At 42.0% G+C, this 944,869-nt stretch overlaps 5 protein-coding genes, 6 long non-coding RNA genes and 4 pseudogenes across 41 annotated transcripts; 6 read left to right on the top strand and 9 right to left on the bottom strand.

The window, feature by feature from the left end:
* The first annotated feature begins 10,739 nt into the window (after positions 1-10,739).
* LOC146399509 (patched domain-containing protein 3-like) lies at positions 10,740-11,862 on the top strand (annotated as a pseudogene).
* Positions 11,863-22,310: 10,448 nt separating this feature from the next.
* Positions 22,311-23,138, top strand: LOC100525069 (patched domain-containing protein 3 pseudogene; annotated as a pseudogene).
* On the top strand, positions 23,066-24,205 carry LOC146399508 (patched domain-containing protein 3 pseudogene; annotated as a pseudogene).
* Positions 24,206-28,817: 4,612 nt separating this feature from the next.
* NSUN6 (NOP2/Sun RNA methyltransferase 6) lies at positions 28,818-136,953 on the top strand. Of its 9 annotated transcripts, XR_014817875.1 has the most exons (17): positions 28,818-29,350; positions 32,497-32,652; positions 39,632-39,711; positions 51,217-51,326; positions 52,567-52,720; positions 57,785-57,866; positions 70,097-70,216; positions 77,686-77,824; positions 89,662-89,810; positions 93,818-93,943; positions 95,936-96,148; positions 97,100-97,477; positions 97,637-97,699; positions 99,115-99,418; positions 101,159-101,271; positions 103,576-103,719; positions 136,601-136,953. XR_014817875.1 is itself a non-coding variant. In XM_003130731.5 (11 exons), the coding sequence occupies exons 1-11, from the start codon at positions 29,276-29,278 to the stop codon at positions 96,161-96,163; spliced, it is 1,419 nt and encodes a 472-aa protein (XP_003130779.2). In that variant the 5' UTR covers positions 28,818-29,275; the 3' UTR covers positions 96,164-96,573. The 9 variants fall into 9 exon arrangements, 4 of the variants coding, with proteins under 4 accessions (XP_003130779.2, XP_020920485.2, XP_084836342.1 ...); XR_014817878.1 differs by lacking the exon at positions 97,100-97,477 and having other exon boundaries at positions 97,677-97,699; XR_014817877.1 differs by lacking the exons at positions 97,100-97,477; positions 136,601-136,953 and having other exon boundaries at positions 97,677-97,699; positions 103,576-104,902.
* Positions 73,942-74,563, bottom strand: LOC146399507 (small ribosomal subunit protein eS8 pseudogene; annotated as a pseudogene).
* On the bottom strand, positions 98,914-554,339 carry CACNB2 (calcium voltage-gated channel auxiliary subunit beta 2). Of its 13 annotated transcripts, none has more exons than XM_084980209.1 (14): positions 554,145-554,339; positions 542,705-542,797; positions 259,115-259,234; positions 157,066-157,188; positions 154,327-154,463; positions 149,951-150,027; positions 143,236-143,369; positions 139,083-139,163; positions 138,310-138,368; positions 130,560-130,669; positions 107,391-107,542; positions 105,492-105,587; positions 103,718-103,903; positions 98,914-102,851 (listed from the first exon to the last, which is right to left on the bottom strand). In XM_084980209.1, the coding sequence occupies exons 1-14, from the start codon at positions 554,262-554,264 to the stop codon at positions 102,375-102,377; spliced, it is 1,965 nt and encodes a 654-aa protein (XP_084836335.1). In that variant the 5' UTR covers positions 554,265-554,339; the 3' UTR covers positions 98,914-102,374. The 13 variants fall into 13 exon arrangements, with proteins under 13 accessions (XP_084836335.1, XP_020920476.1, XP_020920482.1 ...); XM_021064817.2 differs by having other exon boundaries at positions 553,760-554,235; XM_084980211.1 differs by lacking the exon at positions 143,236-143,369 and adding an exon at positions 143,071-143,090 and having other exon boundaries at positions 101,451-102,851.
* On the bottom strand, positions 197,294-203,707 carry LOC146399506 (uncharacterized). Its single transcript, XR_014817884.1, has 3 exons — positions 200,081-203,707; positions 199,045-199,785; positions 197,294-198,114 (listed from the first exon to the last, which is right to left on the bottom strand). It is a non-coding gene; the product is annotated as an uncharacterized LOC146399506 (long non-coding RNA).
* LOC146399505 (uncharacterized) lies at positions 213,595-220,036 on the top strand. Its single transcript, XR_014817883.1, has 2 exons — positions 213,595-214,209; positions 214,893-220,036. It is a non-coding gene; the product is annotated as an uncharacterized LOC146399505 (long non-coding RNA).
* LOC146399504 (uncharacterized) lies at positions 414,980-418,514 on the top strand. Its single transcript, XR_014817881.1, has 2 exons — positions 414,980-415,717; positions 415,859-418,514. It is a non-coding gene; the product is annotated as an uncharacterized LOC146399504 (long non-coding RNA).
* On the bottom strand, positions 452,435-457,490 carry LOC146399503 (uncharacterized). The gene is made up of 2 exons (XR_014817885.1): positions 456,561-457,490; positions 452,435-455,734 (listed from the first exon to the last, which is right to left on the bottom strand). It is a non-coding gene; the product is annotated as an uncharacterized LOC146399503 (long non-coding RNA).
* LOC146399502 (uncharacterized) lies at positions 546,517-550,500 on the bottom strand. The gene is made up of 2 exons (XR_014817886.1): positions 550,039-550,500; positions 546,517-549,836 (listed from the first exon to the last, which is right to left on the bottom strand). It is a non-coding gene; the product is annotated as an uncharacterized LOC146399502 (long non-coding RNA).
* Positions 554,340-617,452: 63,113 nt separating the features above from the next.
* LOC146399501 (uncharacterized) lies at positions 617,453-653,571 on the bottom strand. Its single transcript, XR_014818233.1, has 3 exons — positions 653,243-653,571; positions 625,165-625,242; positions 617,453-617,782 (listed from the first exon to the last, which is right to left on the bottom strand). It is a non-coding gene; the product is annotated as an uncharacterized LOC146399501 (long non-coding RNA).
* A 780-nt stretch (positions 653,572-654,351) lies between these two features.
* SLC39A12 (solute carrier family 39 member 12) lies at positions 654,352-735,105 on the bottom strand. 3 transcript variants are annotated; one of them, XM_003130728.5, is made up of 13 exons: positions 735,024-735,105; positions 733,061-733,407; positions 722,057-722,338; positions 710,214-710,421; positions 702,455-702,627; positions 697,733-697,904; positions 692,715-692,887; positions 688,278-688,430; positions 684,912-685,022; positions 681,204-681,270; positions 676,263-676,421; positions 673,601-673,788; positions 654,352-654,939 (listed from the first exon to the last, which is right to left on the bottom strand). In XM_003130728.5, the coding sequence occupies exons 1-13, from the start codon at positions 735,046-735,048 to the stop codon at positions 654,811-654,813; spliced, it is 2,187 nt and encodes a 728-aa protein (XP_003130776.3). In that variant the 5' UTR covers positions 735,049-735,105; the 3' UTR covers positions 654,352-654,810. The 3 variants fall into 3 exon arrangements, with proteins under 3 accessions (XP_003130776.3, XP_003130775.3, XP_084836334.1); XM_003130727.5 differs by lacking the exon at positions 684,912-685,022; XM_084980208.1 differs by lacking the exons at positions 684,912-685,022; positions 733,061-733,407.
* Positions 735,106-747,858: 12,753 nt separating this feature from the next.
* MRC1 (mannose receptor C-type 1) lies at positions 747,859-867,177 on the bottom strand. 3 transcript variants are annotated; one of them, NM_001255969.1, is given in 30 exon segments: positions 747,859-748,797; positions 750,177-750,218; positions 751,365-751,529; positions 752,295-752,408; positions 763,650-763,799; positions 765,217-765,382; positions 767,930-768,162; positions 771,810-771,912; positions 775,369-775,535; positions 779,984-780,098; positions 781,143-781,285; positions 782,295-782,395; positions 784,133-784,200; positions 785,268-785,431; positions 787,186-787,227; positions 789,886-790,030; positions 792,078-792,165; positions 792,653-792,780; positions 794,835-795,034; positions 798,202-798,350; positions 801,702-801,817; positions 809,083-809,193; positions 811,139-811,296; positions 816,289-816,474; positions 822,242-822,388; positions 827,724-827,837; positions 839,884-840,048; positions 847,118-847,291; positions 851,859-852,260; positions 867,021-867,174. In NM_001255969.1, coding segments are annotated over 30 exon segments (4,368 nt in total). In that variant the 5' UTR covers positions 867,082-867,174; the 3' UTR covers positions 747,859-748,546.
* Positions 867,178-878,768: 11,591 nt separating this feature from the next.
* TMEM236 (transmembrane protein 236) lies at positions 878,769-944,511 on the bottom strand. Of its 7 annotated transcripts, XM_084980204.1 has the most exons (6): positions 944,327-944,511; positions 932,454-932,569; positions 917,848-918,368; positions 903,022-903,094; positions 897,423-897,561; positions 878,769-881,719 (listed from the first exon to the last, which is right to left on the bottom strand). In XM_084980204.1, the coding sequence occupies exons 3-6, from the start codon at positions 918,102-918,104 to the stop codon at positions 881,139-881,141; spliced, it is 1,050 nt and encodes a 349-aa protein (XP_084836330.1). In that variant the 5' UTR covers positions 918,105-918,368; positions 932,454-932,569; positions 944,327-944,511; the 3' UTR covers positions 878,769-881,138. The 7 variants fall into 7 exon arrangements, with proteins under 7 accessions (XP_084836330.1, XP_084836331.1, XP_084836329.1 ...); XM_084980205.1 differs by lacking the exons at positions 917,848-918,368; positions 944,327-944,511 and adding an exon at positions 938,697-938,806; XM_084980203.1 differs by lacking the exons at positions 932,454-932,569; positions 944,327-944,511 and adding an exon at positions 938,697-938,800 and having other exon boundaries at positions 917,848-918,680.
* Positions 944,512-944,869: the final 358 nt, after the last annotated feature.

Below are 944,869 nucleotides of genomic sequence, written 5' to 3'. Positions count from 1 at the left end.
TAATAATCAGTGATGCTGAGCATTTTTTCATGTGCTTGTTGGCCATCTGTATATCTTCTTTAGAGAAATGTCTATTCAGGTCTTTTGCCCATTTTTCCACTGGGTTGTTGGTGTTTTTGCTGTTGAGTTGTATAAGTTGTCTGTATATTTTAGAGATTAAGCCATTGTCAGTTGCATTGTTTGTAACTATTTTCTCCCATTCCCTAGGTTGTCTTTTTGTTTTCTTTTTGGTTTCCTTTGCTATGCAAAAGCTTTTTAGTTTGATTAGGTCCCGTTGGTTTATTTCTGCTTTTATTTCTGTTGTCTTGGGAGACTGACCTGAGAAAACATTTGTAAGATTGATATAAGAGAATGTTTTGCCTATGTTCTCTTCTGGGAGTTTGATGGTGTCTTGTCTTATATGATTAAGTCTTCAAGCCATTTTGAGTTTATTTTTGTGTGGTGGTGCAACTTCAGATGAACTGTTATTCATAAAGAACTACTACACTGCAGCTCTAGGAATTGTGTGTACATGCTTTGTCTTAAGTTATAAATCTTAGCAAAGGTATCAAACCTCATGAATGGTAACTGGCATTGTGCCTGGTACATGACAGACACTAAATAAACACTAGCCTCCCGTTGCATCTTCTTATACTTGCAAGTGCCAGATATACTAGATATTTATTAAAGAGTGTAAATGAATAAAATTTAAAATAAAGTAAGGAATTTTTAAAATACCTGCAAAAGTTCTTTCATCAGATAGCCAAATGTCTCCTTCACCTGTTTCAGGTCTTGCTTGTATGTTGCCTTCTTAATGAGGCCTTCCTTGTAACATAATTTGAAATTTGCAAATCCTTCCCACATTCCCTATACCTCTTTGCCTTGTTTTTCCACATATCGCTTAATGCTCTCTAATATATTATATATTTTACTACTTTATTTTTCCACTGGCTAATCCTCCCCCAAAGAAAAGAGAAGCTTCACGAAGGCAAGGACTTTTTTTTCCCATTTTGTTCGTTATGCCTTCTGTGTCTAGAGTAGTTTATGGCAACTAATATATGCCAAATAAATATTTGTTGCATGAATTAATTGAATGATGTTCTGGAGTCCATTTCTAACTTTGGAAGGTGATGTCAACCAGACAACCTCAACCTCTCTTAAAATAGCCTTTGAACCTCTAATCAAGTTTATCCAGCCTACTTTTGGCTGTGGCATCAAGAGCTTATTAGTGAAACTCACAATATACTCAAGGTCTTCTGCTCTAGGTCAGTGATTCTAAAAGTGTTGTCCCCAAATCCCTAGAGATCCCTTTCAGGGAGGTACACAAGCTCAAACTATGTTCATAATGATTCAAGATATTATTTACTTTTTTCAGTATTGTTCTTTGATACAATGGTGGCAATTTCCCAGAGGCTACATAAAGTGTGATAGTAAAACAGATTGAAGGTAGAACCAGATCTGAGAATTCAGCTATTTTCTATTAAGCCAGACATTAAAGAGATTTGCAAAAATGTAAAATATTGCCACTTTCTCGGTATTTTTGTTTTAGAATAGCTATTTTCATAAACATTTATATTAAGCAGTAATAGGTTTATTGTTTTTAAATGGTGTAATACATGTTTAAAATTTCTCAGTTCTAATTTCTAATAGAGTAAATATTAATAGTCATAGCCACATAATCAGCTCTTTCAAGTCCTAGATAATTTGTAAGAGTTTATATTAATACATACAACCCAAAGGTATGAGATTCTTGCACACTGAAACTCACAATATACTCAAGCTCTTCTGCTCTAGGTCAGTGATTCTAAAAGTGTTGTCCCCAAGATAAAAAAAAAAAAATTAGGAGTTCTCGTCGTGACTCAGTGGTTAACAAATCCAACTAGGAACCATGAGGTTGCAGGTTCAATCCCTGGCCTCGCTCAGTGGGTTAAGGATCTGGCATTGCCGTGAGCTGTGATGTAGGTCACAGACATGGCTTGGATCTGGCGTTGCTATGGCTCTGGTGTAGGCTGGTGGCTACAGCTCCGATTCGACCCCTAGCCTGGGAACCTTCATATGCCATGGGTGAGGACCTCGAAAAGAAAAAAACAAAAAAAAAACAAAAAGACAAAAAATATTCACATCAAGATGAAAAAAAAAAAGATTTAATACCAAGCCTGGATTTACCGAGTCTGCTAGTAACACTGTTGACCTGCTTTGGCGACATCATATTCTCTTGGATTTCCTCCTACCTCCTGGCTACGTCTCAGTTTTTTGTGAGATCCTCTTGCTCATCTTTTAAACATTTGTGTCCCTTGAGTTTTATCTTAGTTTTTTCTTCTTACTCTATACACATTCTACACACACATCATCTTCATAGATTTTCATGGTTTCCACATCCCATTAACACTGAGGAATCCCAGAGTTATATCTCTGGTTGAGATTTCTCTGCTGAGGTTGAGACTAGGGTACACACCTGCCAAGATATCTCCACATGGGTCTGTCCAGGTGCAGAAAACCAAGGTAAATGTGAATCACACTGAAGCATTGTCTTCTCCTGTATGCTAGCTTTTTCTCCTGATTTCCTTTGTAAGGAATGATATTAACACCCACCCACCTTCCCCAGCCTGACCACCTACCGCCAAACATTTAGTTCTCACTGTTCACTGTTCTACTCCTTAGCATCCCTGAAATGCATCCACCTTCTTCACCACTACTGCTACTGCCAACATGAGGTCCTCACCATCATTCTTTTGCTGGATCACCTACCATATCAACTGGCCTTCTTGCCTCCATTCTCCGTTTTTCTTTCCCCTCAGGCTCTTCTCTACATCTCAGCCAAAGAGGTGTTCCTAAAATGCAAACCTAATCTTGCCATGCCACCTTCCACATGCTGCTCACTGCCCTTCTAAGTGTTTATTATCTTATCATAAGCCCTGATTACCCATCCAACCTCATCTCTTGCATCCCATGCCCTGCACTCTGTGTACTGGACAAATTAAACTCCTTTCATATTTTCAATGACCCATGTTCTGCCTTGTCTCCAGGACCTTGCTGTTCCATCTTCCTGGAGTCCTCTTCTGCCCCCTGTCCCCCACCCCATCTCTGCACAAACTCACACACACTTTTGCTTGAACAACTCCTACTCATCATCTATGTTCCAGCTTTGGGGGTCATTGCTCTGGGACAATTTCCCTGGCCTACCAGGTCAGCATTGTATGTTCATCTTAGGTGTTCTGACGGGCCTCTTGTGGTATGTACTCCACAGTATTATTATTGCATATTTAATTGTTCATCCTCCTACCAGAATGTATACTGCTGCTGCTACTTCCATGGGGCCACACCCATGGCATATGGCTACTTCCTACCAGAATGTATGCTGCTGATGCTACTAGGGCTCTTTCCCCCCCACCCCCCAGTCTCTTTAGGGCCACACCCATGGCATATGGAAGTTCCAGGCTAGGGGTCAAATCGGAGGTACAGCTGCTGACCTACACCACAGCCGCAGCAACGCCAGATCCCGGCCCCGTCTGCGATCTACACCACAGCTCAAGGTAATGCCAGATCTTTAACCCACTGAGCAAGGCCAGGAGTCAAAGCTGCAGTCCTCATGGATACTAGTCCGGTTGTCACCACTGAGCCACGACAGGAACCCCTGGATCCATCTTCTATTATTAATTCTTTCTGTTAAAAAGATATGATCAGCTCAGAATGGAACATCTAAGGGAATATTTTTAAGACCTGAAGTTTGGGATGCCCCGTGGGCAAGCCCAGTATGAGGAAAGGATTGTAATTAAGAAATGACTTGGAGGGGAGTTCATGTTGTAGCTCAGCAGGGTTCTCTCTTATAAATTTCTTTCTTATAATTTTGTTTTTGCATACATTTCTTGGCAGTCTAAGGGCTGCCTCTATCATATGTATAATTTTCATGTCACTGAACAGCGCGCGGCGCGGCCCGGGCGGCGGGCCGGCGCTCGGAGCGGGTACGGCGCTAGCGCTGGGGGCGCCGGCTGCGCCCACTGCACAGGCAGCAGCTGGCCGCCTGAGTCTAAGCAGCGGCGCCGTGTAGCCCAGCCCTCTCCGGGTCCGCGGCTCACGCCGGCCGAGCAGGGGCACAGGAGCCACCGCCCAGACCCGCTGCCGCCGCAGGTTGATGCGGGTGCTTGGGAGCCAGCCCCTGGCGGTGCAGGGTGGATACCGAGCCGTGCCGGGTGCCTGGATAATGTTCTGACGTGCTCTAGTGCTGGGTGCCGCTGCAGCCTCCACCCGGGCTGCCCGAGCTGTTGCTCCTGGCTGCGGCCGGGTCCTGCTGGTGCTGGGGCTTCCAGCAGCCTCCTGGGAACTGCACGTGCCTGGCGAGGCCTGCGCCTTATTTTTCGGCGGGGCTGGACGCATATGATGGACGCTTGGCGCACGCCTGGGATGCTGCCGCATCTGCAGGACCGAGCCACAGCTGGCGATTTGTGTGGCAGCGGCATGGGCCTGGCGCAAGGCTCTTGGCCTGCGGCCGGGGGCGGCGCGGGAGCGGGGAGTGCACCGACTGCCGGGGACTCTCTGCCTGGTGGCCCACGCTGTCCAAGCGGGTTTGAGCCTCCGCCTGCTGGCAGGTTCGCCCGATACGGGTCGCCGCTCCCAGCCCCGGCCCCCGACGGGCTCTCGCTGCGAAGCTGCGCTCGCGGGCTGTGCTCTAGGTGCCCGCCCCGGCCTGGTGCTCTGCTTCCAGAGCCTAGCGGCGGGGTCACGCTGCACTCAGCTCTTGAGGCCTTGATCGAGTTCCCTGTCTGCATCTGCCTGCTGTACCCCGGGTCCCGTTGCCTCGCCGCCCTGTTTTCCTGCCTGATGCCTGGTGGCTCAGCCCGCCTGTGTCTGTGCCCCGAGACGCATGGCCGGCACCTTCCGGGTGGAGCCGGAGCGGGATGCTGCCTAGGGGACACCCTCCCCATCGCTGTGGCTGTCGCCGCAAAGCCTGTATCCCCAACCAGCCCTGCCCCCGCGTCTCCTTAGCCATGCGGCTGGAGCTCACCTCCAGGCCCGTTACCCTAGGGACTGAACAACGCGCGGCGAGGCCGGGGCTGGGCCAGGCTAGGAGCTAGGAGCGGGGACAAAGCTGGCGCCGCTGGCCGAGCCCACCGCCCAGGCAACAGCTGTGGTGTAGGTTAGAGACTTGGCTCGGATCAGGTATTTAGATGGCTGTGGCTTAGGCCGGTAGCTGCAGCTCCTATTCGACCCCTAGCCTGGGAACTTTCATATGCTGCACCTGTGGCCCTAATAAAAAAAGAAAAAGGAAGGAGGTGTCTAATATTTAAAGTGCAATCGTTCACGTGGCTGCAATGAAGCCTCTCCATTGTTGCAAATCCCCACCCACATCTTCGACTCCACCTACCCCGTTACCCACCTGCCTTCTAAAATAACACAGGAGCCAGAAGGATGATGTAAGTTATTGACCCAGAGAGAGTGTGGTAAGGCGAGTTAGTCTGATTAGTCTTGGTTTCAACTTTGTTGATGCCCACGTACATATTAACATTATTAACATTCCTTAACCTTAATTCCTTCACTTTTCTTAGCCTGTGAACTGTCCTGAAGAATGGGAAGTTCCTTTCTAATTGACACCTGTGATTATACGTTCAGGCAAATAAATTATATACCTCTAATATGAATGCAAAGCTTATATCCTGGTCCAGAAAGTCTAGAAAACCATGTCACTAAACGTTGTTCTCCACACCCCACTAGAAGGTGTATTTTACCTTATAAAGTGTCACCATTTTGTCAACCTGTACAATCCCACCTGTCTCAAACCTTAGAAAACCAAAGTCCACCATCCCCTACTCACTTCCCGATTCTGCACTGAGGTTGCAGCTTGTGGAGAAGGTGAGAGCTTCAGTGTAAGACCCCTCTTTCAGACCAATCCCAGGTCTTCATTTTAGAGATCTGAATGAGAGGACTCTGAGCAAGGGAAAAAAAAATTGTTCAGAAACATTTCCACTGTTGCAAAGTAACTCTCAGAAATGTTCTTTCCTTGGGACTTCCTGTTGTGGCTCAGCCATAATGAGGCTGACTAGTATCCATGAGGACACGGGTTCAATCCCTGGTGCCACTCAGCAAGTTAATGATCCTGCATTGCTGTGAGCCATGGTATAGGTTGCAGATGTGGCTCAGATCCCTCGCTGCTGTGGCAGGCCAGCAGCTGCAGCTCCCATTCAACCCCTAGCCTGGGAACTTCCATGCGTTGCACATGTGGCCCTAAAAAGCAAATAAAATAAAATAAAATAAAATAAAAATAAATATTCTCTCTGGCTATGAATCTAACAGAGGCTGTAGCTGGTGACCTGCATCTACTGACTATTAGGACTGCTCTATGCCGTGCCTTTGTACCCCACTATCCAGACCACAACTACTGCTGTCCCATCAGCAGGTGCCCTACACCCCCAACCCACCCTCCCCAGCCCACCGCCAGGCCCTCAGGCCAGGAGCTCCGCGCTGGCCCAGGCCAACGCCATACAAGCTGCCTGGACGTCACTCGGGTCCTGCAGATGTGGCACCCCAGATCCAGGCACCAGGCGTTCAGCGCATGGATCCAGCCTGGCCAAAGAAGGAGGCGTGGGCCCTGCCGAGCACGTGCAGCTCCCAGGTGGCCGCTGGAAGCCCCAGCACCAGTAGCACGGGGACAAAGCCAGGAGCAGCAGCTAGGAAAGCTCCTGTTAGTGTTTCTCCTCTTCTCTATGCTTCCTTGATGAGGAAATTTAACTCTAGAAGTCCTTGGTCCCTTAGAGCTGGGGAAAGAAGCTGGCAGTGGGCAGAGAGCTCGCCAAATAAAATAAAGCATTCTCAGACACAAGTGCTTAGGGACAACTGTCTCCTCATTGGATTCCTTATTAGTGAAGCCACACTGGCCACGTTAAGAAATAAGCGGCCACATTTTAGCGGCTTCCACAGTGAAAGTGTCCTTCTCACTCATGTAACAGTCGTTGTAGATGCTCCTGGTCAGTGAGGGGGCTCTCTTGACCACGGTGATTCAGGGCCTGGGTTCCTGCCAACTTATGGTGCCACAGCCCAAATAGGCTCTTCTTGCTGCCTGTGTCTAGCTAGCTGATGGGACAGAGAACTTCTTAAAGGCCTTGGCCTCTATGTGACACACACTTCCATGTATATTTTGTCACATGGCTACACATGTAAGTCAAAGGAATTAGAAAATGCAGTCCTTGGTCAGGAAGCAATGTTTCAATTGAAATTCCATATTATGGAAAGGCAGCACATTTTTGGTTGACAGGAAGCACTCATGTCATTGATTATTCACCTCTTACATTACGCTTAAATTCCAAATGGATCCATATTTAAATGTAAAATTTTTACTCTTCAACAAAGGGTGCTGGGCAAACTGGACAGCTACTTTAAATTAATGAAGTTCAAACACACCCTAGGAGTTACTGTCATGGCTCAGTGGAAATGAATTTGACTAGCATCCATGAGGTTGTGGGTTCCATCCCTGGCCTCGTTCAGTGGGTTAATGATCCAGCATTGCCATGAGCTATAGTGTAGGTCGCAGATGCGGCTCAGATCTGGTGTTGCTGTGGCTGTGGTAGGCCAGTGGCTACAGCTGCGATTCAACCTCTAGCCTGGGAACCTTCATAACACCGTGGGTGTGGCCCTAAAAAGACCAGAAAACAAAAACAAAACAAAAAACCATGCATCCTAATGCCATACACAAAAATAAACTTGAAATGGCTTAAAGACTTAAATAAAACATGACACCATAAAACTTCTGCAACTTAGGCAAAACATTCTCTGACATAAATCCTACCAATGTTTTCTTAGGTCAGTCTCCCAAAGCAGTAGAAATAAAAACAAAAATAAACAAATGGGACCTAAACACACTTATAAGTTTTTACATAGCAAAGGAAGCCATAAACAAAATGAAAAGACAACCTACGGACTGGGAGAAAATATTTTCAAACGATGTGACTAACAAGGGATTAATTTCCAAAATGTACAAACAGCTCATACAACTCAATCACAAAAGCAAATAACCCAATCAAAAGCTGGGCAGAAGGTCTAAACAGACATTTCTCCAAAGAAGACATACAGGTGGCCAGTAGGCACATGAAAAGATGCTCAGCATTGCTAATTACTAGAGAAAGGCACGTCAAAATGACAATGAGGTACCACCTCACACTGGCTAGAATGGTCATCATTAAAAAGTCCAATAATAAATGCTGGAGAGGATGTGGAGAAGAGGGAACCCTCCTACAATGTTGGTAGGAATGTGAATTGGTGCAGCCACGATGGAAAGCAGTATAGAAATTCCTTAAAAAACTAAATACAGAGTTTCCATAGGATCCAGAAATCCTACTCCTGGGCATATATCCGGAGAAAACTATAATTTGAAAAGATAGGCACACTCCAATCTCCATAGCAGCACTGCTCACAATAGCCAAGACATGAAAGCAGCCTAAGTGTCCATTGACAGAGGAATGGATAAAGAAGATGTGGTACGTATATGCAACTGAATACTACTCAGCCATAAAGAGGAATGAAATAATGCCATTTGAAGCAACATGGATAGACCTAGAGATTATCATACTAAGTAAGTAAGAAAGAGAAAGACAAATACCATATGATATCACTTATATGTGGAATCTAAAACATGACACAAATGAACTTATTTATGAAACAGAAACAGACTCACTGATAGAAAACAATTTTTCTATCAGTGTTACCAAAGGGGAAAGGTGTGGGGGAGGGATAAATTAGGAGTTTGGGATTAACAGTACTCTATATAAAATAGATAATCAACAAGATCCTATTTTAGAGCACAGGGAACTATATTCAATAGCCTAAGAGAAACCATAATGGAAAAGAATACAAAAAGGTTATGTATATATATGTATAACTGACCGTGCTGTACCCAGAAACTAACACAGTGTAAATCAACTATACATCCATAAAAAAAGGATAGTAAACGTAAACATTTTAAAGTAGATTATAATCACTGAAAGGGAAACGGCTATTATGTCTATTATAAAACAAAATCTGTAACATTTAAAAAATCGGTTAATTCAGGAGTTCCTGTGGTGGATCAGTGTGTTAAGAACCTGCTGTAGTGTCTGTGAGCATGTGGGTTCGATCTCTGGCGTCACTCAGCAGGTTAAGGATCAGGCATTGCCGCACGCTGCAGTGTAGGTTACAGACGTGGCTAGAATCTGGTGTTGCTATGGCTGTGGCGTAGACAGGCAGCTGCAGCTCCAATTTGACCCCTAGCCTGGGAACTACCATATGCTGCAGGTGCAGCTGTAAAAGAAAATACGTGTATATCAGTTAATTCAACTAACAAAAGGGGGTGGGATGTGGTGGGGGGGTGGAGAGACTCATGACTCAAAACACAGGGAAAAGTGTATAAATAGGTCCTATAATCAAGAAGAAAATCCTAATAGTCCCCCAAAAAAAGAAAAAAGAAAAAAGAAAAGAAAAACCAAAAACTAGGAACAGATGGGAGAGTTCACCCAAAGAGGAAATAAGATGGCTCAAAGGAGTAAATGAAAAATAAAACCAAAATAAGATACCAATGACACAAATCAAACTCTTTAATGACATTCTGGGATAGGCTGCAGAAAAAACAAAACTTCACACACTGCTTATGAGGATATAAATTGATAGAACTTCTATGGATTTTTATCAATAATTTGACACTTAAAATGGTATATGCTTTGGCTCAGTAAATCCCCCCTTTCAAAAGAAAAAAGAAAAAACCGCAAATATAGTGCTTGCACTCTGAATAAAAGGCATTCATTCACTTAGCGCTGTTAATATCAGCAACACACTCTGAACAATCCATAGGTTGTTATGAAATTAGGTTATGGCTAATTTATGTTTCACTTATAAACTGGAAAATATATAGCAGTTGAAAAGTGTAAGATAAAGCTACACGCACTCCCAGGCTAAGATCCTTTGACATATTTGGTGATTTGCATACACAGTGCAAGAATACTTATGAAAATATATACTTGTATCTATTTTGATATGCCTGCAAATGCAAAGAAAACACTTTTTAAGGATAAACACATTTAAACCCTACATTAAGAAGAGGAATGGGAGAGAAGGACGTTTTAGGGCTGAATTTTGGGGTTTTTTTTTTCTCTTTTTTTCACTTCTCATTCTATGCATTTACTTCTTTTTACAAGGAGAATGTTATGTCTGTAGCTAAAAAATGAAAACAATGAAATTAGATTCACCAAAGCCTTACCCTGAGAAAAATGCTTCTGTATGATCCTGCCCCCCTCTCCCACGACCCCCTACCCGCAAGATAAAAGCCGACACTCCCTTGTGTGTGTGTCTGTGTGTGCGCGCCTGCGAACAAGCCAAAATCTCCCAGTAAGTTGTGAGTCTTAGAGGCGAGGCATGCATTTCACTCGCCTTTAAGAAGGGTTTCTTGTATTAACTGAATCCTGAGAGGATGAGACAAATCTGGGGCTAGTTAGGCTACTACGCGCTCCCCAACGGAGCCCCACCATCCGGTCAAGAGAAGCCCGAGCTCAAACGAACTCCCGCAGACTTTCTCCAGGAAACCGTTGGGTGGGATCCACGCGCCTCCCGACGAAGCGCCAGCATTCGGAAGCGAGCAGCGGGAGCTCAAACGGACTCCCGCAGATTTTCTCCAGGAAACCGTTAGGTGGGGTGGAGAAGGGCGCTCCTGTCTGATCTGCCGTCCAGTTGGAGACCTTTGAGACCGTGGCCTTTCCTGCCCAGAAATAAGCCTTAGCTCGACTAAGGTTACGCGGGAGGCGGGGATGGAGCCGGGCTCAGCATCCGAGTGGCGGGAGCCAGAGGCGGGGCCTGAGGGGGCCTCTGAGAGGGGCTCGCAGCTGCCTGGGTCCCCTCCGCTGCAGCTCTGGGTGTCCAGTCAAGGATGGGAACCCGAGCTCGGCTGGGCGTCAGGGCAGCGCACAGAGCCTGCACCGGATTGGCAGCAGCCGGCGCGGTCTCTATCGGAGCCCCTGGTGTCCGAGAAGCCCTGCTGCCACACCAACTGCTAGAGGCGCCCCAGTCCCGCACCTTCCAGCCTCTGGGAGCGGAGGTGAGCTCCCACTTCTAGGTCTTCCTGCTGCTGCCCCTGGTTTTGACGGCCCATCTCGGCTCTGGCTTGATTTACCTGCCCAAGGATGCAGAAGAAGACACAGGGAGCCCGGTCAAGGCTGAGCGACGCTTTGTGCAGGGCCGTTTCGCCGCCAACGACTCATTTCATCTCCGGGGAGAACACAGAGTCAATTATGCTTTTATTCTAGCGGTCTCCAACACCGCCTCGTTGCTGAAACAAGAAATCTTGTCCGAAATTAATACAATGGCCAAGGCGGTAAGGGCTTTGTCCGTGATGGAGGGGAAAACGGAACCCAGATCCAGTACAAGGAGGTCTGCTCCACCACCTGCACCGGGGCTACTGCGCCCCCTCCAACCCGCTCTTGTTCTCCTGGAAAACAAACAGGAACTTCAACCTGCAAAACATCACCTTCCCCATCTACAGCCTAGCAGGTCCTATCATCTACGTCCTGGGAGAAACTGTCTTAGGCGAGAGTTTGGGCCCGAGCCAATTATTCCTGGAGGCCAAAGCCATGCAGCTGTGGTACTCCATGAAGACTGGAGAAGAGGACAATCAGCAGAACAAAAAAAGTGGCTGTTCCATTTCCTGAACCAAGTGAAGAACATGGAAGAGAGTCTGGCTTTGCAGACTATCCAGGTACCCGGCTGCTGGGTTTTCAAGGGAGGCCAAGAGCAGGTGGGGGGATGGTAAGACTTGTTCCGGGGACCATAGCAATAGCATCCTTGATTATCGATGGAGTCTTGACGTGAAACTCTGGAAGTCCTCTACTGCATTTGGTCCTTAATCCAACTTTCCTAAAGTAACTCACTGAAGGCTGCCCCAAATCTTAAATCCTTGGTACCATTCTGGTGAAAAACCATAAATCCTATATCCTCAGGGTAGGTCTGTTTAGTACAGACATTGACCTTAAGGTTTAGTTTGGTTACCTGGTCAAATTACATTGAAATTCTTACTTTGAGTTAAAGTCTTTATTGTTTCTGCGAGCCCCCTAAAATTTGTTTGGAGTTCATTGGAATAAAAAAAGAACAAATCTTTAGGCAAAAGTTGCATGGTGTTCTTGAGAAAGATAACTAGCTGAGCATTTGCTTTTTAGAGTGGCAGGTGGCATACGGAAATTACCAGGCTAGGGGCCCAATCAGAACTGTAGCCGCCCTCCTACACCTATGCCACAACAACCCAGGGTCTGAGCCCAGCTGCAAATTACACCACAGCTCAGGGCAATGCTGGATCCTTAACCTGCTGAACAAGGCCAGGGATTGAACCTGCGTCCTCATGGATATTCGTTGGGTTTGTTAACCACTGAGCCAGGACGGAAACTCCCTAGCTGAGTATTTTTAAAATAAATTAGGTCACAGACCCAGGCACATGTTAGCTGTTTCTTACTTTTTTGGGATGGCAAACCTACTGATACCCTGAGTAAGACTGGTGAAAGAGAGACACCTACTGGAAAAAGCCTTTGAAATAGCCAGGCCTTTCTGAAATGACATTTGTGCAATTAAAATGGTATAAGAAGACAACCTAATAAAAATCTGGAAAAGCCAGAATGTCTATAGTTATTCATGATTTCACAGTTTTATATCAGATTCTGATTTCATAATATTCCAGGATTTTAAACTTTAGATTTTTGAAAGAAACTTTGGAAAGCATGCCAGAGATTTTGTGGGAAGCAACGACTATTTTGTGGGATACTAGTCGGGTTCATTACAGCTGAGCCACAATGGGAACTCCTTAAAAATATTTTTAAGAGTATAATTCAGTGGTATTAAATACATTCACACCATTGTGCCACCACCAAAAACATTTCCTTACAAATTTCTGCCATCACTCCAAACAGAAACTCTAACCATTAAGTAGTAAATCCCCACTTCCTTTCCTGAGTTCTGGTTAACCTTTAATCTATTTTCTGTCTCCATGAATTTGCATATTCTCAACATTATATATTAAATGGAATCATTCAGTATTTGTCCTTTTGTGACTAGTTTACTTCACTTAGCATAATGGTTACAATGTTTATGCATGTAGTAGCATGAGTTCCTTTTCATGACTGAGTAACACTCCATTTTATATATAAACAACATTTTGTTTATTTATCTGTTGATGGGCACTTGGAATGTTTCCACTTTTTGACTGTTGTGAATAAGGCTGCAATAAACATTGGTGTACATAGCTCTGTTTGAGCCCCTGTTTTTTATTCTTTTCAAGTATCTACCTGGGTGTGGACTAGTGGGTTGTATGCTTATTCTCTGATTAGCTTTTTTTGGCTGCACCCTTGGCATATGGAAGTTCCTAGGCCAGGGACTTAATCCAAGCTGCAACTGTGATCTATGCCACATGTGCTGCAACTCCAGATCCTTAACCCATTGCACCAGCCTGAGGACAGAACCTGTGCTGCAACCAGGACAACACCGGATCCTTAACCCACTGCACCACAGTGGGAACTCCTCTGGTTAGGTTTACGAAGAACCATCAAATTATTTTCCAGAGAGGCTACACCATTTTATGCCCACCAGCAAATTACACGCTTTCCAATTTCTCAACATCCTCACCAATACCTGTTATTTTCTGTTTTAGTGATTGTAGCCATCCTAGTAGGTGCAAAGTGACATCTCACTGTAGTTTTGATTTGCATTTCCCTCATTATTAATTAAATATCTTTCTATGTGCTTATTGGTCATTTGCGTATCTTCCTTGGGGCAATCCCTATTCAAGTCCTTTGCCCATTTTTTTGTTTTTCTTTTCAGGGCCACACCTGTGGCATATGGAAGTTCCCAGGCTAGGGGTTGAATTGGAACTGCAGCTGCTGGCCTGTGCCACAGCCACGGCAATACCAGATCTGAGTTGCATCTGTGACCTACGCCTCAGCTTGCAGCAATGCTAGATCCTTAACCCATTGAGCAAGGCCAGGGATCAAACACCCTCATGGATATTAGTCACGTTCTCAACCTGATGAGCCACCACAGGAACTCACTTTGCCTATTTTTAATGAAGTTGTTTGTCCTTTTGTTGTTGAGTCTTGTTTTTGATGTGTACTTTATATGTTTTAGAGATAAATCATTATCAAGAATATGATTTTCAAATATTTTCTCCCACTCGATAGATTATCTCTTCACTTTCTTTCTAATGTCCTTTAATGCACAAAAATTAAAAAATTTTATGGCCATGTCCATGACATACACAAATTCCCAAGCCAGCAGTAGAACACATGTCAAAGCAGTGACCTCAGCTGCTGCAGTGGCAATGCCAGATCCTTAACTCACTGTGCCACAAGGAAACTCCCCCAAAATTTAATTCAACTTACCTATTTTTATTTTTGCTACTTTTGCTTTTGGTGTTAAATCTAAGAGTCCATTGACAAGTCTAAGGTCATGGACACTTACACTATCTTTTCTTCAAAGGTTCTATGGTTCCAGCTCTATTTAGGTGATTGATCAGTTTTTAATTCTTTGTTACATATGATGCAAAGTAGGGATCCAACTTCATTCTTGGGCATTTGGAAATGCACTTGCCCAAGTACCATTTGTTGAAGAGACTGTTCTTTTCTGCTTGATTAGACTTGGCATCCGTGTCAAAAATCAGTGCACTCTAGACTTGTGGGTTTACTTCTAGACACTCAGTTCTATTCCGTTGGCCTGTATGTCTGTCTATATACTAGTACCACACTGTTTTCATTGTTATAGCTTTGTTATAAGTTTTGAAATCTGGACATCAGTCTTAGAGGGTTTTTTTTTTCTAAGATTATTTTGAATAACCATGAATTTTGTAATTCCATATGAATTTAAGTGTTGACCTTTCTATTTCTGGAAAAAAATCCATTGATAGAGACTGTATTGAATCTGCAGATTGCTTTAGGTGAGAGTGTCATTTTGACAATGTCAAGTCTTCCTCCCCATGAACTAATTAGTCTTTCCACTAATTTTGTTCTTTAGTTTCTTTCACCAATGTTTTGTAGTTTCCAGTGCATAGGTCTTTCACTTGTTTGGTTAAATTTTTCCTAAATATTATTTTAAATACTAAATGGAATTGCTTTCTCAGTTTCCTTTTGGAGTGTTCATTGCACATAGATAGAAACAATAGATTCTGTGTGTTGGTATTGCATCCTGCAGCTTTACTGAATTTGTTTACTACCTCTAGTGGTTTTCTTGTGAATTCTTTGGGTTTTTCATATGTATATGATCATATAATCTGTGAAAAGAGGTAGTTACACTTCTTCCTCTCCAAATGGGATTCCTTTTATTTCTATTTGCAGTCTAATTGCTCTGGCTAACATTTCCAGCACAACATTGAATATATTGGTAAAAGTGGACAGCCTTTTCTTTTTTCTAAAATTAGAGGGAAATCTTTCCATTTTTCACCATGATGTTAGCTGTGCAGTTTTCATTCTTGCCTTTGTTATTTTGAGGACCTTTCTTCCATTTCTTGTTTTTGAGTGTTTTTATCTTGAAAAGGTATTTGTTTTTTTTTCTCAATTACCTTTTCTGCATCTTTTGAGATGATCATGTGGTTTTTATGCTTTGTTTTGTTAGTGCAGTGTGTTAGATAGATTGACTGCTTTTCCCATATTGAACCACTCTTGCATTCCTGGGATAAATCCCACTTGTTCATGATGTATAATCCTTTTTATATGCTATTGAATTGTGTTTGCAAGAATTTTGTTGAGGATTTTTGCATCTATATTCATAAGAGATATTGTCGATAGCTTTCTTGTGATATTTTTGTCTGCCATTGATATCAATGTAGAGATGGCCTCATTAAATCAGTTAGGAAGTGTTCTCTTCTTTTCAGTTTTTGGATGGGTTTGAAAAGGATTGGTGTTGCTTATTTACGTGTTTGCTAAAATTCAATTGTAAAGCCATCTGGTCCTGAACTTTTCTTTGTTGAGAGGTTTTTGATTACCAATTTAATCCTTTTACTTGTTACATGTCTGATGAGATTTTCTATTTCACCTTGAGTCAGTTTAGGTCTTTGTGTATTTCTAGGAAGTTGTGCATTTCATCTAGGTTATCTAGTTTGTTGGTATGTTGTTCACAGTAGTCTCTTACAATCCTTTATAGTTCTGTACTTCAGTATTAACAGCCTCAACTTCATATCTGATTGAGTTATTTGTATCTTCTTTTTTCCCTTTTTGAACACTACATAAAGATTTGTCAATTTTGTTGATCTTTTTCTAATAACCAAGTTTTGTTGGTTGGTTTTCTCTACTGTTTTTCTATTCTCAATTTTATCATTGTTCTGATCTTTATTATTTTCTTTGTTCTCTTAGTTTTGTGTTTGTTTTTCTAGTTCCAAAAGGTGTCTAGATCCACAAAGTGGTCTGACATCTTTTCTCTTTTTAAATATAGCTATAAATTTACCTCTGGGCACTGGTGTCACTTCATCTCATAAGTTATGATATTTTGTATGTTTGTTATTATTTTCCTTATGGATCATCTGCCTGGATCTTTTATCCATTGTTGAAAGTGATATATCAAATTTTCCAGTGATGATTGCAGAGCTGTGTATTTCTCTTTACACTTCTGGAAGTTTCCACAAACATTCTCTCCCATTCCGTTACCCTGTTTATAGTTTCCTTTTCTGTACACATACCCATAAGTTTAATTAGATCCCGAGTGTTTATTTCTGTTTTTATTTTCATTACTCTAGAAGGTGGATCTGGGAAAATACTGCTGCAGTTTACATCAGGGGATGTTCGGCCTATGTCTTCTTATAAGAATTACATGGCTCTGGTCTTATATTCAGGTCCTTAATCCATTTTGAGTTTACTTCTGTTCTATGGTGTTAGAGCGTGTTCTGCTTTGATTCTTGCAGCTGTCCAGTTTCCCCAGCATCACTTGTTGAAGAGACTGTCCCTTCTCCATTGCATATTCCTGCCTCCTCATAGATTAGTTGACTGTAGGCGTGTGGGTTTATTTTTGGGCTTTCTATCCTGTTTCATTGACCTATATGTCTGTTTTTGCAAAAGTATCATACTGTTTTGATGACTGTCACCTTGTAGTATAGTCTGAAGTCAGGGAACCTGATTCCTCCAGCTCCATTTTTTTTTTCCTCAGGATTGCTTTGGCTATTTGGGGGTCTCTTGTGCCTCCGAAAAAAACCTTAAAACTTTTTGTTCTAGTTCTGTGAAAAATGTCACTGGTAATCTGACAGAGATTACACTGAGTCTGTAGATTGCCTTGGGCAATGTAGTCATTTTGCCAACATTGATTCTTCCAAGAGCATACTATTATCTTTCCATCTGTTTGTGGTTTTTTTTAATTTCTTTCATCAGCATCTTATAGTTCTTAGAGTACATGTGTTTTGCCTCCTTAGGTAGATGTATTCCTAGATATTTTTGATTTGATGGTGAATGGGATTAATTTCTCATTAATGTTTCTGATTTTGAAGTCCATCTGAATTAGTTGCTTATCTTAATCTTTTATAAACCAATATTGTTGCTTTAAGAAAGTATTTATTATAATCAAATTTTATCATAACATAGAAATTTACTTTTTCTCTGGAATGTGTGTGTGTGTGTGTGTGTGTGTGTGTGTTGATTTTGGGCCCCAAGTTTAACTGGAAGCACCAGCAGTTTCAGAAAATGTGAAATGCAGCCATAATGTAGGGATTGTTGGGTTTTTTTGGTATCAATAAGAAAGTTTATCTATTTTAATATGGCCTTGCCCTAAAAAGTCCTCTCTTTAATTATGTTCTTGCTATTTTGGAATCAGTAGCTCCATTTTCATCTCCAAGTCTTCAAACCATACTTAATTTCTCTCTCCTGCTAAAAATATCTAGAGACATTTGTTTTGAAGCAGTTAGAGAATAAGTAAAATAGAAAACCTAAGGTTATTGCCAATATTTTAAAATGTAAAGTTTTGGTTGTTAGGGAGATGAAGTATTAAATTCATTCTTGAAAATGTTGTATATATAGTCCCATTTCTATTGATCCAACCAAGAAACAGGCATAGGTTGTGTTAGTCAAAATGGACTACGTATCACAGTGTGTTTTCTTTTTTGCAATTAGCCACTTTTCTAGAGTTCAGTTATCCATTAAAGGAGAATCCTGAAAATCTTTTAGAAGGAGGCTTTCATAGTTTTGACAATACATATTGAACTAGTTTTGAAATGCAGAAGTTATACAGGACTGTGTTTGTGACTAACTGGAGTTAAGGGGAGATGAGAAGATGACTGGATATGGGTACTTTCTGACTGCTTGCCTTTCATTTCCTGTTGTAGTCCATTCACACTCCATTGAAGGTCAGAGTGGATTAAAGGATGTGCAGCGTTTTTGAATTTTTTTTCTGGTCCTTTTAGGGCCACACCCAAGGCTTATGGAGGTTCCCAGACTAGGGGTATAATTGGAGCTACAATTGACAGCCTATCCCACAGCCACAGCAGCACCAGCCGCATCTGCAACCTACTCCACAGCTCACGGCAACGCTGGATCCTTAACCCCCTGAGAGAGGCCAGGGATCAAACCCGCAACTTCATGGTTCCTTGTTGGATTTGTTTCCACTGCACCATGACAGGAATTCCTATTTTTGGCTCTAAAGTACCAGTTAGTGGATTAGGGCTTGAGTAGCTTATGAGAATCAACCAGTATAGTCTGGTAAAAGAACAGATTGCCAACTTTTCTGTTCCCTCTCTCTTTTTTCTTTTTTTCAATTGGTCTGGGCTAGTACTTAGAAATTTAAAGTTCTCCAGCAGACAGGCATGGAATTATTGCCCAAGTGGTCTCTGAGTAGGTGTCCAAGCCGAGAATGTGATAAATTGATGGAATTTCAGTATGGAAACTACCCCCACAAATTCCATGATTTTTCCTTTCAAATTTACATGTGTGACTGTGTATGAAACAAAAGGTGGGTTGCAGCCTTGAGTGATTTCTGCCACCTCAGCAGTGGTGAGCGTCTTTGGCCTGATGTTGTACATTGGGGTGCCATTTCTGACCATAGTTGCAAATTCAGCCTTTCTTATTCTAAGTGAGTAAAAATGTGGGGCTACACATTGTGTGTGAGGGGTGTGGGGTAGTTAAGGAAAGGGACTGTCTTATATTAAGCATACTAATTATATTTAGGTGGCACTCCAGATGCAAAATGGGCTATCAGAAAAGAAGAAAATCAAATGGAATTATGTGTCAACACAGACCAGGGACATGAATAAGCAGTTCCCAAACACACACACACACACACACACACACACACACACACACACAATCCAAAATTCTTTTTTTTTTTTTTTTGGTCTTTTTTTGCCATTTCTAGGGCCATTCCCGTGGCATATGGAGGTTCCCAGGCTAGGGGTCCAATCAGAGCTGTAGCCACCAACCTATGGCAGCGCCACAGCAATGTGGGACCCACTGGCCTGCCACAGCCACAGATCCGAGCCACACCTGCGAGCTACACCACAGCTCATGGCAACACCGGATCCTTAACCCACCGAGCAAGGCCAGGGATCGAACCCACAACCTCATGGTTCCTAGTCGAGTTCAGTAACCACTGCACCACAACAGGAACTCCCAAAATCCAAAATTCTAATCACTGAAAATATAAGGGAAAAAAATGACCTCTCAATTAATCAAGGGATGAAAGTTAAACCAAAAGTGAGGCACCTTGTTTTCTTATTAGATTAGTGAATATTAGTAAGATTGAAGGTTTTGGAAAGGTTGTGTGCAAATGAACACTCTCATTCTGCTGAGGGAATATTGTAAACGGTACACTTTTAAAATCCAATTTCACAACAAATCAAAAGACTTAAAAACTTAAAAGGGAGTAACTTTGACCAGTGACACCTATTTCTAGGAATTTGTCCTAAATATTGGACAGGTGCTCACAAAGTAGAATGAATATATTCATTTCAGTGTGATTTTGAATAGGAATGAAACAAAGGCAACCTAATCCCATGTCAATATGGGATCGGTCAATTCAAACAGAGCATATTAAAGTGTTGGAATCCTATTCAGTCTTTATAAAAGTCGAAGATACACAGTGTCAAACAAAAAATGCTGGTTATGAAACAAGATGCTTAAAATAGAGTGATGTACAGGAATTCGCATCATGGCTCAGCAGAAACGAATGAGTCTCATCCATGAGGACACAGGTTCGATCCCTGGCCTCACTCAGTGGGTTAAGGATCTGGTGTTGCTGTGAGCTGTGGGGTAGTTCGCAAATTTGGCTTGGATCTGACATTGCTATGGCTGTGGTGTAGGCCAGCAGCAACAGCTCCGATTCATCCCCTAACCTGAAAATCTTCATATGCTATAGGTGTGGCCCTAAAAAGTAAGACCAAAAAAATAGAGTGATGTACATATATATGTATAATTTGTATGGAGCAAATTCTGGATGGATATACATGAAATACTAGCAAGGATTATCCCTGAAGGGTAGAATTACATTTGTTTAAATTTTTTCCTTGTATTTTCCCGTGCTTTCAGAATTTATTTTACAATAAGCATGAGAGGAGAGAGGTGTTTATATTTTGGAAAGTAAGCACCTTGGGAGAAATACCATTTGGTTTCCTGGGGAGAGAGTGGAGGAACCGTGCACTGAAGGTGCCCCTTCCTGGTGCACACTCACACTCATCACCCAGGGTTCCCACAGCCATGAATAACTGGAGTGAAAGTGTGTATACATCATCTTTGTATTGTCTGTGTGTGCACAGAAGTATGAGTGTAGGTGTGTGATTGTGTGTGTGTGGGGGGGTGATTTCAGCAACTCAAACAATAAATATGTGAGGATATTTTCTAAACCAGGTTCCATAAATAATAAAACCTTTTTTAAAATACCTAATACATATCTATGAGTTCATTAATGGTTCATAGTATTTATGATTCTTCCCTTTGGTCCAGCTAAGTACAACTGAAATCCACAAAGCTGGCAGCAGTGGGACCGTCAGGATGCAGTTTCTGACAGATGACATAAACCTGTGTCAGTGTAGACCCTGCCGCTTTGATCATATTCAGAGAACATCTCAATCAGAGGCAAAGTGCAATTCCCTGTTCTTCCCCTGTGTAGCCCATGGAGGAGAGCCTCCACACTTGAAATCAAAATCAGCATTTCACTTCCAAGTATTGATTTTGGACCAGTACACACAGTAAGAGAGATGCATGTGGGTGAAAGTTGTAGAGCACTTGAGGGAGATGAAATTTATCTGCAACATGCTCATGCTGTCTTTTGTAAACCTTTTCTTCTCTGTGTAGTCCCCTCCTAGCCTTCAATGATGATGTCAAAGTCTTCAAATGTTCTCCTGTCCTCTTCATTGCAAACCAATCATGAAACATCATTGTGGAAAAGACTGAGAACCTTAATAGGCACTTAATATGTGAAGGTGAAGGATTCTTAAGGTTTACTTTGGTACATATTTTTGATCTCAAGAGTACTTACTTTTTTTTTTTTTTTTTGGTCTGTTTAGGGCCACACCCATGGCATATGGAAATTCCCAGTCTAAGGGTCCAATCTGAGATGCAGATGCTGGCCTACATCACAGCCACAGCAACATAGGATCTGAGCAGAATCTGCGACCTACACCACAGCTCATGGGAATGCTGGATCCTTAACCCACTGTGCGAGGCCAGGGATCGTACTTGCTTCCTCATAGATTCTAGTTGGCTTAATTACCCATTAAGCCACAATGGAAACTTCTCAAGAGTACTTTCATTTTATTGAGATAATGCCTTAATGTGAAGTTTGAGTGACAGCATTCTGGGAATTAAAAACAAACTACTGGAAAAACTGCCTGCGCACGCGCGTGCGTGCGTGCGTGCGTGCGTGTGTGTGTGTGTGTGTAAACTATGTGGTATAGCTCAAATCATACCACAGTGATAGCTAGATGCTAATTGGGGAATAGATAAATTCAGCTCATAGTTGAAGCAGCAGAATGTTGGCTCAGTGTTAGTGCATTAGAATAAAAGGGATTATGATAGAAAATCATCTCTCAAGTATTCAAATGGAATCGAAGATACATTGCTAATCCCATTTCACCTAACACCCAGTCAGCCAGGTTTCCTGACTCATCATAAAAAACACCCTCCCTGGAGACTGGGAGTAGGGTCTACTGTGCCATGTGCAAACAGGAGAATGTACAAAACACAGTGTTATGACAGAGAAAGGAGTGATAAATTGTGTTGTGGATTCAGCAGCAACTGGAGAAAGTAGTATCCAAACAGAGACTGGGCAAGATAAACAAGACCTCAAGAGAGGGACAAAGAAAATGGTTTGATCTCTTTAACTTTTAATGGATGTTAATATATGAAGATTGTTTCTTTTTTTAAATAGGTGTTGGGGTCGATGACATGTTTATCTTGATGTCTGCCTGGCAGAGACCAACATCATGGATAACTTAAAAGAGCCAATGTCCGATGTCTATTCGAAAGCGGCAGGGTCCATTACAATCACCACCATCACCAATGTCCTGGCTCTCGAGACAGGAATTGTGACCTCTTTCAGGTCCTTACAATACTTCTGCATCTGTACAGGATCAACACTGCTCTTCTGTTATCTTTAGAACATCACCTGCTTTGGAGCATTTATGGCCTTGGATGGTAAAAGAGAAGCGATCTGTCTACGCTGGTTGAAGAAGCCAGAAACTCCCGACCAAAAATGTTTGTCATTAAAAAAGTCCTGCTGTCTCCCATGCAATTCTCTCCCAGAGCAACAAGCAGATGATATCCATCCAATGAATTTGTCCCTTACCTTAGAGACTATTTTGGTCCTTTTCTCACAAGACCAGAGGCCAAGGTTTTTGTAGTGCTTCTGTACACGCTGTGCCTCATACTTAGTATATATGGGTGTTTCCACATGCAGGAAGGTTTAGACCTTCGAAATTTGGCAAGTGATGACGCCTGTATCTCACCATATTTTAATGTAGAAGAAGAGTATTTTTCAAGTTATGGTCCCAGGGTCATGGTTATCGTTACTGAAGCTCTTGACTACTGGGATGAAGCCGCTAGGCAAAAACTCGAAAAATGGCAGATTTTAAAAACAACTATGTGGATAAAAATCTTACAGAGTTTTGGATACAAGAACATGTGTGATTTATGAAAAGTGACTATCAAAATGTAAAGGATGAGTTTTTTGGGTTTTTTTTTTTCTTTTTTTTTTTTTTTTTTTTGGCTTTTTAGGGCTGCACCCATAGCATATGGAAGTTTCCAGGCTAGGGGTCGAATTGGAGCTACAGCTGCTGGCCCACGCCACAACCACAGCAACACAGGATCTGTGTTTTGACTTCGACCTATACCACAGCTCATGGCAACACCAGATCTTTAACCCACTGAGTGAGGCCAGGGATCAAACCCGCATCCTCATGGATACCTGTTGCATTTGTTTCCACCGTGCCACAATGGGAACTCCCGAGAATATTTTTATGAACAATATTCCCAACTTTGTAACATATTTTCCACTTTTTGGATATGATATTAATATTTCATCATGACATGAAGTCATTTGTTCCCGGGCCTTCATTCAGATCATGGGAATTTCTTCTTCAACCAGTAAGGAGCTGATGTCACTCCAGTTCTGAGACTTGGCCACAGAGTGTGAAGTTCCCCTAATGGTGTATAAACACACAGTCACATATTTTGATCAGTATTCTGCAATAGTAGAAAACACTGTTTGAAATGTAATTATTGCATCAACAGCAATGTTCATTGTTTCCTTATTGTTAATTCCTCACCCGCTGTGTTGTTTGTGGGTGACTCTTGCTATTGCTTCTGTGATTGTGGGAGTGGTGGGATGCATGGCATTCTGGAATGTCAATCTTGATTCCATATCCATGATTAATCTTGTCATTTGTGTAGGGTTTTCTGATGATTCTTCTGCTCACATTTCCTTTGTTTCCAGTTCAAAGTCTTTGGTAAGCCAAATAACCACTGAGGCATTGTATCTGCTAGGATACCCCATGCTACAGAGTGCAGTTTCAACAATAACAGGGCTGTGTGTCTTATCTGCAGCTAAAGCATACATCTTCTGAACATTTTTTAAGATTATATTTTTTGTTATGGTATTTGGAGCTGCTCATTGCCTCCTTTTTACTCCAGTATACTGAACCTTTTTTTTTTTTGAGTTTGTGTGAATAGCTACTAATGAATCCAAGACCAATTACAGAAGTCCTGATTGCCCAATCCAACCTGATAGAAATGCACTATGAAGAATAGTCAATAAACTAAAAATAAAGCCTGTTTCCTTGGCTTGGAAATCCCATTTTAAAATGTTAAGGAGTTCCTGTCGTGGCGCAGTGGTTAACGAACCCAACTAGGAACCATGAGGTTGCCGGTTCGATCCCTGGCCTTGCTCAATGGGTAAAGGATCTGGCGCTGCCATGAGCTTTGGTGTAGGGCACAGACGCGGCTCAGATCCTGTGTTGCTGTGGCTGCGGTGTAAGCTGGAGGCTACAGCTCTGTTTAGACCCCTAGCCTGGGAACCTCCGTATGCTGAAGGTGTGGCCCTAAAAAGACACAAAAAAAAAAAAAGAGTTATTGAAAATATCCTGTGAAAAATGAACTAGTCTTACATTAAAATGTCTTTACTAAATGAGGAAATGATGTCACCTTTATTATGATGTATGCAGTCAAGCATAAGTTATAATTTTCCAGTTTTTTCCTTTTATTTGTCATTAGAAATTTTGCCTGAAATTCAGATATTTTATATATTGTAATATAAATGGAATATTATTTTAATTGTGCCTCCTACATGCATTGTTAGGTAAAAGTGCAACTGATGTTTATTTATTCTCCCATTCTGGAGTTTTTCTATGTATTTTCTTAATGGCGTATTTTGATGAACTGAAGTTTTTAAAGTTTTGGAACCCCATTTATCATTGTTTTAAAATTTTTATTTTCTGTATCCTCTGTAAGAAATCTTTGCCTAATCCAAGATTATTAAAAAAATGCATCTATGTTTTTCTTATCAAAGCTAGTCTTTATTTTACATTTAGGACTATGATTCATAGACTTTCATTTGTTGGGAAAGGTGGACAGCGGTTCATTTTCTTCCCATTAGAGTTATCCAGTTGTCCCAGCATCATTAATGAAAAGACTCTCCTTTCAGGAGAGGATTTAACTTGGCACCTCTGTCAAAGAACCAATTGACAATTTGCTTATGGCTCCATTTTTGCGCATTGATCTGTTTGTCTGTACCAAAGCGGATACCACATTGCATTGATGACTGAAGCTTTATATTAATTACTGAAATTAGTTTGGATAGGTTACCCAACATTTTTCAGCTTTCCGAAATTGTTCTGACTATTCTAGGCTCTTTGCATTTAGATACCAATTTTAGAATCACTTGTCAATTTACAAAAAAAAAAAAGCACCTTCTGGGCTTAATATAGCAAGAACATCTCTCCTCCAAAAGCTCACCCCTCAGCTCATTTGAAGGTAAATGACAAACCAGAAAAAAAAATCTGCAGAATATGACAGAATTAGTATTACACACACATGAAGAACATTAACACATATTCATTCTTAAACACAGTTTTAAAGACAAATGAGTGGCACATGAAAAAGAGCTATTATTTCAGCTATATGAAGATTTATGAAAAATAATGCTAATAAGGGCAAAGCATATAAAATTTATTAAAAGGTAATCAAGAAATATTTCAGAGAAAAAAATCTTACTAATCAAAAGAAATGCAAATATAAGTGAAAAATTATTACTTGGGCAACAATGAGAGAGATTAACAATGTACATAGTACAGGGGAGTTCCCATCGTGGCGCAGTGGTTAACGAATCCGACTAGGAACCATGAGGTTGCGGGTTCGGTCCCTGCCCTTGCTCAGTGGGTTAACGGTCCGGCGTTGCCGTGAGCTGTGGTGTAGGTTGCAGACTCGGCTTGGATCCTGAGTTGCTGTGGCTCTGGCGTAGGCCAGTGGCTGCATCTCCGATTGGACCCCTAGCCTGGGAACCTCCATATGCCACGAGAGCGGCCCAAAGAAATAGCAAAAAAAAAAAAAAAACCCCCAACCCCCCCCCCAAAAAAAACAATGTATAGTACAGAAGACCTTTTTCCTATTCCCAGTGTTAAGTCTTTATGTTCTTTGAGCCAATAACTCAACTTCCAAGTACACAATGCACAGTTAGCTGGATAAGGACACACAGATGTGTCAATTAGGATGCTCATTAGAGCACTGCTCCTTTTTGTGGAAAACTAGTAACAATGTAAATATCTTTCACTAAGGGTTGAGTAAATTAAAGTATAGCCGTCAGATGGAATACAAGTGGTCCTTTACAATGATGTACCTCTGTATTCACTGACACAGAATAATGTGCAAATTGTGTGTTGGGAGCAGGGGGATGGTAAGCCTGTGGAAAAAACATGATACAATCCTGTCTTCTGGAAAACTGCATATAAACGTGTAACAATGTGCAGGCATCTAACATATCTTAAAGGCTGTTCATGAATATGTAGACATTGGTTAAAGGTGAACTTTTTTCTCTATGTATTTCATACTGTTTTAATTCTCCTCAGAATGAGCCTGTGTTATCTTTATAGTCAGGAGGAGCCTATCTTATTTTAAAAACACTTATAAGCCTATGATAAAGATGTCACTTCAGTAAAACCTGCCAGCCTTTTTACTGAGCAGGAACTAGAAAGTAAATTAACAACAAACCAAAACCCTCCTGTCTGTAAGGAAGATTTCAGGGCAACCATCAAGCCTCAGAATCTACTCTAAATCATATATTTCACAAAGCCGGAGCAAAAGCAGAAAGAGGTAAGAAATTAAGCAAGAGAAGCATATGGAAAATGAGGCCCGACTTCAGTACAGAAAGAAGCCAACATTTTTTAACTGCAATATATTCTACTATGGTTTAATCCAACACTTTCCAAATTGTTTTCTGTTGCTCATTACTGTTCTGATTGATATTAGAGATATTTCAGGAATGGGGCAAACAGGCCATCAATCATGTAAAGTATTGTAGGTTTGAAAAAAAATTAACAGAAAAAACATAAGACAACACAGTTACTTGTCGTTGGGGAGAAAATGTGTGTTAGAAATTGTGTGCTGGAGAGTTCCCATCGTGACTCAGCAGAAATAAATCTGACTGGTATCCATGAGGATGTGGGTATGATCTCCGGCCACAGGAGATCCAGCGTTGTCGTGAGCTGTGGTGTAGGTTGCAGACGCGGCTCGGAATCCAAGTTGCTGTGGCTGTGGCAGTTAAAGCTGTTAAAACTGTGGTGGGTGACATAGGGGTACATGTCCCCTCCTTTTGTAGATTGCTCCTACCCTCTACTCCTGTTCAGGCTCTGAGAGTTATTTCAGCTCTGGGAGTTTGCTTTTACTCATTTGATAAAAGGTAATGATAACTACTGTCCAGAGCTGTTGAGCTGTGTAATGGATGTAAGTGAAACCTTGTCAATGTATCATATAAAATAGGTGTTATACTTTTTTTTTTTTCTTTTTAGGGCCACACCTGTGGCATATGGAAGTTCCCAGGCTAAAGGTCCAATCAGAGCTGCGGCTGCCAGCCTATGCCACAGCTCACAGCAACACTGGATCCTTAATCCACTGAGCGAAGCCAGGGATTGAACCCATCATCTCATGGACTCTAGTGGGGTTTGACATCTGCTGAGCCACAATGAGAAGTCCAGTATTATACTTTTAAAAACATCTCTGTGAGATTTAAAGAGAAAAAGATTCAAGAAAAAACTTGTCCTACAGTTCTGTGTTAACGACTACAGTGGCTCCAAAAAACCCTGATTCTCAGAGACAGTGTAGGGGTGCTGAAAAAGAAAATAGGGAGCTTGAAAAGAACAGAGCCATCTTGCCGCCACTGTCCATCCCATATCTGTATGGGAACTTAAGGTGACCCATACCAGGGCTCTGAGAAAAACAGTCATTAGGACTTGAGAAACTCCAGGCCCAGAGTGTTCTAAGCATATTTGAAAGTAGCTAGACTGTGTTTAAGATTAATCATCAAAGAAACAATGTAATACATTTTGCACAGTTATATATCTTCCTGTATCCCTCACGTAATTAAAAATTAATATAACATGTTAGATACAGCACTATACATGTATTTCTCCCTTTCTGTTCCCGGTCCATGATTGGAAAGTGATTCCCCTTGGATCGGCCTGTGTAGTAGAGCTGTTTCCCACCTTCTTCCAGCGTCCTCTTGGAAGGAAGACAACAGGTGGACTATTTTTATTTTCCTATTCCATTATAGGATACTGTGACTTTCATTAGGTTCCTTCTCTCTTTGAATCTCTCCTCCTCTGTAACAAATATCATGCCAAAGGTCTCCCCAGATTTTTAAAGTATAACTCAACTATGATATAGGTAATTGGTAGTTTTATTCAACTAACTGTAAAAACTACCTCTGCGTTTTAAAGTTTCACCTGAGCATTCATGGATATTAAAACATGATTAACCCACTTGTTATAAATTTGAATAATGTTGTTTATCCACAGCTGAAGGCACATCAACAAGCCCAGGAGACGTAAGGTAGTTTCATAACGTCAAGGGTGGCTGATAGGTCAAAAGAAACTCTGGTTTCATCCTTTCTTTGGAGGTCACCTAGCAGGTAACTGGTCCCTCACCGAATACGGGCCAGCAGGACTCAACCCTCCCCGGGTGCCCTGGCATCCAGCTCTCCCCGTCCGGATCTGCTCTTTTGCTGGATCAGTTTACTCTTCAAGGCAGAGCCCCTTCTCCTCCCCCTAAAGCCCCGCCCATTCAGGCCTGCGGCACCGGGACGCGTCGCGGGCGTAGCTGGGAAGCTTCTAGGGACGTGACGTAGAGGCAACTGGCGGCTGCGGATTGGAGGGCAGGGGGGGAGAGGTGTGTCGCCGGAAGTGACGCACTCCGGAAGCGGCTCTCTGTGGCGAAGCTGGGACCGCGGGTTTGGAAATCAGGGTTTAAGTTGGATGTGACCAAGTTCGCGCCAGCCTGGTTTCTAGCTCCTGTCTAGTTCACAGAGGAGTCATTCACGAGTTTTTCCCGCTCTGCAACATGAGTGGCCTGGCCTCGCAGTGATTTCCGTGAGCGTGGCTAAGGTGGGACCTAGGTTGGGTTCAGGTCAGGCGAGGACGCTGCTCTAAACTACATCTCGCTAGCCGCTCTGGCTCTCTCTGGCTGAACTAGAGAAGGCCTGGAGGTCCCCCCGGGTTTCCGACGTGAACCTGGCGTAAGCAGAGAGCTGGGGTTCGGGCGGTGGCGGGGGGGATTCATCGCCCAGACGCTCCTTGTAATTCGGAGAGAGAGAAAAACGACTGTTGTCCAGCATTTTTCTTGGAGGAGGAGAACTAAGCAATAGGAACATGTCTGTTTTCCCTAAAATATCGTTGAGACTTGAAGTTGAAAACTACCTTAAAGCGAACTTTTTGAATAAGGAGGTAGGTCGAACAAGTTGGGTAATAATTGTGAAAACTCAGGGAGAAATAGAAAACAAGTCTAAAAGGGAATGTACTGCCGTGTTTCTTACCCTTCGTCTTTCCTAGGGTAAAATAAATGCTAATGTCTTTGTGCAGGTATTGAATTAATGCTTTGCGTGCTAAGAGGTGAATGGGGTGTATGTTTTAACCACTAGGAGTGGGAAAACAACACCACCACCACCACCTAGGAGTGGGAAAGAAGGGAGGGGAAAAAAGCGTTTTTGTGCCTGGTAGTAGGCGTGCACTGAAGAGGTTACAAGGATAAGCAGGAAAAGATCCCAGTTTTAAGTTAAAAGACCCTGTAGAGAAGAAACACCTGTATACACGTACAGCGCCTGCGCTGGCCCTCAGGTGAAAAAGATGCTATAATTCAGTGAGTGCTTTTTTAAAATTTTATTGAAGTACAGTTGATTTAAGTGAGTGCTTCTGAAATGTCACTACGTGTGCTAGGTCATTTGCAGACCTTCACGTTCTCACAAAATTTTTTTGTTGGAGTATAGTGGACAGCAGACCTTTACATCTTGATCTTAGAAGTCTTTTTTTTTGGTAGAGCTTTCCTCCCCATTTTTATAGCTGAGAGAACCGAGGGTCCAAGGAGACGTTACTGAATCAAATTGACGTTCCTCTCCTGTTACAGTGTTGGAATGTGAAGGCAAAGAGCTCAGATACAATGGGAAAAGGGATGGATTTGGAAACCCCTGCTCCCCGATTTGCGGGCCCAGTGCTTGAGGAAATTACTTCACATCCCTTAACCTTGATTTCTTTTGTGAAATTTGAGGACGGTTAACAATAGTAAATTTCCAAGGTTGTTTTGAGGAGTTAATCATTAAGTGCTAGCACTTGGCATCGTTCTGGCTCATAGTAAGCCCTCAACAAATGTTCCTTGTGCTGGCAGGGCCTAGCCAGAAGTCCACGGTGAATGTTGATTGTCTTTGATTGCCAAGCTTGTGCTCTTTCCACCTTAGTTTGTATTTTCCAATCTTTGGTTTTCTATCCAAAGTAAAGCCTCATGAATGTTATTGATTTTCAGAGATGTTGGTGAAGCCATGAATTGTAGATTTAACTTCTACATTTTATTTCCCAAGATTATGTTAAGGGGCAAAACAGTATTGAAAGAGAAAGTATCTCAGTTTCAAAGAACTTCAGGTATGAGGAGTGTATTAAGACAAATAGAGGCATTCAGCAAATTTTTTTCCCAGCAATTTTTTTTTTTTTTTTTGGGGTCTTTTTGCCATTTCTTGGGCTGCTGCTGCGGCACATGGAGGTTCCCAGGCTAGGGATCGAGTTGGAGCTGTAGCCACCCGCCTACACCAGAGCCACAGCAATGCAGGATCCGAGCTGCGTCTGCTACCTACGCCACAGCTCACTTAACCCACTGAGCAAGGCCAGGGATCAAACCCAAAACCTCATGGTTCCTAGTCGGATTCGTTAACCACTGAGCCACCACGGGAACTCCTGCCAGCAATTTTTAAAGTGGTTAACATTATTTTGTAAAAGAAGACTGAAATGTCATTCTTTGACCCCACTGTAGTTACATATTACCAAGAGAAAAACCATCCCTTCAAAGGTGATGGAATATTCAGTTAAAAAAAACCCTGAGAAAGTACTAATATTTTTAAGTTAGTGGATTATTAGCTGGTAATTGGTTTATGAAGATTCTGTGAGGGTAGAGTATAGGCAAAAATGACAAAAAAGGGTGAAATATGTGTCTTGAAAAGCCTCAGTTAATTACAAGGAAAGTTGATTATTTCTGACAGGTATCTTGCTACCTGTCTTTTTGGACAATAGCTATTTGTTACATTTAATAATACCATATTAAACATTTAAAAATAATAATACCATATTAAAAAGCTGATATGGGGAATGTTTGGGTGACAGTGTCAGTGTTACTTGTTCAAATTGGTGTTTTATAAGGTTACCAACCAGTTTGCTCTAGGATATGAGGTTAGCAAGGAACTAGTTCTACAAAGTGATATTAATAGTAAGTAGAATGAAATCCTGAATTTACATGTAGCAGGTATGTTCAAAATGCTAATAATTCTTTGAGGCAGTATTTTTCTGAGCTTTTCTTCTTGGGCATTTTATTAGGTGTTTATTAGAATAACTCTGTGAAATATTACCATTCTCTTAGGGTTATTTATTTTTTGGCTGTGCCCAGGGCCTGTGGAAGCCTCCAGTTCAGGGATCAAACCTGAGCCACAGAAGTGACCTGAGGTACTGCAGTGACAACACAGTGCATAGTGCCTGAGGGTATATACCATCTATAATCATAAGTATCTTTTTTTTTTTTTTTTTTGCTCTTTAGGGCCACATGTGCAACACATGGAAGTTCCCAGGCTAGGAGTCGAATCAGAACTGCAGCTGCCACCCTACGCCACCACTATGGCAACACCAAATCTGAGCCATGTCTTTGACGTACACCACAGCTCACAGCAATGCCAGATCCTTAACCCATTGAGTGGGGCCAGAGATGGAACCTCCATCCTCATAGATACTAGTTGGGTTTGCTACCACAGTGGGAGCGCCAGGTATCTTTAAATGTAAAAGATAATGCTAGGCTGTTTTCCATAGTAGTTCTTCCAACCTGCATTTCCACAACAAGGATTAGATAGTTGCTTTCTTGTGACATTGTTGACAAAAGATGGTGTAACATCAGCACTTTAAGTACAGTTAACATGGTGGTCTATAAGTGATAGGCCTGTGTTTAAATTAGTGTCTCTCATCATTATTAATGAATTTGAGCACTTTGTCATATGTTTCTACATCACTGGAGTCTTGTCAACTCTGTCCAAGTCTTTTGTCCATCTTCCTATTGAATTGTCAATTTTTTCTTATTGTGCAAATTTGTGTGTTCTCAATAACAGTTCTGTTGTTATTGACTGCTCTCAATAACAGTCCTCAATAACAGTGTGGATCCTTAACCTGCTGTGCCACAGTGGGAACTCCACCATACGCCTTTGTTATCAACACATAAGCAACACAGAAAAATGAAATGGATCTAAAGGATTGCTCCATGGTTGAAACAACTGTATGTACATATATTCTGCTGAATGTTTTTAATTTGTATATTGAAATTGCAAATTAACTTGTTCTTTTCTTCCTTTCAGGTTGTATCTGCTTTTGGTAAACAAGAAGCAGAAAGGAAGTTTGAAACTCTGTTGCAAAACTTGTCCCACCCTCCATCATTCACCACTGTCAGAGTAAATACACATTTAGCCTCAGTACAACATGTGAAAACTCTGTTACATGATGAACTTCAGAAGGTTTGTGCAAATTTTTTTTAAGTTACAGATGACTTACAGTGTGTTAATTTCTGCTGTACAGCAAAGTGATTCAGTTATACGTATATATACATTCTTTTTTATATTCTTTTCCTTTATGATTTATTTCAGAATATTGAATATAAGTCCCTGTGCTAAACAGAGGACCTCGTTTATCCATTCTCTATATAGTAGTTTGCCAAACTTCCACTCCTCTCCCCTCCCCACCCTCCACCTTGGCAACCACAAGTCTGTTCTCTCTCTCTTTTTTGTGTGTGTTTTGGTCTTTCTGTCTTTTAGGGCCTCATTTGCGGCATATTAGGTTCCCAGGCTAGGGGTCTAATCAGAGCAGTTGCTGCCGGCCTACGCCACAGCCACAGCAATGCTAGATACGAGCTGCGTCCTCGACCTACACCGTAGCTCATGGCAACGCCAGATCCTTAACCCACTGAGTGAAGCCAGGGATCGAACCTACAACTTCATGGTTCCTAGTCGGGTTCATTTCCACTGCACCACGATGGGAACTCCAGCAAGTCTGTTCTCTATGTCTATGAATCTGTTTCTGTTTCATAGATATGTTCATTTGTGTCCTGTTTTAGATTCCACATATAAGTGATATCATATGGTATTTGTCCTTATCTGACTGACTTCATTTGGTATGATAATTTCTAGCTCCATCCATGTTGTGGCATGATTTTGTTCTTTTTTAAGGCTTCAGTATTCCATTGTATATATGTACTACATCTTTATTCTTTCATCTGTTGACAGACATTTAGGTTGTTTCCATGTCTTGGCTATTGTGAATACTGCTGTGAACATAGGGGTGCATATATCTTTTTGAATTATACTTTTGTCTGGATATATGCGCAGAAGTGGGATTGCTGGATCATATGGAAACTCTATTTTTAGTGTGTGTGTGTGTTTTTTGTGTTGTTGTTTTTTGTCTTTGTAGGGCCACACCTGTGGCATTTGGAGGTTCCCAGGCTAGGGGTCCGATTGGAGCTGTAGCCACCGGCCTGTACCACAGCTACAGCTATGGAGGATCTGAGCCGCTTCTGCAGCCTACACCACAGCTCACTGCAGTGCCAGATCCTTAACCCACTGAGTGAGGCCAGGGATCGAACCTGCGTCCTCATGGATGCTAGTCGGGTTTGCTAACCGCTGAGCCATGATGGGAACTCCCAAGCTAGGTTTTGAATCAGAACTGCAGCTGCCGGCCTATACCACAGCCACGGCAATGCCAGATCCAAGCCACATCTGCCACCTACACCACAGCTCATGGTGGCACCAGATCCTTATCTCACTGATTAAGGCGAGGGATTGAACCTGCATCCTCATGGATAGTAGTCAGATTTGATTCTGCTGAGCCATGATGGGAACTCCTATTTTTGTTTGTTTGTTTGTTTGTGTGTTTTGCTGCACCCAGACATGTGGAAATTTCCCAGGCCAGGGATCAAACCCATGCCACGCAGTGACCTGACCCAGTCCTTAGCCCGCCGAGCCACCTGGGAACTCCTCTTATTTTTAAGTTTTTTTTTTTTTTTTTTTTTTTTTAAAGGAAACTTCATACTGCTTTCCATAGTGGTTGCACCACTTTTCAGTACCACCATCAGTGTAGGAAGGTTCTGTTTTCTCCACACCCTCTCCAGCATTTGTTATTTGTAGATTTTTAGATGATGGCCATTCTGACTGGCATCAGGTGGTACCTCATTGTAGCTTTGATTTGCATTTCTCTAATAGCAATAATGAGGATCTTTTCATGTGCTTGTTGGCCATCTGTATGTTTCCTTTGGAGAAAAGTCTGTTTAGGTCTTCTCCCTGTTTTTGATTGGGTTGTTTTTTTGCTGTTGAGTTGTATGAGCTGTTTGTATAGTTTGGAAATTAAGCCCTTGTTGGCTGCATCATTTGCAACTCTTTTCTTCCATTCTGTGGGTGGTCTTTTTATTGATGGTTCTCTTGGCTGTGCGAAGCTTGTAATTTTGAGTAGGTCCCATTTATTTATTTTTGTTTTTGTTTCTATTTCTTTGGGAGACTAGACCTAAGAATCATTGTTATGATTTATGTCAGAATGTTTTGCCCTCCTTCTCTTCTAGGAGTTTTATGGTGCCACGTCTTATGTTTCAGTCTTTAAGCCATTTTGAGTATATTTTTGCGTGCAGTGTGAAGATCTGTTTCAACTTCATTGATTTACGTGTGGCTTCCAACTTTTCCAATACCACTTGTTGAAGAGATATTTTTTTCCCATTGTATATTCTTGCCTCCTTTGTCAAAGATTAATTAGGCATAGGTGTGAGGGTTTATTTCTGGTTCATGCAAGTTTTTTTTAACATTTATTATTAAAGTATAACTGATTTACAATGTTGTGCCAATTTCTGCTGTGTAGCAAAGTGACCCAGTCATATATATATATGTGTACATTCTCTTTTTTATGTTTTATGTGCCATCATGGTCTTTCCCAAGAGATTGGGTATAGATCCCTTGTACAAATTTTTTTTTTTTTTTTTTGTCTTTTGTCTTTTTGGTTGTTGTTATTGTTGCTATTTCTTGGGCCGCTCCCGCGGCATATGGAGGTTCCCAGGCTAGGGGTCCAATCGGAGCTGTAGCCACCGGCCTACGCCAGAGCCACAGCAACGCGGGATCCGAGCCGCGTCTGCAACCTACACCACAGCTCACGGCAACCCCGGATCGTTAACCCACTGAGCAAGGGCAGGGACCGAACCCGCAACCTCATGGTTCCTAGTCGGATTCGTCAACCTCTGCGCCACGACGGGAACTCCCCTTGTACAAATTTTTTATGTCATTGTGTACAGAATTAGATTTCTATGGTCTGTGTTGTGTTGCTGTCCACTAAAATCATGTGAACAACATACTGTTACAGTTTTACAGACAAGGAAATTGAGGATCCTGAATGTTAAATTGTTGAAAATTGCATACTGGATGCTAATATTAGACTTGAACCTAGTACTTCTGATTCTGAATTTATTTAGTGACTGGCTAAGTCCCTCAACCCCTCTGGGCCTCTGTTGCTTCATTGTTAAAATACTTCATGGATCCATTCGAACCCTAAAAGTCTGTAATATTGTAATAGGCAGCATATAACCATCAGAAGGGCAGTTTGTATAGCCAGGGTGAGCCCAGAGTTAGGGAGGTACCTACTGATAACCTGTAGGACTATATTTTAAATTTTAATAATTTTATTATAATAATTTAATAAAAGCAGGAAATTAAATAATATAAAGAATATATTTTAAAAATAAAACAACACTTTTCAACTAATAAAATAGTTTTGGCATAATATTCATTTTTTAATGCTTGAAAACAGTATCATAAAATAGCTACATATATATATATATATATATATTTGGTTGTTTTGTTTTTTTTTTTGCCACACTGAGGTATGTACAAGTTCCTGGGCCAGGGATTGAACCTGTGCCACAGCAGCGGTCCTAGCTGCTGCAGAAACAGTGCTGGATCCTTAACCTGCACCACAAGAGAAATGTGAAAATGGCATTTAAAAAAAAAAGTTACATTCCCCCCCCCTTTTTTTTTGGCCTTTTCTAGGGCTGCTCCTGAGGCATATGGAGGTTCCCAGGCTAGGGGTCTAATCGGAGCCGCAGCCACTGGCCTATGCCAGAGCCACAGCAACTCAGGATCCAAGCTGTGTCTGCGACCTACACCACAGCTCATGGCAATGCTGGATCCTTAACCAACTGAGCAAGGCCACAGATCATGGTTCCTAGTCAGATTCGTTAACCACTGATGTACGATGGGAGCTCCCCCAATTTTTTAAAATAAAGTAGAAGAACTTGAGTATAGCACTTAGTAAGCAGGAAACTTAGTTGAAGCTGGAAGCCACATATGGTCTACCTTGTTACTAAATCTCATACGCAGCTACAATCAATTCCAGCTACATTTGTTTGTTTTGTTTTGGTTTTTTGGGGGGGCGGCGCCTGGGGCATGTGGAAGTTCTCAGGCCAGGAATGAAACCCACATGACAAGTCAGGATCCTTAATCTGCTGTGCCACCAGGGAACTCCAAAGTGACATTTTTTAAGTTCTAAGCCAAAAAAATTATTTTCTTGTTTATGTTGTCTTAATGCTTTCCTTTCAAAAGCTGTACATTTTATAAGTGAAATAAATCAGACAGCAAAAGACAAATACTTTTGTTTATGTCCCTTATAGGTGGAATCTAAAAACTATAACAAACTAGTGAATACAATAAAAAAGCAGACTGAGAGATACAGAGAACAAACCGAGGGGGGGCGGTGGTGATATAGGTTGAGGGGGTGGGAGATACAAGCTCTTGGGTGCACCGTAGGCTCAAGGATGTATTGTACAACACAGGGAATATAGCGGATATTTTGTGGTAACTAAATGAAAAGTAACCTTTGAAAATTGTATTAAAATAAGAAAACCTTAAGGCTGTGCATTTTGTCTTTCATACACAGTGCACTGAAATTTGCCTCCAAAGAAATGTAAGGTAGAGGAAAACGGATGGCTGAAGGGGATACTTCAAATTATGTTTCATAGATTTTTTTTTTTTTTGCTATTTCTTGGGCCGCTCCCGCAGCATATGGAGGTTCCCAGGCTAGGGGTCGAATCGGAGCCGCAGCCACTGGCCTATGCCAGAGTCATAGCAACTCGGGATCCGAGCTGCGTCTGCAACCTACACCACAGCTCACGGCAACGCCGGATCATTAACCCACTGAGCAAGGGCAGAGATCGAACCCACAACCTCATGGTTCCTAGTCAGATTAACCACTGAGCCACGACGGGAACTCCTAATCTGATTTTTAATGGGAGTGATCATTTTGTTGTGAGAGATGACATTAGGCATAAAATATAAACATTCCTCTAAAGAACTAAGATTATTTTATATAGCCAGGCATATAGTTTTTCAGTGAGCATGAAGGAAACTGTTCTGAGTCCCATCAGTTGTCCATCACTCAGGCACATCCAGGTGGTTGGCTTTTCCAGCAAATTATTCCTACAGCTTAGATAACTAATGGGAATTGAAGATCTTGGGTGGTACCTGAGAATAGGCAGACCAAGTTGTTCTGCGCCTTAAGTCCTTTAACTTAGAGGTTAACATAAGGTGGAGAAGATTAGGTTGTCAATACTAGTTAAGACACTGGTGGTTAAGCTGTGCCTATTTCTAGCAGATAAGGGAACTTGAAGGAGGTTTTAAATTACAAGTTTTCTGTCTTTCCATGTTCTAAAGCTCACGTGTGTTCTAAAGATGTATTCTGAGTCAGGGCTTTGTCTCCAGGTTTCTAGGGTCACATTTTGGAATTTATTATTTAAAATTTCATTTGACGAGGGAGGATGGGGAGAAACTGGAAGCTTTATACACTGCAGGTGGGAAAGTCAAGTGGTTGACTTTCAAAAACCGGTTATTTCTTAAAAAGTTAACCCAGCAGTTCCACTTTTAGGTATCTACCCAGGAGAAATGAACACGTAGGTCCACGCAAATGCTTGAACGTGAATATTAATAGCAGCATTGTTCATATAACCAAAAGAGAAATCTGTCCAAATGTCCATCAGCTGATGAATGGAAAACCAACCGTGATGTGTTCACACACTGGAACACCACTCAGCCCTGAACATGGTCAACTGATAGATGCTCCCACATGGGTGAGGCTCCAGACTGTGATAGTGAGTGGAAGAAGCCAGGTGCAGGATGGTCTGAACTGTACGATTCCATTTGTATGAGATGTCTACACAAGGCACATTTACAGAGAACACATGATGGTCAGGAGCTAAAACTGCGTAGTAGGGAGTTACTACTGCTCTGTTGGAGATGGTTAGTTTGAAATATCCTCTGCCCGAAAGGAGCAGAAGTCGGAATAGCTATTAACTTGGCAGAAATCGAGGTAGAGCTATAAAATATGAATAAATTTTTTTTCTTATCAACTTAGCAATAAGATGATTTTGGAAGTTTTCTCTAGGTGGTATGTGGATACCACAAGGCAACGCAGATCCTATTAAAGTTACCGTTCTCTCATATGGTATGTGAGAAGGAATGAGGTGATAGTCTCTTGCCTACATGGCTAGAGATGGTTTGTTTTCCAGTATTTGATTGTTGATATTCAGGCCACTCCTCCATGTGGATTGCTCAGTTGGCTCCCAACGTGCAACCCTCATATGTTGGTGAACACTGAATAGCCTACTTTCTGGAAAAATAACGCTGCTTTGTGGTGTTTGCTGATTTTCATGGTGTAAATGCCCCCCTGTGGTCTATTTCGAGCTACCAGCATGACCATGGAGTTGGGAAGAGATGCACACAGTTGGTGCCCAGAGAACTATGAGTTGGCCCCAGCACTTAGACCACTGGCTCTGCACCTATTTCCAGTCTAAAGGCCACGTATGGTAGAGGACACTGAAAATCCTGAACCTTTGCCAAAAAGCATCATCAAAACTGACGTGGCACGCACTGTTGATGATATATAATAAATAGCATTTAGTAGTCTCATCTTTTAATGTCCTATTCTGAAGCTTTTCTGAAGAGAGTACTACGTGCAGTGTTATTATTGGGTGTGTGTTTTCAAAGTAAGCCACTTGAGTTTCTTGGTGTCCTAACAATTAAGGATCTGGCATTGTCACTGCTGGGGCTTGGGTCACTTTTGTCGTGTGTGTTTGATCCCTGACCTAGGAACTGCTGCATGCTGTGGACGTGCCCCCCCCCCCCAAAAAAAAAGTCAAGGTAAACATATTTTGTATTTACAAAGTCATATAGTTAGCAGAGTTGATTCTTTGAATTGTCAAGAAGTCAAGATATTTCACAATCAAATTATAGAGAAAATGTTTTGAAGTCTGATTTTTTTTAATAGAATAAAGTGAAAATATACTAAGCTTTTTCATAGAATAAAGTGAGAATATACTAAGCTTTATTCTCTGCTCAGTAATGACACTGACAAGCTCCGCAATTGGAAATTAGCAAATATATTAATTGCTTTGTAATCCTGTGTGTTTATCTTTAACAGCAGTTTAATGGATTAAGTTTTCCTGTTCTTCAACATCCAGACCTTCAGGATGTCTTACTCATTCCTGTTATTGGACCTAGGTTTGTAACTGTTTTGTTTTCACATTGTATTCTTCTAAATAAAAATTCGTCCCAGGTTCTTTTTTACTGTTAGGTGGGAATACTGAGTTTCTCCATTATTAGTGATTTTATTTAGATAGAAATTTACAAATTTCATAAATGCTGATTTCATTCTCTATCACAGACAATATTACAAAAGAACATTAAGAATGGACCCAGACACTTTGAGTAATGCATGTTGATTTCATTTAGTGCAGTGATTGATTTTTTTTCCACTCTGTAAGAAAGTTACTTTTGCATTTGTTCACTTAGGTATTTTAAGAGATTCCACTCCGAAGTTAAACTTTTGAGCTACAACAAAAATACAGAGCAACAGTATTTCTTACTTTCATAGTTGATATGTTTGGAAAATTTTATTTATTCATAATTATGCTAAGTTACTGTGTTCCCTCAGTAGAGCAGATAGTTATGTATTTGAAAGGCATGTGTCTAAAAATTGAAAAAAGTAGGCTTCCATGTTACAGTGAGAGTTCTATTCCCAAAGAATTTTATTTATTTTAATTTTTTTTTTTTTTTTTTGTCTTTTTAGGGCTGCCCCTGAGGCATATGGAGGTTCCCAGGCTAGGGTTCCAATTGGAGCTGTAGGTGCTGGCCTATACCACAGCCGGGGCAATGTGGGATCTAAGCCACGTCTGCAACCTGCATCACAGCTCATGGCAATGCCGGATCCTTAACCCACTGAGCGAGGCCAGGGATGAAATCCATGTCCTCGTGGATGCTAGTGGGGTTCTTTAACTCCCTCCCCCCCTTTTTTTTTTTGTTCCCAAAGAAAATTTTAAAATCCCTGTTTGAAACAGTTTTTTAGTATCCCAAGAGTTATAATATATACAAAAATGCTGTTTTTTTTAAAGCTTTAAGGTACTTTAGTGGTCAGTGGTAGAGCCATGGTTTATCCACTCAGTTGAATATTATATGGCCTTTAATGAAGGAAAATTACATCTACAAATAAAAAATGATATTCATGGTTAATTAAGTACCAATAGCAAGTTGCTGTGTGTAGGATATTTACATTTTTTTGCAATTAAAAAAACACAACTATGTGTATATTAATGTACAGAAAAAAATCTGGAGGGTATAACATACCCAGCTGGTAACAGGGATTAACTGCGTGGTTAACTCTGAGGAGGTTGGATTGGGAGAGACTGGGTAAGAGATTTTTCGCTTGAAATGTTTCTATTTTATTTTTTCCTGTAAGCATGTATGACTTTGCAGTTAAAACAGTTGATTTTGTGAACTCGTTATTCTCCTTCATTAAGGTGAAATTCGCAGGTAGTGAAATAGAGGTCATAATTAAGTGTACCATTTGCTGAGTTTTGCTAAATTCAAACAACCGCATAGGCAGGACTCACCCGAGTTGAGATGCACACCATCTCCATCCCTGGAAAATTCCCTTGCACACTGCTCCCCTACCAGGAAGCACTGTTTTCTCTCATCTCCTATTTAGTTTTTGTTGTTGTTGTTTTTTAGGGCCACACCCACGGCATATGAAGGTTACCGGGCTAGAGGTTGAATCAGAGCTGCAGCTGTTGGCCTGCACCACAGCCACAGCAACACAAGATCTGAGCCGTGTCTTCAACCTACACCACAGCTCACAGCAACGCTGGATCCTTAACCCACGGAGTGAGGCCAGGCATTTAACCTGCATCCCCATGGACGCTCTTTGGGTTTGTCAACCATTGAGCCACGAGGGGAACTCCTCTTATTTAGTTTTAAACCAACTAGTTATTACAGTTGATGGCAGTCAGAGCTCTTGTGAGACCTGTGATTCAGTTCAGAATATACTGTGGATATCTTTCCATAATGTCCATAGTTTTCCATAATCCTGTCGAACACACTGTTTCATTCTTTTTACTGGTTGTGTAATGCTCCTATTCTTTGTAGAGATCTAAACTACTCATTAGAATGTTAATGAGTGATAAAACACGAACAGCAAGTTACTGTAGGAAAGTACTGAAACATCTCTTAGGATTGTAGATTCATGTACCAACCTACCTTTCATTTCTAAAAGCAAATTCTTTGTTTTTATTTTTTATTTTTGTATTTTTTTGTCTTTTGTGTTTTTAGGGCCACACCCATGGCATATGGAGGTTCACAGGCTAGGGGTGGAATTGGAGCTGCAGCTGCTGGCTTATCACAGCAACTTGGGATCTGAGCTATGTCTCCAAACTGCACCACAGCCCACAGCATCCCTGAATCCTTAACCCACTGAGCAAGGGATCGAACCTGTGTCCTCATGGATGTCAGATTCATTTCCACTGAGCCAAAAAGGGAACTCTGGTTCTTTTTTGTTTTTTAAACTTATCATTTTTAAGTATCTTTTGACTTTTCACTATGAAAAATGAAGACATTTTTACACTTCAATTTCCCCTAAAACCTCCAGCAACCAATTTTCACTTACTGTTAGTTTTTTTACACTGTAGAGCCTTGTAACAGTTTTATTTGACAGGGCACAGTTGAGACGAATACAGGGCTTACTTTGAGCCTTCCTGGCAGTATCTTTCTGAGTTCTTTGTCTTGATTGTCTCTTGGTTGGTTGACTATCATTGCTGAGCAGGTCTCCAGTGCCTGCTTCCTTTCACCCAAGTATGTCTCTTGGATGCTTTGTTTACTTTCTTGCTTGAGAACTTGATTGTTGCCTTTATGTTTAAATACCAACTTAGCTGATTGTGGTAGTTTCAGGCTGCATGTGTTATTTCCTTGAGCACTTGGTGGACCCTGCGTCTACAATCTTACAGCATCATGTATTGCTATGAAGAAATGTGAGGCTAAAAAATTTCCCTCTTGTAACAGAATGTTTTGATTTTGATGATCTATGGGATTCTCAGGCATTGAACTTTAGAAACTTGGCTGTATCCCCAGATTTTGATTATTCTCTTCCTTTTCATTGAAAGACAGTGTAATTTTTTTTTTTTGTCTTGCTATTTCTTGGGCCGCTCCCGTGGCCTATGGAGGTTCCCAGGCTAGGGGTCTAATCGGAGCTGTAGCCACCGGTCTAGGAGCCACAGCAACGCCAGGTCCGAGCTGCATTTGTGACTTACACCACAGTTCCTGGCAATGCTGGATCCTTAACCCACTGGGCGAGGTCAGGGCTTGAACCTGCAACCTCATGGTTCCTAGTTGGATTTGTTTCCACTGTGCCAAGACAGGAACTCCTAAAAAATTTTTTTAATTGAAATATGGTTGGGTTACAATGTTGCATTAATTTCAGGTGTACATAAAGTGATTTGGTTATACATATATATGTCTGTTCTTGTTCAGATTCTTTTCCGTATAGGTTATTACAAAATATTGACTATAGTTCCTTGTGCTGTAGAGTAGGTCCTTGTTAGTTATCCATTTTATATGTAGTCGTGTGTATATGGTAATCATAGACTCCTAATTTAGCTGTCCTCCCACCCCCTCATACAGGAGTATTTTTAACAATGTATAGCAACCAGCATTTTCTAAAGACTGCATTTAGATCAGAATAATTTTTTAGGCCAGTGTTCGGTTTGTAATTTTTAAGTGTCTCTATATTTTGTCTGTTGGTGTTTCTCCTTTTTTGATAACAATCTCAGTATTTTCAGCAGGTCAGAAAAATTAACTTTCTTTCCCTAGTAATTGAGTCCACAATTCAGTAGCATAAATCTCTTTAGATTCAAATGAGACTGGATTTGTCCTCCTTTTCCAGCCTGCTTGATGTCTGTCTTTCACAGTTGCCTTGTCACTGGTATTAGCACTTAAAGTTTTCGATTAATGTTTGTGTATTTGAAATAATGGGGTAAATGCAATGGAATATTCCCATAATTGTACAAAGTTTGCTGGTTAAATAGATGGCAATCCTGAAAATACTTGGTAGACATGCAGCAGTATCATGTGATATCTCAAAATTATGTTCATTATCTTTCTTTTGGTGTAGGGTAGATAATATGTGCAGTGAATTATGTGCCAAGTAGATGAATCTATATTTTTGTTTTACTCCTTAGTGGGCATTCCATAATCTCATTCTTTAATTCTTAGGCATCTCATTTTTAGCTATTTTAATTAGTTTTTTCTTATTCTAAGTACTTTCATAGTATTTTTCCTCCAGTTTTTATTACTGAGTACTGGAAAAATCATCTTTTTTTTTTTTTTTTTTCCTTTCTCTTTTTGGCTCCGCTTGTGTCATGTGGAAGTTCCCGAGTCAGGGATTGAACCTGTGCCATAACAGTGACAATGACAGATCCTTAACCTGCTGTACCACCAGGGAACTCCAGAAAGTTTTATTTTATTTTATTTTATTTTTTGCTTTTTAGAAGGTTCCCAGGCTAGAGGTCAAATTGGAGCTGCAGCTGCTGGCCTACACTGTAGCCACAGCAATGTATGATCTGAGCTGTGTCTGCAGTGTACACCACAGCTCACAACAGTGCTGGATCCTTAAACCACTGATGGAGACCAGGGATTGAACCTGCATCCTCACAGATACTAGTTGGGTTCATAACCCACTGAGCCACTGCGGGAATTCCCCAAAATTATCTTTTTTTAATGGTGTTGCTTCACTCCTTTATAAACATTTCAAAAATCAAGCTTTTAGTATTTTTTCATGACCCTCCATCAACTTTATATTTCCCTGATACAACTTCAGCAAAGCTGACTGACACGCTGGCCATTGTGTATGATCGCTTACGTTCTCATACAGTTGTTGTGTTGAGGGATCCCCAAGACCCCTCCCTGGCTCAGCCAGGCCCTAGGAAGACTCAGGGAATTCAGTATATAGTCATACTTGTGACTAGGATTTATTTCTGTGAAAGAATCTGAACCAAATTCAACAAAATACAAGGTGCAGGGGGCAAAGTCTAGGGAAAACCATTGGCAGGCTCCAGAGCTTTTTTCCACTGGAGTCAAACAATGGATATTAGTCCCCCCATAACAAGTATGACAACACATGTGTGACGTGTCATCACCAGGAGGCTCTTTAGAGACACAGCATCCAGGATTTTCATTCAGGGCTGGTTACACAAGCACCCCCTTTCATTCCAGCCTCCTGGAAGAAAAGCCAGTGTCTACGGTAAACCATACTCTTTGTATAAACACTGCAGGCACCGTGAGCTACCCTTCGCAGTTAATAGTGAGAACCCCCTGATTGTAAGTTCTGGGACACCAGCCAAGGCCCAGCCTTGTAACCAGGCCTTCTAAAGAAAGGGTACCCAGTTCTGGCCCCCTGTGTTAACTCTCTTCTCTGTAGTCTTCCATTCTCAGCACAAAATGGTTATTTTCATAAAAACTTTCTGATTAACTGTACAAGGTTTCATTTCACAAAATATGTTTTGAATTGGTGTCTTGTGTAAGACTCAAGGCTGTTACAGAGATGGATGAAGCAGTTTAGTCTAAAAGCAGAGACTGTTGGTCCAAACTGCAATAAATGCCACAGTGGAGGTATGAATTAAATACCATTAGCACAGAAGAGGAAGGCCTGAGTGCAGAGTAATGGGTAGCAGTTTTCTCCATGTGGATGTTATTTCAGCTGAGCCTTTAAGGTGAGTAAGAATTAGGTAGATAAAGTAGGGAAGGCTATGCTAGGTGGAGGGGTGTGACAAGAGTGATCAGGTTTGGGTGATCAGTTTTTAGAGAGATCGGTGAAAGGTGTTGAAGTTAGGAGAGGTAGACTGAAATGTAAAGGTTTTTTTTTTTTTTTTTTTTTTTTGGTCTTTTTAGGGCTGCACCCATGGCATGTGGAGGTTCCCAGGCTGGGGTTGAATCAGAGCTGTAGCTGCTGGCCTACACCACAGCCACAGCAACTCAGGATTCGAGTCATATCTGTGACCTACACCACAGCTCATGGCAATGCTGGATCCTTAACCCACTAAGTAAGGCCAGGGATCGAACCTGTGTCCTCATGGATGCTAGTCAGATTTGTTTCTGCTGAGCTATGATGGGAATGTTTTGGGGGTTTTTGCATGGAGTATAGGAACCAAATAACTTTTTATTACAGTCATTATTTTAGAAATATAATATTTGCAGTAGCATAAGCTGTTTTCCAAACTGCATGCAGCCCGTTAGCCATTTAGTAGGTTGTAAAATCAATTTGATTGTTTTTTTTAATAGGCATTTTAAAAAAGAAATGGGGTATTCTATAATATATTGGATTGTACCTAAGGCATTTCCTGAAGCATTTACTGTAAACGTTAGTGTGTGTGTGTACGCACATGTGTACTGGGATGGGAGTTAAGTGCATTTCTGACATTGGGGTGTAAGTTGGAGGAGCTTAAACCCTTTTTTAAAAATAAGATGAATTACAAGACTGGTGCTCAGTTAGGGAGCTCTTAGAAAGGTCTTTTATTTCCAACACTATGGTGAATTTGATAACCTGAGAATGTTTTTGCTTCATACACCTGGGAGTACTGAGTAAAACATAGGTCATAAAATGCACAGCTGAGTGATTAAGAATATAAGTAAAATATTCAGGGATAAGAATGAAGAGTAACTGAAAACAGAGTAGTCAGCAGTGAGCTCAGTTTAAGAGTTGGGGACTTGAGGGGGAAGATGGTTGGTCCCCTAAGTTAAGGGGCTTTGGTTTTAACAACAGATGTTAGCACTGGGAGGAGAGAAAAATCCAGCAGTCAGTGCAAAGCAGTAATTAGGAGTTGGATCACTTTTGCTGTACAGTTTGGGTTCGAGGAAAAAAAAAAATCTCAAGAGATTGCAGAACTGTGGTTCCTATATGGGTTTGGGATTCCAGTTCCTTTTGGGACATTAACATAAAAATCAGATCTAAGCCAGTTCCTGAGGTGCTTGGCAAAACCACTCTGGAGTGGCACCCATCAGTACAGGCCATGCCCCTTTCTCATAGTTAGAAGCTGCACTAAGAATCAAACCCCGTGAGTGAGAACCAGTGGGTTCGATCCCTGGCCTTGCTCTGTTAAGGATCCGGCGTTGTTGTGAGCTGTGGTGTAGGTTGCAGATGCAGCTCCTATTCAACACCTAGCCTGGGAACCTCCATATGCTGTGGGTGCAGCCCTAAAAAGAAAAAAAAAAAAAAAAGATGATAGATCAAAGCTGGGTAAGATTGTTACATTTCTGTGCAATAGTATGTTTTTATACTCAAAGGAAATAGGCTTATGTGAATGATGATCAGTTGTCTGAAGTTGATCATATTCTGCATCAAAAGACCTTTCTTTCTCACACTCCCAGCTCCATTTTGCAACATGGTATTGAAGGTTCAAGTCCCATGCCATTGAATCTCTAAAGATTTGCCATTTCTCAGCAATAAAATACACAAGCAGGTATACTTAGCAGAGTTCCAGGGATTGTACCACATTGTCAATATACAATTGAAGTTTTTTTTTTCAAACTATAAATGCAAGAAAGTTTTAATATTAGGAAAGCTTTTAATACAATGTAACATAGCAAAATATCCAATCAGAAAAAAATCTTGACAATCACAATAGATAAGGATGTGACAAAAGTCAGCACTTATTTCTGTTTCTGATTGGAGTTCTTGTGGCTCAGGCAGGTTTGATCCCTGGCCCTGCTCAGTAGGTTAAGGATCTGGTGTTGCCATGAGCTGTGATGTAGGTTGCAGATGCAGCTCGGATTCCGTGTGGCTGTGGCTGTGGTATAGGCTGGCAGCTGCAGCTCCAATTGAATCCCTAGCCTGGGCACTTCCATAGGCCACAGTAGGTGTGGCCCTGAAAAGAAAGAAAGAAAACCAGTCTTAGACAACTAAAACTAGGAAGTTAATTCTTTAATGGAGTAAACCTATCAGGAGTTCCCATTGTGGCTTAGCAGAAATGAATCTGACTAGTATCCATGAGGATGCAGATTTGATCCCTGACCTCACTCAGTGGGTTAAAGGATCTGGCTTTGCCGTGAACTGTGGTGTAGGCCAGTGGCTGCAGTTCTGAATTGACCCCCTAGCTTAGCAACATATGCTACAGGTGTGGACCCAAAAAGCCAAAAAGCCAAAAAAAAAAAAAAAAAAAGAAAAAGGCAACATATACAGCAAACTTAAGGGATTAGATTCTCACACCCCCACCCCAAACTGTAGTAAGTAGAGCTAACTGAAAGAGACTATAAAATCTGTTTCCTTGAAATGACTAAAAAAAGAATCAAAAACCTAGAAGACCCTCAGAGGGAGAAAAAGAATTGAAAAAGAATTTCTAGAAATAGAAATGAACATACTAGAGTTAAAACTCATTCAGTGAGTTAAACTGTAGGTTAGATCCAATGGATGGAGAATTAACCAATGGGGAGATGACTCAAAAGAAATTACCCAGAATGCCGGAGTCCCCATCGTGGCTCAGTGGTTGACGAATCTGACTAGGAACCATGAGGTTGCAGGTTCGATTCCTGGCCTTGCTCAGTGGGTTACTGATCCGGTGTTGCCCTGAGCTGTGGTGTGGGTCAAAGACGCAGCTTGGATCCTGCGTTGCTATGGCTCTGGGGTAGGCCTGCAGCTATAGCTCTGATTTGTCCCCTAGCCTGGAAACCTCCATATGCTGCAGGAGCAGCCCAAAAAAATGGCAAAAAGACAAAAAAAAGAAAAGAAAAGAAAAGAAATTACCCAGAATGCAGCAGGTAAAGTGGGTAAAACAATTGGAAGCATGAAACTGAGTCATGGAAAAGAGTGAACAGGCACTATGTGTTTGTAATGAGAACCAGATGTAGAGATAAATAACGGGTGAGAGAATATTCAGAGATACAATGGCCAAGAATTGTTGAAAGTCAGATTTCAGAAATACAACATCTAAAAGGCAAAGGTAAAGACAAATCCATGTCTAGATAATTCAGAAAGAAACTGAAGAACCCAAAGAGATCAGGCAGGTCTGAGGGCAGTTGAAGGTAAGAGGTGGAAGCTCCATCAGTAATCAGGTTGAGAGGTGATGCCTGTCTGACGTTGAGGGATGGGCCCAGAAGACCTGTCGGGGAATTAGAGGTGGCATCCTTGGGTGACTCGGTGAATGTTGAGTCAGAAGTTGTAGGGAGAAGAGTTTAAGATGATGACAGACTTTCTAGTTTGGTTATTCAGGTAGATAATGGCACTTTCTTCACAACTGGAAACAGAATGAAAAGCTTTGGGATGTTATCCAGGGTTTGAGGAGTGGATCAGAGCAATAACGTTGTTTAGGACCTGTTGAGTTTGAAGTAATTGTGGAACATCTATCCATGGCTCTCTGCAGGTAAGCAGTGTCTGGAAAGGCTGATCATTAGACTATGGGGGTTGTTTTTGTGATTGTTAAAGTCATGGTATTGCCAGGGTTTAGGATACAAAGTGTGAAGAGATGATTGGCATGTTTTAGAACTTGGGGGAATGATCCTCTTTGAGAAATGTATTGCTAGAGAATGAGCAGTGAGAGTGTTTGGAACCAGGAAAGAGTAGTGTAAAGCTGAGAGGTTTACTGAGGTTTGATCATTTGGGGATCATGGAAGGAAGATGTCCTTAATTCCCTCAGTAGGGAATTATGACAGCACATGTGAAATGTTGCCAACGAGGAAAGTTGATCAGAGACTGGGGTTCATGAGTTTTATTTTGGGGCTAATCACATAGGACGCCCTGACCTTTAAAAAATCTGTTATGAGTGTTAGAAGTGATACCTGGGGGGTTCCCATTGTGGCTCAGTGGTAACAAACATAACTAGTGTCCATGAGGATGCAGGTTCGATCCCTGGCCTTGCTCAGTGGGTTAAGGAACCACGTCACTGTGAGCTGTGGTATAGGTTGCAGATGCAGCTCAAATCCCATGTTGCTGTGGTGTAGGTGGGCCTCTGTAGCTCCCATTCCACTCCTAGCGTGGGAACTCCCATATTCTGCAGGTGTAGCCATAAAAAGAAGAGAAAACAAAACAAAACAGAAGTTAATGATTTACTTTGTAACCATCTACCACTTTAGAAATGTTTTTGAATTCCTCCTATGTTGTGTCTTAAAGGAATTTTCTCTTCTCTCTTAATGCTGTTTTGAAACAGCAATGCTTGTTAAATGATGAAGCAATTTTTTTTTCCATTGGGGGTTGTGATCTTAACCCACATAAAGCTTCATTGGGTGATTAGAACATAAACACTGATCATATCCTTTGTAACACAGAAGGTATCAGAGTTGCTGATGCAGACACTAGGCTGGGCCTCAAGGGGTGCCTTTGCCTGTTCTGCCCTGTGTGTCATTTCCTGTCACCTCAGTCATGCCTAATTTTTTTAATTGAGGTACAATTGGTATACAATATTATATGAGTTAGAGGTATGCAGTAATATACTGATTCACAATTTTAGGTTATGCCCCATTTTTAATTATTGTAAAATATTGGATATACCATAAAAAGAATTCAGTAATGGCATTTGCAGCAACATGGATGGACCGAGAGATTATCATACTGAGTGAAGTAAGTCAAAGATAAGTATGTTATGATATCACTTATATGTGGAGTCTAAAAATATGCAAATGAAGTTATTTACAAAAGGAAAATAGACCCATAGACAGAAAACAAATTTATGGTTACCGAGGGGAATCAATTAGTTTGGGATTAACATGCACACTACTATATATAAAATAAACAACAGAGCTTCTGTATAGCACAGAGAGCTATATTCAATATTTTGTAATAACTGATAGTGGAAAACAGTCTAAAAAGAATACATGTATTTTTATATTTATAAGAAATACAATTATTATGTATATAACGGAATGACTGCTGTACACCTGAAACTAATACAACATAAATCAACTGTACTTCACTAAAGAAAAATATATTGGCCTTATTTCCTGTACTGTGTATCCTTGTATCTTATTTTATACATAACACTTTGTACCTCTTAATCCCCAACCCCTGTCTTGCCCCCCCACTTCCCTCTCCCCACTGGTAACCACTAGTTCTCTTTATCTGAGGGTCTGCTGCTTTTTTGTTATATTGACTAGTTTGTTGTATTTGATAACAAATTTTTGGTGCTACTTACTGCTTTGCATAAGGATCCTGGTTTTTTTGCTCATCCTCTTTGTAGGTTTTTCTTTCTCTTTTTTTTTTTTCTTTTTGCCACACTTATGGCATGTAGAAGTTCTCTGGCCAGGGATCAAACCTGCAACCACAGCTGTGACAATACCAGATCCTTTACTGCTAGACCACTGGGGAACTCCCTTCTTTATAATTTTTTAAAAAAATATTTCTTCTGTATTTATTTTCCTTTTTCCAGCTTTCTTTTTCTCATTTATTCACTAGTGGCATTCCTTTGGGATAATCAAGACTAAAGAGGTTTAAAGAGGTACAGTGAGATCCTGCTGTGTAGCATTGAGAACTATGTCTAGATGCTTATATCACAACAGAACAATGGGAGGGAAAAAAATGTATACATGTATGTGTAACTTGGTCTCCATGCTGTACAGCGGGAAAAAAAAAATAAACAAATAAATAGGTTATTTAGGGTTCAAATTGAAACACTGAAAAAGCTGGTAGGCATTGGAGGTTAACACCTTAACGTTGGAGGTTAACGCCCTGTGTTAAGTTTCCCTCGTCTTGCGTCCTAGGAAGAATATAAAACAACAGCACTGTGAAGTTATTGTTGGAGCCCAGTGTGGCAACTCAGTGTTACGAGGAGCCCACGTGTATGTTCCAGGAATTGTGTCAGCCTCAAAATGTAAGTCTAATGTTTAGGTTTCTCTGTAAAATGTTTGCTAACATTTATGTGTATCATCAAATTGGAAAATTTATTATCACTGAGATGTATTTCAGATTTCCTTTAGTGAAGACATTTTCCAAGCTTTGTATTTAGTAAAGCCACTTGAGGGACATTTCTGATGTGGACTAACGGATTAGGCATCCACGTGAGGTTTTCTGCCAATGTTTTTATTCCGTATGAGGATGTGTGTGCTGTTTGTTTAGAGGATCATAACTGACTAATAGAGTAAGATGTCCGTGAAGTGGTATGTATGTATCCCATTGCTCTAAAACCTCGGGCTGCTGTACTATCATTAGTGAGGGGAACATTCAGAGCCTGGAATTTTAATTTGGAGATGAAACTCAGTGTTCTTAATTTACTCTCTTAAGGGGTGTTAGGTTTGGGGAAAATAATTTAAATAGAAGGTATTCTTTTTTTTTTTCTGCTCAGCTAAAGACTTCCAATTGGGATTAGATTTGTTTGGTTGGTTGGTTGGTTTTTTTTAGGGCTGCACTTGTGGCATATGGAAGTTCCCAGGCTAGGGTTCGAATTGGAGCAGTGACTGCCAGTCTATACCAAAGTCACAGGAACAGGATCCTTAACCCACTGAGTGGGGCCAGGGGTCAAACCTCATGGATACTAATTGGGCTTGTTACCACTGAGCCACAATGGGAAATCTGCAATTCTGGCAGGATTTTTTTTTTTTTTTTTTTTTTGTCTTTTTAGGGCAGCACCCACGGCACATGGAGGTTCCCAGGCTAGGGGTCTAATTGGAGCTGTGGCTGCCAGCCTACGCCACAGTAACTCAGGATCCTAACCACGTCTGTGACCTATACCACAGCTCATGGGAACGCTGGATCCTTATCATACTGAGCGAGGCCAGGGATGAAACTTGCAACCTTATGGTTCCTAGTCAGATTCATTTGCATTGCGCCACGACAGGAGCTCCATGGTAGGATGTTTTGAAGATTATTCTGTATCTTTGTTTTCCTAGGTAAAAATCTTGAATTAGATTATTGTTGGGAAACATTCAAAAGTAAAAGTTATATTTTCTATGAGGAATCATATTGAGACAGTGGCCCTGGTTTAAACTGTTTCATTCCCACTGTTGATACCCCTTGGCCTCCCTAGTCTTAAAGCTTGAAGACTTAAAGCTGAAAGAATTTTCACTATTCTGCTGAAATATGATCAGTGTGATACAATTTTCTTCTTTCTCTAGTTATGAAAGGTGGAGATACTGTTTCCGTATACTCTGATATTAAAGGCAAATGTAAGAAAGGAGCCAAAGAATTTGATGGAACAAAAATATTTCTTGGAAATGGGATTTCTGAACTAAGCCGCAAAGAAATCTTCAGCGGGCTACCTGATCTTAAGTATGTTATCACATGTTGTTTGGGGAAAATAAACATCCTTTTTGTGAATCAAAATAATTAAAAAGTGTAAAAACTATATCTAGTTGCATAACATGAATAATTTTATTGGTGTAAATTTAACTAGAAAATATTGGTTTAACCCATAATGCCTTACTTTTTGGGGGGAAATATGTATTTAGGTAAAATAGTAAATGCTCATATTAAAGAGCCAAAGTAGGAGTTCCCTCTGTGGTGCAGTGAGTTAAGAATCTGATTGCAGTGGCTCAGGTCGGTGCAGAGGCATGGATTCAATCCTTGGCCCAGTAACAGTAAGTTAAGGATCCAGCATTGCCACAGCTGCTGCCTGGATATAATCCCTGGCCTGGGAACTTCATATGCTGTAGATGTGGTCATTGAGGAAAAAAAAAAAAGGCCAAAGTAAGCAACCATATACACTGTAATTGTCAAAATTTTACTTTTCCTTTTGAATGTTAATTTGGAAAGTCTTGCATCTTTGGAAAACTTTACTTATCTTGATAAAAGATGAATTAAATGACCTATCTAGATCTTTTTAACAGTCTATGTGAAAAAACTTATGATTTTGATATAAGCTTTTTTCACATAGAAATTTCTTCCACATAAAAATTTTAGCAGAAAGCCAGCACCCACGTCAATACTTGTGGTCAAAAGTTAATGTTTGGATTTATTCAAACCAAATTAAAATACAAGTTCGTTTCAGATCATTTCTGGTTGCTACAGGCTCTAAATAAATTAAATCTGTGGACAGTCCAGTTTCTCATTTTGCTTAGTATTTTCAGCCTGTTTTAGGGACTCTCCATTTCTCTAAAGCTGACAGCTGAGGGAGATAGCGGTGAAAGCTGTGTATTTATCCATCAAAGACAAGGCCACATCCCCAATTCCTGGGACAGGTTTTCATATTTCAACAGTTCAGATTTTTTTTTTTTTTTTTTTTTTTTGCTTTTCAGGGCTGCACTTGAGGCATATGGAGTTTCTCAGGCTAGGGGTCAAATCGGAGCTACATCTGCTGGTCTACACCACAGCAACACCAGATCCGAGTAGCATCTGCAACCTACACCACAGCTCACAGCAATGCCAGATCCTTAACCCACTGAGCGAGTCCAGGGATTGAACCTGAAACCTCATGGTTTCTAGCCAGATTCGTTTCCGCTACTCCATGATGGGAACTCCAGCAGTTTGGATTTATAGTTGAAGTTAATTCTTCTAAGGAAACAGGCTATTCCCTACATCTCAAGGTAGTAGTACTTTTCAAATGGCCAAGAATATTTTTTTCTCCTCAGAAGGCCTTATGAATATGAAGGTTATTCATATATCTACTGCGTTAATCTTTGGGTCTGGACCAGGGGGTTGATACTTTGAGTACTTCCTGTGGTTTGTTATTAGTGGTACGTGCTTCACCCTCTTATTTGATGTGTTGGTTCCAGTATCTGTGTCAACAGACCTCTGAGTGCTGTTTTCTTTGTTGGCGGGAATAGGAGGCAGCCATCTTTGCAGAAACTTTTTTTTTTTTTTTTTTTTTTTTTTTTTGGCCATGCCCACTGCATGCAGAAGTCCCTGGGCCAGGGATCAAACCCAAACCATAGCAGCAACAAGGCCGGATTCTTAACCCCAGACCACCAGGGAACTCCAAAAAACTGTTCTTTAAACTCAGCATTCATTTAGTTTGTTAGGATTTCTTTCCATGCCTTTTGGAGAAAAAACATGCTTCCACAACAACGAAATGTTACATGTATACACTGTTACTTACATTCTTTTAAAACTTCAGAACCTTTTCTACCCCCACTACCTTTGTACATTGAAATAGTGAATTTGTGCCCTTTGGTTTCTTGAATTCCAGCTGAGTTGAATCATTCATAGACTCAGAGATAGATTAGTATACTAACAGATGGTTTATCCTATTAGGTCTTATATTTTGCATTATTATATGAAGGTACATGCTATAGAAATAGTTTTAAGAGAAACATATAAGCCCATACCCAAACAATAACTGGCTTTAGTTATTCTTTGTCATATTATTTTATTTTACTTTTTATTTTTTAAAAATTATAGTTGATTTACAATGTTGTTCCAACTCTGTCATATTATTTTAAATTGAATATTGTACAGGTGGACACTCTTAAGCTGATAGGCTTGGTCAGAAGGAGAGAGTCAAGGGGGAACCAGATCTTGGAAGCACTGAGTGGGAACTGGGTTGGGAAGGCAGGCGTGTAAATGTTAGTTTCAGAATTTTTCAGAGGACTGGAGTCCTGCAAGTCAGAATCCTTTAAATTTTGGAGGCGTGATCGATCAGTCAAGGCTTTTGGTGATGGGTTTAGGCTCTGGGGTTGGGGTTCAGGTGTTGAGCAAGGTAAGCACCCCAGTTGTCTCAACAAAGAACCGACTTTTGAATGTGAGGCAGTGACATTTTTGAAGTTTCTTTTGTGTATTTTCTGCTCCAGGGCAGGAACTATTTAAGAAGTGGTTTGATGTGATCCTGATTGGGGATCAGAGTCTTATCTCCGATAGAAGGTCCAGATCTAGAGATTGCAAATGTTAAATGAGTGTGGGTTAAAGGAGCTCACATTTGCAGTCAGACGCACTGCAGAGACACGCTACCCATAGCTACAGAAGTTACTTCACTCTAAAGGCAGCATAAACTTACTGTGCTGTGGCATAGAAATCCACAGATAATTTGATCTTTGTCCCGGGTTCCTGGCACACAGCTCCTAAAACCCTTGGAATCACAGGTGTGGTAAGAATGCTCTTGTATCCCTCAGCCAGCTTCAGGATGGGCGCTGTTGGCCAGAGCAGCCAACCCCGTGATTAGAAGGTTGGCACTTTGATCCCAAGCCACAGACCTCTGGGGAAGAGAGGGGAGTGGAGAGCAAACTAATCACTGGTGGCTGATGATTGAATCAGTTGTGCTTATGTGATGAAACTGCCCTTAGAACCAGGAACAGACGAGCTTGGCAAGCCCTCAGGATGGGCATCCATGCCACCCCTCCCATAGCTTGCCCTGGGGCAGCTCTTCTGTTTGACTATTTCCCCGTTTGCTTCATAATAAACTGGTACTTGTAAGTAAAGGGTTTTCCTGAGTTCTGTGAGTCATTCTAGTGACTTTGCAAACCTCAGGTGGGAGATACAGGAACCTCCACATTCATAGCCACCCAAGGACGGGTGGCAACCCTGGGATGTGCAGCTGGCACCTGGAATGGGGGCAGGCTTGTTGGACTGAACCTGTGGAGTCTGACCAGGACCTCGGGCAGTCGGTATCAGAGTCAACTAGAATTGTAGGACACCTAGGGGTGTTCAGAGAGGTGGGGAGTTGGCTGGTGTGAGAGAGAGACAGAGAGCTCCACACACTTGGAGTCGGAAGGATTGTGAGTAAAAGCAGCCCCCATGCCCGTATCAGGTAGGATACAGACCATCCGTGCAAGTGCTTCTCTGCCAGGATCAGTTCACAAGCTATGAGCTTGTCTCCCGTGCTGTACCCGTGGGCTCTGTTCTTGTTCGCCCTACTTGGACTCTCCTCTGCTTGCACCCTTGTAACTTTTTGAAATCCTCATTTTTACCTTGCCTTTATGATCAGACAGCACTTTTTCTGGGCACCTCTAGTCCCTGGAATAAGGTGTTGACTTCTTCTTTTTCTTTTTTTTCCTGTTTTTTTTTTTTTTTTTCCCCCTTCTTCTTAGGACTGCACCTGTGGCATATGGAAATTCCCAGGGTAGGGGCTGAATTGACGCCAGATCTGAGCCTCATCTGCAACAACTTACATCGCAGCTCACGGCCATGCTGGATCCTCAACCCACCAAGCAAGTCCAGGGATCGAACCCGCATCCTCATGGATACTAGTTGGGTTCTTAACCTGCTGAGCCAGGGCGGGAACTCTGATTTTCCTGTTTTCTTGCTCCCTCTAGCCAGGTTTGGCTTTCTCTAACTGCACACTCGCATACTCTCTCTCCCCTTTGGGAGCCTCTGGGAGATTCTTTGATGCTGATGTCTGTCTTAGTGGGTCACTGTCCACTTGGCCGTCCTTCCTCCTCTGCTCAGTTCCACTGCCACCCACAGTGGGACAGAGGGGGCGAAGGTCACCCTGTGGATTGTGCCAGTACCAGACAATTACTCTTGAAAGAGCAGAGAGGAAAGCAGTGTGGCGTGGTTGTCATTGCATTACATCGGTGTGATTCTTACATAGGGGTGTGTGTGTATATATAAATTTAATATATATTAAATTTATTTACAATGTATTAATTTCTGTCTACAGCAGTGGCTCAGTTTTATATGTATATATTTATTCTTTTTAGTAAGATTTATTATAGGATATTGAATATAGTTCTCTGTGCTGTGCAGTAGGGTCTTATTGTTTTTCTGTCCCATGTATAAGCTTCTATTTGCTAATCCCAAACTCCCAATCCTTGCCTCCCCAACCCCCTGCCCATGGGTATTACTCAGCCATTAAAAAGAATGGAATACTGCCATTTGCAGCAATATGGATGGACCTAGAGATGATCATACCAAGTGAAGGAAGTCAGACAAACCAATACCACATGATTTCAGTTATACGTGGACTCTGACATACAGTGCACATAAACATATCTACAAAACAGAAACAGACTCACAGATACATATTTGTATTTTTCATACAACTACTGAGCTTAGTGCCTGGCAAACTGAAGCCTTTCCAAAATGTTTATTGAATTGAAAGGCAGATGAAAGTGATCATAAATCTGGTACCAGAAGGATGAGAACACATCAGTGAATAAGGACTCAGATGTTCTTCACGTTTTAGTCTGTTCAGATCTCTAAAGAGATGAAGTGGTGCCTAAATGAAAAATTTGTGTAACTTTATCCTTTTTAGTGCTCCCAGTGGCTTTCTCTGCTGTGGGTAAGAATTCAAGAACAATTCACAGGAATACTCTTTAAGTATTTTGGTGTTGAGTGAAAAAGATTTTATATTTTTTATATACTTTATCTTATATTTGATGTGCTATTTGAGTATATTCCTAGAGATGGAATTTGTGTAGTCTTTGTAATTATACTGAGTAATGTTAGATTTCCTGTTTTCAGAGGCATAGGCATAAGAATGACGGAACCAGTGTATCTCAGCCCTTCATTTGACGATGTACTGCCTGGCTACTTATTTTTACAGGTAAGTGTTTGTAAAAGCAGAATATTTAGTCAGATTGAGACATACTTCCATGAACTACTTGAAATATAAGGGTTTGTTATTCTCTTTTTTACCTTTTTGTTGTTGTTGTGTATTGGTGTTTTCTGGTTAAGTAGTAAAAAAAGCCTAGTAAACACTCTTTTTTCTCAAATGATTTTTAATGACTTTTTCTCTCTCCCTTTGCCCAGTGGTGCTTTAATGACTTACTGTAACGATTGCTTTCCATCTCAGAATATTAGTCCCTAAATAAGGCATACATTTGCTCTCTGTACAACTGTTCATGTGTAATTTTGAGTGAGATTCAAATGGCATACCACCAGCAGATTTTGGTCAAATGCTTATCAGTTGCAGTGATATGTAACAGGTAACTTGTTTGGCCTTTTCCAGTTATGGCATACGTTCATGTACATTAATTCACATGATTTATTACGATCTGCTGGTTAGGTGGCATTGTTACTGTTATTCCCAGTCTACGATGAAGATACTGAAGACCAGATATGGTTGGGTTCTTGAACAAGGTCATGCAATCGGTAATTAGCAGCATCTGAGCTCTATCCTAAGCGTAGATCCCATTTGCATTCTCCTCTGTCTAGTGTGTAACCAAAAGACATTTTATAAATCCAGAGACTGACTTAATCCTTGTGTCAACAAATAGAAAAACGGATTGAAAAAACCAGATTTTGGAGTTCCTGTCGTGGTGCAGCAGAAATGAATCTGATTAGGAACCATGAGGTTATGGGTTCGATCCCTGTCCTCGCTCAGTGGGTTAAGGATCTGGCATTGCCGTGAGCTGCAGTGTAGGTTGCAGACTTGGCTCGGATCTGGCGTTGCTGTGGATCCTACCACCTGAATGGTCTTTAGTTGGGCTGGCTGGGGTAGAGCCTGGGTCAGGATGGTGAAAAGCTCTCCCAGGTGCTTCTTGTTTGCAGCTAAAGTTGGGAATTGCTATAGCACAGGACCTGGGAGATCTTAAAAACATTGGTGCCCAGGCCTGGTTGCTGAAAATTCTGATCTAACTATTCTGGATGAGGACTACACGTTACAAGACAAAACAAAACAAAAACTGCTCACCAGGTGATTTTATCCTGCAACCAGGATTGACAACATTGGATTCTTTTTTGTCTTTTGTCTTTTTTTGTCTTTTTTTTTTTTTGTTGTTGTTGTTGTTGCTATTTCTTGGGCCACTCCCGCGGCATATGAAGGTTCCCAGGCTAGGGGTTGAATCGGAGCCGCAGCCACCGGCCTACGCCAGAGGCACAGCAACGCAGGATCCGAGCCGCGTCTGCAACCTACACCACAGCTCACGGCAATGCCGGATCGTTAACCCACTGAGCAAGGGCAGGGACCGAACCCGCAACCTCATGGTTCCTAGTCGGATTCGTTAACCACTGCGCCACGATGGGAACTCCAACATTGGATTCTTAACTCACTGAGTCACTAGGGAATTCCTCTTTTTTTTTCTTTGTCTTTTGTCCTTTTAGGGCTGCACCCGGGGCATGTGGAGGTTCCCAGCCTAAGGGTCTAATCAGAGCTGTTGCTGCTGGCCGACGCCAGAGCCACAGCCACGCCAGATCCGAGCTGTGTCTGCGTCCTACACCACAGCTCACGGCAACGCCAGATCCTTAACCCACTGAGTGAGGCCAGGGATCGAACCTGCAACCTCATGTTTCCTAGTCGGATTCCGCTGCACCATGACAAGAACTCCTCTTTTTTTTTTTTTTTTTTTTTTTTAGGTTTTATTGACGTACAGTTGATTTATAATGCTGTGTTAATTTCTGCTGTACAGCAAAGTGATTCAGTTATACCTATATATATTTTTATATTTTCTATTATGGTTTATCACAGGACATTGAATATAATTTCCTGTGCTATACTGGAGGACCTTGTTGTTTATCTGTTCTATAAATAATACTTTGCCTCTGCTAATCCAAAATTTCCAATCTATCTCTCCCCAATCCTCCTTCTTCTTGGCACCCACAAGTGTGTTTTCTTTGTGTGTGAGTGTTTCCATTACCAGAACATTCTTACTGTGTTACATAGGATTGGAAATTTCTGTCATCTTTGGCCCTTAAAACAAATTTTTTTTTTAGGAGTTCCCATTGTGGCTCAGCGGTTAAAGAACCCCACTAGTATCCCTGAGGATGCGGGTTCGATCTCTGGCCTCACTCAGTGGGTTAAGGATCCGGCGTTGCTGGGAGCTGTGGTGTAGGTTGCAGGCACGGCTTAGATCCTGTGTTCCTGTGGTTGTGACATAGGCTGGCAGCTGTAGTTCCGACTCCACCCCTAGCCTGGGAACCTCCATATGCCGTGAATGTGGCCCTAAAAAGACAAAAAAAAATTACATTATTTTTAAAAATTGAAGTATCATTGATTTACAATGTTGTGTTAATTTCTGCTGTACAGCAGAGTGATTCAGTTATGTATATGTACAAACATACATATACACATACTTACACACATACACACACACTGTTTTTTCGTATTTTTTCCATACTGTTTATCATAGGACATTGAATATAGTTTCCTGTGCTATACAGTAGCACCTTGTTGTTTATCCCTTCCACGTATAATAGGTTACATCTGCCAAATCTAACCTTTCCTCAGTCCTCCCCTGGTCCCCTCCCTCTTGGCAACCAGAAGTCTGTTCTTTCCCATGAGTATGTTTCTGTTTCAAAGATAGGTTCTTTTGTGTCATATTTTATTTATTTATTTAGTTTTTTCTTTTTAGGGCTGCAGCTGCAGCATGTGGAGATTCCCAGGCCAAGGGTTGAATTGGAGCTGCAGCTGCCAGCCTATACTGTAGCCACAGCCATGCAGGATCTGAGCTGCGTCTGTGACCTACACCACAGCTCATGGCAACGCCAGATCCTTAACTGACTGAGCAAGGCCAGGGATCAAACCCTCAACCTCATAGTTCCTAGTCGGATTTATTTCCACTGCGCCACGACAGGAACTCCTTGTGTCATATTTTAGATTCCACACACATTTGTCTTTCTCTGGCTTACTTGGCTTAGTATTGTTGCGGAAACCGCAAAAACCGTGGCGATGGAAGGAGACAAACAGCACCCGGAGATATGGAAAAGCAAGGTTTAGTCAGCACTGGTGCGGGCTCAGAGGAGTCACCTCCAGAGTCTGAGCACCAGGTCTTTGTTCTCAGGAACTTTTATACACTACAAGGTCTTGATTTTCCCATGTAAGCATCCCGGACCTCCCCATCCCCAAGCAGACAGTGTTCCTCCCTAAGAAACTGAGCGAGCAAGGTGACAGAAGCAGAACTGATAAGCAGTGTTGGGTACATGATTAGCAGGGCTGCTGGCTTGGACAGAGGGCACACAGTTGTGACATTATTACAAGAAGGGTGGTATAGTGATGAGCATAGCTGGAAAGGCTTGCAGCTGCCTTCTTAGCCAAGGGGGGTTGTTCTTTAGTTAAAACTCTATTTCAGTATGATAATCTTTAGTTACATTTGTGTTGCTGCTAATGTCGTTATTTAATTCTTTTTTAATAGTTGAGTAATATTCCATTGTATGTACCACATCTTTATCAGTTCATCTGTTAATGAACATTAAATTGTTTCCATGTATTGGCTATTGTGAATAGTGCCGCTGTGAGCATAGGGGTGCGTGTATCTTTTCAAATTAGAGTTTGATCTGGGTATGTGCACAGGAGGGGAATTGCTTGGTATCTTTTCAAATTAGAGTTTGATCTGGGTATGTGCACAGGAGGGGAATTGCTTGGTCATACGATAACTCTGTCCATAGTTTTCTGAGGAACCTCACTATCGTTTTCCATAGGGCTTTCACCAACTTTCCACCAGCAGCATTTTCTCCACATCCTCTCTAGCATTTGTTATTTGTAGACTTATTAATGATGGCCATTCAGACCAGTGTGACCCATGTACCTCATTGTAGTTCTGATTTGCATTTCTCTAGTAAGCAGTGATGTTGAGCAATTTCTCATGTGCCTGTCAGCAATTCGTATTTCTTCTTCGGAGAAATGTCTCTTTAGGTCTTTAGCTCATTTTTTGATTGGGTGCTGTTGGTTTGTATGAGCTGTTTGTATATTTTGGAAATTAAGCTCTAGTTGAGTGCATCATTTGCAAATGTTTTCTCCCATTATGTAGGTTATCTTTTCGTTTTGTTTATGGTTTCCTTTGCTGTGCAAAGCTTTTAATTTTGATTAGGTCCCATTTGTTTGTTTTTGCTTTTATTTCTTTTGCCCTAGGAACTGACCTAAGGAAACATTGGTATGATTTATGTCAGAATGTTTTGCTTATGATCTCTTCTAGGAGTTTTATGGTGTCATGTCTTATGATTAAGTCTTTAAACCACTTTCAGTTTATTTTTGTGTATGGCCACGGTATGTTCTGACTTTATTTTCATGTAGCTGTCCAACTTTGCCCCAAACCCCTTACTGAAGACTGTCTTCCTATTTTATATTCTTGCCTCTTTTGTTGAAGATTAATTTTTTTTTTTTGCCTTTTCTAGGGCTCCTCCCACGGCACATGGAGGCTCCCAGGCTAGGGGTCCAGCTGGAGCTGTGGCCACCGGCCTACATCACAGCCACAGCAACACAGGATCTGAGCCACGTCTATGACCTGCACCACAGCTGACAGCAACGCCGGATCCTTAACCCACTGAGCGAGGCTAGGGATCGAACCTGCAACCTCATGGTTCCTAGTCAGATTGGTTAACCACTGTGCCACGAAGGGAACTCCTGTTGAAGATTAACTGACTGTAGGTGTGTGGGTTTATTTCTGGGCTCTCTATTTTGTTCCATGGATCCATATATTTGTTTTTGTGCTGATACCATACCTTTTTGATTACTGTACTTGGTAGTGTTGTCTGAAGTCTGGAAGGGTTATGCTTCTTGCTTTGTTCTTTTTCTCCAGGATTGCTTTGGAAATTCTGGGTCTTTGGTGGTTGCATATAAATTTTAGCATTGTTCTAATTCTGTGTAAAGTGTCCTGGGTAATTTGATAGGGATCTTACCAAATCTGTAGATCGCTCTGGGTCGTATGGCCATTTTAACAATCTTAATTCTTACAATCTAAGTGCATTGGGTATCTTTCCATTTATTTAAATCATCTCGAGGTTATTAATGTTTTATAGTTCTCAGTGTATGTCTTTCATCTCCATCATGGTTATTCCTAAGTATTTTACTTTTGGGGTGTGATTTTTATTTTATTTTTTATTTTTATTTTTATTTATTTATTTATTTATTTATATTTTTTGCTTTTTTAGGGCTGCACCTGCAGCATATGGAGGTTCCCAGGCTGGGGGTCTATCAGAGCTACAGCTGCCGGCCTACACCACAGCCATAACAATGCCGGATCCTAGCCACATCTGCAACCTACACCACTCTCACGGCAATGCTGGGTCCTTAACCCACTGAGCAAGGCCAGGGATCGAACCCATAACCTCATGGTTCCAGTTGGATTTGTTTCTGCTGCACCACAGTGGGAACTCTGTTGGGGTACAATTTTTAAAAGGTATTTTTTATATTCCCTTCTGGTATTTCAGTGTTAATGTAAAGAAAGGCAATTTAATTTTGTTTGTAGTCTTGTATTCTGCTACAATGAATAATTTATCAGTTCTAGTAGTATTTGTATGGGGACTTCAGGGTCTTCTATAGGTGGTATCATGTCATCTGCATATAATGACAATTTTCCCTATTCCCTTCCAATTTGGATACCTTTTGTTTCTTGTCTGATTGCTGTGGTTAGGACTTAGAATACTTGTGGTGAGAGTGGGTATCCTTGCCTTGTTCCGAATTTTAGCGGGAAGTCTTTCAGCGTTTTCCTGTTGAGAATGTTAGCCGTGGGTCTGTTGTTGATAGCTTTCATCATGTTGAGATATATTCCCTTCCATACCCACTTTGGTGAATGTTTTTATCATGAATGGATGTCGAATTTTGTCAAATGCCTTTTCTGCATCTATTGAGATGATCATGGGTTTTTGTCTTTTGTTTATGTAGTTGTATCATGTTGATTGATTTGTGTATGTTAAACCATCCTTGTGAATTTGGGATGAATCCCACTTGATCATGGTGTATGATCTTTTTATGAGTTGTTGCATTTGGTTTGCTAATATTTTGTTGAGAATTTTTGCTTCTAGATTTATCAAAGATGATGGGCTGTGATTTGATTTGATTTTTTTTTTTTTTTTGGCTGTGTCTTTGCTTTTGGTATCAAGGTGATGGGGGCATCATAGAATGTCACTGGGAATTTTCCTCCTCTTCAGTTTTTTTGGAAAAGTTTGAGAAGGATTGGTGTAATTTCCTCTTTGTATGTTTGGTAGAATTCACCTGTGAAGCCATCTAGGCCTGGCTTGCTTTTTTATTTTTTCCTGCTGCACTCGTGGCATATGAAGTTCCCAGGCCAGAGAGTGAATCTGAGCTGCACTGCGGCCTTAAGAACCCAATCCCAGACCTTTAATCCACTGTACTGGACTGGGAATCAAACCTGTGTCTCAGCAGCGACCTGAGCCACCACAGAGACAGCACTGGATCCTTAACCCAATGTGGCCCAGTGGGCACTCCTGGGCCTGGGCGTTTGTTTGTAGGGAGCTTTTAAATTGCAGATTTTATTTCACTTTTAATGATCGGTTTGTTCAAGTCATCTATTTCTTCTTGATACTGTTTTGGTGGGCTATATGATTATAGAAATTTGTTCCTTTCTTCTAGGTTGTTGAATTTATTGGCATGTAATTGTTCATAGTTTTCCCTTATGGTTTGATTGTGTTTCTGTGGTGTTCATTGGTATGTCTCCTTTTGTATTTCATTTATTTGGGTTTTCTCTTCCTGGTGAGCTTGGCCTAAGGTTTGTCAATCTTGTTTACTCTTTCAAAGAACCAGCTCTTGGTTTTATTGATTTTTTTCTATCTTTTAAACTATTTTAGTTATTTTCTTTTCTGATCTTTATTATTTCCTTCCCTCTACTGACTTTGGTTCTGTTTGTCCATCACTTTCTAAATCTTTTTAAGTAGTAGGTTGTTTGAGATTTTTCTTGTTTTTATGAGGAAGGACTATATCTCTGTGAACTTCCTTCTAAAAACTGCTTTTGGTGCATCCCTATAGATTTTGTTTTGTTGTGTTTTAAGTGCCATGTGTCTTGAGGTATTCTTTAATTTCCTCTTTGCTTTCATTGTTGACACATTGATTTTTGAGTAACATGTTTAGTCTCCATGTAATCATTTTTTCTTTTTTTTTCTGTGATTTCTCATTTCTTGCCATTGTGCTCAGAAAAGATGCTTGAGTTGATTTCTTCACTCTTAAAGTTGTTGAAGTTAGTTTTGTGCCCTAGTAAGTGATCAGTACTGAAAAATGTTGTATGTGTACGTGAATGTTTATTCTGGTTTTTTTGGAGGTAATGTCCTAAAAATACTGTTTCACTGTTCTATTGTATGTATCATTTAGGATCTCTGTGGCCTCATTGATTTTCTGCCCAGAAGATCTGTCCATTGATGTGATTGGGGTGTTAAAGTCTCCTACTATTTTATTCCTTTCAGTTTCTTCCACTATGTCTGTTAGTATTTGTTTTATGTACCTGGGTGCTCCTATATTAGGTGCATATATGTTAACAAGCATAAAATCCTCTTCTTATGTTGGTCCTTTTATCATTAAATAGTATTTTTTATGGCCTTGGTTTTGAGGTCTATTTTGTCTGATATGAATATTGTGATCACCACTTTGTTTTCATTCCATTTGCATGAAATATCTTTTTCCATATCCTGACTTTCAGTCTGTGTGTGTCCTTTGCCCTAAAGAGCATCTCTTGGAGGCAGCATATTGTAAGCTTTTGTTTTTTAATCCATTCTGCCACTCTGTATCTTTCAATTGGAACATTTAGTCCATTGACATTCCAGGTAACTTGTGATAGATATGTATTTATTGCCATTTTAAACCTTATTTTCCTGTTGATTTTATAGTTCTTCTTTGTCCTTTTATTTTTCTGTTTTTCCTTTTGTGGGTTGATGATTTTGTTTTGTATACATGTGTTCTCTTTTTGGTTTTTGCGAATTGATCATGTGTTTCTGATTTGTTGTTGCTCTGTTGCTAAAGTATGTTAACCCCTTCCTATATCTTCTTGCTTTAGACTGGTAGTCATGTAGGTTCGAACACATTCTAGGTAAAAATATTTTATGATTCTTTTTTTTTCTTTGTCTTTTTATCTTTTTAGGGTGCCCCCGCAGCATATGGAGGTTCCCAGACTGGAGCTCAAATCAGAGCTATAGCTGCCAGCCTTCACCACAGCCACAGCAATGCAGGATCTGAGCTGTGTCTGTGACCTGCACCACAGCTCATGGCAATGCCAGATCCTTAACCACTGAGCAGGGTCAGGGATTGAACCTGCATCCTCACGGATCTTAGTTGGGTTCGTTACCACTGAGCCACGACGGGAATACCCCCATTTTAGATTTTGATGTCCTCTTTTACATCTTCATGTTCATCCTTCTTGTTTATCTTCATGTTCATTGTGGTTATCATCGTTTTCACAGACATTTAAAAATTTTTTAATCTGTGTACTGGCTTAAGTGATTTACTTTCCAGTTCTGATTTTCTCTTTCCATTGAATTCTTCTTTTCTATTTAGAGAAGATTTTTCAATATTTTCTTTAGGATGGGTTTAGTATTGCAGTATTCTTTTATTTTTTTCTTGGGTGAGAATTCTTTGTCTTTCCTTCTATTCTAATGATAATCTAGCTGCGTAGAGTATCCTAGGTTGCACATTTTCCCCTTTCAGAACTTTTTGAATATATCTTACCACTCTCTTCTAGCCTGTGGCATTTCTGTAGAGAAAGCAGCTGATAGCCTTATAGGGGTATCCTTGGAATTAACTGTTTGTTTTTCTCATGCTGACTTTGGAATCCGCTCTTTTTTTTTTTTTTTTTTTTTTTTTTTTTGTCTTTTTAGGGATACACCCATGGCATATGGAGGTTCTCAGACTAGGAGTTTAATCACAGCTACAGCTAGCTGCCAGCCTACACTGCAGCCACAGCAATGCAGGATCCGAGCTGCATCTGCGACCTGCACCACAGCTCATGGCAACGCCGAATCCTTAACTGACTGAGTGAGGCCAGGGATCAAACCTGCAACCTTATGATAGTCGGATTCGTTTCCATTGTGCCACGATGGGAACTCTGGAATCTTATTTTTAGTATTTGCTGTTTTTATTATAGAATGTCTTAGAGTAGGTCTTTTTAGGGTTCATCTTGTTTGGTACCCACTGTGCCTTCTGTATCTGGGTATCTGTTTCCTTTTTTAGATCTGGAATGTTTTCAGCCATACCTTCTTCAAATACATTTTAAATTGCCTTTTCTCTTTCTTCTTTTTCTGGAATCCCTATTATGTGTAGATTGGTGTACTTTATATTATCCCATAGATCTCTTGTATTGCTTTTATTTTATTCTATTTTTTATTTGCTTTCTATTTGGTGCCATGACAGACTGGATGATTGCTGTTCTTCTGTCTTTCGGGTCAGTTACTCGTTTCTCTGTGTTATTCATTCTGCTCTTCATTGCCTTTAGCTTGGCTTTTGTCTTTGCAAATGAACTTTCTAATTGTTCTTGTCTCCTCTGTGTAGTTCCTAGTTCTTTTTTACAGTACTCTGCATTTCTGTTGATAGTCTTTGTTCCTTCAGTGTTTTCATTATTTCCTTTTTGATATCAATGTCTAGTAGACTGAAGAGGAGTGTTTCATTGTTGTTTCAGGGGATTTTTCTTGGTCTTTTTAACTGGGTGTGGTTCCTGTACTTCTTCATTGTACTTATATTTCTCTTATTCTGTGAGTTTAGGAGAAACACTTGTCTACTGTGATCTTGGAGGGCTGTTTACACGTGGGCGTGTCCTTGCATAGCTTGCGTGGGTTTAATGTTTTTGGTGGGAGGACTGTTTTTAGTATGGATGCCTGTCCCCTCTTTGCCCAGCGTGTGCCAGCTGTTAGCCTCTTGATAATGGGTGTACACGTGTTGCCACTGGTGCCCAGATCCTGGGGTTCTTGATGGTGGTGGCAGTTCACACACACCTTCAGAGCACACATTGGGAGCAGAGGTGGCTCATGACTACTTCTGAAACCCAGTGGAGCTTTCGACCACTCCTGAGGCTTGGTGGCAGCTTGCAACCACTCCTGGAGCTCATGAGGGCAGTGTCCTGCTGCTTGAGAGCATGCTCAGGGAACAAGGCTGCAATGGTGGGTCCGCCTCCTCCTCTTGTGCCCCCCCCCCCAAAGAATGGCACCTGGCCTCTAAGGAGTCCCAGGCTTCCTCTGTGAACACCCTCAGATGTGAAAACACCAGATTCGCATCCCCTCAGGCTGCTTTTGCACAGCCATTCCCAGTCTGCTCCCCGGGTCTGATCTCCAAAGCCTGAGCTTCAGCGCCCAGTCTCTTCCCGCACTGGCAGACGTGCGTCTCAGGCTGAGGAGTGTACGGTGGTGGCACTGACCGTCTGGGCAGGTCTGTCTCCGTTCCGGCTGCTGCACACCCCTGCTGCATTCTTCGAGCCCTGAAGCTCCTCCTCTGTCCCACTGATCTCCCCATGGGTGAGGTGACTTCCTCGGGTGCAGGAACCTTCTTTTATAGCTCCCTCCCGGGGATGCATGTCCCAATGCCTTCCTCACTTTCTTTCTTTTCACTCTTGTCCTATCCAGTTAGGTGGAGATTTTCTTGCTCTTTCTGAACCTGAGATCTTCTGCCAGCATTCAGTAGATTTTCTGTGAGGATCATTCCACATGAGGATGTAATTTGTAGGAGGAGGTGAGCTCCATGTCCTACTCCTCCACCATCTTGATCCCCTCTACTGGCCATGACATTGATGTTATATTTGTTAGGAATGAATCATGTCATTGACTCTAGATAAAGTTATCACTGAATCTCCTGTAGTCATATAAGTATTTAAGTGTTTTTATATTGGAGTTCTGTGTGTGTGTGTGTGTGTGTGTGTGTGTGTGTCTTTTTAGGGTCGTATCCTGACACATGGAAGTTTCCAGGCTAGGGGTTAAATTGGAGCTACAGCTGCCAGCCTCTCCACAGCAATGTAGGGTCTGAGCCATGTCTGCGACCCACACCATAGCTCATGGCAATGCTGGATCCTTAACCCACTGAGCGAAGCCAGGGATCGAACCTGCATCCTTATGGATGCTAGGGTTTGCTACCACTGAGGCACGACAGGAACTCCTGGAGTTCAATTTTTAAATGTTGTTGGAATAAATTAGACTGTTGAGAGAAAGTATCTGGACACATGAAGCTGTTCTTAGTATGCAGTGTGGAGAAGCAGGCCTTCAGGTGCCTGAATCATTTGCTCTGATTTTAATGTTCCATGTATGTACAGAGGAGGGACGAGCTTGCTCCTGTGTGTCCTTTCTCACCATTGATTTTCTGTTTTGAAGCTGTGATCTTGGATTCACTTGAGAGTGTTGTAATTGAATGGAAAAAAGTGCATTTACTAATGGAAAAAAGAGTTTCGGTATGAGCATGAATTGAAACTGACAAACTTAAAAAATAAATAGCACTATGCTTGTTAGTCCCTTTTTTTTCCTTGCCAAGCAATTTTAAAAATAAATTATTTTATAATATTATTGTATCGTATTTAAGGCTGTCATCTTGCAGTCTTTATATAACTAATACTAATGAATTCGTGATTTAATAAAATTTATTGCTATAGATGGAGGCATATGGGGGTTGTAAAATCTCATAATAAGTTTCTGACTGCCAACCAGGAATAGCTAAAAAATTTTCACTTTCTTCTACTGAAGTGTGGTAGATAGGAACCCAGGCATGCCTTCAGGGGCATAAACAGCATAAAACTGGGGTTCTAGATGGAGGTTAGATCGGATCGGATCTAGCGCTGCTGTGACTGTGGCGCCTGATACTGTGATGTTTTGTACATTTTCTGAGAAAAAGGTCCAAAGATTTCTCATATTTCAGAAAGGTCTGTGGCCTCCAAAGTGTCGAGAACCACTGAACTGAGAAAGGACAACAGTAAGTGTTTTTTGTTGAGTTGACTGGGGAGATGTATCATGCACGGGTGTGTCTGTGTGTTCTGTGTGAAACCAGGATACAATGGGAAATGGTGAATTTCTGACACTAGTATATTTACAAAAAAATTCTACTCTTGGGAGAGGATGCTGTCCTGACTTTTTTCTTGACATTCTCTGATTCTCAAATTTAAAACGATCAAATCATCAGTAATTGACTTTTTTTTTTTTTCCTTGCAGAATTTGCCTTCTGCCGTAGTAACACATGTTCTGGATCCTCAACCTGGAGAAAGGATTCTGGATTTGTGTGCAGCACCTGGAGGCAAAACAACACACATTGCAGCACGAATGCGTGATCAGGTGAGACTGTCTACACAGCAGAACTCCTTTCTACGTATTACATGTTTCAGTGATGGAGGTGGAACTACCTGTAACTTACGGAACATTATGCATACATTCATAATCTCATTGATTCAGATTCATCCAAGCGAAGGCCATTCAGTGATGCTATTCATCACATAGTTCAGTGTTCAGATCCTAAGACCTTCTTGAATCCCAGATTTGCTAATAGATTTATGAAATGGGATTTTTTTTCCCCCCATATAATTGTTTCAATGAAACGTTTAAGAGATCTTCTCATATTCTTTTTTGTTTGTTTTTGCTTTGTTTTGTTTTTGGTTGGTTTTTTTTTTTAGCTGGCCTACGCCACAGTCACAGCAGCGCTAGATCCGAGCCACGTCTGTGATCTACATATACCACAGCTCATGACAATGCCAGATCCTTAACCTACTGAGTGAGGCCAGGAATTGAACCTGTGTCCTCATGGATGCTAGTCAGATTCATTCCTGCTGAGCCATGATGGGAACTCCAGATCTTCTTATATTCTTAATTACAAGACTTAATGCTTTTGAAAATAGTGAACTAAATTCCATAGTCAGTCTTAGAAAAGAACAAAATGATGCCATTTGCAGCAACATGAATGCAACTAGAGATTCTCATGCTAAGTGACGTAAGTCAGAAAGAGACGGACAAATACCGTATGATATCACTTATATGTGGAATCTAAAATATAGCACAAAGGAACCCATCTACAGAACAGAAGCAAACTCAAAGACATGAAGAACAGACTTGTTGCCAAGGGGTATGAAAGAGTGGGACGGACTGAGAGTTTGGGATTGGTAGATGCAAATTACTGCATTTAGAGCAGATAAGCAATGAGGTCCTACTGTATAGCACCGGGAACTATATTCAGTCTCTTGGGTTAGACTATGATGGAAGATAATATAAGAAAAAGAAGTATATATATATGTGTGTGTATGACTGGGTCACTTTGCTGTACAGCAGAAATTGGCACAACGTTGTGAATCAACTATACTTCAATAAATAAAAAATAAATTCCACCACTGAAGATTAATTTGACAGTACATTATTATTAAAGTGTCCAAATATACTTTGTTGATATATATGCAAGCACATATTATGATAAGAAATATATACACATAAACATTGCACACAAATATTTGTCTGTGTTCTTGCCTTCAGATTCGTAAAAACCTCATGATTTGGCTTAATTTGGCTTAATTTAACTGCTTCAGGAGTTCTCTTGTGGCCCAGTGGGTTAAGGACCTGGCACTGCTGTCACTCTGGTTACAGCTGTGGCCTGGGAACTTCTGCATGCTGTGTGTGTGGCCAAAAAAAAAAAAAAAAAAAAAAAAACCTGCTTCATTGTCACAAAAGAAAAGTCTGGAGTTCCCATCATGACTCAGTGGTTAACGAATCTGACAAGCATCCACGAGGACGCAGGTTCAATCCTTGGCCTTGCTCAGTGGGTTAAGGATCCAGCATTGCCATGAGCTGTGGTGTAGGTTGCAGACAGACGTGGCTCGGATCCCACGTTGCTGTGGCTGTGGTGTAGGCTGGCAGCTGTAGCCTGGGAACCTCCATATGCTCTGGGTGAGGCCCTAAAAAGACAAGGAAAAAAAAAAAAAGAAAAGAAAAAGAAAGAAAAGGATATGGGCAGTTGATGGTATTTTTCCCAACTTGTTTCAAATTCTGTAAAACCCAGTGATACCTAAAATACTTGCATATGCTAGCAGCTTCACCTACAATAGTGTTCTTTTTTTACAAAAATTTTTATTGTAGTTGATTTACAGTGTTTTGTTAATTTCTGCTGTACAGCAAAGTGATTCATTTACACATAAACACATATCCATTTCTATATAGGTTATCACAGAATATTGAATAGACTTCCCTGTGCTATATAGTAGGTTCCCATTGACCATCCGTTCCGTATACGGTAGTGCACATATGCCAGTCCCAAGCTCCCAGTCCTTCCCTGTCCTCCACCCTTACACCATAAGTTTGTTTTTGAAGTCTGTGAATCTGTTTTTGTTCTGTAAAAAAAATTCATTCGTATCAATTTTTTAGATTCCATGTATAAATGATATATTTGTCTTTCTCTGTCTTACTTCACTGAATATGATAATCTCTAGGTCTGTCTTTGTTGCTCAGATGGCATTATTTCATTCTTTTTTTGGCTAATATTCCATGGTATACATGTATCACATCTTCTTTATCCATTGTTCTGTCAGTGGACATTCAGGTTACTTCCATGTTTTGGCTATTGTAAATAGTGCTGCAATGAATATTACGTTTCATGTATCTTTTCAAATTACGGATTTCTCCGGATATATGCCCAGGGATGGGATTGCTGGATCAGATGGTACTTCTATGTTGAATTTTTTGAGGAACCTCCATACAGTTTTCCATAGTGTTTGTACCAACTTATATTCCCACCAACAGTGGAAGAGTGTTCCCTTTTCTTTATACTCTCTTGACCCTTTATAGACTTTTTGATGATGGTGACACTTCATGCAGTTTTGATTTGCATTTCTCTAATAATTAGAAGTTTTGAGCATCTTTTTATGTCTTTTTTGACCATCTGTATGTCTTCTTTGTAGACAAGTCTATTTAGATCATCTGCCCATTTTTCAATTGGGTTTTGTTTTTTTTTGTTTTTTTGGTTTTTTTTTTTGATATTGAGCTTCCTGAGTGGTTGGTGTATTTTGGAGATTAATCCCTTGTTGGTTGCTTTATTTGCAAGTATTTTCTCCCATACTGTGGATGGTTTGGTTTTCCCAGAACCATTTATTGAGAGACTGTCTTTTTTTATATCATATATTCTTGCCTCCTTTGCCATAGATTAATTGACCATAGGTGCGTAGGTTTATTTCTTGGTTTTCTATCTTTTTTCATTAACCTGTGTTTCTGTTTTTATGCCAATACTATTACTGTTCTGATGATTAGCTTTGTAGTATAGTCTGAAATTAGGGAGCCTGATTTCTCCAGCTCTGATTTCTTTCTCAGGATTGCTTCAGCAATTTGGGATCTTTGGTGTTTCCAGACAAAGAAAAAAGTTTTTTATACTAGTTCTGTGAAGAATATCATTGATAATTTGATAGGGATTGCACTGAGTCTAGATTGTTTTGGGTAGTATAGTCATTTTGACAATATTGATTCTTTCAATCCAAGAGCATGGTATATCTTCCATATGTTTGTGTAATTTTTGATTTCTTTCTTCATCATCTTAAAGTTTTCAGTGTTCACATCTTTGCTTTCCTAGATAAGTTTATTGTTAGGTCTTCTTACTCTTTTTGATGCAATGGTAAATGGGATTTTTTTTTTTTTTTTTTTTTTTTTTTGGTCTTTTTAGGGCCACACCCATGGCACATGGAGGTTCCCAGGCTAAGACTAGGGATTGAATCAGAGCTGCAGCTGCCAGCCCATGCCACAGCCACAGCAATGCTGGATTTAAGGCACATCTATGACCTGCACCACAGTTCACGGCAACGCCTGATTCTTAACCCACTGAGTGAGGTCAGGGATCGAACCTGCAATCTCATGGTTACTAGTTGGGTTCATTAATCACTGAGTCATGAGGGGAACTCCAAAATGGGATTGTTTTAATTTCTTTTTCTGATCTTTCATTGTAGCGTTTAGGAATGCAGGAGATTTCTGGTTTTGTGTTTGTTTTTTTTTTTAAGAAGAATAAACACCTCTACATGAGCTAAGACAAGAGGCAGGATTCATTTGCCTTTCTAGGCCTGGATTTTCCTCAGGTAGAACTCCTGCTCCTTGCCCTTGAGCATGCAGCCATCTTCTCAGCCACACTGGGCTGATCTTGAAACACTTCATGCAGGAAACTGGCCCTGCTGGAACTGCTTCTCTAGAAAACTGCTGATTTTGGCATTCTTTTTCCTTCATCATATTTCTTCTCAATTTTCTTTGATTGCTCTTTGTTTAAAACCTCTTCCTCTTCAGGAGTCAACTTGCCTCCCCTTCTTGTGGCCCACGGGCAGTGTAGTGGGACTCCTACCGCTGTTGGTCTGGTGTGCTGTCAGCAAGCTCAATGCTGCTCTTCACCAGGGACTTTGGTATGGATCACTTTGTTGTTGGATACGTTGTACACAACATCAGTAATCTGTGTGCAACACCCTGAGCCCCAGGAGAAGGCCAGGTAGTTCTTGATGCCTCCCTCAACATGGAATATGTATTTGTGGTGGAGGGCATTGTCACTGTTGGAAGTGAGGCACCCCAGCTCATACTTTCGCTTCTTTTGGTAGGGCTTTCTCTTGCCCCGGTCTTGTGGTCCTTGTGCCAGTTGTCCTGAGAGATGCCCACCACTCGGTGCTGGCTGGAAGGAGTCATTTTTGTGTATTAATTTTTTTTCCTGCACCTGTGGCATGCGGAACAGGCTAGGGATGGAACCTGAGCCAGAGCAGTGACAACACCAGGTCATAACCCACTGAGCCATCAGGGAACTCAAATTAATTTTGTATCCTGCAACATTATTGAATTCATTGATTAGCTCAGGTACTTCTCTGGTGGCGTCTTGAGTATTTTCTATGAATATTACCATGTCATGTGCAAAAAGTGATAGTTGTACTTATTTTCCAATTTGGATTCCTTTGATTCCTTTTTATTCTCTGGTTGCTGTGGCTATGACTTCCCAAACTATGTTGAATAAAACCGGTGAGAATGGGCATCCTTGCCTTGTTCCTGACTTTAGCGGAAATGCTTTTAGCTTTTCGCCATTGAGAATGATGTTAGCTGTAGGTTTGTCATCTATGGCTTTTATTGTGTATGAGGTAGGTTTTCTTCATGGACACTTTCTGCAAAGTTTTTATTATAAATGGGTGTTGGATTTTGTCAAAAGCTTTTTCTGCATCTATTGAGAGGATCATATGATTTTTATTCTTCAGTTTGTTAATGTGTTTCACACTGCTTGATTTGTGGATATTAAAATTCTTGTATCCTTAGGATAAATCCCACTTGATCATGGTATATGATCCTTTTAATATATTGTTGAAATTGGTTTGCTAATATTTGTTGAGAATTTTTATGTCTGTTCACCAGTGATACTGGTTTGTAATTTTCTTTTTTTGAGGTATCTTTGTCTAGTTTTGGTATCAGGGTGATGGTGGCCTCATAGCATGAGTTTGGGAGTATTCTTTCCTCTGCAATTTTTTGGAATAGTTTCAGAAGGATAGATGGTAACTCTTCTTTAAATGTTTGATAGAATTTGTCTGTGAAGCCATCCAGTCCTGGGCTGTTTTTGTTGGAAGATGTTTAATCATAGTTTCAATTTCAGTAATTGTGATTGGTCTGTTACATATTTTCTATTTCTTCCTGGGTCATTCCTGGAAGATTGTAACTTTCTAAGAATTTGTCCATTTGTTTGAGGTTGTCCATTTTACTGGCACATAGTTACTTGTAGTAGTCTCTATGATCATTTTTATTTCCGTGGTGTCTGTTTTAATTTCTCCTTTTTCATTTCCAGTTTTAATGATTTGAGCCCTTGCTCTTTTTTTTTTCTTTTTTTTGATGATTCGATATAGGTTTATCAATTTTGTTGATCTTTTCAGAGAACCAGCTTTTGGTTTCATAGATCTTTTCTAAATGGTTTTCTTTGTCTATTCCATTCATTTCTGCTCTGATCTTTATGATTTCTTTTCTTCTGCTAACATTAAGTTTTGTTCTTTTTCTAGTTGCTTTAGGTGTAAGGTTCGGTTGTTTGAGATTGTTCATGTTTCCTGAGATTATATTTCTGTAAACTTCTCTCTTAGAACTGCTTTTGCTGCATCCCATAGGTTTTGCAGTACTGTTTTTGTTTTCATTTGTGTCTCTATATTTTTTGATTTCTGCTTTGATTTCTTCAGTGATCCGTTGGTTGCTTAGTAGCCTATTGTTTTAGCCTATTGTGTGGTTTGCATTTTTTTTCCCCTTGTAGTTAATTTTTGTTCTTAAAGCATTTTGGTCAAGAAAAGATGCTTGATATGATTTCAGTTTTCTTAAATTTACTGAGGTTTGCTTTGTGCTCCAGCATGATTTTTTTTTTTCCTTAAGGTTTTAAGTTAATCTTTACTCCTGGGTGAATACAGACACATTTGAAATGCAGGGTAAAATCTTTTTTTTTTTTTGTCTTTTTGCTATTTCTTGGGCCACTCCCACGGCATATGGAGGTTCCCAGGCTAGGGGTCTAATCGGAGCTGTAGCCACCGGCCTACGCCAGAGCCACAGCAACGCGGGATCCGAGCCGCGTCTGCAACCTACACCACAGCTCACGGCAACGCCAGATCGTTAACCCACTGAGCAAGGGCAGGGACCGAACCCGCAACCTCATGGTTCCTAGTCAGATTCGTTAACCACTGTGCCACAACGGGAACTCTGTGCTCCAGCATGATTGCGATCTATCCTGGAGAAGGTTTCATATGCATTTGAGAAGAATGTGTATTCCGCTGCTTTCAGATGGAGTGTTCTATAAAAATCAATTAAATACATCTTTTGATTAGGACCCATTTGTTTGGTTTTGCTTTTATTTTTATTGCCTTGGGAGACTGCCCTAAGAAAACAGGAACTGATTTATGTCAGAGAAATATTTTGCCTATGTTCTCTTCTAGGAGTTTTATGTTGTCATGTCTTAATGTGTAAGACTTTAAGCCATTTTGAGCTTATTCTTTTGTATGATGTGAGGATGTATTCTAACTTCATTGATTTATATGCAGCTGTCCGGCTTTTCCAACAGCACTTGCTGAAGAGACTATCTTTTTCCCATTTTATGTTCTTGGCTCCTTTGTCAAAGATTAATTGTTCATAGGTGTGTGGGATTTTTATGGGGCTCTCTAATCTGTTCCTTTGATCTGTATGTATATTTCTGTGCCAGATAAAATTGGTGATTTTAAAATATTTATCTCAAATAGATATTTCTTTAAAAGTTTCTTTAGAAGATTGCAAACACCACTCTTGGTTTTGAGTTTTGTGGATTAAAAGTATGTGGGCATTAGGAGTTCCCATCGTGGCTCGCTGGTTAACGAACCCAATTAGTGTCCATGAGGACTTACTTGGGTTTGATCCCTGGCCTTGCTCAGTGGATTAAGGATTCAGCATTGCCATGAGCTGTGGTATAGTACACAGATCAGGCTCAGATTCTGCATTGCTGCGGCTGTGGTGTAGGCTGGCAGCTACAGCTCTCATTGGACCCCTAGCCTGGGAACCTCCATGTGCCGTGGGTATGGCTCTCAAAAAACAAAGACAAAAGTATATGGGCATTATAAAAAACGCATTATCTGCAAGATTGTGTTCTTTAAAAGGAAATCCTTAATAAGTATCGGATGTAAACTTGATACACATTTGGATAATCACCTTTAAATCTGGAACTAGGAGGAAAGTGGAGAAGACTATAATTGTTTATTAGTTTTTCTCATTATTAAGAATTTTCATGTTTTCTTTGGATTTATACTTCTTTATGTTTTTGTCTTGTTTTTTTTTAGGGAGAAGTGATAGCACTGGATAAAATAGCCAACAAAGTAGAAAAAATAAAGCAGAATGCATTATTACTAGGCCTGAATTCCATCAGGGCATTTTGCTTTGATGGAACAAAGGCCCTCAAACTTGATACAGACACAGAAGGTGAGTTAAATGTTATCTTTTTAAGGCTTATATAATTGGCACTTAGAAATAAATAGTCAAATTTTGCTGCCTTCCTTCCATAAATCCTTAAACCTTTGGCATGGATCTAAGATATTTTGCTGTAATAGATGTCTTTTTGCTTTTTAATCTCCTCTTTGAACATCAGGTTTTTAATACAGAATCAAACCTCCAAGACTTCGTCAAGGTCTTTGTTCTTAACTGATTTGTTTTAGTTTTATGTTATAGCTCGGAAAGCTGAAATGTGGTATGATCCCTTTCAGTTTAATAATCTCTGAGCTATTTTCATTTTTTCTTGAGGGATTGGGGATATAGAACTAGAAAGTAAGAGCTGTTATGTATTTTGTTTTGTAATAAAATATTGCATTACTATGTCATTCTGCCTGTATTTCTCTGTCTCTAGGTTTGATTTCGTAAAGTACTCGAGAAACTTGTATATTTTAGTGACTAGCCAGCATTCGTTTTCTTTGAAAGTTTATTAATTAAGGATGCTATTTGAGGGGTTCCCGTTGTGGCGCAGTGGTTGATGAATCCAACTAGGAACCATGAGGTTGCGGGTTCGATCCCCGGCCTTGCTCAGTGGGTTAAGGATCCAGCGTTGCCGTAGCTGTGGTGTAGGTAGGTTGCAGACGTGGCTCGGATCCCGCGTTGCTGTGGCTCTGGCATAGGCCGGTGGCTACAGCTCCGATTCGACCCCTAGCCTGGGAACCTCCATATGCCGTGGGAAGCAGCCCTAGAAAAGGAAGGGAAAAAAAAGACAAAGGATGCTATTTGAGTCATGATGACTTTCAAAAAGGCTACTTCATAAGTAATAATGTGAAAGTCCACAAAACTCTAAAATTGGTTTATAATGTCTGTGTAACAGGTAGTAAGCCACGTAGAATTAAAAAAGTAAAACCAAATGAATGACACACATGGAAAACTTGCCAGAAAAACAGAGCATCCTGAAGAAGAGTGGGATCAGGTCAGATTGAAGTGCCTCCTTACATGGTGACAGCATGTCATGGTTAGTGGATTGTCAGCCTTCCAGTACTAGCCAGGGGTTTGCAGGATATTATATCAGTGTGCAGGCTAGGGGGCTGTAGTGGAGAGCCCCAAAATTCATTGGTTTAGAAAAGATAGAAGCATTTTTGTGTGTATTTGTGTTTTTGTTTTTGTCATTTATTTTTGTCTCACTGAACAGTTAGAGGTGGACATCTGATGCTGGTAGCTTTATCTCTGGGGCCAACACACATCTGTTTTAGGTTTTTCTCAGGGGAAGGGAAAGGGACTAGGAGGTGCAGTGCCAGTCCTTTTAAGGGTAGGACATGGATGTGGGGGTGGTGCACAGCCCACCACTGAGTCTTTGATAATAGGTTGCAAGTGGGGCTAGAAAACAGGGTCTTCAGCTGTGTCGCCATGTTCAGACGATTACTCTAGCAAAAGAGGATAATGGTAATTGAAGGACAAATAGTAGTCTGCCAGAAGTTTTGTATTATTAAAAGAAAAGTGGAGATGGTGACCATTTACATTTTTTTCTTTTATTAATCAATACAACCCCCCTCCCTTTTTTTTTTTTTTTTTTTTTTTTTTTTTTTTTTGCTTTTTAGTGCCTCACCCAAGGCATATGGAAGTTCCCAGGCTAGGGGTTGAATTGGAGCGGCAGCTGCTGGCCTGCGCCACCGCCACAGAGCTTGGGATCTAAGCTGCATCTATGACCTACAGCACAGCTCACAGCAACCCTGGATGCTTAACCCAGTGAGTGAGACCAGAGATTGAATCTGAAGCCTCATGGACACTAGTCGGGTTCCTTACCACTGAGCCACAATGGGAACTCCCTTCTTCCTCCTTGAAATTGAAAGGATTTGAAAGCCTCTGAGTGGATAAATGCGGTGCATAGTATATGGAGGCCATGAGCGTTAACTGGTGATTCAGTGACCCAGTCACTGACGCTGACCTCAAGCTACGTGGTGGTTTCCCTACTCAGTTGGTTCTGGTTACACAGCTGCCCCAAGTCATCCCACCACTTTGTGGCTAGAAACAGCAGTAGTCATTTTATTATTATTCCCTCCAGTTCTGGGGGTTGACCAGATACGCAGATAGCAGGTTCTCAACTTTCATTATCTCGTGTGGTTGCAGCCACATGGTGGCTGAGGAAGGTGTCATCTCAGAGGTGCTCTTTTTCACATACGTGTTGGAAGGATGATGGTGGCTGTCAACTGGGACCTCCAGGTGTCCTTGACTCTCAGTGTGAAATTGTAAGAACATGTGGGCTGCAAGATACTGTAGTAGCCATTTTTGGAAAAGACAATTTCTTTCATGGTCCGTCATTTTAATTCTCATTCATAAATTTTTATATACATAATAGCTTGTTAATTGAATGCAGAAAGGATAAGGTATACTGACTTGAAAATGCGTGAATGCAACAGTAGTAATAATTCTGCTCTTTACTTCTCAGTGATTTTTACCTGTTCTGTAGACTGCATTAATATGATTAATATTCTTAAATAGCATTCCAAGGTGATCTCAATACTACAGGATATCTAAAAAGAGAAACTGGAATGGGGTATATTCAGTTGGGCTTTGATTTATTAGCAATAAATAATTCCTGGTAATTTTTTTTTTTTTTGTCTTTTTGCCATTTCTTGGGCTGCTCCCACAGCATATGGAGGTTCCCAGGCTGGGGTCGAATCGGAGCTGTAGCCGCTGGCCTACGCCAGAGCCACAGCAACGCGGGATCCGAGCTGTGTCTGCAACCTACACCACAGCTCATGGCAACGCCAGATCCTTAACCCACGGAGCAGGGCCAGGGATCGAACCTGAAACCTCATGGTTCCTAGTCGGATTTGTTAACCACTGAGCCACGACGGGAATTCCCACACCTGGTAATGTTTTAATGTTGCTTATAAGGGGAAGCCTGAATCCAGTCTCGTCTCTCAGTAATAAAATTTGAAGAGGAAACAAGTTGTTTTCTAGTATAGGATGTAAATACTCTAGATATCAGTCCTTTTAAGCAGTTCTTGTTTATTTTTGACAACAAAAGTCAACACGTGTCATACTTAAAGTTTTTGAAAAATTCCTTCTTTCATAATTTTAAATTATGTCAACCTATATCATTTGTTAAATGAGAGAAAAGGTATTTTTTCCTTCATATATGATGAATAGTAAAGATTCCTTAAAAATGAACATTGTAATAACACCTTGAATTACCTGACCTTGCTAATGTTTTAAGAACTTTAATGATATGTATACTTTGTATGCTATACAGTTCACACATTTAAGGTACACAATTCACTGCTTTTTAAGAAATATTCACAGGGTTTTACAACCATCACCACAGTCTAATTTTAGGACACTTTTATCGCCCCAAGAAGGAACTTCATTCTCATTAATACTCAACCCCCTTCAGCCTCTACCTCCAGCCCTAGTCAACCATTAATCTGTCTTGTCCATATAGATTTCTAGACATTTCACATATAAGTGTGATCATGTGGTATATGGACTTTAGTGACTGGTTTCTTTCCTTTAATATAGTGGTTTTAAGGTTTAACATGTAGCATGTATGAGTATTTCATTCCTCTTCGTGGATGAGTGTGGGTAATACCATGTTATTCATTCATTCAGCAGTTGATGGACGCTTGGATTCTTTCCTCTTTTTTTCCGTGATGAATAACATTGCTATGAACATTTGTGTTTAAGTTTTTGTGTGTTTAATTTCTCTTGAGTATATACCTAGAATTGGGATTGCTGGATTCTATGGTAACCCTCCATTCAACCTTGAACAGAATTGCCAGGCTGTTTTACGAAGCAGTTTGTACCATTTTGCATTCCCACTAGCAATGCAGGAGGCTTCCAGTTTCTCCACATCCTCACCAGCACTTAATATCTATCTGATGGTTGCCACCTTGGTAGGTGGGAAGTGGCATCTCATTGTGGTTTTCATTTACATTTCCTAGAAGCAGATTCTGCAGATGGCTAATAAATAAAGTTGAGTATCTTGGAGTTCCCATTGTGGCACAGCGAAACGAATCTGACTAGCAACCATGAGTTGCGGGTTCGATCCCTGGCCTCGCTCAGTGGGTTAAGAATCCAGTGTTGCCTTGAGTTGTGGCGTAGTCGCAGGTATGGCTTGGATCTGGCGTTGCTGTGGCTGTGGTTTAGACCCCTAGCCTGGGAACCTCCGTATTCCATGGGTATGGCTCTAAACAAACAAAAAAAAAGTTAAGCATCTTAAGTGTCTCTACTGATCATACTATATTTACTCGTCCATTCGATCCTTTGCCCGTGTTTTAATTGGGTTGTCTTTTTATTATGAGGTTGTAAGAGTTCTTTATTCTAGGTATAAGTCCCTTATTAGATAGGTAATTTATAAGTATTTTCTACCTGAGTTCCTGTCGTGGTTCAGCAGAAACAAATCTGACTAGGATCCATGAAGGACTCAGATTCAATTCCTGGCCTTGCTCAGTGGGTTAAGGATCCAGTGTTGCTGTGAGCTGTGGTGTAGGTTGTAGACGTAGCTTGGATCCCATGTTGCTGTGGCTGTGGTGTAAGCCAGCGGCTGCAGATCTGATTCGACCCTTAGCCTGGGAATCTCCATATGCCTCAGGTGCGGCCCTAAATAAGACAAAAAAAAAAAAAAAAAAAAATTGGAGTTTCCGTTGTAGCGTAGTGGAAACAAATCTGACTAGTATCTGTGAGGACTCGGGTTCGACCCCTGGCCTTGCTCATTGGGTTAAGGATCTGGCGTTTTTGTGAGCTGCTGTGTAGGTCACAGACATAGCTTGGATCCTGCATGGCTGTGGCTGTGGCATAGGCCGGCAACTACAGCTCCAATTTGACCCCTAGCCTGGAAACTTCCATATGCTGCTGCTGTGGCCCTAAAAAGAAAAAAAAAAAAAAAAACAAAACAAAACTCAGGTCAGTTTTCTGTTTACTTTCTTGATAATGTCATTTGAAGCACAAAAGTTTTTAAGGCTGTGCATTTTATCTGTTTTCTCTTTTATTGCTCATACTTTTGGTGTCAGATTCTATGAGCTTTGTAGTATATGGCCCCTTAGATGTATATAGATGTAGAATTCATTTTGCAGTGTTATATATAGTGTGAGAAAAGAATCCCACTTTATTCTTCCTCATGTAGATATCCAGGTGCCCAAGCACCATTTGTTGAAAAGATTATTTTACTCTACTGAATTTTCTTGGTGCCCTTGTCAAAAATTACTTGATCTTAGGAGTTCCTGTCGTGGCTCAGTACTTAATGAACCTGACCAGGATCCATGAGGACTTGGGTTCGATCCCTGGCCCTGCTCAGTGGGTTAAGGATCTGGCGTTGCTGTGAACTGTGGTGTAGGTTGCAGACGCAGCTCGGATCTGGTGTTGCTGTGGCTGTGGCGTAGGCCGGCAGCTACAGCTCCCATTGGACCCGCAGCCTGAGAACCTCCATATGCTGCGGGTGTGGCCCTAAAAAAAACACCCAAAGGAAAGAAAATTAGTTGATCTTAAATGTCAGGGTTCATTTCTAAACTCTCAATTCTCTTTCATTGATATTTCTGCCTTAATTACTGTATCTTTGTAGTAAATCTTGAAATTGGCAAGTATGATTCTTCCAATTTTGTCCATCTGCAAAAAGACATAGGCCAGTTTCCTCTTGGCTAGTCTAGATGCCTTTTAGTTCATTTTGTTGCCTGGTTGCCCTTCCTGGAACCTTAGTATGATGTTGAACAGAAATGGTGATAAGTTCCTGTCGTGGCACAGTGGTTAACAAATCTGACTAGGAACCATGAGGTTGCCGGTTTGATCCCTGCCCTTGCTCAGTGGGTTAACGATCCGGCGTTGCCGTGAGCTGTGGGTAGGCCAGTGGCTACAGCTCCGGTTTGACCCCTAGTCAAGAAATAGCAAAAAAAAGAAAAAAGAAATGGTGATAAGGAACATTCATATTTAGTTCCCGATTAGTCTTTTTTTTAAGTGGCCTGAAGCTGTAGGTTTCTCAGAGATAGCCTTTATCAGGTTGTAAAATTTCACTAGTCTTTCTAGTTTGCTGGATATTTTAAACCATGAAATGGTGTTGGATTTTTGTCAGATGCTAGTTTGTTGAATATTTAAAATAATGAAATGGTGTTAGATTTTGTCAGATGCTTTTTCTGTGTCTTATTCAAATGGTCATTGTGGTCTTTGACCTTTATTCAGGTAATTTTCACATTTTGAATCAACCTTGTATTCCTGAGTTAAATCCTACTTGGTCATGGTGTATCTTTTTTTTTTTTTTTTTTTTTTTTTTTTAAATGTTGGACTGTGTTTGCTTGTATTTTATTGAGGATAACTGTGTCCATTTTTGTAAAGATGCTGGTCTGTGGTTTTCTTTCTTGTGATGTCTTTGTCAGATTTTGGTATTGGGATAAGACCTGTCTCATAGAAGGAGTTGGACCTTATTCTTTTCTTCTTTCTTTTTACGGCTGCACCTGCGACATATAGAATTACTGGGTCCGGGGTCGAATTCGAGCTGTAGCTTCAGGCCTGCTCCATAGCCACAGCAACACTGGATCCAAGCAACATCTTCGACCTATGCCACAGCATGACGCAGTGCCAAATCCTTTACCCACTGAGCAAGGCCAGAGATCAAACCTGAGTCCTGGAGTTCACGTTGTGGCTCAGTGCTTAATGAATCTGACTAAGAACCCTGGCCTTGCTCAGTGCGTTAAGGAGCTGGCGTTGCCTTGAGCTGTGGTATAGGTCGCAGAGGCGGATTGGATCCTGAGTTGCTGTGGCTCTGGTGTAGGCCGGCAGCTGCAGCTCCGATTCAACCGCTAGCCTTGGAACCTCCATATGCCGCAGGTGCAGCCCTAGAAAAGACAAAAAAAAAAAAAAAAAAAAAAAAAAAAGAAAGATGAAAACCTGCGTCCTCACAGAGATGGTGTCAGTTCCTAAATTCTGAGCCACAATGGGAACTCCAAAATTATTCTTTTATGTTTATGAAAGAATTTATGAAGGATTGGTATTATTTAAAAGTTTGGTGGATTTGGAGTTTCTGTCATGGCACAGTGGAAACAAATCCAACCAGGAACCATGAGGTTGCAGGTTCAATCCCTGGCTCGATCAGTGGGTTAAAGAAACGGTGTTGCTGTGAGCTGTGGCGTAGGTTGCAGATGTGGCTTGGATCTGGCGTTGCTGTGGCATAGGCCAGCAGCTGTGGCTCCGATTTGACCCCTAGGCTGGGAACCTCCATATGCTGCAGGTGCAGCCCTAAAAAGCAAAATAAATAAATAAATAAGTAAATAAATAAATAAATAAATAAATAAATAAATAAAATTTTGGTGGATTCATCAGTGAAGTGATTTGGACCTGGGCTTTTCTTTGTGTGAGTTTTAATAACATTCTCTCTCTCTACTCACTGTTGCTTTTTTCAGTTTTTCTTTCTTCTTTTGTCAATATCAGTAGTTTGTATCTTTCTAGTAATTTATCCATTTCATTTATCTATACAGTTTATAGTATTCTTTATAATCACTTTTATTTTTGTAAGATCAATAGCAGTGTCACCCTTTAATTACTGATTTTATTGTTTTGTGTCTCCTCTGATGGTCATTCCAGCTAAAATTTTGTCAATATTTCCAAAAAGTCAGTTTTCAGTCTTGTTGATTTTCGTTTTTCTTTTCTCTGTTGCATTAATTCCTGCTCCCATTTTTATTCTCTTCTTCCTTCATTTTTAGTTTGCTAATCTGTTTTCAGTGTCTTACGAATAGAAGTCTATGTTGTTGGTTTGACTTTTTTCTTTTTAATTAAATATTTAGAGCTATAGATATCCAAGATACTCTCTTGCTACTTTCCATAAGATGTGGTACATTGCGTTTTGTTGTCCTTCATGTAAAAGCATTTTATGGTTTACCTGTGATTTCTTTAACCTATGATATTTTAGGAGCGTGTTTTTAAATTTCCACATACTTAGAATTTCCCGTATTTCCTTTTATTACTAATATCTATTTTTTGTTCCATTTTGGTGGGAAAACAAACAATGTATGAGTTTAACCATTTTTAAATTTGTTGAGCTTTGTTTTATGTCCTTGCATATAGTTGTCCTAGAAAATGGTCCATGTGCACTAGAGAAGAATATGCTGTCTGCTGTTTTATAGAGCTTTCTACTAGATAGTGTTCTGTTAGGCTTAGTTGGTTTATAATGTTGAAATGTTCTGTTTCCTTGTTGGTCTTCTGCCTCTTTGTTCTTTTCCTTAGTAGCAGTTTTGTTTTTAATTTTTTGAGGCACTTCCATACTTTTTGCTGTAGTTGTGCACCTGTTTACACTCCCACCAACAGTGTGCAAGGGTTCCCTTTTCTCCACATCCTCGCATACCCTTGTTATTTGTTGTCTTTTTAATGATATCCATTCTGACAGGTGTGAGGTTGTAACTCATGGTTTTGATTTACATTTCCCTGATGACTGATGATGTTATTATGCATCTTTTCAATGTGCCTGTTGGCCGTCTGTCTTCTTTGGAAAAAATGCCTATTTGGGTTCTCTGCCCACTTCTTAAATGGGGTTTTTTTTTTTTTTTTTTTGATACTGACTTTTATGAGTTCATTATATATTTTGGATATTATACCTTTTCGTACATATAACTTGCTCTCATTTTGTAGGTTGTCTTTTCATTTTGTTGGTTGTTTCTTTGGCTGTGCTCAAGCTTTTAGGTGTGATTAGGTCCCATTTGTTTTTTTTTGCTTTTGCTTTCTTTGCTTGAGGGGAAACAAAATTGCTAATAAGACTTCTGTAGAAGAGTGTACTGCCTGTATTTTCTTCTAGGAGTTTTATGGTTTATTGTCTTACTTTGAGGACTTTTATCCATTTTGAGTTTATATACAGTGTGAAAAAATGTTATAACTTCAGTCCTTTGCATGTAGTTGTCCAGTTTTCCCCAAGTCACTCATTGAAGATTGTCTCTCCCCCCCCCCGCCCCCGCTGTATGTTTCTCCTTCCTTTGTCATGGATTAATTAACTATAAGTGTGTGGATTTATTTCTGGCCTTTCCAAAAATTTACAGAATAGGCTTCCTGGAGCTGGGATTCAAGACTCTAAGGAAGAGGGTGTTAACCTAACTGCTACTCAGGATTCGGAGCAGGTGACCTTGTGGAGCTGGGACTTGGTGTTGTAGGGAGAAGGCTCTGTGTACTTCATAGTGATTCTTAAGGGAACAGGCTGGAAGCAGCAGCTGCCAAGGCAAAGGGCTTACTGGGATTGTTTTGACTGAAACAATCCATCCAGAAAAGTCCTATTCTCTACCCCTCTTATCTTTGATCCTCTTCCCCAGCCCATCACTTCTCTGCCTCCTGTTTGTGAGTCTTGAAGCCAGCAGGCAAAGGAGAGCTGTAGTTCACAGAGTTGCCACCTCAGCATCACAGCAGGGTAGAGACGGGTACGTTTGGAACACAGGAAAATATAGCTTAATAACCAGGGCATTGGGAGCAGAACAGATAGCCCTTCAGATAGGTGCAAATGTATCCAAGAATTTAGTTTATGATAAAATTAGCATTTCAAACCAGAGAAAAGAGTAAATTAGTCAATAAATAGCTCTCTAAGTGATTTTTTTTTTTTTTGGAGGGTGGGGTGTAAGGCTTATACGCACAAGTACTTTTAAGATGGATCAAAGTTTACTGTCAAGAATTAAACTGAGAAATAACTGGAAGCAGATGAACATTATTTGATTTCTTAATGGGAAAGACTTTAATGCATGAAGCATTTATTTTAAAAAGCATGAAACATTAGGTGAACATTTAGTTGAAACATTAGATGAATATGAAACACTCATTGAACATTTCATTTGATTTCATAATGGGGAAGATTTTAAAGCATAAAAGCAAATATAGAATTCAACAAGAAAAGAGATTAGTACTAGTGTTTATGTGAATAAAAACCCTAGCAGATAGCAAATTGTGGGATTTATAAAAGATTTGTGTAAGATTTAAGAAAGGAGAGGAGTTCCTGTTGTGGTGTAGTAGCAGTGAATTGGACTAGTATCAATGAGGATGCAGGTTCAATCCCTGGCCTTACCCAGTGGGTCAGGGATCCAGAGTTGCTGTGAGCAGTGGTGTAGGTCGCAGATGCAGCTTGGATCTGGCATTGCTGTGGCAGTGGCAAGGGTCAGCAGCTTTGACTCCAATTTGACCCCTAGCCTGGGAACTTCCATATGTCTCAGGTGCAGCCCTAAAAAGAAAAAAAAAAAAAAAAAAAAGATTTAAGAAAGGAGAGATTAACATCTTTGATGTATAGAGAGCTCTTTTTATCAATGAGAAAAAGACAAGTTAAGTAGAAAAACCACGAAGACAGTGTGACCATGTAAAGAAAAAAATAACAGGGAGATCCCATTTTTCATTATCTCAGCGGTAACGAACCTGATTAATATCCATGAGGATATGGGTTCCATCTCTGGCCTTGCTTAGTGGGTTAAAGATCTGGCGTTGCTGTGAGATGCATTGTAGGTCGCAGATGTGGCTGGGGTCCCGAGTTGCTGTGGCTGTGGCGTAGACTGGTGGCTGCAGCTCCAATCCGACCCCTAGCCTGGGAACCTCCGTATGCCACAGGTTTGGCCCTTAAAACAAAAAACAAAACAAAAGCCAAAAACTCAGAAAACAAATGGTCAGTAACACAGTGAAGATTTTGGGGAAAATAACACTCATGATACTGGAAGTGTAAATTCGCCTAGTCTTTCTAGAAGATTTTATTAGTATGTATTAAAAACCTTAAAATACTTGCTTACTTTGAAAAGCTGTTTCTTGGGAGGCTGTAGATAAGAAAGCAAGGATGGTTGAAAATGGAGATGAGTTAAATTGATCAGAGCTTGTATCTAATGGTTTTGTGATCAGAGAACAGCAGAAGGTTATCTTGGGGTGAGACTCACAACATGGCTATAGGTGCTATAGGAAGTCCCCTAGCTTCGTATAAAAGGAATCAGCAGCAGTGTCTTCTCTATGTTTAGATACCATCAAGATATAAGCAGATCTGTTAGACTTCATGAGTTTCTCCAATAACACTATCTATCTATTATTTATTTATTTTTGTCCTTTTGCCTTTCCTAGGGCTGCTCCCACGGCATATGGAGATTCCCAGGCTAGGGGTCGAATCGGAGCTGTAGCCACTGGCCTACGCCAGAGCCACAGCAACAAGGGATCTGAGCCATGTCTGTAACCTTCACCACAGCTCATGGCAACACCGGATCCTTAACCCATTCAGCAAGGCCAGGGATCGAACCTGCAACCTCATGGTTCCTAGTCGGATTCATTAACCACTGAGCCTTGACGGGAACTCCAGCACTATCTATTTAGATCAGAAGCTGGAGTGGAGAAAGTTGTGTAAGTGAACGCAAAGGGAAACCTGTGGGAGATTGGATTCAGGGCAGATTATGGCCTCGCTCTAGAGCGTGGCCTTGCTGATGGCCACAGAAGCAAGGAGACTGAGGGGCCACAGAACCGGTATGTGTGACTAGACCCTAAAAGGTACTCTCTTTTTCTGGGGCTGTCTGCAGTTAAGACTTCCTAAGAACAATATCCGCTCACGGAATGACTAGAATTAATTGCTGGTCCCAGCTCTGATGAATTGTGGCTTCTGATGCTGGGGGTATAAGGTCTTGTTTGATTAGGACTTGGCTTGTACTCTTTATCAGTGAATCTGATAATAAGTGCACCCTTAACCTTTTGACACATAAGTCAGTTAGCTTAACCAGCTGCTTGATTGAATGGAGAAGTTGTTGTTCATTACTTTCTGTTCTAGGTTATGATTTTAAATTCCTGATAACTGTATCTATCTCAGGAGTTTTCTATTCTAATGGGGCAGAGGACAAATATGTTTATAATTCTCTTTATAGGAGAACCTCCATTCTTACCCGAATCTTTTGACCGAATTCTGCTTGATGCCCCCTGCAGTGGAATGGGACAGAGACCAAACATGGCTTGTACTTGGACTTTGAAGGAAGTGACATCATACCAACCATTACAGAGAAAACTCTTTACTGTGGTAGGTGGTGATACTTTGCTGCGGGAGAAAGGTGACTTCTACTATTTTGATATTTTGAAGACAGAGCAGACAGTGTTCATAGCAGCATTGGTCACATTAACCAAAATGTGGAAGAAACCAATGGAAGAGTAAAATGTGGTCTCTGCATACAATGGACTGTTATACAGCTTTGAAAAAGAATGAAATTCCGATACATGCTACAGCATGGATGAATTCTGAACACATTATTTATGCTAAGTTATATAAGCCAGACACAAAGGGACCAAATATTACATGATTCCATTTACAGAGGCTGGGGGGGACGGGAGAACAGGGAGTTACTGTTTAATGGGGACGGAGTTTCAATTTGGAATGATGAAAAAGTTTGGGAGAAGGATAATGGTAGTGGTTGTACAGCAGTGTGAATGTACTTAATGCCATTGAATTGTACACTTAAAAATGGCTAAAATGGTAAATTTTATTTACCGCACACACAGAAAACTGGAGACCTATTTTTCCTTTATGTTGACTCTTTCATCACAGGCAATAGTAGAATTTGTTTTCTGAGACATTTTGTGAATTTCAAACATTCTGTTCTGTCTTAAAAATAGAGAGTTGTTAATATATACCAATTGATGTAAAAAACTTGGATATAAAGTAATTTTTTTTTTCATTTTTGGCCATCCCACACTGTATGGAGCTCCTGGGCCAGGGATCGGAGCCCAGCGCAGTTTCAACCTAAGTTGAAGCTGCAGCAATGCCAATGCCAGATCTTTAACCCACTGTGCCGGGCACTCTAAAGATGCTGCCAATCCCGTTGTGCCACAATGGGAGCTCCTAAAATAATTTTTCCAATAGGGTTCCTGGATCATAGTGAATTAAACGTAGGAAATCCAGTAGAGGCAAGGACATGCATAAAATTGAGAAGAGGCTGGATCCAGTGCAGAATATAGAAGAACTGTAAAAATTTAGGAGATCTAACTGCTCTCCACTGTGTTTCAGAACAATGACAAAAAAGACCATTGGAGAATTCTTGTTTTTTGCAAAAAAGATTTTGTGGATTTCCCAAGATGTAGACAGCATTTGATCAAAGATGATTTTGTCATTTCCTCTCAGCTTCCTAATTACAAATACGAAGGCTCCGGCAATAATGGCTGTACTGTGATGAGCCCATCTCCAACACTGTCCATAAGTACGTTTCCTATCAGCTCTTCCTGTGTCTCCTGGCCTCCACAGCAGGGGCACTGGTAGTTGGTTGTTTAAACCTTCTCTTCTGTATGGTCTGATTCAAAGAACACATCCTGGAAGTCACAGGAGCAGGCACCCAGAAAGAAGCTTGACTTATAGCCAAAACCCACTTTGACAAGAGGGTGAAATTAGGACCATGCTTTAAAAGACTTGGTATTTAGCTCAGAGGAAAAAGGCATTTTGTTTTGTTACTTATTTATATTTGGTTGCACCCGAGGCATGTGAAGGTTCCCAGGCCAGGGATCAAACCTGTGCCACAGCAGTGACAATGCTGAGTCCTTAACCTGCTAGGCCACCAGGGAGTTTCCCCCCCCAAAGACATTGAAGGGCCACTTGGAGGAGATGTACTGATCTCAGTGACAAGGAGCAGCTGACTGTGTATGAGAGAGAGTGTAGAATCTGGCAGGTGTGCCACTGGACAAAGGGTAGAAATGGAGAATGTGGACACGTCCTGATTTGAGCCATGGCTTCTGCATATAAGTTAAGGGGTTTAAGCACAGGGGTTTCCAGATTTGAGAAGGGGGGATAATAACTGCCCTGACAGGGTTACCTCATTGGAGACAGTAACTATACCTCATAGTGGTTATAGGATTTATTGAGAAAATCTATGTAATGTGCTTAAAACAGTCATTGGCACCTAGTAGCAAAGTTTAAATTCTGATCAGTGTACTGTGTATGGATCAGTGTACAGGGTATGGTTAAGAAAGCATATTATTTGAATTTTTTTAAAAAAGATTTTCATTAAAAATTTAAAAAACTGAGAATTTGAAAAGAGAAACTTGAGTTCTGTGGGACAAGTTCCTTTTCCTATTGCACTTTATTTCCTGGACAAATACTGATTGGGCACCTTCTCTGTAAAACGCTCCTCTTGGTGCTGACTGTATGGTAGTCAGCCTCACCTTTATACACAGGATTTCTATTCTAATTAGGGAGGAAAATTAACAAATAGATGAGTGAGGGATTTAGGGCATTTCAGGATGATAATCCATGGAGCAAACTGAAGAAAGGACAGGAATGCCTGGTCAGAATAGTTGGAGTTGGGAGTTCCTGTTGTGGCTCAGGAGGTTAAGAGTCCAGTTAGTATCCATGAGGATGCGGGTTCAATCCCTGGCCTCACTCAGTGATTTAAATGATCTGGTGTTGCCATGAGCTGTGGCGTAGATCCTGGGTGCTACGTGGATCCCATGTACCACTGGGATCTAGCATTGCTGTGGCTGTGGTGTAGTCTGGCAACTGCAGCTCCCATTCAGCACCTAGCCTGGGAACTTCTGTATGCCACAGTGTGGCCCTTAAAAAAGAATAGTTGGGAGTAGGACTCAGGGACCCAGGGTGGTCTGGGAGGGCATTGCTGGGACCTGGAAATAGAAGCAAAGATAAGAAGGTTGTGAGGAGGGAGCAGCAGCGCAGGGACTGAGCAGAGCTTTCCGAGCTGTTGCAGAGATCCTGAGGGGCGTGTCCTGCGGGATCCAGACCAGCAGAGGCTGGTGGTACTCAAGCAGAGCGAGTGAGGCACCCAAGAAGGGAAGGCAGTGAGAGGCCGGCTGTATGCGGGGCTTTGCAGGCAGCTCTGAGGATATGGGCTTTGACTCCAGGTCATGATGGAGAACATTTGAAGCTGAGAAGAGACAGCTTTAAAAGCACCACTCTGGCTGCTGAGAATAGATGATAGGAGGGCATGGAACTAAGCAGGAAGGAAACTGTTGGGATAGTCCAGGCAAAAGATGCTGCAGCTTGGAGCAGAGTGACAGCAGTGGGAGTGGTGAGGAGAAGCCAGCTTGTGGATTTTGCTTGATAGATGGGGATGCGGGAGAGAAAGAGGCACATGAAGGATAATCTGAGGTGGGGGCCCGAGCCCCTGGAAGGACGGGCATACTTCTGCAGTAGGTTTCAGAGAAGACTGTTACATCTGACTAAAAATGTTGAGAAGGCAGTCGAATATAGAGTATGGAACTCAAAAAGGAATCTCAGGAGTTCCCCATGTGGCCCAGTGGTAACAAACCAGATTAGTATCCATGAGGATATGGGTTTGATCCCTCAGCAGGTTAAGGATCCAGCATTGCCATGAGCTGTGGTATAGATCTTGGGTGTGGCTCAGAACTGGTGTTGCTGTGGCTGTGGTGTAGACTGGCAGCTGTAACTCTGATTTGAACCCTAGCCTTGGAACTTCCATGTGCTGTGTGTCCCTAAAAAAAAAAAAAAAAAAAAAAAAAAAAAAAAAAAAAAATTTAAAAAGGGATCTCATCTAAAAATGTAGATTTGTGAGTTTTTAGCATAAAAATGGAGTCTAGGCGTTCCTGTTGTGGTGCAGCGGAAACAAAGCCAACTAGGAACCATGAGGTTGTGGGTTCGATTCCTGGCCTCACTCAGTGGGTTGAGGATCTGGCATTGCCATGAACCATGGTGTAGGTCACAGATGCGGCTCGGATCTGGCATTTCTGTGGCTGTGGTGTAGGCCAGCAGCTGTAGCTCTGATTGGATCCCCAGCCCGGGAACCTCCATATGCCGAGGGTGCAGCCCTAAAAAGAGAAAACACACAAAAAAAGAGTCTAAAGTCGTGAAACTGAGTGATCATATTTAGAAAGGTCTTGGTTCCTGTGGACTGAAACAGCTCCAAGATACTGAAGTGCACCTGGTCTGGACCACTAATTGGAGAATCCTGGCTCTACAGGCCAGCATGTGTTTATCTCAAACACTTGGAAAAGGTTTATATACATAGATAGAGATCTTGGAATGTGTATTCGCTCTTGTGGTTCGCACAGTCTGATGACACTTTGCTTTAGGCAGTTGAGCTGCTGAAGCCGGGGGGCGTGCTGGTTTACAGCACATGCACTGTCACGCTGGCAGAAAACGAAGAACAAGTTGCCTGGGCCCTGGGAACATTTCCCTGCCTTCAGCTGCAGCGCCAGGTGAGAAGAAGGGAAGGGCGGTTGTGTCTGGGTCATCAGATGAGTCACGGAAACTTAAGCACGGTGGGGATCAGAGGATTATGGGTAGAGACACATCAGAGAAGAATTCCGAGACAGAATTGCAGTTTCTCTAAGGAGAGCCGTTCCAGATTGCACCTCCTGACAGCGTTTTCCCACGCCTTCCTTCTGGACCGTTGTGTGAAAATGTCACAGAGCTCAGGTGGACTTCTATTACGTGTTTATTTGACTTGTGGCTCTCGTTCACGTTAGTCAGAATTTTGTTACCAAAAAACACCCCCACCCCGGTCCTGTATTTTTCTGATAGGGAAAATGTTTAGCTTTTCTTTCTGATGTCACATCAAAGCCCAAACAGGCTTTAATAACTGGGATATCAAAAGACTAGCCATGGGGAAGAAAATGGTTCAGGATTATTGCTTCAGTATGGTTTCTTATATAAAATATGGAACATTTAAAAAGCTTTCTTATACTTTACCTACCACTGGCTTTCTGTTGTGGCTTGGGGTTTTTGTGAGTTTTTTGGTTTTTTTGGTTTTGTTTTTTTTTGGTTTTTTTTTGTTTTTTTGCTGCATCCATGGCATGTGGAAGTTCCTGGACCAGGGATCACACTCACACCATAGCAGTGACAATGTCAGATCATTAACCTTCTGTGCCATAAGAGAACTCTCTGTTCTGGTTTTTATTAAAACTATATTTATGACTAGATTTTCAGCTTATGATGTTTGAGACTAGATTTAAATCTGTAGTGATGCTCACATTCAGATATATTGAACGTCTCCCTTTGGTTTTCCCTGTGCAGGATTCTAGTAAGTCCCTGGAACTATACATGAATTAAAAAACAGTTCAGAGGTGGTTTCTAGAGTTAGAAATGAAGACAGTCACATTGTAAATGAAAAGGCCTGAGAATTTACTTAAATTTTATGTGTGTGTGTGTATGCACATGCACAGTCAGTATATACCCAGAAAGCGATGGAACGTCCCCCACCCTCCAGGGTTAATAAACACTGGGTTTTCAGACATAAACCAGAGAAAATAGATCTTCATTAACATAGGCATTGTGAAATGGTGACAGGTTTTATGCATCTTTCCTAGTAGTGGTTTGCAAGTATCACTCAGTTCCTTATGATTTGGTATTTCTCTAACTGCTTGATTCAGCTTTACTTATGTCTTAGTATTCTAGTACATTTAAAAACAACAACAAAAAAAGAGAACTGTTACCATCCAGTTGTTATGGGCGAGAGAGAGGCATCTTGAGACACCCAAGAAACTCCTGTCCGTTTGGGGGAGTCTGACAGACAAAGCTGCATTGTCATCTACTGCTGTTACTGGTAGTCATGCTCCACTTATCAAGTACCCCGTGTGCCAGGCATGGTACCCCTTGCGTGAGCCTCGGAACTGGGCGTTTTATCTCCTTTATGGATGAGGAAACATTTATGCAAAGTTACTTTCCCAAATCCCAACAGCTCCAGTTGGGTAGGGCTGCAATTTGAACCCTTGTGTTCTGTGAAGCTCAGGCCTTCTGCTGTCGTGGTACTAGACCTGCACGTGGGCTGTCCCAGGTACTCACTTGCCAAGTCACCTGATATTACCCCTCTCCCACTTCACTACCTGGAAAAACCGCTCTGAAAGGTTGTTTACTGGAGTTCCTGCTGTGGCAGTAGGTTAAGAATCTGACTGCAGCGGCTCGGGTCACTGTGGAGGAGTGATCCCTGGCCTGGTCCAGTGGGTTCAAGGATCCAGTGATAGGTCAGAAGCTGCGGCTTGGATTCAGTCCTTGGCCTGAGAACTTCCATAGGCTGTGGTGCGGCCATAAAAGAAAAATGAGTAAAGTGTACAGATGAATAGTTAGAAAAAATAAAGTAAAAAGGTGTTTTTTTCTGTTTCTGGAATTGGCGAAAGCTACAACTTGGTCATAACAGGCACACTTACTCACGCGAGGGTGTTCGTCTGTGTTTGCTCGTCCTCCCCGAGCAGGACCCTCAGATCGGAGGAGCAGGGATGATGGGAGCTGGCCTGACATCTGAACAGTTGAAACAGCTGCAGCGATTCGATCCATCCATGGTGCCATTATGGGACACTGACATTGATTCTCTCAGAGACACCAGAACTGAAGACATGATCCGGCTGGCAAATCAGGACTGTATAGGTTTCTTCATTGCAAAATTTGTAAAAGGCAAAAACACAAAGGTGAAGGCGCCGTAGAAGTGAAAATTCCAAACATTTGCTGTGCACTGGTTTTTTTTTTCCCCTTAATTTAAATCAGATTGTCATCAGGCCACGTGATTGATGACGTGGTTGCTAAGGAAATGGAAAAGGCTGCCAGCTGTTCCACCAGGAACCCAGGGACTTGATCAAGAGACTCTGCTTCATAGAGGACATAGCCAGGGGGCGATTTGATATTCTATTTCTTGTTTTTAAAATAATTTTTTTCTTCATGGATTTAGCAGAGTATAAAGAAGGCAGTATGAAGAAAAGGGGATGCCTATAAATGTTTGGAACATACTTTCACTTGGGGTCTTTTAATTTGTAAAGAGTACAAATCATTTTTAATGTTAAAATCAGTGGATTTAACATAAGGAATAAAATCCGCAATATTTAATTTGGTTATAAAACATGTTTTCTGTTCCTGAGTTCATGTGTACAAGTTGCTTACGAATTCAGGTTATGGGAACTATAACTTATTTATCGTGTGCCGGGAACTGAGCTGGGGATTTTACCTGACTTTTTCTGTTGACTGTTTCGTCAAATCAGCTCCCGTTCACCTGAATTCTGGGCCTCTCCTAAATGACAGTCTCCCTTCACTGTGTTTACTTTTTTCCCCTTCATATTTAAAAAAACTTTTTTTTTTTCTTTTTATAGCCTCACCTGTGGAACATGGAAGTTCCTGGGCTAGGGGTTGAATTGGAGCTGCAGCTGCTGGTCTACCTACACCATAGCCACGCCAAATCCGAGCCAAGTCTGTGACCTTTACTCCAGCTTGTGATAATGCCAGATCCTTAACCCGCTGAGAGAGGCCAGGGATTGAACCTGCATCCTCATGGACACTATGTCAGGTTCTTAACCCCCGAGCCACACCAGGAACTCCCCCCTTCGATTTTAAACTGAAAACTAAAATGAAACTTTTTTTTTACTCTATAGATTAAAAGTGAGAATACTGCACAATTTGGGTACCTTTTATCACCTGGTGGATCACATACAGGTTATTAAGAGATGTGAGTGGTAAGAAAGAGAAAAAAGCATCCTCTGAGAGCTGGGAAGTGGCTGGACACTTAGAGCTAGGCCTTGGCGTCCTACCACCGAACAGAAGCAGGTCCAGAGAACACCGACCTCAGACCAGGCACCTGTGACTGGGGCAGATCAAGACAAAAAAAGACCTTTTCACAGTTAAAAATCTGAAATCATCCAAACTGCAAATGTGACCAAACACATCTCTCCCTGTAGTGGCCCGTTTAAGAGGACTGCCTTTTTAAAATTAATTGTAACGGTGGGCTTGCTTCATCCTACCTGCTTTTTTAGGTAAGATATATTAAAATACTCAATACCCAGCCATAGTTTAAAAGCTGTCTCATTTAGTGTTAATAACATCCATTCTGTAAATTCACATCTACCCAAATTGAGCCATGGGCTCAATACTTCTGTTGGAAGTAATTGCCTAATAGTTTTTTTTTCTCATAGGTTTCCATTAAGAATTTCTCGAATCTGTTGTATCCATCAGGAATGCCAGGTCTCGTGGATCAGGTGAGCTTCAGAAGGCCTCTGCTTTGAGGAAGCCTTTCTCACACAGCCTTCTCTGAGGCTGGGTTAGGCATTTCTCTGTCTACACCCCTTGTACCTCTATCTCCTGCTGTCTTGGCACTTGACACATCCCTCCAGGTTACCCTATAGGCATGCCCTTGACCCCTGCCCCCAGGCTTGAAGGCAGGAACCCTGTGCTTTCTGTCAGAGCTTCAGACAGATCTTCCTTATATCCTTATTTTTTCTTTTCCCTGCTGCTTCTGCAGCATATGGAAGTTCCCAGGCTAGGGGTCAAGTCGAAGCTGCCAGCAGAACACCACAGCCATGGCAACACTGAATCTGAGCTGTATCTGTGACCTACACCAGAGTTTGTAGCAGTGATGGATCCTTAACCTACTGAGGGAAGCCAGGAATCAAACCTGCATCTTCAAAGACAATATGTTGGGTTCTTAACCCACTGAACCACAATAGAACCTCTCATTACATTCTTCTTAAATGAGGGGAAAAAACATTTCAAGTGCCATAAGATTGAAACATGTAACTAACTTCTTTCCACCTTTCATTCTGTCTTAGGTCCAGTAGATGTCATTTGTCTAAAGAGAAACACCATTTACTTGTACTTCTGTTTATAGGGCTCGGCATACTTCCCTAGACTTCAACTGCATCTTAAAAAAATACACAAACTCCATTTCTTCTCATGCTCTCTGTAAAGCCTTGTAGGTGCTAAGCTGGAATGGAAATGGTAGAGAAGGAGCCTAGTGGCAGTCATGGGAAGTTGTAACTGATACCACAGATATCAAATATAAGCAATGCAGGCCAAACAGAAGAATATTTACATATTAACAACAGAAAAGACAATACTGGTAAAATGTTTAACGTAGACCTTTCTCAGTGGGTATCTTTCAAAAAATAGGAAAATAAAACATGCTTTTTTTTTTTTTTTTTTTTTAAAGTGTGCACCCATGGCATCTGGAAGTTCCCAGACTAGCAGGTCGAATTGGAGCTGCAGCTGCTGGCCTGCACCATAGCCATAGCAAGGCAAGATCCTTAACCCACTGAGCAAGGCCAGGGATTGAACCTGTATCCTTATGGATACTAGTCAGGTTTGTAACCTGCTGAGACACAATGGTAACTCCCACTTGCAATTTTAAGGAATACAGATGTTTAAGAAAAATATGATAAAAGGAAAAAAATCAGGGAAATGTGGAGAAAATTAATTTTATCTTTTAACATATTTAATGTTACCATAGTTATGTCTGTGAAACAGAAGCATTTTAATTCAACAGTGAGTACATTTTACTTTAAAACCGTGTATCACATTTTAGTTTAAATAACAAAGTACAAATAGTTAAAAATACAGCTTAGCCACCGTTCAACAGCCGACCCAGAGCCATCTAATTACCTGTGTTCTCTGACAGTGTGACCCTTGACGTATGAATAAGTTGAGAATATCCAGAACTAGCAGCACTGCATCACCGTGCAGAGGGTGAGGAATTAAATTCATCATCAAGATGGAGCTCCATTTTAAGAATGAACAGTAAAATTCAAAATCCAAGTCAAGAATTGCTGAATACATAAATTGAAGGTGGGGAGAAGTTGACTCAGGAACCTTTTACCTGCCGGAAGCTGTCGTTTTATCAGACGTGATGGGAAGACCACACTGCAGGCCCTCAGTGACTGGCAAGGCCCCATAGGAAGATGGGCCATGAGTGGGAGGTGCTGGTGAGTATTTAACCTACTTTCAGCTCTAAGAACCATTCCTAAAGTGGCAATCACTACTGCTAATGATCAACAGTGCAGAAGCCAGCTCTCTTTATTTCTGTGATATGAAATGACTTTACACCAGGTTGTTGGACATTTCAGTGTAGCCGACAGTGACTGTTAACATGAATGCCTAGCAGACCGTGTCAAAATGTGGCATTTGTCCCAAAGTACAGCATGACTAAGACATCCTACAATTTAGCAGCACCTTTTTGTAACAGTAACTTAAAAGAGCAGTAGAGAAAGAGCAAAGGAAAAACTGAAATAGGTTTGACGAGAAAACATCCAACTATTGAGAACATTTCCAGCATTTTCTAGGTCAACTACAAAACCATGATTCTACAACCAGCTAGGTTAAGATTAAACCTTTGCTCTCTGAAGAGACGAAGATTTTACATTCCACAAGTCAGTAAATATGCCATTGTTCTTGGATTTTTTTTAATTTACATGTTTAGTTCGCACTGATTACACATGTGCCCACTGTACAGATGTCACATGTAGATGCTTTTATGTCAAATCCTGCTAGATAGGCTTTTGAGGAATACTCTGGATTTGGACTGACATGTTTCATAGCAAAGTGAGAAACAATACAGGGACAAAATTTTAAAAATGGAATCCATTAGCACGACTGAGAGGGTTCAATGGTAGCAGCAAGAAAGATACCAGATCTACTTCAAGAATTTAAATATTCATTCCAAGGTCATTTACTGGCATGAAATTTCGTATAGGGACGGATTGGGGCCATGATGGAAAGTTTGTTGGAAATATTTTTTAAAAGTAACCCTAATTGGAATACAGTTTCCCAATGATGTGACTGTTTTACATCAAAAATTTATATATTATGACTGCTGTTTTTATATTCAATAAATAAAGCTATGTCAACACTATAGAGCTAATTAACAAAGAGGTTGATTGGGAAATGTTTTTCCTATTTATACTAGCTGAGAAAACACTAGATACATAACTCATTTTTAAATCTTTCTGGGGGGGGGATAAGGAGTTAAATGTGTAACAGTTTTACCTATAAAGATCCAAGCAATATTTGGCAAGAACCTGGAATAAAAGAAGCAAAACAAAAATAGAGATTAACCTATTTAACAAAGTTATAAAATGTGCAGATCTGAAGGTAGGCAATCACAAGGCAGTTTTCCGGGGACAGACTTCAAGGGCTGGATACTTGCACACGGAATACTGTTTTACCTGTCCAGTCACAGCTGGACAGATGGACACTAAAGAGATACAGAGGAGGCTTCAGCCTTAGCGTGACAGCCACCTCGTGCCGCGGACGCCTGGCGACAGCGTCTTCTGGCTTCCCCTTCAGTGGAGAGGTCTGCCATAGGAACATATTCTCAGCGTTTTTGTTCACTTCAAGTCACCTCATTTTGCCCTGATTTCTTGCGAACAGCAGAAACTTTGGTTATAAGAAGCACTTCTAGGTTTTGACGGACAGCAAGACGGTTGGAGCTGGTGGGGGAGGAGGGGGTGGAAGGGGAGGCAAAGCGGAGAGACGACACAGCGGGAGGGAAGGACGGTGCGGTTGGGCGAGGCAGCGGGAGGAGTCAGACGAAGTTATTTCCCCCGAAATTAACCCTACAAGCGTGTAGACGTTTCCTCCTAAGACAGACACTCAAGCACATAAGAGATTGTACATTTCCAGTGAAACACTCACAGTTAAAAGTTGCCCGTATTTTTCCTCTTCAGGAGCAAAAACAAGGAGCCAGCAGATGCGCGCCCCCTCTGGCTGTGAGCTTCCTCCCGTCCCTGCCCGCCCCCCGAACCCCGCAGCATCCCGCGGCCTGTGACCTGCAGGGCAGGTGGGTGGGCGCCTGACGCCAGGCTGGTTTCTTCATCCGTCTTCCGCATTCAGATCCACTCGTGCACACTCTCGCACCCAGACCCACACGCATGCACACACGGAACTCCGGCTCAGACGACAGTGGCCGCGAAGCACGCGGTTGTCGCAGGCAGTGCCCAGCGATGGAGTAGAACAACCTTTGGAGTTTGATTATATTTACCATCATTTACGGTCAAAATCGTTGACTTACAAGGATGGGAAAACATTCAGAAATCAGCCTGTTCAAGTCAAGCAGTCACACGTATTTACAGTATGTACAGACTTTCTCCTAGAACGGGGATAGGTGTCTGGACGATGGTATTACAAATTTCCTGAAGGTGGGCGTTTCTAGTCCCTGTAATTCATAAAGCAAATCTGCTGACTTGGCATTTAAGACTCTAAAACAGTGTGGTCAAACTGATATATATATATGTATATATATATATAATATATATAATTATCATAAGAAGGTGTTTGCAGAAATAACATTTACAAACTGTCTATACAGTACACAATACTAGTACATAGAAAATAGATTCTAACTTTATGATCCCCTTTGTGTAAGGCAAGACTGAATCTGTCCCCAAATTTAGTCAGCCAGAGGTACAAGCAAGAAACAGTGGTCCATGGATGAATATGCAAATCAGGTCGGTGCCTACATATTAAAAATCTGGAGAATCAAGAAATCCAATTTTTAATCTGGGCCAGTCCTGGCCCGCTGGATACATCAACTACATTTTGGAAAATGTCAGCTATGCGTCTTAAAATACTAACGCCACGTGGATGGCAACAGATTTTGTTCAAGTGGCAGCAAGCCCAGACAGTTGAAATAGTCCAGTCCGCAACCAGAGGATGGCAGCCTTTCCAGGCCGATTCCCGCAGCACTTAAAAAGGAAAAAAAGGATATTAATACTCTATTTCATGCTATTGCTAGTCAAGCAACAGCAGAACAAATATACAGGACAGATCACGTAATTGCGATGTAGACGCCCCCAGACTGAGTGTGAGGGTGGTGGTGTACAAGACTTTAAAAACCAAAAAAAAAAAAAAAAGAAAAACCCCAACAACACAAAAGGACGAACGTCACTGGCGGATGTAAACATCCCTGTTGCAGTCCCCAGCCTCGTTCCGCTTCTTGGCGAGCCCTTCTGCATCCTTGAATTTGTGGCGGCTCCGCTGTCTGCTGCACTCGTTGTGGTCCTGCTCCCGATCCGGGTCCCGGGCGCGGTGCCGGGACTCGCGGTGTCTGTGCTCACCACCTCCGTGGGGCTCCTCCCTGTGGCTGTGGTCACGGTGGGCGGCGCAGTGGTCCACGGGCTCGTGGCAGGAATCTTCCTTGGGCTCCACGTAGGCGGAGTCTCGACTCTCCTGTGTCTCTGAGTCCAGCGTCTCCTGCCTGGAGAGGCCGCGGCCGGCACCACTGCGGTGGTTGTGGTGCTGGGCGGAGGACGAAGACCGGTGCTGGGGTTTCCGGACCAGCTCCGGGCAGGCTTCTTCTTCAACTTGGGAAGCAGACCGGCCCGGGGCTGAGCGATCTGTCCTCTGATCACCTGGAGGACCCTGGAGGCAAAGGGGGCAAACACAGGCCTCAGCCAATTCCGGAGTCGTTAGAACTGTCACAAAAGCAAGTCATTCCCAGTGGAGTCCCTTTTTGAGGGATTTGAAAGTGAAATCTAACCTTGTTCGGTCACTTAATTCTTTTGATAACATCCAGTGGCGTTTGTATTGTATTGGACTTTGTGTTAATTTTTAAGTGCCTAGGACGGTGCACAGAGGAATTTTTTTTTTTAATAAATGGAGGAGGGAGGGTGTTCCTTATTTGCTCATAGCTCAACTATAGATACAGGCCCCTGAGATGTTTATACATGGGTGCTCAAATACATGTGGGAAGAGGAGAATTTATGATGTTGGCTTTAAGGGGAAAAAAAATGATAAAATGTCAAATGCTTTAAATGGCAGATAATGAGACCAGCACTATTGTAAGAGAGTGGCATATATTAAGTAACACACCCACCTAATAAGACAATATAGAGAACAGACATGAGATGGGACAGGTCATGATATGGCCTCATGAGGTAGGTGGCCAAGAGTATTCCTGAGGCACAGAGCAGGTAAGGAATTGGTCCAAGATTACACAGCAGGGAGGAGAAGGTGAGGGATGGGAACCCAGGCAGCCTGAGTCCACAGGCCATCCCTGGCTTAGTAGGCTTAGTAGGCTTAGTAGGCTATGGGGCTATGGGCTAGGGGCTCTTACAGATTCTGCCAGATTCTGCTTTTCTTATAGGTACTCAGTTAATACTGGAGATACTTGAGGACTCAGCGTTTGTCACATTCTGGATAGAGCTGCCCAGTTGGAACAAGCACAGCACCCGGGATCGGGGCACAGATCCTAGCCAGGCGGCCGCAGGGAAGAGCTGCTTGCTTACTTGTGAGTGAGAGGCCAGAGTCGGGCTCATGGGCAGGGTCGAAGTGGCCAGAGTACGGCTGAGGAGAGGGTTGGGGAGGCTGCTGCTGGGCGGGTGGGTGGCCTTCCAGTAGGCCTCCAGGTAGTCGGCCAGGTGCTCACAGGCGTCCTCAAGCTGGTTCTCATCCAAGATCACATCAAACGATTCCTGCAGAGGCAGACATTCCAAACGGCACACTCAGGCCAGCCGAGTCCAGGCCCAGCTTCACAGCCACCCAACCTCCCCAGCTCCCCCAGGTAAAAGGGGAGGAGGGAAGGGCGCCTCTGCCCTTGCTGGTGTGCTCCTCCCTCCTCCTTTTCACAAGGCCCCCTGTCCTATTAGTCAGGTTGCAAGGGCCTGTCTGTAGACTGTTGTGTAGAACACAGATGCCGCACCCGTATAAACCACCGGGAAGTGAACGGGTGTAATAACAGCGGTTACCCCGCATGATAGAAAAGTTGCCAGTAGTTAAAAAAGGAATTAATTGATGCTTTTTTAGAAAAGAGATGTGAAAAACACAAGCTTGTGAAGCAGCGCAGGAAGAAGCCTGCTTTTGACATGGAAACTGTGAAAAGCTGAGTCTTGGAAATGATCAAGGCAGGGTTAAGAGAGGAAATCTGTCACAGGAAGCTGAACCCACTAATGATTTGACACGGTCCACACTTCAAAATGATTCCACATTCTTAAAAATTTTTAACATATGCCAAGTAATCATACATGGATATAATCATAATTCTTAAACCTTCTGATAAACATTCATTTAAAAAAAGTCAAAGCCCCAAACTATATATAGCACAGTATGTAATTAGGAAGAGTATGTTCAGGGGTCAGAATCTGGGTGACTGATTGGTTTAGAAATTGGTTTTTATATTGCCTCAGATCAATTTCTTAGACAGTGATTAAGAACTTGTTTCACTTAGTAGGAGAATCTCTAGTTCCATCCATGTTTCTGCAGTTGGCATTATTTTATTCTTTTTTATGGCCAAGTAGTATTCCATTGTGTATTTGTGCTAGGAGGTTGGAGGGAGTGGGTTGGACAAGAAGTTTGAGGTTAGTAGATGCAAACTATAGCATTTCAAATGGATAAGCAATGAGGTCCTGCTATATATAGCACAGGGGACTATATCCAATCACTTAAATAATGGAACATCATGGAAGATAGAAAAAGAATGTGTGTGTATGTGTGTGTGTGTGTATATATATATATATATATATATAATATGTATAACTGGGTCACTTTGGTGTACAGCAGGAATTGACAGAACATTGTAAGTCAACTATAATAAAAAAAAATACAACTGGCAACGTGCTCCCTGATTCCCAAATAGATCCATCTTTCAAACCAGAGTTTTGAAACAACGATCTGACTTCATTCAAGATACCATTTAGATGTTAGATATTAACAAGGCAAGGCCACCAGAGAACAAACTGTAGCCATTCGAAGACCATGACCTGGATAAGGCTCATGGCAGGAGGTGGACAGGGAGTTCCCTGGTGGTCTAGTAGTCAGGAGTTGGTGATTTCACTGCTGTGGTCCAGGTTCAACTCCTGGTCTGGGAACTGAGATCCCACATCAGGCTGTTGCATGCCATGGCCGAAAAAAAAAAAAGAAAGAAAATACTTCCCTTCTTGGAATGAAGGCCACTGCTGCTAGAGAGGGTTCTCTGAAAGGACAGATGGTTGCCTGTCTGGTTTTTGTTAAGAAAACAAAACCTGCCTGGTCTGATGCCTTCAGGTGGATCAATACAAGACTTACTGGAGGACACTGGGCCAGCTTATCTGCTGCTACCATCTGGACATTGAGGTGTTTAGCTTGAGATTTTCCTCGAGATTTTATTAACCTTTGTAACACCTGTAAAAGATGAGATTTTTAAACAGGAATATCTGCACCCAGGTAAATAACAAGGTTCATCATTTACTCCTTTCTCTGGGGCCTTTTTCATATAGCACTAATGGTTTATAATAGATTGAGCTAGAGAGTAGAATATTTAAGATGATTTCCAAAATGCACATGTTAACATAAATCTCAGTTGCAAGCTTCAAGGAAGATTACCAGCATGGAGCGTATTCTGAGTCTCATCTTTTTTTTCAAGGCTAGAAGTTCTCAAACTTTCTGTCTCATGATTTCTGTTTTAAAAAATTGTTGAGGGACTCCTTGCTATGGTACAGAGGGTTAAGAATCCAGCTGCAGTGGCTCCGATAACTGGTGGGGTGTGGGTGTGGTCACAGGATATGGTGTTGCCACAACTACAGCCTGTATTCGATCCCTGGCCTAGGACTTCCATATGCTGTGGTTGGAGCCATAAAAAAATAAGGTTGAGAACTCCAAAGAACTTTTTATTTATGTAAACTGTATCTCATGTTTCCATGAGAAATTAAAAAATATTAATTCATTAAAAATTATGGGAGTTCCCATCATGGTGCAGTGGAAACAAATCTGACTAGGAAGCACGAGGTTTTGGGTTCAATCCCTGGCCTTGCTCAGTGGGCTAAGGATCCGGCGTTGCCGTGAGCTGTGGTGTAGGTCAAAGATGAGGCTCAGATCTGGTGTTGCTGTGTCTCTGGCATAGGCTGGTGGCAACAGCTCCAATTAGACCCCCAGCCTGGGAACCTCCATATGCCGTGGGTGTGGCCCTAAAAAAAAATTATGAATAAACCTCTTACATGTTAACATATATCACCTTTTTGATAAAAATAGCTAAATCATTTGCCAATTCCTTGAATGACTGGCTTCCTTAGAAGATAGCTGAAATAGCCTGCTTCTAATCTGCTACAGTATATTTTGTTTGAAACACACATAGATAATCCAGCCTCTTGCAGATATGTAATTCAGAAAAGGAATATGTTAGTAGCCTTTCAGATAGATAATTGCGGATATTTTTTTTGATACTACAGTAAACAAGTGGAGTTTTTTTTTTTTTTTAAGACTAGCTGCCATGTGAAATCTAAAATCCTATCAATGAACTTTTCTTATTATTTCGTTACATTAAATTCCATCAGTCTTTCCTGAAATGTGAATGGGTCTGAATCTGCCTGGCATGTCCGTTCAAATAAAAATGGGGTTCCAGGATGTTCATTTTAGAAGTAATCACACCAGCACTTGTCCTTGAGATAACTTAAGACTACGTAGCCAAAGAATTTGAAGTGTACTTCCTTTTCTGTTAATAGAGTATTAAAAAGGCCTGGCCTGAAGAGTCAGAATTTAATAGAATAATGTTACTACTTCGCCAGGACATTATCAAGTGAACTGGGTGGTTTGCTTTACCAAGGAGAAAGCAAACAACAGTGGCTGGTGATTCCTGCTTAGACGTCACCCGCCACTGCTTGTGCACCATCAGTGCAGATGTCAGAACAGCGAAAAAGGGGGCGAATGTCTCAGTGTTACCATGGAGATGCTCTTCACCTAATGGGCCCTCTGACAGCACCGCAGAAGCTCCTCCACCACGAATCCATGGGCTACTCTTTGGGAATCACTGTTCTAAACCATGAAATTAATTCATCCTGCTCTGCTCATATGAATCTTAACAATTCTTGATCACCACATTGCTCTTCAAACCCTTTGTGGTGGATAAAGCCTGTTTATAATTGGAAAGCAGCATATTAACACATTTTAGTAAAGTTTCAAGACACAACAAACAGTAACAATCTGACTTACCTTAGGAGAAGAAATCTTGACATACACTATAATAGGGGCCAGAGAGGTTTTACTGAGTTGAGCTGGATGATTAATAGTATCTGCATCAAGGACCACCAGTTGCAATGTTCTTGCAAGTTCAAAAATCCTCTCGATTTCACTCTGAACTTCCGCTGTAAAAGGTTAAGCAGAGTTTGATTACAGTATTTTTAGACCAGATTGAGATAGATAAAAGTAAAAGGCTACTCCTGGAGGTGAGCCATTAGGTTGTCTACAGGTAAGAGAGCCGAGAACAGGCATCAAGGGAAAAAGCCATTTCTTCACAACACCTCTAGAATTTAGAGAATTCCTCTCAATCAGCTATAAAATTTAGTTCTAATATAACATACAATCTCTGAGAGTCAACTTTTTTGGCTCTTTCTCTGCTGACTTGTGTTTGGTGCTATAAAACTTCACTCTATGAAGTCATTCCATGAAAATGTTGTAAAATAGAAACTTGAAGAGCTGTCTGTCTGTCGTGTTGGTTTCTGACCACTCTAGCCCAGCAACCATCACCAGCTTTCCTGTCAGTGCCTGGGCTTATCTGTGTTTGCATGTCACCTATTGGTCTGCTTTCTGAAGACGATGGTGTTTAGAGATGGATATTAGCAAGCTGAACTTCAGCACACAACAGGACAGGCTTTAAGAGTGTTTACAACAGACTCGTCCAGAAACCCACTTCTCCTGTCTTCCACCAACAAAAGACTAATCCTCTAACATTCATGCTTTAAAAGGACAATTATATATGAGGCAGCACCACAAAAATATGATTTATGGAAAACTTAAACATCCAAAAATCTACTTGAATGCCATAAAAATCATTCAGTTCATCTACTTCTCTATGATCTCTCTAGAGTCTAAAAAGGGCTGTCCAAGAAAATTTTTTGTGATGATGGATTTTTTTTCTTTTTAGAGCTGCTCTTATAGCATATGGAGGTTCCCAGGCTAGGGGTCGAATTGGAGCTGCAGCTGCTGGCCTACACCACAGCCACAGCAACTCGGGATCCAAGCCACATCTCTGACCCCCACCACAGCCCACGGCAACACCAGATCCCTGACCCACTGAGCGAGGCCAGGGCTCAAACCCGCATCCTCATGGATACAGTCAGATTTGTTTCCACTGTGCCCCAGCGGGAACTCCCGATGGAAATACTCTTTATCACTGCTGTCCAGTATGGTGGCCACAACCCACATAGGGCTGTTGAGCACCTGAAATGTAGCGAGTATGAATGAAATTTAAATAGTCAGAAACTACTAGACATCACAGGTCTGTAACACATAATATGTAGCTTGCAGTGCCCACTACAGTTATGAAAGGCCAATTCCATGAAATTCCTGGACATTTAATTCCTCTTATGCCATTTGGATCCATGCAGAAGATTCCTGGAGATGATTTTTAACTAGTATATTATGCCAGAAAAGGCAAATCACTAACTGTATGTCTCAGAGATGTTCTGACTAGAGTCCTTTCATTTACCTGGATGGCTTTAAAGTCAGGCCCAGACCACTGGAGATGCTAGCTTTAAAATAGTATTTGATCACATTACCACCCATGACACAGTTTTGCTGAAAGAAAAACTATTAAGCTTCTGGATCTACCAGCTGATAAATATTGTAAACAGGCAAGTATATAAAGTATATTAACAGTGTAATGAATGCAGTTAGCAAAATGCAGTCTCTGAAAAGCCTAAAGAGTAAGTGACCCAGTTTCTTAAAAAAATTACAAGGAAGTAAAAGAGCTATGGAATACTAGATTAAGAGCGTTTAAGGATCTGTGAACCAATCAGAGTATATGGACTTTATTTGAATCCTGACCCAAACAAATGGTAATTTATATATTTATGATGCATAAGTGAACAAAATGTTTTTGTGTGTGTGTATATATATATATATATATATATATATATATATGCATGTGTGCGTATATATGTCAGTTGAGAAATGATGCATGGCTTAGTGACAATTTTAACAATATTAGATGCATTACTGTTAGGGTCTGAGACTGGAGTTATGGTTTAAAAAGTCTTCAGTGTTTAGAAATGCACACTGAAGTATTTATAGATAAAATCCTATAATATCAGGGATTAGCTTCAAAATAATTTATAGACAGGAGAGGGAGAGGGGAAGACTGGAAATGAAATGAGACTGGCCATGAATAGGTGATAGTGGAAAGTAGGTTCATATGTAACTGAATTTCCTTAAATAACAGTTTTAGAAATAAAAGTGGTATCGTCATCATTTCTTTCATTACAGTGTTCTAAAACATTACTAATACTGTTATTTACTCTCTTTCCTGTTGATCTTTAAACTTTTATTCCAGTTACAACCTTGCTTCTTTGTGCCCTTATAAATTTTTCCTGGCCACTGATCCCCAGCAATCAAGTGCCAGTCAGAGCTAATATTTATTGTAAGCACTGAAAATTTTGATTAGTCCCTACAGCTAACGTCATACTCAGTGGAAACACTGAAAGCTTTTCCTCCAAAATAGGGAAGAAGACAAGAATGCCCCCTCCCGCCACTTCTCTCAACTTGAAAGTCCTAGCCAGAGCAATTAGGCAAGAAACAAGGAAAGGGCATGCAGACTGGAAAGGACGTGAAACTGTCACTGTTTGTAGATGACATGACAGGACATACAGATACCTCTTAAAACTACACCAAAAGACCCTCAGAACTAATAAGTTCAGTAAAGCTGCAGGATATAAAATCAGATACAAAACTCTGTTGTGTTTCTATACCCTAATAATGAACTATCAGAGAAAGTAAGAAAACAATCCCATTTACAATTCTATCAAACAGAATCCCTGGGAATAAATAAAACCAAGGTGCTGAAAGGCCTGTACACCGAAACCTTTAAGCACTGATAAAAGAAATTGAAGAAAAAAACAAATAAATGGAGATATATTCCATGCTCGTGGATTGGAAGAATTGATATTAAAATATCCATACTGCCCCAAGTGATCTACAGATTTAAAGCAATCCCTGTCAGAAATCCAATGGCATTTTTCACAGATACAGAAGGAACAATCTTAAAATTTCTATGGGGAGTTCCCATCGTGGCACAGTAGAAACGAATCCAACTAGGAACCATGAGGTTGTGGGGTCGATCCCTGGCCTTGCTCAGTGGGTTAAGGATCCAGCATTGCCAAGAGCTGTGGTGTAGATCGCAGACAGGGCTCATATCTGGCGTGGCTGTGGCGTAGGCCAGCAGTACAGCTCTGATTAGACCCCTAGCCTGGGAACCTCCATGTGCAATGGGTGCTGCCCTAAAAGGACGAAAGACAAAAAAAAAATTTCTGTGGAATCACAAAAGACTCCAAATAGCCAAAGCAATCCTGGGAAAAAATTAAAAGCTGGAGGAATCATGTTTCCTGATATAACCACAAAAGACTCCAAATAGCCAAAGCAATCCTGAACAAAAATTAAAACCTGGAGGAATCATGTTTCCTGACATAAAATTGCATCACAAAACTGTAATAAAATAGTATGGTTTTGACATAAAAAGATACATATGTCACTGAAACAGAATAGATCACCCAGAAATAAACCCATGCATATACCATCAGTTAACCTGTGACACAGGAGTCAAGAGTAGACAGTGGGGAAAAGGATAGTCTGTTCAATAAATGATGTGTGACAATGATGGCCACATGCAGACAGTAAAACGGGACTACTCACACTTTCACGCCATACACACACACAAAAACACAGCTCAAAACCATTGAAAGGCTAAAATGAATCACCTGAAACCATAAAACTCCCAGGAAAAATCATAGGTGGTAATAAGCTCCGTGACATGCATCATGGAGATGGTGGTTTGTTTTTTGTTTTGGATTTGACACCAAAAGCAAAAAAATAAGTAGACATCTGAGACTACATCAAACTAATGCAGTCAAGGAATCCATCAACAAAATAAAAAGCCTGCCAAATAGGAGAAAATACCTGCAAATCATATATAGGCAGATCAGATTGCCACAACAGAGCAGATATTAACAATCAAGCAAGCCACATGGATTTTTTGGTTTCCTGGTGCAAATAAAATTATGTTTATGTAGAAGCAACCCAAGTGTCCACCAACAGATGACGGAATAAAAAAGATGTGCCATAAATGTATATATAATAGAATACTACTCAGCCATGAAAAAGTTCCCCATTTGTGACAGAGCTGGACCTAGTGGATATTATACTTAAATAAGTCAGAGAAAGACATATTGTGTGATATTAGCCTATGTGGAATCTAAAAAAATAAAACAAATGAATATAATAAACAGATTCATAGATACAGAGAACAAACTAGTGGTTACCAGTAGGGAGAGGGAAAGATTAGGGGCAAATAGGGGTGGGGGGATTAAGATATACAAACTATTACGGATAAAATAAGCTACAGGATATATTACACAGCACAGGAAAATAAAGCCATTATATATAATGTTGTTAAATGGGATATAATCTATAAACATTGTCTCTGTAAGGATGCAGGTTCGATCCCTAGCCTTGCACAGTGGGTTAAGGATCTGGCGTTGCCGAAACTTGAGGCTTAGGCCACAGATGGCTTGGATTTGGTGTTGCCTTGGCTATGGCTTAAGCCTCAGCTGCCACTCTGATTCAACTCCTGGCCTGGGAACTTCCATATGCAACAGGTGCAGCCCGAAAGAAAAGAAAGAAAGAAAGAAAGAAAGAAAGACCCCACAACACGTTATTAGTAAAAAATGCTAACCTACAGAAGGTCATAGTGGTAACAAAAGATCACTAATTGATTAATCACATAGATCACCTAGATTAATCACATAGATCACCATAACAAATATAAGAAGGTTTCCAATATTGGGAGAATCACAAAGACATAGAAGTGAGCAAATGTCTGAAAAATGGCACTGACAGACTTGCTCAACATAGGGTTGCCACAAACCTTCAATTTGTAAGAAACAAGATATCTGCAAAGTGCAATAAAGCAAAGCATAATAAAATGAGGTGTGCTTGTATATGATGAGTTAACATCAAAAAAATATTAAGAACTCTTAAACCTAATAGCTAAAAACCAAACAGGCCAATTAACAAATGGGAAGCTCTGCATAGACATTTTCCCAAAGAAGATATACCGATGCCAGCACAACAGGTACATGACTAGATGCTCAGCAGCAGTACCTGTCAGGGAAATGCAAATCAAAACCACAGTGAGACATCCCCTCACACCTGTTAGAACGGTTACCATTAAAGAGACAGTAACAAGTGTTGTGGAGGATGTGGAGAAAAGGGAGCCCTTGTGCACTGCTGGTGGGCATGCTAATTGGTGCAGCCACTATGGAAAATGATATGGAGGTTCCTCAAAAAATTAAAAGTAGAACTACCATATGATCCAGCAGTTCCACTCCTGGGTATGTACCTGAAGGAAATGAAAACACTTAATTCAAAAAGATACTGGCAGGAGTTCCCGTTGTGGCTCAGTGGTTAATGAATCCGACTAGGAATCATGAGGTTGCGGGTTCAATCCCTGGCCTTGCTCAGTGGGTTAAGGATCCGGCGTTGTCGTGAGCTGTAGTATAGGTCGCAGATGCAGCTTGGATCCTGCGTTGCTGCGACTCTGGCGTAGGCCAGCGGCTACAGCTCCCATTAGACCCCTAGCCTGGGAACCTCCAAATGCCACAGGTGTGGCCCTAAAAGGACAAAAGACAAAAAAAAAAAAAAAATAGTTGCACTCCATGTTCATTACAGCACTGTTTACAGTAGCTAAGACCTGAGTGTCCACCAGTGGATGAATAGATAAGGAGAATTTAATACACAAACATACAGACGAATACTGCTGAGTCATAAAGAAGGAAATCCTGCCATTTGCAACAACACTAATGGACCTTACCGACTTTATGTTAAGTGAAGAGAAAGACAAATATCATACAATCTTAATTAAATGTGGGATAAATTCATAGATATAGAGATCATATCAGTGGTAGACAGAGGTGGGAATTGGGAGGAAGGTGGTCAAAGGGTACAAATATATCCTGCGGATGTAACTGCACAGCCTGGTGACTCTAGTTAACAATACTCTACTGTATATTGAAAGTTACTGAGAGAGAGGATCTTCAAAGTTCTCATCACAAGAAAAAAATCTGTTACTGTATGTAAAGTTGTAACTAGACTTAACTGTGGTCATTACACAATAGATACATGTGTCACATCATGTTGTATACCAGAAACTAATACAATGGTATATGTCCATTATGTCTCAATAAAAAGAGATTTGATCACAAAGATTTATACTTATGTGCTCAGTTAATAACAGCTATTTGCACAGTCACAGAGTCTCACACCTTAAAATAACTTCAAGTTTTCAAAGGTTTGAACACTTATTTTTTTTAAATGATGATAAATGTAATACTTGTTCATTGTATAAAATCTGGGTAATAAAAGAAAATCCATTATTCTGTATCCCCAAATTATTTCTATTAACATATGTCAACATATTAATATCTGTATCATGTACATATGTTCTAGTATTCTCACGCTTTTAAATTAAGCGGGAAAACAAGATATTCTTTTAAAAATTTAAAGGAGAATTTTAGAATCCCGATGCAACATATTAGTAAATAAACCTTAAAAAAAGATGACCAATAAATTCTGAAGAAAATATTTTTAACTTAAAATGCTTCAAAAAGAAATACATCTTAAAAACCCTTTAGAAAGTGGCATAGAGGGAACCTCAACATAATAACCTACCTCAACGTAATAAAGACCATGTGTGACAAACCTACAGCTAATACTATTCTCGATGATGAAAAGCTGAAAACACTTCTTCTAACATCAGGAATAAGAGAAGGATGTCTACTCCCACCACTTTTATTCAACATAGTTTTGGAAGTCCTAGCCAGGAATCCAGATTGGAAAAGAAGTAGTAAAACTTTTTGCTGATGACATAATACTATATATAGGAAATCCTAAAGCTGCTTAAACAACAAAACATACAACTACCATATGATCATTCAGTCCTACTCCTGAGCATATATCTGGAGAAAACCATAATTGAAAAACATACATTTGGAATTCCCACTGTGGCACAACAGGGCCAGCATTGTCTTAGGAGCACTGGGACGCAGGCTCGATCCCGGCCTGGCACAGTGGGTTAAGGATCCAGTGTTTCTGCAGCTGTTGCTTAGGTTGAGACTGTGGCTGGGATCTGATCCCTGGCCCAAGAACTCCATATGCCGCAGGGCAGCAAAAAAACAAAACACATGCATCCCAGTGTTCATTGCAGCACTGTTAACAGTAGCCAAGACATAGAAGCAATCTAAATGTCCAACAACAGAGAAATGGATAAAGAAAATGTGATATAGGAGTTCCCGTCGTGGCGCAGTGGTTAACGAATCCGACTAGGAACCATGAGGTTGCAGGTTTGGTCCCTGCCCTTGCTCAGAGGGATAAGGATCTGGCATTGCCGTGAGCTGTGGTGTAGGTCGCAGACTCGGCTCAGATCCTGTGTTGCTGTGGCTCTGGCGTAGGCCAGCAGCTGTAGCTCCGATTCGATCCCTAGCCTGGGAACCTCCATATGCCATGGGATCGGCCCTAGAAAAGGCAAAAATAGAAAAAAAATAAAAAAGAAAAGAAAAAGAAAATGTGATATATACAATGAAATACTACTCAACCATAAAAAAGAACAAAACAATGACACTGCATTAACACGGATGGGCCTAGAAATTATACTAAATGAAGTAAGTCAGAAAGACAAATATCATACGAGATCGCTAGTATGTGGAATCTAGTAAAAATGGTACAAAAGAACTTACAAAACAGAAACAGACTCAAAGATTTTGAAACTAAAGTTATGGTTACCAATGGGGAAACTTTGGGGGGATGGATAAAATGGGAAGTTGGGATTGACATATACACACTACTACACATGGAATGAATGGATAACTAACAAGGACTTCTGATACAGCACAGGGAAATCTACTCCATACTATGTAGGGACCCGTATGAGAAAAGATTTTGAAAAGGAATGTATATGTGTATCTGCATAACTGAGTCACTTTGCTGTACACCCAAAACTAATACAACATTCTAAGTCAACTATACGCCAATAAAATTTTCTTAAAACATGTATCTGTAATAGCGGTTTTCCTTTGACAGAGTACTCCATGCCTTAGAGTTTATTTCCAAAAAAGAAATGTCAAAGACTGCTGATACTCATTTCTGAAACCGATAAGCCTTACTCATCTGTCCGTATCCCAACCTCTTACACCTGCTGAATTACAACTGGTGCCGATAAAATGAGGATCATTTCTGTCTCCGCTTTCTACCTCTGATACCTAACAGCCACGTTCAGGAAAATCATGTTTTCTGCAAGATAAGAAAGAAGGGATGGATGAGCAACAAGGCTCTACTGTCTAGCACAGGGAACTATATTCAATATCCTGAGATAAACCATAATGGAAAAGAATATGAAAAATTAGGTATAACTGAGTCACTTTGATATACAGCAGAATTAAACGATGAAAATCAACTATATGTCAAGGAAATTTAAAAAGGCAAGTTGTTGGTTTGCAAAGAAGTTTCTGCAATTGAAGGACACTGTAAAAACAGAGGAGGTTGTTACACTTTGCAACTAGTGTTGGAGGACGTTTGAGTGGTCAGTTAAGAATTCCTAAGACCTTGATGGCTCCAGTATCAGTGATTTCACGGCAATTCCAATGCCATTTTCATATTCACTAAGCACAGAATTCTCATTTTGAAAAGTTCCTTACTTAGCTTAAAAAAGGAACTCTGTAGGTTGGCTCTCCCTGATTATCAGGAAGTTGGCCCACTGTGTTAACAGGGTCTCATCCCAATAAACCTCTCCTATCTTCACCTAAAAAAAAAAAAAAAAAGAAAAGGAAAAAAAAGGAACTCCTGTGAAGCCCTCTTGAAACACCTTTGCTTTTGGCCAGGCCCAGTAAGTGCTGCCTCTGGCCTCCCACTCCCAGGCACCAAAGTGGTTTGGGACAGAAACTGGGCTTTGCCACCTCGTGGAGCTGTGCGATGCTTGGGTAACGGGCTGAATTTCTTGGAGCCCCTAAGTCTTATCTTCTGTCAAATGGAAACGAGGACCAAGTGAGTCAACACGCAAAGCATTTATTGCAGGGCCTGGCCCATAGTAAACCCTTAATGAATGCCAGCTATTGCTCTGTGCCCACCTCTGCTAACATTCACCCCACTGCGTTTCGGTGACAGGATTGAAAACTTTTCCAGCAGGCGGTGAACTGATAGAAAACAGGCAACAGTAAGTACATAATTACTTCCACTCCTCCCCTCACCACAGTGCTTGGCACATATTTGGCAACCAAAAACTGTGTGGAAAGAATGAGTCAATTAAAAAGGCAAAGAAAAAATATGTAATCATTATATGTATGTATATATATATATATATTTGCCTTTTTAATTGACTGTATATATTAGGCTGAAGCTGCAGTTATACAGAAAATTCATTAAACACATCCTCAAAAACCTGAATAATAAATTTGCCTGCTGAAATCCATTTAGATGAAGTGCTCCGTTTTGGGTTGAGATCTGGCTCTAGCTGGGCCATCAGACCAATGCTGTAGAATAAAACGTGTGCTCATCTCTTAAGACAGACACGGCTACACTGGGAATGGACAGGTCAAGATGCGGGAAGAAGTGAGAGTCAAAAGATCAACCAGGCCCACAAATTCCATGTTGATTCGCAAGCCTATAGCCTATCATCAGCCCTTCAGTCTCCATAAATTCTTTCTCTCCCTAAGAGGAGCCTGATGGATGAGTCAATGTAACCAGCATTGCGGCTCTGCTCAATGGAGAAAACCCTGGACTGGTCGTGAGGACACCCACGGTCCAACCTTAGCTTTAAGGTGCCTTTCCCACGCCACACAGGTCCCTTCACTCCCTGTGGTTCTTAGATTCTTCGCTATACGGTGATGGGCTAGAACAAGAGGGGTAGTTCTCAAACCTTGGTATCACCTGGTAGGCTTGTTAAACCAGAGGTGGTAGGGCCCCACATCCAGTTTCTGATTTTATAGGTCCAGGTGGGGCCTGAGAATCTTCACTCCTAATGCCACATAATGCTGATGCTGTTGCTTTCAGATCACACCTGAGAACCAATGAACTAGATGCTCTCAGGTTTGTCATCCCACGTCCACAGTCCCTGGTGTGATAAACTTAAGTGATGAACTTTAAAAAAAAAAAAAATTTTAAGGGCTACACTGGGGGCACATGGAAGTTCCCAGGCTAGGGGTCAAATCGGAGCTGTAACTGCTGGCCTACACCACAGCCACGGCAACACGGGATCCAAGCCGTGTCTGTGACCTATACCACAGCCCATGGCAACACTGGCTCCTTAACCCACTGAGTGAGGCCAGGGCTTGAACCCTCGTCCTCATGGATACTAGTTGGATTCATTACCTCTGAGCCACAATGGGAACTCCTGAACTTTTGACACTTTTATGATAATGGGAGGCTCACATGCAGTTGTAAGACATACTGTGCCCTTCACCCAGTACCCCTTGAAGGGAACATCTTGCAAAACTAGTGCAAGATCCCAACCAGGATATTAATATTAATACAGTCTGTCCATCTTATTCAGATTTCCCCGGTTTTAAGTACCCATCTGTGTGTGTGTATACACATGTGTGCTAAGCTCTAGGAAGTTTTCCTCTATCTACTTCCACAGTCAAGAGACAGAACAGTCTGACAAAAAATAAAAGAAAGACTTTTGACAAAGTATCTAAGCTGGCTCTTTAATTGGGTTAAAAATATTTACCAGGTTGTAAACCTTGTCTGACCACTTAGTTGCAAGGTAAATTCCTTGCTCTACTCCCTGTGTTATCAATTCCAACTATTGCCCTGTGCATGCTACATCTAGCTTCACTTCCTTTACTCTTTCATTTGCTCAATATCTCCCACATAGTTTTTGCTATTGTGTGACACAAATAGATACCACTATAGCATACTTTTCTACAAATGCCTGCAAGGAGGTAGCCTATTTTCCTAAATTGATTTGTCTCTGGAAAATTGCTTGGGGTAAAACCACACCCTGATTTGAAGAGACTATAGAGTTGGGCAGGTTAAAGGAACTCCGGGAAGAATTATTTTATAAAGTAATCATCTGAGTTTATTATTTTTAAAAGTTGGGATTTGGAATTGCAAATAACGGTATCATCAGGCCCTTTATTCTTTTAATTCAAATATTTTATTTCTGAGTATAATGTTATTTATGTGTATAGTTAATGTAGTTATTTTTAAATTACGATGTTTGACCAATACTACAACTGAGAACACAGGTCAGAACTTACATGAACCCAAATAAATCCATCCATTTAAGCAAAAATGTCCTGTACCACTCCAAAAATCTGAGGATGTACTTAAAGCTACAAAAATTTCAGGTTTTTTTTCTTCGTGTCATACAATGGTACATTAGCATAGTAAGCTCCAAATGCAACACACTGTAATTTTATTTATGCAACACAAGTTTTCTAAAGACATGTATAAAACAACATCTTACCTATCAAACTGTATCTTCAATCTTCTAGATTTTTCATTCTTTCATAAAAGAAATAATCACTGCAATTGATCTCATCTATTAAATTTGAGGAAAAATTTCTCAAACACTTATTACTAGATGTATATAAGAAAAAGATGCTTTTTTATTTTTAGGGCTATGCCCATGGCAAGCAGAAGTTCCTGAGCCAACGATCAAACCTGCGGCACAGCAGTGACAGCTTCAGATCCTTAACTGCTATACTAGGCCACCAGGGGAACTTCAAAGTTATAATTCTTTTAATCTATTCTTACAATGTATTTTCTTTTTTTTTTTTTTTTTTTTTTTTTTTGGTCTTTTTGCTATTTCTTGGGCTGCTCCTGCGGCATATGGAGGTTCCCAGGCTAGGGGTCGAATTGGAGCTGTAGCCACCAGCGTATGCCAGAGCCACAGCAACGCAGGATCTGAGCCGCGTCTGCAACCTACACCACAGCTCACAGCAACGCGGGATCGTTAACCCACTGAGCAAGGGCAGGGACCGAACCTGCAACCTCATGGCTCCTAGTCGGATTCGTTAACCACTGCGCCACGACGGGAACTCCTATTCTTACAATGTATTTTAATTGGTTTGTTTCAACCATTTACATTTAATGTATTTATTAATATGCTTAAATTTCTGGCTACAATTTTAGTAGCTTCTTTCTGTTCACATCCTTTGTTTTTCCTGCCATCTTTTTGCATTAAATATTTTTAGAATTCCATGTGAAGAAATCTCTTGTGTTTTTTAAAATTATATCTCTTATAGTCTTTTTTTTTAAGGGCCACACCCAAGGCATATGAAGGTTTCCAGGCCAGGGGTCAAATTGGAGCTGCAGCTGCTGGCCTGCACCACAGCCACAACAATGCAGGATCTGAGCCACATCTTCTAACTACACCACAGCTCATAGCAACACTGGATCCTTAATCCAGTGAGCAAGGCCAGGGATCCAAGCTGCGTCCTCATGGATGTGAGTCAGATTCCTTTCCACTGAACCAGGAAGGGAACTCTAACAATGTTATACTTTTAGCTTTGAACTGTCAAATGTATTTTATTTTATTTATTTATTTTTTTGTCTTTTCTAGGGCCGCTCCCGCGGCATATGGAGGTTCCCAGGCTAGGGGTCCAGTCGGAGCTGTAGCCGCCGGCCTATGCCAGAGCCACAGCAACACGGGATCCGAGCCCCATCTGCAACCTACACCACAGCTCAGGGCAACATTGGGTCCTTAACCCACTGAGCGAGGCCAGGGATCAAACCCGCAACCTCATGGTTCCTAGTTGGATTTGTTAACCAATGAGCCACAAGGAGAACTCCACGTCAAATGTATTTTGAAGAACTCAACAAGGTTAGAGTAGTTTACTACCTTTACCCAGACAGTTACCATTTGATTGTTTCATTCATGATCTCTTAGGTTTCCCTCTGATATCATTTCATTTCTTTCTAAAAGACTTCCTCAGAATACACCTGACCAAAGAGGTAAAGGACCTATATGCCGAGAACTATAAAACTTTAATCAAAGAAATCAAAGAAGATGTAAAGAAATGGAAAGATATTCCATGTTCCTGGATTGGAAAAATCAATATTGTAAAAATGGCCATACTACCCAAAGCAATCTACAGATTCATTGCAATCCCTATCAAATTACGCATGACATTGTTCACAGAACTAGAACAAACAATCCAAACATTTATATGGAACCACAAAAGACCCAGAATCGCCAAAGCAATCCTGAGGAACAAAAACCAAGCAGGAGGCATAACTCTCCCAGACTTCAAGAAATACTACAAAGCCACAGTCATCAAAACAGTGTGGTACTGGTATCAAAACAGACAGACAGACCAATGGAACAGAATAGAGAACCTGGACATAAACCCTGACACCTATGGTCAATTAATCTTTGACAAGGGAGGCAAGAACATAAAATGGGAAAAAGAAAGTCTATTCAGCAAGCATTGCTGGGAAACCTGGACAGCTGCATGCAAAGCAATGAAATTAGAACATACCCTCACACCATGCGCAAAAATAAACTCAAAATGGCTAGACTTAAATATAAGACAAGACACCATCAAACTCCTAGAAGAGAACACAGGCAAAACACTCTCTGACATCAACCTCATGAATATTTTCTCAGGTCAGTCTCCCAAAGTAATAGAAATTAGAGCAAAAATAAACCCATGGGACCTAATCAAACTGAAAAACTTTTGCACAGCAAAGGAAACCAAAAAGAAAACAAAACAAAAAGACAACTTTCAGAATGGGAGAAAATAGTTTCAAATGATGCAATGGACAAGGGCTTAATCTCCAGAATATATAAGCAACTTAGACAACCCAACAGCAAAAAAGCCAATCAACCAATGGAAAAATGGGCAGAAGACCTGAATAGACATTTCTCCAAGGAAGATATTCAGATGGCCAGCAAACACATGAGAAAATGCTCAACATCACTGATCATAAGAGAAATGCAAATCAAAACAACCATGAGATACCACCTCACACCAGTCAGAATGGCCATCATTAATAAGTCCACAAATAACAAGTGCTGGAGGGGCTGTGGAGAAAAGGGAACCCTCCTGCACTGTTGGTGGGAATGTAAACTGGTACAGCCACTATGGAGAACAATTTGAAGATACCTTAGAAATCTATACATAGAACTTCCATATGACCCCGCAATCCCACTCTTGGGCATCTATCCGGACAAAACTCTACTTAAAAGAGTCACATGCACCCGCATGTTCATTGCAGCACTATTCACAACAGCCAGGACATGGAAACAATCCAAATGTCCATCGACAGATGATTGGATTCATAAGATGTGATATATATACACAAGGGAATACTACTCAGCCATAAAAAAGAAAGACATAATGCCATTTGCAGCAACATGGATGGAACTAGAGAATCTCATACTGAGTGAAATGCGCCAGAAAGACAAAGACAAATACCATATGATACCACTTATAACTGGAATCTAATATCCAGCACAAATGAACATCTCCTCAGAAAAGAAAATCATGGACTTGGAAAATAGACTTGTGGCTGCATGATGGAAGAGGGAGGGAGTGGGAGGGATCGGGAGTTTGGGCTTATCAGACACAACTTAGAATAGATTTACAAGGATATCCTGCTGAGTAGCATTGAGAACTATGTCTAGATACTCATGTTGCAACAGAACAAAGGGTGGGGAAAAAAAAATGTAATGTATACATGTAAGGATAACTTGATCCCCTTGCTGTAGAGTGGGAAAATAAAATTAAAAAAATAAAAAAATAAAAGACTTCCTGTGGAAATTCTTTCTGAGCAGGTCTGCTGGCAGTGCAGATTCTTTTAGGATTCTATCCCTGGACAGTGTCTTCGTTTGTCTCTACTCCTAACAGATCTTCTTGCTGAGCATACAATTCTGAGTCAACACCACTTTCCATAGATTGTCCCACATCCTGTTTTGCATGGTTTTGGATGAGAAACTGACAGCTGCTTGAATTGTTCCCCCATCAGTTATGTATTATGTTTCTCTGTTTGTTTTAACTTTTTTCCTTGGACAGCTTTACAGTGGTTTGGGTATGACACAGCTGGGCATGGATCTCTTTGGGTTTCTCCATTGTGAGATTAGCTCACCTTCTTTAGTTTGTAGTTTATATCTTTTGCCAAACTTGGGAAGTTTTTAGCCATTCTTTCTCTGAGTATATTTTTATCCCCTTCTCTTTCTCCTGGTACTTCCCTAACATGGATGCTGGATTTGGCGAAGGAATTGTCCCCCAAGTTCCCGAGGCTGTGCACCATTACTTCTCAGTATTTTTGGAGTTGGATGATTTCAATCGATCGGTTTTCAAAGTTCACTGATTGTTTCCTCTGTCATCTCCATTCTTATCTTGAGCTCATCTGGTGAGGTTTGTTGGGTTTTTTTTTTGTTTGTTTGTTTTTTGTTTTGTTTTGTTTTGTCTTTTTGCTATTTCTTTGGGCCACTTCCGAGGCACATGGAGGTTCCCAGGCTAGGGGTCGAATCGGAGCTGTAGCCACCGGCCTACGCCAGAGCCACAGCAACGCGGGATCCGAGCCGCGTCTGCAACCTACACCACAGCTCACGGCAACGCCAGATCGTTAACCCACTGAGCAAGGGCAGGGACGGAACCCGCAACCTCATGGTTCCTAGTCGGATTCGTTAACCACTGCGCCACGACGGGAACTCCGGTTTGTTGGTTTTTAATTTATCTACTTATTTCCTTACTAGTCATTAGAATTTTTAGTTCTAAGATAATTCTATCAGGTCTAAATTCATATCTTATATACTTCAATGAATAAAAAAGAATTACATGAACTATGCACTTGTTTGAAAAATTATAACTAAAACTAAAATAGCACCTATCATTAACTGATCTACTACTCTGTACAACAAACTGTATCATGTGCTTCTCACAGTTACCCTAAGATATATCTTGACAGTACCACCATTTTAGAGATGGGAAATGGACTCAAAGACTAAATAACTGCTGGCAGTAAGAAGAATCAGTAAGAAGGATAGGAAAGACCTAAGAAAAGAAAGAAAGGAGTTCCCATCATGGCTCAGTGGCTAACGAATCCGACTAGGAACATGAGGTTTCGGGTTCGATCCCTGGCCTCGCTCAGTGGGTTAAGAATCCTGCGTTGATGTGAGCTGTGGCGTAGGTTGCAGACTCGGCTTGCTGTGGCTGGGGTGTAGGCCAGCAGCTTTAACTCCTAGCCTGGGAACCTTCATATGCCACGCGAGAGCAGCCCTAAAAAGACAAAAAAAAAAAAAAAAAAAAAAAAAAAAAGCAAGAAAAATAACTATAGTAAAATTCACAAAACAGAAAACAGTAAAAAATGATAGCATTTAGAACTATGAACAGTCTTAAGGAAACGCATATACACATACTTTGTTCTGGGAGTATCAGTTTTGTAGAAAGTAGTAACATGTTTCCTATAGGGTCCACATAGTACCCGCACCACTTTACTTCAGCCTGTTTTACTGGCAGTGGAGGGGGCATCCTCTGACCATTCTCCTAGTGCTATATTTTTTCTTTTTATTATTTTTACTTTCTACCCCCCCCCCTTTTTATAGCCACACCAGTGGCATATGGAAGTTCCCAGGCTAGGGGCTTAATCAGAGCTGCAGCTGCTGACCCACAAACAGCCAAAACAACAGCATATCTGAGCCTCATCTGCGACCTACACCACAGTTCGTGGCAACGCTGGATCCTTAACCCACTGAGTGAGGCCAGCGATCAAACCCGCATCCTCAGAGAGACAAGGTTGGGTCCTTAACCTGCTCAGCCACAACGGAAACTCCTATTTTTTCTTTTTATTTATTTATTTATTTATTTATTTATTTATTTATTTATTTATTTTTTTGTCTTTGTTGTTGTTGTTGCTATTTCTTGGGCCGCTCCCGCAGCATATGGAGGTTCCCAGGCTAGGGGTTGAATCGGAGCTGTAGCCACCGGCCTACGCCAGAGCCACAGCAACGCTGGATCCGAGCCGCGTCTGCAACCTACACCACAGCTCACAGCAACGCCAGATCGTTAACCCACTGAGCAAGGGCAGGGACCGAACCCGCAACCTCATGGTTCCTAGTCGGATTCGTTAACCACTGCGCCACAACAGGAACTCCCCTATTTTTTCTTTTTAAAATCACCCATTCCTCACACTATCTCAGGTAAAAGAATTCTCACATTTAAAAGAATTAACATATAACCCACCTAACACATCCCCTTCTTTAGAAACTGTCAGAGGAAGCGTGTGCATCTGTGTTTCCCAGAAGTCCAGAAGATGGATCTGGCCTGGGTGGACCCCATTCCACCCTCAGGGCTCTGTGCCCCCAGCCACCTTCCACGTGGTCTAAGGGACTCCTCCCTCTGAACCCCTGCTTTTTTTGAGCACAGCACTAAGTCAAGAATGGACATCAGGGGTCGAATCGGAGCTGTAGCCACTGGCCCACACCACAGCAACGCCAGATCTGAGCCATGTCTGCAACCTACACTGCAGCTCATGGCAACACCAAATTGAGCGAGCCCAGGGACCAAACCCATGTCCTCATGGATCCTAGTGGGGTTTGTTACTGTGGAGTCACAACAGGAACTTCCTGGCCAGTCTTTATCTTTGAACTTTCTGTAGCATTTGGACCCCTAAAACTCTCTCCCCTCTGTGTGACCCATCTCTTCTGGAGCTTTCCCTGTGCCACTCAGGCAGCTTGCTCCTGTTTTTTCTCAAACTGTCACGTCATTCAGGGCAGGCATGCACACAGCGGCAAAAAACCAGAGTCCCTCAGAGCACCCATTCTCAGCTGAGGTCATACAAGTTGACACTGCTCTGAGGTTTTAGCTCTCATGGTGTAAACACGCGTTCTTCTGTGGTCTCCCCAGTGCCATGTTTTTCTCATTTGTGTGTTTTTCTTTTTGGTGATTTCACTGCTGAAAACAACCTCCACGTGTACTGCTAAGTACCATCTACGGTTCCTAAAGGCAAGAAGGCTACGCTGTGCCTTATGAGAAAAGGCCAGGCTAAGCTTTACTCAGGAATGATTTATGGAGCTGTCGGCTGTGAGTTCAGTGTTAAGGGATCAACAATATCTGTCAATTAAGGTGTTTTTAAATAGAAACAGACATACAACTGGGAGATGGACGGATCCGCAGATGAAAATGTGGGGGCCAGAGGCTCGCAGGAACCTGACCCTGCGGTTCCCCTAGGAGCAGTGGCTCAGGATTCACGAGTTCGGTGTTTGCAGGGACCTCGCAGACCGTAGCTCCTGTGAATACTGAGAATCCACTGCACATTAAGCCCTTTCTTCTCTGTGGAGTGCAGCTCGGTGGATGTACCATCCTGCTGGACAGCCGGATGTTCCATAACACTGCGAATCTGACGTGTTCACACATGGAGCTGTCATCTCGCACATCCTCCTTCCTCCCACCCGGCCCCGCCCCCACAAGCTCCTATTCCTGAGCCCCTGTCCCCAGAATAACACCATCAACCACCCGGTTCCTCAGAGCACACACTGAGAAAGCATCTGGAGGTTTCTCTTTCGCATTCTGTATACCCAGCAGACCGACAGACCCTGACCTCTCAGCCCCAGAGTCTTGTCTTCCTCCTGCTTCCCTCTGCCACGGTCTTATTTACAGCTTCTCTTATCCTTGAACTGAAGGAAGGCAAGTGTCCCAGATGCCCTCCCTGCCCACGTCTCTGCCCCACCCCACTCCGCTGTAGAGATGCTTCTAAAGGCACCACTTTATAAAGACAAATTGAAGGATGATCATTTATATGTGGCATCTAATACAAAATGATACAAAAGGTTGTTCCCATTGTGGTGCAGTGGAAATGAATCTGACTAGTATTCATGAGGATGCGGGTTTGATCCCTGGCCTCCCTTAATCCCAGTGTGTTAAGGATCTGGCGTTGCCACAAGCTGTGGTGTAGGTCGCAGACGCGGCTCGGATCCGGTGTTGCTGTGGCTGTGGTGTGGGCTGGCAGCTGTGGTTCCGATTCGACCCCTAGTCTGGGAACCTCCATATGCCGAGGGTGTGGCCGTAAAAAGCAAAACAAATAAACAAAACACAGCGAAATCACACAAAAGAACTTATTTGCAAAACTGAAACAAACTCACAGATTTCAAAACCAATCTTATGGTTACCAAAGGGGAAACTGTTGGAGGGAGGGAGGAACTGGGAGGGTGGGAATGACACATACACACACTGCTGTACAGAATAGATGATTAACAAGAACCTACTGTACAGCACAGGAAAATCTACTCGATAGTTTGTAATCACCTATATGAAAAAAAAAAGAATGGATATATATACATCCATTCACTGATTCACTTGGCTGTATACCTGAAACTAATGCAACATTGCAAGTCAACCACAATAAAATTAAATTAAAAAAAAATCAAAGTGCAGGTGCTGTACAACATCATACAAGTTATAGGTGTGCAAGAGGGTGATTCACAATTTTTAAAGGTGCTGCTCCGTCTAGAGTTGTTACAAAATACTGGCTCTATTCCCCATGTTGTACGATCCATCCTTGCAGTTTATTTTATTATTTATTAGTTTGTTTATTTATTTATTGGCCATGCCATTGGTGTGCAGAAGTTCTGGGGCCAGGGATTAAACTTGGGCCACAGCAGTGACAATGCCAAATCCTTAACCGCTAGTCCACCAGGGAAGTCCTGCAGCTTATTTATTTCTGTCTTTTTAGGGCCACACCCACAGTGTATGGAGGTGCCCAGACTAGGAGTCAAATTGGAGCTACAGCTGCTGGCCTACACCACAGCCACAGGGGATCTGAGCCATGTCTTCGACCTACACCACACCTCATGGCAACGCTGGATCCTTAATCCACTGAGCAAGGCCAAGATCGAACCTGCATCCTCATAGATGCTAGTTGGGTTCATTAACCACTGAGCCACGATGGGAACTCTCACTTTTTTTTTTTTTTTCCCTGCAGCTTATATTACACCTAAGAGTTTGTACCTCTTACTCTCCTAACCCCATCTCCCTACCTGCCACCAGTAATCACAAGTTTGTTCTCTGGGTCTGTGGGCATGTAAAGGTGCCAGTTTTATTATATACCTATGGGTCTGCACAGACTGCACCGTTTCTCTCTGAAGATGTTTCAACTGAATCCAAATTGTCCCCTCACCTCACTCCTGCCCTTCCCTGTCCTCTCCCTTCTCTGCAATGCTGTCCCTGATCCTTCTAAGTCCCCTTGTGTCACCTTTGCGCTTCCTGGCATCTTCCCATCACATCTACAATAAAAGGCCTCCAAAATCCTGCCCAATTACAGGCCCTCCACTGACTCCTGACCTCGTCTCTGCCAACCATCCCACTCCAGTCACACTGGCTTCCCTGCTACCCCTCCAACCTATCAGCCATGGTCCTGCCTCAGGGCTTTTGCACCTACCATCCCCTCTGGCCAGCACTTACCTCTTTTCTCAGGTGGCTCCAAAGCTACAGGATACAAAACTCAGATTATTCTGCTAAAATGTCACCTCCTCCAAGAGGCCTCCCTGGACTTCCCCATAAAAACATCACACCCTCCTGGAGTTCCTGTCGTGGTGCAGTGGAAACAAATCCAACTAGGAACCATGAGGTTGTGGGTTCGATCCCTGGCCTCGCTCAGTGGGTTAAGGATCTGGTGTTGCCATGAGCTGTGGTGTAGGTCACAGATACAGCCCGGATCTGGCATTGCTGTGGCTATGCATAGGCTGGCAGCAACAGCTCTGAGTAGACCCCTAGCCTGGGAACATCCATATGCTGTGGGCATTGCCCTAAAAAGACAAAAGACAAAAAAAAAAAAAAAAAAAATCACACCCTCCTCCTCAGCTACCCACTGGCCTACTTCTTCCAGGACTCATCAACCACTGACCGACTACAACTGGTATCTGTCTACTAAAGCTCCACCTACTGGCTTTGGTCCATATCTTTCCTGGGCCAGAAGAGCCCATGGGATTGAAGGCATGCTGTTCTTATGTCTGTGTGCCCAGCACTTAAGGTCATGCCCAGCACATGCGTGATTCTCAAGAGCTTATCAATGGATAAATAAATGCCTAAAATCTATCCATGGTTCTATAATGCCTTAAGGATAAGCCCCAAATCTTTAACCTCTCCCCCTTGCTTATGTCTGTGGGTGTTGTCTCCCACCTTTCTCTCTCTTTTTTTTTTAGCTATGCACTTGGTGTGCAGAAGTTCCCAGGCCAGGGATCGAACCCATGCCACAGCAGCGACTTGAGCCACAGCAGTGGCAATGCTGGATCCTAAACCCACTGAGCCACCAGGGAACTCCCCACCTCTCCCTCGTTCTTATACCATACACTCAGCCAAAGGAAAGCACCTCCGTTTTACAGAAGACTCTCCTGCTCCTGTTTGAAATGACTATCACACCCTTCACTCTTGCCCTCTTTTCCCTTGGCTAAACCTATCACGCTTCAGGTCTCAGCTTGGGCTCAGCTCCCTGGGGAAGCCTTTCCTGGTGGCTACCTCTTCCTGCAGCCACTTTGATGCACGAGCGCCTTTCCCATCCCCCTCCTTCTCAATGAGCTGGTAACTTATTGCCTTCTTGTTACACTAAACTCCTTAGGGGCAGGGGACTCATCTAATTCATCATTTTGTGCCCAGATTTTAGCATAATGTTCAGTCTTTAGTGGATGCTCAATAATATGGAGCGGAAGAGTCACTGAACAATAATCTGTGGTTGGTAGTTCCCCAAAGCTTTGGTGAGCTCAGTGCATCCGTGACGCCACCACCTCAGCAGATGAGTCTAAACAAATGACTTGACTTTCCTCATCAGTCAAATCAATGAAATGAGCATTCCGTATCCATTACTGTGAACGTCCCAAATGTATAGAAAGGGTTTTAAGGGCCATAGAAGATAATGATATGAAATCCCTATCAACAAAATGTATGATTTCTTCCTTCCATCTGGCATATTTCTAAAGCTGTGATTACTGAGGTTGAAGTCCATGAGGGCTTGTTGGGTGAACAGAACTGGGTTCTGCAAGGTATTGTACTCATCGCGAGTAAAGTTGATTGTTTATAATCATTTCTCTACTATTTACAGAATATACTTTAGCGTGAACTAAAGGTCTGTGTTAAAAGCCAGTCTCAAAGATCAACAACCTCACCCAACCAGGAGAAAATTTACTCTCTAAGGACAGAAACCTAACACTCAGTAAGTCAGTCGTGTAACACGATTAACCAACACCTTCAAGCAGGTGCCAAACAGAGGAAACAGTTGCCAAAGCGATTTCATTTGATCAAATTAGTACAGGATAATAAACAGTGTTCAAACATAACCCTGTAGACATGGTAACTAAAATCTCCAAACTTTTTACAAATGAAACAAAAATACAGATATCAATCTGATATCATTATTGACGTAGTTCAAATATTACATGATTTGGGATAAGAGCCATCATTATGGAAGTCATCCTACATTTAATCCTTCCAATAATTCTTTTTTTTTTTTTTTTGTCTTTTTGCTATTTCTTTGGACCGCTCCCGCGGCATATGGAGGTTCCCAGGCTAGGGGTCGAATCGGAGCTGTAGCCACCGGCCTACGCCAGAGCCACAGCAACGCGGGATCCGAACCGCGCCTGCAACCTACACCACAGCTCACGGCAACGCCGGATCGTTAACCCACTGAGCAAGGGCAGGGACCGAACCTGCAACCTCATGGTTCCTAGTCGGATTCGTTAACCACTGCGCCACGACGGGAACTCCCCAATAATTCTATAAAGCAGTTACTATCCTCTCTCTCTCTGTCTCTCTCTCTCTCTCTCTCTTTGTATATAGGAGGATACTGAGCCTTAAAGAGGTTAATGACCTTGCTCATGGTAACAGGGATGCAACGCCAGGGGTTTTTAGAGTTTAGCGACACCAAAGCTCCCATTCGGGAAAACAAACCCCAACCCAAACATTCATGCTGACAGTCCGTGGAATTGTTAACTCAAAACTTTCAAAACAGATCCTTCCACACCATGAAATTGCTAAGACGGTAACAGTGGCTATTGGCAACACACGTCCATTCCCTCTCTGCTCTGTGACACAGCGAATTATCGTCTAGTTGGACCTGCTCGCTGGCAGCCTCAGGAGAGAAGGGTTTAAATCGCTTCAGCTCCTGGGCGACGCATGCACTTACCTAAACTTGACCTTGTGTTGGATCTTTCTATTATCGCGTGCTTACTGGGATTGTTCAACACGGAGCGTTTGGCCAGCGAGATGTCAGCGGTGACCCTGGTGATGGAAATCCTGTCGGGGTCAAAGCAACAGAAGACTTTGAGGTTGTATCCACTGAATAAAAAGGGGACAGAAGTGCATGCCTCCAAACTCATCCAAGTATGATATCTATCTATCTATCTGTCTACCTATATCTACAGATGATATTTTCAAACCAAAAAACTTTAGGGCACTTACTTAATAGTTCATTTTTTCAAAATTCCTGCAACTCCCTAACTTAGCATTTATAGGTTGCTTTCCAAGTGCCAGCCATGCACTCTGCATGACCTCATTACCTGGATTCTCTCATTAAATCATTCCAAAGCCTTGAGCAGAGAGGCTGTCATCCCACTTTTGTTGTTAAAGAAAAAAAAAAAGAGAGAGAGAGAAAGAGAGACCTACAGGTAGGTTGTTTATCCAAAGCTGTATATTTACTAAAAGTGATGAAACTGGGAATTGAACCCAGGACTCTGGAGAGCCTATATCTTAGCCTCTGAGTTACAACCCCTCCCATAAGCACAGGGCTGGGGCAGGCATGAAGAATAAATCAGAACAAAACAAACAAGGTCTTTCCTCAGAGAACTGAGTCCAGTAGCCAAGATGGGCAATAAATAAGAAAACAGGAGTTCCTGGTGTACCTCAGCAGAGTAAGAATCCGACTAGTATCCATGAGGATGTAGGTTCGATCCCTGGCCTCACTGAGTGAGTTAGGGATCTGGCACTGCTGCAAGCTGTGGTGTAGGTTGCAGAGGTGGCTCAGATCTCGTGTTGCTGTGGCTGTGGCACAGGCTGGCAGCTTCAGCTCCAATTCAGCCCCTAGCCTGGGAACTTCCATATGCCACAGGTGCAGCCATAAAAAAAAAAGAAAAAATAGAAATGAAAATTCAAAAGAGGGGTGAGAAGACAAAGTTAAGGAAATCTAAAGAGCAAAACAAAAGTCAAAGAGATGCAAAATAGGAGATGAAAGACTCGAGAATTACCCAGGAGATTCAACTTCCAAATAATAAGAGTTCCAGGGGAGTTCCCCTTGTGGCTCAGTGGTTAATGAACCTAACTGGAAACCATGAGGACACGGGTTCGATCTTTGGCCTTGCTCAGTGCTTTAAGGATCCAGCATTGCCATGAGCTGTGGTGTAGGTCACAGACACGGCTATGATCTCGAGTTGCTATGGCTGTGGTGCAGGCAGGCAGCTACAGCTCTGATTGGACCCCTAGCCTGGGAAGCTCCATATGCCACAGATGTGGCCCTGAAAAGACAGAAGACAAAAAGAAAAAAAAGAGTTTCAGAGCAAAGAGGAAAAAACCACGAGAAAGGAAAGTACTAAAAAAAATTCTAGTACTAAGAGTCTGACTGACTTTCCTCCTCCCCTCCTTTTCTATTTTAGGGCCGCACCTGGGGCATATGGAGGTTCCCAGGCCACTCGTCCAATCAGAGCTGCAGTTGCTGGCCTACACCACAGCCAGAGTAATGCAGGATCTGAGCCACATCTGTGACCTACACCACAGCTCAAGCAAGGCTGGATCCTTAACCCACTGCGTGAGGCCAGGGATCGAACCTGCATCCTCATGGATGCTAGTTAGGTTTGTTACCGCTGAGCCACAACAGGAAGTCCAGATTTTCCAAATGGAACCGGAGTTTCAATGCAGAAGTTGAAACTTCCACATCAAGACTTACTCTTATAAATTTCATGACACTGGGGACAAAGAAAACCCTAAAAGCTTCCAAAGGAAAAGACAATTCCCATACAAAGGGTTTGGAATTGCAATGTCTGTACTTCTCAAGAGCAACAACAGAAGACAGAGGGCGATGGGACAAAAGTCCATAAAAATTCTGGAGAATTCCAATCAGAATTCCACAACCATTTTAACTTCCAAATGATTAAAGGCATTTTAAGACATTCAAGGCCTCAAAAACATTTTTTTAAATTCAAGTACAGTTGATTTACAATGTTACATTAATTTCTGCTGTACAACGAAGTCAGTTATTCGTACACACACACACACACATTGTTTTTCTTTTTTTTCCATTATGGTTTATCCCAGGATACTGAATATAGTTCCCTGTGCTAGACAGTAGGACCTTGTTGTTTATCCATCTCATATATATTAGTTTTGCCTTTGCTAATCTCAAACTCCCAATCTATCCCTCCCCCACCCCCTTAGCAACCTGAATTTTGTTCTCTATGTCTGTTTCTGTTTCATAGATATGTTCATTTGTGTTGCATTTCAGATTCTACATAAGTGTTATCATATGGTATCTGTTTTTCCCTTTCTGAATTACTACACCTAGTATGATAATCTCTAGGTCTATCCATGTTGCTGCCAATGGCATTATTTCATTCTTTTTGATGTCTTTGTAATATTCCATTGTATATATGTACCAAATCTTCTTTATCCATTCCTGCTAATGGACATTTACGTTGTTTCAATGTCTTGGGTATTGGAAATAGTGCTACTATTAACATAAAGAGTGCATGCCTCTTTTTTTTAAATAATGATTTAAAATTGGGTTTACAGTGATCTGTCAATTTTCTACTATACAAGGTGACTCAGTCACACATACATGTATACATTTTTATCTTTTTGAATTATAGTTTATTCCAGGTATATGCCCAGGAGTGGGACTGCTGGATCATATGGTAACTGTGACTTTAGTTTACTGAGGAACCTCCATACTGTTCTCCACCGTGGTTGCACCAACATACACTCCCACCAACAGTGTAGGAGGGTGCCCTTTTCTCCACACCCTCTCCAGCATCAACAAGTTTATGTACGCTTTTTTTTTTTTTTTTTTTTTTTTGCCTTTTCTAGGGCCGCTCCCACGGCACATGGAGGTTCCCAGGCTAGGGGTCAAATTGGAGCTACAGCTGCCAGCCTACACCACAGCCACAGCAATGCAGGATCCAAGTCGCATCTGCAACCTAGACCACAGCTCACGATAATGCTGGATCCTTAACCCACTGAGCGAGGCCAGGGATTGAACTTGCAACTTCATGCTTCCTAGAGGGGTTTGTTTCCACTGAGCCATGAAAGGAACTCCTATGTACACTTTCTAAGGAAATTATGGGAGGATGCTGCTGACAGAAATGACAGAGTAAACCTTAAGAGATACGTAATCTAGGGAAAAAGGGGTTCTCACCTCAAAGAAGGTGAAAGCCATCCCAAAGATAATGAGGAGGCAAGTTTCAGAATGACATACGAGCATCCAGCACAAACTGTCTGGACCTGAGCAAGACAGAACATCTCCAGAGAGAGGTCCACGGAGGCAGACATGAGACTCCTGGATGTGTATGAATGTATCGTCAGGGGCATTAGACAACCAGGGGAGAACTGGGGGCTGAATGGGCGCCAACTATATGGAATATTAAGCAAGTGTAAAAAGCAAAATTATGAATCTCATAGAAACCACCAAAAAAACACATAAAAAGTAATAAGCATGTAAGACATAGCTCATTTAAATATTATTTACATGGTGATAATACATACGAAATATGGAACCAGCCAAAATTATGACTTAATTGTCGGGAGAACAGAAGATGAGCTGTAGGTGTGTGTAAGTGAGAGAAAGAGGAGGAATATGCACGAGACAACTACATACGCTTCAGGGTAGGAGGTTGACAGTGACAATTCAAGCAGTGTATGATGTATGTTAGAATCAAGGAGCAAATTCCAGAAGATACAACTAAAATAGTTAAAAGCGAGCAGCAGACCTTTGGCCAGAGACCAGAAGGAAACATAGGTTGAGCCCTGTGGGTATTGTGGGCAGGGTGTTCTGGGCAGAAGACAACTCAAGTGTCCAAAATGCTGGGCCTGACACCAGTATAGCTGAGTGGGACCAATCGAGAATCTTTTCATCCTCATCAGTTCCTTTCATATATTCTCTTTCTTGGGCTTGAAATTTTTTTTTTTTTTGGTCTTTTTGCCATTTCTTGGGCCACTCCCATGGCACATGGAGGTTCCCAGGCTAGGGGTCCAGTCGGAGCTGTGGCCACCGGCCTATGCCAGAGCCACAGCAACTCGGGATCCGAGCCACGTCTGCAACCTACACCACAGCTCACGGCAACACCGGATCCTTAATCCACTGAGCAAAGCCAGGGATCAAACCCGCTACCTCATGGTTCCTAGTCGGATTCGTTAACCACTGAGCCACGACGGGAACTCTGGGCTTGAAATTTCTTAAAAGATAAGTTTTGGGTGTTCCCATTGTGGCTCAGTGGGCTAAGATTAGTCTCTGTGAGGATGCAGGTGTGATCTCTGGCCTTGCTCAGTGGGTTAGGCATCCAGCGTTGCTGTGGCTGTGGTGTAGGCCTGCAGCTGCAGTTCCAGTTAGACCCCTAGCAAGGATCTTCCATTGCGGGTGTGGCCATAAAAAAGAAAAAAAATGTTTTTGTTTATATAATAGGTAATTAAGGAGTAATTTATTTTTCTCTCCTAGACTCACATGTCCATTTAGGGGAGTTTCCACTAAACACTTGGGTGAATTTCCACTCTCTTCTGCTATGTGGTTTACCAAAAGCGGACACTGAAATGAGTCAGTAATTTTGGATTTACTCTAGCCTTGAGTCAAGAATTAAATTTTTGCATGGCTTTTTGAAACTCTGCCTTGGACCCTATGACTTCCTCTAAGGAGCTTTAATTGGTGATCACAGGCCTAGAGTGTTGAATTCCAGTTTTATGAGGCCAGATGAGCCAAGGCAGGTCTATGAATAAAGCCATATGGAAATTACTTCTGGCTGGAAACAAAAGACTGTATAGCATTCAGGTATTTTCTGTTTCTTAAATCAATCTGGACACCTGATACATTGCTTTAAAGTCCAAGATACACCCTATGGCTGGAATCCGTCTTCCAAGTTCAAAACTCAGTTTGAAATAGAAGTGGTAAGTCGGGAAAGCCCATCTCTTTTCCCCGTCTTTGGCAGATACGTACATTTAGGGCCACCCCCGTGGCATGTGGAAGATCCCAGTCTAGAGTTCGAATTGGAGCTGCACCTGCCCACCTACACTATAGTCACAGCAACTCGGGATCCGAGCCACATCTGCAACCTACACCACAGCTCATAGCAAGGCCAGATCCTTTAACCCACTGGCCGAGGCCAGGGATGGAACCCCCATCCTCGTGGATACTAGTCAGATTCTTAACCCGCTGAACCACAACGGGAGCTTCCCCATCTCTGGCATTTAGAAAAGGGCAGGGGGTCACTCAGTCACAGAAAGCCACGTGCCTTGTCTAGCTGAATTTTCTGGGTGTGCATGCTCATGAGACAATCCCAACTTGTGATAAATGACAGTCGAGAATAAAGAAGTAAAAGCTACATGGGCCCAAGGAGAGCCTTTTGTACTTGGCCAGAGCCTGGCAGCCTTGAACCCAGGACCAAGCTGTGTTTCCTGGCATGAAATAAAATATATTTCATAAAGTTATGAAAAAAGAAATATCTAATTAGGAGCATTTGGTTAGGTAGACTCTGATGCTAACATCTTTTTATGCCTTAGGAATGAAATAATGCCATTTGCGGCAACATGGATGGACCCAGAGATGATCACGCTGAGTGAAGCAAGTCAGACAGAGACAAATGTCATATGCTATCACTTACGTGTGGGATCTAACATAGGACACAAACAAACCGATCTACAAAAAGAAACAGACGCACATAGAGAGAACAGACCTGTGGTTGCCAAGGGGGAAGGGGACGGGGGAGGGAAGGATTGCGGATTTGGGATTAGCAGATGCAAACCAGTATAGACAGGCTGGATAAACAACAAGGCCCTCCTGTACAGCACAGGGAACTATATTCAATATCCTGCAATAAACCATAATGGATGAAAAAGAATATGTACGTACGTATAACTGAATCGCTTTGCTGTACAGCAGAAATTAACATGGTAACTCAACTATACTTCAGTACAATTTTAAAAATAGTGTTTTTATGCCTTGAAACTTATTCTGTTTTTCTTTTTCTCTTTCAGTTCTTTGCTTGATTACCAACAAAGTGGATCCTGCTATCAAAGTTTCCCTCCTTGCCTTCTTTCCTTTATCAGAAACTGAAAAAGAAACAATTTTAGGAGTTCCTGCCATGGCTCATCAGGTTAAGGACCTGACATTGCCTATGTGAGAATGCAGGTCTGATTCCTGGCCTCGCTCAGTGGGTTAAGCATCCAGTGTTGCTGCAAGCTGTGGCACAGGTCACAGATGCAGCTCAGATCCCGTGTTTTCATGGCTGTGATGTAGGCCTGCTGTTGCAGCTCCAATTTGACCTCTGTCCTGGGAACTTCCATATGCTGCAGGTGTGGCTATAAAAAGAATAAAGAGAGAAAAAAGACACAGTTGTAGAGCTGGTGTGAGCAATCTAAAAGAGCATTTAAATCTATACACACCATCTTCTGTCAGAAAGGAGATGGAAAAGAATACGGGGAAGAGAGGCACCAAATGAGTCTCAATAACACAGAAATAGACCCTCCCTCTGTACAGATTCCCTATAATCTGTTCTTAGATTAAACTGTGAAGTTGCCGTTTTAGACTCCAATCCATCTTTGATGCTTCAGAAATTGGCATAACCTTTACCACTGGGGTCATTTGGTTCAAGGCTGCCTTGCAACAGACTAGACTTAAGCTCCATGAAGCCAAGGCCCTCATGTGATTTTGCTGCTCACAACGCCTGGCACCCAGAATCTGGTTGAGAGATATCTGCTGAACCAAGTGGAGGGATGGAGAGGGAAGGGGCTGGATAGAGTCTAAGCGGATTGACACGCAAAAGATGTCAGCCTCAGCTTTGTTATCAGTGACCCCTCCCCCACATCCACTTGGAGCCCTCCAGGGGGGCCTGCCCTGAGTCACACCTTGATGCCAACACATACTTTCCACCCTCTGCAGGACATGCTTTGTCCTCCTGCCTCACCTGGTAAAATCCTAAGTGCCATCCTTCCAGGATGCAGACATTCCCAAGTCAGTGCTCTTCCCTCTACCCCTTATGCCGCCTGTGTTGTGGACACACATGTGCCGAGCTGCCCTTTCAGTCACTTTATATATGTAACGTATATGTATATATGCACACAAAATTTTTTCTATGGCCGCACCTGAGAACACAACAGGAACTCCTGTGGAAGCCTTTCAGAAAAGTGGGGAGGGAAATTCCTATTGTGGCTCAGCAGGTTAAGAACCCGACTAGTCTCGGTGAGGATACAGGCTTGATCCCTGGCTTCACTCAGTGGGTTAAGGATCCAGTGTGGCCATGGCTGCGGCGTAGGCCTCAGCTGCAACTCTGATGCAACCCCTCGGCCAGGAACTTCCATATGCTGTGGGTGTGGCCTTAAAAAGATTAAAAAAAAAAAAAAAAGTGGATGGAAGCAGCATGGGTAGTATGGTTTCTAGGCAACATTGAGAGCCAGCCGATCATGAATTTAGAGGAGCCTGGCCAACAGAGATGTGGCCAATTTCAGCTTATGGATGCAGGTGCAGGAACAGAGAGCTGGACCATCCCGGGTGGGGGATGTGCCAAGGATGACAAATAGTGACCAGATCAGACTGAACTGAGTGGGAACTTACTTTCTGTCCCCACAGAGGCTTGAGAAGCTAGTTTTTCTTTGGGGATCACATGCCTGTCCCTCCCCCACCCCCCGGGTTTTTCCTCATCTTCCAGACAAAAGTCCACAAACCCCCAGTATTGTGCAATACTCACCGCCCTTCGAATCTGTGTTTTAAAAAATCGAACAGCGCTTTTTGCATCATATCGGTGACCTGCAATGGAGTAAGCAAGACATTAAGATATGATACAGTGTTCACCTGTATGATTAAACGGTTTTACTCCCCTGCAGAATGTGTGAAAACCCGGCCTTCCCACTTGGAAAAAGTGGCACACAAGGTCACCACCCCTTGGGTTGCTGAGCTCTGATACAAGAACGATGAATAAGACCAGGTTCCCCAACTTAACTCTTGGAGTGACAACCCATGACACTGCAAGGGGTTTCAGTCATTGTCTCTTTGACATTCTTGTCCCAGACTGAGTCACAAGTGTAGCTACAGAAATCTCCAAGGCAACAGCCAAGACAACACACTAGAACAAAACAGGAGGCCCCGTGTAATGTGTGCTTGGCTGCTCACAGTGCTTTTCTAAGTTTCTAAGGATGGGGAGAGTTCCTGTTGTGGCTAAGTGGGTTACGAACCCCACTTGTATCCATGAGGATGTGGGTTCAATCCCTGGCCCTGCTCAGTGGTTTAAGGATCTGGTGTTGCAGTGAGCTGCGATGTAGGTGGCAGATGTGGCTCGGATCCCATGTTGCTGTGGCTGTGGTGTAGGGTGGCAGCTACAACTCTGATCTGACCCTTAGCCTGGGAACTTTCACATGTGCGGGTGCGGCCCTAAAAAGCAAATTAACAAAGTCAGGACAGGGAGGTGGAGTCACAAAGCAGTTCTGCGTGCAAAGGTCAAGGGTGCTCCAGGGGGCTACGTACCTCATACCCCTTCAGAGAAGGGCCCACCAAGACCACTGGCCGCATAGAAGGGACCACATCATATGGAGAAGTGTGCTCCGTCTGCAGAGAGAGGAGAGGACTTCAGATGTTTAAAAGGTGGAGGGAACTTCAACATTTTAAGTATAAACTGACTGCTCTTTCTCAACTCTGCCATATGAGTCTTGCCAGATTTTTTTTTTTTTTTTTTCTTTCCTTGCCTCTTTTTCTAAACAAACCCAGTCCAAGACGGGTGGGTTTCTTTCCCTCACGTATTGAAGTGACTGCAAGGTCTATGGTTTTCTTGCTCTCCTCAAGGAATGCTCCTGATGTGTTTGTTAGTTCCTGAAGCAGGAGGTGCTGCTTTTGAAGAGAAACTAGTTGGGAGAACAGACAGAAGCATGCCTCATGCAGAAGCGGTGCTTTTAGGCTTGACGGGAAGTTAATACTGCTTTTCAGATGCACGTGAGTTTTCTCCAGAGAGTCGGATGATCAGACCTCAGGCGGTTAATAACAAAGAAAAGAAAGGTCTCATTCCCTTGGTGTCCGAGATGTTTGCCTTACCTGGATAAAGTCTACTTTCAAAACATGGTAATTCATTACCACATACTTGACAATTTCTATTTGACTGAGTTTAAATTAGCCTGCATGAAACTATGCCATTTAGAATGGAGAAGCAATGAGGTCCTGCTGTACAGCACAGGGAGCTATATCCAGTCTCTTGGGATAGACCGTGATGGAAGAGAATGAGAAAGGGAATGTGTATCGATGGATGACTGAGTCACTTTGCTGTACAGCAGAAACTGGCACAACACTGTAAATCAACTATCCTTTAATGGAAAAATAAAGGTCTTTAAAAAGACCTAAAGGAGCCTGCTTGTTGCGCAGGTCAACAGCAGTCACCATCGCTCTTCACAACTGAGGGATTCCTATTTTTATATTTTTGGGTTTCTATACCTTGGACCTTAAAAACTTAAAATGCAACGTGTGCGTGTCTTAGAGGAAAGGTCGTTCATGCCTCAGCGGCCTTGAAAGGTTCGTTATCACCTTGCATGTCTCATAGGCTTCTCAAGAACTGTTTAGGAGGTGTTTCTGTTACATAACTAATTCATGCCTTCCCACCATCGCGTATTTCTTTTTTAGAAGAGCAGGAGGAGGACCTAATTTTGTAGCAATTTCTCAAACTTGCAAAAATTTTCAGCTCTACTGCAACAAGTAAAACAATGAAAGATTTTTCAAAAAATTAGATAACTACTTTGATTGTATTAAAACTGGCTATTTTTAGGAGCAGAAAATGGTAAACTGACTGACCAAAAAAGACTTTTTTTTTAAATGTAGATGAGAGAGATATAGCCTTAGACACTGGGATAAACAAATCATGGTCCTGCATTGATGAGTGTCTGAAAAAATATATATTTTATGATATATATCACAGAGACCAAAAGAAAAATCTTCTCTACATGATTTTAAGAATTTGATACACTTACTGAAAACGGGAATGTAATTTGTGCATCAGGCTGTCACTCAACATTTTATTGTTGTTAAGCACGGCCTCTTCCAAACTTTCTGACTCATATTGAATTTCACTTGCTGAAGGTGGGGAAGGGGGGATTAAAACGCATTTCAAGTTCAAAAGCTTCCATCTGAGATTTTGCCAATAGTCATGGACAATATAATCGGAGGGGCAAAAATATTACTGTGACCACACTGTCAACTTTTATTGCTTAAAACTTTATCTTGTGTTCAAAATGAATTTTAATAGACACAATAAAGGTAGAATACATTTTAAAAGCGGACAAAAAAAAAAAAAAAACAAGACAAACATAATACGTGACAACACAAATGCCACAAAAGCACCACTCTAAAAGCAATCTAAAACATGGAAAATAATCTATCATTGCATCTCAAGTTGGTTTTGTTTTTTTCAATTTTGAACTCTACATTAAAATTGACCACATAATCAGTAACATAAGAAGAATGAATACCAGTGCCGAAGGCATCATAAGCATATTCATGAAATGATTTCACTGAATGAAGTCATCAAATTAATTCATTACCTTATTACATCTATACCACCTGGGATCATGTTGAAAGTGTTTGGAAGCCAAGTCCTTATAACCATGAGGTCTAAAAATCCCTTTCCACCACTATAATTACAAATTCAACTTGCATGCATTTTAATGCCAGCTCCCAAGAATTTTTATTTCAAGTCTTTAAACATTAAGTGGCCCCATAATGGACAGGTCTTTGGTTCATTTGATTTGTGACTGCCAGCTAGCAAAGAGTTACTCATGCTGATAATCAATCAGCTTCTTCTTCAGTAGGGCAGCTACAGAAATTACCTTATTTGATGGAATATTGGTACTTTGTGCCCTATGGACATGACATGATTTTTTTTTTTTTTTTTTTTTGGCTGTACCCATGGCACTCGAAAGTTCCCAGGTCAGGGATAGAATCTGTGCCACAGCAGTGACCCAAACCACAGCAGTGACAACGCCAGATCCTTAACCCACTGAGCCACCAGGGAACTCCCACAACACCTTCATTTTTCTCTCTCCTTTCCTAAGTTTAAATTGGTCGAATTATTTAGTAGAAGAATTACGATAAACATTTTTAAAGCATTGGAATTGAAGAGTAAGCCTATTTCAAAAAACAAAAAACCTATAGGGTTTTAGTTCATGTTACTGTTCTATAAAGCCCAGAGCAGCTGAGCAACACTGAAGGTCTAGGCTTCTGCGGCTGTGAATGCCATTAGTCACTTGGCTGCATGTTCGAGCTGTGACAAGATAGGACCAGAGAACTGGACCCATCGCCACGGATGGACAGCAAGCTGGGGCTTTCTCTGTTGATACAAAAATCCAATGTTTGCCTGGGATGTTTGGGTCTTCCATGATCAAAGCAACCATAATTTATACATATTAAAAAAACCAAAACAAAACACAATTCAGCATCTGACACCTCAGTGATGACTTAGGGTTCCTCCACATGGCAGAATCCTCGTGCACAGGGGAAAAGAGCCCGTGGCGTGAAGGGCTGGAGACAGAATAGAGTTTATTCCACACCTACGTGGTGCCATAGGCTGCTGACATTACAAGGACTTTAAAAGACAGCATGGCAGGCGGTGGAAAGTGGTGTGTGAAAGAAGGGAAGGAATGGGAATCAGAGGAGAGGTAGCCTTAAAAAAAATAATACTTTGGAGCTACCAAATGTGCTGGGAGGAAACGGACTCTGGAGTTAAGCGAATACCCTGGTGTCCGGTCAGGGGACAAGGAGTGTCACTGGGTAGCCCCTTGACTGGCCAGTGGCAAAGGCGCTACACAGAACCACCGTGCCAGCGTCCAACAGGTGAGATGCTGACATCTGAGTGATGGAGGAGGCAAGAACATCGGGAGAGTATTTATATATGACAATAGGAAAAACTCACAGTAAACCGCCAAAACAAGCCTGCAGTTTTCCACTGGTCTTGCTCATCTGCAGATTTTGCACCTAGTGGATTAGAAGTTTAAATACTGACTAAATCAAAAATTGAAGGATTTTAAAAAAATGTTTTTTTTTTTTTTTTTTTTTTTTTTTTAGCACAAGCTATGTATCTGGATATCATAAATCAGAATCTAATAAGGGTTTTCATATGCTTGATTATCAGTTAAATTTCCGGAAAAAGAAAAAAAAAAAAAAGAAAGAGACAGACAGACGGGAGAAGCATGCACAAGAGAGGTGCATCATATGGAACTGTCAGCATTAGACGTTCCTGGAACATTGGAACGACTGCCCTGGGTGGTCGATGTTATTCCATCAAAAAGGCTCAGTACTGTAAGGGCGCTTTCACAAGGGCACTCACGGAATTTAGTCGGTTTGAAAGGCATGGGCTCAATTAGCTGCTCTGTAGGCTCTTCTCTTAGGACAGAAATGATTGCACTGAAAACAACTGTGGAATCAGATGCTAATGATGCCAGTGGCAGGATAAACACAGCTTATGTCAATGTCAACTTACCGATTTCTGCTTCTGCTTAGCTACAGCAGCATGGAAAAGAAACAAAGAATAACAAAGCATGCATGTTATTGGGTTTATCAAAGACGCAGACAGTCCACAGGACCAGAGATGTGACGCAGTGCAGTTGAGCGCGTGGACAGATGGGAGCTTGGAAGTTCATGTTACCTTCTTAAAGAAGGGCATTCTTTTCTCTTTGGAGTGGGGTGACGTTACACTGTTTGCACTGGGCTTAGGGGAGCGGTGGTTTGCTGGAATATCATTTTCTTCTGCATCTAAGCCAGTAGCATCTATGTCTATAGCTATATACAGACAAACAATTCAAAAATCATCAGGTAGACAGGAGAGGAAAAATAGGTTATAAAAAAAATAAAATGAAAAGCAAACAAAAAACTAACCACAGTAAAAGATCTATCATGAGGGCTTAGCACAGTAAACAAAGTAAAAAACTTAAAGGTAAAGCATGTTAAGAATACAGTGTAATCAAATCACACTCAACAGAAATATTTGCTCATGATACCTGTTTGCTTGGCTATATCGGTTTCACGCTAAATCTCTTGAATAAGAGTTTTCAGAGAAACACGTTTTTGAATGTCCAATTTAGGTTCAAATAGAATATTGATATTTCCCAAATCGACCATATCAACACCTGGCTTCACTTCTTCCCAGAGCTCAAGTCAGCTTTCAGATGATCCCCAACTACGCTGGAAAACTTGACTGCCTGGTACCTCCAGTGTCGTGTTGTGCTTGGTTGTGTGTGCAAATAAGGGCAACGTGAAAAGGTTCGCTGAAATTACAAGAGGCACTTGAGGGACAGAGAGAAGAGAAAAACCCTAAATCCAGCAACACAGAGAAGTGCAAAGGATTCTGGGAGGGTCCAGAAGGCCAGGATTGCCATGATTTCGCCACGATGGGGGGACCCCCGAGGTAAGCCTGGTGGAAGACTAGTTCCAGATGGAACGCTGGGTCTGATGATCTCCAAATGAAATGAGTCTTATACAACGTTGTTAGGAGCCTCCCAGATGATTTTATTTAAAGCCACCGGATTTGCACGAGAGGCAGCGTGGAAGGGCATGAATACCCAAGAGGAGATGCCACTCATCGCCTCATCTGGAGAACAAGGGCCTGAGGTTTGTGGTTCAACATGCTTTCAACTTTTAAACTCTTCTGTCTGAAGACACGGCACTTAAAAATGAAGCCTGCTGAATTCCCGATGTGGTGCAACGGGATCGGTGGCATCTGTGGCACATCCTGGATGCAGGTTCCATCCCCAGCCTGGCACAGGGGGTTAAGGGATCCAGCATTGCCGCAGCTGTGGCATGGGTCACAGCTGTGACTCAGATCCCATCCCTGGGCCTGGGAATGCCATCGACTGTGGGGCAGCCAAAAAAGAAAAAAGAAGAAAAATAATGAAGACAAAAATGAATCCTGCAATGAAAAAAGATTTGTCATCTGATTTTGAAGTTGATTCAAGGTATCCACACGCAATCCCTAGAAAATGTGACCAACAGGAGACTCAGAGCTGGAAAGCATTTTAGAAATCAAGCACGGCTCTCTTATTTTTAAAGATTTTCAAGATAAACTCAGAGTGGAAGGGGCTTGTGTGGGTCAAAACTCTGAGTTCTTCTGCCTCCGTGATGCTGTGCATCCCCACGCTTCCGCCAGGCTGCCCTTCCACAATCCGGGTCTCTTGTTCAATTCCCGGAGCTTCTCAAGTGGGCTGGGGGCCTCGGAGCCAGGATTCAGGAGGATCTTAAGAGAGCCGAGCTCACTAGAAAATTATCCTGTGCTTTCGATGGGGTCAAGTGGAATAGAAGAGATCCCAGGTCCGGCAAAGCCTCCTAGGACCCATGTGGTTCCGTTAACAGAAACCACAGGACATTCGGATTGAAGAACCCAATGACTCTTGTGAGATGACAGACAGCTCGGGGTCACAAAACCTTGGCTTTCGTCTCCGTGACACATAAGCGGCCAACCTTTTCGAGGGACCAGAGATCATCAGCCAGGCATCAGGTTATTTTTCAGCCGTGAAGTTATTACGGATATAAGATGAATCACTCGGCCTGGTGAAACCCAGGCTCTCTTGTTGAATTGTTCCTCTTCGTTTGATTAAGTCGAAAAGCCGGGATGGATGAATACCTGACACCGCTAGCACAGTACTGCATATATCAGCTACTGCTTGTGTGAAGATGAGGTGGGATTCTTTCCTCCAGTGAAAGTAACAACGGGTGGAGTTCATTCTGGGTAGTTCGAGGTCCCTGGTAAGTATGTTCTTCTCTTTGCCCCATCCATGCCTTTTGAGGAGCTAAAAGGTTCAGCGTGTGTTGTGCAATGGAAACAAAAGGTGCCTGGTGGTTTGAATTCATGCTGACTTTTACACCACCCTGTGGTGCTTCTCCCTGAATCCCAGTTTAGGGAGGGTGTTATTTGTATCTTCCTGGAGAAGGTGGGGAGGATCTGGGTCACTTTTTCATCAGTCCTATAGCACATCGTAACCAAAACCGAATTAAGTTTCTCTCATCTTTTTTTTTTTTTTTTTTCCTTTTCCCTTTTTTGGCCTCCCTGTGGCATATGGAGGTCCCTGGCCAGGGATCAGATCCGAGCCACAGTTGCAACCTATGCCAGAGCTGTGGCAATGCTGGATCTTGGCCCACCGTGCTGGGCTGGGGATTGAACCTATGTCCCGGTGCTGCAGAGACACTGCCGATTCCATTGCTCCAGAGCAGGAACTCCATACCTTTCTAATCTTTTATTGGGCTTTATAAAGGCCACATTCAAAAGATAATACCCTTGAGAGCCTCTCTGAAATTGAGGATCCCTCATGGCCTGTCAGAGCGGACAGGACTCTAGGATGGCGAAGTTCACAAAGTGAGTTTTATGGTGTGTCCATTGAATCTGGTCCATGGTGATCAGCAGATGAGTTTTTTATTTAGAGTGGAAACACATACAAAACTTAGCTGTGCCAACACCCAGATGTTTGGCCACATCCCCCCACCCCCAACCTCCAGCTTGAGTCAGGTTTGAAATTTGCCTGTATTTGGACACATGGGCTCAACATCCCACAGTAGGGACTTTCCAACTTACCTGTCCTGACTTTGATTAATGCAAATTTAAAAGCATCTGGGTTTGTCCCAAGACGCAAAATTCTAAAACATTTGGCTATTTTCAAAGCACATTAAAGAAACTGACTAAGCATTAAGAATTATGTTCCTCTCTATCTAGAACTCTCTATTCCAATAAAGGCTAATATACTAATAAAACAATCTATTATAATAAAGGCTAATACACTAATAAAGCCTAATAAAGGCTCAGCTGGTTCTCCTTATACTGAGAGATGAAAGATGTGACCCTTTTGAATTCCATACTTGGATGTGCGTATCTTGGCAAACATTGGTATTTACTTGGGGAAAACTGCTTTCTTTAAAAATAGTTCCTCCTTCTTCTTTTTTTGGCTTCACCCATAGCATGTGGATGTTCCTGGGCCAGGGATTGAATCCGAGCCATAGCAGCAACTTGAGCCACAGCAGTGACAATGCCAGATCCTTAACCCACTAAACCATCAGGGAACTCCTAAAAATAACAGTTTTTTTTTTTTTTTTTTTGGTCTTTTTAGGGCTGCACTCATGACATATGGAAGTTCCCAGGCTAGGGGTCCAGTTGGAGCTGCAGCTGCCAGTCTACACCACAGCCATAGCAACGTGGGATCTGAGCCATGTCTTCGACCTACATCACAGCTCACAGCAACACCAGGTCCTTAACCCATGGAGTCAGGCCAGGGCTCAAACCCGCATCCTCATGGATTCTAGTCGGGTTCATTAACTGCTGAGCCGTGATGGGACTTCCAAAATAGCTTTTTTATTCTTCTTCACCAGCATACTTTATTTTTAAAAACTGGGTTTTTTTTTTTTTTTTTTGGAGAAGGATGGATAGACAGCCTTGGGAACATTTCTGGAATGCTAAATTTAGTCTTAGATGGACAGAGTTGAGTGGCGAGCACGTGTGTACACCGACGTGTAGGAACAGGGTATGCTTTGTGCAACCAGCTGCTCCCTCACTAGCCATGTGTGAGGTGGAAATATTTCCTTTTCAAAATCCTGGGGAATCTCCAATTAGAGTTACTTTGGGCAAGCGCTTCCATTCTTTGGTCAAGCCATGGGTGAGGTGAATTGCAGTCAGGGCCTCGGGAAACAAAGATGACAATTATAACTGGAGTCCAATCCATATCTGATAGATGAAGCAGTTTTCCCTGGAGGTGGGGCAGAGGGACCTCTATAGTGTTTTCTGATGTTTTCCGTCAGGTACATTGTAGTGTTGGCATGAAAAACTCTAGCTGGAGCCTGATGTGCCTATTATACATTTTGTGGTTGGTTCATATTTCCAGTCCACAGAGTCCATGTTCTCTTTCTTTCTTTCTTTTCACAGCCACAACTGCAGCACAAGGAAGTTACCAGGCTAGGGGTCACATCAGAGCTGCAGCTGAGGTCTACGCCACAGCCATGGCAACATCAGGTCCTAGACCCACTGAGTGAAGCCAGGGATCAAACCCTCATCCTGACGGACACTACGTCGGGTTCTGAACGTGCTGATCCACCACGGGTACTCCGAGTCTGTGTTTTCTGCCCTTGGTGTTCAGACAACTGATTCCAAAGTCCTTTCTCTGTATAAAGCTTGAGTGAAGTTTAAAATCATCTTTATCACATGTAATTCTTCATTGAACTTGAACTTCATTGAACTTTCTTTAGTAATGACTAACATCTGACAACAAACATGAAAATTTTTTTTTCCCCCAAACACACTAACTTACTCTTCAAAATACATGGGCCAGGCCTCATTATATTGCCTACATGATGCAAAAGGCTACCCTTGGGTTGAAGGGGATGGAAGAATCTTCCTGGTTTATAGAAGGGGGTGGGGCTGGCATCTGTGGGCGGGGCTTCCGCATTACCCCAGTGTGAACTGGCCTGTTCCCATTTCAGGAGCCTAGTGACCCTCCTCGGGAGTCTCCAAGACAGTCTTTAAGACACACAGGAAGAGTATACGGTTTTTATCATAATCCCGGCTAACACCACGTGTTGGAGGAGCAGAGATAAGCCTCCTCTTGCCTGTGCTTCCAGGGACCCCAGATCCCCACTGCTCAAGGGAAGACACCAACCTCACCCAATACATAAAAGGCTTTGATTTTCATTTCAAACAGACTATGTTACTTAATTTGGGGCCCCTTAGAATTACTGCGAGTTAGACGTTCGTGGTTTTGGAAATCAAGATGCATTCTACAGCAATGCATTTTTTATTATGCTCAGATTTTGCTCACTTAAAAAGTCCTTTGGTTTCTTACAAAGAAGCCCATGGTTGGTCTCTAAGAGCTGCCAACATCTGGGAACAAGGCATGACCGTCAGGAAGGGGGGGATCCTGCCTGAAGACACAGGGATCATGGCACAACAACGCTGTTCCTTCACTTCTCCATAGATGCACACGTCTCTGTCTCTGACCTTGTCCCACTTCCAAATTCCTAGAACTCCCACACAGCATCATTTCACTCAAATCCTCCACTGGCCCATCTTTATAATCTTACTCTGACTCCTATCTGCATCTCTTAGCAAACCAAGACTGTGACGATGGTTTTTCATCCAACTCAACTCTTTTGTCTTCAAGTTTTTCCCAGAATGGTAGAGTTACCAGTTTTAGCCCATCCAAATTTGGTTAATGACCTTCAGAGCAACCAAAAATAATTCTATATATATATGATTGGTGTGTGTGTGTATGTGCTTTTTGGAGCTGTACCCACGGCATATGGAAGTTCCCAGGCTTGGGATCGAATTGGAGCTGCAGCTGCCAGCCTACGCCACAGCCGTGCCAGATCCTTAACCTACTGAACAAGGCCAAGGATCGAACTCATGTCCTACAGATACTAATCTGGCTCGTTACTACTGAGCCACAACAGGAACTCCAAGAAATAGTTTTGAAAGTGTGTCTCACAGACTATTGACTTATCCTTAAAAAAAAAAAAGTCTCATTGTTTATCTCAAGTCATGTAAGTTGGTGTCCTTCTCCAGTGCTTGGGAAAGAAAACAGTGTTATTCTTCCTGCAGGTGTTTCCATCTTTTGCTTGGTGTTTCCGCTCATCTTCTGCAAGTTGCACAGAGCCTCCTGGGGAGACCTCCTGTGAGAACCATCCATCCGTCATCACTTCATTCTCCTTTTCTCACCTTCCTAAAGTTTTTCTCCTCTTTTACTTTAACGTCGAGGGCAACACCTCACATGGCACTGTGGTTGAAGCTGGATATCTGATATTACATCTGACACATCTGTCCATTTATTGTCTGTGACAGGTGCTGGGCATCATGGTGGGGGGTAGGGGTAGAAGGTTAAATACGTCCATCACTTAGATCATCTAGGCGACTCAGAGTCAACACACTGACACTGTTCTTTTTTTTCTCAAAGCCAGAAAAAAATGTTCCCCAGATTGTTCCTAATGCCATCCGGCCATTCTCTCTCTCTCTCTTTTTTTCATTTTTTTGTTTTGCTTGGGGGGAGGCTGCACCTGCAGCATATGGAGGTTCCCAGGCTAGGGGTCCAATTGGAGGTATAGCCGCTGGCCTACACCACAGCCACGGCAACAAGGGATCCGAGCCGCATCTGTGACCTACACCACAGCTCACGGCAATGCCGGATCCTTAACCCGCTGAACGAAGCCAGGGATCAAACCTGCATCCTCATGGATGCTAGTTGGGTTCGTTAATAACCAGCCATTCCCACGTCTGATCCCTTTGAACCCTCTGATCTCTAGGGTTAACCTAAGTCATCTGGTCTAGGTAAACTAGGTAAGACTGAAGGAAGCATGAAACACCGTTATGTGCTGGTCAGCACTTAGTACCTACTTACCAGATGATGGAGGTGTCGATTTTCTGGAACTAGGTACTATGTCACCCAAACTGGATGATGAGTTTCCTCCTGATTTACTAGAGTAAAGCAAAAACTGATATTACATCTGACACTTATTTCAGATATTAAAACATTTCTACTGCTCAATCAACATACACATTGCGTCTTTATCAAACTTGAAATCTGTCTTGGCGACAAGGAGGCAAAGAGTAATTTCCCAGTGGAGATTCGTGGAGTACTTGAAACAGCCACATCACCGTCTCTGTTTCAAATTTGATGTCAAGGAGTTCCTGCTGTGGCAGCATCTCTGCAGCACCAGGATGCAGGTTCAATCCTCAGCCTGGCACAGTGGACCTGGGGGTTGCTGCAGCGGTGGCGTAGGATGCGACTGCAGATCAGACCTGATCCCTTGCCTGGGAGTTTCCATATGCCGTGGGGTGGTCAAAACAAACAAACAAACATTTTTAAGAGGCCCTGAGAGAAGAAAACTAGGGTACGTTCAGCAGCCCTCAAATTAGCCATCAGGATCGTAGCGAGATAAAAACCAAGATTTCCTTTGCTTCTTATTTTTAAGACTCTCAGAAGCAATGAATAGAACCTGAAGGCTAACACCCAAATTTGCTGTTTCCTGCTTGGTTGGTTCCTGTTCCTTTGTCTTAGAATTTTTTTTTTTTTTTTTTTTTTACAGCATGTGGAAGGTCCCAGGCCAGGGCTTGAATCGGAGCCACAGCTGCAGGTCTATGTCACAGCCACAGCAACATAAGATCTGAGCTGCTTCTGCGACCTACACTGGATGTGGCAATGCCAGATCCTTAACCCACTGAATGAAGCAGGGATCAAACCCACATCCTCACCGAGACAACACTGAGCCACAAGGTGAGCTCCTTAGCTTGATTCTTTGTAGTGTCCTAAGATTGAATTGTTGCAACTTTTCATGAGCAACCTGTCATGAAATACTCTCTGGAACATTTCTCAAGCATGGCTAACAGGGAGATTTAAACTTGATTAATTTCAGAATGATCTCAAGAACAAATACTTCAGTTTTACCAAATTCTAAAGTGTGATCCAAGACATGTTTCAGTGTCTTAGAAACTTTGGAGTTGATATTAGAACAGTGGTACTTATGTTTTTACCAGTGGACCAGCTCGATAAATAATACATTAAACGGCCTCTTTACAGAAGTGGATGGAAAGGAACATTTTAAAAGAATGACATGGAATTTTAGAGTTCCTGTCGTGGTGTAGTGGTTAACGAATCCGACTAGGAACCATGAGGTTGCGGGTTTGATCCCTGGCCTTGCTCAGTGGGTTAACGATCTGGCATTGCCGTGAGCTGTGGTGTAGGTCGCAGATGCGGCTCGGATCCCGCGTTGCTGTGGCTCTGGCGTAGGCTGGTGGCTATGGCTCCAATTCGACCCCTAGCCTGGGAACCTCCATATGCCGTGGGAGCGGCCCTAAAAAAAGGCAAAAAGACAAAAAAAAAAAAAAAAAGAAAAAAAGAATGACATGGAATTTCAACAAGACAATCTTATGACCAGACATTTATTATCACAGCCAAGCCAGGGTCTAGTGGCAAAAACTTGCTACAGTGTCTATGCATATTGCCCTTGGATATTTACACAATTTAGTATTTCATAAATATTAATAAGAAAATATAACTTGCATTAAAATACCAGTAATAGGCTGAATTTTATTGCTACCATTCTGGCATTTTACTGTGTAAAAAGACAAACATTAGAAACTTTAAGCAGGAGTTCCCGTCGTGGTGAAGTGGTTAACGAATCCAACTAGGAACCATGAGGTTGCGGGTTCGGTCCCTGCCCTTGCTCAGTGGGTTGGGGATCCGGCGTTGCTGTGAGCTGTGGTGTAGGTTGCAGATGCGGCTCGGATCCCACGTTGCTGTGGCTCTGGCGTAGGCCGGTGGCTTCAGCTTCGATTAGACCCCTAGCCTGGGAACCTCCATGTGCCACGGGAGTGGCCCAAGAAACGGCAAAAAGACAAAACAAACAAACAAACAAACAAACAAAAACCTTTAAGCAACTATCGAGATGTCTTTTTTTTTTAGATTATCTATTATTATTATTATTATTATTATTATTATTATTATTATTATTATTATTCTTTGCTTTTTAGGGCTGCACCTGTGTCATATGGAAGTGCCCAGGCTGGGGGTCTAATTGGAGCTACAGATGCTGGCCTACACCACAGACACAGCAACACAGGATCCGAGCCTCATCTTCGAGCTACACCACAGCTCACAGCAACGCTGGATCCTTAACCCACAGAGCAAGGCAAGGAATTGAACCTGAATTCTCACAGATACTAGGTGGGGCTCGTTACCACTGAGCCACAATGGGAACTTCCTCTCTGTTATCTTTTTAAGGTTCTTAAAAGATACTCTGGCACATTTAACAAGGATACCAGAAAATATGTAAAAGTAATAAAAAGTGCTATTTAGAGAAGCAATTTCTGGCAGTTATATAAGAATCCCCATTACCAAGACCAAAACATTTTCTTACAGAAGTTTTTTTTTTTTTTTTAATTCCAGTTCAAGCTTGGGTTTGTTTTATATTCTCTTTGAATATTAGTAACAGTCAAAGTTCTCTTTGAATTGTGTCAAATTATGACAAACACGGCTAAGAGCCAAAACGTTCAGAATGCAAATTTGCCCTTCACATTTAATTCTATAAAAATGCCATGTTCTTGAGCTGTGCTCCAATTTCACTGCCTTTGATTTCTGCTGATTTTTTTTTTATAACTTAACATATCTGAGTTTCTAAATACTGCTGAATTCTAGTTAATCCTCAAAACAGAAGAGTATCTCAAATGTTAGGAGACGTAAAAAACTCTGAAAACAAGTCAAAGTATGTTCGCATACTTAAGCAAATACTTAGGGAAAGAGACAGGACAAAATAAACGAAAGAAAATTAGGGAGTTTCCGCTGTGGTGCAGTGGGTTAAGAATCCAACTGCAGCAGCTGAAGATACTGTGGAGGTGTGGCTTCCATCCCTGGTCCTCCACAGTAGATTATCAGACACAACATAGAATAGATTTACAAGGAGATCCTGCTGAATAGCATTAAGAACTATGTCTAGATACTCATGCCGCAACAGAAGAAAGGGTGGGGGAAAAAACTGTAACTGCAATGTATACATCTAAGGATAACCTGACCCCCTTGCTGTACAGTGGGAAAATAAAAAAAAAAAAAAAAAAAAAAAAGGATCCAGTCCTAGCTTGGGAACTTTCATATGGCCCAGCTGCAGCCATGAAAAAAAAGAAGAAGAAAAATAAATCAAATGAACATAAAGAGATACTTATAAAAAAAAAAGAGAAAAAAAAAACAGTAAATAACAGATGGCAGTAATAATAATAATTTGCCACACAATTTGCAGCTTAGCTTGTTTCCATCTGAGGTTCAGCTACTGACAGATGGATTGTGTTTTCATCTTGGTGCTGCCTCACCAGTTGTGAAATGTCGGTAAGGTCCCCTAACTTCTGTTTCTTCAACTCTGAAGTTGAGGCTCAAATACCTACCATTCCTTTAGGTTCTTATGAAGCTGAGCTGATTACAAGGCGCTAGACCAGGGACCCCCCAGTTGGGAGGCAAAGGAAACTGTGCCTTCTTAACAACTGTGGCAAAAATGTCTCCCTTCCTACCCCATGAGAAGTAGTTTTCCTTTCTCAGTTTGTATATGAAGAAGCAGAGAAAGCCTTTATTAACTAGTATGTAGATGCCATTATCAGGACTCCTGCTGTGGCGCAACAGGATCAGGAGCCACTTGGGAGTGCTGGGACTTGGGTTGGATCCCCAGCCGGGCACAGTGGGTTAAGAATCTGGCATTGCCACAACTGTGGCTTAGTTCGCAGCTCAGCTTGGATCTGATCCCTGGCCTGGAAGCTCCACATGTCTCAGGGCAACCAAAAAAAGAAAAAGAAAAAAAGAGAGATGCCATTATCAATACAGAGAAGAGAAAAATAAATGATAAAGCCAATACAACACCAGAAATTGAATGAACAGTATCAGATTTCCACCACCCTATAAGAAAAATGCACAAGCTTTGTTGACCTACATTGCACCTATTTTTTTGGGGGGTGGGGGGGCATGCACTTAGCATAAAGAAGTTTGAGGGCCAGGGACTGAGTCCACGGCATAGCATTGACCCGAGTCACAGCAGTGACAATGCCAGATCCTTAACCCAATAAGCCATCAGGGAACTCCCTGAAGTTTTTTAAAAGCAGGATTTGTGATGCTTTCTAAACCCTATTGCCAGTGTGCTTTTTAACATATAATAAAGACTGCAGACCACAACAACCGAAAGTACATGAATAATAGCATAATCTGAACTTTGACATAAACACTTGATATTCTTCTCCTACCTGGAGTAGAATTTCCCTTGCTTGGCTCTCTGTTCATGCTGTAGCCTCATATTTTCTAGCTTGACTGGGCTTGGAATGAATCCGATTTCACAGCCTTCTTTAACCAATCGCCCTATCCACCAGTCATTGTTAAATTTCTAAACAGAAAACCAGAAATGTTCACATCAGTACCTAGAAGTTCAACAAATCTTCAAATCATTTTTATTCTCCATTCACTCTTTTCAGTGGAGAGAACTATCAGGGCTAGTACCGTGAACTCTGCCTTAACCATCACGCTCAGGTTCATGTGCGGAGTGTGTGAAGAGCCAAGTATTTTCGGGATGCTCAATAATTCAGCTAAATCCAGGAAAAATTCTCCTGGCTCAAAGATGAAGAGCTCTCTCTCACAAGCGACCAGGAGGAACTAGGGCGTCCTACAGAGAGCTTCCTCTTATATAATCAGATTAATTAGAAGTATTTAGAGTAAGCGATAAATCCTGAAACCTGCCTGAAAAATTGGTGTCAGAGCAAAATGTTACTCTGCGCAAACAGATTTATAATTCCCATGATACAGTGTTCATAAATGATTTCTCCCCTTACAGTGATGTTACCACTTTTTTCTTGTCCTTGGGATATTTATTCTAATTTTTTTTTTTTTTTTTTTGGTCTTTTTAGGACCACACCTCAGCATATGGAGTTCCCAGGCTAGGGGTCAAATTGGAGCTAGAGCTGACAGCCTACACCACAGCCACAGAAGCGTGGGATATGAGCTGCGCCTGTGACTTACAGCACAGCTCACGGCAACGCCAGATCTTTAACCCAGTGAGCAAGACCAGGAATCGAACATGCATCCTCATGGATACTAGTTGGGTTCGTTACCACTGAACCACAAGGGGAACTCCGTTATCCTAAATCCTCATGATATGGGTTTTTTTTGTTTTTTGTTTTTTTTCTTTTTTGGACCCACCTATAGTCTGTGAAAATTCCTAGGCCAGGGATGTTCAATCCCTGAACTCGTGCCACAGCAGCAATCAGGGCTGCTGCAATGCAAATACTGGATCCTTAACCTGCTGAGCCACCGGGAAATTCCTTTATGATCTGGTTTGAGGTCCCTCAACCGAAGAGTGTGTTTCAAGTCTGTTCTTGAACATTTCAAAGAAGAATAGTCATTCTATTTTTCTTCTGTTTCTTTTGTAAATATCAGCCATTGGAACGAGGCCCTGGATTACTCTTAATTCCTGTTGTAAAGTGAGATTCTAGGGCATGCCATACTTCTGAAAACTTTCTGTCTTTACTTCCGAGCCAAAGTGATATAACATCTCTCTTGATAAGTTAAAGATATGGAGGCTCTCAATTCTCTAGGATCTTTTATTTTTTAAATTATTTTTAAAATCATTTTTTAAAATTTATTTTTTAATTTTTAATTAATTTATTTATTATTATTATTATTTTTTTTTTTAGGGCTGCACTTGCAGCATGTGGAGGTTCCCAGGCTAGGGGTCCAATTGGAGCTGCAGCAGCTGGCCTATACCACATTCACAGCAATGTGAGATCTGAGCCACATCTGTGACCTACACTACAGCTCAGGCAATGCCAGATCCTTGACCCACTGAGTGGGGCCAGGGATCGAACCTGTGTCCTCATGGATACTAGTCAGGTTCGTGTCTGCTGAGCCACAACAGGAACTCTTAAATCATTTTTAAAAAATTACAGTTGGTTTACAGTGTTGTGTCAATTTCTGCTGTATAGCAAAGTGACCCGGTCATACATATATATATATACATTCTTTTTCTCATTACTATCTCCCATCACGGTCTATCCCAAGAGATTGGATAGAGTTCCCTGTGCTTATCTATTCTAAAAGTAATAGTTTGTATCTACCAACCCCAAACTCTCTCTCTAGGCTCTTTTAATTGGCAGTCATCACCTCCTGGGCTCAGAGCCTTCAAGTGCCTGAGTAGATACATTTACATATGCTCCGCCCCCTTCCGCCCCCCACCCCCTATGGAAGCACTCCACTTGGGAATTCCTGCAGGTTCAAGAAGACCTTATGTTCACACACTGAGAACTCTGTGTAGGGGGGAATTTTCTGGCCATTTAATACAATGTTCTGCACAGCAGGCATCTGACAAATGTTGACTCAAAGTAAACCCTTAATTAAGAGTGAACGTTTCCAATTTACAGATTGAGTCACTGTTAACAAAAGGTAGAGGCTTTTGGAGATGGTGGAAAAGGGCTTTTCCTGCTGTTTCTTGCCTTGTTTGCTCTAATTCCATCCATTTTCCCTTCCCATGCAGAAATTTACCACCAAAGAAGGAGAAAGGATAAACTACAGTGGCCTGAGTTTAGATCTTATTAGCAGAGAGCAGAGATCATGAATTGTAGATACTATTATTAAACCCTCCCCAGACACTTAAACTTGGGGCATGAGGGGAAAAAAAAAAAGACACAAAGTCAAGGTGAAACATGCGAAGAAAAAGTACAGGTTAAGCATCAAAAAAGGATCATCGACTCCAGCGGTTCTCAATTTCTGGGTCACAGAGCCCAGGGGAGCCTTGAGGTTATTCCAAGAGGCTTGTGACTTTTTTCTTCTTTAAGAGGGTTATATTTTTAATAGAAACGGTTGAGAGGCACTGCTTCATGCGTCTGTTACACAATGGTGGCTACACGCAAAGCTACTTCACAGCAATGAGAAATGAAAAATGATGTCTCAAGGTAGAAAATAATCACATGGAGAGAAATTCAAATTCTTGTCCTTACTTCCTTAACATGCAGAAAATCTTTTGCTTCGAATGAGATGGCCATGCCTGGCACTGGGACATCATCTTCGTGGGCTGCACTGTAGTTGACGTTTGTCCGAACTGCAAATGCAACAGGTTTTGTCTAAAGTGGGAAAAGGAAGGGAGAAAAAAATAAAAAAAGAAACAACAGTGTTCCCTCTTTTTCCCCCTCAAAAATCAAACATACACAGCATAACTGTTATACTTGTTTTTCCCCACCTTGTTTTTTTTGTGTTTGTTTTTGTTTTGGGGGGGGGGCCATGCCTGCGGCATGCAGAAATTCCAGGGCCAGGGGTCAAACTCGAGCCATAGCCTTGATGGGTACCACAGCAATGACAACACTAGATCCTTAACCCTCTGAGCCACTAGGGAACTCCCCCACTTTGTTCTTTATCACATGACAGCTTATTACTATTTACAGCATGTGAAACCTTCATGCACTCAGCTACATACCACCCATTTCCAAACTAGACAGAGACTCTTTGAAAGCACTACAAGCAATGAACAGGAAGGCGAGGTACTAAGATACCTGTTGACAACATAACAGCTTGTAGCAAATGGAAATCAGGAAACATACATAGGATCAAAACGCCCAGTTCTTGGGTTTCAGGGACAAAGACCTAGCAACTGCCATCTCCACCCCAAACATCTACTTTAATTAATAATTAATGACCCAATTCCAAAAGGCGCAGCATTTTTGGATGAAGGAAGTACCAGGGAATCTGTCTTACGATGACAGCAACTGTATTCACGGCAGCCAGCATCAGGAAAGCAATGAGCTATTATTCCTCTATTATTTTTCCTCCTTGAGCTCGCTTAGCTACTAAAGATGATGACATTAAGCTATCCTTCATTATTTGATGCTTTGCAAATTCACAGATACACATTTATCCTCTATCTCGGCAAGACCTGCTTATCCACAGGTATTTATTCAGAAATACTGAGAAGAAGCATTGTTCTAACTGGCATTGTGTTTCTTTCACCTTGTGGGCCAGTGGGTTTCTTCTGAGCAGTTTCTCCCCGTTCCAAGAGCTCTTCATTGGGACTGGTCATCAAGGACAAGGGGGAATTGGAATAGAAAGGACCCATCGTCACATCCACGTTTTCCAGAGTGAATCCATTCCACCTGTCTCCCGTCTGAGTTCAGCACTCAGCTGAGAGCCATGGAGTTAGTCAGATCGATTCACAATACTTAGGATGCGAAAGAAGGACCAGGTTCTAGATGAGGGCACGGTAGACAGGAAGTGGGTTTAAATTTAGGAAATCTCTGGGCAAGACAGAGATGACCAGCGGCCAAGGGCCCTGTCCTCCAGCTGTGACCACGCCTTCTGGCCAAGGCCAGCATGTGGGCAGCCTGTGGGCGTGTCCCTGCACGTGTGTGTGTGTGATGCCCCTGTACCGCCTGTGTCTTTATACACGAACGTGAAACAATGTTTTTATTTAACAGATGTGTCCCAGTAAATATGACTTTTGCAGCTTTTTTTGCCAATTATTTAGTGCTGTAAAAAAGTATTTTGGGGCAAATTCTGTTGTTCAATTTAGGAGGGCATTCCTCGCTGCAGTTTTTCCATCATTGCCGTACAAGTCCTAGATCAGCAAATGCTTGGTTCTGGCCCTTTGGGGTTGATGCTGGCAGGCATGGCCAGTTGTGGCTGCAGTTCCCACCGGGGAAGGGGGCAGCGGGGGACCTCCCTGAGAATCACTGGAATGCCCCAGTGGTCTCTGTTGGGGCCCCATGGGACAGGACTTGTTATATAAAAGAGCCCCTGGCCCTGGAAAGTCCAAGGGTGACTTGCGAAGACTGCAGGCACAGCGTTCGTTCGGAAAAGCATTTCAAAGCACAAAGGCCAGCGAGCAAACTGGGCGTCCTGGCAGCATGTAGACATCCCCAGCAGGATCTCGAGGCAGGTCACCAGTTCACCCCTGAAGCCTGTGTTGTTTAATGTCCAGTCCTGTTCAACTAGGACATGATTCTAACAGCGCAATAAACCTTTTTTTTTTTTAACAGGGAAAATAAATATATAAATACACGAAATCCAATTCTTGGCATCCATTATGATTTTTAATAATAAGAGGGGCTGCTCTTCATATGGAAATATGAACAGAAGAAAAGAAAAGCAGAAGTTCCCTGGTGGCTCAGTGGACCCAGTGCTGTCATTGCTGTGGTTTGGGTCACTGCTGCTGCGCAGGATCAATCTCTGGCCTGGAATTTTTGTATGCCATGGGCATAGCCAAAGAAAGAAAGGAAGGAAGGAAGAAAGGAAGAAAGAAAAGTTGCCTATAGTTACAGTTCTAGAACCAAAACCAAATCCCTTTTTTATATTTGTATATTTATGTAGGTTAATGTATACCCTAGCTTCTTTTCAGATTAATTCTGAATAAAATGAAATACATCTTGAATAATTTTTTTCCTTGAAATATATCTTGAGTGATTCATTTCCTGAATGAGCTACTGTGACTTTTCAAGCCCAGCAAAAATCTGTGTATCTCAAATATTTGCAAATTGGCTGGATATGGGGTCCCAGTTACAAACCCATTTTCCTTTAGAATGTTGCTGCATTTCTCCAGCATTTAGTGTGAAGGCTGGACTATCCCATACCAGTCTGAGTCTCAGTTATTTGCTGTGTTTCTTTCTTTTCCTCTGGAAACTTTAAAAATGTACTCTTTATCCTTGGAATTCAAAAATTCTATCAGGATGGGAAACACAATCCTTGATAGCGTGATGGTATTGCCACTTTTCCCCCAGAAACTTTAAAAAATATATAAACTTGATTCCCATAGCTTTAATCATAATATATTTCATTTTTATCCAGTTCTTCAAATAACAGTAGTTTTTCATGTGAAACACTTTTTAAAATCTACCATTTAGGAGTTCCCACTGTGGTTCAGTGCATTAAGAACCTGACATCTGTGAGGATGTGGGTTCCATCTCTGGCCTCACTCAGTGGGTCAAGCATCTGGCTTTACCACAAGCTGTGGTGTAGGTCACAGATGAGGTATGGATCCTTGCTGAGCCACAACGGGAACTCCTAGTCCATTTTTAAAAATATAGAACTTGAAACGAGCAGTTTCACAAGTTAGAACTAGGTTTTAAAGGTTTCGTGTTTCTGGTTTTTTTTTTTTTTTTTTTTTTGGCTACACCCATGGCCTATGGAAGTTCCCAGGCGAGGAATAGAACCTGAGCGACAGCAGTTGACAAAGCTGGATCCCTAACCCACAGGGCCACACGAGAACACGCAGGGTCACGTGTTTCTCCATCTTTGCCCTTACACCAATGTGAGGTCCAACAAATCATTAACAATGTCCAATCATGATTTTTGTTTATGTGGATATGACTTTTTTTCTTCACATCTCTTTTTCACCAGATATAAAGCTCTCTTTGATGCCAAGAGGAATGAGATAATTCAAATACCCGTGGTTTTACAGTTTCTAAAAGTGCCACCAAGGATGCTGCACTGGGGGAACTAAAATCCCCCAGTGACTACAGTTCTATAAAGGTAAGAAAGGGGGAGGAAGTGGGATGGATCAGAGTTTGGAATTAGTAGATGCAAATGATTACATTTAGAATGGATAAGCGATGAGGTCGTACAGGGAACCAGATCCAGTCTCTTGGTACAGAACATGATGGAAGATAGTATGAGAAAAAGAATTCATATATAGGTATGACTGGGTCGCTTTGCTGTACAGTAGAAATGACACAACATTGTAAATCAACTGTACTTTTAAAAAACTAAATTAAAAAATGCATGGAACCCCTCTGAAAAGTTCAGGGGGATGCCTGTGGATGGTTCTGGGGCCACGTGACTTGCTTTTTCTTGCACCTATAAGAAGCTCTGTTAGCACCACGAAGGCCAGGCCTGCGGAAGAGCATAGGCTGCTGTCAAAGATATGTTTGAAGTTTACAGCAGGAGCAGTTTTTGCTTTCACACGACCTTCTAGAATCACTGGATCTAAGGCTGTCAGAAAATAATGACTGTAAATAGGAGATAATTAACTTAAAAAAAATCTCTTTGGATCCAGCAATTACACTTCTGGGCATATATCCAAAGGAAATAGAAACACTATGCCAAAGAGATATCTAGGAGTTCCCCTTGTGGCTCAGCGGTAATGAACCCAACCAGTATTCATGAGGATTTGGATTCAATCCCTGGCCTCCTCAGTGGGTTAAGGTTCCTCATTGCCATGGCTGTGGTGAAGGCTGGCAGCTGCAGCTGTAATTCGACTCCTAGTCTGGGAACTTCCATATGCCACAGGTGCAGCACTTAAAAAAAAAAAAAAAAAAAAAAAAAAAAAGGACGTATCTAGATCCCTATGTTTATAGCAGCATCATTTACAATAGTTAAGACATGGAGAGACCCCAAGTGTCCACCAACAGATGAATGGATAAAGACACCATGAAATACACACACATACACCCACAAAGGAATATTATTCAGCCACAAGAAGGAAGGAAATCCTGTCATTTGCAACAACATAGATGGACTTTGAAAGTATAATGCTAAGTGAAATAAGAAAGACAAACACTGTAGGATATCACATGTGGAGTCTCTGAAACCAAAAAACCCCCAGAAAACTCTGGTCATGAAGTGGGATGAAACAAATTACTGCAAATTCATGGCACTCCTTCTACTTTTCTCCCTAAACAATGACTTAATGAGTTAAATGTTTACCTTTGGTATATTCAGAATGTGCCAATGATAGAATACCTACGGTTAAAAAGCCAAATGCAATTCACTCAAATGAGAATAAAACTAGATTTTTTTTTTCCCCTCTGCACCAGCAGCATGTGGAAGTTCCTAGGCCAGGAATAGAACCTGTGCTGCAGTTGTGACCTGTGCCACAGCTGTAGCAATGCTGGATCCTTAACCTGCTGTGCCACTCAGGAACTTCCAGAATAAAAATAAGATTCTGATCATGATTAACAGCTACTAGAATTTTCATGCATCAGTATCTCCATTTCTTTTTTTTTTGTTTTTTTTGTTTGTTTTGCTTTTTATTGCCCACACCTATGGCATATAGAAGTTCCCAGGCTTAGGGTCAAACTGGAGCTGCAGCTGCAGGCCTATAACACAACCATGGCAATGCCAGATCCTTAACCCACAGAGCAAGGCCAGGGATTGAACCTGCATCCTCACAGACACTATGTTGGATTCTTAACCTGCTGAGCCACAATGGGAACCCCAGCGTGAGAATTCTCTAAGAGCAAACCAAAGCAACCCAGAGTGATAAAAAGAACATAACTGCAAATCATGGATCCTGATAACTGAACACAGAAACAGACCAAATAAGTGAATAATCACAGATGTGTCATAAGATAAAATTTACTATGTAGTTAAGCGAATAGAGAAGTTCAAATTTCCTGTCTAGAATGGATTCACTTAAGGAATATTGATTAAGTATGTGCCTACTAGCTTAACTTATATTCTAGTAGAGCAGATATCCTAAGTAAGATAATCCATCATTTCAAAGAGTGAATAAAGTAAAACAAAGATATGTGAGTAGAGGGTAAGGATGGGGGGAGGGTGGACAGGCCATCTGAAAAGGGGTGTTTAGGAAAAGCATCCTTTGAGTTCTCCATGGTCTGTCTCTCATCCATCCATCCATCCATCCATCTATTCATCCATCCATCCTTCTATTATTTATGCATCAGGCCCTGTTTTGGACAGTTGGGCTATATCAGTAACCAACAGAAACTAAGATTCCCTGACCTCTAAGGGCTTACATCCTAGAGGGGAGACACAGATCATAATGAATAGACATAATAAATAAAATGGTATATAACATGTTAGAAGGTGATAAGTTCTATGGAGAGAGAAAAATAGAAACAAGGTAAGGAAAGCCAGGGCCAGGTGACAGGCAGGGACAGGTTTTTTTTTTTTTTGTCTTTTTGCCTTTTCTTGGGCTGCTCCCACAGCATATGGAGGTTCCCAGGCTAGGGGTCGAATCGGAGCTGTAGCTGCCGGCCTACACCAGAGCCACAGCAACTAGGGATCCGAGCCACGTATGTGACCCGCATCACAGCTCACGGCAACGCCGGATCCTCAACCCACTGAGCAAGTCTAGGGATCGAACCCTCAACCTCATGGTTCCTAGTCGGATTTGTTAACCACTGCACCACGACGGGAACTCCATGGCAGGGACAGTTTTAAATGGGAGTGTAGGTAGCCTGCACCAAGGAGGTACCATGCGGACAGATGTTACAGAGGAGGCAAGGGAATTCGGGTACCTGAACTCTAGGCAGAGGGAAGAGCCAGAGCAGAGGCTGGCAGTGGGAGCAGGCCAGACATGCTGGGAGAAGACAAGGACATCCGAATGGCTGGCTGGGAGTTTTGCTGTGGCCAAGTGGGTTGAGGATCTGCTCTTGCCAGAAGCTGGATGTATGTGGCAGCTGCGGCGTGGATTCTAGCCCTTGCCTGGAAACTTCCATGTGCTGTGGGTGTGGCCAAAAAAAAGAATGGCTGAGCGGAGTGAACCCAGAAAAGAACAAAAGATGAGGTCAGAGGAGTTCCCACTGTGGCGCAACAAGATCAGCAGAGGCTTGGCAGTAGGTGGGACTCGGGTTCGATCCCTGGATGGGCACAGTGGATCCAGCTTTGCTGAGGCTTCATTCACAGCTTAGGCTCAGATCTGATCACTGGCCCAGGAGCTCCATATGCCTTGGGATGGCCAGAAAAAAAAAAAAAAAAAAAAAAAAAAAAGAAAAGAAAAAAGAAAAGATGACCTCAGAGCATTCAGGTGACACTTGGCTTTGTAGTTCAGAGTCCAGACTTGTAGCTTTTATTCTAAGTGAGATGAGACATCGCTGGAGGCTTTTCAGCAGAGGAATGATGTGGTCTGACGTCTTGAAAAGGGCTATGAGGGTTGTTGAACTGAGAAGGGGCTTTGGGGACTTTGAACTGGAAACAGGGAAACCAGGTGGAGATGCTCACAGCAACCCACATGGAGAGACGACAGTGGTTAAATGAGGGTGGCAGCAGTGGAGGTGGTAAAAAAAAAAAACGCCCCATGTTTGGATACATTTTCACAGTAGAGTCAACCGAACTTGCTGATAGATTTGATAAGGGTGTGAATGAAAGAGAGTGAATGATGAGTCCAAAGGTTTTGGGTCCCAATGATGAGAAGGATGAGGTGATACAGAAAGGCTACAGTGGTTAGGAGGCAAAAAAATTTTTTTTTATATTTATTTTAATTTTTTGTTGTATCTGCTACATACAGAAGTTCCTAGGCCAAGTTCAAACCTGTGCCACAGCAGTGACCCCAGTCGCTGCAGTGACAACACCTGATCCTTAACTGCACTACAAAAGAATTCCCTACATTTTAAAAAAATGAGGTATAGTTGACTAACAATACATTTGTTTCAATCACACAACCTAATGATTCAATATTTTTATAGATTACACAAAAATGTTACATTTTGAACACGTAAAATTTGAGATTGTAGGCAACACCCAAGTAAGTTTTTTTTGTGTGTGTGTGTGTGTTTTTTTAGGGCCAATAAGCAGGCTAGGGGTCCAACTGGAGCTACAGCTGCCGACCTACACCATAGCTCACGGCAATGCAGGATCCTTAACCCACTGAGCGAGGCCAGGGATCGAACCTGCAACCTCATGGATCCTAGTCGGGATCATTAACCACTGAGCCACAAAGGGAACTCCCCCAAGTCGAATTTGGAAGAGTGCTCAAGGTCTGAAAGTTTGACAGAAAGATGGAGGCTAAAGATATGAGGTGGTAAGTCCTAGGCATGCTGATGACATTTAAAGGCATGAGTCTGGATCACATTGCCAAGGACATTAATACATGCGGGAGCCCTTCAGCTGCAAAAGAGCCTCAGAATAAGCCACCGTGGAGAAGGACAGCTAAGACTGTGGTTTCTAGGAAGCAAGCATCTCAAAGAGCCGGAAGTGATCAACTGTGCCAGATGCTGCTAATCAGTCAAGGAAGATGAGGGCTGACAACTGCCATGTGGATTTCACAACCTAGAGGCTGCTGTTGACAAGATCCCACTTAGCGGCTTACTGGGGATGGAAGTCATATTAGAGTTAAATAAGATTAAAAGGAGGGGAATTACAAAACGGCTTAAAGACTTAAACATAAGACATGACACCATCAAACTACAAGACAGCAGAGGCAAAACACTCTCTGACCTCAACGGTACCCATGTTTTCTTAAGTCCGTTTCTCAAGGCAATAGAAACAAAAGCAAAAATAAACACGTAGGACCTAATCAAACTTACAAGCTGTTGCCCAGCAAAAGAAACCATAAAAAGAAAAGACGAGGGAAAAAAAAAGACAACCTGCGGAAGGGGGGAATGTATTTGCAGACAGTGCAACCGACAAGGGCTCTGTCTCCAAAATATACAAACAGCTCATACAACTAAGCAACAAAAACACAAACAACCCAATTGAAAAATGGGCAGAAAACCCAAATAGACATTTCTGCAAAGAAGACATACAGATGGCTAGTAGGCACATGAAAAGATGCTCAGCATCCCTAACTCTTAGGGAAATGCAAATCAAAACTACAATGAGGTACCACCTCACTGTTCAGAATGGCCATCATTAAAAAGTTTACAAATAATAGGAGTGCCTGCTGTGTCACAGCGGGGAAAGATTCCAATTTCAGTGACTTGAGTTGCTGAGATCTGGTTCCATCCCTGGCCTGGTGTGGTGTGTATATGTGTATAACTAAGTCACTTTGCTGTACAGAAGAAATTAGCTTGGGTTGCAGCTGCAGCTCAGATTTAATCCCTGGCCTGGAAAACTCCATATGCTGAGAGTGCAGCCATTAAGCCAAGAACAAGTTTACAAATAACAAATACTGGAGAGGGTCTGGAGAAAAGGGAACCCTCCTACACTGTTGGTGGGAATGTAAGTTAGTGCACCCATTAAGGAAAAACAGAATGGAGGTTCCTCAGCAAACTAAACATAGAGCTAACATATGATCCAGCAGTTCCACTCCTGGGCATATACCCAGACAAAACAAAGAACCAAGGGATAGATGCACCCCTATCTTCACAGCAGCACTAGTCACAATAGCCAAGACATGGAAACAACCTGAATGTCCATCAACAGATGAATGGATTATGAAGATGTGGTACCTATATACAATGGAATACGACTATACCATAAACAAGACTGAAATAATGCTGTTTGCAGATGGATAGACGTAGAGATTCTCATACTAAGTGAAGTAATTCAGAAAGAGAAAGACCAACACCATATGATACCACTTACATGTGGAATCTAAAACAGGGCACAAGTGAACATACCTACAAAACAGAACCAGTCTCATAGACACAGAGAACAGACTTGTGGTTGCCAAGGGGGTGGGAGGAGGAAGTGGGATGGACCGGGAGTTTGGGCTTAGTAGATGCAAACTATTACAATTATAATGGATAAGCAATGCGGTCCTACTGTACAGCACAGGCAACTATATACAATCTCCTGGGATAAACCATAATGGGAAAGAATACAAAAAGAATGTACATATGTGTATAACTAAGTCACTTTGCTGTGTAGCAGAAATTAGCACCACACTGTAAATCAACCATATTTCAATTAAAAAATGAGAGCAACTGGACATAGTAAGTATTGACAATTCTGTTAAAGAATCTCACTAGGGAAGAAAGAAATGAGGTGACTGGTGGGAGAAGTGGGTTAAGATTTTTTTCATTCAAAGTAACAAATAACAAAAATCAGAGTTCCCATTGTGGCTCAGCAGTAACGGACCTGACTAGTATCCATGAGGACGGGGGTTTGATCCCTGGCATGCTCAGCAGCATTGCTATGAGTTGTGGTGTCGGCTGCGGATGTGGTTTGGATCCCACGTTGCTATGGCTGTGGTGTAGGCCGGCAGCAGCAGCTCTGATTGGACTCCTAGCCTGGGAACTTCCATATGCCCTAAAAAGCAAAGCAAAAACAAAAACAGAACACCAAAAATAACAAAAATTGATGTTGATGGGAATGAGTCAGTAGAGAGTAAAAAAACGTGATGATCCATGAATCAGAGGACAGCACTGCTGGGGCACTGTTTCTGCTTTGGCAGAGGAGGCAGTGGGATCCAGTGTTGAAGTGGCCGGCGTGGCCTCTGACACCGGCAGGGGGGGTCATCTCCCGAGACCAGCAAGGAGGCAGCTTGTGCAAGGGCAGACCCTGGCTATGGAGGTGATGGAATGCCATCCTCTAATGATTTCACTTTCCCAGTGGGATAGGAAAGTGGGAGTAGAGACAGAGAGGAAAGTATGAGAGGTTTGAGAAAGGAGGAAAGAATGCAAGAGCATCCTCCACGAGCGAGGAAGATCCAATGGACGAGGGCGGTAAGGTGGGCTTGTCCGGCTGTCTCACAGGCCCACATGCGAGTCAAGGTCATGTATTTAGCAAACTAGCCTTGCCATGCTGGAAGGTCATGAGCATCATCACAGAGGGTAACAGAGTTAAAAACCTTGAAAAGGAATTCCCGTCGTGGCGCAGTGGTTAACGAATCCGACTAGGAACCATGAGGTTGCGGGTTCGGTCCCTGGCCTTGCTCAGTGGGTTAAGGATCCGGCATTGCCGTGAGCTGTGGTGTAGGTCGCAGACGCCAGACGCGGCTCGGATCCCGAGTTGCTGCGACCCTGGCGTAGGCTGGTGGCTACAGCTCTGATTAGACCCCTAGCCTTGGAACCTCCATGTGCCGTGGGAGCGGCCCTAGAAAAGGCAAAAAGACAACACAACAACAACAACAAGAAACCTTGAAAATATCATGGCCTTAAAATGACCTTTTCCCATCTTGCTTTGAATTTTCTACAGCAATTTCAAAGAGGTGTATTTTACAGTATGTATCATCTATATATTTGGGAACAGTTTAACCTCCTTTCCTGGACTGATCACTCAACCAGGTTAGAACCCTGTTCAGGTAAATGATTTCTATTTCTATTTCTTTTTTATGCCAGCCTCCAAGCTAGGTATACATTAATAACTGCTAAAGGACTCAATTAGGGCATTGATTCCTTTTCGCTACAGGCATCGATTATCAGGTGCTTATCGAGAACCTACACTAGGCAAAGTTCTAATACCGTGACTCCAGAGTCCACAAAAATCGAATGGCCGAATGAATCATTCTGGAAGTAAGGCTGGTATCATCAGGATTTTGCTTTATATAGTTAGTGTGCATACATGTAAGTGCAAATGTACCTACATAATTATTGAATTGAAAATGGCTCTATTAAGAATTAAGCAAAGGAGCAAATATTTAAAACCAAATTTGAAATGTGAGCACCTTAAAAGCCACTGAAATGACTTTACAATCTTGATACAAGTGAGATTTCTGTATGGAGTAAAAAAGATACGGAATATCTACTTTTTGTTCCCTTTTCAATAGATGATTAAAAAGTAGATAAGCTCAGAGTTCCTGTCATGGCTCAGTGGAAACAAATCCGACTGGTATCCATGAGGATGCGGGTTTGATCCCCGGCCTCTCTCAGTAGGTTGAGGATCCAGCACTGCTGTGAGCTGTGCTGTAGGTTGCCAAAGTGGCTTGGATCCCATGTTGCTGTGGCTGTGGCTCCAATTTGACCCCTAGCCTCGGAACCTCCATACGCAGTAGGTGCAGCCCTAAAAAGCAAAAACAACAACAACAACAACAAAAAAAAAAACCCAAAAAGCTCTTGCAAAAATGTTTTGGGGAGTGATCATAGTAATCCTTAAAATATTATATTCACCTTAAAAAGCTGAACTGAAGTACAAAAATAAAGGCAACATTTATAAATGCTGAAATCAAGGCAGTCCTCAAAGTGGTAGAATCAACATGCACAGTAACAGTAATCTTGACAAATACATCTATCTACCTATATAGCGAAAACATGGCACCCTTTCAATTTGCTTGTCAGAGAATTGATCACTTTGGACCCAGGGTCTTCGACTAAGATATACAGAGGACGAATTCCAGTTGCCAAGAAAAGCAAACATCCATGGAGAAACTTACCCAATGAGAAATCCTATACAAAGAAGAGCAACGATTATCTGTAGTTTTGGTGCAGGACCCTGGCATTTATTGTTCGTTCTCTTCAGTCGCTTTCAATAAAAGTGTAAGGGCTTCATTGCCCCAGTGGAGCAATGTCTTCAATAGGCAGTGTGACCCCCTCTAGGCCACTGGGGAAGAAACCAATATGACAGGAAAGTGCTCGATCTTATTTCTTCTGGGTTGTGAAATGTCTATCTCCCTGCCTTAGAGGAAAGGTGAAGTGACTTTCAATTAAGTCAGCCTCTTAAGAAAAGAACTGTTAATACTTGATTTTACCACTGATTAGTCTCACCAAGCAGTCTAACAGCAGTCAAGTTATTTTGGAGCATGGAATTCCCATCGTGGTACAGCGGAAACAAATCTGACTAGGAACCTTGACGTTGCAGGTTCGATCCCTGGCCTCGCTCAGTGGGTTAAGGATCCGGGGCTGCCATGCTCTGTGGTGTAGGTTGCAGACACGGCTCAGATCCTGCGTTGCTGTGGCTGTGGCGAAGGCTGGCAGCTGTAGCTCTCATTAGACCCCTAGACTGGGAACCACCATATGCCATAAAAAGCAAAAAATGAAAAAAAAGAAGAAACAAGTTATTTTAGAAGCTAATGGAATAATTCAGGAGCAAGCACAATTTTTACTTTGGGACTGTCGTAAAAACAAAAACAAACCAGGGAGTTCCCATCATGGCTCAGCGGTAACAAACCCGACTAGTGTCCATGAGGAAGCGGGTTCAATCCTTGGTCTTTCTCAGTGGGTTAAGGATCCAGTGCTGCTGTGAGCTGTGGTGAAGGTCACAGATGAGGCTGAAATCCTGCATTGGTGTAGGCCAGCAGCTGCAGCTTCACTTTGATCCCTAGCCTGGGAATTCCCATGTGCCGAGGGTGCGGCCCAAAAAAAGAAAAACCAAAACCAAACAAAACCTGAAAGTCCGGAGTTCCCGTCGTGGCGCAGTGGTTAACGAATCCGACTAGGAACCATGAAGTTGCAGGTTCGGTCCCTGCCCTTGCTCAGTGGGTTAACGATCCGGCGTTGCCGTGAGCTGTGGTGTAGGTTGCAGACGCGGCTCGGATCCCGCGTTGCTGTGGCCCTGGCGTAGGCCGGTGGCTACAGCTCCGATTCAACCCCTAGCCTGGGAACCTCCATATGCCGCGGGAGCGGCCCAAGAAATAGCAAAAAAAAAAAAAAACAAAAACAAAAACCAAAAAAACCCTGAAAGTCCAATTCAGTTTTTTTTTTTTTTTTTTTCAGTTGTAGTTTTGTTAAGGATTCAGTATTTCATCAAATACGGTCAGAGGGATGTGGCCCTAATCCAATGGAATCAGTATCCTTGGACAAGGAAGAGGAGACACCAGAGACCTCTCTCCCTGGGCGCACAGAGAAACATCAAGGGCCAGGGAGAAGGCGGCCACCTGGAGGCCAAGGAGAGAAGCCTCACAGAAATAGACCCTCGCCAGAAGCAGACTGTGATCAGAGCTACGAGAATATCAACTTCTGCTGCTGACACCACGCAGGCGCTGGCATTCTGTGATGGCCGCCCAAGTAGACTCAAATAGCTGCCTTACCAGACCAACAGGTGGATCTAGACTTCTAACGACAAACACAAATTTAATCGCTATTGTTTTGATATCAGAGTGATTCAAAATCACAGATTATTTCTCTCTCTCTCTCTTTTTTTTTTTTGGTCTTTTTTTTGGTCTTTTTAGGGCTGCAACCACGGCATCTGGAGGTTCCCAGGCCAGGGGCTGAATCAGAGCGACAGCTGCTGGCCTACCCCACAGCCACAGCCACGCAGGATCTGAGCCATGTCTGCAACCTACACCACAGCTCACTGCAATGCCAGATCCTTAACCCACTGAACGAGGCCCAGGATCGAACCCGCAAACCTCATGGTTTCTAGTTGGATTCGATTCCGCCGTGCCATGATGGGAACTCCATCAGTTATTTCTTTATCCAACATTGCCACATACACTTCAGAGAAAAGTAGAAAAATGTCAAGCCTTTAAAACCCACTCTGTTTTTTCCAACGCATGGTTTCTTGGCATCTATTTTGTTTGAAATCCAGCACTGTACCCTTCAACAGACAGGATGCTGCAGGATACAGGTTAGCCTAATTAAAAAAAAATTTTTTTTTTTATAAAGTTGCTCTGTCCAATTGCTTTTATTTTTTCTTCTTTATTTTTAAAAAATTTTTGGACACTCCCATGGCATGCAGAAGTTTCCAGGCCAGGGATCAAACCAGAGCCACAGCAGTGGCCCAAGCCACAGCAGTGACAATGCCATATCCTTAACCCACTGAGCCACCGGGGAACTCCCAGGGTGTTCACTCTTAAGCCCAACGAGACGCTAGTCAGGGAGCTTGTGTCTACACCACTCCAAACCACCTCAGCTAAGCCAGGTTCAAACATTCCTATTCATTCTCTTTAGCTGTTAAGTGGCTACGTCTTTTATGGAGCTATGGCTTTCAAGTCCCGAATAACAGCTTCACGTTTCCATTCTTTCTCTTTGCTTATCTGTTAGACTTCACCCAGGAAGCTATTGTACTTCTTACCTGGTTTTCCCTAATTTATACCAGTTCTATTTTCTTGAAGCTGCAAAAATTTTAAAAACAAAATATAAAAAGTGCAGTGATATAGAACCATCTTGAACAGGGACCAGGCACACCATCCTACGAAGTATCTTAGTCCACAACGGACAGATCAGAAACATCCGGAATCTCTAATGCCAAGTGGTTTTGCGTGCCACCATCACGCCTCTGCTCAGAACCTGTATTTCACAATAAGGCTGGGAATGAAAGAATCAAGAGGAACCCAGAGTGGTATCCCTTCCAAACTATTCCTTGCATTTACACTGTCATAAAAAGGTCTATTCTGTAGTCATTTAGAAAACTGCACACTACAAAGAATTTCCAAAGAGGCATTCTAAACAAATGCAAGGAAAGCCTTTAAAAAGCACAGGCTGACAAACACGGGGAGAAACGCTGTACAGTGTTTTAATTCTGTAATCTTCACTTTCCTCTTCACTCCTGCAGCTGTGACTTTAGGGAGGTCCATGTAGTTCTAGGGATCAAAAGTTATGCCTGTCTGTGTTGATTTGGTTATTGTTTATTTTGCACTGAGTGTTTTATTTCTCTTCAGAAGAAAAAAAAAAAAAAAAGTCACAGCAGAGGACCAAAACCCAATGTTCTGGCAGGATGCAATTCAGGGAACAGAAGTGAAGGACAAGAATGAAACAGAGAAGGAGAGAATAAAAGAGTAAGGGGATCCATTACTGACTTGGCCGCCACTAGGTATGATGGATCACTTACTCTTTCTGGACCATCCTCTGAAAAGCTGCTTCTTCCATATCTGGGGACAGCCTGTCAGCAGGAGGGCATTATTTCACTGTTTTAATCACCTGCCGGTCAAAAGTGTGCCCCCTTGCAGGTAACCCCCCCCCAATGCTCCCATGGATCAAACATGATAAGCACCATTGTCTGACACTAGGACACCTTGCTGTCTTCTAAAGATGAACAGGAGGCAAGATGCAGGAGGATCCTGTACAGAGGGACTGCCACAAAGATGGATGGGACAAGAGGCAGAGTAGGTGAGGAGCATTTGCTGGGTGCTAAAGAGGTACCTACATCTCCACAAATCTAAGAGTACAGAAGTTACTTCAAGCATCTTCTGTGACTACAGTGGCATGAAACTAGACATCAACCAAGGGGGCAGTGGGGGGTGGGGGAGGAAGTGAAAAAACAGACTATGTGGAGACTAAACAATATGTTACTAAAAAACCCAATGGGTCAATGAGGAAATCAAAAAGGAAATTAAAGGAGTGTTTGTCGTGGCTCAGTGGTAATGCTTCTGACTGGTATCCATGAGGATGTGGGTTTAAACCCTGGCTCCGCTTAATGGATTGGGGATCCAGCGCTGCTGTGAGCTGTGGTATAGGTTGCAGGCACAGCTCAGATCCTGCTTTGCTGTGGCTGTGGTGTAGGGCAGCAGTTGCAGCTTCAGTTTGACCCCTAGCCTGGAAACTTTCATATGCCACAGGTGGTGGCCCTAGAAATTACAAAATAGCCTGAGACAAACAACAATGAAAACACATCCATTCAAAATCTATGGGATGCCACAAAAGCAGTTCTTAGAGGGAAGTTCATAGCAATACAGGCCTTCCTTGCTCCCCCTCCCTGCAAAAAAAGAAAAATCTCAAATCAATAACCTAACCTACCACCTAAAAGATAGAAAAAGAACAAACAAAATCTAAGGTCAACAGAAGGAAGCAATCATAAAGATCAGAGAGGAAATCAATAAAATGGAGATTTAAAAAAACAATAGAAAAAAAAAATCAATAAAACCAGGAGCTGGTTCTTTGAAAGGGTCCACCAAATTGACAGCCCTCTGGCCAGACTCACCAAGATGAGAAAGAGAGAGAACCTAAGTAAACAAAATAAGAAATGAAAAAGGAGAAGAGGCACTTACAGTATTATGATATATGTTTTTTGTATTTAAAAACATATCTTAGTTCATGCTGCTATAATGAAGTACCATTAAACTGAGTAGCTTATAAGCAAAAGAAATTTATTTCTCACATGAATGGAAGCTGGGCATCTGAAGCCAGGGTGCCAGCATGGATGGCTTCTGGTGGCAACCTCTTTCTAGTGGCAGACCACCATCCCGTTTCCTCAGAGGCAGCAAAGACGGTGAGAGGGTTCTCTGCGGTTCCCTTTGGAAGGGCACTAATCCCGTTCACGAGGGCTCCACCCGCATGGCTTCATTACCTCCCAAATGTCCCAACTCTTAATAACTTCACACTGTGGGGCTAGGATTTCAACATGTAAATGTGTGGGGGGAGACGAAAACATTCAGTCCATGGCACACACCTATTATTATTTTTTCTTTTTATGGCTGCACCTGCTGCAAATGGAGGTTCCCAGGTTAGGGGTCAAATCAGAGCTGCAACTGCAGGCCTACGCCACAGCCACAGCAATGTGGGATGTGAGTGGCATCTGTGACCTATGTTGCAGTTTGTGGCAATACTGGATCTTTAACCCACTGACCAAGGCCAGGGATTGAACCCACATCCTCATGGAGACTACTTCAGGTCCTTCACCTGCTGAGCCACAATGGGAACTCCCATTGCACACATCTAAAACATTCTTTCCTTAATTATTTCCTTACATTAATTTTTAGATTAAAGGGTATTTATATATTTGACATCTATTACTAAATTTTCCTCCAGGAAGATGTGCTAATTCTATTGCCCACAAACACAGCGTAAAATTATCTATTCCCTCTTAGCCTTGACTAGCGATCCTAAGCGCTAAGAATCAAGATGATAGGCTAGAGACATAAAAATTCTGAATTCTGTTATCTGCAGCTCAACTGCTTACAATGGGTAAAATTAACTCAGTAATCAAATAATTTCCTCTTTAATTTATCAAGTTATTTATTGAGTTTTCCAATGCGCAGTAATGGGAACTCAAGAAGAGAAAAGTTTTTGCTCTGGAAGGCTGATATAGTAGAAGAGAAACAATAAAGTAATAACAATATTATCCGGGGTATTTCTAAGAAGTTAGAGGAAGGAGATGCATTTTACGTGATGGTGTGTACCATACTTAGCGCTTAAACAGAAGCACTTGCCTTATCCTAGAGGGTTAAGGACAATCAGCCTTTAGTAACCACATTGGTAAGCAACCACAAGAGAAAAAAAAAAAATCCCACACCTCCAACATTTAAAATCCAAATTAAAAAAATGAACTGCGATCCTCAAATAATTTGAATAATTTTTTTTCTCATAATCATAAATTTATCCAAGTTAGTTGGGACACCTTTAAGAAGGTATTCTTAGAAAAAAGATGTATGTATACTCTAGAGTTGCTTCCACTGTCTGAAATTATTTCAAATTCCACTTCTGGTAGATATTTTAACTATGGAAACCTAAACAACACACCCTAGGTATGCAAAATAGATTAACATCCCTACATTACGAATGAGGAAACCCATACACGAATCAAACAGCTGGGTAAACTGAAGGACCAGCATGTCCCTCCCAAAGCCACTTCTCCCCTAACTATTACCCTATAGAAGAATCTGAAATACAGAAAATGCTTCAAAAGAGACGGCCACTCAGATATCATTTATGATGGAGAAAAAAATGGAAGAAGGGAAAATGTAAACCTCAGAGATAGCAAAATTGGAAAATAATTTATAACACATCCACACGAAGGAATAGTATGCAAACATTTAACAGTATATTTACAAAGGAGAAAATAAGAAAGATTGGTATGACAATGACTTGACAGAGAATAAAAAAGCATTACGGAAAACTGAAGTAACCAAAACTTGATTCTTAGAATATGTCATAATAATATGAATAAAATAATATAATATAAATATATATTATAATATATCATATAATATAAATATAAATAATATAATATAATATAATATGAATAATATAAATATATTATTATTTAATATAAGTAAAATAAAATAATATAATAATATGAATAAAATAATAAAATAATGTGAATAAAAGAGAGAAATGTGTGCATGGTTGCAGGCACCTCCTCCTTCGCCTTTGTGACTTATGTCTTGATAGTCCCCCCCTTTCCTCTTTGGGGCAGTATTTCAGCTGATGACCTTCTGGGCTGTAGTTAGTGGGCAAAACAAAAGATGCCCCGGTCACCTGTGAGAACAGCCGCTCTCAAGGGGGGGCCACTGAGCCCTGAGGGCACTCAGGAAAGCATATCAAAGGAGTGATTCCTGTAAGCCCAGGTCTTTACAGCTTCCCAGAGAAAATGGTTTTCTGTAAATCTTCCTTAAATCTGGTTCTCTGTCAGTCTTTTGTTCCTACTACCTTCTCTTTGTTGCAAAAACTCAAATATCCTAGCTTCCCCCCTCGCCTCCTTGGAGCAGTTTCTCAGGGCTACCCGAGATGCCATCTCCCGGGGTTAAGTCCTAATTTCACCCCAAATAAAACTTAACTCTCAACTTAAAAAGATCTTTTAAAAAAGAGAGCGAGACTAAAAGAGAGGGCATCATTACTTACCAGACAGAAATAAAAAGATTTGTGAATGAATACTGTGAATAATTGCACACCAAAAAATTAGATGCCTAGACAAAATGGAGACCTTTCTAGAAAGATGCAAACTATCAGAACTGACTCAAGTAGAAATAGAAACCTAAACAGACCTATAACAAAGTAAAGAGATGGAAGTAGTGAATTTTCAAAGTTCCCAGGAAGAAAAGCCTGGGAGTAGATGTCTTCACAGATGAATATTCCCCAAACAGGTAAAGAAGACACCAGTGCTTCACAAACTCTTCCAAAAAATCAAACAGGAGGGACCATTTCCCAACTCACTCTATGAGGCCAGTATGAACCTGATAACAAAAACCAGATCAATACGTTGCAATAAAACTATAGCCCCAAATCTCTTACATTGACACAAGTGTCCTTAACCGACGACTAGCAAACCAAGCTCAGTAACAGGTAAAAAGGATTGTACACCACGACCATGTGGGATTTATTCCAGGAATGTACAAGTTGACCTAACATATAAAAATCAATACATGTAAAACACTACACTAGAAGAATCAAGGACAAAAACTGCACGATCTTCTCAACAGAAGTATTTGACAAAATTCAATACCCTTTCATGATAAACACATTCATGCCAAGGTTCATGCCAGCATTATTCACAGTAGCCAAAAAGTAAAACATTTCAAATGTCCATCAGCTGGGCATTGTCTTCATGGCTCAGTGGTTAAGGAACTTGACTAGGATCCATGAGGATGCAGGGTCCATCCCTGGCCTTGCCCAGCGGGTTAAGGATCCAGCGTTGCCGTGAGGTGGGGTGTAGGTCGCAGACACAGCTTAGATTCCAAGTTGCTGCGGCTGTGGTGTAGGCCGGCAGCTGCAGCTCCGATTCAACACCTAACCTGGAAACCTCCATATGCTGCAGGTGCAGCCCTAAAAAGCAAAACAAAACAAACAAACAAAACCCTAAAACAAAAATCAAAACCCAAAACCAACCAATCAGCCAACCAACCAAACAAAACATTGCCTGACTCTTAAAGTAACAAGCTGTCTTCCATATGCTGCAGGTGCAGCCCTAAAAAGCAAAACAAAACAAACAAACAAAACCCTAAAACAAAAACCAAAACCCAAAACCAACCAATCAGCCAACCAACCAAACAAAACATTGCCTGACTCTTAAAGTAACAAGCTGTCTTCCTTGTGCATGTCAAGCATTGCCTCAGAGGACAGTTCTAACAATCTGTCAAGACCTTTTGAGAAAACATCAGTCGATGATGGGTCCCTGAAGGTTTCAAAAATTTTTTATGGTTCTCATTAGCTGTCTTCCTGGAATTTTTATTAAGAACTCCAGGTATACCAGCAGAAATTTCTCAGCACAGGGGATCATAGACTCTGTGGTTATTTGTATTTATTGCTTTAAGAAAAAAATTAAGGGAAAGGGTTTCAGGAATACTATAGAGGGAAATCTATGTCTGTGTGTATATCCAACAAAATTAAAGCTTTCTTTCTTTTTTTCTTTTCTTTTCTTTTCTTTTTTTTTTGGTCTTTTCATCTCTTTAGGGCCGCACCTGGGGCACACAGAAGTTCCCAGGTTAGGGGTCTAACTGGAGCTGTTGCTGCTGGCCACAGCCACAGCCACAGAAATGCCAGATCTGAGCTGTGTCTGCGATCTATACCACAGCTCACAGCAACACTGGATCCTCAAACCACTGAGCGAGGCCAGGGATTGAACCCACAACCTCATGGTTTCTAGCCAGATTTGCTGTTTGCGCCATGACAGGAATTCCAGCTTTCTATTTTTAAAAAGAAATGTGCAATTCCCATTGTGGCTCAGAGAGTTAAGAACCAAACATAGTGGCTGTGAGGGTGCAGGTTTGATCGCTGGGCTGCTCAGTGGGATAAGGATCCGGCACTGCCACAAGCTGCAGCATAGGCTGCAGATGCGGCTCGGGTCTGACATTGCTGTGACTGTGGTGTAGGCCAGCGTCTGCCCCTCTGCTTTAACTCCTAGCCAGGGAACTTACATACACTGCAAGTGCAGCTGGAAAAAGAAAAAATAATAATAATAAAAAGAAATGCTAAAAACTGGAGTTTCCTTTTGGTGCAGTGGGTTAAGGAACCGGCATTGTTGCTGTAGCAGCTCAGGCTGCTGCTACGGCGCAAGTTCAATCCCCCACCTGGGAACTTCTACAGGCTGCAGGTGCAGCAAAAAAACAAACAAACAAAAAAAAAAAAAAACGAACAAAAGAAATGCCTTTTTTTTTTTTGTCTTTTTGCCTTTGCTAGGGCCGCTCTCTCAGCATATGGAGGTTCCCAGGCTAGGGGTCTAATTAGAGCTATAGCTGCCGGCCTACGCCAGAGCCACAGCAATGAGGGATCCGAGCCTCGTCTGCAACCTACACCACAGCTGACAGCAACACTGGACCCTTAACTCACCCTTAACCCACTGAGCAAGGCCAGGGATCAAACCCGCAACCTCATGGTTCTTAGTCGGATTTGTTAACCACTGAGCCACGACAGGAACTCCTATTTTTGAACTACTATTAGCAGTTGCAAAACCAAACAAAACAAAAATGTGATTTTTGTCTCCCAAATAGTGAAATCAAATAGATGATGGGAACTCCAAGAAATGCCAAATATTAACTACAATTTTAATCATCCAAGTAGTCATAGATTTAGAGGATTCTTGCCCCTTCATGTGTAACAGAAGAATTTGGGAGAAGTTGTAATGAAGAAATGAATTACAATTTACATCTTTCCTTTTGTGTATCCTGCTCATTTTGTTTAAATTCAGCTGTGCCAGGTCTCCCGTAACTATTTAAGCTGATAAGGAATCAGTAGTGCACCCATGGAGGGAACGGCCTTGCGGAGAGTTTTTTTTCCTAAGTACCTCTTTTTGAAAAAATTTCCATCTTTATTGAGATATAATTGACAAATAAGATTCTAGGATATTGAAAGTGTACAACATGATGATTTGATAGACATATATATATTGTGAAAAGATTCCCCCCACTGAGTGAATCAATGCATCTATATCACCTCTCATATTTACTTCTTTTTTTGGAGAACAATTTTTTTTTTGTCTTTTTAGGTCGGCACCTATGGCATATGGAAGTTTCCAGGCTAGGGGTCAAATCAGAGCTACAGCTGCTGGTCTATACCACAGCCATGGCAACGCGGGATCCAAGCCATGTCTGTGACCTACACACAACTCAGGGCAACGCCGGATCCTCAACCCACTGAGCAAGGCCAGGGAACAAACCTGTGTCCTCAGGGATGCTAGCCAGATTCTTTTCCACTGATCCAAGATGGGAACTCCTGGAGAACATTTAAATTCTACTCTCTTGACAAATTTCAAGCCTCCAACACAATGGTATCAACTAGAGTCACCACGTTGTATACAATAGACCCTCAAACCTTATTTGTCTGAAGGTTTGTGCTGTTTTACCAACATCTCCCGCTTTCCCCCACTGCTCCCACCCCCCAATGGCTTTTCCTAATGGGTGGGCCCACTGTGAACTCCGGAATAGCTACGAAGAGTCTTGGAGGCAATTCTTCCTCTGGATCTTTCTAATAGACAACGGACGAAATAAGAAAAATGAAACCCCCATTGGAGAATAAAAAATAGGTCCAACATAACTGGTCGCAACATAAGCATGATTATATGTAGGTGAGTTACAAATGGTACCTTGCAGGGTTTTATACGGATTGCCACCTATTCCTTCTACGGTTTGGTGGTTCAGAAATCTCCTCACCTGATCTAATACAACACTTCCTTTTCTCACAAGTCTAAGCTCAGCAGACACACCTCTGCCCAGGATGACAGCTTTTGCCTTAGACAGGCCCCTTAATACAATAGCAGCCTGTTTGCAATTGCCTGAAATTCACTATGCATATACACGTTAGCAAATGTACAAAAAAAGGCTTTTCCTTCCAGGGTTCTCTCTTCTAAAACAAAAGCAAAACCTGATGCCAATTACTGAGAAACCAGAGACTGTCTTTCCTTGCTACCCTGTGGTCCTTATCTCGCCCCTGATCTGTGTTCTCCCCATATTCCCTGGTCTTCATCAAGTTGAAAAACAGCCAGATTTGTATCTATATCTGCTCCTCCTGAGGGGAGAGGATTCAAACATGGGGAGGCCACCATCGCTGGGCTCCCAACTACCAGCCCCCCTTATAAGAGCATAAGGAATGTTTACTCCTCATGCATTTCATGCTTGAAATCAAGCTTGACTGTGCCACAAGGAACCTAGTTTTATTGTTGTTTCTTTTTAGGGCCACGTCTACAGCATATCAAAGTTCCCTGGGTTATAGATCCAATTGGAGCTACAGCTGCGACCTATGCCACAGCCATGGCAACACTGGATCCTTAACCCACTGAGTGAGGCCGGGGATCGAACCCATTTCCTCATGGATACTAGTCAAGTTCTTAATCCGCCAAGCCGCAACGGGTACTCCTGCCAGCTAGTTTTCACTGTATCCATTTTCAGTATCTTTAACAAGTTCTCGGGAACATAACTATGAGAAACCACCCCAAAAAGGAACATTTAAATTGCGAAATTCTAAAGAATTTTAAACTGCGGTTCAACAGAGGCCAGGGCTCTGCCCAGTGGTTCTGTGGGAAACAGGAGTCACTATATGACAGGGAAGGCCTGGGCAGACTGACCCTGGCCATGAACAGGCTATGTGACCCAGTGCATGTCAACTTGTTGAAATCCCTGTTCATGTGTCTCAAAGAGTGTTTTGTGAATCTGAGGCAATCCGGACCACATAGAGCTCTTGGCACAGGGCCTGGCACAGGGACAGACTCAAAACAATGGAGACCATCAAAATATGAAGTGGCAAAGGACCCTTTCTCATCACGGCTGAGTTCTGCCAGTCTGGTACTAGCAGCTACATAGTAAGATTTGCTTATTTGGGAGCTGGGGGGCGGGGTTCAGGGAACTGTCAGTCAAAGGCTTCTGCATCCAAAGATCAGTAACTACTGCCCTGGAAGCAACTTAAATGTCCATTGACAGATGAATGGATACAGAGGACGTGTACATATATACAATACATACCATGGAATATTACTCAGCCAAAAAAAGGGAATGAAAAAAAACCATTTACAGCAACTTGGATGGACCTAGAGATGATCATATGAAGTGAAGTCAGACAGAGAAAGACAATATCCTCTGATAACACTTATGTGCAGAATCTAAAACAGGACACAAATGAACTTATTTATGAAACAGAAACAGACTCACAGACAGAGAACAGAACTGTGGTTGCTAGGGAGGAGGGAACGATTAGGAGTTTGGGATTAGCAGATGCAAACTAGTACATATAGGATGGATAAACCACAAGGCCCCACTGTCTAACACAGGAAACTCTATTCAATGTCCTGTGATAAACCAGAATGGAAAAGCATCTGAAAAACAATGTATATATGTATATTTGCTGCATGGCAGAAATGAACACAACATTGTAAATTAACTAGAGTTGTATAAAATTGCAAAAAATTACAGAATGGGTTCATGGCTGAGAAGGCACCCCAACATTTAGTAGGCACCACTGGGCTACCAAAGCCCACAAGGCGTTCAATCTTTCAAAGGCAGGCTAGGTGTTTTCCTGTGCTTCCAGCTACCAGCTCATCTACCCAGGCCTTCTATCCTGGGACAGTGAGATGTCGCCGAGGAAGAGGGCACGAATAAGGAAACCTGGGGTGAGCTGGCATTTTCATCTTTGCACAGCCTGACGGTTCACACTGAGTAACTCAAGGTGCCTTAGTTCAGGAGCCTAAGCCCCTGGCCTGCTGCCAGGACATGCAGGCAGAACAGAGTCCATGCAGGTGGAGTGGGGGGATGGACTGGGGGTGTGGGATTGGCATTTGCACACTGTGGTCTATGGAATGATTGGCCAACGGGGACCTGCTGTAGAGCACAGGGAACTCTACCCAATACTCTGTGATCATCTATGTGGGAAAAGGATCTGAGAATGGATATGTATCCATGTATAACTGAATCACTCTGCTGGGCAGCAGAAATGACTGCAACCTTGTACATCAACTCTGACCTCAATAAAACTTCAAAAGAGAGCCCACAGTCCCTGGAAGTCACCCTGCCCCTCTGTCTCTTGCGTCCTTGTATGTGAGGTAACAGGTCTGCAGGTCCCCTTCCGTTTTAACATGAGATGATCCTGTGAGCTGTGGCAAGGTCCAGATTTGCAATGTTCCCCTACCCCTACCAAACTATCTCAGTGTGATTTTTATTTTATTTTTTTATTATAGTTGATTTACAATGTTCTGTCAGTTTCTGCTATACTGCAAAGTAACCCAGTTATACATGTCTATACATTCTTTTGATTTTTAAAGGTCCTTTTTCTTTTTTTTAAATTTTATTGAAGTAGATTTGACTGACAATGGTGTGTTAATTTCTGCTGTACAGCCAAGCAACGCAGTCACACATATATATTTTTTCATATATTTTTTAAATTATCATTGATTTCTGCTTACAGCATACTGACCCCGTCATTCACACACACACACACACACACACACACACACACACACACACACACACATTCTTTGTCTCATACTATCTTCCATCATATATATTCTTTTCCATTCCGCTTTATTACAGGATATCAAGCATAGTACCCTGTGCTACCCAGTAGGGCCCTTTGTTGTTTATCCATTCTATATATTCTAGTTTGCATCTGCTAATCCCAGACTCCCAATCCTCCCCCTACCACCCCAGCAACTACAAGTCTGTTCTCTATGTCTATGTGAAGGCGCTTTTTCTACGTGAGAAATTTCCATGAAATATCTTGAAACACCACGTCTCATCATCTTGATATTTGCAGTTAAAAGAGCCTTTAGCAAGCAGACCTGAGCCTCTCGTTTTCAAAAAGAAAAGATGAAACATAGCCATCTGGCTCAAGCTCACAGTTGGCTGTGAGCCAACTGCATCTGGGGGGCCCCGAGCTCCTGGGCCAATTACACCCCGACTCTGGTAAGGACACAGGGAAAAACACCCTAGAAACTTCAGGAGATCATTTCGAACTTTACATGGTAGTTTTCCATTGCTATCTTACAGCCAGAAAAAGGTATTCTGAAGAAACAAGAACAAGTGCAAAGTCAATCCTTTCCCACTTGGCTAATTTAAAGTTGCGTGAATTCCCCATGGCTGTGTAGCTGGTAGGAGAAGGCGCACATTTCTGGCATCGTTTCCCAGTGATCGCCAGCATACCTGATGAGTAATGACTGATGGCTTCAGACACTAATGAGTCCAGAGTCTGTTCCTAGGAAAATGCTTTGCATGCATCATTAAGGCTATTTTAGGACTGGCTGTCTTGAACCTAATGTAAACTAGCACTGGTGATTCTGAATTTAAATGTGATTTCACTGAGGGAAGAAGCAAGCCTAATATGATTTTCAAGGCTTGGTGGTAGCAATATTTAAAAAAAAAAAAAAAAAAGAACTGGTAGTAAATCTATAGACTTTTATAAGATATTACATCTCTAAGTTCTTTGAATAACAACTCCAATACTGCCCGTATATTGATGAACATATTAACTTACATCTAACTGGAATACTGCTATCCAAAGCCTACATTTCTTTCCACTACAGATGCCTCGTGCCATAATACAGCAAATAGAATTACCTGAGCTGCTTTTGAAAAACGAAAGGTGCTGAACCCCACCTGAAAAGTATTGCACTGAATTGCCAGCAGGTGGAGCCAAACCATGGGCATTTTGCATCCAGGACCTTTAAAAGCACCGTGGTTGATGCTTGCCCGTCTTCCAAGAGGAAACACTGATGACCACGCAAATTTTGCCTTATGTCCTTAACATCTCCCCATGCTCAGGAATATGCATCTCCATTCAAAGAGACAATGTTTTCTATGGCAGTGAGGCTCAAACTTGGTTTTGCATCAGATTCAGGTACATGGGGTGGGGCTTGGTTAAAAATATGAGTAGCAAGTCTGACCCAAATCTAAAAAAACTGCATTTTTAACCAAGCTATCCACCATACTCAGAAGCACACAGACTTGAGAGACTAAAACTTTCTGGAAGATTTCCTAAAAGGCCACCTGGTTTCTGAAATTGAACTGAAAAATAATAAACCCAGAAGGTTACTAGGGAGATGTAACTGTCAGACACAATTTTTAAACCAGACCTAATTGAAACCAAAGTCACTAATGCTTTTCTGTCAATTCCCCACACCTTCGCTCTTTGCGTAAACATGAGGTTAAGGAGATGGCTTACATCATAGAACTGAGGGTGGCAGGTTGAGAGGAAGGATGGGGTGTCAGAGAAACTGAGATTCCTCACTCAAAAATGTTTCAGCTGGTCAATCATGGGGTTTAAGAAGGCAGAAAAGTAAAGCCAGGAAGGTATGTTCCACAAAAGAAAAAGGAGGAACCTATCATTTCTAACGGGCATCTGAAGATCCACATCACTCATGATTAGAGAAATGCAAGTCAAAACTACCATGAGGTACCACCTCACACTGGTCACAGCAGCCATCACCAAAAAGTCAACAAACAACAAATGCTAGAGAAGGTGTGGAAAAAAGGGAACCCTCCTACACGGTCAGTGGGAATGTAAATTGGTGCAGCCACTATGGAGAATAGTACGGAGGTTCCTCAAAAAATGAAAAATAAAACTACCCTATGATCCAGCAATCCTACTCCTGGGCATCTATCTGGAGAAAACCTTAATTCAAAAAGATACATGCACTCCAGTGTTCACTGCAGCACTATTTTCAGGACCCAAGACATGGAAACAGCCTAAATGTCCGTTGACAGAGGAATGGATCAAGACAATGTGGTACATATATTCCATGGAGTATTACCTGGGCACAAAGAAGAATGAAATAATGCCATCTGCAGCCACATGGATGCAACTAGAAATTACCACACTAAGTGAAATAAATCAGACAAATACCATATGATAATCACTTATAGGTGGAATCTAAAATATGACACAGATGAACTTATCTACTCACAGACAGAACAGACTTGTGGTTGTCAAGGGGGAGGGGACGGGAGGGAAGGATTGGGAGTTTGGGATTAGCAGAGGCAAACTGGTATATATAAGATGGGTAAACAACAAGGACCCACTTTATAGCACAGGGAATATTCAATATTCTGTAACAAACATATTGGAAAAGAATATGAAAGAAATATAACCAAGTCACTTTGCTACATTGCGGAAACTAACTCAACATTGTAAATCAACTATGTGCCAACAAATTTTTTTAAAAAATAGAGCGCATCTCTAGCAGATATCTTTGTTTTGTTCCTGATCTTCAGAGGAAAGTACCCAGTCTTTCACCGCTAAGTATGATGTTAGCTGGAGTTTTTTTTTGGTAGATGTTCTTTTATCAAGTTGAGGAAGAGCCCCTCTTTTCCTAGCTTTATAAGCCTTTTAATCATGAATAGGTTTTGATTTTGTCAAATGCTCTATTTACATCTATTGACATGATCGTATGACTTTTCTTCTTTGCTTGTTGATGTGATGGATTACATGAACTGATTTTCAAATGTTGCAAAAGCCTTGTATACCTGGAAATAAATACCAGTTTGTTATGGTGTATAATTATTGCAAAACAATTTTGAATTTGATTTGGTAATATTTTATTGATGGTTTTTCATCTACATTCATAAATGATACTGGTCTATTGTTTTCTTAAAAAAAAAAAAAAAAAAGAGTGCCTCTGAGATCAAGGAGTGCTGTCGTAGCCAAAGGGTGTGAAGGAGCCGCATACAGAGACAAGACTAGCTCAACAGGGAGGTGCTAGAGTTTGAACATTTCTGGGCTGGGACATTTCTACTTTAGGGAAAGAACTAGTCTAAGTACTTTAAAGACTGTTAAGCAAGACACAAACGTGTGGTCATATTATGATGTCAGATAGTGGGGCATGAAGTCCGCAGAGCAACTGCCGTTCATGAGACATCATCACAGATACGTCATCCTTTCTTACCCAACATGTCTCTACCGGGCCGTTGCTTCTGTGCCTTGACTGTGACGTGCTCATTTCAAGGTCCCTTCTGAATCAGAATGTCAAATGCTTTTCGGTGGGTAAAGGAAGCATGGCTACTTCCACTCGACAGATGGAGAAAACCAGAGGGCAGGCCTCAATCACATGGCTCAAACTAGAAGAGATCAGACTCTAACCCATCATTCCAACTCCCCTGCACCATCATTTCTGTTAACTAGAGCTCCAGAGGAAGTGGAAAATCCCCACGCAAACACAATGCGGCATTTAATCAAGATCAGAGGCAATGAGATAATGGGTTCCTATTCTGGAGAAAATAACACTAACAAGAACAAATGGTTAAGATGTTACAACAAGGCCCTAAAAAGCAAAATAATAATAACAAAATTAAAAATTAAAATATATAAAGATCTGACGATAATTTTTTTTCATTTTTTGAAGTTGCATTGAACTAGCGTTGATGTGTACAAGGTTGTGACAATTTCGGCTGTACGACAACGTGATTCAGTTCTGCATGGACACACATCCATTCTCTTTCAGATGCTTTTCCCACATAAATGATCACAGAATCCTGGGTAGAGTCTCTGTGCTCTACTGCAGGTTCCCACTGGCCAATTATTCCAGACTTCAGTGTATATATGCCAATCCCAAATCCCCAGTCCATCTCTCCCCCGAGCGTTGCCACAATCTGTGGTAACCATAAGTTTTTTGAAGTCTGTAAGTCTGTTTCTGTTCTGCAAATAAGTTCATTTGTATTCTTCTTCTGTTTTTTTTTTTTTTAATTTATTTATTTTTCATTTTTTGTCTTTTTACGGCCTCTCCCGTGGCATATGGAGATTCCCAGGCTAGGGGTCCAACCGGAGCTGTCGCTGCCAGCCTACACCACAGCCACGTCTGCGACCTCCACCACAGATCACAGCAACGCTGGATCCTTAACCTACTAAGTGAGGCCAGGGATTGAACCTGCGTCCACATGGATCCTAGTCAGATTCATTTCTGCTGAGCCATGACAGGAACTCCTGTATCCTTCTTTTAGATTCCACGTATCAGTACTATCATACGATGCTTGTCTTTCACTGTCCGACTAACTTCACTTGGTACGATATTGTCTAGGTCCAAATATTTTAATAATATTGTGTGAGAAAAAAAAGGTAGCTCTTTCTTTTTTTAATCATGTGCACATAATTCCTTAATATTAAAGTTTTCTAGAAATACTCACTTGACAAACTTTCCCATCCTCACATCTAACACTTTCCTGTTGACCGTGTGACAAGGGCGAGACCTAAGTTCCTGGTTGGAACCAGGAGAATGGACACTGGCATGTCTGTCTGCTTGAGCAGACTGAGTGCCTTTGAGGGTAAGATGGTGTTTCCTTTATGTTTCCTTCTGCCTCCACCCTTACCCACCTCCACACCCAGCATTCAGCCAAGATTTCAATAAACACTGGAATGACTGCTGTGAACCAGATCCTGAAGACAAGCTAAGTAGTGCTTGTTTGTGAATGTCGGTTTAAAGAAGGGAACAGCCACAGTGTCATAGAATCTGCTGAACAATATGATTCGGGTGTGAACAAACTAAAGGAGGCTCCGAGAAGGAAGGCTTGAGGAAAAAACTCCGAACCCTATGACTGTATCCAGCCTTTTCCATATAGGAGACGTCTATATTTAATGGATGAAAATCTATATGTGGTTGCACAAACATACATGAATAACAGACACAGATGTGCAGGGAGAGAGATGCCATTTTAAACATAGGAAACCAAGTCCCGAACCCTTGTTTTAAAAAACCCAACAGGGAGTTCCCGTCGTGGCGCAGTGGTTAACGAATCCGACTAGGAACCATGAGGTTGCGGGTTCGGTCCCTGCCCTTGCTCCGTGGGTTAACGATCCGGCGTTGCCGTGAGCTGTGGTGTAGGTTGCAGACGCGGCTTGGATCCTGCGTTGCTGTGGCTCTGGCGTAGGCTGGTGGCTACAGCTCCGATTAGACCCCTAGCCTGGGAACCTCCCATATGCCGCAGGAGCGGCCCAAGAAATGGCAAAAAGACAAAAAAAAAACAAAAAAAAAACAAAAACAAAAACCCAACAAGTCATAAGAGGAATATTGCACATCATTACTTAGCTTTCCAGATATATCATGGACATTTTAGCCCCCAAAGATGCTATCTTTTGCTGAAAGTCTTCAACAAAATTTTTTTATTATAGTTGATTTATAATGTTCTGTCCATTTCTGCTATATAGAAAAGGGACCCAATCATACATTACATTCTTTTTCTCATACTGTCTTCTACCATGTTGTATCAAAAGTGACTGCATAAAATTCTCTGTGCTGCACAGCAAGGCTCCATTGCTTATCCATTCTAAAAGCAATAATGTGCATCTACTAACCCCAGACTCCCAGTCCATCCCTCTTCCCCCGGCAACCACAAGTCTGTTCTCTATGTCCATGAGTCTGTTTCTGTTCTGTAGATAGCTTCATTTGTGCCATGTTTTAGATTCCACATATAAGTGATATCATATGGTATCTGCCTTTCTCTTTCTGACTTACTTCACTTAGTATGAGAATCGCTAGTTGCATCCATGTTGCTGCAAAGGGCATTATTATTATTATTTTTTAATGGCTACTGAGTAGTATTCCATTGTGCACATGTGCCACATCTTCTTAAACCATTCATGTGTCGACAGACACTTAGGGTGTTTCCATGTCTTGGCTATTGTAAATAGTGCTATAATGAACATCGGGGTGCACGTATCTTTTTCAATGAAAGTTTTGTCTGGATAGATGCCCAGGAGTGGGATTGCTGGATCATATGGTAGTTCTATATTTAGTTTTCTGAGGTACCGCCATACTGTTTTCCATAGTGATTGTATCACTGAAATTCTTAAGCTACTTCATACTTCATGTTTATATTAAGTCCATTCATATATTCATATACAATTAAGCAGAAGTTTTTCTCCTGTCTATACGTAAAAAAAAAACCTGGGTTCTTTTGTCTAGTGTATGCATCTGGCTGCCTCAAGAAAATGCATTCCATAAATATATATCCAGGTGGCAATTTCTTTTTTTCTTTTTTCTTTTTGTGTGTCTTTTTGCCTTTTCTAGGGCTGCTCTTGCGGCATATGGAGGTTCCCAGGCTAGGGGTCGAATCAGAGCTGTAGCTGCTGCCCTACGCCACAGCCACAGCAACGTGGGGATCTTAGCCGAGTCTGCAACCTACACCACAGCTCCTGGCAACACCAGATCCTTAATCCACTGAGCAAGGCCAGGAATCGAACCCACAACCTCGTGCCATGGTTCCTAGTCGGATTCGTTAACCACTGAGCCATGACGGGAACTCCCCAGTGGCAACTTCTAAGCTGAACACTTCATGTTTTTTGTTTTCTTTTTGGCCCTGCATGAGGAAGTTCTGGGACCAGGGATCAAACCCATGCCACAGCAGCAACCCGAGCCACAGCAGTGACAATGCCAGATCCTTAACCTAGTGAGCCACCAAGGAACTCCGTAAGCTGATCACTTCAAGTGTGCATCTATTAATTTACATATATTCTTTTTTTTTTTTTACTTGTCATTTTTTTTTAATTTTCCCACTGTACAGCAAGGGGGTCAGGTTATCCTTATATGTATACATTACAATTACATTTTTCCCCCATTACATACATTCTTGATTGCAAAATGGAATTTGTAGGACGACAAAGCAAAAAACATTAAGCACATTCTATGTTGAGGTTGCTGGGCTACATACAAAAATCAACTGAACCAGGCTTCTCAGTCTCAAAATACCTGTGACTCATGAGTGTGGAAAAAAACGTTCATCAGTAAGCATAGGTGTGATGAAATAGGTTTTAATAAAGCTCATGGGGAATATAGAGAAACTGCACCAACCATTCAACAGACACCTACTAGTAACCAGATAATCCTTCCAGGGATGCAGTGAAGATTTTAGAGTGATTGCTGGCTCAACCCATAAGAATTCTACTGAACTTGGTTTATTAACCCTAATGTTCCAGCTTAGGAAGGGTCACTAGATCTCTCTAAGCCTCGGTTTGCTTCAATTTGTCAACTAAAGGGGTCACTACAAGTCATCTACTTGTAAGCTCTTCTAAGGTAATTCTATGAACCCCCAACTTAAGGTCAGACTTCTAGGTTCAGGTGTATTTTGAAAATTGGCCAAAAATAAGCCCAAAAGCCTTAGGGCACCTGAAATAGCTTTTCATAAAGACTCTCAAAGCCATGACATTGATTTTCATTCAAAATAGAGTGGCTAACAAATAGAGTTATCTGTTGCCCTAGCTACTAGAATATTAAAAGCAATGTGATGCATGGTTGCCGGAGGTTACTTAGATTGATCACTTTGCAATATACACAAATAGTGAACCACAATGTTGTACACCTGAAACTAATAGTAATTACACCTCAATTAAAAAAAAAAAAAAAGAGCAACAAGGAAGAGGGCACAAGAGAGGCAGAAATCTTTGTGACGTAACAATGATGTTGAGATGGGTTAACTGATACACTGATGAGAAGGAAAGAAAGAGAAAAACCAAGACATCAGTGGCGATGTCTAAGGTGTTGACCCTGAACTCTCAAGGGCAATATCCGACCATGCACAGCACGTTTTGTTAGGAAGTCGGGAGGGCATTTTACAGACACTTCCATCAAGATTTAAAGTATATGCTTGTTCACAGCAGCCAGGATTGATCAGGCCAATATGGAATACTTCATTCTCAAAGACCGCAACTAAATAAGGTATTCTTGGAGTTCCCGTCATGGTGCAGTGGTTAACAAATCCGACTAGGAACCATGAGGTTGCAGGTTCGGTCCCTGGCCTTGCTCAGTGGGTTAAGGATCCGGTGTTGCTGTGAGCTGTGGTGTAGGTCGCAGACGAGGCTTGGTTCCTGTGTTGCTTTGGCTCTGGCGTAGGCTGGTGGCTACGGCTCCAATTAGACCCCTAGCCTGGGAATCTCCATATGCCAAGGGAGCGGCTCTAGGAAAGGCAAAAAGACAAAAAAAAAAAAAAAAAAAAAAAAATATATTCTTGTCCATCAGTGATTCTCAACCTTGGCAGTGCATTACCAAATATAAGGAGCTTTAAAAAAAAATCAGACGCCGGCGTAGTGGGGGAGGCAAGGCATGGACTGGGGGTTTGGGATTGACATATGCACACTGAGCTCTAGGCAACCATTGGCCAATGGGGACCTGCGAAATAGCACACAGAGAACTCTGCCCAGTATTCTGTGATGTTCTACGCGGGGTGGGGGGAACCTGAGAGAGAATGGCTATGCGTATTTGTATGACTGAATCACTTTGTGGTCAGCAGAAACTATTCAGCCTTGTCAATTAACTATACTTCGATAAAACTTAAAAAAAATTGGATGCCTGGGTCTCATGTTTTGTGATTTGGACTTAATAAGTTTGGAGTGAGTCTATATTTCCTATATATTTAAAAGTTTTAAGTAACTCTGAGGCACATTGAGGTGTCAGAACTCCTGCTCTATGGGCTACTTAAGTTTCTTTCTTTTTCATTACCACGTGACCAATAAAGGTCTTGTTTAACTGATTTTAAAATGCAAGGATGGGGAGTTCCCATTGTGGCACAGGGGAAATGAATCTGACTAGTATCCATGAGGATGCAGGTTTGATCTCTGGCCTTGCTTAGGGGGTCGGGGATCCCACACTGCTGTGAGCTGTGGTGCAGGTTGCACACGCGGCTCAAATCTCACGTTGCTGTGGCTGTGGTGTAGGCCAGCAGATGCAGCTCCAATTCCAACCCTAGCCTGGGAACTTCCATATGCCATGGGTGTGGCCCTAAAAAATTTTTTTTAAAAAATGTAAGGATGAAGTTCTCTGGTGGCCTCCTGGTTAAGAATCCAGTGTTGTCACTGCTGTGTTTTGGGGTTTGATCCCTGGCCCAGGAATCTCCACATGCTGTGGGCATGGCCAAAAAAAAAAAGGCAAGGTTGTATGTCACCTTTCTTCAAGGCTCAACTTGTGCCTTGTGAATTCATTCCTTTCTCTCTTCAGTGATGCCAGAAACACACTTAGGGGGCGACACTAACAACATTCTAGGGACCATTCTGGCAGAAGGGACTCGAAGACGAACAAGACAAAACCTACAGCCTCAACGAGATCAGAATCTCGAACACATGCAAGGCATCCTGGTACTTCAGGAGAGTGAAGAAGAGAGAAGTGGAGTTCCTGCTGAGGCGCAATGGGATCGGGGCATCTCAGGAGCGCTGGGACGCAGGTTTGATCCCCAGCCAGCACAGTGGGTTAAGGATCCTATAATGCCAGCTGTGGCTTAGGTTGCGACTGTGGCTCAGATCTGATCCCTGGCCTGGGAACTCCATACGTCGTGGGGTGGCCAAAAATGAAAGAGAGAGGGGGACGTGTCCATGTTGCAGAGGCACAGACCAACGCTGCCTGGCGAGGGCTTTAGGAGAAGGGCAGGTTCAAAGAGAAGATCCACCAGGTAAAAGCCACTGGGTGGGGTGAGAAGTCCAATAAATAGGGTGCCCAGGTTCCTGGCTGCTGCCACTGGATGGAATCAATGACTCCCCAGGCACTCTTACTGTAACCCACCAGATTCTCCCTGCTGTGAGATTCTGTAGCATTTAATGTGTATGCTACTCCACTGGCATCTGACACTGCCTTTCTGCACTGCTCTGTATCTTCTAAGCAGGTCTTGTCTTACTAAACTGTAAATGCACCAAACTGTAAGCGTGTAGAGTTAGGAACTACTGGATCTTCCTCACTGTGTTCCCCGTGCCGGGGACCGGCTGGGCACTCGGCAAACATTTTTTGACCTCAAAGTTAGACGTAATGCTCCCTGAGAATACGGAGAGTCTTTAAGTGGGAAGCATCCACCAATGAAGTTTACATACTGGTGCTGACCACCATCAGTAAAGATCTGATGTTTATAGCATTCCTGCTGTGGCGCAGTGGGTTAAGAATCCAACTGTAGTGGCTTGGGTTACTGCAGAGATGTGGGTTCAATCCTCAGCCCACATGGGTTAAAGGATCCAGTGTTGCCACAGTTGCGGCTCAGACTCAGTCCCTGGCCTGGGAACTTCCATATGTTGCAGGTGCAAGCACAAAAGAAAAAAGAAGACTTGATGTGTGTGACAAAAAGCGACTGCAATGTGTATTTATCATTTCAATGGAATGACTTTCAAATGGATAATTTTGGCTCTTGAGAAATTAGAATGCCTTTCTATTTCATCTTACTCCACTTAAAATATGATACCAGCATTATCTGGACATTAGTTAAATTTCCCATTTTGTTTAGACTTATTCAAACTTGGGGTCCACTTTATGAACACACGTTTCTAATGGTTGTTGGTCTACTAAATGTCCATTGACAGATGAATGGATGAAAAAGATGTGGTACACACACACACACACACACACACACAGGAGTATTACTAAGCCATAAAAAGAAGAAATAATAAAACTTGCAGCAATATGAATGGAACTAGAGATTCTCATACTAAGTGAAGTCAGAAAGAAAAAGACAAATACTTATGACATCACTTACATGTGAATCTAAAATATGGCAGAAATGGGAGTTCCCGTCATGGCGCAGTGGAAGCAAATCCGACTAGGAATCATGAAGTTGCGGATTTGATCCCTGGCCTTGCTCAGTTGGTTAAGGACCCAGCGTTGCCCTGAGCTGTGGTATACGCCGGCAGCTGTAGCTCAGATTAGACCCTTAGCCTAGGAACCTCCATATGCTGCAGGTGTGGTCCTAAAAACCAATAAAATAAAATAAAATAAAATAAGACAGAAATGAACCTATCTACAAAACAAATGAACTCAAAGACACAGAGAACAGACTGGTGGCTGTCAAGGGGGAGAGGGTGGAGGGAGAGAAGGACCGAAGGCTGGGGTTAGCAGATGTGAGCTATTATATACAGAAGGGACAAACAACAGGTCCCACTGTCCAGCACAGGGGACTCTATTTCAAAATCCCTATCAAATTACCCATGACATTTTTCACAGAACTGGAACAAACTATCCAAAAATTTACACGGAATCACAAAAAACCAAGCAGGAGGTATAAATCTCCCAGATTTCAAGCAATATTACAAAGCCACAGTCATCAAGACAGTGTGGTACTGGTACCAAAACAGACAGACAGACCAATGGAACAGAATAGAGAACCCAGAAATAAACACAGATACCTATGGTCAATTAATCTTTGACAAAGGAGGCAAGAACCTAAAATGGGAAAAAGACAGTCTATTTAGCAAGAATCATTGGGAAACCTGGATAGCTACATGCAAATCAATGAAACTAGAACATACCCTCAAAGCATGCACAAAAATAAGCTCAAAATGGCTGAAAGACCTAAATATAAGACAAGACACCATCAAATTCCTGGAAGAGAACATAGGCAAAACATTCTCTGACATCAACCTTACAAATGTTTTCTCAGGTCAGTCTCCCAAAGCAATAGAAATTAGAGCAAAAATAAACCCATGGGACCTAATCAAACTGACAAGCTTTTGCACAGCAAAGGAAACCCGAAAGAAAACAAAAAGGCAATTTACAGAATGGGAGAAGATAGTTACAAATGATGCAACTGACAAGGACTTAATCTCTAAAATATACAAACAATTTATACAACTCAACAGCAAAAAAACCCAACAACCCAATGGAAAAATGGGCAAAAGACCTGAATAGACATTTCTCCAAGGAAGATATACAGATGGCCAACAAGCACATGAAAAAATGCTCAACATCCCTGATTATTAGAAAAATACAAATCAAAACCACCATGAGATAGCACCTCACACCAGTCAGAATGGCCATCATTAATAAGTCCACAAATAACAATAGTTGGAGGGGGTGTGGAGAAAAGGGAACCCTCCTGCACTGTTGGTGGGAATGTGAGCTGGTACAACCACTGTGGAGAACAGTATGGAGGTACTTCAGAAAATTAAATATAGAACTACCATATGACCCAGCAACCCCACTCTTGGGCATATATCCGGACAAAACATTCCTTAAGAAAGACACATGCACCCACGTGCTCACTGCAGCTCTATTCACAACAGCCAAGACATGGAAACAACCCAAATGTCCATCGACAGACAAATGGATCAGGAAGATGTGACACACACACACACACACACACACACACACACACACACAAACACACAATGTAATACTACTCGGCCATAAAAAAGAATAAAATAATGCCATCTGCAGCAACATGGATGGAACTAGAGACTCCCATACTGAGTGAAGTAAGTCAGAAAGAGAAAGACAAATACCATATGATATCACTTATATCTGGTATCTAATATATAGCACAAAGGAACCTTTCCACAGAAAAGAATATTATGGACTTGGAAAATAGACTTGTGGTCGCCAGGGGGGAGGGGGAGGGAGTGAGATGGATTGGGAGCTTGGGGTTAATGCATGCAGACTCTAGCTTTGGGAATGGATTAGCAATGAGATCCTGCTGTGTAGCGCTGAGAACGATGTCTAGTCACTTATGATGGAGCATGATCATGTGAGAAAAAAGAATGTGTACATGTATGTGTAATTGGGTCACCAGGCTGTAGAGTAGAAAAAAAAATCGTATTGGGGAAATAACAATAAAAAAAATCCAATGAAAAATCATCATGGAAAAGAATATGAAAAAAAGAATACATAACTGAGTCACTGTGCTGTGCAGCAGAAACTGACGCAACACTGTACATCAACCATATTTCAATAAAAAAGTTATTGCTCTAGAATTTGTCCCACCACCAGCAAATCAGACTTTGTAGATCAAGACGGTGACGTCCCGTGCAGGAAAAGAGTCGCTTCTTCCTTCAGCAACTGCTAAGAGCCATGACGGAGGATCCAATTCTGGGGCTACAAAGGAATCTGATAGTCTTCCTTCTGCCAAAACTCCAGGATAGAACCTTCTATGTGGGCACTTGCATACAATTCAAAAATTAGCAGCTATACTCAGAAAACCACGCACATCAGAGCATAGATCAGAGAGGAGAAAACAGACCCCAGCGTTAGTGCCTAGATGTTACAGTGACTTTGATGGCTGAAAGGTTTTGTTTGCTGCTTCGAGAGTCTTGGCTCTGTGCACCATAACCAGAATGTCAGATAAGTCACCCCCAGGGTAAGGAGGTGCAGCTGTATTTGTTGGTCAAGTGCTGTCACTCTCGTGCTAGGTCTAGATAACTGAAGATTGCTACATGCCACAAAGCTCAGCCACAAAACCCTCGCAAAGAAAGGGGACACACGTGTTCATCTTTGCGACTGGCAGGCCTGCAAAGGTACATGGACACTGTTTCTTTTTCCTTTTTTTAAAAAATTCACCTATCAAACATTTTTTTTTTAATTGAAGCAGAGTTGGTTTACAATGTCATGTTAATTTCTGCTGTACGGCAAAGTGATTCTGTCGCACATACACACAGGTCCATTCCCAAATAGGTTATCAGAGGATACTGAGTCGAGTTCCCTGTGCTATACAGGTCCCTGTGGACCATCCATCCCATAGACAAGAGTGTGCATATGCCAATCCCAAACCTCCAATCCATCCCCCTCCCCCTGGGGACACTGTGTTTCATGGAGGGGGCAGCCAGGGGGAAATGGAAGGGATGGGCGGCGGGGAAGAGAGGAGACAGAAGAAAAGAAAACGAATATGTATGTATTACTGAGTCACTTTGCTGTGCAGCAGAAATTAACACAACATTGTACAATCAGTACGACTTCAGTAAGTTCTCCTGGAGACAGAAGGACTTGAGTTTGAAAGAAGAAACAGCAGCGAGACAGGAAGAGTCAACCAGAGGCTCAGAAGCGAGAGTGACACTGTTATTTTCTCATCTATACACCCCACCCCCACCCCCTGTGGGTTCATCCACTTCCAGGGCTTCAGGTTCAAGCTACAATGGATGACTCCTACATCCATTCATTTAACCCTGAAAGCTTGGTTCTGGTTGTCTTGTATCCAAGTGCCTGCAAGGATGTCCATCTGCTTATCCACAGCTCAGCATGTCCAAGGATCAAGTCACCTAGTCAAGGCCCTTCCCCATTTTCTTGGACAGCACCCGAACCTGGACTACTTAGCTTAGTTCTTTCCCACCACCCACTGGCTTTACTGTCTGCCCTACTTGCTAAATACATCTCTCTTTTTTAATGTATCCCCTCCTCTCTCATTCCTACTGCCCCTGTTTAAACACAGAGGCTGCCAATTTTCTCTCATTATACTTTTTTTTTTTTTTTTTAACACCTGCCTGAGGCATATGGAAGTTCCTGGGCTGGGGGTCGAATTAGAGCTGCAGCCGTGACCTACACCACAGCCACGGCACCACCCGATCCGAGCCGTGACTGCAACCTACACGTCAGCTTACGGGAACACTGGGTCCTTAATCCACTGATCGAGGCCAGGGATTGAACCCGCATCCTCTAGGACACTATGTTGGGTTCTTAGCCCACTGAGCCACAAAGCAACTGCTGGTTGAGTTTTTGAGTGGGGAGGGCGAAGAGATATCTCTTTCTCGAATAAATGACTGTCTCAGATGGAAATAAAAAAGAAAAGAAACTCCAGCCCTCTCTCTAGCACTCCAGGGAGAGTTCAGCTGCCTGAGACAGCTATGCCTGAGCTCCTTCCTGGGATGGCCTGGGCTAGACTAGTGCCATTGGCATTTCCCAACCATACTGTGTGAGGAGTACATGTCCAGCTGGATGATCCTGGCTGCTTCTTTTCTCCAGAACTATTCTGGAAGACAGCGACATTTCCGAGGTAAAAAAACAGAGCCAAGTTGGGGGGGGGGGGCGCAAATGGCCATAGATCTACTTGATAGCATCAGTATGACATTTTAGTATCCACAGCTGCAGGTGTGAATTTGAGGCAGACGTGGTGAAGCATAATGGCCTCCCAAGACAAGAGGTTTTTTTCTTTTTACGGCCGCACCTGAGGCATACGGAAGTTCCCAGGCCCTGGGTCAGATCGGATGTACAGCTGCAGGCCGATGCCACAGCCATGGCAATGCTAGATCTGAGCTGCAAATCTGTGACCCATACCACAGCTCACAGAAATGCAGGATCCTTAACCCACTGACCAGGGCCTGCCACCTCATGGGTATTCGTCGTGTTCTTAACCCACTGAGCCACAATGGGAACTCCCAAAATAGAGATTTTGATCATATGCTTAAAACAAAGAACATACAGTCTGAAAAATATACAGTTTTCCTAATAGAATCCAGGGGAAAAACATGGATGCTGGATTCAAAGGGAACTTGAAAGGGGGAATGCTATCAAACATGCAAGTTAAATTTTAAACTGGGTCAAATCCAGGGGAGTTCCTGCTGTGGCGCAGTAGGTTAATGATCCAGCTTGTCTCTCTGGAAGCACCGGTTCAGAACCTGGCCCGGCAGAGTGGGTTAAGGATCTGGGGCTGCTGAAGCTGTGGCATAAGTCACAGCTTCGGTTCAAATTCGAGCCCTGGCCCAGGAGCTACCATGTGCTGTGGGGGTGGCTGTAAAAGAAAACAAATAACAAAAACAGGTCAATCCATAGAGTGTTATATCCAGAGCAACGAAATCATTCTAGATTAAGGTCAGAAGATACGGCTAGACAATGCCCAGCATCCTGACAATGGCAGTCCACAGAAATGAGGGTAATTAGAGAGGAAACACTGGGCTTGAGAAATAAAACAACCCCTGGGATCTGTTCTCAGGAGAGGGCTTCTGGCTAGAGGCGAATTCTACCTGGAATAGTGCCTGAATGCAACCCCCACACTTGTGTACATCAGAAACTCCCGTAGGAGAAAGACATGCAGAATCTGAAATATTCCTACAGATATTGAAAAACAACAACAGCAACAAAAAAACCAGGAGTTCCCATTGTGGCTCAGTGGAAACAAATCTGACTAGTATCCATGAGGACGCAGGTTCGATCCCTGGCCTCACTCAGTGGGTTAAGGACCTGGCGTTGCCATGAGCTGTGGTGCAGGTCACAGACAAGGCTCAGATCTGGTGTTGCTGTGGCTGTGGTGTAGGCTGGCATCTGTAGCTCCGATTATATGCCAAGGGTGAGGCCCTAAAAAGACAAAAAAAAAAAAAAAAAAAAAAAAAACCCAAAACCCAACCAACCAACCAACCAACCAAAAACAGTCCTCCTTAAACATAAGAGTTGTGACTGCACAGATCCTGTTAAGCAATGAAGTTGGGCAAGCCTTCCCTCGGAACTAACCTTGACCTAACCTCTGAGAACTCATCATTGAGATGAAAACTCTAAACGTAAATTCAGCACATCAGGCTGGAAGACTGTTTCCAGTTCTTCCCAAACTGCTTAATGTTAATACTTTGAGAGCTACAAGAAAGGAGGTAAAATATGAATTAACTCTCCTTATATCTCTCCACCCTTCTTTTATGCCTTATTATAGATTTTGATGACTTCATTTATTAGAGAAGATATATATGTATATACGCATGTATGTGAGTGTGTACATGTATGCTTACAAGTGTATATGAATATTTGAATGTATATGTGTGTATACATACACTTTATTGTACACAATATACACATTGTATACATATAATTGTATATGATAAAGTGTATATATATACATACACACACAATAAAGGTTACACACACACAATAAAACATGATTTTTCTTAAAAGCACCGCATATGTTAGAATTCTACTTTTACAAAATGCTGGGAAATAAGAAATGCCCAATTTATTACACACAGTATCTGGAATATTATGGATATTTTATTTATTTATTTTTTGTCTTTTTTTTTGTTGTTGTTGTTGTTGTTGCTATTTCTTGGGCCGCTCCCGCGGCATATGGAGTTTCCCAGGCTAGGGGTCGAATCGGAGCTGTAGCCACCAGCCTATGCCAGAGCCACAGCAACACGGGATCCGAGCCGCGTCTGCAACCTACACCACAGCTCACGGCAACGCCGGATCGTTAACCCACTGAGCAAGGGCAGGGACCGAACCCGCAACCTCATGGTTCCTAGTCGGATTCGTTAACCACTGCGCCACGACGGGAACTCCATTATGGGTATTTTAAATTAGGAATAAATTGATGGGAGTTCCTGTTGAGGATCAACGGTAATGAACCTGAGGATGCGGGTTCGATTCCTGGCCTCACTCAGTGGGTATAAAGATCTGGTGCTGCTGTGACTGTGGTGTAGGCTGGCTGCTGTAGCTCCGATTCGACACCTAGCCCAAGAACTTCCACATGCTACAAGTGTGGCTGTAAAAAGAAAAAAGAAAAAAAAAAAAAAAAGGAGAATCAATATTCAACCAGGCCAGGGATCGAACGTGTGCCATAGCAGTAACCAGCGCCACAGCAGTGACAATGTCAGATCCAGATCCTTAACCTGGTAAGCCATGAGGGAACCTCCTTGACTTCTTTCATACTAGCATGAGTAGGCCTTGAATTAGTTGGTGATTAAAGTTAAGTTACAACACTGTCAATCAACCATAATTTAAAAAATAAAATAATGAAAAAAATAAAGTTAGGATGATAATAAAAAGTAGAAAAAAATCTCAATTTTATTAGTATTATTACTTATGTCTTTTGTAATTTTTTGGTCTAGATATAGGACATTTCTCAAAATTCAGCTTATTAATTTCACTTTTTAAGACATACAGGAAGTCTACAGAAAAGTTTCCAAATGACATTGTTATAATTCATTTGTTTTGTGTCCAAAATCTAATGCATACCTACTATGTGCAATGAACAGAACAGACAAAAATCCCCATCTTTGTGAGAAGCAATACAAGCCGAAACTCACTACGTGCAAATCAAGAGTAGAACCTGAAAGGGAATTAGGAGAGTTTTCACGTGATTTCTAGAATTACACCATATTTGCTCTGCCAAATACGTTTTCCAAAAAGAGCTCCATATTTTTATCTTGAATTGCTACTGCCTAGGAGGATATGGATTTATCGGCAGCTAAACACTTTTCTTTTTAAACTTGAATGTCTGCAGAGCTTAAAATGCTTGCGTACGTTTAAAGGGAGTGTTTTGTAAAAGCCAATAAAGTTACAGAACCGGTAAAATGCTTCCCCTTGGCATCATTAAACTATTTCAGAAATGGTTTGTTGATTTGGTGAAATGTATGTGTAGCCCAAGATTGGTGAGTATCTACAACAATTAGCCGCATTGAGAACCAGGCAGTCAACTACAAATAAACTGATTTTTCCATTTAGTTTGCCAAACATTTTCCTCTGATTTTCTTCCACACTTTTTCTTTCTTTTTCAGAAGTTGCTGAAAAAGATCAGTAGTCTGCCAACAGAAGCTGGGACAAATTTCAACTGAAAAGTACGATTACCTAGCAGCCTTTTGAAATGAGGCATTACACGGTGTAGGTGGAACTCAATTTAGGCCATACAGCCTAAGGTAACAGCCTAAGTTTTCTGAATATAATTAAGAGAGTTTCCTTGAAAAGTTCTTGGAGGTGTATTTGTACACTTCTGTTCCTGGCAGCATTATTTACAATCTCCAAAAAGTAGCAAGAACCTGTGTCCGTTGACAGATGAATGGATGAACAAAACATGGTATGGACATACAAGGGAGTATTATTCAGCTGTGAAAAGGAAGGAAACTCTGACCCATGTTACAACACGGATGAACCTGGAAGACATGCTGCTGAGTGAAAACGAGCCAGACACAAAAGAAGAAATGCAGTATGATTCCCCCCACATGTGAGGGATCTAGAATAGTCAAGTTTAGAGAAACAGAAAAGAGAATGGTGGCTGCCGGGGGACAGGGGAATGGAGTTAGTGTTTTATAGGGACAGAGCTTCAGTTGGAGACCATGAAAAAGTCCTACGGATAGATGCTGGTGATGGTTGCACCACAATGTGAATATACTTAGGGGCTTTGAAGAGTATACTGACAAATGGTTAAACACATCCATTTTACGTTATATTTTTGCAACAATAAAACAATTTCAACCCCATCCCCCCAACAGTATAAAAAAGTGAAAAAAAAATGTATCAAGGCAGATCATCCTGGGAATAATCTGTGAACCTGTAAGCAAGGGGACATTTTTCCTAAGGGACAAACTGTGTCTATTGTGCATGAAAACAATTGTCACCCAATACTGATTCTCAATTGCTAGTGCTCAAATAGCAAATGAAATTCTTGTAACATCCATTTATTCAGTGCAGCCACTCAACAGAAGAGTTTAGCAGTCAGCAGGCGATACGGACGGGCCGGACGTTTAAGGGAGATGCAAAGTGACGATTTACATGAATCTGTCAAGAAAGTGAAGACGACACTAAACAGAGGAGAAAGAACAACTGGCCAGAAGGAAGCTGACTGAGTAGGAAATGGAATACAGGTAGAGGAGGCTTATGTCTGGAAAACCAGGAAAGAGCCTGTTTCTTGCATGACTCCAAAAACTCTCTTTGGTATAAATGGGAACATCAGCTTTAAAGGAACTAAATGTCACCCTTGCTGAGCATCCTTCATGGACCATCAAGCAAAGTCATGCCTCATTTCACCGCACATCAGTCAAGCTCAATTCCACTTGGCTAATGGAAAGAAATTCTGCTTAGGGAACAGAATTAGAAGCCCACCACTTTGGGGCAGGCGGGCGGGCGGGGGAGTGGTCATGCCCTTAGGATAATACTGAACCAGAATCCACTGGCAGTTTGCAAAATAACAACCACAACAGAAATGGAGCCTGCAGAGTTTTAAACCATTTAACCAAACTTCACGTTTTACCTTCTTAAAATTCCTGAAAGATAAGCTGGCAGAAAGCATTGAACATGATGTAATTTGCCCTTGGGCTAACTTCCAGCATTAAAAACTCCTTCCCCAGCAGTCTCTATTCCCATTCTATACACTCTTTACCCTTCCAGGAACAGCTGCTTGGTACTGACCGGTTTTAATGAACAGAATTGTCCTGAACAGAATTCACCTCCTGTGACCTTAGGAGGTAAGGCCAATTACTCACTCTTCCTCTGAAAATGTTTTCTTGTCTCTGTGCACCTTTGGCTCCAAGCTCTCCTACCCACCCCCATTCCTCCAGGTAACTTGAGCAGCCCTCATTTACCTAATCATTTAATTACCATTCCTAAATCATCTCTTAGGCAGCAGCTCACTGTCACCTTCCCAATATACCCCCGAGTACGCTCAGAAGCCACCAGCTCCCACGTGTTCCCTTCCAAACTGTGCAGTGATTACTGTGCACTTGTCTGTTACTTATTTTTCCTTAAAGTACAAGTTCCTCTGATGCATCCTTTAATGCTCTTGATGAAGACTGGTGCCCCATCATTCACTGGTGAATATGACTGTGTGAACTCTGGTGATGATGCAAACGATGACTTTTCACTTCACTGGACACACGGACCACGTTGTTGTCTTTCTTCTTTCTAGGGCTGCCCCTGAGGCATACGGAAGCTCCCAGGCCAGGGGTTGAATCAGAGCTGCAGCTGCTGGCCTATGCCACAGCAATGCCAGATCCGAGCTTCATCGGTGACCTATGCCACAGCTCGCGGCACTGCCAGATTCTTAACCCATTGATTGAGGCCAGGGATTGAATCCGCATCCTCATGGACACTAGTTGGGTTTGTAACCTGCTGAGCCACAATGAGAACTCCAGATCTTTTTTTTTCCCCCATTTTTGGCCACCCTGAGGCATATGGAGCTCCTGGCCAGGGATCAGATGGGACTCACAACTGTGACATAAACCACAGCTGTGGCAATATAGGATCCTTAATCTACTGTGCTGGCTGGGCTGGGGATTGAACCCGTGTCCAAGCAGCTCCCAAGACACCGCCAATACCATTGTGCTACAATGGGAGCACCCAGATCACAATTTTTTTTTTTTTCTTTTTGGTTATGCCTGCAGCATGCAAAAGTTCCTGCGCCAGGCATCAAATCCATGCCACAGTAGGCACGCAAGCCACAGCCATGACAACGCTGAGTCCTTACTGGCCTAGGCCACCAGGGAACTCCCCCAATTTTTTTTTTTAAAAATAGTACCTAGTCCATTTGACATTTAAAGAGCAAGTACTACAAAGATGTAGCAACTGCATTTTCTGCAAAACTTGGTCCTGTGATCTATCTTAAATAGCTTAACCCATGCATTTTCAGTGGGGGCCATTTCACTCCCAATGGGGCAAAAATTTGTTCTTAGAGGACAAAAAAATTCCTCTTTTCACATAGAAAGCATAGCTGCACAGTAGGCTCGTGGTATAAAATTTTATTGGGAAGAGGGGATGATGATTAAGAAACACTGTCCAGAAAAGGTTCCTCCTTAAGGGGGTAATGATGAAAAAAGGTTGAAAACCATAGCTTTGAGGTAAATAGGATGAGAAATAGTAATACTATAACCTTCAATATAGTTATTGATTAAGGGTTCTTGAAATTGCTAGATGACAAGCTCTTAGAAGCTTTCGCTTAGTCCTAAGTATTTGGTAACACTTCTCCAGGCTACTCCTAGGACATTGAATCCTTCTCCCATTGTGGCACCTCTCACACTATATTACAGTCGCCCAGCGGACTTTGTCCCCTCGCTGCCCTGTTTACCCTCAAGAGAAGAGAGACAATTTTTATTCACTGGTATTCTGTTATAGGAGCCCAAACAGCCTAAGACACAGGGGTTGGAATTGGAGAAATCAAGGAAAGAAAGGTGTGTGTGTGTGTGTGTAGGGGTGATAAATTCAGATGTGCGGCTGGACTACCTCTTTTACCCATGGCGACCTGCATTTATATTTTGGTTAAAAAGGTGGAATAAAAACCACCACAGGAGTTCCCTTCATGAATCAATGAACCCGTCTAGGATCCATGAGGATGCGGGTTCTATCCCTGGCCTCGCTCAGTGGATGAAGGATCCCGTGTTGCTGTGAGCTGTGGTGTGGGTTGCAGACGCGGCTCGGATCTGGTATTGCCGTGGCTGGGGGGTAGACTGGCAGCTGTATGTAGCTCCAACTGGACCCCTAGCCTGGGCACCTCCATATGCTGCAAGTGTGGCCCTAAAACAAAAACAAAAAACCACAGATAACGAGAAGGCAGAATGTTTAGCAAATTGAGCCCAATCGAGATGCTGACTGTGACATTATGACCTGGCATTCTATTTGACATACAGACACCTTCAAGGTGAAAGGCAAGGAAAATATCGCTTTCACAAGGGTGTCGGTGCCAGTAACGGATCAGGTGGCTGCCCATGGTTGTGAGGAGTCTACAAGTTTCCATAGCAGACAGAGCTGTGACAGAGACTAAGGGGTTGAGGGGACTGTGTGTGGGGGGGTGTCTGAAGAGCTCTCAAGTGGGACAAGCCCCCCTCATTTATGGGCAAAAAGTAATGAAGAAAACAGTCAAACATTTTCTGCAGGAGGAAAAGGTGTTTTGACGGACGAGCACAGGTCAAGAGCCATTGGGTTTTTAATAAATACCACATCAAGGAAACGTCACCTGGAACAAATGCGGCTCAATCCAGCTGCAAACAGAGCTAAATCGACATGACGGATTGGACACATCTTGATGACAGAAACTCTCTACCCATAACGGCACTGCCTGGGAACAAAATTTAAATCAAAGTGGGGGTCAAGTGGGAACTTGTGGGGTTTAATTGGTTCAGTAATGCTAGCTCTGTTAGAATGACAGTAGACCTTTTCTTAGAATGGCATCTGGAAATTTCTCAGATGATACTATCCAAGCGGCCATTTCTTTATGGCTTTTCTCACATTGAGAGGCAAGGAGAATTTCAAGAAAAGGAAGCAAATGCTCAAATGTTCCCAAGTCCTACTCATCCCTCAGGTCCTCATCCTACATGAATCCTCTACCCGCCCCCAAATCTAACCCAGGACACGAATGATCCCTAGATTGAGTAGATCTCTGTCACATTTATGATTGAGATGACAAAGTTTGCCACCAATTCCCCAATTCTGCGCTACAAGAGCTGCTGAAATATATCCCAGTTTTATGTTGAGGTCTCAGAAGGGATGATTCTTTGTCCCTTCAGGAAAAAGAAAAGGGGAGCACAGCTGGGTCATTTTTGCACCATTTTGCTCCCTCCTGCTCATGTTGAAATGCTTCTGTAACAGTTAGGAAAGAGGAGAACCCAAACCCTGGGGTTCCCTGGCCACCCACAGTCTGCCTTCAGCTGCAGCCCTGGGCGAGCCACCTCATCCCAGGGCCACATTCTTTACACGTTCATTCTCAATAAGTCTGAAACGTGCTGGCGTTTAGGCGATGAGGAAAAATGCATCCAAATATCTGGCAGGAAAAAAAAAAAAAAGAACTGTTTTGGTGAAAGGATGCTCTTTAGCCGTGTGAATGGTTGGTAGGCAAGGGGCAGCAGCAAGGGTCTCTTCCACTCACACTTCGTAATTCAGTACTGCTGCACTTTTCTTTTCTTTTTCTTTTTTTTTTTTTAGGGCTGCACCTGCGGCATATAGAAGTTCCTGGGCTACGGGCTGAATAAGAGCTGCAGCTGCTGGCCTATGCCACAGCCACAGCAACTTGGGATCTGAGCCGTGTCTGTGAGCTACACTGCAGCTTGTGGCAAGGCCAGATCCTTAACCCACTGAGCAAAGCCAGGGATTGAACCTGCATCCGCATGGATGCTGGTCGTGTTCTTAACCCACTCTGCCACAACAGGAACTCCTGAAGTTAGCAGACTTCTTAATTTTGAGAAATATGTAGACCCAAGGAGCAGAGAAGACAACAAAAGTTTTCACCCTGAAGAGAAACGGTGTCGTTGAAATGCTCTATTGCCCAATGCCACCTGCCCTGCCCTTCCATTCTGGTGACAATGAGCCCTTTTGAGGGCTCTGGGTCTGCACCATGAGTCACTGTGTCCCATGCTGCTTCAGGTTCCAAACCCTGGAACACTGCTGAGGGTCCCCCCTTTACTCTGGCCCACGTCCTCCAATCATGCCCAGATAACAGCATGGGACATTCTGGTAAGATGGAAGGCAGCCCCTGGGGTGCACCCCAAATCAAGCCTTAGGGGGCCAGCAGTCTCCTAGTCAGGTGGTGGCTCCTGGGAAGGGATGTGGCCAATGAATGATGCAAAGTCAAGATGCCAAATCAGCTTATGCTATCAAGCTCCCCAGAGACTGCACTTGGCTTCCATTCCTGGTGTCATCACTAACTCATTGTGTGAACTTGGCCAACTACTTAATTTCTCATGACTTCATATCTTTAACTGTAAGATGGGGATAATAGTACCAACCTCACAGGGTACCCATGAGCATGAAAGGAGTCAGTCCATGCAAAGTGCCAAGGAAGAGCCTGATGTTCTCTTCGCACCCCACTAAGGACTGTGCCTCAGCTGATAGGGTAACTTAGCCTGATCACATCAATTTCCTCACAACTTTTTGCAAGGAAGGTTGTGTGTTCTCTGACTCTTTTTGGTTTTGATTTTTGGCTGCACCTGTGCATGTGACCACGGATCAAACCTGTGCCACTGCAGTGACTGTGCCAATCCTTAGCCACTAGGCCACCAGGGAACTCTTTCTCTTATTTTCTTTTTTCTTTTTAGAGTGTCACTGGCAGCATATGGAGGTTCCCAGGCTAGGGGTCAAACTGGAGCTACGGCCACCAGCCTATGCCACAGACACAGCCATGCTGCATCCGAGCTGCTTCTGTGATCTGCACCACAGCTCACAGCAACACCGAATCCTTAACCCACTGAGCGAGGCCAGGGATCGAACCTACAACCTCATGGTTACTAGTCGTGTTCACTTCTGCTGCGCCATGATGGGAACTCCCTCTTACTCTTTTTAACTAAAGGAGTTTAGATGGTCTTTGCTGCCCCTGATGCCATTCCTAGACCATAGGAACCCACACTCAAGGTCTATGTCAAACGAGACTGATTCCTTCCACTCATATCCACAGTAGGAGATGAAAATACCCCGCCCCAAATATGCCAGCTTTAGAGCTGTAGGCAAATGAGAATCCATGGATGCAGAAGGGCATCCTCTTGGAGCTTCCTGAAGTGACTAAAGGCAGAAACTTTGGAAAAATAGGGCCTGCCAAAAATCTCCTCTTCCAGGGAAGATTTATGGCCAAGAAGATGACAAAAAGTTGGCACGTGCCAAATGGACCTGCGCAAACAAATCTTACTCCATTAGTTTCCTCCATACATTTACCTTCCCACAATTTGTCCTAGAAACTCAAACTCCTTTTCCTCTGCCTCATCATTTCTCTGAAAACGGACTGTTCTTTGGTTAAGATGCTATTTAAGCCTGAGTTCTATCCACCCCTTGGAGTTCGCTTCCACTGAGATTTCTCCCGTGGGATGTGCACGGCTCATGTTAATAAGGTGTGTTTCTCTTGTGAATCTGTCCCTTGTCCATCTAACTTTACAGGGGCCCCAGTTGCAGAACCTAGGACGATAGCGGGAAAAAGAATTTTCCCTTCCCTTCACCACTTTTCTGGACGGTTTCTGCACCAGGCTTCGAGTGCTTCCTTCTATCCTATCCATCTTCACTGTCGTAACTTCAATATCCACAGGGACAACTTCCTGGATTCTGGCACATCTTCTTCTGTTCCGGAAGCTGCCAACACCATCCTAACCCTACTCCAAATTTTTAAGTGTCTTTGTCCACTGTTTCTTCTTTTATTTCTGGTCATTTTCTGATAAAGATGTGGCTTTTCTCTCTCCCAAAGCTCGCCTCCCACCTGCAAGTTGGATACTACATTCTCCCTTCTCTAGAGCAGAGGTTCTCAGCTTGTGGTACCCAGATCAATAGCATCAATGGCTCATGGGAACTTGGTAGATATGCCAATTTTTGGGCTCCCAGATCTACTGAACCAAACACTCTGGGAGGAGGGCTGTCTTTTTTTTTTTTTTTTTTTTTTTTTTTTTTTTTTTTTTTTTAACCAAGATTTCTAGGGATTCTGAGGCAGGGCAGTTTTTAAGAACTACTGATGCCAGAAATTTAGTGGTAAAACAAGTATTTACCCATCCCCCACAGTTTCTTTTCTTGTACTTAGTCATGTTCAATCCTTCATATCCATGCTTTTGATTTAAGTCACCCCAAGACGTCTTAAACAGGGCTCCCATCTTGATCACATCCTATTAAAACTGTTCTTTCCAAGGCTGGTAACTTATTTTCTGAACCTTAAAGCTGTCTTTCTTTCTCAGTCTCTCTGCAATATTGGACACCAGATTATTTCCCAAAACTTCTCTCTTCCCTACTGATCTCACCTTTGTGGATTCAATTATCATCTTGAGATGATACCTCCAAAATAGAACTTTCTAGTCAAACCTCTCATTTTAGCTGAAGTTCCAGGAAACATGCAAGTTTCCAGATGCTTCCAACTTGCATGGTCTCTGGCATCCCAAATTTAACACCTCCCAATGTCAACAATATCATTTTAGTGCAACCAATTTCTAAGCTCTATTTCTCAGTTTGTATCAATTATATTATCATTCTCCAAATGTGGTAGAGCATGTCCCAAAATAATGTTTCAGAAAATGCAAGATTTTTTAGAAATTCTTCTTCCTTTTTTTTTTTTTTCTTAGAAAAATATGTGTCTATGGACAAATAAATTTAGAAAATGGGACAAGACCATCTTCTGGGAGATTCACAGTATATATTAGTATATTAGAGGCTCTGAGAAATCCTGAACAGAAGAAAACAACACAGGCAATTGCAAATGGATTCAGGTAAGGTCTTAATTTCTTTGGTGATGCTAAAGTAATGCTATTGAGAACATCTACCAGTACACATTCAAGAGTGCTACTTTCATTACCCATCTCTGCTTTTTATATCCAATTATCTGCCCAGGCTGCTTGACTTTTCCTTGCAGAGATCTTATTCTCAGTCCTGTGGTCACCTCCCCACATCAGGTGTCCACCACTTCTTGCCCAAACATTGCAATTCATCATCTCACTTTCACCCTTCTGAACTTTTTCTTTTCAGGGCTGCGCCTGCAGCACATGCAAGTTCCCAGTCCGGGGGTTGAACTGGACATGCAGGTGCCGGCCTGTGCCACAACACCACCAGATCCTTAACCCACTGAACAAGGCTAGAGATCGAACCCACACCCTCATGGAGACATCATTAGGTCCTTAGCCACAACAAGAACTCCTAAACTTTTAATGCAGCTTAATTTTTTGCTTTTCTTGAAGTACAGCTTAAATCACCTCCCTGGTTCAATATCTCCTGAAGACACAAGAAGAAATGTCATCATGCAGACAACAACGTTCAAGGTTCTTTCTAACGGAAGGTAATCTCTGTTTGCCACCCTTTTCCCTCCCTCCATCCTTCATCCCGCCATCCCTGTGTTTCATTTAAAATGGGCCTTGGGGAGTTCCCTGGTGGCTCGGCTGGTTAAAGATCTGGCATCATCACTGCTGTGGCACAGGTTTGATCCCTGGCCTGGGAACTTCCACATGTCACAGATGCAGCCAAAAAAAAATAAAAAAGACCTTGACTTTCACCTTTCCTCACATCCATGCTCTGGATCAAACTATTCTCCTGCTGTGTTATGAGAAGCTCTCCAAGAACATCATGGCTTCTCAGATAAGCCCTCTCCTCCACAGCTCAGCTACAATACCACCATCTCTAGGAAGCTTCCTGACACCCTAGTCATACATTGTCAGTGCTCTTTTGAAATCTCATAGCGCTGTGTTCATTGCACTTGGCTCTATCTAGTCCTCTGTCTTCAGAACAAGGCATCGTGAGGACGTTAACTCTCTCTCAAACATTTTTTTCTCTCCAGTGGTACCTAACGTAGTGCCTCGCTCAAAGAGCTCGAGAAATAACCTGGATAATAAGTAAGGACCCAGTGACAGTGATTCCATGGAGAAAAGGGAAAGGAATGTTCTAAAATTCAGAACTAATGACACTGGAAACTCCGTTACCAAAATGTGGCCAGAACATGTGGGATGGAAAAGAAAATCCCCCACGTTCTTCCTTCAAGCTCATGCCTCTTTTAAATACCAAGTGCTGCAATTTTGTTAAATTGAGGCTCTGTGAATAGCTGTAAACACCATCGTTCAAGATAAACTATCAGACAGAGCAATTTGCATGTGTTCCCGGAGTGCCAGCTGCTAGATGCTGTCCTCTTCTGTCCCTAAGCGAGATGAGAAGGGTTCAATTTCCCAATAAAATTTCATATGGTACTGAAAAAAAAAATCACAGAATAATGGTAATGTGTTCGTTATTAACAAAACCACCACGGGCAGAACCTACAAGTCATGTTGACATTGACACTCATTACATGAAACGCTGCGGATAAGGAGGAGCTGGGACAAATTCAATGCTGTATGACAGGGGAGCCACCGATACCAGGGAAAAAGGAACCTCCAAACTTGGAGTGGCTAGTTCAACAACAGTTTTGAATCTTTTCAAACCCAAAGGGTAAAACCAGGGAAACTGAGTAAAACCATCAGACAAAAGTCCAATAAAGTCCCTGCTTTTTGGTCTGTTTCTCAAGATATCATTGTTTACTCTTTGCCCCTTCAATTTATGATTCCAAGTGCCTCGATCTTTCATCAGTTCTTTGGCTAATATATTTGTCATGTTATCCTCTAAATATATACTAATAAATTTACATATTACCTAATCCTCTAAATATATATGTATCTATAAATCTATGAAATTTATTTTATCTATCTATCTATCTATCTATCTATCTTTTTGGCTGTGCCCACAGCATGCATAGAGTTCCTAGGCCAGGGATCAAACCCAAGCCACAGCAGTGACATTGCCAGATCCTTAACCCTCTAGGCCACCAGGAAACTCCCAATATTACATATATATGTATCTATATATATGTATACCCATCTGTCTAAAAACTGGTAAAATAAAAGAAGAGGAAGCTAATGTTTACTGACTTCTCATAACAACTATTGTCAAGGAGCTATTATTTTACAAAGTCTCAAAACCCACACCAGCAGAGCAGAGCGGGTAACTGCACTAACTCTGGGGCTAAACCTAGGGGTTCAAATCCTGTTTACTTAGTTACTAGCTGTGTGAGCTTGAGCAAGTCACGTAACAGTTCCACTCTACAACACCAGAAAGCTAACAGTCCCAGTATCTTGGAGTTATTATGAGTATTAAATGAGGTAATACCTCCAAGTACCTATAATGATGCTTCTTCTTCTTTTTTTTTTTTTTTTTTTTTTTTTTTGGTCTTTTTGCCATTTCTTGGGATGCTCCCACAGCATATGGAGGTTCCCAGGCTAGGGGTCCAATCGGAGCTGTAGCCGCCGGCCTACACCACAGCCACAGCAACTCAGGATCCGAGCCGCGTCTGCGACCTACACCAGAGCTCGTGGCAACGCCAGATCCTTAACCCACTGAGCAAGGCCAGGGAGCGAACCTGCAACCTCATGGTTCCTGGTCAGATTCGTAAACCACTGAGCCATGATGGGAACTCCGCATCTGTAAGTTCTTTATGTAAATATTTGTTCAACAGAAAACACAACTGATTCAGGAACTTGGTTGAGAGCACACAGCTAAATGAAAGTCTGGATTTTTACTCCAGGTCTTTTTGACTCTTTTCACTCCACTGTCCTTAGAGCAATGTATACAGATTCATGAAGGGAAAAACCACGAGCCCCTAGTCCCCATCCTCAGAAGGTGCCTGTGACAAGTGCAATGGTGCTCCTCAAAGTTCACAGGCTGAAGCCCTAACCCAGAGCATCTCAGCATGCGACCTCCTCTGGAGAGAGAGTCTTTACAGGAGGAACTGAGCTGCAATGAGGTCACGAGCGTGGGCCCTGATCCAAAATGACTGGTGTCCGTCTACAAAGGGGGAAATTCAAACACACACAGAGACACAGAGAAAGACGATGATGTGGAGAGAAGCAGAAAGAAGACAGCCATCTACATGCCAAAGACAGAGGCCGGGACCAGACCCTTCCCTCACAGCCCTCAGAGGCCCCCCCGTTTCTGCACTTGGACGGGCAGCCCAAGCAAAGGAATATGTGCCCCTCGAGAGAACCTCTGAGCCGGGTCTCAGAGGTGACGTGTTCGCCTGAGCTTCTCAACAGTGTGTGGCTGCAGCCTGTATGCATTTGCCGAGGCTGCTGTCACAAACTACCACAATTCCAAGCGCTGAAACAACAGTAAGGCACTGTCCCGTGGTCCTGGAGGCTGGACGTCCAAGACCAGGAGCTGGCTTTCGTCGAAGGCTCCCGCCTGGCCACCATCTCCCTGCATCCTCACCCCGCAAGGTCGCCCTCAGTCCATGAGCGTCTGCATCCTCATCTCCTTTTCTTAAAAGGACACCAGTCAGATGGGCTTAGGACCACCCACAGGACCGAATAACTTCATTATATCTTTAAAGGTCCCATCTCTAAATACAGTCACATGTGGAGATACGTTTTGAGGTTTGGGCTTCTATAGATGCATGTTGGGGTGAAGGATGGGGGGAACACACTACTCAGGGCCTAATACAGGCTGTGGGGATATGAAGATGCTAAGAGATCATTTGAGTCGTTCCCCGTCTTTGTTCATTGTACTGAGGGAATTTGTGAGCAAAATGCTGCATACTTTAACTGCGAAGTAGCTGAAATACGTTTCACTGAAATCCTATTTTGGAGGAAAGATAAATCCCACGTGGGGTTTTATTTATTATTTATTTTTTTAATTTATTTTTTCTTAAAATATAGTTGATTTACAATGCCATGTTAGTTTCAGGTGTACAGCAGAATGGCTCATACCTATTTCTTTTCTTTTTTCAGATTCTCTTCCCATAGAGGTTATAATAAAATACAGCGTAGAGTTCCCGGTGCTACCCAGTAGGTCCTTGGTGTTTATCTATTTTATATACAATAACATGTATCTATTAACCCCAGACTCCTCATGTATCCCTTCCCCTTTCCCCTTTGATAATCATAAGCTTATCTTCTCTGTCTGAGTCTGCTTCTGTTTTTGTGAATAAGTTCATTTGTATCATTCTTACAGGAAGTTGTAAAATAAAACATTTCACAAGAAATGAACTCTGCGTGGGCCCGCTCTCTCTCTGTGTCCAGTTCCTGCTGTTCTTCTGCTTGTGTCCACACATCAGACACACGGGTCTGAGGAGCCACAGAGTAAGGAGCTGGGATCAAAGGCCCTCAGAGTAACAAAGAGGGACGCTTTTCCGGGGCCTGGGCTAACGAGGTGCACACAAGAGAGGAGTCTTTTTTTTTTTTTTTTTGTCTTTTTGCTATTTCTTTGGGCCGCTTCCGCGGCATATGGAGGTTCTCAGGCTAGGGGTCGAATCGGAGCTGTAGCCGCCGGCCTACACCACAGTCATAGCAACTCGGGATCTGAGCCACATCTGCAACCTACACCACAGCTCACGGCAACGCAGGATCGTTAACCCACTGAGCAAGGGCAGGGACCGAACCCGCAACCTCATGGTTCCTAGTCGGATTCATTAACCACTGCGCCACGACGGGAACTCCTGGAGTCATCTTATTAGTTCTCTGAACCTGGATGGGGAATGGAAGTCTCTCTTCGGAGAGTCCACTGCATTGTCTTGGAAGGACGAAGCACGTGTTCATTCTCGCCAGCACAGTTTTGACTCATATTAGTTGGTGTCCTTCAAGGCCGCCTGCAGAACTGGGTCTACTGCTTCCCCGACTGTTTCCATTCAGGAAACACAACAAAGCAACGGCGAGCCAACAGTTGAAGCCCAGAAGAAATGCACAATGTGGAGTTCCCGTCGTGGCGCAGCAGAAATGAATCCAACTAGGAACCGTGAGGTTGTGGGTTCGATCCCTGGCCTTGCTCAGTGGGCTACGGATCCGGCGTTGCCATGAGCTGTGGTGTAGGTTGCAGATGTGGCTCAGATCCCGAGTTGCTATGACTGTGGTGTAGGCCGGCGGCTACAGCTCCGATTCGACCCCTAGCCTGAGAACCTCCATATGCTGTGGGAAAGGCCCTAAAAAAGACAAAAAAAAAAAAAAAAAAAAAAAAGAGAAAGAAAAAAGAAACGCACAATGTGCTAACAAGGGGCCTTGGTGCTTCTGCTGGCCCCACACGTGACACCCTCGCTTCTAAGAGGCCTGGGGGTCACCTAATCAACCTGCCAATGAGCCTGGGGGATTCTGGATCAACTCTGATGGCCATCGTCACTGTGCCTCTCACCTGGAAATGCCTTCTTCGCTTCCACTGGGATGCTGGCTAACTAAGCGCTGACTGCACAGACTCACTGATTCACCCTGAATTTGGCACCTGTTATGACTCAGCCACTCCAGTGGGGACACAAACATCAACAAAACCTACTTTATACCCCTCTAGAGCTTCACCATCAAATTAAATGTAGGCTCAAGTAAAATAAAAGCAGGCAGAAAAGGAATTAAGATTTGTTGAGCCCTGAAGTTACAGGAACTGAGTATGTTTCAGCTTTTTATTTGTTTGTTTATTTCTAGGCATATTTATTTATTTATAGCCTTATTTATTTGTTTGTTTCTAGCCACACCTGCAGCATATGGACGTTCCCAGGCCAGGGATCGAATCTGAGCTGCTGCTACGACCTTTGCCACAGCTGAGGCTATGCCAGATCCTTGACCCGCTGTGCCACAGGCGGAACTCCCTATTTCAGCTGTTTAATCTTCTTAATTGCATTTATTTCTCAGAGAACTATTATCCCCTTTATTTTATGCACAAGAAAACTGGGTCTCAAATTCACCTACCTTGAGCGGAAAAAAAGAGCCACCGGCAAATGAGGAGTGCCCACCACACCACCAAGGGCAGCCCCTTTCTGCTACCTCAATTGGCTTTGTCTGCCCACCTCATTCAGAGTTTCCAACCACAGAATGTTCTAGAAGGAATGGGTGACTAGCTTCCGCGTACTTAGAAAACAAAAATCACAACGGCTAGGAGCCGGCAAATGTTGACGAACAACAAGCCTCCTTAGGCAAGCCTTACTCTCTTTGGGAATGGTTACTGCACTGGTAGATCAAGGAACGAGGTAAACACACTTGTCGGGACAACGAGGTGGTTGCTTGACTTGTTTCCTGCTTCCATACTTGCTCCCGATCCCACAGCTTTTCCCACAAAACAGCTAGCGCTTTTCCTTCTTTTACTCGTCCCTCCCCCTCTTCCTTCCTTTCAGTCTTAACATTTAAGAGTTCAATCAAAGCACGTCCCCCTCGTGCTCAACACCTGCCACTGGACGCCCCCAACTCTCACGGGCAAGTGGGAAAGCGTGACGCCTTCCCCGTAGTACGTGCGTCCCCGCGTGACCCGTGAGCGCCTGCCTTGCCCCGAGCTCAGGTGCACAGTCTCCAGCGGATCCCAGGAGGCGCTTTGGAACCTCTGCCTCCGTCGTTCCCTCCGCCCGGAACACCACCCTCCGACACCCCCACGCGCACACCTTCACCCCATCCGGGTTTCTGCTCAAATGCCACCTCCTCAGAGAAGCTGTTTCAGATCATCCCTCCAACCTCTCACCCTCCTGCTTTTCTTACTTAAGATTTTAGCATTTCCTGCCACACCTCATTACATACATCTATGTGTGTACGTGGTCTGCTTGCCCCAACTACGCCAGAATCCCCCCTGAGGGCGGGGGCTCTGTTTCCTATTTCTGGGGACGGGAGGGGGACAGGGCTCAGCACACACCAAGCTGAATGAAGAATGAATGAGTCTGGATTTCAGTCAAGTCTCAGAGGAGACCTCTCACCCTTGTGGAGGAGCTGATTGATAGAAGTTGAAGGACTGAATAAGTCGATTTATAACAGTATAAACAACAGAACCTCAAGGATCCTAATCCATGATGTGATAACCTGGAGAGATATTTAGAGCATGATTTTGAAGGTGGCTGTAAGAGGTGAGGACTGAGGCCACCCAGAGGAAAGCAATACACAATAGCTGCAATGATGGGTGGGGGAAGCGGGTATCAAATTTTACCTTGAGGGACCCCTCCCACACTGCTAGTGAGCGTGTAAATTGGCACAACCGTTATGAAGAACAGTATGGAGGTTCCTTGAAAAACTAGACATAGGAGTTCCCGCTGTGGCACAGTGCGTTAAGAATTCAACTGCAGCAGCTAATGTTGCTGCAGAGGCATGGATTTGATTCCTGGTCTAGTGCAGTGGGTTAAAGGAGCCAATGTTGCCACAGCTGCGGCATAGGTCATAGCTGTGGCTCGGCTTAAATTTCTGGGCAGAGAACTCTCCAATGTCACAGGTGTGGTCATAAACAAACAAACAAATGAGGAGTTCCTTTTGTGGGTCAGTGGAAATGAACCCAACAATTATCCATGAGGATGTGGGTTTGGTCCCTGGCCTCCTGCAGTGGGTTAAGGACCTGGCGTTGCTGTGGCTATGGTGCATGCCAGCAGCTGAAGCTCTGACTGGACCCCTAGCCAGGGAACTTCCATATGCTGTGGGTGCAGCCCTAAAAAAGCAAAAAACAAAACAAAACAAAAAACAAACCAAAAAACCCCCAAAACATAGATCCAGCAATCCCACTCCTGGGCATATATCCAGAGAAAACCATAATGTGAAAAGATACATGCACCCCAATGTTCACAGCAGCACTATTTACAATAGTCAAGATGTGGAAGCAACCTGAATGTCCATCAACAGAGGAATGGCTAAAGAAGATGTAGTACATATACACAATGGAATATTACTCAGTCATAAAAAAGAATGGAATCATGCCATTTGCAGCAACATGGGTGGACCTACAGATGATCATACCTAGAGATGATCATAAGTGAAGCAAATCAGATAAAGGCAATCATATGATATCAGTTATATGTGGAATCTTAAAAATGGATACAAATGAACTAATTTACAAAACAGAAACAGACTCACAGGTTTTGAAAACAAACTTATGGTTACCAAAGGGAAAGGAAGGGGGGGGGAGGAAAAATTAGTAGTTTGGGTTTAACATATACACACTATTATATATAAAATAGTTAATCAACAGGCACCTACTGAATAGCACAGAGAACTCTAATAAATATTCTGTAATAACCTATACGGGGAAAGAATCTTAAAAAGAATGGATATATGTATATGTGTAACTGAACCATTATGTTGTACACCTGAAAATAACACAACGTTGGAAATCAACTAGACTCCAATATAAAATAAAAATTAAATAAAAAGTTAGACCTTGAGGGGGATCAGAATACGCTCCTTCAAAATGCACCACTTTGGCTCAAGGATTATTTTGAGATGAAGGCAATTCAGCATCAACAGATGCACGAAGTGTTTTCTGCTCTCCCCTTACCTGCCCAAACCAGGGCATATATTTCCTCGTGAAAGTGTCTCTGTCTCCCAAATCAGGAACAGGAGAGAAACTCATCCCCAGAAGTGGACATTCAACACCAAAATAAGTCTATAAAAACATACCTCACTAAACCAGCCCTTACCTTCCATTAGTGTTCACGATATATTTTCTTGTCACTCCCCTTATTTAGAGCCCAAACTCCCTTTCCTTTGTTGAAAAAAAATAAGCCCTTGTGTCGAACCACTTCTTTGAGCTTCACGTCTTTTCTGTCAACTCTTGTGCATGTGAAATTAATAAAACTGGATGCCTTGGAGTTCCCGTCGTGGCTCAGTGGAACCATGAGGTTGCGGGTTTGATCCCTGGCCTGGTTCAGTGGGTTAAGGATCCGGCGTTGCCATGAGCCGTGGTGTAGGTCACAGACTCAGCTCAGATCCCGTGTTGCTGTGGCTTTGGCAGAGGCAGCGACTACAGCTCTGATTAGACCCCTAGCCTGGGAACCTCCATATGCTGCGGGTGTGGCCCTATAAAAACAAACAAACAAACAAAAAAACTGGATGTCTTGTCTTCTGTTCCACCTTTCTTTGGCTAGTTTAATTTGCAGGTCCCCTGAGACTAATCCTAGGAGGGTAGAGGAAAAGTTTCTCCTCCCCAACAACCTTCACGTCACCGTCAATCCACGTGCCTTTCGAGTCCACTTTATTTAGTGCTTGGCCAGATCACCAGGAACATATTTAATTCAATGCGTGCTCTACTTTTTAAGAGCTATATTTATAGCTCACTCAGATAGGAGGAATCAGCCTAAGGGCACAAAAAGACATGTCATATGAGGACTTAGGGATTTTCAGCCTGGAAAAGAAAAGATTGAAAGAAGGAGGTGAGCACAGACTCTCCAGGGGATGGAGAGGTAGAAAGAACTGGCAACAAAGACCTAATGTGAAAGCAGGGCAGACCTCAGGGTACTTATATCAGAAGATTTTTTTCCCCCTCTTTTTAGCGCCCCATCTGTGGCATATGGAGGTTCCCAGGCGAGGGGTCAAATTGCAACTGCAGCTGCTGGCCTACACCACACCTCACGGCAATGCCAGCTCCTTAGCCCACTGAGTAAGGCCAGCGATCAAACCCACATCTTCGTGGATACTAGTCAGGTGTGTTAGCACTGAGCCACGAAGGAAACTGTAAAAATCAGAGGATTCTAACAGAGCTGTTGGCAGAGGATGCCGGCTCCTGGCCAAGAGAGGAAGAGAAGGCCTTTTGGAAAGATATGGGGCAGGACAGAGGATGGATAAATGGCCTGGGGTCACTGCTGAAGGTACCCAGGGTCAATGCAAGCTGTGCACAGGTGGTCTGAGAAGGTGGGGTCTCAGCTAGCACCCGCCACCACCTCCACAAATCTGGGCACCAGGTCCTTCCTCACTAAAGCAAGGTGGATTTCATCAGGGGTTGGCAAACCCAGTTCCTCAGAGCCCACAGTTCAGAGACAATGGCTCAGGGATGCTTTAGCAGTGGATAGAGAGAGGAACCCAACTTGACAAGGCTGCAGGTCCCCTTTCCTCAATCCTACCTGGTTCATCATCTGAGGTTTGGGTAGAAGATTTCATTTGGGAGGGGAAAAAAAAAAAGTATTCTACCAATAAGAAGAGTTTAAAAACCCACCCGAGTTGATCTATCCCACTTCTGAAATTCTATTCTTTTCTCTCTCTCTCTCTTTTTTTTTTCATGGCCACTCCTGTGACATATGGACTTTCCCAGGCCAGGGGTCAAATTGGAGCTGCAGCTGCTGGCCTACACCACAGTTACAGCAATGTGGGATCTGAGCCGTGTCCTCGACCTACACCACAGCTCACGGCAACACCGGATCCTTAACCCCCTAAGCAAGGCCAGGGATCAAACCTGAGCGTTCTCACGGACACTATGTTAGGTTCTTAATTCTCCGAGCCACAATGGGAACCCCCTGAAATTCTATTCTTTGATGTCATTCACCCAGTAACAGTTCAGAAAGAATACGGAACTTAAATAATTGTATTTTGAAAATAGAGTTTAAAATCGTTCAACATTCACTCATCACAGGTTAATGCAACCATATTAAAAAGTCAGTTTTAATCAGTGCTCATGTTATTTCTATGTCAATTTCTCCTGATTACACAAACCCTTTTAAAAATCTAGTCATAAATGATTTTCTGATTTGGGAGTGTTGCGGCAACTGTGATACTGTGATTTATAATAAGAAAGATTTATCTGGTCTTCATCCCAGTTCCTGGCCCCGAGCTCCTAAAACCCTTAGAATTTTCTAAGCAAACAGCAGGAACTACGCCGTTGTTATGTTAATGAGGTGATGTAAGGAAGGAGGCTGGTTGTCAAGGGAACCCATCCTAGTGATTAGAGGGTCTGAACTTTCTGCACCTCTTCTCCTGACCCCCATGTACAGAAGAGGGGTTGGAAATCCAATTCAATCACCAATGGCCAATAATTTAATCGATCATGCCCCTGCAATACAGCCTCCATAAACCCCCCAAATACTGGAGTTTGGAGCATTTTAGGGCTGGTGAATACATGCAGGTTCCAGCTATGCCTCTCTTCCATCCGGCTGTTGCTGAGTTATGTCCTTTTACAATAAACTGGTGGTCGAGTAAGTAAACTATTTCCAAGTCATCAAACCTGAGCGTGGGAACCTCTGCTCTACAGTCTGCTGGTCAGAGGCACACCTGGCCTTCGACGAGCGTCTGATGTGAACGGGGTTGCACAGTCTCGCAGGATGGAGACCTGAACCTGTGGGAACTGATGCTCTCTCCAGGCGAAGGGTGTCAGAATTCACCCTCTTTGCTTGATGGTGTTGAAAACACCCCACAGGTGATAGGAATAAGGAAGGAAAGCTACAGAGAGAAAGGTCCCAGCGGGGGCCATGGACAGAGAGGCAAATCTAGTGGACTTTGGGTGACCACTGTAAGTTAATAACCGCTCAAGAAAGCCACCAGAGCATCGTGGAATGAAGCAGCCTTGCTTAACTATAAAACCCTGTATAAAAGCATGAAGTAGGCCTCAGGCCACTAAATGAAAGATAAAATGAGGCCTGCCCTCAGGACCAAGGACAGGGATTTAAGGACAAGATGACATCTAAAGTAGGAGACCCTCATTACACGGACACCTGAGATGATTCAACAGATCTTAGCGTCTGTTCCCAGCCTTCTACTGATTTGATTAAGCGCCATGGCAGTCCTAGCTTGGCCTCATAGAGTCAAAGATGCTCTTACTGGATACAAAGGAGGATCTAGTGATGTCAGCCTGATGTCTGCTTGAAGAATGAGCAAGAAGGCTGTCTTTTCTCCCTCCCCACTTTCCCAGGATTATAAAAATGCAGCCCAGCTCATCCTTGGGGCAGCCTCCTCACCTGCCAGCTTGCATCCCTCCCAAGTGTCCCATCTTAATAAATCTATTCCTCGCCTAGCACTTTGTCTCTCGCTGAATTCCTTCTGCCCTGAGACACAAAGAACCTGAGCCTCGTAAATCCAGACACGAGGTGAATGATTCTAACTAAAATACCGTGGGTTCAAGCCTCAATCTGGGTTTAGGCTGGGTTCAAGACCCAGCACGTGGCTTCAGGTCCCCATTTGGGTTGAGGCTGAGTTCGAGTCAGAGGTGTTTCAGTTTCACACGTACTGGAATGGGCCAATGGAATGCGATTCCAGATATAAGGTGCTCTCACATTTTGCAAAGGACAAATTTAAACTTCTTTTTGACAGATATCAGACAAGAGCCAAATGCATAGCATGGACTCTAGAAGGCCTCCTAAGCGTCCCCGTCTTCCCCCAACCCCCACTTTCTTGCTCAGAATACTAACAGCTCCATTCGCCTTCTGTGCAATTAGGTTGAGCCCAGGAGATGGAGTGGTAGCCAGTGGAATGGGAGTGGAATTGATGCCTGCCATTTTTCAGCCCAGCAATACAATGACTCATGGGGTCTTCCAATGAATTCATTCCTCTTTATTTACAGCAGGTCTGGAGGCTCAGTATTAAAGATGTCACTATTGCAAAATAGAGTCTGCACCTCACACCAATGCCTGGATGAAAGCCACTCGGTGGGTGTTGCATTGTGACATATACGAGGAATCAATCTTTATTGGATTAGACCAATGAGATAGCTAGGATCATTAGTTATAGCAGACAGCATTACTTGTCGCAATAGAAACGCCCACTTAAAATTTAGTTACGTTCCAAAATTAGGCTGTGATGATGGCTGTACAACTATAAACATAATAAAATCCATGGAATTTAAATAAATAAAAATTAGTTACACACTACTGAATATACTAACCCAGATATATGCCTCTCTCCAAATCCTTCTTCAGATTTCATGAAACAACCTTCCATAAACTTTATGTCTATCTCACAGACAACAGTGGAGACACAGACTCATCTAACCCCTTTGCATGCTTTTTGGAATCCTTGAATTCATCAGAGTCCATCTTTACCATTGTCAGTTCTCAGAAATAAATGTTGTGTCTATTTAGAGTTTTAAGTGAAATCGGTGTCTTATATAAATGCCCCCAAACCAGGTCAATGGAACTTCAGCAAACAATGTACTGTTGTTCAAAATTAGTGGAGACTGTGCTCCCTGTACTAGGTGAGATGGCGAGGGTTCAAATGTAAGGTGATGCTCTCTTTTCTGAGCGATAATTGTCTGTAAAAAAGCTTCATTGTATATCCAAGGCATATGGGGTAATCTTGGGGAAATTTTTCTTTCTCACATTCATTTCTGCAAATTCTCTAAGTGCACATGGAAAAAATAAACACGATTTATTTTTGTTCAGTTGTATAAGCTCATTTGGTTTTGGCATCTCCGTGGAGTGGGAACCTAGTAACATTCCGTATGTATAAGAATCTCTGATTATTTTGTCAGGTGCTTTGTGTTTAAAAAATACCAAATATGCTTTGCAAGCAACAGAACTTCAGATTATAAAGCCATATATAGCACAGAGAATGAATTCACACCTGTCTATAGTCTAAGTAGCTCTTTTTCAAGGACCAACTGTTATCCACAAATTCTGTTCTAATATTTTTTTTAACTGGTAGGGGGTGGGGAGGAGGAATGGGGCAATGATTAACAGAAAGGAAATGGCACTGCCTTGGTTGGGTGATGAGTTTTATTTATTTATTAGTCTCTGCTTTGTTCACCATGGATAAATTATTCCAGAAGGTTCCAATTTATACTTTCCTGCCAAAACTGCTGGTTTAGCAAACTATGCTTGAAATGGTTTCTAAGATTTTGTTCATATTTGAAATTAAACAGACATTTCTAAACTTCTCTGCCAAAGAGGGGAGGGCTCTTTCTATTAGTACACTAACAATGAATGAACATAACATTTAAATTAGTTCACTATTTGTGTCTTACTCTTCTTTTTTTCAAACTGACTTAAAACTTTTCAAGGTAGTAGTTGCCAAGGGAGAGGGGGAAGTGGGATGGACTGGGAGTTTGGGGTTGGCAGATGCAAAGTATTACATTTAGAATGGATAAGCAGTGAGGTCCCACTGTAGAGCACAGGGAATGATATCCAATCTCTTGGGACAGACCATGATGGAAGATAAGAAAGGGAATGCATATATATGTAGGACTAGGTCACTGTGCTGTACAGGAGAAAATGGCACAAAAAAAGGAAGCAAAAATTAAAAAAAAATTGAGTATAGTTCCCTGTTCTATATAGTAAGTCCTGACTGGTTATATTATACTTTTTTTTAAATTATGTCGATGATTATGATTACGACTGCGATTTTATTCAGACAATGATTAGCATCTCTTCACTGAAGATCATCCTTTAGAAGTTTCTTTGTACAGAAGATGGAATTAAGATGGCAGAACAGAAGGACCAGAGCTCACCTTCTCTCCTAAAAACAACAGAATTACAACCAAAGGCTGAACAACATCCAACCAATTGGACGGGAAACTTTCAAAAAGATATCCTACTCCAGAAGACAAAGAGGAGGCCAGGTCAAGATGGGAGGAGGGGCGATTATGCGATATAAGCAACTCCACACCTGCTGGGTGGAATGCCCAGAGACTGGAAAGTGACTGTATCACAGAGACTCACCTACAGGAGTGAGAGTTCTGAGCCCCACATCAGGTCCCCAGGCCTGGGGATCTGGGATTAGGAGAAAGAGCCCCTGGAGCATCTGCCACTGAAGGCCAGTGGGGCTGTGCACAGGAGCTCCACGGGACTGTGGGAAACAGAAATTCCATTCTTGAAGGGAGCACACAGGCTTTCATGTGCACTGGGTCCTAGGGCAAAGCAGAGGCTCCACAGGAATCTGGGTCAGACCTGACTGCAATTCTTGGAGGATCTCCTGGGAAAACAGGGGGTGACTGTGCTTTGCTGTGGGGGAAGGACATTGGAAGCAAAGGTCTAAGGAATATTCATCAGTTTGTGTTTCTATAGAGGTGGCCATTTTTGAAAAACCTGGCCCCAGCCATCAGCCTTGTGAAGCCCCAGGCCAAACAATAATCCCGGTAGGATCACAGCCCTACCTATCAGTAAACAGGCTGCCTAAATACCCACCAGCCACACAGCCACCTCTAAACTCACCCAGAGACAAAGCCCTAGCCACTAGAGGGATAGGAATCAGCCCCACTTACAAGTGGGCAGGCATCAGTCTCTCCCATCAGGAAGCCTACAGCAAACCCCTGTATCAACTTCAGCCAAAAAGGGGGCAGACACCAGAAGTAAGAGGCCACAACTCTACTGTCTGCAAAAAGGAGACCACACCAAAAAACTAATAAAAAATGAAAGGGCAGAGAACTGTAACTTGGATAAGGGAACAAGAAAAGACCCCAGAAAAACAGCTAAGCAACTGGAGATTATCAGCCTCCAGGAAAGAGACTTTAGATTGATGATGCCGAAGATGATGCAAGACACTGGAAATAAACTGGAGGCAAAGATTGATAATTTACAGCAAACACTGAGCAAAGAAATACAAGATTTAAAACTTAAGCAAGCAGAGATGCAAAATGCAATAACTGAAATAAAAAATTCATTGGAAACAACCAACAGCAGAATACAGGAGGCAGAAAAATGGACTAGTGGCAGTCACTGATGTGGAACAAAAAAGACAAAAAAAGATTGAAAAGAAATCAAGACAGTCTAAGAGAACTCTAGGACAACATTAAATGCACCAAGATCCATATTATAGGGGTGCCAGAAGGAGAAGAGAGAGAGAAAGGGACAGAAAAAATACTCAAAGAGATAATGGCCAAAAACTTTCCTAATATGGAAAAGGAACGATTTACTCAAATCCAGGAAGCATAACAAGTACCACACAAAATAAACCCAAGGAAAAACATCCCGAGACACATATTAATGAAGCACTAGACCAGATGGATTTAAGAGATATTTATAGGACACTCCATCCAAAAGCAGCAGAACATACATTCTTCTCAAGTGCACAAGGAACATTCTCTAGGATTGATCACATTCTGTGCCACAAATCAAGGCTTGGTAACTTTAAGAAAACTGAAATCATATCAAGCATCTTTTCCAACCACAATGCCATATGACTAGAAATCAACAACAAGAAAAAAACTGCAAAAAACACAAACATGTGGAGACTAAACAACGTGCTACTAAACAACCAATCAATCACTGAAGAAATCAAAGAGGAAATTTAAAAAGTACCTAGGAGCAGATGACAACAGAGATAGAAGACTCCAAAACATATGGGATGCAGCAAAAGCAGTTCTAAGAGGGAAGTTTAGAGCAATACAAGCCTACCTCAGGAAATAAGAAAAAGCTCAAATAAACAACCTAACTTTATATCTAAAGCAGCTAGAGAGAGAAGAAGAGACAAAACTTAAAGTGAGCAGAAGGAAAGAAATCATAAAGATCAGAGCAGAAATCAATGAAATAGAAACAAAGAAAACCACAGAAAAGATCAATGGAACCAAAAGATCAACAAAATTGATAAACCCTTACCCAGACTTTTCAATAACAAAAGAGAGAACACTCAAATCAATAAAATTAGAAATGAAAGAGAAGATACAATGGACATCTCAGAAATACAAAGAATCATAAGAGACTACTGCATTCAACTATATAACAATAAAATGGAAAACCTAGAAGAAATGTACAAATTCTTAGAAAAGTACAATCTTCCAAGACCAAACCACGATGAAACAGAAAAGATGAACAGACCAATCACAAGAGCTGAAATTGAAACTGTGATTAAAAAACATCCAACAAACTAGAGACTCTCATACTGAATGAAGTAAGTCAGAAAGAGAAAGACAAATTCCATATCACTTATATCTGGAATCTAATATATGGCACAAATGAATCTTCCCACAGAAAAGAAAATAATGCTCTTGGAGAATAGACTTGTGATTGCCAAGGGAGAGGGGGAGGGAGTGGGGTAGATGGGGAGCTAGGGGTTAATAGATGCAAACTATTGCCTTTGGAATGGATAAGCAATGAGATCCTGCTGTGTAGCACTGGGAACTCTGTTTAGTCACTTATGACAGAGCATGATAATGTGGGAAAATAGAATGTGTACATGTATGTGTAACTGGGTCACCATGCTGTACAGTAGGAAAAAAATCGTATTGGGGAAATAACAATTCAAAAAGAAGGAAAAAAATGTTAAAAAAACAAACAAAAAACTTCCAATAAACAAAAGTCCAGGACCAGGTGGCTTCACAGGCAAATTCTGTCAAACATTTTGAGAAGAGCTAACACTTTTTCTTCTGAAACTATTCAAAAAAATTGAAGAGGAAGGGATATTCCCAAACTCATTCTATGAGGCCACCATCACCCTCATACCAAAACCAAAGATACCACAAAAAAAGAAAATTATAGGCCAATTTCACTGATGAACATAGTTTGCATAGATGCAAACATCCTCAACAAAATACTAGCAAACTGAATCCAATAATACATTAAAAGGATTGTACATCATGATCAAGTAGGATTTATCCCAGGGATGCAAGGATTCATCAATATCCACAAATCAATTAGTGTGATATAACACAGTAACAAACTGAAGAATAAAAACCATATGATCCTCTCAATAGATGCAGATAAAATCCAACACCCACTTCTGATAAAAACCCTTCAGAAAGTGGGCATAGAGGAAACCTACCTCAACATAATAAAGGCCATATATGAGAACTCCAGAGCTAACACCATTCTCAGTGGTGAAAAGCTGAAAGAATTCCTGCTGACATCAGGAACAAGACAAGGATTTCTTCTATGGCCACTAGTATTCAAAATAGTTTTGGAGGTCCTAGCCATGGCATTAAGAGAATTAAAGCAATAAAAGGAATCCAAATTGGACAGGAAGAAGCAAAACTCTCACTATTTGCAGATGACATGATGTTATACCTAGAAAATTCTAAAGATGCTACCAGAAAAGTACAAGAGCTCATCAATGAATCTGGCAAAGTCACAGGATACAAAATTAATATACAGAAATCGACTGCATTTCTAAATACCAACAATGAAAAGTCAGAAAGAGACCCATTTACCATGGCAGCAGAAAGAATAAAATACTTAGGAATAAACCTACCTAAAGAGACAAAAGACCTGTATTCTGAAAAGTATAAGACGCTGATGAAAGAAATCAAAGATGACACAAATAGATGGAAAGACATACCATGTTCTTGAACTGGAAGAATCAATATTATCAAAATGACTACACTACCCAAAGCAATCTACGGATTCAATGCAATCCCTATCCAATTACCAAGGACATTTTTCATAGAATTCGAAAAAAGTACTTTAAAGTCTGTTTGGAAGCACAAAAGACCTGAGAAAGAAAAATGGAGCTAGAGGAATCAGGCCCCCTGATTTCAGACTATACAACAAAGCTACAGTCATTGAAACTGTGTGGAACTGTCACAAAGACAGAAATATAGATCAGTGGAACAGGATAGAAAGCCCAGAATTAGACCCACACACTTATAATCAACTAGTCTATGACAAAGGAGGCAAGAATATACAATGGATAAAAGACAGCCCCTTCAGTAAGTGGTGCTGGGAAAAGTGGACAGCCAGATGTAAAAGAATGAAATTAGAGCACTCCCTAACACCATACACAAAAATGAACTCAAAATGGATTAAAGAACTAGATATAAGACCAGATACTATAAAATTCTTAGAGGAAACAAAGGCCAAACACTCTCCAACATAAACAACAGCAACATTGTCTCAGATCCACCTCCCAGAGTAATGACGTTAAAAACAAAAATAAACAAATAGAACTTAATTACTTAAAAATTTCTGCATAGCAAAGGAAACCCTAAACAAAATGAAAAGACAACCCACAGAATGAGAGAAAATATTTGCAAAAGAAGTGACTGACAGGGGATTAATCTCCAAAATTTAAAACACCTTCTGCAGCTCAATATAAAAAAACCCAACAACCTATCAACAAATGGGCAGAAGATCTGAACAGACAATTCTCCAAAGACCAACAACAACAAAAAAAGATGAACAAAAAACACATGAAATGATGTTCAACATCACTAATTATTAGAGAAATGAAAATCATAATCACTATGAAGTACCACCTTACACCAGCCAGAATGGCCGTCATCAAAAAGTCTACAAACAATCAATGCTGGAGAGGGTGTGGAGAAGAGGGAACCCTATTACATTGTTGGTGGGAATGTAAATTGGTGCCACCATTGTGGAAAACAGTATGGAGATTCCTCAAAAAACTAAAAAGAGAATTACCATTTGATCCAGCAATCCCACTTCTGGGCATCTATCCAGAGAAAACCATGACTTGAAAAGATACATGTACCCCATTGTTCACTGCAGCACTACATACAATAACCAAGACATGGAAACAACCTAAATGTCCATTGACAGAGGAGTGGATCAAGAAGATATGGTACATATACACAATGGAATATTACTCAGCCATTAAAAAGAACGAAATAATGACATTTGCAGCAACATGGATGGACTTAGAAATTCTCATGCTAAGTGAAGTCAGTCAGATGGTGAGGCACCAACATCATATGCTACCACTTACATGTGGAATCTAAAAAAAGGACACAAGGAACTACTTTGCAGAACAGATACTCACTCACAGATTTTGAAACACATGGTTTCCAAAAGAGATAGGTTAGGGGTTGGGCGATGCACTGGGGGTGCGGGATGGAAATGCTATAAAATTGGTTGTGATGATCATTATGACTATAAATGTAATAAAATTCACAGAGTAATAAAAAAAGAAAATTAAAGAAGTTCTTCATTCAGTTTTTTTTTTTTTTTTAATGGCTGCACCACAGCACATGGAAGTTTCCAGGCAGTTTGCATCAGAGCTGCAGCTGCTGGCCTATGCCACAGCCACAACAACATGAGATCTGAGCCATGTCTGTGACCCACACCACAGCCCATAGCAATGCCAAATCCTTAACCCACCAAGCAGAGCCAGGCATTGAACTGGCATCCTCATGGATACCAGCTGGGTTCGTTACTGCTGAGCCATAAGGGAACTCCTGTACAGATTTTGTAATGACAAAAATTTTTCAGATTTGCTCATCAAAAAATCAAACAACTTTTCAAGGTAAACCTCTTAGCCTTTTAAACATTCCTCAATGGAATAAGGTAGGTGTATTATTACTTTTCATTCTGAATGTTCTTTTTATTAACTTTATTCATTCTCTAAAAATTATCTAAGAAGATTGTAGTCTTTTATAATGCTTAAAGAGTTAGTCTTGGGAGTTCCAACTGTGGCGCATCTGACTAGTATCCATGAGGATGCGGGTTTGATCCCTGGCTTCACTCGGTGGGTCAGGGATCCAGGGTTGCTGTGAGCTGAAATGTAGATTGCAGACGTGGCTTGGTTCCTGAGTTGCTGTGGCTGTGGTGTAGGCCAGCAGCTGTAGCTCCAATTCGACCCCTAGCCTAGGAACTTCCACATGCAAGTGTGGCCCTAAACAGCAAAAAAGAAAAAAAAGAAAATAGTTTGTCGACACTCCAGGCCTAATCTAAATGAGAAAGCCTAATGTTCTGGGCTCAAGGATGTTATGGGTTCTCCAAATAGGACCCAAATTTCCTGGGCTCTAAGTAGATCTCAAGGATTTGGGTGCAAGCCTAAGGCACATGCACATATATGGATACCCCAAAAACCAAAATTTCAGGGGGGATGAATCTGTTGAAAATCTTTGGAGAAAACAGTCAAAGAATTATTAGGTTGCAATTCCATATCTTTCGTTCTTTCGGTTTGTTTGCTTTTATGGCCACACCCCTGCAGCATGTAGAAGTTCCTGGGCTAGGGATTGAACTGGAGCTGCAGCTGAGACCTCTGCCACAGCAACACTGGATCTAAGCTGTATCTGTGACCTATGCTGCAGCTTGCAGCAATGCCAGGTCCTTCACCCACTGAGCGAGGCTAGGGATTGAACCCACATCCTCACAGATTCAGCACTGGGTTCTTAACCTGCTGAGCCACAACAGAAACTCTGCAAACCATACTATCCTGACCATCTTTGCATCTGTGTGCCACACTGCACACTGCCTAGGAACTAAGAGACACTGAAATAAATAAACACACACATACACACAAACACATATATGTATGTTTGCACTATTAATACATAGAATGCCATGTATTAATAGTTATCTAATCTAAATTAGCAAAACAGTTACATTCTAATGAGGAAAAAAAATAATGAGCAGACTACCACGTACCCCAAAGGGAAGAGAAGCTTGGACAGTATTAAGAAAGGGCTGACCCAGCTCGTCTTTTATCACAATGGTGTTAAAGTATTTAATTTGGTGGTGTTTCCTACTGCTTTGGAAATACAATGCCAATGAATTTCTTCTTCCTAGAGACTTCTGAAGTGTCATTTTTGAAAACCTTTTTTTTCTTTTTTCTTTTTTTTTGCTTTTTAGGCCCGCACCTGCAGCATATATGGAAGTTCCCAGGCTAGGAGTCCGATCAGAGCTACAGCTGCTGGTCTACACCACAGCCGCATCTGCGACCTACACCACCGCTCACGGCAACACCAGGTCCTTAACCCACTGAGCAAGGCCAGGGATGGAACCCACATCCTCATGGATACTAGTCGGATTCATTTCTGCTGTGCCGCAACACGAACGCCTGAACATTTATTTTTCTCTTTTTGCTTTTCACAGTTGGCCTGCAGCATAAGTGGTATACAATCACACGCACACACACAGGGTATAACTGGGTAGGTTGTAACTAATCTATGTTACTACCACCATCAAGATATCAGGACGGCAGGAGGGGCAGGAAAGAAGGATGATGAAGAAGGAAGAAGAAACTTTTGGGGGTGACACATATGTCCATCGCCACTATCTTAAAATTGTAAATCTTACTTGAAATGTGGTTATTTTTGTTCAAACTGTGGCTAGGTTCAGAGTCAAGGCAAAGGCTCAGTGAGTAGCTTGACAATCTCGATGATTAAAAAGAGTTTTCAGGAGTTCCCGTCGTGGCGCAGTGGTTAACGAATCCGACTAGGAACCATGAGGTTGCGGGTTCGGTCCCTGCCCTTGCTCAGTGGGTTAAGGATCCGGCGTTGCCGTGAGCTGTGGTGTAGGTTGCAGACGCGGCTCGGATCACGCGTTGCTGTGGCTCTGGCGTAGGCCGGCGGCTACAGCTCCAATTCGACCCCTAGCCTGGGAACCTCCATATGCTGCGGGAGCGGCCCAAAGAAATAGCAAAAAGATAAAAAAAAAAGAGTTTTCATTTTTTTTCATGAGGCTTCGAATCATATCACTATTTCTAAAATGAATCAAGTCTTCCTTAAAAAGATCAAATAATGGTCTTGTGACAGATCATATCCATAGGAAGGAGAAGCCACGGGGTGAACAAAAATATCCTTGAGGCTTATTCATGTTGTTTCTCGACTTTTATCCGATGTGTGGACGGTAGTTTCAACACGGTTACTTTCCTGGATTTTGGGGGCTTTGTCAAAGAGTGAAATATCGCTATTTATATGTAAAGCTTTTTAGCAAAGGGAAAAAAAACCATGGTAGGCTCTTTATTTGTCATATCCTGGATGATCAGAAGGAAAGTCTATGTTTAAGTTGACATTTTCACTAACTGCACTGAAGTACATTCCTGGTTTAAATAGAACATATTTGCTTTTATAAGCAATAACATAAGAAAAGGCAAAATAAGTTTTTTAGGCAATGCTGAGAAACTGATAAAAAGAGCTCAAATGGGAGTTCCCCGGTGGCTTGGTGGGTTAAGGATCTGGCATTTTCATTGCTATGGCTTGGGTTGCTCCTATGGCACATGTTCAATCCCTGGCCCAGGAACTTGCACATGCCATGGGTGTGGCCAAAAAAAAAAAAAAAGAGATACTATTATAACAAAAAAGAGCTCAGGGCTTACTGTAGGCATCAGGAGAAAGGTAGATTCACTGTATTCCCAGAGACAATGGAATGAGGCAGGTTGACAGGACACTTACTGTGAGTTGTTAGGTGTACACAAACTCTTAGAAAAGGACACACCTACATATAAATATATATATACAGGGAGCTCCAGAAATGAATCTGATGAGTATCCACAAGAATGTGGGTTCCATCTCTGGCCTCACTCAGTGGGTCCGGAATCCTATGTTGCCGTGGCTGTGGTGTAGGCTGACAGGCTACAGCTCTGATTCGATCCCTAGCCCGGGAACTTCCATATGCTGTGGGTAGGGCCCTTAAAAGCAAAACTAAATAAATAAATAAACAAGCATCTGACCAAACTCAAATATAAATGACTAGATGGTCTACTTTACTTCTCTACTTGGTTAACATCTGAAATACAAAGTTATCAGTGCCTTTCATGGGGATGAACAGGAATCAAATACATATGTAGTTAGCACACATCCTCCAGCTCATTTATATCTTATTTATTTATTTCTACTTATTTTTTAGTTTGATTTTATGGCCACACCTAAAGCATATGAAAAATCCTGAGCCAGGGACTGAATCTGAGCCACAGCTGTGGCAATACCGGATCCTTTCACCCAACGTCCTGGGGCTGGGGATCGAACCTGCACCTCCACAGCAACTCAAGCCACTGAAATGGTATTCTTAACCTACTGCACCACAGTGGAACTCCCTCCAGCTCTTTTATCAATCAGAATCCCATCTACTCTTCTCATTCATTTCTTGTTAAAAACATGTCTCAACAACTGAAGTCAGAAGTCCCAATTTTCTGTTTAACTAGGTAGGTAAAATAATGATAAAAGAGAGGATTTTATCAAAATTCAGATGCAATAATCTATTATGTCTCCCAAGCCTGGCAATGAGGCAAACTTGACATTTTAGACAACCATGTCACCAAAGAAGAGCTAACAATATTGGATTCATTACTATTATTATTATTATTATTGCTTTTGTTAGGGCCACACCCGTGGCATATGGAAGTTCCCAGTCTAAGAGTCAAATTGGAGCTTACACCACAAACATAGCAATGCTAGATCCAAGGTGCATCTGCAACTTACACAACAGCTCTTGGCAATGTCGGATCCTCAACCCACTGAGCGAGGCCAGGGATCGAACCCATGTCCTCATGGATACTAGTCGGGTTTGTTACCACTGAGCCATGATGAGAACTCCCCATTATTATTTTTTTGAACTTTTTAGAGATAATGGTTGAGAATTTTTCAGGGTTGGTAAAATACTCAAATCCTTGGATTTCCGAGGCACAATGAATCCCAAACAGAATTAAAAACAAACAAAAAAATAAAGAAAATGTGCATCTTGACAGGGCATGGTGAAACCGTAGAACACCAAAGACAGAGACAAGATCTCAGAGCAACTAGGAGTAAAATATCGTGTATACAAAGAATTGACAGTCACACCAAGAACTAATTCCTCTACAGACAAAAGACGTAAACTATCACTGTCCAAGTACTAAGAAAAAATATCAACCAAAAATTGTTTTTAAGCAAACCCATCTTTCATTTTATGTTGTTGTTGTTGTTAGTTTTTTTTGGTTTCTGTTTTCTTTGTTTGATCCACGCCTGCGTCATGCAGACGTTCCCAGACCAGGGACTGAACCTGAGCCACAGCAGTGACAATGCTGGATCCTTAAGCACTAGGCCACCAGGGAACTCTGACTCTATCTTTCATAAATGAGTCTTTTTCAGACAAATGGACACCCACCCATCAAGAAAGTCCTCTTAAGAGAAATTTGTAAATGACAAACATCAAGAATAACAATGGTGGAGTTCCTGCTGTGGCCCAACAGGATCAGCAGCATCTTGGGAGCACTGGGATCCAAGTTCAATCCCTGGCCCAGCACAGTGGGTTAAGGATCTGGTGTTGCTGCAGCTGTGGCTTAGGTCACACCTGCAGCTCAGATCTGAACCCTGGCCTGGGAACTCCATATACTGTGGGGTGGTCCGCCAAAGAAGAAAAAGATAATAATAATAAATAACTTATAAAAAAACAAAAAACAATGGTATCAGAAACAAACCTTGATACTCAAAAGAAATGGTGAGCAAAGGCAGGAATAATGAAATGATAAGTCAAAACAAATGCAGATTTGTTTTTAAAAGATAAATAGTAAGACTATCTACTATGAAGTTCCCATCATGGCGCAACAGAAATGAATCCAACTAGGAACCATGAGGTTGTGGATTCGATCCTTGGCCTCGCTCAGTGGGTTAAGGATCTGGCATTGCCGTGAGCTGTGGTGTAGGTTGCAGATGCGGCTTGGATCCTGAGTTTCTGTGGCGTGGTGTAGGCTGGTGGCTACAGCTCCGATTGGACCCCTGGCCTTGGAACTTCCATGTGCTGTGGGTGTGGCCCTAAAAAAAAAAAGACAAAAAAAAAAAAAAAAAAAGAATATCTACTGGCAGGGTTAAAAAGCAACTAAAATGAAATCGTTAGCAAAAACACAACTCAGGAAGGAGTTACCAGGCTTAAATGTTCTAAAGTCCAAATGTTGTCCAAGAGGAGGGTTTAATTACTGATTAGATTTAGATTATTTTGAAGCATTCATGCTGGAATTTCCTAGGCAGTCACTAAAAAATCAGAATTACAATGTAAACCTTCCAAACTTGTAAAGAGTAAATACAGTTTTTAAAAAGAAATCCAATCATCCCAAAAGGAGGAAAACATACTGAGAAAGGAAGTTAATAGAAAACTGGGAAATATTAACAAAGGAAGATTGTGGTATGAAATACGTATAAATATGTATCATCTCAATCAAAGTAAGAAGCTTAATTGCTACATTTTAAAGAGACCAAAATGGTCATGTTGGACCAAATAAACACAACAGAGCCACGTCCTGCTTGAAATGGACTGAAAATCAAAGGACGGAGAAAGAACAGCAGTAAGACAACCTGCCTACATGTGGGAAATAACACATTTCTGCATAACTCACAGCTCCAAAAAGAAATCAAAATGAAAACACTTAGAACGGAACAATAACAAAATCTTACACATTGGAATTTGTGGAATACAGAAAATATGATTCTTAAATAGAAATATAAAAAACATACATGAATAATGGGAGAATATGAAAAATGCTACACTAAATGCCTAATTTGAATGAAAAGGAAAAAGAAATTAGAAGGAAATTTTTAAAGGGAGAAATTAATGAAATAGAAAACAGAGCATGAGAAACTAAATTTTATTCCTTGAAAATATTAATCAAATAGATAAATATGAGTGAAATTCATTAAGTAAAAAACTGAAAGGAAAAAGGAAATGTACCTACAGATAGTACAGAAATGAAATAAGATAAATGAGACTATTATGAATAAGCTAATGACTAAATAATCTGAAAATACACATAAGATGGAAAAAAATTAGAAAGTTATTTTTTCTTCAAAAAGATAGAATTAATTTTAACTAGAAAGACTCTATAATAAAGAATTTGAGTCAATAGTTTAAAAAAACACCCCATCAGGGAATTCCCATTGTGTCTCAGCAGTAGAGAATCTGACTAGTATCTAGGAGGATGTGGGTTCAGTTCCACCCCTGGCCTCACTCCGTGGGTTAAGGATCCAGCATTACCATGAGCTTGGTGTAGGTTGCAGACTCGGCTCAGATCCAGCATTGCTGTGGCTGTGGTGCAGGCCACAGCCGAAGCTCCAATTTCACCCCAGCCTGGGAACTTCCATACGTGTCCCAGGAGCAGCCTTTAAAAAAAAAAAAAAAAAAAAAAATCTTCTCATCAGAAAATGAAAACCACAGCATGTATAGGAATTTTCCGAATGAATTCTAGGCAATCTTCATGGAGGAAATAATCACAACATAACATAAATGCTCTCAGGGAAGAGAAATTAAAACACAACAAACAAACCAATTTCATAAGAGTAACAAACTTCAACCTCAAACCACATGATAACTGTACAAAATAGGGAAAATGGGGCATTTCTCTCACAACCACACATGCAACAAATAACATGCACACCTGAGAAAGTTAAATACAGTGAAATATTAAAACAGGTAGAACATTGTGAAAACAATGCTTATCCAAATGTGCAACGTTAGTTTAATGTAGAAAATGTATTAATCTAATTAATTGTGATGAGAAATAAAAAGTCATGATGATCATCTTAAAAGATGCAAAGGGGGCATTTGATTAAATTCAGTACCAATTCAAGATATTTTTTTGTTTGTTTTGTTTTTTTGTTTTTTTGTTTTTTTTTTTTGTCTTTTTGCCATTTCTTGGGCCGCTCCCGCAGCATATGGAGGTTCCCAGGCTAGGGGTCCAATTGGAGCTGTAGCCACCGGCCTACGCCAGAGCCACAACAACGCGGGTATCCAAGCCGCGTCTGCAACCTACACCACAGCTCACGGCAATGCCGGATCCTTAACCCACTGAGCAAGGGCAGGGATCGAACCCGCAACCTCATGGTTCCTAGTCAGATTCGTTAACCACTGCGCAATGACGGGAACTCCTCCAGATATTTTTTAACCCAACAAACTAGACCCGGAAGAAAACTTCCTTACCATGATAAAGTCAATCTATAGAAAATCCACATCAAATATCTTATCTCAAGGCAAAATATAAAAGCATTTTTTTAAAAAACTTACAAAGACCAGGACATCTAATGTTACCACGTACAGCCAGCACTGCCCGGAGGGTCTAGTCAGTGCAGTGAGGATGAGAACAAATTGCAAAATTAAAAGCCTTTGTGGGAGTTCCTGACGTGGTGCAGCGGAAACAAATCCGACTAGGAACTTTGAGGTTGCGGGTTCAATCCCTGACCTCACTCAGTGGGCTAAGGATCTGGAGTTGTGGTGAGCTGTGGTGTAGGTCGAAGATGCTGCTCAGATCCTGTCTTGCTGTGGCTGTGGCGTAAGCCGGCAGCTGTAGCTCCAATTTAACTCCTAGCCTGGGGACCTTCATATGCCGCGGGTGCAGCCCTTAAAGGCCAAAAAAAAAAAAAAAAAAAAAAAAAAAAAGGCTTTATGGGGAAGAAACAGAATTTTCATTACTCATATGATAAATCTATGTTCCATCCATGTCTGATAGAAAACCTAAGAATCTACAGAAAATGTATTAGCATTTGCTAAATGCTTAGGAAGACTGATGAATATAGAAACTTTCATACAAAATCAGCTATATTTCTATACATGAGCAAACAGAAACCATACCTTGAAAGAGGCAAAGGGACTATAGCAGTAACTTAAAAAAAAAAGAGCTCCCTTTGCGGCTCAGCAGGTTACAAAGTGTCCGTGAGGATGTGGGTTTGATCTCTGGCCTTGCTTAGTGGGTTAAGGCACCAATGTTGCCAAAAGCTGCAGCATAGGTCACAGATGTGACTTGGATCTGGTGCTGCTATGGCTGTACCAAAGGCCGGTGGCTGTAGCCTGGATTTGACCCCTATCCTGTGAACTTCCATATGCTGTCGGTGTGGCCTTAAAACAGTATGTATATATGAGCGCGCGCGCGCGCGCGCACACACACACACACACACACACACACACACACACACACACACACACCGACTATAACAGAGTCACTCTGCTGTACTGCAGAGACTGGCACAACATTGTAAATCACCTATACTTTAATAAAAAAAAATTTAAAAACACAAAAAGGAAGCAATATGTTGTATGAAATATAACCATAAATGCCCAGACAAAATACAAGGAAAAGAAAGAGCATGAGAAACACCTCGGGTATGTAAGTTTTTCTCCCACTGTTATAAATACCCTTTTCTTTGTACCACTTTTTAATTTATTGAAAAATATAATTAAGAAGCTGACATCCTACTTTTAATACATTTTCATTTTATGATCATATATTTATAGTTAACTCCTAGAGAAAAACATCACTACTTCATATCACTCTTCAATTTTAGTATTTTCATTGGTGTATAACGGACCAACTCTTTCCACTGACCATGAAGTCATGTAATTGAAATTTTTTCATCAGCTGTATTCCCACATTACAAAAGAAATTGATCAGATAGGCTGGGCATGGGGTACTTAGCCATTTTTAAGTCTTATGCTTGAGTCCTTTATGGAAGAGTCTTTCTTCTTCAATCATTACTCCAAAAAGGATTATCATTAAATTCCAAAGGGACCAAGAAGTTTGGACATCTGTTTGTGGAAGACACACAGTGGATTTTACCTAGAGACCTCAATTAATAGAAAAGATACCTTAATTTACAGTTTCATCATTTTTTTCCCCACTGCGCCCGAGGCATCCAGAAGTTCCTGGGCCAGGGACAGAACCCATGCCATGGTAGCAACCTGAGCCACTGCAGCGTTAACACCAAATACTTAACCCACTGAGCCACATGGAAACTCCCTACAGCCTCATCTTTTTTTGTTTTTTTTTGGGGGGCCGCCCTCCACAGCATATGGAGGTTCCCAGGCTAGTGGTCAAATTGGAACTGTAGCTGCTGGCCTACATCACAGCCACAGCCACGCCAGATCCAAGCCTCGAGTGCCACCTATACCACAGCTCACGGCAATGCCGGATCCTTAACTCAATGAGTGAGGCCAGAGATTGAACCTGTGTCCTCAGGGATACTAGTTGACTCCATTTCTGCTGATCCATGACAGGAACTCCCAGCCTCACCTTTGCAGAACAGAACAGCAACTCAGAAACTGAGCCAGAATAGACCCTCGCACATGACAGGGAACAAAAAGCCTGGGCAGCTGTTATCGGGAATCTGGCTTCAGAGAGGGACCCTGTTTTCCTGCGAAGACTACCTCTGCTCAGATGTGGTTCCTGCTTTCATCCCATGTCTTGTGTAGCAGCACTGGAGATGGGGGACACTCTACTTAAAAAAGATTTCTGAAAAGCCTTCTTCATATTATGGCCCAAACTATTCAACGAATTTTTTTTTTTAAACCCAAAAATGCCCTAGACTAACCAAAACACATTGTTCCCATCACTTTTTTTTTTGTCTTTTTTCTTTTTAGGGTCACATCCATGGTATATGGAGGTTCCCAGGCTAGGGGTCCAGTCAGAGCTACAGCTGCTGACCTGCACCACAGCTCACGGTAGCACTGGATCCTTAACCCACTGAGCGAGGCTAGGGATTGAACCCGCAACCTCACGGTTCCTAGTCAGATTTGTTTCCGCTGTGCCACGATGGGAACTCCATTCCTATCACCCTTTATACTACATGGAAGGAGACAGAAATGAACCTGATCCCTCTCTCTGAGGTCACAGCCTCATCAAAGAGTTAAGTGGCAAGACACAGGTGGCAAAATGTGATTACATCCAAAGGTTCAGGGTTCCGTTCACGTATGTGCTAATATTCAGCAGATCATGTGATTCATTTGGTCCAAAAATATTTATTCCACCCCTACTCTGTTAACACTTCGCATTTCGTCAAATGGCAAAATGTCAACAGGGGAGGTATCAGTCCAAGCTGCTCCCAGTTTCCACGTTAATGAAGAGAAACGCAGAACCCAATATGGTGTGATAAGGGCTGCAAGAAGCAAGGACAGGTTGTTTGGGGGCGGGAGGTGACAAGTGAGGACACGGGTGGTTGCAGGGCGGGGGAGGTTGTTGGTGGGAGAGAGCAAGCCAGACTAAAATGCATGGCTACCAAATGAAAGGGAACCTCTCAATGAATCCTAAGTCTTTGGGCAGGAAAAAGTTCTGAGCACTTACTCTTTTATTTATTTTTCCAAGAAGACTGTGAGATGGAGATTTCTGTCAAACTCAAGGGAAAAGGAACAATCAGAGCCTTACCGTTCAGTAACCTGGAGGTAGGGTGCCCTCTACCCAGCTAATCAGCCTCCTGGTTATCTAAATCCTACAGACAGGAGTTCCCAGTGTGGCTCAGCAGTAATGAACCTGACTAGTGATCATGAGGTCATGAGTCTGATCCCTGGCCTTGCTCAGTGGGTTAAGGATCTGGAGTTGCTGTGAGTTGTGGTGCAGGTTGCAGAGGTGGCTTGGATCTGGCATTGCTATGGTGTAGGCCAGCAGCTACAGCTCTGGCTCAAGCCCTAGCCTGGGAACCTCCATACGCCTCGGGTGCAGCCCTGAAAAGCAAAAAAAAAAAAAAAAAAAAACCCAAGAAACCCGCAAAACACTGCCTATCAACTATACTTGAATAAAAAAAAATAAAAAAAAAGAAAGAGGAGTGAATAGGCATTATATTTTATAGGCATTAACAGTAAAGCAAGTCAGAAATTCAGAGACCAGCAAACTACCCGCCCCCGCCCCGGGCCCTACCACAGAAGGATTTGCTCCCACGATATGCTCAACTTAAAGGGATCTTTCTGTCTTGTGCCCCTTCATACTGGCCATTGGAACATCTGAAAACAAAATGCAACCTTGAAGTCGCCCATCATTGACAACTGTTTAAACCAGAACATCCTTTACGGCTAGAGAGCACATGAGAGTATTTAGAGTAGGGTACATCTGCCCAACCCCCCTCTACACTAGACTAAACACTATAGCTGAAAGAGAATTCCAAGAAGAATGTATGCGGTCATCTCAAGTATCTGAGAAGAAAGGAAAACACTTCACAGTCGTGGGGCAATGTCCCACTGTATTTAAGGCATCAGTCATTCTACTTGGAGAGAGACTGGGATTCCTTTTTTTTTTTTTTAAATGTCTTTTTAGGGCTGCACCCATGGCATATGCAAGGTCTCAGGCTAGGGGTCAAACTGGAGCTGTAGCTGCCGGTCTGCACCACAGCCACAGCAACATGGGATCCGAGCTGCGCCTGCAACCCACACCACAGCTCATGGCAAGGCTGGATCCTTAACCCGCTGAGTGAGGCCAGAGATTGAACCCACATCCTCAGGGATACTAGTCGGGTTCGTTACTGCTAAGCCATGATGGGAACTCCGAGACTGAGATTCTTTTTTTTTTTTTTAATTACTCAAATGAATTCATCACATCTGTAGTTGTATAATGATCATAACAATCTGATTTCACAGGATTTCCATCCCACAGCCCAAGCACATCCCCACACCCCCCAAACTGTCTCCTCCGGAGACCATAAGTTTTTCAATGTCTGTGAGTCAGCATCTGTTCTGCAAAGAAGTTCCGTCTGTCCTTTTTTCAGATTCCACATGTCAGTGAAAGCACTGGATGTTGGTGTCTCATTGTATGGCTGACTTCACTTAGCGTGATAGTTTCTAGGTGCATCCATGTTGCAAAAAATGCTGGTATTTCGTTCATTTTAATGGCTGAGTAATATTCCATTGTGTATATGTACCATATCTTCTTGATCCACTCCTCTGTTGATGGACATTTAGGTTGTTTCCATGCTTGGCTATCGAGACTGGGATTCTTAATAAGGGTTCTTGTACTTTGTAAACCCTTAGGTTACATGGATTTTATTCAGGGGTCTGTGAAGACCTCAGAAATATAAGCCAAGCTGTGTGGATATAAGCCGATTATTTCTCTGGAGAAGGCTCAACGATTTCACCATCTATTCAAAGCATTCATGACCCAGAGAAGACAGAGAATCAGTTTTTAAAAATCCTTTAGTGAGTTCCCACTGTGGTGCAGTGGAAATGAACCCTACTACTATCCATGAGGATGAGGGTTCCATCCCTGGCCTCACTGAGTGAGTCAAGGATGCGGTGTTGCCGTGAGCTGTGGTGTAGGCTGCAGAAGCAGCTTGGATCCAGAGTTGCTGTGGCTGTGGTGTAGAGTGGCAGCTACAGCTCTAATTGGACCTCTGGCCTGAGAATTTTCATATGCTGAGGGTATGGCTGTAAAAAGCAAAAAAAAAAAAAAAAAAAAAAAAAAAAAAAATTCCTTTTAAAAAAGGTTCCTACTGATGTTACAATGAACATTATTTTTTTTTTTTCAGCCAAAGAACTACTGCATCTATTTCAGGGAAACATGAAAAAAGTACATTAGGAGCTAAGATGATAAGGTCCCCTAACTCAAATGGATACTTTTTCTTGGACCAGAGTTAGCAAGAGTGACTTTTATTAATTTCAAAACATTGTACATACACATGAATTTTTAGAAAAAAAAAATCAAACTTGTTTTTTATAAAGATATTACATTTTACCAAATGCCTGCTTTGTCATTTTAGCAAGACATTTAGCAAAAGTATAATGGGACCAAATGGTTCATGTTTTGTAAAAAGATATTCAGGAGAAACTGAACAAATCATTTTGAGGTACAAACATGACTGTGTTTCAAAATTAAAAATTCTTTTCAGTCCCAAATCTCTTTAGATAGGGTCAAAGTGCAATGTCAAACTAAATTCTTTACTGAAGGTGGGATGTCTGGGTCTAGGTGAAACTTCAATTAGCCAACTCATGCTCAAAGAACACGTCTTTTTTTTTTTTTTTTAACTTAAATTTTTTTTCCTGTTTTTAGCGGACGTTCCCGGGCCGGGGATTGAACCTGTGCCACAGCAGCAACCTGAGATGCTGTATTGACAATGCCCGACCCTTAACCCATTGAGCCACCAGGGAACTCCAAACAGGCCTTGGTTTTGTAGCAAAAGATTAGTGCTGAATTATACATTTCTTAATGTATTACGCTTAAGTGAAATATTTAAGGTTGATCCCAACCTTCAATATCCCTTTAACTGAGTTTTGATCACCTAGATAAGAAGAGGCTGACTCAATGCCAGCTCTGAAATGCCAACTCAGAGGCAAGACACGTGGTCAAATGGACACAAATCATAAGGCAGTTTACAAATCTTAGTGCAGAGCCCACTGCAGCTGGGAGAACTGGGCTTCAGGGCAAACAACTTCTCTCTTTTCTTTTAGAGTGAGGAGGTGAATAAGCCAATATTGTACATTACCACGTGGTTAGATGCAACTCCTGATAATTAGAGACCAAGGCTTAATCATTTTATATCCCCTAGCATCACCCACACAACAAAGAAGGTGACTAAATACAAGCGTGTTGAATGAATAATGCATTCATTTAGCACGCAGAGATTTTTGTTTATTCAAAGTGTTTTTATATGTCATTGTGTCTATCCATTATACGATTTTTTTAGGCTTCGGACTACTAAAACTTTGGCATATGCCAAAGATCTGCTTTCAATCTGTGTGATTGTGTTTGACACTGGGTTGCCTTGTAAACAAACTTGTCCCTTGACTCTTTTTTAAGGGCTACTCCTGTAGCATATAGAAGTTCCCAGGATAGGATTCAAATCAGAGCTGCAGCTGCTGGCCTACACCACAGCCACAGCAATGCCAGATCCAAGCCACATCTGCAAACAATGTCAGAGCTTGGGGCAATGCCAGATCCTTAACCCACTGAACAAGGCCAGGGATAAAACCTATATCCTCAAGGACACTATGTCAGGTTCTTAACCTGCTGAACCACAACAGGAACTCCCTGTCCGTTGACTGCAAGGAATGCAGGTTGATGCAAAAGTGAGGTTATGATTGGTCCAATAAACACACCATTCAAGGAGGACCATAGTTCCTCTACGAAGACAAAAGGAAGAGTTAAGTTGCTTAAAATCCAGAGAATGCATCTAGAAAGCAGAAAGAAGGGACAACTTGATTGATGAGTGACTGCCTACATTTCTGGTTGCCTCCTGCCAAACACACTTCCTGGCCCACAGTATTAGCCTTAATCTTCAAGGACTGACTTTTTTTTTTTTTTTTTTTTAAAGCAATGGGTGTTAATCCTGCAATTATCAGTAGAAAGAACAATTGGTAGAGCATCACCAGACCAAAAATAGCTTTCACAGCTAATCATATCATCCACCTTCCTGCCTCAGGACAGGAGTTAGTTAAAATAAACCAACACGTTAAGCCCTAAAAGTTTCTTTCAAATCATCACTATGGCAGTTTCCTAGTTTTTCTTTACAATGCCTTCCTGTTCTCATCTCTCGCCAGTCAATTATAACATCTAACTTTCCATTTTCGGCTGCCTTAAATTTTTCGGCTGCTCCTTTCATCTTTCTTTTTGCCTTAGGAAGAGACATTTATGAAATCTCTTTTCGGATAGTTTCATTGTAATTTCAATCTCCTCTCCCCTGCCCTACTTAAAATCTCTCTTTTTTTTTTTTGTCTTTATAGGACTGAACCTTCGGTCTATGGAAGTTCCCAGGCGAGGAGCTGAATCAGAGCTAGAGCTGCCAGCCTACGCCACAGCCACAGCCACATGGGATCTGAGCCACGCCTGTGACCTATACCACACCTCACGGCAACACCGGATCCTTAACCCACTGAGTGAGGCTGGGGATCAAATCTCTACACCGTCATGGATAGTAGTGGGGTTTATTACTGCTGAGCCACGACAGGAACTCAACTCTATTTCTTCAGCATTCTTCAACCTATTTCCTAGATGGGTGATTCTTTTTCCATTTCTCTATAGGAAGATCCTAGTCAAATATTTTTAGGCACATTCCATTGGTATCTCTGTTTAAGCAAGAACACAGGACACACTAAGTCCTGAAAGCTCCTTCTGTAATAATTCATTACATTCAAGAAATTTTCACTCAAAATGTTTGTTTAAATGGTATTAAAATGTAAAAAAGTGCTCAACCCAAATCAGGGTTTTAAGTAGCATAAACTTAACTTAAAATGTGGGGGGGAAGGTGACTCTTTTGGTTGCAAACTCTAATTGTAGTATCAAGACTCAACAGCAAAAAAAAAAAGGAAGCAAAACAGCTAGAATGGTGTGTTTACTTTTCATAATTGTTTTAATAGTTGCCATGCTTTTTTTTTTTTTTACTTTTGTTATTTAAGGAGAAAAAAATGTTTTATTCCTTTAATCCCTCCAGAGCATGAAACAAAGAGGCAAGCATTAGTGCATTGCTAGTTTATATCTTTCTATAAGGGACTCACTGATTAGGTGAAAGGACATTAGAACAGAATGCTACCAAAGAGAAGCCGGGGGCCTTGTCCCAATTCTGCCACTTAAGAGCTCAATGAGCTTGGGCAAGACTCTTCAGTATCCACCATCAATTTCCTTATTCACAGACTAGGGTAACTATATCTGCCCTCCTTTCTCCACCAAGTCACAAGGACCAAGCAAAGCAACTAGGGATTTCAACACCGAGACACTATGTAAACATAAGCTACCACCTGCTGATGGCACAGCTTAATAGGTTCATTAAAAAAAAAAAAAAAAAAATCCAAGTAGTTCCCATTGTGGCGCAGTGGAAATGAATACGACTAGGAACCGTGAAGTTGTGGGTTCGATCCCTGGCCTTGCTCAGTGGGTTAATGATCTCAGTTGCAGTGAGCTGTGATGTAGGTTGCAGACATGGCTTGGATCCTGCATTGCTATCGCTCTGAGTAGATCCTTAGCCTGGGAACCTCCATATACTGTGCACGTGGCCCTAAGAAAAAAGAAAAAAACCAACAACACAAAAAAATGCAAGATAAAAAAATTCTTTACAGCATTATTAATAGCAGCCAAGAGGCAGGAAGAGCCCAAGTGTCAATCAACAATTAAGTGAGTAAAGAAAATGTGGTAAATCTACATAATGGAATATTATTTGGCCTTTAAGAAGAAGGAAAACAATCTGAGAGAGAGTGGGTATGTGTATATGTATGACTGGGTCACTTTATTCTATAGGGGAAATTATCACAATCATGTAAATTAACTGTACTTCAATAAAACTTAAAAAAGGAAGAAGAAAAAAATTCTGCCACAGGCTACAACATGGATGAGCCCTGAGGACCTTAGGCTGAGTAAAAGAAATCAGTCACAAAAGAACAAAGACTGTATGATTTCATTTAGATGAGGTATCTTGAGTGGTCAGAATTCCAGAAACAGAAACTAGAATGGTGTTTGCCAAGGGCTGGAGGGAGGGGGAACAAAAAGATTTTGAACAACAGGTACAGAGTTTTAGTTTTGCAAGGTGACAAGTTCTAGAGATGTTACACAACAACCTGAACACAGTAAACATGACTGACCCTTACACCTCAAAATAGCTAAAAGGATACAAAACACTAAAAACAGAGTTGCCACAGGATCTAGCAATCCCACTCCTGGGCATATATCCAGACAAAACTATCATTTGAAAGGATACATGGACCCCTCTGTTCACTGCAGCAATGTTTACAATAACCAAGACATGGAAACAACCTAAATGTCCAGTGATAGAAGAATGGATAAAGAAGATGTGGTATGTATACACACACACACAATGGAATATTACTCAGCCATAAAAAAGAAATAATACCATTTGCAGCAACAGTGGATGCAACTAGAGATTATCACATTAAGCAAAGTATGTCAGAAAGAGACAGACAAATACCACATGATATCACTAATATGTGGAATCCATAATACAGCCCAAATAAACCTATCTACAAAGCAGAAACAGACTCACAGACATAGAGAACAGACTTGTGGTTGCCAAGGGGGGGGGGGGGGCGGGGAGGGAAGGGCTGGGAGTTTGGGATTAGCAGATGCAAACTATTATATATAGAATGGATAAACAACAAGGTCCTACTGTATAGTACAAGGAACTATATTCAATATCCTGAGATAAACCATAACGGGAGAGAATATGACAAGGAATATGTATAACTGAGCCACTTCGCCATACAGCTGAAATTAACACAACATTGTAAATCAACGATACTTTAACAAATAGCTAAGAGGACAAAAATAAGACCACTTTGGTGTGATTCGTGTAAAGTAAATTGGAAGTAAATGGGATTTAAACAAAATTAAACCAAAATAACAGCCTTTGTTGGGCCCCTCAGTTAGCAATCAATCTTGATAAATTTAGAAACAGCACATCACTGGTTAGCAAAGCCTCTGTCCCCAAAGAGACACCCACTTCACAGGGGGGGCATCTATAATCCCAACTGCCCTGCTTCTGGTCTTCCGGCCCTCCCTACCCCAGCAGTATGGCAGTCCACCTGCTCACCATTCCTACAGCATTTGTCTCACCCCGCTGTTAGTCTGTCACTTATCACCGTGTGCTCAGTGACCCAGATGTTCCGACATCATCCTTAAGTAGAACATGAGCTTCTGGAGGGAGAAACCACAACTAACAAATCTTTGATAGCCCTTCTTCTGGCTCTTCGCTCAAGAGCACAATACCACCCATCAAATGCCTGCTAATTGAACAAGTTCTACTCTCTCACAGGTTTCAATATCCTTCCCTTTAGCTGTCAGTGAGGCAAAAACTCAAGACAGAAAGAGGTTGACTCTTTCTTTTTCTTTTTAGGGCCACACCTGCAACATACGGAAGTTCCCGGGCTAGGGGTTGAATTGAAGCTGCAGGTGCCACAGGCAGGGCACCACTGGATCCAAGCCGCATCTGTGACCTGTGCTGCAGTTGGAGGCAATGGTGGATCCTTTATCCACTGAGGGAGGCCAGGGACTGAACGTGCGTCCTCATGGATGCTAGTTGGGTGCGTAACCTGCTGAGCCACAACAGGAACTCCCAAAAGTTGACTGTTGTATGGGCTTAAAGGTTTTTGTGTTGTTCCCTGTTCATATCTGGTAGAGGGAAAAAGAAGCGGAGAATCATGTATTTATAGCTGTGTTTATAAAGATAACCACAAAGATGTTCAGTTACAGCTCTCTATGAAAAAGAAGGCTTGAGCGGCAAAGTTTATAATAATCCTTTCCCAATCCATTTATGGCTTCGAGACAGTCAGAAATCTGTATTCTGTTAACAGTCCTTATAAGGGTTCTTACACAAGAGGGCAATTTTAATGTGGGCAAATCTCAGCCCCCTAGAACTTCCATTAATAAAACCCATAAATCTACTGTAAGAGAGAGTTAGAAAGAGTATTGAGTTCTCTTTCAAACATGTAACTCTTACCCATAAGAAACTTGAAACTCACTCCTGGGTAGACTGCCAAGATAAATATAACCATAACGAAACAGGGAACGATATGTAATTTTATTCCTAAAATACTCAGGTGTTACTCAGAAAAGAGCCTGTGAGAAGAGCAAGGGAGTGTTGTGTTAACTCACTCCTGATAACGGAGGCAGAAATCTGCTACAGTGAGATTAAGAAGCACAGAGGCTGCCTTTACTCTCAAGGGGCTCCAAGTCAAGTGCAGGGGACAAGACACTGGCCTTAGTCCCAGGGGTGGATGGGGATGCGATCAGACTCAGCTGGTGAGCCACCGTGAAGATCACGTGATAGTGCAAATGCCACTCGGGTCAGCAGCCACTGGACTGACCTGACAGTACAGATCTGCCACCCAGCACTCACCACCCAGTTAGAAACAACTCAAATATGGTAGTGACCACGTAATGGAGCTGGGTGCTATGGGGTGTCTCAGGACAGAACTCCCCTCCCCCCATAACCCCATGTCCTGTTCTCTGCTTGCCTCTTGTCTGGAGAAAAACTTTAGCCAGAGAGTAAGTTAGAGAAAATGCAGAAGCAAAGGAAAAGAGGCAAATGACAAAATAATAACAGTTTCGTTATTAAAGTCAAGGATCTTGAGTTTCTCCTCAAGGGGTATAGATAATATTCTGAGCCATAGTGTTTGAGCTGTTTTGCACATACTGAAACCCACACCAGAGAGAAGAAGTTAACTCCATGATGAGCAGACTGTAGCCAGGACATAAGCTGCTCCATTTTGCACAGTTCCAAGAACTGGCCTCAGGGAAATGGGAACAAACTGACTCTAGAATTTAAGTTTAACTGCACTTAAAATAATCAACGGGATGCTGATAAGACCACTGCATAACAATTTTCAAGATGACTGCTGGAGCTAACTGTTCTGCTTTGCATGCAGGCCCCTCCTTATACCTCGGCACCCCTGAAACTCCCCTTTGAAAACTCTTGCCCCCAACTGGCAGTGGGGAGTTGGTTCTTTGGAACATGAGTCCACCTTCTCTCCAGGAGTGTCGGCTTCCTCAATTAAGCTGGATTTATTTTTATTTTTATTTTTCTCTTTTTTAGCAGCACCCATGGCATATGGAAATTCCTGGGCCAGAGATTGAATCCGAGCGAGCCACAGCTATGACCTCTGCCACAGCAGTGGCAGTGCAGGATCCTTAACCTACTATGCGGGGCTGGGGATTGAACTGACATCACCAAAGAGATAAGCCAGATGATTAACCCACTGCACCACAGCAAGAACTTCAAAGCTGTCTTTACTTTTACCTAACACTTGTCTCTCAGTATTGGATTCTTTAGCAACAAGCAGCTGAACCTAAGTTTGGTGACAATCATATATAATGATGTATGGTGACCTTGCACAACTAAAGTGGAAATGAAAACAGGAGTTTCATCCCTTCTAATACACGTTTCCCATTGGACTCCGAACTAGAAGGCAGGAGCAGTGTGTTCCAGCTGCCTGTGCCCATCCCAATCCCCTGACTGGGAACCCTGGACTTGACATGTCCCAGCTCATGCAGTTATCACTGGAACCAAGAGTGTGACGTATAACTTATCAAAAGGTCAAGCAGCCAGTCTACAGCAGAGATAGAATCCAAATCGAGGCTTCCCTGAGTTGAGTAGTTGTGACAGAGACCACATGACCCACAGTACCTAAGATATCTCCTCTCTGACCCTTTACAGAAAAAAACCTGCTGACCCATTGACTAATCAGGCTTTGAGCTTGGGAGGATGAAAATAACACTGACAGAAATAAGAAAATGCAGAGAAGAGTTTGAAGCGAAAAACGGGGAGCTCCATTTCATTTTTATTACAGTTGATTTACAATCTTCTGTCAATTTCTGCTGTAAAGTGACCCAGTCATACCTATATATAAATTCTTCTTTCTCACATCATCCTCCATCATGTTCCATCACAAGTGATTAGAAAGAGTTCCCTGTGCTCTACAGCAGGATCTCAGGGGAGCTCCATTTTAAATGGCAGAACTGACAGAGGCCAAAAAGGACAGATGTGCGATACCACCAGGGGAGAGGTCAGGGGCAGAGGCGGAGACTTAAAAGTGATGGAGGAAGCTGTGAGAGGGATGAGAGGGTAAAAGGAAAGATGGCAGTGGTTTAAAACTCATTACAGAGGCAAATCTCTATATTCAAAGTTAAACTTCCACAGAAGTCTCAGTAGGTTTAAAAAAAAAATGGAGAGAGTTGCTTTGGCTGACTCCAGGAAGAATGCACCAGAGCACAATCTGCTGGGAAGCCCTCTGCCTCTGCAGCAGCTCCTGAGGTATCGACCTGTTTGAAAACCAAAGGTACATCTCCAGTGATAGAAGCCAGAGGGTCAAGGTCAGTGCATTGGGTTGAATGAACTTCCACACTTTGGTGGAGGGAAGCAGTGGAAGAGATTGAAAAGAAACAACCCAAGAAATAGTAAAAACAGGCTTGTGTTATAGCCAGGACCTGCCAGACAAAGTTGACTTAGTAGAGAAGAAAAACAAGGTGAGGCTCAGAGAGAGAAGTCTAGGGCACACTTAATAAGAGGCCAATCAACTCAGAACATCCCGTCTTCCTCCCATCCCAATTCTCCATTCCTGCTGGTGCTAGCCTTAAATACACCAACCTTAGCCCTCGCTTCCTTTTCTGTCATTTTTTTTTTTTTTTTCCTTTATGGGAATACCTGCACCATATAGAAGTTCCCAAGCCAGGGGTTCAATCAGAGCTACAGCTGCAGGCCTACACCACAGCCACAGCAACGCAGGATCCAAGTCACATCTGCAATCTACACCACAGCCCATGGCAACACCAGATCCCTAACCCACTAATCAAGGCCGGTAATCAAATCTACATTCTCTTGAATACTAGTTGGGTTTATAACCCACTGAGCCACCACGGAAACTCCCCTTTCAAATGGTCTATGATGAACAGTAATCACGCAGTAAGTGTTGTCATTATTGTGTGATTGCTATTATTGTCAACTAACATTTGAGATGAGTGGAATGAATAACCAGTGTATGAGACTGTACTATCCTGTCGTATTTAGTTATGCAGAAGCCTAACAGGTCCATGGGTCTTTCATGCACTTTTTATTTCTTACAGGTAGAAAAAAAATGCAACCTAAGCTCATAAGTATTTGAACAATAAACTAACTCAGGATGTCAGAAGTTGGACATATTTTGCCCCTTTTCTAGAAAGCTCTATTGGGAAGATCAGGGCTAGGAGCAAAGTGAACTGACAGTTTTTCAAAGCAAAAATTAAAGGACAGCATTAAAATCAACAAGGGCAAAGTAATTTTGACCTAAAATATTTTCTGAAGAATGTCTCCCATACTTAATGTTTTTGCTGTTGAGACCTCTCTTGTGAACTTTCTTTTCTACCAATTAAATGGGTTTTTTTTCCCTATGCATAGCCATCTAGTTTAATACCTGCCACATGCTCTTTGGACTTTACCTTGTACAAAAAAAAAAAAGGATGTGACATAGGCATATACCCTACTTCTCTCCTACCTGCCACGCAATTCTCCTAAAAAAAATTAAGAAAAAATGTTTAACATTTTTTAAAATAGAAAATTATCTTCAGGTTGAAGGTGAATAAACACATTCCTGTTTCTTTTTGCTTCTGACCAGTCCAGATAGGGGAATATTTCCAACAGGAATAGGATTCTCCCACTGTTGAAGACATTTACGGATTAAGGCAAGAGGAGAAACATTTTTTCTTTTTTTTTTTATAGTATGTTTATTCATAAGTATGGGGAGTCAAACATGGTCAATTGAATAAATGTTTCTTCCTGCAAGTATTTTTTTTTAAAGTATAAACCCATAGATATAAATAACAAAAAAATGAGATGGGTGTAGACAAAAATCTAGAGTACAGCAAATAGACAGTGGCAATTAACAGAGTAGAAAGAATAGTGAGAACTCAAGTATCCAGAGACTGGGGACTCCTTTGGGGAAACTGATCAGACTAAAAGAAAAGCCACCACCCAGTACCTGGTCAAAGACCAGTGATTAAGAAGCTTTACTATCATGGAGAACAGTATGGAGGTTCCTTAAGAAACTAAATGTAGGAGTTCCTGTCGTGGCACAGTGGTTAACGAATCTGACTGGGAACCATGAGGTTGCAGGTTCAATCCCTGGCCTTGCTCAGTGGGTTGGGGATGGCATTGCCGTGGGCTGTGGTGTAGGTTGAAGACGTGGCTTGGATCCCAAGTTGTTGTGGTTCTGGCATAGGCCAGTGGCTACAGCTCCGATTCGACCCCTAGCCTGGGAACCTCCATATGCCGCGGGGCGGCCCTAAAAAAGACAAAAAAAAAAAAAAAAAAAAAAGAAACTAAATGTAGCACGACCACATGGTGGAGTTCCCTGGTGGCACAGCATGTTAAGCATCTGGCATTGTCACTGCTGTGGCTCTGGTTACTGCTGTGACATGGATTTGCTCCTTGGACCACATTATCTCTGCATGCTATGTGTGCAGCTAAAAAAGAATTGTTGGAAGTTCCGTGGTGGCCTAGTGGTTAAGGATCCAGTGTTGTCACTGCTGTAACATGGGTTCGATCCCTGGCCTAGGAACTCCCGCATGCCATGTGCATAGCAAAAAAACAAAAAAAAGAAAAAAAGTTATTGCAAAATCAATAAACATCCAGAGAAATGGATCCAGAGAAAACCATAATTTCAAAAGATTCATGTACCCTTATGTTCATCACAGCACTATTCACAATAGCCAAGACATGGAGACAACCTAAATGTCCACCAACAGAGGAATGGATACAGAAGATGTGGATGGAATGGAATATTTCTCAGCCATAGAATGAATGAAGAAATGCCATTTTCAGCAGCATAGATAGACCTCAAGATGATCGTACTAAGTGAAGTCGGTCAGAGAGAGAAAGACAACTATCATATGAGATCACTTATATGTAGAATTTAATAAAAACAATACAAAGAACTTATTCGCAAAACAGAAACAGACACAAAGATTTTGAAACCAAACTTTTGATTACCAAAGGGGCAACCCTGGGGGAGGGATAAATTAGGGGGTTGGGATTTTCATATACACACTATGATATATAAAATAGATAAGTAACAAGAACCTGCTGTATGGCACAGGGAACTCTACTCAATACCCTGTAATAACCTATATGGGAAAAGAACAGACATATGAATATGTGTAACTGATTTACTTTTCTGTACACCTGAAATTAATACAACTTTGTAAATCAACTAACTCCAACAAAATTTAAAAAAGCTTTACTGGGAGTTCCCGTCGTGGCGCAGTGGTTAACGAATCCGACTAGGAACCATGAGGTTGCGGGTTCGGTCCCTGCCCTTGCTCAGTGGGTTAACGATCCGGCGTTGCCGTGAGCTGTGGTGTAGGTTGCAGCCGCGGCTCGGATCCCTCGTTGCTGTGGCTCTGGCGTAGGCCAGAGGCTACAGCTCCGATTCGACCCCTAGCCTGGGAACCTCCATATGCCGCGGGAGCGGCTCTAGAAATGGCAAAAAGACAAAAAAAAAAAAAAAAAAAAAAAGCTTTACTGTCATAGTTAAAGCTTCCAGTTAGCTTTACAATGTGTTGCTCTTAATTACGAACCCAACATCAAGCCTCCGAAGAAAATCTCCAGATATAAAAATAAATCCAAATTAAAATGTTTCAAAAACAGTGACAGAAGAGAAAACTTAAAACAATAACATCGTAAGATATTTAAGAGAAAATATTATAGCTGTGGAGTAAGAATAAGAAGCTATAAGAAGGGAAAGGAGAGGAAAGCTCTTGGGAATTAAAATTTTCAAAAATAAAAATTTCAATATGTAGATTAAGAGAAAAGTGGGGAAAACTCAGCTAGTAGGACAAGAAGAGAGAACACTGAGGAAAAAAATGAGTAGAGAAGAAAACTCTAATGAGACATCGGACAAACTCGAGAACCAGGAAAAGGAAAGACAAAGGTATGATAAAAAAAAAAAAATTAAACAGATAACTAGACAAATAACATATTTTCCAAAATTGAAGTGACTGGTCCTTCACAATGAATGTTCATATGGAAAGCTGTGCGTAATAAATAAGAAGACTCACACTAAGGCAAAAATTTACCAAAGGAAGAACAGTTCTCAAAATATTAGAGAATATTATACAGAAATCACAAAGACAGAATGACACTGGCAATCCTAACAGCAGTTCTGGATGCTTGAAGAATACAAAAAAAAAAAAAATGTTTAAAACTCTGCAAGAAAATGCTTTTCATACATGATTACTATACCCAGCCAAACTATTAATTAAACATGAAGCTAGAATAAAGGAATCTTCAAGTTGGCAAAATCAAATAAGGAACCTTCCTCTGGAAGCTTCCATGTTTTCTGGCTGCCAGGCCATTGCTCATATTCCTCATCAAGCCTTCCCTCTCCACTCCAAACCTTCTACTTTACAAGCAAAACTGCATCTGTCCATCCTGGAAGGCAGAGTTTTAAGCCATCACCACCTCCAAGAAAGATTTTCTGTTCTACCAGCAGGGGGCAGTCTGTTTCTCTGGAGACCTCTCTGCTTCCCTAAAATACTTCTCTACCTCTGATGAGCATGATTGAAGGCCACAACTTTCCCCTCTAAATAATAGAAGTTTCTGCAGCAAAAGATCTGCCTGTTTCTTGTGGCTCTGGCCTTGCAGTGCCTCCCCTACTCACCAACGGTGACTAACACACTTCCTTTAATATAGGAGATCTTTACTGATAAGAGAACAATCACCTTAAAATGTGATGTTAATCCATTCTACTAAGAATACCTCACTGAGCCTGTTTCATCTCTGCTCCAAAGCCTTTCACCTCCACATTTCCCAACTCAAAGAGTCTCTGCATGTAGAGCAGGAAGGATTATTTGGGGGGAGTAAAAGGGAAAAGAAAATGCTTTCAATTGAAAAAAAGATGACCTTATGACCCAGCAATGTCCAGGCAAAAATCTATACATGAATGGGCCTAACAACATTATTCACAACAGCTAAAAGATGGAAACAACCCAAAGGTCCACCAAGAGACAAAAGAAAAATAAAACGTGATATATACATATAATGGAATATTACTCAACAAGGAAAAGGAATGAATGTATGGATACAGGCTATAACATGGATGAACACTGAAAATATTACATAAGTGGAAGTAGCCAATCACAGCAGACCTCCTATTGCATGGTATCATTTATATGCAGGGACCAGAAGAGACAAATCCATACAGACAGAAAGTTGAATAGTGGTTGCCTAGGGCTGAGGGGGCTGGGTAGAATGGGACATGACTGCTAATTCAAAACATGGGATTTCCTTGGGGGACAATGAAAATGTTCTAAAGTTGATTGTAATGATAGATGCACTACTCTAAATATATATTTTTTCTTTTTTATGCCTGCATCTCTGGTATATGGAAGTTTTCAGGCTAGGGGTTGAGTTGGAGCTGCAGCTGCAGGCCTATGCCACAGCCATAGCAATAGCAATGCCAGATCCACGCTGCATCTATAACCCATGCCACAGCTTGTGGCAATGCCGGATCCTTAACCCACTGAGTGAGGCGAGGGATCAAAAAATCCTCTGGGATCCTCAAAGAGACAACATCAGTTTCTTAACTCACTGAGCCATGATGGGAACACCTAAATATTCTAAAAACCACTGAACTGTACACTTCAAATAAGTGAATGGTATCTCAACAAAGCCATTCTATTAAAAAAGGTCAACGTGTGAACACATTAAATTCCTCTATTATCTGTCTTTAAGGGCAGCATCAAAGAGCACTAGCTTAAACAGGGCAGGCTTTGCAAAGCACAGTCAAACTGAACAAGAGCAAATTGTGCATCCAGATTCAGAAAACATCAGGTTAAAAAACAAGGTCATGTCAGTTATTTGCCTCAGAATAAATCTATCATCTCTTCGCTGTAGAGTTTACTCGTTTAAGAGAAGCCATAATAAAGTGCTAAGTGACAAGTGCTGGGTTTTATGGCAAGCACAGTGTGCTGCTTATATAACCTTTTGTAGGTCACTGAATTTCCAAAGATATTTTCTCTCGTTTCCCTACTTGCCAATCACCTTATTTCACAGGCGTATTCTTAAGGCAGTTAATGGAGAATATATTTCATATTTACACAGTGCCAGGATCTGAGAGCACTGCTGAGGTTTATTCCAGGCATTTGCACACACTCAGGGCACATGATCTGTAGCGGTGGCGAATTAAACATCTACTGACAAAGGCTATCTGTTTGAGGGCTGCGGTAATGGTTACAGAAGAAATGTAGGAGATGTTTGAGTCTTTCAGAATGGATGGGCAAAGTGTTTTGAACTATCTTAAAAACAATGATTTCCTATATTTTTGAATCTTTCAAGCTTTCTTTCTGAAATAGGTCCCACAAAGGCATGATGATATACTGGCAGAGGAAAACAGACTACAGTAGCCTAAAGAATGACCCATTGGAATGACCCATCTACAGTCCCTCTTTTGGTATTCCTTTTTCAAAGATAGCAGAATGAAGAAATCAGACCTACCAAATCCTGATTTTAACAAAAAGTAAGCTCCAATCCCACTGGTTTGTATCTTCTTTCAGCACTTACTCCGATTCTCACTCACCCTAGTGTAACTCATTTGAATACATCAAAGATGTAAGCGATTGATCTAATTTGAAAGAAGAAAAAGGGATGCAAAGCTATTTTCATTCAACACAGGATATAGCTCTTCAATGATTTGGTCTTTGTTTTAAATCCTCTTCCTTTTTTTTCATCTCCTACTTTACCTGTAACTCTCACCTTTTTAGTCTGTATGACAAGTAACAAGAATTATGGTTTGATTTAGAAGCAATATTATGATCCATGCTAAGTTGAAGGATATTTAAAAGTTCTATGCAGCTGTGGCACTGAACCCAGGACTTTCAGCTGTGATCGACAAAAATGCACCACTCAGATAACTAAAGGCTTTGGGGTTTATGAGAAGCAAACCTACAAGACACGCGTGAACCTGAGAAAACTCTTTTAATTTTGGTATGTGAAAAATCACATGAATAATGTAGTGCAAACAAAACCCTCTTATTTCTGGAGTACAAACTGTTATTGTTTTTTTCTTGACTTTTCTCTGCACCCTGGTGCAAAATACAGAATGTGGAATCCAGGCTCTAAATTGCAACATGGATGAGTTAGTTACACTGCAGAGTTGGGGCAATTAACTTCACTAGTCCTATTTTCGTTCTTTAATTTCAACTTCTTGATTTTTTTTTTTTTTTTGGTAGTAAGAACATGTAATAAGGAAGTTACCCTTTTCACAATTTTTAAGCTCACAGGACAGGATGGTTAACTACAGGTACAGCACTGTACAAAAGCTCTCTAGAATGTGTTCACCTGATAACTGCAACTTTCTATCTGTGGAACAGCAGCTTCTCTCTTCCTTCTCATCCAGTCCTTGGCAACCACCATCCTACTCTCCGCTTCGGTGAGTTTGACTACTTTAGATACCTGTATCAGTGGAATCATAAAGTGTCTGTCCTTATCTCACTTAGCGTCTGTTCACGTCTCCATTTGTCGCATCCTAATGTTTTAAATGGTTCCTATGGGTAGAGCAGGTTTGTTGACGGCAACTGGACCACACCTTGCTCTATCAGTTCCCTGCTCCCGCCCTTGATAAGCTGTCTTGCAGTCAAGACTGGGTCACACCTGGAGACGACCTCCCTGCCCACTGAGGGGAGAACATTGTTTCAATGCCTTTTTTTTAAAGTCAAGGTCTCCTGGCAGCTCCTCTGCAAACCACGATGGCAGCTGGGCTAGAGGTCATGAATATTACATAAGGGCTGTCCATGCATTCAAACCACAATCTCCAAGCCACGATTCCCATAGCAACACACAGGGATTTTACTCATCTCAGAGATGAAGCAGCCAGCAGAAGTATTCTAGTTACCCTTGATTTTATTTTTTAGCAAGATCAACACAGCGCTTACTCCTTTTTTCAAAGCAGTCATTTTTTTTTTTTCAAAAGAAAACCCATGGCCATGTTAAAGTATGTTCATTTAAAAGTCACCGAGTTGCACACAAACCAAGGCACTGTGAACATGAACAACGCTTTAGAAACAGCTGCTATGTGAATGACTTCGTGGAAGAAAGAATGCAGATCCTTACAATCAGTACAGCTAAATTCTGTATTTGTATGTTTTCTATCTGATTTCCAGCCTTCCTTCCACATACGTGCATCTTATATTACGAGACCGAGAAGAAAGTCCTCCTAGGAGAGGACGATTTTTCACTAAGAAAATCCTTTCTTCTTTTATTTTTCAAAAGCATAACACAACCCATTTTTTTTTAAATAGAAGAGAAATATCATTATAAAACACCTACAGAGTAAAACTGGGGGGAAAGATTGTTCAACAAGCCTACGAAAATAAACAGGAGCTCAAAGAAAGTTTGTTCTTCTAAACAGAGAAATGGTTTCCTTCAAAAAAAGGAAGTAAAATCATTTTGGTAGTAGAAGCAGCATTCTCCTCTTTGGACACCCAGGGATCCTTTGCATGTGTCTAAATAAACCATCCACCCAGGGACACAAGTTTCTTGGATTATGAAACAACGTAAAAGGCAAGATCACTCTTATACATCACACTGCCTTTTTCTACCGGGGGAAGAAAATCCACTCCATTGTTGGTATCTCTTTACAGCCAGACAATCAACTACGGGAAGAGACCCAAGGTAGACTTCAGGAGGGACTTCCGCAGGTGGTCCATCACGGACCCAGCACACCTGGCAAAGAGCCCGGTGTGGCAGAAGGCAGGGTTTTACCTTTGCTTTTTCCAACTGGGCCTGGGCCTGTCGCTCTGCTTCTCTACGCACTGCCTCCCGATCTTCTTCCAAAGAAACATCTGAATCAGATGGACGGCTGGTGTAGGAGTCTGCCGAACCCTGCAGAGGAAGAATGGACATTTTAAAAGCGATTCCATTTCTGATGTTTGCCCTGGCAAAGTCTCACCAACAGGGGGGTGGTGAGGTGGGGGGAGCCTTAGCTTCCTGGGTTGGGCTCTCCATTCCTGAAAAGAAGGAGAAAATAATCCAGTGCGAGGCTGACCAGCTGCCCAAACCGAGCTCTGCTTTTGCGCCCACTCACCAGGAGAGCTGTGCCTTCGGGAGGGCCATTCCTTCCCAAATCTTAGGTTCTAGTTAGGAGCCTTTCTAGAAGCCAGAACAAGTTCTTCTTCTTCTTCTTTTTTTTTTTTTTTAATCATTCAACCAGCTCCGTGGTGCAGTGCAGTGCAGGGCAGAGACGGGTTTCAAGGATAGCTTCAAGATCAGGCTACACCATACAGTGAGAATTTACAATTAGAAAGAAGCCAGGCTCATCATACACGGTAAGGGCGAGTGGAACGACTTATAAACTTGAACTCTTTGAATGTCACTGTCACAGATGACTCCCACTTTCCTCCGAAGCATCCTTGTCGCACCTGGGTATTCACCTGATACCTTCTCTGACAAAACTGTAAGAAGCTATAAGAAGCAGGGAGCTTCCCTCAACCTGTAAGCAACCGCATTCCATTCCTTTAAATAGATACCTCCTTAACGCTGTCTCCTGCCAACACCTGCCCGGGAGGGTGCCCATGGCCATAAATCACAGTGGAGGAAAAGGAGCTCAGGTTAGAGGATGCTCCCCCGCGCCCTCTCCAGCCATCAGGATCCTATTACTAATCACACGAGCCCCAGACAGCCCTGACTGCACCAGCGGCAGGGACGGCGACCAAATACCGTCTCCCCTCCACCAAAGCCCGGGAGCTTACACAGATATCCGAATTCTTCAGCCTTCCTCCCTTGGCGCGTTTCAGAAGCCTGATCCAGGTGGCCTTCATTAGCCAGACAGCGCCTTTCTCGTCCGCAGCTGCAGCCCCGGGCACCGATCCTCAGTGCGCGCTGAGCCCTGCGGAACCCCTTCTCGGTTCCCATCCATGCTCTGGGCAAAACCCCCCTCTTCTCCGGCCCTTTCTGCCTCCGGGGCTTTCACTTCCTACCCCGGAGGACTCCGATCCAAGGAGATGCTGATTTTCTCATGCCAGTGGGGAGGGGAAACACACACTCGATTGCTTTCAAAAGAAGGAACACTTCAAGTGCATTGAAAGACCGGCATCAACTCGTCCTAAACTTAATGCATCTTATTATTACCCGATTCGCATCCCTGCTCTTGGATAGTTAAAAGAAATCAGCTGTCAGAGAACCTTTGGAAAAAAAAAAAACAAAACCACCTAGTGCAAAACGTATGCAGTGACATTTGCAAGTGCAAAGTTCAAGCCTTATCTTCAGAGATCTGGAGGGGGAGGGCGGAGGACGCGCGCACCGCACTGGGCATGCTCCACATGTAGCCTTTTTACGCAGATGCTCACATCACACTGTGAGTCTATGTCAAATTGCCATTTTGCATCCGAAGTGTAAACAGCTGGAGAGGGCTTTTGGGTTCTATAGTAACAGGCACATGAGATGTTTCGTGTGCTTCTGTTTCAGATGAAACATTCTCTCAAAGATGAAACGCCTATCTCCCTCTCTCTTTTTCATTTCACAAATCTTTTCCTTACCCTGCTGCAGAAGGTACATCCCATACCACAGGGAGATTCATAGATAATAAATATTGTTGGCCACCCAAAATCAAATCAGGCTCATCAACCCTAACACCAAAGTGCTCTTAAGGGCTTGAGACTTCCTAAACTAAACGCAGGAGAGACTGGCCCATTTAATTGGGACGTGAAAGTAATCACAGCCCTAAGCAGTGAGTTTAACGGAGCTCAAAAATGACTCTGAACTGCTTCTCCAACTGAGAAACTACTCTTCCAAATAAAGTCACAAAAATAAGTAACAATGTGAATTGTTATCGTTGTAATTATAGAGACATGGCAAAGCTTGGTTGACTGACAGCACAATTTAGTCCAAACTCTTTTTATAAATAAAGTGATGGAAGCTTGGGAAGAAAAGATACTTTTTAATTTCCTATACTAAGAGAATTAGGTTTTTAATAAGTTCATGAAGAAATACACCCTTCCAGGTTTCTTAAACATTAAATTCTATCACTGCATTCCAAGCTACATCTTTGAGTGTGTGTGTGGAGGGAGGGGTTATTGTGTGAAATCTCATGCAAATGAAAGGCATTCTTAAGAAAATCTTCCTTACTTTTCTGCCCTGCTCTTCCTCCCCTCCCCTCCCTTCCTCTTTTCCTCTCCTCTTCCTCGTGCCTTTCATTTCTGGGCTAAGAAATCTTCATGACATAAAGGCTAGGAAATACGGGAGAATAGAGCACATGTACCCTAACTGGGGTATCATAACATAAATTAATACATAGATGACTTGCATTGTTATGAACTGAATGGAAAATGCATGGGGCATAAAAAATGCATTTTGATTTTGTTGTTGTTGATCCAGCAAAATTCACAAAGGAAAGAAGAGTTTTTCTACACCAATACATATGCTAGGGAATTCCTAATCTTCCTAGAGGCTTTCCTATAGCAGGAACAGCACTGTAGAAAATTTACCAGAAAGCACAACTGTATCCCGAAAAGAACGTCAGGTCCCTGATTGTCACAAGTGTTGGTATTTTAAACTCAATCACGCTGCCACAGGGTCAAGTCAAGCCTCAGGGAAGACACCGAGTTTCTGTTCTTAAAAAGCTGGAATGAGAAGAGCGTAACACAGGCACACAATTGTGTGCAATCTTGTTGCCTTCTGAATGAACTAAGATTGGAAATGTCCTTTGCTAAGAATTAGATGTAGCTTTTAATTACACAGAAATTTTGAGACCCGTTTCCAGGTTTAAATAATTAAGCAGTTTAAAAAAAAAAAAACCCGCCACCTTGAGTTTGGGCAATGGTCTTGAATATTTGCAACAATAAGTTAACCTTTGACTATTTTACAGTCTGAGCTGTGACTATGAACTGTGGAGCTTACAGGAGCCACAGGACTTTCATTCTGGGGAATCTGTGAAATACACACTCTCAAAGTAAATTTCATTATAGAAGATACATCCATTGTAGACAGAGAAACACAAATAACCTTCACCTTCAATTCTCCCACCGGAAGATGGTTACTATTAAATAGTAGCATGGTTTAGCCTCCAGAGTTCTCGCATTTTTCAAAGTCACCTTCCACCAAGCACCTTGCAATTCAACTCCTTCCTTCCAGGAGTGTGAATTTATGCGGTTAGAAAATGACATATCTAATTCACTGTTTGCCTTTGGTACCATATGGACTTTCTGGGTCATTCTGCCTCAAGCAGTCTTCAGCCAGGAAGGGCTGGCAGTCATTTTCATGAGTCCAGAAACCTACCCTTGATCTCTCGGGTTCCTTCAATACGATTAGCTGAACTTCTATAACATTTGTCCTGGCAGGTACATTCCTTGTCTCCCTCTTAATATGCTTATTCCCCATCATTTAGCTCCAAAATGCAAATTGCACCTGATGTCTAGCTCAGGTGGGATCATGTTCCTCTATCCTCAGAACTCTCACTTCAAATGTGTATTCTTTGCTTATAGGAAACTTTAGTTCACTGAATTAATCTATGCTTCTGTTCTTCAGTTTCTGGTGTTTTCCAATTGATGTTGATTATTTACACACAAAACATCGCCCTCTCCCTTTAACTTTTTTTTTTTTTTGCATTTAAAAAGTTCTCTTTTTTCATGCTGCACTGTACTGTTTCAATCACGTCTGTTTCCAGGATCTTTTTTGTTCCCCCACACCTGCGCATGAGGAAGTTCCTGGGCCAAGGATCAAATCTGCACTGCCGTGGTGACCTACACCGCAGGTGCAACAACACTGGATCCTTAACACGCTGAGCCACAAGGGAACTCCCCCCCCCCCACAGCTCACAGCAACGCCAGATCCTCAACCCACTGAGCAAGGCCAGGGATTGAACCTGCAACCTCACGGTTGCTAGTCAGATTCGTTAACCACTTAGCCACGAAGGGGAACTCCTTGTACTTGTTCTTTTAAAGGCAAAGAGGTAAGAGTCATAAGCCTATTGAGGCCTAGCATCTTGGATCCCAAATGAGTCATCTCTTTCTGTAGGAAAACTACACGAAGCCCAAAGCAACGCTCTTGGGCCAGATCAATTTCTCATAGTACCCAAGGTTATCCTGATTCGAGACAAAGCTGTATCCCATCCAAAACACTCAAGACTTCAAATGTCTAGGATTCATGCCTAGGACTCCTCATATATATATAAGACTATGCTAAGTCAAGGGCACGCCGGACTTCAGTTGTTTCCTAATGACCTTCCATGGGATAGACAGGCACTCCCCTGCCAAAATGGTGAGGCCCATACTTTTGGGAAAAAAAGAAAACAGGATAGACTTCTGAGGCCAAGAACTGGGAGGAAAGAGTTCTGTCTTGGGTCATCTGCTAGTTTTGGCTGGGGGAGATGATTCTTCTTTTTCTCATGCTGTTATCTCTTTCCACAGTTTAGCAAAATTAACTTTGTTCCTGTGAAGACATCTGGATTTGTCTAAGAAAACGAATTGCCTGGAGTTCCCATCGTGGCTCAGTGGTTAACAAATCCGACTGGGAACCATGAGGTTTTGGGTTCGATACCTGGCCTCCCTCAGTGGGTTAAGGATCTAGCATTGCCGTCAGCTGTGGTGTAGGTTGCAGATGCGGCTTGGATCCCGAGTTGCTATAGCTCTGGCGTGGGCCGGTGGCTATGGCTCTGATTAGACCCCTAGCCTGGATACCTCCATATGCCGTGGGTGCAGCCCTGAAAAAACAAAAAAAAAAAAGGAAAGAAAATGAATTGCTGACCTCTGCTTTGTTGGTTTCTTTAGACACAGAACCATAAACTGTCTACTGATAACGAGAATTCCTGACTCACAAAGTTCAAAAATGAGAGAGGTTACTGAGATGAAGCCTATTCTCTTCCTTCCTTTCTTTCTCTCTTTGCCTCTTTTTCTTTCTTTCCCCTTCCCTTCCCTCTGCTCCCCTCCCTCCCTTCTTTCCTTTCTCTTTCTTTCTTTCATTCTCTCTCTTTTTTGACTGCCCTTTGGCCTATGGAGTTCCTGGGCCAGGGGTCAGATCCGAGCCTCAGATGCGGCCACACCAGATCCTTAACCCATTGTGTCGGGGTCAGGGATGGAAACTACATTCCAGGGTTCCCAAGCTGCCACTGATCCCATTGTGCCAGAGTGGGACTCCCACTTTCACTAATACTGTCTATTTTGGTTTGCAAATGTCACTGCGTTACTATTCAAACCCGTGTAATCAGGAAAATCTCACAGGTGACCGTGACCACAACTTGGCTAAGCTGGAAAATTTACCTGCGGTGATGGTAAGAAATCTACTCAAGTTCATCCCTGGTCTGATAAAATAAAAGCAATAACATTAGCTTCACTTTTCTCAAAGGTAGAGGAAAACTGATAAACTTTGTGTAACTAACAGAAATACTGATAAAGAGATTAAATTTTGGCAGGAAAAAAATCCCAAAGCAAATCCAAACACCATGTGCATTTACTGAGAACTGATGACTTTAGAACCTTAAGTGCTAACGCTGTAAGTTAAATATGGGGAATATGGCATTGTTTCTATCATGGAGCTTAATAGTCTAGTGAAGAAGACCAATTAAAATAATTATCAGAGGACTTCCCGTTGTGGCTCAGTGGGTCAGGGACCCGACACAGTGTCTGTGAGGATGCAGGTTCAATCCCCGGCCTCACTCAGTGGGTTAAGGATTCGGCATGGCTACAAGCGCTGCAGCATAGGTTGCAGATGTGGCTCAGATCCGGTGTGGCTGTGGCTGTGGTGTAGGTCACAGCGACAGCTCCGATTTGAACCGTAGGCTAGGATCTTCCACATATTACAGGTGTGGCCATAAAAAAGAAAAGCTATCAGAAAAATAAGTGAGAAAGCAGTGAACAGGCTGAGATGTGGGATGATGGGAAAATGCTACTTTAATGGGGAAGTAAAATGACAAACTGAGATGATTTATTTTTTAAACTTTTATTTATTTATTTATGTCTTTTTGAGCCACATCAGTGGCATATGGAGGTTCCCAGGCTAGGGGTCAAAATGTAGCTGTAGCCACTGGCCCACACCAGAGCCACAGCAACACAGGATCTGAGCCGCGTCTGCAACCTACACCACAGCTCATGGCAACGCCAAATCCTTAACCCACTGAGTGAGGCCAAGGATCAAACCCGCATCCTCATGGATGCTACTCGGGCAGATTAACTAATGAGTCATGACAGGAACTCCCTGAGATGATATTTAAGCTGAAATATCCCAACAGATAAAGAAACAACAAGTGATCCTCGGGATACTCTGAGGAAAGAGATGATGGAAGAAGGAACAGCATATGCTAAGGCCCTGAGGACAAGGGATGTTCAGCAGTTTGAAGAAGGGGACAGAGATCAGTGAGGCTAAGGTGCTACTTTTGCAAGGGTAATTTATTTAAGCCTTCTCTCCTTTCTCCTCTTTTTCACTCTCCAGGCAAATACACACTCAAGCACACCTGCAAGATGTATGCTGGGGGTCCTTTTCACTTATGGAGCATCACCCCGTCAACTGAAAAAAAAAAAAAAAGCACAACCTAAAATTTGAATTATGTTTTCTTAGACGGACAAAACTGAGGACTTAAGCCTTGGACCCAGCATCTCAGGTAACTCTCAGAGACGGCTCCAGAGAGGCAAGGTGGGGAGCCAGGATATATAGGAGTTTTTGCAAGAAAGATGAGGTAGTTAGAACATCAACAGATTACCCTTATTTAAAGAAAACCAGCTATCTCAAGTTAAGCAATTTAGCGCTTTTCTATGTACAGGAAGATGCAAGAGTCTGGGTGCACTGAAATCACTTCTATGATGTGCACCTCAGCTGTCTGGGGACAGTAACCTGTGCTTGCTTGTCTTGTGTCTTCTCAGGGTGCACCATTGCAGGAGACTGCTAGATAGCGGGCATCCTGTTTCTGTCCTGGTTCCCTCAGGGAACTCTGTCTGGGGCTGTAATTGGATGGCTTAAGGGCTGCAGCATCCTTTGTTTAGAAATATGGCAAGGCAACATTTTAAAATTCACAACCTTACAGAAAAACTCCTTACACATATTCAATTTTCTTAATTAGAAGTGGCATTTAAGTTGTCAGTTAATTCCACGTTATTGGGAAAATTGTGTCTTCTGAGGTTTAAACAGAGTTCTCTAATTTTCTTCCTTCTGAATCCAGGACTAACTCCTAAAGGCTAAAGTCAGTGTGTGTGTGTGTGTGTGTATATATATATATATATTTTTTTTTTTTCTTTTGTCCTTTTTAGGGCCACACCTGTGGCATATGGAGATTCCCAGGCTAGGGGTCTAATCAGAGCTGTTGCTGCCTGCCTACGCCAAAGCCACAGCAACACCGGATCTGAGCCACATCTGCAACCTACACCACAGCTCACGGCAACGCCAGATCCTTAACCCACTGAGCAAGGGATCAAACCTGCAACCTCATGGTTCCTAGTCGGATTCGTTTCTGCTATGCCATGATGGGAACTCCAAAAGTCAGTATATTTTTGAGACTGTTCTGTATTATGTTACTAGTTCGAGGATTCAATTAATTAAGGTTAGACTATGTAAATGAGTGATAATAATAATTGCTAGTTTTTAATGAATGCTTATACTGTGTTAGGCACTGTGCTGATCCACCAGTGTTGTATAATTTAATCATTAATTTTCTCCATGTTCACTAATGAAAAAACCGAGGCCTGGAGGTTAAGTTCCCTGAGCGAGCGAGGTTGCAAAGCTAAAAATCCGTAGGAATCAACCTTTAGCATTCTGAAATTAAGTTCCATGCATGCATCAATCCATAAAAATAAAAACCAGAAAGCATCCCTACATGCAACTGATGTTTCTAGTCATTGAAAACATATTTTTTCTCTTTAAAAAAAATTTTAAAATTGAAGTATAGTTGATTACAATGTTGTGTTAGTTTCAGGTTACAGCAAAGTGATTCAGTTACATATCTACATACATACATACATATGTGTATGTATGTACATAGTTACACATATATGTATAAATATATACACATATATATATTCTTTTTTAGATTCTTTTCCATTATAGCTTATAAGATACTGAATATAGTTCCCTGTGCTAGAGGAAGGATCTTTTTCTGTCTATACATATACAATTAAATTCTTTCTTTTCTTCTCAAGCCTTCAGCATGCAGAAGTTCCCAGGGCAGGGACTGAACCCGAGCCACAGCACTGGCTGGAGCCACAGCTGTGAAAACGCTGGATCCTTAACCACTAGGCCACCAGGGAACTCCCTCCATTTCTAAAGGTCACAATGTGTCAGGATGATGTCCAAGTTCTTAGCTCCATCTGTGCGGAACTTGGTACCCTCCCCCTTCCTGCTCTCTCCCCCTCCCTCCCCCCCCACATATACATCTTCACAGATTCTCAGATTTGATCTTCCTCAAAGGCACAAGGAAGGTGCAAGGAAACAGAGAGTTTCTCATTCATCAGTGTAAGGCAGTTTTGTGCAAAGGACTTGGAGAGTGGCTTGCTATGGTGAAATTTTCCTCGCCTCAGGGTATCTCAAAATTGTAACACCTTCTCATGACTCATCCACGGTGCAAAGTAGATAAGACCAATGGGAAAACAGTGGAAATCAAGAAACTAGCTATTTAAGCTTTCCTTTCTTCTCTGAAAATGAACAGAACTTTGGCAAGGCGGCCCTCAGTAGCCTCTTGGGTGGCTCATCTTGCCTGAAACTGGCTGGAATTTGAGCGTCTTCTGAGTAATCTTTCTGCTTGTAAGAATGGTTGCTAATTTTCAGTACCCAAACCAAAGTTATTAAAAAGTAGTAACGAGGAGTTCCTGCTGTGGCTCAAAGGTAAAAAATCTGACCAGCATCCAGGAGCAGGTGTGCTCGATCCCTGGCCTCGCTCAGTGGGTTAAGGATCCAGTGTTGCCTCGAGTTGCCGTGTAGGTCACAGATGTGGCTCAGATCCCAAGTTGCTGTGGCTGGGGCTGTGTCTATGGCTGTGGCTGGGGCTGTGACTGTGGCTGGCACCTGCAGCTCCGATTCCACCCCTGGCCTGGGAACTTCATATGCTGCAAATGCGGCCTTAAAAAGTGGAAAAAAAAAAAGAAAGAAAGAAAAAAGGAAGCATTTTGAAAAAGTTAAAATCAGATGGGAGGAGCTCCTGCTGTGGCACAACAGGTTGGGTGGTATCTCTGGAGTGCTGCTGGGATGCAGGTTCAATCCCCGGCCCTGCACAGTGAGTTAAGGATCTAGTGTTACCCCAGCTGTGGTGTATGTAGGTTACAACTTCAGCTTGGATCTGATCCCTAGCCACTTCCTGGCCATATACCTCAGAGTGGCCAAAAAGAAAAAGAAGAGAGAAAGAAAGAAAGAAAGAAAGAAAGAAAGAAAGAAAGAAAGAAAGAAAGAAAGAAAGAAAGAAAGAAAGAAAGAAAGAAAATATGGGAAATTTAATAGTTTTGGAATTAAATAGTTTTTGGGAATTTTGAGTTTTGGATTTTGGGGATAGGATAAATGATCCCTTTCTAATTACAACTCTTTGTGTGTGTATTTAGGGAGGTTTTTTAGGCTTCTAATATATATTTACTAACGGTGATAGATGACAAATATTTTTCACGCTAACACAATTTCTTAAAAAATTATTTATCATTCATGAGGATGGAAATGAATGGGCAAGAAGCAGAAAAATTGTGGCCTGGGAGCATTGGTTTGCTCAAAATATTGCTGAAAACAGTTCAATTAAGTGAGGGAAAAGGAGTGAATGCATCACATGTAGGAAATTTGGGGTATAGAAATTCATTATGGGTTTGGATACTGCCAGAAACTCTGAGTGGACATCACTGCCTTTAGTCTTCCTACTGAATTATTCCACTCGGCATACACATGTGCTATTATTTCCCTCTAATAGATCAGTGTGATACACCACATCCACAGAAGAAAAGACACAAACCACATTATCCTCTCAAAAGAGGCAGAAAAAGCATTTGATAAAATTCAACATCCATTCATGATAAACATTCTTCCCAATGCGGGTAGAGAATGGTGGAAAGTAACATAATGTCTTTTCTATCAAAGGAAATCTTGGTTACTCCGTTTTGCTCAGGTTTTGGCTGAACCATCCTCCTGCAACCCCCCTCCTCTCTCCCTCTTCTCCCAGTAACAATTTGTTTCAAATTAGCCAACGGAGAAGAATGTGACCATTGGGAAGGGGACGGCTACACCACCTGCATTAGGGATAAATAGGGAGGGTCTTTTCTTCTTTGCGCGGCTTTTTGAGCACCTGCGCCCTTCTGCAGAAGGAAAGAGCCTTGTCGAGATCTTCCGCGTTCATGTGTCTCATTTTCTGACACTGACAATCCGAGCCATCTCCCCCACAGAGGGAACATATATCAACATAATACAAGCCATTTAGGACAAATCCATAAGCCAATACAACACGCAATGGAGAAAAGCTGAAACCTTCCCACTTTTTTTTTTTTTTTTTTTTTTTTTTTTGCTTTTTAGGGTCATGCCTGTGGCATATGGAAGTTCCCAGGCTAGGGGTCAAATCCAAGCTGCAGTTGCCGGTCTATGCCACAGCCACAGCCACGCTAGATGTGAGCTGCATCTGTGACCTACACCAGAGCTCACGGCAACGCCAGATCCTTAACCCACTGAGCGAGGCCAGGGATCGAACCCACGTCCTCATAGATCTAGTTGGGTTCATTAATGGCTGAGCCATGAAGGCAACTCCCTCACCAAATTTTAGAACAAGACAAGGATGCCTACTCTCATCACCTCTATTCAACACAGTACTGAAAGTCCTAGCCGCAGCAGTCACATACGAAAAAGAAATAAAAGGTATCCAAATTGGAATGGAAGAGGTAAAAATGTCATTATATGCAGATGACAGGCTACTATTATTTCCATCTGCCTAAGAAATTCTGCCCTGGACTCCATTTTCTCTGCCAACTTCTATCCCATTTCTCTGCTCTCCATTGCAGGAAAAAAAATTCCTAAAAGAAGTTGTCCATACTCACTTCAATTCTCTCTGGGTCTCTCTTAAGCCTACTCTCTCCCACCACTCTCTCCATCCTGCTCAAGGTCATCAGGATAAATGGTTAAATCAATGGTCAATTCTCGGTGCCCATCTTACTTACTGGTGGCATTTAACCTGGTTATTTACCATCACTCCCCGTCCTAGAAACGGCAGTCCTCCTGCACTGTTGGTGGGAATGTAAACTGGTAAAACCACTATGGAAAACAGTATAGAAGTTCCTCAGAAAACTAAACAGAGAAGTGCCGCATGACCCAGCAATCCCGCTCCTGGGCATATATCCGGACAAAACCATAATTCAAAAAGATACATGCACCGCTATGTTCACAGCAGTACTATTTACAATAGCCAAGATGTGAAAGCAACCTAAATGTGCATCGACAGAGGAATGGATTAAGAAGATGTGGTATATGTAGATTAGACAAAGGAATACTATTCAGCCACAAAAAGAAGGAAATAATGTCATTTGCTGCAGCATCAATGCAACTAGAGATTATCATACTAAGTCAAGCAAGTCAGAAAAAGAGAGACAAATACCATATAATATCACTTACATTTGGAATCTAAGCTCTGATGCAAAAGAACCTATCTACAAAACAGAAACAGACTCACAGACAGAGAGGACAGACTTGTGATTGCCAAGGGGGAGGGGGCGCAAATAGGGTAGACTGGGAGTTTGGGGTTAGGAGATGCAAAGTATTACATTTGGAGTGGATAAGCCCTGGGGTTCCACTGTGTGACACAGGGAGCTATATCTAATCTCTTGGGACAGACCATGATGGAAGCTAATATAAGAAAGGGAATGTATATCTATGGACGACTGGGTCACATTGCTGTACAGCAGAAACTGGCGCAAGTGCGAATTAAAGTGTAAATCAACTACACTTTAATAAAAAAATTAATAATATCACTCCCCGTTCTCTTATACACTTTCTCAAAGGGGCTTCTAAGAAACCACTCTCTTTCTCCTTCCCACTGGCTGCTCCCACTGGCTGCTTCCCACTGGCCCGAGCGCCTTTTCACTCGTTTCCCACACCTCCCCTCACACACAGCCTCCTTCTTCCTCTCCAAGCTCACTGATGCTTCTCAAAGCCAGCAGGAAGGCTCCCTCCCTAGATTTCCACGCTAAAATCACTTCCTTCACTCTTGGCTCAGTTGTCGCCTTGTCAGTGAGGCCTTCCTCAACCATCCTGTTTATTTATTTTATTTTATTTTATTTATTTATTTTTTTTTGTCTTTTTGCCTTTTCTAGGGCCACTCCCGCAGCATATGGAGGTTCCCAGGCTAGGGGTCTAAATCAGAGCTGTAGCCACTGGCCTATACCACAGCCACACATGGGATCTGAGCCACGTCTGCAACCTACACCACAGCTCACAGCAGTGCCGGATCCTTAACCCACTGAGCAAGGCCAGGGATCAAACCTGCAACCTCATGATTCCTAGTCGGATTCGTTAACCACTGCGCCACGACGGGAACTCCTCAACCATCCTGTTTAAAATCGCAATCCCCACTGCCCTCCAGCATCTCTAATTTCACTTACCCTGTTCCACTTTTTAATTTTTTTATTTCCTATTCTTTATTTATTTGGGGGCCATGCCCTCAGCATGAGGAAGTTCTGGGGCCAGGAATCAAACCTGAGTCACAGCAGTGACGACACCAAATCCCTAACCATTAGGCCACCAGGGAATTCCTACTTTTTAAAAACAGTGGAGTTTCTGTTGTGGCTCAGCAGTAACGAACCTGACTAGAATCCATGAGGACGTAGGTTCGATCCCCGGCCTTGCTCAGTGGGTTAAAGATCTGGCATTGCCATGAGCTATGGTGTAGGTTCCCGACATGGCTTGGATCCCACGTTGCTGTGGCTGTGCATGCTGATTTGACCCCTAGCCTGGGAACTTCCAACTTTCATGTGCCACAGGAGCGGCCCTAAAAAAGGAAAAAAAAACAAAAATAGTGCTTTTACCTTCAAACATCAACATAATTTACTTACTATGTTTACTGTTTAGTGTCTCTCTCCTTCCACTAGAATATGACACCCGTGAGAGCAGAGATTTTTTTTTTTTCTGTTTTGTCCACTCATTTTTCCCAAGTGCCTAGAATAGTGCCTAGCACAGAAAACATGCTCTAAAAATATGATTTGAACGAGAGCCTATTCTTCCTCATTTGCTATAACTTGAAACTCTTCCAAGGTATGGGGTTGTCCTTAGCATTCCTGAACATTCCTAAACATTCTTAACTATTTCTAAATATTAGCATGTCTCTCCTTTAGTGAAAAAAAAAAAAAAACAACAACAAAAAACAAAGAAAAAAACCATCCACAGAAACACCAAGAGCAATCTGACTGACTCATAGTTAATGGCAACAAATATTTGCTATCATGGGTAAAAGAATAAAACAAAACCTTCAGTCTGAAGATACAAGTGGTCTTTTATCATAAACTTCAATACATGCCAAGTTCATTTAACATAGTAGAAATGTCAACTATCAGTCAGTTGATTAAATAAACATGGTCCATAATAAGCAAACTACTAAAAAGAAAAGTCATTATCCTTAAGATTGATATAGGACTCTTCTTCCAAGAAATGTAAGACTGTACTTTGAAATTGTGACTAAAGCTTATTTTCTAGGAAGCGTCTTTCCCCATTAACTTCACTTCTTCATTCCAGGGATGTAAATTTCCAGTCTTAAAAACTAATGACTCACTGTGTAGCCACAGGCAAGTCATGCAAATATTCCCCAGGCTAATTCCCCCTCTGCACAAGGAGTGCACTAGATCAAAGCCACTAGAAAGAACGGTCTTGAAGAGTTTCTTACGGATGGTTGAGAATAAATTGTAAATACGACATTGTCTATGACTGCATACAGACTGCTACTTTACACTACCCCTGCCAGGTCGAGGAGGATAGTTTAAATTCACAGCAGAAAAAAAAAGACTAGCCATATAATTTCCAGAAAGAAAGAATGTGTAAAAAAAAATCAAGCCAGCACAGGAGGAAGCTATTTGGTCAAGCCATTTTGGAAAATATATTTAAAAGGAATGCAACTGATAACTTGATATAGATATAACTCTGGGACACCTTTCTTTAATAATTTTTTATTAAAGTATAGCTGATTTAGGAGTTCCCATCGTGGCGCAGTGGTTAATGAATCCGACTAAGAACCATGAGGTTGCGGGTTCGGTCCCTGCCCTGGCTCAGTGGGTTAACGATCTGGCGTTGTTGTGAGCTGTGGTGTAGGTTGCAGACGCGGCTCGGATCCCGAGTTGCTGTGGCTCTGGCGTAGGCCGGTGGCTACAGCTCCGATTCAACCCCTAGCCTGGGCATCTCCATATGCCGCGGGAGCGGCCCAAGAAATAGCAACAACAACAACAAAAAGACAAAAAAAAAAAAAAAAAAAAGTATAGCTGATTTACAATGTTCTATCCATTTCTGCTGTACAGCAAGGTGATCTAGTCATAACATATATATATATATATATATATATATACACATTCTTTTTCTTCTATTATCTTCCATTATGTTCTATCATAAGTGATTAGATATGGTTCCCTGTGCTGTACAGCAGAACCTCAATGCTTATTCACTCAAAGGGACATCTTAATGGGCTCTCTATGACTAACTAAAGGTCACATCACATGATGACAGGTCCTCCTGCAGGCCTTTTCTTGAGTGGCAGAGCCATCAAACAATGGATCTTGGCCCCTGACTTCCAGGGAGAATTGTGCCAGGTGGCAATGGATAAGCAATCCACAGACATTGAAGGACAGTCATTGGAGTTCCTGTCATGCTGCAGCGGAAACAAATCTGACTACGAACCATGAGGTTGCAGGTTCAATCCCTGGCCTCTTTCAGTGGGTTAAGGATGTGGCATTGCCATGAGCTGTGGTGTAGGTCACAGATGCGGCTTGGATCTGGCATTGCTGTAGCTGTGGTGTAGGCTGGTAGCTATAGCTCTGATTTAGACCCCTAGCCTTGGAACTTCCATGTGCTGCGCCTAAAAAGAAAAAAAAAAAAAAAAAAAAAGGACAGTCATTGTATGGACCCTTCAAGGCAGCCCAGAGCTCTGAAAAAGGACATGGCTTCATTCCTGAAAGACTTTGCCCTTTAATTTTCTTTGCATTTACAGAAGCTATATTAATTGAGACCAAACACAGCAAGAGAATAGACATTTATATCCAAAGGTTAGGGGTATGAGATTAACCAAAATACCAGCTACTCAAGAACATCTGGAAAAAGGTTTGGCCTCCTAGAGTAAACACAATACCATTTCTTTGTTAAATTAATACTTTTTGCAAAGGACCGATTCACAATGTAATGAGGACACAATTCAAATCAACTCTTTTACATCTTATTGATAGTTTGTTTTACTTCAGTACAACCCTTTGGGAAAACAAAGTTCTTTTTCTCTCTATCTAAATATGTGGCTAGACTAATAAGTATCTAGACTAATGATTTCACTTCTGGGACCTAAAGTTTAAAAATTTCTTAAATTAGAAGTTCCCACTGTGGTGCAGTGGAAACGAACCCGACTAGTATCCATGAGGATGTGGGCTCGATCCCTGGCCTCGTTCAGTGGGTTGGGATCCGGTGTTGCCAAGAGCTGTGGTGTAGGTCACAGACCTGGCTCAGATCCCATGTTGCTATGGCTGTGGCGTTTGCCAGCAGCTGCACCTTCCAATTCGACCCCTAGGCTGGGAACTTCCATATGCTGCAGGTGGGGCCCTAAAAAGCAAAAAAACAAACAAAACACCCTTAAATTAAGTTCATACGCTTAGATTGTTATACAACCTTAATAATCATTAACAAAGAATTAAGGGGCATTACAGGCAAATATTTATGTTGAATATAATTGGTTAAAAAAATAAAAAACTGAGTTGTTTCTATAAATACATACATTCAAGTATGCAAAATACTAGGAGTACAAAAATGACAGAAGACAGGACTGGATTCACTTTGTTTTGTAATTTGGGGGTACTAATTACAATTCTTTTTCTGTAATGTTACCACTTTTGTGAACAGAAGTAAAAAGTTCATTCTTGTTGCAACTGAAATGTCTAACAAAACATTCTGAAAATATTTCTGGTGTTGCAAAAAGCTGGTCTGCAGATATCTATTTCGCCTAATTTGTTGATTTAACCTTGACAGATTTTTGCATGTGGGAAAGGGAAGCAAATTCTGGATCTTCTGAAAAACTCTTGATGCACATTAAAAAAAAAAAAAAAAAGAAATAGAATAATTTTTGTTTTTTTTCTTTTTAGGGCCACGCTTGCAGCATGTAGAAATTTCTGGGCCAGAGGTGGAATCGGAGCTGCAGCTATGGGCCTATGCCATAGCCACAGCGATGCCAGATCTGAGCCTCATCTGCAACCTACACCACAGCTCACAGCAACGCCAGATCCGAAACCCACTGAGTGAGGCCGGGGATCAAACCTGCATCCTTTTTTTTTGTTTTGTTTTGTTTTTGCCTTTTGTCTTTTGAGGGCCTCACCCAAGGCATATGTAGGTCCCCAGGCTAGGGGTCTAATTGGAGCTGTTGCCGCTGGCCTACGGCAGAGCCACAGCAACACCAGATCCAAGCCGTGTCCTGGACCTACACCACAGCTCACAGCAACTCCGGATCCTTAATCCACTGAGCGAGGCCAGGGATTGAACCTGCAACCTCATGGTTCCTAGTCAGATTCGTTTCTGCTACACCACGATGGGAACTCCCAAACCTGCGTCCTTTTGGATACTATTGGGTTCTTAACCTGCTCAGCCACAAGAGGAATTCCAAAAATAGAGTAAATGCTGATGCACGAATTATATCAGGTAAGACACAAGAATGAAAAGGAAAAGTACTTTGGCATGAAATGTTACATTTTAAAGTATTACATTTCTCTGTAGACACTGTATTAAAACGATTACTAAGTTTCCACTGAAACATTGGGCTTTTCTCATATGACTGCTTAAATAATTTTTGGGTACTAGGTTAGATACTTAAGCAGGCCAAATGACTCAGTAATTTGGTAATAAATTATTAATATACTGCTCTAAAAGTCTAACCTTCCAGAAAGATATGACTTTGGTTCAGAGAGACTGAATATTAAAAATAGGCTAGGCGATCAGGGAGTTGGCTGGAAAAGGGCCAGCGGCGGGCAGCGCTTAGCGATACAGCATCACAAAGTACCCTACTGACCTAAAATAGTTAATGCCTCCTTCGAGCAGCTAACCTACCTTCGGGAGGTGATTTAAGAACTAGAGACAATTTGGTACCTACAAATCTGTGTTTAGAAAGGTGCTGCAGGAAGTTTCCATCGTGGCTCAGCCGTAAGGAACCCAACCAGGATCCATGAGGACACAGGTTTGATCACTGGCCCCGCTCAGTGGGTTAAGGATCTGGCATTGCTGTGAGCTGTAGTGTAGGTTGCAGAAGAGGCTTGGATCTGGCACTGCTGTGGTTGTGGCGTAGGCCATCAGCTGCAGCTCAGATCTGACCCCTAACCTGGCAACTTCCATATGCTATGGGTGTGGACCTAAAAAGACAAAAAAGGGAAGGAAAGAAGGAAAGAAAGAAAGAGAAAGAAAGAAAGATGGATGCTACAAATTTCAGACTGATTAGCTGGATTTGGGCTGTTGGTTATATTCAGACATTATTAATGTTAGAAATCCAGATTATATTAAAAACATTTAACCAAATGCTGGACATAAATAGTTGGGAAAAGCAATTCATATAATATTTCTTCTCTTACAAATAAGAAATCATTTTTTTTTTTTCTTTTTAGAGCTGCACCTGTAGCATATGGAAATTCCCAGACTAGGGGTCAAATCAGAGCTGCAGCTGCCGGCCTACACCACAGCCACAGCAACATGGGATCTGAGCCACATCCGTACTACGCAGATTGTGGCAATGATGGGTCCTTAACCCACTGAGTGAGGCCAGGGATTGAACCCGCATCCTCAGGGAGACTATGTCAGGTTCTTAACCCACTGAGCCACAATGGGAACTTCCAAGAAAACATTTTTTAATTGCATATATTCAATACATGGTGTCACAGTCAGAATGCTTCTGTCCCACCCACCCCGCCCCTGCCACCAAATTCACATGTTGAAACTGGATCCCCAAGGTGCTGGTACTGGGAGGCAGGGTTTTGGGGAGATAACTAGATCATGGGGGCGTGGGGGCATGAGTAGGATTAGTGCCCTTAAAAAGGAGACTTGAGAGAACTCCCTTGTCCCTTCTACCAAGTAAGGACACAGTGAAAGGATGGTTGCCTATGAACCAGGAACTAGACTCTCTGCTGGTGCCTTGATCTCAACTTCCAGCCTCCACAACTATGAGACATTTCGGTTTATAAGCCCCTCAGTCTGTGCTATATTATATATATATATATAATCTTTATAGGGCTGCACAAGCTGCATATGGAGGTTCCCAGGTTAGGGGTTGAATCAGGGCTGCAGCTCCTGCCTATACCACAGCCACAGCAATGCAGGATCTGAGCCGCATCTGTGACCTACACTATAGCTCACGGCAACGCCAGATCCTTAACCCACTGAGCAAGGCCAGAGATGGAACCTGCGTCCTCATGGATACTAGCTGGGTTCATTACAGGAATTCCAGTCTGCACTCGTTTGTAACAGCAGCCTGAATGAACTCAGACACATGGTATGATGAACTTCAACCATGATAAAACGTCCATCAAGCACGGCCAGACAATGGCTTGACAGTATGGTAAGAAGACAGTTTGGGAAAGATTAGGAAAGAGCTGCTGACCACTGGCCCTGCCTGCTGTCCCTTGCCCGATGGCCTTGGTGACACTGTTCCACAGCCTGCTACAGCACCTTTCTGCCATACGCCAGAAACAGACAGCAAGCTCGGGAACTCCAGACCCAAGACACACTGACTCTGTCTTCTGCTTGGTTTAAAGGACAATCACTTCATTCACTGCGGACAACTAAATATTTTCAACTCCCCCCTCCCAGCATACATAGCCCTAGAATAATGTCCATGGTGAGTGGAGGGAATTTTTTTCCCCTCTGTATCCCGACTGCCAGTGTATATATCTGAGAAGAGGGTATGATTGGGGGCTTCACATTTCAGTGAGGGAGACACACATTATAGAGGTAAAATAACACAAAAATTATTTCATGACTGCCATGTTCTACAAAGGAACTCTGGGTTGCAGAGCCCCTGGAATTCCCTAGCTATGAGCCCGTTTCTTCGGACTAAGTGGGTCTCCTTTCACATTCATCCTCCTCAAGATAGACTTTTCCTGTGTGCACCCCTAGTGCTGATGCGGGGGGGGGGGCTGGGGGGCGGTGATGAACATGAATTCGAATGGAGAGGCTTGGCTGTCCACTCACATCCTGACCTTGACAGAGCCTAACGGGACATGGGGGCAGTGGGTCGGCTTTCCCCCCACTTTCTCATCTCCCTGTAGAATTTCAAGGATAACTCTAAATTCAGAATGGTCTCATTATGAAGGTATCCACCACGCGGGGGTCTCCACTGGTCCTCTTAGCCTCAGACCTGGCAGAGGCAGGTCTACCACAAGGGCAGGGACTTCGCTGGGTTAATATCTGCATCTTTTTTTTTTTTTTTTTTTTCATCTTTTGTCTTTTTAGGGTCGCACCCATGGCATATGGAGGTTCCCAGGCTAGGGGCTGAATCAGAGCTACAGCCTCCGGCCTATACCACAGCCATAGCAATGTAGGATCGGAGCCGTGTCTGCAACCTACACCACAGCTCAGGGCAACGCCAGATCCTTAACCCACTGAGCAAGGCCAGGGATCAAACTCGCAACCTCATGGTTCCTAGTCGGATTCATTTCCACTGCACCACAACGGGAACTCCAGTATCTGCATCTTCTGCTGCCAGCCAATGACCGGGCACCCACCCTGGTGCAGCGCCCATGTTCATTAAGTACTCTGAGGTACATGAATATGTCTATCATATCAAACTTGGAGTGATACTGAGTATCAGACAAGGACAAAGATGACTTCTGTGGCTTCAGGGAGTGTGCTGCGGATTGTTTAGCACAAAAGAGAGCAGCTTTGTTTCCTGCCAAGGGGGCACTGAATCATGGGTAAAAACAGCGCCTGCGCCATCTCGTGGTCCGAGAAAATACAGACGAAAGACACTAAGCCAATTCAACAGGGGATCTTCAGTACAAAGGAAGAGAATCATGCAGGAAGCAGAGAGCAAAGGGGTTTCTGGGGTGCTGAGCATTTGTACAGCCCCTCAGAGGAGACAGTCCTCCTGAAAAACCCAGCACACTCTGGATGATGCTCTAAGATGGTCTTTCCTCGTCTCCTTTCTTCCCTTTCTCTTCCTTTTTCCTTTCCTTTCCTCGCCTCTATTTTTCCCTTTCTCTTGTCCTTTCTTTTTTTCTTTTCTCTTCTCCTTTCTTCTCTTCTCTCTCCTCCTCCCTTTCTTCTTCCATCTCCTTCCATTGTCCCTCCCTCCCTCCTTTCCTTCCTCTTTCCCTAAGAGTTTTAGCCTTCTTTTTTTCCCCCTTCTATTTACAGCCACACCTGAGGTGTATGGACGTTCCCAGGTCGGGTCCAAGCCACAGCAATGCCGGATCTTTTAACCCACTGCGCCAGGCCAGGGATCGAACCTATGCCTCTACATGACCTGCGCCGCTGCAGTCAGATTCTTAACCTGCTATGCCGCAGCAGGAACTCCTCTGCCTTCTTTAATAAGATGAAAACATATTCCTTTCAGAGCCTCACTGTATATCATTTATAATTGTACATAACTTTTTGAGGACGATATGCTAGAAATGCATGGAAGTCTCACTGCATCATGGAAGTTCAGTCCTTTTCAAGTTATCCTTTTGTGACGTGACGAAGAACTAAGAATGTTTCTACATAGTGTCCTGAGAGAGGCCTGGAATGGGCAGGTCCTATGTGCCTGTGGCCAGCAGGACTTCGGGGCGCTGGGCGGGTCACATCATGAATACACATCATTAGGGAATGACATTATGATATTTATTCCGTCCCTGTAAACCATGAAAACCACATATTTAAAAAACCAGTGCAATTTTAGCTTTGCCTGCTCCAACCTATGTAGGCAATGAAATCACTGTAAGTAAAACACACCTCCTATTAGGCAGGAGAGGTGGGGTGTCTTACCTCTTATTCCTGACACCACCACCAAAGGACAGCAGCCAGCAGAGTCATTTCCCAGCAGGTCTCAGCAGTGAGGATGAACAACTCTGCAGACCTCACTTCATGCTATTTCAGAGAACCCACTGCTCTCATTCCTGAGACTGGCTCCTGGGGGTGCTTCCAAGCCAGGCCGCCCACCCTGGGAAAGCGGGGAGGGTGACGGGGTTTCCCTCCCATGGGCGGAAATGTGCCCATTAATATACAGTTTGAACTGCATGGCGATGGCGTGCAGAGAAGTCTACCCGTTTTCTAAAAGCAGGATTCCCTCCAGTTGGGATCTTATTTATTTGCTTTCCTGTTCGTATGTTCTTTAGGCATCTAAAAAATTCAGGCTAGCCTGATGCGTCTTTCTCTAAAAATAACTTGCCCAAATTAGTGTTTTCTAATTCATAATGTCTCACTTCCTTTGAAAAACAAAGCAGGACCATCTTGCAACCAGTTCTTTCCCCTCATGCAGAGAGTACGCTTTGACCTTCAGAGCGAGACATTAATACTCAAGGGTTTCCCACCAATACAACTTTTCATTTTTTTTTGGCTAAAGCGAAGCCAAAATGAAAATGCCATTGGGTGACTTAGTCTTAAAATATATATGTTTTTCAAGGAATTAGGGACACTGCTGTTCTTGAGATCAAAGCTTTAACCTGACTGAATTAAATCTAAGCATTTGAATTTAAAAAAAATTTTAAATTTAATAACTAAATTATTTTCTTTTTTTTTTTTTTTTTTGGCTGTGCCTGCAGCATGTGGAAGTTCTTGGGCCAAGGTACAAACCTGAGCCACAGAAGTGACCTGAGCCATAACCGTGATGACACTGGATCCCTAACCCACTGAGCCACCAGGGAACTCCTAAAATTTTTTTTTAAAAAACACAGTTTCTGGGCATTCCCATTGTGGCTCAGCAGAAACAAATCCAACCAGAATCCATGAAGATGTGGGTTGGATTCCTGGCCTTGCTTAGTGGGTTGGGGATCTGAGCTGTGGTGTAGGCTGGCAGCTGTATCTCTGATTTGACCCCTAGCTTGGAAACTTCCATCTGTGGGTGGGGCCCTAAAGTAAATAAATAAATAAATAAATAACACCGTTTCTTCTAAATCTTAAAGCTGTTGCTGAACCTCAGCCTCTGTGCACCGGTACTGAATGGAAATTTGGAGACAGCGTTTGGGATGGAGGAGAAAAAGAGTTTTTAGCACTTTGCCAGGCAAAGGAGGCCACCGCTGGCTAATGCTTTAAAGATTGTGCCCTCCATTGGGAAGAGCTGAGGGGAGTTTTATAGTAAAAAGGAGAAAAACAGGTTTTCCGATAGGAACTGGACTGGGACAGACATGTATTCTTCTTTGGGGGAATCTTAGTCATCAAAGGTGGAGTCAAGAGATCTTGGCCAGATCACGAGGGTGGTTCTGGGTTATTGCCTAGAATAACCTACTTGCAAAAAGGGCGTAGTGATCGGAGATTAGAACAAACAAGGATAGTTCCTGAAAAACATCATGTGCTCATAATCTCTAACCCACAGGCAATTGTGCTCAGGGTGCCTAATCTTTAGTTTATGGGTGATTTGGTTTAGGGTGCAACTAAGCTGCCAGGGAGAAGGACAGGAAGGGCTCCAAGCTGTTCAGTTTTGAAGTATTCATTTCTCCAAGAAGCATAAGGGATGTAACTTGTCTCTTAGGTGCATAAGATGCTTATGTCATTATGTGCCTCCTTTGAGGGGGGACCAGGACCCTGCCCCAAGGCTGCACTATGGTTTCTTTTTTTTTTTTTTTTTTGCTATTTCTTGGGCCACTGCTGTGGCATATGGAGGTTCCCAGGCTAGGGGTCCAATCGGAGCTGTAGCCACCGGCCTATGCCAGGGCCACAGCAACGCGGGATCCGAGCCGCGTCTGCAACCTACACCACAGCTCACGGCAACGCCAGATCGTTAACCCACTGAGCAAGGCCAGGGATCGAGCCCGCAACCTCATGATTCCTGGTCGGATTCGTTAACCACTGCACCACGACAGGAACTCCCCGCACTATGGTTTCTTGACTCTTCCTCCCTGGTCTCCGCATCCCCTCCCTTCCCTGGTCAGCAACTGTCTGAACCTGCCTCTCAGAACTCAGGGAAGGTCATAGAGGCTGAATGGGGCCCATTTTCTCAAAACAAGAAATGGGGGACAGAAAAGCTTTTGCTCCCAGGAGCCCCACAGGGCTCTGTGACACGGGTATGACACTGAGTGAAATAAGCCTGTCACCAAAGGACAAATACTGTATGGTTCACCTTAGACAAAGGACCTACAGTAGTCACAGCTGCAGGGTCAGAAAGCAGAGGGGTGGTTGCCAAGGGCTGGGGGCAAGAGGGGATGGAGAATTAGTGTGTAATCGATGTCCCTGATGCCCAGAACTGTACACTTAAACATAGTTAAAATGGTGAATTTTGTTATGTGTATTTTACCACAATATAAAAAAAATTCAAAAATTCCCAACAACAAGGTGTCTGACAGAAAAATCAGCATATGCTTTTCTTCTTTCTTTTTTTTTTTTTTTTCAATATATGCACCTGTGGCATGTGGAAGTTGCCAGGCTAGCGGCTGAATCAGAGCTACAGCTGCCAGCCTACCCCACAGTCACAGCAACGCCAGATCTGAGCTGCGTCTGCAATCGACACCCAGTGTATGGCAGCACTGGATCCTTAACCCACTGAGTGGGGGCCAGGGATTGAACCTGCGGCCTCATGACAGGGATGGACTAGGAGAGTTAACACACGTAGTTGTGGAAGTCCCCATATGGGACCATAAGCTAGAGGGGGAAACCTAGGGAACTTTGGGAGATCCCCGTAAGTTAATAACTTCTCAAGAGAGCCATCAGAATGAGGCAGGCTTGCCTGACTAGTGGAGGCATGAGATATGCCCCAGGTTAGGGTGTGGGCGATGGAGTGAGGCCCGCATTCAGGTTCCGTTCCGACTAAAGGCAAGAGTTTAAGGACCACCGTACTGCAGACTTGAATAAGCACCAAAAGTCCTAGTTTGACCTTATAGGGTTAATCGCTCTTCCTGGATACCAAGGAGGAGCTACTATTCAAAGAAAGAGGAAGAGGCGGTCTTTTCCCACCCTTTTTTACCCTTGGAGGATAAAACTGTAGCCCACCTAATCCTCAGGGCAGAGCCTCCTTCCTTGCCCGCTTGCATCTCTCACAAGCATCCTTTCTTAGTAAATCTATTTCTTGCTGATCCCTTTGTCTCTCTCGCTGAATTCCTTTCGCGAGGAGGCATAAAGAACCTGAACCTCCCTAAATCCAGACACCCAGTGAGTGATTCTAATTTAGAAACCGTAGGTTCAAGTCCCAATCTGGGTTTAGGCTGGGTTTGAGTCTTGGCACGAGGGTTTAAGTCCCAATCTGAGTCCTGGCTAGGTTCAAGCCATAAGGGCTGTCAGTTTCACTCACAGACACTACACTGGGCTCTTAACCTGCTGAGGCACAATGGGAACTCCCAGCAGATGCTTTTAACTTAAAAAAAGAGAGCAAGGAATTCTATTTTATTTTTATTTTTTTGCTTTTTGGGGCCACACTCGCGGCATATGGAGGTTCCCTGGCTAGGGGCCCAATGGGAGTCACAGCTGCTGGCCTACATCACAGCCACAGCCACATCATATCCAAGCAGCGTCTCAGACCTACACCACAGCTCACAGCAACGCAGGATCCTTAACCCACTGAGCATGCCCAGGGATCGAACCCGCAACCTCATGGTTCCTAGTTGGATTCATTTCCCCTGCGCCACGACGGGAATGCCAGTAAGGAATTCTATTAATCTAACAAACCAAAGTCAGCTCCAAGAAAGCAAGGACTGCTCTTTGCTGTTTTCCACTGGGTCCCAGCTCTTCTGTGCCAACACAGGCTGGCATTCAACACATTTTGTTCTAGGGGGTTCGGAGGGGAAGGGAAGAAGGGGAGATCTTTTCTGTTGTTTTTTTTAAGTTGATGTTCGAAATTCCAACCAGCCCCACACTGTTCCCAGGCGGATGCAGCAAGTCTTGTTACCCAGTCACCGTGGAGTCAAATAATTACAGTTCTGAATTATGAACTGATCTAAAGCGTGGGCCTTTGACTACATTCGGTATAAAGCAATCACATGGAGAGAAGGAAATTCTGCGTGTGCTCTATAATTATAAAAATCAGAGACCTTCAGGTTGTGTCAGTGTTGTAGGTAACAAATAATTTCAGCACTAAAATACCCAATTAACACTCATTCAGAATTAGCGTGTTGACATATCACCAAGCATGCGGTCCTGAGGGGAGAAAAATTCACATGGAAAAACTGACACGTTCCAGGATTTGCATTTCAGGCCTAGAAAGAAGTTTACTCTAAATGTTGGCAGGGTTTGCTGTGCTGCTGGGCGCTGTCATGTTAGCCTCCCAGGTTTCTGGTCCAGCCTCGCTCCCTCCCCCACAAGCTCTGGACTAGTCCATTTCTCTAATGAGAACACCCTCCACCAGCAGTGGAAGCAAGATGCCCCTGGATCCCAATTGAGATAAGGACAATGACCCACCCAAACAGCCCAAAGAAAGACGTCAAGGACCTCCCGTGGTTCCTAACCCTCCTTTTCATTCCCTTTTGTATCTGAGTAGAAATGGAAACCTAACATTTGAATCAGACGCAAAGGTTTGAATTGGCAAAGGGATTTTCAGAAACCTCAAGTAAGACAGCTTTCTATAGAGAGACACCCCAAATTTTATACCAGGCTCTGAGAGAAAGCAGTGCATGTTTCTAATACAGATTCTAGGGGTTCCCAATGAGGCTCAGCAGGTTAAGAACCCGGGGTAGTGTTTGTGAGGATGAGGGTTTGATCCCTGGCCTTGCTCAGTGGGTTAAGGATCTGGCGTTGCTTCAAGCTGTGGTGTAGGTCTCAGATGAGGCTCTGATTCAACCCTCAGCCCAACGTCCATATGCCCCAGGGACAGCTGTAAAAAGAAAAAGAAAAATACAAATTCTATCAGGGACCTGCCAGGCCACTGCCTCTTTTTGTACGCCTCCTGAGCTAAGAGTAGTGTTCACGTTTTTAAGTAGTTAAACACAATCAAAAGAACAATAATATCCCATGACATATGAAAATAATATGAAATTCAAATTTCCCTGTCCATCAGTAAAAATTTACTAGCACCCAGTCACACACAGTCAATGTCCTGTCACCACGTTTGTGCTACAAGAGAGCAGGACTGAGTGGTTAAGACAGAGCATGTAAGGGCTGAAAGCCAAAAATATTTTCTAGCTGGCCTTTACAGAAAAAGCCTGTCAGCTTCTGTATTATGTGATATACCAGGAGGCTTCAAAGTATATAACTCGTGGGAGTTCCCATTGTGGCCCAGCAGGTTAAGAACCAGATACAGTGTCCACAACAATGCAGGTTCAATGCCTGGCCTTGTTCCATGAGTTAAGGATCCAGCATTGCCACAAGCTGTGGTGCAGTTTGTAGATCAAGCTTGGATCTGGTGTCGCTGTGGCTGTACTACAGGCCTCAGCTGTAGCTCTGATCTGACCCTTAGCCTGGGAACTTGCATATGCTACAGATGTGGCCCTAAAAAGAAAAAAAGTATATAGCTTTCTTATATTGATACCTAATTCAAATTTTTTCCATATTCCAATTCTTTTTTTTTTTTTTTTAACAAGAGCAATTACTTGAAAGGTTTATTTTTGGAAGTCATCTCTGTGACACAAGAAATTTCCTCTTTTTACATATATTCCCTAATTGAAATCATTCGTACTTCAACTGGTATCTTAGTACACTTGGTTTTCAATCCAGGGACTACTTCAATGGATGAGAAAAGTTTTCTTCTCCAAATCCATGCCCAAGGCATTTGGAGGCAGCTTCCTGGTAGTTTTCAGCACAGCAACAACCCAGGAAAATGAAATCATCTTTCAAATAGAGACACAGGCAACACCGTTCATTCAGGCACTTACTGTCCAGCCTTCGCATTTATTGATAAGCACGTTCAGGCCTATGAATATCAAGGCGATTGTTCAGAACATGGGCCCCTGTACACCCCCAATGAGAATCAAGGAGAACCGAATTTTCACTTGCTCACTAGCAAGTAGTTTGTGACAGCTATTGCCTTCCATGTACCAGATTCAAGGAACTAGATTACTCAGGAAAAAGTTTTTTGTTTGAGGTCTTCATCAGTCAAAGGCTGCTTTTTCTGATTTCAATTGCCTGACATTTTCCCAGTGCACAGCTCTGAAACCTCAATCCAAAGAGTAAATAAAACTCTTAGAGGATTTGAGAAATGATTAAATGGACTTCATCCCCATTGGTGCACAGAGATTATCTTTTTTATTTTTTTTATTTAAGGCCGCACCCGTGGCATATGGAAGTGTCTAGACTAGGGGTTGAGTCAGAGCTGCACCTGCCAGCCTACACCACAGCCACAGCAACACCAGATCTGAGCTGTATCTGCAAACTATCCCACAGCCTGCAGCAATGCTGGATCCTTAACCCACTGAGTGAGGCCAGGGACTGAAACTGCATCCTCATGGACACAATGTCGGGTTCTTAACCTGTTGAGGCCACAAAGGGAACTCTGAGATTATCTTTACCTTAACAAAGATACACAAACCTTTCTCCTTCTGTTACTGATACACGATAGGGCAAGGTGAACTCAAAGGACAAAATAAGAGAGGATAGGACGCCACAAAACACTCACCTCCCATCACTTTCCATCTCAACCATCTGAGAGAGTAACTGCTCCTCCAAAGACACAAGTCTTTCTGTTTTCACTAAAGGACTTTTTATTTAGGGGGTAGGTAGAGTAACAAATATTAAATCTGACATTTCTTTGTTGGGTAATTTTTTTTTTTTTTTTGCCACGTTCCTGGGCTGGGAATTGAACCTGTGTGCCACAGCAACGACAAGGCCGGATTCTTAACACAGTGAGCAACAAAGAATCTCCTGTTGGGTGGTGTTAAACAAGTTACAGAACATCTTTAAGGGTGAGCTTCTTTTTCTCACCCGTGCACAGAGTGGCTATGATGCTAACTAATACTGGAAAAGGTCAGGGCTGGTGTGGAGGCGGGGGTGCTGGGTGTCCTAGTGCCATGTAGGGTTGCTGTGCGCTTCCGTTGTACAGGACATGAGAGGCTAAGTCAGTTATTCTCCAGCACTAAGTACTTTATAGAATACACAAAACCTACCTGATGATGAAGGATGGTCTTTGAAGATGACTCAGCTGCTCATGAGCTTTGACCAATTTTATACGGCCTTGGCTTCATCGCTCAAGCCACCCTATTCTTCTTTCCTCCAAACCAAGGAGACACTTCCCTTGCTTATTAACTCACGATTAACCCCTCAAGGTGATCTTGTGATTCTATCTGCTTCCCTTCCCCCCTGTTCTACTTCTCATCCGCTGTCCTTCCCCTAAGCCCTCTCTACCTTCTGGAAACCCAAGATAATATTTCATGTTCCAGTTTTTCTCATTCATTGACAGTCCTGCTTAGGATGGCTCGCTGGGTGATCTCTGCAGCCCCTTCCTTGTCCATCGAAACATTCTTGCCTGTTTTGTAATCTCCATAGCTTCCTTTTCCTCTGTCATTCTGTCTACCCTGAGTCAGTATCTCACTCTGATATTCCTGTAATTATTTCTTTTTTTCTCTAAATCAATACAGGCATTAAGATGCAAAGGGGGGTGGGGAAGGAGTGGGGTAGAAATTAGGAGTTTGGGATTAACATATATACACGACTGTATATAAAAAAGATAAACAACAAAGATCTGCTGCATAGCACAGGGAACTCTACTCAATACCTTGTAATAACCTATAATAGAAGAGAATGTAAAAAAAAGAATATATATGTTTATATACATGTGAGCAACTGAATCACTTTGCTGTATATCTGAAACTAACACAAAAGAGTAAATCAACTATATTTCAATAACTTTTTTTTGTCTTTTTAGGGCTGCACCTATGGCATATGGGAATTCCCAGGCTAGGGGTTGAACTGGAGCCACAGCTGCCAGCCTGCACCAGATCTGAGCCACATCTGCAACCCATGCCACAGCTTGAGGCAGTGCCAGATCCTGAACCCACTGAGCAAGGCCAGGGATGGAACCCACATCCTCATGGGCACTATGTCGGGTTCTTACCCCTTAATAACAATTTTTATAAAAAGATGCAAGTCACGGTGGAGAAGGAGGGAGGCTATTTATTTTTTTGACAGTCACTTCTATTCCTCTACCCAAGTCTTGAAGATTTCCTCTCACCCTTTGTTCTTAGTCCCTACATTTGAACTTTGCGTTGGAAATGTACATTCTCTCAAGGGGAACATCAGCATCGTCTTGGAGAGAGAACCAATACAAGTGTGTACCAGTGACAGGTGCACTTGGATACAGACCCACTGGATAAATAATTCCCCTAAAGGAGCCTCGAGACCAATCGGGTTAACAATTCTACCACCTTAGCCACCAACTAAAAACAAGACACAACACTCACGTGAAGAATCTGAAGGAACACAGAGGCTAACCTCAAACGCTTAAAAAAGCAAGTGAAGATGTGATGAAAGGCGCTGCAAAAAACAATGGAGGGCTTGGATTTTGCCACTGGGTTGGCTCAAGCTTGAATTCTGGTTCTACTTCTCATTAACTATGTCATCTTGGGCAACTTTTATTTATTTTATTTTATTTTGGCCACACATACAACATGTGGAAGTTCCCATGCCGTGGAATGAACCTGTGCCATAGCAGTGACAACACTGAGACCCTGAGCTGCTAGACCACCAGGGAACTCCCCAAAGTAATTTCTTGTTGTGTGTTGTTGGGCTACTTTTAAACACTCTTCAAACTCGGTTTCCTCATTTGTCAGGTGTGAATAGTAAAAAAAAAAAAATTATTTGGCATAACTATATGTCAGTCACTTAAATTAGTGCCTAACACATAAATACTCCATCAATAATAGCTGTTTTCTTCATCCTACTCTTCTTCCTTCTCCTCCTCAGTTTTGCACAGCAGGTTGTGGACTCTTAAGGAAGATTGGCCAGCATGGTTTGGGAGAAACAGAAATAGGAATCAAAATATAAAAGTAGAATCAGGAGCCCCATTGTGGCTCAGCAGGTTAAGAACCAGACATTGTGAAGACGCAAGTTCGATCCCTGGCCTGACTCAGTGGGTTAAGAATCTGGTGCTGCCACGACCTAAGTCATAGATATGGCTTGGATCCAGTGTAGCCGTGGCTGCGGTGCAAGCCTGCAGCTGTAGCTCTGATTCGACCTCTAGCCCAGGAACTTCCATATGCTGCAAGTGTGGCCATAAAAATCAATCAATCAATCAATAAAAGTAAAACCAGATGCAAATCAGCTTGAGATCAGGGCAGGAGGAAGCCAAGAGCCTGCTCATAACACAGGGTCAATAAATGCTGAATGAGCAAAGGAATGAAAGGAGAGCACTCGCCTCTGCCTCATCACAGATGGGGAGAAACTTGGCCACCAAGGTCCTTTGTGATCTCCGCACAGGACAGGCTGAGCTGAAGCCACCTGTTCTGCGGGAAAACACGATCTACCTTTTGCCAATGATGTTGCATTTCCTTGGCAAATTTTGTTTTTGTTTTTTTTTGCTTTTGCCCCCAACCCCGCGGATCTTGGGGGCTTCCTGCACCATTAACAGTGAAAATCTCCAAGGAGAGATGCACACATTTTGAACAGGAGCCGGGCTCCCCAGCTCCCATCCAGCTGCTATGGCCCTGCTGGGAGGGCACCCAGCGGCCTTCAGTAAAGAGGTGCCTGCGGCCAAGGAGGATGGTGGCCTCACTGATGAGTTCCTTCACTCAGGAATTATAACCACCAGGTATGGTCTTTGGGGTTCGCTGAGGACCTCTGAATTTCTGAGGTGAGCTGCACAAAAGCAAATCAGCATTGATCTGATTTTCATTTTATGAATTCTGTTGTTCCTGTGGCATCCAATGAGCAAAAGCGAAGTTCTCGGTCCCTTAAGAGACACCCCCTGGCTTGGAGTGTGCAGTTATCAAAAAGGCAACACTCCTGGGTGCAGGTGGTTAAGGATCCAGCATTGTCACTCAGCTGTGGACTGGGTCACTGCCGTCCGTGACGTGGGTTTGATCCCAGGCCCGGGGAACTTCTGCATGCCACAGGCATGACAAAAACCAAAAACCAAAAAAAAAAAAAAAAAAAAAAAAAAACCCAAAAAACAAGCAACACTTCTAAAATGTCAGGTGGGCCTCTTGGCCATACAGGGCCCTGATGATGGGTGGAACTTCCTGGGCCAGGAACTGAGCCCGTGCCACAGCCGTGAACCAAGTCGCTGCAGTGACAACACCAGATTCCTAACCTGCTGCGCCACAAGAGAACTCCACATTCATCTTTTTAAAAAAATTAATATATAATTGATATATAACATTGTATTCATTGCAAATGTATGACATAATGATTCAATGTATGTATATATTGTGAAATGATCCCCACAATAAGTTAAATTAATGTCTTTCACCTCACATGGTTATAATGTTTTTCCTGTGATGAAAACTTTTAAGATCTACTTGGCAAATGTCAAATATATAGTAGAGTATGGTTAACTATCGTCTCCATGCTGTGTATGACACCTCCAGGATTGTTATTTTATTTTTTTTTTGGCTGTGCCTGTGGCATACAGAAGTTTCTGGGTCAGGGATCGAACTGATGCCATAGCAGTGACCTGAGCCACAGCAGTGACAATGCCAGATCCTTTAACCACTAGACCACCAGCGAACTCCCTATTTTATAACCGCAAGTTTGTACCTTTGGAACACCTTCCCCCATTTCACACCCCACCCCTCACCACCAGCAACTACCAATCTGTTCTCTGAATCTGTGAGTTAAATTTTTTTTTTAGACTCCACATATGAGATCATGCAATATTTGTCTTTTTCTATCTGACTTATTTCACCCAGCACAATGCCCTCCCAGTCCATCCTGTTGCTCCAAGTGACAGGATTTCCTACTTTCTGAATCTATGAATAGTATTCCATTGCATCAAATCAATATTCAAAAAAAAAAAAAAAAAAAACCACAGTCAATATTACAGTGAAATGAACTCAAACACTGCTGGTGGATATCTAAATTAGTGCAATGTTTCTAAAAAGCAATTTGGAAAGACATATTCCTTTTCTAAAAACACATATTCAGTAATTCTGCTTTTCAGAAAAATATTTACACCCGAGAATGTCCCCCATAGGGTTTTATACACACATGTATGTGTATAGATAATTATCTGTACATGGGTGTGCAAAATAATCTAAACGTCCAACAATGAAAGAATGGTTAAATTAGAGAAAGCACTTTGAAAATTATGTTCTGTAAGCATAGATTCCTTTTTCTGTGCCAAAAGAATGATGGGAATTTTAAATAAGCATGAGCTTTTATTTTTAACTAGCAGACTGCTCCTACCCCCACCCGGATGAGCTCCCTGATGAAGCACCATTTAATAAAGATGAAAACTTGTGACTAATAGCTTGTGTTCACCCTGGGTTCATTCTTTTTAAAGCAGAGAATTCGCTTAAAAGGAAGTGCTGGCGGCACTCCAGGGAAGGCCTGCCAAACCCATTCCTCCATATTTTGCAACCAGGAAGCAAAAGTTGTCTGTGCTGTGGTCCCAACCTTGAACTGCAGAGGGGGCCAGAAGTTTTACGACATTTTACAGCTGTCTGGGAGACTCAGAAACTCTAGGCGAGGCATGCAAAGAGGTGTTTTAAAAGAGCCAAGAAGCTGCCGCTCTGCTCTCAGCTCTGCAGTTTAAGGGGATGCTTCAAAGAGGCTGGGCTATTATTGCTCACTTTAATCCTAAATATATAACGTGCGATAGTGATCACCGCAGAGGATCTCAGACCTTCTTTTCTCGAAGACAGGCGACCACCATGCAAGACTTTGCAAAGCCAACTTAGCTTTGGAACCTCAGCTGGCCAAGTTTAGTCTGCCTGTCTTACTTTGAAAGGCACAATGTTATGTAATAAAGAGTTAACAAGAATATGAGTTAAAACCGTTCTCTTTTTTTTGGCCATGCCCATCCCACAGATGGAACCCAAGCCCTATTGAGGGTTTACTCTGCATGTAAACACGTTACCAACATTATATCAGTTCACATTCATGACAGCAATACAGATACAGTTTCATTAGCATGTGCATCATTTTTTTTAATTTAATTTTTATTTTACATTGGAGTATAGTTGATTTATAATGTTGTGTTAGTTTCAGGTATACAGTGAAATGACTCAGTTATACATACACATATATCCATTCTTTTTCAGATGCTTTTCCCCTATAGGTTGTTACAGAATATTGAATAGAGGTCCTTGCTGCTTATCTCTTTTATATAGCAGTGTGTATATGTGAAACTCCTAATTTATCCCTCTCCCTCCCTTTCCTCTTTGGTAACCATAAATTTGTTTTTAAAGTCTGTGAGTCTGTTTCTGTTCTGTAAATTAGTTCGTTTGTATCATTTTTTTTTAAGATTCCATATATAGGTGTTTATCATATGGTATTTGTCTATTTCTGTTTAATTTCACTTAGTACTATAATCTCTAGGTCCATCTATGTTGCTGCAAATGGCACGATTTCATTCTTTTTCATGGCTGAGTAGCATTCCATTGTGCACATGCACACACGCGCGCGCACACACACACACACACACACACACACACACACACCCCACACACCTTCTTTAGTCATTCATCTGACAATGGGCATTTAGGTTGCTTCCATGTTTTGGCTATTGTAGAGTGCTGCTATGTGGATTAGCAACCACATCTTACAGAAGGAGAGCTGACCCTTCAATAGGTTGATTTACATATACAAAGTCACTTGAAGCCATCAGGTGGCATAGCTGGGTTTCGACTCCAAGTCTAACTTCAAAATCTATGCTCTTCATCTCGCTTGGAATCTCAACAATTAACTTCTCTTGAATGAAAGAATTATGCACTCGAACGAGCTGGAATGATCATCTCACTGAACACCTCTAGTTTTTGTAAGAACAATTCTGCTATATGCAAGTGAGCTTATGAGTCACCTGTGCATTCTGTTTCAGCGAGTCCAGGGTGGGACCTGAGATTCTGCATTTCTAACAAGCTCTGAGATGATGCTGGGACTGCTGGTTCACAGAGCACACACTGAGTAGAAAGGAGCCTAGTAGAAGCCATTTAGATTCCATTACAAATTCAATTCTTCAGTTGCTACATTTCATGGGCTCAACAGCTATGCATGGCTAGAGGCTACCATACCAGACAGCATGAATACAGAAAATTTCCATCGTCAGAAGAAGTTCTAATGACACTACTGGCTAAAGCATGACAAAAGCAGGATAGAATACTTCTAGAAATGGGAACTTGGCGGCTCATTTCTTAGTGGGCTCACTTATCACTGTCTAACCAGAAAAGCAACATCTCTTCTCCCTTCCTATAACTTCACTACTAGCTCCAGATCCAACCTCTAATAAGACATGACAAGGAAATATACCTTCTTAAGTAAGGTAGTCTTTCTAAATGTAATATGTTTTTATATATATTTTATTAACGTATGGTTCTTTTTCAAAAGAAAACCACATCAAGGATCTTAAGGGAAAATGGTGATTTCACCTTCTCACAGAAATAACATTTCTGATATGGATGCATTAAAAAATAGCACAGTTTGGACTACTGCTACCTTTACAATAGCAAAGTTCGGGACATTTCAATAAAAAGGATGCATCTTCAAAAAAAATCAGTGGCACAAACAATATTCGACTCTCAGGGAGAAAAACAGAAGGACTTTGGAATTAAAAGAAATGGAAAATAATTTTTAAAAATTGCTTATAACTATTCTTTACGACTTCAGTAATATTAACCAGTTCTGGCAAATCATAAAACCTAAAAAAATTACCAAAGTCAATTTTTAAAACAAGTTAGAACAACACACTCAGATCTAAGTAGTCAATGAATATACTGATTGAGCATTCAGGTTTTAAAAACATTTCAATATTTAACACGAGAAATGTTCCAACTTTGGTTTCAATAACCCAACTGGCCTAAATTAATGAATTTACAGTGCCTTTAAATTAATAACATACTTTAAATGAGCATCACATATTTTAAGATCCTGTTGTCAGACTCAGTACAGCAATTTAAAAAATATATATATATATAGTGACTCATGCTATAGCTCTTTAACATAACTGCATACTTTAAATATTTTTCTTCCTTATAGAGCATATGGTTTCTTAAATTATGTAAAAATGATGCAAATTATTCATGAAAATGGCTTCTGTGCATAATCACATACAACAGGTGTGTATTTTAAATGCATGGGGGGTATTTAAATGCATGAATATTTGTATTCCTAAAATACTCTTTGGGATGTATTCTAGGAAATAGTTTCTGCATTCATTTATAAAAATTTATTTAAAAAATAATGAAAACCTAGGAACTCATTTTTCAGGAATGTTTTCTTTAAAATGTTAACATCATTCCTCAGGATACTTTTTCCTGTTTGACAGCATTATGCTTGAGCACAACTTTTTTTTTTGGCAGCTCTTAGATAGTTTGAAAATTCTTCCTGAGCTACATGCAATGGAGACAATAATAACAGAAAGTAAGACTTCTACAGTGGATGCAGTTTTGCATTATTTATTTAGTCAGAGTTTTCTGTGTGTCATTCTGAAAACTTTTAATCTTGCACCCATTTTATTTATTTATTTTTTTGTCTTTTTAGGGCCATACTTGAGGCATATGGAAGTCCCAGACTAGGGGTCGAATCAGAGCTGCAGCTGCTGGCCTACACCACAGCCACAGCAATGCTGGATCATTAACCCACTGAGCGAGGCCAGGGATCGAACCTGTGTCCTCATGGACACTAGTTGGGTTTGTTACTTCTGAGCCACAATGGGAACTCCTAATCTGGCAACCACTTTAAATTCCTGGAAATATTCAAATGGAGTCATAGCCTAGTGTTTAAAATTTTTTTGCATATGTGACCTGAGAGCAAATAACAAGAGACAAAAGTATTTTTTTTTTTTTTTTGAGTTGTTATAACTCTTTTTTTCCCCCCCCTTTTTAGGGCTGCATGCATGGCATATGGAAGTTCCCAGGCTAGGGGTCAAATCAGAGCTGCAGCTGAGGCCTATCCAACAACCATAGCAACACTGAATTTGAGCTGCATCTGCAACCTACACCACAGCTCACAGCAATGCTGGATCTTAACCCACTGAGAGAGGCAAAAGATCAAACCTGCATCCTCACGGATACTAGTTGGGTTCTTAACCCACCGAGCCACAATGGGAATTCCCTATAACTCATCATCTATTATAATTTATAACTTATAGTAAATGCTTTTATTATTAAAAATAATTGGCCATATCAGGAGTTCCCATCATGGCTCAGCAGTAATAAACCCTACTAATATCCATGAGGATGTGGGTTCAATTCCTGGTCTTGCTCAGTGAGTTAAGGATCTGGCGTTGCCATGAGCTATGGTGTAGGTCGAAGATGTGGCTCAAATCCTCTGTTGCTGTGGTTGTGGCTGTGGCCAGCACCTACATCTCTGTTGGACCCCTAGCCTGGGAACTTCTATATGCTGCAGATGTGGCCCTTAAAAAGAAGAAAAAAGGCCATATCAGAGAAGACCATTTTCAAATTTATTTATTTATTTTTTTGTCTTTTTTGGGGGCTGCACCCAAGGCATATGGAGCTTCCCAGGCTAGGGATTGAATCAAAGCTGTAGCTACTGGCCTAAGACACAACCACCACAAGGCAGGATCTGAACAACAGATACATATATGACCTACAGCACAGCTCAAGGCAACGCCAGATCCTTAACCCACTGAGCCGAGGCCAAGGATTGAACCCATATCCCCAGGGATGCTAGTCAGACTCGTTTCCCCTGAGCCATGACGGGAACTCCCATTTTGAAATGTATAACAAAAATCTTCAACTCTCATTCTGCAACTGTATCTATCATAAGAATCTTATGCTGATGGATGGAATGAGGAAACCACCTTCAATAGGAAAGTGTGTGATTTCAAATGGCTATGTTTAGAGTTCAGCTGCTTTTCGGGAAATTTCTTTCCTCCTTTGCTATATGACAAGAAGTGAAATCATGTTCCTTTATTGTGCCCCATACACAGTCAAGAGGGAATTTGGTTTTTAGTGCAATAGAACCAGAAAGCCAAAATTCCTTCTTTCATACAGGGTTATTTCATAACAGCTAGGTTGCGGTATTATTAAATTTGAGCTTACAACGTCTTTCTACAATTAGATCAAATTACCATTTTAATTCATCAAGATATTAAGGAATCAGAAATGTAATGACTGAATTTGAATCACATGGTGAAATAGTTCAAAGAAATACATAGTTTAAAATAATATTTTACAATCTCAAAAAATGTGTCTATAACTCAAGTTTAGCTTCACATTTTATTTGCATACAAGAAACATGTACTGTTCCTTCTATTCACTATGTATGTGATTAATGTGAGCTTTTACATATTTTATAGATTGAGAACGACATGCTATCCTAATTTATATGTGTGTGTGTGTATGTGTGCACGTATTTTTACATTAAATGTATCTATTTAATGTTTAAGAAAAGAATGTTTTAGAGTGAGATTTTACTAACAGTTTACTCTTTCTAGATGATCCCAAATTTTATCATATGAGTATTCTCAATTCATACTTTCTTTTTTTTTTTTGTCTTTTTAGCTATTTCTTGGGCCGCTCCTGCGGCATATGGAGGTTCCCAGGCTAGGGGTTGAATCAGAGCTGTAGCCACCGGCCTACGCCAGAGCCACAGCAACGCGGGATCCGAGCCACGTCTGCAACCTACACCACAGCTCACGGCAACGCCGGATCGTTAACCCACTGAGCAAGGGCAGGGACCGAACCCGCAACCTCATGGTTCCTAGTCGGATTCGTTAACCACTGCGCCACGACGGGAACTCCCATACTTTCAATTATGTTTAACAGATACAATTTAACCAGGAATCAAGATTTCTTTTTTTCAAACCTACATTACCTTACAAAGAGTTAAAAAAAAAAAAAAAAAAAACCTTTTCAAAAGATGTGAGACACTGATACGTATTTCAAATCCAAGTTCAAGTTCGAAAATACTCTCAAATATAACCAATAATAAAAACTTATAAAGCAGAGCCGATCATTTCAAACTCTGTCCTGAAGTATTTCAACATTTGGGCCAGTCCCCCAGAAATAGGCTATTTGTTTTATATTACCGTTGGTGACGCCAAGCACTTGGGAAGCAAGTTTAAAAACAAATTTTGCAACGATTAAAAAAACTGCTGAAAAAACGCTGGAGGTCAATGAGCCAAAAGAGCGTTTCTTACCGCTTCCGAATGTTCTCTGCCGTCATGGTACATGTTTCACACACACCTCCGACTAGATTCTCGGCGTGGCCACCAAGAAGCCCTTTTCTAGGAAGCTACAGTGGAGTACGACAGTGATGCTGTTTCCACAGCTGGAACCCAGGGCTATTCCTTTCCCATGCTCGCCTATGCTCTTAAAATAGGCTCTCAGACACCAAAAGATAAAATGACCATCTGCAAGCACTTGCGGAAGCGATGATCTGGAAAATTGACTGAAAATTCCACAACCAAACAGAATCAGTTTTTGATGTAATATATCCATTGATTTCCCCAAAGCAAATAGACCAAAACAAATGCTGGACCAGGAGACACTCATTCATTGTTGTATGAAGTGGTAGGATCACATGACACTGAAGGGCTCTCGGCATTCAATGGAGTAAGAATGGACTGAGCAAGATTCATTTCCCATTTATTTAAAGAAGCAGAAAGATTTTCTAGGAATTGAAAGGAAATGTGAGTGTTAGTGTGTATAAAATTAAAAGACTTAGTGACTTCATCAGCTCCTTACACACCGATTATGGCAAGGCCGGATCCTTACCCCACTGAGCCAGGCCAGGGATCAAACCTGCATCCTCACAGAGACAATGCTGGGTCCTTGACCTGCTGAGGGTGAGCCACAATGGGAAACTCCTAACTTAGTGAATTTTGGATCCCACACACAAGCCAAATGATCTAACATGTTTTTATTATTATTATTATTATTTTTTTGTCTTTTTGCCATTTCTTGGGCCGCTCCTGCGGCATATGGAGGCTCCCAGGCTAGGGGTTGAATCGGAGATGTAGCCGCCGGCCTACACCAGAGCCACAGCAAGGCGGGATCCGAGCGGCGTCTGAAACCTACACCACAGCTCAGGGCAACGCCGGATCGTTAACCCACTGAGCAAGGGCAGGGACCGAACCTGCAACCTCATGGTTCCTAGTCAGATTCGTTAACCACTGAGCCACGAAGGGAACTCCTGTTTTTATTATTTTTATCTCAACAAAGATACTTCCATACCTTTCTTTTCTTTCTTCATCTGCATTTGTTTCAAATTATGAAAAATTTGTGCAGGAAGGTACACCAAAAAAATCCACGGATGATTAATACTACACTGGCCCTTGAATGAAGAATAATGTGGCCCCTTTGTCAACTTTTAGGTTTAATGCGAGTATCACGTTGTTCAACATTCTGATCCAAAGAAAATATTCCAACAAAATATTTCATTTTGCAACAGCCTTTTAAAAATGATAAAACCTTGCCTATCACCCTTATAGGACAACGTCAGGATTTCCACCAAGGAAGTTGTCAGGTTTTAACTAGAAATAATTTCACCAGACCCTGGACAAGCTTAGTTGGTTGTACAGAGGGAAATACGGTAACGTTGCAAAAGAAGTTCATCCTTGGGCGTCTGGAAAGAAAGACAAAGGCAAGCCACGTGTAAGAATTCATCTCACCTTGTCCTTGCCAATAACTGGCTGTCAATTAAATACGATGGAGGAAGTGTGAGCATTACAAAGATGCCTGAAGAGCTGGTCCTCTCATTTTTTGATGAGAACCTCAAGGCCAGAAAGGTTAAATAACTTACTGAAAACCAATCAGCTAGATTTCCTGCTGGGAACAAACCAACTCCTTGATAAGGTCCTTAACTAAACTCAAGGACAAGAAACACAATACAGGGGCTAGCAAAAGTGAAAAGAACCAGAGTGCGCTGAATTCCAGAAAGTCTTAACTATCAACACAACACAAATACAACTGAGATCCAGGGCATGTCACTTAACTCTCCAGACATTATTTTGTTTGTTTGTTTGTCTGTTTTTTGGTGCTTTTTAGGGCTGCACTCATGGCATGTGGGAGTTCCCAGGCTAGAGGTTGAATCAGAGCTGCAGATGCCAGCCTGTGCCACAGCCATGGCAACGTGGGATCCGAGCTGTGTCTGTGACCTACACCACAGCTCACGGCAATGCCAGGTCCTTAACCCACAGATTGACGCCAGGGACGGAACCTGCGTCCTCATGGATCCTCGTCGGGTTCCTCACCGCTGAGCCACGACGGGAACTCCTAACTCCCCCAAATTCCATGCATACTAATAAAAGAGCACTTGCCTACAACGCTACCATAAAAACCAATACACATAGTAGAGGGTTTTAGACTTTATGGGAGTTCTTTCATCTCCTGTGAGTTCTAAGCCCTACAAGAATGAAAGCCGAAGAAGAAGACGAAGAAGAAGGAGAAAGAGAAAGAGAAGAAGAGGAAGAAGAAGAGGAGGAGGAGAAGAAGGAGAAAGAGGAAGAGGGGTGGGGAGGGGAAAGGGCAGAGGGGGAAGGGGAGGGAGAAGGGGGAGGAAGAGAAGGAGGACAGGGAATGGAGGGGGAGGGAGAGCAGAAAGCAAGAGCTCGTGGACAATGGGATCTGACAGAAAAGAGGAAAAGTAGGAAAGAAGAAAGAGCTAAAGCAAGGCGAGGAAAGGAGGTAGACACCCAAAGGAGAGAGATGCAGTTTGAAGGCAGTAGGCTGTAGAACAGAAGAGGCAAGATTAGGCGGAGGGTGCTGAAAGAAAGAAAAGAGAGACCAGAAAAATAAATTGCATGGAAGGCCACTTTATTTAAAATAGCCTTAAGAAAAATACTGCCAGCATTCACAGTTTATAGCAGTTTATGGTGTCCCATGTACTTCCCCCAGATCATATACTTGTTCTTAAACCAAATATATTTTATAAAAATATTATTATTTTAAAAAAAAAAAGGAATTGACATTGCAATTTCTACTGTGATGCAACAGGAGTGGTGTGGCTGCAACACCAGGATGCAGGCTCAATCCCTGGCCTAGCACAGTGGTTTAAAGGATCCAGTGTCCAACTGTGGCTTAGATCTGATCCCCGGGCCCGGAACTACACATGCCTCAGGGTGCCACCCCCCGCCGCAAAAAAAAAGGACAAAAGAGAAAAAAAAGGAATTGACATTTAAAGATTTTAGGTACCAGAGCCAAAGTCACACTGGCACTAGCGGTATACAAAGCAAGGATGTGAATTCAGACTTAGGCTCAAATACTTGCTTTTTGCAACCGTATCATACTGCTTATCTAGTTGAATCTTTTTTTTTTTTTTAAAGGATGCTATTAAATACTACATAACTTGGAGTTCCTGTCGTGACTCAGCGGAAACTCATCTGACTAGCATCCACAAGGACTCAGGTTCCATCCCTGGCCGTGCTCAGTGGGTTGAGGGTCTGGCATTGTTGTGAGCTGTGGTACAGGTTGCAGATGTGGCTGGGATCTGGCATTGCTGTGGTGAAGGCTGGTAGCTGCAGCTCCGATTCAACCCCTAACCTGGGAACTGCCATATGCCGCAGGTGCGGCCCTAAAAAAGTCAAAATAACTAAATATATACATACATACATACTATATAACTAGTACTAGTAGCACTCATGGACTCATAAGTAGACTTCAGAGAATATATATTCTTTGACAACCTGATATGGAAACATGAGCAAACGACCAGCAAGACAGTCAAAAGAACTCAGCACCAGAGCAGATTCTTCTACAGGGAACAGAGACGATCCCAAGAAGGAACAGGATTTGAGCCCTGCCTAGGAAGAAGCTGGGGTCATCAGGACAAGATGGTCTTAAGTGAGTTAGACTTATCGGGTAGTAGCCAATCATTCATTCATTCCATCAATCGATGGATCAACATTTGTATGGGAACCACAGGTATTACACCTGAAAAGCCTGAAGCACCCATCCTGGTGACAGTCCTATGTGCCAGGCTAAGCTTGGAATGTATCCTATAGATAATGAGTCACCCTCGATTTTAAAACAGGAGGTAAAATCTTTATTTAGGGGGTTCCTGTTGTGGCTCAGAGGGTTATAAACCCGACCAGTACAGTATCCACGAGGATGCGGGTTTGATCCCTGGCCTCGCTCAATGGGTTAAGGATGAAAAACAGAAAAAAAGAGCTGTGGTGTAGGTCACAGATGCATCTCTGATCTCTCATTGCTGTGGCCGTGGTGTAGCCTGGCAGTTGCAGCTCTGATTGGACTCCTATCCTGGGAATTTCCATATGCCTCGGGTGTAGCCCTTAAAAACAAACAAACAAACAAACAAAACTTTACTTAGGAAATCTATTCTCCTTTTTCTAGGAAGAATGGCCTGGGAAGCAAAAGGCCAAGGAAGAGACTCTGAGAAGTGTGAGAAACCAGACCTGGGAGAGAAGGCAGTGTGTGAATGTGAGTAAGAAAGGGGGGAGTTCCCGTCGTGGCGCAGTGGTTAACGAATCCGACTAGGAACCATGAGGTTGTGGGTTCGGTCCCTGCCCTTGCTCAGTGGGTTAACGATCCGGCGTTGCCGTGAGCTGTGGTGTAGGTTGCAGATGTGGCTCAGATCCTGCATTGCTGTGGCTCTGGTGTAGGCCGGTGGCTACAGCTCCGATTGGACCCCTAGCCTGGGAACCTCCATATGCCGCGGGAGCGGCCCAAGAAATAGCAAAAAAAGACAAAAAAAAAAAAGAAAGGGGAAGCTGTATTGAAGGTCATCAACTCAGACCAGCAGGTCACCGGCAAAACCAATTAGTACCTGGTTTAGGAGCTTATTTAATGAAGAGTTTGCGGAAGATTCAGTTCTCATTTGTCATATTTTAGCAACATTTAGCAGTGCTACTCTACAGCCATATTGACATTTGCTATAGAGTAAGACGCAAATACTCTACGGCAATATTTTTTAGGACTTTGTTTTTCATGGACTTTAAGATCTACTACTTCAGGGAGCGGGAGGGAGTGGGATGGAGGGAGGGGAAGTCTGGGGTTGGTAGATGCAAACTACTACATTTACTTTTTTTTTCTTTTTACTGCTGCACCTGCAGCTTAAGGAAGTTCCCAGGCTAGGAGCTGCAGCTCAGGGCCTACACCATAGCTATGGCAACACCAGATCTGAGCCGCATCCGTGACCTATATCACACTTTGTGGCAATGCCAGATTCTTAACCCGCTGAGCGAGGCCAGGGATCGAACCTACATCCTCATGAAGACTATGTCCGGTTCTTAACCTGTTGAGCCACAATGGGAACTCTGCGAACTATTACATTTAGAATAGATGGGCAATGAGGTCCTGATGTACAGCGCAGGTAACTGTGTCCAGTCTCTTGGGATAAAACATGATGGAAGATAAAATAAGAAAGGGAGTGTATATATAGGTAGGACTGGGTCACTTTGCTGTACAGCGGAAATTGGCACAACATTGTAAATCAACTATAATTTTTAAAAATTTATTGGAAAAATCTATTACTTCACAGGTTATTATTGTTGCTGTCTTTTTTAATTGAAGAATTAAATTTAGGAATTTTCAAATATATAATAAAGTATTATTGACTAGAGTCACCAGGGGGTACCTTACATCCCCAGAACTTAGGTATTTTTTAACTGGAAGTATGGATCTTTTGACCATCTTCTCCCATGTCTTCACCCATGTACTGAGAGAGTAGATCTTAAAGGTGCTCAGCACGAGAAAATAAATGGTAGTTGCCAAATATACTGATTTTTTTTTTTTAACAAATTAAAGTACTGCGTAAATCAATGGAAGATCGGCTTCTGCTTGGAACTTTACCACGAATTGTTAACCGTGGTCTCCCATTGTCACATACCTGTGTCACACAACACAGTTAACGTGCACTTTTAGCTGCTCTATCTATGCTATAGGGGCAGAAGTGTGCCCTGCAGGGGTAAGCGTGTGACAACCATATCACGTCTTACAGAGAGGTCCTGTCTGCACATGCACTAAGTGAAAAGATCCTACTCCAGGATAAAACAATAATGATGTTTTGGAGGGTTCTTGTCTTGGTGCAGCAGAAACGAACCCGACTAGGAGCCATGAGGTTGCAGGTTCGATCTCTGGCCTCGCTCAGTGGGTTAAGGATCTGGCGTTGCCGTGAGCTGTGGTGTAGGTCACAGAGGCGGCTTGGATCCTGTGTGGCTGTGGCATAGGCTGGCAACTATAGTTCCCATTTGACCCCTAGCCTGGGAACCTCCATATGCCATGGGTGCAGCCCTAAAAACAAGCCAATAAAAAAAAAAAAAAATGACCTTTTGAGCTCTCACAAATTTTGTGTCGGTTTGCATTAACTAGGAATTTCATGTGAGAATCAGAAAAGGAGGCCTCCTGACGTACTTGTAAAGAAAACGGAGTCTGCCAGAAGTGGGAAACACTAATCTAGACCACTCAGAAGCCAAGTAGTTACATCGGCTAGAAGCAAATAAACTGGGGACTTCCTGGTAGTCCCCACAAAGAGCAGGACACACAGGACTGTGCTAAGCCATTTTGGATGAATCGGGCAGCAGTGTGGCAGGAACAAGCTGGACCCCATAAATTCAGGGAGATGTGTAAGCAATGCTAGACTCGTGAACCACCTGCCGAGAATCTGGTCTTCTGGGATCTGGTGGGGGTGCTGGCGCACCAGAAGCATCCTTGTGAAAACCTTCTAGACAGGTGGTTGTTCGGTTTTTGGTTTTTCATGATTTCACTGGGGAGTTAGTTATTTCAGACACCACTAGGACTCACTCTATTTATGCAAGGAAAAAAAAAATTTTTTTTTTGGCTGCACGCATGGCCCACAGAAGTTCCTAGACCAGGGATCAAATCTGAGCCACAGTTGCAACAATGCCAGACCCTTAACCCACTGAGCCAGGCTGGGGATTGAACGCACGCCACTGCAGAGACGATGCTGGGTCCTTAACCTGCTGTACCAGAGTGGAAACTCCAAGGATCTACTTTATAGAGGGTAGGTGGGGAAAACCTTTCTGAGAATGCTAGTTTAACCAAGACCCTAAAGACAAGGGGAAGGGACAGAAATAACACTCCAGGAAAAAGAATAGCACGTGCAAAGGCCTGGAGGCTGGTTAGCAATTAGCTTGTTAGAGGAACTGAAAAAAAAAATCAATGATGATAAAGTACAGCCAGTCGGAGGGGCTGCAGTGCTGCAGGTGACGGGCTTCCTGGTAGTCCCCACAAAGAGCAGGACACACAGGACTGTGCTAAGCCATTTTGGATGAATCGGGCAGCAGTGTGGCAGGAACAAGCTGGACCCCATAAATTCAGGGAGATGTGTAAGCAATGCTAGACGCGTGAACCACCTGCCGAGAATCTGGTCTTCTGGGATCTGGTGGGGGGGCTGGCGCACCAGAAGCATCCTTGTGAAAACCTTCTAGACAGGTGGTTGTTCGGTTTTTGGTTTTTCATGATTTCACTGGGGAGTTAGTTATTTCAGACACCACAGAGGAGAAAGAGAAAATCAGAACAGACTACGGGAGCCTCATCAGCGGGGCTCACGGCAGATACTTCATTGGTTAGAACGGACAGCTGTTGGCTTGAGCAGAGGCTCTGCCCCAAAAAGAAAAGAAAGGCTACAATTATGCAAGTATTCTACTCATTATTTGTGGGGTATCACTTATCCTGAGAACAAACCACACGTAAAATTAATACCCAGTGGTGAGTTATGTATCCAACCCCTGGTTGGTTTGTGTGTTTTGGCTGCACTCCCAACATGTGGAAGCTCCAGGGATTGAATCCGAGGCCCAGTAGCAACTGAAGCTGCTATAGTGACAACAAGGGATCCTCAACCTGCTGCATCACAGGAGAACTCTATGAAACCCCACTTTTTAGAAACTTTTCTTTCTTTTTGTAATATAATGACTCTTCTAAGTAGATTCAGACCTAGACATGGACAGCTACAAATAAGATTTACAAAAGGTCAGCTCTTTAGCCAGAATCCAAAAACCAAGGTAGCTCCAATAACAGCAAGTGTTAGAAGTAGTACGTTAAAGACTGTGAAACACTTGTCCTATCTTCCCTTCACAAGTGACTTTTTTTTTTTCTTTTCTTTTCTTTCTTAGGGCTGAACCTGCGGCATGTGGAAGTTCCCAGGCAAGGGCTCGAATAGGAGCTGCAGCCCACCACAAGCCACAGAAACATGGGATCCGAGCAGTGTCTGTGACCTACACTACAGCTCAGGGCAATGCCACATCCTTAACCCCCTGAGTGAGGCCGGGGATTGAACCTGCATCCTCATGGATACTAGTTGGGTTCTTAACTTGCTGAGCCACAACGGGAACTCCCCAGAGGTGACTACTTCTGAAGAAAGAAACCATGTGTGGCTCTAACAGTTGTGTTATATTTTTAATTCTCAGAACCCTGCCAACCCATGTGTAGACTATGTAGATAATCAATCTATTTTCAGATTCCTTGTTTGGTGTTTTTGGCCATACCCACAGCAAGCAGAAGTTCCCAGGCCAGGGACGGCACCTGCGCCACAGCAGTGACCTGAGCCACAGCTGGATCCTCAACCCACGGCACTATCAGGGAACTCCCTATTTTCAGATTCACAGAAGCCATCTCCTCCCGTTTGCTCTGTCTTAGTTCTTGCAAGTAACCCACTCCTCTGCTCACAGGCTTTGGTCTCATTTTGTCTTGAGACAGTTCTAAAGATGAAACCATCCTTCTCACGGCCCGAATCACAAAACAAACGAATCCACGTTCACAGCGTTGACAAAATGCAAATCAACCCAAGGACCCTGGCTTTCTCTTCAGCCTTGTCCCTCGGTGGCCTCAGGTGCACCCAACACAACTGACAGCTCTGTCTAGCATTCAGCTCCCCTTCAGGTCCCGTTACAACTGTCTTAATGTGGCCACCATTCTTCTCTCCGTAGGATTCTTTTATGGCCTTTGGGTCTTTTCAAGGGCAGAGCAAAGTGGTGGAAGGAGACAAGGGAAGGACGGTGAACTGGGGCTTGGCACCAGGCATGGGGGAAATTCTCACGGGGCCTCACGGAGGGAACTGTTCCCAAGAGAGGTCAAATCTCCAGGCAGGACGTCTGTGCTGTACTATGTTCAAGATTTTCATAGCTATTATATTTGATTCTTTAGGTCAAGAGGGCTCACATCATTATTCCTTCAATTGCAAATGGAAGCCAACTGACTCTCAGAGATACTGGATAATGCGTCCAAACGTTACTCTAATTCAGGCCTATTCCGGTTTTTTTTTTTTTTTTAAACATAAATTCCATTACAATCCTAATCAAGTACTCGGTCAAACTACCAGCCACTTACTGGTATGAACAAATACCAAGCGCTTTCAGAATATTAACCAGGATACTTAGCGTTTGACCAACGCCTAGCAAGATTTATTGTTTATCCTTGAAATAAAACATTGCTTGTAATATTTCATCTTAATGCCTTTGGGCAAAGGAATAGATGATGGCTGTTGTCAGAGTTAATAGACTAAACAGACATTCTGGGATAAATATGATTAATGCAAAGCCCTCAACTCCCACAGAGCAGGACAAGGGAATTTAATTAAATTAATTAATTCTTTATTTATTTATTTTCACGAACAAGGCTGGAAATCTAAATTCATACTCTCAATCTAGATTCCAGTGAATCAGACATGTCCATAGTTCATAATCCCTGGAGTGGTAGCTTCTCTCTCACCAAGCATTTGCTTTCTCTTCCCCTTCAATTAGTTGTAGATGTCTTTGAGGGGCATTTCACTTTGATATGTACCTTATACCGAATCAACATAGATCAGTCAATGGTAACGAAGAGAAATGCCTATATACTTCCTATCATAAAATTATTGAGTGAGAAACTGCTGAGAAAAGTCAGGTCCTTAGCTAAAATTTTTCTAAGGACCTAAAAATAGCGATTTTTTTTCTACAGCATCAAAGAATTTTATAAGTCCAATTCTAAGTTTAAAACATGAGATCATCTGGAATTAAAATTTAAGCCATATTAAACCCACTCCTGGGAATATATCTGTACAAAACGGAAGTTCAAAGAGATACACACAACCCTATATTCACTGCAGCACTGTTTATAACAGCCAAGACGTGGAAACCGCCTAGGTGTTCATCGACAGAGGAGTGGATTAAGAAGATGTGGTACCTATACACACTGGAATACTACTTGGCCATAAAAAATGAAATAAGGCCATTTGCAGCAACATGGATGCAACAAGAGATTATCATACTAACTGTCAGAAAGAGAAAGACAAATACCATATGATATCACTTATATGTGGAATCTACAGTATGACACAGGGAGTTTCCCGTTCGTGGAAACGAATCTGATTAGCATCCATGAGGATGCAGGTTCAATCCCTGGCCTCACTCAGTGGGTTAAGGATCCGGTGTTGCCATGATAACTGTCGTGTAGGCTGCAGACACAGATTGGATCTCACATTGTTGTGGCTGTGGCATAGACCAGTGGTTATAGCTCCAATTCGACCCCTAGCCCGGGAACCTCCATATGCTGTGGGTGCGGCCCAAAAAAGACCAAAAAAAAAAAAAAAGGCACAAATGAACCTATCTACAAAACAGAAACAGACTCACAGACATGGTGAACAGACTTGTGGTTGCCAAGGGGGTGGGTGGAAGGAGTGGGTTGGGCTGGGAGTGTGGGGTTAGTAGATGCAAACTATGCCATTTACAACGGATAAGCAATGAGGTCCTCCTATGTAGCACAGGGAACTCTATTCAGTTTCTTGGGATAGACCATGATGGAAAATAATAAAGAATGTGTGTGTATACACACACACACACACACACAACCAAGTCACTTTGCTGTATAGCAGAAATCAGCATAACATCTTAAATCGACTAAACTTTCATCAATTAAAAAAATTTACATCATATTATTGTTCAGAGATCATATTTTTCTAAAAAAACACAAGATTTTTCTTTCATTATTATTTTTTTATTGAACAGATCATGTTTCCTGCTACTGAATGTCTTAAAACATTTTTAAGAAGATAACCTTGTTAAAATAGTATTATTATTATTTTTGCCTTTTGTCTTTTTAGGGCTGCACCTGTGGCACATGGACGTTTCCAGGCTAGGGGTCCAATCAGATCTATAGCTGCCAGCCTACGCCAGGGCCACAGCAATGCCAGATCCGAGCCGCATCTGTGACCTACATACACCACAGCCCATGGCAATGCTGGATCCTTAACCCACTGAGCGAGGCCAGAGACCGAACTCAAAACCTCATGGTTCCTACTCAGATTCATTTCTGCTTCACCACGACGGAAACTCCTAAAATATTGTTATAATTCATAACTTTACTAGAGATAACATATAGGCCCTCATATTCCATTCACAGATTTTATTGATACAGATGTATATGTTCCTCCATTTGCTCAAAAGAAAATCCAATATCCTAACTGATCGTTTTGAGGTGTGTTAAATCTTACATGTAAAAGACTCCCCCTTGAGAGCAGCTATGAAATGCTATGAAAAAACAGTTCCTTTCAGCAAGACTTGAAACACACACACAGGTCTGCAACTAAACCCACGTATCCCCTTATCATTCATATAACAATTAAATACCTACTTTAAAAAAAATGACAAGTATAGTGAAGAGTAACTTCCAAAGCAATGAACAGGGAGCAGAGCAAAGTAAGTTTCTTTTAAATGAAACCCCAGGAATGCTTTTAAGCCATGTACTGGCTTATCATCTGTTGACTGCTACTGGCTTCTCCTCTCCTTCACAATTTATCAATCCGACTGTTCTCTGTTTCAGGACACTTCCATGATAATGTTAGTCACTGACCAAATTCCATAACCTAAGAGCCTTCATACAGTGGTGACAGGTGCTATCTGCACAGTCCCTTGTGATAAAGCAATTATGTCCTCCCGGTGTTGTCAGAACTCACAGCACCAGATGCCATGTTTTTCCCTGCTTCGTAGAGGAGCCCTGGAATCGGACGGATGCCACTGGAAAGAAAACATGAATACCAAATAAAGAGGCATTATCTTTCCTAAGGGTAAGACTGAAGGGTAGTGGGTCTGACCTGGATGCTAAAATGCCCTCTTAGGCTGAATTCCCCTTCGGTGAATAAGGCCAGTCGAGCCTGTTCGGCTCAGGCATTGCACTGAACACACCAAAAGAACAGACCTGTAAAAATATCATCTGTCAGAGCCTGGCAAGCAGGGCAAATGCCTTATTAGGAGAAACTGAACTGGCCTTGAGAGAGCATCAGGAGGAGAGAGGATCTGAAGTGCTGTACATCTATTTTTGTATTTTAAATGTCGTAATTACTTTTCTAAGGTTTGTAAAAACTGTCAGCATTTTCTCTTGCTGAACTGATCAGGCAAATGCTTGGAAGAGATCACATCTTACAGGAGGCTCGAGACGACTCTGCAAGTTACGTGAGTGTGGAACCTCAAAGGATGTGAAGCAGTTTCCTGATTCTATAATTAAGAACTTGATTTAATTCATTATCTTGGCTTATTACGGTGTTTCCTTTGTTCTGGATTAAGGGCAGGGGGAAAATTATGCAAAAAAGCTGGGTTGGAAGTGATTTCGCTCAGCTGGTACAGACCATCTGCTTTTCCGTGGTAGAATGTAAAAGGTAGAAACAGGGAGAATGATGTGGCACGTGTTCCCAGCAAGGTTTTGAAAGACACTGGGATTTTCTGACATGGCCTTCAAGTTCATCATCTTACACAATGAAAAAATACAGGTAAAGAAACATCAAGAAGCAACAATCAGGAGCTCCCTGGTGGCTCAGCAGTTTCAAGATCTGGCATTGTCACTGCCATGGTGTGGGTTCGACCCCTGGCCCGGGAACTAGCACATGCTATGGGCATGCCGCCCCCCAAGAGGCAACAATCAGAAGGTAGCAGAATCAGCAAAGATCTGTGACTCTGTCCAAGTCCCCCAACGACGTTCTTCTTTGCTTTACAAAATTAATTTTATCACTGAATTGTCTTCTTATCTGTAATCCAACAAGGATGAGGGGATAGATGAGATAGATAGATAGTTAGTGGTTGAAAGCCACTAACTGCAAAACATATAAAACAAAATCAACACAAAAATGAACCCCCAAACCTCTTAGGTGAAATCTAATTAGAAACACAGATTTTAGCAAAGAAAAAAAAAAGGGGGGGGGGAGAGAAATGGTATATATGCATTCTCTAGGAAAATATCCTTGGCTTTTCCGTACATTCCCTTAGGGGAATGATTCTGTGCTCTGGTTTTTTTCTCTCTCTCTCTCTCTTTTTTTTTCCCTCTGAAAAGTAGCTGGGACATAATTATAAGGAAAAAAGCAGCTCCTTGTTAAAAATTTCTAATGGGGGAGTTCCCGTCGCGGCGCAGTGGTTAACGAATCCGACTAGGAACCATGAGGTTGCGGGTTCGGTCCCTGCCCTTGCTCAGCGGGTTAACGATCCGGCGTTGCTGTGAGCTGTGGTGTAGGTTGCAGACGCGGCTCGGATCCCGTGTTGCTGTGGCTCTGGGGTAGGACAGTGGCTACAGCTCCGATTTGACCCCTAGCCTGGGAACCTCCACGTGCCGGGGGAGCGGCCCAAAGAAATAGTAAAAAGACAAAAAAAAATTCTAATGGATCAAGCTAGAAGATGAAAAAAAAAGTTTTATTAAAAGTGGCTTGTTTAGAGAAGGTTAAATAATTTTTAAAATGTCTTCTTTTGGGGTGGGGGGCTCACTCACAGTATATGAAAGTTCTGGGGCCAGGGATCAAATCCCAGCCGCAGCTGTGACCTACACCACAGCTGCAGCAATGCTGTATACTTAACCCACTGCACAGGGCTGGGGATTGAACTTGAGCCTCAGCAGCAACCTGAGCTGCTACAGAGACAACACCTTAACCCTCTGTGCCACAGTGCAAACAACCAAGCTCAAGTTAATTTTGAGACTAGGAGTTCCCATCGTGGCGCAGTGAAAATGAATCCAACTAGGAACCATGAGGTTTCCGGTTTGATCCCTGGCCTTGCTCAGTGGGTTAAGGATCCAGCATTGCCATGTGCTGTGGTGTAGATCATAGACTCAGCTTGGATCTTGTGTTGCTGTGGCTGTGGCGGAGGCCAGCAGCTATAGCTCCGATTGGACTCCTAGCCTGGGAACCTCCATATGCCTCAGGTGTGGCCCTAAAAAGCAAAAAAAAAAAAAAAATTTTTTTTTTGAGACTATCTTGGTAGTGAGCCTGTTGGGTGATTTTCATGAGGACGCAGCTGGCCTTGGGGTTTGTTGCTGGGAAGGCCTATACGGCCTGGTTCACTACCGAGAGGTTGGGTGTGGGGGCCTGACCTGCTATAGGACACTCAGGGCTCAAATATCAAGCAGGAGCCCCCTAAACTCCAGTCCTTATTCCTAAAGGAAGGCAGCAAAGGTGCAGTCAGCCTGAGCAGTAAGAACACAATTGTCAGAGGGGTTGGGGAGGAAGCCTTGCACAGACAGGAGTGAGATCAAGTCCCCCAAGGACCGTTTTCTTTGTTTTATAAAATTAATTTTATCACTGCACTATCTTGAGTCAGACAGGCTGACTGCTGGGCTACAATCCCCAGTGATGCCACTGTACCCTGAGTGGACCTAGACTTGTGACGTCCCTAGCTGTGCTCAGGTCAGAGGATCAGATTCTTCATCCTTAAAACAGAGATGACAATGTGTCTATTTCACTGGGCTGCTGCTGTGAGGATTAAATAATACATAAAAAGCATTTGGCCTCATGCAACCTACATGCAGATTAAAGAACTTCTCAAAATTGCATTTTTTTTTAAAACTTTTTTTTTAAGGCCCGCACCCACGGCATATGGAAGTTCCCAGGCTAGGGGTGGAACTGGAGCTGCAGCTGCCGACCTACACCACAGCCACAGCAACGCCAGATCCACACCGCGTCTGTGACCTACACCATACCTCACTTAACCCACTGAGGGAGGCCAAGGATCAAACCTGTATCTTCATGGATACTAGTCAGGTTCCTTACTGCTGAGCCACAATGGGAACACCCCCAATTGCATTTTTAAATTGTAGGAAAAGAGACACAACATGAAAGTTCCCATTTTAGCTCTTTTTTTTTTTTTTTTTTAATGGCCTCACCCGTGGCATATGCGAGTTCCCTGGGCCAGGGATTGAATCCGAACCACAGCTTCAGCAACGCCGGATCCTTTAACCCACTCTGCTGGGCCGGGGATTGAACCTGCACCTCAGCAGTGACCTGAGCTGCTGTAGCCGGATTCTTAACCCATTGCACCACAGCGGGAACCCATTTTAGCCAGTTTAAAGTGCGTGGTTCAGTGGCATTAAGGACCTTCATACTGTTAGGCAACTGTCACCACCACCCATCTCTGGAACTTTTTCATCACCCCAAACGGAAACTCCGTCCCCCTTACACGCTCACCCCCGCCCCCATTTCCCTGGCAACCACTGTTACACTTTTTCTCTCTGCGAGGTCGATGATGCCAGGTACCTCACAGAAAGGAGATCGTATGTATTTGCCCTTTGGGGACTGGTGGATGTGCCCCAGCATAATGTCTTCAACTTTGCCAGCATTATGAGTGCTCGATTTAGGCTGCCAGAATGAAAAACAGTCCCAGAGAAGGCAGGTCCTGTCCCTCAGCTGTAGAAATTAAACAAATATATGTTTTCCCATCCCCAAAGCAGATACTGCCTTAGAATTGAAGAACCTTTGTGATCCACACAAACTGCCTCTTAGGATCTCTGATTAACACGGAGCTCCATAACAACGGGTCTTTTTGGGTCTCTTTAAACAAATACCTTTCAACGTCCCTACCGTGAGTTGTTCCAGCTATGGTATCACCTCTCTCAAAAGTTATGCAGAAGCAAAGTGATGGCTCTTATGGGAATTCTGAATCCTATCACACTTTCTTTCTTTCTTTTTTTTAGGGTGTGGAAGTTCCCACACCAGGGGTCAAATCGGAGCTACACCTGCCGGCTACACCATAGCTCACAGCAACACTGGATTCTTAACCTGAGTGAGACCAGGGATCGAACCTGTGTCCTCATGGATACTAGTCAGGCTCGTTACCGCTGAGCCATGATAGGAACTCCCCTATCACACATTCTACAATGGCCTGTGAATTCCCACCCTTCATATGAAATACAAAGCAGAGGGAATAGTTTGGAGATCTCTTTATTTACTTTTTTTTTGGCCTTGTCTCCAGCATATGGAAGTTCCCAGGCCAGGGATTGAACCTGTCCCGAGCTTCAGCAGGGACAATACTGAGTCCTTAAGCCACTGTGCCACTAGGGAACTCCTGGAGATCTCTTTGAAATTCAGACTTTCAGGAGTTCCCGTTGTGGCTCAGTGGAGAACGAACCTGACTCCTTGCGCAGTGGGTTAAGGATCCGGTGTTGCTGTGAGCTGTGGTGCAGGATGCAGATGCAGCTCGGATCCTGTGTTGCTATGGCTGTGGCGGAGGCTGGCTCAGATTCGACTACTAGCCTGGGAACGTCCATATGCCATGGGTGCGACTCTAAAAAGACAAAAGACAAAAAATAAAATAAAATAAAATAAAATACAAACTTTTACTGAGCTCAAATTCAGCCACATAATCACCTCCACATTCTAGCTACATTGAAAAACCTACATAATTCAACTAAATCTTATTAAAGAGATGGTTGACCAATCTATTCTTTGTTATCAAGATGAACTGAATTCCATAACTTCTGCATTTTCAACCAATCCTTTACCCTGAGAATTCTCTAAACATTTGTGCTGCCCATAATCTAGAAAGTCATGTTTATTGTTCAATTTTTGCACAGTGGTATATATATATATATATATATGCTATCTTGTTATATTATCCGAATAAATAATTTCCCTAAAATAGAGACTGCATTTAATTTCACCTGGGTATGCCCAATACATATCACATGCAGGTTATTAATACTTTGCTCAGTTTTATGAGGCCACTTCTTATAATCGAGTCTTTTAAAAATTACCCAGGAGTTCCCTGGTGGCCTAGCGTAAAGGACTTGGCATTGTTACTGCCATGGCTCAGGTTCAATGCTTGGCAGCCACAAATGAAAAATAGAAAAATTAAAAACGCCCAAACCTCAAGTAAGCATTCTTTTTTTTTTTTTTTGACTTTTTGACTTTTTGCCATTTCTTGGGCTGCTCCCTCAGCCTATGGAGGTTCCCAGGCTAGGGGTCGAATCGGAGCTGTAGCCACCAGCCTACACCACAGCCACAGCAACGTGGGATCTGAGCCGTGTCTGGGACCTACACCACAGCTCACAGCAACGCTGGACCATTAACCCACTGAGCAAGGCCAGGGATCGAACCCGCAACCTCATGGTTCCTAGTCAGATTCGTTAACCACTGGGCCAGGATAGGAACTCCAGGTTAGCATTCATTTTTCACAGCCCACCATGAAAGTGCATTCTCACAACTTGGTAGCAGAGCTGTGACGGAAGGAGAGAACATGCATATGTAGAACTTGGCCTTGAAAGGTTCCAGGAAGGTACATGTTTTCAGTGAACATTAAAGTTTATTCGGCTAAGTCAAGAAAATGGACATGAGCCTGGATCCAGCAGGAAGGATCGGGTTTCATGCTGCAGAAACACCTATGCTGGTGCCAAGACAGGCGAGGCCCGAAAAGAAAAAAACGACAGAATGTACAGCAGAAATTGTCACAACGCTGTAAATCAAGCATCCTTCAATAAACAATTTTCAAAAAGGAAAAGAAAAATGTAAAGCCCCAGAAAAGAAAGACCCGATGTTAAAAGACTTGACTGAATGCCTAGTGATACTGAAAGTACATTCTTCAAGCAACTGCTCGGGCTTCAAACGAAAGACAAGACCAGCACCAGCTGTTCTGAGATGCTTTAAGAATTTTGCATCACCCCTGAGGGCCTTAAGAGGCTTCCATATAGAGCAAGAGAGAGATAAGAATGATTGCTTTCATTTTACAGGTGATCAAGCAAGCTGAGAGATGTTAATCAACTGCTCCCAAACAAAGAAACCAGAGCTACAATCAGGAATAAAATCTTGTTCTCCTTCCGGAGCAGTGAGCTCTGCCCCTCCTATTCTCAAATCAAAGCCATTCTCTCTGTGTGATAACTAAGAGGATTAGGCTGCCAGGGTGGAAGAGAATCCACTTTGAGGGGAGGGGACACTGGCATCAGAGGGTGAGGACTGTGGCAGATCTATTTTTTTTCTCCCCCCCCCCTTTTTTTTAAGCTACCCCGCAACATATGGAGCTCCCGGGCCAGGAATCAGATCCGAGCCCCAGTCCTAACCTAAGCCACAGATGCAGCAACGCCAGCTCCTTAGCCCACTGTGCCGGGCTAGGGATCAAACCATCCTGGGGCTCCCAAGATGCCGTGATCCCCTTGCACCACAGTGGGAGCTCCTGTGGCAGATCTATTTTACATGCTGCTTGCAGGAGAAGGATCTTAGATGTGATTGCAGAAGCCAGATTTCTTCCTTTCCTCTTGCCTAAAATGCCATGAATAGGTAAGAAAACTGCTATACAACTGGATCAGGATTTAAAGAAGGATATCCCATTATATTATGGTCGACATGATGGCAGATCTTTTATCGAGAAAAAGAATGGAAAATTCCAGTTCTCCTATCCTAGGGGAGATGGAGAGACAGGCCCTAAATGCCCACTGGAAGGGAGAGTCACATAGGAAGCTATGCTATGAGGTGCTGGGTCCCTTTAGAGCTGTGACAGCTCTGATTTTTTTTTTTTTTTTTTAATTCTTTTTAGGGCTGCACCTGAGGTATATGGAAGGCTAGGGGCCGAAATGGAGCTGCCACTGTGACCTATGCCACAGCCATGGCAACGCCAAATCTGAAATGCCACTGTGACCTATGCCACAGCCATGGCAACGCCAAATCTGAAATGCATCATAGCTCACACCAGATGCTTAACCCACTGAGTGAGGCCAGGGATCAAACCAGCATTGTCATGGACACTGTGTTGGGTTCTTAACCTTCCGAGCCACAACGGGAACTCTGAAAGGAAATATTTTGATAGGTGAGACTGAGTAGGGGAAAACTAATAGTTTATTCTCTAAAGAGGTACTTTGATCACCTAATAAATAAAATTAATGCTGGAATCTAAACACAGGAAATCTAATAAAATAATTTATAGCGTTACAAAGAATATACAAATTTCAGATAAATTTCAGTAGAATAATCTACTAAACAGAAATTAAAGTGATGCTGGGTAATTATCTATATTTTAAGGCAATTATTAACACCTAACATGGGATGTCTTATGACAAAATTAGCATATTAATAATATTATGTTGGCATCATCAACTGGTATAATCATTTTGAAAAGAATGATGGAAAGACATAGACAGAGACATAAGAACATTCAAACCCACTCACTGCCCAAATAATTCCAAGTCTGAGAATTTATCTCAAATAAATTACTTAACAGAGCAAAAAACCATATGCTCAAAGTTGTTATGACAGATTTATTTATCCATTAAAAACAAAATTATGGAATTAATTAAAAGTCTAACAATAAATGACCAGTCTATTTGGAAAAACTATGGTAACTCCACACCATGCTATATCATTCTGTGACGAAAAAGTGATTTCAAAATATCGAAAAAGGCAGACTCTTGAATAATCTGTGCACTACAGTTACCACTCTAAAAATACATATGCTTGTAGAAAAGGAATGGGATATAATTTGCCAGAATAAAAATATTTGACTAAAAGCAGCGAAATTCTGGAATGTTCCTACACACATTTCCTTTGATATTTCTTCTATTTTTTAACCCTGATAACTTTTTTCCTCCTCTTTTTACAGCCCGTCTGTGGCATATGGACATTCCCAGGCTAAGGGGTAGAAGTGGAGCTGCCGCTGAGGCCTATGCCCAGGCCACTGCAACACCGGATCCGAACCACATCTGCAAACAATGCCGAAGGCTGTAGCAACGCAGGATCCTTAACTCACTGAGTGAGGCCAGGGATTGAACCCACGTCCTCACAGAGCCGTCAGGTCCTTACCCCACCAAGCCACAATGAGAACTCCTAATACTAATAACTTCTAATTAATTACTTTGACATGGAAAACTCTCTTTCAAGTTTTTTTTGACTTTAACAATAAAAATAACTTTGCAAATCTCTTTGGGCTTGCAGAATATTTTTCTTTCTACAAACAGATTGTTTTATGGGGTCAAGTTGAAATCAATCATTCTGGCATCTCCAGGTAATAAAGCATGCATCCCTGCGCCTCTTTTGAAGAATCCTTCTGTACCTAGACCGGCCACCAAGGCTTTCTAACATTATACATTTATTTAAATACAAATTATACCTGGGAAATGGTGTAGGAATCTTGTTTTATAATAGATGGAAATACACAGGCTCATGTCAATATCCTTTGTTTCCACCCTAAACTGCTTAACAATATAAAGGTAAAGAGAAAGAAAGAGTAAAAATTTGGAAATTACTAGACACCTTAGAATATTTAACCTCCATCATATTTTTTCTTCTCTTGGGCTGATTCCCATTCAGAAGCTATGGTTCTTGACCATCTGAGAGTTGAAGGCCACTTTGAAACTCTCCCGATGCTAGAAGATGTTCATCTATACACAGGTGCAAACACCTGCCTATCTTTTTGGAATACTGATTCCTTCCTGCCCTACCAGCCCTCTGATACTTGATCCACAGATACCCAATCAGGAGTCCCACTTTACAGAGTTGTTATGTATTTTAATTTTTCTTTCTTCCACATGCAGACAGAAAACAGCTTAACACTTTCCCCTGCTGCCTGTCCTCGATGTCAAAATTTGGCATCTCAGAGCAAAGGTCTTTAATTATTAGCCACTGCAGAAAATGCAGATGGGTGTGTACGTTCCCTTAAGAACTACAGGTGCCGTGCTCAGCAGGCTAGGTGCACTGGGATTTTTTTTTTTTTTTTTTTTTTTTTTTTGTCTTTTTTAGGGCTGCACCGGAGGCATATGGAGGTTCCCAGGCTAGGAGTCTAATCAGAGCTGTGGCCGCCGGCCTACATCACAGCCACAGCAACTCGGGATCTGAGCCGCGTCTGGTGTCTGCGACCTACACCACAGCTCACGGCAACACTGGACCCTTAATCCACTGAGCAAGACCAGGGATCGAACCCACAACCTCATCGTTCCCAGTCAGATTCAATAACCACTGAGCTACAACGGGAACTCCAAACTGACATATTTTTAAATTCTCCCCAATGACTGTGAACATAGATATTATTATTATCATTCTTTTTATTTATTTATTTATTTTTTTTGTCTTTTTGCTATTTCTTTGGGCCGCTCCCGCGGCATATGGAGATTCCCAGGCTAGGGGTTGAATCAGAGCTGTAGCCACCGGCCTATGCCAGAGCCACAGCAACGCAGGATCCGAGCCGTGTCTGCAACCTACACCACAGCTCACGGCAACGCCGGATCGTTAACCCACTGAGCAAGGGCAGGGACTGAACCCGCAACCTCATGGTTCCTAGTCGGATTCGTTAACCACTGAGCTACAACGGGAACTCCAAACTGACATATTTTTAAATTCTCCCCAATGCCTGTGAACATAGATATTATTATTATCATTCTTTTTCTTTTTACGGCTGCACCTGTGGCATATGAAATTCCCAGGCTAGGGGCTGAATGAGAGCTGCAGCTGCTGTCCTACATCCCAGCCACAGCAACATCGGATCTGAGCCGCATCTGTGACCTATGCTGCAGTTGGTTGCAACACTGGCTCCTTAACCCACTGAGCGAGGACAGGGATCAAACCTGCATCCTCAGGTGGGTTCTTAACCTGCTGAGTCGCAACAGGAACTCCCAGATACTGTTATTTCTAGTTTTACAAACAATGAAACCGAGACTCAGAGAAGAGAAAGCTTGCCAAATCCCAGAGTTATGAAGGGGATGGTATAGTATTTAAGGTCAGGTCTCACTGTATTCAAACACCAGCCCTTAACCACGGTCAGAAAAAGCTGGAATCATGAGTAACAAAGGTAAATAAATGGAAAAACCTGCACGAATCTAAGAGATCATTTTTCGGGTTTTTTTTTTTTTTTTTTTTTTGGAGGAAGGAGAGGAGGAAGAGGGACTGGCCACCTTTGTCTAAGAATAATGACACACACACATAATGACAGTCATCAAGGATATTATGCTGAAGAGACTTACAATGCAACAACACGAGCATTCACAAAAAGATAACACGCATACTTCGTATTAGTCACAGTCATATGTTTTTTGCCCTTGGAGATGAAAAAGTAATTACCTCTACTAAATTTCATTGGTGTATCCATTTGATTTTAATGCAAAGTGCACATTAAATGTATAGTTTCCTAGTGTGCTTTTTATGAATACATAAAACACATAAATACATATGTATGTACACACATATACACAAATAAACACATAAATAAATACATAAATACATAAAACACATACACATAAATACATATGTATATACACACATATATACACATAAATATACATATATATTTATGTACTGAAAAAAATTCACTCCATTTATATTATTGTCCAGGTTGAAAGAAAAATTTCCATCATTGGAGAACTTTGAGAATGACTAGATGAACGTGTTAAATGACAACAGAATAAAATATTTATTGAGGTATAGTTGACTTAAAATGTTATCTTAGTTTCAGGTGCACAACACAGTGATTGGATATTTTTATAAATTACATACCATAAAATCCTGACCATATTCCCTATACTATACCTTACACCCCTGTGACTTACTTATTTTATAACTGGGTTAATACCTCTTAATTCTTTAGAATAAAATCTTTATAAAGATTTTATTTATTTATTATTTAAATAATTTTTTTTCAGGGCCACACGTGTGGCATATGGAAGTTCCCAGGCACCGTGACACCTGATCTGAGCTGCGTCTGCAACCTATACCACAGCTCACAGCAACATCAGATCCTTAACCCACTAAGTGGGGCCAGGGATCGAACCTGCATCCTCAAGGATACTAGGTGGGTTCGTTACCACTGAGCCACAATGGGAACTCCCATAAAGATTTAATTTAAACCTTACCCATTAAAATAAAAATCCAAAAATAAATAAATAAATAAATAAAATAAAAATCCATGTATTTATCAGCCCGATTCAAACACAAGTGTTAGTTAAGATGCGTGACTAGGCTTTAGGATATAAAAATCAAGGATTGCTAAAGAGGAGGTAGCTTAAAAGGGTACACATTCTTGTGCAGATTCTAATTCTTTAAGACAACTGAAATTAACTAAAGGAGAAATTATTCAAGTAACTATTCTAGAATCATACAGCCTGACATTCCAATAAAAAAAACTGTGACGTTGTGCCCAATTTCACAGCTGAAGATATTCAAAATGATTGGTAGCAATTTGGATCCTGGGCAATTTGGGTTATGGTTTAAACATTTTTCTGATTCATAATAGAATTTCTTTGCAGAAACTACTAGAGCAGTTACTGAGTGTCTGATAATATTCTTAGAAAGCAGCCAAGTTTATGGAAAATGATGACTCCAGATGTCCTTCGAAACAAACAGGTACTGAACAATTTTCAAATTAAACGTGAGTGGCAACTGAAAACCTTAGAAACGTCAAGTATCCAACACCCAGTAATCCTTTATAATTAGTGTATTCAGAGCCTAAAGAAATAGCACTGAGGTGTACAAAGTCTACTGGGGGCTAACCCAAGCCAGGAAAATTGCACATTCTAAAATTTCTTCTTAGAATTTTTAAATTTGGGGAGGAAATTTTTAAATGTATAGTCATACATATATGACACATGTATACTCACACGCACACACACACATAAAATGGATAAACCACACGGTCTTACTGTCAAGCACGGGGAACTATATTCAATACCCTGTGATAAAACCATAATGGAAAAGAATCTGAAAAAGAATGTATATACATACATATGTGTATAACTGAATCACCTTGCTGTACAGCAGAGATTAACATAACACTGTAAATCAACTCTCCTTCAATAAAATACATTTCAAAAAAATAAAATGAAAAGTAATAAAAGCTCACTGAAATCCAATGGATTAAGCAAAGCATCTCACTATTTACTGATTGTGCCACACTTTTATTTGATATGACACAGAACAAATGAGGACCAAACCACAGATATTTCTTGGCAAGCATTTTCTACCCCTCTGTGAAACTAAATTTAGGGCAGGTTGGCACAACTGGAAATGAAAGAGGTAACCTGAGAAGAATTTTTAGACAAGCTGGACTTTATTGATTCTAAAATGAGATTTTCCTGTCCTATTAGCACAGATACCCGTAACCTGATGGTTTTTATAGACTACGATTGACATCTGGGTTCTGGAATTATGACTTTTCTTTCCAAAGCCTGCCCTGGAAGAGCACAAACAATATGATCTTTCCTTTAAAAGTTCTAAACCAAACCCAAAGACCCAAACATCCAATCGTCGTGAAGTAAAGCTTTATGCTTCAGTCTTTTCCACATGAGACTCTCATGTCCGTATTTCATGAAATTAAAAAAAAATTCAGTGTGACAAAGAGTTATCAAATCTTAATTTGCAGCAACACAGGAGGTCACATCATGCAGACTGTCACAGAAAGGCCTCAGAAACAAAAAAGCTCAGGGGCCAAGCTGTCCACGATGCGACAAGTGTCCATCTGCAGCTGGAAAGAGCATTTCCATTTTCCACCACGCTTCTCTGCCTCTCTCTCCCTCCCCCCACCCCCCCAGCTACCGAATCAATCTCAGTGAGACCGAGTTTAAAACCCAGGCTACAGCTACCGAATCGATCTCAGTGAGACACAGCTGAAAACCCAAGCTACAGTTTTACTTGCTCCACCTTCTCTGATCAGGCTAGGGATGCACGCTCTGAATGACAACCTTTCTGGCCAGAGGAGAAAAGTGGAAGCAACGTGAAGTCGCGGACGTGATGGGAGCTTGCATTCCTTAACCATTCAGTACCTTCCTCTTTTCTTTCAACCACACCGGGCGTCTGGTCTGCCTCTCTGCCCACGAGCTTACCCCAGGAAGGATGCCCTTAGTTTGAGGCGACAGGAGGCGTCTGTCAAACATGACAGCCCGGTTCCAGCTCTCTCCAGAGGAAAACAGCCTTCACAGAGCGAGAGCTCAGGAACAAAGCTTAAGGCAGCCAAGGCGGGTTTTGCTGACCAGCATTTCAACTGCTTTTCTTTCCCTCGCTGGCTTGAGTGTCTGTGTGTAGTGGGGGGCGGGGGAGGTGCGGTCTGGGCTGGCGTGACTTTCGAAAGTTCTTCAGATGACAACAGTTCTCTCTGTTCCAGAACCACTTAGGCTGGCAGAGGAGCCCATCAGAGTCAATTACCAAGGCCGTGTGGGAGGGTCTTTTTCTACTCTGAATGACGTCAGCTGGCTTGGAAGTGAGATGCCCGCCAACTTGCTGGGAAAGCCAAGTTAACATTTCATGAGTATCAGATGCCCGTCTTTGGCCAGCACTGACCTCCACTAAACACAGCGTTTTCACCAGAGAACTGCAGATTGCAACACTGTTCGCCTTCAAGAAAATGACTGGACTGAAAAAGAGCCTGGTGTCAAAGTGAGGGACATTCTTCCACTTCCACCCAATCAAGAAATACTTCCTCTTTCCCCCATCCAGGAAAGTGGTAGCTTCCTTCCACCTTCTCAAAGCGTATGAAAAATAAACATGGGTTTTCACTGTCAAATAAGTATGATTTGGCTACATCTAATTTTCACTGGAAAACATTGCATCAAAAGATACTTTGCAAAAGGGAAATGGACAACACTCTGAGACTTGCAAAGCATACAAATAAAGGATGCCCAGCCAGAAAATAGAAAGAACTCCTAAGTCGATAAATGAAAGACCCATAATCTTAAAAAAAAGGGGGGGGGGAACCATGAAGAGATAAGTCATGGAACAGAAAAGTCTAGTGGCCAATAAACATGGTCAAATGCTTGACTTCACTAATAATCAGGAGCATGAAGTAAATACACAATTTACCATTTCACACCTAGTAGATTACGGTTTCTGAAAATTCCAGATCTGGAAGAGGATGTCAAGCAAAGGATGGCCAACTGTGACCTGGTCCCAAATCTCTCCAGCCATCTGTTTTGTATAACCTGCAAGACTGTGTTCTCTATTTTTAAATCATTGAAAACAATCAAAAGAATTGTTTTGTGGCACATGAAAATGACAAAGTTCAAATTTCAGTGTCCTTGAATAAAGGTTCGTCAGGCTCCTTCACTTAGGAACTGTCCAAGGCTGTTTCCATGCTACAACAGCAGAGTTGAATAGCTGTGACAGAGACTGTGTGTCACATCAAGGCTTAAATCTTTCCTCTTCGGTCCTGCACAGAGACGGTGTGTCAATATCTGGTGCAGAGCAACCAGACTCCCATGCGTTGCAGGTGGGAGTATAAGTGGGCACAGTCATGTACGAGACTTAGCAGAATGTGGCGACTGCAATGAGGTTTACCTCACACCAGTCAGAATGGCCATCATTAATAAATGACACAAATAACAAGTGCTGGAGAGGACGTGGAGAAAAGGGAGCTTCTTATAATCTTGATGGGCATGTTAATTGGTACAACCACTATGGAGGTTCCTTAAAAAACAAAGTATAGAATTACCACAGGATCCAGCAATCCCACTCCAGGGCAGCTATCCGGACAAAGCCATAATTTGAAAAGATACTGGCAGAGCGCCCGTCGTGACTCAGTGGTTAATGAATCCGACTAGGAACCATGAGGTTGCAGGTTCGACCCCTGGCCTTGCTCAGAGGGTTAAGGATCCAGCGTTGCCATGAGCTGTGGTGTAGATACCAGATGCAGCTCAGATCCAGCGTTGCTGTGGCTCTGGCATAACTGGTGGCTACAGTTCTGATTAGACCCCTAGCCTGGGAACTTCCATATGCTGCAGGTGCAGCCCTAAAAAAGACAGGAAAAAAAAAAAAAAAAGAAAAGATACTTGTACCTCAGTGTTCACTGCAGCACTATTTACAATAGCTCAAACATAAAAACAACCTAAACGTCATTGACAGAGGAATGGATTAAGAATATGTGATACACACACACAATGGAATACTACTCTGCCATAAAAAAGAATGAAGTAATGCCATGTGTAGCAACATGGAAACACCTAGAGATTCTCACACTAAGTGAAGTAAGTCAGATAGAGAAAGGCTTATGATATCACTTATACATGGAATCTAAAATACGATACAAATGAACTTATTTACAAAACAGAAACAAACTCCCAGTCTTTGAAAACAAATTTATGGTTTCCAAAGGGGAAGGGCATAGGGATGAATTAGGAGCTTGGGATTAACACATACACACTGCAATGTATAAAATACATAACTAACAAGGACCGACTGTATAGCACAAGGAACTCTACTCAATATTCCGTAATAACCTATAAGGGAAAAGAATCTGAAAAAGAATGGATATGTGTATATGTATAAATGAATCACATTCCTGTACACCCGAAACTAACACAACATTGTAAAACAACTATGCTTTGATAAAATTTCAAAAAAATTAAACAAAATGCAGTGCAGTGGTAGATATGCATGCCTATTAACTGGCGCTTTGTTCCTCTATATGGACCCAGAGAAACCCCCACACAGTCATGTGTGCACAGGGTGTTCCTAGCAACACAGGGGTGATAAAAACCAACCTCAAGGCACAGCAACAGGAAAGTGGATAAACAAAGGTGGAGACACCATTCAGCAGTAAAAGTGAATGAATTCTAAGTAACTACGTGGATAACTCTCCATAGACATAAGGTTGCTAGAAAAAGGCAAGCTGCAGAACCCTAATTCCTTAGGAACCTGTGATGTGATAGGTTCTGCAGTTTGAAACTACGCAAAAATATATACTTTATGTAGGTGTTACAAGGGTGAACATAAACATGAAAGCAAGTAACAAATACTACAGAAGAGTGGTTCCATCTGGACAGGAGAACATTTGGAAGGTTAATGGGGAGAGAGGGCAACTCCATGAATGATATTTTCTTTTTTTCTTTCTTTCTTTTGGTCTTTTGGCCTTTTTAGGGCTACACCCAAGGCATTTGAAAGTGCCCAGACTAGGGGTCCAATCGGAGCTGCAGCTGCTGGCCTACATCACAGCCACAGCCACGCGGGATCTGGGCTGCATCTGCGACCTACACCAAAGCTCACAGCAATGCTGAATCCTTAACCCACTGAGCGAGGCCAGGGATCAAACCTGCGTCCTCACGCTAGTCAGGTTCACTAACTCCTGAGCCACGACAGGAACTCCTGAATCGTACTTCCTTTCTTTCTTTCTTTTTCTTTTTCTGGAGCCAAAAGAGGTTGAGTGCAAGGCCAAGCAAGGAGAATAGTAGCTTATGTTCAAAAACCTGAACGTGGTATTTTTTTTCTTAAAGCAGGTTGTATCTACACCCTTGGGCATTATATTGCTGTCTATGCTATTTTGTTTTTAATTTTGAAATGAAAAAAAATTTAATAGTTTCTCTTTTTCGTTCTTTTTTAAAAAAATTTCAAACCCTTGTGCTGAGGGTTGATTTTGCAATAGATCACAGCGAGGGACCTGTTCTACTCTTTGTGAAGCCCTGAGCTGTCTATGCTAGTTTGTATTCTGAAAAAGCTCATGACAAAGACATGAATTAGGAAAAACAGTGAAAAGAATCATGATATAAAAAGCGCCCAATCATTATATAGACCTTAAAATGACATATGATATGGCAGGATCTTTGAGAGTAAGGAAAAGAATGAAAGCAGCCTGCCAATTTTTTTTTTTTCCACAATAATCACTCCGCTGTCAAAAACATTTAGGAAAAACATTGTAAAGAAACATAAAAATGCTACTTACAGTGAAGTCCGGGTAGTGGTTTGGAGCATTTTAAACTGCTCCTTTTAAAAAGCTTAGTATTTTTTAAAACTCTACAATAGGCTTGTATTACTTTTCCAACCTCAAGAAAAGTTTTCTTAAGCATCTAACAGGCAATCAAGGATTTTCTAACTTTCTAGGGAAATTAGACTCCTCTGTTTAACTCAGTAATTGCTGTGGATTAGGATATTTTATGTCTCTGTAAGGGCAGATATTAATTTGTAGAAAACTGATAGAAATGCAAATGATAAGCAATGAGACCCTACTGTATAGCACAGGAAACTATATCCCATCACTTGTGATAGAACATGATAGAAGACAATATGAGAAAAAGAATGTATATATATGTATGACTGGTACAACATTGTAAATCAACTATATTGAAAATGCTAAAAAGAAATGCAAACGATTTTGTGCAGCAGAAACGCTAATCATTTCTGTCTTGCAGAAAAGATAACCTCCCCAAATTATGATTTTATTGCTCTGCAGTACATTAACCAGTTTTGTATCTAATTTAGCAATCTTAGCCTAGTATTTCTTCTTTCCATGGCTATACATATGTTTCTCCCATAATCTTCTTTTTTTTAAATTATAGTTGGTTTAAGGGTTTAATCTCCAAAATATACAAACAACTCATACAACTCAACAATGACAACAAAAACAGCCCCATCAAAAAGTAGACAAAAGACCTAAATAGACATTTCTCCAAAGAAGACACATGGAGAGCCACAAGGCACATGAAAAGATGCTCAACATCACTAATTAGAGAAATGCAAGTCAAAACGACAATGAGGTACCACCTCACACTGGTCAGAATGGCCACCACTAATAAGTCTACAAATAACAAATGCTGGAGAGGGTATGGAGAAAAGGGAACCCTTCTATACTGTTGGTGGGAATGTAAATTGGTGCAACCACTATGGAAAACAGTATGGAGGTACCTCAGAAAACCATATGATCCAGCAATCCCACCCCTGGGCATATATCTGGACAAAATGATAATTCTCCCATAATCTTTTCTGCTTTTTTTTTTTTTTTTTAATTTAAGGGCTGCATGTTCACCATATGGAAGTTTCCAGGTTAGGGGTCAAACTGGAGCTGCAGCTACAGGTCTATGACATAGGTCATGACAACACAGGATACTTAACCCACTGAGTGAAGCCAGGGACCAAACCTGCATCCTCATGGATTCTAGTTAGGTTTGCTACTGCTGAGCCACAATGGAAATTTCCTCCCATATTCTTTTTAGAAGGCTTTACCATCCTGCTGGTTCTCTCAATGAATTTAAAAAAAATTTTTTTTTTTTTTTTTTTTTTGGTCTTTTTAGGGCCGCACCCATGGCACACAGAAGTTCCAGGCTAGGGGTTGAATCAGAGCCATAGCTGCCAGCCTGCACCACAGCCACAGCAATGCCAGATCCAAGCTGCGTCTGTGACCCACACCATAGCTCACGGCAATGCTGGATTCTTTTTTTTTTTTTTTTTTTTTTTTTGTCTTTTTGCCTTTTCTAGGGCCGCTCCTGAGGCATATGGAGGTTCCCAGGCTAGGGGTCTAATCGGAGCTGTAGCCACCGGCCTACACCAGAGCCACAGCAACGTGGGATCCGAGCCGCGTCTGCAAACTACACCACAGCTCATGGCAACGCCGGATGGTTAACCCATTGAGCAAGGGCAGGGACTGAACCCGCAACCTCATGGTTCCTAGTCGGATTCATTAACCACTGCGCCATGACGGGAACTCTGCTGCTATGGCAATGCTGGATTCTTAAGCCACTGAGCGAGGCCAGGGATCGAACCTGCATCCTCATGGATACTAGTCAGTTTCGTTTCTGCTGAGCCTGGAAGGGAACTACTTAAAAAAAGTCTTTAATTTAGCACAATATTTATTCTCTATTTGAGAGAAAGAGCCTGAAAATTATACTCAGACACCAGCTTTCAATTTGAAACATCGTTTCTTTTCTGACAATGGCATATATGATAGCTAGTTATCCAAGTCCAGGCCCACATTAATTTATGCCACTTAAATTTTAAAAATGCTTAACCAATATGGATTTTAGGCAAAATCCACTGAATAAGAGAAGGATGCGGATGGAATTCTGAATGGACCACCCAGGGATTTCAATGCCTTTCCAAGTGCTTATTAAAAAACTCTCCAATACTCTCCAAAACCATATTTTCTTGCTCCAGGTATATCATTCTTTTCACATCTCCACTAGCACTTTTTTCTTGCTTTCAAAATAGGATTGAGGGATATTTTCTTGAGATCTCTGGGAAGAGGCTAAAAAGAACAGTTGAAGAAGAGACGTTCAGGAACACGTGTAGGTGTCGATGATAAATATACTATTAAGAATGAAAACCAGGGAGTTCCCATTGTGGCTCAGTGGGTTGCAAAATCGACTAGTATCCATGAGGACGTGGGTTTGATCCCTGGCCTCGATCAGTGGGTTAAGGATCCAGCATTGCTGTGAGTTGTGGTGTAGGTTGCAGATGCAGCTCTGATCCCGCATTGCTGTTACTGTGGTGCAGGCCTGCAGCGGCAGCTCTGATTCAACCCCTAGCCTGGAAACCTCCATCTGCTGCGGGTGCAGCCCTAAAAAGCCGAAAAAAGAAAAATAGGCGTGGGGATAGTTGAGGTACAAATTTCTGGGAGTAATTGAGAACCATTTTTCCAGTTATAACGTGTTTTCATTGTCGAGAACTGGAAAATAAAGCTGGAACGACAACAACAAAAATAAAACAAAACCGAACAACAACACTATCCTTGTCACCCCTCAGGTTCCCAGACTGTAAAAAGGAGGTAAGACTCCAAAAGATAATTATTAGGATGACACAAACGTCTAGCCTGTATCAGAGATGCCAAAGAAAGATGAGTTTTCCTTGCAGCGACTCAATGGTTCTCAATTGGGGGTGATTCCCCCCCGCCCAGGGGATATTGAGCAATGACTAGGGACATTTGTGATTGCCGCAGGGGGAGGGATGGGTAGTTTGCTGCCACCTGGAAGTAGAAGCCAAGGATGCTCCAATGTGGTCCCCCCCCCCCACCGCAAAACAAAGAATTATCCAGCTCAATACGGCAGGAGTGCTGAGTCTGACTCACTTTAAGGTGCCCTTCATGCCAACACCTTTGATGTGAAGTACTTGAAATTATAACCCGAGAGGACAAGCTGTGAAATGCCAATCATATCAAGACCCAGTCCAGGTTGCCTCAAAGTGGGAGGTGGGGCTGGAGAGGCAAAGGGGAGAGAGAGGAGAACTCTGACTTTGCAGGATCTCAGAAGCAGCCAGTGGGAGCTCAGCCAAGAGCCCGGTTATTCTGTGATTCTCTACAGGAGGAGCCCACAGGGACCGCCAATTTCAGATGGAAAGACCTGAGGTTTCTGCAGTCCCCACTGGCATGCACCCTCCTGAAGCTTTGCCTTAAACTTGCTTCCAACCCCCTTCTAACCGCACCCCCAACTTGACCTCCATGTCTTTTGGCAAAGAAACTGTGAAAAAGAGCTTAATGAAAATGACATTATAAGGAGAGAACTCCTCGAGGGCTATTTTTAAAACTAAAGTTGCATGCTCGTTACTCTGCCAAGAGAAGGGTTCTGTTTTCATTGTTGTATTTGTATTCAGAATTGTTATTGTCTGTCTCTGCACACAGAAAAGGACACCAATATCCTCATTCGGGACAACGTGCCCAAATGTTGTTTTAAACTTTAAAACAGCAGCAGACCTTTCGAGATGAGGAGGTGGTGGCCAAATTATAAATACGTTTTGTTGCCAGGAGACAAAAGAAAAAAATGCAGAATTTTGGAGGTCACGTATTTCAAACGGTCACTCCAGACTCCAAAGTTCAGACTGTTTACCTAAACGGGCAGGGATGGTAAAAAAAATTCCTTTGCTCACACCCCAGTTTAAGAACGTATGCTATCCAGAGTATCATCCTTGATTACAAAAGGCCATGATATGTGTATAAATATGGACAATTATAGCATGCATTAACCAGACAGTGAATCATAATAGCAAAACAAATCTCTGGCGTGCGTTTAGACTCTCAGCCTCACATGTGTTTTTGGTAAATAACAGCCAAACATGTCCTTTTCTCAAGAAGTAAAAATAGGAAACAATTTCAAATGTCATAGCAAAAAAAAAAAAAAAAAAAAAAAAAGGGCAAAAAAAATCCACCCCAAAACAAAAACATAATGAAAATAGTCATATCCACAAGTGAGTTTTCTTTCCATCAAAGAAGCTGTTACTAATAATTTTTTTTTTAACTTCATGGGACAATTCCAACAGAGCTATTGGTTATTGATTGAGAAAACTAAAACCAAGAGCAAAGTAATTTTGCCCCAAAGCTATACTATTTAACCGAAATAATTGCACTACTGAACTTCCTTCTTCCTACTAAGTATCCCGTTATCAGACTTGCCCCCAACTCATCAAGGTGCAGAGGAAGGGAGAATCTTCATTTAAAGCAGTCTCTCTCTTTTCATTTTATAAAAACTCAGCTGAGTTTTGCCCCTCTTTTCCCCTTGATAAAAATAGCTGTCTTTTCTTTCTTTTTTTAACATATTGTGGGCTTTATCATTAGTTAAGGATTTACAAGGACTTCTTTTTGAGATGTGTTAATTTTTTTTTATATAATGATTTTTATTTTTGCCTTTATCGCTGGTTTACAGCGTTCTGTCAATTTTCTACTGTACAGCAAGGTGACCCAGTTACACATACAGGTATATATTCTTTTTTCTCACATGATCATGCTCCATCACAAGTGACCAGACATAGTTCCCAGTGCTATACAGCAGGATTCCATTGCTTATTGAGAGTTGTTAATTTAAAAAAATATATATGTATTACAACCAACCAACTATAAGAACCGAAAGGCTCACTCTCCTGCACTGCCCCTCCCCCTTTTCCCCCAGGACTATATAAGATAGACTTGAGAATACACTTGAGTATGGTTATTAATGAAAAGCCACAGTAATTTCATCCAAGTCAAAGCTGTCACTTTGAACAATTCTAGGAAGAATGGAAGGAGGAGAGGGTGTTTTGCGGGGCCCTTTGACCTTTTTGTCCCCCCATGGATCTGTTCCATTGGAAATCTGACCGTGAAAGGTACAGTCTGTAATTTTCTGGTACTTGCAAGTTGCATTTAACAAAGTAAAATGCTTTCTGTATCAGTAAATGTCTTTCTATGGTTAATTGTAAAAGAAAAGCTGCTAGCATTGTTTACAGTGGCCAAGGTATGGAAGCAACTTCAGTGTCCACCAACAGATAAATGGATGAAGAAGATGTAGTACATATAGGCAATGGAATACTACTCAGTCATAAAAAAGAATGGAATTTTGCCATTTATAGCAACAGGGATGGACTTGGAGGACATTATTATTCTAAGTGAAATAAGTCAGACAAGAGAAAGACAAATACTGTGTGATAGCACTTTTACCTAGAATCTAAAAAATGCAACAAACTAGTGAATACAACAACAAAAAAGAAACAGACTCACAGATACAGAGAACCAACTAGTGGCTACCAGTGGGAAGGGAGAGGTTGGGGGAGGTACAATATAGGGGTGAGTGAGTGGGAAGTACACACAGGCCCAAGGATGTACTGAACAACATGAGGAATACAGCCAATATTTTGTAATAACTGTAAATAGAAATTAACCTTTTTTTTTTTTTTTTTTTTTTTTTGTCTTCTTGTTGTTGTTGTTGTTGCTATTTCTTGGGCCGCTCCCGCGGCATATGGAGGTTCCCAGGCTAGGGGTCGAATCGGAGCTGTAGCCACCGACCTATGCCAGAGCCACAGCAACGCGGGATCCGAGCCACGTCTGCAACCTACACCACAGCTCATGGCAACGCCGGATCGTTAACCCACTGAGCAAGGGCAGGGACCAAACCCGCAACCTCATGGTTCCTAGTCGGATTCATTAACCACTGCGCCATGACGGGAACTCCAGAAATTAACCTTTAAAATGGCATACATTTTAAGGAGTTGCACTGTGGCTCAGCAGGTTAAGAATCCGACATAGTGTCTGTGAGGACGCGGGTTCAATCCCTGGCCTCACTAAGCGGGTTGAAGATCTAGCACTGCCGCAAGCTGCAGCATAAGTTGCAGATGCAGCTCAGATCCAGTGCTGCTATGGCTGTGGTGTAGGCCTGCAGCTGCAACTCTGATTAAATCCCTGGCGCAGGGAAACTTTCACATGCCACAGGTGCAGACTTTAAAAAAAAAAAAAAAAAAGTATAAATTTAAAAGAAATTCAGAGGAAAAAAAAGAAAAAATGCTAAATATCATCTACAGTAGTTGAATGGATCTATGAAGTCAATGTATTATACCTAAAGCTTCAATATTTCCCCTTAATACAACTGTCACTGAATTATTCACTGTGAGGTGGGTTCTGGGGGATTAGGAAGGTTATATTAAGTGTTGGTTTTTGCCACTGTTTTGCGATCTCCCCTTTATCCCATTCCTCAGTCCTATTCTCCCAGCCCTTCTTTATCTTGCTGTCTTAAGGGTTTTCCTTCTTAAACTTTCATTTCTCTCCTGTGTTGAAGGAATGAGTATTTTCTACTCCTGGACTTCCTTCTCTCAGTTTCTGTGAGGTGTGTTCCTAAATATTCTTGCCTCTGAGTTTCAGGCTCTTGCAGGAGATGCCAACAAGAATCTTCCCTATGACTTTTCAGGGGGCTTCTTGAAACCTTACCTGCTTGCACAAAATCTACCGATTCTTCCCCTACATGGCAGTCTTTCACACTATAGTGAGAGTCATGATCCCTTCCTGTGACCCAGACTAAAAACCCATCAGCAAGCCCTATCTGCTCTAGCAGCCAGCCTTTATGACCTCTCTCATGACCTCTCTTTGCAAAAGCCCCTAACTGCCTGTAGGGTTGCTTTCTGAGCTCCACAGAGCACCCAAAGTGGTCTTGTTAAAGCATAGGTTCGCTTCTCTCGCTCTGCTGCTTACAATCTCCTAAGAGCTTCTCACGGCAACTGATAAAACCATCGTGTGCAGGGCCTGGCAAGGACTGGCTCCCGGCCACATCCCCGTCCTCACGTTCCCTTGCTTTGCTCAGTCACTGCCACGTGACAGCCACCCTGGCCTCCCTTCTGCCCACAGACCCTGCCAAGCACGTGCCTATGTCAGGGCTCTGCACCTGCTCTTCATCTGCTCAGAACTTTTCCTGTTGACACCAGCCTGGCTGCTTCCTTTTCACACCATTCAGGTCTCACCTCGAAACTCATCTCCTTGAAGAAGCCCTGACCTCCAGGACCAAGGTGGGATTACTCTCCATCATGTCACCCTATTTGACTTTCTTTTTCTTTTTTTAAACATTTTTATTGAAGTAGAGTTGATTTACAAGGTTGTGATAATTTCTGTTGTACAAAGTGATTCAGTAATACGCGGATACACATCCATCCTCTTTCAGATTCACTTCCCACATAGATGATCACAGAAAATTGGGTCGAGTCCCCTGGGTTTATATATCAGGTCCCTGCTGCCCGATCATTCCATATACCTCAGTGTGCAACTGCCAATCCCAAGCCCCCAGGCTGCCCAAAGGCTGCCCACAGCACCTTATACATTGATTTCTATACCATGTTTGCCTTCGCATTAAGATGGGTTAGAATTTATGGCTTGTCAACCACGCCAGTTTCAGCTTTAATGTCACTACCATGGACACGCTCTCTTATTGCTGTTAGAGTCACCATCTGGCCCTCAGTCCAGTAAAACCTGGAAGGACACACAGTCAAGCGGAGAGTGCACCAGCCTCAGAGTCAGGAGAACTGAGTTAGCTCCCACTCTGCCGTCATTAACTGGTTCAGCTACTTGCTATACCTGAGACTCAGAGTCTTACCATGCAAAAAGAGGTTGTTCAACTAGTCACTCGAGATAGAGTTTAATTCCTGGGTCCCACCATTAACAATTCTAAACCTATTACACTATTAAACATGTTGGATGAAAAAGACTTGATGCAGGGCTCTTGGAGCTACCGGCTACAATTTCCAGGTCATTCACAATCAATTAGGTTAAAAAAAATTGGTCAGAATAACAGGTACTTACATAGTTAACTGAATTTTCACCTGTTTTTTTTATTTAAAGTAAAGCTGTTGACAGAGTAAGTCCTAGAATTACACCTGATAGTTAGCTGTGTCTGCATTTGATTACATAATACATACCCAGATGGAGTCTGTGCAAACACTTTAAGTATTAAATATTGAATTACTTTAACGATTTATGTGAATATTCATTAAAAAGAACCTCTAATTCTTTATTTAAAAATTCCAGCTTTACTAAAAGAGTGAAATCATGCCAATTGCAGCAACATGGGTGGACCTCGAGATGATCACACTAAGTGAAGTAAATAAGAGAAAAGTAAATATATTTTATTGCTTACATGTGGAACCTAAAAAAAAAAAGATACAAGTGAACTTACTTACAAAACAGACACAGACCCTCAGACATAGAAAGTGGGGAGGGATAAATTAGGAGTTTGGGATTAACAGATAATACACGACTGTAAATAAAAGAGATAAGCCACAAGGACCAACTTGCATAACACAGGGAACTCTACTCAATACTTTGTAATAACCTATAAGAGAAAAGAATCTGAAAAAGAATAGATATATGTGTGTATAAATGAATCCCTTTGCAGGACACCTGAAACTAACATGATATTATAAATAGACTTCGACAAGAAAATTCAAGCTTTACTGATATAAAACTGACATAAAATCATAAGCTATTTAAAGTGTCCATCTTGGGGGTCTGATATACATGCACTTTTTTACTGAAATTTAGTTGACATAGAATACTTTGTTAGCGTCAGGTGGACTACATAGCAATTTGATATTTGCATGCATTATGAAATGATTACTACCATACGTCCAGTAACTATCTGCTCCCGTATAAAATTATTACAATGTTACTGGCCATGCTGTATTTTCCATCCTAGGGGATTATTATTTTATAATTGGAGGTTTGTTCCTCTTCACCCCCTTCGCCTATCCCCCCTCCCACCCCCTGCCCACAACCCCCACTGCCACCCACTGGCAACCACCAGTTTGTTCTCTGTGAGTCTGTTTTTGTTTTGTTATATATTTTTTGTTTTTAAAATGCCACTTATAAGTGAAATCACAGTCATTGTCTTTCTCTGCCTGACTTATTCCACTTAACATAATACCTTCTATAGCGTTCCATCCATCATGTCACAAATGGCAAGATTTCTTTTTTGTTCTGTTTTCTTACGGCTGATTAATACTCCATTGTATATATATACATACACCACATCTTTTGTTTATCCATTTGTCTATCAGTGGTTGCCAAGGTTGCAAACCATTTCACTGCAGCATTATTTACTATAGCCATACCTGTTTTCAAAGGATTCTTGCCCCATCTGACAGCCCCTGGCAACCACCACTCTACTCTCTGATGAACCTCAAGGTTTTATTTTTTTATTTTTTATTTAATTAATTTATTTATTTTTTGTCTTTTTGCCTTTTTCTAGGGCTGCTCCCGTGGCACATGGAGGTTCCCAGGTTCCGCCGGCCTACACCAGAACCACAGCAACGAGGGATCTGAGCCGAGTCTGTAACCTTCACCACAGCTCACGGCAACGCCGGATCCTTAACCCACTGAGCAAGGGCAGGGATCGAACCTGCAACTTCATGGTTCCTAGTCAGATTCGTTAGCCACTGCACCACGACGGGAACTCCGAACCTCAAGGTTTTAAAAGCATGAATTCAAATATTCAGTACAACAGAATATAATAAAAAGAGAGGAGTTTCCTGGTGGTTCAGCAGGTTAAGGATCTGGTATTGTCACTGCAGTGACTTGGGTTGCTGCTGTGGCGTCAATTCGATTCCTGGCCCCAGAACCTCCACATGCCACAGGGAAGGCCAAAACAAACAAACAAACAAAAACAAAAAAACGATAAAGAAAATAGATCGGAGTAATGAATTCCTACTGTATAGCACAGGGAACTATATCCATGAGATAATGAGAAAAACAATGTATCTATATCTACGACTGGGTCAACATGCTGTGCAGCAGAAATTGGCACAACACTGTAAATCAACTATATTCTAATTTTAAAAAATTAAAAATGTTCTGTATTATCTTATATTGGATAAACCGTACTTGGTAAAGGAAATTTAAATAAAGTAATTAAAAAAACAGATCTGGGGAAACATTGAATTTAGGATAAAGGTATTACAAAAAAGAATATATTGGATTGCTAAAAATAAGATATGCACTAAAATGTAATGGTTCTTACCAGGTGAGTCATTTTACTAATTCTCCAATGAATTGTGAAATGAATCCTACTTTCTAGATGTAAAGTTTATGTAAATCACCAAAATGCAATTGTCCACGCCCTGATTTTGACCACAAACATGTATTTTTTTAAGCTGACATCGCTCCCACTCCACGATTTTTATAATAAAAGGTGATTTAGGAGAACTCCAAGGAAAAAAATGGTTCCAACCACATTCAAAACCACTATAGGCATGATTCATCATGTGCCTTTTTGAGAAGCAAAAACTTGAGACTGATTGTTTCGTTTGTGGAACTTTGGGATGTATTACCAGCAGAATCCTTCATGTTTGGTATTGCCTACGCCACAGCAATACCAAATCCGAGCTGCATCTGTGACCTAAGCTGCAGCTTGCGGCAATACCAGATTCTTTATGCACTGAGCAAGGCCAAGGATTGAACCTGCATCCTCACCAAGACAGTGTTGGGTTCTTAACCTGTCAAGCCACTCCGGGAACTCCATATATTACAGATGTCCAACGTAGGGTCTGTTCTATACAAATATGTCAGGAGCCCTGCAGCTTGCCTAACTCTGCTAGCAGAGCAATTCTTCACTGAACCCCAGATCTATGTCTATTTCAGTGTAAGGAGAGTCTCATTAGGATAAATGTCATGGAATTCTACACCGGCCTTTTAAAATATTTATTTATTTAGGGCTGCACCCGTGGCATATGGAAGTTCCCAGGCTAGGGGTCAAATAAGAGCTATAGCTGCCAGCCTATGCCACAGCAATACCAGATCCGAGCCGTGTCTGTGACCTGTACCACAGCTCGTGGCAATGCCGGATCCTTAATCCACTGAGCGAGGCCAGGGACTGAACCTGTGTCCTCACGGATAGTAGTTGCTTTTGTTAGCCCTGAGCCATGACAGCAACTCCATGGCCTTTTTAAAAAATTGAAGTGTAAGAGTTCCCGTCGTGGCACAGCAGAAACGAATCCGACTAGGAAACATGAGGTTGCGGGTTCGATCCCTGGCCTTGCTCAGTGGGTTAAGGATCCGGTGTTGCCATGAACTGTGGTGTAGGTCTCAGACATGGCTCGGATCTGGTGTTGCTGTGGCTCTGGCGTAGGCCATCAGCTACAGCTCCAATTAGACCCCTAGCCTGGGAACCTCCATATGATGCGGGTGCGGCCCTAAAATGACAAAAGACAAATAAAAATAAAAATAAAAATTGAAGTATAGTTGATTGACAATATTGTATTAGTTTTAAGCACACAGTACAGTGATTAATTTTTTATGATTATATTCTATTATACTTTATCATAAGGCATTGAATATAGCTCCCTGTGTTATACAGTAAATCCCTGTTGTTTGTCTATTTTAGGTATCATAGTTTGTGTCTTTTAATCCCATGCTCCTAATTTGTCCCTCCGCCCCCCTCCCCCTTGGTAACCATAAGCTTGTTTTCTATGTCTGTGAGTCTGTTTCTGTTCTGTATATAGATTCACGTGTATTATTTTTCAGATTCTACATATAAGTGATATATATGTTTCTCTTTGTCTTACTACACTAAGTATAATATTCTCTAGGCCCTTCCATGTTGCTGCAGTAGTTCATCCTTTTAAAAGAATGGCTGAGGAGTTTCCATCATGGTGCAGTGGTTAATGAATCCGACTAGGAACCTTGAGGTTGCGGGTTCAATCCCTGGCCTTGCCCAGTGGGTTGAGGATCCGGCGTTGCCGTGAGCTGTGGTGGAGGTTGCAGAAGTGGCTTGGATCCCGCTTTGCTGTGGCTCTGGCGTAAGCCGGTGGCTATGGCTCTGATTCGACCTCTAGCCTGGGAATCTCCATATGCCGCAGGAGCGCCCCTAGAAAAGGCAAAAAGAAAAAAAAAAAAAAGAATAGCTGAGTAATATTCCATCGTGTATATGGACCACATCTTCTTTATCCATTCCTCTGTTGATGGACATTAGGTTGCTTCCATGTCTTGGCTAGTGTAAATAGTGCTGCAATGAAGAGTGGGGTGCATGCATGTGCCTTTTCAAATTAAGAGGTTTTTTTTTTTTTTTTGGATATATAACCCTTGTATTCAGGGTGACAGAACAAGCTGTTTGTTTCAGAAGTCCGAGGCTTTGACGATGTGTATTGAGACCCATAGTAGAACTCCTTTAGAGTATGTATAGACTGACTTTATAAGTGTAACTTCAGTGTAAGTATTCTTCGGTATAACAGTGCTTAGCCTGGAACGATGATGCATATGGTACATAAGTGGATAAACCAGGCCCAAAGTACTCAGTAAATGCTCCCACTTGCCTGACACCAGTGTTCTCAGCCTTGTTACAAAGTGGAATCCCTGGGGACCTTTTAGTTATCCTGATGCCTGAATTTCGCCCCCTGAGATTCTGACTTAATTGGTCTGAGATGCAACTTGGGCAGGTGCAGTTTGAAAAGCTCCCCAGGCAATTCCAATGTGTGGCCAAAATAGGAAACAACTGCTTTAAGACCATGTCAATTCTTCTGTTTTCTCTGCTGCCTTCAGAGTTCATTGTCCAGTTGTTGAACCTCAGATCCCCATAGCTCTTGAATTTACACCAGGGGACCTAGCGTCTGATGCCTTTTAGCATCCTGAGATGGTTGTGTGGAGGTTGCCCTGACACACCTTGTCTCAGGTGTCTTAGATCTTGTTAGGTTTTCTTTTCAGATCTGGCTACAGAGTCTCACTTCACAGAAAGTTCTTCTTTTTCCTATTCAGTCCTGTTTCCAGCCTTCTAATATGCTTCTAGCACTTTTTTTTTGGGGGGGGGAGGTCTTTTTAGGGCTGCACCTGCAGCATATCGAGGTTCCCAGGCTAGGAGTTGAAATGGAGCTGTAGCCCTACACCACAGCCACAGCAACATCAGATCTGAGCCGCATCTGCGACCTATGCCACAGCTCAGGGCAACGCAGGATGCTTAATCCACTGAGTGAGGGCAGGGATCAAACCTGCGTCCTCATGGATGCTAATCAGATTCGTTTCTGCTGAGCCACGATGGGAACTCCAGCTTCCAGCACTTCGGATCCACCCTTAACTCCCATGCTGCCTTCTCCTGCATCTCTGACACACGTGCCCTGTGCCCCAAAGCCTCAAACTAGCCCTGCTGGTCCCCACTCAGCCCTGGTTCCACAGACCCCAGCCTGCTGAGCCCTGCTGATGGACAAGCAGAAGTCAGTGAACTTCTTAAACTTCTGCCCTTGGCAGAGCGCAGGCATGAATATGATCATTAAAAACACTGCTGGGGCAATTTAGTATTTCCAGATGTGCATATTACCACAAGATAGCAGTAAAGATATTCTGGAGACCAAAGAAATCAATCAAAAGAGAATTATGTTGTTTTTATGATGAACATGTAATGGATATACTTAGAAAAAACATGTTCTTTATGTAACTGGCATGCTCTTTTGTGGTCATTTGAGCTGGACTCTGAAATCTGCAGGTGCTGTGGAATAACATGAGAACAAATTTCAAGGCCTGATCCCAAATGGAACACATCAGGAATGTTCTAGAATATCATTTTTAATATAGGCTTCAAGGAAAGGTGGCCAATGAAAATGCTTTTAAAAAGCACTACTTTCTACTCCGTAATTAACATGAAGAAGTAATTGAAGTGTATTCCATGGTTAGAGGAGTCAGCTGCCATGTTTCAAAGAAAGATGGGGATATCTTTTTTTTTCTTTTTCTGGCCACCCTGTGGCATATGGAGTTCCTGTGCCAGAGATCAGATCCAAGCCACTGCTGGGACTTACACCACAGTTGTGGCACTGCCAGATGCTTAACTCGCTGTGCTGGGCCGGGGATCCGAACCTGCGTCTTGGTGCTGCAGAGACATAGCCAATCCCATTTCACCAAGCTGTGTTTCTTCTTTTCTCTCTCTCTCTCTTTTTTTTTTTTTGGACCATACCCATGGCATATGGAGGTTCCAAGGTTAAAGGGCAAATCAGAGCTGTAGCTGCCAGCCTACACCACAGTCACAGCCACACCCGGATCCTTAATCCACTGAGCAAGGCCAGGGGTCGAACTTATGTCCTCAAGGATGGCAGTCAGATTCATTTCCACTGAGCCATGATGCGAGCTTCTCAAGCTGTGTTTCTTAAGCCTCAAATGGGATCTGGTTTACTTGCAGTGGGTAATCTAATACATTCAGAGGGAGTCCCATCCGACCCTTTCCCTGGACAATAACACCACAGAGCTTCTGCTCTTGGCTCTTCTTGCATAAGTGACCAAGAAAGAGCAGATCTGGGTCAACAGCAAATGCACTTTTTTTTTTCTTTTTTTTCTTCCACACCTGCAGCATATGGAAAATTCACAGGCTAGGGGTTGAATTGTAGCTTCAGCTGCCGGCCTACACCACAGCCATGGCAACATTGGATCTGAGCCCCCTCTGTGACCTAGGCCATGGCTTGTGGCAATGTAGGATCCTTAACCCACTGAGCGAAGCCAGGGATCAAACCCCTATTCTCACAGTCTCACAGAGACAACACTGGGTCCTTAAACCCACTGAGCCACAACAGGAACTCTGGAAAGCACACTTTCGATACCCAAGAGTGAGCCAAGACATGATGGAATGTGATTTTGGTTTCAAAGCTCCGTTTACTTTGGAGAAAGACTTTCCGTTACCTATTTATTTTGGATTTCCGCATTTAACTTGAGGTAGCATTGATGAAAATTATGTGTCATTCATTCCTAAACTCACCATTCAACTCGTTTTCTCTTTTCTTCAACTGATTTTTTTTTCTTTCCATTTCAGTATCCTAGCTCAGACTAATGACAGTTTCTCCTATCTCCTCCTGTTAATGTATCTTAAAAATTGAAATCAGAGAGTTCCCTGGTGGGCTAGTGGTTAGGATTTTGCACCTGCACTGTGGTAGCCTTGGTTCAAACCTTGGTCTGGGAACTGAGACCCCACATTAAGCTGCAGTGTGCAGGCCATTGGCCCCCCCCCCCCCCAAAAAAAAAAAACTTGCACAGGCGTGAAGACAGCTGAACTTAGCATCAGGAAAACTAGGCTGGAGGCTTATTTCTTCTGCTTAATAGTTTTCTGACTTAAGACTAGTGACTTTCCTCTATGGGTCTCAGTTTCTGCTCCTAAATAGTAGACATTCTGGCATGGCCATGAAATTTGTGGGGTGCAGCACAAAATGAAAATCGGGTGCCCTCTGTTCAAAATTATGAAGAATTTCAGGAAAGCACTGACAGAATATCAATCCAAAGGCAGGATCTTTCTAAATAAGCATAGGTGGCATTCCCCTTGTGGCTCAGTGGTAACAAATCTGACTAGTATCCATGAGGCACAGGTTTGATCCCTGGCATTGCAGGGAGCTGTGGTGTAGGTTGCAGACACAGCTCAGATCCTGCACTGCTATGGCTGTGGCCTAGGCCAGCAGCTGCTGCTCCAATTCAATCCCTAGACTGGGAACTTCCATATGCTGCAGGTGCGGCCCTAAAAAGCAAAATAAATAAGTGAATAAATGAATGCATAATAAATAAATAAATAAGCAAGCAAGCACAGGTGGCATACCTGGCTCTAACTGCACATCTTTCATGAGGCCGGTGTGAAGAATACATGACTTAACACACATAAAGTACTAAACACAGTGTCTGGGACACATAAGTTCCCAGTCAACATGACCTATTTAAAAAATATTATTTCTGGAGCTTCCTGGTGGCCTAGTGGTTAAGGGCCCAGCATAGTCACTGCTGTGGTATGGTTTTGGTCCCTGGCCCAGAAACTTTTGTATGCTGTGGGCACAGGCAAAAAAATTAAAAAATTTAAAAACCATAAAAAATGTTATTTCTGGGAGTTCTGGTCATGGCACAGTGGAAATGAATCTGACTAGTATCCATGAGGATGTGGGTTTGACCCCTGGCCTTGCTCAGCGGCGTGGGGATCCAGCGTTGCCATGAGCTATGGTGTAGGCTGCAGACATGGCTTGGATCCAGCGTTGCTATGGCTGGGGGGTGGGCGAGCAGCTGTAGCTCCAATTTGACCCCTCGCCTGGGAATTTCCATATGCCCTAAAAAGCAAAAAAAAAAAAAAAAAAAAAAAAAAAATTTGTTGCTCTTCATTCCTCTCTCCAATTGGCTTATGTATTTCTGCCTGAATATTCCTTTATCATGGCCATCTATTCATTCAATAAGTCTTATGATGGTGGTGACAGTCACGTTTCTGCTCTATGGGCTGGACCTCCCCCCTTGGACTCCTTGGGCAGAGGCCAACCCATATCATAAGACTCAATTCAAGCTTCTCGTCTTTTCAGAAGATCTCTGATCTTCTCAGAGAGAACTGCCCTTCACAGTCCATTGCACAGTCCTCTGTCGGAGCACCAGTCCCCTCTGTATAGGCAAACAGTGATCTGAGACGCCTTCCTTCCCATAAATCTGTGGCGTGTCACGAGAAGAAACTCTGTCCACTCATATTAGTATGACTGTGGTCTAACACGTAGACGGTGCCTAGTAAACACATGATGAATGAATGGATGAATGAATGACCTACAAGAGACCTACTAGTCAGCTAGCGTAGTAGCCCAGATTTGATTCACTCATCTCCCCTGCCAATCACATTCACCCCTATTCTCAATTAGACGTATAAAATGGGATTTTTTCCCTCCCCTTGTATATGCTGTATTGTATATTTCCCTACATTGTGCCACTGTGCAAAACTGTTCTATCTGTTGTCTCTCAGCAGGCTACTGCTGGTGGGTAATGTGTCCTTTTCTGCAAGTGGCTTTAAGACAGAGGTCACTGGATGGAGGCTGTCTCATTTTGATGTATTCAAAGAACTGTAATTGTATGGGGACTCCTTAGAACAGTGCTGAAAGAAACTCACTACTATCGTTTTCTGGGGAGAAAAATAAAAGGAGTGCACAGTCGATTAGCAACATGCAGCTTCCTAGCTTTCTGCTTCCAAGTTCAGTATAGTTACTGAAAATAATGACATCTTTTCATTACGACATTCTAAGTAAGTCAATTTTCTGCTATTAAAAGTCACTTCCGCCACATGTGCGTTTTCCAAGGAGGAAGGGGGAGGGAGTGGGATGGATGGGGAGTTTGGGGTTAATAGATGCAAACTATTCCATTTAGAATGGATAAGCAATGAGGTCCTACTGCACAGGACAGGGAACTATATCCAGTCTCTTGGGACAGACCATGATGGAAGAGAATATGAGAAAGGAAATGTACATACAGGTATGACTGCCTCGCTTTGCTGTACAGCAGAAATTGGCACAACATTGGAAAACAACTATGTTAATACAGTTTTATTAAACTAAATTTAATAAAAAATTTAAAAAAGTCACTCCCCTCATGTGCTGAAAAATATCCTGGTTAGATGTGCTCCAATGTTTATAATCTCTACTTCCATATGTTCTTATATCAAATATATGGAAACCCAGCATACCTTTTCTTGATGACTGAGGTCCATAGTTATAAACATTAATTATTACACTATGATTGAGGTGGAGGGTTCTTCCCAGGGCTGTTGGGAAATGTCCTATTCTTTTGACCTTTTAAAGGGGAAGTTACATGGGTGTTACATTTCATAAGCTTATGACTACTGTGCATCTAAAAACATTAACTGTATATTAATCTAAATGACACAGACAGGTGTGGACTCTAAAGCAAAAAATAAGACATTTAAAGAATTTATGCCTTTTTGGGGGCCACACCTGAGGCATGTAGAAGTTCCTGGATCAGGGATCAAAACCACTCCAGAGGGAGTTCCCATCGTGGCGCAGTGGTTAACGAATCCGACTAGGAACCATGAGGTTGCGGGTTCGGTCCCTGCCCTTGCTCAGTGGGTTAACATCCGGCATTGCCGTGAGCTGTGGTGTAGGTTGCAGACGTGGCTCAGATCCCGCGTTGTTGTGGCTCTGGCGTAGGCTGGTGGCTACAGCTCCGATTAGACCCCTAGCCTGGGAACCTCCATACGCCCCGGGAGCGGCCCAAGAAATGGCAAAAAGACAAAAAAAAAAAAAAAAGAAAAAAAAAACAAACAAAACCACACCAGAGCAGTGACCCGAGCCAGGGCAATGACAAGGCTGGATCCTGAACCGCTGAGGCCACCAGGGGCCTCTGTGAATTTATTCCTTTAATGCCATGTTTGGACCATGTGTCATCCACTTAGGCTGTAGGCTCATAGGCAGAGCCATTATGTCTTTCACATTGATTCATTCTGGAAACGAGAGATTAAGATAACATAAAATACCACTCCATTTTCTTCAGAAGAAATAAAATCATGCAGCCGTTAGAGATATTTCATAACCCTCACATCCTGGTTTCTAATCTGCTTACTCTACCTCATCCAAGGTCATTTTGTAAAATTATAGAAAGGTAGGATATTTCATAGGACAAAACCATGGTTACAGATATTCGCAAACAAACAGAACGCTGATTGAGTCAGTGAATAGGGAAGAACCTTCATAAGCAACAAATACAAACCACAAAATATCTGCCCACTGTCTGCTCATTATAAATCACACGGTTTCATCCATGAAAGATGAGTCACATTTTTTTCCGGGTGTTATGCAGCTCATTGGAATGATTCCTGCTATTAGCTCCCTCTCTCTTAGAAATAGGGACTTAATAACTTTCAAGTGATGTCAGCATTCTAGAAAGGTCTCTCACTAATGAAACCCCCAGCTCCCCAAAAAATTTAAAAGGAGGGTACGAAGGATACAAGGTGCTTTGTCAATCAGGCCAAAACCCATAAGAGGTCATGGTGCCTATGGTTGGCACCCATCTGGACCACTGACGGATGGAAACATGGAAAGACAATCTCCTTCTCAGCCACTAATTTGCCACATTCTTGGTTGCTAGTGGAATTGATGAACTAAATTCTCAGTGTACTATGGTATTCCTGAATGCATGCAAAGAGCCAAACAAAACAAAACAAAAACAACCCCCCCCCCGCTACAAACCACAAAAAATCAGGTTCAGACCATCTCCCCAAATCTGGTTACATCACTGTATTTAAATCACCCTTTGATCTCAGAAGGAATGTGATTGGCTGTGTTGGGGTGGGGGGGACACTTGTTGACCAAGGGGAGGGAGGGTCTCAAGATCAGCTTCTCACTTAGCTGACAAAACGTCCCAAGACCTGCAGGGATGCCTCAGCGCTGCTCAGCTTTAAAACGAGGAGCATGCGTGCTTTCCCAATTCCCTCGGAGAGACCCATTTTCCTCCTGGCTTGCTCTTAGGACTTACGGCAGTTTGTGGTACGTGCAGTGAAAAGTTTACAAATAGTCTCCTTGGAAGGAAAAATGTGAGCTTTCTGTTGCCCTTCAGGGCTGTCAACAGCAGTTCTAACCACAAATCAAGTAAATTAAGTAAGGCGATGATTCTCTTAGTCAAACCCTTAGTTTCTTGGCTATGGTGGTTCTACTTGTAATGAAATGACTTTTGGGGGCCTTCCAAAACTTGCTAAAAATCCAACAAGGACTGCTTGACACAGAAGTGAAAATCAGAAGGGTCTCTCCGAGGGAATTGGGAAAGCACACATGCTCCTCGTTTTAAAGCTGAGCAGCGCTGAGGCATCCCAGCAGGTCTTGGGAGGATTTGTCAGCTAAGTGAGAAGCTGATTTTGAGACCCTCCCTCCCCTTGGTCAACAAGTGTCCCCCCCACCCCAACACAGCCAATCACATTCGTTCTGAGATCAACCAAGTATAACCTACCAATGTGCACTGCAAAGTTTTTCAGCTCATCTAATAAATAAAGAATAGCCAATAGCGATGGAGTTCTCTGTTCTTCTCTAATACGTCATAGGCATTTATTCATTCAACCTAAAAAATAACCCTACTGGACACATACAACTATCTGCAGATGAGAAACCAGAGGCATGAGAAATTAACTAACTTGCCCAAGATCACACTTAGTAAGTAGCAGAGCTGGGATTTTGTTCCAGAAGTCTAGATCCAGAGTTTTACTCTCAAACATTATATTGTACTGTTTCTCATCAACATGTCCTTTTTTGTGCAAGGACTTAATTGTATAAGCTATGTTTAAAGTACGATTGATTTTATATTTCGCTAGGGCAACATTCCTTTTTTTTTCTTTTTTTGGCAGCACCTGTTGCATGTGGAAGTTTCTGGGCCAGGGATTGAACCCATGACACAGTAGTGACGAGAGCCACGGCAGTTTCAAAACCCACTGCACCACAAGGGAATTCCTAGGATGATATTCTTTATTGAAATGCTCACTCAATTAAACAAAAACCACTTTTTTTTTGGTCATTTTAGGGCCACACCCATGGCACATGGAGGTACCTAGGCTAGGGGTCAAATCAGACCTACAGCTGCCTGCCCACACTACAGCTACTTCAACTCAGGATCCAAACTGTGTCTGTGATCTACACTACCGCTCACAGCAATGCCGGATCCTTAACCTACTGAGAGAGGCCGGGGATCGAACTCGGATCCTCATGGACACGCGTCAGGTCTGTTATGGCTGAACCACAACGGGAACTCCCTCTCTTAGTAGACTGAAGAGGTGGGAGAAGTAAAAAGGAGCATTTATTCCTATAAAGGGAGCTCACTTTTTCTCTTCTTCCCTCTCCTACGACCTCCCTTGGTGGAGGTAATTATAAAAAGTAACATCCTGGAATGAAATAATTTTGGAGACTCTGCTGGGGCCAAGGTTCCCTTTAGACTCTGCATGATGCTAGGAAGGAAATGTGCATATGATCTAGGAAGGAGCCTTTGATTTATTCCCATGAGATCTGCGTGCAGGTTAAAACCTTTTCTACTCACTGACAGGCGTTTTTAATTCAGAGGAAATTTGAGACAATCTTAGCAGGGGCAAGCTGAACTTTTCTTTGGCTTACCAGGACTATTATTGTTCACATTTTTAAGATCAGCCAGTATTTAGATATTGGCTTAGATATCAGCTAAGTTCATCAGTATTTACTGAGAACTCAGTATATGCCAGCTCCTGTTTTAGGCACTAGACCTAAAAGTGAAAAAAGTGCAAGGAAATTACTTTAAAATACTTGCGAAACGGATGTTTCAAGTACCTATTAACCTTTGAGAAAACTTAGATATAACTGAAAAAAATCTTAGCATGATCCCCGTGGAGCTGGCCCTGCTGATAGTTAAAATTTCAGGAATTTTGAAAGCAATTGTCAAATATAGCCATGACGGAATGTTCAATGGTAAAACTTACAAGTAATATAAATAAAAATGAAGATAGTAAGTTATACTCAAAATTCATAATTCTACAATTATTTTACTACAGTATGCTATTACCTATATACTTAAGGTTGTGTGTGTCTATTATACCTGTATGACAGAAATACCATTGTATTCATAGTATCATATAGAATGTGTGCTAGTGAGTAACTCCAGCTCCAGTTCAGAGAAGTCACGACTACAGCTTAAAAGGGGCCACAGCCGGAGTTCCCATCGTGGCGCAGTGGTTAACGAATCCGACTAGGAACCATGAGGTTGCGGGTTCGGTCCCTGCCCTTGCTCAGTGGGTTAACGATCCGGCGTTGCCGTGAGCTGTGGTGTAGGTTGCAGACGCGGCTCGGATCCCGCGTTGCTGTGGCTCTGGCGTAGGCCGGTGGCTACAGCTCCGATTCAACCCCTAGCCTGGGAACCTCCATATGCTGCGGGAGCGGCCCAAGAAATAGCAAAAAGACAAAAAAAAAGGGGGGGGGGCCACAGTGGAAGTATTTACACCATGGAAATTGGCAAATGCTACAAATAAGAATTGCTTTTTTTTTTTTTTTGTAATTGTTACATGTTAAATATTTACCAGCACATTGCTGTTCCTATGTAGAAAAAGCATTTTATTATACAGTAATTTTTATGTGTGGGCCTGTTGTTGCAGGTACTATAGGGTTTATATGTATTAAGCAATGTGCTACTTTATGCTAAGAAGTACTTAAGAGGTAACTGAGAGCAAAGGTAATAGACTGGTTTGGTTATTTTGGATGAACATTTGGTGGTTCACATTCTTTTTTTTTTTTTCCATAAATGTGGGAAGATGAACTGTGGAATTTCAACTGTCTAAATATGCTTTTTTACCTCTCCAAAAGCAATTTTGAGACTTGAACAAAGAGGGAAAACAGGAAGAAAAAAAAAAAGAGAAACCCATAAACCCGTTTTTCAGATAGAACCATTTCCTGGACAACATCTTTGCAGTCTTATCCAAGATGAACAATCCAACCAACTCTGACATTCACTGACAATAGGAATATTCCTTAGGATTATTTTATGATAGGTTGATGAATTAAATTGTCCTTCCTTTCCCCAAGTCCCAACTTTTTTTTTTTGGCAGCACCCGTGGCATGTGGCGATTCTGGGGCTAGGGATGGAACCTGCACCATAGCAGTGACATGAGCCACAGCACTGACACCATCAGATCCTTAACCTGCTGTGCCACCTGGAAACTCCCCCAAGTCCCAACTTTTAACATAATGCTTTCATAACAACTTCCCTTTCTGGAAAGCAATTAACCACACTACCCAGAACTGTTTTAGGATAATAATAAATACAGAGTTTCCATGTGATACAATCCAACATAATACTGACATTCACCCATTCCCTCCATAGGCAATATTTACTGATTATAAACAAGCTATAGCACTCTCGGGTTACAGTGTAATCACATGTTCTATACTTCAAATTAAAATATTTATTGGTTGTCCAGAAACCTCTAGTAAATTGATTCCTTTCGTCAGAAACCAACAATATTTCAGTGAAGAGGAATTAATTTTATCGTAAGTAGAAGACCTGCAAGCCATTATTTTTGTAGTAACCACAAATAGAAACAGCTCTTTGAAAATGATTAACTGGAAGAATACAATGTTTTGTATTAGTGTGGGAACATACCACTTTCCTCCCTGGAATACATCTGCAATTCTCTTAACAGCAACGAACTTAAGCAAAATCACAGGAAGCAGTGCTATCTAATGGAGTATGAGAAACACCCCCCCCCCATAGGTTGCTTATCAATTTAAATAAGGTTTTGCATTTAATCTCAACTACACACTCATCTTCAGACCTTGAGCTTGGGAGAAAAAGGAAGAGAAGACCTGTTTGATGCTGCTTCTAGGGCAAAAGAGAGAAAGCTCCAAAAATAAAAAACTAAGTTCAGAGAAGCAAAAAGGAAAAAAAATTTTTTTTTTTTTGGTTGCTTTTTAGAGCCATACCTGTGGCATGGAAGTTCCCAGGCTAGGGATCCAATCGGAGCTACAACTGCCCGCCTACACCACAGCCACAGCAATGAGGGATCGGAGCTGCATCTGTGACCTACACCATAGCTCACCACAACGCTGGATCCTTAACCTACCAAGTGAGGCCAGGGATCGAACCCGTGACCTCATGGTTATCAGTCAGGTTTGTAACCTGCTGGGCCACAAAGGGAACTCTGGAAAACACTTTTTTTAAAAATGTACACAGATTGCTATCATTACAAAACAGTGGTTCCCAATGAGGGGTGATTGTGCCAGACATTTGGGAAAGTCTGGATACATTTTGGATTGTCACAAGTAGAGAGGGTTTGCTACTTATGTCTAGGGGCCAGAGAGGCTGCTAAAACTTCTAGAGTGCATGGGACAGTCTTTCACGACAAAGAATTACCCAGCCCCAAATGCTAACAGTGTCGAGTTCAAGCAGCTCTATTATAAAGCTATATTATTATTGTAGTACTACTAAGTGTTTTTTGTTTCTGCTTTTGTTTTAAGGCCACATTCATGGCATACAGAAGTTCTCAGGCTAGTGGTCAAACTGGAGCTGCAGCTGCCAGCCTACACCACAGCCACAGCCACACTAGATCCAAGCCACCTCTGCAACCTACACCACAGCTCATGGCAATGCCAGATCCTGAACCTACTGAGCAAGGCCAGGGATGGAACCCAAGTCTTCATGGATACTAGCCAGGTTCATTACCTCTGAGACACAACGGGAACTCCCTGTAATACTCCTTAGTTAATAAAATATTGCTCAACACCAAGAGGAAGCTATGGGAACTCTAAAACACCAATCATCTAAATAGATGCTTAAAAGTTTCTCATCTAGCTATAATTTTTATTGACAGCACTTTATCTAATGCAGCATAATAAATGATAATCACCAGTCCTCAGTATGTAATACACACGGCACTAAGCACTTGCTTGCATTATCCAGACTCAAATTTATTAAAGCCATATGATGTCAGTGCTGTTATTAGTATAGGAAAGAAAAAAATTTCATTTATTGCCTTAAGCATCCTCTAGAGGTCAGCAGTCACTTGTTCTCGGTCAGTGACTGTAGGCAGTGTGACCTTGAACAGCCTGACAGAAGAGGCACCGTTATGAGGGCTTTCCAGAACTCGGCTGGATACCACAACCAAGCACTGTCTAGTCCTCACCAGAAGAAAGCACATGAAAAGGAGGAAGGTTTTATCAAAGGTATTTAGAGTTAGATGGAAAGGTACAGACAAATCTTAAAAGCTACAGAAAGGCAAAAATCTAATCCAGTGAAGACAGGGTGGACCAAAGAGCAGATGGAGGATCTGGATAAAGTGGGTTCTAAAAACATGTCCCAGAGTTCCTGTCATGGTGCAGAGGAAACGAATTTGACTAGGAACCATGAGGTTGCAGGTTTGATCCCTGGCCTCGCTCAGTGGATTGAGGATCCAGCATTGCCATGAGCTAAGGTGTAGGTCACAGACTCAGCTTGGATCTAGCATAGCTGTGGCTCTGTCGTAGGCCAGAAGCAACAGCTCTGATTAAATCCCTAGCCTGGGAACCTCTATATGCCGTGGGTGCGGCCCTATAAAGACAAAAAGACTAAAGAGAAAAACAAAAAACAAACAAACAAAAAAACACGGCCCCATCTCATTCCACACCTTCATCTCCCCAAATATATACATTTAAAGGACACTGATGAAGTGACCTCAAGAAAGCTGAGTATGTCTCACTGTAATTTCCTTTAGAGTTTGAGCTGGTATTTCTGGTCATTATATCATATGAAGTGGTGGAAATAGGATGATATAAATTATTTTCTTGGTGGGTGAGCCTGGAAAAATTTAGAATTAAAATGACAATCAGTGTTCTCTTGTGGCACAGTGGGTTAAGGATCTGGCTTGTTACTGCAGCAGTTTGGGTTGCTGTTGGGTTTGATCCCTGGTCCTGGAACTTCCACATGCCATGGATGCGACCAAAACGAACAAAAAAATGAGTAGCAGTTCACTGACTAAGCTAATATAACCAATATCTTTCTGCAAAAGAGGCTGTTTATATTTCATATTTTATGTATTTTAAAACTTAAGAGAATTTGGCCCCATACAAACAGATGAACCTTTTAATTCCAATTTAAAATAAACAACTGAGTAATTGATTTAGACTTTGGATTTTGAGTTGAAAATGTATTAAGTTTATGGACTATATTGAATATTTAGAACTTAAATTCTACCATATACATAATTTTGATTAAAAATTTTAGTAAAAAAGTTTTAATAAAAATTTTCAAATCAAAAATTTTTATTGGATTTAAAATTTAAAATCTGCTAAAAAGCACAAAAAGACAAAAATTTTTTTCATTGGATTTAAAATTTTCATCTTATTTTTATTTAAAATTCTAATTTTGATTAAAATTTTTTATTAAGAATTTCACCATATCCATAATTTTGATTAAAGAAATCTTAATTGAAATACAGTTGACTTACAATGTTTCAGGTATATAGCAAGTGATTCAGTTATATACTTTTTTCAGATTTTTTGTTATAAATTATTATAAGATATTGAATATCTTATGCTATCCCTCTGCAAAACAGTAGATTCTTTCTGGTTAGCTATTTTTATATCTGTTAATCCCAAGCCCCTAAATTACATAATTTTGATTGATTTCCTAAGATTTTCTTGGGCAGTTTGTGGCAGATAACTTAAATGCTTGAAAAAGACAAGGGATATTAAATATAAATGCATTTTATTTTCTTTTTTGGGGGGCGGGGCCATGCCTGTGGCATATGTAAGTTCCCAGGCCAGGGATTGAACCTGCACCATATCAGTGACCTAAGCCACTGCAGTGACAACACCGAATCCTTAACCTGCTGTGTGTGTGGGGAAAAAAAAAAAATGTCTTTCCAGGAGTGAGCTAAACTACATCCTTTTTTTTTTGCCTTTCCTAGGGCCACTCCCGCGGCATATAGAGGTTCCCAGGCTAGGGGTCAAATCGGAGCTGTAGCCACTGTCCTACGCCAGAGCCACAACAATGTGGGATCTGCAGCCTACACCACAGCTCAGGGCAACGCCGGATCCTTAAGCCACTGAGCAAGGCTGGGGATCTAACCTGCAGCCTCCTGGTTCCTAGTCGGATTTGTTAACCACTGCGCCACGATGGGAACTCCCTAAACCACATCCTTAAGGATTAAAGCCTTCTTAACTGGAATGACTATGGGGCTTCTTTGGGGTGATTCCTTGACTGCACACCCTACAGGGAAATCTGACTGCCACATAGTCCTTACCATCTATGCAGAACCCCAGTTGGTCCTGCCATTCAGAGAGGATGCAAAAATTACAAGCATACTTGAAGATATTGCAGGTTTGGTTCCAGACCAATGCAATAAAGCAATATTACAATAAAGCAAGTCACGTGAATTTTTTCGTTTTCCAGTACACATAAAAGTTATATTTACACCCTACTGTAGTCTATTAATGGTGAAACAGCATTATGTCTAAAAAAATACAAAATTTAAAAATATGAAATGAAAAAATGAGTTACCATAGTAACAGCAAAGATCACTGATCACAGAGCACCAAAAACATATATAAGACCAAAGAAAAAGTTGTAAGTCCTGCAAGAATTATCAAAATGTGACACAGAGACAGGAAGTGGGCAAATGGTATTGGAAAAATGGCGCCTACAGATAGACTTGCGGGACCCAAGGTTGCCACCAACTTTCAATTTGTAAAAAAAAACCAACCCAAAACCAAAAAACCAAAAAACGCAAAATCTGTGAAGGACGATAAAAGTCCAGTAAAATGAGGTCTGCCTGCACAGAGGACCTATGGAATTTGCCTAAAAGAACCAATGGAAACAATCACTCACAGATATGAATGAATAAAGAAAACTGGACACGTGACATAGCAAGAAGAATGGGCTAAAAGAGAAGAAGTGACAAACAGAAAAAGTGACCCCTGAAGAAACATCATAAAGCAAAGAACATAAGCAGGTTTAAACAAAAATTCCAAACGAGGATCTTCTGAGTTAAGAGAGTATTGCATTTATAAGGCCAAGAAAGTATTAAAAAGTACCAGTGACACATGCACACTGTGGTATGTAGAATGACTAGCCAACAGGGACCTTCTGCAGAGCACAGGGGATGGTACCCAATATTCCGTGATCATCTATGTTGGGAAGGATGTGAGAAAGAATGGATGTGCGTATACGTGTAACTGGATCACTTTGCTGTACAGCAGAAATGATCACGACATTGTAAATCACCTATACTTCATTAACACTTAAAAAAATAAAATTCCACATATAAATGAAATAAAAAAAAGTGCTGAGGAGGCAATAAGAATACTCCTGCAAATTAGCATATACTTGCCAACACACACAAAAATCAACGGCCAGGATAATCAGTGAAAGGGATGTATTTGGGGGAGTTCCCGTCGTGGCTCAGTGGTTAACGAATCCAACTAGGAACCATGAGGTTGCGGGTTTGATCCCTGGCCTTGCTTAGTGGGTTAAGGATCCGGCGTGGCCGGGAGCTATGATGTAGGTTGCAGATGCAGCTCGGATCCCACGTGGCTGTGGCTCTGGTGTAGGCTGGTGGCTACAGCTTCGATTCGACCCCTAGCCTGGGAACCTCCACATGCCGCAGAAGCGGCCCAAGAAAATGGCAAAAAGACAAAAAAAAAAAAAAAAAAAAAAAAAAGGGATGTATTTGAAGACCAAAGTGGAGGCATGTAAAAGCATAACAAAAACTGATGGAAAATATGAAAGAAGGTAAGAAATATGCATAGCTCCTGATGTTTTGATATTTATCTTATACGAGAAGGAAGGAAACGGAAGACACACAGATGTATTTAGGCTGAAACTCTTCCCGATGCTAAACAGCATGCCTGAGAAAAAGCGTCAGGCCTGGACTTGCCCTGAGGGAAATGTGAAATTCAGGAATAAAGATAAAATGTGAGGAGCTCCTCTTGTGGCTCAGTGGAAACGAGTCTGATTGCTGAGGACACAGCTTCGATCCCTGGACTCTCTCGGTGGGTTAAGGATCCGGGGTTGCCCTGAGCTGTGGTGCAGGTTGCAGACATGGCTCGGATTCTGTGTTGCTGTGGCTGGGGTGTAGACCGGCAGCTATAGCTCAGATTGGACCCCTAGCCTGGGAACCTCCATATGCCGTGGGTGCGGCCCTCAAAAAAAAGACTAAAAAAAAAAAAGGATAAAATATGAAAAAGCTTCTAGAGAGGAAAAAACAAAGAAACAAAAGAAAAGAAGCGAGTTGGTATAGGTTTCTTATTAGCAACACCACACGTCTGAAGAAAGACAATGAAAAAAAGTTCTGAGGGAAGAACATATTCTGAAATGAGAATTCCATTCCAAGATATGGGTTTTTTTGGTCATTTTTTAGGGCCACAACTTGCAGCATATGGAAGTTCCCAGGTTAGGGGTCGAATCGGAGCTAAAGCTGCCAGTCTACACCACACTACACACACACACACACACACACACACACACACACACACACACACACACACACACACACACACACACGCTGTAATTTATAGTACAAATATAGTATATGTTTACGTATAAACATAAATACATTTTTAATTATGAAAGATTTTCTAGCAAACCAAAGACTCCAAGAAAAAAGACTTAATGGGATACCAATAATATTATCAGCTGAATGGGACTGAGAAGAAGTAGAGGAAACTTCAAAGAAAATAAAAGAGAATCTGGTTGGAAAATAAGACAACTTTTAATGATGTTAGGTTACATTTCCTTCTCCATGGATCCCATAAGTGCTATTTCCATAACCATGATCTTTTTTTTTTTTTTTTTTTTTTTGTCTTTTTAGGGCTGTACCCGGGGCATATGGAGGTTCCCAGGCTAGGGGTCGAATCGGAGCTACAGCCGCCAGCCTATGCCACAGCCACGGCAACTCGGGATCTGAGCTGCTTCTTGACCAACACCATAGCTCATGGCAATGCCAGATCCTTAACCCAACTAGTGAGGCCAGGGATCAAACCCAAGTCCTCATGGATACTAGTCGGGTTCATTAACCACTGAGCTACGAAGGGAACTCTCATTACCGAGATCTTTGAAGTGCTGTCTATTAGCTTTCAATTTAACAAAAATCATACTAGGGAGTTCCCTGGCGGTTCAGCAGGTTAAGGGTCTAGCATTGTCGCTGCTGTGGCTCAGGTCGTGGCTGTGATGTCAGTTCAATCTGTGGCCTGGGAACTTCTGTATGCCATGGGCATGGCCAAAAAAAGACTTACACTACAGAAGGAAGCTAAAGGCTTAACTCTAGTTTCAAAACAGAGTATAAATGAAATGAATAAAATAAACTGGGAGATATAAGATCTAGGAGGTAGTATGCTCAAATTCCTCATTTTTCAAAGTGTCTGAAGTCAAGAAATTACTAAATGGGGGGGTAAACTATAATATTTAGGCCTATATTAATAATTACCATATGAATTAAAATTTATAAATGTCCTTTACAGTGTTTTTTCTTGAGGAGAAAAATTGAGGGAGGGATTGTAGGGTAAAGGGAGTAATTTACTTTTCACTTCATATCCTTTCGTTCTGTTTGGACATTTTCCCCCCAACGTATTGTGGCCAGAATAAAAAATTAGTCAAAAAAATATATACAATACAAGAACAAAAGGGGTGAGAGACAAAACCTTTCAGAAAACGATTGCTAGATGAATTACCTACATATTTTATGTAACTTAAAAATTAAATTAATTTTTTTCTATTGCATGTTATTCTTGGCTTACAGAATAAATCTAATCATTACCATGAAAGCAAACTTAAATTTAGAGAGAAGAAAAAAATGTTAATGACAAAATCCAACTGTAATTTCAGGCAAATTCCAGAATTTCCAAGACTGAGCTTTAAAACACATAGGAAAAATACAACAGAAAAAAGAAAAAGTTGTACTACCTAAAGTTCAGAATAAGCCATTTCTTTTTCTTTTTTTCTTTTCTTTCTTTCTTTTTTTTTTTTTTCACGCAGAAGTTCCTGAGCCAGGGATCAAACCTGTGCCACAGCAGCACCCCGAGCCACAACAGTGACAACAGCTCCTTAATCCACTGAGCCACCAACGAACTCCCAGAATAAGCTATTTGAAAATAAAACAAGTATTACAAACTTATAACTGAGTTTTCCACAAACAGGCTTGGAATTAGTCATACTGCCATCATTTTGGAATATTATCAAGTTCTAGCTTCCTGAAGCAAGTGTTCATGTATGTGGTCAAATGGTACCTTAGCAAGAGAGGGAATCTCTAACTGCCCTTTAGAGAAATGCATCCTATGCCCCACATCGCTCATTATTTTAATGTCCTTCCCCTGCTTCATCTGTCCTTCTTCTTCTTTTTATTTATTTATTTTTTTGTCTTTTTAGGGCCATACTCATGCAGCATATGTAAGTTCCCTGGCTAGGGGTCAAATTGGAGCTGCAGCTGCTGGCCTACACCAGAGCCACAGCAACGTGGGAACCAAGCCTTGTCTGTGACCTACACCATAGCTCATGGCAATACCAAATCCCTGACCTACTGAGCGAGGCCAGGGCTCGAACTCACATCCCCATGGATACTAGTTGGGTTCATTATCACTCAGCCACCACAGGGATGCTCTGCTTCATCTGTCTTTAAAACCTGCCATCCTTTGTATTCATTTGTGTGTTTCTCTCCTGCCTTCCCCAACCCCCAGAAGAATGTAAACCTCAGAGCTAAGACTTTGTAACTGATTTCCCAGGGCCCATAGCAGGCACTCAAAACTTATTGGCTGGATGGATAAAATGTATATTCTTCTAACATTTCTTCATGTAACAACTGACCTCAGAGACATCCTTATTTCAAATGGGCAAATCGTATGTTAAATCTGAATTGCTTTTCAGTCTCTACTCTGTCTCATCAATGATCTATCTATTTATTTAGTTAGTTAGTTTATTTACTTTTAGGGCTGCACCTGGGGCATATGGAAGTTCCCAGGCTAGGAGTCAAATCAGAGCTGCAGCTGCAGGCTTATGCCGCACCCATAGCAACACTGGATCTGAGTTGCATCTGTGACCTATGCCACAGCTTGCAGCAACGCCAAATCCTTCACCCACTGAGTGAGGCCAAGGATCGAACCTGCATCCTCACAGAAACCATGTTAACCTGCTGAGCCACAAGGAGAACTCCAATAATCAATTTATCTATGCATGCTTAAAAAGGAATGCCTGCCTCATTCTTAACGGACTGTTTATCAGAGTATCCACTCTGCAACCAATTGGAATTCCTGGATCAAATAAAAATCTATGGCTTCTTCTTCTTTTTTTTTTTTTTTTTTGTCTTTTCTAGGGCTGCTCCCATGGCATATGGAGATTCCCAGGCCAGGGGTCTAATCGGAGCTGTAGCCACTGACCTATGCCAGAGCCACAGCAACTTGGGATCCGAGCCGCGTCTGCAACCTACACCACAGCTCATGGCAACGCTGGATCCTTAACCCACTGAGCAAGGGCAGGGATCGAACCTGCAACCTCATGGTTCCTCGTAGGATTCATTAACCACTGCGCCACGACGGGAACTCCAAAAATCTATGGCTTCTTAAGAGCCTACCATGTTCAAGGCCTCGGATAGGCAATGACAGCCCCACGTAGCTCTTGTTTTGCAGTTCTAGGGGAAAACCTACTTCCTAGTCAAGTTCTACCCTGAGTATAAAAATTCTTGGCTGCTTGGTATTAATGTTACTGATTGGGGGTGTTCTGACTCTGTCTCTGCCTTTCTATTTTTGAAAATTCCCTCTATTTTCTCTCTTTTCAGACAATCTCAGCTCTCCCTTGTGCACGTACAAAACATCAGAAAATACTTCATCCAGGAAGTTACCATCCCGTATTGTAAGTATGTGGGTAACTTATCTGACAACAGTTTTCCTTTACTCCGACGCCGAGAAGGCTAGTTTTAGTGAAAAAAGTGGTTAACAATGAGGGGAAAAATAGGATCCTACCACTCCCAGGGCACAAGCTTTAAAAAAAAAAAAAAAAAAAGAACAAGAAATAATAAGGGAAAGGCAATTCTGCGATGCTTCCAAACCAAAATGAGAGTCAGGGTAAGTTCATGCTCAAATAGGACTCTTGTTTTAAACATGCCATTTTCGAAGGTGCTTTATTTTCTGGCTGACATCAGCAAATACACACTGGTGAGTCGATGACATTTCACACAAAAGGGACAACGTGTTCAACCCCCCAAAATTGTCGAGTCATACCCTTGACTCATCTCGCCAAGAGCCAAAGGTGTCCAGCATACCGTCCGCCTTCCCCAACTCTGCTGGCTCCTCTACTTGGCACGCTCCGGATTGGTTTTGGCAGGCTCGTGCAAATCCAACTCACTCTTCACCGTGATCCCCAACAGCCAGATCCCAGGAACGGTTGAACGTGACCTTGCGGCAAAACTGCACGGTCACCCAAGAAACCAGCGTGACTGCTTTTCCCCAGGAACAGTTTTAAAAGCCAGGTCCCATTTTATAAGGATCTTCCAAGGAACGTGAAAATCTAAAATGTGAGTGCATAGCTGTGGGGTACCAGATACCTGAATGAATCCTACTTATTATAACAGGTTTGGACATTTGTGTCCTTTTGTTTTGTTTTAATCAAGAGATAAGCTCTTTACTGCCACTTTCACAATACTGCCTATGGGCTGGTGACCGCACATCTTTTTAAGCCCATGACATCAAAAGATGGGACACTCCCCCCCGTCACTTCTATTGCTACTTTTAAAACTTTTTTTTCTTATAGTTGATTTACAATGTTCCTTCAATTTCTGCTGTACAAAAAAGTGACCCAGTCATACATACATATACATTCTTTTTTTTTTTTTCATACTATGTTGATGCCTTTTAATTCATGTAACACACTTCTTGGCCATGTCTGCTATAAGCCCAATGCTGTGCTGGGAACTAGGTCTTATATTTAGTGGTGAATAAAATAGATACGATCATCTTTGTCTTCAATTTGGTAGAGAAGAGGGATCCCAAAAACGAACAATTGGTGCATGACTGCAAATTAGAGTAAGAAGTAAAAGTAGTGTCCACTTACCCCCTTTGGAGGCATACCCCGGGTTTTTTTCAAATCCTATTTTTACCTGGCTCAATTTTCCTTTCCACTCTGTTCTCTGCCATCATCCAAGAGGTCACTTGCAAAATTCTGTCCTTGGCTCTCCTCTGCTAAAAAGACTTTCAGGAGTTCCCGTCGTGGCACAGTGGAAATGAATCCAACTAGGAGCCATGAGGTCGTGGGTTCGATCCCTGGCCTTGCTCAGTGGGTTAATGATCCAGCGTTGCCGTGAGCTGTGGTGTAGGTCGCACGCAGATGCGGCTCGGATCCTGCGTTGCTGTGGCTCTGGCATAGGCTGGCAGGTACAGCTCTGATTCGACCCCTAGCCTGGGAACCTCCATATGCTGTGGGAGTGGCCCAAGAAATGGCAAAAAAAAAAAAAAAAAAAAAAAAGACTTTCAAATCCTCATCCGCATAGCAAAGCCACAATTTTTTAAATTGAAATATAGTGAGTTTACAATATTATATTTGTTTCAGGTGTACAGCATAGCGATTTAGTATTTTTATAGAGGATACACCATTAAAAATAATCACAAGATATGGCTCCAATTCCCTGTGTTGCACAATTTTGCCTCGTTGCTCACCTACTTTATTTGTAGGTAGTTTGCATCTCTTCATCTCCTACCCGTATCTTGCCCCTCCTCGATTCCCTCTGCCCACCAGTTTGTTTTGTTGTTATAGTAGATTTCTGTGAGGCTGTTTTGCTATATACATTCATTTGTTTTATTTTTTAGATCCCACAAATAAGTGATATCATACAGTATTTGTCTTTGTCTCTCTTATTGCACTAAGCACGGTACTTTATCTTGAGGTCCATCCCCATAGCTGCAGAGGGTAGAAATTTCATTCTTTTTTTTTTTACATGGCTGAGTAAATATCTTTTTTCTTTTCTTTTTTTTCCTTTTTAGGGCCACACCTGTGACATATGGAAGTTCCCAGGCTAGGGGTCGAATCAGAGCTGCAGCTGCCGGCATACACTACAGTCACAGCAATGCCAGATCCGAGCCACACCTTCGCTTGTGGCAACGCCGGATCCTTAACTCAGTGAACAAGGCCAGGGATGGAACCCGCATCCTCATGGACACCATGTCGCGTTCTTAACCAACTGTGCCGCAGTGGGAACTCCGCCTCTTCTTGATTTTACCCTAAACTGTTTTCCCTAAGGGATCTCAAAACGCGAAATATTCTTTGATCCTAAATTTTTTCACTCTTACCTTGCCTGCGCCTTCTGTTTCAATAAACTTTCCTTTGCCTTCCCGGGACACTGAGCCCTTGAGCGTCTCTGCAGTATCTTGGGTCTACTAACCTCCTCCTGGAATCACTTCTCTTCCCGACTTCTCAAGGTCCCACATCTCAGCAATCCAATTTTGAGCCTCCCAGAGACCCTCACTCCTTAACTACCTGAACCTCCTACCTAGTAACACTAAAAAGAAAATTTCAGTCATCTTCAAGGTTACTGTGAATTGCTGGAGATTTTCTTTCTTTTCTTTTTTTTTTTTTTTTTGGTTTTGTTTTTTCTCTCTTTAGGGCCACACCTGCAGCATATGGAGGTTCCCAGGCCAGGGGTCCAATTGGAGCTGTAGCCACTGGCCTATGCGACAGCCACAGCAACACCAGATCTGAGCTGCATCTGTGACCTACACCACAGCTCACGGCAATGCCAGATGCTTAACGCACTAAGCAAGGCCAGGGATTGAACCCGCATCCTCATGGTTCCTAGTTGGATTCATTTCCACTGCGCCATGATGGGAACTCCTCTTTCCTTCTTTTTTTTAATGGCTGCACCTACAGCATATGGAAGTTTCTGGGCCAGGGACTGAATCAGAGCCACAATCAACCTTGGCTGCAGCTGCGGCCTCGTCAGATCCTTAACCCACTGTGCCAGGGTGAATAGGGAACCCGCACCTGAGCAGTGAGCCACGCTGCTGCAGCTGGATTCTTAACCCACTGTGCCACAGTGTGAAACCCTGCTGGAGATTTTCAATATGTATCATCACATTCAATTTCACCGAGACTTCCCGTAATGCTTTCAATGACCTCCTAACAGATGCTTCTTTGCCATTCTTCTTCCTATCTCACCCTGCCCTCCTCATTTTCCAAGGACCTCACCTCGACTCCAAACAAGACATGTCCACTCAAATGTCAACTCACAATTTTTATGGCATTTATCATACAGACCACAACATCACAGGTTTATCTATGTGTTCTGCTTCCCTTTATTGGCATCTGCACACTGAAGGCTATAGAATGACTGGCCCAAGGGGACCTGCTGTATGGCACAGGAAACTCTACCCAATATTCTGTGATCGCGGGAAAAGAATCTGAAAAAGAATGGACGTGTGTACATGTATAACTGAATCACTTTGTTATACAGCAGAAATGATTACAACCTGGTAAATCGACTTTAATAAAACTTTAAAAAAACGAAAAAAAAAAAAAGTCTTAATTCTTGCAAAAGTTAACCGTAGACTTCCGTATTTGGTCCCGTGTTTTCCTTGTTCCAGAAATGTGTTCTCTGTCTACAAATACATCCACAGCGTCGCTCCACTTACTTCCCCCGAGTGACTCTGGTCTAATTCCTCCTCCTGGAAAATGTGGGCTATAGGCTGTTTGTTCTACGCTTCATCACCCACACCTTCTTGGGTAAACGCGTGGCATTTGGGCTGGACGCAGTCACCAACCTCTTGAAACGCATCTTCTACGATCAACCAGTGACACCAACACCCTTTCACTAAAGCTGCTTTTGTCCCAGTGGATCTTCCTCCTCTTCATCCCGAAACCCCTCCATCCTTGGTTACCATGGTGTCCAAGAGCATCCTGTTTCCCGTCCTACCTCCCAGAGAGCTCCTCACTTGCATGGGCAGCCTCTTAACATAGGAGACTTCCCTACAACGTCCCCCACTGGTTTGGGCTGGAAATGTTCTAAAATTAAGTTGTGATGATGGGTGTACACCTATAAATATAATAAAATTCACTGAATGATTTAAAAAAAAGCTTCCCCCACAAACCCTCTCCTCTTCTGCCCCATATCAGGGCTCAGGAATAGCAAACATAAACATCTTCTGGATTCATGTCTTGGGGTTGTCAGTTTTTACTGAGGTCCATGCTTCCCAATTAGGAGATTTTACATAAAATCTAGAGTTCTAGTTTGTCTTGACAAAGCATAATTCATACCAACTATGAAGTAAGGATAAAAGAAAGGAAAATGTCAGATATATATAGACATATATATCTCTATGTCTATATATATATATATATATATATATATATATTTTTTTTTTTTTTTTTTTTTTTTTTTTTTAGGGCCTCACCTGATGCATATGGGAGTTCCCAGGCTAGGGGATGAATTGGAGCTGCAGCTGCAAGCCTACACACAGCCACAGCAATGCAGCATTCGAACCGCGTCTGCGACCCACACCACAGCTCATGGTAACGCCAGATCCTTAACCCACTGAGCAAGGCCAAGAATCAAATTAGTCGGGTTTATTACCACAGAGCCACAACGGGAACACACGATAGATGTAAATGTTCGACAGCTTAGTAATAATGAAAAGCTTGCTTCCTCCATCCCATGGGAACCAAAAGGCATGTTCACTGTAGATTTTGAAGATTTAGGCTGATTCCCACTGATACTAGAATTTCACTCTATCAGTGTTCAAGTTCCATCCTTGTCAGACATCTTTCATCTTTCATATCTTTACTTAATAGTTCCAGTTATTTGCTTTATCTTATGTTACTCTCCTATCTTATTTCAAAAAGGATTTGATTTAGAATCCTTTAGTTTACTTTTCCTCGGAATATTGAATTTACCTAATAAAATCTGGACTATGAAACAAGCAAGAGAATAAAACAATGGATACATTTTAAATTCCAAATCCTTTTCCCATCACACAGTCTATTCAGTCCATGAAATAGATGACATATAATTCAAAGATGTTCCTTATTCTTCACTTTATTTTATTAATTTTTTTTTCTTTTTAGGGCTGCACCCGAGGCACATGGAAGTTCTCAGACTAGGGGTCGAATCGGAGCTTCAGCTGCAGGCCTACACCAGAGCCACAGCAACGCCGGATCCTTAATCCACTGAGCAAGGCCAGGGATTGAACCTGCATCTTCACAGAGTCAATGTCAGGTTCTTAACCTGATAAAGTCTCTTAGTTTTCATTTCAGAGGTGATAGATGCCCATGGGAAAGGATACAAGAAAAGAAAGTAGATAAAGGCAGAAAGGTAGAAAAATCTTCCTAAGAAAAGTCATTTAAATTCACTCCCCTTTATATTCCCTTGTATAAGATTCAAAAAAAAAAAAAATGTTTGGCAGGTATTAATCCTAAGTCTCTATTTCCAGATGTTAGTTTCCATTACATCTTATTCCAAGAATAACATATATATTTTTCTGCAGAGGAAATAAAAGGTGAGAATGAAAAGTACGACATGACCTACAAGGAAAAGAACTGCCCCTGTTTTAATTAAGGAAGAGCAGAAAGAGATTTCCCCTTTTGTGTGGATTCAACTGCACCGAAATGTTCCCTAATACACCCTGATTCTAAAACTCCTCATAGCATTGGGCTTATTACATCTTGAAAGATTTACTTGTGTTTTGAAAATAAAATCCAGGTGGAACACATGGAGAATGAATTTTCTGTCCGACGGGAAGCATAAATCAAGGTTTTGTTCACTGCCTTTGATTTGTTCCTTTGGTGCCTTGCTAGCCCACAAAGCCTGGTTGCCAGGCAACCATGGCAGCTTTGCTGAATATAGATATTAACAGGTTTAGGTTTATATTGAAAAAAAAAATGGAGTGAAAATGAGCACGGACTTATCCTTCACCTGGAAATTTGGGGGAAACATGCAATCTTTTCAACTCAGTATTTGCCACAAATGCATTTATTATCTTTTGTAACAGACCCTTCTCTGAGATGCTCAAGGGAGTTTATTTCCTTATTCAAGGTCATACACTTGCCCACTGCCGCCATGACTTGCAATTCTGCGTTTAAAAACACAGGTGGTTTTTCTTGAAAGTGAACGAGTTATAGTCTCATTTTAACAGAGTAAGAACATGTTGATAATGCCTTAGAGTGTCAAGACTTTCTCACAGAGGTCATTTGGCACCATTTGAGTGGAAAAGGACAGACACCACTCTTCCCATTGATCAGAATAGAAAACCGTCTTCATGAACCTAAGTCCTAGTGCCCCAAAGGGCCAGAATGTACACCCAAATAATCCAATTTGTACTGCCTGTTTCAAGAAGCAGTGCTCTGACAGAGCTCTCTACAGTATTTTTATGAAATTATTAAGAAAGTGCCAGAAAAATTAAGACATGTGAACTGTCAAGAGCTTCTCAGGCTTCTGTGCTGGCTCTGACGCAGAGAAGCAAGTGTGTCATCTGAGACAGGTGGCATTGAGAGGCCTTGCTTCTTTATTTTCTTCCACTTTCCCTCAAACATTTCTCACACCTCTGCTTTTTCCAGCTCTCCTCCCGCCCAGCCTTTAGGGAACAACAAAACCAAAAAACCTTCTCCAGTCCTTTTTCTCCACAGGAGACCCTAAGAGCCAGCAAGGTGCTGGCGTGACTTCCTTCCTGGGCTGTCACTCACATTTAAATCGCTTTGACCATGTCTATGCCCTATCTATTTCGGTTGTCTCTAACTATATATATTTTCGTGGCCGGCACTATGCTATAGAAATCCTGAACTCTTTGCTTGCAGGGACTCTGGACAGATGTTGGCCCCATTCTTGCATTTGCTATGTACCCAGCTGCTTGATTTTTGCATAAAATATTCTAGTTCTTGACACTTCAGCTGTTAACCACTTTGACTTTCAGTAGCTTTACCTGTAAATTAAAAATAATAACACCAATCTCAGAGTTGTGAAGACTCAAGCAACATAAGCAAAGTACCTACCCCAAGCAGACAGTGTTAATATACTTTCTATAATTTCCACATGCAACTCCACAGGAAAACTAACACTATAGTGGTTCAAATGTTTTCTTAAAATGGAAGGTAAACTGTAGTCATCATTGTCTTAGATTTTTATTTTTTTAATTTTTATTTTATTTTTTAAATTTTTTGCTCTTTTTGTCTTTTTAAGGGCCACACCCACAGCTTATGTAGGTTCCCAGGCTAGGGGTCTAATGGGAGCTGTAGCCACCAGCCTATGCCAGAGGCACAGCAACTCGGGATCCCAGCCTCATCTGTGACCTGCACCACAGCTCACGGCAACACCAGATCCCCCTCCAACTGAGCAAGGCCAGGGATTGAACCCGCAACCCCATGGTTCCTAGTTGGATTCGTTAACCACTGCACCACGACGGGAACTCCAATCACTGTCTTAGATTTTTAAATCTTTCTTTCCCTACCCACATCCCTAAGCAAGAAACCGCAACAAGAAGAACTCATCTGCGTTAATATTGGCTATTTCTGAATAGGATCTTGCTTTTAGGCTGTGAAATAAAACTGCTTCTGAAGAAGACCAAAAAATTTGCTTTCCATGAAAAGACGCTCAACATCACTAATTATTAGTGAAATGCAAATCAAAACGACAATGGTTTTGACCTCACACTGGTCAGAATTAAGCCATCCTTAATAAGTCTACAAATGACAAGTTCTGGAGAGGGTGTGGAGAGAAGGGAACCCTCCTACACTGCTGGTGGGAAGGTAAGTTGGTACAACCATTATGGAAAACAGTATGGAGGCTTCACAGAAAACTAAGTATAGAACTACCATATGATCCAGCAATCCCACTCCTAGGCATACATCCGGACGAAACTACAATTCAGAAAGATGCATGCCCCAGTGTTCACTGCAGCAGGGCCCTGTTGGCCAGTCATTCCACAGACCTCAGCGTGCACACGGAGGCCATGGTCACTTAAATGGAGGCATAACTTGAGATCATTCCTTGGGCTCCAGGAAAGGGGAGATAATCATTCCCTTTCTAGGCATTAGGCCAAGAGTGAGTACATTCACCAGTGGAGCTCATGCAACCAGTGGGAGAGACGGGTGGACCTTCTCCCCACTTTCTTCCACATGAGCAGAGTGAAGTCAGCCTTGTTCACTCTCCCGGTTTAACTTGGGAAGTTCATAACAATCCAAAATTTAAGAGCCAGGAGCTAGCAAACCACGCCAAGAGAAAAACACCAAGCTTCCATGGTGAGGCCAAGACTGATAGGTTTGCCCTCCTGCATACAGGAGCCTCCTTTTCTGAAAGGTGTGGGCGCTTCCTCTGTATTGTGAGAGTCTGCACCTCACTTGAATTTTTTGGGTGGAACACAAATTGAAATGCTGCTCTTGCCTCAGTTATGGGCTCCTATTCTTGGATCAGAATCTCGTCCTCAGGAGAAATCCCAGCTTTCTTTCCCTCCCAGAGGATGCTGAAGAGCCTGTTAATGTTTTCCCAGAAGTCACTGCAACAGTGCTGCTGATAAAAATGAACAGATTTTGACTGTATTTTATTTTCTATCTTTTTATGGCCACATCTGCAGCATATGGAGGTTCCCAGGCTAGGGGTCAAATCGGAGCTGCAGCTGCTGGCCTCTACCACAGCCACAGCAACACCAGATCCGAGATGTGTCTGCGACCTACACCAAAGCTACAGCAACGCCGGATCCTTAACCCACTGAGTGAGGCCAGGGATCAAACCTGCAAACTCATGATTCCTAGTCAGATTCGTTTCCTCTGTGCCATGATGGGAACTCCCTGATTGCATTTTAAATGAGCTAATTATCAAAGACATAATAAACACCTAGAACTTGGAAATTTATTAGAGTACGTTCTGCCAGTCTTAATGACATAAATGCCCATGCACTTCACACAAGGGCTACCCATGTACACGGAGAGGGTAATTCTCATGGTCCTTTTTACATCACGTGACCTTGGCCAACAAGACTGAGTTGTGAACTCGGCTCAGAAGTAGTAGCAGTTGGAGTTCCCATTGTGGTGCAGTGGTTAACGAATCTGACCAGGAACCATGAGGTTGCGGGTTTGATCCCTGGCCTCGCTCAGTGGGTTAAGGATCCGGCATTGCCATGAGCTGTGGTGTAGGTTGCAGACACGGCTCGGATTCCGTGTTGCTGTGACTCTGGCGTAGGCTGGCGACTCTGGCTCTGATTGGACCCCTAGCCTGGGAACCGCCATATGCCGCGGGAGCGGCCCAAGAAATAGCAAAAAGACAAAAAAAAAAAAAAAAAAGAAGTAGTAGCAGTTAAATTTTAGGGGTGTGGGAGTCAACACAGTGAAACAGAGGCTCAGGGGGTGTCGATACATCGTGTGCCTTCCAAAAAGGTGGAAGTGGCAGGGAAACTTAACACTGAGACTGGACTATACTTGACATTCCTCAAGGTCAGCCTAGGAAATCTCGGTTGGCACCAGAGGTAATGAATCACATGCAGCAGGGCCAGGTCAAACCCTTGGTCTGTTCATTCCTATGATTCGCTCGTCTTCGCCATGTATAGTCCTTGCTTTCGTAGGATTCATCGTCAAACTACATAAGAGAAGTACAATGATCCTCCTTCTGCAGGGGAAGAAAGGGATCCTGGAAGAGATTAATTCACTTGCCAACAAACACAGCACTGATGCCTTCCTGTCGGACACCGGATTAACCCACTGGTGTATCCAGACTTGCCTGCTCCATTGACCTTCAGAGTAGGAGCAGCAGGGTCCTTGCTAGGAAAAGCTTGCACCTTCTCAGTCTTGCTTTTTCCCACTCCTCCTCCCCCTCCACCATTATTCATACGCTGTTGTAACCATTGCTAGGTCACTTGTTGTCCAAACCAGAATTCTATTAATAACTGTGGGGCAACAGGCCTCCTATGGGAGATCTGGTCACCCTAGGGTGGTTTGTTTGTTTTTGATTTTTTTAGGGCTGCACCTGTAACATATGGAAGTTCTCAGGCTAGGGGTGGAATCAGAGCCGTAGCTTCTGGCCCATACCACAGCCACAGCAATGCAGGATCCAAGCTAAATCTGCAACCTACACCACAGCTCACAGCAACAACAGATCCTTAACCCAGTGAGCGAGGCCAGGGATTGGACCCGCAACCTCATGGTTCCTAGGCAGGTTCGTTACCACTGAGCCACGAAGGGAACGCCTGGTCATCCTAGTTTGAATGAATCCTTGAATCAGGCGTAACATGGACTTGCTAACTTAATTTGATATCCCCCACACTGGCATCTCTCCAACCTTGTCTCCAAAGGCAGCATCCCTGAACTTGACTCCATCTAATTGCTCCAAGGCCCCTCCCCCACCCCATCCCACGCAGCTGTTTTCTCGGAGCAGAAGTAACCACCCCACCCTGTTCCCTCTGCGGACCTTCTACTCGTATATAAGGAGGGCTGCTAACAAGCCACTCTCACAAAGCAGTGGAAATGCAGGGGTGTCACATGTTTTCCCTGAAAGGCTTGCTCACTAAAGCAGCCACTGCTCACAAAAGCTGTCACTCACAGCCAGCCTGCTCCAAGGCCACAGAGGTCAGAACAAAACCCCCAGGTGGGCACAGACTCACAGCCCGTGGGCAGACAGACGGGAACTTGGTAAACCACCGCAAATGAAAGCGCCTCTTGATTTTAGGAAACCATTCACATGAGGTCCTTCCATTCCTGCCCACCCCCCGCCCCCCTCCCAAGCCTCACAGGCAGCATCTGAGATGAACCGTAATTTAGGGCAATACCTTCTCCCTGAAATGTCACACTGGTTTCGTCTGGGTATAGCGCTCTGGAGTTTATACTGTCTGTGGTCTCTTTCACACACCTGCTTGAGCACACTCTTTTTGTTAAACCTTCACCCAAACAGAAAAAGAGGAAGGGAGTTCCGGTGATGGCTCAGAGGGTTAAGAAACTGATTAGTGTCTGTGAGGATGTGGGTTCGATCCCTGGCCTCAGTAGGTTAAGGATCTGGCGTTGCTGTGAGCTGTGGTGTAGGTTGCAGACACAGCTCAGATCCTGTGTTGCTGTGGCTCTGGTGTAGGCTGGCAGCTGAAGCTCTGATTTGACCCCTCGTCTGGGAATTTCTATATGCCTCGGGGGGGGGGATTGCTTAAAAAGAGAAAAAAAAAGATGGAGACGAAGAAGATGAAGATGGAAAAGAAGAAGGAGGAGGAGGGGAAATAAAAGAGAATCATGGAAACTATAAGTTCAGTATATACTGAATCTATTTTACACACAGGCAACATTTTAACCAGCGCATAAAGGAATGAGATCTTAAAAGCAAAGAGACAGGGAGTTCCCATTGTGGCTTAGTGGTAACAAACCGCACTAGTATCCATGAGGATGAGGGTTCGATCCCTGGCCTCACTCAGTGGGTTAAGGATCCAGCGTTGCCATGAGCTGTGGTATAGGTTGCAGACACGGCTCGGATCTGGTGTTTCTGTGGCTGTGGTGTAGGTAGGCAGCTACAGCTCTGATGCCTGGGAACGTCCATATGCTGCAGGTATGGCCCTAAAAAAAAAAAAAGAAAAAGAAAGAAAAAAGAAAAAACAAATAGATAAACCACGATTAACTTTCCTTCTCGTTAATGCTCTTCCTCCTTGCAGTTGCTGAAAACAAGTTCGGTCACTGAGATATTTGAGACACAAGAAAGAAAAAGAGGACCATTTCAGCAACACCCTTGCTGACTTGTGGGTCACTGCTTGCTTCTCCTCAGCCTTCCTGAGGTACTTTCTGTCGGCCATCAGCTGTGACCTTTAGTCTCAGGAATACCCAGCCCGAGATGCTCGCCCCAAAGGGACACGTGTTTGGAACCCAGGGTGAACATCTGCGCCCAACGACAAGGTGCCCCATGCGGAGGCGAACCTCTCCCCCACTCGCAGATATCAGCCCAGCAAGGGCTGGTGAGCACGTCCTCCCAAAACCTAGGAACTATAACGATGGGACTTAGAGTTTCCATAATTCTCTTTGACTCCTCTTCCTCCTCCTCCTTCTTCTCCATCTTCATCATCTTTGTTTCCATCTTTCTTTTACTTTTTAGGGCCACACCCAAGAAGGCACATGGAAGTTCCCAGACGAGGGGTCAAAAGAGAGCTGCGGCTGCCTACACTCCAGCCAGAGCATCACAGGATCTGAGCTGTGTCGCCACAGCTCAAGGCAACGCCAGATCCTTAACCCATTGAAGAGAAAGAAATTCTCCCAACGGGAAGTTCATCTCCTCTCAGACCAAGGCTCCAGCCCAAGGGCAAGGAGCCAGAGAAGTGCACAGAGCCAGCCTGCCCCTGACTCCAGATTGCTCGGTTGTCCTCTTTTAAAGAGAATCAGGTGAGTTCAAAAACACTTAACTTTATCTGTGGCTGGTGAGAAGTTTGATCTGCCAGAAAGTGATGAAGTCCTGGATTGAAGGGGGCGTAGTGAATAGGAGAGGTGTGGGGAACGGACTGGAGAGGGGAGAGCTTGGGAGTTAACACTCAGTACAGACGGAGGCTGCTAGAGAGTCTAGCAGAGAAGAGAAATCCCTGAATTAGTGCGAGTAGTGGGGCTGCAAAGGGAAGGACAGACAAAAGGAGCAAGCTGGAACAGAACACGTTACCCGTGAGTGCTAGGATCAGACCTTTACATACATTAAAAGATATTTTTACAAGAGTTCCCACTGTGGCTCAGTGGGTTAAAGACCCAAAAGAGCGTCCATGAGGATGTACATTTGATCCCTGGCCTTGCACAATGGGTTAAGGATCGGGTGTTGCCGTGGCTATGGTGTAAGCCTGCAGCTGCAGCTCCAATTCAACCCGGAGTCCAGGAACGTCCATATGTCACAGGTGTGACCGTAAAAAGAAATAAATTCTCTTACAGGAAAAGTTTGTTATTCCCATTTTGCAGATGAATCGATGAAACCTCAAAGGTTAATGACTTGTCCAGGATTTCACAGCTAGTGGAAGAACCAGAATTTAAATTCAGAATCTGTCTCTCAAGTCTACATCTTCCTCGATGGAGTACACTGTCCAGAATGCCTCGAATTTTGGTGCACAAGAGAAAAAAGGTCATCAGGAACAGAAATTCAAAATAGGAAATCAGGGGAAAAGGGACAGTTTGTAGGCAGGAAATGAAAACCTGTTCCCCTGAACACTTTTTTTCTTTTTAGGGCTACACCAGCAGCATATGGAAGTTCCCAAGTTAGGGGTGGAATCGGAGCTGGAGCTGTCAGCCACAGCCACAGCCACAGCAACACGGGATCCAAGCCGCATCTACAACCTACACCACAGCTCACGGCAATGCCAGATCCTTAACCTACTGAGCGAGGCCCGGGATCACACCCACATACTCACAGAGACCGTGCCAGGTCCTTCACCTGCTGAGCCACAATGGAAACTCCCCTGCTCCCTTTTAAGTGTTTGAAAACCCTCTAAGTTAGAATTGTGATTATTTTTAAAAGGTAGACACTCTTTTTCTTCTTTTTTATCTATCCCACGGCATATGGAGTTCCCGGGCCAGGGATCAGATCCAAACTATAGGCATACATTTTAATATCAAAAAACATAATTAACAATGGCAGACCTCACACGGGTACCTACTGTGGATACATCATGGCTCACTTATATAAAACATCTCACACCCATGTTTACTAGAATCATGTGGAACCTCTCAGGCATCCAAGCCTAGGTAGAGAGTCCATTTACTGAGTATAAAAGAAGAAAAAAAACCTGTCATCTTGTGGGAATTTCTGGAAAAATCTTAGCAGCTGAGAGCAAAAGTAAATAAATATATCTGTATCACCAGACAACCTGATTTTTGGTCCCCTAAGAGTGAAGTTGACAAAATGAAAACCTGCACAGGTGTTAGAAATAAATTTAGTAAACCCTCTCATGTAACCCAACAGAGAAAGAGAGAAAATGAGAGGGAAATAGTATTTCTTTCTTTTTTTTGCTTTTTAGGGCCACACCTGCAGCGTATGGAAGTTCCCAGGCTAGGGGCCGAATCTGAGCTGCAGCCGTTGGCCTGCACCACAGCCACAGCCACGCAGGAACTGAGCCAAGTCCAGGACCCACATCACAGCTCACGGCACCTCCAGATCCTCAACCCATGGAGCGAGGCCAGGGATTGAACCCGCATCCTCATGGATACTAGTCAGGTCCATTAACTGCTGAGCCACGACAGGAACTCCAGGAAATAGTATTTCTGATGACAGTATAGATGTTCAGGGCGGAGAAAGGAAAATATGAGACTGCATATTTTCAGAAACTCTTCTTGTCTGAAACCAGACATGGAGATGCTGTGATGAAATGTGTATCTCAAATGAACCACAGCCAACGAGAGCTAAATCTCGGACAAAGTTGAAACTTAGTGCATAACTCAGTGGGCTTTAAATTCACCAAGACAGACACATGTATCGACAGTGATCAGCAGAGGTTAAGAACAGGAGAAGGGTGTTCTTGACAATTTGAGAGAGACAACTACACAGAGAAAAGAAGAAACATCTCCAGAGTCAGGTGCCCAAGTCAAGCATAGGCAGGGTCCCATCCTATACGCAGCATGTTCGATTTTCATGTTAGTCTTTCACCAATTTCTAGTAACAGCTCTTTTGCAACGGAGTGACGTTCAGACCATGCATTTGCTGGAAGCATCCATATCAAGAAATAGAAAGCAGACCTCAAACCTCTTGAGTTCTTATTTAACCTCAAGCCCTCGGTCATACAACTGCCATTCTTTTACGTTCTTTCCAGCCTTCCTTTATTTTTGTTCGTTTCTTTTGGCACATAATCAAAAATGGAAAAGTAGCTAATAAAATATGCTACACACAAAGAGGAATTATTAAATAGACGACCACAGATTTGGAATGCCAAAAAGACTGATTTCAGATTTTGAGGATTAGAAGAGCAGCAAGGGAACAGTTCCCTCATGGCTCAGTGGGTTAAGGATCCAGTATTGTCACTGCTGTGGCTCAGGTTACAGTCGATCCCTGGCCTGGGAAGTTCCCACGTGCTGTGGGACCAATAATAAAAGAAAGAAAGGAAGGAAGGAAGAAAAGAATAGCAAGGGAGTTTGCAAAGCCAGAGGCTCCTGAGTGGGATCTGTTCTTTTTGTATTTCCAGGGCAAAGTGACTTTTCAACCAAGTAGGTCAGTCCAGCATAAAGTCAGGTCTACAGCCTTAAGGGGCCCATATAGCTTTCATGAACAAACGTCCACGACTCTGTTCTCCAAATCAGACTTTTGGAAGAGTTTTTTTACGGTTTGGGAATACACAGAGATTCCAAGATAAAGTTGCATATTGTGTACTTAATCTGTCCTCACAGAAAGTAAAAAACTGCTCTTGCAAAAGCTGTGTTCCATAAATCTGGCTCCTTACTCCTAAGTCCTCTCTCTCAATCATATCAGTCATGTTGCCTTCCTTTTCTTTTTCTTTTTCTTTTTAGGGCTGCACCTGCTGCACATGGACGTTCCCGGGCTAGGAGTCGAATAGGAGCTGCAGCTGAGGCCGACGCCACAGCCACAGCAACATCGGATCCGAGGCGCATCCTCGACCTACACCGCAGCTTGCAGCAACGCCAGATGCTTAACCCACGGAGCGAGGCCAGAGACTGAACTTGCATCCTTGCAGAGATGATGTCGGGTCATTAACCTGCTGAGCCACAGTGGGAACTCATGTAATGTTAGGTTTAAATTTATCCTAATTTCTTTAGCTCCAAAAGCAACATCACGCTCATCTGTAAAACTGAACTAACAACATTTAATAATTATAATGAAAATAATAATAACCCTTATCTCTTAAGGGCCACATGTAGATCTTAATGATCTGGGCTCACTCCTTCCCTCCTGCCATCTGTCACCATGCTGATTATACCAGGGCCTGGGGGTGCTGTCCCCAGGAAGCCTCTAGTAACTACTGTCTGGCACACTGAAGTAAGTAAGGGACAACCGTCTGCCTTGGAATCCCCATCGCGACACCTACCAAGACAGGCATGTGTGTTCAAGAGACACAAGGAAATTCCAAGAAGGTCCCCACAGTCCAGCCGCACTGGCTTCTTGCCGCTCCACACACACTCCAGGCACAGGCCAGCCCCAGGACCTTGCACCTGACATCTCCCTTGCTGGAATGCTCAGCTCCTCCATCTCCCCTAAGGCTGCTCTGCTACCTTCTTCAAGGCTCTGCTCAAACAGCTGGACCAAACCATCTGCAACACTCCTCCCAATTCCTAGCATCTTCTTCTTCTTTTTTTTTCTTCTTTTTTGGTCTTTTTTAAGGCCATCCATGGCATATGGAGGTTCCGGTTCCCAGGCTAGGAGTCCAACTGGAGCTGTAGCCACCGGCCTACACCACAGCCACAGCCACGCAGGATCTGAGCCATGTCTGCAACCTACACCATAGTTCACAGCAGTGCCGAATCCTTAATCCACTAAGTGGGGCCAGGGATCAAACCCGTGTCCTCATGGATACTAGTTTTGGATTCGTAACTGCTAAGCCACAATGGGAACTCCGCATTTTCTTTTTTCTTATTTTATTTTATTTTTTTCTTTTTAGGGCCACACCCGCAGCATATAGAAGCTCCCAGGCTAGGGGTCGAATCGGATCTATAGGTACCAGCCTACACCACAGCCACAGCAACACCAGATCTGAGCCGTGCCTGCAACCTTCACCACAGCTCCCAGCAATGCCGGATCCTTAACCCACTAAGCGAGTCCAGGGATCAAACATGCATCCTCATGAATCCTAGTCACATGCATGCCCCCTGCGCCACAATGGCAACTCCCACATTTTCTTTTTAAAAAAAATTTTTTTCTTTGAAAGTTCAGTTGATTTACAATGTTGTGTCCATTTCTGCTGTACAGCAAAGTGACTCAGTCATACATATATATATGTTTTTTTCTCATATTACCATCCAGCATATTCTATCACAAGTGACTGGACAGAGTGCTGCACAGCAGGACCACCCAGCACTTTCTAACCCGGTTCCTGCTGGCCTCGATCCCCTCCCTTATGTACCACTCACCTACGTCCCTTCACTAGACTGTAAGCTCCTTGAGGACAAGAGTGTTCGAGTATCTTGTCACTGCTGTTTGCTCAGTGCTGAGAATATCCTACAAGAGGCGACGGATAAACACCTGATGAATGACGGCTGAGCCCTTTAGACCAAGGTCACTCACTAATTCTCCCCGCGTCTCAGAGCAACAGGGGGTTACTACCCTCTGGCTCATCTTATGGCCAGGAAACTCCCCAGGCACGTTTTATGCAGATGCCCAGCTCAGACGCCACACTTGCCAGAGAGTACGTGCCAGGGGAAGTGAGGCGGTGTACCCCCGACCTTGTGATGCTCAGTAATACGTGTCTGTGTTTATCGCTGCAGGCAAAGGACATCTAAGGAACATGCTGGAAGAAGCAGGGATAGAGAGAGACATGACCCATTCTCACCACTCCCTGAGGTTCACTGTGTAGTCTGAGACACAATGAATCATTTCACTCTCCTCTTGGATGCAAGGCTACATAAATATGCAGGGAGTTCCCACTGTGGCTCAGTGGTTAAGAACCCAACTAGTATCCATGAGGATAGGGGTTCGATCCCTGGCCCCGCTCAGTGGGTTAAGGCTCTGGCATTGCCCCAATTGCGGTGTAGGTCACAGGGCAGCCTGGATCTGGTGTTGCCATGACTGTGGCGTAGGCCAGCAGCTGCAGTTCCAATTTGACCCTTAGCCTGGGAACTTCCATATGCTGCAGGAGCAGCTGCAACTAGAAGAAAAAAAAAATGTGTAGATGGAAATTTGCAAAGGCAGGAATACTGAATACATTTCACTCCATGTAGTCAAAAAACTCAGGGAAAAGTCACTCACTGCCTAAAACCACAACTGATTAAATTTTAAATCAAAGCAATGGTTAACATTTCAAAGTTCTCTCTACATCCTCTATTCAAAATAAGGCATTTCATAATGTTAACAAACATTGCACAATCAACACACACACACCACCCAAAATTATTGTCTTCCCTGTAATGCAATAGTCATTACATGTGTACACTTTGCAGAGTTCCCGATGTGGCTCAGTGGGTTAAGAATTCGACTGCAGTGACTGGGGTCGCTGTGGACGTGCAGGTGGGATCCCAGGCCCGGCACGGTGGGTTAAAGGATCTGAGCTGTGGCTCAGATTCAGTCCCTGGCCTGGGAATTTCCACATGCTATGGGTGTGGCCATTTAAAAAAAGTTGTACACTTTGCTTCTGACAAACTGGTATACAGACTTGTTTAATCAAAAGAAGTATACCAGGAACAGTTTTTGTTTTTGTTTTTTGTTTTTTGTTTTTTCCGGCTGTGCCTATTGGATGTGGAAGTTCCCGGGCCAGGGACTGAACCCAAGCCACAGCTGTGACCAGGGCCACAGCAATGACAATGCCAGATCCTTAACCTAAGAAGCCACCAGGGAAATCCCAGGGAACATTTTCAACCTGAGAAAGGACAAGGATTCTGACTCCATCAAAATAACCACTTCTAACTTTTTAACCATCAACTTGAGCTTTTCCAAAAAATAGGAGCATCAATGTGTCTGATGGAAACCAAACCCACTGATGGTCTCAGCTTAAAAAACGTTTCAAGTTTTGCCCTCGTGGCAGAAATGCTCAGTTTAGCAGGCAGTGCTTTGGGAGAATTAATCTTTTAGGAGGATTAAACAGATGAAGGAGGGGATATACCTTTCAAAGTACTCCTTTCTTCGGTGTTTATGTACTGGGAGAAAGTGGCAGACAGCCCTTTTGCCTAAGATTTAGCTCCTGGGGCCTTCTGTATGGGGAGGGAAAGAGAATCCATTGCTTAGGTCAAGATCTTTGCATCCTATCTCTTGATTATACTGGGGGAGGGGGTTGGATAAAAAAAGGAATAATAGCAATAATATCACAATAAGAAATATTAAGTTTTAATCATGGAGAACCTGAAAAATGTTGTCAATTTTTGGAAGTAATTTGGGAAGTTGTGTTTTAAACTAAGACACGTCTTTGAGTTAAATACTATAAAGAACAACCCTAAGAGAAAAAAAAAAAAACAAACCACAATCACTGTTTTTAGACAAATTGTGAGACATCCTACAAGGTGTCATCATATAATAATCTAATTTGTGAATTTCAAGTTAGGGTAGTAAAATGATGTCTTGACCCAAGAGAGGGAATCACGGATTTGTCTGAGTTACCTTAAGAAAACCTTCATCATCGTGCCACATGCCAAATTCTGTCACGAATATGGTTGGGTTGGGTGCCCTAGTATCAGATCAAACGCTGATGTCAGAGACACAAGATTATTTGCAGAGTAGGAGGGAATCCATGTGTCTGTTAATTTTCAAATATTAAGCTCAGTAAATAGGATAGCAGGGAATTAAAGCCACGTGTCTTTCTTAGGAGTTTACAGACTGGTCTCATTATTTTTAAGCTCAATCTATTTTATGCTTTTGGGTGGAAACTAACTTGAAAGAATATCCAAGAGTCAAATTTGATGAGGCTTCACATGACATGGCTAGTGAATGTTAAACTTTCACTATACCTGTCTGTGACTGATGGATAGAAAATTAATGAGATGCGTAAAAGAGCAATGGCTACTGCTTCCTTGTTTCTAAGATAAAAGGAACAGAACAATATCTCCAAGTAATGTACACTCTGCACATCCTACCCGAAAAAATCAGACCCAGTGCCCCCCTCCCCACCCAAGAAACTGACACTGTCTTTACTAAACCTGAAGAAGTCTGAACTCACTCTGTGGAGGAGAGGGATAAATTAGGATTGGGGAGTGACATATACACATTACTGTATATAAAGTAGATAAACAACAAGGACCTACAGTGTAACACAGAGACCTCTTCCCAATAGTCTGTAATATCCTTTACAGGGAAAGAATCTGAAAAAGAATGGATGTCTGCATACGTATAACTGAATCACTCTGCTATACGCCTGAAACAAACACGATATTGTAGGTCGACCAAACGCCCATAAAATAAAAAAAAAAAAAAAAAGAATTCTGAAGTTAAAAACATCTTGAAATCACAATCTGGTCTTTGTATTAACACATTTTAAGTTCCATGTGTAGAGGCGAATACGAAGCAGCTTAAAAATGACAAAACAAGCCAAGGGTTTGCGTCCTATAGTTTACATTTTCGAAAGCACACCCTCATGCTTTTGCCAAGGGGTTTCTAACACGTATGAGGATAATTATAGGCTCTTCTGAGGCAAATCCTTTACGAAAAGTTCTCCCAAACGTGAAACCACTAGATGTCTTTATGTTCGCCAATGATGTGTTTCTGCTTAACAAAATGTGTTTCGAAGAAATCGCAAATCATCGTCTACTTACCCAGGAGACATTTTTACCCTTCGGCGTCTTTTGCATGGCAACCTGTAATCCTGAGGTGGCCAACAGCAATGTCACCAACATGGACAAGCCAGTGAAGTCTATTCCAAGTGTCTCTGTTACCCAAATGCAAAAAGTTCCCTGGATTGCCAGACACAGACATCGTAAGTAAAAATAAAGATCACCTTCGGATGACCCATTTTTCTTCGCTGGACTAAGCATGTAAACGCACACATACCAGATCACGGGCTCTAATCACCCAGCCTATGGAGGCAGAGGCTGCCACATGTGTATCTTCTCTACGACTGCAAGATGCAGAGTGGAGTATTTCGTTAAAAACAAAAACAAAAACACAAGACTTGACTCCAGGTGGAAATGCTCAAAATCACAGAGAAATCCGTCCCTCTGCCGCTAAAGTGCAATTTCCAATGACTCCCCAAGACCAAGAGTTCACAAGAAGCTTGGGAGCGATGGCTTATAATTACTTAGCAAGAAGAAAAGTGAAAGCAGGTAGCATTTAGAAGACTGTCCAGGTCAGCTGCTGGTGGCATCCATTTTAAGAGGCGCCTCACTTCAGGGCTGCCCAGAGGATAAAGAGAAAGCAGAGCTCAGTTTCAATAAATAATACATAGTCTCAGGTACGGAGTGTACCTGGAAGTACCTTCTGCGCAGCCTCACGCCAGAGGGATCTCGCTCCGCAGGCCGGCGCCTCCCCGTGCACTTGCTGTTGGTGAGGCTGCTTTGTCAAAGGCTGGTCTCCTAACAACCAGGAACATTTGTTTATAAGGGAAGAAAAATAGAAGCCCCAGAGGGGAGCAAATGAGAAGCCCCAGATGGAAGAGCGAGGCTGGGCATCAGTGCTGGTCTCCTCCCCTTGGTTCTGTGTCCTTGTGTCCCGTTTCTTTTACCTCCTGTCAATCTAGATTTACTAAGCCGATCCAGGCTAAATTTTGCTACTATCAGTAGTGATTAGTTTGAGTTGATGAAATCGGATTATACAGGCGGGCTTCTCTGCCTTCTCTCTGGGCAAAGCCACACCAAGCGATTGGAAAGCCTGCTGTCCTTCTCGTCACCGGACTGAAGCGTTCTGGAAGGTTCTGTCAGAGGGACTATGCTCACAAGAGAAAAGCCTGGCCATCTAAAGCTGCTCCAGATACAACTGGAGGGGGAATAAAACCCGCTATGTCACTTTTGACTTTGGTTTTCATCCAAGTTCTAATGTTCTCTCTGATAGAAAGTTAGATTACCACAGGAAAAAAGTGCATAGCATTTTTCCATGTCATCAAAAATTACTGTTCCCCAGCAGGGTAACTACTTGGATCAAGCGATGGAGGTCATGGGAGATTACGGAAGGGCTTTGACTGCAAAGTCACTTTTCTTGAACATCTGTTATATGCCAAGAAGAGTCTGAAGGAATGGGTCTACTCTCAGGCCAAACAACCCTGGAAGTAGGCATGAATATCACTGCTTTAAAGAGAGAGAAATGAATGTGTAGAGACGTGAAATAGCGAGAGACGTCTGAATGCATATTTAGAGAAATGAACATTTAGAGATGTTTCTTCCTCCTCTCAACGGCAGGGGGGATACATTAGGGGGTTAGGACTGACATATACCCACGACTGTATTTAAAATGGACAGGACCTACTGTATAGCACAGAGTAATCTATTCCGTATTGTGTAATAACCTATGTAGGAAAAGAATCTGAAAAGGAGCAGATATATGTATACGTAGAACTGAGTTACTACGCTGTACAACTGAAACTAACACAACTTTCTAAGTCAACGATACTCCAATAAAATGTATTTTAAAAAAGAATCCCTCTCAGTGAAGATCTACTGAGCCAAAGCAAGGCTGCTGAGATTCCTCTCAATGAAATCAAATGGCACCTGGATTTTTTTCTTGAGATCTTTCCCATTCTACCATAAAAGAGTATTTACACACATATATATACACACGTATACACGTATATATGTGTGTGTGTATATATATGTCTTTTCAGGCATATATACATGTATATATATACACACACATATACACGTATATATATGTGTGTGTCTTTTCAGGGGTACACCTGTGGCATATGGAAGTTCCCAGGCTAGGGTTGAACTGGAGCTGCAGCTGCCAGCTCACACCACAGCCAGAGCAACACCAGATCTGAGATGCAGCTCCACAGCAACACTGCATCCTTAACCCACTGAGCGGGGCTAGGGATCGAACCCACATCCCCATGGATATTAGGTGGGTTTGTTACCGCTGAGCCATAATGGGCACTCCTAAACACATATTTTTAATTCCTCCAGTTTTATTGAGGCGTAATTGGCATACACCGCTGTGTAAGCTTAAGGCGTACAGCACAGTGATCTCACTTACATACACCAGGAAATGATTACATGGGTTTCGCGAACACTGTCATCTCACATGGATATTAAAGAAAGAGTGTGATGAGAACGCAAGGGAAACAAAAGCGAAAATAAACTGAGTGCCTTTAAGGACTCCATGTTGTTCTTAAGTGTCTAAGAATTCTCTGGAATTATGGTTCCTACTTATTTTGAAAATAATTATGTTGCAGGGCTCCTCTTAAGAAGTGTTTTAAATCAAATTTTTGTAAAGTATAAAACAGCTAATGCGGGGCTGCACCGCTAACCACCTAAATATCAGTGTTGCGAGCAAAGCACCTGACGATTTTATGCGGTACCTTCAACAGGTACATCAATAATACCTGACATTCCCTGAAAATATTCTATGTGGTTAGTATGTTACCTTTTTTATCTCACTCATAACTGACAACAACCTTGTGAGGCAGATTTCAAATTTTTTGGATGATTTGGGAAGAGTTAGTATTAATCAATACTGAATTGTTAAAAACCCTGACAGTCCAATAAAAATTACAGATATGAACAAAAGTTTCAACTCATTCAGGGTCAGAAGAAAAATTAAAATCGAAGTGGCGATAAAAAGAAAATTTTAAATGAAAGATTTCTTTATTTTGAATACTCTCTGTGTGTGTGTAAATTTCATCTGCCTATGAAGCTAGAAGCTCCCTAAGGACGTGGTCCTCGTCTACTCTTTTTTCTTCGGGGAATACAGGACTCATGGTTGCTCAATGGCTGTTGTTGACTAATTAGTTGCTGTTCCATTATGAATTTTATTTATTTTTACGGCCGCACCCACAGCATATGGAAGTTCCCAGTCAGGGACTGAATCTGAGCTGCAGCGGCAGCAATGCTGAATCCTTTAACTCACTTTGCTGGGCCAGGGATTGAACTCATGCCTATATAGTGACCCAAGCTGCTGCAGTTGGATTCTTAATCCACTGTGCCACAGCAGTAACTCCTATCACGAATTTTAAGTGGTTCTTTGAATACAATTTTCTGTTAAATTTTTTGGCAGTGTAATACTATTGAGAAACAGAATAATGTGAAACCTGATATTTTGACTAAAACATGAATGCCAGGGACTCCTTATTTATTTGCTTATTTATTTGGCCATGCTTGCAGCAGGCATAAGTTCCAGGGCCAGGGATCAAACCTGAGTCGTAGCAGTGGCCATGTAGAGTCCTTAACCACTAGGCCACCAGGGAACTTCTTGGATTCCTTATTTAGATTTGTGTTTTTATATTTTACATTTCCTAAATATCATGATGGGATACTCAGTGCAAGCTGAGCGTTGTAGAGGAAGCTGTATCAATGTAAAACCAGACCATGTGACTTTAGACATTTAATTTCAGATCCTTCTAGAAATATTTCAAACTGCAACCAAACTTGTTTCTTTCTTTTTTTTTTTTTTTTTTTTGTCTTTTTAGGGCTGCGCCCATAGCATATGGAGGTTCCCAGGCTAAGGGTCGATTGGAGCTATAGCTGCTGGTCTCTGCCACAGCCACACCAGATCAGAGCCGCATCTGTGACCTACACCACAGCTCACGGCAACACCGGATCCTTAACCCACTGAGCAAGGCCAGGGATCGAACCTGCATCCTCAAGGATACTAGTAAGATTCATTTCAGCTCAACCATGATGGAACCATCTAAACTTGTTTCTTTAAATCATCATGGTCTGGTGTTGTTATGGGTTGAATTATGTTATCCTAAGGAGATTATTTATTTATTTATTGTCTTTTGAGGGCTTCTCCCACGGCATATGGAGGATCCCAGGCTAGAGGTCTCTTCGGAGCTGTAGTCACCAGCCTAAGCCAGAGCCAGAGCAACGCGGGATCCAAGCCACGTCTTCAACCTACACCACAGCTGGATCCTTGACCCACTGAGCAAGGCCAGGGATTGAACCCACAACCTCATTGTTCCTAGTCGGATTCGTTAACCACTGAGCCATGATGGGAAATTCTATTTATTTTTTATTATTATTTCCTCAATAGAATCTTTTTTCTACTGTACAGCATGGTGACCCAGTTACACATAAATGTATACATTCTTTTTCTCCCATTATCATGCGCCATCATAAGTGATGAGACATCGTTCTCAGGGCTACACAGCAGGATCTCATTGCTAATCCATTCCAAAGGCAGTAGTTTGCATCTCTTAACCCTAAGATCCCAATCCATCCCACTCCCTCCCCCTTAGCAACCACAAGTCTATTCTCCAAGTCCATAATTTTTTCTGTGGAAAGGTTCATTTGTGCTGCTAAAGAGAGATATTTAAATTCTAACCCCTAGAACTTCACAATATGACCTTAGTGGGAAATAAAGTCTTGACAGATGCCATCAAGTTACAAATGAGGTCATTAGGGTGACCCCAATCCCGTGTGACTGCTGTCCTTACACAAAGGGGAAATCTGGAGTCTCCACTGTGGTTCAGTGGGTTAATAACTCGACATAGTGTCTGTGAGGATGCAGGTTCAATCCCTAGCCTCACTCAGTGGGTTAATGATCCCATGTTGCCATAAGCTGCGGTGTTAGGTCGCACCTGCAGCTCCGGTTTGACAACTAGCCTGGGGACTTCCATATGCCACAAGTGCAGCCATAAAAAGAAGAAAAAGGGGGGCGGGGATTTGAACACAGAGACAGACATGTGTGGAGGGAAGATGATGAAAAACACATAGGGAGAAGACAGTCACGTGACTAGACAGATGTACGTGCAAGCCCCAAACTGCCAAGGACTGCTAGCAAACAGCAGACACTGGAAGAGGCAAAGGTGACTGGAGCACACAGGGTCCTGCAGATACACCAGTTTCAGACTTCCAGCTCCGAGAATCATGAGACAATATGTTCCCTACTGTTTCAAACCACCCGGATGTGGGTATTTACAGAAAGCCTAGCAAACGAATACAGATGTCGATTCAAAAAATTTCCCTTTCTTTCGTGATCCTTTGGAGGACCGCCCACTTCTTTCACTCATCTCATTCCAAAATCCTAAGGTATAAATGTCAGATGTTATTTTTCAAGCTGGAGTTTTAAAGTCGACCTATACTGTACAGCCCAGAGAACTATATCCAATCTGTTGGGATGGAACATCATGGAAGGTAGTATGAGAAAAAGAATATGTATATATGTGTGACTGGGTCACTTTGCTGTACAGCAGAAACTGACACAACACTGTACCTCAACTCTAATTTTAAACAAGTCTACCTATACTGTTTTACAGATTCGACTTCAATTTTCACTTAATTTGTAGACCAGCTGCACATGTCACATAGTTGGTTTCCTTAACCCAGGGCCCTTGGAACCCAAGGAGTTTAATGGATAGAATTTAGGAAGTTCATGAACTGCAACAGGAAAAAAATTACATCTTATTTTTCACTAATGAACTTCAGACAAAAATGTAGCATTTCTTTTAATTATAAATGTTAGCAAGAAACCATAGTAGTGTCAGTAGCACTTATGAGCTCAGTAACAGAAAAAACACATGCTGTTTTCATAACGGATTATAACTGTTTCAGATCTTTAGACATACGTGCATCTTTTTGTTTATGCTATACCTGCTGAGTTATTTAGGGGAAACCTGCAATGTGCTTTCTATTTACACTGACGTGTATAAAAATGTTAGGATGGTTTGATGATGCATGGCTGGCTAGCTGGTTGGCTGGTTAGATGGATAAACATGTAATAAAGCAAGTATATTAAATGTTAATAAGAGAAGCTAGAGACTTCTAGAAGAATCTAGAAGAATCTGAGTAAATGAGTTCTCTATAAGATCATTCATATTATCATTTAATATATAAGTGTATACATTAACATATCAAAGATTTGTTTTTTAATATATTTTGAGAACTATGTCATCATATGTTTAGTTTCCTTTGTAATTCGACCAAATTTTGTATTATGCATTTAAAAATATTATTACAAGAAATACTCCTTTGGGATTTACCAGACAACAGAAGGTCCCATGCACAATAAGTTTAAGAATTTCATCTATAAGGTTATCATGTGAGGAAGCTGATAAGCAGCTATATTACTTCATAGCGTTATTTCAAAGGATTGACTTCATGGTAAGGAAAAAGGAAGACAACCCAATCTTTAAATTGTCATGTAACAACCATGAACAAAGATGAAAACCTTGCTGATATCTAAGAAATAATTGATTTATTTTGTAAATATTTTCTATAAGATAGCTGTAAGTTCTCAGAACTAAAAGTAAGTGATGGATGTCAATACATAAAAAAAGAAACATTTCATTTATAGTCTGTGCCAGCTCACTATTGCCATGTGACAAATATTCCAAAACTTAATGGCTTAAACCACAATGTATTATCATTTCTAACAATGTATTATTCTCTCTCATGGTTCTGTAGGATCACCTGGGCTGAACTGGGAAGCTCCTATCTGGGGCCTGTGGTTATGGTCAGACAGTTGCTGAGGCTGAGGCTGTCTTCTGAAGGCTTGACTGGGTGAGACACCCAAAATGACTCCCTTACAAGCCCAGCAGGTGATGCTGGCCATCAGCTGGGATCTGAACTGGGGCTGGTGACCACAGCAAAACCCGTGACCTCTCCATGTTGCCAGAGTATCTCACAGTAGGCCACCTGGAGTTCCAAGAGCAGGCTTTCTAAGAAACCCTGGTGGTGGGAGGGGGAGTTGCAAAGATTCTTACCTAATCTTAAAAATGATACAGCAGGAGTTCCCGTCGTGGCGCAGTGGTTAACGAATCCGACTAGGAACCATGAGGTTGCGGGTTCGGTCCCTGCCCTTGCTCAGTGGGTTAACGATCCGGCGTTGCCTAGAGCTGTGGTGTAGGTTGCAGACGTGGCTCGGATCCCGCGTTGCTGTGGCCCTGGCGTAGGCCGGTGGCTACAGCTCCGATTCAACCCCTAGCCTGGGAACCTCCATATGCCACAGGAGCGGCCCAAGAAATAGCAAAAAGACAAAAAAAAAAAAAAAAAAAAAAAATGATACAGCATTACTTCCACCACTGTTGACTTGTCAAAACTGAGTCACAGGACCAGCTTAGATTCAGAGGGAGGGGACTATGCATGGGCATGGATACTGGCCACGTGGCTCATGGTGAGGGGAGAGGGACAACACATCCAGAAACTTCAGAACCTACTTCTGTATTTGATTGGCATGGGGCTTTGGACCTCTAGTCGTGCTCACCTGTGTCTCCAACTTAGCTAATTATTTACTAATTATTTCTCAAAGAGCCCCAAATGAATTCCTTTGCCACTGAGTTTCTTATTTTGGCCTTGGATAGGTAAAAATGGGGCCAAATATGTGCTTTAGTACTCTACTCATTATCTCTAAAATTCAACCAGTCTCATCAAACTTCAATAAGAGAACTCTTTTCTGAAGATAAGAGTCGCTACTGGTTTTTTTTTTTTTTTTTTGGTGGGGGGGGGGAGTTCTTCATATTCTTTCCATTTCAAAGACCAAGCCCACTGCTCAGTACATAGAAGTCCCCCCCCAAATAATCAAACAGTTTTCATCATCATAACATTAGGATGTGCAAAGTTCTTGCAGCCTTTTGAAGTGGGTTGGAGAAATAAAACAGAAGTTACCATCAGTATGAACTCACACCCTGTATGAACTCACAAGCCAACTCACCAACACTCCTTTGTGTAGTTTCTAGGGAGAGGATGGGAGGAAGGTGCATTCTTTGATACGGTTTAACATTTTCCTTTTAGGGCATGTGTTTGCAGTAAAAAATCTGAATTTTAGTGTGTCCCACTAGGTATATTGCATTGATCAGGGACACCTCAGTAGATTATTAATCTCTTTGCCTTTTGCCTTTTTTTTTTTTTTTTTTGTCTTTTTCCCCCCTCTTTTTTTCTTCTCTTTTATGGCTGCACCTGTGGCATATGTAAGTTCCCAGGCTAGGGGTGAAATCAGAGCTTCAGCTGCTGGCTACACCACAGCCATGGCAACACCAGATCTGATCCACATCTGAGAGCTACACCATAGCTTGTGGCAATGCCAGACTCTTAACCCACTGAGCGAGGAAAGGGATCAAACCTGCATCCTCATGGATACTGTGTTGGGTGCTGAGCCACCACAGGAACTCCAGCACATTAATCGCGTAATTGACTTTTTTGTGGAATTTTAAATATTAGAAACAGATAAGCTAGGTGAATCAATAAGTTAGATTCTAAAGGGGGAAAAAAACTACTTAAAAAACAACAACTGGTCAAGTCAATATAGATCTGTCAGGGTCTGTATCTCCTAAAAGATTGGATACCTACAAGAATTATACCAAACATCATCTCATTGAGTTCATGAGTCTTCTTAATAACGTGTATGGCAGATACTGTTACTCTATTTCATAGGAAATTTCAAGCAACTACAGGCAACACCTAGATTGGACCCTGTACATTCTGATGCCAACATGTGCCCGCTTGGTTGGTCTATCTTTCAGTTATAACAAGAACAGCGGAGTTCCTGCTGTGGCGAAGTGAGTTAAGAATTGCACTGCAGGGGCTCGGGTCGCTGAGGAGACGTGTGTTCCCTGTCTGGCCTGGCACAGTGGGTTAAAGGACAATGCTGGGAAGCTTTGGTACAATTCTCAGAGAGGCTAGTGGGATTTAGCTCCCTTTACCCACCATCTTGATATCTTTTTTTTTTTTTTGTCTTTTTTTGAGCCACATCCATGGCACATGCAAGTTCCCAGGCCGGAGTCAAACTGGAGCTGCAGCTGCTGGCTCATACCACGGCCACAGCAACATCAGATCTGAGCTGCCTCTATGACCTACACCGCAGCTCAGGGCAACACCAGATCCTTAACCCACTGAGTGGGGCCAGGGATTGAACCCAAGTCCCCAAGGATACTAGTTGGGTTCGTTACTGCCGAGCCACAACGGGAACTCTAATAATGATCTTTTACGTTGCATTCCTTCCTTCCCTGTCTCCCAGCGACCACCAACCCAATAAAGTGCCTACACTGAGTCCTTGGCTCAGGCTCTGCTTTGGGGAAACAAGGTCTGTTGTTATTAGACATTTAGACTCTATTCAGTGGAGGGAATGGAGCAGATATTCCAAATCTGTGTTTCTTCTGTGAATTTACTAAGTGAGCCCTGGGTGAGAGAAGGCTTTAGAGATTACTGAGTAGCTGTAGTTTTCACACTCAGGCCATTTAGCAATCTCTTTAATTAGACTGTGATCCCGTGAGGATGAGCGCTTTGACTTTCTGAGTCATTCTCACATCTCACCTATGTGGCTGCCTGGCATGTAATAGATGCTCAATTAGTACCTGCTGATTAAGGAAGTGGTTCTCCCTCTTAAAAGGATTACCTCTTTTAATAGTCTAACCTATGAATAATGCAATCAGTGGAGTTCCTGCTGTGGTGCAATGGAATCGCCAGCATCTTGGGAGCCCTGGGAATGTAGGTGTGATCTCTGGCCCGGCACAGTGGGTTAAGGATCTGGTGTTGCCACAGCGGAGGCTTAGGTTGCGGCTGTGGCTCAGGTCTGATCCCTGGCCCGGGGACCCCATATGTGGTGGGGTGACTAAAAAAAGGAAAAAAAATGCAAGCAGCATCTTGCCTGGCATATCTTCCATAGGCAGTTTTCTCTAAGCAGTTCTTTTTTAAAACTCCAACTACCCAACACTACTGAGTGCTACAACACTACTGAGTGCAATTTCAGAAGGTCGTGTCTCTACTTAACAACCAGATATACGCCACAAGGAAGAAATAAGCATGGTGGAAAGAGCATAGATTTGGAGTCAGTCACACCAGGGTTGAATTCTGACTCCTCCATTTACAAAATATGGAAAGTGGGGCAAGGTAATTCATTTTAATGGACCTGTGTCCTGATCCACATAGAGACTCGAGAAACACTTACCCCACAGAGTATTGTGAGCCTTTGATGAAATCAAGTGTAAGGCAAAGAGCAATGACAGGGAGTGGACGGAACAGGGATCAGGCTGCCATGGGGAGCTGTACATTCTGCACACCACACAAAAGCCCTTCAAAATTAATTATTTTGTAGAATAACCATGTGATCCAGCAATCCCACTCCTGGGACTATATCCAGACAAAACTATTATTTAAAAAGATACATGTACCCCTATGTTCAGAGCAGCACGATTCACAATAGCCAAGCCATGGAAACATCCTAAATGTCCATCAACAGATGAATGGATAAAGAAGATGTGGTGTGTACATACAATGGAATATTATTCAGCCATAAAAAAGAATGAAATAATGCCATCTGCAGCAACATGGAGGCATCTAGAGATTCTCATACACAGCAAAGTCAAAAAGAGACAAATGCCATATGATATCACTTATATGTATATTCTAAAACGTGGCACGAATGAACCTAACTACAAAACAGAAACAGACTCACAGACCTAGAGAACAGAGTTGTGGTTGCCAAGGAGGAGGTGGGAGGAAAAGGATAGACTAGGAATTTGGAGGTAAAAGATTCAAACTATCACAGAGACAATGAAGTCCTACCGTATAGCACAGGGAACTATATCCAATCTCCTGGTTAGACCGTGATGGAAAATAATATAAGAATGTATGTATGATGTATGACTGAGTCACTTTGCTGTACAGAAGAAACTGACATAACAGTAAATCTACTATACTTTAATAAAAAATAAAAGCAATTTAAAAAATTATTTTGAATTAATCATTCAACATAAAATTTAGGTCTATTCAAAACCAATCTATGTGTACACAGTTTTTGAGTGAGGCCAGTTAGCAATGTATGAGTTTGGTTTCCTTTTTTTCTTTTTTTTTTTTTCTTTTTGCTTTCTTAGGGCCACACCTGTGGCACATGGAAGTTCCCAGGCTAGGAGTCCAATCGGAGCTATAGCTGCTGGCCTATGCCACAGCCACTGCAATGCCAGATCTGAGCCACGTCTGCAACTTACACCACAGCTCAAGGCCATGCTGGATCCTTTACCCACTGAGCGAGGCCAGGGATCGAACCTGCACCCCATGGATCCTAGTTGGGTTTGCTAACTGCCAAGCCATGAAGGGAAGTCCTAAGTTTGTTTTTCTTAATTATTGAAGGCTAGTGTAGTGCATACACTGATGTACAATGAAACATACAGGTTGAAACAGCTGTCAGAGTTTTTTCTTTTGGACAAGAAACTGTTTTGTTTAGCTCAAGTCAGGGTTGAAGAGGTCTGTATTTAGTTTAGATCAAAATGAATATTTTTTTCAATGTTTACTTTTTATTTAAATTGAGGTTTTGTCACTTATGAATAGATACCCAACTCTTGCACAAGAATCTCTTGTGTTCATATTTTGGATATCTGCAAAAAAAAAAAAAAATCATTTGGAAAGGAAATAAAAGCCATCCAGAATTATGGTAAATTTACCCATATATTTATTCATCCACCATTGATTAAGCCTATCTTTGTGTCGTAGGCCATGCCTTTCCAACTGAAATATTTCTAATAAGTTGCCTAAAATTCTGTCAAGAGGTCATGAGACTTCTTAAGAAACTCTGAAATCTTGTGATGACTTATCAGCTAAATGCTGACCCTGTGTGGATTCCAAATTCTTCAAGGGGAAGAACCATATTCATCATTTTAATATATACTATTATGACATATTATATACAACAAAGAGTTGGCTGAAATGATAATACAACTGCCTGCCAAGTGAACTTCAAAGACCTATCCCAGTAGAGCAGGCTGCAGCAATCCGAGCCAGAGAGGACAAGGACTCGAAAATGTCATAAAACAATGACTTCTTAAGCAAGGGTCTAACCACAGCATCCTGTCCCCTTGGGGGCACTCATCAATAAAGACTTGTCATTAAATAACGGTCACAAAGCCATTTTCTGGCTCTTTCTGACCAAACATTGGCAGAGGAGGGGAGAAAGGGAAATGGGGGAGGGTCAGGGAGGGAGGCATTGTCTGAACTTCTTCCAGAAAGCACAGAACCATTTGTTTTCCCCAGTTCTGGGACAGCTTTCCAAAAGACAAGCCACAGCCATTCTGATGATATTCATTTGGCCAACCAACGAAACGTCCTTGATAAGACAAAGGTGAGGAAACGGCTAGAGTGAGGATTCACCAGCTTTGCAAGCATCTTTCACTGCAACCCATACTTACTAGAGACTTAAAAGCAACAACAACAACGCTATTTTCAGAGGCAATGAACCCCAAATACATTGTAAAAAGCAGAGTGACTTTCTTTGGCTACTTGAGCCATTTTCTATATCCACTTCTTTTATTAGAAATACAACTTTGGGAGTTCCTGCTGTGGGCAAGCGGAAACGAATCCCACTAGGAACCATAACATTGCGGGTTTGATCCCTGGCCTCGCTCAGTGGGTTAAGGATCCGCATTGCCCTGAGCTGTGCTGTAGGTTGCAGATGCTGTTCGGATCCAGTGTGGCTGTGGCTGTGGCATAGGCGGCAGCTACAGCTCGGATTTGATCCCTAGCCTGGGAACCTCCATATACTGCAGGTACAGCCCTAAAATGACAAAAGACAAAAAAAGAAAGGAAAAAAAAAAAAAGAAAGGGAATGTATATAGAGATATGACTGGGTCACTTTGCTGTACAGCAGAAACTGGTACAACAGTGTAAATCAACTATGCCTTAATTAAAAAAAAAAAAAGAAACCCACTGTTATATAAATAAATCATGTTTTATGAGTAAAAAAAAGAATTAGAAGCCCTTATTTTTGTTTCATTTCCTTTTCCTTCTCTCAACAGCTCACATCTCTTTTTATCACCTCATCGCAAGATGACACAAGAGCGTGGTCTCCCTGACTGTCCCCGTTTGAGTCCCACTGCCCCAGCGCTCCAGGGTTCTTGAGCGCCTCTGTTCTCTTCCCTGCAGATTTCAGACCACGAATGAGGAAGCTTGTTTTTGTTCCCTACATCCAATCTTAATCCAAATCCTGGAGTTCCCGTTGTGGCGCAGTGGTTAACGAATCCAACTAGGAACCATGAGGTTGCGGGTTTGGTTCCTGCCCTTGCTCAGTGGGTTAACGATCCGGCGTTGCCGTGAGCTGTGGTGTAGGTTGCAGACGCGGCTCGGATCCCACGTTGCTGTGGCTCTGGCGTAGGCCGGTGGCTACAGCTCCGATTGGACCCCTAGCCTGGGAACCTCCATATGCCGCGGGAGCGGCCCAAAAGAAATAGCAACAACAACAACAACAAAAAGACAAAAGACAAAAAAAAAAAAAAATTAATCCAAATCCTGCATCGCTTCGGCTGTGAAGTCTATGTCGCAGTTCTATAAGGGGGCTTGAAATTTATCTATGTAGTAATAATAATATTAGCAATAATCATCTCCTGCTCATTATATGTATTCGTACACGGATCTTTATATTAGCCAGAAAAAATATCTATTTCTGGGCAGAACTCACGCTATACTAAAAGCTAGGAGCTGAGCCAAAACTTATGCATAAATAGCCACGTTATATTTTAATGGGTTAGAGGAAACTAGTTCCCTGACACATTTCCAGAGAAGAGCTGCCTCAGTAAAGATAAGAGTATGGGGATTCAGAGCAATAATTTTTTTTTTAAGTGAAAGAGATGTTGATTTATTCCGGATATATACTCTAAATTCCTTGAGGAAAGGGGCTATTTATATTCCCCAAGAATAAGAGTATCTGATATGTGCTAGGCACTAAATAAATGTTATATCAATGAATAAACCTGAACATCACTAAGCTAAGAATTAAATATGTCTCACTTTACAGTGCCTGAGATAACATGCTTTAATTGCCATCCCTATTTTATGAACCTCAGTATGTATATTTCATCTCGACCTTACATGTCGTATCATTTAAGTGTAGGCTAACATTTGACATGCCCTCTTGTCTTCTCAGTTATTAGTGTTTTTTCCTTGTTGGATTTGGCTGAAAAGGACAGGGATTACTGAATTCCCCACCCTACCCCCAAGGGCCTTAATTAAAGCTTCTTGTATATATATATATTTTTTTTATGGCGGCACCCACAACATATGGAAGTTCCTGGGCCAGAGAGTGAATCCCAGCCATGGCTGTGGCAATGCAGGATCCTTAACCCACCTACTGGACCAGGGATCCAAGCAGAGCCTGCACCGTGACCTGAGCCACTGCAGTCAGATTCTTAAACCACTCTGCCGCAGCAGGAATTCCTTGGGGCCTTAATTAAAAGATGCACATTTGTAGGAACTCAGAAAAGCTGAACACTCTTCAGAAAGGCCAGGGACCATCTCAGATCTTCAGTCTCACGCCCTGTCATGAACACAGTCTGCTCTCCTGAGGGCCATCTTCATAAGCCACACTTCCAGAAAGCTCTGTTTTCTGTACGTTGAACCACAATGATACTCTCCTTTCCTATACTCACTCTTCGCCACGTAGCTTCTGCCTCCTCATAGCACGTTTACTCAGCATTTGGGCTTGGCCACAAGTCCAAACGACTTAGTCATCCATGCCAATTTTTCAGCTCTTGCTTCACGGTGCTAACTGAATCGGTGTATTCCCCACTCAGATGTCTAAACTGACATTCTAATCCTAATTCAACACATGTTAGCTGCCTGTTGGGGGCGAGGAAGAGTACAGTCATTCTCAGAGGGTTGCCCTTTGGCAGTAACAATGGGTTCAGCAATTCCTTGTGCTAGAAGGCGACAAGCAAGTACGTGGGTGACATTTCTAATAAGGCTGACAATCCACTTCTTTATATTGCTTATATCAGTTTCACTCCTTTTTTTTTGCAGTACGTGTGGCATATAGAAGTTCCCAGGCCAGGGACAGAATCTGAGCTGCAGCTGCGACCTACACCATAGCTGCAGCAACACCAGATCCTTAACCCACTGCACCGGGCCAGGTATTGAACCTGCACCTCCCACAGTGACCCAAGCTGCTGCAGAGACAACACCAGATCCTCAACCTGCTGTGCCATAGCAGGAACTCCCACTCTTTGCTTCTAAGATTAATTTCTTATGAAATTGCCTGAGATCATTACTTTTTTGCCATAAGTTTGCAAGTGTTTTAATCTTTTATATTATGTGCACCTGAAAACAATGCATGACACATGAGTGTCCTGTATCTATTGATGAGTTCTTATTTAGAATTACTATAAAATATATTTTAATACTTTTACATTGAAATTTATGAAAGAGCACCAAAAAATGGAGAAAAGTTGAATCATAAGTTCCTGAATTAACCTGAACAAAGTCTCACCTCTCTGCTTGTAATTAAGGCACATGCTTTGAAGCCAGAGGAATCAGTTCATATTACTACTAATAAAAGCTGATGGTGAAGCTTGACTCTGAAGTTTAAAATCTTGAGATTAGTTGGACTGCATGGTAATTTAGAAACAGAAACATTTATTGGTTAGTATAGGTTTTACAAAAAGCAGAGCCATGATTTAAAATAAATAAAACCTAAAAACCATTCTTGCATGGGAGAAGATGAAAACAGCCTTTCTTTGCTTTTTTGTGTTTCTTTAGGGCCACAACCACAGCATATGGAGGTTTCAAGGCTGGGGGGTCAAATCAGAGCTCCAGCTGCCGGCCTACACCACAGCCACGGCAATGTGGGATCTGAGTCGCATCTGCTTTCCTACACCATAGCTCATGGCAATGCTGGATCCTTAACTCACTGAGCAAGGCCAGGGATGGAATCCGTGTCCTCTGGATACTAGTCAGTTTCATTTCCGTTGAGCCACTACGGGAACTCCGCCTTTATATTCTTCATGCAGCAATTCATTTCCTCTGAGAATAATGCTCTGTGCATATCTTTCCATCAGCTCCTAGAAGCCGATCTTCAAAAACTCATGTGTCTACAGTCTCCCGGGTCTATTCCCTTATTATGAGGCTAACCTTTCCCCTTTGTGAAAAAGTACTGGCTTTAACAGGATACTGTTGGGAAATCAATTTGAAACCTAGAATGTAGAAGGCATATCAGTACTTACACCTGACCCTTCAGAGGTCTACCAGTTAACTAAAGGCCTGCAGCCTGAAATCTAACCATAAATGTGACCGTCATTGTCTCCAGAGACTAATGGAGCACAGCAGTCAGAGAGAAATCCTCAGAGACGCAACGATGATAAGAAATGCCAGGGGGAAGTGCCAGTCTCGCCAAGGGTTTAAAAAGGCAGAGTAAGTAGGGAATATCCAATCAACTCAGAAGAAAAGTCAGAGTGTCATCTCATTTTTCATGAAGCTGTAAAAGTGAACAGAAGCCAAATCAGTGTCTTTTTAAGAGGACCCTTTAATCTGATTAGACTGCCAATCATGGTTCAAGAGTCAAGTTCAATAGAAAAAAAAAAAAAACAGTGCAACAAGGGAGTTCCCGTCATCACTCAGTGGTTAACGAACCATGAGGTTGTGGGTTCGATCCCTGGCCTTGCTCAGTGGGTTAAGGATCTGGCGTTGCCATGAGCTGTGGTGTAGGTCGCAGACGTGGCTCGGATCCCATGTTGCTGTGGTTGTGGCGTAGGCTGGTGGCTACAGCTCTGATTAGACCCCTAGCTTGGGAACTTCCATATGCTGCAGGAGTGGCCCTAGAAAAGGCAAAAAGACAAAAAACAAAACAAAGCAACAACAAAAACAGTGCAAAGAGAAATCGCACAAGAAAAATCAGAGAGGTACCCTCCAGCAGTGATGGCTTTTCACTTTGAAGTGGAGACATTTTCAAAATGATTAGTGTTTCTTGGGCTATAGAAATAATAATTCTATTATATTTATCTACTTATTTGCTTGCTTGCTTTTTAGGATTGCACCCACGGCATATGGAGTTTCCCAGGCTAGGGGACAAAATGGAGCAGCGGCTGCCAGCCTGTGTCACAGCCACAGCAACACCAGATCCAAGCCACATCTGAGACCTATAGCACAGCTCATGGCAACGCCAGATCCTTAACTCACTGAGCGAGGCCAGGGATCGAACCTGCATCCTCGTGGATACTAGTCAGGTTTGTAACCTGCTGAGCCACACGAGGGACTCCAAATTCTATTATTTTTAAATGTTCAGGAGCACATTCTCACAGTCTAATTATGGTTCAGAAATGAAGATTCGATGAAATTGGTTGCATCAAGAAGGACTGACCAAGAGTTCTTTAAAATAACAAATGCTTTAAAACCAGAAGAGTTTAGCTGAAGTAGAGGTCTGCCCTGGAAGAAGAAAAAAAAAAAAAAAGCGAGAGATTTCTCTTTTAAAATGTTTGTGACCCTTGGAGTTCTGGTTGCAGCTCAGCAGATTAAGAACCTGACACAGTGTGTGTGAGGACGTGGGTTCAATCCCTGACCTCGCTCAGGGGGTTAAGGATCTGATGTTTCTGTGGCTGTGGCCTAGGCCCCAGCAGCAGCCCCAATTCGATTCCTACCCCGAGAACTTCCATATGCTGCAGGTGTGGCTGTCAAAAAAAAAAAAAAAAGTTTGTGACCCCCCCCTCCAAAGAAGAGAGGTCAGGACGGGGGAAGCTCTGACCTTCTCTGGACCCATCTTCAGACACAAATTATTAACCAAACATTGCTGCAAGCCCTCAAATGCAAGACTGCAAGTTCTAGAGTCTGTGTTGTTGTCTTATTCAAATTTGAGGAGTAGACATTTAGGAGTTGGTTCAGGAAGCCTCTTGCATGTAATTAAATCACTCTTTTGCTCTTCCGGAAAAGAAAAGAAAAAAAAGGTGCTGAGATGTTGACACTTTTTTATATTTTGAAACCATTTTTGTAAAATCTCTTATGCCTTTCCACCCCAGCTGCCTTCATTCCCTTCTCTATTTTTCTAGAGCTGAAATTTATTTTTGTCAAAGTGAGTGGACAAGTCAATTTACTTTAGCAATTTCCTTGCTTTAAGGAAAGCTGCCCAGAGATTTTATCACTGTAGCCCATCCCACACCATCGCACACAGGATAGCCTCTTTCTTTCTGTGGCATCTATAATGATTTCACAATTAGAGGTTAGTAAGACTCCTGGAGAGTAGAACTTTCTAGAAATATGAAATCCACACTATATTTTCATGGTAGACATTTACCAGAACCGTGTCTGCTCAGACCCATGGCTGCCACAAGGTCAGTGACACACAAGGAGAAATGAACCGGATCTAGCAATAAAGTGATAATGAGTATGTTATGTTGTTTTGGCTCTTTTATTGATAGTCTCTTCACAGTGATGCTTATCTAATTCTATAAACTTCCACTGTAATTCAATATTATAATTCAATTAGTTGCCAATATTGATAGAATGTCTGAATAAAACATTACTGTCATTATTGCAGTAAGATCAATGCAAATATTAGGTCTTTATCTTGACAAGTTTTTACTGCACTAATTCTATTGGAAAGACAATTGTGAATTTTTCCTACAAACCCCCATCATTCATTAGCTTCCTAGTCAGTCCACAATCCCTGTTTATGTAACTAATAAACATCAGCACGGCTAAGCTTGAAGATGTCCATGCTTTACTTTCTAAGCTTTAACCACAGGCGAGCATGGTTAATGGTTCATTTAAAAAAATCACATTATTGTGTTCTTTCAAATGTAAAGGTCATTTGTGGTGTCTGCCATGTAGAATATATCCCTTTTTTTAAAACTGAAGTATAGCGGATTTATAACATTAATTTCTCCTATACAGCACAGTAACTCAGTCACACACACACACACACACACAACTTTCTCATATTTTTTTCCATTATGGTTTATCGTGGAATATTGAATACAGTTATCTGTGCTTTACGGTAGGACCTTGTTGTTTATCCATTCTTTTTTTTCCCAGTATAATGTTGATTTTTTTAATTAAAGTATAGTTGATTTATAGTGCTATACCAATTTCTGCTGTACACTACTAGTGACCCAATCATACATATACACATTCTTTTTGTCCTACTATTTTCCATCATGTTCTATCCCAAGAGACTAGATATAGTTCCCTGTGCTGTACAGTGGGACCTCATTGCTTATCCGTTCTAAATGTAATAATTTGCACCTACCAACCTCAAGTTTGCTGTCCCCCCTACTCCCTCCTCCCTCCCCTGCCTTGGCAACCACAAGTCTGTTCTCTATGTCTGTGAGTCTGTTTCTGTTTTGTAGATAAGTTCATTTGTGCCCTATTTTAGGTTACACATATAAGTGATATTATATTGTATTTGTCTTTCCCTTTCTAACTTAATTCACTTAGTATGAGAATCTCTAGCTGCATCCATGTTGGTGCAAATGGCATTATTTCAGTCTTTTTGATGGTTGAGTAGTATTCCATTGCATATGTGTATCACATCTTCTGTATCCATTCATCTGTTGATAGACATTTATAGTTTGCATCTGCTAATCCCAAACTCCCAGTCCTTCCCTTCCCTCCTCAAACCCGGGGCAACCACAAGTCTGTTGTCTATGTCTGTCTGTGAGTGTGTTTCTGTTTTGTAGATAGGTTCATTTGTGTCATATTTAATTTAATTTTATTTTATGTATTTTTTTGTCTTTTTAGGGCCACACCTGTGGCATATGGAAGTTCCAAGGCTAGTGGTTGAATCGGAGCTGCAGCTGCTGGCCTACACCACAGCCACAGCGACGTGGGATCTGAGCCACATCTGCAACCTACACCACAGCTCACAGCAACACCAGATCCTTAACCCACTGGGCAGGTCCAGGGATCGAACCTGCATCCTCATGGATACTAGTCGGGTTCATAACCAATGAGCCACGGTGGGAACTCCTGCATCATATTTTAGATTCCACATATACGTGACATCACGTGGTATTTGTCTTTCTCTTTCTGACTTACTTTGCTGAGTAGGAGAATCTACGGGTCCAGAGGATCTATTCCTTCTTCTGCAAACAACACTTGGACTTCCCTTTGGAAAGGCTCTTCCTCCACTGTGTGCTGACCTGATGAGAGTCTGTCAAGCAGGCTTGCCCTCTCCTGGCCTGAGAAGATCCTTTTGGAGTCTCTCTCTCAGGAAAGTGAACTTTGAGTAACTTGACACGCGTCAATTTGAGGTGAGCTGACTCCTCTGAAGAGCCCCGCCACGACTCCTGACATCCCCATCCTGACTTTCAATTTTCTTTTTTGTCTTTTTTTTTGTCTTTTTGCTATTTCTTGGGCTGCTCCCGCGGCACATGGAGGTTCCCAGGCTAGGGGTCGAATCGGAGCTGTAGCCACCGGCCTACGCGAGAGCCACAGCAACGCGGGATCCGAGCCGCGTCTGCAACCTACACCACAGCTCACGGCAATGTCGGATCGTTAACCCACTGAGCAAGGGCAGGGACCGAACCCGCAACCTCATGGTTCCTAGTCGGATTCGTTAACCACTGGGCCACAACGGGAACTCCAAATTTTTTTTTTGGCTTTCTTTTTTTTTTTTTTTTTTTTTTTTTCTGACTTTCAATTTTCTTTGATCCTCTAAGCTCTCTGAGCTCAAGCAATTTTGTGGACAGAAATCACAAGAAGAGATTATTAAACATTAAATGAAGACGATCCATCCAAGAGAGGCCAACTCGATGGGTCTGGGATGGTTCCAGGAATCTGCATTATTTGGACAAATATCCCCCAGAATGCTCATGCCAGTGACTCAAAGAACACACAGAGAAACATTGCTGTAAACCGCCAATGAATTCTATGCTTAAGTGAAAAATAGGTGATTTCTATTGTGTGTCACCAAATTATCTTAACCACACTTTATAAAGCTTTTGAAAGTGACAGGAGTTCCCCTTGTGCCTCTGTGGGTGAAGGACCCGATGCCCTCTGCGAGGTTGTGGGTTTGGTCCTTGGCTTTGCTTGGTGGGTTAAGGATCCTGTATTGCCACAAGCCACAACATAGGTTGCAGATGTGGCTGGGATCTGGTGTTGCCATGGCTGTGGCATAGGCCTCGGCTGCAGCTTCAGTTCGACCCCTGGCCTGGGAACTTCCATATGCTGCAGGTGTGGTCATAAAAGAAAACAGAAAAAAAAAAAGTTTTCATTATTATAGAAGTGTGTAACCTTGGGAGAGAAGGGAGAAGATTCTGGAACCTTCAAATGGACTTCTTTTTTTTTTTTTTTTTTTTTTTTTTGTCTTTTTAGGGCCACACCTGTGGCATATGGAGTTTCCCAGTCTAGAAGTCCAGTTGGAGCTACAGCTGCCGGCCTCTGCCAGAGCCACAGCAACATGGGATCTGGGCTGCACCTGTGACCTACACCACAGCTCACAGCAATGCCGCATCCTTAACCCACTGAGCAAGGCCAGGGATCGAACTTGCATTCTCACAGATGTCAGTCGGGTTCGCTAACTGCTGAGCCATGACAGGAACTCTGGATTCTTTTTTTTAAAACTCCCCCTTTCCTGCCATCTTGCCCTGTCCTCATTCAGCAAGGACCCTTGCAATTGTGAAGAAGCTTCTATTCCTAGTGAGAGTGTGTCCTATTTATCTTTACAGAAAAAAGGCTGCCATTCACCCCCTTTGAATGACAGTCACTTTGTTTCATAGTCTGCTATCCACCCAAAAGAACCGGGTTTTCCCAATAATGGAATGACCAAAGAGGCGTCAATAACTCATTTGGGGAAGCTTCAAAGACTCACTGAGACCATGACCCCTCCCCAAGAAAAAAGGTTAGAGACAGAAACTCCAACATACCCACTGCCTTAGAAACAGCTTTGCCTCTTAGTCCCTTGAATTCTGTGATGCTGTTTGGAAATCAGTTTCGTATATAAATTATTTATTCCTTTGGTGATGGAGAGAAGAATGGTGATATGCTCATCACAAAAGTGCGAGAGAAAAAACCCCCAGTGAACAAAAAGTGAAGCTACTTCTGCTGATTCAAACAGAAGAGAATTGGCTGTCATCTCAATGTAATACCAAGAAAGAGAACAAACAGAGGAGTCTGGCTCAATGGGGAATAGATCTATTCAGCAGAAAGGTCATCTGGCAGTAGAAAGCTCTAAACCAACAACACAAAGGGCTGCATCATAGCACTGCTACCTGTGTGGGCTTCGATGGGGGAAGTAGGAGGAATGAGCCATCTCCTAAAACAGGAGCCACTAAGTTACAGAGGGGAAAGATGTTACGGCAGCTTTCTTCCTTCTCTTTTCTTTTCCTCCCTCCTTCCTTCCTTCATGGCCACATCCAAGGCATAGGAACATTCCTGGGCCAGGGATTGAATCTAAGCTGCAGCTGCAACCTACACCACAGCTGCAACAATGCCAGATCCTTTAAACCACTGTGCTGGGTTAGGGATTGCACCCTCAGCACCACAGCAACCCAATCCACTGCTGTTAGATTCTTAACCCATTGCGCCACAGCAAGAACTCCTAGGGCAGCTTTTAATACATAGAGCAGTTAAAGCCTTTAATTCAAGGCATCAAAAAATAATATGACAGTATTTTTATTTTTAAATGGCAGTGCTTAAAGTACCTTAAAACACTATCAAAACATATATACCGATTTTGTGTAACCATTGTTTTTAAGTGAGGTTCACTTGTGGGGTTGGGTTAATTTCATCATTGAAATTAAGCTCAGATCTCTTCTGCACTTGCGCTGGTCCTTGCCACGGGTACATAAGATGGTTCTTGCTTTGGATCTTTAAAAGAAATAACCAGGATATAATTTAAACAAAGAAAAGAGGCCTAAAGAGTAAATGATTACATAGTTTCAAACTCTTACAACAAAGTTTATCTTCTGCTTGATAAATGAGGAAGAGACCAAAGAACCTAACGTTGTATCATCACAAAACTCTGTGTATCTTTACACACACACACACAGACGTATATCATGACTATGAGCAAACATAAAATAAAAATAACATATTGCAATGATCAGTGGGAAAAGAAGGGTGGTCACAGAAAATTAAGAATCTGATAATACTTCTCCAGAGCTATTTGTTTATTCATTCAAATAATATGTCTTCAATATTGGCCAAAGGCCAGGCATTGGTGCTGGGCAACTGGGATGCAACAATGTCAAGGGACCTGAAGGAACGTAGAGTTCAAAGTGGGGGCAGACAAGTAAAGGGGTAATTATGATGAGTTATAGCACGCGCTACTGTTGGAAAAGAGCCAAGGATGCTGAATCTGGACTTGGGAACAGACTGTGACGGGCAGAGGCAAAGGGTACTGGGGAAGGAGTGACAGCCAATACTTTTGGGACTTCAGAGTGTCAATGCGCCAAAGAGTCCAGGAGCCAAAGACTTGATCAAAAAGCACCTTGTCACCTGTTGATCCGATTGTTACCTATATTCTCAGGGAATAGGCATCCGCTGAGGATTTTAATCAAGGAAAATACATGATTGTGTTTGAAGAACATCACAATGGTGGCCAGAGAAAGGACTGCGGAAGAATTACGACTACGGCGGGGAGACCCATCAGCAGGTTGCTACAGCGAATGGGGAGGGAAATAACTGGAGCCTCGGCTAGGGTTGAGCTAGTTAATTAGAGAACAAAATAGATTCCCCAGCTCTTGAGGGAGAAGTCACTGAAAGTGATGACTGACTGTGTTTGGGAATAAAGATGAAGGACACTGGTCATGGACTCATTTCTGTCTTGGACAACTTGCGGGGGGAAGGTAATGGTGCCTTTTAATCAGACCGATAGGGTGGAAGTGGATACAGGCTTTGGCAGGAGAATGGAAGGAAGAAGCAGAGACGACAAGTACAAGAATGAAGACTGAAGCCAATCCTGCATTCTCTGTGTTTGCAGTGCTGCGGTGTTTCCAAAGAGAGCAATCGGGAGGCTTCTGGATGGTTACACAAATCTGAAACTTGCATGAAGGATCTGAGCTGGACTTAGCAATTTAGTAGCCATCAACAACAGACATTCAATCATTTTGGCCATTTCTTCTAAGTCTACTTAAAAACATTTTTTTGAAGTATAGTTGATTTATAATACTGTGTTACATTATAACTTTCTGCTGTACAGCAAAGTGATTCAGTTATACATATACATACATTCCTTTTTATACTCCAGGTCTACTTTTTTAAAGGTTTTCCTTCTTTTAATCATCCCTCAGATGTATGTTGGTATCCATCACCTTCTCTAAGAATTGAATACAGAGGTATGACCCGCTGAAGGAATACCCATATAAATATAAAAATGAAGATACTATATGTATATGAGAAGGAATAGAAGAGACATATGGAAAGAGGCAAGTGAGGCATCACAGAAGTGGAGAACAAGATGTTTCAAGACAGTCAGATGGGGCCATGGCCAATGGACCTGACTGTCTTGACCATTTTGGCTGGAGGGTGAAGGCTCATTAGGCCAGAATAAATGACACGTCCCTCGTGATGATTTTTGTTCCTTTGCTTAGATCTTATGTATCTATATCTATGTCTATATGTTATGGAGATATATATATATATAAAATCTTTGGATTTTCACTTACTTAGGAAATATGCTAACAAAAAAGGCATGCCAGAGAGCAAATAAATTCAAGAGGATTTGACCACCCTTCTAGAAACAGGTACTTAGCCTGTAAAGTATCTGACCCTCTCCCATATTGAGCACATTAGCACATAACTTACCCCCCCACACACACACCAAGGACAGGCCTAAGGAACCAGCCCAAATCTGCCTCCTTGTTTCAAAGTACTTTGAGTACACATGAAAATGTCTCAATCAACAGATTTCTCCATTTATACATTATTGTCACTCCATGCATTTGAGTGTTTTCCAATGAGCAAGCAATGTGCATGATATACATTAATTTATATTTTATAAGCCTTTCTGGAAGGAGTTGGGAGATACACTAATTTAAAGGCATTTGTCACATTCAATATTTATTACAGCAATAAAACCCCGCTCACTGTAAAAAAAAAAATCTAGTGATATAAAAAGTAAAATCCCACCTGTTCCTTGATAAACTCACCTCTGTGAGCTGCCCACATATTGGTATAGCCTTCTAGGCCTCTTCTTAAATACCCATATAGATGTAAATACACATAGAGTGTATGCAATTATATTTTACACAATGTTCTACAACTTAATTTTTATGTAATATATTCTCAGATCACATCTTAGGCCACGGATCAAGTCTGGATAAACTAAAAATAACTGAAATTATATCAAGCATTTTCTTCGACCATAACGCAATGAGACTAGAAATCAACTACAACAATAAAATTGCAAAAAACCACATACTCCTGGAAGCTAAAGAATATGCTACTAAACAACCAAAGGATCATTGAAGAAATCAAAGAGGAAATCAAATGATACTTAGTGACAAATGACAATGAGGGGAGAACAATCCAAAACCTAAGGGACACAACAAAAGCAGTTTTGAGAGGGAAGTTGATAGCAATATGATTTTAACTCAGGGAGCAAGAAAAATCTCAAACAACATAATCTTACACCTAAAACAATCAGAGAAGGAAGAACAGACAGAACCAAAAGTTAATAGAAGAAAAGAAATCATAAAGATCAGAGCAGAAATAAATGAAACAGAGACAAAACAATAGAGGAGATCAATGAAACGAAAAGTTGGTTCTTCAAAACGATCAACAGAATTGATAAGCTTTAGCCAGACTCATCAAGCAAGAATGGGGGCGGGGGCTCAAATCAATAAGATCAGAAATGAAAACAGAGAAGTTACAATGGACACCAGAGAAATGCAAAGGATTCTAAGGGACTGCTCTAAGTACCTATAGGCTAATAAAACGGACAACCTAGAAGAAACGGACAGATTCGTACAAAGGTACAAGCTTCTGAGATTGTACCAGGAAGAAACAGAAAATATGAATAAACCAATCACAAGTACTGAAATTGAAACTGTGATTTAAAAACTCCCCCCCCCAAAAAAAAAAACCCCACAAAAGAATGTAGACCTCTTTCTACTTGTTCTACACAGATTCAGCTTTTTCTCTTTGATGCAGGTATGGTATTATTCTCTGGTCTAGGTGGGATGTCTTTTATTTTTTTCCTGTTGTTGGATATTTTACTTGGGTCAAGCGCTGTCATATTCCCACAAACTCACGTATCTCCAGCATTAGGCTAGGCTTTCCGGAGGGTAGGTATTAGGGACTCAATTCCTCTCTGTGTTTTGAACTTTCAGGAGAGCCCTGGGCAAAGAGCAGGAGCTGAGTAACTGCCTCATGAACGAATGAGAGGAGGGTGACTATCGCAGCATGCTGTAATTACATCAACGTCATGGAAGCTTTCTTTAAAACAATGAACTTCCCCATCAAGTACTAACAAGGCCTGACCCTGCTTAGCTTCCGAGATCAGACAAGATCCGGTGCATCCAGGAGCGATGAGGTCCTGCTGTACAGCACAGGGAACTCTATCTAGTCACTTGTGATGGAACATGATGGAGGATAATGTGAGCAAAAGAACATACATATGTATGACTGGGTCACTTTGCTGTATAGCAGAAATTGACAGAACACTGTAAATCAACTCCAATGGAAAAAATAAAAATTATATAAACCTAAAAAAAAATAAAATAAATGAAAAGAAATAAAGAAATAAAGCAATGAACTCCTCCTTCCCAAAGTGCTGGCTCCTTCTCAGCAACTTTCTTATCCCAGGGGTGGGGGTTAGGGGATGGGAGTCAGGGTGGGGAGGAAGCAGTGCTCAGATGCAGATGGAAGCAGGAATAACAATAATTAAATGAGTTCATGGAGTTCCCTTGTGGTGCAGTGGGTTAAGGATGTGGCACTGTCACTGCAGTGGCATGGGCTCTATCCCTAGCCCAGGAATTTCCACGTGCAAATAGGCATGGGAGAAAAAAATAGTTCCCCCTTGACTGAGTATTTCCTCTATGCCACATATTTTCATCATTTAACCCGTGTAATGTTCATGGCCAACCTATGGGTGAGATTCTATTGCTTTTTTTCTCATTTAACAGAGAGAGAAATCAAGGCACAGAGTGATGAAGCCACCTGCCTGAAGCTTTACAATGTACAGGCTCTGTGCCCCTGCTCCCGTGTGTCATACATATTTCTTTTCATTTTTTTAAAATTAAAGTATAGTTGACTTACTATGTTGTGCCAATTTCTGCTATACAGCGTAGTGACCCAGTGGTACATGTATTCACACTCTTTTTTCTCCTACTATCTTCCATCATGTTCTATCCCAAGAGACTGGATAGAGTTCCCTGTGCTAAACTGCATCTTCGCAGTCTCACACGCACTGCAGCATTATTCACACGAGGCAAGAGAGGAAACAACCTAAGCGTCCATCAATGGAGGAACAGATAAAGATGTGGGATATACATGCATTTGTACACACACCACTGGATAATTAAGATGTGATGTACCTTATACACACATGTGGATACACACACACACACACACACACACACACACACACACAGTAGAACACTATTCAGCCACGAAAAAGGAGGAAATCTTGTCATCTGTGACAACATAACTGGATCGTGAGGGCATAATGCTAAGCGAAATGAGTTAGAAAGAGAAAGACAAAGACTCCATGGCATCACTTTCCATGTGGAATCCAAAATAAAACATCAGACTCATAGGAACAGTGATTAGCAAAGTGGTTGCCAGGGGCTGGGGGGTGGGGCAAGAAGGGGGCGGGATAAGGTCTGAGGAGCTAATGAATAACATGGTGACTTGAGTCCATAACACGGTCTTGTGTAACTGAAATTTGCCAGAAGAGAACTTGAATGTGTTCTTGCCGAAAAAGAAAAAAGGATAAATACGTGTGGAGTTCCCACTGCAGCCCTAGGAGTTAAGAACCCAACTTAGTGTCCACAAGGATTCGATTTGATTCCCTTGCCTTGCTCAGTGGGTTAAGGATCTGGCATTGCTGCAAGGTGCAGCATAAGTCAGAGATGCGGCTGGGATCTGGTGTTGCCATGGCTGTGGTGGAGGCCTGCAGTTGCCGCTCCAATTCAACCCCTGGCCTGGGAACTTCCACATGCTGCATGTGGAAGGAAAAAAAAGATTACTATGGGTGGTGAGGGATGATGTGTTAACAAGATGGGAGGGGAGTTCCTGTCGTGGCACAGCGGAAATGAATCTGACTAGGAACCATGAGGTTGCAGGTTTGAGCCCTGGCCTCACTCAGTGGGTTAAGGATCCGGCGTTGCTGTGAGCTGTGGTGTAGGTCACAGATGCGGCTCGGATCTAGTGTTGCTGTGGCTCTGGTGTAGGCTGGCGGCTATAGCTCTGATTCGACCCCTAGCATGGGAACCTCCATATGCCGCAGGTGTGGCCCTAAAAATCAAAAAGACAAAAAACAAAAACAAACAAAAAAATGAGATGGAAGGAATCCTTTCATGATGTATACAGTTATTAAATCATCACGATGTGCCCTTTAAATATCTCATAATTTCATCAATTATAACCCCCCCAAAAATGAAAAAAAAAATTTAAAAGCTATCTTCCTAAAAATAAGCAAACAAACTTTCAGTGGGAAGTGATAACTGGGGATGAGCTGAGAAGACTTTAAAGCAACCAGGGGATCCTACGTCTCTGAAAATTCATCAACAGGCTCATTTTCAATTCACGCCCAGAGGTGGCAAACTGCTAACTTAATTTATCTCCCCCTTCTTGTACTCCTTAACATTTATAGGCCTGCTCATCTTTCTCATCTTCTATTAATAAAATGTTCTCATGTACTGAAGCTTATAATTAAAGCGAAATTTAAAACTGAAAAAAATGATATCTGTCAAGTGGCATTTTGATTGTGAAATCTTTGAAATACTCCCAGGTGTCATTTCTGAAGCTTAGGTCTACTGCTGTCCTCATGGAAGCAAATCTCTTCTTCAGGATATTTTCTCACCCTACAAAGATGAGCACAAGTTAAAATGTTTTGGTTTTAGGATTAATGGCACTGGACAAATTGGAAGGATCAATTTAGGGAGGTGAACAGCTTTGAAAAGCTATTAAAAACATAGGCAGGGAGTTCCTGTTGTGGTTCAGTGGTAACAAACCCAACTAATATCCATGAGTTTGCAGGTTCTATTCCTGGCCTTGCTCAATGGGTTAAGGATCCAGCGCTGCCATGAGCTATGGGATATAGGTTGCAGACATGGCTCAGGTCCCATGGCTCAGGTCCCATGTTGCTCAGGTGTAGGCCTATTCGACCCCTAGCCTGGGAACAGGGCCAGGGATTGAATCTGAGCCGCAACTGTGACCATGGGTGCAACCCTAAAAAGACCAAAGAAATAAAGAAATGCTTACATACATAAAATAATAAAAACACATGTAAATCTGAAAAGCCAGCAATCTCTTGAGAAAATACCTTTAGGAGTAGGTCAGACAAAATGTGTATGAATTTGACTTTTATTTTTATTTATTTATTTATTTTATTTTATTTTTTTGTCTCTTTGCCTTTTCTAGGGCCGCTCCCTCGGCATATGGAGGTTCCCGGGCTAGGGGTGAAACCAGAGCTGTAGCCGCCAGCCTCTGCCAGAGCCACAGCAACACGGGATCTGAGCCGCGTCTGTGACCTACACCACAGCTCTTGGCAATGCTGGATCCTTAACCCACTGCACAAGGCCAGGGATCGAACCCGCAACCTCATGGTTCCTAGTCAGATTCATTAACCACTGTGCCACGACGGGAACTCCTGAATTTGACTTTTAAAGATACAGGTCGGAAAGCAAGTATCACTCTTCAAGGACATTTTCAGACATGGCTGGAAAAGGACCAAGTGATTTATAATAACAAATAAATATGTTAAAACCTCATGCATATGACTCTCATTCCTGTATCTATTGAGGAACAAAACTGGTGAGTCTCAAAACTCTTTAAAACGTCTTTTACCATAAAAACATATTTTCCAGATCCCATGTAACTGTGTAGCTTAAACGTATTTTCACTAGTGAGACAATTAGGATAAAAGTATGAATTGTGAGACGCAAATTCTAATTCAAAAAATACATTACCTACAAGTCTGCTAAGCAGAAATCTCTCTGACTGGCACTTTAGAACTTCTCAAGGTCCATGATAATTGAGTTTTATACTCAAAAGCACAACAAAAATTTAGTATTAATTACATTTAATTATAATCCTATTATTTTAACTTAGCGCTGCATTCCAAACAAGTTGAACAAAACCGTGGTACACGGAATAAAAATAAATTTCAGGCTGCATCTCAGCTTGGCCCCCCGATCAGATTCCATGGCCTGTGGCAATAGAGTTAATCCTCTCATTTGAGGTTTACTCATCTAGAAAATGGTGTTACCATCATTTGCCTTGTTTTTTGTACTTTTAAAGGTTGCTTTAAGGTCACGTGAAATGATGGGCCTAAAAGCGCATTGTCATGGATAAAGAAGATGTACTATATGTACACACACACACACACACACACACACACACACACACACACACACACACACACACACACAATGGACTATTACTCAGACATGGAATCCTTCCATTTGCAATGACACGAATGAACCTGGAGGGTACTGGGCTTCGTGAAATAAGTCAGACAAAGACACATATTGTATGTTACCACTTATATGTGGAATCTCAAAAATCACTCAAGTGCATATAACAAAGTGGAAACAGACTTACAGATACAGAGAACAAACTCATGGTTACCAGTGGGGGAGAGGGAAGGGGGAGCCGGGGAAATAAAGGAATAAGGGCTGAAGGGGTGCCAACTACTGTGTCGAAAATAAATAAGCTACAAGGAAACAAGGGGCAGCACAAGGCACATGGACCATATTTTAAAGTAAACGTTAATGAAGTACCATCTATAAAAATACTGAATCATGCAGTTCCTGCTGTGATGCAGTGCATTAAAGAATCTGACTGGAGCAGCTCTGGTCACTGCAGAGGTGTGGGTTCGATCCCCGGCCTGGTGCAGTGGGTTAAAGAATCTGGCATTGCTGCAGCTGCAGCATAGGTCACAGTTGTGGCTCAGATTCAATCCCTGGCCCAGGTATGTCCATATGCCGCAAGTGTGGCTATTAAAATATATATATTAATATATATATAAAATCGCTATGCTGTATACCCCAAACTAATATAATATTGTAAATCAACTATGCTTAAGCTTATTTGTATTTTTTTTTTTGTTTTTAGAGCTGCACCTGAGGCATGTGAAAGTTCCTAGGCTAGGGGTCAAATTGGAGCTGCAGCTGACGGCCTACATACACCACAGCTCACAGCATACAGTTTAATTTTAAAAAAGGCAAATTGGAATTCCCATACGGCTCATTGGTAAAGAACCCAACTAGGATCCACGAGGATGCGGGTTTGATCCCTGGCCTCGATCAGTGGGCCAAGGATCTGGCATTGCCATAAGCTGTGGGGTAGGCTGCACACGTGGTTCAGATCCTGGGTTGCTGTGGTTGTGGTGTAGGTCGGCAGCTGCAGCTCCAACTCAACCTATAGCCTGGGAACTTCCATATGCCGTGGGTGCAGCCCCAGGAAGACAAAAAAAATAAAATTAAAAAAAGCAAATTATCTACCATTTTCCTCCCAACCAGCCCCTCCTACTCTCTTAATTATTTCCTCCATCTCATGATCCCATTTCACTGTGGCTTCAGAGTTTGAAAAACAACCATGGAACAGGCAACATGCTAGAGCCTAACAAACAACATTTCGACTCTCAAAAACATCCTTCAAGTTTGCCCTATTTTCCTGATTATAAAGATGAGAAAGCTCGGATTCAGAAAGAAAAAAAAACAAAACCAAAAAAAACCTCCTGACTATCACATAGTAAATCAAAGACATCAAGACTGAAACCCAGGTCAGCGTGATTCCACATTCTATGTCTGCATAGACCATTTTTTTTTTTTGGTTGTTTTTTAAATCTTTGTTTTTGTTTTTTTTGTTTTTTTTTTTTTGTTTTTTTGTCTTTTTGCTATTTCTTGGGCCGCTCCTGCGGCATATGGAGGTTCCCAGGCTAGGGGTCGAATCGGAGCTGTAGCCACCAGCCTACACCAGAGCCACAGCAACTCAGGATCCGAGCCGCGTCTGCAACCTACACCACAGCTCACGGCAACGCCGGATCGTTAACCCACTGAGCAAGGGCAGGGACCGAACCCGCAACCTCATGGTTCCTAGTTGGATTCGTTAACCACTGCGCCACGACGGGAACTCCTGTATAGACCATTTTTGCTCTAATCATTTTATTATACTAATCATCAGTTACTTTTTCCCATGTTGGTTCTTTTTTGAAGACAAAAGCCTCGAAAGACAGAGAACCTAACAGAAAAAGAATCAAGTGTCACAAACAGGTACTTCATAAATGAGACTATTCAACTGGCCAATAAATACATAGGAAGGTGCTTGATTCCATCAGTCATCAGAGAAATGCCAAATAAAACCATATTGGGGGGGGGTGTCCTTGTATACATTTAGCAGACTAGCCAAAATGTAAAAGATAATAGCAAGTTTAGGTGAGAATGTCAACTGACTGAACCACTTTGGAAGGCTGTTTACCAGTATTGACTTAAGCTGAATATAGGTATATGCCTGATGACTTGGCAATTTCACTCCTAGATTTATATCCAACAGAAACACATACATAAGCATGGATAAAATATGTATAATAGCAGTACTGATAACAGCCCCAAACTACCCAAATGCCAATCAACAGCAGTATGGATAATTAAATTACGGTCTAGTCATGTGATGGAATACTATACAGCCAGGAGAATTAGCAGGCTACAGCTAGAATGATCTGACATGGCCTAATCTCACAAAAAGAATGATGGATGAGATAAGCTGAACGAAAAAGAATACATATGGAATGAGTCCATCTGCATAAAATTTGGGAACAGGTGAATCAAATTCATGACGCTGGAAGCCAGATTAGGGGGTGCCTGGAGGGAGGGGGAGCTGATGGGCTAGTGGAAAGTAGAATCAGGGTTCTGACATGGCTTGGTTTCTTGATTTTGATGTTGGTTACACCAGGTTGTTCACTTTGGGCATTTTCATCAATGCACACTTTGGCTTTCTGCACTTTTCTGCATGCACACTGTACTTTGATGAAGAATTTACCCATAGCATTACTGTCAATCTCCGCTCCCCCAAAGCTTGCAGAAGTCAGTATTTTAGGAGTGTTGCAGAGAGATGCCCACAGAATTCACCAGCTTCTATATCCTTTTAAGTTTAAGGGTATGTATTCAGCCCTCAGCTCTTCCTGTCCTTCAATAAAATAAAAATAGCAGGGCAGGTTAGAAAAAAATAGGAATTACGTCTGACAGACGAAGCTGGGTTCTAAAAGAATGTGTGTTCAGTATAAACAAAATAACGAAGACTAGATCTTGAATTCAAGCACTCAGTAATGCCCCCGAGAGAGGCTTATGCATCGAGTTTTAAAGAGAATGAGAGGGGCTGCAGCCTCTGGGGAGCCAGTGAGACACTTTTTAAAGTGTGAAGTTCAGGGAGGGTGCCTAATAAAGGTGACAGCTGTGGAAGTCACTAGAAACAAAGGACTAGGGCATACGTACATGACTTTATTTTAAATCCCACAAAACTTTCCTACTCCTTCTGAAAGTCGTTCAAAAAAGATTCAAATGAACTGATTTGCAGAACAGAAACAGACTCAGAAACTTTGAAAAACTTACCAAAGGGGACAGGGTGGGGGTGGGGGTGGGGTGGGAGGGAGAGACTGCGGGTTTGGAATTGGCATCTGCACATATATATGTCAATGGAATGACTGGCCAAGAGGGACCTGCTGTAGAGCACAGAGAACTCTGCCCAATAATCCGTGATCAGCTATGTGGGAAAAGAATCTGAGAACGGATGTGTGTACGTATGTCACTTTGCGTATAGAAGAAATTATCACAACTTTGTAAATCAACTATACTTCAATAAAACTTAAACAAATAAATAAGGAAAACCTGCATAACTTTCCTATTCCTTCTGAGAGATGCTGTGAGACGAGGAGGAATGCTTGAGAAAGCTATCATACTAAAAAAAAAAAAAAAAAAGTATAAGAACTAGTAGAGAATGTAACACAGGTACATACACATCATACCAACTGAATAAGAGACATAATACATGTACATTTCATACATACACACTTGTAACGCTCTGCTTCCACTGGAATTGACCACTGGCATGTTCTAAGTCATCACCCCATAAAATTGATCATACAATGGAGAAAGGCCACCAGGACAGTCCATTTAATAGACAAGCTCCCACCCTCACCCTCCGCCACTAGCACTACATATGGATTTGGGTATCCATTGCCCTGTTGTCCACATGTTTATTCAATGAGTAGCTTCCAGACCTCACGTGCTGTCTGCTCTGCAGGCAAATGAGAGCTCTCGCTGCCAGATATAAACATAGAGGGTTCTTTGCCTCCAAGGAAATGAGATATGTTTCAGATTTAACATACGACAGCATTAGGCTGACTGTCTATAGAGAAAACTGCAATCTACCTATGCAACTGCCCGAGAAAAGAGGCTGAAATAGCAGCAGGTGGGTTACAGGTTAGAGTTCTTGAAAGATGAATGGGCTCAAATAAACAGAAATGTATTTCTAGTGACCAAGGCCTATGAATTTCTTTTAAGATATATTCGTGCTATGTGTTCTGTGGTTCCCTCACCAAAACGTGGGGTGAAAAAGCTGGAGAATTAGCAGATGAACCAAATCTTCTCATCTTTCGGTCAAGACTCCAGAAAATGCAGTTTATGCTGTTCTTCTATTTATTTACATGCTCAATGTCAGGAAAAGGACAGAAATCAGTTGGGTAAAAATCACTGCTTTGTTTGAGACTTTAGTTCAGAATTCTTGTATTTGGTGGGCTACATAACCACAGATTTCTTCTCATTCCTTATAGAAGAATAAAACGAAACAGAGGAAACTATGGAATTATCAATCTTCATGAGCTTATAAAAATAGGATGTAAAATTTCTAGTTATTTCTATTTTTAAGACTCTCTTTATGTAGATAATTTTATACTTTAAGAACTTTCTAATACTTATTCCCAAACCCTCTTAAAAAGCAACTGATTTTTCTGCTGGGGGAAAAAAAAAATCTCTCTCTGTGGATGTTGTCTTTAAAAATCTTTGCTGGCTGCCTCACTACTCTATTCCTTACATGTCAACTGTTGCATTCAAAAGACAAGTGACATTGACTAGGTAACCATTACCAAAATCTTTAAGTTAAAGGGGCTTTTGATGCTTTTATTTGTTTAATAAAATCGAATATCACCTTTAAGCTTTAATAGGAATATAGTTACCCCTTTCCCACTTCTCTCCACCCACCACCCCGCAATTTCCAACTTTATTATGTAGATCCTATCAGACTGTGACCTTGTTGGTTCTAGAAGTGTCGCTTCTATCTCTTGTAGGGGCTGGTCTTCCAAGGTCACAGCTTTCTTTACACTACTCCCTTAAGTGTGTAGGTTTTTTATTTGTTTTGCAGCCAGGAATCTCAAATCTGTATTAGGCATTTCAGCACTGCAGTTTGTCCAGCCTGCAGGAACCTCCTGCTCCCGTTCACATCACTCCCTGAAAACCAAGTAGCCACATACGAAAGGAGTATGAAAAGAAAGCCAGCGCATCCTCTGAGTCTGTTGGCTAGCATCCTGCATGGCATCTTTCAATTAGCATCCAATCATGTTAAGTACTGATACTTGAGTGTTTGTGTAAGCCTGCCTGGTAGAATTGAAGATTCAGACAGCCATTTTGCAAAACACAGCAGGTCCATGAAAGAAGGGCTATTTCTGCGAAATAGTCACCAAATGAGAAAGCTGCTGTAAATGCTGGTGTTACTGCAACAGCTGTGTCATCCATCAAGTGATTATCATCGACTCTTTTTCTGCAGCTGTTCAAAATAGGCTTTACGGTAGCTTCGGCAGCTATCTTTAATGTGACAAACTCTGTGGTATTTCTCTCTTAGAAAAAGATACGGTTTTCATGCCATAATTCAAAGAGGAATACAGGACTACTCTACGTCAAAGAGCCCATCAACTGGTTTGAACTGGTCCAGACCTCTGAGACAAGGCACTGCCTACGCAATCCCAGTACAAGCTATTTCCCACCTTACCCAAGTAACACAGCACTCGAGATAGAGGAGAATCATCTCTGGAAAAATTTCGGCATCTCAGAGATCTTAGGTGCCTGGAACACTCGTTGTACAAATGATTGATTCTCTGGCTGATCCTCAGCAAAGGGATTAACAACATCAGGAAAGAGGCAACATGCACCAGACAGACACCAATAGTATTTCCAGCCCCCGGCTGCAATTCTACAGCAACAGAAACTTACATAGGACACCCGGGCTCGCCTCCGATGCACCAGCCCACAGCACTGCATGAAGAGCTGTGCAGAACGCAGTCAGCGCGTGGCTTCACCGAGCGGCTCTGAGCCTCCTCTTCTCATCAGAGCCACTGGCCATTTCTTCCCACCTTCTGCTCCCAGGTAAGCGGCATGGACAAATCAACACTTAGCTTCTGCCTCTTAGGTAGTTTCTAAAAACACCAGCATTCCCGTAGGCATGCCCGAACTTTGTTTTTCCCTGTTTTTCTTTCTTGGGGAATTCGGTATCTTCTTCTTCTCCAGGGAAGAAATGGACCAGCAATCCACCCCCAGTATCATTTATTTCCCTGAAATGACTATTGCTAACACACAGTTGTGACCATCTGGATCATCAGAGGTTCTTGGCAACGTTGTGACAGTAGCCATTCTCACCAGGGGAAGATTTTCAAACAGCAGAAAATCCTGGCATTTCACAAGCCTGCAGTATCCTGCTTTTGACAAGAGGAGGCCTGGTTCCTGATGCTGGCGGTGTGGCTGCTTCTGAGAGCACGGCTGCTGCAAGAATGCCTTCCTCCCCACACAGAGACTGGCTGGAGCATCCTTGCTTCAGCGTCGTCTCTCTATCACTTTGGGCACATCTGATCTGCGATCTCTCCCTCCTCCCTTTTCCTCTGAAAAATGACAGAGTCTAGACTTCAATTCACTCCGGACTCCGAGCACTAGACTACCACCCTCCCGACTGTCAGAGGCTTTGTCTTGCGGTGTGTGTTTCCCATGAATTGTAGAAAGGACTGCTGGAGTGGCCTCGGGACCCAACTCACTCAGCCACCACAGGCACACAGGTTGCTGTCGCTGTTTTGTTTTCTCACCACCTCATACTCCTTTCCTATGGTAAAGCATTTTTTAAAAAACATAACTCCCAGCAGGCAAAACTGATCTGAGTCAGACCTAATTAATTAATTGGATTACTATATCACCTCTGATTTAGAGACAAGAAACTAAATAAGCTCACTGTCTGAGCACCCCGTCTCTCACACGAATACTCCTGGTAAGCTGTAATTTAGCATCTTTTTCTAAAGACACGGTTTGCAGAGATGGAGCGGATCACAACATTCTTGCTCATTCTTGGGCATGTTACACTTGAAATGATGAATGATTAATGCATTGGGGGACACGACTATTAATTTATACAGTACCCACCGTTCTAATAAGCAGTAATTCCTATAGCCGTTCAGGGGGCCACGGCTATTGATCCACAACTGCCCCCATGCCCATGTCACTCTACAGACTGCTGCCATTTGGACAAGATGTTTTAACTGTTTCATGTCACATTTTAAGACCACCCACCATTATGTTCCTTAGGCCCATGGAAAGTGCAAGCCTATTAATTCTCATTCTTGACCATTGATTCATGATAACCTGTGATTTAAAGCAACGACACTCTATTATTATTATTATTCAGAGTCTCAGAGGCTATGAGAGCTGAAAACAAAAATCCTGCCTTAATTCAATGTTCTTATTTGATTAATAAAATAACGGAGGTCCCACATGGCCAAGTGTTTTATAAGTAACATACGTACAAGTATTACTAATCTCTAGTCATTTATATAATTGAAATAGTCTGTGAAAATTCTATGGCCTTATCCTATGCTAATTCACCCTCCATCTAGTGGAAGGTCCAAAAGGGAATCACGACTACTGCCAAGTAATAAGGTTACCTTGGGGATGACATCAGGAACCTAAAATAAAATCAGGGAGTCCCCCCACTCCCAGACCAGGGGGAGTCTTTTTCTTTCTATTTTCTTTCTCAAAAATTTGTTTTAATGGAGTATAGTTGATTTACAATGTTGTGCTGACTTCTGTTATATGCAGTCACTCAGTCATATATATATACATTCACATATATATGCACATATGCACATTCTTTTTTAAATATATATTGTTACTATTATTATTATTATTTGTCTTTTAGGGCCATGCCCATAGCATATGGAAGTTCCCAGGCTAGGGGCTGAATCAGAGCTATAGCTGCCAGCCTACACCACAGCCACAGCAACAAAGGATCTGAGCTGCATCTGTGATGTACCCCACAGCTCATGGCAGCACTGGATCCTTAATGCACTCATCGAGGCCAGGGGTCGAACACGCGTCTTCATGGTTCATCACTGCTAAGTCACCATGAGAGGAACTTCAATACATATCTTCCATCCTCCTGGTCTACCTCAGGAGATTGGATATAGTTCCCTGTGCTGTACAGTAGGACCTCATTGCTTATCCATTTTATTGACTGACTGACTGACTCACTGATTGATTGATTGTCTTTTTAGGGCCATGCCTGCTGCATATGGAAGTTCCCAGGCTAGGGGTTGAATTGGAGCTGGAACCACCAGCCTACAGCACAGCCATAACAACACCAGATCCGAGCTGTGTTTGTGATCTATACCACAGCTTATGGCAACGCTGGATCCTTAACCCAGAGCAGGGCTAGGGATTGAACCTGCGTCCCTCATGGATACTAGTTGGGTTCGTCACTGCTAAGCCATAATGGGAAATCCTGCTTATCCATTTTAAATGTAATAGGTCACACCTATTAACCCCAAACTACCAGTCCATCCCTCTCCCCCCACCCCCACTGGCAACCACAAGTCTGTTCTCTAGGTCTGTGAGTCTGTTTTTATTTTGTCAGATAGGATTATTTCTGTCATATTTTAGATTCCACATAGAGATGATATCATATGGTATTTGTCCTTCTCTGACTGACTTCGCTTAGTATGAGCATCTCTAGTTGCATTCAAAAATGACATTTTTGAATCACACTGCAAATTGCCTTTTGAAGTAAGTTCTGGAAAAAAAACCAAACTTTTTCTGGACCATACCAGATAGATTTCTAGGAGATAGGATATCCCTTTGGTTTGTGAAATCAACTTGAGTGAGAAATAAAGTAATATAAAAGAACACATCATTCACATGAAAGCTTTTTTCTTACGGACTCTTTATCAACCTCCACTAGGACACAGTTATTAGAATAACTTAAGGGAGTTCCCGTCGTGGCGCAGTGGTTAACGAATCCGACTAGGAACCATGAGGTTGCGGGTTCGATCCCTGCCCTTGCTCAGCGGGTTGGCGATCCGGTGTTGCCGTGAGCTGTGGTGTGGGTCGCAGACGCGGCTCGGATCCTGCGTTGCTGTGGCTCTGGCGTAGGCTGGCAGCTGCAGCTCCGATTCGACCCCTAGCCTGGGAACCTCCATATGCCGTGAAAGCGGCCCAAGAAATAGCAAAAAGACAAAAAAAAAAAAAAAAAAAGAGTAACTTAAGGAAAATAAACTCAATGAACTCAAAGTAAGATGAAAGCATTGCAAACACAATCTCCTCTATGATTCTGAAATTTCTTGGGAATTCATGTAAGTTTTTTTAATCAACTCTGATAGTATTATACACCATATGAAAGAAATCCCAGTTCATTAGCAATTCCGCTCATGTTGCCATTTCAGAGTCCACACAAGGAGGCCAAGCATTAATTTGGTTCGGCAGACATTTACCCAGCACCTTCTAGTTGCTTGTCACTGTCCTAGGTGCTGGGAATAGGAAATGAATAGAACACAGAGTTCGTACCTGCCTCTGGGCACTGATAACAAAACAGAGGACGGGGCATTGGAGGGTGATGGGAACGCCAACACCTTCATTTCCGCTTTCCCTGGAGGGAATGCTCAGGGCTTTGCAAAGGTGGGAACTCTCGAGCTGCTCTTTTCAGAGTGGGTAGAATTGCATCCAGTGCAAAGTGGGGGCAGGGAAATGCAAAAGCACAGAAGATTATATACAGAAAACACACAGAATAAGTTCTGTGCATATGGAATGTAAAGAAGAATGCCATAGAATCAATATTTATGGGACACTCAGACAATAGGGATTTACCCCAAATCTCTCAAACTGCTAGGTTTTCCTCCCAAATCCAGCCCTGATTCATCTCTAGATCCCCAGCACTTCACGCGGTAACTTACACATAGGCGGTATGACGGAATTTGGAATATTTTGCTCTCCATTCTTTAGTTCATCCAGGGTAACAGAAGTGGACATGGGGCTGCTGAGCTAAGTGTGAGGAATATCCCAGCCTTCCTTGCAACATGGTATGGCCAAGTGACCAGCTTCTGTTCGACAGGACAGGAGTGGAAAGGACATGTGCCTTCCCCCTTCTCATGGTTCCTTTCTTACTGGTTTGAAGGGAAGTGGACTAGTGGCTGGAACAGTCATCTAGATTGAAGGACACTGTATGTTCAGGAAAAAAGAGCAAGACAGAGCATGTGTCCCGAAGACCACGCAGCTGCCAAGCCAGCCCCACACTGTTTACACATGGACTCGGATATGAAAGAGAAACAAATTCCTAGGCAGGCTGACCTCGGAGATACTGCAGGTTTGCTTTCAGATCACCATAATAAAGTGAACACTGAAGCAAAGAGTCAGTCCCAGGAGTTTTTGGGTTTCCCAATGCATAAAAAAATTAGGTTTATGGAGTTCTCACTGTGGCACAGTGGGTTCAAAATCCAACTGCAGCCACTTGGGTCGCGACAGAGGCTGGGTTCCCTCCCTGGCCAGGCGCGGGGGGTAAAGGCTCCGGTGTTGCTCCAAATGCAGCGTAGGTCACAGCTGTGGCTCAGATTCAATCCCTGGCCCAGGGAACCAGGGAACTTCCATATGCCTTGAGTGTGGCCATTACCAAAAAAAAAAAAAAAAACGTTATGTTTACAGTAGACTCTAGTCTATTAAGTGTGTAACTGCATTCTGTTTGACATTAACACATATACACTACTATACATAAAAGAGACAAACAACACGGACCTACTATATAGCTTAGGGAACTCTACTCAACAATTTGTAATAGTCTATATGGGAAAAGAATCTGAAAAAGAATATATTTCTATAGATATATATATATATATATAGGTAGATATATAACTGATTCACTCTGCTGTACACCTGAAACTAATAGAACATTGTAAATAAACTATACTTCAATAAAAATAGCACTGTACCTGAAAAAACAATGTGCATACTTTAATTAAAAATACTTTATTGCTGGGAGTTCCCGTCATGGCTCAGTGGTTAACGAATCCGACTAGGAACCTTGGGGTTGAGGGTTCGATCTCTGGCCTCGCTCAGTGGGTTAAGGATCTGGTGTTGCTGTGAGCTGTGGGGTAGGTCGCAGATGCGGCTCGGATCCAGCATTGCTGTGGCTCTGGTGTAGGCCAGTGGCTACAACTCCGATTAGACCCCTAGCCTGGGAACCTCCATATGCCACGAGTGCGGCCCTAGAAATGGAAAAAAGAACAAAAACAAAAAAAAAAAAAAGAAAGAAAAACTTTATTGCTAAAAAATGTTAACTATCATTTGAGCCTTTAGTGACTCACAGTAGTTGACATCAAAGACTGATGACCACAGATCATCATGACAAATGTCATGGTAATGAAAACTTTTGAGATTAAGTGAGAATTACCAAAATGTGACACAGAGACAGACAGCAAATGCTGCTGGGAAAAAAAATGACATGGACAGACTTGCTTCAACACAGGGTTTTCCCAAACTTCAATTTGTAAAAAATGCTGTATTTGCAAAGTGCAATGAAATGAGGTCTGCCTATTTTAAGTCACTTGGCCTTTGACCCCAGTGATAGAAGCTAAACCTGTATTTTAAAAGTTCCTAGAAGCATTTCTGGAATGAAGGCTTAATACACAGACTGTGGAGGAGGTGGGGGAGGAGGAGCAGGAAACGTGACAAGGAGAGAGTGGGAGACGGACAAGCAGGCTGGGACTAGACCATGAAGTTCCTCGAACATCACAGCAAAGAGTTGAGATGTTATCGGGTAGGACACACATAATTATTAAATCCTTTGAATGCAAAAATACCCATGTCTGGAGTTCCCATCGTGGCTCAGTGGTTAATGAATCCGACTAGGAACGATGGGGTTTCGGGTTCGATCCCTGGCCTTGCTCAGTGGGTTAAGGATCCAGCACCGTGAGCTGTGGTGTAGGTCACAGAGGCGGCTCGGATCCTGAGTTTCTGTGGCTCTGGTGTAGGCCGGTGGCTACAGCTCCGATTCGACCCCTAGCCTGGGAACCTCCATTATACCACTGGTGTGGCTCTAAAAAAAAAAAAAAAAAGACCAAAAAAAAAAAAATACCCATGTCTTTTTTTGTTGTTGTTGTTGTTTTGGTGTGTGTGGGGGGTTACTCAAGGCATTTGGAAGTTCCTGGGCCAGGGATTGAACCTGAGCTGCAGCTGGGACCTACACCAGAGGTGTGGCAAAGATGGATCCTTAGCTCACTGTGCCAAAGCAAGAACTTCAAAATATCCATGGTTTTATTAAGAAACAGGAAAAGGAGTTCCCCTTGCAGTGCAACAGAAACAAATCCAACTAGTGTCCATGAGGACTCAGGTTTGATCCCTGGCCTCACTCAGGGGGTTAAGTATCTATCGTTGCCATGAGCTGTGGTGTAGGTCGCAAAGGTGGCTTGGATCTGGTGTTGCTGTGGCTGTGGTGTAGGCTGGCAGCTGCAGCTCCGATTCAACCCCTAGCCTGGGAACCTCCATGTGCTGCAGGTGCAGATCTAAAAAGAAACAGGAAAAAAAATCTCCATACTGTTTGGTTGTAGAAGCTAGTCAATCATTCTATATTAGTGAGAATTCTCAAGTTATCGAACATCTGTAGTTGTCTGCAATAAATGTCCATCTATTAAATAATCAAATAAAATCAAATCAATAAAACTAGCTCTTCAGTTCAGGGAGCTAAATCTCAAACCTAATGAACTGTTAAATTTGCTGCATTGTTAAAATACGACATAGATTAAAGGTAAAATATGAAAAGTGAGAACAAGAGATAGAATGACCAAAGCAACACATTAAAAATAACCAGGTCTCAAGTACTGGGAAAGAGTGGAGAAAATGGAGAGGAGATGAGACAGCGAGAGGGAACAGAGCAGCCATGCCCGATGGAAGGAACATTATTTACAAAGGTCTTCGTGTCAAAAGAGAGAAGGCTGCACTAAACCTGCTGGAGGACTGTGGGAGGGTGGGATAAAACGAGAACAGAAAGGCAGGTGACAGCCAGATGAGGACGAAGCTGGGGAGGTTTACCTTTATATGAAGATGGCACAGTTGTTAAGGATTTGGCATTGTCACTCCTATGGCGCGGGTCACTGCTGTGGTTCAGGTTTGATCCCTGGCCTGGGGACTGTGGGGGTGGGGGTGGAAAGGAGCAGTGGGATTCCATTCACACTGTCAAGAGGCATGATCAGATCTGCATCACTTAAAACGCACTTTGGTAATGGCACTGAAACCAGATTGGAAGATGGCCAGAGAAGAAACAAGGAGACCAACTAGGAACGTTCTGTGATCATGCAAGTAAAAGAGGACCATGTCTTGTACAAAGTGGTGGAGGTGAAAGATACGGCAAGTGGATGAATCTATGGGACACCGAGTAAATGAAAATAGATAAGTACAGGAAGCAGAAAAAGAAACCCAATGGAAAAGACACATATCCCCAAATCCGTACAATTCTGGATGTTGCCATCACTCTGTAAAGTTCAATTTCCTGTACCACAATCCACGACATGTCTTTATTTTCAGGCTGGCTCTAGTTTGCTTTTGTTCCTGGCCAATCCTCATTTCCCTCCTTAGGATTCGGAGTAGAATCTCTTTCTCTTTCCCATGCATTTCCATTGAGCTCTACTCCAATATCCACTACAATGCACCAAGGTAGTTTATTCTAGTTTCTACAGATTGAAAATCACTCTATTTATTTCTTACCAAGGTGTCTGGGTTCTTTTTTTAAGTCCTGTTCTTTTGGTTTGTTTTTGTTGTTATGTGTCAGACCACCAACAACACATTTCTTCCTAGTCAAGATACTACCCTCATTCATTTATTCTACCCATTATACAGAAAGAAGGAGAAATAAAACATCTCTATGCAATGCAATTGGGGGAGATGAAGTCATACTTTAAAAATGATAAAAATCATGAACCGTGTACTGAATTTGAATGATAAGTTTAAAACAGACTCTGTGTTAGCGTTAGAACACACATGGTATAATTCAAGACAGTGACTATGTAACCCTCATAAATCGCAGGTCTCTTATAGCCCAGTCACACTGAGAGGAATGCAATCGAGCAATAGAAAGTAACTGAACATCAAAAGCCAGTCTTTTCAAGGGAGGCAAGAACATAAAATAGGAAAAAGAAAGTCTATTCAGCAAGCATTGCTGGGAAACCTGGACAGCTGCATGCAAAGCAATGAAACTAGAACACACCCTCACACCATGCACAAAAATAAACTCAAAATGGCTGAAAGACTTAAATATATCAAACTCCTAGAAGAAAACATAGGCAAAACACTCTCTGACATCAACATCATGAATATTTTCTCAGGTCAGTCTCCCAAAGCAATAGAAATTAGAGCAAAAAGAAACCCATGAGACCTAATCAAACTGAAGAGCTTTTGCACAGCAAAGGAAACCAAAAAGAAAACAAAAAGACAACTTACAGAATGGGAGAAAATAGTTTCAAATGATGTAACCGACAAGGGCTTAATCTCTAGAATATATAAACAACTTATACAACCCAAAAGCAAAAAAGCCAATCAATCAATGGAAAAATGGGCAAAAGACCTGAATAGACATTTCTCCAAGGAAGATATACAGATGGCCAGCAAACACATGAGAAACTGCTCAACATCACTGATTATAAGAGAAATGCAAATCAAAACTACCACGAGATACCACCTCACACCAGTCAGAATGGCCATCATTAATAAATCCAGAAATAACAAGTGCTGCAGGGGGTGTGGAGAAAAAGGAACCCTCCTGCACTGTTGGTGGGAATGTAAACTGGTACAGCCACTATGGAGAACAGTTTGGAGATACCTTAGAAATCTATCCATAGACCTTCCATATGACCCCGCAATCCCACTCTTGGGCATATATCCAGACAAAACTTTCCTTAAGAAAGACACATGCACCCGCATGTTCACTGCAGCACTATTCACAATAGCCAGCATGGAAACAACCTAAATGTCCATCAACAGATGATTGGATTCAGAAGATGTGGTATATATACACAATGGAATACTACTCAGCCATAAAAAGGAATGACATCATGCCATTTGCAGCAACATGGATGGAACTAGAGAATCTCATACTGAGGGAAATGAGCCAGAAAGACAAAGACAAATACCATATGATATCACTTATAACTGGAATCTAATATCCAGCACAAATGAACATCTCCTCAGAAAAGAAAATCATGGACTTGGAGAAAAGACTTGTGGCTGCCTGATGGGAGGGGGAGGGAGTGGGAGGGATCAGGAGCTTGGGCTTATCAGACACAAGTTAGAATAGATTTACAAGGAGATCCTGCTGAGTAGCATTGAGAACTTTGTCTAGATACTCATGTTGCAACAGAACAAAGGGTGGGGAAAAAAAATGTAATTGTAATGTATACATGTAAGGATAACTTGATCCCCTTGCTGCACAGTGGGAAGATAAAATAAAAAAATAAAAAATAAATAAAAATAAAAAAGCCAGTCTTTTATTGCATATCTCAAAGAAAATGAGACTCCTATAGCCTACAGCAAATTTTCTCAAAAATACCTTTCCTTGCCTCCCTCATTTCCTTCTACCCTAAAGCCAGTGGCAAGCCTGCCTTCGGTTTCCAACACAAACAGAAAACACCAAAAAAACTTCCTTCCGAGGCCCTCAGCTTCCTGATTCTCTCCCTCAACTTCTATTCCCCAGCCTCATATTTGGTAGATCTGCTTCATTTCTGTAACTCTTTACTTTGAATAGACAAGACAAATTCTCCTTATCATGGGAGGCAGAGGAACTGAGGAAGGAGAGGAGAAAGGCCAAAAACATTTGCATGTTAAATTTCTCCATGTGACATGATTTTTTCAGAGAATACATTTCATCAGTTCCTTTTACTCATTATGGCTATAAGGAAATTCAACATGTATATGAGAAAGGAAACACTGACCCTTGGGGGAAAAAAGGTTCAAGACACACTCTTCACAGGATAACATTTCATGAACAAATCTATACTGCTAACGATAAAAATAAAAATCTTTCAGAGAAGCTATTTTGCTTTCCTGTTTGGAAAGGATTAAAGAAGAAAAACACATTTTCTCTGAAAATGAAATACCCATGATAGATTTGGGAATGTGTGTGTATAAACCACACATATATGTTTTGTCAGAGTCCTAACTTGTCATAGTGATTGCCATCAGCATCTCCGCATAGTAGGGCTAGTCAGATGGTGGTGACCGTTCTAACCCTACTATGCAAAGACATTCACAAAACCGACAAGTGGCATCTTTTTGAAAACCCATGGGCTCCAGTGGAGAAGATAAAGAAGAATAACCAAGAGGCACTGACTCCTATCAAGTGTCATATTATCACATTATCTTTTGATAATATCCTTTGATTCCCCTGAGAAATATATGAAGTAAGTACTATTTTTTTTAATTTATTGGAGTATAGTTGACTTCCAATATTGTGTTAGTTTCAGGTGTACAGCAATGTGAATCAACTACACACACACACACACATATATCTCCATTCTTTTTCAGGTTCTGTTCCCATATAGGTTATTACAAAGTATTGAGATTTCCCTGTGCTAGACAGTTGATCAACTATTTTATATACAGTAGCGCACATAAGTTAATCTCAAACTCCTAATATCCCTCCCCCAATATTTCCCCTTTGGCAACCATAAATTCGGTTTTGAAATGTGTGAGTCTGTTTCTGCTTTGTGAATACGTTTTTGTAACAGTTTTATTAGATTCCACATATTAGTGATATCATGATATCTGTTTCTTTTTTCTTTTTGGTCTTTTGTCTTTTTAGGGCTGCACCCATGGCATATGGAGGTTCCCAGGCTAGTGGTCGAATCAGAGATGTAGCTGCCAACCACAGCCACAGCCACAGCCATGCAGGATCCAAGCCATGTCTGCGACCTACACCACAGCTGATGGCAGTGCCAGATCCTTAACTCACTGAGTGAGGCCAGGGATCGAACCCGTGTCCTCATGGAGTCAGGTTTGTTAACCACTGAGCCACGATGGGAACTCTCAATCTGTTTCTTTCTGTCTGACTTACTTCACTTTGTATGATTATCTCTAGGTCCATACACGTTGCTGCAACTGGCATGATTTCATTCTTTCTTATAGCAGAGTAATATCCATGCTATATATGTGCAGAATAATGAAGACAGGGACACAAAATGCAGGCTTGAAATGCATCCCATAATAATTGGTGCACCACCTACACATGAGCCATACATTTGGCTCTGAGTTTCCTAGCAGCTAATTCAAAAAGAGAAACTTGGTCCATTACATAATTGACTGTCTGTAAGCTTAAAATAAACCAAATGCTCAGAAGACTGACCCTACTTGGCATTAACCCCAGACAATAACTTCTCCTGGAGGTCTTCATTAAAAGGAACATCGTAGAAAGTGATAAATAGCACTCCTGAGAGTGGCATCCTTATGGTAACTGCCCCAGTGGGTTGTAAAGAGCTGCTTCTCAGACTAATCTTCACTGGAAACCAAGTCTCACAACACAGCAACATTCAATAAAATAATCTGGGGGGAGTCAGGGGAGAATGGGCTTGACAAGATACCTAACTTGGTACAGATGTGGCTTGATCCATGAGTGTTAAGAACAGCAAGAACCAAAAGAGTTTACATCTACTGATGCAGATGTGAGGAAGCACTACTCCTTTCATCCTCGTTTTGCTAGGGAAAGAGTAAGACAGTTACCCACGTAGTTGCAGAAGTCCTAGTAGGGGACCACAGATAGAGAGGGAAACCTAGGGATCTTTGGAAGGCCACTGTAAGTTACTAGTCGCTCAAGAAAGCCACCAGAACATCTTGGAATGAAGCAGGCTTGCTTAACTATAAAACCATAAATAAAAGCATGAACTAGGCCTCAGGTCCTTAAGTGAAAGGTAAAATGAGGCCCACGTTCAAGTTCAGCAAGATCATGATCCTCAGGACCAAAGACAGGAATTTATGGGAAAGATGACATTATACAGAAACCTGAGCTGATGCAATATATCTGAGCACACGTCACCACCCTTCTGCGGATCTGAATAAGTACCATGACAGTCCTAGTTTGACCTCATAGGGTCAAATACTCTCATACCAGATAGGAAGGAGAAGCTAGTGATGTAAGCCTGATGTCTACTCAAAGAACAAGAAAGAAGGGAGTTCCCGTTGTGGCACAGTGGTCAACGAATCCGACTAGGAACCATGAGGTTGCAGGTTCGATCCCTGGTCTTGCTCAGTGGGTTAAGGATCCGGCATTGCTGTGGCTGTGGCGTAGGCCAGCAGCTACAGCTCCGATTAGGCTCCTAGCCTGGGAACCTCCATATGCTGCAGGTGCGGCCCTATAAAGACAAAAAAAAAAAAGGATGCTTTCAACATCTTCGAGATAAAACCAAGGGTGGGCAGACTGGCCCAAAGGACCAGTTCAAAAAAGATGTGTTACATCTATAAGCTATTACATTTAGAATGAATAAGCGATTAGGTCCTACTGTATAGGAAAGGGAACTGTATCCAATCTCTTGGGATAGACTGTGATGGAAGATAATGTGAGACAAAGAATATATATATATATATGACTGGGTCACTTTGCTGTACAGCAGAAATTGATACAACACTGTAAACCAACTATACTCTAATAAAAAACTTTTAAAAAGATGTTACTACTGTATAAAATAAATGATTAACAAGAACCTACTATATAGCATAGGAAAATCCACTCAATAGTTTGTAACAGCCTCTACGGGAAAAAAAGAATAGCTATATGTATGTGAATGACTAATTCACTTCGCTGTACACGTGGAACTAATATAACATTGTAAGTCAACTATATTCCAATAAAATAAAATTAAATTTAAAAGATCTGTTAAGACAATGAAACAGTAATCGCTAAGTGGCATGTCATTAAATTAGCCAATTTTCACATATATATATGTATATATATATATATATACATATATATATATATTTTTTTTTGGTCTTTTTAGGGCTGCATGCATGACATGGAGGTTCCCAGGCTAGGGGTCTAATCCGAGCTGTAGCTGCTGGCCTACGCCATAGCCACAGCCACACACCAGATCCAAGCTGCGACTGCGACCTACACCACAGCTCATGGCAACGCTGGATCCCCAACCTACTGAGCGAAGCCAGGTATCGAACCCGAAACCTCATGGTTCCTAGTCATATTCGTTTCTGCTGAGCCACAATGGGAACTCCAATTTTCACATTTCTTTAATACTGTTTTTGGAGGCTTAGACACGAGCAGAAGCTAAAAAAGGGAAAGCAAAGTATCTGTCTGTCTGCATGTTAGGAGAAATGAATTACATCAAAAATTACTAAAGAGGAGTTCCCATAGCGGAGCAGAGGAAATGAATCCAACTAGGAACCATGAGGTTGTAGGTTCGATTCCTGGCCTTGATCAGTGGGTTAAGGATCTGGAGCTGCCATGAGTTGTGGTGTAGGTCGCAGATGCGGCTCAGATCTGATGTTGCTGTGGCTGTGGCGTAAGCTGGCAGCTGTAGCTCCTATTGGACACCTAGTCTGGGAACTTCCATATGCTGCGAGTGCAGCCCTAAAAAGAAAAAAAAAAAGTAAATAATTTATATTAGAATAAATGCTCAAAATCATGTAGGAAATGCTCTAAAAATACACTATTAGGCATTAATATCATCCTGGGTTCATTTTGTTTATAGTTCTAGCATGTTGGATTTTGTTTTTTGTTTTTTGTCTTTTGTTTTTTTTTTTTTTTCACTGTGTCTACATCATGCAGCAGTTCCCAGGCCAGGGACTGAACCCGAGCCACAACAGAGACCTGAACCATAGCAGTGACAACACTGAATCCTTAACCTGTGGTGCCATCAGGGAACTTCTTAATGTGCTTTTTAAAATTTCATTTATCCACCCAAAAAGCATGTATTCTTTCCTATCCTCCTATGACACTGAGTGTCTCCAGATTGATTGGATTACTCCAGAAAATAAAAGGATTGCTTTGGTAGGCCCCATTCAATTCAAGAAGATTCTTGGGTACTTCCTGTGTGTGTCAGCCAAGAAGAGGTGATAGTTGGCCCAGAGGGTAGCCAAGATGCTCTATATATTCACTTAAGCAAGACTTTAGATAGTTCCACAAAGTCCAAATTTTTCCATTTAGAAAGAAAAAAAATAACATGTAGGGGCCAAATTTTGTATAGACTCTGTTAAGAATTTGTTGAGAATTGCATGGAAATATTCTCCCAGACTGCCAAACCTTCTGTTTTCTACTAAGCTCAAGTCTGAAAATAAATGGGTATTTTTTACTACTGTTGGGTCCTTTTCAAATTATGCTGCTTGTACATAATAGGGTTTCAATATTGGGTTTCCGGTTAAATAAATGAATGAATAAATACCTGGAAATAGTCCTTGACATTGCAAACACTAGGCCAAAGTCTAAGCATCAAGAATTATAGTCAAAACAATACTGCGTAGTAACCTACATGGGAAAAGAATCTGACAAGGAACAGATATAGGTATATGCATAACTATTCACTTTGCTGCACACTTGAAAGAAATATAACACTGTTAGTGAACTATACTCCAATGTAAAAAAAAAGAATTACATACAAAAGACATTTCGTGAGAAAAAGAATCCATTCAAAGAAAATAAATGCAAAAAAATAGGAGAAAAGATAAAGAATAGTGTTTATGTTAATATACAAAGAATAGACAGAAATGAATGGGTAAGGAGAATTTTTAAACAATAGAAAACTTGACCTGTCCATAAAAAATACAGGAAAAATGAAATCCATTAAGACCAGTGGTTGGACATGTCTCTAATTCTGAGGGTCCTAAGCTAAGGAAAAAATATTAAAAACCTGGGGCGAGATTAGGATAGAAATGCAAAGCCGATGTTGAAGAATAAGGCCTCGGGGAAGGTCAAAATTAATTGAGGTTACCAGCCTAAGCTAAGGCTTAATTGCTGTCTCCAATTATTTGCTGAGCAAATAATAAGCATTTGTTATATTTTTCCATTCACTCAACAAATAGCTTTTGAGGACCTTCTGTGCATCAGGCCACATTCCAAAGAGTGGAGATATATACGAATGAATAACTCAAAATCTCCACTTTCATGGAAACAGGCAAGCAATGGATTTTTTAGTTTTGGTTTTGGTTTTGGTTTTTAGGGCTGCAGGTGGCATATGGACATTCTCAGGCTAGGGGTCAAATCAGAGCCACAGCTGCCAGCCTACACCACAGCCACAGCAACACCACATCCAAGCTGTGTCTGCAACCTACACCACAGCTCAGGGCAACATCGGATCCTTAACCCATTGAGTGAGGCCAGGAATCTAACCTGCATCCTCATGGACACTAGTTGGGTTTGTTTCCACAGAGCCAAGACTAGAACTCCCAAACAAGCAACAGAAGTGGAAACAAATATTAAAGAGTGTCAACATGCATTTTTTTCCTGCATTGCATGAAAGGGAGTCAAGTCTACTCTCCAAGTCCATTATTTTCTTTTCTGTGGAAAGGTTCATTTGTGCTGTATATTACATTCCAGATATAAGTGATATCATATGGAATTTGTCTTTTTCTTTCCGACTTAATCAGTATGAGTCTCTAGTTCCATCCATGTTTCTGCAAATGGCATCATTTTGTTCTTTTTTATGGCTGAGTAGTATTCTACTGTGTATATATACCACATCTTCCTAATCCAATCATCTGTTGATGGGCATTTAGGTTGTTTCTATGTCTCGGCTATTGTGAATAGAGCTGCAATGAACACGCGGGTGCATGTGTCTTTCTTAAGGAAAGTTTTGTCTGGATATATGCCCAAGAGTAGGATTGCTGGGTCATATGGCAGTTCTACGTATAGTCTTCTAAGGTACCTCCATACTGTTCTCCACAGTGGTTGTACCAGCTTACATTCCCACCAACAGAGCAGGAAGGATCCCTTTTCTCCACACCCCCTCCAACTATTGTTATTTGTGGACTTATTAATGATGGCTATTCTGACTGGTGTGAGGTGGTATCTCGTGGTAGTTTTGATTTGCATTTCTCTAATAATCAGTGATGTTGAGCATTTTTTCATGTGCTTGTTGGCCATCTGTATATCTTCCTTGGAGAAATGTCTATTCAGGTCTTTTGCCCATTTTTTCAGTGGGTCGTTGGCTTTTTTGCTGTTGAGTTGTATAAGTTATTTGTATATTTTAAAGATTAAGCCCTTGTCAGTTGGACCATTTAAAATTATTTTCTCCCATTCTGTAAATTGTCCTTTTGTTTTCTTTCTGGTTTCCTTTGCTGTGCAAAGGCCTGTCAGTTTGATTAGGTTCCATTGGTTTATTTTTGCTTTTATTTCTGTTGCTTCAGGAGACTGACCTAAGAAAACATTTGTAAGGTTGATGTCAGAGAATGTTTTGTCTATGTCCTCCTCCAAGGATAAGCTTTTTAGAAAGATGAGCTTTGAGCAGAATAGAGGGAGGGAGACACTGGACCATCTGGGGGAACAAAAATCCAGGCAAATGCTATGAGAGGGAATGAACTTGATCCATAGGCAGGAGAGCAAGAAGGTGCCTAGGGCTGGAATCCAGTGAGTGGCCTGGGGCTTGATCATTGAGCATCTTTAGGTCAATGAAAGGACTGGCTTTTATTCTAATGACGATAAGAAGCCATTGGAGGGCTTTGAAAAGAACACAGGATTTGATCTGCATCTTACAAGTGGCATTCTGTCTGCTGGATGAAGACATCAGAAGCTAAGGTAGTGATGGTGTCTGAGACATAGTTCAGGTGAGAGACAAAGGCCTTCGTCTAAAGCCTTAGTGTGGGAAAACACTGAGAAGTGGTAGGATTCTGGATATATTTTAAAGCTAAGTTGACAGAATGGACCTATAGATAGACATTGTATTGGAGAGGAAACAAAACAAAACAAAACAGCCAGGAATGAGCTCAGTTTGGGGGAAGGAAGCAGATAAAGGCTGAAGAACTTTGTGAATGACTGTTCCATTTACTGAGAGAAGCATCACTTAGAGAGGCACTGGTTGGAGGAAGACAGAAAAAAATAGTTTTTTCAGGGGATTTAATTTTGAGAAATCTATAGGATACCAACATGGAGATGTCAAGTTGGCAACCTAGGGTTTTTTGGTTTTGTTTTGTTTTGCTTGTTTGTTTGTTTTGGCCATGGCATAGGAGGTTCCCAGGCCAGGGACTGAACCCATGCCACAGCAGTGACAATACCAGATCCTTAACCCCCTGAGCAACCAGGGAACTCTATAGGCAATTTTGTATGGATTCCAGAGTTCAAAAAAGAGGTTGGGGTTGAGATATAGACTTGGAAGTCAGCAAAGAGATGGCCTTTTCAACCATGGCTTTTAGTGAAATTCCCTAGAGGAATATGGACAGAGAAGAGGTCTGGAAACTGATTCCTGGGGCACTGTACCATTTAAAGGCCAAAAGAAAAGGAGAACCCAGTTATGAAGTGAGCAAACTTATAGAATGTAGGGTTCTGCAGGAAGGGAGGTGACTGGCTTTGTCCAACACCAGCACGAGGTCAAGTACGATGCAGACTGAGAAGTGGTCATCAGCTCTGGAAGCTTCTGAGGATGCTGATAGACTGGCTCTAGTGGAGGGACGAGGTCAAACATCTGACTGAAATAAATTCAATCAAGAGAGGCAGGGGAAACAACATGGTACAGTGAGCAGAGAGAACTACTTTCAAGGAGATTTTCTCTGCAAAGAAAAATGAAAACACGGCTGCAATAAAATGAGGGAATAAGGCACGTTTTCTCCTTGATGGGAGGTTTTACAGGAAATGCGGGGGGGGGGTTGCTTCAGGAGAGACTATAGTTAATAGTTGGATCAAAGTTTTTACTTGGGTTGGGGGGGGGTTGGGACCCCGGCACAAGCAATGTGGCCGGCTGAGACGGACCCCTTCATCCGTTCACCCACGGTAACAGGAAGCAGGGCAGAGGACTTGGGTACCACTAGATTTAATGGAAGTACTAGCAGGAAGGACTTTGTGGAGAGTTCTTAGTTTCTCAGATGAAATTAGAGAAAGGTCATTAACAGACTGAGAAGACGGGAGAGAGACTGAGGACAAGGGAGAAGGTAGGAAAGATGCCTCTCAGGCGTGGCCAAGTGGAGGGACCAGGGGAATGGGATTACTGGGTAGTACATTCGTGGTCATGAGCTTAGAAACAGCCCCCAGAGCCCCGTGGTTTTTCCCTCCACCATGTTCATCTGCTCAAGTTCAAGGGCAGAGTCCATGAGAATCAGACTTAGCCCGACTTGGGATTTCCCAGGAGTGGTGGACAGAGGGAGAGTGAGAGAGACAGGTGAGGATGTGTGCCTGGATCATGGAACCTAAACAGAGTCAGAAGGAGAGTGAGCACAAGGGGAAGGTGTGTGTGTTGGGGGCGGGGGTTGGACCATGAAAAGATACTAGTTATGAAGACATAAAATTATAGAACAGAATGTCAGGAAGAATCTCAGACACGTCAAAGGGAGATCAGACACATACTTTTCTAAGATAGCTTCAAAAGAAGCTCATCTTTTCATAATATCATACTAACAATGGAATAACATGGAGGCAAAGAAATAAAGGCCGCAATCTCATTTTGTCCCTTTACCCTGTCTGAGTTAATTAGTTGAGAAGCCTACACGAATGCTAGATGTAACAGGAAAAAAAAAAAGGCCTTTCAATTTTAAGATCAGAAAGAGCAGCACTTGGGGAGCGTCATCTGTCTGGGGAGAAAGTACTTCCCAAAAAATAATGTATTTGCCCAATTATCCTTTTTTTCCCCACTATCAGGCCACAGAAGTATTTTATTATTCTCGCGTATGAACCAGACAGTTCCAAAGGCGAAATAATTGAACTCTGAATTTTCCTTTTTTATTTTTTGAAAGAACCAACTCATTATGTTTGATATAAACATTTTCTAAAGAATAGTTCAATTGGGTCCTAACATCAGCTTAATTGGCGCTGGGGAAGTGAGGCTTTCTACTGCCTTTCTAAGTTTCAGTTTATAGATCTGAATTTGGATTTTCTCATTCGGTAGATGTATTTTGGAGAGCAGCAACAGATATGCCTAACATCTTAGTATACAATATTTTTTTAAGGATGTGAGGCCAAGAATGGAATCATTTGAGATAAGTGGCATTTTTGAAAATCTTCCTACATCCGACACTAAATAGTCCCCAACGGAGCAACTCTAGAGCAAATAAGACATTTACTTCTGTCTTTGGGTTCTCTTTGGCTTATCAAGAGGGGGAGAGGCAAAAATATGCTAGAATGTTCTTTTACTGGGAATTGGTATAATTTGGAAAAGATGGGGGAGGGGCAGATCAAAGAAAAAGATATGGTGGCGAGGTCACAGGAGCTTTATTAAGCGACTCGCAGATTTGCATGTGTGTCCCTTCCAGGAGGTGTTGGTGCAGAGGCACAGGACCAGGCGGCTGCTCCTCAGAGGGGAGGAGGACAAGGGAACTCCCAGGAGAGAGGGGACAGAGGCTGGGCTAACAGCATCTGGGGGATGTCTCAGAGGCAGGACAGGGAGTCTTGGGGTCAGAGAGCTCCAAGGTCTGCAGCAGCCTGGCGCCTTGGAACCACCAGGTTCCATCTCAGCCAGGGCCAGCAGATGTGGGGTGAGATTTCATTGGTTAGGAAAGCCAGGCAGGCTTGAAAGGGCTCAGAATCTACTTGTCTGGGCTCTACTGAAAACAGGAACTGAGTCACTGTGCTGTACAGCATAAATTGGCACAACATTGTACATCGACTATAATTAAAAAAAAAAGGGGAGGGGAATGCAAAAATGTGAACTTGGCCCCAGTCTGCTTTTGAGCTAACAGATTTCAGCCCTCAGTAGGGAAATAAAGAGCACAGGGGTCAAAACACAGGGGTATTTATGGAACATAGGAAGCCTATTGGGCTCATTTATGTAACAGAGAAAGTAGGGAAAATACGGTATTAAAAAAAAAATTCCTTTAAAGAAATAGAGAACTGGGAGTTCCTGCTGTGGCTCAGCAGGTTAAGAACCTGACTTGCATCCATGAGGGTATGGGTTCGATCCCTGGCCTCGCTCAGATTAAGGATCTGGTGTTGCTGCAGGCTATGGATTAGGTCAGAGAGGCAGTTCAAATCTGGTGTTGCTGTGGCTGTGGTGTCGGCTGGCAGATGCAGCTCTGATTTCAGCCCTAGCCTGGGAACTTCCATATGCCACAGGTTCGGTCCTAAAAAAAAAAAAGAGAGAGAGAGAGAGAGAAAGATAAAAAGGAAAAAAGAAATAACTTATTGGTTCACCCTAACAAAATTCTCAAGTTCCCTGAGGTTGTCATAATTACCGTAATAGCTTAATATTTATGGAGTACTGGAGTTCCCATTGTGGCTCAGTGGTTAACGAATCCGACTAGGAACCATGAGGTTGTGGGTTTGATCCCTGGCTTAAGGATCTGGTGTTGCCGTGAGCTGTGGTGTAGGTCGCAGATGCGGCTGGGATCGCACATTGCTGTGGCTGTGGTGTAGACCGGCGGCTACAGCTCCGATTCGACCCCTAGCCTGAGAACCTCCATATGCTGTGGGAGCGGCCTTAGAAAAAGGCAAAAAGACAAAACAAAACAAAACATTTATGGAGTACTGACTATGGGCTAAGCACTTTTTTTCCCCCCTGTAATTTTCACACCAATCATTCAACCTAATATTTTTGTACCCACTTACCAACATGGGAAAACTGAGCATAGCGAGTCACCTAACTGGCTTAAGCCCAGACAGCTCAGGAAAGTGGAGCCGGGCTGCAATGCGAGGAAATCTGAACGGAGAGCAGGTGTTTGTAAACCAGTAGAGATCCAGCCATTCATCTAAGACTTCCTCCCGCAGGGACTGAGGGGGGCTGTAGTTTTTGAGCTGTTGTCTGGATTCTTGGAGTGGAACAGCCAATAGAGAACCCCTTCTGAACATTTCCTCCTAGTGTCATGGTGAAAGCTTGCCCTCCACTTCTCTACCAGCACCTACCCAGCGATGCCCACAGATCGCTTCCTGGCTCTTGATTAATTTAAGAACAACATATATTTGAAAGGAAGGTTAGGAGTTCCCTTCATGGCTCAGCAGTTAATGAGCCAGACTAGCATCCATGAGGACGTGGGTTTGATCCTTGGTCTTGCTCGGTGGGTTAAGGATCTGGCATTGCCATGAGCTGTGGTATAGGTTGCAGATGCAGATCGGATCCTATTGCTGTGGCTGTGGTGTAGGCAGGCAGCTTTAGCTCTGATTTGACCCCTAGCCTGGGAACTACCATATGCCACAGGTATGGCCCTAAAAAGCCAAGAAAAAAAAAAAAAAAAAAAAAAAAGGAAGGTTCTTATATAAGGAATTCAGGAACATTTCCAACACCATCCTTTCACCTCCCCAGGATTTTGAATCTCTCTTAAATTAAAATTCTATGCTCTGCCCTAGAATCCACCTCACTGGAGAAGACGATGCCTAGGAAGCAACTGACTTTCTCACTTCTTGGTGGAGGAGAGGTCACCATGCAGCTAAGTCAGAAGACCAAACACACTCTGCATTGTTTTAGCAACAATAACAATGGACACAGGCAAGAAGACTGCACGTTCACTTCTGGCAGTTCCACCCTGGCTCACCTAGAAACACACAACAGATGCATAGCGGGCATTTTTATACACTGTGTGTCTGTATGAGTCTCCTGTTGCTGCTGTAACAAATTACCACAAACCTATCAGCTGAAAACAACCCAAGTTTATTATCTAACAGTTCTGGAGCTTGGAAGGCTAAAATGAGTCTCACTGGAGGAAAAAAAAAAATGAAGGTTTTGACAGGGCTGTGTTCCTTCTAGAGACACAGGGGAGAACGATTCCTTGCTTTTTTCCAGCCTTTGAGAGGCTGCTACATTCTTTGGCTCCTGGCCCTTTTCAACGTCAAAGTCAGCAGTTGCATCCCTCTGACTCCTGTTTCTACTGTCACCATTGCCTTCTCCCATTCTGAGTCTCCTGTCCCCCTTGTGATTCCATGAGACTTACGGGGATAATCCAGGATCATCTTCCCAGCTCAAGATCCCTAACAAGATCACATCTGCCACGTCCCTTTGGCCACACAGAGTAACATGCTCACGGGTTAAGGGCTCTGGATGTGGACCTCTTTGGGGGGACAGGTGTCAGCCCCCATGCTTGTGTGTGCTGGATAGGGATCCTCTTTCTCCAAAGGATGCTTCTGTATCGAATCCTTAACAGTGAAGTTCTCTTACGTAAGGTTGGCAAAAGGATCAGGGAGGCTGTTCAGAAATGTGACTTGTGCTGATGAAATCAAAACTCCCGGACAGAATATAAAATGGTGCAGCCACTATGGACCAGGGTATGGAGGTTCCTCAAAAAACTGAAAAGAGAACTACCACATGACCCAACAATCCTAATCTTAGGCAGAGACCCAGACAAAACTGTAATTCAAAAAGATACATGCACCCCTATGTTCATAGCGGCTCTATTTACAACAGCCAAGACATGGACACAACCTAATGCTGAATGGATAAAGAGGATGTGGTATGTATATGTGTACACACACACACACACACACACACATGCACACGCACACAAATGGGAATATTACTCAACCACAAAAAGAATGAAATAATGCCATTTGCATCAACATGGATGGACCCAGAGATGATCATACTAAGCAAGGTAAGTCAGAAAGAGAAAGACAAGCACCATATGATATCACTTACATGTGGAATCTAAATTATGGCACAAATGAAACTATCTACGAGGCAGCAATAGACTCACAGACCTAGAGAATAGACTGTGGTTGCCATGGTCAGGAGAGGGAAGAATTGGGAGTCTGGGGTTAGCAGATGCAAACTAATATATACAGGATGGATAAACAACAAGGTCCTACTGTGTAGCACAGGGAACTATATTCAATACCCTGAGATAAATCATAATGAAAAGGAACATGAACAAGAATGTATATACGTATAACTGAGTCACTTTGCCGTGCAGCAGAAATTACACACAACATTGTAAACCAATCATATTCCAATAAAATTTAACCAAAAAACTCCCCCAAACCTCCCAGATAAAACTGCTGAGTTACCCTTAACAAATGTCACTGCTACGGGCAAGAATCAGTATCATGTTCCACCTGCATATGCAGAGCAATTTTTTAGAAAGAGAGATTATGTTACACATTAGGAAAAGTCACCTCCCTCAGGAACCCCCACTGCTACCAACATATGGAAGTTGGGAAATGGTTTAATGATTCTAATTTGAGTTTTTCAACGATCTCTGTTGGAGGGTAATATTTTTGGTATCTGGAATTCACTGCTGAATTCAATGATCTTATTCTACATGGATCTCAGCAAAGAAGCCAGACATCTGTAGTTCTAACAGAACCCCTTTGTGATGGGGTTTTTAAGAGTCTGAAAATCCCTTCTGATGATGTAATAGGCTCGTAGCCAAGGTTGCTGCAGTAGACAGCAAGGACACCACACTATGGAGAAGCCAGTCAGTGTTTCCTAATTAGCATTTGAACGCCGTCAAGGATAAAAGCCAGCATCTTCTACCAGCATCGTTTAACTCTCCCCAGCAAGGCAGCATTGCTGTCGGTATTGTTGCACAACTGAGGAAACGGGATTCCCACGGCAAAGCATCAGGTCCAAGGACACGCTGCTGGTGAGCACCAGAGCTAGGATTCCAACGTTAAACCCTCGGACACCGACATGCTTGCTCTTTATAAACCAAAACCCTTGCTCTTTATACACCCAAGGCCAGGTTGCCTTGGGCTGTAGCCTCCTTCCTCTTTCTTCCTATTTAAGGAGCCAGGCGGGCCCTACCCCTAAACAACAAACTCTCCTACCGCACGAGCTATCCAGGAGGCTTAGGAAACACCATTTTTTTTTAACCTAAATAAATGTCTTAAGAGGAATTTGGTATTTCATTTTATTTTATTTTTGTCTTTTTGCCTTTTCTAGGGCCTCTCCCGTGGCATATGGAGGTTCCCAGGCTAGGGGTCTAATAGGAGCTGTAGCCACTGGCCTACGCCAGAGCCACAGTAACACCGGATCTGAGCCGCATCTGTGACCTACACCACAGCTCACGGCAATGCTGGATCCTTAACCCACTGAGCAAGGCCAGGGATCGAACCCGCAACCTCATGGTTCCTAGTCAGAATCGTTAACCACTGCGCCACGAAAGGAACTCCTATTTTTTTTTTTTTTAATTTTCCCACTGTACAGCAAGGGGGTCAGGTTATCCTTAGATGTATACATTGCAGTTACAGTTTTTTCCCCCACCCTTTCTTCTGTTGCGACATGAGTATCTAGACATAGTTCTCAATGGGAACTCCTATTTTTTAAAGAATTTTTGTTATAGTTGATTTACAATGTTCTGTCAATTTCTGCTCCACAGCAAAGTGACCACTTACACATACATACATTCTTTTTTTCACATTATCCTCCATCAATGTTCCATCACAAGTGATTGCATATACAGCAAGATCTCATTGCTTATCCACTCCAAATGCAATAATCTGCATCTACTAAGCCCAAACTCCTAGTCCATGCCCCTCCCTCCTCCTCCCCCTTTTTTCTTCGTCAGATTTAATACAACGGTGAGTCCAGACTGCTCTTGAAATTGAGGTAACTTATCTCAGTAGTCCTGCAAGTTCTATACTTGTTCTTTTCATATCTACCAGGGTGCTTGATAAATTTGCTTCAATTGCACTGAACATACCCCAAAGACGATAATTCATAAAGTGAAAAATATGAGTCGGTATCTCAACATCTGAAGTCGGAGTTTTTTTTTCTCTGTTTTCTTTAAAAATAGAGCTATTTTTACTTAATTGCATTTACAACACAGACACTTCTTAAGATTTACTTTATTGGAGTATGGTGGATTTACAATGTTGTGCTAATTTCGGCTGTATGGCAAAGTGACTTAGTTAAACATATATACATTCTTTTTAAAGACATCCTTTTCCATTATAGTTTATCACAGGATTCGGAACATAGTTCCCTGTGCTCTGCAGTAGGACCATGTTGCTTATCCCTCCTATAGATACTAGTTTGCACCTGCTAATCCCCAACTTCCGATCCTTCCCTCCCCCACGCCCCCCCCCCCCCGCCGCCGCAGCCATAAATCTGCTGTGTATGTTAACACAGATACTTCTGAATTCAATTCCCTTGTTGCTGCAGCCTTCGCAATTTGTAGAAACTACTGATGCAATGTTTTGATTCATTTACATACTTGCTCCAAATATTTTCTTGGCCTTTCTCTTCATTTGTTTTCTTGTTGTGCAGCTTAATATTTAAAAATAACACTGTGATACTCTTTGTGATTTTTTTCTATCACACAAACAGAAGGAAAGACATTTTAATCTTTCCATTGTCCTGATAAATCAACACTCTTGCTTTGAATCATGATTTGTTTTACACGAAACTCTTTACCCAAGGACTGTTCCATGTAACTCTTTAATTGATTCTGACATCAGGTGTGGATCTAATTTTTTTAGGTAGCTGATTTCTTATTCCAACATAGGTTTCTATTTGTTAACTATTCTTACTTCCTTGTTTTACTGTGTCCTTGAATGTCCTGTTGGTATATTATTTGTTGAATGTAGCCTCCTCTTTGGTGTATTGTTATTTGAATGTATTATAATAACTAAAAGGTAGCTTACGTCATACAGAGTGCTCTCATCATATAGAGTATAACTTTTAAATCCCAATCACCAGGGTCACAACCAAGGCTTACCACCTACATGCTCTATGACCTTCAATGAGTCTCTTTACTATTGCACCTCAGTAGTCTCATCTCTAAAATGGGGGCTAAAATAACACCTGCCTTGACATAAGCTCCTATACATGGAAGGCACAAACAACAAGGTCCTACTGAATAGCACAGGGAATTATCTTCACTATCCTACGATCAACCAGAATGGAAAAACTATTTTAAAAAATTAACACCTGCCCCGCATGCTTGTTATGACAGTTTGGCTCTTTTCTGTGTGTGCTTATTTTTTGGTAACACACACAGAAATGCTTTCATGTGACATCAAGCTTATCAAGAACGACTCCAGTCCCTGATTGGTGTAAATGTGTAATGCATTGAAGAGAACTTCCATTTTTTAAGGAAGAGAAGACTGGGAATGAGCCAGGTCTAGAGGAAGGCAGGCCCACAAGTTCCATCTGAGACCTGACTGAGTTTGGGGTGTCTCTGAGAAAACCAAGAGGCAATGTCCAGAAAGCAGCTAGATTTGTTCCCCAGAAAACAAGATGAGTAACGAGCTGCCTGGTGATGCCCTCTGCTTTCTCATCAGCTCACTGCAGGCAGATTTCCAGGATGCAGAGCCGGGCAGCCATCCTTCTGCGTAGGAAATAACTCTCCGCCAGGACGTGAAGCATCTTTTCACTTAAGTTTTCTAAACGCGAGAAAAAATGTTTATCTATGTGAGTCACTGCAGATCTTTTGCAACATGTTTTTTTGGGACTGTCGACTAATGTTGTCCAAGAGAGGATCCAAGTGGAACCAAGCAAAATGTCAAGTAAAATATGGTTTCAGGCATCTGTCTGAAGTCAATAGAGTACTCAGACTTTCTGCGATGAGTATTCAGGGCATGACCTATTCTTAGGATTCCAGTCATTCAATACTTTGGTGAAGATAATGCTGGACCCCTCACGTTTAAGACTTTCCAATGCTTCTTAGAATAGGAGGCTGTGCAAAGGTCATGGAAGGTTCTTGCACTGAGGCAGCTGCCTACGTCAGACTCAGAAGGAATCCACCAAGCCAGGATAATGTACACATGTCCTGACATGTGACTCGGGTCCTAGACCCCACAGTCCTCTGAGACCAATCAAAGCATTTAGTGCTTTAGAAGCTTTGGGGATGAGGGGGAAGGGGGAGAGGGAGTTGCCTAGAAACTAAAACTAGAATCTGGAAAAAAGTAAAGATCCAGCCTAACTGGTCTGTGGAACAGTTTCCTATCTTTAAAGTGAATCCAAGGTTGTAAAACTTTGTCTCAAAATTGTACTCAACAGTCAGTTCAACTCAGGAAGGGGTTCAACTGTAGAAAGCAAAGACCTGGTTCAGTTTCTGTGGCCACCAGGTGGCACATTTTGCTAAAGAATATGGTCACCATTGAGAAGAGTTTTACAAAGGTCAAACCTCAGTGATGTTTTGGGGCTATGGCTCCCACCAAATGTTGAAATACATCCTCAGAGTTCACACTGCTTCTGTGATTAAAAAAGAAACACACTGAGTTCCCATTGTGGTATGACTAGGAACCTTGGGGTTGCGGGTTCGATTCCTGGCCTTGCTCAGTGGGTTAAGGATCTGGTGTTGCTGTGAGCTGTGGTGTAGGTTGCAGACGCGGCTCGGATCCTGCGTTGCTGTGGCTCTGGCGTTGGCTGGAAGCTTCAGCTCCGATTCGACCCCTAGCCTGGGAACCTCCATATGCCGTGGGAACGGCCCTAGAAAAGGCAAAAAGACAAAAAAAAAAAAAAAAAAAAAAAAAAAAAGAAACACACGATTGCGCAACTGTCAACTTCAGAAATAATCTAATCAGACCCTCTTTTAATTTCTGGAAAACTGAGGCCAAAACTTAGCTGAATATCTTGCAAGTGCCTTAGCTGATGACAGAGATGCAGCTCACACCCAGGTCTCTGACCTCCTCCTTTAGTATTTTTTCCCACACTGTTTTAAAAATTATAGCAAGGTAAGTGTTACTATTATCTGAATGAAGCTCTTCCGGGCAAATAAGAAGTCATTCTTAGAGAATATCAAGAAGAAATTTTGAATCACTCTATTCCCATAATCCTTGGCAGTCAACTCATTCATGCTACACTATTGAAAACACCTTAGAAATGGTGCTTTAAGAAATTTTAGCAAATATTTCCTAAGATTAGATGTAGATTTTTTTTGGGGGGGGGGTCCACCTTAAGTGGAAAATGTGTCAGAAAACATCGGGAAACACGATTCATCAATTATAAGAAAAATGAAAAGACTGAGGTGGGCTTGTGATAAGAAAACAGGAATTAAAAAACAGAACCAAGGTGGACCTCAACACTCTGGCTTGCAACAAGGCAGAGGGAGCACACACGTGGGCGGGCCACCTTGGAAGACTAGTTATCAGACTTTTGGGTTCGGTCACGTGAGGACTGGACCCAAACTGGAAAAGTTTCATGACACAGTGCCAAGAATTTGAAAAACAAAACAGACTTTCATTCCCCGTTTGGATCGGAGCACATGGGATGCCAATCCTGAAGCTGCATCTGGACTGGATTATGAGACCCTATAGGAAACCAGATGCCCGATGCCAAGGGGAGGAGGGATGTCTCAGGAAACAGTCTCCCTATTGCCAGTCCTGGAGTCAGCCTACATCTGGACCAGCCCTTCTGTTGGGATGAATTCCAGAGGGTGAGACCATGCGTGTCAGGTCCAAATCAGGATATGCTCGAAGCTATTGAAGGAGCAACGATCGGGAGCGTGCGAGGCTGCGAGTGTCTTTTCAGCATCATTGAGCCGTGAAATCCTCGGTGAATCCAGGCCAGACTCCTTAGCCTGGCAGAAACACCCTGTCTGGGCTGATCCCTGCCTCTCCTTCTACCATCATTCCGGGTCATAACTCGACTCTGTCCTCGGACCCTTGGGTGCCTCAGTGGAACCCAGTATCCCATGGCTCCCCCTTCCTCAGCAGCTCTTGTACTTCCTCTGCCCCACCTCTTCCTGTTCTGGCTTATCCACGGGCTCCAGGGGAGAATCTGGTCCAGCCTTTCCCTCGGCTTCTGGAGTGGCCCAGAGGGCTTGACTGTCCTTGGCTTGTAGATTTCTGCCTCCATACTCTCAGGGCCACGTCCTCTGTGCGGCTCTGCTCTATCCACCTGCTCACCGCCAGGAAACTCCCGTCAGTTTTCCCTTCTTGAAAGGAGGTCAATCTTGTGGGATTAGACCCCACCCTTATCTTAATTTGATCACCGCTGCAGAGAAAATCACTAAAGGTCACATACACAGGTACTGAGGATTGAGACTTGGCCACGTCTTTTCGGGGACCCAGTTCAACCCACAGAGTGTCTTTCCCTCTCCCTCCTCAATTAGTTGCTACTTTCTTTTTCTTTTTCTTGTTAGGGCTGCACCTGTGGCAATCGTATGCTCCTCAGGCCAGGGGTTGAATCAGAGATGCAGCTGCTGGCCTACACCACAGTCACAGCAACACCAGATCTGAGGCACATCTGTGCTCTATGCCACAGCTTGCAGGAATACTGGATCCTTAACCTACTGAGTCAGGCTAGAAATGGATCCCACAACATCATGGTACTAGTCAGATTCTTAAGGACACGTGGGTTGCATTCATGTTTTGGCTACTGTTGAGTTATGCTGTGAACTGGGTGTTCAAAGATCTCTTTGAGCCCCTGCCTTCCTTCTTCTGTGCATACACCCGGAGGTGGAACTACTGGATCATACGGCATTCTACATTTAATTATTTGAGGAACCCCTACCCTGCTGTCCATCCACAGTGGCGGCACCATTTTAATGAGTTTGTGGGAGGTGAGTACCACGTCCTACTGCTCCATCATCTTGATTCTGCCAGCTGCATCATTTTATATCCCCATCAAGACCACATTCTGTTTTTTGTTTGTTTGGTGGGTTGGTTTTGGTGGCATCCACAGTAAGCAGAAGTTCCGGGGCCAGGGATGGAACCTGTGCCAAGGTTACAACCCAAGCCACAGCAGTCACAATGCCTGACCCTTAACCCACTGAGCCACCAGAGAACTCCCAAGGCTGAATTCTGGATTCTCATTTAAAATATATTGAAGATTAAAAAGTGACCCATACACCTTCATTTGTTACAAAGCCCATCAGAAAACAAGACCCCAACCATACCCCCTGACAACTTAGGCCAAGGTAGGAGAACATTTCTCTCCTAGGTAACCTGTATCCATCCTGAACCCCTAAGGCCAGGATCTCACTTCACAGCTTATGCTCCACGGCCAAGCCCTGCCTGTCACAGGTCGTTAATGAATCTTTGGACCAGCAAACAGGGATGACCATTCTCCTTTTTAGGTTTGCAGTCTTGTGCTCACAATGGCAGAGGCCTCCTAAGCTCTGAGCAGAAACACATGGGAGATGTGGGGGCTTTCAGCTGGTCTGATGGGCACTCAATGACGTGACCTGGACACATGATCATCCTGAATTCAGCTACCAACAGGACACCTGCTGGCCACGTTTAATACAGAGTGGGGATAGACAAAGGGTCATGGGAAAAATTTTTTTGAAACCCAAGTTACTACTGAAATAAATTTTCAAATATGATTTAATATAGAGGGCCCACGCATTGATGGGTAAGATCTGAGAGGATGGATTTTTTTTTTTTTTTTTTGGTCTTTTGGTCTTTCTCTAGGGCCACACCTGTGGTATATGGAGGTTCTCAGGCTAGGGGTCTAATCGGAGGTGTAGCCATCGGCCTACACCAGAGCCGCAACAATATGGGATCTGAGCCACGTCTGCGACCTACACCACAGCTCACAGAAATGCCGGATCCTTGCCCCAACTGAGCAAGGCCAGGGATCAAACCTGCAACTCTGCAACTTCATGGTTCCTAGTCGGATTCACTAACCCCTGAGCCATGACAGGAACTTCTTAATTCTTTTTTTTATGCTCTTTCATGAGGGCATAATGGCAGCTCAAAAGATGTCCACTGATAAAAGGCCATATTCAAAAACTTAGCACAATGCCTATCACTGAGTGCTAAGTAATTGCTTGGCTCTCTCTTTTTTCCCCATCCTTATAACTGGTGAGGCAAAGATTTCGTTTCTTTTCTTTATCATTATTATTATTATTATTATTTGGCCATTCCTATAGCATTTGGAAGTTTCAGGGCAGGGATTGAACCTGAGCCACAGCAGTGACAAGGCCAGATCCTTAACCTGCTGAGCCACCAGGCAACTCCTTGCTTGGTTCTTATTTATTTATTTTTTGTCTTTTTACGGCCACACCAGAGGCATATGGAAGTTCCCAGGCCAGAGGTCCAACCAGAGCTGTACCTGCTGGCCCACACCACAACTTACAACAGCAGCGAATCCTTAACCCACTGACCGAGACCAGGGATCGAACCCATACCCTCATGGATACTAGGCAGGTCTTTAACTTGCTTAGCCATGACTGGAAGTCCTTGCTTGGCTCTTTTAACAGTGACCTTCCAAGAGCCGACCTGACTTCCTTCTTTAGAGTTCTGGATCTATTTTGGCAGAGCCTGAGATCAAACCCCACTCCTCAATCCCCAGGGCAGTGTCCCTCCCCCTCTTTTCTCCTCTTTTAGTACCTTATCCCTTTTTTTAGCCTAACAAAAAAAAAAACCTAGCTAGACAGTCATAGAAATAAACAGATGTTTCCACTACAGACGAGCTCCCAAGACATCCTCCCCAAATCAAGAGGATTTTAAAGCCACACACAAGAATTACAGCTGAGGTCACCAGACACATCAAAGTGGCAACATCGCTAATAAACTGAGAGATGGACTTAAGGGCTGCATCCTCTAGTGTTAACTGCGGTGTTGGGAGCTGCCATCTGTGCCTTCCATGTCCTGGGGAATGATGGTCTTCCTTGGAGCCTGCGGGTAGATGCCAGGGTCACGCGTGGGCTGGCCGCCGAGGCAGATGTGGGCGGGGCGGCGGGGCCAGACCTCCGCCCACTTGATGTCAATTACACGTGCTGCTGAGAACTTATCTTGGAGTTTTCCTGAGCTCGACAAACTCTTTAAAAGATGCCCGGGGAACTTGGGCTTAAGCTGTTAATGAATACACCCAAGAATTCTTATTTTTAAAAAATGTTACAAAAATTCCAATAGGCGGAGAGCCCAATGCTTGGCTCCGCTGTGGCTCCACTCTGAGGCCAACACAGGAAGTTAGCATAATGCTGATCTCTGCCCCGCAAACCTATTTTTAAAGACTCGCAGGTGACTCAATACACTTAGTATCCTCGCTAAGGCAAACATTGCAAACCTTGAATATAGGATTGAAATTATTATTTTCCTATACGTTTCATACATTTAAGAGGCTGTACTGTGCACTGGTTAAGCACATGGCCTCAGGGGCCAGGGCTGTACTCTGGATCTTGGCTGGGTAACTGTGGACAAGTTGCTCAGCTCTTTCTGTGTCAAAGTCCCCTCTTGTACAAAATGAGAGTAAGAACAATCTGCATGGGTCAGTCAGGAAAAGAAGTGCATGATTACATATAAGGTGTTGTGTATTGCTAATGTTGTTCTCTCTTCTTCCCTGAAGGCTAATTCTTCTCACTAAGCTCTAAAAACTTTTCTTCAGGAGTTCTTGTAGTACAGGGAAAACAAATCCGACTAGTATCCATAAGGATGAGGGTTTGATCCCTGGCCTCGCTCACTGGGCTAAGGATCCCGGTTGCCATGAGCTGTGGTGTAGTTTATAGATGCAGCTTCGATCTGGTGGGCTTGGATCTAGTGTGGCTGTGGCGTAGGCTGGCAGCTGTAGCTCTGATTCAACCCCTAGCCTGGGAACCTCCATATGCTGTGGGTCAGGCCCTAAACAAAGCAAAAAAACCACAAACAAAAACTTTCCTTTATTAACTCCCCCGAAGTGGAAAAATATCATAAAGTATGTATCATTGTTATCCTCAAAAGAGACCTTGAAAGGTTTTATGTAAATACCTTTGTGGTCATTTTTATTTGCTTGGGGAAGAGGAATAAAATAAAATCAGTCGAGGAAAATTTCCAAAATAAGGCATTAGTATACTTTACATGGAAGATCCGGTCCATTCCACATGTGTTTTTTTGCAGAGACTATCATTCAAGACTAAGACTTTTAAAGAAAAGAAATGGGTTTCATGGCTTTCAAAGTCGTTTATGTTGAGGGCTGTCACTCCTAGTGCAAATCTTGGAACGAAAGACACAGAAAGCAATCAGAACTTCCAAGGAGAATCACAAAGAACACAAGGAAAGAATTTGATTTCGAAAGGTATGTCTTCTTACTCTTTACCCCTGAACTGCGTTGCTAAGGAACATAGTTTCTATTTTAAAGCTGCAGTCGCAATCAACAACTAACATACCATCAAGTTTTGATGAAGTTCAAGATGCCAGTTAAGGTGCAGTGGATAAGAAACAGACTTGCAATATACAGCCTGGACCCTGAAAGAGAGGCAGCCTAGCTGAGGATGCAAATACCTACAAAAGATATATTAAGACAGAAGAGCTGATTACAGCACCATGAGCCAAGCATGATGGTAACCAAAGACCCAGGATGTGGGGCAGTATTTTTCAGTCTGCATACAGACTACTGCTAACCAGGGCTATTTCCACAGATATTGTTAGAATATTTAAACAATGACATTCTCAGAAGTATCCTTTCACTCCAGCCCCACTAACCTTCTTCCTGTTTTTTTTTCTCTGACTGGCCTAGGCTGCGTATGATGTATGTTGGGCAATTTCTTTTTTCTTTTTTCCCTTGAGGGACTTCCCATTCATTTTAATCCCTTCATGTGCAGAATTGCTGGCCAGAAGCTTTAAAGACATAATGCAACTGGCCCCAACCCTGGACCTCCTTCCCCTGGTTTTGTTCCAGTTCATGTGGGACCTGAAATGATAATTTATCATTTTAATTAAGGAAATAAATAATATCTCCCCATCGGGTAAGATGAGATTTGACTATATGATTTCCAAGCTTCCTTCCAGATCTCTTTTTTAAAATGATTTTCATTTTTTTCATTACAGTTGGTTTACAGTGTTCTGTCAATTTCTACTGTACAGCAAAGTGACCCAGTCATATATATATATATATACACATTATTTTTATCACATTTATCTTCCATCATGTCTCATCACAGGTGACTAGATATGGGTCCCTGTGCTATACATTGCTTATCCATTCCAAATACAGTAGTTTGCATCTATTAACCCCAGATTCCCAGTCCATCCCACTTCCTCCCCCTCCCCCTTGGCCACCACAAGTCTGTTCTCCAAGTCCATGACTTTCTTTTCTGTGGAAAGGTTCATTTGTCCCGTATATCAGACTCCAGCTATAACTGATATCAAATGGTATTTGTCCTTCTCTTTCTGACTTACTTCACTTAGTATGAGAGTCTCTAGTTCCATTCATGTTGCTGCAAATGGCATTATTTTGTTCTTTTTATGGCTGAGTAATATTCCATTGTCCACGATTCTTTAAGAATCACAGGATGCAACTAGAGGTTCTCACACTAAGTGAAGAACTATATGATATCACTTGTATGTAGAATCTAAAATGTGGCACAAATGAACCTATCTACAAAATAGAAATAGACTCACATACGTGGAGAACAGACTTGTGGTTGCCAAGGGGGAGGGGAAGGGTTTGAGGGACTGGGAGTTTGGGGTTAGTAGATGCAAATTATTCCATAGAGAATACAGAAGCAGTGAGGTCCTGCTGTATAGCACAGGGAACTATATCCAATCACTTGGGTTAGAAGATGATGCAAGACAGTATGAAAAAAAGAATGAATATATATGCATGACCTAGTCGCTTTGCTGTACAGCAGAAATTGGTACAACATTGTAAATCAACTATGCTTTAATAAAAAAAAAATTTTCTTTAAAGAACCACAGGTTTTGGAGTTCCTGTCATGGCGCAGTGGAAACGAATCCGACTAGGAACCATGAGGTTGTGGGTTCGATCCCTGGCCTCGCTCAGTGGGTTAGGATCTGGCGTTGCTGTGGCTGTGGCATGGGCTGGGAGCTGTAGCTCCAATTAGACCCCCTAGCCTGGGAACCTCCATATGCTGCAGGTGTGGCCCTTAAATAAATAAACAGAATCACAGGTTTTGCTTCAGTTATCATTTTTGGATTTTTTTTTTCCCAAGAGAAAACTAGCTTTTTCTCTTGACTTTATTCTCTGCCCCTTATCACTGTTTAGTACCATATACCTTGAAAATGTTTTTAAATCTCAAGAAACCAGCACGTACACGAATGCTATTGGCTGCCTGTGTTTACTGGAAATAGTTCCCATCACACCATCGTGGATAAACTTTTCCTGATATTATATTCAATTGTTTGCTTAAGAATCATAGATAAAAAAATTGGGGTAACAGATGAATGTGGTGGAGGACAATCTCTCCACAAGATGGAGCTCATTCTTTTTGCTTTGCTTTTCTAACTTCAAGGACATTTTCCTCTTTTTTTTATTTTATTTTTTTGCAGAGAAGTATGCTGCTGGTTTCAGATATTTCTGAGGGTTCTACCACGTTTTTGTCCTCACTATTTCAGTCTGGGAGGCACTGCCTGTGTTGGGGCAAGAGGGAGTTTGGGGTGCTGTGACCTTCTCCTACCTTTCCCCACCCCCCAATAGCAAGTGAGCCCTTTTGAACCTACTAGGTAAAATGTGATGCCAGCAATTTCCTCTGTTAGGTGTTGGGAGTGGCTGGTCTTGGAACGTGACCAGTGAAAGAAGAACTGGCCACTGAGGGATTCAGGTTAGAATGACTGTCCCTTGAATTCCTTTAGGAAAATCTGAGGCTGACTTCCAGAGGACCAAATAATAAGATTCTTCTTTGCTTTTTTTTTTTTTTTTTTGCTTTGAAAGGAGGTGCCTAGTTTCCACACTGAAGAATAAAGCTATACCTAATTGTCCTTTATTAAACCTCACCTCAAGTTTTTAAACTACAGAAGAAGCAATCATTTGATGGTAAATATCCTTTCCCAAAGTGTTCTAACACCACCGCTTTTTTTAAAAAATTTTTTTTATCAAAGTGTAGCTGATTTATGTTAATTTCTGCCATACAACAACGTGGCTCAGTTATACACATATATATTATTTTTCATGTTCTTTTCCATTCTGGTTTATTGAATATAGGATATTGAATATAGCTCCCTGCGTTATACCTTAGGACTTTGTTGTTTATCTATTCTATGTATAATAGTTTGCATCTGCTCATCCCCAACTCCCAACATCCCTTCCAAACACAATAGTCTGAATCTACTAACCCCAAGCTCCCAAGCCATCCCACTCCCTCCCCCTTCCCCTTGGCAACCACAAGTCTGTTCTTTACGTTTGTGAGTCTGTTTCTGTTTTATAGATAGAACATCCAGCTTGAACGCTAGCCATTGCCACACACAACTACCAGCTAAATTATAAATGTAGAAATCCATAGCTGAGAATTAGATTATAAGGGTAGAAACCCATACTGAGACCACTCATAAGAGGAGTGTTTCCTTTGCATGTAGCCAATATGATCCCCACTAAAGAGAGTCCTTAAAAGAAAAGCCTCTTACCTTGTTAATATTTTAATACGTAATACATTTTCATGGTGCCAAATACTTTAAGTATCATGACCATAAAAATGTAAATACATTCCTCCAATGACTTTGATACCTTACCAAATAAAACCTCCCCAAATGTTTAAAAGTGCATTTTCTGTTTGCTTTGTACAGTGCTGCTCGAAAACTATTTAACTCCATGAACTTTAAAATCCCACATTAAATTTGGCTGGGTACATATCTGTGGTCTTATAAGACTAATTTTAGATCTCTGCTATTTTCCCAAGCAGAAAATACAACTACAGTTTTGAACTTCTGGCTCAACCCCTGAATATGGGAATCATCATTCTTGTTTTCTAAGAATAAATAAATAAAATCATGTAACTGAAATTGTGGGTTTTGTCTTCAGACTGGCCACATGCTGGCCTCCCTTTCTTCATCAACACACCAATATTATCCATACGAAGGAGTAAATGAATTTCGCATACTAAGTATTACCAACATTATTCACATGACTAGATGGAAACACAACGGGGATGTTTTTTCTTACATATATATTTTTTCTCTAGTGTAAACATGCCTTTCTTTTCTTTTTCCTTTTTACAGCAGCACCTGTGGCATATGGAAGTTCCCAGTCTAGGGGCTGAACTGGAGCTGCAGGTGCTGGTCTACACCACAGCAACCCCGGATCTATTACACTTAGGATGGATAATCAATGAGGTCCTGCTATCCAGCACAGGGAACTATATCCCGTCTCTCGTGACAGAACATTCTAGATGATAATATGAGAAAAAAGAATGTATGTATTTATATGTACGACTGTGTCGCTATGCTGTACAGCAAAAATTGGCACAACATTGTAACTCAACTATACTTTAATAAAACATAAGGTAAGTAAAATAAATGAGGTCTAGACGGTGAAACCATCTGCGAGGCGTCAAATATGTTTAATCTGCAAGTTCCCCTCCATTTCTTTCCATCGTCTCCCTTGCAATTGGATTATGAAGAGAACTGGTCATTTGTCCTCCAGAATTTTTTACATTCTAGATTTTGCACTCCTGTGTTTTCACTTCACAGAACACTAATATTGTCCATTCTAATAATAACTAATTAATAATAACATTATTCAGAGTCATATTGTCTCTGAGCAGCACAGGAATGAAAAACTGTCTGGTATTTACCCTCCAGGCCCATCTGTTAATTCCCTGGAACTATTGTTTTCTTCTATGAGACTTCATCAGCTATTTCACCGGGTTCAATGACAGAAACTTTTGGCATGAGAGCATGTTTTCAAAGCACCTTTAAGCAAAAGATGCTTCAAAGCAAAAAGCTCCCAAGGCAAAAGTTTCTGTCGTTGAACCGGGTGAAAGAGCTGATGAATTCAGAAACTTCTAAAGAGTATCTCTGATAAGGAGTTAAGAAGAGAAGCCAAGATGAAGAGCAAACCTTCATATAAGGTTGACGATATAAGGGGAGGAACAGAAGCTACTGAACTTCCGGGAAATGCAAACGTAGAAAGTGATGAGAGGAGTTCCTGTTGGGGCTCAGTGATAAGGAACCTGACTGGTATCCAGGAGGGTTCGATCCCTGGCCTTGCGCAGTGGGTCAGGGATCTGGCACTGCCGTGAACTGTGGTGCAGGTTGCAGACACTGCTTGGATCTGACATTGCGGTGGCTGTGGCACTGGCTGGCAGCTGCAGCTCCAATTCGACCCCTAACCTGGGAACTTCCATATGCTGCAAATGAGGCCCTAAAAAGCAAAACCGAAAACAAAAAGAAAAAAAAAAAGTGATTAGAATCTAATACCTGACTCTTTCCCTCTCTTTTTGATATTGCAAAGGATGCCTCCACTGGCTTCCATCTGTATGTGAGAGCCACACAGAAGTTCTCCCACGTTCTTCTGGGCTAGTTCGCCACTTCTGTCTTTGACAATCTGCTCCCCAGGTTGAATGGCTCAAGAGGAACATGACAGAAAGATCAGGAAGCACTTTTTTTTTGGGGGGGGGGGTGAATGCACCCACAACATGGGAAGTTCCCGGGCCAGGGATCAAAGCCGCACCACAGCAATGACAATGCCAGATCCTTAATCCACTGAGCCACCAGGGAACTCCAGGAAGTGCATTATCTACTAGCAATTGACAATATCTACTCCTCAGAGCCTGAGCTTTCTGCAAAGATCCCATATCTTTGCCAACCACACCCAGAAATTGAGTTATTAGGTCATATGATTCTGTTTTTTCACCACCAGCTCGAATCCCTTATTTTCCCACCTTCGCAGAGCAAAGACTGCTGAGTCACTTTATATTTGAAACAAGGTGCAAACAACAAGCCTGTGACATTCCCTGTATTCTTGTAAGAACAAGAATGGAAAAATGCCATTCTGAATTCCGGAGGGAGGAGTATTGACGATAAGTTTTTCACACACTCACTCACACACTCACACGCACACCTGACTGAATGTTGTGTTGTACATCAGACCAAAAAAAAAAAAAAAAAGAAAAAAAAAAATCTCTTGACTCTTCATTTTCTCACCTATAGAAGAACACAGTTACAACAAAGACTATTCCATATCCCATGGGAGTTAAAATGTGAAGAATCTATGCTTTTACAAGTTCAACTGAATTAAATTAGATTCCATGAGGATCAATAGAACAGGAAAACAAATCACTCCGTCCATGTGACTTAATCAATAGGTAACTGAGTTGAATTGACTGGTCCAATTGATATATCGCCATCCCATTAATGGCAAAAAAAACAAAACAAAACAAAACAAAAACTCTGACAAAGAATTGAGATCTGTTACGGATTGGTCCAGGGAGAAATATTTCTATTCAATTGCTAATGCCAGGCACAACAAAGTCACCTGCTCAGCTTTATCACCCCAGCCCCAGAGGGTACCGGCCTTTAGAACTGAGCCCTCCCCCAAACTTTAGAAGGTCCCACAAAACGTAATCCAGGGAATACAAGGCACATCAGTCCTGACACAGAATGACGGCTCTTCATAACTGTGGGAAATTCCTCCTGAAGCCTAGACTGGGCTCAACCATCTCAAGCAGCGAGGGACCATGAAAGGTGATTTAGGGGCTGGCATTTTCCAGGGTGGAGACAGGGAAACAAGAAATGTTTTAGCATATGTGTTGTGCTGGTTACTTTCTCCCTGTGCCTCCTACCCGCTGTCTGCCTTACCCTCTCAGCCACGTGGCCTTAGAGGTGTTTCTGGACACACAGGCAAACGTCCTCTTTAGGCCTCAGCAGTGGCTGTTCCCTCTGCCTGGAGAGGCCCTTACTCCTCACTGGTACCTTTGCTCAAAGGACACTCCCTCACCAAGGACCATCCTGACCTCCCTACTTAAGATGGAGACACACCCTCTCAATCTCCCTTATCCTCAACTCCATTTTTCCTACAAAATTTCCAAGTTTCTTTTTAAAAAAGAAAATGACTTGCTTTTTGGTTTTGGCCGCACCCAAGGCACGTGGAAGTTTCCAGGTCAAGGATCAAACCCGGGCAACAGCAGCGACCTAAGCCGCAGCAGTGACAACACCCCGGTCCTTAACCTGCTGAGCCACCAGGGAACTCCTCTAAGCTTCTGCCACACTAAACAATAGATGTTTACTAGGTTTATTGTTTATTGCTGTATCTCCCAATGAAAAGTCAAGTCATGTGGGCCAGGAATTCCCTGGGGTGGATCCAGGGTAATAAGAAATGTTTGCTCACTGACATACCCCACATGCCTGGCTCATAGCACCTGTTAAGGAAGTGTTTGTTCAATAAATACGCAAAGAAATGAATGAATACAATGTATTTATAGGAGTTCCCATTGTGGCTCAGCAGGTTAAGAACCTGACGTAATGTTGGTGAGGATGCAGGTTCGATTCGATCCCTGGCCTCACTGAGTGGGTTAAGGATCTGGCATTGCCACAAGCTGCAGCATAGGTCGCAGATGTGGCTCAGATCTGGTATTGCTGTGGCTGTGGCGTAGGCCTAAAGCTATGGCTCCAATTCAACCCCTGACCTGGGAAACACAGGTGTGGCCATAAATTTTTTTTTTTAAAAAGTGAAAACAAAGGATCTCTTTACAGCCCAGGAAGGATCTGTGGGTTATCTCTAGAAATTGGTTAACTTGGTTCAAATAAACAGGACTGATTAAAGACCTTCATCCTGACTGGATTATGCTACCACTGGTCCCATCACTCAAGCTGGAGTCTAAAAAACAAGTATATTTATTCATGCTAGCTTTCAGGAACATTTTCACATTTGTTTTGGAATTAGGAGAGGGATGGCTAAATTTCAAAATAAATGGATAATTTTTTAAACCACAAGAAGGGCTTTGTGAAAAGGGGAAGGAACCAGCAGATGGCGCTCTAGTCTGCTTCCCGCCAATCCCAATGAATAGACTAGCACTTTAGCTATTGTATGCAAACTTTCCAAAAAAAAGAAAAAAAAAAAAAATATATATATACACATATATATACATATATACAGATGCACATATATGTGTGCGTGTGTGTCTATGACAATTTTTTTTTCCTTTGTAGGGCCGTACATGTGGCATACGGACGTTCCTAGGCTAGGGATAGAATGAGAGCTGCAGCTGAGGCCCAGGCCACAGGCACAGCAATGCAGGATCCGAACCGCATCTGCTATCTACACCACAGCTCACAGCAATGCCAGATCCTCAACCCACTGAGTGAGGCCAGGGATCAAACCTGAATCCTCATGGATGCCAGTTGGGTTTTTTACAGCTGAACCGCAGCAGAACTCCCTATTTTATTTTTTTATTAAACTATAGTTGATTTACAATGTTCTGTCAGTTTCTGCTGTGACCCAGAAAGTGACCCAGTCATACATAGATATACATTCTTTTTCTCATACTGTCTTCCACCATGTTCTATCCCAAGAGATTGGACACAGTTCTCTGTGTCTATTCTAAATGTAAGAGTTTGTATCTACTAACCCCAAACTCAGTCCATCCCCCTCCATCCCCTTGGCAACCACAAGCCTATTCTCTTCCATGTCTGTGAGTCTGTTTCTGTTCTGCAGACAGGTTCATTTGTGTCATATTTTAGATTCCACATATAAATGATATCATATGGCACCTGTCTCTTTCTTACTTCATTTAGTAGAGAAATCTCTAGTCACATCCATGTCACTGCAAATGGCATTATTTTGTTCTTTTTTATGACTGAGTAGTATTCCATCGTGTACATGTACCACATCTTCTTAACCCATTCACCTGTTGATGGACATTTAGGTTGTTTCCATGTCTTGCCTATTGTGAATAGTGCTGCCATGAACACAGGGGTGATGTAATCTCTTTCAATGAAAGTTTTGTCTGGGTAGATGCCCAGGAATGGGATTGCTGGATCATATGATAGTTCTTTATTTAGTTTTCTGAGGAACTTCCACACAGTTCTCTACAGTGATGGCATCAATTTATATTCCCACCAACAGTGCAGAGGGTTCCCTCTTCTCCACGCCGTCTCCAGCATGCAACAATTAAATGCTTTTTTTTTTTTTTGTCTTTTTGCCATTTTTAGGGCCACTCCCGCGGCATATGGAGGTTCCCAGGCTACGGTTCGAATCAGAGCTGTAGCCGCCGGCCTACACAAGAGCCACAGCAACTTGGGATCCAAGCCTCGGCTGCAAAATATACCACAGCTCACGGCAACGCCGGATCCTTAACCCACTGAGCAAGGCCAGGGATCAAACCTGCAACCCCATGGTTCCTAGTTAGATTTGTTAACCACTGAGCCACGACGGGAACTCCAACAATTAAATGTTTAAAAACCACTGAGACAGAAGCATTCAAGCACTCAATTTTTACCATCACTAACCAAGGCAGGTGGCAATAATGGTGCAAAAGGGTGTAATCCTGAGACACGCCCACTAGTGATGAAATATCCATGTAGTTTTCACTTCTGCTTAAAACCAAAGGGACTGAAGAGACTTAGGAAAAAGCTCTCCTGACAGACTCTGCAAGAGACTATCATCCCCAAGATTTGTTGTAAGTTAAAATAAAAAGAGAATTCTAGCATGAGAGCAACTAGGAATTTCCAAGCCCAAGGGGTCCAGCCCAGGAAGAGCAGCTCTAAATAAGAAATGATAAAACCACCTCCTTGCCATCAATGTTAGACTGAAATCGAACACGGAAACAGTGGTTTACAGACCATTCCTAGGCTTGTTGATCACCCAGAGGTGGGTGACGGGGGTGGATCAGGAGTGAGGGGTGGGAATGATTTGGGGCAACCTGCTTTTTTTGTTTTGTCTTTTTAGGGCTGCACCCACGGCATATAGCAGTTCCCAGGTTAGGGATTGCATTGGAGCCCTGATCTACACCACAGCCACAGCAACACAGGATCCAAACCGCATCTGTGACCTACACCAGAGCTCACGGCAACGCTGGATCCTTAACCCACTGAGCGAGGCCAGGGATCAAATCTGTGTCTTCATGGATCCCAATCTGATTCATTAACCACTGAACCATGATAGGAATTCCAGGAGCAACCTGTTTAAAAAGGTTCTTCTCTTTCAAACTCACTCAGTTCCTCCATGCTAAGCTCACCAAGAAGTACAAAGAAAATACATATTCACAAAATCCCAAGCAGTCAAAAAAAAAATATCTCATAATGAGGAGACAACTGCAGAACACATATCAGCCTAAAAGACTGGGGTGAGTTTTCCTTTTTATTTTGTTTGAGCTTTCCAATCCCAGCTACTTCAAAACGACAGCTGCTGTCAGAATGCATCAGGAGAAAAGCATTGTGAGGGCTGTGTGGCTGGGCCCTCAGCCTCTTCTCCCTTCTTAGGAAAAGGAGTTTTGGTGCTCACTCAAAAGTCTTTGCAGATCCTCAGATGGGACCCAGAAATGCCTTATTCCCAAGGGGTCTCTGAGCTGAGCACTGTGGGGAATGGGGCCAGAACACCGGTTGAACCCGCCCCAGTGGGCATGAAAATCTGCAACAGACCAGGCCCCTGACTTAGATGAATGGGATGGGCTTCAAAAAGGGGGAAAAGACAGGCCCTGAATGAAGTCATCAAGTGTCCAGGCTACTTCTGAAAGAGACCCACTGAGTTCAGAGTCACTGCTGTCTTGGGAGGGAACGCTGGATGTCGCTGCTCCTGTGAAATGCCTTAGGGTGAAATGCTCCTGCGGGAGTGACCTTTGACCCACCTCTGATGATGTGGGGAACGCACGAGGTTAGCACTGCACAGCCACGAAGCCTCAAGGACTTGTCACCGTACTTTTTTTCCCTTAAAAACACAAGCCATGTAAGGAATAAGGATAACTTCTATTGTGATCATCAGTATTAAAAAAGAGACCACCTTCAAGTTCCCTTCGTGGCTCAGTGGTTCATGAAACCCAACTAGGATCCATGAGGATGTGGGTTCGATCCCTGGCCTCACTCAGTCGGTTAAGGATCTGGTGTTGCCATGAGCTGTGGTGTAGGTTGAAGACGCAGCTCGGATCTGTGGCAGGGTATAGGCTGGTGGCTACAGCTCCGATTCGACCCCTAGCCTGGGAACCTCCATATGCTGCAGGTGTGGCCCTAAAAAGCAAAAACATAAAAATAAAAAATAAATAAAATAAAAATAAAAGACCACTCTCCTAGAGATTCTCATACTAAGTGAAGTTAGTGAAAGACAAACATCGTATGAAAGCACTTACAGGTGGATCCAAATGAACTTATGTGCAGAGCAGATACAGACTCTAAGAATTTGAAAACAAACATATGGTTCCCAAAGGGGGCAGGAAGGGAGAGGGACGGATAGAGGGTTTGGGATTGGCACGTGCACACTGAGGTCTATGGAATGATTGGCCAACGGGAACCTGCTATAGAGCACAGAGAACTCTACCCAATATCCCAATTCCATCTCTGTGGGAAAAGAATCTGAAAGAGAACAGATCTGTGTCCATGCAGCACTGAATCACTGTGCTGTGCTGCAGAAATGATCAGAACATTGCAACTATACTTAATAAAACTTTAAAAAATAAAAACCAACTAAAAAAAGGTATAAATAATAATAATTTAAAAAAAAAAAACCTCCTTGCTCTGATCACAAGCTGGATAAATGAGCCTGAAATGGAAGTGACACCGGGGCCACTGAGCCAATCAATGTCAAAGGCCCAGCTGTAACAGCTGTGACGATACTGCAACGATTCTTTACTGGTTCATGAATAGTTACCACTCCAAGCCCCTGCCCCCACATCTGTCACAACAAATGCCCTGAAAAGTTCCCCAGGATCCAACAATTAGGTTACAAGCTGTCTCACCACAGCTCAATTAGTGGCTATGACGGGGGACCTTCCTGATCAGTTGCTAAGCTTTTCTCTTAGAGTCTCTGTGTAAGGTAAAAATGGATGCGAAAGTTCAGTATCTGTGTTTAATCCAATCCAGACAGAAAAACTCATTTCCAAGTCAGTTCCAGGATCTTCTACACTTAACAAAAAAAAAAAAGACTTTGAAATAAAATGGCAAGTGAAGTGAGGGTACCTTTCTGGAGAAGGTTGAGTGCTTCCTTAGAAATGTTCAATCAAATACTATCGGTGTGAAATACAAGTTTACGTGTATAAATAATGGTATAAATGAGAGCAACGGTACTTTTACCAGGTACAACCAATGGAAGTAAAAATTTCTGGAAAGCCATTTACAAGATTTCTTGTGTGTGTGTGGAAGAAGAGGCAGAGAAATAAATAACTTTTCTATCTTGGGTGTAGTCCTATAAATGATTCATTTCTTTGGTTCACCCATTTTTTTTTTTTTCTTTTTAGGGCCGCACCCACGGCATATGGAAGTTCCCAGGCTAGGGGTCCAACTGGAGCTACAGCTGTCAGCCTACACCACAGCCACAGCAATGCCAGACCCAAGCTGCGTCTGCAACCTACACCACAGCTCAAGGCAACACCGGATCCTTATAACCCACTGATCGAGGCCAGGGATCCAACCCTCAACCTCATGGTTCTTAGTCAGATTCGTTTCTGTTGCGCCACAATGGGGCATCTGGCAGCTAACTATTTTGAAGGACACTTATAGATACATACCATTTTACTTTGTTCATCTAAAAACAAAATGAACTTATTCAAATTTACCCATACATACTTGGGGGGGGGGGATGAATTTCAAATATGTAACACAAAAAATTTAAAAGTACTAGGAATCTTTCATGAAAGACATGTATTTTGAAGTTTGATGTGGAGTTAGGAAAATAACCCACCTTAACATTAACTAATTCGTCTTTGTTTCCTGGTTGCCCACCTCTAATCAGAGCATGACAGAACATGACTAAAGGGTGGGCAAAGATTTACACTGCATTTGAAGGAATTAAATGTTTATTAATAGAAATTTAAAAGGAGATTTCTTGTTTAGAGAGGGACATTTAGGATAATCTGAGGAAATTATCTGGAATTAATCTTAAACATATTTCATAGACAGTTTTTTCTGTATTTCAGTAACTACCACTAGCAGAAAAAATCCTTATAAAAACGTAATATTAAAAAAAGAACTTAGGACAAGAATGGTCATGTGAGAAATGAGCAAATTTCATGGCAAAGAAACTATTTCACTTGCTAGATAAGTCTTATACAAAGTCTCTGTTTAAATTAAAAAAAAATTTACTATATTTAATAAAATATGGAATTTTAACAGCCAAGATTGCACATGCAATTGAGTTAAAAGGGACCTCCTAGGAGTAATTCCTATTATAGGATGATTCCTATTGTAGGATGTATTGTCCCATGTAACCTTTTTTTTTTGTCTGAACTCTTGGCTTTTTTGTTTTGTCTTATTTGAAGCTGCCCAAACTGAGTAACAGTTGCTTTCTTTTCCTATATAGTCATTCCCACCCTAATCCAGCAGTTTCACCCTCACATGCGCCAGTGAAGATTTTGACCTGTCTACCCTGTTACCTGGGAAAGAGGAGTCAGGGCTCTGGAAAACAATAATGAAGAATTTTGTAGGGGGTTCTGCTGTGGCTCAGTGGTAACAAATCCAACTAGTATCCATGAGGACATGGGTTCGATCACTGGCCTTGCTCAGTGGGTTAAGGATCTGGCATTGCCGTGAGCTGTGGTATAGGTCACAGATGCAGCTCGGATCCCATGTTGCTGTGACTGTGGTGTAGGCTGGCAGCTGCAGCTCTGATTCCACCCCCAGCCTGGGAACTTCTATAATGCTGCAGGTGCAGCCCTAAAAAGACAGATATGATAATAATAATAATAATAATTTTGAAGCATTTTTTATCTATAAGAGAGGAACCTCCTGGAGTTCCCATCGCGGCGCAGTGGTTAACGAATCCAACTAGGAACCATGAGGTTATGGGTTCGATCCCTGGCCATGCTCAGTGGGTTAAGGATCCGGCGTCACCATGAGCTGTGGAGTAGGTTGCATACACGGCTCAGATCCCGCGTTGCTGTGGCTCTGATATAGGCCGGTGGCTACAGCTCTGATTATACCCCTAGCCTGGGAATCTGTTATGTTGGATACTGTCTTCCCCCCAATTTTTTCATTATATTATGTACAAAAGTAGGTGAATATTATAAAAATATATTTATAAATGTTTCTCTCTTTACAGTCAGTTTTTAACCACCTATACACAATAAAGAAAGGACTCTTTTTTTAAAGATAAAATCTGATCTGGATCAAGTAAGAGCTATAAGCCGATCATACTAACTCTATATACAGAAATTTAGAGTACTGGGAAATAAAATGGGAAAAGTCCAGTCAGTGGGTAAAGAGTTCAAGATAAGTGGATCTGGAGTTCCCATCGTGGCGCAGTGGTTAACGAATCCGACTAGGAACCATGAGGTTGTGGGTTCGGTCCCTGCCCTTGCTCAGTGGGTTGATGGTCCGGCGTTGCCGTGAGCTGTGGTGTAGGTTGCAGACGTGGCTCGGATCCAGCGCTGCTGTGGCTCTGGCGTAGGCCGGTGGCTACAGCTCCGATTCGACCCCTAGCCTGGGAACCTCCATATGCCGCGGGAGCGGCCCAAGAAATAGCAACAACAACAACAACAACAAAAGACAAAAAAAAAAAAAAAAAAAAAGACAAAAAGATAAGTGGATCTGTACAAGGATTTTCAATTTAATAAGTAAGTCAAAAATAATTGTGTATCTATATTCAACAGCCAAGACATGGAAACAACCTAAATGTCCATTGACAGAGGAGTGGCTCAAGAAGATGTGGTACATATACACAGTGGAATATTACTCAGCCATTAAAAAGGAAAGAAATAATGGCATTTGCAGCAACATGGATGGACCCAGAAATTATCATGCTAACTGAAGTCAGTCAGACAATGAGACATCAACATCAAATGCAATCACTGGCATGTGGAATCTAAAAAAATGACACAGTGAACTTCTTTGCAGAATAGATACTGACTCACAGACTATGAAGAACTTATGGTTTCCAAATGAGACAGGTTGAGGGGTCGGGAGATGCACTGAGGGTTTGGGATGGAAATGCTATAAAATTTGGTTGTGATGATTGTTGTACACCTATAAATGTAATAAAATTCATTGAGTAATTAAAAAAATAAAATTTGAAAAAAAGGCCATGGAACCATAAAAAATAATGCGAATATATATATATGTGTATATATACACATATATATGTATATTTATAATTGAAATTGGCATGGCATCATAAATCAACTATACTCTAATAAAGAAATAAGTCAAGAATCATGAAAATTGGTCAATAATAACATAAGTAGCTAGCATGTGATCAAACAACTTAGTAGTATCTTAGAGGTGTTATTAAAGATTCAGAAACATGTGAATGAATTATTCTTATTATCTCCATTCCATATAAAAAAGAATAAACTAAAGCTTACAGAAGATACTGATTTTACAGGATCATCCTCTTAGCTTTCAACCACTGAAACCTTGATCTGAGTCCAGATGGTTCTCAGGGCCATTAGACTACATTTCTTCTCAAGTAGCTTAAAAGAGGTATTTTGTATGACCACAGAGCTATAGATCAATGAATAACTTCCCATTCCATTTTCTAAAGCACTGTCACTCACAAAACACATCAGTAAAGGAGTGAGTTTGTATCACCAGCCAGTTTTACCCAAATCCCAAATCTTTTCGTTTGTAGGATAATGTCCATCATGGAATGAAGTGGGGACATTATTCAAAAAATAGCATGTTTGAGCCTTCTAAAATTAACATCTATTCCAAACATGACTTTCAGACATTACAAAGTGAAATACCACCAATTTTTATTTACTTTGTATGGCTACATCCATGTCATATGGAAGTTCCTGGAACAGGAGCCCAATCAGAGCTGAAGCTGCCAGCCAATACCACAGTCACAGCAACACTGGATCTGAACTGCATCTGTGACCTGCACTGCAGCTTGTGGCAACGCCGGATCCTTAACCCACTGAGTGAGGCCAGGGATCAAACCTGCATCCTCATGGATACTAGTCAGGTTCTTAACCCACAGAGCCACAGTGGGAACTCAAGCACCGATTTCTTGAAAGATCAAGGGCAAGGGGATCTAACAGATTCTGAAAGCCATGGGGCAGGCTCTCGGGTTCCACAGAGACTGATGTGCAATTACACACACACAGTTGCACACCATTCACTCTCAAAACCGAAAGGCAGAAGAAACTGGCTGTTCAGGTTTGTTGAACAGATGGGGGAACCAAGGTTCAAGAGACTAAGAACTGACTTGAGTCCCTGCTGCCACAAGGGTCAACCTCCCCTCAGTCCCCTTGCCGGGCACTCTGTCCTGGGGGACCCTCTGTATCCAGGCTTTGAGTTAAGAGCCACAGAGGAACAAACTGGAAATGAGTTTTGACCACTCAGCTCCTCCACGTGACCCTCTCGTTACCCGAGCTGATCACTGACTGAGGCAGGAGCCTCTCTGTTCCCTTTTTTCCTCATGGGCTTTTCCAGAGACTCCCCAAGTAGAGAGCAATCAGAACTCGGGCTCAAAGCCAAAAAGTCGAACCCTTTTGACCCAGATCATAAATATTGTAACGACGACTGGCCAGGACCAGGGCTCTCACTCTCCAGCTCGTTCAGAACTCAAGTCTTCCTGCTTCCGACCCAGTGATTTTCATTCAAAAAGGGGAGTGACAGGTTTCTTTTTTCTATGAAGTTCTATTTTCAAAATCAAAATTTAACAAACTTAAAATTAAATCAGAACTGGTGCACTTGATTTTGACAGGGCTGTCCTTTAATCATCTGTGGGGAACAGATGACCATTCCGTAAAGCGGCCCCTGGGACAATTCCAAACAGAAAACATAAAATTTTAGATTCCTACCTCATGTCATAAACACAAGTGAACAAAAGATTTTAAAAGTATATGAGTAAACAAAGAATATTTTTATGCCTATTATTAGGGAAGATTTCTTACATGATGAGAAGTGGGAAACGTAAAGTAAAAAAGTTGATTTCTTATAAGATGAGAAGTGGGAAACGTAAAGTAAAAAAGTTGATAAAGTTGACAACAGCACAATTTAAAATGTGTATGTATCCAGAAAGTGGAAAAGTAGCTTATGGACTGAGAGCAGGTACTAGCTCGCAATACTTACAACTGAAAAAAGATTACTATCAGGAATATATAACTCAATACAAATTTATATGCAATACAGAAACAGACTCAGAGGTAGAAAACTAATTCACAGTGACCAAAGGGGAAAGGGAGGGAGAGACAAATTCAGGGTATGGGATTAACAAATGCAAACTACTATACGTAAAAAAATAAGCAACTTCCTATATAGCATATGGAATTATATTCACTATCTTGTAATAAACTATAATGGAATGCAATCTGAAAAAACCTGAATCACTGTACAATACGCCTGAAACTAACACAATCAGCTATACTTCTATTTAAAGAAAATACTCAGGAATTCCCGTCGTGGTGCAGTGGTTAACAAATCCGACTAGGAACCATGAGGTTGCGGGTTCGATCCCTGGCCTTGCTCAGTGAGTTAAGGATCTGGCGTTGCCATGAGCTGTGGTGTGGGTCGCAGACTTGGCTAGGATCCCACGTTGCTGTGGCTCTGGTGGAGGCCGGCGGCTACAGCTCTGATTCAACCCCTAGCCTGGGAGCCTCCATATGTCGTGGGAGCAGCCCAAGAAATGGCCAAAAAAGACAAAAAAAAAAAAAAAAAAGAAAGAAAATACTCAATATAAACACAACAAAGGCAAATAACACGGCAGATAGATGGCAAAAGATATAAAGGCAAGAGATAAAAGCAAAAGTGCATGAGATGGACAAAAATGTGAAAACTTCAACATTTCTAAGTGTTGAGAAGAATGTGGGTTAAGAATCCCACTGTAGTGGCTCAGACTGTTGCAGAGACACAAGTTCGATCCCCGTCCCAGTGCAGTGGGTTAAAGGATCCTGGTTGCTGCAGCTGCAGCTCAGATTCAATCCTTGGCCAGGAACTTCCATATGCCTTTGGTGCAGCCATTAAAATTTTTTAAAAATGAATGAACCATCCCTACATGTAACACTATGGATGAATCATAGCTATAATGTTTAGCAGGGAAAAAGAGTGTTAGGTGCATACTGTAGTGTTCCACTCTTTACATAAAACTGAAACATGCAAATACATCTTACAGGAACTCACGTACGAATACACAGTGGTATATATTGCTTAAAGATACATATATACATAAGAAAAATGTTTTAAAAATCCATGGAACTTATTTAAGTAATTTAGTGTTGTGATTTCTGCCAATGGGGGAAAGGAAGGCTACATAAAGAGAATCAAGCATGTTGGCAATAAAAAATAAATCCAGTTTATGAAGCTGGGTGATGGTGATGGGTACACAATAGTTTATTATACTTTATGACTTTTTATGTCTTTAAATTGCATGATATGGAGTTCCCATTGTGGTGCAACGGAAACAAACCCGACTAGGAACCTTGAGGTTGCAGGTTCAGTTCCTGGCCTCGCTCAGTGGGTTGAGGATCCGGCGTTGCTGTGAGCTGTGGTGTAGGTTGAAGATGCGGCTTGGATCCCGCATTGCTGTGGCTCTGGTGTAGGCCTGCTGCTATAGCTCCCATTAGACCCCTAGCCTGGGAACCTCCATATGCCGCAGTGCAGCCCTAAAAAGACATAAAGACAAAAAAAAAAAATTGCATGATACATTTTTTTTTTTTTTCTTTTTAGGGCTGCACCCGTGGCACAAGGAGGTTCCCAGGCTAGGGGTCTAATGGGAGCTGTAGCTGCCAGCCTATGCCACAGCCACAAAAACTTGGGATCTGAGCCATGTCTGTGACGTACATGACAGCTCGTGGCAACATGGGATCCTTAACCCACTGAGTGAGGCCAGGGATAGAACCCACGCCCTCATGCGTATTAGTCAGGTTTGCTACCACTGAGCCACAACAGGAATTTCGCATGATGCATTTAAAAAACATGGGACCAGTCCTGTTATTTCCTAATAAATGTTTCTCTAAGGGATGGAGAATTATGCACTTCAAAGACTGAAGCTGAGAGAGGATTCCAGTGTCTAGGGAGAAAGTCCCATGTGCATTTACAGCCACATTGCTTGCTTCAAGCCCAGGGGAGTCCTCCGCCTTCTGTTGTCCATTTGGTCTACAAGCTTTTTTTCCATCCTTCTCCCCCACTCTCCTCCCCTCCTCTCCCTCCCCTTTCCTCCCCCTCCTCCACTCTCTTTCTTCAGCCTCTCACCAGACCACCAATGCACTGCATCTTCACCCAGTCTCCTTATAACATCAATTATAATAGCGGGTAACCAAGGGGGGTCTTGGCATAAGCCAGGGTCCATTCTCAGTGCTTCAGACTCCATCTCATTCACTCTTCACCCCACTTCTACCAGGCAGCTATTACAACGATGCCCATTGACAGAGGACAGCGGAACTTACAAAGGCTGAGAAATGAGTCCAGAGGCACACAGAAAGGGAGGACCTGTGATCCCAACCCACACATGGGGTCCTAACGCCACTCTCTCATCACCTCCACTTTCCACAACACGCATGCACAAGCTTATTGATATTTTTCATACTGACTTAAAAAAAAAAAACCACTTGATGTCCATTAAGATGAGACAGGCTGAGGAGAAAAGTGAATTAAGTGACTTTCAAATTTTGGATTCCTCATGTAATATATTCATATTACCTGGGGAATCAAGGAGGTAGAATCCTCTATTATCACTGATTTTTTTAGATGAGGAAACCAAGGAAGTAGGAATAACCCGGAGTTCCACAGCTGATGGGGAGCAGAGTCAATGCTCAGATCTGGGTCTTCTATATAATCCCAAAGCCCAGGTGTTTTTTGTTTTTTGGGGTTTTTTTTACTTTCTTTCTTTCTTTTTTAGGGCTGCACCTGCAGCATATGGGTAGGGGTCGAATCAGAGCTGCAGCCACAGCAATACAGGATCCAAGCCACATCTGCAACTTCTACCTCGGCTTGCAGCAGTGCGGTTTCCTTATCCCACTGAGCAAGGCCAGGGATAGAACGCACATCCTCAAAGACACTATGTCGGGTTCTTAACCCACTGAGCCACAATGGGAACTCCCCAAAGCCTAGGTTCTTAACTATAATGACACCTCATTGACTGTCTCTACAGATTTCCCATCCCACCCCAACCCCCACCAACTCTCAAGGAAGGTCTATGGGGAAAAAATTCTTCACCTTTGTTCAAAGAGGACTGATTTAATCAATTAACATGCCCTTGATAGCTATTACAAAATTATTATATATATGCTTACATATACATACACCATTATGTGTTGGTTTATATCTTTTTACAGAAATAGAACTGCAATATCCCCTCGACTTGCTTACAATGCTTAAAATGGACTATAACCACCAAGTTGAGTATATTTCAAAACAGTCTAAAAGCCTGAGTACTTGCCTGGGAGATCCCAACCCTGCCAATGCTTCCAAATAGAGCCACCAGAAATGTGTCCACCACAGAACACTTTTTTGTTTTTTTTTTGCAAAAATTCCCAGGTCAGAAATTGAACCTGTACCACAGCAGTGACCTGAGCCACAGGATCCTTAACCTACTGGATCCTTAATCCACTGAGATCTTTAACCCACTGAGCCATCAAGGAATTTCTAAGACCAATTCACTTTCAAACTGATGGCCAGAACATTCTGTCCTTCTGTAAACCTAGAGGGGATTTTTTTCATTGACTTTAGCAAAGCTTAAATGCCTGATTCTTTTTTTCTAAAGACATCTTTCTCCCTTTCTATGCATTTCAAAACCCAGACAGTTATAAATAGCTTTTGATAGTGTGTCAATGACGAAATACTCTCTTCTTTTGCCTATCCAAACGAATGTAGTATTTTTTAGCTTCACCAAAAAAGAAAGGTCTTGAAAAAGTGGTATTTTTTTTTTCAGGCTGTTTGATTTTTCCTGTTAAACGTGTCCAGAGTAATTAATATTCAGCATATAAACTGCCCAAGAAAATTAATGGTTTGGGAATACTAATTCCTAAGGGCAAAGGAAAGCCCTATATCATGCTGCCCTTAAGACAAATTTGTTGGCACTAATTGAAACAGTAAAATGTTCAAAACATCAAGTCTGAATATATATATATATTTATATTTATATATATATATATATATAAACCAAAGCTAATATATACCAGTTGCCCCCAACTCCATAAGTTAAGTGAAAAAATGCAGTATTTTTACAAAGTTTTAGATAGATCCTCTCAACGTCAGTGTCATACGGCTCAAAATTAGGTATGAACTTATAAAATCACACCATTCGTGAAAAACAAGATGAAGACATCTGGAAAAGCACATCCTTACTTCAATTTCCTGCTATAAACATGGAAAATAGGTAAACTTGAGAGTTAAAAGCAGACCTTCCTTGAACATTTAATAACCATTTGCGAATTAAAGCAGGAAGTCCCTCAAGAAACACACTCACCTACCAAAGAAAATTTTTACTGCTTCATGAAGTTGATCCCACACCATTAAAGTGTTTCTCGCCTAAGGCACATATATATATTTTCTTAAATTAAGCCACATTTTTGTGAGTGTGATGAAAGTAATTGGTATGGCAGATCTCCCTGGAAACATGAATGAGGCATAACACTGACATTATTTTTCCCATGTAGCCAAGCCCAGGACCCACATAAGAAAGCAGTTGTGCAGGTCATGTCCTGTCAAATGGCAGTGAACCTCGAAAAGATCACACTGATGTTGCACTGAGCAACGTTCTGTTAAACATGGGCCTTCTCCCATTGAGATCAAGTCATTTCTTTGTTAACAAACGAAACAGTGGCACAAGCCATGAATCCCACAGAGAAGAAAGAAGCTCCCTGAGTTAGCACGCAAAGGTCCATTTAGCGAGTCCTTAGTTTTGTTTTTTTGTCTGTTTGTTTGTTTGCTTTTTAGGGCCGCAACCACAGCATATGGAGGTTCTCAGGCTAGGGGTCGAACTGGAGCTACAGCTACCAGCCTACACCACAGCCACAGCAACGCCAGATCCGAGCTGCATCTGTGACCTACACCACAGCTCACAGCAACGCTGAATCCTAAACCCACTGAGTGAGGCCAGGGATTGAACCTGCAACTTCATGGTTCCTAGTTGGATTGTTTCTGCTGCGCCACGACTGGAACTCCAAAGAGACCACAAGGCAATCTTTTTTCTTTATTCTTTTTCTTTTTTTTTTTTTAGGGCCACACCCTCGGCATATGTAGATTCCCAGGCTAGGGGTTGAATCAGAGCCGCAGCTGCCAGCCCACACCGCAACCACAGCAATGCAGGATCTGAGCCGAGTCTGTGACCTGCACTACAGCTCATGGCAATGCCAGATCCTGAACCCAGTGAGCAAGGCTGGGAGTTGAACCCACATCCTCATGGATACTAGTTGGGTTCTTTACCGCTGAGCCACAGTGAGAACTCTTCTTAGAATTTTTAAGAACTTGTCTGTTTCAGTGGCTTTCCCTCTCTCTAAACATGGTACTACTTTTTGTAGCTTAGACCCTAGTAAGTTTAAGAGTTGCTTTCTAATAGCCAAGGTGACTCTGGAAAAGGCCTTCAGATCTCTTTTAGGCTGGATCCCAGTCTATTTGCCGATGAAAATTTTACAAATGAGGTGATCAAAAAATAAGGAAGGAGTGGAGTTCTCTTGTGGTGTGGCAGGTTAAGGATATAGTATTGTTGCTGCAGCAGCCTAGGTCGCTGCTGTGCTGCAGGTTTGATTCCTGGCTCAGGAACTTCCACATGCCACAGGCATAGTGTGGGGATGGGGTGAGGATTAGCACAGATCTTTTAAAAGAAGTGCCAGTAAAATAGTCTTTTCGGAGCTCTACATAAATGCTACGAAAAAAGCCTATTTACAAATTTATATGTCTGGGTTTTAGTATTTGTGTCAAATAGTTATTTTAGCATCCTTCTAACTAGAAAGATACACTCACTATTTGTATCTTTTTAAAATTTGGGGCTTTCAAAAGAAACCTGAGTTTCTCTCAAGGAGCAACTCACACAAAATACACATACATCAACTTGCTGTGCAGATTTGACCCCAAAGCAATTAATAATTTGCTTCCCCAACCACTGCTGGTACAATGATAACTTGTTTCATGGTCATTATGCTTCAGTAACAAATGAAGCTGAAGTTTCTCCTATATGATATGCAACATAATATGTCATATTGATTAGAATGTACATGTTAATTATATTTGAAAAGATAGAACAAAGAATGAAGGCTCAAAAGGTAAGTGAATGTGGGGAGCTCCCTGGTGGTCTAGTGGTTAGGATTTGGTGCTTTCACTGCTGCAGACTGGGTTCAATCCCTTGTCTAGGAACTGAGATCCCACATCAAGCCACTGCAAGATGTGGCGAATATACACATATACACAAATTCACACACACACACAAATATGTAAATTAATGTATACAAATGATTTTCTAAGCTTTCCAATACTGCAGGTGCTGGCATGAGAGATCTAAGTGCCATATGGCTTCCATATGTTAGAAGCTTTAATTTTTGGTAAGGGATAACTATGTGTTGTAACACTCTAGGATATAATGTTTATTAACTAAGCTATACCAGTCCCAGCGTATAATGGATTTAAATTTTTACTTCTATGTATATATGAGCATGGCTCCCTGCCAACAAGAAGAGGAGACGTGCATCTCCATCCTCAGCCTCTGCCTGCCCAGTTACTCCATCAAGCACTCTGTCTGGAGGGGGCAGAGCATGGTGGGGGCTCATGGGAGAGCCTGGAGTTTGGGGGACGTGCATGGATACAGTTCCGGTTTTAATTCTCTATTTCCTTGGAAACGACTTCAAGGAGCACGAAGTCATTCTGCAGCAGCTGTTGCCAACAGAGGAAAAGGGAGCATGGCACAGAACGGGGGCCAGGGAAGACGAAGAGTGGGGTTGCAGGATGGGGCTGCGGCCACGGCTCCACGTTGAGCAGCTGCTGGATGGACGCCTTGGCAGCGGCCCGAGGAAGTGGATGTTCCACTCGGGGAGGAAGCGAGGGGGACAGACCTGCTTGCAGGAGGTGAAGGAGAAACCTGTCCTTTTTGAGGCTCCTCATCTAAGGAAGGGACCTGGGGACTCCGAAAGCCGTGCAGAGCCTCTCCCTGGGACTTGCGCACAGACCTGAGCCTCCACAGATGGAACCGGACCAGACCAGAGCAACCCGAGACCAGAGCCAGACCAAGGACATCTTGCCATGACTCAAAGATCAGAGAAAATCTTCACTGCCCTGAGCTGTCATCTAAACCACACGAATCAGGCTTTGAGGAAGGACAGGAAAGGGTTAAACACCACCCTCTGCCCAGAACTCCAAGGAGCTGGAGTGGAAGAAAGAGTTGATGAAGAGACCAAGTAGCATCCAATCCCACGACTCAGGAGTCTGGGCTGGAGGTCGTGGAGACCAGACTGAAGCACATCTTGGATTTAAACCACACAGGACTTTTTTTTTTTTCTTCTTCTTCTTCTTCATTTAGGGCTACACCTGCAGCATATGGAAATTCCCAGGCTAGGGTTGAATAGGAGCTGCAGCTGCGGACCTACACCACAGCAATGCCAGATTCGAGCTGCACCTGTGACCTATGCCACTGTGGCAATGCCTGATCCTTAACCCATTAAGTGAGGCCAGGGATCGAACCTACACCCTCATGGATACTAGTCCGGTTCTTAAACCGCTGAGTCACTAAGAACTCCCATAGGCTTTTTTGTTTAATAGACTCAAATGACTTGTGAGTTATGCAACAAGCCAAAGGTTCTTAAGAGATTCTCGCCCAGTGGAAAAGAGCAGGCATTGCCCAGTTAGAGGCATGACAGAAATGTGAAATGATAAAATCTGCAGATTTTGAACTTTTCGGCCAACTAGAGGCAAGCACAGCTTCTCTGCAAACATAGAGAATAACAGCTACCATTTACAGAGTTCTCACTTGGCTAACTGCTGGGCTTAGTACTTTACGAACCTCATGTAATTGTCACAGTAACTATATGAGGCAGGTACTGTTGTGTCCACTATATAGATGGGAAAACCGAGGCTAGGGATGGGAAGCGGCCTTCTCAATGGTACAGAGGTAGTACATTTACACTTGAGTCTGTCTGATTCAAAGGCTCATGCTTCTCAGCCCTGGAGAGACAACTGTCTTGTTAATAATGTACCTTGAAAGAAAAGATCAGAAAATTTATATTCCAAGCTGCATATCTTAACATGTGAACCAAAACCAAAACAAAACTCACTTGAGAGCTACAGATGAGTAAAAATTAGAGAATCTGGAATATAGAATCGCAGCATGACAGAAGTCTAAGAATGAAAGCCACATCTTTGTAAAGCGTACAGAATCCAGCCAGAAGTGTTCAATAAATATTGATTGAATTAAAATGAAATATGCAAAATAAAGCCTATTCTTGAAATTGCTTCTGGAAAGGAACACAAAAACTACAGCAGATGCCTGGCTGATCAAAACCACAGCACGTGCATTCATTCACTCAACAGGTGCTCTCGAGTCTTTTTCTAGATACTGTCCTGGGTTCTGAATGTACAAGGATAATCAAAACGGGCCTATACTTGTCCTCATGGAGTTTACTGTATCTACGATGCTACAGTTTCATTATCTCATTAAATCCAGAGGCTAATGACTGGCCTAAGGCCACACATCAAATGTCAGAGCAAAAAATGACAAGCGCAGGAATTCCAAATCCTGTTACAGATTTAACTTGTGGGAGGTCTTATATCTTACAAGAAAAATGATCACCTTTGCAAGGATGAAAAATAAAAAGATTCTACCTCTGTGAATTGAACAAGTTTTCCTTGTCACATTAAAGTTTCGAATCGCCTGGCTAACAAAAGCACAGTGATATCTACACGGGATATTAGAGCCACCAACTCTACTTAGTCACTGATGTTTGGTGGCCACGCAGCATTTCAGGCTACACTTTGTTAGTTAATGCATAATCGACAGGCTTCATTATAAGGTCAGTCATGAAAAAACACAAATGACACTTCATACAAAAGTTTACGTGCAGCAACCCCAAACACACCATAGCAACGCAGAGAGATGGATGGAAAAGGTTTGGTTTCTATAGCAACTATCACATGGACCATCTGTAACCCGAACCAGAACAGTAAGCAAAATGAGCACTTGTAACGTTGGCAATAGGTCCTTTTGTCTATTTTAACATATGGTTAAAATTTAATATTTTTTCTCCTAAAAGGATCAGCTCCCCCTGTATTTGCCATTTTGCCATCTGATCATTTTTTTTTGTCCGAATGAGCCTGTTTTTATTGAGCCTTATAAATCTAACTTTTACAAAAATGACTGTATTTTTCTCCTGAAACATCCATGCACAAATAAATAAGCACGAATACAATGCATAATTGGTAGAAGCAGAGAAACATGGATTGTGAAATTTTTTTTGTAATATTTCAAGAGACAGATTGCTATAAAAATGCTAAAGCAAAATGACAGTTCTTTGTTTATTTTTAGGCGTTTGTATTCTAACAACCTGCTTTTCGTAATAGTTGTCACTTAAAAAAAAAGGAGAGTAGGGCACTTACATCACAATTTCTGTTCCTTCTTCATTACCATATATGTAATTGTGTTGCTCACTCTCTAGCCTCTGCTAAAATCATCAGCTATCACTCACATGTAACTTTTAAATTTCTCTCTCTATAGATACGCATGCATATGTACACCTAAATTTTGGATATGTATATATGTGTGGATGTTTATTAACCTATTTATACTCTCTCCCTCATCAAGTCATTTTTTTTTTTTTTTTTTTTTTGTCTTTTTGCTATTTCTTGGGCCGCTCCCGCGGCATATGGAGGTTCCCAGGCTAGGGGTCTAATTGGAGCTGTAGCTGCCGGCCTACGCCAGAGCTACAGCAACGCGGGATCCGAGCCGCGTCTGCAACCTACACCACAGCTCACAGCAACGCCGGATCATTAACCCACTGAGCAAGCGCAGGGACTGAACCCGTGACCTCATGGTTCCTAGTCGGATTCGTTAACCACTGCGCCACAACGGGAAGTCCCTTTTTTTTTTTTTTTTTTTAAAGAAGGAACTAGTTAATGTAACAGGGAAAACTGCAAACCATGTCAGTCACAAATAAAACTGCTACCTTTGTAACGGAAGCCTTCCTGCCCCCATTCGTGATAAAATACCCAAGGATTGACACAGGAAAGACGAAAGCCATCAAACAAGGAAAAATGGCTATTTCAACCACAGGGATGGACCTTGAAGACACCATGCCAAGTGAGATAAGCCAGACAAAGACAAACATACTGTATGAAATCTCTTATATGTAGACTCTAAAGAACCAATCTTGAAAAAAACAGAGACCGTAGTGGTAGCCACCAGGGGCTGGGGGCGCTGGTGGAATGGGAGAGACATTTTTTAAGAGCACAAACAGGCAACCAGTAGCTAAACAAATCCTGGAGGCCTAGAGCACAGTGCCAGGGTTACAGATGATGAAATTGTATTATAAACAATAAACCTGCTAAACAACTAGATCTTCATTGTTCCCACTACTAGAAGAAATGATAATTATGGGACCGGACAGAGGTGTCAGATCAGGGTACCACGGCAATCCTATTGCAACATACGTGAAACAAGTCACCGTGGTGCATGCCTTGAACTGCCTGTAAGTTCCATGTCAATTGTATCTCAATTTAAAAAAAGGAAAAATGGCTCATTAGCAGCCAAGAAGATGCCAACCCCCTTTTTGGTCAGAGGTTCACGCTTTGTACCATCCGCACCCGTCTGTGTGACTTGTGAAGCTGCTGTGCCTCTGGCCAGTTTGCCAGCTCCTTTAACTTCTCTGGGATCTCACTCTGTGACAGTTCCTCCCTCCCTCGGGCCAGCCCAATCATGTCTACTTCTGCAGCTGAACAGAATACAGAAGAAGGTGCCAAGTTTTCACTGAGCATCAGATCTGGATGCTGTGGTCAGGGAGCACCTGCTGATTTCCTTGTGCCTCCTGCTTCCCCACAAGATTCTGCAGAATATTGCCAGAGCCTGCCGAGCAGCACGGTCAGCTATTTTCAAAGGGTGAGTGACAGAGGCTTAAAGCATCAATGGAAGCAATGTTCAAAAATGGCTCAGTTAATGAGGACCTTGGTAATGGAGCCTTTTTTCATTATTTTTAGGGCCACACCCTTGGCATATGCAGATTCCCAGGCTAGGGGTCGAATCGGAGCTGCAGCTGCCAGCCTACACCACAGCCACACCAGATCAAAGCTGTGTCTGTGACCTACACCACAGCTCTTGGCAATGCCAGACCTTTAAACCCCCTGTGCAAGACCAGGGATTGAACCTCATCCTCATGGATACCAGTCAGGTTGTTTCTGCTGAGCCACAGTGGGAACTCCTTTTTTTTTTTTTTTTTTTTTCTTTTTTTCCCAGCTGCACCTACGGCGTTCAGACGTTCCCAGGCCAGGTTTCAAACTTGTGACCTGAGCCACAGCGGTGACAATGCCGGATACTTAACCCACTAGGCCACCAAGAGAATTCCTGAAGTTTCTAATCAACAGGACACTTCATCTTATTTAATAAAAGAGATAATAGGAAACTAACCTAATCACACAATGCCAGTATATACGGGGAGACAATGAGTTTCAATGTAAAACCAACACGGATGACAAAGTGAACACCTCTTGAGACAGAGACAGCGAGGGCAAAGACCCTGCTCCTTCGAGGAGCAACGAGACTTCAGAGGGAGGTTACAGAGCACAGGCATAACACAGACTGGATCAGCATCCCCAAACGGCACCTGAAAGTGGCTCTGGTCCAACCGTCTCAGTTCATTCATTCTATTTGGCTGCCATTTATGAAGCCATTCGCTGTTCCAGGCACTATGCTGTAACCATCACCTTTATTGTCTCTATTTTTTGGAAACCCTTAGAGATGGTGTCTTGTTATCTTCACTTTATAGATGAGGAAATGAAGGTTTGGAGGAGTTCAGAAATAACTTCCAATACATAGAGTTGTTTTTTGGACCTTAAAGAGACTGTCCACATTTATAACATTTGGTGGTGTCTTAGTCCATGTGGGGCCCACTATAGCAAAATACCAGAGACTGGGGAGCTTCTTTCTCCCAGTAATGGGGGTTCAGGAAGTCCTCAATCAGAGTGCCAGCATGGTCCAGGGAAGGCCCTCCTCCTGGTTCACAGATAGGTTTTTTTGCTGTGTCCCCACATAGTGGAAAGACCCAGGGACCCCTGCAGGGTCTCCTTTACAAGGGCACTAATTCCATTTGCCAGAGCTGCACCCTCATGACCTCATCACCTCTCAAAGGCCCCAACTACTAACACCATCACCTTTAAGAACTGGGATTTCTTTTCTTTTTTTTTTTTTTTCCTTTTTATGGCTACACCTGTGGCATATGAAAATTCCCAGGCCAAGGGTCAAACTGGAGCTGCAGCTGAGGCCTGTGCCACAGCCACAGCAATGCCAGATCCGAGCTGCATGTGCGACCTACACCAGCTTGCAGCAATGCCAGATCCTTAACCCCTGAGCAAGGCCAGGGATCGAACCCGCATCTTCATGAACAGTAGTCAGGTTCTTAACCTGCTGAGCCATAGTGGGAACTCTGGGAGTTAGGATTTCAACATGTGACTTTTTAGGGGACACATTCTGATCATAGCAGATGCCTCATTTGAGAACTGGAGAGTCTGAGACACACAGAAGCTAGTTATATGTCCTCAATCATCACCAGGGAAGAAATTAGAAATGAGATGTTTACCCTGAGAACACCTGTCTTCCAAACCATACAGAATGGTTTTTCTTCATAGTTCTGTTAGATCCCACAAAAAGGAATCAATAAAGTAAGTTATCTGGTAATATTGTGAGCCAACCATCATCATCACCATCCTTTTTTTTTTTTTTTTGGTCTTGCCAGGTAACTTTTTCATTGACTTCCTTCACCCAACAAAATTAATTCTACCTTCCCCTTCAGGAGACCCAAGCATGTGCTCGCCCTTCTCCAACCCAACAGCCACCAAACCAGGGAGCCATCTCTGCACAGCAATCTGGTGAAAATTTCATGAAAGAGCCTTTTGACCCCAATCAGTATTTCAATTATTTTCTGTTTAGCTATGTAATGAAAGATTTGTGTCACTTGTTAAAGAAAATCTGAGAATCAAAGCAGATGAAAAGACAGAGCAGGAGGGTTGAAACTCCACCTGTTCTGTTCTTCTTGGTCCTCAGATTATACAAAAGGTTTAAAAATGATACTGGAGCCCATTAGAAGGCAGTAGGTGAGAAATCCAAAGGGCCTCCTGTTTTGAAAGTTCTAATGAACAAGCACCCACAGTCACTGGAAAAAGAAAGTGCTCAATATGGAATGAGTTAACACAGTGATGCAGAGATAAATAGCTCCAAATAGTAAGTTAGTAGATTGTAAGCAAACAAATAATAACTCCCCTAAAGGGACATCAAAAAATTATCATCTGGGTGTTCCCATCTTGGCTCAGTGGTAACAAACCCAGCTAGTATCCATGAGGATGCAGGTTCAATCCCTGGCCTCGTTCAGTGGGTTAAGGATCCGGTGTTGCCATGAGCTGTGGTGTAGTTCACTGATGTGGTTCGGATCTGGCTCTGCTGTGACTGTGGTGTAGGCTGGCAGCTGCAGCTCCAATTAGACCCCTAGCCTGGGCACCTCCATATGCCACAGGTGTGGCCCTTAAAAAATGCAAAAAAATAATATATATATATCATCTAATAAATTCAGTTTGGCCATAAAACTGAAGCCAGTGAAGATCCCCCCTAAGAGCCTGTCAAAACCAAATTCTTACTCCACTGTATAGTGTCAGTATGAATACCATGGAGGTGAATTTCAGTGCAATACACACACACACACACACATATATAATGTATATAACATATTTTGCACCATGTATGTACGGTGCAAAAGTCTGCTGTTCCTAAAGGCAGAGCGTTCTAGACAGAGGTTATGGTGGGCAGACAGGCATGAGAAACAATTCCTAAATAAGAATTACTCTTTTTCCCATCTCTTCAACTGTCCCTACCTAAGAAACAGGGATAACAAATAACTGTTGCTTGATGATGTAAGATTATTATAAAAATTAATGAATTTGATAAAGTTCCGAGTTTCTTAGAAAAATCTGGAATAAGAATACTAGATATTTCTTTCTCTAAATTAGAAGACACATGGCCAAAAACAAAAAACAAACAAACAAACAAAAAACAGGAAAAGATGCTCCGTATCACTAATTTATTAGAGAAATGCAAATCAAAACTATAATGTGGTACCACCTCACACTGGTCAGAATGGCCATCATCAAAAAGTATACAAACAACAGGAGTTCCCGTCGTGGCTCAGTGGTTAACGAATCCGACTAAGAACCATGAAGTTGTGGGTTCGATCCCTGGCCTTGCTCAGTGGGCTAAAGATCCAACGTTGCCGTGAGCTGTGGTGTGGGTTGCAGACACAGCTCGGATCCTGCATTGCTGTGGCTCTGGTGTAAGCCGGCGGCGACAGCTCCAATTAGACCCCTAGCCTGGGAACCTCCATGTGCCATGGAAGCGACCCAAGAAATGGCAAAAAGACCAAAAAAAAAAAAAAAAAAAAAAGTATACAAACAACAAATGCTAGAGGGGGTGTCAAGAAAAGGGAACCCTCATACACGATTGATAGAAATGCAAATTGGTGCAACCATTATAGAGAATAGGTTGGAGGTTCCTTAAAAGACTAAAGATAAAACTACCATATGATCCAGCAATGCCACTCGTGGGCATATATCCAGATAAATCTATAATTCAAAAAGACACAGGCACCCCAATGTTCACAGCAGTATTATTTACAATAGCCAAATAACAAGGCAACCTAAATGTCCATCGACCAAGGAATAAATCAAGAAGATGTGGTTCATATATACAAAGGGATGTGAGTCATAAAAAGGAAAGAAATGATGCCATTTGCAGCAACATGGACGGACCTAGAAATGATCAGACCGAGTGAAGTAAGTCAGACAGAGAAGAACAAATATATGATACCGCTTATATGTGGAATCTGATAAAAATGATACAAAAGAATTTATTTATAAAACAGATACAAACTTATAGATTTCAGAACCAATCTTATGGTTACCACAGGGGAAACCGTGGGGGACGGGGGAGAAATTGGGAGGATGAGAATAACATGTACACACTACTTAATAAAATAGATGATTAACAAGAACCTACTGTACAGCACAGGGAAATATACTCAATAGTTTGGAATAACCTATATGGGGAAAAAGAATAGAAATATGTATATGTATTAACTGATTCACTTTGCTGTACACCTGAAACTAATACAACACTGTAAATCAACTACAATCCAATAATTTTTTTTTTTTTTGGTCTTTTTAGGGCTGAACTCATGGCATATGGAGGTTCCCAGGCCAGGGGTCTAATTGGAGCTGTTGCTCCTGGCCTACGCCACAATCTCAGCAAAGCCAGATCAAAGCCGCATCTATGACAGCTCACGGCAATGCCGGATCCTTAATCCACTGAGCGGGGCCAGGGATTGAACCTGAGACCTTATGGTTCCTAGTCGGATTCGTTTCTGCTGCACCATGACGGGAACTCCTCCAAAAATTTTTTTTAAAAAAGAATACTAAATCTCTCAATTTGTAGGCAGTACTTTATCAGGGGAAAAAAACTGAGCAATTCATGTAAATAGGTAAAATGATGAATATTTAAACCCTATAGAAAACATTCCTAACAGTTATAAAAACAAAGGATCATTTTCCTAGGAGTTTCAGATTTTATTATTTTAAAGTATTTATGCTCATTCATATAATAACTCAAGCAAATTTCTCCTTCCTTTTATCAATAGAGAGAAGACACACTCAAATTTCAGGCAAGTTATGATATGATAAATTAAGATATGATATGATACACCAAAAATTATAGCAAGCAGGATGAATTTTAAAAGTCAGTACAATATACGGATTACATAAATCAAAGTACTCTCAATTTATCCACGACTCCTACAATGAAGATTTTCGACGCAGCAAAGATTTTCAACACAGCAAAGATTTTCAAGTATAATTCATGCAATGGAACAAAAAAAGATGTTTAAATGACAGAGATTTGGGAATGGCAAATAGTGTCACCACTGCAAATGATCACTCTAAGTCTGCCTTGGTTTCACTTTGTCATTTATTTAGTATTTTTAAATAATATTGGAACTTTCGTACACATTTTAATAACAATAGTTTAAAATGTCCACTGTTCAAAGATGTCTGGTCAATTTTTTAAAATGCAACCTAACTTAAGTATTCTATTTTGAAAGCCTCTACGGTCTTCCTCATCTTTGAGTTTCTTTTTTTATTTATCTTTGTTTTTAATTATATACACATGTGCATGCGCACAGGCTCACACACCCACACCCCTACCTCACACCCAAGCCATCAGCAAATCCTGCCATCTCTACCTCCAAGCATGCATGGAATCCAACCACTTCGCCCCAACTCCATCACCAACATTCATCACCATCATCATTCTTCCCTGTACGTATAGGACAGCCTGCTCTCTGGTCTTCTTCCCTCCCATCTGGCTCCCTGAAGTCTCTTCTCCACAGCAAAGACAAAGGGATTCTCTCCAAGCGTAAATCAGGTCAGGTGACAACCCTGACCAAAGTCCTTCAAGGTTGCTTAAAACGAAACTCAACTTGAGGTAGGGCCCATAAGGTCCTATGTTATCCTACGTTATCCAACCTCTGGCTCCCTGGACACTTTCATCTCCCATCACTGCTTCTCCATCAGGGCCCTCCAACCACGCTAGCCTTCTTGCTTGCTCTCAAGCATGCCAAGTGAGGCATCTCTCAGGGCTTCTGCTCTGGGGACTCCCTCTGTCCCACATCAATGCTTAGAGTGTCACCTAGGACTCTGACCAGAAGCCTTCCCTGGTAACTCCCCCTTCAAAATAACAGCCCACTGTCATCTTTTTCTTCTCCCCCAAGTGACTTAAACCTTTTATTATTATGAAGTGACCTTTTCATTTCTACCAATGCTTGTCTTAGGTGTGTCTTTTGTAAACAGCTGGATTTTAAAAATATCCAACCTGATCATCTTTGTCTTTCAGTTGAAGCATTTCATTCATTTATAAGTAATATAATTCTTGTTATAATTTGGATTAAATCTACCATTTTATTTTGTGCTTTTTGACCTTCATTTTTCTTTCCTTATTTGCCTTCTTTTGGATTTTTTTTTTAAAAATCATTCTATTTTTTTCCTTTCACTAGTCTGGAAGTTGTACATTTGCTTCTATTTTTTTTAATGGTAACTTTACAGTTTAACATATATCCTTAACTCATAAAAGTTTAATGTTGATTCTTTACCTAAGGCAATCCAAGAACCTTAGAAATCTCTACCTTCCTTCTAGAATGATATTCTACTGTTGGGTACTTTTAAAAACAATATGTTTTAAGATATATACATATATATGCATAAATTTTTAAAAACTGAAGTATAGTTGATTTGCAGTGTTAGTTTTAGTGTACAGCAAAGTGATTCAGTTACATATATGTTCTTTTTCAGATTCTTTTCCATTACAGTTTATTACAAGACATTGATTTTTTTTTTCTTTTTTATGGCCGCACCTGAAGCATATGGAAGTTCTTGGGCCAGGGGTCAAAATGGAGTTGCAGCTGCCAGCCTATACCCATGCCACAGCCAAGATGGATCCAAACCACGTCTGTGACCCATGCCACAGCTTGTGGCAACGCCGGATCCTTAACCCACTGAGGGAGGCCAGGGATCGAACCTACATCCTCATGGAGACTATGTCAGGTCCTTAACCCACTGGGCCACAATGGGAAATCCCAGCCCACTGTCCTCTTACTCTCCTTTTTTTGTGGCCAACACAGATGGAATGCCTGACATTTTACCACATATTAACTGGTTTGATTCACTAGTAGAAATGCAAGCACACTGAGGGAAGGGACCTTGGTTATTCATGGCTGTTAAGTTCCAAAACTGTGAATCGTACCTGATATATACAGTAGGTTATCAATTAATATTTGTGTTACTAATTTTCCAAGGGCTGGATAGAATCTTCCTATTTTCAATGCCTTTAACCAGGCTTCTTTCCTACAGCTTTTTCTGGCAGGCACACATAAAGTATGCACTGAGCATTGGCCAGATGCAAGACAATAACACTCAGATATTTGGAGGATCAAGAATGCATATATATCTTTCATTTTACCTTTAGGGAGACTAAAAGAAAAAATTTAAATGAAAACTTCATCCAGAGTTACAAAGCAACATATATGCAGTGCCCTGCTATCTAAATAAATGCTACTGATTTTAGAATGGAAACCAAGTGATTCAAAGTAGAGCAGTCAAGAATTCCCTTTGTGGCTCAGTAGGTTAAGAACCTGACACAGTGTCTGTGAGGATGTGGGGTCAATCCCTGGCCTCACTCAGTGGATTAAGGATCCAGTGTTGCCTCAAGCTGTGGCACAGATCGCAAATGTGGCTCAGATCTGGTGTTGCCATGGCTGGGGCATAGACCTGCAGGTGCAGCATCAATTTGACCCCTAGCCCGGGAACTTCCACATGCCACAGGTGCTGCCATAAAAGGAAACAACTACAACAGCAACAACAAAGTAGAGCCATCCTAAAATCCTTCAGAGAGAACAATGAACGGTGGATCCTGAAAGCGAGGTCTGGACTGATATGCACAGAGAAGAAAAGCAATTATTCAGGTGGAGAACATGGAAGTGTCAGAGCAATGGTATGAGCCCACATTATCAGAGAATGATTAGTAACCCCACGTGGCCAAAGCCCAGCTGTCTTATCAGTTTAGGCTGCTGTAACAAATTAACATAGACAAAGGGACCTCAAGAGTTCTGGTGGCTAGAAGCCTGAGACTGGGGCTCACAGCTGAGTTTCACTGAGGACCTTCCCGACTGCAGAAGGCTTTCTTCTCATTATATCCTCATGCAGCAGAAGGATGGTGACGGAGCTCTCTGGGGGCCTCTTTGACAAAGGCACTCATCCCGTTCAGGAGGGCTCCACCCTCACAGCCCAAGGACCAACCAAAAGCCCCACCCCGTAAGACCACCATAGTGGCAGTCAGGATTTCAACATATGAATGTGAGGGGCCCACAGCACCAGCTTCAATGTGAGACAACTGGAAGATGAATTTGCAAGGACACAATGGGACTATCTTTTTTTTTTTTTTTTTTTTTTGTCTTTTTGCCATTTCTTGGGCCACTCCCACGGCATGTGGAGGTTCCCAGGCTAGGGGTTGAATCGCAGCTGTAGCCGCTGGCCTACACCACAGCCACAGCAACACGGGATCCAAGCCATGTCTGCAACCTACACCACAGCTCACGGCAACACCAGATCCTTAACCCACTGAGCAAGGCCAGGGATCGAACCCACAACCTCATGGTTCCTAGTTGGATTCATTAATCACTGAGCCACGACGGGAACTCCGACAAAGAGACTATCTTAACCAAAGGTGTAAATGTCAGAATATTTTCCAGGAGGCACTGGGGAGCTATTTCACCTAACTTCATCAGTATTGTATCATAAATGTCATGTCTCAAAGAGATTCATCTAGGGGCTTTATAGGGAAAGGACTAGAATGAGGAAGGGACACCAATTAGGAGGTTTTGCAGAGCCTAGTGATGTGACTATTGATGGCTACCAGGCCCCCCAACCTACCCCCCCTTTCCAACAGTACCCCTAATTTTATTCAGCTTTCTATCTATCCTCCATAACAGGCCAACTTCAGGAAAAGTTGTTTCGACCGTATTTTTTTTTTTTTAATTTTTTTTTTTGGCCATTCCCCATCATATGGAGCTCCCAGGACAGAGATCAGGTCCCAGCCATAGTTGTGACCTATGCCACACCTATGGCAATGCCAGATGCTTAACCTACTGTGCTGGGCCAGAGAATGAACCTGTGGCCCAGCACTACAGAGATGCCCGTTGATTCCACTGTACCACAGGGAGAACTCATGTATCTCAAAGTAATCCCTTTTTCCATGTCATTGCCTGCTTCACAAATTCAGCTATAAACTAATCAGAATTTGGCCATCCTCTGGCCCCAAGACCTGGCTCACGGACAGAGCTGTGACCCAATCCGAGTCAATGAAATACAAAGTGACTTTTCCTAGACTCTTCCAGGAAGAGTGCCCTCTGAAGCTGCAGCCCGGATGTCGCTGTGGTTAGACTTGTGGATCTGAACCCTCAGAACCATCACACAGTTGACCAAAGGAGGGCAAGGCCGAGAGAATCAGAAATAAACGGTGCGGGGGTTCCCACTGTGGCTCAGTGGTAACGAACCTGACTAGTATCCATGAGAATGTGGGTTCGATCCCTAGCCTCACTCCGTGAGTTAAGGATCTGGCATTGTCGTGAGCTGTGGTGTAGGTCTCAGGTGTAGCTTGGATCTGACATGGCTGTGGCTGTGGGGTAGGCTGGAGGCTGCAGCTCAGATTTGACCCCTAGCCTGGGAACCTCCATATGCTGAGGGTGGGGCCCTAAAAAGTCAGGAAGGAAGGGAGGGAGGGAGGAAGCAAGGAAAGGATGAAAGAGGGAAGGAGGGAAAGAGAGAAAGAGAGAGAGAGAGAGAGAGAGGGAAAGAAAGAAAGAGAGAGAGAAAGAAAGAAAGAAGAGAGAGAGAAAGGAGGAAGGCAGGAAGAAAGGAAGGAAGGAGAAAGAAAAAGAAATAAAGAAAAAGGAAGGAAGGAAGGAGAAAGAAAAAGAAAAAGGAAGGAAGGAAGGAAGGGAGAAAGAAAGAAAGAAAGAAAGAAAGAGAGAGAGAAAGAGAGAAAGAAAGAGGGAGGGAAGGAGAGAGGAAGGAAGAAAGAAGGAAGCAAATGCCGGAGTGCTTGGATTAAGTCCACCTGGGGGCCTGCTCTGTCTCTGGACTTGCAGTTGTGTCAGCCAATAAAAGTCCTCCTGGCCTAAGCCAGGCTGAGTCGTCTTTGCTGTTACTTGCAGGCAACGACATTCTCACTGATATATGTGCCTTTGGCATGAAATAATAGTGTCTGGAGTAGGTTATTGGCAGAGGAAAAGAAGGGATGGGAAGGAAGGGATCTGCTCCCTCAGTAAACATGTACTGCCTGTGCCCCATCTGCCAGGCTCCCCGCTAGGTGCTGGCTGAGCAAAGATGAGTAAGACACAGACCCCGCCCTCTAAGAGCTCTTAAAATGACCACCTAATGTCAGGATCCTTACAGGAGGCAACGCCCACGTGGCTAAAAGGCAGAATGGGGTGCCCTACAAGGAATGAAAAGAGAGAAGGAAAGAGAGGGGGAGGGGAAAATCATAATAGAGCGTCCTTAAATCAGGAAAAGCAAGAAAGGCTCAGAAGAGGATGGAAGCAAAAGCCTCTGTACTGGAAACACCAGGAATGTAGAGAAATTGGCCTTTTTTTTTTTGTCTTTTTAGGGCCACACCTGAGGCATATGGAGGTTCCCAGGCTAGGGGTCCAAATGGAGCTACAGCTGCTGGCCTACACCACAGCCACAGCAACGGCAGATCCGAGCCGCATCTGTGACCCACACCACAGCTCACAGCAACGCCGGATCCTTAACCCACTGAGTGAGGCCAGGGATCGAACCCGCAACCTCATGGTTCCTAGTCGGATTCGTTTCCGCTGCGCCAGGATGGAAATTCTGAGAAATTGGTCATTTAAGCTTTACTCCCTGGAAGATGATTATTCTAAAGCCTTCCCAAATTATTTGCAGAACAAAGTGGGCCACACATACAAAGGCATTTCATTCACAGAGGGGGCACAAGAGATAGGGTCTCCCACTGTTAGGAAAGTGAGTTTTATTTTTTCTTTTTAGGGCCACACCTGTGGCGTATGGAAGTTCCCAGGCTAGGGGTCAAATTGGAGCTACAGATGCACCCTACGCCACCGCCACAGCCACACCAGATCTGAGCCGGATCTGTGACCTTCGTTGCATCTTGTGGCAACGCTGGATCCTGAACCCACTGAGCAAGACCAGGGATGGAACCCGCATCCTCATGGATACGAATCAGATTCTTCAGCCATTGAGCCACCATGGGAACTCCCAGAGAGGTGAGTTTTAGACACCCCTGGGATGAGATGACATCAGACAAAGGCCATCTGCTTTCACAAAACACACACTCGAAAATGTGTTCTGGTCATTGCTGCAGCTATGCTGCAGAGGGGACCGGGATGAGAAACTTTACAATGAATGATGGGATTTTAAGCAGCTGAATCTCTCTGCGTCACATGTACAATAAACATGGTCATATTAATCACAGCCTCCCTTGGTCAGGCTTACTTGGAGGATCAAATGAGATAATCCATGTAAAATTTGCAAAAGCAAGCCTGGCACGTAGGAAGTGCTCAGAAAGTGTCAGTTGTTACTACTGTTAACTACGGCTACTCTTATTTAAATTGTGACGAGTAGTAGCTAGAAACCAGGAACTTTTTCACAGGCAGGGCAGAGAGCACAGATTAAAACTCGTCCTCGAGAGCACACCCGCACTTTAATTAATGAACGAGGAAGAGCATGCCCTGTCCCAGAGGAAGGACGCTCGTGGTAAATTCAAGTTTATGGATTAAGGTGACACAGGAAGCAGTGGCAACTTTTCCGCCTCGTTCCTTATTCAGCAGCAGCCCTGGGAAAAGCTGATCCCCCTCCGAGCCAGTTGTCACAGTTGGGAGTGAGCTCCAAAGCGCGTCACCAGAGGCAGGTGTCACTCTAAGCCAGAGGCGCTTCTGCCACCCTCGGCCACTGAACAGAGAACATTCTTGGCACGCCTGCCCCGAGGGTGGTGGCGCATCCCTCTGGCTGGGAGCCAGCAGCTCATGAGCCACACTCCCTTGATGAGTGGAATGCTTTTATGAGACATTTACCAGGGTCTGACACATCATCTGTGACCACAGAACAAAGCGAATCTGGCTGACCCAGGGGGGACCTAGAAACGGGACCTGGCCCTGGGCCCCTCCCGCTAACCCGAAAGCGATGCATCACCCCAGATGTGTCTTTAACTGCTAGGACGAGGGGGGCTTGTGTTTGTGGCCTTGTATGTGTGAGTGTTTCCTTCACTGGAAGGAGGTACTGAGCCAGGCGCTTCCGTCTGAAGCACTGATTCTGTTCTCTGTTTACACTGGAACTTCTCCTGTGGCATTTAAAGCCTCCAAATATGCAGTTTTATATAAACTTACTAAACTGGCTAACAATTGTTTAATGACTGCCTAAAATAACCAAAGTGAAAAAGAGCAAACCCCATTACATTTGGGGAAACTATTCCAGAGACGATCTTCAATGCTCCTTGGCAATAGCAGGATATTTAAAGAAACAATATTTAAAGCAACATCTTGGCTTCATTACACTGGGCCATATATTTTTAAATTCAAAATAAAATAAAATTTAGAGACTATCAACGTGCAGGTCATCAGCCTCCTTGAAGCTCCCTAAATGCTGAAGGCAAAGCTACTACGCCCTTGAAACAGGAAGCAAATTCTATTTCCAAAAGGAATGGTCTTCTCACAGTCTCGAAATCAGCCATCACTGATTGGGGCTGCAAAAAGCAGAATTACGGGGATGTGCATTTCAGAAAACACAGACTTCAGTACAGGATGATGGCCAAAGGCTTGAAGGGATCGAAGCTGGATGTAGTCTCTGAGTCAAAATGATTCCGATTCTCCTCGTTCAAGGGCAAGTCTCCCCACGAAGACACGAAACACACACATTATCGGCACATTCCCCCACGCCCTGCTGTGGTCTCCTGCCTCAAAACGACAACACTGCCCAGAGACACCTGGCCAGGTTGGAGCCTTTGTTGGGGCCCTCAGGAGACAACACCAGAAACACAGGGCATATCTGAGAATTACACCTGATCTGAACTCTGAGCTGTAAATATGTTCAAAATCTTCTAGAAGTTCCTTCCAGAGGAGACATTAAAAAAAAAATCCCTAGCAAACCTAGCTACAGCTTACAGGTCTTTACAACTCGAGTCTCCCTCTGAGTTAAACTGTAGAGCTTTTTTGTTCACTCACACCTGGCTTCCTGTGTCCTAGGAACCCAGAGTTACTCAAGGCTCCAGGGTACCTGGTCTTCCCCACTGCTGATCATCTGTAATAACTAGAAAGACCTGTGTGTGTGCTGAGCGAGGTGGGACAGACAGAGACATGTCAAAAGATGACTGCGTCCATCAATGGAGGAATGGATCAAGAAGATGTGGTGTGTATATGGGATGGAATATTACTCAGTCCTGAAAAAGAATGAACTAATGCCATTTGCAGAAACATGGATGGACCGAGAGATGATCATACTGAGTGAAGTAAATCAGACGGAGAAAGACAAGTACTGTATGCTATCGCTTATACATGGAATCTTAAAAAAAAAATGATATAAATGAACTTATTTACAAAAAAGAAACAGACTCACAAATGGAGAAAACAAATTTATAGTTACCAAAGGGGAGGTGGTGAGGGACAAATTAGGAGTTTGGGATTAACAGATGCACACTACTGTATATAAAACAGATAAACAACAAGGACCTACTATACAGGGAACTATATGCACTATTTTATAGTTACCGATAATGGAAAAGAATCTGAAAAAGTATGAATCTATATCTATATACACACATGTATATATACTTTATATATTTAACTGAATATATAAAGTATATATGAATCACTGTGCTGTATACCTGAAACTAATACAACATTGTAAATCAACTATGCTCCAATTAAAAAGAAAAAAAAAAAAAAAAGCCTGACAAGTGGGGACTAAGATGGCACCTACCAGGAGAACCAGAGCAGTGAGGATCTCTGACCATCTGGGTAAAGCCTCTGTTTCAGAAAATCCCTCATGCCCAACTCTTTCCAGTCTGAGCTCAACTGCCTGCTTCTCCAAAGGGTCTGCCCACTATCCTACTGAGTACTTCAAACTGTCCCCCTCCAGCACTCCATAACCTTCTTACTGTGTGCTATTTTTTTCTTTTATTTCCATAGAACTTATCATCTTCTATCAAACTCTGTAATTTACTTATCAGGTTTAATTGTTCAATGTCTTTCTCTCCCTACCAGCATGAAAGCTCATGAAAGTCAATGAGTCCCTGATGTATCATGAGCACCTAGAAGCACGCCTGGCGCATAACAGATGATTCACAAATCTTTTTTTCTTTTTCTTTTTATGGCTACACCTGCGGCATATGAAAATTCCCAGGCTCAGGGTCGAAGTGGAGCTACAGCTGCTGGCCTAGGTCACAGCCACAGCAACATGGGATCCAAGCTGCATCTGCAATCTATACCACAGCTCACACCAACACTGGATCCTTAACCCACTGAGCAAGGCCAGGGATCAAGCTGCATCCTCTTCAAAAGTAATAAGGTTCTTAACCCGCTGAACCACAATAGGAACTCCTCATTTACAAATTTTGACTGCATAAAAAGGAATGAGTCTAAGACTTGACCTGTTTGGCCAGAAAGCCTTGGCTTCCTTCCTACAAACCCTCCTCTCTTGTCTGCAGACTCATCCCACCTTCAAGTAGAAAGGCCAGGAGTGGGTCCCTCGGGGGTGAAACACCCACCCTCTCTGCTGGAGTGGGGAGCTCACGAGGCCAGACGGGGCCTGCAGTCCTGAGTTCCAGAAGGGATTCTTTCTAGAGTCCTTCAAGAATCCATCTGCTTAGAGGTCTCTTTTCCTCCCACAGTAGCTGGTAAAATAAGGTGGACCTTGTTTCCTTTCTACCTCAAGGGGATGCCTCCCACAATCAGAAATCTGGAGTGATCTAATAAAAAAGAAACACCTTGCCATCTTCTTTTTATTTTAACACCCACACCTGCAGCATATGTATGTTCCCAGGCCAGGGGTTGAATCAGAACCACAGCTGTGACCTACACTCCAGCTTGCAGCAATGCCAAATGCTCAACCCACCAAGCAAGGTCAGGGATCGGACCCGCATTCTCACAGAGACAACATTGGGTCCTTAACCAGCTGAGCCACAATGGGAATTCTGAGAAATACCTTGTCTTAAACTTAGCCATATGTTTTTAAATTCAAGGGAAAAAAATAAAATTCAGAGACTATAAACATACTGATCATCAGCCTACATGCAGATCTCTCAATACTGAATGTAAAGCTCTATGGTTAAAAATGGTTAGGAGTTCCTGTTGCGACTCAGCAGTTAACGAACATGACTTGCATCCATGAGGATGCAGGTCTGACCCCTGGCCTTGCTCAGTGGGTTAAAGATCCGGCATTGCCATGAGCTGTGGTATAGATCGCAGATGCAGCTCGGATCCTGTGTTGCTGTGGCTGCCGTGCAGGCCAGCAGCTGCAGCTCTGATTGGATCCCTAGCCTGGGAACCTCCATATGCCACAGGTGCAGCCGTAAAAAACAAAAAAACAAAAAAAGAAAAAGAAAAAGAAGGAAGCAAATTTTATTTCCCAATTGAACTATCTTCGGACAAACTTGGAATCAGCCATTGCTGTAAAATGAACAATCATCATGCCGTCTATTCCTACTTCCCACACTGGGACTTTATACTTAACACTTTCTATAAGGACTACTATAATTAAAAACAAACAAACAGAAAAAAACATGTGGCAGAAAGGGTAGGGGGAAAATGAAAAAACACTTGTACATCAGTGGTAGGAATGTTATAATGGCTTGTCCCCTAGTAAAAACAGTGTGGTGGTTCCTCAAAAGTTACAACTGAATTATCATATGATCTCACAATTCTATTCCTAGATATGTATCCAAAAGAATTAACACATCTGCTTAAACAAGTACACACACATGCATGGTTGTGGCAGCACTGGTTACAATGCCCAAAAGGTGGAAACAGCCCAAATGTCTATCAACAACAGTTATACAAATTGTGGTACATCCTTACAATGGAATATTATTAAGCCATAAAAAGGAACAAAGTATTCATTCATACTACAGTGTGGATGACCCTCCAAAACATCATGCTAAATGAAAGAAGGCAGACACAATAGGTTACATATTGTATGATTCCATGTATAGCAAATATCAAGAACAGATAAATCCATGGAGACAGAAGGCAGGCTAATGACTGCCAGGGGCTAGGATGGGTAGGAACAGTTTTATGGGGAAGGAGGGTTTTGTTTTGGAGGGTTGGAAATGTGTTGGAACTGGGTAAAGACAGTAGCTGACCAACAGGATAAACGTACTGAAGGCCACTGAACTGTTCCCTTTAAAATGGTTAATTCGAGGTTATGTGAATTTTACCTCAACAAGTTTTTTTTTTTTTAACAAAATTTAAAAAATGAAGCCACTTGGTACAGACAAAGAATCTTTGGAGGTTCTAGTTGTCAAATCCACTGGGGTTTGGCCTTCGCGTCCCAGCTAAGTAATCCAGTACGCCTTTGGCCTTGCTCTCTGCCTCTGCACCCACCAGGCATCAGGGGAAGTAGGCTGTGGACAGGGAAAGGAGGTATCCAGGATTCAGTATTTGAGATCCTGGATCCTTGCCCCAAGACTAGGTATCTTACATGCACCAGGTATTTGCATTAGAGCACTGATTCTTTTAACATGTGGAGACCAAGAAAAGTAGGTAAGGTGGTGTTTAACTTTCACCCAACCTCCCTCCATCACTGAAACAAGAAGCACAAGATTGTGAAAGAAGCAGCAAAAGGGCAACTGGTGTCAAGTTCTAGTCCCTTTACCAGCTCCGTCATTGGACACGTCATTTATCATCTCTGAACCGTCGTTTCCTCACCCATAAAATACAAAGAAGCAGTCCCGCTCTACTTTTCTAGAGAGTCATTTCAACTGCCAAACGGGCAGAGGAATATAAAAAGCACTTGGCAATGAGCTAGCGACCCAGCACTGTCCATTCTTCCTTTTAAAATCTGAAAATTGGGAGTTCTGGTTGTGGCTCAGTGGTAACAAAGCTGACTAGCATCCATGAGGATGCAGGTTCGATCCCTGGCCTTGCTCAGTGGGTGAAGGATCCGGCATTGCCGTGAGCTGTGGTGTAGGTCGCAGACGCGGCTCGGATCTGGCATTGTTGTAGCCGTGGCGTAGCTGGCAGCTGCAGCTCCAATTGGATCCCTAGCCTGGGAACTTCCATATGCCACAGGTGTGGCCCTAAAAAAGAAACAAAAAATAAATAAATAAATTCTGCAAATCCGTCTATTTTTTTTTTTTTTTACCTTCACTTCCACGGCCCCGTTTCATGACATCCGCATCACCACCCCGCACCTGGTTTCCCTTCTCCTTCTAAGGAAAGTGCTGCTGCTTCCACTGAGCACTTTTCCCACACGTTCTCTGCTCCACCACCAGATGATCTTTCAAAACCAGGTCTAGGGATGCCACACAGCTGTTTACACCCGCTTCAGGTGATCTTCAGCAAAAGATCTCTGAACAGGACTATGGCCATCAACAAAGTTGCCTCCTCCAGCGAGATTGACTGGAAAGACACGACTCTCCCTTTAGACCAACCAGAGGGAGAAGTCAATTTCAAGTCCCACATGCCAGACCTTAGCAGGTCTCTTGCGTAGGAGCCAAGTGGCATGACCAGCCTGACCACGTACAATGGACAAGCCTTCCTGGACATATCTGACCCATGTCCCTTTTTCCATGTGTGACCACTGACCCAAAATCCCACTGGAAGAAGGGTATGTGTGGGGCCCAAGATTTTTAAGCCATAGTCAGAAGGAAAGAGCAACCTGGAGTCAGTCTTCCCCCCAAGAGGGGATAAAGTGTTAAGAAGAGACTTGTGGCTGCCTGATGGGAGGGGGTGGGGGAGGGAGTGGGAGGGATCGGGAGCTTGGGCTTATCAGACACAACCTAGAATAGATTTACAAGGAGATCCTGCTGAATAGCATTGAGAACTTTGTCTAGATACTCATGTTGCAGCAGAAGAAAGGGTGGGGGAAAAATGTAATTGTAATGTATACATGTAAGGATAACCTGATCCCCTTGCTGTACAGTGGGAAAATAAAAAAAATTAAAAAAAAAAAAAAAAGAATTCCTCCAGGAAACCACCTCCTCTCGGAAAACCTATTAATGATGGAGACTTGGGCTCAATATTAAAGCGGCACCTCACTCTATCTCTCTGTATTTGTTTTGTATGTAAACACCCTAGAGGTGAACAGTGCTCCTACTGAACAAATGCCAATTCTCAGAGTTAAACCAATGAAGTAAAAGTCACTATCCCACAGTTTCCATTTTGGCTCAGTGGGTTGAGAACCGGGTACTGTGTCTGTGAGGATGCGGGTTCAATCCCTGGCCTCACTCGGTAGGTGAAGGATCCACTGTTGCTGCAGGCTGTGGCATAGGTTACAGATGCAGCTTGGAGCTGGCGTTGCTGTGGCTCTGGCCCAAGCCTGCTCCTACAGCTCCAATTCGATCCTCAGCCTGGGAATTTCCACATGCTGCAGGTTTGGCCAGAAAAAGAAAAAAAACCCAAAAAACTCACCATCATCATAAGGGCAACTGTCCTTTTTTTGTTTGTATAAGTCACAAGAAAACTTGTCCAAAGATCTCAGGCGCTGACTGCATCACAACCTCGCCTGCCTCCTTTCCCATCACCACGCCCTTCCACCAGTGCTGCCTCCAAGTGTACTCTCTAAAAAATACACTAAACCTAAGAAAGTCTACTCAACTCTGTCGCAGAGTCTGCCTTCCAGAGAACCCAACCTGTGACCCTGACCATGGCCCCATTATACCCAATCATCAGCCTGTCTGGGAAAACTACCCTCAGAATAAGGTCATAGGATCAAAACCCATGTGAGGCATTTATTGCACATGAGAACTTTATTCAAGGACCGTAGATGGAAACCTCGTCCACGGAGGTATGACTCCCCTGAAACCATCTCCCTGCCCCCGAAAGGAGACCCACATCTCTTATAGGCAGTGGGTCAGGACTACCACCTTTGTGGGCACAGAAAAGAGCAGAGGCAGGGCGAGCCACATCAAGTGCCGGGAAACACAGGGAAAATAAATATGTCATCTATGATTCCTAAGAATTACGTACACATAAAAATGGAATTCTTAGAAGAGCTAAATGGGAGAAGAAAAGAAACCCTAGGGAGAGACTAACATTTAAAAGGTGATGCTATCAGTTAAAGAAACTTTCCACAAGGGTCTCCTTGCTACCCGATGCCCCAGTCCCAATACCATCTTCACCAAAAGGGAATTTTTCAGCTTGTTCAGTTGTTTTGACCTAAACACTGTCTACATCGTGGGTGTCCTGGATGGTGGAAGAGGAGAAGTTGACATCCTTCCTGGCAGGGTGACATGGTCCCCTTTACAAGTGGCAAGGCCAAGGTCCTAGACCAACAAACATACACTGGAGCTCTGCAATGACCTCTGACTTGAACCAAGCCAGTGTACCTTTCTCTGTCTTAGATTCCAAATACGTAAATTCTGGTCAAGAGATCCTGAAGGTCCTCTAGTTATACGAGTCTCTATTCCTTCAAAATGTGCAAAAACTAAATTTTGGAAATGAAAGACATTTTCCCTAAGATTTCAATTTTTTTTTTATTAAAGATAGTTGATTTATAGTGTTGTACTAATTCCTGGTGTACAGCACAGTCATACATGTATATATGTTCTTTTTCTCATACTATCTTCCAACATTTTCCACATGTTCTATGATGGAAGATAGTATGTTCTTACCCAAGAGACTGGACAAAGTTCCCTGTGCAGTGCAGCAGCATCTCATTGCTTATCCATTCTAAATGTAAGAGTGTGCCTCTACCTAAATCTTTTTATGGCAAATCACATAACCTCCCCCCATTCAAATAATTACTACTCAGGGGTTCCCTGGTGGCTCAGAGGGTCAAGGATATGGCATTGTTACTGCCGTGGCTCTGGTGATAGCTGTGGTACAGGTTCGATCCCTGGCCTGGGAACTTCTGCATGCTGCTGGCACGGCCAAAAGAAAAAAAAAAAGTTACTGCTCAATGAATACGGAATGTAGATTCAGAAATTAGGTAGGTGGTTAGTGGTATATCATGGTGCCAGCTGAGCGGCATGTCTACCCATCTCGATGTAAAGGAAATACAAACAAGTTCTGAATTTCCGAGCTCCCTTTCCTCTTCTCTACCGTGAGAACCTGAAGTCTCCGCTGTCGTGCTTGCTACTTGGGCTTGGGCTCATCATCCAACAGATTGTGCCTCCGGGTTTTCCACGAAGACTTGTAAAAAATACGACGTCAAGGTGACCAGTGCACAGGGAAACGAAAGCCAATACACACTTTCTTTGCCTCTTAGGTAGGCAAGAATTTAAAAGAACGATAAGATTCAGGGGTGACGACGACGAGGTGAAGGAAAATGTGGGGGTTGTGTATCCACTGTTCCGGGAGGATAAGTTGGCAATAATGCAAGTTTTAAAAATATCCCTACTCTTCCTGCTAAAAAGTTCAACTTCTAGACATGTATCTCCAGGCAATGATCTCACATCAAGGTTCCCCATTGCGCTCCTTGTGATAATGGAAAAAAGTGTCCTTAACAATGGTTTTTACGGTAAAAATTGCTTAAACTACAGTACTACTATAAAATCAAACACTATACAGCCACTGAAAGTCCTAATTGAAAACTGTGTTGAGCAAAATGGAGAAAGGTACACAGCACTCAACTTAATGAGGAAAAGAATCCTATGTGGGTAGGATTACACACGTAATATGAAATAATTTGGGGTAAAAATACACACACACACACACACACACACACACTCCAATATGTGCATCCACAAAGTAAGGAAGGATATTAAAATACAATCTCTAAGGAGTTGTGTGCTTACCTTTTTGTTCTATTTCTTTGCAAAATTCTCTTTAATTAATATGAATTACTGGTTAAATAACTTTGCAATAACTATGTTTAGCAGACTATTATTATTATTATTTTTTTTTCCTTTTGGCCAACTCACAGCATATGGAGTTCCCAGGCCAGGGATCAAATCCTATCCGAAGATGCAACCTACATGGCAATGCCAGATCCTTTAACCCACTGTGCCGGTCTGGGAATGGAACCTGCGTGCTGCTGCTGCAGAGACGCTGCCAATCCTACTGTGCCACAGCGGGAACTCCATGGCACCCTATTGCTTTTTTTTTTTTGTCTTTTTGTCTTTCCTTGGGCCGCTCCCATGGCATGTGGAGGTTCCCAGACTAGAGGTCCAATCAGAGCTGTAGCCGCCAGCCTACACCCCAGCTCACAGCAATGCCAGATCCTTAACCCACTGAGCAAGGTCAGGGATTGAACCCACAACTTCATGGTTCCTAGTTGGATTCGTTAACCACTGAGCCATGACGGGAACTCCAGTGGCACACTATTCTTAAACATTCAGTTCTCTTTCAGAGTAAGACCCTCAACGCCACAACTAAAACTATGAAAGTAGCCAGTTTGAAATGTCAGAATATTATCACATGGGAAAGCCCAAGATTTTCAAGATGCAGCTACTTTGAAGAATTATTTGTTTTTTACTTACTGAACAATCCTCTAACGTGTATCCCTGAGCCCTTCCCAGAGTCCATCGTGACACTGATCTGAGCTGAAGTTTCACAAGAGGAGTCACACACAGCAGGAATAACTCCATACCCTATCAGTGGTTATTTCATTATATATTATCTTCCTTTTCTACGTGAAGTATATATTATTTTTACAATCTGAAAAAATAAAACTATTTGCATTAAAAATATCCTTTTCATGGGCTATAGTGACATGCTAGGCATGATGTTACTTATTTGTCTTTTTTTACTTTCCTGTATTTCCCCGTTTGCTAAACTCAGCACAAATTACTTTCATAATAAAGAAAGGATGAGAAATATACAAACAAAATGGTCCTGAATTTTAAAGTTGATCAAAATTTGGAAGCTTCGGAAAAAAGAATTTAAATAATAATAGGAACTTGGGGGGCATGTTGTTTTAACTAATGAAAATATGAAACTGAATCTGCAGTTGTCGTGAGACAAGGTCTGCTGTCTACCCGTGTGGAAAGGTCAAAATCCAAATGTGATTTGAAGAGTCCAAGAAACTCCCACCACCCAATGCGCCCGCGCCCCGCCGCATCATTATCCATCACCATTGTAATAAGCCCTTCATTTGACACCACTCCATAATCACATCTTGATTTTCCTAAAAAGGTAGAAACATTTTTAAAGCCAGAGATTACGCATTTTTGCATCCTTAGCAAAAGCATTGTTCAGCCTTTATAAAGTCATTGGACTTTGAGCGTGTCATATCAAAACAGTCTTAAAAGATGATACACAACCTTAAGTAACTGAATGTACTAGAGGCAAAGCTTTAAACAAAGATAATTCATTTTATTAGATTAAAAAACATGCCCCAAAGGCTATTTTGCCTCTAAGAACCATAATGTATAATATAATTCAACGTCTCTTCTAAAATTTCCCTTAATGCTGGTTTTTTAAAGAAGGGAAAAAAAATAGAACCTTTTATGCTTTGAGTTATAAAATGTCTTCCTAAAAAAGAATTCATTTTTTTTCTTATTAACATGATCATTTTTAAAACATTGTCAGGCAATCTATTTCTTTTCTTTTATGGTTTTTTGAACAAAGAGTCAGACATTCAATATATCAGGAGTTGCCAATGTGGCGCAACAGGATTGGTGGTGTATTGGGACTGCTGGGTCGCAGGTTTGATCCCTGGCCCAGCACAGCAGGTTAAGGATCCAGCGTTGCCACAGCTGTGGCGCAGGTCACAACGGCAGCTTGGATCTGATCCCTGGCCCGGGAACTCCATGTGCTGTGGGGCAGCCACAAGAGAAAAAAAAAAAAAGAAAGAAAGACATTCGATACATCATAGCACCTTCTAGTTTATCTTTGCAAAATCTAATGTACGCGCTACATTCCAAAAAAGTCCAGGCAAGTCAACTGGATGGTCTTTTTCAGATGAATTTAGTTTCATTTGCTACCACCCGCTGGGTATTTATAATGATAATAAAAATATCCATCTCCCAGACTGTGATGGTGTCATGTGATTGAGAACCTCCTCGGAGCCTTATGTAACTGACATTCCAGCTATTGCTGTGCCTGCAGGTAATTCTCGCAGTTCTCCCTGGCTCCTAGTACCCAGCATCCCTGGCCTTCCTCCCAAGCCCTATTCACTTCCGTTCATTTCCCCTCTTCTGTTGCCTCTCAGTTTAAGTGTCCCTTCTTCCAGGAAGCCCTCGCTGACCACTCAAGGAGACTGGCTTCCTCTCTTCCTCTCTTGCGCTTCACAGCAACCTGTGCCCTTCCTTGCCAGCATGCCTCGCAGTTTGTCATGAAATGATTTACTTTTTTTTTTTTTTTGTCTTGTTGTTGTTGTTGTTGTTGTTGTTGTTGCTATTTCTTGGGCCGCTCCTGCGGCATATGGAGGTTCCCAGGCTAGGGGTCGAATCGGAGCTGTAGCCACCGGCCTACACCAGAGCCACAGCAACGCGGGATCCGAGCCGCGTCTGCAACCACAGCTCACGGCAACGCCGGATCGTTAACCCACTGAGCAAGGGCAGGGACCGAACCCGCAACCTCATGGTTCCTAGTCGGATTCGTTAACCACTGCGCCACGACGGGAACTCCTGATTTACTTTTAATTGATGAACACTCTATTCCCATTCAACGTGGGGAATTCCTTGAAAGTGGGGATGGTGCATTTTGCTGACGATTAAGTTCCCAGAGCAGATTACAGACATGGTTGTACGAAAACTACTCCAGAAATGGTTTGCACTGATTTTCACTGAACGAGCTTCATTCCAAAGAGAACTTCCATGTTGTAGGTATACTTTCAGTCAAATATATATCTGTGTCTCTGTTGAGATGTCAAGCCAAAGAGGTCTTTCTGGAACATCTCTCATGCACCATTTCGTATCACCTGACTCCACTTTATGCTTTTTCAAAGCATTCATCAGCCCTGACACACACTGATCTGTGTAAAGTCTGTCTACACCACCAGTATGTAAGCTCCCTGACAACCTGGTTTCGTCTGCTTTGTTCTTTGCTGTATCTCCAGCCCCAAGAACCGTGTCTTGCATGGGGTAGGCACCGAATAAAGATCTGCTGAATGAATGAATCAGTGAATGAATGAGTTGGGTATGGAGGGAAAAATGCACAAATGGGAATCCCACGCACACACACTGATTTCTACTTTCTGATCATCTCTGCCCATCTGCGTGGCCAACCTTTGGTCAAGGTCAAAGATAAATTTCCATCTTCCCTTCTATCTTCCAAATGCAACCTACGCTGACATCAGTACTATTTCGGTTAGTATATAAAAACAAGTACCCCGCTGGAAACTGTGTCCAAAACAGTCCAAGATGCCAGAACAAATTCATTCCTTTCAACATTTCCAGGGCAACAACAAACCCAAGATGAACTTCTGGGTCCCTTTTGCCAAAATGCACAACCCTGCTCTAATAATCAGCCCCCAGAAGGAGCTGAATTCACCATGTAAATGGAATTTAAGTAACACATTTCATATCTGTATATATGATGTTTCAGTACTGGGTCATCATGGTGCAAATACACCAAACTGACAGAAGATGTGAATACACAGGTCACACAGTGTTGGTCATATGAGAACTCTCTGTATTGTATTCATAGTAATTTTTTTATGTTTTAAAACTTTTTTATTATAGTTGATTTATAATGTTCTGTCAATTTCTGCTATACAGCAAAGCGACCAGTCATACATACAAATATATATATGTGTGTATATACATATACATTCTCTTTCTCTTATTACCTTCCATCATGTTCTATCTTAAGTGATTGGATATAGTTCCCTGTGCTATACAGACGGACTTCATTGCTTGTCCATTCTATAAGAGTTTGCATCTACCAACCCCCAACTCCCAGTCCATCCCACTCCCTCCCGTCCCCCCTGGACAAGTCTGCTCTCCATGTCTGTGAGTCTGTTTCTGTTGTGTGGACAGGTTCATTTGTGGCACATATAAGTGATATCATCTGGCATTTGCCTTTCTCATTCTAACCTACTTCACTTAGTATGAGAGCCTCTAATTGCATCCATGTTGCTGCAAATGGCATTATTTTGTTCTTTTTTATGGATGAGTAGTATTCCACTGTGCACATATACCACATCTCTGTATCCATCCATCTTTCAATGGACATTTAGGTTGTTTCCCTTTCTTGGCTATTGTGAATAATGCTGCAATGAACATAGGGGGTGCATGTATCTTTAATTAATTTGTCCTGATATTCAGGAGTGGGATTGATGAATCACATGGTAGATCTATATTTAGTTTTCTGAGGAACTTCCATACTCTTTTCCACAGTGGTTGTACGAATTTACATTCCCACCAACAGTGTAGGAGGGTTCCCTTTTCTCCACATCCCCTCCAGCATTTCTTAATTGTAGACTTTTTTTTTTTTTTTGTCTTTTTCTAGGGCCACACATGCGGCATATGGAGGTTCCCAGGCTAGGGGTCTAATCTGAGCTGTAGCCACCAGCCTACGGCCAGAGCCACAGCAACACGGGATCTGAGACGCATCTGCGACCTGCACCACAGCTCACGGCAATGTCCACTGAGCAAGGCCAGGGATCGAACCCGCACCCTCATGGTTCCTAGTCAGATTTGTTAACCACTGATCCACGACAGGAACTCCTGTTACTTGTAGACTTTTTGACGATGGCTATTCTGACCAGTGATATTCACGGTAATTCTGCAAATTGAAAACTGTATTTTTTTGACTGCGCCCACAACATGCAGAAGCTCCTGGGCCAGGGATCAAACTTGAGCCACAGCCGTGACAATACCACATCCTTAAGCTTCTGAGCCACCAGGGGACTTTGAAAACTGTCTTAAAATAAAAAGTTAATAAAAACTTTGAGTTGCCTTTAGTATGGTAAACTTAAGGGATTGATACTTCCAATAACCCTGAAGTCTCAGCAATAAAATCTTAGGTTTGCCATTACCTCAAGCAGCCTCCTGCTCTCGTGCAACTTTCAATGCAAAGCAGTTAGGCTCAGACTGAACACCTACCACAGGCTTGGCACTGGAATCAGGTTTACAGTGATGACTAAGACGGTCAAGATGACATCCATGCTTTCCTAGAAGATGACGGCAACACCCAAATAACTAAGCCCGATGAAGCATGTTCTGTGTAATAAAAGCTGACGCTAGCTGAGCACTATTTAAAGTATTCTTCATGGATTAACCCTTCTCACCCTCTCAATAGCCCTTATGAGGTAGGTACCATAATTACACATCCCCACGGAGGAGCACTTGGTACCTTAGAGCGATTAGGTAACTCCCCCAAGGATGCAGAGCTAAGAAAGGATAAAGCAGGAGATGAGCCTGGGGAGCTTAGGGATGCATCTGGACTCCTAACTTTGGTACCATACAGCCTTCTAGAAGCACCGAGAGGTTCAACTCTAGAAGAATCTCCACACTTGGAAAGTTCCCACAGCTGGAACAACATTTGAAATGGAATTTTTTTTTTTTTTTCCTTTTTGGGGCTGCACCTGCAGTACATGGAAATTCCCAGGCTAGGGGTCCAATCAGAGCTGCAGCTGCCGGCCTACACCACAGCTGGATCTGAGCCGCATCTGAGACCCATGCCACAGCTTACAGCAACTCCAGATCCTTAACCCACTGCGTGAGGCCAAGGATCCATTCTGAATCCTCACGGACACCAGTCAGGTTCTTAACCTACTGAGCCACCATGGGAACTCCGAGATGGAACTTTAATACAAATAGGATTTTTAAAAAATTCAGGTCTGTCCGAATGCATGCACTCTCAACCACATTGTTCCCCTGTCTCATTAGCGGAAAAAAACCCAAAGGATTTTTTTACAATTCTATTTACACAGTGTTTCCTCGACTGCCATATACATGCATAACGGTTCCATATCTGTAAATGTGTGTCAGTGAGGCACTGAGGTAAAAGGATTTGGGTAGAAAGATCCCAAGATATTAGTAATGGTTACAACTTTAGGTGGAGGGAATTGTGCGTGACTTCTCTTTTCCTCTTGGAAGTTTTTTCTACTTTGCCTTGTACTTTGGATCATGAGTATGTGTTACTTTTATGTGTCAGAAAGAAGCAATAGAGCAAATTACGGCTGAATGCTTCGAAAGGTTACATTATGCTGCTACAAAATGTGATCTGATTCTTGACTTATTAGCATTTTTACTTCTTCTACCTAACTTTCAAAGATGGGCACTCCAGGTACCAGGGAGTCAAAAGGAAGGCGGCCATGGTCTGCTCAGGGGGGCGGGGCCGCTCTCCTAGTTCCCCAGTGGGCCCCTACCTGCTTTCCACCATCTGGCACCCCCCACAGACCTACTCTTTAAGGCTAAAATTGGTTTATACATTGGTGCAGCCCACTATGGCAAAAGTATGGAGATTCAATAAAAAACTAAGTATCGAACTACCACATGACCCAGCAAGTCCACTCCTGGGCATCAATCTGGAGAAAGCCACAATTCAAAAAGATACATGCACCCCAGGGTTCACTGTAGCACTATTTGCAGGAGAAAAGACATGGAAGCAACCTGAATGTCCATCGACAGAGGACACACCACATATACACGTAATGGAATATTACTCAGTCACAAAAAAGGATGAAATGATGCCATTTGCCACAACATGGAAGGACCTAGAGATGATTATACTAACGGAAGTAAGGCAGACAAAGACAAACATCAGAGGATATCACTAAGAGGTAGAATCTTTTAAAAAATGATAAAAATGAACGTATTTACAAAGCAGACATAGAAAATTGATGGAGATTCATTAAAAAACTAAATATTGAACTACTACATGGACCCAGCAGGGAAAGGGGTGGGGGAGTCAGGAATAAACTTGCAATTTGGGATTAACAGATACATACTACTACTATACATAAAACAGATAAACAATAAGGACCTACTGTATAGCACGGGGAACTCTATTCCATACCTTGTAATAAATGACAGTGGAAAAGAAACTGAAAAAGAATATATATGAATCACTTTGCTGTACCACTGAAGCAAACATAATGTAAATCAGCCACACTTCAATTTAAAAAAGGAAAAAATAAAACCAAATGAAAATCAGCCTGTACAACAAAGGCAAGCTGAGTGCTCTGAGAATGCCTCCGGGAGCCACTAGGTATTCTTAGGATTCCTGTGGCTTCTGTTTAAGTTAACCTCAAATTTCACAACTCTGACACTGGCCATAGAAGAGGGTGGCAAGAGAGCCACTGCAAAGAGGCTATTTCCTCCAAGGGCCAAGGTCTGCTGTCAGCAGGTACCAAGTACCACCAAGAGAACGAGGTTTCACAAGGCTGTGGGCTTATGTCTACTCACTATTATGATAAATAGAGTTTACTGAGCATGAGTTTTCTTCAAGTCTCCAATTTGCCTTTACCCAGAGAGCTGTATGGTAGAAGGAAGGAGATACAGATGTGGTTCGTTCTTGTTCTTTCTCTTCCTTCCTTCCTTTCTTCTTTCTTTCTCTTCTTTCCTTTTTCTTTCTCTTTTTCTCTTTGTTTCTCTGTTTCCCTCTCTCTCTCTCTCTTTCTTTCTTGCTGCACCCAAAGCACATGGATGTCCCCAGGCCAGTGATTAAGGTTATGCCACGGCAGTGCCCTGAGCCACAGCAGTGACAATGCTGGATCCTTAACCTGCTGAGCCGCCAGGAAACTCCCTAGATGACGTCATTTCAGTCCAGGTGTTAATGCAGATGGAGACTTTACAGGACATGGTCAATGGATGCCAAGGGCAGAGGCAGACAAACAGGGAAATGGATCCCAAAGAAACGTTTGGTTTCTTTTTTGCCAACTTGGCTGGAAACCTTAAGGCAGATAGATCCCTGTGAGCAAGACTGCCTGTGCTCCACTGACTCTGATTTCTCTCACTGAGGTTTCGGATTTGATGGCATGCCCTGTGCCAGACTTTACCTATGGCTTATCTTCTCCCTGTTCCTCCTAACTGCCTGGTAAGGGGAGGCTATCAATTCCCATCACGCAGATGACAAAACTGAGGATCGGGGAGCCTGACCTTGACAGCATCACGAGACGTGTGACTGCAGGACCCGAGATGAAAAAAGCCAGTCTTATCTGGCCCGCGTTCTTTCCATGACATCACCCTGCCCACCCTGGCAGCATTACGGGAAATCACTGGCCTCAATGAAAACCTCGGTGCCTCTGGTCATCAGAAGGAATGTGAGGGATTGCCCACCTGCCAAAGGAGCTAAAGACTTGATCTAGGGCCCCTGTTAGCAGCCCCGTCATCTGGGAAGATGCCTCTGTCTCGCATCCTTGGACGAGTCTTCTCCCCGTGCGGCCTCTGCCTCGTGCCTTGCTTACGTCCCCTGTGGGTTTCAGTGACTCCGAAGTGATGTGTCTAGTTACCCCACCCTGTTACATCTCTACCTTGGCAAAATATCATAGCACTCTTCCTCCCTCCAGAACACAGGAGGCAAACGAGGCTACTAGGTTTCTAAACTACAGTCTTATATGGCCTCGGAGCTCTCCCTTGAATAAATACACGCTGATACGCTAACTCAGAAGCCAAGAAAAGAAACTATAAATAGCCCCGGTTCCAGCCAGCGGAGGAAGCGGACCCCGTAGTCATGCCAACTTGTGCATACAAGTACACGGATGGAATCTTCAGGACCACGTCTTTTCTTAAAGCTTCAGCCATACCCAAGGAGCATCCCATGAAGGGCATCAGCTTTGCCAACGAAGAGCCAGAGGTGTTTTTTGATGAAATGCATGCAAGGCAGAGAAAGGTAAAATTCACAAGTCAGACTCCTGGGTTGGTGGTGGGGTGGGATGGTGTTTGGATGACTAATCTGAACAAAAAGAGTTTGCGAGTCCTTCTTTGCCATTCAAGTACATTTTAAGCATATGCAAGCCTATGTTTCTTAACAAGCAAAAGAAAATAACCAGCATCCAAGAAGGCATCGTGCAAACATGTGAGCCCCTTACGAAAACACAAATGGCTAAATTCCAGTCCTTGGTAGAAATTCCTTGAGTTTTGTCTTTTAAAACCTACTGGTTTGAGGAGTTCCCATCTTGGCGCAGCGGAAATGAATCCAGCTAGGAACCATGAGGTGGCGGGTTCGATCCCTGGCCTTGCTCAGTGGGTTGAGGATCCGGTGTTGCAGTGAGTTGTGGTGTGGGTCACAGGTGCAGCTCGGATCTGGTGGTGGCCCTGGCGTAGGCCAGCAGCTGTAGCTCCAACTGGACCCCTAGCCTGGGAACCTCCATATGCCGTGGGTGTGGCCCTGAAAACACAAAAGACAAAAACAAAAAACAAACCTACTGATTTGAGCTTATCTTTCTCCAGAGAGCTCCCCAAACTGAACGACAAGATGTAAATACCTATGTCTCACTATGGCACATTCAGAATTACCAAGAAGGGTATCTGACCCCAAATATCAAACTTTCCTTCAGCAAGAGCCAGCAGGTGTGTGACAGACTAAATGGAAAGGAGGTGGCAGTGGAGGATGAGGTGTGAGGAGAAAGGGTCGTGGGAAGAAAGACGGGCGACACCAGTTCACTGTGTATGAGCTGATTTGATCACCTGCCCTTTGACCCAGAGGAACAGAGGGCTCTTCTCAAGGGCTGTAGGATAAACATCAATTTCCTACAACAATGTACAAGATAGCAAGGGAAACGTCCTGACTAGTGACAAGCTCTTCTCACTCCAGACCTCACCATACGATCCCCATGTTTTCTGATATTCTGCTAAAAGGAGGTGGGAAAGTGAAAGTCCCTGACATTTATGTCCTGGTACCTCCTTTACATCTTGCTAGAAATGTTTGTCATTCCTCAACTGATAGAAATCCATTGTAAAGTCAGGCCTAGATGAATGGATTAAGAAGATGTGGCAATATATACACAATGCACAATGGAATACTACTCAGCCATAAAAAAGGATGAAATAATGCCATTTGCAGCAACATGGATGCAATGAGAGATTCTCATACTAAGTGGTAAGTCAGGGAAAGACAAACACCATATGTTATCACGTACAGGTGGAATCTAAAACAGGACACAAATGAGCCTAATACAAATAGAAACAGACTCACAGAAAAAAAGAGCAGAATTGTGGTTGCCAAGCAGGAAGGGAAGGAGTGGGATGGAAGGGGAGTTTGGGGTTAGTAGGTGCAAAGTATTCCATGTAGAATGAATAAGCAGTGAGGTCCTACTGTACAGCACAGGGAACTATATTCATTCTCATGGGATGAACCATGACAGAAAAGAACATAAAAAAAAGAATACATATATGTGTGTGTGTGTGGATATATATGTGTGTGTGTATACATACAACTGAGTCACTTTTCTGTAAAGCAGAAATTGGTACATTGTTTTTTTTCTTTTCTTTTTTTTTTTTTTTTTTTTTTGTTGCCCTGTGGCAGCATATGGAATTTCCAGGCCAGGGATCAGTTCCAAGCCTCAGCTGGACTGCATGCCAGATCCTTTAACCTAATAAGCCAGGCCAGGGATCCAACCTGCATCCTGGCACGGCAGAAACATCACCAATTCCACTGTACCACAGCAGGAACTCCAGAAATTGGCACAACACTGTAGATCGACTCTAATTTAAAAATGACCAAAAATAAATAAAGGCCTAGAAAATTACAATTTGTTTATGTGCATGTCTCTCTGACACCAATAGATGCCAGAAGGTCTCTTTCTCAGTCCCTCTAAGAAGGCACAGTGATGAGCTAGCTGCTGCTCTGTACTTTGGTCTTTGCCTCGCACCCTCTTCCTGCTGGGTTTGGTAGCTCAAACACCCAAGGAGTCGAGTGGCCAGGGCACTGTTACCAGCCCTACCCAGCACCACTTCCCTGTGGCTCGAAGGTTCTCAGAGTTTCAAACAGATTGTCTAATGGTGGGTCCTTGCACGTCTTCATCCCCATGGCAACACCAAGGCCGGTCCTTACCAACTTCAGAAACAGCATGCAGTTCAAGCAGAAAGGCGGATTCAGATTTCTAACCTGAATCTCCGCTACCCCTTACAGGTAAAGCATATATGCACGCTCCAATAGTCTCACCTTCAGCCAAAGGTGTTCCTATCGTCCATACTAAATGGGACAAGAAAAGGGGGAAAGACACCTGGACCCCATCACTCCTTTTTGTGACCTTATCTTATTACCCTGATGAAATACATAAAAATCAAAGGAACTGAAAAGTAGGAACTCTGTGGTCAATCAGACCCCCAAGGATGTGACCTCTGTCTGATGAATCCCGATGACCTTCAGAGTCCAGCATGGTTTTGAATGATGCACCAAAACGTAGTTATGCACCAAGAAGATACTGAAGAAATGCTTCGTGAATGAGAAGGCATGTGAGACGTTTCAATGCTACTTAAGCTCCAACAAAGAGTAATAAGCTCTGTTTAATGCTTGAAGTATCATTTTATTGCATTTTATTTTCTTTTACTTTATTTTATTTAGGTCACGGCATGTAGCAGCTTGACGTGGGATCTCAGTTTCCAGATCAGGGACTGATCCTGGACCACAGTGGTGAAAGCTCCAAATCCTAACCACTAGACCACCAGGGAACTCCCTTAAAGTACCATTTTAAAATTAATTAATCTATCTATTTTTCTATCTATTTTTTTTTTTATGGCCACACCTGCAGCATAAGGACGTTCCTGGGCAGGGGACTGAATCCAAGCCGCGGCTGCAGCAACACCAGATCCCTGAACCCACTGCATGGGCTGGGGATCGAACCTGAGCCACTGCAGCTGGATTCTTAACCCAGTGTGTCACAGAACGAACTCTATAACACACCATTTTAAACGATTTAAAAGTCATTCTGAAGATCGCTGACAGAAAGTATCTGCCACACAGACACACACACACACACACACACACACACACACACACACAAAGGATCATGTGCACTGGCTTTATCACAAAGATAAAGCCCCCAGTCCCTCCAGAAATACTACTTAAAGAGAACAAATGCAGCCAAGTCACACCATCTCTCCAGCAGACAAACTAAACTCCCTGTTCTCAGTAACAAGCATGAAACAAAGCAGGGGGGTGCTGGCAGCTGCTGCCCCCACACCCCCAAAGGAATCCCAGATGGGAGATGGTTCTTGCCATCACTCTCGCAACTCATCCTTCAGGAATGGTCACCTTGTCCTGTCACGTGGGAGGTGCCCTTCAAAATACACACAATATGCCGCTGAGACACATGACGGCTACTTCCTGTGCAGCGGATGAATTCAAGACCCTAGGGACATTCTGTATTTTACAGATGATTTGTATAACTCAAAAGGGTACATCTGCTTCTGTATTTCCTTTCCATTAACTGTCTTTAGAACCCGAATCCCAGGCTCGGGGACCACCTACTCCATCCCCTTTCTCAGTGTCATCACTGTCCAGTTTTAGAGTTGCTTCCTCCTACCCCAAACCCCCACTCATCCCTGCCTGTCTTCTATTTCCCCCCTACTTTCTCTGTGTCCCCTGAAACTCTGAGCTGCAGTGAACAGATTGCTCCACATCCTCTGTTAGGCTGAATTGTCCCCAGCCTCCTCTGAGTTACAGCTACTCCCAGGGGACCCTGCTACTGCAATGGAGATGGTGCTTCCAGACCCTCCGTCCCTACCGTCTGTGTTCTAATTCCTTCATCGGGCAGTCTCTGTCTTTCTCTCTCTCTCTCCACCACCTCCTTCAAAGCCACCGTGCTACGCCTGCCTGTCTGCCACCCATTCTCAGTGTTCCCTGAACCCACCCATTACTCACTGTTCTCCTAAGAAACCAGACTTCTGGTTTCTTCTCCTCCCGCCATATCTGTGTCACCTGGTCCCTCCTCCTAGAAAGCCCTTCCTATCCCCTGGTGGAGAATCACATCTGATTTCTCTCACAGTCCTCTTGCGATTCTGCAGGAAGCATGCCATCTTCCAACGCTCCACTCACTCTTCAAGCACTTTCTTGGAGCTCCTGCTGTGGGGCCGTGGGTTAAGCATCAGACTGCAGCAGCTCGGGTCACTGTGGAGCCACAGGTACAACCCCCAGCCCTGTGCAGTGGATTAAAGGATCCAGTGCAGCTCCAGCTGTGACGGAGGTTGCAGCTGTGGCTCGGATTCAATCCCTGGCCCAGGAATGCCCACATGTTGCAGATACAGCCAGTCAATTCATTCAATTAAATTTTTTAAAAAAGCACTTTCTCAACTTCCCTGTTCGAGACCCTTCCATGCTCTTCTACGAAGCACACGGGGTGCCTATTTCAGCTTCTCTGGAAAACCGTCAGCTTCCTGGGATCAGAGACCAAACCAGGCAGGGTCCTCTGATGGGTCCTGGGTGGCGGGTCAAACCCTCCGTGTAGTCACGGACCCTTTCCTTTCTTCCCCTGGTTTGCACAAAACCAAATACACACGCGCTCCTATAATGAGAGAGTAGACACGTGTGGTGGTGAACTCCAGCGCCAGAAATGCTTCCGATGAAGACAAAGGCCTGGTCCTCGACGACATGCTGCGTTCAGAAGTTCATTCCCATCTTCATGCTCTCAGAGTGTCTGCTGCAGGTCCAACAAATAGCAAGAACTCACTCCCCAGCCTAGATTCCTACCGGAAAAGCATGCAACCTGCTTCCTTTCTATTGCACACAAGAATTGGCGGGGAGATGCTTTGAGTTAAAAAAGCAATAAGGAGACCCAGCCCCCTAGCAATGGCTCTGCCTACACACGTGTGTGGGGAGAGATTTCCAAAGACTTCGCCTACGGGAATCTGTTTTGTGTGTGTGTGTGTGTGTGTGTGTGTGTGTCTTTTCACAGAAGTTCCCCGGCCAGTGGTTGAATAGGAGCTGCAGTTATGGCCACAGCTACAGGGACACCAGATGAAAGCTGCATCTGCGACCTATGCTGCAACCTGCGGCACCGCCAGATCTTTAACCGGCCAAGATGTTTAATCCAGGGATCAAACCTGCATCCTCACAGTCACTCTGTTGGGTTCTTAACCCGCTGAGCCACAGTGGGAACTCCACCAAGGGGAATCTTAACTTGAACAAAACAAACGCTCCTCATAAAACATTCAGTACTTAATATCATATTTCAGTCATTTTCTTCTTCTCTTCATACATATGAGCTTTATTCGGACCCCATCTATTGACTTGCATCCGCCTGGCTCAATGTCAAAGCAACAAGGTCAACTGGCGGAGGGTAAGGTGACCAAGTACGTGTTTGTGGGGACAGATCTGTTCAGTTTCTGTGCTTTCTCTGAGGCCTGAAGGCAAAGCAGACGACCACACGGGCTCCAGCGTGGAAACTGACGGCAGTGACTGACTTCTTAATTCTGTATTCCAGGCAACATTGTGCAAATGTTGGCACTGACCCACATGATCACATTGCATTTAATATTTAAGAAATGCGAAAAACCTGAAGATGTGCGGGCTCCCATCGTGGTGCAGTGGTAACAAACCCGACTAGTATCCATGAGGATGTGGGTTCAATCCCTGGCCTCGCTCAGTGGGTTAAGGATCCAGTGTTGCCCTGAGCTGCGGTGTAGGTTGCATACGCAGCTTGGCATCTGCGTTGCTGTCTGTGGTGTAGGCCGACAGCTATAGCTGTAATTCGACCCCTAGCTTGGGAACTTCCATAAGTCATGGGTGCAGCTCTAAAAAGACCGAAAAAAAACCGAAAACAAAAACAAAAACCCTTGAAGGTTCTATAGATTTATTTTAAAGGATTTAAAAATGAGACCCAGAGTTCCTGCCATGGCTCAGAGGTTAACAAACCTGACCAGCACCCAGGAGGACTTGGGTTCGCTCCCTGGCCTCGCTTGGTGGGTTAAGGATCCGTCATCACTGTGAGCTGTGGTGTAGGTCGAAGATGCGGCTTGGATCCAGCACTGCTGTGGCTGTGATGTATGCCAGCGACTATAGCTCCGATTAGACCCCTAGCCTGGGAATCTCCGTATGCCGAGGGTGTGACCCTAAAAAGAAAAAAAAAATAAAAATAAAAACAATAAATAAACTAAAATAAATAAAATAAAAATGAGACTCTCTGGGGAATTAAATTCCCATCAGTCAAATGAAATGGTTTTCTCCATCTCTGGCTGAAAAGTGATTAAGAGAACAAGTTTAAAGGTTATCTGATTATGTATCACATATTAATATTTTATTTACAAATCCTTATAGGCCACTTTTCATTCCAATTTGTGTTCCTACATTGGTTAAGTCTTGAAACCTGAGTGAAAAGGCTCAATTCCTGAAAATGAGTTTCTTTTTTAACATTTGAATGAGTCCACAAAACAATCTAAAGGACACGGTCAACAAATGGGAATTGAAATTGAACCTCGATGAAGGTTAGAAAGGACGGCTATCTGGCTCACCTATGCCACTGGAGCACCTGATTCAAGGGACAGAATCAAGCAAATCTGATGTCAGACATAAAAGCATCCCTAGCTCCCACTTTTCAAAGGTGCTCAATTTTTATTCTCTCAAATAATGGCCAAATTAAACCAAGGCAAGGCACTTTTTCAAAGTGTGTAAAAAGGTAATTCTGGAATTCCTGCTGTCACCCAGTGGGTTAAAAACCCAACTAGTATCCATGAGGATGCAGGTTCAATCCCTGGCCTCTCTCAGTGGGTAAAGGATCCGGTGTTGCTGCAAGCTGTGGTGTAGGTCACCCGATGTGGCTTGGATCCAGCATTGCTGTGGCGCAGGTTGCAGGTGTGGCTTGGGTTTGATCCCTAGCTGAGAACTTCCATAAACTGTGGGGGTGCAGCCCTAAAAAGACAAAAAATAAAACAAAACAAAATAAAATAAATAAAATAAAATGTAACTATTAGAGAACAGAGTCTCTACTCAGTACCTACTGGAGAAAAGTCCCCTTTTCAGTTTCTGTAAGTTTCCATGACTAAATCTGTATTCATGTGACAAGAGACCGTCCCAGACTCACCAGCTTCAGCTTTCTGCTGGCAAACTATGCCTGCCACCTCCTTCTTCCCTGCTCATAATTTGCAAAGATGCTTGTGGTACTTTGTGGAAATGTAAAACCCAAACATTTGAAAGACTCAGTGAACTGCCAAGCATTTTAAAATACTGCAAAAATGCAACAAGACAGAGCTCCACCCACTGGATACAAACTTCTGAATATCAACAAAAACATGCCAGGTCCTTGCTTTTCATGTTGAAGAAAACATGTCCAGTCAACAGTGTGCAGCATGTCTCCCTACCCTATATTCAGCAAACTCAATGATGCATCATACACCCCTAAGGTCCAAGGCAGGAAATATTAAGCTACAAACTTGATGTTCTAAGGACTCCTAAATCCAGCCCCAAAGTTAAAAATCAGACCTCAGAGTTCCCGTCATGGCTCAGTGGTTAACGAACCCGACTAGCATCCATGAGGATGCAGGATCGATCCTTGGCCTCACTCAGTGGGTTAAGGATCCAGCATTGCCATGAGCTGTGGTCTAGGTCACAGACGCAGCTTGGATCCCGAGCCCAGGAACTCCATATGCCGTGGGCGGCCAAAAAAGAGGAAAAAAAGGAAAAAAAAAAAAGAACCTTGACAGAGTTCCCTGGTGGCTCAGTGGGTTAAGAATCCAGCGTTGTCACTGTTGTGACTCTGGTTACAGCTGTGGCTCGGGTTCCACATGCAGCTACTATGACTAAAAAGAAAAAGAAACCTGACGACCAAAACAGCCTGGTGTGGCACGGTGGGCCCAGGACAATGGGTTTAAATCCTAGCTCTGGGGCCTTGAGAGCCAAATTTCTCTGAATGTCCATTTCTAGACCTTCAGAAGATAAGGTAGAAAGAAATGCTGTATGATGGTAAACCAGAAACCAGAAAGCACAATGTGAATGGAATCTAAGAGGAATAGTGAAATTCGAGAAAACAGAAAAGCATTTTCCATCAACTCCGATGGACGATGCTGGCTTTTCACACCTTGAAAGATGTTGGCTACCTAATCCCCCAAGACTGTCAATGTTTTGTTTTGTTTTGTTTTGTTTTGTTTTTTTGTCTTTTTGTCTTTTTAGGGCTGCACTCACGGCATATGGAGGTTCCCAGGCTAGGGGTCCAATCGGAGCTGTAGCCTCCAGTCTATGCCGCAGCCACAGCAATGTGGAATCTGAGCCACATCTGCGATCTACACTGCAGGTCACAGCAACGCCTGATCCTTAACCCACTGAGCGAGGCCAGGGATCAAATCCGTGTACTCATGTACATTCATTGGGTCATTAGCTGCTGAGCCACAACAGGAACTCCAAGACTGTCGATCTCTCAACTTTCCACCATGCGCCATCCTTTAGCTGAATCTATGCCTAAGCAAGGTGCCATTACTTCATGGGGAAGCCAGAGGCTATGAAAAGGGGCTCATCTCTCTGAGATGTCAGCTTTCTGGGGCATGTTGTGGGGGAAGGGGCAAAGAGACACCCTTACAAGCATCTTGTATCATGGAAGTCAGCGGTTCCCACTGATAACTGGCTTGCTTGCATCCCTTTGTGAGTTCTGAACAGCCGTCCCCTCCCCACTTCCCTGGTTTATCTGCCCTTCCCCTACCATGACCACACTAGCTGCCCATCCTCGACACACATATTTGACCCAAACCGATTCACCACCCTACCTCATCCTTGTCCATAGAGACTGGTCCAAAAGATGGATGAACTAAGCAGGTCAATTAAGAACCGTTCTCGTGGTTCTTTGAACTGTTATTAGAAAGGGTGAACGGGAAGGAAGAGCCTTTTATCTCTGTTATCAAAGAAGGCGGGAAGGAAGTCTGGAGCTTCCAATTGTTACATCCTTGCTTACAGGGTAAAATCGTGTCTACTAGAAGACAAAACCCAATACCACGCCGAGAGACACAGTCCTACCAGCATTGTGTCATCTCTAATAACAGCCACGACTTTGATGGTTCTGCGTTGCAACAAATCCTCTGGCTTCTGTGAGTCTGAGATGGGATTCTGCCTTTCACAACCCAAAAATCCTTACTACAAAGGTCCGAAAACCAGAACGAAGGTTTTCTCTGAATGTGAACTGAGTGTGCTTTGAATGACAAAGCCAATGGTACTGAACAGAACACACACAGCCTGGAAGCCCTCACAAATCAGCAAATGAGTCTTCGCACTGAATCAAGATTCCAAGCAAAGTGGAGTTCTCTGGTGGCTCAGCAGGATAAGGGCCTGGCATTGTCACTGCTGTGGCATGGGTTCGATACATGACCAAGGAAATTCTGCATGCATCGGGCATGGCCAAAAAATCCAAACAAATAATAAAAAAAAAAACAACGAAAAGGTTCCAGGCAAAAAATTATTACTGAAAAAAATCTCGATCTTAGTATATTTATTTCCCCCATCAGTTAAAGTTCTCAAACATCTCATTAAATTTCCTTAGGCTGTCTAGTATTGTGGTAAAACTTGACAATATTATATTCAAGCTAAAAAAAAAAATCATTATCAAGAACAAAACTTACTCGTTTCTAAAACCAGCTTTTCTGTCCAGCCTAAAGCACATGAGCACCACCCAAATGTTATTAAGGTCACAATAAGGACATTTATATGCTCATTCTTGCCCTCGTAACGGCATTTTCAATCCCCATATATGACAAATACACACACACACACACACACACACACACACACACACACACACACACACGACACTGAGACATTCTAATTTTATTTACTTTTTTATTTTTATGGTCGCACCTGTGGCATATGGAAGTTTCCAGGCTAGGGGTCAAATCGGAGCTGCAGCTGCAGGCCTACACCACAGCTACAGCAACACTGGATCTGAGCCACACCAATACTGGATCAGCGACCTACACCACAGCTCATGGTGATGCCAGATCCTTAACCCACTGAGTAAGGGCAGGGATGGAACTCACATCCTCACAGACACTATGTCGGGTTTTTAACCCACTGAGCCACAACGGGAACTCCATCATTCTAATTTTGTACCTATAACAAAGACTAAGATTTTCAAAACTATAATTGAGTTCCCACTGTGGCACAGTGGGATTGGCAGCATCTCTGCAGCACCGGGACGCAGGCTCTATCCCAGCCCAGCAGAGTGGGTTAAAGCATCTGGCGTTGCTGAAGCTGTGGCAGAGGTCACAACTGTGGCTCAGATCTGGCCTGGGGAACTCCATGTGCCTTGGGGAAGCCCCCCAAAAGGAAAAAGAAAACCATAGGGTCAGCACACAAGGCTGTGAACACGGACACCTAGACAGATACGTTTACATCTGGATTCTCACAGAGTCCCTCATTCTCACTAGGAATCTACTTGCTTCTAGACAGGACAAAGCAGAGTCCCGTTTGAAGAAGGTCTGAGGGGTTCCGACCAGTTCTTTTATCTACAACCCCAGATTTGGGGTTTTCCTGAGCCACTCCAAGGAATCTGAGAACTCACAGGTCAGAAGGCTTCATTCATCCTCTGAAGTGGCCCTCAGCTCTTTCTGCCACCAGCTATCTCCGTTCACTCTTCCTTGGCTCTCAGGCCTCTTCTCTTTCCCCTGGGGAGTCACCACGTCTCTCCACCTTGGTCCATGGGCCTTACAGGGAGTATTGACTTCTTCCTCCTCCCTCCCTCCCCAGTGAGCTCACGCCTAGGGTCTGGCCCATTAGTGGACCAGAGACCACAGCTTGAGCTTCTCGTTCACGGCTGCACGATCCTTCCATCAGCGTCAATGAGGTGCAAGGAAACGTGAACGTGGAAGGACGAGGGCCTGATGCTGTTGGGAGCCCTCCTGCCACCACCTGGCGCTGACAGGGAAGCATACACGGGGGAGGGTGGAGGCAGGAGATGGGAAGAAACCAGGTGCCCAAGGACAGGAGTCACTCCCGTCCCTGACACCTGGACTGTCAAGTTCAACGAGCCCTCAACTCTGCGGCTCACTTCAGTGAGTCTGAGGCCTGTCTGCAGCCTCCTGCAACAGACAATTCGACTTGCTATCCTTCCTTTCTTTCTGAAGATCAGCACAGGGAAATAGAAGGGGAGATATGATCAAGTGGGAAGAATGGGTCCATAAAGATAAACGATGAGTCGGGAAACAAACGCTGTGACCCACAAAGTGAAATGTCCCAACAAAACAGGTGGTGTCCACGACCTTGTATCAAATACCCACCTTATAAAATATAAGCACTGTGGAAGTTCCCTGGTGGTGCAGTGGGTTAAGAATCTGGCACAGTCACTGCAGTGGCTTGGGTTGCTGCTGTGGTATAAGATCCCTGGCCCAGGAAATTCCACACATCGAGGGTATGGCCGAAAAAATAAAATAAAATAAAATAAAATATAAAATAAAATAAAAGCATTTGGTCAAAAGTCAACAATTGATTGAACAAGGTCTCCACAGTGAAGCTGAACTCAGAGGTCTTTGTTCAGAGGGCAATATGTTAGCCTACCTTTTATCTGGAATTCACCACATGTTATTTTAAAATGTAAAACATAAATAAATAAATAAAAGGAGCTCCCACTGTGGTGTGACAGGATCGGCAGTGTCTTGGGAGCTCTGGGACTTGGGTTTGATCCCTGGACCAGCACAGTGGGTTAGGGATCTGGCATTGCCACAGCTGTGCTTAGTTCCCAGCAGCGACTCGGATCTGATCCCTGGCCTAGAAGAACCATATGCCATGAGGCAGCCAAAAATTAAAATTTAAATTAAAAAAAAATGTAAATAGAGGAGTTCCCGTTGTGGTGCAGTGGGTTAAGAATTGGACTGCAGCAGCTCTGGTCCCTGCAGAGGAGCAGCTTTGATCCCCAGCCTGGTGCAGTGGGTTAAAGGCAGAGGTCACTGCTGTGGCTGGGGTTCAACCCTGGGCCTGGGAACTTTCATACACTGTGGGTGTGGCAATAAAAACTAACTAAATGTATTTATATTTGTAAAATATAAATATAAAGTGTATTTATTTATATTTATTTATATACATAAATGTATTTTTTTATTTACATAAATAGGTCTGGGTGGTGGAATCATGGGCAATCTTTATTTTCTGAATTATTTTTAAGTGAGATATATTAATTTTACATTCAGAAAAAAATACCTATTTTTAATCATAAAGCAAGAATGATAATAGCAGATTTTTAAAAATATTTTATACTTTATTATATGTATATTTATTATTTTTATATATTATAATACTATAATTTATAAATATTTACATTATAATTATAAATTATACTGTCTTTTAAAATAATTATAAGATGAACATAACTTATAGATTATAGTACTATAAATCTATAAATATTATATTTGTATTTTATTATTTATTTGAAACATAAAACAAAAATGATACTAGCAGGTATTTTAAATGGAATCATGTGACAAACATGTAGCTGTCTTCCTGTACAACAGAACTTATTTTTTCTAATACATGCCACATTTAGTGAACAGAAAGAACCCTTTTTTTTTTTTTAATTACCACCAATGACCCAGTATTATCGCTCCTGAATTTCTTTGCAATTCTATGCTAACGCAGTTATTATTGGGCTAATAAGGTTACTGAGGCTAATCTGGGGGCCCGGTCACTGTTTATTAGGTATATTTATGTCGGGGATTATGAAGGAACTAAAGAGAAGAAAACAGTTGGTTTTAAAACTCTCTCGGCTCTGAACGGCCTGTAGAAGAGAATCAGGGCTCCAGAGCAGGTTTTATAAGGTCTCTGCAAGGACTTAGTCAAATGATCGCCCTTGGCCTATGCAAAAGCACCAGTTAAAATCATTCTCCAAGTGCTTATACTTGGGGAAAATCATACACATGCTGTTCGAGATGGATTTCTATGGTCCAGCCAATTTTCCACCACATCCCCCAGCCCATCTTCCACGACAAAACAGCACCCGAAGAGGAAAACATGTTGATGACAAGAACCTAGAGCTTGTGTCCAATGTTTGCATAAAACACAGAGAATTGAATGGGCAGAGTGGATCTTTATTTATTTTTATTATTATTACTTTATGACTATTATTTTGGCTATGACCAGAGCATGCAGAAGTTCCCGGGCTAGGGATCAAACCCATGCCACAGCAGCGACCTGAGCTGCTGCAGCAACAACACCGGATCCATAACCTACGAAGCCACCAGGGAACTCTCGAAGTGGGTATTTTAGCTCCTGAGGTCAGAGAATGAAAAAAGTGGCAGTGAAAAGTGACTGATGTATACTAAACACAGCTTGAAGTGGAGGGGGGATTCACATCCACACCAAGAGAATATCAAGAAATCACATTTTTGCTGAATGAAGGCCCTTTTATGTAAAACCCTTTGCTCAAAATCAGTTTCTGGGGGAGGGGGGAAATCCATTATCTGTTGACTAAAAATTCTCCTAGTAGCTGATTTATTCAGCAGCAGTGCCTTCAGCTTGATCCCCTGCCTCCTGAGCTTTCTTTCCCAAAGGAAGTAAAAAGCAAACAAACAACAATTTTTTTAAAAACTCAGCAACAAGAGTTCCTGCTGTAGCAGAGTGGGTGAAGGATTCCAGCTGCAGCTGCTTGGGTTGCTGTGGAGGCATGGGTTCAATCCCCAGCCAGCTAGTGGGTTAAGGATCTGGCGTTGCCGCAGCTTCAGCTTAGGTCAAAGCTGAGGCTCGAATTGGATTCTCGGTCTGGGAACTTCCATATGCTGCAGGTGCATCCATAAAAGGAAAAAAAAAAAAATCAGCAACAGGGAATATGGAATGTCGGCATGATTGCTACTTAGACACGGAGGTATCAAAAATGGTTCCCCCAGAATCTTCACAATGAAGGGGCTCAGAGGCAAAAAAAAAAATGATGGGAATAGGTGGGAGGTGGGGGGCTGGGGGTGGGGGGCTGGCTGAGAAACCTCACGAGCTTGGTAAGCATTTCTGAGATAAGCTGCAGGGCTGAGCTGAGCAGCCCAAGGAGAGAGAAAACAGTGGGGGTGCCTCCCAGCCCCTTGCGCCCCCACCCCACCCCTGTCCCCAATCTATACCATTGTTCCCTAATCTTAAGAAGCTGAGAACAATTCTGGGCAGCTCTCCCTTTAAAAACAGAGACCAGGGTATGGGTAAAGGCAGCAGGGGATGGGGAGAGCTCTAGAAACTTTCCGGTTTTAGTCTCAATAACTGGGAAGGAAAATGGGAAGCAATTGGGAGCTAGACATTATTCGAGATCTCAGAGCACTTCCCAGCCCTGCTCATTTCTTTCCTTCTCTCCCTGACTCTGGAGAGGTCTGGAAGCCCTCAACACTTCTGCCCCTACCCTGGACCTCATAAGGCAAAAGAACTGGTGCACCAATAACTATCCTCAAAGTATTAAAGTATACATAATTTCTCAAACACACATCCAGGAAGAGTTATGTCTGGGATTAGAATGAAGGAACTCATAAACGGATGTGCTTAGCCAGTCAGATTTGATCTGCCTTGATTTGAAAGATTTATCACTGCTAACTTACCACAGAAATATTTATGATCTTAATAACAGTGTTCAATTACATCTATTATCCCTACAGCCATTCATCAAAGGAAACATGTACACATTTATTCGTATAGATGTACACACATGGTCATATACGTTATGGATCTAGGATTAACGCCTATTCAGAGCCTGTTTTTTTAAATTACATAACTTGCTCAAGAGAACCCTTTATTTCAGATTGGTGGGCAATCTGAAATAAAACACACTTTTGACCCAGAATCCTACAATCCTTCGAACCACAGAAATATAAACACCTGCTGTCCAACTAACATCAGTTTGAAGGCCAGAAAGAAGGCATGTGGCATTTGTCAGTTCACATCCTGCCCTGTCAAATGCCCCACACTTCAGGAGACAGCTAGGCAAGGAAACCCTTATTTGGTGTCTGTTGAGATAGAGGAGGTTCTGGACAGTTTATTCAGAACTTGCGTATGTGAATAAGGGGTTGGAAAGCTATGGCCACATTTCCTCTGGTACAAAAGTGGTCCTGCTGGGCAAAGCCGGGGGATGCTGCAGGTATACTCCAGAGGGGGTTCCTGGGCAGGAACGCTGTTTCTCCGTGTTTCAGACCCCGAGACTCGTTTGCCCTCATCTCCCAACCACCCACCCATCCACCAGCCACCGGAGATGGAACATGTTGGGCTTCAAGGCCTCTTCAAGGAGACTGAACTCAAAGCTTCCAGTCAAGACAAGAATTACTAGACCCTTATCAACGCCCCCATTCTCAGTGTAATGCCCCTCCCCTACCTCGAGCAGCCTGTTCTACTCCTTCCTGGCCCCTGCTAGGAAACGTACATGGCCCACTCCTCATCCTGCCCCTACAGGGGACTTACACACCCCCAACCAACCAGCAAGTGTTTCATAAGACCCCTCGTTGCCCAACCAATCGGCAGGTGAGCAGGTGTATCCTGACACCTCTCCTCTCCCTGGGTTGTAAAAACAGACATGACCATGTGTGCCTGGGTCGGCCCTCCCTTGTCATCAGGAAGTTGTCCTGTCGTGCCTGCAGCATCTCTTACCTCAATAAACTCTACTTTCTCTCCACGGCGACATGCTCAATAAACTCTTCTCTCTTTTCACCCCAACAAAGGGGAGTCTGGAAATTCTTTTCTGACCCTCGTGCACAGACACCCCCCCCCCCATTTCCACCTTGCTTTCTGCCTTGACATGGGATGAGCTCACCCAGCCTGGCACATCCTGCCCCAGGTCTCCCCCTAGAACATTTCTGCCCATCTTTCCATGTTCATCTCAGGTGTGACCCCCTTTGGGACATTGTCTCCATTTCCCACGGCAGAACCGATCCGTCCCTTCTCCACACACTCAATGCACTGGACACTCTCCTCTTCGACAGAACTCCTGACAAGGGGCTTTGAGGCACTAATACGTTTGGTTCTTTAACATGTTTTTGCTGTGGCCTCGCCCACTGAATGCGCCCTCATCAAACGATCACCCTTGGCCTGTGTAAAGGTGGCACGGTTAAAAATCATTCTCCAGGTGCTTATATTTGGGAAAAATAATACTATTCAAAATGGATTTCTTTAGTCCAGCTACTTTTCCACCAAATTACCCTGGCCAATCTTCCACACTAAGATGGCACCCAAAGAAGAAAGCATGTTGAAAATAAGAACCCAAAGCTTGTGTTCAATATTTGAGTAAAACGGAGAAAACTGAATGGGCCAAGTGGATCTTTATGTATTTATGTTTATTATTTTCTTATTATTGTTATTATTATTATCTTGGGCCACGACCATGGCACGTGGAAGTTCCTGGGCCAGGGACCAAACGCACAGACTGACCCAAACCTCAGCAGTAACGACACTGGATCCTTAACCCACTGAGCCACCAGGGAACTCTAAAAACTATCTTCAAAAATTCATAAAAACTTTTAGTTTCCTTTAGTATTGTAAACTTGGATGCTTGATACATGCAATAACCCTATATATATTTTAACCTAGAAACCTTATTATTTTGAGATATAAATGACATAACACTGGGTTCATTTTAGAGGTACGACATAACGATTTGATGTTTGTATATATTGTGAAATGATCACGACAGTCTAGTTAACATCCAGCCCCATGTAAACTTACAACTGTGCTTTTTTTGTGATGAGAACATTTAAGACTTACTCTCTTAGCAACTTTCAACTATATGATAAAGTACAGCTAACTATAGTCACCATGCTGTACATTTTATCCCTAGGACTTATTTATCTCATAACTGGAAAGAAACTTGCTATTTTCTTCTCTATCTGGCCTGCTGCCTGGTGAAGACATGGCACATGTTGGTGAATAAAGGGATAAATGAATGAACAAGCAGACTTGAGGAAATGAGGTCCAGTAAAGAGAACTTAGCACAAATAAAAGTCAGATCCATCGACAGATGAATGGATTAAGATGTGATGTGATATATATATATACACACACATACACACACACACACACACACACACACACACACACACACACACACACACAATGGAATACTACTCAGCCATGAAAAAGAACAAAATAATGCCATTCACAGCAACATGGATGGAACTAGAGACTCTCGTACTAAGTGAAGTAAGTCAGAAAGAGAGAGATGGATACCATATGATATCACTTATATCTGGAATCTAATACCCGGCACAAATGAACCTTTCCACAGAAAAGAAAATCATGGACCTGAAGAATAGACTTGTGGTTGCTGGGGGCAGGGGAGGGAATAGGATGGGCTGGAAATTTGGGCTTAATAGCAGCAAACTATTGCCTTTGGAATGGATAAGCAATGAGATCCTGCTGTACAGCACTAGGAACCTTATCTGGTCACTTATGATGGAGCACGATAATGTGCGAAAAAGCATGTATATTTGTATGTGTGACTGGGTCACCTTGCTGTACAGTAGAAACTGACAAAACACTGTAAACCATCTACAATGGAAAAAATGAAAATCACTAAAAAAAAATGTTTAGCAGAGTCAGGAAGTATAAGCATAGCTAGCTTGTTTCAGGTAGTTTTCATAAACTACCATAAAATGGTCAGAGAAATCATTTCATAAGAAAGTGTCAATAACAGAGTTCCCTAGTGGTTTAGTGCTTAAGGACCCAGCATTGTCACTGTAGCGGCTCAGGTCACTGCTCTGGGGCAGGTTCGATCCTTGGTGTGGGAACTCACGCATGCCACAGGCAGGGCCAAAAAACAAAGTGTAGATCCCTTCAAATTTTGAATCCAGAGGTGGTTTTTTTTTTTTTTTTTTGGTTTGAATGAAAAAGAACAAAAACATGGATGTGTGGTCTTGAAACAACTGTGTTTGAACATCAGTCTACATGCAGTCTTTTTTTCTGGATCATTAAAATAAAGTCTATTATATTAGTTTATTTATCACATCTTCACGTTACTAATGCTGCTGGTATTAACTACAATTGACAGCACTTCTGGAAGATGCCAGTAAAGCTGTTTGACCTGTTTTATGGGAATATTGTAAACAGCTCCCCAAAGACCATGAACACACACAGTTGTCTCAAACACTAAGCAATTCTTCTTCCAAAAGAGGGTAATTAGAGAGGGTAAAGGGCAGTGTCTCTTGGTAACCAAATTACCTAATTTTCTCAAACAACTGCTCTTCTACAAACAAATGGCCTGAGGCAGACAGAGAACGGCTGATTCTCAACCTCTAGGGCCACTAATGACTGCTTCTACTCGAGGGGAAATGGTTGGCACAGCACCGGTTTAAAGAAGTTTGCATAAATTCACTGAAAAAGCCACCCTTTGATATTAAGATAAGCAGCTCTGTCGGGCGAAACCCTCTAACCTTCTTCAACTTGACTGGGATATGGAAAACCTATTTATATCGTGTGTGCACATAGGTTTATCTGTTGAAAAAGTCTTAAACGATTTTTTTTTTAAAAGCAAAACTCTAATAAGGTCATCAGAGGCAACATTAGCCTCTGCCTTCCCAAGTTCGTTCTGTTGGGCCCTTCAGCCCAGAGACATCTGTAAAGAGGCAGGCAGGCAGGACACAGCCATGGAACTGATAGGGTTAGAGTAGGAGAGTTACACTGGTAGGTGTAGACGTCCCACCCAGTAGGGGACAGTTGAGAGGAAAACCTCGGGCATGCTGGGAGACCCCTGTAAGTGAATAATCACTCAAGAAAGCCATCAGAATGTCCTGGAATGAAGCAGGCTTGCTTAACTATAAAACCATACACAAAAGCATGAGGTAGGCCTCATTCAAGTTCAGGATCAGGCCCACATTCAAGTTCAGCGAGATCATGATCCTCAGGCCCAAGGACAGGAATTTAAGGGAGAGATGACATTATACAGAAACCTGAGCTGATCCAACGTACCTTCGTATGTGTTACCACCCTGCTGCTGATCTGAATAAGCGCCAAGACAGTCCTAGGTTGACCTCACTGGGTCAAATACTCTCTTGCATAATACGAAGCAGGGGTTGAGGATGAAGCCTGACGTCTACCTGAAGAGTGAAAAAGGAGGTGGTCTTTTCCCCCTCCTCACTTTCCTTGGATTATAAAGATGGAGCCCACCTCATCCGGGGGCAGAGCTTCTCTGCCTGCCCATTTGTATCCCTCGCAAGCATCCTATCTTAATAAATCTATCTCTTGCCTATCACTTTGCTCTCTTGCACTTTGCCTTCTGCCCTGAGACACAAAAGAACCTGAGCCTCAGTAAGTCCAGACACCAAGCGAGTGATTCTCATTAAAAAAAAACCAAAAAAACATGGGTTCAAGTCCCAATCTGGGTTCTGCCGGGGTTCGAGCCAGAGGTGTTTCAGTTTCCCTGGGTTATAAAAACAGACACAAGCTCTGAAACTGAAAGAGGGTGTTAAATTCCTCTTTCTCCATGTGCCCAATGGGACAGGTGTTCACCAAGCACCCCCTCTGACCTTGGCCCTGGGGTCTTGGTCTCTCACACAAGAGCTCCTGCCCTTTATTTTAGCTCACATTCTGCCCATTCCCACCCATCCTACTGCTGTTTTGAAACTTTTCAAACCTATAAAAAAATTAAAAGATGGATACGATGAATAATCTCCATTCAGATTTCCTAACTGTGAATATCTTGTGGGACTTCAAGGGGACAGAACTCAAAGCCTCTGGTCAAGACAAAAATTACCAGACCCTTATCAACACCCCACCAGTCTCACTGTAATGCCCCCTCTCCCACCTTGAGCAATCTGGCCAACTTCTTCCTGCCCCCTACTAGGAAAGGTATGTGGCCCACTCCTCACGCTGTCCCTACAGGGGCCTTATAGGCCCCCAACCAACCAGCAAGTGTATCATAAGACCCCCTTTTCCCAACTAATCAGCAGGTCAGCAGGTGTATCATAAGACTTCTCCTTTCTCCCTGGGTTATCAAAACAGACACAACCACGTGCCCAGGGTTGGCTCTCCTCAATCATCAAGAAGTCGTCCCACTGCACTAGCAGCATCTCTTATCTCAATAAACTCTTCTTTCTTTTCAGCCCGCTATGAATCTGGAAAATTCTTTTTTGGACCCACATGCAACACAACACATCTCTCTTCACATATACTCAAGACTAACAGGTAACCCTCCTGAGTCTTTGCTGGGCTAGACCCGGAGGCCACCTCAGTCCTTGGAACCCATCATGTCCAGCTTTTGGCAGAGTCCTGGCTTGAGTGGCTGGACCCTATACTTCACACCCATAGTCAATAGTCACAGTTGCTGCCTTTGGCCCAAGAATTCAGGTGACTTTTTCTCCCCGATTTTGAGCATCACTCCTGTATGAAGTTTCTCACTGCCCAACAAACACCTAAACATTCCCAAGAGGGCACCAATTGGACATAATAAATACTATGTACTTTTTAAGTGTATGAACTTGAGCAAATGATTCCTCTATTGAGGCTTCTTCTCATCAGCTCTTAAATGGGGAGACTAATGGCACCCACTTCAGTGGGTCAGGCTAATGATGAAAGTGCTTATACGAGAGGCTGGCATGTTGTAAGCAAGCAATAAATGGTAGCAATCACTATTGCCTTCACTCAAATAGTTTCTTTGATATTGATTGATTTTCCAGTTAGCCAACCCATCAGTGCATTCTTTCAACCTTTGCGCCACCCAGAATGTTCCACTGCAACCCATCATGGCACAGAGGCCTCTGGGGTTGGGTACCTCCAACTTAAAATTTTAAGTGGTTAAATTTACATTTTGTTTGTTTGGTTTTGGCCACACCCATGGCCTGCAGAAGTTCCTGGTTTTGGGGTCAATCCCGAGCCACAGCTGTAACCAGAGCCATGGCAGGGAAAATGCTCAATCCTCAAACTGTTGAGCTGAAAGGAAACCCCCACGTTCTTAAATTTAAATTGAAATTTTTAACTGAAAACTATTAAACTATTTTGAGAGGTTCCCTGGCAATTCAGAGGATTAAGGATCTGGTGTTGCTGAAGCTGTGACGTAGGTTGCAGCTGCAGCTCAATTTCGATCCCTGGCCTGTGGACGTCCATATGCTGTGAGCGTGGCCAAAAACAAAACAAAACAAACAAGCAAGCAAATAAACCCCACATCACTACCTCAGGGCTCATACAGGACTTTGTTTTTCTACTACGATATATCATTCTGGTGCATGAAATGGTCCTTCCTATGTCAGTAAGTCAGGCCTTGGTTCACTAATTCCCTAGCATCTGCTTCCTATTTAATTTTTTCTTAATGATCCATTCTGATTCCTTGGTCCTGCCCAGATAAGAATGCTTAATCATAAGCTTTAGAATGAATGTGAACTGTTTCCAAAATGCACATGTCCAGACTTTGATCCTAACACGTTTGATTGTGAAACTTTTAAAAGAGATGTCTGGTCTGGACGCCTTAATCCCATTGTGCTTAGTCAAGGAGCAGTATGTGAAGTAAGACCTTGAAAAGAGTAAATGATGTCCGTCTGTATGATCCTCAATTTGGCAAACAGGTCAGCATCCTCAAATAAATCGGCAAGAGACAACCTAAGATCTTTGATTTTTTTTTTTTCCTCCAAGTAACTAACACATAGCAGGACATTCTGACCTACCATGTGGTTTTTCTCCTTGCTACAGCCCTGCTTGTAACTGTCAGAGAGAAAGATGAAGCGAGGACGTTAATTCTTCATTCTTCTTGGCATTAAACATCTATAAGCTTGAAGTCATAACTGCGAGAGCTCAATGGACAATAATTCACAGTGAGAAATGCAAGTAAAAAGTTATTTTTAAATAGTAGCTCCAACCTTAATGCATATGACTTGGGAAAAAAAATACATTTTAAAATATAGCTCTGCTTTTAAATATAAGAGGGAAAAGGGTAAAAGGAAAACTTAAAAGTCACAAAATACACACAATATGCCTAAGTGTCTGGGTAGGTGTGTATTCAGGGCTGTCATGAAACTAAGTGCAAAGAAACCATCTATTGCAGATATGTAACCATTCAAGTGCATTTTTCCCATATGCTAAAGGGAGAACCAGATTCCAGGTTATTTAATCTTTAAAAGCCCCAAGCTTTTTTTTTTTTCTTTTATAATGCTTTTTATTTTTTCCCTTATAGCTGGTTTACGGTGTTCCGTCAATTTTCTACTGCATTAGCAAGATGACCCAGTCACACATACATGTATACATTCTGTTTTCTCACATTATCCTGCTCCTTCACAAGTGACCAGACATAGTTCCCAGTGCTATACAGCAGGATCCCATTGCTTATCTGTTCCAAAGGCAATAGTTTGCATCTACTAACCCCAAATTCCCAGTCCATCCCACTCCTTCCCTCTCCCTCTTGGCAACCACAAGTCTGTTCTTCATGTCCATGATCTTCTTTTCTGTAGAAAGGTTCGTTCGTGCCATGTATTAGAATCCAGATATAAATGATATCATATGGTATTTGTCTTTGTCTTTCTGACTCATTTCACTCACTATGAGTGTCTCTAGCTCCACCCATGTTGCTGCAAATGGTATTATGTCATTATTTTTTATGGCTGAGTAGTATTCCATTGTGTATATATACCACATCTTCTTAATCCAATCATCGTTCAGTGGACATTCAGGTTATTTCCATGTCTTGGCTACTGTGAACAGTGCTGCAATGAACATGCGGGTGCATGTGTCTAAAAGCCCCAAGCTTTTTAAACATTTTATCAATCTCCGACATGTCCCTAAAGTGTAAGTTATCAAGGCCTGATGTAGAGATTTTTAAACTTCAAAAAAATGGAATAATCTCAACAAGAGTTCCCATTGTGGCACAGTGGAAATGAATCCGACTAGTATCCATGAGGATGTGGGTTTGATCCCTGGCCTTGCTCAGTGGGTCAGGGATCAGGTGTTGCCACAAGCTATGTTGTAGGTTGCAGACAAGCTCGGATCCTGTGTGGCTGTGGCATAGTCCAGCAGCTGTAGCTCTGATTCAACCTCTAGCCTGGGAACTTCCATATGCCATATACTGTGGGTGTGGACATAAAAAGCAAAAAAAGCAAAAAAAAAAAAAAAAAAAAGGAAGTTCACATGATAAAGTAAATGAAAGTAGGTTCATAATTAAGGTATTAGTTTATTAGGTTGTTTCATTTCTCTATGAATTATTGACACACATGAGGGAAATGCACTTTTTAATCCCTTTAAGGTCTAGTAAAAGATGTTTTTCTTTCTTTCGGATATACACTGGCTTTTTCAGTCAGTGCTTTTTCGTGTATGTAGGTCTATCATCCTGCTAAACACTTAAGCTATAAGGAAACAAATAAATTATATATGAAGCCAATTATAACAGACTTACTGTCTGTACTGGATTAGGTTATGGCCCCATCAAACTAGTAGGTTCAAATTTGATATGTTTGCCCACAAAATGCATCTTTCCCCATGACCTCAGAATATGACATCATTTGGAGATAGGGTCTTTATAAAGGTCATTAAATTCAAATGAGGTCATAAGGATGGGCCCTAATCCATCATGACTGGTGTCATAATGTAGACAGACAAATGGCAGACAGACACGCAACAGAGAGAACGCCATGGGATCATGAAGACAGTCACCTACGAGCCAAGGAAAGAGGCCTGGTACAGGTCCTTCCTTCTCAGGATTTTAGCCTCCAGGACTGTGAGACAATACCTCCCTAATTGTTTAAGACACCCAGTTTGCGGTACTTTGTCACAAGAGCTCCAGCAAACAGTGTCTGTGTTATTTTTCTTTCAAATGAGATGTTTGCTTGCTTGCTTTGGTTGGGTGGGGGTGGGGGTGGGGTGCTTAAAAAAAAGTAGCTGGCCCTTTTCCAATTTTCAGATACAGAGCCGCTGGGCCAAAGGGAAGTCAACCCATCTTTCCATGGGAATGAGACATCTAAATGCAAATAAACTTCAAGGTCACACCTGTGTGACAAAAAAGACCACCGGCTCAGAGAAACAAGCCCCTCACTAGAACGGGTGAGGTCACAACGCCCCATCCAGACTCCCAGAAAGGATGGAGAGGAGAAAGCCGAGCCTAGGCAAAGTGTCTGAGTCCTAAGTCCACACAGTCCAGCTGACTGTCCCCTGATGTCACCAGGTGTCAAGTACAAGAAGGAATGGAAGCTGGAGCTTTTCTACAGGCACCAAGGTCAGAAGGAAATAGGAAGGAAGCTGGGATGCCCTAAGCCGGGATAAGTCTCTAAAACTTGACCATTCTGCAGGAATGATGACACAGATGGTGAGACGGTGGCAGGGAACAGAGTCTTCCCAAAGACCTTGATATTTTCTCCCAATTATGAGTCAGTGGAAGACTCTACAAAGGTTCTCCCCTCCCCCTGTGATCATCATCCTGTGTTTTTTCTTCCCCCTCCTTTTAACCTCAAACTCTAAAACAAGCAAAGAGTGAAAGGAAGCATCTTAAGGTCTGGGGTGGGGACATCAGTTCCATTTTTCCACCTCAGGTCTTTGCAATAAACACGGAGGTGGAATAATGATAAGATAAAACTGACCTGTTGAACTGAACCATCGCAAGTATTTTCGCGACATCAGCCAAAGGCCCACAAAGGACTTCTTGACCCAGGGATAGGGGTTTGATCCCTGGCCTCACTCAGGGTTAAGGATCCAGTGTTGCCACAAGCTGTGGTGTACGTCGCAGAGGTGGCACAGATCTGGGGTGGCTGTGGCTGTGGCTGTGGTGTAGGCCAGCAGCTGCAGCGGAGATGTGACCCCCTAGCCTGGGAATTTCCATATGCCGCAGGTGTGACAGCAAAAAAAAAAAAAGAATTTCTGGAACATCTGATAATCATCAGGTGTGACGATTTCTGGAAACCAAGCAATAGAAAACAAAGAGCAGCTGACATATTTACAACTATGAATGACAGAACTCTTCCTTGGTTGGACCAGGCTACTCTCTTGGGTATGATGCCTCTGCAGATTTGAGCCCCAAGAATCGTTGATCTGGGGTGAAGGAACTGATTTTCATTTCAGCATGACCCATACAAGTTTAGGGTTCAACTGAAACATACACTTCTTGCAAAATCACTGTTCACTAGAACTCCATTTTCTTCAATTACTCCCTATTAGATCACCCGTAAGTTTGCGAGGAATTTACGGGGGCAGTTCAGGGGACTCTGTGCGGACTGGCCAAGCAGCACATGAATACTAATGGAAGGAAATGGGGCGTAAGTGGAAAGTACATTATAGCCGGAAACATATCTGAGTTTAAAGAACTGAAAACACCTGCAGAAAGGATGCCAGGTCATAAAGTGGTATTTTTATCTCAGTGGAAAAAAGATATGCAAGGATTAAAAAAAAAAAAAAGCATCAATCCTCAAAATTACCCTAATAATGAGGGACCTTAATCGAACATAGTGTATGGGGTAGGTGTTCCAAATACATGAAAACAATCTGAAAAGGAGGAAGATTTTGTATTTAACCATGCCCTTGTTCTTCCACAAAAATTACGTTCACAAAGACATGTTAAACTCCAAAGAAAACAGATGGCCAAAAAAACACATGAAAAGATGCTCAACAACAGTAATTATCACAGAAATGCAAATCAATAGCACAATGAGGTTATCACCGCACACCAGTCAGAGTGGCCATCATCAAAAGGTCTCCAGAAAATAAATTCTAGAGACAGTGTGGAGAAAAGGGAATCTTCCCACACTCTTGGTGAGAATGGAAATTGGTAAAGCCACTATGGAGAATAGTACGGAGGTTCTTTTAAAAACTAAAAATAGAACTACTATATGATCCAGCAATCCCACTCCTGGGTATCTATTTGGAGAAAAGCCATAATTCAAAAGATACATGCACCCCCACGTCCATAGCAGTACTATTTGCAATAGCTCAAGACATGGAAGCCATCTAAACGTCCCCTGACAGAGGAACGGATAAAGACAATGTGGTACATATATACAATCGAATATTACTCAGCCACAAAAAAGAACAAAACAATGTCATTTGCAGCAACATGGAGGGACCCACAGATTATCATACTAACGGAAGTAAAAGAAAGACAAATATCATGAGATCATTTATATGTGGAATCTAATGAGAATGATACAAGTTTGTCAAAAAGACATGTTAAAACTAATTATATGTTGAAGTACAAAATCTAACTTTTTCTTTTTTTGGCCACACCACAACACGTGGAAGTTCCCGGGCCAGGGCTCAAACCTGTGACACTGCAGTAACCAGAACCACAGCAGTGACAATGCCAGATCCTTAACCCACTGAGCCACAACACAACTCCCAAAATTTAACTGGAAAAAAAAAAAAAAAACTTTCTGAAGGACTTTTGTCTACTCAAAGAAAAAAGTAAACATCCTCAGTAATATATAGGCCTATACCCTAGAAAGAACAACGGACTTGATCATGGAGCTCACTATTTTTATACTGATATATTTATGAAGCGTTCTTGGGAAGACTCAGAACAGATTCTGCCATTCACAAAATCTAAATGAATGCCTAATAAGATAAAAAGACATTTACAGGAAATAACAGTGGCCATAAATCTACTGCATTATTATTTATAGTTGTGTTTGTGACGAATACAGCATAACACGGCAACAAGCCAGTATTTAAGGGCTGAAAGATTTATCCAACCTTAAACATATCAGTCTACGCAGGCCTGGAGTCTGTAATCATTATCGCAGTTTAATCTGTCTTTTGCAAAACAAAACTAAAAAATAGACTGTGTGTCTCTGTGATTAATCATTCATATTTAAAGCCAATCTGGACGAATAAAAGGTCCAAAAAAGCAGCCCCAAGAACACGGTCCTGGAAGACGATGGAATGTGTTTAGAATACCATGTTCTGAAAGCATCGTGCAACCTTCTGTGAAATATTTGATTCATTGCATGTTGGCATCCTGATAGGGATCCTGGAAGCTCTTCGATGCGACAGGATGACTTCCTTAAAACCGCAACATATGCTGGGGAGCAAAACCCCACATCGGTTGCAACGCTCCTCCCCGCGAATGTCCCCAAGATGCTGGTGCTTGCGAAGTCCCAAAAGAATGGCCAGTTCCTAAAGCTCAACTTTCTGCACAAAGGACACGGGTGGGTACCATAGCGTGACCTATTAAAATCAGCAGTGGGAAGAGCTGGTGAGTCCTGCCCATGCCTGGGACAGCAGAGAGTGGAGCTCAGATGATGGGGAACCCTGAATGAAAGTTACCAGGCGGTGGGGTCACTGAAATAAAGCAACCCGATGGTCACCCCCTTAGCATTTGCTGTTCATTTTAGGAATAATGACAGGTACATACACACAGCCAGGGAGAAGAACATCTTTAAGAAAAGGAAGAAATTGAAAGAGGGGGGAAGGAGGGGTGGGGGAGGGAGAGGGGAGGAAAGCTGATGAGAAAATGGGGCTGAATAAGCAGTTACTGACACTGCCCTCACCACCTCCCACCCCACAAGCTGCTTTAACTTTGATGACCATTGCTTATTTGTGGATGTACATAGTTGCCCCTGACCTTGGCAGAATCAAAGAATTTATACAGTGAGCAGTTCTTGCACAACCTCCCGAAAAGAACAGCACAAACATTCTCTCCCTTCTATGCCAGGGAGGCCTTTCGACTCCTAGCCTTGGATTTTTCTTCCAGTAAATGAATTTACCTGCGTAGGTTCTGGTGCTGAAAAAAATTAGTCATTCTCCTCTCCTCTCCATCTCTGACAACGCACCTTGGGGATTTTTTTTTTTTTTTTTTTTTTTTTTTTTTTTGGCTTTTTAGGGCTGCACCTGTGGCATACGGAGGTTCCTAGGCTAAGGACTGAATTGGAGCTGCAGCTGCTGGCCTACACCACAGCCACAGCAAGGCCAGATCCAAGCCACATCTGCAACCTACACCGTAGCTCATGGCAACACTAGACCCTTAAACCACTGAGTGTGAGGCCAGGGATCAAACCTGCATCCTCATGGATTACTAGTTGGATTTGTTACTGCTGAGCCACAACAGGACTCCAGGGATTTTTTTTTTAATCCTTTCTTTGGGTGATGTTGTGAGGAAAGAGCTAAATTATATATGAAAACTTAATTATCTTCATCAACTATAAATTTATGGCAGGCACTAAATGCAATGGATTTGAAGAACTATAGCCTTTCTAGGTTTCTTGTGATGATAAAAGAAGTTCTCTTATTGATGGATCTGTCCACTGCACATAGCCAAGAAGTACAAAGAGTTTAATACTACCATCAAAGACAGCCTGGATATCTTAATTATCTTAATAATAAATACAAAATAACCACTGCTTTCTGTACTAAGTACCTTTCAGGACATGGACAGTTTGAACAAAAAATCTTCCTTAATTCTAAGTACAGTGCCCATAAGTCATGTCTAACACTTGCCGCCCCTCAATAAATTAAAATTAAAGTGCCTGTTTACAAAGCACAAGTCCTAATGAACAAAAAAAAAACCTTTTCCAGGGCTCTGGTGTTAAAACCAGGTGCTATATATGTGCCTCACTTTACCCAGGTCACAGTGGGAACAATTCATGGGCCCTATCAGTCTCAGTCAAACATCAAAGCCAAGCAGCATAACACTAGGTGATTCACACGTAAGTTCATTTCCAAGTTTGTTTAAAAAAAAAAAAAAGAATGAAAGGGGAAGAAAAGGATTTTACAATTCCAAAAAGTGTGTGTTTCTTCAACTTTTGTGGGAGAAAGGAAAAAACAAACACTCTTGCAATTACACTTCTTATGACCCAGAAGAGTGACCAAGTTTGCTAAGATGGTGACACTAACGGGGAATCCGAGCAAGTTTTAAGGAAAGAGGTAAAGAAAGGATGCTTACTGCTATTTCTGTTTGGTTTCGTTTTCTTTTAATCATGATGCTAGGGAAAACTTACACCCTCACCTTCCTCTAAGGAAGTTCAAATAACTTGGTATGCATTTATCCTAAACAATGATAGGAATCAAGTCTTTCTTAGCAGAAACTAAACACTTGAAATTGATTTTCATTTAGGCACAGCCTTTGTTACAGGGTGTGAAGCACGATCACTAATGAAAGCATGGATCTGGAATCAAGCCCCAGGATTCAAATTCTGACTCTGATCTTACTTGCCACGTATCTGTGAACAAAGGGCTTTATCTCTTGGTGCCTCAATGTTCTCATTTGCAAAATGTACATCCAGGTAGAATATGCAGGTAACAGTCAATAACCATTATTTTTATTTCCTCTGCCATGGTCTAATTCGTATTTTAGTGTTAACTCACTAGGTAATACTATTTTACAAGCAATAATAATAAACTCTTAAATAGCATTTACTAGACTGCAGGTAGAGTTCTAAGCAATTTACAAGTTTTAGCTCACAAAATTCTTACAGTCAGCTTTTGGGGTAGATTCCATTTCCCATAAACTGCTCCTGAGGTAGAAGTACACAGAGATGAAGCCACTTGTCCAAAAACCAACTAATAAACAGCAGAGGCAAAATTCGGACTTGTCTTAGACCAGATTCAGAATCCAGGCCCTTATCATACCTTGCCTCTTGAAGAAAAATGTTTGAAATAAACCTCCTAACATCATAATGTACATAATTTACTTTTACTGTGGAAGAGTTCCTGCTGTGGCTCAGCAGGTTAGGAACCGGACATGGTGTTTGTGAGGATGTGGGTTGGATCCCTGGCCTTGCTCGGTGGGATAAAGATCCCGTATTGCTAAAAGCTGTGATGTAGCTCACAGATGCTTGGATGCAGTGCTGCTGTAGCTGTGGTGTAGGCTGCAGCTGCAGCTCGAATTCAACTCCCCTGGTCTGGGAACTTCCATATGCCGCAGGTGCGGCCTTAAAAAGGAAAAAAAAAAAAAAAAAAAAGAGAGAGAGAAGAAGAAAAACAAAAGAGAATTATAGAAATTCTAAGTTCAGTATATAGTGAACCAATTTTGCACAGAGGCAACATTTTAACCACCACATAAAGGCATGAGATCTTAAAAACAGATAAGCCACAATTAACGTTCCTTTCTCTCTCTCTCCCTCTCTCTCTCTCTCTCTCTTATTTATTTATTTATTTTTGCTTTTTTAGGGACGCACCCACGGCATATGGAAGTTCCCAGGCTAGGGGTCAAATCGGAGCTGTAGCCAGCGGCCTACACCATAGCCACAGCAATGCCAGATCTGAGCCGTGTTTCTGCAACCTACACCACAGCTCAAGGCATGCCAGATTCTTAACCCACTAAGCAAGGCCAGGGATCGAACCCGCATCCTCATGGATACCAGTCGGGTTTGCTACCCCTGAACCACGACAGGAACTCCAACTTTCCTACTAATTAATGTTCTTCCTTTTGCAGTTGCCAGAAACAAGTTCATGGAACTATCTGACACACCACATAGGCCCAGCTGTGACTTGGCAACAAGCTTCTGTAGAGGAGAACCAACAGCAACCTGTTGGGAAGCAGCCCGTGGGACGTCCCACTAATACCCACCACACGCAGCCAATAATCCCTGTGGACAGTGACCTCAACGCAACCCTCACTGATCAGGACTCAGCCCCACCCCTGAACTCCAGCATGGAACTGTGTCCTGGGAGTAATTAACCAAGCTCAGGAGAGAAGTCATGTTCTAACCCCCATTTCTGAAATATCACTAACTTCAAATAGGCTGATGATGTGAAGAACCAAAGATGGGTCATTGGGTTAGGTTATGGGCTACTGGTCAACCCACAAAACGGACCCTTTATCTAGACTACAAAAGCTCTTTTGTGGTAGCTGTTATCCTGCTTAAGGACCTAAAGCCAAAATGTATCTATTAGTCTTAAGACTAACGAATCTTCTTAAAAAATTAGTTAGAGCACCACAAACAAATGGTGGCTAGAAAGATACAACTCCAAGCCTGGGAAAAAAATAAAACCATGCCTTTTCCCATTTCACTTAGAGCCTTTCTTCATCCTCATGTCCTAATGTCTTCCATTATATTTCAACATCCTCCCACCAAGCGTTGATACCATTTTTTATCAAATAGCCACAGACCTAATTACAATGGTGAATGAGCTATTTACCATAGAGAGTAATAAAATACTCTCATATTTTAAAATTTACACACACACACACACAGAGGTTGAACATGTGAAAATTTTATATAAAGAAAGAGAAACTTATTTTTTAGTAAGCGAGAGTATCATAGAGTTTGCTGTAGATTGAACTGTGAACTCTCCTGGAATTCATGTGTTGAAGGCTTGACCCACAATTTTAAAATTTAAAATTTAAAATCTCATGTAAGATCATGTAAAATCTCATGTACGATCTTTCAGAGTCTAACTTTATCTATTATATATTTATATTTTATAATATATTATATTATACATTTATAAATGTATACTATATATAATATGCATTATAAATATGTATTATATACAAATATGTATTACAAATATATACTATATAAATATTTAAGTATATTATTTTATTATATTCATTATGTTTATTCTTATATTTATATTTAATACACTTATTGTATTATATTTAATATATTATATTTAAATACATATGTATACTATACATTTATATCATGCAATGGTCCCTAGATCCAGCCACAGGTAAACAGCTTAGTTATTAAGGAACCAGATATTAATGCCACAATGAGCTAAACTTCACTGTCATAAGAATGACTGAAATGAAAAACCATCAACAATACCAAGTGCTGGCAAAGCTATGAAACAACGAAAACTGTTGCCCACTGTGGGTGGGAGTGCAAACTGGTTCACCACTTTGAAAAACTGTCTTGTAAGTATTTACCTGACATGAGCGTAAGACCCAGCATTCCACTCTATTCCAATGTGAACAAAAACGCATCTGTACGTGTCCCAGGAGAGACGCAAGAATGTACATCACAGCATTGATCTCAATAACGCCACCAGGAAACAACTCGACGTCCAGCAACAGTAGAGAGGGTAAATCAACACAACACAACGCTGTTCAGCAAAGAAACTCAACCAGTTACTGAAACATCCAACAGAGATGAATATAAAAATCATGAAGTTGAGTGAAAGAATAAAGACTGAAAATGGAGTTCCCGTCGTGGCGCAGTGGTTAACGAATCCGACTAGGAACCATGAGGTTGCGGGTTCGGTCCCTGCCCTTGCTCAGTGGGTTCACGATCTGGCGTTGCCGTGAGCTGTGGTGTAGGTTGCAGACGCGGCTCGGATCCCTCGTTGCTGTGGCTCTGGCGTAGGCCGGTGGCTACAGCTCCGAATAGACCACTAGCCTGGGAACCTCCATATGCCGCAGGAGCGGCCCAAAGAAACAGCAAAAAGACAAACAAACAAACAAACAAACAAACAAAAAAAGACTGAAAATGATGCCATTTATACAAAACCCTTAAAACAGGCCAAGAGCAGGTGTAATTTCAGAAGAAATGATGACGGTTGATTACCTTTAGCGAGGAAGGAGGGAGTAAAGAGGGACAGGGGTCGAGGGGGCATCTCAGGGGCTGGTAATAAGTTTCTTGGCCTGGTGTTAGTTCCGTAGGGATACACTGACTTTGTGAAATCTCATCAGACTGACACTTGGGATCTGTGCATTTGCCAGCATATATGTTGCATATCAAAGAATGTTTATTTTTAAAGTTACAAAAGAAGGCCTACTATCAAGCCCAATTGTGTACGTGTTTGTGTATCTGTATTAGTCTACTAGGAGGACGGCTGTAGCAGAACAACAGAAATGTATTTTCTCATGCTCTGGAGGCTGGAAGTCCAAGGTCGGGTGCTGACAGGGTTGGGTCCTGGTGAGACCTCTCTCCTTGGCTTGTGACAAGACACCTTCTCCCTCTGTCCTCTCAATGGCCTATTTTTCTGCACACATACATCCTTGCTGACTCTTCTTTACAGGGATACCGGCTCTATCAGATTAGGGCCCCACTCTTAGGATCTCGTTTAACCCTAACTACCTCTGTAAAGGCCCCATCTCCAAGTACAGTCACATTGTGGGTCAGGCCTTCAACACATGAATTCCAGGAGAGTTCACAGTTCAATCTATAGCAAACGCTATGATACTCCTGCTTACTAAAAAATAAAAGTTTCTCTTTCTTTATATAAAATTTTCACATGTTCAACCTCTGTGTGTATGTGTGTATGTGTGTGTGTGTAATGGAATATTACTCAGTCGCAAATAAAACAATGCCATTTGGAGCAACATGGATGGACCTAGAGATTATCATACTAAGTGAAGTAAGAGAAAGGCAAATACCATATGATGTCACTTATACATGGAATCTAAAATATGACACAAATCAACATACCTACTAAACAAAAGCAGACTCACATAGAGAACAGACTTGTGGTTGCTGAGGGGGGGAAGGGGGGAGGGAAGGATTGGGAGTTTGGGATTAGCAGATGCCAACTATTATATACAGGATGGATAAACAATAAGATCCTACCATATAGCACAGGGAACTATATTCAATATCCTGTGATAAATCATAATGGAACAGAATATGAAAAATAATATATATATATATGTACATAACTGAGTCACTTTGCTGTACAGAAGATAGTAACACAGCACTGTAAATCAACTATACTTCCATAAAATGTTTTTTAAAAGAATGAGTTAAAAATTTCGAAATTTATATATACAGTTAGTGAAAATATATATCTGAAGGTTTCAAAATTATATGGAAATTTTTAATTCAAAGGCAGCAATAAAATCTAACCAAAATAATTTTTAAATAGCACCCAGTTAGAGAGACCAAACACCTTGCAATACCAATTACACATGTGCCCTAGCCACAGACATGTAACATGCACTAATGTACCTCACTTATTGAACAAAACACCTACTTAGGATAAAAAGAAAGCATTCAAAAGGGAGCGCTTTCAAATGACTTCATCTCACATACACTTATTGTTCCTACCTACCCTGCATTCCTGCAAATTCTCTGACGAAACCATAGTCGACTAAATATTTAGCTATGCCATGGTAGCCTTAACTTATTTTCAAATGGTAGCAAAATATGAATGTGGTTGTAACAAAACAGAGATTAAATTACCAAAGGAAAAATAGAGTGTTTAACTCAGCATTCTCGCCAAAGACACTGGTTTTCCTTCTGTGTCAGAAGCAAGCTGGTACTTCAGGGTTCGTGATGTCTCTGGGATCATAACTGCAAACCCATGTCATAGCAAGCACCTCTTCATACTGAGATTCACGGAGATGGGCTTTTATTTCAAGGAGACCAACTTTTAGAGTAGATTTATGTTTGAGGGGGTTGTTTTGGGTCTTCTTACATGCTCACATGTGTTTGGTAATGTGGACCTAAATTTATAGGAAGTAGTTTCATAGCACTCTTTAGCATTTTTAATGGTATTTCGACCACATAATCTCATATGTCGCCAAGAATGCAACGTTGAAAGGAAGTTATTAAAAAAAAAAAAAAGGAAGTTAACACGAGGAAAACCAAATTCCAGTCAGTTTATATGCAGTTTATATCCCTCCTCACCTTCCAATCAAGTTATCCAAACTCTACCCAAGGGGAATTCACAGCCAAAGAGATAACTGGAAAAGAGTGCCTGGCGATGCAGCACTATTCACAATAGCCAAGATATGGAAACAACCCAAATGTCCATCGACAGATGTTTGGATTCGGAAGATGTGGTATATATACACAATGGAATACTACTCAGCCATAAAAAAGAACGACATAATGCCATTTACAGCAACATGGATGGAACTAGAGACTCTCATAGTGAGTGAAATGAATCAGAAAGACAAAGACAAATACCATATGATATCACCTATAACTGGAATCTAATATCCAGCACAAATGAGCTTTTCCACAGAAAAGAAAATCATGGACTTGGAGAATAGATTTGTGGCTGCCCGATGGGAGAGGGAGGGAGTGGGAGGGATCGGGAGCTTGGGGGTATCAGATACAATTTGGAATGGATTTACAAGGAGATCCGGCTGAGTAGCATCGAGAACTATGTCTAGATACTTATATTGCAACAGAACAAAGGGTGGGGAAAAAAATGTATACATGTAAGAGTAACTTGGTCCCCATGCTGTACAGTGGAAAATAAAAAATAAAGGCATTTTTTGCAGAGCTCAGGTGAGCAATAATGAGCTTTATACTCTATTTCCATCAAAAGATGTCGCTCACTACAAACACCACAGGTTTTCTCTCCCTGCCTTTTCGACCCGCCGCCTGTCATTTGGTGTGGCTTTTCTGCAGACTCTCTATGCCCTAAGAAGCTTATTTGTTTCTGCTTCAGGCCCTCCGGCATTCAGCTCTAAGAGGATGACTCAGCGTGTGGATTCTAGCGCCCCAGGTAAAAATCTCCTGGCCCCAGAGGCAGAATCAATACCGATGCTTGAATTGGGAAAGGCCTGGGTGACGTTCCTTGAAGAGGCTCCCCTGAGCTGACACTCTTTCTCCAGGCTCTTCACTTAGGCTCAAGCCCCGGATGCCCGAATCCTGCCCACGAGACAACAACTTCAGGCCAATGCACGTGCCCTAGTGCCCCTGGCACCTGGTCCCTGCACCTCTTGGGCCATCAGAACTTTGCTCCAGGGCGGGCCCTCACTTGTCTTCACCTTCCTTTCTCTTTCTACCCGTTTCTTAGCCTCAATAAAATCCCTGTTCCTTCTTAACCGGCTCTCTTAACCAGCAATCAAAACAGTGACCAATTAGCAGAGACAAGAACCCAAGTTCTTCCAGTTCCCAAGTGACTCAGACTCATGGCTGGTGCCCTTGATGTTGTCAGCGGGGAGCGGATGGTTGGAGATGGATCATCCTTTGTGTTGGGAAAACATAGGACGCAGCCACTAACCAGGAACGAAATCCCCACGGATGCAACAGGTAAACATGTCAGGGCGGAACTGCTGCTAAGTGGGGAGAGAGGCATGGGGACAGGACCCCCCCAAAGCAGAGGAGACAATGACTTTCCAAGAGACACGGAGCAGCTCTTCCAGCGGACAACCGTTGTCCTCGGGAGGGAGTGAGCTCTCACTGATACAGGCTTAAGGACAAACGCTGCCAACCAGCAAAGGGGGGGTCCTTCACCCAGGAAGCAGCTTTCTGCCAACTTCCCCTCCACTGAAAAGCATCAGGTGAAGATCTTTGCTCACCTACACCTGAAGCCATGTCAGTTTCCACCTGTCACCTATTCTCCTCAAAGTGCTGGCAGCCGGTGCTCTTCCTCTGGGAATTGAAGTCCTTTCTGCAACCATGTCTAAGAGTGTTTCTATGTTAGGGACCCCAACAGTGCTTGGAAGCGGGGGGGTAGTTCCAAACCACTGGGCAGGAACACACCTTAACCGTGTCCAGAGGCAGTTTCAATGATGCTGCCAAAGTATCACGTGTGCTGTTTGACCCCCGTACCCTGGACCATTTCAAGACCGGGGCGATTGTCTCTTTTGCAATCCCAGCCCCGGGTGGGAAGAGGAAAACTCTGGTGGGAGGAACTTCACAGCTGGCAAACCAGGCCTGCCCCACCCCTTCCACACAAAGCCCCCCAACTGTCCTCGTGGCTGCTGGAGGTCACTCATTCGGTTCTCAAGAAACCCTTTGTAACAAAGGGTGCCCTTGTCTTTCCCCAACTTGCCAGGAACGCGTGGGACTGTTACAGATGGTCTCACTTAAGATTTAAATACATTAACGATGCCATTCAACAGCACAATTTTCACTCCAGCTAAGAGAACAATAATACTGATAAAAATCGTGAGGATGCTGCTATAAAACCACTTCTAAAAAACAAAAACAAAAAACTGAATTCATTTTACTATACGTCTCCGAACTATGAATTTAAGAGCTCCCTTACCTGACGGACGAAGCTATTTGAGGTAGTGTCAGACGAAGTGCTCCCATCGGATCCTTTAAATCTGTTTTTCCTTCTAGCTCCTTTTCCATATGACTGCAAAAAAGAAACAGAGAGACAAATGAGATTATTGCTAGGCCCCATGTGAGAATCTGGACCGAGTTCTAGAAAATGTTCTAGATCAAGACAGGGAATGTTCTAGATCAAGACAGCGAGACAAATGAGATTACTGCTAGGCCCCATGTGAGAATCTGGACCGAGTTCTAGAAAATGTTCTAGATCAAGACAAGATCAAAATGTCTAGATCACTGCCAACATAGGAGCATTATGAAAAAGTTATTGGTGACCATATGACATCATGCGTATGTGGAATTAAAATACGACACAAATGACCTTCTCTACGAGACAAAAACAGACTCACGGACATAGAGAACAGACCTGTGGCTGCCATGCGGGGGGAGAGGGAAAGATGGGGAGCTTGGAGTTAGCAGATGCAAACTAGCATATACAGGATGGAGAGACCAGGTGCACAGGGAGCTCTACTCAATATCCCACGATAAACCATCATGGAGAAGAATTTGAAAAAGAATCTAGAATGTGGAACAGTCATTTTGCTGTACAGCAGGAATGAACACAACACTATAAACCAACTATATTTTAATAACATACATTTTTTTTAAAAGTTATTGGTGGAATCACAAATATTTATTTCAAAACAAATATAAGTTGACAGGGAGGAGAAATTTCAAGAAAAAGCATTTCATAACTGGTGAATTAAAACAGTTTATGCAATCTGGGGTCAAGAGGCAAAGGCCACTAAAGATAAGGCATTAGAAAATAATTTATATGTGGGAGGGACTGGGGCAAAATTACCATGAAAGAAAAGTAACTTGTCAAAGCCCTTCAGCCAACATGACTGCGGCAGGCAAGTGCAGAATGAAATATTGTTTTTCAGTGGTGTGGAATGTCCATTTTATCGCTCCTTTTCCTGTTTTAATTTGTAATTCCACAGGTATTCCTGTGCTGGGGTGGTCCTTTAAGTGGGGAGGAACATTTTGCAATGTGAATTTTGTGATCACTTTCATACAGACACCTGGAGATCTAGACAGACCAGGAATGAAGTGTGGGGCCAACTCTGTCTCTCTTTGTAAGGAATCTAAAGACTTCTCTGTGAGATGGTGAAACAACTATAGAAGTGGTAGTGCATTCTACAAAATTAAAATGCTTTGCACAGTGTCCTGGCCCACTGCTGTACTGTTTGACTAGGACGTGGAAAGCGTGCTTTTTAGCCATTTCGTTATTTGCCTGAGAAGGTCAGAAAAATAAATTTTTATGGAATAATCATAGTCACAATAATAACAACCATGAGAAGAAGAAGAAGAAAGCATTTAGGACCAGGATGTTAAAAGTGAGACAATTTTTTTCAGCAGTTGGATGGGGCCAAGCACAAACATCCACAAATGAACTTGCTTTTTCTACCGTGTCTACAGCTTACATTCGCAGAACTAAGCACAAAATGTGCATTAATCTATGGTTAACTCTAGGCACAGATAAAGTTAATGAGAGAATGAACCATTCAAAAATAAGTGAAAAAGAGCTCAACACGGAGCTTTACAGGTAAATACACACAAGTGGGAATCCGTGAGCAAATTCTTTTTTCTTTTTATCTTTTTCTTTTTTTTTCCTCTTTACAGCAGCACCTGGAGCACAGGGAGAGTCCCAGTCTAGGGGTCGAATCGGAGCTGCAGCTGCAGGCCTACACCACAGCCAGAGCAACTCGGGATCCGAGCTGCATCTGCAACCTACACCATAGGTCATGACAACCTTGGATCCTTAACCCATTGAGCAAGGGCAGGAATCAAACCCGCATCCTTATGGACACTATGTAGGGTTCTTCACTTGCTGAGCCACAACAGGGACTCCTTGAGCAAATTTCTTAACCTTGCCAAGGATCAGTCTTAACATTTTTTTTTTTTTTTTTTTGCCACTCCCACAGCATGTAGAAGTTCCCAGGCCAGGGACTGAAAACATGCCACCGCAGCAACCCCAGCCACTGCAGTGACAACACTGGATCCTTAACAGCTGCACTACAAGGGAACTCGAGTCCTCTCATCTGTAGAGTGGGGATGTTAAGACTTACCTCCCAGGATTGTTTTTAATATTAAATGAAGTAATGTATTTACTTCAATATAAGACTGAGAACATGGTAAGTGCTCAAAATAATATATATATATATATATATATATATATTTTTTTTTTTTTTTGGTCTTTTTAGGGCTGCACCCTTGGAATATGGAAGTTCCCAGGCTAGGGGTCAAGTCGGAGCTTCAGCTGCTGGCCTACACCACCACCACAGCAACTCAGGATCCGAGCCACGTCTGTGGCCTACACCACGGCTCACGGCAACACTGGATCCTTAACCCTCTGTGCAAGGCCAGGGATCAAATCCACGTCCTCATGGATACTAGTCGGATTAGTTACCACTGAGCTACAATGATAACTCCTCAAAATAATATTTTTAAAAGTGAAACCCACGTTAGGGTGGGAAGGATGGAGAAAAACTGGCCTAAAATATACACATGTTTAGAAGGATTAGGTTTAGATAGATTTCACAAGATGAGCAAAATTTACCAAATTTGCTTTTTTGAAAAATCCCCGTGTTTGGGTTTTGAAAATGCTACTTTGTTATATTTTATACGTTCATATGGTTTTCATTAAAATGGAAATATCTTATAAACCATAATATATGTTGCACTTAGGCAAGCCTGAAATCTATTATAAACATTTGTGTTAGGAGGAATTTAGATGAATTTGCAATCAGGGAGAGGGGTGGTATAGTTTTAAAGCAAAAAAAAACTTGTCTTAAATATGTTTGTTCTCTTCCAAGGATCTAAGGGATTGATATAATACAAATGTGTTTCCATGGCATTTAATTAACTCTCAGCTTCATAAAAGGAGAGACGGTCTAGGCTGGGCTTTCATAATACAAGGTTCTCCTCACTTAACAGCGTATCCTTCTTAATTATGTAAACAGTATTCCGTAAACTGTTGAAAAATGACGTTCTTTCAACAATGTTCCTCCTTTTCCAATTACTATGGAAAGGTTTGGACAGAAGTGTCTCCCGAAGCCTAGGAACGTTAAAGTCCGAACGTTTCCTTAAAATTAAAAAAAAAAAAAAAAAATTTACATTATTCCATATGGAAAAATACTTATGACCTTGAAGGCATTTTTAAGGCCTAACATGTTTCTTTGGGGGGGAAGGGCAACTCCATACACTATGTATCTTCATTCGGGGCATAAAATATCTTTAAGACCAAAGACCATCATCCTCTACGCCTCTTATCCTGCATCCTTCCAGAACCATGAGAAAGCGCTCTTCTGAATTTCTATCTTTATCATTTATTTCAAATTTTTAATAACAAATATGTTTTACTCGTCAGCTGCTCCGGAGTATAAGCTTTTTCCTGGCTGTTCACATTGTCCAGCAGGCCCTGTGAGAACCACAGAATATTTAAGACAGCCGGTCCCAGGGGAGGCTGTAGTTCTCCGCAAGAAATGAGACACATTTCGAAAGTCACATTCATGTTTCCAGGCCCCTGGGAATATCGTTCATAAACATTATTTCAGGTGTACTTAGCGACCGAGGCAGTCGGATTATTTCAGGCTTCCACTGTACTAAGACACAGTTTACACATGTTATAAACCCTAGTATGTGGAGTTCCCGTTGTGGCACAGTGAAAACAAATCTCACTAGTATCCATGAGGATGTGGGTTTGATCCCTGCCCTTGCTCAGTGGGTTGGGGATGCCAAGTGTTTATACTTAATAGTGTTATAATAAATTCTTTTTTTTCTTCTTCTTCTTTTTGGCCACCCTTGCAGCTCCCGGGCCAGGGATCAGATCCAGGCTGCAGTTGCAACCTGTGTTGGATCCTTAACCCACTGTGCAAGGCTGGGGATTGAACCTGCGTCCCAGTGCTCCAAAGATACCACCCATCCTGTTGCACCACAGCAGGAACTCCTAGATCTTATTCATTACATATCCTATTTACTCAAAACCAGAATAAATAAATATGCTTAATTACACCTCTATTCTATTTTGCTAATTTCAGCAGTAGTTTCTCTCCTATAATCTCCTGTTTAAAGAAAATTTACTGTCAAGTGACCAATGTTAATTAAATACCATAATGTTATTTTTATAATAATATTCAGGGTCAAGAAAAATTAGTAAAGCAATTTTTGTAAAGCTAGTAGTCCATTTTTATGTACTTTAAAAAAAAATATTGAAAATTTTTACTGCCATTACCAAATGAAGTTGCCTTTAACACAATGCATATTTAAAATGAAGTCCATCTTGGAGTTCTCTTGTGGCGCAGTGGGCTAAGGATCTGGCAGTGTCACTGCAGCAGCTCATGTCACTGCTGTGGTGTGGGTTTGATCCCTGGCCTAGGAACATTCATATGCTTGTGGGCATGGCCAATAAAATAAAATAAAGTCCATCTTACTGAAATTACTCGTTTATTAATTTCCACTCATTACCTTAGCTATACACAGCTTAATAAAAACAAGTAATGTCACTATGGCAAGTAGGAAAGATGAAAACCATGTAATTTAAATTCCTTTTCTTCTCCTAAAACATCAACCAAGGTAAGTAAGACTTCAAAAACTAGGGGGGAAAAAAAACCTTAAGAAATTGCCACAAATATATAAATGACATTAAAAAGATACCCAACATTCCTCATGATGTTAATATCAGCTTGGTGTCAACGACTCTCTTCTTTGGTCTAAATAACTTTTAAAATTGGACTGTAATGAGTTCCCACTGTGGCGCAATGGGATTTGCGGTGTCTCTGCACTGCCAGAATGCAGGTTCTATCCCCGGCCTGGCACAGTAGGTTAAAGGATCCCCGGCCCAGGAAGTCCATATGCTGCCCCCCACCCCGGGGGGGGGGGCAAATAAAATAAAATAAAATATATAAAATTGGACTGTAATCTTAAAAGCAGCAAATAAATGGTCACATTTTCACAGCTAATTGAAATCTAATTTCTGTACGATTAAAGTAGACAACAGGAGTCAATCATAGAAGTTGCCAGACCTTGCACACAAAGGTGGCTTGGCCCCTGGAGGCAGCTCGAAAAATACTGTCCCTTCTGTGGATGATGAATATGTGGACAGTTTTCCTATCTACAAATTCTGCCCATCAGCATAACGCTGATGCCAGAAATTACTTTCCAGCCCTTATGCTCAGCATTCATTGATATTGATCCCTTTGAACTATGGGCGTTTTCTCATCTTACAGTCTGAAGCCAATGAAGCCAAAACTCAACAGAAAAGAAACAGACATCACATGACCTCATTTGCCAGCACTTTAGGGTGAACGATGCTTTTAGATCCTTTACTAGAAGTAATTGGGAATCACCTCCCTCAAAGGTGTGGAACACAGCAAATTCTCTATATGGATCACTTGGCAGAGAGGCATCAAGAAGCAGCCTAACATAGGACTTCCCACTGTGGCTCAGCGGGTTAAGAACCCAACACAGGGTTCAAGGAGGACACAGGTTCAAACCCTGGCCTCACTCAGTGGGTCAAGGATCTGGCATTGCCACAAGCTGTGGTACAGGCTGCAGCTCTGATGGGACCCCTAGCCTGAAATTTTTCATATGCTGCAGGTATGGCAAAGAAATTTTTTTTTTTTAATTTCTTAAGAAGCAGAAGCATAAATAGAGCTCTTTTGGGGATCCGGCAGGTAGAGAAGCAAGGGGGTGATGAGGCCAGGAAGCAGAGAAACGCCTAGCAGGGAAGGTAAGGAGGATGGGAGATGGCCAAGGAGCAAGCTTGCCCTCTCCGGCCAAGTGTGGAAAGCACTCCAAGGCAGACGCAGGGACTTAAGGGCTGTCCTAATTAATTTGAAGTCCCTGTAACTGCAAAAGTCAGTGTGTGCCATGTACTCTTGGTAGGCCAGAGACATGTCCCACAGTCACAAAATCCAAGAGGGCCACCCCCCGAACCCACCGCCCCAACAGGGTTAACGTATTTTACTGAGCTTCTCTTGAACGGTCCTTGGCTATATCCCATCTAATTCAACACATTTCAGTAGCGCCAACAGGTAAGTGGAGTCTTCACATGAAAGGAAAAGACAAAAAGAACAGGAACATAAAAACCACACGACCAGCGAAACCTCACATCACTCAGTCAGACAGCAGATGTCACATTTTGAAGCAGACTCAAGAATTCTGATTGGCACGTTTTTAAACTCCCCCCTCTTGAACCCCAGGACAAAGTCCTGCTGAAGAGGAAAATGATGGGGCGTGGAGGGGGTCAGGAGGGAAGGCTGCCCCAAAACATAAGACCCAGCACCCGTGGCCACTGTGTTTGGAGACTGCCAAGGTCGGAATTGGACCTCGGATCCAAGAAAGTTTCTGGAAAGTGGTACTGACCTGGGGAAAGGGCTGGGCTTTTTGGAGATAAAGCTCCTTGCTACACTGATTGAGCATGTTGCCCTTAGCAGCCTGTATTACGACAACGTGCTTGAAAAGCATCTGGCAGCCTCAGCTGGGGTGGAACCAGCCAGGGCTGTTGCTAGGAGCAAAACAAACAGGCCTTCTGCTTACTGTCTGTTCACCTCCAGGTGTGACTGGAGGTGCTGGTTACACTCACTTTGAGGCCTGAAGTGCTGGGATACTGCTCTCGCTTCTCATCCATTTCCTCCTCTCTTCCCATCCTATTCTTGGTTCCTTTCATCTACTTTGCATGCACCCAGCCTCCAGCCAGAGCTTTTCAACTCCCCGGACTATCACCAGCACTGTATGTTCATGCCAGCCAACAGAAACCTAAGCCACACATGTAATTAGAGTTTTCTAGTAGCGACCTTAAAAAGGTAAAAGGCAGAGTTCCCTTGGGGGCTCAATGGGTTAAGAATCTGACTGCAGGAGTTCCCATCGTGGCGCAGTGGTTAACGAATCCAACTAGGAACCATGAGGTTGCGGGTTCGGTCCCTGCCCTTGCTCAGTGGGTTAACGATCCGGCGTTGCCGTGAGCTGTGGTGTGGATTGCAGACGTGGCTCGGATCCTGTGTTGCTGTGGCTCTGGTGTAGGCTAGTGGCTACAGCTCCGATTAGACCCCTAGCCTGGGAACCTCCATATGCCGTGGGAGCGGCCCCAAAGAAATAGCAAAAAAAAAAAAAAAAAAAAAAAAGAATCTGACTGCAGCAGCTCAGGTCGCTGTGAAGGCTTGGGTTCAATACCTGGCCTGGTGCAGTGGGTTAAAGGATCCAGTGTTGCCACAGCTACGGCACGGGTCGCAGCTGCAGCTCGGGTTCAATCCCTGGTCTGGGAACTTCCATATGCAAAAGGTGCACCATTAAAAAAAAATAAATAGGTAAAAGGCAACACACCGTATTAATCGGAATAATGTATTTTACCTAACCTAATACATCAAAAACATTATCATTGTGACATGCAATCACATATAGAATAGTCATGTCCTATATGAAGTCTCTGAAACCTGTATTTTCTATTTTCATTTGATCTGTGTTTTTATTTGATTGATATCTGTACACCTCTGTGATCTGTATTTTTATGTATTTCCAAATGGGTGGTTTATACTGAGAGCACATCTGAGTTCAGAACAGCCACACTTCCAGGGCCCAGAAGCCACACTAGCCCAGTGGCTACCACAGTGGACAGGACAGATTTGGAGCTTTGGAGGGAGACCACTCAGTTAGCACCCTGACCTTGGGGGCAGACTGTGTCCAAGTTTGCCCTGAAACTGTTCAACAGGTTCCCGAAAAAGTGATGCTATTTGCTGACATTTCGAGAACTTGCAGTTAGACTGTCACTCACTCCTCAGGTCAGAAATAGAGCTATTTTGTTTATGACAGTGTGCTGGAGGGAAAAGGTTGGCGTGTAGGAGGGTGCCCCAAGCCTAGGTAGGATTCTTATCATTATTATCATTATTATTATATGGAAGTTCCCAGGCTAGGGGTCAAATCAGAGCTACTGCTGCTGGCCTTTATCACAGCCAGAGCAACACAGGATCTGAGCTGTGTCTGCGACCTACACCACAGCTCACAGCAACACTGGATCGATCCTTTAACCAGAGACCGAGGCCAGGGATCAAACCTGCATCCTCATGGATACTAGTCTGGTTCATTACTGCTGAGTCATAACGGGAACTCCAGGTAGGATTATTATTATAATAATATAATAATAATATAATTATTATCATAATAATTTTGGCTATGCCCACAGCATGCCGAAGTTCCTGGGCTAGGGATCAAATTTGTGCCACAGCAGTGACAACACTGGATCCTTTAACCACTAGGCCACCAGGGAACTCCCTGAGGCAGCATTTTTGACATAAAAAAGGCAAAATGGGCAGTCTGCAAATCTGTTATCTTTCACACTGCTCATACAGAACTTGCAATATAATCCAGAGGTGAAATAGAAAGGATTCTTAAAAAACAATGTTTGTTGAGAGATACCATTTGCTGATGACAATTCCACTTCTCAGGAGAACTACTATGACTCAGTGTCACAGAACAGAAGGATGGTCCTGAGACAGCCTTGCCTCTCAGGCAGTTTTATTGCTGGCCCGGCCTGCCCAGAGATGGAAGAGATGCTCTAAATTTGCACAGTCCTGTGATGCCATGATTTATTAGATATAAACTAAACAAGGCAACGCTTCCCTCCAGTAATGGATGTGAAATGAACACAAGTCCAGGCAAAGAGCATTCATTTTTGGAAGGGAAGGAAAACAAGGAGATGGATGCTGAGGCGGCTGAATATTTATACCTCTTATCTGCTTATAATACCCATTCCTCCCCCTCCCTCTCATCGATCTGTCCCATCACTTGTGGTTACCATGAACTGGGGCTCTGGAATGTGTCCATCCACAGTCCTGCCCTCTCTCTCAGCTTTTCTCTTTTCAGTTGCGACCTTATCACCTCTTGTCCATAACAGTTAAACCCATCTGCCTTTTGGCAGCTCCACCTCTGGACTCCCCGTGACTCTCAACTACCTTCCAGAACACTCCCAGGTGAATCTTCTTAATCAGCTGTAACTCAGCTCCTTCCTGGAACCCCTTCCAAGGTTCTCTGTTGTTCGAAACATTGCAGGTTCCAAAAATGTGGCCTCGAAGTGCCTCGTCAGATCTAATGCTTGATTATGCCCAATCTGTACCCCTCCACAAGCTTATCACGCTAGGGATTATAAATGTGTAATATCAGACTTGTAACTGCTGTGACTTGGCTTCCTGGAGAGCACCCCACTATCTCTCCGAAAAGCTGCTGAAATCCGATCCATCCTTCCAATCCCTTCTCAAATGCCACCTCTTCCAGGAAGTCCTTACAGATTACTCCAAATAGAATATTTACCATCTCAAGTCCCTTGCAACCATGTAATATTCAGTATTTCTCTTAGAGCCTCCAGCCATATAATCGTCATCACTTTATCACCCTTGCAGTGCCTGGGACATCAGTTCTTTGAAGGCACAAATTGTAGCTTCTCGGATCTGAATCATTTCCACCTCGCAGCTGCATCATAAATACTTGTTGACTTACGTTTAACTACATAAATCACTAAGTAAATTAGTATCTCATATCTGAGTGCAGTCATGCTTTCTGTTCACCCTAACTTTGATCTCTAGGAATTCAGGAACTCTATTTTTATCATAAGAATAAAAACTCAAAAAAAAAAACAAGGAAGATCAAAGAGAAAGAAAAGGATCTAGACGTCCTTTCTTCCATCCATATTCAAGACCTTCATCCTAGAATAACCGAGGTCCCTGAGTACATTTCTCCAATCGCATCTAACCTGGTGAGTATCTAGAGAGAATCAGGAGGCTAGAACAAACAAGACAGGTGTTGGTAAGAATCCAGGTCCTCTGGCAGAGGCTAGATGGAAATGCAGGCTTTAGTTACAGGTCCCCACTCGGTTCCTGCAGCCAAGCAGCCCAAGGCTGCCTGAAATCTAGCTGTCTTACCTCTAGGAAAGAAATGAATTTCTCTACAAAAGAAATGAATATCTGATTATACAAGTGGCTGCTTTCTGCATTCTTCCTCCACCTCAAATCAAGATGAATGATGTGTTTCAGGTCTGCACGTTTAATTCCCAGGGGTAAAAGAAAGTTCAATACAGCTTCTCACGATGGAACCACCATTACAGTTTCAGAATATCGCAGGCAGTCAATTTCCATCGCCCATCAAAACAACAAAGCAGCCAAACATTTTATTATTCTGCCCCATTCCTGCCCCTATTACTACAGTAAATATGACTAACACTCTCGACCATATACAGAGATCAAATATGTAAATGGCATATTGATACACGTTACATAAATACAAAACTCTATAATCCTCCCAGGATTTACAATCTAGCAAACGTTTGAAATCAACAAGCCAATATCGCTAAACAAAAACGAGACATTTCTCCAAAGCGATGTAACTCTAACCTCTTCACCAACGCTCGCCAAGCCGCTCAGAGACGGGAGTCCTAAGTCATTTCCCTGCCAGGATAAAAGTTGAGAGACTCCTTACCGCTGAGAACCGGAGGTGTCTGTAATCCAAACTGTACCTGCCAAAGCCTTACGTAAAAGCCACCTTATCATTGTCCAACGCCTACAACTGCCATCTCCTATTTCACCACGAGCTGCCAGCCGGAATTTTCCCCAGAAACCGCTAATACTCATCGGAGAGGAAGGTGGTCTGGGAGCTCCCTGAAAGGGCTAACATTTCAGGGGCAAGGGAAAAAAAAAAAAAAAACTTTCCCGTCCCCAACTCGCTCTCTCCTTCAGCGAGCGAGGGGTCCAGGCCAACCAGGGCCAGGAGGGGAGCTGAGCCGTCTGGGCGGTGGAACGCCCAGGTGCGGAGCATGGTCGCTGCCGCTCCGGGGGAGGCACGGCGGGCACAGTGCCCCCTCCCAATGCCCCTTGCCCCCACCAACCCTAAACCGCGCTCTCCCCCACCCCCTCACTTCCACCCGGGCTTAAGAGTTCGTCCAGAAGGGTCGGCGTCGGGGCAGAGCTGCGGAAGCGGAGCCCCTTCCGCCCCCCGGACTCACGATCTTGAGCAGGTCCAGTCCGCCCGCCTGGTTCATGTCTCTCCATGTGCCTGTGCCGGGAAGGGGTGAGGAGGGCCGGCCGCGGCAGCCCGGGGACAGCTTCCGAAGCCCCGGAGGTCTCCCCCGCCCCTTCCCACTGGCTTTGGGAAAGCAGAGAAAAATGGAAGCCGGAGAAGAGCCGGGGAAAGGCGGAGGGGGCAAGGGCGCCGGCGCCGGGAGGGGAGAAGTGGGTGGCGAAGCGCGAGGGAAGGAGGAGGCAGCGGCGGAGACCCAGGCCGGAGCAAGCGGCCGGGCGAGCGATCCGGGGAGAGGAGGCGCCAGGCGAGATGGAGGTCGGCGCCCAGGCGGCGCACAAAGAAAGGGGAAGGCGCGGCGCTCTTGCTACCTGTGCGGCCGCTCCGAGCGCCCCCGCGGGAGCCGCGTTCTCCAGCAGCTCCATCTGGATCTCCTGCGCCACCGCCGCCGCCGCTGTGGGAGGCGACTTGGACATGTCGCTTTGGACCATTGGCGAAAAGTCGGCCGGCAGCCAGCAGCCAGCCCCTGACGGCGGGTCCCCTCCTCCGCTCCCCGCCCCCCGCTCCGGGGGCCGCCCGGGGCTCGCGGCGCTTAGCGCGCGGGGCGCGGCCGGGCCAGGTTGAAAAGCGAGACGCAGGGGAGCCGGGCGGCGGGGGCGCGGGCTGGGCGAGCGCGGGGCGGGCACGCGAGTCGCCGGCGCCGGGGCAGGTCCTCGCCGGGAGGGAGGGCGCTTCGGCCCGCGTGTGGGGCGGGGGTTGGGGTTGGGGTTGGGAGGCGCGTCCGCGGGCGAGAGCGACAGGCCCCCGGAAAACTGAAAAGTTCCCCGCGGGAGGCGCGGGCCGCCGGGTCCCCGCGCAGCAGCCGCGCGTCGCCGTGGCACGCGCGCTGGAAAGTTTTCAAAGCCTCAAGAACGAGGCCTCGCGTCCGGGGGCTTCCTTACTCCTGCTGCTGAGCTCCACTCGCTCCGCTCCCTACCAGCCCGGGGCGGGAACAGGTCGCTCGCTTCGGAGATGTGGGAGGCTAGGTTCCAACAACGCCCTCCTGAAATCGACCAAGGCCTCCGGCGGCCTGGGGGAGCAAGTGTCTACCCAGGACTTCCCAGCTCCTTCGGCCGTCGAGGGCACTGGACGACGGCTGTAATGAGGAGCCAGAAAAGAACGAGGGCCGATGACCTGCGGATGGCAGTCCCACCCGAATCCGCAGCTGGCCTGGGCTCCTGGGTCCAAATCAACCCCTTGCAAGTCCGAACTTTTGCCTCTAGAACTCCTGTTTGTCTTCACCTTGCAAACTGCTTATTCAGTTTTCTATAGAGTTGAGACGTCTTAGTACCACATTTTGGACAAAACCAGCACTTCCTTAGGACTCTGAGCTCTTGATAAGAAAGACAGTAGGTAGGGGCCGTAGCAATAATGTTTCGTTGACAGCATCATGTGCGGCTCTTGCTAATAAGGCTATCTTTTTTTTCAGTATTATAGGGTAGCTCTGATTTCAACAACTTTTACACCGTGGAACTCTGTACAACTAGGTTGCCCAGCATCAGTGTTGTTTTGTAAAAACAGAGTGTACACAGTTTTGGATACTGAAACATATACACGGAAATGTACTGCAATAGGCTTCAGCTGCCTTTTCTATTTTGTCACGGTGTATTAAATTATTATGGGATACAGCCCTTGTTCTTCTCAAAGATAGTTGTACTTAGTTTAAATGCCCCTTCCCCATCCATACCACTGGTTTGAATCAGACTTAGAGAACAGATCTTGGTGTGGTTCAAGATTTAGGCATATCCCAAATGTCACGGATTTTTCCTAATTTTTGGTGTTCAAGTTGTCCTTTTTATGTAAATTTTAGTGAAGGTTCAAAAACAAGAGATTAAATTTGTGGTTATGAGAGGGAAGGGGGGACTGGCTGAAGGCAGTCGGAAGTGCAAACTCCCAGTTTTAAGATGCATAAGTTTATAGGGATGTCATGCACAACATGATCAACACAAATGTAATTAACACCGCTGTATGTTACATGCGAAAATTGTTGAGAGTAAATCCTAAGAGTTCTTATCGCACGGGAAAAAAACATTATTTTTTCCTTCTCTTTAATTTTGTATCTATATGAGATGATGGGTGTACACTAACCTTGTGAGAATCATGTCATGATGTATGTAAGTCAAACCATTATGCTGTACACCTTAAACATATACAGTGTTGTATTTCAATTCAACCCCATACAGGAAGATAAATAAATAAATAAATAAATAAATAAATAAATAAATAGTCTCAGCATGGGGGGGGGACATGTTAAGCAGAAGCAGTGAAACACTGCTTAACTACAAAAACAATAGCAATAAAGTCACATTTTGAAAAGCAACAGACAGAGGAGCTGGGAGGCTATTGGTTAGGCTATGAGTGGGTGGATGGCCAGCAAGAGGTGAGGGGGCTGCCCTCTGCTTTGTAGCCATGACTAGTAGTCTTCCCCAAACCCTCAGAGTTGCTCTTTTTTTTTTTTTTTGAATTTATAACAATCAGCAGTGCTTTTTCATGTGCACATGTATATATGTTTGCATGTATGTACATATTAAGGTGAAAAAGACATTGTTTTTAAAGTTCTGGAATTCCAGCCTATTTTAGCTCCATGATCTGTGATGACATCACCCTTCTAGGTCCATTCCTGTAATGAAACTGTTCCGTTTTCTTAAGAGTATTTGAATCTCAGGGACAACATTAAATCTAGTTCTAGGTTAGACTGGAAGCTCTGTGTGGGTAGCAGACACGGCTGTTCACCAGGACACACTCAGGACCTGGCTGGCACCCCCCAGCCCCGTGAGTTCTTGCAATATCCGTTCGATAAAACATACATTACGCTTCCTTGTGTGCCAGTGTATGAGCACAAACAACCAAGACCAGGCATCTTGGCGTTTACAGTCTAGTTAGTAAGTACTTAGAAGCCAATCAAGACATACTTGCATGAATGAATGATGGATGAATCCTAACACGGTTTTTTTGTTTGTTTGTTTGTTTGTTTTTTGTCCTTTTGCTATTTCTTGGGCTGCTCCCGCGGCATATGGAGGTTCCCAGGCTAGGGGTAGAATTGGAGCTGTAGCCACCAGCCTACTCCAGAGCCACAGCAACACGGGATCTGAGCCGCATCTGCAACCTACACCACAGCTCATGGCAACGCCGGATCCTTAACCCACTGAGCAAAGCCAGGGATCGAACCCGAAACCTCATGGTTCCTAGTCGGATTCGTTAACCACTGCACCATGGCGGGAACTCCCTAACATGGTTTTAAAAAATGTCATGTTTGACAAAACTTGGTGTTTTCCCAGGACATTTGTCTGCTTTTTTATACTATACTTAATTATCTGTGCATTCGCTTTCAACTATGCCCATTTGGGAAATAGAATGTTGTCTTTCATCAGATTTTTAAAGAGACCCCAAAAGAGCAAAACAACCTCGAAAAATCATTTTAAGAAAGGCTTATATTTATGGCCAAAGGGCAGGAAAAGTTTGAATTAAATGTTCAAATATGATACAGTATATTTCATTAATTTCTTTAACGTATGATACAGAATTCCTTGTTTTTGTTTCTCTCTGCTGCTGGACAGAGTTCCTTGGGGGCAGCTGATTGAGTCTTATTCAGTTTTAGAATCCCCACGTCCAGCGTGGTGTCTGGCACTCAGAGCCTGAAAACTCCCATTGCATAAATGAATGAATGAATGAATGACGCCTTCACGGCCTTAAAACATAGCCTATAACTGTGCAGGTTTTAACCTACAAAGACATGTACCTAATCATGACTCCCATGACAGGAGTATATTAGTTCTTTCTGTATAACCTGTGCTAATTTCATTAGCCTGTATTGAACAGTAATACAATACAATGGGCCCATTCAGACTCTAGTCAGGCTTGTAAAGGGTTTCAAATAAAAAGGGAACCCTACTTTGGAAAAAGGAATAATGTCAGAATAACTAACAGAGGGATACATGCTTGGGAAACTGATGGTGGATGTTTTCTGTTATGGTCGGTCAGTTTTGTTTTGAACACACCTTGGCTTGTGCAGGACTTCAAAGCCACAGATGAAAGCTAAAATTTGATATGTAAAGCCTAATCCTTTTCCATGTTCAAAGTTATGCTGATGCACCCCCATAATAATAAATGTACACTCCACAGCCATGGCATTTAAATGCAGATGACTAATTTGTTCAAGCTGGAAGTGAACTCCAGTGAGCTCATTAGTCGTTGTAATGGACAGCATATTCTGGGCATTATTACTGCTCTGAAATGAGGACAGAAGTGGGTAAGAAACACTGTCTAAGGAAGCCAGAGTTTCAAAAAGTTGGGGATTCTCTCCCCATAAGTGGAAGAAACAGTGATTATAATTTCTTTATTCCTATCTTGCCTGCAGATTTGTGACTATGTTTAAGAGCTTGGAGTAAGATTTCCTTAGGAAAGATATGTATCAGTGTGATTTCTCATTTTACTTTGTAAATTATTTTTTGCTTCATTTCTGGTTCTGGATCTCTGCCATAAATACTGTCATTTTCATCAGGATGTACACCTATCAGCCACTAGCCTAACCTGGTCTGATGCAGTCCAAGTTACACATTTGCTGTTTGTAAACATATGCTATAAAGTAAATGCCCCCAGGAGATTCTGTTGTGGCTCAGTGGGTTAAAAACCTGACTACTATCCATGAGGATGCAGGTTCGATCCCTGGCCTTGCTCAGTGGGTTAAGGATCCAGCACTGCCATGAGCTGTGTTGTAGGTTGGAGATATGGCTCTGATCTGGTGTTGCTGTGGCTGTGGCCAGCAGCTGTAGCTCTGATTCGACCCCTAGGCCAGGAACTTCCTTGCCACAGGTGAGGCTCTAAAAAGAAAAATTAATAATAACAAAGGAAATGCCCTGAATTACCGATTGTTATTTAAAAGCATATAAAAATGTGAGCACCCCCTTTATAAGAAGGTTTTGTGTGTGTGTGTGTGTGTGTGTGTGTGTGTGTGTGTAGCTAAAGATGACAAGTGAGATGTGGAAGTGGTCAGGGAAAGTGTAACTTTAAGCTTCCCAGAAGTAATAAGATTTCATAAAGCAAAGGCTTCATAGAAGTAATAAGATTTCATGAGTTCTTATAACTACCCAGGAGAGCGAGGTCTGGAACAATTAATATCATACAGCACTTTTTAAGTTTATAAAGCATATTCATTTGTTATTTGACTTATTTCTCATCCAAATCATGTTATAACAACGGGTACTTTGGTGTATATACAAGATGCCAGGCTTATGTGCTAAGGATTTATACCCTAAGTTAGGATAGGTCCAAGTACTGTAACAAATAAACCGTAAATATTTGGTAGATTGTAAAATGAGAAATGCTTGCCTTTGATGTTGGGCTAGTGGTCCACCATAAGAAGGAGCTCTGCTTCATGCTGATATGTAGGGACCAAGTCTCGAGGGACTGGCTACCATTTTTGAAAATGTGGCCGTCGTTATTCCTAATGAATCAGAAGGAAGGAAGAGGATGTTGGAACATGCATAGCGGTAGATGGTGGGCCTTGCACATTGTTATTGGCCAAGCTTGAAAGTGGCATAGGAGTTCCCGTCGTGGCTCAGTGGTTAACGAATCCAACTAGGAACCATGAGGTTGCAGGTTCCATCCCTGGCCTTGCTCAGTGGGTTAAGGATCCGGTGTTGCCGTGAGCTGTGGTGTAGGTCGCGGACACGGCTTGGATCCCACATTGCTGTGGCTCTGGTGTAGGCCGGTGGCTACAGCTCCAATTAGACCCCTAGCCTGGGAACCTCTATATGCCGCGAAAGTGGCCCTAGAAAAGGCAAAAAGACAAAAAAAAAAAAAAAGAAAAAAAGAAAAAAGTGGCATAGATCTTTTCTACGCATGTTTTATTGGCTAAAATTCTATCCCATGAAAATCCAGCAATCCCACTCCTAGGCATCTGAAGAAAACCATAATTCAAAAAGATACATGCACCCTAACAGTCTCTGCAACATTATTTACAATATCCAAGACATGGAAGCAACCTAAATGTCCATCAACAGATGAATGGATAAAGAAATGGGGAGCTCTTCTCTCCTCTCTCAGCAGCCCTGGGAGCTATTTGCTTTCCTTTAATAAAGACTTTGCTTGCTTGCAAAAAAAAGAAAAAAAAAAGAGAGATGGGGTTTATACATACAATGGAATATTAGTCATAAAAAAGAATAAAATAATGCAAAAAAGAATAAAATAAAGCAACATGGATGGACCTAGAAATGATCATACTCAGTGAAGGTACCATACAATGAAAGACAAACATTATATGATATCACCTATATGTGGGATCTAAAAAAATGGATACAAATGAACTTATTTGCAGAACAGAAACAGACTTACCAACTTTGAAAACAAACTTGCGGTTACCAAAGGGGACAGGTTGTGGGGGTGGACTGGGGGTTTGGGATTGGCACATGCACATTGAAGTATATGAAATGATTGGCCAATGGGGACCTTCTGTAGAGCACAGAGAACTCTACCAAATATTCTGTGATAATCAATGCGGAAAAAGAACCTGAAGGAGATGGATATGTGTACATGTATAAGAATCGAAGCACTCTGTTGTAGAGCAGACATTATCACAACATTGTAAAATCAACTATACTTCAAAAAATCTTTACAAAAGGAAAACCTATAAGCCAATCTGAGAACCAGAGTCTAGTCTTGTGCCTTAGGAAGAAGAGAAGAGTGAATTTTGATGGAGAGCTAGCAAAGACTGACTTAACCAATGCTGAAGAGCTGACAAGTGGCAGGAATTAAGCATGTGTTTTTTAAACTTCAGCTCTCAGATCTGTTTTCAGCTCAACACAGATGCCGGTCTGGTGGACTTCAGAGAGCTCTGCTGCCCAGGTTAAGACTGCATTTCTGGTTGGATAAACAGATTCGCACATGTCTATGGCTTGCAAGCTGTGATGACTACTGTCATGTACTAACCAGAAGTAGGCCTGCTCTCACAAAGAGCTATGAAATGCAGAAATGGTATTAACCCATATCATTGTGTGTCTCTGTGGTGTGTGTGTATGTGTGTGTGTGTGTGTACATGAACACATGTGCACTATAATCCAGGCCAAAGGGGATAACAGCATTGAACAGATATGGATCTTACACTTAAAGAACACACAGTAGATGAGGCAAAACCTGGATAAAGTATGATGAGTATGAGCAAAAAATACTGTGGGAAGAAATTGAAAAGATCAGGGGAAAATATTCCTGGCATAAAGCATAGAAAATACAAGGATGGAGGAAGGCGGAGAAATTCAGGAGGGCTTAAAAATAGAGTTAAAAGGTGATGGGCAGGCAGACAAGTGATAATGGAAAATATTCAACTAACTCTCTCTTTTGCTCTACTATTAGCCCGTTCTTTGGATAAAAAATACAACATTTATAAACAAAGCCTTTGTCCTCACCTGCTTTTCTTTTCAAGCCATTATAGCTGTCTTTCCCGGACTCTCTTGCAGCTAGATGCAGCCGCAGGGCTCCACTCTTGTAGCCCTTTAGCATAGCAGGTCAAGCGCTTGTGGGAAGGACCCATGATAGGAAGAGCAGTGCTTTGATTCCCCCTTTTCCTGCTGACCAGATTTGTGGAGGTATTGGCTCAACCATGAGCGGTCACTTTAAATAGTGAAGCCACGTGAGAGCCACTTCACGAAGTTGAATAGGCATTCAAAAAAAAAAAAAAAAAAAAAAGCACCAGGGTCATTGCTGGTACCATAAAACCACCATACCTGCTCAGCACTGCCTAGTTTCAGACTTCTTTTAAGTGAGACAGAAATAAGCATTTTTATCGCTTAAGCTTCTTATACTTTAGGTTTTTTGGATAAATCATACCAAACCTAACCAGACCTTGTGACCATTTCATTACTCAAAGCATTTTTTTTTTCTTTTAAAATTTTATTTTAGCTTGGTTATTAGGTCAAAGGATGCTGGTCTCACAGAGTGAAGGCAGGGGTTGAGAAAGTGTTTCTTCCTCTTCCATTTTCAGGAAGAGTTTCTGTTGTATCAGTAATACTTTTTTTCATAAATACTTGTAAGAATTCACTAATAGGTCAGGAATGATCTTTCTGGGAAAGTTTTTAATCATGAATTCAGTTTCTGTAACTGATATGGGACTATTCAGGTTATCTATGTCTTCTCAAGAAGACAGTTTGTGTTTTTTAAAGAATTTGTCCATTTCATCTTAGTCATCAGTTTTAGGTGCATGAAGATGTTATGCACATACTCTTACTATCCTTTGAATGTTTGTAGGTTCTTTAATGACACTTTTTTTTGTTTCGGATATTAACAATTTCTACTTCTCTTTTTCTCTTGATTAGTTTGGCTGGGGGGTTATCGACTTATTGATCTTTTCAACAAGCCAGGCTTTACGTTTTCTTGATTTTCCGCTTTTCCCGTTCTCCGTTTTTTTTTTTCACATTTCTGCCCTTATACTTATTACTTCCTCCATTCTGCTTGTTTGGGGCTTATTTTTTTCTCTTCTCTTTTCCTAGTTTCCTAAGGTGGAAGATTAGATTATTTTTGTAATAGATGATGAAACTATTTTTATATCTGTTCTAATGGATACATTTGATAGTATAAATTTCTCTTTAAGTGCCAGTTTATTAGTTGCATCCACAAATTCTGACTTGTATTTTTCTTTTCATGTAAATAAAGATATTTTCTAACTTTTTTGGAGATTTCCTATTTAACCCATGATTTATGTAGTAGTGAGTTTTAAAATTTCTTAAAGACATGAGTGACTTTCCAGATATTTTTCTGCTTTTAATTTTCAGCTTAATTCTATTTCACTCAGAGAATATACTTGTACACTCTCAATAATTTTAAATTTGATGAAATTTGCTTTAGGTTCATGGTTTAAGAAATTATCTACCTCAGTGAATTTTTTGGGTATGTTTGAAAAGAATTTGTATCCTTCTGTTTTCAGGTGGAATATTAGATACATGTAAATTAGATCAAGCTGCTTGTAATGTTTTCACTGCTTCCATATTTGTACTGGTTTTTTGTCTACCTGTTCTATTAATGAAAAGGGGTGTTGTAGTCTACAAGTATAATTTTGGATTTTTAAAATTAGCTATGTGTTTTTCCTTTTCTCAATTTTGTTTTAACCTGTGGTAAAACACCTATTTACACAAAACTTACCATCTTAACCATTTTCAAGTGTTCAGCTCCATGGCATCATGTATATATTCATAAAGTTCTGCAACCATCAGCACTCTCCATCTTCAGATCTTTTTCCATCTTCCCCAACTGAAATCCTACCCCCACGAGACAACAGCTCTCATTCCCCCCATCCCTACTCCTTGGCAACCAGCATCCTACTTTCTGTCTCTATGAATTTGACTCTCCTAGGTCCCTACCTAAGATAAGACTTCCCCCATTCTCTTGTATGATCTCCACCTTTTTCTCCCATATAGGTTATTAAAGAACATTGAGGGAGTTCCCACTGTGGCTCAGGGGTAACGAACTCAACTAGTATCCACGAGAATGCGGGTTTGATCCCTGGCCCCGCTCAGTGGGTTAAGGATCTGGTGTTGCCCTGAGCTGTGGTGTAGGCAGGCAGCTACAGCTCCGACTCGACCCCTAGGCTGCAGATGAGGCCCTAAAAAGCAAAATAAAGCAAGAAAGAGCATTGAGTAGACCTCTCTGTGCTGTTAGTTGTCTATTTATATGATGATTGTTAGTTATCTGTTGTGTATTACTAGTGTGTATGAGTTAATCCCCTCGTCCCAGATTATCCCTCTTCCCCACAGTTCCCCCTTTGGTCACCATAAGTTTGATTTTGAAATAGGTGAATTTATTTCTGTTTTATAAATAAGTTCTTTTTTTCTTTTTAGGACCTCATCCTCTGCCTAGGGACGTTCCCAGGCTAGGGGTCACATCAAAGCTGCAGCTGCCAGTCTACACCACGGCCATAGCAATGCTGGAGCTGAGTGGCATATAAAATCTACGCCACAGCTTGTGGCAGCCCTGGATCTCTAACTCACTGAATGAGGTCAGCAATTGAACCCACATCCTCACCGACACTGTGTCAGGGTCTTAACCTGCTGACCCACGCTGGGAACTCTCTCACCTTTATACTCCTAGATTCCTAGTGCCACGCGCACTCAAGTTTCATTAAAGCAAACTTATATGAACATAACTGTACCAAAGCAGCTCAAGAGATTATTTCAGACTGATCGACCCTCTTATTAATATGCTACCATACTGGAAATGAAGTCAATATTTGATGTTTATTTTTTTTCCTGCTTTTCCGCACACAAAATATGATTTAAACTTGGGGGTATTGTGCTATAAACAGGGAATGGGAAGCAGGACCTTGGTAGCCCTTTTGTCCTTAGTAAATATAATCTTCAACCTCTAACATCCCTGCTGAGGAACAAAATTAATTTGGCTGAGGACACGGTGATGTAAAGTTTAAAAAAAAAAAGTTCTGAAATAAAAATCATATTTTTCTCCCCAACACAGATGCTTCTTTGTTAACCGCTCTTTCACCACCCCCACCTGCTCCCGCCCCCACCCACCATCGCGGCTCCAATATTCCCCTCCTCCCTTCACTGCTTCCAGGCTCACTCTTTGCCTCCCCAGCCAGAAACAAATAACACATCTCAGAGAGCCAAGTGAGCTTCCCGTCCTTGTTCTCTTTGAGGTCCACAAAGAGGTACTCTCCGGACCTCTGCCCTTAGTTTCTCCTTCTTGTCACACTCCCAGCTTCTCATATTATCAACTGAAGAAGGTCTTTTGAGTACAATCCCTCCACCATGGAAGATGGCTCGTGAGGACAGTTTAAGTTGTACCTATACCTAGTGTGGGGCATGACCTAGCTAAGCAGATGACTTCTTGCAAGATAAGATGCTACAGAGCTGTGCTAGCCGATTCTATAGCCTAGCGAGTCCTGGAAATGTAACTAGGGCCACCTGCAAACCTTTTCAAACCAAAGTGATGTACCCCCAGAAGACTAACAGGTCTTTGGAGTTCCCACTGTAGCAGAGGGGGTTAAGGATCTGACTGCAGCAGCTTGGGTCACTGAGGAAGCATGGGTTTGATCCTCAGCCCAGGGTGATGGGTTCAGGATCTGGTGTAGGTTGCAGGGTGGCTCGGATTCGATCCTGGCCTGGGAACTTCCACATGCTGCCAGTATGGCCATTAAAAAAAAAAAGCAGACTAAAGTAGCTCATCCATAATTGAATATTGACTCTATATCAAAATTTTATATTTTGAGTACATTGTGTCTCACAAAAGTCATCATCTTAAAATAAATCAAATTATTAAAATAGATTACACTTGTTTCATTATATTCTTTAAATATAATTACCCCTCCCAAATTTAATTGCTTATATAATTCCATATATGGCTTGCATTCTATTTCTGCTGGACAGCACTGTTTGAGAGGAGTGAAGATTGCCTGCTTGGATTCCCTAAGAAAAGCAAATAGCTTTGAAGTCTAAGTTACGGTCTATTACTGCCGTATTTTTTTTCCATTAGGATGACCCTATGAGTAAATACATTTAGTGGGGTTTTTTTTTTTTACTGTGATAAAATATATAGAGCATACTATTTATCATTTTAACTTTTTTTTCCCCCCAGTGGCCGCATCTGTGGCATACAGAAGCTCCCAGGCTAAGGGCTGAATCAGAGCCACAGCTGCAGGCCTACACCACAGTCATAGCAATGCCAGATCTGAGCTGCATCTGCAGCCTATGTTGCAGCTTGTGGCACTGCCAGATCCTTAACACACTGAGAGGGGCCAGAGATGGAACCTGCATCCTCATGGACACTATGTCAGATTCTTCACCTGCTGAGCCACATTGGGAACTCCTTAAATGGTTGACTCTGTGCCAGGGAGTCTGCTTTACATAAATTATCTCATGATGCTTCCCCTACAGATGGAAGCGGACACTGGCCTCTCCATCTTACAGCTGAGACACCTGAGGCTCAGAAAAGTAAAGTGAGACAGACCCCAGCTCCATACAAGCTTCTGAATCTGTGCACAGATATTCAGTTAATATCTCTCTCCAAATCTTTAGTTAATGACCTGTAAAAGTCTTGTAAAATTAACCAAAATATGAATCCCCATCTCAATAGGACTGGAAGAAATACTAGTGTAAACAACGAAAAGAACGTATCATTAGCATTCAACCTCAATCTTGTGACAGACGTGTCCCGACCACTTGTTATGATTCCTTCATCGTGTCTATTTTTAACTGTTCCCACATTTCTATTGGCAAGTGGATCTGCAGGAAAATGCTACTCAAGCTGTCAGAGCAATATTCTCAATTTTTCTCTCATGTTGGTACTTTCAGTTACTGCAGTTCTAGTGCTTTCAGTTGGTTTGTCTTCACTTGGCTTAAGGGGGTTGTTTTTATAAAAGAATACGGCGACAAATGCGTACTATTTTCTGAATCTCTGACACGTGTTTCGAACAAAGAATTTCCAGCAATCCCTACAATACTTAATGACATATTTGTGAACCTCCCTTTTTAATTTTAGGCTAGCACATAATTTGGTACGTTAGCAATCTTTTTATTAAGGTAAAATTCCTATAGGGTAAAAGTAACCATTTTAAAGTACATAATTCAGAGGTATTTAGGACATGCACAGTATGTGTGTAACCATCACTCCATCTAGTTATAAAACCCTTTCATTTCTCCAAATGGAAACTCTGCATCATTAAATAATAATTTTCCATTTCTCCTTCCTACCAGTCCCTGCTAGCCTCTCAACTTCTTTCTAGCTCCATGAATTTGCATATTCTAGATATTTCGTATAAGTGAGTCATACAATATTTGTCCCTTTGTGCCTGACATTTCACCTAGTACAATATTTCTTTTTAACAAGTTTTATTTAAGTGTAGCTGATTTAAATGTTGTGTTAATTTCTGCTGTACAGCAAAGTGACTCAGTTATATATACATATAGATTCTTTTACACGCTCTTTTCTATTATGTTTTCACAGGATAGTGAATATAGTTCCCTGTGCTACATGGCAGGACCTTGCTATCTATCCTATTTATACTACTTTGCATCTGCTAATCCCAAACTTCCAATCCTTCCTTCTCTAACCCCTCCGCCTGTACAATCACAAATCTGTTGTCTATGTCTGTCTGTTTCTGTTTCATAGATAAGTTCATTTGTACCGTATTTTAAATGCCACATATAAGTGATGTTATATGGTATTTGTCTTTCCAACGTCATTTAACATGATAATCTCTAGGTCCATCCATGTTGTTGCAAATGGCATTGTTTCATTCTTTTTTACGGCTGAGTAATGTTCCATTGTATGCAGGTATGTATGTTAGTGTGTGTGTGCGTGTGTGTGTGTGTGTGTAGAAGGATATTTTATTTTTTATAGCTTTTTAAAAAGTATATCAAAAATTAGGGTGTGAAAATTTGAAACCAAATACTCTTTTAACCAATGTTCTCAGGAGAGATGATATTTTCAAAGGAAAACTGAAGAGACTTAGTGAAAATCATTCAAAATATTTGAGTTGACTCAAATTTTTTATGACCTTAAAGTCTTGGGAACATCAACATGAATAACCATCATGGAAAAGCGAGAATGACTCTAGGTAATTTTGTGTATTTTTGCTACTTCGCATAAACATCCTGAATTGATTATTCCACTTCCTGCTGTTTTCTGTCTTTTCCTAAACATGTGGAAAACTGTTTTCAGATAGTTGAGACTTCTAGGTACAAGGAGTTTAAAAGTGACATGTCTAAATTTGAAAATGTGATAGGAGTTTTCCATGGTCACCTACATAGCGTTTTTAAGACAATAGGTTTTCCATGTTGTTGTTGTTGTTTTATGGCTGCACCTGTGGCATATGGAAGCTCCCTGGCCGGAGATCGAACCTGAGCCACAGTTTGAACCCGCACTGCAGCTGCGGCAACATCGGATTCTTTAACCCACTGTGCCTCTGCAGTGACCTGAACTGCTGCGGTTGGATTCTTAACCCACTGCACCACAGTAGGATAATCATTTTGATAGCATGGTTCAGCAGACTAAAGAACAAGTCCTCAACTTAAAACTCTAAGGACATAGTCTACTTAATTTTAATTCCCTGCATTGTTAAAAAAAAAAAAAAAAGGAGAATTAAGTAAGTTTGTATGACTTCTAGAGATTCCTCTCAACTCTAAAGTCCTATGATTTTATGAAGAGAAGCTGAAAGCAAGGGAAGTACTGTTTCCCAGTTACCTCTTTCATTTCTGTCTCGTTTGGAGATAATTTCTTCAAAGGAAACATAGAGTTTCTCAAAAAGATGCCAGATCAGTCCATATCTTTTTTTTTTGTCTTTTTTTTGTCTTTTGTCTTTTGTTGTTGTTGTTGCTATCTCTTGGGCCGCTCCCTCGGCATATGGAGGTTCCCAGGCTAGGGGTCGAATCGGAGCTGTAGCCACCGGCCTACGCCAAAGCCACAGCAACTCAGGATCCGAGCCGCGTCTGCAACCTACACCACAGCTCACAGCAACGCCGGATCGTTAACCCACTGAGCAAGGGCAGGGACCGAACCCGCAACCTCATGGTTCCTAGTCGGATTTGTTAACCACTGCGCCACGACGGGAATTCCCAGTCCATATCTTTATACTGGATTTCAAATCAAGTCTCAGAGAGAATCTAAAACTTCCATTCTCATGTTGAGGGAGAAAGTCTGTGCTGCTGGGTTTGGGAATATAAAAGAACACTTATTTGTAAGCACCTAATCTGCTCTTAGAAGTATTTTACGCTCTTCTCATAGGCAATTCTGATGCCAGAATTACCAGCTGTAATTATCAGCTGTAATCATTGTTTTTTTGTGTTTGTTTGTTTTGCTTTTTAGCACCTCAGCCACGGCATATGAAAGTTCCTGGCCAGGGGTTGAATTGGAGTTGCAACTGCCAGCCTACACCAGAGCCACAGCAACATGGGATCTGAGCCATGTCTGCACCCTAATACCACAGTTCACGGCAATGCTGGATCCTTAACCCAGTAAGTGAGTCCAGGGATGGAATCTGCAAACTCATGGATGCTAGTCAGGTGCATTACCACTGAGCTGCGAAAGGAACTCCCCAGAATCACATACTTAAGGAAAAGGTCTCAATCATACTTGAAGAGGCACCTAAAGAGGCTTTATAATTAAAATGCAAATAATAGCTTGTTTGTTTTTGTTTTTTACCAAGATGGTACACTAAATCCAAGTGTTCCAAAGAACTTCACAAATAACTTATGCCTCACAATATGCTGGCCAAGAGATTTCATTCCGTACATTGAAGACTTTGGAAGGAGTGATATCCTTTTGTCACATAAACCATAGACATGAAACAGACACAAAATGCCATATGGCAATAATAATATAGAAAATACCATTCTTTCATCTGAAAAGATCTCAAAGGGTTTTAAAAATGGAAATTAATAGGCTTAAGCACAGCCTCGTCTCGAGAGAACAGAAGTATGGCTTTGATCACACACATTAACACCAGATAACAATTCAGGAAGGGCTGTCTACCTGACTTCACTAACAGCAATATTTGTAGGTACCCCAGCCACAGGAAGGTCAGGATAGATTTGGATTAATATGATAATCTTTTACAAAAGGAAGTAGGCAAGTTGAACCCTAGGCAACAGAAATATAACAGTTTGATGAAATGCATGCACAATTTGAACTTTCTAGTACGTGCTTACTATGTACCAGATGCCGAGCAAGAGAGTCACACATTATTTAATTGAATCCTCACTACAATTCTAAGGGGTGAGTTCCTTATTATCCCCACTTTATAAAGAGGAGGACCCTTTTAGCAAGATGAAAAATCTCACCTAAGGTTAATAAGCTGATAATCAGTGGCAAATATTGACAACAGACATGTGTGTATGTATAGACTGTGTGTATGTAAATAGATGTATCTGTATATATCTAGATGTATGTATATTGTTCAGGATATAATTATTTCTACCATTAGTATTAGAGATTTGTCTTCGAATCATCAAATTATAAAATGGATCAACAAATAGTTATTCAACATGATGGAATTTTGCCACTCTCCAGCAGCGTTTTAACTATGAAACAAAGTAATGATTTAAAAGAAAGGTAGGGAGTTCCCATCATGGCACAGCTGAAACGAATCCGACTAGGAATCCTGAGGTTGTGGGTTCAATCCCTGGCCTCGCTCAGTGGGTTAAAGATTGCTGTGAGCTGTGGTGTAGGTCACAGATGCAGCTCGGATCCCGTGTTACTGTGGCTGTAGCATAGGCTGGCAGCTATAGCTCCGAATGGACCCCTAGCCTGGGAACATCCATATGCTGGGGGTGCGGAAGGAATAAGGATGGAAGGAAAGAAGGAAATAAAGATAAAAGGAAAGAAGGAAGGACGGAAGGAGGGCGGGAGGGAGAGAAAATGATCTTTTGAAGTCTTGTTGGATCAAGTCAATTATTTAATGATCTTCATTATGAAGTAAGCCTGGCTTTAAATAGTTCATGTAGTTCAAGTCCTCTATTCTAAATAAAACTCTACAATTTTCAAAATGGCTTAAAGCTTCAAGACACTGGCTCAAGTGCTGCGCTGGCCTTGATCTGAATACAACATCTACCATCCTGCTCTGAGTGGCCGTGGAGAAATCCTTCATCCTTTCTGAAGACTGCGCTTCTTGTCAGTAAATTAGCCTGAACTTGTGGGGACTGAATGTACTCATAAGCATAAAGAGTTTAACAAATGCTAACTAGTCTGTAAAAAATAATCACTCTTCTCTTATGCTCTCCTATTGGCATAGAGAATGAGTGGCATTCCCCAAGGTTTGGCTAACTTTCACGTATATGTAGTGACAGCAAAGGAACAGTAGGTGTGAAAAAAACTCACAGTCGAAAAGCTCTTGTTGATAACTATTGTACAATCCTTTGCTCCAATATCTTTTCAGAAAGCATTAGCTGGTAACTGTGAATCCTTCAAATGCTGAGTTCTTTTCACAGTGATTCTGCATCCTATTTCCCAGTCATTTGCAAGGTAAGGGTACTGCCTCTTGCTTTGTGCCCAGTGATGAATGTGGCTGCCCAATTCCCTCTCACACACACACACACACACACACACACACACACACACAGTCCTGAAGAATGAGAGGGGAAGCGGACATTCACAAAAAGCAGAGAACTAATATGCTAATACTTTTTCCACCCCAAAGCTCTAACACTAAGCCAGCTAACAAGTACTTGTGAATGGATAACCTTCATTTTAATGAAAATATTGTCCCAGGAGCTCTAGATTCAGAACATAAAATATCACCTCAGTATCTTCTTGCTGATGAACAAATTCAACTCTGATGGGAATGCGAAGTGGGGTAGCCACTGTGGAAAACAATACGGTGGATGCTCAAAAAAGTAAAAATAGAACCATCACACAACCCAGCAATTCCACTCCTGAGCATATACCCCCCCCCCAAACAAAATCCACTAATTTGAAACATGTACTTGAATATAACAAAAAAAGAAGCAGACTCACAGATACAGAGAACAAACGAGTGGTTACCAGTAGGGAGAGGGGAGCGGGGAGAACCAATGAAAGGGTAGGGGATTAACAGACACAAACTATTAAACATCAAATAAACTCCACAGATAGATGGTACAACATGGGGAATGGAGCTAAGCTTTTGTAATAACTATAAATGGATTATAACCTTTAAAAATGTGAATCATTCTATGGTACACCTGTCACTTATATAACATCGTACCTCAACTATACAATAAAAAACAAAACAAAAAATAAAATAAAACCAAGAAAACTGAATACATCTGCAATGACAGCATGTTACCAAATCTCTTGATTTCCTTTGCCATAATAGGAATACAATTCCCAGAACTGCCCCAGCTAGAATCCTCCACCTTCTCTTTCTTCTCCTTTGTCTCTCCCTCCAATCGGATAAGAAAGGACATAAATTCTTCTTCACAAAGATTTGCAGAGCAATTCCGTTTTTCTCTTCTCACTGCCACCATCCTAGTCAACAAGACCGCACCTGGATTTCTCACTGGACATCTGGAAACCTCTGCAGTGTGGTGGGCTGGAGGCCTCTCTCTCCCAATTCCTGTCCACACTTTTTTTTTTTTTGCCATTTCTTGGGCTGCTCCCACAGCATATGGAGGTTCCCAGGCTAGGGGTAGAATCAGAGCTGTAGCCACCGGCCTACACCAGAGCCACAGCAACGCAGGATCCGAGCCACGTCTGCAACCTACACCACAGCTCACGGCAACGCCGGATCCTTAACCCACTGAGCCAGGCCAGGGCTCGAACCCGCAACCTCATGGTTCCTAGTCGGATTCGTTAACCACTGAGCCACGACGGGAACTCCGAACCACATTTTTTTTAAAGATTTTTTTTTTTATTATAGTTGATTTACAATGTTCTGTCTGCATTTTGAAATACAAAATGAAATGCTTGGCTGATGCTAAGTCTCTCCGGTGTGCAGGAAACTTTCTAGGAAGTTCACTCTGCTGGGGCGCAACTGGGTCAGCCTCTACCAGTCTCATGGGGGGACCTTTCTCCCTAAACTCTTATGCCCTCTAGCCTTGAAATCTTTACTCCCACTATTCTCCCCACCCCTACCCCGGCTTCTCTGTTTCTAGCAGTTATGTCTATCACACAATCATCATACATACACATTAGTTCGAGAATGAATGAATTAGTCCATCCTTCAGTCCATCAAAAGATAAAGACAAAATGCCTTTGAACTTGTTCTCAATATACAAAAGGAGGTCTCACATGAGGCTCCTTCACATGGCTGTGCGTCCAGGCTTTAACTTAATAAAGATGAATTCTGAGAGCCATAATAGCACAACTTACAAATGTTGGGGGAGTGAATTATGGTGTTGTCTTCACAAACCCAATTCATTTTAAAGAAAAATTTCCAGGCAAAGAGCTGGTAAATGCAGATGCGTATAATTAATGTAGTAGTTCAGGGAGTTCCCTGGTGGTCTAGCAGTTAGGACCCAGTGCTTTCACCCCTGCAGCCTGAGTTCAGTCACTGGTCTGGGAACTGAGATCTCTTATCAAGCTGCTGCTTGCTGAGGCCAAAAAAAAAAAAAGTACTTTAGAAGTATTCATTATTATTCATTAATCTTTTGACATTAGAACCAAAATAAATGAGTGAACCAAAACTCTGTCAAAAAAGAACAGATTGAACCTTATGAGGGCTATTTGATGGGATGGCAAAAAATTCAGAAATCTGTCTTGCTACTACCATGTCATGTGTGGTTAATGGCTGAAGCCTTTAACACAGAATGCTTGCATTAGTATAGCATATGGAATATTGGTTTTCCAAGGGCAGTTTTTTGGGGCTGTGCCTGCAGCATGTGGAAGTTACCAGGCCAGGGACTGAACCTGTGCTATAGCAGTGACCCAAGCCACTGAAGTAACAATGCCAGATCCTTAACCTTCTGAGCCACTAGGGAATTCCTGAAGGGCAATTTTTCAAGATTACTTAATGCTGGATAGGCCTATTTGGGGTGTCTCATATCAGTTCCAAACAAACTTTAAAAAAATGGATTTTACAGAGTTCCCACTATGGCTCAGAAGGTTAAGGATCCATGTTGTCTCTGAGAAGATGTAGGTTCAATCTCTGGTCTCAGTGGGTTAAGGATCTGGCGTTGCCACGAGCTGCAGAGTAGTTTGCAGCCACAGTTCAAATCTAGTGTTGCCATGGCTGTGATGTAGGCTGTAGCTGCAGATCCAATTTGACCCCTTGCCCGGGAACTTCCATATACTGCAGGTACAGACGTAAAACGAAAAAACTGGATTTCATTACTTCCGGTAAATGATACATCTCTTGACTTAACATGTAACCTAGTAAAAAAAATTCTCCCAAGACTATTCTTTTTCACAAGATAATTTGTACATTTCAACAGACCAAAGTATTTCACTTGTATTTTTAAAAATCTCAGAAGTGGTTGCTAAGCCTTTTTTAAAAGCAAGAATTAGAACCACGTAAGGAGACATTCTCTGATCCTGCCCTACTAAAGACCCAAAGCAGAGAGCTTTAAAGCAGCACACCAAACACAGTGCTATAAAATGAGAAAAAAAAAATGCATATTGTGTATGCCTCGGTCACTCTGCTATCCAGTGGAAATTAGCACAACACTGTATATCAACTATATTTCAGTTAAAAAAGAAAGAAAAAGAAAAAAGAAATACTAATTTACTTTAAAAAACTCCAAAAACAGGGTTATATAGGAGAGGTAATAATTCCTGCTTCTTTGCTATTCTGGTTTAATCATAAATTCTAGCCTCAACAAATAAAGATTTTTAAATAGAGCCAATTACCATAAGCTTCTTTAAAATTTGTTACAGATAATTCTGTCCTGCACACTTGGATAAGCTTGGGTTAACGTGCTGTGTTGCTACCTTCATCTAACATAATGTTAAATGGCAAATGAGTCAGAACACAAATGAGCAAGTATTATGAGTAATCCATCATGTCTTAAATTTTGCAGAGCAGGTTTTGAGGGAATTGTGGTTATTTCCCTTAACTTTTCACTGAAAAAGTATTCTTCAGATTCTTCCTAGCACGTGCTGCCATTTCATAAATGACATCTGCTAGGTTTATTTTGATATAATGATGGTTGATAATGTAGTCTGCAATGCTCTTTAAAGTAATGAATGGATCCATGTGTGATGCTGGGGTTGGGATTGTGCATAGAGTTCGAAGACTTTAAAGCTTCATGGGTTTGTTGAGATTAAATGGAATAATACTTATCAGTGACTAAGATTGCTTTGAATATAGTAAGCCCCCAGTAAAGGTTACTTACTATTATTATTTTAGTTATTATTACTGTTGAGTTAATATTATTATTTGGTTTTTTGTTGATGTTGTTTAAGACAATCTTTTTTTTTTTTTTTTTTTTTTTGCTGTGCCCATAGTATGCAGAAATTCCCAGGCCAGGGATGGAACCTGCTTCACAGCAGTGACCTGAGCCACAGCAGTGATAATGCCAGATCCTTAACCCACTGAGCCACCAGGGAACCCCTAAACAATCTTGAATTAAGTAAATTTCTTATTTTCTGTCTTAATAAATGTAATCTGCATCAGTATTATTTAGCCTATAACATATTTCAACATTTCAAAAAATAAGAAAAACTACAGAATATGCATGAAGACATACATTAAATGATAGAGTTTTCGAACTATGCCTTCTAAATCCAATGGATCTCTAAAATATGTTCTGTTTAATCCTGCATGAGGGTTTAGATAGAATTGCTATCTTAAGGTAACTTAATATGCTAAGTAAAAGGCCTCAGAATTGTGATTTCTGTCTTTCTACTGAAACATACATGCAGGAAACATACATACATACATGCAGGAAAGTGCACAAGTCATGAATCTATAGCTTAATGCATTTTCACACAATGGCATAGATCTGCATAACCAGTACTCAGGTTAAGAACGAACATTATTAGCACCTTCGAAGAAGCCCTCAGTCCCCCAGACCTTTCACCACCAACAAAGAAGACTAATGTCATGATTTTTAAAACTGTGTATTAACTTTCCTCTTTTGGAATATACCACAATACACACTGGTTTGTCTGTTGCTTCTCCCATTCAACATTATGCCTGCAAAGTTCTCCACGTTGCTGAGTATATAGTCTGCTTATGCTCATTTCAGTATAGCAATTCCTTGTATGAATATACAGCAATTTATCTGTCTATTCTACTGTTGATGGACATTTGGGTCATTTTGTATTGGGGGCAATTATGAAGAGTAAGCCTATGATCATTCCTGTATGTGTCTTTTAGTAAGGATATGTTTCTACTGGGTAAATACTCAGGAGAGGAATTTGCTGAGTCATGGGGTACGATATTTGTGGGCTATGGGCTTCAGTAGATTCTGTTGAACAGTTTCCCAAAGTGGATGTGCCAATTGACATTTGCAACAACAGGGGAGAGTTCTAACTGCTCCACATCATGTCTAATACTTGGTATCATTCATCTTTTATTTTGAGCAATTCTAGAGGATACAAAGCATCAAACCCTTTCACAGGCTAGGAGTTTTATTCTGCACTCAAATTAGTTATCTTACTCCAATTTCATGGATCTTGGAAGAAGACTCAATATTCCTGGGGCAGAGATGAAGGACATCTTATTATTCCACATTGGTTAGAGTAACCAGACTGTCAACATGACTGAACATGGGCTTCGAGCCTCAGTCCCCACAGGGCAATGCATATAAAGCCAGATGGCACCAGTATGAGTAGTGAGGTGCTTTGCAGGAGGGGAATCCTGTGCTTAGGGAACCCAAATCTTTTATAGAGGGCAGAAAGCAGGCCTGCTTTAACCCATAAGGGCACACTATCTCTATCCTTTGATGCTGTACATTATACAAACATCTTTGAGAAGGTAATCAGGGAAAAAAGCAGTCTCCCAAAGCAGAGTCTATCCCTGCTTGCAAGATGTACAGAAACACAAGAGACTTATGGAGAATAACTTCTCCATGATAATGTTATTGCGTTAGGATTTTAATTTGTACCTCACTGATAATAGGGGAGGAAAAAAGAATCTTGATCCCTATCTCACACCATAACAGAAAATGAATTTTAAATGGACTATACATATTAAAATGAAAGGTAAAGCATTAAAGCTTTTTAGAAGAAACAGGAGAATATTTTGCGACCTTTTTTTTTTTCTTTTTACAGCCACACTTATGGAAGAGACATAAGAGAATTTTTGTGTGACTTTTTCTTTTTTCTTTTTATGGCTGCACCTAAAACAGAAACATAGAATATCTTCATGACTTTTTCCTTTTTCTTTCTTATGACCACACCTGTGGCATATGGAAATTCCGGGGTAGGGGTTGAATTGGAGCTGCAGCTGCTGGCCTATGCCACAGTCATGGCAATACCAGTTCCAAGCTGCATCTGAGATCTACACCATAGCTTGCGGCAGTGCCAGATCCTTAACCCACTCAGCAAGGCCAAGGATCAAACTGCATCCCTCATGGACACTATGTCGAGTTCTCAACTCGCTGAGTCACAATGAGAACACGTTGTGACTCTTTGTGACTCCGAGACAGGCCAAGATTTATTGAAAGGCTCTCCATGTATTAATCATAAAGGAAAAATTGATAAATCTGACTACATTAAAGTTAAAACTTAGAATTATTAAATCAAATCTTATATAGCCATAAAGTTTAAAGAAAATACATACTCAGTGAGACTTTTTTTTTTTTTTTCCTATATTTTTCTTTCTAGGTTCCTTTTCAATACTACAGTAGAGCTAGGTTTTAAGAGAATATAGAAGGTATAAAAAGCAGTTTATAATCTCAGCATGAACCCCAACAGCCTAGAAGATGGGGCATTACAATAATGGAAGGTTTCTACGCCTTTCTAAAGAGAAAGAAAACCTAGAAACCCAGATAGTTTTTTTTTTTTAATTAGTGTTTTTGATGCTTTGTTTCTAAGGTGATTAGATAAATGAATACATCTAATTTGCTGACCTGTTGTCAATGTACTTGATATACACATCCCAGGTTTTAATCAGGCTTTTGTTGAAACAAAACACCTCACACACTCTAAATGGGGTTTAGTTCCAGAATGCTTACTAACTTGAAAACAGCTTTGAACACTGTTAAAAGTGAAGCCTGTTTAGTGATTGGCAGGTAGGGGTTTTCTGTGAACTCAACAGCGTTTAAACTTCAAGGTCTATGATGGGCTTGGATCTTTACCAAGGATCTAGGAGAAACTCTAGTGATTTTGTATTTGTCATTTTATATTTGCTGTCTTTGATCAGAGCTTTAGGGTTGTGTTAGCTTTCGGGCCCAGAATATCTGGGTCTATCCCCAGTTCACCTCATTTCCTAGGCAGTGAAGCTTGTCTTATGTAGGTTAATGGTCTTCTTTCTATCCACTGGGGTCCTAGGATCACCTATAATTTCTGATTCCTCATGAACTCAGCATGCATGTCCACAATGGCTTCCCTGGCCATGCCTGCTTTCATCACAACTTCAGATTCTTTTGCATGAGTAAGTGCTGAATTATTGCAATACTGCCCAGTTAAAATACAAGACTGGGAGAGGGATTGGTCTAGCTTTTCCTTCTGTACATGTTTCTGTTCTGTACATATTTCTCTATCACAGACCACTGATCAACCTAAGAAATGACTGCTCATATCTATACCAGGTACAGGAAGTCCCACAGGGGGCTTTGACTGCTAACTCTAACATACACACATACACACGGGGTATCAAAAGCTAAGGCAGCAGAGAACCTCAGCTTTGGGGTGACAGCTGAGAGGCTGAAATACAGGACATGTAAGTCACATTGCATAAATTAGGTTAGGATGTGGCAAGAATCTGTAACTTTTAAATACATAAGAAAGGGAGTTCCCCATTGTGGCTTAGTGGGTTATGGACTGACATTGTTTCCATGAAGATGCGGGTTTGATCCCTGGCCTCGTCCAGTACATTAAGGATCTGGCATCTCCACAAGCTGCAGCATAGGTTGCAGATGTGGCTTGGATCTAGTGTTGCTGCAGCTGTGGCAAGGCCTGTAGATGCAGCTCCAGTTTGTCCCCTAGCCCAGGAACTTCCATATGCCACAGGTGCAGCTATAAAAAGAAAAATTAAAAAATAAGAACAAATAAATATGCAAGAGAAAGAAGATCAATAGAAGCTGGGCATCAGCTTGTGTTCTCTGAACCGAGCACTGGTCTGAGAATCCTTGAATGTGGGAAATCTTCAAATGGCCCCACACCAGCTCCTCTGTGGAATTCACGGCCCGCCCTGGGCTTCTGACATGGAAGGGCTGGGGACAATGGCTGCTACCAGAGTAGCCAAGTTTACAGAGTGTGCCCCCATTCCTGGGCCCAGACTCGTCAAAACTCAAACACATGAGTAAGACATGTCAATCACTCCTAAATTATCCTTGAAGTAGTTTAGTGGTGGTCTTATTTGCTTCATAATTACAGATTTCAGCTGTAGATTTTTTTTTTTTTTTTTTTGGACAATGAAGATACTGGAAATTACTAGAAAGCTGCTAGGAAAACTTTAGAATGCTTCTATACTAGGCCAGTTGTCTCCAGTGTTTGGGACAAGTTATCCAGATGTGGGGCAGAGAGAGAATTAATGTAGCAATATAGACTACACTGGAGTTTTATGAGAAAAATAAAAAGTTCATCCCACAGAGGAAATCCATCCCTGTGTGTGGGATGGATAGAGAGACAGTTGGGAGCCAAAGAGAGGAAAGCACTGCCGCCATCGGAAGAGAGGGAGGGAAAGTGGGCGGGAAAACAGCTCCTCCATCAGCAGTCCAGCCACCAGCAGCAGAAGACTTCATCGATTGACAGCTACGTTACCCAGAAACCCGCGGGGCTACTCAGGGTGAGAGAGGGACAGCATCTCCCACACTTCTGGGGTTTGATTTGAACTATAAAATTTCCAAGAAGTTTCCTAAGTTCTCTCTCTCTCTCTCTCTCTCTCTCTCTCTCTCTCTCTCTCTCTCTCTCCCTCCCCCTTTCCCTCTCCCCCTCTATCCCTCCCTTCTGCTCTCTTTCTGAAAATAATTATGGGTGAACGAACAGAGTGGACCAGAATAAAATATGGTACAGATACACAAGAGAAGAAGAAAATTTAAAGAAAATACACTTTTTTCTTTTCTACATTAATGAAAGAGCTAACAAGGACATACACTTTCATTGAACAGTGACCATGGACAAAGCCCTATGCTCACTGGAGAAGTAAAGATAGATCTAGATTGGGTTGATAAAGATGAAGTCATAAAGCCAGTGAATCTGTGTTAAGAGTCTATATCCTTTCACCTTCTCAAAGGTGTCCAGATGTTCCCATCTCTCTCCTGTTTCATTCATCTCCACTCCTCCTTCTGGATCACTGCCTTTAGCACACAAACATGCTTTCATCATAAACAAACAAGGAAACAAACCAACTAACAAATTCTTCTCCATCCACTTTCTCCAACCCCAGTTTCCAACCAATTTCTCTGCTCTATTTAGCAAACTTCCTTAAAAGGTCTGTTAACCATCATAGTTATCAATTCCTGTTCTCCTGTGGTCTGTGAAGTCCATTTCTTTCTTTTTTTTAAATAAATTTCATTGGAGTTTAGGTGACTTACAATGTTGTGTTGGTTTCAGGTGTACAGCAAAGTGAATCAGCCATACATATACGTATGTATCCATTCTTTTTCAGGTTCCTTTCCTGGTATAGGCTATCATGGAGTATTGAATAGATTTCCCTCAGCTATAAAGTAGGTCCTTGTTATTGATCAATTTTATATACAGAAGTGTGTATATGCCAATCCCAAACTCCCAAACTATCCCTTCTCCCAGCATTTTCCCTGTGGTAACCATCAGTTTGACCTCAAAATCGTTGAGTCTGTTTCTGTTTTGTGAATAATTTATTTTGTATCATTTTTATTAGATGCCACATATTAATGATCTCATACGATAATTATCTTTCTCTTTCTAACCTCACCTAGGTGATCATGTCAGGTCCATCCATGTTGCTGCAAATAGCGTTATTTCATTATTTTTTATGGCTGAGTAATATTCCATTATATATATGTACCACATCTTCTTCATCCATTCCTTTGTCAGTGGACACTTAGGTTGTTTCCATGTCTTGGCTCTTGTGAATACCCCATTTCTATCATGGTCTTTCTCCCACCATTCTACAGAATGTGCTCCTGAGTCCTAGTCCTCAGTTCTTGACATAGTCAATCACTTCACTTGACTTCTAGGACAGTCTCTTGGGTTTCCTCATAACTTGCTGGTGGCTTATGGGTATCCTCTGCTGATTCACCCTGGCACCCTGACCACCAGTGGCAGAAGGTGTCAGGTCATCTTCTTTTCTTTTCTTTTTTTTCCCCTCTATCTTTTTAGGGCTGTACCTGTGGCATATGGAAGTTCCCAGGCTAGGGGTCAAATAGGAGCTGTAGCTGCCAGCCTACACCACAGCCACAGCATGCGGGATCCGAGCTGCATGTGCAACTACACCACAGCTCATGGCAACACCGAATCCTTAACCCCCTATGTGAGGTCAGGGATTGAATCCATGTCCTCTTGGATACTAGCCAGGTTTGTACTGGGTTTGTTACTGCTGAGCCACAATGGAACTCCCTTCTTTTCTCTATTATACTCACACCATGGCCCTCTCATCCACTCACAAGGCTTTAAATACCATCGCCATACTCACAATGCCCCGATTTTTATCTCCAAGTGGTGAAGAGACCTTAGACCAGAATGTCTAATTCATTACAATCAAAAGTAAGATCCTGATCCTCTCAAACTTACATCATCCAGAGTCTTTCTTCTGTCAGTTAATAGAAAGCCTGACCTTCCCGTGGCTTAAACCCAATTCCTAAAAGTCATCCTTGGCTCCTCTTTCTCAGATTCCTGTTCTCTACCCTCAGTCCACATCTAGACTCTGACTACTTTTTTCACCTGGAATCCTGTTACGCTGGTCTTAGCCACCACCATCAGACTCGTATATTATAACAGGTTTCCCTGCTCCTCATCCTTGTTCTCTTAGAGTCAGTTCCCAACACAGCAGCCTGACTGACCCTTTAGCAATGGGTGTCAGATCATGTCCATCTGCAATTAATACCTGAAAGTGGTCACACTGAGTAAAAGCCAAAGCCTTTGTGACTTTAAGGCACTTTATGATATTATGTTGTTATGATGTTAGGATATCATGGTGTTATTAGCTCCCACAACATCTCCAGCCATCTCTCTGGCTGCCCTTACTCACTCTGCTCCAGCCACACCAGAAGGGTGCTCTTCCTCCATACTGCCTGGTAGATCCCACCCAGGGGCCTTTACATGACTGTCATACTTTTCTGGAGGCTGTTCTCCTAGATATAGTCAAAGCCAACTCCTCCACCTCTTTCTGGTTTTGCTTGAATCTCTCCTCAATGAGCCTGCCTTGTCCACCATATCTAAAATTGCACTTTGCACCTCCAGCACTCCAGATTGCTTTACGGTCTTTCATTTTTTTCTTTAATATTTCTCACCTTCTCACAGAGTCTGTGATTTGCTTAATTAGAATGCTATTGTTATCTAGTTCAAAAAGATACATGCACTCCAATGTTCATAGAAATGTTATTTACAACAGCCAAGACATGGAAGCCACCTAAGTGTTCATCAGTAGATGAACAGATAAGGAAGTAGTGGTGTACACACATTCACACAATGGAATATTACCCAGTCATAAAAAGGAATGAAATAATGCCATCTGCAGCATATGATGGATGTGGAGATTATCATACAAAATGAAGTAAGCCAGACAGAAAAATACAAATACCATGATATTGCTTATATGTGGAATCTAAAAAAAAAAAGATACAAATGAACTTATTTATAGAACAAAAATAGACTCATAGTCATAGGAAACAAACTTACTTACCAAAGGGGAGAGCCGGCTGGGAGGAGAGGTAAATTAGGCACTTGGGGAGTGGCACAGTGGAAATGAATCTGACTAGGAACCATGAAGTTGCAGGTTCGATCCCTGCCCTCACTCAGTGGGTTAAGGATCCAGTGTTGCCGTAAGCCATGGTGTGGGTCGCAGACATGGCTTGGATCTGGCGTTGCTGCGGCTGTGGGGTAGGCTGGCAGCTGTAGCTCCAATTAGACCCCTAGCCTGGGAACCTCTATATGCCTCGAGTTCAGCCCTAAAAAGCAAAAAAAAAAAAAAGAAATTAGGCGTTTGAGATTAACAGGCCCACACTACTGTATATAAAATGGGTAACAAAGGCCTACTGTATAGCACAGGGAAATGTATTCAATATCTTGTAATAACCTATAATGGAAAAGAATCTGAAAAGGAATGAATATACATGTGTGCATTTATATATATGTATATATATATGTATATATATATATATACACACACGCACACACATACATATATATGGAATCCTAAAAAATTTAAATTAAATGTATTTAAATTTAAAAATTATATAAATAAACTGAATCACTTCACTGTACACCTGAACTAATGCAATGCTGTAAATTAATTACAAGTCAACAACCACCACCACCAACAACAAAAAGGTTAAAAATAAAAGAGTCCTGTGTCTTTGATGAGAATGTAAGCCCCTTGAAGGGCGGGAATTTTGCTGTTTTCTTCACTGATGACTTCACAGTGCAGCCTGGCACACAGTACAAGTGCCATCCTTAATTACAGAATCAGTGCTTTCCTATGCCTGAGGAGCTCACATTCTAGGGGGCGAGAATGTACAGGCACAATGTACAGGCTGTCAGAATATAGGAAAGGGAGTTGTTTACTGAGTTGGGTGTGGGGGCTGGGAGAGAGCTTCAGAAAAAGAGTGTGTGTGTAGGGGGGTGCAGAATCTTGGAGTTATAGCTCAAGCGTGAGGAGGGAAAGCTGGAAAGCTGGACCAGAAGCCCAGGGAAAGCGCAGAGCACTCAAAGCAGAGCATTCACCTGTGAAAAGCACAGCCGTGAATGGTGACAAGGTATTTGGGGTTGAGAGGGGCCATAAGGTGAAACTTAAACACCCATAACCTCTGTTGTTTTTATTCACCACTCCCACCACCCAACGACCCTGCCTTTTATCATTTATTGATTGTTTGATTGATTGATTGATTGATTGATGGTCTTTTTAGAGCCTCCCCTCTGGCATCTGGAGTTTCCCAGGCTAGGGGTTGAATCGGAGCTGCTGAATTGAATCTGCCTATGCCAGAGTCACAAACAACTCAGGATCTAAGCTGCATCTGTGACCTATATCATAGCTCATGGCAGCACTGGATCCTTAACCCACGGAGTGAGGCCAGGGATCGAATCCACATTCTCATGGATACTAGTCAGATTTCATACCACTGAGCCATCACAGGAACTCCCTCTATCATCTTTTTGGCTTGTTTATTCTTCTGCTTAGATCCTGGACTCTGTGAGGTTGACTGGTGAGAATTCTAATTCCTGAATTGAAGAATGGGCCAAAATCTACTTAGGGAGATCAGAACACCCCAAGGGAAAGATCCAGGAAGGCAAATGAGGCTGGGGGCAAGGGTAGCGAGAGAGAGGAAAAGAGGAAGAGGGGAGGCTGGGGGACTTTGAATGCCTGCCACCAAGACCGGCCCTTCAGAAAAAATGTTTCTCTGAGTTATACAGTGTTTTTCTTCTCCACCAGAAAACCTAAGAACAGCACTGCAGTCAATGCTTATGGGAGTCCTTTGTACTGATTTTCTTCCTTCCTTTCTTTTTCTTTCTTTCTTTCTTTCTTTCTTTCTTTCTTTCTTTCTTTCTTTCTTTCTTTTTCTTTCTTCCTTCCTTCCTTCCGTCCTTCCTTTCTCTCTCTCTTCCTTCTTTCCTTTCTTTTTTTTTTTTTTTCTTTTTTCAGGGCCATACCCAAGGCGTATGGAAGTTCCCAGGCTAGGGGTTGAATCTGAGCTGCATCTGTGACCTACACCACAGCTCATGGCAATGCCAGGTCCTTAACCCACTGAGCGAGGCCAGGATCAAACTCACATCCTCATGGATCCTAGTTGGTTCATTACCTCTGAGCCTCGAGGGGAGCTCCCCGTTTGTGTTGATTTCCAATAGAAGACACCACCCCTCCTCCCCCAAGCACTTCTACAAAGAAACAAGAATTGATTCAGAAGTAGGGTTGACAGGTGAGTTGACTTTGAGGACCAGGTCCAGAATGACTCTGAGATTATAAAGGTAGAGGCTCTGGGTAGAGGCTGACACCACTGGCCAATGAAAAGAATTCAGGAAGGGCCTGTTAGCAGCTGAGAGGAGGGCTTCAAAATACCTGTCCAGACTTTAAAATGTTGAGTTTGGAAAGACTAAGGGATATTTGAGGCTAACACCTGAAGAGCCCTTGGAATATACATCTAAAGCTCTGGAGAGCTGGAAACAGAAAGGTTGGTGCCATCAGCAGATGGGTACGTATTCAAACCATGGACATGGATGGATGTGTTCTAGGGACCGTGTGGAGAAGGACTTTAGAAACTCAAAGTCAGGTTGAAGAGGGGTGGGCAGAGCACATGAAGCCAGCAAAAAGGTAGAGTCTTGTCAAGACTGAAAGATATCCAGCAGACGTATTCATTTCACTTGCCCACTTCCCCTCTAAATACCAGCACCATTACCAGGATTGTGTGAGGCAGAGAATAAACCCAATGGTTATTAAGCCAGTGTGGCAATCTGGGATTGTGATAGAAAAGTTGCTTATGTCCATGTCTTACACTGTGCTTAAAACTCAATCTAGGACCTTTGATAAAGCTACAATCACTGTGGCCTGGGTCGAACAGGTATAAGCTCCAGTTCCTCCTTGCCCCCTGCTGTCCCACCACCCATTACCTTTCCTGGGAAGAAAACACAAGAAATGGGATTGGTCTTCAAGTGAAGAGACAAAAATGTAGGTGTTCCTAGCAGTGAGGAAACTGCAAGAAAATTCTGGTGTTGACAGAGGAATAGTGAAGGAGGCCCAAATTACACAAGACTCAAGAAAACTCAGAAGCTACCTGAAAGGGAAAAAGATAACTTGATGTACTTTGCATCAACTCTTAAGAAATTCTTAAATCTTAAAAAAAAAAAAAAAAAAAAGGAGTTCCCGTCGTGGTGCAGTGGAAACAATCTGACTAGAAACCATGATGTTGTGGGTTCAATCCCTGGCCTTGCTCAGTGGCTTAAGGATCTGGCACTGCCATGAGCTATGGTGTAGGTTGCAGACATGGCTCAGATCCTGTGTTGCTGTGGCTGTGATGTAGGCTGGCAGCTGTAGCTCTGATTCGACCCCTAGCCTGGGAAACTCCATAGCTGCAGGTGTGGCCCTAAAAAGCAAAAAAAGAAAGAAAAAAGAAAAAGAAAAAGAAAGAAAGAAAAATTCTTATAACAAATGAACAGAATGTCAGCAAAATCTTAAGATTATTAGCATCTCTCTTTTTTTTTTAAGGCCACATCCATGGCAGATTAGCATCTGTGACTGTCTCTGTCTCTCTTCCACACACACATACACACAGAGACTCCCATCCTTTTATGATCAAATGAGGTCCAGAGTCCAAGCTCTAGGAGGTATACAGGAACACTCCCCACTTTTGCCTATTCACCCAATTGCTTCTTCTTCTTCTTTTTTTTTTAAAGGGCCACACCTGTGGCATGTGAAAGTCCCCAGGCTAAGGGCTGCATTGGAGCTGCAGCTGCCGGCTACACCACAGCTCACTGCAAAGCCAGATCCTTAATCCATTGATCCCGCATCCATCCACATGGATGGACACCAGTCAGGTTTGTAACCCACTGAGCCACACGGGAACTCCCCCCAGTAGCTTCTTAACATTTCAGCTAACACCAGAGTGCCAGATTCTTAGTTGGGGCGAGGACATAAAAACCATAAAAACTAAACTTTGTTAAGGGCTCGTTACTGAGCTAAGAGTTCACATCGATTATCGATTATCTCATCTTCTCCTCCTGACCCCTCTCTGTAGGTTTTTAACATTTCTATTGACCCCGCAAAAAATAAGGCTCAAGCATTTAAATAACATCCAAAGGTCACAGATCTGAGCCAATGGCCAAGCTGGGGCTTTAAATCTGAGCAGTTCACTGCTCCTGGCTTTGCACTCCAAACATGCTGCCATGTTTCTAGTATTCCACTGGATGAGAAAGAGGAAGAATCTGCCTTAATATATTTTCTTAGGAAGACTGCTGGAAAAATCAAAATTAAATCAAATCAAATAAAAATAAAAATTCGCAGTGAAAGGAGAAGGTGGTTTTGGTAAGCAACACACCCGAGTGTAATAACAGAGATGTTGAAACATGAGCATCTGACGAAGGGGCCGGAGTAATATAAATAATCCCAAGTGTTGGAGAGTATTTATTTATTGTATGAGAGACACAGAAATTACACATCTGAAAAGCACTCAAAAAAAGAAAGCTGGTCTCCATTCCTATCCCGCAGCTCATTTTTAACCACAGGGCTTTCTCGCTTCTCCTTGTTAAACTCCTAATCCAGATAAATGTTTAGTCATTTTACACTTTATCAGCAAATGTCCAAGTACCTGCACTTAAGCCCTCCACTCGTTTCCAAAAAAGGATCCCATTTCCTGTGTTATGCTGGCTATTTCTGATAGCGGAATCTTCAGATATATTCTTTTCTGGTCTCATGATCTGAGTCTGTTTTTAGAAGGACATTTTCCAGTTTAAATAAATTAAGAGCAATTTAACCTCATCTGTTATTAAAGATCCCAAGGTTTTTTTTTTTTTTTTTTTTCCTCTTTCAGGATCCAAACTGCTCTCTATTTATAAGATTTTTACCTCTCAAGGTTAAATGGAGTTGTGGGCTTATGGGCATTCTTAAATATACCAAATTTGTTACCCAAGAGCACTCCATTAATGGGGTGAAACACACTGGTGGGAAGGCCAGTCGTTAAAAAATCCCCAATTTTCCAGATCACAAGATAACTAAAAATAGCTCTACTTTTTATAGTGTAGAAAATGGGTTAGCTGTACTGCAGTTTCTTGTCAAACATAAACCAATCTAAGAAACAGATTGCTATAGTTTTGTTAATTTTTAAAGTTTTTACTCTGTTAACTTTTACCTTTTCCACTTTCTACTTTCTTACCAAACTGTGACAACAAAAACTCATTAAAAAAAAAACTTTTATTGAAGTATTGTTGATTTACAATGTTGTGCCAATTTCTGCTGTACAGCAAAGTGACCCAGTCATACATATATATACAAATGTATATATATATACAAATGTGTATATATATATATATACAAATATATATATACATTCTTTTTTCTCATATTATCTTCTATTATGTGCTATGCCAAGAGACTGGATATAGTTCCCTGTGCTATAGAGCGGGACCTCATTGCTTATCCATTCTAAATGTAACAGTTTGCATCTCCATATGATCCAGCAATCCCACTCCTGGGCGTATATCTAGACAAAACCATAATTCAAAACCAAAAACTCATTTTTAAAAATAATCCCCCACCCAGGGAATTGCCGTGAGGATGTGGGTTCAATCCTGGCCTCAATTAGTGGGTTGGGGATCTGGCGTTGCTATAAGCTGTGATGTAGGTCGCAGACCCAGCTCAGTCTGGTGTTGCTATGGCTGTGGGGGTAGGCCAGCAGCTGCAGCTCTGATTCAACTCCTGGCCTGGGAAATTCCATATGCCGCAGATGTGTGGTCCTAATAAATAAATAAATAAATACCCTCACTCCCACCCCACAATGGAAAAGGAAGATGCTGGTCATCCAGCTTTGCACTCTGACACTCAAAAATCTGATTGTGAGAGCAGGTGAGAAAAGGTTGAGTGATATTTGGTTCTGGTCAACCTGGGTGCAGGGGGTCGGGGGGTAGGGTGGAAGCTGGGTGGTGGGGTGAGGGGCACATTTGCTGGAAGTCAAGAAACTGGGCTTCATTTCTGGGTGTGTTCAGTAAGTAACTGTGTGACTTTGGACAAGTAACAGCCATTGGTTATACAAGGTGCAGAAACAGATTTACTTATCCCATCAACTATTCATTCAACAAACATTTCGTCGCCTCTTGTGTACTAACGACTTTGCTAGAAGTTGGTGATAAGTTTTGAGTGGTTGCTGGCAGATCTATATTGAAGCTTGACTCCTTCATAGAGCAAGTTTTATTTCTGAGCCTCAGCCTCTCCTCCAACAGCTTTCCAAGTTCTACTGCTGAGAAACAGTAAATGGAGCATTAATATATTCCAGTACAAACCTTCCTCTAATAATAAAAATAAATGATAAAATGAATGCCTTAAATTACTGCAAGCATATTTTCTTCTAGTTTGCTCTTCCCCTCGTATTTATTTATTTACAACAGTAAAGAAGAAAAGATGGGTGGCATAAGGAACAACAGAACATTTTAGAACTAATTAAGATGATTGGGTAGGAGCTTGTTATAACACCTCTTATTAAGTTGAGAGTTATTGAGTTTTTCACTTATGATAAATCCAAAACCAGGCAGGACACTCTTTGACATAAATCACAGCCATATTTTTTTGGATCTGTCTCTTTAAGGCAAAAGAAACAAAAGCAAAAATAAACAAATGGAACCTAATTAAATTGAAAAGCTTTTGCACAATAAAGGAAACCATCAACAAAATGAAAAAATCTACGGAATGGGAGAAAATATTTGCAAATGATATGACCAGTAAGAGGTTAAAATCCCAAATACAAAAACAGCTCATATAACTCAATATCAAAAAAAACCCAATGTGATTAAAAATGGACAGAAGATTTGAATAGGTATTTTTCCTAAGAAGATATATAGATGATCAAGAGACTCAAGAAGAGATGCTGAACACTGCTAATTATCAGAGGAATGTAAATCAAAACCACCATGAGGCATCACCTCCTACTTGTCAGAACAGCTATCACTGAAAAGTCTAAAAATAACAATTGTTGGTGAGGCTGTGGAGAAAAGGCAACCCTAGTACACTATTAGTGGGAATGCATCTGGTGCAGCCACCACAGAAAACACTATAGAAGTTCCCCAAAAAACTAAAAACATAACTACCATATGATCTAGCAGTTCCACTCCTGGGTATATTTCTGAAGACAACAAAAAACACTAATTAAAAAAAAAATGAGTAAAAAACCCCCATGCACCCCAATCTTTATAGCAGCATTATTTACAACTGTGAAGATACAGAAGCAACCTAAGGGTCCATCAACAGATGAAATGAATAAAGAATCTAAGATATATACACAATGGAATAAAAATGAGTCAAATTCTGCCATTTGCAACAATGTGGAGGCACCTAGAGGGATTTACGCTTAGTGAAATGTGCCCTACAGAGCAAGACAAATAAATACTCTTACCCTATCACTTATATACAGAATCTAGAAAATAAAACAAACTAGGAAATATAACAAAAAAGAAGCAGTCACCGATACAGAGAACAAACTAGTGATTACCAGTCGGGAAAGGCAAGATGGGGTAGAGAGTTAAGAGATACAAAGTACTACATATAAAATACATAAGTAACAAGGATATCTTGCACAGCACAGGGAAAGACAGCCATTATTCTATAATAATTTTAAATGGGGTATAACCTATAAAAATATTGAATCGCTATGATGTACACCTGAAACCAGTACAATACTATAAATCGACTATAATTAATTAATTAAAAACAAGGGGCAAGGGAAACTCTAAAACGAAGGAGAAAATTCCAATGTGAAATTTTTATTGAAAAGTCGCTGCAGATAACCTGAAGTCATGGACATGGTAAAACAAAAAACCCCACAAAAACAAAAAGAAAATTTTCAAAAGAGTGAGTCAGAAAGGTCTATTCTTCTCAAGCCTAAGCGAAAAGCAATCATTCGCGCAGTGCAGGTTATTAGTGGGAAAAGATACCTAAGCAACTGTATTCCTTTAGTCTTGCTTTAAATGGCTTTATACATTTATTATTCTTTCTTTCTTTCTTTTTTCTTGTTTTTTTTGGCCACCCTGGCAGCATGTGGAAGTTCCCCAGTCAGGGGTCAAACCTGCCCTACTACAGTGGCCTGGGCCACAGCAGTGACAACACTGGATTCTTAACCTGCTGCCACAGGAGGACTCCCATTTATTGTTTCTTAATTGAAGTTTTTGAAAAAATTGAATTCCATTATGATACAACAAGAACAACTGGTTGGAAAACTATGAAATTCCCCAGTTTGGGTAACCAATGCCTTTGGACCAAGATCCCACTGAATGGCAATTGCTCTGGCATAACTGAAATAACCACAGCCCCCCCCTGGGATTCTAATGCTGCACCTCCAAACCCGCAAAATCCAGTTAAAGGTCCAGGCTCCTTTCTCAGTCATTGTCTCAGACCTTTGCTTAACCTTCATCTTGGGGTCAGTGTTGACTCTGCCCCCACATCACAGGCATTCCTCAATTTACCTGAAGGACCTCTGGGTTAAATTTTGGCCATTACTTTTGATGTAACTGCAAATGATTCGTGTGCTATTCTTTAAGTTACAGCCCGCCAGATTAAACTGCTGACACGATTTGTTCCAGCATGGACTCTTAGTCAGAAGGCACAGAATACCAAGTGTATTAGGAGTTGGGCTGCTTTTCCAGACACACCTTAATGACAGAGAATGTCTTTATAACTCCACGTGAAAACTTTGGGCCTAACCATTAACCACATTTTATCTATGTGTCTGAATTTTTTTTTTTTTTAAGGGCCACACCTGCGGCGTATGAAGGTTCCTAGGCTAGGGGTAGAATTGGAGCTGTAGCTGCCAGCCTATGCCACAGCCACAGCAATGCCAGATTCAAGCCACATCTGAGACCTACACCACAGCTCATGGCAACGCTGGATCCCCAACCCAATGAGTGAGGCCAGGGATCGAACTTGAGTCCTTATGTATACTAGTTGAGTTAGTTAACCGCTGAGGCATCAAGGGAACTCCATACATGTCCAAATTGTTGAACAGGCATCCTTAAGCATGAATCTTCCCACCAAACAATGGGAGACCCACACTCAAAGGAAAGGCGGAGGATCACACATCTACAAGGCTAAATACCTGTGGTAAGTGTGTCAAGATATGGTCTTTTTCTTAGAGCGACAGAAAGAGTAGGATCCACAGAACACTGTCATTACTCAAATGTGAGCATTTTCACCTCTTGCATAATTACTGGTTTACCAGACCATCCCCCAGGCAGACAGGAAACTTCTTTAGAGCAGTCATTTGTTCATTGTTATAATCTCAGTGGCTGCATTGCCTTGTGGAGTAAATGCTCCATAAGTGTTGAAGAAATGGCATTTCGGGGATAAACTTGTGGTTTCCACCGGGAAAGCTGTAATCAATGGTCAAATCCAGTGGAGGATTCAGAAATTTCCCTTCCTCACATTTTCCAGAATTTTTCATTCTCCCTATCCGCAAGTACAGGCCAGGCCAGCAGAGGGCAGTGTGTCAGACTACAGAACTAGTTTCATGGAGGACCTTTTATAAAGACACTGGGACAGCGTGAGTTTGTTGGTCCCTGAGACACCAGGTTATTGTCATTTGCCTAATGCAGCATATGCAGTGTTCACTCTTTTTTTCTTAAAAACAGTTTTGACACATGGTGTCTGTGTTCTTTTGTATATCCAGCAGGACGTTCAGGAAAGACGGGATCTCTAGTTTCTGGCTGAAGGTCAAGTCAAGGGGAAAGCATGACTTTTTCAAAATGACTTGGGTCCTTCAGGACCATGAGATGTGCATATAAATGGCTGTTGCAGATTAACATATTGGAATATGGCTCTTTAACAGAAGGCATTCCCCGGGTTCCAAGGAGAGATTCCATGCTCATAAAAACAGCACCAAAAATAGAAGAAGTTACTCCAAACAATCCCGAATGATTTAGTGTGTTTCTGACAAGGGGAAAGACAAAGGGCATTTATTTTTCCTGCCATGAACACCAGAAAACATTAACATTATTTTTGGCAATGGAGAAGAAAATGCAAATCATTGCTGGTAGTTTATCATCAAAACCCTATAAGCCCATTCATTTTCTAGAACATGTGGAAGTATTTTGAGCATCCTTTTGGGGAAAAAGTACCAAAGGTCACTCTGAAAGCAACCATACACCTGAAAGTATTATTAATTTATAATAATATCTATGGATTACACTTAATTTTTTTACCATCTCATTTTAATAATTATGGAAATGTTAAAAAAAATCTGACATGTTGAAGACAATGTGCCCTTTAGAGCATGCCTTAGAACTCTCAATAAACATTTATTTCTTATCTACAGTGCCTTATGCACTCTGCTAATTTCATCTGCTCCCATCTTCAAAGGACTCTGTCTAGTTTCTCAACACCTAGCATGAGTGTATAGAAAATAGAAGTTGAGCTGATGGGGTCCATGATCACCCTCCTGCTGCCTCAAGTTTTTCTTGTCCCCAGCACTGTAAGAATAAAATTAGTTGTTTATTGATTTCTTAGTAAGGGCCTAGCATTGGGAAGTGCATAAAAAGAATATGGAATCTGTTGAGGCTTAGGGAAATTCTGCAAACTTGGGGGCTAAGAATTAGCTGATAATAAAGTCTAAACTTGCTTCACTACAATATTGAGAGTCTATGGTGATAGTCAACTTTATATGTCAACTTGACTGGGCCAGAGGGTGCCCAGATGTTTCATGGAATATCATTCTGGGTGTGTCTGTAAGACTGGTTTGGGATGAGATTGAATCAGTGGACTGAGTAAAGCAGATTGCCCTCTGTGATGTGGGTGGGCCTCATCTAATCAGGATGAAGGCCTGAAGAGAACAAGAAGGCTGACTCTCCCATGAATTAGGGGGAAACTTCTCTTGCTTGACTGCCTTCGAGCATCAACACTGGTTTTCTTTCTACTTTTATTTATTTATTTTTTTTCTTTAAACTTCTAGATTCAAACTAAAAAAATTGGTTCTGTTTTGAATCTCAAGTCTGTTAGCCTTTGGACTGGAATTATACTATTGCCTTTCTGGAGCCTCCAGATCCATCGATCTATTGATCTATCCATCTATTTCCAATACATACGTGTGTGTGTGTGTGTGTGTGTGTGAACAACACAGATTTGAATTGTGATTTATTTTTCCATAGATATATAGTATAGTACTACATCATTCATAGTTGGTTGAATCTGCAGATGCAGAGGCCAAATATAAATTATACATGGATTTTCAACTGTCCAAAGGGGAGAACCATAACCCTGCTATTGTTCAAGGGTAAACTGTAAACACACATCATACTGGTTCTGTTTCCTGACTAATACGTATACCTGGACCAAGCTTGGAAGAATTAGGTCATTCACTGCCTACATAAAAGGAACTCAGCATTCTTTTTTCAGATTGAAATTGAGAAAGGTGATGACTTGGGGAAAAAAAGTCAGATGGTGTTTTCTTCCCATAATCACCATAATGAACCTACTTTAATAACTGAGAATGTCATGTACCAAAAATCCAAATAAATCTCCAGGGTTCATCAATAAAAGATAAAGGAGATTTTTCTCTATTAAAAACTAAAAGGATTTGAAGTGAAGTCAATCTGGCTGTGGGGGTTTTGCTTCATTTTGTTTTCTAAATCAACCTGGATTTTAGCAGATTGATACTCTTGTCTTTTGGCACAGAGAATTGAGAGTCTTAGCTCAAGCCATGGAATGGAAAAGTTGGAAGTCTGCAAAACCAGCTAATGGCCTGCAAATTGACCATGCCCCCCAATCAGTTATGTCCCCCAGAGCAGCTTGCCTGAAACAGAACTTTGGTTTGACACATAAAGAAAAGACTCTGTGTGTGTGTGTGTGTGTGTGTGTGTGTGTGTGTGTGTGTGGTGGAGCAAAGAAAGTGTTGGAAAGTGGTTCTTGGTTCAATCAGCAGTATCTAAAGAATGACCTAAGATACAAAGAATTACTTTAGGATTTATATCTACTCAGCCTGTTACCAGAAAGGCCACAGTGTCATCTCAGTTTTTGATACTTTCGTTGTTCTAAATGAGAAAAACCTTTTCTCTTTTGCTTTTTAAAAAACGTGTCCTTGTTTCTGAGCAGTTCTAGCTTTTTAAACTGTTATTGAAAGGCCATGATACCTCAGCCATAATTTTGAATACTCTGATACCCACCAACAATTTCTAATCTCAAGGAATAATCTGTATGTGAAGGAGGAGGTGAAAGTAGTGGTGAGTTGTGGCATTGGACAGACCTGGATTTTACTCCTGGGTCTACTGTCTGTGTACACTTGAGCACATTTCTTAACTGTCTAATCCTCAGTTTCTTCTTCTAGAAAATGGGTTAATAATAGTACTTACCTCACCGAGAGAGTATAAGAAAGAATTGAGACAATGTATCTATGTGCTTAGTATAGGAGTGGACATGTGGTAAGTGTTAAATAACTGTTAATGATGATAAGGGTGTTGTCGGCAAAATAAACTCACACATAGTAACAATCAGACCACATTATAAAATATAATGCTGTGTCACTGGATATGGTATTCTCCAACCTCTCCTTAAAAAGCCGCATACCAGGCTCAGCGGAAATGAATCGGACTAGCATCCAAGAAGACGCAGGTTCAATCTCTGGCTTCGCTCAGTGGGTTAAGGATCCAACATTGCCATGAGCTGTGGTGTAGGTCACAGACACAGCCTGAATCCTGTGTTGCTGTGGCTGTGGCATAGGACAGCAGCTGTAGCTCTGATTCGACCCTAGTCTGGGAACCTCCATATGCCGCGGGTATGGCCCTAAAAAGACAAAAAAAAAAAAAAAAAAAAAAAGTCACATACCATATGCTCAGTCCTACTGTTAAATACTCAACTTATTTATGTATTTTTAATTGACAAATACATTTAGCTTGTCATAAACAATATGTGTGAATAACAATGTGTTTTTTCCAGCAAACAACATAAAACTAAAACTACTAAAATGTGTGTCTGAGTGTCTCACTTAGAACCATCTCATGCCTCCCTAGCCATCCACATATCACATTTTAGGAATAAAGAAAAAAAAGTGACTATAAAGAAAAGCAGATAAACATATCCTGAGGAAGCCTCTGCAGAGGAGGTGGATGGGAGCAGGGGTTTGCAGATAAATAAAATCAAAAGACTCAGGTAAGGAAGAATTGTAAATGAATGAACAAATCAATTCATCACCAGGTCAACTAGATCTCTGATGAATGAGGCAAAGGAATAGAACACACAAAAATGCTGTTAAATCTTCTTGAATTGTTTTGTTGTCCCATAGCTGATCAGAAACAAACTGTCATATGCAGAAAACTTACAGACATTATTACTTTGTTCTTTTATGGGGACACTGAAAATTGAAAAAAAAAAAAAAAAAAAAACCAAACACAAAACAATAATTTGTATAACTACTTTCCCACACTGCCACTTTCCCAATATGTGTCCTAGACAAGTAACTTCCTCTAAGCTTTTGTTTCCTCATCAGTAAAATGTATATGTAATATGTTGTATAATAGGTACATATAATGACATGTGTAAATATCGTGATATGTAAGATGCATATATAATGATGTATATGTATATATAATGATATGTAGTATGTTATGTAATATATATATTTTTTCTTTTCAGGGCCACACCTGCAGCATATGGAAGTTCCCAGGCTAGGGGTCAAATCAGAACTGCAGCTTCCAGCCTATTCCACAGCCATAGCAATGCCAGATCAAGCTGCGTTTGCGACCCACACTGCAGTTCACAGCAAAGCCAAATCCTTAACCCACTGAGTGGGGCCAGGGATCGAACCCACAACCTCATGGGTACTAGTCGGGTCTGTTACCACTGGCCACAACAGGAACTCTGGTAATATATAATATGTTATATAATACGATATGCAAGGCATTTCTCATTGCCCCATTGAGCTCTCAATGGTGACTGTTATTATACCAATTTATCACAGTAGGAGCTCTAAGTTTCAGCAGTTAGGTAACAACAGAGGATTTATGCCTGCCAAAGGAAATATTCCCATTGACTGTATGTAAGTACTTGAGCATCAAGGTAAGAAAACTTTGTTGCCTCTGAAAGAACACAGTGGTTAATCTTCACACTTTTGATGCATCAATGGAATACGAGCTCCCATTCCCACTCTTCTCTCAAGGACTTTGGGTATTTTAAATGGAAATCCTGCTCACAAAATAACCCGTCATGCAACTAAATGTGTTCGGGTTTGCTCTGCACCCTGAAGATACACTTAGGTTTTATAACAGAAACTCTATTCATTCATGGATGGCACAAGGTGTGGTTGCTCCATGAGCTAAGGCGACAATTTCTAGTGGATACAATCACCATCCCTATTTCAATTTGTTAGCTGAAGTAGAAAAGCAGTCCTTTTATTAAATTTTATGGGGTTACAGTTGATTTATAATGTTGTGTTAGTTTCAGGTGTACAGAAAAGAGACTAAGTTTTATATATATATATATACACACATACATGCACACATATACATACACACACATATAAAACATATATGCACTATATATATATTAACATCTATCTATATACATACACACACATTCTTTCTCATATTCTTTTCCCATATAGGTTATTACAGAGTACCAAGTGGAGTTCCCTGTGCTACACAGTAAGTCTGTCTTTGTTGAGTAATTATGTTATATATAATAGTATGGATACATCAATCCCAAACTCCTAAAGCAGGCTTGTTCTTTTTTTTTTTTTTTTTTTTTAATTTTATTTTCCCACTCTACAGCAAGGGGGTCAGGTTATCCTTAGATGTATACAGCAGGCTTGTTCTTAACTTGGTTTTGCTGTTCTTGATTTTCATAAACTACCAGAAACCTGAAAATTCATTTAAAGGGAACTGTCAGAAGCAAGAGAGTAAGACCCTAAAATCTGAGGAAAATCGACATGTACAAATATGGCTTAATGGGAAAAGAGTATTTTACCATTATTATTATTATTTTTTAATCTCTTAGTACATCCAGAGGTTCCTTTTGGAAGAACACAAGATACTTTGTGGGGAAAAGAAAAAGCTTTTAAGATTCCTACAAGACAGATATGAAGACAATACTCCTATTTTGCAAAGAAGCACAATTATGTGATTTTCGACAATCTTTGCTTTCCTCCAGAGTTGAAGAGTTTGAGAACTATGTTGCCTATAGCAACTGCTTAAATCTCAGTGATTGAAAATATTCACCAGCTTGGGCAAGGGACAGCCACCTCTTTAAACCAGATCAGGGCAACTTTTGTGATCTTTCTTCCAAGACAAGAAAGCATCCAATCTATGTCTTTGCCTCACTTTGTTTGTGAAAGATCTCTTCTCATAGACACTTCCTTTCCTTTCTTTCTTCTCCTTTTTATTTATTTTATTTTATTTTATTTTATTTTATTTTATTTTATTTTATTTTATTTTATTTAGGGCTGCACCCACGGCATATGGAAGTTCCCTGGGCTAAAGGTCAAACTGGAGCGACAGCTGCCGACCCACGTGACCTACAACCACAGCAACACTGGATCTGAGCTACATTTGCAAACTACAGCACAGCTCACAGCAACACCAGATCCTTAACCCACTAAGCGAGACCAGGGGTTGAACCTGCATCCTCATGGATACTAGCTGGGTTTGTTACCACTGAGCCACAATGGGAACTCCTTCCTTTCCTCTTTTTAAAACAACCACATTCAGTGTATTCGCCGTGACCACAGACCACTCATTCTTCTAAGAGATGAAGGAATTGTACACAAAGTCAAATCGGGGTGTATTTCAGGGTGTTTAAAATAAGCACATGTGGAGTTCCCTGGTGGTGCAGTGGGTTAGAGATCCAGCGTTGTCACTGCTGTGGCTTGGGTCACTGCCATGGCACAGGTTCAATCCCTGGCCCCAGAACTTCTGCATGCCGCGGGTGTGGCCAAAACCCAAAAAACAAAAACAAAATAAAATATCACACCCACAGGGGTCCCCATGGCAGGGTCAGCTAAGCCTCTCCTTACCCCTCTGAAGGAGGGAGGCTCAGTGGCTTTGCAAGAAGTGTTCACGTGAAGGATGAATGGCATGGAAGAGAGAGGACTCTTGGTCGTGCCTGAAAATCCTTTGAAACGTGACCTTCCCATGGCCATTCTGGAAATCCTTTTCCTGGCCTTGGGTTTATTGCCACTCCCTGACATAGTAATGCTTACAGACCATCCTAGGGTGAGAAAAGACCCCTGAGCAGGGCCGTGGATGGCATGTGCTGGGTAAGTCAGCATCCCAGGAAAATCAGCAGAGACAGAAAACTCACACTGAGTCAGCTGCATTGATTGGGAGGAGGCAATTTTTGTGGATAGGAGTCAAAGAGATGACTCGTTGTGGGGGTGACAGGGCCCCAAGGCTGAGTCTACCTGCCACAAGCAAATTGGGAAGGCACCGGTGTACAAGAGTGAGTACAAAAGGCTGCCTGACTCCCCCTCAGTCGTGACTCTTTCACAGAGATGCTCAGAGGCTAGAACCCCCTTGCCGGAGAGTTAGTCAGACTAACTGATCAATCAGGATGCTTGTGTCACCGCAACAGTGCCCAAGGGGGTTCGAAAAGAAGAAACCGATTCCACGGCCATTGAGAACCATGGACAGAGACAAACCCAACTACGGAAAGACGGGACAACCCAGGCCCCACATCCTTTCCCCTTTCGTTATGCCCTGAAAGAAAAGTTACCGTTTGGAAGTCCCATATTTCCTTTTTTTCTAAAGTCCCTGGTAGGATCTCAGATCTAGTTCATTCTCCTGAGTGGGCCATTCTAGTGGACAGTGGAAGTCCCACTGAATACCCATCTTTTCTGTTTACCTACCTCTCCCTTTCTCTCTCTATATCCATATCTCTCTATCTACCTATCTATCATCTCTCTCTCTCTATCTCTCTATCCCTATCTATCTATCTCTCTATCATCTATTTATTTATCACCTATCCATATCTATCTATCTATCTATCCCTATCCATCTATCTATCTATCCTTATCTATCCATATCTATCTATCTATCCATATCTATCTATCTATCTATCTATCTATCTATCTATCTATTATCTATCTCTCTATCCATATCTATCTATCTATCCCTATCTATCTCTCTATCATCTATTTATCTAACATCTATCTATCCATATCTATCTATCCATCCATCTACCTATCATCTATCATCTACCTTTCTTTCTATCTATCTATCTATCTATCTCTCTATCCATATCTATCTATCGATCTATCTGTCTCTCTATCCCTATCTATCTATCTGTCTCTCTATCCCTATCTATCTATCTAATCTATCTATCTATCTCTCTATCCATATCTATCTATCTATCTATCTACCTATCTATCTATCTATCTATCATCTATCTATTTCTATCTCCCTCTACCCCCCCCTTTCTCTCTTTCTCTCCTTCTCTCTCTCTGCCTCTAAGGCTCACATGTTATCTCAACATCTCATATGTAAGAAATCACTAGGGGAAGTCAGGAATCGACTGCACTCTGAACAGGAAGGAAGGCATGGTGCTGGGGAGGAAAGGCAGATCTGAGAGACCCCACACTTCTGGTTATCTTCACCTGGTCACCAGGGCACCCCTGATTTTGGTACTTATGGCTGAGATCCCTCTAGTAAGTGTTTCATAAATGCACCCCCAGGGTAAAGCCAGTTTGGGGCAGGAGCTCCCCAAGAGGATGGAATGAGAGTTGCACAAAGGAAGGGAGGGAGGACCACAGAATCTGAGCCCTGAGGTTTCCTGTGCAGAGCAATACCCTGCCCCCTGCTGCTCCAGGGCTGCCCTCGTGGAGGCTCCTTGGAGGGCAGAGGCTCCTTGAAGGGCCAAACCATCTTTGTCTCCTTTCCTACAAGTATCACGCTGTGGTCAGCATGGACAGGGCAGGGGGAGGCATCTGACATAGAAACAACATAGATATATAGGTGATAGGTAGAGGATAGATAGATAATAGATGGATGATAGGTGTATAGGCAGATAGATAGATAGACAGACAGACATATAGGCAGATAGAAAGATAGATGGATAGATAGATGACAGATAGATAATAGATGGATGATAGTAGGTAGACAGATGATAAATGTGATCGATAGGTGATAGATACATAGATGATAGAGAAATGGATGGTCTATAGGTAGCTAGATAGATGAATATATCGGATAAATAATTAGGCAGATAGACATAGCTAAATGTAAATGTTTATAATTTTATTTCTGAGAACTTGATTTCCTTTTCAAATGCTAGTGAAAATCTAAATTAAAGCTTGGCTGCCATCATCAGCAGAGTTAGAGGCCCTTTAGGCTTTCACGACCCCTGTCAATATCTCCGACCTGACAATCATCACACTGTGCACCTGCGCTACTTGTTAGTATCCAGATCCTCCCCTTTCCGGGATTACGCTTTCTTTCAATGTTTAAATAAAACCCCTTAATACAATTTCTCTGTGACAACTCTCACACACACTTCCAGGACTTTGGTGGAATGTCCAGCGAAGGATGATAGTTTTCATGGTCGTCTCCTCTTATTTCAAACTCCCAAAATATGCTATTTTACAACATATTTTTTCTCTTTTTTAAAGTTGTGTTGAAGTACAGCTGAGGTCCAAGGTTGTGATTTTTTCTGCAGCACAGCACAGGGATTCAGTTCTACATGGACACAGATCTGTTCTCTTTCAGATTCTCTTTCCACAGAGATGATCTCAGAATATCGGCAGAGTTTCCTGCGCTCTAGAATGGGTCCCCACTGGCCAGCCTTTCGGTCCACACAGATTTTCTTAAAGGACGGCACCCATCTTTTCTCCTATGTTCCTCTCCCTCTTTCCCCTTCTCCTTTGTTAAAGGAGAATTTGTAAAATTGAAATTGGGATATTCACACCAATATACAGTGAACCAACACCAAAGATTTGGCTTAACTTCAATGATTGAGGGGCCAGCAAGATGTTACCACTGCTTCAAATAAGAATCGTGATGACCACATGCCTATAGGCTGGACAGAATTTTATGGATCAAAGCAAAAGTGGCCAAAACCGCATAAGCCACTGTATCCTTCCCTCTACCCTGCCCCCGCCTTTGCACATTTGGAAATAGGAATCATTTGTATGGCTGCTGCCATTCTATCAACAGGGTCATGAAACAGCTCAAAGACCAGGGAAGCTGCTAATCACACAGAGGCAGCTCCAGAGGCTCAGTCATCTTTTTTTTCCCACTACAAAATCTTTCCTAATTTTTCTGGACATATCTCCCCCCTTTGTGCTCCAAAAAAGCTATTTTTTAAAATAAAAGTTTTTTTTGTTTTTGTTTTTTGTTTTGTTTTTTTAAGGCCATGCCTGCAGCCTATGGAAGTTTCCAGGCTAGGAGTTGAGTAGGAGCTGCAGCTGTGGCCTACAGAGCTGCAGCAACACAGGATCTGAGCCACATCTGTGACCTATGCCACAGCTTGTGGCAATGCTGGATCCTTAACCCACTGAGTGAGGCCAAGGATCAAACCTGCATCCTCATGAAGACTATGTCAGGTTCTTGACCTGCATTTTTTAAAACATGTTATATTGAAGTTCAGCATGCTTAAAATTGATACACTCATGGACAATTTAAAGCAAAGCAAGAGATAACTTAGAATTGAACTCTGGATGTCACTTGACTTTGAACCCCTCAGTCAGCTGTAGCAAAGAAACTTTCTCATCAGCCTCCTTTCTCCTCAGAGAAGGGCTTCCTTCACCAACCTTCTATCTTCTCTTCACGCAGACATTTCCCCTCTTTTATCCGCCAGGAGGCCTGTCTCTCTCCCTCCGAAATTTATTCACAGCATCTAAATGCTCGTTAGATGTTTTCCCTTAGAAAGACCATTTTTCTGCTTCAGCTATATTCTGTCCTTCTAGGGCGGTCTCTCAGAAACTCTGTCTGCTTTGACAGTTGGAGCCTTTCTCTTCTGCTCACACCAAAATTCAGGCTCTTTGAGAATGTTCTTGAGGTTTCCAACACTTAGCACACAGTGAGTCAATAAAATCTTGTTCTTTTACCACTTAGAGAAACAAACCCAAAGGAGTCCAATTTGAACTCAGAGGCCTGCTTTCATTCTGCTCCAGGCCCTCAGCTTTCCACATCAGGATCTAATCTGGGGGAGTTCCCATTGTGGCTCAGTGGAAACGAATCCGATAGTATCCATGAGGATGCGGGTTTGATCCCTGGCCTCACTCAATGGGTTAAGGATCCGGTGCCTTGAGCTATGTTGCAAGTCTCAGACGCAGCTCGGATCCTTGATTTGACCCCTAGCCTAGGAACTTCCATATGCTGCAGGTGCAGCCATAAAAAGAAAAAAAAAAAAAAAGATCTAATCTGGTTCCAACTCTTTCTAAATCTGAGCATGCACTGTTCTTCCTGAGGGAACTTAATTCTAAATGGATGTGAAAAGAGCCTCTTCTCCAAGTTCAAGTATCCTTTCCACAGTCCACCTTCCTTGGCTAGCCTGCGGGTGGGTCAGGGCAAGACAGAAAAACTGACTGATGATTTGGAAGAATGACCATCAGAAGAAAGATACATGCACCACCACCCCCCATGTTCATGGCAGCACAATTCATAATAGCCAAGACCTAGAAACAACCTAAGTGTCCAATGACAGATGAAGGGATTACGAGGTGGTACATATACACAAATGAATAGTACTCAGCCTTAAAAAGAACTCTATAATGCCATTTGCAGCAACATGGATGCAACTAGAGATTCTTATGCTAAGTGAAGTAGTCAGAAAAAGAAAGACCAATACCAGGGGATATCACTTATATGTGAAACCTAAAATAGGCAAAAACGAACCTATCTACAAAACAGAAACAGACTCACAGATGTAGAGAACAGGCTTGTGGCTGCCAAGAAGGAAGGGGAGGGAGCGAGATGGATGGGAAGTTTGGGGCTGGTAGATGCAAACTACTACATTTGGAATGGGTAAGCAACGAGGTCCTACTGTATGGCACAGGGAACTGTGTCCAGTCTCTTGGGATAGACCATAATGGAAGATTACATGAGAAAAAGTATATATATATGTGTGTATGATTGGGTCACTATGCTCTACTGCAGAAAGTGACATAACCCTGTACATCAACTCTACTCTAATAAAATTTTTTTAATAAGAAAAAAAGAAGAGCTACCAAAGAACTCAAACACAGTGCATCTTGTTCTTTAAATCAGGCTTTTGATGTATTTCCAGGGCTTTTTGATGTATTTCCGGAATGCAACTCGCTCAACACTCAACCTTGTGACTGTAGAAGCTAAGCTTTCTTTTTACAAAAATAAGAAAAAGACACTTAGGAAAAGATGACTTTGCTTACAAAATAACGGCAGCAAACACAGAGACATCCTTGAGAGAAAGGTCGCATTAAGGCCTGGTGATGGATGTGTGTACACGGGTAACTGAATCAGTGTGTCGTTCAGCAGAAATGATCGGAACATTGTACATCAACTCTACTGCGATAAAACTTTTAAAAAATGAAAAAAAAAATGAAGAGGAACTGGGAGCCAAGATCTGCATTTGCTTTCAGGTATGCATCTACTTCTTCTTTTTTATTTTTATTTTTTAAGTTGTGTGCATGTTGCAAACTCTAATATCTGGAGGTGAGGCGTACAGACAGGAAAATTAAGTGGGTAAAGTTGGGCTGGCGGAAGGCAGAGATGGTATAAGTACTGGGATGATGGTCTTGGCATTTGAAGGGGAAACGGCTCCTGAAAGGTCTAAGGTTGGTACTTGGCAATGGTCAACACGGTCCCCATCTTGGGACTAAACACCCCAGCGTTTCCCCAGGTTTTCCAGACCTTTCTGAAAGAAGGAAAGGAAGGGGGTTCTATATCCTAGCTCCTCACTTACATGAGACTCTGACAGTTATGCGAGGAGCATTCTTATCTTAAATTTGCAGATAATAAAAAGTTAACTAGGAGTTCCTGTCATGGCGCAATGGAAATGAATCCAACTAGGAACCATGAGATTGCAGGTTCGATCCCTGGCCTCGCTCAGTAAGTTAAGGAGCCGGCATTGCCATGAGCTGTGGTGTGGGTCGCAGATATGGCTCAGATCTGGTGTTCCTGTGGTTGTGGCGTAGGCCAGCGGCTATAGCTCCGATTAGACCTCTAGCCTGGGAACCTCCATATGCTGCAGGTGTGGCCCTCAAAAAAGAAAAAAAAAAAAAGGTAACTCAAAAACATCAACTGGTTGGTCCAAGGGCACTTGATAAAGATACCAGGTTTTGGTGCAGGTTCCTGGAATGCTGAATCATATATTCCCATTCTGTTTTCTATTGTCTGCTGCAGCTAGTAGATTGGTCAAAAAATATAAATATATAATCTTAAAAGTGCTCAGAGATTCAGAAAACATCATGTTATAGGATCTGTAGACCATACATCAGAGGCAGAAGGAAAACCAAGAAGTAATTGTTAGCAGCTTCATATACTTAGTCAATGCAAAGGGTCTTCTATTTAGTTTCCTTTGCATATTTCAACAACAGGACCCAATCTCTACTCCAATGGTCATGGTCCTAGCCCAAGCCCTAATCATTAGATGCGTGAATTGCTATAGAAACTTCTCCCCAGGCTTTGTGACCCAACCCAGGTCAACCTTCAAGCCCCACCAACACTGCCCACCACCTGCCTCAAACTGCAGGGCCATCCTATCCAAGGCATCCGTTTCATTCTCTTTCCATTGCTTTCTCATCCCATTGTCCTGGCCCATCCCTCACAGATCTTCCTCTTCTCTGAATTCCCTTGAGCACTTTGCGTTCTCTTTCCCTAATTAGATGCTGATCCCTTTGAAGGGACCAAGTCTCAAGATTTGGTAGGGGGTATGTCTGTCTATACAGTATCTGGCATGGTGCTGAGTTCAGAGCAGGACAACAGTCAGAAATTAGCCCAGGACAAAATGCTGTTGAAAAGTGAATAGATGCAGAATATTAACCCAGAGAAAGTCAGAATATTGACCCAGGACAAAATGCTGTCGAAAAGTGAATAAATGCATTGTGTGTGGCATAAATGGGAAGAAACAGAAATGGACATTTGAAAGATGTCCCCAGTGTTGGTCAAAGGCAATGATCTATGACAATGATTTTGGCACCATTGATTCCACTCTCAAGGATAGCAGGACAAACACGTTAATATATTTCTCTTTATCACAATGATTCACCAAATACAGAGTCAGAGGCTCTTGAGAGTGGACCCTCCCAGCCCTATTGTCCTCCTCACAGCCTCCCTCTACCACAGGTCAGCCCTGGCAATAGACAACTTTCCAGGTCCATGTCTTCCCTGCAAGGACAGAGCTTAGATCTAGAATATATGGGGTCAATCTCAAGCACCACCAGTTCCCTAAGCCTGGCAGGTGATGGAGGCAAGGCAGTCGCAGTGTGGAAAACAACAGTGATACACAAGGTGGCCTGATGGGAATTTGCTTCTCACTGGCTCACTGAGGAGACTCATCCAGATTGGCAGATGGCTAGGGGAGGGGGAAGGAGTGGGATGGACGGGGAGTTTGGGGTTAGTAGGTGCAAACTACTGCATTTAGAATGGATAAGCAATGAGGTCCTACTGTATAGCACAGGGAACCATATCCAATCACTTGTGGAGCTAATATGAGAAAAGGAATATATATGTATGTATGACTGGGTCACTTTGCTGTACAGCAGAAATTGGCACAACCATTGTAAATCAACTATACTCTAGTAAAAAAAAATGTTTTTTAGGGAGTTCCCATCACGGCTCAATGGTCACAAACCTGACTAGGATCCATGAGGACTCAGATCTGACCCCTGGCCTCACTCAGGGGTTGGGGATCTGGCATGGCCATGGGCTGTGGTATGGATCACAGATGCTACTCGGATCCTGCATTGCTGTTGTGGCTCTGGTGTAGGCTGGCAGCTACAGCTCTGATTTGACCCCTAGCCTGGGAATTTCCATATGTCGTGGGTGCAGCCCTAAAAAGGCTAAAAAAAAAAAAAAGATTATTTTTAAATGGCAGATGGGACACTGAGACAACACCTAAATTGAGCACCAGCTGGATGGAGGCCCTTGCCAGGGTGCCTGGATTGAGGATTTCTGAGAACAACAGTTGGTACTGTCAGTTCAAATGGTCACGGTCAGAAAAGAGTAGATGCCAGTGCAGGGTGTAAAGAGGATATGGGAGAGGGCAAGGATGTGGGGGAACCCTTAGATGGGCACTGAAACTCAAAGAAATGTTGACTTACTTTAGAATAATGCTGCATATTTGCGAGTCAGAGTCAATGAAATTCCAGTCACCTCATCCCTCCTGCCTTTACTTCGGAACTCTCGAGAATCCCTCCAACCTGCAGAAGATGCCATGTGACCATCCCCATCCAACCCACTCTCCCATGTGTGGCCTTAATGGGCTTTGACTCAAACTCTATTTTGCTCCCCATTCTTTGTCCTTCTCAACCCACAACCAGTTCCAACCGCTCACAGAATTTCTTGATAGTTTCTTCACAATTTAGCTGAACTTTCCAAATATATAGCTTTTTAAATACTAACTTAAAATACCATAATGTTTTCCTCTTATAGACCCCTTTATACACTTGCTAAAAAGCAAATCCCCAATGGCTTGTTCGTTCATTTATTCATTCAACAAACACTTCCCAAGCACTTACAACCTGCCAGGCACTATGCCAAGCTCTGGGAAAACCATTTAATAGGACTGAGTTATTCCCTCAGGGAGCTTACACAATCCCTACTGAAGGATGAAACTTTCAATTGTCTTATTTTATATATACATACACATACACACACACACAATACTATATATTATATATGTAATACTTGTATATAGTATTATATCTATACATATATTACATATTATACATGATTACATAATATACATGTATTATTACGTATATGTATATATGTTATATATTATGTATATAGTTAATATATAAAATATATACATATATTACATATTACACATTTTACACACACACACACACACACACACATATAGACACAATACATACACAATATCTGTACATTGGCCATGCCTGTGGCATGCAGAAGTTCCTGGGCCAAGGATCAAACCTGCACCACAGCAGTGACAATGCCAAATCCTTAACCCGCTGAGCTACCAGGGAACTCCATCTTATTATATTTCTTATTCCTCACTGATAGACAAAAGACTGCTCTGATTCCATCACCAATTACCCCATAAAACTTCGTAAAAACTTTAAAACAAACACTGAGTACCAACAGATCACGACTGTGTTTTACTCACCTTTAAAGGAAGGCCGAAGGACAACTTAGGGGCATCTCTTAAGATATGAAGTTCAGTGTGGATGAAGACACTTTAGTTTGCCCCATGCCAACTTAAGATGTTTCCAAACCAGTCATCCCACCTGAAATCTGCCTGTGAACCGGTCGGAACCCTACCGTTTAGGGGGAAATGATCTTATGGGGGTTTATATCCAACTGCTCCTTCCTACATAAGACCTTTGTTTTCAATACTCTGTAATTTATACAGCTATATAGTGTACTAAGCCCACCCCCAAAATACAGCCTGGGGAAAGCTGATGATTAAAGGCGTTGCTGTGAGTGCCGTGTAGGTCACAGATGCGGCTTGGATCTTGAGTTGCCGTGGCTGCGGTGTAGGCTGGCAGCTGCAGCTCCCATTGGACCCCTAGCCCCGGGGAACTTCATAGCCTGTGGGTGCCACCCTAAAAAGAAAAAGTAAGGAAGGAAGGAGGGAGGGAGAGGAGAAAGGCAGGCAGACAGGCCGTTGACCCGGATCGGAGGTACAGGAGACCAGTATGTTCTGAAATATTCAGAGATCAGGCCACTAAGCAAAGCACGCCCGTCTTTTATGCAATGATGATGACTTTTAATCTACGGGTCCTCGGAATCGGCTCCAAAAGGGAGCTTTGAACTCTCGCATTGGGCACCCTTCCCAGGAGCTCCACTTATCTTCTGCGGCCATGGGCCAACCAACGACAGCTCAAGGATGAAGTTGAGCTGTGTTTGTTTGAAGTGCTTGGTGAATTCTGGCTCCACGTTCCGGGGTCGTCCCCACAAGCTGAGCTCGTTCCAGCCAACGGGAGGGCTTTTTTTGTTTTTTTCCCCCTGAAAACAGTTTTGGCCCATGAATCAGAGTGCAGGTTCCAATGCTGCCACTTTACCTTCCTTAATAGATACTGCAAGTTCCCGGGAAAGTAACAGCTGGCTTTCCACATTAAATTAAGTGTCTGTGATAAGCGGGCCTGCTCCTTGGTGAAACATTTCCTTTAAAAACAGAACATATTCTTCGGGCTGCATCCACCAAACGCTACACTTGGAAACTAATAAACAGTCTTGGGCAAAAACAAGACAGGACTAGGGCCCCTCAGTCACGGTCCTGGCTTGACAAAAATGGATGCTTGAGAAAACATAAATACAAAACAGAATATCATTCAAGACACAATGCTATTAAAATCAGAGTCTATCAGTGACTAGCCTTGTATGGCACTTAACAAAAAGCAATTCCTCAACATGTCATGGTTTGATCAGCTCTCAAAAGCAAGGCATCTGGAGTTCTCCTTGTGGCTCAGGGGTTTAGGAACCCAACTAGTACCCATGAGGATGCAGGTTTGATCCCTGGCCTTGCCCTTGGGTTAAGGATCAGGTGCTGCCCCAAGCTGTGGGGTGGGTTGCAGATGCAGTTCAGATCCAGAGTTACTGCAGCAGTTGTGGTGCAGGTCTCAACTTCAGGTCGGATTAGACCCCCAGCCAGGGATCTTCCATATGCCAAAGGCGGAGCCCTAAAAAGAAAAGAAACGAAAAAAGGCATCTACTTCTTGTTATTTTATCCCAGTGTCAGCCTCTGTCCCAGAGGAGGACAAGATGCCCACAAGATTCTCCTGAGTTAAAAAAAACTTCCCTTGAGAGTTCCCTAGTGGCTTAGTGGTTAAGGACCTGGTGTTCTCATTGCTGTGGCACAGGTTTGATCCTTGGCCCGGGTACTTCCACATGCTGTGGGCATATTGCCCCCACCCTGGCCCCCCAAAAAACTTCCCTAAATCTGCTACCAATTCCATATTTGTTTGGATCAAGCTCATCTCTGAAGCTGCACACCCCCCCTAGGAAGAATAAACATAGCAGATGTTTTGCATACAGTGTCCAAAGCACTAATACACTCAATGAATTCAGCTGCTCTGAGGAAAAGGAGGTGGTGATGGGAGGGGGGGAGAGGGAGAGAGCAAGAAGGAAGGCGCTCTTGACATGGACCATTTGGGAGGGGCTGGGCCCTAGAAGCTTGGGCTAGTGCAAAGGAATCAGCACACACTTCCTCATGGGTAGCTTCTGGAATGGAGAGAGAGAGGGCGTCTGGAGGCAGAAGCGGGGGTTTGGAGCCATTTCAGGGCAAAGCCTGTCTTCCTTGACCTCTTCCTAGGTCCTTGGAGGCTTCCATCTTCTACCTTAATACCAGGGGAATTAAAAACATTTAAAAATACCCCAGGAATTAAAATTTAACAAACCAAAAGAAAAAAATTCCAGAAGGTCCTGTTGTGGCTCAGTAGGTTAAAGACCTGACTAGAGAATGTGGGTTCAATCCCTGGCCTCACTCAGTAGGTTAAGGATCCAGCACTGCCACAAGCTGTAGCCTAGGTCACCGATGCAGCTTGGATCTGGCATTGATGTGGCTGTGGTGTAGGCTGGCAGCTGCAGTTTTGATTCAGTCACTAGCCTGGGATGTTCCATATGGGGCAGGTGGCCCTAAAAAAAAAAAAAAAAAAAAAGAAAGAAAAAAGAATCCCATTTTTTCTTTTCTATAAGTAGAGAAGTTACTAAGTTTCAGTGCCTGACAAGAGAGCTTCCTGAAGTTCATGGCAAAGGTAACTGCTGAGCCAAGTAGAGTGAGGGATACCTGGTCCCCTGGGGAATGAGCAAGTTGGTTTTGACTAAAGCAACTAAACATCCATCTCCAGCCCAACACTGCTTTGTGTCTGGTCATAGCCGACATAGGGTGAGTTTTGATGGAGACGTTGATCTCTCCCACCATTTATCATCCCTCAAGGGAAAAAGCCTGGCAGGTTCAGACAAACATGAAGGATGCAGAGATGGGGGTCAAGAAGGAACAGATTGGAAGAGCCCTGGATGTGATGATCAGGGCATGGGTTTTCTTTTTTTTCTTTCTTTTCTTTTTTTTTTTTTTTTTTTTTTTTTTTGTTGTTTTGCCATTTCTTGAGCTGCTCCCACGGCATGTGGAGGTTCCCAGGCTAGGGGTTGAATCGGAGCTGTAGCTGCCAGGTCTACGCCAGAGCCACAGCAGCGCAGAATCCAAGCCGTGTCTGCGACCTACACCACAGCTCACGGCAACGCCGGATCCTTAACCCACTGAGCAAAGCCAGGGATTGAACCCACCACCTCATGGTTTCCAGTCGGATTTGCTAACCACTGAGCCAGGACGGGAACTCCAGGGCATGAGTTTTCTGAGTGAGATGGAAATCCTTGGAGGGTTGTGAGCAGAGAGTGCCATGCTCTGACATGGACAAGAGGTTCTGGCTGCTGTGCTGACAAGTCTTGCTGTGAGAACTGGGGAGGAATTGCTTTTACTCTCTTAAACCCTCACTCAGCTCCCTGCCTCCATGCAGGATGTTGCTCTTTCTTGAGCATCTCCGAGGAGGTGTATCTCAAAAGCACCCAAACGACATACCAATCATGGTATATATTATATTTGAATACGTGTGGTTATATAAATTGACTAAATATATTGTTGGGGACTTTCACCTGGTTTGTCATTATGCAAACCGGGAGGATAATCTGGCCTCCGTTTCCTCATCCATCTGCTAGAGCATTTGAACCAGGGCATTCGTTCGTTCATTTGATCACATGTGTATGAATAAGTATTTCTTTTTTTTTTTTTTTTTGTCTTTTTGCCATTTCTTGGGCTGCTCCCACGGCATATGGGAGGTTCCCAGGCTAGGGGTCCAATCAGAGCTGTAACCACCAGCCTATGCCAGGGCCACAGCAACGCGGGATCCGAGCCACGTCTGCGACCTACACCACAGCTCATGGCAACGCCGGATCCTTAACCCACTGAGCAAGGGCAGGGATCGAACCCGCAACCTCATGGTTCCTAGTCGGATTCATTAACCACTGTGCCACGACAGGAACTCCCTGAATAAGTATTTCTAATAAGAGCAGGAAGATCCCATTTCTCTTCATATGCTACTAGTTAGAGACTAGTAAGTGTGCAAAGAAGGGAGATATGTGCTTTGTTTTGTTTTGATGGGTGGAACTGAGTATTTTTAAAATTCTGATGGAAAGGACCTGTAAGATAGGAAGACATGGAAGATTCAGGAGAGAAAAGAAAATCTGGAGATTGCACTCTCTGAAAAGGAGGGGCGTTGGGAAAGCCAGGGAGAAAAGGGAATTCCTTTGGGATAAAAAGATTTAATAAAAATACATAAGGATCATACATTTTCAGTTTGGAAGGTGAGATAACAGCCATAAAAAAAGCTACAAATTTCCCTCAGAAGAAGATAAGGTCACTTGCTGAGAGGGAGGAGGATGCTATGGGGTAGAAAGAGTGAGAAAAACACTCAGTGACATCTTGAAATAGCCACTGTGGAGAACAGGACAATGACAGCCCAGGGTATTTTTTTTTTCCTAATTTTTTTTTTTTTTTTTTTTTAATGGTTGCACCTCCCACATGGGCGTTCCCAAGCTAGGGGCTGAATCAGAGCTGCATCTGGGACCTACATCACAGCCACAGCTCCACCAGATCCAAGCTGCCTCTGCGACCTATGCCTCAGCTTGTGCCAATGCTGGGTTCTTAACCCAGGGAGCAAGGCCAGGGATCAAACCTGCATCCTCATGAACACTATGCTGGGGTCTTAACCCACTGAGCCACAATAGGGGAACTCCAAGATTCCAGGGTTTAGTGCCTTGTTGTGTCCGTCTATACTTGTGATTTTTTTTTCCCCAGAGGGCAGGAATGTGTGGAAAACACAACTCAGTTGGTTTCAAGTTGGGGAAACCATTGCCAAGCATGGTGAAGATGGGAGTGGGGGCTGGGGGATATTGGTCAAGAGGCGTTGCCATGAAGACGAATTAGTTCCTGTCTGAATGGGGAGGTAAGAGAGGACATGAGGCGATGAGGGCAGACGTGGAAGCTGGGGTGGGGAGGTGAAGGGAGGCGGCACCTCCGTGAGATGACAGCATGTGTTGTGGGAACACAGGAGACACCTGGGATGAGGGCCAGGAGTTGTCAGAGAAGGCAAGGTTTGGATGCGCAGTTTCACAAAGGAGGAGGCGAAGTGACATGGTCTCTGATGTGGTGAGAAGAGTGGGAAGTGAGAGGAGGAGGATGTTACTGGAATTTGGGTGGTACAAGAGCCGAGAGTTTAGGGAGGCGGATATAAGATTGCCTGTGTGGAGGTTGAAGGCAGCCGGGATCTTGGCGGGATTGGTGGGGAGAGGTCTTTGCAACATGAACATCGTATTATTTCGATTGTGTATGAAAGTAGTTAACAATTAAATCAGGGGTGACATTTAATGAAGTTCAGTGAATAGTACTGGATAATGATTGGTTAAGAATGTCTTTATTTGTCTTAAATATAAGACATGACACCAGAAAACCCCTAGAAGAGAACACAGGCAGAACATTCTCTGACACAAATTGTAGCAATGTTTTTCTTAGGTCACTCTCCCAAGGCAATAGAAATAAAAGAAAAATAAACAGTTGGGACCTAATCAAACGTACAAGCTTTTGCACAGCGAAGGGAACCATAAACAAAACAAAAAGGAAACCTACAGACTGGGAGAAATATTCGCAAATGAGGTCATCAACAAGGGCTTAATGTCCAAGGCATACCAACAGCTCATACAGCTCAACAACAAGAAAACAAACAACTCATTTGAAAGATGGGCAGGAGACCTTAATAGATGTTTCTCCAAAAAAGACACACAGATGGCCAATAGGCACATGAAAAGATGTTCAACATCACTAATTATTAGAGCAATGCAAATAAAACTATAATGAGATACCACATCACACAGGTCAGAATAGCCATTATTTAAAAATCTACAAATAGGAGTTCCTGCTGTAGTGCAGTGGGTAAAGAATCTGACTGCAGTGGCTCTGGTTCCTGCAGAGGCATGAGTTTGATTCCCAGCCCAGGGCAGTGGGTCAAACGAGTTGGTGTTGCTGCAACTGTGGCTGTGGCCTGGATTCAATCCCTGGCCTGGGAATTTCCATATGCTGTGGATGAAGCCATTCAAAAAAACCCCAAAAAACAAAAAAAACTCCAAATAAATGCTAGAGGGGTATGGAAAAAAGAGAAATGGAGGTTCCTGAAAAAAACTAGAGTTGCAATATGATCCAGCAATCCCACTCCTGGGCATATATCCAGATAAAACTATAATTCAAAAAGATACATGCACCCCTATGTTCACAGCAGCACTATTCACAATATCCAAGACATAGACAAAAACCTAATGTCCATCAACAGAGAAATAGATAAAGAGGATGTGGTACCTACATACAATGGAATACTACTCAGCCATAAAAAAGCATGAAGTAAAGCCATTTGCAGCAACATGGATGGACCTGGAGATGATCATAGTAAGTAAGACAGAGAAAGACAAATACCACATGATATCACTTATATGTGGAATCTAAAACACACACATATGAACCTATCTACAAAACAGAGACAGACTCACAGACTTGTGGTTGCCAAGGGGGAGAAGAGGTGGAGAAGGGATGGATTGGGACATTGGGATTAGCAGATGCAAACTATTCTATACAGAATGGATAAGCAACAAGGCCCTAATGTCAAGCACAGCAAACTCTACTCTCTATCTTTTAATAACCTGTAATGGAAAATAATTTGAAAAAGAACATAGATAGATAGATAGACAGATAGACAGACAGAATTACTTTGCTGTACAATGGAAGCTAACATAACACTGTAAATTAACTATACTTCAATTTAAAGAAGTACTCTACGTGATTTACCAGACATCATTCTGAAGCGGTGTGTGTATGGGTGCATGTGTGAGACAGAGATGGAGATGGAGACAGATAGGGAAGAGAATTTGGGAGGCAGGCAAAGGAGAAAGAAGACTATGAGAAATAACCTCTGAGAAGGCTATTCCAGCTCAAGAGTACTTATTCTTTAGTCAATAACCACCCCCTCCAAAAAAAAAAAAAAAAAAAAAAGCCCAGAGCATGCTTCCTGTCTCCACCCTTTCCGTCAAGCCGAAGTTGGAAATACTCCTGGGAAGAGATAACGCAAACATCAGACTGTCTTCCAACCAGAAGGAAATGAGAGAAGAAACACAGTGATCCAGAGTTGGAGCACAGCCACGAGGAGCCAGAAAACGGAGGAGGGTGACTGTTCTGCTAAAACGTGTACCTTATAATTCAAAAAAACTTAGTCACCAGGCTGAGAACAGATAACAAGAGTGGGAGGAAGCACTGAGGGGTGTGGGGAAACATTTAATAAAGCTCTGCCATCCTGAAGTGTTGATTGCAACGCTCTGACAAACTTGCAGCCCCAGGGAAGCTTCCGCGAACAAACAAACAAACAAAAAAACCGATGTTATAAAGGACATAGCCCACGAGGTATTTCGAAGCACAAATATAACTAATACCCAACACACTGAGGCTCTGTCTTGGAGACAATTCTAACAGAATCATCTACCATCAGGCACGATTTTATACAGTCAGTGAATAATCTGTAAAATGTGGCTCAATTTTGAAAAAAAAATCACAGCTTTGTGCCCCAACGGCCTCCTTAAAAAAAAATGTGCTCCATTATTTCACTCAGTCTAAGGTCTCTTATAGCTCTAACCACAAATTTTACAAAACTTACATTCATTTTTGTAAATGGTTCTGCAGAGGACAAGCGAACAGAGAAACCCACGTGGATGCTAAACTCGCACCTGTCCACACTACATTTTAAGCAGCCAGATGATGCAATTCTTCTTTTAACTTTATAGTTTATCATCAAAATGAAGACACAATTTTTTGATTTTTTTTAAGTACAGTTGATTTACAATGTTTTGTCAATTTCTGCTGTACAACAAAGCGACCCAGTCATACATTTATATACATTCTTTTTTTGCTCTTTAGGGCCTCGCCTGCAACATATGGAAGTTCCCAGACTAGGGTTTGAATTGGAGCTGCAGCCATCAGCCTGCACCACAGATTCGAGCCACATCTGGAACCTACACCACAGCTCATGGCGATGCCAAATCCTTAACCCACTGAGCAAGGCCAGGGATCAAACCGGCATCCCCATGGATACTAGTCAGGTTCTCAACCCATTGGGCTACAACAGAACTATATATATTCTGTTTCTCATATTATTTCCCATCAGAGGACACAATTTTTTTTTTTAAGGTTTACAGAGAAATGAATAGCAGTGTCACCCCAAACCTTCCAGATCTGTGGACCCCCTGTCATTTTTTGAGGATGAAAGGCAATATGATATGACCCTGTCTTACTGGCTCTGAATGGGGTGAGCTGGTTGGGGGAGGGGAAGGCTGGAGGCAGCTGGGCTTAAGCAGACAGTGCAAGAGTTGAAGCTGATGGTGAAAGGGCCGAAAGACTGGAAGGGAAGGGAAGGAAGGATGGGAGGACTTTGAGGGGAGCAAGGAAGGAAGGCCCAGGGGATCAGCATGGCTCATTACAAGTAGAAATCAGAGAGAAGAAGTCAACAGTGTTTCTAAGAGTAAACCACACAATACATATGTTGAGGTTTCAAGGACCCTGATGAGAACTCTGTCCGGTGGGGACCAGCTTCAGTGCACACAGGTATTCAACAAAAGTCTCTAGAAGGAATACTTAGCCCCATGTCAAATGAGGTTTATGATTAGAAGCTCTGGGGGCTCCCCTCCACTCTGCTGACCTGGGAAGCTGGAGGCTGTGATCCTTCAGGGATCTGCTTCCTGGTCTGGAAAAAGCAGGTGGGTGGGGGAGCAGACAAGATGCTCAAAGAAAATCCCAGGGGACCCTGACAGAAAACAAACAAACAAACAAAAAAATCAGGAAAAAAATATAGTACCAGATGAAAATTATGTATGGAAATCCTTTTGTAAGTGGCCCGAGCCCCAAGGAACCTAGCCTTGAACAGCAAAAAGAGGAAGTCGGAGATAAGGTTTTAGAAAGTGGTATCAAATCCTTGCTAGTTTCTCTGCCCACAGGAGGAAGCAGCATGGCTTTGAGAAGAAATGGCCATTTGCAGCTGTCATTGCCTGAAAGGGCCACCAGCACGGCCCCCTCAAGTGCCCCCACACACTCCCTTCTGTTCAAAGACCCAGAAAGAATTTTCATACAAAAGAATCTTTCTTCTGGCATTAGCAGCCGTTGAGTCAGATGGTGATTGCAGATCAACACATTTGTATTACTGTCACACCGAGGTCTGATTTTTCTACTGGCACAAAGTATTCCAGAAAAGAATGGAAAATTACCCCTGTTTACTCCCAGGAGCCATGCTGATTTCCTCGAAATATGGAGCCCTCCAGTGTTGCTCGGGGCAACCGATTTAATTCAAAGAGAGCCTGCTTGTGATTGACAGCTTAAAAGAAATCACGTTGATTCTTCGTAATAGATTTGAGATTGGGTTATTGTAAGGATGTAGAAAGCTATGGAGCAGTTAGGAAAACAAGAACAGATTTAAGGTATGTTTAGGAAGTTGTGAAAAGTCGATTACAAAAGTCTGAGTTCTTGTGAGCATCTGTGTGCAAGCCATGGGATAACTTCTAAGAAAAATATTAACCGGAGGCATAGAAGTAACTAAACAAATCCAGCTAAATGCATTTTCACACAAGGAACAGATGTCACTCCAGAAAATTCAATCCAAAACATTTTATCAAAAGGCTCCTCAGACTAGGTTAGAAATAACTCTGACACAGGTGTTTGGAGTACATATCCATTGGTGCAACAGACCCCTGAAGGAGACTTCGGAAATTCCAATGAATCCCCCAAATCCCCAATTATGTATATATATATATATATATATATATTTCTCTTATGGCTGCACCTGCAGCACATGAAAGTTCCTGGGCTAAGGGTCAAATCAGAGTGGCAGCTAACGGCCCACACCACAGCCACAGCAATGCCAGATCCTTCATGCACTGAGTGAGGCCAGGGATCGAACACACAGCCTCACAGACTTTATGTTGGGTTCTTAACCCAATAAGCCACAAGGGGAAGTCTCAATTTTATATATATTTTTTACAGTGATGTATTACTGGATCTGAGTATAGTCAATGTTATTTTGTTGGTTCACTTTCTTTTTGGAGGAAAGAAACAACGGGTAAACCTTGACAAGACATGCAGTTTTGACCAAAGTGATATCTCAAAATGAGGTGTTTATTGAACAGAGCTGCTGGTGAGTTCTCCTGGGCCAGCTAAGTCTGCTGTTTGACAGCAGTCATTATTGAGTCACAGAGTGACTCAGATTGCAGATTGCACTCAGGGCTTGTCAGAAGCCATGGAAAATCATCGCAACATTCCTATTTTTCCGTAGTGTGTGTTATGTTTTGTTCAGGCAAAATCGATCATTTATCCCACTGGATTCCTTTTGTCCCATGTACTTAAACTGCAGCAACCATGGCATTGTATTTCACTGAATTTTCTTCCATATTTGTCTTCCACTTGCTTGAAAGCCTTCAGGAGAAAAAAAAAAAAAAAAATACGCCTCATCCCTCTATTTTTAGCTCCTGGACACATGCCGGGCATACCAGGAGCCCTCAATAAAAAATGTATCGAATGAATGAATACATGAATGAATAAGGGCTTTCTTCAATGTTTGCTAATCTGCACACTTCAACACTTAACAGGGTTTTTAGCAAAAACCACCAAAGGGAAGCAGAATATACCCTCCCCACATATGCCACCTTGGCAGAAAGATTATTTTGAGCTGAAGACAACTCAGAATCAGTGGACACGGGAAGAATCCCTTGCCCTTCGCTTCTCTGCCTAAAAAGGAAGGCATTAATTTCTCTTTGTGAAGGTGTTCCGCTCTCTCTTCCTTACCTTGCTCTGTGGCCGAAAGAGAAGAGCAGCTCCAGAAAGAGGGATCCCCCTAAAATAACCTTTATGGTCCCTCAGTTCGCCCATATATATATATTTTAAATGTCACCTCCCCATGACTTAACCTTTAAAGCCCAGCCCACCTTGCTTTTGTTAAAAGGGTATAAAGGCCCCTGTGTCTAACCATTTCTTTGAACTTCATTTCTTTCCTATGAACTCTTGTGCCCATACATATTAATGAAAATGGTGTGCCTTTTCTCCTGCTAATCTGTCTTTTGTTAGTTTAATTTGCAGGCCTCCGGTACTCAACCTAAGAGGGTAGAGGTAAAGATTTTCCTGCCTCCCATCTATTCAATGTTCTCTTTTAATCTCTTGAAGAAATCTTCCCTCTGGCTACATTCGCTTCATTCCTTACCCTTTCACTGCCCTGTGAACATTTCAAAGTACAGTATCAAAGCAACAACCTTTGACCTTGACCCCATGGGACTCTTTTTAAAGGCTTTTCCTTCCTGTTACTGTCTCAACCCCCAAAATAAACTCCAAAGGTTTCCACTTCTCAGCCTTGGCCTTTATTAATTACTCCATTTTCTACACTCAGGGACTGTAAGCACGTTTTCAGCCTTATCATACTTTAGTCTGTTATGCCCTCAGTATTCACAGTCTTAGAGAATCTATGATTAAGGATTTGGCAAAGCAGTTTTCTTCTTTCCAAAGGCTATAGCCCCGAACTCTCATCTTTGTTCAGGGTAACAGAGCACTTTCCTTGCCCAAACTTGGGCCCAGATGCTCTTTTCAGCCCTCTTTTCAACTAGGCCTCAACCTTTGGACTTCTGTGCCCATATATTCATTGCCTTATTTCATTTTAGTTCATATAACTTTGCTTCATTTTATCTTATTTTATTTTTTTTGGCCATGCCTGTGGTATAAGGAAGTTCCAAGACCAAGGATCAAAGCCAAGTCATCGCAGTGATAATGCCAGATCCTTAACCCCCTGAGCCGCCAGGGAACTCCTGCACTGCCCAATTTTAATAAAAATCCTTCTAAGCAAGCTAAGAGAATTCTCCTACTTTCCATAGCTGATCCTGTGCTATCTGATCAAACTCCTGACCCCCTGCCATTCCCCAGGTGATGTCGGATCACACTAGTCTGTCTTGCGTGAGACTGTCACCTCAGTTTAGCCAAGATCTGTTTTTTTTTTCCCTGATAAAGCTTCCTCTTAGTAATATTCCATCCACAGACCCCGCCCTGATTCTTGGCTAGAAATCTCCACTCGTCCCTTTCTCTTGAGCACTGAAACCGCTTCTATGCTGAGATCTCTCTTCCCCTAGCATAACTGCTCCTGAAGAAGCTCTCCTTTTATCATATTACTGTCAGACTCTGATTTTCTTCAACAAGCTGTAGAGAGACCAGAATTTCAAAAAGGACCTCTTTGCAAAGGCACATCTTGCTCTGTCACTCGCTTTGCCCTGCCAGAGTGCAATTTTTGAAAAACTAAAAACATGCCTCTTGTTCCTCCCATCAGCCATCTGGTTAGAATTACCAGAAAGACCATCTAACCAAATCCTTCATCACTGCTACAACCAGGTGGCAATGACTTAGTGGCCTTGCATGAACTAGAACCAAAACCAAACGTACACATAGTCAAAAAACCAAAAATGGCAGAGAGGATACAAGAATCTACGGAAATGGAGAGTCAGCAAAGTTAGAGTTCTGCTGCTTTTTGTTATTCAGTCTGGGAGCCAGAAAAAGACAAGCCTGAGCTTATGTAGCCTGTGAGGTCCTACATAAAATACACACCCAGCGACGTATTCTACCAGGTCTCCAGGTGAGCGACAGGAGTACTGCACCACAACCTCCAAAATTTATGTAATTTTTTTTTTAAATGTTAAAAATAGGCATCTCAGAGTTCCCATCGTGGTGCAGCGGAAATGAATCTGACTGTTATCCATGAGGACACAGGTTCAATCTCTGGCCTTGCTCAGTGGGTTAAGGATTCAGCGTTGCTGTGGGTTGTGGTGTAGGTTGCAGACATGGCTTGGATCTGGCATTGCTGGGGCTGTGGTGTAGGTCAGCAGCAATAGCTCCGATTAGACCCCTAGCCTGGGAATCTCCATATGCTGCAGGTGCGGCCCTAAACACACACACACACACACACACACACACACACACAAACACATTGGCATTTCATATATAAATCAAGAAGGATTATGTGTTCAAGATTTTAACCAACTCAGTAAATAATGAAAGCATCAGTAAGACACTAAGACTAGTTCAAAAGACACTTTGAAAAAATAGATAAATAGGAGTTCCCACTGTGGCACAATGGGATTGGCGGCATCTCTGCAGTGCCAGGATGCAGGTTTGATCCCTGGCCCAGCACAGTGGGTTAAAAGATCTGGTGTTGCCGCAGCTGCCACGTGGGTTGCAACTGTGGCTTGGATCTGATCCCTAGCCTGGGAATTCCACATGCCTCAGGGAGGCCAAAAGAAAGAAGAAAAAAAAAAAAGAGACGGATAGATAGAGTCAGTTAAGAATGCTACTACTTGTTAATAGATGAGAAATGGGTTAATATTGCATGGGGCAATTAAATACAATGTTTGACATTCTCTTTTATATCTTTATCATAGATATGAATTGCTTCTCTAATGGAACAAAATTTATTTGCATTGTTGTGGGAAAGAACTGTTTGCAATGCTATCCGTTTTCTGCAAGATAATGTCTTATTTTACAGAGATATATAACGACATAGCTATAAAAGGTCAACCAGAGGTCCACAGCCCTGTAGTATTAGTCTCCAAAGGGGCTTCCAGCTCTGTGCTGAAAAAACACTCAGTACTCACCCTCCCGCCCCGCCCCCATTTCCAGGTCTTGGACAATTTCTCCTGATATCCTTTGGAAATTGATTTACCTTCCCGCTCTTCTTCTCCCCCTTCATCATTTCTTTCCTTCTCTCCTCTTCAGATATTTATTGATCATGTACCATTTTCTGAATCAGCCCCGACAAAGATTACTTTCTGTGATGATGGAACTGTTCTCTGTGCTCCTGAAGAGTTGATATCTGACCAGTGTGACTAAAGATTTTTTTTTAATTCTTTTTTGTTACAGTTGATTTACAGTGTTCTGTCAATTTCTGCTGTACAGTCCTGTGGCCCAGTCATACATATATATGCTCTTTTTCTCACATTATCCTCCATCATGTTCCCTTACAAAGGATTAGATATAGTTCCCTGGGCTGTACAGCAGGACCTCACTGCTTATCCACTCCAAATGCAATAGTCTGCATCTACTAACCCCAAACTCCCAGTCCATCCCACTCCCTCCCCCTTGGCAACCACAAGTCTGTTCTCCCTGTCCAGGAGTTTCTCTCTGTCCTATAGATAGGTTCCTATGTGCCATATTTTAGATTCCACATATAAGTGATATCATATGGTATTTGTATTCCTCTTTCTGACTTCACTAAATATGTCTCTAGTTCCATCCATATTGCTGTAAATGGTTTTATTTTGTTCTCTTTATGGCTGAGTAGGCTTCCATTGTGTATATGTGCCACATCTTCTTAATCCATTCATCTGTCAATGGACATTTAGATTGCTTCCATATTTTGGCTATTGTGAATAGTGCTGCAATGAACACAGGGGTGCTTTTTTGTTTGTTTGTTTGTTTGTTTTTGCTTTTTAGGGTTGTACCCGTGGCATCTGGAAGTTCCCAGGGTGGGGGTTGAATCAGAGCTACAGCTGCAGGCCTACAGCACAGTCACAGCAATGCAGGATCCGAGACGCATCTGCGACCTACACCACATCTCACGGCAATGCCGGATCCTTAACCCACTGGGCAAGGCCAGGGATCAAACCCACACCCTCAGGGATACTAGTTGGGTTCGTTACCACTGAGCCACGATGGGAACTCTCAATTTTATTTTATTAAGTTATAGTCAATTTACAATGTTGTATCAATCTCCCTTCCTTCATTTTAAAGAGAGGAATGGTTAGATCAAGTTCTTTCCCCAACAGTCCACATGACTTTGACCTTGTCTTCTGCCTCCCTCTTTCATGTTTAAGGATCTGTCTGATTACAGTGGATGCACATAGATAATCCTGGATGATCTTTTATTTTATTTTATATTGTTTTATTGTTTTAAGACCACACCTGTGGCATATGGAAGTTCCCAGGCTAGGAGTCGAATCAGAGCTGCAGCTGCCGCTCTGCACCACAACCACAGCAACATCAGGTCTGAGCCGCATCTGTGACCTACCCGGAGGCTTGCAGCAACACCAAATCCTTAATCCTCTGAGCGAGGCCAGGGATCAAACCCAATTCTCATGGAGTCTATGTTGGGTTCTTAACCCACTGAGCCATAATGGCAACTCCTAATCTCCCTATTTTAAGTACCTCCCAGATGTGCACTGTGATTCCATCAGCAACCTTCATTCTCCTTTTCCGCTTCTCCATCACAAGGTCCTTAACCATAATCAAATGCAAAGTCCCTCTCAACATATAAGGTGATGCATTCCCAGACTTTTGGGATCAGGATGTGGGCATCTCTGGGGGACATTATCCTGCCTACTACAAAGGTACGATTTCATTCCATCCTCACCACGCCATTACGCTGATAACACCCATTTTGCAGAATCTCATTCCACCCCTACAATTACCCATGTTGTAGATAATGAACCCACTGCTTAGGGAAATTGAATTCAGTCATCTGTTGCTCTCACAGGCTGTGCAGTGGCAGAGCTGGGGCGGGACCTGTGTCTGTCTCCCATGCTTGATCTCTATGCTGCTAAACTGCACTAATTCTCGCAAATGTCACTTTCCCCTGATTACTCCTTTTCTCCCTCCGAGTTTTCGTCTCTTTACCCTGCCCCTCAAAAAGCATTTCACCAGGAAGGGAACCACAACCTGTTGAATGTTTAAAGAGACATGCCTCAAATGTTGCCTTTCTTTCTTTTTTCTTTTCCTTTTTGTGGTCTCTTTTTTAAGGCTACACCCATGGCGTATGAAGATTCCCAGGCTAGAGGTGGAACCAGAGCTGCATCTGCAACCTACACCACAGCTCAAAGCAACGCCAGATTCTTAACCCACTGAGCAAGACGAGGGATCGAACCTGCATCCTAACGGGTACTAGTCGTGTTCTTCACCCGCTGAGCCTCAATAGGAACTCCTTTTTTGACTTTTTAAAAGTAAAGTACAGTTGATTTACAGTGTGCCAATTTTTGCTGTACAGAAATGTTGCTTTTCTAGGGCTACTTGCCTTTGCCCACATGATGCTCTAGGAATAAAGCTCAGGCTTGAGAAACTGACGGAGAAAGGAGCAAATTCAGAAGGGATATTTTGAGCCTGGGGCTTTCTCGGCACTTCTGGGCACAGATTATTTGTCTGCTTTGTTTCCTGAAGGGATAGCCTGGCTCCCAGGCAAAAGCAGTTTGAGAACAAGGGGGACAAGATTTTGAGAGTGTCCTTATCTTAGAGTGAGTTCAGCCGGCGCCTTGATGCCCTTCTCCCCTGGGAACCATCCACTCACAGTATCAAGAGACACACTGGCCACATATATTCAAAATTAGCTCCCACTTAAAATACAAACACAAACACATTTACCATGAAGTTCTTTTTTTTTTTTTTTCTTAAGTGAGAAAAGCTAAAACTCTAGGATGAGTTGTTTATCAAGTATGTGCAAAGAGTCTGCTCCTTGTGGAAGTTCCAGGATATCTGGTATATTTTTCAGTGGAAGCTCATTGTTCCTAAGCTACAGTCCTGTTATTAAGGTAAAAATGTATCATGCTAGGGTCCGTTTGTTTGTTCTTTTGCCTTGACCTCCTTCATCAGCTAAAACTATGACCAGTCCAGTTAAGAGCATCTGGGTAGCTTTTTTTTTTTTTTTTTTTTTTTTTTAAGGGCTGCACCTGCAGCATATGGAAGTTCCCAGAACTAGGAGTTGAATCGGAGCTGCAGCTGAGCCTATGCCACAGCCACAGCAACAATGGATCTGAGCCACCTCTTGGACCTACTGCGACAACTTGGAGCAACAATGGATCTTTAGTCCACTGAGCGAAGCTAGGAATTGAACCCGCATCCTCATGGATACTAGTCAGATTCTTAATCTGCTCGGCCACAACAGGACCTCCCTAGGGTTTGTTTGTTTGTTTTGTTTTTTGAGTTCTCAGGCCAGGGATCAGATCTGAGCCACAGTTGTAACCTACATTGCAGCTGTGGCAACCCTGGATTCTTTAACTCACAGTGCCGGGCCTGGGATTCAACCTGCTGGTCAGATGCTGCTGATTCTACTGTGCCACAGCAGGAATGCCAGCACTGGTTTTTTGATGTGAAAGCTGGTTGGGCAGGTACATTGACCTTGTGAGAATTCACATATGTGTGCTTTCTGTGTCTGCTATGTTAATCAACAAAAATGCACTAGTAACAGAAAGCATAACTCTGCTTTAGGTACAGGTTCCTTCTGGACTCCTGCCACAGGGCCTTTGCACCTGCTGTTGCCCTTACCTTGAAGCATTCCCACAGATGATCACAGGACCCTAATTCTTCAGGTGTTTGCTTAAATAATCATCTCTTAATGAAAACTTGCCTGTTCACATTATTTAAAATCACATCACAAAGTTTTTTTGTGGCTCAGCCAGTTAAGGATCTTGGGTCACTGCTGTGGCATGGGTTTGATCCCTGGCCCAGGAACTTCCATGTGCCAGAGATGCAGCCAGAATAAAAAGAAGTTACAAAATCATACCATGCTTCTATTACCGCCACACCACCCTCCCTTTCCTGGTTCCCTGGTTTATTTTTCTCCATCGCCCTTGTCTGCTTCTAGATGCTATATACATTGTGCTTATTTTTTTGTTTTTGTTTTTGTCTGTTTCTCTCCACCCCCACTTTATAAAGTAAGTTTCACAAAAACAGGGACTTCAAAGGATATTAAGATGCACGAGAACACCCCCCGCGCCCTGCCCAGGGCATTTGGCAGTTGTCTGTGTGGAAATCAATACGGCAGGAATTCAAAGAGTGTGTCTTACCTGCTCCATGTGGATTTTGGTGTAGTCTTTCCTCCTCCTCCGTGCAGTGCAGGGCTGCTGGCCTCAGCTCTATGATTTCTACAAGGGCAAGTGATGAGTTCATTTGTTTTAGTTTGTTGGTGGCTGTCCTGGGCCAGGGATTGAACCTGCAGCAGAGCAGCGACCAAAGCTGCAGCGGTGCCCACAGGAGACCTTTAACCTGTTTTTGCCACAAGGGAACTCCTTGTTTGTTTGCTTTTTAAAATCAAAAGGTGAATATGTATTTAAATGAGAAAAGAAGTCCCTGGATTCTTAGAAGTCAGTTCCTTATCTCTTTTTTTAGGGACTGCCTGCCTTCCTCTTCCCACCCAGAAGACTCAGCTGCCCCCACCAACTCCTGATCCTCACTGGGACCCAGAGCCGTGAGGGGCCCAGGGGCCCAAGTTTCATTACCCTCAGGATAGATGGTTCTCTGCTGCCCAGCAATTCTGCTTTCTTTACTGAGACCATCCCCCTCATTCCCACTGAGTGAGGCCAAGGATCGAAGCCACATTCTCATGGATACTAGTCAGGTTCATTACTGCTGAGCCACAGCGGGAACTCTGACTTTTATTCTGAGAGATTTAGGGAGAATTTGATCAGAAGAGTCAAAGAATTTGACTGTAAGCAAGTAACAGCAACATAACTCAGACATGGACAAAGGATCCGAATAGACATTTCTCTGAAGAAGATATATGAATGGCCAACGAACACAAAGAGAGATGCTTCACATCATTAGCCATTAGAGGGATGGAAATCAAAACCACTGACTCTTTCTGGTCCTGTGTTGAGAAGAGACCGATTGAGGGTAGGTGTGAGAGCTGAGAAAAAGAGTTAGGAGCCTAAGGAATAATCTAGGTAAAAGATGATGTTGGAAGGAATGTACAATGGTGCAGCTATTTTGGAAAACTGCTTGGGAGTTTCCCAAAAAGTTGAAGCATAGAGTTACCATATGACTCAGCAATGTGACCCTTAAGTACATACTCAAGAGAACAGAAAACTATGTTTACACAGACATGTACACAAATGATCAGAGCGGCATCATTCATAAGAGTAAAAAGTGGATACAACACAAATATCCATCAGCTGATGAATGAGAAACAAAATGTGGTCTATGCATCAGGTAACAGAGGGTAAGGTGAGGAATCAGAGTGTGTGTACATTTGGAAGGCGAAGTCAATAGCACTTTACTGACACTGTGTGCAAGAGAAAAGTTTAAATACCGAAGTGCTGAAGTGGCAGGAGCCACCACAGAGAAACCAAGACTTTCCAGTCTGGGCTGTTCCATTTTGGCTTCACCATCACTCAACCGAGACTTTGCCCTGAGATGAAGGGGGCATACAGGGCACTGTTTATGCAGCCTGCTGGGTTCCTAAAGCATATAATTAAAGTGCAAAGACCAAGAGTGTGAATAAAGATGTAAAACCATTCAAGTTAAAAAACATGAGACAATGAGAGGTGGATTAGGAGAACTCAGACAGTGAAGGATGACGCCAAGTTTTTGGACTGAAAAAAACAGCACAACAGAGTAGCCACTAAATGCCGTAAGAACCACTTCAAAGGACCTACCAAAAAGGAGTCAATATGGGAGGAAATATTCACAAATCATACATCTGATAAGGGTTCCATATCCAGAATATAAAGAACTCTTATTACAACTAACAAAAATAAAAGCAAACAACATAATTTAAAAATGGACCATCTTTCTCTAGAGAAGATGTACAAACAGCCAACAAGCACATAGAAATGTGCTCAGTATTATTAATCATTAGAGAAATGGAATTTGAAATCATAAAGAGATAACCTTTCATACCATTAAGAATGGCTATAATCAAAAAGGCTGATAATAAGCAAGGGCGTAAAGAAACTGGAGCCTTCATACAGTGCTGGTGGGAATATAAAACTGTGTTGCCCTTTGGAAAACAGCTTGGGAGTTTCTCAAAAAGTTAAGTATGCAGTTACCATACAACTCAGTAATTTGACTCGTGGGTGTATACCCAAGAGTACTGAAAACTGTTCACACAAAAACACATACAAGAATATTCATTGCAGAGTTCCTGCCTTGGTGCAGTGGGTTAAAAATCTGACTGAAACAGCTTGGGTTGTTGTGGGGGTGTGGGTTCGATCCCTAGGCCCGTGCAGTGGGTTAAAGGATCTGGCACTGCTGAAGCTGTGGTTCAGATTCAATCCCTGGCTTGGGAACTTCCATATGCTTCCATTTAAAAAATAAATAATGTTCATCGCAGTATCATTCAAGATAGTAAACAGTAGAAACAACACAAATATCCATCTAATGATTAATGAGAAACAAAACGTGGTCTACCATACACATGGAATATTACTGGGTAACAAAAATACTACCTATTTTGATCCATATAACCACAAGGATGAACCTTGAAAATGTTCAATGAGAGAAGCCAGTCACGGGAGTTCCCTTCATGGTTCAGCAGGTAACAAACCCAACTAGGATTCATGAGGATGTGCGTTCAATCCCTGGCCTTGCTCAGTGGGTTAAGGATCCAGCGTTGCCATGAGCTGTGGTGTAGGTCACAGACACAGCTCAGATCCCAAGTTGCTGTGGCTGTGGTGTGGGCTGGCAGCTCTAACTCCTATTCGACCCCAGCCTGAGAACCTCCATATGCTGCAGGTGCAGCCCTGAAAACACACACACACAAAAAAAAAAAAGAAAAAAGAAAAAGAAAAGAAAAGAAAAACAGAGAAGCTAGTCATAAATAATCACATACTGTATGATTCTATTTAAGTGAAACGTTCAGAATAGGTGAATTCATAGTGACAGAAAGTAGACTGTGGTTACCAGGGGCTTCGGGAAGGGGGAGTCCCTGCTAAAAGGTACAAAGTTTCTTTTTGAGGTGATAAAAAGTTTCTGATCAGAAAATGGTGATGGTTTAAAATACACTAAAAAAAAAAAAACCCACTGAATTGCAGACTTTAATTGGGTTTGTTTAATGGTATGTGATACCTTAATTTTTAAAATTAAAAAAAGAATGGTTCTTAAAGGCGAAGTTACTCTTAAAAGAAAATCTATAAGGGGGACACATATCAATTATTAAGAGTTCCCATTAGTCACAATAATTTTAAAAAAAAGTATGGCAGCAAAGTAGATCAACAGAAGAGAAAAAAAGAGATCAGAGGCGGATTTATGTATCGAAGAGAACTTAATGTATAATAAAATGACATCACTCATCAGTGGGGAAAGAAGAACTAATCTAGTAGCTAGAATTGGGAAGAAAAATAAACTTGAATCAACATCTAGCACCAAACAGGTAGACATTCAATGGATTAAAATCCTAAAATTATTAGAACACAGAGGGATATGTGTGACTTGCAAAGGGAGAAATTCTTAAAACTTTAGAAATGCAAACAATAACACTAAAACTTGATGTGTTTGATTACACCAAAATGATGGATTTCTGTTCGGCAAAGGCCATCACAAGCAAATTAATAGCCTGACAGAATGGAAAAGGTATCTGCAGTGCCTAACACAGACAAAGGATTAATATTTGAGAATACAAGAAACACTTTCTTATGAACCAAAAAGCAATTCCCATAGAAAAGTCAAGAAAGAGTACAAAGAGGCAATTTATAGCAGAGGAGAGTCACATGACTCTAAGCAAATGAAACAATGTTAAAATTCAATAGTAGTCAGAAAAGTACAAATTAAAATGACAGTCTATTATTGCTTAGTAAACTGATAGGCAAAAATTAAAAACTGGAAAACAACCATTTTTTTTTTTTTTTTGCTTTACTCTCCTGCACCCCAGGCCTATGGAAATTCCCAGGCCAAGGGCTGAATCAGAGCTGCAGCTGCAGGCCTGCGCCACAGCCACAGCAACTCAGGATCTGAGCCACATCTTTGACCCATGCCAAAGCTTATTGCCATGTCGGATCCTTAACCCACTGAGTGGATCAAGGACTGAACCTGCATTCTCATGGACACCATGTCAGGTACCTAACCTGCTGAGCCACAGTGAGAACTCCTGAAAAATGACAAATATTGATAGGATAGGTTACCTGAATCCTCATGCAGGGCTGGAAAATGTAGACAGATACCATCATTCTGGAGAGTGACCAGGCACTTATATACCCTGACCTAGAAATCCTATTCCAGATACAAATTCAAAGAAATCCCCAGAGTTCCTTTCATGGCTCAGCAGTTAATAAACTCAACTAGGATCCATGAGGATGTGGGTTTGATCCCTGGCCTCGCTCAGTGGGTTAAGGATCCAGAGTTGCCGTAAGCTGTGGTATAGGTTGCAGACATAGCTCGGATCCCACATTGCTATGGCTGTGGCATCAGCCGGCAGCTGTAGCTCTGATTGGACCTTAGCCTGGGAATTTCCATATGCCACAGGTGCAGCCCTAAAAAAAAATAAAAAAATAAAAAAATAAAGAAAGAAATCCCCATGTGCGTCCATAAAGAGAAGCATTTGAGCACAGTTATTATAATATTGTTTTTGGTATCGAGAAGCTACAGGCAATCTCACTATACCTCGTTGGGACAGTGGATAAGAGAATGTAGTCTAAAATTCACATTTACACATACACATGCATTCTAAAATTCACATGTACATCCATACATATGTATGCACATACACGCATACATACAAGGCATAAATGTTCAATAGCCTTATGAATAACTAAATCTTGGAGTTCCCCTAAGGCACAGTGGGTTAAGAATCCAGCATTGTCATTGCAATGGCTTGGGTTGCTGTGGTGGTGTGGCTTTAATCCCTGGCCTGGGAACTTCCATATGTCTGAGAGGTAGCCAAAAAAACAAAACAAAACAAAACAAAAAAACAAACAAAAAAAGCAATAACTCAATATAACTAAATCTTTCTCTGTAAAATCTGATTTTCCTAAACTTATTCCTAATCCTAGAGAATCTCTCTCTCTCTCTTTTTTTTTTTTTTTTTTTTTGAGTCACAGCTTACCCACCCCATGTATTACTTACCACCCCAGGTTCAGATAACATGGTTTCTAAAACCTACATTCTCCTAAAACACACAGATCATAAGAGGTGTGTTCTTGCAGTTTTCCATATTCTGAATGTGTAACTCAGGAACAAGCTGGTTTCTATGAGCATCACGAGAGCCCTGAAGCCGCACTTGATTCTTAACCAGTTTTCCTTCTAAGAGACTAGACTTCCTTTAATATCAGAACCTTAGGAGAAGCTCTTGTTCTAGTGACATATTTCCCATGATGACTGTTCATGTAAACTTCAGAGCATCACTTATCTGGATCCCAACCTCCTTTCCAAGTTCAGCCTCTTGTAATTCAGCTTATACTCTCACTAGCTCTTGACCTTGATCAGGACAGAAGCCTGCTGAGTTCCATTAGACCTTGAATGTTGCCTACTGAGATGAAGCCTAACTGACACCTGGGCACACGTTTTAATACATTGATCTAGATGGCTCACCTGCTGTCAGGTCTTAGCCACCTCCATCTGCCATTGCTTCTTTTATTTTTTTCCCCCTTTGTTGGCTGCACCACAGCATATGGAGTTCCTGGGCCAGGGGTCATATTGGAGGTGCAGTTGTGACCTACGCCATAGTTGCGGCAACAACAGACCCTTCAACACACTGTGCCAGGCTGGGGATGGAACCTGTGTCCTGGCACTACAGAGATGCTGCCAAACCCACTGTGCCAAGTGGGAACTCCTGCCTTTGATTCTGATTTGAAGAGTAGACCACAACACTCAAATGCGGTAGGCTAAAAAATGGCCCCTGAGTTAGGTCCTTGGCCTACTTCCTGGGACCTGTGGATGTTACCTTATACAGCAAACGGGACTTCAAAGATGTGATGAGAGACCCTTAGATGAGTGAGGTTATCCTGATTCATCAATGGGCCCAATGTAATCACCAGGTCCTTGCAAGAGAGATGAAGGAGGAGTTAGAATCAGAGGAGAAGGTGGTGGGATGATGGAAGCTGATACTGGCGTGAAGCTCTTTGAAGACCAGGAAGGGGCCGCAAGCCAAGGAGTAGAGGCAGCCCCTTGAAGCTGCAAAACCTGAGGAAACAGCAGAGTCTCCAGAAGGAAACAGCCCTGTCAATGAGCTGACTTTAGCCCAGAAAATCTGCATAAATTTAAGCCAAGAAGCTGTGGTAGTTTGTTACAGCAGCAATGGGAAATGAACACACCAATAATCACTTTCAAAACGTTATACCCTTGGAGTTCCTGTCATGGCCCAGTGGTTAATGAATCCGACTAGGAACCATGGGGTTGCGGGTTCAATCCCTGGCCTTGCTCAGTGAGTTGAGGATCTGGCGTTGCCATGAGCTGTGGCATAGGTTGCAGACATGGCTTGGATCCTGCGTTGCTATGGCTCTGGCATAGGCCGGTGGCTACCCCTCCGATTGGACCCCTAGCCTGGGAATCTCCATATGCCACGGGAGTGGCCCTAGAAAGGGCAAAAAGACAAAAAACAAAACAAAAACAAAAAATGTTATACCCAAGACCTCCCAAAAGACCTCCATGAAATGAAAGGGTCTCTGCCTTTTCTTCTTCCTTCTTAATGTCTCTTGGGATTTTAAGAGGGAAAAACTCAGATCTGGTTCTACTGAGTGTTTCCATGCAAGAATTCTTTCTTGGCATTCCTGAGAAAATGTAAGTTTTTCTAAATCCTGAGAAAAACCAGTTGAGAAATTAGGGGAAGAGGGAAAGCATTGTAATTCTGTGGCAAGATTTAAAGCTTAGCAATCAACACCAGAGAGGAGAATTTACGATCTAATCAGTCTTGTTTGTAGCCACTGCCATGTTCTATGTGTGTGTTTCCGGCCTTATCTGATGCTAAGAGTGAGTTATTCTGGCACATGAAATAAATGTTAATAAGGTTATACACACTGTATGCTTTGTGTAAATCCTTTGAATAGTGATTTAAGAAATAACAAGCTTTGGAAGCAAATAAATACATTGGGAGTTTCTACACAAGGTTCTTTGATATTCTATTAATCTTGCTGGGAGATCAGAAAATTACATTATTTGAATGCAAGTCAATACTCCTTGGTGGCATTTCCAGTGTTTGAACATTCACTATACTTTATAAATACTACTGCATTTAATATTTCTTATTTATTGAACAAAAAATTTAGAAGCCCCTAATAATGAATAAAGTACATAAAGAAGTCTGGAATTATTTTAAGAATAAGTTATCATTGGGGGGGATTTTTGAGAAATTCTGTAAGTTACGATATCTCATTCCTGAACGTCCCAATTTTGTATCTATCAGGACTTTGGAATCACTAGTTCAAATCTCCCCTCTACTAGTTGCACAATCTTGGGCAAATTACTATTTTGAGCTTAAACGTCCTTGTCAATCAAAAGGGGACATTATTACCACATAGATTTGCTGCAAGTATTAAATAAGGTTGTATATGGGAAGTACTTGAAATGTAAGTCTTCCCCAAAAAGTTCAAGAAAACACAGGGGTACATTTTCACAGTCTTGGACTTGGCAATGGATTCTTAGTTATAACACCAAAAACAAACAAAGAAACAAACAACGACAAAAAAAGACACACACAAGTAACTAGACAAACTGAACTTCAGCAAGATTAAAAATGGGCGTGCATCCAAGGACACTGTCAAGAAAGTGAAAAGACAATTGACAGAATGCAGAATGGGAGAAAATATTTGCAAACTCTATCTCCGGTATACACCTGATCATATTTTTGGAATATATAAAGAGATTCTAAATTTCAACAACAGAAGTACAAACAAGCCAATTTTTAAAAGGCAAAAGACTTGGGTAGATATGTCTACAAAGATACACAAATGATCAATAAGCACATGAAAAGATGCTCTCAGTGTCCTTCATCATTAGGGAAGGGCAAATCAAAACCACAGTAAGATACCCCACTATGACGGAAATAATAATAATAATTTTTAAAATGAAAAATAATGTGTTGGTGAGGATATGGATAAATTGGAAACCTCCTACAATGCTGGTGGGAAATTAAAATGGTGCAATTGTTGTGGAAACATTGTCAGTTCCTCAAAAAGCTAAACATAGTGTCACATATGACCTAGCGATTGCTCTCCTTGATATGCATCCAAAAGAATTGAAAGTAGGGATTCCAACAGATACTTGTATGACAATATTCACTGCAACCTTAGTAATAAGAGCCCAAATATGAAGGCAGCCCAAGTGTCCGTTGATGGATGGATGGAAAAGCAAAATGGTATGTCCAAACCATGGAGTATTATTCAGCCATGCAAAGGAGCAAAGTCCTGATATGTGCTTCAACTTGGATGAACTTGAAACTGTTCTGCTCAGTGAAATAAGCCAGACACAAAAGGACAAACACTGTATTATTACACTTGTATGAAATCTCTAAAATAGATAAGTTCAGAGACAGAAAGTAGATTAAAGGTTACCCAAGCAGGAAGCTGTGTGATAGCTCTAGAATTTCTGTCCAGGTGATGAAAGAAGTTTGAAGTGATGACACAGCATGATACTATGAATGGAACGAATGCCACTGAATGGTACACTTAGAAATGGTTAAAATGGCAAATTTTATATTAAATATATTTTACAATACCAACAAAATAATTTGGGGGAAAAAACATAAAGCAAAACCCACAGTTCAAGAGGCTAATGATTCAAAACATAATTTGAAACCTTTTTCTCATCCTTGCTCTAGAGCAGGGACACAAGTCCCACAGGTCTGAGCTCAGCTTTCTGAGGAAAGACAAGACCTTGAGACAAGGCGTTTCTCAAAAGTATTTATTTGGGGAAGGAGTCCCAAGAAATAGGAAGGGAATGGTGCAGAGAGTGGAACAGAAAATCAGGGCAGCAATTTCAAAGTACATTCTGGGTTCCATTGTGCTGGATGCTCCTGGGAGCTGTGGCAAAAACACCCCAGAGGTAGCATTCATCCCCCACCTTCTTCCCCATGGGGGAGAGGTTGCCTGTGGGTTAACATGCTTGCAGGTTGGGGCTGGCCACAGTGTCAGAGAAGTGCCAAAGAAGGGGGCTTAAGCTTATAAGCAAGTGCTACCAGGTGATATCAGGGGTAACCTCGGGCCATGGAGGAGCCCTCCCCCAAAAGGCACAGTGCACCCACACCACAAAGCCCTGGTCAGAAAAGCTTGAACATATTTAGTTGAGAAATCTTTAGGAGCCTCACACCATCTGTCAAAAGAAGTTTAAAACTATTTACCAAGAGTTCTGAAGCCTCCACCATTTTACCTCCGTGCATCTGTCCAGAATTCTTTGCTGACTTGCCTCTCCTTATTTCTATGTTCCAGCCCCGCTGCTCAGCCTTCTCCAAACATGGGACAACTGCCTGCATTTGCACTTTTGCTTGGCTCATTCCCACCATTTAGAATTCCTTCTACCGTTTGAAAAACCACCCACTCTTAAAAGAGGGGATCAAATCTCACTTCTAGTAAAAAAAAATCCTTCCTGAGCACAGGACAGGGATGAATCGGGGCCTGGCTAGTGAATCTATTGAATTGGGGTCTGGCTTATGGATTATGGAGAGGCTAATGTATTGGGGCGTGGCTAAGGAGTGAGGGTCTGGCTAATGAATTATGGAATGGCTAACAAATTGGGGCGTGGCTAGTGAATCTGGGTGTGGCTAATGTTCTAGGAGTGGCTAATGAATTAGGGCGTGGCTAAAGAACCAGGGTGTGGCTAAAGAACCAGGGTGTGGCTAATGAATTGGGGCATGGCTAATAAAACAAGGCTAATAGCCAGGCTTGTTCCCTGACACTCTGGAAAGAGTATTACGGGAAGAACTCTCCTACAGATACAGTGTGGGACTCAGGGAGCCATGATGTCACGACGGCAGAGATGAGAAAAGGGGTTCAAGAAAAATGGCCAAGAAGTTTAAATAGAAAAGTAGGAAAGCCCACCACTGCCAGAGGATATGGTAAGAAGGAATGGGAGCCAAAGGAATGGGGCTCCTGCTGATGGATAGGTTCCTTTAAGGGGGCAGAGCTGCAACCCAGTCTCTGGCCGGAAGTTCCCTCTTCCTACTTTGGAGCCCCTTCTTTGACTCTCAACACACCCTGCATCAGGAGGAGAACTATTTGCACACCTGCTTTATCTTCCCTTCTAGGTGGTAAGTTCCTTGAGAACTAGAATCATGCTTTTTATGCTCTACACAGTAAAAAGCATAGTGCCTTTCAAAAGGGAAGTTCAACAGATATATGTCGGACTGGATTACCAGTACACACAAATATGATTTTGGCAAAACAAAATGTAAAATCAGATTCATAATACCTTTCTAAATTTCAATAAATGAGAAAAGGTGTTCCCGTTGTGGCTTAGCGGTTAACAAACCCAACTGGTATCCATGAGGACGTGGGTTTGATCCCTGGTCTTGCTGGAGTGGGGTAAGGATCCAGCATTGCCTTGAGCTGTGGTGTAGGTCGCAGACATGGCTCGGATCACATGTTGCTGCAGCTGAAGCTTCGAATTGACCCCTAGCCTGGGAACCTCCGTATGCTGTGGTTGCAGCCCTAAAAAGAAAAGAAAATAGCATAAATAATAGCTGCTTAGGGTAGTCAGGAGGAGGCAGGGCAGAACTGATACTTTAAATATGTATGTCAAACTCTGTGCTGCATGTTTTCACCTATATTATTGCATGTGATCCTAGCAGTTGTACTGTTTTACAGATGGGGAAACTTAAGGTCTAGACACTATCCAGAGTTATACAAGAAGAAAGGGGCTATGCGACCCCAAAGCCTCAAATCTCACTAGCACCAAAGATGTTCAGGATAAACTGTCAATGAAAAAATTCATAAACAAATGTCTTCCAACTTTGTGATAATCACATAGCTGAGATAACTCTGAAACAGAAAAGCCAAAAATAATAGCTGTAATGTCAGGGTCATGTGATTTCAGGTGACATTTGTAAAATAAAAGTTTGGAACTATCTGCAATTGTATTGTATTTCTGGTATAACTTAACGCAAAAAGTGGCCAACGGCCGTCTTTCTCATCAATAGTAAAATAGTTTACTCATGCTGTTTTGTTTTATTTTATAAGCCAAGCAACTCCAAGGACGTCAGAGTACATGGGACCTTTGCATTTCATTCCTCAAAGTTGTGCTTTGCTTTGCTGGTGCTTTGACCAGCTCTAGCCCAAGCCCACTGAAGCAGCATCCTTAAAGAAGGTTAGACCTCTGAAGGCATCTTGGCAATCAGAAAGCTCAGCCTCCTTATTTTATTGAAGAGGACTCTAAGAACCCAACTGAGCCTGGAGTAAATGATAGCCTGAGGCCAGGGATAATGGCTTCTGATATTCCAGAAACATCAATATCTTTCTGCTTTTTTTTTTTTTTTCCCCTTTCTTGGCACCCCTGAGGCATATGGAGTTCTGGGGCCAGGGATCCGATCTGAGCCACAGTTGTGGCAACACCGGATCCTTTAACCTACTGTGTGGGGCTGGGAATTGAACCTGCTTCCCTGTGCTGCAGAGACACCATGGAGCCCTTTGAATACCCTTCAGCTCGGTGCAAAGCCTCTGGGGCTGTGACACTGCCCACCTTATCTTATCTTTGTCGACTCAGAACCAGCTCCCTCTCCATTCTTGCAAATCACTGAGAAGTCACAGTCCCTAGGACCCATAACTGCTTGGGTTTTTTGATGAAAAAGTAAACAGGAAAATGAAGGAAGTAGAGAGGAAGAGAAAATAAGCCACAGAAGACCCCAAAGTAGGAAAAAGAGAGAATATGCCTGAGATCGGCTGACCAGCAACATGGGGGGGGGGAATGGGTGTTATGAACTGAATACTTGAGTCCCCCCAAATTCATATGCTGAAACCCTAATCCCTAAGGTGATGGTAAATGGGTCATGAGGGTGGAGCCCTCATGAATGGGATTAGTGCCCTCATGAAGGGACCCCCAAAAACTCCATCACCCCTTCCTCCATGTGAGGAGATGGCAAGAAGGCTGTGTGTTGCTTGCAGCCAGGAAGAGGGCCCACCAACTGTGCTGGTGCCCTGACCTTGGACTTTCAGCCTCCAGAACTGTGAGGAATAAATTTCTGTTGGGTCTGAGGACCCATGGACCAAGATACTGGGGATGCGAAGAGACTCCAGGTACAGTCTCTTGCATGGCTGATCCCAGATGATGCAGGAGCTGGGAGGAGAGGAAGAAAAATAACTAATGGAATTCTGGCTGTAACTCCTCCGAATTCCCAAAGATGACCCTGCAAAGGGAGTTGGGCAGGACGCAGTGTGCCTCGTGAATGGATCACCACACACCATTCTCTTCCAAATACTCATTGACAGAGGAGAAAACAAGCCCCTAAGTGTGGCCTGATTTTCTCAACACCATTCAGGGAAGTTACGGCAGATCTGGAGCCAGGAACCCCAGGCTGTATGTTCCCTTTACATCCAAATGTTTCCCTAGCTGTGCTTCTCAGAGCCTCAAGTATTTCCCCGAGATGCCATTCCCAGGGGCTCCACTTGACACCCTCCTTGAACCAGAAAAGCCCCTTTTAAGTTGGGGCTTCCTCCTGAGATTTTACTTGAAGAAAGAGGTCCCAGGCTGGGAAACTCAGAAGCCACCTGCCCACTCAATACTGTCCCTGGAGTACTAAGTCTCCCTGGCTTAACGAAGACATATTTTTCCTGCACCCAAGGAGGTTTCTTTAATTGTGCTCAGAACCAAAGAAGATCTGCAAAGAGAAGAAATGGGAAACATCCACCCCTCAGCTCCACAAGCATCATGCACTAACACCCAAGTGCAGAACGGAATCAGAGAGCCACTCGCTGCCTGTTTCCCTGTCCCCTACCAGCCTTGGGCAGGAGGTGGGGGACAGACTCGAGTTCTGAACAGTGTGAGACCAGTGTATCCCCATTCACACTTGCAGTAGAGCAGTTCCACGTGGTGACGTCAGAGGATGCCAGAAGGAAGATGGGGCCACTCTGTTAGTTTCTTTTCTCTATATTCAGAAATTTCTTCATGACGTCAAGGTTAGCGGGAGGGGTAGAAAGGAGGGAGGTGGTTTTTATTTGTTTTTTTTTTTTTAATTGAAGTAGAGTTGATTTACAATGTTAATTTCTGCTGTATAGCAAAGTGATTCAGTTATACATATACATACACATTCTTTTTTTTTTAAAATAGTATTTTAGTTCATGGTCTATCCCAGGAGATTAGATATAGTTCCATATGCTATACAGTAGCACCTTATTGTTTATCCGCCCTGTATATAAGAGCTTACTTACATCTGCTAACCCCAGCCTTTCACTCTGTACCTCCCCCAAACCCCTCCCCCAAACCCCTCCCCCTTGGCAACCACAGTCTAGATCTCCTTGTCCATGAATCTGTTTCTCTTTTGTAGATAGGTTCATTTGTATCATATTTTAGATTCCACATAGAAGTAATATCCTATGGCCTTTGTATTTCTCTGTCTGACTTTTCACTTAGTATGAGAATCTCTAGTTGTATCCATGTTGCTGCAAATGGCATTATTTCATTCTTTTTTATGGCTGGGTAATATTCCATTGCATATATGTACCACACCTTCTTTATCCATTCGTCTGTCAATGGACATTTAGGTTGTGACTATTGCTGCTATGAACATCGGGGGAACATGTATCTTTTTGAATTATGGTTTTGTCCGGGTAGATGCCCAGGGGTGGGATTGCTGGATCATATGGTAACTCTATCCTTACTTTTCTGAGGAACCGCCATTCTGTTTTCCATAGTGGCTGCACCAACCTATATCCGGGGGTGTGGCTTGGAGGTGGCCTTGACAAAGCAAAGGATGGGCGTCCCAGGCACAGTGCCCCACCTCCACTGCTGGCTGGCTGATTTTCTTGTTAGATTTTTCCTCACAAGAGAGTCATTGCCACAGAAGACCAAGAGCTACAGGATCTGTCACCAGGAAGTACTCACACGAGGCCCGGGCCTACTGCAGAATTAACCTTATCTGAGAGGCATTATGTGATCAGGGAGACTTGGCAACGCCCACGAGCCCTGCTCGGCAGAAAGGACCCAAGTGCTGATTTGCTTTCCCCCAGCTCGTTTCGACTCAGCTAAATGAAGCTCTGGCAAACACCGTGTCAGTGTGATGACTGGAAGGACACAAACCAGACCCAGCGAAGTCCATTCAAAGGAGAAATATTTATATTTTACATTTTAAATAGTCCCTGAGGGATGCACAGTATGTTTTTCATCTCGCCTGTGTTTAAGAACTTAGCGTCCTCGAGAAGCAAAGCAGGCCCTGTGAGCCGTAGATTCAAGTGAGAGTGATTTTCTTATCGTGCAGATCAAAATTCACAGCCTCCAAAGACAAACGAGGCTTTCCATGCAGATACACGCGACAGAGGTTACTCAGAAGAAAAGGTCAACCACGGCCCTAATGGGGAGCGTGCCTCCCATCACATCCCGAGCTGTCTGGACGGATGCAGCCCTAAGGTCACGCCTGTCCCCAGCTACTTCTATATAATTGTGGAAGTCAAATGCACATTTCTAGGAATGCATTTTCTTGAGACTCAGGGTGAATGATAGGCAGATTTGGGCAGAGGATAAATAGGAACATTCTAGGAAAATGCACAGAGAGGAGAAAAAAAAAAAGCAAAGAGATTTCTGATCTGGGTCGACCTGCCAGGTACAGTGAAAATGGAAATGGGGGTGTTTGCAACTGGAGGGCTCTTGGGAGAGAATGGGGACTTTTCAACGTCCCTATGGGATCAGAGAGACTCTGGTGGAGACCAGTTGCTCTGGTACAAAGGACCACCCAGGTGGATGGGGGTGAACAGAGTGGGAACTAGATGTGGGGTTGGAAGAATTCAGGATCTAAGGAAATGAGGGAAGGAGGTAAAATGCAGGATACTCAGTGGGTGAGTTACACCCTGCCCCCCCACCCCCAATTTCATCTCAGGTACAGCCTTCAACTCTGTGAGAAATGCCAGGACAATTTGCCACACACTTCAGATGAGGGATGAAGGAACCCTGCCAGGCTTTGAGTCCCAAGTACATAACTCTCTAGCTGAGTGTGCCTTTGGCCAAGTCATTTCATCTTGGGGAGTCAGTTTCTCTATCTGATAAATGGAGGGAATAATAGTGTTTATCTTTTTAAATTTTTAATAAACATATACAGCTCTTACTACATGCTGGAAACTATTCCAACTACGTGCATGTATTTATGCATTCTTTTTTTTTTTTCCTGTCTTTTTAGGGCCACACCCACAGCATGTGGAAGTTCCCAGGTTAGGGGTCAAATTGGAGCTGCAACTGCCCACCATAGCCACAGCCACGACAGAGCTGGATCCTTCCCACTAAGCAGAGCCAGGGATCGAACCTGAGTCCTCATGGATACTAGTCGGGTTTGTTACCACTGAGCCACAATGGGACCTCCATGTTCTTTTTAAAAAAATTCTTTATTAGAGCATAGTTGATTTACAATGTTGTGCCGATTTCTGCTGTGTAGCAGAGACCCGGTCATGCATGCATATATATATGCACACATATATACACATTCTCTTTCATATATTATCTTCCATCATGGTCTATCCCAAGAGACTGGATATAGTTCCCTGTGCTGTACAGTAGCTTATCCATTCTAAGAGTAATAGTTTGTTTCAACTAACCCCAAACTCCCAGTCCACCCCACTCCTTCCCCTTCCCCTTGGCAGCCACAAGTCTGTTCTCTATGTCTGTGGGTCTGTTTCTGTTCTGTAGATAGGTTCATTTGTGCTGTATTTAGAGTCCATGTGTAAGTGATATCATGGTATTCGTCTTTCTTTTTTTTTTTTTTTTTTTGCTATTTCTTGGGCCGCTCCCACGGCATATGGAGGTTCCCAGGTTAGGGGTCGAATCGGAGCTGCAGCCACCGGGCTATGCCAGAGCCACAGCAACGCGGGATCCGAGCCGCGTCTGCAACCTACACCACAGCTCACGGCAACGCCGGATCGTCAACCCACTGAGCAAGGGCAGGGACCGAACCCGCAACCTCATGGCTCCTAGTCGGATTCGTTAACCACTGCGCCATGACGGGAACTCCTCGTCTTTCTCTTTCTGACTTACTTCACTTAGTATGAGAATTACGCACTGGTTCTTATTATGAACTTTGAGTCAGTAGCAAAGTTGTGAGGATGAAATGAGATAATATAGACAATTACTTATAAAAGAGCACCCCAAATATAGAAAGTGCTTGGCCAATGTTGCTAACGTTTATTATTATTACATTATTATCATGTTATTGCTTTATTCATATTCTTCTAACTGGTTTAATAAAAACATTAAAAGAAGTACCAGTATAAGGAGAGCTGTCATTTATGGACTGTTCGTTACATGCTAGGCACTAGTTAGGTTGCTTACAGGTGTCACATGGAGAGGCAGAAAATGTTACACTCCTGACAAGAACTGAGGTTCAGAAAAGTTCGGGAATTTGTTCAAGCTGACACAGCAAGTGTCACAGGCAGGACCCAAAGCCCAAGCTCTCAATTCTCCAAGCTCTGGAGACAGGAAAAACAATTTTTTTTTTTTTTTTTTCCTGCACCTGTGGCATATGGAAGTTCCTGGGCCAGGGGCTGAATCCGAGCCAGAGCTGTGACCTAGGCCAGATCCTTAATCCACTGCACCACAGTGGGAACTCCCGGAAAACCAAATTTTGTTATCAGTGAACAGACTGGGTGGAGAAGTAGACTCCTTCAAACTGTGGAAGGACCCCTGTGTGTGGCTATGTGTGTTTTGTAAAGATCAGTGTACTCGTGTCGGAGTCACTACCATTAAGTAATGGGTATCTTCACAGTGCCTGATATACAGTCGCTGCTCGATTTGTGTAGGTGGTGGGCATGGTGCTGGCAGTGACAGGCGGGACCTCTATTCCCATTACGTGATATGATGCAGATGTGGACTGCTCCCCACCCCTCTCGTTTTCACCATCAGAGAGTTGCATAAATAACTCTGTAACTGGCTGGTGAATCCTCTTGCAAGAAAAATGACTGCTGAAGCAAAAAACGAATGAGGTCCAACAAGAAGATCAGAGCCAGAGGTAGACAGAACATCCAGGCAGCGTGGAGGCTGGAGAGGGGGTGGTCAGGAGAGCTGACTCAGCTCTGCTGCTCCCCAGCTGGGGCTTCCTGGCCATGCCCATCCCCCACATCCAACTCCCCAATTGCCAAATCCTCTGAGGAGCCAATAGTACCGTCAGACTTGGCTGTGGTGCTGGAAGTCAGACACAGTGCTCGAAGCCTGAGATCCAGTGACCTGGCGTCCTTCGGCTTAGAGCCTGGAACCCCAGCCCACCTGACTTGGCTGGCTGAGTTCTGTGATGGTGATGGAGAAGGATCCTGAACTCACCTCCTCCCACAGCTTCACAGGAACAATTTCTTCAGAAAAACACCCCAATGGGCTGAGTGACTCCTCTACATCAGGTAAATGAGAAAAATCCCACATCGAAGCAAGTGGGAGGGGCTGCAACACGATCTGATCCTAAACCCAAGAGGTGGCCACCCACCCAGGAGGGAACCAAACCCTGAGATTCTCTCTGAGGAGGGAAGGGTTTGAACTCCCTCCCCCCAAGCCAGGTACCCCGACTCTTAAGACCTGCACCTGAGAAGTGAGCCCCCCACATGGCTAGTTTAGAAAGACAACAGGGATTATTCCATGAGACCCATAAGACCACTACAGACAAATAACTTAAAGGGTGCATGTGCTGGGAGTCACCCACCCCAGGGACCAGGGACCAGACAGAGATGGCCAATTGAGAGGTGCCCTGACTTTCTGCAAAAGAGGCTTTTTGTCTTTTTTTGCTTGTCTTAAAGCATTATCTCAGAGTTCCTGCTGTGGCACCATGAGTTAAGGGTCTGGCATTGTCACTGCAGCATCTGGGGTCACTGCTGAGGTAGGGGTTCAAACCCCATCCCTGGCGCAGTGGATTAAGGATCCAGCATAGCCTTAGCTGCAGGGTAGGTCGCAGCTGCAGCTCAGATCTCATCTCTGGCCCAGGAAATCTATATGCAATGGGTGCAAGCAAAACAACAACAACAACAACAAAAGCATTATTCCAGCGGGGCCGGCATCCGCTTTATCACACATCTAGAGTCCGCTCAAATATTCACCAAAGACGAGGCCAGTGACTGCATCTTTGTGTCCTCCCTCTTCCTCATGCCAGGTGACTGGCATCTCCCTGAAAGGAGCTCCTAGTTCACCAGGCACCCTAATTTTTACAGCCACTTCCCAGGAGACTTCTCTACTTTTCCAGGCTGGTGGGCAGTCCGCACTCACACATGTGGGTCCTGCAGGATTTTAACAAATGGAGAAAGAGCTCTTAACCATCAAACACTCTCAGGGTACAGCCTCACAGATGGAGGTACCCCCATCTCTCTGTGAAAGAGACCTGTTGGCACATCTCCAGAGCTGCAGTCTTAGGAGCAGCCTTCTAATCAACACACCCATAAGGACGGATGTCAGTGCTCTGCAGGGACCTTGGAAGGTGGAGTCTGTCTTTTGCACTTGCACTGTGACCACCACCTACACGTGTCAAGCACAGTCTTGACATGGTCACAGCGCAGGCAGTGATGGGCAGGGATCCCTGTTCCCATTATGTGATAGGATGCAGACATGGATTGCTCCCCAGACCCCTCATCCTCCCGATGAGAGAGCTACATAAATTACTCTGAAATTGGAGTTCCTGTTGTGGCTCAGCAGGTTAAGAACCTAACTTGTCTCCATGAAGATGTGGGTGTGATCCCTGGCTTTGCTCAGTGGGTTAAGGATCTGGTGTTGCTGAGGGCTGCAGCGTAGGTTGTGGATGTGGCTCAGATCCAGTGTTGCCATGGCTGCCTGCAGCTGCAGTTCCCACTTGACCCCTAGCCCAGGAACTTCCATATGCTGCAGGCGTGGCCCTTAAAAGCAAAATTGAACAAACAAAGCCAAAAAACAAACAAGGCAACTTTGAAATTGTACTGTGAACCCTTTTGCAAGAAGGTTAAAAGTTATTGCTGAAGAAAAAGACAGTTGAGGTTCAGGAAAGAAGATCAGAATCAAAGATAGACTCAGAACATCCAGGCAGCATGGAGGCTGGAGGGGGATCAGAACCTCCCAGAGGGGAGAAGGTACACACCTCTGGGGTCTCGGTTTTTGTGGCTGCCACCCAGTGGCCACCCCGTGGCCACCTGGCTCTGGGTATGAGCAGGGCTTGCACTCATGGGACTGGAACAAATTGAAAGATGGGTCTTGGCAGGCACCCAGCCCAGAGCACAGTAAAGACAGATTCAAACACACTCCCAGTCTTTCTATGGACTGGGCTGGGGGTGGGGGCAGGCTTTGGGTCTGGCACACTTACAGGGGCCATTGGAGGTGCTTTCAGGGATGAAGGGTGGGCGCCAACTTTGTGCTCTCCCTCTGCCTCCCTCCAGCTTGCTGGAGTCTCCCAAAAAGGAGCATCTACCCTCGTCTGATGTCCCAGTTCTTGGTGCTGTTGCTCATGGGGCACCATAAGATCTCCTGGCCGTGGGGCCAATGGGACCAATGCTCATGGCTTCTATAGGACTGCAACAAATGGACAATGTGTCCTTAGCCAGCTCCCACCCCTAGGATCTGGTGAGAGCTAATACTGAAGCCCACAGTCACCCAGTATAAGAGTCTTATTAGCATATGTGCCTGCCATGGCCCAACGGGCAGATTCCTAATTAAACAAGCATCTAAAGGCCAACTGGGGACCCTGGAGGGTGGGTACTCTCTTCATGCTCCCCCTCTGCACTGCCATCTCCCATCGGGGAGGTTGTACCCAGTTCTGCTGCCCTGGTTTTTGTGGCAGCTGCCCAGGGATGCCCCTTGATCCGGTGGATAGTGGACATGGCATTGGTGGGTCCCATTGGACTGTAATAAATGGAGTGGTGGTTCCTGGCTGGCAACCACCCCAGGGCGTGGTGCAGAGACTGCAGGCTGCAAGACGCCCTGTTTTTCTGTGAAAGAGGCCTGTGTGCTTGCCTTGAAGGTCTGGCCTGAGTGGAAGGCAGACTTCTGGTTTGGCACACATCTAGGGATCTGCTGAGGTGCCCTCCAGGGATGGAGGTTGGTGGGCACCATCTTTGCATTCTCCCTCTGCCTCCCTCCAGGTTGCTGGTATCTGAGAAGGAGGTGTATCAGAGCGTTTTCATAGCTGTGGTCTGAGAAGCAGGGTTCTAATTAAATACAAATCTAGGGGACAACTACAATCCTGGTCAGAGTCCAAACCTGACTCCATATTGCATCTATTCCTTCATCTCTCAACTTTGTGCTCTGTTGCCTGTGCTGAGTCAGGCTGGCTCTACACCTTTTCTAAAAGAATGCTGCCTATTGCCTGAAATATACAGGATCGTCATTCTCAAGGATCTGACCTTAGAAGGAATAACACTTTTCCATTCCTTTAGAGATAAAAAGTTGCAGAACAAAGAATATCATTTGTTTTATTGGAGGTTTATAGGAACATTGTGGTCAGACCTACCTGGATAGCTGCAAGAATAAAGGATTCCTGCAAGAAGAAGTTTGCAACAATCAGCCACACCCTCTCCCCTTTTAGTGTAAAGGAAGCCTGAATTCTAACTCAGATAAGATCATTCTTTGAGACTCTAGTCCACCAGTATCTTGGTCTGATGGGTTTCTCAACAAAGCCACTATTCCTTCCCCAACAACTCATTCCTCAGTTTGTTGGCCTGCCATGCAGTGAGCAATAAGAGCTTAGATGTGATAGCAAAACTAAGCCCTGGTTCTTTGAAATGATAAATACAGTTGACAAACTTTTAGCTTGACTCACCCAGAAAAAAAGGAGAGACAACTTATATAAAGAAAATCAGAAATAAAGAAGATATTATGACTGATGCCACAGCAATACCAAGCATTATAAAAGGCAATGAACAATTATGTACCAGCTAACTGGCTAACACTGAAGAAGTGGACAAATTGCTCAAAACATAATTTACCAAGATTGAATCATGAAGAAACAGAATATCTGAACAGACTGGTTACTAGGAGGAGACTGAATCAGTAATCAAAAGCCATCCAACAGACAAAATTCTAGGACCAGACAGTTTCACTGGTGATTCTATCAAATATTTAAAGGATTAATACCACTCCTCAAATTTTTCCAAAAAGCAGAAGAGGAGGGAAGAATCCTAAACTTTTTTTTTTTTTTCAAGATGAGCATTACTCTGATGCCAAAGCCTGACAAAGATGCCATAGGAGAATAAAATTACAGGTCAATATCCAAGATGAACATAGAAATAAAAATCTTCAGAAAAATATTAGCAAACCAAATCCCATAATCCATTAAAAGGATCGTACACTTGATCAAGTGGGATTTACCCCAGGGATGCAAGGATGGTTGAACATCCACAAATCAATGTGAAAATGATGTTAATAAAACAAAGAATAAAATCACATGATTGAGACAATAGATTTAGAAAAAGTATTTGACAAGGTTTAACATCCATTTTTGATAAAAATTTCTCAATATAGTAGGTATAGAGAGAACCTACCTAAACATAATTTAGGCCATATATGAAAAGTCCAGAGCTCACATCATACTCAATAGTGAAAAAGCTAAAAGCTTTTCCTCTAACTTTAGGAACAAGACAAGGATATCTACTCTCACCACTTTATAAACATAACATTGGAGTCTTCACAGACATAGAGAACAAACTTGTGGTTTCCAAAGGAGAGGGGGAAGGGAATGGGATGGACAGGAGCTTGGGGTTGGTGGACACAAACTATTACATTTAGAATGGATAAGCACTGAGGTCCTACTGTGCAGTGCAGGGGACTATATCCAACCTCTTGGGGTAGAACATGATGGAAGACAGTATGAGAAAAAGAATGTGTATTTATAGGTGTGTGTATGAAAGAGAGACTGGGTTACTACGCTGTACAGCAGAAACTGACACTATTGTAAACCAACTTTATTTAAAAAATTTTGTTTAAATATTGAAGTTCTGACCAGAGAAATTAGCTGCAAAAGGAAACAATGAAAGAAAAAAAGAACAAAAGAACGAATGAAAGAATGAAAAAAAGAACAAAAGAAAAAATCAAAGAATGAAAAAAGAGGAATCCAAATCAGAAAGTAAGAAGTAAAACTGCAACTATTTGCAGATGACCTGAAGAGTACAAAGAGAAAACTCTAGTGACTGTTAGGAATAAAAAATGAATTCTGTATGGTTGCAGGATACAAAATCAACACACAAAAGTCAGTTACATTCAGATATACTAACAACAAAATATAGAAAGAGAAATTAAGAAAGCAATCCCATTTATAATAGCATTAAAATGAGTAAAATACTCAGAAATAAATTTAACCAAAAAGGTGAAAGATTTGTACACTGATAACTATAAAACACTGATGAAAGAAATTGAAGACATAAATAAGGTGGATTAGAAGAATTATTGTTACAATACTACCCAAAACAATTTACATCACAGGATACAAAGTTAATACACAGAAATCGACTGCATTTCTATATACTAACAACAAAAGGTCAGAAAGAGACCCATTTACCATCACATCAAAAAGAATAAAATACTTAGGAATAGGAGTTCCCATTGTGGTACAGTGGAAACAAATCTGACTAGGAATCATGAGGTTGCAGTTTCGATCCCTGGCCTCATCAGTAGGCTAAGGATCTGGCATTACCATAAGCTGTGGTGTAGGTGGCAGACGCAGCTTGGTTCTGGCATTGCTGTGTCTCTGTCATAGGCTGGCAGCAACAGCTCCAATTAGACCCCTAGGCTGGGAAACTCCATATGCCATGGGTGCAGCCTTAAAAAAAAAAAAGACAAAAACGACAAAAAATATAAAATCCTTAGGAATAAACCTACCTAAAGAGATAAAAGGCCTATAGTCTGAAAACTCTAAGATGCTGATGAAAGAAATCAAAGATGGCACAAATAGATGGAAAGACATACCATGCTCTTGGATTGGAAGAATCAATACTATCAAAATGACTATACTACCTAAGGCAATCTACAGATTCAATGCAATCTTATCCAATTACTAAGGACATTTTTCACAGAACTCAAACAAAATATTTTAAAGTTTGTTTGGAAGCACAAAAGACTCAGAACAGCCAAAGAAAAACGAAGCTGGAGGAATCAGGCTCCCTGACTTCAGGCTATACTACAAAGCTACAGTCATCAAAACTATGTGGTACCGGCACAAAGACAGAAATATAGATCAGTGGAACAGGATAGAAAGCCCACAGTTAAACCCACACACCTATAGTCAACTAATCTATGACAAAGGAGGCAAGAATATACAATGGAGAAAAGATAGCCCCTTCAATATAAGGGGTGCTGGGAAAATTGGACAGCCACATGTGAAAGAATGAAATGAGAACACTCCCTATTTATACATAAAAATAAACTTGAAATGGATTAAAGACTTAAATATAAGGCCAGATACTATAAAACGCTTAGAGGAAAACATAGGCCAAACACTCTCCAACATAAACAACAGCAGCATTGTCTCAGATCCACCTCTTAGAGTAACAACAATAAAAACAAAAATAAAAAAATGGGATCTAATTAAACTTAAAAGTTTCTGCACGGCAAAGGAAACCCTAAACAAAATGAAAAGACAACTTACAGAATGGGAGAAAACATTTGCAAATGAAGTGACTGACAAGCGATTAATTTCCAAAATTTATAAACACCCACTACAGCTCAATACCAAAAAAAACCCAAACAACCCCATCCACAAATGGGCAGAAGATCTAAACAGACTATTCTCCAAAGAAGACATACAGAGGGCCAAAAAACACATGAAAAGATGTTCAACATCACTAATTATTATAGAAACGTAAATCAAAACCACTGTGAGGTACCACCTTACACCGGCCAGAATGGCCATCATCAAAAAGTCTACAAACAACAAATGCTGGTGAGGGTGTGGAGAAAAGGGAATCCTATTACAATGTTAGTGGGAATGTAAATTGGTACAACCACTGTGGAAAACAGTATGGAGATTCCTCAGAAAACTAAACATAGAATTACCATTTGATCCAGATACATGGACTCCAATGTTCATTGCAGCACTATATACAATAGCCAAGACATGGAAACAACCTAAATGTCCATCGACAGAGGAGTGGATCAAGAAAATGTGGTACATATACACAATGGAATACTACTCAACCATTAAAATAAAAGAAGTAATGGCATTTTTACCAACATGGATGGACCTAAAATTATCATGCTAAGTGAAGATATTCAGACTGTGAGACACCAACATCATATGCTATCACTTACATGTGTAATCTAAAAAAAGGACACAATGAACTTTGCAAAACAGATACTGACTCACAGACTTTGAAAAACTTATGGTTTCCAAAGCAGACAGGTTGGGGGGGGGGAATGAGCTGGCGGTTTGGAATGGAAATGCTATAAAATTGGGATGTGATGATAATTGTACGACTATAAATGTAATAAAATTCATTTTAAAAATCTACAGATTCAATACATTCTCTGTTAAAATTCCAATGGCATTTCCCCCCCCAGAAATAGAACAATTGGTCCTAAAATTTGCATAGAGTCACAAAACATCCTGAATAGTTAGAGCAATCATGAGAAAGAACAAAGCTGAAGGCATCACACGTCCTGATTGGAAACTATTTTATAAAGCTATAGTAATCAAAACGGCACAATATTGGCATAAAAACAGACACACAGGTCAAAGGAACAGAATAGAGAACCCAGAAATAAACCCATGCATGAAGGGTCAATTAATTTACAACAGAGAAGCCAAGAATATACAATGGGGAAAGGAGAGTCTCTTTAATAATCATTCTGGGGAAACAGGATTACCACGTGCGAAAGAATGAAATGACCACTCTCTTACAAAATACACAAAAATTAACGAAAATGGATTAAGCACTTGAATGTAAGATCTGAAACCATAAAACTCCTGGAAGAAAATACAGACGATAATCTCCTTGACGTCAGTGTCGGTGATCATTTTTTGGATTCGACACCAAAAGCAAAGGCAACAAAAGCCAAAGTAAAAAGTGGAACTATATCAAAGTAAAACGTTTCTGCACAACAAAGGCAACCATCAACACAATGACAGTGAACCTACCAAATGGGAGAAAATACTTGCAAATCATGTATCTAATAAGGGATCTGAACAGATATTTTTCCAAAGCAGACATATAGATGGCTGTCAGTTCCATGAAAAGGTAATGCAAATCAAAACCATAATGAGGTATCTCCTTACCTCTGTCAGAATGGCTATTACTTTTTAAAATGACAAGTGTTGGTGAGGATATGGAGAAAAAAGAACTCTTATGCGTTGTTAGTGGAAAGGTAAATTGGCGCAGCCACTGGGAAAAACAGTATGGCGATTCCCCAAATAATTAAAAATATAACTACCTTAAAATCCAGCAATTCCGCTTCTGGGTATTCATTCAAAGAAAACAAAAAACACTAATTTAAAAAGACACAGGCACTCCCATATTCACTGCAGCATTATTTACAATAGCCAATATTTGGAAGTAAACTAAGTGTCCATCAATAGATAAATGGATAAGGAAAATGTAGTAGGTATAGGTATGGATATGTATTTAATGGAATATTATTCAGCCATTTGTGAACAATATGGATGGACCTTGAGAGCGCTGTGCTCAGTGAAATAAGCCAGACAGAAAAAGACAAATATCATATGATCTCACTTATACGTAGCATCTAAACAAACAAACTGAGCTCATGGTTAAAAGATATAAACCTCCAGTTGAGTCATGGAGGTTTACTATAGTTAAGAATACTGCACTGCATATTTTAAAGTTGCTAAGAGAAGATATTAAAAGTTCTCATCCCAAGAAAATAAAATTTTGTAACTGAAGTGACAGATGTTAACTAGACTTACTGTAGTGTTCATTTCACAGTGTATACAAATATTAAATCATTATGTTGTACACCTGAACTCAACTATGCCTCAATAAAAAAGATATTCATTGAAATAATATTTATAATAGTAACAATTTACAAACATCTTGTTAAAAGATAAATAATAAGAGGGAGGGGCTTATGCTGAGTCTAAGCATTGTGACTTAGGACACCCGAATGAGGAGGTCAATAAGATCCCCCCTCCTGCCAATCTCTCTGGCTCTGGAAGTGAGTCAAGGTGAAAAACCATTAAGTACAGACTTGAGTGACTGGTGGGGCTGGGAAAAATACCATAAGGACCTACCTGAGTGACTGGTGGGGCTGGTTTGGAGTCTTGAGTAGAAGATTAGGAAGACATGAAAAGTTTTTTTTTGTTTTTTTGTTTTTTGTCTTTTTGCTATTTCTTGGGCCGCTCCTGCAGCATATGGAGGTTCCCAGGTTAGGGGTTCAATCGGAGCTGTAGCCACCGGCCTACCCCAGAGCCACAGCAACGCGGGATTCGAGCTGCGTCTACAACCTACACCACAGCTCACGGCAACGCTAGATCGTTAACTCACTGAGCAAGGGCAGGGACGGAACCCGCACCCTCATGGTTCCTAGTCGGATTCGTTAACCACTGCGCCATGATGGGAACTCTAAGACATGAAAAGTTTTGATCTCCATTCTCTACCAAGAAAAGACATTTCCATGACCCAAGGTGTAGCCTTGAGAGGAAAATTGTGAAAGTGTGAAGGAAGGCAATTCTGATGATGTTGATGATGATTTAATACTTATTGAACAATTAATCATCTCCAGGCACTGTGCATCAGGAACAGTAAGGATCTCACCACAACTGTATGAGGTAGGGTCTATTTTTTGCCCGATTTTATAAATAAAAATTACCCAAAGTTATAAGGTGGTTAAGCAGTATTGCTGGGATTTGAACCAAGATTCCAGTTTAGAGTCTGAATCACACAAGTGCCCCCAACCTGACCAGTCCAGTATACACTAGTGATCTAACCCTTTTCCTCCAGCTTTGAAGAGGAGAGGAAGTGGTAAAAGTGCAGGATCCTGGGTGGCAGGTCTTACAGAGATGGGCAGAGTCATACCTCCAAAGTTTGGGTTCTGGAAGGAGTGGCAGAGGTGTGGTAGTGGCAATAATTTATGGGCATATGTATATAACATTCTGGTCCTGGTGGGCACACAGTAGTGGAACCATCTTCCCAGGCCCTGAATTCAGCCTCCCAGCAACAGGCTGCCAATTCCCCTTGCCCTAAAGAGGGCTCTGTCAGTGGATGATGGATGTTCAAAGAAGAATTCTGTATGACTCGCTCTTTGGTTTGTTTCCCTCCAGGAGCATTTCTAGTTCAGGAACTAAAAAACAAATCAATCACCTAGTAGAAATACAGGAGAATCCTAAATTTAGGCCTCATAAACAGAAATACTCTAACATGACTGAGAAATCTGGTTTCAAAGCAAACACTGTTTACCCCAAGTGAGTAACACATAACTTAGATGACGTAAAGGGATGACCATGTTCAACCACCCCAAATTTAGGCTCTGTCCATATTTAGATAGCGAGTAGTTATCATAATATTTTTATCATTACTACTCAGTCTTGAGGAAAAGAGACTTTCTAGCAATTTTAGGGTTGCTTGAGGCTGGAGATCCAAGTCAGGGTTGCTACTGTGGGTTAACAAAGAGTCAGGTATAAGGAGACACAGGGGAATGGATGGCCAACCTAGAAAGGTGCCCTCAAGAGCCATTACAGTCTGTTCTTAGGATGCCTCCTGCAAATGCTCCCTGACAGCCAGGTCTCTGTCGACGACCACAGCCCCCTGGTGACAAAGCTGCAAAATACTCAATGAAAACTTCCCTCCAAATCCTTCCAACAAACTGCCTCCTCTAAGCCCCTCAGCACCGCCTCACTCAATGGTCATATTCAACCCACGCTGGAATGTGAAGGTTACAGAATGAGTGGCTCACACCAAGATTTTGAACGCAGCCAGCCCCAAACTACTCTAGAGTTGAACTTGGAACAAAGTCATCCATCAGCACTTTTCTAATTCAACTGTCTTAAATTAAGGCTTCGTGCCAGCATCAGAATGAGCTCAGAGAAACGCAAACAGAGCTGATGCCAGGGGATTCTTGTGTGCGAGCATGTTGACCATTACAAAGGGGGTTTTGTTCAGCTCCATGATAATCCAACAAAAGAACAGCCACGTTCTAGATGTCGAGTCCGCTTACCCTTCAAGGTAAAGATGAATAAAGTGCTGCCTGCAGACTCCTCATCAGGTGACTCCTGCGACTGACCCAAAGTGCACAAGCAAGGAGGAGAGAGCAGAGGATTTCAGCCTAGGAACTCAGGTCTGTATGAGGTCGGTAGGGCATCAATCAATGTAATCAAAAGCACGTGACTCTTGAGCAACAGCGTCGCTGCACCTGCTTTTCTCCAGGTCATGTGGGTCTGAGATCCACCGCACACGTGATGCTCAGGGAGGGGAGGCAGGGCCACCAGTTGCTTCAGCATCAGTATCACCTGGAAGCTGTTCAAAAGCAATCCCCACTACGTCCTTATGCCATCAGAAACTCTGGGGATGAAACCCTGCAGTCTACAAGGTAGCAAATCCTCCACTGGTTTTAACGGAAAGCCAAAGTCTGAGAACTACCGTGATGCTTTTAAATGAAGCTCCAAAGACCACTGAAGGAGGAAACCCCCTCGTGTTGCAATCAAAGAAGTGATTGAAGAAGACTGTGTTTGGGTGGACTCAGGAAGGACTACCTACTGGTAAAAGGGATGTATTTGATCAAGTGCCATGAGTCATTATGGCGGTAAAATGGTTTTTTTTTCTCCCCTTGTCAAGATGTAGCATTGAAAAATAAAATATTAGGGTATCCACCTTCCAAGAAAAAGACTAAAGCCAGAGTTCTTTCCTAGTTGAATACTTTTGTGAGGTTATCAGTAATTGTGCTGTATATTTCAGGAGCTTGGCCACTGAAATACTTCTATTCCTCAGAAAGAAAATATATTTTGCTTGTCAGTGCTATTCTTCTCATAAACATACGCTGTTAAATCTGTGAGAGTTTACACATTAATCTACTGCTTGACCCAAGCTTTGTTATGTTAAAAAATTTTGGACGTCATTTCTTATTTACAGTTTTCCTTGCTTAGAACAAATTTCTTTTGGTGATTACAGGGTGGAGGGCTTACCTATTAGCCTTTAAATTTCCCAAGTTTGCTTATTTATGAGCATGTCTGAGCCAGTGGGTCATGCTCCCAGGTGAATTATACTATATTGGTTTTGTAAGATCTGGTTCAGAATTTGATATCCAATAATAGAAAGTAACACAAGCCATCACATTAAAACTAGACTTTATTACATTTGCTTGTAATTTAGTTTGTTTATGGTTTATAATCTCACATACACGCAGAAAATATATTTGAAGCTCAAAGAAGTTGCAGCAGATTTTATCCTAACAGACATCTGTCCACTTCAGATACTGCAAACAAACATCCTTTATGACGGAGATGGTATTTTTTGAAAGTTTACTAGAATTCATTTAGAGCTTATGACTAAAAAGGTATGCATTCCATTACAGTGTTGGAAACTAAAGATGAAATTTTAATTAAAGACAACCTGACATTTATTGCATTATAAACAAAACAAAATTGCATTATAAAGTTAATAAGTTAATGTGCTGAAAGACACACAGCCTAAGATAAAAATATTTAATTTACAAATCACTGTAGAATACAACATAAGAAGCAAAATGAAGCCACACATTGATTTCTGAAAGATTTGGAGATTCTTAACTCATATTTTAATATTTTGTTCATATATAGCCAAGAGTAAAAGGGAAAGCCAACCTAGGGTCAGTCCAAAGTTCTGCAGGAGAAACATCAACCAGGGTCGCCGCGTTTGAACATGAGTCATTTCAGGAAGCTAAAAAAAGAAGAAAAAACCAGAATCAGATCCAGATATATTCACTGCTGGGAAAAGTTTGGTGGGAAAACATGAGAGACTCTGTTATTGAGAACTTAATATCCTTTCCATTTCCCAAAACAGTTACAACTGTTTAATACCTACTCCTACTGCAGTTTTAAAAACGCAAGGGAAATAAAGCCATTTGATTGTTGTTGGAAGGACTCTGGTGATGCCAGAAGTCTTAGATTGCCGTCGTTATCAATGGAAAGCAAACCCAACTCTTCCCTTTATTTCTGATAAAGGCTTACCTGTGAACTAGAGAACAGATGAAACATATTCTTTTTGATGGTTCTGTTAGGTATATGAAGCTGCTAAATGCACTGGCAATTACCAGGTATATTAGTGTTTCTTTTCAAAATGATGACCAAGGTTGCCTGACCTTGAAAGCAATAAAGTCATCATCTCGTAGGGCTACCCTTTTTATGTTTGTGACAAGCCATAGCACAGTTTAAAGGGAAATGTTCACACAAGCATCTTGCAGAAGGTCAGAGTGACTGAATCTCTTTTATGAATCACTTCTGTTGGAGCACAGGTTCAACGCGGATTGGAGACTTAACCTTGGCATTACTAACGTTTGGGGCTTGATGACTCTGTCCTGTGTGTTGCAGGATGTTTAGCAGCATCCCTGGTTTCTAGCTATTAGATGTCAGTTGCACCTCTGCCCCTAGTCATGACCACCCAGAATGTCTCCAGACATTGTCAGTGTCACCTAGGGGGTAAAAATCACCTGTGGTTGAGAAGGATTATTTTACCCCGCAGGAAAATATAAAATATGTGAGAGCTTTAGTTTTATGGCAATGGAAGACAGGCCGATGTATTTTTTAAGGCTTATATAAGAGCACTCTGAATATTTCTCCATTGTCACTAGCAAAATCAATGGATAGTTCTCCATGTTAATTAGCAAAACTGATGGAAAGAGGATTAAGATTATTGCAAGCTACTCTGTCCCAGCAGGGAGCTATGCAATCAGAGACAAAGTAGGATCCAAAAGGAGGCTCTCCCGGATGGATAACCTTAAATTATGTGCCATTTTGGTATTTTTCTGCAGGGTTTAAACATGAAGTTAATTAGCCATGCTACTATAAATACATCCTTTATGGTTCATTATCTATTATAAATTTAAAATGACATTTTGAAAATCCGTAGAATGCAGTATCTTTTCTCAAAGGGCTTGGTTCTGATAGCACTTGTGAAGGATTAACAAGACACATGCATCAGAGTTGCCCCATTTCCTTTGATTCTCAATAGTTTGTAAGTCATTTTCAATAATTTACTCCCAGACTGGACAACATAGACAACAGAGTTGCCTTTTGTCTGAGTAATTTATATCTCAAACTCTGTCTGTGAGACACAATTAAACCATCTCCGATCATTGTAAAGGCTCAACCTTTGAATAACCTTATTCCCAAATATTGATATAAGACATTGTATATTTCACTCTCTTCATTGTTTTTCAAACAAAATAATTATCATTTACAAGATGTGAATGAATGAATAGCTTATCTCAGCTCTGCTGTCTTTACGGCTACCTGGCTCTTCGTCTCTGATAAAGCAGTAGAAATAGTTTCTGGAGTGATTTACTGGGCAAATATTCATAAAATAAGGACCATTTACTGGACACATCAGGATTATTTAGAGTGAATTGTTGGGGAGAAAAAATATTTCGGACAAGAGATAAGCATGGTGGTGAAAATGGTTCTGGTTCGATAGATAGAACTTGAGATTTATTTTCACACCATCAGTGTTTTCATGAACCTACATTTGCATTAGCTCATTTTCTGATTCCTATCTTTGCCTCAAACTTCCACTCAGGATCTTTGGTTGGGAAGAAGTAGTTCTTGATTAGGACAAGCTGAACAGCCAAAAATTCTTAGATACAAAAAAACCAACCAACCAACCAAAAAACAAAAACAGAGATAGAACTAATATACTGAGCATTCCTGCAAATCTCAACCATTTTCTGTCAGGACTAAATCCAGAAATGCCACAATTTTAAAACAATTTTTCTATCTATCATTTTTCTCACTAGCCTAAGCTTATAGATCTGCTTATCCTGCCTAACACATGATAGAATTGAATACATATGTTTATAAGAGCATCCATTCTCTGCCAATGGCCCCAGTCCCAGTGAAAACACCAGGACGCCTTTGTTCTGAATATGTAAATGTCATTCCCTATAAAAAAAAAAAAAAAAAAATCCTCATGAGTATTTCACAGTTCCAGGAGCCACATGCTAGCTGAAATTCACCTCTGTCTTACTTCGGCCAATACATTTCTAACAAATTAAAAAAAAAAAAAAAAAGGAAAATGCCAACACTAAAAATGTCCAGTTAGGCATAATATAGTCACTGCCTGTGATGAAAATAGGTAATAGAATATGTTGATACCATGCTGCCTTTGTCATTAAAGATATCCCATTGCCAATTCGGTTTTTAATAGGCGCTTAAAAAAAAGCTACAGCAGACTAATTTTTGAAGGCTATAGAAACAGCCAAACAATGAAAATCAACATTTCAAAGAAGTTTAAAGAGATTCACATCCTGATACGGAAGCTTTGATCTTAAGTTGGGTGGCCTGTCTGAACTTTCCGTGTCCACGTGGTTTGGTAAGAAAACCCAGCTAAAGTAGCTTTGGCGACAGTACTTGGCACTCTGTGGATGATTATGGATGACATATGAACCATAATGTCTCTTGGATACATACCAAAATACCAGAGAGTTTTACAGAAAGGCTTTCCAAAAGATACAAATATAAAATGCCAAAGCTCAAACCACATCTGATGACAGCATTTCACTTGCTCTGAATCAACCCACATTTAAAAAATCATTGCAGTCAGCAAACTATGAAGGAAAATCAAGGTTCATATGAATTAATCTTCAAGACCCTCTCTTTTGCTTGTTCCCTTTTTTAAAATTCCCAACAAGAGTTTAAATGCCACCATTTTCCCCTGGCTTATAAGAAAAGTCCACTTTTCCTCCAGGGCAATTAACTTCTGTTATTGAACAATTTTACAAATCTTGATTTATGCCCTAAGACTAGAGGGGGTGAAATGATGGATAGAGTATGTTGACACTGAAATAAAAGGTAGGGAAAAAAGAGAAGAAATGTTAGCAAAACAACCTTGCCCAGGGAGAGAACTAGGAGAAATACTCCTCGGATTCCTGCCAGATATTTGGAAACCTTGAAGTAGAAAGTAATTTCCTTTTGAACCTCCATACTTAGCAGGTTCCCCAACCCAGACTAATGAATGTCAGGACATGATAGTCAAGGAGTTAGTAATTTTCTGGAAAATAATCTTTAAGATGCAACTCTTCAAGTTCTTTTTTTTTTTTTTTTACATTTTCAATCAGGCACAGGAAAGAAATTCCCTGAGATGCATGAAGTCCATATATCGACTGTGACCTGTTTACAGATAATGGTCCTGCAAGTTCTAATAACTAATTGAGGTGTCATTATGATGGATAGCTGCTAATGAGGGTTTCTGAACATTTTACAAAGTGACAGTAAATAAATGTTTTAAATTTGAGTCTATCCCCATAGTTGTATTCCTAGTCAAGCTGAAACTTTATTTTTTAATTTTATGGCCACACCCACCACATATAGAAGTTCCCAGGCTAGAGATTGAATCCAAGCAGCAGTTGTGGCAACATGAGATCTTTTAACACACTGTGCTGGGTCAGCGATCAAATCCACACCTTCACAGTGACCTGAGCTGCTGCGGTTGGATTTTTTTTTTTTTTTTAGAGCCTCACCTGCACACATGAAAGTTTCCAGGCTAGGAGGATACTGGCCAGAATCTGAGCTGCAGCTGCAGGCCTATGCCACAGCCACACAAATGAGAGATCCAAGCCTGCGCCTGCGACCTATGCCACAGCTTGCAGCAATGCCAGATCCTTAATCCACTGAGCAAGGCCAGGGATTGAACCCGCATCCTCATGGACACTAGTCGAGTTCATAACCTGCTGAGCCACAACAGGAACTCCCTGCTGCAGTCAGATTCTTAACCCACTGCACCACAGCAGGCACTCCAAGATGAAACTTTGAAATGAATGTTCATAGAGAATGTGAGAGCACATCAGGAAGGAAAGCGGACAAATACTAATATCATATTATACCATGCAGTAATTTACATCAGGGAAGGCTTGTCATGAAGAAGAATGGTCTATAAAACATCCTCTGAGGAAGTTCTTGTCGTGGCTAAGCAGAAATGAATCTTTCTGCTGTGGTTGCTGGAGCTGTGGTGTAGGTCACCGATGAGGTCGGATCTGGCATTGCTGTGGCTGTGGCCGGCAGCTGTAGCCTGGGAACTTCCATATGCCGTGGGTGCAACCCTAAAAAGCAAAAACAAAAACAAAACCTCTAAAACTAAGTTTGACTTCATCAAAATTTAAAACTTTTATGGAATGAAGGACATTGTAAACAGAGTGAAAAGACAATCCATGGAATGGGACAAAATATTCGCAAATCGTATATCTAATAAGGGGCTAATTATCCAGAACATATAAAGAAATCCTACAAGAGTTCTGGCCGTGGTGCAGTGGGTTAAGAATTCATCTGCAGGAGTTCCCGTTATGGCTCAGTGGTTAATGAATCCGACTAGGAACCATGAGGTTGCAGGTTCGATCCCTGGCCTTGCTCAGTGGGCTAAGGATCTGGCGTTGCTGTGAGCTGTGGTGTAGGTTGCAGATGTGGCTCAGATCCCGCGTTGCTGTGGCTCTGATGCAGGCCAGCAGCTACAGCTCTGATTAGACCCCCTAGCCTGGGAACCTCCATATGCCGTGAGAGTGGCTCGAGAAATGGCAAAAAGACAAAAAAAAAAAAAAAAACGGAATTCCCCTGCAGAGGTGCAGGTTCCATCCCTAGCCTGGCATAGTGGGTTAAAGAATCTAACATTGCTGCGGCTGCAGATTAGATTCAATCCCTGGACTGGGAACTTCCATATGCCTCCAGATGAGGCCATTAGAAAAAAGAAAAAAAAAAAAAAAAGAACTCCTACAACTCACAACAAAAAATAAACATTCCAATTAAAAAATGAGCAAAAGAATTGAATAGACATTTTTCCAAAGAAGATATACAAAGGCCCCGATAAGTACATGAAAAGATGCTTAATACCACTAATTATTAGGGAAACGCAAATGAAAACAACACTGAGGTGCCACTTTACACCCGTTAGGATTGGTACTATGAAAATATCAAGTGTTAGTGAGGATGTAGGGAAACTGGAACCTTTGACCCTACTTATAGAAGTGTAAAATGCTGCAGATCCTATGGAAAACATTACAGCAGTTTCTAAAATAATTAAAAATAGAATTATCATATGACCTAGCAACTCTATCTAAACAAAAGAATTGGAACATGGACTTGAATGGATTTATACACCCATGTTTGTGGCATCATTTTTCACAATAGTCCAAATGTGGAAGGCGAGCCAAGTATCCATTGAGAGATAAATGGATAAACAAAAAGTGATATACATACAATGATGGGATATTAGTCAACATTAAAAATAGAAGGAAATTCTGACACATGCTCTGACATGGATGGGCTCTGATGATTATGTGAGATGAATAAGCCAGTCACAAGAGGACAAATAATGCATGATTCCACTAATGTGAGGTAACTACAGAAGTCAAGTTCACAGAGAAGAATGGTGGTTGCCAGGGGCTGGGGAAGCAGGCCATTATTGTTTAATGCATGTGGAGTTCCGGTTTGGAAAGATAAAAAAAAGCTCTGGAGATGGATGCTTATGATGGTTGCACAATGTGAATGTACTTCACAGCCCTGAACTGTATACCTAAAAATGGTTAAAATGGCACATTTCGTGTTAGGAATTTTTTACCACAGTAAACACACACACTCACACTCCCTCACTCAAAGGTTTGAAAAGCTTTGCTTTAATTCTTTAGCTTATTGTAATGTTACAAGTAGCATCTAGATTATATCTAAGAAAATATGGGGTAGGAAGAGGTGTCATTTACTAACAATTCCTTGCATCCACTTTCTATTGAGAAACATCAAGTTCTGGGTTATGTTTAGACCTCAATGTCCCAGAGCATAAATGTTACATTGTAAGGGTTTTTGTCTCCTTGAAATTCATATGTTGAAACCCTACTCCCAAATGTGATGGTATTAGGAGGTGGGGCCTTTGGGAGGTGATTGGGATTAGATGGGGTAAGGAGGGTGGGGCCCTCATGAGTAGAATTAGTGGCCGCAACACAAATTGCTATGTTGACCCAACAATATCCTGAAATTGGGAGATTTGTTCCCATGGACACACATCCTGTTTTAAATTGAGGTCTTTTTAAATTGGTAGCTGTGTTCATAAAACAACTTAATACAGTCGTTTTAATTGACCTTATCAAGCAAGAAAGCAAGGACCACAGTTCTCAGTGCATCTGAGATGACCGAACTGGAGGTTTACCTCAAGATTATTAGCAAAGCTGCAGCACGAGATATTTTGTTAAATATTCAAATACAGGTTATCATAGACTTCTCCCTTCTCCCTGGTACCCCAAGGGAATTCATAAAGCAGTTTGCAATAGAAGATAAATGAAAATTTCTCTCTTGAAAACTAAGTTTTAAGACAAAGGTCACATCACTATCACACATAATCTGGAGAGACAAACATATTACTTGCTTTTAACTTGTATTTAAGTTTTCTTCTCCATTTTTTTTCCTTAGGGAAAATGACTGAGTTAGACAAATTCTTAATTATATAGCCTAGCAGAAAGAGTCATCAGCCAACTCTAGTATTTTCCTAAGAAATGGATTACTCTGGAAGGTGTGTGTTTGTATGTATGTGTGTGCGCACACGCACACGGTTTGAGAAAATGGGTTTAAAAAAAAAAGAAACAGGAGGAGTTCCCATTGTGGCTCAGTGGTTAACGAATCTGACTAGAAACCATGAGGTTGAGGGTTTGATCCCTGGCCTTGCTCAGTGGGTTAAGGATCCGGCGTTGCCATGAGCTGTGGTGTAGGTTGCAGACTCAGCTTGGATCCCGCGTTGCTGTGGCTCTGGTGGAGGCCGGAGGCTACAGCTGCGATTCAACCTAGAGGCCTGCAAACCTCAATATCCCTCGGGAGCAGCCCTAGAAAAGGCAAAAAGACCAAAAAAAAAAAAAAAAAAAAAAAAAGAAAGAGGAGCAGAAAATACAAACATTTCTGCTGGTCAGTTTTTAAAAATTTCAGAGCTCAGCATGCATCAAAATTGGGCCTATTAATCACTTTCCCAGTAAGATTTGACTGATTTTTACAGAAAGAGAGTGGAAATCTTTCAAAATTGTTGGTAAGAATGATTCACACTTCTTGCCTTTGTGAAGAATTAATTGTGAAAGTTCAATTACATTCATTTTGCTGCCTGATATGGTTTTAAAATGGTTGTCATTCCTCTCACAGCAAGAGTATTTAAATGATGTATATTATACTCATTGATTTCAAGTATAGTATTTATTGAAAGCAAATATACATATCAATATTATTTTATATATTTTTTGAAACAATATCCTGTCTATGGGTGGATATTGTTTAAAGGGCAGTTATACCTAGCTACTGCTAAACTTTAAAGAAAGAATAGCTGACTAGTTTTTTGGATAAAGGACTCACTTATTAAAGCCAACTTGATGGTTGTAGGTTACTGAATGAATTGCATTAGATTTATTTAAAACTTCTCTAAGAAAGACAATAAAATGCAATAAATTATAAGATGAAGAAAGAATGATGAGGAGCAGGGAATAGGATCGATACCCTAAAAGTAAGGGATTCTGTTTTAGTTTACTATTATAGTCATGTGATTTTTAAAAAATGATGAGCAACCTAGCTAGGAATGTGGTTGTTTTGTCAATTTATGTTCTTCTTACCCATTTCACTATCTTTTAAAAAAACGAAATTAAAAAAAATTATTGGTGTGGAATTGACTTACAATGCTATGTTAGTTTCTAGTGTATAGCAAAGTGAAATAGTTTCCAATTTACTATCTTTGCGTTTTTTTTTTTTTTTTTGTCTTTTGTCTTTCGTCTTTCTAGAGCTGCACCCATGGCATATGGAGGTTCCCAGGCTAGGGGTCCAACTGGAGCTGTAGCTTGCAGCCTACAGCACAGCCACAGCAACATGGGATCTGAGCCACGTCTGCAACCACAGCTCAGAGCAACCCTGGATCCTTAACCCACTGAGCAAGGCCAGGGATTAAACCCACGTCCTCATGGATAGTAGTCAGGTTCATTAACCACTGAGACACAACAGGAACTTCCCAATTCACTATCTTAGCTGTTATATTTACTGAGCTAAAATAACTGTAAAGAAGCCAGTGGATGCTCTTCATCTGGACTATTGATAATCTTAATTATTGAGTACATTTAATAGGTGGATCTTTTTACTTCTTTTTTTTTTATGAAAGAATAGTCAGTTTACAGTACTGTGCCAATTTCTGCTGTACAACAAAGTGACCCAGTCATATATATATGTAAGATATATATCTATCTTTTCTTACACTATCTTCCATCAGTTTATCCCAAGAGGTTGGATATATCTGCCTGTGCTATAATAGGTGGATCTTATTTCTAAGTGTTTGGGTATATTTTCAAAGCAGAGGGTCTTAATTCAAGATACTATTTACCCTTTCTTGTATTCAAAGAAAATTATCTGGAAGTTGGAAAGTGCTCCAGGCAAAAGGATGGCTGGGATATTACTTGGAGGAAATTACTTCCCAGAAGAGGGTAGAGAAGCAAATTGCTCTAAGTGACTGCTTTTCCATCTTGCTGTTTACACTCCCACTCTTATGTAAGTGAAAAGAAGTTTTAAAAGAGCATCCCAAACAAAACAAAACAACAAATGCAGAGTGGAAGAGGAAGCAACCCAGAGATCTATATAGTAAGAAAGACTGGTGGAGGGAGAGGGCTGGAAATAAGGTATATTCTCAACTATTTCACCTTGATGTACACGGAGGGGGCATGGAAGCTTTGGCATGGGAGTTATTTAGTTTGGGCATGAATTGGTAGGTACTTCCCTCTCCTGTACCTGCCTCTCTAGTTACAACTCCTCCACTGTCAGCTTGGGTGCTATTAACATATTGAATCCTGGGCAGTTGTCCAGTTATCCCAGTTCTTGGGACATCTCCAGTTACATCCATAGTGATGGCCTCTTGAGAGTTCTATGAGCTTGTTGCTATGGAAACAGTTTTGCAGGATTTAAAAACCTTAGGAAAAATGCCTAGAGGTTTGAACCTTATTTCAGATCCAAAATAAACATTTCCTTGGCATAACCTACTTAATAGTCTTCAAAATGAATTAATTTTTTTCTTTAAATAAGAAGTCAAATCATTGCAAATAAAGTCTCTCTTATCCAAACCACTGAAAAAGCAGTACTTCCAGGGCTTGTCTTTTCCTTCCATTGGAAATGTTTTGTGAACTTTAGAGATGATAGTTATGAGAAATCTTTCTGATTTTTCAGTTCTGGGAATTTTCTTAGACAGAATTTTCAGTTCTCAGAGTGAGAAGCTCCTACATAGCTTCCTCTGTTCCTAAGCACATCTAAACCAAGGTTAGTAGAGCAAGGATATATTAACAGATTACCAACAGATTACCAACTAACCTGGCAGTTTAAAACAACCCAAATTTGGAGTTCCCATTGTGGCTCAGCAGGTTAAGAATCAGACTAGCACCCATGAGGATGTGGGTTCAATCCCTTGTCTTGCTCAGAGGGTTAAGGATCTGGTGTTGCCACAAACTGCAGCATAGGTTGCAGATGCAGCTCAGGTCCAGTGTTGCTGTGGCTATGGCGAAGGCCTGCAGCTGCAGCTCCAACTCAAATCCTGGTCTGGGAACTTCCATATGCCTCAGGTATGCCGTAAAAAAAAAAAAAAAAAAATACATTGCCTAACCCATTGGTTCTTTCTGTAGATCAATGAAGTAGAAATGAATACGTAATTAACAGATGACCAGATCTCCTCCCTAGATTCCCCTTCAGCAATTTCATGAACAAACTACATGAACAAGACATCATTAAAAGAAAGATCACAAGAAGTCAACAAGCCTGCATGCAGTGGGGGATGGTGACCCCCTATCTCAATGATTAACTGAGATAGTTCCTTTTTTTCCTTTAAAAACCTTTATGACAAAACAGAATCTTTGGAGATGGTTTTTGGGGGACACTGAATCAGTCTACCATCTCCCCAATTACTGGCATTCTGGTTAAAAGCAGTTTTTCTTTTTACCAGTAACTGTCTCTGGGGTATTGATTTTCGAGTGGTGAGCAGCCAGGCCTGAGTTCAGTAGCATGTTGTTTTTCCATCTTGGGTTCTCGGGGGTTGGGTGGGTGGGTGGGTGGGGAATCTGTTTCTTTGCCTTTTCCAGCTTCTAGAGGTTCCCTGCATTCCTTGGCCCCAGCCCCCTTCCTCCATCTTCAAATTCAGCAACTTCTAGTCTCTCTGATCCTTCTGTCCTCACAGCTTTTTGTCTGACCACAGCTGGGGAAGGTTTTTGACTCTTAAGAACTGGTGATTAGATTGAGGCCACAAGCACATAATCCAGGATAATCTCCCCATCTCCAAGTTCTAAACCTTAATCACCTCTGCATAGTCTCTTCTGACACTCGGGATAACGTAATCACAGATTCCCAAGACAAGGATGTGTGTATCTTTGGGGAGCCATTCTCTTTTCAGAGAATAAATCTCATAGAATCTTTGTGGCAAACATGGGAGTGTAGAAAAGATGGCACACCAATAGATCTGATGATAAGTAAGATTCAGAGAAATTAAACTAGAGAAATGGATACTAATATATTAATCACAGACGTTGCTGATTATATCAGACATTTCTCCTGTTATGTGACATTTCAAATACTGTATTAAAGCCTTACCACTTACTTTTCATATTCCGTGCAAGCAGTAAGTAGGAAAGCAGGTGTGACTATATTAAGGTCAGGCAAAGGAGACTTCAAGGAAAGGAGTTTTACCAGGAATAAAGAGGAATTGTTCAGCATGATAAATGTATCAGTTCAATCAGGAAGACATAACAACCCTAAATATGCATGCATCTAATAACAAAGCTTCAGAGACATGAAGCAAAATTGATAGAATTAAGAAAGAAGTAAGCAAATTCACAAATATAGATCTATATTCTAACTCCTTCAATCACTCAGTAATTAACAGAACCAGTGGAGAAAAAAAAATCAGGACACAATTTGAAAATATGAATGATTGTATCAACCAGCCTGACTTAACTGACATTCACAGAACCCCATACCCAACAACTACTGCACCCATGTACTTTTCAAGTGCACGGGGGGGCCATTCACCAGGATAGACCATATTCTGGGCCTTAAAACAAGTCTCAAAATATTTCAAGGGGCTAAAATAATAGAAAGTATATTCTCTAACTTTGCAAGAATTAAAATAAATGACCAAAATATATTTTTAAAAGTTACAAATATTGAGAAATTAGGCAACATACTTCCGTATAATACTTGGGTCAAATAAGAAAAAATTCCGAGAAATTTAAAAACATTTCAAAATGATCAGTATTGAAGACAGAACATATTAAAATACATGAGATTCAGTAAAGCAGTACTTAGAGGGAAATTTACAGCTTAAAATGCGTATGTCAGAAAAGATTTAAAATCAATGATATATTATTCCATGCGATACACACACATGAATGTTATTCGACCATCAAAAAGAATGAAATAATGCCACTGGCAGCAACATGGATGCAACGAGAGATTATCATCCTAAGCAGAGTAAGTCAGAAAGAGAAAGACAAATACCATATGATATCACTTATATGTGGACTCTAAAATATGATACAAACCAACATATCTATGAAACAAAAAGAGACTCACAGATATAGAGAACAGACTTGTGGTTGCCAAGGGAGAAAGAAGGTGGAGGGAGGGAGGAGTGGGAGTTTGGGATTGGCAGATGCAAACTATTATATGTGTAATGGATAAACAACAAGAGCCTACTGTATAGCACAGGGAATTATATGTAGTATCCTGTAGCAAACCACCATGGAGAATACCATGAGTAAGTATATATGGGTATAACTGAAACACTTTGCTATACAGCAGAAATGAACACAACATTATAAATCAATGATACTTGAGTAAAATTTTAAAAAATGACTTTCCACGTTAGAGACATCGAAAGCAAAACTTGAATCCCTTTCCCAAAGACACATCATTCCACCTCAAAAAGCCAGACAATGAACACAAAATTAAATGCAGAGTTCCCTGGTGGCCTAGCAGTTAAGGATTTGGTATAATTACTGCTCTGGCACAGGTTCAATCTCTGGCCCAGGAACTTCCACATGCCATGGGTGTGGACAAAAAAAAAAAAAAAGAATTATAAAAAAATTAAATGCTAAGTGAGTAGAGGGAAGGGAATAATAGAAATAAGAGTGGAAACAATAGAGAAAATCATGAAGCAAGGGTATATAATTATTGCCAGTTTTTCTGCTTATGGAATTTTTGCTTCCTGCTCTGCAAACTTTGTCACCATCAGAGCACAGACCTTTAATTAATTTATTTATTTTTTGTCTTTTTAGGACCACACCCACTGCATATGGAAATTCCCAGGCTAGGGGTTCAATCTCAGCTGTAGCTGCCGGCCTACACTACAGTCATAGCAACAGGGGAGCCAAGCCAGGACTTCGACCTACACCACAGCTCATGGCAATACCAGATCCTTTAACCCACTGAACAAGGCCAGAGATTGAACCCGCATCTCATGGATACTAGTTGGGTTCATTACCACTCAATGGGAACTCAATAAGAATCTTTCTGAGAAGAATATACCAGGGGATATTTTCATTGAACTTGAAGCTATGAGTACCACCTGGTCACTTGAGCTTCTCGTGCCAATGGATCAAACAATAGAGAAAAAAGTTACTATACTGGCGGGAGTCATTGTCACTGGCTACCATGGGGAGACAGTAATTGTCGCTGGCTATCATGCGATTGCTACACAACGGTGTAAGCAAGGACCAAATCCAGAAACCTGAGAACTCCTTGGAGCCTCTCTTGGTGCTTCCACGCCTGATGACAACGGTAAATAGGCAACTACAGGAAACATGGCCTGACAAGGACAAAGCAGACCCTCAGGAAGACCTGGGTTTCCCCACCAAGGAGGAAATCTACATCAGCCAAAACGCTGCCTGGAGGTGAGGAGAATCAAGACTGGATGCAACGGAGACCTGCTGCAGAGCACGGGGAACGCTACTCAGTATTCTGTGATCATCTATATGGGAAAAGAATTGGCAAAAGAATGGTTATGTGTACATGTATAATGAATCACTTTCTTGCACAGCAGACGTGATGACAACACTGTCGATCCACTCTACTTCAACAAAACTTTAAAAAATTTTTAAAGAAAGATGGGGTGCTGAAAGGACAGAGATAATGAATATCAAATATTGCTTCAAAATCAGGAGGGTTTAGAGATTGTTTCCACTGCCTATCTTGCATTAAGACTTTGTGGAATTTTTAGCTGGATACCACCATCCAGGGACTTTGGTATAAACGGAACTTCAAAGTAAAGGAGACTGGGAGTTCCCGCCGTGGCGCAGTGGTTAGCAAATCCGACTAGGAACCATGAGGTTGCGGGTTCGATCCCTGGCCTTGCTCAGTGGGTTAAGGATCTTGCGTTGCTGTGAGCTGTGGTGTGGGTTGCAGGGGCGGCTCAGATCCTGCGTTGCTGTGGCTCTGGCACAGGCCGGTAGCTGTGGCTCTGATTCAACCCCTAGCCTGGGAACCTCCATATGCCGCAGGAAGCGGCCCTAGAAAAGGCAAAAAGACAAAAAAAAAAAAAAAAAAAAAAAAAAAGGAAAGGAGACCCTGAGCATACTGGAGAACGGATGGGGTCAACTGCTAATGAACAGCGCATGCGTGGATTTCATATTCTTTCAGCCCACCCTACACTCCAGCTACTGCTGCAAAGACGAGGTCCAAGAGGGCGGTAATGAGTTTGGCACAGAACCTTGTGCTGGGCCTACATTGTATTCCTCTTTCTCCTACCCTGGGCTCCTCCACATGACAGCACAGGCTACTATGGAACTCTCTGGCAACTCAAGCATAACCTGTGTAACCTGAGGTGTGTGTGTGTGTGGGGGGGTGCTGATGTTAATGGGACCAGCTTTGAACAATGGGGACAGAAGCCCCCTCAGAAGGTGCCGGGTCAGGGATGCCCCCTAGTGGTAAAGAAAAAGTCATTGCCGTATTGACTTTTTCATCCTTTTCTTTCACGCCACGCTCCATGTTTCACTTTGGCTCCCCGATCACTTCCCAAGTGAATCAATTTCACTTGTGCCTGTCTTACACTCTGCTGGGGGAAAACCCAGTCTAGGACACGGAACTTTACAACAGAGAATTAATTTCCTCTGGCCACCCAGAGCTGCATTCATTCTTAACTTCCTTTAGAAATCATTCAAAGCAACTAGGAGTTCATGTGCTTGGATGAGACCATTCCGCTTTGGAGAATTTAGGCTGGCGGGTTTCCCTAGTGAAGCCTTTTTTTTGTTTGTTTTGTTGGCATCATGGCTCATGGCCCCATTTTTTGCCCCTAGTTCTTTTTCTTTGGGGAATTTGAAATAACAAACCCAATTTCTTTGAAACAAATAAGCCAAGCAAAAATTGAGCTAATCTTTTCCCATTAACCCTGCTCAGAAGGTGCCTGGTAAATTTCTAGGGTTGGGTAAATAGCCAGTGTATGGAAGGGTTCCCTCTTACCCTTTAGTTGCTGTCATTTATTTTCTTTGCTGTTGTACAGAGTCTTGAAATCTTGTTTTCTTCCCTTAAAATGACAGAAGAGTCTAAGAGTATTTTTTTTGGCACAGCCCCCGAGTACAACAACAGTTAAACTTGCTGCTATGTGAAAGAGCTGTATTTGTTTAGAAGTTACTCAAAAGGCCGTGAGAGCAGACGACCTGGATTATAGGAAGTAGCCCCAGGAAACTCAAGAGGATTTTCTTTCCTGTCTTTTTGCCAGGATGCTGGCTTTCCATTGGCCAATAGCAATTTGCAGTAAGGTCAGGATTTCTTCTCATTGGAATCTCCTAGGATTCACAACTCAGTCACATTGTTTTCTTATAAGCAGTTATTTTATCTTTAGAAGACCAAGAGGAGAAATAGTGAGGGGCAAATGATGCCTTGAGCTTAGGGTTCTAGCAGACAAATGCTTCTTGATATGCTTCTTGGGTCAATTTTGGGAGAGTAGACATTCTAATGAAGTCAAAGAATTGATTAAAAAAGACACACCCATAATACTTGAAGAGAGATCCAGATTGTGTTAAAAACAAACAACAAAAAACAGGGAGTTCCCATTGTGGCTCAGTGGGTTAAGAACACAATATAGTATCCGTGAAGATGTGGGTTCTATCCCTGGCCTCACAGTGGGTTAAGGACCTGGCATTGCTGCAAGCTGCAGCACAGGTCACAGATGTGGTTCAGATCGGGTGTTGCTGTGGCTGTGGCGTAGGCCTGTAGCTGCAGCTCCAATTCGACCCCTTGGCTGGGAACGTCCATATGCTGCTACAAGTGCAGACTTAAAAAGAAAAAGAAAAACTTTAAAAGAAAATAGCAACTGCCCCCAATGGACTCATAAAGAGAAAAGAAATTAAAACAGAAAACTTAAAATCGGAAGGCTCAGGAGTGAACTTGAGGACCTGATACATAAGAACATGGAAGTCCATTCTGGTGTTTATTTCATATATTTGAATCACATGAGTTTTATGAAAAACAACCAAAAAGTCAGAAGCATTTATAGTAGGACTTAAAAATCGTAGTCTTTGCAAGTATCATATGAGATCACTAATAAGTGAAATCTAATTTTCAAATGACACAAAAGAACTTATTCACAAAACAGAAACAGATTCAGAGGAGTTCCCACTGTGGTGCAGCAGAAATGAATCTGACAAGGAACCATGAGGATGTGGGTTCGATCCCTGGCCTCGCTCAGTGGGTTAAGGATCTGGCGTTGCTATGAGCTATGGTGTAGGTCACAGACACAGCTCGGATCTGATGTTGCTGTGGCTGTGGCGCAGGCTGGCAGCTGTAGCTCCAATTGGACCCCTAGCCTGGGAACTTCCATATGCTGCAGGTATATAGCCCTAAAAAGCAAAAGAAGGAAGGAAGGAAGGAAGGAAGAAAGAAAGTCAAAGATTTCAAAACTAGGAGTTCCCGTCATGGCTCAGTGGTTAACAAATGCACCTAGGAACCATGAGGTTGCAGGTTCACTTCCTAGTCTCGCTCAGTGGGTTAAGGATCCAGCGTTGCTGTGGCTGTGGCTGTGGCCAGCAGCTACAGCTCTGATTAGACCCACAGACCCCTAGACCCCTAGCCTGGGAACTTCCATATGCTATGGGTACAGCCCTAGAAAAGACAAAAAAAAAAAAAAAAAAAAAAAAGATTTCAAAAGTAAATGTATGGTTACCAAAGGGAGGGATATATTAGGAAGTTGAGGTTAACATATACATATCACTCTATATAAAACAGATAAGTAACAAGGACCAACGGTACATAGAACAAAGAAATCTACTCAACAGTCTGCAGTGCCCTGAATGGGAAAAGAATCTAAAAACGAATGGATATATGTATATATGTATAATGAATCATCTTACTGTATACCTCATACAAATACAACCTTATAAACCAACTATACTCCAATAATTTTTTTTAAATGGTGGTCTTTATTTGAAACATCCCCTTCTTGTATTCTATTTACAGAATGCACTGTTCTGGTTGTGCTAACATGAGCTCCTTATGAAAAATCTCTTTCCTTACTTTCAGGACAGTGGCTGGATTCTGCCATAACACTAGCCCATCCCAATGGTCATTTTAGCCTATGACCTTTAAGATTGTTTGTTTCACTTTTCTGCTCCAGGATATGTGTAATCACATATTTTACTCCTGTTCAGATTGGCTTCCTATTGATTTCAAGTCTCAAATGTTTCTTTTAATTTAGTCCATTTTATGTGCTTTATTCTCACCCATGAGACAGGATATAATCATTATGACTTTCACCCTAAAACATCTAAGTTTTTAAAAATCTCATAGAAGGTGACCTTAAAAAACCGGTTTCTCTTGCAGAGACCAGAATTTAAGAGGCAAAACCTATGAAATGTCCCAGGTACAATTCCTTCCTAAGACTAGAGAGGATGAAAAGCGATGACTGAGTGAGCCTTTAGTGTTAGCAAGTACCTCTTGAGGAAAAAAAAATGTTGCAATTTTGGAGACTCAATACTATCATGATCTCTTTCATTTCACCAACATGATAGTGCTTTGGCAATGGAAACTTAAATAAGATGAAATCATTATTTTAAAAAATAGGGTTGCTTAATCTAAATGTCCATCAACAGATAAATGGGTAAAGATGTGGTGCAAATATACAATGGAATAATACTCAGTCATAAAAAAGAATGAAATAATGCCATGTGCAGCAATGTGGATGGATCTAGAAATTATCATAGTAAGTGAAGTAAGTCCGACAGAGAAAGACAAATATGATATGAGATCACTCATATGTGGAATCTAATAAAATGATACAAAGGGACTTACTCACAAAACAGAAACAGACTCAAAGATTTGGAAACAACCAACTTATGGTTACCCAAGGCGAAACTTGGGGTGGGGAGAGAAGAGGTAAACTAGGAGGTTGGGATTAACATATACCCACTACTGTATATAAAATAGATAAACAATGAGAACTACTGTATAGCACAGGGAACTCTACTCAATCATTGGTAATAAACTAAATGGGAAAAGTATCTGAGAAAGAATAGATATATGAGAGTTCCCTTCATGGCTCAGGAGTTAACAAACACGACTAGGGTCCATGAGGATGCGGGTTTGATCCCTGGCCTCACTCAGTGGGTTAAGGATCTGGCATTGCCATGAGCTGTGGTGTAGGTCGCAGACGAGGCTCAGATCCCAAGTTGCTGTGACTGTGGTGTAGGCCAGCAGCTGTAGCTCTGATTTGACCCCTAGCCTAGGAACTTACATATGCTGTAGGTACAGTCCTAAAAAGCAATAAAAATAATAAATAAAATAAAATAAAAATTAAAAAAATAGGGTTGGAGTTCCTTGGTGGCACAGCGGGTTAAAGATCTGGCCTTTTCCCTGCAGTGGCTCAGGTTGATGCTCTGGTGAAGGTTCAATCCCTGGCCCCGGGAACTTCTTCGTGCCGTGGTTATAGCCCAAAAAAAAATCAAGTTGGTTCATCAAGCCAAACAACTCTTTAATTTAATGATAATTTCAGCTGAAATATTTTTTACTGTAAAAATGAAATGGCTGGCTGTTTAGCAGAACCTTACCTTTGTAGCTGTACATACTAGCATCTTCTAGAGATGCAAAGCTGGGGCAGGATGAAGTGATGACTACGTTTGGAGAATGGTAAAGGTTTCATTCATTCCCCCTTAAATTCACATGAAGGATGTCAATATTTTCTAGACCTCAAACTAGGTTCCTTCTGCTGACAACTTCCTTCCTTGAATTGCACAGAATACTTCCTGAATCTTTTATGTTGTTATTTACATTTGCCTTCTTTTCTCCCCAGGGACCTGTTCATTTCATCGCTTTTTCTCTGAGTCACTTTTTTTTTAGTGTTTGGAACAGCAAAAGAGAAGCTCATCGCTTACCATTTCTACTAAAGACAAGTATAAGAACATCCCGGCAGTAACTGTCAAGATCCAGTTTTGAATACAGGGATCCGTTGACACGGCCAGGCCGATGTACAATCCTACGAAGGCGGTTAAAGCACTTATAAAATTCACCAGGATGGCGATCTTAATAGGAAGTCCAGAGCCTAAGAGCACAGCAAAGTCTCCTGGAATTCAAGGAAAAAAGAAAAGAGAATCACCACTTAACTGATGATGCCTTTGTTAGAGTCATCTGCTATTAGTTTGTTTCAAATTTCAGCAACTGGGTCTGATTTTATAAGTAAAATTGAATGATCAGTTAATGAAACATTTTCCTATAATTCTTTAGGATTTATAGCCCAACTCATTACACTTTAGGAACCTATATTTCAAGAGTTCTGTTCCTTTTAATGCTCCTGAAGATAGTATATACAGAGAGAACTGTGACGTGCTCTGTAGTTCCAAATGTCCTGTGATATTTTCAGCTTAGACAAGTGCAAAATAAAACATGTGCTGGCCTGGGATCTCCAAACCTTTTTACCTGGAAACTTGACATGCAAAATCCCAAGGTACTAAACATTTTTATGAGCATTTCTTTTTTACTTATGCAGGAACTGCTATGGGGAAAGGGAAAAAAAATGACAACATGAGATTTTAAAATGTTGCAAAAATTGGTTAGAAAACAAATTTTTCCTTTGGAAAATGTTTTATGGCCTCGATGATTATAGAAAAAGGGGAGCCTTATTCTCTCCACACTTCCTACAAAAGAAGAACCATCTTTTGGAGTTCCCATTGTGGCTCAGCAGAAGCGAACCCAACTATTATCCATGAGGATGCTGGTTTGACCCCTGGCCCCACTCAGTGGGTCAAGGATCCAGCATTGCTGCAAGCTGCAGTGCAGGTCACAGATGTGACTTGGATCTAGCATTGCTGTGGCTGTGGTGTAGCCTGCAACTACAGTTCTGATTTGACCTCTAGCCTGGAAACTTCCAAATGCCGCACCTGTAGCCCTAGGGGGGGGAAAAAGAAGTGAAGTGACCATACATCCCTTTAATCTGAAGGGCTTTATTTCTTAGTTTGGGAAATGAGAAGAAGCTGAAATCCAGTAAATAGGCAGCCTGGGGACTCAGTTTCCTGGTGCTAGTGCATAATTCATTCCATGAACAGATCTTAAGAAATCTTTGCTGGCCGGCCACAGACTGTCACCCATGCCTGTTAGTTTCATTATAGGAGCTTAAAACAGGACCATACCTATGGTGCCCAGACCAAGTAGGTTTTCATGGATTCAGGAAGGATCTGGGACAAATTCCAGAGAGAGGAATGAATCTGTGATGGTCAGGGACAGACACAGAGCACGAGAGGGCAGGGGTGGTCCCAGCGGGGAATGGAAACGAGAAAGTGGGAGCAGAAAGAGTGACCACCAGGAACCCTCCTCTCTAGGGCACGCGTATGCCTGGGACCAGCCTCTTCTTTCTGAACCTGTCACAGAAATGTCTATTCTATCTCATTTTGGTTCCTAGGAGGCAGGATTTGAATTACATGGGCTATTAAGATTATCCAAAAAGTCCTATGTACATCTGCTACCATACAACTGTCATTTGAATGTTATGCTGGGCTTTAGACATTTCCTATAAATCGGGTTGATGAGACCATGATTTGGCTTTCATGTAAATGCTATTTTAGCTCATTGGCTTGTTTGCCGACCCAGTGGATTAAGGTCCCCTCTTAATGTTTTCTCCACATTTAATATGCAGATTTCAAAGTTTATGCTGAAATTATGAATTTGAAAAAAAAGAACATATATGTATGACTGGGTCACTTTGCTGTACAGCAGAAACTGAAGGAACATTGTAAATCAACTCTACTTTAATTAAAAAAAAATTTTTAAAGACGGTTTCTCTGAATGACTCTCTCCCTCAGAGTTCTGCAGAATCCCCCAAAGAGTCATGTCTGGCTCTGGGAATTATCATAAAGGCATCTAACTGAATTTTATCCTGAGTTTAAGCAATTTTTTTTCTAGTACTTTGCTTTTTGTGGTTTAAATATATTATGGGAGTTCCTGCTGCAGCATAGTGGGTTAAGAATCTGACTGCAGGAGTTCCCATCATGGCTCAGTGGTTAATGAATCCAACTAGGAGCCATGAAGTTGCAGGTCTGATCCCTGGCCTTGCTCACTGGGTTGGGGATCTGGCATTACCGTGAGCTGTGGTGTGGGTTGCAGATGTGGCTCAGATCTGGCATTGCTGTGGCTGTGGCATAGGCTGGAGGCTGCAGCTCCGATTAGACCCCTAGCCTGAGAACCTCCAGATGCCACGGGAGCGGCCCTAGAAAAGGCAAAAAGACAGAAAAAAAAAAAAAAAAAAGAATCTGACTGCAGTGGCTTGAGTCACTGCAGAGGCTTGGGTTTGATCCCCGGCCCTGTGCAATAGTATCTGGTGTTGCTGCAACTATGGTGTAGGTTGCAGCTGTGACTTGGTTTGATCCCTGGGAATTTCCATGTACCAAGGATGTGGCCAAAAAAAAAAAAAAAAAAAAATATTATGGACAGAAAGTATTCATCTTTCAATTGTATTTTGGAAAAGGAAGCTAGTAAACTCTAGCTAGACATACATTATAATGTTTCTCAACAAGCAGGAAACAGAGACTCTGCCGTCAGACTTACCCATTTCATGGGGAATTTCATGACACAAGATAGCAATGGTCGTGGTTACGCCTGACTCAGATGAGGATGAGAAGGCTGCTCCTATTACGAGGCCATCTGCAAAATTATGCAGGCTGTCCCCAACCAGGATCATTATTGCCAACAAGCTGATGGTTTTGCCTAAAGAACCAAACAAAGGTGTGAGAAGCATTAACAGAGCACTCACTACACATTGCATGGAATTCTTCAATCCCATTCATCCTCGAGGTTCTCAAATTGCATCAGATTAAGTAATGCCACTTTGTTTCAGCTTTCCAAATAAGTCAAGCCTGCATCTGCAAATATGGTAACTGATATGATACAGTATACTGGGAAGTATGGTCACTGTTTTTCTAGTGGGTCTGACTAATAATGAACTCAATGACAGCATTCCTTCTTCTCTCGCCCTGTTCAGCTGTGCCAAAGAAGAAAATAAGAAGAATACTGTTACAGCCTTCCAAAATACTACCGATGGCCTTTCCATATAGGTCTCTCATAAAGCATTTTTAAATGATGTAAGATCCTCCATGGAGCATGTCATTGAAATGGAGTCTGTTTTCCCAAACTCTCCTCTGAGTCAGAAGTCCCTTGTGTGCCTCTGCTGGAGTCACCTGGCAACCTCTCACCACTTTGGGACAATTTTCTTTTCCAGTTGGTAGTAATGACCCTCTCGCACTGCCTCATTCACTCCCAAATATGACCTCAAAAGAACCTTCTGATCCCAAAGTTAGCTTCAGAACCATTACTGAATATTCCGTCTTCCTGAAAAATACCTCTCAGGACTAAACCAACTAGACATTGAATAAAAGAAAGAGAAGCTTTTTACTTGGGGTTCCGTTACCTCATGTACATGATCTGATTAGCGGCTAGCCAATGAAATAATGTGGACCATGATGGGTTTAATTAATGCAATAATTAGATCATAATTGGGTTTGAGTTTTTAATAGAATTTGTTTTCAAAAAGCTAAAATGGTATAGCAGTGTAATCTCATCATAGGGTGGAACCCTATACAAATACTAAAAGTATTGGGAGAAACAGACTTATAGACACAGAGAACAGACCTGTGGTTGTCAAGGGTGTGGGGGTGGGGAGAGCGCGGGGCTGGACGGGGAGCTAGGGGTGAGCAGATGCAAACTATTATGTGTAGAATGGATAAGCAGAGAGGTCCTGCTGTACAGCACAGGGAACTATGTCCAGTCTCTTGGGATAGACCATGATGGAAGAGAATATGAAAAAGAGAATTTATATACATATGTATGACTGGGTCACTGGCACAACATTGTAAATCAACTATATTTAAAACATTTTTTTTAAAGTATTTTGAGGATAACACTTATTCTGACAATGAATTACCTAGGTAGACCATTTGCTAAGATTAACCATTAAAATCATTGCCACTGTCTGAAGCTTCACTCAGTTGGTATAGACTGTGTGACCGTCATGCCGAGTCACTACTGTTGCTGTTAGAACCACAGACAATAGTCTACTAAGTGTACACTCAGTAAAAATAGGAAGAGGGTACCTTCTGGTTTCTGTCCCATGGGCTAAGACTATGGAGGGACTATACTATAACGTGGTTTGTTGTTTTATCTGGGGAGTATAATTTGACTTGTTGCATACCCCACACTGTGAAATAAGGCAGTTCAGGAAACAGCAGATATAGCCCAGAGTACCAGCCAGGAGATAACCATATTGCCTGTGTTGCAAAGATATCCTATGCATTTTACTTCTAAAAAAAAATGCTTTATTTTAGAAGCACTGCTGTGAGACTCATTTCTATCCTTCTTTTGGTATCCTAATTCATTTTATTGTTTGTCAAAAATGGGAAGATTTTTGGCAGCAGTCATAAAAACACAGCCTAAATATCAAATTATTGAATTCAGAGAGGTTTTGTTTTGTTTCTTTTTAGGGCCACACTTGTGACACACAGAAGTTTCCAGGCTAGAGGTTGAATCGGAGCTGCAGCTGCAGTCCTAGACCACAGCCACGACTACACAGGATCCAAGCTGCATCTGTGACCTGGATCCCAGCTTACGGCAACACTGGATCCTTAAACCAGGGAGCAGAGCCAGGGACTGAACTGCATCCTTACAGAGACAATGTTGGGTCCTTAACCCACTGAGCCACAGCATAAACTCCTCAGAGAGTTCTTAATGCCATTGCTTGGAAACTCACACAGCCTAATAATGCAAACAAGTTGCTTGGCCTTTCCTGCCAATGTTTAGAAGTAAAGCTCTTCTTTGGGGAAATAAAATAATTCAGTCCATCTGAAAACACTGTGGCATACAGATACATTGCGATTTCCAGGTGCCTACATACACTTTTGATATGAATAGGACATAGTCACATGAAAATCTTTATCCAATTTATACTCTGCCAAGAAACAGGATGGCCTATTTTTGTTGCCCATTATTTTATTATCTCTGATGATGGGTTTCTAAATGTCAGCTCTTGGACATGTAACACGCTACAAAGCAAATACACATATTTGCATATAAGCTACAAGGAACCCATTATGCACACTGTTTAAGTGAAATATTCAACAGAAGATAAGCATTCACCGACAGACCAATGTACTCATTACAGAATTATCAATACTCTTTTACCTTTCCTTTGGTACCTGGCAGTCACACTGAGTTCCACATTTCTGACTTATCAGAGGTTTCCTATGGTGATACATGGGCTGGACCTTGTATCATGTTGCTTTCTGCTTATTTAAGTCAGGCTATGGATGAGATTTTCACATCCTGTCTTCTGAAACACAAGCTGAGCTCCACCATTGAGGTCATTCGAAACAAATCATCAAATATTTGAGGCTAATTCAATATGTCCCTGGCAAAAGGCAGCTGAGTAATTGCATTTGGATGTGTTCCCTATTCATTCTGTGTGCTGTGCTTGATAGCGGAAGTGGAAAGATATGAGGTCTACAAAATATTTGAAAAAGACCATTACTCCCTGCTCGAGCATCTGCTCCCGGCTCCTCATTTGACCAGGGGTAGCCTTCTTTCCAACTCCCTTCTTCCAAAAACAAATACAAAAAAAAAGCCTCTTAGACACCTTCTAGGTGCCAGGCATTCAAACACTGCTCCTAGAACCAAAGATTTAGAAGGAAAAAAATCACTAACAATATCCTGAAAGCAGAGTTGGGCAGACTGTGTAATTACATACTCTGCATCATATAAATAAATTACAGGAGTTAAAACATCGAACTCATTCAGAATGATTGTTACCATCCTGTATGTTCTTCTCAGTATTTTTATCCTCAACCACAGTGAAAACAAGATCATTCCTATTTTTATTCCCCACAGGATGTACACCTTCAAAGATTTCCTCCTTTTTTTTTTTTTTTTTTCTTGCCATGCCTGCCTCATGCAGGGATCGAACCTGTGCCATAGAAGTAACCAGAGCCACAGCAGTGAAAACACAGCCATGTAACCTGCTGAGTCACCAGGGAACTCTCTTCAAACATTTCTGAAATGAATGAATGAATGAGTGTGAAAAAACACAGGGATGCAGACATGAATGAAGGATCACAAGGAAATTTTTGGTGCAGTGACCTGGGCAGCGACCTAGCCTTTTGAACAACTGGTCTCTTCATTTGTATCTTTTGGATATTAATTATCCTTACTTGAGTAAGTTGTAAGAGGATTACATGAGATAATCTATGCTGTGTGTTTAGCATTGTGCCTGGTATATAATAAATATTCAATAGCTGTCTTTCTTATTCGGTAACGAACTTATTACAGTGGAATGGGAATAATGAACCATGATTGCTTTACATTAAAACATTGGGAAATGTGTTCACAAAAGGGTAATATCAGTGAGAAAAATGGGACGAGGATTCTGGAGCAACTGATGAAAACCCACACAGACCTTTAAAAAAAAATTCTAGAAATTACTCCGAAGCATAAGCAAAAAGGAAGAAAGTCCTATGCAAAATGGCTAAGGCAAATTCAGGAACAGGGAAAATCATGGACAGAATAAGGCTGGATGCAAATTATGCAAACAAATGAGTTAGAGGGTAAGATATGAATAAGGAGACATAACTGATTTGAACTCTACTCTCTTTAATTCTGGCCAAGCCCATGGCGTAGGGGGGAGTTCCCCAGCCAGGGATCAAACCTGTGCCACAGCAGCGACTGAGGCCATAGCAGTGACAACACTGGATGCCTAACCCACTGAATCACCGGGGACTCCAAACTCTACTACCTTAACGACAATACCAAAAAGGAGAGAGACCTTTGGGATGAATTACCAGCAGACTGTGCTAGAAGACAAAAAACCAATAAAGTCTCCAGACTTCATGGGAAGTGAAAGGCTCAAATCATCATGTAAGCAAGATTTTAAAGGAGTCTTGATAACGTAAGTATACCAAAGTTTCCAGAGGTTCGGTTTTAAGCAATCAAGGAAAACATTCTTTTTCTTTTTTTTTTTTTTGTCTTTTTGTTGTTGTTGTTGTTGCTATTTCTTGGGCCGCTCCCATGGCATATGGAGGTTCCCAGGCTAGGGGTTGAATCGGAGCTGTAGCCACCGGCCTACGCCAGAGCCACAGCAACGCGGGATCCGAGCCGAGTCTGCAACCTACACCACAGCTCACGGCAACGCCGGATCGTTAACCCACTGAGCAAGGGCAGGGACCAAACCCAAAACCTCATGGTTCCTAGTCGGACTCATTAACCACTGCGCCATGACGGGAACTCCAAGGAAAACATTCTTAAAGAATGGGGTAAGTTGACATTAATGTGTAAGACATTTGAAAGACTGATAGGAATGAATATGAAAATTTTCATTGCAAGGATTTTAATACTGAAATACATACCCAAGAAGAATTTTATATGGCTTTGACATTTTTATTTCAAAGAAGGTATCACCTTTTTCTATGGCACTTTCTCCATCTGATGTTTTTTTGAACTGATACTCACATTTTCTGTTGGGAGCAGTCATACTGCCTCTAGGAATTTCAGCTGCCTGTGAGTCTTCTGGGCTTTTCTATTTTAAATTTAAAAATAAAAATGAAAGATAGACAAGTCATCACTTTATTGCAAAATGAAACAACTAAAGAGTTATGCTGAACATCAAAAGACATTTTGATTTTCTGAAGTATATTAGAACATTTCATAGACAAACAGAAAAGGTTGAGCCAAGAGTCTACAGGCATGTTTTTTCCACTACCTACATTTAGATAAAAATAGTCCTCTTACCTAGATCAGAGTCTTCCATAGAGGGCTAGAAGCTACATCTCAGTAGTAGCCACATCTCAAGTCTATAATTCATTCTTAAATTATGTAAGCCTTTATAAAACCCAAAAGCTGTAGAGAAAATAATGATTCTTGATTCCTTTTTGTTTTTTTCTTTTTTGCCCACCCTGCGGCATATGGAGTTCCCAGGCCAGGCATCAGATCTGAGCTGCAATTATGAAGGGATCCTTTAACCCATTGTGCTGGACTAGGGATCAAACCTGCGTCCTGGTGCTGCAGAGACACCACTGATCCTGTTGGCCACAGCAGGAACTCCTGATTCTTGATTCATGACCTAAGTTTACACTCCTCCCATCTGGTGGATGGTGGATCTAGGATGCACCTTCCGATCTTGAAGGAGATTGTGGAGAAGAAACCCTTGCACACCTAACACCTCATTTCCTTCACAATAGTACAAGATGCTGTTTTTGTTGCTTTTCCAGTCAGTTAGAGAATTCGTCATTAGGAAGGCAGACTGACAAGCTTACAAAAGACAATTGCATACATTTTAAAAGCTTCTTCACCCTTTCACCTGACAGGGAAGTGGGATTCTGAAATTGACTTCCACAAATCGAGATGATGTGACTTTATTTCAGAGACGGACTCATGGTGCAACTTCAGGAAAGTCACCTTCTTTCCCTAGCCTTCAGAGGCTTATTCTATTATGTGAAAAGAATACTTCTTTTCTGCCTATAGAATATATTCTTTCAACTTTTTGTTTTGTTTTGTTTTGTTTTTTAGGGCCGCAACTGCTGTATATGGAAGTTCCCAGACTAGGGGTCAAATTGGGGCTGCAGGTGCTGGCCTATACCACAGCCACAGCAACTCCAGATCCGAGCCTTGTCTGCAACCTACACTGCAGCTCACCGCAATGCCACCAGATCCTTAACCCGTTGAGCAAAGCCAGGGGTCGAATCCACATCCTCATGGACACTAGTCAGAAGTGTTACCACTGAGTCACATCAGGAACTCCTGTGCTATTTCCTTTTAGAAGCATATTCATAGCACCCCAAATTGTGGAAACTTTGAGACGAATTTAATGTGAGACAAAGTATCTTTTTTAAAAACGTAAAATAAAAAGTAAACTGAACATCCACATGTTAGCAAACAGCAGCTATGCAAAAGATGGAGTTGATAGGCTATTTTTGGAAAAGGATAGCTGAGAACGTAGGACCTGAAAGCATTAGAGGAGGTACGCAGGCCTCTTGCCTGAAATTGGTAGATCTAGCAGTTTTATAAAATGTCTTTTTTAGCACACTAAGGTATAGGGAATGACTGGCCAAAGGGGACCTGCTGTAGAGCACAGGGAACTCTACCCAATATTCTGTGATCATCTACGTGGGAAAAGAATCTGAAAGAGAATGATTATATACATATATATGTATGTATATATATATGTAATATATAATATGTGTGTATATATATATATATACATGTATAATTCAATCACTTGGTTGTACAGCAGAAATTATCACAACCTTGTAAATCAACTCTACTTCAATAAAACTTAAAAAAAATAAAACTAAAATATCTTTCTTTTTTGTTTTTGTTTTTTTGCTTTTTAGGGCCATACCCACGGCATATGGAGGTTCCCAGGCTAGGGGTCTAATCAGAGCTACAGCTGCCGGCCTACACCACAGCCACAGCAATTCAGGATCCAAGCCGAGTCTGCAACCTACACCACAGCTCACGGCAACGCTGGATCCTTAACCCACTGAGCAAGGCCAGGGATCGAACCTACAACCTCATGGTTCCTAGTCGGATTCATTAACCACTGAGCCACGGCGGGAACTCCTAAAATATCTTTCTAAATTACATTGTATCAAAAGCCTGATCATAATCTAAAGGCTCTACACTTCTATCAAAAGACAGGAGTTCACATATTTATTCCAAGATTCTTTCCCCCCCCCCCCAAAGCTATGTATCATGACACTAACTACATAAAGGACTTTAGAGGCAAACATCTAAGACTTTTTTGATGATTGGAAAGATTTGTGAGTTCCTCTTCTTCCTTAAGAATTAGGAAATAGAACCTGTCAAACAATCCTAAAAGTTCGTGTTATTTCTATGTCTCAGAAGAGACGGGGACGGCATCATTAGTGAGTTAGAGCAGTCAAATCGTCCTAACCTCATTAAATTAGCTTCAGAGGTCTGCTTATATGTGTTTTGGGATTTTGGACACTTCATTCACACAGAAGGAATGAAGTCAGCCTTAAAATGATTGAAAAAAGAATCTCAGCTCCAAGTTACCTTCATTCAAACCACATGTGACATATCTAACCAATAAACACAACAGAGCTTAAAAAAAATCATTTTTTAAAAATTGTGGGGTTTTTGTTCGGATCTCCGAGTTAGCTCTAGTTCTGCAATCTACTGCCAGACTTTTTCTTTTTTTTTTTTTGGCCAGGCTAATGTCTCAGCAATAGCCTACTTCTGTCCACTCAGAAATCTACCCTTGAACTGTAACCCCCCTCTCCTAAAGCCACAGTTACAGGAGGCAAGTTTTCTAACTCTGATGTATACTTTTATATTTTCTCTGTCTTTGACTTGTTACTTTAAGAATTAGAATGGAAATACTGTTTGGAACTGGATTGGAGGCTGCATTTTGAGAATTCATCTGGAAGATTTTTATCATGAAAAACTCAGTGTAACAGAAGGCACTTACTACGAGGCATCTTCTTGGGCAAAATTCTCTTCTTCATTATGAAAGGAACATCCCACTCCTAGATGCTCTAATTCCTTGCTCAGCATTTATTTGCCCTCCCCTCATCATGATGAAGGATTGTTCAGAATGGAAAAACCTCAAGGCCGGCTGGCTTATGAAACCTTGTAAACACAGCAATTAAGGATACGTGTATTATTGGAGTTCCTGTCGTGGCTCAGTGGTTAACAAATCCGACTAGGAACCAGGAGGTTGCAGGTTCGATCCCCGGCCTTGCTTAGTGGGTTAAGGATCTGGTGTTGCCATGAGCTGTGGTGTAGGTTGCAGACACGGCTCAGATCCCTAGTGGCTGTAGCTGTGGCGTAGGCCGGTAGCGACAGCTCCAATTAGACCCCTAGCCTGGGAACCTCCATGTGCTGCGGGAGCGGCCCTAGAAAAGGCAAAAAGACAAAACAGCAACAACAACAACAACAACAACAAAGGGATATGTGTATTATGTCAGTCTAATCCATCTGTGTTTCAAAGTGGTGCAGGTAACAGTGACGTGAATGCATTTTACGCTTTAAAACAGACTTAAGGTGTGTGGCAGTTTTCTAAATAGGATTTATCATGGTCAAGAATAAGCAAATCAGGAGCGAATTTCATTTATCTAGTCTACTGATTTTCATTTATCAAGGAATAGAGGAAAGAAGGGAATCAAATCAGTAGAATACTTCAGATGGGCAACCTACCAACTGGATGGTTGAAGCAGATTTGCCTCTGCCTGTCTGGTCACTTAATTCAGAGTTGAATGCAAGATGGTGGGTATGTCCCGCGTGCCCAGTAACCAATGACACGCCCTGCTGGATGAGGATGGTTTAAAATTAGTGCGGAAGCCAGAGAACACAGGTGCAGCCTGTCAATTCCATGGTTCTATTTCAGGTTTCGCTTATTGGCCAAAGTGGTGGGGGACACAAAAAGAGTTACTGGGAGAATTTCTTCAGGATAAATGCCTGCTGAAATGGAACAGCACAGGACTGCCCTGAAACATGCACGTTCTGAGAATGCAACTTTGAAAATGCTAGTCACAAACTGCAAAGGCTTGAACAGTGGTAGTTTTTAATATTGTCTTTTTTATTTACTGCGAAGTTAAAGTGTGAGCTCTTCTTGATGGAGATACCAAAATGATGATAAAGGAAACTGTACTGTACCCCATAACTACGAAATTAATATCTCCAGAAAGAGAGGAACCCGTTAAAGTACCTGCAGCTGCAAAAGACTTGTGGTTGGAGTTCCCGTTGTGGTTCAGCAGAAATGAATCTGACGAGGATCCATGAGGATGCAGGATCAAGCCCTGGCCTCGATCAGTGGGTTAAAGATCCATGTTGCTGTGGCTGCGGTGTAGGCTGGCAGCTGCAGCTACAATTTGACCCCTAGCCTGGGAACCTCCATTGTCATGGGTGCAGCCCTGAAAAAAAAAAAAAAAAAAGAAAGAAAAAAAGACTTGTGGTTTCCAAGGGGGAGGGGGAAGAATGGATGGGGAGTTTGGGGTTAGTAGACATAAACTATTACATTTAGAATGGATAAGCAATGGGGTCCTACCATACAGCACAGGGCACTATATCCACTCTCTTGGGACAGACCATGATGGAAGATAAGTAAGAAAAGGAATGTATACACAAGTATACATATATATGTGTGTGTGTATATATATATATATATATATATAAAACCGAGTCACTTTGCTGTATAGCAGAAATTGGCAGAACATTGTAAATCAAATATACTTTAACTTAAAAAAATAAAGAAAAGAAGGAAAAAAAATAACGTACCTGTAGCTTATAAAATATTCTCATTCCTTTTATTTTACACTCTATCATGAATCTTCCGCTTATATTCTTAAAACTCATTCTAAGTGGCCTGACAAGTCCAAGGACAAACAGAAAAAAACCCTCTGATTTGAGGAGTGCAGAATTTATTTCACTCATTTCCATCTGCTTTCAATTCTAATTATCATGCCTAGGTTGATACGCTGGCTTTGTAAATTAGCTTTCCCAGTCTGGGGAAAGCTAGTCCAGGAAGGCTTTCCCAGGCCAGGAAGGCTAGTCTATTGTGTATAAATGGGGACCACATTATTGTCCTTTGGTTAGATTAAAACACTTTTTGTGAGGTTAAGTTCCCAAACTTTTAGAATAAGTGCTGGGTTTGAAGCTGACACCGCTCCTTTCTGAATCACTCTAGCCTCCTAGCTTGGGCTCCAGGCCAGAGAATACCCCTGATTTCTTAAAACAGATTTTTGGGGGGATTTTGTTTAAAATCTGTTTATTATGAAAATTCTCCAATATAGAGAAAAATTGAAAGAATTGTGATGTCAACGCTCAGATTCTCACTCCCTGGATCCTACCCTTAACATTTTACTCTATTTTATCACCTGTCTATCCATTTATCATCCTTCTATCTATTAACCACCTTATTTTTTTTTAATTTTTTTTTTGTTTTTTAGGGCTGCACATGCAGCATATCAATGTTCCCAGGACAGAGGTCCAAGTGGAGCTGTAGCTGAGGCCTACGACACAGCCATACCAGATCTGAGCCGCATCTGTGACCTAAGCCACAGGTCATGGCAATGTCAGATCCTTAACCCACTGAACGAGGCCGGGGATTGAACCCACATCTTCATGGATATTAGCTGGATTTGTTACCACTGAGCCACAGCAGGAGCTCCAACCACCTTATTTTTGATGCATAAAATGGAATTTTTGAATAAATCTACAATAATAATAATAATAATAAACAAGGGCTGATATTTTAAAAGACAGCTAATGTGTGCCCTAAACACAGGCATTTTTATACTACTGAACAGGTAGAAAGTCAAGAATTAACTAGAAAACCAGAAGGACTGCAGAGCCCCAGGACATTGTAAGGAAAGCTTACTTATTTCAGTGTGCTAGCACTTTCCACAAGCATTTACCTTTTAAACCATCCAACACAACTTTTCATCTAATTCTTATAGGATAATGCGTGAGAGCGAAAAGAAACAAAATCCATCAATAAGCCATACATTTTACATTTTGTCATATACATAAGAAACGGATCAAATTCGTACACAATGAAAGCAGTGCTTCAAGCTGAAAAATAAGATTTGCCACAGGTCCCATGCCTGAGATTTCTTTTCATCATTTTAAACGCCCTCAAGATAGAGAAGGATGTGTAATTTTGTGGCTTTTCAGAGTTTTTGCTTTGCTTGATCATTTGGGGTTAGAAAAGATACCCAAAGCACAGATTGGTAGCTAAGCCTTTAAATCCCTTCATCCTCATACATGAAATCCTCTCCTCTTTCTAAACTAGCCAGGGAGGTCAAAGGGAGAGTTGTAACAAGTACATTAATGAGCCAGCAATAGATGTTTAAAAAATTAATAATCAGGGAACTATATCTAGTCGCTTATGATGGAGCATGATGGAGGATAATGTGAGAAAAAGAACTTATGTATGTATGTATGTGTGACTGGATCACTTTGCTGTACAGTAGAAAACTGACAGAACACTGTAAACCAGCTGTAATGGAAAAAATAAAAATAATTTAAAAAAATTTTTAAAAATAAAAATTAAAAATTAATAATCATGCTTATAGGGAAGCTGTCCTGCAGAATGATCTGTGTCTTCCAGAAATAAGAGCCCCATCCGTGACCTAGATAACCTTAGAAAGCTGTCCATGACTTTTGAACAAGTAGTTCTTTTTGTTTTGTTTTTTTTGGGGTTTTTTTTGTTGTTTTTTGTTTGTTTGTTTGTTTTTGTCTTTTTGCCATTTCTTGGGCCGCTCCGGCGGCATATGGAGGTTCCCAGGCTAGGGGTCCAATTGGAGCTGTAGCTGCCAGCCTACACCAGAGCCACAGCCACACGGGATCCGAGCCATGTCTGTGACCTACACCACAGCTCACGGCAACGCCGGATCATTAACCCACTGAGCAAGGCCAGGGACCGAACCCGCAACCTCATGGTTCCTAGTCGGATTCGTTAACCACTGCGCCACGACGGGAACTCCTGAACAAGTACTTCTGAAATAAAAGACAAATCGCTTGAAGCCCTAAAGCAGAAGATAAATCAAATTTAAAATATACCTCAGCACTTGGTGATACGAGAAGAATAAAACATTTTTCTATTAAGAAAAATCCATGGATGCCTCCAATTAATGCCAACAGTTTCCAAATATAGCCTTTGCTTTCATGGAAATGTCCAAACTCTAAGGCTTCCTGCTTATGTACATCAAGAATCTAAAAAGAAAAGAGACAGAGAAAAATCAATTTTGATGACTTAAAAATTAATTCATAGGCCCATTTCTGAATATATTCAACTTTCATTCTGGGGCACCCCATGACAACATGTGGAAAAACTCAGTTTACTTTTAGATGTATGAATAATTTCACTGTATGATTTAATCAGAATCAAATAAGACATGAGAAAAGAGAGCTTTGAATACCTTCTGCTAATGAGTAGAACAAAAGCCTAAGCTTATTTCAGCAAGTGCCCTAAATTTTCACACCTTCTCTGTCCTTTAGGTGAATTTTTTTGGTCATGCCCACGGCATGCAGGAGTTCCTGGGCCAGGGATCAAACCCATGCCACAGCAATGACCTGAGCCACAGCAATGACAATGCCAGATCCTTAACTCACTGAGCCACCAGGAAACACCTAGCCAATTTTTTCCCCTCATTCAATCCGTATCTATTTGCACAGCAATGCTTTATATATTTTAATTTATGTAATTAATGTCTTTTATATCCAGAACAAATATAAAGATACATTTCAATTGGGGTTTATTCTCACCATGCTGCATAACAATTAACTCTCTTTTTTTTGCAACACTCATGGTAGGTGGAAGTTCCCAGGCCAGGGATTGAACCCACACCCCACTTGTAGCCTATACCACAGCTGGCCTAAATTTTCATACATTCTCAGTCCTTCAGTTGAATTTTTTTTTTTTTTTTTACTTTTTGCTTTTTAGGGCTGCACCTGCAGCATATGAAAGTTCCCTGGCCTATACCACAGCTCATGGCAATACTGGATCCTTAACTCACTGAGCGAGGCTAGGAATTAAACTTGCATCCTCATGGATATTGGTCAGATTCAAGTTTCTGCTGTGCCACAAAGGGAACTCACTAGCTGAATTTTTTTTGGCCATATCCGTAGCATGCAGAAGTTCCTGGGCCAGGGATAGAACCCATGCCACAGCATTGAAAATGCCAGATCCTTAACCCACTGTGCTGCAAGGGAACTTCCAAATAAAATTTTTAATGAATGTTTAAATAAGTAAGGAATCCGCCTGAAAGACTTTTTCCATCAAGTGCATCCTGCATGCCCAGCAGTATTGTCAGCTCTCTGGAACACAAAAGGATACCAGAAAAGCATCAGGAATTTTCCTCTAGTTGACTCATCCCATTGACTGATTCGTCCCATTGGTTAACCTCATGATTTCTTGTGAGCTAGTAAATCGTTATGTATCATATTCCCTTCCCTGGAGAAGACAGTTTAAGAACAGCTCAGTGGTTTCCACATTCAGGATATTACTGACCATTCAATTTAGAAAAGGAAAAATGAGTTCCTGTTGTGGCTCAGTGGGTTAAGAACCTGACAGTCTCCATGAGGATGCAGGTTCAATCCCTGGCCTCGCTCAGTGGGTTAAGGATCTGACATTGCCACAAGTTGCAGTGTAGGTCACAGATGCAGCTCAGATCTGGTGTTGTTGTGGATGTGGCATAGGACTCAGTTGCAGCTCTGATTCAACCCTGGACCTGGGAACTTCCATATGCTGCAAGTACAGTCATAAAAAGAGAAAAGAAAAAACAAGTAAAAAAGGTAAAAGAAATTATATGTATATATGTTCCTCTAAATATGTATGTAGGTCTTTATATGTATGTACATATGTATACATGTGAGTATATGTATGGATCTACATATATACATTGAGATTATGGAAAGAAACTCATGAACTTGGAGAACAGACTTGTGGTTGCCAAGGGGGAGGGGGAGGGAGTGGGATGGACTGGGAAGCTGGGGTTAATAGACGCAAACTATTGCTGGAATGGATAAGCAATGAGATCCTGCTGTGTAGCACTGGGAACTATATCTAGTCACTTGTGATGGAACAGGATGGAGGATAACGTGAGGAAAAGAATATGCATATGTATGTGTGACTGGGTCACTTTGCTATACAGTAGAAAATTGATAGAACACTGTAAACCAAATCTAAGGGAAAAAATAAAAATCACTGCGATAAAAAAATAATAATAATAAAATAAAATACCCTATTTAACAATGGTAAAATTTCATGACCTGGAATCTTGCAAAGAAACTGTTTTCCAAGTTATGTTGTCCAATATATGTTTGTTTGAGGAATATGATAAGAATTAAAGATTATATAAGGATACGACCCACTGAAAATCTAGGTATAATAGAGAGAAATTCGTGCATCTGATTTTATTACACTATGAATGTGCATAAATATAGACCATAAAAAATCAAAAGAATATATGAAAATATACTGAGTTTATGGAGAGAACTAAAAACAAGGACATATAAAAGCAACTTTTTCTTTAGGGATACCCACTTAATATTTGTAATGATCATTATTTCACAAAATAGAAGACGCTGTAATGTCACAAAACAGAAGCAAACCTCACAACTTCAGAAGGAAATGTAGGCCTTAGAATTGAATAAATTTAACTAGTTAACAGGAGAAATCATGACAGTGGCATTTTTCTTCCTTCTGCAAAGGCCTTTAAACACTCGACTTGGATTACATTCGGGAACCACTAATTTTTCTGGCTTTTCCACCTCACTTGTCCTGCCTCTTTCTTTCTCTTCCCAATAACTTGTGTCCTCATCGCCTTCCTCAAGTCAAGCGACTACCTTCTAAGTGAAACCCAGCTAAGTGCCCCTCTGCAGTATGTCTTTGCAGGGCCAGCTGACAGTCCCACCCACCCCATGTCCACCCTGCTGCCCTGAGCTGCACCCTCCCCCACTGGGGGAACCCAGGCAGCTTAAGAGCCTGTTCCTATTTCCAAGGACCCTGGGCAGTGAAGTGCCCACTGCAGTGACCTAGGAAAGGCATCGGCCACCGCCTCACACCAAGACGCTCTGAAAGAGTTCCAGAAAACAAGATTACAAGGGAAATTAAAACTAATAATGGTTTGTTTTATCTCTCCAATGCTCACTTGGCAATATTCAGAATGTCTAATAATTACTGAGCCTCTGAGCCACAAGAGTGACCCTGGAGGAAATTGTGAGAGGCTTGTGGAAAATTTGTACATGTTGGTTTTGAGAGAAGTGGAGGAAAACCATTTGCTTGTCATTATCTATCCTGCGAGATTTCAGAGGGAATAGATAACTGCATCTCAAGATCTTTCTCCCTGAAATCTTCGGCTTCTCAGGGTCTGGTCCTTTCATTTCTGACAAATAAAAGAGCTTTCAGAGCCTTCAGCAAAAAGCCAGCTTCCTGGAGCTTGCATGTTTCTTACAGGAAATCTGGACGCTAATAAGTTGGGCAAGAAAGAGAAATTCACCGTGATGGTTCAGATGAAGAGAGGTTAATGCTAGGGCGGAGGGGTGAGCAGGGTCAAGGGCAGAAATAAGGGATAATGAGACACCCAGAAACTAGCAACAACCCTACAGGGAACCATTACCATTCTTAGGGTTGCAAGGGCAAAGGGCAAAGGTGAGCAAGAATGTTCTGGAAGCTCAGTGGGAGGTGGAGCCAGGGGAGGAGGCCTGCGGTATTGCAGGTAATCTGAGGCTTTTAGAGCAAGTGCTAGAAGGAGGGAACAGGGAAAAAATATCCCTGCCACTCTCTCACTCTCTCTCCTCCTACTATGGCTTTTCTCTTAATGCCCCCAATGGGGGAAGGGGTGGGGAACCAGGAGAACAATCCAGCCTGCAACGGAGCTGAGGAAGTGCAATCTTCTAGGGCAGAGAATGGATCTGATAAGGATTGAGGGCTAAAACAATGCATCTTGTTGCCCATTTTTTTTTTTTTTTCTTTTCTCTTTTGGCTACACCTGCAGCATATGGAAGTTCCCAGGTTAGGGGCTGAATCAGAACAGCCACTGTGGGCCTACACCACAGTCACAGCCACACCATATCCAAGCCACATCTGCCACTTACACCACAGCTTGCGGCAACACCAGATCTTTAACCTGAGCAGGGCCAGCAGTCAAACCCACATCCTCATGGATAGTTGGGTTCGTTATTCCTAAACCACAAGGAGAACTCCCAAATTTCTCGTTTTTATGTATAGATACATAGTATACACTTCCTGAATTTTTCTTAATAGGAATCAATAGCTGATCACCTATTTTTTTTAATTTCGCAAATAAGAATAATGTGGTAAATCTACTGATTAGCTCTGTTCTCCTATGAGAAATAATACTGATTTCCAAGAAACACACTGGCCACAGAAGGTATGCATCCCAGCCACTGTGACATTCTGCACAAACACCTCCCGGGGCTAAACTTCAAGAGAAATGAGAAACACTCCATCTGAAGCAGAAAATAGCAGCTTACCTGAGGGATGAGGTGGAGCAGGGCATCCCCAGAAAGTGTCCCAACAGCCAGGCCCACAAACAGCTGTAGAATGAGCCTATAGTTCTCCTCGCAGCTGTGGAAAAGGATCAGGGTTGTCCCCAGCATAGAGCCCAGCGTGAGCAGGGTCACAGCCACCGTGCTGTAGCCATATTCTAGGTCAAAAGGAGATTGCAAAAAACATCAGAGGTCTCTCCAAGAACCTCCACGAGGGGGCACTTCAGAAGAAGCCACCCTGCAATCCAGCTAATGGGGATGTGAGATTCCTTTGTGAGTGCTCTATTGGGTAAAAGGTTTTCTGGTTTTAACTGGTAAGGAAAACAATGAAAAAACTTTGACCAAATTACCTTGTTGCTTTGAAGGTACCCTGTCAACCCCTTATTAAAAAAAAAAAAATCACTGTAATGGCAAACAAATAAAAGGAGTTCTCCTGTGGCACAAGATAAGGAGCTGGCATTGTCTTTGCAGTGGCTTGGGTAGCTGCTGTTGGCAGGCATTTGTTCTCCAGCCTAGGAATTTCCACATGCCATGGTGTTGGGGGAAAAAAAAAATCATTGGCTCAAGCAGGGAAACAGCCTACCTTTTACCCACAAGGAAAATAATTTCTCACTTGACTTTTTTCTAATAAATGCTATTTATTTATTTATTTTTATTTTGGCTGCACCTGTGGCATGCAGAAATTCCCTAGCCAGGGATTAAATCCCCACCACAGCAGCAACAACCCTGGATTCTTAAACCAATAGGTCACCAGGGAGCTGCTCTCTCACTTTAAACTACAACCTCCAGTACTGGCAGACACTTAATATTTTTCATCCAATCCCATTTAAACCTTTTGAAGGCAAGGAAGTGTGTTAGAGAAGGAGCATATATTTTGGGCCATCGTAGATCTTTATTTGTGGAGAAAATAAGTACTTTCTTCCAAAAATTCTCGTGATTATTTGCGATGTCAAAAGTGTTTATTATTCTAGAGTTCCCATCATGGCTCAGTGGTAAGGAACCTCACTAGTATCCATGAGGACTTGGGTTCGATCCCTGGCCTCACTCAGTGGGTGAAGGATCTGGTGTTGCCATGAGGTGTGGTGTAGGTCACAGATGCAGCTTGGATCTGGCTTTGCTGTGGCTGTGGTGTAGGCTGGTAGGTGTAGCTCCAATTCAGCCCCTACCCTGGGAACTTCCATATGCCACAGATGGAGCCCTAAAAAGAAAAAAAAGTATTTATTATTCTCAGTGACTAAAATAAGTAATTGTATTGATAAAAACCGATCACTTCGAAAGTGTAATGGATATGATACTATAAATTTGCACAGTGTACTTTGTTGATTATTGCAATAATTTTTATAACCCCCAACATGTATTCCATGTTTCTATGCATCTAGATTTTTAAAAAAATATTTGGAAAGTGTAGGGGTTTTGTTTTCTGGTTTTTTTTTTTTTTTACAATTACTAAAACAGAAACAAATATGTAAAGGGGAGAAGAAATAAAAGCGTAAAGAAAGAGAGGAAAGAGAAAGATTAAAAGAGAAAGAAATGGCTTCCGGAGTCAAGTACAGATCATTTAGGGATAAAAAGCTATTCACACACCATCTTCCTTTGGTTCTAGATATTCAGAGAAAATATTCTGTTTTGACTTTGTTAGAAATTAGTCACAAGTCATGCCAAACCGGTGTGAAAACAATGAAAGCAGGTAATTCCAAAATTAAACTATCATTTCCTTTTGTGACTACAGGTAAGTAACAAGTTAAACAGCACAGATATCAAACCACTTAAAGTCCATTGTAGATTTTAAGAAGCTACCCTCTTAAAGTTTGTTGTAATTGAAGATGTTCCAGTCTCATCATTCTAGCAGTATTCTGGAACATTCACTCTCTACGGTAGATTCATATTGGTGATACTAGCTAGTAATAAGCTTGTATGATTTTAAAAGGACTTTTATTAAAGATTACGTTCTAAATTAGACGGGGATCGAATATTAAGGTTAGTGGTATATTCAGAGGAGGCAAAAAACTTTCAAACTTCAATTTTCCTACTCTAACTATTACTTCTTTGCTGCTAGGGAACCTCCATAAAATGTTTGTCCAGTAGATAGAGTTTCCGTTTTACAAGATGAAACAGTTCTAGAGTTCTACTGTACAGGGGTTTGGAAATACTTAATACCACTGAACTGTCCCTTAAAATGGCTGAGATGGTAAATGTCATGTATTTTGTTTTACCACATTTTAAAAAATAACAAAAATCCTTTGGAATGGTCATATACCTGCCTAGAGGTTTTGTTTTGCTCAAATTTAATTTAGTTTAATTTAATCCCTATGTTATAAAAACATCCCCAGAGGTATTTAACCAAGTTTGATTTCCCACTCTGCCATAAATAGACTCTAAGTGGTAACGTCATTCTTTTCAACTAACACATAAAATTAAAGACCTTTGACGTTTAACCTGAGCACCTGGGTGCCTCATAAAGTTCAAAGTTGCCACGTTTTTACGGTGGCTACAAAAGATCAGAAAATGTCAAAAACTTACAAGGGCAATTTAGGGGCTGACATTTCCCAGGAAAAAGGCAAAGTTTCAAGTTCTTCAACTCCTCTGCTCTCCCCGTCATCCTGAGGGCAGCTACTATGTAGTTTTTGGAAGAGAATGGATGTTTCACTCCTTGAGAGCCTATAAATCTTTCCAGATCTTTTGTGAGTCAGATTTCACCTGCTCTCATGTGGCAAGAACGGTCTGAAAGCCATAAAAGCCCTGACTTTTGTGGCCACAGGCTCTGCTGACTTATTCCAGTCCCCTCCATGGCATCTTGATTGAAGTCAGATTGTATATAAATGTTTCCCATCATTACAGTAGAACTTGACCTACCAATTAAATTCTTAGCCCATCCCAAGCAGCTTCTCTGACTAAGTCTGAAATGATTTCTACACTGCTGTAATATCCTTTCCTGGAAACTGAATTGAAGAGGCCACTGAGGGGTTGAGTTTCAGCATAGTGAACTCTGTTTTCCTAAGAATGTCTTCCTGTATTTTTCCCTCTTTGATATAACATTTTACATTCCTGTCATTTCAAAAGGCCAACGGCAGGAGCCTTGCTGTTTAGTTATAGGATGCAAGATTTTAAATTGAGGACAGTGGTATTTTTCTAGGTTCTTTACGGAGTATGACATGTTTGGGTTTGGGGAGGAAAGACCATTTCCTAGGAGGATCTAGAAATTAAGTAAAGAGGGAATAAAACTTTTTTCATGGATCTTCAGCCCCAAATTCTGTTTCTGAATGACCTGTATTTCCAGACATCATGCCAGGTGGTAGAAATATAAACATGGAAGCTCCTGAGTACCATGCTTCCTTCCCCCTGGTACCCAGGGTCCCCCTTGCCCATTTTTGAGTCCTCACTGACCACAAGGTATTGAACTAATTAGCTGCTTACTTTTTAAAAAAAAATTTTGGCCACCCCATGGCATATAGAGTTCCTAGGCCAAGGGATCAGATCCAAGCTGCAGTTGTGACCTATCAGATCCCTAATCCACTGTGCTTGGCCTGGGATCGAACCTGCGTCCTTGTGCTGCAGAGACGCTGGTGATCCTATTGCACCACAGCGGGAACTCCTAGCTGCTCGCTTTTAATGAAGTTTTCTTCTTCTCAGTGAATGTGGAGTCTTAGATATAAGCCTAGCGTGTTTTTGTTCATCTTCAAATCTTTTGTTGGCATGCTTTTGTTACAATCTTCAAAGGCACTACTTGTTGCTGAAGAATTCATTATGGTTTAGAATTAAGGAGCTGAACAATTCTGCTATCATGGGCACTGAAGACTATCTCAAAGAGAAAGAAAAGCAGTTCTAAAAAAAAATATAGGTAAGGCCCTCAGGTCAGTGATGATATTTTAAAAATGGTAACTGTCATATTTTTACTACCCATCATAGATGTTCTCAGGCCATTATTATTATTTTTTTTTTGTCTTTTCAATATCAGGTGCTTTAAATTTACAAGACACGTTTTTGTATATATTATCCCATTGGAACTTTACTGGTGAAGTCTTAGCATAGAGCTCACCTACTGCAGTGATGCTATGGATTACAGGTGAGTGGATTACTGATCCCTTCATTTCCTGGGGCTGCCAGCCACAACTGCGAAGCTGGCACCTCCTGCTTTGGTCACCTCCATCCCAGAGCAGCCTCTTTGGATTACTCCAACGTGCCTTCATTTTTCTTTCTTCCCTTCCCTTCCCTCCTTCCTTCCTTCCTTTCTTTTTTAACGGCTGCACCCAGAGCATATGGAAGTTCCCAGGCCAGGAATTGAATCTGAGCTGCAGCTGCAACCTATATCACAGCTGCAGCTATGCCAGATCCTTTGACCCACAGCACTGGGCTGGCAATCAAACCCACACCTCTGTAGCGATGTGAGTGCTGCAGTCAAATTCTTAACCCACTATGCTACAGTAGGAACTCCACCTTCATTTTTTAATAAGTGCCACGATGTATAAAAGGATAGGAAGCCCTGTAGAATCCCTTCTTTCCCAACATGCAGAGAAAGAGACAGGCTTGAGAAGTAAAGAGATTGTTTAAGAGCATCACAACATGGGCATCCTTCCCCTTATACCATGTCCCTTCTCAATGATGGACTTTTCAGTTGGCCATGATTGAGTTGAATATAGGGAATAAAATCAATTTAGATAAATTAGATCCAAACTATAAAATATTTGTTGAAAGTGCTAGAACATAGGTGGTTGAAAACAAGGACTGTGGGGCCAGCTTGCCTGGGTTTGCATCCCAACTCCATCATTTAGCAGCTGTGTGTCCTTGGGCAAGTCACTTAACCTCTCTGGGCCTCCGTTTCCTTATCTCTAAAGTGAAGTTAATAATTTCTAGCTGGTAGCCTTGTTGTGAGGACTAAATGAGTTGATCAGTGTCAAATACTTAGAACAGTGCTTGGGCTTGGTATATCCTAAGTATCCTTCAGTCACCATTATTATTATATACATTGTATGCATTGGCTTCCAGAGTGAAGAACCAGAACTTACTCTCCAGAGTGGTGGGTGACAGCTCTGCTGCTTGATCCTGGGGCAGCTGGCAAGAGCAGCTGAGCAATTGCTGGATGATTCCTGGACTCATTTGCTTAAAGTCTTCTTTAGAAATGGGTGAAAGCTGGTTCTGTAGAAATATCTCCACCAACTGCCTGGCAGAGAAGCAAGTCTGTACAGAAAAAACATCCATCTTTACCACCTTCAGCGCTGAACCAAATTCACCCTCCACCTACATCCTTGAGGAGTCAGAACAAAACCGAATGGCTTAAGTCCACATGTGATGTTATTATTACTATGTGTGCTTCTCTGCAACCTTTAGTCGATAACTCATTCCTGAGGATTATTTTTTCACCTCTGATTAAAGTTAACTATATCCCACTTTCATTTTGAGTATTAGGTAGTAGGAGTTTTGCTTAGGTTTTTCTTTCCTGAAAAGTTGCACCATGTCTTGCAATGTGTTGGCTGGTATTCTAACCAGCAGCCTAAGGAAGCCATGACGCTCTTGGTGGTTTTCAGTGGGGATGGCTTTGTGTTAACAAAGCTAAAACTTCATATGATAAACAGGAGCTCTGCGGTAATGAGATCATAGCTTTAATACTCTCTGATTTAGGCGTTCCTGTTGTGGCTCAGTGGGTTAAGAACCCGATACCATGCCTGTGAGGATGCAGGTTCGATCCCTGGCCTCACTCAGTGGGTTAAGGATCCGTCCTTGCCACAAGCTGCAGTGTAGGTCGCAGATGCATTGTGTTCCCATTGTGGCTCAGTGACTTAAGGACCCAAGGCAGTCTCCACGAGGATGCAAGTTCAATCCCTGGCCTCTTGAAGCAGGTTAAGTATCTGGTGTTGCAGCAAACTGCAGGGTAGGTTCCAGATGCGGCTCAGATCTGGTGTTGTTGTGGCTGTGGCTTAGGCCTCAGCTGTAGCTCAGATTGGACCCTTAGCCTGGGAACTGCCATATGCTACAGGTGTGGCCATAAAAAGAAAAAAAACTTACATCTAAAAGTTTTAATATGTAGATGAGAATAGTGTATAGTTTCGCCAGTGCAATTGGATGTATTTATTGAAATAAGACCCCAATGCAAGATCACTGTGATCTTTACAATAAGGTTTTTTAAACAATCAGTGATGTATAAGGATCATCTGATTTGTCATGCTGTAGAAAGGAGGGATTTTAAACAAAGGCACACAGCTAATCAGAAAACAATGATGACACATTTCCTGGTTTTCCCACACAAAAATCCTTTGGGACTATTCCAAGAGTTAAAAAATTTTTATCTTGACTGGGAAATATTTGGTTGCATGAAACAGAAGCCCCTCGAATCATCAGACACCATAAGGACAATGTATTAAGGTTATAGAAGAGATCTAAGATTAAAAGGGGTAGCCACATCTGAAGGGAAGCTCAACTGGAAGCTGGAAGATAGGACCGAAGCGTTTTCTTTCTCTGTCTCTTCCAGGCTCAGTATTTTCTCCTTTCTCTTTCCCTCTGTAAATATCCTTTAAGATTCTGGCCTTCTCTCTTTCATTAATACATGGCCACTTATATACATGCATGCCCCAACTCTAAAGTGACCTTTCAGTCCCAGATTGGGATTGAGTCTACAAGTCCTGACAGATCTGATGGGTTCGGCAAAGCCAAGGATGGGCTTTCTTGGGCCAGCTGCCTATGTGATTCCATCGGTTTGACCCCAAAGATAGAAGGTCAGATCATGCCATTCAAACACCGCTGCTGAACTCAGCCCTATGGGTGAGGAAGGCATTTCTCAGAAAGGGATCGGACCAGAACTCCAAAGGCTTCTACAGCAAGAAGCAAGAGTGGAAAGCTAACCTTGTGATTTTTTTCCCCCCTTTATCAAAATAATTTACACCAAAGACAATATTCTCTTTTACACCATTTACTAATCATGGAACATAATGATTTCGTCATTTAAGAATACTAGCAACACTAAGGGAAAACTTACAACAAATCTCTGATGAAGAATCCTTCATAATAAATATGCTTATTGAAAAATGCCTGACTGGGAAATAAAAGGGTGCTGAAATAAACATGAACAGAAGGCCGTGTGTCTTTCCCCAGTTCACGGTCGAGGAATTGAACAGTTTCCAGCCTCACACTAACTTCTGGTAGAGTAGGGCTCTTCTATTATAAGCTTCTATGCCCTTGATATTTACTTGCTAGTCCTGTGCTATTTAGCTCATGGTTGTATGACATTCCTCTGAAATCACTAATCCAAATGTCCTTAACGGTGATTCATTATATTCTACAAAATTCTAGAAGATAAAATGTTTTTGATAAGGAAGAAAATAGAATGAAAATGTCAATTGCCCCAGCCCATAACCTTTAAAGTAGCTTTATATTCATCCATATAATTTACTTTTTATAAAATTTCAATATCCTTGTATGCTTATGTTGATTTGAACAGATGTCTGTGGAAACTTTATGTTTAAAGTGTTGCTTCCAGAACTCTAGTTTTGAGAACCACTTGGAGAACTTGTTAAAAGACAGAGTGCTAGGCTCCACAATCAGGGTTTCTGATGTGGTGGATTCTGGCAAGGACCTGAGAATTTCTGTTTCCAACAAGGTCCCAGGTGCTATTAATGCTGATGGTCCAGGGACAACACTGCAAGAATTACTGGTCTAAATAATACATGCAGGATCTTCACATCCAGTCCCCACCTTAGGGACTCCTCGAGAGTCACCAAAGAGTGGCATGTTAGAAGAGAGAAGAGTGGAGAAAGAGGCTGTTGTGTTTCTTTTGCATGGTCAGCACAGAAAATGCTCATTACTATTCTCAGAAGATAATTGCCTTAGGTAGATAACCCCTACATTTAATAACCTTCATTCTTTAGGCAAATAGGGTCTCCATCAGACAAATGTGTTCCCTTCCTAAGAACAGGCCCTGAAAGAACATTGAAGGAGATTTCAAGGATTAATGTTGGCAGCCACTCTTGTTACCTGCAGTTGAATACACTAAGTGTGACTTTGAAAGAATCAGCTTTAACTGATGCCTTTTTTGTAAGGCCTCATTAACAGAAATTTACTTTTTAAAATATAAGAGCAAAGATATGTAAGACCACCCAATCACGTATTTATAATTTAGAGGAGCAACATTCATTATTGTTAGGAGTATGGAAGGAAATAAAATACAGACTGCACTTAATTGGAACACTAACTCATCCAAGATATAAATTTAAAAAGTATCATTTCTTTTTCTTTTTTTTTTTTTTTTTACAGCCTTACCTGCAGCATATGGAAGTTCCCAGGCTAGGGGTCAAATCAGAGCTGCAGCTTCAGCCTATGCCACAGCTACAGCAATACTGTAGGGATCTGAGCCACATCTGTGACCTACATTGCAGCTTGTGGCAATGCTGGATCCTTAATGGATTGAGTGAAGTCAGGGATCAAACTCACATCCTCATAGACACTACATTGGGTCCTTAACCCACTGAGCCACAATAAGAACTCCTGTAACATTTCTTTAAAGCAACATTTCTCTGACAATAACATCACTGTAAAGAGCCCAGCATAAGCTACTGGACAACCTACATATATATCCTCAGTTTCCCTTTACTTAAGCAACTACTTATCAACTCCACCTCAGTTTCTTCATCTGGAGGATGGACTAATATAACCTAACCTCATATAGTTGTTGTAATAATTGAATGAAAAAATGCAGGAAAATTGTGCAGTGCCTAATGCATAATAAGTACTCAATAAATGGAAGCCATTATCACGGAATATCCGTCTTTTAAGATTTCATTTTTTATGAAAATATACTTGATTGTTTATGTTGTGCCAACTTCTGCTGTACAGCAAAGTGACCCAGTCATACATATATATATATATATATACAGCTTCCCTGTACCGTACAGTAGGACCTCATTGCTTATCCATTCTAAATGGAATAGTTTGCATCATTGTTTAATATTTCACATAATTAGAGCAGGGAAGGTTTCTATGATCACAGTCTGAAAAATAACAGATTCAATAAGATTAAGGGATTTTATTTACTGAAAGACCTCCCCATACACTTTGATAGGCTACAGTGCCATATGCATCTCTAGTATTTAACTTATCCATCCAACAGATTTGACCACAGAACCCCTTTTCAAGAATTATTTGTTAGACTAGTGAATATACAACTTTAGGAAATAAGGATATGAATATATTTATAGGTTGAGCTATCACCTCTTCTCAAAAACCTCAGTGCTGCCTACTATACATATATTTGTCTTTTGTTCACAGCACAAAGTAATCTCTTTGTAATCTAACTCTTAAGTGTTCATTCATTGTAAGTTTTTATATTATTATTTATATAATATGTTTCTATAATATCACTACCCCATTGTCTCCTAGGAACTGAGCCTGTTTTTGTTCAGAACTCCATTACTAGCACACAATGATGACTAGCACACAGTAAATGCTCACATATGTTTGCTGAATTAATTATTCATGCATCCAGTATGGACCCAATGGAGGAAAGAGCAATATATGGATCATTCTTATAAATATCTTGGCCTCAAGTCTATGTCTGCAGAGATCCACTTGTAAAAGAAAAGAAAAAAAAAAAAAACCCTGACCACACTGTGGAAATAGATTATTTTTACATTTAAGGAAATATACATTATCCTTTAAATTTACTACAATTCTGATGGAATTTTCACAGCTACTTCCCTTGACAGTAGCAAATGATGATAAAAGAGGAATAGTGACAATACCTGATCCCAGGAAATTGGACCATCATCTGACTCGTGGTCCACAGATATAGATAGATTAGGGTAGTCCCAATCATGGATTGTTTGGTTGTTTTGTTTCCTTTGAAGTTGATGGATTTTATCTTTTCTGATACAGGCACTTTTAGTCCAGAGAGTGTTGAGGAGTTGGTCTAGCTCTAGAAATTTCATACAAAATCTGGTGTCAGAATAAAGACAGGCCAGTTTCAGAATAATCACAATTTCACATGGCCACAGCATAGATATTTTACTAAGTAAATTTCTAAGTTCTTATGAAAAACCAAGATTTTATTCTAAACAAGAATAAAGAAATTGGCAAAACAATGTAAACCAACGATAATGGAAAAAATAAAAATCATTTTAAAAAAGAATAAAGAGCACTTATACCTCACATGGATAGTGATCACCTCATAAGATCTTGGCTAAACTTTAGGGCTGAACTATGATGAAATGGGCAATTCCATCAATGGAGTGACTTTTGGTAACTCAACTAATTCTTTCTTAGATGCTCCCTATAAAAATGTAAATAAAAGATGAAATTGAACTAATTCTTAGAAAAATATTCCGATGAGGCACAATGCATTTTTAGCAGATTAACCACAACTCTACTGTAAAGTCAATCAAATTATTTTCCTCTGAAGTGTTTAATGCAGGAAAGAAAAAGGAATTGAGAAGGAGCTGAGACTGTAGGGACAAACTAGACCTTGTTTTCTAACTCTACTGTGGTATATGATTGCCAGTTTATAGATTGCAGTTTGGTTTTCATTAGTACAGCTGTATGATTTTTAAAACTGATTAATACAGAAAATAATTGAATATAAAGGTGAATTTCTTTGAATTTTTTCATCTCCTCACTTGCAAAAAAAAAAAAATCTCTGGTACTTTCCTAAATATTATCATCAGTAGTAGGAAAATTATAAACTAGAATTGCTACAGTATTTTATTTTAAATGACCAGTTTCAACAAAAAGTTATAAGACCTATAAAGAAATGGGAAAGTGTGACCCAGATTCGGTAAATATGTCTCTGACTACTCCCAGGGGTTGTTGGATTTAGCAGACAAAGACTTTAAAGCAGGCATCAAAACATGTTCAAGGAACTAAAGAAAATAATATTTGAAAAATTAAAGGAAAATATGACAGTCATAAATTAACAAATAGCAATTTACAGTCAGGAGATCAAAATTATGTAAAAGTCTAAATGGCAATTCTGGAGTTGAGGAGCAGAATAAATTAAATGATAAATTCACTAGAGGATTGCAACAGCAAATGAGATGGCAGAAGAAAGAATTACTGAACATGAAGATAAATTAACAGAAATGATCTAATCTGAAGAAGGGGGTGGGGAGAATAAGTCTCTGAGACATGTGAGAAAGAGCAAGTACACTAACCTATAAATAGCAGCAGACACTTGGAGAGGAGAAAGAAGTAGAAAAAAATGTTGGAGAAAATAATGGCTAAAAACTTTCCAAATTTGATGTAAAACCTTAACATACATGTTCAAGAAGTTCATCAGATATCAAGTAGGATAAACACAAAAGATCCACACCCAGACATAGCTAAACTGTTGAAAGTCAAAGACAAAGATGTATCATGAGAGCAGAGTAGAAAAATGACTCATCACAAACAAAGGAGCAATTTATAGCTGACTTTCCATTTGAACAATGGAGTTAAGAAAGTAGTGGAATAATGGAGTTCCTGTCGTGGCGCAGTGGTTAACGAATCCAACTAGGAACCATGAGGTTGTGGGTTCGGTCCCTGCCCTTGCTCAGTGGGTTAACGATCCAGGGTTGCCGTGAGCTGTGGTGTAGGTTGCAGACGCGGCTTGGATCCCAAGTTGCTGTGGCTCTGGTGTAGGCCAGTGGCTACAGCTCCGATTGGACCCCTAGCCTGGGAACCTCCATATGCCGCAGGAGCGGCCCAAGAAATAGCAAAAAGACAAAAAAAAAAAAAAAAAAAAGTAGTGGAATAAGATATTCAAATGGCTGACAGAAAAAACTATCAATAGGAATTGAATATCCAGCAAAACCACCCTTCAACAGTGAAGGTGAAATAAAATTATTACCAGATAAACAATGAATCGAGAATTCATTGGTAGCGGACCTGTCTTACAAGAAACTCTAAATAAAGTTACTTAGGCTGAAATGAAATGACCTGAATGGTAAGTTGAAGTCCACACAAAGAAATGAAGAGCACTAGAAATGTAAACATGTGGGCAAATTTAAAGGACTATAAATATATTTCTTCATCATTTGTTCTCTAAACTCAGTGAAGAAACCCTACAAACTTTTCTTGCAAAATCAAAAACATTATAAAGGTACAGACCATTCTCAAATTATTTGCCATTATATTGGGGTTATTAAACAACATAATTAGATGACAAAGAAAATAGGAACATACAAATTGAAAAATAAAAGGCAAAACTATATCTGTTTGGATGATGGAATGATTATATATCTAAAAACTTTAAAAAATAATGGCAAAAATAAAACAAAAGATTTAACTATGGAATAAGTTATAAAATTAATCCAAAAAAATTTTCTAGAAGTTCCCATTGTGACACAGCAGAAATGAATCCAACTAGGAACCATGAGGTTGTGGGTTCCATCACTGGCCTCACTCAGTGGGTTAAGGATCTAGCGTTGCCATGAGCTGTGGTGTAGGTCACAGACGCAGCTCAGATCTGTCATTTCTGTGGCTGTGGTGTAGGCCAGCAGCTGTAGCTCTGATTTGACCCCTAGCCTGTGAACCTCCATATGCCGTGGGTGTGGCCCTAAAAAGACAAAAAAAAAAAAATCTCTAGGAGTTCCCACTGTGGCTCAGTGGACTTGTGGTTGCCTGGGAGGGAGGGGGAGGGAGTGGGAGTGATTGGGAGCTTGGGGTTAATGGATGCAAACTATTGCTTTTGGAATGGACTAACAATGAGATCCTGCTGTGTAGCACTGAGAACTATGTCTAGATACTTATAATGCAACATGACAATGGGAGAAAAAATTATGTATACATGTATGTGTAACTGGGTCCCCATGCTGTACAGTGGGGGAAAAAAAGAAAATGTAATAAAAAAAATTTTTAAAAGGAAAGAATCTGACTAGCATTCATGAGGACATGGGTTTGATCCCTGGCCTTGCTCAGTGGGTTAAGGATCCAGAGTTGCCATGAGCTGTGGTGTAGGTCACAGACATGGCATGGATCCTACACTGCTGTGGCATAGGCCAGCAGCTACAGCTCTGATTCAGCTCCCAGGCTGGGAACCTCCATATGCCGCAAGTGCGGCCCTAAAAAGCAAACAAAAACAAAAACAAAAAACCTCTAGACTTCATAGAGACAAAGACTAATTACAAGCTGTAATGAAAGAGAGGACCCCAGTTAAGGGAGCCAAAAAGAAAGTTAAATGCATAGATATAAATGTATGAGGAAATGTCTCAAACCTAGGTAAAGGAAATAATAAAACACTCCACAAAAACACACATGTAAACATGAACAAATAGAAAGACATACTATGGGGTCTAGAAATGCAACATTTCATTTATCCTAAGCTATGTTATATATTTTGCAATTATAATAAAATTATTACATGTCTTTTTTTCTCCAGAGCTTGACATCTAGGTGATGTTTATTAGGAAGAATGAACAAGCCAAGAAAACCCTGTAAAGAAGAGCAATGATAAGGCTAGCTCAACCAGAAGTTTAAATATACTATAAATCACTGTAAGTAAAATAGCACAGTACTGGCACATGGATAGACAAGTCAGCAGTCAGCAAATAGAATGGAATAGAAAACAGAAATAGACCTGATTGCATTTTCTGCTTTATTATATAAAATCAGCACCTTAAATCAGTGGAGGAAATAACTTTCATTGCATTTTAAATAAAAGGTATAAAGAAAACTGCATAGTCACATGGAAAAAATAAACTGGATCTAATCCTCACAACATGCACCAGAATTAATACTAAATAAAAGAGAAATGCAAACATGGAAGTACTAGAAGAAAACACAGGTAACTTCCTCTATAACCTGGAAATATGGGAAACCTCCTTCACTATAACTCAAAATCCAAAAGCAATAAGAGGAAAGTTTGATTAATTGGTTTCTATAAAGATAAAAATATTTGGAGAAAAAAATTATTCCAGCTTCAGCAGAAAATGTCCAAGATCCACCTGGATTATTTTGTACCGAAGAGCAAGGGCGATATAAAATGTGTTAAGGGTTCTGTCAAAAGGACTTAGAAACGCCTTGAATAAGATTCCACTGGTCAAAGAGGGGCAGTCTGAGTCTCAGTTAGGATAAAATGACCACAGATTGAGAGAAATGAAATCATCGTGAAATAAAAAAGAAAAGCTTGTTGTTCTTTGAAAGATGTAAGGAAACTATGTTACTGTGAATGGTAGCAAATTAAAGAATCCAGAAATTATCCTTACTTTCCTTTAAGAACTTTCATAAAATGAAATTGTGGCGAGGGGCAGGTTTTTCATTATACAATTATCACAGTGATAAGTGAAGAAGAACTGAGAGAAAAGGAAGGTCACCATTGGGTAAGCCCTAAACAATTAATCAATCTAGGCAGCAATCATCAATAGCTTAGAAATTCCCAGAAAGAGACAATCAGATGTTTTGTGCCTCTAATGGAAGATACCAATTCTAACACCATATCCCCAAATAAATGAACAACCTAACATGAATCAATCAATAAACATGAAACACAAGACACAAAAACACGTGTTAAATGAGTAGGAATGCAATCTGCAAAATCCAGAGGAATAAACAATCCACTTCGTTTTATAGCAAATACTTTGCAACAAAATAGAGTGGAAGGCATGACATCTATTTAAAAACTTTAGAGACATATCAAGAATTCACATTTTACGGGCCTTATTTATATCCTGGTTCAATAAAAAATAAAGACATTTTTTTAAAAATCAGAAAAATGTAAGCGTTCTCACTGTGGCACAGTGGGTTAAGGATATGGCACAGCCACTGTGGTGTAGGTGGCAGCTGCAGCTAGGATTTGATCCCTGGCCCAGGAACTTCCACATGCCATGGGTGTGGTCCCCCTAAAAGATCAAAAAAATGTAAACATTAAGGACATTTTATGGTATTAAGGAATCATTCATTTTTTAAGCTATGGTACTGGTAATAAAAGCTTTTTTAAAAAAGATCCTTCTCTTCTATTTCATTTGTTAGCCATGCCAGTGGCATGTGGAAGTCCCCAGGCCAGGGATCAAACCCATGCCACAGCAGTGACCTAAGCCACTGCAGTGGGAACACTGGATCCTTAACACATTGCCCCACAGGAGAACTCCAAAAAATCCTTCCCTTTTAGAGATTCATGCAGAAATATTTACAGATTGATTATTTGCTTCAAAATAATCAAGTGATGGGAAAGAAGGGAGGCAACTAGAAAACAAGATTATCTGGAGTTCCCATCATGGCGCGGTGGAAGCAAATCCGACTAGGAACCATGAGGTTGTGGGTTCGATCCCTGGCCTCGCTCAGTGGGTTAAGGATCCGGCGTTGCCATGATATGTGGTGTAGGTCCCAGATGCGGCTCAGATCTGGCACTGCTGTGGCTGTGGCATAGGCTGGCAGCTGTAGCTCTGATTAGACCCCTAGTCTGAGAACCTCCATATGCCTAGGGTGTGGCCCTAAAAAGAAAAAGAAAAGAAAAGAAAACAAGACGATCTAACTGCTATTAACTGTTCAGGATAAGACCATGTACATGGATGTTCACTATTTTACTGTTTCTACTTTTGTTCGTGCTTGACAATCTCTATAATAAAAAAAAAAAAATTTAAATTAGGAGTTCCCTGGGAGCTCAGTGGGCTAAGGATCCAGCATTGTCACTGTTGTGGCTCTGGTTATTGCTTTAGTGTAGGTTTGATTCCTGGCCCAGGAACTTCTGCATGCTGTGGATGTGGTCTACCAATCAATAAAATGGTAACATAAGCTAAGCTTAAAGAAAAAAAAAAAAAAACCATTTAAAATTACCATATTTGGAGTTCCCGTCGTGGTGCAGTGGTTAATGAATCCGACTAGGAACCATGAGGTTGTGGGTTCGATCCCTGCCCTTGTTCAGTGGGTTAAGGATCTGGCATTGCCGTGAGTTGTGGTGTCGGTCGCAGACACGGCTTGGATCCTGCGTTGCTATGGCTCTGGTGTAGGCCGGCGGCTACAGCTCCAATTAGATTCCTAGCCTGGGAACCTCCATATGCCGCAGGAGTGGCCCAAGAAAAGGCAAAAAGACCAAAAAAAAAAAAAAAATTACCATACTTATTTTCCTCCCACCCCAAAACACAACCAGTGGCAGTAAAGCCCTAGCTTAGAGACAATTGTTAGGAAAAAAAATTGCCTCAGGGTCTCTGGGATAAGCATCTGATTGCACTGAGATGAGGTGGCATTCTGAGTCCTCAGATGCACAAGTGGCTGCTTTATGCCCAAATGGGTGATACTGAACACCTCTCATGAACCATTAGGTGGGTGTGTTAATGAGTCCATGATGGTTAATATCTAGACAACTTGCCTGGATCTCACAGTACAGCTTGCCTCTAACTATATCTGTATTCTAGTCTGAGGGCTCTTCCTATTTTTCAGAGTGATGGAGCCTTCAAGAGGCAGACATGTGCACATTCTTGTAAAAGGGAATCATTGTATTCCTTCAGTTGAAATGGAAAATGCACTGCTAAAACTCTATCATTTGACATCTAAATTTTGCCGTTCCTGTGTGCCACATCACAATTATTCTCAGCATACAGTGCTTTTCCCTGGCCTAGCTCCCCTACTTATGACAGCTAGGTAACATGATTTCATTACATTTCAATTTTTATCCTTTTTTTTTTTTTTGGCTGTCCCCATGGCATATGGAAGTTCCCAGGCCAGGGATGGAATCCAAACTGCAGCTATGACCTATGCCATAGCAGCAGCAACCCCGGATCCTTAACCCACTGCGCCACAATGTGAACGCCTCAATTTTCCTCTTAATAAAGAGTTCTTTCCTGCCTTTCTTAAAGCAAATACAAATGAACTGCCGCAAAATGCAGCAGTCATTCAATGGGTGACACAAACAAGTCAGAGAAAGTTCTGCTCAGGGATTTGGAAGATTGAGCCAGATCAGGAGTGTGTGGCTGGTCCCTTGGAACATTTGTCTCTTTCTCCCATGTTGTGACTTCCTAAAAGGAAAAGTGTTGGCAACCCCATCGGTCATTAAGTGATACACCATGCCCCCTTGGTGTGCAAAGCAGGGCATTCTGATGTAGAAAATTGGTCATTTCCTCTTACTATCTTGTCAAGTGCAAATAAATGTGTGAAACAAACATTCCAATTCCTTTGCTGATATTCCGTTTTATCTCAGATTCCTAAAATACTGGCAGTCACAACAGCAGCCAGGATGCATATTTTAGCACCATAATTTGTCACCCCTGGCCCAGCGCTTTGTAACAAACAGGAAAGTAGCAGAGGGGCAGGTCATAAAAATCCACCTCTTCGGCTCTCCAGCCACAGTTGCATCAGCTCTGCTCCAATGAGCTGAGTACTTATTTTTGACTTATCATCACATAGATATCAGAGCATGTTGGTCTGGAAAAGGGCCCCTGCGCTTTGAAAGGCTGTCCCACAACATGCTGAGATAAAATGGTGTTTAAAACATACCTGGACACATTCAGTCATCACAGTGCTTCAGCCTCTGTTTCAGGCAGAGTTTATATTTAGAATGTGTGACTTGGAGGTTAACTTCATGAAATGCATCCTTACCTGAGAGGTGGAGAGTATTCGTACTATTCAAGGCACTGAAAATATATTCCGTAAAATAGTCTGGGGAAGGCAAGTGTCTCTGTCCCAGACAAACACCCTGGAGGGACAAAGCGATGATGGTTGCCGCCAACTGAGGAAGTGTATTTTCATCGGCACCATCCATGCTTAGGATTCCAGATTTTTCCTGCAGCGCTTTGGTTTCCATACACTGAAATCAGACACAAAGGAAAAAAGAAAATTGCAATTTCGGAAGCTATTCTGATTAAAACATCTCCAGAAAGATAAGGACTGGTTTTCATCTAAAAGAGGACTGAATGGGAGTTCCCGTTGTGGCACAGTGGAAACAAATCCAACTAGGAATCATGAGGTTGCAGGTTTGATCCCTGGCCTCTCTCAGTGGGTTAAGGATCTGGCGTTGCCGTGAGCTGTGGTGTAGGTCACAGACGTGACTTGGATCCTGTGTGGCTGTGGTTGTGGTGTAGGCTGGCAGATGTAACTCTGATTAGATCCCTAGCCTGGGAACCTCCATATGCTGTGGGTGCAGCCTTGGAAAAGACAAAAAAAAAAAAAAAAAAAAAAAAAGGACTGAATCGAAAATCTCTTTAAGTTAAGATGCAGGTTGAAATGGGAGGCATTTAGAAGAGAATTGAGGATTGAGAATTCATTATTCCAGAATGACATTCCTTTTGAAAACTTAATTGCTACTCCAAAATAAATAATTTATAATTCAAAAAAATGAAAATACAAGAGGATTAAATTGTCTGAGGGACTGTGCCTACCATCATTCTATAGTCTCAGATAGAACTCTATCTGGAAAATACTTTTTTTTTTTTTCTTTTTTGGCCACACCTGTGGCATATGGAAGTTCCCAGGCCAGGGACTGAATCTGGGCTGCAGCTTTAAGTTAGCTGCAGGAATGCCAGAACTTTAACTTACCACTCCACAGCAGAAACTCCTGAAAAGTACTTCTTTTATCTACCATTACACTGATTTTTATAACTCCCATCCCACTGTTTTTTATTTCTCTAACCTTTCTCATTATCTTCTTAGAGCTGTGTTTTTCTAGCATTTGACAAAGTCCAACATCCATTCATGATCAAGACCCTCGCCAAGGTGGGTATAGAAGGAACATTCCTGAATATAATCAAAGCCATTTATGATAAACCCACAGCAAATATAATACTCAATGGGGAAAAACTGAAAGCCTTCTCACTCAAATCTGGAACAAGACAGGGATGCCCACTCTCACCACTGCTCTTCAACATAGTTTTGGAAGTCCTAGCCACAGCAATTAGACAAACAAAAGAAATAAAAGGCATCCATATAGGAAGAGAAGAGATCAAACTGTCACTGTATGCAGATGACATGATACTATACCTAGAAAACCCTAAGGACTCAACCCCAAAACTGCTTGAACTGATTAATAAATTCAGCAAAGTAGCAGGATATAAGAGTAACATTCAGAAGTCAGTTGCATTTCTGTATGCCAGCAATGAAATATTAGAAAAGGAATACAAAAATACGATACCTTTTAAAATTGCACCTCACAAAATCAAATACCTCGGAATACACCTGACCAAGGAGGTAGAGGACCTATATGCCGAGAACTATAAAACTTTAATCAAAGAAATCAAAGAAGATGTAAAGAAATGGAAAGATATTCCATGTTCATGGATTGGAAAAATCAATATTGTAAAAATGGCCATACTACCCAAAGCAATCTACAGATTCAATGCAATCCCTATCAAATTACCCATGACATTTTTCACAGAACTAGAACAAATAATCCAAAAATTTATATGGAATAACAAAAGACCCAGAATCGCCAAAGCAATCCTGAGAAACAAAAACCAAGCAGGAGGCATAACTCTCCCAGACTTCAAGAAATACTACAAAGCCACAGTCATCAAAACAGTGTGGTACTGGTATCAAAACAGACAGACAGACCAATGGAACAGAATAGAGAACCCGGAAATAAACCCTGACAAGGGAGGCAAGTACATAAAATGGGAAAAAGAAAGTCTATTCAGCAAGCATTGCTGGGAAACCTGGACAGCTGCATGCAAAGCAATGAAACTAGAACACACCCTCACACCATGCACAAAAATCAACTCAAAACGGCTGAAAGACTTAAATATAAGGCAGGACACCATCAAACTCCTAGAAGAAAACATAGGCAAAACACTCTCTGACATCAACATCATGAATATTTTCTCAGGTCAAAGCAATAGAAATTAGAGCAAAAATAAACCCATGGGACCTAATCAAACTGAAGAGCTTTTGCACAGCAAAGGAAACCAAAAAGAAAACAAAAAGACAACTTACAGAATGGGAGAAAAGAGTTTCAAATGATGCAATGGACAAGGGCTTAATCTCTAGAATATATAAACAACTTATACAACCCAACAGCAAAAAAGCCAATCAATCAATGGAAAAATGCGCAAAAGGAAGATATACAGATGGCCAGCAAACACATGAGAAACTGCTCAACATCATTGATTAGAAGAGAAATGCAAATCAAAACAACCATGAGATACCACCTCACACCAGTCAGAATGGCCATCATTAATAAATCCACAAATAACAAGGGCTGGAGGGGCTGTGGAGAAAAGGGAACCCTCCTACACTATTGGGTGGGAATGTAAACTGGTACAGCCACTATGGAGAACAGTTTGGAGATACCTTAGAAATCTATACATAGAACTTCCATATGACCCTGCAATCCCACTCTTGGGCATCTATCCGGACAAAACTCTACTTAAAAGAGACACATGCACCCACATGTTCATTGCAGCACTATTCACAACAGCCAGGACATGGAAACAACCCTAATGTCCATCAACAGATGATTGGATTCGGAAGATGTGGTATACATACACAATGGAATACTACTCAGCCATAGAAAAGAATGACATAATGCCATTTGCAGAACATGGATGGAACTAAAGAATCTCATACTGAGTGAAATGCGCCAGAAAGACAAAGACAAATACCATATGATATCACTTATAACTGGAATCTAATATCCAGCACAAATGAACATCTCCTCAGAAAAGAAAATCATGGACTTGGAGAAGAGACTTGTGGCTGCCTGATGGGAGGGGGAGGGAGTGGGAGGGATCGGGAGCTTGGGCTTATCAGACACAAGTTAGAATAGATTTACAAGGAGATCCTTCTGAGTAGCATTGAGAACTTTGTCTAGATACTCATGTTGCAACAGAAGAAAAGGTGGGGAAAAATGTAATTGTAATGTATATATGTAAGGATAACTTGATCCCCTTGCTGTACAGTGGGGGAAAAAAAAAAGCTCTGTTTTTCTCCAGGGAGACTCTTGCCTTGACTGCTTATATCCTTTCAGTTGGTGAATTGTTTATCTTCACCTTCAAGTAGAGAATTACAACTTCTAATATATATACCTGTTTTTAAAAAAATTGAAGCATAGTTGGTGTGTTCATTTCTGCTGTACAGGAAAGTGATTGGGCTGTGTGTGTGTGTGTGTGTGTGTACACACTTTAAAAAAATTTTTTTTTCCATTATGTTTTATCACAGGATATTGAGTATAGTTCCCTGCACTATACGGTAGGACCTTACTGTTTAGCTGTCTTGTATATATTAGCTCACATCTGCCCATCCCAGCCTTCCACTCTTCCCGCTGACTCTGCTGCCCTGGACCATCATACCTTCATTTCATCTCAAGCTCAGTGTGTGCTAACTGCAAGTCAAAGCGAGTAAAATATCTGTGTTCTCTGAACTTCCATAAGACCTATGCGTACACCAATTTTCCTCAATTAAATTATGGGCATTTAAACAGCTAAGAATCTCACCTTACATCCCACTAGCCTCCCCATTCATATATATTTAAACATTTATTGAGTGCCTACTATGCGCCAGACACTATGCTAAGTCTATTCCATAGGCTCACTTTTCTTTCTTCCGAAATTCCAAAAAAGATTATTTTTTTACAGATTACCTGGCCACAAAGGGCGGAGTCCCAATTTGCACTCAGATGTATGCTCTTCAATACTCTTCCTCATGAGTGTGGAAATAAATTGAAACACAGGATGGTGTTGGGACTTTTTAGATCATCAAAGCAATTTCTATAGCATAGTGCTCAGGGCAGACAAATAAGGCTTTAACACTATCTCTGCCATTTCTAATGGAGTGACCTTGGGCCCTTCATAGTCATTATCTGTAAAAAGAGACAATCTCTCCCATCGCAAAGGTTTTAAGATTAGATGAGGTAATGTATGCAAAATGTTTGATATAGCACTCGGCACCCAGGACCTTGTCAGCTAACCTTAGCTACTACTACCATTATTTCCAGTGTCTCCTAGAAAGCTTGGTGGGGAGTAGACTGGAGGAGGAATCAAGTTCAAGTACTATAAAATGTTATATCATTGCCATAAAATAATAGCTCTAAATGCTGTATAAGTGCCATAAAAATGTTTTCCCTGAAGGCTCTAGAGGAGCCAGTGAAAATTATGAAAAACAGAAAAATACAATAAATCAGGTGGGTGGAAAAGTACTAAATGGATTGACAGGGGTAGAATTTGAGGGCGAGAAGTCTAGTTAAGAAGTTATTGATGAGTCCAAGATACTTCATGACCTAAGACAGTAAGTGGCATTTGCGATGGAGAGAAGCAGATGCACTTGAGAAATATTAAGAAGGTACACTAAAACCCTTGAAAGAAAATGTGCAGAGTCGAAATGACCCAGGTTTCTGGGTTTGATAAATGCATAATGGTAAGGCCATCCACTAGCTCCCCCAAATTTCCCCAAATACCCAATATATGTCTGGCACTTCCCTAGCTACTGGAAAAACAACGGCAACCAAATCCAAAAGCATTCCCTGCCTTGGAGCTTAAAGTTTAGCATCATTAATGAAACAATAATGGAATCAATGTAAGTGAATAATCTTGGCAATGGCTTTGAAGGAGAGGTACGTGGAACAACGAGGTGAAAACAGACAACTCTTCTACCCATTTAGGCAGATCAAAGAAGGCTTCCTTAGGATTATTTCTCTCTCTCTCACACACACACACACACACACACACACACCCCTGAAGGAGTGGAAGGAAAGAATAGTCCAGGTAGGAAAAACAGCCTGTGCACAGCTTCTCTGGCAGGAGGGAGGATTGGAAAGAAGACAATCATTGGAGCTGGTGGAGTGAGAGGAACATGGTAGAAGCTGAACATCTCTTGGCACAGAATGGAGTTTGCCCTTTATCCTAAAATCAACTGGAAGCCAGAGGGGAATTTTGAGCAAGGGGTTATATGACTGGATTTGTGTTTTGACACATTCACTCTGACTACATAGTGGAGAACAAACAAACTGGAGAGAGTCAGTGATGACTAGTAGCACAGTTAGGAGGCTATTACAGTGGTCCAGGTACAAGGCAGTGATGCTGACACCAGAGAAAAATCAACTGGTTAGGAAGAAACAGCAGTAGAGCTTGGAAACAGATTAGGTATGAAGGAAGAAGAAATTGAAAATAAAATTTCTTGCTGGGTATTTGACTGGATGATTATGCTCTTTGCTGACATATTTGCTCCATAAAGATGGAGTCTCGTTGGTTTGATTTATGACCTTGATATTGGATGTTTTGAGGGGGAGGTGCCATTACCATATCCTTAAAGAAAAAGATGTTGTGTAGTATATGTAGGTCTGAAGTCTACGGGAGACGTCTATGGTGGAGACACACTCTTGTGAATCATCTTTAAGTAGAGATGGGCTACCCTGGAGAAAACACACGGAATGACAGGGGACTAAGCTCATGCCCCAAAGAGCATTAATCGTAAAATCTATACAGAGAGAGAAAAGTCTGCAGTAGGTGAAAACGAGGGCATCAGAGAGAAAGAAAACCAGGAATGTGCAGGGTTATCCAAGCCAAAGTAGAGACCTTCCATGTGACTCCCCCCCTTACCTATGAATGTGCTCTTACCAATCTTGCCAGTTACAAACTTAAAAAAAAAAAAAAAATACAATCAGCCCTTTTCACCCTGGTCTATGTCACAAGAATACACCATTGACCTAGTAGTCTTCTCTTGCTTCTTTTTTTTTTTTTTTTTGAAAAGAACGCATGGTGGAGGCTTGGATCCCATGTTGCTGTGGCTATGGTGTTAGATGGGCAGCTGCAGCTTCGATTTGACCCCTAGCCTGGGAATCTCCATATACCTCAGGTGTGGCTCTAAACAGACCAAAAAAAAAAAAAAAAACCGGAAGTCATTGTTTCTCTTCCTCAACCTGTCCTTTCTTTAGTGTTGCTTATGTAGCTCTTGAAATAGCTGGACAAGTGAGAAGAAAAGGGGGTGATAGGAAATGGGAAAAAAAAAAAAAGCCCATGAAATGTGGGATGACAGACATCATGAATAAAAAGAGTTTCATGGAGGCAAGACTTGACAAAAGTGAGAGAGCAAAAAGCAGGGCAGAGGTGGTTGAGAAATAAAATGTATGGGAGTATAAAGAGAAGGAGAATGTATGTTCATCAAAAAAAAAAGCAAGAGAAGGCTACTAGGTCAATGGTGCATTCTTGTGACATAGACAAGGATGAAAAGGGCTGATTGTATTTATTTTTTTTTTTGTTTGTAACTGTTGAGGTTGGTAAGAACACATTCATAGGTAAGGAGGGGAGTAGCATGGCAGGTGGAGGAGAGTCAGTTATCAAAAGCCTTAGGATGTGGTCATGAACACCCATCCCCCATCAAAGAGGAGGTGCTGATGGAGAACCATGTACAGGTCCCTGGTCATTGACCAGGGAAACAGCAAACGAGTGCAAAGAATGGAGAGAGGTGGAAGCATTAAGAGATTGAGTCAGGAAGAAAAAGGAGGCAAGAATATAAAATGGGGAAAAGACAGTCTTTTCAGCAAGTGACGCTGGGAAAACTGGACAGTCTCATGTAAATCAATGACACTGGAACACACCCTCATGCCATGCACAAAAATAAACTCAAAATGACTTAAAGACTTAAATGTAAGACAAGACACCCCCAAACTCCTAGAAGAGAACATAGGCAAAACATTCTGATATCAACCTTACAGATGTTTTCTCAGGTTGGTCTCCCAAAGCAACAGAAATAAAAGCAAAAATAAACAAATGGAAACTAATCAAACTGAAAAGCTTTTGCACAGCAAAAGAAACCATTTAAAAAAAGGCAACTTACAGAATGGGAGAAAATAGTATCAAATGATGCAACTGACAAGGGCTTAATTTCTAAAATATACAGACAACTTATACAACTCAATAGCAAAAAAGCTAATAACTCAATGGAAAAATGGTCAAAAGACCTGAATAGACATTTCTCCAAGGAAGATATACAGATGGCCAACAAGCACAAGAAAAAATGTTCAACATCACTGATTATTAGAGAATTACAAATCTAAACTTCCGTGAGGTACCACCTTACATCAGTCAGAATGGCCATCATTAATAAGTCCACAAATAACAAATGCTGGAGAAGGTGTGGAGAAAAGGGAACCCTCCTACACTATTGGTGGGAATGTAAATTGGTACAACCACTATGGAAAACAGTATGGAGGTACCTCACAAAATTAAATATAGAACTACTGTGTGACCCAGCAATCCCACTCTTGGGTATATATATAAAGACAAAACTTTCATTGAAAAAGACACATGCACCCGCATGTTCATTGCAAAACTATTCACAATAGCTAAGACATGGAAACAACCTAAATCTCCATCAACAGATGATTGGATCAAGAAGATATGGTATGCATACACAATGAAATACTACTCAGCCACAAAAAAGAACAAAATAATGCCATTTTCAGCAACATGGATGGAACTAGAGACTTTCATACTAAGAGAAGTCAGTCAGAAAGAGAAAGACAAATACCATACGATATTACTTATATCTGGAATCAAAAACCTTTCCACAGAAAAGAAAATCAAGGACTTGGAGGACAGACTTGTGGTTGCCAAGGGGGAGGGGGAGGGAGTGGGATGGACTAGGAATTTGGGGTTAATAGATGCAAACTATTGCCTTTGGAATGGATAAGCAATGAGATCCTGCTGTATAGCACTGAGAACTATATCTAGTCAATTATTATGGAGCATGATAATGTGAGAAAAAACAATGTATACATGTATGTGTAACTGAGTCACCTTGCTGTACTTTAGAATATTGACAGAACACTGTAAAACCAGCTATAATGGAAAAAATAAAAATCATTATTAAAAAAAAGAGAGAGAGAGATTGAGTCGGGAAGATAAAACAGACCAGTTTGGGCAGAAGAGAAGGAAGGCATAGATGGATGTTTGCACTCTGGACTATGAGGGAGGGTGGTGAGATTATAGTCTGATGGTATAAAGCTGTTTCTCTTAGTGAGCTGGTTAAGATCCATCCAGAGCTGCTGTTAGTGGCTTGACCTGTGCAAGTTGTAACCTATGCAAACCAAGAAAATGCTAATCCTAGGGGGCCTGGACTGCCAACACCTTCTGTTACCTCACACCCTTCTCATCTAAGAGAGCAGCAGCCTGCAGTGAGGTGCCAACTGGCCCCCTTCCAAAGTCTGGACTGACTCACTTCCTAAAGGAATCCTAGCCCAAGTGCATGGGCCATAGAACCCTTCCCAAGAACTGGAGACCATGGTGCCCCTTCCAGGAGATGGTAGTTCTAAGACCTAACACCAGGTTATGACTCATCAATAGCTCAATTCTTCTTGACTGAATGGATGAATAAAGTAGGTCCACCTGCAACATAGGAGTTATGGCTCAGTGGTAACAAACCCGACTAGTACCCATGAGGACGCAGATACGATCCCCAGCCCTGCTCAGTGGATTATGGATCCAGCATTGCCGTGAGCTTTGATATAGATCACAGATGTTCCTTGGATACCATATTGCTGTGGCTGTGGCGTAGGCCAGCAGCTATAGCTCTGATTGGACCCCTAGCCTGGGAACGTCCATATGCCATGGGTGCGGCCCTAAAAAGCAAAAAATAAAAAATAAAAAATTATACCTACAATATGGAATTACTTCATTCTGTTCTAGGAATGTTTACTCTCACACATACTCGGAAGCCCATGTATTTTCAGCACATCTTGCATTTCCAGAAATCTACACTCCACCTGCCTTGAAGGGTAGGGTTTCCATTTCTATTTCATCTGTATCAAAAGACAGGAACACGCAAGAGGGCTACAATCCTAGTGGCTAATTTCAGCTTGTATTGTATTAGATATTGCACTGAGGAAACTCATTTGAGGCACACCTCCTGATTAAAGCAACAAGGTGAATTCTATGAAAGAACCCCATATTCTCAATTGGAAATAGAAAAAAAAAAAAACAAACAAACAAAAAAGGCCCCAAATTTTGAGAGGCACGAGATTACAGTTACCAAAGTGATATCTGCAAAGTCTTTAGTAAGCAGTCTGTCCATTTCTTCTGCCAATAACAAAAGAAATTAAACCTTTTTACAGCAAATTGGAGGGTTTGTTTGCTGGCCTTAAGTTGCAGCATGATTGTATCCTTCTGAATTCCTAGAAATCTGAAATGAGGCCAAGAGTCAAATTATCAGTCTATGTTGCTAGAGAGGGAATTTTTGTGTAACCTCCCCCTCCCCCACCAATCACATGTTGAAATCCTAACCCTCAATGTGACAGTATTGGGAGGTGGGACCTTTAAGGGGGTGATTAGGTCAGGAGGGTGGTGCGCTCATGAATGGGATCAGTGGCCTCACGAAAGAGGCCGCACGCAGCTCCCTTGCCCCCCACCATGTGTATAATGAAAAAATGACCCTGCTATGGACCAAAAAGTAGCCTCTTACCAGACCCCAAATCTGCCCAGCACCTTGACCTTGGGCTTTCCAGGCTCCAGAATTGTGAGAACAAATTTCTGTTGTTTATAAGCTACCCGATTTGTAGCATTTATGATATAACAGCCCAAACAAAGACACACATCAATGAATAGTTCAAGAGAAAAAAAAAAAGTTTTGGCATTCCTATTGTGACTCAGTGGGTTAAGGACCCCATAGTGTCTCCCTGAGGACGCAGGTTCAATCCCTGGCCTCACTCGGTGGCTTAAAGATTCAGCATTGCTGCAAGCTGCAGTGTAGGTTGAAGGTGTGGCTCAGATCCAGTGTTGCGGGGGCTGTAGTGAAGGCCCCAGCAGCAGCTCTGGTTTGACCCTTGGCCCAGAAACTTCCATATGCTGCAGGTGCAGCCATAAAAAAACAAACAAGCAAACAAGCAAAAAAATCACATTTTGCCACTCTATTCAACATGTGCTGGTGGCTTTTCAATTAATTCTTTAAGAAAATACAGTTTTTAAAAAACTCATGTTTGGAGTTCCCATCATGGTGCAGCAGAAACGTATCTGACTAGGAAGCATGAGGTTGCAGGTTCGATCCTTGGCCTCGTTCAGTGGGTTAAGGATCCGGCATTGCCGTGAGCTGTGATATAGGTCTCAGATGCGCCTCAGATCTGGCAGTGCTGTGGTTGTAGTATAGGCTGGCGGCCACAGCTCCAATTCGACCCCTAGCCTGGGAACCTCCATATGCCATGGGTGTGGCCCCCAAAAGACAAAAAACAAAAAACAAAAACCCACCTCATGTTCAGAAGTTCCCGCTGTGGCACGGTGGGTTAAGAATCCGACTGCAGCAGCTAGCGATGTTGCGGAAGTATAGGCTTGATCCCTGGCTTGGCATAGTACGTTAAAGGATTGAGCGTTGCCACAGCTGAGGCTCAAATTCAATCCCTGATTCAGGAACTTCCATATGCCATGGGTGTGGCCATAAAATAAAAACTCATGTTCAGAGAATACTATCACATTGGGGGTCAGGATTTCAACCTGTGATTGGTGGTGGGGGGGAGGGAATACACAAAAATTAACTCTATAGCAACATATGCTCAACTCTTGATCACTTCAAACTTCCCACTGCAAAGTAGAATGCAAAAAGGTAAGAGAAAGGCTGGCCTGTGCTGGGATAGTAATGAAGGCAACAAGATGCCTGTTTCCTAACAGTGGGAGTCCAGAGAGAAGAAAAACACACGGAGAGTTCCCGTCGTGGTGCAGTGGAAACAAATCTGACTAGGAACCATGAGGTTGTGGGTTCAATCCCAGGCTTTGCTCAGTGAGTTAAGGATCCGGCATTGCCATGAGCTGTGGTGTAGGTTGCGGCTCAGATCCTGCATTGCTGTGGCTGTGGTGTAGGCCGGCAGCTGTTGCTCTGATTCAGCCCCTAGCCTGAGAACCTCCATATGCCTCGGGTACGGCCCTAAAAAAAAAAAAAGAAGAAGAAAAGAAAGGCGCTTGGGATCCTGAACATAGGCAGCACCAATCCGGAGCCACTGCCGATATATTCCCTGTGCTGTCAGGCATGATGCTTTTTTTGCAAGCTGCATCTGCGGGGAAGTAGCTAGTGATAAATTCATTTTTCACCAACTCCTACTGTTTTCTCCTCCTCTGTCCAGAAGGGAAAGCAAATACACACACCGCTTTCACCACTACAGTTCAGTCCTCAGGGACTGATCCAAAGCCTTGAGTCACACTCACTTTGGTGCCCTGGGGGACTCAGAATAGAGCTGCCCTGTCACCTGGCCTGCTTGCCTATCCACCCATGCAGCTTCTGGCTAAAACTCATCTGACTACTGATTAGTCATTACATTTCCCCCTTTGGACTCAGAATGTTATATTACATCATCTAACATCCCATAAGAAAAGCCACAAATACTTACCTCTCGTAGAAGCTGTTGAGTATTTTAGGAACAAGCAAATGACCAAAAAAAAAAAAAAAATCATACTCTGATTTTTAGCAGATTTACGGTATCCTAGCAGCAGAGCTGCAATTTTAAATTGCTAAAAGATTCGCAATTTTGACTTTCTTACCTGGCTTCCGGAAGTGTCAAAGTACTGCCTGGTGAAAGCCAGGATATCTTCCATCTCGTTCTGTGACAGGAAATAGGAATCTTCATCCTGCCTGAGGCTGAGAAGGCTGTGCAGGTAAAATTTATACTCCCTATGACTCATGTTGAGCTTGGAAGAACAGATCTCTTCCTGGTGAATGATGTAATAGAGCAGGAGAAGGGAAACTCGATGGACCACTTCTTCTCCAAGCGGATCCTCGAACCCTCCTCCAGCTATGAGTAATAGGGCATCTGGTTCGAAGCACTGTGCAAAAAAAAAATAAACAAAAATGTAAAAATTAAAAACAGGAGTTCCCATTGTGGCTCAGTGGGTTAAGGACGTGACATTCGTTGTCTCTCTGAGGATGTGGGTTCAATCCTTGGCTCTGCTCAGTGGGTTAAGGATCTGGTGTTGACATGAGCTATGGCCTAGGATGCAGATGGGGCTCAGACCCAGTGTTGCCTTGGCTGTGGGATAGCTAGCAGCTGCAGCTCTGATTGGACACCTAGGCTAGGAACTTCCATATGCCACAGATGTGGCTATAAAAAGAATAAATAAAAATTAAAAGCAAACAAATTTGACCAATATTCCTAGAACACTAACACCCACTGAGTCTCTGTTGCTCATTATTTTAGGACTAGGAGGGGAAAGTGGGCAGCTTCGATAGCCCAACTCCAAGAAGACAGTCACAGTTGGCCTTTTATATAACAATGATGCCCTCCCAGAAATTCCTTGTCCCCTAAACATGTCCTTCTGCCTCCAGCTGTAGTATCACCAAGTGGACAAACCGTAATTTGCTATCTTGATGAAAACCAGCTGACTCTTTGGCTTTCAACATGATGCTCCAGAAGTTCCTGTTGTGGCTCCGCAGGTTAAGAACACAATGAGTATCCATGAGGATGTGGGTTCAATCCCTGGCCTTGCTCAGTAGGTTAAAGATTCAGTGTTACCTTCGCTGCAGTGTAGGTGGCAGATGTGGCTCAGATCTGGTGTTGCCCAGTGGGACAAGTCCCTTGGGGCCCAAGATAGGCATCTCTTGGTGGCTGTATTCTGTGCTTGGGGTCGTGTAATGGGCTGTTTCTCAGATCCCGAGAGCATTGGCAGAAGCCCCCCATCCCCACCCCTCCAGTATCTCTGAAGAAAGACAGCTCTTGTCTTGCTGGGAGAGCTTCTCTCCCACAACCCCTGTGTCTATCTTTTCTCACTATCCATCACATCCCCCTAACATCTTCCTCTGACACGTAAATGTCCCAGATGAGACAAACCAGGTGTGGGGTGGGAAACAAAGCATCATGGAAGCATTTTAAATAATTCTTGAACCACCAACCTCTCTGTTAACAGCAGGATGTGGGAACCACTTGCGTCCTGGAAAAGAACTGATACCAGTTCCATCAGTAGGATAACAGAGAGGCAGATGGTACGCGTTCATTCCGCGTTCCCACCTCTCAAGTGGCAGGTGTGGTGCGAGATGCTGAGGCTAAATCTCTGCACAAAGCAGACACAAATTTTAAAAAAATCCAGCCTTTATGGACCAGTTGTCTTCAAGAGGAAATAGAAAATAAACAAGCAGACTAAGGAATATTCGAATACAAGGGCTATGAAGAAAAGAAAAAATGGTGTTTGCTAAAGGGGCCACTAGCTGCCTGTGGATGCTGGGCACTTAATATGTGATTTGTTCCCTTTCAGATACGCTGGTGGTTTAAAACACACAGATTTCACAGACTTAGTCTGGCAAAAAAAACATCAAATGTGATGTTCATTATGTTAATACTTCAATACTTTCTAAAGATTTTTTATTAATGTGGGAGTGATATCGCACATAAGTTTCAATAAAATATATGAATTTTACCTGTTTTCTTTTTCCTGTTTGGCCGTGCCTGCAAGTTCTCAGACCAGGGATGGAATCCAAGCCACAGCTATGACCTACACTACAGATGCAGCATAGTGGAAACACCTCACCTGTCTCTTTTTAATGCTTTAAAATGTGGCTCCTAGGAAATGTACAATGACACATGCCTCGCATTTGCGGCTTGTGTTATATTTCTATTGAATGGTGCCATGCTGGGGAACACAGGGCAGGGTGGGGAATCTGCCATAATATCTTTTTGAAAAATTTGTAATGGAGTGTAGTTGACTTACAATGTTCTATTAGCTTCAAGTGTACAGCAAAGTGAATCAGTCACGCATATGCATCTATCCATTCCTTTTCAGATTCTTTTCCCAAATAGGTATAACATGGTATTGAGCTGATTTCCCTACATGCTACAACAGGTCCTTGTTAGTTACCTATTTGTTACATAGTATAGTGTTTGTTAGTCCCCTTCTAGTTTATTCCTCTCCCCCTACTATTTAATCTGTTCTCCAAGGAGGAAGTTTTGGGGGTTCTAATTCCATGTTTGCTGTGGGTCCCACCAGGAAACATCTAGAAAACACCATCTGCACCAGGAAGAAACACAGCATCCATCTCAAAAAGCAAAAGCATTCATCGCATTCTTTGCAAACCACGCAGATTCCAATCTCTCCCCAACTCAACTGCGAGGGGACAAGAACTCGGCAATCAAAGGCACAAGACCATTGTCATGTCCACACTCCACCACCAAAACCACAGCAACCCTTTTCTGTCCCCTAATTACCCCTAGAGAAAGCCCAAATTCTGACACCAAAACCCAGGGAAGTAAATCAGCTGAATCCTTCTTTGTACCAAATCACCTCTGAAGCTAAAACACTGATAAAACTATTGGTTATTAGCTACCATCTATTGCAAGCCATGTGTCCAAGACAGGGCTAACTAAATGCCTTCTGCATTCAGGCATCTCTCAGCATGTAAATCTCAGTGGTTCTAGAAAAGGTGCCTAATGATTAATTTTTCAATGAGGGGGACGCTTCTTGCATTATTTAAGTGGAAAGACAAACATGCCCAGCCTATATCATAGTCCACCAAATATTTCTGCAGAATGGAAAGCATTCAGAATACCAATTACTCAATGATTTAATGCACAATGCTTGAACAGGTACATTTTATAGGCAGTAGGAAAAGATTCTGCATGGAATCAAGTACAGATTTCAACTTCCTTCTAAGAAGAAGGTATAACCTTAGGACACATGTCAGTCAAGCTTGAGAGCGGGTCAGTAATGTACCTAAAGCCACACAGCTGATAGCAGCTGCCCAGTCTTCATTCCTGCTCTGCCACTGATAGACCTTATATTCTTATTCCTTTGTCTTGTGACATGGAGACAATTAGCTGGTCGCCCCTATGTACTTTCTGTGCAGCTCCTCATGCCACCGTTTTTCTCTCCATTGTGTTCAGTAGGAAGAAATTTGGTCAATGAGGAGGCTAGGGGATGGGTGAGGCTCTCATATCCATCAGTAAGAATACAGTACAACCAGAGGCTTCAACAAGTTCATCTTTCTTTTTTTTTTTTTCATTTTTTTTTTCTTTTTACAGCTGCATCTGTACCATATGGAGGTTCCCAGGCTAGGGGTGGAATCAGAGCTGCAGCTGAGACCTATGCCATAGCCATGGCAACACTAGATCCAAGCTGCATCTGCAACCTACATTGCAGCTTGCAGTAACACCAGATCCTTAACCCACTGAGTGAAGCCAGGGATTGAACCTGTAACCTCACGGACACTATGTCAGGTTAACCTGTTGAGCCACAACAGGAACTCCCTAAACCAGTTCATTGTGACAGAACTTCAAAGGCTGTTCAGGTTGTTTGATGGCACTGGGTAGGCAGGAAGAAAAATGTCAAGAACACAGAGGACCTCCACGAGGCCACCAGACCACGTTTGTGTGGCCCCAGTGTGGCTGGCAGCACACCACAGTGTATGGCTGTCCATCATCCCATCCAAGCTGCCTGAGACCCCTGTCCACTCAGGGTCCTTCTCCATGCTTTTGCTGTGTATCTTCCTAGGGATTGGAGAGGAAGGGTATAGCACGGGGGCAGCAGAAAAGGGGGTAAGAGCTGCCATCACGCCTGTCTACACCAGAACTGGTTTGTGAAAAGCTTACAACTTGAAATCTACCCCTGGCTTCAGTGTTTTGAGGCCTGCTGAAACAATACTTTATTGTGAATCAAAGAACCATGGGCTGGGAGTTCCCTGGTGGCCTAATGGCTAAGGACTTGGCATTGTTGCTGTGGTGGCACAGGTTCAATCCCTGGCCCAGGAACTTCTACTTGCCATGGGCACAGCCAAAACAAGAAATAAAAAAAGAACAACTATGGGCTGAAAACTTTGTGTTCTGATAATTGAATCTCAGACAAGTTACCTTAATACAGAAGGTGGTGGCTCAAGGAAAGAACGCTGGGGTAGGCGGTGGAATCAGAAGAGCTAATGCAAGAAAATGTGGACCCTTCTAGGAGTGGCCATGACAAAAAGTGCTATGGAGGTGGGTGGTGAACTGGGATTTTCAGTTCATCACCACTCGATTTGTTTTAGTTGTTACAGTTTTCAGAAGTGGCCGAGTTGCAGTTTGGGAGAAGAGGTTTAGTAAAATTTTGCAAATACTGGCACTCCATAGGCATCCGGATCTGTCCAAGGCTCTGACTCCAGTGAAGTGACCCTTTGTTAAAGAAGAATGGACTCATTGAGAACTAATCCATCGATTTCCTTTTAATCTTGTCAGGTGGAAGGAAGCCTAAGTTTTAAAAGGAAACAAACAAACAAACAAAAACCCAAACTCACAGATGCTGAGAATTTGTTTTTCAACTTCACAAGGAAATAATCTTTGGGAAAAGACTAGTCAAAATGTGAGGCTCCTCCTCTGCTAAGCTAAGTGGACTACTCAGATATTTAGTAGTCATTTTCTCTGACACCCTGGAGCCCAATCAGATGGCCTCCTGCTGGCTGTTCAGTTCAGCTTTATTTATTGCTTGTGAATTTCAAGCCAGAGCCTCAGCCTCAAGAGCTATGTAAAATCCTTCCTCTTTCTGTATTAATAGGGCAGTTGTCTGAATCTGCAGCATAAACTTGAGGAATTTTAGACCAAAAGATGTTGAGAATTTGATTTGGGGTAGATGGGTAAATCCACTGCCTTCTTTTCAGTTCTTAGATTTTTATAAGGTCTGTTTAGGAGGGGGCGGGGATTACTAGCAAATGACTATACAATACAAGAGGGAAATGATATTTCTTCCTTTTCCTCCCAAAGATCTGGAAGAATGTCAGCTGATGGCAGACACCAGCTTTTGGTGGGTCTGTACTGGATTGAGTGGCATTTCTGAGTGACAGAAAGAAAAGCCATAGCTGAGAAGAGTTCAGATAAACTTGCTGGATAAACAAGAGAAAGCCTTATGCTTTTCACACTTTATCCCATAAATGTTATGACAAATGCGAGAGGGAGAGTGAATTAAATGCAGGGCCTTAAAGCACCAGTTCTCGAAGTTCCCACTGTGGCTCAGCAGATTGGGGAGCTGGCATTGTCTTTGCAGCTGTACGGGTTCAATCCCTTGCCCAGCATAGTGGGTTAAGGATCCAGCATTGCAGTTGCAGCTCAGATTCGATCCCTGAGCCTTGGAACTTCCATATGCCACAGAAGTGGCCAAAAAAGGAAAAAAAAAAATTGGTTCTCTTTGAATGTGCCTGTGAATCACCTGAAGATCTTGGTTAAAAACAGCGGAGGAAAAAAATGGTCAACATTGCTAATAATTGGAGATATGCAAATCAAAACTATAATGAGGTACCAGCTCACTTTGGTCAGAATGGCCATTGTTAATAAGCCAACAAATAACAAATGCTGGAGAGGGTGTAGAGAGAAGGAAACCCTCCTTCACTGTTGGTGGGAATGTAAATTGGTACAACCGTTATGGAAAACAATGTGGAGGTACATCAGAAAACTAAATATAGAATGACAATGTGGTCCAGCAACCCCACTCCTGGGCATGTATCAGGACAAAACTATAATACGAGAAGATACATGCACCCCTATGTTCATCACAGCACTAGTCACAATAGCCAAGACATGAAAACAACCTAAATGTCCATCAACAGATGAATGGATTAAGATGTAAGACATATATACAATGGAACACTACTCAGCCATTAAAAAGGGCAAAATAATGGCATTTGCAATAACATGGATACAACTAGAGATTCTTCTAAGTGAAGTAAGTCAGAAAGACAAAGACAAATACCATATGATATCACTTATATGTGGAATCTCAAATATGGCAAAAATGATTCTATCTACAAAACAGACAGTGATGGACGTGGAGAGCAGACTTGTGGTTGCCAAGGGGGAGGGGGGAGGAAGTGGAATGGATGGGGGAGTTTGGGGTTGGTGGATGTAAGCTGTCACATTTGGAGCAAATGGGCAATGGGGTCCTTCTGTACAGCAAAGGGAACTGTGTATGACTGGCTCACTTTGCTGTACAACCGAAACTGAAGAAACTATTGTTTCTTCGATTGTAAATCAACTATACTTTAAAAAAAAATTCCTAAGTCCCGGGGGAGTGGATGGGAAGCTGGGGAATGTCTGGTTTTTCAGCTGCACTGAAGGCCCTTCACAAGGGCTGCTCCAGGGTCCCTGAAAAAGGGTGACTAGACATTTCTATGAATGTAAGGGAGAGAAGAGAGGCTGAGCTCCTACACCACTCAGAGATGGTCAGGGGGCAATGAGCTCCTCAGCTGTGCAAATGAGGAAGTTAGGGTCCATGTGTCCTGGCAGCTAGAAGGTGCTCGAACAAGGATTCAGACCCAGAGCTGACTGACTCCAAACCAGGTTCCTTTCCTTTTGCTGCATCTGGAATCCACACAAGGTCATGGTTCTCATCATTACTGAAGCAGGCTTATTCTCCTGGAGTTACCTTCCCCCGCCTTCGGTTTTGATTAAACCCCATTCTCACCCTTCTCCTTTTTTTTTTTTTGTCTTTTTGCCTTTTCTAGGGCCACTCCCAAGGCATATGGAGGTTCCCAGGCTAGGGGTCTAATCGGAGCTGTCACTGCTGGCCTATGCCAGAGCCACAGCAACGCAAGGTCCAAGCCGTGTCTGCAACCTACACCACAGCTCGCGGCAATGCCAGATCCTTAACCCACTGATCGAGGCCAGGGATCGAACCCACAACCGCATGGTTCCTAGTCAGATTCTTAAACCACTGAGCCATGATGGAAACTCCACACCCTTCTCCTTAAAAAAGGGAAAGCCATGGTCAGGCAAGACTACTAATTTTCAACGCCTGCAGATTTTTTTTTAATTGCCATACCTACAGCATATGGAATTTCCTGGACCAGGGATCAAATCTGAGCCACAGCTGTGACATATGATACAGCTGCCACAATGCCAGATCCTTAACCCACTACACTGGGCCAAGATCAAACCCACACCACAGCAGAGACAACACTGGTTCCTTAACCCACTACGCCACTGTAGGAAATCCTGAATGGATTTTTTTTCTTTTTAGGGCCACACCTATGGCATATCAAAATTCTCAGGCTAGGGTTGGCATCAGCCACATCAACATGGGATTTGAGCCACATCCGAGACCTACACCACGGTTTGCAGCAACGCCAGATCCTTAACCCACTGAGGGAGGCCAGAGATCAGACCCACATCCCTGTGGATACAGTGGGAACTCCCTGAATGGATTTATTTTTAAATGAACAGTGGTCTCAAACACTACAGATGGCTCTTTAAAAAATTCAGTTTTGGAGTTCCCCTGTGGTGCACTGGGTTGAGGATCCAGACTTGCAGCAGCTGCATTGTCGGTCACAGCTGCAGCTCAGATTTCCCTGGCCTGGGAACATCTATACGCCACAGGTGCATCCAAATAAATTAAAAATAATCAGTTTTTACCTAGAACTGAAATAAAACTGGAAACTTTTTTTTAACCTCCCCACAAATTCAAGATACACACTTTCCTCTTTTTTTTTTTTTTTTTTTTTTTTGACGTTTAAGGATAAGAACCTAACCCCTCATCTCCTTTTTACCACAGAATTTGTGAGAGAGGCCTGCCTCTCAATGGACTATGTCCCTAAAAAGCAAAAAAAAAAAAAAAAAAAAAAAAAAAAAGATTCAATAAGATGAAGACTCGTGGTGTGCACCAGAATGTGGGTGTTTATTAAAAGGGTGTTTCTCCCTGGCTTTTTATGACTGACACAGAGAAATTTTGCAAGCTCCTTGCAATCAACCTTAGATGACAGGTGATTAGGGTAAATTGGAGCCCTCTGAGCAGGTCAAGCCAAGAAACGCCTTTTTTTAAACTTTGGTGTCTTAGAGAAAGGCAACAGCAGCAGCAGGAGGACAAAGCTCTTAGACACTTTTCTTGGGAACTAGGAACGGAACTGATTCAAATAGAAGCTAAATTGGCCCAACCCTCGTTCATGTCACCCCAATGAAAAAAAAAATGTGCAAAATAACCCATCCCTCCATTCTAATCTAAATTATAGAATAATATCCTAATATTTAGAATATTAGCTAAACTAATATTCGACCACCCTGAATAAGGCTCTTCCTGTCATTAGAGGAGAACATTTCTCCGAAGCAAATTCTCAGGGGACATTAACAAGGTATAACGCCTAGTTATTTCCAGTGGGAAGTCTTGGATTGCTTTATATATAAATTAATGTATTGTAAGAGGCAACTCATCTGTAATGACATGTTATTTCTGGGAACTCTAGGGAGTTTTACTAATTATTGAATTATTTATTGTTTGCACAGAGCAGAGAGAAAATCTGTCAGCCGTGAAAAACAAAACAAAACAACAAAAAAACTCTTGGCCAGGAAATAGTTCCCCCAGAATTAAGCATAATTGAGAAAGTCTGTCAACATTTCTTTTGGGGGAAATAATTCACTTTTTTTGTTTATGTAGTTAGTTATGTCTTCATCTAGTATTTATTTAATTACTAGTAAGTTCATTCTCAAAAACCTTCATTGGTCTCAAAAGGAGGGTGGCAGTGTTTTCGTCCATTTTTGGTCTGCAGTCATTTTAAGACCAGGGCTTAATGCTTAAGGGGGTTGTTTTCCTTGATTCCACTGCTGTGCCCCCCCCCCACCCGAGGCAGACATTCTAATTTTGCATTAAACACTTCTTTGCATTTAATGCTGATTGTACATGAAAGTGGCCTGCAAATGGGAGTTCTCTTCCTGACTCAGCAGTTAACAAACCCGACTAGTGATCCATGAGGACATGGGTTCGGTCCCTGGCCACACTCAGTGGGTTAAGGATCTGGCATTGCCATGAGCTGTAGTGTAAGTGGCAGACACGGCTCAGATTCCACGTTGCTGGGGCTATGGTGTAGGCTGGCAGTTGTAACTCTGATTTGACTCCTAGCCTGGGAACTTCCATATGCCACGGGTGCGGGGGGGAAAAAAAAAGTGGCCTGCAAAGATTTTTAAAAATCCCAGCCAGGACAAGAGAAATCTCCACTTCTAGAGAAGAAAGACTCACCCTGGGTATTTCGTGAAACCTGATCAGGGGATGCTGATGTAGGGTTTGAGTCACATGATAGACTAGAAAATAGCTGGGAAATGGGTCCCAGGAGGCCCTGGGTCACATTTTAGCTCCATGGTGGCACTTCCCTTCCCCAGCTCAGATTTGTTTTTGTTTTTGTTTTTTTTTTTAAGGCTCAACTCACAGCATATGAAAGTTCCCAGGCTAGGGGTCAAATCAGAATGGCAGCTGCAGGCCTATGCCACAGCCACAGCGATGCTAGATTTGAGCCACACCTACGACCTATGCCACAGCTTGCAGCAACACCGCGTCCTTAACCCACTGAGCAAGGCCAGGGATCAAACCCACATCCTCATAGATACTAGTCAGATACTTAACCCACTGAGCCGCAACGGGCATTCTTCAGATTCCTTAATTTTTAAGAAGATGATTATCCAACTCATTAGCTCTCCATGATGCAAAATATTAGAACATACCTACCAATATCCTGGAGAAAGTATTTAAAAATTCAATAGTTCAATGTTAGACAAATAGCAGATCACTGTTATGATGCCTCAGAAAACAGACGGCATCTAACCCATCACGTTCAAGTTAACCACAAGGTCAAACACAGAATGAGTCAATCAGAAAGAAGATGGAACTCAAAGTTCATACTTACAAATAAATACCTTTACACCTGCGGAAGGGTTGTATCAAGACTTACATAAGCAGTATCATTTTAAAATAAAAAAATTCTCCCTGCCTTTTTTTTTTTTTCTTTTTATGGCTGCACCTGCAACATATGGAAGTTCCCAGGCTAGGGCTCAAATCAGAGCTGCAGCTGCTGGCCCACACCACAGCCACGGCAATGTCAGATCCGAGCCGCATCTGCAACCTATGTTGCAGCTTGTGACAACGCCAGATCCTTGACCCACTTGAGTGAGGGCAGGGATTGAACTCACATCCTCATGGACACTATGTCTGCTTCTTAACCTGCTGGGCCACAATGGGAACCCCTCCCTGTCTTTAAATGCTACATGCAGAATGCTATATGATTTGTCACATCCCAGATATGAGAATTATTATATCATAATGCACGGTCAACTCAGACATTGGAAGGTTTGCTTTTGATCTACAAGCCAGGCAATGAATCCATTGCCCACTGCTCCCTCGTGTGTGTGTTTGTGTGCGTGTGTGTGTGTGTGTGTGTGTGTGTGTGGTGGAGGGGTGGGAATGCAGAAGTTCCTGGACCAGGGATTGAACCCACACCACAGCTGTAACCAGAGACAGAGCAGTGGCAATGCCGGATCTTAAACCTGCTGAGCCATCAGGGAACTCTTCTATTGCATTCTCTCTCTCTCTCTCTTTTTTTTTTTTTTTTTGGCCACCTTGCAGCATAACAAATTCCTGGGCCAGAGGTCAGATCTGTCCTGAGCTCCAGGTGTGACCTACACCATAGCTGTGGAAATGCTGGATCTGTTAACCCACTTCGCAGGCCAGGTATCAAACCTGCGTCCTGGCACTGCAGAAATGCCAGGGATCCTGTTGCACCACAGCGGGAACTCCCATTTCTCTCCTTTGAACATGGCTCGGTCCCTAATCCCATCCTCGTGCACTAACCAGATTGCAGTGTCCTTGCCTTCCATACGTTCTCCGTGGGCACCCGGCTTTCTCCAGCAATGTTTTGATGAGGCTTCTCGAGTAGTTCTGGGCTGGGGGGTCATTAGCAGAGAGAACCCGTAGGACGTCTGCCAGTGGTCCTGGCCTCCAAGGGCCACTGCTGTCCAGAGTTGAGGGGTTTTCCGTCTCAGTCGAGGGAAAAAGGCTGAGCAGAAGGAACAGGGGCACCCAGAACACTGAAAGCTTTGTCCAGAAGCACATTTCCACTCTGCCTCTACCCGGAGTCTGTCTTTGATGGAGGTGGGTGGGTTGGCGTCCACGGTGAAAACTTGTCAATGGGGCAATTTCTGTGCAAAGGGGGCAAAGAAAGGCTTTAACTGTTGTGGCTGCAAAAGTTGGAAAGGATGCATGAGTTGGGTGGCTAAGCTGATTTGCAATGACAAGTTCTTTCTGAACAACAGGGGGTCTGTAGGTGGTTTATAATCCCAACCAGCAGGAGCGTATGGTGGGTGGAGACTTTCAAACTCCAACAGCCAAGGAGTTTGCTCTATTGTCCCTTTCTGAACTAAATGTAGAGGTAAAAATTAGGAAGAAGACATTTCACTGTCTACCCTACAGGTGCTATAAGGCATAAGGCCCAGGGCAAAAAACACCCTCATTTTTTAAAAAAATTGTAGTTGATTTACAGTGTTGTGTTAGTTTCAAGTGTACAGCAAAGTGATTCAGTTACATGTATACAAATACATAGATATACATAGTTATATATATTCTTTCAGATTCTTTTCCATTACAGATTATTACAAGATATTGAGTAGAGTTCCCTGTGCTATACAATAGGTCCTTGCTGTTTACCTATTTTAATTTTTTGTTTTTTTTTTTATCTTTTTAGGGCCATGCCTTGGCATATGGAGGTTCCCAGGTCAGGGGTCTAATCTGAGCTACAGCTGCTTGGGATCCAAGCCATGTCTTCAACCTACACCACAGCTCACGGCAGTGACAGATCCTTAACTCACTGAGCCAGGCCAGAGGTCACATCTGCCACCTCATGGTTCCTAGTCGGGTTCGTTAACCACTGAGCCACGAGGGGAACTCTTAATTTTATTTTTTTATTAGAGTTGATTCACAATGTTGTGCGGTTTCTACTGTACAGCCAAGTGACCCAGTCATTCATACATTTTTTTCCTATTCTCTTCCATCATGTTGTCTCACAAGAGATTGGATATAGTCCCCTGGGCTGTGCAGCAGGACCTCACTGCTTATCCATTCTAAATGGAATCGTTAGCATCTCCTAACCCCAAACTCCCCGTCCATCCCCACTTTCTCCCCCTCCCCTTTGGCAACTGTTTACCTATTTCAAGTGCATGTGTGTATACCTTATTCCCAAACTCCTAATGTCTCTCTTCTGCCCACCCCCAGAAACACTCTCATTTTAACCCATTGTCAAGTCAACTGCCCCGTGATTTACAGCCCTCATCAAGCGAAGTACATTAAACAGAAAAGAAATTTTAATAAATTACAGATATCACGAGGAGTTAGACGATTCCAGTTAAGGAAAGGACTAAAAGAAATTAGTAACGTCCAGAAAACACTGGTTCATCTTTAGTGGTCAACTGATCCAAAGGAAGAAATGTCTTAGAAAAATAAAAGCATATCAAGACCACACGAACTGTGATAAATCCACATATTCGGTGCTCACTCAAGAGGAGAAAGGACAGCTTTAGAGCCAATCATCTTTCTGGGGAAAAAAAAATAATCTCTTCAACCAATCGCTTAAGGAATGCAAACTGTTAAGAGCATCTCGTGTCCCATCGTGGCAGGAGATGAGCTAATCGTGACAGTGGGATAGGAACAAAAATACTGGGATGACTTTATGGTTGAAACAGAGAGAGAGAGTTTAAGATTCATATGTTAGCATTTTAAAAATGACAGAGGATGATACAAACATTTTTAAACCAGTGCTTACCTTCAGAAGAAAGATAAACGATCATTTATCTGGAGCTCTGTGGCCTTTTGAATCTCCCAGAGTATTTCGTGGTTACAAAGTCCTCTGTTTTTAAAATTCCTTGACTGTGCCCCGGGAGCTAGAGAGGATTATTTCAGCCCAGAAAAGTTTTCAGTTGCTATGGAGAGTAACAATGAAGGTGAATAAAAGTGAGAACTTTCTATCTGGCAGATTGTCAGGAAAATCAAATTAATGTCGCTCATGAACCTGCATTTTTATATCTACGTTTACCCATTTTCTTAGAATTCTGAGCAAAATCTTAGAATGTCTTACAGCCACTTGCCCTTTAAAGGACACATCTAGGTCAAACGAGTCCACATTACAGAATGGAAAGGTTTTAGGGTCAGACCAAGTCTTCTTAAAAAAACAAAAACAAAAACACAACCAAAAAAAAACCCAGATGATTCTGGGGTAACTGTTTTATTCACAGTCAGATCAAGGACTTGTTGAAAAGATAGGCTCCTCAGAACCTTATTTATTAAAAAGTGCAGAGGTTTAAACAATTTAGGGCATTCAAAGATTCATCAGTAGATTTTCCTTTTTTTTTTCCTTTTTCCTTTTTATGGCATATGGATGTTCCCAGAGTAGGGGTTGAACTGGAGCCACATCTGCAACGTAGCCACAGCTTATGGCAACGTCGGATCCTTAACCCACGGATCGAGGCCTGGGATCAAACCCACATCATCACCAACGCTATGTCGGGTTCTTAACCCACTGAGCCACAACAGGAACATCTCATGAATAGATTTTCCAAACAAAAAGTCTGTGCTGGAGGAATAACGTTCTTACCTGGGAAGTAGGTGGAGAACTTTAATTACATGTATGTATTAGGATCCCAGAGTCTGTGACAGAAGTAAGCACCTAAGGCCCCTGAGGCCCCATGAAACAAACTGAGTTATTAGGGAATAAAGGACTAAAAGAATAAAGGAGGTGGTAAATTTTATAGGGGATCAGAGAGGTTAAAATCCAAGCTCTCAGAGTTCCCGTTATGGCTCAGCAGGTTAAGAACCCAACGTAGTGTCTGTGAGGACAGGGGTTCGATCCCCGGCTTCACTCAGTGGGTTAAGGGTCCGGCGTTCCCACAGCTGTGGCATCGGTTGCAGATGCAGTTCGGATCTGGCTGTGGCTGCAGCCACAGCTCCAATTCCACCCCTCGCCTGGGAATTTCCGTCGGCTGCAGGTGTGGCCCTAAAAAGACAAAAACCCAAAAAACCCAAGCTCTCAGCGTGGACAGGGGCATGGACGTGGCACAGAGGATATAGAGAAAAAGGGAACCTGAAGCGTGGAGGAAGTGGGGAAAAGCCTTCTGAGTTGGTGTCCAGGGTCGTGGGGGGAGGGGAGGGGCTGCCACGGGGAGGGAGGCTGAGAAAGGGAGGAGGAAGAAGTTGGGGTCACTAGAGTCTCCTTAATCACTTACGGGAGACGAAACTTGGGAGCAACAGGGTGAGGGCATCCTAAGACAAGGCTGGTAACATTGCTAGAAATATGGAAGGCAGACACTTTCGGAAAATGCCCGGCTTCTCTCCAACTACCCAGCCTGGATCACTCGGATTATTCTCAGCCGTCAAGGGAAGGGCCTGGGCCCATTTCTCCCGAGAGCTACAGTGAGACGAACTGGAGTTAGTGTCCAGGATTGTCAGTCCAACCGAAGAATGAAGTCTAGCCTTTCCAGCCGGGATCCAGTGGAGGCAGAGAAGGAAATGTTCTCAGGACCAGAAGCGGGCAGGGGAGGGGGCACTGGACCAAGCTCCCTGCAGGCTCCTGCTCATCGCCTGTTGCCATGACCCCATTGGGGCCCACCTGAGCCTCCTTTGTAGGCTCATCTCTGTGTCCGTCTCCGGGACTCAGTTAAGGACTCACTAGGGAAAAGGAGCCCCAAAGCTATGAGCAAATTACCCACTCCTGGCTGTCATCTGCTACCTTTAAGAACCTCAGCTCTGCCTTATTTCTGGAATTAAGCCCTTGCTTCCTGGCCACCTTCCAATTAGCAGATCTGCCCTCCCTCCCCAGGTCCCACTGTATAACCTTCCCATTGACAGCAGACCCGAAGCTTGATGGGCTGTGACCAGTGGTCCCAAGACAGCACCCCCTGTGGGGACTTTGGGATCTTTTTCCTGATTCCCAGATGGACGTCCAGCCTGGAAGTCCCACATTTTCCAGTCTCAGCTCCCCTATGGCTCTGGATTCCTTTCTACCAGCACCCCAGCAAGAAATCTCCTGCAGGAATTCACAAACACCAGTCACTAGTCTCAGGTCTTCCCAGCATCTCCACTGTGCCAGCCACAAGCCACAAGGCTCCCAATGATGTGAACTTCCCCCAGGTCCCAGCCTGAGTCACTTGCCTCCAAGGCGTCCTCCACCTTCACCATCACACCTGAAAAAAACCTCAACCATCAGCCAGGTTCCTCTTCGTGTCCCACAGGGAGATGGCCGGGAGGAGGGGCAAGGAGAAGCCCCAGAGGCAGGCTGGAAGGCAGGCAGCACTGGCAGGCAGATCCCAGGGAAGACGGGGAGTAAAAGGAAAAAAAGCCTTTGGTTGAACATGGTGATGTCGCTTCCTCAGCCTGATCTGGGTTGTAGTTGTAACTCTTCATGGCCGACCTAACAACTTCCCAGTGAGACTGACAGCCACCCTCCTTATATCTGAAATCCAGACCAAGCTCCAGGGGTAACAAGTTTCACCTGTTAACGAACCCACTCTGCGCTGATGCCTGATGGCTATTTACAAGGATTTAACCCACCTTTGCCAACGGCCTCCTCTGATGCACTATCTTCTACTACATAGACACTGATCTGTGCAAACCCAGGAAGGTGGCCTGGATGGGACGTGGGAGGGAAGCAGGAGGGCTGATCAATCCATCCTTCCTTCGGCGTCAATTCTTTGCCTTTGGGTGTGGCCTGAGTTTCAAACTTCTGCCTTATGTCAAGATCACCTGTTGACATGTGTACTCTGCCTTGACCCAGAAAGAGTGTAAAGGAAACACGAAATACAAGATGACAGCAGCTTAAGAAGAGATGGAAACGAGAGTGGAACCATCTCGTATAGTTCAGGGCCAGCCAGGTACAGTTTTGCAGGTTGGGCACTGCACAATTCTAGGAATCATCACTCACTTCTATAATCAACACAGATTTATATGTTTATTATAACAATTTTCCAGCCATTATCCTGAGGAAAGGAGGCTCTGAGCCAGTGGTAGGAGTGCATGTTCTTGTCTTCCTCAGCATCCAGCCCACCCCTTATGGGGCCATCTCTGGCAGTAAGACGAGGCCCTGCAACTCTGAGCTACTTCTGGGCCTCGCTCGCTTCCCCCCATGTCCTCCCTTTATGCTGTCTTCTCTCTTTTCCAAGACTCTAATGTCTCCAGATCATAATTACAGTGATGTTCATTAACATTTGGGTGTGTCTTTAATGATGAAGCATTCTGTTAAGCACATTCACACATATTTTCTTGTGTCATTTCAGCAGAACCTAATGAATTTCTCACTGTACATTTCAGAAACACCCAGGGTCACACAGCTGGTAGGTGCCACCAGAAATCCAGGCCTGTCCACATCACACTTGGTGCTGAGACGACCAACCAACCAACCACCTGTTGTGATGTGATCCCATGTGTTTATTTGTAAGTCCACATTTCTTCTTCCAGTGAAGCATGGGATACACAAAGAACCAAGCAAGAGTTCAGCATAAGGAAAATAATGTCCTACATTTTGAGCTTTGCATTCTCCCCAAAGCCCCTTCAGCCCAAAAGATCTCAGGAAAAAAAAAAAAATTTTTTTTTTTAAAGTAGAACTATAAAACAAACAGAACCTCAGGCTCTCCTTTTCTGTAATAGTTCACAGGACTACCCACCAGGCCTTTGAAACAAATGCTACTCGTTCCTAAACTGTTTTCTCAGAGGAAATGCAGAATGTTCAATGGAAAAGGCAGCATCTACCAGGCAGACACTAGTCTTATCCATCTGATTCTGTGACATCGCTCTATTTTCCACAGTAAGAAAATGTCACCGGTTTTAAGTGTAGGTAGATGTTTAAGTTGTCTTTGATTTGGAAGCCGAAAGTGGAAATTGTTTTTTAAACATTATTGGGACAATTGGCAAAAATTGAAAAAGTTCTGTTAATATCTGTTGACTAGACTGTTTTATTGATATTAGGGTTCCTAATTTTGTTAATTGTGCTGTGGTTATATAAAGCCTTGTTCTCAGGAAATATAAATTAAAATTTGTGGGGTAAAAAAATGATTAAAAAAAACTTACATAGCAACTTTTTTTTTCTTCTTTCTTTCTTTTTCTTCTTTTTTTTTTTTTGCTTTTTCAGGGCCACACCTGAGGCACATGGAAGTTCCCAGCTAGGGTTCAAATTAGAGCTGCAGCTGCCAGCCATAGCCACAGCCACAGCGACGCCAGATCCAGGTCATGTCTGCAACCTGTATCACAGCTCATGGTAATGCCGGATCTTTAGTCCACTGAGCAAAGCCAGGGATCGAATCCGTGTCCTCATGGACACTAGTAAGGTTCTTAGCTCACTGAGCCACAATGGGAACTCTCAAAACGGATTTATTTTATTAGTCATTTCAAAGATTCACCTTTCAGGAGTTCCCTAGTGGCCTCGCGGTTAAAGATCTGGCATTGTCAGTGCAGCAATTTGGGTGACTGCTGTGGCACAGGTTTGACCCTTGGCCAAGGGACCTCCACATGCCACAGGGCACAGCCAAGAAACAGAAGAAACAAATGCTTAGAGGGAACCCTAATTTGTAAATCTGAGAAGAGCGATGCTTGCGTTTTGGAGGTAATTTTTATTGTTTCTGAAACTCCTCCAGATCCAAGGGTTCTTTAGAACATATTTTAAAATCACTAGCCCAGATGGTGATGAATCCAGAGTTAGTTGGGTTTTTGTTTGTGTTTGTGTTTTCCCTAAGACCCAGCTCAAATACCACTTGCTTTTAAAAGCCTTCCATGATTCTCATGTCTGGCGGGGTCCCCACCATCTGTGTCTTGTCATAGGTTTAATCCTAGTGTCCTCCAGTATGCTAATTCATGAGTTTACATCTTATTTACATCTTAGTTCACCCATTAAGGGGGCATGGGTCTTAATCACTGTATTTCTAGCACTAAACACTGCAATTGAGAACTAGTTAGGACCCATCAGGAGAAAATGGTGGCTACGGTGAAGGGTCATATAGCCATGTCACTCGACTAGACATAAGATTGTAAGCAGGTGAAAACACAGTGAGGAATCAACCCTTTTGGAATCTATTGATAAATGTAGAATCACAGTAGGTCTATGAATAAATGGACTTCCTACTGTTAGGGACAAGCAGAAACTGGCAACAGAAGACGCCAGCCCAGGGAAGATTAAAAAGTCTGGAAACGCTCTTCAGTTCCAAAGGTGGGTAAAAGCACCACACTTTGAAAATAGACCTCAAGACAATCCAGCAAGCAATTTTTCCCACAAGATGTTAAAATGCAAATTGTTGAGAAATGAGATTTTTTCCCCCCCTTTCTAAGTCTGCACTTGTGGCATATGGAAGTTCCTGGGCCAGGGGTTGAATCGGAGCTGCAGCTGCAGACCTACGCCACAGCCACACTGGATCCGAGCCACATCTGTGACCTATACCACAGCTTGCTGCAGTGCCGGATCCTTAACCCACTGAGTGAGGCCAGGGATCAAACCTGCGTCCTCTTAGATATGAGTTGGGTTCTTAACTCTCTGAACCACAGTGGGAACTACTTGGAGCTTTTAAAGGTGAATATAGCGAGAGAAATTAAGAGGGCCACCAAAAGTGAAAGTTGTTTACCAAGTACCAGTCAGAAACCTTGTGGCTATGAGTTTGTATTGCACCATGTATCTTCAGTGTCTTGGGTCTGCGGCTGGCATCTTCAGCATCTTTACAAGCTCTGCCAAGACAGTGCTGAGAGTGGCTTTAACCCTAGATTCCTCTGTCATCAATAATCTGCATAATATCTCAACCTCAATCTTGAAAGTTACAAGGTTTTGCAGTAGTGCAGGTGATACTGGGCATGACCTTCAGTTCCGTGGTCTGTACGGATGGTCTATTTACTGTTTTGTTTTGTTTTTTGTCTTTTTTATAGGGCCACATCCACGGCACATGGAGGGTCCCAGTTAGGGGTCCAATCGGAGCTATAGCCGCCAGCCTATGCCACAGCCACAGCAATGCAGGGTCCGAGCCACGTCTGCAATCTGCACCAGAGCTCATGGCGACGCCGGGGATCCTTAACCCACCGAGCGAGGCCAGGAATCAAACCCAGGTCCTCATGGATGCTAGTCGGATTCGTTAACCACTGAGCCACGATGGGAACTCCAGGATGATCTATTTACTGTGGAGGCAACTCTTCACGTCCTAGTGATCACTGATGTCTTAGACATGAATCCTTAAGGGGGATGATGTGGATTTATCCCTGTGATGGTAGTTTTGGCTCCAAAGTACAAACAAATGAATACAGTTCTGCCTTCGATGCTGATTACAGCATGGCCGGCATCTCTAGGGTGACAGTGGAAGTGTCAAATGTTTGGGGAGTGTCATGTTCCAGTGGGGATGTCCAGAACAAAGTGTGGAGTTCCCATTGTGGCCCAGCAGGTTAAGGACCCAACATTGTCTCCGTGAGGATGTGGGTTTGATCCCTGGCCTCGCTCAGTGAGTTAAGGATCCGGCACTGTGGCAAGCTGTGGCTGGGATTCAGTGTAGCTGTGGCTGTGGCACAGGCCTCCTCGGTAGCTCCAATTCGACCCCGAGCCTGGGAACTTCCATGTGCTTCAGATGTGGCCGTAAAAAAATAAAAAAAGCAAAATGTGCCTGTTTCACCATTTGCCGTCAGCTGGGTTCCAGCCACAGCTTTTGAGCCGGTGGCTAACTCGTCAGTTTTCTCTCTCTTTTTTTTTTTTTTTTTTGTCTTTTGCTATTTCTTGGGCCGCTCCCGCGGCATATGGAGGTTCCCAGGCTAGGGGTCTAATCGGAGCTGTGGCCACCAGCCTACGCCAGAGCCACAGCAACACAGGATCCGAGCCATGTCTGTGACCTACACCACAGCTCACGGCAACGCCGGATCGTGAACCCACTGAGCAAGGGCAGGGACCGAACCCGCAACCTCATGGTTCCTAGTCGGATTCGTTAACCACTGCGCCACGACGGGAACTCCCAGTTTTCTCTTTTGATTCTGCACAGCATTTTACTACTTGACACTTCAATAGCAGATGTGGTGGAAATGGAAATTCCACTGGTTGAAGAGAATGACATCAGAGCTGAAAAATGCATAAATCAGAGATATTGACGGCTACCCAAGTAGCATGTCTACTCGAGTCATTAAAACATGCTCTTTGTACTGAGAAGTCTTTTTTTTTTTTTTTTGCTTTTCAGGGCCACCTGTGGCATATGTAAATTCCAAGGTTAGAGGTCAAATTGAAGCTGCAGTTGCCAGCCTACACCACAGCCACAGCAACGCCAGATCTGAGCTGCGACTGCAACGTACACCACAGCTCACGGCAACACCAGATCCTTAACCCACTGAGCGAGGCCAGGGATCAAACCCACGTCCTCAGGGTTGCTAGTTGGGTTCATTACCGCTGAGTCACGGTGGGAACTCCCTGTGCTGAGAAGTCTTTTTGTGAGCTCCATAGGTTTGATGACAGCCACCGACATCCCTCTAGTTGGCTGGTAACAGAAATGTTGGAGGAGGTGTGACTGTGGTTTTTTGCAACAAGAATACATTCTTTTGCTCTGCAGGCTCTTTTTCTTTCTTTCTTTTTTTTTTTTTTTTTTTCCGGGTTTCATCTCAGCCTTTGTGATATTTGTTTGCAAAGATGCCCTCTCGGTTCAGGTATTCTCTTCCTTAGGAGGGAGAGAGTATGGTATAGGCAGTTCTTTGATACCCTGAGGCTGGCACGGTGGAGTACACTTGGTGGAAGACAGTCCCAAAGAACGAGGTAGCTTGGATTCTCTAAAGATCAGCTTCAGGAAAGGCTGCATGATGCTGCCTGGCCTCCCCAGACTTGTTCTCCCTGCTCCTCTCTGCCCACGTGAAAATGCAGAGGACAGAGATGTGGCCACTTTTCAAGGAAGAGAGAGGCTTTAAACAAGAACAAGGGGGAAGCTGGCTCGGTATGTTAAAAACCTGACATGGTGTCCATGAAGATATGGGTTCGATCCCTGGCCTAAGGATCTGGCATTGCTGTAACCAGCAGCACAGGTCACAGATGCGGCTCAGATCTGGCATTGCTACGGCTGTGAGGTAGGCTGGCAGCTGCAGCTCCGATTTGACTCTTGGCCTGGGAATTTACATACGCCACAGGTGTGGCCCTAAAAAGAAAAACAAACAAACAAACAAAACAACAATAACAAAAGAACAAGTAGGAAGCAAGACAAGCACAGTGAGTATATACTTCTTTTGGGGGGTTGGGGGGAGCTCAGAGGAAAGCTGTGGCTTTACCAGGTCCAGTTGGCCGAGGCCCCTGGGAGGTGGTGCCAGATTCTCTGCTGCTTGGCAGTGGAGTCCATGTCAGCTGCTCTGGCTAATGTCCCAAACTGGGTTGCCTTCCTTCCTGCTCAGCCAGTTTGGCCCCGGGTGTCCCCACTGGGTGGGGAGTGGCCTGTGGATAGTAAAACAGGAGGCCCAGTACCTGCTTTGTGATACATACACCACAGGTGCTGGGGAACAGCACAGGTGTATCTGGCCCATCCAGTTTGGGGGCAGGTGGCTCCCAGCACAGGTAGGGATCGGCAGGGGACAGATGATATGGGGACAGACTCCTAACAAAAGCAGGTAATCCATCTCTAGTTATAGCCTACTAACATGTGGCAGTAAAGGCACAGACGGAAGCCTGGAGGTCCAGGGAAAGCCAGGACTATTCCTGATGTGTTAGGAGACCCAAGATCAATAAAACAAAAGGTGAGAGACTGTGAGGTTTGGTCCATCTTGGAGCAGGTATTTCCTGGAAGGAGTCAAATCACCAGGTAAAAAAATGTCATGTTCAGAGCAGAAGATTCCTAGATACTACCCACAGCTTTCCTTCTTCTGCAGTGGAAAGTTTAAATGCATTAAGAATTTTCAGAGTTCCCTGGTGGCCTTTCAGTTAAGGATCTGGCATTGTCACTGCAGTGGCTCAGGTTGATGTTGTGGCACAGGTTCAATCCCTGGCCTGAGAACGTCCATGTGTTGTGGGTGTGACTAAAAAGCAAAAAAGACTGTGCTCTTGGAATGAGTCTGAGGTCACGATAATCACTCTCAAGTGTCCAGAATGGTCTGATGCAGGAATGACAGCCTCACCACGTGACTAGTGAGAGGTCTCTGTACTTTGCCTCCAGGACTCAGCCTTGATGATATGTTGACCCGTTGGAAACTTTAAATCCTCCTCCTGCATCCCCACAAGTTCAAGCACCAGGGCTTCTGAGTTTAGGAATGAACCCCTAAAGTGGCACATGGCAGTCCGCAGAACACACGTCTGGACCAGCTGAAATTCACTTGAGTCCATGCCACTGTGCCTGGCGTTTGACAGGTCCTTCATGAGTTCCCCTGTGACCTATAGAGCCAAGAATTACTCTGATTTCCAGAAAATGGGAAAAATAAGAGACAGAATTCTCTTTGAAGGATGTATGCAATTTTTCTGTAAGAAGCGGACGAGGTTTCTTCTGCTCTCTCGCTTTACAAGAAAATAAAGCTGGACCACACAATTGCAATGGTCATGAGCATTAGAAGGTTTCCATTTCCTTCCTTCCCAGAAGATGAGCAAACTCTGACCCCAGGAGACCAGCATTTCCATGAGATGAGACAATAAAAAATTTTCTGTTATCACCAACAACGGGGGTGCGGGGTCGGGGGGAGAAGCGGTCCTTCTTACAAAGATCTAGGGTTCTGCCCAGGACCACGTGATGTCTGGCTTTTCCCCTCCTGAAAAGATGGAAAATATCCATCTTATATTTTAAGATCCGATAAGAGAGATAAAATGGTCAGCTCACACCTACTCAGTCATGGTGATTGTGAAGGATGTGAGAACTCTATAGCCTTGGGAGAATGTCTTAGTCCATGTAGCTTCTATAACAAAATACATGGTGACTTATAAGCCATGGAAATTTATTTCTCGTGGTCCTGGAGGCTGGGAAGTCCAAGGTCAGGTGCCAGCAGATTCCATGTCTGGTGAGATCCCGCTTCCTGGTTTACAGATGCATCTTCTCCCTGTGTCCTTATGTGATGGAAGGAGCAGGAAGCTCCTGGGTTTTTGCAGTAATCAATATATATGAAGTAATCCCATTAGCAGGTGCTCCGCCCTCATGATCTAATCACCTCCCAAAGACCTCACCTCCAAACACCATCACATTTGGGGTGAGGTCTCAACATATGAATTGGTGGGGTATACGAACATTCAATCAGCAGAGAGTACAAGAGAGTTCAGGAAAAGAAGAGGTGGATTTTAGCATCTGCAGCTCCTGATTCTTTCAGTTCCAAAGAATTGAAAAACTGCAGCTTTGGTTAACTGCCATACTGTTTGGTCACATAGTTACTTACGTATTTCTCCTCTTCCACCGTTTCTAATTTCTGTTTCTAATTTTCACCATTTTTCTTTAAAACAAGTTAATGTTTTAACAGAAGTGAAGCAAAGTTGGAATTATGCAACATGATTCTAATTTTTTAATTCTCTCTTGCATCTTGAGAGAAAAAAATATATATACACACACACATATGTCATATGTGAAGGGACTTCTTTTTTCTCTTTCCTTTTTTAATTTTTTTTTTAAGCCATGCCAGCAGCATGCAAATATGTCCCTGGCCAGGGATCAAACCAGAGCCACAGCAATGACCCAAGCCACAGCAGTGACAATGCCAGATCCTAATGGGCTGAGCTACTAGAGAACTCCTGTGAAGGGATTACTTTAGGATAATTAAACACACAGCCGTTGTTTCCACTGGAACTTCTTCTAGTGAAATATGCTTTGTTCTTACCAGGAAAAGAAAAGCAATCTGTTTTCTACGGTCTGAGGTGGGAGAGGGCGCTCTCGGTTCTCAGCAAGCTTTCCCACAACTGCCCACCTCTTGTGTCTTCTTTCTTTCTACACGTCACATATCTAAGTTGGGGTACTGGAAACTCTGTCTATTTTCTTTTTCTTTTTATGGCTGCACCTGTGGCATATGGAAGTTCCCAAGCTAGGGGTAGAATTGGAGCTGCAGCTGCAGGCCTATGCCACCGCCACAGCCACAGCCTCACCAGATCCGAGCTGCATCTGCAGACTTCACTGCAGTTTGCGGCACCACCACCAGATCCTTAGCCCACTGAGCAAGGCCAGAGATCAAACCCACACCCTCACAGACACTACGTTAGGCTCTTAACCTGCTGGGCCACCATGGGAACTCCTAAACTCCATCTTACCTACTACTCAACATGCTGCTTCTTAGTCTTTTTCAAATTACAGACGTTCTTAAAAATATGGCTATTTCTTTCCTGGGGTGGGGGGGAAGGCATAAAGACAAAAAGGCATAAAGGTGCATTTTGCATGCACTTTGCGGGAGGCCTTCACAGAACTCTTCATGTCATCTAAGGAGTCCTGTTTAGGGACCTCAGTTAAGGACCTTCTGCCCAGGAGTAACCTCCTGGGAAAGGTAAGGATGAACTGAGAACATGGTCCCTGTCTGAGATGTGACATCACAAATATTTCACAATGTAAGGAAAGCTTTATCTGGAGTTCTCATTGTGGCTCAGCAGGTTAAGAATCTGACATAGCCTCCGTGAGGATAAGGATTCGGTCCCTGGCCTCGCTCAGTGGGTTAAGGATCTGGTGTTGCCTCAAGCTGCAGCACAGGTCAGATGCAGCTCAGATCCGTTGTTGCCAAGGCGATGGCATAGACCTCAGCTGCAACTCCAGTTCAGCCCCTACCCCAGAACTTCCATATGCTGCAGGTACAGCCCCCCCAAAAAAAATAAGAGAAAGAAGAAAGAAAGAAAAAAAGAAAGAAAGAAAGAAAGAAAGAAAGAAAGAAAGAAAGAAAGAAAGAAAGAAGGAAGGAAGGAAGGAAGGAAGGAAGGAAGGAAGGAAGGAAGGAAAGAAAGAAAGAAAGAAAAGAAAAGAAAAGAAAAGAAAAATCAAGCTTTATCTAAAGCAAAACTTTTTAAGCAAAAAGGAATTGTTAAAGTGAGGAAAAAATATTTAGGAGTTCTCCTGTGGTGCAGCAGGTTAAGGAACTGGTTGTCACTGCACTGGCTCTGGTCACTGCTGTGGCTTTGGTTCAATCCCTGGCCTGGGAATTTTCACAGGTCATGGGCATGGCAAAAAAAAAAAAAAAAAAAAAAAAAAAAAAAAAAAAAAAACCACAAGTGAGGAAAAGATATTTAGAGACCTAATTCCCAGTAACAGTGACTGTCTGTTGAATTCTGACCTAAGTCAGTGTAACAGGGAAAAGAGCCACAGGAATTGGGCAAGTCATGATGGTTAAAAAAAAAAAAAATCATTTACATGTAGTATTTTAGCAATCCCTTTTCCAGATAGATGAAGAGTTTCATTCAAAGAATTCCTCTATTGGGAGTTCCCGTTGTGGCGCAGCAGAAATGAATCTGACTAGGAACCATGAGGTTGCGGGTTCCATCCCTGGCCTTTCTTAGTGAGTTGAGGGTCCGACATTGCCGTAAGCTGTGGTGTAGATCACAGACGCAGCTTGCTGTGGCTGTGGTGTAGGCCGGCAGCTACAGCTCCAGCTGGATCCCTAGCCTGGGATCCTCCACATGCCGCGGCTGCAACCCTAAAACACAAAAGACAAAAATAAGAAAAGAAAATGTACACTTACCAAGACCACCAAAATACACATCTGTTAAAAATAGACCTTGTCTTTGATGTTTATTTCACATTATCTAAGTACATCCAGTTACGCAAATTTACATTTTTATTTCACATCTTTGCATTTCCGATATACATAAAACAGGACAAAGGACACATCTGCAATATTCAGCCTGGAAAATCCTGCCTGGGGCAAACAAGATTCTAGGCTGCCTTATTCTCTCTGCCATGTACAAATACAATCCTAAATGACAATTGGAGTAAAAAAATCAAGATTGGTAAAAGACACAAAAAAAAAGACTAAGTGTTGGTGTCACCTGAGGTTACTTGTATTTGAGTTTTAAAACGGTCTTGTCATTATTGAATAACCTTTCAGTGGGTTACATCTCTTTGGGTACCCCTTACACAATGTCAGGAAGCTGAGGGTGGTTGGCCTTATCATCTGTATGCCTCTGATATCAGCTAGACATCAATGCTGTATATTCACCTAAGATATTTTTTAACATAATAGTCAATACTCTTATCCCTCTTTTGTGAAAATATCTTGCCAGGCTAGAAAAGGAGCAATTATTTCTTCAATTAGGCAAAGAAAAAGGACAGACCAGTATAATACAGTACTAAGTTTAAAGGAAAGAATCACATTGAATGAAAGACCTTAACATCTCAGTGAGCATCTTATGAAATTCAAATATGCCTAAATCACACCATGATGCTAGATGACCACATGTTCGTTCTGTTCAATGTTGCCTATGAGATCTTTCGTGTCACTAGCTCCTGGAGTTGAGGCACTGTTAAAATAGAGAGTGTTTTCAAAATTTTCCTCTTGTGGTAAGTGGACACGCCTTTTCTTGTAAAAGAAATACGCAGCAAAGCCAGCACCCGTTAGAATCAGGAGAACAACGATGACAACGACTCCGGCCGAGTTGGAAGAGGGCTTGGAAGTGACCATCTTCCTTGGATCAGCTATAAAGAAACAAATGTTTAGGAAAGGGGAGGCGGGAGGCAGAGGAGAAGGCTCTGGAGACTACAATTTTCTTCTCTGAAAAACCAAAATGCATGAATATTCTTTCCAATGATGTTCACCCCATGGAAATGCCGGACAAGAAAACAGGAGTCCATGTGACACAGAAGATGCTAATGTTATGTTGCAAGAATACTCCATGTATCTGTAGAGCACAGAGCTCCTTAATCAATGTTTTTATACATCTATACCTGTTTCAAAATAACTGAAGGGGACTTCCTGTTGTGGCTCAGCAGTTATGAACCCAACTAGTACCCATGAGGATGAGGGTTCGATCCATGGCCTCGCTCTGTGGGTTAAGGATCCAGCATTGCTGTGAGCTGTGGTGTAGGTTGCAGACACAGCTTGGATCTGCTGTGGCTGTGGCTGTGGCGTAGGTTGGAGGCTGCAGCTCTGATTGGCTGCCTGGTCTGGGAACTTCCATATGCTGCAGGTGCAGTCCTAGAAAGCCAAAAAAAAAAAAAGATCTAGTGTTGGCACAGCTGCAGCATAGGTCACAGTTGTCACTCAGATCTGATCCCTGGCCCAGGAACTCCATATGCCACCAGGTGGCCAAAAAGGATTAAAAAAAAAAAAAGTGAGGGAGAAAATTAGGGAAAAAAGAAACTAAGAGTCATAGCAATTTGAACACATGAGTCTTAGTTAACAAAGAGCATCCATGAAATTAATAAAGGGGCTACAAGCGAGCCCTAAATCTCACTTCGAGGTTTTTTTTTTTTAGTGGTAAATAAAATGAGTGAGAGGATCAGTTCCTTGCATAAGTTGTCTATAAAATTTAAAACATTGCTTAAAAAAGAGAGAGACGAGCTCTCCTGTGGTGTGATGAGTTAAGGATCCAGCATTGTCACTGCAGTGGCTTGGGTCGATACTGCGGTGTGGGTTCAACCTCCGGCCTGGGAACTTCCACAGGCCACAGGGTGGCCAAAAGAAAAAAAAAAAAAAAACCTTAAAAAAAAATCTGATCCCTTTAGAAGACACAGGAATGTCTACTTGCCAAAAAAAGAAAAGAAAAGAAAGAAATTTCAGAGTTTCCTAAGAGAAATCTCTTCCATGGGGTCTCAAAGGACAACTCTTTGTAACAGAGAAATCAATGTCCTCAATAACATCTACGATCAAAACACCAACCTGACGCCAAGGCCTGCTTTTCAAGAGCATCATTCAAGGGAGGTTAAGACATAATGACAACGGCGCATGTAGCTCAAGAAATTCTACTGAGGGTGCGGGGGGTGTAGGAAGGGATTGTTATGGCTTTTAAAACAAACTACGGTTGTTTAACAGGTTGTTTAACAACGTGGAACTTAAAATTTCATCAGGGTCTTACCTTTTGTCGTGACTAATGCATGAGTAGGTTCAGCATCAACAACTGTTGATAAGAAAATAATTAAATACGTGTAAAAACCCACAGAAATTGCATGTAGATAGTGAGCAATATTTGGTTCACAACTATATCAAGTCATCCATGTTTGATTTATGGTGATAGAGAGTCTGACCATAAATAGATAGAAGATAGAGAGATAGGTAGATAGACAGCTAGACAGGATGGATGGAGAGATAGATGATAAAATCTGCACACATAAATACAGATGTACGGATTTCTCTATTACATGACAGTATCCTTCCAGTGAGTCTGAATACACTGGAAGATCTGAAAATATGATCCCCCCCAGTTGCATTTAAGTCACTGACAGCCTTAACATCTACCCAATCCATCCATAAATAATGTATTTACCAGTTTGGAAAATAGTTCCCTACAGCATAAGGTATTACAGGCATTTGAATGAGAAATAAAAATAAGATTCCAAATTTGTACCAAAGGGTGTGGTATCTTGGAACAGCACCTTAAAGGAATGAAAAACTATGCAACTCCAAAATAATAAAATCTATTGAGGATGGAATGTTAACGTACTTAATTCATTTACTTAAATCTATTATCTAATTAATAATGTTATCTCCTGGGAAGGATATTATGTGATGTAGAATGGCATTAAAAATACTATAAAAGTCCAGGCAGTATTACATCATGGGTATATAATACTATTAATTCCCCCAATTTCCATTCTGACGTGATCTGCCCTTTAGCCTCAGAAGGAAAATTAACTTGACTGACATGATTTATCTCTCAATAAATTTCCATTCTTCCCCAGAACACTGGCCCCTTCTGGTTTGGCCAGGGTAACTATTTCACCCCCTTTTCTCTCATGCCATGAGGTTCTGTAGGCTGACTCTCCAAACTTCTCACAACTTCGCAAATCCACATGGATGGATGCTCCATTGTAAATGTCTTGATTACCCAAATCATTACATCAGCTAAGTGGACAGAGGATGTTTTATGCTCACTCAGAGCTACAGACAGCAACTGAGCCCCATGGCAGACTGGATTCCTCACTTATAAAGAGGGGGCGTTTGCAAGGAACCTGTAATCGCATTCTAATCCCACACTTGACATCTTAATATGTGAAAGAAAGGGGAGCCTGAAAACATAGACACCATAAGTTAAATTCTTACTTACTTTTTGGTCTTTTACAAATATATCCTTTGTAGGAAGAACAGTGGATATTATTCCAAAACCCTGAAGATGCATATAAAGCGACACAATCATTTCTTTCACCAGAGGGATCTCCTGTGTTCCAGTTGACAAAGGAGACTGGATTGTTGTTAACCCACAGCCACATTCCTGATTATCAGAGAAAGCCAATAAAAATATATAAATTAAAAGTCACCCACCTTAAAATAAACCCAACTCATTCATGCAAAATTTCTAAGCAGATTGTTGCATACAGCTATCAACAGTTATTGACAACCAGACCCTTAATAGGCAAAATTATAATAACTAATTATTACAGGGGAGGAAACAGAATTTTTCACATAGTCTTAGCTTAAAATTTATTCCTAACTAGTACAAAGATGTAAACTTATCCTTCCTTCATTTTTTTTTTTCCCCTGGCAAGGGATAGAAAATATTTTTTAAAACTCTTAAAACAAATTGAGCTACAGAAAATATCCTTTTCAATGGCAATTTTCAAGATTAAATGTAAGTCATTTACATGCTTAATTCTTATCACAAGTGAAAATAAGAGTTTGGATTTTCAAACTCTTCACAAATTATTCATAATCTAAGGCAAGGCTTTCTACAACTGACAACTTGTTTTAGGAGTTCCCGTTGCAGTTTAGTGGGTTCAGGACTTGTCTCCGTGAGGATGCAGGTTTGATCCCTGACCTCACTCAGTGGGCTAAGGATCCCGGGTTGCTGCAAGCTGCAACAGAGGTCACAGGTGTGGCTCAGATCTGGAGCTGCCGTGTCTGTGATATAGGCCGGCACCTGCAGTTCTGATATGACCCCTAGCCCAGAAACTTCCAGACGCTGCATGTGTGGCCACGAAAAGAAAATTTTTTTATAGACCTGAATATTTGTGATTCAAAAATCATCTGCCAAAATTACCTTCAACATTTCTGTACAATCCTATCCAAAAATTGGTTTTACTTTGAAGTGGCTCCACTCGATATGACAGGAAACTTGATTCAGCAGCACTTTCAATGGAAACCAAAGAGGAACCTGCAAAGTACAAAAGAATAAATATGATGGAAGTATATGTCAGTAGCTGAAAATATTTTGATAATGATACTATTGATATTAAGAGCAATAAAGATCATCCCAGTAGCTCCACTTACAGAAACGAAAATTTCAAAGAGTAGTCATTTGTCTTCTAGGCATTCCAGTTTCCATTCTTAATTTTTAGCATCGTTTGTGTACAAACTCTGAACAACTAAGTGAAGGATATATGAAGATGAATATCTTAAGAAGGTTATGGTTTGGTGGGTAGTAGAGATAAGAGTATAAAGAAATATATAAAGAGTATAAAGAAATGTACTAGAAGAGAAAATAAATAAAACATGCTATTTATATTTCAAACAGGGAGATTTGTTTTAGGGGAAGCAACTAAAAAGGAATGTGGAAGAAACAGAAGTTAAGATATTAGGGAGGATATGGAGTTCCCATTGTAGCTCAGCAGGTTAAGAACCTGACTAGTATCCATGAGGATGCGGGCTCAATCTGTAGCTTTGCTCAGTGGATTAAGGATCCAGTATTGCCACAAGTGGTTATGTAGGTCGCATATTTGGCTCAGATCGGGTGTTGCCGTGGCTGGGGTATAGGTGAGCAGCTGCTGTAGCTCCAATCTGACCCCTAGCCTGGGAACTTCCATATTCCATGGGTGCAGCCCCAAAAAGACCAGGAAAAAAAAAAAGATACTGGGGGAAGGATAGGATTTCAAGTACAAAGGAAGAAAATAATTCCAGGAAGAGGAAAAAAATAAGTGAAAAGATAGAGAGGGATGAGAGCTTCTTCAGGAACAGAAAAGGTTCACATATGCATAGAATTCTCCATATTTGGTTATGAAAGAGAGAGCGAGAGCAATCTAATGGGGTAAATGAATGGTTAATAGATAACTCAGTTTGCCTGGACTAACCTAGTCAATGGGTGAAAAAAGACTTGGGTTGGGCCTCACTGCAGATGGCAGGAGATTAGTATTCAGGGTAATGTGCTGATTAAAAAATACTTTTTTTTTGGTCTTTTTTTTGGTCTTTTTGCCTTTTCTAGGGCCGCTCCTGCGGCATATGGAGGTTCCCAGGATAGGGGTCCAATCGGAGCTGTAGCCACCAGCCTATGCCACAGCCACAGCCACAGCAACAGCCACTGCAACATAGGATCCGAGCCGCGTCTGCAACCTATACCACAGCTCATGGCAACGCCGGATCGTTAACCCACTGAGCAAGGCCAGGGATCGAACCCGCAACCTCATAGTTCCTAGTCGGATTCATTAACCACTGCACCACAACAGGAACTCCCTAAAAAATACTTAGTTTTTTAAGGCAACAAAATGATGCAATGCACCACAGGAGTATGAATCCAGCTGTTGTGTATAAGACTGTACAAAGAAGAGAGAGGAAATGGAAAGGCTGCTAAATGATTGACAACCTGGTCAAAGACTGATTCAGTGCCAGCATTATAGTTTTACAGTAAAATTCTATAGCTTTTAAACAATAACAACATAAAACATAGTTTAAGAAGTTCACGCCAGACATTTTGCTTTGGGCTTTACAAGCATGATCTCACTAAAATTTTACAACAATCTTATTATTATTAAATTATATTAAATTTGGGAGTTTCCATTGTGGCTTAGCAGGTTAAGAACCCAATAGAGTGTCCTTGAGGATGCGGGTTCCATCCCTGGCCTCCCTCAGGGGGTTAAGGATCCAGTGTTGCCACAAGTCGTGCTGTATGTCACTGATGTGGCTCAGATCTGGTGTTGCTGTGACTGTGGTATAGGCCTGCAGCTGCAGCTCTGGTTAGACCCCTAACCTGGGAACTTCCGTATGCTGGAGGTGTGGCCACAAAAAGGAAAAAAATATATATTAAATTGGTAGTACTGTTACTCCATTTTACAGATACGAAACCCAAAGTGCAGAGCACAAGTAACTAGCTAAGACCCTAATGCTCGTGAGAGCAGCATCATGGCATGATCCAGGCATTCTGAATCTTGAGGACCTATACTTAGCCATATGTCTGCATCCCATGAGACGGAGTCCTGGATTATTCCCTCCCGGACTGTCTTCACTGCACAATTTTATATTTAATTATTAAATCTATTTCATAGACAATAGCCATGTCAATGTATTTGTGACATATTTTGATGACTGTCAATCATTCATTTTATTTACAGGAAAATATCATTATTCTAAAGTTGAAAACAAAATTTTCTACATATTCACTGCAAGAATTAAAAAAAAAAACTACTTAACAACATAAAGGAAATATGTTTTTATTAAAAAAAAGTCCAAAGCAGTTTTCAAAGTCACATCATAAGAAATGGCAGAAAATTCTCCTGAAAAGCCTCTCTTCTACAAAAGCAATAAGAACACGAACAGATTTTTCAAAATCAACTTTTTGTTGTTGTTGTTGTTTTTTGTCTTTTTGCCATTTCTTGGGCCACTCCTGTGGCACATGGAGATTCCCAGGCTAGGGGTCTAATCGGAGCTGTAGCTGCCAGCCTACGCCGGAACCACAGCAACATGGGATCCGAGCCGCATCTGCGACCTACACCACAGCTCACAGCAATGCCGGATCCTTAACCCACTGAGCAAGGCCAGTGATCGAACCCACAACCTCATGGTTCCTAGTTGTTTTCATTAACCACTGAGCCACAATGGGAACTCTCAAAAATCAACTTTTTCAGAACCCTAAAAATTAACCAACAGGTTGGAACAATCCAGAAAGCATTTATTCAAGAAAAATGATTGATGACTCTCAGTAAGAAAAGTGAGCCTCATGGTGTAGTAACTTGTCCTAATGACATAGTCTTATCCCTAGCTCTGTGGTTGCCTCAAAAACCACAGCCCCCAAATCACAGTGAAAATCAGTAGCCTAGGAAATACTGGAAAAGTCAGAATTGGATTGGAGCTTTTTCAAAGGCCCATTCTCAAAGAATCTCCAGAGTTCCCACTGTGGCTCAGCAGAAACAGATCAGAATAGTATCCATGAGGACACGGGTTTGATCCCTGGCCTTGCTCAGTGGGTTAAGGATCCAGTGTTGCTGTGAGCTGTGGTGTAGTTCGAAGACTTGGCTTGGACCCCATCTCACTGTGGCTGTGGTGTAGGCTGGCAGCTGTAGCTCCAATTCAACCCCTAGACTGGGAACTTCCCTATGTCATGGGCGCAGCCCTAAAAAGCAAATAAAAAAAAAAATAAAAAGAATTTCCACTATTTGATCTTTCTCACAGTTCCCTGGAAAATCTTGCTTGGCAAATTTGTCTTGATTGGACCTGACTCAAAGCTCATCCAATGTAAACAGCTGTTTTTCCTTGGGGGTGTTTGTCAAAAACGAATGGTGGCAATTCTCTAACACCACAGTTACCTGATATGGTGATAAAAGTCTAGGCAAATAATAAGCTAACCAAAAAACTAAAAGGAAAAACTATGGAGTAAAAGAGAGGGGAGCTTAAAGAAGTATTGACCTATTGCTGGGAATCTCAAAGGCCACAGCATGCACTGGGGTACATCCATGCCTGGGACTGTGCGCATCTCCATGAAAGATCTGAAAAGTTCCTCAGCTCTCACCTCTGGCTGACCTTGAGGTGACGGAGAGCCCAAGCAGGATGTGAAGGATCAGGCAGAATTTTAAACCACCTTATGAGTGTTGAAGACATGCCTTCAGACAGAACCCCCACCCCCACCCCAGTAAAACTGGAGTCCCTGGAAAACTAACTGGTTCTAGGCACTAAAGAAATATGTTCCCATAAAAATATATATATATTAAAAAAAAAAGAAATATGTTCCCAATCATTAGCTGACCACTAAACGAACTAGGCAGAGACTTCAGTAACTGCACACAAAAAGAGTACTAACTTTACAGAATCCCTGAGAGAAAGTGACTAAATAAGCAAATAACAATAAACAGCAACAAAAACAAACCTTGGAGACTGGAAAGAAACTTATATCCAGAGTTTCCTATTACATTATTTTAAATATTCAATTTTCAGTTTAAAAAAATTGCAAGAAATGTGAAGAAATGAGAAAGTATGACCCAAACCCAGGAAAAGAAGCAGTCAATACAAACTATTCCTGAGAAAGCCACATCTTTGACTTCTGGACAAAGACCTTTTTAAATCAGCTATGTTCAAGGTGTTTAAAGAACTAAAGGGAAAAATGTCTAAGGAAATAAAAGAAGTATGAGACAATTCCTTACCAAACACTGTTAAAAAACATATAGGAAGTATTTCTTTTTTGCCCATGCTCATAGCATGTGGGAGTTCCCAAGTCAGGGATCAAATCCATGCCATAGCATAAACATGGCCTCTTCAGTGACAATGCTGGATTCTTAACCCACTATACCACAGTGGAACTCCAGAAATTATTGTTTAAATAAAATTGTACAGTTAAAATTATAGTAACTGAAAGCAAAACTTCACTGGAGGGGCTTAATAATGTTTGAGTGAGTAAAGAAATAATCAACAAACTTGAGATTACCCAGTCTGAACAATAAGAGGAAAAAAAGACAAATTTACAGAGTCTCAGAGATATCTGGAATATCACCACCCATATCAAGATACACATAATAGGAGACCTAGGGGAGGAATTAGGAAAGAAGCAGAGAGAATACTTGAGGAAATAATGACAAAAAACTTCCCAATGTTGATGAAAAACATTAATGTATCTATGCAGGAAGCTCAACAACTTCCAAGTAAGATCATCTTAAGAAGATCCACACCATAATCAAAGTATCAAAAGATAGAGAATCTTAAAAGCAACAAGAGAGAAGATATTTGTCATGTCCAAGAGCTTCTCAATAAAATTAACACTGGCTTCTCATCAGAAACCACAGAGACCAGAAGGATGACATATTCAGAAGGATGAAAGAAAATGACTGTTGACCAATAATTTTCTATCCAGCAAAACTATCCTTCAAAACTAAAGGAAAAATTAAGACATTCTTAAATAAATAATAAATGGAGAGAATTTGTCATTAGCAGATCTACTTTATAAGAAATACTAAAGAAGATTCTTCAGACTAAAGTAAAATGACACTTGACAATAATTTAATCCACTTGAAGAAATAAAGAACATTGGTAAAGGTAACTACATAGTAAAATTTTGTACTCCATGAAATTAAATTTATATTGATTTGAACTAGACTGTTACATATTAAGATGTTAATTATCATTAATTATTATCCCCAGGGCAACCACTAAGAAAATTACTAACCAATACATAGTCAAATAAATAACAAAGAAATTAAAATGGTACGTTAGAGATTATTTAACATAAAAGAAGGTAAAAATGGAGAAATAGAGGAAGCAGAATACATAAGACAAATAGAAAATAAATAAAACATCAGCGATAAATCCCACCTTATCAGTAATTACATTATATATAAATGGATAAAGAACTCCAATCAAAAGACAGAGATTGGCACAATGAATTTAAAAAAAGTAAATAAAAATAAAATTTAAAATGATACAACTATGTGTTATCTACAAAATGCACTCATGAGATCCAAAAACATAAACAGGATGAAAGTAAAAGCAGGGAAAGAGATATTCTATGAAATAGTACATAAAAAAGATATAGACAAATAAGGATGCTTTTTAGTGACTAAGAAGATATAAAAATTATAGATATATATACACTCAACAATAAAGCCTTAAAATACATGAAGCAAAAACTAAGTACACCTCATCTGACTCAGAATTTAAAGTACAACTCATACATAGTGACGAAAATGGCAACATAGAAAACTCCTAAAATTCCTTTCTTCCACATACATACCAAATGAACAAATACACATGGAGGAATTTTCTCAGTGAAATCCAGAAACTAACTGAGTGACTCCTTCGTATAGGGCAAATGAGAAAACACAAACATCTAAATGAATAATAAAGGCTGGAACACACTCTCTACACAAATCCTACTCCTAGCACAGTACCACACAACCAGAAGGGAGACCTTAATTGCCAGCTTCTCCCTGAGGAGATAAGGGTTTGGATCACACATCTAGCACCCCAAATTTAAGGCTCCCCTGAGGGATATGCCCCGCAAATGTCTAACTCTGGAAGCTAATGGGATTTTCAGCCATGAGACCCATAGAACCACAAAAAAACAAAGCAGCAGTTCTTAATGGGTACCAAGCACTCAGCACAGCTATTCTCCCAGGGCTGATAATAAGAGCAAAAATGCCCATCTCTCAGTCTTTCCCTGGAAGGGTATTGACTGCATAATTTACCACCTGCTGCATGGGGGCCCAGCTGCTAATTTACATGCAGCTAGGGGCTAGCTGTAATGTTCCTGGGGGAGCTGGTAGGCACTTCTGCCACCTTCTTCCACTGACTTGCTGCAATAATAAAATCAGGTCACCACAGGACCTTGGAAGGAGTTTGAACTTACACCTGGCTTACATACTTTCTCAGGTGCTGCCTGAGGGTCCAGCTTCTAATGAGCGTGCATATCTCTGCTAACTGTGGTACTCTCCTTCGAAACATCACCAGGAATTGGCACACACTCAACTATTGGTAACCACTAAAACAAAGATGACAGCTTGTACAGTCACAAAGTTTTCAGAGACAAATAGGAGCATGGGCTGGGTTGATTGATGAGCTTAATTTCCTACCTAAGACCACTGTCAAGACTGGGAGAGGTGTCTGTCTTATCTAATGTGCAGAAACCAACACAGAGAGTCAACAAAAATTTTAAAAAAAGCAAAATATGTTCCAAACAAAAGAATAATATACATTTCCAAAATGATATTAATGAAACAGAAATAAGTGATTTACCCAATAGAGGTCCAAAATTATAGCTATAAAGATACTCAATGAGGTCAGGGAAGCAATACATCAACAAGACAAAAATTTCAACAAAGAGAGATAAAATATTAAAAATTACTGAAGAGAAATCATTAAGCTGAAGAATATCTGAACTAAAAAGTTCAATAGAGGAGTTCCTGTCGTGGCTCAGAGATTAACGAATCTAAGAACCATGAGGTTGCAGGTTCGATCCCTGGCCTTGCTCAGTGGGTTAAGTATCTGGCATTGCTGTGAGCTCTGGTGTAGGTCACAGACGCAGCTTGGATCCCACGTTGCTGTGGCTCTGGTATATGCCGGCAGCAACAGGTCCGATTAGACCCTAGCCTGGGAACCTCCATATGCCGCAGGTGCAGCCCTAGAAAAGGCAAAAAGAAAAAAAATAAAAGTTCAGTAGAGGTGTTCAACAGGGGACTAGAAAACTAGAAGAAAAAAAAACAGTAAACTCAGAGAAAGGGCAGTCCAATATATCCAGAGAAATAAAAAGAAAAAAGAATGAAAAACAGTGAAGCTAACTTAAAGGACTTATGAGACAACAACTAGCGGATCAATATACACACATAGGGAATCAAGAAGGCGATAAGAGAGAGATGAGAGCAGAAAGTTTATTCAAAGAATAATGGCTGAAAATTCCCCTAACCCAGGGAAAGAAACAGACATCCAGATCCAGGAAGCATAAGGAATATCAAATATAATGAGTTGAAAGGGATCAACACTGAGACATATTAGAATTAAACTGTCAAAAATTAAAAATGGAGAGATTCTTAAAAACAGCAAGAGAAAAGCAACTTGTTACACACAAGGGAACCCTCCTGTAAAACCATAAACAAATTTTTCAGCAGAAACTTTGAAGGCCAGAAGGGAGTGAGAACATATACTTAAAGTGTTTAGAGAAAAAGGACTCCAACCAAGAATATTCTACCTAGCAACAGTGTCATTCAGAATTAAATGAGAGACAGTTTTCTAGACAAACAAAAGCTGAAAGAGGGTATCACCAATAAATGTCAAAGGGAATTCTTCAAGCTGAAATGAAAGGACACTAATTAGTAAGCAGAAAGAGTTTAAGGACTTCTCATTGTGGCTCAGCAGGTTAAGAACCTGATGTTGTTTCTGTGAGGATGCAGGTTTGATCCCTGGCCTCGCTCAGTGGATTAAGCATTTGGCATGGCCGAAAACTGTGGTGTAGGTCATAGATGCAGCTCAGATCCAGTAGCATAGGCTGGCAGCTGCAGCTCTGATTTGACCCCAGTCTGGGAACTTCCACATGCCACAGGTGCGGGCATAAAAAGAAAACACACACACACACCCACACACACACACATTTGAAATATAAAACTCTATAGTAAAGGTTCAGAATATTCTGCTATTATAATGGTGGTGTGTAAATTACCTATAATTCTAGTATAAAGGTTAAAAGGTAAAAGCATTAAAAATAACTATATAGGAGCTCTCACTATAGCACAATGGGATTGATGGTGTCTTGGGAGTGCTGGGATGCAGGTTTGATCCCCAGCCCAGCACAGTGGGTTAAGGATCTGGTGCTGCCACAGCTGCAGCCTATCTTGCTTGGATCTGATCCCTGGCCTGTGAACTCCATATGACACAGGCAGTCAAATAAGAAAAAAAAAACCTCTACGTATACAATAATTTGTTAATGAATATACAATATAAAAAGATGTCAACTGTGACACCAAAAATGTAAAAGGTGGGGGGAATATAAAAATATACAGTTTTTGCATATATTCAAAGTTAAATTTTTATCAGTTTTAATACACTGTTATAACTATAAGATGTCTCATGTAAGCTTCATGGTAACCACACAACAAAACCTATAGTAGATAGACAAATAAAAGGAAAAGAATCTAAGCATAGCTCTACGGAAACCATCAAATCACAAATGAAGTGAGCAGAGAGGAATAAAGGAACAAAGGAAAGTCAAGACAGACAGGAAACAGTCAACAAAATGATAACATTAAGTCCATACTTACCAATGATAGCTATAATGGTAAATGGACTAAATTCTCCAATCAAAAAACACAGATTGGCTGAATTGATTTTTAAAAAAAAAAGAAAAAAAAAGAAAGCCATGAGCTGTGGTGTAGGTCGCAGACGTGGCTTGGATCTGGCATTGCTGTGGCTCTGGTGTAGGCTGGAGGCTGCAGCTCTGATTAGACCCCTAGTCTGGGAACCTCCACATGCTGCAGGTGTGGCCCTAAAAAACAAACAAACAAAAAAAAGACCCAACTACATGCTGTCTACAAGAGACACATTCCAACTTTAGGATAGACAAACACTTAAAGTAAAGAGATTTAAAAAAAATTATTCCATGCAAATTGCATTGAGTTAAAACTAGACAGTCACATGCAGTACAATCAAATGGAACCACTATCTAACACTACACAGAAAAATCAACTCAAAATGACTGCAGACTTGAACATAAGATCTGAAATCATAAAAATCCTAGAAGAAAATACAAGCAATAAGCTCCTTGACATTAACCTTAGTGATGGGGTTTTTTGTTTGTTTGTTTTTGTATTTTGACACTTAACAGCGAACATGCAAAAAAGAAAAAATAAACAAATGGGACTACATACATCTAAAAAGCTTCTGCATAGCAAAGGAAACCATTGGAAAAACAAAAATATAACCTACTGAATGTGAGAAAAATTTCACAAACCACATGTTCTAATAGAGGTTTAATATCTAAAATATACATGGAACTTATACAGCTCAAGAGCAAAAAACAAATAACTCAATATAAAAACAATTAGCTAGGACCTGAATAGATGTTTTTTTTTTTTTTCCAAAGAAGACTTAAAATGGCTAAGAAGTCCATGAAAAGGTGCTCAGCATCACTAATCATCAGAGAAACGCAAACCAAAACCACGACATATCATCTGACACATGTTTAGGCTAGCTACTATTTAAAAGATGAGATAACAAATGATGGAGAGGATAAGGAGTAAGTGGGATTCACCATAGCCACGACATAGAAACAACCTAAGTGTCCATCAACAGATGAATGGTTAGGAAAATAAAGTGTGTGTACACACACACACATACCGTGGAATATTATTCAGCCTAAATCCTGCCATTTGCAACTACACTGATTAACTTGGAATAATGCCCTTGGAGGGCATTATTATTGCCTTGGAGGGCATTATTCCAAGGCAATAAGCCAGATAGAGACAGGCAAGTACTACATGAGATTATTTATATGTGGGATTAAAAGAATAAAAGTCAATGTCATAGAAAGAGAGAGTGAGATGGTGGTGTCAGGGGCTTAGGGGGGTGGGAGAAATAGGGAGATGCTGGTAAAAGGATACAAACTTCAGTTACATAATAAGTAAGGTTTTTCGATCTAATGTATAATATGGTGACTATAGCTGATAATACTGGATGGTGTCATTGAAACTTGCTAAGAAATTAGAACTTAAGTGTTCTCATTGAAAGAGAAAAAAAAGTAAATATGTGATGCAATGGTCATATTAATGGGATGGGAGGAATTCTTTCCCAATGAATACGTGCAACAAATTATCACCTTGTACACTTGAAATGTATTATAATTTCAAGTCAACTGTAACAGTTAAAGTGAAGAAACAATAAACGTTAGTAAAAAGAAGTAAAAACTCCAGTCTGACTTCGAATGAACCTAAAGGAAATGAGAACATAACCCTTGTTTGCCATGGTTGAGTGAAGAGAAAGGACATAGGGCACAATGAAAATTAAGTTAAAAAAAAAAAATCAGTAAAATATTCAGTAGGGTTTAAATAAGTAGATTTTCTAATGCACCTGAAAAGCTGACTTTATTTGACGTTTTTATTTTAGGAGGGAAATTGTCCATCTATGTCGTGTCTATTTGAGTTTTGCATTTATTTACAAATAAGATAACCAGTATAACAAATAAATACTTTTCTACTAATGTCAAAGCAAAATGGTCTCTGGGCACTTGTGAAACATGAGTTTATCAGTGATAAGAGGTAAACTCAACACTCTGAATAAATGAGAACCCCAACAATTTAGAATATTTCAGCAGAAAAGTAAGAAGGACTTGTTTAGCAAGTCAGAGCTTTCTACCAGAATTCTGTAACTTTTGAGGCTATGATGTTAGAAATTACTGTTGGGGGACATGATTGTTGCCCTTTCTGTTACAATATGAGTTATTAAGAAAAATACACAGGTACTTTTATGTTCCTTAGGTGGGTTTGTTGTTTGTTTCTTTGGTTTTGTTTTTGGCTGTGCCCATGGCATGCAGAAGTTCCCAGGCCAGGGATCAAATCTGAGCCACAGCAGTGACCAGAGCCACAGCAGTGACCATGCCAGGTCCTTAACCATGAGGCCACCAGAGAACTCCCCTTAGGTTTTAAATATATAGTGTTACTAGTATTGTGATCCTCTTGAGTAGATGACTGTGGGATTTTCTTACCGTGAATGTGGCACTTACCCATTCGAAGACATTCCAGGGAAGCTTGGCCCCAGTTCCTTGTATATGAAGACTCAATGTAGTAGCAGTGACCATGGAAGGGAATCCATGCTGTGTGCTCTGACTCAGGGCATCTACCAGGCAGTTGTGGGGGTTCAGTGGCAGGGGTTTCTGTTAATAAAAAGGTACTTAAAAATAAAGCAAGACCTGCAGTTTCCACAGTACATAGAACAATATATTAGCAATGAAGGAAGTTGTTATCACCTATCATTAATTTTTTAAAAAGCTCTAAAAGTATTCATTTGGATGTGGCATTTCCATTATTGAGTTTTCTTTTTATTTTATCTTTTTTTTTTTTTCATTTAAACCATACTTCCGGGAGTTCCAGTCGTGGCTCAGCGGTTAAAGAATCTGACTAGTATCCATGAGGACACAGGTTCAATCCCTCGCCTCGCTCAGTGGGTTAAGGATCTGGCATTGCCGTGAGCTGTGGTGTAGGTTGCAGATGCGGCTTGGATCCCACGTTGCTATGGCTGTGGTGTAGGCCAGCAGCTATAGCTCTGATTCAAACCATAGCCTAGGAATTTCCATATGCTGTGGGTGCAGCCCTAAAAAGACAAAAAAATAGAAAATTAAAAATAAAATAAACTTCAATAGAAGGTATGTATTTATTCACAAATAAGATAACCAGATCTGGCAATCAATCACATTCATAACTGAGAATGCAGATCTATAGAAACTACAAAGATGTTAATAAGTTCTCCCAAAAGATCACCCAAACATAATTTGCAAAGGGATTCTTCCTTCTAGACACTCTTTTCCTTGTCCAAGACCCGAGCCCCTGTAAAACCCTTCTCAGCTATGACTGACATTGATATAATAACTAAAGGCTATAGGCAGAATTCTAGGACCTTATCACTGTCCAATTCTATGGCTGTCTTCTAGGAATGTATTCCTATAAAATCACTGACTCCTATGAATCTACATGCATTCTGATAAAATTATTTTGGTATAGATGTGTTGTCAACATCAAAAGTAATCATAATTTCCTGGGGAATCTAACATCATAGATTCAGAAGATAATCTCAATAGTAAAAATTCAGAAGTTCCCTTCGTGGCTCAGTGGTTAATGAACCTGACTAGGATGCATGAGGATACAGGTTCGATCCCTGGCCTCACTAAGTGAGTTAAGGATCCAGCATTGCCGTGAGCTGAGGTGTAGGTCACAGACATGGCTTGGATTCTGCGTTGCTGTGGCTGTGGTGTAGGCTGGCAGCTATAGCTTTGATTCAACTCCTAGGCTGGAACCTCCAAATGCCATGGGTGCGGCCCTAAAATAGAAATAATAATAATAATTCAGGATTGTAGAAAGAGAAAATAAACACTAGCAAGGAACAAAACTTTCTATCCCTGCTATTTTGAACGATGTATATTTGTATATTGTCAAGTCAGCCTTTCGTTAGGTGAAGGAATTCATTTTATCTTATCCTTAAGCTACCCTAAACATGTAAATAATATCCATGGTGGTTTGTATTAGCTTATTGAGAAACTTTCAAATCCCTTGATTTTTTTGTGTGTTTTCAATTACCATCTGATTTTTTGCAGAAAAAATAAAAACTTTCATTGCAATTCGCTGTCTTCCAGGAGCCGTCAAGATCCATATAAACACATGCTGTCTTCAGTCTGGGCTCATCGGCAGCCCAATTTGTGTACCTTACCCTCCATTTATCGGTCCAAACGTATTCATTATTTGTCTGTAAGAACAAAAACAACCATTAATATGGAGCCTGGCTCCCTTTTTACCAAAACATGGGAGTTTCTGCTGTGGCATAGTGGTTTAAGGACCTGGCATTTTTGCAGCTGTGGCATGCAGAACAAAGAAAGCAGTAAAAAGTATATTGACAAAGAATCTTCAACATTTGAGAATCAAAAACATTATAAATTATTTCCATCAATTCAAATTCAGGAAAAGCAGCCTATCTTTTTTTTTTTTTTTTTTTTTTTTTTTTTTTTGCTTTTTAGGGCCACACCCATGGCATATGGAGGTTCCCAGGCTTAGGGATCCAATTGGAGCTATGGCTGCGGGTCTACACTGCAGCCACAGCAATGCAGGATCCGAGCCACATCTGTGACCTACACCACAGCTCATGGCCACGCTGGATCCTTAACCCGCTGAGCGAGGCCAGGGATCAAACCCGCAACCTCATGGTTTCTAGTCAGATTTGTTTTTGCTGTGCCACGACAGGAACTCCAAAAAGCAGCCTTTCTTAAGAAAAAACACTACTCCTGAAAGATCCTTATTAATACATTGTCAGAAGCTATTTTGAAAAACACAGACTTAAAAACCTATGCCTTATTCTACAAAACTCTCTTCATTTGCAGGCTTTCAGTGCAAGAGAGAAGACTTATCCTCAGAACAAAAAAATATTTATTATATTATCATTGAAATAATAATAAAAATTAGGTAATTTTCATTTAACTCTTGGACACCTGAAAGAAACTTTCATCTCTTCTACTCTTCTTACTGTTTGGCTATTGAAACAGGGCCAATGACAATGACTTAACACAAGGCCACACGGGAAGATAAAAGAGGAGCCTGGGTCTCTTGCCTTTCAGTTAAGTGGTCTTTCAACCAGAAAAAATCATAATGGCATTTAAAAAAAATCTAATTGTTTCATTCAATTTGAATACTTAGCTTTTACGTTTAGTCAAGCAAATTTATGGTCACATACAAATTAATCAATAACAGCAAAAATATGACATCAATAGTATTCTTTTAACAGTCTAAAAGAGATTTTACAAGTAAAGCCTCAGAACGGATGATCTATAACTTTAATCAGAGATAAATAAATTTTTAAACGATTCAGTCGTTCCCTTTTTAACCGCCATATTTAATTTACCAAGCCAATTATCAAAGATTTAATGGCAAAATCAAAAGCATACGTTACTTCAAGTTAGAACTTCATAGCCCACCAGGTTTAATCAAATAAACGTAATCATCAACTCCGTAGATGTAGTGAAAATAATAGTATTGTTTTAGCTATAACTGTTTGTATAATGGAAAGCTATTTAATCTTTCTAACAATAAGTAATAGCCTATTTTAAACCCACAAGGGAATTGCAGCCATATCTGTAAGAAGAAAAGATATGAATTATCAAGCAAATTGATTACTAAAAATAGATTCAACACAGATATAAAAATGTCGTGCTTAAGTTTAAACACAGAAATCATCATGGAACTACTTATTTTTAAAGGTTCACTACCCTATTATGAACTACTCATTGCATGAAGTGTCAATTTCAATCGCTGCATTGTGGTAGGTAGAAGTTCCATGAAGTCTGACACCAGCATACTTTCCCATTTAATTCCCTTCTATCCTTTTATCTCTTCTTGATAGCTCTTCCTCACATTCCCCCAGCCTAAATTACATCTATAGAGTCTGACTTTCTCTGAGAAGCCGTCTTGGTTCCCTCCCACCACAAGAATCCCCTTTTTCTCCTCTGGTAGCACTTTGTAGATATCTCTGTTTGACACTTGTATTATTACTTGTTGACATCTCCATTCATTGTACTAAGAAGTTTGCTGGTTGACTAGTTAGACAGATGGATAAATGGATATATGGATGAATGGACGGATGGATGGATGGATGGATGGATGGATGGATGGATGGATGGACGGACAGATGGATGGATGGGTGGGTAAAGGAGAGATGGATCCCAGGGCATAAGAGAAAACTCATTTTAGGAATATTTTGGCAATTCCAGCACCACTCTTAGATCTGTGCCGCATCCCTCACTCTAATCCATCCTCTGCCAACCTTCCTTCTCTGTTGTGGCATATGGGGAATTGACTGAAATGAGATTTCTCACACAAGGATGGAAGCTGCAGAACTTCAGGACAGATAACACCTGCAGAAGGACTTGCACAAAAAGTAAAGAATATCCTCATCGCCCAGGGACTGTGTCCCTGATGGAGTCTTAAGTCCTATAGTTATAATTGTGACACTGGAAAGACACAAGTTGCTGCTTATAAAACTGGTTAGGCACAGAATATAATTTTAATATCCATAAGCAATACGAGAGTTCACATAAGTTAGATAAGTCTGACAGACATCACTAACTTGCAAGATCCTTAGATGCACTGGGTCCTAGAAAGATCACGTCTTGTCATATTGGTATTGTTCCCAGTGCCCAGTGGATTCTTACACAGAACAAGGGTATTCAGAGGAATGAGCAGAAGAGAATCATATTCAATCACAATGTATTAGTCATTCAAATTGCACCTGTTTCTAGCATCTTACCAAGTTACTGTTCAGGGCGATCCACACAGGCTCACTAAGTGCTTGCATTTGCATCCATGCAAATGCATTACTGTAGGGGTCTAGAATGCTGGCAATAAGGGAAGAGTGAAGCTTGCAATAATCAGCAGCTTCGTGCCATTGTAGCTTTAATTTCGTGAGAGAATAGCTACTTTCACCATATTTAATAAAGCCATCTGTTGGAATCGTTGTTGGAGAACGAGGCAAGGATGAGTCTGGAAAAAAAATTCATTATTTTCATTACCCTTAACAATAAACATGACTTGAGTGCCGTCAGTTCATGACTTTTGTATCTCATACATCATAAAAATAATCTGAACAGCACAAATTCAAACCATCAGTTAATATTTTCACGAGCCATTTCAGACCAGAAAACAAAGTCCCATTTTTTAAAAAACATTTTTAGAGTATAGTTGATTTGTAGGGTTGTGTCAATTTCTGCTGTATAGCATAGTGACCCAGTCAAACATATATACGTACATTCTTTTTTTCATACTATTTTCCATCATGTTCTATCTCAAGAAATTGGATATAGTTCCCTATGCTGTGCAGTAGGACCTCATTGCTCATAGAACAAAGTTCTACTTTTTTTTTTATGAGTATTCCTGATTGATTTAAAGAACCTCCAAACTCTATTTAGAATATTAAGGTAAATATATGATCATGTTTCTAAACTGCAAAACCAAAAAGACTTACAAATACAATGAGATCTAGTATCTAGATGAAAGAAATGTGAAGTATAATCCTGGAAATTAAAGAGCATGCATCATCCTGTCAACACTAATCTTTTTTTTTTTTTTCCATCTTGGTTACATTCAAGGTCAAGGACAGTTTTCCTCTCCCTCCCTCTCCAATCTGTTCCACTCTATCCATGAGTTTGTATCTATTTGACTTCACCTGGAAATAATGGATCTTCAAGAGTTTGGTCTATGCTCTGGAATGAAGTCAGATCATAGTTCCCAGTTCATTGATGCCTGTCTTTACTCTTATGTTGATTTCCCAGGTGCTTCCCAGAAGAAGCCCCTATCTTATTCAAAGTGACTCAAGGGCTAGAGCCTTTGCAAGCTAGAGTCAGCTTGGGCTTTCTGATGGTGCTCCCTCAATCTCTTAGCATGGGGTTCTAATAATTACTCTAGACCCACCCATATCTTGAGCCACTCACTTTCTAGACCTGCCCCCACCCCCCAAAAAAAGTCTTGTTTCTGCATGCCTTAGCTGAAGCCCTAGAGCAAAACAGAGGTCAGTGAATAACAACCAGAGGTTGAAATCTGGTCTGCTTTCTGTTTTTGTAGCCCAGGAGTCTTTAAATGGGGGCAGGGAGATAGTATTTAGTGACATGTAAACATTACATGAAATAGAAGTTTGTGTCCAAAAATTTTCAGTGTCACACAGCCAAACTTGTCTGCTGATGGACTGTCTACCATTTTCCACGATTACAGCAGAGTTGAGTCATGGAAACAGAGACTTTATGGCCTGCAAAGCCTCAGTATTTATAATCTATCTCTTTCAAAAAACGTTTGCCAACCTCTGGTCTAGGGTTCTAGATATCTCTGCCTGCTGATGTCACCCTGGCCAATTCTCCGACCTGTTCCACTGTATACCAACCCAACCCATCATCTGTTCCGTCACTCCACAAATGTCAGACTTGCTTTTGATGACTCTAGTTAAGACAACATTTTTTTTTATTTTTTTATTTTTTTGGCCCACACCACAGCCACAGCATCATGGAATCTGAGCCGCATCTGCGAGCCATGCTGAAGCTTGCGGCAATGCCAGATCCTGAAACCACTGAGTGAGGCCAGGGATCGAACCCTCATCCTCATGGATACTATGTCCAGTTCTTAAGCCCCTGAGCCACAACTCCAAGGCAACAATTTTAAATCAGTCGGGAGGACGGCCTCCCCTTTCTTCTGCTGTTGCTGCCACCTTGTGTTGGCAGAACAGCATTAAACACAAACTCCTAGGATCCTTACCTGTTACAGTTCATAGGAAGCAAACAGTCTTATCACTTCTCAGCTTGAGGCGAGCTGCGTTTGTCTTAATATCATTGCAAAAGTCTTGGATTGCTACCAGTGGCAAATGAAGCTTGAGATAAAGCTATAAAAAGCCTCATGAAAGGCTATGTGCAGCTAGGAAATTAGCTCATTTATCCAATTAGCTGTTCATTAAAACACTCATTAAGAAATTGTAAGGAAAAAATAAACTATTAAGAGGTTATTTTCAAGTGGTTAGCTTGTGGGTAATTTTCTTCTCTTTACGCTTTTCTATATTTTCTAAAATTCCAGCAAGACAGGTCTTATGGATTTTTAAAGTGTTTTTATTCATATATATTCATCTGTATTTATTCAGCTTGATATTCATATATCTTCACATTTATATGAATTCATATATGGTCATTCATTTTAATTCATATATACTTAAATATATGTTTAAAAATAAGGAACACATGTTCTTGCTGAAATTTTCCAAAATATAGAAAAGCATAAAAATGAGGAAAAAATTGCTCAGAATCTAACCACCTAAAAATAACTTCCGAATATTTTAGTTTTTCCTTATAATTTATATTTAGAGAGAGAGAGACAGAGAAGTATATATAATACATACAATATGAATGTAAATATAGAGGGTTGGTTGGTTTGTTTTTAGGGCTGCACCTGCAGCATATGGAAGTTCACAGACTGGGGACTGAATAGGAACTGCAGTCGTCAGCCTATGCCACAGCCACAGCCACAGTCACAGCCACAGCAACTCGGGGTCTGAGCCGAGTCTGCAACCTACACCACAGCTCATGGCAATGCCGGATCCTTAACCCACTGAGCGAGGCCAGGGATCGAACCCACAACCTCATGGTTCTTAGTCAGATTCGTTAACCACTGAGCCACAATGGGAACTCCAAGATTTACATTTTTAAAGACACGGAATATCTAATAATCCATGAGGCATATAGGATGTCTCCTGACAACACAGTTCTCAGATTACACAGGTTGAACTGAGGGATCCATACTCTGACATTTTTTTTTAAAGGTACAGGTAAGCAAGCATCCCAAATTTCCAACAAAATTGGAAGTTTAATCTGTGCAACCTCAAGTTAAATCTGTGCAAAGTTTCTGGTAATGAAGGAGGGGGCACATTGACAAACAAATTGCAGAAAATGTCACCCTTTTGGTCTGTCACCAGCACAGAGGGATTCAAGGGAGAATCAAAACTTGTTGATGTGCAAGGGAATGGTCATCTTTGTAGCAAAACTTAATTTTTTAGAGCAGTTTAAGGCTCACAGCAAAATTGAGGGAAAAAAGCCTTTTTGGTTCTCTCTCTTTTTAAATTTTTTGCTGGGGGAGAGCGGGGAGGGAGTGAAATGGACTGAGAGTTTGGGGTTGGTAGATGCAAACGATTCCATTTAGAATGGATAAGCAGGGAGGTCCTACCGTACAGCACAGGGAACTATATCCAATTTCTTGCAACAGAACATGATGGAAGACACTATGACAAAAAAGAATGCATGTAGGAGTTTCCGTCAGTGGCTCAGCGGAAGCAAATCTGTCTAGCATCGATGAGGATGCAGGTTTGATCCCTGGCCTCGCTCCGTGGGTTAAGGATCCAGCATTGCTGTAGCTATGGTGTAGGCATACAGCTACAGCTCCAATTCAACCCCTAGCCTGGGAACCTCCATGTGTCATGGGTGCAGCCCTAAAAAGACAAAAAAAAAAAAGAATGTATATATAGGTAAGACTGGGTCACTTTGCTGTACAGCAGAAATTGGCACAATGTAGTAAATCAACTACACTTTTACAAAAAGTCATTTCTTAAAAAAATACGTAAAAACCCTACTTCTTGGAGTCAGGCAAGGTTTGATAGAACTTACCAGGCAGAGTCTGGCATATATAACCTCGTTTATTGTCACAGATGTCATCCATCCATTTTCCTGCATCCCGTGATTTCCCTCCAATAATAACAACACAATCGGCCTGCATATTTATGGAGAAGGGGGGAAAAAGCCAAATGTAAATCAACAATTTTTTTTTTAATGGCTGCACCCACAGCACATGGAAGTTTCTAGGCTAGGGGTCAAAAAGGAGCTGCAGCTGCCAGCCCACCCCACAACCATAGCAACACCAGATCCAAGCCGCATCTGTGGCCTGCACCACAGCTCATGGCAATGCCAGATCCTTAACCCACTGAGCAGAGCCAGGGATTGAACCCATATCCTCATGGATACTAGTTGGGTTCTTACCCCGCCAAGTCACAACAGGAACTCTGAACAATTATTTAAAACCAATTCAAGGGAGGGGAGGAAAAAAATAAGAAAATAAGAAAATCAATTCATGAATAAGCAAAGAGAAAAAATCCTTTATCCCTAACCTCCAAATTTTAGGATAGTCCTAATTCTAAAGTAGCACCGACCTCTTGCTATTTTAATTGAAAATTAAGTAGAGTTGGGTAACTTTGGGAGCTAGTCCTGAAAAATCAGAAATCTCATGAACTCCCTCGTCCATTGATTCATCTCATCAGTTCCCTGAAAGCTACCCTAGCTTTCACTATGGCCAGAGGTGTCTTCTCAACTTCCCAGTCTCACTATCCCATGAGCATCAAAGATCAGGAACCCCTAATCCTACATTTGAAAGATTCTCCACTCATTCTCATCTTCCTTCTTAGCTTTTCTTGTCTTTCAATATCCTGGCTCAGCATCCTTGCTCTCACCCAGGAACTCTTCACAGAACAAGCATGCTTCAACCACGAAATGCATATGAAAATATCCCTCCTACTCTCTTTATCAAACTATATTTAACCTTCTTCATTTTACAAGTCCTGAAATAATAACATAATATACATGTTTTGATTCCATTTTTGTGGAATATAAACTTTATATTTTTATACACACTGAGAAAAAAAATCTAGGAATGAAACCAATGAAAAAAATTGTTTCTTTTTCTCTGTAGGATTACAAAATATGTTTCTGTTGTCTCTCCTTTTTTTTTTTTTTTTTTTTTTTTTCTCTTTTCCTTTTATGGCTGCACCTATGGCCTATGGAAGTTCCTGGGACAGGGATCAAATCTGAGCTGCAGCTGTGACCTACTACGACAGAGCCACAGCAACACTGGATCCTTAACTCACTTTACTGGGCTGGGGATTGAACCCACACTACCTTAGAGACAATGCTGGATCCTTACTCACTGCACCACAGTAGGAACTCCCCTCCTTTTCTTTTTTTTTATTTTTTTGGTCTTTTTATGGCCGCACCCACAGTATATGGATATTCCCAGGCTAGGGGTTGAATCAGAGCTACAGCTGCCAGCCTACACCACAGCCACAGCAACGCCAGATCCTTAACCCACTGAGCAAGGCCAGGGATTGAACCCGCAACCTCTTCATGGTTTCTAGTTGGATTTGTTTCTGCTGTGCCATGATGGGAACTCCTCTTTTTCTTTTTTTATCTAAAAATAAAAACCTGTGCAATAATGAATTTCGTTTTAAATAAAATGTACCACTCATCCATGGAATCTTTCTAAGTAAACCCTATCTCACTCCATTATACTTCCCAGCCCTCTTTATGTAATGAGGAGTCAAAGAATTTCTCCCCAGGAGCTCCCATCATGGCTCAGCAGAAAAGAATCTGACTAGTATCTATGAGGACACAGGTTCAATCCCTGGCCTCGTTCATTGCGTTAAGGATCTGGTGTTGCTGTGAGCTGTGGTATAGGTCACAGACACAGCTTGGATCCTCCATTGCTATGACTGTGGTGTAGACTGGCAACTACAGCTCGGATTCAACCCCTAGCTTGGGAACATCCATATGTGGCAGGTTCGGCCCTAAAAAGACAAAAAAAAAAAAAAATTCTCCCCACAAAATCACTTACCCTTAACTAGAATGTATCTACCTGGACATAGCTACCAAGTAAATCATCAAAAAGGTGCCATTTTGATTTAGATCAAATCATTTTTCTGCTCAATTTTTTATTTTCTGCCTCTCTGACCAAGTCCAAACTCTTTCCTAGGGCATCTACATTTCTCTAAATTCTGCTTTCCATCTTCTAAAGCTGTTCCTACTTCTTTTCTGTGTGAGACTCCTGTGACATCCAAAGTCCTTCACTCCTGCCCAAACCCGCCACACACCTTTTTCTTGAAGACTTTATTCACCTTCCCCACTTAACATGACCGTGCCCATCCTCTTGCCATGTTCCCCTCATCTTTATGTTTAAATGTCACTCACAGCTGATGCTTCTTCATATTCCTTCTTTCCACCAAATGAAGAGCTCCATAAATATGTGTTGACTGATTAGATTGCTCTATGCTGTAAGTTTCTTTTCTCCTAACTGCTATCATGCTTTAAAGCTGATCCTCTCATTAAGCGCTTTCTTTTTTTCTTTTTTGTCTTTTTTTTTTTTTTTTTGTCTTTTTAGGGCCACACCCATGACATATGGAGGTTCCCAGGCTAGGAGTTGAATTGGAGCTGCAGCTGCCAGCCTACACCACAACCACAGCAAAGCGGGATCCAAGCCATGTCTGCCACCTACACCACAGCTCTCGGCAACACTGGATCCTTAACCCCTGAGCGAGGCCAGGGATCGAACCTGAAACCTCATGGTTCCTAGTCGGATTTGTTTCCACTGCACCATGATAGGAACTTGTCATTATGCACTTTCACTTTGTTACTGTCTTCTTTCTTACCTGAGACTTGGGGTCTAATTTAAGTGTACTCTTTTTCAAGGTAAGAATAAAATCTTATGTTTCTTCATGTATTTCACAATGCCTAGTATACTGTTTAACACTGATTAGTTGACGTCAGTGATCTAAGATTTTAAGTAGTAAAATAGGAAATTCATTTGTGGTACAGCCAGTTAAAGATCCCGCATTGCCACAGCTTTGGCCCAGGCTGCAACTGTGGTGCAGGTTTGATCCCTAACCTAGGAATTTCCACATGCCACGGGTGTAGCAAAAAAAAAAAAAAAAAAAGTACTAAAATAAAGAAGCAATCATCTGTCTTTTAGGTCAATGTACAAAAACACTTAGAGTGTTTGGCACACAGCAGGCACTCTGCAAAAGCTAGCTCAATAATGATGGTGATGATGACGATTATATCTTTAAAAGCAGTAGCCATTTAGGGATAGCTGCTGCCAAGAACATTGCCAACTCTGGGTTCAAGGGTACAGGCTGACTAACACATAGGTCCACCCTGGAGCTGGCTTTCCCCTATTCCTCACATGGTGACCACCCACTTACCCTCGGCACCCCAAAGATGAAGAGTTCTTAACTGAATTTATACCCCTTCCTTCAAGGCTGGAACAGACTGAAAGTTAAAATCTGCAAGAATGAATCAGATCAAGGAGTACTCTGGTAGATGTTTCACAGACGATTAATCCCTAATATGGCAACTTGAAACAAACGGACAGTGTATGGAGAGGTGACCTGAAAGTGATATTTACATCTTCATAAGAAAGACTGCTCCTTCTCCCACCAGGATAACCTTTCCCCCAGTTTGTATAATGAACTCCTCGTCCATCCGTCCAAAGGAAGGTGTGCTCTGAATTGACATCATTCAGCCCAGTCCAGGCGTTAAAGGTGGAGTCCTTCATATGATACGTAAGAAATGCTGAAAGAAAGTTTCACAAGACAATTTTAAACTTTGGAGAGAGATACTCAAAATACAGATAATATTCAAATACATTAATTTACAACTACTGAGAATGTGACCAATGTCTTTATCATCATCCAAAAGCACTACCATGAAAACACACTCTAGCCTGAGCATCATGTTAGCACAATAAAAGTCCAGGTTTTACCTGGGTCACTGCAGAGAGTTGTACAGGTTGTGTCCTGCCCAAGGGCATTGGGGCACTGGGGCACTGGGAAAGGGGAGGCTGAAGTCCATCCCATGTGCCCCACTCTCTCTTTTGTACTCCCAGATCTGGGCTGTGGCTGCCTACCATCCTGCAGGAGGAAGCCCATTTTTCTAGTTCACACACAGTCCTCCAAGTTAGCAGATGTCCTGATTCTGTAAATAAGATAATCTGATTCTAAAAACTAAGGGGCAAAGAAAGCTCTTCATCCAGAAAAGTTATGAAAATAAAAACTATTTTCCAAAACAAAAGGCATTAGGCTGATAAAACTAAAAACAGATTACCATATGATCCAGCAATCCTACTCCTGAGCATCTATCCAGAGGAAATCATGACTTGAAAAGATATATGTACTCTAATGTTTACTGCAGCGCTATATACTATATACAATAGCCAAGACATGGAAGCAACCTAAATGTCCATTGACATAGGACAAAGAAGATATGGAACATATATGCAATGGAATACTACTCAGCTATAAAAAAGAATGACACAATGGCATTTGCAGCAACATGGATGAAACTAGAGATTCTCATACTTAGTGAAGCCAATGAGACATGAGAAACAAATATCATATATCACTTATATGTGGAATCTGAAAAAGGGATACAAACAAACAGACTCACAGACTTTGAGAAAGTTCTGGTTACCAAAAGGAACAAGAGGGGGGAAGTAGGGGTGGACTAGGGGGTTGGGATGGAAATGTGCTAAAATTAGGCTACGACAATGCTTGTATAACTATAAATATAATAAAATTCACTGAATTATCTTTTTATAAAAGCATCTGGCTGTTGATCACCACCCTGGATCACCAAACTCAAAGATCTACTAAGTTGGAACTCCTCCCAGGTGGCCAACTCCTAGGGGTCAGTAGCCATCCACAGAGCGTGCCTGAACCCAGGAGGCACATCCTGCTGCTAAGGGCTCACATCACTGGGAGAGAAATTCTAGAAAAATTCAGAGAAAGTGGGACAAATATGGTTGCTTGTGTCTTTATCAATTCTGCAGCAGAGAGGATAGTGGCAAATATCCAGAAGCTGTAAAATGGACATGGCCCCCATCCCCTCCCCACTAGCCCACCTGCCTCCCCCACCACAGCATCTGCCTCCTGAGGCCATCTACCTCACCTGCTGGGAGCCATGGACACCAGGACACTAGATGGACACCTCATGGGTAAGCCCTGACTCTATAGAACAATTTCCAAACATAGATGCTTAAACATGACTCCTGGATACAAAGAGGAAACCAGATGGCTAAGCACTTGAGTTTCTAGTAGAAAATATAAAAAATTATCTGTTGACTCATGCACAAAGAGTTCCTTAAAAGGGCCACTGCTCCGTGCTTACCCTTCAGCAGAGTACTACATGCCACCACCCTGTTCAGAGATTTGCCTATTTCTCAATGAATTTGAAGTACAAACAATAATAATTTGCTTCTAATATTTTCCAGAAAGAAAGAAAGCATGGGTATATTATTTGTTTTGTTTTCATTTTTATTTCCTAAATAAGATCATAACTCTTGCCCTATTCCCAACTTGAAAGGAAATGTAGAAAAGCTCTACCTGCCAATATTTCAGGACTAACTTGTTTTATGCCAAGAACCACAATAAGAATTCAACAACGTGTGCCTGTTTTGCCAGAAATAATGTTATTTTATCTGAAAATTGTTTCCTTCTGCACATCTCTATTACCCAAGCTCTAATTTTGTTATGCCAGGAATCAGCACTTTGTGGCGAAGAGAGGAAACCAATTATTGTGTTTCTCTGCTGGGTAGCTAAGCTCCAAATGTGGTAGACCAGTTAGAGAAATATGAGTATTATATTCCTAAATTTTTTTTATTGTGTGCTATGGTTTGACACTTTTCTTTCAGTGTCTGGCAAGCGGCTGAACTTGTCAAAGGTTCTCAGTGAAAGCTTGGTTGATTTGGTGGGTAATGTGTTCCAAGAAAGCACATGGTGGCCTTTGTGGAGTGAAATTAACATTTGGGAGACTGCCACACAGGGTTCCAAGGACTCTCTTCTTTCTTATATTTTGTAAGATATGCCATTTTTTTCCAGTAAATGATTTTGCAAGTCACAGAATCTCAGAACCAAAAGGGAACTTAGAAATTATCCAGTCCAAGGAAAGAGAACACACTTACACTGTCGGTGGGAATATAAATCGGTATACTATGAAGAAGAGTATGGGAATTCCTCAAAAAACTGAAAATAGAGCTACTGTATGACCCAGGAAACCCACTCCTAGGCATCTATGCAGACAAAACTATAATTAAAAAAGATACATGCACCCCAAGGTCATAGCAGCATTACTTATAATAAACAAGACATGGTAGCAACCTAAATATGTCTATTGACAAAGGAATGAGTAAAAGAAGATGTGGTACATATATGCAATGGAATACTACTCAGCCATAAAAAAGAATGAAATGGCACCCTATATAGCAACATGGATGCAACTAGACATTATCATACTAACTGAAGCACATCAGAAAAAGACAAATATATGATATCACTTATACATGGAATCTAAAATATGACACAAATGAACTTACCCATAAAACAAAAATAGATTCACAGACATAGAGAACAGACTTATGGTTGCTGGGGGTTGGGAAGGGGAGTGGGAGTTTGGGGTTAGCAGACATAAGCTATTACATATAACAAAGTTAAACAACAAGGACCTACTGTACAACACAGGGAACTGTATTCCATATGGTTTATGGTGATAAACCATAATGAAAAAGAATCTGCAAAAGAATCTATGCATTTACAGAACAATCATTTTGCTGTACAGCAGAAATGAACACAATATTGTAAATCAACTACAATAAAACCCGCTTAAAAAGAAAAGAAATTATCCAGTCCACATCTCTCCCCCATGACATCTGCACCAATTCCTACATACGACAAATATTTATTGAGCTCCTTCCATGCTCTGTACCAGTCAACATGTATGAGTCCTCAGCACCCTTTTGAGTACCTTCCAATCCAACCATTTTCACAGCCCTTTAAAAAACTCAGAAAGCAGCCCATCCAATTAGTACAACCTCCTTATTCTGAGCCTAAATCTAACTCTCTGTCACTGCTACTCACTGGTTCTAAGTCTTCCTTCTACAGTCATACAGAATGATCCTTCCAAGTTCATGTCCTTTCTTTTCCAGGCTCCTTCAAACAGTCTTCACTTGTGGTTTGCTGTGGTTTCAAAATCCTTCACCAGTTTAATTACTTTCATCTGAGTGGCCTGCAGGTGTCAATATCCTTTCTAAAGTGACCAACTTAACCTAATACCCACTTCATATAAGGTGTCCCCAAAAAGACCATGGAAAAGGGGTCTAGAAGTCAAGTACATTTCTCTGGATAACACAATAAATTTTGCAATCTTCTATCTAGAAATGATGAGTTGCCTCCTTCTGTTCTTCAAAGCTCTGGCTTATCTTTACCTTTTATCAATTTTCTTCTCAATTTGTTCAAAGTTTGTATTTAAAAATTAGTTTTATTGCATTATAAGTTACATGATCCCGTGACTAAAAGAGAAGTAAATGGAAAATCAATTTTTAAATTTTATCCCTAGAACTTACTCTACTTCTCAGGCTCTTTGGTGAACAAACTGGTTGAACAAAAACAGAATTTAAGCCGGAAGACCCAGTTTGATGCCCAGCCCTACCCTTAACCCACCAATTTCCTTGACCCAAGTCTCCCTGAGCAGTATTTCCTCATTTACAATAAAGTTATGATTCCTGCTTCATAGACTTGGTATGAAAATGGAGAGACACCTTGTCTTTCTTTTAAAAAAATTTTTTACTACAGCTGATTTACAATGTTCTGTCAATTTCTGCTGTACAGCAAAGTGACCCAGTCATACATAGATGTACATTCTTTTTCTCATATTGACTTTCATCACGTTCCATCACAAGTGATAGGATATTGTTCCCTGTGCCATACAATAGGACCTCATTGCGTATCCACTCCAAATGCAACAGTTTGCATCTACTAACCCCCAACTCCCAGTCCATCTCACTCTCTCCTCCTCCTATGCAAAACACTAGAGAACTAATAAAATAGCTCTCCAGGTGTGTTTGTTTGCCCTTCCTAGCCTTTACTCCGCAAAACCTCAAAAATCGTTTACTGGAAGCAACATTCTAACACCTTAGAGAAGAATTTACATATTTATGAGCATCACTGACTGTAAAATGGCCCACATACCTTGTTCTTTTTCATTGCGTATAGACGCCAGATTTCCTCCAAATCCTATGCAAGCTTTTCGTGCCTCTTGCCAATTTTTTCTTTCTTCTTCAACAAACCCGAAGATTTTGAAACACTGAGATGGAAGAAAAAAAATCAGAGGGATTATGCAAAGATAATAGTGTTTGCTCTAAAGAAGTCAGAATTATTCATAAAGATTATAGCTAAAAATAAATTTTCTCACAACCCAGTGGAGGTTTAAAAAATGAAGTTCATTTTATTACCCACCAATTTTCTTTGCAAAGCTATTTCTCCCTTGCAACAAAGGGCACAACAATTTGTATAATATCTTCTAATAAACTCTCAGTTTCTATAGAGAAATTTTTTTTAAATGGCCGCACCCACGGTATATGGAAGTTCCCAGGCCAGGGATTCAATCTGAGCAGCAGCTTCAGCAACTCTGGGTCCTTTAACCCACCATGAAAGGCCAGGGATCGAACCTGTGTCTCTACAACAACCCAAGCCACTATAGTCAGATTTTCCGTGTGTGTCTTTTTAGGGCCACATCTGCAGCATATGAAAATTACAGGCTAGGGGTCGAATCAGAGCTGAAGCTGCCAGCCACAGACACAGCCACAGCCACGCCAGATCTAAGCCGTGTCTGTGACCTACACCACAGCTCACAGCATTGCCAGGTCCTTAACCCACTGAATGAGGCCAGGGATTGAAGCCATATCCTCATGGATACTAGCTGGGTTCATTACCACTGAGCCAGGTTCCCAGGCTAGGGGTCGAATCGGAGCTGTAGCCACCAGCCTACGCCAGAGCCACAGCAACTCGGGATCCGAGCCGCGTCTGCAACCTACACCACAGCTCACGGCAACGCCAGATCATTAACCCACTGAGCAAGGGCAGGGAGCGAACCCACAACCACATGGTTCCTAGTTGGATTCGTTAACCACTGGGCCACGATGGGAACTCCCCTGCAGTCAGATTCTTAACCCACTGCACTACAGTGGGAACTCCATCTGTAGAGAATTTAGCTTGTGAATCTCTACTGTTCTTGCCTAGAATTTTCTGCAGTGATGAGGTGAGCCAAAGTTAACTTGAAGCCCAAAGATTTGCATTGTCACTCTCCATGGTGATCAGTGCCAAGACTACAACTAAATTTTCTTAGTACCTTGTCATTGTAAAAATTCCAACCTTCCTTACAACCTCCTGGGGCCGAGGGTATGGTGGGGGTAACTGTGGCATTGATGCTACTGTTGTGCCGCTGGCAAATGAAGGCATTTGGATAACCACAATTAATGTCATTCCAAAACCCTGACAAAGAGCAGAACAGTGAAATTAGATTTACATGTTTACCTTTAAAACAGTTTCTTCTCAAAACAAATACCTTTTTATTGAAGTGTAAATTGATCTACAATGTTTTGTTAGTTTTAGGTGTATAGCAAAGTGATTCCGTTATATATGTAAATATATAGATATATAAATAAGGGAATAGCTATATAGAGATACAGATAGATATCTATTCCTATATCTATATCTTTCTCTCTCTATATAACTGAATCTATGTATCTATATAGCTAGTCTTTTTCAGATTCCTTTCCATTATGGGTTACTAACAAGATATTGACTATAAAAAAAAAAGACATTGACCATAGTTCCTTGTGCCATACAGTGGGTCCTTACTGTTTATCTGTTTTATATGCAGTAGTTCAAAACACGTTTTAAATGTGTTTGTATCTTACAAGGAGTCTCAAAAATGATTTGAACTACAAACATCCTTTTTACATAAGAGACTAGGAAAATCGAGGTCGTACCCTTTTGTGCTTTCACTTAAACCAACTTTATAGACAGCTTCCTATGAGCAAAGCATATACGTGGTGTTGCAGATCTACTAACTAAATGGCCAGGCAGTTCTAATAATAATAATCTAATAATACCTAAACTTTACATATATGAAACACTGGCTTAGGGTTTTAGAAGTATTATCTCCAGAATCTTCTCAACAACAGAGCTATTCTGTTATTATTTCCATTTTTACCAATAAAGACACAGAGAAAGAGAAACATTCTGGATATCTTCCTTCTTGAACATGAAACAATGTTTCATAAAATGAAAAGAAGCAAGAAGAATGTGTCTGTTAACAGAGTAAACCTAAGGCATCCATTCTCCTTACAAACGCACATGATGTTGTTCAAATTAGAATTCTCCTTCAGCTTTGCTCCTTTTCTGTCTAAATACCCAACGTGCTGCTTTTAGCCTAGGACTATAGCAAATGACCTATTCCACCACAAGACAAATGCAAGAAGATTATAATCTTAGCTACCTGAATGTGTATACATGGTTACACAGTTTTCATCATCATTTGCAAAATTGGGTTCACCTGCAGCCCAAGCCACATAATCCACCTTGCTGCCATCCATCCAACTGGAAAAGAAAATTCCGGCATTTAGTAAAAGTCCAACGATTCAAGAATTTGGCTACAGCCAGTGATGGGGACAGGCAAATCGGTCAAGACAAAGGGTGCACGGGATCCTTAGCTGACAAGAGAATGGTTTCTAGAGATGCCGGAAGGAAAACCCCCAAGGAAGCTGGAGTTCCCTGGGGCAGTGAACTCCCCCACAGCAACTAGATGCCTGAGCGAGTCTGTCTTCTTTTTCTTCATGGAAGGAGTACCTCCATTCTTAGAGTGAGAGAAGAAAAGGGGATCCCAGTTACCCTGGACATGGGCCAGAAGCAAGCATCTTCCCCTCAAACTTCCTGAGCATGATTCCCATGAAACAAAACCATTCAGAGCGAGACAGAGAATGCAGAGTTTTTCATTAGGCCCATTTTCCGATTTTCCTTTTTTTTTTTTTTTTTTTTTCTTTTTTTTAGGGCCATACCTGCAGCATATGGGAGTTTCCAGGCTAGGGGTTGAATTAGAGCTGTAGCTGCATGCCTACACCACACCCATGGCCACAATGGATCCAAGTCACATCTGTGACCTATCCTGCAGCTGAGGTGATGCCAGATCCTTAACCCACTGAGTGAGGTCAGGGATCGAACCCACATCCTCATGGAGACAATGTCAAGTCCTTAACCTGCTGAGCCACAGTGGGAACTCCCTCTTTTCCTTCCTTCCTTCCTTCCTTCCTTTCTTTCTGCCTGACTGCCTTTTCTTTCTTTCTTTCTTTCTTTCTTTCTTTCTTTCTTTCTTTCTTTCTTTCTTTCTTTCTTTCTTTCTTTCTTTCTAAGGGCTGCAAGTGCAGCACATGGAAGTTCCCAGGCTAGAGGTTGAATCAGAGCTACAGCTCCTGGCCTAAACCACAGCCACAGCAACCCAGGATCCAAGCTGCTTCTGTGACCCATACCCATAACACAGTAATGCCAGATCCTTAACCCACTGAGCGAAGCCAGGGATTGAACGCACACCCTCATGGATACTAGTCGGGTTCGTTTCCACTGAGTCATAATAGAACTCCAGGAACATGCTTACTCTGGTTTCTCCTAAGGTAGGTGAGCCAATTATACAAATTCAGGGGCTGTGAACTAGAAAGAGGCCAAGAGATCATAAAATTTAACTCTCTCTTGTGGGAGATGGCTAAAATGGATGTTTGTTCAGAGGAACAACACACATTTCTCATCTGTCAGAATAATCAGTGAGAATTTGGGTCTCTGTTGCTAAAAATGGCAATAGCACTTGCATGGAACATATGTGGTTAAAAGATCTGTGCAGGGAGTTCCCTTTGTGGCTCAGCAGTTAACAAACCCAACCAGGATCCATGAGGCTCAATCCCTGGCCTCACTCAGTGGGTTAAGGATCTGGTGTTGCTGTAAGTTGTGGTGTAGGTCGCAGAAATGGGAATCATTTTTCAAGTAAATTCAGCATTCATATCTAAGACACCGTCTTTATAGATGATAACAGGTGATGACATCCTAACACAAAGAGGTGACATTTTGCAAGAGTCAATCAGATTTTGAGTTGTTTATTTGAGAATTATAATGTAGAAAATATTTAACAAGATGCTAAAAAATTTCTATTTTTTTTTAAGATGCTTTGTAGATTGAGAGCCTAAAAGGATTTTTCTTAATGGACTCAGCAAAACAAAAGTCTCAACATAACTTTTCAGTATTCATCAGATCACTGTTCTAGGCAAAGGTCTTTTATTTTGATTTACTTACATAAATTTTTTATCCAAGCTGATCAGTAAACCAATAAAATATGCTGGCTGTGCATCATTCTTGTTTACCTAAAACATGGAAGTTCACATAGAGTTCAATCTGTGCTTGAATAATAAGCAGATTCTTAAAGAAAAGCTACATAGTAACAAAGCAGTCAATTTGAGGACTTTTTAAGGAGGCATTCATGCAGAAACTTCGTTGTATAGTCAATGTTTTCCATAAAAATAAAATGAAAAATATGCATGTTATATAACAACCTGCATTTGTGTATCAAAGACCTTAAGTCATTCTCTATAATATGAAATCCCATTAGTAATTAGATGTTATTAAAAACATTTTTTTTAAAACAAAGTAGCCATTTGGGATTATGTGTCTAAGGAAAGACTTCTACATATACACATATTATTTTATTTTATTTTATTTATACATTTATGCAGTATTAGGAAATATCCTGAGAATTTCAAACCATGGTATAGCTACAAAGATGGAGAGGTCAGACTCTAATATCTTTATAATTAGATGAATTTTTAATCTTTCATTACTGTTGAACTTATTTTTCCCTTCTCTCCCTCCTACCTCCTTTTTGGAAAACAATGAAGATGCCATGCAGATTTGTAAAGAGAACGAGTGAGCCAAGAATTCTTGGGAAAAAATTAATTATACCTTCATTCAAATTTTGGTACAACCAAGAAAGAGTTTTGGGTGAATAATCAAGCTGTACTATCTATTACCTAAGAATCTGGTCCAACTAAGACAGATTTTTTTAATTAATAATCAATTTGTATTTTGCATGAAGAGTCCAGGATGGTCATATACCAACTAGATAAGCATTATAATCTTTGAAAATCAAACTAGTGAACTCAAAGCCATCATGTCTGGGTTCTCACAAGGCCCAGTCCAAACACTGTTTCTGGGCTCTGTGATCCTGCCCTGAATACTCCAGAAATCAGGTCATGGATTTCTGTGACAGTCAACACCCATCTCCCCTCCCCCCCACACTCACATCTTTACCCCTGACCTTAGAAGGTTCAAATTCAGGACATAATTTGAAACTATACCAGGGGGTTGCAATCATACACATTATCTTTGCTTATCGCCCACCACTGTTCCATTCTTAAGTTAATCATATTCTTACATATTTCCATAGAAACTTCTTTTCACTTTCACTTTGGATAGAAACAAGATCACCAAAATTCTTCTTGCAAAATTCTCGTGCCTTGTCCATGGTTTCCTTCTCTTTGCTAAAATAATACTGATAGTCTTTGTAAATAACCCACCCATCTTCAGTAACCGGTGGATCTGAAAAATGAATGCAAAAAAAAAAAAAAAAAGGTGATGAATTTCAGACAGATTCAAGAATCTTGTATGTCCACTACATGCAAGTCAAAGGGCAGAGTAGCCCCATGAGAATTATATGCAACACTGAGAGCCCAGACTGAACAGGATGTTACATCAATTCAGACTGGATTACCTAAATCCAATATCTACTTTCCATCAACTCCGTCAAAAGTAGTTAGTTAAAAAAAAAAAAAAGAAAGAAAAAGAGTTCTCAGTGGTTCAAATCCGGAGTTGCTGTGGCTGTGGTATAGGCCAGCAGCTGAAGCTCCAATTTGACCCCTAGCCTGGGAACTTTCACATGCTGCAGGTGCAGCCCTAAAAAAATCGAACAAACAAAACAAAAACGAGCTACTTTTCCTCTCAACAAAGTTTCATGTGTCATTATTGGGTGAAAGCATTCCCAGTGTTACATTCATCAATAGGATCACGGAGCTAGAATGCTTGAGTGATACATACACACCCATGATATTCTAGGTTCAAGGAGAGAGCAGCTGTCATCTCAATGCAACAAAGAACTTAGAACAGATGGTCTTGGGTGCTTCAATGTATAATTGGAGAACCAAGGAATTTGGGTATCAGGAGGGCTCCTAAGGCTTCTCCTCCAAACCACAGGATTCTGTGCTTCTGTACTATAGTGGACTCAATCAGAGTCCCAGAGAAACCTAGGGCTCCATCTCCGGAATCAGTATTAGCTTATACAGAAAAAGGTGCTTTGTAGATGTGATTAAGAATCTTCATCCTACTGCACAACACAGGGAAATGTGTGTGATTTGCTCACTTTGTTGTGCAACAGAACTTGATAAAAAAAAAAACATTGTAAATCAACTATACTTTAATAATAATAATTTTTTTAAAAAAGAAAAAAGACAAAAAACAATGAAAAAAAAAGAATCTTCAGATGGAGAGGTTATCCTAGATCAGCTGGGATCTGGGATGTAAATTACAAGCATCCTTCTAGAGGGAGACTTGAGTACAGAAGAGGGAAGGGTGACAAGTGAAGGAAGAGAGGACATTGCTGGTTTTGAAGGTGGGGAAAGGGGCCATGAACCAACAAAAGGGATGCAGCCCTAGAAGCTGGTGATGACAAGGACATAGATTCTTCCTAACAGCCTCTGGAGGGAGCATGGTCCTACTGATTTCAGCCCAGGGAAACAGAGGTGTTATATCTGCCCTCCAGAAGCACAATGGAATCAGGGTGTATAGCTCTCAGCCACCAAGTGTGCCAAACGAAAATAATCCATGAAACTCTTGGATGTGATTCATGAACCCTGTTTGTGCATTTATGAGAAGATCCAAACTTTCATTAGATTCTTAAAGCTATTAAGAACCTCTTCCGGAGTTCCCATTGTGGCGCAGCAGAAATGATCCGACTAGTATCCATGAGGACATGGGTTTGATCCCTGGCCTCGCTCAGTGGGTTAAGGATCCAGCATTGCTGTGAGCTGTGGTGTAGTTTGCAGAGGTGGTTCAGATCTGGCATTGCTGTGGCTGTGCTGTAGGCTAGCAGCTGTAGCTCTGATTCAACCCTTAGCCTGGGAACATACATATGCCACAGGTACGGCCCTAAAAAAGCAAAAAAAAAAAAAAAAAAAAAAAGAACTTCTTTCCACCTTCCTTGAGTAAGGTTTTTGTTTGTTTGTTTTTTGTTTTTTCACTGAGAAAGGAAAGGGGGGGCTATTGATATGGACATCAGGGGGCAAAAAGGAAACACCTACTGTCTTGAGGAGCTGGTGTTGGCTCAGGCTTTGGTGTTTGTCCTGAAAACAAAAGAACATCAGTTATCAGTTGTGCTTGAACTTGTATTTCTACTGAACTTGCTATTACACATCCTTCCAGTTTCACTATTTTCATGGATCAACCTAGCTAAAAACATAAGAGGTTCTCTCTTCCTCTTCCTCCATGACTGGGTTACTTCGCCGTACAACAGAAATTGGCTGTATAGCACTGTAAATCAACTGTACATTAATTTTTTTAAAAACTTAAACAAATTAGGTACAGCAATCCACCAGAAATTTGAAGACGGTTTTTAGGCACAACAAGTAGCATCACATAAAAGAAAGAAGACATGAGTTTTTGGGATCAAAACATCTAGGTTCAAATTTCAGATCTGGGCTTAAATTTCTTACCTTTAATTTTCGCAACTCCAGAAAGGAGTTAATCATATGTGTAAAGAGATGGGGTAAAATATGCGAGTTTTGGGTTATTTAAAAGATGTTCAGTAGATGTTCATTTTACAGTAACACATGTTATAATTAGCTTTTAAATTTTCATTATTTGAAACCATTAAATAGGAGCTATGTATTTATAAAAAAAATATTTTTTCTTTTTTTTTCCCTTTTTAGGGCTGCATTGGCAGCACATGGAGTTTCCCAGGCTAGGGGTCCAATCGGAGCTACAGCTGCTGGCCACCACCACAGCCACAGCAACTTGGGATCCAATCTGCGTCTGCAACCTACACCATGGCTCACTGAAACCCACTGAGTGAAGCCAGGGATCGAACCCGCAACCTCATGGTTCCTAGTCGGATTCGTTTCCGATGCACCACAATGGGAACTCCTAAAATATATTTTCTTCCAAAAAGCCCTTATTCGGAGTTCCCATCATGGCTCAGCAGTAACGAACCTGACCACTATCCACGAGGACATGGGTAGGTTCGATCCCTGGCCTCGTTCAGTGAGTTAAGGATCCAGTGTTGCTGTGAGCTGTGGTATAGGTTGAAGATGCGGCTTGGATCCTGAGTTGGCTTTGGCTGTGGTGTAGGCCTAGGAACTTCCATATCTCATGGGTGTGGCCCTAAAATGACAAAAACGACAGCAACAGCAACAACAAAAAACCCTTTATTCGTACTAAATGTATGTTTTATGAAAAGTTAAATGAAATCTTTTTCTTTCCAAGAAATTAATGATATACCTGGACTTTGTTGGGATCTAATAAAAGTTTCCTAGCTTTTGGTTTAATGTGTATCTATGCTAATAGACCTACTAACAATACAACTAGTCCTTGGTAGATAAGAGGGAACATTAAAGAAAAATTGGCCACTATTTATTCCTCCATTCTGACAACTTGTGTCTTTTCTTTTTCTTTTTTTGGGCCACACCCACAGCATATGGAAGTTCCCAGGCTAGGGGTCAAATCCGTGCTGTAACTGGTCCAGCCACAGCCACACAGGATCCAAGCCAAGGCTGTGACCTATACCTCAAGTCACCGCAATGCTGGATCGTTAACCCACTGAGCAAGGCCAAGGATCAAACCCTCGTCCTCATGGGTACCAGTCGGATTCCTTACTGCTGAGCCAGAATGAGAACTTCCATTCTGGCAGCTGTTTTGGAAGCAGGCATCTAAGTAGAAGGAAAATAAGCAGAGAGACACCAGAAGTGCAACAGAGTATCTTTAGCAATAGAGCTAGAAACAGTGGCCAAGGTTCCCTGACAGCAGAGGGCGATAAAGTTCCCTGACAGCAGAGGGCGATGTAGTTCCGTTTATCTGTTTACAAAGGAGGAAGCTGGTGTCTATTTGGGTTCAGGCGTAAGGGTAGGGGGCGTCTGTTCCATTTATCTTAGCAGAAGAAACTGACTCCTCTGCCCTCCATGCATGATTTGGAAATGTGGAACTTTCTTTCTTTGTCTTTTTGGGGCCACACCCGCAGCATATGGATGTTCCCAGGCTAGGCGTGGAACTGGAGCTGCAGCCACCAGCCTATGCCACAGCCACAGCAATGCAGGATCACAGCCACGATTTCAACCTACACCACAGCTCATGGCAACACCGAATCCTTAGCCCATCGAGCGAGGCCAGGGATCAAATCTGCATCCTCATGGATACTAGTCAGGTTCATGAATCACTGAGCCACAACGGGAACTGCAAAATGTGGAAGTTTCTGAGTCATAAACCCTGAATGCTAAGTATGCATTGACCATTGTTGGCCACTGATAACATAGTGAGTCTCCCAGCAATCAGGGGCCACAAAAGGTACCCCGCTCTTTGGTTGACTGTTTCCTAGAGAAATGAGCATTCAGCACATTCAGACTGAGGAGCACATTCACCTGCTGGATGACTACCAGAGGTCGGAGGGTGAAAATCCCCAACAGAAATCACTGGCTCATGACTCTGCTTAGATGGAGCACACCCACCCACTCGCTGGACTCCAGAACCTGCGCTGGGACATGGCTTGTGGGAACTATTTTGGAGGACGTGACTCTTGTCCAGGATTCCCGGGTGGCCTTTTGATCTTCTGTTCCTTTGGAACATTTATCTCTGCTCAGCAACTTCATCCTTATCCTGTGAAATGATGACCCCCTGCCAGTTCCCTGATTTTGTTATTTTGTTTGTGTGGTTCTGCTAACAAGGGGAAGATCCCGGAATCTCCGGAAGGCAGTTCTCCAATCTGAGATGAAGGAGAGGGCGGGTTATCATACCTTTGCGAATCTGGCAAATCCAGTTGTTAAGATGTTCGCAGTTAATATCATTCCAGGACATACCAGCGTCACTTTTCAACTCGCCACAGTATTCAACATTCTGATAATTATTAGGTTCGCCGTAAGCCCAGTTTTCATAGGAAACCTACGTGAGAAACATCACATTACAATCGTGAGCCATTTCTATCAGGCCAACGTCTAGCCAAACACAAAAGGAAAGTTTACATTTTTTAATCACATGTACTCTTTTTCATAATACGTTTGCTTTGAAAACCAGGTTTATGAACACAGCTGGGAAAGAAATAACTAAATAACCTTCGTTACATGGTAACTTGAATAGAGTATGTTATTAATTATTCCAAAATGTTCTTTACTCTTCCTGGGTTTTTTGGTTTGGTTTGGGGTTTTTTTTTTGTTTGTTTTTGTTTTTTGTTTTTTGTTTTTGTCTTTTTGCCATTTCTTTGGGCCGCTCCTGCGGCATATTGAGGTTCCCAGGCTAGGGGTCGAATCGGAGCTGTAGCCGCCAGCCTACGCCAGAGCCACAGCAACGCGGGGTCTGAGCCACGTCTACAACCTACACCACAGCTCAAGGCAACGCCGGATCCCCAACCCACTGAGCGAGGCCAGGGATCGAACCCGCAACCTCATGGTTCCTAGTTGGATTCGTTAACCACTGAGCCACGACGGGAACTCCTGGTTTGGTTTTTTGGGTTTTGGTTTTGGCTTTTGGCTTTTGGGTTTTAGGGCCACACCTGTGGCATAAGGAAGTTGCCAGGCTAGGGGTCAAATCAAAGCTGTAGCTGCCAGCCTACACCACAGCTGCAGCAACGGTGAATCCAAGCTGTGTCTGTGACCAACGCAGCAGCTCTCAGCAACACTGATCTTTAACCTATTGAGCAATGCCAGGGATTGAACCTGAATCCTTATGGATACTAGTCAGATTTGTTACTGCTGAATCACAATGGGAATTCCTACTCTTCTTATGAAAGAGAATGAATCCAGGGGCCATGAAAGTGGGATTTGTATACAGGAAAAATCTGGGGGAAAAAGTACCACTTCTCATTGCTGGGAGTTTCTAACTGTGTAACTCCTTCCTAAAGGGAACTATTTCACAGTGATGCTGGAAACGTTTTTTTCATTGGAGTGGTAGGATGAAGAAACATAATTAGGGAGTTCCCACTATGGCTCAGCAGGTTAAGAACCCGACATAGTGTCCATGAGGATGCAGGTTTGATCCCTGGCCTCGCTCTGCAGGCTATGATCGGCTTTGATGCAAGCTGTGGCACAGGCCACAGATGTGACTCAGATCCAGCGTTGCTGTGGCTGTGGTGTAGGCCTGCAGCTGCAGCTCCAATTCAACCCCTAGCCCAGGAACTTCCATATGCCACAGGTGCGACCATAAAAAGAAAAAAAAAAAAAAGAAATATAATTGGGTCTTTTTATGAAAGACAAAGACTTAAGAAAAGTGTCAACATAGCTACCAAACTTTATGAAAAGGCACAGCAGGAATAAATGGAGGGCTGAGAGTAGGTTCCTTATGGAGTTTTCAGAATGAATCATTGCCTGTAAGGCTGTAGAATAAGCATTATGATCTATTTTCTAGAGATTGAAATATAAAATCCAAGTTGTCAATGGAGCCATCAAACAATCCACCCTACCCCCATGCCTTGAAAATTGGTGATGGGCTGTAAGAGAACAGAAAACTGAAACGACACCAAATCACTTGCTACAGTGACTGCAGGGCTCAATGTTGCCAGCAGGTGCCACAACCTCTCACTTTTCTATTCTTGATAATGAGAAGTCCGACCAAGCCTAAAGGTTTTTAATACAATATCAGAAGTTGTCTCCACACCTCCTGACCTAGAAGAGGTCAGAGAACACCCAATTTTTAACAAGTTTAGCAGCTTGCATACCAATTGGGCCTGATAGAATGAAGACATTATTTTAGATAAACTAGAGGAATGAGTTTCCTAATTTTTTCATCTAGTCCACCCTGGATACATCTTGAGTGAATAGAACTATATGGGAGCAGGGACACGACAATGATCCCCAAAGAGCATTTATTTTTGCACAGCATGTCTCTAGCTATCATAATACCCTATCTTACCAAAAACATGGATTAAGCCAAAGGATAACATCAAATGAAATACACGATAAAGTAAAAATATGATCTATATAATCAAATTACTCACAGGAGATCCATCACTCCAAGTAAAGCCTTCAGAAGGACTTGAATAGGTCAATCCCAACCAAAACAGTTCATGGTAGCTTCCACTAGCCCTGTGACATACAAGATATAAATAAAGATAGCTTATGAACTACATGAACCAAATGTGGTTACCAATGCGTCCTAATCAAATATGAAAATGACTTCAAATAACATAAGTTAGTTATTACACAGGTAAAGGGACTCAAGGACTAAATATAAACATGATACAACAGTTACGCATTTTGGTACAACCCCAAAATACCCTGAAAACAACTGAGAATGATTTGAGAATAACTGTAAAGCAGTGAAAGATGCTCCTTCATTTATTCATTAACGATATATATTGAGTGGCTTATACTTTTGTAGGGCAATTCATCTCAGGATTTAAATCTAGAAAGTTAAATCATTTAGAAGTGAAACTACATCAAAAAGTGCCCATGGATTTGGGATATGGTATATGTACTTAAGGGACCAACAATTTTGGAAATACGAGAATTTTCTCAACATCATTAGCCCAATAGGTCAAAGAAAAGAATATTATATAGAAAAGATACTTGCGTTACTAGCCGCCATATTGCTTGCTGTTCCTCTTTATTATTGATGCTAGCGAGATCTCCACCCAAAGCTCTACAAAAATCTCGAGACTCAAACCACGTTTTCTTCTCATGTTTTCCTTTTGCAAACAGCTAAGAGTGATAGAGATTTGGAATTTACTGTACACTTTATAGCTTATCCAACCAAGAGAAATAATTACGTACTTCTGATGAGGTTTCATTTATAGAAAAGCAAGACGTTACAATGGCCCCAAACAATACAGTTCTCTCAGCTGAAAATCAATTTGTGAGTGAATATTTGGGTAACAAAATCTGGGGGATGATTTTGTTGAGGAAACCTTAGAAAAGAAAGTTATTTTCTAGCACAGGAGAAGTTAGACTGAAAGCTTAGACGCTTTAAGCATATGGACTGGGCATATAGCTCCTTGCCGAAGACAATTTTAATGCAGTTAAGTGCAAAAAGTGACACTGAGATAAAAAGAATGAAAGAAGCTTGGACATAGAGAAAATAAACATGAAGAGAGAAAATTTTAAGGAGAAGAACCTCCCTAAGATTGTGCTACAGTTTTTCATCCTGTTTCATTTAAACAATGAGTAACCTGGCAGTTTTCCAACACTGGGTAGATGGTGTTCTTTAGTATCTTATCTTTTTTTGGATAATTGAACAACAGTTGGAGCACATGCTATGACAGACACTTACTGAGCAGAGAATCTAAAAAGATAGGAGAAGCAACCAAAATGTCGAATGGTGAAGATGAATGGATAAAGAAGATGTGGTACATAGATAATGGAATATTGCTCAGCCATAAAAAGGAGGAAATGATTCCATTCTCAGCAACATGGATGGACCTAGAGATGATCATACTAAGTGAAGGAAGTCAGACAAAGACAATACTATGCATCACTTCTATGTGGACTCTAATTAAAAATAATATAAAAGAACTTGTTTTGAAATCAAACTTATGGTTACCAAAAGGGGAAACAGGGGGGTTGGAGAAGGATAAATGAGGAGTTTGGGATTAATATACACATACTACTATACATAAAATACATAACCAACAAGGACCTACTATATAGCACAAGGAATGCAATATCCTGTAATAACTCATATGGGAAAAGAATCTGAAAAAGAGTGGATATATGTCTACGTATAACTGAATCGCTTTGCTGTACACCTGAAACATTATAAAGCAACTACAGTCCAATTTTTTAAAAAGATGGATGTCAGATTGCCATTTATAGGACACCGAATGGCCCTGTGCCCCTACCTAGCAATCCTTCAGCTCCCACCATGCATAATAATCAGGGGCTAAATCAGAACAAGGAAGTTCTCTCTCCAGGATTCCCACGGGGTGAGATTACGGATTCTTTCATCAATTCACTTAGCTCGAAGCTTGGGCTCCAAGAACAAAGTCAAAAAGGGAGACCATAGGATCACATCACTCATTTTCATTAAGATCAAAAAGGCATGTGGGAGTTCCCAGGAGGTCTAGCAGTTAGGATTTGGCGCTGGCACCTGCTACAACCTTGGTTTTCATCCCTGGTCTGGGAACTGAGACCCCACATCAAGCTGTAGCACGATAAAAGCAAGTGTGAGCTCAGACTAGAGTGAGAAGCATGGGAGAGAGAAAAGATGCCAAGAGGAGGAGGTGATGAAGGCAAAGCAGGCAAAGAAAGGCAGCTTTGAGTTGCATTTGTTGGTCTAAATGCAACTGATCTTCAGCAGCCACCCAAGGAGAGCTCTTTAAAGAAAACAGACCCCCCACACTCCCTTCCCGATCAATAAAATCAGAATTTCCACAGGTGGAGCCTGGGCACTGGTTTTGTTTTGTTTTTAATTTTATTCGAGTAGAGTTGACTGACAATGTATTAGTTTCAGGTGTGTAGCAAAGGGAATCCGTCATACATATACATATATCCATTCTTTTTACCCATATAGGTTATTACAAACTATCGAGTAGATTTCCCTGTGCTATACAGTAGGTCCTTGTTAATTATCTATTTTGTACAGTAGTGCATGTATGTTATTCCCACCTGCCCAATTCCTCCCTCCCTGCAACAGTTCACCAATGGTAACCATAAGATTGGTTTTGAAATCTGTGAGTTTGTGTCTGTCTTTTGTTAGGGTGATTCTTTAGGCCGAAGCGTATTCCAAAGTCTTTAAGAGCTTAGCAGTGGCTGCTTACCTTGAAACACAAGCTTGTTTTAGTGGAAGTGCCCCAGTCCTCTGGGCATTTGGGTTCAGGGGTTGTTGTGGGCTCCGGTGGGCGAGTTACTCCTTCCGCCCAGTGTTTGCACACAAATTTGTTCTTTTCTTCACATCTCAAAACATCCCACAAGCCCCCTGCAACCCCAGTCCTCATGGCAACACACCCTGCTTTCCGTCCTGCAGGTGACAAAGTAGAATTCACTCAACAGGTGACACAGCGAAAGCTGGCCATGCTCACAGAAGAGAGTTCAAATCTGAATGTCACGTTGTGTGACGAAATCTACACATGATGAGATAACACAGAGATCCTGCAGCCTTTAGCAAGTGATATGTGCTATTTTTCTTTTTCTTTTTTGGCCACCCCACAGCATATGGAGTTCCCAGGCAAGGGATCAGATCTGAGCCATAGTTGTGACCCATGCCGCAGCTAAGGCAATGCTGGATGCTTTAACCCACTGGGCCGGGCTGGGGATCGAACTTGCATCCTGGCGCTGCACGGATGCTGCTAATCGCAGTGCACCACAGCAGGAACTCTGACTTGTGCTATTTTTGAAACATTATTTACCTTTCATTTCTGTCGCCTGTGTCCCCAACTGAATTATCATCTCGAATGTCAGGGATTTGGTAACATTTAGCCTTTCTAACATCTGGCCAGTTGCCCCCTCCCATAGACATTTAATGATACAACATCTTTAGCATGATAAAATTTACCATAATGACAAATACAATGGTTTTCTGATGTTTCTTTCCTTTTAAAACAAAAAAATAAGATTCGTTTCTTCCCTTCCCCCAGGGTCCATGTAGATATTCCAGAATAGAAATTTTTTAGACTTCAAAATGAGACCCGCCTGAGCTTAAGATTTTACATCAGTTATGCAACTAATCCAAGTTCACTTCCTCATCAGAAAGATGCAGTAACATGCAAGTATCACTACCTCCCTGACAGAGTTGTGGTGCATGCCAGCTTTAATGGATAAAAAGAGTACATAAGATAAAACAGAGACTCTATCAAGCTTCACAGTTTATAATTTTCCAATCATGCATGATGATGTCATGATTATGTCAAAATCATAATTAACTAAGAGCTTTGAAAACATTAGGATTCCTGCTGCTAAAATGAGCTAATATATTATTGTTCTTTTAAAAGACAGTGAGTGTTTACAAGTAACTCTCAGAGTTCCCATCGTGGCTCAGTGGTTAATGAACCCAACGAGCATTCATGAGGATGCAGATTCAGTCCCTGGCCTTGCTCAGTGGGTTGAGGATCTGGTATTGCCATGAGTTGTGGTGTAGGTCGCAGACGTAGCTTGGATCCCGAGTTGCTATGGCTGTGGTGTTGGCCAGCAGCTACAGCTCTGATTGTACCCCTAGCTTGGGAACCTCCATATGCTGTGGATCCAGCCCTAAAAAGACAAAAAGACACACACACACACACACACACACACACACACACACACAAAAGAAAAAAAGAAAAAAAAAAAGAAGAAGAAAAAGTAACTCTCAAAGTTCTGGGGAGGTACCTCTTTCCCAAAAATGTTTTCTCTATTTTCTCTAAGGTCACTAATTCCCTATGGCTCTGCTTTGATGCATTTTTATTCCCTAAGGACATTCCAAGATTAATCTCTCAGAATCCTACTGCTAAATGATCAATACCAGCAATGTTAAGGAGTTTTGGCTGGAGAGTAAGAATCACCACTGTTACCAATATTAAAAAGAAGAAAGTGTGTCCTCAGCTCTTAATATGCTTCCCTTTTCTTTAAAAATAAACTGAGGAGCTCCCAATGTGGCTCAGCAGGTTACAAACCCAACTAGTATCCATAGGATGTGGGTTCAATCCCTGGCCTCACTCAGTGGGTTACAGATCTGGCAGTGCCACGAGCTGTGGTGTAGGCCACAGAGGTGTCTCAGATCTGGTGTTGCTGTGGCTGGGGTGTAGGCCAGCAGCTGCAGCTCGGATTCAACCCCTAGCCTGGGAACTTCCATATGCTGCAGGTGCAGCCCTGAAAAAGAAAAAAAGAAAAAAAAAAAACCCTGAAATCCTACTATTTTTCAGGGTTATGATTTTTCAATAAACAAAAATCACACTATCCAAACTACTGATCTATTTTCCTTATTGACAGCTGAGAATACAAATTCAAGGAACTTCTGAAGATTAGGACTTATTAGGCCAAGGGGTAAGTTCATGAACTTAGCTATATTACTCCTGCTTTACCTTAGCTTTTTATCCAGGCACAATGAAAAACATGCTATAAAAGATGTATTTCCCAAGTAGGCTCATGCTGAAGTATGTCACAGGCTGTGACACCAGTGCATCAAGAAAGCAAAGACTCAGAGTCTATTTCAGAAACTGTGCATTAAAGAAGGCAAATCAAAATATAGAGGGAGGATGATGTTACTGCAAACAGCACAGATTTGGGAATTTCAAAGATGAGTCTAAATCCATGCTCGGAAGATTTCTAGTCACAAAAGTTTTCCAAGTCCTAGTTTACACTTTGTCTTTACCATGAGGGTACTAAGCTTATCTTGTTGGTTTCTTATACAGAGAAAAGACAATCCAGGGCATAAAAAGGACTAACCAGGGTGGCCCGTTCAAGATGTAGAAATAAGGAGTGTCCCCTAAGCGCTACTCTTGCTGCACCATTGAAGCCCAGTCCTATTTCTATTCATAGATGCACTGAAAAGTTTTATATCCCTTGAGGACAGTTTTAAGTTTTCAGAAATAAGTGAACTATGTGGGATCTTTGGGACTATGTGGGATTTCATTTATATCTCATAAAGATTTCAATCGGAGCTGTATCAGATTACCCAGCAGTTTTCTCTTCCTTTTGTCCTTAGATAATTCCCAACAAATGAGAACATTTTTAAAAGAAGAAGAAAAAACAAAAAGATAATGAAATATACAATAATAAAATTTGGGGAGTTCCCGTCGTGGCTCAGCGGTAACGAATCTGACTAATACCCATGAGGATGCGGGTCTGATCCCTGGCCTCACTCAGTGGGTTGGGGATCTGATGTTGCCATGAGCTGTGGTGTGGGTTGCAGACTTGGCTCAGATCTGGTGGTGCTGTGGCTGTGGTGTAGACCGGCAGCTGAAGTTCCAATTTGACTCCTAGCCTGGAAACTTCCATATGCTGCAGGTGTGGCCCTAAAAAGACAGACACACAGACAGAAAGATAGATGAACAGACATAAAGAAGCAAATAAGTAAGTAAATAAATAAACAGAATTTTAAAAGCACAATTCACTTACATAAGTCTGTTGGGAAAAGTACATGAAGGAATCACAGGCTTGGCCTGATGGACATGTTGCGGGAATGCAAACCCAAGACCAAAGCCCGACACATACCTGGCATATCTGTATTCCAGTGGGTGAACTGAACCCCTTCTGCAATGGTCCATTGAAAGGTTCCTTTGTTCTGTACATCTGAAAGTCCTGTCCAGAAATATCTCTCAGGCCTCAATCCAACCAAACTAGTCAGAAAGGCTTGTTCATATCTAAAATAATAATAATTTATTAATTAAAAAATAAATAAAAAATAAAAATAGTAGTTCCTGTTGTGGCTCCGAAGGTTAAGGACCCAACATTGTCTCTGTGAGGATGTAGGTTTGATCCCTGGCCTCCCTCAATGGGTTAAGGATCCAGTGTTGCTGCAAGCTGCGCTGTAGCTTATAGATACGGCTCAGATCTGGCGTTGCTATGGCTGTGGTGTAGGCTGGCAGCTGCAGCTCTGATTCCACCCCTAGCACAGGAACTTCCATATGCTGCAGGTGCAGCCGTAAAAATAAATACATAAATAAAGAAATACAAAATTAAATTTTAGAAAAATGTGCATTTCTCTAACTTAAAAACTGTTATTGTAGTATGGCTGACTTACAATGTGTTGGTTTCAGGTGTGCAGCAAAGTGAATTAGTTAAACATATATGTATATTCATTCTTTTTTCCCATGTAGGGTACTACAGACTATCTCAATTGTATGCCTGGCTATGATTTAGTTGGCAATTCGAACCTATTATGTTTTATTTTTATGTCATTTAAATTATGCCCATCCTGACTAAGGAAAAGATGACCTTATGAAGCAAAAATATCATGCAGCTGATTGAATAAAATCATTCAAATGCAACCAAACCATTTCTCTCTATTGCTCACCAGCCCTTCTGCACCTCTCAAAATATGAGAACTCTGAAAACGCAAAGGAGAAACTATAGCCTTTTAAAATGACATCGTTTAAAAATCAGTCCACTTTTCAAATATCCACATGCTCTACACAATTCTTGGTTAAGTAGGTTGAGAAGCTGCAACATTATCAAGCATAACACAATCACAAAATCCTTGTGGTTTTCCCCCCTCAATTTGCATCTCATATCTCTCTCAGCTCTGCAAGAGAAGAGAAAATCATCAAGAGAGAAGCTGAAATTCAATCTCTAGAAAGAACTGGGAGTAGAATCACAAATTCCAACATTTCCTCTCCCTCTGCATCTTGTCCTTCAATTTGGTGCAATCTGGTAATAATACAATGTGGTTAGTGAAGCAAAGTTGGTCTTAAGTGACAAACAGACAATGACGCAGCAATATAACGCACAATTCTCTCATTGGAGCAAAAGAAAAGGGGTGTCCACAGTTTCCAGGTAAGAAGGGAGGTGCAGATGACTCAAGAGGGGGAAATGGAGAGAAAGCCGCAATACCAGAACATTTGTTTGACCCCAGTCTAAACGATTTCATTCCCTAAATGAAACAAACCAAAAAGAAAAAAATAAAATAAAATAAAAAAATAAAGAAGAGAGAAAAGGAACCAGCTCAATTGTTCTTAAACTTCAAAAAACTAAACTGAACCACAGAGTGGGTGAGTTCCTGAACAAAAGGATCACAGAAAACACATAAAGAAAAGGAAGCCCAGGAAGTTCCCTGGTGGATCAGTGGGTAAAAGATCCAGCACTGCCACAGCTGTGGAGCAGGTCTCAACTGTGGCATGGGTTTGAACCCTGGCCCAGGAACTTCTGCATGCTGCCACTGTGACCAAAACAAAACAAAACAGAACAACAACAAAAAAACCGCAGCAAACCTGAAATAGAAAACATAGGCACATCTCTTGTAGCAAACTCAAAGATCAACAGTACAGATCAGTGAGCTCCCGACGTGGATCAGTGGTTAACGAATCTGACTAGTATCCATGAGGGTTCAATCCCTGGTGGGTTAAGGATCCAGTGTTGCTGTGAGCTGTGGTGTAAGTCGCAGACACGGCTCAGATCCCTCGTTGCTGTGGCTGTGGTATAGGCCAGCAGCTACAGCTCTGATCCAACCCCTAGCCTGGGAACTTCCATATTCCTTGGGTGCAGCCCTAAAAAGACAAAAGGCAAAAACAAAAAACAAAAAACAAAAAAAAACAAACAAAACAAAACAAAACAACCAGTGCAGATCAAAAGATGCTCCCAGGATACTTATGTGCAGCTGACTTCCTGTCACAATATAAAAATTATCTATGTTCTGATCTTCAGATGGTAGCATTGTATCAGAATGTTACAATGTATTAGACATCCAATTATCCATGAAAAAAGAATGTGGACATAAAGTTCGCTTATAAAGACTATTCAAATTCTATGACATTTTTCACTTTATCAAAGAATTTTTATTATCAATAGCATCATCTACATTTTATTGGGTCTGCCTTGAATGGCAAATAAATATAACTTACTGTAGTAAAGCTCAATAATTTTTACCTGTTTACTCCAAATCAAACAGATATTTAAAAAAATCTATTTTAAGTGTCTTCTGTGCCTGATCTAGTACTTTGTAAAAAGTAGAAGAAAGTAAATACAGAGTTCCCTGGTGGCCTCGTGGTTAAGGATCTGGTATTGTCACTACTACGGCTTAGATCACTGCTGTGGTACAGGTTGTCCCTGGCCTTGGAACTTCTGTAAGGCACAGATGTGGCCAGAAATAAAAAATAAAATCTTAAAAGTAAATACTAAAATCTCAAAGAAGAATGGGATTCTAGTGGATAAAATTTACATAAAATCCTCTCTGTCCACATCATTTTCTGGCCCTATTAGTCTAGTAAACCAAGCAAAGAAAGAAGACTGAAAAGATTTAATAAAATATTCAATAAATCCCTCCACCTTTTTTTTGTTGCTGGAGGTGGTAGTAAAGATAGAAAGTGAGATTTTTTTTTTTTTGCTTTTTTTTTTTTTAAGGGCCGCATGTGCAGCATGTGGAAGTTCCCAGGCTAGGGGTCAAATTGGAGCTGCAGCTGTCGGCCTGCTGGGATCCAAGCCACATCTGGGACCTACACAGCAACTCATGGCAACACTGGATACTGAACCCACTGAGCGAGGCCAGGGATCGAACCCAAATCCTCGTGGACACTGGTCGGGTTCATTGCCTCTGTGCTACAAGAGGAACTCCCAGAAAGTGAGATGACAAATTTTACTTACCTTTTCTGCTTTAAAAAATTTGAGGTCTACTACATTTTTTAAAAAGCTAAACCTATAAACAACATTTACCAGTGTATTAGCAAATGGTTCTAAAAATTATTTTATGGTACTAAAAGCAGCAAAATACTTTATAGTGTCTGCAATGAAGAATCCAAACAAAAATATTCCTTTTTTTCTCTTTTTTTGTTTTTGTTTTCGTCTTGTTTGTTTTTCGTTTTTGCTTTTGGCTGAGCCCAGAGGACATAAACGTTCCTGGACCAGGGATCAAACCTGCACCACAGCAGTGACAACGCCAGATACTCAAGCAGCTTCAAGACTGAATGTCACTTCCTCAGAAATGGAGAGCACACCGATTGCCTTTTCTGGAAATGTTTCATTATCGGACGTATTTTAAGAAAATTAAAACCGATGCGTACCTGTCTTCAACAGTTGTGAGGTAAGCCTTCTCATTTTCACAGGTTTGGTTTGCTTCTGCAAATGTCGAAAGTGTGTGTCCAATCAAATAGCAGTAGAAACCATGTCTTTTCCAGCCCTGTTAATGTTACCAAGCAGATTATCATGCATCTTTATGACAGCACATTAATCATTCCTCTACATGACACACAAGTCCATAAACAATAGACGTATATAAAGAACACAAATATGAATAATTTGGCATGTGACGAACATATTTATGTGAATAGAGTAAACAGAAGTGCATTGTTCCTCAGGTGACAAATTATGACACCAAGTGGAGGTGGGGAAGTTCCCTCAATGTCTTTTTTTTTTAATTTTACTGAAGGAGAGTTGATTTATAATGTTGTGTTCATTTCTGCTGTATAGCAAAGTGACTCAATTATATATTTAAACTTTTTTTTTTTTTTTTTGCTTTTTTGCCTTTTAGGGCCATGTCTGTGGCATATGGAGGTTCCCTGGCCAGGGGTCAAATCAGAGCTGCAGCTGCCAGCATACACCAGAGCCACAGCAACGCAGGGCCCGAGCCACATCTGTGACCTACACCACAGCTCACGGCAACGCTGGATCCTCAACCCACTGAGCAAGGCCAGGGATTGAACCTGCAACCGCATGGTTCCTAATTGGATTCATTTCTGCTGTGCCACAACGGGAACTCCTAAACCCATATTTTTTTTAGGTTCTTTTCCATTATAGTTTATCACAGGATATTGAATACAGTTCCTTGTGCAACACTGTAGGGCCCTGTTGTTTATATCCAAACTATAGTCTCTCAACTTCTGAGGCAACTTTCAACAAAAACGATTTAGGAAATGTTTACTGAAGAGACATTTGCACAAAATGGTTATGATCACAGTTTTAGAAGAGGTAACCAGAGGAAATAATTTTCAGAATAATAGGGCTCATTACACATACTGAGACTAGTCATAGATGGTGAGTATAAATAAAGCTGGATCATCTGGTCTCAGGACAGTACTTACCAAGCTTCTGGTAACATGATTTGGTGTGGTTCCTCCTCTACACTTCAAATTCACAGAAATGCTAAATAAAAGCCTACTGGAGTTTTGTTGTGGCTCAACAGTTAAGAACCCAACTGGTATCCATGAGGATGCAGGTTAGATCCCTGGCCTCATTCAGAGGGTTAAGGATCCTGCATTGCCATGAGCTGTGGTGTCGGTCGCAGACTCGGTTCCAATCCCATGTGTCTGTGGCTATGGTGTAGGCCAGCAGCTACAGCTCTGATTTGACCCCTAGCCTGGGAACTTCCATATTGCACAGGTGTAGCCTTAAAAAGAAAAAAAAAGAAAACAGAAAATACATACTAAAGTTTGAGAGAGAAAGAAGGGGAAAGCTCCCGATTTTGAAAGTAAATAGTAGAAAAAACTGGAATGGAAAATGCTCAAGCTGAGATGGTGGTTGCCCAGCCATGCATCAGACTCAGATGAAGGTCGTGGAGTCCAGGGACTGGAGAATGAATGTCCACACCCATCAGATATCTGCCATCAGCCCCCCAGAGGCAGAGAGACAGAACTGAAATCCTCACATCAAGATGATACCCACTGGAGTGCCCCTCGTGGCACAGCAGAAACGAATCTGACTAGGAACCATGAGGTTGTGGGTTCCATCCCTGGCCTCGCTCAGTGGGTTAATGATCCGGTGTTGCCGTGAGCTGTGGTGCAGGTCACAGACACGGCTCGGATCTGGCGTTGCTATGGCTGTGCCATAGGTTGGCAGCTGTAGCTCCGATTCAACCCCTAGCCAGGGAACCTCCATATGCTGCAGATGTGGCCCCCCCCCCAAAAAAAAGATGATACCCACTAAAGGTAGCTCCTCTGTGAAATGAGAGCAAGAAAGTTCCACCCAAAGAACCAGGAAAGGACAGATATTCTTGTCACCTGCCCGGGATTCTGGGCACAGAAAGAAAAAAATTCTTCTGTGTGAAAATAAAGACTAAGAGTGTGCCATAGATGGGTGTGGGTCCCAACTTTGGGTTACCTACACTGTGTGAGAATCTACAGCCCCCCCCGCCCCCCCAAAAATAAAACATGGTCTACAAGGAACTCCCTTGTGGCACAGTGGGTTAAGAATCTGACTGCAGCAGCTCAGCTCACTGTGGAGGCATGGGTTCAATCCCCAGAGGATCAGGCATTACCACAGGTGCAGTGTAGGTTGCAGCTGTGGCTCAGATTTAATCCCTGGCCCAGGAATTTCTATATGGCATGGGTGCAGCCATTAAAAAAGCATAAAACAGTAAACGATTAAAAAAAATGGTCTACAAAAGGACAATTTTGCAGGCACTTTGAGAAATAAAATGCAAAACCACACAACAGAAATATTTCCACAATCCAGGTCTTGAAAGACAATGGCATTTGAGGGTTAGAATAGGGATGGGGATGAATTCACAATCAAAAATTACAAGCCAGGTGAGAAAAATGTTTTAAGGGAGAGTCAATAGTTTCACATAATAAAGCAATCTGGAAAAAAAAATAAAAATAAGCATGTTGACTTGATTTAAGAGACAAAAGAACAGAATCAATAATGAAAGATCAAAATTCTGTGAACAAAGAACAAGAGGATTCAGGTGTTCCCACCGTGGATCAGAGGTAACAAATCTGACTAATATCCATGAGGATGCAGGTTCAATCCCTGGCTTTGCTCAGTGGGTTAAAGATCCGGTGCTGCCATGATCTGCGGTGTAGGTCGCAGATGCGGCCTGGATGCCACGTTGCTATGGCTGTGGCGGAAGCCAGCACTGTGGCTCTAATGCGACTCCTAGCCTGGGAACCTCCATATGCTGCAAGTATAGCCCAAAGAAAGACCACAAAATAAATACATAAATAATGGAAAGACACAAATCCTTAAAATGAAGAAACCCACAGGGACCAATGAAACAAATCCAAGTCTCCCACAGACATGGAGAACAGACTTGTGGTTGCCAAGGGGGAGGGAAAAGAGTGTGAGGGATGGGGGTTTGGGGTTAGTAGATGCAAATGATTCCATTTAGAAGGGATAAGCCCTGAGGTCCTGCTGTACAGCACAAGGAATTACATCCAGTCTCTTAGGAAAACAAAATAAAGCCAAAATAGAAGATAAGAAAGGGAATGTATACATATGTATGACTGGGTCACTCTGCTGTACAACAGAAATTGGTGCAACACTGTAAATCAACTATACTTTAATAAAAAAATTCAAATCTCAACACACTATACCATAGATAAAGAGAAGATCTTAAAATCAGAGAGAAAACATAGAGTACCCACTTGGAAAAAAAAAAAAAGAATTAGTCTAATAGGAATTCCAGAGGCAAAAACCAAGTCCAGGAGGAAATGCAATCATATTCAACCTGCTGTCAGAAAAGAGCTATTAATCTAGAATGCTAAAACAACCTACCTAAGTTACTATGCAGGGTAAAGGTGAGCTCATGACACTTCCAGATAAAGACTTGGAGTTTTCCACTCCCCAATCCCAGTGAAAGAACTTCTCAAAGGGTTACTTTGGCAAGAAAGTAAAGTCGAGAAGAATCAATGGGCTAAGTGTCTATGCCGAGAGAAGAAGTGGACAAATGTCAGTAAATCAGGTCTAACTTTGTGCTGGGGGTGGAAAGTTAAAAAACGGAAGAGTCATAAGATCTGTAGTTTAGTTAACAGTATTGTATCCATGCCAGCTCCCTGTTATGACCATGTACTCTGGTGAGATAAGATGCTATCAGTGGCGGAAGCAGAGTAGATGATACAGGGGAATTCTCAGTATTCTTTTTTCAACTTCTTGTCACACTAACATCTCTCAAAATTTTTAAAGTTTAAATGTTTAAGTGGAACAGCAACACCCATTTTGCTCAGGAGGCAGAGAGAGAGATTAGGTAACTTCAAGTCAGGAGAGCATGTTAAAAACATAAGGTTAACCATTTTCAAAAATAGGAGTAAGAATGTATCATTTCCAGACCTGGAGAGGAGGAAAATGGGATAAAGATATTCAGTAGAACCAAGGTAATGCATACAAAGAGAAAAAAGAAAGAAAACAGAACGGTCAACAAAATAAAGCCCATAATAATATGGTAGAAACAAATCCAAGTTAATTGGTATGCGAAACAAATCTAAACTCATGGGTTTACTGGTAAAAAGCCAGAGTTCCTTAATTAGATTAAAAGTGAAAATGCAGATATATATTTACAAAAGCCATTCCTAAATATAACAACACAGAATGATTAAAAGCAATCAGCTGGAAAAAAAAAAAAAAGAGATGCCAGGGAAATACCAAGCAAAAGACAGCTTCTGTTGCAATATTAACATTATTTAAAACTGACCTTATGAAAAAAATATTATTATGAATGAAGAAAAAAATACATAATTAAAGAACTGATACACCAGGAAGATACAATACAGTATAGAAGATAGTATGAAAAAAAAAAAAGACTAGACATATATTTATGACTGGGTCACTTTGTTATACAACAGAAATTGAAGGAACATTGTAAATCAAATATATTTAATTTAAAAACTTGATAGAATTGCAAGCAGAATATTTTGTCAAGCAGAAAAAACATTAGGAGTATAGAATATCTGGATAATATAATTGCTAAGTTTTATCTAGTCAACATATATAGACCCCTAAACCTCCAAATCAAAGATCCTTCTGTTCAAGCACAGATGGAATATTTATAAAAACTGACTATGAACGAGATAACGAAGAAAATCTCAACAGCAACAAAAATTATGTGAGCAAAATATAGTGAAATTAAAATCAGTAGCACCTCCCAGCTAATTAGAAACTAAAACACAAACAACACCCTTATTAATCAAACACACTTCTAAATAATTCATTGGTGAAAAAAAATCTTAACGGGAATAGAAATATTTAGAACTGAATCGTGGGAAAACACTACATAACAAAACTTGGTGGCTGGTCCGTGGTTTCAATTCCACCTTACACTCCTGTAAGCACTTTTTTTTTTTTTTTTTAAGGGCCACACCCGCGGCATATGGAGGTTCCCAGGCTAGGGGTCAAATTGGAGCTGTAGCCACCAGCCTACACCACAACCACAGCCACACCAGATCTGAGCCACATCTGTGACCTACACCATAGCTCATGACAACACCAGATCCTTAATCCACTGAGCAAGACCAGGGATCGAGCCTGCATCCTCATATCCTAAAGGATGCTAGTCAGATTGGTTTCCCTGAGCCCCGACGGGAACTCCCTCCTGTAAGCATTTTAAAATACATTCACTTGAATGCTATATCCGTTAATTCACCATCTAAAGCTCCTGGTGGTCCCTTTTACAATTTTGCATTTCAAACTCATCTATGGGATTCCTAATCAACCTGAAAAGGGGGACTTCCATATAGAGCAGATTTACAATTGCATCTGCCAGACACCTAGGAATATTTGCAACTCGGGACCATTTCATATTAATTTCTTAGATCAAATTTCGCACACAGGTAGCAGTAAGTTGAAAACTGAATCCCAGACCTTTATGATAGAAGGTCTGTAGCTTTGAATTCTCAAAAATACCCCGATACCAAGCACTCAGGCCCAAACCCCCCAAAATTGTTATATTAGCTTCCTTTGCTGGCAAACAGGTTTTGTTCATTTGTTTGTTTGTTTGTTTGTTTTAGTGTTCTCAGTGATTTGAGGACATCACTGCCTAGAGCATGTGTTTTTAAACTGGTCAAATTAATATCTCTCAGTCTTTGTTTCCTCTCTTTTCCAATTAGAAATGTAATACTTATCTTTTAAGATCATTGAGAGCATAGGAACCACACTCAACAAGTATCAGTTGGCTGATATTTTATTTTTATGACTAACCTAATGATTAAATAGGATTTTATCAGAAATTGTGGATATCGACAATTAATAGAAATGTATATATATAATTTTGATTGCACAGAAGTAATAAAATTTGTTGATTGGTTTATTATGTAATTTTCTATAAGTATATATTTATGATAACATACAATATCTCTTAGATACGCATATGATTAAACAAAGAATATGTAAGTGTCCTGGCAGAGAAACCAGCAGCGAAAGGGTGATGAATTGGGAGCAGGAGACGTGGGTTCTAGCCTTGCGTCTGTATGACTCCAAAAAAGGTATCATTTCTCTGGACTGAAATTTCCAGAAGGTAACAATTAAAAGGGCGATTTCGATCGTCACAAAGATCCTTCGTCTCTCTCACGGTCTGCGATCTTTCTGTGCTTGTGCTATTTTTCTTTATGGTTTCATTGTTCAGTGCACAACTATGTCTCAAAAATTCTGGATGTGATCACAACCTGACTCTCTTGGAAAGAGAAACTCAGTTTCTACTTTATTTTTATCCACGAGAAGTGAGAAAGGAAAAAAGAGGAAGACGGGCAACTCAGCAATCAAACAGGAAAATCATCACCATAGCCCCATACTTTTGTAGCCTCTTTAGCCTTTTAGAAACTGCTCCACAGGAATCACTTCCTTTTTAATTTTTAAAAAATTTTTAAATTTTAATTTCAATTTTTGTGTCTTTTGGGGGCCACCTTTGAGACATATGGAAGTTCCCAGGCTGGGGGTCGAATCAGAGCAGTAGCTGCTGGCCTGCACCACAGCTACAGCAACGTGGGATCCGAGCCATGTCTGCAACCTTCACCACAGCTCGCCGGATCGTTTAACCCACTGAGCAAGGCCACGAATCGAACCTGCATCCTCACGGATACTAGTCGGATTCATTACCACTGAGCCACAAGAAGAACTCCAGGAATCATTTCCTTTAACGTCAATGAAAGATAAGGCCTGCGGGGAGGTAATACTAACTGCAGTGCAGATGAGGTTGGAGCACAACAGGATTGGGTGACAGGACTTGGTTTAACTGAGTTACTACTATGTGCTGCTACCAGCTAGAGTGTAGACTTCCTCCCTCCCAATGCAGGGATCTCCTGAAAAGAATCCCCACCAGAAACAGGCTCACAGAAATATAATAAATAGAACCAATGACTAAGGATCCTTTGCTATCAATTACTGGATGGGTCCCTGATGACCCATTGGGCCATAGACCGCCAGTTCCTTGATGGCCTGCCTTAATCGCCCTACCCTCAGCAGGCTCCATGCAGTGTGTCATCTAACTGCCCGCTCTCTTTCCTCCAAGTCCCTTGACCTTCAGAAAGGAGCTACCGATCACATGGGTGCCAGGCAGAGAATACCCAAAGAAGGCTTGGGGGATAACAAGATACAAAATACTCACAGCACAGCACTGAATATTTCAACAGCCGAAGCATCTGGCTTCTAGAACAACGAAGGACTTTCACGGACAAAAATCAAGCCAAGGCTATCATGTCATATGTGCTGATTGGGGAACCGTGCTGTGCATTCTGTACTCACCTTCCGGCAGCCTGTTTCCACTTCCACTCTTCCTGGAGTTTGGGCTTGTGATTTCATCTTGCAGATGTAGCCAAGAGGCCGTTCACAGGCCCTATCCGCCCAGTACCCATCCTGCCGAAAGCAGAGGAGAAAACAAACAAACACTTAATGAGGATCAGTTGTTTGACATTGATGATCTTTTCTCGTAATTGTGTCCCTGAAAAAGAAAACAAAGACTCGAGGTTACTCAGAGAAAAAGACATCTACGAAGAGGCAAGGTAAATGGCCATTTGACAAGGAGACTGGAAATCTGACTTTGGTGACAAAGATGTAACCAGAGACCGTAGCTGCAGGATGTGTTTATATTCACTGTCAAGCCACTGTGGGATCTAGACAGAAAGGAAAAATGCTTGTAAGCCCTTAAGTGTTGGTCCCAGCAGAAGGTTTGCAGGCAGCCTCCTCATCCATCCCTAGAGACAGCTGTTTTCAGGTTAACTGAGTACCTATAAAGCCATCCTGAAAGAACTCCTTTACACAAGATGCTCAACCTGAAAACACACCTGGAGTCAGTCTTCTTTCCTCCCTTCTTCCGCTTTCTATTGATGAGCGTCCTCCCGGCATGAAGGTGCCATGTGTCAAATCTGCTTCCAGTTCCACCCTCTCCTCCTTCCTTAGAGATTTCACATTAAAATGACCTCTCCTCTCCTTCCCTTACTTGCTCAGTGCCTTGAAAAATGTTTTTTGGACTGTCTGCCTCTAATTCCTCATTTCTCGTTTGGCCTCCACCCACAGCCCTCTGGTACTCAACTCTTCAGCCAGGCTAACATTGATAAACCGAAGATCTGGTGTTGCTCCCCCCAGGCTAATGCATGTTATCTCACTGCTGGTGTTTCTCAAAATTCCCCACCTCTCTGCCACTAACCCCACGCTTTCAACCATACTGGCCTTGGAGTTCTCTGTAAGAATGAGGCTCTCTGGTCTCCTCTTCCCAAGATACACGGTTGGCTGTTCCTTCAGTGATGTGCTCTTGCATTTTTTTCCTTTTTACGGCCGCATCTGTGGCCCATGGAAGTTCCCAGGCTAAGGGTCAAATTGGAGCTGCAGCTGTGGTCTACACCACAAACATGGCATCACCAGATCTGAGCGGCATCTATGACCTATGCTGCAGCTTGTGGCAATGCTGGATCCGTAAACCACTGAGTGAGGCCAGGGATTGAACCCACATCCTCATGGACACTCTGTGGGTTCTCAAGCTTTCAACTTATCACCAAAAAAAAAAAACCCCAAAAAACAAAAACAATCAGGGGAGTTCCCTGGTGGCTGAGAGGTTAAGGATCCAGCATTGTCACTGCTATGGTGCAGGTTTGATCCCTGGCCCAGGAACTTCTGCATGCCACAGACACAGCCAAAAAATAAATAAATACAAAATTTTTTTAAATTGCAATGACAAAAACAGGAGCTAATACTTATTGAACAATAAGTGTGGGCCGGGCACTGTGCCTGTTCTATGCATTAACCCATTTACTCCTTCCACCCACCATGTGAACTGGATACAATTATTACACTCACTTCACAAACAAGGAGATAAGCCATCACTCAAAACCACCATGTTCTTCATCTGTCAACAAAAGATAACTTGATGATATATTTCAGTCGCTAAAGTGACACTGAAGATACAGAAAGCTGTCTAAGCACAGATTCTAGGCTGTAGAACCCGAGGTAGGTCTAATGAGGTCTACAGCCACTCAGAGCTACCAGTTAAAGTGAACCAAAGTTCTGAATTGATTAGTCAAGCTGCATGAAGATATGGCACCACTAAGAACCAAGCATGGGAATAATATAGGCATTTGCTACCAGTTAATTTCATTTTTGAAAGTTTCTATCTGTTGCTTTCCTGGTCCTCTTGAAAATGTGAGTTTGCCAGACAATTGAGAATGACTCAAGAATTCCACTTCAACCTTGATCTATGTCAATTTAATAGAACAGAAACAACAGAAACTACGATAGCTAATAAGTGGGGCAGAAGGAAAATTTCCCCATGGCTTTGGCCAGATATGAGTAATTAAAGTTGTCTTACTTTGCCTTTCATCACCGCACAATCTTCCTGCCTGTTATTTTCATGGCTTGGTTCTCCAGGAAGCCACTTGGTGAAAGTTACAGGGGTGCCATCACTCCATTCAAAGTACATTTGAATCTTGATGTCATTTAAGCCAATCCATAACTCATCATTTGGCTCTAAACAGGAAGAAAAACAAAGAGGTGATTTACCCGAAGTTCTCTTTCCAAAGATCAAAAGGTTATCAAGAAAGGAAGCCGCCTTCTTTATCAACAACTCCCTTATAGTATATCTACTGTAAAAGATCAGTGTTAATCTGATCTACATCTGTAGAGGGAGCTACCAACTACATTCCTGTTCTCAATTTTAATTTAAACAAGATTATGGTTACAAAGGGGAGGGTGGGGAGAGGAGATGGGCTGGGGCTTTGGGACTGGCATATGCGCACTGAGGGACATGAAATGAGTGGCCAGTGGGGACCTGCGGGAGAGCACAGAAAACTCTACTCAAAATTCTGTGATCATCTATGTGGGGAAAGAATCTGAAAGAGAATGGATGTGTGTCCATGTATATCAATCACTTGGCTGTAGAGCAGAAAGGATCGCATTGTAAGTCACCTCTACCACAACGTGTAAAAATTAAAAATAAAATAAAATGTGTAATGTATTCTTCTCACCGTGAAGAATGAAACTGAAGCAGGTCTATCATTACCCTCTATCACATGAAGCTGCTTTTTTGTTATAAATAATTTACCACATCAACCATACTCATGGTGCTGGAAATATGGTAGCTTATTGTTACCTCAACCTGTTTGACTGTTATTAAATCTTACGAATGATTTGAAATAATAAAAATTTTAAAAATCCCTTCTCTTTTCCTGATGAGGTGGTTATCAAGAACATTTGAGGTGTTTCTATCAAAGTTTAATCACTGTAATAGAAGTGAAAATTATCTATACAGTGAGGAGATAAATAAACGTTAGAGTTGTGCTATCTCCTGGCATTTAGCACCGACTTATTAGTCTATAAATATAAATGAATCTGGCATCATTTTCACCAGGAAATACCGGAAAAACCCAAATAACAACAACAAAAAAAGTTAAAATAAAAACAACCAGGTATAAATATAAAAGGTGATCATTCTGTTTGGAAAGTCTATGAAGAGCATCATTGATTTTATCAGTAGTTATAATTCTAAAAATTCTAAATCTCATAAGTAAAAATGGGAGCACATTGAAGGCCTAGGAACTCACGGCTAAAATCATACACACCTCAGAGTTCCCGTTGTGGCTCAGCAATTTAAAACCCAACAAGTATCCATGAGGATAAGGGTTCAATCCCTGGCTTCACTCAGTGGGTTAAGGATCCGGCGTTGCTGCAAGCTGCAGTGTAGGTCAAGGATGCAGCTCAGATCTGGTGTTGCCATGGCTGTGGCGTAGGCTGGCACCCACACCTAGCCTGGGAACTTTCATGTGCTGCGGGTGCAGCCATAAATAAATAAGTAAAAGGAAATCATACACGTCTTTGTATTTTTAGAAATTGAAGGAACACATAATTCAATATCTACTTAAGTTGCACTACTGGGAATTCCATCACGAATGCTTGATTTAGGTTCTTTAAACGGTTAAATCACATGACTTGCCAAAAGAATGTAAGATGATGCTGTGGCAGAAAAACAGAAAAGGCCACATCGTAGAGGAATTTCCTGAAATGGTTTAGTCTCTTCCTCCTAAAAGTTGTCACTCAACTTGGCTCTTGGAGAATTCTCCGATTGGCCTGGCGCCAGCCCCAGCAGATGTTTCTGGGCTTTATCAGGATGAGCCCTTTTCCTTTCACATAATTTGGCAGAGCAAGATCTTTGAGCAGCACCTATAGGCTTCAAAATGACCTCATGTGTCCTTCACGGTTTTTAGGTTTTTAGGTTAACAAAAACTTCAACCCCCGACTCCCACAACAGAGTTTCTGAAAAACGTGTTTCTCACCAAACGCTTCTCCCCTTCTAACTTCTTTAGTTCCTGCACATAACCTTGACCCCACAAAAAATACACAAGATGGGCGCATCAAGTTGTGAGACACACTTTCACAAATCTGTTAGGGCAGCTGTCTTGGTTGATGGAATCCTAACTCATACGGGTAGGTCCCAATTTCTCCACTGTATTTCCATGATTAACATGAAAGATAGCATCTCAATTAGCTAAAAAACAGGCTTTCTAGGCTTGAGACTTAGAAACAATAATTTTAACTTTACAAATTTTCTTTACCTTTATTAATACTATTTGTATTATTTTAGATAAATCCTTATCAATTAAAAAAAAATGGGGCGTTTCCCTAGGGAAAATCAACTAATTCTCTAGCTGAGTTTAAAAGACAACTTTGTCGGAGTTGCCCTTGTGGCACAGAGGAAATGAATCCGACTAGTATCCGTGAGAACACGGTTCCATCCTTGGCCTCACTCAGGGGGTTAAGGATCCGGTGCTGCCCTGAGTTCTGGCGTAGGTCGCAGATGCTGCTCAGATCTGGTGTCCCTGTGGCTGTGGCGGAAGCTCAGAGCGGAAGCTCTGATTCGGATTTGACCCCTAGCCTGGGAACTTCCATATGCTGCAAGTACAGCCCTAAAAACAAAATACAGAAAAAAAAATTTTTAATAAAAAATTTTAAAAAATGAAAGCAAACTTTGTCGTCCAAATTCTCCAAATAATGAGAGCAGTAAATATATAAGGTTCTCCTATTATGAGACATAAAGTAAAGCAAAATTTGCGTGTTAGTCTATAGCCTCTGAACTAATCTGTTTTCCACGGGTTCACATGCAACTTTTATTACCTACTGTAAGTATCATGCCGTATATGTCAGGATATTATTCAGATATATGAGATTGGATGACATTGTTATTGTGTAGTCTGAATGCTCCAGGATAGGTATAGAATGATCAAGAAATTATTATACCAATGAACACATCTGGAGCTCCTGTCGTGGTGCAACAGAAACAGATCCAACTAGGAACCATGAGGTTGTAGGTTCGATCCCTGGCCTCGCTCAGTGGGTTGAGGATCCGGCGTTGCCGTGAGGTGTGGTGTAGATCACAGGTGCAGCTCAGATCTGGTGTTGCCATGACTGTGGCATAGGCCGGCAGCTATAGCTCCCATTAGACCCCTAGTCTGGGACCCTCCATGTGCTGTGAGTGTGGCCCTAAAAAGCAAAAAACAAAAACAAACAAAAACCAAATGAACATATCAATGGAATAAAAAAAGACCCACAGATATATAGAATAGACTTGTCATTGCCAGGGGCAGGGAGGGGAGGGGAGGACTGGGAGTTTGGGATTAGCAGGGGCCAACTAGTTTCTATAGGATGGATAGACAACAAGGTCCTACTATAGAGCACAGGGGACTATACTCAATTTCCTTCTCCCCTGCCCCCACTCCTATCAATTTTCAGGCCGTAAGTGTCAGGAAGCCGTCCCACCATCACCACCATCCATTTCCTCTTGTTTTGCTCGCTGGAAATGAACAGCTGCAGCTATTCAGACAGCTCATCAGTGGAAGCAGAAAATGATAATCATTTAATCAGCGAGTACTGCTGAGTGGCCATGGTCATTACCTGCTTCCTCGCCCTTCTTCCTCTCTGGGAATAAGCATTCCCGACTCATTTTACCCACATTTTTTTTTTTAACAGATTGGGGTTTGGGGTTTTTTTTTGGTGTGTGTTTGTTTTTGGTTTGTTTTTTGGCAGCCCCGAGACAAGCATACGGAGTTCCTGGGCCAAGGATCAGTTCCAAACTGCAGGCGCAACCTATGCCACCGCTGCCACGATGCCAGATCCTTAACCCACTGTGTCTGGCCAGGGATCAAACCTGCATCCCAGCACTCTGGAAACACCATTGATCCCATTGCACCACAGCAGGAATTACCATTTTCTCATCTTTTTGCCATGCCCACAGCATGCAGAATTTCCTGAGCCAGGGATCAAACCCAAAACATAGAAGTGACAACACAGGATCCTTAACCACTAGGCCTTCAGAGAGCAACTAAATGTTTTTGATAGGGCCAATTTTTGAAAACTTTATCATATTTAGTTACAACATTTTCTTTTTTCTTTTTTGGTCTTTTCTAGGGCCATACCCACAACACATGGAGGTTCCCGGGCTAGAGATCTAATCAGAGCTGTAGCTGCCAGCCTACGCCAGAGCCACAGCAATGCAGGATCCGAGCTGCGTCTGCGACCTACACCACTGCTCACAGCAATGCCAGAGCCTTAACTCACTGAGCAAGGCCAGGGATCGAACTTACAACCTCATGGTTCCTAGTCGGATTTGTTAACCACCGAGCCATGACGGGAATTCTAGTTATAGCTTTTTCTATACGGATCTTAAATTATAGTCCTAAAATGGGGACACACATTTCTTTAAAAGGTTAGACCAACATCTAACCACTCCAACCGAACATCTTCCCTCTTTCACTGCTCATTTTAGCAGCACGAGCTAGATTAATCAGAAAATAAAATCCAAAGTATTAGATGCTTCCTTGAGAGACCTTTCCTGTGAGACAAAATAAGGGCCTTAAAAGAGAAAAAAAAAAAATCCACACACAAAGAATTCCAGTCAGTGAAAAGATATTGACCGATTTAAGGCGAACTTCTCTGAATTCAGAAAATATAGACAAAAATAATATTTTAAAAGCTATAGGGAGTTCCCGGTGTGGCTCAGTGGGTTAAGAACCCAACATCACATCCATGAGGGTGAGGGTTCAATCCCTGGCCTCGCTCAGTGGGTTAAGGATCTGGCATTGCTTCAAGCTGTGGCATAGGTCACAGATATGGCTCAGATCCCCTATTGCTATGGCTGTGGTGTCAGCCAGAAGCTGCAGCTCCAATTCAACCTGTAGCCTGGGAACTTCCATAGCCACAGTGTGGCATAAAAAGAAAAAAAAACCAAAACTATGCATAAGTGGATTCCATATCAAAAGAAAGATCAAATTTTCTCGTAGTAATAACAATTCTTTAAATTACTATACAATTTTTATCTTTCAGGCATGATTAATATTTGTTACTAACTTGATCACTGAATGGTTCACTTGAATTTATTAGTTTATTAACTCGAACATGATGAAATGTTCCAGAGACAGGTGGTGTAACAGGAAGATGAGAGTCAAGCCTATCACTGACGGAAGTTCTTACCGTAGCCCAGCTGGGAGATAATGAAGTCAAATTCCTCAATGCTGTGGATACTTGCTAGGTCACCACCTTCCTTCCTACATGCAGTCAAGGCATCTCTTTGGATTTTCTTCTCTTCTCTGTAAATCTTGTAACAGTGACCTGCATATGGCCACCACTGACTCGGACAGCTGGTAGGCACATCACTTTCTAGAAAAAAAAAAGAGTTTGGAAAACACTTAAAAGGAGAGGTTTTTATCAAAAAGATACATGCAACCCAATGTTCACTGCAGCACCATTTACAATAGCCAAGACATGGAAGCAATCTAAATGTCCATCAACAGAGGAAGGGATAAAGAAGATATGAGATACACACACACACACACACACACACACACACACACAGTGGAATATTATTCAGCCATAAAAAAGAACAAAATAATGCCATTTGCAGCAACATCAATGGACATAGAAATTATCATACTAAATGAAGTTAGACAGTGAAAGACAAATACCATATGCTATCACTTATATGTGGAATCTAAAAAATAGGATACAACTGAACTTATTTGCAGAACAGAGACAGACTCACAGAGTTTGAAGTTATGGTTACCAAGGGGACAGGTGAGGAAGGTGGGGGGAGGGATGGATTGGGGGCTTGGGATTGGCATATGCACACTGTGGTCTACAGAATGACTGGTCAATGGGACCTGCTCTAGAGCTCAGAGAACTCTACCCAGTGTACTGTGATCATCTATGTGGGAAAAGCTTCTGAAAGACAATGGATGTGTGTCCATGTAGAACTGAATCACTTTGTTGTACAGCAGAAATTTTCACAACCTTGTAAATCAACTCTACTTCAATAAAACTTTAAAAAAATAAAAATTGTGACAGAGTTCCCATTGCAGCTCAGCAGTAACAAACCCAACTAGTATCCATGAGGATGAGTATTTGACTCCCAACCTCACTCAGTGGGCTAAGGGTCTGGCATTAATGAGAGCTGTGGTGTAGGTCACAGACACAGCTCAGATCCCACATTGCTATGGCTGTAGTGTAGGCTGGCAGTTGCGGCTCCAATTCAACCCCTAGCCTGGGAACTTACATACGCTGCAGCTGTAGCCCTAAAAAAAAATAATAATAATAATAATTTAATAATATTTTCTAACATTCTCTATATGAAACACTCCATCATTATAGGCATGTACAGTTAACATTTATTTTTCCATTTTTTGGCATAGTTATTCACAACAGATAGACTAGGCTGTGTCTGCTTTTAGGCTAAAAATTATATGAAGTCATCTTTCACTTTAAAAGAAAGACAAGTGACACTATAAATCAACTATAATAAAAACAAATAAAATTTAAAAAAAAATAAAATAAAGCCAACTGAGATATCTCTTTTTTTCCCAATGGTACCTACCACAGAGCTACACTAAGGTACAATAATCTCATTTGGTCTTTTTTTTTTTTTTTGCCATTTCTTGGGCCACTCCCACAGCATATGGAGGTTCCTAGGCTAGGGGTCTGATTGGAGCTGTAGCCACCGGCCTACGCCAGAGCCACAGCAACGCAGGATCTGAGCTGCGTCTATGACCTACACCACAGCTCACAGCAACACCAGATCCTTAACCCACTGAGCGAGGCCAGGGATCGAACCCACAACCTCAAGGTTCCTAGTAGGATTCATTAACCACTGAGCCACAACAGGAACTCCCAATAATATCATTTGATCTGCATTTTATTATCAGCAGACCCAAACTAAGCATGCTAGGTAAATAGAGGAGGCAAAAAAGGTTTGACATATAATGCATTCCTCAAAAGATTTCAATCTACTTCTACTTTATGGACATCAGGGAGCCATTCATTTCTCAGAGAAGGGGCAAAACATAAAGCGAGCAGGAGAAAGATGTGTTGAAACAGGGCGTAGAATAGGGAGGGAGACACCAAGGAGCTTCTGAAACATGGCACCATGAGCCAGCCACCTGTGCCTCTGGACCAACCCACCTGCCATTGACTTGCTCCCCAAAGATGACATGTGCTATTGTAGACATCACAGGGATTTCAATTCAGGTATCTTTCAGGCAAAATCTGAATGTGTCACCAGTTGTATGACCCAGGGCAAGGCACATCAGGAACCAAACTATCCATAGACACAGTGTTAATACTAATATTAAATTACCCTTCCTCACTGTGTTCTTTAGCACTAGAAAGTATTTGAAATAGTCTGACTGTAAATTATCAACACAACAACCATTATTGAATCAAACCAGTAATAGTGACCAACATCCTAATTAGTGCTGCTAATAGGGTCAAGTTTCATAACCTTGATTATACATTACGGACGTGTACTGTGATAGTAATGAGCTGGGGAAATGAGGGTAATGACACGCGAAAGCAAGAGATTGACTTTATTCATCCCCGTGTTCCCTAAATGGCACCGGGTCTGGCACAGAATAAGCGTGATGGATGTGGGCAGAGAAAAAGAACTGAAGTTGTATTTGACATATAGCACCTTATTATTACCATTTTAGGGAGACTCTTTCAAACAGCGCCTGAGCAATAGGTCTTGCTTCAAGAGGGATTAGAGCCAAATGAATGTTAACCTCTATATTTGTTTGCCACAAAATGTTCTCAAATTTGCTGCCATAGTAAAGGTTTATAATAGGGCACCTTTGTTATTCATTTCATGGGTCAGTCACAAATTCTCTTAAAGGCAAGGGCTGTCGGCATCACCTGTGTTAAAAGCCCAAGATTCTGTGCACACTCAAGTAAATAGGTAATTTTGATAGCCAAATACTATTCTTATAACCAAAAATGCATATTTTTAGAAACTCTATTCCCTCTACACAGTTCTAGCTTACCAAAAAAATTATAAATATACATGTTTATATGTAATAGTATAGCTATGGAGCCCTCTGGTGGGGTATTTTAATTTTGCTGCCCAAGAAGCTGAAAATAACGCCAGCACATGCTGAGGGATGCAAAAATTAAACAGATGAACTTTTGAAATATTTTAAAACATGAGAACAACCAAATGAAGGGCAGTTCCCTGGGGAAGCCATAAAGGATGGCTTCTTCCTCAAAAGCAACACTGTCTGATGGAAATAGAATGTAATCCACAAATGAGAACCCCTACAGAATTATAAATTTGCTAGTTGCCATGCTAAGTACAAGAGAAACAGGTAACTTTCATTTTAGTAATGTATCTTAACTCAATCTATTCAAAATATTATCCTTGCAACATGTAATCAAAAAAAAAAATGAGATGGAGTTCCCATTGTGGCTCAATGGGTTAAGAACCCAACGTCACCACAAGCTGGTGTAGGTTGCAGATGTGGCTCAGATCCAGTGTTGCCATGGCAGTGGTGTAGGCCAGCAGCTGCAGCTCCAATTTCACCCCAGCCTGGGAACTTCCATATGCCACGGGTACAGCAGTAAAAAGAAAAAGAAAATGATGAGAGCTGACTTTTTCTTTTCGTGCTGTGTCTTGGAAGTCATCTCTCTTGGAACCAGCCCCATTTTATGGGCTCCATGGTCACATGTGGTCAGTGGCTACTGAGCTGGACAGTGTCATTCTAAAGATCCAGGGGTTGTGGATGAGCAGGGTGGCATTTCAAGGACAAATAGGAGACAAGGCAGAACCCTTACTCAAAAGAGTCACCAATCATGTGTGTTTCGTAATCTTACCTCTGATAGGCTTTTCCAAGCTCTGGTGTATTTGAGCTTAGAGACAAGATAGAATGATTAGCCCAGGAAGGAGAGAGAAATTCAAAAACCACTGGAAAATAAGAGTTAGCAAGGGTAGCAAGGAGAGGCATGTAACCTAGCAGGACCCTAGGAGGCTTTCCAGGGACAGACCCCACCCCATACCTTCAGCTTCAGTTCCTCTCTGAAGCACTTAGATCAGGATCACTGTATCTGATGTGTATTTCCTGAGTCACTTTACAGATACTAAAACCATCACCAAATGGAGGAAATTAGCTACTTGATGTTCCTGAGCACCCAGACCTACTGGTGCTGAGGGACTGATAATGTTACCTCCTGTGCCTCCACCCTGTTCCCTCACCGTCAGCCAATCAGAGAACTGTGCATGAGCTGCTCACTTACCTGTGAGCCCCCTCCCTCACCTGGCTTCTAAAAAATGCTTTGATGAAACCCATGAGGGACTTTGGGTGTTCTGAGCATGAGTTGCCCGTTCTCCTTGCTTGGCGCCCTTCAATAAATGCTACACTTTCCTTCCCTGCAACCTGGAGCCACTGGACTGGTTTACTGAGTGTGGGCGAGCGGACCTGTTTGGTTCGGCAACAGGCACAGCAGAGACATGAGAATGGTGTACTGAGTGCTTGACAATATGAACAAGTAATCACAGGAAGAACAAGTATTACTATTGTCTTTTAAGAGATGAGGAAACTAAAACTGAAATAAGGCCAAGTTACAGAATTCCACGGAAATGATAAAACTGCCATTCTCCTCTTCCCCAAAGTGGTAACTCCAAGTTTTCTGAAGGAGAATTATATAAATTCTTCCAAGAAGCAAGGGTTATACTATTTCTCCTATGGGAAGAACAGAGGAGGTAAACTGAGGTCTCCCTAAGGCATGCCCACAGTCATAAGAGTAACCCCGTAAAGTATAATCAGACCCTGCAATGGGACCTGCATCTATTCCCATTGGAGATCTTAGCCATATTTGTGTCCATTAAAATTGCAAACACATCTCTTTGATTTGGCAATTCCACTACTAGGAATTATCACACATATGAAATGATATCTGTAGAAAGTCATCCACTATGGGATTTTTGTTTGTAACAATAAAAACTTGGAAGTAAATAATAAAAAATTGGAATTATTAGCCCCACTACTAGGGGAATGGTCCAAAAAAAATATAGTGTCTCCCTAAAGTGTCTAATGGACAGCAATAAAAATGAACACAGAAGCTATTTACGCACCGTATGGAATGAAGCCCAAAGTTGTTATTAAGTGAAAAAAAGTAAAGCGAAGTGTATCTGGACCATTGTATATGCTGCCATTTGCAGAAAATAGACAAGATAATCCTAATATATTTATGTATATATTCATAGAATAACTAGGTAAGAATATACACCTAGACACAGTCATTCAAAGATGGGAACTGCAGATTCAAAGTAAGAGATTGGAGAAAATTATTATTATTTATCATGTTGGACCTTCTGACTTTCTAGCCATGTCAATCATGTTTTAAAATAAAGGAAATTGCTTTTACAAGTCAAGGAGAACAAAGTCAACAAGGTCACGCTGTCAGATTTCCCAAGAAGCACACATATACACACACACAAATCACTCTGAAGTATTCAGTGTCCCTCCAAAACAGCTGATGGTACAAAAAATGCAGTTAACTTGTTTTTTTTGTCAATTTGAAGAAAGAATGCATTCTGCCCTTAGTAGTTTAATTCTTCTATAACATTATAACAGCGAGCATAATTGCATTTTTTCCCTCTGGTCTAGCCCGAATAGAAAATGTAATGGCTACTTCTGGGATGTTTTGTTCCATTTCTGTGACGACTTCAATGTATACGTTAAACTGAATCAGACTGGAGCCCAGATAGCCCATTAAACAGTGAGGACGTAATAAAAACATCCCTTTCAGATATTGATTTCCTTGCTTAGCTTCCAGTTGGGTCACATGTTAAATTTTTTTTTAAATCCTCTGAAGATCTTTTCCGACATCTAGAACATGTGAATGAGAGTGATACCTACCTCATAGGGCTGCTGTGACAATAAAATTTATATGTAAGCTGTGTCAAAGGCCACGCTCATGTCCGAACACTACAGAACACTCAGGAAATGTCAGCAACCAACAAAAAGAAATGTTGGAGGAATATCATTATGTGGATGCCATCAACTGTCAACAAAACCTGTCACTGCCTAGTTAGGACTAGGCTGTAATTTGATATCTTTAAGTCCTAAACTTTGACGCACTTCAGATCAAAGAGATCACTTACCTGAGGGGATAACAAAAGAATTCAAAGTTGTGTTGCCCTTTTTACAAATATAGCCTAGTTTTTGAACACACTGCAGATTTTCCCATTTAGCATTCTTTCCGGGATTTAGTGACACACAGCTTTTTCCGGGTTCTGCTGATGGACTTCCTGTGGGAAAAGAAAAAAGAAAAGTGTAACCATTATCGGTGTTGCAAGTACATAGCTGCCACCCCCACCCCCCACCCCCACAGCCTCATGCATTCATCTTCAGTTTTAATGGATTCCCTGCTCTTTGGGCTACACATTCACAAATAAATATCCACTGAATGCAAAGCAGAAGACACGCTGGGTGTCTATTTGTTTTCCTGTGGTTGGATCATTCATTCCAATACCTACATCGTTGATTATATAAACTTACTTCTTTCTTTCTTTCTTTTTTTTTCCTTTCTAGGGCCACACCTGCGGCACATGGAAGTTCCCAGGGTGGGGGTCGAATCAAAGCTACAGCTGCCAGCTAACACCACAGCCACAGCAACACACGCTATTCAACCATTGCCATACCTCCGCCCAAACCTCAATCAAGCTAACTGTAGCCAGACTAGAGAATTTTTGGACACAGGATAACGTTCTCTAGTTAGAAAGAGGAGGCACGAAAAAAGGCAATGGAGACATGGGAAGGAATGGAAGAGATGCTGGAATTGGCAACTTGCCAATTGATAAAGTACCCCCAGAGCAGAGACCCTTTCTCAAGATTTCCAGCTCAACCTCATGAAGAATATTTTTAACAGCTAACCCCTCACCTCATTGCTTACTAGAAACTGACGAACAAACCAGATCAAGTCAACTTTGCTAATGCAATTGACACAGGCCTTGATACCTACATTTCTCACAATTTTCACCATTTTATTTATTTATTTATGTCTTTTGGTCTTTTTTAGGGCCACACTGGTGGCACATGGAGGTTCCCAGGCTAGGGGTCCAATCAGAGCTGCAGCTGCTGACCTACACAACAGCCACAGCAACGCCAGATCCGAGTCACATCTTCGACCTACACCACAGCTCATGGCAATGCTGGATCCTTAATCCACTGAGCGAGGCCAGGGATTGAACCTGCAACCTCATAGTTCCTAGTCAGATTCATTTCCGCTGTGCCACAACAGGAAGTCAAATTTTCACCATTTTAATAAATGATTTCTCAACCAGTGCTCTAAAAACTAGCTCCATCTCACAAGTGGTGAGTCACATTTTTGTCAATGACTCTGCTTTGTGGCCTGTGACATGTATACAACCTGGGCCTGGACCAACATTTCCCTTCCCGAAAGCTGGGACTCATTATTTGTTCCATAAAGCATTTGCCAAAAAGTTTTGGGAGTTGCTTGAATAGCACACAAAATGTTAGTGGTAAGGATAAAGATTTTGTTTTTGTTTTTTGTTTCGTTTTGGTTTTGGCTAAGGCATGCAAAAGTTCCCGGACCAGGGATCAAAACCTCACCACAGCAATACTAGAGCTGCTGCAGTGATAGCACTGGATACTTAACCCCCTGCCCTGCCAGGGAACTCCTAAAGATGTTTTACAAATATGTTGGTTTTGTGGCTAAACTCCTAGTATAACTGAACTAATAGACATGGTACTAGAAAGAAACTTCTCAAGAAACAATGTATTTGGGAGTTGCCTTCATGGCTCAGTGGTTAACGAACCCGAATAGGATCCATGAAGATGTGGGTTTGATCCCTGGCCTCGCTCGGTGGCTCGATGCTGTGAGCTGTGGTGTAGGTCACAGATGTGGCTCAGATCTGGCATTGCTGTGGCTGTGGTGTAGGCTGGCAGTTACAGCTCTGATTCGAATCCTAGCCTGGGAACTTCCATATGCTGCAGGTGCTGCCATGAAAAGCAAAAAAAAAAAAAAAAAAAAAAGAAGCAATATATTTTATAGCTAATGGTTATGAATTGGTTATTAATTAATATATGAGCTAGTAAATCATAGTTATATAGTTATTATCACTAGAACACCAATGCCAATTTTAATATATTGATGATTTGTCTTTAAACAGTTACCATAGTTTCACTTTTAAATTCACACTTCTATATCGTGTATAAAATATGCTCAGGTCAAATGTAAACATATTTTAGGAGATTCATGACTTGGTAAATATTCAGTTGAATGATGATTGAATAATTTATAATTTATAAATATACTACAATATAATATTGTACAATAATTTAGAATACAATAATTTATAATACAATACAACAACTTTTGTTATACAATAACTACTTCTTTTTTTTGCAGGGGGGGAGGGGGCTGCAATCCCAGCATGCAAAAGTTCCTGGGCCAGGGATTGAACTCATGTCACAGCATTGACAATGCCAGATCCTTAACCTCTAATTCCCACCAGAGAATTCCTACAATACAAAATTCTAATATTCCATAAAGCTTCTAGTTTTCATTTGAGGAAACAGAATATTTCATCTTGCACCTACTTCTCAGGAATTTGGTTGAATAAGGAAGGACATTTATTTTCCTTTCTCATTAATATTCCAATTTTATTCCTCACTTTCACCAAAGTTAACCCAATTTTCTCTCTAAACTCTTAGGAGGCAAGTGGTTAAAAATTACACTAATAATCACTTCCGAATTGACTGATAAATAAAATGACCTGCCTAACAATAATTAAGCAGCAAAGAATAAACTGTAGTCCCCCAATAAATGATTAGTATTGTTGAACCAGACTTCTCCAATTTAATGTGACTGAGTGAGTAGGCAGACAAGCCAAATTCTCATCAGGAAAAAGCACATCTTCAAATCAACTCTAATGGATAAAATTAAAATCATATAAACTTAAAAAAAAGAAAAAAAGCACATCTCATATTCCTTTGCAGCAATGTTTACTTCCCATATTCCAGAGGAAAACAGAGCTGACTCTAGTGACAGGCTTGCAATCACTATGCATTGAAGGAATCCATTGAAAGTCAAATTTCATAGTAAAATCTAATCAGTTTAAACCAACATATAGCCTCTAAAAATTCCCTCTCATGTTTCTGCATATTCCAATCTTTTTTTTTTTCTTTTAAGCATCCGTGGCATATAGAGGTTCCCAGGCTAGGGGTCAAATCAGAGCTGTAGCCGCTGGCCTACACCACAGCCACAGCAGCACCAGATCCAAGCCACGTCTGTGACCTACACCGCGGCTCACGGCAACACTGAATTCTTAACCCACTGAGCGAGGCCAGGAATCGAACCTGCAACCTCATGGTTCTTAGTTGGATTTGTTTCTGCTGTGCCTCAACGGGAACTCCACATATTCCAAATATTATTTTTTTAGTTTTATTGAAGTATAGTTGATCTACAATGTTGTGCTAATTTCTGCTGTACTGCAGTGATTCAGTTATACATATATGAAGTCTTTTCCAGATTCTTTTCCATTACAGTCTATCACAGAATATTGAATATAGTTCCCTGTGCTATACAGTAGGACCTTGTTTTTTATCCATCCTGTCTATATTAGTTTGCATTTTAGATTTCACATATCAGTGATATCTTAGGTGTTTTCTCTTCCTGACTTACTTCACTCACTATGAGAATCTCTAGTTGCATCCATGCTGCTGCAAATGGCATTATTTCATTCTTTTTTATGGCTGAGTAGTACTCCATCGTGTATACATACATTATCTTCTTAATCCATTCCTCTGGCGATGGACATTTAGGTTGTTTGCATGTCTTGGCTATTGTGAATAGTTCTGTGATGAACACAGGGTGCATGTATCTTTTCAAGTTATAATTTTGTTGGGGTACATCAGAGATTTATTTATTTCAAAATTTCTCTGTCTTTTTTTAGTACCATAAGTCAGTAACATGGAAAATGGAGAGTTTAATTTTCCAAGCCAAATGCAAAAACCGTTATATGGCTTTAACAAAGAAGTCTGACTATATGAAGAAACACCTGCTCTAGCAGAAGTGGTAAATGAAGATGTGGCCATCTTTTTCCATACCTACGCAGACATCACTAATCCTTAACTCACTCTTTCCCAATAAATCAAAATTGGTATAGGTAGGAGTTTAGAATCATACTCAAGAATATCCTTTTACTTTTTTCTTTTTGGTCTTTTTAGGGCTGCACCCGTGGCATGTGGAGGTTCCCAGTCTAGGGGTCAAATCAGAGCTGGAACTGCTGGCCTACACCACAGCCACAGCCACAGCCACGCCAGATCCAAGCTGCATCTGCAACCTACACCACAGCTCAAGGCAATGCCGGATCCTTAACTCACTGAGTGAGGCCAGGGATCAAACCTTTAGCTTCATGGATGCTAGTCAGATTCATTTCTACTGAGCCATGACAGGAACTTCAAGAGTGCCTTTTTAAGCAGCCACTAACAATGGTTGGTACTGGTGAATAAGATGAAATTTTTTTTTTGTCATCATTGGTCCTTTTGTTTTCTCAGAATCCTTGCTATGTATGTAAAATGTCTTTATCATTTAGTCTCTTTATATGTTTTGTTACCTCTATGACAATATAGAAATAATTAGTTCAGAGCACTTCCAGTCCTCAAAAAAATGAGAAAGCTGTTGGAAGGCTTGATGATCCCCTGTGTTTTTCTACAATTAAACTACAAATCATCAACAAATGTGCTAGTGAATTATTAGGCTGGTATGGAATATTATGATCTCCGACTGCTATTATTTTTAATGTGACTCTATTTTATTGAAAACAGTGTTAATGGTAGACCTGAAGTGTATTATAATGATAACGGAAATATTGCAAATACCTCACAGCGCAAGATAATGAGAAATTCCTCTAGCCCTGAATAACTTAAATTTCTTAAATTCTTAGTGTGTGTGTAGATATAAATAAGTATGTATAAAATCTTTGAACCTGCTACATAGCATTGTATCTTATATCCATCTCACAAATATGAAATCAAATTTTTGAGTATAATGCCTAGCAAATAAAGGATGCTCTGAGAATATGCATATTTTGTTTGTTTGTTTTATTTTTTTAGGACCACACCCATGGCATATAGAAGTTCCCAGGCTAGGGGTCGAATCAAAGCTACAGCTGCCAGCCTACACCACAGCCACAGCAATGCGGAATCCGAGATGCATCCGAGACCTATACCACAGCTCATGGCAATGCCAGATCCCTGACCTACTGAGCAAGGCCAGGGATCAAACCCACATCCTCCTGGATACCAGTCGGATTCATTTCCACTGCACCACAACAGGAGCTCAGAGAATATATACCTTAACAGAGTCCTGTATTGACATGTATGATAATCCTTTCAGACAAACCCTTTGCCCGGAAAACTAGAATAACCTCGTGGTTTTACTGTATTCAAATCTAGTTGGCAGGTTTCAAAGCAAGGTGAGAAGGTGAAGGGTTCCCCAATTCTTTTTGAGATCTACATGTGAGATGATGATGCTCTCCATGGTACCCAGATAAATTAAATGCAGATGGATTCCACCAGTTTAACTTTACTGAGCCAATCAGACAAGCTTCACCCTACCTGGTAGCCAGTTCAAATATCGGAATGGACTGCCACCACTCCACTGCCATCCGCTGTTGAAACTCAGGCTGTTCAGGCCAATCCACAGTCCTGAGGTCAAGGAACTGGTTAATCCTACAGGACAAAAGCAAAACAAAGACAAAAGCAACATTCAGAAAAGATAGTGAAATCCAATTCAGGATTAAGTGCTTGGACCAAAATACATGAGAGAGAAGTAATGAAAATCATGCCTAGTATGTCTCCTTTGAACTTCCCAACAACCTAAAGCAAGTACCACTGTTATCTCCTTGAGCAGGTGAAGAAACTGAGGTGAGAACCTAGGTAAGGGAGGAATGGACTTGCTCGGGTTCTAACCCAGGCTTCGCCCCCCCCCCCCATCTTGACTTCAACTATGGAAGGCTATGAACGTGCTTCGGACTTGGATAAGACTCTCTTAGACAATCATCAACTATAAACCTTTTTACTTCACTTTAGAGTAAAAATAAGATGTATCGTAAATAACGTAAAAAGAAGACTTTAGGTAGAAGGCACCATTTTCTATCATGAAAGTTTATTAAGCATTCCAATCTATCGCTTTTATAAGTTATTACCCTGACCTCATACCACAGAACTTAGTCTAAGAATTTTATCTAAGGAGACTTTTTTTTTTTTTTGCACAAAGCTTTTATTTTTTAGATCAGTGTTGACCAAAATGACCCCTTTCCTCTCAAAATCCAACCAGATTCAGCTGCTTCAGTCATAGTCATTGTTCACATCGTATGCTTTCTTTTCCACCTGGGATCTTCCCCTTTCTTGATGATAATCTCTCTCTCTCTCTCTCTCTTTTTTTTTTAAGGCTGCACCTGAGGCCTATGGAAGTTCCCAGGCCAGGGACTGAATGAAAGTGGCAGCTGCAACCTGCGCTGTAGCCACAGCAATGCTGGATCCCTTAACATGCTGTGCCGGGCCAGGAACCGAACCCACTCCTCCGAAGCCACCAGAGCTGCAGCCATGGGATCCTTAACCCACTACAGCACAGCAGGAACTCTTATTTAAGGACATTTTTAAAAATCAATTTTTTCCTCATTAAGATGATGATTAAAATCTAAACACCAAAGCGCTTTTGCTACCATGAACAACACTTGATTTAGGCAGTTAATAAATCAGAAGTATAATGTTTCAAAGTCTATGCTAGGCCTGACATGGAATAAAAGAACTCAGCAGAAGCAATGTGGACATTAGCCCTCCCATGTTAAACACTCAAATCTGTGATGACCTATAACTTTAAAAACCACAGATTCTCTGGTCTCTCTACATTGTTTTTAGTTAATTTTAAAGAGTTGGAGTTACTGTTATGGCTCAGCAGGATAAGAACCCAACATAGTGTCCATGAGGATGCGGGTTCGATTCCTGGCCTCACTCAGTGGGTTGGGGATCCTGCATTGCCACAAACTGCAGTGTAGGTTGCAGATGCGGCCTGAAGCCAGCGTTGCTATGGCTGTGGTATAGGCCTGCAGCTGTAGCTCCCACTCAACCCCTAGCCCGGGAACTTCCATATGCTGCAGGGAGGGCATAAAATGAAAAAGAAATGAAAAAAAAAAAGTTAGCAAAAAAGAAAACTATCCTCTGTCTTAAACAAAATACCAATCTAAGTGTCCATATAGACTTAGACCACTTCATATTGATTGCTCTCTAGAGGATTTATTTCCCAGTCAAATCTTTTCAGTGATGAGAGTTACCGCTTACTCTACTCGGGGCACTATTTTTGCTCATTTTTAATCTTCCCAAATTCTGATTAGGTACTGCCATCTCGACTGTATAGATGAGGAATCTGACACTCCATGAGTTTAAATGTCATGGGGAGACCTGAAATTTAAACCTAGGTTCTTATAACATCAAATCCCAGACTCTAGTTCTGATGTAACCAACTCACCTCTCCAAATGCACTCAAGTTTTCCCCAGTTTTTCACACATCACAAATTTGAATAGGATTACAGAGACTCAAAGCCCCCAAATCCTATTTCACAGGCATTACACTCCAATTCCATAAAAGCACAGATCACACTCTTGGCGAACATGTGACCTGAATGCTGTCTTTAGTTTCTTCAGCATCTGGCCACGGGACAATCCACGCATGGATATTGACTAGGTTGATATTGGTTGGGGTGATGCTTAATGAACTGAACTGAATTCAATACTGGAGTTATTCACTGAAAAGTAAACCCTATTGGGTCATTTCTTTAAAGAACATAATAAAGGTGGGAGGAAATTAAATACTGCCATGTAAAAATCAGTGAAAAATAATTCAGATTCACTTATCTTTATCAAGTGTTCTAGGAAAAAGAAGTAAGAGTTAGCACTGCTCTTGCACTTGGGTACCACATATACTTTGGGAGTAGCTCATCCAATTCCTTCATTTTACAGAGGAAAAAACTGAGGACAGAGAGGTAAAGAAACGTATGGACAAGGAAATAGAGGATTAGTGGATTAGGACCAGAACTCAGAGTTCAATTTGGTGTCTCCAGTAGATTCAACTCCTTTTAAATTAACTTTGCCTTTGAGTTACTATTAAAATACACATTCTAGATAACTTTAGATGTCAGCACACCTTTAAGTAAAGAACCATGAACTAAAAAGATATTTCCCATAAACATCATTCCTTCCCAAACAATAGCCCATGGAGGAACTCACTCTTGTCATCTGTGAAGACTCAGCATTTGGTTCTCCAAAAGTGAAATTTTACCAAAAAATAAAATACCTATAAGCTCTGTCGAGGACATGACATTATTAAAAGAGGAAATCTTTCTATTTCTTCAATCTTAAATCTCTATGATGAACATTATCAAACACGAATGTATTCATTTTAAAACATAGAGAACAGACTTGCGGTTGCCCAGGGGGAGGGGGAGGGAGTGGGATGGACGGGGAGTATGGGGTTTGTAGATACTAACTATTGCACTTAGAATAGATAAGCAATGGGGTCCTACCGTACAGCACAGGGAACTATCTCCAAATTCTTTGGACAGAATATGATAGAAGATAATATGAGAAAAAGAATGTGTGTATATATATGTATGACTGGGTCACTCTGCTGCACAGCAGAAATTGACACAACACTGTATACCAACTACACTCTAATAAACATAAAAAGTAACAATAATGAAGTGATAGAAATTCATTCATATTAAATCAGTGTTATCGTTATTCATCTCATCGATTATTTTCCTTTAGTTTATTCCTTATATTACATAGTTAATCAAACTATTTTGTGAATGATACTATTGCTTATGTCTCTTTAAGGTAAATTAAAGAGACCAACAAAAACTGCCATCTCATCTCATTTGGGTAAATAGTTAACTTACAAGGTGTAAGGAGGAGATGTCTGTCTACCAGTCTGTACCTTGGAAATGTCATCCTGGGATCAGGGTCAGATTGATACTATATTTTTGTTAATAATTACTCTATTGAATACAATTGAACATTGGATGATTTTTCCATAAATTACTTTTCTTATTGAAATAGAGTTGACACACAACATTATGTTAGTTTTAGGTGTCCTCGCACATTCGCGGACATTGTGAAATGATCACCACCACAAGTCTAGTAACCATCTATCCCCACACAAAGGCATCACAAGATTTTTGACCATATTCCTTACACTGTGGATTTTATCCCCATCTTCTTTATCCATTTGCCTATCAATGGACCCTTAAGTCACTTCCTTATCTTGGCTATTGTAAATAATGCTGAACATTGAACTGCCATGTATCTTTTTGGGGTTTTTTTCAGGTAAATATTCAGAAAATTGCTGAATCACATGGCAGTGCACCAACAGGGCGCAGTCACACCAACAGTGCACAAGGGTTCCCTTTTCTACACATCATGGCCAACACAATATTTCTTTTTTTTTTTTTTTTTCATAATAACCATTCTACTAGGTATGAAGTGGTATCACATGGAGGTTTTGATGAGCATTTCCCTGATGATTAACGATACTGAGTATTTTTTCATGTGTAAGTTTTTTTTTTTTTTTAATGTCTATTCAAGTTGTTTTGGGTTTTTTTAGACTTTGGGTTTTTTTTCAGATATTGAGTTATATGAGTTCCTTGCATATGGTGGTTATTATTAGCTCCTTATCAGCTGTATCATTTGCAAATATCTTCTTCCATTCATTAGGCAGCCTTTGCCTTCTGTTGATTGTTTCATTTTCTGTGCCAATCTTTTTAATTTTACATGGTCTCATTTGTTTATTTTGCTTTTATTTCCCTTGCCTGAAGAGACTATCCAAAAAATTATTGCTAAGACTGATATCAAAGAGCACACTGCCTATGTTTTCTTTCAGGTCTTGCATTTACATCTTCGTTTCATTTTGAATTTAATTTTGTACCTGGTGTGAGAGAGTGGTCCACTGTGATTATTTTACAAGTAGTTGTCCAGTTTTCCCAAGACCACTTATTGAAGAGACTGTCTCTTCCCCATTGTATATTCTGGTCTCTTTGTCATAGATTCATTGACCATATAAACATGGGTCCATTTCTGGGCTCTCTTCTGTTCCCTGAATCTATGTCTGTTTTTATGCCAGTATCATACTTTTTGAATACCATAACTTTGTAATACTGTTTGAAATCAGGAGCATGATACCAGCTTTGTTCTTCTTTCTCAAGACTGTTTAGGCCATTCAGAGTTTTTTATGTTTCTATACAAATTCAAACTTATTTGTTCTAGTTCCACACACAAAAAAATCCCATTGGTATTTTGATACACAGTCTGTAGATTGCCTCAGGTAGTATGGTCATTTTAACAATATTAATTCTTCTGCAAGCATGGTATGTCTTTCTAATTGTTTTATGTCATCTTCAATTTCTTTCTTCAATGTCATAGTTTTCTGAATATAGATCTTTTTACCTCCTTGGTCAGACTTATTCCTAGGTATTTTATTCTTTTGGATGCAATTATAAATGGAGTTATTTTCTTAGTTTCTCTTTCTGATAGTTCCTTGTCTGACAGTTCTTTAGTTTCTGTATACTAAATTTGTATCCTGCAATTTTGCTGAATTCATTTATTTGTTTTAATAGTTTTTTTGGTGGCATTTAGAATTGGGGATCATATCATCTGCAAATAGTGACAACTTTAATCCTTTCTTTTTAATTTTTAATAATTTTTCTTTCTTTTAAATTTAATTAAAAATATTAATCAGCAATCTTGTCTGATTGCTGTAGCTAGTGACTGGAGCTGCTGCAGTGCCAGTGCCAGATCTTTAACCCACTGAGCCACAAGGGAACTCTGAACCATCCTTGAATCCCTGGAATAAATGCCAATTGATCATGGTATGTGATCCTTCTAATGTCTTCTCATATTCAGTTTGCTAATATTTTGTTGAAGATTCCTACATATTAAAATAATTTTTAATTTTTCTGCATGCATTGGCCTATAATTTATTTAATTTCTTTAAAGTTGTGCTATCTTAAATAACAATTATCCCCAGACTTACAGAGGGGTACACTAAATGATGCTGAAAGAAGCATTCCAAAAATATTAAAGATAGTTATTCTCCCAAATCAAATATTCTGTTATTTTTTAAAACTCAGAATAAAATAAGCATACTAAGTTTTCAAAACTATAAATAAGTCACTGATGGTAGGGAGAATTAAATTAGATTTTGCCTGAGACTGCTTAATTAAATTACTATGTTTAGAATAATGAGAAAAGATGAGAAGTTCCTGTTGTGGCTCAGTGTTAAAAAACTCAACTAGTATCCATGAGGATTTTGGTTCGATCCCTGGCCCCGCTCAGTGGGTTAAGGATCTGGTGTTGCTGTGGTCTGTGGTTTAGGTTGCAGACACTACTCAGATCCCACATTACTGTGGCTGTGGTGTAGGCCCACAGCTGCAGCTCCAATACAACCCTCAGCCTGGGAACTTCCATATGCCAGGGGTGTGGGCTGAAAAGACAAAAAAAAAAAAAAAAAAAAAAAAAAAAAAAAAAGAGAAAGAGAGAGAGAAAAGATGATAGCTCTTTAAGGGAATTATTTATCCTCTGATATTTCCTATCCACTCTAGGTATGTATAGGCTAGTTTTGAAGAATTAAATTAAGTAATATATCTTAAATCAGGGCCTAACACATAGTACATACCTAATAAACATAAGCTATTAGTACTACTGTCGTTTTTATTATTATTACTTCACAGTGAATTAGAGCTGGCAGAAAGTGTGATTTAGACACAAAATTCAAACTTCGTGTTAAATATATCACTTAAAACTAATAAGCATCATCCACAATTTTTTCTCTAATGTGCTTGTAATTTTATAAAGAATCTGACCAAATTTTTTTAGTATTATTCTACAAAGCACCAATTCTACATGCTAGACTTTTTAATTTTTCTGCATGTATTGTCTGCAATGCGGCTCGGGGAAATTCCCAGGTTAGGGAAGGAATCAGAGCTGCAGCCAGGATCCATGCCACCACCATGGCAACACTGGATCCACACTGCATCTGCAACCTACACTGCAGCCTCTGGCAATGCTGGATCCTTCACCCACTGAACAAGGCCAGGGATCAAAGCCACATCCTCACATAGACAGCCTCAGGTCCATAACCCACTGAGCCACAATAGGAACTCTTATCTGAAATATTTTATTCCTACTTTGAATCTAGTCATAATAGAAGATGTGTTAATGTCCAATATTACACTGTATTAACTTACAGACTTAATAAACAAACTTATGGTCACCACAGTGGAAAGGCTGGGGGGGGATGGACTCAGGGTTTGGGATTGGCATATGCACATCTGTTCCATGTGGTCACTGGGGACCTACTGTAGAGCATAGGGAATCTGTGACAATCTATATGGGAAAGGAATCTGAAAAAGAATGGATGTGTATATACCTGAATTATTCCATTGTACAGCAGAAATTAACATACTATTGTGAATCAACTATACTTTAACAAAATTTTTTAAAATTAAAAAAAATTTTTAACTATTAAACTGGATTTTTCTTTCCTATCCTGTGGTCCAATTTATTCTCCAGCCAGCACCACAGGAAACTGGCAAAAACAATCAGAGTAACAAGCTGATTTCACTTCCTATAACTTATTTCAGTTCTGTAAATTCTAATCCTGTGCATATGTAGTTATAAATCTGATTCAGGAATTGAGGGTTCAATACAGTGTTCCAACATTTCTGAGGGTATAAAGAAAAGAGAAGATGATGACATGACCATGGGTGATGTAAGAACTGGCTGTGGGCAGAAGCCGTTAGCCCAGCAGATAATGTGAAATCAGATTGCCAGTTTAGATTCAATTCATGAGAGCAAGGAGCTGTTGACATTTAAATCAAGGGTTCTCTTTAGTGCTTCGGAGCCCACCACAAATCCTTGCTTATTTTATGAGTGAGACTGCAGAGTGGAATGGAAAAAGAGGGATGAATTTCATACCAGTTAGTTTCTTTTTCTTTTTTTTTCTTTTTTTTCTCTTTTAGGCAGCATATGGAAGTTCCCAAGCTCGGGGTCGAATCAGACCTGCACCTGCTGGCCTACACCACAGCCACAGCAACACAGGATCCAAATCACTTCTGCAACCTATACCATGGCTCCCAACAACACCGGATCCTTAACCTACTGAGCAAGGCCAGGAATCAAACCCAAGTCCTGGTGTATATTAGTCAGGTTCTTAACCCACTGAGCCACAGTAGGAACTCACCCAATCCAGTTTTTCAACATGCGGCATTAAGCAACATTCCTAACTTCTCCCTCCTAGTCTGTTATCTCATCTATAAAGTGAGGACAATAAAACTCATTTACATGGCTGGTGTCAGCTTTAGACATAAAGCCCAGGGTTTGACACACAATAGCTGTTTCATAAATAAGAGCCTCCTTGATCTAAGCATCATAAAAGAGGCTTAACACCTTCCTAAAAAATGAAAGTTACTCCTCAACATTCTCACATTTAGAAAAGAAAATCTTATTTTAAAAGTACAACCATTAGTAGTTTTTAAAAAATTTTAGTGATATTTCCCAGGAGAATAGATGACAATCACACCATAATTTTCTAGAATCTTCCCCAGGATAGATAAATTTCAAATGTCATGCATATCTTCCCCCTGGAAAAACAAAATCCCATTGTTGTTTTTTGTTAGAATTCCCCACCAGATTTTTGTGGCCCCTCATGCATGGTATTTTGGACTTAAAGAAAAGCAGGAAATACTAGCCATCTCATTTGAGAAGCCATTCCTACCCGGATCTCAGTTTAAAATTTGCTGACTAACATCCCAGAGGCTTGGATACGACTCAAATACATCCCTGAAGTAAACGGGCCTCCCAACCTCCCAACTCAGCTTGTTTGCTCTCCCGAAGGACAGGACACAAGAATAGCCCTTGCTGATTAGGGAAGCATTTCCTGCCGCCCGAGCCAGGGACCTACCGGGAAGTGAGTAGAGGGTCCGGGCAGAGCTGCTGTTCTGCCTAGATGGCCCCTCCCCGCCCCAAGCAGCTAAGAAAGAATGTTTAGGAGTAACCTGGGTTCTGTCCCTGGGCTTCCGGAAAGCTGGAAAACAAGGAGAACGCGGAAGAATCAAGATAACCCAAAAGCAGATTTAAAAAAAAAAAAAAAAAGCCAAATGAATGCATTTCAATCCTGATAGATTTTTCTCTCACTCATACCAGCCAGCATCAATCACCGCAGGACTGTTTCAACTCATCGTTTCTCTTCTTTCATCATCTACATAAATTTAGTCTGATCTCTGGCATTTTCTTTTCCTCCTTTCTGAAAAATTTTTATGACAGTTGATTTACAATGTTCTGTCGATTTCTGCTGTACAGCAAAGTGACCCAGTCATACACATACACACACACACACAGTTTTTCTCATATTATCTTCCATCATGTTCTATCACAAGTGATTGGATATGGTTCCCTGTGCTAGACAGCAGGATCTCCTTACTTTTACTCATGCTTGTAAATACTGGTCACTCTGTACTTTGTCCCAATACTTTGCACAAAGGCCCCACAGGCCAACACGAATAATTGAGCAGACAGAGATACAACCCCACCTCTGAGTTTAGCCGAGTGCCCACTAAGACATCATACTGTTTTTCTCTCCATCTCCTGAATAATGGCTCAAAGGAAATGGTAGCTGGTGTATGTATATTTCAGCCTATACTGAAAGGAGAAAAATTTTTAAATGTTATACTTGCTGCCTAATTCTTTCAAGAAAGATTTCAGGGAGTTCCCGTCGTGGCGCAGTGGTTAACGAATCCGACTAGGAACCATGAGGTTGCGGGTTCGGTCCCTGCCCTTGCTCAGTGGGTTAACGATCTGGCGTTGCCGTGAGCTGTAGTGTAGGTTGCAGACGCGGCTCGGATCCCGCGTTGCTGTGGCTCTGGCGTAGGCCGGTGGCTACAGCTTCGATTCAACCCCTGGCCTGGGAACCTCCATATGCCGCGGGAGCGGCCCAAGAAATAGCAACAACAACAACAACAACAACAACAACAACAACAACAACAAAAAAGAAAGATTTCATTACCATGGAGCCAGTTTTCATGATTTCATCCTCAGCAATGGACAAGAAGTGGAAAAATCTTCCCTCCCTAAGAACGCTTGGTGGATTTCACAAGGTGGTGCTAAGTAAATGCATGTGAGATTTTTTTTCTGACCCAAAAATAGAATGTAAGGAATATCTTCTCATTCAATGTAAAAATAATAACTTCCAGGAGAAATGTGGTCCAGGTGACGGAGAGGGTCATCCAAAGAGTTGGAGAAAGCCAAGTCCAAGACGATGAGGCTACGCTAGGGACACGTTCTGTCCCCGGTACGGGTTCACACACGCTCTCCCTGTTAACAGATGATGTCATGGCGACAGAGAAGCCTCAGACAGCTGCCCCCAAGGCCCCCCAGCTTTACAGAGCTAAGGGCCCACGCTCCTCACTCCTGCACTCTGCCACCTCGTGTCTCCAGGCAGATGGACTCTGTCGCCATTGCAGATTCAGCAGGTGCTGACATAGTGTTTTGCCAAGAGTAGTTTCCAGCCACTCACCTCAAAATCACCTGGACGTGTGACAACATGCCGATTCCCGGGCCCCATCTCACAGCGACTGATCTACAGGCTCTGGGCTTGGTGCCCAGGCAGCTTCTCTAACAATTCACAAGCAGCTTCCCATTCAAGAACCACTGCACTGAACTGTCCTCTTGCTGTAAACTGACCACTTGATCAAATATGAGGCCAAATTTCTAAATAATCCTTGGCGTTGCACCGCGTCATCATTTGTCAGTCAGCAAACATTCTTTGGGACTGTCTTCCTTGGAAAGTTCTGCGTGAATCTTGTGGCAGGAGGTGGGGAAGACAGCCACTGTCTGAAGATATTCTTTCTTTTTTTTTTTTTTTTTTTTTTTTTTTGCTTTTTAGGACCGTACCCGCAGCATATGGAGGTTCCCAGGCTAGGGGTCAAATCAGAGCTGCAGCTGCCAGTCTATGTCACAGCCACAGCAAGGCAGGATCCAATCCACATCTGCAACCTACACCACAGTGCACAGCAATGCTGGATCCTTAACCCACTGAGCAAGGCCAAGGATTGAACCCGCAACCTCATGGTTCCTAGTCGGATTTGTTTCCGCTGAGCCACAAGCAGGACTCCAAGATAATCTTATTTTAGCCATCTATCCCCAAAGCCATTCTCCTCACACAGCCTTTGGTTCACTTTCATCATGGCACTTAATTATAATTTGTATTTATTGGTTTGTTTGTTTTTCTGTTTATGTGTTTTGCCCATTGGACTTTAAGCTCTGCCTGAACAGGACAGTTGGCTTTAGTCACCACTGTGTCCCTAGGACGTGGGATAATACCTCATACACAGATACCACCCATCTTGTTGAAGGAATAAATGAATTAAAAAAAGAATGTCATTAGTTTTGTCGGGGAAGTGGGACATATTAAGTGACTATTTTAAGAGTAGGGAACAAAAAAGAGAAAAGAGGATGGAAATTGAGAACATTGTATATACACAACGTGGGGAATTCCAAGCACAAGCCATGCCATGGAAACAGATGGGGAGATGAGGAAATATGAGACATAGAAGGAACCCCAACTTTCCTTTTGTCAAGATCATGAAATGCACAAAGGGGAACAGCAGTCAGCAGGTGGACGACAGCCCTTGAGTGTCAGGCAGAGGTATGCTGTTACTTATTTGATAGGAAAGAAGAAGCCAGGAAGGGTGTTTTGAGTATGGTGGTCACTGGATTGGAGGTCTATGCAGCAAGCAGCAAGCAGCAGGGTCAGGGTGAACTGGAGGGAGGGGATTCTAAAGCTGGGAATTGAGGATGCTCTTTCTCTCACATCCCTTTCTGGTTCTGATCTCTCTGTTCCCCAAAATGTGGGCTGCAGAAGCTAAAACTGATCTTCTCAGAACATCTTGGAGGATAATCTGAGAAAAAGAATGTATATATATATATATATATATATATATATATATATATATATATATACACATATGTGTGTGTGTGTGTGTGTGTGTAACTGGGTCACTTGCACAGCAGAAATTGACAGAATATTGGACGTCAACTATAACAGAAAAAATAATAATCTTACCAAAACTAAACAAATACATAAAATTTGATCTTTTCCACTCAAGCAAACACTAGCTCTTTTCATCTTCACAACCTTATGAGAACAAATGCTTAAAAAAAAACCAAACGTGGTGAGAAGAGTGCCAGAAAGACCTACAACCCAGTAGAGTCTGGGAGCTTGAGGGAGGAGGTTCTTCATCTGTGCCTGCTTGTGGGGGCAGTGTGCCAGCCTCTTTGATGCTCCTGGAAAGACTCTGACTTCAGGCCAGACGTCGGGTGCCTGACCAGGACGGCGCCCAAGCCTTGGGTTCAAAAGGGGCATCCCTAGTGGATGGTGGCATCTTCTACTCTGAGCCCAGATTAATTCTCAGCATCCTTCTCAGCATGGGTTCTATCAGCACGGTCAGAACTAACAGAGAAAAGGTGGCTCATGGGACAAAAGCTATCTGCTATTCCAGATGTCTTCTTCAGGGTGCAAATTTGTCACACCCTCCCACCATCTGTTTAGAGTGGACTCTCTCATGATGTCTATAACCATGTGTGTCGTCCGCTTTTAAATCAGACTCTACAGAAATCAACTGATCACAATCTCATTTACCACTTCGCTTTCTTTTCATGTCATTACCTGTCAGGTACGTTTGCTCGTGGATCTCGGTGATACTCAAGAGTTCAGCATTTTGCTGTTGGCAGCTCTTCCTTGCCTGGTGCCACGTTAAAGCAGATTTGGAATTGATCTGGTAGGAAATGCTGGTCAGTGGATCTTTATTCCATAACCTCTCAATGCCCTCAACTGCAAAAGAAGTCAAAAGAAACGAGCAGCATTATGCATGGAAAGGACTTTCAGGGAATGGTATCTTTTAAGCAGTCTTGGCAGCATTATTGCCTATAGCCTTATATTTCTTTTCCTTTCTTTCTCTCTCTTATTCCTTTTTTGGTTGCACCTGCAGCATGCAGAAGTTCCCCATCCAGGGATCGAACCAGCGCCACAGCAGTGACCTGAGCCACAACAGTGACAACACTGGTCCTTAGCCTGCTGCGCCACCAGGGAACTCCTCTTTTTCTTTCTTTTACTTAGCATTAAAGTGATGCTGAGATTTTCTTCACTCCTGAAATGAAGAGGAAAGAGGGTTCGAAAGACTCCATCTCTTTCACGTGCCTGAGGAAAGGAAGGGAAGCAACACCTCTATTTTTCCACTAGGACATTTGAGAACAGATGAGTTGGGAAGTGAGGCAATTTCAAAGACTGAAAATAGCGATAACACCCCAACTTCCTTAATCTAGGTTGGGGGAAAAAAGGGAGAAGAGAAAATAAATGTGTCTTCTCTCAGCAATGGATATTTCGCCTGCACATTCTAGTTTGTTCTTTTCGGACCAAAGACACATGCATTAGGGGAGAATGTGATGGATTCCACAGACAGACTGACCAGTTCCTGCTTCCAGGCACTGTCACTCATTCATGATTTGACTTTAGTTAAATGGTTAACTTCTCTAATTTGCTTTGCTTTCCTTTCCTTTTCTTTTTTCTGTTTAGGGCAGCCCCTGTGGCATAGTGAAGCTCCTGTGTAGGGGTTGAATCAGAGCTGCAGCTGCAGGCCTGACCACAGCCACAGCAACATAGGATCCGAGCTGTATCTGTGACCTACACCACAGCTCATGGCAATGCCAGATCCTTTGCCCACTGAGCGAGGCCAGGGATCAAACCCCGATCCTCGTGGACCCTATGTTGGGTCCTTAACACATTGAGCCATAACAGGAACTCCAAGAGTCTCATTTTCTTACATCTAGAATGTATTAAATACAGGCAGCTAATGGCAATAGCTGACTGTTGGTTTTTCTTCTTTCAAAATAAAAAGTAATTATTTTAGCTTATTTTCTCCTTTGCTATTTCATGATTCCCCATATACTCTAGAAATTTGGTCATACGCTATGAAAGATCAATCATATAGATAGATAAATAGTATTGATAGCATTTTACATGTAAGAGCTTTGAGAAATGAGTCAACAATTAAATCTTTTTGTGTCTTCATGTTATAAAAATTTCTCTTTTGGGAGTTCCTAGTGCAGCTCAGCAGCTTAAGAACCCAATATAGTGTCCATGAAGATGTGAGTTCGACTCCTGGCCTTGCTCAGTGGGTTAAGGATCCAGCATTGCTGTAAGCTGTGGCATAGGTCACAGATTCGGCTCAGATGTGGTGTTGCTGTGGCTGTGGCGTAGGCCTCAGCTGCAGTTTTGATTTGATCCCCTAGCCCAGGAACTTCCATAGGCCACAGGAGTGGCCACAAAAAAAAAACAAAAAAACTCTTTTGTTTTTTTAATATTATAAAATTTGACTTATAAGGCATGTGAAAACATAATCCTTTCATTTCTTTGTAAGGAAGAGAGAAAAGATTCCATAACTTCTCAACACTTTTCAAATTCTCTGAGACGTATCCAGCTTGCTAAGAAATTGGACAGTTTTCCATGCACATATGGCCTACACTATATATTTGTATACAGCTTACACTCTGTATACACACACACAGCTTATACTCTACATATGCATATAGTTGTGATTCTTTGTATCTGACAGGGAAGTGACCTTTTTCTTATATGTACCACATAACAGTGATATGAAACTGTGGTCCATGAAACACTGAACAGGAAGAAAAATACATCAAAATTTCATTCAGGCAACAGCATAGAAATTTCTAAGACGTCTTAACTATAAAATTACACACACACACACACATGCATATATTTGAATTAGTAATGTTAACTTTAAAATCACCATAATCTTAATCTGAGGTCTTACTGGTTTAATGTCCAAATGGATACTTCTCTGTGTATGTGAGGTCATTCAAATGAGACTGGTTTGAGGTTTATTTGAAGAGGGAGATCTTTTCAAGAAATATTTTTTAGAAATTTGGAGTTTTCGCTTGTGATAAGGTAGAAAGCATGGGATATAAAAAAAAAAGAAGGGGTGATTTTCTCACCCAGAAATGAAGGAAAGGGATAAAAACAACCAAAGAAAGAAATGCAATTTGACTCTTCTCTCCACATAAAGAAAGTATATTTTGCATTTTAAATCAAGGAATTAAAACCTATTTTTCAATGAATGCATAGGCTTGCTGACGCTATATCTCCCCAAATTGTTCAAATTCCCACAGTAAGTTAGCAACTGATGTTGAAAGCTAAAATTGCAAACTACAGAGAACTGAGAGAAAGGGGTCTTTTCCTTTTCCTGTCCTCCCAATACTTGAAAATAAATGTCTAAATAGAAGGAAGACATTACAATAAACAATGCAAAGGACAATAAAGAGCATATACTTAAATGTTACTCGGTCAGCAGCTGAGACCTCATCTTCCTGTACTGCACCTGCTAGTTTAAGGTTAATGTAAAATAAAAATGTTCTTTTGAAAAGAACACAAAGCAAAGAAAATTAAATAGTTTGGGAAACTGCCAACCCTTTAACAAAGGTATGGAATGTATAAAATGTGCTTTAAAGGGGTAATGCATATTAAAATCAAATAGAGTTTTAAATTTCTGTGGCCACACCTGAGGCATGTGGAAGTTCCTGGGCCAGGGGGCGAATGGGAACTTTAGCTGAGGCCTACACCCCCGCCAGGGCCACACCGGATTCAGGCCACATCTGCAACCTACACTGCAGCTTGCGGCAACACCAGATCCTTAATCCACTGAGAGAGGCCAGGGATCGAACCTGAAACCTCACAGAGACAATACTGGGTCCTTAACCAGCTGAGCCCCAACAGGAACTCCTAAATTTCTAGTTATTTTACTTTTACAGTTAACAGGACAAAATATATAATTTGCTTTGTGCGGGGAGCCGAGAAAATGCAGGGACTCAAAAAAAAAGGAACTTGCCTGATGGCAGAAAAACCTGAAGGCAGGTTCCTAACCATGGAAGGCAGCTCACCTGAATGGTACAAGCCGAAGGTGGGCTTTTGGTCAGGAAAAAAGCTCACCTGAACAGTGCATGCCGAAGGTGGGCCTCTGATCAGAATGAAAGCCTGCCTGCACGGTACAAGCAGAGGGCAGGCCTCAGGTTACACAGCTCTTACTTTGACGTTGATGGGGAAGAATTGGGGCTTTCCTGGGAAAGCAATTTCCATGTTTGCACTGGAGAACATGGATTGTTTCTCGGGTGACCTAGTCTTTCCTGCTGTTTTATTTGTTATTCAGTTCTCCTCGGTCTTTCCTGATTATTTATTTATTATTCTTATTTCCCATTCCTATTTTCCTGTGGTGATTTGTGACTTAACAAAATTACAACAATAGTATAATAAAAATTTCATCCGGAAGGACTTTTCCCCTATTTAAATCAAAACTTAGTTAAAACATAGTGTTTATCTATTAACGAGTTATATAGTAAACTTTAGAGTTAGGATTTTAATGAGGTCCATAGAAGTTAGCCATATCTTATCCAAAAAACCTAGCTGTGAGATTTGTCTTTGATTTTAACAGCTTTTTAGTGATAGCTAGTTCAATTAAGTTGGTTTATATTTACTCACACTGTCTCCCTGCCATAACGCTTTGAAGATAAGCACCAGTCTACAAACAAAGTTTGTAAATGCTAAATTCTTGTGTATTATGGCCTCTTCAAAGTACTCACTAAGTTTAGTTAAGATAAAGATCTTAAAACAGGATGCATAGCTGCTATACCAGGTAATAGTTAACCAATGTACTTTTAACACTGTAATGTAATCTATAGCGAAAAACTGTCTATATAATCATCTACTGTTGCCAATAAAATTTGAGCAGTCCAGCGCCCTGAAAGAAGGGACAAAGAGGCTGTCTCCGTATTGTACATTCGCCGACGCCGCATCCCTCTCCGACGGGGAAGTGCATGCTCCCTGGCCACCGGAGCTGGCCTCCGGCAGCTTTGGAAGACATAAACTGGAAGTAACAAGACAAAAAGCGCATTCTAGAATATTCTCAGTTTATCCCTCCAACACACATCTCCAAAGTAGTGAGTTACTTTTTATGATTAGTGACTGACCATTTGTCCTCCATTTAATGATTCATGAAATTAAATATTCATCCAACATAGCCTCTGTCAGTATCATCCAAGGGCAGGATGTTACAGTGGGGCCCATGAGATCCCTGGCCCCTAGAAACTCCATGCTCACCGAGTCAGCAAATAACCACTTCTACAAAGTCAAGGTAAAGGGTGCTCCTCAATCACTGAAAAGCAAGTATTGCTTTATCTTAGGGGGAAAAAAAAAGCTCATTTTTTTCTTCAGAGAAATAGTCTTCCAATATAGAGTTTAGATATCAATAATGGGATGTCTTCGTGGGAATCGAACCTTTGAAGGTTGTTATAAAAGAATTATAGAGTGGCTGTACCATTTTTTATTTTTATTTTTTTTGTCTTTTTGCTATTTATTGGGCTGCTCCTGTGGCATATGGAGGTTCCCAGGCTAGGGGTCGAATCGGAGCTGTAGCCACCGGCCTACACCAGAGCCACAGCAACGCAGGATCCGAGCCGCGTCTGCAACCTACACCACAGCTCACGGCAACGCCGGATCGTTAACCCACTGAGCAAGGGCAGGGACCGAACCCGCAACCTCATGGTTCCTAGTCGGATTCGTTCCATTCGTTGCCACGATGGGAACTCCTTTTTTTTTTTTTTGTACCATTTTTTAAATTTGTTTTTGTCTTTTTGATAAAAGCCATTGCTTTTTTCAATTCAAGTCTAGTTGATTTACAATGTTGTGCCAATTTCTGCTGTACAGCATGGAGAACCAGTCATATGTATATACACGTTCTTTTTCTCATACTGTCTTCCACCATGTTCTAGCCCAAGAGACTGGATAGAGTTCCCTGCGCAGGGGGTGGGGGGGTGGGGGGGAGAGAGAACTACGTTTACCTCACACAAGAATGAGAGAGTGGTTCCACTCTGGACTTGGGAAGCCTGTGAGTTTTTGTCTATATTCATGCAGAACAGAGTCCCTGTACTCAGAACTGAATGACACGGATCTAGGTGGGTAAGCAATTGAATGAATTTTTAGTGAGATGTTTGGGGATGAAAAATCACAAGGGATAAATAAGCATGACTCTTGGAATTCTGGCTTTAACTGAGCAAACCAAGATTTTTTTTTTTTTTTTTTTTTTGGTCAATTGGACTGTGTTTTACAATCACGCTTGGAATATGGTGATGACACACGGATGGATGGTCCTGGAAGTGGTGGGTGACACTACTGCATTGCAGATGGCCTCATAACCATCCCAGAACATATCCAAGGCCCTGCCCCAGCACCCACCCCTTGGCAGGACAGCAGTAGAGACAGTTCTAGGTAACAGCAGAAAACAGGAGCTCTGTTCCACAGAGTCTAAAGTGCCAACAGGTCAGGGGGTAAGAAGTTCAGGGGAAGAAGAGAGGAGCTGGCAGTGGGAGGAGGATGTGGGGTGATGAGGAAAGGGAAGCAAAGAACTTTTCCTTCTCTGCCTTCTTCAGCTCCACTCCTGCCCCCCAATACAGGTGTCCTCTTCCACCCCAACCCCGAACCTGCGCCCTGATTCTTTGTGGATTCTTGGGTATGGAAAGGATGCCAAGAATTCATATGGCCTCTTCTCATGAATATAATGCAATGCCAACTCTTTTTCATCATCTCAGTAATACTTAAATTTTCATTTTAAAACTACTTCGGGCATAGAAATAACTCACTTCCATTGAAGCTATGGTTAATTAAATGATGTTCCTTTTAAATTTCAATTTAATTTAAATTTGCTTTAGGAATAGTAGCATTATTATCATTTTCACAGTGAGGAGTCTTTTTTTACACTGACACAAAATTTGGAAGCCCCTCATATCTCTCTCTCCCCATCACACTACATGCTGTTGGGACTACTGAAAATTTTTTTTTTTTTTTTTTGTCTTTTGTCTTTTTGTTGTTGTTGTTGTTGTTGTTGTTGTTGTTGTTGCTATTTCTTGGGCCGCTCCCGCGGCATATGGAGGTTCCCAGGCTAGGGGTTGAATCAGAGCTGTAGCCACCGGCCTACGCCAGAGCCACAGCAACGCAGGATCCAAGCCGCGTCTGCAACCTACACCACAGCTCACGACAACGCCGGATCGTTAACCCACTGAGCAAGGGCAGGGACCGAACCCGCAACCTCATGGTTCCTAGTCAGATTCGTTAACCACTGCGCCACGACGGGAACTCCCCTGAAATTTTGATCTATACTTGATCTATGCATTAAGAGTTATAATTTAAGACAGGTAAATCAGGAACTCGTGCTGTGGTGCAACGGGATTGACGGCATCTTGAGAGCACTGGAACATAGGTTCGATCCCTGCCCCGGCACAGTGAGTCAAGGATCCAGTGTTGCTGCAGCTGTGACTTGGGTCACAACTGCAGCTCAGATCTGATCCCTGACCTGGGAGTTCCATATGCCGCAGGGTAGCCAGAAATGGGAAAAAAAAAAAAAAAAAGAAAAGAAAAGAAAGAAAGAAAAGAAAAGTAAGACAAATCTTTGGGAGTTTGGGATGTGGCATGCCCATCACTGGTATTAAATATATATTGCATCATGTACAGTATAAGTTGCCTTAAAGTCTTAAAAAATAACTGACAGTAACAGTAGAATTTGAATGAGAGAAGTAGTTAGTGATAAAACGGGGTCATTTGAAGCAGCCCAGGGCTGAGAATCAGAAGATTTGTGCTCTGGTCTTGAGCCAATAGGGATCACCCCCTCCGCTATAAGATGGGGACTGTGATATCTGTCCAGGATCATGGTGGGGTATCAAGAGAGACTACATGGGAGGTAACTTGGAGAAAAAAATGTTCTAGATACATACAAGATCTTCTCACGACAGCGCCATACTAAACGTGCCCCAATTTTCTCGATGCTAAACTTACTTACATTTCAATGGACAATATCCAAATAGCTTATCGGTGTCATAATCCGTAGTGGTTCCACACCAGAGCCAGCCATCCGATCGCCCAGCCGTCGTGCAATCCGCGTACCACTTGTTTTCAAACTTGAATGGAAACGCACAGGTGGCCCCGTTGGAGTTGCCCAAGAGCGTGTACATGGCTGGAAAAGACACAGTGGTCTGCCCTGAGAATGTATATGCAACTTTTTTTCTTTTTTTAAAGTTTTATTGCAATAGAGTTGATTTACACGGTTGTGATAATTTCTGCTGAACAACACAGGGATTCAGTTCTACATGGGCACACATCCATTCTCTTTCAGATTCTTCTCCCACACAGATTATCACAAAATATCAGGTAGGGTTCCCTGTGCTGTACATCAGGTGCCCGTTGTCCAGTCATTCCTATATCTCAGTGTGCATATGCCAACCTCAAACCTGCAGTCCTCCCTGGCACCCCTGTCTCTGTTGGTAACCATAAGTTTGTTTTCAAAGTCTGTTTCTGCTGTTCAAATAAGTTTATTTTTACCCTTTTTTAAGATTCCACATGTAAGTGCTTTCATTTGATCTTTGTCTTTTACTGTCTGACTACCTTCACTCTAGGTTCATCCATGTTGCTGGAAATGGCATTACTTCATTCTTTTTTAATATCTGAGTAATATTCCATTGTGTGTATGTAGCACAGCTCCTTTATCCATTGTAAATGAATCTTCTGAAGGTTGGCTTTCCAATCAGAAGGTCACTGTAAGAACTGGTCTTACTCAGATCATGCTTGATCCCCCACACAGGGAATTCCTTTGTATTTCCCTTTTCTCTCGACCCCCATCTTTTGCTGGGTATGTACAGTTAGTCCTCAGGAATAACTCTAGTACCCCTTCTGTTCTGCTGTCTTTTGCAACAGATTTTTTTCTCTTTCCTCTCGTGAGCCCAAAGCAGTCAGCTCTATCGAAAACAACTTCGACTTCTGCATTTCCTCCAAATGGAGAAAGGTCATCCTTCCTCTTAGCATCATTGAATTACTGACTTTTTAGATTGAAAAAAATCACTGTGTAACCCAAATACACAGTCAATACATAAAGCCCCTCCCCTCCACTTGAGCCTGTCAACAATGGCTATGAGACAGGGTAGGAATACTGGCATAAATCTGGAATCCACAACATGGAAAGAAATCACTCAAAATCACTAGATACTGTCTATAATCAATATTTATCTTAAAAAAAAAAGTCTACACAGATGAAAATGGGAAACTCTAGGTTCACCTAGAAAGGAAAATTGAAACAAATATAGAATCATTGTTTCGATGTTCCTTTGGCTTAAACCAAAAGGATTAGAGAAACTCAGATTATCATTGACAACCAAACTACTCACATAGCTAAATTCTCCAGTATGTTCAAAGTCTATCTTTTTGGGGATAACTCTCTGGGAAATAATAATCCTCTACACTGAAGCAGTCTTTTGCCACCCGCTGTTAGTCAGAATTTTTTCTAGATAGGAATACTCTTTTCCTAATTAAGTTTCATAGATTCTATGACTTTAACAATTCTTTAAAGACATCTTAAACACCATTTAGATACTATAACGTTTGTAAAAACATATAGCACAGCACCTAACATAGATTAGGAGCACAAAAGATATGTTACTTACCTCCTCTCCTCTCCTTTGCTCTTTTTTAAAAATTTCATTATATTTATAGCTGGGCAACCATCATCCCAACCCAATTTTAGAACCTTTCCATCCCAGACCCCCAGTCCTTTACTTATTGTCATCCAGTCCACCTTAAAAACTAGGTTTATTTTCAATTCCCTCAAAATTACAGTTTTGCCCATTACTTAGCTCTTAGCAACTTTAAAATGCTCTTAGCTTTTGTTTCACGAAGTTATGGGATTCATTTTCCAAAACTTAAATTGTGTGAGGAACATGCTGGATTTGTAATAATTATGTCATTCCTCCTTCATACGAAGAAAACCTGATAAAACAGCAGAGGGCTAGGGCACTAAGCCAGCCAAGGAATTTTCAGAGCTCGATTCATTGATGTTAATCAGAGAAGGCTTTTTCAGAGCTAACTCCATTTACTCAACAAAGCACTGATGAGGTCCAAAGAACTAACCAGCCACCCCATCCACTTCACTAACAAATGATGTCACTGTACTCAATTTATTCTCTCTCTATTGTGGCCCAAATTCAGCTCTTCCAACTCTACAAAATATGATTCTATTGTTTGTTTAAAGTTTTATTGAAGTAGAGTTGATGTCCAAGGTTGTGATAATTTCTGCCATATGAAAAAGTGATTCAGTTATGCATGTACATACATCTATTCTTTTTCAGATTCTTTCCCATATAGATCATCACAGAATATTGGGTAGAGTTTCTGGGCTCTACAGCAGGTCCCTGCTTAATCCTTGGCTTCAGACAGTTTTCTCCCCCATGTTTTCTTTCGAGAGACAAAGGTTCTATATAGACCCCCCTCTGCATTGTTCTTACTTGTAACATATATTCCAATGAATAGATTCCAAGGTCACTTTAGGGGGGTGAGGAGGCTAAAGGAATATTGGGAAGGAATATGCCAAGTCTTAGGAGAGAGAGTCAACAAACCATGTGTCTCCAACCACCCAGGTGTTCATAATAGACCTCTAGGCCCTTCCCCCAATATGCTAACAAATCTAGGTAAGATGGGACCTTGAGATCTGTATTTTTAACAAGTTCTCCGGATGATTCCTTAAGCCTATGAAAGCCTGAGAACCACGGTCCTAAATCCTAGGTATATTTTTTCAAAGCAAACAGAAGACCAGAAAGTGGGGGGCGTGGTGACGAAGGGAGTACGAACTTCAGTGATTTCTTTTATTTATTTATTTATTTATTTATTTTATTTATTTATTTTTTGTCTTTTTGCTATTTCTTTGGGCCGCTCCTGTGGCATATGGAGGTTCCCAGGCTAGGGGTCAAATCAGAGCTGTAGCTGCCAGCCTACGCCAGAGCCACAGCAACTCGGGATCCGAGCCGCATCTGCAACTTATACCACAGCTCACAGCAATGCCGGATCCTTAACCCACTGAGCAAGGCCTGGGTTCGAACCCGCAACCTCATGGTTCCTAGTCGGATTCGTTAACCACTTTGCCATGACAGGAACTCCATCCCTTCTCTTCAATTTGCACTCTCTCCTCCTCTTTATTTAACATAAAAGGAAAGTGCAAAGCTGACAGGTCATCACCATGTAAAGAGCTGACCCTGACACTCTATGTCACCGCCATATGCTAAGTTCCAGCCATCGTTCAGTCTCAGTAACAGAGCAATTTTGGAAAAAGGTAATCTCTTGCCCCACAAGGCAGGCTCTTTCTCTGACCTTGAGGTCATTCTAGATAACACTTCACAACAACCAAGTGTCCAAACCCGGAATGTGGTCATAACATCATCTGACACAAGAAGCCTTTGTCAAGGGCTTAGGATCTTTTTTGGTTTTGTTGTATCTTTCTCTGTGCAGCCACCAGAGAATGAAATTTGGCCAAGATGAGAGAAGACCAAATACTCTGATGTTATTTAACCTTCAGGAGCTGGAGGAACCAACCACAAAGAAAATGATTTTCTGTCCCACTGGTGCTACCACTTTCTAAAACAATGGACTGAACATGCTGTTAACTTATAAGCTAATTCCTCAACTTTTCTAATTTTCCAATCATTACAGTCTCTAAATACCCATAAGGCAACAGATAAATTAGAAACATTTAGAAACTCAAATCATCAAGATTTCATTTTATGCAACCTGAACGGTTGAAAATGTTGTTCCACAGATAATCTGTTCGGGGTAACTTAAACTGAAGCAAAAGAAACATCTTGGAGTTCCCGCTGTGGCTCAGCAGAAACAAATCTAACTAGCATCCATGAGGATGCAGGTTCGATTCCTGGCCTCGCTCAGTGGGTTAAGGATCTGGTGTTGCTGTGAGCTGTGGTGTAGGTTGGAGACGTGGCTCAGATCCCATGGCGCTATGGCTGTGGTGTAGGCCGGCAGCTGTAGCTCCGATTAGACCCCTAGCCTGGGAACCTCCATATGCCGATGGCATGGCCCTAAACAAACAAACAAACATTTTGTTAATTTCATTTATCACTGCAATTATACAATGTTAGATGGAGGACTTGGGGTCAAAGATGATAGTAAAAATTCATTTTGAAAAACTGTAACCCATTGTTTAAAAAAGTCTTGGGAGTTCCCGTCGTGGCGCAGTGGTTAACGAATCCAACTAGGAACCATGAGGTTGCGGGTTCTAACCCAGGCCTTGCTCAGTGGGTTAACGATCCGGCGTTGCCGTGAGCTGTGGTGTAGGTTGCAGACGCGGCTCGGATCCCGCGTTGCTGTGGCTCTGGCGTAGGCCGGTGGCTGCAGCTCTGATTAGACCCCTAGCCTGGGAACCTCCATATGCCGTGGGAGCGGCCCAAAGAAATAGCAAAAAGACAAAAAATAAAAATAAAAATAAAAAAGTCTTAGCAAAAGTTAAAAGAAATGTTTTCCATTAATTACCAAAAAAAAACCCTAAAATTGCATTCAGGACTTTTTACCATATTTATTTACTGCCATGTTCTCACAGAACACAGTATAGTTCGAAACACAAACGTCATCAAGTAACATTTCTAGTACAGATGAAACAAGAATATGCTAATTTTCTTGAATAAGTTTCCAACCAAACAGATGAGAAAGATTTGACAGAAAGGCAAAAAAAAAAAAAAATCCACGCTCCTTACCTTCATAACCTCGAGAGCATAGATCATCTGTGGTTCCATAAACCTTCCATCTGCTCCATAAACCGGATCCCTTGTAAAGCATAATATTCTTTTCTTGTCTATTGCCATAGTTAAAAAATATATCTTCTCCCTTGATTCCCAAAAGCGTGTCATTTCTGCACTCCCATTTCTGAAATTCACTCTTGGAGTCACAGGCATATAGAGTGACGGGAACCCAGTCGGTTTTTGAGGGCACCCCTAAGCACAATTTAAAGGCAACACTCATAATCTGAGATTCAGACACCCAGCGGAATTTCTGGGCCTCATTGTCCTGGTTGCAAACTGCAGTTTGGACTGAACTGGGACTTAATGCTTCCACACAGCGCTTGTGATCTTCATTGTATATCAAAAACTGCCTAGTGTCTGTTTGAAAAAAAAGAAGAAAGAATGGTTGCATAAGTGGTTACATACAACAAAGACAACATTTTAGGTCAAAAGTGTCTGGTGTTTCCATTTCCCGAAAGACCTCTCATCATAGGAAAAGGGGTGAAATTGACTTTGCCTGGGCCAACTCAGCTCCCTCTGGTGGAAGCGGGGGAGCTGAAGGTGGAGAGAGTCTGGGTTGGAGGAGCCTCTCTTGGGGAGCAGTAATTGGCTGGACATCTTCAAGTCATGGCCTCGTTCAGACAAGGAACCTCACAAAAAGACTTAAATGCCTTAAATGTGCACGTGATTGCAGCAGAGTCAACAGAAAAGGTAGACAGCAAGGGAAGAAATAACCCCCATCTGAGAAAAGCAAGTTTGGGGATGAATACAATAAGCTATCAAATTAAATACGAGTTGATCCTGGGAGAAAATTTTGAAGTCTGACTCTCCCTGTCCCTCTGTGAGGTGGATGAAACTTGTATAGAGGGATTCTAATCATAGGATGGGGAAGGGTTTTTGCATTTCAAAAAATTTTATTTTAGGAAATTGTACCTTCATTTAATGGCCAGCAAATCTGTGAACCAAATGTTTTCTGGGTGGCCCAGATCTGGGCAACCGAAGTTTTTTGGCTTTGTTTTTGTTTTTGTTTTCCCACCCAACTATAGGTAACAAAGATCTTTCTTGTCATTGGCACATTCAATCTAACCTTTGTATAACAAAAAGATACAAAAATGCATTTGAAAGTGTAATTTTTTTTTTGGCCGCACCTGTGGCATGTGGAAGTTCCCAGGCCAGGAATCGAACCTGCACCACACCAGAGACCTGACCTACTGCAGTGACAACAGCAGATCCCTAACCGGCTGCAACACAGTGGAACTCTGAAGTTGTAACAGTTTGTGACGTTTGCAGTGAAGGTTGAATAAATATATGTTTTTATATCATTTAAGGTAATATTTATCAGAGCAACTTCACAAATAAGAATATCTTTTTTGTACTTTGAGGCTGGTACTTTATTTTTTATTTTTGCCTTTTTGTCTTTTTTTCAAGGGCCGCATCCACGGCATGTGGAGGTTTCCAGGATAGAGGTCGAATCAGAGCTGTTGCTGCCATCCTACACCACAGCCACAACAACACCAGATCTGAGCTGAGTCTGCAACCTACACCACAGCTCACGGCAATGCCAGATCCTTAACCCACTGAGCGAGGCCAGGGATCGAACCCGCAACCTCATGCTTCCTAGTTGGATTCGTTTCCACTGCGCCACGACAGGAACTCCCCAAGGGGCTGGTACTTTAAATAAACATGTATAGATGATTTATGCTTATAGTACGTAGCTGCTAGCTGGCAAAACTCAACTTCCTCTTGCAAAAAAAAAAAAAAGAGAAAGAAAGAATAAAAAAGAGCTGGTAAGCATATTTTTTGTTCTTTCAGTCACAACTGAATTCATATTTGATCATGTAAAGGTTTTTCTTTTTCTTTTAACTGTCATACCCCAGGCATGTGGAAGTTCCTGGGCCAGGGGTCAAATCAGAGCTGCAGCTATGGCCTATACCACAGAAAAGGCAACACCATATCTAAGCCACTACACCACAGCTTTCGGGAACATCAGATCCATAACCCACTGAGCCAGGCTAGGAATCAAACCCACATCCTCATAGATACAGCATCGGGTCATTAACCCACGGAACCACAACAGAAACTTCCCTTTTGTGTATTTTTTAATAGACAAATGAAAACAACTATTTTGTTTTTGTGGCGCAAATATAAATTAACACTTTTTGAGACATTTGACTGAATTCCTTTTCCTTAAGTGGTTCTTTCAAAACAAGCTGGTAGAGTATTATAGATGTTTGAGGGTCTGGCTAACTGAGCTTGCTTGTTTTTATTACAGTTGATTTCACTTCAATTTATTTTTAAAACTTATTTTGTTGAAATATAGGTGATTTACCATGTGTAAATTTCTACTGTACAGCAAAGTGATTCAGTTTTTCATATGTACACATTCTTTTCTTTTTCAAGTTCTTTCCATTATTTTGGGATTTCTTTTTTTTTTTTTTTTTTTTTTTTTTTTTTAGGGCCTCACTTGCGGCATGTGTGAGTTCCAAGGCTAGGGACTGAATAGGAGTTGCAGCTGCCAGTCTACACGACGGCCAGAGCAACACAGGATCCTTAACCCAGTGAGCGCAGCCAGGGATCGAACCTGCATCCTCCTGGATATGCTAGTCATGTTCGTTACCACTGAGCAACAACAGGAATTCCATTTCCATTATGGGTTTGGCTTTTGTTTGTTTGGTTTGGTCTTGGTTTTGGTCTTTTTGTCTTTTTAGGGCCGCACCCGCAGCATATGAAGTTTCCCAAGCTAGAGGTCCAATCGTACCTACAGCCACTAGCCTACACCACAACCACGGCAATGCAGGGTCCAAGCCGCAACTGTGACCTACACTGAAGCTCACAGCAATGCCAGATCCTGAACCCACTGAGTGAGGCCAGGCATCGAACCCACGTCCTCATGGACAGTAGTCGGCATTTGCTAACTGCTGAGCTACAATGGGAACGCCTATTTCCATAATAGTTTATCTCAGGATATTGAATAGAATTCCCTGGGCTATGAAGTAGGATCCTGTTTATCCACTTTATGTAAATAAGAATTTGCATCTGCGAATCCCAATTGTACTGTACAGCAGATCGGGTCATCCCAGTGAAATTATCAAAGAAATCATGGTGCCACTAAAGCACTTTCACAAGCCAAATGCTGTTTACTGTTCTCAGCACCCCTGTGGGGTTAGCATCACTTACACTCTGAGATCAGTCTTGGACCATCAACTTAGAGATCATGATAGATCTTTGCCTTAAGAGTTAAAGTTCTCCTCTGCCCTCTGTTCTCTCTATGTTCTTGGCCATGCTTCTTAGTGGCCTCTTGCCTCTGTCTTGCCTGGGTTCCTAATTCAGTGCAACTATGAACCCCTGCGGTGCTCCCTTGGCTGGGTTCCTCATTTCTGCTGGTTTGATTTCTTGGAATCAGGCCTCACTAGCTTCTGAATTCAGAACATCTGCTTCTGCTGGCATCTCTGGAGTTGACTCTGTCCACAGAACATTCGCTGTTCTGCCAATCTCCTCTCGCCTAGCTGAAGGCCTTCCCAAGACTGATCTTGGTGTGGCAGAATGAGTAACTCTACGTGTTGGGAATAACTTTAAAATGTTTATGTTGTTCATAGTAAAACCCACGGAAGAAGTAAATAGAATGTTCTCAAAAAAGCAGTTACTCTGATAATGTACCACACACAAACATAAATCGTCTAATCTAAAAAGGTACTGAACTCTGAAAATGTAGCCGCAGATATGTGTAGACTCAGCTATATTGCCCTCGCCATTTAATTCAGGTTGGTTATTCCACCATTATTTTCTTATCCAGACCTACTTTCCACATTGCACGTCGTTTTGCTCACTATCATCTCAAATATAAATCCATCTTCCACCTCCTGTTTCAGCCATTTGATTGTATTGCTGAGCGGTCAACACGTATTAACTGTCTAAATTCAGTCAACAAACCAGTTGGTAAGCAGCCATTTAAGGTAAGGTGCTTGGAAGTCTTTATGCATGAGTAGTGTCCTCTTTCCGAGGTTTTTTATACTTGCTTGATTTCTATTTCATGCCCTTAATTTTCATTGGTAGTCCCATCTTAACTTTACTCTAAATGGCACTTAATGAGCAAACATCCAATATTCTCTTTTCCATTAACGGCACCATCAACCATCCAGATCTATAAGCCAAAAACCTAGGACTCATCTAGATCCCCAGCTTTCCTTCACTTTCTAGGACAAAAGTAGAATCTGTTGGCTTTACCCAAAAATATGCCATGATGGTAACTCTTATGTGCAAGATTGGCTAGGTCATGGTATTCAAATATTTGGTCAAACACCAGTCTGGATGTTCCCATGAAGATTGTTTTGAGAGGTTTTTTAAATCAGCGGACTTTTAGGAAAGCAGATAATGCTCCCTACTCTAGGTGGGCCTCCTCCACAGTTGAAGGCCTTCAGAGAAAACAGACTGAAGTCCCCTGAGGAAGAGGAACCTCTATCTCCAAACTGCCTTTGGACCTGAATTTCAATATCAACTCTTTCTTGAGTCTCCAGCCTGCCAGCCTACTCCTGTAGATTTTGGACCTGCCAGCCTTGACAAGTGCATGAGCCAATCCCTTAAAATAAATATCTCCCAAAAGATATTGATAGATGAGAGATAGAAAGATAGATGAGAGATTGAGAGATAGAGAGAGAGAGAGAGAGAGAGAGAGAGAGAGAGAGAGAGAGAGATGATTGGGAGAGAGATAGGTAGGTATATAAAGGTAAAGTGAGATACACACACACACACACACACACACCCCACTGATTCTATTTTGCTGGAGATCCTCAACTAACACATATATCCCAATCCATTTTTTCTCTCCATCCACTGCCACCACCCCATACCAAGCCACCATGGTCTTGCTCTGACCTTTCTCTCTTTGAAATGACATCATCAACCAAGAAAACACCAGATCTCCCAGTTTCTCGTGTGAGACGGGCTTAATGTGTCACCTAACTCCAAACTGCAAAACCTACCTAATGCAATGGAAGGTGTCTACTTAGCTATAGAAAAGAGACAGACTTCTCTCTGATTTTGCAATCTCTTTAGCAGATTACCAATGCAGACTACATTCTTCTTGAATACTTATTCAGTAATAAAATTATTTTCTTTTTCTTCTACTTCCGTGGAGAGGTTTTATCATATATATTTTTGGTTCCATCCATGGCACAAAGAAGTTCCCAGGTCCGAAAATGAATCCACACCACAGCAGTGACCCAAGCCATAGCAGTGACCACACTGGGTCCTTAACCACTAGGCCTTTGGGGAACTTCTGGGGAGGTTTTCCAGGTTGGAAGAGACATTGTTTTTTATTCCATGTCTTCCCAAGTTAAGACTCCTCAAGAATACCACTGCCCACAGGAAAAAAACCCTCCAGTCTCTATGTCACTGTTCATGACCAGCCTGGCTATCCCCTGCCCTCACGTCTTCCCAAGCTCGCTGTCACTCACCACTTTCCAGCCACAAAGCCTTTCTGTTCCTCAAGCATTTTAAGTCATTTTCACTTAGGAAATTTCACATTTCAAGTTCCCTCTTCTTCGAACACTCATGAATATTCCAACTCAAGTGCCAACTTCTTAGTGGGCTGACTGTCCTAATTTTACTCTTTTATTTTCTATGTAATATTCATAACCATCTTGAAATATATATTTTTAAAAATTTATTGACTTATGCTTTGTGTCCCTCCTGGAATGTACGTCCCCTGAATAGAAAGACTTATCTTTCCTGTCCAGTGCTAGAGTCTCTCTCTTCAGAGCATAATAGCCTCCCAACAAATATTAGTTGAATGAATAAAAGAAGCATTATTAAATCTGAAGCATCTCCTGACTGGTAACCCAGACACACTGTTTCATTTAATGTCTGATTAATGATCAGGGGTCTATTTCATATGATTTTTCCCTTGAAAGTCTATTTTTACTGAAGCACAATTTAATGTCTGATTAATGATCAGGGGTCTATTTCATATGATTTTTCCCTTGAAAGTCTATTTTTACTGAAGCACAATTTATAAATGTTTATACTCATGAAAGGAATACTTGGAAGTGAAAAGCTTCTATTTCGATACAAACTTATCTATTCTTGTTTCCTTTATTTATCTTTGCCATTTAGGAAGCAGTGCAAGTTTGATATAGCTTTTGCCAGACAATACAAGGAAATGTAAAATTATCTCTTTATGGTCCTGCCTGCATACATTATTTTTCTCCTTAACTAGTTGACATGTAGTCTTGCTTTTATCACTGTCCCCGTGCAATGTCTCTGATCTAAAATGTCACACTTCTTCCTCTGAAAGTGTTTCAAGACCTTGACCGAAAGGCAGCTTGGAGCCTTTTGGCCACTCTGAACCAGACTGCTGTTGTAATCTGGATAAACATTCCATTTCGTTTTCTATGTTAGAGTGTTTGTGACAGAAATATTGCAAAGCTGAACCAATGAGGACAGATGGCACTTGCAACATCAGAAATGGATCTACGGAATTGAGGAGACCCTCCTTCCCTATTACCAATCTCAATCTTACTAATCGCACACTGATTTTTCAACAAATAGATGCCAGGTGCCATGCCAGTGACAATGCAAAGACAAACCCCACCACACACAGCCTGCACTTCAAGGGAAGAAATACCAAAGGTCAAAAAACATTTCAGAAGGAAGCAAGAAGTTTCAACCCCAAACCTCAGGTTAAAACAACTGAAAGAGTTCCCCTGGTGGCTCCGCAGGAACAAGCCTGACTAGTATCCATGAGGGTGCAAGTTCGATCCCTGGCCCCGTTCAGTGGGTTAAGGATCCAGCAGTGCTGGGAGTTACGGTGTAGGTTACAGACGCAGCTCGGATCCCGAGTTGCTGTGGCTGTGGTGTAGGCCAGCAGCTACAGCTCCGATTTAACCCCTAGCCTGGGAACTTCCCTACACTACGGGCGCAGCCCTGAAAAAAACAAGGAAAGAAAGAGAATGAAACCTAGATAGCCAATATCACAGGTATGAATGTTCTTCTGAGCACATTTTAACAGTTTAAGATTATAACATCGAGCAAAAGTAATTAAATTTCTAAACTTCCTGGGAAAGCAAGTTATTAAAGGACGCTCTGGAGCTGTCACTGTTATATATTTACTTAAACATCTTTCGGCTTTCCCTACTATCAATAAATAAAATGCCAACGTGAAGACATAAAAGTTAATAACTTCTGGAGCTTCCTGGTGGCCTAGCGGGTTAAGGATCACCATGGTCACTGCCGTGGCACATGTTCGATCCCTGGCCCTGGGAACTCCCACATGATACAGGCACGGCCAAAAAAGTAAAAGAGCTAATAATATCTGAAAGATAGAGAAGCTGGATGAGAGGAAAACTAGCTGGTATTTTGTAACAGATGCTGCCAGAATCATTTCTTTGTGCCTTTTGCCATTTCAGTGAGGACCAGCCCCACTCCCCAGTGGAAACACCACATCTCTGGACCTGGGGGCGTTTTCTGGCCATCAGAGCCCCCTTTGCACACTGCGAAGACCAGAACAGTCAGAGACCTCAAGCCTCCTAGGAGCAGCCCTTCACCAGTGACCAATGCATCATGAGAAGTAAAGAGTCCCAATGCTTTGCACCACGGGTGGGGCAACCCTGAGGTCCACATTCCGTACTGTCACCCCAGCACCCAGCAGGCCTGAGCCACAGCAGTCCACAGGGGTCCCTGGCTCCTTAACCTACTTGTACCAGTCGCTTCCCTTCTGGTCTCATGTCCCCACGTCTCAGCTCGTCTTCCCCAGAACTGGCTTTCAAATCAACAGCTTCACTCAAGTCATTGTCAGAAGCCAGCATCGTCAAGCCCTCCCAAGGAAGAATCTGTCCACTAGCCTCAGTGAACAAATGCAGAGCCACATATGTATCTCCAAAGAAGTGAAATTAAGTAGAAACTCAATTATTTTTTAGGCACCTAGTATATGCAGAAAAGAAAGAAAGAAAGAAAAAACATGGGAGGTCCTGTTGGGGCTCAGTGGTAATGAACCCAACTAGTACCCATGAGGATGCAGGTTCAATGGGTTCGATCCCTGGCCTCGCTCAGTGGGTTAAGGATCCAGCATTGCGGGGGGCTGTGGTGTAGGTCACAGATGTGGCTCAGATCCCGAGTTGCTGTGGCTGTGGTGTAGGCCAGCAGCTGAAGCTCCAGTTCAACCCCTATCTGGGGAACTTCAATATGTCTCAGTTGTGGCCCTAAAAAGCAAAAAAAAAAAAAAAAAAAAAAAAAAACCCCAAAATGACCAACCGAACCAACCAACCAACCCAAAATACACTACACCAAGTGCTGGGGGGAGGGAACATCTAGGAGCTCAGTCTTAGCAACAGAACTATTGAACAAAGGGAATAAAGGAAAAATCGAGAATGATTTTACTTTCCCCTTCATCCATTCATGAAATATCCAGAGAAAACTCGTCATTTAAGTCCCTGCATTTGGCTACATTGGTGGGGGGGGGGGGGGTTGAAGGAGGACACCAATATGGGCCGTGACCTCAAGAAGAAAGTGGAGGCCGGAAGAAGAAATTCTGCCAACTTCCTGCCTCCCTCTCTAAAGATATGAGGATCTGCATCCTTCCTGGATTCCCTCCCATCTCGGGAGCTTTCCCTAAGCCTGCTGGTCCCTTACCTGCATCCAGGATGCCCTCTCTCTGCCCCCCCAACCATCCTCCCCTTTCTCTTCCGTCTCCTCAACCTCAGAATGCCAGCCTCCCCCGCCCAGTTTCAAGCTAAACAAAACATGTAGGTAAGAAGCTGATGCTACACAACTTTTTTTCTTCCACTCATAACCATGCTAACTAATCAATACTTTTTTTTTCTTTTAACAGCTGCACCTGCAGCATATGGAATTTCCCAGGCTAGGGGTCGAATTAGAGCTGCATCTGGGACCAACGCCACAGCTCACAGCAACACCGGATCCTTAACCCACTAAGCAAGACCAGGGATGGAACCAGCATCCTCATGGAGACTACGGTGGGTTCTTAACTCACTGAGCCACAATGAGCCCCACAATTGGAGATACACTCCCAGTCTATCTGATATGTTCAACTGATAATGACATAACCGGAGCCCTACTGCTCCCTGGCTGTGTGACCTTGGTCAAGTTTCAAAACTACTCTGTGCTATCATTTCCCCATGAAGAATAAAGGGGAAATCACAGGACCTGTTGGTTGTTGGGAAATTTAAACAAGATCATCTAAATAAAGCTCTGAGCACAGTTCCTGATATAGAGAAATCGCTTGATACATGTTAGAGTATTCTTATCATTCATTTGGGGAAATCGGTCTTAAAGACAGTGTGAAAGGACTCAGAACAGGCTAAAACCAGAGAGAAACAAAAACGGAGAGAGAAACAGTTGCAGCAGCCCAAAGAGAGGGCCAGAGGGCCAGAGACACCAGAGAAGCCAGCATTTCCAACCTCAGGATTCGGACAGGGGGTGTGATATGTTCTGTGGAGCCAGCCACTGGCAATTGAATGCAGGTTCCACCATTCCTTCGCTGGGCTGCCTTAGTGGAATGAATCCTTGTAGCTTCCCTTCCCTCATCTGTAAAATGAGGATGCTCTTTGATAGAGTTTCCATGAATTTTCTTTTTTTTTTTTTTTGTCTTTTTTTTTTGCTATTTCTTGGGCCGCTCCCATGGCATATGGAGGTTCCCAGGCTAGGGGTTGAATCAGAGCTGTAGCCACCGGCCTACGCCAGAGCCACAGCAACGCAGGATCCGAGCCATGTCTGCAACCTACACCACAGCTCACGGCAACGCCAGATCGTTAACCCACTGAGCAAGGGCAGGGACCGAACCCGCAACCTCATGGTTCCTGGTCGGATTTGTTAACCACTGCGCCACGACGGGAACTCCCTCCATGAATTTTCTAAATGAGATGATATACGTAAATCACGTCGTTTTGCTGATAACAAACGGTCAAAGGTTACGGTGTTCCCGTCCCATCGCCAAGTGAAAAGTCGGAACAATCTGATACAAATGGAGGAACGAAGTCCCTCTGACACACGCTTAAATGTGCATAAACGAAGCACACCTATGTCTTTCCTGATCACACACTCCAGCTGCTCGAGTCTGCCTGTTCCGTAGCCTCGTAGCCGCAGGTGCAGGTCCACGGGCAAGGCGTAGCTCTGGCCCCTGCCCGTCTGGCTGCCTTCCCAGCCGCCTGTGGTTTTGCTCACACAGTATGAGGTGGCACGTAACACCCACCCACCCCACCTCACGGGGTTGCTGTCGGGATCTGCTGAAGGATCTGAAAGCAATTAATAAGGTGATGAAGGATCTGAAAGGGCTCTGTGACCTTAACTTGGTTTATAAATAGAAGAGGTTGTCTCAGAATGTCTTCCGTGTCTGTGTCAATTCCTCTTGAAAAGACATGGGCTTTCTTCCCTCCTTCTCGTCTCACTTTTCACTCCATCTAATTCCCATCTGTTCCCTCCAGGGACAATGTAATCCCACGATGTTTCCATCGAACAGTGCCTGATGGTCACCAAGAGACAAGATGACCTCGTCTCATGGTGACCTGAGGTCCACTCCCTCTCTGCTATGCAGATACCACTTCAGAAGCTGCTTTCCCTTTGTTCATCTCCCCTTTGGGCTTCTGTGACCTCCGTGTTCTCCCTTAGAACTCAAGATCCAGCCTCAGAGACCCGGTTTCAGGGTCACTGTCATCACTGTGAGCTCCAGCTCCCTTTGAAGACATAGGTCCTTGTCTTTAACTGAGTTTGAGCATGCTTGATTCTTTAAAGCTCAGGTTGAAACAGCAGTGACTCTTCCCACCTAGAAATTAGGCCCAACACCCTCAGAAGGCACTGGGACGTCCCCCAACAAAATAGCTGTCTTCATGCCTCTATCTGCAATATCTTACATCCAGAGATGTCCATCTCTGAATTATAGAAATACTAGAGGTTCTTTGGACCAATAAGAAGAAAACAGACACATATAAGAGTCATGGAGAAAAAGAAAGATATTGAAAACTTGGTTTTGCTCGACAGCGTTAGGAAGTGTGTCTTAAATCTGGTATCCCAAATGAGTCATACGTAGAAAGGAAGACATGAGAGGCTAGAAGTCAAGAAAAGTAGAAATAGTATAAGGAAAATTTTATGAAAATGAACACTACTAAGGGAACACGCAGTGGGCAACTGTTCCTTGAAGAAATCCTGGATTGGTAATTAAACCAACTGGTCATTGAGCAAAAACTGCACTGCTTCTGTTTAATAGAAAGAACGCGCCTCTGGAAGTCAGGAGTCCTGAGCACGCAACAGGTTGTGCCACCAACTCGTGAGACCCTGGAAAGCTCACTTCACCTCTTAGGACCTCAGCTTTCTTACCTACAAGACGAGGAGACTGGAAGCAGCAGCAACGGTGCAAGGGAGCACATTCACTCCACTGTTTTTTTTCACTCTCACCAGCCAATGAGAGCCTCTCGCTGCCTCTCTTCCCAACTCTGTGGCATCACATTGGAAGTTTGACACCAACCATGGGTGGGAGTCTTAACACCACGGAAACCACTCCTTGCCACACTTCAGTGCCTTTTCTCTTTGAGAACCCTTACATTCACCAACACCCCATTGCCTGTAAACCAATTTCAAGCGAAACCTCTGTGTTTGAGCAACTCTCGCTGTACCTCCACCATGACTGTGTCCCCCACTGAGGCCCAAATGTTGACACTGAATGCAAGTCTTCCCCTAAAAAGATGGCAAGAGAAGAGAGAGCTATGCTCTGCTTGGCCTCCTGGCCCCCTGGGGCAGGTGATGTAGGAGGCCCTCAGGGAGGGAGAAGAGAGGGTCCTGGGTTGGAAAGAAACCATAGGAAGCAAGGGAAACTTTCTAGGGGGTTAATTGATGGGAGTTGAGGAATGGGGTACAGAGAGTTTGTACATCCTTTATTCTTCCGCTAAGTAGTTGCTCTGCTTTTATCCAGACATCTCTGATCATGTGCCATATGGGCCAAGAAAAGGTCAAATAAGAAAGAAAGGCTCTTGAAGTTCCCTGGTGGTGCAGCAGGTTAAGGATCCAGCATGGTTACTGCTGTGGTCTGGTTACAGCAATGGCACAGATTCCATTCCTGGCCAGGGAACTTCCGCATGCCACAGTGTGGCCAAAAAAAGAAAAAGAAAAAAAAAGGATAGGCTCTCAAATTCATTAAAAAAAAAATTCTAGAAAGGGTACCCATGTTTTTGCTAGTTGGTTTTGATTCTTTAAGTAAACAAGTTCCAGCACCCTTCTGCTTCTCCCATGGTTGTGTCTATGAAGAGGAAGCCATTCATCAGAGCAAGGCATCCCACTGTCTCCAGGAGGGGGGAAATTCCTAAGCAAGATGAGAAATATTTTTTTGCCCCAAAACATGAAGAGCAAGTATAAAGAAAATCAGAGGCTGTATGTGTGCTCCCCAGGATGATAGCCATTAGCCCTAAGGGTCTACTGTACCCTTGAAACAAGGTCAGTCTGAATTGAGATGTGCTGTAAGTACAAAATATGCACCAGCATTTAAAAATTTAATTAAAAAAAAAAAATGAACGTAGGAGTTCCCTGGCGGCCTAGTGGTTAAGGACCTGGTGTTCTCACTGCTGTGACTCAGGTTAGATCCCTGGCCTGGGAACTTCCACATGCCACAGGTACAGCCAAAAATAAAATAAAATAATAATACATCTTAAGAAAAAGGGAGCATACTTTTATTTATTTATTTATTTATTTATTGTTCTTTTGCCTTTTCTAGGGCCACTTCCCATGGCATATGGAGGTTCCCAGGCTAGGGGTCCAGAGTTGTAGCCACCGGCCTACGCCAGAACCACAGCAACGCAGGATCCGAGCCGCATCTGCAACCTACACCACAGCTCACAGCAACATCGGATCCCCAACCCACTGAGCGAGGCCAGGCATCGAACCTGCAACCCCATGCCTCCCAGTCAGATTCGTAACCACTGCACCACAAAGGGAACCCCGGGAACATACTTTTTAAAACATGAATGTAGAATTATCCTAATAAGCTTTATATTGATGAAGGTGACTCATAATATTTTGGCTCTATTAGGTTAAATAAACAATATTTATAAGATCAGGGTCACCTGTACCTTTTTAACTTTTTTTTTTTTTTTTTTTTTTTTTGTCTTTTTGCAATTTCTTGGGCCGCTCCTGCGGCATATGGAGGTTCCCAGGCTAGGAGTCTAATCGGAGCTGTAGCTGCCGGCCTATGCCTGAGCCACAGCAATGCAGGATCCGAGCCGCATCTGCGACCTACACCACAGCTCATGGCAATGCCGGATCATTAACCCACTGAGCAAGGGCAGGGATCGAACCCGCAACCTCATGGTTCCTAGTCGGATTCGTTAACCATGATGGGAACTCCCCTTTTTAACTTTTTAAAATGAAGCTGCATAACACAGCCAGTTATGTTTCTATCGGACTGTGCTGGGTTACAGTCCAGGTCTGCAACTGTTCGCCAGCATCTGTTTGAAAACTTGGTAAGAGGGAACTTACTTAAGCGGAACATTCGGTGACAACACAGCTCTGAGATTTGCACTGGTCTTGGTTTTAATCTTTGAGGTCATGAAGAACATATGAATCCTCTTGCACGAGGTGGTCTTTCCAGGTGAAGACCAAGGCGATGGTCCTCCCACGCCCGCCCGGGGTAAGGCAGTCCCTCCTTACTCCCCGAGGGATGCGCATTGGAGCCAGGACTAAGGTAAGAGATCTCAGGCTCCATCCAGCCTCTTTCCTTGGCACTGTTGCTAAGGAGACTTCTCCTTTACATGCCCACTGTATTGCTCGTATCGGATCATTGGTTTCTACTGGAGGAGGAATTAAAAAAAAGTCACTGCTGGGAGTTCCCGTCGTGGCGCAGTGGTTAATGAATCCGACTAGGAACCATGAGGTTGTAAGTTCAGTCCCTGCCTGGCCTCACTCAGTGGGTTAATTAATGATCCGGCTTTGCCGTGAGCTGTGGTGTAGGTCGCAGACGCCGCTCGGATCCCGAATTGCTGTGGCTGTGGTGTAGGCCGGTGGCTACAGCTCTGATTAGACCCCTAGCCTGGAAACCTCCATATGCCACAGGTGTGGCCCTAAAAAGTGCGCGCGCACACACACACACACACACACACACACACACAAGAGCTTCTGCACAGAGGCTTGGTGCAAACACTTCTCCCTTCGCTCATGTTTTTTTAAAAAAATCTCCACCACTTCATGCTCAGAGCGAGCTGGCCTTTGCTGGGAAGCCTCCACTGTGGGGGGCGGGGGGCGCACTCAAAGGGAGTTTCTGTTTTATCCATGCCTTCACTGCTGCCTCCACCGTGACAGCAGTGCCTGGAGGGACAATGGCACAGGCTGGGCACAGACAGTGTTTGCCCATGTAGGTGAAATGAAGGGCAAAGGGGAACCGCAAATTCCAAAGTTAAAAATCCCTTCTAGCTCGTCTCAGAAGAGAACTGGGAATCAAAATGCTTACAGGCTCTCTTCCTGCTGTGGGTAAACAGGTGGAGTCTAGAGAGGTGGCAAAGAGAGACTCCAGAATGTCTTTGAACATTTGAAAAGCTCTGGATCTGTGCCTCAGTCTCAGGAATCAATCAGTACAAACAACTCGGAGTACAGAGAAGGAACAATTTAGAACACAGATAAGAAGAAACATTCTAGCCCCAAACTCTAGGCGTGATGAAAATGGTTGTTCACAGAGAAAAAAAAAGAGATGAGTTATGAAAATCTCATGGAAACCCTTTTGGGGGGTGGCCTGGGATCTTGTTCTTAGACCGGCAATGACGAGAGACACCAGCTCTACCCTCCTTTAGGCCAGAAACACTTAGAAGGCACGCGCATTGGGGGTTCGATAGAAATTGAAAATGACATAGCACCGACCACAGAGGAAACCGCTCTGAGAATAAAGCAGGGGAAGGACAGTGGGGACAGAGGAGGAGGAAGCCAGGGTTCTGCAGGGTTCAGGGCAGGCAGCCCCTCTGACCTGAGAAGCAGGTGTTTTTATCCTGGCCAGGGAAGCAAGAGGAATGTTTTTGCAGAGCTGGGGGTTCGGGGAGCTCTGCCACCACCTCACCAGCACGTTGAAAGGACCCATTTAACACTGACCCCAAAGGGATGGGATGCCATAGGCTCCGGGCCCCAAATCCGAAGGCTTCTACCTTAGAGTCAACTTACCCAAGAGCTGCAGGGCAACCGGAAGGAAAGAGAGGAACGCCAGGCACGGGGACAGCCTCATGGCCCGAGCTGGTCCTTTCCTGATGCTGGTGAAGAGAAGGGAGTTGGGGAACCCAGGCGGGGACCTCCTCCCTTCTCAGAACCGCCCTGCTGAAAAGAAGTGAGGAGGAAGCTCTCACTTTTAAAGGGCTTCTGAAATTAGGGAAAACCTCCAATAAGGAGATATCCTGTCACATGAGGGTGGTTGGAAAAACAGGAATTCAAAAGTTACAGCTTTGCTTTGTAAGCTAACTTGGGAGGAGAACAGACGCAGAGGAAGGGGAGAGAGGGCATGTGTGGGAGAGGGATGAGGAAGAGGGGAGGCAGGAGGGTGAAGGGGAGCCATCAGGAGCCCGGCTGGCCTGTGGGGACGGGGAGAGGGGACCCAGCACCAGACCTCGCAGCCCCTCTGGGAGGTGGCTGTGTAGGGGGCAGGCGGGGGGCCATTCATTACCTGGGCTGGAAAACGGAGGTTTCCTCTGGGAAGCAGCTGAAACAGAAGCCCCTTGGCAACGAATGCTCCCCCCGAATGTGATAGAAACAGGCAGGCCTTAAAGGGACTGTTTTATTTATGGTGAAAACGTCTTCAGGGCTGAAACGGATTCTCCCTCCTTCTCTCCCTGTTCAGGGCTTAGAGCCCTTTTTTCTTAGAAAGCTTCCAACCAAACTTCCCATGGAGCTTTGTTCCTTTTAGCCAAAAGAAAAGTAAAATCAAGGCTAACCCAAAGAACAAATCTCAATAATAACAGCAGGGAGAAACTTCTAGAAGTCTTCCTCTAGAGAGTTCTCTAGATGGCCAGAGAAAATAGTGGCGGGGTTTGCAATACAACCTCACTGCCTCAACCACAGCGATCCTCCTCAAACTGGCAATGATCCTCTCGTTAGGAGAAAAATCTGCTCATTTGGTCAAAAAGAGGTATATTCATTATACCGGAGGTGGAACTCTTTCTTTAAAAAAAAAAAAAAAAACCTGGAAACAGATTTTTTCATTAAGCACCATATTAACCCTACACCTATGTTTTGTTATGTTTCAGAGGCAAAACATGAATCAAGACCATTTTGAAACAGATTTTGGTAATGCTATAGCTAACCACCAACTGGAGTTTGGGAAATGTTACCCAATCAAAAAGAAGCTGCTGGAAACATTGTATCTTTTGAAATTTTAAATGAAGACTATTTCTTCAGGTGGAAAGCTTCCCAAGATTCACCGTCTTTGCAATAATGTTATAAACTTTGCTTCCTGAGAAAAATTATATAGTTACCTTACTGGTTTTTTTAAGCATTCTAAAATTAAGAAGATTATTCGGACAGGATGAGAAAGATGGTGAAGCTGTAGGACACAAGAAAAATGTTTCTTTTTTGTTAAGCCAGTGCTTCTCTGACAAAAAATTGGTTACGAAACAGAGTAGATGAAACAAAATGTTTCTTTCTAAAACTTTGCTTCATTGATTTATCATGAGAAAAAAAATATTTAAATGAGCCATTCTTAGTTTTTAAATGTAACTCGATTATATCAACTCAAAAAGTTTGGCCTGGACTTCCCATTGTGGCTCAGCAGGTTAAGGACCCAACATTGTCTCTGTGAGGATGTGGGTTCAATCCCCAGCTTCACTCAGTAGGGTAAGGATCCAGCATTGCTGTGAGCTGCAGTATAGGTTACAGATATAGTTTGGATCCAAGTTGCCGTGGCTGTGGCGTAGGCTGGCAGCTGCAGCTCCCATTCTACCCCTGGCCCAGGAATTTCCATATGCTGCGGATATAGCTGTAAAAAGGAAAAAAAAAAAAAGTTTTGGCCTAATTTGAATTTATATTAATTTCAGAAGAAAACAAATCTCTTGTAACCTCTCTATACTCACCTCAGGGTTTTTTGTTTTTTGTGGGTTTTTTTTTGGCAGGGCGGCTTTTTAGGTCCACACCCAAGGCATATGGAGGTTCCCAGGCTAGGGGTTGAATGGGAGCTACAGCTGCTGGCCTACACCACAGCCACAGCAATGCAGAATCCAAGCCACATCTGTGACCCACACCACAGTTCATGGCAGCACTAGATCTTTATCCCACTGAGCGAGGCAAGGGATCAAACCCGCAACTTCATGGTTACTAGTCAGATTCATTTCTGCTGCACCACAACAGGGAACTCGGACATTCAGGGTTTTTTAAATTACACAAATGTCTCATATGGCCAACCAGGATCAGTGGTAGAATCCATGACTTTGAAACAAAGGGAGGCCAGTTGTCCCACAAACTATTTTTACTCCATGACCTTGAACTTACTGAAACAGAGATTCAGTAGGCTAAAAGAGGAGAGCAAGGCAAAGAAATCCAGCTCTTTGGGGAGTGATAGCACAGAAGAGGGTGGAATAGGAAACCTTAGAAATCCATCATTTCAATGTAACAACTACTGAATGGGCAGAAACTGTCTGGGGTAACGATTTTGGAACTCTAGACTCTAGGAGAAACCCCAGAGCATCTCGTGGAGAACTTGATGCAGAGGCTGGTAAATGTCAGTGAATGCCAGCCTTTCACTTGTGGCTACCATCCTCAATTCTTCCCTCTTTGCAGCAGGTGGCAGACCTATTGGTGCAGCTTGCTGGAGCCAGGGTGAACAATAAGGAACTTGTCCTCCAGATATCAGACTTGTGTGTTCTGAAGGCTGATTACTGTTTTGAATTGTATTCACCACTTCTATTCAACATAGTACTGAAAGTTCCAGCCAGAGTGATTAGGCAAGAAAAAAATAAATCAATAAAGAAAAGCATTCGGATTGGAAAGAAAGAAGTAAAATGACCTCTTTCAACAGACGGCATGATTTTAATGTGGGAAAACCCTAAGGTTTCTACCCAAAAACAAACAAACAAACAAACAAAAAACTGCTAGAGCTAATAAACAAAGGAAAAAAAAGTGAAAGATACAAATTCAAAGCACAAAAATCAGTTGCATTTCTACATACTATAATGAAAAACCTGAAAAAGAAATCGAGAAAATAATTCTACTTGCAATAGCATCAAAAAGAATAAAATACTTGGGAATCAATTGTTAATATGACAATACTATCCTAAGAAATCTAGAGATTCAATGCAACCTCTATCAAAATCCCAATGACAGTTTTTACAGAAATAGAAAAATCCATCCTAAAATTCATATGAAATCTCAAAAAACCCTATGTAGCCAAAACAATTTTAAAAAAGAACACAGTTGGAGGAGTCAATGCATACTTGCTGATTTCAGAACTTACTGCAAAGCTACAGTGATCAAAATAGTGTGACACTGGCATAGGAGAAAGATAAAGACCAAGAGAATGGAACAGAGAGCCCAGAAATAAACCCTCACATATGTGGACACCTGATTTTTGACAAAGATGCCAAGACCACTAAAGGCAGAAAAGACAGTTTTTTCAACAAATGATATTTGGAAAACTGAATATCTGCAAACAAGAGAATGGAGTTGGGCTTTCTTTTAAACTGCATTTTAAAATTTCCTCAAAAATGGATCAAAACCTAAACTTAAAAGCTAAAACTGGAGTTCCTGTCATGGCACACTGGAAACGAATCCAACTACAAACCATGAGGTTGTGGGTTTGATCCCTGACCTCGCTCAGTGGGTTAAGGATCCAGCATTGCCGTGAGGTGTGGTATAGGTCACAAACCTGGCTCACTCAGATCTCGCATTGCTGTGGCTGAAGCATAGGCTAGCAGCCGTAGCTCCCTTTTGACCCCTAACCTGGGAACCTCCATATGCTGTGGGTGCAGCCCTAAAAAAAAAAAAAAAAAGTAAATAAATAAACAAAACCAAAACTATAAAACTTTTAGAAGAAAACATCAGGAAAACTCTTCATGATGTTAGAATTGGCAATGATTTGGTTGGGCAAAAGCAGAGGCAAAAAAGGAAAAAAATTGGTAAATCGGGGTTCATCAGAAATAAAACTTTTGTGCATCAAAGGGCACTATGAGAAGAGTAAAAAAACAACCCACAGAATGGGAGAAAATGCTTGCAAATCATATGTTTGATAAGGGATTAATATCCAGGATATTAAAAAAGTACAACTCCATAGCAACAACAAAGCAATCAATATTTAAAACGTGCAAAGGACTTAAGTGACACTTCTTCCAAGAAGATGTACAAATAGCCAAGAAGCACAGGAAAAATGCTCAACATTAGTCATTACAAAAATGCAAACAAACCACAGTGGAATAGCACTTCACACACATCAGGTGGCTATTATCAAAAAGCAAAAGCAGATCATAGCAAGTGCCAATGAGGGTGTGAAGAAATCAGAACCCTTTTGCCTTGCTGGTGGGAATGTAAAATGGTATAGCCACTGTGGAAAACAGTTTGCCAGGTCCTCAAACATAACTAAACTGCCATATGATCTAGCAACTCCACTTCTAGGTATATACCCCAAAGAATTGAAAATATAGACTTAAACAAATATTTGTTTGCCAATAATCACAGCAGCATTACTCATGGTAACCAGCAGATAAAAGTACCACAAGTATTTATCAGCAGATGAATGGATAAGTAAAAGGAGGTATGTATACATACACACACACAATGGAATATTACTCAGCCATAAAAAGGAATTCTGATAACTGCTGTAGCATATATAATCTTGAAATAATAAGACACGAAAAGACAAATACTGTATGATTCCACTTATGATGTACATAAAATCAGCATATTCATGAAGACGGGAAGAACAGAGGTTAGCAGGAATTGGTTGGGAAGTGGAGAAGGAGTGTTATGGTTTAATGGGTTCAGAGCTTCTGTTTGGGATGAAGGAAAGTTCTGAAAAAAAGATAATGGTGATAGTTGTATAACATTGTGAATATATTTAAAGGCCACTGAACTGTAAAGGAAAAATGATTGAAATGATAAATTCTGTTATGTATATTTTATCATATTAAAATAAAACCCAAATCTTACCATCTCCTTTATATCCTTCTCCTTAGGTTTTGGTTCTGGTTTTTGCTTAGCTATTGATGATGGTGGTTGTTTTTAACTAGTACTTCCTTCAAGCGAAAGAAGTATTTCTATAAAACAAAGGAAATTCCTCATTTTTTAAGTTGGTAGGACAATTGCTGAACTATTTCATTTCCTTTTAGATTTTCTCTTTCTCAAACACCACATAACTCATCCTCAATTCTATGTAAGATGAACTTAGTGACACCTTTGTCCGAAACCGTTCTGAGAAAATTAGCTCAGCAAATTCTTGGTAACCTCTTCTATCATTTCTCGTAGTTAAAAATGGTGATTGATTCATAAGTTTGTTTTGTTGAACCATCCCTCTCTTTTATTGAGTGAATCTGCCCAAATAGTATCAAGATAGTTCTCACTCAAAAGGAAAAAGATATAATGATGAGGTTAAAATTAAAAAAAAAACAACAACAGGTTTTTAATGTTCTTACTTCTCACATTTTCCAATCCTTCTTAAAAAATATCAAAACATCAACAATGCATTTGTAATTTAATAGAAGATAATTACCCTATAGCAACCAAAAATCTTTGCACTGGATTATTTATCTAAAATTTGACTTTAATTTATAATTATCTTCAGATGGCATATTTAGATTTACTGTAATCTGCAGTATATACCTGTAGAATATTTGAAGGGCCTGTAAATTTTATACTTCTGCAATCAATGTTAGGTTTTTGTTTGGCATGATATACGTCTTTATAATATATGTATTTAACTTTACAAAATAATTTAGTTATAAGGTTATATGACCCACTGAATATTTGAAAAAAAAAAATAAAGAAAAAGACAGGAGTTCCCATCATGGCACAGTGGTAAACGAATCCGACTAGGAACCATGAGGTTGAGGGTTCAATCCCTGGCCTTGCTCAGTGGGTTAGGGATCCAGCATTGCCGTGAGCTGAGGTGTAGGTTGCAGACGTGGCTCGGATCCCACGTTGCTGTGGCTGTGGCATAGGCTGGCGGCTACAGCTCTGATTTGACCCCTAGCCTGGGAACCTCCATGTGTGGCAGAAGCGGCCCTAGAAAAGGCAAAAAGACAAAAAAAAAAAAAAAAAAAGGGAAAAGAAATGTACTTTATGATATGAAAATGACCTAATTTTTTTTGGCCACATCCATGGCATGCAGAATTTCCTCGGCCAGGGATCAAACCTTCACCACAGCAGTGGCAACACCAGATCCTTAACCTGCTGAGCCAGGAGACATCTTCTGAAAATGACCTAAATTTTATAGATGAACATCAAGACACAAAAATCATGGGCACCTTCTTCAGAACTACACCAAATATGTAACATTACCTATAATTTTTAGCAATTTAACACATACATTTGTAATTTATTCACTGAAAAGTTCTGGAAAACCTATTCTCTAAGATATCAACATCTTTAATAAAAGAAACATGTCGTAGAGGAAAAAAAGCCTTTTCTGAAAAATCCATTTCAATGCAAGGAAACCTATGGGATTTTTAAGAGGCACATCCTGGAAAATTAGGATTTGTGTATGTATAAATACAAACTTTCACAGCAAATAGTACTTTGGTAAATATTTCCCCCAAAATATATAAAATCATTTTTTATATATTTAAGACCATACTGCTTTTTAAAAAGACTGTTTATTTAGAGCACTTGCCAGTTTACAGTGAAACTGAGAGGAAGGTACACAGATCTGCCCCATCCTCCCCTGCTCCCCATGCATAGCTTCTGCCATTATCAACATTCTCTGGACTCTTCCTGTTCATCTCCTTTCTCTTCCCACCCCACATCAACCACTGCTTTTTCTTAATTGTGGAAATAACAGAAACTTTACCTTTTCCAGAATGTCACATGGTTTTAAGTCATATAGTGGTAGGCTTCTCCTGTTGGCTTCTTTCATTTAGTCATATGCAGTTAACATTCCTCCATGGTTTTTTTTGTGGCTGGATACCTGCTGATTGTTTTTTCTAGGATTGAATCCTTTTCCATTGTCTGGCGGTACCAACCTTTATGCATCCATTCACCTGCTGAAGGGCATCTTGGCTGTTTCCAAGTTCTGGCAATTAAGCTGCTAAAAACATCCATGGTCAAGATTTTTGCACGGACATAAGTTTCTAACTCCTTTGGGTAAATAAATACTAAAGGGCATGGCTGCTGGGTGATATGGTAACAGCATGCTTAGTTTAAGAAACCATCAAACTACCTTCCGAAGTAGCTGTACTACTTTGCAGTCCCACTAGCAATGAAAGAGTTCCTATTGCTCCACATCCTTATTAGCATTTGTGTTGTCATTATTTTGATATTGGCCATTCTAATCTGTTTTTTTATTGGCACCTTATTGTTTTAGTTTGCATTTCCCTGATGAATTTGATGTGGAGCATATTTTCACAAAAATGGTAATCTTCCATTGGTATATCTTCTTAGATGAGGTGTCTGTTCAGGATTTTTTTCCATTTTTAAATTAAATCACTTGTTTTCTCACTGTAGAGGTTCTTTGTATACTTTGGATAACAGTCTTTACCAGATTTGTCTTCCATAAACATGTTCTCCTAGTCTGTGGTTTGTTTCCTACTTCTCTTGGTATTGTTTTTCACTGAGCAGAAGATTTTTAATTTTAATGAAGTCCAGCTTATTACCAATTACATCTTTCATGGATCATGTCTTTGGTATTACATTTGAAGGCATCACCATACCCAACCCACTAGGTTTTCTCCTCTGTCCTCTTCCAGAAGTTCTAAAGTTTTGTGTTTTCTATTTAGATCTATGGTCCATCTTGACTTAATTTCTGAGGAAGGCATATATGGTCTCTGTATAGATTCATGTTTTTGCATGTGGGTGTCCAGTAATTTCAATACCATTTGTTAAAATCAATAACTTGTCTCCATTTTATTAACTTTGCTCCTTTCCCAAATATTGGTTGACTATATTTATGTGGGTCTATGTCTGGCTTTTCTGTTCTGCTCCATTCATCTGTTTGTCTATTCTTTTGCCAAGAGCATTCTGTCTTAATAACTTTGGCTTTATAGTAAGGCTTGAAGTTAGGTAGTGTCAATTCTCCCACTTTGTTCTTCACCCCACTGTTGTCTTGGCTATTCTGAATCTTTTGTCTCTTCATATATACTTTATAGCTTGTCAGTATCCACAAAGTAACTTGCTGGGATTCTTACTGGGGTAGATCCTTATTGAATCTATAGACCAGGTTGCTAGATAGAGATCCGTTGATACAGTTGCTATACAGATGTAATTTATTAACTCTGGATCAGGTCAAGTGAAGAACTGACATCTTGACAATACTGAGTCTTCCTATCCATGTATACGGAATATCTCTCCATTTATTTAGTTCTTTGAATTCTTTCATTTGAGTTTTATAGTTTTCATATAGATCTTATACATACTTTGTTAGATTTATACCTATTTCATTTTGGAGGGTGTTAATGTAAATATTAATGTGTTTTCAATTTTAAATTTCACTTTTAAATCCCTGGTATATAGGAAAGCCATTGACTTTTGTCTATTAACCTTGTATCCTGCAACCTTGCTATAATCACTTTTTAGTTACAGGAGTTTTTTGGCCAATTTTAATGGATTTTCTACATAGACAGTCATGTCATCTGTGAACAAAGAAAGTTTTATGTCTTCCTTCCTAATCTGTATAACTTTTATTTCCCTTACTTGCCTTATTGAATTAGTAAGGACTCCCTGTATGTTCGGAAAAGGAGTGGTGAGAGGGGACATTCTTGCCTTGTACCTCATCGTAGTGGGAAAGCTTCAAATTCATCATCAATTATGACGGTATTATTATGTAGGTTTTTTTGCAGATAGTCTCTGCAGTTCAGAAAGTTCCACTCTATTCCTGGTTTATTGAGATGTTTTCAACCATAAATATGTATTGGTTTCTTTCATCAAACATTTTTTTCTACAGCAGTTGATACCATCATGTGCTTTTTCTTTTTCAGCTTTTTTTTTAATGACCACACCCATGGCATACAGAAGTTCCCAGGCTAGGGACTAAACTCGAGCCACAGCTGCAATATATGCAACACTGGATCCTTTAACCCATTGTGCTGAAACGGGGATTGAACCCACACCTCCACAGCGACCCAAGCCACTGCAGTTGGATTCTTAACCCACCACACCACACCACACCAAGAACTCCTCTCTTTTTGGTCTTTTGATATGATGGACTACATACATTGATTTTCAAATGTTGAACCAGTCTTGCACACCTTGGATAAATCCCACCAAGTTATCATGTGTAATTCTTTTTACACTTTTTTTATTTGATTTGCTAATATTTTGTTGAGGATTTTTGCATCAATGTTCATTAGAGATATTGGTCTGTAGTTTTCTTATAATGTTTTCATCCAGTTTTTAGTATTAGGGTAATGATGGCCACATGGAATGAGTTAGGAAGTAAGTATTCTCTCCTCTTCTGTCCTCTTAAAAGATACTGAAGATAATTGGTATAATTACTTCCTTAAAAGTTTGATAGAATTCACCAGTGAACCCATATTTACCTGGTGCTTTCTGTTTTGGAAGGATATTAATTACTGATTCAATTTCTTTAATAAGTATAGGCCTTTTCAGGACAACTTCGTGTGTGGATTTTGACAGGTTGTTTCATGGAGTTGATGCATTTCATCTAGATTATCTAATTTGTGGGCATAGACTTGTTCATAGCATTTCTTTATTATCCTTTTAATTTCAATGACATCTGTAATGCTATCTTCTCTTTATTTTCTGATGTTACTAATTTGTGTCTTTTTTTCTTAGTTTGCCTGGTTAGAGGCATATCAATTTTATCAATCTTTTCAAAGAACCAAGTTTTGGTTTTATTGATTCTTTCTATTGATTTCCTGTTTTCAATTTCACGGTTTTCTAATTCTTATTCTCTTCTTCCCTTTACATGGCATTTAATTTGCTCTTTTTCTAGTTTCCCAAGGCAGACACTCCATTTTCTGACTGTAGAGTTCTCCTTTCTAATATGTGCATTCAACAGGTTCTCTCTAAACATTGCTTTGCCTCAACCTGCACATTCCAATAAGTCTTATTTTCATTTCATTTACTCCAAAATACATTTTAATTTCTCTTGGGATTTCTTCTTTGACCCATATGTTATTTAGAAACATGCTGTTTAATCTCCATATAATTAGGAATTTTTCTATTATCTATTACTGATTTCTTATTTAATTCCATTATGAGAACAGATACTTTCTCTAGCCTTTTAAATTTGTTAGTATGTTATGCCCCAGAATGTGGCTTATTCTGGTAAATGTTCCTTGTAAGCTTGAGAATATTCTGCTGTTGTCAGATGAAAACAATACATATCAAGTATATCCATTTATTTGATGGCATTGTTGGGTTCAACTATGTCTTTACTGATCTTCTGCCTGCTGGAAATGTCCATTTCTGAGAGAGGGGGTGTTGACGCTTCCAACTATAATAATGGCTTCATCTATTTCTCTTTGCATTTCTATGTGTTTTTGCCTTATGTAGTTTGATGCTCTGTTACTAGGTGCATATACATTAAGGATTGTTATGTCTCCTTAGAGAATTGACTCCTTTATTATATTGGAATAATGCCTTTCTTAATCCTTGAAAAACTTGCTTACTTTGAAGTCCGGTCTGTTTGAAATTAATATAAGTACTCCTGCTTTCTTTTGACTAGCATTAGCATGGTATACTTTTCTCCATCCATTTACTTTGAAACTAGATAACATTAACCTTGTAACTTTTTATAGAGACATAAAAAGCAACATGGAGGGCTTAATCTCTAGAATATATAAGCAACTTACACAACTCAACAGCAAAAAAGCCAATCAATCAATGGAAAAATGGGCAAAAGACCTGTATAGACATTTCTCCAAGGAAGATATACAGATGGCCAGCAAACACATGAAAAAAATGATCAACATCATTGATTATAAGAGAAATGCAAATCAAAACAACCATGAGATACCACCTCACACCAGTCAGAATGGCCGTCATTAATAAATCCACAAATAACAAGTGCTGGAGGGGCTGTGGAGAAAAGGGAACCCTCCTGCACTGTTGGTGGGAATGTAAACTGGTACAGCCACTATGGAGAACAGTCTGGAGATACCTTAGAAATCTATACATAGAACTTCCATATGACCCCGCAATCCCACTCTTGGGCATCTATCCGGACAAAACTCTACTTAAAAGAGACACATGCACCCGCATGTTCATTGCAGCCTTATTCACAATAGCCAGGACATGGAAACAACCCAAATGTCCATCAACAGAGGATTGGATTCGGAAGAGGTGGTATATATACGCAATGGAATACTACTCAGCCATAAAAAAGAATGACATAATGCCATTTGCAGCAACATGGATGGAACTAGAGAATCTCATACTGAGTGAAATGAGCCAGAAAGACAAAGACAAATACCATATGATAACTGGAATCTAATATCCAGCACAAATGAACATCTCCTCAGAAAAGAAAATCATGGACTTAGAGAATCAACTTGTGGCTGCCTGATGGGAGAGGGAGGGAGTGGGAGGGATCGGGAGCTTGGGGTTATCACATACAACTTAGAATAGATTTACAAGGAGATTCTGTTGAGTAGCACTGAGAACTATGTCTAGATATTCATATTGCAACAGAACAAGGGGTGGGGGGAAAAATGTATACATGTAAGAATAACTTGATCCCCATGCTGTACAGCAGGAAAAAAATAAAAAATAAAAAATTTCAAAAAAAGCAACATGGGTCTTAGTACCAAAAACCATTAGAAGCAATGAGAATGGCAGTATAATTTTAATGACATAACTTTTAATCACACAGTATAGAACTACCAATGTTTCATTAGCAAAATTTGCTGCAATGCCTATTAAATACCACAGACTAGAACTTTATAAACATGTGTACACCCTTAAAATAAATGATTAAATTGGGTACTCAGTAATTTTCCTCCTACATGGAGCCTTTTGTATGTGTCTTCATTACTTATATAAAGTGTTGTGACTTCTCAAAATATCAGGCACATTCAAATGCAAATATTAGATACAAAATGTACTCTAAACTCAGATAAGTAATACTTTTCATCTTATCTGAGCACTGTTCACTCTAAAAATTCTAATATAAAGATAAATATAAATATATGTAAAACATTATATTTAGGAATATTGCAAATCAACTACTTGATTATAGGTTCTTCTTAAAGATTATCATGATATAGTTTGAAAGAAATTATGTGATACTATTTTTAGAATTATAAGCACTGTAAATTTCTGTGGGATTGACAGAGGAAGATAAGGCCTTTCTTTAAGGACTTTAAAGCTTAATGGGGAACTTAGAAAAGTAAACACATAATGAAAGTCTTAAAAAAGTGTTACAATTAGGGTTCTATGAGACGCATGAATACTTACATCAACTTGAATCTGTCTATTCAGTAGATTACTCACGTCTGAACATAACCTTACCTGATGAAAAATTATTGTCCGAGGTAATCTTAAGATTCTACATATCACTCTTCATAAATGCATAGTTTAAATGATTATCCCCAAAGGGTACCTCAGGACACAGAAAAGAATAAAACAGGAAAATTAAAACAATGCCTTGAAGTTCCCTGGTGGCTTAGAGGGCTAATGATCCAGGGTTGTCCCTTCTGTTGTCGCATGGGTTTGATCCCTGGACTGGGAACTTCTGCATGCTGCAGGTGTGACCAAAAATAAACCCCCCAAAACAAAACAAAGGAACAAAAAAGCAATGTGTTTAGCTACTTGTTTCTCTGTAGGAATTTGATACAATTAAAATACTTGGTATTCATCAGGTTATTAGAGTTTGCCAGATAATGCAATGAGGACATTTCCCATCTCAGTTAATCCTCTCAAATCTATTTAAGCACTATTTAACCCTTATATTAAGTACAATGAATATGCTCATCTTTTATACCTGGAAACTGGAGTTTACAGTAGTCCAAGAATTTTCCCCAAGTCATAAAGCCAGAAGCAAAGCTTTTAACAACTGTGAATAGACCTTCTCTTATGGTGTGAGGGAAAACCAAAAAGCCTAGTTGGGGCATGAAACTGGGGCATCCAGGGGAGGTGTGGAGTGGCAGCTAAGTTCAGTTAGCCATGCTTTAAACTATTTGTTACCACAGATCATTGACAAGACTGGCTATGAAAAACATGACTCTGCACACATAAGCCTCAGAACTCCTTCTGGCCTCTCAAAATTTATACGGAATGGGGAGCCCCTGCCATGACTATCTATGAGTAGCCCAACATAGTGAAAGCAAAATACTGAAGTCTGTATCTAATTAGTTAACATCAAGATAACCATTATAGGGGATCACATAAAACCCTAATGCATTTGCTGCTACATTTGTAAGCTGAACTTCTAATTTTAAACAAGACTTGTATCTGAGTATTTTCATGATGGTATCAAATTCCACAAATAATATAGCCTTATACTTTGAAACCTCCCTCTTTGATTTATGGCTTCCTATTATAAAACTTTATCTAGGTTTTACTGGTGTACCTTGACTTCATTACTTTAAACGGAGCCAAATGTCTGTTAAACTAAAGTGCTTTCTGTGTTGAAATCAATTGATCACAGAAAAGTCACTCGCCGCAGTGGAATAAAAAGCGTAATTCCATATTTGAAGGAGACCCTCAAACTACAATTCAAGTGTTTTGAAAATAGAATCTAAAAAGTATGCAATAATTACCAGTGTATTTCCAAAAATTAATTTGAACTAATTAATTGATTTTAACTATTCCTGTATTGTTCTTTATATAAACAATAAAAAAAAAAAAACCTGTCTCATTCTTGGACTAAATGTGGGGGAAAACATTTTCCCTCATTTTTTATGAGGTTTTATTGAAAAGAGTTTTTAGAAAAAGCGCAAAATACGTAACTAAAATCAACTACTAACATTTTCTAGAGACCAAGGGGAGCCAACATTTAAGACTGCTTACATTTAGCACCATTTGTATACTTTAAAAGACTGACATGCTACAGTTTTTTTAAAAAAATAGTTCTTTTCTTTACCATCTATTCTTCCTTTCTTCCTATAGTGCAAAAACATAGGCCTGCCCCCCAATAAAGCTTACAAATGTGCCCAGATGCCAAACCAACAGGTTTGATTGGATGACATGTTCGTTTTAAAAAGATGTCTCCAAGCCTGAGAAAATCCTGAATCTGGTTAAGTAATTGAAGTAAACATAGGAGACCGTCACCAGGACATTTTTACAAAGGCCGAGTATGGGTGTGATGGTTCCCAGGACAATGATTAAACTAAGTCTAATAAAGATAAAGGGTAGATCCTGGAGCAGGATACCAAGGGAACCGTGAAGTGGGTTCTGGGGAGTGAGTACAATTCGAAGAAGAGAAAGGAAACTGAAGAGGTACAACGGGTAGACCCAGCCTGACTTGTACACGTTGGGGTGCCCGGCCACCCGCACCATCTCTATGGTGTCCGCCCACAGCAGGAAGCTCCACAGGAAGATCTCCGCCCGCACATCCCGCCTGGACACGGTGCTCAGGACCCCCCACTCAAAGGTCGGCTCCTGGGGTCCCTCCAGCTCAGGAGCAGGGCTCTGTGTCACGCCTCCTGGTGGCCGCGACAGTTTGGTCCTCTTGGCTGGCTGAGGAGGTATCTGGTTTTCTTCATTTTGCCTCACTTGATCCGTCACAGTTTTTACTTGCTGCAAGGTGGTCGTTTGGATGTGTCTGTCTTCACTACCTGCAATAAATTGATTTACTTAAACTAAAAGTTCACGTCAAATATAACTTTTCTTTCAATTTTATTTAAATTTTAAAATTTTTAATTGCTTTGAAATTTTAAAGTTGCATTTTAATTTTAATTTTTTATTTAAAGATTTTTCTGTTTTCGTTTTTTTTTTCTTTTTAGGGCTGCACCTGCGGCATATGGATAGGGTCCAATCGGAGCTACAGCCACTGGTCTAGGCCGTAGCCACAGCGACGCAGGATCCGAGCCATGTCCATGACCTACATCACAGCCCATGGCAACACTGGATCCTCAGCCCACTGAGCAGATGCCAGGGATCCAGCCAGATCCTCATGGATCCTAGTCGGGGCTCATTAACAGCTGAGCCACAAAAGGGACTCTTGAAAGTTTTTAAAATCTTTAGATTTTTATCTGATGTGAAACATTTAAAATTTCATTTAAAAACTTTTAAGTTTTAGCAACTGTATAAATTTTAAACTTTTATGTAAATAAAAATTTTCATATTATTTCAACACTTTAAATTTTTATTAAATTTAAATTTTAAAGTGAATCATTTAAAATGTTATTTACATTTAAAAATAAAAGGGAAGTGTTTTCTTATTTGAGGTCTGTTTGACACATGGAACTTCAAGATGGCAATGAGTCGCATAGTGTAAAAAATCAGAGACAGAGGAGACTCTTTGTGTCTTTGTATTTCCCTGGATATGGATCCTAAGTGATTTTTTACCATTTCAGAAAAATAGCCATTCCTGGCTACTGAGCAAAGGAAGTCCTTTCACATTTAAATAAATTCTCATTCAATTCTCAGAAAGAAAGTTGAGAGATTGGAACTACTCTTCCCTTTTCCAAATATGGAAACAGGAGCCCCAGAGGTGAAAGAGGCCCTAATTTAGATACATAATTCACAGCGACAGGCGCTGGAGTTCACACCCAGACTTGTTTGACCCCAATCGACCATCTCTTAACTTTGTGGCTGCTATCACTTTCTAGAGGCTATACATCACGTGCTAATTATAAAACATAAACATGTCATAAAACCAAGTGAATCTGAAAGTTCAATGGTCCAGTCGGGTCATTGGGTAAGAGGCCCACGGGGATCACTGCAACCCAGATCGCCAGGCTCGGTGTCTGGGGCTCAGAGGGCGTTAGCTGGGCATGAAAGAGCCTTAGGGAGGGGGAACATTCTGAATCCAAGATTTTTATGCTCTTCTTTCTCCAGAGTTTTTGAACTGGTCCGTGTGATCGGTTAAAATACCGCATTTGTGACCGTGAGGCTGTGGTTGGTCAACATGTCAGTCACCTGAATGATTAGGGTGTTTTCTCATCAACATCACGCGCGCGCACGTGTGTGTGTGTGTGTGTGTGTGTGTGTGTGTGTCTGTCTGTCTGTCTGTCTGTCTGTCTGAGAGAGAGAGAGAGAGAGAGGAAGAAAATGTATTTCTGTCCACATAAACACAAGTGTGTTGAGACTGGGTTATGAAGGAACCTCAAATTTCTTGTGACCAGTGTTAATGCTATGATTTTTCTACACGAAAGGAGTAGCACATTATTTTCCAAACATGTATCCACTTAAGCACCATTTCTTTTACTAAGACTTCCTCAGACCTTGACAAACTACTCAGCGACGTGCTGAGCTGCCATATTACTTGATAAGACAAAATTTAAAGGGAGTCATTAGATGGAATAGCTCTAAAGGTTAAAGACCTAAATAAAAAATTGCTACACTGCATTGAGCTGAAGTGAAAGCATTTTAAAACAGTAAGTTATTATGATTAATAACTAATAAAATGCTTGATTACTGGAAGTAGGAGTTGTTTAAAAGACAAACCTCAGTTTTCTTTCCTTTTTTTTTTTTGCTTTTTAGGGCCACACCCACAGCACATGGAGGTTCCCAGGCTAGTGGTCAAATCAGAGCTGCCTCTGCCAGCCTACACCACAGCCACAGCAACGCCGGATCCAAGCCACATCTGCAACCTACACCACAACTCATGGCACTGCCGGATCCCAGCCCACTGAGCAAGGCCAGGGATATTGAACCCACGTCTTCATGGATACCGGTCGGATTTGTTTCTGCTGCACCACAATGGGAACTCCCTGTTTTCCTTTTATGTGATTCATTATTTTAAAATTTTAAGTGTGAATTCAGTACATTTATCAACTAAAAAAAAGTAAATTCTTGATGAAATATTATTTACTTCTGGTATGAATCATGCGTAATTTTTTAAAATTTTGTACTATAGTTGATTTGCAATGTTGTGCCAATTTCTGCTGTACAGCAGTGACCCAGTTATATACATATGTACATGCTTTTTCTCATATTATCTTCCATCATGTTCTCTCTCAAGAGACTGGATAGAGTTCCCTGTGCTGTACGGTAGGACCTCAGTGCTTATCTATTCCAAATGTAAGAGTTTGCATCTACTAACCCCAAACTCCCAGTCCATCCCATTTGAATCATTCATAAATAAATGCCAAGACTCATAACCCTTAAAAACTTCTTCCCCAAACTTAGATGTCATGGGGCATGATTAGGTATCATTTTGATAAATTATACTCAAGGGAGAAAAATATATACTAAAAAAAATATATACTATAAAAATATATACTTCCCATTATTTTAATCGTCATACAATCTATCTTTTTAAACTTAGATGTTCACTGGTACTGATTGTATCTCTCATTTTACAACAAACAAACAAACATATAATAAACACGTTTCTTAGAGAATGTGTCCTGTCTGGGCGCACTCTCCTTCACCTCGCTTAGAAGATAAAGGGGTTCCAATGAAAGTCCAAATTCCTTTGCCAACACGAAGAACACAGCGTATAAATTGGGCTTTTGAAAAAGACTGCAAATTCAGCATTGTTTCAAAGGCAGGAAGTGCCATCAAAGAAGTGGCATGTTATCATTTTTTAAACCGTCAGTGAGAGTCCCAATATCTGAGGATAAGAGTCGGTGGTGTGAACAAGGAGTGTTTAGCTAGAGTGGATCTTTAATGAACCATGAAGGCTCTCATCCAAGTGTACTTGGTACAATCAGGGCTGGGAGCCTTCCCTTTCTCCAGAGTTCCTTAGGGACTAGTTTAGATTTGGGGGCTGGTTTAGGGCCTCTGCTGTCCTCTTTCCAAGTGAGGAGCATTCTAAGGATGAGCTAGAAAGCTCTGCTGGCCTCCCAGAGCGTGGGGTAGAAGTGAAGGTGTGAAGAAATGCTTTGGGAGTTCCCTCTGTGATGCAGTGGGTTCTGCCGTGTCTCTGCAGCGCCAGGACACAGCTTCCACACAGTGGGTTAAAGGATCTTGTGAGGTATAGGTCGCAACTGCAGCTCAGATCTGAACCCTGGCCCCTGGGAACTCCATATGTCACAAGGCGGCGGAAAAAGAAAAGGAAGAACTTGTTGGGTCATTAGAAAGGGCCAACAAATATATCCTCCAGTTATGTAAACAAGCCTTCAGGTAGCGCCAGTGCTATTCCCTTTGGGTCCATGATTCATTTCCCTGGTTTAAAATAGTGTCTGACACTGAGAAACAGCCTGTGTGTGTTAAATAAATAAAAAGTAGCAATTGCTAAACAATGTATCGTTTTTAAAGGAATTGGGAGAAAATAGAAAATAGAATGGAGCAAATAGGAAGAGTGATTACAGTTGGTTAAACTTTGGTGATAATTACACTTATAGCTGGCAATTTTTTTGTTGTTGTTGTATTTTTAGGGCCACACCCATGGCATATGGAAGTTCCCAGCCTAGGGGCTGAATCAGAATTGCAGCTGCCAGCCTACACCACAGCCACAGCAGCACGGGATCTGAGATGTGCCTGTGACCTACACCAGAGCTCAGAGCAACACCAGATCCTTAACCCACTGAGCAAGGGCAGGGATCCACCTGCATTTCTCATGGATACTAGTCAGGTTCATTACCCCTGAGCTACAATACGAACTCCTGGAATTCTTTTGATTGCGGCTGTCCCTTGCAAGTGTTCTATTTGGGGGAAATTATATTTATTTGTGCAAAATCCGTGAAAGATATAAGCACGGAGAGAGCAATCTACTCACTTCCTCAGAGGCTCACGCTGCTCTGTAAAAAGTAAAAATAGCAGCCATGCTCTGTAGTTCCCCACAGCTGATGCCAGCTGCCAAAACAACTTTTTATTCTCCCTGTGCAAGCCAGACAATCAAGGAAATGCAATTCTGATGAACAGATCCATGTTTAAGCAGGTAACCCAAGCCTATTTTATTTGATTATTTCTTCATAGTGATGCATCTCTCTCTAACCTCTTCCCCCCAAAGTGCTGGCTCACTTACAGGGGGAAATGTAAGTACGAAATAACAAATCAGTAGCAAGGAATTTTCTAGAGTGAGCATGGATTCCTCTTGCAAAGACAGAAAGAACGCAATCCGTGCACTACAATGAGAGAGCAGAATCACAAGAAAGGAAGGGCACCTAAAAACAAAACTGGAATGAAGCGGAGACAAAAAATGGGCTGTCTAAACCAAACCAAGATGTGCATTTTATGCTTTTAAAAAATGTCATGGTATACAGGCAACTTGGAAAAGGGAAATCTTTGGCTGTTTTGGCGAGAAGTGGCGGGGGAGAGGGTGTGTTGGAATCAAGTGGCAAGAGCAGGTGAGTGCCAGGTAGTGCCCTTGGGGGGAGGGAGACTTGAAACTGCCTTTCCAAACAGCAGCTGCAGAACTGCTCGTGATGGTGGTTAAGGGCTTGAACACTTGGAAACCCAGGGTGTCAGCTGTGTGCGGACAAACTGTGGAGTGCTGTTCCAAGCTTAGGCGGGGCATCGATCGAGCAGGGTGTCGGAAATAATGTCCCTGCCTTCATCACTCTGTCTCCTGTGATCTCATCAATAAAGAAGAGAAGAAAGAACTGTGGTGGGGCTTTAAAAGGAAGGTGAGTTCTGTGATGAGAGACCCTCACAGGGCATCTGAATGAGACTGGGAGTCAAGGATGGCTCACCTGGGAAGTGGCAGGCGGAGACCCAAAGAATAAATAGGAATGGATTCTGGGAGAAGTGGAGAAAGGAAGGTTTCGGGCAGCAGGAAGAACAGGTGTAAAGGTCCTTCGGTCAAAATGAAATGAAAGGAGGAGAGTGTGCTGAGGGGCTGGGGAGGCAGAGAGGGAAGAAGAGGTGAGAAGCTAATATTACTAAGTGTTTTCTATATACCAGGCACTGTTCTAAGTCCTTCCTATGCATTAATTCACTTAACCCTTATTAAAAAAAAAAAGCTCCATGATATGATTACCAAAGGAAAAAGGAGTAGGGAATAGGTTAGGAGTGTGGGATTAACAGATACAAACTGCTATAGATAAAATAGATAAGCAAAAGGATTTACTGTGTAGCACAAGGAATAATAGTTAATAGCTTGTAATGACCTATAATGGAAACGAATGTGAAAAAATATATATATAACGGAATGACTTTGCTGTACACTAGAAACTAACATAACATTGTTAATCAACTATCTTTCGATTGAAAAATATGGAGTTCCGTTGTGGCTCAGTGGAAATGAATCTGACTAGCATCCAGGAGGACACAGGTTTGATCCCTGACCTCGCTCAGTGGGTTAAGGATCCGGTGTGGTTGTGAGCTGTGGTGTAGGCCAGCTCCGACTCCACCCCTAGCCTGGGAACCTCCATGTGCCACAGGTGCAGCCCTAAAAAGATAAAAAAATAAATAAATAACAAAACCTCTATCATGCAGATACTATTATTTTCCCATTTTAAGGATGAATAAACTGAGGCAGTGGGAGATTAAGAATTGTTTCTGGGGTCACAAGGTGAATAAGAAGACCAAAATATGAATCTCAAACCCTTAACCACTAGACCACACTGTCTGGGGCAGAATCAGATGGTGTAGAGCCTTATGGACCATGATAAAGGTTTTAGAATTTATGTATGTATGTATTTTGGCTGTAGGCAGTGGCTTGATAGGGGATGTCCATTCCCAGACCAGGGACTGAAACTGGGCCACAGTGATGACACCATTGAGTCCTAACCATTAGACCACCAGGGAACTCCTGGATTTCATTCTAACAGAAAGCCACTGAAGATAAGGATGATGGAAAGCAGGGAGCCAGAGAGGATGAGGGGATTCAGCAAAGAGGCTCTTGAGGCCGTCAAGGCAGCCACTGCAAAATAACATTATTACTCAATTCCCAACAACCAGAGAAGGAATTAAAGACTCAGAAAAAAGATGACAAGTCTTGATTAACAGTCCCCCAAATCAATTTTTCCCTGGGATAAAAATGGTCAAGAGAAAGCAAAATGGTAATGATTTAGACATAATGATCTGAGAGGAAAAGTATTCTAGAAAAGAAGAAAAGTCACAGTCTTGGAGTTCCCTGGTGGCCCAGTGAGTTAAGGACTTGGCATTGTCATTGCTATGGCTCAGGTCACAGCTGTGGCATGGGTTCAATCTCTGGCCACAGGCACAGCCAAAAAAGTCACAGTCTTATGAAAAATGTTTAAAAATATGACTTTTAGTCACAGTACCTTTAGAGAACAAAAAAATTATAAAACATATACCATCTAAAATAAACATTTTAATACTTTAAAATATTTAAAAGACAGATTATAAACATTGTTATGTTGATTCTCCCTACTGACTAAACTCACTGTCCTGTGTCTATACAGCTTCCTTTGCGAAGCATGTCTGAGGCTGGGAAAAAAAGTAACGTAACTGCCAAGTGATAAGTGACGAAACCCAGCACCTACATCCCCGGATGCTTTTGATGAAGGAATGAATCAATATTTAGAAGTCCTTTAAAATAGTATCTGACACAGAGAAACAGCCTATGTGTGTTAAACAAATAAAAAGTAGGCAGTGCTAAACAATGTGTTGGTTTTAAATAAATTAGGAGAGAATAGCAACTAGAATGCAGTAAATAAACAGGAAGAGTGGTTACAGTTGGTTCAACTTTGGTGATAGTTACATGGCTACCCAGGATCCCACATGCCAGGTGAGGTCAAAAAGTTGGAGATACAGTGTCACACTGCAGAGCCTAATTCTTTTTTTTTTTTTTTTTTTTTAATTGTACTGAAGTAGACTTAATTTACAAGGTTGTGACAAAGTGATTCAGTTCTGCATGGACACACCTCCACTCTCTTTCAGATGCTTTTCCCACATAAATGGTCCCAGAATATTGGGTAGAGTTCTCTGTCCTCTACAGCAAGTTTCTATTGGCCAGTCATTTCATAGACTACAGTGTGCATATGTCAATCCCATGCCCCCAGTCCATCCCTCACCCCATCTGTCCTCTTTGGTGACAATAAGTTTGTTTTCAGAGTCTGTGGGTCTGTTTGTGTTCTGCAAATAAGTGTATTTGTATCCTTCCTCTAGCATCCACATAGAAGGCATAATGCTTAGGTTTGCCTGTTCAAGTCACAAAGGAAAATGCGACCCCGTGCTATATCCCCCCCAGGCAGAGACAGCTTGTGCCCTTTGACAAGGGCCTGTTCTGTGAGCTTCTCAATGCTCAGTGACAGTGCTCAGTGATGCCACCTTGGTCTCCGGAAATTGGTCACAGTGAGAGTATCTATGCCAGAAAAAGGGACACATGCTATAAAAATCAGAGCTTCCCCAACCCCACCCCAGGAGAAACAGTTGTTTAAACTTTGGCCAGCATACCCCTCTATGTGCTCAAAACTACAGGCAGGGCTTCATCAAATAATAATAACCCGTAACATTAATGAATGCAAGACAAATCTTCAACCCATCATCATTTCTGCAAGACCTCATGAGAACACATGCTCAGCTGTGAAAAACTATGACAACTTTCTTTTTAAAAAAGCATTGTGGAGTTCCCATCGTGGCTCAGTGGAAATGAATCTGACTAGCATCCATGAGGACAGGGGGTCGATCCCTGGCCTCGCTCAGTGGCTTAAGGATCCAGTGTTGCCATGAGCTGTGGTAGAGGTCGCAGATGTGCCTTGAATCCAACGTTACTGTGGCTGTGACATAGGACAGAGGCCTCAGCTCTGATTCGACCCTTAACCTGGGAACCTTCATATGCTGCATGTGTGGCCCTAGTAAGACAAAAAATATAAAAATAAATAAATAAATAAAATTAAAAGGCATCGTGTTGTTATCTGGTAAATGCAAAAGCCCTCAGCTTCAGATTACTAGGCATTGCCTAAATCTGACAAGAAATAAACATATCAATTCTGAAAGTTAGGCAGTGTGGAATTCTAAGAGAATTCTTTTATCCGAGGACAGAATTCTATTATCCGAGGACACAGCAGGAAGTTATAGTAGTTTTAAAGACTGTCTTTCCCTCTATCACCAATTTACAGACTCATCTGATAGTGGACAAGAATTGCTAAAAACTGACAATATTACCAATTTTAAAATGTTACACTTTTGAAGATTAAGAAGATTTTCTCAGTTTTCTAATCTTTATCCAGATTTTCATTTGAGATATGCTGGTCTTTCTTCCCTTTAAGTTTAGATAAGAGAATGCAATTTCATTTATGATCTATAAACAGAAAAACTATTTTTCTACATTTATATCAATATATTATATACCATAATAATAATTATATTAATTAGGCTAACAATTAATGTAATAAGTATATGATATACAATATGCATTAATATACATAATAAGTCATTCTAGATTTTGAAAGTGTTTGAAACCCCTCTACAGTTAAGTGATTGGACATACATCAGAGCTAGGAACCACAGCATAGACTCAATCTGGGTGACAAAAATGGGACACATGGGAATGAATCTGACTTCTTGCCTTAGAGCAGTTAACTCAGCCTTAATTATAAGTATTTGTTAGTGGTGTTTAGAAACTTACTGTACTGGTCATGAGCCCCTGAGCTCCATGTACAGGGGGCTCTGCCAGTTTTCATCCTCCATTGCAACCCGGCATCTAGCAGAGTGCCTGGTATGGAACAGGCCCTCCAGAAAGATTTGCTGCATAAAAGATGGGAAGAATTCCTGTTCTGAAGTCTATGAGCTTAAGGGAGTAATGGGCATTCTGGAGAAAAAAAAAAAATCTGCACTCAGGCAGGTAAGCCAAAGCATCAAAACCAGGCTGAATAATAACCTCCCTCACCCCATCCGGTCAATCCTCCCCACCAGAGTAGGGACTTGGGAATCCCAGCCAGGGTCTACCACTCAGAGCGCCCTCTGGCCTGAGTCTTAGAGAGAGCCTCTTAAACAAGACCATGGGAATGATTTGGCTAAGAAGCCCTGGGAGACATGGGGCGCTCCTGGCAGTGCTGCCTGGGGACCTGCAAGGCTCACCATTGGCGGTGGGCCCAGCAGAGCATGTGCGGTGGGTTCACACAGTCCCAGCACTTGGTGGGCATCACTGGAGGTGGTACCCACAGCACCAGCCAGAGGTGGCTGAAGGTATTTCAAAGCCTCTCAGGCCCAAGTCCCCAGTCAGGGGACAAAAGTGCCAAAGCGTGATTCGAAGAAGAAAGAGGTTGTGAGTTCATCAGAATAAGCCTTTAGAACACCTACCTACCAGAAATGGGGGACTTGGTGTCCTAAAATAGCCTGTGAAAACAGTCTGCACAAACTGCCATTCCTCTACTCAGGACCCGGATGTCTGTCTGTCCCCTCAACAGCCTGTGTCACTCTCTCCAAACCTATGCGAGTCCTGTGTCTTTAACTTCTAACTGGGGCAGGCGACTTTTGATGCTGTGATAAAGCAATGCCTGCTGAATGCTTTACTGTTCACTTACTCTTCCCAGCCTCTGAAAATAATTATTTGGAAAATAGCTTGCAATCCTCAAAAATCTCACTGGATATACTAACATTGTTCCTACATTTTCTCCACCCCCCCCACCCCCCACCACCAACCAGGAAAAAAAAAAAACAAAAAAACAAAAAAACAATTAAATGCTCGGTCATTAAAATCACCAAAAGCTATCCTAATCAAAGGCAGTCCTAGCTGGCATTCTGACGGCATCTGATGTTGCAAGGACCACTGCCATCTAGTTCCTGGCCAGTCTCACTGGCCTAATCCTGACAGCTGGTGTTTCATTAGAAGGAATAAATCAGACCGTCTACCCTTCTCTCAGCCCCTGTCTGGTAAATGGCTACTTATTTCTTGGGAAGGAGAGGGAAATCCTAGAGCTGACATACTTGCCTGAAACTTCCTTCTAAATAGAAAAGGGGGGGTATAAAAGGAAATGTACCCCCCTCTTGGCATGTCCCGGACAGAGTGTTCCTCAAACATACTCTGTAACCACATTGCAAAACACATTATGGAAACCCAGCTCACACACAGGGCTCAGAGTGTATGATAAGCTTTTTCTTAAAAAGAAGCAAAGAGGAACTCAAAATGCCATTCATTTGACTCAGAGAAAAGCAGTTGATCCCTTTATAATTCTTGTACCTCTTGTGACATCTCTTGCGTTCTATTTAGTTACGGAGTCATGAGTTCCGTTTCCAGGAAATCTGGAAAGGAGATTCCTTTAGGAATTTGGGTTTCATCTCTCAGATGTGAACCTGCTCTTTGGCTCAGTTCCTAATACTGCCTGTAATCAAAGGCTCTCGATCAGGGTGGGCATCAGAATTGCTGGGAGAACTTTTTAAAAAGTATCCACGTCAGCCTTCAAAACCTGCATATCCTCGGAACCCGCACTTGCACATGGAGGCATTTCACTTAAGAAATCAGCATCTGTGCTGCCAAAGTCCCTGAGGTACTTGGCCCAAGTCTCTGGGTATCAAAGAAGCCACCCAGAAGGAACTGGACAAGGGTCATGGAGGGCAGATTTATTTGAAAACCATGCGCTGCCAACATCATACCTGGCATCTCTTACTGATGTGACAGTGGAAACCACCTCCTCAACAGAGCCATGCTGTTTTCCACTCAAATAGCCTGTTAATCTCACTTCTAGCAAGTCATGTCTGACTCTGCAGAGAGCCCGAATGTAGCCAGACTATCTTGCCGCCCATGTGTACCACCCCCTCTGACCCCCTCTGTGTGTGTCTGCATGTGCAGCCAGCCCATAATAGTCCCTGTCTTTTGGCAAGCGTGGCTGCCAAGGAGTCTGGGCATGTGCAGATGCTCTGGGTCTTCTGAGGACACTCCCTGTGGTCATCATCCTGATGTCATTTCAGCTGTCATCCAGCAGCAGTTGACTCTCTCTGTCCCCAGCCTCTGCCTGGCTAGTCATCTCACAGAGTAGCTTCTGAGTCCCATACACAGCACAGGGTCCCCATAAACACAGGCCATCTACACATCCACAAACTGTAACCATGGCTCGCCTTCCCTGCCCAACGTGAACACACATCACCTTATTCATTTTAACTACACCCTTGTGCTTTTCTCAACCCTTTCCATTTCTGAACAAGTCATAATAGTAGTGTTTATAGTATTTAAAAACTAGGGCGGAGTTCCTGTCGTGGCTCAGTGGTTAATGAATCCGACTAGGAACCATGAGGTTGCAGGTTCGATCCCTGGCCTTGCTCAGTGGGTTAAGGATCCGGCGTTGCCATGAGCTGTGGTGTAGGTTGCAGACACGGCTGGGATCCTACATTGCTGTGGCTCTGGCATAGACCGGCGGCTACAACTCCTATTCGACCCCTAGCCTGGGAACCTCCATATGCTGTGGGAGTGGCCCAAGAAATGGCAAAAAAAAAAAAAAAAAAAAACTAGGGAGAAAAATCTAGTTGTCCAACAACAAGGGATTAGTTAATAAGCCATGGTTCATTAATGCAATGGAATATTATTCAACCAATAAAAATGACACCATAGAAGATGCAATAAAAAGAATAATACTTGCCATATGTTAATAATGATACCCAACATACATTAGAAAAAAGGAAATTATAAAGTCAGTTTTCTTAACTGAAGAATGTCCATCAACGTTATCAGTTATAAATCTCTAGTGGGTAGGACTATGGTTGATTTCCAGTTTCTTCTGTTTGGCTTATGTCTATTCAATAATCTTTTGAATTAATATGTATTATTTTGGAAAAATAGAAAATATGAGAAATAAAAAAGATTCAAAATGAAATGTTAAAAATGTTGTCTGTTTTTTGTATGTGTCAGGCTTCAAACTTGTGTGTCCTGCACTGGGATGGCCCTGCTCTATCTGCAGACTTGAATTCCACTGTATTGGATTACACTGCAGTGCAGCGCTTTGCATTATATCCCAGAAGGGGCAGCAGTCACAAGACCTTGGAGGGGGCACACTTTTTCTCTAGGTGGTGCAGTGTCATGTTTCTTGGGGAACCAATGGCTGCAGATGTTGAGAACTGGCCACTTGAGTTACATCACTATCCTACACGCAAGCACAGCCTACAACTCTGAGGTCCTACGGTGATTTTCAAACATTTAGCAGAAGAACCATTTTTTTTTCTCAAATGAGATCTTACATAAAATACCAGCTCCTGGAGTTCCCGTCATGGCTCAGTGGTTAACGAATCCGACTAGGAACCATGAGGTTGCGGGTTTGATCCCTGGCCTTGCTCAGTGGGTTAAGGATCCGGCATTGCTGTGAGCTGTGGTGCAGGTCACAGATGCAGCTCAGATCTGGTGTTGCTGTGGCTCTGGCGTAGGCCGGCAGCTTCAGCTCCGATTTGACCCCTAGCCTGGGAACCTCCATATGCCGAGGGAACGGCCCTAAAAATGGCAAAAAAATAAAATAAAATAAAATAAAATACCAACTCCTTGAGCTCCCGATGTGACTCAGTGATATGAATCCGACTAGCATCCATGAGGATGTGGGTTCACTCCCTGGCCTTGCTCAGTGGGTTAAGGATCCAGCATTGCCAAAATCTGTCATTACAGGTTGTTGTGGTTGTGGTGTAGCCCAGCAGATGAAGCTCCAATTGACCCCTAGCTTGGGAACTTCTACATGCCGCAAGTGTGGCCCTAAAAAGCAAAACAAACAAAAACTCTTATGCAAACAAAAATTGTGTTCCTCTAGTTGAGGTAGAAATCGGGGCATCCAGAGATCCCAAATTCAGCCTTCCTTTCCTGCCCTCTCTACCCCCAAAGTTTTTTCAATAGTTCTTGAAGCAGCTTTGGAGGTTTCCAAATTAATGACTTGAAAAGCAGACAGTAGCTGGTCTCAAGAAGACAATTCCCATTTCAGCAATAGGTGTTTACCCACTCTCAGTGGGAAATCCAATGGAAGTTATTTTTACTTTCCAAACTCACCCATTTACTAGACGTACGCCCGAGTTTCTCAAGACCCAACCATTTATCTCTGGAGAAAACTTTCTTTACATGTCTGCCTAAAAACTCCTACAAATTCCAGGTATCTCCTTTAGTCTTTTCTGAACTCCAACACCTTAGATAAAAATGAAGTTTTGCATCACCTGTGGCACCATAGTAGTTTAAATACTATACTCTATTGTACCACTTGGTGACATGGTACCTGCGTTGGGCTCATGCTATTCAAATGAGACCTGCAGGCAGGACAGAAAGCTTACTACCTAAACATGGACTCTCTTAGGTGTCTGTTTGCAATCACTGGTTTATACAGGAGTTAAGGAATCTTATGAGGCAGGTAGGAGAATCTAATGATGACCATGATTTGGGGTTCAGGCAACAAAGGTAAGGCTAATGTAAGAGAAACTATGAGACAAAAAGAGCTACTTCCAAAGAAGACAGCGTCTAGCTCTACCAGAATCAGCCCCAAGATCTGGTGATGGGACAGGCAGCAGTGGTTTCCAGTGGAAGGCCTGGCCATTACTTGAAATTATTCAAGCCCAGCCTGGGGATAAAAAACTTGTGTCTCCAAATGAAAATAGTTATTCTGGGAGTTCCTGTCATGGCTAGGTGGAAATGAATCTGTAGACCTGTAGCCTGGGAACCTCCATATGCTGTGGGTGTGGTCCTAAAAAGACCAAAAAAAAAAAAAAAAAAAGACCTGAAAAATGAAAAGGGAGTTCCCATGTGGCGCAGTGGAAACGAATCCAACTGGGAACCGTGAGGTTGTAGGTTCGATCCCTAGCCTGGTTCGGTGGGTTACAGATCTGGTGTTGCCATTAGCTGTGGTGTAGGTTGCAGATGTGGCTCGAATCTGATGTCGCTGTGGCTATGTTGTAGGCCAGCAGCAGTAGCTCCAACTGGACCCCTAGCCCAGGAACCTCCATGTGCCGCAGGTGTGGCCCCAAAAACAAAAACAAAAAAACCAAAAGAAAAAAACAATGTTTGCACAGAAATTAAAAATACATATAATTAATATTTACAAAGGTATTTTGAATGAATGCTAGTTTTTTACATGGTGATTTTTATCAAATGGTGGACCTATTAAACTAGACATTAACCATCCTAAGTTTGAGTAGAGAAAAGCTCAAAAAGGAAGCTTTTCAGCTAAGAAATAGCAGTTGTACAAAATGTTCTAGAATCTTCCTAAGAAAGACTTCTCCCTTGGGGTTCTTTTATTTTTGATTCTCTTGTCATCATGACTTCTGAATACAAGGAAAATTCCCCTTTAAAAATCCAACTCATCAGTTAAAATATAAAACACCAATAACTTATCCCCCAAAATAAACACATGTGTTTTTTTCTTAAAAAAAAAAAAACAAAAAAACCTTTCACTAAAAACTTAGAAAATTCACGTTAACATGGAAAATACAGTCTCGTTAAAAACAGTTCAATTTCAAAATAGGCTTGCGTTGTTATGGAGTCTAGAGAAGTGGTAAAGGGTCTGGTGATTCCCAGATCTCTTAGGTTTAAGGCAAAAACATTTGGGGGTAGACGGCACATACATCTTGGGAGTGTATTTCCTCAATGGATTCACTGGCTGGCATTTTATCCACTGTGTCACCTGTGTTAGGTTAACCCGCATAGTCTATCCTCTCCCACCCAAGGACAAAGTGCAAATATGAAGCTCAGAGTCTCTGATTTCCTCCACTTGAGTTTCGATTTTCAGTTTGAGGAGCAGGAGCGACGGGAGGGGTGTAGCTCACAGTAAATGACTCTCTAGTCATTTTCCTTCCTGGTTGAGGGAGTGCAGTCCCAGGACTCCAAAGCATTCTCTGATGACTCACTCAGTGCATCCCACCCATCCATCAGGAAGTGACTAGACAAAACCTGACCATTTCAAATGCAGTCTTTGCCATACAATTACCATACCCCACATAGAGTGTAAATCGAACACGGACACCATCACATGAAATTAAATCAAAGCTGAGGGAATTTATAACTGACCCAATAGCATATCCAATTAACAAAATGCCTTTTTTTAAAGGCCAACCCATATTTAGTTTCAAGTGTTGCCTTTGGAGGCATATGGCCTATCTTGGTTTTACCAGTGTGATCTGTATGTTTTTGACCATCTGCAATTAAAAACACATAACTCTCTAGGACATATGTGCAGTAGTCATACTAATTAATCCCTGCATCAAAGGTATCCAGACTAAACTCTCTGCTTATTCATCTAAACTTAAGGTTTAGAGAGTTTCTAAAAATATAAATCTATAATAATTGACTTAGACAATTCTTATAAGAGTAAACATTAAAGATTTAGTATTAAATATTTAGTAACTCTATTAATTTACCAGTACTATCAAAATCAAAAAATAAGAACAATTGTATAGCTATCAAAGTAGGTTTTAAAAATTATATTCAGATATCTTCATATATAATCTTCTATCTGTAATATTAGCTCTTAAAGAATATCATTAAACATGTCAACACCTAACAGAGTGGGAGAAAGGTCAACCATATGTCAAACTTTTAAAGATATTTGTATTTAAAAGAATACTTACTCCTTTGCCTCCCTCTAAGAGGATATATCCTGAGTTTTTCAATAATATCCACGATGATCAAGCTAGTCAGGACCAGAGAGACTGGCAGGTCAGGTAACATATCCGGTAACATGGCGGATCCATTACTATTCTTTTGAACCTGTTTTCAGAAGACCATTTAGAAGCATTACACTTTTGGGGTTTCTTTGTGCAAAATTCTTTGAGGAGTCTGAAAGCAGTGCTAAGTTAATTATCAACACATTTACTAAAAGTCTAGAAGCTTGGTTTTCAGCTTTTTAAGTGTTCAACCTGAAAAGGTTTTGAACCATTTCTAAAAGGGTAAAAAGGATTCATATCAATGGGAGAGCATTCGGTTGAAGATAGAGCTCGGTAAGTGTGTATAAAAATTTAACAGTAGGCTCCCAGAGTGGTAGAATAGGGAATCTCTCTCAATACGGTTGCTAAGCACAGCCTCTGAGAGTCCTAGCTCAAAGAACTAGGGGCACAGATAATTAAAGTGTAGGGTCTTCTAAGGAGAGAGAGCCCAGTAAACCCAACTAGGCTTTGGAGCACCTCCTTCATCTGTTTAAGGTATCAACAACAACAACAACAAAAACCCTATGGCAAACATCATGTTAATGGTGATATGTTAAGAGTTTTCCCTCTGAGATCAAGAATAAGACAAACATTACACCATAACCATCTCTGTTCAACACTGTACTAGAGTTCCTAGCCAGTGTAATAACACAAGAGAAAGAAATTAATAGTGAAGTACTGGAAAGAGAGACAAAATGTCATTTTTCATAGACTATATATATATTTTTTAATTCCAGCTATTTTGTGGGAAATAACAAACTGATGCTAAAATGTATATGGAAATGCAAAGGGCAAGACATTTTAGAAGAAAAAGAAGATAGGAAGCTTTACTCTTCTGGATATAAAGAGCTATTATAAAGTTATAAGAATTAAGACATCATGGTTTGGCACAGGAATAGAAAAGTAGGCAATGGGGCAGAAGAGAATATTCAGAAAAGACCAAGTATAAACATGTGGCAAGGACAGACTTTTTAACAAATGGTACTTTGGCACAGTGGGTTAAGAATCTGACTGCAGGGGGTTCCCATAGTGGCGCAGCAGAAATGAATCTGACCAAGAATCATGAGGTTGTGGGTTCGATCCCTGGCCGTGCTCAGTGGGTTAAGGATCTGGCGTTGCGGTGAGCTGTGATGTAGGTCACAGATGCAGCTTAGATCTGGTGTTGCTGTGGCTCTGGCATAGGCTGGCAGCAATAGCTACAGTTAGACCCCTAGCCTGGGAAACTCCATATGCTGGGGTGAGGCCCTCAAAAAGGACAAAAGAAAAAAAAAAAGAATCCAACTGCAGTGGCTCGGGTCCCAGTGGAGGTGCCAGTTTGATCCCTGGTCAAGTGCAGAGGGTTAAAATAACTGGCACTGCTGCAGCTAAGGCATAGGTCAAAGCAGTGGCTCAGATTCAATTCCTGGCCTGGGAACTTCTATATGCTGCAGGGTGGCCATGAAAAAAGAAAGGGAGGAAGAAAAGAAAGGAAAGTAAAGGAAAAGAAAAGATAGAAGGAAGGAAGAAGGGAGGGAGGAAGGAAGGAAAGATGGAAGAAAGAGATAAGAGAAAAAAAGAAAGGGTTTCTAGGAAAAGAAGGGCCGAAATTAAAATTAATAACATTAAAAAAAAAAGAGAGAAAAAAAGCCACCCACAGGAAGTACAAAAGGAAACTTGCCTGATACCAGTGTGACTTCCCATTAATCAGATTATTAGAAAAGAGGAATAAAAGGAGCATAGTTTAAAAAAAAAAAATGTTAGTCCATCAGGAGTTCCCGTCGTGGCTCAGTGGTTAACGTATCCGACTAAGAACCATGAGGTTGCGGGTTCAATCCCTGGCCTCACTCAGTGGGTTAAGGATCCGGCATTTCCGTGAGCTGTGGTGTAGGTTGCAGACGCGGCTCAGATCCCATGTTGCTGTGGCTCTGGCATAGGCAGGTGGCTATAGCTCTGATTCGACCCCTAGCCTGGGAACCTCTATATGCCATGGGAGCGGCCCAAGAAATCAAAAAAAAAAAAAAAAAAAAAAAAAACCCAGTTCATTAGACAGTATTTGGGGGAAAAAAAAACAAACTTGATTCCCTACAGTACAATATACACAAAAACTAGCTCCAGGTGGATGGTGAATGTAAAAGAGAACGGCAAAACAACATAGCCTCCAAAATACAACATAGGAGAAAATACTCAGGACCTCAATGGTTCAGATTCACAACATGATAAATCTGCTCAAACAAGTTACCAAAAGCACTACTCATAATGTAAAGAAATTGATGCACTGTACTATTTTAAAATTAAGAGCGTCTCTCCATCAAAACATACCATCAAGACTACAAAGTCACAGGGAGTTCACTGGTGGTCTGGTGGTTAGGACTTGGCACTGTCACCGCTGTGGCCCAGGTTCAGTTCCTGGTCTGGGAACTGAGATCCCACATCAAGCTGCTGAACAATGAGCCCTCCCCCAAAAAAATAGTGAGATAGTGAGATGATATTTGCAATATACATAATCAGCAAAGGGCTTGAAATGTGAATATACAAGGAATTCTTCCAAACTAATTTTTAAAAGATAAAGAAACACATTAGGAAAAAAAGGATGTGTGAGATGAAAAATATGCTTAATCTCACTAATACTGGGGAAATGCAATTGAAAATTACAAGGAAATTCAAGAATATAATCACCAGTGTGGTTAAAATAAAAAGAGTAACAGTGGAAGTGCTGCTGAGGACAGCAGCCTACTCATGCTCTGCTGGCGGAAGTCTGCATTAGCATAACATCTTTGAACAATGGACATTATCGGTTCCGATTGAGCCCTTGAACATCTTGTGACCCATCAATTGCACTCCTGCACATTTAACAACTGAAATGCTTGCACATGCATATCAAGAGACATGTTCAAGGATGTTCACAGCAGTATTATAACAGCCAGAATTGGAAACTGAAATGGCCATCAAGAGGAGAGCTGATGAGGCGTTCACTGGAGGCTCAGCAGGTTAAGAATCCAGTGTTGTCACTGCAAAGGCTGGGGTCACTGCTGTGGCACAGATTCAATCCCAAGCCTGGGAACTTCCACAAGCTGCAGGCATGGCCAAAAAAAAAAAAAGAGTAGTACTTAGGAATACTTAGGAATAAATTATGATCTATTCATAAAATGAAACACTGTACAGGAGTGAAAATAAATGAACCACACTTCTGAATAAAAGAAGCCAAACATAGACAGACGGACAGAGATAGTCTGATTTCCCTTCATAAAACTTTCAAAGACAAGGAGTTCCCTTTGTGGCTCAGTGGGTTACAAACCCGACTAGTATCCATGAGGATTCAGGTTCAATCCCTGGCTTTGCCTAGCCGGTTAAGGATCTGGCATTGCCATGGTGTGGGTGGCAGACTCAGCTTGGATCTGGCATTGCTATGGCTGTGGTGTAGGCAGCTGCAGCTCCGATTTTGACCCCTAAGCCTGGGAACTTCCCTATGCTGCAGGTGCAGCCCTAAAAAGCAAAGCAAAACAAAACAGAACAGAACAAAACAATAACAACAAAAAAAAACTTTCCAAAAAAGATAAACTAACCTGTTAAGGCAGAAGTTACCTTTGGGGTGAAGGGAAAATAATCATTACAAGGAGTATGGCAATAGTTTTTAGGGAGCTGGTAAAGTTTCATTTTTTTTTAAACCTGAGTAGTGCTTCCACAGGGGGTTCCTTCGTGGTATTCCCTTAACATTGTATATTTAGGTCGTGTGAACTTTTCTGTGTGTTACATACACTTCAGTGAAAAATTAAGTATGAAAAAAGGAAAGGAAAATATGCAACCATGGGTGAGACATGAGCAAGAATCCAAGAAAGGGGAATCAAACTACAGAGAGACCACCCTCTCTGAGAATGGTGCTCTTTGAAAGGTTGTGAAATGAATTTCTTTTTTAAAATTTTTTATTTATATTTTTATTTATTCACTGTGTTTGTAGGGCTACACCCGCGGCATATGGAGGTTCCCAGGCTAGGGGTCAAATCGGAGCTACAGCTGCTGGCCTGCGCCACAGCCACAGCCACAGCAACGCAAGATCCCAGCCACATCTATGACCTACACCACAGCTGACGGTAATGCTGGATCCTTAACCCACTGATGAAGGCCAGGGATTGAACCCACAACCTCATGCTTCCTAGTCGGATTTGGTTCCATTGCGTCATGACAGGAACTCCTGTGAAAGGAATTTCTCAAACTCTTGAGCACTTCTCAAGTGCTTTATAAGGTCTTTGGGGAGGAAGGGGGAGAAAATGATATATCTAGATTAAAATATTCATATGTTGCAGTTTGATGCAAGAGACATCTGCGTGGTCTTCTGAGGTTATTCTACACATTTATATACTGTCCTAATCATGCACCTAGGACATCTCCTAACAGTGGTGTGGTTTCTAGCGAAGTCATACATTACCCCGTACTCACCTCTCCCACAGCACTGAGCAGACCTATCTGAAATGTCTGTTTATTTTTATCTCTACTGACAATCAATTATTCCTAAGAGCTCGAGACTCTGAAATCTTCTGAGTGCCCTATCCTCTACCTAACACGGTGACTGGCGAGTAATACGCACTTAGTGACTCCCTATTCAATGTGTCACTGAAAATCGTATGCACAAACAAATCAATAAAATGAGCTTTCACAGCACCTTGCAAATTAAGAAGATTAGCAAGGCATTCTGCTTAGAACATCTCAGGTAAAACTGTCATTACAGCCTAAAAGTTCTGCCTGCAATATTCCTATCCTGCAGACACTATCCATCAGAGTCCCCCTGAAGCTGCATTTTGTTGAACCATGAACTCAATGAATTTATTTTCAAATAAACATCATGTGCAAATTATTTGTCAATGGATCTATTAGCAAAGGTCTTAGCATGTGAGCGGTCGTTCCCGTGGATGTTGTTTTACTCCATTTAGAGCTGAGGATGCTCATGAAAAACATCAGGTTAGAAGAAACAAATGTGGATCTACTCTCAAATTCCTTGCTTTTTTTTATTATTATTATTATTTTCCAAAGAACATTCCTTTCTCACATAGACAAAGAAGCAATTTTTTTTTTTTTTTTGTCTTTTTGCCTTTTTTAGGGCCGCTCCCATGGCATATGGAGGTTCCCAGGCTAGGGGTCCAATCGGAGCTGTAGCCGCCAGCCTTCACCACAGCCACAGCAATGCAGGATCCGAGCCGCGTCTGCAACCTACACCACAGCTCACGGCAACGCCGGATCCTTAACCCACTGAGCAAGGGCAGGGATTGAACCACCATCTCATGGTTCCTAGTCGGATTCATTATCCACTGCACTACAATGGGAACTCCCCAGAAGCAATTTTTTTTTTTTAATTGGCTGCTAGACCTTCCTCCAGAATCACACAGGAAACAGTGATGTTAGTACTTTAAATACATATATTGCAACTTGGTAGCACACTGGAGAAAATCAACTTTAAGAAATGTGTTGGGCACATCACTCTATGAAATTTTAAGAACAGAGGACATTTTAAAAATCTCAAAAGCTTGCAGCAGAAGAAATCAAAATTCCATACCTCGGTCACTGCTATAGAAAAGCTGAAGCTCGGCAGTGTGGTGAGTACTACACACATCATCATAACAGGTCTCCTAGCAAAGGAGAAAAAATAAGCAAAAGCAATAATGCACAAGATCAACAGTTCCTCTTCCGTTTTGCCAGTTGTGCAGTTCCGGTTCCATTCATCTCTAAGTTTTTCTAAGAAGCCACTGCTTCCCTATTTCCAGTTCCTGAATGTTTGAGTATGGCAAAGGGGAACACACACCAAACCCAGAATGCTTTTCTAGAACCAAGGGTGAGAGGTTTCCAAATTATCAGCAAACCACTGATGGCTGAAAGCATCACAGGGCAAAACAAATGACCTTCAGCGTTTTCATAATTCATTTATGGGAATCCTGTCTAAGAGTTCTGGCTCTGCTGACCAATTGAAAAAACGGACAGTGTGACTTTCTCAAGGGGCACTATACCCCATGTTGGAAAACTGATTTTTTTTTTTAAGGGCCGCTCCCACAGCATATGGAGGTTCCCAGGCTAGGGGTCTAATCGGAGCTACAGTTACAGGTCTAATCGGCCTATGCCACAGCCACAGCAACACCAGATCCGAGCCGCGTCTGCGACCTACACCACAGCTCATGGCAATGCCAGATCCTTAACCCACTGAGTGAGGCCAGGGATCAAACCCGCACCCACAAGACTACTAGTCAGGTTCATAACCCACTGAGCTAAAACAGGAACTCCCTGGAAAACTGATTTTTTAAAAAAATCTATTTAGAGACAATATCCCATTAGACAAAGGTGACTTAATGTGAAAACATCTGGATTGATTTTTTTTTTTTTTTACTTGTACCTTCTCCTCCCAAAATCTTAAATACACAAAGGTCACATACTTGAGCCTTGTGTGATCACTCTAATAGTTATTAAAATATAATAGTCTACCTAAGACAAAAAGAATTACAACGTACATTTAACATCACTAACTTACGGGAAGATAAAATAAACTCATAGGTTTTCTTTCTATACTGAAATTCTTACTTCCTCTTTCCTTAAACACGTATTATATTAATTACAAGTATAGGATAATGTGTGTGGGGGGGTGTTTTCTCACCACACCCAAGGCAAGCAGAAGTTCCTGGGCCAGGGATTGAAACCACGCCACAGCTGCAAGCCACTGCAGTGACAATGCCACGTCCTTAATCCACTGAACCACCAGGGAACTCCTGGATAGTGTGTTTAAATACAAAAGATGTGGGAGTCTTTCTAATGACAAAGAATGTCTCTGTTTCCCATTGTGGCTCAGCGGGTTAAGGACTCAATACTGTCTCCATGAGGATGCAGGTTCAATCCCTGATCTCACTCAGTGGGTTAAGAATCCGCTGTTGCTGCAAGCTGCAGGTAGGTTGTAACTGCCGCTTGGATCTGGCGTTGCAGGAGCTGTGGCGTAGGGTGGCAGCTACAGCTCTGTCTCAACCCCTAGCCCAGGCACTTCCATATGCTGCAAGTGCTGCCATAAAAAGAAAAAAAAATGAAAGGATGTCTCCTTGATCCTGCCATACTCCTCTATCCCAGCCCCATGCTAGATGTTTTAGGTACAGACATAAGACAGGGGGTGGATAGGCCATCTCTCATCACCAGACCCAGTACCACCTGCTAAAACCAGAACTATAATTCAATTTTAAACTGGTGGCTTTTCCTCCGTTTCTGAGCCCAGATTCCCGCAGCATTCAGCTCTCAGACACCGGCTCAGGCTTTCCTACAGTCCTCTTCTCAACTTGACCTCCAAAGGACAAGGGTACCCCAGGGATTATTCCTGCACCTCTTTATCTCTATTTTCTCCTCTGGATAATCTCAGCCAGTCCTATGGCTTTAAATCCCATCCACTTGCCCATGACTCCCAACTATATTATAACAGGTCACACTGGCCTCTATCCTGAACTCTGGACTTGAATACCACATGGATGCCAAAGAGGATTCTGTGGATGGAAATTGGCAATGGTAGCACAACACTGTTAATCTGCAGACTTCAAAACGCTTAAGATGGCAAATTTTATGCTAAGTATATTTTACCACAAAATACACTTCTTTGTGTAGTTCAGAGATTAAAAAAAAAAAAAACAAAAACACACACATCTCCAGTGGACAAGCAATGTCATCAGAATAAAATTGAAACTTATCACCATCACCTACATGTCCTATATGATGTGGTTTCTCTTCTTTCTCCTACTCGCTTCACCTAGAATAGCCTGCCTCCTCTGCAACACCCACTTCACCCTTTGGTTATTTTGTGATCACACCAAGTGTGTCCCACCTTTGAGCCTTAACGCTGGCTATTCCTTTTTGTCAGGAGGTCCTAGATTCTAGATCTAGATCTAGATCCTGGATCTTCCATGTTTGGCTCCTGTGTACCTATCCCCAAGGTAAGTTCCACGGGAGTAGGTACCTTATCTGAGTTGTTTATTACTCTGTCTCCAGCATTTAGAATAGTTCTAGGAGTTCCCATTGTGGCTCAGTGATAACAAATCCAACTAGTATCCATGAGGACTCAGGTTTGATTCCCAGCCTCACTCAGTGGGTTAAGGATCTGGCATTGCCTTGTGCTGTGGTGTAAGGCACAGATGTGGCTCAGACCCTGTGTTGTTGTGGCTGTGGTGTAGGCTGGCCGCTGTAGCTCTGATTCAAAACCCCTCGTCTGGGAATTTCCATATGACGTGGGTGCAGCCCTGAAAAGAAAAAAAAGTTGTTTCTAAACCTTTTTTGTACAATAAACTTGCCAAGGATCTGGTAAAGCCTATGGATCCTTCTCAGAATAGAATTTTTTAAATGCATAAAATATGTAGACTTATAAAACAAAGCAATTACATTGAAATACAATTATCCACCATCTTTTAAATTTTTGATTTAGCAATATATATGCCTATCTAAGAACACCCTGGGTCTTATTTTCTTTGGAGGACTCAAGTTCTAGTGGAAACTGCAGTCACTCATAGTTTCAAGGGAGTGAAGATCATATACCATAACCTGAAGTATCAGCAAAAATGGTAATGTGATAGAAAAAAAGCTAGACAATAAAGTTACAGGTCCTGCTAGTATTGCTGTGGTTTGTTACCAGCATTCATAATGAAGAGAGCAGTTCCTGCTGTGGTGCAGGGGGTTAATGACTGGCTTGTCTCTGTGGAGGTGCAGGTTCAATCCCTGGCACAGTGCAGTGGGTTAAGGACCCAGCATTGCTGCAGCTGTGGTGTAGGTTGAAGCTCTGGCTCAGATTCAGTCTCTGGCCTGGGAATTTCCATATGCCTCCAGGTTGGCTGAAAAAAGGGAAAAAAATTCATAATGAAGAGAAATGCCAGCTTTCAACTAGAGGTTAGTGAAAATAGAGATGTAAGTTCTATCTCAACCCCATAATCCTGGAGAATGTCTGGCACATAGTAGGAAGTCAGTAAATGTGAAATGAATGAATGGAAGAGTTAAGAAGTGAATACTAATACAAATCAGTGCTTTACTGAACCAGAAATAATGATGGAGAAGTTCCCACTGTGGCACAGCGGAAATGAATCCGACTAATGACCATGAGGTTGCGGGTTTGATCCCTGGCCTCACTCAGTGGGTTAAGGATCTGGCATTGCTGTGAGCTGTGGTATAGGTCACAGACACAGCCCAGATCCTGTGCTGCTACGGTTGTGGCACAGGCCAGCAGCTGTAGCGCCAATTTGATCTCTAGCCTGGGAACCTCCATATGCCATGGATGTGGCCCTAAAAAGCAAAAAAGAAAAAAAGAAAAAAAGAAAATGAAGAAGAAATAATAACCTGTATCTGAAAATCTTGACTTATGCTAGCATCTGCTAGTAATTTATGAAAGAGTGTTATAGGTTGAGTTGTGTCCTTCCTAAAAGACAAGCTGGAATCCCAACCCCTAGTACCTTGGAATGGAATCTTACATGGAAATAGGGTCTTTACAGAGGTAAAATGCTAGGTCTTTAGGGCAGGACCAAGCCAGTGAGACCAGAGGGAAGATAATGTGAAGAAACCCAGAAGGGTATCATGTAAAGATGAAGTCAGAGAGCAGGGTGAGACATCTAGAAGCCTAGGAACACCAACATATGCCAGCAAACCACCAGGAGCTAAGGAAGGGGGCTGAACAGATTCTCCTTCCCAGTCCCCAGAACCAAACCTGCCAACACCATGATCTTGAACTTCTGGCTTCCAGAACTTGAGATAATACATGCCTGTTGTTTAAACCACTCAATTACAAGTACTTTGTTATGGCGTCTTAGGAAACTAACACAGATTTTGCTATAGGGAAGTAAGACACTGTTGTAACAAATACCCCAAAATGTGGAAGTGACTTTGGAATTGGGTAAATGGATGGAGTGTGGGAGAGTCTGAAGATACAGGTTAAAAAGAGACGAGAATGCTCAGAAGAGACTGGTTGGCGAAAGACAGAAAGTAAAGGAGATTCTGGGGCGAGACGTGTACAGAAAGCCTCTATCGCCCTAAAGAATTTAACATTGTTCTGAACAGAATGTTGCTAGAAAGAGAAATGTCACAAGTGTTTCTGGGGAGTTCCCTGGTGGTCTAGCGGTCTCATTGTCACCGCTGTGGCATGGGTCACTGCCGTGGCTTAGGTTCAATCTCTGGCCCCAGAACTTCTGCATGCTGTGGGTGAGGCCGAAAATAAAAGTGCTTCTGGTGAAGTCTTAGAAATGAAGACTGTGTTGTTGGAAATTGGAAGAAAGATGATCCTTTTGATAAAGTGCCAAAGAACCTGGCTGAAACGTGTTCTGTTGGGTAGAGTGGAACGTGTAAGTGATGAATGCAAACACTTAGCTGAGGAGATAGCCAAGCAAAGTGCTCAAGGCACTCCTTGCTGACTCTAGAAAAAGGCAACAGGAGAGAGAGAAACTGAAGAAGGAACTGTTGAAGAAAAAGGAGCCAGGAGTTCCCGTTGTGGCTCAGGGGGAAATGAACCCGACTAGGAACCATGAGGTTGCAGGTTTGATCCCTGGCCTCACACAGTGGGTTAAGGTTCTGGCGTTGCCCTGAGCTGTGGTGTGGGTTGCAGATGCGGCTCAGATCTAGCAATGTCGTAGCTGTGGCGTAGGCTGGGAACTATAGCTCTGATTGGACCCCTAGCCTGGGAACCTCCATATGTCGTGGGTATGGCCCTAAAAAAAAAGGAGCCAGAACTTGAAGATTCAGAAAACTCTCCATACTGCAAACAGTGAGAGAGCACTGTTCTGTAGAAACAGTGAGAGAGCACTGTTCTGTAGAAAATACTGAGGGTGTGGCTTGGGAGTCCAACCAAACCTCAGCAGAATCACCGACAGCTTGCTCTGAACAAGGACAGAGATGGGACAAAATGAAGCAAGGCTGATAGCCTTCTGGGACACACGAGGCAGGAAACAGGCTACTACAGAGTTATCTGGCTATAAATATGTACTATCCTTCAAGAAAAGGGAAGAATGACTCAGATGATGCTTCAGAGGCCAGGGAAGCTGCCCTGCCACCAGGGGTCCAGGGGTTCCCTCCTAGATCTGGAAGGGCAGGACTCCTGACAGTGACCAAGGGAACAGGGTCCCCACCCTGATGAGCCCAGAGGACAGAGTATCCAGACACAGAGGTTTATTCTCAAGCTTCCAAATGTAATGACGTTTGTCTTGCTGGGTTTCAGACTTGCTCGGGACCCATGACTCTTTCTCTTCCAATGTCTCCCCTTTGGCACGAGAACTTCTATCCTATGCCAGTCCCACCATTCTCTTTTGCAAGCAAATAAATTGTTTTCTGGTTTTATAGTTTTACAAACAGAGAGGGAATTCTGCCCCCCAGATAAATGATATCCCAACTCTCATCCATAATTGCTACGGATGGTTTAGATGATGAGTTTGGGGACTTTGAGTTAATGATGCTTAGCTGGGATTTTGGACTCAAAGTTGATGATGGAATGATTAAAAATGCTGGAGATCTGCAAGCTACAGCACAGGTCTCAGACGCAGCTCAGATCCAGTGTTGCTGTGGCTGTGGTGTAGGACACGGCTGGGCTCTGATCACACCCCTAGCCTGGGAACTTCCATGTGCCGTAGGTGTGGCCATAAAGAGGAAAAAAAAATTTTTTTTGGGAGATGCTGCCATGGAGTGAATCTATTTTACATATGGGAAGAATGCGAATTTGGGGGGGCCATAGCGCAGACTGTTTTGGTTTCAGTTATGTCCCCTAAAGGAGGCATGTTGACATCCCAACCCCCCCCCCCATCCTGTAGAATGTGACGGCATTTGGAAAGAGGGTCTTTATAGAGGTAATCAATTAAAATGAGGTCATTAGGGTTGACCCTAATCCAACATGACCAGTGTCCTTATAAAAGAGGAAAATTTGAAGATGCCTGCCTGTCTTTCAAGGCTCCCCACAATCAGATCTTAACTCTCCAACATGTGGCAGAAACACGTCCACTCTACACTAGCCCTTGTGAGCTCAAACTCCATGCCTCGTACTCTGGGAAAGCATTTCACAGACATGACTCAAACCCCACAACAACCCTCTGAGTAGGCTACCATCTCTCTTTGACAGATGAAGAAACTCATGAAGAAGGCTTCATTAGTTTTCCCCAGATCCCACAGCAGAAGGTGGAAGATGTGTTCTAATCCAGTCTTTCTGACTTGCATGCCTCCTTACTCTGCAGCAGGGCCCAGATGATTTCTCTCTACTCCTCCATCTTTTGTAGGGTGGTCTTCTCCCAGCCCTTAAAGAATCCATGCTTATCCCTAGTATCAGGTCCTTACTCATTCTCATCACCCCCTCTGGAATATCTTCTCATTCCCATCTTTCCACGTTCAGCCCAAATCCAGCTTTTCTCTGACTACTTCAAAGCACAGTGCTATCTTAACAAACCTGCATCTGCAAACCCCACATACTTAGCACCTGCTGAGTAGATAAGCAGAAGGGACAGGATGGGGAATTAGGGAAGATGAGTCAAAAAAGGTCACCTTTCCTATTGTCAAACCTCTAAATTTCTTTTCCTTTTTTTTTTTTTTTTTTTTTTTTTTTTTTTTTTTTTTAGGGCTACACCCATGGCATATGGAGGTTCCCAAGCTAGGGATTGAATCAGAGCTGTAGTCACTGGCCTATGCCACAGCCACAGCAACGCCAAATCCCAGCATCATCTGTGACTTACACCACAGCATATGGCAACACCAGATCCTTAACCCACTGAGTGAGGCCAGGGATTGAAGCTGTGTCCTCATGGATCCTAGTCAGATTTGCTTCCACTGAGCCATGACAGGAACTCCCTCAAAACCCTAAATTTTAATACTATTCAGTGATTTAGAGTCTATTGTTCTATATTACTTTCTATTTTTTTCATGTGTAATTGGGCAGTGTCCACAGTAGACAAGGTCCCTGAAAAGGAGAAAAACCCAAATGTAGGCAGGTAGTTCCCTACAGTAGCCTAGAAATAATAAATGGTTAGAATGAAGAGTCTATGTAGGGAGGTAGTTTGGGAAAGTAAATAGAAGTCAGAGATTGGATGGTCTCAATGCCAGGTTGAATCCTAGGATATGGTGATGGGTATACCAGATGTCTGCATGTGGATAGATCTGCCAAGCAGTCAAGGACTATTCAATAAACATTTATTATAAGAAGGACTGGGAAATGGAAACTGGAAAGAAATGAATCCCAAGGTGTCTTCAGCATTAGGATAGAAGACAGATAAATCCATTGCTATTCTAAAAAAAAAAAAAAAAAAAAAAAATTAGACTAGACTATTTAACCTGGAAGATTTCCAGTAAAACTGCCATCAAACACATTTAGTAACTCTTGAGAGATGACCAAGATATGCTTGTCTTATTTGCAGATGACACAAAATCAAGTGGGATGTCTAGCATTTTGAATGACACAATCAGAATTTGGAAGACTGCAGTTCATTAGAAATGTTGGCTAAAACCAACACTGAGGCAGACCCTGTTTTACTGTGTTTTACTTTATTGTACTTTGTAATAAACTCAAGATTTGTGGTATCAATGAGACCACATTCAGAGATTAACCAGCCAGCCAGACTCCAAGGTGACATCCAAAAGAGGAAAAGGTCCAGAAATCAAAGGACAAGAGCCACTGATGGCTAAAGAGGGCTTGATGGAAGGAATACCAGAACTCTATAAGGTATTTCGCAATGGAAATCAAAGCTCAGAGAAAAATTAAAATTATTGGATGTTAAGCAAGTATTGAAAAGGATTACACCCACACATTTACACACAGAAGCAAGTGACAAGAAGGGACAGGGGAGAAATTGAAGACGACTATAAATATAGAAGCACTGAGACACTGATCGAAAAGGACGTGAACACTAGAGAAGACACAGCAGGCTGGGGTGGGATGTGTTTGAGATGCAGCTCTCTTCAAATATTCTAAAGCTTTAATACAGACACAAGGAGCTCAGAGAAAAAGTCATCCCTAGAGACCACATTTGAGGAGTTGTGATGATATAAGTGACAGTTTATCTTATGAGGACTGAGAAGAATGCTTGAAAAGCAATAAAAAAGGGAAATCAGGGGGCGGTGGGTAGAGCTCCTGACTAAGGCCAAATTCACTGGCATATAAGAGGGGTGGGGACAGAGGACATGAAGTCTACAAAGATGGGAAGGAAGCTACATGGTGGCAGATTTTATTTCAATACAAGGCAATAAGGAAGACAATTCTTTTTCTTAAAATTTGAGGTAGAGTTGATTCATAATGTGTTTGTTTCTGCTGTACAGCAATGTGATTCAAAAAATCATGGATTCCCTCTAAAATAGGAGGCAGACTATCTGTATTGTGAGAAATAGTGTCATAGATGAACCCCAAGGTGCCTTCTAGCTTTAGAAGTCTATGGTATGATGCCAACTCTGAATTCTATAAGCAAGGGGAAGCGGAAATGTTTTAAAGATGGAAGTGACATGCAGACAACTTTTTTTGAAGAAGCTTACTACACTGTCAGCAAGAACAGAGAGGGAATGAGGGGGACAGAAGAAGCAAAAGGCAAGGACCGCAGCCATGAAGGTTGCCAGAGCCCCCACATCTGTAAATAAAATGCTCTTTGCACTCCCTTGAACAAAAAGGACCCCAACAAGCAATCCGACACTGGATCTGAAGAGATGAAAAACTGGGGAACCACACCAGAACCTCAAGCATATGGTAGCCCTAGAAATGAGTGCCTGACTGGGGCAAGGAAAGTAGCCATGGAGAACAAGGTGCTGATGCGAATAGAGATGAAAAAGGAAGAATTACTAGCATCCGGTGACTTACTGCAGAGGCTGGAGGAGAAAAGCAAAAGGAATCCATTCATGCTGACTGACCGGAGATGATGGGGTAAGAAGAGAAAGCTTGCAGTCAAGGATGAGAAAACCATTGATCCTGAGTGTTTTAGATGACAGACAGACGGACGGAAATGGGGGGTCCTCTGGGAACAAGACACTGTTAAGCAGCAGTGTCTACTTTTTGGTAACTCACTGATGACCTGCTCAGAGGTGCTGGAAAGAGAGAGGTCTCTGTCCTCAGCTTAGCCAATCACTTGCGCATGTTGCTGTGGACCAGCTAGATGCTCAGACCATAGGCACGCTGGGGTTGGTCTTGGCTCCCTACCCCCTGGCTGGGCGGTCTTTTAACCTCTGTGCTCCAACCCTCATTTGTAAAGTGGGCCCTGTAAGTGTTCTTCCTCATTAAAAAATGGGAGGATTAACTAAAATCATACAGGCAATGTGTTTGCAACTCTTTTTGGTACATAGGCATTGTTGAATACATCTTTGCTCTTATTTCGCTGTGACAAAACCTCTGACTATTACCGCTGCTGCTGCCACCTAAAACAAGTCACCAGCTGATCTTGGAGTTCCGTGGAGGTGCAGTGGGTTGAGGATCTAGGGGTGTCACTGCTGTGGTGCAGGTTTGATCCCTGGCCCAGGATCAAACACGTCTTTTGGCACGCTTCCACACACCTCAGGCATGGCCCAAAACAACAATAATAATAACAACCACAACCACAAACCAGCATGTCTTGTGGAATATCTTAAGGATTTAAACACGGTCAAATGTTCCAAAATGTTAGAGTCTTTCTAACTTGGAGCTGCCCAGGATTCCTGAGTCAGGGGCTGAAGCAACTGGCTCTGGAAAATTCAAGAGAATTCCTGAAAGACAACCTTGACTCTCACAGCCGTCTGGCAACCCCCACAAATTCTCCAAGATCATTCTGCCCCAAGTCAGCCTCTCTGTGAACATCTGCTCCAGTTTCCAGCTCGGTTTGTAGCGCAATGGTTTCATACACTTACGGATACCCTAGAGGCAAGGGTTCCTCTTTGTTACTGGTTTCTACAAGTTGCTGTGGCTATCTATAGCTTTACTTCATTCCTCAAACCACCTCCCTGGTCTATTATCAAATACGACAGGCATCCCTAAAATGGAATAATCATTCCAAAAGAATGAGGAAGTGTTTTAACGAGAGTAAAGAAAAGAACACTGGATTAAGGTTCAGACTCTCCTGTTGATTTAGTGTGTATGTCTTAAGCTCCTGGACATCGTTTCCTCCCTTATAAAGTGAGAATTACGTCTACTCAGTCAACTTTACAACACGGGCATGCTGCTCAAGTGAGAAAATGAAAAAAGTACGAAAGGTATATATGCAAAATACTTGGCAAAATATTTCATGCTGTCACTTTATTGACCCTCATTACAGTCAAAGGATAAAAGAACTCCAAGACTCTCCAGATGCAAAAAGAGTCTCCCTTCTAATCTACCACTTTCTTGAGTTTTATAGTGACCTCTCCCATTTCTCAGAGTCATTCTGAAGATAAAACCAGATCCTGTTTTCAGTGGAAACACTAAATTCAGCCTGAGGTAACAACACTGATAGTCACTTGTCCTTAGGGTGTGTCTGACACAACACACGTGTATAATGTTATTCATTCAGTTTCTTTTTTTGGGGGGGGGGGTCTTTTTTTTTTTTTTTTTTTTTTTGCTATTTCTTTGGGCCGCTCCCGCAGCATAGAGGTTCCCAGGCGAGGGGTCGAATCAGAGCTATAGCCGCCAGCCTACGCCAGAGCCATAGCAACTCGGGATCTGAGCCGCGTCTGCAACCTACACCACAGCTCGCGGCAATGCCGGATCCTTAACCCACTGAGCAAGGCCAGGGACAGAACCCGCTACCTCATGGTTCCTAGTCGGATTCGTTAACCACTGAGCTATGACGGGAACTCCCTCCTTCAGTTTCTTAAAATACTGTGATGAAGAAACTAGGCTATCTCTGTCTTGCTCACAGGAAAATGGAAACTCAAAGCATTTAAATAACTCAACACAGGGTCTCACAGTCAGTGTCAATGCTGGGACATGAACTCAGTCCCAGATACATCCCCTTAGCATCACAGATACATTGTAGATGAGCCTACTTGAGAACCTCTCTGTGTGTCCACCCTGGCCTACACCACAGCCACGGCAACACCAAATCCAAGCCATGTCTGTGACCTACACCATAGCTCACAGCAATGCCAGATCCCTAAACCACTAAGCAAGGCCAGGGATTGAACCTGCGTCCTCATGGATACTAGTCAGATTCTTTTCCACTGAGCTATGACAGGAACTCCAGAGCTGTGATTTTCTTGAAACATACTCAGCACTCAAAATTGGAAAGAATAAAGGAAAAGCTGCACGAGATAAAAGAAATAGCACAGCATCCGACAAATCTGGGCTCACAGATCTCAGCTCCACCAGTTACGGGCTTTTGGTACCTGGCAGAGGTAATCACTTCTTCATGTTTCCATTTCTTCATCTATAAAACGAGAACATTAGCACCTACCTCACTGGATTGGCATACCGTTTAACGTTTAACCGTAGAGAATGTAAACAGCTCCTAGAATAGTACTCAGTAACAATTTCTTCTTTTCTAGGCCATTAGGAGATAACAATAAGATAGTGCTCAGGAATGAGGCCATGAGCGAACAGTTTCACAGTTTCATGGAAATTACAGATAACCAGTTATCTGTCTAAAACTATTTAGAACATCAATGGCCAGTCACACCCACAAACAGAAACAAAAGTCTGGAAGAGTATTTCCCAAAAGAAATCACTGAGGGGATGCAAATGTTACAACAGCCCAAGAAGCTCAGCCCAAGGGGAGGAGCTGAGCCAGACATACCCATCCAAACCAATCAACCAACCAACCAACCAAAAATGTACACCAGGGAGTAGAAATGGAAGACTGCTCCCTTCCCTACTTTCATTTCCTCCCAGAAACCAGGACCTTGTCCTTCAAAGAAGGGTCATGGTTACAAGTTTCAATTATGGGCTCAGATGGACTAGATCCAAAGTATCACCCTTCTATTCACTCGTCCAATGACTAAGTTTCTTAACCTCTCTAATCATCAGTTTTATCTTGGGAATAATAATGATAAACTCATAAAAAAGACAGCAGCATGAGGTTGTATGGAATGAAATGAAATTCATACATAAATGTTATTGCACATAATAAGTGATTAGCAAAGAAGCAATTCCAGCTTAATAATAATATTAATAAGAAAAAGTGATATGGAAAGGTTTGCTGCCTGAATGATATTCAGACCTAGAGTCCTAGGGGTTTGAGCCAATGTAAAAAAAGATCCAGGGGTTCCCCCTGTGGCTCAGCGGTAACGAACTCAACTAATTTCCATGAGGAGGCTGGTTCGATCCCTGGCCCCACTTAGTGGGTTAAGGATCTGGCCTTGCCGTAAGCTGCAATGCAAGTGGCAGATGTGGTTCAGATCTGGTGCCACTGTGGCTGTGGTGTAGGACCAGAGCTGCAGCTCTGATTCAACCACTGGCCTGGGAACCTCCATATACCCAAGACAAAAAATTTAAAAATTAAAAAAATAAAAATATGGAGTTTCTGTCGTGGCGCAGCTGAACCGAACCTGACTAGGAACCATGAGGTTGGGGGTTTGATCCCTGGCCCCACTTAGTGGGTTAAGGATCTGGCCTTGCTGTGAGCTGCAGTGCAAGTGGCATATGCGGCTCAGATCTGATGCTGCTGTAGCTGTGGTGTAGGCCGGCAGCTGTAGGCTAGCAGCTATAGCTCTAATTTGACCCCTAGCTTGGGAACCTCCATATGCTGCGGGTGTGGCCCTAAATAAAAATAAAAAATAAAAATAAAAACATAAAAATATCCAAGAGAGCCTTTCTGGGTTGGAGAGGCCAGCTTCCCACCAGTTTACTCCTGCAGTCATTTGGACCCTACCCCCATTTCCTCCAAACTCCCCAGCCTGACCAGGAGTCTTCAAAAGTCACAGCTACTCCAGAGGTGGTGAGCAGCAGAGGGCCCGAGGCAAGTCCAGACCTACACCTTAGGTAATCCTGAGGTTTTGGATCAAGGATCAGAAAAGCCATAAACCTCAGTGATAAAAGAAGTACCACCCAAATTGTTCATTTCCGGAAACCCCTCAGGAGCTCAGCCCTGGGGAACTGAATACCCCCCCCACCTGTGGTATCAGCATGTAAAGGGCACTTCCTGAGCACCATACCTCAGCAGTAACCCCCCCCCCCCCCCCGCCCACAGCTGCATCCTCCCAATAGCACTTCTCACTGTATCCCTGTACCTATTATTTTTACATTTCTGCCTGGGCTTAAGTTAGAATTCCCAGCTCCTCCTCGCCTTGCCAATGCAGTCCACTCTATTCAACTCTAAAATAAAAGCTCAGTAGGAAAGAAAAATTTAACATATTGAAGAAAATAAAGTGATTAATTAAATTAAATTTAAAAACAGGAGTTCCCTTTGTGGCTCAGCGGTTAGCGAACCCAACTAGCATCTATGAGGACGCAGGTTCTATCCCTGGCCTCGCTCAACAGGTTAAGGATCCTGCATTGCCATGAGCTGTGGTGTAGCAGACACGGCTCAGATCCTGCATGGCTGTGGCTATGGTGTAGGCCAGTGGCTACAGCTCCAATTGTACTCCTAGCCTGGGAACCTCAAAATGAAAAAGACAAAAAGACAAAAAAAAAGTAAATCAAATCAGAGAACACAGAGAAACCCCAAAGGATAAAAAAGCAGCTCTGAAGATCTAAAAGGAAATGTATATTAGGATCAGAGATTATTTGGTCTCAATACCTTTACGTGGCTTGATATAGTCATTAGCTAAACTGTGAGTTCAACCCACAGATTTTGATTTAGTTAAAATATTTCCATATTATTATTGATGTACTTACCCCTCACCCCCAACCAGAGTAATATAATTTACCAATCTAGCAAAGTATTATTTTTTAAAATCTAAGCAAAGGAACCAGTTTGCTTGAAACTCTCAGCTGGTTAATGGTTCAAGGATGCCTTAGAACGACAAAACAATATAAACAGGTGAACAGAGATATTATTTTCAGTTTTACACAAAAGAAGAATTCTGTATTATAATCTCACAACTGTGATTTCTGAAAATTAACTTGTGCGGCTTACTGTGCTGAGGCAGAACAGTTACTACTCAGGGTATCAGGGACTCACACTAAGTCTTACGAACACAGGTAACTTGTTATTATCAGTCGGTAAAAATGGCCTTATAAGAACATAGAGGATACCGGAGTTCCCTTGTGGCTTGGCAGCATAAGGATCCAGCATTGTCACCGCTGTGGCCGGGGTCACTACTGTGGCACGGGTTCCATCCCTGGCATGGGAACGTCCACATGCAGAGGGCGCAGGCAAAGAAAAAAGAAACATAGAAGATACTATGACATGAATACATTCATAGGAACAGTGATGACCAAGTCACATTAATCTCCCCTGATGTACAGTTGTGCTAAGCTAACCTCCTTACACAGACTATAAGCGCAAATCCCTCTGAAAACATCTCAGGGGTTTCCCTGCTAAAGAATTCTTTTACTTACCATCCTTTGATTTTGTGGTAAAGATGACGTTTCTTGAACAAGAGAACTTTCACAGGAATCCAAATCAGTAGAGTCACTAATGCTACATAAGCAATGGAGCAAGAAACAATCAGCCAGTAATGCGTTCTCTCGGGTGTCTGCCTTGTGTTTTGAAAGGCGGCGGCAAACTGTTCCATAATCACAAGCGTGGGGACACAGAAAGCCACAAACTCGAGCAGCTCAAAGACGAGGAGCTTGATGAGTTTTCCAGAAACCATCCTGAGGTAGGACGAGCACCCAGGGGTCAGACGCTCCCCTTCTGACTGTGAGCAGCATATGGACACAGATACCCAACAGGGATCAAGTTCCTTGCGCTTGAATCACTAACCAGTGAATTTTTATTCTTTTATTGACCCTCATATGGTTCAATGATCGTCCAACTTAACAACCGAGGTCTCTTAAAGGAACAGAGCAGTGGTGGAAGGGATCATTTCATGTGTTTGCACATCCATTATGAGAAGTCGAATCAACTCCAGAACATGCTTCAGAGTAAACAGAGAAAGCAGGTCTGTCCATGTTGTTTTTACTGCTAATTGGAGCACAAAAAAATATTTACATAATATTTCACTCCCGTTAAGTAGAACCATTGGAATAATATAGAGTTAAAGGGAAAGAGATACGATCCAATCCCCTTTGCTTATATCAAAGCAAACACCCAGACCCTCAGTCTTTATCTTGGAGAAGCGCTTTTTCTTCAAAGTGCTTGAAAAGGGAATCTGGATTCATTTTGCCAACTTCCCAACCAGACTTTCTCCTGGTACTTGAATTATTTATTGGTTCTTGCACATGAGTTGCTATGCAAACACAGATGAACGTTATTCTTAGTTTGCTGGTCAGGAACCTCAGGCGCCAGGCGATATTAGAAACTTGTCACCAGGATCAGCGTGTTCAGTTAACTCTACCTGCCCCAACGCATGTCAGATATTCAAAACAACAACAACTGTGCCCATGAACATCCTGCCTTGGAAAAACCACTTTTGAGCACCTGTGGCCAGCAGGTTGCTGGGCATCGCAGTGTGACAATGAACACATAATGTAGGGTTCCTGCCCTGAAAATGTTCACAGTCCATGGAGGAAACAAACCTCTGACCAACAAAATGTATCTAAGGTCAGAACTATAACCTAAACGCTAGGAGAACTTCCTTTTTGGGCTGTGGGAAGAGGAAGGAAGATGAGGAGGATAGGGACAGACGGTGGGTGTAGGGGTGTCCGTGACATTTCAGGCAGGAAAAGAAGAAGCAAGGAGGGTGGATGCTGGTAAGAATCTGGTGTGGTCTGGAAGGAAATAGGGGAAGGTGATGCTACAAAAATCAGCTGGGGTCAGCACGCCCCTGGCCCATGAAGGATTTGGGACACACACACACACACGTGTAAAGGGGCTTTCTAAACAGAGTCACTTGCCTACTTGCAAAGGAGAGAAAGTGCTGGTGGGCAAGGAGGGCAGGAGTGGGGTTCACCCAAAAGAAGAGGAGCCCTCCGGGAGCCACAGAGGAGCCTGAGCAGGGGTGAGGGCCTCGGCTAACAAGTGGTTCGAGAGCAATGCAGGTGAAGAGAGGAGTCCTGCACCCTGGACCCCCCTACCTGCCTGCTTCCTCAGGCGGCTCCCCCGTGCCTGCTGTCTGACTGAGGCCAGCCAAGCCACTGTCTCGGCTCCTCTCTCCCAAGGCCCTTTGCAGAAGGGGCCCAAGGCTGCCCGGTTCTGAGGAAGCACCTGGGAGTCTGGAGGTGGCTCTGGGGCTTAGCACCTGCTGCCTGTCCACTGCAGGATGAGCAGGCAGGCGGTTCCTTGAGCTGTTACTCTATTTGACCTCAAATCTCACATTCACTGAGGTGGGGAAAGTTGGGGCAGAAAGCCTCTGAGCATCTGTTATTGTCTCTTTAAGGCTGTGCCCACAGCATATGGAGGTTCCCCAGCTAGGCATCAAATCAGAGCTGTAGCTACTGGCCTACACCACAGCCACAGCAATGCCAGATCCACATCATGTCTGTGACTTACTCGAGTCCCAGCAATGCTAGATCCTTAACCCACTAAGTGAGGCCAGGGATCGAACCTGCATCCTCATGGATGCTAGTCAGATTTGTTTCCACTGAGCTACAACAGGAACGCCACATTCTTTTTCTCATACTATCTTCCATCATGGTCTATCCCAAGAGATTGGATACAGTTCCCTGTGCTGTACAGCAGGACCTCATTGCTTATCCACTCTAAATGGAAATGTAATAGACATTCCATTTTAAACACTCACTTTTTAGTTCCATGTGTGGGAATTTACTTATTTATTCATTGCTTTTTAAGGCCGTACAGTGGCATATGGAAATTCTCAGGCTAGGGTTTGAATTGGAGCTGTAGCTGCAGGCCTAGGCCACAGCCACAGCAACTTGGGATATGAGTCAAGTCTGTGACCTACACCCAGCTCACAGCAATGCCAGATCCCCGACCCACCGAGCAAGACAGGGATCCAACCCACATCCTCATGGATGCTAGTCAGGTTTCTTTCCATTGAGCCACAATGGGAACTCCCATGTATGGAAATTTAAAGCAGACACTCACTTCAATACTTCTTACCTCTAATGTTCCTCTGCTTCCTAAGATCTCTTCACATTTTTTTTTTTTTTTTTGGCTTTTTGCCTTTTCTGGGCCGCTCCTGCAGCATATGGAGGTTTCCAGGCTAGGGGTGGAATTGGAGCTGCAGCTGCTGGCCTATGGCAGAACCACAGCAACAAGGGATCTGAGCCGAGTCTGTGACGTACATACACCACAGCTCATGGCAACGCTGGATCCTTAACTCACCGAGCAAGGCCAGAGATCAAACCTGCAACCTCATGGTTCTTAGTCAGATTCATTAACCACTGCGCCACGACGGGAGCTCCTAGTTCAGATTCTTAAGGATGAGAAAGTGATGGGCCCAGGTTATGCCAGGCTGTACTAGGAACCGTGAGGTTGCGGGTTCAATCCCTGGCCCTACTCAGTGGGTCGAGGATCCGGTGTTGCCATGAGCTGTGGTGTAGGTTGCAGACGCAGCTCGGATCCTGCTTTGCTGTGGCTCTTGTGTAGGCCAGTAGCTATGGCTCTAATTAGACCCCTAGCCTGAGAATCTCCATATACCTCAGGAGCGGCTCTAGAAAAGACAAAAAAAAAAAAAAAAAAAAAAAAAGAATCTGAACTAAAAAAAGCACAATGGAGAATTTGACAAGAGAAGTTAAAGATGGCCAAGATTTTGGGTCAGGATCAGAGCCACTCTAACTGTATGTGTGTCCAGAACCATTCCTAGCAGGCTGCCTAATTCAGTAACTCAGGCTGAATGAATGAACAAATGGATGGCAGAGGATGAGGGGAGAGAAGGGAGCAGAGCAAGGAGGCCAATCAAGAGAGCAGAAGACTGGGCCAGATCAATGGGGAGAGGCAAGCACACCAAGAGAGACCAGTCCCCGAGCTGCTCCCCTCTCTAGGACATGTGTATTCTTAGAAAAAGCATGTCTTTGTTCTTTGCAACCAAAAGGACTTGAGTCTAAGACCAAAGGATATGTTTATGGCAGAAGCCAAATATCATACAGAACCAATGTGGAAAAAACGCTGGATGATTCAGAGGAGAGGACTGAAAAACATCAAAGCAGAGTTAATCCAAGAAAGCTTCTTGGAGAAGGTGAATGTTGGCCTGTATTCATTTTTCTATTGACTCAAAATAATATCTATATATTGTTACAGCCATCTTCTCTGAAGAATATAATTAGATTTTCTCCAAAAAAATAGTTTTAAGAATTTTCATGATGCAGAGAGCTGGAAAGAGGGGTGAGAGAGAAAAGCAATGGATTTTTTTTTTTTAAATATTGTGGTTGTAGATTTCAATGTAAAATAGGAGTTCCCACTGTGGCACAGTGTATTAAGAACTCAACTGCAGCCGCCTAGGTTGCTGTGGAGGTGTGGGTTTGATCCCTGGCTCGGTAAAGTGGGTTAAAGGATCCAGCATTGCTGTAGCTGCGGCTCAGATTCAATCTCTGGCCCAGGAACTTCCATATGCTGTGGATACAGCACCCACCCCCCAAAACAAGTAAATTAGAAATCCAGGAAGATACCCATCAAACTGTTAGCAGTGCTATCCCTGGGGAATGGCGGGGGGTGGGGGGGGTTGCTTTTTCTTCTTCTTTTTAGGTCCACACGCACGGCATATGGAAGTTCCCAGGCTAGGGGCCAAATCAGAGCTGCAGCTGCCAGCTTACCCCACAGCCACAGCAACACCAGATCTGAATTGCATCTGCGACATATGCCACAGGTGTGTCAATACCAGATCCTTAACCCACTGAGCAAGGCTAGAGATCGAATCTGCATCCTCAACGGAGACTATGTTGGGTCCTTAACCCGCTGAGACACAATGGGAACTCCAACTTTTTAAAATTAATATGTGCAGAGTTGGACTATTTTACAAGGATAAACATTAGACAATACATTGAGACTAATCAAAATCAATTAAAGAAATTCCAGCTTAATAAAACCTTTGTGCTCTATTTTTTAAAAAAATTTTCCCCCACAAATGTGTTTCCCTCACTTCCAAGCAGAAGGAAACGGAACCCTTACCCTGCAGTGGCTGCACGAAATAGCGGTGAAAGAGCCAAGGGGCAAGCAGGAGACAGGGGATGCCTTGAAGAGTTCTCGGGCAGGTGATGGGGACAGAATTTGAATCTCCCGAACTCACAGCGGGCCCTGAGGAGCCCTCACCCTTCAGCCCCAGGTGAAGGGTTTTGTCCTCTGTGAACCGTTTTTTGACTCTCCTCCAAGTAGAAGCAAATAAATCCTTCTTTGGGTAAAACACCTATGGTTGGTCTTTGTTTTTCTTTGAAGTATAGTTGATTTACAACATTAACTTCTGCTGTAGAGCAAAGGGATTCAGTGATACACACGCACACACACACACGCATGCATATTCTTTTTTAAATATTCTTTTGCACTAAGGGTTATCACAGGACATTAAAGAGACCGCTATGCTATAGAGTAGGATCTTGTAGATTATCTCCTGTGTAGAAGAGCTTACATTGGCTAACCCAGTCTCCCACCCCATCCTTCTCCCGACTCCCTCCCCCTTGGCAACCTCTGGTCTATTCTCCTTGTCCTTGTCCACAAGTCTCTTTCTGCAAAATACCTTTTGAACACTCCCACTGGAGCACTCTACACTGTTTCTGCACTAGGTTCCCTCACAAACTGTCAGGTCCTTGAAGGCAGAGAACACTCTGCTTGCATCTTTGTACCATCATTTCTCAGCACAACACCCCGCATATGAGAGGCCCTGAATACATGCTTGGGGAAGGAAGGAACAGATGAAGGGCAAGAGAAGTGGCAGGTGACAGGGGGAACGTGCTAGGCTGTGAGGATGGCTCACTCGTCTCTCATTCCAAAGGGGTGCTGTTCTCACACTGACCTTCCAGAAAGAGAAATCATACCACCTGTCCCGATACAATCTGTTCACTCAACCCAGGAGTTTCCATTTCTTTGTGAGGTCCCCATGACAGGGGCCAGTTCTCCATCCTCCACAGCTGTAGCTTCAAAGACAAAGCCCTGGGGACTGCAGAGTTTCTCAATCTCATGATGTGTGTTATTATTTTTTTTCTTTTGGTCTTTTTAGGGCTGCACCCCTAGCATATGGAAGTTCCCAGGCTATGGGTCAAATCGGAGCTGTAGCCACTGGCCTATGCCATAGCCACAGCAACATGGGATCTGAGCTGCATCTGTGACTTACACCACAACCCACAGCAATGCCAGATCCTTAACCCACTGAGCAAGGCCAGACATTGAACCCAAATCCTCATGGATACTAGTCGGGTCCATTTCCGCTGAGCCACGATGGGAACTCCTCATGATGTATGTTGGAAAAAGCCTATGCCCCTTGCAAGCACTCATAAAGACTTCAAAGGTCCCTATGTTACAGTGTCTTCCCCAGTATTTTCCAACCCATGGGCCCTCAAGAATGCATATTCTGGATTTCCCACTGGGGCTCAGTGGGTTAAGGCTCTGGCATTGTCTCTGTGAGGTTGCAGGTTCAGTTCCTGGCCTTGCTCAGTGGGTTAAGGATCCGGCATTGCCACGAGCAGATATGGCTCAGATCCAGTGTTGCTGTAGCTGTGGCATAGACTGGCAGCTGCAGCTCTGATTTCACCCCTAGCCCGGGAACTTCCATATGCCTCAGGTACAGCCATAAAAAGAAAAAAAAAAAAAAAGGAATACATATTCCATAATGGATTTGAATCATTAATGAAGAAGGCTGGAGAGGACTGTCTGGGTTTTGGCAGAGCCTTCCATTATTTCAGGGTCCTCGGCCCTTCCAAAGTATCATCTGTCTAAATTTTCCATAAGAGATTGGGAGACAGGGAAGGAGACAGAGAACCAGCGAGCTTGCCAAAGAAAAGCAAGACCATGATGATGGCATGAAGCCATTGAGAGGAAATAATGCCTAACCCCTGACTCGGAGGCAAAGGCAAAGGGATACGAGAGCGGGTTTAGGATCACCTACCCTTTGGCTGGGCCCAGTGTATGCCAATCCTGACTCTTTCCTTCCTAAGTCCCTTGACAAGGCTGCCACGCAATTGCACTGCCAGTAACTGGAAGGACATGGAGGGGGACATTTTCTAATCACCCAAACCCTTTATACTTAGGTTTGCCCTGCACTGATTTAAAGAACTCTGCTCGAGTCTGCTCTTTAATGCTGGGTTTAACGACTTCCTGGTAGGAAACAGATTTGGTTTTCTGAAGCTAGGTCTGTGGTGGAAAGGCTGAGTCTTGTGGTTAGAACTCACTTCCATGTAGGAGTGTTGATGCAGTGCTTTTTATTTTAGTAAGCAGAAGACAGCATGCTGGCCAGGGTCACACCTGTTCTCCACACATCCAACGGTCACTTCCTTCCTGCAGGCAGGAAGTCAAAAATGGAAAGTCTCTTAAATTGTGAGTAAGATCATTTGTAACTTCGAGGTTTGTTCATTGTTTTTTGGCATTTCGTTCTGTGAAACACAATGTACGAACTGCCAGGAATGTTCTGGCGTATGCGTGGTTCGTTTCCTGTGATCGTGTGTGGTGTTGATGTGCAAAAAGGGCAGGAGCTGGTGGTGGGGAAACTGCTCTGGGGATCAAGCCGGATCTACAGAGAGCCCAGGGTAGAGGCGAAAGTGTGACCCTGCGCCTACTTTCTGATTATTTATAATTTGCAAAGAGTATTTCCAAAATACATTACTGATCCTCATAAGAAGGTGTCACCAAATACAGCACTGGAAGTGAATTCAATAAGATTCCGTCACCATCTGATATAAGCCCCTTTTTACCAATGTCATGTTGCCATAGGCCAGACTATACCAAATTCACATTATAGGAAAAGGATGAATTTCATCTCTCTGGCTCTTTATAAATAAGCAACTTTGTAAAAGCAGAGATGACAGCATATCTATCTTTGGAAACCTTTGAATACCCAGTGTTTATCTAGTGACTCTATTCCTGAAATTAACAAAATGTAAAGAATGTCCTTATTCATATTGGCCTCATCTGCAGCATTTGGAAGTTCCCGGGCAAAGGATCCAACCCCCGCCACAGCAGTGACAGTGCCAGATCCTCCAACCACCAGTCCATCAGGGAACTCCAGAATGTCCTTACTTTTTAAAAATAATGGTGCTCTCTTGTATCATGTTTTTCTCTTATAATTGTTCAAATCTGAAAGAAAGAAAGAAAGAGAGAGAGAGAGAGAAAGAAAAAGAAAGAAAGAGAAAAAATGAATGAAGACTTCCCACTCCACTATACAACCATCACACAAATTGTATGAAGTGGTATATAAATGGGAGGTAAGAATTAGAAAGAGAATATTAAAGAAAACAAGAAGTCATTTCACTCTTTACAACAATTCTCAGATTTTACTTTTTGAAGAACTGCAATAATCTAGTTGGCCTTTCCATATTCCAAAGTGACAAATTTAAGAAAAGAAATAAAATCCATTTCAGTGTAGATGCGGTCCTAATTAATTAGTGTATATTCATCCAAAAGTTCACAGAATGATTTACCTTACATTTCCCAAATCTTCATGGTTAAGGGCATGATAAGTTTGCAGCTCCCCCATTGTTCCTTACTTAAGATAAAATCACTTGATCTAGTTATTTTGGTTAATACAGATAGAGCAAATCTCCAAGCGGTTTGCCTAAATGTGGTGTTTGCTAACGCCACCACATGGTGCGGGTTTGTTTTGAATTTTTTTTGCCACACCCATAGCATGCAGAAGTTCCCAGGCCAGGACTGAATCCGAGCCACAGCAGTGACAATGCCAGATCCTTTTAAATGTTGGCCACCAGGGAATTCCTGTTTTGGTTTGTTTTAATCACAATTTTTAAGTGTCTATTTTTTAAATTCTTGTGGGTTTGGAACCCTCTGACCTCAACGACCAGTTAGACTAAAAGGGACATAATTAATCTGTCATCTTGTACAAAGTACATTTGGTCTATTTAGTTTGATAGACATTTGAAGTCAGTCAGCTTACCTTTTCTCTGTCAAAAGCATGCCGCTGGTTTCCCATCTCATTTCGAGTAAGAGCCCAAAGCTTTAGCAAAAGTTTCAAGCCCTACTAACCACCATATTTCTCTGACTTAATTTCCTATTTCTCTCTCTCACTGTCCTCCTCAATGATCTTCAAACGCACCAGGCATCAAGGATTCACCAGCTCACTCTCTTGTCTCTCACGCAGATATCCAAAAAGCCAACTACAAACACTTTCTCAATGAGACAACTTACCCAAAATTCCCATACCCCACCTCCTCAATTTCCTAGTCTTCTCCCTGCTTTATTGCTCTCATTATTTATTAATAGCATAATGTTTATTTGACTTATTGATTGCATTAATTGTCTGCTTCCCCAATGAGAAGATAAGTTTCTTCAGGGCAGGGATTTTTAACAATCTTGATCTCTGTTATATACTCAGACTAGCACAGTGCTTGGCTCATTGTACGATTTCAATAATTATTTGCTGAATGAGTGAGTTACAGAATGAATTCACAAATGAACTGAGTAGACTCCCCATGCTAGCTACTATGCTAATGCAAGGGTACAAAGATGACCAAGACATGCTCTCCGCCCTCACAGGCTTACAGTCTGCTTGAAGAGACAGACATATCCATAAATAACTTCAATACAAGTGCAATGAGAAATGTATGTTCAAGCTATCATGGGTGCAAAAAGGAGAGGCACATGGTCAACCTAGAGGTTCAGGTAAAGTTTCCTGAATAAAAACAGCCATCTTCTCTAGCTCAAGAAAGTAGTCGAGCCAGAGAAATACAACACTCTTTCAAAGGTCTTAACAGAATGTACTTTTTTTTTTTTTTATACAGCTATACCTGATGCATATGGAAGTTCTCAGGCTAGGGATCAAATTGGAGCTGCAGCTGGGACCTATACCATAGCCACAGCAACACTAAATCCTTAACCCACTGAGCAAGACCAGGGATTGAACTTGCATTCATCCCTATGGGAGAAAAGTGAAGTGAGACCCCAACTTCACTGAGACCCCAGCACAAGCCCACCCTAGCACCAGACTTCCATAGGAGCTCCTGGTGGGGCTCCATGCATACAGGCCCTGGCCCATCCCAGCACTGCCAACTCCCACAGCCCCAGGTGGGCTCCTGCAAGCCCAGGCTCCTAGCCCATCCTAGCACTAGCTGGCACCTGAAGCTCCAGGCAGCAAACTATCCCCTATGTACCCAGGCTCCAGGCAGGCTCCTGTTTAGCTGGGTTCCCAGCCAAGTCCAGTACCAGGTCAGTTACCACACACCCAGACTCCCAACCCACCAGGGTACCATGTTAGCTCCATGAAATCAGGTATTTATCCCAGCACAATGCCAGTCCTTGCAGACCCAGACACTGGGCTCACCCCAGGTCCACAGCACTCAGTTGGCCCTATGGAGCCAGGATCCATGCCTGACTCTGTGGACTCGGGTACCAGACCTGCCAGCCCAAGGACCCTATCAACAAGGCCAACCACAGACACCAGCAAATGGCCCACCCAGAATGTCTGGGCAGGCTCACTGATAAAGAGCTTTCCCTCCTGAAGCCAATCTGGAAAGACTGAAAGAGGTACCTACCTTCTCCAATGCACAAAAATCAATACAGAGCCACATGGTCATTAATAATCAAGGAAACATGATTAACTCCAATGACTGAACCCAGGGAGATCTATTAACTGTCTGCAAAAATTCAGAATAACCTTCTTAAAGAAGTTCAACAAATTAAAAGAAAACACAGACTAAATGACATTAAGAAATCAATGCACAGGAGTGCCTTATGTGGCTCAGCAGGTTAAAAACCTGACATAGTGTCCATGAGGATGTAGGTTTGATCCCTGGCCTCACTCGCTGAGTGAAGGATCCAGTGTAGCAACAAGCTGCATTGTAAGCTGCAGATGTGGCTCAGATCCAGTGCTGCTGTGGCTGTGGCATAGGCCTGCACCTGTAGCTCTGATTCGACCCCTAGCTCAGGAACTTTAGTGTGCTGCAAGTGCAGCCCTAAAAATTTTTTTAATTTTTTTAAAAAGCAAAGGGAAAAACAAATTCCTCATATATAAGGGAATGCACATAAGTCAATCAGTGAATTTCTCAGCAGAAACCTTGCTGACCAAGGTGGTATTCAATGTGCTGAACAAACAAAAACCCCTGCCAAATAAGAAATGTTGTCTTTTAGAAATGAAGGAGAGAAAAAGCTTTTGCCCAAAAAACAAAATCTAAGGGAGTTTATCACCATTAGATCTGCCCTATAAGAAATACCAAAAGTAGTCCTTCAAGTTTTTTTCATCAAGGAAAGAATGCTAGTTAGTAACTTGAAAACATGAAACCAGAATTTCCCACTGTGGCTCAGCAGAAACAACTCTAACTAGTATCCATGAGGGTGCGAATTCAATCCCTGGTCTCATTCAGTGTGTTGGGCATCCAGCGTTGCCATGAGCTGTGGTGTAAGCCACAGATGTGGCTCGGATCTGGCATTGCTGTAGCTGTGGTATAGGCTGGCAGCTGTAGCTCCAATTCGACCCCGAGCCAGGAAATGTCCATATGCCACAAGTGTGGTCCTAAAAAAATAGAAAGAAAAAAAGAAAGGAAGGAAGGAAGGAAGAAAGAAGAAGAGAAGAAAAGAGAAATGAAACGAAACTATAAAACATACTGGCAAAGCATATAATCGAATTTGAAATACTTTAATTCTGTAATATGGCAGTGTGTTCATCAATCATGCTAGCATAAAAAGTACAAGAGTACTTAACAATAACTATAGATATAATAATTTGTTAATGTGTACATAATATTAAAAGAGAGAAATTGTAATATCAAAAACATAAAGTAAGGTAAAGTAAAATTATCAGCTTAAAATAGACTTATATCTTTATGTTGTTTTTAAGTCATGGTAACCACAAAGCAGAATCCAACAGCAGATACACGAAAGATAAGGAAGAGGGAAATCAAAGCACATCGCCATGGGAACATCATCAGTTCACAAAGGAATACATCAGGACAGGTAGACAGGAACAAGGGACCTATGGGATTTGTAGGACATCATAAAGTGAAACAACATGGAAGTTCCAGGAGAAGAAGAGAGAAAGAAAGGCAGAGAAAGCTTATTGAGAGAAATAATGGCTAAAAATTTTCCAGATGTAGGGATGACATCTTAACAGTCTACAAACTAATTGACTCTGAAGAGGTCTACTTTAAGATATATTATACTTATATTGTCAAAAGCCAAAGACAAAATAGAATTTTTGTAAGTAGCAAGAGAACAAGACTCAACACATACAAGAGAATCCCCATAAGTCTATCAGCAGATTTTTCAGCAGAAACTTTGGAGGACAGAAGTGTAATGAAATATTTTTAGTACTGAAGAAAAAAAAAAAAACCTGCCAACCAAGAAAACCAGACTTGGCAAAACTGTCCATCAAAAATTAAGGATAGGTATTTTCCCAGGTAAACAAAAACTGAAGGAGTTTGTCATCACAAGATCTGTCTTAAAAGGAGTACTAAAAGGAACTTTTCAAGTTAAAATGAACAGATGCTGAAGAGCAACACAAAATCACATAAAAGGACAATCTCACTGGTAGAGGTAAATACATAGGCAAGTATGTACGGCATATTGCAATACTTCAACGGTAGTGTGGAAATCATTTTTAATCCAAGTATAAAAGTTATAAGACAAAGGTATTACAAAAATGATAACCACAAAAATGTGGTAATAGATGCACAATACAAAAAGAAAAAAACTCAATGGGGGTGTGGTGAAAGTGTGGAGCTTTTGTATTTGATTGAAGTTAAATTGCTAACAGCTTAAAATAGACTGTTCTAACTATAACAGTTTCAAGGCAAGCCTCATGGTAACCACAAAGGAAAACCTATAATAGATGCACAGTGATAAAAAGAATCAAAGCATATCACCACAAAAAATCCCTAGCCTTGCTCAGTGGGTTAAGGATCCAGTGTTGTCATGAGCTGCAGTGTGTGTTCCAGAGGTGGCTTGGATATGGTGTTGCTGTGGCTGTGGTATCGGCTGGCAGCTGCAGCTGTGATTCAATCCCTAGCCTGGGAACCTCTATATGCCAAGGGTATGGCCCTTAAAAAACAAAGGCATAAAAAATTCAACTATATGCGATCCATAAAAGTCTCATTTTAAATTTAAGGACAAACAGAGGCTGAAAACTAAGAGATAAAAGAAGATATTCTATACAAATGATAGTCAAAAAAGAGCCAAGGTGACTATACTTATACCAAACAGAATAGACTTTAAGTCAAAAACTCCTAAGAGACAAAGAAAGCCATTTAATGATAAAAGAGTCAATTCAATAGGAAGATACTATTATAAATTTTATGCATTCAATATCAAAGCAAATATAGACAGATCTGAAGGAAGAAACTGACAGCAAAACAGTAATCGTAGGACACTATAATACTCCATTTTCAACAATGTATATATCTTTCAGATGGAAAGTCAACAAGGAAACAGCCAACTTGTACGACACTATAAACCAATTGAACTTAATAGCATATAAGAATATTCCAAAGCAAGAACAGGAGAACATATACTATTTTTAAGCATACGTGGAACATTTCTTGAGATAGATCACATGCTAAGTCACAAAACAAGTCTCTACAAATCTAAGACTGAAATCTTTTTTACTTTATTTTATTGCATTCTTCAATGAAATAAAAATAGAAATTAAGAACAAGAGGAAGTCAGGAAAAAACACAAATATATATAAACAACACCCCCTTGAACAACCACTCAGATAAAGAAGAGATCAAAAGGGAAATTTAAAAATATCTTGAGACAATTGAAAACAAGACCAAAATATACCAATACACCAAAGCTTAGGAGATACAACAGAAGCAGTTCTAAGAGGGGAGTTTTTAATTATAGAACACCTACATTAAAAAAAGAAGATTTCATTTAACCTAACTTCACGCCTCAAGTAACTAGAAAAAGAACAAACTAAGGAGTTTCCATCATGGTGCAGTGGTTAACAAATCCAACTAGGAACCATAAGGTTGCGTGTTTGATCCCTGGCCTTGCTCAGTGGGTTAAGGATCCGGCGTTGCCATGAGCTGTGGTGTGGGTCGCAGATGCAGCTCGGATCCCGTGTTGCTGTGTCTCTGGCGTAGGCCAGTGGCTACAGCTCTGATTAGACCCCTAGCCTGGGAACCTCCATATGCCATGGGAGCAGCCCAAAAAAAGACAAAAACAAAACTAAGTTCAAAATTAGCATAAAAGAGGAGATAATAATGAATACAGGAGGAATCAATAAAATAAAGAATAGACAACTAAAAAATAGACAAAACTAAGAGTTTTTTAAATAAGATAAACATAATCAGCAAACCATTAGCTAGACTAACTGAAAAAAAGAGCAAGATTCAAATAAATAAAAGCAGAAATGAAAGAGACATTACAACTGATGCCATAGAAACACACACAAAAATGAACAATTATACATCAACAAATTGAACAACTTAGAATAAACATTAAAAACTACCACTATTAAGTCAAGAAAAAACTAGAAAGACTGATTAAATAACAAATAATTAGATTGAATCAAGAATCTCCCAATTGAAAAAAAAAAGGCTAGAATCAGATGGCTTCATGCATAAATTCTATCAAATATGCAAGAAGAATTAATACCAATCCTTTTCAAATTCTAAAAAAACAGAACTGAGAATACTTCCAAACTCCTTTCATTAGGCCAGCATCACCCTGAGAGTAAAGCCACACAAAAGCACAAGTAAAGACAAAAAACTACAGGCCGATATTACTAATGAATGTGGATATTAAAAAATCCTCAAGAAAATATTAGCAAACTTAATTCAAGAGCACATTAAAAGGCTCATAAATCATGACCAAGTGCAACTTATTTGCAGGATATAAGGACCGTTCAACATATGCAAACCAATGTGACATCACATTAACAGAATCAAGGACAAAAATCACATAATCATTTCAATACATGCAGAAAAAGTATTTGACAAAATTCAACACTTTTTCATGACACTCTCAACAACAACAACAAAAAAACCCAGTAAGTATAGAATGAACTTACCTCAACCCAATAAAGGCCATATATGAAAAGCCCATAGCTAACATCATACTCAATGGTGAAAAAGCAAAATGTTTCCTCTAAAACCTGGAACAAGACAATACCTGCCAAGATGACTTCTATAAAAAAAAAAAAAAAAGATAAGAATTGGTGAGGATGGATATGGAGAAATTGGAAACTTTGTTATTCACAGTTGGTAGGAATCTAAAATGGCATAGCTGCTAGAGAAAACAGAATGCAGCTCCCTCAAAATACTAAAAATAAAACTACCCTATGGGATTTCCCATTGTGAGTTAGTGGTAATGAACCAGACTAGTATCCACAAGGATGTGGGTTTGATCCCTGGCCTTGCTCAGTGGGTTAAGGATTCTGTGTTGCCGTGAGCTATGGTATATGTTGCAGACACAGCTCGGATCATATGTTGCTATGGCTGTGACATAGGCCAGCTGCTGTAGCCCGGAAAGGAAAGGAAAGGAAAGGAAAGGAAAGGAAAGGAAAGGAAAAGAAAGGAAAAGAACCTACCATTTGACCCAGCAATCCCAGTTCTGCATGTATGTCCAAATGAACTGAAATCAGGATTGTGAGGAGGTATCTGCATTGCCACATTCATTACAGCCTTATTCACAACAGCCAAGCCATGAAAGTAACCCAAATGTTCACTAATAGATGGATATGGCAACTGTGGCATATACATAAAATGGAATATTATTCTGCCTTTAAAAAGGAAGTCCTACTCTTTGCAACACAAAACACACAATAAGTGAAATAAGCCAACCACAGAAGGACAAATACTGCATGACTCCTCTTTCATGAGGCATGTGAAAGAGTCAAATGTGTAGAAGTAGACAATATAACTGTTGAAACAGGAGAAGGAGTGAGGTATGGGGAGTAGTTGTGCAGTGGGTATAAAGCTAGTTATACCAGAGGGGTAAGTTCCAAAGATCCGCTGCAAAGCATTATGCCAAGAGTTAATACTAAGTACTGCATATTTAACGTGTTTTTTGGCCAGGCCCATGGCATACGGAAATTCCCAGGCTAGGGACAGAACCTGCACCAGAACCTGCACTGCAGCTTCAGTGTGCACCACAGCTGCAGCAATGTCAGATCCTTAACCCACTGCGCCAGAAGGGAACTTCCAATAATAAAGCATTGCACACTTAAAAATTTAAGAGGGTGAGTCTCATGTTGTGTTCTTACCACAAAAACAAAACTGAGGAACACAAGGAAACTTCTGGAGCTGATGGATGTTATTACCTTGATTGTGGTGACTGTAACGTAAGTATATACGTATATCCAAAATCACAAATGGTGCACATTGACTATGTGTGATTTCTTTGTGTGTGTCAATTATTACCTCAATAAAGTTGAAGAAAAAAATTTTGCTCCAGAGCACTGAAATGATTAATGCCTATTTCTAAGTCCCCAGTTAAAGTATTAGCTTTATCTGTTCTTTATGCCTTACTAAATTCTACCTCATGCTGTAGATTTAAATGTACATGTAGGGTTTTTTAGGATATTGGGGGGGGGTTGGTTTTTTTTGGTTTTGTTTTGTTTTTTTTTTTCCTTTTAGGGCTGCAGGTGTAGCATATGTAAGTTTCCAGGCTAGGGGTTGAATCAGAGCTGCAACTGCTGGCCTACATCATAGCCACAACACCACATCTGAGCTGCATCTGCGACCTAGACCACAGCTCATGGCAATGCCAGATCCTTAACCTACTGAGCAGAGCCACAGATAGAACCTGCATCCTCATGGATGTTAGTTGGATTCATTACCACTGAGCCACAATGGGAACTCCCTAAATGTGTGTGTAAGGTTTCACTGTTTTTTTTTTTTTTTTTTTTTTTTCTGACTTTTTAGGGCCACACTTGAAGCATATGGAAATTTCCAGGCTAGGGGTCGAATCGGAGCTACAGCTGCCAACATATACCACAGTCACTGATCTGAGCCTCGTCTGCAAACTACACCACAGCTCATGGCAATACTGGATCCTTAACCCACTGAGTGGGGCCAGGGATTGAACTCTCATCCTCAGGAATACTAGTCAGGTTCATTACCACTGAGCCATAGGGGAACTCCCGATGTACATGTAATTTTAAATGTTACTTCCTGACACACTTGTGACCTCCTTAAAGGAGGTGACAGTGTATTTCTGCACTTACAGGATCCCACCTCCACCTGCAATTTTGCTGATTCCCTAGAAGGATGCACAGGGCTCAACATATCATACTCATGGCTATAACTTATCACATGGAAAGGACCTGAAGCAAAACCAGCAACAGGAAAAGGCAGGTTGGATGGAGGGCAGGGAAGTCCTGGGGACAACAGGTAAAAGCTTCTAAGAGTCCTATGCCCAGAGAGTCCCATAGGATGAGCTGAATTCCCCCAAGAACAAGTTGTGACAACCAGGAAAGCTCAATAGACCTAGTGCCTGGGCTTTTACTGGGCTGGTCATGTAGATACTCTCTACGTGGCATGTCCCCAAACCACAGACTCTCAGAAGGGAAGCAGGTGTTTAGTACTCATCACATCATGTGCAGAAGTAGTTTAGGCCCAAGGACTTTCCCCAAATCCAAGTTCCCAAATGCCAGCCAAGGGTCCACTTGACAAACAGGACTTTGCAAAGACGGTGATCAGGCCTGCTGTGCCAACTCTCTTCTGTCTACTTAGTCATTGTTAGCGTCCACTGGTGCTCAAATATCTGTTGAATTACACTTGTAATTTTAGGCTATTGCTAAAAGGAGATGATGAGAAATAAAGAAATGAAAATTTCATACACAAAAAAACTATGTTCACATTTTAAAATTGTCTGCATGTATTTTTAAAAACTATGCCCTGAGAGTTCCCTGGTGGCCCAGCAGTTAAGGATTCAGTGTCATCACTGCTGTGGCTCGAGCTCGACCCCAGGCCCAGGAACTTCTATATGCTGCAGGGACAACCAAAGGAATACAAAAAAACACAACAAAAAATAAAAACAAAGAACTGTGTCATGCCACTCAATATGAATTATGTTTTTTTTCCCCTGGATTACTTACGTTTGGCTAAACCAATTCCACAAAAACAGCCGGCTAATCATTATAATAAATATATTAATAAACAAAATGCAGTGGTTAAATGACCACTACAGTGGTAATGGACCATATATGATTTCTATTTTTAACATGTATTTGGGATCTGACCTGGGGAATTTAGTCTATCTGACTCTCCTCTATGATGACAATACTTTGAATTTATATTACAGTGGGTATCAGACTGCTAAGTTGATTCAGACTAGTAACAAATCTATTCGTCTCGATAATAATAATTAAAAAAAAAAAACTTTGACTGACGTGAAACCTCTGCTGCTACATTCAAGGTCTGGTGATGCTGAAGGATGTTTTGGGAAAAGACTGGAGAGGCCTGAACGAGTGTGCTTCCAGAACCACCTTTGCTGTGATACGCCGTGGCCCTAATACGATGCTTGAAAGAAGAGGCTTGTGTTTGAGAAAAGGAAAAATTGGCTTGTCAGATCAGCGCAATCTCCTTTACCATTTTTTTCCCTGGAAGATGCCAATGGCTGCAAAATCTTGCCTAGATCATTTCCTCCGTAGACTACATTCTGTATTGTGAGGGATGCCCATAGGCTGTAGGGAAACCATGCAGGTTAATTTCAATTTTCCCATGTGTTCAGGGACATCATCTATCAAATATGTTCAGCTCCTGACTGTGACAGACATAATGTGGCAAGACGGCCATTGAGAGTGGCGGGCCACCACGAGGGGACACTTTGCTATCCAGGCTGAGGCATTTTAAACTGATTCCACAGGACATGTGTGTCAGATGGCTATGGAGATGGACTCTGATCTCTCTGAAGCATCTGAAACTCGATGTGGGAGCATTTTTCTAGGGAGAGGATCCGTAGCTTTCTTCACCCCTTCATAGGTGACTGCTGACTCCAGGATGTTTGTGAAAACTCAGGTCAAGTGTTTAAGGACATTTAGGCCAAAAGAAAAAGGGTGAACTCTGTCAGTGTTTCCTGAACTAATGGGACCGTGAGGATGGCTTGTGGCTTTTGTTAAATGGCATGTTCTTCTCTTCTCTAGGAAATTAAAATTGAATCATTTAAAGAGTCCTGATACTCATTTTGATTCATTACTTACATCTCAAGAAGTAAATTAGCACAAGAAGGCAATAGTTGGAAGTTCCCATCGCGGCTCAGCAGGTTAAGGACCTGATGTTGTCTCCCCAAGGATGCTGGTTCGATCCCTGGCCTTGCTCAGTGAGTTAAGGATCTGGCATTGCTGTGAGCTGTGGTGTAGGTCACAGATGCGGCTTGATCCAGTGTGGCTGTGGCACAGTCCTGCAGCTGCAGCTCTGATTTAACCCCTAGCCCAGGAACTGTGATATGCTGCAGGTGTGGCCATGAAAAGAGGGGGAAAAAAAAGGCAATAGTCATTACCCCCCAGGATGCATGTCAGATTATCAGTAACACGCCCGTCCTTCAGATTCTGTAGGGATACATCCAAGGCTGCTTCCTGTGGGGCACATCCAGGATATTCCACATATTTAGTAAATCAAAATTCTAAAAACCAACGTTTTTCAGATGTCATGAAAAACAAATCAGAAATTGATAGCCCTGTATATTCTTTCCCAAATAACCTGTCTGAATCCTCTCCTTCAATTAAATGTTTATTATAGATTTTTCTGGATTCAACCTCAGCAGCACCACCTACTGATACTTTAACCTCAGTACTTTATGTAAATTCTTGGCAATGTGAATATGAAACAATTAACTGGAAAATACCTGAAACACGCTTGGCATTTCATAAAATATATATGATAATATAACTGATAGAGGGATATTTGAATATTTTTTGCAAGTGGTAGATCAAATTGCCTTCAATGACAATGCATGCTTCAATCATGCTTATGTCCCTGCAAAATTCATACTAGCAAATTGTGACTTTGCTTAGGTGTGATAATGTGTTGCGAGACGTGTTTTTATAATATTTTCTTAGCCTCTTTGCTGAAAACTCCATCTTGTCCTTCCTTACTTTGTCCCATCTTCCTGCTTGAGAAACAGTCACGGTGATGGTAAAAGACTTAAGCTTAAGAACAAAGACCTAAAGGCATGGGTTATTCGCGGGGTCAGCTGAATGAGGACATAATACATTGGTCTAGGCACGCTGGACCTGTGCGGATTGGCACGCCATTTGCACAAGCATGATATGTCCTCTAAAGAGTAAGAGAAAGAGGAACCTCATGGCCAAGTGGTTTATGAGTGGTCGTTAGGAGAATACGCATTAGCAAAGAGAACCAAGGTGCAAACCTAGGCACACAGGGTTGCCTCAAATAGGCATGCCGTTTGCAGAGGCACAGTGAGGATTCTCTGAAATGCTTGCACAGATAGCTAACTCAAATGCTAATGATTCTTAAATGCCTAAAGTTTAGAGTAAAAGTTTAACCATCTACCAGCTAAGTGACTTTTAAAATAATAAAAGAACTTAAAATAAAAAAAAAAACAAACCTATATCCTGCACCTACAACCCCCTTTTTATTTGACATAATCCTCAAGAGCACAATAAAAGCAGTGTGGTTTCTTGAGGCAGGGCTCTTGGTCCCTGAGAGCTTGAGTCCCCCGGTTCCCACCTTTACTTAAGATAAATGTCTCTGTGTCTTGTTTTATGTTAACTTTTTTTCCTTAAGTTCCACAGCACCCATTCTTCAGCCCCATCCTGCTGAGCTGGTCTCAGCAATAATGGTATTGTGGTTATGCTGGAGAAGACAACTTTGAGGTATGGTGATATATTTATAGTTAAGATATTGTGTCTTCAATGTACTTTGGAATAATTAAGCAAATGAAGAAATATTAATAAAATCACTGTGATAAAAAAACTGAAACTTAGTAATAAGTGTGAAAAAAAGAATTGACTGCCTTGCACCTGTTGTTAAGCTAGGCTGTTTTGAAAACCGTTTAGCCACAACTGAGTATTTTCAACTCCATGTTCAAAGGAATAATATTCAGGTAAATTAACACTGTGTTTATACAGATAAACTTGTTCCTATACCATTAAGGAAATATGCTACTGAGTTAAACAAAGTGCATTCAAATGTCTTTTTAAAAAAAATTCTTACAGCCAGTGTGATGGATGGTGTTTGGAGATGGGGGTCTATGGGGAGTGTCGATTAGGTCCCAAGGGCAGAGCTGTTCTGGGTGGGATTAGTGCCCTTATAAAACAGAGAGAGAGACCCCCCAAGGAGCTGCCTACCTCCTTCCTGCAGCCATGTGAGGTTAGAGTGAAAAGGCGAACCAGGCAGCAGGCCCTCACAAACCGAATCTGCCAGAGTCTTGACCTTGGACTTCCCGGCTTCCAGAACTGTGAGAAATAAATTCCTGTTACTTATAAGCCACCGGTCTATGGTATTCTATTCCAGCAGCCTAAAGGGACCAGGTCTAGATACGTTCCTAATGTGCTGGCTCTTTTCCATTTGTCCCCTTCCCCAAGACACAAGCCCCATCACTCTGTACTCCAAGTGGGTTCAGCAGAGAGGGCTGGCAGGAGAGCAGAGGGCAGCAGAACTAGGACAGGGACTCCTCTTGCACCCCTTCCCTGCTCACTGTGTCAGTCACTGCTGTCAGTCTGTCCTTCCTGCACTAGCCCCACTCTCACTGGGCTCCGTGTATTGCTATGAAACACCTGCCCCTTTAGGTTTAGGGGCTGTGAGATGAGCAAAGTCTCAACACCCCGTGTTTGCTTCCTTCATCTTCCTGAAAGCCTGCTCAGCTGACTTCCTGAGTGTAATTCGAAGATCTGGCAGGGCCTTGGCAGACACATGGAGCTCTCTGGAGAAACATCTCAAACACTGTAAAACTGAACTGACCATTCACTCAACACTTAAAGTGAATACAGGGGAAAAAATATTGTTCTAGGTGCCACACAGACACAAAGATGAGAAAGAAGAGTTCCCATTGTGGCTCAGTGGGTTAAGAACCTGACATAGCGTCTGTGAGAACGCAGGTTTCAATCCCTGGCCTCGCTCAGTGGGTTAAGGATCCAGCACTGCTGCCAGCAGTGTCTTGGTTCCAACGTTGCTGTGCCTGTGGTGTAGGCCTCAACTGCAGTTCCCATTTGACTCTTAGCCTGGGAGCTTCCATATACCACAACTGTAGCCCTTAAAAAAACAAACAAAAAAACCCCAAAGATGAAAAAGAAACCATTATTCTCCTCAAGGAGATCCTATTTACATACATACAGGGGATTGGGCTTGACTAAACACTTTTAAGGTAAGCGACTCAGCATAACTATTTTAATTTCTGTATGTATTTGTAATTAATCGTAGGTATCAAATAAGTGGGATTTTGGCCATCACATCTCCATAGTTCCCTGAGTCTCACCACGTTCAGCACCATCGCATCAGAACGCTGTGGTTTATCCAAACAACCTTAAAGAAGTCAGTTAAAACCTGCAGTTACTCAGCCTGAAAATGTGTATCTTCACATTCTAACGTGGTTTTCTCACAGACACATGCTTCCCCTGAAGTCCCTCTGTGGGACACACATACATACAAAATACAAAACTCTCCTTTAGTGGGGTGATCATGGAATGCAGGGACCTGCCTCAGTCTCCCCTATAGTTTTCAGGGGCCCCACACGGTGGAGAATCAATGTTTCAATGGCTGAAAGCGCATAGTTTACCCAGGTTTGAGCCCCAGCTATGCCGCCAGTCTGGCTGGATAACGTTGAGCAAATTACCAAAATCTCTGTCTTGGTCTCCTCATCTCCAAGGGCATGCTAGTTTAAATGAGCTTTCCAAAAACACTTACTGTGGCACCCATCCCACAGTAAGAATTCAAGCGCTTGTTTAAGTGATGCTGTTTTTTACGACACCCGGAGGTACTGCAACTGGAAGAGAACTTAAGAGAGCGAATTCTGGAGTTCCTGTGATGGCTCAGCAGGTTAAGAAACCGACATAGTGTCTGCGAGGATGTGGATTTGATCCCTGACCTCGCTCAGTGGGTTAAGGATCTGGCTTTGCCACAAGTTGCAGTGTAGATCATAGATACAGCTCAGATCCAGTGTGGCCGTGGCGTAGACCAGAGGCTGCAGCTCCCATTCAACCCCTGGCCCGGGAACTTCTATATGTCACAAGTGCAGCCTTAAAAAAGGAAGAAAAAAGAAGAAAGAGAGATAATTCTCTCATTTTATAGATGTTAAAACTGAGAAAAGGCAAGAGTTAACGCAGTAAACTAGTATAGAAGATGTGACTGACCCAGGTAACTTCACTCCTAGAAAGCTTTGCTCATGGCACAGCATGCTTCACAAATAAATGAAGTAACGTTGTCCAACAAAGCAATTAAAAATCTGTTGATATTAAAATGAACTTGGGAATTCCCAGTGTGGCTCAGTGGTATCGAATCTGTATCCATGAGGATTGGGGTTTGATCCCAGCCTCACTCAGTGGGTTAAGGATCCAGTGTTGCTGTGAGTTGTGGTGTATGCTGCAAATGTGGCTCAGAGCCCGTGATAGATACTGTGGCTGTGGTGTAGGCCGGAAGCTGCAGCTCTGATTTGACCCCCCGTCCTGGGAACTTCCATGTGCGGCCCTAAAAAACATAAAGAAATAAAAATGAACTTGTAAATAACCTGTATTTATAGCTTCTGGTTTGTAAAGGTATTAAAGTACTTAAATAAATACCTACTATATTTAGTGCTATGAAATATAAAAATTGGGAAAGCAGCTAGTAAACCCTGAAAACCTGGTATACACGCAAGTCAACCAATTAAAGGACAAATTAAGTTAATTAAAAAAAAATCAATGAAAATAATGGCACGATGGCCATACCCAGTTAACTCATAAAACTGTGGTTTTCCTTAATTTTCCTCTTTTTCTCTTTTGGGGGGAGGGCAGGAGTGTATAACATATAATCTCACAGACTATATTTAAGCAAAACACATAATTCTTTAAATCTGAATGTAAGCACATGTTCAGCAGGGATCCTTTATAATCTGGTAAGGGGAAAGAAAGTTTTTCATTTCTAGATATCCATAATTCTTATAACTTAAAAGTATACAAAGAGTTCCCATCACGGCTCAGCTAACAAAACTGACTAGTACCCCTGAGGATGCACAATGGCTCCCTGGCCTCACTCAGTGGGTTAAGGATCTGGCAGTGCTGTGAGCTGTGGTGTAGGTCGAAGATGAGGTTCAGATCCCAAGCTGCTGTGGCCGTGGTGTAGGCCAGGAGCTGCAGCTCTGATTCAGCCCCTAGCCTGGGAACCTCCATATGCCATGGGTGCAAAAATAAAACAACAGAAAAAGGGGGAGGACAAAAACTTATTGCAAGAGAGGATACGCCAGAGAACAATGTGAGCAAAATGCAAATCTCAGTTTGCTTATGTGTGACTTTGTCCCAGATAAACACTAGGTGAAAAGGAGAAAACTGTGCCTAGTTGAACTAAACAAAAACACACACGCACACCTCACACCACCAGCCCCCTCCTAGGTCGGGTGTGGTAGCCTTCCCTCCAACTCCAGCAGTCCCTCCAGCCACCTGCAAGTTAAGTCACAAATACAACTCTTCCCTCAGGTACCCCCGCAGGCTCACTTCTTTGAAGTCAAGTGCCACATTCATTGTACTGTTCATGCATTTGTAAACTGTAGAACAGTAGAGCAGCTCTGCTGTTTTTATTCGGTTCCTATCTTTCTTCACAAGTATGTCATTGCTGAAGTTTGGGAATCTTGTACCTCTGACTAGTTTCTCCCCAGAAACTCTAAGGCCTTTTTATTGTGCAGTTAGGCATGAACACATATGTGCATGACAGCAGAATCCACTGTCTTCTTTGATGAGCTCCAGGTCATCAAAATTAAAACAATTCAAGCCCAATACACAGGAGTTATCAGCTAGAAACCACCACTAACGTTCAGGTTTCTCTTCATTTCAAACATTCTGTATAAAGTTTTACATTTCTCAAACAAGAGATCTTGGAATAAATTATCTAGGGGAAAAATGAGTTACACACAGCACCTGATTAATATGCTGTGAATTACTAGATAAAAAGAATTATTTAGAAATATGCCTTTCCCTTGTGGCTTGGACTTGGTGCTGCCATGGCGGTGGTACAGGCTTCAGCTGCAGCTCTGATTCAACTCCTAGCCTGGAAACTTGCATATGCTGCAAATGCAGCACAAAGGAATGGAGGGAGGGATAGACAGAAGGAGGGAGGGAGGGAAGGAAGGAAGGAAACGAAAGAAAAGGAAAGGAAAAAAGAAGCCTTTCAAAAGATATTATACACAGTAATTTACATCATGCTACTCAATTTTAATGATGCTTACCTCTTGGTCAAGAAAGGAAAGTAACATTTCGAAGTTTTTCATCTCAATCATGTTTCTGACAAAACTGTTAAAAATATTACCTAAACTCAGCTCCTTTAGCTATTAATCTATCTTTGCTTAATTTCTGAGAACAATTTTCAAACCACCGTGAATTATACCATATATAAAACAAACATTTGGTATAAACCAGACACTTAGGCAAATGATGTTCCCTACTGAAAGCAGAAACAGTCATGTTCCAATAAGTATTCTTTAGCAGATAAAAACTGAGGGGCATTTTTTGCCTTTCAAATTGACAAGTCAGCATAGTTAAATATATACAAATGCTGAATGAGAGTTAAAATGAAAACAGAACTTTGTTCCATCGTGCTTAAAATCTTCAGGAAATTATTCTCTTTCAAATTCATGAAAGGCATGCTGAGAAGATACTTATTTTAATGGAGTTAAACAAAAGCTCAATGATTTAACTTGCAGCCCAATATAATTCCATTCCAGATACCTACAGGAAGTCTTTCAATTTCAAATACATACTTAACCTGAAGGGGACCCACGGAGGCCTCCGATCCCCCTCTCCAAGTAAATTAACATTTGGCAACCCCTTGAATCAAATAAAATTATCCTGATGTTTCTGAATTAAATCAATTCACTGAGACCAATTAGAATTTAAATGTTATTTTAAATTTAAAAAACCCATAGTAGTACAAATACAAAACTGATTTTTACTATGATAACTTGGGGGGGGGGGTTGTTTACTTGCTTATTTTGCTCAAATCCAACCAGTACTCACTCCTAGAATTATTCTTGAAAATATCAGTATGAGAGAGCAATAAAGATTCTAAAGTCAGTGACTATTCCTGCTTACAAAGGGAAAATATACAACCAGTGGCAGCAACTGGAAATGTTGGCTTTCCCCATCCATAAAAAAGCTTACTACTTTATTCAATATTTGACATAAGCCTTTCTATCAGATTCCATGAAACAGCATAAACTAATTTAGGAAAAGAATTTTTTTTTTTAAATGCCAGCAAGGTATATAATTCCCTAATGTGCACTAAGAAAAGTTAAAAAAAAAAATTACATTCTTGGAATTATTTTATATAACTATATAAAATGACAGACGCATGTAACGCACAAGAAAAAAAATGTTGGTTAGGAGAAACTTACCTGGTTTTTTGTTTTTGTTTTTTTTTGTCTTTTTAGGGCTGCACCGCAGCATATAGAGGTTCCCAGGCTAGGGGTCAATCGAAGCTGTGGCTGCTGGCCTACACCACAGCCACAGCCATAGCCATACAGGATCTGAGCCGAGTCTGTGACTTAAACTGCAATTCAGGCAACACTGGATCCTTAACCCACTGAGCAAGGCCAAGGATCAAACCTGTGTCCTCATGGATGCGAATCAGATTTGTTTCCACTGAGCTTCGATGGGAACCCCACAAAAACTAAACTTTAACAGCTAGCTAAGGTCTATGTGTATTAGTAACTTGTAATCATACGATTTATAATGACATTTTTCTAGGCCAGATATTTGTGATGGAAAAAATAAAACTGCCATTGCTGATTTTGTACCTTATTTGGAATGTTAGAAAAAGACTCTCAGCTGGCATCAAAGATGAAAACTGCTAGTTTCCATAGTTCTCAAACATCTCAGGCCATGTGTTTACTTAGAAAACGGAGTAGCTGAAGGATGGCAAGTACAGTAAGTTGTCTCCATCACCATTTTCAGGGCGATGAGTCCAAGGGTACTGCTCTGCCTACAAGAACATCAAAAACAGTAAAATTCCATAGAGTCTGATGCTGCTTCTCTCTTTTTAGTTGGAAGCAATAAACAAAAACAGTAAATGCTTCAGAGCCCTGATTATTCAATTTCTTCTCCTGTATCAACACCAAGGAAAATGAGAGTCCTAGCGAATGGAAGTGCTTCTACTCAGAGAACAGATGTTCTGGGTGGGGTCATTCAAATATGAACAAAAGGCTCACGAGTTTACTAATGGAAAGGAGGGGAGTTCCCATCGTGGCTCAGTGGTTAACGAATCCGACTAGGAACCATGAGGTTGCGGGTTCGATTCCTGGCCTTGCTCAGTGGGTTAAGGATCCAGCATTGCTGTGAGC

Source organism: Sus scrofa, chromosome 10, assembly GCF_054392235.1.
Source record: "Sus scrofa isolate SSC_HxYL_T2T_F1_AM1 chromosome 10, Sscrofa_HxYL_maternal_Yorkshire_Landrace_v2.0, whole genome shotgun sequence".
Classification (NCBI taxonomy): domain Eukaryota; kingdom Metazoa; phylum Chordata; class Mammalia; order Artiodactyla; family Suidae; genus Sus; species Sus scrofa.
The sequence above is the reverse complement of the archived record's forward strand: the minus strand, read 5'-3'. Positions and strand labels throughout refer to the sequence as shown.

Excerpts from the sequence above, each read along its gene's own strand:
- SLC39A12 (XM_003130728.5), bottom strand. The coding sequence starts at position 735,048 with ATGATCGTTTATCTTTCTTCTGAAG. Across the intron at positions 685,023-688,277 it reads TCGTATCACCAAGTGCTGAG|CAGGGCGTGTCATTGGTTAC; the intron begins GTATATTTTAAA and ends ATCCTCATCCAG. Across the intron at positions 676,422-681,203 it reads GACTGCTCCCAACAGAAAAT|GCAAAACCATCAGCTTGTTG; the intron begins GTGAGTATCAGT and ends TTGGTTCTTTAG.
- NSUN6 (XM_003130731.5), top strand. The coding sequence starts at position 29,276 with ATGTCTGTTTTCCCTAAAATATCGTTGAGACTTGAAGTTGAAAACTAC. Across the intron at positions 29,351-32,496 it reads CGAACTTTTTGAATAAGGAG|GTTGTATCTGCTTTTGGTAA; the intron begins GTAGGTCGAACA and ends TCTTCCTTTCAG. Across the intron at positions 93,944-95,935 it reads GCCTTCAGCTGCAGCGCCAG|GACCCTCAGATCGGAGGAGC; the intron begins GTGAGAAGAAGG and ends CTCCCCGAGCAG.
- TMEM236 (XM_084980204.1), bottom strand. The coding sequence starts at position 918,104 with ATGGTTTCTGGAAAACTCATCAAGCTCCTCGTCTTTGAGCTGCTCGAG. Across the intron at positions 903,095-917,847 it reads TACCACAAAATCAAAGGATG|GAGACCTGTTATGATGATGT; the intron begins GTAAGTAAAAGA and ends CTCCTTTGCTAG. Across the intron at positions 881,720-897,422 it reads TCTTAGAGGGAGGCAAAGGA|GTAGTGAAGACAGACACATC; the intron begins GTAAGTATTCTT and ends AATTTATTGCAG.
- CACNB2 (XM_084980209.1), bottom strand. The coding sequence starts at position 554,264 with ATGGTCCAAAGCGACATGTCCAAGTCGCCTCCCACAGCGGCGGCGGCG. Across the intron at positions 143,370-149,950 it reads ATCGACACCTCCATCATCTG|CTATAGACATAGATGCTACT; the intron begins GTAAGTAGGTAC and ends GTCTGTATATAG. Across the intron at positions 139,164-143,235 it reads GAATGCCCTTCTTTAAGAAG|ACGGAGCACACTTCTCCATA; the intron begins GTAACATGAACT and ends CTCTCTCTGCAG.